The sequence below is a fragment of the Malaclemys terrapin genome, chromosome 15 (assembly GCF_027887155.1).
Source record: "Malaclemys terrapin pileata isolate rMalTer1 chromosome 15, rMalTer1.hap1, whole genome shotgun sequence".
In the NCBI taxonomy this organism is placed as follows: Eukaryota; Metazoa; Chordata; order Testudines; family Emydidae; genus Malaclemys; species Malaclemys terrapin.
The window spans coordinates 16,524,365-17,618,767 of record NC_071519.1 but is presented as its reverse complement, the minus strand read 5'-3'; the positions used below and the strand labels follow the sequence as shown (position 1 = coordinate 17,618,767).

Genomic DNA, 1,094,403 nt, shown 5'->3' with positions numbered 1-1,094,403 from the left:
TGTCTGCTGACTCTCACTGGGGCACTTGCCTTGTTCTCTGGCACTTTAGAGAGGCCACAGGCTTGGTCGGGAGGGAGGAAGCTGGGTGGGAGGCAATTTGAACTGGGCTGTTCTCTGTGGTGTGTAAAAAGAACCAGCAACAGGGTGAGTTTGAATTCCATGTGCTGTGGACACTGTGTCAGAGTTCCTGTCCTGCATGCTGGCGAGGAGTGGTGCGGAGTGGACTTCCCACGAGGAATTCTGTTTGAGGGAGCCAGAATTCCCTCTGAGGAGTGGTCCCTCTGCCACTGGGGAGAAGCCATCACACACCTCCTCCCCCCTTTACTTCTGGGTGGTTAGCAGTTGCCATAGGAGGGAGCAGGGACTGGTCTCCCCAGAAGAATTTGACCAGCTCCTTTGAAGAGGCACAAGGACTGTGTGTCTCTGTGTCCTCCTCTAGCTCCCTCCCATACCTCCACATACCAACACTCTACTGTCTATAATTTCCTGCTTGTTCCATTGGCTAGCTAATCATACTCGCTCATAAGACATGTCAAGTAACTCTCTCTCTCTCTCCTATGATGTAATGAAACCTGCATCAATTTCCAGTTTTGTTTTGAGGCCTCACCGTATTCCCCATTGATGGACTGGCTAATCCCCAATTAGCTCTTCACATGGCTGCCAAGCACTCAGTAGCTTCTCCTGTGTTGCCTGGCAGGAGGGGAGCAGGTGTAGCGAGCAGCTTGTTGTGAGGGGCCTGTCTCTTCCACAGATTGACGTACAGAATCGTAACATGCTTCCAGCTACTTGAAATGTAGGTCAGTATCATTCTCCCTCGTCTACAACTGACTAAACCAAGGCACAGAGAGTCACGGGCAGAGCTGGGAAAAGAATCAAACTCTCCTTCGTCCTGGGCCTGTACATTAGCCACAAGGCTGTCCTTCCCCGTTAGTTCCTGGATTGTTGTGTTCCCTCTCTTGGTCCCAGCCTCTCTCCTATCTTAAGCATGGTCTTTGCTCCCACCTGTCTTTCTCCCTGCCTCTCTCTGCAATAGTCTAGTCTCCTCCCACAGCCTTTCCCTAAATCTCTCTGCTCCTGTCTCCCTACTGTGGCTGCCTCCTGCATGTGGAATGTGTTACTGCTCAGGGCCCAGGAGCAGCCGTAGTGAAATGGAAGCAGAGGTAAAGGGGGGAAGATTGGCTGCCTTTTCAGAAGCCCTAGGAGCTGCTTCTAGTAGCCAAGAGGAGGTGCTGCAGGCAAAACAATGCACACTACCTGTAGCCCTGCTTATGAGTGACAGCAGGGGTGAATGTGATTATTGCTGCCGCTGAGTGACGCTTAGTGGGTTTGTGTTCGGCCGGGCTGCATGAAACTGAAATCCATTTATCAGGAAAATAAATGGCTACACAGCACTGCAAATAAGACTAAGGTACAATCTTCTGATGGAACAGGCTGTTTCATATGGCTGCTCCCTCCTAGAGCGGAAGAAAACTGAGGCCCCTGGAGTTTCTTCCAAATTTTCTATGAGGGGGCAACATATGCATGTCTCTCTCCACCCCCTTAACCTCCCCCAGCTGCTACCATCAGGGGATTTGATCCCTTCACCCCATGGATCTTGAGCAATCTCCTGGATGCCCTGTGTCTCTACTTCAGCTCCTGTTCTTGTCAGAACAGTTCCATTATAGGCAGGGTGTCCTCAGCAAGAAGGTATGCAGGGAACCTGTACAGAGGGAGGTGGGGGACTTCCCAGCTGTGGAAGGGCCTATAGTGACAAATTAATAGCCTCCTACAACAGACTCATCACTGGGTGATGGGAGAAAAACAAGGAATGCTGCAGAGGCAATGATTTCATAGCTCACCAGCTCAGATCAGCTAATCCTGATGGTGTAACAGGATCTAGGAAACTGACAGACCTGTAGAGCATCCAAGCTCCTGAGGCCCTGTTTGGAATACGAGTCCTAAACACCTAAGGCTCTCACATTCTTTAAAACCATAATCCATATTTGCTACATTAGATTCTAGCACATCACTTCAGTTTCTAGGTGCTGTAGACAAAATGAAGGCTCTGCATCCTACTTAAGAAGGCAAAAGCTCTCCACGTGTCCTTCAGCTGCCTGCTCCCCCGAGTTATTTATACCCCCTTCTGCCAGCTACCAGAGGCATCTGTCTCTTCTAGATGTTGACAACATCTGCATAGCTCATCAAGTCAACAGTGGACTCTGATGTCAGGGATTGCATCCTAATGGCTGTGTTACTCAGTTACTGAAGCAGCACCTGCACAAAGACGTGATCCTGAACTGAGTTCTAATAGCGTAAAGATTAGCTCACCCTGATCTCCAGTAGGAGGTCTGAATGGATCTGTGCGTATATAAACGGGTGATAGCCTTGCAGGCATCTCTGTATCTCCTCCCCTGAGGTCCAAGATGACCTCTAGAGCATATTGTAGTAATGCTGCTCTCACTGAGGGCAAGTCTACACTACAAAATTGTCAATCTAAGTTATACGGACGTACAGCCACTGCAGTAATTAAATTGCTTTTGCATGTCCACACTACGCTCCTAGTGTCAGAGGTGCGTGCCCTCACCAGAGAGCTTGCACTGATTTAAACTGTCAGCATGGGGCATTGTGCGATGGCTTCTGAAAGGCAGCACCAGTCAACGTAAGCAACGCAGTGTCCACCCCTGACATTACGTCGACCTAACTACATCAACCTAAGACTACACCTCTCGCGGAGGTGGAGTTAAGTCAGTGCAGTGGGCGAGTTACATTGGTGGGAGCTACATTTTAGCGTAGACACTTACCGAGGTTGATGTAAGTTGCCTTCCATTGATCTTGGTCCTGCTTTGAGCAGGGGGTTGGACTAGATGACCGTCTGAGGTCCCTTTTTATCCTGATATTCTATTTTATGATTCTATGATCTAACATTGTAATCTAGACTAGGCCAGAGAGCGTGCCTGCACTAGGAAAATAAACGTTTTGAAAAAGTGTTCCTGTGTCGTGAATGTTTCATGCTCCCCTTTGCACTTTGTGCAAGCAGGACAACCTCTTCTTTAAAATACTATTTAACGCTTTCAGGCACAAGTGGGCTTGAGAGTCTGAGCTGCTTCCTGAACCAACGTGACCACACTGCTGTTTTTAGCACGCTAGCTTGAACCACAGGTAGAGGGAGTCTGTCTGCCCAGGTTGAACTTGCTCGTCGCTGCAGCATTGACATACCCACCAGGACCTTTGGCCAGAGTCACTTTTAGAGCAGAACTGCACTTGACGTTGTTCTGGTTTATCTTGTGGAAATCAAATAATGAAGTATTGTCATTAAAATTAATTAAAGCAATAATAAACCTGATGACTAAACATTAGGCAGACGTTAAAAGTTAATGGTTATCACAGCTGCTGAGCCGGAGTTTCCAGATGTGTTATCTCCAATGTTCACAAGCATTCTGAATTGTGACCTCTCGCCAAGGCTGATAGATTGGCGCTCTGCTTTCCTCTAGCAAACAGGAGCAGCTAACAGGGAAGTTGTGCAAGGGAGTTCTCCAGGTGAAGGAGGAGCGACTACCTGACACCGGGGGTGAGTTTGTCGCCTGTTTGTGTGCTTGCTGCTTGACCGAAGTTTACAGTGTGGTCTTTTTGTGTCGGGGGCCATGTGCTGAGCCTAGCGGCCTGCTAGGCATGGCTGAGAGCTTCTTAATGAGGCTTTGATCCCTAATCCCTTGAGCACCTGTTAGCCCTGCCCCACCCCATGGTGAAGGGCTTACTCAGGGAGAACCAGGGGTTAAAAAGCCCACTCCTAAGCAACCAGCGGAGCTAGCGAACAGGAGCAACTAACGGGAGTTTTGCGAGGTAGTGTGAGAGCCCAGTGCACCTGATTAACCTGCTCTAAGCTTAGGCCAAGAAATATCTCCTTCCCCCTCCCCCACAAAAAAAAAAGCAATAAAAAACAAAAAAGCTACAGGAGTAAAAAGCATGCAGGCAGAGCCCATCAGCAGAGTGGGGGTTATCCAATTTATTGCACTGAGTGCAGCATGTACCATTATCTACCTTGTGAGCAGGTGCCGTGTGCATTCAGCGCAAGCAGCTCATGGCCCTCAGCGACAGAGCATGGGCTCTTGAGGCCAGAGTGGCTAAATTGGAGGAGATAATGGAGACAGAGATACATAGATATGAGAGGTTTGTTTGTTTTTTGGTCCCACAGCTGGGGTGCTGCTGCGAAGGGTGAAAGTCTCAGGGAAGGAGAACATAAAAGTGGAGTAGAGGGAAACAATCCTATAGTTGGGACCCTCCTTCCAGATGATGTCATGAGAAACCCCAAGAGAACACCTACAGCGGGGTAGGCAATCTGTGGCACGAGAACTGATTTTCAGTGGCACTCTCACTGCCTGGTCACCGGTCCAGGGGGCTCTGCATTCAATTTAATTTTAAATGAAGCTTCTTAAACATTTTAAAACCCTTATTTACTTTAGGTACAACAATAGTTTAGTTATATATTATAGACTTCTAGAAAGAGACCTTCTAAAAAGGTTAAAATGTATTCCTGGCACGCGAAACCTTAAATTAGAGTGAATAAATGAAGACTCGGCACACCACTGCTGAAAGGTTGCTGACCCCTGATCTACATCTTAGTAAAGAGTAGAGGATAGAATCATAGGACTGGAGGGGTCCTCGAGAGATCATCTAATCCTGTCCCCTGCACTCATGACAGGACTAAGTATTATCTAGACCTTCCCTGACAGCTGTTTGTCTAACCTGCTTTTTAAAATCTCCAGTGATGAAGATTCCACAACCTCCCTAGGCAGAAATTGATAAAGTACAGGTAGGAACTGGAGAAACAGTCCAACAAAAGAGTCCATGCACTTACATCACATAACGGATAGCTAAAACGTGTCAAATTTTATAGGTGCTTGTATACAAATGCCAGAAGTCTAAATTGTAAGATGGGTGAACTTGAGTGCCTAGAATTAAATGAAGATATTGATATAATAGGCATCACAGAAACCTGGTGGAGTGATATAATCAATGGGACATGGTAATACCAAGGTACAAAATATATCGGAATGACAGTGTAGGTTGTGCTGGGGGAGCGGGGTGTGCACTATATGTGAAAGAGAGCATAGAATCAAATATTAGTAAAAATCTTAAATCAAACTGTGCTTCCCGGCTCTTTGAGCTCTAGTCAAGTGAAAAATTCTCTGTTATGTCTATGGATAGAAATTCCATCCTTCACTAATAAGAGTTGAACAGTAGGAATATACTACCAACCACCTGACCAGGATGCTGACAGTGATTGTGAAATGCTCTGGGATACTGGAGAGGCTACAAAAATGGAAAACTCAGTAATATTGGGGGATTTCAAATATCCCCATATTGACACGGTACATGTCACCTCAGGAAGGGATGCTGAGATAAAGTTTATAGACACCACCAATGACTGCTTCTTGGAGCAGCTAGGCCTGGAACCCACAAAGGAAGAGGCAATTCTTAATTTAGTCCTAAGTGGAGCACAGGATCTGGTCCAACAGATGAATATATAGCTGCGCACTCTGTAATAACGACTATAATGTAATGCAATTTAACACCCTTTGGGGAGGAAAATCCCAAAGAAGCCCACCACAGTAGCATTTAACTTCAGAAAGGGGAACTACAGAAAAAAGAGGAAGCTAGTTAAACAGAAATTAAAAGGTACAGTCACAAAGGTGAAATGGCTGCACGCTGCTTGGAAACTTTAAGATACCACAACAGAGGCTCAAATTAAATATATACCCCAAATCAAAAAAACAGAGAAGATTATAAAGGTGCCACCGTGGCTAAACAACAAAGTAAAAAGTGGTTAGAGGCAAAAAAAAAGCATCCTTTAAAATTAGAAGTCAAATCCTAGTGAGGAAAATAGAAAGGAGCATAAACTCTGGTAAGTCAAGTGTAAAAGTACAATTAGGCCAAAAAAGAATTTGAAGAGCAACTCGTCAAAGACTCAGAAACTATCAGCAGAAAATTTAAGTATGTTGTTGGCCAGTCTTCCTGCTTCAGATCAGTAGCACCACTGATGACTGAGGTGCTAAAGGAGTACTCAAGGGAAACAAGACCATTGCAGAGAAGTTACATGAATATTTTGCATCGGTCTTCACCGCAGAGGATGTGAAGGAGATTCCCACATGAGCCATGTGAGGATGTAAGCCACTGGTTTTAGGTGACAAATCTGAGGAACTGTCTCTCAGACTGAGGTCTCAATAGAGGAGATTTTAGAACAAAGTGATAAATTACACAGTAATAAGTCACCAGGACCAGCTGGTATTCACCTGAGTTCTGAAGGAACTCTAATATGAAATTGCAGAACTACTAACTGTGGTATGTTACCTATCGCTTAAATCAGCCTCTCTACCAGAGGACTAATGTGACACCAATTTTTAAAAACAGGCTCCAGAGGCGATCGTGGCAATTACAGGCCAGTAAGCCTAACTTCACTACCAGGCAAAGTGGTTGAAACTATAGTAAAGAATAGAATTATCAGATACTAGATGAATATGATTGGTTGGGGAAGAGTCAACATGGCTTTTATAAAGGAAGATCATGCCTCACTAATCTATTAGAATTCTTTGAGGGGGTCAACAAACTTGTGGACAAGGGTGATGCAGGGGATATACGGTACTTGGACTTTCAGAAAGCGTTTTGACAAGGTCCCTCACCAGTGACTCATAAGCAAAGTATCAGGGGGTAGCCGTGTTAGTCTGTATCTACAAAAACAACAAAGAGTCTGGTGGCACCTTAAAGACTAACAGATTTATTTGGGCATAAGCTTTCGTGAGTATAAACCTCACTTCTTCGGATGCATAGAGTGAAAGCTACAGATGCAGGCATTATATACAGACAAATGGAGAGCAGGGAGTTACTTCACAAGTGGTGAACCAGTGTTGACAAGGCCAATTCAATCAGGGTGGATGTAGTCCACTCCCAATAATAGATGAGGAGGTGTCAATTCCAGGAGAGGAAAAGCTGCTTCTGTAGTGAGCCAGAGTAAGTAAGCAAAGTAAGCTGTCATGGGATAAAGGGGAAGGTCCTCTCATGGATCTATAACTGGGTTAAAAGACAGGAAACAAACGGTAGGAATAAATGGTCACTTTTCACAATGGTGAAAGATAAACAGCAGTGTCCCCCAGGGGTCTGTACTAGGACCTGTGCTGTTCAACACGTTCATAAATGATCTAGAAATGGGGTAAAGAGTGAGGTGGCACAATTTGCAGATGATACAAAATTACTTAAGATAATTAAGTCCAAAGCAGACTGGAGAAGAGTTACAAAAGGATCTCACAAAACTGGGTGACTGGGCAATGAAATGGCAGATGAAATTCAATGTTGGTAAATGCAAAGTAATGTACATTGGAAAATATAATCCCAACTACCCATCCACTATGATGGGATCTAAATTTAGCTGTTACCACTCAAAAAAGTGGTCTTGAAGTCATTGTGGATAATGCTCTAAAAACATCTGCTCAGGGTGCAGCAGCAGTCAAAAAGGTTAATGTTAGGAAACATTAGGACAGGGATAGATAAGTCAGAAAATATCATAATGCCACTATGTAAAGCCATGATACACCCACAACTTGAATACTGTGCAGTTCTGGTCAGCCCATCTCAAAAAGGGTATAGTAGAATTGGAAAAAGTACAGAGAAGGGCAATGATTAAGGATATGGAACAGCTTCCATATGAGGAGAGATTAATAAGACTGGGACTTTTCAGCTTGGAAAAGAGATGATGGGGAGGATATGATAGAGGTCTATAAAATCATGACTGGTGTGGAGAAAGTGGATAGGGAAGTGTTATTTACTCCTTCACATGAACCAGGGGTCACCTGATGAAATTAATAGACAGCAGGTTTAAAACAAATATAAGGAAGTATTGGATGAGGGGGATTTCAATTCCAATATAAAACAAGATATATTGGAATTGGAAAAGGTTCAGAAAAGGGCAACAAAAATGATTAGGGGTTATTTACTCCTTCACATAATACAAGAACTAGGGGTCACCAAGTGAAATTAATAGGCAGTGGGTTTAAAACAAATAAAAGGAAGTATTTCTTCACACAACGCACAGTCAACCTGTGGAACTCCTTGCCAGAGGATGTTGTAAAGGCCAAGACCATAACAGGGTTCAAAAAAGAACTAGATAAATTCATGGAGGATAGATCCATCAATGGCTATTAGCTAGGATGGGCAGGAATGGTGTCCCTAGCCTCTGTTTGCCAGAAGCTGGGAATGAGTGACAGGGGATTGATCATTTGATGATTACCTATTTTGTTCATTCCCTTTGGGGCACCTGGCACTGGCCACTGTCGGAAGACAGGATGTGGACCTTTGGTCTGATCCAGTAAGGCCATTCTTAAGTACTTCCTTCAAGAATGCACAGTTAACCTGTGGAACTCATTGCCAGGAGATGTTGTGAAGGCCAAAACTATAATAGAATACAAAAAAGAATAATCTGATTTCATGGAGGGTAGGTCCATCAATGGCTGTTAGCCAAGATTGTCAGGGATGCAAACCGATGCTCTGGGTGTCCCTAGCCTCTGATTTCCAGAAGCTGAGAGTGGCTGACAGGATGTGCCAGGAGCTCATAGAACCATAGAGTTAGAAGGGACCACAAGGGCCATAGATGACTGATTTCTCCCGATACTGAGGGGCATAATTTAAAGGGGGGAACATGTGACCCCTCCACCTGTTGCCGCTGGGAGGAACTTCCAGCCCCACCTCCCTGGGTCAGGGCACCAATCCCACCAGCTCCTGTGGGGCTGGGGCCACAGGAGTGGGGAGCACATGCCTCTGAGGCCATTCCCAGCCCAAGGCAACTCACAACACCAGTGTCTCCCCAGAGCTTGCGGACACCTCAGCAGGGGAGGCACGGGGCACGGGCAATGCCCCTATCTTCAGCTGAGCAGAGACCAGGGATCCTGCTCCCAGAGCCTTCCCCAGCGACTCCCCACCTGGTGCCCAGCCCAGGGACCACTGTGCTCTCCCTATTGCACCAGTTACCTGCAGGGGGGAGGGGCTCTGTCCTCCCCCTGCACCTCCCCTGCCCCCCACAGCACACTCGGCCACTCTCCCAGCAGCTGGGCCCGGGTGGGGAGTGGGATGGAGCTGCTTCTCACACCAACTGATGGTGGTGGCTCCAGGTCGCTGACTCTGTGCAGAGCTGCAGCAGCCTGAGAGATCCCAGCTGGGGCGGCCGAATTTTGCTGCTCCCCTCCTTCCACCGCAGACCAAGCAGAAATCTGGGGGGGGGCACTTGACCGCACATTTCCCCCCTGCCCTCAAAACATGTCGCCTATCAATCATCTAGTCTAATCCCCTGCCAAGATGCAGGATTTGTTGTGTCTAACCCATCCACGACAGATAGCTATCCAGCCTCCTTTTGAAAACCTCCAGTGAAGGAGCTTCCACAACCTCCCTAGGCATCTGTTGCATTGTCCTACTGTGCTTACCGGCAGGAAATTATTCCTGAGATTTAATCTAAATCCGCTAGTTTGAACCCATTGCCTCTTGTCCTGCCCACTGTGGCAAAAGAGACCAACTTTTCTCCATCTTTTTTATGGCAGCCTTTCAAGTATTTGAAGACTATCGTGTCCCCTCCTTAATCTCCCCTTTTCCAAACTGAACATATCCAGTTCCTTCAGCCTTTGCTCATGTGGTTTGTATTCCATCCCTTTGATCATCTTTGTTGCTCATCTCTGGATCCTTTCCAGTTTCTCTACATCCTTTTTATACAGCGGTGACCAAAATTGGACACAGTCCTGCAGCTGAGACCTAACCAGCACCGAGAAGAGCAGTACTATCACTTCCCATGACTTGCATGCTATGACTCTGGTAATGTAACCTAAAATTGCATTTGCTTCTTTTGCACAGCTGAACAAATGAACTGTACAAACAGAGAACAAAAGGAGGATTGCTGCCCCCAGAGAGAGAGTGTGTGTATGCACATGCAGGGTACATCCCACTTGTCCACATTCCAAACAGTCCCTCTCCAGATTTTCTATCTCCAGCCAGCGGAACAGAGCAGCGGCTCCATGCCCCTCTTGTCTTTTCTAAGGCTACATTTACACTACGGGGGCAGGAGGGGGGATCGATTTCAGATACGCAAATTCATCTACGGGAATAGCATAGCTGAATTCGACGTATCTGATCCGACTTACCCCGCTGTGAGGACGGCGGCAAATGGACCGCCGCGGCTCCCCCATCGACCGCGCTTACTCCTACCTGGGCTGGTGGAGTACGCGCACCGATTCGGGGATTGATTATCGCATCCCGACAAGACGTGATAAATTGATCCCCGAGAGATCGATTTTCCTACCGCCGATCTGGGTGGGTAGTGAAGACCAGCCCTCAGTCTAGCTTTTAGAGCTATTTCTGGGGGTAGCAGTGAGCAGTTTCTCCCTGATGATTTCCTGTTCTGTTCATCCCCTCTGAAGCACCTGGCATTGGCCAGTGTTAGAAGACAGGATACTGGGCTAGATGGACCTTTTGTCTGACCCAGTATGGCCGTTCTTATGTTCTCCCCTGTTGTTTCTGTTTGGGCATCACCCCTTTCTCTGCGGCCGAGGGAACTTTTCAGACTGAATATAAAAATGGCAAGGGCCTTTCTCACTGGAGCCAGGGCCGGCTCCAGGCACCAGTGGAGGAAGCACGTGTCTGGGGCGACACATGCTAAGGGGCGGCATTCCCTCCATTATTGGGGCGGCACAGTGGGGGGGGTTGTTTGTTTGTTTTTTGCTTCGGCAGTTTGGGCGGGAGTCCGAGCGGCTTTTTTTTTTTTTTTTTTTGCTTGGGGTGGCAAAAATGGTAGTGCTGGCCCTGACTGGAGCGGCCTTGCAGCTCGGCCCCTTTCCTCTAGGTGTCCCCTCCCCCCAGCATGGTGGAGCCAGCAGAATGGTGCAAGCAGGAGAGGAGATGCTGCTTGGTTATGTGGTGCCCCTCTCAGGAGCCACAGGAAAGGAGCTCAACCAGAATCTGAATGACATGTTGGAGACTTTGCACCCCACTGTGCTCGCTGAGGCTCCACAAGGATAGAGTGGGCCTGGACTTGGTGCCAGGGAGCTAGCAGCCCAGGGCATCTCTCTGAGCATGAATTCATCAGGGGCAAATCAAATATTCCCCACCCAGCTTGAACCCTCCCACAGAACATAGCCAGGGCCCCTACCTTATCTCCTCTGCTACCCTCTGACTGTGGGGAGAGGAATTTGGGCTCCCTTTGGGATGTTCTCCTGCAGTTCCTGTCCATTCTCATGTTAGCCAACGAAGGGCCTAGAGATGTGGTGGTGGATGGCGTGGTTAGCCCGTGGAAGAAGACTGCTTTCCCTAAGCTCCTGCAGCCAGAAAGCTCAAACCCTGGTTTAGTAGCTACAGTATTTCAAAGCCTCAGCAGTGACCTACTGAACTCCCCTAGAACTTGTCTCAGGGCCATTTCACTGTAGTGACCTGAGAAACCTCAACCCCCAGAACATTGCCCAGTTTAAGTCTATGCTAAAGAAAGTACCCCAGGCTGCCACCCCTATTCCAGTGGAATGCCAGACAGACTGTAGGTCTTCAGATGGAGCCCAAGTTCCTTGCATTCCTTTCCACAGCAAAGATAGGACTTCTTACTCTGGGGTGAAGCTTGGAGGTGGCCCCTAGTTCTTGTGTTATGAGGAATAAATAACACTTCCTTATTTACTTTCTCCACACCAGCCATGATTTTATAGACCTCTATCATATCTCCCCTTAGGCATCTCTTTTCCAAGCTGAAAAGTCCCAGTCTTTTAATCTCTCCTCATACGGAGACGAGATAAATATAACTGGTCGTATCTGTTCCTCGATGCCTTCCCACCCCACCCCCTTCCTTTACTAGGAGTGAAGCAACAATCGTGCTTCTCATCCCAAATTGGCCAAGAAGGCTGCGGTACCTCAGCCTAGGGGAACTGTTGCAGAGTTCTCTGCTCCATCTTTCCAGTAGGCAGGATCTCCTATTCCAGCTTTTCTGGTGCTAGTGAGTGGCAAGCCCTACATGGGATGAAATACTCCTCCAAGATAAAGCCTCATGTACATCTTCCATTGTCTCCACCTGTGCCTGAGTCTGTATGAAAATCTCCTATCAAGGGGCCAAAAAAGAAAACCGACCTCAGGAAACCTGGTGTCCCAGCTCCTCTGCCCTTTAGCCTGCAGAAGAGAAGAATGAGGGGGGATTTGATAGCTGCTTTCAACTACCTGAAAGGGGGGTTCCAAAGAGGATGGATCTAGAGTGTTCTCTGGTAGCAGATGACAGAACAAGGAGTAATGTTCTCAAGTTGCAGTGGAGGAGGTTTAGGTTGGATATTAAGGAAAAAATTTTCACTAGGAGGGTGGTGAAGCACTGGAATGGGTTACCTAGGGAGGTGGTGGAATCTTCTTCCTTAAAGGTTTTTAAGGTCAAGCTTGACAGAGCCCTGGCTGGGATGATTTAGTTGGGAATTGGTCCTGCTTTGAGCAGGGGGTTGGACTAGATGATGTCGTGAGGTCCCTACCAACCCTGATATTCTATGATTCTGCAGGGTGGCCCAGACAAGGGCTGAACCTGTCTGCCTTCCCATCCCATCTCATGCTTCAGCATTATAGTGTTATGGTTACAGACATCCACACCGCTGGAAGACTGAGGGTATCAGTGTTCCTTGGGACAGTGTGTGTATCCAAATCAATAGGCAGATCTGTTTGCCCTCCCTTCAAGCTTCCTGGCATGCTGCAGCTGTCACAGTCTGGCCGTTTGGACCAACAGCACTCGTGCCATGTATTTTCTTTCCATCTGAATATACTTGTGGGTAATAATTTTGTCATAAAAAAAGTCTCCAAAGTCCCTGCTCTCGGAAGGCACAATCAATACTGTGTATCTCATGCGGCCAACGGCTTTGTATTCACCCATCATCTGTGGCAAGGTATTGTGACACTTTCTTAGGATGCTCCAAATCATAGGTCACTGTGTAACCCCTCCCTCCCTCCCGCCTCAGCAAAAGAGAGATTTGCCAGTGTATCCCCTTCTGCCCAACAGAGTTGGGAGTGACAAGGGCCGGGTTCAGTATCTAGTGGTTCTGTTTCAATAACACAACGCAAAACCGGCTCAAGCCCCCACTCAGTGACCTGGGAGAATTACATACCACCCCCTTGGGCGCCTCTAAGAGGCAATATTTCCCCTCTCGCAAGCACAGAGTCTGAGTGTAGCAAAAGCCTTTTAATAAAGGAGGGAAACAGTGCAGCATTATGTTGGGGGAACACCACAAACAGAATTCATAACACAAACCATGAGCAAAAGACCCACCCCCAAGTAAGTTTGGCAGCATCCTTTTCCCCTCAGGGTCTTAAGTCCAGCAACGCAACAGTCACCCCATCCACAGTTTCTGTCCTTGGTCAGTGCAGCCCCAGAGTGGTTCTTGAGTCCAGCAACCCAAAAGTCACCCCTCCCACAGTTTCTGTCCTTGGTCAGTGCAGCCCTAGAGTTCAGAAGTCCATCTGCAGAGTTTACTTCCCAGCCTGGGTGGAAGGTGCGGGAGGGAGAGAGAGGTATGGGGGCTACCTTACATGCTCCGCTGCTCGGGTTGACAGCCAATTGCCACACCTCTTCATGGGGCTTTGCTTCAGTCTTCACTGCTAGCCACACCTCTTCACTAGCCATTCACCAATATGTCTTCAGCCTCCCACCCCACCCCACAGCTCTCAGCTGTTAGTAGGGGAGCCTCAGTGCTGGTGCACTCAGAACACCTAGTCCAAAGTAGGTCTAATGCATAGACCTAGTGTCGGAGAAAAACTGAGTTCTTACTATTTTGTTAGGTACCGCAAGTCAGATGTTTTATTAACTCTCACATGTGCAGAGGGAGAGAGCTAAACAGGTCTCTCTTTGGTAACTAATTACAGCAAGCATTTATACCTTTCATTACAGAAATAATGAGGGACAGCTGCATTTTGTTTATACATAGGCCATCTTGATATCTCATTTCCTTACTTGTTTTGACTCTTGCCTACATACAATTAGTTTCTATACCTTATTTACACAAGGTCTTCTACACCTTATCTATACTGAGGTCACAATGACTTCTTACACAGCTCTTTCTTACCCGTCTCACACAATCCTCACACAATCCTCGCTTCTACAAATCTCGCGTTATCAGGGTTATCAGGGTCACAGCTAGCTTGACTCTTGCTAACAAAGACTGTCTCTTGCTAACAAAGCCTGACTCTTGCTAACAACCATCATGCATTGCAGTTTCTTTTTGTCAGTTCTTTTCTTTGCTTCCACAACCCCCCCCCCCTTTTGTACTTTTAGTACAACAAACATTTTTAAATTTTTATTTGCATTAAGTTTTGGACTTTAGATTTTAAATTAGATGCTTTAACTTTAGGGGTTTTGATTGGATGCAATGATAATGCATGATTAGCATGAACATGAAAGGTATTACTATTATTATGTTTTTTACAACAACAATAACATAATTTTAAGCTAACTAATAACAATATAAGCAATAACATTTTTATAGCAATACTATAATGGGGTTGTTGTACAGCCTTTGTTATAAAGCACAATACATTATATTTAGTATATAAGGTAGATACTTTATAAGCAGTGTGAAAGGCATACTTTTTTACTTGATATACATTTTGAAGCATGTGAATTTGCTTTTGTACTTCAGAGATTTTTTGAATTTTAGGTAACAATGAAAGCAAATTTTGAAATTTATTAGATAGTAAACTAGTCTAATTAAAGGGTATTTGGAACCTAAGGGCTACTTGAAAAACTTTATTTGCAGGCCAGTAAATGATATGATTGCTTGCAGTGGTAGTGAGATTAAAATGTATGTTTTGTGATATGGTGTCATTAACATACACACAGCTATCATTAATTTGGAAGAGTAAGTGTCCTGTCAGGGTAGTTTTTTGTTTTTTACTTTTTTAGCAAACGTAGTTATAGACAGTGACAACTTTTTTTGGCTTCAGTTTACGTGTACACTGAAGCTGTGGGGGTTCTAATGGCCAGAATGTCTATAGGTTACTTAACTTCATCTAAATGTCAGGTGTAATTCTAGGAGCACTAACTAAAAATCGATTGGGCATACTAGGTGGTCTAATTTTTTAGATGTTTTGATGAATTACTTAATTCTATATGCATTTTTTTTATGGACTTGGCAGGATACGGTATGTGGGAGCCCACACTTTTTGTACCGGTTTATATGCTTGGAAGGAGCACTGAGAACGTCTACACTTTCACTTAGAAAGTTTCTAAGTATGTCTTTATGGCCACAGGTTAGATGGCACTCCTGACGTGTCTGTAAGGGCAGTGGGCTAAGCCTGGTGCTTTAGATCATTTCGAATGGCTATTAGCTGGTCATTCAAGAAATTCTGAATTTTTGAGCATGCTAGATTTTACTGCAATGCTTTTTTAGCTTTAGTGATATTTAATACTATTTTTGTTAGTAACTTTTGGGTCATAGAACTAAGGGCGGAGATAACATGTAACTTACTAACTTTAGCCTGTACTTGGGTTAGTTGTGCTCCAGAAACAAGGCCTATGGCCTTTTTTAGTTGGCCCAATTTCTTATTATTGGAATGTGTAGTACTGTTTGTATTTGGATAAGTTACAGTGTTGGTGGCAAGGGTCAAGGGACTAGTGGTAGGTGTAGTCTTTGTGGTGGCAAGGCGTTTTTGATATTTATTATTTGAAAGCTAATTAGGGAGGGCAGTGCATTTTGAAGGTACTTGTTCATAAGCACAAAGCCTTGATTCTGGAAAGAATCCACCCCACCACTGGACTTCACATTTTCAGGAACGTTTTTTACAGTTTTTTTTTTTTGTTAATAAACAATACTTTGTTTTTTTTACTAGGGCCAGTTTTTAATATTTTTTGTAGTTAGAAAGTTTTGGACTTTGGTGGTTTTAGCAGAGCGAGTGTTTTTTTTTTTTTTTTTTTAAAAGCAGTTGTGATTTACTATAATACAGGGGAGAGGTTACTAGCACTTTACTTTGTACTGGTGTGGTTCTTGTAAAAGAATTCAAAGGCACAGTAGATCTGTCAGTGGACAAGGGAGAGGTTACTAGCACTTCACTTTGTTTTTTTTTTCTGCTGTCCAGGAGGCACAGCAGAGTTAGCAGGAGAAATAGGCTGATCAGCAGCTGGAGAATCTTCTCTAGGCGGAGGGGTTTTTTTGCAGTGCGAAGCATGGGTCTAGGTGGGCAGTCTTTGGCACTTCACAGCAGTGTTAGTGGTTAACAGGACTTGGAAAGGGCCTTTCCAGCGTGGAGCTAAGGCAGTCTTTTGCTGATGGACTTTTATGTAGACCCAGTCTCCTGGTTCCAGCGAGTGGCAGGGCTGCACAGGATTTTTGGGTAGTGCTTCTTTTATTTGTGTATAGAAAGACTTAACACATTTTATTAGTGCCTGACAATACTTAAGCATTGTGTTATTCTAGGGTTACCATATTTTGTGCCTCCAAAAGGAGGACACTCCACAGGGCCCCGCCCCCGCCCCCTCCCCAAAGTCTCCGCCCCCTCCCCTGCTTCCCGCGAACATTTAATTCGCGGGAAGCCTGGGCAGGTAAGGGGGGGTGTGGGGGGAGGAGGTGCGGCCCAGGCTGGCCCCCCCAGCGGCGCCAGCCTGGGTCGGCTCGGGCCCTGGGGTGCCAGCCCCGGCCGACCACCCCCGGCCCGCCCAGCACTGCCGGCCGGCCCCCGGCGGCCCGGCGCACCCCCCGGCCCCGCGACCCCGGACCGGCTCCCGGCCCGGCGCACCCCTGCGGCTCCGCGGCCCGGCGCACCCCCTCGGCTCCGCGACCCCGGCCCAGCCCCCCGGCCCGGCGCACCCCCTCGGCTCCGCGACCCCGGCCCGGCCCCCCGGCCCGGCGCACCCCCGCGGCTCCGCGGCCCCGGCCCGGCGCACCCCCGCGGCTCCCGGCCCGGCGCACCCCCCGGCCCCCCGGCCCGGCGCACCCCCGCGGCTCCGCGGCCCCGGCCCGGCCCCCCGGCCCGGCGCACCCCCGCGGCTCCGCGGCCCCGGCCCAGCGCACCCCCGCGGCTCCGCGGCCCGGCGCACCCCCGCGGCTCCGCGGCCCGGCGCACCCCCTCGGCTCCGCGGCCCCGGCCCGGCCCCCCGGCCCGGCGCACCCCCGCGGCTCCGCGGCCCCGGCCCGGCCCGGCGCACCCCCGCGGCCCCGGACCGGCTCCCGGCCCGGCGCACCCCCGCGGCTCCGCGGCCCCGGCCCGGCCTGGCGCACCCCCGCGGCCCCGGACCGGCTCCCGGCCCGGCGCACCCCCGCGGCTCCCGGCCCGGCGCACCCCCGCGGCTCCGCGGCCCGGCGCACCCCCCGGCCCTGCGACCCCGGCCCGGCTCCGCGGCCCGGCGCGGCCCCGCGGACCCCCCAGCGGCCCGGCCCAGCGCACCCCCCAGTGGCCCAGCCCCTCGGGCCCGGACCGGCTCCCGGCACCGCGCCCCCTGCTCCCCGCCCGGCCCCGCGCCGCGACCCCGGCCCGGCCCCGCACCGGCCCCGGCCAAAGAGGCCCCGGCCGAGCCCTCCCTCCCTCCCGATTTTCCCGGACATGCCCGGCTTTTGGGGATTTCCCCCCGGACGGGGATTTGAGCCCCCAAAAGCCGGACATGTCCGGGAAAATCCGGACATATGGTAACCCTAGTTATTCATTAAATGAATGTCTATTTGAGCTAGGGTCAGTGGGGGCGCAGTTGGTAGTCTTATTGGGCGCCTTGTCAGAATTATATGAGGGCTGAGTCTAGTTTTTTGATTGGGAGTGGCCTTTATACTTATTAGTGCCAGAGGAAGGGCATCTGGCTACTTCAAGTTTGTTTTAGCACAAATCTTGGCTAGTTTATTTTTTAGAATTTTATTTTGGCGTTTTACTGTTCTAGCAGACTGCGGATGGTGGGGGCAGTGAAGGTTGTGTTGAGTCTGCAAAGCTGCACATAACTCTTTTACAATTTGTTTAGTAAAATGAGTTCCACGGTTACTGTTGATACTCACAGGGATGCCAAATTGTGGTACAAAATCTTTAAGCAGAAGTTTTACAACAGTCTTGGCATCTGCTTTTTTGCAGGGAAAAGCTTTAACTTAATTTGAAAATACATTTACTAAAACTAATACATATTTATAGCCACAACATTTAGACAGTTGAATAAAATTAATTTGAATATTTACAAAAGGTCCCCAAGGGGGAGGGGGAGCTGCCTGCTTAACTTTAACAGCTTTACTAATGTTATGCTGCTGACAAATTACACATTGTTGACAGTAGTGATGTGCAATGACTGGGAACCCGAATGCACACTAATTTTGGTTAACTGCAGCAACTATTTTTTTTTTGCTCACGTGAGCCATTTTGTGGTATACACGAGCAAGATAGGGCATTAGCATTTTCGGTGCAACTAGGCGACCAGCTGGGGCACGCCAAAGATGATCAGGGTGTAGAATACAGCCATTAGCACTCCAAAAACGTTTTTTAGCTGCTGGTGCAGCTTCTTGGATTTTGGCCAGATCCTCAAGGGAGGCTAGTGGAGGCTGTTCAATTAAAGCACAAGTATATTTAGCCTGAGATGCAGAAAGGGCCGCTGCTTTGGCTGCAGAGTCTGCCAAAGCATTTCTACGGGTAACTTTATTATGAGGGGTCTGGTGAGCTGTACATTTTACGACAGCTATAGCTTTGGGCAATAAAAGAGCATTTAAAAGAGCAGAGACATACAGACTGTTCTTAATAGGAGAACCAGTGGATGTAAGAAAACTTTTATACTTTTAGAGCAACCTATAATTATGTACCACTCTAAAAGCATAACGAGAGTCTGTATAGATTGTAACTGCTTGATCTTGAGCGAGAATGCAGGCTCGAGTTAAAGCCACAAGTTCGGCCACTTGAGCAGAAAACACAGAAGGAAGGAAAGCACTTTTAATAACAGCATGTGCAGAACACACAGCATAACTAGCAACCAATTTGCCCTTAGAATCTTGCAAGCACGAACCATTTACAAAGTAAATAAGATCAGGATTTTGCAAAGGCACATCTAGTAAATCATTTTTTGGACGAGAGAGAACCGATGTCACAGACACACAGTCATGTGGGTCTCCGTTTTCGGGCCCAGGCAACAAGGAGGCAGGATTTAGAACAGGGCAACGAGCTAAAGTAATATGAGATGAAGACAACAAGACAAGCTCATATTTTGTAAGACGAGACGTGGATAGATGCTGTGTCTTAGATTTTAACAAGAGAGCAGCCACAGCATGAGGAACAGCAACAATTAAAGGAGATTTTAAGACAATAGATTCAGATACTTGAACAGCAAGAGCTGCTGCAGCTACAGCATGCAGGCAAGGGGGAAACTCAGCTGCCACAGCGTCTAGGGCAGTACTGTAATAAGCAATGGGACGGTGTTTGTCTCCGTGCCTTTGCGTTAATACAGCCAAAGCAAACTCATTACACTCATGACAGAAAAGAGTGAATGGTTTAGCATAATCAGGAAGTCCCAGGGCTGGTGCACTGGACAGACTTTGCTTGATAGCAACAAAAGCTTGTTTAGCCTTTGGAGACCAAGGAAGAGGCTCAGGGGTACCTGACTTAGTTAGATTCTGTAAGGGTTTAATTATTGTTGCATAGCCTAAAATCCATTGTCTACAGTACCCAGTCATGCTAAGAAAAGTACGCATTTGAGAAATAGTTCCAGGCCTAGGCATATTTAGAATAGCTGAAATCCAAGAATTTGATAAATGACGAGTACCAGGAGAAATATTATGACTAAGGTAATGAACCTTGGGCTGACACAGCTGTAGTTTTTCTCGGGATGCCTTATGACTTTTAGCAGCTAAAGCAGTCAAAAGAATCAAAGTATTAGTTTTACAAGATTCAAAAGAGAGGGATGCCAACAAAAGATCATTCACATACTGTATAAGCACTGATTTATTTGGGAAAACCACATCATCCAGATCCTTCTTCAGGATCTGGGAAAACAAGAAAGGGGATTCAGTATACCCTTGGGGTAACCGAGTCCAGGTGTACTGGCGTCCTTTGTAGGTAAAGGCAAACAGATACTGACTCTCAGGGTGAATGGGGATAGAAAAGAAAGCTGAACATAAGTCCACAACAGTAAAGTAGGTAGCTGAAGGTGGAATACAAGAAAGAATTGTAGCTGGGTTTGGAACTACAGGAAAGGAAGGTAAAACAACAGCATTAATCGCGCGGAGATCTTGAACAAACCGATAAGTGTTCTTTTTTCAGAGGGATTAGAATTAGGGGAGCTACTGGGAGGCTCAGAATCACTTCTTTGTGATGAAGAGGATGCTTCTCTCCCAGGGGAAGAGAGAACAATGTATGCAGCTGATACATGCGGTGGTGAAACTGACACTGCCAGGTGAGATTTGTTAGCAGACCTATGCTGTGCAGGGGGAGGAGGCAGCACGGGCTGCTGCTGCTGCTGAATGTTACTGAAGAATTTTAAAATATCTTCAGCAGTTTCTTTTTTACTGTTAGATTTAACTAATTGGGGATAAAGGGGAGCAGAAGGAATTGCTTGAACGGGATTAGGATACACAGGAGCAGAAGGAATCGCTCTAGGGGGTAAACAGCTGGATGCCTTGCATTTAAGCTGTAAATGTTGCACTTGGGCTTTTAACTTTTTCTGGGAGTCCTTTAGACTCCGCACTCGAGACTCGTGGAGTCTCTTTGTTGCTTCCTCCCACCAACAGACAAATTGCTTTTACTGTGTATCAGAGGCTTTTGGTGAAGCCAGAGTTTTTTTAAGGTATTTAAGTTTGTTTAAATTAAAGGTACTTTTTAGTGGACATTGTTTAGATGGATTTGCACGCGTGTAAAGATTTTAACTATTTAAATATTTGCAGGTTTTTGGGCCATAATGTACGTACATGAAATAAGCTGGGGTACTCTTAGGGGGTGAGAGGGAAGACTTAGACTGTCCTTCACTCATTTTCTAATCACACACTTAAAGGGGAAGGATGCCCTGTCCGCGCTAGCGGCTCATAAACTAAGGATTTTTTCCTACAGGGTATTCACACAGGAGTGACTAACGAGGATAGCTATGACCCCCTACACCTTCCTTCAGCAAAGAGCGTCGGCTAATTTCAGAGAGAAAGCGCCGCTTACTCTGTTGCATCCAGTGAGATGGTCAGACTGTCAGTGGCTTACACGGAGAGGAAAAGGGGAGGGAAGATGGGTGCACACACTCTTAGACCCAGGTAGCCTCTTCGCCGGACGATGCCAGGCCGAGTCAACCTACATGGGTCGGATCTCTTAAAAGATCTTCTAGTTACCGGGCTTGTGTTAGAGTAGTTCTGGTTACGAGCCAAAAGACTTCGCAGAGTACTCTGGGCGTCTTCCGGTAACACTCAATTTACACTGTGTACACACACACACACACACACACAGACTACACACACCCCAACATACTAAGGCCTTATACCAGGTACTACTTCTGAGTACCTCCAGGTACTATTCTTAAGTACTTTGATGCATCACTTGAGGCGGTAAAAACCCCTCTTGAGGCAGTAACAACTCCTCAATACAGGTGCAAACCCTATGCACCTAGCATATGCTTACAGGGGGCGGCAAACAATTCCTCTATTACGCCGCTCAGCATCTGACCTTGCTGCACAGTCAATAAGTTCGGATGGCGTGAGCCCAACAGGGGCAGACGGCCCTACGGACAGTTCTCCTCTGACACCCCAATAGAGATTTCAAAAGGTCTTTTACCTTTATTGTGGCGCCATGGGGTTCGAAGGGGAACGATCCGTAGCAGCTGCCGTTGCCTCAGTGGGCGGACGAGTGCCATCCCGGACGAGCCCCCAAATTGTCAGAGAAAAACTGAGTTCTCACTATTTTGTTAGGTACCGCAAGTCAGATGTTTTATTAACTCTCACATGTGCAGAGGGAGAGAGCTAAACAGGTCTCTCTTTGGTAACTAATTACAGCAAGCATTTATACCTTTCATTACAGAAATAATGAGGGACAGCTGCATTTTGTTTATACATAGGCTATCTTGATATCTCATTTCCTTACTTGTTTTGACTCTTGCCTACATACAATTAGTTTCTATACCTTATTTACACAAGGTCTTCTACACCTTATCTATACTAAGGTCACAATGACTTCTTACACAGCTCTTTCTTACCCGTCTCACACAATCCTCACACAATCCTCGCTTCTACAAATCTCGCGTTATCAAGGTTATCAGGGTCACAGCTAGCTTGACTCTTGCTAACAAAAACTGTCTCTTGCTAACGAAGCCTGACTCTTGCTAACAACCATCATGCATTGCAGTTTCTTTTTGTCAGTTCTTTTCTTTGCTTCCACACTAGGTATCAGAGATGTCAGCTCTGCAGCATGTAACAAGACACCTAATAGAATCAAAATTAGCTCTGTTATGACACAGTGGAGAGAGAGAAGGGGGTCAAAGTGGTGTTTAGGGTTCTCAGAAGGTACCCACACACCCATGTACAAATCAAATTAAATTAAATTAAATTAAATTTCCTCCCCTCCCCTCCCCCATTTCACTGGGCTTCGGAACCCATGTCCCTTGCCTAGTAAGTGCTGCTTAGTTGAGGGCGAGTCCCTCCATCATAAAGTGCCAAGTACAATTCTACTGTCCTTGATTCACATAACCAGGATAACAACACTTTATTACTCCTGCCCCAATAACAAAGAGATTGGGGATCCCACAGCAACCAAAGTGACCATTTGGGCAAGCAGTCCCATCATGCTAGGCAGGGTGGGTGTGCCCATGCAAATGAGATCAGCCCCTGAAGTCCTTTTCCACAGCTCACTAGCAGATGTCAGGGTAGAGCTCATTCTGACTCTGCCTACACTGGTGCTAAACTGGGTGACAGCTCCCTGTCACCCCAGGCTGTTAGCCACTCCAGACAAACCCCTGAGACAAACTTCTCAGGATTCTGCCAACCCTTGCTTTGTCTTGCAGATAACCCTTTGTGCACCCCAGTTCCTGAGCCCTTTGGAAGCGCATGCCCCTGGCATATCCAGCCCTTGTCACTGGACATACACAGAAATTACCAAGTTTACTATCACACACCAGCTTGTTTGATTCAACTAAGAATTCACACTTTCCTTAATATTACAGCACTGAGATCTACTGATGATCAATCAAAGAGGTGGTTATTAACAAAGAGAGATTTAAGTGATATAAAGCAAGGATAATGGAAAGAGAGTTGGTTACAAGTGAAACAAAAGTACAACATGCCTCTAAAGCAGTCCTTTAGCTAAAGCAGTTTTCTCACCCTCTCCGTTTTTCTGTAGAGTTTTGCGGATTTTCAGGGAAATCAGAATCCCCCATGCCCTACTGGTGGTCGCCTCAGTAAATGGGCAACAAAATATATTTTTTCCTTCTCTTTATGTCTCCCCAAAACACATCATTTTGGTCCCACTGTGGTTTCAGTCTCCAATGTCTACTCATGCTAATTGCCCATCTCCCCCTGGCCATCGTCAACCTGGCTTTTCCTAGTGACTTATATGCAAATACAGCTACTTTTGTGTTGGTTTCCCAAGACTTAATTTACATTGGAGACAGGAAGATAACTACCTTCCCTCCAGTCTGGAAGAAAATGTGTTTGGTCCCAGACTTTAAAGCATAATATCAGTAAGTATCCATAATTCCAGTCCCATCACCACCTTTCATTTCAGACTGTACAAGACACTTTTTGGATAGTGAGTTGGCCAGGCCTGACAAGAGCTGCTGACACAGAGCTGTGAACTGCCACAGCCCGGTAAACCATTCTGCTTTGGCTTTGCCTGAAGCCTCAACACTCCAGCCACAGCGATGTTAACATGGGCCAATCAGTGCTGGGAATGCTGTTATTTCATGCCTTTCACCCTAAACGCCTGGCCCAGAAGGCTCTTAACCCTTCTGTAGCTGGGGGGAGGCAGGACAAACAGTGCATCATAGACGAATGCACAGCTTCAGATAAATAGCTTGGAGAGGGATCAAATCCCATTCATAGAATCATAGAAGATTAGGATTGGAAGAGACCTCAGGAGGTCATCTAGTCAAATCCCCTGCTCAAAGCAGGACCAATCCCCAACTAAATCATCCCAACCTCTAAGGATGGAGATTCTACCACCTCCCTAGGTAACCCATTCAACACCTTCTCTGGCAGCATCCTGGGCCAAAAGTGAACCTGCCACCAAAGGGAACTCTTTGTGAAGCCCTTTCACCTGTACACTCGTTTATCAGACAGACTCTATGCCATGTGGCGCTCAGAAGTAGTTAAATTTTATTACCCTTTAGAGTGTAGCCCTGCTGGATTCCATCCTCCTGCTTCCTCTCTCTCCCCTACTATTGTTTTTCATATGTTCCAAACATATCGGGCCAGGGCAGAGGTTGCAATCCAGACTGAAGGCTGGTCCACACTAAGCCCCCAGTTCGAACTAAGATACGCAACTTCAGCTACGTAATTAACGTAGCTGAAGTCGAAGTATCTTAGTTCGAACTTAAAGGTACTTACCGCGGGTCCACACGCGGCAGGCAGGCTACCCCATCGACTCCGCCTACTCCTCTCCCGGAGCAGGATTACCGGCGTCGACGACGAGCACTTCCGGGATCGATTTATCGCGTCTAGACAAGACGCGATAAATCGATCCCAGAAGATCGATTGCTTGCCGCCGAACCAGCAGGTAAGTATAGACGTACTCTCAGATATTTACTTGCTAGTTTCCTTTCCAGTACTGAGTTCCCCGAGTTCAAGTCACCTGAGCAAGGTGCCTGGGGAGAGGCTCCAATGGCCTCCTGTATTTGCCTAGGTGGTTAGTGACCTCCTGAGAGATGGTCTGTCAGCAGCCTGTAGAGCATTCCTGGAGCATCACAACATTCACCTGGAGGGGTGTGGTACTTCAGAGCACAACCTAACTCCAGAGTTCTCCTGGCCAACTATGAGTTGCTTTGTGTTTATTAGCAGAGAGGCACAACCCAAATGGCACTGACTAGGGGTGAGGTCTCTGCCACAAAGGAGATTACCAGGTCATAAATGTCTTAGTATTGACCCTCTGAGTTGATAGCAGTCATAAACTGGCTTTTCATGACCTTGCAGCTCTAAAGACCTGCTCCATGGAGACGCCAGCAGAGTTTATAACGACTGGAATCAGCTATTTCTAGGGCGTCTCACAGCTATTACAACCGCTAAAGAGAAGCTGCGGGTATTTACTCAGGACATGTGAATGAACTATGTCTGGGTTCGTGGCTATTATGAGAATGCAGAGTGTCCCATGGGTCGGTAACTCGCTGGTTTTGAACTCCCGCTGTTACAAATGCGGTCTGCAATGGTCATGAATTAACTTCTTTGGCTCAGATCCATTCTAATCTGTACAAACAGAAAAGAGAGTTCATTGTGTCGGAGTGAAATTCACTTGTGCCAGCTGTTTATACGCTCACAGCTGTTACACACTTGCCAACAAAGCCAGTATAATCCCATTATGGTAGCATCTAAGAACCTGTGCTTGAGTCCTTAAAAAAAAGAAAAAAATACCGGAACACCATTTCGGCTCCTAATAGAAAGTGACTGAGTGTCATATACATTTTTGTTGCACACCTGTTCCCCAGCCACAGGGGAAGGAACCAGGATGATGCCCTTGCTGAAGACAAGAGTACATAGCCAATATTCATCACTTCAAATACAAAAATGATACACACATACAGACAGCATAATCATAACCAGCAAATTACAACCTTTCAATAGACACCTTACTTGACCTCCTTTGTGTAAGATTTGGTGCAACTATAGGACCTTGGTTGCAACAATGATCTATACGGTCACAGTTCATATCAATAACATCACACCTGTAGTCCAGGCATGCCCCTGCAGAGTGGGAGACAGGGCTTTGAGCGTCTGCTGCAAATCAGGCAGAGCAGAGATTTGAACGTGGGTTTGTCACATCCTAGCTGAGCACCCACACCACTGGGCTAGTGAATATAAGGTGACGGGGCTACTCCCTACAGCCTCCTCCTTGGGTGATTTTTTTTCCTTTTGGCAAGAAAGGGTTGACCTGGATTAGGCCTAATTCCAGAAGAGGGTTTGTAGATCCACAGTGACACTGGTACAGTATAGAACCACAGAGAGGCAGTCTCCTCTGGATAAATACTAGATCTATAGCCCAGCTGAAATCATACTTAGAAAAGATGGATCGGCTTCTGGGCTTGAAATTCTTGCACTGCATTGGCTGGAATCATGACCATGAACCAGTAATAAATGTCTCCAGGAAGCTTAAACTGGAAGTGCTAGAGTTGTGCACCCACCTTATCATAATTTCCACTAGACCATATTTCCCTGGTTTGCTTATGAGTCTGTCATATGGGACTGAGTCAAAAGCCTGACTAAAGTCAAGATATGACACATCCCCTGCTTCCCCCCCCCCCATCTACTATGCCAGTAACCCTGTCAAAGGAGAAAATTAGGTTGGTTTGGCATGGTTTGTTCTTGACAAATCCATGCTGTGGTGTTACTGTGAATAGATTCTCCTGGGTGTGGGAGCTGACAGTTGGTTTTAGGTTAGACAGACACATTGACAGGAGTTAAGATGCTCTGTCTGTATGTTAATTGTGTATCTAATAAAGACTATTGTTAAGTTACTAGAAATGAATGGTTATTAGGATTGTGGATTACTTGACCATAAAACAACACATGGTACCAGGAATACCTGGTAAAAATAACTGGAAGAAGTTAAAAAAAAATTAAAAAAAATAAAACTTGAGGTAAAAGTTGCTCAGGAGAGAAAAACAAGTTTGAATGAAATTCGATGGATCAATTGAGAGTTCCCACATTTCTAAAAAGGTCAAGAAATGCTGCAGAAAACTGGAAAAGGTTTAAAAAAGAATCTGACTTATTTGAGGGCATCAGAATCTACTCATAAGGAAGGTGAGCAAAATATTGTCATCTTTTTGAATATTGCAGGTACTGAAGCAGTTTCATTCATTTGAGCTTAATGTGAGGGAATGAGCTGACTTTGAATTTACCTTAAAAAATGTGTGGAATACTTTTTACCAAAAAGAAATGAAACATTTGAAAGATTTCAGTCTCACTCCAGAAATCAAATGGAGAAAAAGACTTTTGAACCATTTTTAACAGATCTAAAGATAAGAAGTCAGGCATGTCATTTCCAGAATCTAATTGAGTCAATGATCAGAGATCAAATCGTGATGGGTATAAAAGATATCAGTGTAAGAAAAAGACTGTTAGAAGAGCCAGATCTAAATCTATAAAAAACTGTGAGAATTTGCCAAACTGCTGAACATAACAACTATTGCACATTTTAGAAAGAAAACAAACTGATGTGAATATAGACTTAAGAAGTAAAAGTAAAAAAACAAGTCTATGGAGGAGAAGAGAGTGAAAGTATTAAAGTTAAAAGTATGGACATGGGAAAGAATGTTCTAGATGTGGAAGGAGGCACCACTTTAGACAATGTTCAGCATATGGTCAAACCTGTCATATCTGCAAGAAAGAGAATCATTTCGCAAACAGTTGTAAACAGAGAAGCCTGGAAAAACTTAGAAATTTACATTTAGTTCAAAATTTAAAAGTCTATGAGAAGATACAAAATGAAGAATATAGAGCTGACATTACAAAGGAAGAAAATTTGTTTCTGGGTATTTTGAAATAATCACTGTGAACTACAAGGAGGACTGGACAGTTACATTATCTACTAAAGGAACATTAATTTCATATGTAATAGATACAGGTGCACAAGCTAATGTAATTTCAGAATAAATTATAAAATGTCAAAGTAAAACCTGTAGTAAGGGAGCAAATACATATTAATTTACAATCTTATAGTGGTGAAAAATGCCTGTTATGGGTATTTGTGAATTACAGGTCATAGTTATAGATAATTTAGAAAACATAAGATTTGTAGTAGTTAAGGAATAAGGTATTCCTATTTTAGGTTTAGAAACACATTTAGCACTAAATATAATTGGTAGGATTCACACTATTCATGATTCTGAAACACTGGAAATAGAACATCAGTTTACAGAGTTCTTCACTGGCATTGGTAAATTGGATACAGTGTACAAAATAGAATTAAATAAAATAAAGAAACCAGTTACAAATGCAATCAGAAGAATACCCTTAGCTTTAAAAAGTAGGGTACAAATGGCATTGGAAAGGTTGTTAATTTTGATATAACTGAAAGAGTGGAAGAGCCAATTGTGTGGGTGAATTCATTAATAATAGTAGAAAAGAAAGGTGGATCCCTATGTTTATATTTAGATCCAAAAGTCTTAAATAAGTATGTTAAAAGGTAACATTTTAAAATTCTAAAAAAAGAAGAAATATTTGGACAAATGTCAGGAGCAAAATACTTTTCTTCTTTCTTCAAATGGATTTTCAGAAAGCCTTTGACAAGGTCCCTCACCAAAGGCTCTTAAGCAAAGTAAGCTGTCATGGGGTAAGAGGGAAGGTCCTCTCATGGATTGGTAACTGGTTAAAAGATAGGAAACAAAGGGTAGGAATAAATGGTCAGTTTTCAGAATATAGAGTGGTAAAAAGTGTTGTCCTCCAGGGGTCTGTTCTGGGCCTAGTCCTATTCAACATATTCTGCAAAAAGGGGTAAATAGTGAGGTGGCAAAATTTGCAGATGATACAAAACTACTCAAGATAGTTAAGTCCCAGGCAGACTGCGAAGGGCTACAAAAGGATCTCTCAAAACTGGATGAGTGGGCTACAAAATGGCAGATGAAATTTAATGTTGATAAATGCAAAGTAATGCACATTGGAAAGCATAATCCCAACTATACATATAAAATGATGGGGTCTAAATTAGCTGTTACCATTCAAGAAAGAGATCTTGGAGTCATTGTGGATAGTTCTCTGAAAACATCCACTCAATCTGCAGTAGCAGTCAAAAAAGCGAACAGAATGCTGGCATCATTAAGAAAGGGATAGATAATAAGACAGAAAATATCATATTGCCTCTCTATAAATCCATGGTACGCCCACATCTTGAATACTGCATGCAGATGTGGTCGTCCCATCTCAAAAAAGATATATTGGAATTGGAAAATGGCAACAAAAATGATTAGGGGTATGGAACGGCTTCCATATGAGGAGAGATTAATAAGACTGGGACTTTTCAGCTTGGAAAAGAGATGACTAAGGGAGGATATGATCGAGGTCTATAAATTCATGACTGGGATGGCAAAAATAAATAAGGAGGGGGGATAGCTCAGTGGTTTGAGCATTGGCCTGCTAAACCCAGGGTTGTGAGTTCAATCATTGAGGGGGACATTTAGGGAACTGGGTTAAAAAAAAACAAAAACTGTGTGGGGCTTTGTCCTGCTTTGAGCAGGTAGTTAGATGAGATGATCTCCTGAGGTCCCTTCTAACCCTGGTATTCTATGATTTATTCCTTCTCATAACACAAGTAGGGGTCACCAAAAGAAATTAATAGGCAGCAGGTTTCAAACAAAAAGAAGTATTTTTTTCACACGACACACAGTCAACCTGTGGAACTCCTTGTCAGAGGATTTTGTGAAAGCCAAGACGTTAACAGGGTTCCAAAAAGAACTAGAGAAGTTCATGGAGGATAGGTCTATCAATGGCTATTAGCCAGGATGGGCAGGGATGGTGTCCCTAGCCTCTGTTTGCTGGAAGCTGGGAATCGGTGACAGGGGATGGATCACTTGATGATTGCCTGTTCTGTTCATTCCCCCTGGGGCACCTGGCATTGGCCACTGTTGGAAGACAGGATACTGGGCTAAGTGGACCTTTGGTCTGATCCAATAGGGACATCTTATGTTCTTATGTTCTTAAGTACAGGATGAAGCTCAGTGCGGGACCAGACGTTTGGCTGAAGCTCACCAATATCTCATCTGACAGAAAGCAGCTCTGTTTTGTGAAGCAAGAACATCCTTCCCATTAATGGCACTTTTTGAAAAATTTCAGCGTTAGGCCGAACGTATTGTGTTTTTCTTGATTTAAATTTTGTGAAAGAGAAGCAAAGAGAACTTTGACTTGTATGCAACAGTAACCCAGATAAGAATTATCAGGAACTTCAAACTAAAAGTAGACAAATTAAAAAGTCACGTTACTGACGTAATTCAGCGGCGCACACCAAAATATATTAAGATATAATTTATGGCATTTGTTTCTTGTAATTTGAGTAACACAAAAGACAAATAATAATGAGAGACAAGGTGGGTGAGGTAATACCTTTTATTGGACCGACTTCTGTTGGTGAGAGAGACAAGCTTTCGTGTTTACACGGATCTGTTCTTCAGGTCCTCGAGGAATTGAAGAAGAACTCAGTATAAATTCAGAAGCTTCTCTAGTGAAATCATAGTTTAAGCATATTTTCCATAAAGAAATTTACTTTGTGAAAAAATTGTCTTGTACTGCACCCATCTGGGGTCTGGCTGAGCCCATGTCTGTGAGCAGGCAGATATCCGTCCGATGGATCAACTGCTATCAACTAGTTTCATTGCCTATTTTCATGCATGAGCTGGCATTGGAGTGCGTGCACAAGCAGAATGCTCTGAAGTTCACACAGCTCAAGAGATGGGGCCACTTAATTTCATAGATTCATAGATCTTAAACTCAGGGACTCCTGGGATCCTCTAATCTGATCCTGCATAACACAGGCCATATGACATCCCTGAGTTGAGTTGTCCTTGAAATAGAGCATATCTTTTAGAAAAACATCCAATTTAATAGCTCATAAATACAGATCACACATATCCAGAGCCAACCCCTTTGGATGGTACCCTAGCACTTTGCAATACCCTTCCACACCTTGTGAACTCCTGGGTGAAATATTAAGATAACCATGTCAGAACACAATGCTGAGAATTCACGTTAGCCCCATCATTCCTTTTGGTATTAAGTCTTTCGTGGCTTGCTTAGGGGATTCAGAAGTCTCGTATGAAATGGACGCAAGTAGCTTTTGTAACAAGTCTTTTATTTAGGCTTCTAAGCGTGGCTGTTGTTTGACCTCCTACTACAGGCCTCATGGGCCTTTCAACACATACACTGTGCTGTGATCTCTCATGTTGATATTATGCCAGTCCCTGTCCTCTCTGCTTGTTCCCCCCATCTTCTGACCGTCCTGCAGCCACTGCCATTGGAAAGCATCAAAATCGAGAGTTGCTCTGCAAGTTAGAGTGACTGGTTGGACTCTAATAATGCGTAAAACCCAATGGGCTTCATTATCCATGTTTGGCAGGGGGTTAAGGAGACACACAGCCAGCAGTTATGGTCACAACTGCCATCAGGAGTGAATGGGAGGAAGAGGTATAACAATACATATCAAATGCTGCGGTAAAAGACGAATAGATGTTCCTGCCTCATGCTAAAAGTGCAGCCCACAAATAAAAATTCTCTAGGTTCACATAAGTGTCTTACTGAGAAATGAGAGCATAACTTTACATGACTGTTAAAGGGCTCACTGCTTGACTTCTGTAAGGCATGCACAAAAGCGAGTGCACAGTGACAAAAAGGAAGTGCGTAGTGTTTGAACTTTTTGGACAACCCCCTATTGTGTTCCCTTGTGCACCTGCTCTTGCCTGCTGGGGTTGCTGTGGGGGCCAGGAGGGACGTGGTGGTTTTGGAGCCCTGTTTTCACACAAAGCCCCAAGTCTCTGCTCCGTGGTACAGACGTGCGCTTTGTGCTATATGACTGAAATAATAAAGAATCCCATGTTTTCAAAGAACAGAATCCATATCTTGAAGTGTGTTACGTTTGCCATTAATTTTTAACGACTGCCACCTGCAGTTCTGCGTCTTCTGCCACTTAGAATACAGAGGAAGCCCATGACACACAGTTAGACTCAGAACATGATGGGACAGAATCGATGTCTTGACTTTGTTTGTTGCCTCTGTGCTGTAGAATCTGACGTGGATACCATTCATTATATCTCCCGCTTTACAGATTGTGGGATTGGAGCACGTGCACTGGGACACACTAGCCAGCAGAGTGTCTCACGGGCTGTGCTTTGCAGCTCATGGTTTTGAGTGTTTGGGTACACAACAGCACAGGACGTTGATTATCTGTCATTCCAATAACAGGGCAGACACCGTCATCCCTCAGTAATGGCACGTGAAGGAACCCTCCATGACCCATAACCACAGTCCATAGGTAGCTATGGATTTTTATTAATCCAGAGGCAGATTGCCCATCACACGTGCTTAGGGTTGTCGCCTTTCACCCTGTGCTAATTTCCTCCCACACAGTAGCCAAGGAATCATTTATCACTTTAATATGGTACTTCAGTCTATTAATTAGCTGATGTCTCAGGAGGAATTTGCGTCAGAGCAAAATCAACAAAGCACCAATAAAAGGCACAGAGCCAGCTGAGCTTTCCAAAGGTATTTGGGTTCCTAAAGATACAGCAGGCGCCTAGTGAGATTTTTGAAAGCTCCCAAAGGGACTTAGGTGCCTGGGCCCTTTGGAAGTCTCACTAGGCGCCTGTCTGCACCTTTAGTTGCCTAAATCCCTTTGCAAAGCTGGCCACTAATGCCTCGGCTGGCACAGAGATGGGACCTGCACCACAGACTGAAGCGCCGGGTGAGCTGGAGACAGAGAAACCTGAAGCGGTCCTCAAACCCAAGTGCACAATGAGCATAGAATCATAGAATATCAGGGTTGGAAGGGATCTCAGGAGGTCATCTAGTCCAACCCCCTGCTCAAAGCAGGACCAATCCCCAGACAGATTTTTGCCCCAGATCCCTAAATAGCCCCCTCAAGGATTGAACTCACAACCCTGGGCCTTGTTGCGATGAAGTTGCTATAAATGCACTATCAGTTCTGTTTACATTTGAAAGTTTGTAGAGGCCTTAACTGTATTTTTAGTGCACGTTGAATGTGACATCACTGCCTCTGCACTTAGCGGGATTGCTGTAATGACGAGGGTCAATGAGACACTGGTGTGGCTTGTGCCCAGACTCTAACAGCTATTTCATAAAACACGCCCAAGGTACATTTTGGATATTCACTCTAAAGCCCCTAGGGGACATGCCGCAGTAAAGTCCCATGATAAGGAAAGAGCCTTGCTGATTTGCTCGTATTGAGAAAATGAAATGTAGCCACCCCCATTCCGGCTAGAACAAAAAGAAAAAGCCAGTGGAGGAGATGCCAGTCTGAGGCGAGGCTGCAGAGCACCCCAAGCAGCAGAGACCTTTCCCATGCGATCCTCCAACCTGCCCCCCATGGTGTGGATGCAGCACATAGCAGATGAAAGTAACCTAGTTGCCTTCGATGAGGAGATAACTGGCTCTGTGGATGAGGGCAAAGCAGTGGATGTGTTATTCCTTGACTTTAGCAAAGCTTTTGTTACGGTCTCCCACAGTATTCTTGCTGGCAAGTTAAAGAAGTATGGGCTGGATGAATGGACTATAAGGTGGATAGAAAGCTGGCTAGATCGTCGGGCTCAACGGGTAGTGATCAACGGCTCCATGTCTAGTTGGCAGCCGGTATCAAGCCAAGTGCCCCAAGGGTCAGTCCTGGGGCCGGTTTTGTTCAATATCTTCATTAATGATCTGGAGGATGGCGTGGACTGCATCCTCAGCAAGTTTGCAGATGACACTAAACTGGGAGGAATGGTAGATACGCTAGAGGGTAGGGATAGGATACAGAGGGACCTAGACAAATTAGAGGATTGGGCCAAAAGAAATCTGATGAGGTTCAACAAGGACAAGTGCAGAGTCCTGCACTTAGGACGTAAGAATCCCATGCACTGTTACAGACTAGGGACCGAATGGCTAGGCAGCAGTTCTGCAGAAAAGGACCTATGGGTTACAGTGGACGAGAAGTTGGATATGAGTCGACAGTGTGCCCTTGTTGCCAAGAAGGCTAATGCCATTTTGGGCTGTATAAGTAGGGGCATTGCCAGCAGATCGAGGGACGTGATCATTCCCCTCTATTCGACATTGGTGAGGCCTCCTCTGGAGTACTGTGTCCAGTTTTGGGCCCCACGCTACAAGAAGGATGTGGAAAAATTGGAAAGAGTCCAGCGGAGAGCAACAAAAATGATTAGGGGTCTGGAGCACATGACTTATGAGGAGAGGCTGAGGGAACTGGGATTGTTTAGTCTGCAGAAGAGAAGAGTGAGGGGGGATTTGATAGCCACTTTCAACTACCTGAAAGGGGGTTCCACAGAGGATGGATCTAGACTGTTCTCAGTGGTACCAGAAGACAGAACAAGGAGTAATGGTCTCAAGTTGAAGTGGGGAAGGTTTAGGTTGGATATTAAGAAAAAAAATTTCACTAGGAGGGTGGTGAACCACTGGAATGGGTTACCTAGGGAGGTGGTGGAATCTCCTTCTTTAGAGGTTTTTAAGGTCAGGCTTGACAAAGCCCTGGCTGGGATGATTTAGTTGGGGATTGGTCCTGCTTTGAGCAGGGGGTTGGACTAGATGACCTGAGGTCCCTCCCAACCCTGATATTCTATGATTCTATGAAAGTCCAACCTTGAATCCATCTGTAATGCCAGCTACCCACTGGGAATCACATGAGAGTCTGCTGCGAGGGATGCCCCTCTCTGTCGATAGTCATGATGGGTGTTATGCAATGGTGAGCTGAGCTGGGCAAAGTGCTCTCCTAGGAAATAAGGGCTGGGAGAAGAGATGACTGACTTGATGTTTGAATCTTCGGGGTCCCAGTGGGCCATGGTGACTTCTTTAAGAAACAGATCCCTGTGGCACTGGGTATGCAAACAACGATGGAAAAAGCCCCAAACTGAGTGAGCCCCCTCTCTCCCAACTCTCATGAGAAACCTTCCTCTTGCATTGCTGTGAAAAACAACTTTACGGGGCTTTGCGGGATCCCTTGCGCCTCCCCCTACAGGTATTGTGCAGGAGTTCTGCCCAGAGTCTGGGACTCTAATTAAATCCTGGACAGAGGAAAACAGAACACTTGGATTTTGTCTGACCATTCCTAGTGGTTTGAAAAGGCAAAGCCCCCGTTCTCTCAAGGACGTGGGGATGTTTCCGGTACAGGGGCCTTTGGATCCTAATGGAAACAGTGACTGACTCACCCAGCAACTGGTCAGTGCTGGGTGGTCTGGTCTCTTAATTGATCTTTAAAATGGTGGGTGCTTTGTTAATAGATCTGTAACCTCCAATAGAGCATTGAAATTAACATCTGGGTGCATATTGCTTTAAGAGCAGTGCCCAGCAGCACCCCTTCCTCCTCCAGCTTCCCATTTTAGCCATGCTGGTGAATGCCATTCCCAGGCATCAGGGGGTAGCCGTGTTAGTCTGTATCTACAAAAACAACAAGGAGTCTGGTGGCACCTTAAAGACTAACAGATTTATTTGGGCATGAGCTTTCGTGAGTAAAAACCTCACTTCTTCGGATGCATAGAGTGAAAGTTACAGATGCAGGCATTATATACTGACACATGGAGAGCAGGGAGTTACTTCACAAGTGGAGAACCAGTGTTGACAGGGCCAATTCAATCAGGGTGGATGTAGTCCACTCCCAATAATAGAGGCAAGAGGGAGCAGCTCCTGTACCTCACTGCACATTGTGCCAAACCTTCCCTCCCATGCCAGGCCAGCTCCCCATCAGGTTGCTGGAGGGAAGGGTTTCTCCTGCTTTGGGCACAAGCATGAAATAAGGAGCATCTGCCTGAGATGCCATGAACAGCTGTGAGACATCAAAGGAAGAGCAGAACTGGGGCCAGGAATGGTGGCCAAGCAAGATGGAACCAGCAAAACAGCCACGACAAGGGACGAAGTAAAGGAGTCATGTCTACAGTAGGAAATAAGGAGAGGTGCCAATCATCCCCCCACGTTATAGATAAATGAGAGGCCAGGCAATACAGAAATACAACCCAAGTTTCTACTCTGACAGCTTAACTCTCCTCTACTGTCCTAAACAGCCTTTCAGAAGAAATGCCCAAATTCTGTACTTGTCTTACCCAAACGAACACTGTTTCAGTTTCTGGCCCATTCTAGTAGTTAGCCTCCATAGTCAGGTTTATGAGCCTGCTACAGCCTCCAAGATAGTGTCCCTGAGCTCAAGTAGCAGGACTGTCTGGTTTCCGATGCAAACAGAAGTCATGTTATGTGGCTCTGCTGTCCTGTCTCACTCCCAGAGCCAGGTGCACAGCTATCCTCGCTGACGGAGATGTCGCCAGACAAGAGGGCCTTGGAGGCTGGACTCGGAGGGGTGGGATGCAACCCTGACAGGAGGAATCATGCTGAGGAGAAGGGTGCTCCACCTACACCCTGAGGGTGTGTAGCCGCCACCACAGCAGGTGTTTTACCCGCAGTATCACCACACCGCAGTCAGGGCCTGGGAAGGTGGTCAGAGATGGGTAATGAGCTGTGAATTTTCTTGAGTCCCAAAGACTGTTGTTTACATTGTCCCCATGCCCATCATGTGAGGTTCCTTGAGCCCTTCACCTTTTCAATCATTCCCTTATGGCATTACAGTCGCTTGCTCATAAATTGTATGTGGTTTAAACTCAAGGCAGTGATCACTGAGTCAGGGAGTGGTTGGTGAGGAGAGAATACCGGAGTGGGGACACCCTAACCCCCTGTCTTGAGCAACCCACAACGAGAATAGGGGTTAAGCCCACCAGGGGTCCTGGGCCCAGCCTTTTCAGGTTACAAGGAGTCTGCCACCCAGGAGAATGGAAGGGGAGTCCTCGAGGTCAAGAAGGCCTCTGGGTAAAGGGAGTTGGGGAAGGAACTCAGATCCTTTCACCACCCGATTCCACCAGGGGAGTACAGAAGCCAGGAAAATTCCCCACGATAGCACCACCATTCCCCGCTTACACCCGACCTTGTCTCTAGATAGAAGGGCTTTGTTTTGCTGGTACCAGGTGGCTTATACCCATCACATTGCCCTTCCAGGTTCTCCCCTCCATTCCTTTAGGGGTCATGCCATGGTTGGCCTGCCTTATGGGGTCTCTACCTTCAGGTGTGTGGTCAACAAATAATTTCTGGTCAACATCATGGCCTTAGACAATGTCTCAGTGCAGGGCTGTGTTATTCGTTCCCAACCCCCAGCTGGTAGAACTTGGAGGAATTGTTACAGGACCACCTTGTCAGCCACCTGCGCCCCTGTCTTCGCTGGCTAAAGCCACCACCAGCAGTTGTGTCACTGCTTTCAAGGGCACCAGGTGGGACGTCTCCTGATGGAAGATCTCTTCCATGATCTTGATTGCCTCCAGGATGACAGCTTTGAGTCAGGTGTAGTTATGTGATGTCATGGCATCTAGGCTTTGGTACACTGCTTGTGCTGTTCCCATCAGGTATGGAGCCAATGTAATTGCCCAGCTACCCATGAGCCAGTGAGTCGCCATGGCAACCCACTCAAATGTCATGAGGAAGGCCTCGGCGTCATCATCCAGTTCCATTTTTGTCAGCTTTCGGAAACAGGATGTAACCTGAGCTCAGGGCCCCTCAGTGCTGATGCCCCAGGGGCAGCCAGCGGTTGCTACAAGCTGGCCAGCTGTTGGACTGGCTGCAGCTGCTGGTCTCTGTGCTGCATGGCGACCTCCCTCAGAAGCTGCTATAGGGCTTGATGTTGCTGCTGTGTGGCCAATTGCTGGGACAACTGGGTCTCCTGATGCTGTTGCAGCTAATCCATCACCCATTTCAGTAGCTTATCCAGATCCGTTTTTTTAAAAGTCCCACTCCAGCAGGGGCTGTCCCTGCATTCTCCACAAATCGGTAACGGGGTCGTCCGTTTGGTCAGCACACCTCATGGTCTGGGCCTCTGACTGGACCAGCTTCCTTGCCACTGACTTCTTTCGCTGCCCACCCTGGGGCTCGGAGTAGGGGAATCTGGGGTGGGTAGGGAGACCCAGACCCTCCCGCTCCAATGCCCTGAAAGTATGACAGTGTGGGATGTCCAGGGTCCAGCCCACCTCCTTCTTACATTCCCCTGGCCACTTCCCACTACAACCAATGCCTCACTTTGGGGACTGGCTGCCATTGAGTTACACTCCTTTGCTTCACACCCCGCAGTCTAGGAGTCATTGCCGGCTGGTGCCCCAGCACGCAGATCTCCCTTCCTCTTGGGTAATGTCACAGTGGGGGAAAGACTCCCAGCCAGACCTCCTTAATGGGGGCTTCTTCTCCTCCTGCTGCCAAGCGGTCCTCCTCCAGGAAATGGCTGCCCTCTTCCCCCTTGCCTGGGCTGCTGGGGCTCTCTTAATAGAGGTCCTTTTCCCAGGAGTGTGCTCGGCAGTGCTGAGGGGTGAAGCTTTCCTTTCCTAGTACTCTCCAGCCCTCCCCTGTCTCAGCCTGTGTGTGAGGTCGGTAAACATCATTACACATGGGATGTTTAAAGGATGGTGGGGAGGAGTGGCTTCCGGGCTCCATGATTCCTGGACAGTGGAGTTGACAACTGTGACCAGAGCAGTCACTATTGCAGAGAAGAGAGCATTGTGGGACAGCTGCTAGAGTACTGTGAGGGTCAGCATATGTCACACAGTGGCTACACTCACACTCCATCAACCGCAGTAGGTCGACTATGGCTCAATGCAGTTCGGGGACATGGTTTTATTGCATTGCCATAGTAGGGCACTTATGTTGGTCGGAGACAAAGTTGGGTGTAGACACATGCACAACTAGGTCAGTGCAAGGTGACGTACATCGGCCTCACTTTGTCATGTAGACCTGGCCTTAGTTACACTTTCTTCAAGGAGAAGCTGCTGGATTACGGAGACTGATGCTTCTCCTCAGATGTTGCTCATGGCTTTAAAAACGGGATCTGGCTTTCAAACGATTGTAGGGAAAAGGCTATTACTAAATGACGGTGACAGGTCAGACATGCTGTCTGCTTTCAGCTCTAACCCTGTGTGGTTTCAGAACCAGTACACTTTAACAGCCCTGTGAGATGCTGCTTCAGACAAAGGGGGACATGCACAATAAGAAACTGCAAAGCACTAGCGCCTCCCCCCGAGTCTGGAGCTGCTGGGAAAGTTTCCAGCGGGGCAGTTTGGCAGCAGAAAATGCTGATTCAAGTAAACCAAACCATTCCAAGGTAACCTGTTGATTCTGCCGAACCTTTCAGTGGCAACCAGGCAGGCTGGGCTCCCAGCAGCTTGTGCGATAGGCTGCTGCGGAATCCGGGCTTCCAGGCTCCCTGTCTCCCCGGGCAGCCCAGCTCCCCACTCCACAGCTGGCCAGCTACCCTGGAGGCTGATTCCCCGACCCTCTGGCTAGCCTGGAGGCCGGGTCCCCGACCCTCTGGCTGCCCTGGAGGCCGGGTCCCCGACCCTCTGGCTGCCCTGGAGGCCGGATCCCCGACCCTCTGGCTAGCCTGGAGGCCGGCTCCCCGACCCTCTGGCTGCCCTGGAGGCCGGCTCCCCGACCCTCTGGCTACCCTGGAGACCGGCTCCCCGACCCTCTGGCTGCCCTGGAGGCCGGCTCCCCGACCCTCTGGCTGCCCTGGACGCTGGCTCCCCAACTCTCTGGTCAGCTGACTCCCCAGGCTGCCTGACTCCCAGGGAGCCGCCAGCTGACAGATTCCATTTCCGTTCTCCCCAAACTAGTCTTTGTGCATTTGTGAAACGTTTGAATTTCTGACTCTTCATCCCAATTTGGGACAAAATATTGGCATTGCAATGCCCAAGTTCCTTTGTGAATCTCACCTGGCTTCCTTATCTCTGCCGTGCTGCGTCGGATTCCTGATAGCCCAACCACTGTGTGCATCGAGTTTCCCGTCTCTATTCATTTCCTCTCTAATTACTGACTTCTCTTGGGGTTAGATGTGTGTCACAGGCCTGTCACTTTCACAGCCCGGCCCCAAACAATGTACATTGCTCTACTCTACACCATATTTACCTTGCTCGTCTGATTGACCTGTCATAACTACTGCGTTGCTAGCAACCCGGAGCTGAGCCCTCTCTGTTTGGAGCAATACTGTCAGTCCTTCCCTTCCCCTCGCATTGTGACCTTCAGAAATAAACACATTTTGTATGGATCTAGGCTATTGACCCAGTGTTTACTGCTGGCTCAGGGCAAAGCTGTGACACATTCCATTTACCTAGAGCCAGATTCACAAAGTGCAGGTGCCTAATAGCCTCTTCCGATGCCTAAGTCCAACATATTGGCACCACGGACATTCCCCTGGAACTGTTCCCTTTGTATCGCTACTTCAATAATTACTAGAGAAGGGACTGAACCTGACTTTGTCACCGGAGTACCCTGTGTACATCCCAGGAGTACCTCGACCACCAGGCTATCCCAGTCTCTTGCGCACTCTGGTCCCCTTAATAGAGAGATTGAGAGCCACCCCCTGTACCACTCCCCACCATATCTCAATAGCCGGGTGGGTGGGGCGCCCACCTGGGAGCTCCAAAATAGGGAGAGCAGGGACTGGAGTCTGGCTTTTCCTTACCCAGGTGAGCACCCTGACAACTGAGCTACTGGCTGTGGTGAGCTGGCTCGCTCTCTCCCCGTTATTTGTGAGATAAGGCTGACCTGGCTTAGGTGCCTGGCTCCGGGAGAGGGATCATGGCTGAGAATCCTGAGAGGAGGGAGGTGCCCCAAGGCCCAGGTCCATGGGAGTTAGGCACCTAATAACCTTTGAGGATCTGGCCCTAAGCCCTGTCCCTTTCCTCTGCATTGCACGCCGGACTAGCTCAGGCAGCTCCCTGCTCACATTGCTGGTTCCCGAGGATCCCTTTCTTAGGTGCCTAACTCTCCCCGGATGATGCACAGGGCGCCTGGGCGCCTTGGGCTGAGGGTCCCATGAGGCAGCAGGTGCCTACGAGTTCTGCATGGCAACACCTCTGTGAGCCGAGCCCTAGCTGGATTCATTGTTCTCATTCCCATGTAGGTGGCACGGAAGGTCAATGTAGGCCAGACAATGAAACCCCCGTAGGGTTTTCAACGGCAAACAGGCTTTTCCACTGGGCCCTGGGCTTTGTGATGCAGGGTGGCTCCCATGTACGATGTGAGTCAATGGAGGGGTGTCCCCCCAAGGGATGCCAACAATGTCAAGGATTCGTTAGCATTTATGGAAATTATTTGCTGCTTTGTATCTCACGCTGTTGAGTCCTTTATGTGCTTCTGATAAGCCCCAATAAAGTTTATTACTCTGTTCTTGATGACTTCGATTGGAGTACAAGAAGCTCTTATCTCTGCAGAAGGCTCTTGGCCAACGATGGCATTTGTGCTGCCATGAAGCAGCTAAAGCATTGCAATGGTGGATATCGTCAGTGAGTGTGTATACGTGCGCATGATTTTGGGGGGAAGCATAATGGCATACAGTCCTTCCCCTCAATGTCCCTTGCCACACCGTATAATTATGTGGTTCCTTGTCCGTTTGGTGTGGAGAACAGGTGAGCACCAGGATGACCCCAGATTCCCTAAGCTTTGTCACAGCCCGGATTACATCTTAACAGGGAGAGAGTTGTGGACATAACCCAGAACACCCCCTCGTGCCCCGCAGTGCTATGTGCCCCCGTCCCGCTCCCATGGTGTATACCCTTCCCAATACATTCATAGAATCATAGAATATCAGGGTTGGAAGAGACCTCAGGAGGTCATCTTAAAAACCTCTAAGGATAGAGATTCCACCACCTCCCTAGGGTGGTGAAGCACTGGAATGGGTTACCTTGGGAGCTGGTGGAATCTCCATCCTTAGAGGTTTTTAAGGCCCGGCTTGACAAAGCCCTGGTTGGGATGATTTAGTTGGTGTTGGTCCTGCTTTGAGCAGGGAGTTGGACTAGATGACCTCCTGAGGTCTCTTCCAACGCTAATATTCTATGATTCTACAGCTGGAAAGTGTTTCTGTTTTCATTGTCTTGGTCCAGGAGTGTTTCGTCTTATTTGAAAAATAAGTGGAGACCTGGTCACCTGCCTACTCTTCATTTCACTTTCTGCTCCTTTGGGACTGTGTGTTTCCTCTCCCATGCCCAGGCATGTGCCATCCTGCTGCCTGTTTCTCTTCTGCCTGCTTCCCTTATATGTCTAGCCCCATGGCCCCAGTCACCATTGGGTCTGACTGCCTCTCTGTCCTCCATGTGCCTCTCCAATACTCGGTTCTCTCTTCCCCTCTCCTCTGCTTTCTTCTCCCCGGGATACTCTGCCTAGGCAGCTGGCCCTTTCCCACAGAGAGGAGGTTGGAGGATCTACCACAGTGGTTCTCAACCCATTGACCATTGTGGGCCACATCCAATACTACTTGCATGGCCCTGAGGATGTCACATGGGCTGCAGCTCTGTGCGGATTGAGCTGCCGGTTGAGAACCACTGATCTAGCACTTGGGTTCTGCCTGGCCCCAGGGAACTGCCTCGCGCAGGACAATGCTTCCAATCATGCAGCCACCCCAGGCAGCCCAGCAGACGGCAACAAGGAGAAGCTGAGAACCATCCAGCCCTGGCCTGCACATTAGAGCATTCCAGGCACTCCACATCCCTCCCCTAGTAACAGGGAGGAAGGGAAGCATGGGAACTAGCAGAGGCGGATTCAGGTTTCCTGGGGCCAGGGCCGGCTCCAGGCACCAGCTGACCAAGCACGTGCTTGGGGCGGCACCTTGTAAGGGACGGCCAATCTTGGGGCGGCGGGGCGGCGCGCGGGTTTTTTTGTTTGTTTATTTGTTTTGTTTCGGCGGGGCAGCGCTTGGGGGGTTGTTTCTGGTTTGGTGAGGCAGCGCTCGGGGGTATTTTTTTTGTTGTTGTTCTGTGGGGCGGCGCTCGGGGGGGTTTGTTGTTGTTTTTGGTTCAGCAGGGCGGCGCTCGGGAGGGGGTTGTTTTGGGGCTCGGCGGGGCGTTTTTTGTTTTGTTTTGTTTTTTGCTTGGGGCGGCAAAAAAGTTAGAGCCGGCCTTGCCTGGGGCCCTGGGCCAGAGCAAGTGGGGGGCCGCTCCCCCTCCCTTCCGCCTGTGGCACTGCCCATTCCACCTGTGGCCCCGCCCCATTTTGCCCCTTCCACCTGCTGCTCCGCCCACAGCCCCACCCCTTTCTTCCCCTTCCCCAGGACCCTGTTCTGTTCCACCCAGGGTCCCCCCCCATTCTGACAGCCCCACAGGCCATTTGCTCCTTTCTGCTCCCCACCATTGCGGCCCCAAGTCCGGAGAAGCTCTTTCCTTGCGCCACAACCTCAGGGCCGCAGCAGGGAGTGAGATCTCCTCCAGTCCCTGGGCCGCAGTGGGGTCTGGGTGCAGGGGCTTCCTCTGCAAACCACCCGCGCTTCTGCGGGGGACCAGGGTTGGGGCACTGGGGCGTCTCCTGCCCTTTCTGGTGCTTCTGCCAGAGAGCAGGGTGGAGGTTTCCCCTGCTGGGGTCTGGGACCGGTGGGGAGGTTTCCACTTCAGCTGGGGACAGGGTCAGGGAGGTCTGCTTCATGCGTTTCCCCTGTCCCGCAGCTTTTGCTCGGGACGGGGTATGAGGGGCTTCCTCCACCCCACCTGCTGGGCAGCAAAACCTAGGGGCCCACCAGTTGGCCGGGGTCCCTGGGCATGGGCCCGTGGGTCCAGTGGCTAATCCGCCACTGTGAACCAGCTACACTGCTTTGTGATGACTGCTGACTGCCTCCCACTGGGGGCTCGTCAGAGATGACTGTAGATGTTTTATGCTCCTGAGTGGCACAAAGGGAGCAGAGCAGAACAGGACAGAGAATCTACCCCAAATTATTGATTTTGGCAGTTTGACTTCATAATGGCTGAGAAGGCTGGCAGTGCTGCCAGCTTGGGTGATTTTAGCAACACTCCCATGATATTTGGTATTTTTAAAGCCCCAGCTCCTGGAGTCAGGTGATTACAAAAGATTCTCAGCTTTCATTTAAAAAGTAAATTTGTATCCCTCCTGTTTGTGGAGAAAAGCTTAAAAATGTGACATCCCCAGCCCCCCACAGGCTCAGAAAATAGAAAGTTGTAGAAAGAACCCAACACTTACTGCTTTTCAAAATCTCATGGTTTGGGGGGCCTGACATAAGCTTTTTGAACTTGTGAGATTGGCAATATTGTGTTGGACACGACTGAATCCGCTAAAAGCAGCACTGAGGGCTGCTAAACTAAAACCTTGACTGGTTTAAAAAAACTAAACCAAATCTTTATTTAATGCACTGGTTGGAAAATGTGCAATGGTGCCATTTGTCTGGTACAGGACGTTACAATGTGCAGCTATTGGTTTTCAAACGTTTCCTTGCCTTGTGACACAGGGGAGTTAATTGGGTTTGTTGGTGCTATTCTCTAATGAACGGCAGCCTTGTCCAGTGCTTAGTAAGTGGCTTCTACGGGCCAATGCTTTTAAAAGCACATTTTCACTAATAGAGTAAAAAGCGAATTCACTTCCAGGTTGTCTGAGGGATTGTTTCCTGGGTTAGTGCCCACTCTGGCACCACAGCAGACAAACACTCCCCCCAGCTGCCTGCAGCCCCAGCCTACCTGAGGCCTGAGCCTCCAGGTGGTTAACTCACAACCTACCCCATTTTATTCAGAGTGACATTTATGGCTAGGGCCCTCTAAATGGTGGGCTTAATCTCTTCTAACTGATATTGCTAGAAACACATGGCGCCTCCCATGGCTGGTGCGGTGCGTGGTCGTGTTTCATGTCTATCGGTTTATTGGATGAGCTGCTGTGCGTGGGGGCAGTCAGTGCACCCCTGCACTCGGAGCTAGCCTGTTTTACACTTGCTTTGTCCAGTGGAAGGTGAGGACACCAGGAGGCAAAGCTGGTGCTGATTCTGCAGGAGACACAGTCAGTATAACTGAGTGTCAGCAGCAGGGAAATGCCCAGATGGGCTGAGGGTTTGGTGCCTCCCAGCACATGCAGTCGGAGGTGTCATCATCTCTAAGGACTGAGAAGCTCTTCCCTATGGGCTGTCAAGGTTAGATGATCATCCCCAGAAATGAAATTTAACACAAAAGGAAAACTGCAGGGAGCCAAGCAGAGGTGAGCAGAAGCCCTTACTTCCTGCGAGTATGAGCCACCTCACTCGCCGGAGTTCTCATTAGTAACCACTTGTAATTACGTTAATCCCCATGATGCTAGGTTGGCTGCAGTTTGACAGTTAGGTGTCTTCAAGTCAACAGGTGTCACGGAGTCACCGGGCGATGCTCTGGAACTACTCCCTACGAAGCCAGGCAGGACTCTGAGGGAGCCTCCTCTCTCTGAGCATACTGTCTTCAGGGCAAGAAGCTTACACCGCTTCCACCCTCCTGGGTCTGACCTCGGAGCGTTCAGCATCCCCTTCCACACCGTGCGCTTCCCACAGCGAGTCCGCACATGCGGGGCTCCTGGGGAAGCCATAGGGCCCTGCACCCCAATTCCGCAGACAGCCAGTAAAACAGTAGGTTTATTAGACAATAGGAACACAATCTAAAACAGAGCTTGTAGGTACAGAGAACAGGACCCCCTCAGTCAGGTCCATCATGGCAGGGTTAGGTCCATTTCCCCAGCCAGCTCTAAACTGAAACTCCCTCCAGCCCCTCCTCTGGCCTTTGTCTCTTTCCTGGGTCAGGAGGCCACCTGATCTCTTTGCTCTCCAACACCTTCAGTTGGCACCTTTGCAGGGGAGGGGCCCAAGCCATCAGTTCCCAGGAGACAGGGTGTCGGCCGTTCTCTGTGCAGACAGCATCACACTGGCCCTCTAGGAGTCTGCAACAATCACACACCCTTATCCCACCGCCTAGATACTTAAGAAATGCATAGGGGAAACTGAGGCACCCACACAGTATTCAGAGAAAACATTAAGACTATTCCCACTTTGTCACATCAGGGCCTGGTGAAATGCATCCTAGAATACTCAAGGAGCTGGCTGAGGAGATATCTAAGCCCTTAGTGATTATCTTTGAAAAGTCATAGAAGACAGGAAAGATTCCAGAGGACTGGAAAAGGGCAAATATAGTGCCCATCTATAAAAAGGGGAATAAGGACAACCTGGGGAATTACAGACTAGTCACAGAAAGATAAGGGAGCAAATAATCAAGCAATCAGTTTGCAAACACCTAGAAGATAATAAGGTGATAAGTAACAGTCAACACAGATTTCTCAAGACTGAGGCCTGGTCTACACTACGAGTTTAGGTCAACTTTAGCACCGTTAAATCGAATTAAGCCTGGACACGTTCACACGACAAAGCCCTTTCTTTCGACTTAAAGGGCCCTTTAAACCGGTTTCTTTACACCACCTCCGACGAGGGGATTAGCGATAAAATCGGCCTTTGCGGGTCGGAATTGGGGTAGTGTGGATGGAATTTGACGGTATTGGCCTCCGGGAGGTATCCCACAGTGCTTCATTGTGACCGCTCTGGACAGCACTCTCAACTCAGATGCACTGACCAGGTAGACAGGAAAAGCCCTGCGAACGTTTGAATTTCATTTCCTGTTTGCCCAGCGTGGAGAGCACAGGTGACCATGCAGAGCTCATCAACACTGGTAACCGTGATGGAGTCCCAGGATCGCAAAAGAGCTCCAGCATGGACCGAACGGGAGGTACGGGATCTGCTCGCCATATGGGGAGATGAATCAGTGCTAGCTGAACAACGTAGCAGTAAAAGAAATGGCAAAATATTAGAAAAGGTCTCCAAGGCCATGAAGGATAGAGGCCATAACAGGGACGCACAGCAGTGCCGCGTGAAAATTAAGGAGCTATGGCAAGCCTACCACAAAGCCAGAGAAGCAAACGGAAGGTCCGGGGCAGAGCCGCAAACTTGCCGCTTCTACGCGGAGCTGCATGCCATTCTAGGGGGTGCAGCCACCACTACCCCAACCGTGTGCTATGACTCCCTCACACACAGGGAAGAGGGTTTGGGGAACGAGGAAGATGAGGATGGAGGTAATATAGATAGCTCACAGCAGCAAGGAAGCAGAGAAACCAGTTTCCCCAACAGCCAGGATATGTTTGTGACCCTGGACCTGGAACCAGTAACCCCCGAACTCACCCAAGACCCTGAGGGCACACAGGGGACCTCTGGTGAGTGTAACTTTGTAAATATTACACATGGTTTAAAAGCAAGCGTGTTTAATGATTAATGATTAATTTGCCCTGGCAATCGCGGCCAGTACAGCTACTGGAAAAGTCTGTTAACGTGTATGGGGATGGAGCGGAAATCCTTCAGGGACATCTCCAGAAAGCTCTCCTTCATGTACTCCCAAAGCCTTTACAAAAGGTTTCTGGGGAGGGCTGCCTTATCCCGTCCGCCATGGTAGGACACTTTACCACGCCAGGCCAGTAGCACGTAGTCTGGAATCATTGCATAACAAAGCATTGTAGCGTATGGTCCCGGTGTTTGCTGGCATGCAGACAACATCCATTCCTTATCGCTCTTTGTTATCCTCAGGAGAGTGATATCATTCACAGTCACCTAGTTGAAATGGGGCGATTTTATTAAGGGGACATTCAGAGGTGCCCGTTCCTGCTCTGCTGAACAGAAATGTTCCCCGCTGTTAGCCACGCGGTGGGGGGAGGGGTGAAGTGATCATCCCAGAGAATTGGGTGTGGGGGAAAGGGGGGTTAGTTGAGTTTGTGCTGCATGTTAACCCGGAAACCGCAGCCCCTCCTTTTACATCGCAAACCCATTTTAAATGGCCAACCCAATTCATCCTTGATATGGGAAATGAGGGCGCTGCTGTTTGAAACCATTCCCACATGTTAAGAAGGTTAAAAAAGCCAAAAGACTGTGGCTTACCATGGCTGCCTGCAAGCCGAAATCTGTTGCCTGGCACTGCGTGAGTGATCTCTCACACGAAACTGGCAGGCCCTCACTATAAGAGGAAAAATGCGACCTTGTAACGAAAGCACATGTGCTGTGTAATGTGAACAGCAAAATGTAACGTGAAAGAGTGTACCCATTGTTCTCTAAAATGTGTCTTTTTAAACCACCTCTCCCTTCTCCTCCACCAGCTGCAAATGTTTCTCCTTCACAGAGGCTAGTGAACATTAGAAAGAGAAAACGGAGGATGCGGGACAATATGTTCACGGAGCTGCAGATGTCCTCCCACGCTGATAGAGCACAGCAGAATGCGTGGAGGCAGTCAATGTCAGACTTCAGAAAAGCACAATATGAACAAGAGGAGAGGTGGCGGGCTGAATAGCGGGATGAACAGAGCAAGTTGCAGGCTGAAGATGATAGGTGGCGTCAGCTTGCAGACAGAAGGCAAGAGTCAATGCTCCGGCTGCTGGAGCATCAAACTGATATGCTCCAGCGTATGGTTGAGCTGCAGGAAAGGTAGCAGGAGCAGAGACCACCGCTACAGCCCCTGTGTAACCAACAGCCCTCCTCCCCAAGTTCCATAGCCTCCTCACCCAGACCCCCAAGAACACGATGGGGGGGCCTCAGGCCACCCAGTCACTCCATCCCACATGATTGCCCGAGCATCAGAAGGCTGGCCTTCAATAAGAGTTAAAATTTTAAAATGCAGTGTGTCCTTTTCCTTCCCTCCTCCCCCACGCATCCTGGGCTACCTTGGCAATTATCCCCCTAGTTGTGTGATGAATTAATAAAGAATGCATGAATGTGAAATAACAATGACTTTATTGCCTCTGCAAGCGGTGCTCGAAGTGGGGAGGGGAGGGTGGAGTGGTTGGTTTACAGGGAAGTAGAGTGAACCGGGTGGGGGGGGGCGGAGGGTTCATCAAGGAGAAACTAACAGAAGTTTCACACCGTAGCCTGGCCAGTCACAAAACTCGTTTTCAAAGCTTCTCTGATGCGCACCACGCCCTGCTGTGCTCCTCTAACCGCCCTGGTGTCTGGCTGCGCATAATCAGCGGCCAGGCGATTTGCCTCAACCTCCCACCCCGCCATAAATGTCTCCCCCTTACTCTCACAGATATTGTGGAGCGCATAGCAAGCAGCAATAACAATGGGGATATTCTTTTCGCTGAGGTCTGAGCGAGTCAGTAAGCTGCGCCAGCGCGCTTTTAAACATCCAAATGCACATTCCACCACCATTCGGCACTTGCTCAGCCTGTAGTTGAACAGGTCCTGACTCCTGTCGAGGCTGCCTGTGTATGGCTTCATGAGCCATGGCATTAAGGGGTAGGCTGGGTCCCCAAGGATCACGATAGGCATTTCAACATCCCCAACGGTTACTTTCTGGTCCGGGAAGAAAGTGCCTTCCTCCAGCTTTCGAAACAGAGCAGAGTGCCTGAAGATGTGAGCATCATGTACCTTTCCCGGCCATCCCACGTTGATGTTGGTGAAACGTCCCTTGTGATCCACCAGGGCTTGCAGCAGCATTGAAAAGTACCCCTTGCGGTTTATGTACTCGGTGGCTTGGTGCTCCAGTGCCAAGATAGGGATATGGGTTCCATCTATGGCCCCACCACAGTTTGGGAATCCCATTTCAGCAAAACCATCCACTATGGCCTGCACGTTGCCCAGAGTCACTACCCTTGATATCACCAGGTCTTTCATTACCCTGGCAACTTGGATCACAGCAGCCCCCACAGTAGATTTGCCCACTCCAAATTGATTCCCAACTGACCGGTAGCTGTCTGGCGTTGCAAGCTTCCACAGGGCTATCACCACTCGCTTCTCAACTGTGAGGGCTGCTCTCATCCTGGTATTCTGGCACTTCAGGGCAGGGGAAAGCAAGTTACAAAGTTCCATGAAAGTGCCCTTACGCATGCGAAAGTTTCGCAGCCACTGGGAATCGTCCCACACCTGCAGCACAATGCGGTCCCACCAGTCTGTGCTTGTTTCCCATGCCCAGAATCGGCGTTCCACGACATGAACCTGCCCCAGTAACACCATGATTTCCACATTTCTGGGGCCTGTGCCTTGTGAGAGGTCTATGTCCATGTCAATTTCCTCATCACTCTCGTTGCCGCGCTGCAATCGCCTCCTCGGCTGGTCCAAGTTTCGCTTTGGCATGTCCTGGCTCTGCATATACTCCAGGACAATGCGCATAGTGTTGATAGTGCTCATAATTGCCGCAGTGATCTGAGCGGGCTCCATGATCCCAGTGCTAGCTATGGCACCTGGTCTGAAAAAAGGCACGAAACTAGTATCTGACGGACCAGGGGAAGGAGGGAGGGAGGGAGGGCCAAGTGACAACATGGCGTACAGGTACAGGGAATTAAAATCAAGAAAGGTGGCTGTGCATCAGGGAGAAACACAAACAACTGTCACACAGAATGGTCTCCCCAAGATTAAACTCAAAACCCTGGGTTTATCAGGCCGTTGATTTCATGGAGGGAGGGGAAGCAAAAGGCAAGGGGCTGCTTCTGTGTAGCAATGCAGCCCCACGTCTGCCAGCACCCAGATCGCCCTCAGCCTCTTCTGGGTGCTTAGCAGACAATACTGGGCAATTGGCAGAAAATAGCATACTACGACTGATAGCCATCATCATCGAGACAGTTGCATGTCTGCCCAGGTGCCCATGATTGACAGCCACTGCAGTACAACGACGACGGATACCAGTCGTAATATATCATCTTCTACCAAGAGGCAAGGGGCTGGTGCAATGCAGCCCTACGGCTGCTAGCCCCACAGCTACCAGTAATGCTGCACCATCTACTGCCAAAAGGCAGTTAGCTGCTACTGCTGTGTAGCAATGCAGTACCACGTCTGCCGGCACCCAGATGACATATGGTGACGGTGAGCTGATCTGAGCGGGCTCCATGCTTGCCATGGTATGTTGTCTGCACAGGTAACCCAGGTAAAAAGGCGCGAATCTATTGTCTGCTGGTGCTCTGATGGAGGGGGAGGGGCCTGACGACATGTACCCAGAACCCCCCGCCACACTGTTTTGCATCATTCAGGCATTGGGATCTCAACCCAGAATTCCAATGGGCGGCGGAGACTGTGGGAACTGTGGGATAGCTACCCATAGTGCAATGCTCCGGAAGTCGACGCTAGCCTCGGTACTGTGGACGCGGTCCGCCGACTAGAGCACTTAGAGCATTTTATGTGGGGACACACACAATCGGCTGTATACAACCGATTTCTATAAAACCGGCTTCTATAAATTCGACCTAATTTCGTAGTGTAGCCATACCCTAAATCATGGTCAAACCAACCTAATAGTGTTCTTTGACAGTTTAACAAGCCTAGTGGATGGGGGAAGGCAGTGGATGTGGTATATCTTGACTTTAGTAAGGCTTTTGATACTGTCTCTCATGACCTTCTCATAAACAAACTGGGGAAATATAGCCTAGATGGAGCTACTATAAGGTGGGTGCAAAACTGGTTGGAAAAGCGTTCCCAGAGAGTAATCATCAGTGGTTCACAGTCAAGCTGGAAGAACATATCGAATGAGGTCTTGCAGGAGTCAGTTTTGAGTCCAGTTCTGTGCAATATCTTCATCAATGATTAGATAATGGCATAGATCAGGGGTAGGCAACCTATGGCACGCGTGCCAAAGGCAGCATGCGAGCTGATTTTCAGTGGCACTCACACTACCCGGGTCCTGGCCACCGGTCCGGGGGGCTCTGCATTTTAATTTAATTTTAAATGAAACTTCTTAAACATTTTAAAAACCTTATTTACTTTACATACAACAATAGTTTAGTTATATAGTATAGACTTATAGAAAGAGACCTTCTAAAAACGTTAAAATGTTTTACTGGCACACGAAACCTTAAATTAAAGTGAATAAATGAAGACTCGGCACTCCACTTCTGAAAGGTTGCCGACCCCTGGGATAGACTGTACACTTATAAAGTTTGTGGATGATTCCAAGTTGGGGGTGGGGACGTTGCAAGTGCTTTGGAGGATAGGATTAAAATTCAAAATGATCTGGACTAGGGTTGTCAAGTGATTAAAAAAATTAATCTCGATTAATCATGTGATTAATCGCATTGTTAAACAATAATAGAATACCATTTATTTAATTTTTGGATGTTTTCTACATTTTCAAATATATTGATTTCAGTTACAACATAGAATACAGTGTACCGTGCTAACTTTATATTTATTTTTGATTACAAGTATTTGCACTATAAAACACAAAAGAAATTATATTTTTCGATTCACCTAATACAAGTACTGTAGTTCAATCTCTTTATCATGAAAGTGCAATTTACAAATGTAGAATTACGTACAAAAAAGCTGCATTCAAAGATAAAACAATGTAAAATTGTAGCGCCTGCAAGTCCACTCAGTCCTACCTGTTGTTCAGCCAATCACTCAGACAAACAAACTTGTTTACATTTGAAGGCGATAATGCTGCCTGCTTCTTGTTTACAATGTCACCTGAAAGAGAGAACAGGCATTCTCAATGCACTGTTGTAGCCAGCATCGCAAGATATTTATGTGCCAGGTGCGCGAAAGATTCATATGTCCCTTCATGCTTCAACCACCATTCCAGAAGACATGCGTCCATGCGGATGATGGGTTCTGCTCGATAACAATCCAAAGCAGTGTGTACCAACGCATGTTCATTTTCATCATCTGAGTCAGATGTCACCAGCAGAAGGTTGATTTTCTTTTCTGGTGGTTTGGGTTCTGTAGTTTCTGCATCATCAGTCTTTTAAGACTTCTGAAAGCATGCTCCATACCTTGAACCTCTCAGATTTTGGAAGGCACTTCAGATTCTTAAACCTTGGGTCGAGTGCTGTAGTTATCTTTAGAAATCTCACATTGGTACCTTCTTTGCATTTTGTCAAATCTGCAGTTAAAGTGTTCTTAAAATGAACAACATGTGCTGGGTCATCATCTGAGGCTGCTATAACATGAAATATATGGCAGAATGTGGGCAAAACAGAGCAGGAGACATACAATTTCCCCCCAAGGAGTTCAGTCACAAATTTAATTAACACATTATTTTTTTAATAAGCATGGAAGCATGTCCGCTGGAATGGTGGCTGAAGCATAAAGGGGCATATGAATGTTTAGCATATCTAGCATGTAAATATCTTGCAATGCCGGCTACAAAAGTGGCATGCAAATGCCTGTTCTCACTTTCTGGTGACATGTAAATAAGAAGAGGGCAGCATTATCTCCTGTAAACTATTTTGTCTTAGCAATTGGCTGAACAAGAAGTAGGACTGTGTGGACTTGTAGGTTCTAAAGTTTTACATTGTTTTGTTTTTGAGTGCAGTTATGTAACAAAAAAAATCTACATTTGTAAGTTGCACTTTCACGATAAAGAAATTGCACAACAGTACTTGTATGAGGTGAATTGAAAAATACTATTTCTTTGTTTACAAATATTTGCACTGTAAAAATGATAATAAAAAATGATATACACTTTGTGTTCTGTGTTGTAATTGAAATCAATAGATATGAAAATGTAGAAAAACATCCAAAATATTTAATACATTTCAACTGGAATTCTATTGTTTAACAGTGTGATTAAAACTGTGATTAATCATGATTAATTTTTTAAATCACAATTAATTTTTTTTTGAGTTACTTGCGCGAGTTAACTGCGATTAATTGACAGCCCTAATCTGGACAACCTGGAGACACGGTCTGAAGTAAATAGGATGAAATTCAATAAGGACAAATGCAAAGTACTCCACTTAGGAAGGAACAATCAGTTGCACACGTACAAAAGGAGAAATGACTGCCTAGGAAGGAGTACGGCAGAAAGGGATCTGGGGGTCATAGTGGACCACAAGCTAAATATGAGTCAACAGTGTAACGCTGTTGCAAAAAAAGCAAACATTATTCTAGGATGAATTAGCAGGAATGTTGTAAGCAAGACACGAGAAGTAATTCTTCCGCTCTACTCCACGCTGATTAGGCCTCAACTGGAGTATTGTGTCCAGTTCTGGGTACCACATTTCAGGAAAGATGTGGACAAATTGGACAAAGTCCAGAGAAGAGCAACAAAAATGATTACAAGTCTAGAAAACATGACCTATAAGGAAAGATTGACAAAACTGGGTTTATTTAGTATGGAGAGGAGAAGACTGAGAGGGGACATAATATCAGTTTTCAAGTACATAAAAGAATATTACAAGGAGGAGTGTGAAAAATTGTTCTCATTAACCTTGGAGGACAGGACTAGAAACAGTGGGAGTAAACTGCAGCAAGGGAGGTTTAGCTTGGACATTAGGAAAAACTTCCTAACTATCAGGGTGGTTAAGCACTGGAACAAATTACCTAGAGAGGTTGTGGAATCTCCATCACTGGAGGATTTTAAGAGCAGGTTAGACAAATACCTATCAGGAATGGTCTATTTATTACGTAGTCTTGCCATGAGTGCAGGGGACTGGACTAGATGACCTTTCGAGGTCCCCTCCAGTTCTACATTTCTATGATTCTGTGATTTTTAGGTGATCCAGGGACCACTCCTCTCCAATAGAGATGATATTGTAGCATTCCGAGAGAGGGTGATCCCATCCAAGACCCCGGGGTGGTGGCAGAATTTTAACTCGGGGTTTGTGAGACTCTCCCCTCTTCCCTTCCTGATTCATCACCAGGTTTAGCGGGCCATGGCTGAGCAGTTACATTGTTTAGCAGAAGAGCTAGGCACCGGCAGCTCACTGCTCAGGTCTGCCTGAACAAACCCATGTCCAGAACTCAGGACAGGCCCAGGCCCAGGGGCGGAATGCTGAAAGCAGGTTGCAAATTGAGCAGCTCCTGAGATGACACGGGAGCTCTGGAAATGAACTCGCCTCTGTGTAGCTTTGAGATCCGACATGTACTTCCGCCAGCAATTTACTAGACTATGTCGTCCCAGCCTAAGTTCCCCTTTACATCAGTGCCGCTTGCGTGCACTGGAGTGACGGGTTCCAAACAGTTCTATCCGCACAAAAGCAAACAGGGCAATACACATCACAGTGCTCAGTGTTCAGTCCTACAAGCCTTGGCTGCGGCGGGCAAAGCCCATGGGACTGGGGCTGCACTGAGTCAACATAACAGCCTCTGCCTGCAGGGCTCCCTCACAGACACTGATGGAGACTAACACTGCCCTCCTCTGCCTCAGCCCCAGGAAGAGGCTGGCAGTGCCCCACTGCTGGAGGGAATCCTCCTGGAGCCCAGGGGCAGTTTGCACGTCTCTGTAGCAGCTGGGGGAGTCTCACTTACTGAGCTCATCATTAATGGCAGGGCTGGGCCTGGTCAGGTGTGTCTTCTGGGGGAAGCTTTTTCAAAGCCCTCTCTGTTGCACTTTCTTGCCCGTGATTTGAAGTTTACAACTGAAACGGCAAAGGTCTGTTTCCTAACCAGTAGGGGGTGACAGTGCCATGTTGCTCCTCTGTGAGCGGTATCCGAGAATAGGTGAGGGTCCAGGGTAGGGGTGGTGGGCTGAGCCATTGCTGCCACCAGAGTCAGTCTTCACTGCCCTGTAATGACTTCTGTGGAGAGAAAGGCCTGGTCTACCCACAGATTTCCTGAATCTGAAACCCCGTGCCACCAAAAGTTTCTTAGGGCACAAACAAGGCGCGGCCGTCCCTGAGCGGAATGCCTCCCTGGCTGTGTTTCTAGAACTTCACATTTTCTGCAAGGATCGGTTGCCAGCCTATTGCCCAACCCCCACCCCGGAGAGCCAGTGAGCTGCTTTTTGTCTGGGCACTGCCTTTGACCTCTCCAGCTTGGGTGGCCCTACCAGGAACTACAGCTCCCGCCAGCCTCAGCTCTCTGGGGCATTGGCCAGGGCCCAATCCCCAGGGAAGGACACAGATTTTGTACCAGTATAACCATGTTGGTTAAGGGTTTGGTTTTCTACCCGTGTAGGTACACCAGTACAACCCTTGGTGTGGATGGTGTTATACTGGCGTGACGAGGCTCGCTTGCCCCACACTGGTACTACAAGGGTTAACGCCACCCTTTGGGCTGAGGAGGCCACGCCCCCTCGGCCCTGCTGGGCATGCTCTGGCTGGAGACCAGGTATAAAAGGGAGCAGCCCAGCTCATTCAGTGCTGACTGCTGAGGAGGGAAGATGCATGCTGCCTGTGGGCTCCAGTCCAGGAATTGCTGAGGCCCCAGGCAGCGGAAGCCAGAGACGTTGAGACCCAGGCGAACACCCAAGCTCCTGTGGACGCCCAAGGAGTGATGGTGCTCCTGAGAGCTGCACAGGCCGAGGAGCCCAGAGACCCTGGAGATGCCAGGACCACTACACCAGGGACAGCGTAGGAAGTAGCTCAGGGGGACTAGTTATTGTGCCGGGTGGTGTCAGCATGTTTCAGACGGGTCCCCCGCCGACTCAGTGGCAAGCACACTTCCCACTGCCAGGGCCCTGAGCTGGGACCCTGTGGAGCAGGGAGGGTCTGGGTCTCCCTACCCTGGCCACCACCCACCTGACCAGCCACTAGGCCACACAGCCCTGCTGAAGAGGGCAGCCCTACTGACTCTGGCCACTAGACCATGCAGCCATATTGACTCAGGCCTTTAGGCTGCACAGCCCTCTGAATAGGGCAGCCCTACTGACTCTGGCCATTAAGCCACACTGCCCTGAGGGAGAGGGCAGCTATACTGTCTCTGGCCATTAGGCCAAGCAGCCCTGAGGGAAAGGGCAGCCATATTGACTTTTGCCCCTAGGCCACGCTATCCTGAGACAAAGGGTGATTGCACAGGCTCAGCTGCAGGGAAATAATAACCCTCATCCTGCCCCAAAAGAGGATAGAGCACACTTGCCCCTCAACAACTGGTAACAGGGTTTATACTGGTATAGCTTCTCCCCATAAATTGGACAGTGAGAGTAAATCACACTGGGATAAGCACCTTTATACTGGTCCCACCACTCGTTCTGGCTAGGGTTACCATATTTAAAAAATAAAAAAAGAGGACACTCCACGGGGCCCCGGCCCCGCCCCTTTCCCACCCCCTTCCCTGCCCCAACTCCGCCCCTTCCCCCCCAACTCCGCCCATTCCCCGCCCCTTCCCCAAAGTCCCGGCCCTAACTCCCCCTCCTCCCTCCCAGCCACGCGAAAAGGGTTGCCCAAGCGCTACCCTGATTCTTCGGCTCTGTTTAAGAGCCGAGCTGCCCGAGCGCTACCGGCTTCGGGCAGCCCCATGCCTCCGGACCCTGCGCTGCCGGAGCAGAGCAGCTGGAGCCCGGAAGGGGAAGTGCCCGGCCGGCGGCTGGGGTCCAGAGGCATGGGGGCTGCCCGAAGCCGGTAGCGCTCGGGCAGCTCGGCTCTTAAACAGAGCCGAAGAATCAGGGGAGGAGCACAGCAGCCGGAGCCCGGGAGGGGAAGTGCCCGGCCGGTATTTTCCCGGACATGTTCGGCTTTTTGTTAATTCCCCCCGAACGAGGGTTTGATTACCAAAAAGCCGGACATGTCCGGGAAAAACCGGACGTATGGTAACCCTAGTTCTGGCCTTCCAGCTTGACTGTGAACCACTGATGAGAGTTCTCTGGGAATGATTTTCCAACCAGTTATGCACCCATCTTATAGTAGCTCCATATAGGCTATATTTCCCGTTTGTTTATGAGACGGTCATGAGAGACAATATCAAAAGCCTCACTAAAGTCAAGATTTACCATATCTACCATTTCCCCTCTGTCCACTAGGCTTGTTACCCTATCAAAGAAAGATCTTGTGTTGGTTTGACATGATTTATTCTTGAGAAATCCATGTTGACTGTTACTTATCACCTTATTGTCTCCTAGGTGTTTTCAAACGGATTGCTTGATTATTTGCTCCGTTATCTTTCTGTATCCTGAATGGTCTGTAATTCCCCAGATTCTCCTTAATGCCCTTTTTATAGCTTGGCACTTTATTTGTCCTCTGGAATCTCTCCCGTCTTCCATGACTTTTTGAAGATAATCGCTAAGGGCTCAGATATCTCCTCAGTCAGCTCCTTGTGTATTCTAGGATGTATTTCATCAGGCCCTGGTGACTTGAAGACACCTAACTGTCAAACTGGAGCCAACCTAGCATCATGGGGATTAACGTAATTGCAAGTTGTTTTCAAACGGTAGCATTGGTGACCTGGCGCTGTCCAGCAAGAGCCGGAGGAGATGGAGCTTAAGGCTTCTGCACTATGCTGAGGTGCCAGTGTTTGCCAAGCCTCACAAACTTCAGGCGAACTATAAAACAGGAGAAAACAAAGAGGCAGGTTAATGGCAGGAAGATTAGGCCATAAAAATGCTATTGAAATATGCCAGCACCTTCTATTCCAAAATCAATATTTTATTACAGTGGGTGTGCATATAACCAGCTGGCCCTTTAAATGCTCTGAGTTGAGGAGACTCGCCAAACCCACATCTCTGTTCTTGTGGAAATGGCAGAAGTGCTAAATGACCTTTTTGTTTCAGTTTCCACAAAAAGTTTAGGAGCGATCACACATCCCATAACGAACAGCAGTGAAATTGAGGTAGGATTGCTGCGTCGGAGGGAGAGGAGCACTGCTCCCGGGGGGGGGGGGGGGGGGGTTGGTGCAGCCACGTGGTACATCAGCCAGGTCCATTTCTCGACTTGGCAGTTTCCCCCGTGTTGTGGTCGGGAGCACGCTGACCTCACACCCCAGCGTTACTAATGAGAACACCGGGGAATGAGGGGGCTCAGGCTCGCGGGAAGTAGGGGCTTGTGCTCACCTCTGCTTGGCTCCCTGCAGTTTTCCCTTTGTGTTAAATTTCATCCGTGTGGATGATCATTAACCTTGACAGCCCATAGGGATGAACTTCACAGTGCTTAGAGACAGGGCCGGCTCCACCGAAAGGGACTGAGAGACCCGCTGCCAAATTGCCGCCGAAGACCCGGCCATGCCGCCCCCTTCCATGGGCCGCCCCAAGCACCAGCTTGGTGTGCTGGTGTCTGGAGCCAGCCCCGCTTAGAGACGACAACACCTCCGACTGCGTAGGCTAGGAGGCACCAAACGCTCAGCCCATCTGGGCATTTCCCTGCTGCTGACACTCAGTTGTACTGACTGTGTCTCCTGCAGAATCAGCACCAGCTTTGCCTCCTGGTGTCCTCACCTTCCACTGGACAAAGCAAGTGTAAAACGGGCTAGCTCCGAGTGCAGGGGTGCACTGACTGCCCCCACGCACAGCAGCTCATCCAATAAACCGATAGACATGAAACGCGACCACGCACCGCACCAGCCATGGAAGGCGCCATGTGTTTCTAGCAATATCAGTTAGAAGAGATTAAGCCCACCATTTAGAGGGCCCTAGCCATAAATCTCACTTTGCATAAAATGGGGTAGGTTTTAAGCTTTTCTCCACAAACAGGAGGGATACAAATTTACTTTTTAAATGAAAGCTGAGAATCTTTTGTAATCACCTGACTCCAGGAGCCGGGGCTTTCAAAAACACCAAATATCATGGGAGTGTTTCTAAAATCACCCAAGCTGGCAGCACTGCCAGACTTCTCAGCCATTACGAAGTCAAACAGCCAAAATTAATAATTTAGGGCAGACTCTCTGTCCTGTTCTGCTCCCTTTGTGCCTCTCAGGAGCATAAAACATTTACAGTCATCTCTAGCGAGCTCCCAGTGGGAGGCAGTCAGCAGCCATCACAAAGCAGCGTAGTTGGTTCCCAGTGGTGGATTAGCCACTGGACCCACGGGCCCATGCCCAGGGGCCTGGCCAAATGGGGGGGGGGGCTAGCTTCTGGTGGGTGGGGCAGAGGAAGCCCCTCATGCCCCATCCCCAGCAAAAGCTGCGGCACGGGGGAAAGCCCCAGAGGACCCCCCCGACCCCATCCCCAGCAGAAGCTGGGACAGGGGAAGCCTCCCCAGCAGCCTCCACAACCATCCCTGGCAGCTGCGGCCCTGGGGCTATGGTGCAGGGACAGAGCTTCTCCACTCTTGGGGCTGCAGTGCGGGGGGTGGATATGAGAAAGAGCAAATGGGATGTGGGACTGGCGGAATGTGGGGGGACCCTGGGTGGAACAGGGCAGGGTCATGGGGAAGGGGCAGAAAGGGGTGGGGCTGCGAGCAGAGCAGCAGGTGGAATGGGGCGGGGCCACAGATGGAACATGGGCAGGTCCTCAGGGAGAAGGGATGGAGGGGGCCCCCCACTTCCTCTGGCCCAGGGCCCCAGGAAATCTTAATCTGCTTCTGCTGGTTCCCATGCTTCCCTTCCTCCCTGTTACTAGGAGAGGATTGAGAAGTGACTGGAGCATACTCTAATGTACAGGCCAGGGCTGGATGGTTCTCAGCTTCTCCTTGTTGCTGTCTCCTGGGCTGCCCTGGGTGGCTGCATGATTGGAAACGTTGTCCTGTGCTAGGAAGTCCCCTGGGGCCAGGCAGAACCCCAGTGGTTCTCAGCCTGCAGCCCAATCAGCACAGAGCTGCGGCCTAGGTGACATCCTCAGGACCATACAGGTAGTATTGGATGCGGCCCACAATGGTAAATAGGTTGAGAACCACTGTGGTAGATCCTCCAACCTCCTCTCTGTGGGAAAGGGCCAGCTGCCTAGACAGAGTATTCAGGGAAGAAGAAAGCAGAGGAGAGGGGAAGAGAGAACCAAGTATTGGAGAGGCACATGGAGGAGAGAGAGGCAGTCAGACCCAGTGGTGACTGGGGCCATGGGGCTAGACATATAAGGGAAGCAGGCAGAAGAGAAACAGGCAGTAGAACGGTGCATGCCTGGGCGTGGGAGAGAAGACACATGAAGAGCAGGCAGGTGGCCAGGTCTCCACTGAGGCTCTAACCCCAACTGAGCAACGATTTTTCAAATAAGACGAAACACTCCTGGACCAAGACAGCGAAAACAGAAACACTTTCCGGGTGTAGTTCTGTTCCATCAGCCACTGCTGTGGGTTCCACAGGAATGTATTGGGAAGGGTATACACCATGGGCAGCGGGACGGGGGCACATAGCACTGCAGGGCACAAGGGGGTGTTGTGGGTTACGTCCACAACTCTCTCCCTGTTCCGATGCAATCCAGGCTGTGACAAAGCTTAGGGAATCTGGGGTCACTCTGATGCTCACCTGTTCTCCACACCACAGGGAGAAGGAATCACTTAATTATACGGTGTGGCAAGGGACATTGAGGAGAAGGACTGTATGCCATTATACTTCCCCCAACAATCACAAGTGCGCGCACACACACACATGCACACACACACTCACAGATGATATCCATCACTGCGATGCTTTAGCTACTTCGCGACAGCACAAATGCCATCGTTGGCCAAGAGCCTTCTGCAGAGATAAGAACTTCTTGTACTCCAATCAAAGTCATCAAGAACAGAGCAATAAACTTTATTGGGGCTTATCAGAAGCACATAAAGGTCTCAACAGCGTGAGATACAAAGCAGCAAATAATTTGCATAAATGCTAACGAATCCTTGACATTGTTGGCATCCCTTGGGGGGACACCCCTCCATTGACTCATACTGTACATGGGAGCCACCCATGGTCTATTGGGAAATCTGGGGACAAACACGCACGACTGTCTTTTGTGCCAGGCTCGACCCTGTGCCCGTGCTCTGAGCATGCCTATGGGATGGGGCCCTGCTGGCGAGATAGGCAAGGGAACGCCTTGTTTGCAACTCCCACCAGGGCATGGTTTGTGCTAGGGCTCCGTTAGTCATGGGGTGTCATCAGGACACAGGAAACTTTGAATGTGCGGGAAAGGGGAGCACTTTAGTGCCCCAGAGGGAGGCAGCAGCTGCGCGCTGGTTCGGAAAATGTCCGTGGTGCCAATATGTTGGACTTAGGCATTGGAAGAGGTTATTAGGCACCTGCACTTTGTGAATCTGGCTCTAGGTAAATGGAATGTGTCACAGCTTTGCCCTGAGCCAGCAGTAAACACTGGGTCAATAGCCTAGATCCATACAAAATGTGTTTATTTCTGAAGGTCACAATGCGAGGGGAAGGGAAGGACTGACAGTATTGCTCCAAACAGAGGGCTCAGCTCCGGGTTGCTAGCAACGCAGTAGTTAAGACAGGTCAATCAGACGAGCAAGGTAAATATGGTGTAGAGTAGAGCAATGTACATTGTTTGGGGCCGGGCTGTGAAAGTGACAGGCCTGTGACACACATCTAACCCCAAGAGAAGTCAGTAATTAGAGAGGAAATGAATAGAGATGGGAAACTCGATAATGCACACAGTGGTTGGGCTATCAGGAATCAGACTCACCACGGCAGAGATAAGGAAGCGAAACAGTAAACCATTTGCTGACTCTGGGCGTCCATCATCCCATGCCGAGAGCCAGAGCAAGGCCTAAGCACCAAGAAGGGATCAGCCATTTCTAGGGATAACTAGTCGTGCAGAGTTACGACAATTACTGCTAACAGATTCAGAACGGACGTTTGAATTTCCGGCTTCCAGACTTTAGCCAGTCCCTACCTATTAGAGACCAGAACGAGGCCTAATGTGGGGCTCTTAAACTTACCTCTGAAGCACCTGGGGCCGGCCACTGGCACAGACAGGACACTGGACCTCAGATCTGACCCAGTCTGGCAGGTCCCATGTTCCACCCTGTCCGTTCCCTTCTCAGGCCTTGTGCTGGCCCTGGGCATAGAGAGAATCGTACCCAGAGCCAACATCAGACTCCACTAAGGCATCTACATACGCGACAGGCATTTGCCTCTGTCTTCACAAACAAGGTCAGCTCCCAGACTGCTGCACTGGGCAGAACAGTATGGGGAGGAGGTTACCAGCCCTCTGTGGAGAAAGAAGTGGTCCAGGACTATTTAGAAAAACTGGACGAGCACAAGTTCATGGGGCCGGATGCGCGGCATCTGAGGGTGCTAAAGGAGTTGGCGGATGTGATTGCAGAGCCATTGGCCATTATCTTTGAAAACTCATGGTGATCGGGAGAGGTCCCGGATGACTGGAAAAAGGCTAATGTAGTGCCCATCTTTAAAAAAGGGAAGAAGGAGGATCCGGGAAACTACAGGCCAGTCAGCTACACCTCAGTCCCTGAAAAAATCATGGAGCAGGTCATCGAGGAATCAATTCTGAAGCACTTAGAGGAGAGGAAAGTGATCAGGAATAGTCAGCATGGATTCACCAAGGGCAAGTCATGCCTGACTAACCTAATTGCCTTCTATGAGGAGATAACTGGCTCTGTGGATGAGGGGAAAGCAGTGGACATGTTATTCCTTGACTTTAGCAAAGCTTTTGATACGGTCTCCCACAGTATTCTTGACGGCAAGTTAAAGAAGTATGGGCTGGATGAATGGACTATAAGGTGGATAGAAAGCTGGTTAGATGGTCGGGCTCAATGGGTAGTGATCAATGGCTCCATGTCTAGTTGGCAGCCGGTTTCAAGCGAAGTGCCCCAAGGGTCGGTCCTGGGGCCAGTTTTGTTCAATATCTTCATTAATGATCTGGAGGATGGCGTGGACTGCACTCTCAGCAAGTTTGCAGATGACACTAAACTGGGAGGAGTGGTAGATATGCTGGAGGGTAGGGATAGGATACAGAGGGACCTAGACAAATTAGAGGATTGAGCCAAAAGAAACCTGTTGAGGTTCAACAAGGACAAGTGCAGAGTCCTGCACTTAGGACGGAAGAATCCCATGCACTATTACAGACTTGGGACCGAATGGCTAGGAAGCAGTTCTGCAGGAAAGGACCTAGGGGTTCCAGTGGACGAGAAGCTGGATATGAGTCAACAGTGTGCGCTTGTTGCCAAAAAGGCTAACGGCATTTGGGGCTGTATAAGTAGGGGCATTGCCAGCAGATCGAGGGACGTGATCATTCCCCTCTATTTGACATTGGTGAGGCCTCATCTGGAGTACTGTGTCCAGTTTTGGGCGCCACACACTAAGAAGGATGTGGAAAAATTGGAAAGAGTCCAGCAGAGGGCAACAAAAATGATTAGGGGTCTGGAGCACATGACTTATGAGGAGAGGTGGAGGGAACTGGGATTGTTTAGTCTACAGAAGAGAAGAATGAAGGGGGATTTGATAGCTGCTTTCAACCACCTGAAAGGGGGTTCCAAAGAGGATGGAGCTAGGCTGTTCTCAGTGGTGGCAGATGACGGAACAAGGAGTAATGGTCTCAAGTTGCAGTGGGGGAGGTTTAGGTTGGATATTAGGAAAAACTTTTTCACTAGGAGGGTGGTGAAGCACTGGACTGGGTTACCTAGGGAGGTGGTGGAATCTCCTTCCTTAGAGGTTTTTAAGGTCAGGCTTGACAAAGCCCTGGCTGGGATGATTTAGTTGGGGATTGGTCCTGCTTTGAGCAGGGGGTTGGACTAGATGACCTCCTGAGGTCCCTTCCAACCCTGATATTCTATGAGACACATCTAGAGACAGTGAGTAAAGATGGACTTCATAGCAATTGTGGTTGGCGTGTTAATGAACATCAAATAATAACAGCTGTAAGCTGGGGGCCCTTGGCTCCCCTCTGCTGCCTCTGGAGGAGAGGTCGGGGTAGGGAGGGGGAGAAGAGCCCACAGCACACTCCTCTCGCACTCCGAGCCCCCTGTCCTGGGCAGCTGCAGCGTCAGAGCTCTGCAGGGAGGGTGGGGTCATTCCAGGGGCAGCTTCCCTCTGCAGCACACTCGGCAGGAGACCTAGCAGCTTCCCTAATGGAAACCTCCTCCAGAGTTCACACAGCTTCCAGCAGCAGTACCACACCTTCTCCCTTGGCCACTCAGAAAGCCAATGGCAGCAGGTTCCTAAGGTAGCTATGCTGAAGGGGAGAATGGGACTAGGGAAGCCCAGGAGCCAGAAGAATGGAGTCTGCTGTCACCATGGAACACAGGGCTTTGCTGGACACACAGGCTGTATCCCTGATCCCTCTCCAAGCACAATCTCCTCATGTTGTGGGATGATGCAAGGGAAGCCCAGGGAACCGGGTGCAGTTTCCAGCGGTGTGCTGCCCGCAGGAGGAGACTGTCGGACCCTGGCAAAGCAAGCGAGGCAACAGCACCATTCAGCTGGTCAGATGCATCTTTCGGTACTTTTCTCAGCTCCCAGGCAGCCAGGCCCTTCTCCCTCAAGAGCTAGCGGGAGAGTCCTGTGAGCTCCAAGCGTCACCGGCTTTTATAGGGCCAGCTGCAGTCTGAGAGCTGCTCGCTTGGCCGTATCTGCACAGGCTTTCCGTACACAAAGGAGCTGTTTAGGAAAGATTGATTGTTATGACGTCCACCGAGTGATTGTCATCACCGTATTGGATAGAAATGAAAATCTCTTTCTTGCAGAGCTGATGTTATCAGAATCCTCCCCCCAGGGGATGCCCAAGAGGAAAAAGAACCATTCATGGAGAGGAGCCAGCCGGAAACTCTGTGGGCCGGAGCAGCACAAGTAGCTGAAACAGGTGCAGCTGCACCATGGGGAGCCCGACTGGAGTCACCCTTCCTCCCAGCACCTTCCAAACCCAGAACTGGGCAGTGGAAACCCGCAAAGGTACCAGGGCCCACGCAGCTCCACCGCTGTGCCCCAGCCTGGGAGCTCCGGAACAAACAACACACGCCACAACCTGCTGCTGAAATGAAGCAGGCAGACATTGAGCCAAGGCGGAGCACAGCAGAGCCCTGCAGAAGGACCTGCGGATTCCGTCCCACTGGTGTTAATAGCCTTTGCTCTGGACATGGGCTGTTTGCTCTCGCCCCCTCCCGCACAGTCGGCTCCTTGTGCTCCCACCTCTTCTCCTTCCTCCCTTGCCTCTCTTCAGCTAACCAAACCCCACTGAAGTAAACCAGCTCCAACACTGGCAACTGACTGGCTATTTGCTCACTCAGCTGGTACGCTGTTTCCTTCCCACCAGCCCTGGGTGCCGGCTCAGTTAGACTGTCCGGGTGAGATTCACAAAGGAACTTGGGCATTGCAATGCCAATATTTTGTCCCAAATTGGGATGAAGAGTCAGAAATTCAAACTTGTCACAAATGCACAAAGACTGTAGTTTGGGGAGAACGGAAATGGAATCTGTCAGCTGGCGGCTCCCTGGGAGTCAGGCAGCCTGGGGAGTCAGTTGACCAGACAGTCGGGGAGCCAGCGTCCAGGGCAGCCAGAGGGTCGGGGACCCGGCCTCCAGGGCAGCCAGAGAGTCGGGGAGCCGGCCTCCAGGGCAGCCAGAGAGTCGGGGAGCCGGCCTCCAGGGCATCCAGAGGGTCAGGGAGCCGGCCTCCAGGGCAGCCAGAGGGTCGGGGACCCGGCCTCCAGGGCAGCCAGAGGGTCGGGGAGCCGGCCTCCAGGGCAGCCAGAGGGTCGGGGAGCCGGCCTCCAGGCTAGCCAGAGGGTCGGGGAATCGGCCTCCAGGGCAGCCAGAGGGTCGGGGAGCCGGCCTCCAGGGCAGCCAGAGGGTCGGGGAGCCGGCCTCCAGGGTAGCTGGCCAGCTGTGGAGTGGGGAGCTGGGCTGCCCGGGGAGACAGGGAGCCTGGAAGCCCGGGTTCCACAGCAGCCTATCGCACAAGCTGCTGGGAGCCCAGCCTGCTGGTTGCCACTGAAAGGTTCAGCAGAATCAACAGGTTACCTTGGAATGGTTTGGTTTACTTGAATCAGCATTTTCTGCTGCCAAACTGCCCCGCTGGAAACTTTCCCAGCAGCTCCAGGCTCGGGGGGAGGCGCTAGTGCTTTGCAGAGTTTCTCATTGTGCATGTCCCCCTTTGTCTGAAGCAGCATCTCACGGGGCTGTTAAAGTGTACTGGTTCTGAAACCACACAGGGTTAGAGCTGAAAGCAGACAGCACGTCTGACCTGTCACCATCATTTAGTAATAGCCTTTTCCCCACCATCGTTTGAAAGCCAGATCCCGTTTTTAAAGCCATGAGCAACATCTGAGGAGAAGCATCAGTCTCTGTAATCCAGCAGCTTCTCCTTGAAGAAAGTGTAACTAAGGCCAGGTCTACATGACAAAGTGAGGCCGATGTACGTCACCTTGCACTGACCTAGTTGTGCATATGTCTACACCCAACTTTGTCTCCGACCAACATAAGTGCCCTACTATGGCAATGCAATAAAACCATGTCCCCGAACTGCATTGAGCCATAGTCGACCTACTGCGGTTGATGGAGTGTGAGTGTAGCCACGGTGTGACATATGCCGACCCTCACAGTCCCCTAGCAGCTGTCCCACAATGCTCTCTTCCCTGTAACAGTGACTGCTGTGGTTGTGAACTCCACAGCCAATGCAGGGTCAAGTGCCCCCCAGATTTCTGCTCAGCCTGGGGGGGGCGGGCAAGAGGAGCTCTGTTCTGATCCTGCCCTGCCTGTCCCCTGGCACACTGCTTCCACCAGGAGGTCCCACAAGCATTTATGGGCTTTTCCCTGTTCAGGTTGCTGTATGGGCATCAGATGGTGTTGGCGTGTCCTCTCGCACTGAGGTTACCTCTCCGGGGGAGGGAACTCCAGTCATTAGGAAAGGGCAGGTGTTAGTAATGGGAGATTCGATCATTAGCAACATAGATAGCTGGGTTTGCGATGACCGGGAGAACTGTATGGTGACTTGCCTGCCTGGTGCGAAGGTTGCAGATCAAGATAGGCATCTAGATAGACTTATGTGTAGTGCTGGGGAGGAGCCGGTGGTTGTGGTACATATAGGTACCAGTGACATAGGAGAGACGTCCTGGAGGCCAAATTTAAGCTGCTAGGGAACAGACTGAAATCCAGACCTCTCTGCTGGCATTCTCAGAAATGCTCCCAGTTCCACGCGCAGGGCCAGGTCGGCAGGCAGAGCTTCGGAGTCTCAATGCATGGATGAGACAATGGTGTAGAGAAGAGGGGTTTAGATTTATTAGGAACTGGGGAAACTTTTGGGATGGGGGAGCCTATACAGGAGGGATGGGCTCCACCTAAACCAAAGTGGAACCAGACTGCTGGCGCTTAACATTTAAAAAGGTTGCAGAGTAGTTTTTAAACTAAGAGATGGAGGAAAGCCAATTGCTGCAGAGGAGCACGTGGATTGGACAGAGACTTCTCTTAGAGGAGAGTCTATTGATAGAGATTCTCTAGGTTTTAGTCAGGAGGAAAGGATGGAAGAGGATAAAGTAGGGGCCAGATCAGATGAGAAACATTCACATAAAAAAGAATCCAAAACATCAGAAAAGGGCAACCAAATAAACAGTGACAAGTTTTTAAAGTGCTTATACACAAATGCTAGAAGTCTAAATAATAAGATGGGTGAACTAGAGTGCCTCGTGTTAAAGGAGGATATTGATATAATTAGCACCACAGAAACCTCGTAGAGTGAGGACAATCAATGGGACACAATCATTCCGGGGTACAAAATATATCGGAAGGACAGAACAGGTCGTGCAGGGGGACGGGGGGGGGGAGTGGCACGATATGTGAAAGAAAATGTAGAATCAAATGAAGTAAAAATCTTAAGTGAATCCACATGTTCCATAGAATCTCTATGGATAGTAATTCCATGCTCTAATAAGAATATAACAGTAGGGATCTATTATTGACCACCTGACCAGAACAGTGATAGTGACGATGAAATGCTAAGGGAGATTAGAGAGGCTATCAAAATTAAGAACTCAGTAATAGTGGGGGATTTCAATTATCCCCATATTGACTGGGTACATGTCACCTCAAGACGAAATGCAGAGACAAAATTTCTCGATACTTTAAATGACTGCTTCTTTGAGCAGCTGGTACAGGAACCCACAAGGGGAGAGACAACTCTCGATTTAGTCCTGAGCGGAGTGTAGGAGCTGGTCCAAGAGGTAACTATAACAGGACTGCTTGGAAATAGTGACCATAATATAATAACATTTAACATTCCTGTCGTGAGAAGAACACCTCAACAGCCCAACACTCTGGCATTTAATTTCAAAAGGGGGAACTATGCAAAAATGAGGAGGTTAGTTAAACAGAAATTAAAAGGTACAGTGACTAGAGTGAAATCCCTGCAAGCTGCATGGGCACTTTTCAAAGACACCATAATAGAGGCCCAACTTAAATGTTTACCTGTAGGGAGGTTCGGCCAGGGCTCGTCCCTCTCCGGGGTGGCGGGGAACCAGACCGCCTTGCTACTTCTGTCAGGTGTGTCGGGGAACTAGCCTGGCTGCGGGACAAACAGTCAGTAGCTCAGGCCCTCAGGCAAGGGCTGAGCAAACAGTTCAGTGTTAGCAGGCCCAGGCCCTGGGTCAGGGCGAGGCAACAAACAGTCAGTAGCGCAGGTCCTCAGGCAGGGGCTGAGCAAACAGTTGAACAGCAAACCCCAGGCTCCTGGCTCTGAGCCACCGGGGAGAGCGGCCAGCTGGCACTCTGGACAGGAGCTACAATAGTTCCTTGCTTCCTGATGCACACCGGGCCAGAAGAAGCCTGTCAGTATCCGAGCTAGAGTCTTCTCCTGGCCCAAGTACCCGGCAGCAGGGATGTCGTGGGCGAGTTTCATTACTGCCCGTCGGTGACATCGAGGCAGGAGTAGTTGGCTCTGGGGTTCTCCAGTGCGCGGGTCCTGTTCTACCCGATAGAGCCGATCCTGACAGTTCGAAGTGTGGCCACTGCTTCGCCCGGTGCGGGTCAATGACGGCCCCATCGACCGTGGCTAGTTGCTCGTAAGCGGGATTGAGGGTGGGATCTGCCCTTTGGTCACGACAAAAGTCAGTGTGAAGCAGGGATTCAGCAGCAGCTTCTGGAGGGGAGACCTCGGGTTCTTCTTCCGTTCCGTTGGGGTCTGGTGCCTCCTCCCCCTCTGACTGGGTCTCAGGGAGGCCCCCTTCCAGTACTGGGGTAACTGCGAGACTCTCGTCAGCATTGGAGCGGAAGACTTCCGGGAAGTCTGGCCAGTCCTGCCCCAGGATCACCAGGTAGGCGAGCCGAGGAGCCAGGCCGACCACCGTCGATTGCGTGACCCCATCCACGGTCAGACGGACTTGGGCACTGGGGTAGGGTCGTACGTCACCGTGAATGCACTGTAGACAGATCGTCCTCAGGCGTGGGTCAGCCTGGAGGTTTAGGCTTTGACGAACCAGTGTCTGGCCGCAGCCTGAATCAATTAGGGCCAACGTTGGGCAATCCCCGACAACCACTGGCACTGTAATCTTGGCGGCCTGTGGGCGTTGGGCGCAGGCTTCTCCTGTGCAGATCTGGCTGAAGCTGCAATCCATCTGGGTGCAGTCCCGCCGTAAATGGCCATATTTCCCACAGGAAAAACAGGGTCTCAGATCCAAGCGCCCAGGCCGGGATAGTGTTCCTGCCTGGCCCCTGGGAGGGCTTCGGTTGGTCCCTCGAGTATCTGGTTGGGGTGCCGGGGCTTGTCGAACTGGGACCTCGGCAGGTTGGGGTCGGGGCTCCGGGCCCTGGGATGGATTTCATGGTTCGATCCGGGTGGTCCCCCTTTTCTCTGGGTTAGGGTGCTCTGGTCTTGGTGGGGCAGCTCGAATGATCGGTTCCACCGGTGCTTCGGCGGCGAGGAAATCCTCCATCAGTGTGATGGCAGCAGTTAACGTTGTAGGCCGATGGCGGAGGACCCAGGCCCTCCCTCGCGATGGGAGTATATGGACGAATTGCTCCAGAATAATTTGTTCAACGAGCTCATCCGCGGTTCGCCTTTTGGGCTGTAGCCACTGCTTGCATGCTTCCCTCAACTCTTGGGCTACCATCCGGGGTTGGGCCCCCGTAGTGTAGACCAAGCTCCGGAACCACTGTCAGAAGGTCTCTGGACTAATGTCCAAGGCATCTAAGATTGCTGCCTTTACCTGGGTATAGTCCCATGCCGTGTCCGTGGACAGGCCCCAATATACAGTTTGGGCGGTCCCGGTCAGGTACAGGGCCAAAATGGTAGCCCATTGGTCTTGGAGCCAGCCTGCGACTAACATCACCCTTTCAAAAGTCACAAGAAAGGCTTCTGGGTCGTTGTTGGGGCCCATCTTTGTCAACCGGATGGGAGGGGTTAGGCTGGTTGGTCCAGTGGCACCCGCAGGCTGGAGCTCCGCAGGACGGGGCAGCAAGGACACCAACTGCTGCAGGCATTGCTGCTCGTGGTCCCGGTTCTGGCATCCCAGCTCCAAAATCAGCTCTTGCTGTTGGGTCCCGAGTTGCTGGACCAGCTGCTGCTGCTGCTGGAGCTGGGCGGCCCGCTGTTGTTGTTGGCTTTCGGCTAAGACCTTAATAAGCTTATCCATATTCATGGTCGCTCGGGCACGCTCCTCCGCAGATCCCTTCTCACAAGGATTGGGGGATCGGTGCTCACATTCTCCACCACGTGTAGGGAGGTTCGGCCGTGGCTCGTCTCTCTCCGGGGCGGCGGGGAACCAGACCGCCTCGCTACTTCTGTCAGGTGTGTCGGGGAACTAGCCTGGCTGTAGGGCCTCAGGCAAGGGCTGAGCAAACAGTTCAGTGTTAGCAGGCCCAGGCCCTGGGTCAGGGCGGGGCAACAAACAGTCAGTAGCTCAGGCCCTCAGGCAAGGGATGAGCAAACAGTTGAACAGCAAACCCCAGGCTCCTGGCTCTGAGCAGCCGGGGAGAGGGGGAGACGGCCACCCGCGAGGTGGGTGGCAGGGGGACGCAGGCCTTCCCACTCCACTGCCTCCCAGCCCGGGGCCCTAGCAGCGGCAGAAGACCCGCTGCTCTGTCAGTGGGGTCCTGACCGCAACACACTGACATTGGCTCTGGCGGTGCTGCAGCCAGACTAGGGTCAGCTGCTCCTGGGCTACTTCCTACCTCCCCCTTTAGAGGTATCTGGGTCTGGACAGCATCCTCCAAGGGGTCACACACCATGGGCTCCTCAGGGTAACTGGCGCACAGTTGGCTTGGCAGCTCCTCGGGGTAACTGGTGCACAGTTGGCTTGGCAGCTCCTCGGGGTAACTGGCGAGCAGCAGGCTTGGCAGCGTCTCTGGGCTCGGGCTAGCATCAGGCATTGGCTGGTCTGGCCAGTCCTCGGGTCGGCCACCGATTGCCGTGGTCTCCCAACTGGGAGCTACACCACAGGCGTCTGGCTGAGTTCCAAGTGAGCGCTGGGGTCGGGCTTTTATACTTCCTGTCCTGCGCCTTGACCTCTGAGGGGCGGGCGCAGGATTCCCTGGCTCCGCCCACTTTGGTGTCCAGAGAGGCTCATCCCTCTCTGGGGCGGCGGGGAACTAGACCGCCTCGCTACAATACCCCAAATTAAAAAACAGAGTAAAAGAACTAAAAAAGAGCCACCATAGCTTAACAACCATGTAAAAGAAGCAATGAGAGATAAAAAGGCATCTTTTAAAAAGTGGAAGTCAAATCCTAGTGAGGTAAATAGGAAGGAGCATAAACACTGCCAAATTAAGTGTAAAAATGTAATAAGAAAAGCCAAAAAGGAGTTTGAAGAACAGCTAGCCAAAAACTCAAAAGGTAATAACAACATGTTTTTCAATACATCAGAAGCAGGGAGCTTGCTAAACAACCAGTGGGGCCCCTGGACAATCGAGATACAAAAGGAGATACCACAAAAGTCATTGCGGAAAAACTAAATGAATTCTTTGCTTCAGTCTTCACGGCTGAGGATGTTAGGGAGATTCCCAAACCTGAGCTGGCTTTTGTAGGTGACAGATCTGAAAAATTGTCACAGATTGAGGTGTCACTAGAAGAGGTTTTGGAATTAATTGATAAACTTAAAAGTAACAAGTATCTGGGACCAGATGGCATTCACTCAACAGTTCTGAAAGAACTCAAATGTGAAATTGCGGAACTATTAACTAAGGTTTGTAACCTGTCCTTTAAATCAGCTTCTGTACCCAATGACTGGAAGTTAGCTAATGTAATGCCAGTATTTAAAAAGGGCTCTAGAGGTGATCCCGGCAATTACAGACTGGTAAGTCTAACGTCAGTACCGGGCAAATTAGTTAAAACAATAGTAAAGAATAAAATTGTCAGACATATAGAAGAACATAAATTGTTGGGCAAAAGTCAACATGATTTCTGTAAAGGAAAATCATTTCTTACTAATCTATTAGAGTTCTTTGAAGGGATCAACAAATATGTGGACAAGGGGGATGCAGTGGACATAGTGTACTTAGATTTACAGAAAGCCTTTGACAAGGTCCCTCACCAAAGGCTCTTATGTAAATTAAGTTGCCATGAGATAAGAGGGAAGATTCTTTCATGGGTTGAGAACTGGTTAAAAGACAGGGAACAAAGGGTAGAATAAATGGTAAATTCTCAGAATGGAGAGGGATAACTAGTGGTGTTCCCCAAGGGTCAGTCCTAGGACCAATCCTATTCAACTTATTCATAAATGATCTGGAGAACGGGGTAAAAAGTGAGGTGGCAAAGTTTGCAGATGATACTAAACTACTCAAGATAGTTAAGACCAAAGCAGACTGCGAAGAACTTCAAAAAGATCTCACAAAACTAAGTGATTGGGCAACAAAATGGCAAATGAAATTTAATGTGGATAAATGTAAAGTAATGCACATTGGAAAAAATAACCCCAACTACACATACAATATGATGGGAGCTAATTTAGCTACAACTAATCAGGAAAAAGATCTTGGAGTCATCATGGATAGTTCTCTGAAGACGTCCACGCAGTGTGCAGTGGCAGTCAAAAAAGCAAACAGGATGTTAGGAATCATTAAAAAGGGGATAGAGAATAAGACAGAGAATATCTTATTGCCCTTATATAAATCCATGGTACACCCACATCTTGAATACTGCATACAGATGTGGTCTCCTCATCTCAAAAAAGTTATACTGGCACTAGAAAAGGTTCAGAGAAGGGCAACTAAAATGCTTTGGGGTTTGGAACAGGTCCCATATGAGGAGAGATTAAAGAGGCTAGGACTTTTCAGCTTGGAAAAGAGGAGACTAAGGGGGGATATGATAGAGGTATATAAAATTATGAGTGATGTGGAGAAAGTGAATAAGGAAAAGTTATTTACTTGTTCCTGTAATATAAGAACTAGGAGCCACCAAATGAAATTAATGGGCAGCTGGTTTAAAACAAATAGAAGGAAGTTCTTCTTCACTTCACTTCAGCGCACAGTCAACCTGTGGAACTCTTTGCCTGAGGAGGTTGTGAAGGCTAGGGCTATAACAGGGTTTAAAAGAGAACTGGATAAATTCATGGCAGTTATGAGAATCCGCAGCTACCAGCATGTGCCCACCAATGGCAGACTGTATCCCAGCACCCTGTCATCCCTCAACCCCCTTCCCTACCTCTTCCCTTCACATGGCTTTCAAAATGACAGCTGGGAAATGCAAACAGTAAAGAACATCTTTGAAAAACATTTTCATTGGACAGGCACCAAATTTCCCACCAGCAACTTGGAATAACATCTCCGTTTGCCACTAGGGCACCATAAGAACAATTATATCGTCCAAAACGTGAAAGGCTGAAATGATTGAAGAAGCCTTTTGTTGCAATGCCACCCCCACTTCAACTAGTTATGCAAAATGTATCAAACAGAAACAGCATGCAGAAAAGGACCTAGGGATTACAGCGGACGAGAAGCTGGATATGAGTCGACAGTGTGCCCTTGTTGCCAAGAAGGCTAACACCATTTGGGGCTGTTTAAGTAGGGGCATTGCCAGCAAATCGAGGGACGTGATCATTCCCCCCTATTCGGCATTGGTGAGGCCCCATCTGGAGTACTGTGTCCAGTTTTGGACCCCACACTACAAGAAGGATGTGGAAAAATTGGAAAGAGTCCAGCGGACGGCAACAAAAATGATTAGGGGTCTGGAGCACATGAATTATGAGGCAAGGCTGAGGGAACTGGGATTGTTTAGTCTGCAGAAGAGAAGAATGAGGGGGGATTTGATAGCTGCTTTCAACTACCTGAAAGGGGGTTCCAAAGAGGATGGATCTAGACTGTTCTCAGTGGTAGCAGATGACAGAACAAGGAGTAACGGTCTCAAGTTGCAGTGGGGGAGGTTTAAGTTGGATATTAGGAAAAACTTTTTCACTAGGAGGATGGTGAAGCACTGGAATGGGTTACCTAGGGAGGTGGTGGAATCTCCTTCCTTAGCGGTTTTTAAGGTCAGGCTTGACAAAGCCCTGGCTGGGATGCTTTAGTTGGGGATTGGTCCTGCTTTGAGCAGGGGGTTGGACTAGATGACCTCCTGAGGTCACTTCCAACCCTGATATTCTATGATTCATTGTCTCTGCACTTCTATAAGTGTGATTAACCAGGCTGTGTCCAGGGCCATTCTGTGGACTAAGCGTCCCTTTCACAGTCTACTGGGGTTCAGTTTTGAAATGTAACATTTTATGTCCTTGAAATTCCACAATAATTAATTCTGTGCTCCTTCACTGAGCAATTTGAGACAATAACCCTCTGTGTCTTGTCCAGTTTCAGGCCCCTTGACCTCTACTAGCTGCTGTATGTCCACAACTTGACTCCGGGCTCAACGTACTTTCACGGACAGTGTTGTCCCACAAACTTATACAGGATCGTTTTAGGGGTTAAGACAAAGATGCCACATTTATTATGATAACAATTTGATTTATGACCAATAACTAATATCTTAATTCTAATACACACACATTATACCTAATACCTATAAACACACACACACACACACACATCCATCAGATGTTCTGCAGCTGCTGCATAGTTACCAGTCCTGCTTGAGTCTGTGGCTTGAATTTGCAGCTTGGGTTCGTAGCTTGTGGCGGCTAACTGGCCAGGAAAGCCGGGCACAAGGACAAGCTGGGTCTTTGCTGGGCATGCACCGATGCCCTTCCATGTTGGCAGCAGAATGTTACCCTCCTCCAAAGTTTTCCATCTCACCCATCCTTTTTGTAGGCGTTAGTTTGAATCCAGAGTCTATAGGTCTTGCTGTGTCACGCTGCCTCCAGGTTTGGTGATTGATCACCTGTCAATTGCAGACATGACTTTCAGCCTAGGACCGGGCTTTGCTCTTCCTTCTATTGTACCTTTTCTTTTCAGGGTGGATTCTTTTTACTTTGTTAGGGCTCTTGTCTGCATCTTCAGCCGTTGGTGTTTGAACTCTATTTAATTAGGACAGGCTGGGGCTGGAGGTTGATTTCATCATCCATACATACCTCATTTACACATCTAAACTAAACTAATAAGACTACAGCAGGGTTTGCAAAAATGAAGGTTGCAGCAAGCCCTTACAAAATGGAGTAAGCATTTTAAAATGGGGTTTGAATTATAATATGGCAAACAGTGAACAGAAGTTACAATATAGACAAGTATAATGGATGGAAAACAGTGAACAGAAGTTACACTGTAGGCAAGTGTAATAAATGGTGAACAGAAATTACAATACTGAAACAGTGCAAGTCTTAGTGATTTAAGCAGAAATTGGATTGATAGTGAAACTTACAAAGGCAGCTGACTGAACAGCTATGGCTCTTAACAAGCATCTTAACTGTTAATTAGCCAGTTATTGGGGTAACCGGTTTTATGAATGAATATTGTTTCATTCATAAAACTTTACTTATGAAGTTACATTAATAAAGTGAACAATTAAAAACAATTTCATTCATCCGTTCTACAACAGTTCCAAGAGGAAGCATATCCGTGATGAAGTTATGATCAGAGTTCTTGAAAGGGCCGACAAGCAGATCCAGAGACTTAAGACTGGAGAAACGGCATGCTGAGAGGCAGGTGGAAAGGTTGAAGCTCACCGCACAGCTGGAGGACAGGTGTTTCAGCATGGGAGCAGGCAGCAATGCAGTTCCTGGAACGGGAATAGTGGCTAAGGAAGGACAACAGAGCACAACAAAGAGAACTGTTCAAGCAACTCACCTCCTTCATGGCTGGAAGAGTACCAGCTCCTGCTGCCTCTCCCACAATGGTCTGATCCCTCTGCAACGTACCCTCTGTCCAGAAGTAGCTCAGACAACTTCATGTCTGGGTGGCCCATGCAATCAGGCCCCATGAGTGGCTGGGCAGGGCACCTAAAATCTGTGCAGCCTTCCTTCTGAACCCCTCTCCTGTGGATACATCCATCCCGCTCCCCCGGCACCAAGTGTGCGGAAAACGGGGCAAGAAGGGAAAGAAGAATGTGGGGCAAGAGACATGCAGCGGGGAGGGGAGGGGAGGGGAGTGAGTTGTGTCTGCACTGTGTTCTGCACTTGAATTTTTTGTGTTTTGGAAATGTTCTGTTACTTGGTTTTGGGTGGTGTTTTGTTTTGCTGACCTGTCTGACACTGGTTGAAGATCTACTGTTTTATAATATGTTTACAAATGAAACATTTTATAACATCAAAGATTTTTATTGCTATTACTGCATCCCATCATATAATCATGATTTGCAATAATAAAACTAAAAATAGGATCAGGAGCAATGATACATGACTAAGCAAACACTTCTCCTCCACACAGTTAGGTACAGCAATTCACACTTCAATAACTTCCTTACAAGATCCTATGCCGTGATTCATTGACCGCCCTCCTTCACCCAAGTCATTACTCGTCATTCATAAGTACATTGCATGGCAATCAAGCCCCCGAACACCCAAGCGCTGACCCTCCACAATTAATTAACCCTTTTCTCCCCACGAGCACATTCATAGAGGTGCTATTCACATTCTTCCATTGGGCCATGCAAGTCCATAACGTGGAAGCACAAGGCCTCCCTGACTTCCGTGCCTCGGTGCATCCAGCTCCAGCTGTAGCAGCTGGACTTTCTGGCTGAGGTACCGATCCAGCGGCCTCTCGCTGTCACAGGTCCATTCAGGGGGAAAAGGCCCACCTCTATCTTCACACAGATTGTGAAGAGCACAGCAAGCCACAGTGATGCAGACAGCGTGGAAGACACTGGTATTCAAACGGGGCTGTAGACACCTCCAATGGGATTTCAATCTGCCAAAAGCACATTCAGCAGCCACTCTGCACCTGCTGAAAGTGTAATTAAACTGTCTTCTGCCAGAGCCGCTGACGTCAGGTACAGTTTCATAAGTCAAGGCAAAAGGGGTACACAGGGTCCCCCAGAATGCCGGTGGGGACAGTAACTCCATTTATGACACTGTCATGTGGTGGGAATAGTGTCCCAGCTGGGCCATGAATGTAGACTGCTGATCAGTGAAAATCCCTGGCATGGTGGACTTTCCCTGTGCAGCCCCCATTAAATCTCCCTTTGTGGTCCACAAAGTAGTACCCTTTGTGGTTTATATACTCATGTGCTCCTTGAGGAGGGCAAACTGTGAGCACATGAGTCCCATCAATGGCCCCGGCACAGTTAGGAAACCCCATTCCCTCAAAGCCAGCAATTGCCTCCGGAATAGTTTTAATGCCACCCACCTTGGGGCATTAAAACAGCGGAGAGGCTAACAGAGGGAGTTTGCCTGGGAGTTCGCTTGGGGAGAGTGCACTGAGGCTTTCATCTTGCCGGCTTCTCTGAGTAGTTACTGCAACAGCTGAGGAAGCTCTTAGAAGGAATGAAATATGGATGATGAGCATTCAGCTGTTGTGACCTGCACAGGCTGTGCCATGTTTGTCTGTCTTCCACAGGACAGAAGCGACTTTGTCTGCAAAAAGTGCAAGTTGGTCTCCATATTGGAAGAGAAGGTTCGAGGTCTGGAGAAACAAGTATCGACCCTGCGTTGCATAAGAGAAAATGAAGATTTCCTGGACAGACGTCAGGAGATGCTTCTATGGGCACAACATTCTGAAGAATCAGAGCAGGCTGTGCAGCGGAGACAGAAGGACAGTGAAGAAATTTGGCAGCATGTGACCTCCAGAAGAAGAAAGAGGAGCGTCCATGTACCAGCAATGCAGATACAGGGGAGCGACCATTTTCATGTTCTCTCCACAGGTACTAATGCGGAGAGTGGACTAGATGATACATCTGAGGGAAGGGAGCAGGAGACTCCACCGATTAGAAGGCATGAGATGCACTGTTTTAGGGATGGGAGTTCCACGACCACCACTCCCAAGAGAAGGAGGCAGGTGGTGGTGGTCAGGGACTCCTTCCTCAGGGGGACTGAGTCATCTATCTGCCGCCCCGACCGGGAAAACCGAGAGATCTGCTGCTTGCCAGGAGCTAGGATTCACGATGTGACGGAGAGACTGCCGAGACTCATCAAGCCCTCAGATTGCTACCCCTTCCTGCTTCTCCACGTGGGCACCAATGATACTGCCAAGAATGACCTTGAGCGGATCACTGCAGACTACGTGGCTCTGGGAAGAAGGATAAAGGAGTTTGAGGTACAAGTGGTGTTCTTGTCCATCCTCCTGTGCAGGGAAAAGGCCTGGGTAGAGAATGTTGAATCGTGGAAGTCAACGAATGGCTACGCAGGTGGTGTCAGAGAGAAGGCTTTGGATTCTTTGACCATGGGATGGTGTTCCAAGAAGGAGGAGTGCTAGGTAGATACAGGCTCCACCTAACGAAGAGAGGGAAGAGCATCTTCACAAGCAGGCTGGCTAACCTAGTGAGGAGGGCTTTAAACTAGGTTCACCGGGGAAAGGAGACTAAAGCCCTGAGGTAAGTGGGGAAATGGGATACCAGGAGAAAGCACGAGCAGGAGAACACAAGAGGGGAGGACTCCTGTCTCATACTGAGAAAGCAGGATGATCAGCGAGTTATCTTAAGTGCCTATACACAAATGCAAGAAGCCTGAAAAACAAACAGGGAGAACTGGAAGTCCTGGCACAGTCAAGGAACTATGATGTGATTGGAATAACAGAGACTTGGTGGGATAACTCACATGACTGGAGTACTGTCATGGATGGATATAAACTGTTCAGGAAGGACAGGCAGGGCAGAAAAGCTGGAGGAGTTGCAGTGCATGTAAGAGAGCAGTATGACTGCTCAGAGCTCTGGTATGAAACTGCAGAAGTGTGAGCAACAAGGGTAATGTCGTGGTGGGAGTCTGCTATAAATAACCAGACCAGGGGGATGAGGTGGACGAGGCTTTGTTCCAGCAACTAACAGAAGTTACTAGATCACAGGCCCTGGTTCTCATGGGAGACTTCAATCACCCTGATATCTGCTGGGAGAGGAATACAGCAGTGCACAGACAATCCAGAAAGTTTTTGGAAAGTGTAGGGGACAATTTCCTGGTGCAAGTGCTGGAGGAACCAACTAGGGGCAGAGCTCTTCTTGACCTGCTGCTTACAAACTGGGAAGAATTAGGGGAAGTAAAAGTGGATGGGAACCTGGGAGGCAGTGACCATGAGATGGTTGAGTTCAGGATCCTGACACAAGGAAGAAAGGAGAGCAGCAGAATATGGACCCTGGACTTCAGAAAAGCAGACTTGGACTCCCTCAGGGAACTTATGGGCAGGATCCCCTGGGAGAATAACATGAGGGGGAAAGGAGTCCAGGAGAGTTGGCTGTATTTTAAAGAATCCTTATTGAGGTTGCAAGAACAAACCATCCCGATGTTTAGTAAGAATAGTAAATACGGCAGGTGACCAACTTGGCTTAACAGTGAAATCCTTGCTGATCTTAAACACAAAAAAGAAGTTTACAAGAAGTGGAAGACTGGACAAATGACCAGGGAGGAGTATAAAAATATTGTTCAGGCGTGCAGGAGTGAAATCAGGAAGGCCAAATCACACCTGGAGTTGCAGCTAGCAAGGGATGTTAAGAGTAACAAGAAGGGTTTCTTCAGGTATGTTAGCAACGAGAAGAAAGTCAAGGAAAGTGTGGGCCCCTTACTGAATGAGGAAGGCAACCTAGTGACAGAGGATGTGGAAAAAGCTAATTTACTCAATGCTTCTTTTGCCTCTGTCTTCATCAACAAGGTCAGCTCCCAGACTGCTGCACTGGGCAGCACAGCATGCGGAGGAGGTGACCAGCCCTCTGTGGAGAAAGAAGTGGTTCAGGACTATTTAGAAAAGCTGGACGAGCACAAATCCATGGGGCTGGATGCACTGCATCCGGGGTGCTAAAGGAGTTGGCGGATGTGATTGCAGAACCATTGGCCATTAACTTTGAAAACTCATGGCAATCCGGGGAGGTCCCGGATGACTGGAAAAAGGCTAATATAGTGCCCATCTTTAAAAAAGGGAAGAAGGAGGATCCGGGGAACTAAAGGCCAGTCAGCCTCACCTCAGTCCCTGGAAAAATCATGGAGCAGGTCCTCAAGGAATCAATTCTGAAGCACTTAGAGGAGAGGAAAATGATCAGGAACAGTCAGCATGGATTCACCAAGGTCAAGTCATGCCTGACTAACCTAATTGCCTTCTATGATGAGATAACTGGCTCTGTGGATGAGGGGAAAGCAGTGGACGTGTTATTCCTTGACTTTAGCAAAGCTTTCGATACAGTCTCCCACAATATTCTTGCCAGCAAGTTAAAGAAGTATGGGCTGGATGAATGGACTATAAGGTGGATAGAAAGCTAGCTAGATGGTCGGGCTCAACGGGTAGTGATCAATGGCTCCATGTCTAGTTGGCAGCCGGTATCAAGCGGAGGGCCCCAAGGGTCGGTCCTGGGGCAGGTTTTGTTCAATATCTTCATTAATGATCTGGAGGATGCCGTGGACTGCACCCTCAGCAAGTTTGCAGATGACACTAACCTGGGAGGCTAGGGATAGGATACAGAGGGACCTAGACAAATTAGAGGATTGGGCCAAAAGAAATCTGATGAGGTTCAACAAGGATAAGTGCAGAGTCCTGCATTAAGGATGGAAGAATCCCATGCACTACTACAGACTAGGAACCGAATGTCTAGGCAGCAGTTTTACAGAAAGGGACCTAGGGGTTACAGTGGACGAGAAGCTGGATATGAGTCGACAGTGTGCCCTTGTTGCCAAGAAGCTAACGACATTTTGGGCTGTATAAGTAGGGGCATTGCCAGCAGATCGAGGGACGTGATCATTCCCCTCTTTTTTACATTGGTGAGGCCTCATCTGGAGTCCTGTGTCCAGTTTTGGGCCCCACACTACAAGAAGGATGTGGAAAAATTAGAAAGAATCCAGAGGAGGGCAACAAAAATGATTAGGGGGCTGGAGCACATGACTTATGAGGAGAGGCTGAGGGAACTGGGATTGTTTAGTCTGCAGAAGAGAAGAATGAGGGGGGATTTGATAGCTGCTTTCAACTACCTGAAAGGGGGTTCCAAAGAGGATGGATCTAGACTGTTCTCAGATGACAGAACAAGGAGTAATGGTCTCAGGTTGCAGTGGGGGAGGTTTAGGTTGGATATTAGTGTAAAGGGACTGTTGCCTCCTTACTAACATTCAGTGGGGGTGTTTTGGTTGGCTAGCTCCCAGCACTAAAAGGGGAAGGGTCGATGGCCAATCAGAAGCCTGAGACTGACAGTCCCAAGGGTCAATGGGGAGAGGCCAATGCTCCAGGTCAGCCTGATTGACAGGGCGGGCAGGCTAATCAGGGAGTCAGGAGGCCAGTGGGGTCCCGTCCTCTGTGTGAACTGGAATTGCTTGAGTCAGACAGAGTGGGGCCGAGCTAAGGAGAGAGCAGGGGCCCGAGCTGAGCTGCTGGGAGCAGAGCTGCAGCCCCAAAGCCAGAGCACAGCCCAGAGAGAGCAGAGCTGTGCTGGGGGCAGAGCTGCAGCAGCCAGAGTTAGAGAGGCCAGAGAAGCAGCCCAGGGAGTCGAAGGCAGAGCAGCAGCAGCCGGGCTGAGGCCGAGTGGAGCTGGAGCCGGGGCTGGAGCCGTCCGGAGCTGGGTGCGGTGAGCAGCTGGGCAGAGTGAGGGGGACCCTGGGCAGTGGGCCCAGCACAGGGAGACGCCTCAGCCAAGAGGCCTTGCAGGCCAGACTTGCAGGGGGATCATAACCCCGACCGGGCAGGGGCAACGCTAGGAAGAAGGGTCCTGCCACCTAGAGCCTGAGGGCGTGTGGCCATTGCCAGAGCAAGTGTCCAACCTGCAGCGTCTCTGCAGCACAGACAGGGCCTGAGAAGGAGCCTGGGACCTACAAGGAACAGACGGTGACCTGCCCTGACGTTCCAGAGACACTGTTTGTGATGTTCCCTGCCACAGAGCAGGTGATGTGTTTTCCTTTAACCTTTCCCATTTTTCCTTTTTTAAATTAATTGTTAATTAAACAACTTGTATTTGCTTTAAATTGTATGAAATGATCAGTGGGTCAGGGAGGTGCCCAGTACAGAGAGAGTACCCTGGAGTGGGGACACCCTAGCCCCTGTCCTGGGTGACCACAGCAGGGTTGGGGGTCGAGCCCCCCAGGAATCCTGGGCCCAGACTTGTCGGGGTTTACAAGGACTCTGCCAGACAGGAGAGTGGAAGGGGAGTCCTCAAGGACAGGGAGGCCTCTGGTAAAGGAAGTGGGAGCAAGGACTCAGATCCTTTCGCTAGCCCACTTCACCGGGGTGGTGCAGAAGCTAGGAAAGTTCCCCGCAATAGCGGAGCCATTTGGAGTAGTGCCAAGTTCCCGCACTTACATAAGGAAAAACTTTTTCACTAGGAGGGTGGTGAGGCACTGGAATGGGTTACCTAGAGACAGTGATGAACTGCCAAAATCTTAACAACCGGTTCCTTCACACCCACCACTGTGCAGACCCTCTCCCAGCTGCACAACTCCCCTGCTACACAGCCACTCCGCACACAACTCTGTCCACACACATTATACACACGTCCCCACTACTCAGCACTCCCCGAACTACACAGTGCACAATGCTCTGAGCCGGGGGATGGGGGAATGCAGAAGTGGGGCCGGGAGGAAACATCCTCATGGGGCTGGGGGCCCCTTCAGAGCCTCTGGCCTGGGGCAAATTGCCCCACTTGCCCCCTCCTCTGGGTGGCCCTGGAGCTCGCAGCCCCCCCCCCTTTACCTTGCTGGCGGCTGCTCAAAGCGGCAGGACTCTGGAGCTCAGCTGAGCAGCCCAGGCTGCAGCTCTGCGGGGGGGCGGCTTTAGGAAGTGCGGGGCCCAATTCGAACATTTTCAGCAGGGCCCCGGCAGGGATGACTAGAAAAAAAAAAAAAACATGTAAAAAAAAGCCTTTCATTACTTAGCAACCGGTTCCCTATAAAAAGTTCTGATTTAAGGGATGTGCCACAGTATGTTTTTTTGTCCCAATAGGGTTACCATACGTCCAATTTAAAGGAATTTTAAAAATTCCTCCTGGACGGCGATTTAAAAACCAAAAAGCCTGACATGTCCGGGAAAATACGGATGTACGTTAACCCTACCTAAAGTTCTTTTTTAAAAAGATGGGCCTGAACTAGAAATGAGCTCCGTTTCACATGTGTGGGTCCCACCACTCCCTGGGGGTGTTCTAGGGTGACCAGATGTCCCGATTTTATAGGGACAGTCCCGATTTTGGGGTCTTTTTCTTATATAGGATCCTATTACCCCCCCCCACCCCCATCCCGATTTTTCACACTTGTTGTCTGGTCATCCTAGGGTATGCACATGTGTGGGTCCCAGCTGCTCCCTGCCCCCCTCATTGAAGCAGGTGTGCAGGGTTACTGCCCTGGGAACTGCAGGGCACCACTGGACATGGAGCTGGCTGGAGGCAGGGTAGGGGCTGACTGGAGGTAGGGTCTGGCTGCAGGCAGGGCAAGGGGTGCGGGGCTGGCTGGAGACAGGGGTGTGTGGGGTGGGCTGGCTGGCTTCAGGCAGGGGGGTGCGGCATGGGTTGGCAGGGCTGGAGACAGAGGAGTGCAGGACTGGCTGGCTTCAGGCAGGGGGGTGCGGCAGGGGTTAGCTGGAGACAGGGCAGGGGGTGCGGGGCTGGCTACAGACAGGGCAGGGGGTGCAGGGCTGATGTGGGCAGGGCACGGGGTGCAGGGCTGGAGTGGGCAGGGCGGAGTGTGTGTGGGGCTGGCTGGCTTCGGGCAGGGCTGCAGGGGGGTGCGGCAGGAGTTGGCTGGAGACAGGGCAGGGGGTGTGGCAGCAGGGGCTGGCTGTGGGCAGGGGGTGCGGGGCTGGCTGCGGGCAGGGGCAGGGCAGAGGGTGCGGGGCTGGTGCGGGCAGGACGGGTGCAAGGCTGGTGTGGGCAGGGCAGGGGGTGCGGGGCTGGCTGGAGACAGGCTGGTGCGGGCAGGGAGTGTGGGGCTGGAGACAGGGTCGGGGGTGCGGCAGGGGCTGCGGGGCTGGCTGTAGGCAGGGGGTGCGGGGCTGGCTGCGGGCAGCGGTGGGAGTGCGGGGCTGGTGCGAGCAGGATGGGGGTGCAGGGCTGGTGCGAGCAGGGCAGGAGGTGCAGCAGGGGCTGGCTGCGGGCATGGGGTGCGGGGCTGGCTGGAGACGGGCTGGTGCGAGTAGGCCAGGGGGTGCAGGGCTGGAGACAGGGCAGGGGGTGTGGGGCTGGCTGGAGACGGGCTGGCTGCGGGTAGGGCAGGGGGTGCGGGGCTGGTGTGGGCAGAGGGTACGGGTACAGCCCACCCTGTATGGTAAGTGCCCCTCCTCCTCCTTCCCCCACTGGGGTAGCAGCAGCAGCAGCCTGGGGCTCGGGGGCTATTTAAAGGGCCCGGGGCTCCCCTGCTTCCATCGCCCTGGCCCTTTAAATAGCTGCGGGAGCCCTGGGTTAGCAGCGGGGCTTCAGCGGCTATTTAAAGGGCCGGGGTGGTAAAGTAGCGGGAGCCCCGGACTTTTTAAATAGCCCCCAGAGCCCCGCAGCCCTACCCCAGGGCTCCAGCAGTGGGGCTCTGGTGACCATTTAAAGGGCCTGGGGCTCCAGCCCCTGCTGGGAGCCCCAGGCCCTTTAAATTGCCCCCTGGGGAAGCCGGGCCACCCAGGTACAGCACACCAGCTCTTGCCGGTACACTGTACTGGGGCTTGGGTGCAGGGCCCTCTTAGGGGCAGGGCCCGATTCAGGGGAATTGGTTGAATTGGCCTAAAGCCGGCCCTGGGTAGGGGAAGCGGGGGGGGGGGGCGGGGGAGCTCAGGTCGGGGACAGGATGGTCCCACAGGCCGGATGTGGCCCACAGACCGGAGTCGTTTGCCCACCCACCTGGCCCTTTAACAGCCGGTTCTACACCGGCATCTAATTTTAACAACCGGTTCTTGCGAACCGGTAGGAACAGGCTCCAGTTCACCACTGCCTAGGGAGGTGGTGGAATCTCTTTCCTTAGAGGTTTTTAAGGTCTGGCTTGACAAAGCCCTGGCTGGGATGATTTAGTTGGGGATTGGTCCTGCTTTGAGCAGGGGGTTGGACTAGATGACCTCCTGAGGTCCCTTCCAACCCTGATATTCTATGATTCTATGCAGTTGAGGATGAAAGCTTATCAGGATTCAGAAAAGAATTGGACTTTTAGATGGCCAATGGGAACATCAACAGTCAAAAGGACAGAATGTCTGAACACTGTGGTGAATACGCCAATCAGTGACTGCTTAGGGGTAAGAAAGAAACATCCCAGGTAGGCATGTTATTGCATAATTGTCCATTATGAAGGTTTTACACCTACCTCTGAAGCATCTGGTACTGGCCTCTGTAGGCCAGGACATGGGACCTATGACCTGATCAGGTCTGGCAAATCTTATATTCCTAAAGTTCCCATGTAACCCCCCCCCTTTCCCCTCCCCCCCCGAAAAAAGAACAAAACAAAACACAAGTACAATAGAACGTGCTGGGGGTGTGTGTCAGTGACTATATGTGCACACCCTGGGTGTGCTAAAGCACTCTGCTGTTTCATGCCTCAGCACATTCAAGTGTGTGTGACAATCACAGATACTCTCATAGGTTGTTGCTGACCGATAAGAAGAACATTCAGATAAGTAAAAACTGTCAGGCTCAAAACAGCAGGGGAAATCTCTAACCTGCTACTCTTTGAAAACAATAATTAAGTAGTAGTTGAATGTGACCTCATCCATAATTTACTTGGGTTTCCAAAAAGCTTTTGATAAGGATTGTCATAAAAGCTTATTAAGGAATCTAACTAACCCACAGGACAAGGGGCAAAGTCTCGTTATGGAGTAAGCACTGGTTAGGCAATAAGGAAGCGCTGTCTGTCCTAGAAAGGATAGAGGTTAATAGGAGTCGGATCTAAGGGGTATGTACTGGAACCAATGTGACTCATACACTTAGTGGCTTGAAGAGGAAATTTCCTTGAGTTGGTGACATTTATTTCAGTGATTTACTGCCATTATTTTAACCAAATGTTTCCTTTGGCCTCCGCTAAACCCAGCTGTGTGTGTGCTTACGAGAGCCTATTCAGTTGTCTACCCGTTTTAAAAAAACATTTTCATAGCTAACGAGGGAGAAAACACCCTTCAGCAAATAAACCTGGATTAAATGCAATTTCTGGAAATGCTCCTGCAACATTTTCAGCATGTGTTGATGCTTGAGAAGTTTGAGTTCCCAGGACAAGTAATTTCTGGCAGGGATGAAGTAGCAGCAAACAGAGAAGGCTGGGAGATCACCCCAGCTCTCCCTGACATTGGTGGCAGAATGCCAACAAGCACATCACCAAGGTACTTGGCTGAGTGGTTTGGAGAGCGACAGTCACTGCAAATGCCAGTTTGCTGATGGTGTTAGATTTCAGGAACCACAGAAGACTTTAAGTACCTCTAGCTGGATTTTCCTGAACAGGGAGACTGGGCAGTGTGATGAGGGACGACATTTCATTGTCATCACCCTAAGTCTGAAACCAAATTCATCTATGTTGATGGGCTCTCAGCTTGCAGGGTCCCTTAAGAGGGGCATTGGGCTCCCCATGGGAATGTCATGATGCTGTGTAGGCTGGAATGCTTCCAGGTGGTGTTTTGAAAAAATCCATCCCCAGTGAGCCTTGGGAGTTAAAAATTCCTAGTTTATTAAACATACAGTGCACCTGGGCCCTCCCTCCTCCATCTGCCCCCCTGAAAAGCCCATATAAATCCACTCCAGATAACTTAAGCAGCTTGTGTGAGGACAGACTAAAGAGCCTGGGTTTGGGATTTGCACCTGGGTTGTCAGGGTTCTCTCCCCACTCTGAACTCTGGGGTACAGATGTGGGGACCCTCATGAAAGACCCCCTAAGCTTATTTCTATCAGCTTAGGTTAAAAAACTTACCCAAGGCGCAAATTCTTCCTTGTCTTTGGATGGTATCGCTGCCACCACCACGTGTGTTAGACAAAGATTCAGGAAAAGGACCATTTGGAGTTCCTGTTTCTCCAACATTTGCCACCAAGCCCCTTCACCCCCTTTCCTGGGGAGGCTTGAGAATAATATACCAACCAAATAGGTAAACAAGGTGAGCACAGATCAGACCCTTGCGTTTTTAGGACACTAAAAACCAATCAGGTTCTTAAAAGCAGAACTTTATTATAAAGAAAAAAAAAGTAAAAGAAGCACCTCTGTAAAATCAGGATGGAAGGTCATTTTACAGGGTAATAAAATTTAAAACACAGAGGATTCCCCTGTAGGCAAAACTTCAAAGTTCCAAAAAACAGGAATAAATCTCCCTCTTAGCATAGAGAACATTCACAAGCTAAAAGAAAAGATAAGCTAACACATTTCCTTGCTATTACTTACAATTTTTGTAATCTTGGATGCTTATTTCAGGTAGGGTTTTAGGAGATGGTTTTTCCTGCACGGAGAGAACAACAAAGAGAGCACAAACAAAACCTCTCCAGATTTGAAAATATCTTCTTCCCATATTGGTCCTTTTGGTCAGGTGCCACCCAGGTTATTTGAACTTCTTAACCCCTTACAGGTAAAGGAGGGACTTTATGCTCTCCTCAGCAGTATGTTTATGACATGGGTCTTGGAGTTACTTTCCGTTTTCTACCCACTCAGACTGACTCCTTCCCTCTGAGTCAGGTTTTACAGTCCCTGAACACATCAACTGTATCCTCTCAGCCATTGCTTTTGATGCAAAAGTTTTCCTCTGTTCCATCCTATAAGTAGGCCAACTCCCAGCGGTGGCTCCAGCTGTGGAAGGAGACAGATTTAGTGGTCACTGTCTACACTGTAATGTAAAGGTTAGTGGGACTCAAGTCAGCTGATCCGTGTCAGAGAACCACGGGCTTGAGCATCTACACTGATTCTTAACCCTACGTTCAGACTTTTCTGACACGGGACTCTGGCTTCCATACTGGAAAATGCAGACATGAGTCAAACCAACAATATCTGAGTCCCTAGCACCCTCCTGAAATATGGCCACTCCAGCCCTTTGACCCTGGTGCACTGTGAGGAAACTTGGCTGTCCAACATGCACGTTAGAGGAAGTTTGAACAGCCCACCAACGCTGAGGAGTGATTTTGGTCTGTGTGCTACCAGAACCAGCAACATGGAGGAAGAGGCACCTTTTGTAGAACTTCTCTTGCTTGTGCTTTCACTCCTGCGTCAGGAATTGGGCAGAGCTTCTGTGAGATGCTGGTGGACGTTTCAGCGCTGTTCTGACCCACCAAATGTACTTGTCAGATGTCAAGCGGGAGCGGAGGAGGAGGCAGAGGAGGAAGAGTACCTGGGCATGGCAGACTCACACTGGCAGATGCATAGCACAATCGGCATAGCCACTGATGCCCCCTACATAGACCGGCACTTCTGGGGCTGGGCCAAAAGCACAGACTGGTGGGATCACGTTGTCATGCAGCCCTGGGACGAGCACCAGTGGGTCCAGAACTTTCGCATGAAGAAAGCTACATTCCTGGAGCTTTGTGAGCGGCTTGCCCCAACCATCCAGTGTAAAGAGACAGGAAGGAGGCCACTCTTGCTGGACCAGAAGCAGGGTGCTATAACCATCCGGTAGCTGGCTATCCCAGACTGCTACAGGTCTGTTGCCAGCCAGTTTGGTGTTGGAAAGTCAAGTGGTATAGAGCGGTGGCAGAGGTCTTGGAGGCAATCAGTCATGTGGGTTCATAGAATATTAGGGTTGGAAAAGATCTCAGGAGGTCATCTAGTCCAACCCCCTGCTCAAAGCAGGACCAATCCCCAACTAAATCATCCCAGCCAGGGCTTTGTCAAGCCTGATCTTAAAAACCTCTAAGGAAGGAGATTCCACCACCTCCCTAGGTAACTCATTCCAGTGCTTCACCACCCTCACAGTGAAAAAGTTTTCCCTAATATCCAATCTAAACCTCCTCCACTGCAACTTGAGACCATTACTCCTTGTTCTGTCATCTGCCACCACTGAGAACAGTCTAGCTCCATCCTCTTTGGAACCCCCTTTCAGGTAGTTGAAAGCAGCTATCAAATCCCCGCTCATTCTTCTCTTCTGCAGACTAAACAATCTCAGTTCCCTCAGCCTCTCCTCATAAGTCATGTGCTCCAGACCCCTAATCATTTTTGTTGCTCTCCACTGGACTCTTTCCAATTTTTCCATATCTTTCTTGTAGTGTGGGGCCCAAAACTGGACACAGTACTCCAGATGAGGCCTCACCAATGTCGAATAGAGGGGAATGATCACGTCCCTCGATCTGCTGCCAATGCCCCTACTTATACAGCCTTTAATCAGTAAACTCGAATTGTAAACACAAAATACAACCCTTAGGGAAAAGAAAATAATTCTATACAGTAGTCACCTTTAACTACTCACGGCTGGCCCTAGATAACTAACATTGCCTCACTGTCTGCAGTTTCCCCTAAAGTACAGGGATGTAAAGGGAATGGTTCAAATACTGAGGTAACTGCGTCTGTTTATCTAAGGCCTTGTGTACACCGGCAAGTTTCTGCGCATTAAAGCAGCTTTCTGCGATGTAACTCCCGAGTGGTACACACTGCCTAGCCACTTTGTGTGCAGAAACTCCTCAGTTGCAGCGTTGCAAAAAAATCCCCCTCAATGAGAGTCGGAAGTGGGGCAGAGACTCCAGCGCTGTATTGGCAGTGTAAAGACATTACAGCGCAGAAAGCCATCAATTGGCCTCCAGAAGTGTCCCATAATCGCTCAAGTGGCCGCTCTGCTCATTGTTTTGAACTCGGCGGGCTGCCCTGAAGGCACATGCCCGTCCCCTTTCAAAGCTCAATTTCTGACAGCAACTGTATGCTGTACTGATCTGCTCTGGGACACACAGAGGCTGTGTAGAGAGCCAGGGAGGGAGCTGGGGGCTGATGTCGGGGTTTCCCCCCTCCCTCTGCCTCAGGACTGGTTACTTCCTGCCGCTGTCTGAACTTACAAGACAGCATGCTGACACACTCTCTGTTTCCCAAAACACACAGTCTCTGCCCCCCTCTATACATACACACACTCCCTGTCACACACTCTGCCCTCCCCCGCTTCAGTTGAAAAGCAGCTGGCAATACAGTAGGATGCCCACGGAACAATGGGATTGGGAAACCTGCATCATGTGATGCTGTGCCTGCCCCATGAGGCATTGCAAACCCTTCCAAAAGCACCCTGCGGCCATTTGCACAGTGAGATAGCTACCACAATGCACTGCTCTCTTTGCCATTGCAAGAGCTGCTAATGTGGATGCGCTCCAACGTCACAAGGAGCACAGTGTGGACACGCAACAGCAGTTTAATTCCAGCGCTTTAATAAAAGTGGTATAACTTGTTGCGCAGAAACTTGCCAGTGTAGACATACCCTACGGAAGAAGGTTTAAAGGGTGACCACTGTGCGTGCAATTAATGACACACACTTAGCAGCTAAAGATGCCTGTTCACATTGCATAGATAATGGCCAGCAGTGGACAATGTTGTATACCTTTCCTGTTAAACTACAGTACAACATTATTTTCAACAATCAGGAATGAGAAGTGCCAACAAACCAAAAAAAATCTATCAGTTGATATTCCCTACTGAAAGGGCATCCCTTCAAAGAAAATAGTTTGCTACTGAAACAAACTAACAAAAGACAATTAAAAATATCCCTATGTAATTTAAAGTTGTGATGAACTTGAGTGCTGGCTTGCTAAACCCAGGGTTGAGAGTTCAATCTTGAGGGGGCCATTTAGGGATCTGGGGCAAAAATCTGTCTGGGGATTGGCCCTGCTTTGAGCAGGGGGTTGGACTAGATGACCTCCTGAGGTCCCTTCCAACCCTGATATTCTAATTCACACATAGCAGCAAGCACATCATGCGGCAGTGCAAGACTGAGATGTAAGTGATGTGATAGGTGGCCCTCTTAGTTCTAACAGAGTCTTTCCATGTACTTCAATGGGATTGGATCAGCCCTACAAAGCGCTTTTCATCCATGCATCACAAAGTAGAGTAGCATTATCCCCATTTTACAGATGAAAAACTGGGGCACAGGGAGTTGAAATGACTTGCCTGAAATCACACACTGGGTTAGTGGCAGAGTTGGGCCCACACCCCAGGTGTCCCGAGACCTAGTCCAGTGCCCTCTCCAGGGGACAATATTGTGTCAACAAGGACATTGTTGTGACTGGTTTATTTATTTGTCTCTTTCAGGGGCCCTACTCCCCTCCCCATTCTGTGAGGCTTCCCATGGATATGATCTTGGCCCTTTGCTCTTCCTACCGCATATCCTGTCTCTGGGTGACCTCATCAGCCCATGGGGCTCCAGCTCTCACCTCTGTGCTGATGAATCACAAATCTCTCTTTCCATCGACTCCCATATTTCACTTTACCTCTCCAACATCTCCTCTTGCATGCCTTGTCACCACCTTACACAGACAATGGCTCACTTTTCTTTCCTCCTGAAACTTCTCCTTTTCCTTCCTTCTACAGCTCCCCTCCCCCCCGCATCTTTCCCATCACTCTGGGCTACAATCTTCAGGTTATTTTTGACTCCCCCCTGTCCCTTGCTCCTCACATCCAGCTCATTTCCAATTTCTGCTGCTTCTTCCTCTTCAGCATTTCCAAGATTCGTCCCTTTCTTGCCGGCTCCAGAGCTAAACTCTGGTTTACACTACAAGTTGAGGTCGAATTTAGCAGCGTTAGATCGATTTAACCCTGTACCCGTCCACACGACGAAGCCATTTTTGTTGACTTAAAGGGCTCTTAAAATTGATTTCTGTACTCCTCCCTGACGAGGGGATTAGCGCTGAAATCGACCCTGCTGGGTCGAATTTGGGGTAGTGTGGATGCAATTCGACGGTATTGGCCTCCGGGAGCTATCCCAGAGTGCTCCATTGTGACCGCTCTGGACAACACTCTCAACTCAGATGCACTGGCCAGGTAGACAGGAAAAGCCCCGCGAACTTTTGAATTTAATTTCCTGTTTGGCCAGTGTAGCGAGCTCATCAGCACAGGTGACCATGGAGTCCCAGAATCGCAAAAGAGCTCCAGCATGGACCAAACGGGAGGTATTGCATCTGATCTCTGTATGGGGAGATGAATCCGTGCTAGCCGAACTCCGTTCAAAAAGATGAAATGCCGGAATATTTGAAAAAAAATCTCCAAGGGCACGAAGGACAGAGGTTATAACAGGGACCCACAACAGTGCCGCGTGAAGCCTACCAAAGAACCAGAGAGGCAAACAGCCGCTCCAGGTTAGAGCCCCAGGCATGCCGCTTCTATGATGAGCTGCATGCCATTCTAGGGGGTGCCCCTACAACTACCCCACCCCTGTGCTTCCCTCCTCCCCCACCCCTCCTGGGCTACCTTGGCAGTTATCCCATCATTTGTGTGATGAATTAATAAAGAATGCATGAATTTGAAACAACAATGACTTTATTGCCTCTGCAAGCGGAGATCAAAGTGGGGAGGGGAGGACGGTTGGATTACAGGGAAGTAGAGTGAACCAAGGGGGCAGGTTTACATCAAGGAGAAACAAACAGAACTTTCACACTCTTCTAACTGCCCTGGTGTCTGGCTGCACGTACTCAGCAGCCAGGCAATTTGCCTCAACCTCCCACCCCGCCATAAACGTCTCCCCCTTACTCTCATAGATATTGTGGAGCACACAGCAAGCAGCAATAATGATGGGAATATTGGTTTTGCTGAGGTCTAACCACGTCAGTAAACTGCGCCAGCGCGCTTTTAAACGCCCAAAGGCACATTCCACCACCATTATGCACTTGCTCAGCCTATAGTTGAACTGCTCCTTACTACTGTCCAGCTTCATGAGCCATGGGAGCAAGGGGTAGGCTGGGGTAGGTGTGACTGCGCGGTGCTGCCGACTGGGAGAGCAGGCTGAGGCAGAAGCCTCCAGCTGGCATGATATTCCAGGCAGGATTGAATCTCCACTAGACGAAACTTAAAGAAGAGAATGACCTGGAGTCGTTCCCATTTTTGTCCAGGGGCCCCCAACCGACCTCACTGAGGCTGGCCAGGAGCACCCATGTCTGCCCAGGTGCCCCCGACCAACTTAACCGAGGTCGGCCAGGAGCACCCATGGGACAACAACGATGGCTAGAAGTCGTATTGTACCGTCTGCCGTCCGCAAGGCAAGGCAAGGGGATGCTGCTGTGTAGTACTGCATCTGCCAGGAGACATACGGTGACAGTGAGCTGAGCGGGGTCCATGCTTGCCGTGGTATGGCGTCTGTACGGGTAACCCAGGAAAAAAGGCGAGAAACTATTTTTGCCGTTGCTTTCATGGAGGGAGGGTGGGGGGCCTGACGACATGTACCCAGAACCACCCGCGACAATGTTTTTGCCCCATCAGGCACTGGGAGCTCAACCCGGAATTCCAATGGGTGGCAGAGACTACGGGAACTGTGGGATAGCTACCACAGTGCAACGCTCCGAAAGTCGACGCTAGCCTCGGTACCGTGGACGCACACCGCCAACTTAATGCGCTTAGTGGGGTCACACACAATCGACTGTATCAAATCGATTTCTAAAAAATCAACTTCTATTAAATCGACCTAATTTCCTAGTGTGGACATACCCTAAATCTCTTGTTCAGACCTTCCTTATATCCTGCTTTGTTACTAAATCCTCCTGCTCTCTGGCCTCCCAGCAGCATAGACATTGCTCCCTTTCAGTCCATACCAAATGCTGCTGCTAAACTTGCCAGAAGATTTGATCAGATAATTCACCTTTTTGAATACCTCATTGGCTTCCCATCTGACATAATCTCATATTTAAGTTCTTTTTGTCCTTACCTTCAGAGCTCTGGGTAACTCGGAACCTCCCTACTGAGTGATCTTTGTCAAGTCTCTCTTTTCCCTTCCACCAATGCTCCCAATAAACCTGTTTGAGAAATTGAGTTTCACTTCTGCTAAAAATGTTGAGGTTTTGGAAAAAAATGTGTCCTGAACTGGAACAAAAAGACTAAACCTCAAACATTTTTGTACAAAGGAACTGCAGCAATATTTTTGTTTCCAAAACAACGAAATGGTCTCACAGTAGAAAACATTCCCAGCTGGATGCCAAGGACCCAGGAGCAGGGGAGTACTGGTGCCACAACTGCCTGTCCAGCTTGCTGTGGGGGAGCTTGGGAACCCTGGGAGCCCCACCTCTTCAGCAGCTCACTTGGCAAGCTACAGGGGAGTCTGGGAGCTGGGGAACCCCAGTTCTCTAGCAGCCCACCTAGCAGGGTGGGCAGGAGGGTGAGGTGGCAGGAAACCACACAGGTTTGCACAGGAAGTTTTGCCAAAATCGACACATTCCTGCAGAAAACACTGGTGAATCACCATTTTCCAATGAAAAACTGTTCGGTTGCAAAATGTCCACCCAGCTGCACTCCCCACATCTGCCACAGGGTTGGTGCTCAGCATGTTAAATTGTCTGGAGTTGGACACCCAAAAACAGACACAACCAATTGTGAAAAGTAGGTCTGATATCATGGAGGTAGTTGGACATCCTGGTGATGGGCACTGTATAAATATCCAGCTAGATGGGTTGTTAGGTGCAACTGGCAACACAAGGGAATCAGGTAAGAGGGTGTGACGATTTGGGAGTCTGTCTGTACAATGTATGGATTGTGTGAGATTCTCTGGGTGTATCTGCGTCAAGCTGCAAACTCCATTTGCATGCGAAGGCTAGTGGTCTTCTCTGTGTGCTTCTGCCTCTCTGCTGGTTTGGAATGCTAAAGGCGGGTGGCAAAGGGCTTAAGTGCTCGACCACTGAAGTGGAATTTCTCTAGACAAACAGGAGAATGGGTTTGTCAGGGGAGAGATCCTCTTGCAATGAGGTCACTGTTGGGACTGATCAGAAGGCCAGCTGACAGAGGGAATGGAAGGTTATAAGAGGGCAGGAACTGATCTCTTTGGCTCATTCATGGGCCATCTTAAGATGAGGGAGGCTGATGCAGGACCCTGCTTCCTTGAACACAGATGGTTCCCAAGGACTCCTAAGGAATGGTGAGCTCACTCTGCACAGGCCGTTTGTTGTTTTCTGTATGGTCTGTACCCACTATGGAGTCCTTGAGTGATTAAACAAGGAGCAATAACGAGTCAGACCCTGTGCAAAGTGTCTGTGTGTTATACGCTACACCTGCCACATGGCCCCTTGAAGCAGTAACCCAGCAGGCTCACCCCTTCGGTGGGGCTAGGGGAAAGGTGTGTTTAAGATATGGGGGTATCTCGGGGTTTAGCATTGGTCTTGGAGGGCTGCAGGGCTCCAGTTCCATGAAGCGGTAACAGACGGAGAGTCAATGCCCAGGAAATGGGGAAGGAACCAGTGCTGTAGCCTGCTGACACCCTGGGAAGCTTAGAGTCCATGGGGGGAAATCACTGACTTGATCCCTCATTGCAGTCTGCAGGCTGCCAGCAGGGGGAGCCTGACCAGATCTGTGTGACAGTGGGCGATGCCATGTTCATTTCCCTCTTTCCTCCAAAGCTTTAACACATGGTGTCCATGAGGTTAATGTGTTAGGGAATAACGAGTAAGAGCAAACCAGCTGCTCGAACACTAGTTACTGTCCCACACAACTCAACCTGGCTAGATTCCTCTGGGCCAGCATTGCACAAAGACATAGAGGAGCCAGTGGTGCAGAGCCGAATCACATGACATGAATCGTTACACCTCTGCACTAACTTTCAATAATCTGTGATGGGAAAATTCTCAAAAGTCACACGCAGGCCAAATAACCGGGCTGGGCCCTTAGCCGTGTGCCCTGAGGAACAAAATTCTCAGGTCAGATCTGTACTACAGAGTTAGGTTGACGTAAGGCAGCTTATGTGGACTAACTATGTATGCGAACACATTACCGTGTTCCTCTCACCACTGTAACTCACCCGCTATGTTGACCTAATAAATCCACCTCTGCAAGAGGCATAAGGCTTGGGTCGATGTAGTTTGAGCAACACAGTGTCTGAATAGACACTGCATTACTTGCATCACCTGTTGGCTGTCAGCATTAAAATGTGTTTGGAAACTACAGGAGAAAGTCCCTGGTGATCTGCACAGAAACACTGATCCATAGTTTGAGTAGTTGGGCACCTGACACAACCTATAAAGAGGGAACATTGTGGCTCTGGAATTTATAGCTGCACTATTATCTTTGGGAGCTATGCACCATGTCTGAGAGGCAGAACTGCACGCTGCTGATAGCTGTGTCTCGGACACTGCCATCATTAGTTGTTTCATGTGACCCTAGCTCTTTGTACTGTCTGAAAACAGGGCTTTTCTTTTAAAATGCTTATTGAATTTTAGGCAATACATTCACAACCAGCCAAACCTGAGAGCCATCACTCATAACTGAGTGTGACACTGGGGGGCCAGAAAGAGACGGGACTTGAGCACAGAGATCAGGGAATGACACAAGTTTCACGCTCCATTAACAGAATAACCATAAACCAAAGTAACTGAAACAAATATAAAATAGCAGCAGGTTTTAAATAACGATCTCTGCTTACCCGGGTGGTCTCCTCACTACCCACAGTCCAGAGACTGTTGTTGAAAAATCCTCGCCAGGCAGGTCTCAATTGGCATGGGAATTTGATGAATATTATGTATTAAAAAACCACAGCTGCAAACCTGGAGGCCCCCTGTGATGGACTGGGAATTTCTCATAATATTTTGTAGGTATATTGTGTGTGCCTCAGTTTCCCCTATGTGCTGCATGGTTAATTAGATGGTGGGGAAAGTTTCTTGGGGCTTGTCTACACTGGCAATTTGCAGCGCTGCAACTTTCTCACTCAGGGGGGTGAAAAACACCCCCCTGAGCGCAGCGAGTTTCAGCGCTGTAAAGCTCCAGTGTAAACAGTGCACCGGCGCTGGAAGCCGCGCTCCCAGCGCTGGTAGCTACGCCCCTCGTGGAGGTGGGTTTTCAGAATGCTGGGAGAGCTCTCTCCCAGCACTCTGCGGTGATTACACAAGCCATGTTAAAGCTTTAGGGTTGCCAGTGTAGACTAGCCCTTACTCTTTGCAGAGTGACTGACACCCAGCTGCCTGGGGCCCCATGTCCATGGAGAGTCTGAGAAGACGACGGCCACTCCAATTGCCTGGACATTTGGCACCTAGCAACAAACAACCATGGATGGGCCAACCTCCTTAGGAAGCCAGCTGGGTGTGATCAGCTGGAGAACAAAAGGCTAAGGAGGAGGCCAGGTGACTGTGTTTCCCTGGGAACAAAGACAAAGGACTGAGGAGGGACCAAGTGGGGTTATTGAGTGTGGGCTGCTGGAGGCAGAAGTGCCTGGACTGTGACTAAAGAGGGATCAGAAGGCTCTGTGCTCTGGGGCTGACCCAGATGGACTATGGTATAACTATCTATTCTCTATGTTAACTAAGGACTTTCTATACTGTGTCCCAGACATCTAATAAACCCTCCTGCTTTTACACCGCTGCCTGAGAGCTACTCAGGTTAAGGAAGTTGGGGGCGCGTTGCTCCTTTTGGGTCTGCAAGTCTCCCTCAGGTGTCCAGCTCAGGTGGACTCACTGCAGGGAGCTCACAGCGTGAAGCAGGAGTGCTGAAGGCCCTGAGGTTCAGTCTAAGGAGGCAGTAAAGCCAAGTGACTTACCCTGGTGACAGAGTGTGACCCTACGGGGCCTGACAGACTGAAGGGATTCTCCTAGGAACTATTCCAGAGCTGGACGAGAGCATCGGACTTTTGGATCTGTGACACCCCCACTGCAGGAAACCTTTCAGTGTTGCCTAGTAGTTTAAATGTGAAGCTCTCCCTTCTTTCATAGAGTCATAGACTTTAAGGCCAGAAGGGACCATTGTGACTGACAGATATGAAAATATCGTGGACAAACTTGATTGAATTAAGTACAAGTATCTTTGGAGTTCATTGTATTCGAAATGCAAATGTTTATGTATGATCGTGGGATTGTATGTAACTTCTTTTAAGCGGGGGGGGGCCAAGTGGGGCAATTTGCCCCAGGCCCTGGGTCCCGCAGGGGCCCCCATGAGAATGTCGGAGGCTCCCCTCATCCCCCGGCACCTCAGCGCACCGTGTCCAGGAGCCGCCCTGGACAGCGCTGCAGCCGCATGGCCTGAGCTCCTCCCACTGGGAGCCGCGTGGTAAGGGGGCAGGGCTCCGAGCTCCGAGCCAAGCGACGGGAGCTCAGGTCCCGTGGAGCCACGCCACTGCAGCGCTGTCCAGGGCTGCTCCTGGACGTGGCGCGCTGAGGCTCCGGGAGAGTGGGGAAGTGGGAGTAAGCAGCATGGTAAGCCCCTCTGAGCTGGACACCCCATCCCCCCCACATCCCTGACCCCCAGCTCCAAGCCCAGCCCCTCTGAGCCGGACACCCCCCTGGCCCCTAGCTCTGAGCCCAGCCCCTCTGAGCCGGACACTCCCCTGACCCATCCCCCCACAGCCCTGACCCCCAGCTCTGAGCCCAGCCCCTCTGAGCCGGGCACCCCCTGACTCCATCCCCCCACAGCCCTGACCCCCAGCTCTGAGCCCAGCCCCTCTGAGCTGGGCACCCCCCGACCCAGAGCCCAGCTCCCCACCCAGCCCTGGGCAACAGCAGCGCCACCCCCAGGCAGCGACAGCCCATTGGCACCAACCATCACCATCACCCAACGACAGCCCATTATGTAATTGCAAATGTATACAGACCATTAAAGCATTTAATGTTTTTAAATAATGTGTTTCTTGTATTTTCAAATTATTAAAAATTAATTTTTGAATGTATTTCACTGGTTATTTTTTACATTTCCAAATACATGTTACTAGAGTATTGCAACTTTTTTTTATGGAAGGGGCCCCCGAAATTGCTTTGCCCCAGGCCCCCTGAATCCTCTGGGTGGCCCTGCTTTTAAGGGGTATACTCCAGTTATCCAAGAACTCAGCCTTGTGAAGCTTTGCTCTGAAGGGGGGACCCATGTATGGCTGATAACCTATTCACAGTCCCTTCAAAGACCTCAACTGGATAAAGGAGGGACTCCCTCGTTCGTGAGGGTGCTTGTTCCGAGCTGAAGCGCCAATGAACTTGTGAATAAAGGAAAGCCCCCTGGGTGGAGTTTGAGGGACTATGGTGAACCGACGAAAGCCCTTGTTGGAGACAGAGGCTGATCTCTGGGGAACTTATTAGCATGTGTGTAGGTTTTTTTATTGTTTTAATGTTTTCTTTTACCTTAAGAATAAACATGTTTGTTTAGAAAGCTGTGTGGTAACTTAACTGTGGTAATTACACCATTTACTGTCTCTGAGCTCAAACGCAAAGCAGGCCTGCTTAGGCAGTCAGATTTTGCTGGACATCTCACAGTGTAGGCAGACCTTCAGTCTCGAACTGTGACCATCTATTCTGACCTCTTGCATAATACAGGTAAGAGAATTTCAGTCAGTGATTCCAGCATCAAACCCATAACTCCTGGTAGAGCTACAGCAGATCTCTTACAACTTCAGCCAATCTTGATTTAAAGACCTCAAGTGACGGAGAATCCACTATATCCCTAGGTCTGTTGTTCCAAAGGTTAATTATCCTCACCATTAAAAAATTGCGCCTTCTTTGTAGTTCGAATGGCTTCTAGCTGTTGCACCTTACTCTGCCCGGTAAATTAAAAGTCCTTAATTATCAGAAATCTTCTCCCTGTGTAGTTATCTATAAACTCACCTAAAACAATAATGCAATGCTCAGCTAGTTAGTGGTGGCAGTATTGAGTCTTTCTTGTCCCACACTAAACAGGGTGAGTGAGTGCCAAGAATGTAAGAAAGAAGAAATCTGTTGGAAGCAGCTGTATAATTGTGTTAATTAGCTCAAGGTTCTGCAGCTCCAGATCTGCATGGCCTCACAGCATCTGCTCTGCCCTCTCCGGTGAATGTTAAGGTCCTCAGCAGGGCAGTGACCTAGTATTGACAAACCCAAACATCCAAAAATCACAGAAGATTTTAATTCAAAATCATGAGATCAAAACAAAACACAGATTTGGGCTCTTGTAATTTGCCCGCTGACTTTTCAGTCTTTTAGAGATCGTGGGGTTTTAAGCTTTTTTCCCCGCTCTGAAAGCTACACCGTGGTTCCTTTCCTCTAAATGGAGGCTGAGATTATCACATACCCTTTGACTCTAGGAGTTAACACCGAATAGTGCAAGAGTTGACCCTTACGCTCCAGTTGCAAGGAAAGCAGAAATTCTACTCTAATTAAATGCACATTCCTAATATAATCACAAGTACGAACATTGGTTTTCTCCAGTGTCCCCTCAGTGGTCCCAGTTCTGCTTTGACTGCTGTGAAAGTGGGAGATATTATGTTGCAGTAAAACTGATGTGACTTCAGAAGCAGGCTCGGCATTGCCACCTGTTTTATGTATTGGTGCTAGAGGGAAATTGCTTTGCTACTGATGGGGCAGTGACTACCTAGGGGAAAACAGCAGTCACTGGGAGCTCCCTCCACCCTCTGACACTTAAACCTGTTTTAGTGCCTGACAGACTATGAGCCAGAGTCCTGCGGTTCTCTACTAAGCTCTGCAGGGTCAGGGTGCTCTCCTCAGGTTCCTGTCAGCCAAGCAAGGGATGACTGTGGAGTTTTCATTCCCATCTGCTCTGCTGCCACGGCAGAGCCCAAGGAAGGAAAATGGGGAGGGGGAGTCTGACTGAACTTGGGTGCTACTAGGCGCCCTCAGCCTGGTCCGGCCGTTCCCCAGCACTCCCGCAGTCGGTGCTGTGCAGCTCTCCTGGGAGCCAGCGCCTTTCATACCCATACTAAGTTGCTCTATGACAAGGTTTTGTTTTCCCCAGATATGGAGATCCACACAAGAAAGTGGGTTTCTTTCCTTACCTGCTGCAATGGCTAGACTGACCTCCCCAGACAATTTCTCTGCATCCCTGAAGGGCTCAGGAAGACATTTCAAGGAGATACTTGTATTTAATATTTTGTTCAGCTCGCAGCCTTGGTTCAGACAAAATCAACTGGAAACCTCCTCTGCTGTTACAGAAACGAATGGAGGGGGGTAGTCGTGAGTATGTGCAGGGAGAGGGTGTGCTTGTTTGGGGGTGCAGGAAGGGTTTATCTGTGTGGCCAGACAGCTGCACTTTCCCCTCCCCTCTGCTGGGTCCCACCCAAAGGACAGAGGCTGGGGGAGCAGGGGCTGGAAGGGGGCAGAATGGGTGAGGGGGGGGGAGATGAGATTGCTGCTAGATTTCCTACCCTCCTTGCCCCCCCATTTCAATCCACCAAAGCCTTCTCCCCCCCACTTCTCCTTTAGGTTCTCTCCACCCACACACCCTCTTGCCCATGGCTCTCCCAACCCATCACCAGCCTCTCCTGCCCTACTCCCCCAGAAGAAACCCGGGGGGGGGGGGGAATGAATGGCTGGTTCTCACCTGTAAAAAATGCCACATACAAATGTGGCCATTCTCTGTGGGGAATGGAGGGAAGTGTGTGTGTGTGTGGGGGGGTGCGTGTATAGGAGATGCTGTCCAAGGGGTCTGGCCAGCACCTGGAGGGCCATGAAAGATGTGTCTGGGTGTAGGATACTCCCTGGCAGGCAAAGCCATATGGGGGTGGGGTCTGGCATATAGGGAAGGTAGCTATATATGGGGGCTGAGAAGTGTTTGGGGGTGGGGAGTGTCTGTGGAGATGGAGATGTGGGTATATGGAGAGTGCATAATGAAAGAAGCAGAAGGATGTGTGAGGATGGCAAGGCTGGGGGGAGTATGAGGAGGGAGGGGTGGGGCTGGGGCAGGAGGTCTATGGAGTGGAATAGGGAGTGGGGCTGTATGTGCTTGGGGATATAGGCAGGGCTGTATAAGGTTGGTATGTGTATGGGGAGACATGGGGTGGGATGTGTGTGAGGATGGGGTGGGGGTGCATGGAGAGGGAAGGTTTGTGGGGATAGGGGCAGGGCTTGTATGGGGAGGGAGGATTGTAGAGCTATATGTATGGAGCGGAGAGAAGTGGCGAGATGCATGGCCTATATGAAATTTAAAAGATGGGAAATTTAAAACCAAACGAAGGAAATACTTTTTCACACAACGTGTGATTAAACTGTGGAACTTGCTGCCACATGATGTTATTGTGGCCAATAGTTTAGCAAGATTCAAAAGGGATTTGATATTTATACGGATAACAGGGATAGAGGTGGGAGGGGCACATATGGGGGGAGGACAGGGGGTGCACAGGGAGGGGGATAGAGTCAGGAGGGGTGCACGGCAGATGGGAGGAGGGGGGTGCATGGGGAGGGAACTGGGGGGCACGAGGGAGACAGAGGTAGGAGGGGCAGGGAGGGTGCACGGAGGGGGATCGCGAGGGGGATAGAGGTAGGAGGGGAGGGGCAGGGAGAGAGCAGGGGGCGCACGGGGAGGGGAGGAGAGGGAGGGGGCGCGAGGGGGATAGAGGTGGGAGGGGAGCAGGGAGGGGAGGGGGCGCACGGGGAGGGGGATAGAGGCAGGAGGGGCAGGGAGGGTGCACGGAGGGGGATCGCGAGGGGGATAGAGGCAGGAGGGGCAGGGAGGGTGCACGGAGGGGGATCGCGAGGGGGATAGAGGCAGGAGGGGCAGGGAGGGTGCACGGAGGGGGATCGCGAGGGGGATAGAGGCAGGAGGGGCAGGGAGGGTGCACGGAGGGGGATCGCGAGGGGGATAGAGGTAGGAGGGGAGGGGCAGGGAGAGAGCAGGGGGCGCACGGGGAGGGGAGGAGAGGGAGGGGGCGCGAGGGGGCTAGAGGCGGGAGGGGAGCAGGGAGAGGGAGGGGGACAGAGGCGGGAGGGGAGGGGCGCAGTGCGGGGAGGGGCAGGGGGCGCTCGGCGGGCGGGGGCGGGGAGGAGCGCGGAGCCGCAGCCCCCGCACAGCGCCAGGCGGGCCCAGGCGCGGAGCCGGGACGCGGGAGGCGGGCCCGAGCCGGCCCCGGCGCGGCCGCAGCATGTGACCGGCGGGGTGGGGAACGGGGCTGACCCAGCGGCATGTGCCCGGCTGCCGGGCTCCAGCGGGGCATTTAAATGGCAGCGCCCGCCGGGCCTGCAGCAGAGCTCGGCCCTCTCCGCGCCCGGCACCATGAGATCCTCGCTGGCTCCCGGCATCCGCCTCATCCGGGCTCTGCCCCGGGAGAGCTGGTAAGCTCGGGGACCGGCCCGCTGCAGGGGCACCAGCGGCGCTGCGATGCCCCACAGGCCCGTGGGGGCTCCGGTGGGCGAGCGAGGCTGGTCCTTCCGCCGAGGCCTCGTAGCTAGAAGCCTGCCGCGGAGCCCCGGAGCCACGGGGATGGGCCGGTTCATCCCTGACCCCAAGCCCCAAGTGGTGGCACTGTCTGTTCCAGGAAGACTGGACTGGGGTGGACTAGCGGGGCGCCAGGGAGGGGGCACTGCAGAGCTGGAGGGGAGCTCAGGGCTGGCATAGGCACTGGGTGGCACTGGAGAGCTGGGGGGAGCCCCGGTCTGGACTGGGCGCGGGGTGGCACTGCAGAGCTGGGGGGAGCCTTAGGCTGGACTGGGCGCGGGGTGGCACTGCAGAGCTGGGGGGAGCCCTGGTCTGGACTGGGCGCGGGGTGGCACTGCAGAGCTGGGGGGAGCCCTGGTCTGGACTGGGCGCGGGGTGGCACTGCAGAGCTGGGGGGAGCCCTGGTCTGGACTGGGCGCGGGGTGGCACTGCAGAGCTGGGGGGAGCCCTAGGCTGGACTGGGCGCGGGGTGGCACTGCAGAGCTGGGGGGAGCCCCGGTCTGGACTGGGCGCGGGGTGGCACTGGAGAGCTAGGGGGAACCCAAACTGGACTGGGCGCGGGGTGGCACTGCAGAGCTGGGGGGAGCCCTGGACTGGGCACGGTGTGGCAATGCAGAGCTGGGGGGAACCCAAAGCTGGAATGGGCGCGGGGTGGCACTGCAGAGCTGGAGGGAGCCCCGGTCTGGAGTGGATGCGGGGTGGCATTGCAGAGCTGGGGGGAGCCCAAAGCTGGAATGGGCACCGGGTGACACTGCAGAGCTGGAGGGGAGCCCAGGGCTAGAATGGGCACCGGGTGACACTGCAGAGCTGGAGGGGAGCCCAGGGCTGGAATGGGCACCGGGTGACACTGCAGAGCTGGAGGGGAGCTCAGGGCTAGAATGGGCACCGGGTGGCACTGCAGAGTTGGAGGGGAGCCCAGGGCTGGAATGGGTGCGGGGTGGCCCTGGAAAGCTGAGGTGTGGGGCTGAGCTGCTGGTCATGGTTGATTTTTTTTTTTTTTTTTTTTTTTTGTGGGCAGATGTGCGGGTGAAGGAGCGCTCGCAGCGCTTGAATTTATTGCGTCTGTCACAAACTCCGAGCCCTGCCCCATGCACCAGCTCTCTGGCATCTGATACTTTGTCACTGAAACAAGGAGCTCACCCAGATCAGTCTGTAGCTAGAAAGTTCCCTGGGTGGTTATTTTGTCATTTGTGGACTTTCTCTTCCTACTCGGTTGGCACCTGTTATACTTCATGCTGAGCAATGGATTTCCTCAAGTCTATGCCAGTTCCTGCTGCAAGTTGCTGGTCAACTTGCTGGTGCATCTCTGTGGACCAACATTAAGTGTATTTAGGGCATGTTTACATTCAGGAGAGTTAATCAAAATTAACATAGGCCTGGTGTACACTAAAAAGTTAGGTGAACCCAGGATTGTCGCTCAGGGGTGTGAAAAATGCACACCCCTCAGAGACGTAGCTATACTCAATGGAAGAATTCGTCCATCAACCTAGCTGTTACCTCTCGTGGAGGTGGATTACCTACCGATGGGAGAAGCTCTCCTGTTGACATAGGTGGTGTCTATACGGAAGTGCTACAGAAGTGCAACTGCGCTGCTGTAGTGTTTTAAGTGTAGACCTATCCTAAAACTGCATTTGAAGTGGATTAGTTAAACTGCATTAAACTCCTGAGGCCACTCATTCAGAATTGATTGACGTGGCCCATTTTAATTAATTTGGATTAACTTTTCTGAGGTCGGCTCTACGCTACATACCTATATCGGTATAACTATGTCCCTCAGGGGTGTGAAAAATCCTATCAATTTAGGCTGCGTCTACACTGCCACTTTCAGCATTAAAACTTTCAGGGGTGTGAAAAAACACCCCCCCCCCTCCCCCGAGCAATACAAGTTTTAGCGCTGAAAAGCACCAGGCTCCCGGCGATAAAGCTACCACCGCTCGTTAGGGGTGTGTGGTTTTTTTTTTTTTTTTTTTTTTTAACTCTCTCCTGGCGATAAAGCGTGTCTACACTGCCCACGTCACAGTGCTGCTGTGCTGTAACATGGGTAGTGTAGACATACCCATAGCTACTGCCTCTCAGGGAGGTGGATTAACTATGCCAACAGGAGAGCCCTCTCTTGTCGGCCTAGAGCATCTTCGTTAAAGTGCTACAGGGGCGCAACTGCAGCATTTTAAGTGTAGACTTGCACCTAGTGTCTCTGTGTAGATAGTTCTTATGTGGACTATGGAAACCCCAACATAATGCTGGTGGCCAGCAATGAAACAAATATTTTTAAGATTATTTTTGTGGCTCTTTAAAATCTGCAAATCCAGTGAAAATAAATGTGAAATAACACTTTTCATAAAATGTTTGCTTTGTTCAACTTCATAGATTCTAGGACTGGAAGGGACCTCGAGAGGTCATCGAGTCCAGTCCCCTGCCCGCATGGCAGGACCAAATACTGTCTAGACCATCCCTGATAGATAGACATTTATCTATCTATCTAAACTTCAGAGGTTTATATATCAGCAGAACTTAGAACAGGGTGTAGTATGCATGGGCTCCTTACCTGAGGGGGTTGTGAAGGCTAGAACTATAATAGAGTTTAAAAGAGAACTGGATAAATTCATGGTGGTTAAGTCCATTAATGGCTATTAGCCAGGACGGGTAAGGAATGGTGTCCCTAGCCTGTTTGTCAGAGGGTGGAGATGGATGGCAGGAGAGAGATCACTTGATCATTACCTGTTAGGTTCACTCCCTCTGGGGCACCTGGCATTGGCCACTGTCGGTAGACAGGATACTGGGCTAGATGGACCTTTGGTCTGACCCGGTACGGCCTTTCTTATGTTCTTATGGCTCTTAATACTTCACGCTTCCTATTTAATCCAAGGATCACAATGTATTGCGTAATTAATAAATCTTGCAGCATCCCTGTGAAATAGACTCATCTTACAAATGGGGAAACTGAGGCACAACTAGCCAGGGACTTGACAATGTCACATTTGTGACAGAGCTGATCTTAGAAACTGTCAGCCTCCGTTTTCTCTCATTTGCTTTAGCTGGACCATATGTCCTTTGCATGTAATAATTTTCACTGCTTGCTGTCCATCTTAATGTATCTGTCTTCCAGATGTTACTCTGTTAAGATAAAACAGTAAACTTTGTGGACTTCTGTTGGGGTGGTTTGCTGCAGATATCCTATTCTACTTTAAAAGTATTTCACTTACTCCATACATTTGGCTTGTAAGTGACATTAGTATCCATAGTCCTATTGTGACATTTCCTATAATGCTACATTGTATCACTGCAGTTCATGACTGTGCTTTGTAAAAGCCTGTCATTTGATATACCCTTATAAAGTGACAGGATTATAGGAGTTAAAGTGAACCTGTTTTACCTGTATCAGCTAAACCATGAGAGTGAAGCTTATTTGGCTTTTTCAGTTCACTAAAAGAAAATAAATCTCATCTGTAGCTGTTCCCCTCTTATAGCTGATTCTCCCCTGCCCAGGCCTCTCCTCTTTGGCTACAAGAAAGGTTCTTCCCCTGGGCATTGCAGTGTTGTATGGGAAGATGTAGCCCATGTGTCGGGGACTGCCTTGTTAGTCTGCTGAGTTGCATTCCAATCCCTGAAGAATTCTCAGGGCTTTGTTGGCCTAAGCTTCAGGCTCTGTAGGGGGCTTCAGTCTGCCCTGCTCTGAAAATGAAAAGATTAGTGGGGCTACAGAGATAGAAATGGATGTCTGCAACGTTCATTTCCCTTTATAACTGGGCAGGGCTGGGAGTGGGAAAGCTTTGGAGCCAGATAGGCAAAGATCTCCTGAAGGGAGACTTGGTCCCCACAAACAGAATGTTTACACGGCTTCTGGCTTCTCTTTTTACAGTCCGTTTCTGATATTCTCTCTCTTTTTTTGAAATATAGATGGGGAGGGGGGGAGGGAGGCCTGGAAGCCTGTAATTTTTGATGAACTCTCAAAGCAGCACAAGGAGTGGCAGTGAAATTCCCATTAGGTTTAGTGTAGATAACCCCCTTACGGCCTTCTTTTCAAACCTGACTGTCTTAAGAGTCTGTGTGACTTTTTCTACATAATGAGAGCTTGAAACCTTTCAGTTCCTATTATGGCTATTAGTATAAATACTGAGTCATCACTTCCAGGGGGGATAGTGGCTTGTGCCTCTTTGACATATAATCTGGCATTGTCACATGATAGACACAAGATCGCTGAAGAATCGTGGAAAGTATTGCTTTCTTCTAGCACTGAGCAAGGAGCCCTTCTGCAGTAAAGAGAAGCATTCTTCCTAAAGCAACTTTGTCTTGCTCTGCTTCAGTTTAAAGCTTCTACTGACAATCTTACCAGCTACCCCTCACTTATCTCACCTAGCCTGACTTCTTGCTGCAATTTTAAAGAAACAGTAGACCTTCTCATTGTGCCCATCACCATTGTATCTGGATGGTCATGAAAACTGGTGTATGATAATATACTATAATGTCCCTTAGAAAGCCAGGATAGAGGTACACATCCATTCTAGTGGTTAGAATCTGTCAAATACATATGTATTGTATGTAATTACGTGGTGTGTTAGTGCTTCAGTGTGTAGGTAGGTACGAAGCTATGGAGCCTTTCACGCTTGCATCACCATAACAAACGCGTGGTCTGTGGTGGCTGGCTGGTTGCCTGTGCATAATGAGTTGGTTGTCTTGGTTCAACTCCAGATGAACTGGGACCCAGTAGTGAATACTATCAATCGTCCCCTGAGTGAAATCTTTTGGCAAATAGTAAATTAGCAGAAAAAAAATCACCTTTTCAGGGCAACCCAACTATTTGTGTATTTGGGTTGAATTCGACTAATAGTTTTGGGGGAAAAAAACCCAGAAATGTCGAAATACTTTATTTTGACATTTTTGAAACAGTGTTTCAATATTCCATTTCAAAATGTTGTTTGGTTTTGGTTTTTGATTTTGGCAACCAAACCAGAGTATCAATTATTCATTCAACTCTACTGGGCCCTCTGCTGCTAGTGAGTGACTGGGCCATGGAGACAGCACTCTCCTCTCAGCTATAGAGGTGATTTCCGCCCCCCAGCTCAGGGCCAAGGCACACTGGCAGTGCATTATTGTCACATTAATAAATATGAGGCGCTCCGACACTATGGGGATGAGTACCACAGAAATACCTAGAAATAAATACATCTAATGGATGTAACTGATCTTGGTTAGTCTCTGATTGCTAGTAAGGCCATCTGACTATGGGACATGTGTGTGCCAAGGCTTTCATAGCAAAGCAGCACAAATGTTAATAACTCACTCAAAGCTGTTGCCAAGGAGTATCATTCACAACAGTCATTCAAACACTGTGTTTGAGTGGGCCTTCAAGAACTAACTAACCATAATGCAGTCTGGATGATGCAAGTATTACTTGGGGAGTAGCGACAAGCTTTTGGGCAACTTAATTCTTGCTTTTCTATGGCTTTTTTTAAAATTCCTGTTGGCCTTTAAACTGCAGAGATGTAGGAAGAAAGGACACACCTCTGTATTTGACACTGGTGTGACTATTACTGGAACACTATGTCCAGATCCAGTGTCAACAGTCCAAGAAGGATGTTGATAATAGGAGAGGGTTCAGAAAAGAGCCATGAGAATGATTAAAGGATTAGAAAGCCTGCCTTATAGTGATAACCTAAATAGAGTGAGCTCCTTCAGTCTAACAAAGAGAAGCATAATGGGTAACTTGATCAGTCTGTAAGTGTGGCTATGAGGAATAAATATTTTTGATAATGGGCTAGCAGAGAAAAGCCTAATGCAGGGGTTGGCAACCTTTCAGAAGTGGTGTGCCGAGTCTTCATTTATTCACTCTAATTTAAGGTTTCCTGTGGCAGCAATACATTTTAACGTTTTTAGACGTTTTTTTCTATAAGTCTATAATGTATAACTAAAGTATTGTTGTATGTAAAGTAGATAAGGTTTTTAAAATGTTTAAGAAGCTTCATTTAAAATTAAATGCAGAGCCCCCTGGACCGGTGGCCAGGATCCGGGCAGTGTGAGTGCCACTGAAAATCAGCTCGTGTGCCACCTACCCCTGGTCTAATGCTATTTAGTGGCTGGAAGTTGAAGCTAGACAAATTCAGACTGGAAATAAGGTGCAGATCTTTAACGCTGAGGGTAATTAAGTTGTCCCAGTGGTTACTAAGAGTTGTGGTGGATACTGGCAATTTATAAATCCAGTCTGGATGTGCTTTTAAGCTGCCCTAATTCAAAAGGAATTATTGTGGGGAAGTTCTATGGCCTGTGTTAAACCGCTCACACTGGATGATCACAGTGGTCCCTTCTGGCCTTACAGTCTATGAATCTCCTCACACGTGTTGGGCTTTTGTACTGGGTTTCGATCCAGTGTTCAATTGATTTTATGCATTAAGCATAACAAACTCTTGGCAATGGGTCAGCACTGCAGTTAGATCGAGTGTGATATGTGCCATTCAGTTCAGTCTGTACTGGGGGGGGGGGGGGGATGGCAGAGGATGCTCAAAACACATACCTCATTTAGTGAAACTGGCTTTTGTACATCGTGGGATCAGGCTTCGTTCTTCACCTGGCTGCAGATTTGACATTTCTGCACCACAGAGTAGTGTGTGGGGCAGGTGAACCAGGCTGAAATGAAGAAAAAAATAGTGGTCACTCTGAATGCATCTCTGGTGCTTCCTGTGTACCTAGTGCAGTCCCTTGAAGGGGCAATGGGTGTGGGAGTAACCCAGAAGGGAAAGCCTAGCTGGGTGGGTCCCAACAACAGACGCTTATGATATTGCAATTATTTGTCCAAATGATGCCAGTTTACAAGGATTGTGTGTTTAGATGAGCAAACAGTGGTGTGTGGGGGGAGGTATTAATAGCTTAACTTGGGACCCTCAGAAGTGATCAGGAGTGACCCTTCCCCTTCTGCCCCAGTGCTACTATTGCCACTCCCTGTTTTCCATTGCTCGGCTGGGGAGTGTCCGTGCTTGGTGCTTAGAGCAGCCGATCAGCCTCTCCTATCCCCCTGCCTCGAAAGGAGAGCGAGTGAGGGTTCAGCTGCTGGACAGCTGCCAGGGGACTCCCTTTCTCTGGTTCTAGAGGCCTCCTCTCTACTGGCATTTTTCTTAGCCTCGCCCGCTGTTGCTGTAGCCCGGGTGCAGCCCCACTAGTGATGGCATATGGTAGGTAGCTGCAGTATTTGGGGCTCATCCTGTTGCAGAGTGCACCAGCCAGGAGGCAGCACACAGGAGAACGCTGATGCCCTCCTTCTCTCACATCAACATTAGGGGGCAAAAGAAAGAATGGGGGTGGAGCTAGCCTAGAGGAACACAGAGTCTAGAAAGGTGTGATTCTGTATTCAGAAAGGGGTATGAAGGTTAGAGGGATGGGGATGAAAATCATCTGTCCTGAGGAAAAAGTGAACCTACCTGCTAGGGGCAGGCGAGCAGGACAGTTGCTCTGGGTGGCAGCTTCCAAGGGGAACTGTATTGCTACCCCACTGGAATTTTTGTTCCACTCTGATTGACTAGCTGCTTTTGTACTGTTGATTGACTGACTGGCTTTTTCCCCTTCAGCTGTGTGTGCTGGATGCCCACACACATACCCAGGGGTCAGGCGCGATGGCACTTGGGTGGCTAGCTTGAGTCACCACTCGTGTCACTGCAGCCACATTGCTATTTTTAGCATGCTGGTTCGAGCAGAGTTTAGTGCATCTGTCTACCCAGACTGGGAAGTATCCTCCCAGCTGCAGTGTGGACGTGCCCTTTGGGAATGCTAGCGGCATGGAAAAACTACTCCGAGGAAGGGTGCCTAAATCTGGCCTTAAACGATTGAGTGTTTGTGGTGGACACTCCACAGCTTTGTGAGTCTAGAGCACAGTTTCTCAAATGCGGCCACCAGGTGGTTTCCCTGTGGCCATGGCAGTTTCCTGTGCAGCATGTTCTTTGTTCGGCTCGGACTTGAAGATTTTTCGCTTTCCTCTCTACAGCATGGGATGTGGTTCACCTGCTGGGAGCATTTGGGCATATCTCACCTAATCAATTCCTTGCACTGCAGGGGTCTCTAGCATTATAAGTACCTTGATTTCTCTGTTCTATCCCTGTGGCACACAGTTTAAACTAAAACGTTTCAGTCCTCAGAAGACTAAAGTCTCTGGGCTTAACATAGGAGTATCTAGGTGGAAATTAATGACCTGTGAAATGTAGGACAGACTAGATGATCCAATGGTCCTGTCTGTCCTTAAATTCTAAAACTATGAATTTTAAAAGTGGCTGCCATTCCTAACTCGGGTGCCCAGTTATATTCTAGATGTTTAAAAAAAGTAAATTGAAAAAACAAATTCCATCATGACTCATGTGGTTGGCATATCAGCAGGGTTGGAATCTTTAGCTCCATCAAACAGGCCTCTGCCCCTTAAACTAGTGGAGTAATTGAAAGCAACATTAAACCCTCTATGTGGATTAACATGGGGGGTGGAGGGGGTGAGAGACACACTTTGTGGAAGGGTTTCACAGATATTTGCTGACTGCAGAGGAGTGGTGACTCAAGAATCTTGGATTCCATTCCTGGCTCTGGAGGGGGAGTGTGCTTTGTGGTCACAGACTCTTCTGCCCTGTCCACTCCAACTTGTCCCTATCCCAGTCCTGTCTCTTCCCCACCATTGGCTTCTCATCCCAGTTCCATTCTCCTTGCCTATCCTATCCCACTCCTCAGGCTTCTCATCCAAGTCCCAGTGTCGTTGGCCAACCAGCCCTAGTCTCCCCCTCTGGGATCCCCATCTGAGTCCCAGTCTCCCCCTACTCCCTGGATCCTTCTTCAGTTAGTCCCAGTTGCCCCAGGAAAGGCACTGAGAGTTAAAGTAACTTTGCTTGGAGGTGACAAATGCATGGAACTCTGTGTCCAGGTTCACGAGACGTTTTTGAAAACTGATGCGTGCGTGTGAATAAATGTTCTGGAAATGGGGGAGAAGGGGGCAACGAGGAAGCAAAATTTGCAGATAGCACAAGAGAACTGTGGGGGAATATAGGGGAACCTAACTACCCATGATGTCCATTCCCTTGATAAATGCCAAGTAATGCATATTGGAAGGAAAACAATAAACTATTTATACACCTTATTTTATGTAGCTGTATTGACTCAGAAAAAGGATGTGGGTGTCATTTAGGACAGCTCAATGGAGACTTCTGCTTAGTGAGAAGCTGCGGTCAATAAAGCAAACAAGATGTTGGGATGCATAAGAAATAGGCTGCAGAATAATAGCAAAACTATTGCAATGCCCTTCTGTATATCAGTGGTGCAGCACCATCTGGGTATTGAGTGCCGTACTGGTCACTTCATCTCAAAATGGATACTGCAGAATTAGAGGGGGGTTTGGAGAAGGCAACAAAAATAATTACGGGCCAGGAAAAACTCTAATATGAAGAGAGATTGAAATGACTGACTGTTACCTTTTTACACATGAGACAAGAGGGGACATAAGTCAATAAAATAAGCAATGACCTAGAGAAGGTAGACTGGGAGTTTTTGTTCGCCCTGTCTTGTAACACAAGAACAAGGAGACATTCAATGAAATTAAAAGATAGCAAATTCAAAACTGATCAAAGGAAATACGCTTTCACACAGTGCACAGCTAAACAGTGGCACTCCATTGCCATAGGCTATCAATGAGGCCAGAAACTCAGTGAGATTCGAAAAGATCCCAAAGAGATCGCGTCAAACAAAATACTAAACTCATGAGGTGCTACTTTTTTGATCTAGTTAAAACAGTTGGAAGAGTGTAGGCTGGCCTGCTAAAATAGCAGGTTTAGTCATGCTGAGTGACGTAGGCATCTGAGTTGAACTTGTTAGTATTAGGAGTTATGTAAGAGAGGAAAACCTTGCAAAGCCTCTATGAACTGGGAACCTTAGGCTGCTAATACTTGTCTTTTTGTAGTCTTGCTCCTTTTCCAACTGCACGATTTAATGTTGAGGTTTCTACAGTAGAACCTCAGAGTTATGAACACCACAGTTACGAACTGCCCAATCAACCACACCTCTCATTTGGAACCGGAAGTACACAATCAGGAAGTACACAGCAGAGACCATCTTTTCCCCCCAAACAAACAAACCCAGTACAGCACTGTGTTAAATGTAAACTACTATGCAGAAGAAAAATGATGCATTTTTTTTTTTTTTTTTTTTTAAGTAAAGTTTCAAAGCTGTATTAAGTCATCTGGTTTCTGTGCGGAGGAAAGGAATTAGGGATTTCCAACTGTGGAGATGAGCAGTTGTCTAGCTCTCCTATGTGGAGTCTGCACTGCATGCTTACAATGCACTTGTAATGACTGATAAAATCGGTTGGGCTCACTGCTGTGGAGGCCTGATCCAAAGCCAAATGGAATAAGTGCAAAGTTTTCTATTGGACTTTGGATCCGCTCCTACCCAAACCACAGTGTGGCTTCTTCTGATGATTCCCCGCCACTGGACGTCTTTGCGGCAATCTGCACTTGACTCCCGAGTGACTTGAATGCAGTGTGGTGGGGGAGTAGGGTTTTTTGTGTATGTAGCACATATTAATTCGTTACAGACAGAGCTCCCAGCCTGGTGTTTGTACACAGGCTTTATAGAGCTCCGGCATCTCCTCAATTTGTGGATCTGGCTCCTCGTCCAGACAGAGAAATGCGGGGTTGATGTTCGTCCCAAAGCCTCTTGGCTCCAGTTCCCTCTTTTCCCAGCAAATACAGGACCTGGGTCAGGTTTTTCTTGGTCTCTCTTGTATTGAGAGATCCTTGATTGACAGGCCTGAGAGATCCTAACTCTGTTGCTCACCACATCATGGGCCTGCAGTTTCCTCTCTGAACTCTTCAGCCCTCTCTACTGTCCACTCTTTCCGCTAAAATAGCTGAATTCTAGATTGAGCAGGGGCAGCAAGTTCCCCGAAAGGGCACTGTGCGTCCTCCATTAGAAGCTGCCTTGCGTTCTCCTCGGCCCCCTCCCCCAAAGGTCTTTACTTTCTCTTTGCAGGATTTTCTTGAACTGTGTTTTATGTCTAAGTCAGTTCTCTCTTAAGCGGAAGTGAAACCAGTTTGAGGCAAGAACAGAAGCTGCTCAGTTCAGAAGATTAATTCTCTGGGGGAAGGAAACCAAAAGCTACAATGGCCTACAGTAGTTCCCTGGCTACGCTGAGCTCTGAGGCACTCATGTACAAGTCACTAGTGTTACCTCTGTAGCTGAACTTACACAGTCCTCTGCTGTATGTTCTTAATTGTTCATACAGACTCGTCAATTCTATGTACTGCAGCACTGATCCTCCTCGGTGTCTGATCAGCGCTAAGAAGCACAGCCTGGTGACTGGCTGTTTTGGCAGCTCGAACGCTTATTCCTGATTTCTTGCTCCCTTTCCTCTCCCTGGCTCTTCTTAAACAGAAACGAGAGGAGGACGTGGCTTTTAACTGTCTCATGCTGCCTAAGAAGGTCCCCATGCGATGAAATTTCCTATTCAGTACAGAGCACAAGTTCCTTGCCACGCTCTGGCCCAGCACAGCCCCTGAAAGTTATGAGGACGCGATGCTGTTTGTTCAGAACTCACCTGCCTAGGGAGTCCCTTATCCATTACTAATAGCCCACGGAGTTGACCTACTTAGTGTGCCTTGTGAAATCTGCTAGATGGGTTTACATGTCTCGTCATCTTGACGCTTGGGGACCAAAGGGAGCTGCAGACTAAACAGCTGTCAGCTTGTATCTTGAAGAGTAGATGTCCCTGGATGTGTCCATTTCCCCCGCTCTCGGCACACCTGTGGTGCTGCCCTCAGTTTGGGATAAAGGTACCTGGGACTGGTAAATTGCTGAACAGGCTCCTGCTGTGTTGGGGCTGAAGCTCCCCCCGGCTGAAGTCAGCGTGATTGTTTTCAGGGAGATCTCTATGCTAATGAGGGAATAGATAATCCCTGCCTTAGACACTGACCCTTGAGGAGCCTCTTGGACCCAGCATCTTCTCTCCCTCCTTCCCACAATACAGTCGTCTTCAAGCCAATTTTGTCTCTAGCCATTCTGTGCGGGGCAGCTGTTCCAGAAGCAGCGCTGTGGGACATAAATGCTGAATCAGATGCTAAGAGGATGTTGGGGGTGGGGAGCTAGGGCGAGAGTCCTCGGCTGTTTAACGCTGAAGTTGTGTCTGTGAGTGGCTAGAGCAGGGCCTTAGTTTCCTATCTCTTCCCACCTCCGTTGCCCCCACATAAAGGCCTTATCTTCCTCTATGCTAAGCACCCACAAATCCCACCAAAGCCAATGGGAGCTGCTGGTGCTCAGTACCTCTGAAAACTGAGTCGTCCGTACTTACCTGCCTGCACCACAGAGCAGTATCTGAGATACTCAGACTCTGCATAAGTGGGGTATCCAGGGAAATATACTGAGAACTGTTGGCAAATGTTAGTTTTTTATGGGGATTGTTACCCTTACCAGACTCACAGGTGGGCCAAGGCTCCATTAAGTAAGGATCTTACACCAGCATCACCCCTAAAGCAGCCTAAGACCCGCTTGCCTTCTAGCATGTCTGATCTGTTTCACTCTCCGATGCATTCAGGGTGGTGAAAAAACAGACTTTTCCTAGGAGACAAAATGCCAGCGTGGTGGGTTTTGCTCGTTTTGTTGCATCTTTGTTTTATTTTTTCACTTTTTGAATTTCTTGTGTCACTTTGAATGATTTTCTAGACATATAACATACCTGAAAGTGTCCTTGGATGCTAGAAACATTCTCACTTCAGTGTGTGAATGGAAACTTTATTCGGAAGTTACAAGGGAAGTGATGAGACTTGCCAGGCTCTTGTGCCCATCAGGAATGTGTCAAGCTGGCTAAGTCATTGAAGACAACAACAACAACAAAAATTTGCAGATTGTTTAATGCACTAATGGTGGCATCTTCTTCCTGTAGTAAATGTGAAAGCTCTGGTCAGTACTGGTCACCAGTAATCCCAGATATCTCAGTCTGAATAGCTGACTCTCCAGGCCTGAAGTGGAAGGCACAGTGACCAGCATTTGAATAGACCAAAGTAATCAAACCAAAGAATTCTTTTGAATGAAGATAAAGCTCTTCCCAAGGTTGAGTGGGCGGATGGGAAGGACTCCTGCTAATCTCAGAGCAGAGATGACATGTAATTGAATGAGATCTTGTCGAGTGAAGTGGAAAAGCAGAAAATGGAGTTAGGCGATTCTGCAGATGAGGTATTTTCCATGCCATTGTTTTTGGGATGAAGCTACAATGACAACTGATGTCATTGATCTAGACCTCCCTGCACTCCTCCCTCCCACCCCCATTTTTTCGTTCAGGTTAGGGAAATTCCCTTATTTTGTGTGCAGAATTGTGGTCTGGGCATGGGCTGGCCTGCCTGAGTGTGATCCCTATGGACTAGGGTGCTGATTCTTGATCATCCTTCCTGCATCATGCTTAAGTGCTTGGTCCTGGGAGAGAGAAATATTCTCTGAATCTTTTTCCTTCCCTGTCCTGCCTGTTTCTCTGCGCACAGTGCACGCAGCGGGGCTTGAGTGGGAACTTGGTTACAGGGAGGCAGTAATTCCACTGCTTCTCCCATGTGACACTGGAAACATATTAGTCATTCTGTGGTTCAGTTGCTTGTCTGAGGGAAATATTGAAATGGAAATATTCTCATTTCAATGGAATCTGCTTAAGATAAACAGCTGACACATGAACCACCATCAAAGCCTAGGATTCTCTTGCAGATTTCTGCTGCCTTTACACATGTCTTTCAGTAGCTCCCTAAATTTCTAAACTGTGCTTCCTGATAGATCATAGATTTTAAGACCAGAAGTGATCAGTGTTGAGCATCTAGTCTGACCTTCATAACACAGGCCACCGAACTTCCCTGAATTAATTCCTGTTAGGAGTCCCAATAGTTGTGGCTGAACAAAGCACATCTTTTAGAAAAATAGTCCAACTTGATGACTTTTTTTTTTTTTTTTTTAAACTGCTAGTGGTGGAGAATCCACCACAGCCCTTGGTAGGTGGTTCCAGCCATTAATTACTCTCCCTGTTTTAAAAAAATAAATACAAACTTTAACAATTGCTTCTTATTCCTATGGTCTGCATTTGCCCAGCTTCCACGTCCGGACATTGGATTATGTTAAGTTCTACCATCCTCTGCTAGACTGAAGAGCCCTCTATCTAATTTGTAACATCTTCTAGAAAGATGAATTAGCTGCTAGGCCCTCCCCTCAGAAATCTTGAGCTGCTTTATTTAGGCATTTATTGGAACCATTGAAAGCTTATAGAAAAGGCTGAGAGGACCTCTTAAAAACTACCTTTTTAAGCTAATTTTTCTTCTCATGAACTAAGAACATAGGAGGAATTTTCCCGTTGATCGGTGTTGTGGCCATTCATTGACAGCTTCTTCTAATGTACAATGTAATCTGTTGTCAAAAGGCGGTGGGTACGGTAGGGAGTGATCCTGCACGTGTGGGAGATGGACAGGTTGAGCGAATTGTGCTTTTCCGTCTCTGACTTCTGTGACTGCCCGTCAATGACCAGTCCAGAGTAATGGAATGAGTAGGAACTGCTCTGTTCTCTCAAATTTTAAACAAACGTGTCCCGTGCTGTGAGGTGCTCTGTTCCATCCAATTGTACATAAAGGGGGTAGAAGGCACTTAGTATCTCACGTGATTGGCCCCACTGTTTGCAGCATTTTCTCTTACCGAATATGGCCATATGCTGAGAGCCGCTCCTCCTTGCACATTGGCTCTTATTAAACTGCAACTTATCTGTGCCTTTTTATGTACACTTCTATAGTGAAACATGTGTGGACATTAAGGCTTGTGGGAAAAATTTAAGGCTAGCGAAACAAGTGACTGTTGCCAGAAGGGCAGGGGCACAATGAGGGGAGAACGTTGGCCTATCTAACACTTGAGAAGGGGGTGGGGGTGAAACTCATGACTCCAAAATGACAGGCTGAATTTTTCCCCTGTCTCTATTGTTGAGATCTTCGGATATATAAATAATCTTTTGGTAAAGAAGGAAGATCCTGCCAAAATAACTTGTTTCCTAAACGGCTGCTCTTAAGCTTGGTCATAGAGGCCATACAGGTCATCAGATGACCTGAATTGCATGAGTCTTCGTGTGCAAGGGAACTAACTAATGAACTCGCTGAATCAGTGATAATTATAGTTTGTAAAAAATCACATGGAAAACTAGGGAGGTATTAGAAGTGTGGAGGACAGCAAACTCTGTACCGCCTTTCCAGAAAGGAAAGATCTACCAGGATCACTTAATGTTCTGTATCCCCCTAAGTCCTAACTCCTGTCCACAGTAGCGCATTTTTTTCTTAAAGAGGCTAATGGAGCCATGAACAAGAGGCATTGGGAATTTGGAAAGTACAACTCTTTCTGGACGCACTTGATTGCTTTTTTTGGTTGCTAGAACTTTGGTGAATGAGTGGGAATCCAATAGGTGAACTGCCTCTTCATCATTCACTATGAAGCCTAAAGATGAGTTTTAAAGTCCACTTTTGACTAAGTGATGATTTTTTTTTTAGAAATAACCCCAGAGTAGGTATGGATTTCTGAATGGCATTTGAGTAGAACTTGTCCACTTCCCTGCATTCTGACCCTGGGGGGAGTTCTGTAGTGTGGTAAATGTGGTGTGGTTCCAAGTATCAGGAAAATCTTCCTGACTGCCGGATGTATTGTGCTGTAGAATAGTCTCTTCAGGGAAGTGGTGAACGTCTTCTTGCTTGGGACTTGTAAAACTAGACTGTGGACAGTGCGAGTACACATGCCATAGGGAATATTTCTGCGCTGGGAGAGGGACTAGATGATCCAGCAGGTCTTCATCTCTAACTCTTGAGTGTCTGAATCACCTAATAAACAGCTGCTGGAGGAACCAGAATTCCAGCTGCTGTACTAGAACTGGGACTGTTAAATTTCCAAACTGGGCCAGGTGCAGAGAAGGGCTGCTAGGATGCTCATGGGAATGGCGAGGCTATATTAAGAGCTTGGTTTGTTTAACCTAGCAAACCACGGGCTGAGAAGGGCCATGGTTGTGTTTTGATAAATATATCAGGGGCTACACTAAGGAGGAAGAAGAGCTATTGAAGAATTTGGTACAAGAACAAATGGGAATAAACTGGCCAGAAATAAATTGAAGCTGGAAATGAGAAGGAGGTTTCTAGCCAGTTCTGGAGGAGTGCAGTTTGGGAACAGCCTCCCACTAGGAGCAGTGGGGACAAGAAACCTGACTGATTTTAAGATGGAGCTTGATCAGTTTATGAACAAGATTACATGTCAGGTTTGCCTACCATAACAGGGACTTGACCTGGTGGCCCAGGAAGTCCCTTTAGTCCCACATTGTTTTTAAAAATAATGTTGCACTAAGGCATCAGCCACTGAACCTGATCATGTTGGCTTTAAATGGCACCAGTTGGTCTGTCATTCATGTGTGATAAATACAGCCCGTGTTCCCTCTGGTCTTCTAGTCTCTACCCTAGACCCAAAGAAGAGCTCTGTCTAAGCTCAAAAGCTTGTCTCTCTTGCCAACAGAAGTTGGTCCAATAAAAGATATTGCCCTCACCCACCTTGTCTCTTTAATATCCTGGGAACAATATGGCTACAACACCACTGCAAACAATCTCTACCCAAAACAGGGCAAGAGATGGCATTTTCAAGAAAATAGAAGATTAGGGTTGGAAGAGACCTCAGGAGGTTATCTAGTCCAATCCCCTGCTCGAAGCAGGACCAACACCAACTAAATCATCCCAGCCAGGGCTTTGTCAAGCCAGGCCTTAAAAACCTCCACCACCTCCCTAAATAATCCATTCCAATGCTTCACCACCCTCCTAATGAAAAAGTTTTTCCTAATATCCAACCTAAACCTCCCCCACTGCAACTTGAGACCATTACTCCTTGTTCTGTCATCTGCCACCACTGAGAACAGCCGAGCTCCATCCTCTTTGGAACCCCCCCTTCAGGTAATTGAAGGCTGCTATCAAATTCCCCCTCACTCTTCTCTTCTGCAGACTAAATAACCCCAGTTCCCGCAGCCTCTCCTCATAAGTCATGTGTCCTAGCCCCTTAATCATTTTCGTTGCCCTCCGCTAGACTCTCTCCAATTTGTCCACGTCCCTTCTGTAGTGTGGGGGTCCAAAACTGGACGCAGTACTCCAGGTGTGGCCTCACTAGTGCTGAATAGAGGGGAATAATCACTTCCCTCAATCTGCTGGCAATGCTCCTACTAATACAGCCCAATATGCCATTGGCCTTCTTGGCAACAAGGGCACACTGCTGATTCATATCCAGCTTCTCATCCACTGTAATCCCCAGGACCTTTTCTGCAGAACTGCTGCTTAGCCAGTCGGTCCCCAGCCTGTAGCGGTGCATGGGATTCTTCCGTCCTAAGGGCAGGACTCTGCACTTGTCCTTGTTGAACCTCATCAGATTTCTTTTGGCCCAATCCTCCAATTTGTCTAGGTCACTCTGGACCCTATCCCTACCCTCCAGCGTATCTACCTCTCCCCCCAGCTTAGTGTCATAAGAACGGTTGTACTGGGTCAGACCAAAGGTCCATCAAGCCCAGTATCCTGTCCTCTGACAGTGGCCAATGGCAGGTGCCCCAAAGGAAATGCACAGACAGGTTATCATCAAGTGATCCATGCCCTGTCACCCAATCCCAGCTTCTGGCAAACAGAGGTTAGGGACACCATTCCTGCCCATCCTGGCTAATAGGTCTGTCAAAGGCTATCTTCCATGAATCCATCTAGCTCCCTTTTGAACCCCGTTATATGTATTGGCCTTCACAACACCCTCTGGCAAGGAGTTCCAGAGGTTGACCGTGCATTGCGTGAAAAAATACCTTCTTGTGTTTGTTTTAAACATGCTACCTATTAATTTCATTTGGTGGCCCCTTGTTCTTGTATTATGAGAAGGAGTAAATAACACTTCCTTATTCACTTTCTCCACACCACTCATGATTTTATAGACCTCTATCATATCCCCCCTTAGTCGCCTCTTTTCCAAGCTGAAAAGTCCTCTCCTCATACAGAAGCCGTTCTATACCCCTAATTATTTTTGTTGCCCTTTTCTGAACCTTTTCCAATTCCAATATATATTTTTTTGAGATGGGGCAACCACATCTGCACGCAGTATTCAAGGTGTGGGCATACCATGGATTTATATAGAGGCAATATGATATTTTCTGTCTTATCTATCTCTTTCTTGATGATTTGCAACATTCGGTTCGCTTTTTTGACTGCCGCTGCACATTGAGTGGATGATTTCAGAGAACTATCCAATGCCTCCAAGATCTCTTTCTTGAGTGGTAACCGCTAATTTAGACCCCATCATTGTATATGTATAGTTAGGATTATGTTTTCCAATGTGCATTACTTTGCATTTATCAACATTAAATTTCATCTGCCATTTTGTTGCCCAGTCATCCAGTTTTGTGAGATCCTTTTGTAGCTCTTCGCAGTCTGCTTGGGACTTAACTATCTTGAGTAGTTTTGTATCATCTTCAAATTTTGCCACCTCACTGTTTACCCCTTTTTCCAGATCATTTATGAATATGTTGAATAGGACTCGGCCCAATACAGATCCCTGAGAGACACCACTATTTACCTCTCTCCATTCTGAAAACTGACCATTTGTTCCTACCCTTTGTTTCCTATCTTTTAACCAGTTACCAATCCATGAGAGAACCTCCCCTCTTATCCCATGACTGCTTATTTAGCTTAAGACCCTTTGGTGAGGGACCTTGTCAGAGGCTTTATGAAAATCTAAATACACTATATCCACTGGATCTCCTTTGTCCAAATGCTTGTTGACTCCCTCAAAGAATTCTAGTAGATTGGTGAGACATGATTTCTCTTTACAAAAACCATGTTGACTATTTCCCAACAAATTATGTTAATCTATGAGTCCGACAGTTTTTTGTTCTTTACTATAGTTTCAACCAATTTGCCTGGTACTGAAGTGAGGTTTACTGGCCTGTAATTGCTGGGGTCACCTCTGGAGCCTTTTTAAAAAATAGGCGTCACATTAGCTATCCTCCCGTCATTTGGTACAGAAGCTGATTTAAATGATAGGTTACAGATGACAGTTAGTAGTCCTGCAATTTCACATTTGAGTTCCTTCAGAACTCTTGGATGAATACTATCAGGTCCTGGAGACTTATTACTGTTTAGTTTATCAATTGGTTCCAAAACTTCCTCTAATGACACCTCCATTTGGGACAGTTCCTCAGATCTGTCACCCAAAAAGAATGGCTCAGGTTTGGGAATCTCCCTCACACCCTCAACAGTGAAGACTGATGCAAAGAATTCATTTAGTTTCTCCACAATGGCATTATCATCTTTGAGTGCTCCTTTAGCATCTTGATCGTCCAGTGGCCCCACTGGTTGTTTAGCAGGCTTTCTGCTTTTGATGTATTTAAATTTTTTTTTTTTTTTTTGCTCATCTGTGAACTTGCTGAGGGTGCAATTCATCCCATCATCCAGATCATTAATAAAGATGTTGAACAAAACCGGCCCCAGGACAGACCCGTGGGGCACTCTGCTTGATACCAGCTGCCAACTAGACGTCGAGCTGTTGCTCACTATCTGTTGAGCCCGATAGCTTTCTGTCCACCTTGTAGTCCATTCATCCAATCCATAATCCTTTAACTTGCTGGCAAGAATGCTGTGGGAGACCATATCAAAAGTCGCCCTCTTCCCAAGTGGTTGGGTCTCTATCTGCATACGTAGGGAGTGGGTGCTTCTGTATCATGTCCCCCTGCCCATTAACTTGCCCTGGTGGGACCAATATTCCACCTGTGTCACACCGTGTCTTAGTAAGTGTGTCATCCAGTGATCCCATCTTTGTCCATCAAGCTCCGTGCTAAATGCATTCAATCTACAAATTCAAAGCAGGCTCTTCTAACTGCCAGCCCTGCAAATTCAACCTGGCATCCGGGAGTCAAAGTGGGTACTGATTGCTTTGTGCATTAGCTGCAATAAAGGTTCCATAGGCTGAGTTCTGCACTCAGAGACTCCTGGGCAGCCTTCTGGAGCTTGCGTAGGTGTGACGCTGGAACTCCACAAACAATTGTGTTGATGCACAAGAAGGAATAGATTTTTTTTTTTTTTGCCCCCCCCCCCCCCCCCCCCCCATTGCTCTGTGGAGCAATAGGAAGTAAAAAGCAATAAATAATTTTATTTTGTCACTCAAATCGGATTTGATTCTATTGCACCCAGGGAGCAGATATCTGAGGATAGAGGGTGCCGTTTTACATTAGGCCTTTCTGTGAACTGCATCCACACCTGGGAAAACATGCCGTGAGGTCAGGGCAAAGCTCCGGCTTGAAGTGCCAAAGTTCCATTAGTACGGACAGTCTGATTCCATTCCATTCACTCCCCAGATTCCCCTGTGTTAGGAATACTTTCTTATCTGGCAAGTATTGCGAGAAGCTTGGGTACTCGGACCAGAGCCAGACCCTCACATCCTCAGCCGTGAAGACAGATGTAAATAATTCGTTTAGTTTATCCACAATGGCCTTATTGTCCTTGAGTGCTCTTTTAGCAACTTGATCGTCCATTGGCCCCACTGATTGTTTAGCAGGCTTCTGATGTACTTAATTTTTTTTTTTTTTTTTTTTGCTATTACTTTTTGAGTCTTTGGCAAGCTGTTTTTCAAATTCTTTTTTGGCCTAATTATATTTTTACACTTCGTTGGCCAGAGTTTATGCTCCATTCTATTTTCCTCACTAGGATTTAACTTCTACTTATTAAAGGATGCCTTTTTACCTCTCTGCTCTTCATTGTTTGGCCACGGTGGCACTTTTTTGGTTCTCTTACTATGTGCACTTCCTTATAGGACATCTCTGAAAGCCAGCCTTTCCTCTCTGCCCACATAGCCAGATGCCTATCGAGGCCTCAGTGTGTCCCTCTGTGGCTGCTCCACTCCTGCTCCCCTTATGTCTGTATGTGCTGTTGGTGCTGAAATCACCACCTTGGCTTGTTGCTTGGACCCTGTCAGCCCCCTCTGCATCCCTCCGCTGCCGCCCATTTACCTATACAAGCTTCTTGCCTTCACCTTTCTTAAGGCCCTTCATCACCTAATCCCATCCTGCTTAGCTGGTCCAATAACTTAACACATCATGGATCCCCACCTTCCTTCTGGCACTGCTCCCAGGCTTCACTGCCCATCAGTTAGCTTCTCTCTTACCCACCTCTGGGCTGTTTCCCATTGTCCCGTGTGGTTGGAAGGGTGGGGGGCATCTCCCAGGTAAAATCCAAGCAGCCTCTATCCAAACCTTCTCAGGATGGTGATCAAAGGTAGGCAGGTGACAAGCTGTGACTATGCCTCTCCCCTTTCTTTCTGTACTCCCTTCCTCCCTAGCTGTATCCTCCCCCGAAATACCGCCCATCTGATGGGATGACTTGTTCACCGGGTTCTTTTGCTTGCTCGCATCCTCAATTCTGCCCCCTCCCCTTCCCTTCCCTTCTCTTGTTGTGCCTTTATGTTGTGAGCCTTCAGGGCCGAGATTGTCTTTCTTTGTTTGGGCAGCACAATGGGGCCCCGATCCTGATCGCCTTTGTGTGCTACTGAAATATAGATATTTATTTTACAAGCAAAAACCAAAGACAAACAGACAAAACCTGTTCAAAGCTATTTAGGTTACTACATCAAGCACTCAAAAGTCAGGAAACACCAGAGTTACAGTTGTCCACATAACCTTAATTTCATTCTCTTGTGCATCTGTCCTCACTGACTGAGGCAGGGTCCTGTGGGAAAAAACTAGCATGTAATCATGGAACTAAAGACTTTATCATAGTGCATGTGCACAAGGACACCAAACTAAGGTTGCTTGGGCAGCAATAAATCTTGCATTTCCTAATTTTTGGGCGCTTTTACTCTGTAACCGAAATGTTCTTTAAATGCAGTTTTTTATTTAACGTGTGTGTGTGTGTGTGTGTGTGTGTGTGTGTGGTTTTTTGTTTTAAAGTTGGAGAGGAAAAAATAAAAGCAAATGATATAGCCATGACTAGAACAGTCTCTCAAGATGAATCATGAGTGGGCTTTGAACTTTGGGCCTTCTGCAGTCCAGACTTCTATCACCTGAATTACTGGACTAGCTGGCAGCAGGAGAAGGCTGTTTTCTCTCAGAGGTGTGGACTGCTGGCTCTGGGGAGTGTAGGAGGATGGGGTACTCCTCTCTCCCCACCCCTGGAAGTTGGGGGCGCACCGGCTGAATGTGGTGTCCCCAGGGGAGGGAGAAATGGGTCCCTGGGGCCAGATGCTGAATCCAGGCAGCTCTGCTCTCTTTTCCCTCCCCTCCACACGCATGTTCCCCACCCCCACATCACCAACTGTCAACTTTTACAGCTGCTCTTGCAGCTCCCGGCCCTCTCAGCATGTCTGCTGCCACCGTGGCATTGTGAATCGGGTGTTGGCAGCCTTCCTAGATGATACCTGATGACAACACTTCCCTGAGGAGTGTAGGAAGGGGAATGGAGACTGAACGGTTTATAGCTCATGAAATGCTGAACTGAAATTTATGGGAGAAGGAAAAAGGCATTTGTGTCATGGAAGGAATTTCTACTGCTAAATATCAAAGGCTTTCTGCAAATGGGTGTGAGAACATCTCAAACAGAGTCAGAAGAATCCCTTAGAATGGGACCAGTTAAGGAATATAAATCTAGAGATTGCTGGAACTAACTCGTTCCACCTAGCATCATAGGTGGGTGGATTGACTAGAAGCCCATCTGTGTCTCTTTCACCTATGTAACTTCTATGGCCCAATCCCACCAGTATCCTGGCTCTGCAGCCCCAGGGGTGTGATGAAAGAAGTGGTGCACCAGTCAGCTGAGGGTTTCTGGAATGGGGTGGAAGCTTGTTTCAGACCCACTTAAGGTCGAGCCAGTGCCATGTTCAGGCCACGCTCCCCTGGACCTCTACATATGGGAAGTGGAGTTCTTCCAGCTTGTGGGTCAGGGTTGTGGATGGGATCCTGCCCATGTGTCCGCAGAGTCTCCTTGCTCCATGATGGTGGGGAAAGGGGTCAGGCTTGTCCCCAGCTCTTACCTGGCAGAGCAGTGACTAGCACCGACTGTGACTGCGCTATCCCTGACCCTGGTGCTAATGATACGGCTCCTCTCCATTTTAATGCCTTGTCTCGCTCACTTGTGCTGTTTCCTGTTCTTCCCCCACTCAGGTATCGGGGGCTAACGCTTGTGCTGACCTTCCTGTTTTATGCCAGTTTCCATCTCTCTCGCAAACCCATTAGCATTGTGAAGGTAAGTGCTGTACCTGGAGCGTAACACGTAGTGTGGCCCTATGCTCATGAGATGAGATTTCTGCTTCTGTAACTTAGTCCTGTTCTGGCCAGCTCCCCAACCCACTGTTAATGCATGAGTCTGATGGTATTGCAGGCCTCCGCCCCCTCCCCCACCCCCCACCCCCCCATGCTCCAGTACCTGCACCCTGCCAGTGGCCTGGTCTCACCATTACCTCCACAGCCAGCAGTGAGCACCTTGCAGCCATTGGCCTGGCGCACTAGTGTCTCATCCTAGTGCGCTTTATTAAGAGATGTTTGGGCGAGGGTCAGGAAGAAAAGTTCTCCAGATTCTCTCTTTGGGCGGCTTCTCAGATCCTCAGTCACTCTGGCAAGGCTTTTCCCTTGAGGAGGATCTGTGTCGTGTAGGTTCAAACCTTCACACAGGGTTTCACACCATTCCTGGTGCCTGAAACGTGGACAAGCAGCATCAGGGAGACTTCAGTCAAGGTATCCTAGGTACCAAGGGTGCTTAAAAGGCACTAGCTGGTGGGGGCGGGGTAGCCAGAGGGCATGGAGAAGCAGAGAGCACATGGGGGTGGGGGGATGTCTGGGAGGTGCTGGGTTGGGGACAGGCTGTGGGGTGGGCAGTGTGAGTGTGTGCAGGAGGGAAACAAGAAGCGGGAGCTGCCTCTTGGTCTTGTGTGAAGATGCCTTTTGAAGGAGACCTGGACTCTTCAGCCTTTTCTTTCCTTGTTTGGTCCACAGAGCGAGCTGCACACCAACTGCACTTCTCCAGGAATGATTCCCCCCAATGGCACCAACAGCACCACGTGGTGTGACTGGGCTCCCTTTGGTAAGAGCTTCCTGACTGAGTGCCGTGGGCCTCCCACCCAGCTCCTCTGGACGGCTGCGCTCTGAGCTGCAAAGAGCGCAGGCGAGCACAGCTCCCTTCCCTCGTGTGCTGGGGGCGGTCAGGACAGCTTCACCTCTGAGCTCAGTGCCCAGGTAGCTGCAAGTCACTTGGTCCAAGGTCTCCAGGAAGGTGTTTGGGTGGGAGGCTCTACTGGCTGGGCAGAAATTACAGAGACTGCTCAGACTGCCTGGCTGGGAGCCGTCACTATCTGCCCCTAGCCTGTCCATGTCCCTCTGCCACACTCCCCATGCTGCTGCTGCCACCCTGGCTTTGTCGAAGTGCTGCTTGGGTAGCCCTTGGGGCCAGCAATTTCCAGTGCCTCTGCATTGCCTGTTGGGGCCCCAGCCCCTTCTCCAAGAGCAAACCATGACTGAGCCTGTGTGCCTCCGCCCTAGACTGTGACCCCAGGAAGTCCGATCAAATATTAAGAATTGGCAGTGCTCTGGCAAATAGACTCGTAACGTGATTAATGACCTTCCTCAGGAGCCTTAATGTGTTTACAACGTACTTATGAGTCTCATTAGCACGTTAGCTGAGGGTCGGGTTCCCGGAGCACCTGGGTTTGGCAGTTGCTAATCAGAGCCAATTGGAGGCCATTAACCAGCTGAGCAGTGCCCAGTGTGCTTTTGCCTCATGTCCCCGGTACAAAGGGCAGGTGCCTAGTGGAAAACAGGCATGTAACAGAAGCCGCCAGAGCTGGCACCATAGTGGGGTGTCCTGGCATTCAGAGAAGGTGTCGTTTCTGAAAGCAGTGCGGCTTAGCACGGCCTAGAACCATGCTCCTCGACCTTTTCAGGCTGGCACCCCTTACTCAAAGTAACGTTTTTGAAGCTCTTACATTTACTGTAAAAGAGTGTGAAAAGCATCGCCATGCGTACAGCACCACGCCAATGGAATGGAGTGGTCGGTGCATGCTGAGAGGTTGACCGAGAACACTTCCCCTTGAAGGGTCAGGAGGTGTGGGAGAGAGAGCCTCTGTGCTTTAGACTGCAAGAACATAGTCAATGCCTCATTCATTTCCTCTCACATTGGTTGAGAATCACTGGCCTGGAGGAATGAGCTCAGGAGACAAAGTCCCAAGTTTGAATCCCGGTTCTGCTGCATTGTCCCATCCCCTCTTCGTACCTTCAGTCCCCTTTGGTAGATGGGGATAATTATACTTTGTTTTGGGGAGTGTGGGGTGAAGAGCAGTGAGGTAATGTTTAAATACACAAGGTTCTGCTCTACTCTTAAAAATCTGATCCCTGAAGCAGTGAGTGAGGCACTCGGCAATTCAGCTCTGAGGGTCTCTGAGCCTTGCTGGGAGCACAAAGCGGTAACCTGCATTGGGGCGGGAGTGGGAGAGAGCAATATCCCCTGTGGATGTGAATGAGATGCAGGGCTTCTCTAAAATATATAGGCTTAAACCCTGAAAATATAGCTAGCAGCAAGCCCACCTTCCAGGTCTCGAAGCATCCCCGCGGTGCTGAGGTGGGGAGAGTGGGCAGAGACTGCAGTTGGGAGTCTTGCTATTCCAGCCTGTTGCAGGCAGAAACCAGCATGTTAAAGAGCATTGTCACCTGTTTTCCAGATCAGGCTAACTACAAAGAGCTCTTTGGTGCCCTGGACAATGCCTTCTTGGTTGCCTATGCCATTGGAATGTTTATCAGGTATGGACTTCCGAGCACCACCAGCATGTGGGGAGGAGACGGTTACATCTCAGATCCTCCCCCAGATGCCTCACTGTGATCACCTCCATTCCACAGACCCCATGAGAGCTTTCCAACTGCATAGCTGCCAACAGGTGTACTGGCTCTTGCGTCGGGGTGGTATCTTTCCCTGGCTCAATGATGGTGTCTTGGACAAAAGCTGGGCCAGACAGTCTGATTCTGGCTTCCTACATGTCCCTGGTAGCCTCAAAAGCACAGGACATGTAGCATAGCCAATGTTGCTACCTTGCACCCCAGAAGTGGCTGCATTTCAGTGATGCATGAAGCTGATGTAAACCATTCTGGAATGTGTTGGGTGAATGGTGCTGTATGATGCCAATGACGGATTGTTAAGAAGTGGAACGTCCCTTAGGGAGCTAGACCCTGGCAGAAAGCTGCAGCACCAGTGCTCTTTGGTCACGTCTCTTGTCCAGCAAGATGAAGGGGAGACAAACTTTGAACTGGCCTCCCGGCACTGAGAATAAATTGATCCCCATTTCTCTTGCCTGCTTCAGCCCAGTGATTCCAAGCGCCCTAGCTGACTGGTCTGTACAGACCCTTCCCTTTCCCTTAGACTCTGGCTTTCGCTGCCAGTGGAATCGGTGTAGCCCTAGCTTGGAATTTCAGCCACCTTGTTCTGTTCCTAGAATGCAGACTTTTCCCTCTATTGGAGCTTGCTGTTGGGTTATGATGATGATTTTGGGTGGCGTTTGCCCTTCCCCTACCCCGGAAAATAACCCTGTGGGGATAAGAAATGACTTGCGCTCCAGCTTGGTAAATAACATTCATCACAGGTGCTACAGGCTGTGGACTCTTTAGCAGGTTTCTTATCAGTTTGCTGTTTGTGACGGCAGCTTCAGGGGTTTGTATCTGAAATGTGTCCAGCCTGTTTGAGAGGTCAGGTTGGTATCTGGGCTGAGTGGGATGGCGGGGTGGTCTCCGGTCTGGGTGCAGGTGGGAGGAGACCACATACTAGGTCTGTCCTGGGGACGCTGCATTGGGTTGGTGACGTACGGCACCTGGCCTCAGCCAGCACAGCACATAAATGATAACTTGGCCCAATGCCTGTGAGATATGACATCAGCGCTGGCCAGCACTCCACACCGAGACAACCAGAGCCATTGAGAGGGGAGGGGGACTCGAAGAGTTGAACATTAGGAAGGTGCCATGGCGAAGAGATAGAAGGCCGCATCTAAGGCTCATTCTGCTCGGGGGTGAGAGGATCAGGGTGGCATTTTGGGTTTGGTTCTGGGTTTTGTTCCTGCTTGGGAGGAAAGTAGCTCTGTGTCTCTGGAGTTCAGGCAGCCCCCTCAGCCTCGCTGCATGCAGAGATGGGCCTCGCATTTCACAGAGCTGGGAAGGCTGTAGCCTTCCATAAGCATGTCCCAGCCCTTGTGTAAAGCATTGCTGAGCTGGCAAGGTGCATGTGGGTGGCTGTTAATGCTCCTTCCCCTCCTCTGTGCAGCGGCATCTTTGGTGAGCGCCTCCCACTGCGCTATTACCTGTCGGGAGGGATGGTGCTGAGTGGACTGTTCACTTCCTTGTTTGGCCTGGCCTACTTCTGGGAAATCCACGTTCTCTGGTACTACATCCTCATCCAGGTAAGGAGTCCCTGGCCTTCACCTACCATCTGTTCTGAAATGCTTAACTGACCACAACGTTGGGTGCAATCTATTGGCTGGATTTTCACTCTGTGGAAATCCCTTGTGCAGAGCAGGGAGTTCAATACCTCTGAAGAGTCTGCATGCAATCAGCAAGCCAAGAGTTTCTTTGGAACACCTCTGCAGGTACATGGTGCTTCTCAGCCACTTGGAATCTGTAAACCATATCGGACTTCCTGCTAAAAGCTATGTGCTAACTCAGCCACAAGTGATGGGGCTCAGTGCAGGAGTTACTGGAGGGAAGCTCTGGCCTGCCTTGTGTAAGAGGGCAGAATAGTTTATCGTAATGGCCTGAAATCTGTGCATCAGCAAAGCTGTAATTAAATGTCCTGGTTTGATGGGAGCGGCCTAATGTGTGATCATTAAAAAAGGCTGAGTTTCCCGAGGGGAATCCTCCGCATCCTTTGGAGTAAAGGCTATTGTGTGAGTTTCTCAGTAACTTCGGGAGTTTCTCTTTGTCCTGCCTGATGGGTTCTTTTCAGTACATGCTTCTGCAGCCTTTGGTGTGATCACAGAATCATAGGACTGGTAGGGACCTCGAGAGATCATCTAGTCCAGTCCCCTGCACTTGTGGCAGGGCTAAGTATAATCTAAACCATTCCTGACGGGCGTTTGTCTAACCTGCTCTCAAACCAGCTTGGGGTTCAGTTCCTCTGACCAGCCCAGAGAGCCAGGAATGCCAAGCCAAACCATAAACCTGTTCTGTTTCTCTTCCCTCCCTTCCACCCAATATGAAAGAACAAGCAAGGTAACAGATACTCTTGGCATGGCCAGGCATCCGCCTAAGCGTGCAGAAACTTTCCATGGTGACCTGAGTCGGTGTGACGTCTGCAGTGGATTCTCCAGGAGCTCTCTCTAATGTGATTGTTCCAAAGTGCTAGCAAGAACAGGGCACTTCCTAGGACACGTTAAGAAATGGGAGGCTTGAAATGCTCCCAAACTTACAGCAGCCAGGCTGGAGCAGAATGACCAGTATGGAAAAACTAGCAAGTGACTAGAGCTGGCAGACTGTGTTACCTGAGGGAGACCCAGGCTACAGAGCAGTGCAAGGCTGCGTCTCCTTCAGGATCAGAGAGATGTTCATCTCCTCCACTCTGATTTCATCCAGAGTAGGCCGCACAGATATTCTCTGCAAGCTGATAGGGCCTGGAGGAAAAAAGTGTTGTCCCTATTCTTCAGATTCCCTCCTCACACCCTCTTGCTATGAACCACTGGAAGAAACCAAAAGCTAAAGAACTCTGTTCAGAAGAACGTTGGTATTTCAGGCACTTCATCTGGGGTCCAGATGGTGCACCCCAGACCCCTCTGTGCCAAGTACTCTCATTCCTGCTCAGGTAGGAACAGGAAATGGACGGGCCTATTAACAGAAAACAACCTGTAAAAGTTCCCTAGATGTGCTAGGTTACAGGAGTGTCGGGAAATCTCCCTGACCCATTGGCCCTGTCTATTGCCAATGGAGAGCAAGTAGCAGGAAATATGGCTATTTCTGAACATTGATGTCCCAGATGCAGCCCTGCAAATCTCTGCTTCACCAGACAGCCTGTACCAGAGGCAATTGGCACAAGTGCTGATGAAATGTAACCTACTGGCAACAGCCACGTTTCCTGAACCTGTAATTGCAGGCTCCTGTTCCAGTTTCCTGCTCCAGTTTCTCTGATAAGAAATATGCCGTCAAACCTGCCACTTTGACGTGGGGTGCAGCAAAACTTGACTCCCAAAAATATCCCAGCTGCGGACTGCGGCGCCGTCCCTCACAATGGAAAAACCGTGACTTCCAGGGCTGCGGTGAAGCTGCTCAGATTGCCGCAAAACTGCTGCTGCTGGCAGGGATTCTGTTCTCTCAAGCAAGGCCAGGGAAGCATTTCACAATGAGCTGGCTATTGGCGGGGCCCTGGGTGGGGCCCTGGCTGTTACTGCCTATTAAAGGATGAATTCCCAACCAGCAGTGCAGATCTTTAATTGCAGCTTTGGAATCCAGAGGGCAGCTGCCTGGGCTAAAGGCCTCATTTGTGTACTGCTCACGTTTTGTGTTTTTGACATGCCAGTGCTTCCTAAGTGGATGTTTAGGCTGGGGCAGACGGGCTGGGTCGTGGGTCAGGATTTTGCGCTTCAAACGTAGGCCTCCTTCTAAGTGCAGAGACCCCTCCCCCCTCCCAACCATCTCCTATTCCCAGTGCTTTCAGATACCTATTTTCATGTCTCAGGGTGGTTCTGGCTTTATTTACAGGAGTGACTGGGATGCTGAGCATGACTTGATGCACCTTCTACACTTTAACGAGCTTAGCCTCACAGCCTCCCTGTGAAGCGGGTCAGGTTTATTAACCCCATTTTACCAATGGAAAATGAGGGAGCAGAGAGAAGTGGCTTGTCCAAGGTTACACAGCGAGTTAGTGGCAGACTGAGAACCTTCTCAGTAATCTCGTGCCTTAGATCCAAGGCTCTCCTCACTCCCTAGGTGGGGAGGGCAGTTGGAAAACGCTGTGGTATTGAAATAGGGCAACTTAAATGGAAAGTTCTGCTGCTGGAATGACTTTCAGACAGAAATATCACCGAACGCCTGAGAAAGCATTGCTAGGCACTGCAGGGATTCCCAGCCTTCAGGTGGGGTACATTACGTTCCTGATGCATGTAAAATGGTCCAGCAGGGAAAACTTACCAGCTACTCACTGAAAAGTGTGGGTGCTTTCAGCATCCCAGACATACTGGAGCAGTCAGCCCTGGGCACAAGGGAGGCGATATTGGGCTGATCTTGAAGCCAGGGATTAGGAGTTCTAATCCCAGCTCTCTCTTTGACTCGCTGCATGACCTTGGGCAAGTGACAAGCTCCCTGCTTCTGCACACCTCCAGCCTACTGCATGGGGTGAGGGGTTCTGAGGATTAAGGCCACAATTTTCAAAAGCAGGAACCTAAAGTTAGTCTGCCAAATCTGTATTTGGGTTCTGGAATAAATGTCCTGGCTTGTCAGAAGTGCTGAATTACCAGGAGGCTGTTGGGTGCTCAGCATGTTTGAAAATCAGCCACTTTGTTTAGGAGTCAAAATATGTACTTGGGATCTGAACTTCAGGCTTCTGGTTTTGGCCTGACCATTTTGGAATCCGGGACTGGTGTTTTCCAAAGAGCACTGCAGTGTTTCTCTTCAGTGAAGGAAACAGCCTCTTCCACTACAAGCAGAGCTCCATGGAGACAACAGGAGCTAGTGGATGTCATGTCCCTGTGCAGTGAATGCCTGCAACTCCATCCAGATGGAGGCCTACTTCCTATGGTAGCTCCATGAATGTCCTTGTAGCGCTTCTGAAACCTGCCCTGCATAGTTCCCTTTACTGGATGGGTGAAAGTGTACCTGCACCACTCATTGGCCTTCCCTGCCACTGCATGGAGAGGGTGGAATTGGCATGCCTTTAACTTGGGCACCACAGACAGAGTTTCTCCTTCTTTGGTGGGGAAGCTGGCTGGGGTGAATGGCCTGAGCATGGTCAGGGTGTAAGGCACTACTTTCTTTCTGATTCGGGTGGTGGATATGTGTGGTGGGCTAATGAGAACACCTCTGTCCTAGAGGAGGACTGAACTTTCCAGGGACGGGGGCAGGGGATAGCACAGTCTGACATTGTGACTCTGTTGCATGGCATCTTGACACACCTGCTCTCTCCCCACTAGATCTGCAATGGTTTGGTGCAGACGACTGGCTGGCCATCCGTGGTGACGTGCGTTGGGAACTGGTTCGGAAAGGGGAAGTGAGTCTGTTTCTTCATCTCTTAAGCTTTTTGTTGTGGCTTCTCTCAAGTGTTTGTTGCTTAATCCCATCCCCTGAGGAAGTGCCTGATTCACACCCTGCCAGTGGCAGGAAACGACACCCAGCACAGAAACCTGTGCACTAACTTTGGTTTATGGTCATGGTGGCGCTGTCGAGGCCTGGCCTGAAACTCACACAAGGTCCTACAATACAGCTTTTTTGTGTGGCAGGGGAGACCCTAAAATGCTGAGGCTTCCCAGCGAGGATGGTAGCACCATTAAAGAGGCAGCTACCCTGAGCCATTTGCCAATGTAAGCTCTGTGCACACTGCATATCTCCCTGTGTTCCTTCCACTCTGCATAGCTGCCTGTCAGTGCTTTGGGGCAGTGATTCCTGAGGTGTTCCAGCACTCAGGGCCTGTCTTGGTAAGTCATCGGTGCTGAGAAGAATGTTTGTTTACCCACCTTGTTTTATATGTCAGCAACTAGTGATCATATGTGTTGCACCTGCTGGGCCCTCTGTCATGATCAGATGGGGTGATGAGCACACACTTCGCAAACTGGTCACGCAAGAGCCCATCTCTGCCATTGCTCCCCATGGAGCCAGCCCCCCACTTGTCCTCACTGGCCATAACTTTGGGTTTGGAGAATTTTCTTCCTTCCCTGTTTCTGTGGCTGTAAATCGGCATATTCCCCTCCCTCCCCCCTGCTTGTGTTCACTGCTGCTAGGAGCCCCTCTGCTGCAGTCCTCATCCAGGCCTTCATTTCCTCTCCCTTAACTGCTGCAGCTCCCTTCCTTAGCATGCCCGTTTCCAGCCTCTGCAGAATGCAACATCCCCTTCTGCGCATACGGAGCAGGAGCCCATCCTTAAACGCTTACTCATTCGTGTGGGAGCCAGTTCTGTGGTATCCCTCCTTGTTTTTAAAACTCCATGGACTCAAAGCAGCCCAGCTCTCCTCTGATCATGGGCCTCTTACATTGCTTCACAGTCACACCATTGTTCATGCTTCTCCTTTGCTGATACTGCCTCCTGTAGCAGCCTTCCTGGATCTTTGCCTCTCTCTGATTTTACAGCTGAAAGTCCGTAGCTGTGACCGTCTCTTCTGGCTTGTGCATGTCCCCTAGTTTGGGCTTTTCCTGGATTACTGCTTTAACTGTATCTCTGTTGCTAAGCTCTGATGTGTTTGGGCCCTCGCGGTATATAGGAATGGTGCTACCCAGAGGGAAATTGCTGGTTACGAACCATTGGCCCATTATTGTCCATTTCAAGCAATAGTGGGAGCTGCACACAGTCACACACTGCCCTTACCTTGGAAAAACATGAGCAAGGCTCAGTCCCCAAATTTGTGGGCCCTTCCTCCTAGGGAGGAGGATATACAGCAACGGTGTTCTCATGTTCCCTCTTGGGTTCGGTTGGCCCAGTCTTTGGTGCAGGGTACTTCTTCCTGGACTCTGCCATGTTCATGCCCACTGGCCAAATCCCCTTTGCTTCCCCCCCCCCCAAATTGGCATTGCTGATTGGAACAGGAGAGAATGTGCCCTGGTCCCTGCACGCCCATTTGCCCACATCAGCTGAGCTGGGAATCCTGTTGAGCCTTTCTTAGCTGCTGCGGTATAGGGCCTGGGTGTGGAGGAAATGGCAGGACATTGAGGGCCTGCAGGGAAGCGTCTCATATCCACTAGAGTCTATCCCAATAAATGGTCCTAACTAGCAAGCACTGCAGAAATGCTGTACTAATGGTTTCTCTCTTATCCTTCACCAGGAGAGGGCTGATCATGGGCATCTGGAATTCCCATACCTCGGTAGGAAACATCCTGGGCTCCCTGATCGCTGGAGTGTGGGTTTCGTCAACCTGGGGCCTGTCTTTCATCGTGCCTGGGATCATCATTGCAGTCATGGGAATTGTCTGCTTCTTGTTCCTCGTTGAATGTGAGTGTGAGCTGGGCCTAGATGCTTCATCACAAGCTCCTGCTGGAAGACTAGCGGTGCGGCAGCATTCTGCTGGCCTGGGGGTGGGGAAGTTGGATACAGAACATGGCAGAGAGGGAGGCAGCTTCCCAGTAGCCTCTGCAGGGAGAACAGTACCAGGTGCAGCATTGCTGACCCCATGCCAGCCCTCCATAGTGTCGAGGAGAGAACTGGCTGTATTCAATATTTAGGGCTGGCATCTAAAGCCCTTCAGCTCTAGGACACTGGCGTAGCTGGTGAATGGCGCTGAAACCTCCCTTCAGTATTGGCTTGACCTCTGGCAGGGCGCTGTCCCCTTTGGGCTGGTGTCTGAGAACCCTCCAGCGAGCAGGTTCCCTGGCAGGAGCATTGGTGGAAATGGTAGATGGAACCAGTTGGTGCTGGAGCATATCCATGGGCTATGGATTCAGGCTATCAGAGTACTCTTCCCCAAAGCTGCTAGTCTCATGGGTGTGTTTGAGATCAGTGTTAATCCGAGCTAGCTGGCAGAGCTCGAACTGTGAAGAGCAGACTCTTGATGGACCAAAAACTGATTATTCTACAATATCTCGTTGAGCTGGTGAATTCTGAGTGAGGATAACCTGGGCACAGGCAATCTATGGAAAGAGCCAAGACTTGTTACTGAGCTAAAGACCCTGGTTCCAAAGTCCTTATCTGATGGCTGTACAAAGCCTGTGTGGAAACAGTAGGTGGTGTCAGAGCGGTTCTCATGCACAGAAGTCAGTGTTATCTCTTGACTTTCGAGCTTGAAAGGCTTGTCTACCTTTTGGGGATCCATATGGGACTGTCCTCTGTAGTACAGGGCTGCGTGGCCATGTGTAGACTCTCTGGGGAAACACTAGAAAATGATGGGCCGATAATAAGAATGAAAACCGTGGAAAGGGGTTTGGCTCTCCAGGGAACATGAGGTCCTAGAAGAGCCATGCCCGAGGGGAGTGACTGCAAAATCTCTTATCCCTCGTAGCATGTGCACCTCAGGCCCTGGCAGTCTCTCTCCCGGGTGGCACACGCTGGTGAGCTGCTGAGCGTCTTTCCAACTGGCCCGCAGAGCAGTAAATCGGCAGCATGGGAGCTAGCCATAGGGAAAGCTGCACTCAGTTGGGGCCCACTTCCAAACTTAGCAAGTCGCAGCTGCTGTGTGGGGCTTTTGCAGCTGTGTGAATCCAGGAAGCTGTCTGCTGTAGGGCTGAACTCTTACAATGGAAGGAGTGCAAAGGAGCGTCTTGACATCCAGAGAAGTGAAGCAGGGACAGCAGTGAGGAGAGGGCAGTTCCTGGGAGCTCATATGCCCCGTTGCAGCCACAAAGATCTCTGCTGGAGGCATGGTACCTTACAGTGTGGACCACTTTCAAAGCTCTTTGGGGTACAATGGGGGTCACCTGAGGGAAAAGCCTCCCAGTCAGATTCCATGAGAATCCTCACGCGGTGCACTGCTGTGATTGCTACCCACTGATGTATGGGGACCTCAAAGCTAAAGGGAATGTTGGGCCAGGCCCTGACTTACAAAGGGATTGAGGCACCTAAAGATGCAGAGAGGTGCCTAGTGGGATGTACAAAAGTGTCCAAGTTAGGCACCTGTGGAACTCAGGGGATGTTGTGAAGGTCAAAAGTATCACTGGGTTCAAAGAAGAATTAACTAAATTCATGGAGGATACGTCCATCAACAGCTGTTAGCCAAGAGGGGCAGGGAGGCAACCCCATGCTCTAGATGTCTCTAGCATGTGACTGCCATAAGCGGGGACTGTATGACGGGGATGGGTCACTCGATAAATTGCCCTGTTCTGTTTACTCCCTCTGAAGCACCTGGCGTTGGCCACTGTTGGAAGACAGGACACTGGGCTAGATGGACCTTTCGTCTGACCCAGTCTGGCCATTCTTATGTTCTTAGGTTCCTCTCTGCATCTTTAGGTGCCTAGATACCTTGTCAATCTGACCCTTTGTGTCTCTTGCCCCACGGGGCTCAGACAGCTCAGAGCACCTTTAAACTTCAGACTAGGAGCTCTTTGAATGGAAACAACAAATAGCTATTGCCATCTAGTGGCACGTGATGATACAACTGCTTCCCTATCCCGGCCACGCTATTGCTCTGCATGGCTGACCTGAACTGTGTCCGCTAAGTTTTTACCGCCAGTGCTCTGGTCTCTGCGCTCCCCTAGAGGTGTATTGATCTGCTGCCCACCAGGCATGCTCCCCATAAAAGCCGAGGCCCTCTCCCACCCATCTGTGCAGCTGGAAAATGGAGGGGAAATGAGCCCCTTGGGAACACTTAGGGTCTTCCAGTTCACTTCACTTTAGGAAATAGTCACTGGTCTCTAAAGTCGTCACCTTTACTGTGAGCTGCAGCCGAGCCTTGGCTTTGCCGTCACTGCTGAATCTTGGACCTGCTTTTCAGATTGCCATAACTGGGGCCTTTTATTCTTCAGGTCTTGTAGCATGAAATGTTGGGGCACACCGCACAAGGGTTTGCACTCTCTTTTTCCTAGTTGGGGGACTCCTGAGTTAGTGCACAGGAAAGCTCTTGTCCTGTGGGGTGGCCTGCACACATGCTACAGACTAGGGACTGCTGGATTAGCTTCCCACACTGGCTGTTGTACGTGTGCTGAGGTAACGGGAGGATGCAATGGGGTGTGTGTGTGTGTGTGTGTGTGTGTGTGGCAGTCACGTGGAATCTCTCTCTCTCTTTCAGATCCTGAAGACGTTGATTGTAACCCACCTCTACACCATGTAAGTTAACTTCCTTTCCAAGCTCTCTGAGGAATCCAGGGCTAGGCGGTGTTTCCTCTTCCCCTCTCAGCAAGGACAGTGCCATTTCCAGGGAACACGGTTCCAAACCCCAGCTTCCAGAAGGTTTCCCATTTCCTTGGTGTGGGGCTAGCAATTCACTCTGCTGTGGGACAGCAAAAGCTCTGATGTGCAGCCATGGGAATGGCACAAGTTAACCAGAGATGCAGAATTGCTCAAGGAGGGTGTTCCTGATGCTTTGGCTGTTGAAATCTGGCTCGTGTGCTGTTGTGTAGCTCACTGGTTGGAATCTATAAATAACCTGTAACAACATATTTCCCCAGGACACCTGTATGGAGCTGCATTGTAAAGTTCTTGGCATGTCCCCTGTTTAGATGCCTCGATGGAGGCACATTGATCCCATGACACAAGTGGGGCTCTGAGCTTTCCTACTTTCATTAGCCATGTGGTCTCCCTCGCTAAGAGCACTTTGCAGGGCTAGAGACACATCACTTAGCGAAGGTGCCAAGCTGTTCTGCGTGAGTGGTGCTGACCGGGCAGCTCTTCGGCAGAACCTAAGAAGGGCTGCTGACAGCTGCTTGACATTATTATTATTATTATTATTTTTTATTATTATTATTTTATGAACTTTTTTCTAAAATGAAACTTAATGGAAAAGTTTGTTCGTTTGTTTAAATCCACCTTCTCCCTCCTCCCAGCCTCATGCAGCCTTGATAGAAACTGAATCTTTCCGTTTCCCCCCTTTTCTCTTCCTCCCCCCCCTCCCCCGAACAAATAGAAAAGCTGGGGTGGGGGGAGGGAAGGAGAGGAAAAATGGAGTTTTGTACTGTTGGCAAGTTTTCCTCTTGAAACTCGGACGCAGCCTGATGTGTCCAGCACTCAGGCAGTGGGATTAGCAGCACCGGCCGCAGGCAGGTGTAACTGTCAATGCACAACTCATTCCTGACCTGAATACTCCCACGTTTGCAGTACCAAGGTGTACTGAGTAAACCAGTGCACCTTGGTTCATGTTTTAGCCATGGCCTGCTACACTTCTGCTCTATTAGGGCTAGTCTACCCAGAGAAATGTACTGGTATAATGACACTGCTTTATTCAGTACAACTTCCTGTGTGGACATTCTTATTGCACTGTGGCAATAGAATTATACCAGTATAGTTCTGCTGGTAAACGTCCCCATGTAGACAAGCCCTTAGTCCTGTCAATCTCTTAAACCCAGAGCCAGGTTACATAAGAACGGCCGTACTGGGTCAGACCAAAGGTCCATCTAGCCCAGTATCCTGTCTACCGACAGTGGCCAATGCCAGGTGCCCCAGAGGAAGTGAACCTAACCGGTAATGATCAAGTGATCTCTCTCCTGCCATCCATCTCCACCCTCTGACAGACAGAGACCAGGGACACCATTCCTTACCCGTCCTGGCTAATAGCCATTAATGGACTTAACCTCCATGAATTTAAGTCAGCGTGGAGTCCTTGGCACAGCCTTAGCTTGGCATTGGGACCTTGCCCTGCCTGGGGCAGTGTTGGCAGGGGCAGCCCATGTGAGCTGGTTGGAGTCAGGCAGGGCTACCACCCTCCTTTCTGGGAAAACTGAAAATCACTGTTCCGTCTTCTGGGGACCTTGGGCTGCCTGAGCAGCGAGGACTCTGCCTCCACGACCCTGAGCAGAGAACTTCGGAGGATGGGCTCTGCTGACATCACCCCACGAGAACTGATGAGGGGGTGGCAGCAGTGAGAGCCCCTGTTCTGGTGGTGATGGCAGGGCCCCCCCACCCCCACCCCGCCCAGCAGTGGCTTTCACTGTTAACAAATCCATTGAGACGAATGGCAAAGCTCATTTGTCAGCTATTGTTTCAGGCTGTCTGCAAACTCCGGCAGGTGTCACTGCCTTGGTTCAGCTTGGAAACATGACCCAAGTGTCTGCAGCCATAAGGGCTAGAAGCAGTTTTTGGTGTGTGTTTGTGGTTTTTTGTTTCTTTTTAAATGACAACTGAGGTTTGTGATCCCAGGAGTGAGGGCCCTACACGGGGGCCTATAATGCCTGTCCCTGAAACAGCAGGCTTGTTACACAGTTGTGTGGCTATGCAATACTTCATCCCATTATACTGATGGGCCTGAGCATGAGAATAAGTTGTACCTGCAACCAAGGGGAGGGCTGGGCTCGACAGGTGTGCCAGGCCAGGGTATGGACACACTCTGCTCCAGCTGCCTGAGTGTAAACTGCTGGGCTAATCTGGTTTCAGACGGAATCGGAAGAATCGGAGGAGAAAGACCCTGAAGTGACGCTCTCCACTGATGATGGGAGCTGTAGCCGAGAGAACACTGATTCTTCAGAGTATCCCAAAGAACCAGCCGAGCAGCCAGAAGCCATCAGCTTCTTAGGAGCCCTCCGGATACCTGTGAGTAGAAGAACCAGGCAGCTAGTGGGTCCAGAGTATTCTGAGCAGGGGGCTAATGTCCTGTGGGATTTGGGATGCCACCTACTGTACACCGGCACCGACTTAGGTGAAGTCCAAGGTGTGTAGCTGAACATGAGAATGGCCGTATTGGGGGAGGGATTGGCCTGCTAAACCCAGGGTTGTGAGTTCAATCCTTGAGGGGGCCACTTAGGGATCTGGGGCAAAAATCAGTACTTGGTCCTGCTAGTGAAGGCAGGGGGCTGGACTCGATGACCTTTCAGGGTCCCTTCCAGTTCTGTGAGATAGGATATCTCCATATATTAAATCTAGCCCAGTATCCTGACTTCCCACAGTGGCAAGTGTCAGCGGGGAATGAACAGAACAGGGCAATTTTATCTAGTGATCCATCCCCTGTCCTTCAGTCCCAGCTTTTAGCAGTCAGAGGTTTAGATCACCCAGAGCATGGTTAATGACCATTGATGGACCTGTCCTCCATGAACTTATCTACTTCTTTTTTGAACCCCATTATAGTTTTGACCTTCACAACATCCCCTGGCAACAAGTTTCACAGGGTGACTGTGCGTTGTGTGAAGAAATACTTCCTGTTTTTTGTTTTAAACCTGCTGCCTATTAATTTCATTGGGTGACCCTGGTTCTAGTGTTTATGTGAAGGGGTAAATAACTCTTTTTCTCCACACCAGTCAAGAATTTGTAGATCTGTTTCATATCCCCCCTTAGTTGTCTCTTTTCCAAGCTGAACAGTCCCAGTCTTATTAATCTCTCCCCATATGGAAGCTGTTCCATACCCCCAGTTGTTTTTGTTGCCCTGCTCTGTACCTTTTCCAATTCTAATGTATCCTTTTTGAGATGGGGTGACCAGAACTGCATGCAGTATTCAAGGTATGGACATAGTGTAGATTTATATAGTGGCATTATGATATTTTCTGTTTTATTATCTATCCCTGTCCTAATGGTTCCTAACACTAGCTTTTTTTGACTGCCGCTGCACATTCTGCAGATGTTTTCAGAGAACTATCCACGACTCCAAGATCTCTTTCTTGCGTGGTAATAGCTAATAGACTCCATCATTTTGTATGGATAGTTGGGATTATGTCTTCCATTGTGTGTTACTCTGCATTTATCAACGTAGAATTTCATCTGCCATTTTTTTTGCCTAGTCACCCAGTTTTGTGAGCTCCCTTTGTAGCTCTTCCCAGTCTGATTTTGACTTAACTATCTTGAGTAATTTTGTATCATCTGCAAACTTTGCCACCTCACTCTTTACCCCATTTCTAGATCATTTATGAATATGTTGAACAGCACAGGTCCCAGTACAGATCCTTGTGGGGGCCTGCTATTGCCTTTCTCCACTGTGAAAACTGACCATTTATTCCTACCCTTTCTTTCCTGTCTTTCTAACAGTTACTGATCCATGAGAGGGACCTTCCCTCTTATCCCATGACTGCTTACTTTGCTTATGAGCCTTTGGTGAGGGACCTTGTCGAAGGCTTTCTGGACGTCCAAGTACACTATATCCCCTGGATCACTCTTGTCCATGTGTGCGTTTGACCCCCTCAAAGAATTCTAATAGATTGGTGAGGCATGAATTCACTTTACAAAGGCCATGTTGACTCTTTCCCAACAAAGCGTGTTCATCTGTGTCTCTGATCATTCTGTTCTTTAGTGTCGTTTAAACCAATTTGCCTGGTAGTGAAGTTAGGCTTACTGGCCTGTAATTGCCAGGGTCACCTCTAGAGCCTTTTTTAAAAATTGGTGTCACATTAGCTATCCTCTAGTCATCTGGTACAGAGGCTGATTTAAGCAATAGGTTACATATCACAGTTAGTAGTTCTGCAGTTTCATATACGAGTTCCTTTAGAACTCTGGGATGAATACCATCTGGTCCTGGTGACTTATTACTGTTTAATTTAACAATTTGTTCCAAAACCTCCTCCCCTGACCCTTCGGTCAGAGACAGCTCCTCAGATTTGTCACCTTAAAGGAATGGCTCAGGTCTGGGAATCTCCCTCGTCATCTGCAGTGAAGACCAGTGCAAAGAATTCATGTAGCATCTCTCCAACAAACATGCTGTGTTAAGGCCTTTAGCATCTCGATCGTCCAGTGACCCCCACTGACTTTTGGCAGGCTTCCTGCTTCTAATGTTGTTAGTTGTTTTTTTTTTTTTGTTTTTTTTTTGTTTTTGTGTCTTGCTAGTTGTTCTTCAGGTTCTTTTGTGGCCTGCCTACTTGTACGTTTATACTTGACTTGCCTGAGAGCAAGTCTACACTGCAAAATTAAGTCAACCTAAGGTATGTCATTGTACAGCCACCCAAGTAACTAAATTGCTTTTGCACGTCCATGCTACTCTCCTTGTGTCGGCGGTGTGCGCTCTCACCAGGAGTATTTGCACCGATTTAACTGTTAGTGTGGGGCATTGTGGGATGGTAACTGAAAGGCTGCACCAGTCAATGTAAACAACACAGTGTCTATACTGGCATTGCGTCAACCTAACTACATTGACCTCAGCACTCCGCCTCTCCCCAAGGTGGAGTTCTTAAATCGGTGCAGTGGACGAGTTACACTGGTGGGAGCTACATTTTAGTGTAGACGCTTAGAGTTCGATCAATGTAAGCTGCCTTACATAGAACTCTGTAGTGTAGACCAGGCCTGAGCTTATGCTCCTTTCTATTTTCCCGAGTAGGGTTTGACTTCCAATTTTTAAAGGGTGTCTTTTGGCCTCCAACCACCTCTTACTATTTTGTTTAGTTTGGGGTATGCATTTAATTTGTGCCTCTGTTATGGTGTTTATAAAAGTTTCCATGCAGCTTGCAGATAGTTCACTCTTGTCACTGTTCCTTTTAATTTCTGTTTAATTAGCTTCCTCGTTTTTCTGTAGTTCCCCATTTTTGAAGTTAAGTGCTACTGCAGTGGGATGTCTGTTCAAACCATGTGGTCCTCTGAACCTGTCGGCTTTGGCCCAGCTCTTAGTTTAAAAAAATCCTCTACAAACTTTTTAACGTTCCATGCCAGCAATCTGGTTCCCATTTCGTTTAGATGGAGCTCATTCTTCCTGTATAGGCTCCTCCTTTCCTACAAGCTTCCCCAGTTCCTAATAAATCTAAGTCCCTCCTCCGAACACCATCATCTCATCCATACTCTGAGACCCTGCAGTTCTGCCTGTCTAACTGGCCCTGTGTGAGGAATTATGCTACCATGGAGGTCCTGGACTTTAATCTCTTATCTAGTTTGGTTTCCAGGACGTCTCTCCTACCTTTCCCTATGTTACTGGTACCCACATGTACCACAACCACCGTCTCCTTCCCAGCCCTGTACATACATCTGTCTAGATGTCTCGAGAGGTCTGCAACCTTCACACCCAGCAGGCAATTCACCAAGCGGTTCTCCTGGTCATCACAAACCCAGCTAGCAATATTTCTAATGATCGAATCCCCCAGTACTATTACCTGGCTCTTCCAGGTAATTGGTGTCCCCTCCCCTGGAGGGGTATCCTGTGCGAAAGGATACCATGACATCATCTGGAAGGATTGAGGAGATGCTTACTAGCAAAAGGCAAGGACTAGCTTTTGTCTTTCAGCCAATGACCAGAGCAGACACAGGCAAAACACTGGCCTGTCAGACTCTGACAAGACGGGAGCCCCTGCCTCCTAGCGGGGGAGGAGTTAACCTTGGGGACCCAGTGACTGACCGGATTACAGAGCAGGATGCCCAGCACCCTCTGCACAATGGGCCTGAGTCTCTGGTCCTTAAGAGCAGCCCTGGCTGTCCACGGCCCCAGTGGGAGGGGCTAGCCCCGAGGGTGTGCACCACTCCCTCCCATCCCCTCAAACCAGGGTTCTCCTAGCTGCCTGGTGGGCCCTGCCACCGCTTGCTACCAGGCCTCCCCAGAGGGGCCTTGGTGCCTTCCCTGACCCATCTGTGTTCCATGTGGCCTCCATTACTGCAGTAACTGAGCGCCTCACAATCTCCAGTGTATCTTCTCAACCCCCTGTGAGGCAGGGTAGTGCCACTGTCCCCATTGTACAGAGGGGAAAGGGAGGCATGGAGACACCGCTAGGGTTGCCAGCTTCAGTTGGATGTATTCCTGGAGGTTTCATCACATGACATTAATCATTAATTAATGATTAATCTCTGATCCTTGGAGACTCCAGGACAATCCTGGAGGGTTGGCAACCGGAGACACAGCCCAGCAGCAGAGAAAAATCAATTATCGTTGTGCTTATAAAAAAAAAATGTATTTCAATTCAATACATTTATATTTTTTAAAATAAACCTATTGAAAATTAAATTTTGAAATTGGCATCTTATACTAAGGCCTAAAAATGGTACAATCTGTTAAAATTTCAATTTCAATCAAATTCAAGCAGGCCATGTTCATTGCTGAATTTCTAAAGGAAGTCAAAGCACTGACTTGGGGGAAGTCCCTGGCGAAGCACCTGGAAGCAGAGTTTGTTGACGTGCTAAACCAAATTTTGACGGCAGTAGCCTCTTCTGCACGTGCAGCGAGAATACGTTCCTTTCTTCACTTCAGTGTATTCAACAAGCTCAGTTCCATGACTTTTTCCTTCAAAGTTGAGAAACCAGTTTGGGAGTTGAAAAAGCAGGAAAGCTTGTTTTCCTCCTCCAGTCTATGAATAAAAGTGAGGTGTGAGTGGAGGAGGCCTACTGTTCAAAAATTCAGCAGGACAATGCTCCGCTGCTCTTCTTGATGTTTGTTTTAAGGAAGGTGACTAGTGTGCAGTGGGTGTGCCTGGTGCGTCCGAGAAATCCAAATGGTGGGCCGTTTCCCTGGGAGCTTGTAACTCCTTGTCTGATGGTGCTTCGGATAACATTCCCTCAGTGTCTGCAGTGTTCCCTATCCGCCATATGCTTCCCGAACACCTAGAACTCTGCAGATACTGTGGTGAAGCTGTTTAATTGTCCAAGGTAATGAGTGAGTTTAAGATGATCATTAGCACCACTGATGCACCCGACATATAGGATTGGGATGAAAGCAAACTGGGAGAGAGAAGAGGATGGAAGGGGGAGGATAGGGGTCCCCTCTGTGCCTTGGGGTTTTCTGACACTGACCCTTCTCCCCTCCGTCTCCTCCCCAGGGTGTGGTGGAGTTCTCCTTATGCCTGCTGTTTGCAAAGCTGGTCAGTTACACTTTCCTCTACTGGCTGCCTCTCTACATTGTGAATGTTGGTGAGTCACAGGAAGCTACTAATGCCCATTTAACCACTTCACCGGGTCCGCCCTGGATGGAGGGTTCTCATTCTCCTGCCAGGAGTGCACAGGCGTCCCGCAGAGAATCTTGCTCATTTGCTCCTAGGAGCAAGAAAGTGTTCTCTGCTTCCTCGTAAGTGTTCAGTCTCCTGGGAAAACCTGTCTGTGCTTCAGGAGTGTGTGGGGACCTCAGCTGAGGGACACAGACGTACACCACAATGGCAGCTCAGCTCTTGTGGCCAGCTGTTCTCAGTGACGCCCATCATGGTGCTGGGCAGGTCTGTGGGGTTTAGATGCAAATGTTGCTCCAAATTGAGCAAGTGACAGTGCGTCCTGTGCCTGCGTCTAGGGTGCAAGGTCTGGCCAATGGGCTCCTAGTGAACAAGGTGTCTTCCTGGCCATCCACAAGAGCTACTTCTGGCTCCCAGGAGATCCATACCCAGCACCAGTGGATGCCTGTCTCTCAGCCCCAAGAGCTCCGGCTCCTGATGGCAGGAGAATAACCACACAGCCAGAGCTCAGGCTTGCTCTGAACTTCTGACAAGTGAATGTCTCTGTTGATGTCTCTCATTTCATTGCAGCTCACTTCGGCGCTAAGGAGGCTGGGGACCTGTCCACGCTCTTTGATGTTGGCGGCATCCTAGGTCTGGCATTCTTCATTCTTGCTTGCTGTGTTGCCGTTGTGGACAGGGAGGGATGATGACTTGTGGCTAAAGGAGAGAGGAGTTGTGTTCCTGGCGGGACCTTGGCCAGTTCAGTTATACCTACACTGTCAAATGTGTGTCCTGATTTGGATGCCTATCTTGAGATGAGGCGTGACTGCCAGAGGTGTTCAGCACCCACCACTCCCATTGCTAGCTGGAGTCGAGGGTGCTCAGTGCCTCTGACCACGAGTGTCCCAAGTTGGCCGTATGCGATGCGTAGGGCTCCCTGTCCTCTCCCTGGGCTTTATCTGAAAAATGGGAGTAACGTTTGCCCTTCTCACCGGGGCAGGGGGCTGTAAGGATTGACTCCTGTTTGTAAAGCATGTTAAGAGCCGTGGATGGCGTGTGCTAATAGAAGTACCAATTATTTGCACGTATTTTTATTATTGTGCTCACTGATTGACTTGTCGTGACAGCTCTTTAGAATCCAGGCCCTTGCTGCATATGTCTGTTTTCCAGCTCACTGAGTGAGTCTCCTGGAATTCTCTCCTCTGCCTGGGGTCTAACCGGTGACCAGACAGTAACATCTGTCTGCAGGGCCCCAAGCACCTTCCTGAAATCGTGTGGGAAGGCAGCAGTGGGACAAACTCCTGCTCTGACAGAATACAAAGTATGCGACTTTCTCATGCAGGAGGCATTCTGGCTGGTCTCATATCGGACTACACTGGCGGCAGGGCCACCACGTGCTGTGTGATGCTGATAGTGGCTGCTCCTATGGTGTGTATTGTGATGGAAAATGTTTGCTTGTCCTTGGTCATGAGGGTTTGACGTGAGCCTCTTCCCTCTGCTCCTCCCCACGTGCGCCCCTTTGAGTCGTATGCACTTTCCTGCAACGAGTGGCCAGATGGAACCTTGTGCAGGGAAGTCTGGAACCTGGGGCGGGATCAGCGTGAGTCACAGCTTTCATGTCTAGCTCTTGTTCCTGGAGGAGGATATTCACGCTGGAGCTTTTCCTAGACTGTAAGGGGCTCCAGCATCCTCCACAGCTGGGCACAGGAGGCCATGTGAGAGGCTTTCCTCCACCCCCTGCACTCAGCTCACTGCCCCCTCCTGGACCTCTGCAGTGAGGGTGCCACCTCCACCTCCCTTGGGAGTCTACTCCACTATCCAGCTACTTCTTCCTAAACTTTTACTCCATAGCCTGATACCAAGTGTGCTTGGTCTGCACCCTAGAGACTAAATAGCTTCTTGGTTCTGCCCTGTACTAGCTCTTGTAATGTTCTCCAGTAAGAGACAGGAGCTGTAGAGCAATTCTCTCAGGACTGCTGCTCCTCTGCCTAGTCAATGTGGGTCTGAAACAGAAAAGCTGTACTCCACTATTGTTGTTCAAAACTCCTAATGTGTCATTCCAAGTGAGGCTGGAATCAATCACTGAATAGGGACCCATCTACTCCCTTTAGCTGGGGTAGAAAGGCACCTTCAGGGTCTTGGTTTCTCCAAGAGGAATGGAGGGTGGGAGCAAAAATGAATGAATCCGGGAATAGCCATCCCTTTTGTTCTAAGGCGCTGGAGTTCTCTGCAGCACAGAGGAGCTCTTGGTGCAGCTGTGAATCAGTGAGGTGCGGATGGCAGTCCTGCTGCTATGGAAATCTGGCAGGAGGCTGGCATCTGACTGCTCCCTGCTGGAGCTCCTCCTCTGTTCGAATGCATGGTGGCTCAGGCAGGGAAAATGGGGCACCCTCCTGGCTACTTTGCACAGCACCCAGTAACAGCCAGAAGGCTGGTTTTAAACTCTGGCTGCTCATCCAGGCGTCCAGGACTGTCAGACCCAGCTGCACAGTGCTGGGAAGATGGGCCTGTTGGCAGGTATTGTCTGGGCTGGTGGCAGGTTATGGTACCTCTGGGTCACCAGATCAAAGCAGCCAATGTTGATAGTTGCTGAAAATAATCCAACCCCCCATCACAATGGATAGAGCCCTGCAAATCTATGGATATCCACAGGCTATGTTTGCAGATCAGATGCAGATACTAATTATGTATCTGCGCAGGGCTCTAACAACGGGACTCCTTCTGCCAGCCCAGAAGTGCCCTGTGGGTTCTGGAGTAAAAGAGGAGTTAAAGTTAAAATGTTTGTGGCTTTTCTCCCCATGGGTAATATTACCCCCCACGTCTGTGCTGAACTCCACTTCAGTTTGACTTCACCATTCACCCCTAAAAGAGGCTCATTGGACCAAGTTGCAATGTGAACGCACTCTGACTCTTAGCTGCAATTCTCTTCCCAGCCCAAATGCCTCTGATGCCGCAGTCTATCATTAGTGCAAAGCTGCAACAGTGCGTCCATGTCTAGGAGGTCAGAATGCAGGCTCTGAGGTCCTGGTCCTTATGCCATGCTAGAGCAGTGATAGCACCACAGAGACACATTATTTTGTATTGCTGGATTTCACCTTCTTCCAGACTCAGGATTCACATGGCCCACCAAATGAAACTGAATCTCAAAGACAGCTATGTTTGGCTAGCTGTCCAGTTACCAGCTGCTGGTATTTTATCTGGCAGTCGAACCACAGAGCTGAAGGCCAAATGAGAGATTCTGGCTCTGTTATTCCCCTTCAGTCCGGCCCTCCCATAAATACTTGCCAACATCTGCTCTGGCTGACTTACTCACGTCGCACTTTCTAGAAAGACTAAACATTTTTCAAACCAAGAAATAATTGAGTGCAAGCAGTAAAACTTAACCTCCTGTTAAAAGCACATCACTGAGTGACCAGCAGGTGTCTCTAGAACACTTCCCATAACCCTTGGCTTCAGATGTGATTGGCTGGGATGAACACTGGCAGGATTGACACTGACTCATGCTCTGGGGACATGTGGCAATGTCCCCCGTCCCCGTCCCCCCCCCTCAGCAAGCAAGGATGGAAGTAACACTCTCCTTAACATGCCATAATGGGCCTCTTTTCCCACACTCAACTCCTAAAGAGATCTCCATTCAGGATAATGGCTCTTAACCAATCTAATGCTGCCTTGGAACTAACCGTGCCCTCTGATCATTGAATGACCCACCCGCTCATACCTGGGTATGTCTAATTGGCTCTCCTCACCCTCTCTGCTTCACTCTTGTCTGGGAGAAGGGACGAGAGACAGGTACAGAATCAATACTGCTGCGTCCTCCACCCTGACGCATCTGGTTCCAGGAGTTAAGCATGAGAACTTAACTGCTGGAGTGCAGGTTAGGTTTACCCAAGAGCCTTCTTGAGCCGAGGCCAAATTCTGTGAGCATTTCCTTTTGCGCTGAGAGGGAGCCGTGCACATGTGCATGTACTGCCCCCAAAATCCCCCAGCCACAAACTAGGCCTAAATGAAGGATCTCAGTGTGTATTTAGGCAGCTAAGTGGACTGACATTCAAAGGGAATGAGCACCCCAACTTCTGGCTTCAGCGGGAACTGCAGTACGTACTCGGTCCCTCAGAGAATGGATTTAGCACCTGACATTAGGCCCCCAAGCTAGACAGTGGTGGCCTCTCCTTTGCCTGAAAGGATCCAGATGTGGACTCGGGGTCTTGCACACCACTGCAAGCTAAAATGGGTTAGCTGGGAAAGGGGACAGAACCAGAATCCAGGCAGGACTAGCTCACTGCACCTTGCAACTCGTCTGGGACCCAGGGACGCTCTGCTTGATCTCAAGAGGAAGGCGAGTTCCTTCTTGAATGGGGGGGGGCGGGCAGGACTTGTGACAAATCACTGTCTGTGGTCCGGGATTGTCCATGTAGGGTTTCCATAGAAATAACCCTGATTCTTGTTATAGCTGCAGCTAGGCCGTGGCACTCCACCCAGCTGAGGTCTATGGAGGAGAGCAGAAATTAGCTAAGGGGTTTGGTAATTCTAACCTGCTGGCATAATCAGTTTCTCCTCTTTGCTTCCAGCTATTCCTGTACAATCACGTTGGCCAGAATGGAATAGGCAGTTCAGTAGGTAAGTAGAACTCCAGGCTCTTTGGAACAAACCAGTGAGTTTGTTCACAAGTTTCTGAGTTTCTAGATGTGCCTCTCTGGAGGCAAATAAACCCTCTAGACTCGTTCTCCCATCTCCTCCAGAATTATCTGCCCTAGGGAAATCTTAACTGGTAGACCATGGACTGTAGTTATGTACACTGGGAGATGATGTCTGATGCTAGAGGGCTCTTTAATCTAGCATCCAAAGGCAGAAGTCACTTCCAGCCATTGTACCTTAAGTTGGTGAAGTTCAAACTGGAATAAGATGGCTTTTTTACCAGGGAGATTGGTTGACCATTGGAAGAATTCATCTAGAGATGTGGTGGAATCTCCATCACCTGGACATCTTCTTTTAAATCAGATCATGGCCCCAACAGTTATTGGGCTCAATGCAGGAATTGCTGGGTGAAATTCAGTGGGCTGTAGGAAATTGGACTCAGTGATCACAGCGCGCCCCTCTGGCCTTAGCAGCAAAGAGTCCTGTGGCACCTTATAGACTAACAGACGTATAGGAGCATGAGCTTTCGTGGGTGAATACCCACTTCTTCGGATGCATGGCATGCCTCTGGCCTTACAATCACAACTAGTCACTGGTGCCACACGGTTGCTATTGCTGTTATTTTATAAAGCTCCCCTTTCCACCCCCCGCCAACACCCCATTTCTGCCTTCAAAACCTGTTTGCATCAAGGTCCCTAGCAAACCTTCCTTTGATCCAGGCTGTTCTGGGCTGAACCTCACTCACTGTCACCCTTGTCAAAGCGCCAAACTATGGCTGAGAGCTGCAGAATAAAGTGATGCTGTCACAGCCCAGAATGTTCTCTTCCCATCAGCACTCAGCCTTCCCCAAGCCTCGGCTTATTCTTCTGTCCCCACTGTAGTCCCGTTCCAGGCCTTAGAATAGCAAGGGGGAGCGGAGATGCAGTGGACCCCAACTAGTCTTATTTCATCTCCTTGCCCTCTCCCCAGGACTCAAGCTCCAATCACTTATCAGCTAAGTGGCTGAAATGGAGGTCACATCATCACTGAAGTCATGTTTGTAAGAGTTTGTTCCTGCCTGCAGGCACTAGGGAAGCAGAGGAGGGAAGACGTGACATTCTGAAAGGGAAGAGTAAATGTGTAATGCAGAACCCGTCCTGCAGTGACCTCCAGAATAGTGTGTTGGAGATGGAGAGGGGACTCTTAACCTAACAGGGCCTTCCTGGGCTGCCTGTAACTCCAAATGGCTCTTGCTTCCAATTCCCTTGCTCCCATGGTGACCCCATTGTCCTGCTATGAACTCAGTGGCAGAACTGAGAGTTCATAGACGTTAGAAGCACACGGTAGATCCTGCCAGTACAGCGCTGTTCCCTACAGTAGAGTGTAGCAAATCTCTGACTGGATTGCTGTAGGATCTTGGCATACAGCAGGGCCAGCTGTGCTGTAGTATTGATACTCTTTCTCTTTGCAGCTATGCTAATTATATGTGGTGCCCTGGTGAATGGGCCTTATGCTCTCATTACGACAGCGGTTTCAGCTGACTTGGTAAGAATTACACTGTTGTTTTTTTCTTAGGGCAGGTCTACACTCAAAACACTGCAGCACTTTAGTGAAGACGCTACCTATGCTGATGGGAGCAGCCCTCCCATCAGGTGTGGCTACTCCACCCCTGACAGGCGGTAGCTGTGTCGGCGGGAGCAGCCCTCCCGTCAACGTAGCACTGTCTACACCAGGGGTTAGGTTGGTTTAACTGCATCGCACAGGGGGGTGGATTTCTCACACCCCTATGCAATGTAGTTACGCGGACTTAATTTCCTAGTGTAGACCTGGCCCCTCTCGTCTCACTTGAGCCTTTTTCTTATTTTTTGCCTGGCTCAAAGTTTGAGGCTTTCCATTCCAACTGCAGCTTTTTGTGCACTTCCCTCCACACAAAGGCTGTTCTGTCTCTTCTGAGCTTCGCCGTAGAGGGTTGTTACTGGTGGGTCACGTGCAAATACCTGCATCTTGGGCCTCTCATTAGTGCAAATCCCTCCTCCCCTCCCTGGGCTAGGATTGCACACAGCACAAGTGCAGGAAAATCTTCTCCTCAAGTGTAAAGCTGACACCTGGGTTGAGCCCTCCTGGCGGCAGGGGGACAAGGGCTGGGACGCTGCATTAGAAACGTGGAGGGATTTAAGTGACGTGGTACGGAGAGAGTGCTCAGACATCTCCGAGGCAGTTCAGAAAGATTTGTGGTTTTACGCAATCCGCTGGCTGTAAGAGTCCCTGAGGTAAATTCTCCAGAGCAGCCAAGCATAAGAAGGTGTTTGCTAGTATCTGGTTTCAAAAGATTTAGTCCAGTCCAAGTGTTCCTCAGTTGTGCAAGGATATTTTCTGTTGCTGCTGCTTTTAAGACTAGAACGTCGTCTTCCCTGTTCTGGCACACGCTTGGGCTGACGCTCTTCAGATCAAATGTAAGCTGATAAACAGCTCTATGGTCTGACAGCACAGAGTCCCATTCCTTGCCGGGGCCCCACTGTCAGCAACTGCCCAAAAGTTCCTCTAACAAACTGGAAGGCCTTCTGAGGGACAGGGGAAGCTGTCTACATGCTGCTCGCTTTCTCCTCTAAATGACCTTCTCCTTAGGAGCTTCCCATTAAGATTCTAATAGAGCGGGGAGGTAGCACCACTATACTTGAGGTGTTTTTACAGCCTGCAGTTGGGCTTGCATCAAGCTAACTTCCATGTACTTCAGTGGGAGCAAAGTGGAGCCAGCACAATACGCTTTTGAAAATTCCATCCTTAATTCATAGGGAAGTAACTTCGGGTTGTTTTTTAAAGGTAACACTTTCAGCTTGTTCAAATTGAAGATATTTCTACCTGCTTTCGTAACTGGCTTAAAGATAGGATTTTGGGGGTGGGGGGAAAGGAAAAGAAGGGACTTAAAATCTAACTCCGGTTGAATTTCAGTGATATTTGGGCACCTGGCTCTGAAACCTCTTTGAAATCCCTAGCCTTAAAAACTTTACAACTGCGGAGTTAGTAAAATCAGGTGGGATTAAAATCACTGGATTTTTAGCTCTCGCAGGAAGGGTCTGTTTTATGTTTGTGCAGTGCCTAGTACAATGGAACCTTGCACCCGATTGGGGTCATTGGGCACTACAGCAATGGAAGTCCTCAGTTATGATCCTATTATCCATTCGTCAATCTTACTATCAACTCAGGCAAACTACGGAGGTGCCACCCCCACCCCTCCTCCTCCAAAGATTCAATACAAATGTAGCTGAAACACTGTAAGTAACAGCAGAGAATCTGACCCAGTCTGGCCCTTGTGTTGGGCAGCCAGATGCAGTAAATCTGCAAAGAGGCCAGCAAAAAATCAATTTTCCCTCCCAACCTTCAGCCTTCAAAAATCCCTCCGCTCCAACCAGCACAAGCCAGGACTCCAGAGAGGCCAAAACAGTTTCTCCTTCAGGCAGAGCAAAGTACTTCAGCCATTGTGAGCTCTAGTGCTGCTCGCCTGCCTTTGGAAGGTGGCTGTAGGAGGCAACATGAAATGTGCAGAAAATCAGACGATTGGAATGCTGCCCCCTCTTGGTACATGGAAGGGGAGCAAGTTCCCAAAGATGTCGCTTACTGGTCTAAGAATCTCCCTCCCCAGGGCAAGTATTCAAGAAAGGGGTTTCCCCTCTTCAGGAAACTGTCTCCCTAGAGGGTGTGTTCCTAAATCTGCCTGTCACCGAAGAAACCTCTCTGGCATTTTGATACCAGCATTCCTCGCTGGAAGCTGGAGACAGGTCCTGGACTAACCCAGTAACCAGAATGAGTCAGGGTTCAGGATGCACTGAATGGATCACAAATTGTACCCCTCATCTTTACTCCAGTATTTTTTACTTCCCCTCCCGCACAGGGAACTCACGAGTGTCTCAAAGGAAATGCAAAAGCCCTGTCCACTGTTACAGCCATAATTGATGGGACTGGATCTATAGGTGAGTAGGGTTGGCTGTACTAACCAAGGGGGGCAAATTGTTCCAAGAACTCCATACAATATCTGGAGAACCTAATTCAACCCCCAGCTCTCCTGCCCCCAGTAGGGTCTATGTTCCTCTTGCCCCCAGGGTCCAGCACCCTTTGCCCTAAGAGAACACAGGCTGCCGGTGAGCTGGGAATGGTCCAGAGCCAACCTGCTTTACTCAAGAGAAGGGAAAGGGAGAGAGACTCTTTACTTCCCTCTGCAGGGATGGTGATTGGGTCCCGTAAGCTTCCGCCAGCCATTCTCGGGCAGGCAAAGAGACGGGAAGGGAGGGGATAAGACCCAGGGGAACAGTTGGATTCCCGCGGCCCAGGGGGTGGGAGCTAATGGTGCAGGTGCTGCAAGGAGCTTTTCAAACTGCCAAGTAGAATCAAACTCCACTGCTCAGAGGCCCCGGTGATTAAATGGTCCCCAGCGCCCGATAAATAACCCTGCTGTGGGACTGAGCTAGGCAGTGAGGCACGCCCAGGCTGGGGCAGGAGGAAAGCTACTGCCGGCAGCTCCAGCTCTGCCTGTGGCTAGAGCCAGGGGAGTCCAGGCACACTCGCTTCCGGAGCAGGGCTGGGAGGCTAGTGCTAGCCATGTGTGGAGACTGCTCGGAGGGGAGACCTGGGGCAAGCTCTTCCGCTCTCTTCTGGCCCTTGGGAAGTGGGAGCTGGATCTGCAGGCCCAGCCACAGCATCCAGCGAGTCTGGCCAGTGCCTGATAGCAGGGGCAGTGGGAGAACACAAGGGGGCATTGCTGACCAGCAGCGGCTGCCAAGATGGGGGTGGGAGCAAGGTGAGAAACTGGCAGGGGAGGAGATGGCTGAGAGCCGGCAGAGGAGCTGGAGCCTGCAGGCTTCAAGCACTCCAGCACATGTACCAGAACTGACATGGGGGCTGGGCATGGGTTTGTTGCCCTGCATATGCCAGTGGCCAAACGCTGGCTGCCCGGGATGGTTCATGGCCGCTAGTGATCTGCTTTGTTTGTCCTTTGCAGGTGCTGCTCTGGGCCCCCTGCTGGCAGGGCTGATCTCTCCCACTGGCTGGAACAATGTCTTCTACATGCTAATAACAGCGGACATCTTGGCCTGCCTGGTGGGTTTCTCTTGAGCCTGCGGTGGCTTCTTGATGCAGATTAGGGGATTGGTGTGCAGCTGGGCCAGGGGTTGTGTCTGATTTCACAAGCTAAGTGTCTGGCCTGGCCTGCATTTGGATGGGTAGCCGCTAAGGAAAGGCCAGGAGCTGTAGCACTTAGTGCTGGGGCCTGAGTATTTGGTGCTCTTCTCTCTGAGGCAGCAATGAATTCGTGTCCCAGCATCCTGAGGGGGTAACGTCGTGTTTGACGGACAGCACCCAAAGCCCTTGGCATGCTTGTCAAGAGCAGAGGGAGGAACTCCGGTGCTGTGACCAAATGCCAGTGGGGTTAATTGCATTTGTCTCCCAGTGTTACTCCTGGAGTGTCAGCTGGATACAGGACTCTTCATTTCCTGCCCTTAAACGCTGCCGTGCACATGTCAAACAGCAACCGGTTCCATTTCAGAGCGGGGAGCATTTCCATAGCTTAGAACACGCTCAAGATAACAGGCAAAAGCGCTCTGTAAATAAGACTGTTGCCTGCATGGTGAAAGTGGGGGGGCTCTGTATAAAGCCAGGCACAATGAACAGCCTCTTCCGTCTAGTGCTGCTTTTATGCACAGCCATTGTGAAGTGGTTCCTAGATTTGTTACACAGCCTCGGCTCTGAACCGCTTTGCTCTTCCTAATTCCTTTGCGCTGCACTGGGGCATCGAAAAAAAATCTGCACTCTTTTCTTCCCCCTTCTTCTCTGACAGCCAATGCTGCTGTTAACTGGCCAGGGGTCGCTGAAAGGGGCAAAGTGGGCAGGGCGCTGGACTGAAAGTGGGGATATCTGGGTTCTATTCCTGGCTCTATCACTGACCTGTGCACAGCACCTAGCACCACCATGGGGCCCCAGTCTGGGTTGGAATCTGTGCCCTTGCAGTATTCCTCCTCCCCACCCCCGACGACACCACTGCTCTGCCTTTTCGCTGGCTTCCCACTTCCATAAGGAGGTAACTCTGCTGGAAGTGAGCCTGGCTCACTGTGACTTGCATCTGCACCTTTCCATGTCATTGCTGGACATCCTGCTCTTCATCCGGAGCTTTTCCACTCCTGTTTTGTCAGCTTTGTGATTGCAGGTGTGCGTGTTTTGCTTTGCAGGAACACGCTAGAAAACAAGACTTGGCAGGAATAGTCATGGAGATGGCAAATGATGTCAATGTTTCAGAGCATTTGCAGAAAGCAAAGCCTGTATTTAACCAAGTGTTGTCCTTGGAAACCTGAGGTTAGGAATATGCTCATCCAGTCAGGGGTTAGATATAGACCCTGTGACTCCTTTTTCCCATCAGAATTTTGACTCTTGAATACTCATAATGAAAATGCTCTCAATTGACAAACAAAGAATTATTCCCTGGATCTGTGGTGAATAAATAATACATTTATAGACAATACATGGCCTGACGAACTAAATTCAGACTAAATCATTCATCCAGTTGTTTGCCTACTTCTCATTCACTCCAGGGACAGGGAAGGTGGGGGGACTGTATCTTCAATACTTTCCCAGAGGCTAGAATCATAAGTCCGATATTCATCTTGAGTGTCTTTTTCCCTTCCAGTTCCTTTCCCGGGTGGTGTATAAAGAGATTCGAGGATGGTGTGGCTGCTACACAAGAAAAAGAGGGTATGTGCTTCTAAAATCCCAAGTTTGTCGTGTATTCCTATGACTGTTCTCAGATCTCCTGTAACACTGGCAGAGAAGCCCCCACTTCCAGCGGTGTGTCCTGACCTGGCAAAATATGCAGGTATGGTACATGCTGAGTGCACATAGGAGTTTTAGATATAAAGTAGGTGCCCTTGAAAAGGGAAACATACTGTACTTGGGTAATTTATCTCTACTGCTGCATTCCCTGCATTTAGAATGGGAAGCACCCCAAACGCTGCTATAAATGTTTTGTCTTTGTCCAGTCTTTGATGGAACCCCCTGTACAATGAATGCCTCCCCACCCCCTATCCTATCCCCCAAGCATGCCCAAAGGGACACCTAGAGCCTGGGCCACAGAAGAACCCAGGGAGCGTTATGACTATTCTAATGACCCAAGAGTTCTACCTCCAGCCCTGCAAAACCCTATTAATGTGTTCTAAATGAATTGTCCTTGTGTGTCTTCTTAGCTCTTCTGTGGCACTAACACATGCAGTAGTGTTGGATGGGAAATAGTTTGTATTGTGAGTATCTCTGGTATTTTGCTGCTGCAGCTAATTCCATCTGCGATTTATCCTGATTTTTCTTGCTTGGCATTTGTGGGGTAAACCTGAAGGTGTCTGTTCCGTGGCTAACTAAAGAAGAGCAGAGACCCAAGGCACAGTAGTCATACAACAACAGACTTCTAAGGGAACAGCTTCCAAAGATGGGATCCAATATGTCCATCTCCAATGCCTGACTGGGACCGCGGCACGTGCTGTGCTCTGGGTCATATTGCAGAGTAGTGGGGCTAACTGACCAGAATACTGTCTTGAAATGTCCAAATGCACACTGATCTGGACACCAAATTTTTAGTCCTAGAGTATAAGGCCAGAAAGGACCATCCGATCATCTTGTCTGACCACCAACTAGTGTGTTAAACTAACAAACTACAAGTGGCAAAGTACATAGCCCCACTGCTCCTGTAACTTTGCCAGTGAATCTGATGATAAAAATATAAATGTAATGATGTACCAATCAAAGTAATTTCCAAGCCTGTGTAAAATGAAGGTAATCATGTGTCTGAATCAGTATTGTCATAAAAATACTCTTGTCCTGGAGTCAAAACAAATTGACGAGATTGTAGACTGCATTTCTCAGAGGCCATCTTTGCTTTTGAACTGACAATCCCAGGGTAGCTCGTGGTGGTGTAGGGCTGCGCTTTGCCAAGGTGTGTTCCTGCCGTGCTCTCAGGAGCCTAGTACACTATATCTTGATTATGTTTACAGGTAAACAGCTTTTTTGGTAGCCATGTTCTGGGCCCCTGTGTTACGGTAAGTCTGGCCCAAGTCTCCTCCTCAGCCCTCGTGCAGGGTAATAAGACTCCTGCTTTCATGTCTCGGCTACCTTCTCACAAAGGGCCCAGTTCTAGCTTCTCCAACCTGCACGAGCTCCCTTTGGAGTGATGGGAGTGACGTGTGCCCATCTGCCGGCAGAAATGGGCCCCAGGGAGAATGTGCTGTGAGCGGCTCTGGCTTTGGGAATGTGCCACTCTGCGCTTGCTGGGTCCACCAAAGGGTGGCAAACCTGCTTCCTTTATGTTGGTCAGTCAGGGTGATGCTTCAGGCTCTGTTTAGAGCCCTTTGGTCCAGTCTGATCCCTTGGGAAGGGAATATGGTGGGCTCAGCCAGCTAATGGCAGCTGGACCTCAATTTATATCTGGCTGGTTCTGCCTTCTTGAGAGAGTCTCCTCACTAGCAGCCTGGAAAAGTAGGGCTATAGCCAGGGTGCCTCTTGCTGCATTTTATGAGACAAGGTTCCCTTTCTTTGGGGCTTGTGAGGCTGGGAGAACTGGGCCAGAAAGCTGTGGGTTCAAGTCTCTGCAGTGTCATTCTGGCTCATCCTCAGGGACGTGGGCATTGCAACACCTAACTTTTAGGTACCTAGAAACCCCTGGAACAAAAACCGGATCCACAAAGCCTGAGTTAGGTGCTAGTTTCCCTATGCAATGAATGGGGTGGGGGGAGGCGCCTAAGAATGGGACCAACAAAAGCCAGCCTCTCCTCCTCTGGATCTGGCCCGCCAGTAACCTCCCGTCCGCCAGCCTTTGGTGGCTGGGCTAGGAAGTGGGAACAGTCAGTTCTGTCCCCAAATTCCCTCTCAGCAGAAGGTTCTAATGTCTAAAACTGAGGCCCATGTGGTCACTGAGGGCTGCCTCGCTGTCTGCATAGTCACTGCAGTGCTGATGTCTCCCTATGTTGGGACCCCCAGCCTCTGGAAGGTGCTGCAGCCACCTCAGCCCCTGGGTGGTCCTTGCGTGTCCCTCTTGGGTTGTTTCTTAGACTCTCACCATTGAGAATCAAATTAACAGCTGTGAGCTGCTCTCTGGGACACGCACTATGCTCTTGCGTTAGCAGGAACCAAAATGGGGGTGGTATCTCTGCTGCCTTCTCACCTGCTTGCTCCTGTTTCTCCTTCGGCTCTTTCCCTTGCACCAGGACTCCGTGGCTCTAAAACTCGGCAGGTGAGGTGAGCTGGGTGAGGGCCATGCAAAGGGGCAGGATGTAAGTCCTAGTGACTTGGCTTTGGATTCTGGCACACTGCAGTTCTTGAACAATCTCCACCGGAGCAAAGTTCCATCTATCCCTGACTGGATCTGAGCACCTGGGAAGCGGTGGCTATTAAGGCTTAAAAGTGCTTTGGAAGCGTATTGAATGTAATTAAACCCATGAAAATAAACTGTTCCTTGGCAGGTGCCTGCCTGGCCACCCTCCGTGGGCTGTGCTCTAATCGTGGTTCTTGTTCTCGCAGATTTAAAGAATTTTGACCTGACTCCCTGTGACCAGAGGCAGCGGAGTGCAACAGTGACGGGCTTTGCTGGCAGACCCCACCTTTTGATGCTCTCAGTTTAAAGTGGGAGGCATTATGGAGGCAAAATGAACTGGGAAGATGAGTAGTTCTCTAAAACCCAGCCACCACGGACTCTAATCATTGGCAGCAGCTTTATCCAGGGCGATGGAGCAGAGAAGATGGTGTATTCTGGCCCATGACTGTTTTGTGAGGCATAACTGGGGCCTCTGTCTCTTACCCACTGCCTCTGCTCCTCTTCCATTATTCCTTTTATTATTAAAATGGTGCTAAACCTGTGTTGTAGTGGAGCTCCTCTTTGTCCTGGGAGTGGAGGGAAATGTTCCCAAGGCCGCTGGGCCCCAGGAGCTGCAGAGACTGGCTTCCTTCTGTGCGATGTGCTAGAGCTTCTGGCCCTTGCCTTGTCGAGATCAGCAGTTCTGTCTCAGCACCAGCTGGTTCTCAAACGAACAACAATCCTCCGGTTTGAGCCCTACTTCTGGCTTTTCAGACGCCTCTATCGTCATTCGTTTGCAACTGAGCTGAAAACTTGCCAGTTCCTGTGGCTGGATTCTTTCTCATTCTGGACAGTTTATCCATTTATTAGTACCTACTGTGTTAGCGATTAGCTATCAAACAGGTATTGCGAGCAAGAATTTTGTTTTTGGGAACAAGACAAAGGGTTGTGTCAATGCTCTTGGCTCTCTGAGGTCATAATACAGAGTAGTGCTAGACACTAGAACGCTGCCATTTGCACTGAAAAAAAGACTCGTTTAGTTTAGTCCAGGAATCCCGCTTCTAGATTTTTCTGATAAACACAAACTCAGTTTTATTCTGTGCTTTGCTGTTTCCAGAACCACTCTTTTTACACTAGAAGGAAGCAGCATCTTTCATAATGGTACCGGTTTATAATTTTAAAACCTTGTATGATAATTTGTAGTTCAGAAACTTTGAGTGAGATGATAATCTCATCCGGCCTCTGCAAAGTGAATTAGATTCCTATCATTTGAAATATCTTAATCTACATCTGCAGGCCACTGACAGTTGTTTTAAGAGTAACTTTGATAATGTTTGTAAGGACACTCTGTCTGGGTTGTTACACCATGCTTATCACTGTTCTATTCAAGTGCCAAACATCCCTGTGAGGGGGACGGGGGAAAAAGATTCTCTCTCTCTCTCTCTCTGGACATACAGCAGCTGTAGGAGAGAGAGAGAAACAGCTGACTAATGTATTCCTCCTCTTTCTTAAAGTGTCTTTAGGAGCATAGGTGTAGGTTGACATATATTTGGGGGTGGGGGTCAATTCCAGCCAGGCCAACGGGGCCATGCATGAGGGATAAATTCCGCACCTGCCCCAAGCTTGCAGTTTGGGGTGCAACACTCCCATGTCCCCCCAAACTACGCCCATGTCTAGGGGACATTGTGCTAGAAAGAGAGATGCAAGGGGAAGAGGAGAGTGGTGGTGGGGGAGGGAAGAGCCCCATTTAAATCCAATATGCCAGTCTGTGCTAGCTAAGTACTTAAGTACAGGGCTTCTTTATCTTAACAATGTAACACCCATCTAATTCTCAGCCTTCCAAAAAAGAATGAAAAACTGGTAAGTTGTCTTCATGACCAATAGCCTATCAAATCGTCTTTTATCAATCCACCCACCATCTCCAGTAGTGCTGGGTGCATCACTCACTCTAAAAAGACAGATCCTTGCTGCTAATGTCTTAGTCTAACCAGCTGGGTGTAACATTCGTTCTTAATGAGTAAGGCAGAGCAGGACAAGCTCCTTGTTGGTTCTGATTCTTCCCCCTGCCTCACTTTAGCAGTTTTATAAGAGCAAAGCAATAGGCCCTTGTTCCTTGATTGTGTAAAGAAAAGGGATAAAGTCCTCTCCAAATGCCCTCAGTGCTGCTCCGGGAGAATTAGTCTCTCAAAAAGCCATCCACTTGTAAGCAGATACATCCCTACTTCTGTGCTGGGAAAGCAAGAGAGGCTCCTGTTAGGTACATCTACACTGTAAAGAACAATCCGCGGCATAGTGTGTCAGGGCCTGGGGCAACTGCCTCGGGGTAGTAGGGTTAAAAATAACAGTGCAGACGTTCCCACTCTGGCTCTGAAACGTGGCAAGGGAAGAGGGGCTCGTAGCTCAGGCTCCAACTCAACTGGCACCCACTTACGCTGCTGTTTTTAGCCCCGCCGTCTGAGCACCACGAACCCAAGTCAATTGATCCAGGCTCTGGGACTCTGAGCTGGGGGGCTTTCTTTGCAGTGTAGACATAGTATAGCAAAAGGGTGACACATGGGAGCGCAGGCAGAAATCCAGTCATTCAGGAACCAAACATAAATCCCAGTGCAAACATGGAAGTGCCTTCAGCAGAAGAGCTAGCCGAGCATGCTGGGAAGAGATGGAACGTTATTATCGCCCGTGGGCCAGGGTTAGATCCACAGAGGGACTTTGCTGCTGAATGAGGCCCTGACCTACCCTCGGCTCAGTTGCTGCCAGCCCCTGTAGGGACTTCTGTTTCTGGGGGGAGCTTGCACAAAACTGCTCAAATTTTGGTGCCACTGGGCTACTTAGGTCCTAGTTCAGGCCTAAGCCCTGGTGGGATTCTCAGACTAGGCGTTCCCCTGCCTATCCCAGCTGTAGGGTCCAATCCATGAAGCCTTGTCAGCACACCTAACCTGTACAACAGGCACTTTGGGGCTCTGTGTCTGTCTGTCCAATCATACCCACTAACCCTATGGTCAGGGCACTCAGCTGGACTGTGGCAGACCCAAATCCCTGCTCTACCTGTGAGGGATCAGGGACTGGAAGGCAGGTCTTCCCTATTGCAGAAGTGCTCCAACCACTGGGCTCCAGGATATTCTGCGATGGGGTCTCAACTCTGTAAATGATCTTCACATTCAGCGATCGACCTGGACTCCTCAGCACTGCTCAGGGGCTGACAATCGCTGCTGGCAGGCGTCCTCTTTCTGCAGGAGTCAGGCTACTTCTGGTGCCAGGATCTCCCTGCTCCACAAAGGGGTGCAGGGCTCAGGGGTGCAGATTATAACAACTCTACTAAAAACCCAACTCCTGATCTCCTGCCCCAGCGCTCAGCCACGCTCCCAGCAGGCAGGCAGGCAGACAGCCCTGAGTGAGCACTAAAGCAGCACTGGCCACGTGGAGCCTGGTCTAGCTAGGAACTGTAGGGTTCACGCTGCCTGGCTGGGGAGGGAATTTTCCCACAAAACCCTGTACGCTGGGTGCTCTCCTGAGGAGTGACAGCACCAAGCTGAGGGATGTTGCTGCCAGGCACATGGAGGCCAGTTCTCAGGGGGACCCTGCATGCAGGCCTGGGACTCACCAGCCCCCCAACACCAGTCCTGCCCTTACAGTGGCTGTCTCCAGCTCTTCCAAAATGACTTCTCCCCTCTCCCAGCGCTCCCGGGGGCAGCATCTCACATCCTGCTGGTCACCCTAGCTCTTCTTCCAGGGCTTTGACTTGTCAATCATGTGAGCGTACCGCCCACCACCTCCAGACATGGCCCCTCCTCTGAGCAGGCGGCTGGTGGCCATCCAGGCATGCTGCCATCCTCCCCTGAGCGCCAGGGGCCGTCCCTCGACATTGTGGCTCTCCTCGCTCCCTCGGGGCTGCTCACCGTCTCTGAATCTTCTCCCAGGGCCAGCATGTGTCTCCCTGTGCAAGCAGTGCACAGAGCCCGGGGCCAAGCTGAGCTCCCAGGGGTACGGATTTATAATTGATATCAATTGGACCAGGAAGACTCTGCATCCCAGGCAAGTGCCCTAACCTGGGGCAAGTGCCCTTCTCTGTCTGGCCACATTGGTATTGAATTATACGCGGTGGGATAGTGTCAAGACCCTCAAATCTGCTGGAAACCAGATGGGTTTCCGAGGGAAAGCAGAGTGGGGAGTTGCCTAAACTAGCCAAGAGGAAATGCCAAGGTGAGGGGTGATTTAGGCACCTCAAAGGGAGTTAGGCACCTCCCTCTGCTTGGGATTCACAACTGTGAACACTGCTGCTCCTTCCGATAGGAGCCTAAGCCAGGTCAGACAACTAGAGCATGCTCCCGTCCTGCATTCAGCCTGTAGCCTGGCGGTCAGGACGCTCATCGGGGCTGTGCATTTTCAGCTCCTCACTCGGCCTGATGTGGAGCAGGACCTTGGGTCTCCCCTATCCCCGCAGAGTGCCCTGCTCAGCAGGCAATCGTCCCCTTCCCTAGCACACTGAGTATTTATACAAAGTGGAACCACTTCAACAAGAGCCCTCCCCCCAACAGCCTGGGGAGCAGGGCACTCAACTGGGATATAGGGGACGCAGGGACATGAGCCACATCAAGCAGAGCGGGGATTCAAACCTGGGTTTCCTGTCCCACCCTGACCCTGGGCTTTTAGGTACTGTGGGCCCTAAAGACCTACATTCCTGACTGTCTTTTGTGCAGTGCCAGTGCAGGAAACATGCTCTGAACATACCTACCAGGCCCTGTAAAAGAGCGAGGCTGAGAAATGCCTGGTTTGAGAATCCCACCGGCGGTGAACAAGGGTTCTGAGCAGCTTGGTGGTTCTGCATATGCCCGTGATGAAAATGTGGGCACCTAGTGCCCCTTGTCAGCCTAAATGTGGGCTCCCCCAGGCTAGGCAGCAGCTGTGCAAGGATTTTGAGGTTCTCAACGGTGTCTAAATCCCCAATTTAGGGGCCGAGAGTGGCAGTTAGACATCTAAGGGCATGTGTGGAGCTAGCCCTAAGACTTTCACAAGCAATCCTTCAGAAGGGTCTGGTGCTCAGAGGTGGGTGCTGGACCCTTTCTGGCCATTGGGCCCTTTAAGTTGGGGCCCTCACAGGGATGGTAAAAGGCACCTACTCCAGTCCCCTGCACTCATGGCAGGATTAAGTAGTATCTAGACCATCCCTGGCAGGTATTGGTCTAACCCGCTCTTAAATATCTCCAGGGATGGAGATTCCACCATCTCCTTAGGCCAGCGGTTCTCAAACTGTGGGTCAGGAACCCCACAACCCTGGACACAAGAAACGCGAAGGACCCCAGAGCTGGTGAGTCCTGTTCATACGTGGGCAGTCGCGTGGGGAGTAGCCTGCCCTGCTTCTAACTGATGCCAAGCTCTGAAAGGTCCCACTGCTCGTCTATGTTCAGCGAAAGGACTCCACTGGCCCCTTGGCAGAGGTGCTGCTTGGCAGCACACGCGAGAGTGGTGCACGGTGCTGCCTGCAGCAGGTTTCGGGCAGCAAATGCTACACAGTCTCAGGCTTGGGCATCTGCATTTCACCTAACACCTGCCGCTCTGCTGAGTGTTTGGGAGCTTTGCCCTGCTGCTGCCCGGAGGGCTTCCTGCACAAACTCTCTGCCAACGCTGACATTTCTGGAACTGAGTCATTGGATTATAAATTGGCTGATGTTTGGAGTGCCGGCGACTGTAACTCCTAGCCCTTCCCATCCCCGGATCTCAGTGCACTGAATGTGGGAGTGCCTCTAATTCCCCCAGCCTCATCCCCCCGCACCCTCCCAGCCGCAATGAGCTGGATGTCTGGTCTCCCTCTCTGCCCTTCCGAGCTGCCGGGTAAGAAGGCAGTAATGCTATGCAGAGCTTCTCTGAAGTCCCCAGTGATTCCCCAGCCGCAGCAGGCCGAAAAGGCTTGAGATCCCCACCGTACTGATGGTGAAATCGGAAAGCTCCAGGACTCGCCCAAAGTGACACAGTATGTAAGAGTCAGGTCCCAGCACTGAACTCAGCTCTGTCAGCCACAGACTAAGGCCTAACCCAGCCCCCACAGGCAAAGTTTAGCCTCCTCTCGCCCTTGCTTTCCCCCGCCCCGGTAAGAAAAGAGGCCTAGCAGTATCACTGCACCGTGCTTTGTCAGCCGCAGAGCTCCAAACCCAGGTTAAGGGGCCGAAGAATGACGAGCCCTGTGTATAGACAGTCTTCCCAAGCACATAAGCCCTGTCTGCAGTAAGGAAATTGGCAGCGGTGCAGCTACATGGCTGTAGTTAGTGACCCTGCTGCAAATCTCCAGTGTAGACATGCTGCACGGGTGCAATGTGGGGATTGCGCCTGTGTCTTGCACATCACTATGGTACAGGGCAAACCTGCACCGGGTATGGCTCACTTCGCCCCAGGGCAGTGCGTCCATCTCTGTGCCCCCACAGCTACACTGGACAGGCTCAGAGCACCACTCAAACCCCTCTCCTGCCACTCGGCCCCAGCAAGGGCTCTTGGCCTCCCAAATCCGTGATGCTTCCCACCCGCTCCGTTTCAGAGCCAGGGAAGTGCAGGTACTGGCTCAGGAACGTTTGAGTCTCTTGTGCCCCTTGTTCTCCCACAGGCTGGGCCCATTTGGTCTCAAACTTTAAAAAAACAAACCTAACTTCCTCTTCGGGGCAGAGGTGTGGCTGGGAACCATCAGCCTGAAAGTAGGAGGCTCAGTGCCAGTGCTACAGCCCGTGGAGGCCTACAGGGAAGTGGGCACAGTATGACAAGGATGCCAATTGCAACCCTTTTCATGACTGTGGGAACAGTGTGACCAGCCCGTAAATAGGCTGGTGACCCTTTAGAGTTGGGAGGGAGGGAGGTGAAAACAAAAGGGCAAAAAGCACCTGTTGCTCCAACATGCCTGCACCCACTTGACCCTCAGAGGGACATGGACACTGAGCAGTTCCATTGCCACTGGACACAGAGCGACAACCAGCTTGCTTGTGTTGGCTGGGGGCAGCCAATGGTCAGAACCCAGGCCTCAAGGCCAGCACCAAGTCAGCTCCCAGCTTGGCTCTGGTGCTGATTTGCTCAGCTTTCGCCTGTGTAAACTGGTCTAGTTCCACACCCCTACCTTGCAAAGGGGAAGGAGAGTTCATTGGTTGAAAGGCTCTGGAAATGTAACATGCACCCCCATTGCTAAGAGTTATTCAGCTCCTGGCACTGACGTTCAGCACTTGCTAGCAATGGTGCTGGTGAAGGTAGAACAGTCGGCAGCTCAGGCTGGAGCAGCTGCTGACTGCTGGGGCACTTACCTGGGCTGTGATGTCCAGAGAAACACCAGGAGGGAGACCTGCCCCGCGGGCAGCCTTGGGGAAGGAAGCCCATTCACTAGCTTTAGTGCCCAGAAACGATCCCACACAGGCTGCATTTGGGACACCCGCTGATGAAACGTTATCCTGGGGCTAGTGCTAAGAACAGCCTGGATTAACTGTAAACCAGGTGCCTGCCTCTCAGGGTACTGGGCACCTCCCAAGGAACTTGACTGCTCCATCTCACCGACAACTCCTGTTTGCCACTAGCTCAGAAAACTCAACCAAAGCCTCCAGGAAGCGACAGGCTGGTCCCCTTCCCAATGGAGCCTGAAATTACTCACAGGGTGGACCCCGTCTTCATGGAGAGATGGTCTCCTGGCCCCCCTCCTCCCATTCCGGCTCCCCCGTCTGGCCCCACCTCCCCCAGTGAGGGGCACATAACATCACAGAGACGGGACACCATGGAAAAGGCACACCGGGAGTGTTCCATTTCCCACAGCTCCTTTGAATGTGATTTAGCAGCTGGTTACAAGGAGGAGCCAGGATCACATGACCAGCCAGCTCTGTGCGGGATGTGGGCCAACGGAGGTCGCAGCTCTCACCTCTCCCACCAGGGGCCATTGGTGACTGCATTTCCTGGGACTCTCCAGCCTTCGCTAGCCAGCTGGAAAAGCACCTGTGATGCAGTACGGTTCCTAGCTTGGGAGAGGGGAATAGGGATGCTCACGCCCTGGGAGAACTGGGGACACTCCAAGCTTTCTGGCAGGTCTGTTCCATCCACCAGAGCCAGCTGTGCCTACAAGGAAGTGCTATCACTCTGCGGTGGTGGGTTCTCCCCACCCCCAGATGTGCCGGGGTTGAGGATCTCTCCTCTGTCAGGAACTCAACCGGGTCTGCTGCAGCCAGTTAGACGTTTACAACAACCAGGTAGGGAATCAGCTCAGTGGGATAGCTGTGGACCTGGGGGTGTTTGCAGCTTTTGTGTACGTGCGCCCAGTCCCCTCCAACTCGCACAGCCAGCTTTCACTTCACAGATCCCCTCAGGGGTGACCCTGGCAGAGATACAAGATCACACGGGTGAGCTATTTGTTACCAGGGGAGACTCAGACAAAGGAGCAAAGTTCTAGGCCTGTTTCACGAACACACTGTGGCCCTGAGGAAGGGTCTCAGCACTGCTACTGCAGCTCCAGCCACGGCTCCCAGAGGAAAGGGTTCATGAGGCACAAGGCCACAAGGGACCATTGTGATCCTCTAGTCTCACCTGCTGTATAGCACAGGCCAGAGACCTGCCCCAAATAATTCCTAGAGCAGAGCTTTTAGAAAAACATCCAATCTTCATTTAAACATTGGCAGTGACGGAGAATCCACCACGACCCTTGGTTCCATTGGTTAGTTACTCTCACCATTAAAAACTCATACCTTATTTTCAGTCTGAATGTGTCTAGCTTCAACTGCCAGCCATTGGATCGTGTTAGACCTTTCCCTGCTAGATTGAAGAGCCCGTTATTAAATGTTTGTTCTCCATGTACATACTTAAAAGACTGTGATCAAGTCACCCCTCAACCTTCTGTTTGTTAAGCCAAATAGATTCTGCTTCTTGAGTCTGTCACTATAAGGCAGGTTTTCTAATCCTTTAATCATTCTCATGGCTCTTCTCTGAACCCTCTCCAATGTATCAACATCCTTCTTGACCTGTGGACCCCAGAACTGGACACAGGATTCCAGCAGCGGACACACCAGTGCCAAATACAGAGGTAAAATAACCTCTCTGCTCCTACTTGAGATTCCCCTCTTTATGCATCCCAAGATCGCATTAGCTCTTTTGGCCACAGCGTCACACTGGGAGCTCAGATTCAGCCGATTAGACGCCACGACCCCCAAATCTCTGTCAGAGTCACAGCTTCCCAGGATGGAGTCCCCCATCCTGGAAGTATGGCCAACATTCTTTGTTCCGAGATGTATACATTTACATTTAGCTCTATTAAAATGCATATTATTTGCTTGCACCCAGTTACCAAGCGACGCAGATAGCTCTGAATCAGTGACTGTCCTCTTCATTATTTATCACTCCCCCAATTTTTGTGTTATCAGCAAACTTTATAAGTGATGATTTAATGTTTTCTTCCAGGTCATTGATCAATATGTTAAATAGCGTAGTCTCAAGAACTTATCCTTTCAGATCAGTTTGTTTAAAACAAACAAAAGGAAGTATTTCTTCACACAACGCACAGTCAACTTGTGGAACTCTTTAATAGAGCATGTTGTGAAGGCAAGACTTTTATAACAGGGTTCAAAAAAGAACTAGATAAATTCATGGAGGATAGATCCATCAATGGCTATTTGCCAGGATGGGCAGGGATGATGTCCCTAGCCTCTGTTTGCCAGAAGCTGGGAATGGGTGACAAGGGATGGATCACTTGATGATTACCTGATCTTCTCATTCCCTCTGGGGCACCTGGCATTGACCACTGTCAGAAGATAAGATACTGGGCTAGATGGATCTTTGGTCTGACCCAGTATGGCCGTTCTTATGTTCTTATGACTCCACTAGAAACAGACCTCCTCAATGATGATTCCATGTTTACAATTACATTTTGAAACCTATCAGTTAGCCAGTTTTTAATCCATTTAATGTGTGTCATGTTTATTTTATATTGTTCTAGTTTTTTAATCAAAATAGAATGTGTTACCAAGTCAAATGCCTTACAGAAGGCTAAGTATATTATGTGAACACTATTACCTTTGTTGTATCTCATCAAAAATATATATCAAATTAGTTTGACAGGATGAATTTTCCATAAACCTGTGTTAATTTTCATTAATTACATTACCCCTCATTAATTCTTTATTAATCAAGTACCATATCAGCTGCTCCATTACCTTGCCCAGGATCGGGGTCAGGCTGACAAGACTTTTACCCTTTTTTGCCCTTTTTTAAAAATTGGCACATTAGCTTTTTTCCAGTCTTTCGAAACTTCTCTACTGTTCCCAGATTTATTGAAAATTAACATTAACAGTCCAGCCAGCTTCTCAGCCAGCTCTTTTAAAATTCTTGGGTGCAAGTTATCTGGAGCTGCTGATTTAAAAATGCCTAACTTTAGTAGCGTTTGTTTACTATCCTCCAGAGATAAAAGCAGAATGGAAAGAATGTTATCCTCATCATATGGTGAGAGTATATCATGTTTTTTCCCCAAATATAGAACAGAAATATTTAGTGAACACTTCTGCCTTTTCTGCATTGTTATTGAAAATTCTACCATTTCCATCTAGTAACGGACCAGCACCATTGTCAGGATTCTTTTTGTTCTTAATATATTTTAAAATCTGCTTCTTATTGTCCTTAACTCTGTTGGCCATAGATTTCTCCATGTGTCCCTTGGCTTCCCTTATTCATTTGCTACAATTCATGTCAGCTTCTCCTTTCTTCCATTTTTTACAGCTGCCTTCACTTCCTGACTAAACCAGGTTGTTTTTTTAACCAGCGCGGCCTTCTTTCTCAATGGTGGGATTGTGGCTTTTTGGCCATTTAATAAGGTGTTCTCAAATGATTCACAATTATTGTTCACATTTTTCTGATTAAATTCTACCTCCTAGCTGATCTGGCTCATAACTGTTTTCAGCTTTGTGCAATTGGCCCTATTAAAGCACCAAGTATATATATTACCTTATTCTGCTTGCACATTATAGATGTGATCAAGTCATGATCAGTTGTATCTCAGCTACCATTAATTTTTAGTTCTGTGAGCCCTTCCTTTTCATCCATTAGGAGAAGGTCTAATAAAGAATTGGCTGGAACACTTTTTGTGTTAGGAAATTGTCATCTATCCTGTTTAGAAATTCCAAAGATGTTTGACTACTGGCAGCATAAGCCCTCCAGCTTATGTCACTCAAATTGAAGCCCCCCATGACCATGTAGTTTTCCCCCTACACATTGTAGATATGTGCGTAAGGAGCCAATCATCCTGTTCCCTAGTGTGTTTTGTTGGTCTGTAGCAAACAACAACGAATAGCTCATCTTGTGCTTTTTCTGTTAGGACATTGATCCATAAGCATTTAAGTTCATCTTCTTCTGAGTTATCAGATACTCGAAAACAGGTAATGCCATTTTTGACAGAGTGCTTCTCCCCCGCCCCTTTTGCCCACTCCATCCTTCCTAAATAAGTTATACCCATTGATTTTAACTTTCCAGTCATGCGAATCATCCCACCAGGTTTCAGTAATACCAGCTAGATTGAATTATGTTTATAAATGAGCAATTCCAGTTCCTCTTGTTTACTACCCAGGCATTAATGTGTAGGCAATTAAAGAATTTCTTCTCTTCACATCTTTTAGTTCCTTGATTAATTTTGTTCTCAACATCTCGATTTTGTACTGAATGCTCAGAGTGTCCCTCTTTTTACCGTCCCTTTTGCTATTGGTTTAACCCTCTCCCAACTACTCTAGCCAGCCTGTCTCCGAGGAGATTGGTCTCCCATCTACTGAGGTGGAGACCATCCAAACTAGACATCTCCTGCTCCCCATAGAAGATGGAACAACGTTCCACACAACCCAAACCCTCCACTGCCAAGAGGAACCACTGCCAATGGATCCTTGCCCATCAACTTCAGAAGCCTGTCCAATGTGGTTGGTGCAGGAGACGTCTGCAGTTGGCACAGTGGGTGGGAAAGTTCCATACAGACTCCCACAGGTGCCCAGCTGTTCTCTGGGAGCTCATATGCCATGAGGTGAAATTAACTATTTAGTATTATTATTATGTATTATTTGCATTTCAGTAGCACATAGGAGCCCCAGACATGGATCAGCCCCCTATTATGCTGGGGGCTGCCCAAACACAAAACAAAGAGACAGTTCCTGCCCCAAAGAGCTGACAGGGGAAGTATAAGACACGAGACAGCTGAAGGAATCAGACAGATGGCGGAGTACAAGGAAACAATGAGACAATGTTGATCAGCAGGATGACCAGGGTCTCAGCACACCTGCAGCCAGCCATCACCACGTTTTTTCTAGGCATCATGGCAGAGGAGAGTTCAGAGGAGGGTTTTGAAGGCGGATAATGAGATAACTGTGAGTATTCATGGGGAGTGCCCATAGGCGCCGACTCCGTGGGTGCTCTAGGGCTGGAACACCCATGGAAAAAAATTAGTGGGTGCTTAGCACCCACTGGCAGCTGCCCTCCCCCCCCAGTGCCTCCTGCCTGCCATGATCAGCTGTTCCAAGGTGTGCAGGAGGTATTGGGAGGGATGGGGAGGAGCAGGGACAGGGCACACTTGGGGGAGGGGGCAAAACTGGGTGGGAAGAGGTAGGGCGGAGCGGGGGTGGGAAGAGGCGGGGCAGGGGTGGAGTTTGGGGGAAGGGGTGGGGTGGGGGTGGAACGGGAAGAGGCAGGGCAGGAGTGGGGGCTTGGGTAAGGGAGTTGGTGGAGGTGGGGGAGGAGCGGGAGGTTGAGCACCCTCGGGGCCAGAGGAAGCTTCCCAGACACATGGGGCAGCCGGGGAGAAAGCACAAAGGTGAGCAATGGAGGCTGCGCTGAGGGCCATTTGGAGAGGAGCATTGACAGCTCGATAGTGGATGAAAGATGATAGGTGGGTAGGGACTGAAGTGAAGAGAAGAAGCTCATGTTTGATGTGGGAGAAGGGGGAGCCAGTAGAGGGTTGCAAAGAGAAGAATGACAAAGCAATGGGCTAGGAGAAGGATCTTTGCAGCAGCATTCTGGCTGGAGATGAGTGGGACAAGATTCAGGGCTGGCCTGAGAGCCAGCTGATCAGGGCAGTCGCTCAGGGCCCCAAATCAGCATCCACACCTGGGGCACCACATAACTTGGCTGGTCTGGCCTGCCAGTGTTTTTGTTTGGTTTGCTCTGCTGGCCTGATCAGGGAAAGGCACCAAAAATGTTTTCTGCCCTGGGTTGCAAAATACCTAGGGCTGGCCCTGATTGCATTGGTTACAGCCAGAGAGCAGGATGTTGCAGTAATTGAGATGCAAGCTGATGAGAGCCTTAGGCCTGGTCTACACTGCAAGTTTAGGTCAAATTTAGCAGCGTTAAATCAAATTAAGCCTGAACACGTCCACACGACAAAGCCCTTTTTTTCGACTTAAAGGGCCCTTTAAACCGATTTCTGTACACCACCTCTGACGAAGGGATTAGCGCTGAAATCGGCCTTTCTGAGTTGGATTTGGGGAAGTGTGGACGGAATTTGACGGTATTGGCCTCCGGGAGCTATCCTAGAGTGTTTCATTGTGACCACTCTGGACAGCACTCTCAACTCAGATGCACTGGCCAGGTAGACAGGAAAAGGCCCGCGAAATTTTGAATTTCATTTCCTGTTTGCCCAACGTGAAGAGCCCAGGTGACCACGCAGAGTTCATCAGCACAGGTAACCATGATGGAGTCCCAGGATCTCGAAAGAGCTCCAGCATGGACTGAACGGGAGGTACGGGATCTGCTCGCCATATGGAGAGACGAATCAGTGCTAGCTGAACTCTGTTGCAGTAAACGAAATGCCAAAACATTAGAAAAAGTCTCAAAGGGCATGAAGGACAGAGGCCATAACAGGGACGCACAGCAGTGCTGCGTGAAAATGAAGGAGCTAAGGCAAGCCTACCACAAAACCAGAGAGGCAAACGGAAGGTCCGGGGCAGAGCCGCAGACATGCCGCTTCTACGGTGAGCTGCATGCCATGCTAGGGAGTGCAGCCACCACTACCCCAACCCTGTGCTTTGACTCCATCAATGGAGAATCACGCAACACGGAAGCGGTTTTGGGGGACGAGGAAGATGATGATGAAGACAATGAAGATAGCTCCCAGCAAGGAAGCGGAGAAACTGGTTTCCCCAACAGCCAGGATACGTTTTTCACCCTGGACCTGGAGGCAGTAAACCCCGAACCCACCCAAGGCACGCTCCCAGACCCTGAGGGTGCACAAGGCACCTCTGGTGAGTGTACCTTTGTAAATATTACACGTGGTTTAAAAGCAAGCGTGTTTAATGATTAATGATTAATTTGCCTTGGCATTTGCGGCCAGTGCAGCTACTGGAAAAGTCTGTTAACGTGTATGGGGATGGAGCGGAAACCCTCCAGGGACATCGCCAGAAAGCTCTCCTTGATGTACTCCCAAAGCCTTTGCAAAAGGTTTCTGGGGAGGGCTGCCTTATTCCGTCTGCCATGGTAGGACACTTTACCACGCCAGACCAGTAGCACGTAGTCTGGAATCATTGCATAACAAAATATGGTAGAGTATGGTCCCGGTGTTTGCTGGCATGCAGACAACATCCATTCCTTATCTTTCTTTGTTATCCTCAGGAGAGTGATATCATTCATGGTCACCTGGTTGAAATGGGGTGATTTTATTAAGGGGACATTCAGAGGTGCCCATTCCTGCTCAGCTGAACAGAAATATTCCCCGCTGTTAGCCACGCGGTGGCAGGGAGGGGTGAAGTGATCATCCCAGAGAATTGGGTGTGTGTTGGGGGGTTAGTTGGGTTTGTGCTGCATGTTAACCCGGAAACCGCAGCCCCTCCTTTTACATTGCAAACCCATTTTGTCAACCCAACGGCCGCTTGGTATGGGAAATGAGGGCGCTGCTGTTTGAAACCATTCCCACATGTTATGAAGGTTAAAAAAGCCAAAAGACTGTGGTTTACTATGGCTGCCTGCAAGCCGAATTCTGTTGCCTGGCACTGCGTGAGTGATCTCTCACACCAACCCTGCAGGCCCTCAATATAAGAGGAAAAATGCGACCTTGTAATGAAAGCACATGTGCTGTGTAATGTGAACAGCAAAATTTAACGTGAAAGAGTGTACCCATTGTTCTCTAATATGTGTCTTTTTAACCACCTCTCCCTTTTCCTCCACCAGCTCCAAATGTTTCTCCTTCGCAGAGGCTAGTGAAGATTAGAAGGAGAAAAAGGCGCACTCGGGATGATATGTTCTTGGAGCTCCAGATGTCCTCCCACGCTGAAAGAGCACAGCAGAATGCATGGAGGCAGACAATGTCAGAGTGCAGAAAAGCACAACATGAACAAAAGGAGAGATGGAGGGCTGAATCGCGGTCTGAAGAGAGCAAGTGGCGGGCTGAAGAGGATAGGTGGCGTCAGACTGCTGACAGAAGGCAAGAGTCGATGCTCCAGCTGCTGGAGCATCAAACTGATATGCTCCAGCGTATGGTTGAGCTGCAGGAAAGGCAGCAGGAGCAGAGACCGCCACTACAGCCCCTGTGTAACCAACAGCCCTCTTCTCCAAGTTCCATAGCCTCCTCACCCAGTCGCCCAAGAACGCGGTGGGGGGACCTCCAGCCACCCAACCACTCCACCCCAGAGGATTGCCCAAGCAACAGAAGGCTGGCCTTCAATAAGTTTTAAAGTTTTAAAGTGCAGTGTGTCCTTGTCCTTCCCTCCTTCCCCACCCCACCCGGCACTTTTCTCCTCCCCCACCACTCCCAGGGTACCTTGGCAGTTATCCCCCTATTTGTATGATGAATTAATAAAGAATGCATGAATGTGAAGTAACAATGACTTTATTGCCTCTGCAAGCGGTGATAGAAGGGGGGAGGGGAGGGTGGTTAGCTTACAGGGAAGTAGAGTGAACCGGGGGGGAGGTTCATCAAGGAGAAAGAAACAGAAGTTTCACACCGTAGCCTGGCCAGTTACAAAACTGGTTTTCAAAGCTGCTCTGATGCGCACCGCACCCTGCTGTATTCTTCTAACTGCCCTGGTGTCTGGCTGCGCGTAATCAGCGGCCAGGCGATGTGCCTCAGCCTCCCACCCCACCATAAATGTCTCCCCCTTACTCTCACAGATATTGTGGAGCGCACAGCAAGCAGTAATAACAGTGAGAATATTGGGGTCGGGAAGGAATTTTCCTCCAGGGTAGATTGGCAGAGGCCCTGGAGGTTTTTCGCCTTCCTCCACAGCATGGGGCGGGGATCGCTAGCTGGAGGATTCTCTGCTAATTGAAGTCTCTAAACCACAGGATTTGGGGACTTCAACAGCAGAGTCAAGGGGAAGGGTTGGGACGGCTTTGTGGCCTGCATCATGCGGGAGGTCAGACTAAATGATCATAATGGTCCCTTCTGACCTTAAAGTCTATGAGTCTATGAGGTCTATCTGAGTCAGTAAACTGCGCCAGCGCACTTTTAAACGTCCAAATGCACATTCTACCACCATTCTGCACTTGCTCAGCCTATAGTTGAACAGGTCCTGACTACTGTCCAGGCTGCCTGTGTACGGCTTCATGAGCCCTGGCACTAAGGGGTAGGCTGGGTCCCCAAGGATAACTATAGGCATTTCAACATCCCCAACATCCCCAACAGTTATTTTCTGATCGGGGAAGAAAGTCCCTTCCTGCAGCTTTTGAAACAGACCAGAGTTCCTGAAGACACGAGCATCATGTACCTTTCCCGGCCATCTGACATTGATATTAGTGAAACATCCCTTGTGATCCACCAGTGCTTGCAGCAGCATTGAAAAGTACCCTTTTCGGTTTATGTACTCGCTGGCTTGGTGCTCCGGTGCCAAGATAGGGATATGGGTTCCGTCTATTGCCCCACCACAGTTAGGGAATCCCATTGCAGCAAAGCCATCGACTATGACCTGCACATTTCCCAGAGTCACTACCCTTGATACCAGCAGGTCTTTGATTGTGTTGGCTACTTGGATCACAGCAGCCCCCACAGTAGATTTGCCCACTCCAAATTGATTCCCAACTGACCAGTAGCTGTCTGGTGTTGCAAGCTTCCACAGGGCTATCGCCACTCGCTTCTCAACTGTGAGGGCTGCTCTCATCTTGGTATTCTGGCGCTTCAGGGCAGGGGACAGCAAGTCACAAAGTTCCATGAAAGTGCCCTTACGCATGCGAAAGTTTCGCAGCCACTGGGTATCGTCCCACACCTGTAACACGATGCGGTCCCACAAGTCTGTGCTAGTTTCCCGGGCCCAGAATCGGTGTTCCACGCATGAACCTGCCCCATTAACACCATGATTTGCACATTGCTGGGGCCCGTACTTTGTGAGAGGTCTATGTCCATGTCCATTTCCTCATCACTCTCGTCACCGCGCTGCAATTGCTGCAATCGCCTCCTCGCCTGGTTTTGCCTTGGCAGGTTCTGGCTCTGCATATACTCCAGGACAATGCGCGTGGTGTTCATAGTGCTCATAATTGCCGCGGTGATCTGAGCGGGCTCCATGATCCCAGTGCTATGGCGTCTGGGCTCAAAAAAGCTGTGAAACTATTGTCTGACGGAGGGAGGGAGGGGTGACTGATGACATGGCTTACAGGGAATTAAAATCAACAAAGGTAGCTGTGCATCAGGGAGAAACACAAACAACTGTCACACAGAATGGCCCCCCCCAAAGATTGAACTCAAAACCCTGGGTTTAGCAGGCTGTTGATTTCACGGACGGAGGGGGAAGCAAATGAATACAGAACAAACCTGGTCCATCTATCTTTTACATCTTAGGCTGGCAGCAGACGGTGCAGCATGACTGATAGCCATCGGCATCTTCTGGGTGCTTGGTAGAAGATGCTGCATTACGATTGCTAGCCATCATCGTCAAGACGGTGCAATAGGACTGCCGGCAGGACTAAGTCTCCAGGAGACAAAACATGTCTGCCCAGGCGCCTCTGACTAAACTCACTGAGGAGTATGATGACGATGGATACCAATCGTAATACACCATCTGCTGCCAAAAGGCAAGGAGCTGATGCTGTATAGCAATGCAGTCCCACGTCTGCCAGTACCCAGTATGCCGATGACAGCTACCAGTCATACTGCACCATCTACTGCCAAAAGGCAATTAGCTGCTGCTGTGTAGCAATGCAGTACCACGTCTGCCGGCACCCAGATGACATATGGTGACAGTGAGCTGAGTTGAGCGGGCTCCATGTTTGCCGTGGTATGTCGTCTGCACAGGTAACCCAGGAAAAAAGGCGCGAAACGATTGTCTGCCGTTGCTCTCACGGGGCGGGAGGGGAGCTGATGACATGTACCCAGAATCCCCCGCGACACTGTTTTTGCATCATCAGGCATTGGGAGCTCAACCCAGAATTCCAATGGGCGGCGGAGACTGTGGGAACTGTGGGATAGCTACCCACAGTGCAACGCTCCGGAAGTCGACGCTAGCCTCGGTACTGTGGACGCAGTCCACCAACTTAATGCACTTAGAGCATTTTATGTGGGGACACACACAATCGACTGTATAAAAACAATTTCTAAAAAAACGGCTTCTATAAATTCGATCTAATTTCGTAGTGTAGACATACCCTTAGCTGGTGGGTGGATAGGAATGGCCGTATCTTTGGGTGCTGTTGTCCACAGTGACTGAGACAGGAGGTAACCGGGAGGGCTTGGGGGAAGATTAAGAGCTCTCTTTTAGCCATCTTGAGCTTGGGGTGATGGCTAGAGATTCACAAGGCAACATCAGAGAGACAGGCAGAGATTTTCATTTGGACCGAAGAAGCCAGGTCCGGAGCAGAGACAGATCTGTGAGCTGGCCACATAATGATGGGAGTTGAATTGTTTGCAGATGAGATTACCCAGCAATCAGGTCAGCCTGGCTACAGGCTTTCCTGCACTTGAGCTCAGAGCCTCCACTCAGACAGCTTCAGCGTCAGCCCTAGGCTAAGGAGTTCTAGTCAGAGCTCCCCGGATTTCTCTAGCTCCCCACCTGTAGAACACCCACATTGGTCCGTTCGTCCTGGAGCCTAGAGCAGGTGCTCTCCTATCCATGGCACAGATGCCCGGGGGCAGAAAGGGCACAGGTTTGGATCTCACCACAGCCAAACGAAGACAGTCAATGAGCATGTACATTGTGTCCAGCAACAGATGTGAAATGTCTGAGTCGCAGCTTTAACGTGCGGAAAACAAAACTGCAGCTTGGAGCAAAAAACTCAGATGTGTTCCGTCTGCTGAGCCATGAGGTGTGTGTCCCAGCCTGTTCTCCAGCCAGCCAGCACATCAATGAGGAGGTCAGGCTAATTATCCAGGGGATTGCTCCATTGGTATTAAGGCTGCCCGTGCCATGCATTGTGTTTATGTACAGTATAAATCTGAACTCTAATTGACTTCACCTCCTTGGAACGTAAGGCAAGAAGTAACATCTGTGCCTGATGTTATTTTATGAAGTGCTGATTCCATCAGTAAAGAAACAAAATACATGTAGTAAAAGCAAATCCCTGTAAATCCCAGCAGGGCTGCGGCCAGGCCCCCCTGAATGGAGCGCTGGCAGAGCAGGCAATCAAGGGCTGACTTCAGGAACTAGTCTGGTGACCACATGGCTCCTTGCATGAAGTGGAGATGTCCAAATGAAGAGAATCTCTGTGAGGTCAACATGACTCGAGCCTTAGCCAAAGAAAGCTCCGAAGGAAGCCTCTCTTGCTGTAGAATGTGATTGACTGGAAGAGAGAGCACATATCTAAACACATACTGAAACCCCCCGCCCCCGCCCCTCAGGGCAGTGTGCCTCTCCCATGGCAAAGCCCAAGCGTTCAGAATCCCTCTGCTCAGTTGCCCTGGCTGCAAAGGAATATTTCAAAAGTGACTCCGATGACCCACGCTGCCTGAGTCTGCGCAAAACCTGAGAGGGGGCAGCTGCCCCGGGTATGACCGACACTGCCTGAGTCTGCGCAGAGCCTGGGCCGATTGTCCTGAGAGGGGGCAGCTTCCCTGGGTGTGACCCACACTGCCTGAGTCTGCACAGAGCCTGGACTGATCGCCCGGAGAGGGGGTGGCTGCCCCGGGTGTGACCCACACTGCCTGAGTCTGCACAGAGCCTGGACTGATCGCCCGGAGAGGGGGCAGCTGTCCCGGGTGTGACCCACACTGCCTGAGTCTGCACAGAGCCTGGGCCGATTGTCCTGAGAGGGGGCGGCTGCCCCGGGTGTGACCCACACTGCCTGAGTCTGCACAGAGCCTGGGCCGATTGTCCTGAGAGGGGGCGGCTGCCCCGGGTGTGACCCACACTGCCTGAGTCTACACAGAGCCTGGACTGATCGCCCGGAGAGGGGGCAGCCCTGGGTGTGACCCAGCCCACTGAGCAGAGGCCACTATCAGGCTTCCTGCACTGCATCTGTAACCCAGCACAGGCATCGACCTGCCCCAGTGACAGCTCTGGCCTGCGTCCTGGCGTATGTTGCGCAGTGCGCAGCACCCCCCAGGAACAAGCGTTGGGTTTGGAGGCAGCACTCTCTTGCCTTCAGCCTGCCCCAGGCGCACTCCCCCACCATCCAGCAACTGCTCTGGGGTGACTGAGCCTTCTGCTGCCAGGTGCTCTCTCATCAGGGTTCAACTTCATAAGCCAGGCGAGGGGTGGGTCTGGCCACCCACACAACAGTGGGCACAGATACCCCATCAATAGCCATAGCATGTGGGGGGACCAAAGCCCCTTCTTGTCCAAACAGTTAAATGCCAGATCTCTGGAATGCTCTGGCACCACGCGCCTGGCCAGTGCATCCCATGCTGTGTCCATGAACCGCCTTCTGTGGTTGAGCAAAACAAGGGAGCAGTATTCTTTCCAGCTGCCATATTCCTGTGCCCCTTGTGCTAGGCAGACCATGGGAACAGGAGTGCCAGCAAAGGCCCCTTCAGCATGGGTAGCCAATAGGCAGACCACAGACCAAATCCAGACCGCCAGACGCTTTTGAACAGACCCTGAAATCTTTCCACTTACTTATTATCATTATTATTGTTGTTATTGTTTGAAATTTTCTCTGGAGTGTGGACCTTGACTATACCTTGACCAAGAAATTTGGACCTTGACAAAAAATAATTGACTACCCCTGCCCTACATGGCTCAGGATGGCCATCTGCTCAAAGCCAGCCAGTATTTCGGGGCCCTTAGTAATCACCACCACCCGTGGGCAAACCACAGGAATAATCACCTCCCAAACCTCCATCACCACAACATCGACAGTTGGCTTGTCACCACCAAACTGACCAGCCGTCGACCTGCAGCAGTCTGGGGCGGTCAACTTCCATACGGCAATGGTGACCCATTTCTGGACTGGTCTGGCCTCCCTGCGTCCTGGGGCTCAAGGGTCAGGCAAGCTCCTCACATAGCTCCTGTTTACTGACCTGGTGGGCTAAAAACACTTCCACACATGGGCCGAGGACAGACAAGTTCTCCCCCAATACATTACAAAACAGTTCAGAGAGTGGCTTGGTTTAAAAATTGCCGGTTATGGGGAATCTGCCACAATCGTTGGCTGTAAAAAAAATTGTGCCTTATTTCCAGTCTGAATTTGTCCGGCTCCAAATTCCAAAGATTGGACCTTGTTAGGCCTTTGCCTGCTAGAGTGAAGAGCCCATTATAAAATTTCTCTCAAAGTAGGTATTTAAAAACTATGATCAAGTCACGCCTTCACCTTCTCTTTGCTAAGCTAAATAGACAGAGGTCCTGACGTCTCATGGTAAGGCAGGTTTTCCAGTCCTTTCATCATCCTGGCAGCTCTTCCCTGAATCTCTCCAACGTTTCTACATCCTCTTGAACTGTGGGCACCAGAACTGGACACGGGATTCCCGCAGCAGTCACACCAGTGCCAAACACAGAGGTGAAAAAACCTCTCTGCTCCTAATCAAGGTTCGCCTGTTTATACATCCAAAGATCACACACAGTGTCACATTGACAGCTGACGTTCAGCTGATTGTCCCAGATGATCTCCAAGTCTTTTTCAGAGTGGCTGCTTCCCAGGATAGAGTCCCCCATCCAGTAAGTATGGCCTGGGTTCTTTGTTCCTCGATGTACATTTACATTTGACCCTATTAAAACACACATTCTTTGCTTGCACGCTGTTTACCAAGTGATCCAGACCGCTCTGTATCAGTGACCTGTCCTCTTCGTTATTTACAATTCCCAGATGATTTAGCTGGGAATTGGTCCTGCTTTGAGCAGGGGGTTGGACTAGATGACCTCTTGAGGTCCCTTCCAACTCTGATATTCTATGATTCTATGATTCATTCCTCCATGTTTGTGTCATCTGCAAACTTTATCAGTGATGATTTTTTGCCTTCTTCCAAGTCATGGATAAAAATGTTAAACTGCATAGGGCCAAGCTCCGATCCCTGTGGATTCCCTGTTTAGAGTTACCTTTTGAGACCTGTCAGCCAGTTTCTAATCCATTTACCAGGGGCCACCATGTTCATTTCACACTGTTCTAGTTTCTTCATCAAAATGTTGTGTGTTAACAAGTGACATGTCTCACAAAATTATAAGTATACTGCATCAATTGTATTACCTTTTGTGACGAAGTTGGGGACTTCTGTAGTGTTTTATATGAATAGTGTGTGCGTGCCTCAGTTTCCCTGTGTGCTGCATGTTTAACAAGGTGGTGAGAGAGGGTTTGTTGTTGCAGAGGACCCTGTAGACAGTTGGCTGCGAGTGGAGGGGCTCTGCAGCGAGTGGCTGCCAGCGATAAAACAAGGGAATTGAAGGAATCAGCAAGGAAAGGGCCTAGAACCAGCTCCCTGAAAGGGACCTTGCATGTCGGTGCAGGGAGAGAGAGTTGAGCATTGGGAGGCTCACCCAGGAGCTGCTGATTGCCTGGCTGGTAGAGAATGACCAATCCAAGGAGCAAGTTCCAGATCTCAGCGGGGCTTCTGGGCTGCCCAGAGAGCCTGGGAGTAGCAGGGGGGCAGCTGTTGGGCTAGTAGGAGGGAGTCCATGGGACCTGGCTCCCCAGCCAGGATGGGGGCTTCCCAACCTGGGTTCCCCCCAGTGAATGTGAAGGGCTGGAAACTGGAACTGAGAGTGAAGGAGCTGGAGCCAGAGGAGCGGAGGCTAGCTGACTGCTTGGAGCAGTGAAAACATGAACTGGAATTGGAGGAGAGGCAGGCCAAGAGGACCTGCTGTGGAGTAAGTGGGGAAGGACACCAAGCTGCCAATTCGTCAGGAAGCCTAGATTCCAAAGTGTGCCCCGGTGTAATGGGGGAGATATATCGATGCCAACCTCACTGCCTGTGAGAAGGCTGGTGATTTGAACCAGGTTGACCCTGTGGACAGGGACAGCTGTCTCACCCACTGCTTGGTCCCAAGGCCATAGGGGTGTTCAGCCAAATGGACGGCGCAGAGACTGAGGACTATGAATGTTCTAACAGGCTTTGCTGCTTTAGTTTGAATGGACCCCAAAGGCCGATAGGAAAAGATTTCGGGCATTACGAGAAACCCTGGGCATCATGTACAAGGAGGTCACCACCCTGCTGGGGGAATAGTTCTGCAAGGGCAGGGGGGAAAGGATGTGGGGCCACTCCCGTTGCAGAGGATGTGTATAATCTGGTTGGACTGGGGCAACTGTGGGACATCTGCCCTCAGAAGCCCAAAGCCCTCAGGGTGGAGGTATGCTGGCAGACTTGCGGTTATGGACAGCAGATGGGGTAGGGGAGAGAGACACTTGTCGGGGTCTTGGAAGGGGAGTCGCCCAGAGACATCTCAGAGGTGAGACTCCAGGAAGCCCAATGAGGAGGTGCCCACGAATGCTGGAGCAGGCAGACCCCCTCCCTGGGACCTACAGGACCTGAGATGTCGTTACTTTGGACAAAAGGACACAAGGTGGTATCATGCCCAACGGCATGAAATTTTTGCCCAAGGGAACCCTCGAAGGGTTAACGGGCAAAGGAAAGACAAGTAGACAACCTGTAACACAGGCTGAGAGAGTGAGCTGGGAAGCGGTCATCCAGCCAACTCCTGGGGCAGAGCTGGCCAGGGGATGAAGGAAGGCAGTCGGGCTTCCACTCCGAGCCCAGCAAATATGTCTGCTCGTGACTCCTGGGCTCAGGCCCCTCTGATCCCCAGTGGGAACGGAAGGTGGGGGTCAGTGGGAAGACATTCAGGGGGTGAAGAGATTCTGGGACCGAGACTCTTGTGGGTGCGGTGCAACCGCACCAGCTGCTGAGGGGCCATGTAACATGGGGGAAGGCTCCCAGACGGCAGCCATTCACGCGGGGTTCCTGTGCAGACATGGGAAGGATGGGGTGGGGCTGTTAGCTGGGGTCCTTCTGCACATCAGCTTTGATGTGCACTTGGGAAGTGACAGTGTCTCTTAAATAGGGTTACCATTCGTCCGGATTTACCCGGACATGTCCTCCTTTTTGTGCTAAAAATAGCGTCCGGGGGGGAATTTGTAAAGCACTCACAATGTCCGGGATTTCCCCCCTCCCCCGGAGCGGCTGGGAGGGCTGCAGGGAAGTCCCGGGCTGGACTCCGGAGCAGCTGGAGAGGAGCTCCGCCCTGCATTCTGAGCAAGTGTCTCAGCACAAAGTGCAGCCCTCCCCTTTTGCAACTGGGAGCGGTTACTGCCATGCAGCGTAGCAAAACGGGAGCGAGAGCACTTTGTGCTGATACAAGGGCAGCTCTCTCCTGCAACCCGGTCCGGGCCAGGGACCGGGTTTTGTTGTGCAGGGCCAGGGACCGGGTTTTGTTGTGCTGGGGAGCTCAGCCACGTGTCCGGCTCGCACAGAGCCCAACACCCTGTTCTGAGCAGCAGGGTAAGGGGGGCAGGAGAAGGGACAGGGAGGTTCTGGAGGGGGCAGTCAAGAAACGGGGGGGGGGCTTTTTGGGGGGAGTGGAGAAAGTTTTGGGCAGTCAGGGTACAGGTAGGGGGTAGGGTCCTGGTGGGCAGTTGGGGGGGGGGTCTTAGGAGGGGGCAGTTAGGGGACAAGGAACAGGGAGTCTTAGGTAGGGGGTGGGGTTCTGGAGGGCAGTTAGGAGCAGGGGTCCCAGGAGGGGGCAGTCAGGGGACAAGGAGCGGGGGGGTAGGGGGCTGGGAGTTCTGGGGGGGAGCTGTCAGGGGGCAGGAGTGCGGAGAGGGATCGGAGCAGTCAGGGGACAGGGAGCAGAGGGGTTTAGAAGGGTTGGGAGTTCTGGGGGGGGGGCTGTCAGGGGGTGGGGAGTGGTTGGATGGGGCGTGGGAGTCCCAGGGGTCTGTCTGGGGGTGGGGGTGTGGATAAAGGTTGGGGCAGTCAGGGGACAAGAGGCAGGGAGGCTTAGATAGTCCTGGGGGGCAGTTAGGGGCAGGGGTCCCAGGAGGGGGTAGTCAGGGGACAAGGAACGGGGGGAGGGTTGGGAGGCCAGGGGGGGCGGGAAGTGGGAGGGGCAGGGGCGGGGCTAGGGCGGGGCTTCTCCCGTCCTCTTTTTTGCTCGCTGAAATATGGTAACCCTATCTTAAAGACAGGATCTGAACCCCATGCCAGTAACGGCCAAAGAGCTGAACCCACCAGCAGGGCCGGCTCCAGGCACCAGCTTAACAAGCAGGTGCTTGGGGTGGCCAAGGGAGAGGGGCGGCACCTGCGGCAATTTGGGGGCGGCAGGTCCCTCACTCCCTCTAGGAGCGAAGTACCTGCCGCTGAACTGCCGCCGCCGATCGCGGCTTTTTTTTTTTTTTGCTTGGGATGGCAGAAATGCTGGAGCCGGCCCTGCCCACCAGAGATCGGAAGGTGGAGAGGGCAGGAGCCAGTGAGCATGTGAATGTCCCATAAATGGCCTGGCCAGCAGGGACGGGGGTACTTTCCCCCCCGGCTAGTAGCACAAGGGAAGAGCTGCGAAGCTCTGATTACCTGCCTGTCTGTAGCCAGCCCCTGGAGCTGAGTGGGACAACAGCCCTGCATAGGGGAGAGGTGGCTCACACTGGCTCTAATGCGGCAACCAAAGCAGTGGGCTCGCTCCCTACCCTCATTGGGACATGGGTGCTGGGCGTGGTTGGACCCCCAGTTAAGGTCCTGTAGTGAGAACACAACTGAATGGGGCCCCAAAGAGGTTGGGGTGCATGCTCAGCTACCTGCAGAGGTGCTGATGCGGGATGGACTGAAGAATTGGCCAGACGGTGCTTTGGTCCTTGCCTGTGGCTGAGGTCAGGGAGGACCACTTGGCCTTCCACCGGCAACCCACCCAGCAGGGTGGCGTGGAACATCCAAGGGGGGAAGTGAGTTGCCAGGGACAGGGCTTAACAGGGCTGAGACCAAGGCCTTGTCCTGAGGTGGGAAAACTAAGGCATGGGAATGAGGGCTTGGCCCCGAACCCAGCAGCTGAATTTTAGCCCTAGCCGCAGAAGGATCCCTCCTGGAAGAAGCGGGGGCCTTGTGGGCCATGGTGTTGCAAGATCCTGGGGAAGGATCCTGGTACCAAAAAAGGGCTCCCTGAGGGAAAACTGAACTTGTGGGATCAGAGGGTGTCTGGTGGTCCCCCAGAAGTACCACCGGCGGGATGTCCCTTCTTCTAAACATCAGGGGGATCAGTGCACCCAGCGAGATCTGCTGCAGAACGTTTACTGCGCCGGAAATTCACAGGGGTCCGCCCCTTTGGGTTGGTGTATAGGAGAAGTTGGGGACCCCTGGACTTGATGAGAAACAAATGGGGAATCGGTGGTGGATTCTGAAGTATCGTTCTGGGGAAAGCTCACTTTGCTCATGGGTTTGGCTAGGAAGAACCTAGCCCGGGCCCAGGAACTGCAAAAGGGCTGGTACGACAATGTGCCTGATCGGGGACCAGAAGAGGGGTCTCAGCTCAGTGCAAAGGGCACCTGGGAAGAGCCCTGTGAAATCAGCAACCAGCTGAAGGAGGTGAGTCATGCTGGAGATGCCTAATTGGACAATTGTACCATGTGACATAATGAAGCTGTACTTTGACAGGGAGACTGTTGGTGCAGCCGTGTGTGTGGGCAGGGAAAGGAGAAGGGGAAAGGGAATCTCTCTCCTAAGCCAGGCGCTGACCTCCTGCTGGAATAACTTCCCCTCTCTGACTAGCTAACCCCTGCCTGCCAGCTGAGATCAGAGGGGCTGCGTTCGTATCTAAACTCACTAATCTAGCTGTCTATGGGGGGAGGGGAGGTGATTCCCCATTCACAGTCACCGGGAAAACAGCCTGGGATCCGGAGATGTCAGTGACATGCTGGCGTTAGGGCTGATCCAGCCTCCTCCAGGCCCTGGGACTCACCCGTGGGGCTGGACCCCAAGTAAGACAAGTCGATCAGCCCCGGTGTGCACTATTGGACGCTCAATGCCGTCACCATGTTCGATGCCTGCCCCATGCCCAGGACTAACAAAATCCTGACAAGGGCGGGGGAGGGGGGGCGCGTTACCTCACTACTGTGAATCTCACCAGAGGCTATTGGCAAGTGCCTTTGCACCCAGTTGCCGGGTTGAAATCTGCTCCCGTCACCCCTATAAGGGGTGGAGGACTGTGCCTGGCGTACATTCATCATATCTGTGTCTTCAGCCCGCCCTGGGAGAACCCAATGAAGAGGGGGCTGGGATGCCTCCAGGATGCAGGGTGGATGATAGAGGCCAGAAAGGGTAAGATGAGGATGGCAGAGGTGCGTACCTGGGCCACAAGGTGGGAAGCAGCTGCCTAAAGCCAGAGCCAGCCAAGGTGAAGGTAACCAGAGATTGGCCCATTCCTCAAACCAAGACACAGGCCCAGGCCTCTAATGGGATGGCAGGGTACTACTGAAGGTTTGTACCCCATATTAGCTCCCATTACGAAGACTGGTAAGTTGGACAAGCCAGACAAGGTGGTCTGGCCCGAGTAGTGCCAGGGGGGCACTCTGTGTGCTGAAGGAGGCTCTACCCCAGGGGCTAGGGCTGGTAAATCCAGACTTGGACAAACCCTTTAGGGTGTTCACCGACATGCCTCAGATGCAGGGCTGGGCGCGGCGCTGATGCAGGCCAATCCAAAGGGGAAGAGACACCCCATTGTGTACCTGAGCAAGAAGCTGCTCCTCTGGGAGCAGAACTACATGGCCATAGAGAAGGAATGCCTGGCCCTGGGACGGGCTCTTAAAAAGCTGCAGCCATATCTATTTGGGCAGTGCTTTATGGTGTACACTGACCATTCCCCCTAACATCGCTGCACCAGATGAAAGGGGCCAACGCCAAACTCCTAGGGTGGAGTCTGATCCGTCAGGATTATAATATGGGGGTGTCCATGTTAAGAGGAGCGCGAATGTTATAGCTGATGCTGTGTCCCAGAGAGGGGGGGCTGAACTTCCCCAGGTCACCGGCTGGAGTGACCCCGCTCAGTTCAGACTCGAAGGGGAGAGAGATGTGACGAAGTGGGGGATTTTTGTAGTGTTTTACATGAATAGCGTGTGCGCGCCTCAGTTTCCCTGTGTGCTGCATGTTTAACAAGGTGGTGAGAGAGGGTTTGTTGTTGCAGAGGACCAGGTGTGACCTCACCCAGCAGCCGGGAGCCTCGGACGACAACCTGAAGATGGGGAACCCTAACAACTGGTGACCTGGTGACTAAGAGGCCCACCCCAACTTGGCAGCCAGACGGTTTTGGCCTGTGGGAGGACAAGGGCTGAGGAGAGAGGACTCCGCTGACCTGATCAACCAGTTCCAGCCAGAGGGGAACAAAGGATGGAAGAGAGAGGGCCCCAGCGACCTGTTTACCTGGGACGGAAGACAAAGCCCAGGGGAGGAGCTGTTGGGGGAGATGATATTGGATGATCGGCTGGAAGGAGGGGGATGCTGGACTGGTCAGAGAGAGAGCAGCCGGAGCCTACCTGCATGGGGGACAGACCTAGATGTACTGTGCTGAGGGAGGCTAGGCCTGAGAAAGTTTCCTGTGCTGGGTTCAGATGCTCAATAAACCTTTCTGTTTTACACTGGCTGAGGGTCACTCCCATCTAGAGATCAGGGTTGCTTTATTCCCTCTGGGCATGGAGGCCCAGGGGGTCCAGAGCGAGTTGACTCCCTGAGGAGGCACCCAGTGAGAGAAGGCTTGCTGAAGGCTCAGAGAGGTACATTTCCAGGAGACGGAGGAGTCTATGGCTTAACCCCCGAGAGAGAGTGGACCCCCAAGAAGGGCTGTCGCACTGAAGGGGGTTCCTCCCAGGGACCGTATGGAGCTGGGAGAGAGCACGAGTCCTGTGAGTCCATGACACCTTTATCAACCAAACTTGTAATCACATAAAAAAAAAAAGAAATCAAGATCGTTTGAGCGGATTGATTTTCTATAAACCCATGCTATTGGCATTAATTATATTACCCTCCTTTAATTCTTTATTGATTGAGTTGGATATCTATCATTCCATTATTTTGCCTGGGATCAATGCCAATCTGACAGGCCTACAATTACCCTGAGTGTCCTATTTACCCTTTTAAAATACTGGCACAACATTAGCTTTCTTCCAGTCCTTTGGAACTTCCCCAGTGTACTAAGACGTATTGAAAATCGGCATCAATGGGGGAGCGAGCTTCTCAGCCAGCTCTTTCAAAACTCTTAGATGCAAGTTATCTGATCTGCTGCTTTAAGAGTAGCTGCTGTCAACATCCTCCTTAGTCACTGTTGGAATAGACAGTATTTCTCACCATCATATAACATAACTACATTATCTGGCATTTTCCCAAATGGAAAACAGAAATATTTATTGAACACTTTGGCTTTTTCTACATTATTGTAGAATGGAGAAATACCATTGTTAGGTTTCCTTTTGCTCTGAATATTCTTAAAATGTGTTTTTATTGTCCTTAACTCAGCTGGCCATAGATAATCTCCTAGTGTCCTTTTGCTTCCCTTAGCAATTTTCTACAATGCTTAGCATCTAATTTATATTTCCCCCCATATGTTACATATTGTATTTTTCATAGCTGCTTTCACTTCTCCTCTAAGCCAGATTGTTGTTTTTTTAATCTGTGTAGCCTTCTTGCTTGCTTGAGAAATTTTGGCTTTTGGGCATCTAGTACAATATTCTTATACAATTCCAAAATATTCAAAATGTTCTGATTAAATCCTTTCTCCCAGCTCATTTGACTCGTCACTGTTTTCAGCTTTGTGAAACTGGCTCTTTTAAAGCACAAACGTAGATATAATTATACTGGTTTGGACATTATTCTGTTTGCACATGACAAATGTAATCAAGTCATGATCACTGGCACTTAAGCAATGATCAATAAGCCCAAGATGCTGCTCCTTAATAAAATAAAATAATATGAAAGACCCAGCTCTTATCTAGTGCTTTTCATCACTAGACCTCAACGTGTTTTACAAAGGTCAGTAATATTATCCCCATTTTACTGATAGGGAAACGGAGGCAAAGAGCGGGGCAGTGACCTGCCCAATGTCACCCAGCAGGCCAGTAGTGTACCCAGGAATCCTTCTCCTCTGGTTTCTACTGCAATGCCCCCCGTTACATGATTCCCAAGCAATTAATCACCCTAGGAATGTGCTCCCTTCCCCCGAGCCCGCAACTCATGGCTGACCTCACATGCCTCGAATGGCATGTGATGCAGAACGTGTCTGGTGGGATGCGGCCCCATGGGCCCAGAGGATGTGGCCCTGCTGGTTTCTATCCCGCAGGGTGTCTCTGATGCAACACCAGCTGTGACGCCCCCCACAGTCGTGCACGGAGGGGGTTTCTCTCTGTGCAGCTCCAGAGGGTGCCCACTTCTTCGCTTGCTAGGAAAGGGAACAGTGAAGGGAAGGCGACAGAGTGGGGGGGCTGCAGGGGTCTCTCTCTCTCTCTTTGGATCCCTAAGATTCTTTCTGGCTCAGTCATTAGCCACGGGGCTGGATGCAGGATTCTCCAGAGGAGGTTGTCTGGCCTGGGTGATTGAGGAGGCCAGACTGGATGGGCATAATGTGTCCCTTCAGGCCCCAGGACTCTACGTTTATGTTTTGTTTTATGGCGCCAGAACTCTCTGGTACTCAGGGGGGCGAATCCCCCCAGGCAGAAAGGGGCTGCTCAGAGCCATGGCAAACACTACACATCTCCAGCCAAGACCTGCCTCTGCAGAGCTCACAAGAGGAGGCAGAGCTGAGGGCTCTCACGCCGCTTTCCCAGGGTCCCAACATTTCATTTCCCTCGTCCATGGGTTTGGATGTGCTTTATCCCATCCCTCCCCTGTGTAGATGCCTCTCAGGGTCTCTGGTTCCTCAAGGCCCTGGGCAGCTGTGACAAAGGGCTCCTCCCCTCGCTCCAGGCAGGAGATGATGTCAGGCTTGTGAATGGGAATCCCTACTCTGGGAAAGTCCACAGGTAAGGTCCCAGCCTGCCAAATGTCTGAGCATTCATCGTTCCATTATTTTAACCCCAGCCACCCTTTCCATGCTCACAAGGACATAGGATCCGCACAACTGGGGAAATACCATGGAAGCCTTCTGGGATGGTGAAGTGTCTGCGTGGGGCGTTGATGTGCCCTGTTAAGACACCAGCGCCTCTGATAAATGCCAATGAACCCTCTCTCTTCAACTCAGCGGTGTAAATCCAATCCCTGCACTGCCACTACTGTCCCCCGTCTGGGGGCAAGTTACGACTGGGGGGGGGGGCACAAGCTAAAGGGGAGGACATGTGACCGCCCCACGTGTCTCCCCTACCGAGTGACACCCCCCGCCCAGCTAGGGCCACCGTATTCTTCCCGCCCCACGTTACCTGCAAGGAGGCACTGGGGGGGTTCTGTCCTTCTCTCGCTGTGCCTCCCCCCTCCCTCAAGCAAATTCGACCCACTCTCCCTGGCAGCCGGGCAGGGAGCGGGACAGAGCCGCTTCTGCCTGAGAGAGCCTGGCTGGGAGGCAGCCTGGGCTCGGTGGCCGGGAGGAGGGAGTGGGGCTCCGGCTCGCTAGGCCCCTGTCCCTGCAGCAGAGCCTGGATGGGAGGCGGCCCGCTGCCACCCCAGTTACCAGGGACAGGGGTGAGCGAGCCAGAGTCCCCTCCCTCCCCACAGGCTGCCCCCCATCAGGGCCCTGCTGTGGAGGCAGGGGCCAAGTGAGCTGGAGTCCCCTCCCTCCAGGGCCGTCCTTAGGATTTATGGTGCCCTAGGCGGGATTATTAAACTGGTGCCCCTGTGCCTGACTTGCTCTTAACAACACAAACGTAAGCTTACAGTATTGGAAAACTTACCACATGCATGTTATTAAACCCAGTTTAACTTAATTAAGCACACTGTAATGCTGATGGACTAGCACTAAAGAAGTAGCGCTATAGAAAAAATTCTGATTTGACAGAATGATGCAAATATAATTGTTTTAATTTGTCAACATTTTATTGGAAATTGATATGAAGAGGTATTGAAACAAGGAGTTGTTTTGAATTAAAAGCGATCTTTCTGGCTTTTTTTGGCTGCAAAAGCAGTAATAATGTCATTGTATGACAAAGACAAAGTGATGTCTTGTTCGATTGCAGGAATAGCAAGACCAGTCAAGCGTTCCTGACTCATTGTAGAACGGAGATAGTTTTTAATGAGCTTTAGTTTTGAGAAACTCCGTTCTCCTGATGCTACTGTTACAGGAATTGTCGGTAGAATACGAGTGGCAACGTATACATTAGGATATATGTCAACAAGTTTGCTGGTATGAATAAACTGTACAATGTCCATCACCGATTTTGCATGTGGCAACATTGGTGACAGTGTCCTCAATTCTTCGTACAGTTCAAGTCCATTTAAATCAAAACTATCACCGTGCTTCAGGAGGCTCTCTAGGTTCTTGCGCTGTGACCTTGAGCTAGTGTGAAGACACCTCACAAGGCGCTCCGCCCTGACTGAGACACAATAGAGTTGGAAACCCAGGTCATTTTTACAAAGCCACTTTTTAGTTTTAAATGTATAGTGGGCATCAGTCTTAATGTTAGTTACAACTCTATATCAACCTTCTACTGTAAATAGATCAATGGCATTATCCAGTTTAATAAGCTGGGTTTCCAAGCAGTGGGGAAATATAACCCCTAGTTTTACTCCTAGGTAAAGCACAAAGTGACCAAAATGAAGTCAGCACAGAATCATCTCATCTAGATTAAGGTAGCACAGAAATGTTACAGAAGTCCTATTGTGCCTCATTTTTTGTTTGGAAAGACATTAGCAATAGCAGCACATTTTGGGCACTGCCAGAAATACATGATAAATCACTGCCTCTAAAGTTCCATCAAAAACGGACATTTTCACAGCTCTAGCATGATCTGCTACACAGATTCTTCCCAAGGAAGTGTCCCTGGCCTTTTTAACTCGTATTAACCATGTATTTACTTTATGAAAGTTGGACAAAACATTGTGAAAATGTAAGACATTGGCTACCCAACCTCTGGGCTGGCAAAAGCTATACTGACTCACTGGGAAAAAAGCAAGAGAATCTTAGTACAACATATGGTCACTCTATACCAGGGGTCGGCAACCTTTCAGAAGTGGTGTGCCAAGTTCACTGTCATTTAAGGTTTCCCATGCCAGTAATACATTTTAACATTTGTAGAAGGTCTCTCTCTATGTCTATATTATAAAATAAACTATTGTTGTATTTAAAATAAATAAGGTTTTTAAAATATTTAAGAAGCTTCATTTAAAATCAAATTAAAATGCAGATCTTATCAATTTAGTGTGATCCTTGCCTGGGATCCTTGTCTGGGGTTCCAGACACCAGCCCCGCTCAGCCCACTGCCGGTCTGGGGTCCAGCTACTGGCCCTACTCAACCCACTGCCGGTCTGGGATTCCATTCACTCAGCCGGCAGCAGGCTGAGCGGGCCGCTTGCGGGCTGAGCGGGACCGGCAGGGGGTGGCTCAGTCCGTTGCCAGTCTGGGGTGCCGGCAGCACTCAGCCTGCTGCTGCTCTGGGGTTCCAGCTGCCGGCCCCTTGCCAGTCGGGGTCCCAGCCGCCGGCCCCGCTCAGCCTGCCGCCGGCCCCGCTCAGCCCCCCACCGGCCCCACTCAGTCCGCTGCCGGCTGAGTGAATGGAACCCCAGGCCGGCAGCGGGTTGAGTGGCTCAGACGGGGTCTCAGCCGCCGGCCTGCTCAGCCCGTTACCAGCCTGGGGTTTCTTGGGGGTTCCCAGGCCAGCAGCAGGCGCTGAGTGGGGCCGGCGGCTGGGACCCTGGCTGGCAATGGGGCAGCAGCCGGAACCCCAGAGCGGCGGTGGGCTGAGCCACTCAGCCCGCCGCGACGTGCCATCAAAAATCAGCTTGTGTGCCACCTTTGGCACGTGTGCCGTAGGATGCCGACCCCTGCTCTGTACACTAGTAAGGGGATGAGATATTACAGTTGTCGGAGGCTCTATTTAGCAGTAACAGGCTATAGGAAAGTCAGTCAATGTTTTTTGTTTCTCTGATGAAAACTGGCCCACGCCCTGCCCCAAACCAAACTTGTCACAAATAATTGTCAACAACTTAATTTTCTGTTTTTGGCTAAGATATTGATTTAAAAAAATATATTGAAATTGAATTCAGGATTGTTAGCAAGCATTTTTGGCAAACAAAGTTGTGAAATGACAATCTAAATGGCAACACAGTACTGCTTTCATGCTTGGCTCACCCCCCAGCCTGCTGGTCCAACAGCTGCAGTAGAGGAGGAAATAGGTGGAAAACTGCAGGACCCCAAAATCCACCTCTTGGGGTGCAGAGTGGCAACAGCAGCAGCAAACCCTCAGGTCCGATCACACGCCAATGGGCACCACCGCCAGCCCCACGGACCATGGTGAAGTTAGCCCAGCATCTGATCTCAGGGACGGGGCACCCATGGCGCCACAGCAGCTCATCCTGCCCTGCGCAGCTCCCCCCGGATGAGATGGGTCGCTGCCAGCCCGGGGGAGAGACGCGCTCCCCAGCTAGGGTGACCAGATCCAGATGTCCTGATTTTATAGGGCCAGTCCCGATATTTGGGGTTTTGTCTTATATAGGCACCAATTACCCACACCTAGGGTGACCAGACAGCAAGTGTGAAAAATCAGGACAGGGGGTGGGGGGTGGGGGTAATAGGAGCCTATATAAGAAAAAGACCCAAAAATTGGGACTGTCCCTATAAAAGTGGGACATCTTCTCACCCTATCCCAACCCCCCCGTCCTGATTTTTCACACATGCTATCTGGCTCTCCCCAGCCCAGCCACGCGTGACCATTCCAACCCTGGCTGGCTGCCAAGGAAGTGAGTTACTTTCACTTTCATTCCTCAGCAGGCAGCCAGCTAGCCTCCCCCTCCCCCCCAACACCTCACCCAACCCAGCCCTGCCAGAGGGGAGGAGAGAGAGAGAGAAGGGTGCTCCTTGGGGGGGGGAGAAAAGGGGAGTGCTCCGTGGGGTGTGGGGGAGAGAAGAATGGACGTTATGAGGGACAACCAGGGGCGGCTCCAGGCACCAGCGCAGCAAGCGCCTGCCTGGGGTGCTGTCTGCTGGTCGCCCTGAGGGCCTGCGGGAGGTCCCCCGGTCCCGAGAGGCACCCCTGCTCTTACACACCCCAAATACTCTGTCCAGCACCTCCCAAATACTAGGGTTACCATATTTCAACAATCAAAAAAGAGGACGGGAGGAGCCCTGCCCTAGCCCTGCCCCCGTCCTGCCCTAGCCCCGCCCCTGCCCCTTCCACTCCCTCCCACTTCCCGCCCCCTCAGAACCCCCAACCCTCCCCCCCACTCCTTGTCCCCTGACTGCCCCCTAGGGACTGGGACCCCTGCCCCTAACTGCCCCCCAGGACTCCACCCCCTACCTAAGCCTCCCTGCTCCTTGTCCCCTGACTGCCCCCTCCTGGGACCCCTGCTCCTAACTGCCCTCCAGAACCCCACCCCCTACCTAAGCCTCCCTGTGCCTTGTCCCCTAACTGCCCCCTCCTGAGACCCCCCCCACCTGTACTCTGACTGCCCAAAACCTTACACCCCCAACCCCCAGACAGCCCCCCCAGAACTCTCAAACACCCCCCCGCTCCTTGTCCCCTAACTGCCCCCTCCTGAGACCCCCCCCACCTGTACTCTGCCCAAAACCTTACACCCCCAAGCCTCAGACAGCCCCCCCCGAACTCCTGACCCATCCAACCCTCCCCCCTGCTCCCTGTCTCTTGACTACCCCTCCCCCCCGAACCTCCCTGCCGGTTCTCTGACCCCCGGCCCCCTTACTGTGCTGCAGAGCAGCGCACTCAGCAGCAGGGGGAGGGGAGCAGGGTCGGAGCTCCAGACTGCCGGAGGCCGAGGCGAACGGCCGGCGATCTGTGAATGCAGGGAGGGGGAGGGAGGGAGAGAGAGGAGGGGAGTGGTCTCAAGTTGCAGGAGAGAGGAGGGGGAAGTGGAGGAAGGGCTTTGGCTGCCGGAGCCCCGTGCGAGTGGCACCATCCGGCCGGCTGCCCTGTAAGCCCCGCACGCTCTGCATGGGGGGGAAATCCAGACATTGACAAATTCCTCCCGGACGCTATTTTTAACTCAAAAAAGCCGGACATGTCCGGGGGAATCCGGACGAATGGTAACCCTACAAATACCATCTCCCAGTACACACACACCCCTCCAGCACCCCAAAATATCCCCTCGAGCTCACCCCCTCCCCTCGCAGCAGTGTCCTCTATTACGGAACTTGAAATACAGGTGGGGTCACCCCAGATACAGTTGAATTTTAAAGGCAGGTGTTTCTGTTCTACCTCATGGAGTGACCGCAATGGGGCCAGGCTCTGGAAGTCTCAATGAGCTACAATCCCAGCTGGGTCCCCAGAGGTAGTTCCAGAAGGGCGGGGTGATTCCCTGCACAGCCCGGGCAGAGGCAGCATTGCCCTTTTCTCTCCCCTCATTCCGAAGGCTTGGCCCGGACCCATGACACAAGGTTGGGTGAGCTGGGTACACGCTGGGAAAAGTCCTGAGGCCCCCCACTCAGGCTGGTGGAGAGAGGGAAGTAGAGCCCGGAGGCCTCCAGCCTGGCTCTCTCTCTCCTTCCCCTCTCCACCTAGTACCTTGTGTACCCCGCTGCGGCTGGGCTGAATCTCGCCCCAGGGGGCCCAGCCGAGGGACACCCCGTCTCTCTCTCGCTCTCCCGGGGGTCTCTCCCGGAGTCAGGGTCACCGTCCACTGACGGAAGAGGTGCCTGGCGGTTGCGGGGAGTCTCGCTCGCTCAAGTGGAGATGACTCCGTCCAAGGCAGAGTGGCGCCTGCCGACATTCCCTGCTCCGGCGGGGTCTGTCCACCAGCTACCTCGTCCCTGGAGCGCAGGGTCTCGCCTCTGCCCCACACGGAGGGAGCCCTCATTGCTCAGTGTATAACAGGGGGGTCGCTTAGCCTCCTGTACAACACGAGCAAGAGCCTTGTGTCCGGCAAGTATAAATGGGAGTGGTCCCCCCCCGGCTTTGTCTGTGGGTCCGGAAGCCCTGGAGGGCGCCGCCCCTCACTCCCAGGCTGGGGTGGCCGCATGGCCGGAGTGAGACTGCTGTCTAGCCCTGTCCACACGGGGGACAGAGAGGAGGACATGGGGGCACACATCAGAGCTCCTCACCTATGATATAGGAGCACAAGCCCCATGGACTCTCGCCCTCGGTTTTACAATTGTACTTCTTTTTTCTTTCTTTTTGTGTGTGTGTTTTTTCTTAATAGTTATATTTTTACCTTTTTAATATATTTTATTTGTATTTCCTTTTTTATTTTATTGTTGCCTCTGCGTGGGTCCTAGAGAAACAGCAGCTGAAAAAGCCCAGGGCAGCACATGCCTCCATGAACTGGGAAGAGCCTGATGGAACCAGAAGCAGTGCAGAGGTCTAGGCCCTCTTCGGAGGGGAGGTCCCAGCTAACAGGTGGGGCTTCAAGTGGAACTGTTGACAATGCCATTGGAGGAAGACAAACCACTGTCTCCCTCCTTGCCCCATAGACTGATTCGAGAAGAGCTCCCTGAGGCAATCCTCCCTGGGCCTTCCTCACCCCTGACCACCTCCGGCTGGCACTTCTACAGCAGGGAGCGGTGAAGGGTAAGGAAGAAGTCCCTAACCATTTATGATAGGACATGTCCAACTGCTTGTATGTAGTGGGTTGGTTACCCGCTCCGGCCCTGACAGGGTTAAGGCCAGCCCTGGGAGAGGGCTGGGGCTGTAAGGAAAAGCCCAGGCTGCTAAGGAAAGCAGACACAGCTGGGGGCCACGCCCCAAACAGAGCACAGCAGGTCCTTATAAAAGGGCTGCTAGCTTGGAGCTAGACAGTCTCTCTCTCTCCAGTCTTGGAGGGAGCAGGGCCTGGCTGTTGGTAGCAAAGGTGCTGGGAGTGACGCAGGGCTGGGGAAAGGCCAGAGGAGCAGGGGCGCTCCAGGCTGGCGACTCCGCAGGCTGCAGGGCCTGGTCCTAGGCCCACCCCTGAGGTACTGGGTGGTAGAGGAAGACAGCAGGTCCTACCCCGTTGCCTGTGATGAGTGGCATATACTGCAGTGTGCCCCAGGGAGTGGGGGCTAGTTGGTGACTGGCAGTAGCCTACGATTGAGGCGAGGTGGGGATAGTGGGTGGGGGTTCCCCGGGAGGGGAGACCCTGAGACTGAGGGATGGATGGCCTAAGGGGCAGCACCCCAGATAATGAGGCACCGGGGTCTGGGAAGGAAACGGGGGCCCAGCGGCAGCGAGACGTTGGCCTGCAGAGGGCGCTCCAAGGCTGGAAAAAGAGCTAATTCCCAGGATGCCAGCAGGAGGCGCCGCAGGGCTGAGTCTTGCACCGTTACACTGTTTTATTTACTATATGATTCCAAGGTGTTAAATCAGGCCTGAGTTAGGCGGCACAAGCGGAGACACACTTCTGATAGCTCTCCATTTACCAGTGATTAAAGGACAACACGGGGAGCCCTCACCCCCCGGTGGGCTGCATTAACCGGTTTGGGCTGGTTCAAGAGTCAGGGAGATAAGGAACTTTGAGGTGGACAAAAGGGAACTTGTGAGGAACAGGGGATGAGAGCCACAGGGCTGCAGACTGCCCCCTCAGGCCCAGCAGGTGGGTGCCTGGGATAAGCAGAGACTGTCTACGCTCTGGGTCAGACAGATCTGCAGATAGACTCTTTGTTGTGTTAAAAGCTCTTTGAGCATTATGCTGCGTTCACACTGCTAAGACTGAACAATACTTTGGTTTGAAAAGGCTGCCGGTGGCACTGAATTCATTACTAGTCCCAGCTCCCAGAGGGAAGAGCTGCAGGGGCTGAATCCACTTGGATCTGCTGAGCAACCCTGGCTGGTCCACGGGGGCTGCAGCCCAGCACCCTGTCTGGAGACGTGCAGGTTTCTTCCTGGGGGAAGTAAAGGCTTGAGGCCTAAACCCTGGAGGAGGGGAGCTCTGAGAGAGGACCGACAGAGGGGCAGGAGGCGCAGCAAGCTCTGAAGTGGGATCAGATTCCCGGCTGTAGTGCGTGTAGAGCAGTTCTCAACCTATTTACTATTGTGGGCCGCATTCAGTACTATTAGTATGGCCCTGAGGATGTCACATGGGCCTCAACTCTGTGCTGATTGGTCCACAAGCAGGCCACAGGTTGAGAACCACTGAGTAGCCTTAGCATAGTTTCCTGTTACTGCCAATGTGTAAAATTAAGAAGAGTGTGTGAGAGCGAGAGCTGGTGCCCTATAGACCGTGGTGGTCACGCCAGACTGGTGTACATTTGTTAGCATTACACAGTTCGCTTTCTCCAGGGGGAGGTGTAATGCCAAGCAGAACACAAAGCAGCATCCTCTCAGAGCCATGCCAAAGCTCCCCTGGGGTGGCACTGTTACCTTACATGTGGATTCACATGCTGGCTATGAAAAGAGGACCCAGTCTGGCAGCCTCACCAACACCACCAGGCCCTCCCCTCGGCACTAGGGTCAGTCAGGTGCACTGAGAATTCACTAAACAGGATGCTCCAGTCCAAGTCCCACAGCATCCCCTCTTGTACGAAGTCTCCGCAATGGCATCTGAGACCTGAAGTTGCTTCCAGCATCTCTTTGATGGAGGATACACTGTCGTCCTGTGCAATAAGGGCACCCGCAAGAGAACACACTGCAACAGTCCTGGGAGTTACTAACTGCCCAGAAATCAAGGAGGGTGCGAAAAAAGAATGTTAAATTCTTTGGTCACTAGATGGTGCTGCTGCTGTGTGACATGGAGCTTCAGAAAGGTCCCAGTGTGGCTTCCTGCGAAGGGCACCATTTGTTTATGGCTTTTGCACTGACATTTTAATTGCAGGACTGGGAAGGCTTGTCTGTAAGAAAGCTCAGTGCTTTTCTCTTTTCTGTTTTGATTCATTCCTCTCCAGTGCCAGATCTTCAAAACACCATGTATCTCTCACAGACACACACACTCACACAGCCTCATGGCCATAGTCAGCATTGTAAAACCTCCCTACAAATGTCTAATCATGATGGGGGGGGGGCTGTTAAGGAGCAGTGAGAGTCTTAATGCTCCAGATCTGAAAAGGCTTGAGGTGTGTATTTACTGATAAAGAGGAGAACCGCCTGCCTTTTGAGTCAAATCACTCCCCAGCTCACGTTCACGTTTAACGTTAATTTTATTATTATTTATACCAACTGAATACTCTGCATTGAGGCAGAAGGAAAAGATGCAAACATTAGACATCAATCAGGCATATCTGAAATATTATCCATATGTCCAAGAAAGAATTCCTGAATAGATCGGCCTTGCCAGCAATAACAAACCCGCTCTTGCAGGCTCTGACAGATGTAGTAGGGTTCAGCAGCACGTTTGCAGGCTCAGATAATGCCCCTCACAGAACTATTGGCAAATGATAACAATGACATGGGCCAGATTTCACTGGGGTTACACTGGTGTAAACAAGAACAGAATTGGCCCAATGTCTCCTAATCAGCGCATAGCGTAACTTCATAGCAATGGCTTTTGGGCCATCATGACCCAAGAACTCCTCAATGCCAACTGACAAGAGGGTTAAAGGAATGTCCTGATTCTGGTCTCTACAGTATGGTTCAGCAAAGAATGTCGTGTGAGGGGTTAACTGGAAGCCAGGATCACTCAGGCCATTGTTACTATTGTGCAAGGGATGTACAAATACTGTGCAGGGAGCTGCGTGCACGCTGGAAATGTGTCCTTGGAGTCCGTATCACAGCAGCAGTGAAGAAACAGGTTTCCTGTCACACAAAAGGTGTTTATTCACCTGTCTCTCTGTTGAGATGTAAATTAAATGTCTCATTCACAATGGAGCTCCCATCACCCATCTAAACTGAATGCAGAGGAAGGATTGTAAGAATTTCAGCAAGGTATTAACAGGTATAGAGACACAGTGGGGGAAGGGAACATTATCTTGAGATGCACATCAAAGATTTGCTAGACTATATTTGGGGAACAAAGAAGACACCCTGCACCTAGGAAGTAAACAGGCAGTGTGTTTACATTAATGAAAACAGGATCACAACCGGCCTTGGTTGAAGACACTGCAAAAGGCTTTGCACAAGATACACTTCATTAGACAGGAGGTTAACCTAATAGTTAAGTTTAGGGTATGTCTTCACTACCAACGTGACTGTGTAGTCAGAGCAGCAGCTGTAAAAAAAACATCCCCTCAAGGGGAGTAGCTGGTGAACTGTCTACACTGCCACTTTACAGAGCTGAATCTTGCATCACTCAGGGGTGTGTTTTTTCACACACACCCCCGAGTGAGAAAGTTTCAGCGCTGTAAAATGGCAGTGTAGACAAGGCCTTAGTCTCTAGAAAGCATGTTATGTAACCCTTATGTTTCCATGATCCTTACTCACTATCTCTTGAATTGTGACTCTTTGATAATAAACGTATTGTTGTTTTTACTATAACTATATCTCAGTGCTGTGGCATTAAGCAATGTGCTGTTCCCGAGTTGAATCAGGCAAGCTGGTCAGGGGCACAATTTCAGATTTTGGTGGAGGGGGGCATCTTTAACCGTGAAAACACCTTAGGCACCTGAAAACGCTATTTGGAACACTTCAGCAGTGTCCTTTTGATATGTGAGAACATACACTGGTTTTTGCAAGTTTTCCATATAAAGGAAAACAAGACAGAAAATATGGTTGAAGACTTGATTGAATAGCTGTATGTCTAACTAGTCCTATTTATCCACGTCTTCAGCCAGATTGTTTGTTTTAAAATACATACCAGATAATCAGTAAACAAACCCAGTGATAAAGTATACCGATTTAAGCCCACTCCTCCAAACTGATTGATGCAGGCAAGCCTCTGCACATGTGTGGTGCACCCCATCAGCCTGTATTAGCTTGTATCATTAGGGACTTATAACCATGCTTGAATTAGCATCTGTTGTGCCACTGGCACTGAGAAGAGTACAGTATGGTCGAGTTGTTGGAATACTTGACTGGGAATTCTTGGTTCCATTTCTGGCTCCATAACTCACTCACTAAGTGAACCTGGGAAAATAATTTAGTCTTTCTATGCTTTGATGTCCCCCTCTGCAAAATGGGAATAAACAATAAATCCCTATCTCGCAGATTAATAAAGACTAAATTAGGACAGTGAAACTTAATTAATTATTGTGCTTTGAGATCTTCTTATGATGCTATGGAAGTGCCTCATATCTAGAACTGGCTGGACATTTTTCAACGAAACACTGTTGTCAGAACATGCTGATGGTTGAAGCCAAAACTTTTCACAGGAACTTGCCAGTTTCAACAAACGTTCATCAGCAAGGGTTTCTCAGGTCCAGGATGGAATTTCTGGGCTAGAAGAGTGACCCAGTCCATCAATAGCCAATAGGCTGGTGGCTAGAGTACTGATTCAGCCCAGGGGCTTGAGCCTGAGTCTCCCACAAGTGCTCTAACCATGGGACTATTAGCTATTCTGGGGTGGGTGCCTCCCTCTCCCCACCCCACTTGGGTTTTGCAAGAAATTTCAAAATGCCTGTTTGGTCCCAAGAGGAAACGCTCTGAAATCTTGAAGTTTTGCAGGATGGGAAAACCACTTCCCACCCAGCCCTACCTATAACTTCCAGAGTAATTCCTGTCTGTGGTGCATACATGAAGCTTTACTCGAGCAGAGCGGGTTCACTGACTAATGCACTAGCCCCAAAGCCCCCCTCCCAGGGGGTGGTTGGCAGGGCTTACACCACACTGGGGTAGGATACACCAAGAAAACCAAATCCAGCCAGCATTTGAACACAGCCCCTGTCATTCAAGCATGCAGCAAACCCCAGTGTCCTGTAGATGACAGACGCAGGGAGGGAACACTCCAGAGCTGGTTATTTCTGGAGCGGATAAGGCACAGAGCTCTTCCAAGAAAGTCTTGTCTCTAGGAGCAGCCCACCTGCATTGGTGACTCACAGGAGAGCCCCACCTCCCCTTCATCAGCCTCCTACCTACTGTTCTGGGCACAAGCAACAGTCAAACTGACACCCTTCTGCATGGTGGGAGGAAAGGGGCAGTTATTTGGAACTCCCCTTTCCAGGCATCTACCCCAGGAAGTGGGACTGAGGCCACTAATCTCCCTTAGCTGTCAGCATGGTGGGGGTGGGTAGGGGGCAGGGCAGGGTCAGTGGGTCACTCACCCAGCAAGCAGCAGCAGCTAGTGGCAGCAAAGAGACAGCGGGCAGAGAAACAGCAGTAGATGGGAGCCCGTTGCAGAAGCAGCAGCGGAGGTGTTGCTTGGTACCCCGCCCCCCTTGGTGAGAGGTGAATCCCGTGAACGCCCCTCTGAACGCTGACCAAGGACAGCCAATTGTGAGTGGGTGCAGGAGGGAGAGCAGGAGTGATGTGTTAAAGGGACATTCACTCATCAGACTTTCCAACTGCCAGGTGGGAAACTGAGGCAAAGGACACTGTGGAGTCTTCTTTGCTTATGGTAACATGCTTTTGAATGTGGTTGTGGTGTTTTCCCAAATTAATGCTGGGTTCCCTCTCCCTTCTAATAAAAGTTTTCTATTGCTATACACAAACTTTGTGCTTGTGAGAGGGGAAGTGTTGGCTCTGACGAGCGCTCAGGGGCAGTGTTACATGTGCCCAGGGTACTGGGTGGGGGCTCAAGCCGGTTGTGTGTTGTATTGTTAAGAGGAACCGCTGGATATTGAACCTGACCCTTGTTGCTGCCAACTCTACCTGCCGGAAGGGTTATACTTATAACCAACCAATAGCGTTCCCCTATAGTATTATTACAAAAGCATGACTGGGTCATAGGCCAACTCAGTGCACTGCCTAAGTAGCCATCTTTCTCCAGTAGCTGGGGCATGAAGAGTGATGGTGCCTTGAAACAAGGGGCTTATTCTGGAGGCTAACTGAGGGCTTGTTTGGCCTGTGGAGTCTCCGCTACTGGTGATGATGTGACAGAAGGGAACAGCTCCGCTTGGCTGTCAGACTCAGGCCAACAGTTATAACAGCAAATGGATCCCATTCCAGGGAATGCACAATCCAGGGCTTGGTTTCACCCATTCTCTAGCAACAAAAGCCAGGCCAGTCGGTTCAGGCGGGGTCATAGCTCTGAATATGGCAGGAGAGCGTTCAAGCACCAGGGCAGTAGACAGGAAGTCTGGGAAGGTGGAGAGGCTGGGGGAATTCAGAGGGGTTTGGTGGCAGGTGTGGAGACTGTGTGCAGCACGAACAGGAATCCCAAACTATTCCAAGCTAGTTCTTCCCTGCGTTGCCTGCCTTTCTGCTCAGAGCCCTGGAGCACCTCTCACAGGCCACTGCGGGAAGGCCAAGCCAAGCTGGAACTCAAGGCAGTGATTCTCCAATGCAGTTCCTGATCATGGCTCTCAGCTCTTTGGAGGATGAGGAGTCTGGTGGCATTGACCAATTGCACTTGGTCCCTAATGGGTTTTGCTGTTTCCATCACCAACTACTTTCCCTAGGCCATGGCTGGAACCAGTATTGTTATGTTGCCCACATGGTTTTCAACAACTTTTCATTTAGTTGAGTAAAGACGGCAGCCCTGTAAGCAGCATGGGGCCAGGCCTCGTCTCTATTGCACTGTTTTCAAACAGATGTTTAGAAATAGCCAAACATCTGGCTTTGGTTTCAGTTCCAAATCAGTAGTGTTTGAGCCATACCTGCACCCTTGGCCAAGTGTCCCACTGCCAGGGCGAGCGAAAGCCCCCTCGCCACGCCCGCCACCGGCGATTATTATTCACTGGAGCACATACATTATGAAATCACGTATCAGACATTCTCATCAAATGGGAACAAATCCATGCAATTCCCATGAAACTTCTCTCTATTTGAATATGTAATATTGTGCTGGGAGATTAACCTAAAAGCAGATTAATAGACAACTCACCTCATCTGGGATGAAATGAGTGCAAATAATGCCTCTTCTCTGTGTTTGTGTAACTGGAATTTTTCATATGATCCTGCTTGCGTTTTCAATACCTTACTGCTTGGAATTCTTGTGGCATGACCCTGGGCCAAGGGCAGGAACTGAACATGATCGTTTTCACTCCCAGACACTGACTAAGGATTACAATGTGTAGGGAGAGCAAGAGGTCTTGGGGCCAGGTCAGAAAGTGCAGCACTGTAGTGTCTAAACTGGAGCTGCCAGGAGAGGGAAAGGACGGGCAGGCGTAATGATCTTGTACCTTGGGCTATCACCTTCAGTTATGGGCCCTTCCATACACGAATGGTGCAATCTCAGGGGAACTCAAAGGTGGGAAACAAAAATGATTAATAATCCCAAGAGACTGATTGATGAGGAGAGATTAAACATCCTGACCCCTGCTGCTCCATTCAGCCCTCCCCACCCACTCCTCCCTTTCTCTGACTGGAGCAGGGAGCTGGTCTATGGAACTTTGGGGCAAGGGTCTATTTTGGCTGGAAAGTCTTCTATGGCAGCATTTAAAAATATTATCTGATATAATTAATCTAGGAATGGCAATACCGAGGATGTTACAGGACTGCCCGGGGCCCCAATCCCTAGACCCTCAGAGCCCCGGGCCGGATGGGCAGCTGTTCCATGGACCCTCAGAGCGATGTGGGGTGCTGGTCTCTTGACCCTCAGAGCTCAGGGTTGCGTGGGGTGATTCCAGAGGGCCACAGAGTTTAGGGCTGTATGGAGTGCTTCTCAGACCACCAGAGTCCAGGGCTGCCCCAGGCCCTCAGAATCTGATTTTGTGATATGCTGTGGAGTAGAGACGGGGAGTTGATGGCAGGTGAGAAAACGAGGGGTTGAGCTCCCCCTGAGGTTCCAGGTCATTGCAACCCTGAGGAATAAAATGCGTGATCTGGGGTTTCCATGTGAAAACACAGAGCCCAGCATCTCTCACTCACCCTCCCCACCCATTGACACTCATTACACACACACAACACACACACTCACATGCCCAATGTCACTCATTTTACATACAGACACACACATGCCCACATGCCAGGCCGGGCAGCTGCACACATATCACAATTTTCTTTGGAAGCTACAAACAAGAGGCTGTGATTGTAGCTTAGTCATCGCTATGCAGCATAGAAACCATTCACCCGCCAGCCCCTCCCTCCCCCCTCCCCCCCAGCGCTGCGTGCAGTACTACAGTAGAACCTCAGAGTTACATAGACCTCGGGAATGGAGGGTGCTCGTAATTCTGAAATATTCGTTACTCTGAACAAAACGTTATGGTGGTCCTTTCCAAAGTTTAGAACTGAACATTGACTTAATACAGCTTTGAGACTTTACTATGCAGAAGAAGAAAGCAGCTTTTAAGCATCTTAATTTAAATGAAACAACCACAGAAACCATTTCCTTACCTTGTCAAATCTGTTTTTAAACTTTCCCTTTTTTTGTTAGCAGTTGACGTTTAACACAATACTGTACCGTATTTGCTTTTGTTTGTCTCTGCTGCCTGGTGGGGTACTTCCGGTTCCAAATGAGGGGTGTGGTCGACCAGTCAGTGCGTAACTCTGGGGTTCGTAACTCTGAGGCGCTACTGCACATCTCACTGTGCGTGGTTCCCAGTCATAGGGTCCGTAGCAGGGCCCATGGTTTTTCATGGGCAGTTGACAATCCCTCCTGCACAGCACTCTCTGTAGGTAGCATATTCACTCAGTAAACACTAGGGCTCCGTGAGCACTTTGGAGTCAGGCGCAGTGCATCTACATGGGAATCAAAGACCTGCAGCATGGCCGCGGCTGGTCCGGGTCAGCTGACTCGGGTGCAGGGGGCTCGGCCGGTGGGGCTACAACTTGCTGTGTAGACATTCAGCCTCGGGCCGGAGCCCAGGCCCTGGGACCCTTCCCCCTCCCGGGGTCCCAGAACTCGGGCTCCAGCCTGACCCTGAACATCTACACAGCAGTTTACTGCCCCACAGCCCGAGCCCTGTAAGCCCGAATCAGCTGACGCAGGCCAGCCATGGGTGTTTGATTGCTGTGTAGATGTCCCCTAAGAGACCCTAACTAGGCTGAAGCTTGGGCTCGGAACCCTGGGCTTGGGCTCGGAACCTCTGAAGCCAGAGCTCCGCCTGCGCCACACCGTCATAGCACTGTCTACACAGCTGTTTTGCGAGCACTGGGGGGAGCCCGAGTCAGCTGACCGGCGTTGGGAGGTTTGTGTAGACATGCATCCCTTAGCCATCAGCCCATACTCCCACCAGACATGTGCTGGAGGGTCACTTGGTTTCACTTTTTGGTGTTTGTGCCGCTGCTGTACGAGGAGGATACGAGGAGAATGGCTATTGCTTGAGGCATTTCTGGCTGGACCAAAGCAGGAAATACCAGGAGTCTCCCAAGAGAGCCTGCGGTCACGAGATTTCCAGCCCCTGATCCCCATGCTGGAGAGACAAAAGGTGCAGAGACAGTTCGGGGGGTTTATCCAACCCAAATCTGTGAGATTCACCCCTACTGATAAAGAACCCACAGCTCCCAATTCCCCTCCCCTCTGGTGGGGCTCTGTCAATAGAGGCAAGACCTTCTGTTGTTCTGGGTGCTGATGCAGTCGGTTCATTCAGCTTGCTCACAGCGGGGGCATCTGCCGCTCTGGAGCCAGCCCTTGCTGTGGAAACTGTGAAATTAATTCAGTAGCTGCATGCACATCTGGCAGAGGGGGGCTGGGGCAGCGTGGCTGTGGGGTGCCAGTGGGGCACTATATCAGCCCTTAGGACAGGACGGATCATCTGGTGGCTGTAAATCTGCTTGAAAAAGCCTGTGGAGCTATACGCACTGATATATGTTAGGTTGCACAGCTCTGGCATGTGAGAAAGCTGCGATAGCAGAGGCCCCCTCTCCCACCTCCCCTCTGCTCCCCACTCCTCACCGACCAGCTCCTCATAGCCTTGCTCCTTAATTGAAACCGTACTTTAATTCTGCTCCTATAAATATTAATGGGGTTCTTTAGAGCCCCCAAGCTGGGATCACGTGGTGTGTGGTACCCAGCGCAATCATGTTTTATTGGTCCTTCCATATGGACCAGGAAACGTGCACAAAGGGGGAAACGCCACGGACGGGAGGAAATTTACTCTAGACTCAAGTCTGCAGAAGAATGACTAGGAACTTACAGCCTGAATTGCCAGCCGCAGGGGTGACATTCTTGACCCTCCGGCACTCACACAGCACTGTATTGCGTCTTATTTTTCAAGTGCAAATTGTGGCAGTTGCCGGTGCTGCTTTTCTTATTCTTATGCCAGAAAAGCATCTACCGTTATCTGCAGAGATGTCCACTTTTTACAGAGGCCCTACAACAGCTAAGGCAGTTGGCTTCCTATTTCCTCTTTCTTCCCATCCCTGGGGGATTAGTACACAGGCACTATCTTTGCAGCAGGGACAGTTCAATAAACTCTCTACACGGCTTCACTGAACTGTCACTCACTGAAACAGAAGGTTAGACCAAGACTCATGAGATGGCCAGCACACTTTGGCCAGCACAGCAGCAGAGATCTGTCCTAAATCCCCCCCCCCCCTTTTTCAGTGACTCATAATTTTCCCTAGATAAATTTCTTTGAGGCTGAAATGATTTACACTTGGCTTCAGCCCAAGAGGAACTGTTTCTAGAAAATCTGTGTAGAACCAGTTGAGTAGTTTTGTCCTTTCTTTTTCAACAGGGGAGAAAGGCACTACATTTCCCTCTAGGTTCTGGTCAGACTTATTCTCACAAACCGAGTTCACAAAAATGACTCAAGCAGCACTAGAAACAAATCTGGCTCTCACTGACACTTAAAAGGTAGTGGCAAAGGAGTGGGGGATTAGTTCATGCCCTTTCCCCACTTTTGCTTCTCTAGGACAGAGAGAGGCAGGAAGGTTTGTCTTTAACAAAACCCAGAGAGAAGGAAAGAGGGGCAGGGAAGAGGTTCTGCTCTTTTCTACAATAGAAATTCAGGTCTTGTCCACCTTGAAGCACTCTGTGGATTACAGCATTGCAAGAGCCAAAAGGCTGTAACAAAACTCTCTTTGTCTTTGTTAACACCAATCTAACCAAAGAACGGGTTGGAGAAAGGATGTCTTTGTTAAAGATTCAAACACACGTCCATGCAGTGTGTCCAATACACATGTTCCGCAATCTCCCCTAGGTCCTTCAGAAAATCCAAGGTCCATCAAGGCTCACATTCAGAGGTAAATAGGCAGCAAGTTTAAAACAAACAAAAGGAAGTATTTCTTCACACGAGTCAAACTGTGGAACTCTTTGCCAGAGGATGTTGTGAAGGCCAAGACTATAACAGGGTTAAAAAAAAAACTAGATAAGGTCATGGAGGATGGGTCCATCAGTGGCTATTAGCCAATAGCCAGGATGGGCAGGGATGGTGTCCCTAGCCTCTGTTTGCCTGAAGCTGGGAATGGGCGACAGGGGATGGATGATTACTCCTTCTATTCATTCCCACTGTCGGAAGACAGGATACTGGGCTAGATGGACCTTTGATTTGACACAGTATGGCAGTTCTTATAAAACCAGGGGAACTCACCTGGACAAAGCCCACATTTCAGGCTTTTTTTTATCCTTCATAAACTAACAGAAACAGAAAAAAGGGCACCACTCCAGTTCTAGAAAGCCTCTTCGCAGGTCACCTTTAAATGAGCTAGGTGGGAAGCCAGCTATTTCAGGGGTTGCTGGTTCTGTGAGCTAGGGGCAGTAGTTTGTCACATACACGGTATTACTTTGCCACTTGATTAACTCAGTGATTTGTCTTAATGTCTCTATTCCAAAATGAACATGGAAAATAAAGGCAAAAGTGAAATAAAGGTGAAAATAAAGGCAAAATGCAATATTATGTTTGAAATCTGGAGCAGGCAAAAGGCAGGAAATTTTACAGCAAAATCCAGTTGCTCTGACACAGGCCCTGGGGAGGGGGCAGCGTGGAGGGGATTGTGGGGCCATGATCCTGACTATTGATTTTGCCCCGCAAATTACATGGAGCACAGTAAGTGCTACTGAACGCTGACCCTGTGCAACCAAACAAGGTGGTCTGGCAACCTATGAACTCCCACACCTGAATGGCTGCCACACATAGGCAGTACAAAGTCTACCCTCAGTGCATTCTTGTTTAATCTCCCTCACAGCAGAGTGCAAAGCTTTAATTACAACTTCAGCAAATATTTGTTGCAAGAGAGTTCTACAAAGAGCTATCTGGATCCATGTAGACCATTGAGCTAAAAGCTGGGGCTTCTCCAAGTGGCAGGAAATGTAATGATCTGCAAAGTGTATGCCTCTAATAAAGGAAGAAACAAACAATCAAGATGGAGATGTATTTTTAAAGGCCTCAGATGCCTTCTGGAGAACATCACATGGAAATCAACCCTGAGGTGAAACAACTACAACAAGCCGCACAGAGCAGCTGCTCCTTTGAAGAAGGAGTTTATACAGATTAACAAACTTGTGGAGATGGGAATCTTAAAGAAAGTTACATGACTGACCAACTTTCAGCACTATGGTAGCTATAAAAATCCAGGCAAACTGCTCACACCTCACTGAAGCTCTAAAATGATTCTGTTATCCTTTACTAATAACTGAGGAGATCCAACCCAAATTCCTGAAGGCACAGGTTGCAGTCCATCTTCAAAAACCCATTGTTATCAGCTGGGCCAGCTCCAGGCACCAGCTTGGCAAGCAGGTGCTTGGGGCGGCCGCTCCGTATAGGGGCGGCACGTCCAGCTATTCGGCGGCAATTCGGCGGACGGTCCCTCACTCCCGATGAATTGCCGCTGCAGATCGCGATCGCGGCTTTTTTGTTTGTTTTTGTTTTTGTTTGGCTCCTTGGAGCAGCCAAAATCTTGGAGCCGGCCCTGGTTATCAGCTCATGAACATCTTCAAAGAGTGTTGATGACAGTTCACAGTTATCACTGGGACATTCAATACCGAGAGGGCCTCTGATGTTCATTGCAGAATTTTAGTCCAGTGCAGCCGTGCCACAAAAGACTGTGAATACTGGGACCCTTGAAATCTTCAGCATGCACCAAGATGGAATGAAGCTAGACAAACTCAGACTGGAAATAAGGCATACATTTTTAACTGTGCAAGTCATTAACCATTAGAACAGTTTACCAACTGTCATGGTGGATTCTCCATCATGCCAATGTTTAAATCAAGATGGGATGTTTTTCTAAAAGATCTACTCAAGGAATTATTTTGGAGCAGGTCTCTGCCCTGAGTTATACAGGAGCCAGATGAGAGGATCACAATGGTCCCTTCTGGCCTTGGAATCTATGAACCAGGAACTTGAGCACATCAATCAGACAGAGTTCCTTCACGTGATATAGAGAAATGGCTTCTGCAAATAGACTTGCCCAAACAGACACTGCACCTCAGCTACTCAGAACAGTCGTTATACTGGGAATGCACAGGCAGGAGGTAAGGAGAGCCACTTAGCATCCATACTGCCTAGAGACACACATCCCAAAATGCTAATCCACATACTGGGGCTGAAGTGAGTCTATGTGAGGCCTGATATGTCCTGTATTGGCCAAACATGAGCAGTGAGGTCAGAGACTCCATAAGCCAGTGCAATATCTGCAGTGAAATCCTCTTATGAGATAGGCATGCAGCAGTCTTCCCTCCCTAGCATAACAAATAAGTTAACTGAGAAATTGCATAAGGTTGCCTCTGGCAAACCTAGGAATAGAAATTAGGTCTCTAATATGGCTGAGCCAATATAGCCACTGGGTCTTGGAGCTCAACCATATGTATGGGCTTGTGTCCCCCACACTAGGAGGGAATGGGTCCTTGTCCCCTCTAGTGGCTGGTCCACATATTTGAGTCTGGGTCTGTCTCCAGCTGGAGGATTGATTAATTTAGTTCAGATTGTAGAAATCTGTGCCAGGACTCTGAAGGTCCAGTGCCAAGTCCTGTTAATGACCCATGTGGGTCTTATAGTTGCACATGAGAGAATTTCTGTATTTCCACTTTTCTTTTGGGGAAAAAAACTGGTTTATTTAATTAACAGAGTAAGAAAACATCCTTTCAAAGCGGTTAGGAACCATTAGAATCTGTCAGTTATGCTGTGATGTGCAACAAGCCAGCTGTTCCACACCGTGGTCATTTGTCACAAATATCAGTTGCTTGAGCCACACATTGGGAAGCATGAAGGTTGAGAGGAATGATGGCAAAGACTTTAGTGAAATGGCAGCCATCTTCCCAGGGGATAACTTGTGGCACCCACTCCCCTGAAAACAGCAGCCATCTTTGCTAGGAGCAGCCTCGTTTCACATGGCAAAACTTTAGTGATATGGTGGCCAGCTTCCCTGAGGGCAATCTGTGGCTTTGCAGACGGTGGCCATCTTAACTAGTGGCATCGCTGCCCCCCCACTAGCAAGACCCTGGCCATCTTTCCTGAGGGCATGAGTAGCTTCAATTCCACTACGGAACTTCACTTCCATTGTAAGTTAGGGGAAATAGTGGCTGTTTAGACGAAGGGAACAATGGGAAATATAGGAAAATAAACTTTGCTTGATTCCAACCTAATTTCTTTAAACAAATATACATCCAGCATCTCCTTGCAATGAGAGTGAAGTATGGAAAGTGTGAATGAAAACAAACCGGCCATTTGTGAGCAAAAGGCATCCCAAAAAAGGGATCAACAGATAAAAAAAATCCTTTTTATTACAAATGATTGGAAACTGGGATCTTTAACCCACACTAAAGAAAAGAAAAGCATTTCCTTGAAAGTCCCCAGAAAACTCAATCCTCAGCACAGACTATGTGCTGCTCATTTGGGAATTCCACATTTCACGGGAAAGAATGCAAAATCTCTCTGTCACCTGCATGTAATGTAGCCTAGTCAAATTCATGCCAATAAAGCCTTTATACCACTCCACAACGACATGAATTCCCTCTATATAATCTTAGAGTATAAACCCCTAGTCCAGGAACGTGCCTGCAGGTACAGAACCTGGTACCCCGTTGGCGCTACCTAAACGTTAGACAGTATGAATGATAAGATGACAGACACAGAGATTAGATCGTATATCCAGCACTGCCAAACCCTGGACCCCACTCAGAAGTTTCTTGGGCTGTTGAATCGTTTTAGCTACCTCTGATTTACATGGTTTCCTGGTAAGTCTTCACGCTCCGAACCAATTGGAACGATTTCATCCTCAGCAGGGTTGGATTTTCTGACTAACAGAAATGTGAGCATCTGGTTAAAACATTGAAGTCCCGTCTGTACTTTTCTTTTATGGGCGATTTTATAGCTTCTGTATAATCCATTAGGTTACGAGCTGCCCTTTGATCCTTGTTTGCCCCTCACCTTCTGTTTCTGGTTGATTTTGTCCCTTGCTGGCCACCTCATCTCTGTGCCGCTCACACCATTCACCTCACTTAGAGATGTTTCCTTTGGGCTCCCTGGACTGGATTTTCAGCACTGCTAACAGTTACTTCCATCACTCCAGCTAACGCCGGTGCTGTGCCAGGGGCCTATGATGCCATGTGCCCCATTAAACACACTCCCCCATCCAGGAGCCCGCAGAGCTGGCTAGCCAGGCCAGCCTAGCCTGGAACATCCTCAGAGCCTGGGTGGATGGAAATAAACCACTTGGAACATAGGGTGCAGCCTCCCTCCTGCAGCTGCAGGTGGATCTCTGGAGACACCAGCTGGCAGCTGCCCAGATAAGACGCAGTTGTGATAGGCCTCCTGGTGCCCAGGCACATTGGCAGAGGAAGGGAGTGCTGGAAACTATCCACCTCAGCACCCCTGAGCAAGAGCCAGCCATGTGCTGGTGGTGGGGGGGCGGGAGGGTGATGACACTGAGATGGCTGCACTAACGGGAGCAGCGTCTGTATCTACCGCACACGAATAGCAGGGGAAGGAGTGCTTCCCAGCAGCCAGGAGGCATTACACCTCCATACATACACCTCCACCTGGGCACACCTGCTCATTCTACCCAGCATGGCTCCCGCCTTGCATTGAGCCTTTGGTCTTTGTGGCCCAGAATTCTTGCAATAATATTGTAGGGTAAGCGGCTAAATACAAGTTCTCCGTTATTTCCTTGATTAACCGTTCTCTCCCTACTCTGCACAAGCGTGCCCCCTCCGGGCTTAGCAAATTCAAGGGAGCAAGCCAGCGTGTAGTGAGGGGCTGAAAATTGGCTTGGTTAAAATAAGAGGAACACCCAAAACCCATATCAAGTCTGAGGTCCCATTGTGATGCAGTACCTAAGAGGAATTTTTAACAGTGAAGGGAAATGGAATGATGGTGGATTCTCCATGACTTGAAAATTTTAAATCAAGACTGGACGCCTCTCACAAAAAAGATACATTCTAGCTGAAGCTGTGAGCTTAATGCAGGAATCACTGGGTGGAACTGTCTGGCCTGTGTTATGCAGGAGTTCAGACTAAATTGTTATATCCTTGGGGGCAACAGTTTTAGGAAGAAATCACTGGAGACACCGAGAGCTGTAAATCTTGAAAGCAGCCATTTATTGCCACACACTGAACTAACCAAAAACCAGCCAAAACTGGCTGGGCTATCCCCTAATAATCTTACTCAGTTGCCATAGCAACACACGATTCTATTACCACGACAACCAAATACACAACATATTCCTCCCCCCTTAATAAGAATGTCCCCTAAATAAAACAAACACTAAACTAGAGAAGGAGGGTAGACTTCCTCCGTTCCTGGCTTAACCCCGGGGATTATTTTACCCCATAACCGTTGGTTCACCCTAGCTAAAGATCCAGCCATTGAGGAGGCCTTCTGTCTCTAGGTGGATTACGGCAGATTTCTGATGGTGTTGCACCCGAAAGTGTCTTGGGCGCGGGCCTGACAATAGGCTCAGGGTTCATAGGGTGAATGGGTGAGGATGTGGTATCAGCTCGTGCCGGGCAGAGGGGTATCTCTGCCACCAGCAGTAATGGAGGGGAAAAGTTAGGAACAGATGACTCTTCATTTGATGTCTCACTGGAGGTGGTGAAGTCACGCAACTCAACTGAAGATGTGTCCTGAGGACTGGTATGACCTGGCAGCAGCTGATTTACATGTTGCCACCAGGTGAGATCCTCTGCAGTCCGGACTGTGTAGGAAACAGGTCCCGTTTGAGCGATGACAGTGGCAGGGACCCATTTAGCTCCAGAAGTATAATTCCGAGCCAAAACCGGCTATCCCGGGCTAAAGGTTCGGTCTTTTGCTCTGGGTGCACGCCTGATGACTTGATCTTGCTGCTGACGTTGCACAATTTGTCGGGGTTCAGAAGGTTTCAGCAGATCAAAGCAAGGGCGCAGCTGTCATCCCATCATTAGAAAGGCCCGGGATGCCTTGGTCATAGCATGAGGTGTGTTTCTGTAGGATAGTAAGAAGGTGTCCAGATGCTTTTGAATGGATAATTGTCCCCTTGCCAATTTCAAAGCTTGTTTCATTGTCTGCACAAATCTTTCAGCTAATCTATTGGTGGATGGATAATATGGTGCTGAAGTGATGTGGTGTATCCCATTTGCCTTCATAAAATTTTGAAACTCCTGAGAGACGAACTGTGGTCCATTGTAGTTTGCAAGTTGTTCTGGCAGACTGAAACCACTAAAGAGTCCTCGTAGTTTTTGGATAGTACTCTCTGCAGTAGTGGACTGCATTATAGCGACTTCTGGCCATTTAGAATGGGCATCTACCACCACCAAGAACATGCTTCCTTCAAGGGGGCCAGCGAAGTCAACGTGAATACGTTGCCACGGGTTTTCAGGCCAGTCCCATGGGTTTAGGAGTGCCCACTGGGGTGCATTCCTCACACCCTGACATGACATACAAGCTCTTGCCTTCTCTTCAATAGCACTGTCTAATCCAGGCCACCAAAAATAGCTTTGTGCAATTTCCTTCATGCGCACTATTCCACAGTGACCGGAATGTAGCTGTTCTAACATCTGTGATCTCAGTGGGGGTGGGATAATGACTCATCTCCCCCACAACAAACAACCAGATTGGATCAATAACGCCGTCCTCCTGGACATGTAGGTAACAAGGTCAGGTGAGACCGGAGAGGCCCGTTGAGATGTTCCATGCATCACCAGGTCCATAACTTGGGACAATACTGGGTCAACTCAAGTTGCCTTCTTTACCTGAGTAGCAGTGATGGGTGTATTCTCTACCTGTTCAAAGTAAATGCAACCTCACAGGCATCAGTCCACTTCCAGGCCTTGTTCTGCCCAAGGAGTTCATGAAGTGGTTTTAACAGTGTGGCTGACTGTGAGATGAACTTTCCATAATCGTTCAATAGTCCTAGAAATGAGCGAAGCTAGCTAACATTTCGAGGAGGAGGAGCCTTGACTTTTGCAGGGGCCTTACGAAGACCTGTAGCATCAATGATGTGTCCCAAATATTCAACAGAGGGCTGGAAGAATTCACACTTGTCTTGCGGACTCGTAGGTCATACTCTTCCAATCTTTGTAGGGTAGCCTCTAAATTCTTTAGGTGATCCTCCTCATTCCTTCCAGTGACCCGAATGTCATCCAGATAGCACTGGACTCCTGGCAAGCCACACAAGGTCTGCTCCATAGCCCTCTGGAACAGGTCAGGAGCAGACATTATTCCGAAGGGTAGGCAACAGTATTGATAAAGCCTCTTATGCGTCACAATAGTCAACAGCTTTTGGGACTTTTCATCGACATGCATCTGTAAATATGCTTGACTCAGATCAATCTTACTGAACTTTTGTCCCCCAGCCAGGCCTGCTAAGAGGTCATCGACTTGGGGAAGCGTGTATTGCTCTGCACACAACACTGGGTTGACAGTGACTTTAAAATCACCGCAAATATGGAGGGAGCCATCTTTCTTCACTATTGGAACAATAGGAGTTGCCCATGGGCTATGGGTAACTGATATTAGGACTCCATTTGTGACCAGGCGCTCCAGGTCTGCTTCGGCCTGATGGCATATGGCATAGTTCTGGCTTTCAGATATTTTGGTTGACTGTCAGGTTTAATGTTCAATGTCACAGTGATTCCCTTCATACTTCCCAGATCCTCTCCAAAAACAGCAGCATGTTTCCTTAGTAGAGCGGGCAGACTGGTTCCTTCTTTAGTCATTCGGTGCATTTCTGCCCAGTTCAGCTGGATCTTCCTAAGCCAAGCTCTACCGATTAAGGCTGGGTAATTACCTCTCACCACAAACAGTGGCAATTTAGCAGCCTGTCCATTGAGCTCCACCTTAACATCCGTAGTGCCCAACATGGGCACCGCTTCTCCCGTATATGTCTTCAGCACTGTTTTTGTTGCTTTAAGCAGAAGATGCTGTAGCTTTTCTTTATACACAGTCTCGGAGACCAGTGAAACGGCTGCACCGGTGTCCAGTTCCATGCGTATAGGTTTGCCATCCAACAACAGGGTTACCCAGTATTCATGTGAGCCCACTGCCAAAGACAAAACGTGGAGTGGCTCTTCTTCTTGTGAGGAGGTGTCTCCTTGGTCATCTTGGGTCTGCTCTAGGGTATGCAAATTTCCCTTTTTGGTCAGCCAGACCACAGGCCTCTTTTTCTTTTGTTTACAGGCACACTCAATATGTCTCTTTTTGCCACAATGTCGACACACCAGGTCCTTACACCAGCATTCTGAGCCTGGTGACCCGCCTTACCACAGCGGTAACATTCCTGACTCCCCACAGTTTTGTGGGTAGGTTCTTGTGACGCCTTATGCACCCTAGGGGATGCACTGATGGATTGTGCCTCCATTGTAGCCAGTTCCATGGAGACAGCAATGTCAACAGCCTTCTGTAAGGTAAACTGAGCCTCTGTCAATAGGCACTTCAGTATAGCTTCACTGTGCAGGCCACATACTAACCTGTCACATAGGGCATCATTTAGTATCTCCTTAAATTCACAGTGTTCTGCAATCTTTCTCAAAGTTGCTACAAATTGTACAACTGTTTCGTCTTCTTTCTGGTCTCTTTTGTGGAACCTAGATCCTTCAGCAATTACCAGTGGTTTTGGAGAAAAATGGGACCCCAGGATTTCCACAATGTCACTGTAAGATTTAGTCTCTGGCTTAACAGGGAGTAGGTCTTAGCCCCTACAACACTTAAGAATATTGGCACCTTCTTCTCTCCTGTAATTTCATTTGCAATAACAAAAAGCTCAAAACACTCATTATATACACGCCATTGCACTATAGTCTCCTCAAAAGGTTCCAGACTCCCTGTAAGTGTAGCCATGGTTTTAGTTCCAGTTTGCACAGTCAGTGCAAACAAGCCAGTTCTCACCCCCTTCCAGCAGCAAAAAAGGGTTGTTGGTTTTTTTTTTTTGTACCTTAACTTCTACTTCCTTCTGTTGCTGGGGCAGCACAGATATCCCATCCTCGTCGCCACGTTGTTATATCCTTGGGGGCAACAGTTTTAGGAAGAAATCACTGGAGACACAGAGAGCTGTAAACCTTGAAAGCAGCCATTTATTGCCACTCACTGAACTAACCAAAAACCAGACAAAACTGGCTGGGCTATCCCCTAATAATCTAACTCAGTTGCCATAGCAACACACGATTCTATTACCACGACAACCAAATACACAACATAAATGATCATAATGGCCCATCCTGGCCTTGATCTATAAAACCCCCCACTGTTCTTCCACCTGCCTTCAGACAGAGGGAAGATGGGAACGGTCCCAAGATGTCCCTGGTGAAACCCACTCAACTCCCTTGGCAGGTGTTCTGTGGAGAAGGAGGCCGAGTGGCCTTGGGTTTTCAGGCCACGGTGCGCTATGCTGTTATTTCACGAGGTCTTCAGGGAGCCCACTGGCACTGGGGAGCTTGTCAATTTACCATCGTCTCCCATTGCTCTGGCATTTTACAAGTGAAAAGGCACCTGGAATCTTACACCCCGAGATTACAAATGACCCTCCCTCTTCTCACCCCAAGGGAGCAGCACGAAACCCTGGGACTGTCTCAGCAGAGCTGTGGGTGCGCTGCCTGGGAACTCCAGTCAAGAATTAAATAAAGCAAAGCTCATCCCCGGTGGCCTGTGAGGGGTTTTGGCTGAAGAGCCACCACTAGGCAGCTGACACTCAGGGCCCTGACCCAAGGACGGTACAGCCAACGGAAGGACACCCATTCACTGCAATGGGCTTTGGCTCAGGTCCTAAGTCCTCATCCCTCCTGGCATTCCAGTGCCGGAGCACAGCAGGGACCTGGGTCGAACCACAGTCGGGGTAAGAGGAAGGCTATGCTGGCTGGCAAGGGGAGCTGTGCCCAGCTCTTGGGGTGGAAGTGGTGTGCAGTGTATTCATCTCTGTCCCTGCACCCTCAGAAACTGAATCCATCCCCTGGACATGCAACTCACTCTCTCTGGGACTGAGCATGAAGGCCACCCAGCAATCCCAGCCAATTCAGAACCTCTCAGACAGAGTAGGCAGGTATGCACTCCTCATGCAAGTACACTACCTTTGGCTCTGGTAACCAGGCCAACCTCAGATGCTATTCAAGGTCCTAAGGCCCTGAATGGACCTAGCTATCAGTGACCACCTCGCGCCACACATGCCATTGTAACACTTACGTGTGGCAGATTCACTTCAGCAGATGGTCCATAGGGTCAAAGTCGTGGGGCCCAGGCAGCTCTGTTCAGGTGAAGGCACATGGCTGTGAACTTCATTCCTCCTCCCCTTCGTAGGTTCCCCATCAATATACTCAGGCTGCTCCCTGTCTAAGTGATGAAGATGGAGCTGCAGGAGAAGAGCAGAGAACAAGGCTCTGGCTACAGGGCTTTGGTGTAAGGTGTGCAGGTACCAACAATGCCATAACTATAGTAATAAAAGCAGTCAGAGCCAGCGACTGGGGGTCAGGACTTATGGATTCAATGCCTACCTCTGCACTTAAAGTTCCTCAGCTGAAAGTCACCCATTAGTATCAGATCTATGGAAATATCAGCAGTGACATTTGAAATTCTGTAGAGCTGAGGCTGTTACATTTTCATGAAAGTGGGTCGATTTAGTGACAAGCCTGAAAAAGTTGTGACAAAAAATCACAGCTCACATTTATTATTGTTACATGGGTGTGATGCATAAACCTCATCCAGCCATGCTCAGTCACAAACATGGGCATAGGATTAATAAATTTAATACTCAAGGACAAATATTTATAAAAACCTAAAAACTGCACACACACACAAAGCCTCAATATCAGGTATATCCATCAGGGGCCTGTGGAAATCGGAAATCGGTCATGTGCACAGGGGGCATATATCCATGGAAACATGTCTTTCAGGTCTGCAAGTCATCTGCCAGGTTTTTATTGTTTGGCAAAAAGTTGTTTGTGATCCAAGTGGAGACACTGTGGAGACACATCAGGAGCAGAGCATATATCAGTGGAGACTAGATACCCCAGAAACTTTCCTAGTCCTTTTCCTTAGAGATTGGAGACATCTGCAATGTAAGCCAGAAAACCAGACAGCCCCCTCTAAGGCGGACACTCAGATCAGTTTGGTATTTTTGGAGATACTGATGGGTCACTGAATTGAAGACAAATCAAACTGCCTTGTGACCTACACAGACCACTTCTCCTTGGAACCATTGTTTTATCTGTTAAGAACATAAGAATGACCATACTGGGTCAATATCCTGTCTTCCGACACTGGCCAGTGCCAGATGCTTCAGAAGGAATAAACAGAACAGGGAAATGTATTGAATGACCCATTCCCTTTTGTCTAGTCCCAGTTTCTGGCAGCCAGAGATTTAGGGACATCCAGAGCATGGGTTTGCATCCTGACCATCTTGGCTAATAGCCATTGGTGGACCTATCCTCCATGAACTTAGCTAATTCTTTTTTGAACCCAGTTATACTTTTGGCCTTCACAACATTCTCTGGCAACGAGTTCCACAGGTTGACTGGGTGTTGTGTGAAGAAATACTTTCATATGTTTGTTTTAAACCTGCTGTCTATTATTTTCATCGGGTGACCCCTGGTTCACGTGTTAGGTACAGGGGTAAATAACACTGCATTACTCACTTTTGCCACACCATTTGTGATTTTATAGACCTCTAGCATATCCCCCCTTAGTCATCTCTTTTCCAAGCTGAACAGTCCCAATCGTTTAAATCTCTCATTATATGGAAGCTGTTCCATACCCCAATCATTTTTGTTGCCCTTCTCTGTATCTTTTTCCAGTTCTAAAATATCTTTTTTGAGATGGGGCAACCACATCTGCATACAGTATTCAAGATGTGGGTGTACCATGGATTTATATAGTAGAATTATGATATTTTCTGTCTCCTTATCCATCCCTGTTCTAATGGTTCCTAACACTGTTTGCTTTTTTGACTGCCTGTGACGAACTGGGACTGTTCTTAATGTGTTCTTTGAATGCTGAGTGGGGAGTGTTGGCCTGGGAAGGTTGTAGGGGAATTTGGCTGGGACTGTCTGCATTGGGGGATGGGAGACTGGCCTTGAGGGAGGATACCTGAGCATGTAACGTGAGAGCACAGGAAGGGGGTTGGAGGCCAGGTGACACCTCTGCCCGGGGAAACTCGACAAAGGCTGGGGGAGGAGCCGGGGAGAGGCGGCGTGAGAGACGCTGGAGGGAGTTAGAGTTTCAGGAGCTGGCTGGTGTAATGGAGGGGAGCCCAGACAGGGCTCTGACACCCCAATGGGGCTGTGGTGCTCCTGGGACCCTAACTGGGGAGGGGGTGGTGAATCGCAGGAAGCCAGGGTGCAGGGCCTTGTCTCCCCCCACATTCTGTGACACTGCCGCTGCACATTGAGCAGATGTTTTCAGAGAACTATCCATGATGATATCACAATTTCTTTTCTGAGTGGTAACAGCTAATTCAGACCCCATCATTTTGTATGCATAGTAGGGATTATGTTTTCCAATGTGCAGCACTTTGCAGATTTTTATACTGAAGTGTCAGAAGGGCATCCCGGTGTCTAGGCAGTTCCTGAAACCCAAGGGATCTAGATAGTCCCACCCATCCAGAACTGACCTTAGCACCATCAACAACAGATTTGGTCAACCAGTTTTTGAAGTAAGGAGCCCATATTAGGTGGAAGGGCTGCAGAGTCAAGGACTTGCAGGCTTTACAGCTTGTGACGATGTCTCCACTACAAGCTAATCTTCATAAGGGAGTTTCTTTCTCTTTGAGAGTTGACAGTGGAGTGGTTTCTACTTTGAAATAAAGAGTAAAATCTTCCATAGTCTTTTTTCCAGATGCCCTGCTTTCCTTTCTCCTCCGTTCTCCAGGAGAATTACGGTAGCAAAATCCTTTCCAGTTCCCAGCACGATTTCCATGTCACCTAGATGATGTATGGGATGATGATTCAGCGTTGCAGTCTGCGAGTACCATACTCCAGAGACCTCCCCTTCCTTCGCTCTGATCCTTAATGCTTTGCACATCAAGCCTGGTTTCCTAAGCAGGATTTAGTGCTGCTTTCTGAGGTAACACGGTTCACGTTACTGGGCCTGCTGACAAAGAAAAGTTCTTACCCCAGCACAGCTGGGCTCCTCTGCTGCAAAGCACTCAAACAACCAGGGGTGGTCTGGGCTCTCGCTGCCGCTGAAGCAGGAGCCATACAAGATGGAGCTAAGATTCTCACCCACCTTCTCATGAGATATGTTTTACAAACTAAGGTTGAGATGTGCAAAGCATTCTAGGGAATTTAGGGCCAACTTTTCAGAAGGGTTCAGGGTCAAACTTCCCAGATCTCAACACCACACCCAGGGCCAGATAGTCAAAAGAACTCAGCACCCAACATGCAGAGCTCCTTGAAAATCTAGTCTTAGTGCCTAAATCCCCTAGACTGCTGTGAAAAGCCCAAACTGACCTCTGAGACTTGATAAAGAGACAGTCATTTTGCTACGTTAGAAAGTTGACTCACCTATTTAGGCACATGCGTCCATATGTAATTTTCTCTCCTACCAATAAAACTCTCTGATTTTTCTAGTACAGTTATTCCCCTTTTTTATGTACCTGTGCTGATATAAGCAAACCTCCAGCTGCAATCCCACAATGCAACATTCCTTTCCCAAACCATCCGTCTGGAAGCCCTTTTGAACTTCACTGCCTAGGCGTCACCGTGACCGTAAGTCCACGCTTTTAAATGCCCAGCTCGGTATTCACAACCACGTCCATTCCAAAAACCTGCTACCTTTTTGTTGAAAGTCTGGCTCCTAGCTCCTGGCTTGTGCTGCGGCTTGGTCCCGATGGTAGGTGCTCATTGCCCTGACACTGTAGGAAGAGGGGTGTGTGAAGGCCCAACGACTGCTCTCCTGCAGGACCAAGGCTCTCTGCAGTCACTTGGCAAGAGTAGGGCGTGCAGGGAGGAGTCCCAGTGCCATGCAAGGGGAAGGAGCTGAGGAAGAGACACCAGAAGGTGAAGTGGAACAATATGCATTCTAGAGCTGCCCACGTGTGGCAGGAAAGGATCCTGGCTAACTCAGGGGCCTTGTTAGATGCAGAATCAGGGCTGCTAGGTGCTAAAGCTTGGAGAGAAAGGAGGAGGTTCGTGCCTCTGGGGTGCATGGAGGGAGCAGTCCCTGGGGGAGTTTGCTGCTCAGGTTATGTGTGATACATAAGCCCCTGGGCTCTGGAAAGTCTTTCACCTTTACAAGACTCAAGCTGGCTGGAGCCATAGGCTCTCTCCTGCATTAACAGCCCCTTCGTGTTGCTCTGGTTGCACAAAGGAGCTGGAAGCTAGCTGAGAATTCCTGCAGCATGTACCCAGCCCTTCCATGACTCCCCCATGGCATAGGGGGCAGGGAGGGAGTGGGGAGGAGGTATGGCCGGATGATGGTATTCTTCAGCGAACCTCAGCTGGCCTGCAGTCCTTTGCTGGTAGGGTCGCCAACAGTCCTGTATTACAAGGGACGTCCCTTATTTTTCATCTCTGTACAACAAGATCAGGAGTTGCTGAGTGCTGCAAAAAGCAGCAAGAAATACCCTGGCAAATGTCAGTGAGTACTGCATTGTTATTATTAATAATAATGATGATGATAATAATAATTTTGAGAGGAGGGGTGGGGTGAGGTGCTAAGAAAACAATCCCCTATTTTTGAAAAACAGTGTCGGAAGTCCTACGTGCTGGCAAAGGTTTAAGGAAGCCACATTTGGGGAAAAGACTGGGGACGCTTGCTGTTGCATAAACATTTATGCAAATTAGTTCATTTCTATATTTGCAAATAATTTGGTGAGCTTGTCTGGATTCAAACTCACAACCTATAGGAGACAGGCTCAGTAGCCCATTAGCAATGCCCTGACACCGCTGAGATCCAGTGAGTGATAACCAGGGAACCTAGAAATCCGTTTGCCACGGAAAAATACGGAAAAACATGGAAAAACGTAGAATTGGCATTTTAACAGAGAATTTTTAGTTTTTGCATTTTGTGAAAAAATAAAAACATATATTAACTATTAACTATATTTTACTGAAAATACCAGTGTCACTTATTCAGTGCACACAACCTTCCCATCTTGGGGTTGATTTTTGAATGCACTTTAAATTTACAGTGGCACCCCATTTATCTGATGCTATCCAGATCAGATAATCAAAAATCGGGATAATCAGGAGAATTGGCAAAGAGCTTATTTTAAGATGGGTGGGGGGCCTCCGGCTGCCTCCAGGCAGCTGGTCATTTGGTTAATACAGAGAGCCAGATAATGGAGGTGCGGATAAACGGGGTGCTACTGTATATCAATAAAGCATGTTCGACTGACACCTATATATATTGTGACTAGGGAAACTAAAGTTCAGCATTTCATTTGGAAAGAGTCCAGCGGAGGGCAACAAAAATGATTAGGGGGTTGGAGTACATGACATATGAGGAGAGGCTCAGGGAACTGGGATTGTTTAGTCTGCAGAAGAAAAGAGTGAGGGGGGATTTGATAGCTGCTTTCAACTATCTGAAAGGGGGTTCCAAAGAGGATGGATCTAGACTGTTCTCAGTGGTACCTGATGACAGAACAAGGAGTAATGGTCTCAAGTTACAGTGGGGGAGGTTTAGGTTGGATATTAGGAAAAACTTTTTCACTAGGAGGGTGGTGAAGCACTGGAATGGGTTACCTAGGGAGGTGGTGGAATCTCCTTCCTTAGAGGTTTTTAAGGTCAGGCTTGACAAACCCCTGGCTGGGATGATTTAGTTGGGAATTGGTCCTGCTTTGAGCAGGGGGTTGGACTAAATGACTAAATGACCTCCTGAGGTCCCTTCCAACCCTGATTCTATGATTCTATGATTTTAATCATGGAAAAACACAGATTTTTATGTTTTTCTATAGGATAATTTTGGTTATTTTTAATCACGGAAAACTAGGAGCCCTGGTGATAACTTAAGATGGAGTCTCCAAGACAGACAGATATTACATACGCACCCCCCACAAACTCTGAAAAAAAAGTGTTCAAAAAATATTAAGCTTGCAAAGTCAAGCGCTCAAAAGTTAGGAAATGCCAGAATGAAGGTTGCCCATGTAACCTCCGTTCAGTCCCTCTGTGCATAGGCATTATGATGCACTCTTTTATGACACTATCACATACTATTTTTAGTCCTACAGGGTGTGGACTTAGGAGCTTAACATCCATAGCACCACCTTCAACTCCTACAGCGAAAGGAGAAACTGGGAGATGAGCTAGGCTGTTATCATCGGTGTGAACCAATCCTTAGTGGGGATCCAACATACAATTTGTCAGCTGGTTAGACACCTGCTTGTGGAATATTGGCTATCAGCATTCCGGGGTTCTTGCCCGTTTTTGGCAGTGGGCGGTGGTCAAGTGGTAGGAACAAAGAAATTAAGAGCTAGGCAATAGTCGCTGTGGCATAGCGGTTAGAATTCTATGCTCCTGAAAAATTATTGTAATGAGTCCCACAATGGGGGTCGTTTTTTATCAGCCAGAACAGAATAAACATGAGCCCAGTGCTGATGTGACAAATGTGACATCTGGAGGAGTTTGGAACAAACACAGAAACCTTAAATAAGCTTTTCAATTGAGCGCATTAAGAGGACATTTGTTAAACACGGAGCCTCCCCTTTTTACTATGTCAAAGAGCTCTTAGAATAGTCACACTGCAAACCCATACTTTACAGAGCGAGGGCTTCATTTCACATGCTAATTGCTGGTTCACATTAGCCAATTGTTTCGAAGATAACATTTATGGGACACGCACAGCGTGTTTGGAATATTTATCATGCTTCATAATATTCCTCCCTCCCGAGTTCCTAGGGCTCCCACAGATTTTAGTGGAGTTTAATATATATTTTCTATGGGTAATACAAATCACTGGCCTTGACAACCAGCCTTTTTATAACTTGTGTGTCTTCCCAATAGTCCTATTTGTCTGGTGGAGGCAAGGGAGAATGTGTCACACATTTTTGCAGGCGTCCTAGTGCAAGAAATGTTAGCAATATAATTTCAGCAAATTGTTCCCGGAGTCCTTGGAAGGCTTCACATTCTGCACATCCTACAGCATCGCTATCGCCTAAGGCCCTGCTCCTGCAAAGGGGCATGCCCCCATGGAGTCCTGGGGAGTTCGGTGAGGCTCCTCAGAAGCATGAGGATCAGTGCTGGCAGATCTCCGCAGGCCTGCTGCCCAACACTGGATCTGCTACTTGACTTTCAGTGGCAATCTCCAACTGCCTGCTGCCTCAGCACCCACAAGAGAAAGCAGCTCCACGAACAGAAGAACTTAGGGCCAGTCCCGGCCTGTGTCTGAGTGGTGTTCTGTGAAGCTTTGTGGTGGAGAAGGGCAACAGCGGCCTCAAGAATCTTTTGTGCCCCCCAGTCCTGGTGCAGATGGGCTACAGGGGTGGTCCCTGGCATAAGCTGCTAACAGTCCTGAAGGGATGTTATGGCATCTGGGGTTGTCAGAGCACAAGGATGCCATGACCTCACATCCTTCCCCACTCCCATGCCCCCTGTGCTAGGGGCAGGGAAGAAGCAGGCCTACATCACCGGAGGATGTCTCCTACCCAGGATGGGGAACTCCTGTAGGCCTAGGTTGCCAAAGAAATGGCTTTTGGTTCAGCCCTTTACTTGTCCTCAGGGCTGTGGTGTTTTTTGTCCGAGGAAATGAATGGGGGGGAAAATTCTCATCCAAACCATGGAAAGGCCACAAACCTATACTGTTTGCACATGTGCCCTCAGGACCATTTGTTACTTGAGAGTCACAGCATGGTTGGAACAAGCCAGAGAAGAGGAACATCTCAGAAGCCCATACGCTATTGGAGGCTTGGATCACAGGACTATCCTTGACAGTGTAGCAGGGTGGTCACTCGCTCCTGCCCTGAGGGGTTTAAAACAGCCCAGGAGAGGTCTGTGGCTGGGGCAAGCAGTTCCCAGGCTGACTGGGGAAGCAGGCACAGCTGGGGCCCATACCCCAAACAGACCTCAGCTAGCCCTTATAAAAGGGCTGTGAGCCAGAGGCTAAAAGAGAGTCTCTAGCTGTGGAGGGAGATGGGTCTGGCTGCTGGGGAGTGTACCAGGATACCTGAGGTGGAGCAGGGCTGGGGAAAGGCGGGAGGAGCTGGGGAGCTCCTGCCTGGCAACTCCCCAGGCTGCCAGCCTTGTGCAAGGCCAAATAGGTACTGGGGTTGCAGGGGCAGCCCAAGGATAGGCGGAGGCAGCAGGTCCAAACCCCCCTTGCCTGTGATGAGTGGCTTGTACACTGAAGTCTGCCCCAGTGAACGGGGGCTAGATGGTGATGGCAGGCTGCATTAGAAGAAAATGGCTTATGTATCAGCTGGTAAAAGGTGGAACACGTGCTGCATAGAAAGGGACAATGAGAAGCCAGTAAAACTAGATGTGTAGAGTTAGTCTGCACAATAGTTCAAATAACTCGGTTCAGTGTTGAGCCAGGATGGAAATGTGGATGCAGATGTTGGGAGACACGTGAAGAATACTTGGTGCAAATGGAGGGGAGTTGGTGGGAATTCTCTGTGACAGGAATATGCCAAGTAAACTAAAGACCAAAGGCCCACCATAATGGTCAGAACACTGGCCAATGAGGAAGAGAGAAGAACAATTACTCCACATAGAATAAGACGAGAGCTGATAGGCTACGCAGTGAAACAGTATGAGCCATAATGCAGGTCGCCCCACCACAGAAAAGCTGAGAGAGTATCAATTGAGATTGTCGGGTCATGTGAGATGATGAGACACCGGATATTTTGGTCTGAAAGTGCAAGATCTAGTAGTCACAGGACAAAGACCATGAGGAAGACCCAGAAAAGGTGGTTCGAGATGCTGAAGGAGAACATGAAGAACGCTGATGTCAGCTTAGAAGATGTACTGGAAAGGAGTGCTTGGAGGCAAAGAACTACAGCCGCTGACCCCAGCTAATGGAGCAAGATGAGGAGGAAGATGAAGTACTGGTCATCTGCAGCACGCTTTTAAAAGGGAAACTGAGCCACAGAGAGGGGAACGTGACTTGTACGCAGTGATTCAGTAACAGAGATGAGAAAGGAACCCAGATCGCTTTGCTCCCAGGCCTGTCATAACTGCTGAGCAATGCTACCGTCTCCTGTCAGCATGCTATGGGAACAGAGCACCTGTGGTGTGTGGCCTTCAGGTCAAACATAGCCTCTGGAAATCATGGGTCACAGATTCTAAGGCCAGAAGGGACTGCTGGGATCATCTAGTCGGACCTTCTGTATGGCACAGGCCAGAGAACATCCCTGAATTAATTCCTGCTTGAATTAGAGCAGATCTTTTAGAGAAACATCCAATCTTGATTTAAAAATTACCAGTGATGGAGAATCCACCACAACCCTTGGTGAATTGTTCCAATGGTTAATTACTTTAACGGTTAAAAACGCACGCCTTATTTCCAGTCTGAACTTATCTAGCTTCAACTTCCAGCCACTGGATTGGGTTATACTCGTGTCTGCCACATTGGAGAGCCCATTGTCAAATTTTGGTTCTCCGGGTAGGTACATATCAATTGTGATCAAGTCACCCCTTAATCTTCTCTTTGTAAGATAAACAGATTGTCTCAAAGAGCTTAGTCACTGTACACCAGGTTTTCTAATCCGTTAATCATTCTAGTGGCTCTTCTCTGAATCCTCTTCAATGTATCAACATCCTTCTGGAATTGTAGACTAATTTATGAGATCCATTGTATGACAGGGTTGCTTGTGATGGTGAGGAGCAGGGCTCAACAGCCCTGGGTTTCAGCCGCCCACCTGCAGTGGTCAGAGAGGGTGTATTCTCCCCCCCCCGCCCCCGTGTATTCCAAGAGGGGTTTTTTAATCTCCTTCCTCTGAAGTGTCAGGGATGGCCATGGCTGGAGATGGGACATTGGGCAGGGTGGGTCAGGGCTCCGAGGTGGGACTGAGCATTCTCTGTCTCAGGTGCTTGGCTGGCTGGTTCTTGCTCACATGCTCAGGGTCTAACTAATCACCACATGTGGGGTTGGGAAGGGATCTTCCTACAGGCCAGATTGGCAGTGACCTTGGGGTTTTTCACCCTCCTCTGCAGAATTGGGTGTGGGTCACTTGGCAGGATTATCTGGGTAGATCTCACTTAATCATTTCCCTGTCCTTGGTCCCCCCTGTTGTCTGCCTGTGGCACATAATAGCCTAGGCTCCTATGGGCTCTAATATTTTGGTCTCATTTTGATTGCTGTGTCTAGTGTGAGGGGGCTGGGTGGTGTTGTGGCCTATGATACACAGGGAATCAGACTAGATGATCTGGTGGTCCCTTCTGGCCTTAAGCTCTATGACCCCATGATGCTAAGAACTGGACACAGTATTCCAGCAGCAACTGCATCAGTATCATAGAGATAATATATAAAACCTCTCTCCTGCCACTTGAAATGTCTCTGTTTATACGGCCAAGGATTGCATTAGCCTTTATGGCCACAGCCTCACACTGGCAGATCAAGTGCAGCTGATTATTCACCATGACCCCCAAGCCTTTTTCAGAGACCCTGCTTTCCGGGACAGGATTCCCCATCCTGTAAGCCTGGCCTACGCTCTTTGTTCCCAGATTTATAGCTTCGCATTTGGCCACATTATATTTGCTTGCACATTGTTTGCTTGCACCCAGCTTACCAAGCTCTACAGAGTGATCTGGCCCAGTGACTTGTCCTCTTCATTATTTACCACCCCCCCCCCAATTTTTGTGTCATCTGCAAACGTTGTCAGGGATGATTTTATGGTTTCTTCCAGGTAATTGGTAAAAAAGTTAAATAGCAGAAGGCCAAGAACCTCTGCCTGCAAGTCCCTACTGTAAACACACCCGCTTGCTGATGATTCCCTGTGTACGATCACATTTTGAGACCTATCAGTTAGCCAGTATTTAATATGTGCCATGTTGATTTTATATCATTCTCATTTTTCAATCAAAAGGTTACGTCAAGTCAAAGGCCTTACAGAAGGCTAAATACATCAACACTGTTACCTTTAGGGTGACCAGATAGCAACTGTGAAAAAACGGGTCAGGGTGGGGGGTAATAGGCGCCTATATAAGAAAAAGTCCCAGAAAACAGGACTGTCCCTATAAGAACGGGACGTTGGGTCACCCTAGTTACCTTTATCCTCCAAACTTATCATCTCACCAAAAAAGCTATCAAGTGACCCAGAACAGCCCAAATGAGGCAAACGAACACCAGAGACTCTCCAAGAACTTTATCCCCCTTGTCTAGAGGGTCCGAGCTGTGGGACAGCTCAGGCTCCAGGCCCAAGGAGCCCTGCGGACAAGGCTGTCCTGCCCCTGCCTTTGCATTGCTGCCAAAGGGGATTTAGTACTAGAGTCTGCCAGCCCCACCAGAGACTCCCTTTGAGTGAGATGTGTGCATGCACTTATGGGAACCCACCAGGTCTAAGGACTTGGCAGGTGAGGCCCCAGCTGCCCTTACCTCTGGAGCGGGCGTTACACCAACGTTTCTATGGCTTACATCAGGGGTCGGCAACCTCTGGCACACGGCTCGCCAGGCAGGGCCAGTTTGTTTACCTGCCGCGTCGGCAGGTTTAGCCAATCCCTCGGCCTGCACCGCTTCCTGCAGCCCCCATTGGCCTGGGACGGCGAACCGCGGCCAGTGGGGGCTGCGATTGGCCAAACCTGCCGACGCGGCAGGTAAACAAACTGGCCCGGCGCGCCAGGGTGCTTACCCTGGCTAGCCGCGTTCCAGAGGTTGCCGACCCATGGCTTACATCCTGATTACAGCAGCTTGTCTGAGTCCCTATAGCTTGTTCCTGGCTTTAGCCACTAGATGGTGCCAGAGTCAGGATTTTCACTAAAGGGATAAAGCTCCCATTTGTCCCTCTGGTGCTCCTGTGCCCAGTGCATTGGACTCAGTCAGGCCTCTCCATGGAGGCTGCTGCCCAGACAGCACCAGCGAGCTACGGAGCAGCCCTTGTGCCTTGCTTTAGTTTTCTGCAATGAAAGAACAAGAGAAGGTGAGTGAACCCCAGGGTATCCCAAGATCAGGGCCAGGGGTCAGGCCCAAGGTCAGCAGATGCCCGCTCAAGCCCAAGCAGACAGGGAGACCGTCCTTATTTTAAGGGACATCCCTTGACCATTTTATACATTAAATTGAAGCTGATGCTAATTGCACGGTACACCTGAGGGCAGTGTGGGCAGAAATGTGCGCTTGGGAGACAAACACAGTTTGCTACTGGAACTGGGGTTTCCCTAAAGTGTTCCTTAAAATAAAGCCTGGTCCCTTAATTCCATCCAGCAAAGGTCGTCGCCCGCCGAGGGCAGCAGCAGTGGAATGCAGAGGGTTTGGAGGTGAGGAACAGCTGCAACAGCCAAGTGGCCTGCTAGTCTCCACTGCCCAGTGTCACACTCACCTTCTGGTGCCTCATCGGTCTGGGCAGCCACTTCTCGCCAGATCATGGTAACACTAGTGTGTTGTGGGTCTGCCACATGCTCCACCCCCTCAGCTGTGCACTGGCCAAGCCCCCCAGCCAGAGGGCAGCCCTGGCGGCAGAGTGCATGAAGAAAGCTACATTTCTGGAGCTTTGTGAGCAGCTTTCCGTGACCCTTCAGTGTAAAGATACATACATTAGGTCACCTTTGCTGGACCAGAAGCAGGTTGCTATAACCATCTGGTAGCTGGCTACCCCAGACTGCTACCGGTCTGTTGCCAGCCAGTTTGGTGTCGGAAGGGCGACTGTGAGTAGAGTGTGGCAGAGGTCTCGGAGGCAGTCAGTCATATGGGTTATCCTAAGGTGACTGGAATTAAAGCTATTCCGGAAGCAATTGCTGGCTTTGCGAGAATAGGGTTTCCTAACTGTGCCAGGGCCATTGATGGGACTCATGTGCTCACAGTTTGCCCTCCTCAAGGAGCACATGAGTATATAAACCACAAAGGGTATTACAGGTCCTCGTGGACCACAAGAGATGATTTAATGGGGGCTGCACAGGGAAAGTTCATGCTACCAGGGTTTTTTACTGATCAGCAGTCTACATTCATGGCCCAGCTGGGACACTATTCCCACCACATGACAGTGTGAATGGAGTTACTGTCCCCACTGGCATTCTGGGGGACCCTTTATATCTAGTTTTTGCCTTGGCTTATGAAACTGTACCCTGATGTCAGAGATGGTTTAATTACACTCTCAGCAGGTGCAGAGTGGTTGCTGAATGTGCTTTTGGCAGACTGAAATCCCATTGGATGTGTCCACAGCCTCCTTTGGATGCCAGTGTCTTCAACGCTGTCTGCATCACTGTGACTTGCTGTACTCTTCACAATCTCTGCAAAGCCAGAGATGGGCCTTTTCCCCCTGAATGGACCTCTGACAGCGAGAGGCCGCTGGATCGGTACCTCAGCCAGAAAGTGCACCTGCCACAGCTGGGAGCTGGATGCACCGAGGCACAGAAGTCAGGGAGGCTTTGTGCTTCCACGTTATGGACTTGTGTGGCCCAATGGAAGAACGTGAATAGCACCTCTATGAATGTGCTTGTGGGGGGTGGAGATGGGGCTCATTGATTTAGTGGGGGGGGGGTGTTCAGTGCTTGGGGAGAGATGGGGGCTTGATTTCATGTAATGTATTTATCAATGACATGACCACTCATGAAATGGGGCATGGGGGGGAATGATTCACAGTATCGATTCATATTAGGAAGTAACTGAAGTGCGGATTGCTGTACCTAACTGTACAGAGGACTAGTGTTTGCATACTAATTCCTAATTGTCCCTGATCATGTGTTAGCTTTATTATTTTAAATACACATTGTCTGACGTGGTGTAGTGATAGCAATACACTTTCTTGAAGACATACAAGTCTTTATTTATATATGTGTTATAAAAGTACAACAGGTGCCCATTCCGAGCCGGCGAGCCACCATTACCACACCAAAACACCAGTAACAACAGAACCTTACAGGGAAAAACCACAAAAACCACTGGAAGAACAAGTGTGAACAGTGGAACCAAGTACAAGACAGAACCCCCTGCCGTGGCATGTCCCCTGGGCCCCCATTCTCCTTTCCTTTTGTTCCCCATTTGCTGAGCACTTGATGCCAGGGTAGGGGCTGGAGGCATCCACAGGGAAGGAGGTCAAGACAGAGGGCTGCATGGGGCTAAGTTGCCCTGCCCAGCCGCTCATGGGGCCTGACTGCATGGGCCACCCAGGCATGGAGTTTCTGGACTGTATCCCAGGATACCATGCAGGTATCTCAGGCCGTGGTGTGGATAATGGAGCAACAGCTGGTACTCTTGTAGCTATTACTGAAACAGCTTCTCAGCTCTGTCCTCCCTTATACACCATTCCTGTTCCAGGAACTGCAAAGCAAGTGCCTGCTCCCACACTGAAACCCTGTCCTCAGGCTATGCAGTGAGTTGGAGCCTTTCCTCTGGTCTCCCACCAGGCCTTTCCTCTAGCCACAAGTCCCTTTGGTTGTGGTACTGGACTTGTTGGTGGCTCTCTGCAGAACTTCAACCATCAGTTCATCACAGAAACATTTCCTCTTAGAATGGTCCATGATGGGCCAGCCTGGTACTGCACTGTGGGCGAGCTGTGGAGGTTCTGCAGCCAATAGAGGGTGAGGGACCTGGAACATGACAGGACACGAGGGTTATTGTCTCAAATACCCCCGTGCAGGAGCCCAGAAAAATCCTTGTGGAATTTCAAGGACATAAAATGCTACTTTTCCAAACTGAACTTCAATATATTGTGAGAGGGATGTACAGAAGCCACTTGACACAGCCTGGTTAATCACCGCGAAAGAAGTGCAGAGACAATGATAGACTTTTTTTTTTTTCTTTTCTAAAAAACTGCAGAACTACTTGGCTTGGCTGGGGTGTGGGGGTGGGCAGGGTGCCATCAGTGGCAATGCTACAAAAGCTTTTTCTATCATTTCAGGCCTTCCACATTTTGGAGGGCAGAACAGTTCTTGTGCTGCCCGGCTGGCAGAGGGAGATGTTATTACAAGCTGCTGGTGGGAAACCTGTGTGCAGCTGAAGTATTCGAACGTATAGAGACTGACCAGCACATTGAGTGGAGTGGGCTGGTCAGCTACCAAGTTGACCCTGGGAAATACACCCTTCCCTGCAAAGTGACTACCTAGCTGGGGTTCCTGCTTCAGGAAAAGTTTCTATCAGCACCTGGGATTGGTTCAAAATTCATGAGGGAATCAACAGGATGCTCCATTAGCTTCCACATGGCTTAGCCTGTTATGGCTGCATGCAAACACACACAACTCCACAGTCCTCTCTCTCATACCCCATCCCCCATGGCACATTTCTGGATGCCTTTTCAAACCCCAGTCAAATTTGGGATAACTGCTTTTGTCACCTGTAGACTGCATGGACTATCTTTACCTGAAACGGACTAGATTTGTGCCATCTCTCCCCTCCCCCACAGTTCAGTTTCCAGTAACTCTTGATGCCACTGAGTGGTTACAGAATGGCGTACTTACAGGCATGGCAATGTAAAGTTATTATTTTTAGGAAACAGGAATGGCCGGACCAAAAATCTCCGCCTTTCCAGTAAAAATTCACTTGCAGGAGTTTTTACTATTTGCATTTCCCGGTCACCATTTTGAACTCCATGTGATGGGGAAGCCACGGCACTGGGATTACAATCCGCCATTGGTGGATACATACAGGCACAATGTTGGTGAGTGGCCCAAGGTGGGATTCTGGTCTCTGGTTTTCCAGTACTCACTCTTGAGATGCTTAATCCAGTCCCTGCAGTCAGGTCAGACCCTAGAGGCTGTTTTATCGACACACCTCTCATGTTATTGACAAACCTCCATTCGTAAATGCAACACACAATTCTAAGCTGCATTACCACGACCCAGTGAACCTTTCTGCCCAGGGGAGGAGGTGACAATTCAGGAGGAGTTGGCGGCTGAGGAGTTTAGCACAGAGATTCACATAATCAGCCTTTTGTATTTCAAGGCCAGCTTGCAATGTGTGTGGTAACAATATATTTCAGTCAATTAATTAGCTTGGAACCCATTCAGGAATCCAGCTCTTTGCCTGCAGGCAATAATGTGAGCTAATAGAGATGAGTCCAGCAAACACATCAGTATCATATTCTGAAAAGAGGCTAATGTACACACAGGCTGTTTCTCAGCTCTGTCGGACGTTTTGCTCCCTCCGTTGTCCTCTACCTCCCAAGGGAGCCCAAACTTTGACTCTTGCTGTCAGCCGGAGCACACACAGAAACAGGAGCTGCTCTTGCATCAGGGACTGTTGCTGTGAAACCTCCCCTACAGGGCCAGTGAGCCCCAGCTGGAGACCAAGATCTTAGGTGGGATAGCAGTTGTCTGAGGAAGAGTTTGCAGGAGCAGGGCCTGGCTGGTCATGGCTAAGTGAGCAGGAGCGTCATAGCTCTGCACATAGTGCCCAGAGCACATGATGCTCTTATTACAGGAGCTGGTTTGGGTTTGGCGGGGGGGGGGGAGGGGAGGTACAGCCTATTCAGGGTGCGCTACACCAGGGTTCCTTCCAAAGAGGCTGGAGAAGGCTGGCACAGCCACTTCTCTTTTTGCAGCCCTTCCGTTTCTGTCTCTGCTGATCGTCCTTGGTGCGAAGTTCAGCTTCTCAGCAGAAGCCTAAGAACAAAGTATAGGAGATGGGATATCTCCATTATTTTTGGGGGGGGAGGGATAGCTCAGTGGTTTGAGCATTGGCCTGCTAAACCCAGGGTTGTGAGTTCAATCCTTGAGGGGGCCACTTGGGAATCTGGGGCAAAATCAGTACTTGGTCCTGCTAGTGAAGGCAGGGGGCTGGACTTGATGACCTTTCAAGGTCCCTTCCAGTTCTAGGAGATGGGATGGGATAGGCAGGGGTGCCAGGGGACCGAATCAAGTTGAATTTAATCCTTCCTCCATGGCAGAGTAATACCTCCCCTGGCCTCCCCACCTCCTTCCATCCCACTAAAAGACCTGAAGAATTAATCAACTTCTAACTGGATAAATAACCAGCATTCAAACTACAGGAGGAGGTGCCACTTGCCAGCAACGTCACCTGGGTCAAGAGAGAATTGGTACCAGAGATCCAGGCAAAGTGGGGTAAGGAAAACACCGCAACTGCTGTGTGTACCCAGCCTGCTGGTAGATGATGAGATGGGCATGGAAAAGGGTCCTCTTTCCAGCAGAAGGTTTCTAGCAGAAGATTAGCAATCCAGTGACCCATCAGTGACCCATCCCTGCCTTTGTCTGTAGTATTATAATTCCCTTTCCCAGTGAATTTGGATTTTTCTAGCACTGCACAGGTAAAATCCTCTCTCTTAACCCAGTGCACAGGTCTGCAGGGCCTTGGCTACGCACACCCCTCTTCTTTTAGGGCCTGAACCTCCACCCAGTGGAAAGATGACTTCTCTTACTGAGTGCAGCGTGAGTTAGATCAGGCTCTTGGAGCACAATGTAGATAGCTCTTTAGAGGTGTCCTCCAATCTGAATGGCCAGTGAGTTTTCACCCCCAAAATACCTCCCTGGACCCTCCATCCCTCATAGAAGAGGGAACATGAAAATGATCCATTCACAGACAGCGATTTGTTTTTCATGTTTGTTCCTTTACTAAAGTGACGGGTGCAAATGATAGATGATATGTGTATCTTCTGATGCATCCAGAAGGAAATATAGCAGCTGGGAAAAAAGAGTCTTTTTAATTAGGACAATCAACACAGTGTAAATAATTAAATAAACTGACTAGTTAATACTGACCCACCACTTCACATCTTCAAAATACTTATTATGACACTGCTACATTAGCTAGTATTATCAGAGCGTCAGTGCCAGGACCCTTCCACACTGGCCCTATGGCAGGTGCCCTTGGTTTGGGACACAGCCTCATTCACTGTGCAATAGGTGGTGTGATGAGTGAGGCAGGAGCCCACCAGTCATTGACAGTAGCTCTCCCAAGATCTCTTTAGCAAACACGAAGACGTCACACATCTGCATCTTGGGCGGTAGGAATAACAGGCCATAGTACGTTATACAGGATTACTTGACAAAGTCTGTGACGATGGATCCCAATGGGGCCAGAGAGAAGTCTGTGAGGACGACTTTATTACTGACTCAGCACAGCAGGTTCTGCTTCCCTTGAGCCATCCCCCTGGCCAGTCTGTCTCCTCAGTGCACACAAACTGCTATGCGGGGTGTGACGTTACACCCCATATTCTTTGTGGAAATATGCTTATAATATGGATATGGTATAACTGAGCTATATTTTATGCAAGATGGGTCTTATCATTGGAAAGGTTATAATTTACTGAATGTGATTACCCAATTTGTATCATTTCTGTATCTAAAGTTAGGAATATTGACTATGTAACAATTACAGCTGTGAGTGTATTTGGGAGATGCACCAGACAACAGGCCACCAGCCTTGATGGGCCATTAGGAAGAAACAATAAGACTTTGAAGATACTAATCTCTCTCCTTCCTCAGAGTGGTCCTGGGACATAGCTGTGACACTACTAGGTCAGGTGGTCCTGTCACCTGGTACTAAACCCCATCTTGGACTTCTAGTAATTTTCCACTAACAGGAGAGGGAGGTCAAGACTGGGAAACAAAAGATTCCCACCTTATGTAAATCTTATTTAAGGCTGTGGAGTAAGGCAAACAGGACAATTCTCCTTTGCCTTCCTGCCCAAGAAGAAAGACGGCTGAAAGTATTTGAAGAGACAAAGGAACTGAGCAGTGGGAAAGGCAAGGGCTGAGTCCAGACTAAGACAGGAGTCTAGTCTGTAAAGAGAAATAACTGGAACTCTAAGCTACAGAAACTCTGCAACTTGCCTAAAACAAGATTTAGGGTGAGAAATTACTTCTTGAAACCAGTCTCTTTAAGATCTTAGCTTAGTATGCTGATTTGGTTTTATTTGCTTGCTAGTCTGCTTTGTTCTGTTTCCTGTCCCTTATAATCACTTAAAATCTGCCTTGTATAGTTAATAAACTTGTTTTTGTTTATTATTAAATCAAATTTGTGCAATTTCTAACTGGGGGAGGCAAGAAGTTGTGCCTATCTTCCTCCACATTGAGGGAGGGGGCAAATTTATGAGTTTACGTTGTATAGATTTCTCTACAGCGCAAGACAGTATTATTTTGGGTGTACTCTCCAGAGGGGAGCTGCACTTGAGTGCTGGGCGATTTCTTAGCTGAGTCTTCTCATAGAGAGCTATTTGCAGACTCTGTGTGGTTCTACAGCTGGTGCGTTCCTACCTGTGTGTGTGTGCCTCCAGAGGCCGGAGAGCCTAATTCAGCAAAACAGGGAGAGGGAGCCCAGGCTAGTGGGACAGGCAGGCTCAGTGAATTCCCAGTACATCAGGTAACGTCCCGGATGGGGGGGTCCAACCCATCACACAGGGGTTCCCCACCCTGCTGCCTCCTGGCTTGCTGCTCCTTCTGCTATTTTAAAAGCAACAATTCCCCCTCAGAGCGGTTTATGTAACTGTCTGTACGATCCATGATCTGTACTGGGAAGCTGCTGGTCAAAGTCTGTGGCATCACCATCCAAAAACACTGTGCTGCTTTTGCATCAGACCACTCATTCACTGCGATCAACAGCTCAAAGGATCTTAGTAGTCAGAGTCCAGTCTCATTTGCATGACCAGCACATCTCTTCTCGGGCAAAAGTACTTTTGCCATCTTGAAGCCACTGCTACCAGCTTTATTACTTGCTATAGAAAACCAAGGATGTATTGAATACTGCAGGTAACAACTCCGGCACACACAGGCAGGAATTGACTTCCGACTACACCCCCCAGGTCAGATACCACACAACATACAAGACAGCAGCTTAACCCTAACTACTGGTGGAGGTGCTGTATACACTCATCATTACACATCTCCTGATCTGAGTCCTTAAAGGGACACTAGTGTCACAAGTGATGCCCACAATCCCTACAACTGAAAGAGTTTAGACGAAAAAAATCTCTTTGTTTTTTCAGTGTGTTTTCTTTGTGCATCTTACAGTATTGAGTGTCTGAGCAGGGTCCTGGTTCACTGGTCTGGGCAGTGAGGCAGTGAAACCAATTGAAGCCTTTCCCTTGATTGCAATGGTCTCTGGATCAGACTCTGAGTAACTGGCCACTGCCATAATGGGCAAAGCACTTTCTGCTCCAAAGATGAACAATTCCTGGGCCATGTGGGCTGCAGGGTTTCTTTTCAGGCACAATGAAATGGTTTGTTTTTGAGGAACTTGTTCACAGAATGAAAGATCATTTAAACATTGTCTGATTAATGAGGAAAAAAAATCAACTGGATCATGTGGAAGTGAAAAGTTCCTAAACAAATAGCAAAACCGTGGCTTTAAATTTTTCAGGCATGCTTTACCAGCTGCTGCCCACTTTGACAATCAGCCCTTGACTGAGAGCCCAGAGCCACTCCTCCCATTTGAATGGACATGCTCCAACCCACCTGGGAACTTGGGATGCTCCCAGCCTCAGCCTCATCTTTGTGAGGAGCCGCCCAAGCACCTTGGCAGGTGAGCACAGGACTAATCCAGGCAGTCCTGCTTGGGAACCAGGGTACTAAACTCTGGAGAGTTTCTGTGTAAATGTACATCCCAAACCAGCCCTTCCTTGTTTGCTGAGACATGTCCACGTGCATAAATATTATTAAGAGGATAATTTAAATACGAATTTTGTTTTAGGCATCAATTCAAAGTCACCAAGACATTCAAGGGACTCATGTTGCATAAATGATCAACATGTTCCTTAACATCACTGAGGCCACTGAAATCCCTTTGATCTCAGCTTTAGGGTATGAGCAGGATTAGTATTTATGTAGTTGGAGTAGTTTGGATTCTCCTTTTAGCATCTCCAAGGACTCCATGCAACTGAAGTTTTATCTAGACAGCGTTAAGATTCCTACGTGCTTGAACAGTTTCTGGCCCTGGATTCATAACTGCATTATCAAACCTGAAGGTTTAAGATGATTGCTCTTTAATGCCCAGGTAGCATGAAACAACTTTCCCAACCTGTAAGCCTTTTTGAGATTTCAAAAAAATTTCCAGATTAGATGATCATGATGGACTCTTCTGGGCTTAAAAAGTCTTATGGGCTCTCCTCCCAAACTGGATTCCAAGCTGTTATGCAAACATGCAGGCCCGCGGACAGAAATTCCAGGCCCCAGGGCCAGGGCCGTCCCTAGTGGGGGCGGAGCCCAGGGCAGAAGTGATGAATCCTTTTAAATCACCCCGGCCCCTGAGCAATTGCCCCCTTTGCCCCCCCTCCATCGGCGGGCCTGCAAACATGCTCCTGTTTTCCTCTGCATTCCAGCTGATTTTCTGATTTACAATCGATTCAGGTCTTTCTGGTTAGTCACATGCATGTTCAGCCTTCAGTTCAGCATTTTTGCTTTCTTAGAGAATCTGGACCCTCTCTTTAAAAATAGAGGTATCACGTGGAGTGTGCACCCTAATCATTTTAACATACTCTACATGTTGAAAGCCTGAGATTTTTCTTTAGCTTCATAGTACTGGCGTTTTGTCCAGGTACAAGCACAGGTCCTGTACCTCACTGCACTTATGGGAAGTTTAACAGAGTTGGCCCCTCTCACTGTTTGGAGTCTGTTATGTCACAGTGGGAATCACAGACTCTCTTCTAACACTAAATAAGGAACTTTATCAGAATCAAGGAAACAGTCTTATTGCAAACATTGTTCCAACTCTGACTCTTCTCTACCCTTATGCTGCCACTGCAGAATATGGCACCTTCATGATAGTGGTAACTGTGTGCGGTTACTGCTCCTTTGAGGCCTGGAATATTCTGGGGGGCTGAGTTAAGAAGGCATTTCAGGTGGAGTTGGTGAGATGTGGGTTGGCCTGGTCTGCAGCGGGAATCCCAGAGACAAGGGCTGGATAAGTTCATACCTAGAGACCCACTGGCTGGGCCAGCCTCACTCATTTAGGCAGTTCATTTTCTTATTATTATTCCCATCCAGGCAAAGACACTGCAGTTCATTAAAAATGCGTGATTGGCTTATTGCAGCAGCCAACATGCTGCAACAGACAGTGTGACCAGAAGAGGAGGCCGGAAGAGGAGAGGCTCTGGCCCTGCCTCTTCCCTTCTGGCTCTGGCCCTGCCCTTTCATCTCCCCAGCTGCCGGCTTTGTCCCACCCCCAGCATTTTGGGGAGAGTCATGTGACCCTTCGGGTCCCCTCCCCGGGTCCCATTGGCTACAGCGCTTACTTCTGAGCAAGATACACACTGTACGTGTTTACTATAAGATCTTTTAATGCACTGCCTGGAATGGCTGTTGTGACACAGACCAGTCTCTGGTATGCAGCAAGGTTAGACTTAAAGCAAAGAAAATACACAGATCTAAAGCAAAAGGCCGTCCTCGTATTAACATCAGTACCCACAGCAGTACAAGAACATACAACAACAAGCCCTTGCCTCCAGTGATTGTGCCACAAGCACCCAGCTGAAGTGGGAGAAACTGAAGAACATAATCTATGATGCAGCTCTGACAGTATTTGGGACAAAGGAAAACAAGACTCACAACTAGTTTGATGCATACCAGTTTCATAAAGGTCAACGCACAGCCCAAACCAAGTACAGGAGAGACTCAAATGAAAAAAAAAACGTACAAGCTTTGAGAGCGACAAGAACCACGGTACAACAAACTGCTCAACATTGCACCAATGACTATTGGCTGCACTTATGTGAAAGCATCCAAGTAGCGGCTGATACAAGCAAAATCAGAAACATTCATGATGGGATCAAGAAAGCCTTGGGTCCAACTTCAAAGAACACAGCCCCATTGAAATCAACAAGAGAGGAAACAATGAACGACCACACCAAGCAGACGGATCGCTGGGTAGAACACCACTCTGAGCTTTACTCGTGTGAAAATATTGTTATGGACTCAGCCATCAACACAATCGAAAGCCTGCCTGTTATGAACCAACTTGACAATGAACCGACTGTCGAGGAGCTTACCCTTGCCATAGATGACCTCCCCAATGGAAAAGCCCCCAGAAAAGACTGCATACTGTCAGAGGTCATAAAATGCGGAAAACCTAACCTATTGCAACACCTTCATGAGTTGCTTTGCCTGTTCCGGAAAGAAGGCAAAGTACCACAAGAAATGAGAAATGCCAACATCATCACTCTTTATAAAAACAAGGTTGACAGAAGCAACTGTAACAACTATCATGACATTTCCCTTCTTAGTATCATGGGGAAAAAACTTTGCCTGAGTCAACCTGAACAGACATCAGACAGCTGAGACAACAAGAGAAATGGAGAGAACAAAAAAAGCCCCTTTACACAGCCTTCATCAATCTCGCAAAGACTTTTGACCTTGTCAGTAGAAGTGGACTACTTGCACTTCTAGAAAAGATTGGATGTCCCCCCAAGCTCTTAAGCATGATTCAGTCCTTCCATGAAAACAAGTACAGCACAGTCCAATACGACGGCTGTCTCCGAGGGGCTTTCCAGATTCATAGCGGGATCAAGCAGGGCTGTGTACTTGCATCAACTCTGGGATCTTCTTTTCCTTGCTACTGAAACAAGGTTTTGGTTCCTCAACTGAGGGAATCTACTTGCACATAAGATCTGATGGGAAGCTATTCAATCTTGCAAGACTCAGATCTAAAACCAAGACTCGAGAAGCCCTCGTGCAACACCTTCTCTTTGCTGATGATGCAGCAGTGTCAACCCACACAGAAGCCCATCTCCAAAACCTCATGGACAGTTTTTCCAATGCCTGCCAAGACTTTGGGCTTACTATAAGCCTAAAAAGGACTGACATAATGTGCCAAGGAGTTGAGGAAGCACCCTCCATCAAGATCTGCAATTATGAACTTGAAGTGGTGAATGAGTTCACATACCTGGGGTCCTCTATCACAGTCAACCTCTCACTTGAAACGGAACTCAACATCTGCATTGGAAAAGCCACCACAACAATATCAAGACTGAGCAAGAGGATGTCATAAATATAAAGGGAAGGGTAACAACTTTCCTGTATACAGTACTATAAAATCCCTCCTGGCCAGAGGCACAAAATCCTTTTACCTGTAAAGGGTTAAGAAGCTCAGGTAACCTAGCTGCACCTGACCAGAAGGACCAATAAGGGGACAAGATACTTTCAAATCTAGAGGTGGGGAAGGCTTTGTTTTGTCTGTTCTTTGTCTGTCTGTTCTGTGTGCTTGCCGGAGACAGATAAAAGAAGCAAGCAATCCAACTCCTATAGAGTTAGTAAGTATTTAGCAAGGAAATGTGTTAGATTATCTTTTGTTTTGGCTTGTGAATTTCTCTGTGCTGGGGGGGAATGTGTATCCCTGTTTTTTCTTTTTGTAACTTTAAGGTTTTGCCTAGAGGGAAACCCTCTGTGTTTTGAATCTGATTGCCTGTGAGATTATCTTCCATTCTAATCTTACAGAGGTACTCCTTTCACCTTTTTTCTTTCTAATAAAGTTCTGTTTTTTTAAGAATTTGATTGGGTTTTTTTAGTATCCTAAAAACCCAAGGTTGGTCTGTGCTCATCTTGTTTATTCTCAAGCCTCCTCAGGAAAGGGGGTGTAGGGCTTGGGGAATATTAGGGGAAAGTAGGAACTAAAAGTGGTCCTTTTCCTGAGTTTTGTCTAATCACTTGGTGGTGGCAGTGTTACCTAATCCAAGGTACAAGGGAGAAATTGTGCCTTGGGGAGTTTTTAACCTAAGCTGGTAGAAATAAGCTTAGGGGGTCTTTCATGTGGGTCCCCACATCTGTACCCTAGAATTCAGAGTGGGGAGGGAACCCTGACAGAGGGTATGGCCAAACAACAAACTGACAGAACACAAAAAGATCTGTGTGTATCATGCATATGTTATCAGCACACTTTTGTATGGGAGCGAGACATGGACCTTATACTCTCATCAGGAAGAGAGGCTCAACGGCTTTCATATACGTTACCTCGTCAAATCTTTGGAATCTCCTGGAGGGGAGAGTCACCAACACTGAGGTGCTCAAGTGGGCCAGTATACCCAGTATGCAAACACTCCTCAAACAAAGACAACTCCACTGGCTTGGGCATGTGTGTGCCGAATGAATGATGGGTGCATCCCAAAGGACATCCTCTATGGCAAATTGGCATCTGGAAAAAGCACCAAAGGATGCCCAAATTATAGTTCAAGGATGTGGGCAAGCAAGACCGCAAAGAAATGGATATAGATGTGGACACCTGGGCAGATCACACTCAGGACCACAGCCTTTGGAAACAAGAGCTTAACAAAGGTCTCCGGAGTTACGAGAGGAAGCCGTCCATTTTAGAGGAGAAAGGAGCTAGCAGATGGCAGAGCCAAAGGGTCAAAACATCACCTTTAAATGTGACCTATGCAGCAGATTGTCTCTCTTGAGTAGGTCTCTTCATCCACAGCCACAGCTGCACTAAAACCAACTGAGTAAATTCTTTTCCTCTCAGGAGTGCATACCCATGGTCCCTCAACACTGAAGGATGTCTACTACTATATTTAACGTTCAGCATGGATCAGTCTGTTAAGTGTCTCTGAATCATACTGGTTTTCTAACTACACTACCTAAACATGCAACAACTTGGTCATCTGACTGTCCATTAGTTCCAGTGACTGACTGTGTGGTCAGTTTGGAATCTTTGAGTCTTCTTATTCTGCATCCACTATCTGTAGAGTTTGCTCTATTGATTGTTCTTTCTGAGGAAAGAAACGGAAGTTGTCAACTGTTTCTGCTAAACTCTCCACTCAATCATAAGAACGGTCATACTGGGTCAGACCAAAGGTCCATCTAGCTCAGAATTCTGTCTTCCGACAGTGCCCAATGCCAGGTGCTCCAGAGGGAATGAACAGAACAGGTAATCATCAAGTGATCCAACCGCCGTTGCCTATTGCCAGCTTCTGTCAAACAGAGGCTAGGGATACCATCCCTGCCCATCCTGGCTAATAGCCATTGATGGACCTCTCCTCTAGTTCTTTTTGAGCCTTCAAACATCCTCTGGCATAGAGTTCCACAGGTCGACTGTGTTGTGTGAAGAAATATTTCCTTTTGTTTGTTTTTAACTTGCTGCCTATTAATGTCATTTGGTGACTCCTAGTTTTTGTGTTGAGAAGAAGTAAATAACACTTCCTTATTTACTTTCTCCACACCAGTCATGATTTTATAGACCTCCTTCCCCTTAGTCGTCTCTTTTCCAAGCTGAAATGTCACAGTCTTATTAATCTCTCATATGGAAACTGTTCCATACCCCTAATCATTTTTGTTGCCCTTTTCTGTACCATTTTCAAGGGGCGACCACATCTGCCTGCAGTATTCAAGATGTGGGCGTACCATGGATTTATAAAGAGGCAATATATTTTCTGTGTTATTATCTGTCCCTTCTTAATGATTCCCAACATTCTGTTAGCTTTTTTCACTGGTGCTTCACATTGAGTGGATGTTTTCAGAGAACTATCCACTACGACACCAAGATCTCTTTCTTGCATGGTAACAGCTAATTTAGATCCCATCATTTTATATATATAGTTGGGATGGTTTTCCAATGTGCATTGTGACATTCTATACCTTGGGACAGCACCCTGTAACCTCCCATATTCCTCATCTATATATAATTATATTATATGTAAAACATGCCTTGTAAGGTATCGGGGAAAGGTTATGATCTGCTGAAAGTAATTTCTCTATCCATATATTTATGTATATGATATTCCAATCCTCCTGTGCTGATGATGAATCCCAACTTTGTCATCAGCAAATTTCATTAACACACTCCTGCTTTTTGTGCCTCCATCATGTACTCTCCCTGCACCTCAAGAGTGAAGTTAAACCCAGACTCAGACTGACTTCCCACCACCTCTATCTATTGTTGTTTAACAACAGTCCTTGGGTCAGTTTTCAATCCACATGGTGAAGCTAAGATTGAAGCCCATCTGAGGTGAGATTCCATGAGACAAATGCTTTATTACAGTCCAGCTAAATCAGTGGTCTCCAACCTTTTTATGCACAAGATCACTTTTTGAATTAAGATCAACCCAGGATCTACCCCGCCTCTTCCCCGAGGCCCCATCCTGCTCACTCCATTCCCCTCTCCCTCCGTCACTCACTCTCTCCCACCCTCACTCACTTTCACTGGGCTGGAGCAGGTGGTTGGAGTGCTGGAGGAGGTGCAGGCTCTGGGCTGGGAGCGAGGCGTTTGGAGTGTGGGAGGGGGCTCTGGGCTGAGCCTGGGGCAGGGGTGCAGGAGTGAGGGATGCAAGCTCTGGGAGGGAGTTGGGGTGCAGGCGTCATATGGTCACACTGCACCTAATCTCATAGAATCCACTGGATATTTCATGAATTTTACTTTTTATTAGTGTCATTTGTGCTTTAAGAACATAAGAAAGGCCGTACCGGGTCAGACCAAAGGTCCATCTAGCCCAGTATCCTGTCTACCGACAGTGGCCAATGCCAGGTGCCCCAGAGGGAGTGAACCTAACAGGCAATGATCAAGTGATCTCTCTCCTGCCATCCATCTCCATCCTCTGACAGACAGAGGCTAGGGACACCATTTCTTACCCGTCCTGGCTAATAGCCATTAATGGACTTAACCACCATGAATTTATCCAGTTTTCTTTTAAACTCTGTTATAGTCCTAGCCTTCACAACCTTCTCAGGTAAGGAGTTCCACAAGTTGACTGTGCGCTGTGTGAAGAAGAACTTCCTTTTATTTGTTTTAAACCTGCTGCCTATTAATTTCATTTGATGACCCCTAGTTCTTGTATTATGGGAATAAGTAAATAACTTTTCCTTATCCACTTTCTCCACATCACTCATGATTTTATATACCTCTATCATATCCCCCCTTAGTCTCCTCTTTTCCAAGCTGAAGAGTCCTAGCCTCTTTAATCTCTCCTCATATGGGACCTGTTCCAAACCCCAAACTCCAAACCCTTAATCCTTTTAGTTGCCCTTTTCTGAACCTTTTCTAGTGCCAGTATATCTTTTTTCAGATGAGGAGACCACATCTGTACGCAGTATTCGAGATGAGGGCGTACCATTGATTTATATAAGGGCAATAATATATTCTCAGTCTTATTCTCTGTTCCCTTTTTAATGATTCCTAACATCCTGTTTGCTTTTTTGACCGCCTCTGCACACTGCGTGGACATTTTCAGAGAACTATCCACGATGACTCCAAGATCTTTTTCCTGACTTGTTCTAGCTAAATTAGCCCCCATCATATTGTATGTATAGTTGGGGTTATTTTTTCCAATGTGCATTACTTTACATTTATCCACATTAAATTTCATTTGCCATTTTATTGCCCAATCACTTAGTTTTGTGAGATCTTTTTGAAGTTCTTCACAGTCTGCTTTGGACTTAACTATCTTTAGCAGTTTAGTATCATCTGCAAACTTTGCCACCTCACTGTTTACCCCTTTCTCCAGATCATTTATGAATAAGTTGAATAGGATCGGTCCGAGGACTGACCCTTGGGGAACACCACTAGTTATCCCTCTCCATTCTGAGAATTTACCATTTATTCCTACCCTTTGTTCCCTGTCTTTTAACCAGTTCTCAATCCATGAAAGGACCTTCCCTTTTATCCCATGGCAGCTTAATTTACATAAGAGCCTTTGGTGAGGGACCTTTTCAAAGGCTTTCTGGAAATCTAAGTACACTATGTCCACTGGATCCCCCTTGTCCACATGTTTGTTGACCCATTCAAAGAATTCTAATAGATTAGTAAGACACGATTTCCCTTTACAGAAACCATGTTGACTATTGCTCAACAGTTTATGTTTTTCTATGTGTCGGACAATTTTATTCTTAACTATTGTTTCGACTAATTTGCCCGGTACAGACGTTAGACTTACCGGTCTGTAATTGCCGGGATCACCTCTAGAGCCCTTTTTAAATATTGGCGTTACATTAGCTAACTTCCAGTCATTGGGTACAGAAGCCGATTTAAAGGACAGGTTACAAACCTTAGTTAACAGTTCCGCAACTTCACATTTGAGTTCTTTCAGAACTCTTGGGTGAATGCCATCTGGTCCCGGTGACTTGTTAATGTTAAGTTTATCAATTAATTCCAAAACCTCCTCTTGTGACACTTCAATCCGTGACAGTTCCTCAGATTTGTCACCTACAAAAGCCAGCTCAGGTTTGGGAATCTCCCTAACATCCTCAGGCGTGAAGACTGAAGCAAAGAATCCATTTAGTTTCTCCGCAATGACTTTATCGTCTTTAAGCGCTCCTTTTGTATCTCGATCATCAAGGGGCCCCACTGGTTGTTTAGCAGGCTTCCTGCTTCTGATGTACTTAAAAAACATTTTGTTATTACCTTTGGAGTTTTTGGCTAGCCGTTCTTCAAACTCCTCTTTGGCTTTTCTTATTACATTCTTGCACTTAATTTGGCAGCGTTTATGTTCCTTTCTATTTGTCTCACTAGGATTTGACTTCCATTTTTTAAAGGAAGTCTTTATCTCTCACTGCTTCTTTTACATGGTTGTTAAGCCACGGTGGCTCTCTTTTAGTTCTTTTACCGCGTTTCTTAATTTGGGGTATACATTGAAGTTGGGCCTCTATTATGGTGTCTTTAAAAAGCGCCCATGCAGCTTGCAGGGATTTCACTTTAGTCACTGTACCTTTTAACTTCTGTTTAACTAACCTCCTCATTTTTGCATAGTTCCCCCTTTTGAAATTAAATGCCACAGTGTTGGGCTGTTGAGATGGTCTTCCCACCACAAGGATGTTGAACGCTATTGTATTATGGTCACTATTTCCAAGCGGTCCTGCAATAGTTACCTCTTGGACCAGCTCCTGCACTCCACTCAGGACTAAATCTAGAGTTGCCTCTCCCCTTGTGGGTTCCTGAACCAGCTGCTCCATGAAGCAGTCATTTAAAGTATCGAGAAATTTTATCTCTGCATTTCGTCCTGAAGTGAAATGTTCCCAGTCAATATGGGGATAATTGAAATCCCCCACTATTATTGAGTTCTTAATTTTGATAGCCTCTCTAATTTCCCTTAGCATTTCATCATCACTATCACTGTCCTGGTCAGGTGGTCGATAATAGATCCCTAATGTTATATTCTTATTAGAGCATGAAATTTCTATCCATAGAGATTCTATGGAACATGCGGATTTGCTTAAGATTTTTACTTCATTTGATTGTACATTTTCTTTCACATATAGTGCCACTCCCCACCCCTGCACAACCTGTTCTGTCCTTCCGATATATTTTGTACCCCGGAATGATTGTGTCCCATTGATTGCTCTCAGTCCATCAGGTTTCTGTGATGCCTATTATATCAATGTCCTCCTTTATCACAAGGCACTCTAGTTCACGCATCTTATTATTTAGACTTCTAGCATTTGTGTACAAGCACTTTAAAAACTTGTCACTGTTTATTTGGCTGCCCTTTTCTGATGCATCAGATTCTTTTTTATGTGAATATTTATCATCTGATCTGGCCCCTACTTTATCCTCTTCCATCCTCTGCTCCTGACTATAACCTGGAGATTCTCGATCATTAGACTCTCCCCTAAGAGAAGTCTCTGTCCGAGCCACATGCTCCTCTGCAGCGGTCGGCTTTCCCCCATCTCCTAGTTTAAAAACTGCTCTACAACCTTTTTAATGTTTAGTGCCAGCAGTCTGGTTCCACTTTGGTTTAGGTGGAGCCCATCCTTCCTGTATAGGCTCCCCCCATTCCAGAAGTTTCCCCAGTTCCTAATGAATGTAAACCCCTCCTCTCTACACCATCGTCTCATCCACGCATTGAGACTCTGAAGCTCTGCCTTCCTACCTGGCCCTGCGCGTGGAACTGGGAGCATTTCTGAGAATGCCACCATAGAGGTCCTGGATTTCAGTCTCTTCCCTAGCAGCCTAAATTTGGCCTCCAGGACATCTCTCCTACCCTTCCCTATGTCATTGGTACCTACATGTACCACGACCATCGACTCCTCCCCAGCACTACACATAAGTCTGTCTAGATGCCTCGAGAGATCTGCAACCTTCGCACCAGGCAGGCAAGTCACCATACAGTTCTCCCGGTCATCACAAACCCAGCTATCTACGTTTCTAATGATCGAATCTCCCAATACTAATACCTGCCTTTTCCTAGCAACTGGAGTTCCCTCCCCCGGAGAGGTAACCTCAGTGCGAGAAGCAACCCCAGCACCGTCTGGAAGGAGGGTCCCAACTATGGGAAGGTTTCCCTCTGCTCCCGTTGACTGCTCTGCTTCCCTGGGCCTTTCATCCTCCTCAACAGCGCAGGGGCTGTCTGACTGGACGTGGGACAATTCTACAGTGTCCCAGAAAGCCTCATCAACATACCTCTCTGCCTCCCTTAGCTCCTCCAGTTCCGCCACCCTTGCCTCCCAGAGTCCGTACGTGGTCTCTGAGGGCCAGGAGCTCCTTGCACCGAATGCACACATATGCCACCCGCCCAAGGGGCAGGTAATCATACATGCTACACTCAGCGCAATAAACTGGATAGTCCCCACTCTGCAGCTGGGCTTCTGCCTGCATTGTCTCCTAGTTAATGAAGGGGTTGTTTAAAGCAAGAAGTTTTGAATGTAGTTTGGGCTATAGGTTTTAAGGGGAATAAAGGATTTAAGATAGAACCGGCAAGGGACCCGCGCTCCCTTCCTGCTCCCCTTCCAAAACTCCCTTGCGAAACTCCCTGTTAGCAGCCCCTGTTCGCAAAAGCTCCCTGGTCGCTTGTGCGCTGCTTTATAAAGCCCTGGCCTGGGTGAATGCCCCGCCCACTGATTAAGGCTCACCCAATTACCAGAGGCTTCTAACCTTCAGACCTTCCTTTGAAGCTCACAGCTTCCAACTGCCAGCCACAGCACACGGTCCTTCAACCAACCAGACTGACAAACACAAGCTCAGCACACAGCAAGTAACCCCCAAACACAAACAAACACACACTACAGACAGTCACTTACCCCAAGGGTCCTGTATTTGCTCCTCCTTCACCTGGAGAACTCCCTTGCGAAACTCCCTGTTAGCAGCCCCTGTTCGCAAAAGCTTATAGATCCAAAATCCTTCAAGGATTGTCACAAATCAGTGTCACATTCTCAACTGTGGAATGTGCACTGGCTGAGCCTAGGGCAGGGGGGTGGGGTGCAGGAGTGAGGGGTGCAAGCTCTGGGAGGGAGTTTGGGTGCAGGAGCGGACTCTGGGCTGGTGCAGGGGATTGGGGTGCAGGAGAGGGTGAGAGGTGTGGGCTCTGGAAGGGAGTTTGGGTGCGGGGGGCTCCAGGCTGGTGCAGGGGACTGGAGTGTGGGAGGGAGTGCAAGTTGCAAGCTCTGGCTGGGAGGCGCTTTCCACAGGCGGCTCCCGGCTGGCAGTGCAGGAGAGCTCAGGTAGGCTGCCTGCCTGCCGTGGCCCCATGCCGCTCCCAGAAGCGACTGGCACATCTCTGCGGCCCCTCCGAGGGAGGGAGCAGCAGGTCTCCATGCGCTGCCCACGCCTGCAAGCTCCACCCCCGCTGCTCCCATTGGCTGGGAACTGGCCAATGGGAGCTGCGGTGACAGTGCTGGGGGTGGGCAAAGTGTGTGGAGACCCACTGCCTCCCTCCCCCCAGGGTCTGCAGAGATGTGCCAGCAGCCAGCCGTTTCTGGGAGCGGCATGGGGCCACAGCAGGCAGGCAGTCTGCCTGAGCCCCTGTGTGCCACCGGATTTTTAGCAGCCCGGAAATTGCAATTGACTTGCAGAGGCTCCAGGATCGACCAATCGATCACTATCGACAGGTTGGTGACCACTGAGTTACACTGAAGCTGTAGCATTCCTTTCATTATCATTTAAGCACCAACAATATGCTTGATGATATACAACACAGAGAATACAGACAGCCCTGCTTCCAAGAGCTTGAAGGCTGAGCTATGCAGACAGAGCAATGACTCAGAGCAGCGAATGAGCTTACCACTGACTGACTTTTTGGCTTTGTCTACTACCCCCTTGCTAACACTTTTTCAGCTATGTGTGGTAGGAACATTCAACGACATACTACAGAGGAGCTGCCGGATGCCACTAGTATTTTCAGCATTCTGACATCTCTTCCAACTTCTCCTGCTGACAGCAGGTCCAACCAACATCTGGTTAAAATGCTGACAGCAGACAATAACCCATCTGCACTAGGGTTCTCAATGCTGCTACCCCCAATGAGGCTGCACTGAGATAATAAAGTTTTGCAAAATGTCCTTAGTGTACACAGGGCCCTTGTGGGCATCACAGAAGTGAAGGGAACAGACTGAGGATGGTGGCCTGTTAGACTTCGCAAAGCTATGTTGCCTATTGGGGATTGTTCCACACACAGACTTTGGTCCTATTGACTTACTCTAGGCTTACCAGATGGTAACTGCCAGGAACACTTTTTTCCCTTTTCTGCAAGGTGGTGTCACTTTGTATTTTCCAATCTGCTGCTACATCCCCAGCTTTCTATGGTGTCAGCCAATGAATTTAAAATATTGAAGTACTATCAGGAATTTTTCCAGGCTATTTTAGTACTTTAGGATTGTTCACACCCTTTCCCCCATATTCTTGTTCAAGATGAAGTTTCAGCTTAGCCAGTTTAGCATCACTTCGATTTTTGTCCCCTCCTCATTCAATGCTGGGCCAAGTACTTTTCAATGAAGTTATACAATCTAGTTAGAAGTTCATTCACCAGAGCCCTCTCCATCTGATTTTGTGCTTTCATCAGAAGAAAGGGGTTGCTTCCCCACTTGTTCTCTGACCAAAAAAATGACAAGCTTTCTGCAGCCAATGCCAGCAAAAGGAGACCTTTCCATCCAGAGGAACTAGGAATAGTTCAGGCAGGATAGACTGTGAAAATTGCAAGTGATGGAGGAACCATGGTGTAAATAAAACCAGCAAGGCTATTTCATGGCCTGAAAGAAGTAGTTAGGTACAGTCAATGGAAAGGGGTGGCATTTAGTATTGTATTAGTAAGAACAGGCAGCTATGATGCAAGTACGTAACTAAACAATAAGCAACAGAAGGTGCATTGCTTGGGTGGTGGCACATTATTGCTTAGAGGCATCACAAAGACTAGTCTCACCTACCTGTGCGGTGCACCTATAGCTGAACTTAGGACATATGCAAAACATTTGCATTAGAAGTTTGCCCTTTGTGAGTGTGTTGTGATTCTGGGAACATAAAATGCTCCCTGGGCCATTCTGCTGCAGTTTGACCTGGGCAGCCCAGAAAGCTGAGTGGAACTGGCTGACTTTCCGTACATGGCTGGAGCCAGAGGCGTCAGGTGTTTATATACACGATGTGTTTTTTCTCATGATCTATCCTACCCCATCTCCTCCCCACAAAGGAGAAGATAAAACCAACTCCTACCCTATTGGCTACGCTGCCTGAATTATGAGCAGGACCAACTATCTCACTGGAAAGGGCCGCTTTGTACTTTTGTTTGAAAAACACACAAATTTACATTGCCCCCAAAATGCCCAGAAAATGTCACAAGAGCAATATGCCCTAAATTACATGACAATTCTTACTTTCACTCATTTCTAGTTTTGGAAAGAACGGTTTGTTACTTTCCCTTCTAGAACAATGGGGATGGCAAGGAGTTCCCCAAAGCACCACAGAGGGAGTTTGTCCTACTGGAACTTTTTAGTCACATCCCCTTTCAATACGGAGCAGTCTAGTGTGTCCCACTAGGAGCAGGTGCGTGGCTACATCATCACTGGAAAGGCCCAAGTGGCCAATACCAATATGCCTTTGGAGAGTCCAGGCCTAAAGTTGCACGCCAATCACCAGCGGGTGCACAAAAAGGCAAAATTTCCAGAAGAGCATGAGTGGCATCAGAACTCTAGCCTTCAGCTTGGCTCATAAGTGAAGGCCCCTCCTAAGTTATAGGGACTGGCACGGTCATCAAATTGCTAAAAAACCACAATCTTTATTTTGTCCTTTAGGAAACTAGTCAGCCAGTGGCTTCTCAGAGGGACTCATTAGTTTCCCACTTGCATGAAGAAGGAAGGGAGGGCAACAAATAAGCCCTTGGGGATCCATTAAATACAATTCACTAAATAAAACATAGTGCAAAGCAATACCTGGAGGAAAAGAAAAGAACTGATGACAAAGCCTAGCCCTGAAATGAATGTGTGATTTCTTTATTAAAAGGCTCCAGCTACACAATCGCTGTTTTTGCCAAGTGCCATGGGTGTTAGGGAAGTGTCTAAAGGTGGCACATAAATTATACAGGACTTTGAATGCGTCTGGGGAAAAATACCCTCTGGGCTACAATTTCTCAGGCTCAATCTCAGCCCAAAGATGGTTTTTATTACAGTAGGAAGTTTGGTGCCAGGTAGCCTAGTCATGCATGGAAAGCAGCGTGTCCTACAGTTTCCTCCACTGCCTCCTCCTGCAGCATTTTTCAAATGTTATGGTTTTATACAAGCTGCTTTTCAAAACTTCACTCTTGCACTGGGCTCAGGGCCAGATGGCCTCGGCCCCCAGAAGAGCATGTGGGAGAGGTTCCCCCATTCTGCTCCCACCATTCTGTCCCAAGATGCCATCTCCAGCCTCCCTTCAAATCCCTTCAGTGATTCCACCTTCTGCATCAGGTTTCTCTCCCTGAAATGCTGGTGGGAATATCTAGGGACATGCATATTCAGCTCCCTGCACAGTGGAGCTCACAATCCCCTCCCCCACCCTCTCCAAGGGAACAAGGAGGAGGCAAAGTAAACCCCAGTTCAGAGCGGGCTCAAGAATGGCAACACGGATGCATTTGCTTGTGCCAGAGTGTCTCTGAAAGAGCCCCTGGATTCAGAGCTGGGCATAAGCAACACATTTGAACTGCCACGTCAGTGCTTTCTAAGCCGGAGAAACATTATTTGGTTCTTCCTGTTCCTGCTTCTTTACTGCCATAAAAATAGGATCTCGCTTTCCCATGAGTTTACCCTCCCCACTTGCTTCTGCCTCTGAAATCATTTCTCAGGTGTTTCAAGAATGATTACGATGACAAAAACGCAAAGTAAACCAACCCAAACTTCTGACACCCAGAGTTCAAACTGAACTAGGCTAAAGCCTCCAAGTTCAGTCCCTCTTTTTATTTATGTATTTCCACACTTCCCACTTTTAGCCAAAAGCACCAGCACAGGCCTCCATCATGGCCTTCTGCACCACCTCCTATGTTGGAAAGATGTCCAGCCTGACTTTTAGACGCCAGCGGTTCAGGTAAGGATCAGATCTTTTAGGAAGTTTCAGCCAGAACTATAACTGTAGATGAGGCATAGGAGAAGCAAGAGCAGCTGAATTTCCATTGAACAGATCATGGATATACCCCTGGAAACAAATACTGGAGACACACGATAAAGTCTGTAAGCAGGCCTGTCTCTGCCAGGAAACAGTTCTCAGCTTTGAAAAACACAGCAGCAGCTCTTGGTAATTATCCAGTCCAAAGCATATACATTCTACAACTTCATTCTGGAGACGCCAGGACCTCAGAAAGCAGATGCTGATTCTGGAAATCAGTGTAGGTATCGTAACCGCACTTGAAGAAAGACTTCTGGAGAGATTTGGGGAGCATATTTTCTTTACCCAACTGATGACTTAGTGTCTGCTTTGGAGCATGGGGAATTCCCTTCTTCATAATAGCTAGTTAACTCAGAGTGGTTTAGCATACACTGGCTCCAAGATATGGTGAACCAGAACCAGGAACAGGCTTCCTAGAAACGTCACACTGAGAAGGGAGACCAGGACGTAGCGGCCAATAAAGAAGGTGTCCACGATCTGAGGAGAGTGGAAAGGTCACAAATTACACAGCAGCATTTCCTTCTTTATCACTGTTAACAAAAGCCCTACTGCAGGTACCATGTCAATTTGACCACAGTTTGCTGTAGAAGAGTAAGTGTTCTCTGTGGGCTGGAAGATGGTGTGCCAGGCAGTAGAAAATAGAACAGAATAGAACTTTTGGCCTTCCGAAAAGGAAAAGCCAGCCAAGATAAAGGGGGCAGCTCCATGCAGGCAGGCAAGGGTGGGGCTACACCCCTTCCCAAATGTGCCACGTCTCAGCAGGATTTCTCTGATAAACACAGGCTGCTCTGCCTAACCCACTGGCAGGGGTCACTGCTGAGTAACAAAGGGGGATGTCTTCTCCCTCTGGGGCTGCGTGCGCCAATTCCAAAGCAGCCTCAGCCAGGATGAAATTCTAAGCCTGTTCTGTTGAATACTAACTCACAGTGCTAGCATTTGACCCACAGAGCTGCCATCCTCTTATTTTAAATTTAACAGGTTCACATTAATCACATTCATGGTAGTACTCACAATGAATTTCTCTGTTGGTTCTGATTACCGGGTAGTGGTTCTAATGCGATCACTTGCAAGTGGGTTTATATACTAGGTTCCTTCCTATTCCCTTCCTGTCTCAAGCTTAGTCCTAAAGTGAGAGTTAAGTGAGCCATGAAGCAGCAGGTACCTACTATTTAGATGAACGAGAAAGTGTTTAATCACTGAGTGGAGCCCAATTCTGCATTCCTTGGACACAAACTTCTATAGAATTCAGTGGGAATCTTAGGTGAACGAGGAGTGCAGAATCTGACCCATGAGGTACAAACCATGCTCAGCTCACTAGAATCACATGGCCACAAATCATGACAATGAGACACGAGCTGAAATCTTGTCCAGCAATTATTTCCCTGAAGTCAACCAGTTGTTTCATGAACTCCATGTCACACAGCTGCTTCTCCCAGAATACTAGTCACTGATCTTTATATTTATGGGCATTGATATCAGGCACCACTGTACTTACAGAGGATATGTAGCAGGAAAAGAATATCTCATTATTTAGTGACGATGCTGACACAGACGGTAGACAAAGTGATAGTGAGAAACACCAACCAGAAAGCCCAGGATTATGAAATCATCCTCCGAGCTTCTGGGATTGCTTATAACAAAGGTGAGTATTATGAAACAGTGTTAACACAAGCTTGACCTTGGCTCTGCTACAGAACAAGTCTCTTGAGAGTGACATGTTTGCTCGTTCAACACTTTCACTTTTTAATTAGCCAATTAGCAAGCTTTGAGCATAGAAAGCCCAGGTCATGTATTATTGATATCGTATCGAGCCGGGCTGCTTCAGGAGCCAGTCCTGGAGATCCTGTAAACGAGCATTTTGATTCTGCTGGCTTGTCTGACATGTACACTACGTCCTATTTCGACCACGGCCCTTGATCTCAGCTCCAAGATTTACTTGGAGCAAAACAATTTACATGCAGGACAGAGGTTTTTATGGTCAGGCTTGACAAAGCCCTGGCTAGGATGATTTAGTTGGGGATTAGTCCTGTTTTGAGCAGGGGGTTGGACTAGATGACCTCCAGAGGTCCCTTCCAACCCTGATATTCTATAATTCTCCAGGAGCAGAGGGGCAGTTCACACCTCATCAGGGCATGTATGGGACAAACCCAGCCCAGCCTCACAGGAAAAAAGGACACTGGCCTAGGCAGCAACAAAGGATCTGTTGGACTCTCAAGTGAGTCACCCCCCTTCCCTTGGTCAATTTGGGACAATGATGACATAATCCTCACCTGACTCTGATGGTAGGGGGCAAAGCCAAGAGGGAAGAAAGGACATGATAAAAGGGAGAGACATTTGCCATGCTGGCTCCCTCTTCCAACTCCATCTATAGACATCACCACCAAGCAACTGAAGCGCTGATCAAAGGGGAGAGCCTGGCTGAAGGGCAACCAGCCTGTGATGAGAATCATCTAAGTCTGCCCTTAAATTAGGGCACTGAAAGTGTTAAGATCAGCTTACAATGTATTTTGCTTTTATTTCATTTGACCAAATCTGACTTCTTGTGCTTTGACTTATAATCACTTAAAATCTATCTTTTGTAGTTAATAAATTTGTTTGTTCTACCTGAAGCAGTGCATTTGGTTTGAAGCATGTCAGAGACTCCCCTTGGGATAACAAGCCTGGTACATATCCATTTCTTTGTTAAATTGACTAACTTTTATAAGCTTGCAGCATCCACCAGGCATAACTGGACACTGCAAGATGGAGATTCCTAGGGTTGTGTCTGGGACAGGAGATATTGGCGAGTGTCATTTGGTTGCACAATCCAAGCAGCGGCTGGCCAAAAGTGCTCACTCACGTAGCTGGGAGCCGCTAACATGCTAGAGGCTGTGTGTGAACAGCCCGGGAGTGGGGGTTCTCAGAGCAGAGCAGAGTAAGACTGGCTCCCAAAGTCGAGGATTGGCGTGACCTAACAGATCACCGATCCAGAATACACCAGGGGAACGTCACACACACACCACACAACTCAGTATTTAGAAAGTGAGTAACATTCCTCTGCATGCTAATAAAGGAATATGGGAAAGAGCACTTTGGGTATCCAAAACCCCAAACACCTACAGAAGGGCTGGGAGATGTAGAGGAGGAATAAGACAAAACATAGAAAGTAGCATGGTGTGAGCAGGAGTCAAGAGAACCCAACATTTAAATTATGGCCAACAGAGACTAAGCTCTCAGGAAGGTGAAAGGACAGCAATCTGGCTCAGAGCCAGAAGGCAAGTGGAATTAGGGGTAAATGATTGAGAAGGGCAGTGGAGGGTTAGGCAGGGTGCTGAATGCAGGACTACTTGCCAAGTGATTATTACTCTATAATGCTCAAAAGCATGCTGGGTGCTGCAAGGAAGGCAAAGAAAGGTATGGTCCCTGAACCAAAGCATTTGTAGTCTAATTTAGAAATGTGAGCAAGAAGCGATGGAGGCAGCTTGAGCTCCCAGAAACCAAGCACAATTATTTGAGGCCAGGCAAGCTGCACTGCGCAACAAGCAAGAGACAGAGGGGTTTTGAGGCAAGCCACCTTGGAGTGCAGCACAGCCGGCTCACCACAGAACTGCCTGCCTGCATTTTCCAGTCAAACAGCCAGTGTTCTGCCAGAGGAAAACTAAGGATGAACAGAACATTTCCCTTCGAAGGTACCTATCTTCCAACTGCAGAAGAACAGGGTGAACATTCCTCAAGCTCTGAGAGTTCCTCAAGGACACAGGGAATCCGAGTGCTAAAAAGGGGGCTTTTTATCGCTGGGACAGTCAGGTGTGTGATGACAAAGGAACGATAGGATCATTTTCCTACTAAGAGTCCAGCTCACAAGTCTTTTGGTAAAAACTGGTATGAGAATCTGTCAGTACCTACAAGCTAGGACACTGTAGCACAGAGGCCCTGGAAGCTAAAGGTAGATGATCAGGAAAAATTCAAAAGCAATCTGCTGTAGAGGCCTATCTTCCAGCTCCATTCCCAGGCAAGTCCAGCAAAACAGGAGAACTAAGAGCTGCAGCGTGAGTGAAAAGATGGTGTAAAAAGAGTGAGGAATTTAAATCATTAGTACTGGGAACCCTTTGGCAAGAGGGAGAACAAGCACAGAAAGGGCATTCTCCGATGGACCCAAAAGGGAGCCAGATTACTGGAAATGAAGACTCTGAATGTTCTGATGGGTTAAACTAGATTGACTCTTCTGGAGGCAGTTGACATGCAAGTGAAACTGTATTTTAGCAGTCGTAGGATAACAATCGCCCCAGAAGAAGGGCAGTTAGGGGATACGAAGAAGCACTCTAGTAGGGTAACAGTGACAGGAGAGAGAATGAAAAAAGCTCACAAACTGAAGTGTTATGGGATTATCAAAATTAAAAATCCCATTTATAGTGCTAGAGATTTACACGGCAATTTACAGATGCAGAACAAGCCACATTTCCTGCCCTAAAGATTTTAAGCTGAGGCAAAGACCAGACACAGGCAGTATGGGGAATATTACTGGTGAGGAGGCAAATGAAATTCCAAAGAGAAGAGAGCACTGAAGTTTAGTAGATAAAATGAGGAAGACTGTTCTACATGGGGCCAGAGGGCAGCCTGATGGAACGTGAAAAGAACAGAGTTGAAGAAAGAGACAACGGAGGAGAGAGAAAAGGTTGTGCGTTGCCGAAGGAGCACAGGAGGGAAGATGTGGCAAGAAACTAGGAGGTACAGTACTCAAGGCAGGAGCCAAGCAAGGGCTCCAGGAGGCTTTGAGCAGCGAGGTGATGGTGAGGCATGGATGGGCTCTGATTAAAAGAGTGACAAATGCCTCTACCTCATGGTCAGTTAATCAGAGAGTAAGAACTGTCCTGGCAGAAGGCAAAAAAACTTTCTTGCATGCCAGAAAGATGGCAGGACACTGCAGCTCCTGGCTAGAAACTATACTACGCAGACAGGGTAGGCCACCAAAGCACTGCACATAGAGTTCCAATCCTGACTAGGAACTTCCGCGGAAAGGAACTAGGGGGTAGGATCCATAGGGATGCAAATACCAGTTTGCAAGAATACAAACAGAACTGTCAAATGCAAGAATTCCAGAATACGGTCGTCTGGGTTACTCCAGATCACAACAGGGATTGAGAGTCAGGATGGAAACTATAATAGTGATGTGCTCCCAATATCTTAACAAGGGGCTCCCACAAAGTTTTCCTTCTTGGTGTGTGATAAACCCTGCGTCCCTAGCATGTACATGCTGCAGAGATGAGAGGTAGGGGACTCAGGCTGCTCCTATAACCACAGCTGCAAATAGCACTCACTTCGCACTACAGATGGGCAGCAGACTGGCTACAGGGATCCATGCTTTTGTGCACTTCAAGTTTGATCATTGCAGCTCATTTTACATAGGAACGAAGCCACATACCCTGAGAAAGCTGCAGCTGATATGTAACCCTGTAGCACAGGGGTGTCTCAAAGTCCTGGCCCGCGGGCCATCTGCAGCCCAAGAACCCCCCACTGCAGCCTGCGGAAACTTTTAAAAAAGTTCTTTCATCCGGCCCTCGCAGCTGCCGGCCGAGAGGGTCGGAGGGTGGGGGAGGGGAGCAGGCAGGAGAGATGCAGCTATGTCAGTGGCGGTCTGCTGCAGGCACCGCTTCCCGCAGCTCCCATTGGCCAGGGAAGAGCGATAGAGATACCATCACTAGTCCCCAGGCAGCATCAGCCATGGAGGCAGCATCATTAGTTGCCGGGCAGAGTCAGTCATGGAGGCAAAAAGAACAGGAGTACTTGTGGCATCTTAGCGACTAACAAATTTATTTGAGCATAAGCTTTTGTGGGCTACAGCCAACTTCATTGGATGCATAGACTGGAACATATAGTGAGGAGATCTATACACATACAGAGAACATGAAAAGGTGGGAGTTGTCCTACCAACTCTAAGAGGCTAATTAATTAAGAGAAAAAGCATCACTAGTCGCTGGGCAGAGTCAGCCGGGGCAGCATGAGGCCCAGGGAGCGAGGGAAAAGGGTGGGAAATGGGTTGGGAGGTGGCGTGACTTGTGAGGCTCCAATGACAGTGCGAGGGGCAAGCTGCCTCCAGCTCCCCTCTCCCCGAGTTCTGACCCCGTAGCCAATGGAAGCGCCGGGGGACGGCAGTGTGCCTAGTGCCGGCAGATAAGATAAGGTGAAGATAAGATGAAAGGAAAGAGGTTCTTTCTAGCTGTTGGCACTGCAGGTCTGTGTAATGAAATGGAGCCCTTTATTTACCTTTTTAACCATTGTCTCATGTAATGTTGGTAGGTTGTGTAGGAGAGGCCATCGCAGCAGAGGCACCAGGAGGCACTGAACCTGATGAGGGCATAATCCCAGACACACAGGGAGGGTTAGAACCACCCACTGCCCCATCTCTTTAGGGTAGTAGCTATGCGCCTCACCCCCTGCATCCAGTGGGCAGACCATGACTGTGCCTCCTCTTCCGCTGCTTTTGTGTCCAAGGAGGCCCAGCCCAGCAAGGTCATGCTGTCAGCAAAGCATGGAGTGTGGGAAAGTGGACCGAACACAACTATCTGATGAACACCTTGCTGAAATCCTGAAGGTTTCAACTGCTCAGTCCCTGAGGCCAAACATCAACAAACTGACAGAACTGAAGCATTGCCAGGTGTCTGGCAAACACTAAAAACTCTCTGGCAGGTGAAGAATTGTATAAAGTTGTATGACAGTTTTATTATTTCTAAGAAATGCAAAATAAAAAATACAATATAAATGTTTTCTTTTCTGAACACCATCTTCAGTGACATCATTGGCCTGCTGGAAGGATTTGAGGACTGGCCCTGACCCCAAGGTAAATTGAGTTTGAGACCCCTGTTGTAGCACATCTGCTCAATAACAAAGGCTACTGTGAAGACAAGGAGAGCTACTCCTGAGGGCGTTCTGTGACAAAAAAATAAAAATTCTGCACACAATATTTAAAAATTCTGCAAGTTTTATTTGTCAATAAATAAATGCAGAGGCTCAAGCATGGTAGATAGAAATGATAAAATTATCAATAATAATGCAGAAAAAACAAGTATTGGGGTGGGGGAACCAGATGATACAGTCTCATCATATGGTAATGACAACACTCTTTCCATTCCACTAGTATTTTGGTGGATGTTAAACAGCAGCTACTAAAGAGAGACATTTTAAAATCAGCAGGTCCTGATAATTTGCATCCAAGAGTTTTGAAAGAGCCAGCGGAGCAGCTCACTAGAACATTAACATAGATTTTCAGTAAGTTTTGATGAACTGGGGAAGTTCCAGAAGACTTGAAGAAAGCAAATATTGTGCTAATTTTTAAAAAGGGTAAACAGGATGACCCGAATAGTTATAGGCCTATCAGCCTGACACTAATCCTGGGTAAGATAATGGAGCACCTGATAAGAGACTTGATTAATAAAGACCAAAAGGAATGTAATGTAATTAATGCAAATCAATGTGGGTTTTTTTTTTTATGAGAACACAAGTTTGCTTGATAAAAGGTAATAGTGTTGACCTAACAGACTTAGACTTCCATAAAGTTTTGGACTTGGTACTGCTCAACATTCTGATTTAAAAAATTAGAATGGCACTCATTAAATGGATTAAAAACTGCCTAACTGCAAACTGTTAACTATAACTGCAAACAGGGAATTGTCACGAACAGGTTTGTTTCCAGTGGGGTCCTGCAGGGCTCAGTTCTTGGTCCTATGCTATTTAACATTTTTATCAATGACCAGGAAGAAATCAAAATCATCACTGATAAAGTTTGCAGATGACACAAAAATTGGGAGTGTGCTAAATAATGAGGAGTACAAGTCACGGATTCAGAGCTATCTGGATCGCTTGGTAAAATGGGCATAGGCAAACAATATGCATTCAATACAGCTAAATGTAAATGTATATACGTCTAGGAACAAAGAATGTAGGCCATACTTACAGGATGGGGGACTCAATCCTGGCAACCAGTGACTCTGAAAAAGATTTGGGGGTTGTAGTGGATAGTTAACTGAACATGAGCTCCCAGTGTGGCATTGTGGCCAAAAGAGCTAATGAGACCCTGGGATGCATAAACAGGGGAAACTCGAATAGGAGTACAGAGGTTATTTTACCTCTGTACTTGGCATTGATGTGTCTGATGCTGGAATACTATGTCCAGTCCTGGTGTCCACAATTCAAGAAGGATGTTGATAAATTGGAAAGGGATCAGAGAAGAGCCACAAGAATGATTAAAGGATTAGAAAACATACTGTATGGTGATAAACGCAAGGAGCTTAATCTGTTTAGTTTACCAAAGAGAAGGTGGAGGGGTGACTTGATTACAGTCTACAAGTACCTACATGGGGAACAAATACTTAATAAAGGACTCCTCTTCTATCCAGCTGAGAAAAGTATAACATGATTCAATGGCTAAAGTTAAAGCTAGATAAATTCAAACTGTGCGAGTAATTTCACTGTGCGAGTAATTAACCATTGGAACAGTGTACCAAGGGTCATGGTACACCCTCCATGATGACAATTTTAAAATCAAGATTGGATTTTTTTTTTTTTTTTTTTTTTTTTAAAAAGACCAGCTCTAGGAATTATCTGGGGGAAGTTCTATGGCCTGTGCTATACAGGAGGTTAGATTAGATAATCATAATGATCCCTTCTGGTCTTAGAATCTGTGAACTCCCATTCATCCATGTCAGAAAATGACTCACTGAGGACAGCAGACTGCTCATCTCTGGGCAGTGGCAGGACCCAGCTGACTCCACCCATAGAGAAGCCCTTGGCATCATGGAACAGACCAAGGGGTCCTAACCACCCCACTCTACTTGTGCCTCTTGGTTTGGCTCCAAAGGTCTTAAAATATGTGGGGGTGCAACCAGCCAGGTATCCGGGGCAGGGCAGCAGTGGGGAGACCTGGCAGTGGGGGTGCAACCGGCCAGGTATCCGGGGCAGGGCAGCAGTGGGGAGACCTGGCAGTGGGGGTGCAACCAGCCAGGTATCCGGGGCAGGGCAGCAGCGGGGAGACCTGGCAGTGGGGGTGCAACCAGCCAGGTATCCGGGGCAGGGCAGCAGCGGGGAGAGTTGGCAGTGAGTCACCAGCGGTCAAAGAAGGGAGGAGAGGGAAAGCAGCAAGTTGCCGCTAAGGCTGAGCTGAGCTTCCATCCCCCATATCTGAATGCAAGGGACTTCCTACACACACTCTCCATTGCTATCCTGCCCTGTCCTGGACACCTGGTCAGCCACAGCCCCACGTCCCCTGACAACCTAATTTCACCCCCACCCCATCTGAAAGCCAACGGCCTAGATTGAACAAGGTGCAACAGCCAGGACAGAGAGGCTGAAATGGGGAAAATAAATCATGAGTTTACCTTCATTTCTGTAGCTGGTGCTGGGAACTCACTGGCACGAGGGAAAAGTAACAGAACCAGTATAACGATCACAGCAGAGAAGAAAACCATAATGACAGAGAATCTGGGGAAAGAATCGGACAGGAAGAATCCCACTGTTAGGTCTCCCAGCGACACAGCTCCTTTTATAAATGAGACATTAACACTGCTCATATTTTGTCCATACCACATTAAACAAACCAACATCCCCATATCCCCCTTCTCGGCCTAACCCCAGCCCAGGTATTTAGTGCAGCCACAAGTATCCAAAAAAAGCAGCCGTCACAAATTCAAAGGAATTCTACTCTTCTTTTGTCTTTCCCCTTAAGATATAAAGGAAGTGCCAACATCCTGAAATGAAAGAGTCTCTCCCCATAAATCAGAGACACTGGTAGTGAAGCAGTACACAGAAAATCTGATTTTCAAAACCGCTTAGCGCAACTGGTCCCACAATTTCCACTTTAACCCCTAGGTAGCATTGAAAATCTCAGCCTTGCAGAGTAAGGTTGGACTTGGATGTTTTGCTGGAGCCGGATATTGGCTAGTCTCTGTACTGCCTACCCATAAGAGCACTGGGCAATAGTTACGTTTGCTTGAATCAATCATTTTAATTATTTACTCGACTTTCATGGGGTGAATCTTGGCTCAGTGAGCAAAGACTTAAAAAACAGATGAGTCTCTTAGTCAATCAGCATCCTGGCCCAGAACCACACAAGGGCTTTTAGAGTGACAAGCTCCTGAAGTGATTTCATCTTCACTGCTGCAGCAAAAAGACAAATGGGAAAGGCCAAGTCCTGGAAAAGTGCCTTTAGGAACAAAATTATATATATATATATTTATATTTGACAGTTCACACCCCAAATCTGCCAATAATCCTTCCCACCCTACTTGGTATGTACAGGTACTGTACACACTATAGCACTCTACGGAGAGGACAGACTGCAAATGAGCTGGCTAGTGTTTATGGACTCAATCTAACTCCCACTGAAGTTAATGAGAGTCTGCTATTAACAGGAGATTAAAATGGATCCTATTCAAGCTGTGAGGAATTAAAGAAACAGTGCCCTAAAATCCAGATGTATGAGGACAGTCAGGCATTTCACCTCGAATAACTTTAGCTTTCTTTATCCAGAAGGCTACATCTCCTTACCTTGCGAGACCGGAAGTCCTGGATAACAGCATGCAGAGCAGCAACATCAAGACACAGAGCAGCGATATGATAAATACTCCTGGCCCCACCCCAAGCACAGTGCCAGCCATTCTGGAGAAGAGAGAAAGCATCAGCAAACCTGCTTCAGCTGGCCTCCTCTATCCCAGAGGATAGATTTTCTCTGCGGGTTCCATTTTTCCTTCCTTTAAAACATGTAATTATTCAAAAATAAAAACAAATACTTTAACATTAACAATTTAAGTGCGAAGAACATCCTGGGAAACTAACTACTATCTCCTCAAGCTCGTAATTTAATTTGGCAATTATTCTTCAGGTAATGCTATGTGATGACACTGGAAGTGTAAGAACAAGATTTTTGTTTTAGGACTAGTTGTTAACTATATTCTAATTTACCCAAATTCCAGCTTCATATGGACTTTTTAAAAACTAAATTCCTATTCTAAACTGTTATGTAGTGTTGTGTGTACTATTAAATGCATTCCACCCAAGAGGAGTGTATCTTAATGAAGTGATCCTAGTGTGGAGTTTGTGTATCATTTGCTAAATATGTAGACCATTTTGGGAGCCAGCTAGATGAAAGGTGCTACATAAATAAAGGTTATTATTACAAAAGAATCGATGCTCAGTACATCAGCCAAATAGACTCAGAGTTTAGCATACTGTGTATTTTATGACAGGTTTCAGAATGGTAACCGTGTTAGTCTGTATCAGCAAAAACAACATTTTGGGTTTTAGCCCATGAAAGCTTATGCCCAAATAAATGTGTTAGTCTCTAAGGTGCTATAAGAGCTCCTCGTTTTTATGTATTTTATATATGCTTTCAAATTTATGTGAATTTCCTTTCACTGATGACGTCTGGCATTTGGAATGATTAATGTTTAAATATCTATTAACCTCTTCTATTACAAGCTGGGACAATACATTTTTCACTCACCAATGAAAGCTACTAATGGGCTACGTTCACCCACAGTCCATCTGCATGGTAGGAAACCAGTCTGGTCATTTCCGTCCCGCACAGAAATAATCTGGAGTTTCCAGGAAGTTCATCACCTAGAAGTGGTCCGACTGACACCCCACAGTAGGGTGACCAGATGTCCCAATTTTATAGGGACATTCCCGATTTGGGGGGCTTTTTCTTATATAGGCTCCTATTACCCCCCACCCCCATCCCGATTTTTCACACTTGCTGTCTGGTCACCCTACTCTACACAATGGGATCCTCCAGGTGGGTGTGACTTTGCAGGTACTGCAAGGTCCCACCACGTGGCCGGCCCGACCCCATTTTGTTTCTGTGTTGCCTAAAGCAGCGCCGCACAACTAGGTGCGAGGCCCAGGTCCCTGAGGGATAGGAGCTCCCAACTGTCGGCTCTTGGGCCACTGGAAGCCATCTGAGAGGGGGTGGCCGTGCTGAGAGGACCCATAAGAACCATACTGGCAGATTTCCTGGGTAGGGGGCACAGGAACTGTCTTGACAGTGGGGGCGCTGAGCGCCATGGAACCAAACTGTAACCCGGGATATGACGGGAACCCCTTGGAGCCAGGCGGTGCTGCAGCGCCTACGGGCGGCTCCGCACTGCCACGGACCTCAACTCGCCCCCAGGCTCGGGGGAGGGGCCAGGCGCAGGCGCAGGCGCAGCCCCGGGGGCCGTTAGGCGCTGGCCCCGGGCGGGAGCGCTCACGCCAGCGAGCTCGGGAAGCGACAACGGCCCGTGCCGCGCCCCGCAGCCGCCCTGCCCTGCCGGAGCCAGCGCCTCAGAGCCGGCCGCGCGCGGGGCCCCGGGCCTGGGCGCGAGCTCGCGTCACGGACACGCCGGAGAAGCCCCGGTCTGGCCCTGGGGTCGGTCTCGCGGAGAAGGCGGCACCAGCCGGACCCGGGCCAAAGGCGCCAGCTCCTACCTGCGCCCGGGCGCTTTCCTCCGGCTGCTGGAGCGCAAACGACGGGGCGCCGAAGAGAGCCAATCGCAGATAAGCTTCTATTCCGGGCTGTGGATATGCACCAGTCAGCAGCCCGCTCTCATCAGCGCCTCTTGTCGGCTCTGTGCGGCCGGTTTCCCCGGGCAACCAGCGGGCCCGCACGTGTTGAAATTTGCCATCTGATTGGTTAGTGGGCACCGTTGAACGCCAATCAATAAGGCCCGCTCCGCTACTCCGCACCGCTATTGGTTAAAACTCCCTGCCCCGTCCACTGCCGAGCAACTCTCGGCCCTGGCCCGTGACAGGCGGTCTGCGGCTGAGGGAGGAGACCAGCAGCTTGTCTCGCGGCGATCCGGAAGGGAGACCCCAGCGCGGCCCCGCCCCCAGCCGTGGCTCCGCCCCGCCCCCAGCCCCGCCCGCGCAGGGTCTGGGTGCCCAGTTCCTCACCCCGGAGCGATCTGACCCCTTGCGGGCGAGGCTCGTGCAACATCCCCTCAGCCACGCGCCACGCCGCGCCGCGGGGAAACGTGGCCAGCGCTCCCTGCCGCAGGAATCCCCTCGTGCTGGGGGCCATGTTCCGTGACGCTTCCCTCTGCCTCAGGCTGCAGCGACTCCTGAGGAGCCCTGCAGGCTCTGGGGATGGAGGGGCACATGGGCGATGTGTCGTGCCCTGCCCCCTTCCTGTGCATGGATCCCCTCCCCTCTGAGATCTGCCCTTCCTAGGGTTACCGTCCGTCCGGATTTTCCCAGACATGTCTGGCTTTTTGGGCCTCAAATCCCCGTCCGGGAGGAAATCCCAAAAAGCCGGGCATGTCCGGGAAAATAGGGAGGGAGGGGTCGTGGTGCTTGGCCGGGGGTCGTGGTGCTTGGCCGGGGGCCAGAGCTACTCAGCCGGAACCAGGGCCGGCGCCCCAGGGCTCGAGCCGAGCAGGGCAGGAGACACCAGGCCCAGAGCCTCTTGGCCTGGACCGGCCGGCAGCCAAAGAGAGCGGCTCGGCCGGGGGGGGGGGCTGGACTGGGCCCCTCCCTGTTTCAGGCTTAAGCAGGGGAGGGGGAGGAGCAGGGGACAGAGTTGAAGTAGGGACTTTGGGGAAGGGGCGGAGTTGGGGTGGGGCCGGGGCCCTGTGGAGTGTCCTCCTTTTTTTATATTAAAATATGGTAACCCTACCTTCCCAACCCTTTGCCTGAGTCTCATGCCAACCCCAAGGCTAGTTCAGCTGGGTCCCTTTGCTTTCACAGATACTAAACTCCTTAGGTCCCAGCCATTTCACTCACTGCCCCTGAACTCCTGCACCCCAGGGTTTAGCTAGATCTCCTATCAAACAGGCAGAGGGATCAGCTTGTCCTCTGTGCCTCAGTGAGGCTGAAGAAGTCCCACCAGTCCCTGTGTCTAGCCCTCAGACAGCTCTATAAAATGTGGGAGACCACCCCACTAGAGACAACCCCTCACATGTCTGACTCCCTCCAAGCCTGTCAGCTCCCCTTCATGTGTGTGACCCCCTGACTGAAGGAACACCCCCCAACCAGCCAGCCCCCTCCATGTGTGTGAATCCTGCAAATGAGGGAGCCCCCTTCTCTTGTCTGATACCATATAGACTAAGGAATCTTCTCCCCCTGACCTCCTATACCACCAGCCTGTTTGGAAAACTCTCCTGAGCAACAGTTTTGACATGTTAAAACCCCCTCCCCATCCCACTGCACCTCTCCTCCTCCATTAGGCCCCACCTCTATATGCCCCCAAATTCTTCTTTTCACCTCCTTGAAGACCCCTCCCTCTGCTCTCATCTTGTTCTTAAAAGGATACTCCTGCTAACCAAATTACAAACACTAAAAATATAGTAAAATGGTTACAAACACATCAAAACTTATTTATAAATATTTTACAATAAAGACATTTGAACAATTCCTTTTTAATCTTTATACTTACTGTTCTACAACTATTTTCATAGAGGTTATTATCAGGGGCTGAACTTACAATTGTCAAAGCTATAATAGTGGGCTTCACCACCACAGCCATGGGAACAGCCAGTAAGGAGAAGGTACTGTGTAGCCTGCTATGTGGAGCAGCCCAACAGGGTGATGACAGAGAACATCTTGCTTTTATTTTTTCAGTTCAAGTACTGAGGCTTGGTGGAGGCCTTGGGGTGGTGACTGGAGACATCTGTGGGGTTGAGAATTCGAGGAAGTTGTTGGATCTCCACTGATGGGAGGGGGAGGAAATCTTGGAACATGTCTCTTCCTTGACATCAACTCTGTCACTTTCATGAGGTAAAGAAAAGTTTAATCAGTATAAATATTAACTGGAGGCAAAAAGGTGATCAAAGGATGTTCTGATTAATAGAAACTGGATTCGACAAAAATAGCAAATTGCATTGTTTCTGTGTGTTGGGCAAGCAGCTTTTGAAGCCAAACAGGAAGATGCAAACAATTCTACTGTGTGATATTGGAAGCTCCATTCTTGTTCCTTGTCATTTAATAAACGTCTTTCCGTAGTAAATTATTAAGTCAGGATTTTCTCTAGTCTGGGCCTGACGAAGTGAGATGAGAGGACAGGAAATCAAACAAACAAGCCTTCCATTGGCATCACGGTCTCATTGTGTTTCATGAAAGGTGTCACTCTTCACAATTTTTTTTAAAGTGGGCTCTCTTTGATAGCTGTGCTCAGCAACTCTCAAACAAGGGCTCTCTGCTGTTATTCACAGACATGATTAATTTGCTGTTTCCATCAATCAGAAGATCCCTGCACTGACAGAATACAACTGGGTATTTGAATAGATTCCTGCCTTAGGTTTTCTATGGTCAGATCAAGGATGGCCTGAACCAGCCCAGCCCACTCAACTTTAGGGAAATTTGGGTCACACTCTGAACTCTGTGGCTCAGGGCTCTCCCTGGTTTCATTCAGGGATAAAACTTGGTTCTTTTAGTATCTGTAACATTTTCTGAAAAGGCAATAGGGAAATTTGCTCTGAAAAGTCACTCTGTACAAATGCCTGCATGCAGCCCCATGTTTAGGATCACTCAAATAGGGAAAATATGTTCAGTTTAAGTAACAGTTAGATGTTTTTTGTAACTGCCAGCCTTGCAGATTCCACCTGAGATCTGAGAACCAGGCTGGGCTCTTCACTGTTACGTATTATCCTCATTAATAAAGATCCTGCAGAACCAGATTATGCCCGGAGTGATAACTGTGAAATCCCCGTTGCCTACAATGGATCTGCACCGGTGTAACTGACTGAAACTGGGTAAACAATTCTGTTGCTGATGCACAAGGAATAGACTCCTGCTCCTTCATCTATAGCTGTGTTGGCCCTAATAGGAGGAAAGATCAGAAAAATGTATCCCTGTCACTAAAGTCAGCAAGCAGGTCTGTGTCTGCATATACACAGGGAGTAGGTTTAATAAGTAAGATGTTATTTTAAACTTGATCACTTTTTAGAGCAGAACTACAATTTAAGCTTCCAAATCCTCCAATACCTTCTCTGTGCATGCTCTGCTCAGGTCACACCTGGGTAACGGCCTGTGTAACGGGGCCTACAAAACCCATACTGAGCTTAAACAGAGGAGGGAAGAAAACCTCTCCTGTTTACAAGCAAGCAGCTTCGTTACACCCCCATGCAGCTGTCAGAGCTACCAATCATGGAGATAGGTACCCACAGCTGCAACCAATGGGGAAACAAGGAGGGAGTACAGAGATGGAAGGGGAGGTGGTGTAGGACAACAAAGGGGTGACAGCCATGCACCAGGCTGCCTCCAAGAAAGTAACCAAGCGTCTGAAGCAAACAGAAAGCTATAAAATTAAAGGACTGCTAGCCTTAATTAGAGGTGAAGGTCCAGGTATTGACCTTACTGAAGACAGGCTAAGGATGGTCATCCCGGAGAAGCTTGGGTCCCTCAAAAGACCATACTAAGGCCTTGTCTACACTACGAGAGTAGTTCGATTTTACTTAAATCGAATTTTTGGAATCGATATTGCAAAGTCGAACGTGTGTGTCCACACTAAGGACAGTAATTCGACTTTGTGAGTCCACACTAACGGGGAAAGCGTCGACATTGGAAGTGGTGCACTGTGGTCAGCTATCCCACAGTTCCCGGAGTCCCCGCTGCCCATTGGAATTCTGGGTGGAGCCGCAAATGCCTTCTGGGTAAAAAAAAGGTGTCCAGGGTGCTTTTGGGTAACTGTCGTCATCCGTCCATCACTCCCGCCCTCCCTCCCTGAAAGCGCCGGCGGGAAATCAGTTCGCGCACTTTTCTAGTCAGTGACAGCGTGGACGCCACAGCACTGCGAGCATGGAGCCTGCTGCAACCATCACTGCAGTTGTGGCCGCTCTCAACGCCTCGCAACTTATCATACACCTTTCCCTGAGGCAGATGCAGAAAAGTCAGGCGAGGAGGCTACGTCAACGCGGTGATGGCCTGAAGTCTGAGAGTAGCACAGACCTCTCAGAAAGCAGGGGACCCAGCGCCGAGAACATCACGGTGGCAATGGGTCATGTTGATGCCGTGGAAAGGAGATTCTGGGCACGGGAAACAAGCACTGAGTGGTGGGACCGCATAGTGCTGCAGGTCTGGGATGAATCCCAGTGGCTGCGAAACTTTCGCATGCGGAAGGGAACTTTCCTGGAACTTTGTGAGTTGCTGTCCCCTGCCCTGAAGCGCAATGACACCCGGATGCGAGCAGCCCTGACTGTCCAGAAGCGAGTGGCCATAGCCCTGTGGAAGCTTGCAACGCCAGACAGCTACCGGTCAGTCGCGAACCAGTTTGGGGTGGGCAAATCTACCGTGGGGGTTGTTGTGATGCAAGTAGCCAAGGCAATCGTTGATGTACTGCTGCCAAAGGTAGTGACCCTGGGAAACGTGGAGGCGATCATAGATGGCTTCGCAGTGATGGGATTCCCAAACTGCGGTGGGGCCATAGATGGAACTCACATCCCTATCCTGGCACCGGAACACCAGGCCAGCCAGTACATTAACAGAAAGGGCTACTTTTCCATGGTGCTGCAAGCACTGGTGGACCACAGGGGACGTTTTACCAACATCTACGTGGGATGGCCGGGCAAGGTTCATGACGCTCGTGTTTTCAGGAACTCTGGTCTGTTTAGACGGCTGCAGCAAGGTATTTACTTCCCGGACCACAAAATAACTCTTGGGGATGTGGAGATGCCTATAGTCATCCTCGGGGACCCAGCCTACCCGCTAATGCCCTGGCTCATGAAGCCCTATACTGGCGCCCTGGACACTGAAAAAGAACTCTTCAACTACCGGCTGAGCAAGTGCAGAATGGTGGTGGAGTGTGCTTTTGGCCGTCTCAAGGGGAGATGGAGAAGCTTACTGACTCGCTGTGATCTCAGCGAAACCAATATCCCCATTGTTATTGCAGCTTGCTGTGTGCTCCACAATCTCTGTGAGAGCAAGGGGGAGACCTTTATGGCGGGGTGGGAGGTTGAGGAAAATAGCCTGGCTGCTGATTACTCACAGCCAGACAGCCGGGCGATTAGAAGAGACCAGCGGGAAGCGCTGTGCATCCGGGAGGCTTTGAAAGCAAAGTTCCTGAGTGAGCAGGGTAACCTGTGACTTTAAAGTTTGTGTATTGAGAAGCTAAACCTGCCCCCATTTCTTTGCCCAGTTAATGTTGACTATCCTATCCAGTTACATACCCCCTTCACCCCACTTCCAACACACATTTCAAAATAAAAATAGTTCTACTTTGTTAAAGCACACCGTTTTCTTTAATACTGTATTCGCGGGAATTTTTTAAAACTGGGACGCAGACTGTGGTGCGGAGCGGGTGTACTGTAGTGGCACGAATGCAGCTTCTAAACTCAAGGATTGACAGGCTCCGCTGCGGTGGGATGGTTGTTTCAACGGAGCCTGTCACCCCTCCTGATAGGGACTGTGTGTATGGGGGGGTCTATGTGACTTTGTGGCAGGGGGAGGACGGTTACAGATCCCCTGCTGTGTGGCTCTGTGATCCTGCCTAAGGACCGCCGCTTAAGATCTGTAACTGCCCTCCCCTGCCACAAAGTCACAGAGCAACCCACCCCCCACCACATAACATGAAAACAACCTCCCAGACTAACCAGGGTAACTAGTCACTGCATCACTGCACTATGTATGTGCCCTGCTGCTGTGCCTGCCCCCGACTATATACCCTGCCAAAGGTGACTGTCCTGTCGAATTACCAACCCCCTATCCCCCCCTCCTGCAAAAGAACATGATGGAAACAGTAGTTAACAGAAACGTATTTTTTATTATCAACCAAACATGGAACTGGGAAAGTGAAACTTGGACGGGGGCTTGTGTCAGGCGGGAAGGAAAGAACTTGTCAAATTTTGGGGAATGAGAGCCTTCTGCTGCTCGAGCTCTCTGCAGGGGTGGAGTGAGAGTTAGCAGGGACTCTGCCGCCTCTCCTTCTGTGCACTTTGGGTGAGGGGAGTATGGGACTTGGTGGCGGGGGAGGGCGGTTAGAGATGGACTGCAGCGGGGCTCTGTCCTCCTGCCTCCGTTCCTGCAGAACATCCACAAGGCGCCGGAGCGTGTCCGTTTGCTCCCTCATTAGTCCAAGCAGGGTTTGAGTCGCCTGCTGGTCTTCCTGACGCCACCTCTCCTCCCGATCCATGTTGGCTTGGTGCATTCGGGTCAAGTTCTCCCGCCACTGGGTCTGCTGTGCTGCCTGGGCTCTGGAGCAGGCTATAAGCTCCGAGAACATGTCCTCCCGTGTCCTCTTCTTCTTATGCCTAATCCGCGCTAGCCTCTGGGAGTGTGATGACAGGCTAGGTTGTGAGACAGTCGCAGATGGGGCTGTGGGAATGGGAAAAAGGGAGTGAATTCCTCAGAAAGATAAATGTAGTTGTGAACAAAGAACATAGTCTTTCTCTGTTAACAAGACCATGCACAGCACCTCTCACATGCGCACTCAGCACAAGGTCGAATTCTCGGCCTTCGCATTCAGTGCCTGGGGTCTTGCACAGCACATTTGAGAACCGTGTCAGGACAACGGAATTTCTGTTGCAGGCAGACATGGTAAGCCGTAGACTTGTGGCAGCTTAAAACTTTAATATTAGCAATGGCCTCATTTCACATTGAAATCAATGTCAGTCCCTGCTGCCAGCAATTCGGCAAGCAGGAAGTCTGCTCCTGTCCCACACCCTCGCGGCTGTCCCCGGGAACGATCCCTTTCGGCTGCCCCTCTCCCGCCTCCACCGCGTGGCTGCAAACCAGCGGTTACAGTTCTGTAAAGGAACGGCAAAGCAGTCCCAACACTAACATTCCCCTACCTCATTCAAAGCAGGTCATCATGAGCGACATCACCCTCATGAGGATCTCTGACAGCGAGAAAGAGAGAATGCTCCGGGAAAGCCTGCAAAGACCAGGGCCGTATGCCGCCATGCTGTGCAGAGCAATGATTCCAGAGTACTTGATAGTCTCGTGGCGTGGCAACGTGTCCTACTACGGAGGACCCAATAAGGCCGCTCTCCCCAAGAACCTAATGCAGCGGATTTCCAATTACCTCCAGGAGAGCTTCCTCGAGATGTCACAGGAGGATTTCTGCTCCATCCCCGGACATATAGACCGCATTTTACTGTAGCTGCTGTAGCAGTGACTAACCAGTAGAGCGGCTTGGGCAGGACAATCATGCAAAACCGGACATTGCTAGATTTTTTTTCAATAGTTGCACTGCCCATGACTGAACCGTTAAGCTAATCAAACTAATCATGAGAAACCCATTTTTTAAATTGTTAATATTCCTGTTCTGTTACAAATAAATGTTTAGATTTTTACAACACTTACTGGCTGATCCTTCCCCAGATTCTGTGTCCGGGGTAACGGCTGGGGAGGGTTGGTAGGGGATCTCTGTAAGGGTGATGAAGAGATCCTGGCTGTCGGGGAAATCAGCGTTGTGAGCGCTGTCGACTGCCTCGTCCTCCTCATCTCCTTCCTCATCTTCCCCGTCCGCTAACATGTCCGAGGATCCAGCCGTGGACACTATCCCATCCTCAGAGTCCACGGTCACTGGTGGGGTAGTGGTGGCGGCCGCACCGAGGATGGAATGCAGTGCCTCGTAGAAACGGGATGTCTGGGGATGGGATCCGGAGCGTCCGTTTGCCTCTTTGGTCTTCTGGTAGCCTTGTCTCAGCTCCTTGATTTTCACGCGGCACTGCGTTACATCCCGGCTGTATCCTCTCTCTGCCATGTCTTTAGAGATCTTCTCGTAGATCTTTGCATTCCGTCTTTTGGATCGCAGCTCGGAAAGCACGGACTCATCGCCCCACACAGCGATGAGATCCAAGACTTCCCGATCAGTCCATGCTGGGGCCCTCTTTCTATTCTGAGATTGCACGGCCATCACTGCTGGAGAGCTCTGCATCGTTGCCAGTGCTGCTGAGCTCGCCACGATGTCCAGACAGGAAATGAGATTCAAACTGGCCAGACAGGAAAAGGAATTCAAATTCAAATTTTCCCGGGGCTTTTCCTGTGTGGCAGTTCAGAGCATCCGAGCTCGTACTGCTGTCCAGAGCGTCAACAGAGTGGTGCACTGTGGGATAGCTCCCGGAGCTATTAGCGTCGATTTCCATCCACACCTAGCGTAATTCGACATGGCCATGTCGAATTTAGCGCTACTCCCCTCGTCGGGGAGGAGTACAGAAGTCGAATTAAAGAGACCTCTATGTCGAACTAAATACCTTTGCGGTGTGGACGGGTGCAGGGTTAATTCGATGTAACGGCGCTAACTTCGACATAAACGCCTAGTGTAGACCAGGCCTAAGAGACTGTGAGAGCCTGAAATAGCTCTCACCAAGATAATAAGTGGGAGGCATTGACCTTCCTTTGCTCCTTAGGGAGGAAAATCTCAAGATCTTGGAATGAAAGGCTAAGTCTACACTGCCCAGTTAGCCTGGGTAATTCACACCAGGGTTAGCCTAGCCCAGGTATGAGCAGCCCCCAAATAGGTTACTAATTCTACTGGTGTTACTGTGTTACAACTGTTGCTGTTCTTACCCCTGTGTGTCTGGGGGGTGCATCCCATGGCTCTGTGTGCGGAAGACATTCTATGATTCTTTCCCAGTCAACTGTGTTAATTAAGGGAGAATCTATATGTCCTTTGTGGGAGATCCTATTGGGATCCAGGAAGGCATCACAGGACTATCAGCCTGTGGGTTTCAGCCTGAGGGCTTGTCTACACTTACAATGCTGCAGCTGTGCCATCGTAGTGCTTAGTGAAGATGCTACCTACACCAATGTAAGGTGTAGGTGCTCCACCTCCCTAAGAGGCCATAGCTATGTTGATGGGAGAAGCCTTCTATGATGCGGTAGATCAGGCCCTGCTAGGGTGACCAGACGTCCCGATTTTATCGGGACTATCCCGATATTTCCTTGTTTGTCCCGCGTCCCGACCGACGTGCGGTCGGGACACTGGACAAACAAGGAAATGTGCCGGAGCCTGGAGCCCGGAAGTGCTCGCGCCCCCCCCCCGCCCCGCCCCCGCCCCCTCCTCCCCCGATTGGCTCCCTCCCCGAATCCCCGCCTCTTCCCCGGGCTCACCATTCCTCCTCCCTCCGCAAGCGCTGGAGGGAGGCCCGGGAGACTCAGGAGGAGCGCGGGGCCGGGGTGAGGGAGAGTCCAGCCTGGTCCCGAGCAGGCAGGACTCAGTTGGGTGGTTGGGAGAGGAGGCTGCGACCCGCGGGGCCAGGCGGCGGCTGTTCTCCCCCCTGGGCAGCAGGACTCGGGAGCAGCCGCTGCTGCAGCTCCCACTGCCGCGGGGGGAGGAAGCGGCCATGGCGCTCGGCGGCTGCGGCTCTGGTGCCCCCGAACCTCCCGGGCCTGCTGCAGGGACCCAGCAGCGCGTACGCTGCGCCCAGCCCCTGGCCAGCGTCTGGGCTGCTGCCCAGCTGGTGCTATCGCGCGGCGGCCCCGGGGTGGAGGCATCGGCCGCCTAGCCCCGTTCGTTCCCCTGCGGGGCGGGGGGGCTGGGGCCTGCTGCCTCCACTCCGGGGCCGCCGCGCAATAGCACCAGCTGGGCAGCAGCCCAGACGCGACTGGCCAGGGGCTGGGCTGGGCGCAGCGTGCGCGCTACTGGGTCCCCGCAACAGGCCCCGGCTCGGGGGATTCGGGGGCACCAGAGCCACAGCCGCCAAGCACCATGGCCGCTTCCTCCCCCGCGGCAGTGGGAGCTGCAGCAGCGGCTGCTCCCGAGTCCCGCTGCCCGGGGGTGAGAACAGCCACCGCCTGGCCCCGCGGGCCGCCCCCCTCCTCTCCCTACCACCCAACTGAGTCCTGCCTGCTCGGGACCAGGCCGGACTCTTACTCACCCCGGCCCCGCGCTTCCCCTGAGTCTTGCTTCCCCTGAGTCTCCCGGGCCTCCCTCCAGCGCTTGCAGAGGAAGGTGTTTTTTTTTTTTTTGCCCCCCCCCCCCGCGTCCCGATATTTGACTTGGGTGATCTGGTCACCCTAGGCCCTGCGGCCCCCTGCTGGAGGCCTCGTGGCCCTGCCATACCATGCCTCAGAAAAGGGCAGTGGAGAGTGTCCTCCAAGCTGCCTAGAGTGACTATATGGGACATGGTCAATCAGAAAGGGGCTGCTGGGAGCAGCCAATCAGGGCCCAGTAGGCTAGTATAAGAAGAGCTGCAGGGCCAGAGTGAGATCAGTTGCTGCCTGGAGGTGGAAGTGGGAGGACTGGGTGCATAGCTGACTGGCTGGAAGAGCTGCAGGACTGCGCCTAGGGAAGATTACCAAAGACCAGGTGACTGGCTGGCAGAGCAGCAGGACCATGGACGGGTCAGTGTGGGCAGGCTGACCTGAGGGGACTGAGCCCAGAACCTAGGCAGACTAGCCGAGTGTATTGTGATGTGTCCTCCTGGTCTGGTTGAAGACTGAGCCCAAGGGAGGGCTACCGAAAGGACACCAATGGAGGGTACTGAGCTAGGCCCTTGTTGGGCTGTTAAAGAAGGCACTTTCTCTGGGGAGGAAGCTTTGGTGCTACAGCCCCATACCAGGGCCGTGAGAAAGAACTAGAGACCTTATACCCTGGAAGTGGGGACAGTGTTTGTTTGAGACTTGGCCGGAGGGCTGAGTCACAGAAGACCTGCCGAAAGAACTAGCAGCTGAGGGGAGGGGGGTGCTCGCAAAAGGCAGGTGCCGCCCTGTTGTAAGAACGGAAAGAAATGCAGACTCACACCTGACCAGAAAGGAGGTGCCCACGAGAGATGGGTGCTGATCCCATTACACCCTTCCATCAATATAGTGCTATCTACACTGGGGGTTAGGTTGGCAATAACTTCATCATTCAGGGGTGTGGATTTTCAACATGCCTGAGCCATGCAGTTATATTGACATAAGTTGGTAGTGTAGGCCAAGCTTGGGTTAAAGCTGAGCCCAAGCTGTAACCCACACCTCAAGCCAGCTAAACTAGCCTGGGCTTAAAGCATCTTCAAACCAGGCCAGCGGTTCTTTTCTGTGTGGGCGATGGGGTGGGGTAAGACTAAAATCCAGATAAGCATCTGAGTTAACTCTGCAGTGTAAACTTATCCTAAGTGAAGTGACTCAAGTTACATTATATCTTATTTATTATGCACATAGTGCAGCTAACACTAACTAACTACAGGCAACTGCCCCGGTACTTCCCCTCAAGGGCCCAGCAAGGGCATCCACTCTCAGGCTTCCCACTCCCCAGCTGTTGCCTTTTTGTATGGAGACCCGCATGTCTCTCCTTTCTGACTAGTGTATTTCCCAGCCACACTGTCCCCTGCCTTCACTGTTGTCAGGGTTCCCTCCCCACTCTGAACTCTGGGGTACAGAGGTGGGGACCTGCATGAAAGACCCTCCTAAGCTTATATTCTACCAGCTTAAATTAAAACTTCCCCCAAGGTACAATTCGTTTCCTTGTCCTTGGATGGTATTGCTGCCACCACCAAGTGATTTACACAAACATTCAGGAAAAGTGTCACTTGGAGTCCCTGTTCCCCAAAAATATTCCCCCAAGTCCCTTCACCTCCTTTCCTGGGGAGGCTTGAGAATAATATGAGTACTGACCAGACCCTTTGTCTCTAGGACACTGAAGATCAAACAGGTTCTTAAAGGAAGAACTTTATTTAAAGAAAAAGTAAAAGAATCACACCTGAAAAATCAGGATGGAAGGTAACTTTACAGGGTAATAAAAAGATTTAAACACAGAGGATTCCCCTTTAGGCTCAGCTTCAAAGTTAGAAAAAACAGGAATAAAATTTTCTCTTAGCATAGGGAAAATTCAGAAGCTAAAACAAAAGATAAGCTAATGCGTTTCCTTGCCCTTTCTTACAATTTCTGTAATGTTAGATGTATCTTTTCAGGAGATGTTTTACCTGCCTGGCCTCTCTCTCCGTCCAGAGAGGGATCAAACAAAGAGAGCACAAACAAAACCTCCCCTGCCCCCCACATCCAGATTTGAAAGTCTCTTCTTTCCTTATTGGTCTGTTTGGTCAGGTGCCAACCAGGTTATTTGAGCTTCTTAACCCCCTTAGTACATCTGGCCAGGAGGGATTTTATGCTACTGAATACATAAAGGTTGTTACCCTTCCCTTTATATTTATGACAGCTGTGTTATTCCCAGTATAGGCAGGTTGACAAGCACACCCGCTCGCTTTCTCTTCAGTGACTGACAGAGTGATTGTCAACAGTTATATGGTGCCACACAGCTCTTTCTATGCAAGCCTATTTTATTCTTATGGTAATAACACTGTGGAGAAAACATATTTGCTGACAGAACAAGGAGTAATGGCCTCAAGTTGCAGTGGGGGAGGTTTAGGTTGGATATTAGGAAAAACTTTTTCACTAGGAGGGTGGTGAAGCACTGGAATGGGTTACCTAGGGAGGTGATGGAATCTCCTTTCTTAGAGGTTTTTAAGGTCAGGCTTGACAAAGCCCTGGCTGGGATGATTTAGTTGGGATTAGGTCCTGCTTTGAGCAGATGACTAGATGACCTCCAGAGGTCCCTTCCAACCCTGATATTCTATGATATTAAAAATAATAAAAGAACCCACATGAATGCTCATAATCTTACCCAAATTCATCCCAACCTTAACCACTTCTGATGGGGCAGTCCTTCAAATCCCCACCCAAGGTGATTCCTTGTGGTTACATGTTCATCACAGCTCAGAACAAGCACCCAGTGTGACCCTAAGAGCCCCTCAGTGCTCACTGGCAAAGGGTTCGCTGCCATGTAACAGCAACTCCTATCAAGCCTAACAAATTCACTCCACCTAACACTTTGCTGTCCTGATATTCATCTCTAAAGAATGTCATGTAAGCAATCAAATGAAAGCTTGTGATACACTGGTCGTTAATATTGTTGTGAAAATGTATTCACACCCTATGAGGAGTTATGGATACTTACTGATATTATGCTTTAAAGTCTGTGATCAAACAAATGGGGAACAGGTTCTCTTCCAGACAAGCAGGAGCATCATTATCTCCCTAGGTCTAATGTAAATTGAGCATGGTGATATTAGAGATTTGCATCTGCGGTAAACTCTAATTACTAGGATGATGAAGAAACAGCATGGCACCAGCACACTAGAGGACACACCAGAGTCTGAATGTCAGGGATTCATCCTGACACTGGTGACAAAGACAATAAACTTTGGGGCATATAAGAAGAAGCAAAAAGACTTTTTGATTATCCATCAATTAGGCAACAAAGAGGCCGGCACTCTGTATCTTTGAACAGTGGATCCCCCTACCATGTGGGTGGGTGATGTTGGAAGGTTGCTTTAGGTAAGAAACTTACCTTAGACAAGGATTGTAGTGTGTTAAGTTCTAGTCACTAGAAAGCATGTTTATGCTTTTGTTTTATTTGTGACCATTTTCTATGATGATTGCTTAGTATCACTAAAATCTCTGTTCTTTCTTAATAAATGTATATTTGTTTTATTATAAATTCATCTCAGTGCTGTTATATTAAAAAGTGATGTGTGCATCCTCAGCTGAGTCAACAGGCTGGATCTTGCAGGGAGCCACTTCTGGAGAGTGTGGGAACTGAAGTACACCAAGGGTTAACCTGCAAGGTAAAGTTAGGACTGGTGAACTCTTGAGAACTCTGTGACTGGTTAACAAACTAGAGGGGAAAGTTGTCATCACTCAGTTTAGCATCAGCAGACCCTTTTATGCTGAGGTAGAGAGGTAACAGGGTGACTTACAGTTTTGACACCCTGGAAAGCATCACACCCAGTCATATGGGGCCTCACTAGGCCCAGTCGTTCCAATCCTAACCCAAAGATTGGGGCTCTCCTAATCCTAGTATATGTGAACCTTTCCAGGGGATGGCTTCAAAGGATTGATAACAGAGAAAGTACCTTAGCATCCCCCTTGCTAACAGAGAGGTACATACAATGCCACAGTAACACATACACAATTGCATTTTTAATACAATGTACCCCAAAGGTATTAATTCAATAAAGTTTAACTTAATTCAGTACAGTTTATCTTCATTCCATAAGGTTTGTTCATGATATTGTCAGTCTGTCACAATGTTAATTTCCACCTATTTACATTACAGAAGCAAATGGGTTACTAATGCTCTTGAAACTATTTACATGTAACCAAGAAATAAAATAATCTGGCTATTAAATAGGAATCCTCAACACTATAACACACATCAAAAATGCTGTAAAATCAACTATGGGATGAAGCTGTGACAGATTTCTGTTACCAATCTGCCTGAGGTGTCAGGTGATCAGGCTGAGGCTGCAGGATCATTAGGGGAGGAGATGACGGAGCACACCAAGTGACTGAGTTTTAAAGCTTTATTAATAAAATAACAGCGGAGAGTGCTGGGGGTTCCCCATGTGACTCAGGAAGGAAGAAGGCGTTAGTGCCCCAAGCCCTAACCCACTTTCATACTCACACACGCACTCTACAGGGCTGGCCAAGCCTGGGTGTAACGTACAAAGAAGGGGGGGAAGAGGTGGACGGGAGTTCTGTCCTGTGCACAGGTTGTCCGGGGTCTGCTGTTGATCTCCAAGTTGCTTTAACTCCCAGGAGGGTTTTAAGTCTTGGGGGCATCTCGTTCAGGGACCTCTGTCCCCCATGCTCTTCATACCAGTCCAAACCAGCCTTCTGTGGCTTCTTCAGCTTTTCCAAAACACACTGGCTTCAGGGATGCAAAAACTGTTGTTTGGGATGCCAAAACCATTGTTTTCCCCCTCGCTGGCCTTCACTGTCTTCCTCGTTTTCGCAACCCCTGCAGGTATGTTCAGCTGAAGCCTCCTTTGTCACGGCTGGTTGGGGTTGGAATCCAGGCCCCTGTCTATCTTGGCAGGCAGCCAAGCGTCAGTTGTGTGCTGTGGCCTTGAGCTGGAGTCAGCGTCTTATCTCTGCTGGAGCGTTGAGTTAACCCATTCCTGTCTCTCTCTTCCTCCCCTTTCGGCCTCTCACAACCTGCAAAGGGATATTGCACTCCACACTCACACCTTTAACCCTTCCCAAAATGCCGTGCAATGCCTGAAACAGCGTTAGCAACATACAATGCTGATCTGCCTCCCTAGGAGACCCCTGAGGGAGGGGGCCATTGGGGTGTGACAAAGCTCAAGCATGGATATGAACAGCGGCACTAGATGTACTGGCAGCCAGGCTGCCGGATGGTTTGGATGAGTTGGTGGAGCCCCCAGTATAGCCACTGGGCTGCTGTGTGGATCCTGCTAGAGGAAGATGAAATTGAGCAAGTACTTCTGCAGGGAATTCTCCTGGATTAGCTTCATTCCGTGGAATGTCGCTTCTGGGCTTGGCCACACAGCAGTGCCCAGCTGAGAGGACCATGCTGCAGAACTGGGATGCTGAGCAGTGGAGGCAGAACTTCAGGATGTGGAAAGCTGCTTCCCTGGAAATCTGTGTTAGAAGTTCCAAGCCCTGTCTTGATTTTGCAAGGCATGATATATATATATATTGGGTCTAGGCCCTGTGTTATATTCTTCATTTTAAAGGCATAATGGGGTGTCCATCCACACAAGGCGTGATGGGGTCCAGGTGGCCAAGTGGGCCTATTAACTGCCTGGCTGCACCTGAAGGAGAAGCCAGGGAGTATGGATTAATTAGAGATGAGGCTCGAGGCTTAGCTGGACAGGAACAGGAGGGGCCTAAATAAAGTGCAGGAGCTGCGAGCAGCAAAGGGCTCTGCAGGAAGGAGTCTGCAGTCACTCCCTGGGAGAAAGGAGGCATGTTTGGGGCTATAGAAGCAAGTAACCTACAGTTACTCCCTGGGAGCAGGGAGCTATGGGGCTGGCAAACCTAGGGTTACCATATTTCAGCAAGCAAAAAAGAGGATGGGAGGAGCCCCGCCCCTGTCCTGCCCTAGCCCCGCCCCTGCCCCTCCCACTTCCCGCCCCCCTCAGAACCCGCAACCCTCCCCCCACTCCTTGTCCCCTGACTGACCCCTCCTGGGACCCCTGCCCCTAACTGCCCCCCAGGACTCCACCCCCTACCTAAGCCTCCCTGCCTCTTGTCCCCTGACAGCCCCCTCCTGAGACCCTCCCCCCATCCTAACTGGCCCCCTAGGACCCTACCCCCTCCCTGTCCCTTGACTGCCCCAACCCTTATCCACCCCCCCCAGAAAGCCCCCCCGAACTCCTGACACCCCCCCCCGCTCCCTGTCTCTTGACTGCCCCCTCCAGAACCTCCCTGCCCCTTCTCCGACCCCCTGGCCCCCTTACCCTGCCGCTCAGACCAGCGTGCTGGGGAGGAGGAGCAGGGGGAGGAGCTCCAGACTGCCGGTGCGAAGGGCCGGCTGGTGATCTGCGAATGCAGGGAGGGAGTGCTCTCAGCTGCAGGGGAGAGGAGGGGGAAGTGGAGGAGGGGCTCTCTCTGGCTGTCGGAGCCCCATGTAAGTCGCACCATCCGGGCGGCTGCCCTGTTAGCCACGCGCGCTCTGCATGGGGGGGGGGAGGGGAAGTCCGGACATTTACAAATTCCCCCCAGACGCTATTTTTAACTCTAAAAGCCGGACATGTCCGGGGGAATCCGGACGAATGGTAACCCTAGGCAAACCCAGAGAAGGGAGCACACTGCAAGGTAAGGAAAGGGCTCAGGGAAAGGCAGCAAGGTCCAGGAAGGAACAGACCTTGGTTGCTGACCGGAGGGTCCCTGAGCTGAAACTCTGAGTAGAGGGCAGTCCTGGGTTCCCCTGCCAGTCACTGGGGAAGTTGTGCAGAGCAGGCAGTGGAAAGCAGACTGCCTGGAACAGTTTGCCCCCAAGACTTTGATACCCCGGAAGGGGAGGCCTACAGTGACTTCTCTGGAGAGCCAAGTCAAAGAGGGAGCTGCAGCTCCTGGAGCGAGGGGGATTGCAGTGTGAAAGAGGACGATGGTTGGAGAGCGCAGCATTTGGAAAGAGCGATTCCCCACAGCAACCAGGAGGAGGCACACTAGCAATGCGTAGAGCTCATGACAAAAAGGGAAATAAATATCTAGTTAGAAATGTCAGTCTCGCTGGATTGCATTGCAACCGCTTGGCTGTAACAGGTGGGAATTTTTATTGGAGTGTTATTCATAAAAAGGAATTTGACATTATTAACTGGGTGTGTGCAGAACTGTCTTATGGTAAAGACTGGTCCTGGATTCCTGAGGAGAGAAAGAAAGTGAATCCTATTATTTCCACTTTTAATATTTAGAGGGTTCCTATAGAAAATCCAACTGTAGCCTCTTGCAAGAATCAGGATTCATGGTCTGTGCAAATACTTTGCCAGAGGAATTCTGTAGCACAGAATTGATAAGTGAATTGACTTACTTCCCGTCTACATAGGTTACAAGCAGCTAACCACTTTGGATCAACTGTCAGGGCTGCTGTCATGGAGGTTAGAGCTGCTAGTGAAACAGTGTTGCCCTCACCTCCCATCTAGCCAGCAGACCCACTGGAGCCTCACTCTTCACAATTCCCTGGAGCAAACACATCAATCTTCTCTGCTAGTGTCTGCCCATAGATTTGTAATTGCCAAGAGACCTGTTTGCCAGGAGGTGTCAGGGGCTTGTGCTGTGACAGGAGCCTGTGTCTCTCTTGCCACATGTAAGAGAAGATACTGCATGTGACCTGCTGCTTGCAGCTTCATGCCCAGTGGATGCACTCCTGCCTGATTGTAGGCACACTCCATAATCTCTGCTGTCCAATAGTCTCTGGTGATTTTTGCTCCCATGAAAGCATCTGCCCAGTGGACTGGGAATCTGCATAGATAACCCAGGCAACTCCGAGAAAGAATGTTCTGAAGCTTCCCTAACACACAATGATGTTTGAAAGAAAGAAAAAATAAATCCGATAAAGGCAGGTGGCACCTGAAACTCCTGCACAGCTGTGCGGCAACCATAGGTACTGAAAAGCCTCATGAGGAAGTGCAGCACTTACCACTCAGAGGACATGCTGTGGTTGCTTTCTTATTCACCTTTTTTTGGGGGGGTAGAAAACAGGAGCATTAACGAGGTGCTCAACAAGCTAGGAGCCAGGATCCAAACAATTTATAAAGCACAAGTCAGAAAGCAATGAAAGCATGCATCCACTAATGAAGGCATCCTAAAGACACGCCCATCATCACCCTGCCTCTTCTGAAGCACCAATCCCAGCCTCCACAGGCAGGGCCGGCTCCAGGCATGAGCTGAGCAAGCTGGTGCTTGGGGCGGCAGATTATTCAAGGCAGCATTCTGCCCAATCCTAGGGCGGCACGGCCGCTTTTTTTGTTGTTGTTGTTCCGCTCTGGCCGCCCTGTAAGGGGCGGCGGCGCGGAGAACCAGAGCGCCCTGCAGGGCAGTCCTCTTCCTTCCCTCCCCGCCGACCGGAGTGGAGCCTTCGCGGCAGGCGGCAGGAGGCGGCACAGCGGGAGGGGCCGCGTGGCAGCGCCCCTGCTGTAGCCCTGGCCGCCCCCTTCTCTCTCTCTCCTGCCCGCTCCCTCCCCCACCCCCAAGCCGGTCCCCCTGCACCCGCGCTCCGGCCGCGCCGCAGGTTTTTTGTTTTTTGTTTTGCTTTGCCATTCTGGCCGCCCCGTTTTTTTTTTTTGGCTTGGGGCAGCCAAAAAGCCAGAGCCGGCCCTGTCCACATGTCCTCAGTTTCAGCCTGTTTGCTGGAAAATCTTGTTGGGGAGCACCTAGCAGGCATTACTCGAACTCTCCTGTGTCCAATAGAGCAGATGTACAGTATCTAGGATTCCTTTCACAAACCCTGGCCTGTGTTACAACTTGCCACGTGGAGTGGATGCAATTTAAGTTTCTGTCTCTTTAAACCTCATTCTCACTAGTGCTGTACATGATAAAATATCACCCAAGTTCTCACCTGCTGTTGAATTCGTGGAGTTAGCTGGTGTAAATCAGCATAAGGAGCTGGTCCCATATACCTGTCCCAGATGCATATTAAACAACATCACTGAGTAGTGCCCTGCCCAATTTCCTGTTTTAAATCTAAAGTGACAGGGAAGTAAAAATTCATTAAGAAGCACACTCTATCTCTTCTTCTGACACAACTATGCTTCAGAAACAGCCGCACAAGGCTTTGTAAAAACAAAACTATTTACGCTTGGAGTGAGACGTTGCAAACTGAGCTTCACATTTGACCTGAAAACAGCATTCCCAGTAATTCCAAACAAACCAACCCCTGCAGAGCTCCTTAATTAAAAGGACTGGAAGATAGTGGGCACTGCTATGTGTACACACAGTCAGTGTAGATTAAGGTGATAAATGAATCACAGGCCCTGGTCAGGGTGTTTATTATTCACTTTGTACTGCATCACCTGTATTCTACCCACCAACTCATCTCTTAGGAACTTCCAGAATGGATTAGACCCATGGCCCATCTAGCCCAGGATCCAGTCTCTGACAGTGGCCAGTACCAGATGTTTCAGAGGGAGGAGCAAGAAGCCCTGCAAAAGGCAGTTACGGGACAACCTTCCCCCAGGGAAGTTTCCTCCTAACCCCATCCCACTAAACCTTGGGCCTCGGGCACTGGGAAGGGGCACATGCTCACTCTCATGGAGAGAAGACTTAGGAGCTCTTCTGGGCTCCTTCAGCACAAATGAGGAGCACCTGGAAGGCTTGTGCTGCCTGGGGAGAGGGGAAGCTTAGAAGGGAAAATCCCCCCCCGCCCCCGAAGGGGTGGTGAACAGGAAGAAGAATGCTACACAGAGACTTCTGACTACAAAGACTGATCAGCCAAGAGAGAGACGGTTGCAGGCCTTGCTGTCCCTGAAACTGTGTGGACCAACTGCCAACAGGGTCAGTGCCAGGCTTACAGTGGCTCCATGGAGCCAGCCCGATGCTCAGAAGGAGCCCCGGCCTGCTCCGCTTGCACTGCACCCCGAGACCCCGCTGGCTCCCCTCACCCCCCACTTGCTCCTCTCGGCTGGCCGAGGGCTCCTCTCCACCCCCTCACCCCATGCCCTGCTCCTCTCAGCCCCCTGGCAGGACCCCAGTGCACCTCCTGCTCCAGGCAGTCTCTGCTTCCCACCACCTGTGGGGCCCCACCTGTTTCCCTGGAGCTGAGCCACCTGGGACTGGTGCAGAAGCCTGGCCAGTCTCGGCCAGGTGTGTGTGTGGGGGGGGAGAAACAGTGTGGATGGCTTGGCTGGGCCCCTCCAGGCAAGTGCGTCTTGAGGGACCCCGGCTGGGGCAGGTCCTGGCCTGGCTGATTGTGCCACTTCCAAGGGGCCGGAGTGATTCCCGGCCCTGGGACCAGCCCTGTCTGCACTGCCAGCTCAGCCCGGCAGACAGTCGCCTCCCAGCAAGGCCAGTGAGTGCGGCCAGGAGGCATGGCTTGTGGGAGTGGGTCCGAGGGGAGTCAGGATGGGTGCTGGACTGTGAAGATGTGTGTGTGTGTGTGTGTTGGAGCATTAGGGAGTGGGGATTCTGTGTGGGGGGTGCTGAGCAGTTGTGGTGGGGCTGTGGGCAGGGGTGGTGTTGTGCAAGGCGCTGTGCATTTGTGGATGGGAGCTGGGAATAGTGGGTCTGGGGGGCCTCTAGCCATAGGGAGTCACGGGGTGTTGGGCAGGGGGGCTGTGTGGCATGGCATGGGCCCACCCCCAAGGGGAATGGGCATGCTGACAGCACAGGGTTGGGCAGGCCACTGTGCATCTGGCAACTGTCGATTTGTAAATAGTGCCCTCGCATTGGGCAGAGCGGGGCTTCCCCTGCCATGCCATGCCCCATAGCCTCTGGCTGGCCCGTCGGTCTGGGGACTTACCTTAGGGTGGCCAGATGTCCTGATTTTATAGGGACAGTCCCAATTTTGTGGGCTTTTTCTTATATAGGCACCTATTAGCCTACCCCCACCCTCATCACGATTTTTCACACTTGCCCTCTGGTCACCCTAACTCACCTCCCCGCACCATGCTCCATTGCTTCCATGGGGGCCCACAAATATTGGTGCCGGGCCCACAAAAGGTTAATCTGGCCCTGAACAGGGTGCTCCAAGAGGAGGGGCTGGAGGTGGTAAAGGCAGTAGGGGCCAGCTGATAAGCCAAGCCCCAAAGGGCTGGCCCCAGAAAGGCTGCGTAAGAGACAGACCTCCCCCCCCCCCCCCCCCCCGAGTCTTTCTTCTCTTTTACTCTGATTCCCCTCTCTTGCAAGGGAAAGAGAGAGAAAAGGATGTTTGTTTTGTTTGGAGGACCCCTTGTGTGCTACAGACAGGGGAGGATATTATAAATAACTTGAATTGGGGTCTGGTGGGGACTCAGGGGAACTCCAGCCCCCCACTGATGCCCTATAGCAATGAGTTCCAGTGGGTAGTTTGCCTTATGTGTAAAAAAAAAAAAAAAAAAAAAAAAAAATTATTGGTTTTGAATTTACCACCTTTCAATTTCATTGAGTGCCCTCCTTTTTTGTGTTCTGAGGTACAGTGAACAAAAGTTCTTGATCTAACTTCTCTAGGCCAGTCAATATTTGACAGACTTTTCTCGTGTCCTCTCCTATTCATCAAATTTCAAAGGTAACAATCCCACCTTTTCTCTTCATATGAGAATTTTCCCAAGCTATTTCAGGTATTTTACATTTGTTAGTTTTAATTTTTCTTGCCTTCTGAGTTGGATTCATGATAACTAAGGGTCTGGGATTTTGAGGTAGAATGATAAAAAAAATAGTCCCAATAAACTCTAAAAGAGTGGTTTTCAACCTGTGGTCCAAGGACCCCTGGGGGTCAGCACACTATGTCTAGGATTTCCACAGGGGTCCGCACCTCCATTTGAAATTTTTTAGCGGTCTGCAAATGCAAAAAGATTGAAAGCCCCTGCTCTAAACCATTCCTAACATAGTTTCCCCACTCCAACATATGTGACTGTCATGGGTTTGGGATGTGCAAATGGCAATCCATGAATGAGTAATGCAGACTATCTCAGATGAAAACCACCTTTGAAAACCAGCACCGTCATGTCATCCTCCGCCAGGTTAGCTCCGTTCCATGTTTAAAAATCCTGAGTGGGACCTGCTCCCACTTCCTTGGAAAACTGTGCTCCAGCCACACTCTCAGGAAGCATTTCTTGACATGCAGCCAAAATTTCTTTTTCTTTATTTCATCTTGTTGCTCCCAGTTATAACCCCTTTAAGCAACCTGCACAATTCTTCTCCCCTTGGTGTTTATACTCTTCAAGTATCTAGATGGTTATCATGGACCCCTTTAGTTATTACTCAGGCAAGCTATACATTGAACTTTTTAATCTTTCCTTATTAGTCAGATCCTTAATCAGTTCTGAGCTTTCCAGTGTTGAGACTTCCCATCATCAGAAATGTCTTATCACTGGGAGATGCTCCCACTCTAGTAACCCAGCCCTGCAAGGTGCTGAGTACCCTTCACTCCCATTAACATGCCTTAACAGGTACAGAGAAGGGCTACTAGGATGATCCGAGGAATGGAAAACCTGTCTTATGAAAGGAGATACAAAGAGCGTGGCTTGTTTAGCCTAACCAAAAGAAGGCTGAGGGGAGATAGGATTGCTCTCTATAAATATATCAGAGGAATAAATATCAGGGAGGGAGAGGAATTATTTAAGCTCAGTCCCAATGTGGACACAAGAACAAATGGATATAAACTGGCTATCAGGAAGTTTAGACTTGAAATTAGACGAAGGTTTCTAACCATCAGAGGAGTGAAGTTCCGGAACAGCCTTCCAAGGGGAGCAGTGGGGGCAAAATACATATCTGGCTTCAAGATTAAGCTTGATAAGTTTATGGAGGGGGTGGTATAATTGAATAGCCTAATTTTGGCAATTAATTGGTCTTTGACTATTAGCGGTAAATATGCCCAATGGCTTGTGATGGGATATTAGATGGGGTGGGATCTGAGTTACTACAGAGAATGCTTTCCTGGGTGTCTGGCTGGTGAGTCTTGCACACATGCTCAGGGTTTAGCTGATTGCCATATTTGGGGTCGGGAAGGAATTTTCCTCCATGGCAGATTGGCAGATGCCCTGGGGTTTTTTTGCCTTCCTCCGTAGCGTGGGGCACGGGTCACTTGCTGGAAGATTCTCTGCACCTTGAAGTCTTTAAACCATGATTTGAGGACTTCAATGGCTCAGACACAGGTTTGATTCAGGAGTGGGTGGGTGAGATTCTGTGGCCTGCATTGTGCAGGAGGTCAGACTAGATGATCATAATGGTCCCTTCTGACCTTAAAGTCTATGATTCTATGATATGCTTGTCAAGTGCAAAGTCATTTGAGAGAAACTTCCCAGGGATACCCAGGGCTGTGATGCACCTTGTTATCACCTGCCTGTAGCACAAGGAAGCTGTGGCTGTGTCTTTTGTGGGTCAGTTCCCATACTCATTCTGGGTACAGGCCAGTTAACAATGGATTCCACTTCTAAGGAGCCAGGCACATTGGACCCTTCTTACTCAATGATCTCGATAAAGAACTTTCTCCACCCCGTCTTCCACTTTGGCACTGTTATTGTGAGACCTGCATCTTTAAGTTCCTTCAGAACTGTTCCCAAGTGGTTGTTATGAGCTGACCAGGAACTGCTGAGATGGCAATAGTATGTAGGCCTTGCTGGAGCCCTAGGTATGACTAACAGTGTGAACCAAAGGCTGTAAACCAGAGTAGGCTCGGCCTTGGCAGACCACCACTACACTAGGTAACACCAAGTTAGCACACTTTTAACTGACAAGGATGATACAAACCAGGGTCGGCTTTAGGCTGATTCCCCCAATTCCCCTGAATTGGGCCCCGTGCCTAAGAGGGCCCCGTGCCCTAAGGAAGAGCGCCCAACTTAGGCACCTTTTTAATTTTTTTACTCTCCCAGCAGCGGTCCAGGTCTTTGTCGGCACGTCGGCAGCGGGTCCTTCACTCGCTCCGGGTCTTCGGCGGCATTTCAGCGGCGGGTCCTTCAGTGCCGCGGAAGACCCTGGATACAAAAACACACAGATTTCTTAATGGTGACAGGTTTCAGAGCGGTAGCTATGTTAGTCTGTATCAGCAAAAAGAACGAGGAGTGCTTGTGGCACCATAGAGACTAACACATTTATTTGAGCATAAGCTTTCGTGGGCTAAAACCTACGCTGAAGTGGGTTTTAGCCCACGAAAGCTTATGCTCAAATACATATGTTAGTCTCTAAGGTGCCACAAGTACTCCTCGTTCTTTTTACAGATTTCTTCAGTAACTACTTAAATGCATGCCTAAGAGGTGGTACAAGAACACACCAACCCCTTGTAAGATAAGGAGGCGATGACAGGCTAATGGATAAGGATGTTTTGTTCAAACTAGCAGGTACAAGGAGAAGGGTGGTAACTAACCACATTTGGAGTGTGATACATAACTTGTTTGTGTAAATGTATAAAAGAAAAAAAGCCATAGAAGGGGCAACTCTGTGAAAGCCTAGGGAACAGGATCATGGTGTCCTGACTGAGCTGGTGCTATTGTCATGGGCACCCACGTCTTAGTGCATCTGTAGCTCCGATGGGGCACTAGTACCATGTTTTGTCAACGATAAACCTGGCCGAGCACCTTTGTCACTGAACCGAGACTGTGGTCTTTTTTATAAACAACATCAAAGTCTGCTAACTTGGTAAGCTGCGTTTTCCGCTAGTATAAAAACTCTGAAGCCGTAACAACATTCCTTTGCATTCACACATTCATGTCTTGTAGAGTAATGCTCACCCAAAATCCTTGCAGTGCTTTACACCCAGATCAGCTGTGACCTTTCTTTCATGAGACAAGCCCGCCATCAGCTTGCCGGTTAGGTGCAGGATGCAGTGTGTTTCTTTGACCCCCAAGATTCACCATCCCCATCCTTTGTCATTATGCATAACCAGGACACCCCCTGCTGTTTGTTTCATCTTGTAGATTTTGCAATCTCTCATTTATGGACTATAAAGTGGATAGAAAGCTGGCTAGGTCATCGGGGTCAACGGGTAGTTATCAGTGGTTCCATGTCTAGTTGGCAGCCGGTATCAAGCAGAGTGCCCCAGGGGTCAGTCCTGGGGCCGGTTTTGTTCAATATCTTCATTAATGATCTGGAGGATGGCGTGGATTGCACCCTCAGCAAGTTTGCAGATGACACTAAACTGGGAGGAGTGGTAGATATGCTGGAGGGTAGGAATAGGATACAGAGGGACCTAGACAAATTAGAGGATTGGGCCAAAAGAAATCTGATGAGGTTCAACAAGGACAAGTGCAGAGTCCTGCACTTAGGACGGAAGAATCCCATGCACTGCTACAGACTAGGGACAGAGTGGCTAGGCAGCAGTTCTGCAGAAAAGGACCTAGGAGTTACAGTGGACGAGAAGCTGGATATGAGTCAACAGTGTGCTCTTGTTGCCAAGAAGGCTAACGGTATTTTGGGCTGTATAAGTAGGAGCATTGCCAGCAGATCGAGGGACCTGATCATTCCCCTCTATTCGACATTGGTGAGGCCTCATCTGGAGTACTGTGTCCAGTTTTGGGTCCCACACTACAAGAAGGATGTGGAAAAATTGGAAAGAGTGCAGAGGGCAATAAAAAGGATTAGGGGGCTGGAGCATATGACTTATGAGGAGAGTCTGAGGGAACTGGGATTATTTAGTCTGCAGAAGAGGAGAATAAGGGGGGATTTGATAGCTGCTTTCAACTACCTGAAAGGGGGTTCCAAAGAGGATGGATCTAGACTGTTCTCAGTGGTACCAGATGACAGAACAAGGAGGAATGGTCTCAAGTTTCAGTGGGGGAGGTTTAGGTTGGGTATTAGGAAAAACGTTTTCACTAGGAGGGTGGTGAAGCACTGGAATGGGTTACCTAGGGAGGTGGTGGAATCTCCTTCCTTAGAGGTTTTTAAGGTCAGGCTTGACAAAGCCCTGGCTGGGATGATTTAGTTGGGGACTGGTCCTGCTTTGAGCAGGGGGTTGGACTAGATGACCTCCTGAGGTCCCTTCCAACCCTGATATTCTATGATTCACAACTTGCTTAGGATGCAAATAGGCCTAAAGTATGAACGGCCAGACAGGGAGATAAGTGTCTGTTACCTTGTGCCTGAAAGGAACTTTTCTGAAGTGTGTCACTTTCTGGGGGCCTGTCTGAACTCTGAGATCTTCAGAGCATAACTTTCAGTAGAGATACAGAACTCCTCAAATATGACCCAGACATATGTTTTGCAGTGGTTACAACAACCAGTAGGTTGTTGCCTTTTGGTAGAGTCCTCATATGCCACCCTCTGATGAACTCTTATGCATATATCCTGGGCTGGGGATCTCTGTAAAACCCTATGTATCCCCGTGACCTCTGCCTGAGGGCACCAAAGGGTCCCTAGACCATCCAACAAGACAGCTTCAAGGTTACCTTTCACCTGTCATTTTGAGGCATCTTCTCTCTCATAAACATGGCCGAAGGTAGAGATGAGACTCAGCCTCAGCATTCTCATATAAGAGGGGAATAAAGAAAGAGAGGGAAAATGCTGCCAGAAAAAAGAGCACAGTTGGAGACCCAGTGAGGGAGCTGCCGGGAATGCCATGAGCTCCTCAGATCCTATCGCCTCCTCCCAAAAACAGCAGCCCAATCTTCCACAGGTCTAGGTTCAAGCAGAAATGGGGTTAATAATACAGGGGCTTAAATATAATGCTCCTTAGGCACCTGGGTCTGAGGTGATTTGTTGACCTTTATGAATATTAAATAAATAGGCTACAATATCTGGATCTGAAATGCATCGCCAGGATCTGCTGTGGAGTCAGAAGGACTTGGGGATCGATTCAAAACTCTTTGCACCGTCATAAAAACGTGCTGAGCTAAAGCTGTAATAATTCTAGCTTGATTATCAAGTATTAAAATTGGTAGAAACAAGCATTGATGCGAGTAAAAAATATTCTGCTACTGATTTAAAGACTAGTGAATTGCTAAATATTTTTATTAGCAGCAAATTTGCTGCTTGCTGGAACTAATTTCACGCCCTGTAGATATGGTGCTTAAGCTGGAAATAGCGTTAAATTACTCTCTTGTAAAGGCAGTTAAGCCTTCTGAGAAAAACACCACTAGATGGCATAAAACTGTCTGACATACACAGCAGGTATGAAGAGCTGAAAGCCAAGGGAGGAGCCTGGCAGAGGATGGGGTAAGCACAACTCTCTTTCTACTCTAGCATCTCCGTATGCTGACATGAAACAGTTCCAGAATTCTCAGCCTTACCAGCACGCCTGTTTCTCGCGTCTACCCTGGTCTCTTCCCTCCACAGACCTCACAGCTGGCAACACTGATGAACATTTTGGAATGGAGTTGACAAACAAGCTTATATTAGGAAAGTAGCTGAGGGAGCTCCAGAGAGAGAGAAGCAAAATCTGCATTAGTCCTATGAGAGGGTTGGAAATGTGCTGCTAACCTCTAACCAGAGACCGTCAGCCTCACTGTGTCAGGTGCAATGTGCGAATAACACCCAGCACATCACAGGATCAGGTCCCTTGTTCCCAGAGGCCTTGTTCTGGTTGTTTAGATGGAGACTGGTAGGCAAGGAGAGAGAGAACCCACAGAGTCAGTGACTTTCCCACAAGTTTTGGAGCAGGGGAAGTGAGTCTCACTTCTTACAGGCCTGGTTGTCTGTAGCCTGGAACCGTGACCAGTCCACATGAGTGTAAGATGCTATCAGATCACAATGGCAGTGTGTTCAGCCCTTGGGTGCTTTGACTGAAGTGGAACATCAGGCCCAGGGGCTGTAGCCCACCAGTGACTGGGGTTCGGCGGCTTTGAGGCTGAGTCCAGGTGCTATACCCCACCCCAGTGATTAACAGCAGCTGAAGGTGGAGTGGGAGAGGGGGAGCACGTGAGGGGAGTGGTGGATGTGCCATGCTGCCTGGTGGAGCAGTACTGCCAACCTTACAAGTTCCAAACTCTTGGAAAGGCCTGCAAATGATGGGAACCACCCCACCCATCTCACTGCAGCTTGGGCGTGATCTTTGAGCTTGGAGGGGCAAATCGCCCCTTTGTGTGTGAGAGATTCAGGAAACACCCGAAAACAATACAACACACACACACACACACACACACACACACACACACACACACACACACACACACACACACACACACACACACACCATGGAACCAGATCCTACGGCACACACACAATGCACCTGCAATGGGGAGGCCTCCCCCCTCGCACTGTGGATTAAAGGTGGGACTCCTCCCCAACTCCACCCTCCCCAGGCACCAATATCCCCACACACACACACACCACCCCTCTGCTTCCCTCTGGCCACTCCTGTATCAAGTCCTCTGTCCTGCTCCCTCCCTGCCCAGCCCCACTGCCCAGCACAATGCAGCATGCCTACTCTGGGATCTGCTTTGAAACCTGTTGCTGGGTGGAGCTGCCCTGAGTAGGGTGACCAGATAGTAAGTGTGAAAAATCAGGGGGAGCGGTGGTGGTATAGTTGCTTATATAAGACAAAGCCCCTAATATCGGGATGTCTGCTCACTCTAGCTCTGATGCTGGGCACAGGTGGCACGAGGTGGGAAAACCATGAGTCACTTGTTCTGCAGGATGCAGCGAGCGGAGCAGCAGCCTCCGCTGGTGGCAGCTGGATCTACATATCAACCACAGCTCAGGCCAAAACCCTGGGCTGCCCGGATTCTCTCACCAGCTCAGCACTGCTCCCACACCAGGCCCCTCCCACATGCATCCCCCCACAGCCAATCCCTTTGTCCTTCCCATACCAGGCCCCTCAGCACTGCTCCCAGCCTCCCACACCCAGCACCGATCCCCACCTCTCTCTCATCCCCTAGATTCCCATCCCAGCCCCTGAGCACTGATTCCCACACCCCTCCCACACCAGTCCCCCTAGTGCTGATCTCCATACCCCTCCCACACTGGTCCCCCCAGTGCTGATGCCCACATCCCTCCGATACCAGGACCCTCCAGGCTGCTCCTCGCACCTTGCCTCAGGCTCACAACTCCACATCCACCAGCATGTAGATGTGGCATCAAATATTTGCCTGGAGGTTTGAGATCTAATTTTTAAACATGCAATACTTGGAAATCCATTCATCCACAAAATCTTGTGACACAGCTGAGGTTGCCTTCCCCACATGCCTCTCCCCAACAGACCTGACACAGAAATGAAACGTTAACCCACTTACCACCACGTCACCTCCACATCTTCACCCAGACACACGCTCTGCTAGTGTTAGAACTCCTGTACCATACCCCTAACTTGGCTCTAAAACCCCCGAATTATGCAGTAAGTCTAGCATACAGAGACCCCTGTCTGTCAGCACAGAGTGAAGTGAAGTCTGAAAGTGACCCAGCATCTCAGCACCTGTGTGCAAAAGGGTTCATTTTAATCCACCTAACGCCTAAACTGGTACTAGAATCTGCTGGAAATATACTTAATGCGAGTCACCCACCCAGCCCCCCCGAACAAGGAGCTGATGGAACTGACAGGGAGAATGTGAGTGCTACCAAGAGGGATGACAATGGCAGGGGTGTTCATCAGAATTATTGTTACGGACAAATATTGCCCAGTATACATATGACAGGAGAGCACTGGAGGCTGGCTTTGCGCAAGCAGAGTTAATATTGTGATGTATGGTCGGTGGCGCACTCTAGTTGTCATAGGCTGTGGTTCCAGGGATGAGGGAAGGGGGAGCCACCCAGGCTATGGCCTGACCATTTTTTGGCTATCTGGCTGGGCCAAACCTGAGTGGTGCTGCAACCCCATGTGCCAGGTTATAGACCATAGATTCCAAGGCCAGAAGGAACCATTGTCAGTAGCAGATTAATACACAGGCCCACGGGGCCCATACCCAGGGGCCCCGGCCAATTTGGAGGCCCCGCATGAGCACCAGAAGCTGTGTAGAAGCCCCCTGCCCCTCCTCTTGCCCCCAAGGCCCCACTCCCTGGCCAGGCTGGAAGATTGAGCCGGGCCATGGTAAAGAGCTGCCCAGGGAGCCCCGGCCACTGTGGGGAGCTCCAAACCCTCCACCTGCCCTGGACAGGGGGCTGGAGTGCCTCAGAGTAGCCCCCGGCCTGTGACTCGCCCCCCAGGGTATGCCATCCAGGGCAGATGGAGGGTCTGGGGCTCCCCACTGCAGCCCCGGCTCCCTGGGTTACTTTTACCACTGCCTGGCTCTGGCCTGGCCAAGGGGTGGGTCCTCGGGGGGAGAGAGGAGGAGCTGGGGCAGGGCTCCATGGCAAGGGAGGGGGAACTAAGGCCCACCTCAGCCTCCACGGGAAGAGGGCTGTGCTTTGTGGCAGGGGAGCTGATCTTATCAGCTCCTCCACTGCGAAGCGCAGCCCCTGCCCTGCCTCCAGGTCATTAATAAAAATATTAAATATTGTAGGGCCACAAATGATCCCTGTGGGATCCCACTAGAAACACCCATTCAATGATTCTCTTTTACAATTACATTTTGAGATCTACTAGTTAGCCAGTTTTAATCCATTTAACATGTCATGTTAATTTTATATCTTGCTACTTTTTTAATCAAAATGTCATTCAGTACCAAGTAAAAAGCCTTACAGAAGTCCAGGGATATTATATTAACACAATTACCTTTTATTAACTAAACTTACAATATCATAAAAAAAATCTCAATTTAGTTTGACAGGATATATTTTCCCCATGTTGATTTGCATTAATTACATCAACTCCCTTTAATATTTTATTAATCGAGTCTCATATCAGCCTCTCCATTATCTTACCCAAGACTGACGTCAGACTGACAGACCTATAATCACTCAGGTCACCCTCTTTACCCTGTTTAAATATTGGCATAACATTAGCTTCCTTCCAGGCTTCTGGAACTTAACAGCTGTTCCCAGACTTACTGAATGTCTACATCAACAGTCAAGGGAGTTCCTCACCCAGCTCTTTTAAAGCTCTTTGGTACAAATTATCTGGACCTGCTGATTTAAAGATGTCTAACTTTTAGTAGCTGCTGTTTAACATTCTCCTGAGACAGTGGAATGGAAAGAATGTTATGATATGACTACATCATCTGGTTTTTCTCAAATACAGAACAGTTTTATCTTTTCTGCATTGTTATTAATTCTACAATTTCCATCTAACAATACACCGATACCCTTGTTAGGATTATTTTTATTCCTAATATGCTTAAACACTTCGGCATGTTGTCACAATGCCACTCACTCAAATTCAGAAGGGGTGGATGTCGGGGCTCATGGGCCAGAGAAGTCAGGCAGCTAGTTGGCAGGGGGAGCCTGAGAGAAGAAAAGTAAGGTTATGTCAGGGGGGGCCGGAAATCTATACCCCCCACACACTTTAAATGGCACTCCGAAGCCCCTGGTTGTGGAATTGGTGAGGTGAGTGATTAGGAGTATTTCTACGCAGTCAATTCAAGTATGTTTGTAGTGTGTGTAGGCAGACCTGCATTAGCTTTAATCTAGCTAGTGCTGGTAACAATATTAGAGAAGACACGGCAGCATGGGATTCAGTGCACACTAGCTGCCCCAGTCTAAGCCCCCTGTAAACCTGGGTATGTACTTGGGTTGCTGGCCTACACTGAAGTCTGTGACACCATGTCTTCACTGCTATTGTTACCCACGCTAGCTAAATTGAGGCCAGCCTGGGTATGCCTGTCTGCGCTACAATCACACTTTCAGAGATGTGCCCTATGAGTGGAAGCAAAGAGGGCATGTGTGGTTAGGTGGCTTCACTTTTCATTTGCTCACTTTTATGGTTTGCTGTCAGGAATGGTAGATGTGTGGAACTTGGTTTCACAACAAAGGGTTTGTTTTTTTAACATGGAAGGAGATCCGGATTGACAAAACAGAGGCCCAGAGTTCCCCAAGCCTCTCAAATAAGCCCTGACACAGAGTCAGTTAAATAACTGAGTCAACATGCAGTTACTTTGTGTGAATAGTATGGAACAAATTTACATTTTAACTTAGTGCTCAGCCAATTAATCTTATAGTTGCCAAGTGGTGTGTTGCAAATGTTTTAATAAAAAGCTCATGGAAAAACTATTCCTTTAGCCTGGTGAAAAACCCCTGTCCAGGAGTGATGGAGATGGTAGAAATAGGATGGTAGGAGGCGACCGAGATGCTGGCAGAAAGGAAGGGCAAGGATTGGGGTAGCTGTTTAGCATTACTCCCAAGCCTCTCATCCTAACCATAAGGCAGGAAGTAAATGAAGAAGTTTCACTAGGTGAAAATGTTTATCTTTTGGATTCTTGAAAAGTATGCTGAGTCCATTGGTGATATCACCTGGGTACATTTTGTGAGATGTGCCTGAGGACCTTGCAGGAGGGTTGGGTGGGAAGAGTAAGAGTTGTTGAAAATATGACAGTTGGTGTAATCTGACATGTCCCAAAAACAAACAACTCATCTCCTGCAAGGGTGACTTAGCAGTGTCCAGATAGGGGTGACTCCATAAGAGATTAAGAGGTCATAGGCCTTTCACAGTGGTGGTAGTATTTTAACAAGGGACAGCCAGGAGATCTGGAAGGCTTCTCTGTACCTGGTATTTCCAGAAATAACGTCTCAGGAAAGCCTTGTGTAGCCTAGAATGGAGAAGGTCTACCATGCTCTAATCTTCCTTAGTCTTGCTGATCGGATCCCTCTCCCTGAGGGGTTCAAAGCACCGAAGGGGTATTAGAAATTACACGCATCCAATCAGGGAATTAAAACAGTATCATGTGAACAGCTGGCCAACACATCATCTTATGCAAACAAAAGAGGCGCGAACTCTGAAGGACAAAGGTCGTGCCATATTTCTGCAATGGAAACATAATAGGTAAAATGGACCTCAACAACGTCCTTGGATAACATGTCCCGTAATTGACCAAATGATAAGTTGCTCTTTTCCAAAGAGAATCACTAATAAAAGAAAGTTAAAATAATATAAGAGAGTTTGTAATGGCTCCTCTGGGGATAAGTCTCTCTCTCACAGGAACCCATTTTGTATTATCTTTCTCTTGCTCATGGCGGAAATCAATTTTAATAGTACTGACAGGAAATGAGGATGTAAGACTTCAAATAGCACAAATCCTGCAACGTTCACAAATCATAAAGTGGGATATGAAGTCATTTTAAAAATAAAAGTCTGTTACCACCAAGTGAAAACCTTTATATTGAGGACCCAAACATTCCTGGCTTATGTGACAGTGATTAGGCAAAGTATTTCCGACAATTAAACACAAATTAGATGAACAGTGTACCATTCATATATGGAGATGTGCACTTCAGGCTATTAACATGGATATAGGAGGCACCTTTGTAATCATGGATTATGATTTTATAGGCACCAGAGTTGGAGGAATTTGTTTTTTCCTGTGTCTGTAAATAGAACTATAACTCAGGCAGTAAGCTGCCTTTTCAAACTTACTTTACCACAAAAACCATTTCATGGCATCCCGGTCTCAGAGCCTAATCAAGCTGCCATCAATGTTGTGCAAGTAGAGGAGGGGTACTAGGGGACGAGAGCTGAGGAAGCGTTGTTCTAAGTCAGCCATAAAAAGGTTGGCATACTGTGGGGCCACTATCCTCTGACCCCACTGAGGAATACCAAAAGAAACTACACCATCTGCTCAAGAAACTCCGGGCTACAGCACGGGAACAAATCTACATGGACACACCCCCAGAGCCCCGACCAGGGGTATTCTATCTGCTACCCAAGATCCATAAACCTGGAAATCCTGGACTTCCTGTCATCTCAGGCATCGGCACCCTTGGATTATCTGGCTATTTGAACTCTCTCCTCAGTCCCTACACTCCCAGCTATCTTCAAGACACCACCGACTTCCTGAGGAAACTACAATACATTGGTGAGCCTCCTGAAAACACCATCCTGGCCACCATGGATATAGAAGTGCTTTACACCAATATTCCACATGAGGATTGACTACAAGCTGTCAGGAACAGTATCCCTGATGAGGCCACAGCACGCCTGGTGGCTGAGTTTTGTGACTTTGTCCTCACCCACAACCATTTCAGATTTGGGGACAACTTATACCTTCAAGTCAGTGGCACTGCTATGGGTACCCACATGGCGCCACAGTATGCCAACATTTTTATGGCTGACTTAGAACAATGCTTCCTCAGCTCTTGTCCCCTAGTGCCCCTCCTCTACTTGTGCTACATTGATGACATCTTCATCATATGGACCCACGGAAAGGAGGCCCTTGAAGAATTCCACCTGGATTTCAACAATTTCCACCCCACCATCAACCTCAGCCTGGACCAGTCCACACAAGAGATCCACTTCCTGGACACTACAGTGCAAATAAGTGATGGTCACATAAACACCACCCTATAACAGAAACCTACTGACTGCTATACTTACCTACATGCCTCCAGCTTCCATCTAGGACACATCACACAATCCATTGTCTACAGCCAAGCCCTAAGATACAACCGCATTTGCTCCAATGCCTCAGACAGAGAAAAACACCTACAAGACCTTTATGAAGCATTCTTAAAACTACAATCCCACCTGGGGAAGTGAGGAAACAGATTGACAGAGTGAGATGGGTACCCAGAAATCACCTACTACAGGACGGGCCCAACAAGGAAAATAACAGACCACCACTGGCCATCACGTACAGCCCCCTAGCCAAAACCTCTCCAGCACATTATCAATGATTTACAACCTATCCTGGAAAATGATCCCTCACTCTCACAGACCTTGGGAGGCAGGCCAGTCCTCGCTTACAGACAACCCCCCAACCTGAAGCAAATACTCACCAGCAACTACACACCACACCACAGAAATACCAACCCAGGAACCAATCCCTGTAGCAAACCTCGTGTCTACTCTGTCCCCATATCTACTCTAGCGACACCATCAGAGGACCCAACCACATCAGCCACACCATCAAGGGCTCATTCACCTGCACGTCTACTAATGTTATATATGCCATAATGTGCCAGCAATGCCCCTCTGCCATGTACATTGGCCAAACCAGACAGTCCCTACGTAAAAGAATAAATGGACACAAATCGGACATCAGGAATGGCAACATACAAAAGCCAGTAGGGGAACACTTCAACCTCCCTGGACATTCTATAACAGATTTAAAAGTAGCTATTCTTGAACAAAAATACTTCAGAAACAGACTTCAAAGAGAAACAGCAGAACTAAAATTCATTTGCAAATTTAACACCATTAATTTGGGCTTGAATAGGGACTGGGAGTGGCTGGCTCGTTACAAAAGCAGCTTTGCCTCTCCTGGAATTGACACCTCCTCATCTATTATTGGGAGTGGACCACATCCACCTTGATCGAATTGGCCCTGTCAACACTGGTACTCCCTTCTCTACATGTGCCATTATATAATGCCTGCATCTGTAACTTTCACTCCATGCATCTGAAGAAGTGAGGGTTTTTACCCACAAAAGCTTATGCCCAAATAAATCTGTTAGTCTTTAAGGTGCCACCGGACTCCTTGTTGTTTTTGTCACTACTTAATGTGCAGAATTGGGCCTTTTACATCATAGAATCATAGAATATCAGGGTTGGAAGAGACCTCAGGAGGTCATCTAATCCAACCCTCTGCTCAAAGCAGGACCAACACCAACTAAATACGCTGCTTTTCTTCACCAGAGCCCATTGGCTTCCTCATGTCAGAGTTCTGAGCTGCATGTCTGGGCTCAGAGTAGAGGCAAGGATTGCCCTTACTGTATCATTGAGTGGCATTGGGTCGCTCTAAATGCTTCCTTCCAGGTGCACAATGTGACATGGGCTTTCAACCTGGGGGCTGCAAACAGGTGTCAGGGATCACAGCCATCCTGCCCATCCCATATTGTTAACTGGGACCAGGTTCCTGGATATGGGGGTGGGAGGGAGACGGGAAGAGACAGCCCTAGGGCAATGCCAATCTGGAAAAGGTTGAGAACCAGTGCCCTAAGCAACTTCTCAGCAGGGATAGATGAAGGGAGTCTGGAGCCCTAGAAAACACTTGCATGGGGTGATATGGATAGAGTGGGATGGATTTCTCATCTCAGGTGGTGCTGACGTGTATTTGTGGATATACAAGAGGGAGGTGATGTTGAAAGTGTGAGGTCAGGTGGCTACGTGGCAATGAATTGATTTATATCACAGGGGTGGGGCGAGTTGGGTATGTGGCAATGGAGGAGGGGTTCCTAATGCCAAATGTTGAACGGTGTAGTGGGTACTAAGCCTTTAAATGCACTGAAGTACTGTAAATAATCATTCTTCTGGAGTAAAATGTAACATTGTCAAGAGTTGTTACGTAACCAGGGAGAATTTTTGCCTCTCTCCAAAAGGGCAGGACATCTTTTCTTCTGATTCTCCAAAATGAGATGTGCCATTGAATGAGGCTTTGTCTATTGAGGTGGAAGAGCAGAACACTAATGAGACTTATGATCCTACAATTCAGACATTTCTGAACCCATCATCAGCTATGAGAATTTAAATCCCAGTTCCAGGCCTTCCTGCAGCTCCTCACATTGTCTACACTCAGGAGCAATCTCTGTTTATCTTTGACAGTCAAAAAAATTGCAACGTTCAATCTGCGATTATGTCACATGGAAAGGCAAAGATTTGAATTTGATAAGAAAACTGCAACTTTCTTTTATGCTAGCAACATTGCCTTAAGTGTAGGACAAAACGAGTCATTTAAAGAAATGACTGAAGTGCTCTCCCTGGATATACTCCTCCAGGCAGATTTAAACTTGTCCTCTTCTACTAGATGATCCAAGTGAAAGAAACGGAGGAAAAATTATAGGAAGAACTAAAGGAATCAACATTGACATTAATGCAAGGAAGTTGAACATGAGTAAGGACCTGGTAATAGCTATGAGTGTTCGTATAACAAAAGATGATGATGCTTTGACGTGAAAGGAAACCATAAACTACAGATTTTGTGTCCAAGTTGCTGAAGATGCCATTCAAGAATTCAGGGAGCTGATGATGGAAAAGAAGAGAGATCTTCTCAAGTGTGTTGTCCTTAGCTTCTGAGGTATTGGTGTTCAGCATGCTAATTAAACTTCATTGAGAAAGAAGTAACAGCAAACACAGTCCTGGAAGTTCTTTGTGCATTAGTGTCCAAGAGCAGAAAGAAAAGAGTTTCAAGTCTCACAAATTACTAGACTGTGGTGTTCTTATATTTGCCTTACGGAACTGGAAGCAGTCATTTTGGACAATATGTGGCTATGGTGTTTGAGGATTTAATATGGTTATGAAGCGAATCACATGATTTATGTCTTGTGTTTCATTTCATAAATACTTTTTGTGGTCCCCTCTTCCCCCATTTGTTTTTTTCTCCAGAAAGAAAATAATGGACCTTTTGAGGTTGAGGAAAATTACAACCAGCAATTAAGTGACAATCATAATACAGTGACATTTCCAAAGTAGCTAAAACATTATGAGACATTTTCTGAGCAGTGCTGTTGCTTATTCCTAGTATTATTTTCTCTTTAAAAGGGCAAAATTATATATTCTATTACCTTCCATTTTAGCCTCCTGGTGGAACTGGTCATCTTCAGCAACTTGTTTGCCAACCTCTCTCTCCTTCTTCATGTGCTCTGACAAAGTATTTTCCAGTTATCATCAAACTTCAGCGCAGACAATGATAATGAAACTCTTAACACTTAACTGTAAGTGGCAAATCATAATTAGTTCCTTTGGTATTCCTCATAATGACATTAATCATAAACTATTCATTAGACTTTAATATGCCTGTAATATTTTAATCCATATTAATTCAATTGTAATTTAGCATTAAATAATGTCCACTTATTGGAAAGTGTTAGTGATGTAACTTAAATCCATTTTGTAATAAAGCTGATGAACAGACGTGGGTAGAGAGTGAAGTCAGGGAGCAGGAAAAGTGTTAGTATTTTGCAAACTCGTGTCATTGATGTATTATGTGACTACAATATGCAATAGCAGAAATGAAATGCAGACACATGTACAATCAGCTGTCTGCTGGTCTCCAGGCTTCTCAGCAGCACCCAGGCACCAGCTTAACAAGCAGGTGCTTGGGGCGGCCAAGGGAGAGGGGCGGCACCAGCGGCAATTCGGGGGCGGCAGGTCCCTCACTCCCTCTAGGAGCGAAGGACCTGCCGCTGAACTGCCGCCACCGATCGCGGCTTTTTTTTTTATTTTTTTTCCAATTGCCGCCACCAGTCGCGATCGCGTTTTTTTTTTTTTTTTTTTTTTTTTTTTGCTTGGGGCGGCAGAAATGCTGGAGCCGGCCCTGCATGTGGGATGCAGAAATCATGTCTGGCTCCCCGGGGAGAATGGACCTTGGAAAGCTGCAGTTCTGTGTAGCACTTGGCACCTGTCACAAATGGAAAAGATGTATTTTGCTTTCTGGGCGTGTTTGGAAGTATAAGGAGTCATAAAATCCCTGAATGACACTCCAGGGACCCTGAAATAACTGCTGGCAGTGACTGGAGAGAGTCTGACCTTCCTAAGCATCAGAATAGCATGGTCAGCCTCTATTTTTAGCTGTTTATGGATCATACTCCACTTTGATGGTTTGCTATCGCCACTGAATGCTCCATTCTTCTACCACTTTCAAAGAGACACCGACTACATAGCCTCATTGTGTCACTGCTCTTCTCATCTTGTATTTCTGTACATTTTCACTAGCTCAAAGGCTCATGGGCTAGTGCACTATAGTACACTGCACCATTAGCTGTGAAGAAAAATGTCTTTAATACATGTCTGACAAATTGTCATGACTGATCCACTGAGGTTGCCTGCCATCCCACAGCCAGAGTGTAACCTGCCATGGGAAAGACTAGTGCTGGGTCTACACTACGGGGGTGGGGGGGAGGCGACCTAAGATACGCAACTTCAGCTATGTGAATAGCGTAGCTGAAGTTGCGTATTTTAGGTCGACTTACCTGGCTGTGAGGACGGCGGTGAGTCAACCGCTGCCACTCCCCCGTCGACTCCGCTTCCACCTCTCGCCGCAGTGGATTTCCGGAGTTGACGGCAGAACGATCGGGGATCGATTTTATCGTGTCTACACTAGACGCGATAAATCAATCCCCGATAGATCCATCACTACCCGCCAATCCGGCGGGTAGTGAAGACGTGCCCCAAATTTCTGCAGTAAAGAGTTGGAAAAGACTGGATGGGAATTTGTGAGAACCTTCTTCCCTCCAAACAGCCTTGCCACTGCTCTTCCTCCTTGGTGCTTCTGCATCTCTACACTACACATTAGATGTATTTACTTCTTTAAAAAGAAAGGAATGTAGAAAACAATGTTCAAAGCCCAAGAGACATAAAGAAATGGATACACTCTGGAGAATGTCATTTTGGTGCACAAATAGCTTGGAACACTTCTGCTCGGTGACCATGGTGGGTCAGGAAGCCCATCTTGGGCAAGAGTCATGGTAGAGAAGCACTAAGGACTGTACCACAGATCAAAGGCAGGGGTTCTTCTGTGACTCTCCATATGTGCACAATACACAATGCACACTTTTGAGAAGCAGAAGGAAGAGCAGCTACAGTGCGCATTCATGGCTGGTGGTGTGAATTCACGTATCTTCTGGAAACATGCCACCAGCCAGAAAGGTAAATTAGATACTAATATTGGCCCTGATACAAAGTCCATTGAGGGAAACGGAAAGGCTCAGGGACTTTGGATCAGGCCCATTGTTCCCTTCTCCAGATAGCTGCAGCAGTGCTGATGGCTGTAAAGCAGAGAGTTCTTCATATTTAGGGGATTTCATGTAAATGTCTGGGGCTGGTTTTGATCTTGAACACCCAGTTTGGCTTAGGCCCTGGCTAACTTTACATCTTCCTTACAGCTGAGGTGCTCTCACTGACAGTTCCTAGCTCTGCTGTCCCCATGCAGCCTTGTGTCCCTACGTATGTTATAACCACCACCACCACCCCGTGGTACCATCATATCTGAGCTCCCCTACAAAGTTTTTATGGATTTTTCCTTACAACACCCCTCTGAGGCAGGAAAGTATCATTAACCCTATTTTACAGATGGGGAAACTGAGGGACACAAGTTGTTGGGGTCATATTTTGGAAAGATCTCAGTTCCCATTTAGCACCTAAATGAAGTGACCAGATTTCCAGACATGTCTTGTTCCTGGCATCTTTGGCCAGGCCATTTAGTTACCTAAATAGGTGCTGACTTTTTTTAAAATAAGTGACTCATCCAAGGTCTCACAGAGATTCTGTGGCAGAGCCAGAAACTGAGCCCAGATCCCCTGAGCAGCAGTCAAGTGTGGTAGCGACAAGACCATCGTTCTTCCCTCACAGTTGCTTGCTATGGGCCTGATCCAATCCCCATTGCTGTCAATGGGGGGTCTGTGACGGGGTGCATAGACCCCACATAGACAAGGGAGGTGCTGGAGAGGCCCAGGCAGTAGAGCTAGCCCTGCCCCTCTGACCCTGTCAATTTTGTATGAGAGGGAGGAGGCCTTTAAAAGCGGGGAAGCTGCAGTAAGTGGGTGGGGAAGAGTAGGGTTGCCCTAAGCAGCAGACTGCAGGGGTGACTCCTGAAACTGCAGAGGGAACCCCTAGCCAGAAGACCTTCACCCCGCCCCTGAGAGGAGTACAGTGGACTTCTAGGGTAAGATGGACAGACTGAGCCTGACTCAAAGGCCCAGCCAGAGCGATCTCCCCACCCATCCCTACATTGGTGCTGGATTGTTGGCAGCACTGTAGACTAACCAACCCCTCTGCTGTGGCCACAGGGAGGGAGTATCCATGAATACACTGGGGTTTGCGATGTTCATTTTGATTCCCACAATCAGAGACTTAAGAAGGCCCACAAAGGGGAACCCCCCACCCCACACAAATAGTAAGGAAGTGGGGCCTGTGCTGGGAGCAGCCAATGTAGATAATGGGGCGTGGTCAACCAATGTAGATAATGGGGCGAGGAAAGGCTGAAGACTCTGTTACAAGGTCCTTCAGGCCTTAACATAGTAGAGAAGACTGCTGGCAGGAGCAGCTTCCAGACTACCCAAACACCAGCCTCAACATGTCTCTTTATTCCCCGCACTGCTGTGTGGTTGTGACCCTAAGAACACCCAGTGCCAGCTGGCACACTGTCGTTACAATATTTACCCAAAGGGTGACATGTAATGTATAACTGGAAAACTCACAACTCACTGACCATTAATACTATTGTGTGGTGCTTGTACGGGTAACATATGCAAAGTTACAAATATGCTGAAATTATGTTCTTCAAATGTGTCCCAGGCAAGTTGTAAGGTACCTCACTCTAAGCAAAGGAATGTGGTTCTGCTTGCTTGAATGTTTCTTGAGAGAGATTGTTTATCTTTTATGTAAATGCATTTCCAAAGTCATCAAGCTAGCAAGCGGAGAAGACAACAACTCAACTATCACCAGCTGGGCGGGGGGGAACCAACCAGAAGTCTTCACCAGACTACATGGTGTCTCTTCCCAGCAGGAGAAAAAGAATGTTCTCTGAGAACACATTTCAGAGTTTACTAGTCTCTAGAGCGTTATCCTTTTATCTGACGAGACAAAGAAACTGACCATTTTGGACTCTGTAAAGGATCCGTGTCCAAAAGGTTGGTCAGGCACTGCTGGATAAGAGACTTTAATTTTTTTTTAATTAATGGAGATACCCTATCTCCTAGAACTGGAAGGGATTGAGTCCAGCCCCCTGCCTTCACTAGCAGGACCAAGTACTGATTTTGCCCTAGATCCCTAAGTAGCCCCCCTCAAGGATTGAGCTCACAACCCTGGATTTAGCAGGCCAATGCTCAAACCACTGAGCTATCCCTCCCCCTGCAAGAAACTTAGCAACAAACACCCGTCTTTTGAACAAGAGACTCCAGTTTGTTAAATCAGGCTTTAATCTTAGGAACATATTTTTGCTTTTATTTGCTTGTAACCCTTTCTATCTTTATTCTTTATACTTGGTATCACTTAAATCTATGCCATTTTGATTAATAAACTTGTTTTACTTTTAATATAAATGAACATGGTGCCATGACTGAAATAAGAGTGTTTGTCAAATCCCAGTTCAAAGGAGCAGCGAATGTAATAACGACTAAGAGTGTTCCAGGAGAGGGTTGGACGCTACATGGCAGACAGTTTGGGGGCTGGAGGGGTGTTGGGGTTACCTTGCAAGGAGTAACCAAAGCCAGCTACTGGTGTCAGGGCTTTGAACCAAGGCTGCACAGACAGTCGCCCTGGGTAGCAGTGGCAGTGGCTGTGCAGGAGTTAATACCATCTGGGTCGGCACTGAGTCCCAATGGAGACAGCCCACAGGACCAACGCTGTGAGAGCAGCTGATCCCTGCTGTATTCTCCACACCTCCAGCACCACCTCGAAAGCCCCACCGAGCCCGATTGCCACAGGGCACCCACAGAACAGCAGCCACAGGAAGGCGGAGGGGCTGTCAGGACTTTGTTCACTCAAACCCCACAGACTGTACGTGGCCATAAGAGTGTGATGCAATTTACACATTGATAAATCAAGAACCATATCAATCCCATGGGGCTCGGTACCCTGCAGCATAGGACAGGGTCAAAGGTCACTATTTTCAGGTTGGGAAACAAGCATGTCAGAGTAACCACTGGTGCTAGTGGATGTCAGCCCCTACACTTGACGGGCTGACTCACTGACTGGGATCTTAGCCCTTCGTTGCTCTCACAGTATTTCACTGCTTCTGCTACAACATTTTTCATTACCAAAAACATTTATCTTGCCCATCACCCCACTGCTCTTCTGTACTGTCTTCAAGCAGCTCACTGGGCGGAGCACTTACTTGTGACAAATTAGGGTTGAGCTCGTTTAGACATGTTAATACGCCCATGAATCTCAGCAAGGCTTCCTTGTTTTGAGGGCTTTTGGTTTGTATAACTGTCTTTCCTTTGCTTGGGTTCAGCTATGCTCCTTTGTCACTGAGCCTGTGTCCCACAGAACTTGTCTTATTCAGCTGGACCTGGCATTTGCTCTTGCTCAGTTTAAGGGTTTTTTTTTCCTTTGGTGACAAGTGGGATGTTATGCCATCTCTCAGTGTTGCTCATTTCCACCCCAAAATAGCAGGCCATCAACAGCTATTTCCATTTTACCCACATCTGCAAACATGCAGGACATGATGCTTTGGTTACCTCAGGAGCTGAGGCAATCCTGAAAATGAGTCATTTAAACATATATCTGCCAAACAGGGAGTTGAAGGGGCAGAGTCACATCACACACACACAAGTTAGATAAAAGAAGCTCAAATATTCTTGCTGGATGGTTGCAGCGTAACACTACTTTATTTCTTAGGGTACGTCTATATTTACCCGCTGGTTCAGCGGCAAGCAATCGATCTTCTGGGATCGATTTATCGCATCTTGTCTAGACACGATAAATCGATCCCGGAAGTGCTCGCCGTCGACGCCGGTAATCCTGCTCCGCGAGAGGAGTAGGCGGAGTCGACGGGGGAGCCTACCTGCCGCGTGTGGACCCGCGGTAAGTACCTTTAAGTTCGAACTAAGATACTTCGACTTCAGTTATGTTATTCATGTAGCTGATTAGTTCGAACTGGGGGCTTAGTGTGGACCAGCCCTTAGAATCCAGAACTTTAACACAAGAACCAAAAATAGAGAAAGAAAGCCGAATGCTTGCTCCCACACCCCACCTTGCAGGAGACTGGCTCTTTGCACTCACTGCTGCTAGACACAGATCACAGGCTACTCTCCAGAGCCCCCTGACCTGCAAGCAAGACCAGGAAAAGCTCTGAGGATTTAAAGTGACAACTTATCATTTTAATACAGTTTTCAATACGCCACAGTTTTATACTTTCTCTATTGAGTCAGACCTGCCAAACCCCTTGGCTTGCATAGAGAACTGGAAATATCTTTGCATTTTGAAGTATGGACGTGATCTCCTCATTGTGGCCTTGGATCTTTACTTCTCTAGGGTTACCTACTGGTATAATTATTAATTTGTGGCCATCAGTTCTTAAAAAAAACGACTTCAAGTTTTTGGACTAAAGATAAAGAGAGGAAGTTTCACTTTCCCACAGGGCTCTGACCTGAAATTAATCTGTTTGTTGCTGTTGGGAGAACAGAATTTCTGACAGAAAATTAAAAATTGCTCCAGCTGCACCCCCGAAGACTTTTCTCCCATTCTTTCCCAGAATTCTGGTGCGTGTGCTGTGTTTATAGTGTTAATTACAGTTTTATTCTCCACTGTTTGCAACACCCCGATTTCATCCTTTTTCATTTGGCAAACATTGATTTTTTCCCACCCCCCCCCAGGAGGCAACTTGAAATTGATGCGGCTGTTCTGTTGTTGTTTAATTTAATTTCCTTCCTTGTGTGTGCGTAACATCATCTAAATAAGTGACAGAAAAGACCAGTTAGACTTCTGATAATGTGGACTGGGATCAACCCCCTCAAGCTCCATGGAACTTCCTTTGAGTGCCACAAAGTGCCCATGTGCTGCTACACAATATTGGGATTATTTGCACTTGACAGATAATCTGTGACTTTTCTTTTGAAAAATTAAATATCAAAGAAATACCTTGTACTACTCTGAACAGCCCTTGCCCTTCTTGATATATAAGCCCATTCAGTATCCAGCCTCAGGCGGAGCTCAGTTGGGCTGGAAGTATTTTGTAGTCCTTTTAGCTTTTTCATGCTTTCTGTCACTCTTCAGGAAATGCCCTTCAATTTGTCAACATCTTTCTAGTATCGAGGCGCCCAGACCTATGCACGGCCTTCCACGTGCAGCCTCACCAATGTCATATCAATAGTAACCGTCACCTCCTTTGTCTGTCATGTGATGACTCTACATACACACCGCAGAGCCACATTTCCTTCTTTACTACTGTATCAATCTCACCCAGCAGAGACATTTCCAATCCTTTTGTTATCATGGCATCAAAACTCAGAATACACAAACGAAAGTAACTTTGTCCATTGGAATCACAACAATCTGCCCTTCCGAGATTCACCAGCTTTTGCGTGAGATTCCTCTTTCTTCACTTTTCTGCCTGTGCCTCTTACACCTCTTTTATCAATAACTTGCATCTGACAGTTCACTTATGCAGAATTTGTCCCTCTGTCACCCAAGTGTCAGCAGATGCTATTCCAAGGGACAGCTTAGTTCTACCCTCATGTACACCTGTGTGATCCCACTGATTTCAGTGACGCTGAGCACAGCCATCTGAGGGCAGCTTTTGCTCCTAGTGATTGCAGCAGATTAGGAAGCATACATATCATGGATAGTCTTCTGAGTCCAAGAGACGCTCTAAATCTTCTATTTGTTTCCTGGGCCCATGAGATCCAACACAGATAAGCACCTGTAAGAAAATCAAGCTTGCCCACAAAGAGTTCTCCAACCGTCCAAGAGAGACAGACAATCCTTGTTGGGAATTCAATACTCAAAAAAACATTCTGCCAGGGACAGGTGATCAACAGGATGGTGGGCTGCCTTCCCAGAGCCAAGACATGAGATGTCACTGTAAGATTGGATAGACTTCCAACGTCAATAAGCAAGGATCCATGGTTCATATTGGTATTAATGACCCCGTATTGCCGGATATCTCACAGATAATAGATGACTTCAAGGAACTCGGAAGTGTGTTGAAGAAGAATGTTCAAGCAGAGAGAACAAGTAACTATTGATCGGAGGTGGGGGGAGCACATATTTTGAACCCATGCCCCACACACAGGATGACTGCCTCCTTTCGCATCTATTGATAATGTATAGGCAAAAAAAAGCTTTGTGATCATGGGGGACTTCAACCTGAGTGACCTATGCTGGAGATCTCATGCTGCCAGGACTAAAACATCCTGGGAATTTCTAAATATTATAGATGACTGTGACAGGGTTGGGGCTCACCACTGCGGCGCCTCCTCCTGGTCGTCTCGGGGAATTAGTTCAAACCAGTAGAGCACCCCCTTCGGGTGGCGTCCCGCCTGTCGTCTCTCCTTTGTTAGGTGCGCAGACTTGCGTTGCTCCAATGTACGACGTCCTCTTCTGGAACACTGTCCTCCGACAGTGTCCCTTTGTCCATCCACACCCCCTTCGGGGGGGGGGGGTAAAACAACAGCCCCACACCTTCAAGCCTGATCCTCACAGTCCAGGACCTGGCGTGGTTCTGGCCGGCCACTCCCTGCGGCCTATGGCTGGGTGTATGGCCCAATAGGACAACAAAGGGGGAAAATGGGGGGGGACTCAGGCCCGCCCACTACTCTGAGTTCTGGTCCAGAGGCCCTCTGGCGACAGTCTCGCTGTCCTCCTTCTCTTTCCTCCTCTGACTACTCCTCTGGACCGCTTCCCCAACGGCCCTTTTCTGTGCTAGGCCTCCTCCTTCCAGACCGGCCGCCTGGCAGGCTATGGAGTAGGGCCTTCTCCCGCTCTCTCAAGCTGGCCTGCACTGCGCTGTCTGTGGTGCTGGCCTCCCAGCTCTGGAGACAGACCTTCCCCTCTGAAGGCCTGGGACAGACTGACTGCTCTCACTCTGAGCGGCCTTTTATATGGCTAAGCCGGGCCCTGATTGGCTGGCCCCAATCTGTCCTCTGATTGGCTCCCTGTAAGCCCTTCTCTGATTGGCCGCGTGTCTACGCAGGCGCCTAGGCCTGCCGCAGGCCACCGTCTCCGGGCCTGGGGCCGCCACCCCACCACAATGACCATTTCCTAACCCCAAAAGTTTTGCCTCCAACACTATCTTGGACTTTGTCTTGACAAGTAAAGAAGAACTGATCACAGAACTAAAAGTCAATGGTAACTTAGGCTTTGTCTACAGTGGCACTTTCGTCGCTAAAGCTTTTGTCACGCAGGGGTGTGAAAAAACACCCCCCTGAGCGATAAGTTTTAGCGATGAAAAGCACCAGTGTGGACAGGAGATGCTCTCCCGTCAACAAAGATACAGACCCTGGTTGGGGGTGGTTTTATATTGTTGCTGGGAGAGCTCTCTCTCAGCAATAAAGAGCGGCCGCACACAGCACACCTTACAATGGCGCGGCTGTAGCAGCACAGCCACGCCGTTGTAAGGTGCACTGTGTAGACATAGTCTTAGAGTAGGCACCCTTTACTAGAGGGGCCTCTGAACTTAACTGGGAGTGTTCTACTCGGGAAGATCCTGAGTGCTGCAATCCAGCCTGGAGACTATAACTCCCATGATGCCTTTAGGTAGAGAAAAACTTCCACTTCGAGAGGAGGCAGGGGGAGCATGTGGTGGGCTCCATCTTGGCAGGGAGCTGAGATCCTGGTCAGGGAAGCTGAGGTTGCTTAGTGGAGCTCTGTCCAAGCCAGGAGCTGCTGCTAAGTTCCTGATAGAAAGCCAGAAGCTGCTGGTGAAAAACCGCTGGGGCTTTGAATAAGCAGGATGCCATGGAGTCTATGGAGCCAGGGCAGAGACTTTTGCTGTGCCCAGAGCTGACTGAGGTTGGTCTGCAGTGCAGGCAGTGTGCATCAGCACCCCCTTTGTTGTTTGGAAAAGTGCTACAAGGGACAGGGGACAGCAGAGACTCTAAGGGGTTGCCTGAGTCTGAGATGAGACAATGGTCTTATCATCTAACCAGAATCCAGGGTTACTCACCTCTATTTATAACAACCCCCATCTTCAGATGGGCTGTGCAGCTTGGAATGATCCCAAGTAGAATTGTTCTACCTTAGTTACCGTGGCTGGACTGCTTTACTGGACCAACAGAGTGCTCCCCATAGCTTCAAGTTTGTCACACACGCCCACGCAAGCGTCTAGATCTCTGACATTCAGAGGCGTGCACACGTAGGGGTGGTTAAATGGTGACGGTGGAAATGTAAGTTGATCACATTTAATTTACTACTGTAAACTGCATTTACTAATTGATTTATTGGAGTACCTCCTGCTTTTTAAAATTGGTTGTGACATTTTAATTATCTCAATCTATTATATCATGTTTTTCAAAATTGTTAGATTAGAGTTAAGTCACCTTTACTTAAGATTATATTGTTTATAATTGGTACTTTTGAGTTAGACCCTTTACACAGATTAGCTCAGATTTAGACACAATTTGTCCCGATATTTCGGCTTTTTTTTCTCCACCGGTGACACCCCCCCATGTGTCCCAATATTTTCTTCCTCTCATCTGGTGATCCTAAGAGAGTGGCCAGAGATCTCCAAGAGGGATTCCAAGACAGACCAGTGGCACCAGCAGAGGGTCCAAAATCAGGGTAGGAAGTGGCCCAGGCAGCAGGCACAGAGGTGCCCATTCCGTAGGCCACACATTTTGAATTATTGTTACTTTGGGCCCTGGGTTGGAACCTGGTGGAGCAGGGAGGGCCCGGGTTCCCCTACCTGGGCCACTAACTCTCACCATTGGGCAACACAGCTGCTGAATCCAGCATCTAGGCCACCGCTGGGCAACATGGCCACTGACTCCAGCCACTGGGCGACACGGTTGCTGATGCAAACGGCTGGGTGACACAGCCGCTGACTACCGCTGCTGGGCAATATGGCCACTGCCACCTGCCACTGGGTGACGCAGCTGCTGACGCCTGCCTCTGGGCGACATAGCCGCTAATGCCCACTGCTGGAAGTCACAATGAGCTAGATGAACTATTGGCCTGACCTAGTCTGACCATTCTTATGTTTTTATGTTCTTATGTAATTCTAATGTAAAGGCGTATAGTCACACTGGAGTCTATAAAAAAAGAAAAAAACAAATTCAATCATTGTAAACTTTCATAGATCATTTAAGTAAAGATAAAAAAATTACACTAACCTAGTAACTAAAGCTACTAAAAATTCAAAGTTTATAGTCCATCTGTCTCTTTGCTTCAGGGAGCCCGTATTAAATTTATTGCTAAATAAAACAAATAAGCCTAGCAAAAGTCAGCCGAAATCTGCATACTCATAAGAGAATTAACAGAACTCTCTTGTTATGATGGCTGATTCTCAATTTGCATCTTTAAAGAGTTGTGACCATTTCTTGGTTGGTTCCTTCCTAGTTACATCAGAGGTAGGGCCAGTCTTATGCTTTGTGGAGTGCTGCAGGGTGAGTTTTTAAACAAGTGCTGCGTATGATGGCAATTTTGCACCATGGGCCGAACTGAAAGAAAGTGGGGGACATAAAAAATTACCGGAGGCTGAGTATTATCTCGGGGCTGTTGACTGAAAGTCAAAGGCAGCTCCAAGGGTGATTCATCAGGTCTCTGTTGCCTACATTTTCGTTTTTCTGTGTGTTTGGATTTCTGAATGTCTTACATACAGTTATTCCAGTGGAAGCCATGAAAAATAGATTTCCTATGGGAAACTAATGAGATATATGATTTGACTTTGCAGCGGGGGGGGGGTGATGAATTAATCTCAAGATATTTTGTGGTCTTTGCTGTTATAGGAAGCTCAGGATGTCAATTTATGATTTTTATCAGGGTTTTATTTAGCTTCTCTTTTGATTTGTTAAAATACTAATAGCGACTTGAAAGTATAAATATATTTTTACAGGCCCCATATCTCTTTCCAGTGTGGCCAGTATTGTCTCAGCAAAACAGGTTCTTCTGTCTAAGGATGTGAGCATATCACTGCTATGTGCTTGCCTGCGTAGCGCCAGCACTGCTATTGTTTGATGCCGGATTTAGTCAAGTGGTGGGGACCTTGCATATGAAAGTCCCTGCATAAGTGCAGGGTTTTTCAGTTCTATAAGCTGTGTAGGAAGGATCAGTAAAGACAAGAGCGAGAGCAGCTTTGCATTTAAAGGAAGGTTTGGAAGTGCAGTAACTCAGATTCAGGCCCTGAAGGAGAAGCGAGAGCAAGCAACAGACTTATTATGGCTTGACATTAAACATTAAAAGGAAGTAAACTGACAGTAGGGATTTTCTAATAAAAATGATATAACCTTCAATTTATAGAGCCCTGTCATCTTGAAGGATCCCGCCGTGCTTTGCAGACTCCATGACATACCATTAACCCAAGTGTAGCCCTCTCAGAAATGGAGCATCGCAGCTGTTTAACAACACAGCACTGCACTGCGCTCTGCTCAGGGGGGCAGAATTACAGTGAACATTTGTGCGACCATAGCTCTTTCCTAACGTTGGGGTGCTCAGCTATGTACCATTCATGTTCCTCTAACAAATGTTGGGATGGAAAGTTATCCTGGCAGATGCTGCACAAACCAATGGCCATCGGTGTGAATTTTCCTGCTGGTGGTTGTGATGCTGGGATCCATGTAGGTAGCAAGGGCCATCCTTACCCATACGCAAAGTACGCAGCTGCGTAGGGCACCAGGAAATTTGGGGCACCAAATTTCCTGGTGCCCTGCGCAACTGCGTGCTGCTCCAGCCCCTGCTCTGCCTCTTCCTGCCCCTGCTCCACCCCAGTCCCGCGCCACTCCATCCCTTCCCCAAAGCCCCCGCCCTGCCTCTTCCTGCCCCTGCTCCGCCCCAGCCCCGCCTCTGAGAACTGCAGCAGGGCTGGGCCTGCACTCACTGGTGGCGGGAAGTGCAGGAACCTGGCGCCAGCCGTGCCGCCGGTGAGTGCTGGGGGGTGGTTCCCCCCTGCCCTCAAGCCAGCCCCCCCTACCTCCGTGGAGGGCCCCAGAATAGATAGGGACGGCCCTGTAAGTAGCCAGTATATATTGCTCTTGTGTACATATTTTTAGATAAGGTGGCTATCCGTCAGCCTACAGAACTTTTGTGCCAGCACTAGGCCTGTGCCCTCAGGTTCGTTGTTTACCTGCTTGAGCTTTGAGTCTGTTGTTTTCCCAACAGACAGATCAATGGACTCATCTGGCTAATGCCAGTGTCATCCCCACTGACAACCCTGATGGTAGCACTACAAGCACAGGCACCAACTTTCCAAAGTGCCAGGGGAGGGCGTTGTTTGACCCCCGGCTCCTGCCCCACGCCCTGCCCCAACTCCACCCCTTCCCCCAAAGCCCCACACCCGCCCGACCTCTTCCTGCCTCTGCTCCACCTCACCCCGCCTCTTGCTGCCCAGTTCCGCCCCCTCCCTCAAGCATGCTGCATCCTCACTCCTCCCCCCCAGCCTCCTACACAACACAAAACACTGATTGCGGTGGGTGGGAGGTGCAGGGAGGGAGGGGGACGCACTGATCTGTGAGGCCCGCTGGTGGGCAGGAAGCGCTGGGGGGAGGGGGGGCTTAAAGGGGGAGCTGCTGAGCACCCACCATTTTTTCCCCGTGGGTGCTCCAGCCCTCAGGTTCAACAAGGACAAGTGCAGAGTCCTGCACTTAGGAAGGAAGAATCCCATGCACTGCTACAGACTGGAGACCGACTGGCTAAGCAGCAGTTCTGCAGAAAAGGACCTGGGGATTACAGTGGATGAGAAGCCGGATATGAGTCAGCAGTGTGCCCTTGTTACCAAGAAGGCCAACAGCATATTGGGCTGCATTAGTAGGAGCATTGCCAGCAGATTGAGGGAAGTGATTATTCCCCTCTATTCAGCACTGGTGAGGCCACACCTGGAGTATTGCATCCAGTTTTGGTCCCCCAGTACGGAAGGGATGTGGACAAATTGGAGAGAGTCCAGTGGAGGGCAAAGAAAATTATCAGGGGGCGGGGGCACATGTCTTATGAGGAGAGGCTGAGGGAACTGGGCTTGTTTAGTCTGCAGAAGAGAAGAGTGAGGGGGGATTTGATAGCAGCCTTCAACTACCCGAAGCGGGGTTTCAAAGAGGATGGAGCTAGGCTGTTTAGTGGTGGCAGATGACAGAACAAGGAGCAATGGTCTCAAGTTGTAGTGGGGGAGGTCTAGGTTGCATATTAGGAAACACTATTTCACTAGGAGGGTGGTGAAGCACTGGAATGGATTACCTAGGGAGGTGGTGGAATCTCCTTCCTTAGAGGTTTTTAAGGCCCAGCTTGACAAAGCCCTGACTGGGATGATTTAGTTGGTGTTGGTCTTGCACTGAACAGGGGGTTGGACTAGATGACCTCCTGAGGTCTCTTCCGACCCTAACCTTCTATGATTCTATGACACTGCTTACCATGAATACAGTATGGGGATTGACTTGGCCCACAGTCCCCAGCACACTGACTGGTACAGAGATCTGACTGGTTACAGCCAGGATTTCAGATGCAATAAGAACATTGTTTATTACAGTGACTATGGTGAGTGCTGATGAACCACAGAAACCTGGAGACCAGGAAATTCAGTAAATACCCATGGCATGAAATACTGTGGTATATAAATGGAGGCAAGGTGCTCATTGACAGAAGGGGATAGTGCTCCGCTAGCCCCACGCCAGCTCTGTGGATGACTGAGTAGTGTTCGCCAAGTAATTCTTGACAATAGTTTTCTGGCAGTTGTCAGATAAGTTATCTATAAAGAATTTGGTTCATAATTCAGCCATCTCCGCTCTTACTGAAGTTCTGGACGTCCTCGTCCCATGATTAAATGTGCTCATGCTCGGTGTGTTGGGAACATAAGGCCAGGGGCACTGCTTAGAGTGTAAGTTTTCCCAGGCAGGGCCCATACTTTTGTTATGTGTTTGTACAGCACTTCGTAGAGTGGGGCCCTGATCCCTGCTTAGGGCCCCAAGTCACTGCCACAATTAATACAAAATTATAATAATCACTGATTACATAGGTTAGAAGCTGAGCTCTGTAAAGATGCCCTGAGCCCGAGGAGTTATCACTGTGTCTGATCCTGAAATATTTATAGATTAATAGATTTTAAATTCAGAAGGCAGGATAATGATCATCTACCCTGTCTGACCTTCGATATAACACAAGACATAAATGTCACCTAGCGATTCCTGCATCCTATGGTAGAACTAGAGCAGCTCTTTTGGAATGACATCTGGTCTCGATTTAGAGACACCATGTGCTGGAAACACCAGGCACCCTTTGGTAAACTGTGCCACTCATTAATTGCTCTTATTGTTAAGAATCTTATTTCCAGTTTGAATTTTGCAGACTTCAACTTCTAACCATTAGATTTGGTTACACCCTTTTCTCCTGAATTAAAGAGCCCTCTATTATCAGGTATCTTCTCCCTCTGGAGGTATTTATGGATAGTGACCAAGTCAAATTTTAACCTTCTATTTGATAAGCTAGAATAGAATAGAATCACAGAATATCAGGGTTGGAAGGGACCTCAGGAGGTCATCTAGTCCAACCCCCTGCTCAAAGCAGGACCGGTCCCCAACTAAATCATCCCAGCCAGGGCTTTGTCAAGCCTGACCTTAAAAACCTCTAAGGAAGGAGATTCTACCACCTCCCTAGGGAACCCATTCCAATGCTTCACCACCCTCCTAGTGAAAAAGTTTTTCCTAATATCCAACCTAAATCTCCCCCACTGCAACTTGAGACCATTACTCCTTGTTCTGTCATCTGGTACCACTGAACAGTCTAGATCCATCCTCTTTGCAACCCCCTTTCAGGTAGTTGAAAGCAGCTATCAAATCCCCCCTCATTCTTCTCTTCTGCAGACTAAACAATCCCAGTTCCCTCAGCCTCTCCTCATAAGTAATGTGCTCCAGCCCCCTAATCATTTTTGTTGCCCTCTGCTGGATTCTTTCCAATTTTTCAACATCCTTCTTATAGTCTTCTTGGCAACAAGGGCACACTGTTGACTCATATCCAGCTTCTTGTCCACTGGAATCCCTAGGTCCTTTTCTGCAGAACTGCTGCCTAGCCACTCGGTCCCTAGTCTGTAGCAGTGCATGGGATTCTTTCATCCTAAGTGCAGGACTCTGCACTTGTCCTTGTTGAACCTCATCAGATTATTTTTTGGCCAAATTCTCTAATTTGTCTAGGTCCCTCTGTATCCTATCCCTACCCTCCAGCGTATCTACTCCTCCTCCCAGTTTAGTGTCATCTGCAAACTTGCTGAGGGTGCAGTCCACGCCATTCTCCAGATCATTAATGAAGATATTGAACAAAACCGGCCCCAGAACCGACCCTTGGGGCACTCCGCTTGATACCGGCTGCCAACTAGACATGGAGCCATTGATCACTACCCTGTTGAGCCCAACAATCTAGCCAGCTTTCTATCCACCTTATAGTCCATTAATCCAGCCCATACTTCTTTAACTTGCTGGCAAGAATACTGTGGGAGACAGTATCAAAAGCTTTGCTAACGTCAAGGAATAACATGTCCACAGCTTTCCCCTCATCCACAGAGCCAGTTATCTCATCATAGAAGGCAATTAGGTTAGTCAGGCATGACTTGCCCTTGGTGATAAATAGACGGAGCTCCTTGAGTCTCTCACTGTAAGGCAGGTTTTCCAGACCTCAAATCATTCTTGTAGATCTTCTCTAATCTCTCTCTTATTTTTCAACATCTTTTTTTAATAGTGCAGACACCAGAATTGGACATCAATTCCATATGATGAGGTTGTTACTGCTTTAAGAAGTTTCTCTTTTTAGGAAACACTATTAAAGGCACGTTTCCATGTATTAATTGTTTTTCTCTGACACCATGAAGCTGTTTGGTTTCAGCTGAGGAACAACTGTTTTGACTCTTCCCGAATGACAGATCATTTCAGAAACATTTACCAAGAATTGCCCACTTTGAAAATAGCCACCATCTCCCATTGCTCTCAAGGAGGCTATGGATTACACGTAGCAACTGGCCCCTTCCTCAGTGGTTCTCATTGTTCTCAAGAGGACTGAGCCAAAGCTGCCCTCATGGAAGATGGCGACAGAGAGGAGAACTGAGACACAGGTCAATGGAGGCAGTGGCCATCTCTGCTGAGCACAGTCTACGCCCGCCCTCCCATAGAGAACACTAGAAGATGGAAGCCATTTAAAATAGGGCAATGCTTTGTGAATTTCTCTGAAGAACAGCGTTATTCTTCAGCCTTTGCTGACAGAGAAACTTTCAGTTATAAAGAACAATAGGGAGAGAGACAAGTACACTTATTCCTTGACTTTAGCAAAGCTTATGATACCGTCTCCCACAGTATTCTTGCCGCCAAGTTAAAGAAGTATGGGCTGGATGAATGGACTGTAAGGTGGATAGAAAGCTGGCTAGATCGTCGGGCTCAACGGGTAGTGATCAATGGCTCCATGTCTAATTGGCAGCCGGTTTCAAGCGGAGTGCCCCAAGGGTCTGTCCTGGGGCCGGTTTTGTTTAATATCTTTATTAATGATCTGGAGGATGGTGTGGACTGCACTCTCGGCAAGTTTGCAGATGACACTAAACTAGGAGGCGTGGTAGATACACTAGAGGGTAGGGATCGGATACAGAGGGACCTAGACAAATTAGAGGATTGGGCCAAAAAAAACCTGATGAGGTTCAACAAGGACAAGTGCAGAGTCCTGCACTTAGGACGGAAGAATCCCATGCACTGCTACAGACTAGGGACCGAATGGCTAGGTAGCAGTTCTGCAGAAAAGGACCTAGGGGTCACAGTGGACGAGAAGCTGGATATGAGTCAACAGTGTGCTCTTGTTGCCAAGAAGGCTAACGGCATTTTGGGCTGTATAAATAGGGGCATTGCCAGCAGATCGAGGAACATGATCATTCCCCTTTATTCGACATTGGTGAGGCCTCATCTGGAATACTGTGTCCAGTTTTGGGCCCCACACTACAAGAAGGATGTGGAAAAATTGGAAAGAGTCCAGCGGAGGGCAACAAAAATGATTAGGGGGCTGGAGCACATGACTTATGAGGAGAGGCTGAGGGAACTGGGATTGTTTAATCTCCAGAAGAGAAGAATGAGGGGGGATTTGATAGCAGCCTTCAACTACCTGAAGGGGGGTTCCAAAGAGGATGGAGCTCGGCTGTTCTCTGTGGTGGCAGATGACAGAACAAGGAGCAATGGTCTCAAGTTGCAGTGGGGGAGGTCCAGGTTGGATATCAGGAAAAACTATTTCACTAGGAGGGCGGTGAAACACTGGAATGGGTTCCCTAGGGAGGTGGTGGAGTCTCCTTCCTTGGAGGTTTTTAAGGCCCGGCTTGACAAAGCCCTGGCTGGGATGATTTAGCTGGGTTTGGTCCTGCTTTGAGCAGGGGGTTGGACTAGATGACCTCTTGAGGTCCCTTCCAACTCTGATATTCTATGATTCTATGATTCTATAAAAAAAACTATTTAAAAAAATTGCCCATTGCATCAGATCTACTCAAGGCTCATCTCAGCCAGTGTTTGTGTAAACACAATGTCTGTGCTGAGACCACCTGGGACAAAACTGGCTCTAGCACAGGGGGCTCAGTTTCTAGCACAGGGGGCTCGGATCCATTTTTAAATTAATTTGAACTCATACATTAAATACTAGATTTTCTTGAAAACTCCCAGGAAATTAATTCAGTATGCAGCAAATAAGTGTTGCAATTTTGGGGAGGATACAGTGTGTGTCAGGGACCCACAGCTGAACGAAGACCCAGCTCATTGCCCTCACCTGATTCAACTAATGAACCTGACCTCCTGATTGACTGAAGACTCCAGTGGGCACATTCTTAAACTCTGGAGCAGGCCTGGGTCCCTGGTTGCTCAATAGTTTCCTTGCCTACCGCTGTGTTTCTGGTCCTGCTCCCTGGTTCTGCTCTCAGCTCCATTCTTGCTCCTGACCTTCACTCCTAACCCGTGCTTCTGCCTGCTCTGCTTCACCTGATTCTTCTGGCTCTGACCCTTAGCTCCTGATTCCTGGTTCTCAGCTCTGGCTCGCTCCCTGGACTTGGTAACTTGGCTCCTGATTTGGGCGGTGGCCATTAGGCCTGGTCACTTCTGCTCCAACCACTAGGCCAGCTGCCCTCCCTGACCATTAAGAAACACTTCCCCCTGGCCTGATCTTTAATAGTATTCTTCATATATAGCAAAGAGCTTGAATCCCAGCTTGAAGTGCGAAACTTAACTTAACTTAGCTATGGAGCCATGACTGCTTCTCCGTGATAAATTTGTGTGTTGTTTTTAACATATATTCTTTAATTATTTATTCAGCTTCCTATCTTATGTATACTTAACAAGATTTCTTTTTGCGTGCACATAAAGCTGTAAACATTAATTTCTCATTGTCTCCTGTCAGTTTTCTTCGAGAAAGGCTATACTAGCGATAATGTAATGTTGTAAAGAGAATTGAATTATTCATGGCGATGGAGTGAAATGACTCACAGTAAAACTTTATATTTTATGTAATTTGTTTTTCCCTAAGCCTGTTGTGTAAACCTAACAAATTATGCATGTCACTTCCCTAGCTAAGTGTTTAATATTTTAGCAAACGCTCTGTGTATTTTTGTCACTTAATAAAAAGAACCAGTAGATTTCTTTAATAAGCAGTGATTAGTACACAGTACCTATACGTCCAAGCAAGTCAAACAGTTGGGGTTTGTCTATGTAGGAAAACAGGCCAGAATAGCTATTCCATAATAGCTCCCTGGATGGACACTCTTATTCTATACTGGTCTACTTTTGGATTAAGTTAAACTACACAAAGACACTCTAGTGTGGAATAAGAGTGTACACATGAGGAACTAGTGCAGAATAGCTTATTTTGCAATAGCTTTTCTGTGCAGACAAATCCTTCTACAGCTGCTCACTGAGCCATTACGTTCATGGAGGCTAAATCCAGAAAAGAAAACTCTGATCATCTAATGCGAGCTCCTGCATATCACAGGCCATAGAGTTTACCTGAAATAATTCCGATTTGAACTACAGCAGATCTTTTAGAAAAACATCCCCTCTTGTCTTAAACATTGCCTGTGATGGAGAATCTACCGCAGCCGTGGGCAAATTGTCCCAATGATTCTGTGCTAATAACGGGCTAAGCTATGGCATTAAGGGCAGGAGCGCTGCCAGCTTTTCTGCTGCCCTAGGGGGAGGAAGGTCCCACCCCGAAATGCCGCCCCCCACAGAGGAAGGTCCCGCCACCGCGGTCGCTCCCCCTCAAACTGTAGCGCCCTAGGCGACCGCCTAGGTCGCCTAATGGGTTGCGCCAGCCCTGATTGAGGGTATGTCTACACTGCAATAAAATACCTGCGGGTGGCCTGTGTCAGCTGACTTGGGCTCTGGGGGGCTCGGGTGCGGAGCTATAAAACTGCAGTGTAGACACTCAGAGGCTCAAGGGGGGAGGATGCCAAAACTAGGACCCCAACCAGAGCCCGAACGTCTACACTGTAATTTTATGGCCTCACAAGCACAAGTCAGGGGATGTGGGCCAGCCGCGGGTGTTTTATTGCAGTGTAGACATACCCATCGTCACAGAGTCATTTGAAGATGCATCCCCAAAGAGGAGACAGAGAGGACTGCTGAGGCGCTGTTAGGCTCAGCATTCCTTGTGCTTTTCTGGCCTAGAGTGAGCTGCGCAAAGCAGGGTCTGTGAGGAAGCAGAGGACAGTGGTTAGGAAGCTTTGACTCCAAGGCACTTGTTAGCATTAAGGCATGAGAGGGAGAGAGGAAGGGCATGGACCAGGCGTGGAGTCTGAGGTGGAGCATTGTTAAGACCAGAAGGAGAATGCTCCCTTAGGAGCTCAGGCTGGGAAGGGAGATATTTGCGAGGAGGTTCCATTCCTCTTTCCCACATCAGAGCCCAGGGTCCTGGAGGTGAAAGCAACAGTTAAAGGAACAGTGGTGTCAAGTTGGTGCCAGCTCAGACAAGAAGATGTCCAAGCCTTTGCCCATTCTCACTTATCTAAACATATTCCATCTTCTACAGACTTGATCCTCACCCTCAGCATTGACCTGACCTCACCCCTGCACCTGACTCATAGAACTTATGGCTAGAAAGGACCATCATAACCATCTGGTCTGCACATCACAGGCCACAGAACCTCACCCATCCACTCCTGTAACAGACCCTGAACCTCTGGCTGAGTTACTGAAGTCCTCAAATCATGGTTTAAATACTTCAAATGACAGAGAATCCACCATTTACTCTAGTTCAAGCCATTGGCCATCATCTTTGAAAACTCATGGCAATCGGGGGAGGTCCCGGATGACTGGAAAAAGGCTAATGTAGCGCCCATCTTTAAAAAAGGAAGAAGGAGGATCCAGGGAACTACAGGCCAGTCAGCCTCACCTCAGTCCCTGGAAAAATCATGGAGCAGGTCCTCAAGGAATCAATTCTGAAGCACTTAGAGGAGAGGAAAGTGATCAGGAACAGTCAGCATGGATTCACCAAGGTCAAGTCATGCCTGACTAACCTAATTGCCTTCCATGAGGAGATAACTGGCTCTGTGGATGAGGCTAAAGCAGTGGACATGTTATTCCTTGACTTTAGCAAAGCTTTTGATACAGTCTCCCACAGTCTTCTTGCCGGCAAGTTAAGGAAGTATGGGCTGGATGAATGGACTATAAGGTGGATAGAAAGCTGGCTAGATCGTCGGGCTCAACGGATATTGATAAATGGCTCCATGTCTAGTTGGCAGCCATCAAATGGAGTGCCCCAAGGGTCAGTCCTGGGGCCAGTTTTGTTCAATATACGTGATAATCGCATAGACGCAATAAAATCAATCCCTGAGCGCTGTCCCGTCGATTCCGGTACTCCACTGCCGCAAGAGGCGCAACCGGAGTTGACGGGGGAGCGGCAGCAGTCGACTCAGCCCCATGCACACACCGCGGTAAGTAGACCTAAATACGTTGACTTCAGCTATGCTATTCTCATAGCTGAAGTTGCGTATCTTAGGTCAATCCCCCACCAGGGCATAGTGTGCTGCTCCTCTCCAAAATCTGCTCTGGGATCGGTTCAGCGACCGAGTGACTTCATTTTTATACTCCTCCCTCGGTGCCTGGTGCTAGCTCCCATCAGTCCCCATGCTGGATTCTGGGGCCAGCAGAATATCATCCCTGTGGACCAAGTCATCGTGCACCAGCATTGGCTCCATGCTGGGTACAATGCCCAGCACCCAGTCAAACTCCTTATCAAACGGGCATGATGTCGGCAAATTGCCCAAGGCGCGGGTCTAGAACATAAGAACAGCCATACTGGATCAGACCAAAGGTCGATTAGCCCAGGATCCTGTCTTCCGGCAGTGGCCAATGCCAGGTGCCCCAGAGGGAATGAACAGAACAGGTAATCATGAAGTGATCCATCCCCTGTCGCCCATTCCCAGCTTCTGGTCCCCTTTTTCTGGTACTCAGTCTTGAGCCACTTAATCTGCTCCCTGGACTGGTCGCCGACCTGATATATTTGCAATGCTGGCAGCTTCTTCGCTGTTTGCTGGTGCGCCTGATCATACTCTGACTGAAGTCCACTGTTTTACTGGCCTCACACTACAGATTCACCAAAATCTGGCTGTGCTCCCATGAACATGAAGCAGCGCACTTGCAAAAAGCTTCTTCTGGTCAATCTGCATTGCAATCACAGAAGGCTCTCTGGTGGTGTGTTTGTAGCTTAGTGGTCAGAAGACAACAGAAGGGTTAACGCTGACTCACTGAGTGCTGCAGTACACCAAGGGGGCTGCTTCTGTTTTCAGTGGATTGGAGATTCTTAGGATAGAGGGGACAAAGGAAATTGCCCCATGGGATTGTGGGATACTTTTGGTCAAGGGGGTGCTATGTCTACACTGCAAAGCAACAGGGCTTGAACCCTGGGTCACTGCTTGACTTGGACTTGGACCCCGCAGAGTCCTAGGACCCTAGGTCTGAGCCCAAGTCTGAGAGAACTGTGTTTAGACAAAAAGGAGGTCTGGGCTCAAGCCTGAGTCTTAGCCCAGGCTTACAGGGCAGTGTAGACAAACCCTAAGTTTCCTCTTTTCAGGTAGGTTCTTTATTCCTCAGATCATCCTCGTAGCCCTTCTCTGCACCTGTTCCAATTTGAATTAAAATTTCTTAAACATGGGAGACCAGAACTGTACACGCTATGCCAGATGAGGGCTCACAAGTGCCTTGTATAATGTGTAAGAACATTTTCCTATCTCTGCTGGAAATACCTCACCTGATGACTCCTCGACTTGCATTAGCCTTTTTCACAGCTGCATCACACTGGCAGCTCATAGTCATCCTATGACCGACCAGTACACCCAGAACTCTTTTCTCTTCTGTTGCTTCCAACAGACATGTCCCCAGCTCATAGCAAAAATTCTTGTTGTTAGTCCCTAGGTGTAGGACCTTGCACTTTGCACTATTAAATTTCATCCCATTTCTATTACTCCAGTTTTCAAGGTGCCTTGTATGATACTCCAGTCCTCCTCTGTATTGGCAATACTTCCTGTGGTGGCTAGGGGTCCTCTTGAGTACCCACCAGACCACAATTTGGGCTACTTATAGAGTCCTTCCCCTGGTTGTGGCAAACAAGGGCTTCTCCAAACAACCAAAGGTTCTTTTCCCTCTCCCTCCTCTGGGAGAGGGAGAATCAGAGTAAAAGAAAAAGACAAAGGTGGTCAGCCTCTTAGGCAATCTTTTGGGTCACCCTTTTGGGGTTCATGTTACCTACAGGTTCTAATATCCTTGCTCAGGATTAAGGTCTGCCTCCAGCCCATCTTTGTGGTAACCCCCACTTTGCACCAGGTCCATATGGTCTCAGGGGTAGCAAAGTCTGCAACTGTCTTCCTGTTTGCTGATCTGTCACTTAGCCAGCAGTCTGTGAGGCACAACTGCCTGCTCCTAGTCAGTGCCCCCCCCTGTGGGGGATTTTCCCTTTTTAAGCTTCCTTTCTCCAGGCAGAACAAGCCTTACAGGTGTGTCTGGTTAGTGCTGGCTGAGCCCAGAAGAGCTTGTTAGCTTCCTCTCTACTGGAGTGAGGGTGTGCCCCTCTCACCTCCCAATTTGGTGTCCTCCACCGATTGTGTTAGCACACTCCCACTTTTGATGCCAATGTCATTAATGAAAATGCTAAATAAGATTGGCTCCAACTTCTCCAAACCTTCCTTGGCTGAAACAGCATTATCCAACAGAACCTGTTTGCAACTAGCCCCTCCCTAGTCCCCAGATCCTTGCTCTGTACCATTGTATGCTGAGGAACCTGTATCAGAAGGAGAGAGAATCTTCTATCTTCAGAAATTAGCCTAGGATAGGATAGAAATATAATCAGAAGAGGTGAGAACTTAATCTTCTATGAAGTGGTGGTTCCAGTGAGCACAAGTTGTGTCCCCCAGAATATTTGCCATTTGCCATTTGCCAGTACTACCACATCGGGTGATGAAGACCTTCAGTGTCAATTAGCTCCACTAACGGTAGGTCCAGGATATGTATGTATCCCTGTCTAGCCTATATCTTCAGCAGCATATTGAGACTTTCCCATCCCAAATGGCCTCCTTTGAAAGTGGTTCCACTTTTAAGCCCATAACTCTGAAAGTCCATCCACTTACTGTTTCTGATTGTTGAGTGTCAGGAGTAACTTTCAGGGGACAGGTGATGTTCTGTGAAATGTGCCGTCATTAAAGTCATGCACACAAGCTGTAAGAGAGCACATTGTTTTATCTGACCAGTCTCTGGATGCACAGAGGAGGGGTTTGCCCTATCAGCCTGGCAGTATCCTTGCCTCTTGTGTCAGCCTACAGATATAAAACAGCAAGTAAGAACCTTGGCCAACCTAGTGGCATTCAGCTGAAATGGTGGTTTTATTTAAAGATATTTCTTGCATTTCAGGATTGCATGTTACCATAGTCACCAGCACCCAAAGGCTAGAGTGATGATGAAGCCATGGGACTGGTAAAGTGAAAAAAAAGCAAATGCTGGTGCTAGGGTAACCAGACAGCAAGTGTGAAAAATCGGGACGGGGTGGGGGGTAATAGGAGCCTATATAAGAAAAAGACCCAAAAATCGGGACTGTTCCTATAAAATCGGGACATCTGGTCACCCTAGCTGGTGCTAAACTATAAAATACGTATTTGCTGCACGAACCAATGGATTGGTTCTTTGAGATGAGCAGAGTTGTTCTTTTCTGTGCACTTGGTAAGCTGAATGTGTGAATGACTTTTCTTGCTTCTAGTCCCATCTGTAGTCGGAAGAGAGCCTAAGACATAAGCGCTTTTATCAGAGGCCTGGTATAAGGCAGAGCCTGTTCACAGAGTAACATTTTGAGGGTATTCAATTTTTATGGCACTGTTGTGTTTGGGAGCCAAAGGTGGAAGCCTGCTGAAAAAGTGGAAACCTGTTGAAATTGTTTAGTTAGCTTTGTGTTCCAATTAGCTTCTTTCACAGACTAGACTCCTTCCTAATCTGGCCCCAGTCCTTTTCCCTGGTACAATTCTTGTTAGTTCCAGCTCAGGTGGTAACTTGGGGATTTCTCATGACTGGCAATCCCCTTTGTTCTGTTCCACCCCCTGTGACTTCATAAATATCTACTTCAAATGCCTTTGGTAAATGAAATAACCAAATAACCATTCATTTTCTGATACAGCTGTAAAACTCATCTGAAAAGTTTTCAAAATATATCACTGTTTACAAATGTATAGTGTGTACCTTCTAAAAATGAAATCTGCATTTATCTCTCAGTTGTGAAGAATATGTATTAAGGTTATAACAACCAACAAGAATGCACTTTTATGTAGAAAATCATGATTAAATCGAATCTTACTGACTAGTGATTTAAATCATGATTTAAATCAAATCTACCCTGCCCGCTGTGCTCTTGCCCCTGGCCCCTTCATTCCCTGGGGGGCCCACAAATATGTTTGGCACCGGGCCCACAAAAAGTTAATCCGGCCCTGGCCTAAACATGGGGATAGCTGAAATATTTGGTACTCAAACATTTCCATAAGTGCCTATTAGTGCTGCCATATTGAGATACCATACTAAGGGATGGGGATGGCACAGATGGATCAGAATGGCAGAACCTGGTAAAGCCATGAAGAAGACAGGACTCATTGAACAAGTTGTTAGTAGGCTTCCACTAGGATTGCTTCTTGGCCCTACACTATTTAATATTTTTATTAATGAAAACATAAAATCTTCACTGATAAAGTTTGCAACTGACATAAAAATTGGGGGAGTGTAAATAACGAAGCAAAAATGTCACTGATAGAGAGTGATTTGGATCACTTGGTAAGCTAGACGCAAACAATATGTGTTTTAATATGGCTAAATGTACATGTATACATCTAGGAACAAAGACTGTAGGCCATACTTACAGGATGAGGGACTCTGTCCTGGGAAGCAGTAACTCTGAAAAAGATTTGGGGGTCACGGTGGATAATCAGCTGAACATGACCTCCCAGTGTGACACTGGCTAAGAGTGCTAACGAGATCCTGAAATGCATAAAAAGGGAAATCTTGAGTAGAAATAAAGAGGGGTTTTTTTTACCTCTGTATTTGGCACTGGTTGGACCACTGATGGAATACTGTGTCCAGTTCTGGTGTCCACTGTTTAAGAAGGATATTGATAAATTGGAGAGGGATCAGAGAAGAGCCATGAGAATGATTAAAGGATTAGAAAACCTGCCTTACAGTGATAGACTCAAGGGGCTCAATTCTAGCTTAAGAAAGAGAAGCTTAAGGGGTGACTTGATTACTGTCTATAAGTATCTACATGGGGTAAAAATATTTAATAGGTTCTTCAGTCTAGCAGAGAAAAGTATAATATGATCCAATGGCTGGAAGTTGAAGCTAGAAACATTCAGGCTGGAAATAAGGCATACGTTTTTAACAGTGAGAGTAAGTAACAATTTATGAAGGGTTGTGGTGGATTCTCCATCACTGACAATTTTGAAATCCAGGTTGGATATTTTTCCAAAAGATCTGCTCTGGGAATTATTGTGGGGCAGGTCTCTGCCCTGTGTTACGTAGGAGGTCAGACTAGATGATCACAATGATCCCTTCTGGTTTTGAAATCTACAAATCTATGAATTATGTCTGTTTTATGCTGACAATACGATTCAATCTCATCTCAGTGTTTAAAAGGGGCTCCTTAGTTTCTGTGTTTTGCTCACTTTTCTTTTCATTCCATCCATATTTTAGAGAATGAAAGGCAAACTTGGTGCTCTTGTAATATCTTTGATATTGAGTTCAATGTGTTACGTCTACCCCTACTTATCTATCCTATTTAAATTATACAGTCTCTAAAGACCTAAATATTTTTCACCTGGCACCAAATCTGGCTGAAACAACTTAGTACTGAAGACACTTTTATGGCTCCTTGTCTTACATTGCTCTTGTAGAATAATAATGAGGGTGTAAAGACCATCCTGTTTTCTGATTTATAAGGCACTCTGAGGTCTCCACTGTATTTTAAGTCCTGAACAGCAAGAAATTATCATAAATCATTGCCCAAAAAAATCTCCAAAGACTTATTGACAATGAGGGAGAAAAGGAGCTGCTCCAAGTTACCTCTGGAATGATGTTTGTCATGCTGACATGCTGTTCTAATAGAAATCCAGCTATGTCTCATGAACAAATCTCCATCTGTCTCACTGGTTGCGTAATATCCCACTGGTTTACAATAGACACACATGGCACAATAGCAAGGAGGCTGTGTCACATTTGCAAATCCAGGACTCAGACCCCAGCAACAATTGCAGTTGGTTAGTTTGCAAGCCTCCTTTTTCCCATGGGATCTTTAACATGCTGACTTGGCTCTACAGCATTCAGCAACACTCTTCCAAAATGTGTGTTTATATTTGGGGGGAATGTGGCTGGCTGCACAGTCAAGAGCCGATTTGCCATGTGGAGTCTCCTTTGTCTCACCATGTGAACTACATGTATACATCTTAATGCCCACAGAACATCTGATACGTAGGTACCACTGCCCTCTGCTGGGTGGAATATGCTAGGGCTGCTCACATGCACGAATTCCTCTTCTTGCTGAGCTGGCCTACAGCTTAGAGGTGTGTTATCTTTAGAGTTACCGTCCCTCCGTATTTCCCCGGACATGTCCAGCTTTTGCGTCTCTAAATAGCCGTCTGGGAGGAATTGGTAACAAGGTTAAAATGTCCGGGTTTTTTTCTCCCTCGCCTCCCTCCCTCCCTTCCATGCAGAGTGCGGCTGCTGATTGGGCGGCTGGGCCAATTGACCCGCTCCCATTGGCCTCCAGCAGCCAGAACCCTCCCCTGCTCCCCCCTCCCTCTGCCTGCAGCCCTGTGTAACACACAAACCGACCCACCAGGCAGCGTGTTTTGCAAACACGTGGAGCCAGAATGGTAAGGGGAGTCTGGGGGGGGGCAGTCAGGGAGCGGGGGAGTGTTGGATGGGTCCCCGGCCTCCACCTGCCACCCCCCCTCCGCGCGTCCCTGCCTGCCTGCCTCTCCCTTACCTGCTTGTACTGCCAGAGCCAGCAGCAACTGCTGTCTGCTGCCCCTGGGTCCTAGCGTCTCCCATCCACTAATGTGAAGACAGGCTGCCCTTACCCTGCCCTTCCACCCTAGCCTGAGCCTCTCCAACGCCCCAAACCCCTCAGCCCCAGCCCTCATCCCCCGCACCCTAATCCTCTGCCCCAGCCCTGAGCCCCCTCCTGCATCATGAACCCCCATCCTCAGACCCAAGCCCTAACCCCTGCATCCCCTCCTATCCCCAAACTCCCTCCCAAACCTCCTCCCCCCTTCCCACACACCCCCTCCTGCCCTCAAACTCCCTCCCAAAGCCTGCACCCCTTCCCTTTGCACTGCCTCCCACCCCCAAACTCCATCCCAGAGTCTGCACCCCTCACCCCCTCCTGCACACCCACCCCCTGCCCCAGCCTGGAGCCTGCACCCAGCACCCAAACTCTATCCCCAAACCTGCACCCCTCCTGCACCCTAATCCCCAACCCAGGACCTGCACCCCAGACCTCCTCCCCCCACCCAACCCCCACTCCCAGAGCCTTAGGCAGGTGGCGGGGGGGGGGTTCTGGGCACCACCAACATTTCTACAACCCTGCCACACATGCGAGTGGATAAGGGTTGGGGCAGTCAGGGGACAGGTAGGGTCCTGGGGGGGCAGTTAGGGTGGGGGGTTCTCAGCAGGGGGCAGTCAGGGGACAAGAAGCAGGGGGGGTTGGGGTTCTGAGAGGGGCAGTCAGGGGGTGGGAAGTGGGAGGGAGTGGATGGGGCGGGGTGGGGGCGGGGCTAGGGTGGGGCTCCCCCCCCCAGTGTCCTCTTTTTTGGTTGTGGAAATATGGTAACCCTAGTTATCTTTGAATTGTTACGCTGAAGGCTATGTGTTCTAGTTCTGATATTACATCTATTTAGCTGGCTGGTAATGCTCTAAGTCAGTAGTGCAGAGGAAATGGCTGCCAGTGTTCAGAGCACTGGGCCAGGTTGTTTACTGATGTGTCAGCACTGAAGATACTCAGGAGGGAAAGTTCCGCATTGCTACTTCTGGTATTTGTCTAGAGGCAGGGCCGGTGCAAGGAAGTTTCGCGCCCCCCCTCACCCAGCTAACCCCGCCCCCCCCACAGCAGCCACCCCTCCTCTGCGCCCAGGGAGCCCGCCTCCACAGCAGCTAACCCCACCTGGGAGACTCCCTCCCCTCGGAAGCTAACCCCGCCCAGGGAGCCCCCCCCCTGCGGCAGCTAACCCCGCCTGGGGAGACTCCCCCCCCGCAGAAGCTAACCCTGCCTGGGGAGCCCCCCCTCCCCAGGAATGGCAGCTAACCCCGCCGCCCCAGCTCACCTTGGCTCTGCCTCCTCCCCTGAGCACACCGCCGCCGCTCTAATTCTCCTCCCCTCGCAGGCTTGCGGAGCCGATTGGAGGAGAATTAGAGTGGGGGCTGTGTGCTCAGCGGAGGAGGCAGAGTGGAGGTGATCTGGGGCGGGGAGCGGTTCCCCTGTGCGCCCCCCCCCCGTTACTGCGGACGGCCCTCCCCGCACCCTCCCCCCCTCCCCAGCTCACCTCCACTGCACCTTCTCGCCTGAGCAGGCTTTTAGGTGCCCCCAACCACTAGGCACCCTAGGCGGCCACCTAGTTTGCCTAAATGGTTGCACTGGCCCTGTCTAGAGCACACAAAGAACAGCCTTTGCTGGGCACAAGCCTCGCAGAACATCAGTCTAAGAGGATGTATCTTTACATCTTCAGCCATTTACCTTGCAAAGCCCAAGTGTTCTATAGTGACACATTTTACAAAAAAAGAACAGGAGTACTTGTGGCACCTTAGAGACTAACAAATTTATTTGAGCATAAGCTTTCGTGGGCTACAGCCCACTTCGTACTCCTGTTCTTTTTGCGGATACAGACTAACACGGCTGCTTACTCTGAAACATTTTACAAAGTTGGAGTCACCAATTTCATGTCCATTCTTTCAGGAGACTGGTCAGACCTGCATCAGCTCCTCAGGGCTAGTTCTGGTAATAGACTGGTGTTAAGGAGAAGAGGAAGCGTGACATGGGGATTTCCCAGTGAATCAGAATGAAACCCTTGCTCCAAAATGATATCATTTGCACTGTGCTGTTTGGTGGGTTTCAGACAGAGAAGAGCCGAACTACGTGATGCATATCTAAAGGGGATAATAAAGACAGCACATTTGTTAATCCCTCTCTTTAGTAACTGCGAACAACAGCGACTAACAGGGAAGTTTAGTGAGGGAGTTCTCCAAGTGAAGGAGGAGCGATTACATGACCCTTGGGGTAAGTTTGTCATCTGTAGTGTGTGTGTTTGTGTTTGTGTTTGTGGTGTGCTTGCTGTTTGACTGAAATATACTGTGTGGTCTGTTTGTTTGGGCGACCATGTGCTGAGCCTAGTGGTCTGCTAGGCAAGGCTGAGAGCTTCTTAACGAGGCTTTGATCCCCAAGACCTTTAGCACCCATCAACCCATAACTGGGGGGAAGAGAGGGACTACTCAGGGCTTTAAAAAACCCGCTCCTAAGTGACCAGAGGAGCTAGTGAACAGGAGCAGCTAACGGGGTAGTTTTGTGAGCGAATGTGTGTGTGTGGGGGGGGGGGCTAGATACATTTTAACATTCTTTAAAATCAAGACCGGCTCTAGGCACCAGCAAAGCAACCACGTGCTTGGGGCGGCACAATTCTAGGGGTGGCATTCCGGCCATTCTATTTTTTTTTTTTTTTTTTTGCTTGGGCAGTTGCGCGGGCCGAGGAACGTGCTGGCTGCCCTTCCTGCAGCCCCCATTGGCGTGGAGTGGCGAACTGCGGCCAGTGGGAGCCGCGATCGGCTGAACCTGTGGACCTGGCAGATAAACAAACCGGCCCAGCCCTCCAGGGGCTTTCCCTGAACAAGCGGCGGCCCTAATTTGAGAACCACTGATCTAGAACATCCCTGACAGGTGTTTGTCCAACCTGCTCTTAAAAATCCCCAATGATGGAGATTCCACAACCTCCCCGGGCAATTTATTCCAGTGCTTAACCACTCTGACAGTTAGGAAGTTTTTCCTAATGTCCAACCTAAACCTCCCTTGCTGCAATTGAAGCCCACTGCTTCTTGTCCTATCCTCAGAGGTTAAGAAGAACAATTTTTCTCCCTCCTTCTTGTAACAACCTTTTATGTACTTGAAAACTGTTATCGTGTTCCCTCTCAGTCTTCTCTTCTCCAGACTAAACAAACCCAATTTTTGCAATCTTCCCTCATAGGTCATGGTTTATAGACCTTTAATCATTTTTGTTGCTCTCCTCTGGATTTTCTCCAATTTGTCCTCATCTTTCCTAAAATGTGGCACCCAGAACTGGACACAATATTCCAGTTGAGGCCTAATCAGCGCGGAGTAGAGCGGAAGAATTACTTCTCGTGTCTTGCTTACAATATTCCTGCTAATACATCCCAGAATGATGTTTGCTTTTTTTGCAACAGTGTTGCACTGTTGACTCATATTTAGCTTGTGGTCCACTATGACCCCCAGATCCCTTTTGGCAGTACTCCTTCCTAGGCAGTCATTTCCCAATTTGTATGTGTGCAACTGATTGTTCCTTCCTAATTGCAGTACTTTGCATTTGTCCTTATTGAATTTCATCCTATTTACTTCAGACCATTTCTCCAGTTTGTCCAGATCATTTTGAATTTTAATCCTATCCTCCAAAGCGCTTGCAAACCCTCCCAGCTTGGTATCATCCACAAACTTTATAAGTGTACTCTCCATGCCATTTTCTAAATCATTGATGAAGATATTGAACAGAACTGGACCCAGAACCGAGCCCTGCGGGACCCCGTTTGCATGACTGTGAACCACTGAAACTTTCATGAAATATCATGAAACTTTCAGGATTCCCCAACACATTCATCTGATTGTTCAAATACTCACAAATAACAACTACTGTGATGCTGCAAGCAGCAGCGGAGTGAAGTCAGTTCCTTTGCCCAGGAATATATTCTAGAATCTGTCGTTTCATTATTTGGCCAGCTCGAACTGAAATACAAAGGGCTAGTTCCATAAAGAGCACGTAGGCTCAGAGTTGCAACTCTATAACTTCAGGTGTCCTGCCACCTAGTGGAATCCTCACCCCGAGTTAAGTGGCCAGGCTCTCTATACAACGCATAGGGACAGTTCGGTGCCTAAGAATGGGACTCACACAAACTAGCACACTGCACCGCCTAAGCTAGCCAGATGAGATAGATGGGGGAACACCTAGTTTGAGGATCCCACCAGGTCTTAGGTCCCGTGCAGCTTGGCATTGTCAGGACTTACATGACTGTGTGCATGCCCAATGGCAGAAATTTAGGCACCTAGGGGATTTTACCAGCAGAAACTTAGGTGGCTAGAGAATTTGGGCTTGTACAGGATTAGGTGGCAGATGAGTGTGGGTTTTGAGGATCTCAGTGTTGGTTTTTAGGTGCCTAAAATGCCAATTAGACACCTAACTCTCTTTGTGGATCTAGCCTAAACACTCTGTTATTTTCATGGGCAGTAAGCCCATATGTGCAGAGGCACAGTCCCCCAAGTAATATAGATTGGTAGGTATTTTTATAACAGAGAATGTCCAGATAAATGTCATGACAAATTGGAAAGACACATCAGAATGATCATTTATTGAAAGGTTAAATACGTTGATGTTCGACTCAGTCCTGCAAGTGAAAAACACCATGGCCGCAATCCAAAGAAACACTTAGGCATGTGCTTATTTTTAAGTATGTGACTGCTCATATGCTTAAAGTTAAGCCTGTGCTTACAAGCTCTCCTGAACTGGAACCTGGGTGCATAGGTCTGAGAATGCAGCAGCAGGAAAATATGACAAGTTGGCTTCAATGGCTGTAAGCCAGGGGTGGGTGCACCTCAGTGGCAGAAAGTCTGACACAAATTGCCTCCAACCCCTGCTTCTCTGAGGGGCCTGCAGCAAGGTAAAGTTGCCCTAAAAGTGAGTGGCAGAGACCAGGGAGGGAGTATGGCTAGTATGCTCAGGAGATAAGCTAATTAGTGCATTGCATCCACCAGGCAGCCTCTGCTGGGGAACACTCAGAAAGCAGCAAGGCAAACACTTCCTGCATTCCCCCTCCTACTGATTTGGTGCAAACTGCACTTGAGGGGAATGTCACCCCTAATCTTTACAACTGCAACCTGCAAACCTGTCAGACACCATACAGCTAGTCGGAGAGCATGCAGTGAGTGGCTTCCCGAATGGCTTGCATTTTCTCCGTCTTGATATGCCCTTTCCCTTCTTCTTTCCTATCACTTCTGCAGTGGTTTTGTCACCTTGAACCATATGGTAGGGTTGCCAGGCATCCTGTTTTTGACTGGAATGCCCAGTTGAAAAGGGACCCTGGGGCTCCAGTCAGCACTGCTGACCGGGCCATTAAGGGTCTGGTTGGCATGGGGCTGGCAGGCTCCCTGCCTGGCCCTGCATGCTGCCCCTGCACTGAGCGCCAGCTCCGCAGCTCTCATTGGCCGGGAACCACAACAGGCAGGGGCAGCACGCAGAGCCATCTGGCTACACCTCTGCCTCGAAGCCAGAGGGAGATGTCGCTGCCTCCGGGAGCTACCTGAGATGAGCGTCGCCTGGAGTCCCACCCTGCACCCCAACCCCATGCCCCAGCCCTGAGCCTCCTCCCATACACAAACTCCCTCTCGGAGCCTGCACCCTGCAACCCTTCCCACACCCCAACCCCCTGCCCCAGCCCAAAGCCCCTTCTACACCGTGAACCCTCATTTTGGCCCCACTCCGAAGCCCATATCTGCTCCCGCACTCCAACCTCCTGCACCTGCTCTGAGCCCCCTCCTGCTCCCAAACTCTCTCCCAGAGCCTGCACCCAACACCCTGCCCCAACTCTGAGCCCCCTCCTGCACCTAGGGTTGCCAACTTTCTAATTGCACAAAAATGAACACCCTTACCCCGCCCCTGCCTGGAGGCTCTGTCCTGCCCCGTCCCTTCTCTGAGGCCCCGCCCCCACTCACTCCATCCCCTCTCCCTCCATCGCTCACTATCCCCACCCTCACTCACTCACTTTCACTGGGCCAGGACATGGGGTTGGGGTGCAAGCACAGGGGTGAAGCTGGGGATGAGGGGTTTGGAGTGCAGGAGGGGGCTAAGGGCTGGATCCATGTGGTTTGGTGTGTGGGAATGGGCTCAGGGTGGAGACAGAGGGTTGGGGTGCAGGAGGGGGTGCAGGCTCCAGCTGGGGGTGTGAGCTCTGGGGTGGGGCAGGGGATGAGGGGTTTGGGGTGCAGGAGGGGGCTCAGGTGGGGGCAGAGGGTTGGGATGCAGGAGGGGGTGCAGGCTCCAGCTGGGGGTGTGAGCTCTGGGGTGGGGCAGGAGATGAGGGGTTTGGGGTGCAGGAGGGGGCTCAGGGCTGGGGCAGGCGGGTTGGGGGGCAGGAGGGGTTGCAGGGTCCAGGCTCCAGGAGGGAGTTTGGGTGCAGGAGGGGCTCAGGGCTGGGGTTGGGGTGTGGGAGTGGGTGTGGGGTCCAGGCTTCTGGAGGGAACTTGGGTGTGGGAGGGGGCTCAGGGGCTCCACGTGCTGCCCCTGCCCCAAATGCCGGCTCCACAGCTCCCATTGGCCAGGATCCTCGGAGCCACTTGGCCACCCCTGTGCCTAGGAGCCAGGCCAGACATGCCAGCCACTTCCAGGAGCTGTGCAGAGTAAAGGCAGGCCTTAGCTCCATTGCGCCACTGACCAGGAGCCGCATGAGATAAGCACTGCCTGGCTGGAGCCTGCACCCCAAAATCCCCTTCTGCACCCCAACCCCTTGCCCCAGCCCCCCTCCCACATCCCAGTTCCCTCCTGGAGCCTGGAATCCCTCCTACACCCCAACCCTGAGCCCCTTCCCGAATCCAAACTCCCTTCTGGAGACCGCATCCCCTCCCATACTCCAACCCCCTGCCCCACCCTGGAGCCTCCTCCCACACTCTGAACCCCTTGGCCCCAGCCACCAGCCCGGAGCCCACACCCTGCACCCCAAACCCTTCATCTCTGGCCTCACCCCAGAGCCCACACCCCCAGCCGGAGCCCTCACTGCCTCTCACATCCCAACCCCCCGCCCCAGGCCAGTGAAAATGAGCTACGGAGGGAGGGGGGGATGGAGTGGGGGAGGCCTCAGAGAGGGGGTAGGGCAGGGACAGAGCCTCGGGGAAGGAGCGGGGCAGGGGAGGAGCAAGGGTGTTTGGTTTTCTGCAGATAGAAAGTTGGCAATCCTACCATATGGGTCTGTCACTGTTTAAGCAGATCTCCCTGTTGAACAGATTGGGCAGTTCTGATTTAAACCACTACATTCTATGGCCTCTTATTTATTATCATGAATGGACTTTAAGAAAACCAAGACCGTTCTGTTTGTAACCGCCCCCCAACTCCGGCCTCCTTCCCCTCCCCACACAAATACAGATTTCAGCAGGTGGCTTTAGATTTGGGGATTATTTAACTAGTTTAGGGCCAAAATTGAATGTATGTCAAAAAAATGTTTTTGATCTGAGTTGCATTATCAATAAGGTTAAGATTCTGTCATAGGTATTTTTAGTAAAAGTCCGGGACAGGTCATGGGCAATAAAGAAAAATTCATTGAAGCCTGAAACCTGTCCCTGACTTTTGCTAAAAATACCCTGGGGGTAGGGGGGGACAGCGTGCCGAAAGGGCTGATCGCTGCTGCTCCAGAACCAAGGGGGCCCCAGACAACTCCCTCCGCCCTGCCTCTTACCCTTCCCCCTTGCTCCGCCCCCAGCCCACCCCCATTCCACCTCTTCCCCCAGCGACCCAGCCCTCACCTGCAGCGGCGGGAAGCGGGGCAACCCGGCCCCAGCCCGCTCTACTCTGCGAGATCCCAGCCACGGCGCTCCGCTTCCTGTCGCCGGTGAGTGAGGGGAAAGGATCGCCCCCCCACACTCACCGGCGGCAGGAAGCAGAGAGACGCGGCCCCAGCCCGCTCTGGTTCCCTTGCCCCGGCCCCAGCCATGTCACTGGGGTTGGGGGAAGGACCACCCCCAGCTCTCACCGGGGGAAGCGGAGCACCGCCCTGGGAGCTGGTGGGGAAGAGCAGGTTGGGGCTGGACTGCTCTACTTCCCGCCGCTGCCGGTGAGTAAGGGGGGGAATCCCTTCCCCCAAACCCCCTTCCCCGAGCAACACAGCTCCCCGCTAATCCCCCGTGCCTCTCTGGGCTTGTGGGGCCCCCAAAAGTGACCCCCCACGGCTCCTGCCTCCAAAATGCTGCAGGGGGGAGGCTGCGTAGGGCTCCCAAATGGCTAGGGATGGCCCTGTCCGATGGTCCTGGGGCTGCCCGCCGATCAGCTGTTCCGGTGGCCCCGGGGCTGACAGCTGCTCCAGCCCTGACATACAGCAAGTCATGGAGGTCCCGGAAAGTCCTGGAATCCCTGGCCTCCGTGACCTCCGTAACAGAATTGTATCCTTAATGATCAGCATTCCCCTAGGCCATTATGCTGTGGTGATGGGGCATGAGAACATGAGTTATACTGACTAGAAACAAAAGGGGAAACGTTTTTCATCTTCCATGCTGGGAAAAGTGCAAAATTCTTCCAGTTTGACTAACTTGGGCCCTGATTCAGGGAGGCACTTAAGCCCATGTGTAAAGTGACCTGATATACCAAGGTACTTAAACTCGACGCACCAAATTCAATTGAGTGGGACCACTCACATGCGTATAGCTAGGCATATCCTTTGGTGCTTGCTGAATTCAGGCTTTAGGACTAGGGTAGTTGGTCCCAGCGGCGGACCTAAGCCCAGAGCAGGTGAGTCCAAGCCATCCAATTAATGGGGGCTGGCCTACACCTGGGCCATGAAGGGCTGCTAGTGGGCAGCTGGAGGAGATGGACTGAGACAGCCCTGGGAAGGGAAAGCCACACTGGAGTGGAGTTAGTGTCTGTGGTGGGTCACTGGAGCAAGGGGCCAGGGGCTCAGAGAAGCAGCTCTGGGGCTGACAATCAAGGAAGGCAGCCGTGCTGACTGAAACGGGGTGGCTGCTAGGCGCAGGAATGCCAGAGATCCTGGGGAGGGATGGCTCCAAGGCTAAGGAAGATGTTAAGAGTGTTTTTCTGTTTGTTTGCCAACTTTGGCAAGGTTTAAGAAAAGAAACCTGGACATGGCAGCACATGGTTTGGGGCTGGGGAGAAGCGTGGCCAGAGACACCCTAATTCTGCTGGTCCGCAGAAAGGGGCCCTTACACTGTAAGTCTGGTAAGGGTTTTTGTATTACTGCAGCATCTCTCTCACCGTTCACTGCAGACAAGAGCTAGAAAAATAGGCTCCTTTTGCCAAATGGGGACAGCTGTAAAAGTTAACCCTGAAATCTAGAGTCAGATAAACACCCTAGTGACAAGTAAACTGGGTTTTGTTGTCTGTCTTTTTGTCGTGCTGCTGAAGCAATAATCTCTAATGATGTGAACACTGCCATCTCTCTGCTGCCAACCGCCTCGCAGCAGTGGGATGTTAGCTGACCTGAGGAGAAGCTAAGGGTAGCTAATGGGCCATTAGCAGGCATTATCAAATTAGGATTATAATGCATTTTGACATAAGAAGTAAAATGTTTCAAATTGTCGGCTTACTTAATTGCATCTTCAGAATTTGGCAGGAAATTAACACGAGCGATAATGTCTTGGAATTGACTGATCACATTGCTGTGCATTTCTGTTTAGTGAGCTATTACAGATCCCTCCCTCAATGGCCCACTCCTGGAGAAGTCCAGGCTCTGTCCGTTTGCCAATGTTTGTAAACTGCATTGAAATCCTGGGGCAAAAGGGGCCTGATCTTGAGGTGCCGTGTCACCTTATTTCCTGCTGATCTCACTGGGGCCATGTCTACATGGCAATAAAACGCCCACAGCTGGCCCAAGCCCCAACATCTCCACTGCTATTTTATAGCCCTGCAGTCTGAGACCCAGGAGCCCACATCAGCTGACCTGGGCCAGCCATGGATGTTTTATTGCAGTGTAGACATACCCTGAGAGCTGAGGATGCACAGAACTTTGCAGGATCAGTCCCTGGGAGAGAAAGATGTCACCTCCTTTATGGAGACGTAGGGCTTTTATGACCTCATCACCACAGTGTCTGAGCACCTACCACATATCGAAAAATAGAAACTGCAATTACAGTCTCCCTCTTCTTTCCCGGACTGTCGGAGAAACATGCTGATTCATTTATAGTTTTGTTTTTATGGGGTTGCATGGGAATGGATATGGGGAACAGATGCTTAATCTCTGATGGCAGACTAAGTAAAACATACAAATAATAACATAGATGCTATAGTAGGAAGAGAGCCTGAGACATAAGCCCTTGTATCAGAGGCCTCGCTGGGCTAAAGTTGTGGTCATAACTTTGCTGATATAAAGCAAAATCAGGCTGTGAGTGAGAGGCAAGCCCTGCTCACAGAAGCTGGCAAGAACAGAGCTGATACTGCAAAAACACATTCCTAAGAGGTGCTAGGCACAAAGCATTCACGCAAACACATTCCAGAAGAGTGGTACCAGAACACCTAAATACCAACACATTCCCTAAAGAGAACAGGAACATGCTGACCCACCCTAAAAATAAGGTCAGGATGACAGTGTGATGGATAGAGATGTACAAGGTGATGGGTGGTAACCGGCTACCTCAGAGGGTGTCAACTAACTATGTCAGAGGGGCAGTACGTAACTTGTTTGTATTGATGTATAAAATGGAGTCTCAGAACGAGTGTCTCTGTCTAGCCGAGGGGAGAATGGAAAGTCCCACCATTCACTGAGCCGGTCCATTGTTATGGGCATACATGTATTAGTGGTCCAGTAGAGTCTGCGGGATACTAGTATGGTGCTTCATCAACAATAAACCTGGCTGGGTGCCTTCATCCCTTAACAGATCCTGTGGTCATTGGGCAGTTCGCTCAAGGTCTGGTGTGCCAGCTGTCTGCACAGAGCTGGGACAATACACAGAGAGAACACACACGCAACCAAACATCTTACCACAGATGCTGCTCCTGAATCAATCAGAGGGGTTGCTGTAGCGTCATAAAGCACGCTGCCACCAGAGGGGGCTGGTGTGCAGTATTTCCAGCCATACTCCTCTTTTAGGAGAGTTGTCTCGGTGGCTTTGTGGGAGGGACAATTAAGCAAATCTCTCTTCTCGCTCTCTCAGTGTAAATGAGAGGGCCTATAACCGAAGGAAGCAGTGTTTATTTCTCAACTTTTGAAGTATGACAGCTCAGCTACTTGAAATAAAAATACAGACATTTGTTAGGATTTGAAGGCAAGTTTTTTGTAACATTGTCCTCATTAATCCTGTCAGCCGTGCATTTTCATTCTGCTTTTCAACACTTGCTAAAGATACACTACTTTTTTTGGCTCAATCAAACTGGCTGTGAAACTTCCTTGCCACTGCCAATAGGCACAAAATAAACACTGCAAAGTCATTCCAATACCCTCATTATTCCCTCTGACCAGGGCGAGCTCTTCTAAAGCAAACCACTCTCCAACACCTAAGGAATGTCTACACTTAAAACGATACAACAGCAGAGTTGCTCCACTGAAGCTGCACTGCTGTAGCTCTTCAGTGTAGACACTACCAATGCAGATGGGAGGGATTCTCCCATTGGTGTAGGCCAGCAGTTCTCAAACTGTGGGTCGGGACCCCAAAGTGGCCTCTCCCATTGGTGTAGGCCAGCAGTTCTCAAAATGTGGATCGGGACCCCAAAGTGGCCAGGGCTGGCTTAGACTTGCTGGGGCCCAGGGCTGTAGCCCGAGCCCCACCACCTGGGGCCGAAGCCAAAGCCTGAGGGCTTCAGCCCTGGGCGGTGGGGCTTAGGTTACAGGCCCCCTGCCTGGGACTGAATCCCTTGAGCTTCAGCTTTGGCCCTCCCACCCAGAGTAGTGTGGCTTGGGCTTCAGTCCCCCCTCCTGGGGTCGTGTAGTAATTTTTGTTGTCAGAAGAGGGTTGCGGTGCAATGAAGTTTGAGAACCCCTGTGTAGGTAATCCACCTCCCAGAGAGGCGGTAGCTAGGTCAACTTCCCACTGTCTACACTGGGGGTTAGGTCGGCTTAACTACACCACTCAGGGCTGTGGTTTTTTCACACCGTGAGCAACATAGTTAAGCTGACTTAATTTTCTAGTGCAGGCCAGGCCTTAATGTGGCTTAGATTCAGGCACTGACCAGCAGCAGAACTCCTAGACAAGCAGAGTGAAATTCAAGAGTTTCCTGAGCAACTTTCAGATACTTCCTTATTTCCAATAGTAGGAACAACAAAGCGACATTGAGGGTCACGTTGGACTATATGAACAGGAATCCTGGCTTGGTGTTATGGTGTGACAGAGGAAATAGGCCTTTTTGTGAGGGAGCAGTGTCGTACTATATAATTCCAGTTCCTATTGTGATCCCTCCAGAGGCAGAATTAAGGCTGGGCCTATATGTCCTGCTTGGAGCAGCACCTTAACTATGCATTTGCTGGGTTTGTAAGTCGGGTTTGTTTGTTTTTCCTTCTCACATGAACATTTCTTCTAGGGAGACGTGGAGAGGTTGTAACCGAGCATTTCCTGGATTCCTAATGTTTGAGTTTGGGGGTTTGAAGTCCCATACCAGTCCTGGCCAGGCACAGGGCACTGTTGTAAGGCACCAAGCGTAGCTTCAGCATAATGAAGGCTTTTGTAAATGAATTTCCTTTTTTAAAAACAGGTGACTGAACCAGGCTGCAGGAGGCTCTGACATCTCTGTCAATGGAGTGGTTTAACCTCTGGGATACCCGGGCTTTGCAGACAATACTGGAGGTTTCTTTAAGTCTCGGAAAGTTGAATTCTGTGGTCATCCCTGACAGTGCTCCAGAAACAGCCCCCATTGGAGGGAACGGCATACACAACGGCTCCTTAAGTGTCACCATTTCATCAAAGGACTGACAGGCTAAAATACCCATTACACTGACACAAAACTACCCTCAAACCCGTACCAGGCCAAGTTCATAGAATCATAGAATATCAGGGTTGGAAGGGACCTCAGGAGGTCATCTAGTCCAACCCCCTGCTCAAAGCAGGACCAATCCCCAGTCTCTACACAAACCTTGTAAGGACTGACCCAGCCTTGTGCCCTGGCTCCCCAGCCCAATTTTCCATATCCCCTGGGTCTTTCTGATCCTTGCACGCCCTTCAGCCCCTGCCCAACAGAGATCCAGCCCCCTCCCCTTACACCGCAGGGACAGTGCCAACTTTACTGCCATGCCCATAACCCCTCCCGCAGCTCTAGGTCTCCTGCACTTCTCCTCCACACCCAAGAAAGCTTCAGCCCACTCATTGCTCCCTGGACAGCTCTGGCCTTTTTCATGTCCCAAATCATTCTGGGTTTATTAACACAGCTCCTTGTGAGATGCCGGTATTTGGATATCCCCATTTACTGACAGGAACTGAGGCACAGAGACAAAGGCCACCTCACGACTTGTGCCTCCAAGGACTGTGCTTGATACAATTTGCTCCATATCACTCAGAGTGCGTGGCAGACCAGCCCTAGAACCCACTTCTTGTGGTCCTAGTATGTGTCCCTTAACCACAGGTCTATCTTCTCATTCACTACGCACCCATTTCAACGTGTTCAAGTATTGCTAGGCAAAACTGTCTGTGCTTAACATAGAGCAGCATGGAGGTGGTCACGTAGGAATAGCTCCATTGTCCAGATAACACAGCTAAGCACATAAATTCGGCTTACCCTTTCAGAGAGACAGGGTGGATAAGAATTGGTGCTGCTGTGTGAGGGTGTGACGTTCCCCTCTGGTGTGATGTGGACAGGTTATCTGCTAGGTCACTCCAATCCTTGACTCTGGGAGCCAGCCTTACCCTGCTCTGCTGTGAGAACCCCCGCTCCTGGGCTGTTCACGCACAGCCTCTGGCATGTAAACTGCTCCTTGGATTGTACAATTGAATGACACTAGCCAATATCTCCGGTCCCAGACACAACCCTAGGAACCTCTGTCTTGCAGTGTCGTCATGCCAGCTGGACGCTGCAAGCTTATATGAGTTTGTCAATTTAACAAAGACCTTGATATGTACCAGGCTTGTTATCCCAAGGAGAGTCTCTGACAGGCTTCAAACCAAATGTACTGCTTCAGATAGAATAAACAAACGGATTTATTAACTATAAAGATAGATTTTAAGTGATTCTAAGTCAAAGCATAACAAGTCAGATTTGGTCAAATGAAATAAAAAGAAAATGCATCCTAAGCTGATCTTAACACTTTTAATGTCCGTACAAACGTAGATGCGTCTCACCACAAGCTGGCTGATTGCTCTTCAGCCAGGCTCTCCCCTTTGATCAGCGCTTCAGTTGCTGGGTGGTGGTGTCTGCAGATGGAGGTGGAAGAGAGAGAGAACATGGCAAAATGTCTTTCCCTTTTATCATGTTCTTTCTTCCCTCTTGGCTTTGCCCCCACCCTTCAGAGTCAGGTGAGCATTACCTCATTGCAGTTCCAAACTGACCAAAAGAAGGAGGGTGACTCCCTCGAGAGTCTAAGAGATTCTTTTATTGCTGCCTAGGCCAGTGTCCTTTGTTCCTGTGAGGCTGCACTGGGTTTGTCCCATCCATGCCCTGATGAGGTGTGAACTGCCCCTCTGCTCTTGAAGAGCTTTTGCCTGGCCTTGCTTTAACCCATGAGGATTCATTTTCAGTCTCAACTATATTCATGAAATTATAACCTATAACATTACTATAACATCACTCTAACAATTATTATAACATCAATATAACAACCATGCTCAGTGCATCATGAGCCTTCCGAAGACACCTGACATGACAAATTTTGCATTGGATACCACACAATCATTTTACAAGGATGAACATGGGGGTGCTGGGTGTTCCCCCGAGGTACAGAGCATCACAGAAAGTCCTTGGCTCTCCTAGGAGTGACTTCATGGACTGTATCTCAGGCCCCCAACATAAGTTCAGGCTGATCTGACAATCTGCATCCTCTCAAATCTGACAAAATTTGGTTTTAAAAATAAACTTCATTACAACCTTAATTAGCAGAACAGAAATTCCATCACTTAGAACCACAGCATCCTCATCACGGATCAGCAACTGAGTTTGAACACAAGGCCTTCCCAGCTAAATGCCTTCTCTTAACTATTTGAACTAACACACTTTTCAAGTGGGCTGCATAGCCATTTAATGACCAAGGATGGTGGGAAATCAGAATTCTTGGGTTCTGTTCCTGGATCTGGAAGGGAAACATTTCTGTTGATTTCAGCAGTGGCTAGAAAACATATACAGTGATCAACTTTGTGGCAAAAGACTGTGTTAGCATTCAAATGACTTGGGTCTATACTATTGGAGAGTTGAGTTCTAATCCCAGTTCTACCTGATGTGACCTTGTGCAATCTCAGTTAGTTTAAATGTAGAACTGGAGAAATGAGAGTTGTCTGCTCCTAGCATAATGAACCTTTGGCAAAAATAAGGGTTGTAAAACATGCAGCTATATTGATAGCAGTCAGCAGCAGAAGAGATTTGGGCCATGTGTACACTACAAAATTATGTAGACCTAAATTATGCTGGCACAAAGCTGCTGCAGTTATTACATTGCTTCTGTGTGTCCACATTATGCTCCTTGTGTCGGCAGTGCGCATTCTCACTAGGAGCGCTTGTATCGATGCAGAGAGCAGTGAACTGTGGGTAGCTGTCCCATTGCGCAACTTGCCGCCATGTAGCGCAGGGTGTTTTGGGAAGATTTTGCAATGCTTCGTGGGGCTGAAACGAACCACACAGGGTGTCTGGTAGCATGGGTTCAACTTCCTACAATGCAGTGTTCTCTATCTCATAATTTCATCTGCATCCCATGATATTTTGTGTCCTTTTCAAAATCACCTGCACAAACCTGAATGTCCCTCCTCACTGTCTGCCATCTGTGACAGACGCATAGATCATGCACAGCTCTGCACTAGTGTGATGAGTGTTGCGTGAATATCCACCTGATCCTCCAGTATTTGCAGAGCCACAAGGGGAGCCACAGGGAACGTGATGATTCTCTGGAGGCTAGCTTGCCGTGGGACATAAAAAGAAACAAATCAAAGGTGTTGGTGGCATTCACAGAGCAGCTTCAGACAGTAGAGTGCCAGTTTTGAGCCCAAGAAACAAGCACTGACTGGTGGGATCGCATTGTCATACAGGTTTGTGATGACGAGTAGTGGCTGCAGAACTTTCAGACGAACAAGGCCACATTCCTGGATCTGTGCACCAGACTCGCCCCAGACCTCCAGCACAGGGACACCAGACTGAGAGCTGCACTGACAGTGAAGAAACAAGTGGTGATCACACAGTGGAAACTTGCAACACCAGATTCTTACTGATCTGTTGGGAGTCAATTAGAGTTGGGAAATCCACCACAGGGGCTGTTGTTATGCAAGTGTGCAGGGACATTAATCGCCTCCTGCTATGAAGGACTGAGACCCCGGGCAGTGTGCAGGACATAATGGATGGTTTGCAGCAATGAGGTTCCCAAACTGTGGCGGGGTGATGGATGGCATGCACATCCCAATTTTGACACTAGACCACCTTGCCGCTGAGTACATCAACAGAAAGGGCTACTTTTCTATGGTAATGCAAGTGCTGGTGGATTGCCAGGGATGCTTTACTGACATCAATGTAGGCCAGTCAGGGAAGGTGCATGACACACGCATCTTTAAGAACACAGGACTGTTTAGAAAGCTGCAGGCAGGGACTTTCCTTCCTGACTTTCTTTCCCAGTGTTGAAATGCCAGTAGTTATCGTGGGAGACTCAGCCTACCCCTTGCTCTCATGGCTTATGAAGCCACACACCAGCCATCTCGACAGCACCAAAATGCACTTCAACTACAGGCTGAGCAGGTGCAGAATGATAGTTGAATGTGCCTTTGGTCATTTGACTGGTCGCTGGTGCTTTCTGCTCATGAGACAGGACCTCAGTGGAAAAAAAAATTCCAATGGTTATAGCTACCTGCTGTGTCCTCCATAATATCTGTGAAGCAAAGGGGGAAAACTTCCACAGTGAAGGTAGAATGGCAGTCTGCTAATTTTGAGCAGTCAGATAAGCAGGGCTATAAGAAAAGCTCAATGAAGAGCTATACAACTCAGCGAGGCTTTGAAAGACCATTTTAATTGTGAGTCAGAGTAGTGTGTATTGCTGTAGTGTATACAACCTGTCCTTGCTCTTTTGAAGCCCTGTATGAACCCTTTGGTGTGTGCTGTGTGTGTGGTAATATAACATTACCAATGCACGTATTAAAATTGTCTGTGAATGATGCCAGCACCACCCAGCATATGTTGTGAACTAATAAAGAAGAATTATATTTCTAAAACCAGACTTTTATTGCCTAACAATGCAAATAGAAAACATTTATAACTTAATAAATTAGAGGGAAAAAAACTTATGAAGGGGAAAGAACAATCATTTCCATTTCAGATACCTATACACTGACCTGTGAAAGACATGTGAAGCTGTGAATGTCTTTAATGTCCCAGAAGTGGAGGGATAGGGGTAGTTCAGCAACCCCTGATGCCATGGGGAATGTTGCAGGGGTGTAGGGAGGTCCCGATATGCAGTTCTTTATGGGCTGCAGAGAGAGGTTAGCATGGGATTGTTGAACCTGCAGGTCCACCAGAGTCTGCAGCCTGTCTGTCTGCTGCCTGAGATGTACAAGCATCTCCTGCTGCACATTCTTCTCCTTTTCCTGCGCCTTTCTCCTCTCCGCTCTGTCCCTGTCCATGTTGTCTGCAAGGGTGATCCTCCAAGTCCTGTGGATAATGGTGCCAGTATTCAGTTCAATTGCCCTATACACACTCGTGCCCATGATCTACCCCCATCATTTCCCCCATTCGCCCCCCACCCCAGGGCTGTATTCACCACGGCTGGTGCTGTGAGTGCTCCTGTGCAGTATAGATCCCAAGGAGAAATGAGACTGTAGTGCTTACAACTTGTGTGGATCAAGGGGAGTGAGTTCAGTATCCTAAGTTTAGATTTATCTTGAATACACTGAACTCTGTGTATTGTACCTTCAGCAGCTGTAAATGTGGCCTTGAGGGACTCTCCATCCACACCAGTGGAATGGCTGAGCCAGAAAAGAAGGGAGGAAGGGGACTCGGGATGATATGTCCCAACAGATCCCCAGTTCCCTCAGCCTCTCCTCGTAAGTCACGTGCCTCAGCCCCCTAATCATTTTCGTTGCCCTCCGCTGGACTCTCTCCAATTTGTCCACATCCCTTCTATAGTGTGGGGACCAAAACTGGATGCAGTACTCCAGGTGTGGCCTCACCAGAGCCAAATAGAGGGGAATAATCACTTCCCTCGATCTGCTGGCAATGCTCCTACTAATACAGCCCAATATGCCATTGGCCTTCTTGGCAACAAGGGCACACTGCTCACTCATATCCAGCTTCTCGTCCACTGTAATCCCCAGGTCCTTTTCTGCAGAACTGCTGCTTAGCCAGTTGGTCCCCAGCCTGTAGAGGGGCATGGGATTCTTCCTTCCTAAATGCAGGACTCTGCATTTGTCCTTGTTGAACCTCATCAGATTTCTTTTGGCCAATCCTCCAATTTGTCTAGGTCACTCTGGACCCTATCCCTACCCTCCATTGTATCTACCTCTCCCCCCATCTTAGTGTTATCTGCGAACTTGCTGAGGGTGCAATTAATCCCGTAATCCAGATCATTAATAAAGATGTTGAACAAAACCGGCCCCAGGACCGACCCTTGGGGCACTCTGCTTGATACCGGCTGTCAACTAGACATTGAGCCATTGATCACTATGTTGAGTCCCACAATCTAGCCAGTTTTCTATCCAGCTTATAGTCCATTCATCCAATCCATACTTTTTTAACTTGCTGAACATAGGAACATAAGAACGGCCATATTTTCTGTCTTGTTTTTCTTTAATCTGGAAAACTTGCAGTGTATGTTCTCACGAATCAAAAGGACACTGCTGAAGTGTTCCAAATAGCATTTTCAGGTGCCCAAATAGACCCCGGAATCACATTAAAGTTGCCACCCCCACCAAAATCTGAAATGGCACTCCTGACCTTGTCTTCCTTGTCCGTGCTCACGGCAGGGACCTCCCAGTGTCCACGGGGCTCTTGGTGTGTGGGTGTGGGGTGGAGTTTGAGGATGGCTCTTTGTAAAAGCAGCAGGTCTGTAACTATGCACCAGAGCAACTGTTAGCCTCCCTTGCCTTCTGGTACGCCTGAAGCAGCCCCTTGGCTTTCTCACGGCATTGCTGCATCCCTCCTATAGCCCTTGTACTTCCATGACCCAAGCGATCTGCTTGTAGATGTTGATGTTTCTATGGCTGGATCGGACCTGTGCCTGGCAGACCCAGGAGATCCACCATGTCCTGTGTACTCCAGGCAGGAGTGCGTCTGCAGCGTGTAGCCAACGTGGTTAGCTGGGCAGTTGCCCGGCATGCTCTAGAGTTGCTAGGTGTGCTCTCCAAGCTGGGCAACCAGGACATAGCATTTCAAAAATGCAGGGCTTTAAAGGGGAGGAGCAGTTCCCTGGCCGCTGGGCAATGGAGTTCACAATGGTGACCAGAGCAGTCAGGGTGGAGACACCTCCTGGAGACCACGAACAGTTGATGTAAGTAACACAGGGTCTACACTGACACTGCATTGACTTAACTACGTCGACCTTGACTCTACACCACTCGGGGATGTGGTGTTATTAAGACAGCATCATGGGGCAGTTACAGTGGCCAGAGCTGTAGATGTAGATGAAGTGTAAATGCATACACAGTTAAGTCAATGTAAGCTGTCTTGTGTTGACTTAACTGTTTAGAGTACGCCAGGTCTTGGCTCCTGATCTCAAGGCTCCCAGCCTATTTCATCTTCTTCTAGGCTAAAGGGTACATTTTGTAGGGGAGGATCCCGCTAACCCTCCCCCCCCCCCGCACAACTCTGACCAGGAGTCTGTGCACAATGCTGGTGTTCCATGAAGGGATCACAGTGGTCCAGCACACCAGGAATACAACCAGGGCCGGTGCTACCATTTAGGCAAACTAGGCGGTTGCCTAGGGCGCCAAGATTTGGGGGAGCCAAAAAGCAGTGCCCCCAATTTTTTTTTACATCGTTCCTACACCCCCTCCCCGAGCGCACAGTCGCAACTCCACTTCTCCCGCCTCCCAGGCTTACAGCGCCAATCAGCTGTTTGGCGCCACAAGCCTGGGAGGGGAGGAGAGTTAGAGTGGGGGTGGTGTGCTCGGGGAGGAGGCAGAGCAGAGGTGAGCTGGGGAGCTGCCGTGGGGGTGCCTCGAGGAGGGGAGCTGCCGCAGGGCTCCCCACCCCAGCTCACCTCTGCTACGCCTCCTCCCCGAGCACGCCGTCACTGCTCCACTTCTCCCACCTCCCAGGTTTGCGGCGCCAATCAGCTGTTTGGCGCCGCAAGCCTGGGAGGGGAGGAGAATTAGAGCGGGGGCGGTGTGCTCGGGGAGGAGGCGGAGCAGAGGTGAGCTGGGGTGGGGAGCTGCTGCGGAGGGGGTGCCTCAGGGCAGAGGGGGGGAAAGCTGCTGCGGGGGGCGGGGAGCTGCCGCAGGGCTGGGGGGGTACGCAAGGTGAAAGTTTCGCCTAGGGCACCAAACTTCCTTGCACCGGCCCTGAATACAACTTTTCCAGTTGTCAGTGTTGTTCTCTCTCTCTCTCTGTATAATTAGGGCTGTAAATTAATCACAGTTAACACAAGCAAATAATGAAAAACAAATTAACTAGATTTTAAAAATAGTTGCGATTAATCGCAGTTTTATGTGTTCCTGTGAAAGCAAACAACTGCAGTGTCCGTGCAGCAGCGATCAGGTGTGCTGTGACTCCAGGATAGCTGTGATGGCTCATGGATGTCCAGTGATCACCAGTCAAAGCAACAGCTCGTGCATTTTTCAGAAGCTCCAACTTCGTAGTTTTCTCGTTGTGATACAGGTCCTGATGCAATGCTCCTCCAGAGAGCAAAGTATATGACTGATTGGAAGATGCAATTTGAATAACGTCTCTTAGCCCTCTGTAATTTACAACGTTGAGTGGTCTGCAGTGATAGCTATCCACTTTGCAATAGCATTGGTTAGCCTGTTGTACTTTGTTTGATCCATTGGCTTGAAGCGACCCTGAAACTCTGTAAGCGTACTCTGTCGCGGCTGGTGGGATTCATTTGCTGCTGGTGGGTTACCTGTAGCACAAGAACTGGAGGTGAAAGCATGTTTAGCGCATAGGTGGAACTGCGGACTTGAACTACATGGATGGTACTGAAGCTCAGCCTTGCAATAGTTACCAGATAATCATCTTTTTTATCCAGAGAACCATCCGTAAGTTTTTTAAAAACAGACTTCCCATTCAAAAGACCTGAACTTTTGCTGCTTTGCTCCATTAACTTTTTCTGATATTTAATCACTCCAGATCATGAGAACACAGTAGAACTGTACCAATGTCCGCCAAGCGATGAAGTACAGTAAGTTAAGAGGCTCAAAACAGAAGTGTGCAATTAACACTTGTCGAAAAATAATGCATTAATTTGTTTTGCGTTAATCATTTGCATTAACTGCTATTAATTGACACCCCCCCCCAAAAAAATTCTACATTTGTAAGTTGTACTTTCACAATAAAGATTGCACTACAGTACTCATATCAGGTGAATTGAAAAATATTATCTTTTCTTTAGCTTTTTTACAGTACAAATATTTGTAATAAAAAATAATAATATAAAGTGAGCACTGTGCACTTTCTATTGTGTTTGTAATTGAAATCAATATATTTGAAAATGTAGAAAAACGTCCAAAAATATTTATAATAAATTTAAATTGGTATTGTATTATTGTTGAACAGTGTGGTTAAACCTACAATTAATTGCAACAATTTTTTTAAATCTTGTGATTCATAATTATTTTTTTAAAACCATTTGACAGCCCTGAGATATAATATGGTGTTTGCAAGCTGATAGGGAATGTTTTATTGAGCCCAAATCATTAATATTGTTACTTGATCTGGGGCAGGGAGGGCTCCTACTTTATATATAAGTATGCACAAAAATCTATGTTAAAAGAATGCTGAGTTTCCAAAGTCAAACACTCAAAAGTTAGCAAATACCAGAATTAAGTTTGCCTGTGCAACCTTAATTTGGTTCCCCCCTGTGCATACGCATTATGGTACAGTCTTTAATTATAGAATCACATAATGTTTTTCCCACAGGATGCCTGCCTCATTCAATGCACAGGATGGACAGTGCTCACTGAATGAGTAGTTATTCAGTAATTTTTATCCTCATCATTCAATCTGTGGCCCCAGGCCTTACTTACTGCACACCAATCAAACCCTGCACTGATTGCAAAATTAATATCCTCCTGGGATTTTTACGAGGTTTATCACTGATATGAGTGCTTCATGAACATTAATGAATTATCTTCTCAACCCCCTTGTGAAGAAAGGTGATAGTACCCATTTTACACAAACATTAATGAATTATTTTCTCAACCCCCTTGTGAAGAAAGGTGATAGTACCCATTTTACAGATGGGTAACTGAGTCACGGAGAGATTGAGACCAAAATTGTGAAAAATATCCAGTAATTTTAGGTGCCCAACTTGAGACACCTACGACCTGACTCTTCAGAGTACTTAGCACTTTATATGTTCAAAGCCCAGCTCCCATTGACTTCCCTTGTAGCTGGGGTAGGGTCTTGGAGGAAGGGGTGGAGTGGGGACGGGGCCTGGGGCAGAGCGGGGGTGGAGCAGCCCCCAGCCACTTGGTAAGTCAGCACCTAGGGGCAGAGGTCCTATAAACAACAGCCTCCTTGACTATCCAACCCTGATTTGCTCCCAGAGCACTGCCCATCTTGTACACTGACTGAGGTAGGGGTCCTTTGGAAAAAATACTCTGAGATCATGTAATTAAAGACTATATCATAATGCATGTGCGCAAGGGAGCTGAATTAAAGTTGCACAGGCAACTTTAATTTTGCATTTCCTACATTTCGAGTGTTTGACTTTGCGTCCTTAATGTCCTTTTAATGTAATTTCCTACGTTTATTTTTTAAAGGGAATTCTCTCATGTGGCATCTAAATGACTTTAAGACTTTGTAACATGGCCAAAACACTATATTCTTCCCTCACATCATTCCTGAAAACAGTAGAGCCATTTTAGCTAAAACTTTTTTCTACCTGAGGAACATTGCAGCCTGAATGGTTAAAATTTGGCAAAGTTAAAATCAACTGAAAAAGGTTCTTACAATGGAAGGTGTTAGGCAACCTTAATTTATCGGCAACTTCTAGCTCTGCCTACAATCCTTCTGAACTATTTGAGAATACAGTAACTTCTCGCTTAATGTTGTAGTTATGTTCCTGAAAATCGCGACTTTAAGCAAAATGATGCTAAGCGAATCCAATTTCCCCATAAGAATTAATGTAAATGGGGTGGGGGGGGTTAGGTTCCAGGGACATTTTTTTCACCAGACAAAAAAAGATATTAGATAGATAGATAGATATACACAAAGTATAAGTTTTAAACAAACAATTTAATACTGTACACAGCAATGATGATTGTGAAACTTGGTTGAGGTGGTGAAGTTCGAGGGTGGAAGAGGGTGGGATATTTCCCAGGGAATGCCTTACTGCTAAATGATGAACTAGCATTCGGCTGAGCCCTGAAGGGTTAACACATTGTTGTTAATGTAGCTTCACACTCTACAAGGCAGCACGAATGGAGGGAGGGGAGACAGCATGGCAGACAGAGACAGAGAGACACATTATGTGTATGGGAGAGAGAAAGATGCACATTGCCCCTTTAAGTATGCTGACATCACTCTAAGTACATTGCCTTTAAAAAGATCAGGAAGTTGAGACAGCAGCTGCGGTCAGCAAGCTCTCTCCATCCTGAGCCCTGTCCTGTCCCCACCCTGCTCTATATGGAGAAGGGATAAGCAGGGGGCAGGAGTAGGGGGAAGGGGGACACCCTGACATTAGCTCCCCTCTTCTAGGGTTACCATATTTAAACAATAAAAAAAGAGGACACTCCAGGGGCCCTGGCCTCGCCCCTTCCCCACCCCATGGCCCCGCCCCAACTCTGCCCCTTCCACGCCCCAACTCCGCCCCCTCCCCTGAGCGCCCCGCATTCCCCCTCCTCCCTCCCAGCCATGCGAAACAGCTGCCCGAGCGCTACCGGCTTCACGGTTTGCCGGGCAGCCCACAGACCCTGTGCCCCCAGCCGAGCGCTTCCCCTCCCGGGCTCCAGCTGCGCTGGGGAAGCGCCCAGCCGGGGGCGCAGGGTCTGGAGGTCTGGGGGCTGCCCGGCAAACTGTGAAGCCGGTAGCGCTCGGGCAGCTCGGTGTCTGGGGGGAGCAGCAGCAGCCGCCGCCGCCACCACGGGGGAATCCGCCTGCAGCTCGCAGCCTGCCGGAGCCGCTCTAAGGTAAACAGGGGACTGGGGCAGGGATGCCAGCAAAACAAAGCTGGGAGTATTTTCCCGGACATGTTCGGCTTTTTGTCAATTCCCCCCGGACGGGGATTTGAGGACCAAAAAGCCGGACATGTCTGGGAAAATCCGGACGTATGGTAACCCTACCCTCTTCCCCCCTCCCCTGCACAGCAAGCAGGGGGCTCCTGGGAGCAGCTCCAAGGCAGAGGGCAGGAGCAGCACATGGCAGTGGGGGGAGGAACTGCTGAACTGCCAGCAATTGGTAGCCTGCTGGGTGGCTGCTGCACAGGGATCTTAGCGGAGTGGGGAGCTGATGGGGGGCTGCTGGTCCACCCTGGTTCCGAGCCCCCCCCAGCTAGCTACAACGGGCTGCAAGCAGTGGACAAAGCAGGCGGCTGCCAAACAACGTTATAAGGGAGCATTGCACAACTTTAAACGAGCATGTTCCCTAATTGATCAGCAACGTAACAACGAAACAACGTTAACCGGGACGACTTTAAGTGAGGAGTTACTGTATATAATTCTTGCATTGTTTTGCCATACCACATTTCATGTTGTTTGATACTGTACATACTGAAAACAAATGAGGAAAAAAACAGTTCTGTGAGCACAAGTGATCAAACCTGCTTTTTGACAATTTCCCATAAAAATAAATGCTTCATTTATCTGTCATCTCTGACTCACCTTAATTGTGGCTTGATCTTTCATTTCTTGTACCCAAAACTCACATTGATTTTAATGGGAGTTTTTCATGTACAAAATGCTGGATCCATCACAAAAAGGGATCATATTTCTAATGTTTCAAGCTGGAGAAGAAAAGTGCACTGGAAGCGTGAACATCAAAACAAAGCATTTTGTACATGAAAAACTCCCATTAAAATCAATGTGAATTTTGGGTACAAGAAATGAAAGATCAAGCCACAATTAAGGTGAGCCAGACAAAAATACAGGAGTGTGGATTTGTGTGAGGAGAAGAGGTTGTGAGAGGAAAGGCCTAAGGCTTGCATTCAGGCTGTCTACACTGCAAGTTTATAACCCCACAGCAGAAGCCTGAGTCAGTTGACAGGCCAGCAAGGGGTGTTTAACTGCAGTGTAGACATACCCTGTGTATACTGTACCTTTCTTTGGATGCTGGTTTTATCGTTTTCTTTGCTGCTTTAGAAAAAAATAGCACCCAGAATTAATTTAGAACTATTCCTCAGGTAGACAAAGTAGTTCAGTTTTACAGTAATGAAAAGAGAACCCAATGCTTTACTTTTCAGAGGATCTCAAATCTCTGGTTCTATATTGGCATATCATAGAAAATCCTGAAAGAAACATTTACATCTTGTAAGAAGAGGTGGGGTGGTGGTGGTGGAATCAAAATAATCTTTTGCAGTCTGTCCAAATTCAAGATATACTAACAATCCTTCAGTGCCACATCAAAATATAGAAAAAGCTACATAAGCCCCGACTTCTTGCCTGGAATCTTGTGCAGTCACTTTCACCTGTACAAAACAACAAACCAAATCAGAATCTTCCACAGACCCTTGTTGTTGGCAGCTGGCAGTGTTTTACATCTACTTTCCAGAAGAAGCATAAATGACTACCCCAAGTGTAAGGCATTCATGCCCTCTGTAGATACAGAGGTCAAATTCTACCAACATGCAATCCACACTGAAGTCTAAGAAGTTCATGCATTTGTAACCAAGAGCAGTATTTCTTCTTTGATATTTACCAGGCCTGGGTAAATAGTGGGAAACAAATATTTGTTAAATAATTTAATTAAAAAGCTGCAAAATCGTTCAAATAAATAATGCGATAGATATTATTATTCAGTCGGCACTACTAGTGCGGGGTGAGGGGATTTTGTATTTATTAAAATAGATGCCTAGTGCAACCTCTGCATCACTTTACACTGGATTTGTGTCAGTTTTGTTATTGTTTTAAAAATAACTCTATCACAGATGCCTCTCTCTATTTAATAGACTTCACAATCAATCAGTAACACTTCTGAAATTAACACCTTTGACCTGTGAATTAAACTCTCTAGTTTATCTATTTTTGTTGCTCCTTGGAGGAGCAAATCCTGGAATCATTTTGTTTAAAGGAAGGGCGGAAGAGAGAATTTATCATCTCCCTTCTGTAGTTTTTAATGGACTGATTTCTCTTTTACAATTCCAATATATTATGTTGCACGCAGCAGAGTGTAAAGTAATGCACTTCCTGTCAGTAAAGCGACTGGGGGTGCGTGTGTCAAACCTCAAATCTAGGGTGGGGGAGGGGAAGCATTTACAACATCTACACATGGGTGCTGGAACTAGGGGTGCAGCTGCAAGGCCTTGCTTAAAGTGGTTTCCATCGGGGCCCTGGAACAATGTGTATAGTGGGGGTGTTGAGAGCCATGGAACCAAACTGTAACCCCTGGATATGATGGGAACCCCTTCAAGCCAGGGGGTGCAGGACCCGTAGTTCCAGCGCCTATGGTTTTCCATTATATCCAGGGTTTACAGTTTGGCTCCCTGGCTCTCAGTGCCCCCAATGTACACATTGTTCCAGCTCACCCACATCTAGGGGGTGGGATGAGATTTTTAAAATTCCCTTTGAAAGGAGTAAATCGGAAACCAAACAAAAGGGTTGGGGAGCTTGAGCCCCTCGCACTGCACTGTCCTGCTGCTAATGTGTTTTCCAGTCCCAGCCCTGGGAGTCTCCCAACCCGGCCGCTGTTTGGCGGGTACGGGGAGTGCGTGAGCTGAGCGCCCCGCGACAAGAGGGCCCGGGCTGGCCCGGCTCAGCCCCGTGTCTCCGCGATGGGATGGGGCGGGATGGGGCGGGGGACGGAGCACGCCGGTAGCGGCGGCCCAGGCCGGCCCGCTAGAGGGAGCCAGGCGGGAGCCGGCGCGGGGCGGGGGCCGGGCCGGGCGGGGCCGTGACGCGCGGCGGCGGGCGGTGAGTATAGGCTGCGCGGCCCGGCCGGTGTCAGTGTGATGAAGATTGGCGTGCAGGTAAGCTGTCATTCAGCGCGGCCAGCGCGCACCCAGGGGCGGGCAGAGCCGGGCAGGGACCCGGCTGCGGGCAGGGGATGCTAGCGAGGGAGCCGGCCGCGCGGCGAGGCTGGGCAGAGGCGCTGCAGGGCAGGCACGGGCGGGGGGAAAGGGCAGACGGCGATGGGTAACCCCGCATGTGGGGCTGGCGGGTGCTGTGCAGGGGCAGAAGACGGGTGCGGTCTGGGTGGGGGCAGGGGGTGCGAGATCGGCCCGGGCTCGAGGGGCAGGGGGTGCGGCGGGGTAGGTGAGCTGTGCAGGGCAGGGGGTGCGGGGTCGGAGGGGGCTGGAGAGGCAGGAGAGGCAGGGGATGCGGGGTCGGTGGCGGACAGGGGATGCGGGGTCATAGGGGGTTGGAGGGGCAGGGGGTGCTGGGTCGGTGAGCGGTGGAGTGCAGGGGGTGCGGGATTGGAGGGGGCTGGAGGAGCAGGTGGTGCGGGAAGGGCACGGGGTGCGGGTCGGTGAGCGGTGGAGGGCAGAGGCCCGGGGGTGCGGGGTCGGAGGGGAATGAAGGGGCAGGGGGTGCGGGGTCGGAGAGGACTGGGGGTGCGGGGTCGGTGGAGGGAAGGAGGTGCGGGATCGGAGGGGGCTGGAAGGGCAGGGGGTGCGGGGCGGGTGAGGCGCGGGGCTGGAGCGGTCGCTGGCTGAGGGGCATAGGGCAGGACCGGCTGTTTCTGCACTTGACTCCCTCCCCGTGGCTGCAGGAAGCTCCGGGCCGGGCTTCGCTGCCGGCAGCTGGGCAGGCTATGCCGTGGGGCCCGGCTCCCTTCGCGGGCCAGGCTGGGGGGTAGCGGCGGGGCAGTGCCTGGCGGAGCGGCGGTGATGGGGGCCGGCTGGGCATGCGGAGAGCAGGCTGCGGGAGGCGCAGCTCCGAACCCTGGCCTGGGAACCCGGGCAGCGGAGGATGGGCTGCCCGGAGCCGCAGCTCTGGGCCCGGGGGTGCGGAGTTTGTGCGGGTTTCGGGGCAGCCCCGCCGCGCTGCGCTCCCAGTATTACCCCACTGCGATGGGCTGCGGACCCGGAGCTCCTGCGCCGGCGGCCCCCAAGGGGTCGGTCGGGGAGGGGAGAGCCCGGCCCGGGGACCGGACAGGAACTGGGCCGACCCCGCTGTTCTCCCCGGGCGGCTCAGCCGCGGCTCGCTGCAGACTGGGCAGCCCCAGGCTGGCGCGTCTCGGCTCCGCTCGCCTGCCCTAGTCACACGCGCCCCGGGGCTGGCACCGCTGCCCCCGGGAGCCCCGCTCACCCACCGGAGGGAAGGGGACCGGGTGCTGCCCGGGACCAGCCCCAGCAGCGGGCGAGGCTGCCCAGAGCTGGGCCGGGAGCCGAGGATAATCGCAGCGGCAAGCCCGGCGCTCCTCGAGGACTGACCGGGCTCAGCAGCGCGGCGGGCAGGGAGATGCGGACTCGCCCGCACGGCGGCTGCTCCGGGCTCGCTGCAAGCCAAAGCCCGCGGGAGCCGGGCTGGTGGCCGCCGCAGCGCCGCGTGTAGGGGCTGGCCGGGGAGCTCCGGCGCTCCACTGCGATGGTCTCCCTTGGCGAGCTGCCCCGGGCACCGCGGGGCCGATCCCGGCGGCGGGCGCTGTGCGGAGCCCTGAGCGTGGGGCAGGCGGGGAGCAGCGCCTCTTGCCGGGCTGCTGGGGGCTCGGCGGCCCAGGCGGGGGGCGCGGGCCGTGCCCTGCGGACACGCTGGTCTCTGGGGGCGAGAGGAGGAAGCTCCGCCGGGCGCCGTCTCGCAGTCAGGCCCGTGTCGCTTGGGGCTCTCGGCTCCAGCGGCGCCGAGCTGAGCCCAGGCTGGCGCGACGCGCCGCGGACCGGCGGTAGCAGCCCTGTCTGCCCGCCCCGGACCCCGCTCTGCCCGCCGCGCCGGCTCGGTGGGGAGGGACTCGGAGCCCCTGGCGTGGAGCTGGGAGCTTTGTCCCGGCCGGTGTCTGGCTTGGCCCGGGCTGCGCGCCGCAAAACCGAAGGGTAAGTGAAATCACTATTCCCGGGGCAGCAGCCGCGTCCGAGAGGCCCGATCACATCCTCCCGGGTGAGCGAGGGCAAAGCTCGGCCTAGTGTCCGCTCCCCCAGAAACGCGCCAGTCAGGGGGATATTCGTAGCCTGGCTCTTTGTACCGTAGCTGCCAGAGCGCTCGGCTGCAAGGATCTGTCCGTCCCCCGGCACAGGAGCGGCGGCTGCCCTGCGCGTGCCTCGCCCGCCTGTCACACCCACCCCGGCCGCGGTTACCGGGGAGTGCGAAGCCTGCCCACGCCGTGTTCGGCTGTAACCGAGCCCCTGGCGGGGAAGTTCGGCGGCAATGAATGTCCCCGCACATCAGGTGTACGCCAGTGATGGGATCGGGAGAGCCTCTGTCCTGGGAGTAGCCGATCCGACAGGCATGAAGTTCTGCCTAGCTAACTTCCGCGGCGGCCGGCAGGAGTGGGTGGGACTGGGCCGGCTTTGGCACTGAAAGTGTCCCCTCTGGTGCTGTGCCCGTTCGGGCCAATGCGCGCTGGAGCCGACGTGCTGGGTTTGAAAGTGCTTAGGGCCAAAGGGGAGAGAGGGCAGTTCAGTTGTGGTGTGCGGCTAGGCAACGCCAAGAGTGAACAAACAACGTGAATGGGGGGAAATAAATTAACTTTAACCATGGCTTCGGTTTTACTAAAATCTGTATGGGCTGAGAAGAACAGGGCCACCCAGAGGATTCAGGGGGCCTGGGGCAAAGCAGTTTTGGGGGCCCCTTCCATAAAAGTTGCAATATTATAGAATACTATATTCTCGTGGGGGGCCCTGGGGCAAATTGCCCACTTGCCCCTCCTCTGGGCGGCCCTGGAGAAGAAGAACCTTCCTCAAACGGGGCTAAGGCGAGAATAGATGGGATCTAGTGTCCTACTAAACACACCTTTGCCTTTTCAAAACAGCTTTCTGCTTCTCAGAAGCTTTGTCTCCCCCATAGTTCAGCCTACCCTGGGTTTTTGAATGACACTCTCGGGCTTTCTCTCAAGCGAAAGGGGCCGAGCAGCAGTGCAGTAGTGGTTTCTTTTCCACGCTGTGATGCATGGGGCTGCTGAGATATGTATACCTGAGCGATGCAGTTGCTGGAGGTTCAGAGCCAGAAGGGATGTACCTGGGACAGGAAGGAAAGTGTGTGGATTAAATGAAATGCAGAGCAGGGTCCACCAAGAAGGAAGAGTGACTGGAGGAAGACAGGAAAAGGAATATGGAAAGTCCGCAAAATCAAACCCACTGATAGACTTGCCCTTTGCCTGGCTTGCTCAAGCGCTTTTCCTTATCTTCCTGCAGATTGAACTGTGTGAGGGGCTGCAGTGCTTTGCTGAGAGCAAAGTTGTCAAAATATGTCACCTTGTGTACCGGAGAGAGAGTGCAAGTGTGAGATGGGCAGGGGACAGGCTACAGGACAACTCTTTGTTTGAGTGCTGGTGCCTTGTTCCCATTGTTCCGGCAGTGCTGGGCTAAGGACCTCAGTGCCAGACTCTCTGGATTCTGTTTTGAAATGAACCTTTTAAAATCGATTTGACGATTCTGTGCACACAGGGCCCTTGGCAGGTCATTAGGAATGATGGTTGGTTTAGGTGCTAGTCCTGGATCATGGGGCTTATTCGGTATGTTACATACCAGTTGAACTGACCTAGAATATTATAATGTTGCAGTATTCAAAATCTTGCCCTTTCGCCTGCAAGCCTGTGTTAGCAAGTGTGAATGGAGGGCATTTGTGGAAATCTCTGGAAGAACTGGATTTACTGCTCTGGTGCGGTCTCTGAAGTCTCACTTCAGATCTTATTCAATCCTGAGTTTTCACAAGTGGTGCAGAGGAGCCCTCTGCATTTTGCTTTCTTTATCCCCTTGTGTTCTGTTTCATGCCGAGGACTGAGAGTCCTTTCTTACTGAGTGTGTCATTGCATTAGGTTATCTAGCTGAAGGCCTAGAAAACGCTGGCTTCAGCCAGAGTCTGGTCCCCCCTCCACCAGGGCAAATCCAGAGTAACGAGAGTTTTTTAAAAATATTTTAGATTATACCAGAGATACTCTGGAGTAGCTGAGATCCAGGTTTGGTGCAGAGTTTAAATTAAACAAAACCCCAGTGGCATTAACACCAATGGTTGTAAAAGTTCAGCTTCAGTGCAGTTTGCTTAAAGCTATGTCTCCTGGAGGCTTTTGTTTAGGTTGCAGCAGAGTTGGCCTTCCATGGTTTCTAGTTACATGAAGCTTCTATGAAGGGCCTTTCAGCTAAGATCTATCTCACTAAAAACACATCCCTCCATGTAACAAGAAACCCTAAACCAAGCAGGATATTTTAAAACTGAAGCAATGAAGATTAGATTAAGTCTCCTCCAAACAGCTCTGTTCTGTTATTATTTTTGGCTGGAATGTGGGGGAAGGCAGCTGTCTCTGACAAGTCTTGTGAGAGTCAGAATATATTTTAAATGTGGGGTGGAACAGCTTTGCTGTTGTAAATAATAAAATTGACTTTGAAAGTACTACAATAGCAAGTTCTGAAATGGCTGGTGCCAGTATAAAGCAGATTTCAGTAGGACTTTTTGTGACTTTTTTTTTTAATTAGAGGGGGTTGTGACCCCAGAACTGGCTTTAACATATGAATCAGAGACCTTTAAATTGTTTATCTATTTGCACATAGTCACATATTCAGTTTCACTTTCCGGCCTTATTGAACATGCTTTATTCTCTAGCCATTAGTCTGAACTGCCTCCTTACATTTATCTGACCAGTAGGTTTTACTTTTTACTATTTTTACAGTTGACTTTAAAGGGGATTCCCTGCATTAAATAACACTAATAAGTATGTGAGACTCATAGTGGAGTGACAGCAGGCATTGCACAGTTAAGGTTGCAGTTGGATTTCCATTATGAGTCAGAGTCTCCTTTTTTCCCCATTCTCTTAAAAATCACAACATCAAATTGGCCTCAGAATTAGTAGGCTGATGCACAAAACAATTGCGCACATTGAGGTGAACTGGACAAAGGGTTTCTGGATAATGACACGCTAAAGGGAGATTCACCTGGTTTTAAAAAGTCTTATGGTCACTTTTCCTCTTCATAGCATAAAATCAGGATGGAGGAGCAGGAAATGATCCATTTCACTGAACTCCCCAGGCTGAGATCCAGTGCTTAGGATGAAAATTTAGTTGATTAAAGTCTCATTTTAAAAGATATTCATTGTGGAACTGATAGCATCAGCGTGGGCAGCTTTAGCACATGGTGTCAGGGTGCTCCAGGAGCCCCAGGCCAAGATATTCCAATGATCAGCAATTCTGGGCCCCTGACTTGGGTTGCCTTAAAGGTGCTGGATTTTCAGAAAGGGCAGTTACCTGTCCTCTGAAAACTGAGCTCTTTAAAGCAGAAGGGGTAGGAGTCTTGGCTGTCTGGCGTCCATGAGCTGGAATCCGCTTCATGTGAGTTTTTGGCAGCAGGAGGGTGTCATGGGGCAAGTACATCCTGTCCCCCTTTAGGGTGGGGAAAAGGACATTGAAACCCTGTGGCCGAGTCCACCTGACCACCCTTAGCCTCAGGGCAGTTGGCCTAGTGGCCAGAATCAATACAGTTGCCCTCCCTTACAGGGCTGCCAGAGTCTATATGGCTGCCCTCTCTCATAGGGTGATGCAGCCTGATGGCCAGTGAGGGGATGGGCCACCACCTGATGGGGGGGGGGGGGAGAGTGGCTGGGGTAGGGGGACACAGGCCCTCGATACTCCACCAGGTCCCAGCCCAGGGTCCTGTCAGCAGTGAGTGAACTCACTTCTGGGTCAGCAGGGATCCGACCAAAACACACTGACTTAGTTCCCAGTCCTCCAACTGGATCCATGTATAGTCTCCCGGGCTACTTCCTACCATGTCTTCCAGGGGCGTAGTCTCCTGGGGCTCTGGCCTGTGAAGCTCCCAGCGGTTCCAATGTCCCTTGGGTGTCCACCAGTAGCCGAGTGTGTGTCCAGACCCTGGCAGGCTTGGGCTCCAGCAGCTCTCAGATAGGAATCTGCAACGTGCATCCTCCCACCTCAGTGGTCAGCCCAGACTGAGCTGGGCTACTCCCTTTAACAATGCTGCTCCAGTTGGAGCATGCCCGGCAGGAGCGAGGGGGCGCGGCTTCCTCTGCCCAGAGTGTGGGTTTATCCCCTTTGTCTCCAGTGTGGGACAAGTACACCCCCGTCACAGAGGGGCAAGGGATGTTCTTCCCTGGCTTCTGCTGCACCCAGATCTTCCACCTGTCTTACTCTTTTCTGCAGTTTTGAGCACAGGTGCTGACTTTCCAAAGGGCTGGGGGGGTGCTTGACCCCGGCTCTGCCCTTGCCCCTCCCCCACTCCCTCCAAGGGCCCATCCCTGCCCCACCCCATTTCTTCCCTCCCAGTTCCACACCCTTCCCTGAGAGCACCTCGTCCTCCCTCCCAGCCTCCTGCATGCCACGAAACAGTTGATTGAGGCACTGATCCATGGGTGGGAGGCGCGGGGGGGCGGGGGGAGCTGGCTGCCCGTGGGTGCTCAGCACCCACCATTTTTTCCCTGTGGGTGCTCCAGTCTGCATAGGGATCTACAGAAAGTTTTTTCCTTGCTCTGCAATGTTATGTCCTCTCTCTGCTGGGCAGATTATAGGAAGCTTGTTGGTCAGTGGTCTGCCTGAGCTCACAGGATCCATTTTCCCTCCCCCCAGCTCTGCCAGAGCGAGCTAAGGCATTGGCAGGGGGTGCAGAGTGCTGACCTCACCATTGCTCCTCATTCAGTCGCATTTTGAGACAACTGACCTGTGGGAGGAGTTAGGAAGTCACAGCAGAGGATGGGGGAAGCTCTGGGGAGAAAGACCCACAGGGACTCCTAGCCCACCAGAGGGAGAGAATGAGTGGCTAGGAGCCAACACATCACTGCTGTCCTCCATAGCCAGTGGGGAGGAGAGGAGAGGCTCCTTTCTCATTGACAGCCCCTCCCCTATGGACAACAGCCTTGACCATTCAAGCTGCCAAACTCTCTGGTAGGAAGACAGCTTCCTCCTAGTGGCTACATAAACCCTTCCCTAAGTGCTGCAACCCCGACTTCTGCCACAAACTGAGCTCTCAGTGATGAAATGAAAGAAGTGGCTTAGTATTACCAGCTGGACATGGCACTGAATTAAATATTAACATAGTAAATAGTACAGCAGACCGCCACGCGTGTTAGACATTGAAGTCTAATTCAGTGGTTTAGAAAGCTTGCCCGTTTTGTGCAGCTGCAGAACTTTCAGTTAGCCAGGGTTCAGCACCAGACACTGCAGGCAGCAGAGTGTCAATCAATACTATTGCTGGTTCTGTGTGGCCTTGTGTGATGGAGTGGACTAGGTCTGGAGGCCCCCTGCTGGAGGCCTTGAGGCCCTGCCACACCCTTCCCCAGAAAAGGGCAGTAGAGAGGTCCTCCAAGCAGCCTAGAATGGCTGTGTGGGAAGCAGCCAATCAGAGCCCAGCAGGCTAATATAAGAAGAGCTGCAGGGGCCAGACTGTATTCAGTTCCTTGTTAGATCTGGAGGAGAGTGGATGGTATCCGTGGCTGGCTGGCATGCCACCAGGACAAGGTCCAGAGGGAAGGGTGAAGAATGTGCTGGAGCCATAGGGAAATGCCCCAGGGAATTGTAGTAACAATGCAGTTTATTTAAAGGGACATGGTGGATGGCTGCTATGTATAGAGTTTCTGGGCTGGGACCTGGAGTAGAGGGAAAGCCACTGGGAAAGTGGCCTAGGCTTTGATATACCCCAGAAGGGGAACTGAACTCTTTTAGTGGCCCATCTGAAGAGCTGGCGCCGGAAAGGCCCTGAGTGGTGAAGAATCTGCCAGGAGGGAGCCCTGGGGGATGTGGCCACACACCAGGGCTGGGCCTGCTTGAATAGCAGGGACAATTTGAAAGAGCTCAGAAGTGGATGAAAGACAGTTTGAACCAGGGTACTGTGATAGGCCCTGTTGGACTGACTGAGGAGAAAGCCCATGGATAGGGCTCCAGATCGAGGGACCTTACTAAAGGTGTCGAGATAGGCCACCTGTTGGACGTATGGCCTGAGTCACCGAAGATCCACCAGAAACAGAGAGAGTGTGCAGGCACAAGCACTCGGCCAGGGGGTGCTTATGAGAGGTGAATGCACCCCATTATACCTTGACTCTAGTACTTTCATTTGTGACATGCAGGCAGAATCTTCCTTTGCTATTGCTCATGTAAAGGAAAATCTTATCCAGTTATGTCAGCTCAGCCCTATGAAATTTCCAAAGAAACAAAGCATGAATAGACTGAGAAATATGCAGTCATCTCTCAAGCCTTCACCCCCGTTGGATAAACACACTGATTCCAGTTTTCTTTTAACTCTCTAAAACTGTGGTATGCAAGTGAGCCTCAGGAGGGAAACTGCCTGTCCAAAACTCGGGCTAGGGTTGCAGTACTGTGTGGCATGTGGCATCTGTCTTTTTCATAGAATCATAGAACTGGAAGGGACCTCGAGAAGTCATCTAGTCCAGTCCCCTGCACTCGTGGCAGGACTAAGTGCCTCAGAGGGAATGAACAGAACAGGTAATCATTCAAGTGATCCATCCCCTGTCGCTCCTTCCCAGCTGCTGGCAAACAGAGGCTTGCCCCGCCCATTCTGGCGAATGGTCGTTGGTGGACCTAACTTCCAAGAACTTATCTAGTTCATTTTTGAACCCTGTTGTAGTCTTGGCCTTCACAACATTCTCTGGCAAGGAGTTTCACAGGTTGACTGTGCATTGTATGGGGGGGGGAAATCCTTTTGTTTGTTTTAAACCTGCTGCCTATTAATTTCATTTGGTGATTCCTAGTTTTAGATTGTTATGACACTTACCTTGCGTCATGCCATACACTGGGGTGTGACCTCTTATGTGAGTGAACATACGCAGACAGTAAGTTTGAGATGCTTCTCACTCTGACATCCCTGATATGTGCCACCAACTCCTACCACTCTTACTGAATAATGGTGTGATATAGAAGTCTCTAAAATTCCATATTTGGAAGAAATTAAATTCGTGATTGCTTGGAAGCAATAATGCTAATTATTGAATTTAAAAACATTAATGGGGCAGTACACTGTTTAAGTGTTTCTCTGTGCAAGATCTGCCAACCCTAGGTATACAAACCACTGCCCCATTACATACACCGGTATAGGCCACCATCTCAGTGAGCAGTATTGGCCAATAGTGGACATTTTTGCAAAGAATTTCAGGGATACTCCATTATGGGATGGTCTATAAGGTTATCTAGACACAGCAGTCTCTGAGCACAAACATAAATATGCTTCAGATAATGCATTTCCTTATTAAGTAACAATCACTGTAAGGAAATCTCACAGATAAGAAAATCATTTTTGGAGGCCAGAGTGTGTTCTGAGAGCAGAGAAAAGTACCCTGAATTAACAAAAGCCACTTAAATTTAGTCCCAAATGTAGGGCTGGCTTTTGGCTGAACAATGACCGTGTAATCTTGGAGTGCGGCTCTACTGGGTGAGATTGGCCTTTGTGAAAGGCCATCATCTGGAAGGAGTTTAGCAGCCCTCAGGGCAAGCAGAGGCATGACCTGGCCCTTTATTATCAAGCACATTCCACAGATCTGCAATACTAAGCAGGGTTGAGTCTGATTTGTACTTGGATGGGAAATTGAGGGACAGCTAGTGATTCAGTATATAAGAATGGCCATACTGGGTCAGACAAAGGTCCATCTAGCCCAGTCTCCTGTCTTCCGACAGTGCCCAATGCCAGGTGCCCCAGAGGGAATGAACAGAACAGGTAATCATCAAGTGATCCGTCCTCGGTCACCCATTCCCAGCTTCTGTCAAACAGAGGCTAGGGACACCATCCCTGACCATCCTAGCGAATAGCCATTGATGGACATATCCTCCATGAACTTATCTAGTTCTTTTTTGAACCCTGTTATAGTCTTGGCCTTCACAACATCCTCTGGCAAGGAGTTCCACAGGTTGACTGTGCATTGTGTGGGGAAAAAACTTCCTTTTGTTTGTTTTAAACCTTCTGCCTATTAATTTCATTTGGTGACCTCTACTTCTTGTGTTATGAGAATGAGTAAATAACACTTCCTTATTTACTTTCTCCATACCAGTCATGATTTTATAGACCTCTATCATATCCCCCCTTAGTCATCTCTTTTCCAAGCTGAAAAGTCCCAATCTTATTAATCGCTCCTCATATGGAAGCTATTCCATACCCCTAATCATTTTTTTTGCCCTTTTCTGAACCTTTTCCAATTCCAATATATCTTTTTTGATATGGGGTGACCACATCTGCACACAGTATTCAAGATGTGAGCATACCATGGATTTATAGAGAGGCAATATGATATTTTCTGTCTTATTATTTATCCCTTTCTTAATGATTCCCTACATTGTTTACTGTTTTGACTGCTGCTGCACATTGAGTGGATGTTATCGGAGAACTGTCCACAATGACTCCAAGATCTCTTTCTTAAGTGGTGACAGCCAATTTAGACCCCATCATTTTATATGTATAGTTGGGATTATGTTTTCCAGTGTGCATTACTTTGCATTTATCAACATTTGAATTTCATCTGGTGTCAGTCTTCCCTCTGAGTCCATAATGAGTCACTGCCCTGCACAGTTTGGGTGCCATCTTCCCAAAGGGACTTCAAACCAAGGCTCTGGCCGTTGTGGCCATTGGTGCCCTTCTGGTGCTTTTCACACCGGTAGGGATATTAACTCCACAGTCCAGCTGGAGTTAATCAACTACATTCCTTCTGCAGTTTCAAGGGACTCTCCACTTCCCCTGCTAAAAAAATGGGTATAGTCTTGACCTAGGCGTGCTGCCCCCTTCCACCTTAGACATGGCTGCATTCCAGGGGTGGGTGAGTTTTCCTATCTCCAGCTGAGAGCAGAGTTTGGCCTGGGGAGTGTATATGTAGGTATGGCTCACTTGTCAATTCTGGAGAGGAAGGCAGCACCCTATGCCAGCAGCACTAACCATTTTTCAGGAGGGGAAGTGAAGAATAGCTTCTTCCATTCCAGCTGCTGAGGGAAGTAGGGAGGCAGAAAGTGATGGTGGAATGGAGCCAGAATATGGAATTCACACTCCTGTTTTTAGCAACAGAGGGTCCTGTGGCACCTTTGAGACTAACAGAAGTACTGGGAGCATAAGCTTTCGTGGGTAAGAACCTCACTTCTTCAGATGCAAGATACTCCTGTTTTTGTGGGATGTGCCATGAGAGACTTAATGGTCACAAGGGTTCAGGGCCTTGAGTTTGAATCTTGTCTAGCACGACAGTGACACCAAATGACAGTGAGGTTGCATGGGTAACGGAAGGCAGAAATTGGCTCTCGTCTGTCATGTAACTTGGGATCTCCTAGGATGAAGGGTGTTGTATACAGTTAAAGGCGTACTGGTTATTATGAGATGAGTGTATTACCACCTGACCTTTCAGAGCAGGTTGCACTGAGCAAAATGGCAGTTTGCTTTTTCGAGACTTTTTGCCAATAGGTTGGGTAACTTTGCGCATAACCCTGAGTGCTTTAGATCTTGTTTGGTTTCGAAACACAACCTGGCTTGAGGTGTCTATTTTTTCTGGCAAACTCTGTAGTGAATCCTTTGAACTGTATCATCAAACTGTGAGTGCGTCTCTTCCTGGGACGGTTATCTTTTGGTTTCAAAGACAAATCCTGCTCAATCCCTAAACTCTTCCTAGAAGATACAGATTGGCCTCATGTGCTCACATCTAATGGTTCAGTTTGTGTCAGGAGAAATTCACTCACCATTAATAGCTCTGAGTGAGTTACAAGCCCAAAACACCCAAGTATATTGGCACCTCCCCACTCCTGTGCTTTCCTTGCCTTGCCAGTGAACTTTCTGGTTGCTCAGTGGTTTCTAGGTGCAATGGTGGGGTGACCGGCAGCAAGAGAGCTGTATTTTGCCCTCTCCATCCTGTGCAGATTTGGAGGAACTTGCTTTAAATAGGAGTTCATAAGTCTCTGAAATGGAGCTGTTTCTTTTTGTCTGATGGAACAGAGGAGGAGTTCTCTTTTTCTCTTGGAATGTCAAGAAACATTCCGTGAAATTGTGATGATATCCCACCAGCTACCATTCCATGGGAAATACAAGCTGCTGTGTGTGACTCTCTTAGATTTACCCATGGCTGATAATTGGGGATTGCAATTTGATTGCTTTATTTCAATGGACTCTGCTCCATGGCAAAACTCAAGCTGAAGGCACATGCAGGAAAACAGGCAGTGATGACCGGGTAATTTGATTGAGTTAGTTGTTAGCTTTGTTCTTACTTCTGTCCTAAACCCTTGGTGGCAATTGTGCACTGCAATATAAGTTGTCAGGTGCTAAACCTCTATTCCAAGTTGGAGGCATCTGGTTCTCCTGTTCCCAGTGTTCTATGTGCACTCTCACCAGTTTCTAATGTCGTTACAGTTTTACTGAACAATAGAGTAGGCTGGATACAATTATGAAGGACCTGATTACACCCTCCCTCACCCTTCCTCTGTTATAGGCCCATTGCAATGGAACGGAGTACTTGGGGCTAAAGATACAATGCTGCTCCTTGTGAGTAAGGATGGCAGGAATGGACTCTAAAGAATTTTTGTCCTAAAAAGATAGCAGCAGCATTTTCGATTTTTAGAGGACAGGGGCCTAGCAGCCTTTTATTTGAAGTTTGGGTAGTGGAGCACTAACACCTATCCAGAGGGGACTGTCTTCAGGGCTGGCTCTGCACCTGGGATGTCAGTGGAAATATTGCCATGGACCCTTGTGGGAGAAGGAGCAGTCCCACAAGGTACAGACTGGGTCTCCGGTGATTTTTGACCTGCGTGATCGCATTTACCATTGGTCTCTTCTGGACGTTTGCTGTTAATGTATTATTTTCATGTAGACAGAGTTCAGGGTTTGTGTGGTAAGTTTCAGAATGGTGTGAACTAGTGCCTATGCAGTTGGGACTGGTTTTCAGCTGAACAAAGATTGGGTTTTATTTTTACATTGATGCGCAATACCGATAATAGTCTAATTCTACATTGCTCCAGCTGGTCATAAAACCAGACAGTGACACTTACCCCTGCAGTGCTGTAATAGCTAGAAAAATATACAACAACAACAATACGCTTAGACAGGGAAGGTCGGCAGTGCTGAAAGTCCATGACCACATTGCACGGCTTTATTCCAGGCATCTAAAAGAGCCGTAGGGTTATTGCTGTTCTGGTGCAGTACGGTTAATTGCCCAGTCCATGGGCAGACAATGTCCATTTCTGACCCCAAGTGTGATCCTCAGGGCTCAGTGTGCCAGGCTATATTGCTGAAGTGGGCTATCTGACCAACAGTGCTAGTTGGCAGTGACCAATGATGATGTCACTCCTCTCGAGGCCAATTCTCAATAATCCATCCCTATGACTGATAAAATCAAACGATCGCCTCTGGCAACGCACATGAAATGCCTCCAGCCTCCTGATGTCTTGTTTAAACAACTTCCATGTTTCCGATTTGTAAGAGGATGGGAAATGCACAGGTTAGATAAATCCGTACTTTTGTGTGTAATTTCACCACCTTTTGACTCCAAACTCTGTCCTGAGCCTTTGTGGCAGACGCTGCTAAACCAATTCTCCTTAGGGTGTCTGTGCCCATGTGATGGCAATTTCCTGCCTAGACAGGTGAATTGATAATACAGTGTTTGGAATCGCTTTCTTTTTTCATAGAAGGAGCAAAAGTTTAGATGAGCAGAAATACTGTGAAAGGTTGCTCTTGGGAGTAAGAACATTCAGGAGCACGAAGAAATAAGCTGGGACTCTAATTTTTTTTCCGGAGTCTTTTCTTGTCTTTTATACAATGCCAGACTCCAGTAGCTCCTTCCACTTACAATAAATAAATAAAATATACAACGAGTGCATCGTTACCATGGTGACAGCATTTCCTGGTCAGAGCTGATGGGGAGGCGACAAAAGTTCTATAAGCCGGTTAGGAGCCTGGAACTAGCGGATTGGGATCCTAACTCTATCCACAAAGACTCTGCTGAAATTAAAAATAAATAAAATTCAATGACTAATTGAAAAATAAAATAATTGAAAAATAAATAAATCCCAGCTTTTTCTTTCTGCTGAGTTGCCTTCCTCATTTTTCCTGCCCCCAGTCACTTTCTTGAAAGAGATTTTTTTTTTTCTCTTTTTTCATATGCGCAAGGGTAAAGTGAAAATCAGCAAACCCATTTCCTTGTGCATTTGAGTGAGATATGGGTGTCAAACTGTCTGGAGAGGCTCATGAACGTGGATGCCAACCTCAGGGCAGACTGGCACAAAGTAGGGCACAAACCCCAAAAGGTTGTATGTTCTGTAATTAGATTTCAGCAACCAAGTGACTAATGTGAACTTCCAAAGCATGATACAGCCTTAGCCTGGAGTCAGACAGTCCCATTGGGCACTCCAGTCTATCTTGCCACCCGAGCAAGCCTGCCTTGCTGATAGATGGTCCCTTAAACCAAAAATCACAACAATATCCAAGTTAGTCCCAGTCCCAAAGGATCAGTCACTTACCCGAGGTCAGATCTCAAACCCAAGACAACTCTTGTAGCCAATCCTATACTACTAGCTAAAGATTTATTGACTGAAGCCAGTCTACACTACAGACTTATATTGGGATAACTATGTCACTCGGGTGTGAAAAATTCTCACCTCTGAGCGACGTAATTATACCCACCTAACCCCCAGTGTAGACAGCGCTATGTCGGTTGGAGAGCTTTTCCTGTCAACATAGCTACTGCCTCTCGTGGAGGTGCATTAACTATGCCAACGGGAGAATCTCTCCTGTCGTCTTAGGAGCGCCTTCACTTAACTCTAATTTCTATTGTATCAATACTAACAGACGTGTGAGTCAGATTGGTTTCCAGCTATGCACTTTTCAGTGTTCAGTGATGCCTGCTGGTACCTGGTCTGAGAGCCTCACAGTGAGAAATAAACAAGGAGCAGAAAATGGCTCAACCCCTTCAACAGAACAACCATATTTATTGGAAGTAGTTTTTTATTGCAAGTCTTGGAAACTTCTCAAAGTGCCTAATTCAAGCTGCCCTTGAAGCCCTAACTCATCTGCCCAAAGCCACGGGAGATTAACGTTCATCTCACAAATAAAACTCAAGTGAACTTAATTGTTTATCAAGAGCAGCAGGATGGCAATAAATGGTCTGAGACCATCCTCTGTGGTGTTTTGATGTTGCCAGTAAGTAGAACTTGGCAAATGGTCTGGTTCACCCAACTGCATTTGAAATTAGGTCCAGTCCTAATAGGGCTTTGGGACTGGGATCCTGACGTACAAGTAAAGGGGTTCTCGTAGCATCTGGTCGCAGGATGACTGTTCAGACTGAACTATACTGTCTGCTTATTTTGCTCCAGGACATGAAAGGCTGTGATTGCAATTGGATGTGGATTATACACAGTGTAGGATGCGGACTCCTCGATGATCCTCATTCTTTCTATTTGTGTAGTCACTAAGGAGATGATCCTTGTTGACACTTTTGACAGCCACAGCCTGCTATCAGAGAGCAGCAGGGTTTGTTTAATCTGTGTCTCTCTGATTTGGATGGACATCCCTAGGAAGCTAATAGTGCTGCTGCAGGTTTGCCACCATTTATTTTTTTTAGCCAAAATGAAACCAGGAAGAATTGCTTGTAAATTGAGGTAACAATGGCCCTTATGCGAGCTTTCTAAATAGTGAGACTGAACAGCATTCCCCAGATTAATCCCCGGGGCGGGGGGATCTTTGTGTTGAGGTTCTGGAGACCAAAGATTATTAGATCTGTGATAAATCATATTCCTAAATGGCCACTGAAGATGTTCCAGAGTACGCTGGCCCTTGGCTCTCTGCCCTGCTGGTGGCTTATGCTTTATGGCCCACTGGTGACACTAGCAGGGCAGGAGCTGGAGTGTCAAAGCACATGCTACACTTGTGCATGGACAAAATAGCTGATTGGGCCAGATCATGTCCATCTGCAGAACAAAGTCTAAAAGCACTCTAAGTCCCTCTGGACATGTGTGCAGAGTTCCTTTGGGGGGACTGGGGTACCATGATCTTCCTTGGCTGATGTCTCAAGATCAACAGATCTTGGAGATCTGCAGCGGCCTGGAGTTTTTCATGGGGCTGGCTCCTCTGCACTGTTTCTTGACCCCCCTGCCATTGGCATCCTGCTGCCAGTGGCTTCCCCGCCCAAACCTCAGTGGTCCCATGTGGATTGCAGAAGGGTTTACATTAGCAGAAGTGCATCTGCAGGACTGGGCAAAGGACAGTGGAGCAGGAGGGGGGTGAAGGGGCTACTGCTTAGGCTTGCTTCTTCTCCATCCAACAGTTTTTGAGCTACTGAAATGGGTTTTCTACTTCTCTCATCTGTCAGAGGGAGAAGTCAGAGGGGTGATATGGCCCATTATCTGAAAACATCTTGTATGGTGTTGGGATCTGAGCGATAAGGGACTTCTTTCTAAGCAACCAGCACAGAGGCATTTCTGGCCTTCATACCACCCCCCAGTAGGTTTATGTGAGCATAAGTCAGGAGCATCTTTAATTGTTCAGGGCTAGGTGCTCTAGGTTCAAGCTAATTTCACATGTGTGATTGAATAATTCAATTCTCAAGTCATTTTGCAACCACCCTCCACCAAACTGAGGGTCGTAATGATCATTAGACTGATCCTGGAGAGCTTTTACAGAGCTGTAGAAGAGACTAAATATGTGATTAGTACACACAGAGCAGATTTCCCCCTAATGAGAATTGGAATTGGAATCCCGTTAAGAACAAATGCCCTCTAATTAGAAAAAAATTATTTCATGGCATCATTAGTCAGACTGTTAAGATTCCAACTCAAAATAACAGTAAGAAGGAGAGAAAGTAATTGTGGTCCGTGAGAATAATTGACAGCTTTTTCCCTGGGTAGAGCAAACGCTTGTCTTTCACCAACAGAAGTTGGTCTAATAAAAGATATTGCCTCACCCACCTCCTCTCGCTAATATCCTGGGACCAGCACGGCTACAACAACACTGCAGACAGCTTTTCCCCTAGTCAGAGGAGGAATTAATGTGTCCCTGTCACAGCTCAGATGATGTTTAAAGCCACTTTTTGTCACTAAGGACTGCACTGTAGTTCTTCTTTGTGGTAATTGCAAGGAACTGATGGATTTTCACACCAACATTTGGAGATGGGGCAGCACCAGAAAAGCAGGTAGTTTGATGAGATCTCCATTGAGCTGTTTCTCAAGGCAATCCCCAGCAGAAACTAGCCTTTCTAATGCTGGTAGGAAACAGCTGCCGTTGGTCAGAGCATGCACGTGTCTGCTTCCGAACAGCCCTGTCAGAACCTCACCTTTCCTGCAGCACAACACGCAGCCTGGTAGAAAATGGCACGTGCTGAACTCATTACAGTACTATAAATCTGGAGAAACGCCAGTGACTTCAATGGAGTTACTCTGGTTTCACAGCCATGTAAATGGTATCAGAATGTTGTCTTGGCTCCCTCGCTGATTTCATTGGTTTGTGCTTTGGAACTCTTCACGCTCCCATGTCTCCCAGCCAGAGCTGACACCGTACAAAGTAAAGTTGGTGAATTAAATTAAACAGTTGTCAGCTATCTTGTTAGGATCTAACGTTCGTGAATGTTTGAATTAGCACTTGTTAAATATCTGCAGGCATGTAGATGTACAGCCCTTGGAAAGAACTGTGCAATTATTTTTTTTTAAAAGGCTTGCCAGGGTGATAGTGCCAAAACATTGTCTTTTGGTCAGAGTTGCTCTTCCGTAATGCCCTTTCTGATTGACAAGATACTTAAGCTCTATTCTAAGAATTCTCTCCCTCTGATTGGAGGGAGTCTAATGTTTGGTATGTTTCAAGCTTTTGTTTCTGCACACTCACAAGGGCAAGAAACGTATTCTTTTCTTCAGTTAAAGCCACGCTTCTCATGTGGTCACCTGGCTCTGGGATCTGGGACTTTAAGAAAAACATAATCAAGAGTGCTGGCAACACTGTGAATGTCAAGAAGTACTTTCTGACAGTAACGTGGATCAGGCTGTGGCTTCATCTCCTAGAGGAAATGGCAAAAGTCTCCTTGCTTGGGATCTGTAGAACTACAATGGAGGGTGCATTAGAGACAGGTCCATGACCCCGTGGGATGGGATGGATGCACAAGTGTCTTTCACCTTAAACTCCTGTGACTCTAGTTCCTTGTAGTCTGAGGACCCTGTTGCCCAGTTGCTCTAGTCTAGACAGTGTTGTTCTTACCCCACTCTGATGACTGGCCATCATTCATGCTGCTGCTTCACACGAATCAGGACTTTGAAAGTCTGCAGGTGGCAGAAATTCTGGCAAATGCAGGAAGAGTCACCATCAGAATTCTCTCTCTCTCTCTCTCTCCACCCCATGGCAGTCTCCAAGCAACTGTTGTGACTTCAAAAAAAATTTTTTTTTGCTGTTGTCTGATGCCGAGTGTCTCTCCTCACATAACTATGGGCATCTGCGTTGGTGCCACCTCCACTTCTAAAAGAGGATTCTAGTTAAGTATGTCAAAGATGATGGACCAAATCCAAACTCTGTACAAGTGCAGCTCTAAAGCCAGTGATGTTTCACCCATGTAATTGCATCAGATCTGAATTTGGCTCTGCGACAACAGTATTGATGTTCTTCCCTTTGTCGTGGATTATGGTTCTGGCACAATTTCTACAAGTATTCTTTGACTGGGATGTCCGTGACTAAAAGAAGAGCTGCTCTTGGTATGGCCACCAGGCTTATTAGATCGTTGTGTAAGTGCCAGAGCTGTGCTGCTGAAAGGAAATCTGTCCTTCATTCCTACACGTTAACTAAAAGCCTCTTTGGTGAAAACTGCATTTTGTTGCAATTTACTGTCCAAGGCTGGTTAAAATGTCCAGAATATGTGTGGTCTACAGGTGGATAAATGTTCTTTAAATTACAGGCATTTCACAGCCCAGAGCAGAGGGTGAAAATGCATGCTCCTATGCACTAGTTTGCAGTACCATGTTTGTGAGGAGCTGTAGTGAAATACAACTGCAGTGGATTAGTAAGGTGCTATCAGTAATGTGTTATATGTAGCTTTCAACTGTAATGAGCTGTTGCAAGAACTATGAAAATACTTATAATTAAAACCACATTTTTCTGCAAGCACAGGCTGTGCGCCTGCTTTCCACTGCTACAATTGTACTGTCAATAAAATCATTAAATCTAATTGCTCAGTTACCAATTTTCAAGCTATTGCTTTGGTTTTTTACCTGTGAAATACTGAGATCTGAAAATCCCAGCTTTACTTTAAACATGTCTATTAAAGGGTGTGTTCTTTCATGACAACTCTAAGCTCGTAAAGAGTGCGTCTCAAAACAGGATTTTGGCCATTAAAGTCACATCGCCCAAAGTCAGGAAACTGATCTATAATTGCTTCCTGTAGTAGCAGTGGCAGAATTAACATAAGTGATGCTGCTGCACCATTAGAATTAATGGTTTAAATTTGTTTGAGTTTAAACTTCCCTGAATTTTACCTGGTATCAGAAAAGCTGGGGTTTCCTGAGATGACTAAGGGGTGGGGGGGATATGATAGAGGTCTATAAAATCATGACTGGGTGGAGAAAGTGAATAAAGAAGTGTTATTTACTCCTTCTCATAACACAAGAACCAGGGGTCACCCAATGAAATTAATAGGCAGCAGGTTTAAAACAAACACAAGGAAGTACTTCATCACACAATGCACAGTGAACCTCTGTAACTCATTGCTAGAGCATGTTGTGAAGGCCAAAACTATAACTGGGTTCAAGAAAGAATTCAATATGTTCTTGGAGGATAGGTCCATCAATGGCTCTTAGCCAGGATGGGTAGGGATGCAACCCCATGCTCTGAGCATCCCTAGCCTCTGTTTGCCAGAAACTGGGAATGTATGACAGAGGATGGATCACTCCGTGATTGCCTATTCTGTTCCTTCCCTCTGAAGCACCTGTCCCTGGCTGCTGTCAGAAGACAGGTTACTGGGCTAGATGGACCATTGGTCTGACCCAGTCTGGCCGTTTTATCACTTGCCTTGGATTTCATTCTAGCGCCACAAGTAGGGTTGTCAAGCGATTAAAAAAATTAATTGCGATTAATTGCACTGTTACACAATAATAAAATACCATTTATTTGAATATTTTTGGATGTTTTCTATATTTTCAAACATACTGATTTCAATTACAACACCGAATACAAAGTGTACAGTGCTCACTTTATTTTTGATGACAAGTATTTGTGCTGTAAAAAACAAAAGAAATAGTATTTTTCAATTCACTTCATACAAGTACTGTAGTGTAATCTCTTTATCATGAAAGTTGAACTTACAAATGTAGAATTATGTACAAAAAAGCCTGCATTCAAAAATACAATAATGTAAAACTTTCGAGCCTACAAGTCCACTCAGTCCTACTTCTTGTTCAGCTGTCACTCAGTCTTGGTCTACACTGGGGCGGGGGGTCAATCTAAGATACACAACTTCAGCTATGAGAATAGCGTAGCTGAAGTTGACGTGTCTTAGATTGACTTAGAATCACTTACTTCGCATCTTCACGGCGCGGAATCAACGGCCGCCGCTCCCCCGTCGACTTTGCTTCTGCCTCTCGCCAAGCTGGAGTTCAGCAGTCGAAGGGAGAGCGATTGAGGATCGATTTATCACGTCTACAGTACACGCGATAAATCGATCCCCGATAGATCGATTGCTACCCGCTGATCCGGTGGGTAGTGTAGACATACCCTCAGGCAAACAAGTTTGTTTACATTTGAAAGCGATAATGCTGCCTGCTTCTTGTTTACAATATCACCTGAAAGTGAGAACAGGCATTCACGTGGCACTGTTGTAGCCAGTGTTGAAAGATATTTACGTGCCAGATGCGTGAAAGATTCATATGTCCCTTCATGTTTCAACCACCATTCCAGAGGACATGCGTCCATGCTGATGACGGGTTCTGCTCGATAATGATCCAAAGCAGTGCAGACCGACAAGTGTTCACTTTCATCTGAGTCAGATGCCACCAGCAGAAGGTTGATTTTCTTTTCTGGTGGTTTGGGTTCTGTAGTTTCTGCATCAGAGTGTTGTTCTTTTAAGACTTCTGAAAGCATGCTCCACACCTCATCCCTCTCAGATTTTGGAAGGCACTTCAGATTCTTAAACCTTGGGTCGAGTGCTGTAGCTATCTTTAGAAATCTCACATTGGTACCTTCTTTGAGTTTTGTCACATCTGCAGTGAAAATGTTCTTAAAACGAACAACATGTGCTAGGTCATCATCAGAGACTGCTATAATATGAAATACTTGGCAGAATGCAGGTAAAACAGAGCGGGAGACATATTATTCTCCCCCAAGGAGTTCAGTCACAAATTTAATTAATGCATTTTTTTTAAACGAGCATCATATCTGTCACGTAAATACCTTGCAATGCCGGCTACAGAAGTGCCATGTGAATGCCTGTTCTTAATTTCAGGTGACATTGTAAATAAGAAGCCAGTAGCATTATCTCCCGTAAATGTAAATGAACTTGTTTGTCTTAGCGATTGGCTGAACAAGAAGTAGGACTGAGGCTCTAAAGTTTTACATTGTTTTGTTTTTGAAAGCAGTGCTGTAACAAAAAAAATCTACATTTGTAAGTTGCACTTTCACAATAAAAAGATTGCACTACGGTACTTGTATGAAGTAAATTGAAAATTCTATTTCTTTTATCATTTTTACAGTGCAAATATTTTTAATAAAAATAATAATATAAAGTGAGCATTGTACACTGTGAATTCTGTGTTGTAATTGAAGTCAATCTATTTGAAAATGTAGAAAAACGTCCAAAATATTTAATAATTTCAGTTGGTATTCTATTGTTTAATGGTGCGATTAAAACTGTGATTAATCATGATTAATTTTTTTGAGTTAGCACGTGAGTTAACTGCGATTAATCGACAGCCCTGGCCACAAGCAATTAAAAACAGTGGCAATGGGAAGAATGAGCTAGCACTGCGCCCCCACGCCCCATTAGGGACCAGTACTCTCAACCTGCCGAGGCCCAGACCTGAGGGGAAGGACACAAGAGTGTCATTAGATCCAGTGAGAATGAACGTCTGTGTATATATCTTTAAGATGGATTCCAAAGGCTTTACAGACTTTTTAGTGCCTGAATGATCCAACTCTGGGGTTGAATCTGGAGACCTTACCCCCAGAACACTCCCAAGTGGCTTCAAATTATGGATGGTTGGGAGCTACAGACAAACACTGGCATCGCTTCTTCTATCGCTAACTCTGGTTTTATAGTTTATAAACTATACTTTTATAGTTTAAAAATCTGCCCCCGCAAACGCTTCCTACCTAATGTGGGTCCGAGGGGATTGTCTACACTGGAGATGGAGCTCTGACCCTTGCAATGCAGCCGGGGCTGCTCCAAGTACATTGCTGTCTGAAACCCTACCTGTGCACTTGGGGGCTAGCTCGTCACATCGCCCAACCAGCCACAGCTGTGCTGCAATTTTTAAGTGCACTGGCTTGATCAGAGCTACCAAACTGGGAATTACACCTCCAGCTCCAGTTCGTTAAGCGCTAGTGCTTGGAGGATCCAGCCCTGGAAATGCACAGCCACACAGCGCAACAGTTCAGGATGGTCAGTAGACAACACCGTGCCCAACTTGCAGCGTTAACTGTGGCCAGACAGAGCGTAAACAGGAATTTGGCCAGGTTTTCCGGGTTTCCAATTCTGTAGCATAAAAAACATTTTCTCGTACCCCAAGGACCTTGGGGTCCTTGTAGACCACAGGATGACTATGAGTCGACAATGTGACATGGCGGTGAAAAAAGCCAATGCTGTCTTGGGATGCATTAGGCGAGGTATATCTAGTAGGGATAAGGAGGTCCTGCTCCATTGTATAAGGCGCTGGTGAGACCTCATTTGGAGTACTGTGTGCAGTTCTGGTCTCCCATGTTTAAAAAAGATGAACTCAAACTGGAATGGGTGCAGAGAAGAGCGACTAGGATGATCAGAGGAATGGAAAACCTGTCGTATGAAAGGAGACTAGAGGAGCTTGGGTTGTTTAGTCTGACAAAGCGAAGGCTGAGGGGGGATATGATTGCTATCTTTAAATATATTAGAGGGATTAATTCAAGGGAGGGAGAGGAATTATTCCAGCTTAGTACTAATGTGGACACGAGAACGAATGGATATAAACTGGCCGTGGGGAAGTTCAGGCTTGAAATTAGACGAAGGTTTCTGACCGTCAGAGGGGTGAAATATTGGAACGGCCTTCCGAGGGAAACGGTGGGGGCGACAGACCTGTCTGGTTTTAAGATTAAGTTAGATAAGTTTATGGAGGGAATGGTTTAATGGTAAAACATAGTAGTCAAGGAAAACCAAGCAATGGTAGGTAAATAGTATAATGGCTAACAGGGGTCAGGCTAGAGACTCTTGCCTATATGCTCGGGGTCTTACTGATCGCCATATTTGGGGTCGGGAAGGAATTTTCCTCCAGGGTAGATTGGCTGAGCCTCTGGAGGTTTTTCGCCTTCCTCCGCAGCATGGGGCAGGGATCACTAGCAGGAGGGTCTCTGCCGATTGAAGTCACTAAAACACAGGATTGGGGACTTCAACAGCAGGGTCCAGGGAAGGGGTAGGGACGGTTTTATGGCCTGCAGCATGCAGGGGGTCAGACCAGATGATCATAATGGTCCCTTCTGACCTTAAAGTCTATGAGTCTATGAGTTTCATGATTCTAGATTTCTGATGTAAACAGAGTAACGTACAACAATAAAATAAGCAAAAGCAAGGTCTGTGTGGTCCGGAGGGGAGTTTGGGCGTGAGACTCTGTGGAGAGCATGTTCCTGAAATGAAGTTTGTAGCTCCTTGCAGGCACCTGATTGTGAAAGTCATTCTCATTGTTACAATTGTGCTTCTTGACAAAATAGCACCAGGAATCAAGCAGCAAGTCAAAACTTTTCAAAATAATTCCCTTAATCCCTTCAAAAATATGTTTCATTTCAACAGCATTATCTACAAGAACCTTGCATTATCTGATCAGCAGTGTATTGCTTTACGGCTGCTATCTGTTGGAAGCAAGACTAGTCTTTTTAGATATATCATTTTTAGGTTTGTCGGAAGGCATTTTATAGCTTTAGAAAACCCTTAAAATGTTTTTTAAACTCTCCTCCAAGCTTATACGGCTAATTTTAGAATAGCGATTACAAGCTCCTTATCCCCCAGCAAATTCCCACCAGGATGGGGCATGTAAACGGTTTTAGACATTTTTAAAGCTCTCTGAAAGGGAGTGCAAGCCCCTCAGCCTATACAAATGACAGAAAGTGTCCTAATTCCTGTGACCTATGAGACTGACGTCATTTTGCATCTTTCTGTGGCAACGTTTATATTTGTCCTGTTTCAAGGGGTACATTTTTTCCATCTGAATGTTGCCTTACAGTGGCCACGCAAGGATTGTTCGAGGGGCGTGTGTGTATCTGTCTGCTTTCGGTGTGCTGGCGATGTTTGAGGTGTGCTGAGATGTCAGGGGTTTGCAGTGTTCAGGTTGTTAGTGCCAGTCTATGAGCTTTCCTTTTAAAGCAGACTTTGGTTTTTGGTTCCCAGAGGGTGGCACAATGAGCGTTTTAGCCAAAGGGCAGCCTGGGATGGGTTTTTTGGGGGGGATGAACAGCCCCCTGCTGCTATAGGCTAGTGGAAGTGGCTGTCCTGGAGACGGTCTCATGCCTTGTTCTTTCATTAGAATTTTCTCTCTCCTCCTCTCAGCTCAGTTTTCACCCCGTTTTCTGTCTGTCCCTTCTCTGTTCTTGCCCAAAGTCTCTCCTGGGTGAAATGCAAAGGCAGAACCATTCACATTGGAGTTGAATCTTGGAACCCACCGTGTCTGAGAGGCTTTAAAATCAGGTCCAGCTGCTGAGTTCCTGGGCAGGTCCATACCCTAGTTCTTCCACGTCCCACTCAGCATTAGCCTCTAGGTCAGCCTGTAATAAAAAATGGCCCAGATCATTTCTGGAGATGCCTGCGTGGAAGGCCCTCTGTCTATGGCTCTCTCCCCTTCCCATGTGGAAGAGCATTCAGTTGCCTTTACAGCACTGGGCCTTGTCTCTTCTAGATCGCTCTTCACAGCTCCAGGGTCCCCATGGCCTGGGCATAGAGATCGGGCAGACGGAGGGTGAGGAGAGTGCAGAGGGAGCAGGGCTGGCATTACAGGAGTGCTCATTTGGAGCAGCGTGCACAGTTCTGGTCACTCATGTTCAAGAAGGTGAATCCAAACTGAAACAGGTGCAGAGAAGAGCTACTAGGATGATGTGGGGAATGGAGGGCCTGTCTTATGAGAGGAGACTAGAAGACCTTGGCTTCTCGCAACAAGAAGGCTGAGAAGGTATATGATTGCTCTCTGTAAATACATTGGGGGGTTGATACCAGGGAGGGTGAAGAGCTAGTTAAGTTAAAGAACAATGTTGACACAGGAACAAATGGATATAAACTGGCCATGAACAAATTCAGGCTGGAAACTGGAAGATTTCTAATCATTAGACGGGGTGAGGTTCCGGGACAGCCTCTGTATAAGACTTGTGGGGACAACCAACTTAAAACTAATTAAGAGAAGGCTGGACAAATGTATGAGTGTGATAGTATGACAGGGTTGCTTATGATTGTAGAGGTCAACACTCAGCAGCCATGGGGCTCACTTCCAGGATATGTCTTATGATACTACAAGCTCATGCTTCAGGGTTTCAGCTGGCCATCTGCAGGAGTTAGGAAGGGATTCCCCCTCTCCAAGTTTGTGTGTATGCATATGTGTGTATTTTAATCTTCCTCTGAAGCACCAGGTCATGGCTGGAGATGAGACACTGGGCGGGGTGGGCCAGGGCTCCGAGGTGGGACTGAGGATTCTCTCTTGGGTGGTTGGCTGGCTGGTTCTCGCTCACATGCTCAGAGTCTAACTGATCACCACACGTGGGGTCGGGAAGGAATCTTCCCCTGGGTCAGTGATCTTGGGGGTTTTCACCTTCCTCTGCAGTGTTTGGGTACAGGACACTGGCCAGGGTTGTCTGGGTGTATCTTACTTGATCATTTCCCTGCCATTGTAGGGCCTCGGGCACTGATGCCCCTCGGTCCCTCCAATTCTCTGCCTGTGGCACAGAACAGTCCACTCTCCTGTGGGATGTGATACTTCAGTCTCATGTTGGTTGTTGAGTTTTATATGTGGGGGCTGGGTGGTGCTGGTGGCTGGTGATAGGACAGGAGGTCAGACTGGATGATCTGGTGGTCCCTTCTGGCCATAGGTGGTGGGTATAATGAACGAGGGGAGGCTAAGCCTCCCTGGTGCAGCTGCTACCAACCCATCGCTGGACGCCTGGGCTGTGGTGGCCCTGCCTGCGCTCCACCTCTTCTCATCCCTGCTCTGCCCCTTCCTCAAGGCTCCCACTGCCTACCACTGCCTGGTGAGTCCCTCCTCTTCTCCACTCCACCTCCCCTCTCCGGAAGTCCCCGCTGCTTGCTGCGCCCCTTCTCTCTTCCACCCTCCTCCCCTGCAAGGACCCCCTGCTCGCTGCGTCCCTGCGGGCGGTGGGGGCCTCACGGGAGAAGGGGGTGGAGGAGAGGAGGGATGCAGCAAGCAGTGGGCAGTGGGGGCCTTGTGGGGGTGTGTGGAGGAGAGGAGGGACGAAGCAAGCAGTGGGGAGGGACGCAGCAGGCAGTGGAGGGGTCTCATGGGGATTGGGTGGGGCCTGCTACAGAGCAGGGATGGAATGTGGGCGGGGCCATGGATGGAAGAGGTGGGGCCGTGGGTGGAAGAGATGGACAGGGAGCTAGTCGCCCCTAGGGGGAGCTTCACCTGCCGCCCATGCTTCTGGACTTGAACTCTGTGACTTCGTGTACAAGAGGGATGTCCGTAAGTCGGTAATAGATCAGGAGCCAGTAGATCATGCTCAAGGACCAGTAAATCCTGTGACTGTTTTGCACTGCCAATGGCTCCCATTGGCTGCTCTCTACCTGCATGGAGCCATAGGCATGAGTAGGTGGCTGGCAGTTTACAGCCACCCTGCCCCTGCTCCTCGGTGTCGAGAGGGAGACCCTGGCACACCAACTGGCAGCACGCCAGGTTGCCGCCCCTTTTCTGGCTCCTCCAGATCCTCCTGATGAGGTTCTGGCTGCATTTCTCCCATCCTCCACCTCACGTGCTCCCTGTCCGTGACTCCCCCAAGTCACAGGTTTTGCTCACCGACCTCTTCCTGGTGCTGGCCGTGATGGCTGTCCCTCACTCTGGGAGGAGTAGGAGCTCTGCAGCTATGGGACCCACTTCCATTCCCTCATTGTCTCACGCCTCTGGCAGAGCTCTCTGGGCAGCGTCCAGTTAAGCTCGGACTCCTTTGTGGAGTGGTGGGCAGACGCTGCCCTTGGCATTCCTCTGTATCCCCTCTGCTCGCTCATTTTAAACCTTTACCTGCCCCACATTTGTGGGTCTTTATGTTTTGTCCTATGGGGCTTGTTGTTTTCTGGGCTCTTGGCCCTTCCTTCAGTTGTGGGGTCTGATGTAACGCCTAACTGTCCTGGCTGGAGTAACCATCGTTATTACTTTTATTACCATATTGTGCTTTGTCATTCGTTATTGAAAGTGGTACAATCCAATAACAGCATCCTTCTAGAATGTAAATTTAGCTTGTACTCACCTTAGTGCCAGTTTCAAAAAACAAACATTAGCTAAACACAGAACTTTAGACACTGGGCAGATAAAGGTCGCTTATTTTCAAATTGTGTGTTTAGCTAGATCTGTAAAATAACTTAAAATGTGTGTGAAAATAAATGCGGTTCCAAGTCTGATACTAACAGTAATGATGGAGACAAGTGTTAGTGAGTCATGTACATGATTGTGATCCGTAAACATAAATGCCCAAATAATTAGAAAAATAAATTCCCTTTCTTAATAAAAGAGAAAAAAACCTTAATCACATATGTTAAAATTAAATAAATATGTTTTTAGTGGAGTGAAAACCAATTGACTAAAATAGAGTAGATAATGGCAGTAACATGGAGTGTGTCTGTCGGAGAAAATAAGTAGATTCTAAGCACATTTTATTTATTTTTATTTATCTCTACTAAAAATAGTGTGAAAAGTATCGAACGTGTGTTTCTGATATCCGTGGTAAGGCTCCAGAACTAATACCTCAAGGTTTGGGATTATCTTGCTGTATTATCTCCTGATTGTTCTAAATTTACATATAAACTTAAAATATGGCTTTAATTGGCGTTTGCATGTTTTTTCTTTCTTTATAGAGGAATAAGATAGTGTTCCTGACAGCTACTTTCTAAATTATTATTTGCAAAAAAACCCTATAGTTTTCAGGTGCTTAAATAGCCCCTGGAATCACAGTTAAAGCCCTCACCCCCACCCCCCCAAAAACAATCTGAAATGGCACCCTGAGTGGGTCATGGCAAGCAGGAGGCCGGTAGTTTTTACTGTTTCTGGGTTAGCATGGGTCAGTGTTTGCCTTTCTGGTTTATTATTATTTACTTCCTGATCCCATCTGTGAGAGAGTCAGTTGCAGATCCAGAGCTGTGTAGCCCTTCTGGCCTCATCTAGACTAGAACTGAAGGGTTTAATGGTAGCACATTAGCTGGGGGTAGGCTAGGGTTTAACTTGGCCAGGCAGGATGGCTGGTCCAGAGTAGACTTTTAGCATCTTGGTTAGCTAACACCTGCTAACATCACATCTTAAAACCCAGTCTAGACAAGGGCTCTCTGCTTTTTGGAGAGCGCTGAAGGGAGATTTCTATAGGTGTTTTTCTCTTTGTTCCCATTGAGTCACCTGCTTCAGACAAAGAAACATCAGGTCTGGATTTTAAATACATTCACTTTCTTTTTCTTTAAAATATATTAATCTCAGTCCCAGCGAGCTCCCCTTTGTGCAGAGTGCCCGGAAATGCATTTGTGCAGCAATCGGTTTCCTTATATTTTAGTGACAGATCCAACATAGCTAACTACAGCAATTAATTTAGCAACATAAAAAATTAAGTGGAACATTTTATCAGCTGAGCAGTTTGCGGGCCCTGTTTATGCACGGCACGGAAGCATTCTGTTGGTTTGGGAGTGCATTTAAACATTAAAAATAGCATTCAAAATGCATTTGAAGTTGTGCACTAGATGAAAATGGTACTTCTGGCAAATATTTAGCACAGAATATGAATTCAGAAGCTTATTTGGCCCTAAGAAAATGTGCTGTACATTGGAGTGCTTTGTCAGATTGACAGCAAAGAACAAACTTAATGAACAGTAGTGCTGGGTTATTTTCCTGTAAGAATATGAGCTGTGGTTACATAACAGGAAGGGTAAAATAACCAGGAATAGGAGACAAATTGGCAGGTGTAATCTTAATTGAATTAATCTGTCAAAAATTTACTCTAGAAATTGCGCATTTATTTAGCGTCACTCTGCGTCAAACGTGAATGATGGCATTAGATCTCTGCTCCTTAGAAGGCCCTAATGCCGTAATTTTTCCTAGTATTTGAATAGCTTGGTTGACTTTTAAATATGCTGGATAATAACAGGACTAGGAGCCTGTGGAGGGTGACATGCCATTAAACATCTTTATTTGTGCTGTTACGTAAATAACATTAAGGAAAGGGATAGGACTTCTTTATCCTTTTTCCAAGAGAGGAAAGGATTCCCCCTGCTAGCATTGCCTTCACCCTGCTGCTCCCTTTTGATGGTGACTGGGGGGTGAATAACTTCCCACTTGTGGCTGTTATTATTATTAGTTAGTGTTTGACGGGGGGAGGAAATAGCTAATCTTTCTGTCCTCAGCTGGGCCGGTCAAATCTTTCATTCCACTGTGGTGACAAAGACTGAAGTGCTTCTGATGCTGTAAGAACGCCAGGCATGGTGTACATTGGAGATTTGAATGGTCTTCCTTTCATTCTGCATTTCCCTCTCCGGCTAGGGCGTGAGAATTCCTGCTTGCTTGCTGCCAGCAGTTACTTCTGATTCTTACCTTCTGGGAAGGACTGAGGAGCAGTTCTCAAATCTATCAGTGAATAAAGGTTAACCTCATATCTGTAATTATCTTAATTACCCAGTAAAATGTCTATTAGTGATTATTGCCCAATCCAAGTGTGGGCCTCCCCATACTGCCTACTGGGCCCCACTCATTCCAGGTTGCAGCTGTGTCACTCCAGTGGAGTTGTTCTTGCTTTACAGCGATGTGACTAAGACCAGAATTGAGTCCCCAGTGGAATACTTCTGCTTACATTCCTTTAGTTTTCTGGCAGATTTCAGGAAGAGTGTGGAATATGAACTAAGTCATAGAATCCTCCATATTAGCCATGAAAAGTCCGATTACCATCCCCTGCGAGGACCAGGGCAAGGCTGGGTGCAAGGACCATGCCTAATCTTTCCTTGCCATGTATGTTCTAGTCTGGTTTTCAATTTCTTAAGTAGTGGGGCTTCTCTCACTTCCCTTCAGAGTTAACTCCCCAGTCTAATAGAGCTAACCATTAGGAAATATTTCCTTGTATTTAACATATTTTCTGTTCTTAGTGCCATCCTGTTACCCTGAGCAATCTCCCTTTGTGCCATGGTAAATCATTCCTCTCCGTTCACATATTTCTGGACAGGAAGCATTCAAGGCACAGATTTCCCTTCCTTTGGTTTTAGAAGTCTAATATCCCAGTGCTTGGATGGAGTGCCCTGTGGGAATGCGTATGCTAAAAGCACCAAGGAAAGCTATTTCACTAGGGGGTAGTCAAATGAACACTCTGATTTAGTAGCCTAGCTGTTAGAACACCTGGAAGGTAGCCAAGGTCATCTCAAGGTAGGTCATCTTATTGTTTCCCTGTAACAATTTATGTTTGGATTTTGTTATACAGTGACAGAATTTTCAGACTGATATTACTGGGGAAATCTGCTGTTATCTCTGTGTGAATTACAGAAGCTTTTTCTCTCAGAATTAATTGTACCCTTAGAGGGGTTTAGTGCATAATCTCTGGTCTACAATCTCTTTCACTTGTCAAGTGGAGGTCCCTTTGTGGAATGAGTTTGGAAGGCTCAGCTCAAGGGGGAGTTTCTGTTGCAAAGTCAGTTGCATTGTTACAAAATTTGGCACACACCATATCTCTTTGGAGGGCAAGTCTATTACTGAAATGGATTGGAGATTAATACTCTCCACATGCTGCCTCCTGCAGCTGGGGGGCCTTTCATTTTAAGCTTAAATCCATTGCCAGGATTTGGTGTATCTCTTTGGGGTCAGGAGTGCAGAGATGCTCGCTGGTGTGAGTTTGCGAGAAGAAAGAGACGCCCAGCTTTTCAAAGCTGTCAGCCCTTGATTTTCAGAGGTGAAAATAAAATTCACTCGGAGTGTTGCTGAGAAGTGGCACCTGCCGTGTGGGATGCTCAGTTGTCTTGTTTTCATAAATTTTTCTCCTTTTGCTGCAAAAGCCTTAGCAACACAGGAATTCATTGCACAAGCAGTGGCTGACAAGGTTCTAGGAAAGCATTAGAAGAACTGCTAGGTTGCTGTTTCCCCTCCTAGCCGCATACAACAGCAACTTTGCACATACTGATAATTCTTTGCTTGAGAGTATTTTCCAGTTTATTGTGTTGGAGATTGATGTATCCCTGGCTGCTGCCACAGTGGCTTGATAATGCAGCCTCTCAGTTTTACCCCCTTCTGTGCTGTAGGCTCCAGCCAAGCCCTCATGCAGCTAGCTGGGTTATTCCTCCGTTCTTGTTATTTAGCAGGGAATTTTCAGTCCTCGTTCATGCTAGCAACTGCTTTTAGGAGGGAGGAAAACATTTTGGCATGTAGGATTCCCAAATGCCCTAGGCGTTGATTCCCCATTGATTTTGTTCCTCTCCACCTTCCCTACAGTTTGCATCAATGAACATGTCCCTAAAAGCAGACGAGGAAGTGCGGGAGTAAGGATGAGTTTTTGCAAGTTGTGCCTCAAACTGCTAAAATAAATTTGCGAACTCTGTTTAAATTGTTGTTAATTCTTTAAAAGGACGCTGGTCGAATTTGCCCCCAAATTTAGGCTCCAGTGCTGCAGCTTTTACTCATTTGAGAAGCCCCCTGGAAGTCCATAGGATTACTCATGTGAGTAAATGCTGAGGCAACAGTTAGATTCTGGATGTATATTTGGGAAGAGATTTTCATAAGTGCCAAAGGGATGAGGGAGCATAAATCTCACTGACAATCATTGGGATAGAGCACAAGGTCCATTGAAAATCACTGGGAAAGTCCCATAGGCCCTTTGAAAACTCTCTCCCACTGGCTGTATTTATTGTATTAACGTACATTTCCCCAGCCTTTCTAAGGCAGTCTCACCATAGGAGGTGAGAGCCCACTTCTGACTAAACCAACAGAGCAGCAGAAATGTCCCTTGATTTTTAATTCCAAAGGAAACATTTCTTAAAATGAATCAGCGTCCCCTGTAGGATTTGCACCTTGTTGCAGCTAATTCTTGAGAACCTAGACCTGCACCAGAAGAGAAACTGACATCTGTTTTCACTTTCTAAGCTGAGAGAAATACAGGACCTGATCCGCAGCCCATTGAAATCAGTTGCAGTCTTGTCTCTGGGCATTGGATCAAGGCCCGGGCGTGTAAATAGCGAAAAACAAATGAGATTTGAAAATTCCAGCTGACTAATCTAAGGGTATTTGTAACCTGGAAGGGGATTTGCATGCTTCATTTTGTAAAATGTGGCTCTAAAGGCAAGACTTTGGGTGACCATGTGAGCAGCAGAGCGTTCGGATCTTGCTTTGTGTTCTCTCTCCACGCACCAGTTAATAGGGCCGGCTTTTCATTCTCCCCATCCCCAAGGGTCTGTTTGTTTGTTTGTGTTTGAAAGGCATCTGATATCCTTTCCTTGGCTCTGCCAGTTCCCTGCTGTGCTGGGATCCTGAGCTGCATCACATGCTGTCCGCTCTTGCTGATGGTATGTGTGCATGACCCCCGTGTGGGGGAGAGGGCGTGCCAGCCCAAGGAGCTGGCCACGCTCCAGCGCCTGGCCGTGACATACAGGACCCTTCATGAAACCAGACAGAATTAAACCCTTTGTTTCCTGTTTGCCGGGCTGGCTTAGAAAAAAGTCAGTGAGGCTGAAGCGCCCAACAAGACAGTCTTTGTATTAATTTAATTAATCGGTTTAGCTGAGGGGCAGTGAGGATGGGAGGTCATACTATAAATACCTGCATTTCTTGGAGTTTTGAGATGGTTCTGGTGCAAGGGCCTTATAGCCCACCTGGGCTTCCCTGTTGCCAATGGGCACGGTGTGTCTTGCGATCAGGCTTGAAAGGAATTCCCATGAGGATCTGGCTTACCTGTCCACTGCACTGTTGCCAACCTGCAGCTGTTGATGTCCTTTGGAATTTTTTTTCTACCCGCACTGGTTCTCGTTGGGCGTTTCACTCCCCAGTGATTCAGAACTGAGGAGATAGTTGCTAAACAACTCTGACCAAGACACTTAGCTCAGTGCGCCTGGCCAAGGAAGGCCATGCATGCATGTCTGGGGATGGGGATAGCACTTACATTACAAACCACACTTCCATGTCATTAGAATGGTTCCATCAGTATTTGCTGGGGATGAATCTTGGCACAGAGGCTCAGCCTAGGAGGAGGCGAGTTTTTTAAACGGAAATAATCTGTGAGGCTGTTTTTAAACAGTGACAGTATGTTTGAAATATCACATATTTGGGGTTAATTTTCATCAGTTTAAAATGAAACCAGCTTAGTTAAATAACTCTCTCTGCCTTGGCTTTGGAGTTTGGAGGCATGGCTGCCACACAGGGACGTTAGCAGCATGGCAGGGAAGTTTTGGCAAATCTAAATTAGAGAGCCCCTTATGGCTGATGGTATTCTCTGGTTGCAAACTCCATGGCCTCTTGAGTCGTGGATCTAGTGCAGGAAGGAGGGAGGGAGAGTGACCTGGGTGGTCAGGAGCGGTGTGTTGCGTTGTCACAGTCCTTGTGTCCAAGACGTTTCATCATGGCAGTCTTGTTTCGCAATGGCTGGTTGCAATAGCTATTCTTCCCAGTGGCCCACATAGTGCCTGGAGTTAGAAATCATCCCCGTCTCAGTGTACAGGCTCCTGGGAATAAAGTGAGCAAGCAACCCTAGAACCATTCGAACAATTTACCCAAGGTCATGGTGGATTCTCCGTCACTGACCGTGTTTAAATCAAGATGGATGTTTTTCTAAAAGCTCTGCTCTAGGAATCATTGTGGGGCAACTCTCTGGTCTGTGCTGTACAGGAGGCCAGAGAGATGATCACAATGGTCCCTTCTGGCCTTGGAGTCTATGAATGTTTCTTGGCCCTTCTGTCACTGTTGTATGTCGAGCAGTGATTCTAGCACATAGTTCAGACTTCCTGCTCTCACAGTCCAGTGTCATACCTGGGACAGAAAAACTGTGTGGTGCTGCCTGGAAGCTGAGGGCAGGATACTCTTAGTAGAAGGAATTTTCAGCACAGGTGATTGCTACCCTCCCGGGACTGAGATGAGCATTCATCAGAGAGTCTGTTCTAGAGCAAAGCTTGGTTGCAAACTCTGGGGTCTAGCAAGACAAATACATCTCTGCTCACTACAGATTAATTACATCTTAGAGTTCTTTCTGGATGGCCTGATGGGTTCCAAACTGCCTCCAGTGCATGTGATGGCTTTACCCAGGCCTTACCCACTGTTCTAGGTGTTGGTAAACAAGGACTCGTTTCATATCATCTTCACAGGGAGCAGTTACTGAACTTGCCACAAGTTTCTGAGCTGGAAGCTAGATTTAGGACTGCAGGCTGCGTGATTGGTTGGGAAGTGTGACGGGATGTATCAGCCCCGAACTGGTACAGCAGGGGTTAACCCTTCTCTCTTAGCCGAGGAGGCCACGTTCACCTCTCCCCCAGCTCTGCTTGACATGCTCCAGTTGGAGCTAGGATATAAAAGGCAGCAGAGCAGCTCCATCTGGGCTGATCGCCGGTGGAGAAGGAGGTGTGTTGCTAGCTCCTGAGGGAGGACTGTCTGCTCTCCAAGATGTGGAGGCCAGCCAGTTGGAGATGGGCCCCAATGCACTGGCTCGGGATGTCACAGAGAGTGGAGAACCCCAGAGACTTGGGTAGGAAGTAACCCAGGGTAGCTTTGCGGGGAAACGGTTACAGAACCGGACCACGGTTCAGCATGTTTTGGTAGGAGCCCCACCGAGCTGGTGGCAACCCCACCACCGACAGGGCCCTGGGTTGGGGCCCGGTGGAGAAGGTGGCCCGGTTCCCCCCTTCCTGGCCACTACCCACCCTGGGATGGTGGCCCCACTCACCAGTATTATGGATTTTGGCTGCTAGGCTGCACTGCCCTGAGAACAAGAGTCATATTAAGGACTAAGATCTCAAAGCCACGCAGCCCCAAGACATGGGGCAGCCCTTCAGACTCGATCGTGGGGCTGTGACGTACCTCTCCCCTGTCCTCACAGGGTGACAAGGTGTACCAGCCCCGCGACAACTGGTGGAGAAGGCGGGCATCGGTCGGGACCTGCTAGATGGAGACCAAAAAGCTTATGAAATGGCTGCTAGAGAGCCAGCAGCAACAGGCTCTGCGACCCCCTAAAGACCCTTCCCCTACTCTGGCCGGGTCTGAGGCTTGGGGTGGCCTGATGGGTATCTGGTACGCCGGACAAAGATGGGACCCAGTGATGACCCGGAGGCGTTCCTCATGACATTTGAGCGGGTTGCCACTGCCACCCGGTGGCCACCCAAATAATGGGCCACACTCCTCGCCCCTTACTTAATTGACCCGGCGCAGACGGCATACCGGAACCTCGACCCCCACGAGGCGTGAGAATATTCTAAAGTAAAGGCAGCCATCCTGGACCAAATGGGCATCAACCCCGAAACATACCGACAGCGACTCCACCGTGAGTGGTACCTGCCAGGGCCAGACCCAGAGCTGTGGCACAGCGAATCCAGGATTAGTTTTGGTGGTGGCTGGAACCGGAACATCGGACCAGGGTCCAAGTGGCTGAAGCTGTGGCCCTGGAACAATTCACTCAGATCCTGCCTGCTTGGGGGAAGGAGTGAGTGCAATGGCATCGCCCGGCAACCCTCACCGAAGCGGTCTCCCTGACAGAGGACTACATGGCTGCTGAGGGAGCGGAGCGATCGGGCCATAAATCGGTGACCCCAGGAGATCGAGACTGACGGCCAGGTCAGTGGCCTTGCAAGACCAAAGGGGGGAACCCCCGCCTCTGTGCCAGGCTGCCGGCACCCACAACAGGGTCCAGTGCAAAGGACCCAATCGGGGCAATCTCTACCTGGGACAAAGATGACTCACCCCAGGCCACCCCACTCACAAGGGGAAATTGTGACCGATGTTATGAGTGTGGACAGGAAGGGCACTTCCAGAGAGAATGCCCTTACATGCACTGCAATTACGGGCAGGTTTGGGTGGCCGGTCACCACGCCTGGAAAGATCTTGGTTCCTGTTCGGGTGGATGGGATGCCAACAACGGGCCTGGCGGACTCAGGATGCAGCCAAACAATCATATGTGCCAGCCTGGTTGAGACCACCGGCCTGGCCGGGGCACCCATACGTCTGCAATGCATTCATGGGGACGTGAAACTGTACCCAACCATCTGAGTGCGACTCGGGACTGCCCATCAGGAAGGACTGTGTCTAGTTTGGGTGGCCCAAAGCTAGCCTACCTGGTGATCTTGGGGCGCAACTGGCAGGGTTTTGCTGGTGTCCTTCAGGAGTGGCGCGCACACCCCTCGGGAGCTAGGGAGGCACACCCTGCGAGGAGAGGGTTGCTGGGCCTTCCAAGGCCAGACAACCCCACAGAAGGACCCTCGGGAAATCCTGGGACACCAGAGGCAGGCCGCCCCCTCGTTGAAGCTCTGACAAGAAAAATGCAAGGATGGCTGGACATTGACGGGAACTTCCTAGAAGAGCAAAGGGGAGACCCAACCATCAGCCGGTCCTGGCAGCAGGCGGCGGGTCACACCCGGAAGGAGGATCAACCTCAGCACCTTCCCCAAGGACCTCGGTTTGAGATCTGCAATGATCTTCTCTACCGGTTGGTCCAGGACCTGCAGACAAAGGAAGACCTGCGCTAATCAATCAATCAATTCTGAAGCACTTAGAGGAGAGGAAAGTGATCAGGAACAGACAGCATGGATTTACCAAGGGCAAGTCATGCCTGACTAACCTAATTGCCTTCTATGAGGAGATAACTGACTCTATGGATGAGGGGAAAGCAGTGGATGTGTTATTCCTTGACTTTAGCAAAGCTTTTGATACGGTCTCCCACAGTATTCTTGCCACCAAGTTAAAGAAGTATGGGCTGGATGAATGGACTATAAGGTGGATAGAAAGCTGGCTAGATCATCGGGCTCAATGGGTAGTGATCAACGGCTCCATGTCTAGTTGGCAGCCGGTTTCAAGCGGAGTTCCCCAAAGTTCGGTCCTGAGGCCAGTTTTGTTCAATATCTTCATTAATGATCTGGAGGATGGCGTGGACTGCACTCTCAGCAAGTTTGCAGATGACACTAAACTGGGAGGAGTGGTTAGATACACTGGAGGGTAGGGATAGGATACAGAGGGACCTAGATAAATTAGAGGATTGGGCCAAAAGAAACCTGATGAGGTTCAACAAGGACAAGCGCAGAGTCCTGCACTTAGGATGGAAGAATCCCATGCACTGCTACAGACTAGGGACCGAATGGCTAGGCAGCAGTTCTGCAGAAAAGGACCTAGAGGTTCCAGTGGATAAGAAGCTGGATATGAGTCAACAGTGTGCCCTTGTTGCCAAAAAGGCTAACGGCATTTTGGGCTGTATAAGTAGGGGCATTGCCAGTAGATCGAGGGACATGATCATTCCCCTCTATTCGACATTGGTGAGGCCTCATCTGAAGTACTGTGTCCAGGTTTGGGCCCCACACTACAAGAAGGATGTGGAAAAATTGGAAAGAGTCCAGCGGAGGGCAACAAAAATGATTAGGGGGCTAGAGCACATGACTTATGAGGAGAGTCTGAGGGAACTGGGATTGTTTAGTCTGCAGAAGAGAAGAGTGGGGGGGGGGGGATTTGATAGCTGCTTTCAACTTCCTGAAAGGGGGTTCCAAAGAGGATGGATCTAGACTGTTCTCAGTGGTACCAGATGACAGAAAAAGGAGCAATGGTCTCAAGTTGCAGTGGGTAAGGTTTAGGTTGGATGTTAGGAAAAACTTGTTCAGTAGGAGGGTGGTGAAGCACTGGAATGGGTTACCTAGGGAGGTGGTGGAATCTCCTTCCTTAGAGGTTTTTAAGGTCAGGCTTGACAAAGCCCTGGCTGGGATGATTTAGTTGGGGATTGGTCCTGCTTTGAGCAGGGGGTTGGATTAGATGACCTCCTGAGGTCCCTTCCAACCCTGATATTCTATGATTCTATGATTCTAACTGCTGGCCCCACGGTGGTTCTGGCGAGGCTTGCTCCACCTGGCCCACTCGGTACCCTGGACTGGGCACCTGGGGAGGGAGAAAGCGCTGCAGTGGGTGGCCCAAAGATTCTTTTGGCTTTGTATACACAAAGAAGTGCGAGACTACTGCACCTCTTGCCCCGAGTGTCCAGAGGCCAGCCCGAAGGGGGTACCAAGGGCCCCCCTTGTGCCCTTACCCATGGTTGGGATCCCCTTCGAGCATATTGGTCTGTACTTCGTGGGACCCCTGGAGAACAGCAGCATAGGCCACAAGTATATCCTCATTGTGGTCGACTACGTGACATGGTACCCGGAGGCTGTACCTTTGTGGGCTGCCACTGACCCCGCTATTGCTAACAAACTTCTGCAGATCTTCACTAGGGTTGGACTATCGCTCGAGATACTAACAGACCAGGGAACTAATGTAACATCCAGGCTGATGGCAGAGCTATGCTGCCTGCTAAATATCCATGCCCTCAAATCCTCGATCTACCACCCCCAGACGGATGGGTTAGTGGAGCAATTTAATGGGACGCTGAAGTTGATGCTGAGGAATTTCATGGAGGACAATCCCTGGCACTGGGATAAGTTGCTGCCCACACTACTCTTCGCCATATGAGAGGTTCCACAGGCATCCACTGGGTTCTCCCCATTTGAACTCCTCTATGGGAGGCAGCCCTGGGGAATCCTGGACCTCCTGAGAGAGACTTGGGAAGAACAGGAGACCCGGATCAGGGGTTCTGTCCAGTACGTGCTGCAGGAAGGGCTCCAGGAGCTGTGTACCATGGCGCAGGAGAACCTGTTGCGGGCCCAAAGCACTTAAGAGAACCAGTACAACAGGGGAACAAAGATGAGGACCTTCAAGCCCAGAGACTAAGTCCTGTTGTTATTACCCTCTTCGGAGTCTAAGCTGCTGGCCAAGTGGCAGGGCCCCTTCGAGGTAACCAGATGGGTAGGCCCTGTCGACTACGAAATACGGCTACAGGGGTGTCGGAGAGATGCACGGGTTTACCACGTGACCCTCTTCAAGGCCTGGAAGGAACGAGAGGGCCTGATGATCTCCCCGTACTACCCAGAGCCCGAGTTGGGGCTGCTGGCTGACGAACCCGCAGAGCCAGGGCTGGTGGCAATTGGCCAGGAGCGCGATATCGAACAGCAGGAGCAGGTACGACGGCTAGTATCTTCCTTCCCCACCGTCTTGTCTGCCCAGCCAGGGAAAACGAATGTGATGAGCCATCGCATTGACACCATCCCCAGCCAGAAAGTGAGAGAGAACCACCGCCCGCTCCCCAAGAAGATAGGGCGGGGGATTCAGAAGGAACTAGAGATGATGCTGGCTCTGGGAGTGGTTGAGGAGCCCAGTCAGGTTCTGCATTGACTTCAGGAAGGTGAATGGTATCTCGGTTTGACGCCTACCTCATGCCCCAGGTGAACAAACTGCTTGAGCAGCTGGGCAATGCATAATTTATCTCCAGCTTAGATCTAACTGAGGGATATTGGCAGATCCCTTTGACACCAGCCTCCAGAGAGAAGACGGCCTTTCCTACACCATTTGGCCTCTACCAGTTCACCATGATGCCTTTTGGTTTGCGTGGGGCCACCACCACTTTCCAGTGGCTCATGAACCAAATATTGAATCCCCACAATTCGTACGGCGCCATGTACATCGACGATATTGTCATCTATAGCACCAGCTGGGAGGAACATCTCCAGCACCTTGCCAGCATACTACGAGCCCTGGGAGATGCAGGCCTCACCGTGAACTTGGCCAAGTGTCACTTGGGACAGCAGGAGGTGACGTATGTGGACTACACCGTGGGTAGGGGAAAGCTACTCCCCTTAATAGACAAAGTGCAGGCCTTATGGGAGTACCACACCCCCATGACAAAGAAGCATGTACAGCAATTCTTAGGACTGGCAGGGTATTGCTGCCGGATTGTACCCAACTTCGCCACTCTTGCCACCCCACTGACGGACTTGATGAAGAGCTCCCAGACACGGAAAGTCCAGTGGTCAAAAGACTGTGAGGCTGCCTTCCAGGTGCCGATGCTGTCCCAGCCCGACTTCACAAAGCTTTTCACCCTCCAGATGGACGCTTCAGAGATAAGGCTGGGAGCAGTGCTGTTGCAAGAGCTAGAGGGGGAGGAGCACCCCATCCTGTATCTCAGCTGCAAGCTGTTCCCCCAGGAGACCCACAATAGAGCGGGAGGCCTTCGCTGTTAAGTGGGCGGTTGATGCCTTAAGATATTACTTTTCAGGGAACCCCTTTTCCTTGGTAACTCCTTCCGTGTGCTGCACCGGCCAGGGAAGGCCCATGCGAACGCGGACTTCTTCTCCTGGGCAGGGGGAGGAAAGGGGAAGGGATTCCAGTGTTTGTCATAGTGAGCCAATATTCTCTTGAGCGGCGAAACCATGTCATCCTTCATCTCCAAGCAGCACTCGGAGGAGATGTTTAAAGCACTGGATGGTGAAGATGCTTTGAAAACCTAGAGAGATGGAGTGGCACAAACAGGAATTGCAGGGAGCATTTAAAATGTACTTACAGGACACGATAAAGCTACAGAAAATCAAGGTCCCTTTTTGTACTCGACTGCCAAAGCATTGGAGGGAAGGAAGCTCCTAATCTTCATTGTGCAGGTGAATAAAACATACAGTTCAGAAGCTCAAAAGGCAAGACCCTGGTAACAATAGCAATATCCTGCGTGGAAAGACTGCATGCTCCCTCTCCATCCTGATTATTAGGGTAGTGCCTAAGTACCAGCCAAGAAGGGGGCCCCATTGTGCATAAACGGAGCTGTAGAGGGTCTCTGCCCTCAAGAGCTGACAATCTAATTAGACCAGCCAAACGCAGGGTGGGGGTGGGGGAGAACATCCCAGCCGATCGAACAACGGGATGGCAGCAAGCAGTTTTAGGTGGGTTTAGTTAGGAGGGGATCAGCTAAGTGGGAAGAAGAGTGAAGAGATGGGGGAGGTAAAAAGAGAGCAAAGGGGGAGTGGATGTGGGGTGAAGCTGAAGTTAAGAGACTGTGAAGAGACAGGTCTCTGGAGGTCCCTGCTTTTGCTGCTTCTGCTGACCAGAATGGATCTTCTCTGCGGACTTTCCCTAAGGTCACATGGCAGGGGGAGGGCAGGCTCCACCTTGTTCTAGTGTCCCCAGAGCGCTGCGGGGGCGGGTTGTCTCCCCTGCACATTTCTAGCTTGGTAGGGAGGGGTGGCCTTGGCTCTGGACCCCATTTTATCCCCTCCCCCCAGTGCTGCAGTGTCTGCTTTGGCTACTTCTGCAGCTGCTGGATCCAGATCACCAAGGTGATGGCCTGGTCCTGCCACATTTACTGGCATGACAAGATAGATGCCCTTTTCTCTGCAGATGCAGCAGCTGGGAGATAGGGACAGCAGTCGGGAATCTAATGATCTCTTCACTTACTTTTGTTTCCGAAACACATATAAATGTTGGCCCTACCTGGATAGTGCTGTTACACACACCTCCCAGCAGGACTGTCAGACATAGGAAAGCAGGAGAAAGGAGACGGTTGTCTTACCAATTCGTTTTTATTTTTACTGGTATTTGTGTCTGGCAGTTCATCCAATGGAACTGAGAGTAGATGTACACACTGAAAAATGTCTATTGTGAGTTATGTGTGCATGAGCACAAACACACATGCTTTGGCCCTTTTGTTTTCTGCAAGTGTCCAAGTACTTGAGCTTTGCTAGTGTGCCGGCTCAAGAAAAGCAAATGTTTAGTTTGAAGGCTCAAATATTTGCCAAAAGCAAATTCTGAATTGCATATTCAATTATAAAATGATTTGGTGCAGTGTTCGGATAGTTACATAAATCATGTGATATATTAGTTCTGTGCCCCGATTGGATGAGTTGTGTAATTTACCAACCCAGTGCAAATTTTGAACTACAAATATCACAATTGTGTATGCTCTTAGAAATTTGCACTGTTAAGTTAGTTACAGTGTGAATTTCAAATTATGTGTATGTTCCGATTGCAAATAATGCAATCAATCTGAAGACCAAGAACTATTTGCTGAAAAAATTGCAAATAACTGTGAAATTCTTAAATCACTTATTATTCCAAATCTGTCCCTGGACAATTCCTACCTGGAAAAAAGGTGAAATTTATCGAATAAATTACAAGTTGTAAATGACTTGTTCAGCTGTACTATACAGATAAATAGTTTCAATCAAAACTCCCTTATGACATATTGTAGTGAAACTGATTCAATATTTAACAATCTAATTAGTATTGTTACAGCTTTGGGAGTGTCCATAAGGCAGCGCCAGTGGGGGGGGAAAGTGGCTGACTGCTGCGCCCTGAAGCAATTCGGCTGTCTATCCCTGCTCTGTAGACAACAAAAATCCTCCATAGAATTGTCAGTTATGGAAATTGGGGGAAAATAAAGTGATAAATCAAATTTATTTAAATAAACTTTTCACTGTTAATGGATGGGAGCCTGCGGTATGTACATGGTGCATAATATCTTTGTGCTATGTTAAACAACCCTGGCTGTATTCTAGTTGTTTTGGTTAGGCCTAGCCAGATTGTGCAGGCAAATAGTGAAGGTATCTTAAACACCCAAGCCCTCTGCCACACTCCCCTCCCCCCAAAATCCCACAACACTATAGAATTCTACACAAGAAGCAGTATTTTGAGAACATTAAGGTTGCAAAGTAAATCACTCCGAAGTCACAAAAGCCAAAGTTACAGTAGCCTTCAGCTACGTGGTAACACATACTATTATTTCTGCAGGACCTAGCCTCATTCTCCAAACTGTCTCCTGCTATCCTCCAGATATTACACTGGCCTTAGGCTCAGGATCGGCAATTTCCCACTGCTGGACCAGTAACAAGGTTAAGAGCCTCATGGGGAATGGGGGGGATAAAGGGGCTCTTCAGTGTAGCAGACAAAGATATAACCACCTTGCAGCCATTGGATTTTGAAGAAAGACAAAATCAGACTGGCTGTAATGTGCAAATTTTAAACAGTGAGGGTAATTAATCACTGGAACAGTTTACCAAGGATTGTGGTGGAATCTCCATCGCTGACCATTTTTAGGTCAAAATTGGATGTTTTTCTAAAATGTATGCTTGTCGTAGGTGAGACTGCCCTGTAGCACCACCTGCTTAGTTAGTGTGGCATTGCAGGTACTCCCTGCCTCAGTTTCCCTTTTCAGAAAGCCAGTAACTCCACTTTAGGCCCTCTTGACACATGACTGAATGATACCATTCTGGGGGCTGGTTTATTATAAAACTTCCTACCGAAGAGTCTATAACAAAAAGTCCCAAATGAACAAAAGGCGGTTTGTTCCCAGTGCCCCCAGGGTTATCTCTGTCTCTCTGGGTGTGCCTGCACTGCAATTAGACACCCACGGCTGGCCCGGGCCAGCTGATTTGGGCTAGGGGCTTTCATTGCAGTGCAGATGTTTGGGCTTGGGGCGCAGCCAAAGCTCTGGGACCCTCCCACCTTGCTGGGTCCCAGAGCTCAGGCTGCAGCTGAAGCCAGAACATCTACACTGCAAAATGAAACAGCTCTGAACCCCGAGCCCCGCGAGCCTGAGTCAGCCGGCACGGGTCAGTTGCGGGACTCTAATTGCAGTGTAGGCATACCCTATGTCTCTCCTTTTGGCAGGAGCCCCCGCCCTCCTCCAGGAGCTGGATAGTTCAAACAGTCATTGTCCCTCTCCTTACCAGAAGTCCCCAGCTCTCCTCTTGGAGCTGGGTTGCAATTCAGCCCATTGTAGGACCTTAGCTAGCTTCTCCCTGAGCTGGCCCCACTTAGGCCTCAGGTCAAAGGGTCTGGCGGCAGCAGAGCCACCTACTTCTGGTGTGAGGAGGGAGGCCGCATTTATGCTGGTTCCCTTTTCTTAGCTGAGCCCCAGTTGGCTGGGGACAGGGGAGCTTGCCCCACCCTCCCTGCAAGGCTCTAGCTCCTTAAAGAATCAGTATCAGGATTTGCTCCTGAACACTCCTTACTCCCAGGACCACGTCCCCTCCCTCAGGATCTCTCAGGTCCTTGTATCTATGATAGGACCTTTGAACTCTTAAAGAGCCATGCCAGCTTGTAAGGTGGGCTGACCGCTAGGTAGTACTACCCTTAAGGGGCAGAGTATGCATCACAATTCTATACTTCAAACAGGAATTATTTCAGGGACATTCTCTGGCCTGTGCTATCAGAAGGTCAGACTAGCTGATCACAGTGGTCCCTTCTGACCTTGTGGTCTAGGAATTATCCAGGAAGGCAAGGAATGGGAGCGTCATCGCATTGGAAGGGGGTATTCCCCAGCTCTCCAAAGGGGAAATCACTTGCTTCTAGCTACATTACAGACCCTACAACAGTGACGTTAATATGTACAGAAAAGCTAGAGTACCTCATTTGTAGAGGTTCCTAAAGTCAGTTATTGATAGAAGGGCCCATTGTGATTGGCCTGTGCTATACAGGAGATCCGATTAAACAGAACGTCCCCAAAATAATTCCTAGAGCAGATCTGTTAGAAAAAAACCATGCTTGATTTAAAGATTGCCACTGATGGACAATTCACCACAACTTTTCCTCTCCAAGTCCTGTGAAGTTGCCCAGGCCCCGGCAGGCATTAGCCCCAGTCTGCGGTAGGAACTGCAGACAATCAGCATCACACATTATCTGAGGAAGTCAGTGGCAGCACAGAAAGGGAGAGGGCTGGATACCGTACATGTGATGAAATGTTTTGCATACAGCAATCTACACATAAGTCTCGGTGCTGAAAGCTTTTCACTGTGTGATACAGTTAAGTGTAGACAACTGCATCTGCTCTTTGCCCACCCCTGCTCCAAGTTACATTTAGTGCATAAATACTTGTGAATAGCACTGTGGTGCCATGAGAAGTGCTTAATGACATGCACACCCAAATGTTCATGAGCTTGAAGGATTTCTACTGCTCCCACTAAGCCACCCCAACCAAGAGGCTGGGACCACATGCCTTCTAACCTGCTATACAGGATGCAGTGCCTCCAAGGCAGAGGTGGGAAAACTATGTGGCCCGCGGGACCATCATGCCTGGCCCCTCAGCTCCTGGCCGGGGAGACTAGCCCCTGGCCCCTCCCCCGCTGCCCCCCTCTACTGCTGCCGTGCGGGCAGCACTCTGGGCGCCGGGGTTGCGCGCTTCTGCAGGGCAGTGCGGCAGCATGTCTGGCTCCAGCCGGGCGACACGGCTGCCAGACATGCTGCTCTGAGCGGCATGGTAAGGGGCCTAGGGCCTGGGGGTTGGATAAGGGGCAGGAAGTACTGGGGGCAGTCAGGGGACAGGGAACAGGGGGTGGTTGGATAGGGCACAGGTTCTGGGGCGGGGGCGGTCAGAGGATGGGGAACAGGGGGAGGGAGGGGTTGGATAAGCAGGAGTGTCCCGGGGGCCTGTCAGGGGGCAGGGCAGTCAGGGAGCAGGGGGGGTTGGATGAGGGTGGGGTCCCGGGGGGTGGTTAGGAGCGGGCGGTCCCGGGAGGAGGCAGTCAGGGGACAAGGAGCAGGGGTGTTGGATGGGTCAGCGGTTCCGAGGGGGACAGTCAGGGGGTGGGAAGTGGGAGGGGTGGATAGGGGGCAGGGGCCAGGCTGTTTGGGGAGGCACAGCCTTCCCTACCTGGCCCTCCATACAGTTTTGCAACCCCAATGTGGCCCTCGGGCCAAAAAGTTTGCTCACCCCTGCTCCAAGGTTAGCATGGGCCAACACTGGCCTTAGAACTGCCGCCATATGCAGAGTTCTCTGAACTTCTTCGATTGGAATTATCCTGGAGAGTCTGAGAAGTGCGTTGTGGAGGGAATCGGTGCATAGGGAATAGCTGGGACCCAGTGGGCAGAATGGAGTACCTCTTGTCTCTGTTTACGACAACTACACCTGCATTTCCCCTCTGTGATCCCTCGAGGGCACCCCTCTAGGCACCAGACTCCTGAGTTGTCCCTTCTCTTAGGGGGGGACCCATGTCTCTCACCCCGCTGACCAGGGTTTTTCCAGGGGCACAGTTTCTTGCATACACTGTGATATCCCCAGCAAGCCAGACAGCCTTAACAGGCCAGCGTCTGCACTTGGCTTTCTCTTCAAAGGCTATGAACAATGTGATTGCCTGCAGTTATAAGGGCTGTGCAGCCCTTTCTAAGCAAGCACATTTATTCTTAAGGTGAAGGCATGATAGAGGAAACACATTAAAAACAACAAAAGAACCTACACGCATGCTAATAAGTTACCAGAGATCACCTTCCAACTCCAGCAAGGGCTCTGGTAGGGGTCGGTCCTTCAAAAACCCACCCAGGGGGTTTTCTGTAGTTACAAGTTCATAACTATCTTAGCTCAGAACTCTCACATCCCCATGAGTTATTCCGTCTCTCCTTTCAACAGCTTTTGCATTTGATATCCAGTCTCAAGGAACAGGTAATCAGCAGACAAAGACCCTCTCCTCAGCGTGTGGCTGCAAAAGGCTTGGTTTTTGCATAACTGGAGGTGGGGAATTTGCATTCATCTCCCCCTAGAGATTCCCAGGACAAACCACTCGACACGGTTTGTTCCAAAAGTCCATCCTTGTCTAGCACATTGTTCAGTACAGTCCTTTGAAGTTCCTAACACTTCCCTGGGTTTGCATCACATCTCCCCCTAGCGAGGTTACATGCAATCCCGCCATAATACACAGCCTTTGCATTGAATACAATGGACTCCGAAGACACTTCAACATAATTCAATTTGGTTTTTCAAGATTATTGCAAGAGATTGCCACCTCTGTCACACCTCTCTTGGGTGCCGCCTTCTGGGTGCCAGCATTTGCAGCAGTCAGCTCGGCTAGAATGTTTTCCATGCTTATACCCAATGGGCTGTCCAGAGGGCATGAGCAGGAAGTGTTCCCATCAAAAGGGCTCGGAGGTGAAGCTTTCTATGTTGGGTTTTGATCATGAAAATTTGCTCCGGCGGCATTCCCCACCCCAGCCCCACCCCCACGCCAGCTGTAGTAGCCACTCGTGCACTAGTGAGGAATAGTGCATACTAAAGTTGGGCGATTCATGGATTTTTTTGATTCTTTGGAAGGTTTGAAAAATTGAAAAAATCATTTTGGGTGAAACTAAAAACTTTTTTGAGGCTTTTTGGTGAATTTGAAAAATGTTTTGAATTGAAATTGTCTGGGAATGTCAATGAAGCATTTCCCTTCGACCCACCACATTTCAGTTCAACTTTCAGTCGTTTTGACAAAAGCGAGCAAAGGATCCCCAAAACTGTCTGCAGGAAGAGGAGGGCCAGAAAGCGGTGGTGCCACCCTTTTAAGTTTTAAGTCAGTGTTAGGGCCCTCACCTGCGATGTGGAAGACCCCTGTTCAATTCAATGGCTGCTCATTGTCATTACGAGTGACCTGCCATGGATCAGTCAGGCCTCTGCTCAAGTGGGATTTTCTGCCACTTGAGGGGGAAAGCCTGCTTTCAGGAAACCCAGGGGCTGTTCCATTCATTTAAGGAGAAACTGATAAAAAGATACGGGTGCCTGAGGCATCTCTTGTGGAAAATATAAGGCCTGCAGATCTTCATCCCTTTATCTTAGTAGGTATTGGCCATTTCCTCGCAGTCCATCTAAAGACCATTTCCCACTCTCCGCCACTAACTGCAAGGCTGTGACATGGCTGCCACAGTGCACTCAGCTGATGAGGTGAGGTATTTAGCCACACGTTTCCAGTACAAGAGGTAAATCTGAGTGCAGCTGTTTTTATCAGCTGGTTTTCTGTGCCGCTGACCTTCCTCTGGACCTTAGTGGATGGAATGTGACACCAGTGAATTGGACTGGGGTAGAATTACAGATTGAAGAGTTAGAGATGAGGTGAGGCCCTTCTCCAGAGGCAGTTGGCATCAGTGCGCAGTGTAGCCAGAGTTCCGTTTTTTACATGGCTGACTTTTTTAATGCTTTTCTTAAGATAAAAGAGGCCCTGATTTGGAATGTGTGTGCTAAAAGATTCATGAGTGTTCCACATCTTGAATAATTCTACCTGTAGAAGCCCCTTCATTGTACTTTCTTTTCATGTTATAGAGAACATTTGAAGACTACAAGGTTGACAAAAGGAAAGTCTCTGAAGTGATGTTTGAAATCATTTCACAAGAATTAATTGACAAGCTTCCCAGGCTGGGGTTATGGGGAGTGTTGAGGGATTATAGTGGGGAAATAGGTTGTTTTGTAAGTAGGAAGCATTGCCTGTGTGTGTGTGGGGGGGGGGGAGGTTGGGAGTGGGGGAAGGGCAAGTGGGAAATTAATTTGATTTTTTGACAGTGATTCAGAAGCAGTATTTCAAAAAGCCAGTTTGAAGGCTCTGGTCTCAGGATTCGTTGTGCTGTGCTTGTGGCCACCACTAAATATGTCACAATCCTGAGATCATTGCTGTTTTTCAGTGAAACCAAGTATGAAGCTTTTTCAGATACTTGAGTGTATGGCAGCTTTTAAGCGTCGTTTGGCTAGGAAAAGGAACCTGTCAATTGGAAACATCCATGGGGCTGTTTGAACAGAGGCAGACGGTGGGGTCGGGACAGAAAGTCTGCAAGTTTGGGACTAGCAGTCACACAAATACTATTCTGAAGTCAGGAAATGGTATTTAACAAATAAAAATCTAGGTAAAACCAAATATTTCTTAACTAGAAGTGGCTCTTAGTATTGCCCTGGCTACATGGTAATTTAGGAAAGCAGTGGATAGAGGAGATCTCCCTAATGGAGTTGACATTCAATATCGAATGGATGGGCGGCTCTTTAATCTTCGACGTCTCCGCTTGAAATCTAAAGTCTTCAGGGCGTCCATTACTGATCTTCAGTATGCTGATGATTGTGTCATCCTTGCGCACACAGAATGACCTTCAGTCCATACTGGATTTTTTTGCACAAGCTTACCTAGGTTGACCAGATAGCAAGTGTGAAAAATCAGGACAGGGGGTAGGCACCTATATAAGAAAAAGCCCCAAATATTGGGACTGTCCCTATAAAATCGGGACATCTGGTCACCCTAAGCTTACCAAAGCCTAGGACTCTCACTCAATATTGAAAAGACTAAAGTGCTTTATCAACCTGCTTCAGGCCTTACACATGACCCACCACAAATCACCATTGAGGGTCAGACTTTGGAGACAGTTGAGCAGTTTTGCTACCTTGGTAGACAACTTTCTCAGCATGCAAAAATCGAGAGTGAGATCAAGCACCAGATCCAGTGTGCAAGTGTTTCCTTTGGGAAATTGCTCCGATGCATTTTCATGGGCCGTGACCTATGGCAGGACACCAAGATCCAGGTCTACAAGACAGTTGTTGTTCCTACACTCCTATGGATACGAAACCTGGGTGACCTATCGACAGCACCTCAAGAGTCTGGAGAGCTATCATGAACGATGCCTCTGGAAAATCCTTCACATCAAGTGTCAAGATCGCCGCACTAACGCCAGCATCCTCGCTGAAGCTAATGTCACCAGCATTGAAGCAATGATCCTCATGCACCAACTTCGCTGGGCTGGACACTATGTGCGGATGCCAGACTCTCACCTCCCAAAACAAGCCCTCTACTCTCAGCTCACCCCGATCAGAGATCCCGTGGTGATCAGAGGAAACGCTACAAAGACACACTGAAAGCGTATCTTAAGAAAATTGATGTGGACATCACAAGCTGGGAGGAGCAAGCCACCAACCGACCCCAGTGGCGCCATATCCTCCATCAGGCAGTGGCCCGCTTGGAGGAGAAGCGCTTTGCCCTCAAAGCTGAAAAGAGAGAGAGAAGGAAGGAAAAAGAAAGCACTTTCTCCCAGCAGGCCGCTGGCCTGCCACGAAATGTCAGCACCTACTGCAGGCGGATTTGTGGTTCCAGGATCTGACTCCTGAGTCATCTCAGGACCCATATGTAAATCCGTGATAGAGATCGTCTTCGAATTGAGGGATCGCCAATCAATCAATCGGATAAAGGAGAGTGGTGGTTGTAGTCTAGCCCACCGACTTGTCACAGCCACATCATATGCAAACTCAGGGCTAATTTGCCCTCCACTTGCATTCCTAAGCTTCTATAGGCCATTTTCCTATCAGGCAAAACAGGGTCTCTTGCATCCCGAGTGCAAGTGGGTATTTTCTGGTGGGTCTCTGTGGTCAGTTTAAAAATTCCTAACCAGCTCCAAACCTCACGTCTTACCATCCTCCCACCCAGAGTCCTCAGCCAAGCTCCATTCTTTTCTCATTTCCCCAAGCAGATCTCTACCAGCCAAATTCTAAGCTTATTTTACTAGGAGTCCATGAATACTTAAGGCACGCCTACCAAGGCCTAAAATGTGTACAAACAGGAGACGTGTACATGTGGTCCGTCAGCCATCAGCTTTTTAAGACATGAACCAGTGAAGTTTGGGAGACTCTAGGTTTCAGCATCCCCTTCCATGGAGGAGGAGGAGAAAGCTGGACTCAGGGAATTTGGTCACGTCTCTAGAAAGGAGAGAGTATGTGGGGAAAAGCCAGTGACTCAACTCTGTCTATGTGTGCACTGTCTGCTCTGCCTCTCTTTCTCTCTCACTATTTTAAGATTGTATACTGCTGCCCATCACCATGGTGTCTGTAAAATCAATCGCACTAAGAGAGTCCCTAGTGAACTCCTGCAGTCTTTGGAACATCTCCCTTTACTGGGCCAGAGCTCTGCTCTGGATAGGTTTTTATTAGGGTTGTCAATTAATCACAGTTAATTCATGTGATTAACTCCAAAAAATTAATCACGATTGAAAAAATTAATCGTGGTTAATCGCACTTATAACAATAGAATACCAATTTAAATTTATTAAATATTTTTGGATTTTTTTACATTTTCAATATTGATTTCAATTACAACACAGATTACAAATATATGTACTGTAAAAATGATAAAAGAAATACAATTTTTCCATTCACCTCATACAAATACTGAAGTGAAGTCTCTTTATCATGAAAGTGTAACTTACAAATGCAGATTTTTTTGGGTTACATAACTGAACTCAAAAACAAAACAGTGTAAAACTTTCGAGCCTACAAGTCCACCCAGTCCTACTTCTTACTCTGCCAATCGCTAAGACAAACACGTTTGTTTATATTGAGGGGAGATACTGCTGCCTACTTCTTATTTACAATGTCACATGGAAGTGAGAACAGACATTTGCATGGCACTTTTGTAGCTAGCATTGCAAGGTATTTACATGCCAGACATGCTAAACATTTGTATGCCCCTTAATGTTTTGGCCACCATTCCAGAGGACATACTTCCATGCTGATGATGCTCATTAAAAAAATGTGTCAATTAAATTTGTGACTGTACTCCAGGGGTCGGCAACGTTTGGCACGCGGCGGTAAGCACCCTGGTGGGCAGGGCCAGTTCATTTACCTGCTGACGCGGCAGGTTCGGCCGATCGCGGCCCCCACTGGCCGTGGTTCGCCGTCCCGGGCCATTGGGGGCGGCAGGAAGCCGCGGCCAGCACATCCCTCGCCTGCGCCACTTCCCACCGCCCCCATTGGCCCGGGACAGCGAACCGCAGCCAGTGGGGGCCGCGATCGGCCGAACCTGCCGCGTCAGCAGGTAAATGAACTGGCCCGGCCCACCAGGGTGCTTACCCTGGCGAGCTGCGTGCCAAACGTTGCCGACCCCTGCTGTACTCCTTGGGGGGAGAAATGTATGTCTTCTGCTCTGTTTTACCCACATTCTGCTTATATTTCATGTTATAGCAGTCTTGGATGATGACCCAGCACATGTTCGTTTTAAGAACATTTTCACAGCAGATTTGACAAAACACAAAGAAGATACCTATGTGCGGTTTCTAAAAATAGCTACAGCACTCGACCCAAGGTTTAAGAATCTGAAATGTCGTCCAAAATCTGAGAGGGACGAGGTGTGGAGCATGCTTTTAGAGTCTTAAAAGAGCAACACTCTGATGCGGAAACTACAGAACCCAAACTACCAAAAAAGAAAATCAACCTTCTGCTGGTGACATCTGACTCAGATGATAAAAGTGAACATGCATTGGTCTGCACTGCTTTTGATCATTATCAAGCAGAACCCATCATCAGCATGGAAACATGTCCCCTGGAATGGTGGTTGAAGCATGAAGGGACATATGACTCTTTAGCGCAATTGGCCCATAAATATCTTGCAATGCTGGCTACAACAGTGCCATGTGAACGCCTGTTCTCACTTTCAGGTAACATTGTAAACAAGAAGCAGGCAGCATTATCTCCTGCAAATTGTAACCAACCTTTTTTGTTTGAGTGATTGGCTGACCAAGAAGTAGGACTGAGTGGACTTGTAGGCTCTAAAGTTTTACATTATTTTATTTTTGAATGCAGTTTTTTCGTACATAATTCTACATTTGTAAATTCAACTTTCATGATAAAGCGATTGCTTTACAGCAGTGGTCCCCAATCTTTTCCGAGGGGCGGGCACCGGACGACTAGCCGCCGAGGACCGTGGCCGCCGGATAAGCAGCCGCTGAAATGCCACCGTGAAGCGACAACGTCAAGAGGCGTCACCTCTAAAATGCCACGGTGAAGCAGCGTCATCAAGAGGTGTCGCCGCCGAAATTCGGCGGCATTTTGGCAGTGGCGCTTCTTGTCGTTGCCGCTTCTTGGCGGCATTTCGGTGGCTGCTTTTCCGGCAGCCAGTAGGCACCACGTTGGGGACCCCTGCTTTACGGTACTTGTATGAGGTGAATTGAAAAATACAATTTTTTTGTCTTTTACAGGGCAAATATTTGTAATACAAATAAATATAAAGTGAGAACTGTACACTTTGTATTCTGTGTTGTAACTTAAATTAATAAATTTGAAAATGTAGTAAACATCACAAAATATTTAAAATAAATGGTATTCTCTCATTGTTTAACAGTGCGATTATTTGAGCGATTAATCGTGATTAATTTTTTTAATCGCTTGACAGCCCCAGTTTTTATTGCTTTTTTTTGCTTTGGAGGTAGTGGCTGTAGCAGGTTGGGTCTAGAAGGTTTCTGAATTGTGAATGTCACTGGTAGGAGCCTGTTTTCCCCTCTCCTTTTCCCCTTGCTTTCGTTGTCAGCAAGAGGCACTTCTCATTCCTGTGATTTCTTTCTCCTAGGAGCTGTTAAACGCAGGCCAGGGGTTAAAACTCTCCCTTTTCGTTTTGCCTGTTGAACACACTGGGGGTGGGGGTGAAGTCCCAGCAGGGCACCTGTGGCAGCCATTGCCATATACCACACGGAGTGCTCCTGTAGCTCCCGTAGCCATGCCCTGACAGAGCCAGGAATGCTGGGTACTCCTGTTAGAGAGACGCCAACAGCATGGCTTGGTTTTGGCATCGTGTGCCAGGGAATTCTGCAGGGCTCCCGGAGGGCTGGGCAAACTTGCTAAGACACTTTTTGTCTTCTACTTAGCTGGGTCGTTTTGTGCTGTGCTCCGATCTTCGATTTCACTCTGCCCAGAAGGTGGAAGAACCAAAGCCTTCCTTGGGTTCTGATTTCCTTGTCCCAAGTCTGTTTGCAAAACCCTCCGTCTGCTCAAACATCCACTTTTCTGAAGCTTGGTACAGAAACCCCAAGGCTGCCACAGTGGGTGACGCTAGCTGGAGGAGAAACAATAAAGCAGTGCATTATAGGCACAGGCCCCACAGTAGCTCTCTGGTTCCACTCCAGAAGTGGGGCAGAATCTGTATTGTATCTGTACACCCCAAAGCCCCACATCTTGCTTGGGCTGGGGCGGAGATGCCGGCACATCTCATGGAGCAAGGGGCTGAAATAGCAGCAGGCAATGGCTCAGGAGACAGCAAGAGCCTCCAGTTGCCTGGATGACTGGCAGTGGCCCTGAGGCACCAGCTGCTCAGTGAGAGACACTGACCAAGCTCGCTGCTATGTGACCTGGGGCCATTGTCCTGCAGGCGATCCAAGGGGACAGAAGCAGGCTGTGTGGGCCTTTGCTCTGTAGCGGGCTTCTCCCCTAGCCCATCACTGGCACCAAGGCCTTAAACTGGCATCAGAAGCTTTAGGAAATGCTGCAAAACCTTGCACTTTGAGAAAGCCTTTCGTCCATAGGTGACTAGTCCTGCCACGGCGGATCTCCATCTTCCCCTCTCAGTGGGTTTGCAGCATGCTCCCAAGGCGGAGCTAGAGAGTTTATGCTGGAATCCTGGGGACCTGCAGTGAGGAAAATGAGGTGGAGGTTCAGGGCATTGTGGTTAGTGTTGCTTGGCATTCTGGTGAGGCTGTGCCACCAATCAGCCAACCTGTTTGCTACCAGGACCCCACCATGTTCCTAGACCACTGCCAGCCCTTATCTGCTGTACACTCTATGCCAAATTCGGCCCTGCCATAGTCAGATACAGCTCCCATTGACTTAAATGGCAGCTCTACACAGGTACACGTGAATTTGGTTTATTGGCTACAAGAAGAATAAAATGGAGACAGACGAGTCCTACTCCCCAATTACAGCAGCTGCAGGGTTGCCAACTCTTGCAATACTTGGTGTTTTTCTTAAAGCCCTGGTTTCTGGAGCCATGTGCTTTATACCCTGATCATAGCAATGTAGGGCTGGCAGGGACCTCAAGAAGTGATCCAATCCAGCCCCCTGTGCTGTGACAGGACCAAGCAAACCTAGCCCATCCCTGACAGGTGGTTTGTCCACCTTGTTTTCAAAAGCTTCCAATGATGGGGATTCTACAACCTCCTGTTCCGTAGCTCAGCTACCCTGAGAGTTAGCAAGTTTTTCCTGATATCGAACCTAAATCTGCCTTGCTGTGGATTAAGCCCGTTACTTATTGTCCTGCCTTCAGTGGACATGGAGAACAATTGATCACCGTGCTCTTGGTAACAGCTCTTGTTATCAGGTCGTCCTCAGGTCCCCAAAAACGTAGGGTTTTTTAACCTTTCCTCCTAGGTCAGGTTTTCGAAACCTTTTATTATTTTTGTTGCTCTCCTCTGGACTCGCTCCAATTTGTCCACATCTTTCCTAAAGTGCGGCACCCAGAACTGGACACAGTACTGCAGCCAGAGGCCTCATCAGTGCCAAACAGAACCTCCTGCGTCTCACTTACAACATTCCTGTTAATATAGCCCAGAGTCATATTAGCCTTTTTTGTAGCTGCATCACGTTGGTGACTCATATTCAGTTAGTGATCCATTGTAACCCCCAGATCTTTTTCAGCCGTACTACCACCTAGCCAGTTATTTCCCATTTTGTGGTTGTGCATTTTACTTTTCCTTCATAAGTGAAGTACTTTGTACTTGTCTTTACTGAATTTCATCTTGAATTCAGACCAATTCTCCAATTTGTCAAGGTCATTATGAATTTTAAACCTGTCCTCCAGTCTTGGTTTTCATTTTAAATAATGTTTCTAACCCTCATGGTTAGGGAGAAAAGCTTGAAAATGTGACCCCTAAAGGCTCAGATGCCAGAAGACAAATACCCCCCACCGCAAGTTGTTACTTTTTAAAAATCTCATGAGTTTTGGGGCCCAGGCCCTGGCTTTTGGACACAGAGGCTGGTGGAGTTGCAGCAGGAGACAGAAGCAGATAACACTGCTGCAATCAAGAGATGTTTTTCTGACTGGCTCAGACAGCAGATAAAGTGCAGTCGCTCACTCACATGGCAATGTAGAAATCAGAACCCAATTATCTCATGTGACTTTTCTGACCAATCACAGCCAATCAACCCAGACTGACATTCAGAAAAGTAACACAAAAATCTTCTAACGATTTTCAATCCATCTAAAACAAACTACCTTTGGTTGAAACTTTGTAAACTGCAAATATTTAGTGACCCTAAAAGCAGGAAAATGTGAGCAACAAAAAATTGTGACAAATATTTCTCTCAGTTAGCTGCCTGCTCAATATTTTCAGCTGTTTTCCAAATGAGGCCTCTTGCCGTGCTGGGTACCATCACCATGACTGCTCCGGAGCCATTCACTGCCCCGGAGCTTATCGTTGGATGAGGCAATCCTGCAATAGCTTCAGTAGGAACAGGATTTAAAAATATCAAAATAAAATCCACCCTTCTCAGGGAAATGCTGAGCCTGGCTGATAGCTCATAGATCTTAAGGCCAGAAGAGACCATTCTGATCATCTAGTCTGACCTGCACAAGGCAGGCCAACAGTTTCACCCAGAAGAACAGGCATAGAGGTGAATGATTTGCCTGTGGCTGCGTACCAGAATGCAGAATCCAGGCTCCCAGTCCAGCATACTGTCCACTAAACCACACTGCCTCCCTGATTTGGCCCCTGCTCAGCCTAACAATCATAAGAGAGACCTGACTCTACAAAGCTATCATAAACTTACGACCCAATTCTGTCAGCCTTACCTACAGCAAGTAGAACCTTGGACCTGTCATTTCAGTGGGACTACTCACGGAGTAGGCTCAACATTAATGTGAACTAAACATAGCAGCAGTGTTATCAACCTAAGATTGGCTTAAAATCATGAGATTTCCAAATGATGATAAATGTTGGGTTCTCTTTATTTCCTGTCTGTTGTTTTGAACCTTTAGGTCACACATGTGCCATGTTTTTACTCTGTTATCCACAACCAGGAGGGCCAGAAATTTACTCTTTTAAAAGAAAAGGAAGCTGAGATTCTCACCAAATTACCAGACTCCGAGGTTGGGGCTTTAATATCGCAAGAGCCAGTGACACTGTAGAGAGTCCCTGCTCCAAGTTTTAGCGAGAGTGGCTCTATTGGTAATGGGCCGTTACCAGATCTGAGCCACTCCGGCAACTGCTGAATTCGTTTTCAGTCACTGGCATTTAATTTAATTACCTGTGTTTGTAAAACACTTAGAAGTAAAATGCCATGTATGTACTGGGTGCTGTATTACTATTTCTTTAAATACATAAGTGACACTCAGATAAATAGATAAAATGGTAATAGAAATTCCTCAGTTATCTGAATTATGCATATCATGGGCATTATGTTTCTACTGTGTTAAAACGGGAGAGTTTTTATTTATTTATATGATGGGTAAATTTAAATGGAGATCTGGGTGATGTCATCTGAAACCAGGAGGAATAGTTTGTGAAACAATATCCCATACAAACCTTAGCTGGCTGTCTTAAAATAGCTATTTTATAGCGTGGAAATGTAATATCTCTTTGAAAATGAGCACCTGGTTGGATCCTGTAAAATTAACTTCAACTGCAGCATGTCTTGGCGAATCATTCCATATGAGTTAGGCCTCACCCTCCTCTTGGTTATAGCTTATATTAATTTTGCAGTAACTGCCTGTCTCTAGCCATTTGCAAGTCATTTCTGTGGAGCTGCAGGCCAGAATTAAAATTGACCGAATCATTAACGGCAGCCACGCTGGTTGGTATTGGAGAAGTTATGATACAGCAGATGAAATATGTCTGCACTCTTGGTTCCAGTGTAGCTGGGAAGGATTAGAAGACAATTAATAAATCATTTAGTGCTGTGAGTTTAAGTAACTTCTTATTATAGGTTGCAGAGATTTATTGTGCGCTGGCAAATTTCCTCCATGTTGTATCCAGTTTGTTTCAGTGATTTTTAATAAATATATAAAAAATATGAAGTGTGTGTGTGTGTGTGTGTGTGTATAAATGATTAATTTGTAGTCTGTTTGCCAAATGAATCACAGGATTCTTTCCTAAGATGATAAAGGCGTCTGTACAAAAGACAGTGTAGATTATTAGCGTGTGGCTGACTGAGGGTGTCGGGTCATATTCTGGGGGAGAGAGGAAAGAGAGTCACTGTTAATGTGCCTCTGCACTCACCGCCATAACTGCAAAGGATTGTAATGTTCCACTAACCTTAAAACATGTCTTGTAATTAAGCTCCGATAGAAATATGTGTCTCACGGCTCAAGTGAGGTAGCCTCAGAATACGTTTGGGTGGTTGTTGTCTACATCAGTGGTTTTCAAACTGTGGGACATGACCCAGTACTGGGTCGCGGAATGTAAGGCACTGGGTTGTGGCGGCTCTGGTCAGCACCGCTGACCGGGCTGTTAAAAGTCTGGTCAGCAGTGCTGCCCGGCTAAGGCAGGCTAGTCCCTACCTCTTCTGACACCGCGCTGCGCCACGGAAGCCGCCAGAAGCAGGCCCGGCTCCTAGGCGGGGGGGCCATGGGGCTCCGCACGCTGCTCCCGCCCTGAGCACCAGTTCTTGGCCAATGGGAGCTGGGGGGGAGGGCATTGCCTGCAGGTTGCCTGCATCCCAAACCCCTCATTCCCAGACCCACTCCAGAGCCTGCACCCCCATCCCAGAGCCCTGAACCCCTCATGCACCCAACCCTCTCCCTAAGCCCCCCCAAACCTGGAACCCCCTTTTGCACCCTAAACCCTTCATCCCCAGCCCCACCCCAGAGCCTGCACCTCCAGCCCAGAGCTCTGACCCCCTCCCGCACCCCAAACCTCTTATTTCCAGCCCCACCTTGCAGCTGTCACCCCAACCCTCTGCACCAGCCACGAGCCCCTCCCACACCCCAAACCCCTCATCCCCAGCTCTGTTGGGTCGCGGGCATCAACAATTTTCTTCAACTGGGTCGCCAGAAACAAAGTTTGAAAACCACTGGCCTATGGCATGCCATGTAAATGGGTCGCCATCAGGGCTTTGATTTGGATGCTCCTGATGCTAGTGATTGCCACTAGATGGAGGGTGCAGCCCGTGAGTTACCTCTAGTTATGGAGAAGTGACAGTCTCCATAGCTAAATATCAGAGGGGTAGCCGTGTTAGTCTGAATCTGTAAAAAGCAACAGAGGGTCCTGTGGCACCTTTAAGACTAACAGAAGTACTGGGAGCATAAGCTTTCGTGGGTAAGAACCTCACTTCTTCAGATGCAAGTAATGGAAGTTGCAACTTGTTTTCCATCATGATCCCAGTCTTGCACACCTCCCCCGGCAAATTCCTCTATAAAGGTAAATTCCATTTTACATTTGGCGGGTGTGCTCGGTGGTTAGGGGACAACATTTTGCTCAGATTTGAAGTGATTTACCTTGGGATAAAATAGGAGAAATCACCATGCATTATCTTGCCTAGCTACCCTTGCCAGTTGTGCTCGGAGCTGGCACCCCAAGCTCCAACCGTCAGAATTCCTGACTCCATTACCTGCTCCTGGCATCTTCTCCTTCCTCCACCCTTGCCCTGCCAAATGAGATCTTCCCTGCTCGTTCCCTTTCCTCAACTATCTGCTCATAATTCTTGTGGCTGTGTCTATAGCTCAGCGGGGAGCAAGGGAGGGAAAATACCTGAGCTGCCATAAAAGAGGAGCTCCTGTAAAATAACTCATTCTTCTTTCTAGAGCCAGGGCCTGGATTGGACAGTACTGGCCCCTCTTTCCTGCCATGCTCTCCAGAATCGAAGCTTTTATTTGGTTACAGTCTCTAGCTGCTCTGGTTGCTGAGAGGCCCTGAAAACACCTGTGACTGACACAGTGATGTTTGCCTGTACAATTAGCAGAAGCTGAACCATAGCTCAGAGGAGTTGGTGAGCCAGGCTCACGCCATGCCAGTGACGATACTCTAAATATCCGCATTGTTAACTAGTTCACACATTGTCTAAGTGTGTCAGAAAGGCGGGGGAAAGTCCTGTTACCAAAGCTGCACAATCTACTTTGAGTGGCAGCTCTGGGCGGAGCTTATCTTGTGGGCAGGGCTTGGAAGAGTACCATTGCCTTATTTTTCCACTGACTCCTGCCTGCAGCAGTTTAATAACTTCTGATTGATGCAAAAGAGAGCATGTATGCAGATCCACCCCTGGACTATATAACGGGGCACACTATGTGAAAGAACCTGGAGTTGCCAAATACTGAGAAGAAGATTTTCCCCGGTTAGGGCCAGGAAAAAAAAATGTTGACAAAGGGGGTGGGGCAAGATCATAGCAAGTGCAGGGCCTGGATTTCAGTATTCGTTAATTTTTTCTGTGTCCTGCAGCCTACTTTGATAAATGTCTGGCATAGCGTCATGTCATCTGTATGTGAATGTCTGATTCCAGAATATATGTGCCTTCTCATCACAGGTAACTGAGTTTTGCTGCATGGAAAGTGGGAGGCTTCCGTTCCTTTCTCCACAAAATTCTTTTTCAGATGAGCAAAGTCACTTCTCTTTGCCTCGGTGGCTGGGCTGAGATCTGGGCAAAATGGCAGCTGGACTCCTTTAAATTGTATTTCTTGTACAAATGTGCAGTGAACTATATTCAGTATTGATTCCTCTGATTAGCTGGTATGTGTTTACACCAGAGGATTTAGTACTTGATTACAGCAGCAGCAGGTGATAATGCCGCAGAACCAATGCGGAGCTGCTCATTAGGGAAGGGCTTAGGTATTCCCAGTGCCACGTCATAAACTCACTCAGAGCAAGTAAAGGTGTCTGAGCCCTGTCTGGATTTGTGCTTACACAGTTAGGCCATGCCTACCCTACCCACCAGATCGGCGGGTAGTAATCGATCTATCGGGGATCGATTTATTGCATCTAGACAGACGCGATAAATCGATCCCCAAATCCATGCGCGTACTCCACCTCGGCAGGAGGAGTAAGCGGAGTCAATGGGGGAGCCGCGGCGGTCGACTTGCCGCCGTGAGGACGGCCAGCTAAGTTGAACTAAGATACTTGGACTTCAGCTACATGAATAGCGTAGCTGAAGTTGTGTATCTTAGCTCGATCTCCCCCCCCCACCCCCACCCGTGTAGACCATCAGCTGCACTCTTTCTGGTGGTACTGGCTATAATACAAGACTCCTTTTTCCAGTGTAGACAAGGCAATAGGTTTCAGAACATGGTGCTCCTTCTCTGGGGACTTTGAAGGGCTTTCCTCACAACAAGGGGGGATGCTTTTTCCAAGGATAGGATCTTTCAGAAGCCTTGACACAAGATTTTCTATAAATGCAAGTCAGTGTGGCTGGCTTTCTCTGCAGAGCCACCTAGCTCGTTTTCTGCTTTGACTCCTTGATTTTTTTCTATGCATTCTATTCTGGCTTTGAAATATCCCCTGCCAATCAATCGCGGTTTTCGATTAATTTGGTCTTGCTGTCTATGTCCTGTACTTTTTGTATCCCTTTTCCCCAACCTGGCTTCTAGCTCACTAAATTTAACAGAAATCCTCCCAATGCCATTTTCCAGAGGCGATAGCAGGACAGAGAATATCTTGCTGATCCACTCGGGCATTCAGATGGCACTGAAAAGTCCTGCGGCTGAGAGTCAGTGGGTGCAGCAGCTATCCAGGCCCTATGTTTAAAGGAACCCTGATGACCATTTGTGCTTGTATAGGTAGCTCATGAGTCAGCCTCCTTTGAGGAGTTTTATGATGTGTTTACTTTTGATAACATAATAAAAAAAACTTGAAGGAACGTCTGGCAGTGACCTGGGTAAGCTCAGGCACAAGCAAATTCAGTGCCTAGTGAAAGAAATGTTTGACCTTTCATGACAAGCTTTAGGGAATAGATTATATGGGGACAATATGAGATAAATATCTCTGGAACAAAGGCCTAGCAAAGCCAGCAACATTAAACATGTCACTCTGGGAATGCATGGCCAGAGCGGCGTTTCTTGGAGAAACACTCTGAGACGGGTAAGTCATTATTTTTCAGAGGTGTGTCCAGATCCCCTTCACTAGGTGGTTAAATGTGGAGTTAGGTGTCTAACTTTACGCAGTGTTGTTATAGGTGTGTCAGTCCCAGGATATTAGAGCGACAAGGTGGGTGAGGGAATATCTTTTATTGGAACAACTTCTGTTGGGGAGGGAGATGTGACGGGTTGGATCACAGAAACCCCCTTGGGAGCTGCCACCCAATGTACCAAGACTACCCCTGTTCCTGTTTTCCCTGCCAGCTCAGGACTCCAGCACCCTGTCTTGCTGAGCCAGACATTCCTGTCTGCTCCAACACAGTCCCAGGATCTGAATCATTTACCCCAAAGCTGCAAGTTTACCGGAAAACAGCTCACAGAAGTGTGCTTGTCTTTAGCACTCAGATGCCAAACTCCCAATGGGGTCTAAACCCAGACAAATCCGTTTTACCCTGCATAAGCTTTATGCAGGGCAAACTCATAAATTGTTCGCCCTCTATAGCACTGATAGAGAGATATGCACAGTTGTTTGCTCCCCCAGGTATTAATACATACTCTGAGTTAATGAATAAAAAGTGATTTTATTAAATACAGAAAGTAGGATTTAAGTGGTTCCAAGTAGTAACAGACAGAACAAAGTAAGTCACCAAGCAAAATAAAATAAAATGCGCAAATCTGTGTCTAATCAAATTGAATACAGATAATCTCACCCTCAGAGATGCTTCAGTAAGCTTTTTCTTAGACTGGACACCTTCCAGGCCTGGGCACAATTCTTTCCCCTGGTACAGCTCTTGTTCCAGCTCAGGTGATAGCTAGGGGATTCTTCATGATGGCTCCTCTCTCCCCTTTGTTCTGTTCCACCCCTTTATATATCTTTTGCATAAGGCAGGAACCCTTTGTCCCTCTGGGTTTCCACCCCCCTCACTGGAAAAGCACCAGGTTAAAGATGGATTCCAGTTCAGGTGACATGATCACATGTCACTGCAAGACTTCATTGCCCACTTGCCAGCACACACACATACAGGAAGTCTAACAGGTAAACACAGCCATCTGCGGATAATAGTCCTTGTTAATGGGAGTCATCAAGATTCCAAACCATCATTAATGGCCCACATTTTACATAATTACAATAGGCCCTCAGAGTTATATTTTATATTTCTAGTTTTAGATACAAGAGTGGTACATTTATACAAATCGGATGATCACACTCGGTAGATTATAAGCTTTGTAATGATACCTTACAATAGACCTTTTGCATGAAGCATATCCCAGTTACGTTATATTCACTTATTATCATGTTTTTATAAAATCATATAGACTGCACGACGTCACAGGAGACACCTTTCAAGCCACACAGAGCTCTGCTGGTCCGACCAGCCCTGAAGAAGAGCTCTGTGTAGCTTAAAAGTTGTCTCTCTCACCAACAGAGCTGGTCCAATAAAAGATTTCCCCTCCCCCATTTTGTGCCTAACTTTAGGCACACAAGTGTGAACATCTTGTTCTAGGAGTTTTTAACATAAGCTTTGCTTTCCTTACAGTTATACTGAGCTATTGGAAAAACAAACTATGTAAATAGGCAAGAATGCCATAATAAGGGACATTTTCTGACGGTTTGACTGTGTATCCATATGCTGCATTCACACTTACTTGCATTCAGAAGCCTGGCTGCTGCAGTCACAGGTTCATTTACTGCAATTCCACAGTTTCTTTTGAAGAGAAAAGAGGGAGAAAGTGAACAAGGAGCTTTACTCTCTGGGGTTCGCAGGCTCATCAGCTTTGCAGAACCATGAACTTACGAAGGGAGGCCCAGAGCTTTTGTGAGAGTCCATCCTACACAGCTTGCGAGTGAGCATGGGGGATTGAATCCCCGTGCTACAGAGCTCTTAACTAGCCATCCTGTAGCTGCAGAGGGTCTCTAAATATATAGCTACAGAACATTTAAATGCACCCCCTCTACCTCCTGCCTTTGCTGCCCACAGCAAACCCAAAGAATGGACCCAGCACTCTGTTTCCAAATGCAGCTACCATTCGAATGCCATAAACAACATCCTTCCACTGAAGCGTATGGACTGCTGCTTAGCGAGGGCTGTCTCCAGTCAATTCCAACTTCCAAACCTTAGTCATTCCAGATGGAGTCTTGTGGCGGCTGTCTGTGGAAGAGCAACACTTTTGGGGGGGTATTTTTTCTATGAAGGAATTTTGCTCGAGTCTCTCAACAAAATACACATTTGGCTACAGACTAGGCTTGGAGACTATCGGACCCAAAGGGAAGGACAGGAGTACTTGTGGCACCTTAGAGAACAAATTTATTTGAGCATAAGCTTTCATGGGCTAAAACCCACTTCATCGGATGCATGCAGTGGAAAATACAGTAGGAAGATATATATATATATATACACACAGAGAACATGAAACAATGGGTGTTACCATACACACTACAACAAGAGTGATGAGTTAACGTGAGCTATTACCAGCAGGAGAGAAAAAAAAACGTTTTGTAGTGGTAATCAAAATGGCCCATTTCCAGCCGTTGACAAGAAGGTGTGACGAACCGTAGGGGGAAAAATAAACATGGGGAAATAGTTTTACTTTGTGTAATGACCCATCCACTCCCAGTCTTTATTCAAGCCTAATTTAATGGTGTCCAATTTGCAAATTAATTCCAATTCAACAGTCTCTCCTTGGAGTCTGGTTTTGAAGTTTTTTTGTTGTAACATTGCGACTTTTAGGTCTGTAATCGAGTGACCAGGGAGATTGAAGTGTTCTCCAACTGGGGATAACTTATCAGAAACTGATAAATATCTGAAAATACGGATTCCCAATGGAAAATGTTCAGCAGCCTTCCTGCTAGCAGCAGGTACTGCAGTAATTATCCTTTGGTTTCTTGGGCTGTATGCATCAGTGCCGTTGTGCTTCAGCTAGTGCTGTGTCCAGTGGTTCTGCTGAACAAGATGGTGGGCAATGATTCTGGATCAATATATGAAGAGAAGAGCATTGTGCACTATGCATGGAAAACATAATAGGGGAGAAATGTGTAGGTGCAAACGATGGGGAACATAGATCAGATTTGGCTCAAGTGGACAATCTATGGAGGGAAGAAGCCCTCACTATCTATAGCCACGGCAGTGGAGAGCAAATAAAATGGGCTTGTTTTGTTTGGCTTGTATAACTTCCCCTTCAAACATCAGGATTTAGTCAATGGTGATTTTCCTGGACCTGATTGCTTTGGGAAGGCTCCCTGGTTCAGGACAACTGGAAAGCTCCCCCTAGATCCACTGAGACTAGTGATCCAGCTACTAATACCCCTTCCCCACTCTTAGGTGGTGCATTGTGGGGAGCGACCTTACAGTCCCTTACTGGGCTCCATCTTCATCAGCCCGCATTGTGCGTCTGCGTAATGGGGCAGACAGAAGTCGTCTGTTTTACCCACAGCAAAGGTATCTCCTGAGCAGGAGTGGTGCAGACATCCACCCCCCTTCTCCTATAAATGTTGCTGAAGGACCGGAAAAGAAGGTAACTCAGTCCTTGGCCTTCGGCGGTTCTGCCGAGACCCAGAGTAAACGTGTAGGCTAATATTAAGGACAAGCTCACATGCAGGATATTGCCAAATACGAATGACAGTGACAAATCTGGCTGGATGGTGGCTGGTTGAGTCAAGCTTCTGCTCTCTGCTGCATTCTGCTTATCTCCTTTCTCTGAAACTTGGCATCCTGAGTCCCTGGGTGATTCGGCTACTGAGTTTGATTTTAGTTTCTGTCAGCAGAGGAGAAGTAGGAAAATCCCACAGGCCTGCAGCGAAGAACTGTCTGAATAGTGAGTGCTGGTGAAGCTGCCGCCGTTCAGGAGAGGATTCTGGGCATCACTGTCACCACCACTCAGGTTCAGGTCAAACTGCTGCAGGTATGAAAGAGACGCTCCCAGGAATAGTTGCCTTAGACGGTCTCCTCAGCTCGCCAGCCAAATGCCTGGTGTTCAACAGTTTCTGGGGCAAGAAAATGTCATTTTCTCAATGTGTCAGGTTGTTACGTTTCCTTTCTCTGATTTCTTCTGTCTCCTTCACACATCACCACCAACAGCGCAGAGTCCGTTCCCCGCTGTGGCCGGTTACTGACAGGGTGCTCTGCTGAACACAGCTAGGGTTGCATTAGCCAGTGCAGCGGTGGTAGGAGCTCAGTCTCGAATGGAGGCAGCTCAGGTTTGGAGCTAAGGATGTGCGCCAAGGAGCTGGGGTGCACAGGGGATTTGGGCAGCACCCAGATCTCTGGCACTGGTGGCAATCGGGAGGGCAATGGGGCATGCCGAGGAAATGGTGCAGTCTGGGCAGCTGCCTGCCTGGCTCCCTGGTCCCCACCTCGCATGCTGCTTTTACACAACTGGCAGCGGCTCCTGCCCCGGAGGTGAAACAGTTCTGCCCCCATCTCTGAAATGATGCATCTCTACCCTGTCCCTGCCCTGCCTGGCTCCACCTCTGACTCCAGGTGCCCCCTCTCCCCAGTGCCAAGAGGGCTGCCCCATCTCACACCTTCCCTGGGTACAGAGGAAATATTTGGGGGTGTAAACATAGATCAGCCCCCACAATATTTCCATTGGGGAGCTCTAGTCCCCACTGGTGCCCCTCCCCCGTTCTGCTGCCCTGAGCCAGGTGACCCTGCAAGGCGAAGTGCTAGAGAGAAGGAAAACAGGGGTGACCCTGAAGCAGCAGGAGTGTGTTAGGTGTGTAAGGAGGGGGCAGGGCTGGTTGGTGTGCTAGCTTTGCAGGACACATGCACACACACACACACACACACACACACACACACACAGCTTTGTATTTGGGGAAATGCTTTCAGCTGGAAAGAAGGGAAACTTGGCTCACTTGGCTGACCTGTGAAGTTGCTGTCTGCACCCTTTTATCCCTTCAGATTTTGTCATTCTTTTGTGTAAAGCATATTAACACAGTCTGGCTCTTTGTCCCCCTCTAGTGGCTAGACCATGTCTGAAGTTTATGAGTCTGCTATTGTCACTGAGCTAGGGATTTGGGCCCCTCCTTCCCTTCAGGACCTGTGAAAATCCAGTCTGATGTTCATAGACATGGCGGGTGCTATCAAAGAGGAGCATCTGAGGTGAAAGGAATATTTGCAGCCTTTTTTGTGTTTTTTTTTTTATTGTTTTGCTTGATTTTGTTCCAGGGTATTTTTTTTGGGGGGGGGTCAACTGGGATTTTTTTGTATGGAAAAGGGTGTTGTTGTTGTGAGTCTCGTTCTTATGTTGGAAAGGTCTTTTCAAAAAGGAATGCTTTGCAACCTCTCCTAGAGATAGTCAGACTCTGGAGTCACCCAATCTCCTCTTGCAAATTTGTTCCATAACCGGATACCCTGGACCATGCATGCTTTTATTCCCTGGTTTTATGTGCTTCATCTTGGGCTCTGTGAGCTGCAGTGTCCCAGGGGAGCGAGAGGTTCATAGATTAAAATTCAGTCTTTAATATAGTTTTGTCTTGATTCATTAATTGCTTTGAGGATTAGGATAAAAGTATTAAACTGGCATCAGAAACTGATGGGGAGCCAATGGAGGGACTTGAGAACAGGCCAGGATGTGTTCATGGCAACCTAAAGCTAGGAGGAGGCCAGTGGTGGTGGGAAGTAAAGGAATCTATTCACTCTCTTTGAGTAGAACTTTGTTGTGAGTCTGGCGTGGAACCCAGTTGGTGGAGAGGTGCCCGTAACAGAAGCCTTTCCGCATTACAGTCTTGGGAGTGTTGCCATTAAAAGCGAGGAGCTATTTCCCAACTCTAGTGAAGAGCTTTTTATAGTTGTTACAGCACGCAGCTATGTGATGGCAATTGTAAATAAGCAGATAGGGAGGAGGATCCATCCTTTGTTCATGCGATGTTAGTCGAGATATTAGAGTTCATTGTTACAAAGTATAAAAGGAGAAAATTATTGGAACCATGCTAGTCCCTCCCCAAAGCTAGAGCTAACCTGCTTGCATAAAATTAGCATTTAATAACAGCTTTGCGTATGTTTAAACAGAATGGTTCTCCGTCTTCCAGAGTGTATTCCAATTAAAATTCATTCTATCCCAGGCAGTAGTGGGAGGAAATGCTTTGAACTGATTGAGCCTGCAGCCGATTTGGGATCCTCCGGAGTTCACCTGTTCTAATAGCATTTTGTAGATAAAGTTTGTAATCTGAGGCGAGCTGTCACGTAGTGACAGGAGATGGGGATTGTAGCTTGGGGGGTGCATCTGTGATGGGTGAGAAACGATGTCATCTGAGATGAGATACTCACAAATAATTTGTTTGCTCTGCCACTACCATGACTTCTTAATATATCCCATTTCTTTAAATGCTCCAACTATCAAGGCAGGAGCGTGGTGGGCTGCCATGGTCATGGATGGAGTTTGTACTAGCATTTTATATAACAGATGCTTCATATTTGTGCATTGATCTTGTGGAAATTAACTCCAATAATGGGTTCTGTGGCCTGGATGATTGAAGTCGGAGGGGGGAGGCAGAAATGTCCCTAGTTGATTATAGTGTCTTATCCAAATGGCAGATGGTCATACTAATTCCCTGGTTGGGGAGGTCAGGAATTGGTCTTGGGACCAGTCTTATTTAACATTTCCATTAATGACTTTGGCACAAAAAAGTGGGAGCGTGCAAATAAAATTTGCGGATGACACAAAGTTGGGGGGTATTGCCAATCCAGATGAGGAGCGGAATATTATACAATATTTGTATGATCTTGAAAGCTGGAGTAATAGAAATGGGATTAAATTTAATAGCGCAAAGTGCAAGGTCCTGCACTGAGAGACTAACAACGCACCTTTTTCTGTAAGTTGGGGACATATCAGTTGGAAGTGACAGAGGACGAGAAAGACCTGGGTGTATTGGTCGATCACAGATAATTATGAGCTACTGGTGTGATATGGCCATGAAAAAAAACTAATGCAGTCCTACCATGCATCAGGTGAAGTATTTCCAGTAGAGACAGGAAAGTACCATTATACCAAGCACTGGTGAGACCCCATCTGGCATAATGTGTACAGTTCTGGTTTCCCATGTTTAAGAAAGATGAATTGAGACTGGAACAGGCACAGAGAAGGGCTTCTTGAATGATCAGAGGAAAGGAGAACCTGCCCTATGGGAGGCAACTTAAGGAACTTGTCTTTTTTAGCCTAACAAAACAAAGGCTGAGGGGAGCTGTGATTGCTCGCTATAAATACATTGCAGGGATAAATACCAGGGAGGGAGAGGAGTTATTTAAGTTAAGGGCCAATGCTGGCACAAAACCAAATGGATATAAACTGGCCGTAAACCAGTTTAGGCTTGAAATTAGACGAAGGTTTCTAACCATCAGAGGAGTGAAGTTCTGAAACAGCCTTCCAAGGGGAGCAGTGGGGGCAAAAAATCTAACTGTCTTCAAGACTGATCTTGATAAGTTTATGGAGGGGATGGTATGATGAGACTGACTACAGTGGCATGTAGCCAGTCTGTGACTGCTAGTGGCAAATATCTCCAATGGCTGGTGAATTCTTTTCCAGGTGTGTGGCTGGTGAGTCTTGTCCACATGCTCAGGGTCTAACTGATTACCATATATGGGGTCAAGAAGGAATTTTTCCCCGAGTCAGATTGGGAGAGACCCTGGGAGTTTCTTGCTTTCCTCTGCAGCAGGGGGCATGGCTCACTTTCTGGTTTGAGCTAGAGTAAATGGCGGATTCTCTGTAACTTGAAGTCTTTAGTTTATGATTTGAGGATGTCAGTAACCTAGCCAGAGGTCGGGGTCTATTACAGGAGTGGGTGGGTGAGGTTCTGTGGCCTGTGATGTGCAGGAGATCAGATTAAATGGTCATGATGGTCCCTTCTGCCCTTACAGTCTGAATCTTAGGGGGACCAGGCAGCAAGTGTGAAGAATCAGGATTGGGAGCGGGAGGGGGTAATAGTTATCTATAAGACAAAGCCCCTAACATTGGGATGGTTCCAATAATATCGGGATGTTTGGTCACCCTAATGAGTCTGAGTTACAGAGTAAGTTTAACCCTTTGTTTGTGTCAGACACCAATACCTCCTGGCCGTGTTTTATCTACAGCTGGTGGAGGAAGGGCAGGGTCTGGGGAAGTGTCTGAGCAGATGCAGGCACAAGTGGTAGGGGACTGAGTGTTAAAATGTAGCTGAACAGTTTCATGGGGGCCTCTGGAAACTGACCTCTCTGGATCTGTACTTTGGGAATGTTTGTTACAACCGTAGGGCTGTGATATTACAGGAGAGGACTGGGCTATAGAAATCAAAAGGGCAGGCCCAATAGGTTGTCCTGCATAAAAAGGACACGTAACAGACCTGTAGTGGGAAGAAAAATCATCAGAACTAAATTAAGCCGAGAAGGCCACATTCTCAGCTGGTGTAATCAGGCAAAACTTCCTCAATATCAATGGAGCTGTAAATTTAGCCCATAGGGCCTGACAGTGCAGTGCCTGTGTATGGGAAAGTGCCTTTGAAACAACAGGAGCTCCCAAGTGGGATGGATCCAGTGCTGAGCCCCGTGCAGGGAAATGTCATGTTTTAGCAGCCTGCACCTGTAAATACATGCCTCTCTCTTGTGTGTGTCTCTCTGTACTTTCCTGACCTTCGTTTGGTGCGGAGTTTGTCATTAAAAGGGGAGTTCTGCGCACTTCATAATTTCCATGAACATAAGTGGGTGGAACATAACGGGGGAACTGAAATCTGTAAAGCTGCCCCATAGAGCTCCACTCCAGTCTTGCTTAGGGTGACCAACAGCAAGTGTGAAAAATCGGGACAGGGGGTGGGGGGTAATAAAGGCCTATATAAGAAAAAGCCCAAATATTGCGACTGTCCCTATAAAATCGGGACATCTTGTCACCCTAGTCTTGCTGCACCTCTCAGTATAAGAGTCAAGTCTAAAGCTCCTTTTAGGAGAGAAGCTTCTAGAAAGACATTCCTCAGCCTCCACGCAGGAGAGTTATTACAGCCAATTAAAGCCCAAAAGAGGAGATCTGCAGAGGCAGTTCTTTAAGGAGTCAGGCAGTTTATTCACCGGTAAGTGGAATTCTCTGAGATAGATTGTCTCTTCAGCACCTCACTCACCTACCCTACATCTTCAGGACATCCCTTCTATGCCCTCACACTGAATGTCTGGATCTGGAGTGGGGTGTATGTTGGTCTGCACTAAGTACTGCTTTGTAGGCTCTGAGTCCATGATGCCAAGGCAACAGTCGCTGAGGTGTGAACCTTCAGGGACAGTGTATAGATGAAAAGATCTTTCTCTCCGAGGTCCGAGAGAAGGGTGCAAATTACTGGGGGGAAGGGGTTCATTGCTTGCACTACTTGAGGCATTAATTATGCCATTAATTGAAGCAATTAAAACTCAGAGGCCAGAATTCCAGTCTTGGTTGGTGAGGCGGGACTAATATTCAAATATTTTGTTTTGAAAGTATTATAGGTTCCCGGGCAAATGCTGACTGATAATGGGAACCCTTATATGGTGCATTTGGACATATTTAAGTGTACACATAATAGGTTATTACCAACCTGGACGTTTAGATGTTTTCTGATTTACATAATTTCATGTGAACATCTCACTTCTCCTTTAACTGAATTTCCTGAAATTTAGAAAATTTGAGTTTGTTTTATGGTTATTGGTGTGAATGATCTTTTTATTTTTTAAATTAAACTTTCTTTAAAGAGATAGCTAGAAGTAAAACACTAGGAACCGATGAGTTGTAAAATTCTTGGTTGGTTAGTACCACATGTCCATCCAATCTGCTTCAGAGTTCTTTTGGTTCATTGTCCTTTTCCTGATGAATTATTACCCATGATGTAATGTATATATGACACACTCATTCTTACTGCTTGAGACCTGCCCTCACCATGGGTCATGAGTGGGGCTTGAACCTAGGACTTTCTGCACCAAAAAGCCAGGTTTCTTCCACTTGAGCTAAAGGAGGATTTCAGTTAGATAATCCAACAGCAGTAGTAGTCTCCATTCTTTTCTGTGGATCAGTCGCTTAAGGAGGCTATGACGATAACTTAATATGTTACACTTCTTAAGGCCAAACATGTGCTGTTAACAGTTGTTTACTTTTAATAAAATACATAGTACCTGGTGACCTGCTTATCTGTACCATCTGGTTTTGGGTTAACACATTTAAGTGGGAATTCTGTTTCTCACCCAGAAGCAATAATTTTTTGGGGGGGTGTCATATCTTTATATGATCTCTGCTCAAATACGCAAAGGATGTGAATAGATCTGATTGCATGGGGGAATTTCCCATATTTTGACATTTTGTTTTGGTTCCAAATGAGGACAAAAGCTGAAATAGCATATTTTTTGGAGGGATGACATTTTCCTCAAAACTTGGGATTTGAAAACAGCAGAACATTTTGATTAGATCCTTTTAGCTGAAATGAAACATTTCAGCATTCCTGAATTGAAATGTTTCACTTCAGGTCAGTGGACAATAAGCTGCGTTTGTCTGAGCTGCTGTGGTGCCTCATAGGAGTTGTAGTTTGAGTGCCTCATGCCCCCAATGTCCGATGTGGGACCGGCTCCTTGGCCAGACTACATCTCCTATGATGCATCATGGTGTCTCCCTCTGGCTGAGGAAAACAGGAAACATAAACGAGCAGTTTTTTTCTATGGAAAATGTCGATTTTGCAGAAACCACATTTTCCATAAAAGCCCCACTTGCAATTAAACAGCAGCTCTGCGTGTGTTTGTGCATTCTCAGTAGAATTGCATTTTAATATTGCTTTCCTCACAGATAGGCAAAGGAATTAGCCCTCTCCAGGGTCTAATGTTTCCCCCTTAAACAGTCTTTCTTCCAACTTAAAATAATGATTTACTATTAAAGTGAGGGCTGAGTCCAGTGAGATCGTGGGCACTTTCCACTTCCACTGTGCTCAGTGGCTAGCACTTTGCAGCGCCAGGCTTCCTGTTTGGAAACCTGGTCTGAGCCCTTGCAAGGTGCCTCCAGGCAGTACTGCCAGGAAGGTTGGCAGGTGTCAGGTTTTCGACCGGAATGCCCGGTCGAAAAGGGAACCTGGCGGCTCCAGTCAGTACTGCTGACCGGGCCGTTAAAAGTCCGGCCGGCAGCGCAGGGGAGCTAAGGCAGGCTCCCTGCCTGCCATGGCTCCACGCGGCTCTGTGCAGCTCCCCGAAGCAGCGGCATGGCCTCCGTCTGGCTCCTACACATAGGGGCCCAACCCAAGCGCTGGCTCTGCAGCTCCCATTGGCCAGGAGCCGTGGCCAATGGGAGCTGCAGGGGTGGTGCCTGCGGACAGGGCAGCACGCAGAGCTGCCTGTCCGTGCCTCTGCATAGGAGCCGGAGGGGAGACATGCCGCTGCTTCTGGGAGCTGCTTGAGGTAAGCGCCACCCGGAGCCTGCACCCCTGACCCCCTCCCACATTCCAAACTCCTGCCTCAGCCCGGAGCCCCCTTCCGTACTCCAAACCCCTCAGCTCCACTGTCCAGCTCCCTCTTATACCCCAACCCCCTCATCCCTGGCCCCACCCCAGAGCCCGCACCCCCAGCCGGAGCCCTTGCGTGCGGGGCCTTGGAGAAGGGGTGGGGCTGGGGCAGGGCCATGGGTGAGGGGTGGGGTGGGGGTGGGGCTAGGGTGTTCGGTTTTGTGCGAGTAGAAAGTTGGCAACCTTAACTGCCTCCAGCACATCTACAGCTCAGGTGCTGCTGGAAAGAGCAGCTGAAAATCAGCCTCTACCAACCTGGGGGTTCACTGCATACAGACAGACCGTTCCTGCCCTGCTGTCTGCCACAACAGCTGCTCACTGCCTGCTTGTGGGTCTGAGCCATGGACTGGCTGCTTGCTTGCCCTGCTGTAAAGGGCTGGAGTTGCTTTCCTCAGACATTGCAGCCTGGTCCAGGTGCTCGCTCCTGTGTTCCTCTGGGCTGGAGCTCGTGGGCGCTGCTGCCGTTGGGCATGTTGGTAATGATCCTTTCACTAAATGTTTCTGGTCCCTGGAGGGTCATGTGAGCTGAGGGAGAACGTGGCCTGCTTTGTGAGTGATTAACATGGTGTAAGCAATCTGCATACAGAGAAAAGCCCTGCTGGTATTACATTATTCTGTTACCGTTTCAAAGCTGGTGTTAAGTGGACATGATTTCTTCCTATGGACCATTAATTTTGTTTTATTGCTGGCCTGATGGCCATTACCCTTTTTTGCCAATGCATTCCTCCATTAGGTTTGGACAATTAATAAATATGAGCAGTGGAGGTGATGCTAGCGTCAATGTGATGGCAAGGAATAGCCTGTGTGTGTGCAGGCGGACAGCTGGCTGGCAGTATCCGTGTGTGTGAAGGCTGGGAGTAAGACAGCCAACTCTCTGTGGCTGCTGTTCTCTGCAGGCTCCTGGATGCTGCAAAAATCTCCCTTGTGCTGTGGGGAGCGGTGACCTTTGAGGAACAAAGGTCCTTCCCCTGCCCTAAATACCCCTTCGAGGGGCAGCACTCCACACTGTCCAGGCTGCTGACTCTGTCTCACCCTTGATCCTGGCGTCACATTCCAGTGAATTAATGAGAACCTCCCTTCTGCTCAGTCATCTAATATGCCGAAGGCCATAGCCTGCTCCCCACTAGGGTTGCCAGGCGTCTGGTTTTCAACCGGAACGCCTGGTCGAAAAGGGACTTCAGCCGTTAAAAATCCAGTCAGCGCAGCGGGGCTAAGCCAGGCTCCCTGCCCAGCTCTGCGCAGACCCTAGGCACGGGGGTGGCCATGGGGGCTCCGCACACTGCCCCCACCCCAAGTGCCAGCTCCACATCTCCCATTGGCCAGGAACCACGGCCAGTGGGAGCTGCAGAGGTGGCACCGTGGAAGGGGGCAGCACGCGGAGCTGCCTGGTGGCCCCTGCTCCTAACAGCCGCAGGGACATGCCAGCCACTGCTGGGAGCTGCCTGCAGTGAGCACTGCCTAGAGCCCTCTCCACCTCCCACACCCCAACCCCCTGCTCCAGGCCTGAGCCCCCTCCTGCACCCAAACTACCTCCCAGAGCCGACACCCCCAACATCCTGCCCCAGCCCAGAACCCCCTCCCGCACCCTGAACCCCTCATTTTTGGCCACAACTCAGAGCCTGCATCCCCTCCTGCACCCAAAACTCCTGCCTCAGCCCAGAGCCCCCTCCTGCACCCCAAACTCCTCATCTCCAGCCCCACCCCAGAGCCTACATCCCCAGCCAGAGTCCTCACCCCTGCTCGCACCCCAACCCCCTGCCCCAGCTTGGTGAAAATGAGTGAGTGATCGAAGATGGGGAAGAGCGAATGATGGAGGGAGGGAGGCTGTAGTGAGCAGGGGCGGGGCCTTGGAGAAGGGGTGGGGGCTCTGGGAAGAGGCAGGGTAGGGGGTGGGGCAAACGTGTTTGGTTTTTGACAATTAGAAAGTTGGCAACCCTACTCCCCACAGCCCCTCCTGATGATTTGTGCATCTGTGCTGTGCTTTGGAAAGTCAGTTCGCCCCTGAGCTGCCAGTGGGGTGTGAGAAGTAGCACAGAGGGCCCAGTCCTGTGGTAGGGGTGGACAACACTCTGTGCCTTGCATCCTCGTGACAAGTGAGCCTTGTGTTCATTAGAGCTGAGCAAGACTTTTCAGATGCAAAGTTTATTTGCCAAAAAATTGCAGTTTTGAGTTGAATAAAACTTTGTACATTTGGGTTACAATTCCTTCCACTGAAACTAGCAATGACTGCAGACCTGGCCAGTCCTATGCAAGGCAAGGAGCAGTCCTTGGTCAGCCTTTCCAAATCACAACACAAGGACAGTCACTTTCCCTCCCGAGACAGCAAACAAACAAACATGCATATCTTTTCCAGGGGGGAGGAAACCCCAAGCGACAGACTTTCTTCTTGTTTAATTTCCTAACTCTGAAGATTGCTCAGAGTGATGGGTGCATAGTTGAACCTAAATAGAGTAGAATAGACTAGCAAATTGCTTACTGTGGTTGTAACTAGTCTGGAAGCCAAGGGACTCTAGTTTTCTAATTGAGTGGCTAGTTTTCTCTGCTTCTTTTCTTGCAACAGTCCCGTGATGTGTAATGTTCAGAGATTAGGATGATGCTTTATATTTTCTCATAAATCAGTTGCAAAGGAACTTGCTTGCAGCTATTTTTCATACCTAGAGCGCTGTTCCACCTGTTGGTCAGTTCTGAACTCCGTTCACGTTTGACACGTACTGTCTTGGTTCCAGTTGCGTCAGGCAGCCTAAGATATTTCATATATTAAATGCTGCCTATTGGCAGCTGTTCCAAGCAGCAACTGTAGCTGCAACTGGAACTTTAAGTATAGTGATGACTGGGGGGTGCAGAAGTCTGCTGTGCCCTTCCCAAATGACTGAACATGTTCCCCCTCCACTTGTCAGCCTGGCTCATGAGGGCCTAGGTTAGCCCTGAATGCAGGTTTTCCATATTGCATCTGGTTGCAATGAAAAGGCTTCAGCACTTGTGCATCAAAAAATCAGTGGACTGAATGGTGCTGGGTCTGCCCTTTGAATTAGCTAGGCCTTCTCATCCACCTGAGATCCTGATTCCACCACTCCCACCTGCTCTAGTCCATGCACTGCTTTAAAGCTGGGGTGGGCCCATATTGACCTGAGAAACACTGCAACAGGCTGGGCCCAATGGGCCTCCAAGTTCCATAATGTCTTGGAGGATTTGCAAAGTGTCCTGGGGATCGGTTCCGCGGGGATTTGCTTTTTCCCGGGGAAACGAGTGGCAGCCTGGAGCAAAGGGAGGATGGTGGCTCTGCAGCGTATGCATTGCCCTGCGGTGAAGTAGTTTTGTGGGAGTTAATTCATGTACAAGGTGAATGTGGGGAGGGAAAGGTTAATGCTGTGACCCAGAGAGAGAGACACGAGGACTTTTGAATAGATTCCTTTTTATTTAATTTTAGCATGTGTTTTAAATTTACCTTTGCACAAGTGATTCTCTACAGTCTCTCTCTCTCTCTCTCTCTCACACACACACACACACACACACACACACACACACGCACGCACACACACGTTTAATGATATAAACCTTCCCATCCTGAAGTTTGAGAAAATAGATAATTATTTCAAATAAATTACTATATTTAATGAGTTTTACCTTCCAAAACATTTGATTAGATTACTTAAAATTTTAAGGAAAAAATCTCCTCTTTGCTAAGAGTAATCACAAACTTTGGAGGTGCAAATCTTTTTCCTGTGAGATAGAGTGAGGGTGCAAATTGGCTTATAGTGGGACCCTCTTTGCAACCTTAATTTTGGAATTAAAGTAATGGAAACTAAGCAGGAAAATGGAGTTTCTCCCACCACCCGTGCAGAAATTTATGTACAAAAGAACAGCCGAGTTCAGCGAGGTAAAACTAGCAGTGGGATGTGGTGAGGCGCGCTGCTGTGTTCCACATTCAGCTTCCGAGATCAAAAATTCCACACAGGGTTCCTCTGCATGTCCGGTGCCTACTGAATGTTGGGAGATTGTTGCTAATATCCAACATTGTCATTAAAAATGTCACGTGTGTGCAGAATATGGTGTGTGTTAAACCTTTATAACTCAGCCAAACCAAAACAGATCTTCATTGGGAGCTGTGGGACTAAGGGGGAAAGAATAGCTTAGTGGTTCGAGTATTGGCCTGCTAAAGCCAGTGTTTTGAGTTCAATCCTTGAGGGGGCCACTTAGGGATCTGGGGCAAAATCAGTACTTGGTCCTGCTAGTGAAGGCAGGGGGCTGGACTCAATGACCTTTCAAGGTCCCTTCCAGTTCTAGGAGATAGGATATCTCCATTTATTTATTTCATTGTCCAATTTCAGATTTCTACCCCAAACAGTTGACAACGTAGTAGCTGTGTGCACATTGGTTTTTTTGGTGAATTATTTATTAATAATTTCCCTCTCTTGAGACACAAAAACAGGGGAGCTATTTTTGCTCAAACTTTCAAGAAAAATTCCATTTGGAGAGAAAATTTTAGAAGCTTCAGAAAACTACAGCCTGAAAGCTGAAATTTTGATTAATGTTATAAGCAAGTGCAACAGGATTCTTTATAATAGAAACACGTAGACAACTGTAACAATATTGCATACAAAAGAACTACATTCAAAGAATGGAAAGTCAAGCTCTCAAAAATGAAGAAATGGCAGAATTAAGGTGATCTTTGCAACCTTAACTCTGTCCCCTTGTGCATATGCATTACAAGAAGCACTGGAATGCGTTACCTAGGGAGGTGGTAGAATCTCCTTCCTTGGAGGTTTTTAAGGCCTGGCTTGACAAAGCCCTGGCTGGGATGATTTAGTTGGGGATTGGTCTTCCTTTGAGCAGGGGGTTGGACTAGATAACCTCCTGAGGTCCCTTCCAACCCTGATATTCTATGATTCTGTGATTCAGTTACCAGGTCACATCATATTTTTTCCACAGGCCCCACGCCTCATTCAGTACACAGCAGTGACAGTGCTTGTGGAATGAGGCAGCTGTTCACTGTTTCTTTTCATCCTTTCCATTCTGTGTGCTGCTTCTGCCTTTTCTACTGCCACCTGAACAATGCACCAAATACAGACTTTCCTCCTGGGTTTTCCTGTGGCGCTTATCACTGTAGTAACTTAGCCTCACAAGCATTAATAAACGCTAAAGAAGAACAACTTTAACTTTGTAATCAATGAACATAGATTATCTCTGGATCATCTTTTTGGGGGTTGAATCTCTTTTCCCCATTACCTGTAATTATAGCTGTTGTTTTGCTCATCATCCAATCTTCAGGTAAGAAAGGAGTATGCAATTGAGCATTTTCATGTGTGTTAGTAACCTGCAAGCCCATCATTGGCTCCAGCTATACTGAGAAATGAGCCTCTAACTGAAAACCAGGTGAAAATACGACTCCCAGCTCCTCATCTCTGTCCCACTGGGGCTTGGCTGCCCGTTGTCTGCACCCTGGTTAAGTGCTGGGAAGTGATTTGAGCCCCCTTGGAATCTCAGGGTTTGCAAACATCAGAGGCCACTTTTGGATCCACTAAACAAGTCTAAATTCTCTAACCTTTCACTCCTGTAATTCAACCCCAGTTTTGTTGTTTTTCCAGGGGTGTGGCCAACTTAGAAATGTGGGTTTTCACTCGCCAAAGGGTATGTTCTCTGGTTGGGCGGGACAACAGGCTCAGGAGCTAGGCTGGCACAAGTGTGCAGACAGTACAGTGACTGGATATATGATTTTCTCTCGATCTCCTCTCTGTTCCTTTGTTCAGCCTTTCCTAAGCAGAATGCAAAGCAATTTGCACTTGAGGTCAAAACAAATGTTCGAACCCAGGATGTCTGAGTGGGTTCCACATGAATAAAATGAGTTTGCCCCACTGTACAATTATTATTGCAGTAATGCCCAGCAGCCCCCATCCTGGACCAGGGCCCTATTGTGCTAGGAGCTGTACGAACACATAAGAAAGATGGTCCCTACTCCAAACACTTACAGTCTAAGTGCTGCTGCTCTTGCTGTAATTGTTGTTCTGTAATATGGGGGCCTTTCTCTGTTAGCACCCCCTTGTGGCAAGACTGGAAGCTACACCAACCTGGCTCCATCCCCCTTATGTCCCCATGCACCGTCGGCATATGTCGTCCTTGTTGAGCTGAGCCCTCCTGGCTGGGTGCTCGATAGTCTCTGCCTCCTTCAGGATTGTGTGGAGTCAAAAGTTCCAGGGTCCTAGCGGAGTGCTACTCAGCCCTTGGTCTCCTGGGTTAAAGTCCTTCTCCAAAGGCCCCTAGCTGGAGGAGATGGGGGAACCCAGACCAGCTCACCTGACTGGGTTGCAGCTCAGGACCCTTGTTTGGAACAGGCAGAGCCAGTCCTTCTCAGTCCCTGGCTGCTCCCTGAGCAACTTCCTACCTCCCCTCTTCTGTAGGCTTCTCCACCCTCTTGGGCTGCTTCTCCCTCTTTGGCAGGCTGGTGTCTGACAGCTGCTCCCCAGTCTACTGGAGGGAGGGTTATCATATTTCAGGTTCCCAAAAAGAGAACACTGCCTGGGAGGGGAGGGCTATGGAAGGGGGGGAGGGGGAACTGGGGGGTACCTGAGGCGGGACACTTACTGGAGGTGGGGGCAGTGTCTCTCCCTGTTACAGTGGCAGGGCAGCTGGCACAAGCCCAGGACATAGTGACAGCCCATCAGTCAATGCGTCCTTGTGGGACCCCCCTCTCCAGGGCTGGAAGCCGGGTTCTGAAGGGACCAATCAGCTGTGGCTGCAGGGGAGGGACCAATCAGGAAGTGGACCAATCGGGGCTTTTTCTGAGCTGCAACATCTGCTCTGCAAAAATCCCAGACATTGCCTGTTGTTTGAAAAATCTGCCTGGACAGAGGGCGGAGCCTCAAAAAAGAGGCGATGTCCTGGAAAACCTGGATGTATGGTAACCTCTCTGCATCCCTGGCAGCCACCCCACCCTCCTGCTTTGCAGCCCTTCTGCTCACAGCCCTTCTGCTCACAGTTGGGCTGTCACTCAGCGTTAACTGAGCAGGCAGGCAGGTGATTTGTTAACCCTTTGGCTGCTGAACCAGCATGGGGTGTATACACATCATGACATGTTCATGTTAAAGTGACATTGACATGGGTTAACTGTTGGATCCATGTTCAAGGTGTCACCTTCATGCTCCATCCCTTGTATTTTAAATGAATCTATAAATCTCATAGGTTTTAACACTGCAAACATCAGTGATTTTAACATCAGAAGGGATCCTTAGATAATAATCTGTCTGATGTCCTGTATAACACAGGGCAGAGAATTCCCTCCAGTTTTCCCACTATTGAGCCCAATAGCTTGTGTTAGGCTAAAGCATATCTTACAGAAGGCATCCGGTCTTGAAACCCTCATCTCCTGAAAACCCAGCCCAAGGTAAGTTGATAGAAAGGAATCTGAATTATGGTGGGTAAAATGTAAGAAGAAAGTAAGCAGGATAAAGACAGAATCTAAATAGCAAAGAGACAAATAAAGACAAGTTATTCTGTATGTACATCAGAAGCAGAGCACCCGGGGAGGAAATGTGGGGTTCCTGGACTGTCTGGAGGTAAAAGAAGCAACCAAGCAGATAGTGACATTGCTGAGATGCTAACTGATTTCTTTGCATCAGTCTTCACCTGCCCTGCCCTTTTGTGGTGATGAATATGAGGCACTGTCCGAGACTGAGGTGTCACAAGAATAGGTGCTGGATGAAAATGATAAATTTAAGAGCAGCAAGTCCTCAGGACCAGATGGCACAGTGAAGAGGTCAATGGGAATTCCAGGCTGAAGGTTCTCAGCTGCCAACAAAATAGGCAAGGTTGAATTTTCAAAAGTATCTAATGTGGTAGAAGCACAAATCCCATTGAAAGTCAATGGGATATGTGCTCCTAACTCACTTAGGAGCTTCTGAAAATTCCACGTGCAATCACGTATTAACATCCCCTATTATACTGGAGTATAGGAGAATGGAAAGTGTAGTACAGAAAAGACACTTGGGGAAGTCCTGAGGATTACAAAGTAGCGCAACTTATTTCAGACTCAAGAAAATGGGCTGAAATGATGATTCATAATAGAATTATAAAACATCTAGGTGTACAGGATATGATAATGATAAAGCACCATGGCTTTGTAAAGGAAAATTATGCTTTAATCTAGTTGAATTATTGAGCATGTCAACAAAATAATGGCTAAAGGAGAACCATTTAATGTCATTTATGTCTGCTTTCAATGGCCCCTCCAAGAAGCTACTAAAATTAAGTATCTAATCATGGGATGAGAGCTAAAGTACAACCATGGATTAGAAACTGGATCTGAGAAAGAAAAAGAGCAGGACTAAATGGATAATTTCCAACATAATACAGAGTTAAAGATGGGTGCCCTAAGGTGCTGGTCTCACATCAGTTTGGTTTAATATTTGTATCATGGTCTGAAAACGAAACACAACAAATGAGATGGCAAAATCTGCAGGTGACACAAAATTATTTAGATTAGTCAAGAATAGAGAAGGCTGGGCCTGACCAAGGCCCTACTCTAGCAAAGCACTTATGCATGTGTGTGACTTTATGCACATGAGTAATTCCACTGAGGTCAGTGTAACTCCAGAAGGGCTGAAAGTTATGCGTGTGCCTTGCTGGGTAAAGGCCCAAGTTAGATGCATAGGCAGCCAGAAGACAGAGGAAATGAGTTGTTGGCGAAAGCAAAGTAATGCAAATGGGAAGGAATAATCCAAACCGCTCATACAAGTTGCTGGGTTCTAAACTAAGCATTACTACACAGACCCGAGTGTCACTGTTAGCAGCTCAGTGAAGACTTCTGCTCAGTGTGGTGGTCACACTGTTACTGTGCATACAGAGGACACTCAGTGTCTCATGACAGTGACCTACTTGCCCTAAAAGTACGGAATAGTGTGTTGGAGCTGGAGTTGCGGAATCCTTGCCTTTTACAAGGGTCTTGGGGAGCAGCTAAACTTCTGGTACCTTTGCCGAGCTTTTTGCCCTTTTCAGGTAGTGCTGCTTCCTTGTCGTTTTGCATCCCTCTGTGGGACAAAGTGCCATGAATAAATGTACCAATTAGAAAATAATGGAGTGCTTTCCCGTAACTGGTTATTTCACTAACGGCTTATTAAACTGGGGACAAAGAGTAAAGTTTGGCCACATTCCCTCTATCCATATATCTCTATTTCTGAGACCTCATTCAGCTTCTTTGTCTAGAGCTGATGTGAACAGCCTCACACGGGCCAATTCGCCTATGTTATGGGACTCTGAAATAGCACATTGTGCCTTGCATATTATTTACCTTTGTCTGAAAGCCTCTCTATTTGCAGCTAGAACGTAGAGTTGATTGAAATGTTATAATTTTGCACAACCTGCAAAGAGATGGAAAGATGTGACTATGTGCTCCTTCATGTGTCTTTCTCCTAGCCACAGAGAGGGTAAGTAAGGAATCCGCAGGGCCCTTTGTTACACTACATTCTGTGTCTAAAGAGCTATTCTATTCCTGTTGTGTTCTGGCATTTGAAACTGAACCTGAATCTCCTATCACAGATGCTGGAGCAAATCAGGAGTCCTGCGATTTAGCCAATGAAGCTGCACTAAGGGAAAACTAGCAAAGTTCTCTGTGTTTCCAAAGGGAAACACCGGGAATAAAAGGTGGGCTCTCTCCAAAGGGGGATGTGAGTCAGCTCCCTGTCTCTATTCTGGAACGTTGCTAGGCTCAGTGAGGGCATATTTTTATTTATTATTTTTTGCAAAACTGAGTAAGAAGAAAGGCCCCTTTTGGGTTCCCTTTGCATAAAGCTCTGCTGTCTGACTCTGGAAGCAGCTGCCCTCTGGAGACCTCAGCTGCTGCTACTCAGGTAACAGTAGCAGCTGGCGGAGGTGGTAGTGGGCTCTGTCCTGTCCGTGAAATAGCCAGCGACGTGTTCCTACAAAGGAGAATGTGACGCAGTCTGCTGTGTCAGTCCTGGGGAGTTGCACAGCTCCACAGGCCTGTGCTCCTGTAAAGAGAAAAGGGCAAAGACCTTCATTGACTTGTTCTTCCTGACCCAAGGACATTCTTCCTTCACGTGGTTCTGAAGCTCCCTGAATTTGTGCAATGTGATTTGGCAGCAATGTTAAGGAGCTGTCACCTCTCATGTGCAGCACGAACAGCAAAGAGGAGGCTCCACTTAGCATTTGGGAGGTTGACATAGTTGCAGCTGATTGGCACAGAGGCTGGTCTACACTACCACGCTAAGTCGACCTAAGTTACGCTGCTCCAGTTACGTGAATAACGTCAACGTAGCTTAGGTCAACTTACCACACTGGGTCGACGGGAGACGCTCTCTCGCTGACTTCCCTTACTCTTCTCGGGGAGGTGGAATACTGGAGTCGCCGGGAGAGCACTCTGCGATCGATTTAGCGGCCCCCTAAATTGACACGGCTGCATCAATCACAGCACTGCCGATCTATCGTAAGTGTAGCTTCCAAAGGGAGTTTGGGACAACAGGAAGAAATAAACTACAAAAGGATATTCTTCCCTCATTTCTTCCTGTTTAATCCTTCCAATGCTCAGAGGTTAAAGGGAGAGAAGCCATGTGTCTCTTCTGTTTGGTGTCTCTTGTGCCATGTGTCTGGAGTTGCCAGGTGTCCGGTTTTTGACCAGCTGTTAAAAGTCCGGTTGGCGGTGCAGCAGGACTAAGGCAGGCTCCCTGCCTGCCCTGGCTCCATGCAGCTCCCCAGAAGCGGCCGGCATGTCTGGCCCTTAGGCGCAAGGGCGATCAGGGAAGCTCTGCATGCTGCCCCCAGCGCTGGCTCCGCAGCTCCCATTGTGTGAGAACCCAGCCAATGGGATCTATGGGGGCGGCGCCTGTGAACATGGGCAGCGTGCACTGAGTAGAGCCACCTGGCCGTGTCTCCGCCTAGGGACCAGACATGCCGGCTGCTTCCGAGAGCTGCGTAGCACCAGGGCAGGCAGAGAGGCTGCCTTAGCCCCACTGCACCACCAACCAGGAGCCGCCTGATGTAAGCACCGCCCAGCTGGAGCCCACACCCCAAACCTCCTGCCCCAGATCAGAACCCCCTCCCACACCCTAACTCCCTCCCAGACCCGCCACCCACACCCCAACCTCCTGCCCCAGATCGAAACCCCCTCCCACACCCTAACTCCCTCCCAGACCCGCCACCCACACCCCAACCTCCTGCCCCAGATCGAAACCCCCTCCCACACCCTAACTCCCTCCAAGACCCCCCACCCACACCCCAACCTCCTGCCCCAGGTGGGAGTCCCCTCCCACACCCTAACTCCCTCCCAGACCCCCCACCCACACCCCAACCTCCTGCCCCAGGTGGGAGTCCCCTCCCACACCCTAACTCCCTCCCAGACCCGCCACCCACACCCCAACCTCCTGCCCCAGATCGAAACCCCCTCCCACACCCTAACTCCCTCCAAGACCCCCCACCCACACCCCAACCTCCTGCCCCAGGTGGGAGTCCCCTCCCACACCCTAACTCCCTCCAAGACCCCCCACCCACACCCCAACCTCCTGCCCCAGATCGAAATCCCCTCCCACACCCTAACTCCCTCCCAGACCCCCCACCCACACCCCAACCTCCTGCCCCAGGTGGGAGTCCCCTCCCGCACCTAACTCCCTCCAAGACCCTGCACCCACACCCACACCCCAACCTCCTGCCCCAGGTCGGAACCCCCTCCAGCACCCAAACTCCCTCACAGAGCCTGCTCCTGCACTCCCTTTCGCACCCCAACCCCCTGCCCCAGCCCGGTCAAAGTGAGTGAGGGTGGGGAAGAGTGAGTGCCAGAGGGAGGGGGGCTGGAGTGAGTGGAGGCAGGGCCTCAGAGAAAGGGCGTGACCTCAAGGAAGGGGTGGGGCAGGGGCAGGGCAAGGGTGTTTAGTTTTGTGCAATTAGAAAGTCCCTGGCAACCCTACATGTGTACAGGCTTCCTCGATCAAGAAGATACTTACATTTCTGTGGCTAATTTCTGAGGATGATTAGCTGATGAACTACCTCTGTGCTTCATAGCCTCTCTTCATCTTGAATTGTCCATCAAGGTGCCTACGTGGCAGATAAATTCAGTTGGATAGTGTTTCCTATTTGCAAAGCATTACAAATACCCCAAGGAAACCTTTGTCCCTCCCAGCCCCGGCAGAATTCTTTGCAGAGCACACCTTGCATGACCAACAGCTACTCTGGAAGGGTTTGAAGAGTTTAAAAGAATGTTGTTGGGAATGGTTTCCCTGTGTGTAGCCTCGTACTCCAGGATTCCCACCAGCTGGCCTTGGAGGAAGAGCGAAACATGCTGGTGACACTCAGCACTGTGTCTCTTCTCTCTGACCTAACCAGGTAGTTGAGCATCTGGGGCTTGTAGGAGGGCTACATGGCTGAGGTTTGAGCCAGTGAAGACCAAGAGAATGCGTGATGATTGGGGGAAGAAAGTGTAAGAAATGGTGGAGATTAGGGGAATCTGCTCAACTGAGGTGTTGCCCATCACTTGTTTTAAGGGGGTTGCAATTGCGGGAGCAATATTGGAATCAGTTGTTCCTAGTTGCTCAGGTAGCAGTGGTGACCAGCAGTGTCTTTCATTTGCCCTTGTCAGGAAAGGTGTGAGGGCCTCGCTCCAATGATCCAGGACTTTGGCATCTCCAAATTAGACCCAGCAATGTGCTCTTTATGGAGTTGCACAAACTAAGGAGCAGGGGATGTCTGGGGTTCTCTGCGTGGTGTCTCCTTCTAGAATCCTGATTGTAAACTTATGACCTCATTCCTGTTCCGTTCTTTCATTTGTTGTCCTCTGGAATCTGTTGATCCCTGTGGTTTTTCCTGGTCATTCCTGTCTGAAGAGGGGGAGACCCTTTCTAGTTTACTAGATTGATCCCTTTCAAGGATCCATCATGTACATGGGGACCAAATAGGCCTGTGCACTAAATGAGAAGTCCTGTGGAAGAACTAGAATATGATCACGTAACTAACATAATTAATGCATACACATGAGGGGGGCAAATTAGCGTTGTCTGGGCAACCTTAGTTCTTGCATTTCCTAACTTTTGAGTTTTTGATTTTGCAACTTGAATAATATTCTTTTAACACAGGGTGTTTTTAGCCTCCAAAATGCACAGAAATTGTCAGGACAGCAACATTGCCCTAATTTAATTCAGAAATTCTTACTTTCACCCATTTCTACTTTAAGGGCACAATTATAACGGTACCAGAAGAGCATGTTGGGGGCGCAGCTTGCTCCCTGCAGGAGGGGTGGTTGGGATGTATGTGGCAGTTTGCTCCCTGTAGCCCTTGCGTCCTGGTCAGCTGATTTACAGGACAACACGTGCATACTTTGAGCCTAGGAACTGAGCTCCATGTTGAGTTTATCCCACCTCACAGACCCATCCCAGGGTGTTAATTTTTGCTCTGACGTCTGCTCTCATTCTAGTAATTTCCTCTCTAATAAAAACCATTTTTAAAATATCAGCAGGTACCGTCTGGGGTCGGATCCTGAGGCTCCTCCGTCCTTCACACTGATCCACTGAAAGAGTCCCTGAACTGTAAGTAACTTTGATTGGCATTTTCTCCTGTCTTTCATTGAGGTTATGGGTTAAAGATCAAGCCAGAAATTTGATATTTGGCTGCACCGCACTGTGTAATGAAACATCTAACAATGAACTAGTCAGGATTTAAAATACAGTGAAATTCTAATTAGATTAGTCTGAATGTGACAAAGGAGCCCTGTAATATGACATTCTATTTAATTAGTCTTTATTGATTATGCTTTAAGGTAGACTTCATATACCGTGTGTGTAATTACTCTACTGCAGTACATGGTTGGCACAAGTTTGACTAGTCTGAACCTGACACATGTAGCAGAAAGATTTCCTCTCTGTGTGGAGGTGAAGGGCCAAGCCCTGCCATTTTCACTGAACAGAGGTTCTGGCCTGCCCTGTTCCGACATTTGTGTGTATGTGAAGGGACTAAGCCACCTCCTGTGGATAATTTACTTGGCTGCTTGTTAAATGATTTATATACAACTGCCCCTGTGGTTACAGAAGAAGTTACATCTCCTGGCCACACCTGCTCGCAGGCAAACACCCCTGCCAGCCACAGGTCAGAATCACAAGAAACAGTCTTATAAAAGCCCACCCATCTGTGTGGCACTCCTTGGCATGGGGACCTCACCCAGCGTGGCTTGGTGCAGAGAGATGGGTGACTGATGGAGAGGAGAAGAGGTTGGTAAAACAGCAAAGAGCAGGGCCGGCTCCAGGCACCAGGTTAACAAGCAGGTGCTTGGGGCGGCCAAGGGAGAGGGGCGGCACCTGCGGCAATTCGGGGGCGAGAATCAGTGGGTTTCAGTTCAAGCCCCACCCACTGGTGCCCTCTTGCTTCAGCTACAGCAGGCTACTTGCAACCTATGCTGCACTGTGCGGGCAACGCTGGCAGGGAGGGCATTCAGGTGCCACCAGTGCAGTACAGTCCCCCCCAAACTCCAGCACAATGCTGTGTGGCTGAACAAAACCTTCCTCAGACCCATCTGGAATCCTGGAGGCTCTATCTAGGATATCTTGTGAGGACAGCTGCCAGCAGCATGGGGCCAGCGTTGCCCGCACAGTGGAGTGAAGGACCTGCTGCTGAACTACCGCCGCCGACTGTGATCGCGGCTTTTTTTTTTTTTTTGCTTGGGGCGGCAGAAATGCTGGAGCCGGCCCTGGCAAAGAGGCAGATTTCCCGTAGCCCTTGTCTCTCCTGCCGCGAGAGCTAGCTGAGCGCACGTTCTCTCCCATGATGGGATGAGTGTAGATGGCTGAGTTTGTTCGGTGGGCGTCAGCCAAGATTGACTTCCTTATGTGGAGTTTTAAGCCCTCCCAAGGTATATTCGAAACTCAGTTTTTGGCAATTTGCTGCATCTCTGAAGGCGCCTGGTAGAATTCCCTTTAATAGTACATTGGCATCTAACTAGTCCATGGAATTATAAATGATTAACCGTTATCAGCGAATATCATCACCTCTGTGTAAAAATAGATTGACTGTAATGAGCATTTGAATAAATCATAAGAATGGCCAGCCTGATATCACATAACATCATGCAGATGGCTGAGCAAGAAGCATACTGAGCCCTGCCACCTTATGGCTTGCTGATTTCAGTGATGACGGAGTTAGTGAGTGAAGATTGTAACTTGCAGGGCACCTCATTTTGGCAGTCACATCTGTCTGTCCATTTGTCCGTGTGGTACATATGCATGGTTTCTTGAGTATCCCGCTCAACAGAAAAATAAGAAACGGAAACTTCTGCACATCTACCTAAAATCAGTCATACTACTAATGGTGTGATATGCACAAACGCCCTGGAAAAGGTCAGGATTGTGTGAAGGACTCAGAGATGAGCTGCTGCCATGTTATTCTTTGGTAGTTCTAGAACAGCAGCCAATGGAAGGATTACGTTTCTGAAATGTTCCTCCATCCCCATGTACATTCCTGTATTCTTAGACCTTTGTGTCCTCCTCTGTAGCTGGCCATCTCGATGTGCAACTCTTCTTTGCTGAAGTGTTAAAATATCCTGGTGGTGACTTCTAGAGTATTATGTGGATTGGTACAGGTGATTGCTTGATTCTTCATTTCTGCTCCCATCTCTTGGGCTGTCACAATTCACCTCTAGGTCTTTGATACAATCTCAGTGCTTCATTCAAGGCCTCTCTTTTCTCTGACTCTGGCGGCTGGTAATGACAATGTCTGGCACAGTATTATGATTGACTGGACTTGTAAGCTTAAAACAGAATTCCTTGGGGCCTGAATCTTTGGAATCATTTGTAGGGTTTTCCCCATCCCAGGTCCTTTGTGTATGTGCCTGGCTCATGTCAATTAGCGATGGCAATCCTGGTTGTTGCTTTGCTCACTCACTTGTCAGAGTGGGCGAGAACACCAGGCACTGGGAATGTGTAACTAAGATCAGGAGTCATGGCTTATCCTCTGCGCTATAGAGCTCGCTCCTGGATGTAGTCTTCCAGACCGTGAACTTGTGCTTGTTCTAAATGAACAGCTGTATACAAGACCAAGCAGGTGGCTGTCTTTGTCCTACAGTATCCCATTGCATGATCTAAGCAAAAGACACCCATTGCTGTTTATGGCAGCGTCTCTGCAGTAAAGTACCTCCGTTATTTGGGGACCTCCGAAGGAGCAGACTAGCCATAATAGCCAAGAACTTTTAGGGATACTTCTTGATAGTAGATATTGGTGCAGGAACAAGCTCCCGGAGTCACTGTGAGATGGTTCCCTAGAGCATGTTTGCTGGTGCTTGCTCTAGTTTGGGTTCCCTGGGGGTTAGCTTGAGACCAGGCCCAGCCATTTAGAGACCCCATGCTTCCAGGCTAGCTCTATGTCTAACTCTCCCTTCTCTGCTCTCCATTGATGGGGTTTCCAGAGCCAGATGCTACCTTGGGAATCCAGTTAAGTGTGGAGAGTGGCCTGAGGCTGTTATCTTTCTGGGAGAGTCTCTGCAGGGCTAGTATCAGAGGGGTAGCCGTGTTAGTCTGAATCTGTAAAAAGCAACAGAGGGTCCTGTGGCACCTTTAAGACTAACAGAAGTATTGGGAACATAAGATTTCGTGGGTAAGAACCTCACTTCTTCAGATGCAAGTAATGGAAATCTCCAGAGGCAGGTATAAATCAGTATGGAGAAAACGAGGTTAGTTCAATCAGGGAGGGTGAGGTGCTCTGCTAGCAGTTGAGGTGTGAACACCAAGGGAGGAGAAACTGCTTCTGTAGTTGGAAAGCCAATCACAGTCTTTGTTTAATCCTGATCTGATGGTGTCAAATTTGCAAATGAACTGGAGCTCAGCAGTTTCTCTTTGGAGTCTGGTCCTGAAGTTTTTTTGCTGTAAGATGGCTACCTTAACATCTGCTATTGTGTGGCCAGGGAGGTTGAAGTGTTCTCCTACAGGTTTTTGTATATTGCCATTCCTGATATCTGACTTGTGTCCATTTATCCAATTGCGTAGTGACTGTCCAGTTTGGCCAATGTACATAGCAGAGGGGCATTGCTGGCATATGATGGCATATGTAACATTGGTGGACGTGCAGGTGAATGAGCCGGTGATGTTGTAGCTGATCTGGTTAGGTCCTGTGATGGTGTTGCTGGTGTAGATATGTGGGCAGAGTTGGCATCGAGGTTTGTTGCATGGGTTGGTTCCTGAGTTAGAGTTGTTATGGTGCGGTGCGTGGTTGCTGGTGAGAGGGCTAGTGGAGGAAGGATCTGTGTGGATCTGCAGGGCTAGTGAAGGAAGGATCTGTGTGGATCATTGAAGCTACAGGAGTCTTCTGCAAGGTTTTAGAGAAGGGGAGGAGAGTAAGGGGGGTTGTTCATCTGATTTTGAGAAATAAGGGAATTGTGGAGATTATGTTCAAACTGAGCATTGGCTGCTAATCTCTCTCCCCATTACATGTGGATGGGGGAGGGAGGTCTTGCACAAACAGTGCCTTCAGTTCATGAATGCTGGAGGATGATGCAGCGGAGTAATTATAGTGCACCCCAGTTATGGTGAACTCTCATGTGTTAGTTCTGGTCATGAAGAAAGCCCGGCCTTCCAGGGATCCCGCTCATGCTGTATGTTTGTTCTATAATACAGTTTGTTGATGTGATCATCACTTTGGCTTCAGGAGCTTTCTGCATCTTTCCCATGGGGAGGCTGGGAATTACGATGGATGTTCTCCAAGAGGCTCTATAGATATTGGGGTGACCTGAGACCGTAGCTGGGTGCCAACATCGCATCCTACACATTCATCTTCATTAGCCCATCAGACAGAAGAGGAAGGAGTCGCTTGGTTATAAAATGTTTCTCCGTTATAAAGTGTCTCTCTACATTGCCCAAGAGTTTGTGTCCTCTAGGCTTAGTTTATTGCTGAGCAGTGACCTCTCTCTTTCTTGGAGACTGGGAATATATTGCTTAGCAACAACTGATCTGACGGGGCACTTGTTTTATGTGTCTTTCTTCACCGCTGATTTATTTCTCCTTTCAGGGGGAGGTTGTTTGTCTGATTTTGAAAAACAAGTGACTTGTGGGGATTATGTTCAAACTGGAGTGTTGGCAAATTCTCTGTAATTTACACCACTAGGACTGAATTCTGGCTTTGCCACAAGCCCCAAGGTGGGGCAGCGTGTTGTCACAGCACCCCAGGAGCACAGCTTGGAGAGTCACCGTTGGCTGCCTGGCTCCTGCTGCTCCAGGGAAGGTGGTTTGTGAAGGCCCTGGGTCTGGGGCAGCTGGTTTGCTCGTGACACAGGGAAGCAGGGAGAGACAGGGAATAGTGCCACTGTGGAGGCTGTTCTCCTCCCCCACGATGCGGGTAGCTGGTGCTGCGGAGTAAAGAGTTGTCTTGCCCTCCCTTACTCTCCTGCACAGGAGCAGCAGGTGTGCCACAACCTGGCCATGATTTCTTTCGATTTCAATGTAGAGGAAGCCCAGCACCAAAGCTCTGGGCACCCTGGAGGGACACTTAAAAACCCAGTAATAGGAGCTACAAATATGCATTGTCTAAGCTGTAGCATAACTGCCCGCCCCCCCCCAACATCTCAGCCGTCCCCAGCCATATGCCCACGCCCCCCATTGCAGCTCTCCCCTAAGAAAAATCCCTCCCTCCGCTGCCTTTGCACTCCCCCAATGGCCACTCAGTCTCATGGGTGTAGTGACGCACCCAGGTCATCCAGCTCTGGGTATGGGAGAAGCATTCCACAGGAAAGCAGCCCCCTCTCTTCTGAACTGAGAGGCATCTGACTGCAGCCACGGCCGTGTGGCACAGGGACAGATGGTCTTTCAAGAAGGCAGGTACCAAGCTGATTAGGGCTTTGTAGGTTAAAGACAACACCTGGAGCTCCACCCAGAAAGCCACAGGCAGACTGCTCATGGAGTGCTGGCATTGTGCTGCCATCGTGAGGCACCATATTACAAGCAGCCTGCACATTCGGCATCAGCTTGAGTTTCAGCTAGGCTTAAGGTGTAGCGCCATCAAGAACACATTGCAGGGCCCAGCCTCGAGGTGACAAAGGCAGATCAACTAACAAAGCTCCTGTGGAGGGGGGAGGGATAGCTCAGTGGTTTGAGCATTGGCCTGCTAAACCCAGGGTTGTGAGTTCAATCCTTGAGGGGGCCATTTAGGGATCTGGGGCAAAAATCTGTCTGGGGATTGGCCCTGCTTTGAGCAGGGGGTTGGACTAGATGACCTCCTCAGGGTCCCTTCTATCTCTGGTATTCTATGAGACTATGAAAGACACATTCACAATCTTCTGGTTAGGTGCAGCTGGAAAACAAGCCTGCCAGGTCATGGCTGCCAGGAGCCCTGTGGAGAGGTTGGGGGCAAGGCTCCCCTCTCACCCAGCCAGGCACTATAGGGCATAGGTGCCGACTCCATGGGTGCTCTGGGGCTGGAGCACCCCCTGGAAAAGAATGGTGGGTGCTGAGAACCCACCAACATCCCTGTTGATCAGCACCTCCTCCTCCCACTTCCTCCCGTCTGCTGCGATCAGCTGTTCCCTGGCATCCAGGTGGCACTGGGGGGGGAGAGCAAGGGCACGGTGCGCTAAGGGGATGGGAAGAGGTGGAGCGGGGGTGGAGTGGAGGTGGGAAGGGGTGGAGTGGGGGCAGAGCCAGGGGTTGAGCACCCCCCAGCACATTAGAAAGTTGGCTCATCTGCTGCAGGGAATAAGGAAGCTCGTGCAGGGCCCTGAGTTAATGGACAAAATGTGACCCTTTCCTCTGCACTGTTCAGAAACAAGGTGATTGCACTAGTGAGCCTTCCACCCACTTCTCATTCTGCTCACACGAGTGGCCATGTGTGCCTGAGTCTGGAGCCCCAGCTCACCATGCACCTGGAAGGGAATGGCCAGTCAGGCAGTTCACTTTCTGGTGCCTGGGCAGGTCTGTGTGACAGCCATGCGTGTCTACAATGGCAAGTAGTAAGGCCTTTCTCCAATCTACTTGGCTGTGAAGAATGGGCCCCCATGGGTGAGGTATCCTTGAAGTTTCTGAGATTTTGGAGTCAGTCCTGAGAGCTTCAAAAATCCCCTAAAGCCAAAAATTGAGCTCAAAAGTTGAAATGAGGCGGTATAGTGAGAGCGTGACCACTGGTCATCAGGAGATTATACTCTAGCTTGGCTTCCTCCGTCTCGTTGAACGGGTGTTCAGAGGGGGGAATGAGGGCTGGGGGCCTGCAGAAAACACCAGAGACAGAAGGGGAGCTGTTTGGTGTGGTAACCTCCACGCTCCAGTCACTGCAGGGCTGAGGTGACTGCCCAGTCCGGGGTTCAGGGTTTAGAGCAGTTTCAATGGTATGCTGGGTGGACACATTGTTCTGGGAGGACTTTGAGGACCTGAAGGAGAAGACAGATGGCCTGTGCGGCTGGTATTTGTGCTGAATCTTGCTGCTGAATTTGTCTGGCAGCTTCCCGAAGACGCAGGAGCTCACCTGCCGTGGTGCTGTCCCTACGTGCTTTGATACAAGGATGGGGTTGAATGATGGCGGATCAGCAGACTGTCGTGTTACAGAGTGAAGCAATTTGTCATCATTGCATACATGTAGAATAAATAGACTGTTTCCTTAGCCCCTCTACTGAGATTCAAGTGAGAAAATCAAAGCACACACCTGGAGTAACCACAGGCAGCGGGGTAAGAATGTGGGTAGTGACAACATTCCCCTTATCTGGGACAGGCCACCATCTCCTGTGATTTGAGTGGGGATGCTCCCATGCTGCAGGCAGTGTCCTCCCAGGATACCCTAGATAGAGCCTCCAGGATTCCAGATGGGTCTGAGGAAGGTTTTGTTCAGCCACACAGCATTGTGCTGGAGTTTGGGGGGGACTGTACTGCACTGGTGGCGCCTGAATGCCCTCCCTGCCAGCGTTGCCCGCACAGTGCAGCATAGGTTGCAAGTAGCCTGCTGTAGCTGAAGCAAGAGGGCACCAGTGGGTGGGTCTTGAACTGAAACCCACCGATTGCGGCACAGAGTTTTTGAAGGTGTATGTGCAGAGTCTGGGAGGTACAACCAGAGCGTCCACTAAACGAGGCGCAGCAGATATGTTTAGAGCCAGTGGCAGGGTGGTGAATTCATGCTGCCTCCTAGCGGTTACAGAGCTGAGTTTCCTTGTGAAGAATTTATGTTGCAGAGAAAGTTTTTCAGATCTGGATTCAGGTGGCTGCTTCTGGGCAGATAGAGTCATGACCTAGTTCTTCTCTGCTTGAGCTTTGGCCAGTCTCACTCACTGAGCTTCTGCAAGTGGTAGGGGTGCCTAGGCTGAAGTCTGTGATTTGGATCCATGTCCTGCCTGGCTCCCAGCCCCTGGGCAGGCAGCCCAGTAATTCGGGAAACTTGTGCAGCCTTAGCTAGAGAAACCATTGCTTGATGCTGATGAGCTCACTAGCTATCGATCTGGACAGACACTCCCATTTTTAGAAAACGTCATTGACAGGATGGTAGGGGTCAACTCTAGCAATTTCTGGAATGATCTGATTTCCTGGACCCAGCTCAGTCTGGTTTTAGTCCTAGGCACGGGGTTCAAACTGGATTGGTGGATGACCTTCTGCTAACAAAGGATGAGGAGAGAGTGTCCGAGCTCCTCTTATTAGATCTGTCATTTGCCTTTTACACCATTGGCCATGAGATTTTATTGGGTTGTCTGCTGTCACTAATAGTAGTAGATGGAGTTGGTCTTGAAAGATTCCATTTGTTCCTAGCTGGCAAATCCCAAAGCAATTTCTTCTTATGCCCCAAAGGGCTTCCTCATGAGGTTTACTGCAGGGGTTCAGTTTTGGCCACACTCCTGCTCAACATGGATATGAGACCATTAGGAGAGTCAGTGAGGAAATCTGATCTGTGGTGTACTCTGCATTTGATGACACCTGGCTTTGAATCTCCATCATTTCAGACCTGGTTGTAGGGAATAGATAACCCAATGTGTGCCTGAACCAGGGGTGTGAACGGGTATGAGATGTTTGAAGCCCAGCACCGGCAAGATTGAAGGAAACAAATGGAAGAGTTGGCAAGCGTGCCATCTGCATGCACATGGAGAGTGGAGGGTCTCTCACTACTGACTCGGGCTCACAAGCTAAGATTTTGTTAGGCCCTGGACTGCCCTTTTAAGATTAAATAGCTGCTGTCTCCAAAAAGTGTGTGTGTGGGGGGGTTTCATCTAGCTGGAAGAGTGACCTTTCCTTGCAGGTTTGGGGAACTCCCTGCCTTCCTCTAGGCCACTGTCACATTGAAACTAGCTTACTGCAATGGGCTGCACATGGGGCTGCATGACAGCACTACTCAGAAACTGATGCTTGTGCAGAATGTGACCACCTGCCCATTGCATGGTGGGTCATTGCCAGTATTATAACACAGGTTCTCCGAGTAGGCCACTGGTTGGTGATTTTAAACAATCAACTCCTAAATGGCGTGTGTGGTGGTTGAGACATCTTTGTCTTTTCTTGGGTCATAGTTGAGAGCTGCAGCACCCTCAATAGAAACAAGATTAATACAAATGCTGTATTGAAAAATGTTAGATTTGGTAATGCTGTGTTACATTTTGGAAGGTACCAGAGAAACAACAAACACTATCTCCCACCAAAACTGTCCAAGCTTTATTTAAAACTAATAAAAGGAAATATTTTTCACATAATCCACAATTAGCTCATGGAACTCATTGCCAAAGTCTTTGTCTTCCCAGCGTTCTTGTTGTTTCCAGCATAGGTGGGGGAGGAGAAAGGCCAACGCATGATGCCACTGTCCCTTATTTTATACCCTCAGTCCTTGTGCCTGGAAAACACTAGCCCAGACATGTCCTGGTGGGCTTTGCTGAGTCACAGAGTTGAGCATCCCCCACGGTGTGATGCTTGTGCAGTCCTCTTACAGCACTGCAAATCTTTTGATTAAACACCCCTGCGGATTCATGGTCATTTAACACCCTTCTGGGAGTGGGTTACCTCCTTCGTTGTCACTGGAGAAGTAGCAGTGAAGATTCTCCAAACTGCAACACATTTCAGTAACCTCATAGAGCAAAATCTCATAACTCCATACACACTGCCAATAGACATATCTGGACAGAACAATGGGTTTCAGCAGATCATGACTTTTCATATGATACCTTACATGGCATGCTTTGTATGAAATATATCATCATTATATTATGAGGGGGAATATGGGGGTTCCAGGGTGCTGCTTTGAGGTACCGAGTGCCACAACAAGATTTGCCTTTTATGACTGAGGAATGAGTATACTGATGGGGTGAATATGTGCTGTGAGATGGGTCCTTTCGATCATATCTCAGAGTAGTGGGGCTCTTTGCAATTTAAATATTTTTTTTAAAGAACATTATTTTTTGTGGGAGCCAATCACTGCCCCCGATTTCTTGCTCGCCTTGCAGTTGCACTGAATGTGGCTTTGGAAGACACAGCCACCTGTTGGAACAACATGGGATCTGTGTTCCTACCATAGGTGCCGACTCCGTGGGTGCTGGAGCAGGCAGGGAGCCCACGGGAAAAAATAGTGGCAGCCCTCCCACTGGCAGCCCCCTATCAGAACCTCCCCCACCCCGCAGCACTTCCTGCCCGCTGGTGGGCCCCACCGATCAGTGCCACCCCCTCCCTCCCAGTGCCTACAGCCTGCCGTGGATCAGCTGTTTCACAGTGTCAGGAGGCACTGGTGGGGAGGAGCAAGGGTGCAGCACGCTTGGGGGAGGGGGTGGAACTGGGCAGGGAAGAGGCGATGCGGGGAAGGGAAGAGGAGGAGAAGGGGCAGGGCAGGTGTGGGAAGAAGCAGGGAAGGGATGGTATATTGGGGGAAGGGGTGGAGTGGGGGCCGGGCCTTGGTGGAGCACACACACACCTCCCTACCCGGCAGATTAGAAACTCGGCGCCTATGGTTCCTACCACTTGGCTCCTGATGTAATGTCTCCCCTGTGTTTTCCATCTAGAGCAGCGGTTGTCAACCCGCGGGCTGCATGTGGCCCAATTAGCACACAGCTGCGGCCCAGCTCACCTGTGTGCTAAAGGCCAGCTCGTGAGGTGGGTCTGGGTTCCCGGCTGCCCAGCACGGTGGGGTTCAGGCTGCCCCGCCACCCAGCATGGCGGGGTCCGGGCTGCCAGCCTACACCGTGTGGCGGGGGTCCTGATTGAGGCTGCCGGCCAGCCCTGCAGGATCCGGGGTAGCCATGCGGTCAGGGGCCGGGCTCCCGGCCAGCCGCGAGTGGTCTGGGGTCCGGGGCAGGCAGCCGGCCAGCTCCACGAGCTCCAGGGGTCCAGGGCTGGGGTCAGGTCTGCCGCTGCCCTGCCACCCAGCCCCTGCGGCTCAGGTAACACGTGGGCCGCATATATGGCCCACAATGATAAATAAGTTGAGAACCACTGATCTAGAGCAAACCTTGCTCTTCCCTGTACATAGTGACCCAGAATTGCTGTCATCCCACTGCCTGCACCAGTGTGGCCATCTGAACCATGGTAGGAGCTGTAAAAGACCAGGGCCTGATGAGTAAACCAGCTAGTACATCAAGGTGGATACAGCCATACACCAAAGGTACCAAATTGCAGTTGAATGGAAGGAGCGTTCCCATCTACATCCACAAGAGGAGAGACTGCTGGCTGGGACCATCAGCATGGCAGTAGACAGGAGGCGGGGGAAAGTGGGCCTACCTGGACAGCATGGGGAACCGCTCTTGGCCCCAGGCGTCTCCCAATTTGGGGATGTGTCATTGTCAGCGGCCACCTACCACTGAGTCTCTCAGAGTGGGATAAGCTCCCTGCCTTCTGTCATCCTCATCCACAGGCGAGACTCTGAAACAGCTGAATAACGGGGAATAGTCCATCAGTATCTCATTTTGATTATATTTGAATTACTCAGTAAATGAAGATTAGCTCTATTCTAATTATCCCAGATACAAAGTGCAACTTTATGGATAACAGCAATCCATTCATGACTCTGTGGAGTAAAAGTCTCCTAAGCTGAGTCTACATGACTTCTCCAAAGCTCCCTTTGACTGTGTGTCTGAGGAAAGGTTTGGATGTGGAAAAACTCACAGTCAAGAACTTCCTCACACTGGTGTACGTAGCTCTGTAACGGACAGGTCTCATCATTCTGTGCTCTGTGTACTGCCGCTTTCAAATGTAAAAAACAACAAAGAGTCCTGTGGCACCTTATAGACTAACCAAATGTAGGCGTCTTCCTGTCTATTTCAGAGACAATTCTAAGGCAACAATGATTCTGTGTTTCAGTTCAGCTACAGCATGAGAACCCCTGGCTTCTGGAGACTTTACATGGATTCTTTCTTTGTTGTTTCCTTAGTCTGAAATAAGTCACTGTTTTGCAAACTCTTTGGGTTAGGGACTGTATCTCCTTTTGTCTTCTGGGAAGTACCTTGCCCACTGTAAAATAACACTATCTACTTTCAAGGGTCTTGAAGGGCCTGATCTTGCCTTATTGACTTCAATTGAAGCAGGATCAGTCCCCAGACTCAGCCATCCCTGCCCAGTGTTGGTTAAATGATGCCTCATTTTGTGTCTATTAGGTCAGACATAGAAGAGCTGTGTGGCTTCTGAGTGCAGGATTTGTTAATCCTGCAGCACTCCAGTCCCACATGTGGATTTCTGTGCCTCCTAACCATTCCCTAGTGGAATATGATTAGGCTCCCACTCATTACATGTTAATGATCCCCTCTAAGTTGTGCTGTTGTTTCCATCTGGAGAGGCAGAGAGCTGAACCTGGGAAATGGGGATATTTACATCTCACTTTTATAACTCAGCTGTGCTACTTCCCACCTCTTCTTCATCTGTCCTGCTCTCCAGTGCATGGAGACTGATTCAGGCTCTTTGTTGCCCTAGTCCAGCCAGTTTAGATGCAGCTCATAAAGCAAATAGAACAATCATCCCATGAGGGTTTGGCAGAGGAGTTCCAGAAACTATTTGCTCCAACTGCAAGCCAGCGCTCCAGCAGAGTCCTCTTTATGGGAGTCCATGAAGACTTAATTGGGATTGATTTTTTTAATTACCTGCTGCCTGTGCATTTCTCCCATCTTTTACATCAGGTGGGTCATTCCTCTACTCTAACACTAAATTTGCTTCCAATGAGGGCAGAGACTGGTGGGCACAAGTGGATATTATGTACAGGAGCTTATTTCAAGTTTATAAGTGAGAACTGTGCTGTGATGCTTCCCTACAAAGCTCTCCTTCTCCTTGTACCTGCCTGATCCTGGACCATCGCTATAGTCTTTCAGACAGATGGCAATTAGAGTGTTTAAAAGAAGAGCAGGCCCCTTTGGCTTGTCTGGAGGTGACAGTGTTTATCAGGCTAGCGTGAAGTGAGGACAATGCAGGAGCTGTGGATGATAGCGGCTTGGAGTGGAGCATAGGGGTCGCTCTTGTGGAAGACCAAGCTCATTCCCACAGACAGGAGGGATCAGTTGATGGACACTTTGTCCATTGCTGAATATTGTGGGAAATGTCTCGAGGAGGTGAGAGGGGTGGGGAGATGTTAAATGGCAGAGAACAATGACAGCTCAGACCGACAAGACACATGAAAACCGTCCTGTGGATGGCCAGTTGACCTGCTTCTTGCTCTGCCTTTGAGGTGCATGTAGGGGGTTAACAGTCTGAGTTAGAGGCTACTAGAGTGGCTCCCAAAACCAGCATCCCCCCACCCGCAGACATTTCAAACACACATGTTAAGTTGAACATATCTGGGTCCAAAAAGTTTTTCCACAGGAAGTTTCCTAATGAAGAGTTTTGTTGAGAATTGACATTTTGACATAAATTGCCATCTTGTTGTCTTTTTTTAAACAAGCAGCTGAAATGATATGACTGAGTCTAAATGAAAATGTACATTTTGGTATTTCCTGTAGGGAAAATGGAAATTTTTCATTGGAACGGACGTTCTCCTATAAAAAAATGTCTGTTTTGATGCAAGCGTATTTTTCAGCGGGAAAACTTTTCACATGAAAACTTTCAGCCTGCTTGCTGGCCGCAGAGAAGCCTGGGTGACAGACCAAATTGATACCTCATTTTGTATGGCTAAAGTACAACATCTCGGTGTCTATTAAACTCTCTGCTGCTGGGGGGAGTGTTGGCGTAAAGAGAACATCAGCTCATCCACTGGCTGTTGTAACTAGCCACATATGTACTGAGCCTCCAAGAGGCTCGCAACATTGGGCATGGAGGTCAGGACCTCATGGGGTGTCTGGTGTGTCATGGCACCAGCTCTTGTAGGACACAGCCCCAAGTAACGCAGTAGGGGCATATGACTGAGGCCAGCACTGTGGGCTCTCCAACAAAGCCTATTGGTGGGACCCAATATCCACTCTCCAACTGCCTCTGGTGCTCAAGTTCCCATCAGAGCCTCAGACCAATGATGTCCCCCAATTGCTTGCAAATGTGGCAGGTGATCCATCACCCTCCTCTGTAAGAGGAAAACAGCAGCAGCAGATCTGCCCCCTGCCCTCCCATCACTTCTCAGTGGAGTCGTACATCACACGGGTAACTCAAGTGAATGATACAGTAGGTTGAAAGTGTGGACAACTACTCCCAGCAGTGGCAGTTTTACTGAAGAGAGCTCGAGCATGAAGGTGGTGCTCAGTGACTCTTGGGAGGTGGGTGGAGTGAAAGCGAAATCACCCCCAAACTGGTCAGACAAGGTGGATGGATGAGCCATGCAGGGAAAGTCAGGGTGCTAGAAAAGGAGAGGCTGGGGGTGAAGGGAAGGCAAGAAACATGAACTGGGAGCTCAGAAGCAGGAACTCAGGCTGTGAGCTCCTGCTACTTCAGCACAAAAGAGATTTTCTCTCTTCCCTGCAACCTCTGTGGTTCTCTTATTCAGTGGTATGAAGCTTTGCCTTTGACTGTCATTTTTGTAGATTTTCTCTGTTTTTCCTGTTAAATGAACTTTGCTTTATTTACTCTGAACTGGCATTATGGGCTGTTTCTATTTCTGGGAGTCAAGAGGGTAACAGTCCTTCTCAGCAGAGGTTGAAGTTTGTCTAAGCCAAAACCCCCAAAAGGTTTATCTTGACATGGTCAAAAAGTGGAATTTCCATCCCATGGGAAATGTCCAGTTTATAACATGTGGTTTTGTCCCAAATTGGGACAAAAAGTCAAAATCTTGATTTTTGTATGAAATTAAATATTTCATTTTTTGATAAGGGTTTTTCACATCTTCGTCCATTATAAAACCAGAAGGGATCATTGTGGTCAGCTGATCCTATTTCCTATATATCACAAGCCAGAGAACTTCCCTGAATTAATACCTGTTTGAACTAGAGCGTCCCTTTTAGAAAAACCCCAGTGTTAAAGTGTTTCATTGTGATTCATTTTATTTCAACATGATTGTTTTGACTTTTGTTATAATGTAAAAGTTGAAACAAAACATTTTGACCTCATTGAAAAAAAAAAGGTTTTGATAATTTCTTATTGAAATCTTCAGCAAAATCATTCCCATGAAATGTTTTGATTTTGCCAAATCAGTATTTGCCAATTGAAAACTGTTCTGTTGGAAAATTTTTGACCAGGGCTCCTCCTATCCCAGAAAGTGCTGTCAGCATGCTGCTGTGGTCTGGGGTGAAGGTCACAAGTACAAGTAAAGCTCCTAGTGCAATGCCTTCGAATACTTTAAAGAAAGTTACTGTAACTGAGAGGAAAATGCATTGACATCATGCCTTGGAGGCTATTGCCTCAGGCTGCAAAATGCGTTGATATTTTGTGCTGTAGAATAAATTTGAAACCAACACATATTAAAAATCCAATTTGAGTTCAGTGCTTCAGTGCTAGGCCTCCTTTGAATGTTTTGCTAACACCTGTGAGTGAAGGGTAAGACCACACTTCAGGGTAATGTGGGAGCAGCAGTGGCACGTAAGGGAATCTAAACAACTAGGACAGACAGATTTCCTGGGAGACAGTTAGAGATGGTTCCAAAGTCTGTCTATGGTTTTCTTTTTCTCAGTTAGAAAAATTGGAAAATTTTAGATGGAAAATTTACTTCCTTTTCCTTCAAAAATTCCTTTAAAAGGCAAATGAAATAAATAAAGCATTAAAGCCAGGTTAAACCTGAGAGATGAAGCACTCAGAAGTCAGGAAATTCCAAAGAGATAAGATTACTGGGGCACATTAACTTGATCATGTTGCACGTGTTCTGTTTTCTAGTTCTCAAACTGTACAGCTTTCTGAATTACCCTTGGTTACTAATATCACCAATAAACAATTTTTATTAACATTGCTGGAACAACCTCAACTTTGGGATTTCTTGCTACTGAATGCTTGATCTCACAACCTTACTGTTGCTTTAGTGCTAGTTTCTTACATTTAATAGTATATAATTTTTAGCTAGCCTACTAATATTTGAATCATACTTATTGGCATATTGTCTTTTGACAAATTACTATTGAATGATTATAATAAAATGACAAGAAATAGCCAAGTACAAGGCTATGAAATACTCTAAATCAGTGGTTCTCAAACTAGGGCCGCCGCTTGTTCAGGGAAAGCCCCTGGCGGGCTGGGCCGGTTTGTGCAGGTTCAGCCAATTGCGGCTCCCACTGGCCGCGGTTCGATGCTCCAGGCCAATGGGGGCTGCAGGAAGCGGCGTGGGCCGAGGGATGTGCTGTCCACCCTTCCTGCAGCCCCCATTGGCCTGGAGAGTCGAAACGCAGCCAGTGGGAGCTGCGATCGGCTGAACCTGCACATGTGGCAGGTAAACAAACCGGCCTGGCCCACCAGGGGCTTTCCCTCAACAAGCGGCGGCCCTAGTTTGAGAACCGCTGCTCTAAATACATGTTCAGAGAGGAAATAAGTCTTGTTAGAAAATTATTATTATTATTATTACATACTGGAATACTCCCTGGAAAAGGGAATGCCATTCCCTGGCATGAGCTCATCTATTTTTATAGATCAGCTCATAATATACTAATACGGCAAAACAGTAATGGAACAGTTACATTTCACTCTTCTGTTCTAATCAGCTGTTATAACATCAGATTTTAACTAATGGGAAATTATTGGGTACAGCAGATCCGACTCTCAGCTAGCTTAGGTTCCCCTGTATCACCATGTATCTAAGTGCTGCTAAACGCTTTTTACAGATTCAGACTAACACGGCTACCCCTCTGATACTTGTACTATTCGTATGATTCATAATAAACATTTCTGTTTTTGTAGCACTCAGCAGCCCCATTGAGGACCTGAGTCCCATTGTGCTAGGCACTCTGCAAACACCTACAGCGAGGTGGCCCTGAAGAGCTTGTTAGCAGATTGTGGCAGTATTTTGAATAAGTTCTTTAAGCAAGGGATATAGATATCCAAATATTTTTGTGTTTAAAGAGTCCCACTGGATGGAAGTAGCCATCAAGCTAGCACTGGTAGAAGCCGCAATGTATCTATGACTCCAGCCATGGGTCCTCACCAGCCCACTGATCTGTCTTGAACTTCTGACTCTTGCATGTAACAAAATGAAGCGCTCTCTTGGTCTGGTTTAATCAGCCTGATCTAATGCAGTATGCTGTAGTCACATTTATAAGGCTTTTTCAGCTGCAAATCTGCCTCCTAAATGTAGAATTTTTGTGGAGTGGTAAAAAAATAATGGCTGTTCTGTGGCTCCCATCTCCTGTGCTAGTAGATTGCAATTTACATTATGCAAATAGACATTATGCAATCAAACCACTTTAGCTGAAATCTGGCAGGGAGAGCCTGCTGATGAGATGCAAAGGTCTGAAGCCCTAAATCGTGCGTTTCTGAAAGCTTTGAGGGATCTTTCCATTCAACCAAAAAAAAAAAAAAAAAAAAAAGTCCACTCAACTCAACCCTGAAGAGGTAAAATGGAGCCAGTACAAAGATGAATGAATTCATTGAGCTGCTGAAGCTACTTTCTCAATTAATGGCTTTGTTTAATCATACCCCCTGTCCAGAGGAGTATTGTCTTACGGATAATTTCGTTTGCCTAACGAGATTTTACTAATTAAATCTCCTTTCTGTAGGTGTGACTGTCCCTGCAGGCTAGAGGAATGTTTGTGAATCCTTCTCTGCTGCTGGCTAAATAACCCTTTCCACTCCAGTGCAAAGAAAAGACAGGAATTTCTGAGTGCAAACACTGGGTTTGAAATAAAGTAGCTTCTGAGTATGTGACTGTGTGTGTGGCTTTCTAACAACATCTCCTGCCTTTAAAGCCAGAAAGCTCCTGAATTCATTCCTGCTGCTCCTGCATGTTTGCTTCTCAATCAGGCTGTGTCAGCACAGCTGTTGCTGCAAGTGTTGTCTGGGTAGGAGAGTGGGGGTGCTGTCTGTGGACCCCAGGCTTTGCTGTAATAGCTCACGCCCTGTACAGCTGCAAGCCATATTCTCAGTCCATTGGCAGGTGATTAGTAACCAGTTGGACATCATAAACCCTGAAATGATACTGAAAATTGGTCAGTGCACTGGCTGGCTTTTATGCGGCTGGAACTAGAGCTGGTCAAATTATTTGTTGTTCATTTTGACATTTTTTTCCCATGGAATAATTATTTATTTGCAGATAAATGTTTCCTTTATTCCTAGATGGAATGTAAGTACCTTCTCCCCCCACACACTACACTTATTCAGTGGGGCTTAATGATAATTGGCTCCTCATGTCAGTCCCAGCTGCGGGGCTCAGCCAAGCAGTGGGATGGTGCACATGCATTGCTTTCTAGCTAACCATACAGTCTAATAAACTATGTTGCACTAAGCAATCCAGCTCCAATTTGACTCAGTTTGTGGAACCAAAGGGCCAGCCCAATCTGCCCCAGGTTTAGTTCACCTGTCCCCCAAGAGATAGAGCCACAAAGGGATTTGTATAAATAAATATTAATTGGAGCAAATGCCTTAACCGCTGGGTTATAGAGCTCTTCTCAAGCTCCCTGGTCTAATGAATAATTAATTATACAAAGTGGAACAGCTTCAACTGGAAAGACATTACTCTGCAATGCCATATAGCCCAGGGAGTAGGCTCGGGTACTTGAAGACCTGGGTTCAAATCTCTGCAAATATCAGGCAGAGGGGATTTGAACCTGTAACTCACATACTATGAGTGAGTGCACTAATCACTGGGCTATTAGGTATAAGTGAGTGGTATTAACACAACCACCTTCTTGAGTTTTTCCTTGAAGGTACTTAGGCACCTAACTCCAAGAGAGGGTTCACAATTGCGAATCCCAGCAGAGGGAGGTACCTACGTCCTTTAGGGCAGTGGTCCTCAAAGTCAGTCCGCCGCTTGTTCAGGGAAAGCCCCTAGCGGGCTGGGCCGGTTTGTTTACCTGCCTTGTCCGCAGGTTCAGCCGATCGCGGCTCCCACTGGCTGTGGTTCGCTGCTCCAGGCCAATGGTGGCTGCGGGAAGGGCAGCCAGCACATCCCTCGGCCCACGCCACTTCCCGCAGCCCCCATTGGCCTGGAGCAGTGAACCGTGGCCAGTGGGAGCCGTGATCAGCCGAACTTGCGGACGCGGCAGGTAAACAAACCGACCCAGCTCACCAGGGGCTTTCCCCGAACAAGCGGCGGCCCGGCTTTGAGAACCACTACTTTAGGGTATGTTTCCACAGGAACTAGACACCTGCGAGCTGGCCCCTGTCAGCTGACTTGGGCTTGCGAGGCTCAGGCTCACGGGCTGTTTTATTGCAGTGTAGACCTCCAGGCTTGGACTGGAGTCCAGGCTCTAGGACCCTGCGAGGTGGGAGGGTCCCAGAGCTCAGGCTGCAGCCCAAGCCCAGAAGTCTACACTGCAATGAAACAGCCCGGGAGCCTGAGTGGACTGGCATGGGTGTCTAGTTGCTATGTAGACATACCTAGGGTTACCATATTTCAGCAAGCAAAAAAGAGGACGGGAGGAGCCCCGCCCTAGCCCTGCCCCTGCCCCTCCCACTTCCCACCCCCCCAGAACCCCCAACCCTCCCCCCGTTCCTTGTCCCCTGACTGCCCCCTCCTGGGACCCCTGCCCCTAACTGCCCCCCAGGACTCCACCCCCTATCTAAGCCTCCCTGCCTCTTGTCCCCTGACTGCCACAACCCTTATCCACACCCCCACCCCCAGACAGACCCCTGGGACTCCCACTCCCCATCCCCTGACAGCCCCCCCCCCAGAACTCCCAACCCATCTAAACCCCTCTGCTCCCTGTCCCCTGACTGCTCCGATCCCTCTCCCCACTCCTGCCCCCTGACAGCTCCCCCACAGAACTCCCAAACACCCCCCCCGCTCCTTGTCCCCTGACTGCCCCCTCCTGGGACCCCTGCTCCTAACTGCCCTCCAGAACCCCACCCCCTACCTGTACCCTGACTGCCCAAAACTTTCTCCACTCCCCCCAAAAAGCCCCCCCCTGAACTCCCGACCCCCCCCGTTTCTTGACTGCCCCCTCCAGAACCTCCCTGCCCCTTTTCCTGCCCACTGGCCCCCTTACCCTGCTGCTCAGAACCGGGTGTTGGGCTCTGTGTGAGCCGGACACGTGGCTGCGCTCCCCAGCACAACACACAACCCGGTCCCGGGCTGCAGGGGAGGAGGAGCTGCCGGCTCAGAATGCAGGGAGGGAGGGGGGGGGAGGAGGAGCTCCTTTACAGCTGCTCCGGAGTCCAGCCCGTGACTTTCCTGCAGCCCTCCCAGCCGCTCGCTCTGCTCTGCCGGGGGGGGGGGGGGGGAAATCCCGGACATTTTGAGTGATTTACAAATTCCCCCGGACGCTATTTTTAGCACAAAAAGGAGGACATGTCTGGGTAAATCCGGACGAATGGTAACCCTAGACATACCCTTTGAGGGTGGACCTTAGGTCCCACTGCTCTCCTCAGTAGTTCCTATTTCCTTGCTTAGACAGCTACCTTGGTATAACTTGGTCGAAAATCCACACCCTGGAGCGACGTCGTTACACCGACCTAACGCCAGTGTAGGCAGCGCTGTATCGACAGGAGAGCTTCTCCCATTGACCCCGAGAGGAGTGGAGCATCTACGGCGGTGGGAGAAGTTCTCCTGTCAGCCTAGGTAGCATCCTCACTAAGCGCTACAGCTGCAGTGCTGTAAGCGTAGACAAGCCCTCAGGTGCCTATCTGTCCATATGTGTTGTATGGGGAGCTGGGCGCCTTCCAGCTTACCAAAGAGAAGCTCAGTGCATGACTTGATCACAGACTCTGAATATCGACACGGGGAATACGGATTTAATTATGGGCTCTTCCATCTAGCGGAGAAAGGTTTAACATGATCCAATAGCTGGAAGTTGAAGCTAGACAATTTCAGGCTGGAAATAAGGTATACATTTTTCACGGTGAGAGTAATTAGCCATTTGAACAAGTCACTAGGGGTTGTGGTGGAGTCTCTGCACACAAAGATGCAGTGTACCCCTGTTTTTCCCTGAACCACTGCTCTAGTAAACAACACAGCACTTGTGATAAAACAAAAGTGGGTTTCTTTAAGAAAGAATAAGGATTTAACTAGAAACAAGAGTGTAGTGAAAAGAAGCTGTTGCAATACAATACAAACTCATAAAATGCATCTACACTTATCAATAATCATCTTTCCTATCTAGCAGGAAAAATGTGGGCTCGGTGGAACTACCATTAAGTGGATACATAATTGGTTAAACAACTGCAAACAAAGAGTAACTATTAATGGAATGATGTCAGATTGGAGGGAGGTCTCAAGTAGGGTTTCACAGGGATCTGTTCTGGGCCCGGTGTTGTTTAACATCTTTATTAATGACTTGGATGTAGAAATAGAGAGCACACTGACCAAATTTGCAGATGACACAAATGGGGGTGGAGGGGTGATGTTGCCAACACTTTGGAGGACAGAGTTCAGATTCAGAAGCATCTTGATAAATTGGAGAACTGGGCTATAGACAACAAAATGAAATTCAACAAAGACAAATGTAAGATGCTACACTTAGGGAAGAAAAAACAAATGTACAAATGGGGGATAACTGGCTTAGCAGCAGCACTGCTGAGAAGGATCTGGGAGTTGTGGCAGATCACAACCTCAACATGAGTCAGCAATGCGATGCTGTTGCAAAGCATGAAAATGCAATTTTAGGTTACATTAACAGAAGTATAGAGCATGCAAGTAATGGTAAGTGATAATACCGCTTTACTTAGGTCACTTAGGAATCTGGGGCAAAATCAGTACTTGGTCCTGCTAGTGAAGGCAGGGGGCTGGACTTGATGACCTTTCAAGGTCCCTTCCAGTTCTAGAAGATAGGATATCTCCATTAATTTAATTGAATTTAAACTTGGTGCTGGTTAGGTTTCAGCTGGAGGACTGCGTCCAATGTTGGTCACCGCTGTATAAAAAGGATGTGAAGAAAGTGGAAAGGATGCAGAGGTGAGCAACAAAGATGATCAAAGGGATGGAACGCAAACCACATGAGTTTGGAAAAGAGGAGATTAAGGGGGGATAAGATAGCCGTCTTCAAATACTTGAAAGGCTGCCATAAGAAAGATGGAGAAAAGTTTTTTTCTCTTGCCATAGAGGGCAGGACAAGAGGCAATGGGTTCAAACTACAGCAGAGTAGATTTAGATTAAGATTAAATCTCAGGAAAAACTCCCTAACTGTAAGAACAGTAGGGCAATGGAACAGACACCTAGGGAGGTCATGGAATCTCCTTCACTAGAGGTTGTCAAAAGGAGGCTGGATAGCCGTCTGCCTTGGATGGGTTAGACACAACAAATCCTGCATCTTGGCAGGGGATTAGACTAGATGACCCTTGCGGTGCCTTCTAACCCTATCATTCTAGGATTCTATAAAGTAGATTCTTCCCCTCCCCTGCCAAATTCAGTCTGTTGCAGAACTGTCTGGTTTCTCAGTAACTAGGCTCCAAACCATTCATGAAAGCACTCCCCTCTGCCAGGGGAGTTCCTCAGTGAATGGAGATAGAGCATCTTCCCTACACTCTGTTATACTGAAAACAGTCTTTTGTTCCCAATCTATTCACAGCCAGCGGGAAGTTCTATCTGATGTAATGTTCCTTTCACCTTTAAGTGGTTTTGGTTGGTCAGTGGAGCCTCTGATGGCTTTTCATTGATAGTTTTGGGAGGGAGCAAGCCTGTTCAATTGAGCCTTGCATTACCTCGCTGGTTGATTAGGGAGGACAACAACTCCCTCTTGCTTGGATGGGCATCCCCAAGGCCCATTACCTCTTGGCGATTAATTTCTTCTCCAAGTCCATAAAGCCAACTTTCAATATAAATACATTGTTCCTTCAATACTCCCCGTACACACAGTTCACTATGATTATGAATCTTGACAAGTCACGAGCTGTCTGTAGACACCTCACATGATATGCCTTATGGATAAATATCCTGTAAGATGGGTGCTTGGTATAATGAGTTTGTCAGGTCTTAGGTCAGAGCTGTTTACAAAGAACAGGGGACCCATTGCCAAGGATTCTGTGTCACAGACACATACCCGTGTCTACAAATATATTACCTGGTTTGTGCATACCCACCGATAGAAACATAGGCACCTTGAGGTTCTTGCCAGCAGAAACATTGGCACCTCCAGGGTTAGGCAGCAGCTGAGAAGGGGTTGGAGGATCTCAGTGACCCCTAAATGTTGAACTTGGATGCCTAAAGGCACCTCAGTCCCTTTGTGTGTAGGCCCTTGCACTGTTTCTGCTGAGCAGTCAGCCAGCTCCTCTGTCTGTGTGGGTCTTTAAAACAGCAGGAGGGGAGAGAAAACATGTTTAAAATAGGACAATGTGACTGGTCAGCACACCCGTCAGCAGGGAGCTCACGCTGGGGCAGCACTGGCTACTGCTTTAACTCTTTTTGCCAGCTGACCAGATTTCCAGCTGCTGGTGTCCCTTTAGCAAAGTGGGAGGCATGGCCTTTGCGGTAAGGCACTGGGCTGGGCTTCAGGAGCCTGACTTTGCTGCAGACCTACTGTGACACCCAAGGAAAACATGGCCTTTCTGTGCTCATATGGGCCTTGCCACGTTCAAAGCGCTGTACAAACCTTATCTCAATAGAAAGCATTGCTCACACTCCACTTATGGAAAAGCCCTGCACAATTTAGTAGGGATGAAACTATTATTAAATTGGTTTCTAGTCATTGTTCTGCCATTAACTTATTGGGCAACCTCAGGCAAGTCACTTCACTCCTATGTGCCTCAGTTTCCCCTCTGTGAATGGGGATAATGATCGAGACCCATTTTGTAAAGTGCTGTGAAATCTATCACTGAAGAGCTCTTCAGAAGGGCTAAGTAACATTATTATTAGCAGTTACTCTAAAAACATACAGTACATAAGAAATATCAGTCTCCAGTTTCTATAGAGCTATTAACACCGTGCCGTGGAAGTTAGAGAATGATATCCCCACCAGAGAATGCCATAGACTGTTTCCCTGCTCTGTAATATTCTGTAAGATTTCTCCATAGGGGGCTGGAAGTTGGGAGTGTAAAGTGGATGTATTTAATATTCAATATGCCATATCTCAGCATATTGGACAACTCTACTTTTACGCTGAATTCTTTATGTGAGACTCAGTAACTTTTGTGGGGCGGTAAATCCCAAGTAACAGGTTAATGGGCTGTAGCTAACCTTCTATACGATCTGCTCTGTCTCAGAACTCCCCGCTCCAGAAGAAGGAAAAGGCCTTTGATGTCTCAAAGTTTGTGTGCCCCAAATTATCTCCCTCGATCCAACCACATTACCTGGTCCAGCACTAGCAGCACTGGCAGGGATCCCGGCTGCCCCTAGCAAACCCTGCCGTGGCTGGACTTTCCTGTTTATACTGGCAAGCCTTGCATCTTGTCCCTTGTAGGGCGGGGTTGATAGATAAGGTCACCGGTTCTCCCAAACCCCCAGTCTTCTTGGTGGAAGGAAGCCTGAGCGCTTCCATACATGGCAGTGCAGGAGGGAGCCATTTTTTGTTCCCAGCAGCCCTGTGCTAAGTTTTAGCGCCAAGGCAGAATTGTCACCTATCCCCAGAACCATAGTATGGTCCGAGCACTCTGTAGCCTATGGGAAGACACACTAGGCTGGAGCCCACAAGAGAATATCTCACCTCCTCCACTTACCACTGTTAATATTTCTGTGCAATTCTCCCATTTTACATTAGAATACAGGACTGAGTCCAGTCCCCTGCTGTTACAGGCAACCCTGCCATGGAATCCCCTTTTTACAATTAAATTAACAGAAGTTTCACATGTTCCCTTCAGGCAGGGCTTGACATAGTATTAGGGTTACCATATTTCCACAATCAAAAAAGAGGACACGGGGGGGGGAGCCCCGCTCTAACCATGCCCCCACCCTGCCCCGCCCCCATCCACTTCCTCCCACTTCCCACCCCCTGACTGCCCCCCCCAGAACCCCCAACCCCCTCCTGCTCCTTGTCCCCTGACTGCCTCCTCCTGGGACCCCTGCCACTAACTGTCCCCTAGGACCCCACCCCCTATCTAAGCCTCCCCGCTCCTTGTCCCCAGACTGTCCCCTCCTGGGACCCCTGCTCCTAACTGCCCACCAGAACCCCACCCCCTACCTAAGCCTCCCTGTTCCTTGTCCCCTAACTGCCCCCTCCTGAGACCCCCCACCTTAACTGCCCCCCCAGGACCCTACCTGTACCCTGACTGCCCAAAACCTTATCCACACCCCCAGACAGACCCCCCCCCCCCGAACTCCCGACCCATCCAACCCTGCTCCCTGTCTCTTGACTGCCCCCTCCAGAACCTCCCTGCCCCTTCTCCGACCCCCTGGCCCCCTTACCGTGCCGCTCAGAACAGAGTGTTGTGGAGCGGTGCGCTGGGCAGCAGGGGAGGGGGAGCAGGAGCGGGGGAGGAGCTCCAGACTGCCTGACGCCCGATGCGAACGGCCGGCCGGCGATCTGCGAATGCGGGGGGGGGGGGGGGGGGCGAGACAGAGGAGGGGAGTGATTTCAAGCTGCAGGGGAGAGAAGGGGGAAGCGGAGGAAGGGCTCTGGCTGCCAGAGCCCCGTGCGAGTGGCACGATCCGGCCGGCTGCCCTGTCAGCCGCGCGCGCTCTGCCTGGGGGAGAAATCCGGACATTCACAAATTCCCCCCGGACGCTATTTTTAATTAAAAAAAGCCGGACATGTCCAGCAGAATCCGGACGAATGGTAACCCTACATAGTATCCAGGGCTCTAACATGGCAATCCCAAGTTTTACCCACTCAGCCTTCCAAAATGAATGTGCCACCGCAATGTGCTTGGCTATCCTTTCTATAATAATTGTTCTGATCTCTAACCCATCCTTCCCTCCTAGAACTAGGAAGAGCACCCAGGAATCATGACTCCCAACGTTTCGCTGCTGAGCAGCAAATAGTTGTACAATTGACTGGGAAAGTGTCATATCCCCCGCTAGCTGCTGGCCTACATAAAGGGTGAAAACCTACTACTCCTGCCAGCTACTCCTTTAGCAGTCTGTGCTGAGGGCTTGAAGGTCCTTGATTCAAACCCTGCTGAAGGTTGAGGTTGCAAAGTGAAGCATTCAAAAGTTAGGAAAAGCCTGTATATGTACTACGGTACAGACTTTAATAGCATAGTCCCATACTGTTTTCCCCTGCCTCTTTCAGGGCCTGATGAAGTCATTGGGAGTCTTTCCGTTGACTTCAACTGGCTTTGGATCAAGATCTCAGAGTAGAGGACATACACCAACGAGGAGGCAGTGTCATCTGTATGAGTTTGCACGCAAACACCACATGAAAAAAATGTTAGGTTTGCAAAGTGAAACCCTCAAAGAACAAGCTAAGCAAGCACGCTTACTTTACACTCTCTGAAACAGACCCTGAGTGTTACCCAACACAGTTATAAACTGTTCTGAAAACAATGTATGGATTACTGCAGTGAAATGTTAAGCACATTGGAGTTCTACGGGTTTGTGTATCATCTTAAGTAAAAGAACGGAAAAGTAGGTCAGTGCCCATGGTTGCAGTGAGAGAGATTGTTTAAAGGGGAATGGAAGTAGGACAGACCTGTCTAAGCAGAGCTTGACTAGAATTCATCTCTAAGGCTGCACACAGTAGAGTGAGTGTCATGGCAGGCTGTGTGTGACTTAGTCCCATGTTACCCTGTTTGCTGTCTGTTTAAAGATCCAGGCTCTTGAAGGATGTGTAGCATTTGGGAAAATTTAAGATACATTCTTCTTTTGGAGAGGGAAAGGCAGAGAAAGAGAATATGTAGAATGCACAGAAATGCCCCCAGACCCCTCAATTTTTCAAAGGATGGGTCTTTAAATGAGTGTTGGCCATTTCTCTGACTTCATAACTTCTGCTCTGCTCTCTCTGCTACACCTGGCCCTGCCATTGGCTAGTTCTGCTTCCTGTGCCACATGTGGCTCCCATGGCTTGTCATTGCCCACAGCTCTGTTCCTTTCCGGTCCCTGAAGCTTCCCGCGCTTCCACCATCCCCTCTGCCAGGCTCCTCTCTCTTTGCCCCATGACAGCTTTCCCTTGCTTTCTCTTCCTCTTCTGTCCCATTCCTCTTACTCATCATGACTTCCCCTTTCCCCGCCAGTGGCAGATTAATACACGTCCCACAGGGCCCATGCCTGGGGGCCCCACAGGAGCGCTGGAACCTGGGTAGAAGTGGCGGGTCCACCCGTGACCGAGCTGTGCCCTGACCCCTGCTCTCCTCTTTCCCCCCAGGGACCTACCCCCTGCTTGGGTCAGAAGCCATAGCCTGGCAGTGGTAAGAGCTACCCAGGGAGTCCTGGACTCTCAGCCTGCCTTGGGCAGAGACCAGGGTGCCCAAGAGAAACCGCTGGCCGGTGTCCCCACCCCTGGGCGCGCCGCTATTGGTGGGATCCAGGGGTGGGGGCTCCAGTTTGGTCTCCTGCCCTGTCCCTGGGGCCAGCAGACTCACTCTGCAGGGAGAGGAGACTCTGCCCCGGCTGGGAGGTGGTGGGTGCCCAGGAAGGTCACAGGCAGTGAGGAGCCAGGCAGGGAGGGCTCCTCTGGTGCAGGTCCTGCTGTTACTGGCCTGGCCTCAACGGCTGCCACACTCCACCCAGGCTCGCTGAGTGCCTGCGCTCAACTTCTACTGCCAGGCTGCCCCTGCCGGGTCCCCGCGAGGTCCCGCTGCTGCCAGGGTGCCCCCACCGAGTTCCTCCTACTCCTGGTCAGAGGCTGACCCTACTGCCACCTGGGCTTTTTGCCCAAGGCAGCAACCACCTGCGTACTGCTTCTCCTGTCACTTCTGGCCTGAGGCTGGCAGTTTGGGAGGCAATGCTCCCTCATCCCCCCACAAACTGCACCCATGCCACCACCACGCTACACCCGCCATTTAGAAGGGAACAAAGCTGATTGCCTGAGGCTACTATGGCCATGTTAAAAAGTGGGCAGGCGTGACCCTCCTGACAGCTCTGGGCCCCAGGGTGTGGGGGCCCAAATGTTCTTTGTGCCCAGGGCCCCAATAAATCTTAATCTACCTTTGCCTGTGCATGGCTGCCCTTCTTCCCCTCTTTTCCCCACATATGGGCTCTTCTCCCTTTCTTCTCTTTCCAAAAGCTGCTGTCCTCACCCCATGCCCTGAGACTGACCTGTGGGTCCCATACAGACTTCTCTCCTGGCAGCACAGTAGTCCCTCCCATCCTCCCTGCCGGCTGCTTCTCTCTCTCTCAGCAGCAGCCAGCTCTGGGTCTCCCCAGAGAAATCCCCCAAAATAATTCCTAGAGCAGATCCTTTAGAAAAACATCCCATTTTGATTAAAAATTGTCAGTGATGGATAATCACCACAACCCTTGGCAAGTTCCACTGGTTAATTACTCTCACCCTTAAAAATGTACACCTTATTTCCAGTCTGAATTTGGCTAGCTTCAACTTCCAGCCACTGGACTATGTTATATATCTTGTTCTGCTAGACTGAAGAGGCCATTATCAAATATTTGTTCTTATGTAGTTACTTATAGACCAGGGGTTGGCAACCTTTCAGAAGTGGTGTGCCGAGTCTTCATTTATTCACTCTAATTTAAGGTTTTGCGTGCCGGTAATACATGTTAACATATTTTAGAAGGTCTCTCTCTATAAGTCTGGGGTGTGTGTGGAGGTGCAGGGCAGAAGACTGGGTGTTGGGGGGACTCGAGGTCAGGGCAGAGGGCTGGGAGGGTGTGGGGGTGCAGGGCAGAAGGCTGTGTGTGTGGGGGGGTGCAGGGCAGAGGGCTGGGGTGTGTGTGGAGGTGCAGGGCAGAAGGCTGGGTGTTGGGGGGAGGCGCAGGGCAGAAGGCTGGGTGTTGGGGGGAGGTCAGGGCAGAGGACTGGGGGGTGTGGGGGTGCAGGGCAGAGGGCTGGGGTGTGTGTGGAGGTGCAGGGCAGAAGGCTGGGTGTTGGGGGGAGGTGCAGGACAGAAGGCTGGGTGTTGCGGGGAGGTCAGGGCAGAGGGCTGGGATGTGTGTGGAGGTGCAGGGCAGAAGGCTGGGTGTTGGGGGGAGGTGCAGGGCAGATGGCTGGGTGTGTGTGGAGGTGCAGGGCAGAAGGCTGGGTGTTGGGGGGAGGTGTAGGGCAGAAGGCTGGGTGTTGGGGGGAGGCGCAGGGCAGAAGGCTGGGTGTTGGGGGGAGGTCAGGGCAGAGGACTGGGGGGTGTGGGGGTGCAGGGCAGAGGGCTGGGGTGTGTGTGGAGGTGCAGGGCAGAAGGCTGGGTGTTGGGGGGAGGTGCAGGACAGAAGGCTGGGTGTTGCGGGGAGGTCAGGGCAGAGGGCTGGGGTGTGTGTGGAGGTGCAGGGCAGAAGGCTGGGTGTTGGGGGGAGGTGCAGGGCAGATGGCTGGGTGTGTGTGGAGGTGCAGGGCAGAAGGCTGGGTGTTGGGGGGAGGTGTAGGGCAGAAGGCTGGGTGTTGGGGGGAGGTCAGGGCAGAGGACTGGGGGGTGTGGGGGTGCAGGGCAGAAGGCTGGGGTGCTCAGCTCGTGGGGGTGCTCCCAGCCCCCTGCTCTGAGCGGCTTATGGCAGGGGGCTGGAAGGGATATGCCCTGTTCCACCCCCTTCCCCCAGGCCCATCCCTACCTCTCTCTGCCTGCTCTACGGAGCAGCGAGCACGCTGCGCTCGGCTCTGCTCCGATCCCCCTGCCCCTCGCAAGGGCCATCGCCGGGAGGGAGGGGAAGGGGGAGGAGGAGGGGCCGGAATGCACTACGCTGTGGGAAGAAGCGGGGGAGGAGGGAAGCTTGGCTGCCGCAGGACCAACCTCCTGCGCCCGCAGGGGAGAGCGGTGGGCGGGGGCCGGGACCCCCCCACACACACCGCTCTCCCCTGCAGAGGCAGGAGGCAGAAGCTTGGTCCTGCGGCAGCCAAGCTTCCCCTCTCCCCCACTTCTTCCCCCAGCGTGGCGCTTTCTGGCCCCTCCGCCCCTCCTCCTCTCACCGGGCAGGCAGCATGCCACTCAAAATCGGCTCGCGTGCCGTAGGTTGCCGACCCCTGTTATAGACTGTAGTTAAATCACCCCTTAACCTTCCCTTCGTTAAACTAAATAGCTAGACTCAAGGAGCTCAATCGCTAATAGGCGGCGTTTCTAATCCTTTAATCATTCTCGTGGCTCTTCTCTGAGCTCTCTCCAATTCATCAACATCCTTCTTGAGCTGGGGACAGCAGAACTGGACACAGGATTGCTACTTGAGATTCCCCTGTTTACGCATTAGCTCTTTTGGCCACAGCCTCACGCTGGGAGCTCATGTTCCAGCTGATTATCCACCACGACCCCCAAATCTTTTTCAGAGTGTCTGCTACACTACAGCCCCAGGGCTTTGGCCAGGAGAGCATTTCTCTGGAACAGGGTTCTGAAAAATCCAGACTGCCCTGACTTAATTGGGCCGTTGGCAGCTGAGCTAGTGAATAATTTTATTAAGCAACAACAACAGTCTACTGTAGCACTGCTCAGTAACCCACAATAAATACTGAGTAACTGAACTTAGTCTTGGGTTTACTAGTTATTGATTTCCATAGTTATTTCTAAATAATTCAGTTACTATTAGATTATTGCTAAAAATTACTTTTAAGACCAGGGCCGGCTCCAGCATTTCTGCCGCCCCAAGCAAAAAAAAAAAAAGCCGCGATCGGCGGCAGCAGTTCAGCGGCAGGTCTTTCGCTCCTAGAGGAAGTGAGGGACCTGCCGCCCTCGAATTGCCGCTGGTGCCGCCCCTCTCCCTTGGCCGCCCCAAGCACCTGCTTGTTAAGCTGGTGCCTGGAGCCGGCCCTGTTTAAGACAGATAATTCGTTTGACGGCTCCAAGGAAATCAAATTGCTAATACTGAGCAATTATAAATAATTCAGTTCTCTGGGTAAGGAACAGGTTTCCACCCTATGAAACTAAGACCTTGTCTACACTTGCAGCAGCGTGTGGGATATGTGTTGGCAGCTACTACGCATTGCAGCGAAAGGCTGACTGTGTCCATGTCCACTTCGATGTGTGACAGTGAAAGGCTCTGGCACGTGGGAGGCAGCGGGACACTACAGTTCTAAGAATAGCCGTGTAGCTGTGAGAGGCCCTGCGTGGGTGTGTAGAGAGCTGTGTAGGGGTTCAGGAGTGTAGGGCACGTTGCTCTAGTCTACTCACCTAAGCCGTGCCTCCCTGTCTACACTGCTGTTCATACCCCTGCTAGCTGGGCACGTTGTGTCTGTACTCGTCACACCACTGCAAGAATGGCTCTACTATAAAAAAAACATCTAAAGCTATCTGTACTGCACTGATGCTTTCTGAATCAATAACTAGAACATGTACACCTCCCAATCCTGAATACACAAGAGTCAAAACAAACTTAAATTTAACCTGGGTGCTGGGTGCGCCGTTGTCCCTCAACTTGTTTCTTTTACGGGTTATGGTCACAGAATTAACTTTTTGGTTCTTCCTGTAAATCATTTAGTAACCCAAATGTTTAAGAATGTAACTCTGGTAACATTTTTATAATCAATGCATTGTTTATAGAACAGTCTATAACTGCACAGGATAATTCTCAGCATGCCTGGCTTAGTGTGAAATTTGCATATTTGTTTTTTCTAGGTTCAGTTCCAATAGTGCGAATTGTGGGGGAGTTTATTCAATGACTTTGACTGTAAATTTGTTGTTTCGTATGTGGATGGCTTTGGCAATCCTCAGGGGAGTTATAAGACCTGGCTGTAGTTTCTGAAGAGGGCAACAGCCTTCTAATTGATCAGCCGAATACAGGGCAGGTTTGTGTCCATGGGCATTACACAAGCCAGGCCTTTTCTTGCATTGTGTAACAGGTCTAATTCCAGCCGCATGTAAGCGGGTGCAATTTCATTGACTTCAGTGGGGTTGTGCCCACTTACACCAGGTTTGAATTTGGCCTAGTAAATTGAATCAGATTTAACTAGGGGGTTGCACACTTTGTAGCTTCTATAACCTGAGCTCATTCCTCCATCCCCACGCCTGAAACTCCCTGTGTGCCACCCTCCCGTCCCCATCTATAGCAGGGACTCCCTGCAACTATTGACTCCCTCCTTCATACTAAGAGGTCTGTGTGCCTCCCGCCTGCTCATTCCAGGGGCTCTGTGTGTCCTTCCCATTCCCCCTTCTCCTCCATACCAGGATCTCTGTGTGCCCACCCGCATTCCCTCCTCTCTCCATTCCAGGATCTCTGTGTGGCCTCCCATTCCCTCCTCCCTCTATACTGGGTCCCCCATAACCCCAGTGTCAGGGCCTCTATATGCACCCTCTTCCCCATCGTGCCCCCCATTTCCTGTATCTCCCACACCTAGGGTGACCAGACAGTAAGTGTGAAAAATCGGGACGGGGGTGGGAGGTAATAGGAGTCTATATAAGAAAAAGACCCAAAAATCTGGACTGTCCCTATAAAATCAGGACATCTGGTCACCCTACCCACACCCTAGTATTATTTCTTTTCTTTTTGTCTGGGAGATAAGTCATTCCGGGCATCAACACCATGTCTGACCTAGAGAGAATTACAGAGCTTGCTGAAGTGGCTGAGCCTGCTAACCAGATATCAGGGGCTTCATGGGTCCCCCATTTCTACCCTTCCAGTTTTCTGATTTTTATCCAAATCACTAGGGGTTCCCCCACTGATGCCTAGAACATTCCTTGATATTCTGGAATTGATTATATGTAGAGTTCCAAAGTTATTGCATTACATTCAAGCAGACAGACAGGCAAACAGAGAAATGCCCCAAGGAACCAGGGCCAAATACTTAATGTTATTAAAGAATCAACATAGAGCTAAATGCTGGCACAGGACAACTTAGCCATCACTCGTTGAGAATTTGAAAGTAGAAGGCAGCTTGGGTGAAAGTGATCATGAAATCATAGAGTTTGCAATTCTAAGGAAGGATAGAAGGGAGAACAGCAAAATAAAGACAATGGATTTCAGGAAGGTGGATTTTGGTAAGCTCAGAGAGCTGATAGGTAAGGTCCCATGGGAATCAAGACTGAGGGGAAAAACAACTGAGGAGAGTTGGCAGTTTTTCAAAGGGACACTATTAAGGGCCCAAAAGCAAGCTATTCCGCTGGCTAGGAAAGATAGAAAATGTGGCAAAAGACCACCTTGGCTTAACCATGAGATCTTGCATGATCTAAAAAATAAAAAGGAGTCATATAAAAAATGGAAACTTTCTCCTCTCTCCCACCTTCACTCTTCCCAACTCGTCTCACCTTTTTGGTCCCTTCGTGCCTTTTCTCATGCTGCCTCCTATGCCTTGAACAACCTCCCTCTTCCTACGCAACAAGTTCTCCTCCTTCAGACCTCTCCATGGAGCTCTCCTTCATTGTCCTTCCTTCCCAAGCCATCTGCTTCTCCTCTCCTGCCCTCAGGATCAATTAAAACCAGAACATTTGTAAGCTTCACGTGCAAGATGAGCATGCTCTTGGTTTGTTCTAACCCTTGTTGATCCTATCCTGTTCTAACTCTTGTTGATCCTATCCCTTCCCTGTGCAGGGCCTGCAGCACCCGTGGCAGCCAGTGATTGCACTTTGCTAACTCCAGGACTCTGTGTTTTACAGTGTCCCTGTTTGAAAAGCCAGACTGTTTCTGTCATTGTAACCCCTCCAAGGAGCGGTGTTTGTCAGCGACAGAATCAGACATTTCCCTGCTCCAACCCATGAAAATCTTTTAATATGTGTCCAGGAACTGGTATTTCCCAAGTCAGGGGCCTGGCCCAGCTTATTCCATGTGAGTTGCTGCGCCTCAGTGGTGCTGTGAACAGTCCTATCGTTCAAGTGCTTTCCCAGGAGACAATGAGATGCATCAGCCGTAGACTCAGCCTCTTGCTTCGAGGCAGTTGCCTGGTGTCCTGTTGTCCAGCGTGCATCCTTCATGAAAGCTGCAGATATTCTTCAATTACTACAGCTGACGGGGATTGACTTCAGTTCCGCCCAGAGGCTGGTGAAGTCAGTGGAGCTCTGCCAGATTTACATGAGTTAGAGATCTGGCCCATTGTGTTCCTCTTTGAAGGGTGTTGCCTGGTTCTAAACTGTGGGTGGTTATTTAGGGGTGATTTTCCCTTTCACTCAAACCTGTATTTCCCACCATCTCACATCAATGCTTTGTTGTGAGCCTGGTGACAATGAGCTGCCAAGACAATTCCCTAAAGACACCCCAATTATACAAGCCTTCCAGCCTCGTTTCCTGTAGCGGAGGGTCACAAATGCATTGCTGTAGGCCAGCACAGGAAGTGAGCGCCTCATCTCCCTGATTGGTTGCCTTGTTTGTTTTTCTGTGTCATGAGAGCTGAAGCTGTGCCCTACCCCACCCCCACTGTCCCAGGCGGCATTCTGGGCTCCCAGCCAGATGTTTCTCACTAACAGATTCAGTAAGGCAGGGCTCACTAAGTGTAGGGTTTCTGGCCACCTGTTGGGAGAGCTTAAGTTGTGTTTTTCAAAGGCATTTTGTGCAGCCTGGACACAGCAGAGCTGATTTTCTCAGGCAAGCGGCAGAGTTAGCGATGTGGTGTTTAGGGTAAAAAAGAAGCTCACACCGACATGTGGGGCTAAGGCTCTGCAATCCCGGTGACAAAGCCAGGCATTTATGCCAGCTAGTCACCCAGCCTCATCCCAGGTGAGCTAGGCTGGCTAGAAGCACTTTTACTTTTACCATCCCATTGGTGGTTTTCAGCACTTTCCGCACATCAGACTAATCCAGAGCTTTGGGTTTTCATTCATCACCAGCACGAGCTGTTCAGGGAATAGTTATCAGTGCCAACCCCATGTTCAGATACACCGGGGGTTCTAGCTGAAGGGATGAGTCAGCCGGCGCGGGCCAGCCGTGAGTTTGTAATTGCATGTAGCCATATCCAGAAAGTAAAGAGGGAGCCTGTTATTTTAGTTCTTCACTTTGTGACAAGCGAGTCAAATTCACACATGGACAAGAACTGCCACATACATATCCCCATCCTCTAACCTCCCCTGGCTGAAAGGCCCTGCTTGTTTATTAGATTGGCCATAGCATCTCTCCCCACAGTATGTGAGTAGCTTTACAACAGTCCTGTGAAATAAGAACGATTAGTCTCATTCTACAGCTGAGGAAGAGAGGCCCATGGAGATGACATGACTTGGTCCATGTCACACAGCATGTCTCTGGCAGAAGCAATAACAAAACCTGGATCTCCTGAGTACCAAGCCGCAACCTCAGCTGCCAGAGCACCCTTCTTCAGAGCCCCCACAATGCACAATACAGTGTCTGCTCACGTTCTGGAAGAAAGTGCATCACAGCCATCTTGAGGATTAGGAGGTGGGGTACTGGATGAAACCTTGCAGGAGAGAGCTGAATAAGAAAGCATCACAACAGACTGTCATCACTGTATACTGGGCCAAATACTGCGACGTCTGCATTTGTGCAATGACAAATGTGTATTACTGCTGGCTTCAGAGAGGTGCACATGTATAACTGTATATGGGGTGCATATTTATATTTCAGGGACAGATTCTGATTTGAGTTATAACCCTCCGGGAAAGAGGGCACAGTGGTTAGCCAGGGGCATGGGAGATCTGGGCTCATTTCCCTGCTCCTCCTCCACAGTCTTCTTGTGAGAGCTGGGGTGAGTCATATAGGTTTGGATCCTGTAAGGTATTTAGGCTCCTAACTTCCATTGAAATCATTCAGTGGCATGAATTTCTGTTCCGTTCCCTTGATTTCAATGGAAATTAGGAGCCTACACACCTTTGAGGATCTGGGTCTTAGTCTCTCTGTGCCTCAGTTCCCTAGCTGTACAATGATGATGACAGTGCTCCCTGCTGCACAGGGCATCGTGTGGAGAGACATGTTAAGACCGAGAGATGCTCAGGCACTATGGTACCGTGGGCCATGTAATTGCCATTGGTAGATGACACACATCCTCAGCTGTTGTAAACCAAGGTAGCTCCATTGCCTTTCGTGTAGTCATGCTGCTTGACCCTGGTTGCGAAGCTGTCCCTCTCACGTAAATCTGGGGTAAGGCATCTGACTTCAAACCTGGGCTTTACACCAGTGTAACTGTAATGGGTGGTCTGGAGGGCTGGATGGCCTAGTGGTTAGAGCGCATGGCTCCTGACCCCCTGCTTGGTTGTGGGGCCTCAGTCTCTAAGGTCACGGTTAGGGTTGGAGGGTAGGGCAACCCAGGCCTTCCCTCTCCACCGGGTCCCAGCCCAGGGCCCTGTGTTTGTCAATTTCTGAACAGAGACAGCCCTCCTGGCATGGAGTCTAAATTTGCTGCCCTTGGCTACTTCCTGTCAAGGTCTGTTCGGTTTGGGGCATGGCCCCTCTAGTCCACTTAGTTGGCGGCCTGCTTCCCATAGGATTTTGAGCAGCACCTCATCATGGTCCCAGGCTCCTTTGGGCGGGTGGCTGCAAGTTGGGGAGGTCGAGCTCCACAATGTCCCTGGGCTTTGCTCACGCAGTGCCGCTGGAGCTGGAGGCTCCTAGGTCTCCTCCAGCGTCTCCTGCAACTGGGGGCACAGGGCTTCCTCTCAGGTGGCTCCGTGAATGGGTAGGTTAGTGACCCTTCCCCTCACTTAGAGAGGGGAGGGATAGCTCAGTGGTTTGAGCACTGGCCTGCTAAACCCAGGGTTGTGAGTTCAATCCTTGAGAGGGCCACTTAGGGAGCTGGGGCAAAATCAGTACTTTGTCCTGCCTAGTGCAGGCAGGGGACTGGACTTGATGACCTTTCAAGGTCCCTTCCAGTTCTAGGAGATAGGATATCTCCATTTAAAAAAAGAAAGAGGCAGCTAGCTCCTGTCCCTTTGCCAGTGAGCCCTAAACAGAGCCAGGCTCTTTCCTTTTCTCCCCCCTCCTGGCCTGGCATTGGCTGCAGGCATAGTGTGGTGGGACTAGCTGGGCCCAAAGCCTCTTTGTAACCCCTGCTGTGCTGGCTGGCAGTTCCTCTGCTTCCTCACAGTAACTAAGGCTAGGTCTACACTAGGGAAGGGGGGATCGATTCAAGATACGCAAATTCAGCTACGCTAGTCGCGTAGCTGAATTCTACGTATCCTATGTGACTTACTCCGTGTGAGGATGGTGGCAAATGGACCGCCGCGGCACCCCAGTCGACGGTGCTTACTTCTCCTGACGAGGTGGGAGTACGCACGTCGATTCGGGGATCGATTTAGCCATCTAGATGAGACGCGATAAATCAATCCCCGAGCGGGTAGTGTAGACTAGCCCTAAGCTCAAGATCTGCCTTAATTCTTGAGATACACACACTGTGTCATGTCTCCAAACACTCGTCATTGATATAGGACAGTAAAATGAAAAAGTTACAGGAAACATGCAGTCAATTGGGATATCTCCATGGAGAACAAAATTATTTTCTACTAAATAGAAATACAGAAAATGATTTTTTTTAATGAAACATTAACTCCCAACTCCAGTTGACTTCCAGGAGAGCACAGGGTATGCAGCACTCTTGAAAGTCAGGTCCTAAATAAAACAACTAAAAGCAAAGAGAAATATTTTGTCTCTTTCCGTGACAGTGATCTTAGGTGATTCTTGTAACAATAGTAGGTAAAGTTCAGTGTGATTTTTAAATTAATATTCCTCGTTTTAGAAAAAATTGTGTTTGGGGGAGGAAAGGAATGAAAAGGCCCAAGTGAACACCCTATGCTATTCTGCATAGCTGGGAGGCCTGCAGACAGAATTTTTAAAAGTAGACACAAATTCCGAGTGCGTTGCTTTCTGGTTGCCCTACATGAGGCATCTTGGATCTGATTATCAGAGGAGCAGACATAGCAAAGAAGTTAGCTTGCACAATGCAGACAGTGTCTTTGTAGTCAATATAGACCAAGCGAGCTTGTGTTCGGTATCGTAGGTTTTAACCATGACTAGTGTTGTCAGTTGTGTTCTTTCCATGTGCTTTCCCAGCTCTGTGCAAATGGCTGGTTCAGCAGACCTCGATAGTACTACCCAGTGTGGTTAAGTGTTGGCAGCTGGAAAGTCGTTGCCTTGGTAGTGCTGTTTAGGCTGCTCAGTGGTTCTGTCCTTGAAGCTTCAATGTTGCTAGTAGATAGGGCAGCATGTTAATGCAGCAGACTGCGCTGTTACTCATAAAGAAAGACCACAGGCACGGTTCGGTGACAAAGGCACTCGACCAGGTTTACTGCTCCCTAGACACAGTCTCAGCTCCCAGGTTACAGGTACACTGACACATGAGTGCCTAGTAGCAAGGGATGGCTCAGTCAGCAGTGGGGGTGTCTGACGTCCTCTAGGCCATGCAAAGAATTAGGGCGAAGTATCCTGACATTTATAGACTAAAACAAACTAACATACGCAACTTACACACCACCTTATATATTTCATGACATCTGTTTGTTACCTCCCCTTGTTTCTGATATCTTGGACAAAACAGTCCTATTCATTGTTTTGTCAAACCATCTTATTGTGTACTAGATTGGGGTGTATCTGTACTAGCTGGAATATAGTTACGTAAATATCTAGTGCAGAGGTGGCCAACCTGTGGGTCCGGAGCCACATGCAGCTCTTCAGAAGTAATATGCGGCTCCTTGTATAGGCACCAATTGTATAAGCTGGAGCTACAGGTGCCAACTTTCCATGGGGGTGCTCACTGCTCAACCCCTGGCTCTGCCCCTCCACCCCCTCCCCTGATCCCGCCATGCCCTCACTCCTCCCCCTTCCCCTCCTGCACGCCATGAAACAGCTGATCGGGAGGTGCGGGGAGGGAGAGGGAGGTACTGATCGTTGGGGTTGCCAGTGGGCGGGAGGCACTGGGGGAGGGGGAGGCTGATGGGGGGCTGCTGACATATTACTGTGGCTCTTTGGCAAGGCACATTGGTAAATTCTGGCTCAGGTTGGCCACCCCTGATCTAGTGCCTAGTACACTAGTCACAACTTTGCCAAGTTCATGTACTGGACAGACTTGTAAGAATCTGCTTTAATGCATGGCCTGAGTTTGGTTCACAGCCTCTGACTCACAGATGAGCACCCCAACCATTGGGCTAATAAGGTGGGCTCCTCCACCTTCTGTTGCTGTTTTGTGAATCTAACTGGCTTGTGTTTTTTTTCCCTGGGCAAAACTATTCGGCGAATTTGGGTTAAATTTGCAAATAGGTTCAGGTCGACCGTAACTGCATTGTCTGGCAAATCAACTATGAATCTAAAAATGTTTGCCCAGTTCTACCCATGAACTCTCTTCAGCAGATGGCCAAAGGCAAGGCAAGAAAAACACCGAGTAATGAGCTGGGGAGAGGAAAGGGGTTCTAGGTGGCAGGATGGGGTACAGGTGAGGAGGCAGCAGTCAGACAAAGGGATTAGGGTGCCTTATCCCAAGCCTGATCTTCAGATACCCAAAGGACAGTAGGGAGTTCATACTGAGCTGCAGATGTTAAAAACTTCTTTCAGCAGAGTCCCCCTAAATCTCCTGGGGTGAGTCTGTTCTGTGCCCTCTGGCTGGCAAACATAAGGGTTATGCATGGACTCAATCTCCGAGCCTGTTTTTAAAATATATATTTAGCATTGCAGTGGTCTCTCCTAAGCAACTGCACACACAGCAGATGTCCCAGAAGCTAAACATAACTCCTGCTGCCCTCTCATCAGCAGCCAAGACTCTCCATGTTCAAGGTGTTGGTAATCGGGCAGTTTTCATGCCTCCCACCACCCCATCAGTTAGCCTAAATCTCACTGCCCTAGGGAAGCTCCTAATCCCTGGAAACTGATTTGTGTGCCAGGTGTAATTGAGACCCTAAGATGTCATGCCCCAAATCCCACAAATGGCAGAGGTTGGTGAGGACAGCACATGCTGTGGTTGGTCAGTACTTTGAAGCTGTGGGGATAACATACCTGCAGGTCCTGAAACCAATACTGAGCAAAAATGTCTCTCTATGGTGAGCGAAGGAGTTTCTCTCTCCCTCATAATAGTTGCTAGAGTCCAGAGGCTTTTAAGCAGCTCAAAATAGGCAGGGGACTGCAGGAAGAGAAAGGTGTGTCCTTAGCACAGTTGGACGCTACGCAGGATAAATGTATTCTATCACTGTCTCTGCCACAGAGCCACTCTGTGATGCTGGGCAAGTCACATAACCCAAACCTTTCCTAGGTGGCCATGTTCCTCATCTTCTGGGTGCCCAGTTTGAGAGAGGCTAGGCTCAGGAACTCACAATTGCAAGTGAAGTTGTCGGGAGCTGCTGCTTCTGTACCACTGTTGGGACTGAGGCAGCGTGATGTGCAGGGTTAGGGCTAATGGGAGGGAAGGGCCTAAGTATGAATGACATATTGCAAAAAAAATTATGAAGTCATCAAATATTTCTCTACATACCTATTTACATATTATTTATTTATGTAAAATTAACACGTTTATTCCACTCTCACGACACTCAATTCTCCAAACAGATCCTTCTGAGTATGAGGTAGCACGAGGGATGCTATGCTGTCCTTCTCTTAGGCCTCCTTCCTCCTAGGGAGTGGAGAGCTCATCTGTATGAGGGTGAACACTGCAACATTCCCCATCCTGCTCACCTCTTTCAACCTGGTGCTTCTACCCTCAGCTCTCCACATGGCACAATGCAAAGCCAAGCCCTACAGGTATTTCCCCCAAGCTATGGCTTCTACGCCACATAGCTTATCTCGCTCTGACTGCAGTCTGAGAGGCAGCCAGTTTTTATTATGTAAAAGAAAACCACTCAGGTTTAAAATCCACTGAAGTAGGGGAAGTAGTAGTGGGGAAATTACATTGGGTGGCATTGTATTGGCATTGTACTTTTGTACGGTCTTGCTCTGAAAGCTGCCTCCCAGTGTTGCACTGGCTGAGGACAATGAATTACTGTTTTCACATTGAATCCCAATATTATTTGTGGATGATATCCAGTTTGTGTAGTTAATCTCCAGTGATTCACCACATCAGGTCATTCTGTCACCAAGCGCTTCCACAATTAGAATAATAGAATAGAATCATAGGAGTGGAAGGGACCTCGAGAGGTCATTTCTAGTCCGGTCTCCTGCACTCATGGCAGGACTAAGTATTATCTATTCTAGAATGTGTGATCAGCAGCTCTGACATGAGGTTTTTTAAGCATGAATTCTGTGTGCACCAGCCCGCCACAGTTTGCATTTGTATGTTTTAAGCTTTCTGTAAGAAAAAGGTAACAGCTAGAAGTGACACAGATCTTTAGATGGTTGCCCAGTCATAATATTTAGCACTTCTGTACTACGTGAGCTCTTCAAAATCACTGTACAAACATTAAATAAACTTAATCTAAAGCCTTTCAGCTTCTGAATGACTAGGAGTTGACAAAAGAGAGCTATTCCCTGTTATGTTCTCTGCCCCCCTGAACAAAAAGACTTCACTGAAAATCAGCATCTTAAAAGAACTATTAAGGATCTTTCAAAAGAACAGTCCAAACAAGGCTGCTGTAGTGACACCCTTGTTACATCAGGTCTGGTGTTTGTTTAAGGCTGGTGTCCAAAGAAAGGAACCCTGTTTCGTTTGCATGTGTAAATCAAGCAGACCTTGCTTATTTTTTCCCCTTAAAGTGCTCAGAGTTTAGGGGAGGAAAGTGAATGAGATTCTGCTTATACCAGGTGTGAAAAAGCAGAAGGGACCAAAATCTGTTCTTGTGTAAAAATCTGTTCTCCCTGAAGTCAGTAAGGCTACACAGGTGTAACTGTCATCAGGAATTGGCCTGTGTTCTCATTCCTTTCTCAAATCACATTCCAGGCTTACCCAACATTTTCCACTTGGGAAAGAAGTTAGTTTGAGTTGGGGCAGAAAAATGAGGACTAACTTCAGGTTTATTTAGCTTTAAGTTTTTGGAATGAAATTCAAAAGAAATCAAATGTGAGGTACATTTATGATGGATTGAATGGCTAGAGAACCAGCAAATGGTCAGACCCTGCCTTTAGCCTGTTCAGCCAGTCTTTCCATCATAGCCTGCTAAGAAGTGGATTTAAAATCCTTGAGGGAGAGGGGAGGGAGAAACCTACACCATTGTGTGTTGAGCTTCCTCCAGTGCTTTTGCAACCCCTTAAAAGTACAAAGATGTGTTGGCCTGTGGAACTAGGCTGAGCATAAGGAAAGAACTTGGTGGCCTGTGCATCCCAGTACAGAAAAATACAACAGAGAAAAAAATTGGATGTCTTTGATTTTCAGTACAGTTCAATACAGTATTGAACATAGTGCATCATAAATCTGAAGCCCCTCAAGGGGGATGGCGGGGAGAGATAGCTCAGTGGTTTGAGCATTGGCCTGTTAAACCCCAGATTATGAGTTCAATCCTTGAGGGGGCCACTTAGGGAGCTGGAGCAAAGCCAGTACTTGGTCTTGCTAGTGGAGGCAGGGGGCTGGACTCAATGACCTTTCAAGGTCCCTTCCAGTTCTAGGAGATAAGATATCTCCATTAATTTAAGGTTCTGTAAAAGTTAAAGGACTGGTATCCAGAATGGGATGGTTTGTTTTGTTTTTCTTACAAATGTGTGGGAACCTCATCAGATTTCTTTTGGCCCAATCCTCCAATTTGTCTAGGTCCCTCTATATCCTATCCCTACCCTCCAGCATATCTACCACTCCTCCCAGTTTAGTGTCATCTGCAAACTTGCTGAGGGTGCAGTCCATGCCATCCTCCAGATCATTAATGAAGATATTGAACAAAACCGGCCCCAGGACCGACCCTTGGGGCACTCCACTTCATACTGGCTGCCAACTAGACATGGAGCCGTTGATCACTACCCATTGAGCCCGACAATCTAGCCAGCTTTCTATCCACCTTATAGTCCATTCATCCAGCCCATACTACTTTAACTTGCTGGCAAGGATATTGTGGGAGACCATATCAAAAGCTTTGCTAAAGTCCAGAAATAACACGTCCACTGCTTTCCCCTCATCCACAGAGCCAGTTATCTCATCATAGAAGGCAATTAGGTTAGTCAGGCATGACTTGCCCTTGGTGAATCCATGCTGACTGTTCCTGATCACTTTCCTCTCTTCTAAGTGCTTCAGAATTGATTCCTTGAGGACCTGCTCCATGATTTTTCCAGGGACTGAGGTGAGACTGACTGGCCTGTAGTTCCCCGGATCCCCCTCCTTCCCCTTTTTTAAAGATGGGCACTACATTAGCCTTTTTCCAGTCATCCAGGACCTCCCCCGATCGCCATGAGTATTCAAAGATAATGGCCAATGGCTCTGCAATCACATCAGCCAACTCCTTTAGCACCCTCAGATGCAACGCATCCGGCCCCATGGACTTGTGCTCGTCCAGCTTTTCTAAATAGTCCTGAGCCTCTTCTTTCTCCACAGAGGGCTGGTCACCGCCTCCCCATGCTGTGCTGCCCAGTGCAGCAGTCTGGGAGCTGACCTTGTTGATGAAGAGAGGCAAAAGAAGCATTGAGTACGTTAGCTTTTTCCACATCCTCTGTCACTAGGTTGCCTCCCTCATTCAGTAAGGGGCCCACACGTTCCTTGACTTTCTACTTGTTGCTAATATACTGCTAACGTAAAGCAGTTTCAGGATGGCCCCAGAAGGTGGGCAATTGTGGGCTAACCTGCTCCCAGGGAAAGTTTCTTTTTAACCCCATGAGTTAAAGGCCAGTTTACGCTGTGGACTGGGAGGATTATATACTGCTGGTTTGGAAATAATCTTAACTCTGATGTGATTGTGGATGTTTTCATTAGTCGTAGAAACGTCCAAGCCTTTTCTGCTTCCTGCTAAGCTCTTGTACCAAATGGTTTCCTTTATTAGCTTTGCGTTTGCTACAGGCTCTGGAAGTCATGTGGGGTATAAACGAATAACTCGGCAGCTTGCTTTGCTCTAATCCTGCTCCTGCAGCCCTGGGCCCGTGGGAGTCAGATCCCTGCTGGCAGCTGTTGGTTCAGGCAGCCATGCCAAGCCTGCATTGTCTGCCATTGCTTCATGTTCTGTGCCATTGTGTTGCTTTGACATCAGTCAGTGTGGCTTTTGTCCTGTTACCCTTTGCTGCCTCTGTGCCAAATCCTGGCTCTATTGGCATGTGAGTGGTGGAGGGGAGGGAGGCAGGACATGTTTGGGGGAGGATGTAAGTGGGGGGAGAGGACGGGGGCAGGGAGTGTTTGGGGGAGGGGAGAGAAGGCGGGGGATATATGAGGGTGTGTGAGTGGGGGGAGGGGGGAAGGGTGTATCTGTGGGAGGTATGTGAGAGGAGGAGAGGATGGGACAGGGCATGTTTGGGGGAGGATGTAAGTGGTGGGAGGGGACGGGGCAGGGAGTGTTTGGGGGAGGATGTGAGTGGGGGAGGGGAGAGTAGGCGGGGGATATATGAGGGTATGTGAGTGGCGGGAGGGGGGAAGGGTGTATCCGTGGGGGTATGTTAGTAGAGGAGGGGATGGGAGGAGGGCATGTTTGAGGGAGGATGTAAGTAGGGGAGAGGAAGGCGGGTGTGTTTGGGGGGAGGATGTGAGTGGCGGAGGGGAGAGTAGGCGGGGGATATATGAGGGTATGTGAGTGGCGGGAGGGGGGAAGGGTGTATCCGTGGGGGTATGCTAGTAGAGGAGGGGATGGGAAGAGGGCATGTTTGAGGGAGGATGTAAGTAGGGGAGGGGAAGGTGGGTGTGTTTGTGGGGAGGATGTGTGTGTGTGGGAGGCATGTTTTTCTGGGGGGCATTGGGAGGGGGCAGGGTGGGTGCTGTGAGTGTAGTATGAGTGATGGGAAGGGGAGAGGAGACCGGATGTGTGTGTGTTTGGGGGCGGGTGTGGGGAAGGGCGATCTGATTTGGGGTTGTGTATGTTTGGGAAAGCAGAGAAGGAATAGCTTGTGTATGGGTTTGCTGGGGCCATCAGTGTCTTGAGACCATCAGTCTGGAGCTCTGAAACTTACAGAGAAAATGCTATGATGGAACTTCCCTTTTTGTTTGGGGGTTCTGTAAAGCCGAAGAAATGGCCAGGCTGGGAGACAATGCCCCTTTGAGAATATTTTGCTGGATCTGAAATCTTCATATAAACGCTGCTGATAGTTTGAGAGTTTAACCCATTTATTGTTTCATTTAAATGCTTTTCAGCTTGCTGTGAAGTTAAATGCAAATTTTCCCTGTTTCTCCTGCTGGTCAGCGGTTGGTGGGGATGGCGCGTAGCCCAAATCCGCAGGAAATCTCCTGCTGTAATCTCCAGCAAGAGTGGAAAAGTTTGTTGTTAGTCAGAAGCTTTCAGAGCAATGTTTCGATTGGCCCTGGGTCAGGTCTGAGCCAGAACCCTTTTGTTTCATGGCTCTGGACCTAGCCCATATTACAAATAAGCAATGTTTGGTTTTGCTTTGTGTCTGTTTTTTTTTTTCTTTAACTTTTTGGCTGAGGTTTGGCCGCCATCCCTGCAGACAGAGGCAGATTCCCACTGCTGGCAGGAGATGCAGAGAGGCAGGGCTATTCTCCTTGCCTGCTGGGTGCAAGGCGGGGTCCATTTTGGGGGGCTTTATTTTTAGTAGCGCTTGTTTCGGAAGCACCGTGGCCCCTAAATTTCATTTCCATTTTTATCCTAGTTTCCATTGTTTTATCCATGTCTTACTGTAGATAGTTGAACATCATTGCCCTGTAGCAGCATCTGCTGTGAGAGGTGGGAGTGGAACAACTGCACATTCTGCTCCAGCTGTTCCCTGCTGAAGCTGGCTACCAAAGCAGCATTGTATAAAACAGCCCTGCCGTGCCCCTCTATCATGCCTGTCCTCTCCTTTTCCCTTAGGTGCTAATAGAGCTCTTATTCTATAGGGGAACAGCTCATAGAAACAGCATGATACTAAATATCCCCAGAGAACCTATGCACCATTATCCATTCGGCATGCTTTTTTATAGAGAGATAAAAATAGACATAAATCTAAAGCCATAGAAACATATACCCTCCCAGCCTAAACCCCAGAGATCTTGCTACAGGTAACAATTATTATGCATTTATAGTATGTGTAATTTAAAATATATAGACTTCAAAAAATGCTACCACTGGGAAGCTGTCAAGCCAATGACTGTTACACTACTTCAGTCCTTGGCTGGTGCAGTTAAATAGGGTGGCTGAATATCTAATTCATGGTGACTGTCCTTACAGAGATGGAGGCACTTATGCTACGTAAAACTAAAAGGCGTTTTCAGGTGTATCCCCAAGTGCAGGTGTAAACTGGATTTCAGGGGAGCTTCTTTATCATTAAAAGCCATTGGAAGAGCTGCCAGATCTCAGGGAGTTAGGGTCACCTCCCTCCATTTCTGTATATGAAGCTAAACATTCATGGATCTAATAATTCAAGACAAGATTGTGGTCAAACAGAATTAGCTAAATCTTCATGGCACTTTGTTATGTCTGGGAGTCACTTTCACCAACAAAAGAAACTTTGAATCAACTCTGTAGCATCCTCCCTGCCCTCCAAAATTGAAACATACTCCAGTGACAGAAAGAATATTTCCTTAGGGTAGCCTTCCTGGCAAAGCATTTTCTTCCTCTTTTATTAGGACATAATTAAAAGGACACTGTAAAAGGTAGTTTTTTGTCAAACAAAAACAAAAAAGACATCATTAACTCTTTATCTTGAATTCAGCATGAGGATACATGGTTGAGGAAGAGGAATTATTGCTCCTACTTTGGGCATCCAAGATGGGTTGTATTTTGTACATTATTTGTTGGTACCCAACAGCAATGTGCTTTCTTCATGTTCCTCTCTGAAAAGACACAGCAGAGCTTTTCACCTGAAAATGAATATTCCTTCCTCACCTGAGTATATGAGTATGTATGTGGGGGTACGTCTTCACTGCCCGCCGTATCGGCGGGTAGCAATCGATTTATCCAGGATCGATATATCGCATCTCGTTAATACACGATATATCGATCCCCGAACGCGCTCACCGTCGACTCCGGAACTCCAGCAGAGCGAGCGGCGGTAGCGCAGTCAACGGGGGAGCCACGGCCATCGATCCCGCGTCGTGTGGACCCCAGGTAATTCAATCTTAGATACTTCGACTTCAGCTACGCTATTTGCATAGCTGAAGTTGCGTATCTTAGATCGATCCCCCCCCCCCAGTGTAGACCAGCCCTAAGTGTGTGTGTGAGAGAGAGAGAATGGGGTAGACTGAGAGAGAGAGAGAGATTTGATTCATCTTAAAATCACAACGTAGTTCATATTTTAAACAATGAATACAACAGCGTGTAAGGCTTGTCATAGCAGTACTTTTAAAGAGAGGTTTTTGTAACTCTTTCTGGCACATTGGATCTGTTTCTGTTCATAAAGTGTCTCTCTCCTTTCCATTGGAAACAGTTTCTCTAGAGGTCAGTTCGGTGCTCAGAGCTGAAGATCAAGTAAATAGTCGGGTTCGTTCACTTTTTCCTCTTCCTGTACATGTTGAGCACTTGCCACCCTGCTGTCTGTTTTTCCTTGCCAAGGTTCAGTTCTAATTATGTTGATTTTCTTCAGCCCACCCCCTCCTGGAAGCTTATTAGGGTGAATATTTTTATTTATTATCATTTCGCCCAGCTCCTGCCAGCATTTCCAATTACTCTCGCCGCTTCCTTGTAATTGTCTTTCTGTAATGGCTCTGAAACAATTGCGCTAAATGAGGTGTCTCCGGCAAGATGAGAGTTTCACTTCATTAAAGGCTAATGTATTCTCAGCTCCAGCTCTGTGGGGCTGGCTTGGAAAAGAGACATTTAAACAGCTTCTTTTATTTTATAGAGACCAACTTTCAGTGGTAGAAGATTCTTGTGTGTGTGTGTGTGTGTGCATGTACACCCTGGTTATAATTTAAGGAAAGTTTATGAAAGACCAGCCACTTCTTGGTGGTTATTATGAGGACTTTATCTTCTATTTGGAATGGTTTATATAAAGAAAAAGGCATTTGCCGTAATGAGGAGGGGCTGGTAATTTGACATGCTCCTTCAGTTTCTTTGGTGGCTGCTTGGCTGGCAGGTATAGAATATACCACAGGCCCGATGGGCCTAATTTAGTAAGTATTCGCACAGTAGCCTGACAGTCCTTGAATTTACAGAATGAAATAGGCTCATTCATAAAAAGAGTTTTAAGGTTGTTTTCCATCACACATCTACTTTGTGGAATGGAACTTTTCAGAGTGGTGAATTTGACTGATTGGCTGGAGTTGGTGTGAAGGGAGGGGGTTATAATTCATTCCAGTATTGTTCACCCCAAGCATTCAAAACTCATGAGTTATGGCCCCCAAAATCATGAGATTGGGTTTAAAATCATGAGATATAAAAAATCCCAACATATGTTAAGGTCTTTTCATTTGCCTTCTGCTTTTGGGGGTGCGCTCAGACCACACTTTTGGAAGAGATGCTTTAGCCAAGCACAAGTTGTTGGGCTCAATACTGGGGAAAAGTGGGTGAAATTTAATGGTCTGTGATATACAGGAGATCAGACTAGATGATCTAGTGCTCCCTTCTGGTCTTTAACTGTATGAACTCTTAAACCCTATGAAACCTATGTTTTCCGGCTTTTCTCCACAACCATGAGGATTAGAAGTTGTTTTTAAAAAAAGAAAAGAAATGAAAGCTGAGATTTTCACCTAATCACTTGACTCCAGGAGCCAGGGCTTTGAGTAAAATACCATAAGAACATAAGAAAGGCCGTAGCGGGTCAGACCAAAGGTCCATCTAGCCCAATATCCTGTCTACCGACAGTGGCCAATGCCAGGTGCCCCAGAGGGAGTGAACCTAACAGGCAATGATCAAGTGATCTCTCTCCTGCCATTCATCTCCACCCTCTGACAGACAGAGGCTAGGGACACCATTCCTTACCCGTCCTGACTAATAGCCATTAATGGACTTAACCACCATGAATTTATCCAGTTCTCTTTTAAACTCTGTTATAGTCCTAGCCTTCACAACCTCCTCAGGTAAGGAGTTCCACAGGTTGACTGTGCACTGTGTGAAGAAGAACTTCCTTTTATTTGTTTTAAACCTGCTGCCTATTAATTTCATTTGATGACCCTTAGTTCTTGTATTATGGGAATAAATAAATAATTTTTCCTTATCCACTTTCTCCACATCACTCATGATTTTATATACCTCTATCATATCCCCCCTTAGTCTCCTCTTTTCCAAGCTGAAGAGTTCTAACCTCTTTAATCTCTCCTCATAGGGGACCCGTTCCAAACCCCTAATCATTTTAGTTGCCCTTTTCTGAACCTTTTCTAGTGCCAGTATAGTATATACCAAATATTAGGAAACTCACAATAAAATCATAAAGAGTTGGCAACAAAAATCCACAAATATTTCTGCAACTTGGCTTTCTCTTCTGCACGGAAGCAATGTCTGTTTTGCTCGAATTGAAGTATAACCAACTAAGCGTGTGCACACTACTCCCCCAGCAAAGGTGTCAGGTGTGCCCTTGCATCCACAACAGGGCTGCTTTCCATCAATTCAGGCAGGGTGACTGTCATCTCTGACAGCTGTCAGAGGGATTTTCTACACATCGAGGTTCCACTGGTTTAACTTAACTACGTTTTTTTATGCAGTTTCGTTAAATTGGTGCAAGAGATTGTTATTTCAGTTTAAGACTGGTTTATTTCCGGCTCTTTTAGGACAATAAGGGATTGATTTAATCCAAGTTAGTATGAGCCACTCTTAAACTCAAATAAGAATGTCTACACACAAATTTGCACTGGTTTAACTCAATCTGGTTACAGTACCTTTTGTTAAACCAATACAAGTCTGGATGCAGATAAGAGCTCCCTTAGCTAGCAAACTTCCTTAATTCCCCTGCTGAAAGTCCCCCCTCTGTCACTCCCATCCAGTAAATCCCTCCCCACAAGAAGTGCTCCTACCACTTTCCCCCCGTCTGCTATGGGCCCCAATAAACTCAGCTCCACTGGCGCTCAGCTGCTGAGCCATCTGTGGGTCTTAGGCTAGGATTCATTTCTGCCCCATCATGCTGCTCCCCCAATATCCTCCTTTCCCCTGGCTATGCGCCCCCACATAAGCTGCCTTCACAGTATGTACACTTCATGCGATGCCCCTTGGCTCTCGCTCTGCAGCTGATGATCCATCTGTGAGAGATCAGCTGCAGATTCTGCTCTGATGAACCTGCTGCAGTTCTCCAGAGCACCTGGCTCATCAGGTGGCTGTGGGTGCAGCCAGAGAAGCCAGCTGGGAGCTGCCCCCTTCAGAGTGCCTCCCCCTCTTGCTGGCTCCACCTGCTGCAGGAAGTGGGTCACAGGCTCTTGTGCTGTAGTGCTGGTGCTGGAAGCATCACTCGATATGGAGGGAAGCATATGTGGAGGAGCAGGGCTAGGAAGGGGTGTCATGGCCAGGGGGTGCTTGGCTAGGGGTGTGGGACGTCTGTAGGAGAGGCAGGCTGAACAGATTGCCAGCTGAAGACTTGCGGCACTGTGGGGTGTGTGGGCATTTCCAGGGGAAAGTAATGTGTCAAAGGTGACAGATGTGAGCTGATAGGGCACTAATTGTGCCAGTGTGTTGTACACCACTGGCAGGTGACTGATGGAGCTGGCACTGATCCAGGCTACCTCAGTTCTTCCGCTTATTACATTTTGGGGTAAGTTACATCGATTTTTGCTCTCCCAACAATCAGTGAAGCATTTTTGTGTGTGGCCAAAAGGGACCTTTCACTACACCAATGTACACTGAGAGCCAGCTATAATTAAACTGGCGTAGAAGTGTAAGTGAGAGAAGAATCAGGCCAAAGTGCTCTTCAATCCACTGAGTGTAAAAAGTCAGTGCAATTTATCCAGTGTAGCCACGATCTTAGGAAGTGCACCTCAGTTTGACATGCCCATCACATTGCAATCTCTTCTCACAAAGGGACACAGGAGTGACATTTTGTTTATATGACTGTGCCTGGAAAACAATTTTCAGGCTCAAAGACAATATTAGTTTAGTGATTAAGCTACATTCCTTCCATGTGGCAACAGAAATAGTGCAGCGACCAACTCAGTTGTTTATTTGGGGATTTGTGAAGGAGGAGAGTAGATGTGAGGCAGAGTGGGAGAGAATGGAGAAGGAAAGACAGGGACCTGGAGGGGAAGTGGGCCAACTGTAATTGGAAGGAAGATAGGCCTGGGAGCAGGACTCACTCTGTAGTCTAGGCCCCCAGCATGGAAGCTCTGTGCTCACTTGCGGCTCACCGCAGGCATGAGATGCAGGCCTTGATGGGAAAGCTGGACACCTTGCTAGCAGGGGACAGGGTATCTGGCCCAGAGAACAGTAGCCACCAAGGAGCAATGACAGCTGTGAGAACATCCAATATGGCCCCATTGACAGGATTCTCTGTCTGTGGAATGGGGTCAGCTGCTCTCCTTCCTCACAGACCTTTCAGATTATCCATCCTTTCACAGCCTGGCTGCAAGGGAGGCCATTGGGTCCAAAGGAGCAGAGGGAACTCACCAGAAGGTTTATGGCCTTTATCTGGATGACAGGATGAAAGCAGTCCCCTCCCAAGATGTCAGTATACCTCTCTGCCCCGTGGGGAATGTTACCCATCCTTTCCCTTATCCTCCCCAGGAGTGGGCCCCATCCCTGTTCAGCATCCAAGGAGGCAGGCCCAGGACTGGAGGAGTTTTGGTTGTCAGTTCACTGTTTTGTTTTTTTTGTAATATATTTTTTAAAATCTACATATAGAATATCACATGTGATAAAATTAGAATGCTGTGTGATCAATACACTTACCTATAGCCACAACTCCTTCCCACTAAATCTGACTCTATGAGGCCTTTTAAACATTCCAAAAAAAAAAACCTCTTAACACCCCCCCAGCAAATTCAAATAGCTGCCATTTTTTTAGTCAAGCTGCCAGAAAAATGTTTCCTCTTTCTCCCCACAGATGTAGAGTTTTCCTCCCCAAATTATCCCTGCCAGAGGCCTAGGATGTATAAGATTCAGACCTTGGTGAATAAAAGCTTTTCTGCCTATAACAATACTGTGGTTTTAACGTCTGATGTCTTCCAGCTTTGGAGGGCTAGAAATGCAAGATTAGTGATATAAGGGATGGGATATTGTTATTAATAACACAACACTGCACCATAGAGAAATCCCCAGATCTCTGGCATCACCAACATTTAAAGAGACAGACACACCCTTCATAGCTACAACCATGCAATCCCCCAGCGAGAGCGACATAAACCACATTAGGATCTGGCTGCAACCTTTACTGTTGGAACTGTGCCCATGTAACCCCTACTGGCAGAGTCTGGCTATTTGTCCCGATACAGTGGCTGGACCATATAAGGGGATAAGAATCCACTGAACTGCCAGCTAATGGAATTACTCTAGTTCAAACAGTAGAGGCTCATGCTTTTACATTGTTGGTCTGAGATTCAAATTCCATTGTCGGCCTAAGTGGCATCATTATACACAGATGCACTCTTCACGTACAATTACTTGGTGTGAATGTGATGGGAAAACTAATTCTAAAGCTGGCCTCAGCCTGTGATATTTTACTACCTCATTTCCTAACTGTCATGCTATTGGCCAAAGCCTAACCAAGGGGGCCTGGAAAGAAAAGGGTTAAGATCTTCTAAAACGTCCCTGGTCCTGCCAGCCTGTCTGCACCTAAATCCACATGCTCCTTCTGCCCACTGCATGGGAGAGTCAAAGGCATGTATTTATGATAATGGTAACTAAATAATCTGGGTAGAGGATTGGAGGTCCATTGTGCTAGCAGTTGAACAAACAGACAGAACGACACTCCCAGCCCAAAAGAGTTTACAAACTAATTTTAAGAAAACCGAGCAAGTAGTGAATGAAGCACTTTACCCGTTAGTACTATTTTGCAGTTTCAGTTAAAAGGGGTTGGATTGTCGTTCTGAGGCCAGCTGTCTATGCGTGAACCCTGCCTTTTCTTCTATATGGAATTACTGCATTTCTTTGCCTAAAATAATTATAATGACTATTATAAAAAGCCTTTTGTGTTAATAAATGTTTTATTTGCCTGTCAGCCAAGGATAGCTTTTTTAGCTGAAACGTCAAGGGTCCTTGGATATTATTTTTGTTTCCGAATCAGATGTTATTTCAGCGTAGATCTTGTTTAAAAAAATCATTTTTATCCTGTGATTTTCCCCCCAACCACCCCATGTTTCCCTCCTTTTCACTCTTCACTTGCCCAATTGGGATTTTAATGCAGAATTCTTAAGCTTAAGGAGACTTAAGTACTGGCTTAAAGTTAAGCACATGCTTAAGTATTTTCTGAATAGAGATGGTCTTAAGCACATACTTAAAGTGAAGCGTGTGCTCAATTGCTTTTTTGAGCAGGGGCCCTAGGGCCCAACCGGACAACCTTTATTCATGTTTAGTAGTACTTACACCCTCAAGTAATCCTGTTGAATTCAATGGATCTATTCACATGAGTAACTGCTACTCAGTCTGAGTAAGAGTTGCAGAGCTGGGCCTGATAGTGATATTCAGCACCTCAGTAAGTTTACATGAAAATCATTAAAAAGAAATTAAGTGTAAAAAGAAAAATATCTACTACTATTGGTCCAAATATTGGGGTATTGTGGGCCCAGGGAGCTGGTTGCACATACAAGCTCCTTTTCCCTTTCCTTCCAGAGGAAGCCCCACCAAGTCTCTCTGCTTGTTCTTCCACAGAAGCAGCTTGATCTACACTTACACCGGGAGTCAACATTTATAATGCAAGGAAAATGTGTTCTTTTGTGTGTTCTCGGCCCCCTCCCCTTCCCTCCCACTCGCTACACAGATGCCCCCCAGTACACCCTAGTGTCACATATCTCTGTTGCCATTACAAAGGAAACTTTTAATTCCTTTACAATGGTATTAGCATTACTGTCGTAGTGGGATTTCCCTTCCTCACTAGCTGAGTTGCAGGAAGGTGAGGCTGGAGGAATGGGAAGTGAAAGCTCTGGTGAGTGATGCTGCCTGTCACCACCTCTAGGAGAGGCAAACGCTGCTCGGTGAGGGCTTGGACTGGGCTATATGGAAGTTTATTGGATGTTTTAGACAGTATGGGCTGCCTCATTCATTCCAATATGCCTGATGCTACACTACATTTCTGGATAACTGAGCCCAAAATAAATTATTCCTTTATAATGGCAAATACTGCTTATAAACACAGAAAAATCAAATAACTGGCTCCTACTTTTGCATAATTTAAAAATAATGAAAAGAATTAACTTAATATACTGTCTGTGTTTTGTTCTCACTTCACTCCCTAATTCTCTTTCTTTTCTCGGTTTTTCCCGATCTTTGTCAGCCTTTTCTTTCATATGTTTATAAGTATCTGTTCTCCGTCAGTCTCATTTTTCTATTACAAACAAACAAAATATTTTGGTAAAGTAATGTTGTTAATGTTGCAAAATAAGGCACTGGGAAGATAGGAACAGCCAGCTATAAGATTGCCCGTGCAAGCTTCATTCTGCCCCCACCTGTGTATGCATTATGAAACAGACCTTAAATAGATGATCCACAAGATCTCTGCCTCATTCAGCACAGAGGATGGACAGTGCTTAGTGTATGCGGGAGCTGTTCAACAGATCTTTTCTTCTGAGCAGGAAGGTCCATCTTCCCTCACAATGGATCTTCAGCCTATTTGCAGCTAGAGGACAGAACTAGATGTGTCTGTCCTGGGAAGAGGGGAGTAGTCTCACCCTGGAAGAGCTTAGCACTTTAGTTCTGCCTCCACAGCGACAGGCAGGCAGGGTCAGACCTTCCTGCTAGGGGTTGAAAGGCTATTGTTTAGAATTATCTAATTGTTCAAGGGCAAATTGCTAGTATCCCTGATATCTGAAAATCCGCACAGGAGAGCAGATAGCAAGTACCTACCCAATCTCTGCTGTGGACAGGACGCAATAGAGCGAATTCCTCAACCAGAAAAAGGTCAGGTAATGTATTTGGTGCAGGGGGACTTTTCTCCTCGATAGATTGAAAGGAAGCTTACCTACATATTCCGGTTCATCCAGCACATCACAGACTTCTCCACTTCCGCTGGCTCCAAGGAGCTAGGGTGACCAGACAGCAACTGTGAAAAATTGGGACAGGGGTGGGGGTTAATAGGAGCCTATATAAGAAAAAGACCCCAAAATCGGGACTATCTCTATAAAATCGGGACATCTGGTCACCCTACAAGGAGCATAGGTGTAATTTGACTTCTATATTTGGGGGGCGGCTCCAGTCAGGCCAACAGGGCCGTGTGGGTGGGGGTGAGGGGGACAAATTCTGTGCCTGCCCACAGGGGCGCCATTTCAGATTTGGGGGTGGGGCGCAACTTTAACCATGATTCCAGGGGCTACTTAGGCAACTGATTTTTTGCAGATAATAACTTAAAAATATCTGATAGGAGCATTGTATCTAATTCCTATATCAAGAAAGAAAATGAAATAAATATTAGACCCACTCAGCTCTAATACTAATATGTTGTGACATCTTGTGGCAAGTCACTTATGGGACACTGGTTACGTTTAAAATTGTAATGTATATTTTTACTCAGATACTCTTACTAAAGTCAGAGGGGACCATCGTGATCATCTAGTTTGACCTCCTGCACATTGCAGGCCACTGAACCTGACTCACCTACTCCTGTAATAGACCCATAACCTCTGGCTGAGTTACTGAAGTCCTCAAATCATGGTTTAAAGACTTCAAGTTCCAGAGACTCCACCACTGACACTAGTTTAAACCTGCAAGTGACCTGTGCCCCATGCTACAGAAGAAGGTGAAAACTCCCCAGGGTCTCTGCCAGTCTGACCTGGGGAAAAATTCCTTCCTGAGCCCAAATATGATAATTAGTTAGACCCTGAACATGTGGGCAAGACCCACTAGGCAGATACCTGGGAAATAATTCTCTGTGGTAACTCAGAGCCCTCCCCATCTAGTGCCCCGTCTTCAGTCATTGTGAACTTTCCTGTAATACCATCCCCTCCATAAACTTATCAAGCTCAGTCTTGAAGCCAGATAGGTTTTTGGATCCCAGTGCTCCCCTTGGGAGGCTGTTCCAGAACTTCACTCCTCTGATGGCTAGAAACCTTTGCCTAATTTCAAGCTTAAACTTGTTAATGGCCAGCTTATTCCTCTCCCTCCCTGGTTTGTATCCCTCTGATGTATTTATAGAGAGCGATCATATCTCCCCTCAGCCTTCTATTGGTTGGGCTAAACAAGCCAAGCTCTTTGAGTCTCTTCTCATAAGACAGGTTTTCCATTCCTCAGACCATCCTAGTAGCCCTTCTCTGCACCTGTTCCAGTTTGAATTCACCTTGCTTAAACATGGGAGACCAGAATTGCACACAATACTCCAGATAAGGTCTCACCAGTGGCTTCTGAGGCGGATATACAGTGTGCTATGAGTCCTAAAATCTCATGGGTTAATAGCTGGAATAAGACCCAGCAAGCTCCTGTGTACCCCTCTGGGAACTCAAACACGCTTCAGCATGGAATGCTTCTCTTGAGGGTGATAGTCCAAACTGAGGGAAACAGTCCAATCAGCTGTCAGCACTCAGAAGATGCTGGTATGGGTTTCCTAGATACTCTGCCCTCTTGCAGAGATGCTCTGTGGTGATCCAAATATGAGACCTCAACAGCCTTTCCACATCGGTTCCATCAATTTTTTTCATTGGTAGATAAAACTTTGAAGATCCATAGATTCCCAGGCCAGAAGGGACCGTTTTGATCATCTAGTCTGACGTCCTGTATAGCACAGGCCAGAGACCTGCCCCACAAAAATTCCTAGAGCAGATCTTTAAAAAAAAACACCCAATCTTGGCTTAAAAATTGTCAGTGCTGGAGAATCCACCATGACCCTCGGTTAATTGTTCCAATGGTTAATGACTCTCACTGTTACTATTTTACGTCTTATTTCCAGTCTGAATTTGTCTAGCTTCAGTTTCCAGCTATTGGATTATGCCAGATCTCTACTAGATTGAAGAGGCCATTATTAAATATTTGTTACCTGTGTAGGTACTTATAGACAGTAATCAAGTCACTCCTTAACCGTCTCTTTGTTAAGCTACCTCAGATTGAGCTCTGTTAGTCTATCACTATAAGGCCTGTTCTTGAATGTTCTTGTGGCTCTTCTCTGACCCATCTCCAATTCTGTCAACATCCTTCTTGAACCGTGGACACCGGCACTGGGCACAGGATTCCAGCAGCAGTAGCACCAGTGCTAAATACAGAGGTAAAATAGCCTCTGTACACCTACTAGAGCAGTGATTCTCAAACTTTTGTAGTGATGCTCCCTTTCACACAGCAAGCCTCTGAGTGCGACCCCCCCTTATAAATTAAAAATACTTTTTAAATATTTAACACTCTTATAAATGCTGGAGGTGAAGCGGGATTCCTTCCCTTGGCTGCCACGTGGGAGTGGAACATGACTCTCCTCACTTTCCCCATCTCCCCTAAAATGATGTTTGTGTTAACAGAGACCCACTGCCTGCTGTTCAGATGCTGGCATGGCTAATGACAGTCTGAGGTTTTCTTGAGAGGCAGGTCCTAGAGCAGGGGTCTCAAACTCCCAGCCCACAGGCCATCTGTGGCCCGAGAACCTCCCCAATGTGGCCCACAGGGCTCCAGCAATTTTGGGGCCGGGTCTCTTCCTTGGCCCCGCCTGCCACCCCTGGGCGCTCCCCCCCTCTCCGCCCACCACCGTCAGTGCAGCGGAGCTGAGCGGCGTCTGCCTGCTCGCTCCACGTGTCTGCCGGCCCCTCCCTGTGGCCCCGGGGCGGGGCTGTGCCTCCCCACGCTGCCCCTGCCCCGAGTGGTCCTATGGCCAATGGGAAGCTGTGGGGGCAGTGCCTGGGGGCAGCAGCGCGGAGGCCCCCCAGCCTGCCCTGCCTTGGAGTCCCAGGTAATTGCCCCACCCCCGCGACCCCCTCCCAGAGACTGCCCCTCCACCCCCTTCTCCACACCCCCCTACTGCCCCCAACTCCCTCCCAGAGCCTGCACCCTCTTCCCTTCCCCACACCCCCCCAACCCCCAAACTCCCTCCCAGGGCCTGTACCCCCCCTTTCCCACACACCCCATCCCACCCCCAACTCCCTCCCAGAGCCTGCACCCCAATCCCCTACCCCAGACCTCCTCCCCCACACAAACTCCCTCCCAGAGCCTTAGGCACGTGGGGGGCGGAGTTTGGGGGGGCAAGTTCTGGGCGGCATGAGTGACATTATTGGCCCGCTGTGAGGATTTGAGGGCTGGCATTGGCCCTAAAGTAAATTGAGTTTGAGACCCCTGTCCTAGAGGGAGGGAAGTGGAGGAGGGGGAATAGGGAAGGGGCGCTGCTTATAGTCCAGCCTGGGGAGTTCTAGAAGTGGCTACTCAGTTTAATGGGAACAGACACAACTTGGGTTTCAAATACACAGACATGGGCAAATAACCCCAAAATGGTCCAGGCAAGAAACCTCCTCCATACTGCTGCCTGGCTGTACTCTGCTGCCCTCCTGCGGCTGCCCCATGCACAGAAAAGGGGTTCTGAAGAGCAGCCTCAGCAGGACAGGAGGGTCCATAAAGGGACAGTAGGCAGAGGGGGACATGGATTCTCCACTCCACTCTGTGACATCATTTAAACCAGTGGTGTAAAATGCTACCATTCTGACCTTTTGTTTTGCACTTTTACACTTGCTTTGAAGTGGGGTTGGCTGGGATTGATTGCCAGGTAAATACATTAAGCAAACTAATGTAAATCGCTTGGGTCTTGTCTACACACAGAACTTGCACTGGCTTAACTAAACTGTTAAATAAGGGCTAGCCTACACTACCCGCCCAGATCGGCGGGTAGAAATCAATCTCTTGGGGATCGATTTATCGCGTCTCATCTAGACAGATCAATCGATCCCCGAATCGACACGTTTACTCCCACCTCGTCAGGAGGAGTAAGTGCCGTCGACGGGGGAGCCACGGCGGTCAATTTGCCGCCGTCCTCACAGCGGGGAAAGTCGAATAGGATATGCCGAATTCAGCTACGCTATTCACGTAGCTGAATTTGCGTATCTTAAATCGACCCCCCCCCCCCCCCCGGTAGCGTATACCTAGCCTAACAGCGGTAAACTAAACCGATAGAAGCCAGCTTTAAAGTGATGTAAGTGTCCACAAAGATGCACTGATTTAAATAAATCGCTGCAACATCACATCTCTAGTTAAACTGGAACAACTCTGAGCTTAGACCAGGCCAGACACGACAGTCAACAGAAATGTCTAACATTGTAAAGCAAATTACATTTGATTGGTTCCTATAGTCCAGGGATGTAGATTTTCCCCATTAAAACGGAGGACAAAATTGTCCTCTGCCCTGAAGGTGGAGGCTGAGAAGCATTTCAGACCTTTCATTGTCTCAACAGAAACGTTTTTCTCAGGCCAAAAGCAATGACTGTCCTAGTTTAAAATGGTCTGAAGTCTATTTATCTGACAATACTGTTGCTTCTCAGTCTTAAAGTTAGGGGCTCTGCCATTCATTAAGTCCCCTTCCTAATGATTTGTGATTTCAATTAAACGCTCCGTCTTGTTAACTTACCTCATCTTTCCAGAAAATGGTTACACCAGATTCAAGGAAATAATCTTAGCCTCAAGAATAAAAATGTCGTGTTCGGAAGATGATTATCTTTTTCACTTTAGTTGGGCATGTGTCCATCAGGTAACTTCTTATGCTGCACTCGGCACGTCAGTTTATTTTGTAAAACAGATACCAAACACTTCGTAATCTGATAGTGTAACAAAAGAAGAGAATGAACCAGGACTTGAGAGACGGTCGCTGAAACACATAATTAGAGACCTAGAATAAGCCCATCCACACACAATTATTGCCGCCGTCCTGATGCTAACATACATGCACTAATATCCAGAAATGATGGCAGCCTAAATTCTACAGGATCCAGTTAGTACTAACGGAAGTTATACAGTTTCTGTTTGACACCTTGAGAATCAAGTGAGTAACGATTAAGTGCTTTACAGTAAAAGTCACCCAATCTAAAACTAAATGTAAATGCGCAGTGTAGCACTGTATCCAACCGTGAACAAAATAAAGCCAATCCAGCACAATTCCATGAGATTAACAGAAAAGAAAATAATCACACAAGACAAGACCAGATCCTCCTGTCAACTGATGATTCTCTTCCTCCTTCAACACACGCTCCTTTGTTCTTTGCCTCTAAAGCTGAGAAATAATATTTGAAATATTATCCCTGTGGAAATGTTGATCCTCTGCTCTGGACTAACATACTGCCATCTACTCTTGTACGGAATCATTGATGAGAGAAGTGGAAACTACCTAGTAGATCATCCTGTCCATCTCTGCCAAGGCAGGATTGTTCAATATTGGACATTTTCTACATTTCATCCAAGTCTAGTTTTAAAAGTTGCAAGCAATGGGGTTTCTGCCACTTTTTTGGGCCCATTGCAAAGGGGTGAACTTCATCCAGTCTTCTCATGTTCCTCATGATCCATTCTTGGCCCTACTCAGTGATAAGTTTTTGGCCCTACACTATTTAACATTTTTATCAATGACCTAGATGAAAACAATTATCATTGATAACATCTGTAGAATACAGAAAAATTGGGGAAGTGGTAAATAATGAAGAAGATAAATCACTGATAGAGAGTGAACTGGAACACTTGGTAAGTTGGGTGCAAGCAAACAATAGGCATTTTAATACTGCTAAATGTAAATGTATACAGCTAGGAACAAAGTATGTCAGCCATACTTACAGAATGGGGGACTCTAAGCTGAAAAAAGTTCGGTGGTTGTGGTGGATAATCAGCTGAACATGAGATCCCAGTGTGACACTGTGACCAAAATGCTAATGAGATCTTGGATACATAAACAGGTGTGACCGCTGCTGGAATCCTGTGTACAGTTCTGGTGTCCATAGTTCAAGAAGGATGGTGATAAATTGGAGAGGGGTCAAAGAAGAGCCACTAGAATGATTAAAGGATTAGAAACCTGCCTTATAGTGATAGAACCAACGAGTTCGGTCTATTTAGTTTAGCAAAGGGAAGATTAAGGGGTAACTTTATTACCGTCTATAAGTACCTACATAGGGATCAAATATTTGATAATGGTCTCTTCAATCTGGCAGAGAAAGGTACACGATTAGTGACTGAAAGTTGAAGTTAGACAAATTCAGACTGGAAATAAGGCGTAATTTTTTAACTGTGAGGGTAATAACTGTTGGAACGATGTTCCAAGTGTTGTGGTAGATTCTCCATCACTGGCAATTTTTAAATCAAGATTGGATTTCCCCCCCACATCCCCCCCCCCCCCCCCCAAATCTGCTCTTCCATGGCCAGTGTTATACAGGAGCTCAGACTAGAAGATCACAGTTATCCCTTCTGGCCTTGGAATCTCTGAATCTCTCTGGGTGACTAGGTGAAAAGGCCCCATAGACGTTTGATCACTTCATTTCTTGTTACTCTTTCTAATGGCCACATTCCTCTATCCACTTTGTTTGCTCTTTCGTTCGGTCAACTTGCTTAACAGTGGTTAGATGCAGACACATCACCAGGTCCAAATTATATTATAAAAGTGCAAAAATGAATAAACTAGCACCACATTTTTGATGACTTAAAACTTTATTATCATTTGTTTAAATATATAAAAATAGAACTGAAATTTGCTACATGTAAAAATTGCTATTTAATTATTTTCTACAAAGTAGAATAACTTCAACAGAAGGATTGCAACAGACCCACTCCAGAATTCTCCAGTTGCTGGGGCACCCACCAGAGAGGTGGGGAATGTGGGGTCAAGTCCATGGGCTAAACGAGGCAGAGTGGGAAGTTGAATATGGCTCACTCACATTCCAGGTGATGGCTCTAATCTCTGGGCTATGGGCTACTCCGGGGTAGGCAACCTTTCAGAAATGGTGTGCCAAGTCTTCATTTATTCACTTTAATTTAAGGTTTCGCGTGCCAGTAATACATTTTAACGTTTTTTAGAAGGTCTCTCTCTGTAAGTCTATATTATATAACTAAACTATTGTTGTATGTAAAGTAAACAAGGTTTTCAAAATGTTTAAGAAGCATCATTTAAAATTAAATTAAAATGCTGATCTTACGCCGCCAGCCTGCTCAGCCCGCTTCCAGCCTGGGGTTCTGTTCACCTAGGCCGGCAGCGGGCTGAGCAGGGCCTGCGGATGGGACGCTGGCTGGCAAAGGGCCGGCAGCTGGGACCCCAGACCTGAGGGGGGGGGTTCAGGGGTCAGGGCAGAAGGCTGGGGGTGTGGGAGGGTTCAGGAGTCAAGGCATAGGGCTGGGGGTGTGGGGGGGTGCAGGGCAGAAGGCTGTTTGGGGGGGAGTTCAGGGGTCAGGGCAGAGGGCTGAGGGTGTGTGGGGGTGCAGGTCAGAAGGCTGGGGAGTGGGGGGAGTTCAGGGGTCAGGGCAGAGGGCTGGGAGTGTGTGGGGGTGCAGGGCAGAAGGCTGTGTGTGGGGGGGAGTTCAGGGGTCAGGGCAGAGGGCTGGGGTGTTTGTGGAGGTGCAGGGCAGAAGGCTGGGTGTGTGTGTGGGGGTTCAGGGCAGAGAACTGGGGTGCTCGGCTCATGGGGTGCTCCCAGCCCTCTCCGCAGCTCATGGCAGGGGGCTGGAAGGGATATGCCCTGTTCCACCCTCTTCCCCAAGGCCCCGACCCTACCTCTTCTCTGCCTCCTCTATGGAGCAGGGAGCACGCTGCCACTCAGCTCTGCTCCGCTCCCCCTCCCCCTCGCAAGGGCCATCAGCTGATTGGCACAAGGAGAGGGAGGGGGAGGAGGAGGGTCAGGAAAGAACCACGCTGAGGGAAGAAGCGGGGGAGAGGGGAAGCTTGGCTGCTGCAGGACCAAACTTCTGCCTCCTGCCCCCTCAGGGGAGAGCGGTGGGCGGGGGGGCTGAGTGGGGCGGGGGGCCGGGACCCCTCCCCCCACCGCTCTCCCCTGCGGGGGCAGGAGGCAGAAGCTTGGTCCTGCCGCAGCCAAGCTTCCCCCTTCCCCCGCTTCTTCCCCCAGCGTGGTGCTTTCCTGCCCCTCCTCCTCCTCTCACCGGGCAGGCAGCAGCGTGCCACTCAAAATCGGCTCGCGTGCCATGTTTGGCATGCGTGCCGTAGGTTGCCGACCCCTGGGCTACACAGTTTAAACGTAACCTAAGTGCTTTTGAAAATCCCACCGGGTGCCTGTCTGCAACTTTTGGCACCTAAATACTTTTGAAAATCTGGTCCTAAGTGACTTTTGAAAATGGGACTTAGGCTTCTAAGCCACTTAGGTGCTTCGGAAAATTTTACCCTCTGTCTGTTTCAAAATGTTTCTTTCCTGTAGCTATTGGAGAAATTCAGTGAGTGCTCATCAGGGACCCTAGGATGATATGTTACTCATTCTCTGCTGATCCATTCTGTTCTGTTGGGTTCTACTAGTCGTTTAGAGATTGCTCCTTGGGCTTTGGTCTCATGACTATAGGAACAGGAATCCATGTCAACCTGCTAATGCATCAAAAAGTAAGGGGGTAAGCACAGGCATGCAGCAGATGTGGGGAAGAGCGTAGATGAAGAAAGCCTACTGATACCTAGATGAACAGAAATTGCCTGGCTGCACCATTATCATTGTGATGCCGATTGCCTTCCTCCTGCTTTGACCACCCACCAGTCAGCTTCACCAACAAGCACCTTCATGTTTTCTCCCACACTACCCCTTATGCATGGGGAAGACTCACTGCAAAAACATTTGCAGCCACTACCTGATTCTCCTTCAAATCCTTCCTTAAAATGTACCTCTGCTACGTTGTCTCCCTTCTAGGAACAGCTAAGCTAGTGGTGAGCCTTATTACAGCTACTGATCAGCTTACTACACCTACAAACTGTGCACATGGCTAGTCTGTGTAAAATCCAGCTCTGACCACTAGGATCTCATCCTTGCTTCTCCCACCCTATTCATTTGTTTCCCCCACCTGCTGTTCCGTCTTGTTTTGCGACCGTACGGTCTTTGGGGCTAGGACGATCAATAACAGATGCTGAACATAATGGGGCCCCGATCTAGGCCGAGGTCTCAGTGCACTACTGTAAATAATAATCTATATTTGAAGTGAACGGATTTTCATTAAATGGGGAAGCGTGGGGAAGGAGAGGGGACTATTAGTAGGTGTAAGGAAGCAGGGTGCAGGGTATCGGACGGTGAGCCTACAAGAATACATCCTGAAATAAGCCGTCTGCTTAGTACTCTCCTCTGTGGTGGTGCCATCATTTTGAATGTGCTGAAACATTCAGTTTGCTCTTAACACTATAGGACTTCTTGGTCGGCGCAATGGTATAAATGTAACCCTCTGGTGAGCGTGCGTTACGGGTCCCTCTCTGTGCTGCTCCACAGAAGATACAAGTGATTACAGTTGCTACACGGCCTTGGAGCTTTAGCAGCTCATGCTTTTAGCTCTGGATGTCCTAAGTTCAACCCCAGGATGTCATCAAAGAGGGGGGCTGTCCATACAAATAGGGACACCATATAATACCACTTATATACTGCTTTTCATCTGTGGAGCTTAAAAGGCTTTTCAAAGATGGGTAGATATCCTCCCTGTTATGCAGATCAGTGACCTGAGCTACAGAGTCATAGAGCTAAAGGCCAGAAGAGATCACCAGATCATGTAGTATGACCTCCTGTCCATCACAGGCCACCAACAGCACTCAGCACCCTCACACTGAACCCAACAGCCGGAATGAGACCATTACAGCCCCCAGAGGGTAAGTGAGTTGTGCAATGCCTTACAGGGATTCTGTGGCAGAGTTAAAAACTGAACCCACATCCCCTTGTCTCCTACCCCCACTTAAACCACTGCCTCCCATGTGGGCACTTCAGCTTAATGTACAGCAAATGCAGTGAGCTCTGTAGCAGTGGTCGAGCACAGACAGTACAAAGAAGAGGAGAGACAGCACCAAGGAGTGAAGCCACCAGGTTGTTTCTGTATAAAATGTCCTTGTATTTAATCAGAAAGCCATTATTAATAATTTTACCACCTTAATATTAGCTGCCTCCATGCAAAAATATGGGTGGCATTCGAAGCGGGGAAAGCTTTGTAACTGGTCATATTCATAGTCAGCCATGTGCAGAGGGACAACACCCGGCCCTAGGCATCACTTAAGTCCTGTCCTAAGGGTTTAAGTGGGGCTTAAGTGTCACTAGACCCTTGGAGGAGCTGTCTGTAAATCTCAGCCCATCTGCTCACGGAGCAGCTCCATGGATGTTACTATGGGCGACACAGCAATCGTGGTGGTAATGAACCTGTGTGGAGAACTAATCTGTTTGCTCCCATAGGGGCCCTTTGCACTCACACTGTGCTCCAGTATTTCCCTTGTGTGGGAATGGTGAGGAGGCCACAACCAGGGCACAGAGTAACGGGGTGGCAAGTACTACTAGTCAGCTCACTCGACGTTGCAAAGGGCAATTCATACACTGATAGGCCCCAATGATATGTGAATTGCTGACCTGTGCTGGGGGGGTTAAACCATCTTGGGTGGTTTGAGATGATGTGGGTGAACTGTCCTTTATCCAATGTCTTTCCATGCTTGTAAACACAGTAGAAAGGCCCTCTCCAATTTGAGGAAGCAGTGCAGATTGTTACTGCACTGTGGCGTGTGGCATTGCTATTAACATCTGTTCAGTATCCTTAGCGTTGACTGCACAGCAAAGGGCACAGGCCAGTCATGCGCTGTACAACTCAGTTTACAAGTGGCTGTGCTAAACTTATTCATGCCTCTGCTACAAATTTCCCAGATCAAAGGAACAAGGCTCACTTTTATCCTAGCTTGACTAAAGGGAATGCACCTGTACTCTGGATCATTAGAAACTTGCTTAACCTGGACAAAACATAGCTTTTCTCTATGTTCCACTTCCCCTCCCTAGTTGAGCTTTCAGTCAATCCAGAGATCCTCCGTGACCATTTTCTGATATGTCCTTTTATGCTTTTATTACAGAATGAACACAAAATGGCAAAAATGGTCAAACTGCAGGGATGGATTCAGTTAAAAGGCTGATCTAAGAGGTGCACCTTGCATTCTCTCTTGCCACTTGCCCAAATCAGGGGCTGTGTTGGCCACAGGGGAGAGAGGGCTCCCAGCAAGGAGTGTCCTGCCATTGCTTCCAGACAGTACGCTCTCCGTCCCAGCAGCAGAAGCCAGCTTAGCTGGTGTGATGCCAGGAAATCTTTTGGCTAGCTGAGTCTCAGACCATTCAGGGATTTAAAGATCTTTATTAATATTCTGAACTGCACCTGGGTGCTTGACAGAATTTATACTGCTTATGAGACCTATTTATGTGACACGTCTTAAGTTGCTAAGTTCCACTATATTTGCATTATCACCACGGAAAAATGGCAGTATGATTTCTTTTACAATGGAAACATACATTTGCTTTATCTGCCCAGAACTCCCCAAATGACTGCAAAGACTTTGCTCAAGTGCCAAAACAACAACCACCACCTTTCAGGCAGCCCAAGCAAGAAAAATTACTGCCCCAAAGGGGAACGAGTTAGCATGTGTATGAACCTATAATACGGGCTTTGAATGGAAACTCTTCTAAAACCCTGACTGTAGCAGTTTTGACTGGACTCTCCCCTATGGGCTGAAATTCATCCCAGCCCAAAAGGTCATATACACAGCTTACACTTTTAAGGGCAAAAGGCCTGGGCACCCCTTAAATAGCATTTAACCCTATTTTTAGTGGGGCCTAGGTCTTGTGCCAGTCCCCTCCAAGGTGTTGGGGGGAGGGGAAGGCCTCGTACTGAGGTCTGCCCAGGAGTGAGAGCAGCTAGGCCTTGTGCTGCTCCCCATTGTGGGGTGAATTTCACCCTTAGTGCTTAAGGGGCTCCCGGAGAACAGCCCCAGGGAGGTCATGAAGACCTGTGTGAGTCTCTCTCAGCACTGATAGTCCATTGGATGAAGAAATGTAAAGGAGCCGGTCTCTTCCAAGATCTCCAGAGTCACAAGGAAGGGAGGGTTCTCTGGCAATGAACAGAGTATATCTAGCATGACTAGAGAGAAACACACTTGCATGCCAACAGGAAGATGCAGGAAATGCAAACTGAACTCCCCTCTGCCCTGAGGGCACTGTACTGGGGGAGTCATCCAGGCCTGAGGGAAGGCAGCCGGTGATGGGCTGCAGCTTTCAGTTCTGCCCTGTCTCCATAAGAACCTCACTGGCAGATGCTCGCACTTTGGAGGGAGGCTACCACCCAACCTCTCTTGTGAAGCTGGAAGCCCACAGCTCAGTCACACCAGTGGAACTCGACGGGGTGAATCTGGCCCAGTCACTGCAGCATGTGCAGACTCGTTCTTGTCCTGATGATCTGATCCAGACGTCTGGACAGGATCATTTGTCTCTCCTCGGGGAACTCACCTGCCCTCCTGCTAGGCACTGCCATGGGGTCTGGCATTTAAACATATTACATTTCCTGTGGGTAAGAATGAGAATGCCTGAGAATAACGCCTCATGCATGTGAAGTGTCTTTCCTTTCCCAGCCACTGTGCTCCACATCCCCTGGTTCCCTCACCTGCACACTGGCACTCGTTCTCTGCTGGTCATTCTAAGAGTCACCGTGCATTGAAGCCCCTGGTTTGAGGGAGATGTTGGTGAGTAGACACATGTACTTGTACACATGTGGACGCATACACACACAGTGTGCAGAATTACATGAACAAACCGTCAGGTCAGACAGTACCCTTGTGATTTAGACAGCTTCCCTTGGTTCACAAGCAAAACTCCGAATGAAGCAAAATGGTAGCTCACTACAGTGAGGTGAGTGGGAGAGGGGCAGGGCAGGAAGGAAGAGCTGGAGGAGGACGGGGCTGGGTGGGTTCTCCGGAGGCGGTGGGATCTGAGGAGTGAGTCTGGGCAAGTGCTGGGCTTGCCGTCAGTGCTGTGAAGATGGTATCAAGCTGGGGACATTTAAAGGGATGCAGGCACTTTGCCTCTGCTTTTCAAGCCGCCTGACTGGAACGAGCCCTGTGTGCTGTGGCCAGGCTGATCAGACGAGATGCAAGGCAGGGGCTGGTATTTCGGCTAGTCAGTGGCTTTGTCTTGCACTTCCAAAGCCTCTTTCAGCGTTGGAGTTCAGGGTATGAAAACGGTTCTCTTCTCCTTGCTGTTAGACTAGTCTGTGATTGCCAACTCTGGTGCTGCCGTCACTGACGTCTGCCACGGCAGAGCTTGAGTAACTGTCAGCAATGGGATTGCAACCGCCCTACAGTTAGTTACGTTTGTGCCTTGATGGTTCAGACAATTCCTCTGATTTTTGTGCTGCCCTTTCATGCAGGCTGGGCTTCCAGCCTCTCCACAACTGCCACAGTAACAAAATCGACGCTTCTCCTAGAGCCGTACTGAGTGTGAGCTGAGGCAGCCAGTTCACTAACTTCTCACACGGGGCTCTTGTACCTCATTCTGAAACCAGATCCATATTCCCATTTGCACACCATGCGCAGCATCCCTCTGAATGGCAAGAAGGGATGCACCCATGGGACTCATTACTGTCCTTAGTTCCAGACAGTCACATTGCTGGGAAACAGCTTCATCCATCTTTGGCGAGCCCACAGACTGCACCCATTGTAGAGCAGGCCGTGCTCGCCCACCTCCCTGGTAAATTATGGCAATGCACTTGACCTGGGTCTGACTGTGAAGGCCACACAGAGGATTCAGATAGTTCTGCATGCAGGAGCCCACCTCCCAGACAAGAAGGACTGATAAGAGTGCCTTATGCTGGTGCCCTGTGCTCTTCCCTGGATGCCCATTCAATGACAGACCTATTTCAGGATCATATCCTGATCTAAAAATCCTTTAACGGGTTAGGGCAAAGCAGAGGCACTGCATCGCAAGGTACCTTAGCTCCAAAAGCTCGCTGCGCAGGAGAAAAAGTTCACTTTCCACAGAGGAACCCAGCTTGTATATCACTATGAAGCTTCTTGTTTCTCTTGACCACCAATATCCATCTAAATTAAATGTTTAGCTCGTCTGGGATACTGGCATGTGATCGAAAGCTGTTCTTGGCAGCGTGGAGTTGCCCCTGTGATCATGTTTCAATGTGGAATAAAGCCAAGCTTCCCAGCATGGAGGCTGCCTGGCTGCATGACACAACATAGGCCTCACTCACCGTTCTTACTCCACTACAGGCTAAGCAAGCACCAAGTGCCCTTTGGCTGTGGGGGAAGCACTTCAATCATTTAGTCCACTTTGACCTCAAGCACTTCAGGTAGCTGTTTATTCAAAGACAGAAATATTTGTTAAGCTGGAATTAAGGTTGAGGTTCATTTCAGTAACTTTTTTAGTCTCCAAAGAATAGGGTAGTTGTCAAAAACAAACATCAGAAACCCAGAAAATTTAGGGCCAGATCCTCAGCTGGTGTAAATTGACATAGCTTCATTGAATTTAATGATTTGCACCAACTACGATTCTGAATCTTGGAGTTAGGGTGCAACTTAAAAGAAATCTTAATAACTGAAGGTATGGAAATGCACAGTCAAGGCCCCCAAACAACCTTAACTGTGCCCCCCGCTGCAATGCTTTGGAAAAAACAAACTCAGAAACTCTCTGACAACCTTATCCTTAAAATCTATTCCATTTCATCATCAACCAGAAACATTAAGATGTTCGAATCCTGCTCATACAGTGGTTGTGCCAACTCCAGCTACTTTAGAACCATACACAGTACACAGAAAAGGATGTACTTTGCAAATAGCATTCTGAAGAGGCAATCATTCCCCAGTCTTCATTAGGATTCCATGTGTCACCAATTATACAAATATCATTAAACACAGAGTTAACGTATATACATATACAAACCTCCTAGGCACAGATCATGAAATTATTGCACTTACGTGAAAGAAGTATGGTTACGAAGCATCCCGCTTAGGCCTGGTCCACACTAACCCCCCACTTCGAACTAAGGTATGCAAATTCAGCTACGTTAATAACGTAGCTGAATTCGAAGTACCTTAGTTCGAACTTACCGCGGGCCCAGATGTGGCAGGCGGGCTCCCCCGTCGATGCCGCATACTCCTCTCGCCGAGCTGGAGTACCGGCATCGATGGCGAGCACTTCTGGGATTGATCCCAGAAGAGCGATTGCTTACCGTTGGACCCGGAGGTAAGTGTAGACCTACCCTTAGTATCGGAGACGTGTCTTTATGAAATGAATTATAAAACCAGTGCTCTGTGGTGCATATTTGTTGTGTCACCCACAAGCTATACAAGTATAGTGCTTTTTCCACACTGTGGCTACAAACAGCTCAAAGCCAGGACAAGAAAATGGTCACAACATGGTCACATTCATTTAAAAATTCCACCAAGGAAAGACTATTTTCTGTAGTATGTGCTTAGCGCTCTTAGAAATCAGATATGAACATAGCTGGGAAGAATAGCACATGGGGAACATTTTTCTTGTATTTTTTACGTTCACCCTAGAAATCCTCCCTCTTTATAAGCCAAAGCTGTCTTCATAGGAAGAGAGGCATTGGTTTGAAGCTAAGGATCCGCCATTTAAATGTTTTCCAAAGCCCAGTGAACCATTCTGATTGATGCTCTTATTTCACCAGGGACTAACCACCCAGATATGTCTTTCCTCATCTCTGTGTTAATCCTGGGCACTAGAGTTTTGCCAAGTTTTGTCAAGGGGGTATAATAAATCAGCTTGATCCGAAATTTCTAGGAAAAGGCTTTTTAAAATAAGATGAGGCAGAAAAGCATTTGAAGGCGTTGCAAAACATGGGTATGACTGATTTTTTCCAAGTCCCATAAATCTCAAAAATAGCTGGGCCGAATTACCTCATTTGGGGGGAGAAAAAACAACCAGTGAACAAACAAAAACCCTGATGATTGTAGACTACAGTGCAAAGTATGAAGTGAGAAGTACTTTTCTGAGGATTTGGAGCCAGGAAAAAATTGGGTTTATAGTGGAAAGCAAATTTGAACCTTACTACTATGGCGAGAACACCCCCTTTCCCCAGTCTATCTCCCTGCCTCTGCAGGTACTTCAGTGGTTCCCACCACCCTAGAACCTGGGGTCTCACACACATTAATGAAATAACCCCCATAACATGCTGGAGCGGCAGGAAGGTTTATTGCTCCCAAGTAAGAGATTGGGAACAGAGGCACAGAGTGGGTAAGAGAGGGCACTTAAAGGTGCAGATAGGCATCCAGTGGGATTTTTCAAAAGCACCTAAGTGAGTTGGGTGCCAGACTCCCATTACCTCTCAATGAGAGTTAGGCACCAGACCTGCATCTTGAGGCACCTCAACGCCTTGGGAAATCTGGCCCTGCGTGACTGGCCTGAGGTCACACAGGGAGCTTGTTTGATGTGTCACTGTCTAGTGTTTCACCCACAAGATCCTTCCCCCTCCTGGTATGAGTTTGCCTGCAGTCCAGTGCTCCCATCACACTAGTGTCCAGAGGTGAAATCCTGGCCCAGAGAAGCAAATGGCAAAACTTCCACTGACTTCAGTGGTGCCAGGATTTCACCCTACACTGCACTGTAAACCCAGAGCTAGTAGATCTCAAGTTAGCGACCCTGGGTTTGTTAACCTAGGGCTTGAGTGTCTACACTCAGTTGTAATTCCAGGTTAGGAATGGTTGAACCCTGGGTCCCAGCCTGGGGCTCCAGAGTCTACACTGCAGTATGTGGGCCCAAGTCCCACCACCCTTATCCCAGACTTCCTAGCCCCTCCCAAAATGTGGCTACTCTTAGCCCCTTGTGCATGGTGCAGTGTGGGAAAACATGACTGTCCACCAAACGTGACTATCCAGTGGACAAAAAAAAGTCGGCCCATGGGATTGTGAGATACTTTTGGCAGACTCCCAGATCATGAGTCCAGTGGGGCTGTGTCTACACTGCAAAGCAATAGGGCTTGAGCTCTGGGTCCCATCTTGACTCAGGATTGGACCTTCCACTCCCATGCAGTCCTGGGATGCTGGGTCCGCGACCTAGGTTAGTGAATTTTGTGTGTAGATGGAACAGGGAGTTCGTCTTGAGACTGAGTTTGATCCCTGGCTTCCATTGCAGTGTAGACGTACCCTTGGTGTCTTGTACAAATGAAAAGGGTCAAACTGTGGTGGGTGTGTCATGGTTATGTGATGGAGGGTGCAAGCAGCCACATCCCCTTTCCATCCCTGTGCAGCAGTTGGGCACAATTGCAATCCCCATGCTCCCCACAGTGCAGGACTGCTCCCTTTCAACTGAAGAAACCCCAGGGATGAGGTTTGGTCAGGCTCTGTGCCCCCTGCCCTGGCCACCACAGCATGTCATACGCATAGGGGGCAATATTCTGCACTCCCTGGTAGGGTGGATAGCACTGGACACTTTCATTCTGCACATCGGGAATGCTTGGAGACATTCTCTGTCTGCCTCCTACAGCTCCCACTAGGATAGTGCAGCTCGGGTCTGGTTCAATATCTTCAGTAATGATTTGGGAAAGGCAGTGACCAGGGAGTGGCAAACTTTGGAGCTAACACAAAAGTATTTAGATTAGTCAAGTCCAGAGAAGATTGTGAGGTACTACAGGGGACCTAACCAAGCTAGTTAAATGGGCAACAAGATGGCAGATAAAATTCAGTGTCAATAAATGTAAAGTAATTCATGTTGGAGGGGAACGTATGAACTACTCATGCCCCTTGCTGGGGTCTAAATTAACTGAATCAAGTCAGGAAATGGACCTGGGCATAACTGTAGAGAACTCAATGAAAACATCCACTCAGTGTGCAGCTTCTAATAAACAAAATGTTAAGATGTAAAAGGAACAGGATGGACAATAATGCAGAAAATACTATAACACCATTATACACATCAATGCTGCAGCATCAACGAGAATGTACCATGCAGTACTGGTCGTCCCATCTCCAAAAGGATATTGCTGGATGGGGTTCAGGAAGAGGCAATGAGAATGATTAAGGGCCTGGGAAAACTCTCCTATGAAGAAAGACTGAAAAGCCTGGGATTGTTTATCTTAGAAAGGAAACAAGTAAGAGGTTGTGACAAAGGTGTCCAAAATAATGCATGATATTGAGATGGTGGATAGGAAACTTCTATTCTTCCAGTTATTCAATGAAAGTGAAAGGCAGCAAAATGAAAACTAATTAAAGAAAATATTTTTTCACACACTGGGTAATTAGATGGAGGAACTCATTGCCACAGTATGTTGTTAAAGTCAAAAAGTTTGCAAGATCCAAAGAGGAATTGGACATTTATCTAGATAACAAAAATACCCAGTTATAATACATCTCTACCGCGATATAACGCTGTCATCGGGAGCCAAAAAATCTTACCGCGTTATAGGTGAAACCGCATTATATCGAACTTGCTTTGATCCGACAGAGTGTGCAGCCCCGCACCCCTCCCCCCCCCGGAGCGCTGCTTTACCGCGTTATATCCGAATTCGTGTTATATTGCGTCATGTTATATCGGGGTAGAGGTGTAGTACATATTCTAAAAAAGACAAGAGCTTTGGTATGGATATAAATCATCCTCCTTCAAGCCATAGACCAACCTCTAACTCTTAAGGGTTGTGAGGAAACGTCTCCTGGGGCCAGGGTATCCCATAACCACCCCCCGGATTTTTGCTCTGAAGCAACTGGTGTTGGCCATTGTCAGAGAGAGGACACTGGGTGTGATCCAATATGAGAATTCTTAGATTCCTGTGCAAGACAGCAGGACTCATCTATGAATAAAGATCAAAGGGCCTTTGGAAAGAGAGCAGGGGCAAGTATTTGGCTCATGGTCTCTGCTGGGAGCTTGGTTCTAAGGGCTAGCCTCACAATTGCTGGTCTAGGAAGCCCCATGGCAGCAATTCTTTTTCTCAGCCCCCTTTCCATTTCAGGGAGGGGCGTGTGAGAGGTGCTTACTCCACCAGGAGGACACTAGATTTCTTGGAGGATATGGTGTGTTCTTCTCTATCCCCCCGCCCCCACCCCAGACAGTAGCAATGTGTCTTGCGGGGAGAGGTACTTTTGGGAAAGCCACCACCTTGGCCAACACAAGGGATTGAACCAGGATTTCCAGAGGTACAAAGCAGGAGCTGCTATAGCTTGAGCTGCAGCTGGCTGGCAGAGGGCTGTAACAGACTCACGTCCTCTGTGCATTGGGCACAGAAGCGGACATGGGACACACATGGGTTATACTTTCATACGGTCATAGATTTTAAGTCAAATGAAACCGTTGTGATCATCTAGTCTGACCTGCATATCACAAGTGATAGCCCCTCACCCCGTGATTCCTGCAACAAACCCAGTAGCTTCTTTTCCTGTTATTCTTTATGTATCATACCCAAAGTTTATGACCTAAGGCATTTGAGTGTTTGTGGACTCAGGTTACAATAAACTGCTTTTTAAAAACACATTAGATTTTTTTATCTTTTCCTCTCAGTGTCACTACAGGGCAGAGTTAAGGTTTCTGCTCAAGGAGAAACTTGATTATGAAGAACAAAAGGGAAGAAAAGGACCATTAATCCTAAAAAATATATATTCAAATGTAGCCTCTGCACAAGATTTCAGGAAGTTTTAATGATACGGGGAGTTGTCTATGACAGGAAAGAGTTAAGGTTCTTTAGGTGCATTTCCAGATATTAACATGTTGGATTTCTTTTCAATTTAACCTTATTTGTAAATTTCCTGGGTTCACAAGACTTGGTTTTAGACAATTACCACATCCCTGTAATGTAGTGTACCCTAAACTACTGACATGTACTGTCAACTTTAACTCCATTTTAATGGGCTTTTCGTCATGGAATATTTGCTGATAAAGTTTGCAGATGACACAGACATTGGTGGAGTGATAAATAACAGTGAGAAAAGGTCAGTTATACAGGGCAATCCAGATCGCTTGGTAAATTGGACATGAACAAACAACATGAATTTTAATGCAACTAAATGCAAGGTTATAAATCTAGGAACAAAGAATATAGGTCACACTTACAGGATGAGAGACTGTATCCTGGAAAGCAGGCTACAGACTCTGTAAACGACTTAGGTGTTATAATTACCTACATGGGGAGAAGATACTTGATACCATAGGAGTTTTTAATTTAGCAGATAAATGCATAACAAGATCTAATAGTAGGAGCTGAAGCTGGAAAAATTCAACCTGGAAATAAGATGCAAATTTTTACCAGTGAGAATAATTAATCATTGGAACAGATTCCCAAGGGATGTGGTATATTCTCTATTTACCTGCAGTCTTTAAATCAAGACTGGACTTATTTCTAAAACACATATGATGGTTTAACAACAAGCCACTGTACTTGAGGCAGGAATTGCTAGTGAAATTACTGTGTTTTGCAGGAGATGAGACATGATGATCATAATCTTCTGACCTTAATATCTATGAATCTATGCATCACAGTTGACAATAAGCATTCCTTTTGAGATCTAATTGTCCATACATTCATAGAATATCAGGGTTGGAAGGGACCTCAGGAGGTCATCTAGTCCGACCCCCTGCTCAAAGCAGGACCAGTCCCCAACTAAATCATCCCAGCCAGGGCTTTGTCAAGCCTGACCTTAAAAACCTCTAAGGAAGGAGATTCCACCACCTCCCTAGGTAACCCATTCCAGTGCTTCACCACCCTTCTAGTGAAAACGTTTTTCCTAATATCCAACCTAAACCTCCCCCACTGCAACTTGAAACCATTACTCCTTGTTCTGTCATCTGCTACCACTGAGAACAGTCTAGATCCATCCTCTTTTGAACCCACTTTCAGGTAGTTGAAAGCAGCTATCAAATCCCCCCTCATTCTTCTCTTCTGCAGACTAAATAACTGGGATTATTTATAAAATCTCCTCATAAATCATGTGCTCCAGCCCCCTAAGCATTTTTGTTGCCCTCTGCTGGACTCTTTCCAGTTTTTCCACATCCTTCTTGTAGTGTGGGGCCCAAAACTGGACACAGTACTCCAGATGAGGCCTCACCAATGTCGAATAGAGGGGAATGATCACGTCCCTCGATCTGCTGGCAATGCTCCTACATATACATTCAGTTAATCAGGAGTTGCAAGGTCATTTGCAGTAACACATCTGGTGACTGCAGATATTGTTAGATACTTTAGGTTCAATGTGAGTTGGTCTGATACCATAGACAGCAACTCAGAGCCAGTCAGGTCCCTTGTGGGCTGCCAAAAGCCTAGAACAATAATAACAATAATACTAACAGTTTCACCAAGATTAGCAATTTTTTTGGTCATGAACAAAATGGAGAGTCATTGACCAATGATTCAGCCAGAATTTATAGGGTGATTTTCAAATAGTTTTCAGGCCAGAAACTGAGGTACTTAGTAGAACTAAAATTATGTTTCTATGTATTAAGGGTGCTGTTTTGCAACCTAAAATTACTGGGCCAACATCTGACAATTTGCACAGAAATCAGGAGCAAACATTTGTTTTTCACAACTGTCCTGTAATCAATGCATCTGGCCTTCAGGTATGACGCTTTTGACTATATAGCCTATAAGATATGTACAAAAATCATTATTTCTCATTTGATTCCATACAATGAACTCTTAAACTCATAGGAAAATGGGTTGGCAGCCTTTTTACACGTACTTGGACTGTGAGAGATACATTGAATGTAGAACTCTCTCCATTGCTCTCGTAAATAAGTATATATTAGTGGCTCAGACATAGATATGAGATTTTTATAATGGCTGATTTAGGACTGGTTTTACATTGTTTAGTTTAGTATCGTTTTAATTTTTCAATTAATTTTGTCCCAATCCAGCAAAGAATTTAAGCATCAGCTCAAGAGTAAGCATGTGATTAGCCCTTGGTCCCAAATGAGATCAGGGCCCCCTTGTACCAGGCCCTGCACAAACACATATAGAGACAGTTGCTGCCCCAAGGAGCTCCCAACGTAAAGAGACAACACAGACAGTGGGTGGGAGGGAAACAGATGCATGGAGCAGGGAAGTGACTTGCCTACAGAAGATCAGTGTCAGAGCCAAGATGAGGAGCCAGGTCTCTTGGTCCCCAGCCCAATGCACTAGACCATACTAGATGATGATGATGATGGCCTCAGGGAGGGAGACAATTCCTACCCCTACATGTCTACAGATTAATGCAGTGCTGCCTACTCTAACTGACCTTTTTAACTTTGTTCCACTTTATTACAAAGGAAGCGTAAAAAACAACTATGAAAACATGTTCTGGATAGGTTTCCTGTCAAGTGTCTCCATCCAAAACTTAGAATCATAGAATATCAGGGTTGGAAGGGACCTCAGGAGGTCATCTAGTCCAACCCCCTGCTCAAAGCAGGACCAATCCCCAGACAGATTTTTGCCCCAGATCCCTAAGTGGCTCCCTCAAGGATTGAACTCACAACCCTGGGTTTAGCAGTCCAATGCTCAAACCACTGAGCTATCCCTCCCCCCCTTGATTCCTTGGAGCTGAGAGGAGAGCATTGCAGATGGAGCAGAGCTCGGTTTAGTTCTTTCAACATGAAAACTCATTGACTCAACAGCACAGCTTGTACCTACCTGTAGCTGGAAGATTCCCTTGCCCCCTGAAATTGATGTCCGTGCTATCTACCACACAATTGCTGACTATTGAAAATATAATCCTGGAGGTGTTTGCAAACTGCATCTGCCATTGCTGGATTTTGAGGCGGAGTCTGCACATCCTTTGAGAGGGTGGCACTATCTATTGTCTTTCCCTTTGGAGTGTTTTTGGGCACTTTGTGGGAGTATTTTGCTCTCTAACTCTTTCCAAATGAACGTGCAAATCCCAGCTCCCGTTAGTCATTTCAATTTTCTTAATCCTTTAAATGGGCCTTCCCAGTGCAACAAAGTTATTTTGGTGTCACTGGGAAAGCTCTTGAATCCTCTTATAACCCCATGAGGGATATTTTTCTCCTTGATATTTTCTCAGGTTTAACCATTTATTTATTTCTGAGTGAGTGATAGTAGCTTTTAGAATAAGCCACACACCGATTATATTGTTATTACTATTCTGAAATACGCCAGCCCCTTTTCTAATCTCTCTCTGCCTCCACTTCCTTAGATGGATTGTCTGTGCATCTCATTGCATATTTTGAATCAAAAGATAATTAAGTTACATTTCTGTGCATTGTTTACTGTTGCCCTGAACCAGTCACTGTTCCACTGAGGTTAATCTTGGGTTTTTGCAAGCCTATTTGTAATACCTTCTTCTCAGTTACAATTTTCATTTTACTATTATTAAATATTCCCAGACATTACATTATGATGTGCCTCTGAGCTTAAATTCCTGATTTAGGGACTGCTCACATCTGGGCTTGTTCTGCAAATGATTGTTCTCCTTTACAAAGGAATAGATATTAAAGCTGAATGTTGAAATGATTTCCCATAACTCTTTGGGATGGGTCTGCACAGGTACATGTTGTAACACAATCTGTTTGGAATGGCCTTGGCAGAAAAAGGAATAGCAGAATCTATTTAATCCTATGCCACAAGTAGCAAAAATATCTAACCCTCCGGTCACCCGTTCGAGTTACACAACAAAGAACTAGAGAGGGATTGGAGAGGTGACGGTGGACCTTGGCTTTGCAAAAGAAAATGCTCCCAGACTCGGGTTATGTTTCACACTTTATGCCTGTTCACTGCATAGATCATGGCATTCTAAATGTTTTCTTGTTTTGCTTTGTCTCAAGCTAATTCTGCCCCAGGGGTTCCCAGCCTATGGCCTCAAGTGTCATTATGAAGCCGTTGAAGTGCTGCAGGAAGTATTTTGCATGTTTTTGCAATGATCGTCAAACACTGGAAATCAGTTTACCTGAAAGTCAGAGTCTCGAGTTTTTATCTTGTATCAGGTTCAGGATCAATTGGCAGCTTGTGTTCTGGGTGATGCTGTTATGATGAATTGACATGGATCACAGAAAAAAACATTCAGATGTTTCCTTGGGTCCAAATATTCCAATGCTGAACAGAACTCATATTTGGTACCACCTGACATTTGAAATTGCTTTTCGTTCTTTCCTACTTGTTTTAACTTCTTATGACAGCGTCACTCTGTTTCACATACACACATGCACACATAAATACAGTCAGAGACAGATGTCCCCCCTGCCTCCGTCATACACATACACACACTTATAGACACACTGACATGCACAGATTCAGACACAGATATATACACAGGCAGATGCACAAATGCAGGCACATAGAGACAGAGGCACACACAAATGTCCACACACACATATACGCAGACATAGATTCACTCTCACATGCACTGATTTGCACAAAGATACACACAGAGTGAAACCATAACTTTTTTTTGTTCCCATTATCTCTAACCCATATACTCCAGGAAGTTTAATTTGTTCTCGATGGTAATCACCATTAAATAGAAATTGTCTTTTTCTGTGTAAACACGTCATTAGTGAAGCTGGTTTCTGCAGGGTCCAGATTTCATTTTTATTAAAATGAAACACTTTTAGACTCCTCACTGTGTCCAAGGATGAACAGTATAATTTTAACCCATTGGGTTGGCCACAGATAATTGCGCTAGCATTTGATTGGATGATTAGGGAAATATCCTCTTCTCAAGCAGTATAATTTGCATTTTCCTCTACTTCTATGGAGCTCAGTCATGCTTTTGTACACAGGCAGTTTTAATGAGCATTATAAATCCTAATGAATATATTTCCATGTTCATTTTATTGGCTTGTTTTTATTACTGAATGTCTAAAACACAGGTCCAGTTAAAAACCTGCAGATGAAATGAATGCACAGTGTGGTCTGGTAAGAGGCATTATATTTCTATTTCTCTCTCTCTCTCTTTAATAAGAATCATTGTGAATAAGGAAGTCTCCTGTTTATGGAATAAGAACTGGGAACACAGTGGGGAAGCTGTTTGAATTCTTGAGCCCCACACATTAGAATACAAGGCATTCTCCTCTTACTGGTGGCACCACATCTTTCAGAAGCAGTGAATCCTGGAGGGAAGCGTCTTTTCTCTTGTTGACTTTAGAGGGGAGCGACTTGGAAGCCAGGACACTTGATGACTCAGGACTGGGACTGACCTTCAGGTCAGCTATTGACATCTGTTCTGGTCAGTGTTGACTGAGAGCCATTATCCTCGAGCAGCTGTTCCCTGCTCTCTGTGCAATACATTTAGGGGCTTGGGCCAGATGCTGATGTGTAGGTGTCCCCATCACTAAACTCACCGTCACAATTGGCCCCCATGTTAGCAGACTCAGGGCCAGGCTGGAATAGGCCTGGAGAATGAAGGCTCATCTCCTCGGAGTCTCTCCAGAACATGACTGATGCCCATTGGTGGGGCAGTGCGGGGAAGTTTGCACTCCTGCTTCCCAGGCTGTGCATGCTCTGTGGAGAAATTAAAGATGTCAGTCTGCAGGGCTGTTTATCCAGAACCTCATCAGTACTAGAGTCACTGACATTTACTGTAAATGTTCCTGTTGCTCAATGATTATTCTCTAACACCTACTGTGACTTCATCTGCAGTCTCATTGGAATACCCATTCTCTTCTCTTCTCTTTGCTTCTCTTCCTCAGGTATCATTGAGACACCCTCTTGAAGTGTTTTCAATGCCTCGATAGATTCGAGATGTCCTTGCCGTCAGTCTTTAAGAGAAATCTTCAGTGAAATATTAACTACCAAAATATTGTTTCATTCTGAAGTGAGATATGCAAGAAATGACATCCCCACTGCTGCCCCATCTTGTGATATTAGTTGTGTGCCCAACAGCCCCCGGCAGTGGGGAGCTGTGCAGATACAGTCCCTGATCCATTGCCTTCCGCCATTGCATGTTCTCTAGATCCTACTGTGTTAACTCCCTAGTCACTAGCTCTTTTCTGGGATCTCTGCAATCTGACTTCTCCCAAGGCTGCGTTCTTGTTCTGGCCAAGGCCAGTGGTACAGCTGGGCACCCTTTTTTGCTATTGGAAAATGTCAGAGATTTTCACAGTATTTCACAATTAAAGCTAAGAAAAGTAAAAGTGTTGACAAATGTGACCAGCTGTATGCAAGGGCCTCCTCTGTATTCCATTCTCCTTGATTTCGCTGCCACGCACACCAGCCCTACACACCATCCACCATAATACCCTCAGCTCCCTAGGCTTTCACAGCTCTGTGCTTGAGTGGTTTCTCTCCTAGCTCTCCAAATATTCCATCAGTTTCTCTCTTGAATCATACACTTCCTCCTCCCTCTCAGTTTGAGCCTACCAGGTTCTTGTCTGGTCCCCTCCTTTTCTTAGGCTCCACTTTATTCCATTGGGTCAGAAAGCGATGCAGCGAATAGGACTGTATAGCCTGTATGGAGGGAGACCTGAGTTCCTAGTCTCTGCTCGATAGTGGGGATTCAAACATGGGATTCTGTAGCGACCCCCCCCCATGTGTCCCGATATTTTCTTCCTCTCATCTGGTCTCCCTACACTTGGATTACAGTGTTGTTAATCGGAGTCAAACAGCCTGAATGCCACTCTCTCAGCATCCCCAGATCTGAGTGTTGTTAAACTTTCATATAGTACCATACCCTACATGACTGCACAGATTGATAAGGGTATAGGAACTGTCATGCGGGATCAGATCAGGGTCCATCTAGTCCAGTATCCTCTCTCTGGTAGAGGCTCACACCAGATGCTTCAGAGGAAGAAGCCCTGCAGTTGGCAATTATCAGATAACTGCCTCAGGGGAAGATTTCTTCCAATTCCCATGAGCTAGTGGTCAGTATCCTTTCAAAGTTTTTGTTTATTTTTTTAATATTCATTCATCTATCTCTGGATGCTTTTGTGATCAATGTAGATGTCCAATCCTCTTTGGATTTTGCTAAGTTCTTGACCTTAATGATTTCATGTGGCAATGAGTTCCATATATCAATTGTACATTGTATGAAAAAGCATTTCCATTGATCGGATTTACTATTGCTCATAGTCCTTGCCCCAAAGAGAGTAAATCTAAATTAGAAACAAGCTCAGAACCCAGTGAGAATCATAGTCCTGTGTAGCATTTAAATCTCTGTAGTGATGCTGAAGTAAATGTTTAAGTCCATTTCAGGGAGTGCGCTGAAGACTCAGAAGAGAGTGGGAGCGAGAAAAGAAAAGAAAGTTAAAGGAGGAGCACCAAGGTAGGAAGGGTGAGACACAGAGAGCACAATGCCCAGGATGGCGTGGTCAGCTTTTAAAGGCAGTCTTGGTATTTAAATATGAATATTGGGCCCAAACTTGGAATCTGACAAGGATCCTTTGTGCATGGTGCTGCTCACTATAATGCAGAATCAGTGGAACTGATGCCATTTCCCATTGAAGAAGCTTGATTACATTTCTTTCACCTTAGTCTTGCAATGAGGAAAAGAGGAGGAAGGAGATGTGGCAAGCGCTCAGTCTAGGTTAACAGGCAGGCAGAGAGAGTGGCAGCTTCCAGCCCCCTTCTGGCTGGTGGAGAGTATAACCTATTAAGTGGTCTCTGCTTAATGGGTTTGGTTATCTACTGAATATAACAAGTTTCATGTAGAGAAATTTACCTGTCTGATGATTTGGGCTGACACATCTAGCATCCATTACATTAGAATGGGGAAAAGTGTTCTGAAAACATATCCTGGGTGTTCATCTGCACAACATGCATTTGGGAATCACAGTTTGTCCCGCGGTTTTTCCTTGCATTTGCAATTCGTGGTGCAACTGGCTGGAGAGCGGTTGTTGCGTTCTCTGTTGATCTGTGACCCAAGCCGCCGCAGGTTTGGATTTGGATCACAGTATGAAGCTTCCCGATCCCCCAAACTGTCTCAGTTTCCCTTGACCTGCTAAACAAGGAGACTCTGTGGCTTTATTTTTTTTTTTCATTTTATTGCCCTGTTGCCTTAGAATCAGGGAAAGACCCTTCTTCTGCAGGAAAGTTCAGCAGTCTTTCAGTATAGGACAAAGCATAAGGTACTCCACATTCCTGTAGCCAGTGATGTCAAGAGCAAAGGCAGCTTCCTCTGCCCATTGTAGCTCATATTGGTCTGTGGTGCTTGGCTTTTCCTTTATATATAGCAAAGGAAGACAGAGGCAGAAGATACAAGAAGTGAACTAAGGAAGTGGGGAAGGATAGGTTTTTGTGGAACATTGGTCCACCTTCTGTGGGAAGAAGGAACTGTATGGTTTGGATGGTCTCCACCTCATTATGAGGGGAACCAATCTCCTCAGGAACAGGGTGGCTAGAGAAGTCAGGAACTAATAATAAAAGGGTGACAAGCCAAAGTTTAATCTACGCTGAATATTTATTTATTGTTGGTCAAAATGTCCCTAGTTACTGAAAGCACGCTCAGCCTTTGAAACAATCCCAGCTGGGCAAGTGGACTGCAATCACTGAGTGACAGAGGGCACGCAGGGCTTGCTGCAAAATGAATGATGCGTGAATTGAGAGTGCATATTCAGTGCTGCATGCTTTCCTTCTCTGGACAGAACAGGACTGGTGTCAGGCCCAAGGACAGCAGGAGAACAAACCACATTTGAATTTGCTATTTACAACTGGAATTTGGTCTGGCAGTGACACAGCCACTTTTCCATCCCAAGGGTTGTGTTTTTACCTGTTGATACATGGCTAACCAGAGGGAGAATTCCAGTTGAGAGAAAGTTCAGCCTGCATGGGATTCTGTGGGAGTTTGCTTCCTAAAGGATTTCTTATCCCATCTCAGGCTCACTGAGTGCTGCTGGCGTCGGGCAGTGGTGCAAGTAGAAATCATTTCTTGACAGTACGCTGGACACATGGGAGGGACATAAAGGAGGGCACATGACCTCCCCATGGTACAGCAGCCACGCCGGCGGGCTCTCAGGAACCACAGTGGCCAAAGGAGGAGAAGAATGTGGGGCCGTGGGCAGCCCCACACCAGCAGCTCCTCTGGCGGCTGTACCACCCCTAGCCCTGGCCCCAACCCTGTCCTCCGGCAGGGCTGCTGTACAGATGGAGGAGACACAGCTCCATGGAAGGGCAGGGGGCGGGGCTGAGGGTTCTGCTCCTTCAGGGCTCTCCCAGGAACCAGAGCAGGGAAAGGAGCAGAACGTGAGATCGCCACGGCATGTTGGCAGCTCCTCTGGCACGGCTGCTGTATCACCCCCAGCCATGCCCCCCCCCACCTTTGTCCTCCAGCGGGGCTGCTGTACAGACCCCAGGCAGGAGGACTCAGGAGACGTGGCTGGGGGCGGGGCTGGAGACAGGCTCCTCCTCTGTCTTTCTGGTATGCTGTACCAGCTATAAATATCTTACTGGTATCACGGACCGGACTGGACAGCCCTACTTGCACCACGGGCATCAGGCTTCTCTCAGATAGTTTGATTGTAACAGGAAAGGGATAGTTCAGCCCCGTCCAAAGTAATCACTGATTTTAGGTGCCTCCGTTTTGGGATGCCCAAGTCAAGACACCTAGAGATGTTGAGCCCTCAATAAGTTGTGGGTACTCAGCACCTCTGAAAATCAGGCTCAAGGTCTCTCAGCTTGGGAACCCCCTAAACGGAGAGAGCCCAAATCAGTGACCTCTCTTCAAAATTTTGGGTACACTCTGTCTGATATGGTAAGTTGCTTCCTGTCTTGTTTGGGTATCTTATAGTGGGTGGGGGTGGGGTCCAAAGTTGTTACTAGGTTTACTTTATTTTCTATTCCAAGGCTAAGTGCCAGTAAATAGCCAGCAATTTGTTCACAGGGGATATGGAGGAGCGGGTCACTCGAATCTTGTCCTTGTAGAGCTGCAGGTACAGTATAAATAACTCACTTGAGGCACAGCATTTTTATTAGAAAGGTGATAAGTGCAAAAGCAATCTGCCAAGTCCGTGGCTGAGTCAGGTCTTCAGATCTTGAACGTATCGATTATTGGTGCCTACCGAAGAGACTCTTTTAGTCAGTACCTGTGTTTTATTAGGGTTACCATATTTTGTGCCTCCTAATGGAGGACACTCCCGGGGGCCCCGGCCCCGCCCCCAACCCCGCCCACGCCCCCGCCCCAACTCCGCCCCCTCCCAAAGTCTCCGCCCCCTCCCCTGCTTGAAGCCTGAAGCAGGTAAGGGGGAGTGTGGGGGGGAGGAGGCGCGGCCCAGGCTGGCCCCCGGTGGCTCCAGCCTGGGTCGGCTCGGGCCCTGGCCGACCACCCCCGGCTCCCAGCCTCCCGGGCTGGCTCCTGGCTCCCAGCCCCCCGACCCCGGCCCGGCTCCCAGCGCCGCGGGCCGGCTCCCAGCTCCCCGACCCCGGCCCGGCTCCCAGCCCCGCGGGCCGGTTCCCGGCTCCCGGCTCCCCGGCCCGGCTCCCGGCTCCCCGACCCCGGCCCGGCTCCCAGCGCCGCGGGCCGGCTCCCAGCTCCCCGACCCCGGCCCGGCTCCCAGCCCCGCGGGCCGGCTCCCGGCTCCCCGACCCCGGCCCGGCTCCCGGCTCCCCGACCCCGGCCCGGCTCCCAGCCCCGCGGGCCGGCTCCCCAACCGCGGGCCGGCTCCCGGCTTCCAGCGCCGCGGGCCGGCTCCCGGCTCCCCGCCCCGCGGGCCGGCGGCTCCCGGCTCCCCGCCCCGGCTCCCAGCCCCGCGGGCCGGCTCCCGGCTCCCCGACCCCGGCCCGGCTCCCCGCCCCGCGGGCCGGCGGCTCCCGGCTCCCCGCCCCGCGGGCCCGGCCCGGCTCCCAGCCCCGCGGGCCGGCTCCCGGCTCCCCGACCCCGGCCCGGCTCCCAGCTCCCCGGCCCGGCTCCCCGCCCCGCGGGCCCGGCCTGGCTCCCAGCCCCGCGGGCCGGCTCCCGGCTCCCCGACCCCGGCCCGGCTCCCCGCCCCGCGGGCCGGCGGCTCCCGGCTCCCCGGCCCGCGGGCCCAGCCCGGCTCCCAGCCCCGCGGGCCGGCTCCCGGCTCCCGGCTCCCCGACCCCGGCCCGGCTCCCAGCTCCCCGGCCCGGCTCCCCGACCGCGGGCCGGCTCCCGGCTTCCAGCGCCGCGGGCCGGCTCCCGGCTCCCCGACCCCGGCCCGGCTCCCAGCCCCGCGGGCCGGCTCCCGGCTCCCCGCCCCGCGGGCCGGCGGCTCCCGGCTCCCCGGCCCGCGGGCCCAGCCCGGCTCCCAGCCCCGCGGGCCGGCTCCCGGCTCCCGGCTCCCCGACCCCGGCCCGGCTCCCAGCTCCCCGGCCCGGCTCCCGGCTTCCAGCACCGCGGGCCGGCTCCCGGCTCCCCGACCCCGGCCCGGCTCCCAGCCCCGCGGGCCGGCTCCCGGCTCCCCGACCCCGGCCCGGCTCCCAGCTCCCCGGCCCGGCTCCCCGCCCCGCGGGCCCGGCCCGGCTCCCAGCCCCGCGGGCTGGCTCCCGGCTCCCAGCCCCGCGGGCCCGGCCCGGCACCATGCCCCCGGCCCCGCACAAAGAGGCCCCGGCCGAGCCTCCCGATTTTCCCGGACATGCCCGGCTTTTGGGGATTTCCCCCCGGACGGGGATTTGAGCCCCCAAAAGCCGGACATGTCCGGGAAAATCCGGACGTATGGTAACCCTAGTTTTATTGGGTGGAGGTGTAACGTGAGAGACGTTGTTGCTTTTCAAATGGAAACAGAGACCGTCTCCGTGGAAATTGCAGGACATGCTGTCTGCTGGCAAGAGGCTGGGAAGCTTTACATGAATGCACATGAGCACTGACAGCTGAAGGAACCTGGCAGGGCAGGCTTGCAAACTGCATTTGTGCCTTTTAAAAATTAATGTTTAAAGAAGAACTGTCAGCTCTCTGGGCAGCAGCAGGGGCGGACAGGACATGGGGCAGGCAAAGAAATGTGATGGAATGAATAGTGTTCTGTACTCCAGGAAGTTGCTGATTGATGACACTGATACTAGGCTCCCGTGCAAAAGCTATCTCACCTCTCCTTGCATTTAGTGTATTTATTTAAAATCCCAGCACAGATTAGCCTGACCAGAGCCCTGCTGCTCTCCATTTATAGGCAGCCTGCTTGGCGCTGTTTGCATAAGACCACTTGGGGAGAGCAAGGGATTATGGGCACTACAGAAAATGCCTAGTTGAAACAAATTTTAATCTTTTTTTCTCTAAACTGCTCCAAGTATCCAGCACAGAACAATTTACTCCTTAAACTGAGTGTTTTGTTCTGTCTCTGACATCAAGATTGTTAAAATAAAGATCTGGATGAATTAAGTGTAGTATCTGGATCGCCTGGGTACTGGCTGCCAGCTCAGGGGCATTCGGATTTATCGGTGGAGCTGATGTTTTGCAGAAAGAATGCAAAAAAACTCATGAAAATGGCAGGGTTGGAGAAGCCCCCGCAAAAAGCATTATAACAGCGAGGGGCACCTTCTCTCTGAGTTCTGCAAGGAGCTTCGCATTAAAGACACTTGCTGCTGCCTGTGGGTACGATGCCCTTTTCTGTTTGCCAGCTTTCGTCTGTGCACAAGGCATGGCCTCATTGCAGCTCTTGGTCAAACCGCACTCCTTCTACGAAGGCCAGGAGAAACGAGCATGTTCTTATTAGCGTGGAGTGAAGTGAACAAAGCTTTAAGTCACTCTCTGCCCCACATTCTCCACTGTGTCCCGCTGTCTCGGAGGTTGTGGGGCAGGGACTGTCATCAGGTTTATATGTTGTTCAGCACAGAGCATTTGCTGCCTTGAAACGAATATGAATCAATAGCAATAACAGGGTGGCAATTCTGTTTGGCCATGGTCATTCTGTGCTCAGTCGGGCAAGGATTTCTGCCTTCCACTCAGGCCCCTTTACCTCTGGAACAGCTGCAGTCCAGCTGCTGGCAACCCTGCTGAGGAGAGCGCTAAACCTCTCTGGGGTCAGAGCTGTGGTATGTCGGTTTCTATAGCAACCAGCCAAAGGTCCACTTTCTCAGAACAGTTCCCCTCCTCAAGCGAGTTGTGGAGTTAGCTCAGCTGAAGAGTATGTGGCTGCAGAGCACTGGGTTAGCGCACTCCCATCTCCCCTTAACCTGCAGCCCTCTCCGTAGTTTACAACAAACTTGCAGAATTGGGTGAGACGATTTAGGCTTGAAAAGCTCCATTTTATTAGCCAGAAGGTCCCTGGAAATTGCTTCGCTGTCTCCTTGTGACAGCCTCCTCCCCGGCAGCGTTTCAGATGGAACAGTGACTGGAATAGCAGTAACAGGAGTGACAACAGCTTGCAGTTCAAGAGCAGAAGGGGCGGTGAGCGAGCATCCCAGACAACCCCATACCTCTGAAGGGCCAGGCTGCCCATGTTCCTCGTGCTGTGCTTTTCCTTCTTTCCCTAGTGCTAGAGCTCACCCTCAGCGCAGGAATGAGGGGCCTTGTCTGTCTGTTCAATTCTGCTTGGCTTTCCAGTGCCCTTTTAGTGGCTCTCTTTGCTATTCATCTGCCCCTCAGCGCAGAGGGTTCCTTTTAGTTTCTAATTAACAACATGTTCTTTTAAAACACACACAGAACAATCCATACACAACATACACCCAAGAACAGCGACAAATCATCCATACGGCCCTTACAGTCACACTAACCCATGTAACAGCAACAGACTGGCATGTGGCAACCCCTACACAACATACCCAGCTAAAATAATAAACACATAAACAAAAATAACCACTTGAACACCCCAGCCTCTCTTAATAAAATACATCTGTTATGTCTGAACCTTGTTTATAATAAGTGCCAGAATATCTATTCACTTTAATGATGTTATCAATATCTGTAAGAAAGCTACATACAAAATCAATGCTTTTAAATAATCAGATCATTACAAAGCAACAGAGGGTCCTGTGGCACCTTTGAGACTAACAGAAGTATTGGGAGCATAAGCTTTCGTGGGTAAGAACCTCACTTCTTCAGATGCAAGTAATGGAAATCTCCAGAGGCAGGTATAAATCAGTGTGGAGATAACAAGGTTAGTTCAATCAGGGAGGGTGAGGTGCTCTGCTAGTAGTTGAGGTGTGAACACCAAGGGAGGAGAAACTGCTTCTGTAGTTGGATAGCCATTCACAGTCTTTGTTTAATCCTGATCTGCTGGTCTCAAATTTGCAAATGAACTGGAGCTCAGCAGTTTCTCTTTGGAGTCTGGTCCTGAAGTTTTTTTGCTGTAAGATGGCTACCTTTACATCTGCTATTGTGTGGCCAGGGAGGTTGAAGTGTTCTCCTACAGGTTTTTGTATATTGCCATTCCTGATATCTGACTTTAGTCCATTTATCCTTACAAGATCATTACAAGTTCATCTACACCAGTAGGGCCATATCCGATTTTACTGTCTGTGATTCTGTAACCAAGTTGCAAGAGCTGTGAAGATGAGCATGGGAATAGATCTAGAAATGTTCAGAACTGGTTGCCCTAGAAAGATAATAATGCTCTTAATCCTGGGCTACCTAAGGCCTGAGTCTGTGAATTCAGCAGAATCGTACTGGGGTAAAACCAATGTACATGAGATCAGACTTCAGCTCCTACTGTCCATGAGGCAGTCCTGCCTGCTACTGAGTACTCGCACTTCCAATGATTAACTCAGTACCTCTCAAGCGGCTCCCGGTACATGGCAGGACCAGGCCCCATCTGAGGTTCAGGAGGTAACTCTGTGACTCTACTTCTCTCGATCTACTGACAGATCGCAAAATGTGATCATTGATGGCGAGTCATTGCCGACTGGGGTGTTCCTAGGCATATGTTCTCAGCCCACTGCTATTGAATGTTTTTATCGAAATATGAAAGTAAATATAAAATCATTGTTTATAAAGCTTGTAGCTGACACAATAATTGGTGGAGAAGTAAATCATGAGAACAAGTCAGTTCTGGAAAGTGATATGGATAGTTCAGTAAGTGATCACAAATGACATGTATTTTAATACAATCAAATACAAGGTCATAAATCTAAGAACAAAGATGGTGGGTCACACTTACAGGATGGGGTTCTGTGTTCTGGAGAGCAGTGACTCCAAAAAGGATTTAGCTGATACGATGAATAACCAACTGAACACAAGCTCTCAGTGTGACACTGTGGCCAAAAGGGCAAATAGCAATGCTTATATCTATAAATGGGGGATATTGAGTTGGATATGGTACTGGTGAGACCACTACAGGAATAGTGTGTCTGGTTCTGGCCTGCACACTGTAAAAAGGATGTTGGGAAATTTAAGGAGGTTCATAGAAGAGTCACAAGGGTTAAAAAGCTTACTTTACAGTGAAAAACTTTGGAAGTTCACTCTATTTAGCTTAGTAGAGAAAAGGTTAAGAGATGACTTGATCCTGGTCTATAAATGCTTGCATGGGGAGAAGCCATCTGATAATAGATGACTCTTTACTCTATCCAATAAAATCAGAACAAAATCTAATTGCTGAAGGTTGAAGCTAGACCAATTCAATTTGGAAACAGAAAAACACATTTTTAACAATGAAGCTAATTATTTAGCCATTGAAACAACCTACAGAGGGATGGGGTGGATTCTCCAGCACTTTAAATTTTAATATCAAGATTGGCTGTCTTTCAGAAAGACCCCATCTAGTTCAGCCCAAACTTATGGGTCAAACTAATTGATCAGAAGGGTCCCTTTCTGATACTAAAATCTATGGCTCTATGAACTGCTGCACCACAGCTGCTGTTTCAGGTGTCATGAGTTTGATGGTCTCAGCAGTGTTTGTGATGAGTGAGCAGGCAAGTACGGGGCTGAATAAGGAGCTGGGAAGTTCAGTGACCCACAGCAGATAAAACAGGACTTAGTTTCTTCTCTTTCCCCTTTTCACTAACACCTTTTATTTTACTGGGGGGGGGGTAGCTTAGTGGTTTGAGCATTGGTCTGCTAAACCCAGGGTTGTGAGTTCAATCCTCAAGGGGGCCACTTAGGGACCTTGGGCAAAATCAGTACTTGGTCCCTGCTAGTGAAGGCAGGGGGCTGGACTCACTGGCCTTTCACAGTCCCTTCTAGGAGATAAGATGTCTCCATTAATTTATTTATTTTATTTACTTTCACATTTTTATAGGCAGGTTCATTGGCTCAAGATACAGAAAGTATTTCAAGTCCCAGTGTACTACATTGTGGCAAATATTAGAGTTAGTTTTAGTGATGACTTTCTCTGTTTGTGAGAAGAGGCGGATGAAGAAAGAGAATTCATGTCCTGGTGTTCGAGAGCTCAACTGTTATAAACACAAATATTTACTGCATTCTTCACAGTGTCAAGTGACATCTACCGGTTTCATTCATGTTTTTGATCATTGCACAGATTGCATCATTTGAACCAATAGCCTTAGACTGGAACTAGTGACCTACCATCTAAAATCTGCCTCTTTATTAGAAGAGCTGGGATTTGATTTTTGTTTGAATTTTGTTGTGTTTCCCTGTTTAGGGGGATCTGTCAAGTATTCCTCACTTCAGATAAACGCTGGAGCCAGATAAAGGCTGGAGCCTCACTTCAGATGCACAAAGAGCCGTAGGTGTTGCAATGCTCAACTTTGCAGCTCCTAACTTTTAGGTGCCCAGCCACCCAGTGGAATTCATAGTTCTGAGCTTTCTGTGGCTCGTCAGCATGTCTCTCTCACCAATGGAAGTTGGTCCAGTCAAAGATTTTACCTCGCCCATCTTGTCTCTCTAATGTCCTGGGACCAACATGGCTACCACAACACCGCATAGTCCTGAGTTAAGCATCCACACTCCCTGTACAATGCATGGGGAGAGCTAGGCACCTAGCAAGGGGATGCACCAAAGTCAACAAGCTGAGTGAGGTGTCGCCCAAGATAGACAATAGGAAAATCTGAGGAGAGGGGTGTGATCAAAGCCCCACCCCACAAAGGGAGTTAGGTGTCTAAGGCCTCGCTGGAGGTGTGCAGCCATCTCTGCTTGGGATTCAGAGCCAGGAACCCTCTTCTGGAGTCAGGTGCCTAAACGGTCCTTGTCAAGAAATGGAGGAGGATGAGTTGCCCTGCACTCCCCTTTTAACTTTTAGTCCAGGGTTTGGATGCTTACCGGCAATGTGGGAAACCCAGGTTCATTTCCCCCCCTCCGCCTGGTCAGAGAGGGGATTTGAACTTGTGTCTCCTTCTCTCATGAGTGTGCCCTAACCAGTGGTCTCTGGGTTACTCTCAGGCTCTGCTGTTGAAGTTGTTCCATTGTGTATAAATCATTCAATAGTGATTGGGGCAGGGGGACTGGACCTGGGTCTTCCCCCGCCAAGGAGAGTGCCCTACCCACTAGGATATACAGTCATTTTGATTCTCATTTTGGTCCAATGACTATTTAATTGGAGAAACAGAGATCCCCGCCCCCGAGTACCCTTCTCCCAGGTCCTCTACAGAGAGAGTGGAGACTCAGGTTCAAATCCTTTTTTCCATATCAGGCAAAAAGGGAATTGAACCTGGTTCTCCTACATCCTGGATGAGTGCACTAACCAATATACTAAAAGTTATAAAGGGGTGGGACCCACCACAACCTCCTTGTCTGATTGTTTTGTGGAGGGTTAGACATGCTCTGAGAATGTTCACTGTCTCGAGCCCAGCAGGTTAGGCAGGTGCGGAAATACTTGCTGGGACTTTGGTGTGAGCTAGGCATTCGGATGTTTATCGGGAGGTGGCTGAGCATGTGTGTGATGGGTTGGATCACAGAAACCCCCTTGGAAGCTGCCACCTGACGTACCAAGACTACCCTTGCTTCTGTTTTCCCTGCCAGCTCAGGACTCCAGCACCCTGTCTAGCTGAGCCAGACACTCCCGTCTGCTCCAACACAGACCCAGGGGACAATCACTTGCCCCAAAGCTGCAAGTTTACCTGAAAACAGCTCACAGAAGTGTGCTTGTCTTTAGCACTCAGATGCCAAACTCCCAATGGGGTCTAAACCCAAATAAATCCGTTTTACTTTGCATAAAGCTTATGCAGGGCAAACTCATAAATTGTTCACCCTCTATAACACTGATAGAGAGATATGCACAGTTGTTTGCTCCCCCAGGTATTAATACATACTCTGAGTAAATCACTAAATAAAAAGTGATTTTATTAAATACAGAAAATAGGATTTAAGTGGTTCCAAGTAGTAACAGACAGAACAAAGTAAGTCACCAAGCAAAATAAAATAAAATATGCAAATCTATGTCTAATCAAGCTAAATACAGATAAGTTCCTCACCAGTTCCAGAATGCTCCCTTTTACAGGCTAATCTCCTTTTAGCCTGGGTCCAGCAATCACTCACACCCCCTGTAGTTACTGTCGTTTGTTCCAGTTCCCTTCAAGTATCCTGGGGGGCGTGGAGAGGCTCCTTCCTTAGCCAGCTGAAGACAAAATGGAGGGGTCTCCCACTGGTTTAAATAGACTCTCTCTTGTGGGTGGAGACCTCCCTCCTATGCAAAGTCCAGCTCCAAGATGGAGTTCTGGAGTCACCTGGGCAAATCACATGCCCCTGCATGACTCAGTCTTTACAGGCAGAAGCCATTGTCCACATGGTATCTTGCATGTCTCCAGGAAGACTTCTTATGTGGATTGGAGCATTCCAAGATGCATTGTTCCCCAAGTGTTTCCTGATCAGGTACTTAACCTGGCGAATTCCTTCCTAAAGAAGCTGACCAAATGCCTCCCAAAGCTTACTTAGAAACCAAGCAAGCATACAGCCCATATTCTTAACCTCAAGTAGAAAATGATATATATGTAAAAATAGGATGAATAGATATAGTAGACCATAACCTTTACGGAGATATGTAACATGGCACAGGCAGCACAAAACATATTCCAGTTATATCATACATACATTTAGAAACACCCCCCCCCCCATAAAGCCTTATGGGGTACGCTGTCACAATGTGGTCACTGGCAGAAGCTTGGGGATTTCAGGAACTTTAACAGTGGAAATGTAGGTGCTGAGGGACTTCAGGCACCTACAGAGTTATATAGCAGCTGAGTGGGATTTTTGAGGATCTCATTGATGCCTAAATGTACTTGTACTTTGGCAGCTACAGTGGCAGTTAGTAACCAAAGTCCTTCGTGGATCTAGGCAAATTCCCAGTGTCTCTTTTGTGTTAATTTAAACCACAGACTGACCTGGTTTGCAAATGGCTGTTGTTTTGCATGAAAAGATCATTTTCAAGGATAACAACTTGGTGTCCCAGATGGATCAGTTCAGACAGCCCTATTTTTTATACAGAGTAACATAGGCTATTCTGTACTTTTCCTTCTATTCATTGGTATTAATTCAGCAAAAATCTGTTTTACTGATGCCAAGAAATAGGGGACCTTCCCGAAAAGAATGTGTCATTTAAAGAGTCTCCCTGAATCCTTTCTGAACATCAGCCAGAGATACATACTGCCCGGCACCCTTCCAGCAAATACCTAGTCGTAAAAATATCTCTGAGACAGTCGATGGTTTCAAGTGCATGATGTATATATATTGCTGATTTGCTGGCATTTCTGGATAAGCAGAGTTGTGGGCATGGGGTGGAGGGAATTGTATCTGAATTGGGCCCTGATTAGAGCTAATCAGTTCGACGTTGATGATGAAGATAGTTTGTAACAGAATCTGTAAGAAATGGGAGAACCTAATGTATTTCACAGAAACTTCCACAATTAAAACAACACATGTAGAAGATGATTTGTTTGGTTGCTGTGCACACTGGGGGCCTGCGGTTCACCTCTGATTAGTCATACAGTAAGCCAAAACTTATTCCAATAAAAGCTCTATGTAATGACACACCATCATTATGATATGTGTGTTTCTCTTTTGAGGTCCCTGTTCAGATAACAGTACACTGGAAGTCTACACTCACATTCAGAGGTTTAAATGACCATGAAAGTGAATCTGAGTGCTTTGTGAAATCACCAAAAACTTGAGACATAGGTAGATGTTTATTCCCAATTTTTCTGTGTTTTTTTTTTTTACACACTTAAAGGCTCTCTCAAGAATTTGAACTGGGATTTAAAATCATTCACCAAATGTCCCTCCCTGCATGTTGGGTTTTAGCATTATTACTACTTGGATTGGTTCATAGTATTTCAGTTCCATGTAGGAAAGCCTGACCCATCCATTTTCATGAATCAGTATAGATGGTTCACTAACAAAGCACTTTGGAAAATTCCCTGCATATTGTTCTTAACTATGTAAAAAATTCCAGAGGTGTTTTCGTACTTTACAGTTTTATTTAGAGATAGCTTTGCTTATTATGGGATAACACTATTAGAGAAAACCCAATCAATTCACATACAGTTGCCTTTCCTGCAATTCTGCTAGTTAAAAGGCTTTAAACATTTTTTTTACTTAAAATTAACATTAATTAACATTATAATGAATAATTATTGATGAATATTGACTCATATCAATATCCATATCAATATAATTTCATATTGATGACTATGAATCATACTTATAATTCATAACTATTGATCTCACAGATGTCACAGCTATGAAATATGGATCATTGTTACCTGGCAGTGAGATTACTTAGATATTATTTATTATGATGTGATACTTTTTAAATACTGCCACTCTGTTTGGTGCAAACCCAATGAAGACTGTTCCTGCCCTGACGTGCTTACATAGCAAAAAGATGTGAGCAATCTATTATTTTACTCTTACTTCTCATATATTTGGTTATGGACACTAGTGATATGGGAAAATTCACCTTCCTCTGACAATCCTAACTGACCCACAGAGCACACTTACATAGAGTCATTGAGTCAATGATCACTGTGATCCCCTGCAAAACACAGACTGTAGAACCTCACCCAGTGATTCATGCTGTGAGCCCAAAGCTTGTGGTTGAACTAGAGTCGGTCTTTTAGAAAGACACATAATCTAGAGGACTGTAAGTGATGAAGAACCCAACGGACCCCCTCCCTTGGTAATCTGTGCCAATGGCTGATACTTATGCCAGCTGGCTTTGGGATCATACATCACCTGAGCAATGGGCTCTGCCCTGTCCCCTACTATGCCAGGTGGAGATGGGGGCATTCAGTGTAAGAGTTGGCAATGCTGGTTTTACCACAGCTGAGAGCTCCCCTGGCCAGGATAATTCTCAGCTGGACAGTTAAGGCTAGATTCTGTCCCCTGCATATCAGGCCAGAACTGGGGCCTGAAATGTGGCCTGATATCTCCATTTGTACAATGACTAGTTCAAATAAAGAGTGTGTGGCCCCATACTCTCCACTTTAAAATAAATAAAAAATTAATGGAGATATCCTATCTCCTAGAACTGGAAGGGACCCTGAAAGGTCATCAAGTCCAGCCCCCTGCCTTCACTAGCAGGACCAAGTACTGATTTTGCCCCAGATCCCTAAGTGGTCCCCTCAAGGATTGAGCTCATACCCCTGGGTTTATTAGGCTAATGCTCAAACCACTGAGCTATCCCTCCCTTTACGAAATAGATAATATAGAGCAGTGGTTTTCAACCTTTTCTCAATTGAGGACCTCTTAAAAAAAATTTGAATGGAGGTGCAGACCCCTTTGGAAATCTTACACATAGTCTGCAGATCTCCATGGGTCCACAGGCCACAGGTTGAAAACCACTGATGTAGAGAGTATGTAACATAACACCCTGTACATGGTCTATTCATCGGCCTTATACAACTACCACCATTTGCCAGAGCACCAGTAACTGTTTAACAGCTATCTATTGTAGTAGAAGAGATAACAAAGGGTGAAAGCTGCTATGCAGTAGAGACAGATGGTTCAGTGATTAGGGTCTGCTCTTTCACAGATTCCCAGTGTGACCTGGGCCAAGTTGCTTAGCTCCAGATCCTCAAAGGTATTTAGGATCCTAGGCTCCACTGATTTCCCTTTGAGGATCTGTGCCTTAGTCAGTCTGTGCCTCAGTTTCCGACCTATACAATGGGAACAATAGTATCTCTCTACATCACAGGGGTGTTGTGAGGATAAAGCCTAAGACCTAAGCCTTGGAGATGAGCAGCAGAGAAGGGAAGAGAGTTTTAGACCGACTGCTTAGAACTCTGAGTTTTGCTTGTTTGTATAAGACCTGAGTAAATGCCAATGCCTAGTGAACACCTGGGAGAAAGTCAGTTTTGGTTGACGCCTGCCCCCTTTTTAATGCAGGTGTTGGAGCGCACAATAAGCATCTGTGTGACCCACAAGAGGTTCTCATGCAAACCAAGCAGAGAGGCCTGGACATTCCTGAGATTTCTGCAGTAAAAACAAGCAGAGAAAAAACCCTTTAAAAACAAACCAACAAACCTTCCAAGCCTCCGCTACATCCCAAAGAAGTTACAAAGAGGGGGAAAGCGCGAATGCAATTTTTAAACAACCCTTTGCAGTTCACCTTTAGCTGGAGGTTTAAGTATCGATGGTCTCATGGTTATTGCTCTAGTCTGGCACTCAGGAGAGCTGTGTTCAGTTCTGGTGCCATGGACTCCTTGTGTGACCCGTTATGGTTGCTGCAGAGGCTGGTAAAGTCATTTGGAGTCTTTCTATTTACTTCAATGCCCGTTGCATCATGACCTTACGCTGTCTGGGTCTGAGCTCCATCTGTAACATGAGGATAATAATCCCGCCTTTCCCCTGCCTACTCTGGGTCTTGACTAGTTAGACTGGAAACTCTTTGGACAGAGACTGTCTCTTTCTCTCTGTAGAGCTGTCTCTGGCATGGCTGACTACTAGGCACTACTGTCAATTCAGAGTAAGCAAAGTTGGCTTTGCTGAAATTTTGTTACAAAGAAAGAACTATGGGCAGCCCAGAAAATGAAAAGGCAACTTCTGGTGTAGAAACTGTTCTGAGATGTGTGGGTTAGGAGGGAAAATGGTGCCCAGAGCCCCACAAAGAGCTGCCAGCAGAGGATCATAGAATCATAGAAGATCAGGGTTGGAAGGGACCTCAGGAGGTCATCTAGTCCAACCCCCTGCTCATGTACTGGATAACTTCCTTCAGGGACCTTGTGATGTTTAACTCTGCCCTCCCCATGGCATCTTCCATAGGACAGACATCTCACCCTAATGAGACACAATGCAGGGAGGGAGAGGGGAGTGTAGAACAATTGCTGCCTTGTGCTCGCTGTTTGCTTTACTACATACTCACCTGGGGAGTCTTTTCAAAGTAGGTGTTTTTAGAAATTCATTTCAGTGTTGCCAACCCTATGGATTTAAATTAATCGGGCCTCAAAAATCATGGGGTTGACTTAAAAATCAGGAGCTTTAAAATAAATGTTCGGGCCTTATTAGTCGCCTTCTGGGAAGTGGCACCTGCAGGTCACCTGATGAGCAACGCCAGCAGCAAAGTGAGAATATCCAGGCAAGGCAGGGAGACCAGTTAGGAGGGAGTTAGCTGATGGGGTGGAGGGGCAGCTGTGAGAGATGAGGCAACGGTGACTGAGAAGCTGGAGGCTGGGAAGGCTCCTATGTCCCTAGTGCCTTGCCAGCTGGGGCTGTTAGGGTTGGGAGCTTTCACAGCCTGTCCAGGCAGTGGGCCATGGTGGGGTCCTGCTTTTAAAGGGACTAAACATTGACTAAGGAGGGGGGCAGGGTAAGAGCCTTCAAATAGCCGAAGAGGGGGTAAACACCATGGACCAGCACCTGACCCCAGCCCCATCCCTCCAGCTCAAAGGAGATGGAGAGCTGCTCTAGGAGGGCGGTGTAAGGGAACCTCTGGATGGCATGGGGGAATTCTTGGACAGGCTGCAGGAGGTCATTGGCTATCCAGCAGAGCAGTCCCTAGAGGACCACCAAAGCCAATGTAATTTAGAGCTGCCCTTAGGTTGCCCAGACGTATTCTGGGAGCTGTTTCTAACCCTGGCTGGCTACAGGGTTGGGGAAGTGCAGAGTTCGCTTAGAGTCACATTTCTTGCCCTCAAGTTCTGTGCCCCACACAGCTCAGCCAGACCTGGACACCTGCACCTGCAGCTGCAGAAGAACTGTGTAACTATGAATACAGGACTGACGTGGCAGCTGAGTATCAGGAAAGAGGCCAGTCAGGGAGAAGGCTCGAGCTGCAGAACCATCCCCTGGAGAGGCCCTGGGAGATGGTTACTAATTGGGCCTGAAACCACCTGGCCTGGTCCCCAGGGGGGATACGCTGTATCTTCATCGTCTTTGTGAAAACATGCCAGTCATGGAAACAACAGATCTGGCTCTACAGCAGAGTGATTTGTGCAAGGGCAGCCGAGAAGCTCCCTCTCAAACTCCTCCCTTAATAAAACAGCAAATACATGTAATTTAAGAAACCAAATTAGTGCAAGTTTAATTTTGATATTTTAAAACTCAGGAAATGGAGATTAAGTTCCCATGGCAACAGTATCTTTATCCTCTTATTTTTGTGCAGTCCGGGACTCATCCACCAGAAAATATTGGCTGCCTTTATGATCATAGGAGTCCAGAAAGGCTCTGGGTCTTGGTCTCATTGTAAGCGGATTCATCCAGGGCCCAGTCTGTACTTGGATGGAAGAACTCAAAGAAAAAATACATGCACCTTCTATGCACCTACCTCTGTGTATCGCAGAATCTTGTCTTGACAATTGACCCCTCATCTTTTCCTGTCCCTCCATATTTGAGATAGTTTTGCACTGCCAGAGAATGGGATAGGAAGGGAATTGAGCTTGGTATGTGTCCCTTGGGGAAGTCAGCAAGCCTGTTTATGCAGCTGACAGCTCTGTGTTGGGGTGTGTCAAGGCAGGGTCAGGGAGGGTATGTGTCTGGCATAGTGGCGATTGTTACTTTTCTTAAACAAACAAAGAAATTCCCACTGAAAAACTCCATTAATACAAAGTTAAGGTTGAGAATTTAACACCTAGATTCAGGAAGTTCCCGTGGTGATATCCCCACCATCCTTAACATTCTGCAATGCGGATAGGTCTCACAGTTAGGAATGGGCAAGCAAATCTGGGCAAATTGCAACGGTCTCCAATCTTTGCCCAGCCTACACACCAAACCCAAACTTAATCCTATGGGACAAGTTCAATACATGTTGTTCTCTACCATCCATAGGTGGGATCTGAGCTCTCTGCTACTGCTGCTTATCTCTGGAGCATTGCTTGTAGTGACACCACAGAGCTAAGAACTCCAAATATAGGGTCCTATGTTCCTATAACTTGCATGCCAAAAAGTGTATCAAGTTACAAGACAATCTACCTCCAAATTCTCAGCACAGCTGTACGCCTGTTGGTTGGCATGCTGCCAATCCCAGCAACAGCACAGAAATAGTACTGCTGAGCCAGAGAGAGGTGGGGGCAACCTCGATCCGAGGGGTCAGCACAAAACCTGGGGTCCCTGGGAAAACAAAAGCAGACACTACAGAAACCACAGCGGATTTAGCATATGATAGGCAAGAATCCCCTGAGTGGCCTGCCAACATTCAACTGTTTCTGGGGATGCCAATGCATACATTGTGCATCTGCAACTGATGGCATGGGATGGATCAGGATCTGCATCCACTTACTGCACGTTATCATTGGGGACAGCCTCAGAGGTGGTCATGAAGCCTTACACAGTGTTACAGAGACGGTTTTGGTTTGAAGAATTTTCAGTCTAAAGGCATTATCGAGCGAGTGAAACCAGCCCAGACCATGGCATGAGGGAGGAAGGGTGATGGAAGCTGGTAAGATAACAGGGGGAAGAGGGGGAGGGGGGCTACAGTGAATCCAGCTCAGGTGATTTGGCCTGTGAAGCTGCCAGTGCATCAAATTTATAGGTTTTTTTTGTCACTTCCCTCAAATAAATATTTCATTTATTTTCAGTTCCTTCCCCCTTTTCCCCATGGGGAGATGGGCAGGACTATGGGAGGAGGGGGGAACTGGAGGAGATCAGGGTGATGGGCAGGGCTGTGGCGTTTGAGGAGAAGTAGGGGGACCATATTTCCCAAAGGGAAAATGGGACACCATATGGGGCTCGCCAGAGCCCCCCACCCCATCCCCTGTGCGTGGAGCTGGCCTGAGCTGCTCACTCACGCATGAGGCTGGCTGGAGCCACTTGGCATCACTGCTCGCCCGAGCCCCACTGCAGGGGGCAAGCATTGCCACTCGGTCCTCCCCCAAATGTTTCTGTGTACCCCACTAGAGGACACACCCCACTTTTTGGCAAAACTGGGCATTTGTCCCGTTTGCTCTTGCCAACTAATGATCAGTGGCCAAGAGCAAACGGGACAAATCCAGTTTTGCCACACACAAAAATCGGGACACCCAGGACAGGGCTGAAAAAGGGGACTGTCCGGGCCAAAACGGGACGTATGGTTACCCTAAGGAGAAGGGTCAGGCTACTCGATGTGTGTCAGGAGAGCTGATCCAGTGTAGGGGCAGCATGGAATCAAGTGATGAAGTCTGGAGTGGGAGAATAAGACAGAGCCATGGGAGCTAGGACCTACTATGCTAAAGCACTGGAAAGCATTGGGGCTGATACAGAATCTCATCATACCTCCCTTAAGCCTCATTGAAGTGGCATGTCTGTGGCATAGGCCTTGAACTGGCCCTCTGCACGGGGTGAATCACACGCCACTTGCAAGGGGGTAGATCTAATTTGCTGTGAGCCCCCTTAATACTGACTCCGCTGGCATTTGTGGGTTGAAATTTCAGTCTCAGCAGTACATTAAAGTAGCTGTTTATTAAGTGGTCTCTATCACGACCCAGGTTCACCATATTGCTGTGTTCCAAGGCTGACAGTTTTTCATTAATTTGCAGTATATTCTTCTGTCAATTGATTGATAGAGGAGGAGGTGATAGGACAGTTAACGCCCTGAAAGAATTCTTTATTTTGCAGCTGGCAATTTTCTCCTTGTTTGTTTGCAATGAGAGGAAGACTGAACCTGCCTGTAATTTGAATTGGATTTTTTTTTAACCAAATGAAAAGCAGCCCCCGCCCCTCAAAATTCCGGGGTGTTTGTGCTGCACCCTGCCACAATGCTTTCCTCCTTTCCAAAAGGGGGGAGACAAAGAAATGAGGAGCATTTTAAATGTCTCCGTGACACTACACTTTACTGATGTGGGTAACAACGATAATGGTGCAAAGCTGCCGGGCACCAAAAACAAGATAGAAAACTGTTTTCTGCTGAGTCCACCTGGACTTTGACACATCGATGGAGGAGATCAATGTAACCATGCTAACAGGGAACACAAAGATCATGGGCCTGGGGAAGTACAAGTGTGTAATACATCAGACATGGGGCTGTGGGTTCAGTCCTGCAAACACTTATGTAGGTGAGTCTCTTGTATCGGGTGAGTAAAAGTTATTCACGTGAATAAGTATGCGCAGAAGCAGGTCCTATGGGATTTCAGTGGACTTAGCCCATCTTCTCTGCTTTCGGACTCTTTTTAAAATCTTTTGAATTCATATGTATTACAGGCATGTGTGTGCAGCCCTTTGTGTGTGAACTGTCGTGTGCGTGTGTCTCTGTGTATATTAATTAACATAAAGAATGCTTGTTCTTCTGAGAGAATGGTTTTACCCTATGGGAAGTCTGATTCTCCCTCACTGCAATATAGTTAATTGTAAAACACCATGTTAATGCAGTGCTAAGTTGCGTGGTTAAGAACTCAGTGGTCAGGTGATGGGATGCCCTTGGCCCCACCCTGTTGTGTGTATGCATTTCACTGCAAATTGTCATTACATGATCACATGGTATGTGTTGAATAATTAGGTTGAGGCACATTTTGACAGCTTTATATACACAGGTGTGGAGCACAGCGCTGGGAGAGTGCAGGGAAGCCATGTCTATGAAAAGTGCACAGGAAGATGTGCATATTAGCTTGCTCCCTGCAGAGAGGACATGAGGTGTGGTCTCAGGAGCAGCTGCTGCTGTTCCAGTGATGGCCAGGCATGCTTTATTCCTCTCTTCTCAGTCAAAAACAGCTCAAGGGATTTTGCTCCAATTTTTAATAATAAAATGGAATTAAATAACCCTCCTCCCCAGTGGACACTGAGTGCTGGGCAGCAGGGAAATGTGTCCTTCCCCTTTACATTGTCCTGGCAATGTAAATAGGCTGCAAACGGGGATGAAACAACCCCTTCTCAACACCCCTGCCTTAAAGGGGTTCCCTGGCCTTTGTGTATCCATTGCTCAGCTCCCAGCCTAGAGGGCATCATACGGGCGAGAGGGAGGGATGGGCAGGGGTCTGGGCCGAGCACACTGCCCTGTTCTGTGGTGGAATAATTGTGACAGTCTGTTCACCCCTTTTGTAGGATTATGATAAATCTTGTCAAAGTATACCGTGTGAGGTATCATTTGAAAACTCATAATTTGCTGATCGCTATTGTCTTGGTAAAATATGTGTGGCAACTTTGTATGTAAAGTTATAAAATGCTACTGTATGACATTACTGAGACATGTTCCAAAGTTAGAAAAGCAGCCACAAACCAGTTCCTTACAGACAAAAGGCAAATTTATGCCTCAGCCAGGTGTCAGTGAAATCAAATGGACCATCACCTGGTTAAGTGGCCATTTTTTGGCAGGAAAAGGGGAATAAGCGAGAACTTTATATCTTGGCAAAGAAGCAGCTGGAGTTTCCCAGCCCCACAGACTTTCTGTCTCTTGAACCCCAGCTGGAGAAGTTTCTCAAAGAAGAAGAAAAGTGTAAGAATGGGGAAGAGACGCCCCAAGTTATCTCTGCTCATGGCATCGACAACTCTTGAAGGACAAAGGAACCATCATTGGACTGGGGAGGGATCCTGACTGAAAGGAATTCAGCCAGTAAAACTGCTGTAATATTTGGTGAGAGAGACCTTTTGCTTTGAATTCACCGTAGCTTGTTAAGTTAGGCATTAGTTGTTATTTACTTTATTTTCTTGTAACCAATTCTGACTTTTATGCCTCATTACTTGCAGTCACTTAAAATCTACCTTTTATAGTTAATAAACTTGTTTTATTGCTTTATTTAAATCAGTGCGCTTTGACTGAAGTTTGGGAAACTATTGGGAAAGTTTATTGTTTGGGAAACTTCATCTGAGGGAGCAGGAATTGTGCATACCATTTCCTATTAATAAAATGACGGACTTTCTCTGAGCTTGTGCTGTCCAGGGGAGGGCTGGGCAGTACACACACATTTCTGGGGGAAAGTCTGGGACTGGGAATTTGCTGGTGTTGCTCTGCAGTGTAATTCAAGAGTGGTTGGTCATAGCACTCATATAGTACAGCTGGGTATGAGCAGACCAGGAGTGGTTGCTCTCACAGCCAAGCAGGGTAAAAGACACCCCAGTTGGAGAACTGAGGGGACACAGCTTGTCCAGATTGGTCCAGATTACACCCTAGGTCATGTCATAATAATGACCCATGGAGGAGGCTGCTTTTAACTGCCCTGGGGGCTGGGCAGGCCCCCAGCACGGCCAGAATTAGGGAGACCCAAAGGTCATTAGAGCTTCTTTTGCCTTCTTGCCCTCCCTGTGTCAATGCGGGTTCAGGGGACAATCTGGCCTAGGGGTTAGCGCAGAACCAGCGTTGGGACTTTGGCTCTCATGGTTGCAGACTGTCAGGCCCTCACTTGGACTCCCCTCCGCACTCTCCTATTACAGGGTACTGACACAGAAAATGGGCTATGCCCTGGTGTCTCTACCTGCAGGAGGATGGGATTTCTAACCAGTTATCGAGAAGCTGCTTATAAATGACAGCCCATCTCCAGCTCAGGGCAAAGAAATAATTTATAGGCAATGTATTGGCAAGGCCGCACTAAGATATGAAGGGTTTTCCATTTGGTTGCCAGGGCTTGGCCAAAGCTGCCAAGGCAGGGATGTATGAAGCTGTTATGCTTTCAGTTTAGAGTAGTAAATCTACCGTTTTAATTTCTAACGAGAAAAAGGCTAGTTTAAGTCAAACCTAGAAATAGCCTACCATTCCCAACACAGACAGTGACAATTCCATAGCAGAGTACAAATACAGGAGCATCACTGAACTACTAGCTTCGCCGGTTCAAAAGGAGCATATGTTTAGATTAGCAGCTGGCATACGATTGATCTGTAAGTAACTTTTGTGAGTAGAATGGAAGTTTCTGGTTTTTGGCTTTGGCTCTGAGCCCAGTGGTTTGTGATCTGAGTTTTGTAGCCAGTTCACTAGAAAAGCCCATTCCCTTTTTCCTAATATGTTCATGGTGTAGGGTTATCATAGAAATGTAAGCGATGCCCTCTCAGTGTGATGATCTGTCCCAACTAACTGTGTATGTAACCTATCACTTAAATCAGCCTCTGTACCAGATGATTGGAGGATAGCACAATACCAAATTTATAAAAGGCTCAAGAGGCAATCCTAGCAATTACAGGCTGGTAAGCCTAACTTCAGTACCAGACAAATTGGTTGAAATTACAGAACAAAATTATCAGAGACACAGATGAACACTATTTGTTGGGGAAGAGGCAACTTTTGTAAAGGGAAATCATGCCTCACCAATCTGTTAGAATTCTTTGAGGGGGTCAACAAACATGTGGACATGGGTGAACCAGTGAACTTTCAGAGAGCCTTTGACAAGGTCCCTCACCAAAGGGCTCTTAAGTAAAGTAAGCTGTCATGGGAATCAGAGGAAAGGTCCTCTCATGGATCAGCAACTGGTTAAAAGAGAGGAAACAAAGGATAGGAATAAACAGTCAGTGTTCAGAATGGAGAGAGGTAAATAGTGGTGTCTCCCAGGGATTTGTACTGGGACAAGTGTTGTTCAATGTATTCATAAATGATCTGGGGGAAAAGGGTAATCAGGGAAGTGGCAAAATGTTCAGACAACACAAAATTACTCCAGATAGTAAAGTCCAAAGCAGATTGCTAGGAGTAACAAAAGGGATCTCACAAAACTGGGTGACTGGGTAACAAAATGGGAGATGAAATTCAGTGTTGATAAATGCAAAGTAATGCACATTGGAAAACATAATCGAACTATACATACAAAATGATGGGATATAAATTAGCTACCACCACTCCAGAAAGAGATCTTGGAGTCTGTCTTGTGGATAGGTCTCTGAAAACATCTGCTCAATGTGCAGCGGCAGTCAAAAAGGCTAACAGAATGTTAGGAACCATTAGGAAAGGGATAGATAATAAACAGTAAGTAACACAATGCCACTATATAAATCCATGATATGCCCACACGTTGAATACTGCGTGCAGTTCTGGTTGTCCCATCTCAAAAGAGCTATATTAGAATTGGAAAAGGTGCAGAGAAGGAGAAATTAATAAGGCTGGAACTTTTCAGTTTGTAAAAGAGACGACTAAGGGGGGATATGATAGAGGATTATAAAATCATGAACAGTGCGGAGACAGTGAATAAGGAAGTGTTATTTATGCCGTCACATAACAGAAGATCCAGGGGTCACCCAATGAAATTAATAGGTAACAAATTTAAAACAAACAAAAGGAAGTACTTCTTCATACAACACACAGTCAAGCTATGGAACTCGTGAAGGCCAAAACTATAATTGGGTTCTGTGACAGGCTATGCCCCTTAGAAAACCACCGGATGTGCTGAGATACTACCGAGTCTACCTGTTCTGCCAGCCTGGGCCCCCTTTCACCTGTCTTGCTGAGCCAGGCTATTAAAGCCTCCTCTAACACACACACAGGCAGGGCCACACCCAGCTGCAGATCAGCTCTGCGAAGACTCAGCTTAAGGGACTTGCTCCAACACTCTGGCGCTCACTCCTTTTAAAGGGTACAAACCCAAAGGTTTTCTGAAATTCGTTCCCTCACTCAATGTGGAGAGAGGTGTGCACACTTCTTGCCCCCCAGTTAGAAATGACAGAAACTGGGTTTAATAATAAAACAAATTTTATTAACTATAAAAGGCAGATTTTAAGTGATAAAAGGGGTAACAAACAGAATAAAGCAGATTGCTAAGCAAATGAAATCAAACACTCAAACTAAGCTAGTTTCACTAAAGAAATTGGTTACAAATAGTATTTCTCTCCCTAGATATTTTTGCAGGCAAGTTGCAAAGTTTCTGTGGTTCAGAGTTCCAGTTATATTCCTTTTCAGTCTGGACCCATGGCTCAGTCTGGACTCCCCCCTGCCTTCCCTTCAGGTGGCTTTTGCAGTCTTTCTTCTTGGGCAGACAGCCAAGGAGAGGGGGAGCCCCATTTGCCTTCCTCCCCATCCTTAAATAGGATTTAGATAAGGCAGGAATCTTTTATTTTCCAAACTTGAGCCACCTCCTCAAGAAGTCCCAGGTAATGTTTTAGTATCAGGTGACAAGACCTCCTGACTCTGTAGGATCACAGGGTCCATGAGTCAGTGGCAGTATGGAGTGTCCACAGGAAGGCCAAGCTTTTCACAGTCTATTGTCCTCACTGATGGGCCATGAGCCCTGTCTGGCTTTTCCATTGTTGTACCTGAAGTGTTCGCAGTGAGTGTCACCCAAAGTAGCATAGTTGAAATACAGATACATAGTTAATATTCCTAACTTCAGATACAGAAACGATACAGGCATACAGATTGAATAATCACATTCAGTAAATCAGAACCTTTCTAATGATATCTCACATCAGCCATCTTGCATAAAGTTCATCTCAGTTATGTCATATTCATATCATAAGCATCTTTTCATAAAGAATATGGAATGAAACATCACAGGTTCAAAAAATAATTAGATAATTTCATGGATGATCAGTCCATCAATGACTATTACCCAAAATGGTTAGGGACGCAACCCCATTCTCTGGGTGTCCCTAAGCCTTTGATTGCCAGAAACTGGGAGTGGATGGTAGGGGATGGATGACTGTAGTTGACACTAGTGTCAGGCAGGGAGACTTTAAGCCTCTCTTACTTTGCTTATCATGGTTTAATTGCCCTATTCTGCTCATTCCTTCTGAAGCACCTGGCATTGGCCATTGTCAGAAGACAGGATACTGGGCTAGATGGACCATTGGTCTGACCCAATATGGCTGTTCTTTTATTCTTAGGTCCCCCCTCTGGTGGTGGCTGGGCTACCCAGAGCTTGATGAGTCTGCTACAGCCTTAGTAGTAGAGGCTTACACATTAAAATATAACGGTCCAGGTTTGATCTCTGCTGCTGCTGAACCACTGACAGGTGTCAGCATTACAGAAGTGATCAACAGCATCAGTGAACATTGAGTATCAAGAACCTGTAAACCGGTTCAAAACTCTGCATAGTTCTTGTAGAAGGGAAATCTATTTCTCACACCTTCAGTTTAGCAAAACAAAAACCGTTCCAAACATTCTTCTTGGTCCATACAGTTTCTGAGGGAAATGTCCCATGTTCAGCTTCTTTACTTTGCACAATTGAGGTAAGTCTTCTGTGTTTGCTTTCAAAGCTTTTAGCAGAGAATCTTGCTTGTACATTATTTTTCACAATTTCTCCAATCCTTTCGGAATTTGGAGTCAAGGATTTAATTTAATTTTTGTCCTTCTGGAGAAAGACAAATATAATTTCTTTTCTGAAATAGCTTTTAATGGGGTGCGAGAATATGTAAATCCAAAGGTCTTTACCTATTTCTTTAACATAAATACTTTTAAAGGTGAAACAAGTATTAGAGGCAGATGGATTATTTTTTATTTTTTTTTTAATTTCATACAAAAATGTTCATCAATTAGTTTCACATATTTTTTTAGTTCTTTACTGCAAAATTTTGTGTGCCAATAATTCCCTAAGTATTGTCATAGGTGGGTGTGGAATCCATTTTGAGTGTGAAATTTTGGATTTCCATAACTTTGTGGATTCAAAATTTTGCATGACAATTACCATGGGACTCAACATTTGCAATTTGGTATTGAAGAGCAAAACCAGGGATGGATGTAGATTCATAGAGTTTAAGGCCAGAAGAGACTGTTATGATCATCCAGTCTGATCCCCTACATAACACTGGCCAGAGAACATCCTGCCGAGATTCTTGCAGTAAAGGGATTTATTCTTCCCTTCTACACACTTCCAAACCACCAACCATAGTGACAAAGAACTGTTATGCTGCCCTGCCCTGCAAAGGTGGAGAAAGAGAATACATGTAACCCCAGGGCTGGAAAGATCACAGCCACCACTCCTGGGAGGAAACACAGGGTAGTGGTGGTTGGCAATTCTCTTTTGAGGGGAACAGAGGCACCCATCTGTCTGCTTGACATGGCATCCCGGGCGGTATGCTGCCTGCCAGGGTCCTGTATCTGAGATGTTACGGAGGGATTGTCAAGCCCTTTGACTACCATCCCATGCTACTCATCCATATGGGCATTAATGACACTGTGAGGTCTGACGCCGAGCAGTTCAGAAGTGACTACATGGCACTGGGAGTAAGTGTGAAGGAGCTTGGGGTGCAGCTGTTTGATCCTTCTGGTCAAGGGTACGGGCCTAGGCAGAGACAGATGCAGCCTGGAAGTGAATGCCTGACTGCAAGGATGGTGTCACCAGGAGGGCTTCAGATTCCTTGACCATGGGATGCTGTTCCGGGAAGAAGGACTGCAGAGCGGAGATAGGATCCACCTATCAAGGAAGGGAAAGAATGTGACGGGGTCTCTGTGGTGCAACCTGGATTGTGGGACCACTGAGCCCTCTGTCCCACCAACCTGGGGTATCCCTTTCATACTGTGATGCTGTGTCAAGCCATAAACCTCTGGCAGGTTCTGCACTAACACAGCCAACCAGAGGCAGGGACACACCCTACTGAGTTACATAAATGCTCTTCCAGCCACTCATGAGCCATCAATAGGGAGGCTCCAACCAATTCCCCCCCGCCCCCCGGCTTGAGCTCCCCAGTCTTGCAACCCAGAATGCTATCGTCTTGCCCTAGTCAGAAGCCTGGCCAGTGTAAGTTCATTACCCAGTCCACCCCTCTGTCAGTGTGGAGAGGAGACTCACCAGCCTTTGTAAACTGAGCTGAGATTTTCCAAGCACTTCAACCAAAACACACTGTTTTTAGGTAAAATATAAAACAGATTTATTAACTACCGAAAGATATATTTTAAGTAGTTTTAAGTAGCAAGCATAGAGATCTAAATTGGTTACTTAATAAATACAAATAAATTAGCAGTCTAAGTTCTATAAACTCAGGGTACGTCCATAGCGATCGATTTATCGGGGATCGATATATCGCATCTCGTTAAGACGCAATATATCGATCCCCGAACGCGCTCACCGTCGACTCTGGAACTCCACCAGAGCGAGCGGTGGTTGCGGAGTCGACGGGGGAGCCGCGGCCGTCGATCCCGCACTGTGAGGACCCAAGGTAAATCGATCTAAGATGCTTCGACTTCAGCTACGCTACTCATGTAGCTGAAGTTACATATCTTAGATCGATCCCCCCCCACCCCCCAGTGTAGACCAACCCAAAAACAGGATTTCAATCAAGCAGTGCGTCACTCTGATAGATGGTACAAACAGGTCACAGATCTTCAATATACAGATTGGAACTTTCCTCCAGCTCGGGGCCACCCTCCCTCAGTCAAAGTCTTTGTCCTTCAGACGTGTTTCCAGGTGTTGTGTCATGGGGGAAGTGTGGCCAAGTGATGATGTTACTTCCCCTCTTTTATACTTTCTTCCAGCTTGCTGGAAAGATTTTTGCTGTGAGGTGGGTTAGTCTATTCCCCCCTCCTCTGATAAAGCTCTAGGGTAGTGGATTCTTTCCTTGATGGGTGTTGAAGAGCCATTAACTGCTGTCTGGCTACTCCATTGTTGCGCCAAAGGCCGGTTGTGGGTGTTCCCAACTTCACAACATATTTCAGTAACTCATACATAGCAAAATGTCATAACTTTACATACAATAAGAGCACATACAATCCAACAGGATATTAATATTCAATAGAGTAAGACTTTTAAAATGATACTTCACAAGTCATACTTTATCAAAACATATCTTAATTATATGACAGTGGTGAATATGGGGGTTCCGGGGTGCTACTTTGAGATACTGAATGTTAAAAAAAAGTATATTTGAATACTGACTAGCTAACCTAGTTATAAGGGATTTAAATTATGTTTGATGGGGGCAGGAGACGAAAGCCCACTGGTAAATCAAAAACATGGAGACCTGGGAGAAGGCTCGGAATCTGGGAGGAGCATGGGCCATTACAGCAGGGACAAGGTAGAGACACAAGAGCAGCCAGAGGGGAAATCAAATCAGTATCTTAGCTGTCTGTACATTAATGCGAGAAGTATGGGGAATAAGCAGGAAAAACTACAAATGCCAGTGAATAAACACAACTATGACATAGCTGGCATCACAGAGACTTGGTGGGACAATACACATGACTGGAATACTGGGATAGAAGGGTAAAGCTTACTCAGGAAAGATAGATAGTGAGCGCCAGTGAAAATGAGGTAGGCTCTGAGGCTAAAATAGGGAAAGAACGAGTTAAAAATTACTTAGACAAGTTAGATGTCTTCAAGTCACCAGGGCCTGATGGAATACATCCTAGAATACTCAGGGAGCTGACTGAGGAGATATCTGAGCCCTTAGCGATTATCTTCGAAAACTCGTGGAAGATGGGAGAGATTCCAGAGGCCTGGAAAAGGGCAAATATAGTGCCCATCTATAAAAAGGGGACTAAGGGCAACCCTGAGGAATTACAGCCCAGTCAGCGTAACGTTGGTATCTGGCAAGATAATGGAGTAAATAATCAAGCAATCAATTTGCAAACACCTAAAAGATAATAGAGTGATAAGTAAGAGTCAGCATGGATTTGTCCAGAGAAAATCATGTCAAATCAACCTAACAGCTTTCGTTGACAGGGTAACAAGCCTAGTGGATAGGGGGGAAGCGGTAGATGTGGTATATCTTGACTTTAGTGAAGCTTTTGATACTGTCTCACATAATCTTCTCATAAACATGTTAGGGAAGTACAGCGTAGATGGAGTTACTAAATGGTGGGTGCATAACTGGTTGGAAAACCATTCCCAGAGAGTAGTTATCAGTGGTTCACAGTGAATCTGGAAGGGCATATCAAGTGGGGTACTGAAGGGATCAGTCCGGAGTCCAGTTCTGTTCAATGTCAGTGATTTAGATAATGGCATAGAGAGTACACTTATAAAGTTTGCGGATGATACCAAGCTGAGAGGGGGTTTGGAGAATAAGTTTAAAATTCAAAATGATCTGGACAAACTGGAAAATAGTCTGAAATAAATTGGATGAAAACCAATAAGGACAAATGCAAAGTACTCCACTTAGAAAGGAACAATCAATTGTACATGTACAAAATGGAAAATGACTGCCTAGGAAGGAGTACTGTGGAAAGGGATCTGGGGGGTATAATGCAGTAGTTCTCAACCTTTCCATACTACTGTACCCCTTTCAGGAGTCTGATTTGTCTTGTTTCACCTCTCTTGAAAACTACTTGTTTACAAAATCACAGAGAAAAATACAAAAGTGTCACAGCACACTATTACTGAAAAATGGCTTAGTTTCTCATTTTTACCATATAATTATAAAATAAATAGATTGGAATATAAATATTGTGCTTACATGTCAGTGTATAGTATATAGAGCAGTAAAAACAAATCACTGTCTGTATGAAATTTTAGTTTGTACTTACTGCGCTAGTGCTTTTTATGTAGCCTGTTGCAAAAGAATGCAATATCTAGATGAGTTGATGTACCTCTTGGAAGACCTCTGTGTACCCCCAGGGGAACACGTACCCCGGTTGAGAACTACTTGTATAGTGGATCACAAGCTAAATATGAGTCAACAGTGTAACACTGTTGCAAAAAGACTAAACATCATTCTGGGATGCATTAGCAGGGGTGTTGTAAGCAAGACACAAGAAGTAATTCTTCTGCTGTACTCCACGCTGATAGTATTGTGTCCAGTTCTGGGCACCAAGTTTCAGGAAAGATGTGGATAAATTGGAGAAAGTCCAGAGCAGAGCAACAAAACTGATTAAAGGTCTAGAAAACATGACCTATGAGGGAAGACTGAAAGGACTGAGTTTGTTTAGTCTGGAGAAGAGAAGATTGAGGAGGGACATGATAACAGATTTCAAGTACATAGATGTTTGTTACAAGTAGGAGGGCAAAAAATTGTTCTCGTTAACCTTTGAGGCTGGGACTAAACGCAATGGGCTTAGATTCCAGCTAGGGTGGTTTAGGTTGGACATTAGGAAAAACTTCCTGTCAGAGTCGTTAAGCACTGGAATAAATTGCCTAGGGAAATTGTGGAATCTCCATCATTGGAGATTTTTAAGAGGAAGTTTGCAAACACCTGTCAGGGATGGTCTAGATAATACATAGCTCTGAGTGCAGGGGGACTAGACTGGATGACCTTTAAAGGTTCCTTCCAGTCCTACACTTCTATGATGACACTATTGAGCCCAGTAATTTATAATTGAGCTTGAACAGATGCAGTCTGGATTTAAAGATTCCATAGAACATCAGGGCTGGAAGGAACCTCAGGAGATCATCTAGTCCAACCCCCTGCTCACAGTAGGACCAAGCCCCGGACAGAATTTTGCCCCAGATCCCTAAATGGCCCCCTCAAGAATTGAACTCACAAGCCTGGGTTTAGCAGGCCAATGCTCAAACCACTGAGCTATGCCATCCCCCCATATGATAACAACTTTATCACATCCCTTAGTAAGCTGTTCCAATGGCTATTCACATTCATTGTTAAATATATATGTTAAGCCACGTATACGAAGTAACACACTCGATCGTTACACATGTCACCAGGAGAGAAGTGGCTGGGGATGTCACTGGGTTCCACCTCCTGAAATGCAGAGATCAGTATCAGATCTTGCAGCCTCTAGCTGTGGATGCGTTTGACTTTAACCTGGAATTTAGACAGATAGGAGGAGGGCAGTGAGTTTCAGGCTGAGTCATATTGCTTATCGATAAGGCTACGTTTATGTCACGGAGGTCATGGAAGTCATGACAACTGCTTGGCAACAGCAGTGACAGGCAACAGGGGGCCCCCTGCAAGGTTACAGCAACAGATGACAGTCTCTTGAGGGGTTCCTCCTCAGGGTTCCAGCGATGGGCGAGAGCCTTGCACAGAGGTGAGGGGGAGAAGGGGACGCCTTGGACGAGTGGCTGGGGGCATAGGCGCCGACTCCCGTGGGTGCTGTGGGGCTGCAACACCCACAGGGAAAAATTAGCGGGTGCTCCGCACCCACCAGCAGCCAAGCTCCCCCCGCCCCTACCCCCTCCTCACTTCTTCCTCCCCTGAGCGCGCCACGTCCCCGCTCCTCCTCCTCCCAGCGCTTCCCGCCTGCCGCCTGACAGCTGTTTGGCGGCGCTTAGGACTTTCCAGGAGGGAGGGGGAGGAGTGGGGATGTGGTGCGCTCGGGGGAGGAGGCGGTAAAGAGGTGGGGCAGGGGCAGGGACTGGGGGGTGGAATTGGGGAAGGTGGTGGAGGGGTGGGCACCCACGAGGCAGAAGGGAAGTCGGCGCCTATGGATGGGTGTGTCCCATTTTCTCTTGGGGAAATATGGTCACCCTGCAGCTCCCAGCGACTGTGGGCGGAGGGCCCCACTGCAGCTTCCAGCTGCCATGGGCAGAGGGGGAACCCCCCAGCACCCAGCCACTATGGTGGTGGGGGAACCATGGAGCCGCAGCCGCAAAAGTCACAGACAGGTCATAGCTTCCGTGAATTTTTGTTTATTGCCCGTGACCTGTCCGTGACTTTTACTAAAAATATCCATGACAAAATCTTAGCTTTACAGAAAAACCAGTGCTTCCCCGCAGTCTCCCATGGTGCACACACAGCTTATGGTTAGCATACCTTTCCTGCAGCCTCCTCTTCCTCAAGGCCTATCCCCTGGGACGGCACCCCTGTGATACCAGCTAATGTGATACTATCCCATGCTCAGATTCCTATTGCCGGACCTGGGGAAGAGAGAGTGGGATGCTTTCTGCCACCCCTTCCGTAGGCCAGGCTGGGAATTGGTGATGTGTGGGGAGGGGAGAAATTGGTCTCTGGCGAGTAGAGAAGCATGTGTGGTGTCAGAGGCCCTCTACACCCTGTTTACCGCAGCAGATAGGTTGACACTTTTCCACATTTTTGGAATGTTGGAGCTAGACAAGTTCAGACTGGAAATAAGGCAGAAATGTTTAACAAGGAGAATAATTAACCATTAGAACAACATAGCTAAGGATGCAGTGGTTCTCTGTTGCTTGGAGTCTTTAAATTGAGACTGGATGTCTTTGGAAGAGCAATTCTCTAGTTCAAACACAAGTTTATTGGGTTTGATGCAGGAATCACTGGGCTGGCCTGTGGACAGGGGCGTCTCTATGTGTTTTGCCGCCCCAAGCACGGCAGTCAGGCGGCTTTCGGTGGCACGCCTGTGGGCGGTCCGCTGGTAACGCGGATTCCGCGGCATGCCTGCGGGAGGTCCGCAGGTGCCGCGCCTTCGGCGTACCCGCTGCCAAATTGCCACCGAATCCGCAGGACCGGCGGACCTCCTGCAGGCATGCCGCCGAAGGCAGCCTGACTGCCGCCCTCACAGGGACCAACAGGCCGCCCCCTGTGGCTGGCCGCCCCAGGCACGCGCTTGCTGCGCTGGTGCCTGGAGCCACCCCTGCCTGTGGAGGTCAGACTAAAAGATCAGAATAGTCCCTTTCTGGCCTCAAAATCTATAGTTCTTTGTTATGGTGGAGATTTTCTAGAGTGTTCACTGCTTTCCCATTGGATCTGGCTCTGACTGGTACTGGGGAGCCGGCCTAGCAGCTGAGCCCTGCTACACCATCAGCATGTCAGTGGTAAATATGACATCAAATTAAGCAAAAATAAATACATTTCGTGCAGGATTTTTCTCTTGACTGAATCAAACAATGCCGTTGCCATAGGAACAGCTTTTTGTGAAAAGGTCACATGCTAGAAACTGTGTTTTAAGTGCAACTCAAGGAGATTATGGGGGATTAGCTAATTTATATATATATATATATATATATTCTTTAAAGGAAATGTTATAAAGGAATAATATCCAGCTGAGCTGGAAAGTTCTCTCAGTAAATTAAAAAGTTAAAAAGTCTGTGATAAAGGTTTTCTTTTTTAGCAGCATGCAGTGGGGTGATATCTGAAATAGTGATTCTCCTCTGTGTTTTTACTTGGCTTTAATTAAACCTCAGTCAGGGCTGAGAAATGTGGTGAGACGAGATAATTGCACTATTCCCAATACAGTTTTTAAACTCTGGCTTTGATATGCACCTCCTGACAGAAGGAACCCACACCCAGGTGCTTTGTATGGCTCAGGGCTGAGTTTGTATCATTGTCTCATAACTTGCAGTTGCTCGAAGAGCAGAGCAAGAGAAGGGGATGTCAAGTGAGCGATTGCCAAGGAGAAATTTGGGGAGACATCATCTAGGGAAGAAATGGTCAAGGTTAATGAGTGTGTCAGCAACTCTCTGTACTGAGACTCTTATAACAGAAAATGGATTCACTGCATTGACCAATCTCCTATTTAAAAAAAAATTACTTTGTAAAAACTGAAAGAGACAAAAATATTCTCTTGTCACTTTGCAATAAGTGACACAGCTTCCAAGACTGACAGTTTCATAGCAAGAGACTGTATATATGGGCACACACACCCCTCCAAGTTACAGGGCACCGGGCACTGGTAGCACAGAGACACATCTCCTCTCTGATCATCATAGTTCGTGCTGTACTCCTGGTGCCACTCCTGCCATCCGCTAGCTCAGATAGAGGAGCAGCACTGAGCTATGGCCCAGTCGGGCTAAATGGGTAGTGATCAACGGCTCGATGTCTAGTTGGCAGCCGGTATCAAGCGGAGTGCCCCAGGGATCAGTCCTGGGGCTGGTTTTGTTCAACATCGTCGTTCATGATCTGGATGATGGGATGGATTGTACCCTCAGCAAGTTCACAGATGATGCTAAACTGGGGGGAGAGGTAGATATGCTGGAGGGTAGGGATGGGGCCCAGAGTGACCTAGACAAATTGGAGGATTGGGCCAAAAGAAATCTGATGAAGTTCAACAAGGACAAATGCAGAGTCCTGCACTTAGGATGGAAGAATCCCATGCACCGCTACAGGCTGGGGACCAACTGGCTAAGCAGCAGTTCTGCAGAAAAGGATCTGGGGATTACAGTGGACGAGAAGCTGGATATGAGTCAACAATATGCCCTTGTTGCCAAGAAGGCTAACGGCATATTGGGCTGCATTGGTAGGAGCATTGCCAGCAGATTGAGGGAAGTGATTATTCCCCTCTATTCAGCACTGGTGAGGCCACATCTGGAGTATTGCGTCCAGTTTTGGGTCCCCCCACTACAGAAGGGATGTGGACAAATTAGAGAGAGTCAAGAGGAGGGCAACAAAAATGATTAGGGGATTGGGACACATAACTTATGAGGAGAGGCTGAGGGAACTGGTCTTATTTAGTCTGCAGAAGAGAAGAGTGAGGGGGGATTTGATAGCAGTCTTCAACTACCTGAAGGGGGGTTCCAAAGAGGATGGAGCTAGGCTGTTCTCAGTGGTGGCAGATGACAGAACAAGGAGTAATGGTCTCAAGTTGCAGTGCGGGCGGTCTAGGTTGGATATTAGAAAAACTATTTCACTTGGAGGGTGGTGAAGCACTGGAATGGGTTACCTAGGGAGGTGGTGGAATCTCCATCCTTAGAGGTTTTTAAGGCCCAGCTTGACAAAGCCCTGTCTGGGATGATTTAGTTGGGGGTTGGTCCTGCTGTGAGTCGGGGGTTGGACTAGATGACCCCCTGAGGTCTCTTCCAACCCTAGTATTCTATGATTCTATGGCCCAGTTTGGTGCCCACATCCCCGAAGGGGCCCAGAGCTGTTCCACTGCAGTCAGTGGATATGGTGCTGTTGAGTGCAGGGGTTGCTGGGTGTGGAGGGATCAATTTCCACTTTAGAGACACTTTAAAAAGAACCATTTTTTCAGGGGGACTCTCCTGGCATTAATGGTTTGTCCCCTGCTGGCTCCACTTGTGGAATTGCCCCAGGCCTGCTCCCTCCCTGGAGCTTCGGTCATGGGGGTAGCACAGCTGAGTGAGGAGATGGCCTTTGTATCTGAAGTGAACAGGAGTATTCCTAGCATAGGACTCTGTGAAGCACCTGGAGAGATGCACTGTGGAACTACTTCATTCCACGGTCAAGTGATATTGCAGCTTGTATATGATCTGTGGTATCCAGAGCTCCTGTTGTTCCTTTCATCCTGGTCAGAGGGTTTCAATCTGTGCAGACTGCTACCCTACCAGAATAGTGGGTAAGGAAATGGGGAGGGGGATAAGTCAGCAGTCCTGGCTCCACACCCTCTGGGAATCCCATGTGGAGCTGTGTTCTGTGGGGCAGGAGCAGGGGTCAGAAATACATCCATCTGGCCAGGTCAGAGGAAGATGGATCCTGTGTGTAAGGTGCTGTACTGGGCCATATCGCGATATCTGGGCTCAACTACTGCCTCTGCCACCAGCTCCCTGTTTGCCCTGGGGCATATCACTGCATCTCTGTGGCCCAGATCACCCCTTCTGTGAGGGAAGAGCCGTGGAGGGGGCTCCACAGGAGGAAATCTCTGCAGATGCCTTCAGGGAGATCGCCCATGTCATCCCACAGGGAGCAGGCAGGGTTCGTCCTCTCACAGAAACGGCTGCAGGGCCTACCCGCAAGCCTGGCAGCACCAGGGGGAATCACAGGAGGCCACAGCTGTGCGCCTGGAGGTCTCTCAGGATCTCAGAGGACTCCCAGGATCTTTGGGCAGTTACATGGGACAGACAGCACAGTCTGGGCTGGCGCAGAGATATGAACCATTGCACCAGCTCCACTCACTGCTATCATTGCCCACCTTGTCTCCACCCCATAGCTCTATGAGGACCCAAGTCTGTGGGGAGAGGCCTCTGCCCAGAAGAGCTATTGATACTGTAGAGGCATCGGAGCCCCCTTCCCTGAGGAAGGTGGGAGACACGTCTGTGAAGGTTCTGTGTAGGGCACAAGGTGTTCCCAGGCTGTGAGACAGGATAATGACCTGCCAGCGATGCTGTGGGGGCTGATGGGTGAATGTATGAGAGATGGAGACCACAGCGAAGCATACAGATGACTACAACTGAAATTCCTGAAGAGAACCTGCCTGAACTGCTGTCTTGTGGCACACGGCCAGCCCCCAGGCAGGCAGTTATTTAAACAGTGAGGTCACTGGAACATTTAATTTAACTTCTGTACTTATTTCCGCTTTTTTTAAAACCCCATCAGTCTCTCTGTGCACATGCTCACTAAAGCCCTGAGCAATCCATAGCAAATAACGACATGGTGAATCCTCCCCATACATCCTGCCATTGCGAGCCCATCTTATAGCCCCAAGAGCCTCAGGAAGCGGAGAAGCCTTGCTGTGGGCCTGGGAGATTTGCCGAGTTGGGCTGTCAGAGTGCAGAATTCCAAAACCAAGGGCCCTTCATTGGTGTTAAAAAAACTGTCTTCCGATTAGGGCTGTGGGCCAGGTTATATCTTTGATGGATTTCAGCTCTTGGATTACCCAGAAACTCCCTGTCCCTTTCTCAAAGGTTTCAGTTATTTACTGTTATTCAACGCAACTTGGTATGAATTCCATGTAATCGGACCTTGGTCTAACTTCAAGTGTGAGGCTTAGGTGGAAGTGCCCCCATGTGCCACACTGTTCCTGTTCCCTGACTGGTTGAACATAACTATCAGGCACTTAGTGTGAGCACTTGCAGAAAGCCTGGCCCAGATACTCCCGTCCCATCAGTATATGAGCATGTGTCAGGGACTGGGGCAGGGGCAGTTGTGTTTAGTGGTTGGAGCCAGAGACAATAGCCAGGAATCAGAGCCAAAGATCAGAAAAAGAGTCAGAGGCCAGGTGCCAGAGCCAAAGTTACATGTCAGGAATTGGAGCCAAGGGTCAGACCCAGGTTAGCTGGAGTAAAGCAAGGCTGGGGCCAGGGCAGGAGTAGGGCTGAGTCCGAGGCAGCAGCACAGATGGAACAAGGTGGTGCACGGCAGAGAAAAGCGGGGGCAAGAGCTATCACAGCCATGAGCAAATGCTTTGAACAGCTGCTGAACTGCAGCTCTGCTGGGCTTAAGAGCAAGCTTGCTAGCTCCCTCAGCCAACCAGACAGAGCATTGCATGAGGTGGTCTAGCTCTGTTCGTTAGGCTGCCAGGAGACTGAGCTGGCACAGCTGCAGGGCTTTGTTCCTGACAGTACCCCCTTCAAGGATGCCCCCAGACCCAACATCTCAGGGTAGACTCTGTGAGAAGCGTGCAGCAGATCTGGGGCATGGATGTGCTCTGCCGGTTCCCAGGACCATTCATCCTGGCCATAAGTCTCCCAGGCCACCAAGTATGGCAGTTGTCCCCAGTACATTGGGAGTCGAGGATTTGTTGCACAATGTACTTATCTTGCCCATGGACCACTGCAGGCAGAGGGCTGGAATGGTACGGGAAGGAGTTCTCAGCATGCGGCTTCAGGAGGGAGAAATGAAACATGGAGTTAATCTTCAGAGACCTGGGTAAATTGCAGTTTGAATGTTCCGAAGGGCCCTGATATTGGTGGTCCAGTTTGGCCAAAGAGTGAAAGCAATTTAAGATTGCGTGTAGACAGCAAGATTTTGTCTCCTATGGCAAGGTTGCAGGTGGCCTGGCAGCCCTGGTCAACATGATGCTTATATGTTTCCTTTAGAGGTTTGTAGCTGCTCCTTGAACTCCTCCTGTGCTTGGAAGAAATGGATAGCTCGTTCTGCAGCCACAGGTACCAGGGACTTCATGGGGACATCCAGAGGAACGTGAGGATGACACCCATAGCTGATGAAAAAGGGCTTTGCTGGGTGGAGGCGTGGGTGGCATTATTTTAAGCAAATTGGCATATGGAAGCATAAACAACTAGTTGTCCTGATGATAATTCAGAAGGCAGCAAAGGTATTGTCCAGGAATCTGGTTAACCCGTTCCATCTGTCCATTGGTGTGTGGATGATAGGTAGATGGGAGGAGTGGCTCCATCCTCAGAAGCCTTAGAAATGCCCACTGGAACTGGGAAACAAAATGAGGACAGTGGTCTGACATGGTGCGTGTTGGCAGTTCAGGGAGACGAAAGATGTTCTCCAGGAAAAGGCAAGCCATTTCCTGGGCAGTAGGGTTGGCATAGCAGGGGATCTTGGTTAGGAGCTGTATGCCACTGGGAATGTGGCAGCTCTAATAAAGTCAATGGAGATAAGAGCCCATGGCTGAGCTGGAATGGGCCTGGGCTGGAGAAGTTTGAGCATGGGCATTTGGTCCGGGTGCAAAGGCTGCAGGATCTTATGTAGTTCTTGACTTATGTAGTGCAAGCCCAGCCACCAGAAACGCCTCAAGATTAGGCTCCAGGATTTGAGGTGGCCGAAGTGCCCAGCAAGCGACATTCCATTTCATAACCATGGATGTTCCTCCAAGACATAGATACAGCCATTGTGGTTGTGACACCTTGCCTGGGTCACTCAGGACTGTGAACCACAGTTACTGCTCGGCTTCAGTAACAGTGAGCTTTTCTGCTGCTAAACTATGAATCAGCTCCCTGATGTGCCAGCTTGTCTACTTTGCTGGCAAACTCTTTAGGACTCTGCCCGTCCAAACCTTGCCTTCCAGGTAACAATGAGTTAACACCAATTCCCAAGTTCCCCAGAGACATCTCTCTACAGTGTCCAGTCCCTCTCCCTGGACCCGCACAGAAATTAGCAAGTTCGCTGCCTTCAAAGAGACAGAGCACACACAAACCTGGTAGTTTGGTTGAGAATTTTACCCTTCAGTTTAATACACAGCACTGAGATGGTTTGTAATGAAACAAAAATAAGTTTATTAACAAAGAACAGAGATTGAAGTGATAACTAAAAATAGAAGACACAGATATGGTTACAAGTAAAACAAAACTAGTGACCAAAACGTATACTCTTTATTAATCTCACCTATAGTCAGGTCTCAGAGATTGCAGCCCCCTTGGTTGAAAGATCCAACTTCCTCAGATTACAAGAGCTCTGGCCCCTTATTACCATCCAGTGACCGATAACAAAATGGCATTTTGCCTCTGCTTTTATCTTCCCAAACGTCATCGACCCTGTTTCAAGAGGCAGGAAGGCTTCCAGGGGTGGAGTCGCCATCTCCTGTCCAGACTGTTAAGTGGTCATCTTCCCCCACTAGCTCGCCTGATGGCTTTGTTTATCTTTTATGTAAATATACTTTTCCTTGTCCTGTGAGGTGTTACCTGATCAATTTACACTGGAAACACAGGAAAACAAGGGAAACAACAGTCCTTTGTCTAGTGCACCTGGACTTATGAACTGCTTGCAAAACACCTTTTTAAGAACACATGATTCTTTATACACCGCACAATAATGCATCACACAATAATATTAGTGAGCAGCCTGTTACCAGTTTACATATGATACCTCATATGACAACTTTTAGATACAGATTATAACAACCGTTTGTTGGGCCAATGAGTGTGTCAGGACTGATGATAATTATGGTATGGGGTGCCTCCTGTTAGTTGCCATTGGGGGGACTTCTGGGTCAAACTGGTAGAGACTCAGATCTTGGAACCTGAACCCAGAGGCTGGCAAAGTGCTGGCATTATTCAGGGTCTGGTGCAGGGGTGGGCAAACTTTTTGGCCCAAGGGCCACATCGCGGTTGCGCAACTGTATGGAGGGCTGGGTACGGAAGGGTTGTGCCTCCCCAAACAGCCTGGCCCCCACCCCCTATCCACCCCCTCCCATTTCCTGCCCCCTGACTGCCCCCCTCAGAACCCCCAACCCATCCAACCCCCCCTGCTCTTTGTCCCCTGACCGCCCCCTCCCGGGACCCCCATCCCCATCCAATCCCCCTGCTCCCTGACTGCCCCGACCCCTATCCACCCCCCGCCCCCTGACAGCCCCCCCAGGACTCCCACCCCCTATCCATCCGCCCTCTGCTCCTTGTCCCCTGACCGCCCCCTCCCAGGACCTCCCACCCCTAACTGACCCCCGGAATCCCACCCCCTTATCCAACCCCCCCTGCTCCCTGTCCCCTGACTGCCCTCCCGACCCCTATCCACATCCCAGCCCCCTGACAGGCCCCCCGGGACTCCCACTCTCAACCCTCCCTGTTCCCCATCCCCTGACCACCCCCCCAGAACCTCCACCCCATCCAACCACCCCCTCCTCCCTGACTTCCCCCCAGGATCCCCCAGCAGCAGGAGCTCGCAGCCACGACACCCGGCCAGAGTCAGCTCCACTCCCCACACTGCCCAGCGGGAGCAGCAGGCCAGAGCACAGCCCATGCGGCGGCGTGGCTGTGGGGGAGGGGTGACAGCAGGGGAGGAGACGGGGACTAAGCTCCCCGGCCGGGAGCTTAGGGGCCGGGCAGGATGGTCCCGCAGGCCGGATGTGGCCTGTGGACCGTGGTTTTCCGACGTCTGGTCTGGTGGATCTGAACAGCAAAGGGAATGTTGGACAACAAGGAACAAATTGACACCATCAGGCGATTGTCTACTGTACCATTAATAAAATTGGATGCTTTGGGAATCTTGGAAGGAGTCATCTCACCAGCTTCCAGATTCTTGTCCTTGTGGAACAGGGTATAGGTAACTATAAAGTCAAACCAGGCAAAGAAGAGGGACCAGCGGCTCTGGTGTTGGTTAAGGGGCATGGCCGTTTGAAGATATTCCAGGTTTTTATTATCTTTGAAAATTTGGATGGGGAACCTGGCTTCCTCCAGTAGATGATGCCATTCCTCAAATGCAGTCTTGATGGCAAAGAGTTCCTCGTCCCATCTATCATAATTCTTTTCTGCTGGGGCTAGCTTATGAGAGTGAAAGGCACAGGGGTGAAGTTGACCATGAGGATCTGCTAGCTGGGACATTGCTGCCCCCACGGCAAAATTGGACATGTCAGCTTCCATCATAAACAGTTCTGTGGGGTCTGGGTGGATAAGGATGGGTGCAGTGGTGAAGTTCTCTTTTAGTCGATCAAACACAGCTTGGGCTTCTGAGGACCAGGTGAACCAGATTCTCTTTCATAGCAATGCAGTCAGAGGAACAAGTAGACTGGAAAACCCCTTGATGTACAGCCTGTAGTGAAGCCTAGGATGAACCTCTTGATAAACAGCTAGCAAAGCCTAGGAATTGTTGTATCCCATGGATGCCCTTTTGTGTGGCCCAGGTGGATACGCCTTGCATGGGTCCATGGTTAGCCCCTTGAGAGAGATAATGTAGCCAAGGAATTCTATCGAATCCTGGTCAAACTCTCATTTTTTTGGGTTTTGCATATAGATAGTGTTGGTGAAGTATTTCTGCATACATGATGATTGTGGAGAGCATGAATGTCAGAAAAGATTAGGATGTCATCAAAATAAATGATTAAATAGCAATCTTGTATATCCCTGAAGGTATTGTTTAGGAAGTGCTGAAAAGTCTCTGAGGGATTGCACAGGCTGAACAACTTGACCAAATATTCAGTGTCCCTACCATTCATCTTCCTTTCTAATCTGGACAAGGTTATATGCCCCGCAAAGGTCCATCTTAGTAAAAACCTTGGTGGAATGGAGTCTTTTGAAAAGCTTGTTAAAGAGAGGGAGGAGTTATCGATTTTTAATAGTAGCCCTGATTAATGCCCCATAGTCAATACAAAGCCTTAGAGAGCCATCCTTTTTCTTAACAAAGAAAATTAGAGCCCCATCTGGAGAAGTGGAAGGATGGATAAACCCCTTTTGTAGGTTTTCCTGGAGGTAGTCATGGATAGCCAGCAGTTCATACTCCAAATGGGAATAGATGTGGTCAAAAGGAATTTCAGCTTTGGGCTGGAGGTCAATGGAACAGTCATAGCTGTGATGGGGCAGCAAGGTGTCCAAGTTCTTTTTGTTGAACACCTTGGCAAAGGGCTTTTATTTAAGAGGTATCACAAAGGCAATGGAAGTGGCCACAGGGGGTGCTGAGACTTGTGGATTAACCTGCTCAGACTCAGAATCTCAGGGAAGGCAAACGAAGCAGTTGAGGGCTTCCAGCCAATGATCCCCACAGTCGGAGACAAAAGTGACGGTAATGCAGGGAGCAGAACTGTACTGTGCCCACATGCCAACAAATGCATGGGTCATGGGTGGCAAGCCAGGCCATGCTGAGGACAACTGGGGAATGTGGTGCTTGGATAAGGCCAAACTGGAGGGTCTTTCAGTGACCCTGAATGATAACAGTTTCCAAGGGGACAGTCTGGTGGGTAATGGAGCCTGACAAAAAGAGCAAACCATTGATAGACTTCACCAAGTCTGGAGAGTTCTTGCATTGATCTTATGTACCCACACAAAATCCAAGTCCATAAATTGACCTTGGACATGGTAGGGTGTTGGATCTCAAGGTGAGTTGAAGATGTGTTGTATACCACTTAGTCGTTGCCAAGGTACCACCAGAGAGATACCGATGCTGGGTGCCAAAGAGAGCGGGAGAGCACCACACCAGCCCCGGCACCTCTTTCGGGGCTGGGACCTGGCATTCCCTGATTGGAATGCAGATGGTGTCTTGGCAGGGCAGCTTGACACAAAGTGTCCCAGTTCCCTGCAATATAGGCATAGATCTCATCTCTGGCATCAAGATTTCTCCACATTGGAGACATGGGGATGAGCCTGACTGATTTGTGTGGGCAGCGGAGAAAGTGTTGATGATTGCAGGGCTGGAGCCAACTCACCTTTGATATAATCATTTAGGCCGAGACAAAAGAATAGCGCTGTATGGCCTCATTCCACTTGATGTCTGCTACCAAGAAGTGGAACTCTGTGTTATACTTTGCAACTGGCACCGCGGTGCCCCTGCTGCAACACCTGAAGGTTGGCCTTGGCAGTATGCTTGCGCGTCGGGTCACCAAAGGTTAAATGAAGTTCTCAAGCTGGCACAGGAGTGGGGACAGAGCTTCCCTAGTCAGCAGGCTGATAATCAGCCCTCACCTGACCTGGTCAGTGGGGAAAGATCTACGGGCACTGCAGAAATAGAAGCCGGCGCTGATTAAGAAACTGTCATCCGAAGAAGTGGGCTGTAGTCCACGAAAGCTTATGCTCTAATAGATTTGTTAGTCTCTAAGGTGCCACAAGTACTCCTATTGTTAAACTTGTCAGGCAGGGGAATCCCCGGCTCGTAGGGGTTGGTGTCAGATATGGTGACTGGGACCTGCAGGGTGTGTATGACACCCACTATCTCCAGCAAGAAGCTGTTGGCCTCAGAGGGAGCCATTTCAGCCATCAGGCTGGACCCCTTCTAAATTTGTTTTGGTATTTGGCTGCTCAAACCGTGAGCGGTTGTGCCTACTTAAAGCTGGATCAGGCCTAGTGGTTAGAGATGGAGGCAGTAGCCAGGAACTGGAGCCATGGGTCAGAGCTGGAGTTAGAGGTCAGGAGCCTGAGACACTAAGAGCCAAAGTCAGAAGTCGGAATTGGAGCCAAGGGTCAGAACTGGGTTACCTGGAGAGAGGCAAGGCTGGAGTGGGGCGGGAGCAAGGCTGGGAACAAGCTGGTGTAGGAGCTGATACAGCCATGGGTAAATGCTTTGAGGAACTACAGCTGCTGCTGGGCTTAAGAGCCAGTCTGTTAGCTCCACCAGCTAATCAGATGGGGCGTTCCATCAGGTGATCCAGCTGACTCCGCCCAGCTCTGTTCCTTAGGCTGCCGGGAGACTGAGCACGCACAGCTGCAGGGCTTTGTGGCTGACAGCATGCAAGCATAACACTCACTCTCTAAACACTTACGTTAACAATACTTGCTCAGGTGAATGTTTGCAGGAAGCCAATGCAAGGGAACCGACTCGCCCCTTCAGATTTGTTTTTACAGTCACGTTTCACTGTCCCAAGCACGCAGAATCTGTGGGGCACACCCCAGAGGTGCCCCTGAGTAATGGCTGCAGTAAGGAGGAGAGCTGAGCAAGCAGAAGATGTGCTGGGTGTGGGGACAAGCAGTGGCCAGGTGGAGCCTGCTCATTGTCCGTAGGCGAGTGAGTCCGTGGAAGCGATATGAAGAGTTTCTGAGTGCAGTGCCACCCCAGCACAGAGACAATAAAATATTCCTTCTTGGCACTAGACTGACTGGAAACTCACTAACAGCTGGTGTCGGTCTGAAATATCACCAGGCAGTGTGTCCCAGCTCGGAATATGCACGGAGGGCACAATCCTGTTCATTTACAAGTGGCTGCTGTTCCTTTCCATAGCAAAGATATCAGTGAGCAACTTCGACATGCAGCTTTTGTCATGATGTGTTTGAGGTTTGGGGGAAAATTATTGTGGAAGAGTCATGTGAATAAAAAGCAAATATGCAGACCAACTAATTGGCATCCTCTCTGGGGAGGCAAAAAAGAAGAGAGCCGCCCTGCCGTACCTGCCCCCCGCGAGCACCGCCGAAATCCCCGCCCCCCCAGCACCATGCCGCCCGAAGCCCCGCCCCCCAAGCACCACGCCGCCCGAAGCCCTGCCCCCGCTCTGAGTGCCACGCCGCCCGAAGCCCCCGCCCCCGCTCCGAGTGCCACGCCGCCCGAAGCCCCCGCCCCCACTCCGAGCGCCACGCCGCCCAAAGACCCCGCCCCCCTTCCGAGAGCCGCGCCGCCCGAAGACCCCGCCCCCGTTCTGAGCGCCGCGCCGCCCGAAGACCCCGCCCCACTTTCGAGAGCCGCGCCGCCCGAAGCCCCCGCCCCTGCTCCGAGTGCCGCGCCGCCGAAAATACAAAAAAAATAAAATAAAATAAAAAATCGAGTGCCGCCCTGCCCCACAGTGCCACCCCAAGCACGTGCTCGGTCGGCTGGTGCCTGGAGCCGGCCCTGTCCTCTGCCATGAGTACGGGGGGAGAGCGATGTGGGTTAGGAGAGAGTACATCCTGGTAGTGCTTAGGAGGAGCCAGCTCTGAGCAGGGAGCTACCTAGACATGCCCACCAATCTCTTTGTGTTATCCCGATTGTGCAGAGTGGGACCGTGTTCTTCACTGGTGATCCTGCAGTGTAAGCGTTAATGTAGCTCTTCATGTGTGGCCCCTCCCATCAGATCTACAGTAACTCCTCGCTTAAGGGTGTCGTTCTGTTCCTGAAAAATGCTACTTTAAGTGAAACGATGTTAAGCCAATCCAACTTCCCTATAATGGGGGGGTTAGGTTCCAGGGAAATTTTTTTCATCAGACAAAAGACATTATATACATATACAGTATATGTTTTTAAATAATTTTAAACAAACAATTGAATACTGTATTCCCCAATGATGTGTGTGAAGCTTGGTTGAGGTAGGGGCGTAGCGGGGTCTGGGGCATGGGGGCTTACCCCACTCCGCCCGCCCAGCATTCCAGCCAGGGAGTGGGGAAGCCCCTGACTCCGCTTTCCATCAGGAGCACCGGGCGGGTGGAAGGGGGCGAGCCCCCACCCCTAACCCTGCTCCCTGGCTGGAACGCTGGGCGGGCGGAGCAGGGCGAGCCAAACAACCTTATAACGGAACATTGCACGACTTTAAACAAGTATATTCTCTAATAGATCAGCAACCTAGTAACGAAACAACGTTCATCGGTATGACTTTAAGTCAGGAGTTCTGTAGTAGCTTATCAAGCCACCGACCCTGTCTTTGCTGTGCCCAGAATGGCAGCCTTGATCACCTGCCCGTACACTTCTTTCTCGGACCTCTCCACACTGACCCCACGCTGCCCACTAGACATGGGAAAAACTCATCAGCCATCAACCTGCTGTCCTCTGCCTTTAAAACCCTCCTCAACACACCTCTGCCACATGGCCACCCCCCTCCAGTTTGGCACTGTGCTGGCAAGTGAGAAGCCTTCCAACTAAACTCTGCATCTCATCCTCCCCTCACCCCCTTGTCTCTTTGGCCTATCTGTGGAGTCCTGCCTGTCCCACTGAGCTCTCGGGGCAGACACTGTCTTCTTTGTTATTTGTCCATGCAGCAGGAAGCACAAGGGGCCTGATCTTTGACTGGCACTCCTAGGCACCCCATAAAATCACTAGTACTAATACTAACAAGTGAAACCTGAAGCCATGTATGACCTATATTTGTGGATTTGTTACAACCTGGACACATGGGTCAAGTTCACGGAAAGACTTGTTGAGGCTCTGAAGATTTTTGGTCAAGAATGGGCACTGGTTTGAATCAATATGGGCCGGAAATCCTGTGAAATCTGTAGTTTTGTATGGCTTTGGTACTAAAGTGGGTGAACTAAGCTTTGATGGTATGTTTCAATCCACATCTCAAAGCACATCTTGGGGGCAATTAACCTACATGTATCAACACTGAGGCAGATGTTACCATGAAGCTTCAGATAGCTCAAATATTGAGTTAGACATTGCCCCATATACACAGACACAGGAGCCATCCCCGCACTCATCAATGCTGCAAATACTGTATGGTCAATAGTGGAGTGTGAGTCCTCCAATCAGCCAGCTCAGACCAGGAAATATGCGTGTAGCAGCTGCCATCCAGGAATCCAGAGCCACCAAGAAAACAGAAAATCTACGAAAACGGGCAGTTTCTGTGCAATTTGAAAGGCTGGGCTTGGAGGTGAACAATGAAAAGCAGAAAAACAGATTACAATTCAGCACTGAAAAAATCAAAGAAGCACAAAACCTAATGTATGAACATATGATGTGCAGTATGAGATAGATATAAAAATAGTGACAAAATATTAAGTACAAATCACATATTTAGGGCCCTACCAAATTCACAGCCATGAAAAACACGTCATGGACCGTGAAATCTGGTCCCCCCTCATGAAATCTGGTCTTTTGGGTGCTTTTACCCTATACTATACAGCTTTCACGTAGGGTGACCAGATGACAAAACTGAAATATTGGGATGGGGAGGGGGGCGGCGGAGGAAAAAAAAAAAGCCACCGGAGCGGGCCCCCCCCCGCACCAGCTCGCCTTGTCTTCACCTCCCCCCGTAGGGGAAGGTGCCCAGCTGGTGCAATCCCAGAGGCGGCCCCGGAGTGGGACAGCAGGCCCCAGCCTCCCCGTCATGCTTGGGTCCCTCAGGGGAACAAATGGGGCTGCCTCCACCCCGGGGAGAGGTTTCCCTACAGCCCGTCCTGCGGGGCAGTGCGCACGTGGCGGGAGGTGAAGCCCCGTCGGAGTCCCCGTGGGGGCAGTTGCTGCTCCCCACCACCACCCATGGGCGCATACAGGGAGCCGGTTCCCCAGGCTGGACCCGGGGCTGCCCCTGCAGGTACCGCCCCGCCCTCCTGCTGCTGCGCTCGACTGGGTCCCTCCTGCAGCTCTCAGCCCAGCCGCTCCCGGGCTCCGTCGACCTGGCCCCACAGGAGGGGCTGCTCCGCTCCGCCCCACCTGGGACACTCACCCCCGCAGCCCCTCTCCACCCCACACGTGTCTCTGGCCCACGCCCCCGTGCCGCCCACCCGGGCCCTGCCCGCTCCGCGCTGCCCCGGACCCACCGCGCTGCCCCGCGGGCTGCAGGGCTAGAACAGCCTCCGTGCTACGCTCCCGGCCCCAGCCATGGCCCATGTGCAACTTAGGGCTGCCCCCCCAGGCCTGGGATCCAATGGGGCAGTGAGGGGGTGGGGCTGGGGGCGGGGATTTGGGGAGGGATCCAATGGGGGATGGAGGGAGCGGAGTCGGGGCAGAGGGGGGCGAGAGCTTGTTTGTCCAGTGTCCTGACCGAACATTGGTCAGGATGCGGGATAAACAAGCAAATATCGGGACAGTCCCAATAAAATCGGGACGTCTGGTCACCCTACTTTCACAGGGGAGACCTGTGTTTCTCAAATTGGGGGTCCTGCCCAAAAGGGAGTTGCAGAGGGGTCATAAGGTTATTTTACGGGGGTTGTGGTATTGCCACCCTTACTTCTGTGCTGCCTTCAGAGCTCAGCGGACAGAGAGTGGTGACTGTTGGCCAGGCGCCCAGCTCTGAAGGCAGCGCAGAAGTCTGAGTGGCAATACCATACCATGCCATCCTTACTTCTATGCTGCTGCTGGCGGTGGCTCTGCCTTCAGAGCTGGGTTCCCAGCCATCAGCTGCTGCTCTCCAGGTGCCCAGCTCTGAAGGCAATACTGATGCCAGCAGCAGCACAGAAGTAAGGGTAGCAGTACCACAACCCCCCTACAATAACCTTGCGACCCCCCCCCCCCCGCACAACTCCTCTTTGGGTCAAGACCCCTATAATTACAGCACCATGAAATTTCATATTTAAATAGCTGAAATAATGAAATTTACTATTTTAAAAATCCCATGACCATGAAATTGACCAAAATGGACTGTGAATTTGGTAGGGCCCTACACATATTATGCAAATGTATCACTCATAGCAAGTACATGTATAGTTCACATTTACCAATCAGTGTAATGGTAAATCATGCTCTGATCTCTGGTGAACACTTTTGTTAAATATTTGAGTTTATAGTCTTTGGCCCACAGTCCTAGTTTCATCCATATTTACCTGGCTAGATTGTCCTGAGATATATTGCCCAGCAACTCAGTTTCATCTAGTTGTGGAAGAATAGGAGCAAAAAACAGTTCCCAGCACTGAAAAGAACTAGCAAAGAAAGAAGAACAGGAGTACTTGTGGCACCTTAGAGACTAACAAATTTATTAGAGCATAAGCTTTCATGGACTACAGCCCACTTCTTCAGATGCATAAGTGGGAGGTAGTCCACGAAAGCTTATGCTCTAATAAATTTGTTAGTCTCTAAGGTGCCACAAGTACTCCTGTTCTTCTTTTTGCGGATACAGACTAACACGGCTGCTACTCTGAAACCTAGCAAAGAAAGGATTTGATGGAATTTGATGAGGAGATAGCATTGTCTTTCTTTGCCGTTATGTTTATGTTATGTTGTGTTTATGTAGCATATGATGGTAGCCTGACATTTAAATCAAAAATGTTGATTCAAGCCAAAGGTTTAATTTCAAATTGACATTTTGAAACTAAACATTTTGCTCCATTTCAAAATGTTGTTTTGAAAAATATTTTTTTTTGTCAAATGTGACATTTCCCCATGAAAAACATTTATTTTGATGAAACCACATTATCCGACAGAAGTTTTTTTTGGTTGGAACATTTTTGAGCCGCACTGGCATTGAGTCATTTTGGCTCCAATGTTTGCCGCCCAGTATAAAGAAATGAGCATGAAGTTGACCTTCCTCAATTATAGTTGAGCGGAGTAATACATAGAACGGCTGTATCTTCATATTCATTTGTGTTTGTCAGTGAATTTGCTTTGATTCTTTTCAGTTTACTTTCCATGCCCATGGGAGGGACCACTTCCTACTGACATGACTGGAAAGTGAATTCCAAAGTCTCATGAGGAAAACCAAATTTTAAATCATTGACATTCATCCTTCCAGGTAACAGAAGACAATGTTGTGTTATTTATGTAACCAATCAGACCTCCATGGCATAGCTAGAATTTATAGCAGTTTATGATACAGTTCATGATCAGGCTGCAGACTAAAAATGTTGGCTTTTTCTTCTGTCAAATTCAAATATTGAATACATTTTAGGGAATCACAATATGCTCATATATCAGAGGGGTAGCCGTGTTAGTCTGGATCTGTAAAAGCAGCAAAGAGTCCTGTGGCACCTTGTAGACTAACAGACGTATAGGAGCATGAGCTTTCGTGGGTGAATACCCACTTCTTCGGATGCAACACCCACTCCGAAGAAGTGGGTATTCACCCACGAAAGCTTATGCTCCAATACGTCTGTTAGTCTATAAGGTGCCACAGGACTGAATATGCTCATAGATATCCTGTTAGCAGAAAAAGGAGCACAATAGATACATTATCAATAGCTATATTATTTTTTGTATATTATTTGATCATGATGAGTCAATACAATGAATCCCTCTTGCTGATGTAGCCTACAGGGCTGGCACGGGGATCGATGTTATTGTAGGTTTCGGTACTGGGAAGGGGCATTGCATGCAAGTGGAAATGCAATCGAGTGGAAGATAAGAAAAATAAGCTTAAATAATTTGACCCCTCTGGGATTCTTGCTTTGCTTTAGTTGTCGCTGGTAGAGACTTCTATATTATAGAAATAGCAAAATAGTTTAAATCACCTCCCATTTCATACACACGTTGTTTTCTGAAAAATGTTCCCCTGTGTAGAAATTTTCTGTTCCTGCTTAATGCAAGCTGAGCAATGCCCCTCTGTCCCTCTCCAGTGGTGGACCATGTAAACATTTCTGAGTCAGCTACTGGCTGTAAGCTAAGGCGAGTGATGTCCTAGCCTAGGAAGTGGAGGTTTTTGCTGTTAGATCCAGAAGTCCCAGGTTCAAACTTTGTGGTTGCTGAGCCATTCAGGGGCATCCGTAAAAAGTGACATGGGGATGTGTGTAGCACTGAACTACGGACAAGTATCAGGGAGTAGCCGTGTTAGTCTGTATCCACAAAAACAAGGAGGAGTCTGGTGACATCTTGAAGATTAACAGATTTATTTGGGCATAAGCTTTCGTGGGTAAAAAAGCACTCTTTCAGATGCATGGAGTGAAAATTACAGATACAGGCATAGATATATTGGCATATGAAGAGAAGGGAATTACCTTACAAGTGGAGAACCAGTGTTAACAAGGCCAATTCAGTCAGGGTGGATGTGGTCCACTCCCAATAATTGTTGAGCAGGTATCAATACCAAGAGAGGGAAAATTGCTTTTGTAGTTAGCCAGCCACTCCCCATCCTTATTCCAGCCCAAATTAATGGTGTTAAGTTTGCAAATGAATTGTAGCTCTGCAGAACTAAGGACAAGTGTCACTGTTGACTGAATCAATTGTATTTAGCTGTTTGTTATTTATACAAAAGGGGAGAAAACACAGTTTCCTAATCTGTCCAGCCGTGTGGGTGTTTGTCCATATAGATAACTCTAAACCAGCAAGCTTTGAAAGGTCAAATGTAGGGTGGAATTATTCCTCACTCAGCTGGATTGCGTTTCCTAGGTTTAAAAAGTAAAGTACTGCATTCAGGAGAAAGCCATGTTGGGTCCTTCTTTACTGTACAGCAGGGGTAGGCAACCTATGGCACGCGAGCTGATTTTCAGTGGCACTCATGCTGCCCGGGTCCTGGCCACCAGTCTGGGGGGCTCTGCATTTTAATTTAATTTTAAATGAAGCTTCTTAAACATTTTAAAAACCTTATTTACTTTACATACAACAATAGTTTAATGATATATTATAGACTTATAGAAAGAGACCTTCTAAAAAGGTTAAAATCTATGACTGGCACGCGAAACCTTAAATCAGAGTGAATAAATGAAGACTTGGCACACCACTTCCGAAAGGTTGCCAACCCCTGGTATACAGTATTTGAGTTACACAACGAGCCAAATAACACTGCCACCACTAGAGGGTGCTCTTGTGCCAACATAATACAAAGTTGCTTTCTGCCACTCACTCTTACATGAAGTTTGGACAATTTTGAAAGCATTGACCCCAGGGCCACCAAGGCAAGAATAACCCACTCGGGGGAGTGCAAACTCTGAGCTGATTCTGCCACCCCTGCTCACACAGAGCTGTGCCTCACTCTATGAGCAATCCTGTGGGTTTCTGTGGTACTGCTCAATGTACCGATGGCAGGATCCAGCCCTTTGTATGTTTGAACTCATGTCATTTCTCCTAATTCAACCCCTGGGGGGTGGGCCCCAAGCCCATGGACCCTCAAGATCGACATGGTTCTCAGAGGCTCTGTTGGAGGCAAGGGATATATTGTCAGAAGACTCTTGTCTTCGCACTGGGTTATTGGGTCTGTGGAAGCAGAGAAAAGAACTGACAGAAGGGAACTGTAATGCATGACGTTTGTTAGCAAGAGTCAGGCTAACTGTAACCCTGATAACGCGAGATTTGTAGAAGCGAGGATTGTGTGAGGCGGGTGAGAAAGAGCTGTGTAAGAAGTTATGATGACCTCAGCATAGATAAAGTGTAGAAGACCTTGGGTAGATAAGGTATAGAAAATAATTGTATGTTGGCAAGAGTCAAAACAACTGAGGAAATGAGATATCAAGATGGCCTATGTATAAACAAAAATGCTGCTGTCCCTCATTATTTTTGTAATGAAAGGTATAAATGCTTGCTGTAATTAGTTATCAGGGAGAGACCTGTTTACCTCTCTCCCTCTGCACATGTGAGAGTTAATAAAACATCTGACTTGCTATACCTAAACAAATAGTGAGAACTCAGTTTTTCTCCGACAATTTGGGGGCTCGTCCGGGATGGCAACGCCCGCAGAGGCACCGGCAGCTGCTACGGATCGTTCCCCTTCGAACCCCATGGCGCCACAATAGAGGTAGGAGACCTTTTGAAATCTCTATTGGGGTGTCGGAGGAGGACTGTCCGTGGGGCCGTCTGCCCCTGTTGGGCTCACGCCATCCGAACTTATTGACTGTGCAGCAAGGTCAGATGCTGAGCGGCGTAATAGGGGAATTGTTTGCCGCCCCCTGTATGCATATGCTAGGTGCATAAGGTTTGCACCTGTGTTGAGGGGTTGTTACCGCCTCAAGAGGGGTTTTTACCGCCTCAAGTGATGCATCGAGGTACTTGGGAATAGTACCTGGAGGTACTCAGGAGTAGTACCTGGTATAAGGCCTTGGTGTGTGTGTGGTCTGTGTGTGTGTGTACACCAGTGTGAATTGAGTGTTACCGGAAGACGCCCAGAGTACTCAGTTTTTCTCCGACAGGTCCCTTAAGGCCACCCAAGTATGGTCCAAGCCTTGGCCCTCTCTTGTTAAATCCATTCCATGAAATATAGAGATGTGCTGCAAGGCCCCAAGTTAAAGCTGTAGCAGAAACCATAACTTTTAGAGTTGTCTGCCTTCTCGGGGCTTAACCCTGCAATGGCTCTCTAAACAGCATTTGCTGGGTTTAGCTGCCATGGCAAATGAAACATGAATGTGTTCTCATTTGGCCTGTACAGCCGAGAATTCAATTCCCAATTGTTCCTGTCAGTACTTGCATTGGTTTAAAGTTTGTTTGGGAATTTAGTTTACCTAAAAGAGTAGGAATGCAGCTTTGCCTTGGAGGAGGGGATCTTTCTGATGTGCGTGTGATTATGAGCTGTATCTCCTTGCTTTGCTTCAGGCAGAGAGAATGGTAGGATGAAAAATGAGGAATCAGACATAACTTAGAGATAGTTAACCTGAGCCAGGCACCTTCCCCATGCTGTGACTTCCCCTACAAAGAGGATGGGGACGGCAGCATTAATTGCCCTTTGTATAAACCAATGCAGAATTTCTTTCAACACAAGCCTTTAGTATTGCTCAGTTAGGATGCAGTCTGCTCTAATCTGCTTAACTCCCCCCTTCCCCCCATATATCTGGTTTAGCTCTCAAAGAGTAATTAGATGACAACATTCATTCAGTTAAAATGGGAATGGAACAGACTATGCGGGCAGCATTTGCCAAAGCCCGGCATGTTTTTTGCCCTGTAAATTTGGAGAATTTCCTATTCACTGTGATTGTTTGTATCAATTGCTAAGGAGTCTGACTGTTCCTGAACAGAGAAAAAAACGCATAGTAATATGCAGATAGAAATCACAAGCCTCCTAGTGCAAGCAGAAGAAATGTGATCCTCAAGAAATAAGGAATAACTGCAATTTGTATTAGCAGAGGACCAAGAACAAACTTTAGAGAACATACAAACCCTGACACAACTCAGAGGTGGAAAGGCAAAATCACTTGAGACTCCATCATGATACGAGGACAAAAAGCCAAAACCAACTATTTTAAAAATCAGTTTACTGTAATCTGAGAACCCAAGCTGTAGTATGCATTAATGGCAATTGTATGGTTATTGCATTGTGTCACTCTAGAGTTAAGATTGTTTGATTCTTAGATTCCAAGGCCAGAAGGGATGACTGTGATCATCTAGTCCGGCCTCCTGTATTACACAGGCCAGAGAATTGCCCCAAAATAATTCCTAAAGCAGGTCTTTTAGAAAAACGGCCAATCTAGATTTAAAAATTGTCAGGGATAGAGAATCCACCATGGTCCTTGGTTAATTGTTCCAATGGTTAATTATTCTCACCATTAAATATTTATGCCTTATTTCCAGTCTGAATGTGTCTAGCTTCCACTTTCACCCATTGGATCATGTTCTACCTTTCTCTTTTAGATTGAAGAGAGTACCATGTAGGTACTTATTGTCTTGTACTTGAGGTTTGTGGCTTGTGTACTTCACTGTCATCAAGTCACCTCTTAACCTTTCTTTTGTTAAGCTAAATAGATTGAGCTCCTGGAGCCTCTCACTATAAGACAGGTTTTCAAATCTTTTGATTGCAGCATCACACTGGGATTATCCACCATGACCCCAAATCTTTTTCAGAGTCACTGCTTCCCAGGATAGCGTCCCCCATCCTGTAAGTATGGATTTACATTTAGACGTATTAAAACAAATATTGTTTGTGTGAGCCAATTCACCAAGTGATCCAGATAGCTCTGAATCAGTGATCTGTCATCTTCCTTGCTAAAAAAGTTAAATAGTGTAGGGCCAAGAACTGATTCTTGCAAGATCCCACTGGAACCACAACTGCTCAATGCCAATTCCCCATTTACAGTTCCATTTTTGAGACCTATCACTTAGCCAGTTTTTAATCCATTTAATGTGTGCATGTTAATTTTATATCATTCTAGATTTTAATGAAAATGTCATATGGTACCAAGTCAAATGCCTTTCAGAAGTGTAAGTATATTATGTCAATACTATTATATTTATCAACCAAACTTGTAATCTCATCAATAAACGATATCAAGTTAGTTTGACAGGATCTATTTTCCATAAACCCATGTGGATTTGCATTAATTACATTACCCTAGATTAATTCTTTATCAATTATGTCCCATACCAGCCGCTCCATTATTTTGCCCAGATGTCAGGCAATGTCAGGCAAACGAGACTATAATTACCCAGGTCATCTTCTTTACCCTTTTTAAAAATTGGTACAATATTAGGCTTCTTCCAGTCTTCTGGAACTTTCCCAGTGTTCCACGACTTATTGAAAATCAACATTAATGATCCAGTGAGCCCCTCAGCTGGCTTTTTAAAAACTTGTGGATTCAAGTTATTTGGATCTCCTGATTTTAAAATATCTAACTCTAGTAGCTTTTGTTTAACATCCTCCAGAGATACTAGCGGAATGGAAACAGTCTTGTCATCGTCATATAATGAGACTATATCATCTGTTTTTTCCCCAAATACAGAAGAGAAATATTTATTGAACACTTCTGCCTTTTCTGAATTATTATAGATAATTGTTACCATTTCCATCTAGTAGTAGACCAGTACTATTGTTGGAGTCTTTTTGTTCCTAATATATGTTTAAAAACTCCTTTTTAATGTCCTTAACTCTGCTGTCCATAGATTTCTCTTTCTATCCCTTTGCTTCCCTTATACATTTTCTACAATTTCTAACTTCTGATTTGTATTCATTACTATCAACTTCCTCTTTCTTCCATTTGTTATATTTTTTATAGCTGCTGTCACTTCCCCTCTAAACCAGATTGTTTTTTAAATCATCATGGCCTTCTTCATCAAATATGGGATTGTGGCTTTTGGGGCCTCTAGTAAGGTGTTCTTAAATAATTACCAATTAGGATTCACATTTTTCGTATTAAATTCTTCGTCCCAACTGATTTGGCTCATAATTATTTTCAGCTTTGTGAAAATGGCCCTATTAAAGCACCAATTATTTTATTATTGGTTTACATTACAAACTGGAATGAAAAACCAAAATAAAAAAAATTCCCACAAAATGTAAACTCCACTTTTTAAAAATTTGGGACAATTGAAACATTTTCATTTCAGCAATGTAAAAACATTTCATTTTGACTTTATCTTTTTGATTTATTTCATTTTGACTTTATATATTATATTAATGTATTAATTATATTATATATACTTATAACATTAAATACAATATGTAGCTAAACATAACATCTGATTATTAATATATTAATATACTATAAAAGTAATAACAGCAATCAAAATGACAAAGTCAAACCAAAATGTTTTTACATTGTTGAAACAAGACTTTTGACTTTTTCCCATAAAAAATGTTGTTGAAATCGACATGTTCTCACAAAATGTTTTGATTTTGATGAAACTACATTTTTCAAGGGAAAGCTCTACTTATAACCATCAATAACACCTTGTAGTGATGTGCTTGTATCTATAGTGTACTCATTACATTCTATTAATAATTCATTAACCCTTTATAAACTATGTATGAGTGCAACCTTACAAAATAAGATCGAACAGAAATGACTTAAAAAGAGATTTCAGGTAGAATTAAACAGTGGAGCCGGGACATGCTTGCAACATACTGTGACTGTCTCCCAGGACTCGGTGGATTGACGTGCACTTGGCAGAAGGCAGTCACAGAACCTGGCATTGACTTCAGTGGGGCCCAAATTTCATCCATAGGTTTCAGGCCAGAAGGGACCATTCTGATCATCTAGTATGACCTCCTGCACAGCACAGATCAGAGAAATTCACCCCGTGATCTCTCTTGTAGAGGGAAATATTCTAAAATTTGTTTGGCAGTGTCACCAAACTGCTGCTCTCTCTGCATATTCATTAGAGCTGAGCAAATAGTGGAGCAACATTTCTGCAAATATTCATTTGAAATTGAAAATAAATGGCAATTTGACCCTTTGGAATTCACTTTCCATTAACATTCCAATTTTACTGGCAGGAACAGTCACCAGAAGCAGATCTGACGCTCAGATGCTAGAATGCTTAGCACATGCCAGTTTGAAATTGTACATTGAATTGTTATATTCAAAACTCAGATGCTGGGCTGTGTTGAATTATTACACAACTGAGGGAATCAGGGAACAGAAACAGTTGCCACACGGCTTGTGTGACAGGCCAAAACAGCATGAATTTGAAAGTTCCAATCTTGAATATTTACAGTAAATGGTTTCTGAGCTATTCATATAAGGGGAAGAATTCATGCTGAAATTCACAAATAATTTTGAATCATGACTAAATAATGGAATAATAAATGGAAACCAATCACGAACAGTGTAAAGACAAAATTTGATGACTAGATTATGGACTGTGAATTATTTCCTCAGCTCGAATATTTATCTATATTTCATGGCTCTAGGAGCCTTTTGCCCTGGTTTGTAATTCTAATATCTGGGTTAATTCCTTACACCAGTGGATAGAAATCCAGTTATTCAGTACCTAGTACTTCTGATGCCCTTTGCTCTGCCTTTTCTTTTTCTTTTTTTAAGAAATCTTCTGAATTTGGAAATATTTTTTCCTCTTCTTTTTGCCTTGTCTTTGTCTCTAGGAGACTCAGGGTACGAACAGGAGAGCAGCAGCATTAATATTGATGTGGACCTCGGTTCTTAGGAGCTGTGTTTCTGAGAATGCCAGCAGCATATAAATACTGTTACTGGCTAATTAATGAGTATCAAGCTGAGTTCTGATTTATCGGGGGGTTGCCTCTTATTTTTACCCCTTCTAACTAGTACTGATGGCCACGTTGGAATGGACGCTAACAGTAAGCTTCTTCCAAGGCTTTCTGGACTGTTCAGGCAAAATGCCGGAAATCCTTGCTAGTGGAGTGGTCCATGGTCACCATGTAGGGAGACATAATTCAGCTGAGACATTAGCAATGTTGACCCAGCACAGTCCCAGCCAGCAACCCCCACTCTTTTATTCGAAGGGGAGTCATGGTACAGTAACAGTTTGCTCCAGTGTTTCAGATCACTTGTAAGTATTTGCTGTGTAAGACAGAAGCAGGGTGTGAGTCCTTCTGCCCTGGCCTGCCCCAAATGGGGGTTCAACCCATGTCAGTTCTTCTTCATCATGATTTGTAAAACATGTCACTTTTAGAGCAGATTGAAATGTTCCAACTAGACCATTTTTTTCTGTCAAAAATCAAAATGTTACACAAAACCAATTAGTTTCTGATGAATGTTTTCAATTTTTCAGCAAAAAAGTTTGAAATGAAACAGAATGAACTTTATGGTTTGGTTTGGTTTCACGTTGCATTTTTGTCTCCTTTTAGTTTTGCAATTTGGGGTTTTCAGCATCTTATTTTCCTTATTTTCAGAGTCTTATTTCCCTTTGGAAGGGGAAAAACAGAATAAAATTGTCTTCCTCCATTTTTTCTGCCTTTATTTGTTTGAAAAAATTGCATGTTTGAAATGTAAAATTCGAAGTGGGGTTGTTTTTTTTCTCCATTCTCACTTTTTCTTTCTTTTCCCCTGTTTTCCTCATTACCCCTGAATACAACTGAAGGAATTATGGCCAAAGGTTTTTTCTTTTTTTTATTGTCTTTCCTTTTTTTTCTTTTTCTTTTTTTAAAAACATTTTCCTTTTGCTGCACTAACAGTTCAAAACTTTCTCAGATTTGGAAAACTTAGAGCAGGCAAAGGAAAAATTCATCTCCTTCACTCTCCCCTTAGGTAACTTTAAGGTGGAGAAATTTTGGTAAGTTACAAAGTGGAAAAATGGAAAAAGAGAAAAAAATAAAAACGGAACCCCCTGGACATCATTCAGTTTACTTCGCAGGGCCATAAATAAATGAATAAATTTACAAACAAAAAACAGAGAGAGAGAGATGAAAGGGAAAAAACAAAATTCCAAAATTAAAAAAAAAAAATTTAAACAGTAATTTGCAAAAAAATGTATATATAAAAAAACCAAAACTGGTTCAGCTCCAAACCTGACAGACAGAGACAATTTAGGAGTGATGGAGTTTTTCATACAATTGTTTTTCCATTTTTTGCCCATCTCTATCTGCTTTGGCTGGTGTTGTTAGGAATCCATATGTAAAGCTGCTGAGATACACACTGAACCCTGGACCTTTGCTCCTAGGGTACACTATTTTGAGCACTACATAGCCCACAATGATAAAGACAGCCTCTGCCTCGAAGATCTTACAGTGTAAATGACAGACCCAGAAATGGGCCATTCTAGGTGTGACACAGTGATGGTGTGTTTAAATAATAGCCTTGCTCTCGTTTCCCATTTGTGCTGGAGACAGCGGCTGCAGGGAGGAGGGATGTAAGCTGCAGCTGCTTCCTCTAAATGACTTTCCCAGCATCAGTCGGGTGCCACGTGACAGATTTGTCTGGTTTGTATTGGGGAAGACTGTGTGAGTGAGACATCCTTCAATAAGCCACAGAGATGTGGAAGGGGGAAATGTGGCCATACTGTCCTCTAGTGGTGAGGTTGATGAGGCCATGGAATAAAGATGGCTGACTGCCCAGGAATCTGGGCCATGTTGTAAATACTACAGCTCTCTAATGCTGGACTGAGCTCCTCCATGATTTTACACCCTCTCTCTCTCACACAGACTCACAGACTTTAAGGCCAGAAGGGGCCATCATGACCATCCAGTCTGACCTCCTGCACATTGCAGGCCACAGAACCTCACTCACCCACACCTGTAACAGACCCCTAACCTCTGGCTAGGTTACTGACATCCTCAAATCATGATTTAAAGACTTCAAGTTACAGAGAATCCGCCATTTACACTAGTTCAAACCAGCAAGTGACCTGTGCCCCACGCTGTAGAGGTGGGTGAAAAACTCCCTTGATCTCTGCCAATCTGACCTGGGGAAAATTCCTTCTCAACCCCAAATAGAGCAATCAGTTAGACCCTGAGCATATGCGCAAGACACACCAACCAGACACCTCTGTAGTAACGTAGAGTCCTTCCCACTTAGTGCCCCATCTCCAGCCATTGGAGATGTTTACTGCTATCAGTCGCAGATTGGCTACATGCCATTGTCAGGGCCAGCTCCAGGCACCAGCCTACCAAGCATGTGCTTGGGGCGGCACCTGGAGGGGGGAGGCGCTCACCCAGGGAGAACGGAGCCGCAGCGGGCTCGCCGCCCTTCCCCGGCGCTCCGGCCAGCCGGGGAGAGGGGGGCCGCCCTTCCCTGGCGCTCCGGATGGTCAGGGAGAGCGGGGCCGCCCTCCCCTGGCGCTCCGGCCGGTCGGGGAGAGCGGGGCTATGGCCGGGCTCGGCGCCCTCCCCTGCCGCACTCCCCGCCGAGGGGCGGGGGGCGGCGGGAGGCTTTTTTGCCTGGGGCGGCAAAAAAGCCAGAGCCAGCCCTGGCCATTGTAGTCAGTCTCATCATACCATCACCTTCATAAGCTTATCAGGCTCAGTCTTGAAGAACTTCACTCCTCTGATGGCTAGAAACCTTCATGTAATTTCAAGCCTAAACTTGTTGATGGCCAATTTATATCCATTTGTTCTTGTGTCCACATTGGCGCTTAACTTAAATAACTCCTCTCCCTCCCTGGTATTTATTCCTCTGATGTATTTATAGAGAGCAATCATAGCTTCCCTCAGCCTTCATTTGGTTAAGCTAAATAAGCCAAGCTTCTTCTGTCTCCTCTCATAAAGTAGGTTTTCCATTCCTCGGATCATCTTAGTAGCCCTTCTCTGCACCTGTTCCAGTTTCAATTCATCTTTCTTAAACATGGAAGAACAGAGTTGCACACAATACTCCAAACGAGGTCTCACCAGTGCCTGGTATAATGGTACTAACACTTCCCTGTTTCTGTTGGAAATACCTCATCTGCTTCATCCTAGGACTGCATCAGCCTTTTTCACAGCCGCATGGGTGGCTCATAGTCATTCGGTGATCAACCAATACACCCAGGTCTTTCTCCTTGTCTGTCACTTCCAACTGATATGTTCCCAGTTTATAGCAAAAATTCTTGTTGGTAGGCTCTTTCTCCCTTTTTCTCTGTTGGCCCTTTCAGCATGTTTCCTGTACCAGCAAATACAAAATGATTTTCCATCCAAAAAAGAGGAAAGAAAAAGACAATATAGAGGGCATGTTGGTTCTGTAATATATGTCCATCTCTCTCTCTCTCATATTCTTTTTGTGGTAACAGGCTGTTATATTTAATACCATGTGGAAAAGTTAGAAATATTTTCTCTCTTTTAGACCTCTGAACTCAGACTAGAAGGAGTTTTGGAAAGGTGCAGCCTACAAAAGAGTGTGAATGTGACTCGAAGGCCTGAAGAACTGAAGCTTACCTGAGCCAAAGGGGCTTCACTTTAGGGGCTAGGAGCTTAGAGAGGTATCGCCAGGATGGGTGGGCGGCGACAGGTGAACACTTTTAAATACATAAGAACGGCCATACTGGGTCAAACCAAAGGTCCACCTAGCCCAGTATCCCACAGTCTTCCCACAGTGGCCAATGCCAGGTGCCCCAGAAGGAATGAACAGAGCAGGTAACCATCAAGTGATCCATCCCTGGTTGCCCATTCCCAGCTTCTGGCAAACAGAGGCTAGGGACACCATCCCTGCCCATCCTGGCTAATAGCCATTGATAGACCTATCCTCCATGAACTTCTCTAGTTCTTTTTTGAACCCTGTTATCGTCTTGGCTTTCACAACATCCTCTGGCAAGGAGTTCCACAGGTTGACTGTGTCATGTGAAAAATATACTTCCTTTTGTTTGTTTTAAACCTGCTGCCTGTTAATTTCTTTTGGTGACCCCCTAGATCTTGTGTTATGAGAAGGAATAAATAACACTTACTTATTTACTTTCTCCACACCAGTCATGATTTTATAGACCTCTATCATATCCCCCCTTAGTCGTCTCTTTTCCAAGCTGAAAAGTCCAAGTCTTATTAATCTCTCCTCATATGGAAGCCATTCCCTATCCCTAATATTTTTTGTTGCCCTTTTCTGAACCTTTTTCAATTCCAATATATCTTTTTTGAGATGGGGTGACCATATCTGCATGCAGTATTCAAGATGTGGGTGTACCATGGATTTATATTGAGGCAATATGATATTTTCTGTCTTTCTTAACGATTCCCAACATTCTGTTTTTATACATAGAGCTCTTATAAATATTTTAACTCTTTCTTAACCGGCGAGTGAAAGACTTATAGTGTGAACTCCTTGTAAAGGAGGTCGGTGGGATGTGGGGTTCCCAGACTACATTATAAGACACCACAAATTGTTGCCACAGTTCCAAATTCTCATGAATTTGAGGGTCCTGCAAAGATCACCTGGCCCAGGAAACCTACCCAGCTCACTCTTTCCAGTCTTTCTGCACAGGTCAGAACACACCTGCTCCCAGGACAGAGATGCAGCTGGCATCCGTTCCATTGTTTATCTACAAGCTTCTGTTAGGGGGGACAAACAGGAGAGGCTTTCACTCCCAGGGGAAATTTCAGGGGCTCTAGTGCAGGAGTTCTGAGGTTCCTGGTTGATTTGCAGCTACATCTCAGCACATCCTGGGATTTGAGGACAACAGTTTTCCAGACCTTGAATCATTTTTTTGGCTCGTTTCTGAACTGTCTCCACTTTTTCAACAGTCTTTTTGAAGTGTGGACACCAGAACTGGGCAAAGTATCCAGCCATGATTCTTCCGAAGCTGTGAGCTCCGCAGCATCTGAGCTCACAAAATTTTTACTGCAAATTTTCTTTTAAGATGTTTAAGCATTTGAAATTATTTAGTGGTAGCTCAAGGGGCAGTGTGTGGAGGTGGATCTGGCCCTACATCTGGCTGGTGTTCTGTGTTTGGGCGGGAAGCTGAATCAGGATTTGGGTGTGGATTCTCTTGGAGATGGAGATGTTCATGGAGTTTGCTGCGATTTCAACCCCTACTGGTGGATAGCTCATGGCCTGTTAGAGCAGATTCTCATTAGATTTTTGACAGCATCTGAACAACACTTGGAAAATAGGATCCCCCCTGTTTTGACTCTAACCTGGGGCTAATAAGGAAATTATTGATTTGAACTAGATCCCTCCTCATCAACATGCATAGTTCAGGTTTTGGTCCATCTCTTCTTTTGCTATAACTGAGAATGGAATCCTGCAACTGGACACTGTGGTAGTAAGTCCAGGAGGGGTGTGTGTGTGTGGTGTGTGTTTGTGTGTGTGTGTGGGCATCTGAACGCATGTCCGCGTCTGTGTGCGTGAGTGTCTGTGTGTGTGCCTTGGTTTGTGAACGTGGGTGTGCACCTGTGTGTTTGTGTGTGAGTGCATCTGCTTGTGAGTGCCTGAGTGTGTGTCTGTGTGTGTGTCTGAGTGCCTCTCGTTGTGTCTGTGTCGTGAGTGTACGCGAGGGTCTGTGTCTGTGTTTGCGAATGTATGTGTAAGTGAGTCTGTGTCTGTGAGTGCCAATGTGTGTTTGTGTCTGTGACTGTGGGTGTGTGCAGAGTAATTGGAAATACAATTTCCCCACCCCACCCCTTTGCATTTTTAAACCTGACTCGCTCTGGCTTTCCAGCCTCCCCATGTAAAGTCTGCAGTTGTGCTGAGTGGCAAGGACTTGAAGCACAGGGCCATGCAGGCTGCACCATGTGGGCTTTGGCAGGGCTTCTACTACACGCTGCTGGAAAGATTTTAAATTCCTGACTAATTTCTTTTTCATGAAACAAATGAATCTTCAGAAGGCTCCTTCCTAGCAGCTGCTAAGTCATTTAATTTATCCGAGTCATTTACAATTTGTGATGGGACTGCTAATGGCTTGATGTGGGGCTCAACATCACTTAAAGACTTTCATGTTTTGTTTGTAATTTGTTTTTGGATTCCCCCCAGAGGCAGAAAGCTGTGTTTTGGAATATGTCAGTTCCCTGTCCCCAGCCCCTTTGTCATGTCAATGCAGCTTTGGTTGAAAGAATAAACTGCAGCCCACCCAGAGGGACCTGCAGTCCTGCTACCAGCTACCAGTTCAAAGGACCTGCCTGTGAGCTGAAACATGCCATAAAATGAATGTGTTCCAGATGTAGCCAGGAATTCTCATCAACCCTTCCATCCACCTGACTGGTACTGACTGGGAATGCATCCTTCACGGTGCTGCCGTACTCAGCCAGCACCAGGCACCGGGATGGGTTTTGTCAGCATTACACCTTCTGGCTGTCGCTGGGGGTCGATCGCACTTGCCTTCTGCCCGCAGTGCGAGAAAGAAAGGAACAGTTCCCAGCACGGGCGTGGGGAGGTCGTGGCGGGGATGTGTGTCTGACGAGGGTTGCACGCTGCTGCTGAGGTCACTGTGTTGAGTTTTCGCCCCGGATGTGCCATCGCTACCTGGGAGAAGACTCTTGTCGTGTAGGCCTTTCGTTTCGTGGCGGAGTGAGGCTGAAAACTCCAGCTTTGCTCAGTCAGTGAGTGTTTGTGAGAATAAACCAGGGCCCCGTATTGAACCATGTCCCAGACAGTCACCAAGAGGATTAAGCGCGTGAGCCAAGGAGACTGAAACCAGTGATCGTTCCCCCTCCAAGCACCCTCCAGCTTTGGGTTCGGCCTTCGCCCCAGGACGGGGCTGGGGATAGAACCCCACTCCCTGACAGAATCATTTCAGATGCTTTTCCTCTCTCTCCTCTGTGGCGGGGAGCTGCAAGGGGGGCTCCTGCACATGGCCCAGTGGCTCTTCTCATGCTCTGTGGGAGGGGCTGGGGGTTATGCAATGTTATTGAATCCCAATAGTACAGTCAGGACTGGGGCACCACTCTGCTGGGCAATGTCTAGGCACACGTGTTATCCGCCATAACCAGTATCTCCCGGGCTGCTCCAACAGGGCTGGGTCACTAGCAGAGAGGCAAGCGCTCTTCCCCAACAAACGCCGAGTTCTCTCCTTGGAAGCGGGTGAAGCGCCTTTGTCACCCCTTGCAGGGATCTGCTTTGCTGACTCTGCTTTGCATTTTCAGTGAGTTTAGGATTGATTCAGGGTGCCGTGCTCAGAGCCCAGGGGTCCAAGTCCTCTTGGTACTCGTCAGGCAGGTGCAACCCGTACAGCCAGTTTTTCAAAGGAGCGCAGCATACCGGGCACACGTTGGGTGTGGAGAATCTGACCCAAACAGCCCAGACCCATCAGTGCAAGCTTTCCCCACACCTAGCACTGCCTTCTGAGCAGGAAAGGGGAGTTCCTTGTGCCCGGGCTTTGCCTTCTTTGCTGAGAGTGCCAAAAGGGGTGGCAGTTAGTGCTGATTTTGGATAATGGTTTTCTAATGAGGACAGCTGCCAGCTTGGCCCCTCATTTCATTTCCCATTGAACTGTGCTGCACACTGGCCGTGCAAAGTTTCCACTCCAGTACAAAACCCACCCAAGTGACGGATACCCATGCAAAACAAATGTCTCCATTGGGGGGGGGGGATATAAGACAGAGGGAAATAAAAGTAATCTGCTACCTAGACTGTCTTTATTTCAGGACTTGCATAAGCTATTTTACAACCATGTAAATGCACCTTCTCCCATTACCTTAAAATGAACATCAAGGAAGAGAAACAAAAAGAGGTGTGTCTGTGTGTGTGGGATTATTGCTATTATTTCACATTTTATTATAGCACCCCAGGGCTCCACTCAGGATCAGGGCCCCATTGTGCTACGCAGGGATCGGCAACCTTTGGCACGCGGCTCGCCACGGTAAGCACCCTGGCGGTCCAGGCCGGTTTGTTTACCCGCCGTGTAGGCAGGTTCGGCCAATTGCGGCTCCCATTGGCCGCGGTTCGCCACTCCAGGCCAATGGGGGCGGCGGGAAGGGCGGCCAGCACATCCCTCGGCCCGTGCCACTTCCCGCAGCCCCCATTGACCTGGAGCGGCGAACCACGGCCAGTGGGAGCCGCGATCGGCCGAACCTGCCTACACGGCAGGTAAACAAACCGGCCCGGCCCGCCAGGGTGCTTACCCTGGCGAGCTGCGTGCCAAAGGTTGCCGATCCCTGTGCTAACACTGTACAGACACGGAGGTAGACGTGGCCCTGCCCCTAAGAGTTTATAATCTACAAAACTGGAGGTAATCCCAAATGGGCATGTGCTATCACTGTGATGAGGGAATTCACTGGTATGGGCCAATGCAAATCAGGTGGCTCCATTGACATCAGCAGGAGTACACTGATTTCCTCCAGCTGAGGATCTGGCCCTGTGATTAGAGAATGCACAGCATGTGAGGAGGGGGAGTTGGTACAAGTGATCAAGAAGTCAGGGGCAAGGGCTTCTGTAGAGCGAATGCATCTGGCAGCACCTCACAGGAGCTGGCCTCTCTCCGATAGCAGGATTTTCTTCAGTGAAGGATTTCAACTCCCATTGCAATTCCCTGGCCGCTCCAGTACCTGCATGCAGGCTGCGTTAGTCTGAGACACTCTAAATAACGTCTTCTACTCACCTGCCAGGTCTCAAGTGCTGCATTGCTAGCAGGGAGGAGATGCTTGTAAAGGCAGCCGAGGGCCTGGCAGGAGAGGGGCATCTTTACCTTGTTTACTAAAAAACAAAAGTGCTTCTCTAGTGCAAGAGCAGCGTCTCAGAACCCAGCGTCATCTTCTCCCCCCCACTGGCCTTCCGCCACTGCCCATGACCCAAACACCAGCCTGCCCCAGAAATTCCCTCTCCTCCCAGGCCTGCAAATCTGCCTGTTTCCTCATTCGCACCATCCCCTTGTTCACGGCTTTCTTGATTCCATGTGGGCTGAAAGCCACAGTCAGGCCTTCTTCCCTTCCTCTCTCTTTGACTAGTGCAGCAGGCTTTGTGCTGGTTTCCCCGTTTCTGCTGAAATGCTCTGGGCTTCAGCGTGACAGGGATGAGCTCGCCAGAAACAGCTTCAGGAGTTCCCCAGACATTGCAGAGCCCAGGTCCTGCTCTCCGGAGCTTTAAACATTCCCTCCATGGGCTGCAGCTGCACTCCTGCACCTTGCTTCTTTGCTCTCCACACTTCATCCTCTCCTGTCGCACTGGATCCACGCCCCTCACACTGCCCCCACAGCTGCTGGCTAGAACAGCCTTGCTTTGTCTCCCAAGCACACAAGGCTCCAGCACTTTTCATCCCAAGCAGAATGTTCCTTCCCTCTTGCCTCTGACCCTCCTCCCGTCTCTTGCCTGCTGGCCCTGTTAATGAGAGCTCTGTAACTATCGGTGGGCCAGTCTGTAGCTGGGCTGTGGGTGATGTGCTAGGGGCTGGGAGGGCCCCAGGAGCTCGCTTGCATGGACTCTGCCCTCAGGGGAATGCAGGGACTGCTCCCTCCCACGCAGAACTCTAAAGGGGCTGAGGAAGGGCCATAACTCCATCATCCCCTCCACACCAATGCTGAGCCCTGCTGTCCCAGTGCAGCTCTGCGCTGCCCCCACCTGGGCTAGTGGTGAATTGCCGTGACCTGCTCCTGCACACTTGTGCTGCTGTATCACTGCACTGGAAAAAGCCTGTGTTCTCATTCTCAGACAGTGCTGCCGGAACTAGGAGTGCAGGGGGTGCTCTGGCTTCGAGTAGTCACAACAAACACCACATAAATGGTTTATATGGTTTCCATCATCAGCACCCCGCCTCCCCCCAAAATGTCCCAGCACCTCTGTGCTCATCTCAGACAAGGCACCTGGATTCTTAGGGATTCACTTGTGACAAATACTGTGCAAGATTTTCCAGCTGAACAGTCTTCAACTCCAGTGCCAGTGGCTTCTAGTAAGGGCAACAGAGTCTGTGACCGGGAAGCGTTACAGATGAATTGGTTGATTAGGACTCGATGCCAACATAGCCTAATTTACTAGCTCGAAAATGCGTGGCAAGTGCGTTGCTGTAAAGTTCCTGGGTCTCCTCCCAGCTCCTTGCTTGAGGTTCCAGTGCGGTTTGAAGGCAGCACAGCTAACGTTGCAGTTAAGAGACAAAACGAGGGCAAGTGGGTTTCGGGAGCTGGGCTACTCAAAGTACAGTTCTGGAGTATAGTAATGAGGGAGGGAGGTAAGGATGGCAAGCCCGTCTCCTAGGGAAGCATACATTGCAGCTAGCTTGTCGGGCACAATGGCTAGCTTCTGTGGCAGGGAGTTAGACTAGCAAACATGAATGGTCCTCAGTTGCTCTCAGAGCTAAGCTTTGATTTATTTAGAAACTCTAAGTGGTAACTGAACACTACCAGGCTGGTGAAGAATTTTGAAACTGCAAACACAAGGGGAGCAGTTTTGTATGTAAAGCTTCCCCATTCAGGATGTTCTCAGCCCAGGATGGAGAGCAATCGCCAAGGCTCCAGAGGTGCCCAGGGTTGGGAATTGCTAGGAAGGTGATAGATCAGCTTCAATAGCTGCAGTAGATGAGGGGGTGAAGTAGATGTCAAAATAAAATTGCTATTCATTGCTAATATGTTGTGTGGTGCTAATTAATTTTTAAACAGACTCACTAGGGACCTCATTGCTAAAACATGATCTTTTATCCTCCAGCACAATAACTGTTAAACCAAAACAAAACAGAAAAAAACTCTGTGAAGATTGGGTCTCACGTGGCAGACACAATCTGTTCGATTTTCTTATACAAGTATTAATGGGACTTCAAACAATCTTAACAATTACAGAACAGCAACCACCAAAACACGGGGATGAGCATCAAGTGGGGCACATGATGTGTCTCTGGTGGGAGAAATGAGAGACGTCCCCTGGTCTGGGAAGAGGGGAAGGAAACCACACCAGCCAGTCTGTCTCTTCTGAGTTGTGTGCCCACCATGAGCAGTTTTGGGCCCAAGCAGTCTAGATTGGGTGGCTCGCTTTCAGAGGTCACTCAAGTCAATCTGCTGTCCTAGGCAAAACTTCAGTGTGCTGCCTCCCTCACTCCCACTAGAACAGAAGTTCTCAATCAGCGGGACTTTCTCAGGGGGCCTGGCGAGCATCCTGATGGTGCAGTGGTTATGGTAGAAGTGGGGGGCCAAGTGCCAGATTGCAGCATCATTCACTCAGGTTTGGCCCAGCTACACATCTGTTATGATGGGAAGCACGAGGTCTTGCAGCACTGCTCAGGTTTGGTCTGGCTGCCCCCTGCCACTCGAGGAAGAATCTACTGCTGGCAGCTGCCTCGTTTGCTGGAAGCTAGAGCGACCCCTGCTCGCTTCCTGGTGCAGCTAAGCCGAGGCCTTTCCCTTCTGTCACTCTCCTCTTGTTGACGCTGAGGTTTGCACTCTGGGGAAGCCACCTCTGCTCTCCCAAGACACTCGGTTAATAGATCCAGAGAGACCACCATTTTGGACTCAGGGGCCCCCAAGGAGAAGCTGCACTGTGCACGTCAGCAGAGGGTTGGGCCATCCTAATGTGCTGAGCACATATGAGACATTAAGGTTCCTGTGATTTTTTTCACATAATGAAAGCTGCCGAATTGGAAGTCCCAGGAGTGAGGCCTGGAGGTGATTAATAAAGATCCATCTGTTTGAAGCACCTGGACATTGGATTCCTTTCAGGCAGTTTTATTTCTTGATGATACATTTCCTGTGCTGTTTCTCCCCACCTCGAGATTTTACATAGACCCAGCATTGATCCTTCAATGCACGAAAAGGTGCATCATTCATTCCCTACTCAGCACTCTACCTGGCAGCGCATCAACCTGCAGTAGCAAAATGCTCTTGATGAAATATAAATGTGAGTTTACTCCAAGAAGCAGAGTCCTGCTTTTCTCTGGTTTCCAGCCCTGCATTAGGGCTTGCTGTAAAACAATCACATTTATGTTCCCAGCGTTTAACTGCAGCACGCTCAGACACCAGCATGACATAAAGCAGCAGCCAGCCATTTAGAGAGGGTATTTGCTCACACAAAATCCTGCTGTCCATTGCAACAGCAGAGTTGAATTGACCAATCAATGTATGTAATGGCTGGCTGGATCCCACTCTGTCCCAGGTCCCAGTTGGCTTCTCCCCTGTGCTCGTGTCATCATCACTTTATATTGGCCTGGTGTGATTCATTCTTATTTGTATTTTCTGCATCTGCTCCCACAGAAATCTATTATTGGTCTCTGGGGTTAATGTCACTGAGCTGGATTATTTATGCATGTAAATCAGAGGGCCGGGGACTGAAGTTATAATGACAATCTCCTCCGGCAAGACGCAGGTGATTACTGCTTGGTGGGATTCTTTCTTCCTTCTGTCAGAGCCAGCCTACCAACAGCGATGATTTACCGGTGGTGCAGTGGGGAGTGCCGGGCTGTAAATCTCTATGCTGGATGTAGCCAATGACTTGTTTCCTAGAGAATTTTTCTGGTAGTGCATCAAACCCAGGTTCTGGGAAGTGAGAAAATATAGTCTGAGCTGAAAATGCTCACAAAAGGGAGAGACACTTGCAGCTTTGCCCTCTCGTCTGTCCTTGCTCTTGCCTTCCCCCAGCATTGGGGTTCTCATCTCGCCGAGCACCTTTGGGAGTGAGTTGTGGCGGGTTTCTGTGCCCCTGCAGTAGGGTGCAGAGGTGTGCCACCTTGTATTTAGCTGTGACACTCAGAGTATGTTTCCCAGCCCTGAAAACTAGCACTGTGTGGCTTGAAAGCTTGTCTCTCTCACCAAAAGAAGTTGGTTGAATAAAACCTCTCTCAACCTTTCCAGACTACTGTATCCCTTTCAGGATTTGTCTTGCATCTTCCCAAGTTTCACCTCACTTGACAAGTACTTGCTTACAAAATCAGACATCAAAATACAAAGTGTCACAGGACACTATCGCTGACAAACTGCTGACTTTCTCATTTTTACCATATAAAATTATCAAATAATTATCAAATAAATTATTATTTATTAATTATATAATTATCAAATAAATCAATTGGAATATAAATACCGTACTTACATATCAGTGCATAATATAGAGAGCAGTATAAACAAGGCGTTGTCTGTATGAGATTTTAGTTTGTACTGACTTCGCTAGTGCTTTATATGAAGCCTGTTGTAAAAATAGGCAAATATGTAGATGAGTTGCTGTACCCCTGGGAGACTTCTGCATACCTGCAAGGTACATGGACCCCTGGTTGAAAACCATTGCAATAAGAGATACTACCTCACCCATTGTCTCTAAGAATTGAAACGCATTCATCTTTTCTTCCCTTTGCATCTATCTATTATTTATATCAGGCCAAACTTATTTTTTTTTTTTTTTTGCGATTACCTGAGTAGCCTGTCCCAGTTGCTGTTAATTTTTGCCTTTTAAGCTTCATCGGCATATGTGTATCACTTATTTCCATTTATCACCCTACAAAGGCTTGCTTAACAACAATTTAAACTGTATTCCCAATGAGTCAGAAATGTGGAGAAGGCTTCCCATCTCCCAGGTGCTGCCAGTGGAGGTCCTGCTATGAGGAGTGAGGCATGTTCAGCTGTTTTATGACCAGGTGAACCAGTTGTAACCGTTGCCAGATAGAACAAATGGGGCGCTGTAATCATATTGCTCAGAGGGATGTAGAATGCAGGGCCCCACAAACTGCTCTAGACTCAAAGTGCTCCTGGAGGAAGGGGTAGGAGCCCCATTGCTAGGGACTTTTAAAACTAGATGAAACAAAACAGCAGATGCTGTTCTGTAAGGAGCCGCCCTGCCTTGGCCCTGGGTGATCTCACTGCTGTGACTCCAGCTGTTACAGTGCCCTGCCCTCTCCTTGATCCCCACATCCCCACACAAGGGCTGACAGCAGTCACTGTCCTTTTGCTCACCTGAGCACAAGTGTATGCAAGGTTAATGGCGGGAGGATGCAGGACCACGTCCTCCTCAGGCCCCTACAAGAACCAGCCAGCAGTATGGGCCAGCCGTAGAGGGAGTGACTGCTCCACCCTCAGAAAGGTGACTCCCCTGTGCACCGAGCAGCTGCGGGAAACATTGGGTGACACTCTGCGCCAGCCCCTCAACTAGGTCCTGTGAGTCTAGGTCACCAGCCCAAATACACCCTGGCCAGGAGTGGCCCAAGCCAGTGTCAGCCTCACAAAACTATAACCACTTCAGCACTGGGGCATGGCCTCTTTGCTGGAGCGCTGAGCCACACCCACAGGCGGAATGTGCTGGAGCCTGCCCTAACTGCTTGTCCCTCCAGGGGCCTGATCCTGCCCCATTGCCCGCAATGTAATTACTCCTGGAAGTGAGGGCAGAATCTGTCTCAGTGAGAGTTTTGCCAGTGACTTTAATGGGGCAGGATTGGGCCCCCAGTTAGGACACAGACAGGTTGGCCTGGTAGGCTTCGTACCTAGTTTTTAGCGCTACCTTGGGTGGGTACTAATATGGCCGTGGCAGAGCTGGGGTGGGAATCCAAGAGTGTCTGGCTTCCAGTCCCGTGGTCTAGCACTGCCTCTGGTTTGTTCTTTTCATGTTGTAATAAAATGTCTGGCTGCTTTAGTATTGGTAGTTGTAGAAGAACATAAGAACGGCCATACTGGGTTGAACCAAAGGTCCATCTAGCCCAGTATCCTGTCTTCCAACAAAAGAGGGTTCTGTGGCTCCTTTGAGACTAACAGAAGTATTGGGAGCATAAGCTTTCGTGGGTAAGAACCTCACTTCTTCAGATGCAAGAAGTGAGGTTCTTACCCACGAAAGCTTATGCTCCCAATACTTCTGTTAGTCTCAAAGGTGCCACAGGACCCTCTGTTGCTTTTTACAGATTCAGACTAACACGGCTACCCCTCTGATACTTGTCTTCCAACAGTGGCCAATGCCAGGTGCCCCAGAGGGGATGAACAGAACAGATAATAATCCAGTGAGCCATCCCCATCACCCATTCCCAGCTTCTGTCAAACAGAGGTTAGGGACACCATCCCTGCCCATCCTGGCTAATAGCCATTGATGGACCTATACTCTATGAATTTAACTAGTTCTTTTTTGAACCCTGTTATAGTCTTATAAATCACTCAAATAGACTAAATAATGAATGATTGTTCTTGACCCTACGTGGATGTGCATTATAAATATTCCTGTTAGAAGACAGCCCTGGCTGCTAGAAACCACCTTAGAGCAATCTTCACTTTTATGCTACCTTGATAATCTGGATTTATAGTTTTCACCCTTAAACACTCAGTATTTGCCAGATGCTACTACACACAGCAGTAGCTGAGATCCCACCATTTTCCTTATCCTCTGAAAAGGAAATAACTGTGTAGTAACGGTTGGCAAATGCTGACTGTTTAGTTGTGACCACAGATTCTGTTCTTCGCTCATGATGTCTCTATGTGGCGTGGTCTTGTTTAGCATTTGCTGCCTTCCTTGCTTCCTGTGTACGTAAAGGGGTATTAGAGAAAACCTGACACCTTCCCAGCAATCCTCTTTCTTGCTGACCGGAAATTGATGGAGAGAGGCAGGTGACACTACGGAAATCTGTCAGGCTGCTTGCATTTCAGTATTGCTTTTCTGCAAGGTTTTGGTTTTGAGGATGGAGAGCGTGATTGTCAGTCTTTTGGGTTCAAACATTTTCTCTAGGACTGAAAATCATTCTTAAGAATTGTTGTTGGTACATTAATAGGAGGCAAAAACTTCAAAATTAGCATCCAGAGAATGATGAATGACCATACACTTCAACCCTCCACTTGGCAGCCTGCTGACAACTGCCGACCCAGTTTGAGGGTCCGCCCCAACATCCTATTGGTAGAATCTCAGAGCTGCTGGCTGGCCCACTGGCCCTACTTACGCCAGTAACAGGCACTGAACAACTGGGCTCCACCGTGCTCTGGACTGTGTGTCTTGCGCCTCCACCTCCTGCTCCCCAGCTTGACTTCCTGGCATCCTGACCTGGTTTGGCTCCTGACCACTGATCTGTTGTTCTGGTCTCTGGTTTGCTTCCTGCCTCTGACCTGCAAGTATCCTCACATGGCCTGACTCTGATTGCCTGTGTGTGGTTCTGATCTCCGGTTTGTCTCCTGCTTCTATCTCCTGGTATCCTGACCCAGCTGACGCTCGAGTCCTTACTGTGGACTCCAACTCTGGCCAGTAGGTCTGGCTGCCTGTGACCCAGCCTTGACACATTGCCCTGTGCTCCATCACCCCCACCCCATTGCCCCAGACTCCACTGCGCACCCCTATGCTCTGTGCTCAACCATGCCACCACTACCCTATTGATCTACCATGCAATTCTGTCTGCTTGCTATGTGCTTCATCTCAGGCCCCTCATTGCCACATGCTCCTTCGCGCTGCTGTGGCTTGCATTTTGGCTGTTATCTCTGGGTTCCTCTCCATCATAGACTAATCCTTGGAGACCTTCCAGTCGGAAGAGGACCTTCACCAGAGGTCTCTGGTTTGGTGTAAACAGTACAGGGCATCGCAACAGCTATTCTGTAGCATGGCACAGCACAAAGTGCCTAGGAAGTCATGCTCTTTTGTGACACATTAGCACATAAATGCTCATTTGAACATACACCTTCAAGTCTGCAGTAAAGTTCTTGTGTTGGCCATCATGCTTCCTAAAGTGTCACAATCTAGACATCACCACGTCAGAGAGCAAAATGCTACTCAGTGGAAATAAAAAGAAAGCAAATTTTATACTGTGTAAAGGCACCTGCAGAAAGGAATTCATATCTGACTGGCTCTTAAGGGTCAGGAGCACTGCACGCAGGTTCTGATTCTGAAATTAAAACTCATCCTTTTATGGCTTTCTTATGTGCAGCCTCTGAGTCTGAACAATTTTTCCATACGCAAAAGGAATATGGCATCTGGTTTCACTTCCAGCAGCTGGCAGCTTGAAGTCTATATTTTGTGTGGTGCAGAATAAAGAGAAAATAAAATGTTGAATTGTTTGGCATTATCAAGGATTTCTGCTCCCCAGGAATTCTGCATAAAGAGATGGAAATTTTAACTGCTGGAGCCAAGACACACACAGAAGCATATGAATTTATTACATTTTATCTCATTCTCCTGCAAACAGCACTGAAAATGTCAAAAGATCATCTATTGTTTCATCATTTATAAAGAATTTTTGTTTTTCAGTTGTAATTTCTTTGATGCATGGCTATGGGGAAGGGAAGGAAATTGGAGCAGGAGATAGAAGGGCTTTAGCAGGTTGAACATGCAGTTTGTCTGGCCTCAGAACCACATGCATTTACATTTCTCACATTCCAGTTTTTAATTTAACAAATGTAATTAAGGCTGGGGTAGGTACTCGGATTATTCATTTACTCCAGATGGAAAAATTAAATTGAATGCAAATTCTGTAATCAGACATGAAGTTCAGAATGTCGGACGTGATGGGGAAGTAGCAGCACATTAATAGGGCCACTTTCCCTAAACAGCCCCCAAGTGTAGAGTCAGGGATTATTTGAATAATTGAGGTGGCATTTGATAAGATATCTGATTGCTGAAACCTCCTTAAGACGAAGCCCTAATTGTAATTCTCCATCAAGAAGGATTAATCTGTGTAACAGGGCACGCTGGGAATAGGGACAGGCTGAACTTTCAAGCTGTCTCACTCTTGAATTTGGCCTTTTATTGAGGTCTGTTGTTCCAACAGGGTCCCCCAGGCTGCACAGAAATGACATATGGGTTTCTCTTTTATTTTGTGCTGCCCGGCAGGCCCCTCCATAGGCACTGGCACTGTGGAAAGTTGGAGCCACATACTCACTGTTGGATTCTGAATGACTTGCAAGTCCTAGATACACAGAGACATTGTCCAGGGTCCTTGGACTTTTCCTACCTCTTTTTACAGATGCTACCATGAGTGGGCAGAGTGATGCTGAAAGAAAGAATATTTAGTTCAAAAGTGCATTTTGATGCAGTATCAGTTTTTAAAACAAAACCTTCACCCTTTTCTAATTCTGCAGAAGGTCATTTATATACTCGCTCTTGTAAACTGCATCAGGGCCTATAAATCAGAATGTACACGAGAAAACTTTGTCTTGATAGAACATGAGCTTTAAGCTAAACCGGATTGTACTTCCCTCTCTTCTTAAAAATTGCAGCCAAAAAGGAACCGTTTCCCATATTAAAACGCTGGGAGTCAGGTCCCATCCTTGACTTGGTCTGTTTGAATTGCCCAACCTTTGCCTGACGATTTCCAAATGTTCTCTTCAAGAATTCAGTGCTGGGGAGAAGCACTGGGCTGGAAGCAATGGAGAATGAAGCTCTCTCTTTCCAAAACCAGGGACATATGGCAGTGACTATACAGGGTTCCTCCCACTGGCCTGTCAGTGTGTCACCTGAACTGAAAAGAGTCCCTCCAGAGGGTGAACTCAGGCTCCATGGCCCTGTCAATCCTTGGCCTCTCCATGGCCCTTTCAATCCTTGGCCTTGCTGTAGAGATTATCCATGGGGGAATAATTGTAACTTTCTTATTATTTGCTTAGAAGGAGCTCGGCGTATTTTGAAAGTTCCAGTTACATTTTTTTAAGCCCGGTAGTACAGAGAGGTTCATCCATGGTGTGAAAGCTGGTTAGAAGTACCAGTCCTATTTGTATTCTACAAACCAGAAAGGAGAGATTCCGTGTGAAACTTAACTCACTTAAGATAAGTTGGGTGTTATCTTAAGGTTTACAAATTGCTTGTTTGCTTTTCCAGCTGGAGCTGTTAATTCTGAACAATTACTGTGCCGTTTAAAACTGAAATGAAGCATATGGAATGGTCCCAAAGAAAAAAGTCTGTTACAGCCGCTCTTTAGTATCAGATAGGGAGTCTGGAAAACACGCTGTGTACAGCAGGAGGGAGGAGGAATAGGACAGGACCTGAGTTACTTAGGAGCAGGTGCACCAGCTTTCATTTACTTTAGGGAACTTAACAAATGTCTAGCATACACACTCCAGTAATTCATCTTCATTTTAAGATCTGGGTTGATTCTGGTTCACCGATTCAAGACTCTCTGCAATGGTAAATTCACAGACACACAACCTCTGCATATATTCTAGCTACCATCTGCACTGGCTCCAGCAGGTTTAACTGTCAGTCAGTGCAGTCAGGCTTCTTGGGTTTATCCCTCTTTCTTCTGGATTCTTCCTTTACGATCAGAAATCATCTTCCCATGTAGGTATTTATAGAGTAGGATCAAGTCACTCTTAGCCTGCTCTTTGATAAGCTAAATAGATTGAGCTCCTTAAATCTCTCATTTTACAGCGAGAGACTCAAGAAGCTCAATCTATTTTGTTTATCCAAGAGAAGGCTAAGAGGGGCCTCGATCGCGTATAATAGAACCTACATTGGGAGAAGATTTTTTGATAGTGGAGGGCTCTTTATTTTAGCAGATAAAGGCAAAATGAGATTCAGTGGCTGGAAACTGAAGTGCCATCAATTCAGACTAGAAATAAGGTGCACATTTTTAACAGTGAGGTTAACTCAACATTTATAAACTTACTGTGAGATACGGTGGAGTCTCCATCCCTTGAAGTTTTTTAAGTCAAGATTGGATATCTTTCTAAAGGATATGCTCTAGTTCAGAAGTCATGGGCTTGATGCTGGAATCTCTGAATGAAATGCTGGTGCCTATGTTATGCCGGAGGTCAGACTAGATTATTATTAGCAAATGCACAAGTGGTACAACAAAGATGGGAAAAGGTTCAAAATACAAAATATAAAAGAGAGAGATGAAACAGATATTTGTGTCCAAAAATGTCCAAAGGGCGTAGGGAGACATCGCAGGCATTTACCCACTCAGTAACTGTGGGATCAGCAGTATGGAATCTGGACAATCCTCCTGATGGACCTGCCTGAGATGAGCAGCGATTCAGCAAGTGCGCAGAGTCCTCAACCCACCACAGCTACGCTAAGGGCTGGTCTTGAGTCCTCACCACACACCTCAGAGTTGTGTTAACTGAGCCTACAGCTTTAAATGCAAGATCAGCTGTGAAAAGTGAGTCAAAGTTCATAAAGTGTCACAACAACCTATAATAGTGATGGGAAATGATGCAAAAAAGAGGCAGACAGATCGAATTAGTCCAAACGAAAAAGGCTATTGATATAATTCCAGGACTGGGTTAAGAAAAGTATGTGATTATAAATCAGTGACTCAAAATTGGTGTGTTGCAAATTAGGCCAAACTGCTGGTGGACAGAACAATGAGGAGATGGGCTGTTTTGCCCATCGCTTCCATTTGGTTTCCTAGAAAAGAACCTTTGGAAAGGCAAAGGAAGGTGTGGCACTGGCTGCCTGAAAGACAAGAGAAAGGGAAGGAGCAGGCTTGACCATCAAGGCTGCCACCCCACTATCTTCTGGGATCCCAGACTTTCGTTATCCCAATGCTGAGAGCTGTCCTGAGAAGACTGGCCCAGAGGGAGAGGGAGACAGATGACATTGCCACCTCCACCAGCTCCAGCTGATGTGAGACTGTGTCATTCTCCCCTCCCTTTGTGTCCTTTCCCTTGCCCACTTTATTTCTTCTCTTTTCTCTCTCCTTCCTTTTGCGTTCTGTTTAATAAGAATCTGGCTTAGCTACCCAAGACTGTATGTTTTGCAACAGCGCTATAAGCCTGTGACCAGAAAGAAGCAGCTAAAAGCAATGCCCTGAATAGCCCGATGCTGGTACAAGTTAGCAAGGTTTCAGAGTGGCTGATAAGAGCATGTGCTGGGCCTGTCTTTTGCCAGCAATGAGGTTGCAAGTGAGAGTCAACACCAGACACAGAAGCTGCATTTTCTATTTTTGCTGTTCTTTTCTCTCCCCTCTTGCTTGCGTTTGGCTCGTTCAAACTTTAACAACAACAGCAGCTTCATCCCATCCAACTAACTTCTTCTCTTTTCCCCAAAAGGATGGTTTTTACCATCTTAATACCATCTGAGAGTCTGTCAAATAAGGAGTTTTTTCTTCTAAAAATGCTCTCAAGCTAAAGGGAGAGAGAACAAGAGATGATGTTAAAATGAAAGTCTTATTTAATTCTTTACATTTCAAAGGCTTTAACTGTTTTTCCTTCTTTTCTGTATCTTTAATACAAGGTTAAAAGGACGTTTAATGGTGTGTTTGTGATGGTACTAAATTGGCTGAGGTCTCTGCATATCAAACCCCAAACCTTGTTTACAACTATTCCACATTGGACAGTTTCAGGGTCTTGTTAGCATTTTTGACTCTTTGGACCCCTTTATTCCATCTAAAATAATACAACATTGCCCCTCACATCTGTAATGGTTGTGCTTTCAACAGAGGCAGCTCCAAGTGAGGCAACCTCTCATCAGGCTGTGTGATGATAAAAAAAGTTTCATACAGAGGGAGCAACTCATTCCCTTTCTGCTCACCACAGTGTGACAACATATGCTGGAGAAATTCATAGATTCCAAGGCCAGAAGGGACCATTGTGATCATCTAGTCTGATAGCACAGGCCAGAGACCTGCCCCAAAATAATCCCTAGAGCAGATTCTTAGAAAAACATCCAGTCTAGATTTTAAAATTGTCCCTTGGTAAATTCTTCCAATGGTTAATTACCCTCACTGTCAAAAGTTCATATCTTATTTCCAGTCTGAATGTGTCTAGCTTCAACTGTTAGACCTTTCTCTGATAGATTGAAGAGCCCATTATTAAATATTTGTTCCCTATGTAGGTACTTATAGACTGGGATCAAGTCTCACCTTCACCTTCTTTTTTCAGCTAAATAGATCGAGCCCCTTGAGTCTATCACTATAAGGCAGGTTTTCTAACCCTTTAGTCATTCTCGTGGCTCTTCTCTGAAGAGGGTGACCAGATGTTCTGATATTATCCAGACCATCCCTGTATTAGGGATTTTGTCTTATATAGACAACTCTACCCTCCCCCCCCCAAAAAAGGGGGTCCTGATTTTTCACACTTGCTATCTGGGCTTACTATCCCTGAACCATCCAGTTTATCAACATCCTTCTTGAATTGTGGGCACCAGAACTGGACACACTATTCCAGAAGCAGTGCCAAATACAGAGGTAAAATCACTTTTCTACTCCTACTTGAGAGTCCCCTGGTTACGCATCCCAGGATTGCATTAGCTCTTTTGGCCACAGTACCACACTGGGAGCTCATGATAAGTTGATTATCCACTACAACCCCCAAATCTTTTTCACAGTCACTGCCTCCCCGGATAGAGTCCCCCATCGTGTAAGTAGGGCCTACGTTCTTTGTTCCCAGATGCACACATTTACATTTAGCTGTATTAAAATGCATATTGTTTGCTTGTGCCCAGTTTACCAAGAGATCCAGATCACTCTGAATCCGTGATCTGGCCTCTCCTTTGTTTACCACTTCCTCAATGTTTGTGTCAGTCCTTATCAGTGTGACACAGGATTCTTGCTCACTGCAGGTGGTGCCTCCTCCTGGCCATTCTGGGACTCTCTTCCAGGTCCGACATCTCCCCTTCTGGTCTCTCCACCCATTGTCCTCTCTCTCACACTGTGGCCCTTCTCTTGCTCCAGGAGCTTCAGCTGCCTTTTTGCGACTCTGCCTCCGGCTGGGTCACTATGCGGTTTCCTCTTCCAGGGTATAGAGTCTCACTGGACCTGATGTCCAGGCAATGCCACTCCATCAGTGTCTGCTAGGGGAACTCAGGCCCACCCACCACTCCAGGTTCCAGCCCAGGAACTCTACAACATTCAGTCAAGGTTTACTCAATCCCCAACCTTCCTGTTCTCTCCCTGGCTACTTCCTACTCGCCTCCCACAGGCTTTCTTCTCCGCCCTTCTCTCTTTGGGGTAAGCCTTTCCCTCAAGGCCAACCTCCCAGGGTCCTATTCTTTTCCTGGGTTCCCTCCTTCCTTCTCTAATGCACAGAGGGTGGCTGCAGACTTCCTCATTGCAGCCTTTTCTGTTGCCAGCTGCCTGTCTTTATACTAGCCCAGCCCACACCTGCTTAGGTGAGCTTCATCCTCCAATTAGGGGTTGGTCCTCCAGACTAATGCCCTCATGTGGGGCCTATCACACTACTTGCTCATTTTCTGAGCCTCCTTAACCCAGTCAGGGTTGATGGGGGGTGAACATTCCATCACACGATGATAAATATATTTTTTCTTCCAGGTCACTGATAAAAGCATTAAATAGTGTAGGGCAGGAATTGGCAACCTTTGGCATGCGGCTCGCCAGGGTAAGCACCCTGGCGGGCCAGGCCGGTTTCTTTACCTGCAGCATCCGCAAGTTCAGCCGATCGCGGCTCCCACTGGCCGCGGTTCGCCGCTCCTGGCCAATGGGGGCGGCAGGAAGCGGTGGCCAGCTCATCCCTCATCCTGCGCCTCTTCCCGCAGCCCCCATTGGCCTGGGACGGCAAACCACGGCCAGTGGGAGCCGCGATCGGCCAAACCTGCCGATGTGGCAGGTAAACAAACCGGCCCGGCCTGCCAGGGTGCTTACCCTGGCGAGCCGCGTGCCAAAGGTTGCCAATCCCTGGTGTAGGGCCAAGAACCGATCCCCGTGGGACCCCACTGGAAACATACCCATTTGATGATGATTCCCTGTTTACAGTTACATTTCGAGACCTATAATTTAGCGAGTTTTAATCCATTTAATGTGTGCGTGACGGGTTGGATCACAGAAACCCCCTTGGGAGCTGCCACCCAATGTACCAAGACTACTCCTGTTCCTGTTTTCCCTGCCAGCTCAGGACTCCAGCACCCTGTCTTGCTGAGCCAGATGCTCCAGTCTGCTCCAACACAGACCCAGGGTCTGAATCACTTGCCTCAAAGCTGCAAGTTTACCTGAAAACAGCTCACAGTAGTGTGCTTGTCTTTAGCACTCAGATGTCCAACTCCCAATGGGGTCTAAACCCAAATAAATCCGTTTTACCCTGCATAAAGCTTATGCAGAGTAAACTCATAAATTGTTCGCCCTCTATAACACTGATAGAAAGATATGCACAGTTGTTTGCTCCCCCAGGTATTAATACAAACTCTGCGTGAATTATTAAATAAAAAGTGATTTTATTAAATACAGACAGTAGGATTTAAGTGGTTCCAAGTAGTAACAGACAGAACAAAGTAAGTCACTAAGCAAAATAAAATAAAATGCGCAAATCTATGTCTAATCAAGCTAAATACAGATAATCTCAGTAAGTTTTTCTCAGACTGGACACCTTCCAGGCCTGGGCACAATTCTTTCCCCTGGTACAGCTCTTGTTCCAGCTCAGGTGATAGCTAGGGGATTCTTCATGATGGCTCCTCTCCCCTCTCTGTTCTCTTCCACCCCTTTATATATCTTTTGCATAAGGCGGGAACCCTTTGTCCCTCTGGGGTTCACCCCCCCCCCCCCCCCCCGGAAAAGCACCAGGTTAAAGATGGATTCCAGTTCAGGTGACATGATCACATGTCACTGCAAGACTTCATTGCCCACTTGCCAGCACACACATATACAGGAAGACTAACAGGTAAACACAGCCATCTGCAGACAATGGTCCTTGTTAATGGGAGTCATCAAGATTCCAAACCACCATTAATGGCCCACACTTTGCATAATTACAATAGGCCCTCAGAGTTATATTTCATATTTCTAGTTTCAGATACAAGAGTGGTACATTTATACAAATAGGATGACCACACTCAGTAGATTATAAGCTTTGTAATGATACCTTACAAGAGACCTTTTGCAAGAAGCATATTCCAGTTACATTATATTCACTTATCATATTTTTATAAAACTATTCCAGTTACATTATATTCACTTCTTATTATGTTTTTATAAAACCATATAGACTGCACAACGTCACAGTGTGCCATGTTGGTTTTATATTGTTCTAGTTTTTTAATGAAAAGGTTGTGCAGTAGCATGTCAGACACCTTACAAAAGTCTGAGTATGTTACATACAGTGTTGTTGTAGCTGTGTTGGTCCCAAATAAGTATATTACATCCACACTATTACCTTTATCCACCAAACTTGTAATCTCAGCAAAAAAAGATATTAAGTTAGTTTGACAGGATCTATTTTCCATAAACCCATGTTGATTTGCATTCATTACATTACCCTCCTTTAATCCTTTATTAATCAAGTCCGGTATCAGCTGCTCCCTTACATTGCTCGGGATTGATGTCAGTCTAACAGGCATATAATTACCCAGATCATCCCATATACTTTTTTTAAAAATTGGCACAACATTAGTTTTCTTCCAGTCCTCTGGAACTTTCCTGGTGCTCCAAGACTTATTGAAAATTAACATGAATGGTTCAGTAAGCTCTCCAGACAGCTCTTTTAAAACTCTTAGCTGCAAGTTATCTGGACCTGCTGATTTAAAAATGCTTAACTTTAGTAACTTCTATTTAACATCCTCCAGAGATACGAGTGGAATGGGTGGAATACCATATGATGAGACTGTATCATCTGTTTTTCCACAAATACAGAACAACAGTATTTATTGCACATTTCTGCCTTTTTTGCATTATTATTGATAATTCTACCATTTATATCTAGTAATGGACCAATACCATTGTCAGAATTCTTTTTGTTCCTAATCTATTTTAAAATCTCCTCCTTATTGTCCTTAATTCTACTGGCCATAGATTTCTTCTTGTGTCCCTAGGCTTTCCTTATCAATTTTCTACAATTCCTCATTCTTAATTATATTCATTGCTATCAATGTAGCCTTTTTTCCATTTGTTATATTTTAAATTTTTTTATAACTGCCTTTCCTTCCCCTCTAAACCAGGTCAGTTTTATAACCAGGACAACCTTCTTCCTCAATTGTGGGTGTGTGGCTTTGGGGTCATCTAGTAAGGTGTTCTTAAATGAGCCCCAATCATCATTTACTTTTTTCTGATTAAAACAACAAGGAGTCTGGTGGCACCTTAAAGACTAACAGATTTATTTGGGCATAAGCTTTCGTGAGTAAAAACCTCACTTCTTCAGATGCATCCGAAGAAGTGAGGTTTTTACTCACGAAAGCTTATGCCCAAATAAATCTGTTAGTCTTTAAGGTGCCACAAGACTCCTTGTTGTTTTTGTAGATACAGACTAACACGGCTACCCCCTGATACTTTTTTCTGATTAAACTCTTCCTCTCAGCTGATTTGGTTAATAATTGTTTTCAGCTTTGTGAAATTAGTCTTATTAAACAACAAGCATATATATTACTGGTGTGAACTTTATTCTGCTTTCATATTATAAATTTGATCCACTCATGATCACTTGTACCTAAACTTCTATTATTTTTTAGTTCTGTGATCAGTTCCTCTTTATCTATTAGCCAGCCCTTGTGACGGCTGCAACACTTTTTAAGTTATGAAATTGTCATCTATAATGTTTAGAAATTCTAAGAGTGTTTTAGTACTGGCAGCATGAGACCTCCTGCATCTGTCACTCAAATTGAAGTCCCCCATGATCACACATGATTGGTCACATAGTCCAGATTGGTCTTCTATTGATGACTCAATGGTGAGGTGCCTCCCACATATCTTTGGAAAATGGCAGTTGTGGTATTTCCTGGATTTTGTCAAAGAGGTTCTTTGTGGCAATATAATTCTTAATGTTAGGTGGCGGGGTATAAGAAGGCACTGGTAGCGTCTCAGTGTTTGTTAAAACCACAAGGAGTCCGGTGGCACTTTAAAGACTAACAGATTTATTTGGGCATAAGGTTTCATGGGTAAAAAAACCCACTTCTTCAGATGCAGTGGTTGTTGGTTTCAGAGTTCTTGTTATTATTCTTATTGTTTGATTTATTTGCACATTAGCTAGCTTTGTGTGGGGAGATTGTAACCACAGAGGATAACTGTATTGTCCAACTGAGTCGTGGAGAGCTAGCGCTGAGCTGAAAAGTGTGCGTTCACTCCCCAAACTGAGACTGCAAAACCCCATTTCTGTTCTTAATCTTCTGAGCTACCATGGTGAGGTGGTCCTAAATATACTCCCAGATAATCATAATCATAGAATCATAGGACTGGAAGGGACCTCGAGAGGTCATCTAGTCCAGTCCCCTGCACTAATGGCAGGACTAGGTATTATCTAGACCATTCCTGATAGGTGTTTGTCCAACCTGCTCTTAAAAATCTCCAATGATGGAGATTCCACAACCTCTCTAGGCAATTTATCCCAGTGGTTAACCACCCTGACAGGAAGTTTTTCCTAATGTCCAACTTAAACTTCCCTTGCTGCAATTTAAGCCCATTGCTTCTTGTCTTATCCTCAGAGGTTAAGAAGAACATTTTTTCTCCCTCATCCTTGTAACAACCTTGTATGTACTTGAAAACTGTTATCATGTCTCCTCTCCGTCTCTTTTCCATACTAAACAAACCCAATTTTTTCAATCTTCCTTCATAGGCTAAATGTTTTCTAGACCTTTAATCATTTTTGTTGCTCTTCTCTGGACTTTTTCCAATGTGTCCACATCCTTCCTGAAATGTGGTGTCCAGAACTGGACACAGTACTCCAGTTGAGGCCTAATCAGCGTAGAGTAGAGCAGAAGAATTACTTCTCGTGTCTTACTTACAATACTCCTGCTAATACATCCCAGAATGATGTTCACTTTTTTTGCAACAGTGTTTCACTGTTGACTCCTATTTAGCTTGTGGTCCACTATGATTCCCAGATCCCTTTCTGCAGTACTCCTTCCTAGGCAGTCATTTCCCATTTTGTGCAACTGATTGTTCCTACCTAAGTGGAGTACTTTGCATTTGTCCTTATTGAATTTCATCCTATTTACTTCAGACCATGTCTCCAGTTTGTCCAGATCATTTTGAATTATAATTAGGTTGTTGATTAATCGCAGTTAACTCACGCGATTAACACACAAAAATTAATCGTGATTAAAAAAATTAATCACGATTAATCCCAGTTTTAATTGCACTGTTAAACAAGAGACTACCAATTAAAATTTATTAAATATTTTGGATGTTTTTCTACATTTTCTTATATATCTTGTATTCTGTATTTTAACTGAAATCAAAGCGCATATTTTGATTACAAATATTTGCACTGTAAAAATGATAAACAGAAGAAATAGTATTTTTCAATTCACTTCATACAAGTAGCGCAATGCAATCTCTTTGTCCTGAAAATGCAATTTACAAATGTAAGATTTTTTTTTGTTACATAACTGTACTCAAAAACAAAAGCATGTAAAACTTCAGAGGCTATAAGTCCACTCAGTCCTACTTCTTGTTCAGCCAATGGCTAAGACAAACAAGTTTGTTTACATTTACAGGAGATAATGCTGCCCTCTTCTTATTTACAGTGTCACCAGACCAAGAATTTGCATGGCACTTTTGTAGCCGGCATCGCAAGGTATTTATGTGCCAGATTTGCTAAACATTCGTATGCACCTTCATGCTTCGGCCACCATTCCAGAGGACATGCTTCCATGCCGATGACAATAGTTAACAAAATAATGCATTAATTAAATTTGTGACTGAACTCCTTGGGGGAGAATTTTATGTCCCCTGATCTGTTTTACCCACATTCTGCCATATATTTCATGACAGGTTTCAGAGTAGCAGCCGTGTTAGTCTGTATCCGCAAAAAGAAGAACAGGAGTACTTAAGGTGCCACAAGTACTCCTGTTCTTCTTTTTGCATATATTTCATGTTATAGCAATCTCGGATGATGACCCAGCACATATTGTTCATTTTAAGAACACTTTCACTGCAGATTTGAAAAAACGCAAAGATACCAATGTGAGATTTCTAAAGATAGCTACAGCACTCGACCCAAGATTTAAGAATCTGAAGTGCCTTCCAAAATCTGAGAGGGGGCGAGGTAGGGAGCATATTTTCAGAAGTCGTAAAAGAGCAGCACTCTGATGCGGAAATTACAGAACCCGAACCACCAAAAAAGAAAATCAACCTTCTGCTGGTGGCATCTGACTCAGATAATGAAAATGAACATGTGTCGGTCCACACTGCTCTGGACGGTTTTTGAGCAGAACCAATCATCAACATGGACACATGTCCCCTGGAATGGTGATTGAAGCCTGCGCATCTGGCACGTAAATATCTTGTGACGCTGGCTACAACAGTGCCATGAGAACACCTGTTCTCACTTTCAGGTGACATTGTGAACAAGAAGTGGGCAGCATTATCTCCCGTAAATGTAAACAAACTTGTTTGTCTGAGCGATTGGCTGAACAAGAAGTAAGACTGAGTGGACTTGGAAGCTTTAAAATTGTACATTGTTTTATTTTTGAATGGAGAATTTTTGTACATAATTCTATATTTGTAAGTTCAACTTTCATGATAAAGAGATTTCATTACCCGAATCATGTGAATTGAAAAATACTATTTCTTTTGTGTTTTTACAGTGCAAACACTTGTAATCAGAAATAAATATAAAGTGAGCACTGTACACTTTGTATTCTGTGTTGTAATTGAAATCAATATATTTGAAAATGTAGAAAACATCCAAAATTATTTAAATAAATGGTATTCTGTTATTGTTTAACAGTGCGATTAATGGCGCGATTAATCACGATTAATTTTTTTAATCGCTTTAACAGCCCTAATTATAATCCTATCCTAAAAAGCACTTGCAACCCCTCCCAGCTTGGTATTGTCCGCAAACTTTATAAGTGTACTCTCTATGCCATTATCTAAATCATTGATGAAGATATTGAACAGAACTGGATCCAGAACTGATCCCTGCGGGACCCCACTCGTTATGCCCTTCCAGCATGACTGTTAACCACTGATAACTACTCTCTGGGAACGATTTTCAAACCAGTTATGCACCCACCTTATAGTAGCTCCATCTAGGTTGTATATCCCTAGTTTGTTTATGAGAAGGTCATGTGAGACAGTATCAAAAGCCTTACTAAAGTCAAGAAATACCACATCTACCACTTCCCCCCATTCACATGGCTTGTTACCTTGTCAAAGAAAGCTATCAAGTTGGTTTGGCCCGATTTGTTCTTGACAAATCCATGCTGACTCTTACTTCTCACCTTATTATCTTCTGGGTGTTTGCAAATTGATTGCTTAATTATTTGCTCCATTATCTTTCCGGGTACAGAAGTTAAGCTGACTGGTCAGTAATTCCCCAGTTTGTCCTTATTTCCCTTTTTATAGATGGGCACTATATTTGCCCTTTTCCAGTCTTCTGGAATCTCTCCCATCTTCCATGACATTTCAAAGATAATCACTAATGGCTCAGATATCTCCTCAGTCAGCTCCTTGAGTATTCTAGGATGCATTTCATGAGGCCCTGGTGACTTGAAGACATCTAACTTGTCTAAGTAATTTTTAACTTGTTCTTTCCCTATTTTAGCCTCCGATCCTACCTCATTTTTACTGGCATTCACTATGTTAGACATCCAATTGCCACCAACCTTCTTGGGGAAAACCGAAACAAAGAAGTCATTAAGCACCTCTGCCATTTCCACATTTTCTGCTATTGTTTCCCCCCCATGATTGAGTAACAGGTCTAATGATTCTTTCTGACCCTAACATTTATGAATATACTGCATGAGCACAGTTTACTGAACAATCCAGATCAGATCATGTAAGTGACCTGTCCTAATCAGTGTTTACCATGCCATCCATCTTTTGGTCATCTGCAATGACTTTATATTTTCTGTCAGCTTGCTGAATAAAATAATGAATCACACTGGTCAAGAATTGATCCCTGTGATACCTCACTGGAAAGCATCCCCTTTAATCAATAATTCTCCATTATTAATTACACTTTGAGAACTATCCTTTTTCCAGTTTTTAATCCATTTAATATGTGTTGTATTTGTTCTCCATAGTGCTTATGTTTTAATCAAAATGTTGTGAGGTACTCTTATTTACTTAGCCTTAGAATCATTGTATATTACACAGTTTTCTTTACACAGTTTATTCTTTATACTTGTAAACTCAGCATATAAAAATAGCAAGTTTGTTTGACAAAACCTATTTTCAGTAAAACCATGTTAAATGTCATTATATTTCCATTCTTTAATTCTTTATCGTTAAGGTCAGTATCAGCCAGTCCATTACTGTGCCTGTGATCACTGTCACACTAACAAGCCTATAATTACCCAGGTCATCCTGCTTACTCTATTGGCAATACTGGCATGACATTGACTTTCTTCCAAACCTCTTGAACTTACCCAGTTTTCCATGACTTATTAAAAATTAACATCAACATGACAGACAGCCCCTCATCCAACTCGAAAATCATCAAAATCTTCAGTCTTTCCTACTGCCATCTTACATGGCCCCTTATAGATGCTTTAACACAGGTAGCATCTCTGGTTAAATCCAGTGGTGGCTTTCTTGTGGAAAACTTCACTCTCCTGAGCATCAAGTCTTCAGACTCCGGGAATCAGAAGCCAGAATAGGCTGATTTAGAAGATTGTATTTGTGTGTAAAAAGAACAAGTGTCTGGCATACGGTAGTTTATTCAATACATGCTGTGCCTCTTTGATAACGAAGTTAGCTTTAGAACTGTGACATCAGGGCTGGCTACCCTTGGAAAGCGACATCTCCAGAGTTTGTTGTTTCTATCATTTGTTTTCACACCTGTGCAGGGCTCTTGCAGTCATGTTTGACAGGAACGTTTCCAGTAGAATAGTCTAATGCTGCCGTGAATATTCCTAGGGTGACATTGCTCTTCAGGAGAGAGCCACCAGGTCATCTATGCAGGCTTTCCCCTCCTCCTCCGGGTCTGTTGCTTTGACACTGTCAACCTAACTGCTGTAAACTGCTGTTAGACATCCAGCCATTACTAGCAATGTCAGGGGTTAAACAGCGCTCTGTCTAGAAGAATAATGAAATGATGTAACCCCTGAATGCAGGTGCAACAAAAAGGACCCAGTCTGCCTATAATGGAGTAGTTATGAGACTTAAATTGAAGCTGAGGGCAGGTAAAGCACAAAGCTATAAAGTCAGTCTTTTTAACAATATTCCAGAGGTGGGAGACCTAAACCTATTTAAAATATTTCTGCATTGAGGAGCAAAGAGCCAAGATCATTATTTTTGTGCAAGGATATAAAATGCTAAACACCGGCTTTATTAGCCCTTTATGAAAGTCTGTGTGAAATACTGCCACTTTGAAAGTATTTTTGTGAGACAGAAATGAGAATCACTTTAAATAATTACCCACATTCCGCTGAAGAGAGACCCCAAAGTTCAGCTGAAGACACTGTCAATTTCAGAGAGATTTTAACAGCTGAGGCTGTCACTTCCTGGCAGCCCCCTTTGCTGCTCACAAGATGAGGTTGCTGCGGTAACGCTATGTATGATGTAATAGCTCCTTCGTAAGCACATATTAAGTTTGAGCTCAGCCAACTGCAGACCTGGGAGTTAGCAGAAAAGTTTAATTGGTCTGTGGTAGAGTCCCAATTACAAATGGTAATCCCAAAGAGGTTCCATCGTTTGGGATGGCTCCACCAACGTTACTGGTGCTTCTGCCCCATGGCACCCTGCAAAGTTTATGCTGAGGCTAAGGAAGCCATTGCAAATGCTCTGAGGGCAGTGGGTTTTTCTTTTTTTCTGTAGGAAAAGCTATGAGAGGAAAAGTTCATAAAAATGTTATGTCCATCATAAAAACTCCTGTGGCATTAGCCCTGATCGAGGCAGTAACATCTCCCAGCCAGTTACTGTGAGATAATGCTCCTGGCTTTAATTCAGCTCGAACGTTCCTTCAAGCAAATGTTAGGGAGGAATAAATGATGTCTTGATTACACCAACGGAGCGAGCTTGGGAAAGGAAGTTCTTGGGCTGTGAAGTTCACGTCAAGAATTGGCTGTGGGCCAAAGGAGAGGGAAAGTGGGGGGTGTAAGCAGAGTTTTCTGTGACTCCTTTTCTAAATCTCCAGAAGCTTGTGCTGAGGTGCCTTCTCCAAGAGCTGGAAACATGGCTTCCCTCCATGACCAGTCTCCTGGAACGGAAGCGCCTTTATGCTCAGTGATTTCCCACTTGTTGCTCCTGTTTCACTGGCTGCTTTTAACACAGATCAGACAGAAATAGGTACAGGGCCTAGGTAGGAACCTGGCATGAGTGACTTTTTCTTACAGACTGTTCCAAGTTCAGGCCACTGGTCTCCCCTGTGTAAAGAGCCCTGGATATGGCTATATTTGCAGCAGCGACTGACTTTTTGTTCTGTGTTTGCACAGCACCTAGTGCAACGGGGTCCTGGTTCATACACTAATAGATAACCGTTCTCATTCTCATGTCAGATGCAACTCACCCAGCTCATGAGAGAAATGACCCAATAGACACATAGGTGTGCCTGGGATTCTAGCCCTCTGTAATGGGAAAAGAGGTGCTGCACAGCTCCCCCGCCTTCCGTCCGTGGGTTCAGTCCTCAGCCCACACAGCTGCTCTGCACAAAGTCTGCTGGCCCAGGCTTTGTGCAGGGGTGTGCGTTACCATTTCCCTTATGCACAACAAGGCGGATATATAATTCCAACACAGCAGTTAGTGTGTGTTAGTGTATATGATGGCAACATTTAGCACATGTTGCTGTCTGGAGAGCAGGGTCCACAACAGGCCACCGAGAGGTTAGTTGAAATGGCCACGGTGAGAGGAGGGATGAGGATTTAGCAGAGGAGGTGGGAAAGTGGATGGGGATGTACAACATACGTACATGGGAACTGCAGATTGGATCAGATGCGAGGTCTGTCTCATCCAGTGTCCTGTCTCGGAGGGTGGCAGCACAAGGTGCTTCAGAAGAAAGGATAAGAGCCCCACGCAGCGGATGTGGGATAATCTGCCCCATACGCTAGCTCTCATCCTGGGCTCTAATAGTCAGAGACTGGCTTAAGCCCAGAAGCAGAAGGTTTAACATCCCTTCCAAAATGTTGTGTTTGATAGTCTTGGGGTCCCTATAAACATCATGGGAATGTTGCAGCGATAGTGACCTGTCAGTTTATAGGCATGGGTTATGTGAGAGGAGAAGGGAAGTCCCTGGTCAAGGTAGAGACAATGGAGGCAAATGGGAGGCTTCAGTTAAGATGGAAAATTGAGGTGTTGGAGCAAAAAATGAAGCTGCTCTTCCTGGCTTGTTTGCATTCCCCTCCCCTCCCCTAACCCCAGTGCAGTGGGAGCACTCGGCCCTGAACGGAGTCTCTCTATCACCCAGCACATCCATTGCCGGTCCAGCTATCCCGGCAGCTCTCTGTTTCAAAGGCACCTGTCCTGATGGTATCTACAGGCACTGGAGGGCACAGCCCCCCCCTTTGGATGGGAATGTGCCCCTCATCGCAGTTGGGGACGGTGCCCCTTCCTGGCACTGGCGGGCAGTGCTTGGGTGGCTGATACATGCTTTTGAAACCCACAGCACAGCAATACCAGTTAGAGACCCTGGGAGAAGATTTCAGAGACTGGGGCAGCCTGCTAGCTCCTTTCTTGAATGCAGATGTAGTAGTAATGGAATGAAGCGGGAGGACATGGGCAGGGGTGGAGGGCTACCCAGCCTCTCTCTCCTGCACCTCACCCCAACATGGAAATCTTAGACCTTTTTAACAGCCTTTCTCCCTGGGTGTCTTTCCCATAAGATCTGAGCTGAAGGGAGGCATCGGAGTGGCTTTGGGGTCCCCCTTTTTTCTAGCAGGAGTCTCAGCTTTTTCTGCCTTTATAGCTCACTTCAAAGAGCAGCTTCTCACTGGGTCAGAGACGGAAAGAAACATTCCTCCTGGCAACAACCAAGTTCTGGTCAAAAAGGAAAGCACTTGGTTTGTCAGCATGTCACAAAGCCAGTCCTGCCTGCTCAGACTCCATAGCACTGAGAAGAGCAGAGTCCTGCCCACCCTCCTCACTATCACACCTTCACTCTTCCTGAGCCCACAGCCCACAATTGTATGAACGAGACCTGCTCACAGCAGACTGGGCTGGTGCCTTTGTCGAACTTTCCAGTTGTGGGAGTTCTACTGGAAATAAAGGAAACCAGAGACCGGCAGTCAGGTGTTCAGTCATCAGGGAGGGAATAACCTCACGTCCCTGCTCCAGAGACCCCCTGTGTGGCAGAGAGAGGAAACACACATTCACTCTGAGGTGTGTGCATTAGGTGGAGGCTCTCGGGGTGCTGAGCTGGGTTGCTAAGTGGGTCTGTGACCAAGAAGAAAAGGGCTGGTCAGGACTTCTAGGCCCGGGGAGTCCCATCCGGTCCCCTCTCCCTGTCAGGAACCTTCCCTCCTCCCCACCTGCTGTCTCATTGAACTGACTGAAATTGGGCAAAACCGGCACAGAGCCCAATGAAGCTCTATGTGAGAGGCTTAGTGAAAGCAGGGGATGAGATGGGCAGGAAGGAGAGGGACTGGGGGTTCAGCTAGAGGGAGGGAGAGACGCGGTGCAAGAGCAGCGCTCATTGAGTTCCTGCCCCTTTGCTTAGACCCCCCGAGTGAATGTCTTAGCCTTAAAGGGCCACAATGTGATGCCAGATTAGAATGTCCCTTGGCACAATGGGGGCACTCGCACATCAGTGATCTGTCTGTCTGTCTGTCTATCTACACCCAGCAGTTCGTTTCTACAGACTACACATTATTTAAAAATATGATCCTGAAATTGTTGAGCAGCGTCAAATCGGCAGCCTACTGTTCCCCTGTAAACTGTGCACCACCCTTCGCAATCACCCTCTTCGGGCAGGACCGTGACCCAACAGAGGGGCTTGTACTCTGGGCTCAGCACACTAGCACTGTGCCAGTACAGTGGAGGAAGTGAATTCCAGAGCCAAGAGCCCCAGCTGACCTCAGTTGCTGTGGAGACACACAGGGAAGTGGCAATGTCTCAAAGAGCCAGGATCTGGGCCATATAGGCCCTTATAGATCCATGTGAGTTTATTCAACTGTACAAAGAAGCAAATGGGACCCCAAAGCAGTCTTCAAAGACCTGATCTCATAGCTTCCTGCAGCTCACTCTTGGTGGTTGGCCACATTCTTCACAAGGCTCTATGCAGAAGGCAGCCTGGATGTCACAAAGGCACGGATAGCTGTGGAAAGGTCCATTTCAGAGAGGAAAGGTCACAGCTAGCTCCCTGTGCTATTCTTGGCATTAAAGCACCGAGTGCATGTAGATGAGGTAACTCTAAAACAGCAGAGCCTGCAGCTCACTCGCTCTGTCCCTGAAAGGCAAGCCCCCGCCTTTCAATATGGAGGGCAACCCCTTTGACTCTGCTACCCCAACCTACAGCCTTGCACAACAATAGCTGCTCCACACCTTTCCTAGGTGAGGCAAAAAATTTTTTACCAGCACCACCTGAGAATCCAGGCCACTGTGGGTCCCTAAAACCCCATCCATCCCAACTGCTATCTGCTGTCCACATGGGCGGTGAACCCACCAAAAGAGGAAGCCACTCACATGTCTACATTTTCCTCACTTACCATTATAACTTCCAGCATATCTGGATTGTGTCTCAGCCAGCTTGTTCTCATAGAATTTCATCCTTAGGCCCTGGCAGGAAAGGACACCTAACCATGACAGAATCTCAGATCAGAATGCTCTTAAGGTCAGAAAGGCCCATTGTAGGGTTTCCAATTGTCTTATCTCACAAATCCAAACACCTTTGCCCCTGCCTCCTGCCCCGCCCCTTCTCTGAGGCCCCGCCCCTGCTCACTCCATCCCCCCTCCCTCTGTCACTCACTCTTCCCCACCCTCACTCACTTTCACTGGGCTGGGGCAGGGGGTTGGGGTACAGCAGGCAGTGCGGGCTCTGGACTGGGGGGTGGGGCAGGGGAGTTCGGAGTGTGGGAGGGGACTCTGGGCTGAGGCAGGGGGCTGGAATGCAGAAGAGGGTGCAGGGTGCAGGCTCTGGGAGGGACTTTGGATGCGGGAGAGCACTTAGGACTGGGGCAGGGGGTTGGGATGCAGGAGGGGATGAGGGGTGTGGGTTCCGGCCAGCCTGCGCTTACTTTGGGCGGATCACGGGAAGCAATTGGCATGTCCAGCTCCTAGGCTCAGGGGCAGCCAGGCGGCTCTGCGCACTGCTCCTGCCTGCAGGGGCCACCCCTGCAGCTCCCATTGGCCGCGATTCCCAGCCAATAGGAGCTGCAGAGCTGGCGCTCAGGGTGGGGGCTGCGCGCAGAGACCCCCTGGCCATCCCTGCACCTAGGAGCTAGAGAGACTTGCCAGCTGCTTCCGGGAGCTGCGCAGAACCAGGGCCGGTAGAGAGACTACCTTAGCCCTGCTGCACCACCGGACTTTTAGCGGCCTAGAATCTCCCGTATTGGCTTCAGTAACCTCCGGGAGATCGAGCCCGATTCTGGGAGACTCCAGGCCAATCCGTGAGGGTTGGCAACCCTAGCCTATTGTGATTCTCTAGTCTGACCTCCGGCATAACGCAGGCCAGAGATCCCCACTCAGAGACTGCTGCATGAACCCTAAGAGTATGTTATTGGCACACTGCTGACAGTTGAGCTGCTGCTTCCTCTTATTCTCCCCCAGGGCCTTTCTGCTAGAATGTAGCCGGTGGGACCAGGAACCCCACATCGGTTCCTTCATGGTCTGATGGACAGTTGCCCCAAACCACCCCCTGGCATCTTTCTAGGAGGAAAATGCAGAACTGCCCCACACAGACCCTCTCTAAACCTCCTGGTGAAAAGTGTCAAAGGCTGCTGACAAGTGTAAAATAATCATCAGGGAATCCTGATCTGTGTCCATACTAAGCCATGGGTTATCACCAACAGGGCCTAGTCGGTCAACTGACACCAGTTGCTTGACAAATGGCCTTGTTGCTCTTTTATGTGTGTGATCTGCGGGTGGATGAAGTCCAAATGTCTCCTGTGTGCAATACCTGCCATGCCTATTGCATGGGGAATGGCTTCTATCTCGGTCACAAGAAACTGCCTGACTGTGCCTCGCTGACATGACTGTCATGGTCCAAGTTCCACTAGCTGCCACCTAGAATATACTCTTTTATAAGGATAGCCTCATGCAAACCACAAGACTGGATTCTTCTTTGAGGAGAGGCACTGACTTCAATTTATTCCGGCTCTTCAGGCTGATAACATTTCATGCAGCCTCTATAGTTAGTGTGGTGCTGGTCATGAATTGCTATGCGGAGGCTACACGTAGTTTTCCGTCTAGCTGCTTGTTTTCAGGCACTCCTGCCTTTCCCACACTTTTGCCATTTGTCAGTACATTTTCCATACTTGGCCTTCTACTTCAAGTTGTTTTATTTTTCCAAGTTTGAGGAAAATGAAACAATTTTGCTATCATGAAGACAATCAGATTGCTTTTCTCCCAGCATCCTTTGCAGCTGAATCAGCTTGGGGGGGGGGGAAAGGGGGATTGCACTGGGAGATACAGTTCCAGGGCCACTGCTGCATCCTCCCCCTGCTCCCTGAGGCAACGCAATAGATGCTGATGCCTTGATTTTTTGGTGACACAATTTATTATAACTCACCGTCTCTAGCCGTTGGCTACCTGCTTCTGGCCTCTGACTGCCTGCTGCTGACCACCAGCATATTCACACACATGCACACACAGGCACACACATGTGCATACACACATACACACACGTGCATGCACACAGATAGGTGCATACACACATGCATGCACACAGATAGGTGCATACACACATGCATGCACACATACAGAGGCACACACACATCCATATTTTTGCACAAACCAGACATCCCCGTGAATAATAAGCATTGACTGACAATACTCACATCCTTACATCCTCGCCTTTGCCCCTGGTCTCTCAGTCAGTGGCTCCTGCAGTTGTTGCACTGGGTGAACTGGTCAGTTCCGGAGCCAGGACAGCATCCTCCTGCTACTCCCTGAGGAAACAGAGTTGAAGCTGATGCTTGGATTCTTCGGTGACACAATCTATGTCCTCCTCCTGCTACTGCAAAATGGGAGGTGTGAGTAGAAGCAGAGATTTCAGCTGCTGTCGGTAACTTCATTTCCATCCCTGCAACCCTGTATTCTCCACCCCACCTCCTACGCATTTTCTCATCCTTCATATGGGGGTGATGCTTTGATTCTGATGGGCTCAATGAAAACACAAATCAGTGATTTCCCAGAGCCCCAGGAATGCAAGACATGTTGGGATCAAGAATGTGCATCAGGGCAGGAAGGAGTGGGGCGGCTGCTGGCATCTGGCCTAAGTGTAGTTCAGCAAAAGCAGATCTTGCCTAGATCAATCCACACAAGCGGTCCATTTCCTGGACACTACTGTGCTAATAAGCGATGGTCACATCAATACCACCCTATACCGGAAACCTACTGACCGCTACACTTACCTACATGCCTCCAGCTTCCATCCAGGACACACCACACGATCCATTGTCTACAGCCAAGCTCTAAGATATAACCGCATTTGCTCCAATCCCTCCGATAGAGACAAGCACCTACAAGATCTCTATCAAGCATTCTTAAAACTACAATACCCACCTGCTGAAGTGAAAAAACAGATTGACAGAGCCAGACGAGTACCCAGAAGTCACCTCTTACAAGACAGGCCCAACAAAGAAAATAACAGAACACCACTAGCTGTCACCTTCAGCCCCCAACTAAAGCCTCTCCAGCGCATCATCAGAGATCTACAACCTATCCTGAAAGATGATCCTTTACTCTCACAGATCTTGGGAGACAGACCTGTCCTCGCTTACAGACAACCCCCCAACCTAAAGCAAATACTCACCAGCAACCACACATCACTGAACAAAACCACTAACCCAGGAACCTATCCTTGTAACAAACCCCGATGCCAACTCTGTCCACATATCTATTCAAGTGACATCATCATAGGACCTAATCACATCAGCCATACCATCAGGGGCTCGTTCACCTGCACATCTACCAATGTGATCTATGCCATCATGTGCCAGCAATGCCCCTCTGCCATGTACATTGGCCAAACCGGACAGTCTCTACGCAAAAGAATTAATGGACACAAATCTGACATCAGGAATCAAAATACTCAAAAACCAGTGGGAGAACACTTTAACCTGTCTGGTCATTCAGTGACAGACCTGCGGGTGGCTATATTACAACAGAAAAACTTCAAAAACAGACTCCAAAGAGAGACTGCAGAGCTAGAATTGATATGCAAACTAGACACAATTAACTCCGGTTTGAATAAGGACTGGGAATGGCTGAGCCATTACAAACGTTGACTATCTCCCCTTGTAAGTACTCTCACACTTCTTATCACACTGTCTGTACTCGGCTAGCTTGATTATCACTTCAAAAGTTTTTTTTTTTTTCTCTTAATTAATTGGCCTCTCAGAGTTAGTAAGACAACTCCCACCTGTTTATGCTCTCTGTATGTGTGTATATATATCTCCTCATTATATGTTCCATTCTATATGCATCCGAAGAAGTGGGCTGTAGTCCACGAAAGCTTATGCTCTAATAAATTTGTTAGTCTCTAAGGTGCCACAAGTACTCCTGTTCTTCTTTTTGCGGATACAGACTAACACGGCTGTTACTCTGAAACTTGTTCTCTGCCTATCCCATGCCTGTCACTGCTACGACTAAGCACTAGGTGGCTTCCAGCTTCTGGTAGGGAAGATGCCATGTGAACTAAAAGGGAGGTTCATTGGGACCCAAATCTGCTGAACTAGAACTGAAATTTGTGTAACCTGCCTTTTTTTGGAAGTAGTGAGGGAATGGGTGTGTGGAATGGAGAGAGCTACACAGTGTAAAGGGAACGCTGTTGGTCTCCATGCTTATTACAAAACAATATAAAGAGTGCATATATATATCCAGGCTGCCCATTGCTCATTACCCACTAAATGCTCAACAATATTGGCTCTTAATATTTGATGTATTATTTTGCTGGGAGTAGAAGTTAGATTTACTGGACAGTAATTGCCAGGATCACTAATCTTTCCTTTTTGAGAATCAGTACCGCAGTGGCTTTCTACCTGTCTTATGGTTCCTCACCATAAATTGTCAGTGCTTCAGCTAGTTCATTACCCGAAAGCTTTTAAATGCATTTAATCTAGACTAGCTGATTTGCATATGTTCCTTTTCCCCGGATTCATTTACCAGTTCTCGATCAAAAATTATTTTTACAGGCTCTCCCTTCTGTACTAATATGTTCAATTTTATTTTCTATGCTTATCTTTCTTAAGACGGATTTTAAAAGCAGGTTGTTATGTTAGCATCGTTGTTAATTTCATCCCCTTTCTCCTATACTAATTAATAGGCCCGGTTCCATCTGTATTTCTGTCTTCCCTGATACGTTTGTAAAAGTCCCTTTTTATTTTCCTTAACCCCTTTGGCATCATTAACTTGTTTGGCTTCCATTTCCATTATCTTTATTATCCCTGCTTGGTTGCTTCCCTCTTTTCCATTTGCAGAACAGGTTTCTTTTTTATCCTCAGATTTCTGAGCAGCCCTTGTGAAGCCAACCCATGTAAAGGGGCCTTTGACTTTAGTCTTTTTAGATGAGCTGTTTGAGGGTTAATCTTCATGTGCTGGACAGCGAGCAGATTCTGCATACTCTGGGATGTTCTGCAGAAAGTCCAGTGCACATCAAACCGGAATAGGTTTGGGTTCAAACCAGATTGAACCCCATTTTTATTCTCTCTCTCTAATTGTTCAGCCCGCATGGAGGGGAAAAAGGTGGATGCTGTGTGGAATAAAAGAGGTGGGGTTAATTTACTGGGGTATGGACACATTGTGCTCCCTCGCAAGCTGAACCACTGGGGTGCTCTGAATTTTAGGGGCTCCTGTCAGGTGTAGTTCTCCTACAGATGAAATCAGAGCAATATATCTTTAAGAGCTTCTTTGCAAATCCTTCTTTCCTTTCATCGCCCAGCACTAGGATGGATTGAGGCAGTGTAAGGAAACCTGAATAACTAATCAGAGTCCTCATTAACCCCCTACTGAGATGCTCAAACATTCACTTTGCTGTTTGTGAAGCAGAAAAAAAAATTCTGCATTAAAATTGATGTGTTATTAATCCCACTGTTCTAGACCTCCGGGGCACCAAGTTTCCTCTGTTTTGCCTGAGGCCAAACAGTATGGGGCCTGCTTCGACAGGGTACTTTGACTTTTTATTATTTATTGGCCCAGTGCAGTGAGGCAACTTTGCACAGTGAGTGACTGCTTAGCTCTCATCCCCAGTGTTTCACACTGTCTCTTTGTGTGCACTCATGCACACACGCTCACACATATACAGGCACTCACACTCCATACTCATGTGCTCACATGCAGGTATTCACATTCATGCACATGCATCTACTCAAGCACACATATGCAGACAAAATCACACACACACACACCTTTGCACACACATACACGTGTATTCATGCATGCACACAAATACACATACATGCATGTACATGCCTCCTGCATATATACCCACACACTCACGTGCGTCTCCTGTTTCTCACATGTCACATAGAGGAGATGCACATAGGCATCCCTGTGACTTTCAGAAGTTGTTTTGCTATCATTTATAGGCAGCAGTAGGATTTCTGCGCTCTCTCTCTGCTTAGCCCAGTGAGAGGAAGAGAAATCTAAACAGGGGGGTTGTTGTATCAACAACATTTAGCTATCAGGTCTTCTAAAGCTAGGGGAAGGTGAGCAGGAGCACCCCTTTTTGCTGGGATTCTCTCAAGCTATTGATGCCGCTACCAGTAAGCAAGCTCACTAAAACCCATCGTATAATTCATATACAGAAACATTCCTTTGGGGCTGTTCCTCACACGGCACAAACCCACAAAAGCAAGGAAATGAATGGTGGAGTCACCTAACAACAGATCCCCTCCAGGCCTCCAGTTGTAGCCACCCACCTTACCATTAGCACACCTGAATTCTTTGCTCCTTCTGCACACATCCCTTTACAAGGGGGATGATGATGGCAATTATTATCATTTCAAACTCTGGCAGTTCTGGCTGTTTGGTGTGAAGCTGGTTGTGTGGTTGTGGCAGTTTGGTGAGGCAGCTGGCTGTGCAGGTGTGTAGCTGGTTGTGGAAGTTTGGTGCGTAGCTGGTTACGTGGTTGTAGCCAGATTCCAAGACCAGAAGGGACCATTGCTGCCTGTATAGCACAGACCATAAATCTGCCTCACAATAGAGCAGATCTTCTAGAAAAACGTCCACATTTGATTTGAAAGTGTCAGTGATGGAGAATCTTTTCTTTGTTAAGTTAAAAAAATGGAGCTCCTTGAGTCTGTAACTACAAGGGCTTGTCTTCATGTACAGTGCCTAAGCTGTAGCACGTTAGTGAAGACGCTACTATGCCGACAAGAAAACGTTTCCCATAAGTGTAGGTGCTCCACCTCCCAGAGAGGCGGTAGCTCTGGTGGCGGGAGAAGCTCTGCTTGCCAACATAGCACTGTCTACACGGGGTGTTAGGTCATTAGAACTATGTTGCTCAGGGGTGCAGATTTTTCATACCCCTGAGCAATATAGTTGTACCAATGTAGGTCTGTAGTGTAGACCTGGCCTCAGGCATGTTTTCTAATCCTTTAATCATTCTTGGGGCTCTTCTCTGAACCCTCTCCAATTTATCACCATCCTTCTTGAATTATGGACAGCAGAACTGGATACAGTATTCCAGCAGGAGTCGCACCAGCGCCAAATACAGTGGTAAAATAACTCTCTACGCATACTTGAGATTCACCTGCTAACGCATCCGAGGATTGCATTAGCTCTTTTGGGCACAATCATAGAAAATTAGGGTTGGAAGGGACCTCAGGAGGTCATCTAGTCCAATCCCCTGCTCAAAGCAGGACTAACACCAACTGAATCATCCCAACTAAGGCTCTGTCAAACTGGGCCTTAAAAACCTCTAAGGATGGAGATTCCAACACTTCCCTAGGTAACCCATTCCAGTGCTTCACCACCCTCCAAGTGAAATAGTTTTTCCTAATATCCAACCTAGACCTCCCCCACTGCAACTTGAGACCATTGCTTCTTGTTCTGTCATCTGCCACCACTGAGAACAGCCTAGCTCCATCCTCTATGGAATCCCCCTTCAGGTAGTTGAAAGCAGCTATCAAATCCCCCCTCACTCTTCTCTTCTGCAGACTAAATAACCCCAGCTTTCTCTGCCTCTCCTTGTAAGTCATGTGCCCCAGCCCGCTGATAATTTTCGTTGCCCTCTGCTGGACTCTCTCCAATTTGTCCACTTCCCTTCTGTAGTGGGGGGACCAAAACTGGACACAATACTCCAGGTGTGGCCTCACCAGTGTCGAATAGATGGGAATAATCACTTCCCTCGATCTGCTGGCAATGCTCCTACTAATACAGCCCAATATGCCGTTAGCCTTCTTCTAGGGCACACTGCTGACTCATATCCGGCTTCTCGTCCACTGTAATCCCCAGGGCCTTTTCTGCAGAACTGATGCTGAGCCCGTCGCTCCCCAGCCTGTAGCGGTGCATGGGATTCTTCCATCCTAAATGCAGGACTCTGCACTTGTCCTTGTTGTCCTGCGTGTTTGGATTGAAGTGTTTGAGAAACTCCATTTGGAATAACAAAATCTGTGCACATAATGTTCTGTTAATAAGCCATAGAACCATAGGGTTAGAAGGGATCACACGGGCCACGTAGTCTAACCCCCTGACAAGCTGCAGATAGCTATCCAGCCTCCTTTTGAAAACCTCCAGTGAAGGAGATTCCACTACCTCCCTAGGCATCTGTTCCATTGTCCTCTTCTTACAGTTTGGAAGTTTTTCCTGAGATTTAATCAAACCCTGCTCTGATGTAGTTTGAACCCGTCATCTCTTGTCCTGCGCGCCGTTGCAAAAGAGAACAACTTTTCTCCATCTTTTTCAGCCTTCCTTTGAAGACGGCTATCATGTCCCCTGTTAATCTCCTCTTTTCCAAACTAACCCTACCCAATTCCTTTAGCCTTTGCTCATGTGGCTTGCATTCCAGTCCTTTGTTGTTTGGCTCTGAATTCTTTCCAGTTTCTCTACATCCTTTCTAGTCAGCAGTAACCAAAATTAGACACAGTTCTCCAGCTGAGGCCTAACCAGCACCAAGAGCGGTACTATCACCTCCCATGACTTGCATCCTATGCCTCTGTTAATGAAACCTAAAATTACATTTGCTTTTCTTGCAACAGTGTCGCATTGCTGACTCATGTTGCGATTGTGATCCACCACAACTCCCAGATCCCAGTGCTGCTGCCAAGCCAGTTATTCTCCTCTATTCAGCACTGGTGAGGCCACATCTGGAGTGTTGCATCCACTTTTGGGTCCCCCACTACAGAAGGGATGTGGACAAATTGGAGAGAGTCCAACGGAGGGCACCAAAAATGATTAGAGGGTTGGGGCACATGACTTATGAAGAGAGGCTGAGGGAACTGGGGTTATTTAGTCTGCAGAAGAGAAGAGTGAGGGGGGATTTGATAGCAGCCTTCAATTACCTGAAGGGGGGTTCCAAAGAGGATGGAGCTAGATTGTTCTCAGTGGTGGCAGATGACAGAACAAGGAGCAGTGGGGGAGGTCTATGTTGGATATTAGGAAACACTATTTCACTAGGAGGGTAGTGAAGCACTGGAATGGGTTACCTAGGGAGGTGGTGGAATTTCCAATCCTTAGAGGTTTTTAAGGCCCAACTTGACAAAGCCCTGGCTGGGATGATTTAGTTGGTGTTGGTCCTGCTTTGAGCAGGGGTTGGACTAGATGACCACCTGAGGTCTCTTCCAACCCTAATCTTCTATGATTCAATTTACTAGACATACCAGAATGTTCTGACTTTTGTATAAGATTCTTTCTCTTTGGGGCATATTGTCTGTTGATGTTCATGAGTGAAGCTCTATTGATTTCAACAGAGCTGCACCAATTTTCACCCGTCAAAAATTTGCCCTATATTTGAAACTCTGGCTTCATCACATGTGTAACCTTGTTTACACATCTTAATAAAGGCATCTGAAAACAAAGTGGTGATTAGTAATTCGACCCTGAAGTCTGGAGTGGCAGGAATCCAGCCCAGGGCTGTGGTCACCCAGAAGAAATTTGGGATTTGTCTTTCTGGGAGCTGCCTTTCCTTTTTCACTGGAAGTCATGTCCGGGCACCATCTCCATTGCACCCACCTCTTAGATCCATTCCATTTTGTGCCTATCTGACTTGCTACCTTGTTGTTTTTCACACAGGTGGGAAGTCACTACATTGTTGTGAGTTGTGTGATTCGTAACTGTGCCCGCTCACAAGCATCCGTGTGTAATGCAGAGCAGGCCTGGGATGGTCGGAGCTGAAGCTCATTTATTAGTGGATTCATTTTCCCTCTCTTCCCCCCCTTTGCCCTCCCCCCAGTTTGCAGACTCTTACCTCCCATGGAGCTCTAGTACAGTCAGCCTTGCTGTTAATGAGGTGTTTGGGGAGCGCAGCGTGATATCAGCTCCACTGGCCACTCTGTAGCCTCTGGGTCAGTTGGCTGTAGGTGGAACTGGCTGATCTTAATCTCTGCAGCTGATAAGATTTTACATTTGATTAAAGGTGGTAGATAATGTCCCATCTGAGACACTGCTCTAAAGAAGCAAAGCTCTTCTGGGACCAAATTAAACATTGGGGTAAGAGAGCACAACACCTGCTGAGTCCATGGGAGTGGTGCCTGCTTATTGCAGGGTGGATTTGTCGGAGTTGTTGCTTGCTTTGCTGTATTGCGGCAGCGATGATGGCTAATAGCACTGTGCTGTACGTTGTGGTGGTTTGATATTGGCCACAGTTTCCTCATTTTCTGTCTCCTTTTAGTTTTGCTTCCTCTCTTTCTGTCATATAAATTGTTATGCTTGTGCTCAGAGGAATAGCTATTGGGGATAGAAGATGAGCCCGAGAGGCTGTATTTCAGCCTGGAAGCTTTCTTCAGGCTGTAGGGAAAATAATAAGAACAAGGTCAATTGTTAATTATGGGGGCAAATCTATTTATTTCCACAGCCCGAAGAAAACAATATGACAGCAGTATCATCTGTGAACCTCTTTTCTATTTCTAGTATGTGTTTTATTAATCCCCAATTGTTTAGATTACAGAGAGAATTTAAGTTCCAAATGCTAGTACAATGCACTGCAGAACAATGCAACATCTTTAATGGATGGTATCACAAAATCCTTTACTGCAATAGACAATCACATGCTAACAAAAAAAGGAATGCAATTTCAAGAGAGGAAGTGACTCAGAGAGTGAGGAAGAGGGAACATCCCATGAGGGATGAGGTGTCGCAAACAAAAGGATGGCCTCTGGGAAGCCATTGGGAAGAGTCTAAGGGCATGTCTACACTTACCTCCAGAGCGATCGATCCAGCGGGGGTTGATTCATCGCATCGAGTTTATCTTCACTAGATGCGATAAATTGACCGCTGAGCGCTTTCCTGTTGACTTTGGTACTCCACCGGAGCGAGAAGCATAGGCGGAGTCGATGGGGGAGCGTCAGCAGTCGTCCTACCGCAGTGAAGACACCGCAGTAAGTAGATCTAAGTACGTCAACTTCAGCTACATTATTCACGTAGCTGAAGTTGCGTAACTTAGATCGATTTCCCCCCCCCGATCCTCTGTAGACCAGGCCTAAGATGAAGATTGGAGGGGTAGAGTGCGCAGTAGGACATAGGGCCCAAAGAGTTAAAGGTGTTAACATGATCCTGAAACTGTCCAACATCAACCAGTTTGAAACCAAGTTCATTAAAAATCCTTTTGACCCTTCCTCCCCTCCCCCCTGTATCTTTTGGCTTGGTCTACACTACAGTTAGGTTGACGTCAGGCAGCTTTCGTTGACCTAATTATGTCAGTGTCCACACTACAGCCTTACTCCCCCAATGTAAGTGCCATACTACAGCAAAAGGCGTAGGACTTACGCTGGTGTAGTTAGGGTCACGCAGTGTGTCCGTGTAGACACCGCATTACTTTCATAGGCTTTTGGCTGTCTTTCTTGTCAATTTCACAGCTCCATGCTGAACGCCTGAAATGGACAGGAAAGCCGAGCTGTCATGTGGTGGGTGGGGGCTCTCTCTTCCCACCCTGGCTCCCTGCTCTTGGCTCCCAGCCCAGCTGCTGCCCAGTTCCCTGCTGCCATCCGCATTGCTGCCAATAGGCTTCCCACAGGGAGCCCTGGTGCTGCACAGAGGCTCCCCGTTCCCTGCTCCCTGCCACTGGGAGCCCATCTGCCTCCCCAGGCTCTCGGCTTCCCACTCCCTGCTGCAGCCAGGCTCCCTGCAGGAAGTGGGGAGCCTAAGGTACAGCCTGGCTGGCAGCAGAGAGCCAGGCAGTCACAGCATGACAGCTGCCCGGAGGTTCCTGGGAACTGCCTGGATTCCCAGTGTGGACCTCGCAGCCGGGAGCCCAGGTGTGGCAGGGAGCTGGAAGCCAAGAGCCCAGTAGCGCAGCTGACTGTGCAGGCTCTCAGCCCCCCATGCTGCCCTTCTAAGTTGGTGGCAGGGCTCCGGGTAAGAACGCGCACCGTCAATGGAAGGAGGGTAATGTGGACATGAACCACCGCTGTAATTACTGTGGTGGTTGTAAATCGACTTAACCTAGATTGACTTATGTTTCTAGTGTAGATATGCCCCAAGTAAAAGAGTTAAAACATTTCAAATTTAAAACATTTAGAGATTCGAAGGCCAAAAAGAACCATTATGATCCTCTAGTCTGATTTCCTGTATAACACAGACTAGAGAATTTCCCCAGAATAATTCCCAGAGCAGATCTCTTAGAAAAACGTCAAATCTTGATTAAAAATTGCCAGTAATGGAGAATTCACCATCACTTGGGGTAAGTTGCTCCAGTGGTTAATAAATCGTATCAGGTTTTTATAATTCTGCTCTGAATTAAATCTGTCCCTTCAATGGTTTGGATGGGCCAGACTCAAACAATTAGAGAAGCTATTTTATTACCCTCAGATGTGTCAGGAATTGACCACAACTCAGTGTCACAGCACATGGGTAGCTCTAAGGAAGAAGGAAAACGATCATTTTTATCAACAGATGCTTCCATGTGGTATTCTCCATTTATCACAATGCCGTAGGTTGGAGGGGATGGGTGGGAACAAGGTCCAGGAGATAAAACATAGGACTTGGAGTCAAGTGATGTTGGTCCTGTTTTTTGGGACCTTGGGCAAATCACTTCTCCTCTGTGCATCAGTTTCCATACCTGGAAAGTGGGAACAATAATAGCTACTGCGCTGGCTTGCTGGAGGCTTAATGGAAGGATGGTGGTAATTGCCAAAGAAATGACCATACAAAATGAAGTACAGTAGCTGAACCAGTGGAGACCCCTTGCAGCCCAAATTACGGTGTATTGAAGGTGTCAATAGGAATGGCCTGATGGGGCCCATCATTCTAGCTTTATTGGTTTTCATTCATCATGGAGTGACAGCATACTGTATGCATGGCAGAAAAGAGTACCATTCCAGTGAGCTCTAACACATGGTCACTCTTGATGAATGGAAATGATAAATGCACTAAACAGCTCCCCTCCCGGAATATTTTATACCATTCCTAGTGCTTCATTCGACCAGCACTGAGCAATTTTTATTCTGATTCACCTCTAAAACAGAGCGGTGTTCTTCAGACAGTCAGAGAACAACACATCCCTAAAAGTAATGATGCGCCTGACAGGAATAATCTGGTTCACCTGATCCATAAATAGCAGAGATGATTACACACAAACATACTCAAACACGGGGTTACCATACATCTGGGTTTTTCCAGGCATTGCTTCTTTTTTTGATCCTCTGTCTGGGCAGATTTTTCTAATAAGAGGCAACGTCCAGGATTTTTGCAGAGCAGACGTTACAGCTCAGAAAGATTTGTCTCCATGCTCTGATTGGTCCCTCCCGTGTCCGCAGCTGCTGGGATCCCACCCACCCAAGCCCCGACTCCCAGCCCTAGGGAGAGGGAGAGGCCTGCAGGGAGGTACTGACTGACAGGCTGACCAGTAGCAGCAGAAGCTTCCTAAAAGTGGAGGGGCCACCAGTGCCTGTACCATGGCCCTGCGTCCCCTGTACCGCCCCTGCTCCCTGAGCCCCCACCCTCACACTGCCCCTTCCCCTGAGGCCACACCCCTGCACCACCTCTTCTACCCTCACTCTTGCATAGCCCCTTCTCTCTGAGGCCCCACCCTTGTGCTGCACCTGTTTCCTAGGGTGACCAGATGTCCCAATTTTGGGGTCTTTTTCTTATATAGGCTCCTATTTTTTTTTTAAAGGGAGAAATCCAATCTCCTAGAACTGGAAGGGACCTTGAAAGGTCATCAAGTCCAGCCCCCTGCCTTCGCTAGCAGGACCAAGTACTGATTTTGCCCCAGATCCCTAAGTGGCCCCCTCAAGGATTGAACTCACAACCCTGGGTTTAATAGGCCAATGCTCAAACCACTGAGCTATCCCTCCCCCATCCTGATTTTTCCCACTTGCTGTCTGGTCACCCTACTGCTTCCTGAGCCCCTACCCTCATGCCACTCCTTCCCCAAGGCCCCTCCCCAGCACCACCTCTTCCCCCTCACCCCCCCACGCTCGCTTCCCCCCCATTGCTTGCCCTTACAGATGGTAAAAAGGGGTGTGGTGGCCTCTTGACCCTCCCCCCCATTCCAGTGCCCCCAGGGCTGGCAGTGTCCATGAAGAAGCGGTGGAGTGTGTCGGGGCGAATGCTTGGCATGGCCTGGGGCAGTCTGGGCAAGTGTCACCAGTCACATGGAGAGGGGGTGTTCCACAGTGCGTGCACATTCTGGTTGAATTTCCTGACGGACGAAGCCACACACATATCTGTATGCCTGCACGCACGCGCACACACATGCACACTCAAAGCAGTGATTCGCCCTGTGATTTTTTTTTAAATAGCTCATGATGTTTAAGTCAGACTCATTATTTGTGGGGAGAAGAGAAGGGTCAGTCTCATGGTCCTTGGACAGGCAGGGCTGGGAATATAGGGTATAAGTAAACTGCTCTTCGATGTGAACAGCTCTTTCCTAGTTAACACCATCTCAGTCTGAGTGTCAAAACACATTCACACCTAAGTAAAGATTGTAATTAACTAGCACGGTGACAAAAAGAGGTGCTAAACCGAAGCCCAGAAAGTAGATGTGAGAGGGGAGTTCATGGCTACATCAGCCCTCTCTTTTATTTGTCATGTTCAGAACTGGAATATAACAAATCCCCAACCCCAGCAGTGTGCCGGATTTCAGCCCAACTGATCAAATACAAACATTTGAAAACACACGTAGGGCAATGTTCCGTCTAGCTGGACAGAAAATAAAGGAAAGCGAAGCAAGGAGGCTCTTAATGAATCCCTCCATGCAGCTCCCCAGGTCTGTGCTGGAGCAGAGCTGGAGGAGGCACTTGCAGCATTTTAGCAGAGTTGCTCTTTATAAAGGGTCAGCTGACCGGAGAAGCAGCCTGAGCTTCCATTGGGAGTGAGCGTAATGCTCACTAATGCGAGGAGCTGACAGCACTGGCTAGACAGCTCCTGGGACAGTGCAGACGGGTGCTGGGCAAACTTCTTTCTAGCCCTGCCAAAACACCTCAAGGCTGACTTGGTTGAAACACTCCTAGCTGCCCCAGGACTCATGAAATGATTCCACGGGCATGAGCAAAGTACCACAGTCACTCCCTTTCTCTCTACACTGCAAGCAGCGGTGTGACTGCCGCTTGTGTAGACCCACCCGCACTAGCTTCAGTCCAGCTAGTTCACTAAAACCAGCAGTGAAATGCAGCAGCACAGGCTGCATAATGGGCTTGCACTCAGAGTCAGGTGGCTAGCCTGGGCCACCACCACCACTGCTATTTTTAATGGGCTAACTCGAGCTAGCTCAGGTATGATTACACATGCTGCAGTCACACTTCAGATTGCAGTGTAGACACATCCTTAACCTCCCTATTCAGGTTTTTACACTCTACCCAGCACTGCACTGTCCGAGCGTGTCGAGACCAATCCAGGAGCGGCGCCAGGGTTTTTGGCGCCCTAGGCGGGGGTCCTTCCGCGCTCTTGGTCGGCGGCGGCAATTCTGCGGCAGGGGGATCTTTCCGCGCTCCCAGTCTTCAGGGCACTTTGGCGGTGGGTCCCGGAGCGAGTGAAGGACCCGCTGCAGAATTGCCGCCGAAGATCCGGAGCGCGGAAGGACCCCCCTCTGCCGAATTGCTGCCGATGGCGGCAAAATGCCGCCCTGCCCAAATCCTGGCATCCTAGGCGACCGCATAGGTCGCCTAAATGAAAGCACCGGCCCTGGACCAATCCCACCACTTGTGCCCAGCACAGGCAGAACTCAAAGCGTAGGCCTGGCCCAATCCTCTGGAGCAAAAGAAACACGCCTACATGCAGTAGAAATAGGCCACCCACGCTAGGGAGACAGAGAGCAATGCCCCACATTTCCTCAGGCCTCATACTCCAGCCAGTAGAGGACAATGATTTTACACACACATTCACCAGTGTGGAAGCAGAGAAAGAACTGTCATGCATTGCATCCCCTTCCTGTCAGTTCTTTCTCTGCTTCCACAGCCAGCATGGAGTTAAAACCATAAAGTATTTGGTCCTCCGGTGCCGGCACAGGCCCAAGAAGAACTGAATAATGGGGACTTTAATAAAGGCGGGGAGAAATTCCGAGGCAGGGATGTTCTGCTAAAAGCCTGGTGTCCGTGGGCAGGTCTACGGTGAAAAAGCTGAGGTGGCTCAGCTCAGCACTTAGCGAAGACGGTACTACGCTGGTGGGAGAGCTTCGCCTGTTGGCGTAGAAGTCCACCCCTGCGAGAGGCGATAGCTATGTTGACGGGAGAAGCTCCCCCATCGATCTAGCACTGTCTGTGCCAGGGGTTAGGTTGGTATAACTGCATCGCTCAGGGGTGTGGATTTCTCACACTCCTCAGCCAGGTGCTTACCAGTGTTCGTTTGTAGTGTAGATTTGGCTGTATCAGATTTTTCCCTGCCTTCACAGCAGTCACACCCTGCAGTGCTGACCTGCAGGGCCTTTGCATTTCCTCTCCTGAGCAAACCTTGGGGTGTGTGTGTGTGTGTGAGTGAGTCTAGAGGAGAGCTAAAGTGACTATGAGGCTCGGTCTACACTAAGGGGGGCGTCGATTTAAGATACGCAAATTCAGCTACGCGAATAGCGTAGCTGAATTCGGCGTATCCTATTCGACTTACCGCGCTGTGAGGACGGCGGCAAATCGACCGCCGCAGCTCCCCCGTCGACGGCGCTTACTCCTCCTGACGAGGTGGGAGTACGCACGTCGATTCGGGGATCGATTTATCCGTCTAGATGAGACGCGATAAATTGATCCCGAGAGATTGATTTCTACCTGCCGATCCGGGCGGGTAGCGTAGACTAGCCCTTAGACTTATTTTTCCTGGTGAGCTATCCAGGGATAGAACCCAGATCATCAAATAAAATAAATTAAAATAATAAACGTGAGAACAGAATAAATGTATTGTAAAAGTTATTACAGCACAGGTCGCATACAGACATATTTTTTAAAGGGATAACAAATATTCACAATCAAAGCAAAAAAATTTGAAAATGGGCCCATTTTACCTAAATGCTTGTTAGGTTTTGTGAATTTTTTGTAGAGAATATGAGCCCCGGACTGGGTAAGTGTGACATCCCCTGGGGTGCAATCTGGACCATGGAACCACTGTACCATCTTTAACTCTCCAGCCCAGGCTGTCTGCTACACTGCTATGCTAGTGAACAACAACCCCCTCCCCTCCCCCAGCAAACTCTCATAACGTCATGTACAATGCTGAGATATACATTTCAACAGGACAGTGATGGCCAACAGATTATGACTTTTCCAATGATACTTTACATAAGTTTTATCATCATTTAGTAAAGTGGTGAGCATAACAGTGTAAACTATGGCGGTGAGGGTGAGCACATTTTGAAATTGGAATGAAGAAAACTGGAATCGTACATGTTTTTGATGTGAAAATAGCCATTTTATTGAATGTCACAGACACGTGAAAGTTTAGGAACATGAAAAATATTCTTATGTGAAATTTTATGGAAATATTTTTCATCTGCTTCCCCCGCTGTAATTACTACGCAGTGTGGAAGTCTCTTTCTAAAAGACCTGCTCTTCTTCAGCAAGAAGTGTTGGACTCAACAGTATCTTTTCAGGGCAGTGAGGAATAATTCGCTCCACTGCAGGAATCACTGGATGAGGGTCTCTGACCTGTGTTAAGCAGCAGGTCAGATGTGATAGTCACAATGGCTCCTCCTGCAAATAACTGTTTTTGCCTTTTCGCCAATGGGTGACGCTTCCTGAAGCCGCTGAAAATGTGCAATACAGCAGAGCAGAAATTAGAACAGAAATTGCTTATATCTGCCAAGCATGAAAGTGAGGAGCGAAAAGACTTGTCTGCTACAGATTCAGTACCACTGCATCTCTCCACTTCTCCCCTGGTGACTAGTTCCTCCCCTTCTGGCAGCAATGTCTGTGGAACTCAGGGCTGTAATGAGGGTAGGTTTGTTTAGGACTGAAACATTTCCCCACTTTCCCCCTCTAATTATAGATTCTTTTGTGCAGTTTTTCTTCATCAATGGCCTGGAGCCATTAGCTCTCCATTTGCATAGGTTGCCATAGAAATGTCAGGCATCAAAACAATACAGATGAGCTGAAGATGCTTAGAACCTTGCATGACCAGCCTGCTTTGTTCCCCCTGTGGCCTAGGATTTCACCAGAACCCGTTCTGTAATACCCAGTGGCCTGGAGTAATAATAATGGGGGGTAAAATGGCCAAATAGCGGGAGGATATGGGTGGTATTGGCAGTGTCAGTGGCCACAGCAGTATATTTACTCCAGGGAGCATCCTCACCCATCACTCCTTGGTCCTGCTCCAACCATTTCCAAACCAAGCTTGCAAGAGACTGGCTGCTGTGCTAAAAAGCCAACGTGCCATAGAGATTTACAGAGTATAGAGCATTAGATATGCTAGTCTGACCTTCTGTAAATCACGGGCCATTAACTTTCACCAAGTTACCCCTATACTGAGCCCAATGTTTTGTGGCTGGCTAAAGCATCCCTTCCAGAAAGTGCTCCAGGGCTAGATTCACAGAGGAATTTAGGCACTTGTGACATACCAGGGTGAAATCCAGACCAATGAACTGTGTCACCCCTGCCTTGGGGTGCTATTTACAATGCCTTGCTGCTGTATCCTCCAACCTGGACTGCTCACAAACAACCTCCAGCATGTAAGTCATCCCAGCCATGTCTGTGTGCTGCAGCCAGCCAGCCAGCCATACTTTAGTTCTCGCCAGCCTTAAAGAGTCCACAGGGTGAGCCCAACACACTCCCAGTCCCAAACTTTCCCTCAGAAACGATGGCCTGTACTGCCCAGCCCTCTCCTGGATTATACAAATATACTGAGTCTATTGTTCCTTTAAGGGAATAATATGCACACAACTTGTTACCCCAAATGGAGTTATCCAGCCACTTCAACTTGAACACACTGAATTAGATCAAACAGTAAAACAAGTTTATTAACAACAAAAAGGTTTTAAGCGAGTCCAAGTAACGAGGCATAAAAGTCAGAAACGGTTACAAGAAAAATAAAGATAAATCACTTACTGGTACCTAATTGTAACAAACTACATTAGATTCAAAGCAAAGTTTTCTCATCTCCTCCTTTCAGCCCTGAGACTGAACTCTCCCAGAGTCCAATGGCTGCTTCCTTTGTCTCTTCATGTGCAGAGAATCCAATGGGAAGGGGGAGAGGGATTTCTTGGGGTGCTTGTCTCTCATTTTTATAGTTTTATGAACACCAGAATTACACACTGACTGGTAAACTACACACCTCATTTGGAACCAGAAGTACACAACCAGGCAGCAGCAGAGACAAACAAAAGGAAATACAGCACAGTGCTGTGTTAAACGTAAACTGTTAAAAATAAAGGGAAAGATTAAAAAACAGATTTGACAAGGTAAGGAAACTGTTTCTATGCTTGTTTCATTTAAATTAAGATGGTTAAAAACAGCTTTTTTCTTCTGCATAGTAAAGTCTCAAGGTTGTATTAAGTCAATGTTCAGTTGTAAACTTTTGAAAGTTAAAGTTTGAAAGATAAAGAAGTATGGATTGGATGAATGGACTATAAGGTGGATAGAAAGCTGGCTAGATCATCGGGGTCAACGGGTAGTTATCAGTGGTTCCATGTCTAGTTGGCAGACGGTATCAAGCAGAGTACCCCAAGGGTCGGTCCTGGGGCCAGTTTTGTTCAATATCTTCATTAATGATCTGGAGGATGGCATGGATTGCACCCTCAGCAAGTTTGCAGATAACACTAAACTGGGAGGAGTGGTAGATTCGCTGGAGGGTAGGATACAGAGGGAACTAGACAAATTAGAGGACTTGGGTCAAAAGGAATCTGATGAGGTTCAACAAGGACAAGTTCCATCTGCACTTAGGATGGAAGAATCCCATGCACTGCTACAGACTAGGGACTAGGCTAGGCAGCAGTTCTGCAGAAAAGGACCTAGGGGTTACAGTGGAAGAGAAGCTGGATATGAGTCAACAGTGTGCCCTTGTTGCCAAGAAGGCTAACAGCATTTCGGGCTGTATAAGTAGGAGCATTGCCAATAGATCGAGGGACATGATCATTCCCCTCTATTCGGCATTGGTGAGGCCTCATCTGGAGTACTGTGTCCAGTTTTGGGCCCCACACTACAAGAAGGATGTGGAAAAATTGGAAAGAGTCCAGCGGAGGGCAACAAAAATGATTAGGGGTCTGGAGCACATGACTTATGAGGAGAGGCTGAGGGAACTGAGATTATTTGGTCTGCAGAAGAGAAGAATAAGGGGGGATTTGATAGCAGCCTTCAACTACCTGAAGTGGGGTTCCAAAGAGGATGGAGCTAGGCTGTTCTCAATGGTAACAGATGACAAAACAAGGAGTAACGGTCTCAAGTTGCAGTGGGGGAGGTTTAAGTTGGATATTAGGAAAAAACTTTTTCACTAGGAGGGTGGTGAAGCACTGGACTGGGTTACCTAGGGAGGTGGTGGAATCTCCTTCCTTAGAGGTTTTTAAGGTCAGGCTTGACAAAGCCCTGGCTGGTATGATTTAGTTGGGGATTGGTCCTGCTTTGAGCGGGGGGTTGGACTAGATGACTTCCTGAGGTCTCTTCCAACCCTAATCTTCTATGATTCGATCACCTAGTGGCAGGGCCGCCCGGGGGAGGGCGTGGGCAAGTGGGTGAATTTGCCCCAGGCCCCCACTAGAATATAGTATTGCAACTTTTTTTTATGGAAGGGGCCCCCGACATTGCTTTGCCCCAGGCCCCCTCAATCCTCTGGGCAGTCCTGCCTAGCGGCTATAGTCCAGGGGAATGTCACCCACTGATAAGAGTCAAAGGGGCCACTTCGCCTAGTGGCAATATCTGGGGTAGTGTTGCCTAGTGGCTATGGTCCAGGGGGAAGAGATAGCTCAGTGGTTTGAGCATTGGCCTGCTAAACCCAGGGTTGTGAGTTCAGTCCTTGAGGGGGCCATTTAGGGATTTGGGGCAAAAATCTGTCTTGGGATTGGTCCTGCTTTGAGCAGGGGGTTGGACTAGATGATCTCCTGAGGTCCCTTCCAACCCTGATATTCTATGATTTTAAGGGGCTGCTTTACCTAGCTGTACTATCCAGGGCAGAGTCTAAGAGCTGCTTTGCCTAGTGGCAGTGGCAGGGAAGAGTTACCGGGTGGGGAGGGGAGCCTGGGACTGCCCTACTCTGCCAGATTTGACCCCGGGTCCTTCAAAACAAGGTATCCTGACACAGGGTCCAGGTTTATACTGGCACTAGAAAAGGTTCAGAGAAGGGCAACTAAAAGGATTAGGGGATTGGAACGGGTCCCATATGAGGAGAGATTAAAGAGGCTAGGACTTTTCAGCTTGGAAAAGAGGAGACTAAGGGGGAATATGATAGAGGTATATAAAATCATGAGTGATGTGGAGAAAGTAGATAAGGAAAAGTTATTTACTTATTCCCATAATACAAAAACTAGGGGCCACCAAATGAAATTAATGGGCAGTAGGTTTAAAACAAATAAAAGGAAGTTCTTCTTCACACAGCGCACAGTCAACCTGTGGAACTCCTTGCCGGAGGAGGTTGTGAAGGCTAGGACTATAACAACGTTTAAAAGAGAACTGGATAAATTCATGGAGGCTAAGTCCATTAAGGGCTATTAGCCAGGATGGGTAAGGAACGGTGTCCCTAGCCTCTGTCTGTCAGAGGGTGGAGATGAATGGCAGGAGAGAGATCACTTGATCATTACTTGTTAGGTTCACTCCTTCTGGGGCACCTGGCATTGGCCACTGTCAGTAGACAGGATACTGGGCTAGATGGACCTTTGGTCTGACCCAGTATGGCCGTTCTTATGTTCCAATACTCCCAAGCACCTTTCCCGGGTCACTTCCTGCCCTCATCCCAGTCCCTCCAGCGGCATCTCCAGGGTTGGACATGGGGTCCCTCTCGCGTTCCTTCTGTTTCATCTCTGGCAGCTCCTCTGCTGGCAACAGCAATTCATCCTCTTTGGTTCCTGCAGCCAGCTGGCTTCCCATGGTGCAGCTAGGATGCTTGATCCTGGTGGTTTGGAGTCCTGGCGGTTTCCTGGCAGGAGTCTGCTGCATACAACTACTCTCCTCCTTAGTCAGCCCAGACTGAGCTGAGATGGTCCCTTTTGAATGCTCCCTCCATTGGGCGCATGCCCAGCACAGGCAAGGGGGCATGGCCTCTTTGGCCAAGAACTGCTCTTCAGCAGTGTGGGGTTGATATACTCAGTCACACCTACCATCTATTCTCCAGAGTCATCCTCATGCACTGGCTGACCCAATGACTAATCTATTTATCCATGGTGGAACAGCTTCAACTCAAGAGATTGAGGGACCCCATATCCCACTATCCCATAGCCCAGTGGTTCAGGCACACAGCAGATAAGTGGCAGATCCCTGTTCAAATCCTTTCTTCTCTTCAGGCTTTGGGAATCTCAATGATTTTCTAGGCTCCTAACACCTAAGTCCCTCTAGCCTCCAGTCTAGATAAGAATGTCCCACTTCCTTGGTAGTTTGTTCCAAAGGTTAATCATCCTCATTAAAACTTTATACCTAATTTCTAATTTGAATTTGTCTGGCTTCATCTTGCAACCACTGGTTCTCGTTCTGCTTTTCTCTGCTTCATGGAAGAGCCCTTTAAGTATGGGGTATTTTCGCCATGCACCATAATCAAGTCACCTCTCAATCATCTTTTTGATCAGCTAAACAGACCGAGCGCTTTAAGTTTCTCACTGTCAGGCATTTTCTCCAGCCTGCAAATAATTTTTGTGGCCCTTTTCTGCATCCTCTCCAATTTTTCAACGTCCTTTTTAAAATGTGGACACCAGCACTAGACTCACTATTCCATTATCCATCCCACCAATGCCATGTGCAGAGGTAAAATCCCCCCCCTGCTCCTACTCACTGCTCCTTTCTTTATACAGCCAAGGATCACATTAGCCCTTTTTGCTTGTCTACTGTGAGCCCCCTACATCCTTTTCAGGATGTTCCCCATTCTGTGCGTATGGCTTGGATTCCTTGTCCTTAGATGTATAACTTTGCACCTGAGTGTATTAAATCATATTTTGTTTGAATGAGCCCAAGTTGTACAGAGACTGCCCTGTCCTAAGCGTTATTTACCACATTATCAATCCTTGTGTCAGCCACAAATTTGATTAGGAGTGATTTTATATTTACTTTCAGCTCATTGATGAGGGCCTATAACCGATCCCTGCAGAGCCTCACAAAAAACACTCCCATTCAAAGATGATTCTTCATTGACCATTACTTTCTGAGGTCTGTCAGTTAGCCTGTTCATAATTAAATTAACACATGCTCTATTGATATTGCAAAATGCTATTTTTAAAATCCGAATGTCATGCAGTACCTAGTCAAATGCCTTACAAATGTATATTGCATTTATGCAGTTACTTTTATCAACCAAACATGCCATCTCATCAAAAATGAAATCAGGTTCATTTGCCGAGACCTATTTTCCAATAAACCATGTTGTCTGGCATTCATTATTTTCCTAGCCTTTAATTCAATTAAATCCTGTATCAGCTTTTCCATTATTTTGCCCAGGGTTGATGTTGACTGGCCTCTAGATACCCGGGTCATCCCAGTTGTCCTTTTTGAATAGTGGCACAACATTGGCACTGTTCCAGTCTTCTGGAATTTCCCCAATATTCCAAGATTTTTAAAAATTAACGTCAATGGGCCAGAGCTTTCCTCAGACAGCTCTTTTAGGACTCTTGGGTGCAAGTTATCAACACTTGCTGATTTTAAAATGTTTATCCCTGATCAAGTTTGTCTAACAGACTTTTCAGTTACTAATGGACTGGAAAGTACTTCATGAGTATATCATTTTGTTTCTTTCCAAATGCATAGCAGAAATATTTACTGAACACGTCTGCTTTTCTGCAATATTATTAATAATTTTACCATCTCCATCTAGGAAGGGCCTATACTATTGCTAGGATTTCTTTTGCACATACCGGAGGGCTGACTGATTGTGATTTGTATGCTAGCAGAGTTGCTCACCTAGATGAAGCATAGCATTGGAGTTCTAAATATTTGTGATGAACTATTTTCCTATATCTGAGATAAGCTGAATTAACACAATCAGGGCCACATTTTCCAAAGGGCTCACTCTGTTGGGAAAAGGTTGGGCTCTCTTGAAAATCTGTCCCCACGTATCTATAACCCATGGGAGAGGGAGTGAAAAGAAGGGTGGTCCTGGGAATATTGCTGAGGGCATTCTCCCAGTTAGTCGCCCCGGAAAAATTCACTCACCTGATTTTAGAAAAGTGATGTTGGAGGCTTTTGTTTATCTTTAAGGGTACGTCTATACTTACCTCCGGGTTCGGCGGTAAGCAATCAATCTTCTGGGATCGATTTATCGCGTCTTGTCTAGATGCGATAAATCGGTCCCGGAAGTGCTCGCCGTCGACACCAGTACTCCTGCTCCGCGAGAGGAGTATGCGGAGTCGACGGGGAAGCCTGCCTGCCGTGTGTGGACCCGCGGTAAGTACCTTGTAGTTCAAACTAAGATACTTCGACTTCAGCTACGTTATTCACGTAGCTGAAGTTGCGTATCTTAGTTCGAACTGGGCGGTTAGTGTGGACCAGCCCTAAGTGTGTTTAGCGATTGGGCTAATAACATCACAGAATAATACAACAAAGAATTTTTTAAATCTCATTTAGGAGTTACTCTTTGTGCTGTGTATTATTTTCCATATTTCTCTTGGCTTGGGCCATGAAACATGATGATCAGTTTCATTTTTGTGCCTAGTAATTGGCCGGTTTCACGGAGGGTATTTCATGCTCTAGCACAGCACTCCAACATTTGTGTTACAAACACTGCAGGGAACTATTTATGGTTGTTTTTTTTGGGGGGGGGAACTATTTCCACTAGAATTTTTCAAAAATATTCCTAAATTTGAGGCCAAATTTGGTCTGACATTGTCCCTTTTATTTGCTGCTTTTTTAGAGACTGGAAACATACAATGGCAGAGAGCAATATTTTCCTGGTTTTCCAAATGTTTTCTGTTCCTGCTGTTAGTCTGGATCGTAAAAGATCTCGATGTTTATGAAGAGTAGATCTGTTGGCGGGAGCTGTAGATTTGTTTTTGTCCCTGCTGCTTTCACTTGTATAGAAATGAATTTCTGATGGGGGAAATGCGCTTTCTCCCGTTGATAGTTTATCTTTCTCTTTTCAGGTGCTTTGGCTCTGACTGAAAGAAGGAGGTTTTGTTTTACTGGCAGAGGAAGAGCAAAGGGGAGAGGTTCAAAGGACTGGCAGCTCCCAGAGCACACTCCAAACAGTAAGACTCAACATACTTCTATAGCTTCAAGCAAATGAACAAAACAAATCAGAATCTTTTCAATAAGTGGCACAAATAAATTAACAAAGCAGGTGCTTTACACACAGAATAGACCAGGAGTGACCTTACTGAAGTTTTAATAGGGACACCGGCAATATATTTATCATAATTTTTAATATGATTGTAATAAAATAACCCCGGCAGCCAGATATTGACTTAGCAAAATAGTGTTAATCCATGATATTATAACAGGGTTTCTCTTGAGTGCTTGGTTACTGGTGTTTGTTTAAAACAAGTACACAAAGTGTGCGTTTTGGGAAAAAATCCAAACTTTGAATTGTCTCAGCTTCTAATGGCTGGAGCCTGAAAGGATGCCATAAGCACAACTATTAATGTTACCTGTGGAAAATGTGCCAGTTTTTTAAACATTTTTGTTTATAAGCTTTTAAATCAGACCTTTCACCAAAAGGTCAACTGTATTTTGAAAACTAAAACAGGTTAAAAAGAAAATGACCCAAAGTATACCCATTATTACTGCCAAATTTACAAGAGCAATAGGGTGTGATCTGAGTCAAAAATTGCCAGTTGTTAAAAAACACAAACCCTAAGACTATAGAAAACAATCAAATGAAATGTGTCTGAAATCAGTGCTATCAGAATTCTCTGTGCAGTCTAAGGCCCTGAACTCGTAACCACTCCAAAGGGACTGCCCACATGCAGAAAGTTGCCCATGTGAGTGTTTGCAGGAACAGGGGTTCAAACTGGTGTCCAACTCAGGAAGCTCTGGAGGCACTGAAGAAACCACAAAGTTATCTGAAAGTTACTTGCTTCATCCTGAGTGTGACCTGTGACGGGTTCCCCCTGGGGTGCACCTGGGACCGGGGTACCACTGAGCCCTCTAACCCACCAGTCTGGGCTCCCACTCACACTGTGCTACTGTGACAAGCTGCAGACCCGCTCCCGGTCCTACACTTCCCCCAGCATTCACACAGGTAGAGGCACACTGAGCTGCAGTTACATGCTGTCTGACCAGCCACTGCATAAACCAACAATAGAGAGGCTACAGCCAAAATAACCACCAGCTTCCCAGCCTAGGACCCCACAGCTGTACCGTCCTGCTCTGGTCCAAACCTCAACCAGTATGAATGTATTATCCAGTTCGCCTCCCCCTCAATGTGGAGAGGAAATGCAACAAGCCTGAGTTAAACCAAGCTGAGATTTTCCCCCAGACACTTCACTTAAAGGCACACCGAGTTTAAATTAAAACATAAAATAAGTTTATTAACAACAAAAGATAGATTTCAGTGCTTATAAGGGATAGCAAACAGATCAAAGCAGATTACCTAGCAAATAAAGAAAATCGCAAACTAAGCTTAACATACTAGATTGAATATGCATTAGTAGTTTTTCACCTGAGTGATGGTACAAGCAGGCTGCAGATTCTTAAGGTGGAAACTGCACTTGCTTTGCAGTTTGGAAATCCCCAAGTTTTTCATACACAGGCTAGAAATCCCTTTAGCCTGGGTCCAGTATTTCCCCCGGTTCAGTCTGTTGTTCCTTAGGTGTTTCCAGGAGTTTTCTTGTGTGTGGGGTGAAGAACAACACATGATGTCACTCCTGGCCTTATATAGCTTTAGCATATGATGGGAACCCTTTGTTTCAAAACTTGGTTCCCAGACCAGTTTGTGGAAAAACACGGACATCCCAAGATGGAGTCCAGAGTCATGTGGCCTGGTCACATGCCCTTGCATACCTTGCTGAGTCATAGCAGCCGTTACTTACAGGCTGTCTGGAACGTTCACAGGAAGGTTAAGTTCTTCAAGGGTCCATTGTCTTTGCTGATGGGCCATCAGCACTCTCTGGCTTCTTCATTGTTGTACTTGAAAGGCTAGTTGTGGGTGTCACCCAGAGTAAGCACATTTGAAATACAGACACATAGTCAATATTCCTAACTTTAGATACAAAAATGATACATGCATAGAAATAGGATAATCACATTCAGCAAATCATAACTTTTTCAATGACAGTTACATGACTTGTCTGGTACAAAATGCATCATAATTATGCCATAATCATATCATAATAATAGCGCTGTGAAGAATACGGGGTGCAGCATCATATTACCCAGGGCCGTCCCTACCCATACGCAAAGTACGCAGCTGCAGTGGGCACCAGGAAATTTGGGGCACCAAATTTCCTGGTGCCCTATGCAGCTGCATGCTGCTCCAACCCCTGCTCCGCCTCTTCCCCATGGTCCCTCCCCCTGCTCCACCCCAGCCCCGCCCCCACTCCACCTCTTCCCCAAAGCCCCCACCCCTGCTCTGCCCCAGCCCTGCCTCCACTCCCCTGAGGACTGCAGCAGGGGCCGGGCCTTCACTCACCAGTGGCGGTAAGTGGAGCAATCCGGCCCCAGCTTGCTCCGCTCCCCTGGCTCGCAGCCGCGCCGCTGGTGAGTGCTGGGGGGCGGTTCCCCCTGGCCCCCCAGCCCCAAGGCTGGGAGCAAGCGGAGCAGTGCAGAGCGGGCTGGGGCCGGGTCACTCCACTTCCTGTCACCCCGTGAGTGTGGGGTCGGGCCTGCCCTGGACTCACCGGGCAGCAGGCAGTGGAGGGACCTGGCCCCAACCCGCTCCACCAGCTCATGCTGAGGGGCAGTTCCCCCTGCTCCCCAAGCCAGCCCCCCCAAACACACACCCCGCGGAGGCCTGGGACTCCACATAGCTCCCCTGTGGAGGGGCTACGTAGGGCACCAAAATGGCTAGGGATGACCCTGATACTCCCTATTGTCTTAATATAACCCCACAGTTAGACAGAAGAAACAAAACTGCTGTTGCTCCAAACTCTGCATGTTTTTTTCTTAAAACATGAACGTCTGCCATCTCTCTGGCCTGTCTCTTGTTAACTAGGAAATATTAGGGTCTGAGCATCTTGGGAGAAAAACCTTTTCTGTTCTTTTAATCAGATATAAAACTTACCTTGATCCAGAGCAAAGTCCAAAGGCTTCTGTATCCCTCTCTTTTCACAGAACCGTCTTGCCTCAGTAATGTTTTAAAAATTTCTTCTAATAAACCACATAAAGTAATGAGAGGTTTATATTTTGCAGGCCCCTCTATGAGACCTAATCAGAGGTTAGGCCTTCCAGATGTGCTGTTGGAATTATTTTTGGGGCAGTTCTCTGACCTGTGTTATGCAGGAGGTCAGACTAGAAGATCACAATGGTCCCTTGTGGCCTTGGTATCTATGAATCATAGCCTCCACCAAACGATGTCAGGACTAAGGGGAATGCCATTTTGTGTTACCGTGCTATGCCAGATTTCACAATGGTGTAGATCAATTTCTAATCAAATCTGGCTCTTTAGTAAGGTGTAAGTGATGGTTTCTATTTTTTTCTACAAATTCATGAAACATTTTAACCTGAGGAAAGGTGACATCATGTTTATTACACTTTGTGTTTATAAAATTATGTCAAGTAGTCAATTAGCCCCTTCTTTGTTGGAACTAAGTGACTCAGGAGACAGGGCTAATCCCCAGAGAGGAACCCCCCATACTTGAAGATTCTTTTCCAGTTCCATTCATAGGAGACTGGCTACAGTGTTCCAGTTGACCCTGCTGGCTAGATTTCTCGGGATGATGTCTTTCTTCCTTGGTCCCATCTGGCCCAAGGACTTGATTGTTCCTTTGGACAGTGCCCTGAACAATGCGGGCAGAGATTGTATGCTGCATGCCCTAGAATAGCCCCTGGAAATCCTGTGCCCTAGAGAGGCTCTGAGGCACAATTCCCTCCCTACTTGGTGGTAGCAATGACCTAGATCTGCAGCCAATTATGAGCCCTCCTGCACCAGCTCCATTGTATTGGCCAGCACACCGAAAGGGATGGAGCCAAGACTCCAACCATTCCCCATCACTCCCCACCCGCCCACTCCAGAGCGGGGGCCAGCAGGTGCACAACTTGTGACTCTTGCATGCCCTGTTCCCCTCTGTGGGTGTTCAAGCCAGGTCAAATCTAGCCCTAAGGAATTACCTAAGACTCACCAAGAGAGAAACCAGAGCCCTGAGACAGCAAGGGATCAGGGCATGTGGCTAACTTTAAGCACTTGCCTTAGTTTGGAAAAGAGAAGAGTGAGAGGGGACATGATAGCAGTTTACAGGTATCTAAAAGGATGTCATAAGGAGGTGGGAGAAAACTTGTTCATCTTAGCCTCTAAGGATAGAACAAGAAGCAATGGGCTTAAACTGCAGCAAGGGAGGTTTAGGTTGGACATTAGGAAAAAGTTCCTAACTGACAGGGTGGTTAAACACTAGACTGCCTAGGGAGGTTGTGGAATCTCCATCTCTGGAGATATTTAAGAGTAGGTTAGATAAATGTCTATCAAGGATGGTCTACTCAGTCCTACCATGAGGGCAGGGGACTGGACTCGGTGACCTTTCGAGGTCCCTTCTAGTCCTAGAGTCTATGAATCTATGAATCTATAAGTGATTGGGGCTGCCTTATATGCTTAAAGTTCCGCACATGCCTAAGAACTTTGTTGAATCAGGCCTTATGATGAGAACTCCTAGCAGAAACTGGAGAAAAAATTACAGTGATTTAAAATACAAATATGATTCGCCCAATAGCCACCATCAGATACCTCCCTCCTCAGTGGCAGTGAGTGATGGCTCCAGCACAGCACACTTAGCAACAGCCCGAAATTTTCCTTTTGTTCCAGTGATGGGGCTGCTAGATCAGAAGGTTCTCAGCAACGACAGAATCTTCACAATGTCAGTGAAAACTGCAGATTAGCTAGGAACATTTTAGCTCATTTTAGAAACCCAGAGGCTTGAACATTTGTGTGTTTAATCCAGTGGTGTGTTTAGAGAACATGGGGTGAGGGTGGGGAGAAGATACACTTTTCAAAGCAGAGGTGAACTAGGAAATTATGTTTTCTTGAACCCCAGAAAACTAGTGAAATGAAATTGGGACCCTGCCTGAAACCAAATAGCCAAGCAATTCAGGGTTTAGGCTGAATGTCCGAGTTGATGTTCCACCACTAATTGTGTCGTTGTGCTCGCGGCCGGGAAGAGCTGCATGGCTTGTGCACAATTTCATGCACTTTTCTCAGGACCTGACAATTCACCGATTCTTTGCTTGGAATTCCCTCGCTATTGTGAGTATAGGTCACATCTGTATCCCCTACACACACAATTTATGGCTTATCTTTTTGGAGAAAATGAAAAAGAAAATATAGTAAACATAAAATATAATTACAGGCTTTCAAAATTATTTGTGACTCCCTGATTGGTTGAAGGTTTGTACAGTAGCGATATAATTTGGCTCTTAAAATTGGTAGTTTTTTTTCTGATAGGATGTAAAAAGCTGTAAATATGGCTGCTGATTCAGACTTCTAACTTCCCTGTAAACATGCAACTAGAGAGGGTTTGAAATGGGAGCAATTGACTAAACAGCTTCTGTTACAATTTATTGTTTGAATGTTAATTTAATAACAAATCATTGATGCTGTAATCAGCTAGTTCAGTGCCTAGGTCCTGTGGGCACAGAGGCCTAGATCCTCAAAGGTATTTAGGCACCTAATTCCCATGGGAGTTAGGTACCTAAATGTCTTTGATTATCTGGACCAGGCAGCCCATGTGCTAAAGATGTGCATGACATTTTTGGAAGTCTCACTGCATCTTCCATTTTTTAAAACACTTTTTGTTTGGGATTTTTGCATTTTACAAGGAAAACCAAGCTGTTTTCAATGAGGCAACTAAAACCAAGAAGTAGTGCAGGGCACAGAGCTCTCAGAAGTGCTCGAAGAGGGAGTAAATCCAAAACTTTGCTGACGGAGGTGCCTGTTGTATCCTCTATAGTGGCCGGGGGAAGTACTTGGAAATGGAGAAAGAACCAACTCCAAAGGAGATTTGCTTGCCTCTTACTAGGTTCTGTATTACAAACATACATCTTTAAAGGAGTAACCTTCATCTTCAAACATGTCAGCAGAATATTGCAATGCTCTATTACTGTTCACTTGCTAGTTACCAGTTCTAAGCAGATGAGTAGTCTTTAACATATGAAACAAACTGGTAACATGCAGGTCTTCTAGACCTTATTCCTGCACCCCTTGCCCCACAAACAAACATATGCTGAAGAAGGCATATGCAAAGTACAAAGTATGCTGTTCTCAATTAACCCCATGCAATCCAATTGAAGTCATGAGTTTGCATGTGTGTTACTGAGAGCAGAATATGGCCCATTGGTGTTAACTCACACAGACACTGGGAGAGATGTACAGAAGCAAAAAAGAAGTCAATCAGAAACTAGGGCTGTCAGGTGATTAAAAAAAGCAATCGCGATTAATCGCGCGATTAAAAAAATTATTTGTGATTAATAGCGCGATTATGCATGCTGTTAAACAACAATAGAATGCCATTTATTTTCAATATTTTGGGATGTTTACTACATTGTCAAATATATTAATTTCAGTTGCAACACAGAATACAAAGTGTACAGTGCTCACTTTATATTTATTTTTATTACAAATATTTGTACTGTAAAAAATGAAAAAAATGTATTTTTCAGTGCATCTCATACAAGCACTGTAGTGTAATCTCTTTATCATGAAAGTTGAACTTACAAATGTAGACTCATGTACAAAAAATCCTGCAGTCAAAAATAAAACAAGAACACTTTAGAGCCTACAAGTCCACTCAGTCCTACTTCTTGGTCAGCCAGTCACTCAGAGAAACAAGGTTGGTTACAATTTGCAGAAGATAATGCTGCCTGCTTCTTGTTTACAATGTCACCTGAAAGTGAGAACAGGCGTTCACATGGCACTGTTGGAGCTGACGTTGCAAGGAATTTACGTGCTAGATGCGCTTAAGATTCATATGTCCCTTCATGCTTCAACCACCATTCCAGAGGACATGCTTCCAAGCGGATGATGGGTTCTGCTTGGTAACAATCCAAAGCAGTGCAGACTGACGCATGTTCATTTTCATCATCTGAGGGAACGTCTTCACTGGCAATGTGGCTGCCACGGCAACGCTTTAATGTGGCTTGTATAGTTGCAGCATAGCTCTGGGAGAGAGCTTTCCCAGCACTCTAAAAAACCCACCTCCAGCGTAGCTGGGTGGCTCCCAGCGCCGGTGCACTGTCTTACTGGCACTTCACAGTGCTGAAATTTGCAGCGCACAGGGGGGTATTTTTTCACACTCTTGAGCAAGACAATTTTTTTGAGTTAATCGTGTGAGTTAACTGCAATTAATTGACAGCCCTATCAGAAACTTTAATCCTAGACTCTATCAGGACATGGACTGAAAGGAGAGACAGCCTGGGGAGAGTGGAATAATATTTGATTTGCTGTTAAGCAGTGTTGGCTTCACGTACATCCCAGAATGTATCTACCTCTGTTCTTAGTAGGGTAGAGAGGGGAAAGTTCAACTTCTTGAATGAAAATACACAAAAGTAAAATTTTCAGCCTAAACATGTTGAAAGTGTCCTTTAAGGGCAGGGCTAGCTAGAAGGAGCAGTCTGACTGGGGAAGGTCCTCTGTAATGCTCAACCCTGCCCCACACAGCTGCCAATGCTAAAACAAAAGACTGTGGTCACCTGGATATTGGTTTCTGAATGAGTAAAAATGGGTATCACAAATTGCTTGTTTTATTAAAGCGTCAGGTTCTGAGTTCCAAGAACGCACCCAACTTAACAAGCAAATTTAGTCCTGTCTGTGTATTCAGCTCCTGATGGCTGTGACTCTTTCTCTCTGTACTGGAAGGGATTTCTCAAGGGCTCCCTTTTCTCACTCCTAATCCAACTTTCTATGCCAACAATCAGATGATTTTCAGCCTTTGATTTTTAAGAATTTGTTCATTATTCGAAAATATTGAACACTTCATATGGACTTATTTCAGATCACTGGATGTTTGTAGGCTCTGTTCACAGCTAGAGTTGCCAACTGTCTCATCACACAAACCCAAACACCCATGCCCCGCTCCCACTCCACCCCTTCTCTGAGGCCCCGCCTCTGCCCTGCCCTTTCTCCAAGCCCCTGCCCTGCTCACTCCATCCCCCCTTCCTCTGTCGCTTGCTCTCCCCCACTCTCACTCACTTTCACGAGGCAGGGGCAAGGGGTTGGGGTGCGTGAGGGGGTGTGAGCTCTGGGCTGGGGCAGAGGGGTTCGGAGTGTGTGAGGGGGCTCTGGGCTGAGCCTGGGACAGGGGGTTGGGGTGCAGGAGGGGGTGTGGGGTGCAGGCTCTGGGAGAGATTTTGGGTACAGGAGGAGGCTCCAGGCTGGGGTAGGGATGCAGGAGGGGGTGAGGGGCTCCCAGAAGTGTCTGGCATGTTCCTGCAGCCTCTAGGGGGGTAGGGGATTCTGCACGCTGCCCGTGCCTGCAAGCACCGCCACCGCAGTTCCCAGCCAATGTGAGCCGTGGAGTCGGTGCTGGGGGCAGGGGCAGCGTGTGGAGCCGCCTGTGGTCCCCCCCTCCCCCAGGGGCCACAGGGACGTGCCAGCTGCTTTCGGGAGCAGCGCGGACCCCGGGCAGGCAGGGACCCTGTCTTAGCTCTGCTGCTCCGTCACACTTTCAGCACCTGAATTTCCTGGTTTGGCTTCAGTAGCCTCCTGGAGATAGGGCCTGATTCCGGGAGCCTCCTGGCGAAACCGGGAGGGTTGGCAACCCTATTCACAGCACATATTCACTGTCGATCCCTATTACCGCAGTGTAACTTGTCACTTTAATAACATGGCCTTGTCTCTGTTTCCTGATAGGATTGCTAGAACTGTAATAAAGTCTTTGACTCCCTTAGGGAGCAGGTGGGAACATTTTTTGGAGTTAAGTGGAATAGGGTTGGCAGGATCAGAGAATTTTAGGACATTTTAATCCCCGCCCCCATTTTTTTTGGGGGGGGGAGCTTGGGCACTCTAGTCAGGTGTTTCCTAAGATGTAACTGGTAGACATCATGTAATCCTATAGGCTGGGGTCACATTTAAAATGATTTCTTTGTCACCACATTCACACAGAGTAATTGCATGTAACATGTGCACATATGGTCCTAGCTGGCTAGGATGTGCCCAGCTCTTGTATGGTCCATTTAATTTAATCTGCGCCTGGGCTCTGGCCAGGGGCTTTGCATAGTCCTAGCTGTTAAGGGTTTTCATCAAATTATTCTCTGTCACACTTATGCATGCCCATACACTTGAGTGGTTTGCACAGTTGTAATTGATCAACATTGTATGGAAACTTGGAAGAAATGTTTACATATTGATACGCAATAACAATAGAATCTAGCTCCTTTCCTCTTTGTTGTGTTGGCTAAACTGCAGTGAGAAGCAATGGCGATTAATATTATCCCTTCCGATCAGGAGATCTGATGCTGTATCCGTACCAGGAGCACACCTGTAAAGGGAGAAGCTGCCATTCTCAAAGCGTCACTTTTCAAAGTAGAACGTCTCTCTCATTTCTGGCCCTTTGTTTCTGTGGTCACCCTGCTATGGCTGTTTGAAACAGGTGTCATTTATTGGGCCAGCATTTGTTTTTCTCAGCACTTTTATCTGAATAAAAAGTCACTTGCAGGGTTGTTTGCAAGAGGCCAATTTAAACAGGTTGGAACACGGCCAATTAGATTTACTGAGATGTTTGAATAATTTCCCCCCACTGTCCACTGAGCTCTCAAGGTGAAACTGCCACTCAAGGCCTGTCTGTACCACTCGGAGAACCGGCTGCAACATCCTCCACAGCCCTTCACAAGGAGTTAGATCTTTCTCATTGCTTAGTTATCAGTAGCTGCTGCCTTTCATCAGAGGCCAACTTTGCTGTCTCCACAGCTTGCAGATCCAGAGCTTTGGCCCCCACGGCAAATCCCTGAAGTGTGCAGCAGTGCACTGTGCTGTCGATAAATGACCAGCCCAGCTCATCCATTCCCCATTGTTTAAAAAGGTCTCCCATTCAGTCTAAAACACCGACAAGATCCCGCCCAATACAAATCCTTAGACCATAAGTCATAAACCCCTGAAACTGAGGTGTCGTAGGGCATGGCTGCCTTCTAACACTCCCTGCCTCAGTTTCCCTCCCCTGAGGTGGGTCTCCTTGGCTCAACACACACACCAGTCAGTTCTAGAGATACGTATTAATCCCCTGGCTAAGTCCCAAAACAAGAAGTCCAAATTAAAAAGCCCAACAGCCAAAAAAGGTTCTTCTGCTGTTTGGGGCTTCTCTTCAACCTATTCTCTGGGCCCTATTCCCAGCCCCTTTCTGGGCTCCCTTTGAGAGTATATTTCTCCATTCAGGGGTAGAGTGCTAGCCCTAGACTGGTTTCCCTGAAGTACCAGTTCCCCTGTAGACCCAAACTCGGACCTTCCACAGAATCCTGCCCACGCCCTCAGCCCTCTTATAAGGCCCAGGTGTCCAATCACTTGCCTCCTTAGGCAACTTGCCTCCTTAGGCTGGGAAGCAGCTGATTAATTTTGGCACAGGTGTGGTAGGACCCATTTCCCCTCAAAAGAGCCAGGTACCCTGTGACATTAGGCTTAGTCATAGAATCACTAACATATTATCAGCTACTATACGTTGTTTGAATAGCTGGTGTTACAACTAGCAAAGCTTGTCTGTAAGCATCTTGTTACTCAGAGAGGGAAAGTGAACCCAGCTATCATAGGAGATTAATAAAGTGAGCTGTAATTCATTGTTTTTGTATATTCAGATGTTCAGCCATGTGGCATATATATTGACCCATTATTTTGCATCACTGATTTTACTTGGGTGCTGAAGAAGCTAAATTGTTTTGTTGTGATATTAGCCATTAACCCACTGCAAACAGGGATGAAGCGAGTGGTAATTGTGCATCCCGTGATATTGTGAGAGTGGGGAGCTCAGTTTCTTAACCTGAAGTTTTATAGTCCACAGGACACCCAACTTTTGTTGTAAAAAGAAATCTAGCAAATTACCTGAATTATCTTGTTGATTAAATAAGTGGGCTAGCCCACATTAGTGATGAATTCCCAAAAGTTGTCTGTCGGTGGAGGCAAAAATAGTCTTACAGGAACTTACTTTTTCAAAGTTGTCAACTTTGTTAAGTACAGTTGGTTGGGGCAATGCTGTTAAACGTATTGTGACAGACCCAGACCAGTGGGGTACAGGAGTCTGGTAGAGGGCAAATATACTTGTCACTGGATGAGTAGTTTTCTGTTCCCTGAGTGACCAGAGCAGGGGCTGCACTAGAGTAATCAGGAACCTGCTAGAACCAGTTAAGGCAGACAGGCTAATTAGGACACCTGGAGCCAATTAAGAAGAAGCTGCTAGAATCAATTAAGGCAGGCTAATCAGCTGGGTTTTAAAAAGGAGCTCACTTCAGTTTGTGATGTGAGTGTGAGGAGCTGGGAGCAAGAGTTGTAAGAAGCTGAGAGTGAGAGGGTCTGCTAGTGGAGGACTGAGGAGCACAAGCATTATCAGACACCAGGAGGAAGGTCCTGCGGTGAGAATAAGGAAGGTGTTTGGAGGAGGCCATGGGGAAGTAGCCCAGGGAGTTGTAGCTGTCATGCAGCTGTTACAGGAGGCACTATAGACAGCTGCAGTCCACAGGGCCCTGGGCTGGAACCCGGAGTAGAGGGTGGGCCTGGGTTCCCCCAAAACCTCCCAATTGACCTGGACTGTGGGTTCTTCCAGAGGGGAAGGTCTCTGGGCTGTTCCCCAACCCACATGGTGAATCTCTGAGGAAAGAAAATCCACCGATAAGCGCAGGACCCACCAAGATAGAGGAGGAACTTTGTCACAGTATGTTGATCAGAAAGGCAAAACAGCTATATGAGTTAAATTATCAGATTTCTACAAACATTTCTCTTCATCGTCTTTTCATCCTCACTTTGTGACACACGCAGAGAAGAAAATGGGGGTTACAAAGGTCAGCAATTACACATTCTGTTTTAAGTATTTGTATTTCACAATTAAAATACAGAGATAAACCTTGCTAATTATTTTACTAAGTGGAAGCACCAAAATGTGCCGTCAGTCTGCTCCTTCACTTTCACCCAAGAAAGGAGAAGGCTTTTCACAGAGATCTTTTATTTTAATATATAATTTTTGCCTTTCTTGTGAAGCTTTCACAAGAAGCTAACATTTGCAATTTATAGCAAATATCAATGAATGGAAAATTTATGTGGCGTTGTACAGATTAGGCCCAGCAAAAATAGTAATGACATAAATCATGACATTGTATGGCATTCAAACCATGAATATACAGTATCATAGAAACTAGAGATGAAAAAGATTCATTAGCTTATCTAGCTACGTGGCTGATTCCCTACAGAGTAATTTCTAAGGCTTGTGTAGTCATTTACTACTTTGCAGTTTGCCTTTGATATGGGCGAACTGGGTGAAAGCCCGGGGTGCCGTTAGAAGCGGGGTGCCTCTGGATCAGGAATGCCCCTCCCCCTGCTGCTCTGTTGCCATCTGGAGCCCCGCTGCTCCTGCCCCCTGCCTTGGAGCCCCATTGGTCAGCTGTTCCCAGGAGCCTCCTGTTTGCTGTGCAGGGTAGGGGGAAGAAGTAGGGGGGTTAAGTCAGGATGTCCCCCTCCCCCCGCCCATGTCCCCCATCTCCGCAGAGCGGGGGAGGAGTGGGGACGGGTCAGAAGTGAGCTGCTGGTGGCTGCTGCCTTCAGACTGAGGGCTGCTCTGCGTAAAGGGGCAGCGCTCTGTCCCCCATACACTCCCCCAGCACACACACCCAGTCTCTGCCTCTCTAACACACACAGTCTCTCTCACACAGGCACACACACACTGTCTCTCTCTCTCTCGCACATGCACAGTCTCTCTCTCTCTCGCACATGCACACACATGCACACACTGTCTCTCTCTCTCGCACATGCACACACTCTCTCGCACATGCACAGTCTCTCTCTCTCTCACATGCACACACTGTCTCTCTCTCACACATGCACACACTCACGCACACTGTCTCTCTCACATGCGTACAGGCACACACAGTGTCTCTCTCGCACATGCACACACGTGCACATAGAGTCTCTCTCACGCACACACTGTCTCTCTCACATGCGTACACGCACACACTGTCTCTCTCTCTCACACACTCACACACACACACATTGTTTCTTTCACACACAACCCCCAACAGATACTTGTATTGTTGTTGTTGTTACTTCTTGGTACTTCCTGCAATGCACATATATGCTCTGTAATTTTATTATTTCAAAGTGCTGTTATTTTAGTTTTTGACTGATCTATGCATTTCATCATTTTATTTCTCTCTTATGCTTAAATTGAATTCTTTGAGTAGTGAGTTCTAAAATACCTAATCTGTCCTGGCTGGAGTAATTATCATTATTACTTTTATTATCATATTGTGCTTTGTCATTCATTATTTAAAGTGTTACATTATAGAAGAATTCTATTATTTGATTGTAACCTTAGCTTAGCAGTGCCAGCTGAAAAAACATTAGCTAAAAACATAATTTTAGACACTGGGCAGATGAAGGTGTCTTATTTCCAAATTGTATTTTTAGTTATATCTGTAAAATAACTTAAAATTTGCATAAAAATAGATGCAGTTCCAACTATGATACCAATAGCAATGATGGGGTCAAATATTAGTGAGTCACGTACATGATTTTGATCAGTAAACATAAATGCCAAAATAATTAGAAAAATAAATTCCCTTTCTTAATAAAAGAGAAAAGAACCATAATCACCCATGTTAAAATTAAGTGTGTTTTTTGTGGAGTCAAAAACAATTGACTAAAATAGAGTAGATAATGGCAGTAACACAGAGTGTGTCTGTTGGAAAAAGTAAACAGATTTTAAGCTGTCAAGGCTCCTTCCCCACTCTGAACTTTAGGGTACAGATGTGGGGGCCTGCATGAAAACTTCTAAGCTTAACTACCAGCTTAGATCTGGTCCACTGCCACCACTCCCAATGGGCTAACTCCCTTCCCTGGGTAGCCTTGAGAGACTCTTCCACCAACTCCCTGGTGAACATTAATCCAAACCCCCTTGGATCTTAAAACAAGGAGGAATTAATCATTCCCCCCCTTTCCTTTCCCCCCACCAATTCCTGGTGAGTCCAGATCAATCCCCTTGGATTTTAGAACAAGGAAAAATCAATCAGGTTCTTAAAAAGACGGCTTTTAATTAAAGAAAAAGGTAAAAATCATCTCTGTAAACTCAGGATGGAAAATAACTTTACAGGGTAATCAAACTTAAAGAGCCCAGAGGAACCCCCTCTAGCCTTAGGTTCAAAGTTACAGCAATCAGAGGTAAACACTCTAGCAAAAGGTACATTTACAAGTTGAGAAAACAAAGATAAAACTAACACGCCTTGCCTGGCTGTACTTACATGTTTGAAATATGAGAGACTTGTTCAGAAAGATTTGGAGAGCCTGGATTGATGTCTGGTCCCTCTTAGTCCCAAGAGCGAACTCCCCCCAAAACAAAGAGCACAAACAAAAGCCTTCCCCCCACCAAGATTTGAAAGTATCTTGTCCCCTTATTGGTCCTTTGGGTCAGGTGTTAGCCAAGTTACCTGAGCTTCTTAACCCTTTACAGGGAAAAGGATTTTGGTGTCTCTGGCCAGGAGGGATTTTATAGTATTGTACACAGGAGGGCTGTCACCCTTCCCTTTATAGATATGACAAGCAGATTTTATTTATTTTTATTTGCACACTATCTTCAGTAGAGAGAAAGTATCAAATGTGTGTTTCTGATAGCTGTGTTAAAGCTCCAGAACTGATACCTCACGTCTTGGGATTGGGAATATCTTGCCGTATTATCTCCTGATTGTTCTAAATTTACATATAAACTTTAAACATGGTTTTAACTGGAGTTTGTATATATTTTTCTTTCTTTATATAACGATTAGATACAGTGCTCCTGCAGGCTAATTCCTAAGTTATTATCTGCAAAAAAAAAAAAAAAAAACCCTAGCGTTTTCAGGAGCTTAAGTAGTCCTTGGAATCACAGTTAAAGTTTCTTCCCATCCCCCAAAATCTGAAATGGTGCCCCGGTGAGCCAGAAGTGGCCACGGTGCAGCCCCCGTGTGACAGCGCAAAGCCCACCTTGAGCCACGTGCCAAGCACCAGGCACCACAAGCCACAACAGCAGCGCAGAAGTCAGGGTGGCAATACACCATGTACCATGTCACTCTGACTTCTGTGCTGCTGTTGGCAGTGGCGTTGCCTTCAGAGCTGGGTGCCCAGTCAGCACCCGCCGGTATCAGGCTGCCTTGCCAGGGCTTAATTTGTGCAAGGGCTGAGCTCTGACATCTTTCAATGCAAATTAAACACTGGGGGAGGCAGCGGGGCCCAGAGGTGATGGGGGGGGGGGAAGCCCAGGGAGCCCGTGGGGGCCAGGGGTTATGGGAGGGGGGCAAAATACAAGTTTGCCCAGGGTGTCATTTTCCCTAAGGCCAGCCCTGTTATTTTGTATAGATTAATGTTAATGAGCTAAACAATGGGACTTTTCCTCCAGTGCCCTTGGGTCGCCTTTTCGTGGCTTAATTGTTCTCGCTATTAGGAATGTTTAAATTTCTTGTGGCTCACTTCATCCAATTGATCCTACTTCCACCCTTTGTACCGCTCTCAGCTATCCTCCTGCCTGATCCATTTACACAAAAGAAATGCCCATTACTTGTCAACGCCATCCAGGGAGACAAGTCGCAAGGTCTAAACCAGTTCTGCGCTACTGCCTGTTGAGCCAGTCAGTCATTTTGGGAGCCAAAATCTCATTTGTCTCCTAGACATCTGAGGGTACATCTACATGGCAAAAAATAAAAAAAGGTGTAGTTGTAGCATGGGTAGACCAAGCCCATGCAACAACAGTAATGTAGACAGGGTGACACAGGCTTCCTCGTGGGCTAGCTGCCCCAAGAAGATCTTGGATACATACTCTGGTGACCAGCCTACGCTGAATCCATCCTGCCATGCCTACTCGGTTCTTCTTGAAGTGCTTGCTCATGTCAATTTCAAGTAGTCAATTTTCACAGTGGAGAGAGGTAAATAGCATGGTCTTCAAAGGGTCAGTCCTGGGACCAGTACTGTTCAACATATTCATGAATGATCTGGAAAAGGGGGTAAACAGTGAGGTGGCAAAATTTGCAGACGATACAAAATTACTCAAGATAGTTAAGTCCAAAGCAGACTGATAAGAGCTACAAAAGGATCTCTCAAAACTGGGTGACTGGGCAACAAAATGGCAGATGAAATTCAATGTTGATAAATGCAGAGTAATGCACATTGGAAAACATAATCCCAACTATACATACAAAATGATGGGGTCCAAGCTAAGTGTTACCACTCAAGAAGGAGATCTTGGAGTCATCATAGATAGTTCTCTGAAGATATCTGCTCAATGTAGTAGCAGTCAAAAAAGGTAACAATGTTAGGAATCATTAGGAAAGGGGTAGTTAATAAGATAGAAAATATCATAACGCACTATATAAATCCATGGTATGCCCACACCTGGAATTCTTCATGCAGGTCTCATCGCCTCATCTCAAATAGTTGTTTACTATTGTTGAATCTATAGTAAAGAATAGAATTATCAGACACATAGATGAACATGATATGTTGGGGAAGAGTCAACAGAGATTTTGGAAAGGGAAATCATGTCTCATCAAACTACCGTATTATAATTCTTTGAGGATGTCAAAAAATGTACTATAATTGGAAAAAGTACAGAGAAGGGCAACAAAAATGATTAAGGATATAGAACAGCTTCCATATGAGGAGAGATTAAAAGACTGTGACTGTTCATTTTAGAAAAGAGACAGCTAAAGAGGAATATGTTAGAGGTCTATAAAATCATAAATCATGTGGAGAAAGTGAATAAGGAATTGTTAATTACCTCTTTACATAACGCAAGAACCAGGGGTCACCCAATGAAATTAAGAGGCAGGAGGTTTAAAACCAAAAAAAAGAAGTACTTCTTCACACAATGGATCTGTGGGACTTATTGCCAGGGGATGTTTTGAAGGCTAAAAGTATAAGTCAGTTCAAGAAAGAATTAGATAAGTTCGTGAAGGATAGTTCCATTGGTGGCTATCAGCGACAGAGGTCAGGGATGGAACCCCATGCCTGATGTTCCTAAACCTCTGACTGCCAGAAACTGGGAGTGTACGACAGGGGATGGATCACTTGACAAATTGCCCTGTTTTGTTCATTCCCTCTGAAGTATCTGGCATGGGCCACTGTGGGAAGTCAGGATACTTGGCTAAATGGACCACTGGTCTGACCCAGTATGCTGTTTTTATGTTATGTTCTTAGCATGCTTCCTTTACTGAGCAGTGAGCACCTTCTACCCTGTCCACTGACTGAGGCAAAAATTCATTGACCATGTAATTATTGATTGCATTATAAGGCATATGCACAAGACAGTAAAATAAAATCAGCCTGGGTAATCTGATTGATGGGATTCCTAACATTGAGAAGTTGACTTTGCAATCTTAATGCAGAAGGTTTTTTGTTTCGTTTTTATAATTATTGATTTAGGAAACATAACCAAATTGTTACCATACAAATGCCAAAAATGCAAAATCACAAATACAAAAAGGGATTTATAACTTTTTGTTCAAGGGAGACATTAGGTACTGACATTTGTCTATTGGACAGGACATTAAGCATTGAGGCCTTATAGGCATCAGGCACGTGTTTGGGATTGTTATTTTATTCAAGAAACCATGAGTAAGACCTCTTTAATTTGGAGGTCTTTTCATTCTATAATTGCTTCTTGGGTTCAGTCACACTCCTTTGTGGCCGAGTATGTGTCCTACACTCTCTCTTTCACACACACGTTTCCCCCTCACTCCTGCCCCCATGTTCTCCTGCTCTCATATGCCTCTTGAGTTTCCCTCTCCTGCCCTCTCAATAGATTGGGGCAATGAGTAGTTTTTGAGGGTTTTTTAGGACTTGTCATGTTTTGCTGTTGTTCTTCATAACTGAAAGTTTGCCTGTCAGTGGAGGCTGGTGAATAATGTTCCATTACAGAGAATTCCACAAAGAACTGCCCTCTTTCAAAATGGTTGTCATTTTCTTTTTGTTCTCATAAGAGAGAGACTACAGTGGCTATCAGTTTAGCTGCCTTTTTTCAGAATGGCTATTGCCTCCCGTTGGGAACAACGAGAATGAAGCCAAGTGGCTCGAAGAGAAGATGTTAGTCCCTTAGGGTCCTTCTTAACTTTGTAATTTACTTCTTCCCTTCTTAACTTTAAACACATACTTCGGTGCTTTGCTCAGTCAGGGCCATGGTCAAGGCACTAGATAATGTAATAAATGTGTTGCAAAATCCAGCGTTCACTGCAGAATTGTGCTGTAGAATCAAAGCTTTCAGTTTAAAAAAAAAAAAGATTTCCAGCCCAGTGAAGTAAATGGTCCAAACATGAACCTACTGAAATGAACCAATACAAGTTCTTTCCTCTTGAGTTTAAACATAGCCTGAAAAAATGGGTGATTCTCAAAAGATTAATGAATATTTAAGCAGCTCATTTTCAGACTAGTCAAGCCCCCTTTGTGTTCACCTCCTCAAAGTATGCATGCATAGAAACGTCTCGTTAGGAATGTTCATGGAAATAGTAAGATGCAAGCAAATATACAAAACTATTTGTGCAAATCGGATTTTGAATTCATAACACTAAGGGAGATTTTGAATGAGTTACACTTGAAGAATGAATCAACAAATGATTTCAAATAACAAATACTTTCAAGAAAACCAGAAGTTTCTCATGGACCATTCATGCTCAGAAAGGAAATTTGTCAAAAAATTATTTGTCCAGTTTTACTAAATTGAAGCTATATTTTTACTTCAAGCCCTTTCAATTTGCCTTATAGATGAGAGTCAAGAATATTCTATCAGCATTACAGAAACTTTTGCTGGGCCAAGGGGCACCGAAACTCTTGCGCACACAAAAAACCAACCCCCAAACCATAGTATTTTTACTTTACTTTGAAGGTGTGTCTTTGATGAGGATTTCCTTTGCCAGATTGTTTTGGAAGGTATCTTAATGCTCTCTTTCTATAAATATAACACTTTAAAATGTCTGTAGGTACCTCAGGCCTCCACTTAAAAAAAAGAACAAAGTTGTTTAATGTGGCTTTTCAAGGTTCATTAACTTTATCTACTAAAGTTCTGATTGGCTGTTGCAGTTTTTATTCTAGTGTTTGTTATTGAGATATCCCTGGAGCATTTTAGTGTTGGGTTGAGTATCATCAGAAAAGAGAGAACAACTTAGCTGTAATTGCTGTTCTTGTCAGATATGCATCATAACCGCTCCCCCTTCACACACCTTTCTCCTCACAGAGCTGAGGGGGCTGTAACTTAAAATCTTTTAATGATACTCCTCTTTATACCTATCGGAGGGATTTTACCTCCCCTGGTGAAAGCACCTGGTGTGACTGCATTGTATGGCAAGGTCTGGCAGAAGACACCTCCTGTTGGAACATCTTGGGCTAGATTGTGACAAACAGGCACAGCATGGATTAGGGGGTGGTTGAAAGGAGTTTGGGGAGGGTTCCTCAAGGCTCCTGGTACATAGTGTGGCTGTACAGACTACTCCAAACCAATTCCCAGGATGGTGCAGTCTGCTCCTCTCAGTGCTCATGGCCTGGTCTACTGTAAGGGCTTGTGCAGAAAGGGGCAGGGCCATGGCCCTCAGTCTCCTCCTGTTTCCTTTTTGGCAGTGTGCTTGCCTGGGTCACATGATCAGAGCAGTTCCTCCCAGGCAAAAGCTGTGAATGATTCAGCCCTTGGAATGTGGAAGATATAGAGAGGTGATCTGTTGTGATGTTTATCTTCAGAGAACAGTGACAAATGAGCCATATACTTTTGAAGCATGCTAAGATACATAGATTCCAAGGCCAGAAGGGATCATTATGATCATCTAGTCTGACCTCGGGGATAGCATAGGCCAGAGACCTGCCCCACAATAATTCTCCGAGCAGATCTTGTAGAAAAACAGCCAGTCTGGATTTAAATATTTTCAGTGATGGAGAATCCACCTCAACCACTGGTCAATTTTTCCAGTTGTTTATTACTCTCACTATTAAAAATCTGCACCTTATTTCCAGTCCAGCTTCTACTTCCAGCCACTGGGTCATGTTCTGCCTTTCCCTGCTAGTCTGAAGAGTCCATTATCAAATATTTGTTCGCCTCCTAGGTACTCAGAGACGGTAATCAAGTCATCCCTTAACTTTCCCTTTGTTAAGCTAAATGGATCGAGCTCCTTGAGTCTATCAGTATAAGGCAGATGTTCTAACCCTTTAATCATTCTTGTGGCACTTCTCTGAAGCCTCTCCAACTTATGAACTTTCTTCTTGAACTGAGGACACCAGAACTAGACACACTATTCTGGCAGTGGTTGCTCCAGTGCTAAATATTGAAGTAAATATCCTCTCTACTCCTGCTCAAGATTCCTCTGTTTATGTATCCCAGGATGGCTTTTTCAGAGTCACTGTTTCCCAGGATCGAGTCCCCCATCCTGTAAGCTTGGCCGACATTCTTTGTTCCTAGATGTATACATTTTACATTTACATGTATTAAAACATGTATTATTTGCTTGCACCCTGTTTACCAAGCAATCCAGATCATTCTGTATCAGTGACCTGTCCTCTTCATTATTTGCCATTCCCCCAGTTTGTGTCATCTGCAAACGTTATCAGTGGCGATTTTGTTTTCTTCCAGGTCATAGATAAAAATGTTAAACTGAGTAGGGCCAAGAACTGATCCCCGTGGGACCCCACTAGAAACCCATCTTCTTGATGATTTCCTGTTTACAATTACATTTTGAGACATATCAGCCAGCTTTTAAATTTTAATCCATTTAGAGTGTGCAATTAAACGTGTGTGTGTTTGAGAGAGAGAAGTAGGCTATCTAGATGGGAGAGATGACTGATTTTAACATAGCACTGTAGATTGGCTGCTGAAAACATCTGAAGGAATCTCTCTCTCACACACACACACACACACCCCTACACCTGCCTTTTAATTGGATAGAAATTCTTTAGACTAAGGGCTTTTCAGAGGGATAAGGGAAAAAAGAAGTAAAAGGACTTTTTCTAATCCAGCATCTACTCTGCACACATCCCACAATGGCTGGATGCACTGTATATGCCACACTGCAGACAATGTGTTACATAGGACAGCAGTGCAAAGAACTGTACTTCCTCTTCACAATTCTATAGAAACACCCCAAAAGTTGTGCAATTTAGGAAATTGCCAGCTCTCTGACTAGTATAAACACTTTTTCCCTCATTGCCAAACCACTGAGGCCCCAGTTACTACAGTAAACATGGATTCATTTTCTTTTGTTTGAAAATAGCTCATGAGAATAGGGTGACCAGGTTTGAAGTTTTCGACTGGAACACCCGATTGAAAAGGGACCCTGGTGGCTCCGGTCAGCACCGCAGACCAGGCCGTTAAAAGTCCGGTTGGTGGTTGTGCAGAGCTAAGGGAGGCTAGTCCCTACCTGTCCTTGCTGGCACCGTGCTGCATCCTGGAAGCAGCCAGCAGGTCCGGCTCCTAGACGGGGCGGGGGGGGGGGTGGCACGGGGCTCTGCGTGCTGCCCGAGCACCAGCTCTACACTCCCATGAGCCAATGGGAGCTGGGGGGAGAGGCAGTACCTGCAGGTGAGAGCGGCGCGTGGTGCCTCCTGCCCGCCCCCCCGCCTAGGACCCAGACCTGCTGGCTGCTTCTGGGCATGCACAGCACGGTGCCAGGACAGGCAGGCAGCCTGCGTTAGCTTTCCCACTGTGCCGCTGCCCCAGGTAAGCCCACGCCCCAACCCTGAGCCCCTGTCCCAGCCCTGAGCCCCCCCACCCGGAGCACGCAAACCCGGAGCACGCTCCTCCACCTCCAAACCCCTCATCCCTGGCCCCACCCCAGAGTCCTTATCCCCTCCTGCACCCCAACACCCTGCCTCAACCCGCAGTCCCCTCCTGCACTCCAAATTCCTTGGCCCCACCCCCCAGTCTGGATCCCCCTCCTGCACCTCAAACCTCTCATCCCCAGCCCCATCCCAGAGCCATCACCCCCAGCCCAGAGCCCTCACACACCCCCAACTCCCAGCTGGAACTCTTACCCCCTACCACACCCAACTCCCTGCCCCAGTCCAGATCCCCCTCCCGCACCCTGAACCACTCATTTCTGGCCCCACCCCAGAGCCCAAACCCCAGTTAGAGCCCTCACCCCCTCCCGCACCCCAACCCCCTGCCCAAGCTCAGTGAAAGTGAGTGTGGGTAGGGGAGAGCAAGCCACCGAGGGAGGGAGAATGTAGTGAGCGGGGTTTGGGGCCTCGGGGAAGGGGTGGGGCAGCAGTGGAGCCTTGGAGCAGCAGCGGAGCTAGGGTGTTCGGTTTTGTGTGACTAGAAAGTTGGCAACCCTACATCAGGGGTATATCTGCTGGCACTGTCATTGCTCTGATGTTGATGGTGAAGTGTTACCCCTGCTGCCTAGGTTACTGCTAGCAGTTGTGGGCGATACCTGGTTCCCAATCCACGTTCATAATGACAATTCATAGTCATTCATCATGACAGTGAATAGTTGTTGGGCCAGGGAGAAAGAGAGAATGATTCTGTAACCAAGTGGTTAAGGCCATCTCCCAGGATGTGGGAGACTCACATGCAAGTCCCTGCTCCAATGACTATTCAACAAGCTATCTACAGTAAAATAGCTTCAACAGGAGAGATTGAGAAAGCTCAATATCAGAATATTCCATAGCCCATTGATTATGGCACTTTCTTGCAATATGGCAGAACCAAGTTCCCATCCCTTCTCCATATCAGGGGAGGAATTGAACCTCAGTGTGCTACATTCCAGGGGAGCCCCTAATAACCGGGCTCGAGGTTACAAGGAAGCCACTATCTCTCACCAGCATTTTGTGAATCTAGCTCTCCACTGCTTGGGTCAAAATGTGTGAAATCAAAACAAACAAATTCAGATCAGTTCAAAATAGCAAGGAAGAAAGAATGTAGCCTATAGTTACAGGATGAGGGACTCTGTCCTGGGAAGCAGCGACTCTGAAAAAGGTTTGGAGGTTGTGGTGGATAACACGCTGAACATGAGCTCCCAGTGTGGCGCTGTGGCCAAAAGAGCTGATGTGATCCTGGAATGCATAAACAGGGGAATTGCGAGTAGAAGTAGACAGGATATTTTACCTCTGTATTTGGCCCTGGTGCGACCGTTGCTGGAGTGGGATCAGAAAAGAGCCATGAGAATGATTAAAGGATTGGAAAAGATGCCTTATAGTGATGGACTCAAGCAGCTCAATTTATTTAGTTTAACGAAGAGAAGGTTAAGGGGTGACTTGACCGTTTGTAAGTACCTATGGGGAATAGGTATTTGATGATGGGCTCGTTAATCTAGCAGGAGTTTTCTCTCGTCCTCTACCCGATTGCACAGTTTGGGGTGGCATAAACTGAGTGCTTACAGTGCTGTTATCTACATAAATATACTCACATTTTCTTCTCAAGCACATTGTTAATTTCAGGGCTGAAGGTAGCTGATGTTAGGTGAATTAGTTTCTCATTTACAACACTTTGAAGATATGAGCCTAGGTTCAGCACCTGAGTTCCACTGGGTCGTGCAGCTGGCGCTAAGGCTGCATGTGAAGGAAAGTCCATCAGAAGGTGGAACACAGTGATGCACGCAGCCCAAGACATCTGCTCCAATGAAGAGCTCAGAACTGGCCAGCGAGGCCCTGACTTGGGAAGGGGTAAAGCCAGAAGATATGCTAATTCAGCCTAACCAGTGTGCCACTCTTGCCCATTGTGGCATGTTGTGTCCTGTATAATTGCTGCTAACTATTATTCTTGTCCTTATATGTCCTTATATGTCTTGACTTTAGCAAAGCTTTTCATATGGTCTCCCACAGTATTCTTGCCAGCAAGTTAAAAAAGTACAGATTGGATGAATGGTCTATAAGGTGGATAGATTGTCTGACTCAACGGGTAGTGAGCAATGGCTCAATGTCTAGTTGACCGCAGGTATCAAGCGGAGTACCCCAGGGGTCGGTGCTGAGGCTGGTTTTGTTTAACATCTTTAATAATGATCTGGATGATGGGATGGATTGTACCCTCAGCAAGTTAGCAGATGACACTAAACTGGTGGGAGACATAGATACGCTGGAGAGTAGGGATAGGGTCCAGAGTGACCTAGACAAATTGGAGGATTGGGCCAAAAGACATCTGATGAGGTTCAACAAGGACAAATGCAGAGTCCTGCACTTAGGACGGAAGAATCCCATGCACTGCTACAGGCTGGGGACTGACTGGCTAAGCAGCAGTTCTGCGGAAAAGGATCTGGGGATTACAGTGGATGAGAAGATGGATATGAATTAGCAGTGTGCTCTTGTTGCCAAGAAGGCTAACGGCATATTGGGCTGTATTAGTAGGAGCATTGCCAGCAGATTGAGGGAAGTGATTATTCCCCTCTATTCGGCACGGTGAGGCCACATCTGGAGTATTGCATCCAGTTTGGGCCCCCCACTACAGAAAGGATGTGGACAAATTGGAAAGAGTCCAGCGGAGGGCAACGAAAATGATCAGGTGGCTGGGGCACATGACTTACGAGGAGAGACTGAGCAAACAGGGCATGTTTAGTCTGCAGAAGAGAACAGTGAGGGGGGATTTGATAGCAGCCTTCAACTACCTGAAGGGGGGTTCCAAAGTGGATGGAGCTCGGCTGTTCTCAGTGGTGGCAGATGACAGAACAAGAAGCAATGGTCTCAAGTTGCAGTGGGGGAGGTCTAGGTTGGATATTAGGAAACACTATTTCACTAGGAGGGTGGTGAAGCATTGGAATGGGTTATTTAGGGAGGTGGTGGAATCTCCATCCTTAGAGGTTTTTAAGGCCCGGCTTGACAAAGCCCTGGCTCGATGAGTTAGTTGGTGTTGGTCCTGCTTTGAGTAGGGGGTTGGACTAGATGACCTCCTGAGGTCTCATCCATTCCTAATCTTCTATGATTCTATGATATGTCCATAGCCCTTTTTACCCTAAAGATCTTTACATGAGACATAAAATTGCAGGAAGTGGAAATAATCAAGGATTTTCTAAATCCTCCTGCTGTGGCTGGAGCACCTGTTAGCAGCAGTGGGAGGCCTTGTGTAGGCTGGTGTTTATATCACAGCATTTTCTTGTTGATGTGAACAATTATTGACACTCAAAGAGATGGATGGAGACCTTTTCTCTTGCAGAGGACCCAGAGGGTAATTTGGGGCATCCCTTCATCTGAGCCCAACGTACTTCTCATATGGGGGTTTACACAATTCTATCTGATGTTTCTGAGGCCAAAAGAGTAGAAGTGAGGTGGTTCCTTCCATACGTAGATAATACACAGTTCTGTCTCTGTTTATTCAGTCCCTGATGGCACAGTTGATAGATTTCCAATGTCTACCCAAGCCAAAGGTTGGACATGGGGCGGAGGATCAGTGCGGATAAGACACAGGTAATTTTGGTGGCCTGAGACAAATAACTAGAGCAAATGGTGGAGATGATATCTGAGCAAGTTTTGTCTGCCATTTGTTATTCAGCTGCCTGACTTGGATTTCTTCCATCTCCATCTACTTCATGATCAGATAGCAGCAGTAGCCCAGACTGTCTTTCCAACTGCACATTGCAAGAAGTTGGGGCTTTTGCTTTCAGATGTGGTGTTCAGCACTTCAGTGTCCACGCCATTGTTATCTCCACACTGGAGTAGCAGAATGTGCCCTACTTTGGGCTACAGTTGAAGACTAGTCAGGATTTTCAGTTGATGCAGAATGTGGCTATTCACTTACCTGGGGCTACCTACTGGGAGCAGGTTCAACATGTGTGTGCTCTGTACTGGCTTCTGATTAGTGTCCAGGTGCTATTCTGGCACCACTTCCTGCGAGGTCTCTGTCATCATTTTATCCTCTGGCAGTTGAGATCAGCTGAGAGGCTCAACCCTATGCTCCCTGAATGTGCTCCACTTGGGACAGTTCAGCAAGTTCTTACGGGAGGCTTTTGGCCAATAGATCCTGAGTTTGCTAACCTCAGGGGCATGCTGCTAGGCATGTGGGTGGGGAAGGTATTGAGGAGATAGGACTTGGTCTTTAGTTTTATGGCCTTTGAGTCTTTTAGTGTTTGACATTGTGTTGATTTGAATATTCCTGCATTTATTCTTAAACTATAGATTTTATTTGTACCTTCAGCATGGGATGGGTTCATTATATCAATCTGACTAAGGAAACCGGCTTTCTCTGACACACTGAGGTGAGAGAGAACAGAAGACAGTGCCATTCAGTAGAGGGGCTGACTGATGACTGCCACGAGTCAGACTGAGCCACAAAATGCTGTGCTAGTCTACTCCGCTATTTATAGCCCTTCATGGATTTTGCAGAGCACATCGTGTGTGTTTTTTTCTTCAGATAAATCCACAGAGTCACATGAAATTTGTGACAGGTTTACACCATTATTTCAAGATTCATAGCTGTAGGTTGCCATTGAGAGGGAACTGTCCATATCTTTCCAGCAAACTAAACACTCTTCCTGGAATATTTATGGTGGCTGAACAAGTTTGTTTCCCAAAGATAAATATAACACTATCGGCAACAGCTGTCTCTCATTTTTATTTGTTTTATGTTTGACTATAAGTCCAATGATCTAAACACATCAAAAGCAGACAACTGACTGCATGTTTTAGTAAACAGGTTATATTATATAACACGGTTAAACAATGCTCCACACTGCCACCTTCTGCAAATATGCAGAAAGGAAGCCAGCAGCACATAAAGTAGCAAGTTCTACGGAGATGATCATTTACAATAAAATAAATGGCTGGCGTGTGCTAGGGGTATACTCATTCTTCCAATGTGAACAGTGGACTCCAACCGAGCAACTGTTCTGCCGAGATTCCTCTCCCCCCCCCCCCCCCCCCGCAAAATGAATTCTCTGTGGGGGTTTTTCACCCACATGTCTACAGAGTTAAAGCCCTGGACTGTTCACCTTTCTCAAGCAGGGATGGCAGTTACAAAGCACTGCAGCTGGATTGTTAATGTTCTGGCTCCGGTCGGAAGATTTAATCCAGGAGGGAGTCAGTGGAGTTAGCACATCTCTTGAGAAATCTGACATTATCCACTTAATGGCAGGGTGGGTTTCTTTAAGTATTTTAAAGAGATGCAGCCTTGGTAAGGGTTCCTTTCACCTCTGAAAGCAACCAGTGCAATTTGAAGCTAAGGAATCTCAGTTATTAATTCTCCCAAATCTTTCTTTCTCTCTTTTAGTAATGGAAATATTTCATTTGCCAGCACAAGCTTTCTTTACATGCAACATCACTATTCCGTCTATTTATATTTGCTATCCGCAGAGCTGGCAACAGCATTATTGGTATTCAACATCAATATTAATGCAAATGGCATCAAATATCATTATTAATCCTTGGAGATATGAATATTGGTGTTTATTCAGCTGAAATTTAAGTTTTAATGTAGAATTCTTAAGATTTAGAGCAACAGGTTCTCCTTGAAAGTAACTAAGTTTTTCTCATGCTATTTCATAGTATAGCAAAAGGGAAAATAATTACTATAAACCTCAAGTATCAGAGGGGTAGCCGTGTTAGTCTGAATCTGTAAAAAGCAACAGAGGGTCCTGTGGCACCTTTAAGACTAACAGAAGTATTGGGAGCATAAGCTTTCGTTGGTTGCATCTGAAGAAGTGAGGTTCTTACCCACGAAAGCTTATGCTCCCAATACTTCTGTTAGTCTTAAAGGTGCCACAGGACCCTCTGTTGCTTCTTACTATAAACCTGATGCTTCTGGAGCTCACTAGGTGTTTTCCATAACCCGAAAAGAAGAGCTGTAGTTTTTCTTCCACATGATGCAAGGTATTTCCTTGCATATAATCTTCCTTCCCTTTTTTGTGGTTTGAGAAAGGACCCCTTCCCACATTCCGTGGGTCACTGGGTAATAAGGCAGAATAGTTTAAGAAGTAATTGTGCCTAGAGTTATACCTTCCTTGCCCAAAACAATCAAGGACTGTCTGCCATGCTTCTTTCATGGCCAATAATACTTTAGCACAGGGGTTGGCAACCTTTCAGAAGTGGTGTGCCGAGTCTTCATTTATTCCCTCTCATTTAAGATTTCGCGTGCCAGTCATACATTTTAACGTTTTTAGAAGGTCTCTTTCTATAAGTCTATAATATATAACTAAACTAGGGTTGTATGTAAAGTAAAGAAGGTTTTTAAAATGCTTAAGAAGCTTCATTTAAAATTAAATTAAAAGGCAGAACCCCCAGAGCAGCGGCCAGGACCTGGGCAGTGTGAGTGCCACTGAAAATCAGCTCGGATGCTGCCTTCGGCACGCATGCCATAAGTTGCCTACCCCTGCTTTAGCATTATGTAGAATCACTGTATTTTGTGGGTTTGCAGACTGTGTGTGGAACCAGTTGTATGTAGTAGCAGCTTTATAGCAGAGATTTTAGGCCGGGTCTACACTTAAAACGTAGATTGACAGAGCTATCGCACTTGGGTGTGAAAAAAATCCATGCTCCTGCATGCCATAGCTATGCCAGCTTAATCCCTAGTGTAGATGCAGGTTGGTTAACAGAAAAATGCTTCCATCAACCATACTACCATCTCCTTGGGAGGTGGAGTTCCTTTCTATCTTGGTGGTCTGCATCTCACTCTGGAGTTACAGCAGCATAATGATGACACCATAACTATGCAGCTATATTGCCTGTAGCGTAGACATGGCCTCAAATACAACATGGAATATCAGGGTTGGAAGGGACCTCAGGAGGTCATCGAGTCCAACCCCCTGCTCAAAGCAGGACCAATCCCCAGATAGATTTTTGCCCCAAATCCTTAAATGGCCCCCTCAAGGATTGAGCTCACAACCCTGGGTTTAGCAGGCCAATGCTCAAACCACTGAGCTATCCCTCCCCCTGCTTTCTTCTGGACTGCTGAAGACATTTGAAATCTCTGCCTAGTGATTATGAGCCATTTATCATAACACAATTCTTAATCTGCATTTTCATGACAGTCACTAGACATTGCTCAGAAGCTCATTTCCCCTAGGACAGATTGCTCTGAAACAAATGACACCTTGAGGTCAAGATTCTAACCTAAGATAACTGCAAACAGTTATATTAACATGGCTGTTATTGTTTTAGGTGTTTAATGTCATCAATTTGGGGTCTGTCTTGCTGTTAATTCAAGCGTTCTATACTCAAATTACTACTCTCAAGTTATTCTAGCCTAAGTGAGAGTGGGCATACTGCACAATAACACTGAAGTTGCCGTGTCCACACTGGCATTGCAGTTACTCATGTGGCACTAAGACTTCTGGAGGCACATCCCAGTGTTCTTAGCACTGCAGTAAACTTAGCTGTTCCATTAATTCTTTCCCAGTGAATTGTGGGAGAACTTGTCTGTCCTTTCTGGGCACACAAGGGAAATTGTGGGAAGGTACTGGAGGAGCAGTGGCACTCGATTGCCAGTAGCCTGCAGCCACACTACAGAGTGATCATGTTGGCAGTTAACTTTTGCTCACCCAAGTTTTAGCCTCCTCTTGGTCCAGCCAACTAGAGTGACGGGGTTTTGTAGGTGAATGGGACTTGAGTTAGGGGCAACGTGTGAGTTTTAACTCAAGTTAAAGTTAATCTAAATCTGCTATGCTGTAGTTTGAACCCATTGCCTCTTGTTTTGCCCTCTGTGGCAAGAGAGAACACTTTTCTCCATCTTTTTTATGGCAGCCTTTCAAGTATTTGAAGACAGCTATCGTATCCCCCCCTTAATCTCCTCTTTTCCAAACTAAACACATCCAATTCCTTCAGCCTCTGCTCGTATGGTTTGCATTCCATCCCTTTGATCATCCTTATTGCTCACCTCTGGATACTTTCCAGTTTCTTCACCTCCTTTCTATACAGTGGTGACCAAAATTGGACACAGTCCTCCAGCTGAAGCCTAACCAGCACCGAGTAGAGCAGTACTATCACCCCCCAGGACTTGCATGCTATACCTCTGTTAACAAAACATAAAATTGCATTTGCTTTTTTTGCAACAGCTGTTGACTCATGTTGAGATTGTAATACATCACGACTCCCAGATCCTTCTCAGTAGTGCTGCTGCCAAGAAAGTTATTCACCATTCTGTATTTGTGCATTTGGTTTTTCTTCCCTAAATGTAGCACCTTACATTCATTTTGTTGAATTTCATGTAGTTGTCTATAGCCCAGTTCTCTGTTTTATCAAGATCCCTTTGAATTTTAGCTCTATCCTCCAATGTGTTGGTAACTTTGTGTCCTCTGCAAATTCGGTCAGTGTGATCTCTAGTCCTACATCCAGGTCATTAATAAAGATGTTAAACAGCAGACCCAGAAAAGATCAATGTTAAACCCCACTTGAGAGCTCTCTCCAATCTGACATTCCGTTAATAGTTACTCTTTGTTTGCAGTTGTTTAACCAATTACATATCCACTTAATGGTAGTTCCACCGAGCCCACATTTCTCCAGCTTGTCATGATGTCATGTGGGACTGTGTCAAAAGCCGTGCTGAAGTCCAGGCATTCCTCCTAACCACCAAAGAAGGAAATCAAGCTGATTTGGCATGCTTTGTTCTTGGTAAATCCATGCTGGCTGCTAGTGATTACCCCTTCATCTTCCAGGTACTTGCAACTTGAATGTTTTATACATTGTTCTAGTAGCTTCCCAGGTATCAAGGTGAGGCTGACTGGTCTATAGTTCCCCAGCTCCTCCTTTTTCCCTTTTTTAAAGATGAGCACTATATTAGCTCTTTTCCAGTCTTCCAGGACCTCTCCTGTTATCCATGAGTTTGCAAATGTTGTGGTTCTGAGATTTCTTCAGTACCCTTCAGCTAATTCCTTCAGTACCCTGGGGTGAATAGCATGAGGCCCTGATGATTTGAAGTCATTCAAATTGGTCAGGAAATCTTTGCATCCCTTCCCCTTTATTGTCTATGGTCACTTTGCTAATTGTCTGGTCAAATGTTACTTTTTGTGAGAAGACTGAAGCAAAGTAGGCACTGAGCAGCTCTGCCTTTCTATCATCTTCCATTCCCAGCTCATCCTCTCCATTGAGCAGTGGACCGACACTGTCCTTGACCTTTCTTTTTTGTCTGACATATTTGTACAACCCCTTCTTGTTGTCTCTTACATGTCTTGTCAGCTGTAACACATTCCTTGCCTTGGCTTTCCTGATTTTCTCCCTACACGCTCGTGCTATTCCCATGTATACTTCCTTGGTGACATGCCTCTCCCTCCATTTCCTGTAGGTATGGTGTTTAGATAGCTAAAAAGCTCCTTGTGCAGCCACATTGACCTCCCCCCCCATGTCTCTTCTTATCTTTCTTGTATGTCAGAATAGCTTGACGTTGAGTCCCTAGTATTACATCTTTTAGGAACTGCCCCTTTAACTCATTTTCTTCCTAATTGGTCTTTCCCTGGGGCCTTGCCTGATATTTCTGAGTTGGTTGAAATCCACCTTTCTGAAGTCCAGTGTCCTTGTTTTGCTGTCCACATGTCTTCCTTTCCATAGGATCTTGAATTCGATCAGATCATGATCACTTCCTCCCAAGTTCCGGACCCCCTTCACATTCGCAACTAATTCATCCCTGCTGGTCAAAACCAGATGCAAAATGAATGACCCTGAAGTTGTTTCCTCAACAATCTGAATCAGAAAGTTGACCCCTACACACGCTAAGAATTTACAGGACATATTATGTTTTGCAGTAGTAATCTTCCAACAGATATCAGGGAAGATTTTTTTTGCCTCGGTCTTCACAGACAAGGTCAGCTCCCAGACTGCTGCACTGGGCAGCACAGTATGGGGAGGAGGTGAGCAGCCCTCAGTGATGAAAGAACAGGTTAAGGACTATGTAGAAAAGCTGGACATGCACAAGTCTGGATACAATGCATCCGAGGGCACTGAGGGATTTGGCTGATGTGATTGCAGAGCCATTGGCCATTATCTTTGAAAACTCGTGGCGATTGTGGGAGGTCCTGGACAATTGGAAAAAGGCAAATATAGTGCCCATCTTTAAAAAAGGGAAGAAGGAGAATCTGGGGAATTACAGACCAGTCACCCTCACCTCTGTCTCTGGAAAAATCATTGAGCAGGTCCTCAAGGAATCCATTTTGAAGCACTTGGAGGAGAGGAAGGTGATCAGGAACAGTCAACATGGATTCACCAAGAGCAAGTCATGCCTGACCAACCTGATTACATTTTATGATGAGATAAGTGGCTCGGTGGATATTGGGGAAGCTATGGATGTAATTGATACACCTTGACTTTAGCAAAGCTTTCGATACGGTCTCCCACAGTATTCTTGCCAGCACGTTAAAAAAATATGGCTTGGATGAATGAACTATAAGGTGTCTAGAAAGCTGGCTAGATTGTCAGGCTCAACGGGTAGTGATCAATGGCTCAATGTCTAGTTGGCAGCTGGTATCAAGCGGAGTGCCCCAGGGGTCAGTCCTGGGGCCGGTTTTGTTAAACATCTTCATTAATGATCTCGATGATGGGATGGATTGCATCCTCAGCAAATTCGTGGATGACAGTAAGCTGGGAGGAGAGGTAGATACACTGGAGGGTAGGGATAGGGTCCAGAGTGACCTAGACAAATTGGAGAATTGGGCCAAAAGAAATCTGATGAGGTTCAGCAAGGACAAGGGCAGAGTTCTGCACTCAGGACGGAAGAATCCCAGCCACTGCTACAAGCTGGGGACTGACTGGCTAAGCAGCAGTGCTGCAGAAAAGGGCCTGGGGATTACAGTCGACAAGAAGCTGGATATGAATTAGCAGTGGGCCGTTGTTGCCAAGAAGGCTAACGGCATATTGGGCTGCATTAGTAGGAGCATTGCCAACAGATCGAGGGAAGTGATTATTCCCCTCTATTCGGCACTGATGAGGCCACATCTGGAGTATTGCATCCAGTTTTGGGGGCCCCTCTACAGAAAGGATGTGGACAAATTGGAGAGAGTCCAGTGGAAGGCAACGAAAATTATTAGGAGGCTGGGGAACATGACTTATGAGGAGAGGCTGAGGGAACTGGTCTTATTTAATCTGCAGAAGAGAAGAGTGAGGGGGGTTCCAAAGAGGATGGATCTAGAGTGTTCTCAGTGGTGGCAGATGACAGAACAAGGAGTAATGGTCTCAAGTTGCAGTGGGGGAGGTCTAGGTTGGATATTAGGAAACACTATTTCACTAGGAGGGTGGTGAAGCCCTGTAATGGGGGGTTCCCTAGGGAGGTGGTGGAATCTCCGTCCTTAGAGGTTTAGTAGGACCCATAAACTTGTGATCTTCAAATGGCTTCCCTTGTGCAGCTCTTTACACTGAGTTTCCAGCAGATATTCACAGTTCTCATCATTGCTGGTGATATTTGACGCTTTCACAAAGTCAGAAAACCAGGAAGCCCCCTTGAAGAAAATGTTTAGTTCATGATTAATCTGGGCTTGAAAGAAATTTTGTAATTTAAAAAAATGTGTTTTGCACCAACAACTCCTGGTCTCCTTCTCCTCCACCTTCCCCGAAGGCTGAAGCCAGCAGCAGACAATGGGAGAGTTCTTTCTGCCACTCAGCAGTGACTCCTCTGGAATATAGATAAGGTGTGAAAAAAATCTTCTCTGGTCCTCTTGTGCTTGAGGTGGGTGGGAGGGAGATGTGAAGCACAGTCTCAATTGTGTGCGTGCCCATGTGCGTTTGTGTGTGCACAAGTTTATATGAATGTGAGTGTGCACATGTAGGGACATAAACCTTCTGCCAGCGGTATCAGCAGCAGCCAGGACTGGATCAGTATCTAGGGGCTCCTCTTGACATTAAAAAACAATCGGCTCAAGCCCCACCCAGAAATCTGGGAAAACTAACCACTACCCTGGGGTACCTTTAAGAGGCAATACTTGCCCACTCACAAGCACAGAGTCTGTGTGGAACAAAATACATCTATTATTAAGAGGGAGAGGAAACTCCACAGTGATTCAAAAGTGTGCAAACCATAAGTAAACACCTGCCCCACAATAGCTTGGGCAGTGTCCATGATCTCAGTGTGTGAAAGTCCAACAGAAGAATGTCCCTTTAACATGCCACTCCCTTTCCCTTTGCTGCACCGTTCTCATGATTGTCTGAAGTCAGCCATGTCACAGACTTCAGGGTGTGTTCATGTGGGTTCACCTCCCATTCCTGAAGAGGGCAGGGTTGCTGCCACAGCTCACCATGGCTCACTGTTGTCTCTGCCACTTTTTGCTGCCACTTCTGCTTCTAGATATGCTGCTACCACTGAGCCCAGTTCTCAGTGATTTCAGCAGGCAGTGGGGAACCTCACTGCTGTTGCATCCTCTGCATTGTCTTACACGCAACACTGTCCCCACACAAGGTCTAACGTTCAGCCCCCTAGACCTGCTCAGAAGTGATTACAGCTCTGGTGATCCCTGAATAGAAATAAGGACTTTAAAGTGAGTCTGACCAGCTTTACCTTTAAACACTGAAGGTGGTGGGATAAATAGTATCTAGGATTCTTTAAACACCATCCATAGCAGTAGACAGGAACACTTGTTCCTTGTTCCCCAGTGGCCCCAAACAGCCAAAATTGAACATTTTGGCAAAGCAGATCTGTCTGCTGAGCACCTAGCAGAGTAGGTGTGTCTATGCAAATACAGTCTTTTCCCTCAGTTCATCAACAGATGGCTGGGGAGAGCTCAGTCATACCCTGGCTTACAGAGGGAAGGCTGTATCTTGTTTGGAAAATTCCATATATTGACAGCAGAGGAGGGAGAAGCACTTTTCCAGGGGGCTGCAGGGGATTTTGCTCTACGACATCATTAACATGCTGAAAATGTAGCGCAGAGATTCTGACACACACTGCTGGGCAGCCACTGCAATGCAAAATGCAGAGCCTGTTTGAGCAGCCAGTCTGAGATCATGCCTCTTCCAGCCAGGTCTTGGACTCTTACGAACAAAACGTAGCATTCCGGAAAAGGAGAGAGGTCAGGACACTTATCTGATGAACTAAACAGGATTTTGCTGCAAGAAGAATTGCAGAGTTCTCACAATTGAGTTTGGTTCTATTCCTCAGCTCTATCCCAGGAGCATTTGCAGGGGGTCGGCAGCAGTGGCAACTTAGGTACTCTCCTTGACCAGGCTTCTCCACTTCTTGAAAATTCCTTAGGGATCTCATTGTATTTTATGCTCCTTCAAAGCTGGGATCCCTTGTTGCTGGCCACGTGTTCCCTATAGAGGGAAGGTTCCCAGTTACCTTGAAGGTCCTAGTAATCTGGAACATATTTCTGCACTGCCAGGCCTGTCCCCAAATTCACAGGTAAACACAGACAACCTTCGACATTTTCCTGTCGTCCTACCCCAAAACTTGTTGCCCAGAGTCTGCCTGTCTGTCTACATTCCTATATTGCATCCTCCATCATGGTCTCTGAGCGCCTGATGGATGGTTCTGAAGCCCTGCTAGACAGGAGCTCCAATGAAACAGCTTTTCCAAAGGGTTCAACTTGTGTTCTTCGCCTATAGTTTTACCTTTGCATCTAAAAAGAAACTGCATCAGAACTCAGTTAAACAGGATGTCAAACATTTTTTTCTTGGATCATAGAATCATAGAACATCAGGGTTGGTAGGACCTCAGGTCATCTAGTCCAACCCCCTGCTCAAAGTCAGACCAATCCCCAACTAAATCATCCCAGCCACAGCTTTGTCAAGCCTGACCTTAAAAACCTCTAAGGAAGGAGATGCCGCCACCACCTCCCTAGGTAACCCATTTCAGTGCTTCACCACCCTCCTAGTGAAAAAGTTTTTCCTAATATCCAACCTAAACCTGTCCCACTGCAACTTGAGACTATTACTCCTTGTTCTGTCATCTACTACCACTGAGAACAGTCTAGATCCATCCTCTTTGGAACCCCCTTTCAGGTAGTTGAAAGCAGCTATCTAATCCCGCCCTCATTCTTCTCTTTTGCAGACTAAACAATCCCAGTTCCCTCAGCCTCTCCTCATAAGTCTTGTGCTCCAGCCCCCTAATCATTTTTGTTGCCCTCCACTGGACTCTCTCCAATTTTTCCACAGCCTTCTTGTAGTGTGGGGCCGAAAACTGGACACACTACTCCAGCTGAGGCCTCACCAATGTCAAATAGAGGGGAATGATCACGTCCCTCGATCTGCTGGCAATGCCCCTACTTATACAGCCCAAAATGCCGTTAGCCTACTTGGTAACAATGGCACTCTGTCGACTCATATTCAGCTTCTTGTCCATTGTAACCCCTTGGTCCTTTTCTGCAGAACTGCTGCCTAGCCATTCAGTCCCTAGTCTGTAGCAGTGCATGGGATACTTCCGTCCTAAGTGCAGGACTCTGCACTTATCCTTGTTGAACCTCATCAGATTTCTTTTGGCCAAATCCTCTAATTTGTCTAGGTCCCTCTGTAGCCTATCCCTACCCTCTAGCGTATCTACCACTCCTCCCAGTTTAGTGTCATCTGCAAACTTGCTGAGGGTGCAATCCACGCCATCCTCCAGATCATTAATTAAGTTATTGAACAAAACCAGCCCCAGGACCGATCCTTGGGGCACTCCGCTTGATACCGGCTGCCAACTAGACATGGAGCCATTGATCACTACCCGTTGAGCCCGACAATCTAGCCAGCTTTCTATCCACCTTATAGTCCATTCATCCAGCCCATACTTCTTTAACTTGCCAGCAAGAATACTATGGGAGACCATATCAAAAGCTTTGCTAAAGTTATGTTACACATCATCTCCATCTTAGTACACATAACAAAATTCATTCCGCACGTGGGTGGGAAAAATTAGAGGGAACACCCACCCTGAGTCCATCCTTCCTCTCAGTCTGCCTTTTTGGAATACATTATTTTAGATTCTGTACCTCCATATTTGGCCATCTCAGAGCCATTGCTGATATTGCTTGCTCCCTTATTTATGAATGAGGCTAGCTTTATTTTTGCCTCTTATTTTCCAGTTGCTCTTATCATCCGGTGTTCTCAGTTCATACAATGCTAAATTAATGGTCACTGCTAGCAAGCCTACGGATTATTTCCACAGTCATGAACAATTCATTTCTCTTAACAAGAGGTAGATTCAAGAGGAGCTTTCCTCTGCCCGATTCTCTACCTTCTGGATAAGGAGGCTGCCCATTACCGTCACTCTGTTTGCTACCCTATAGACTTTAGAGCTAGTTAAAATCCACACAAGCCAGAGTGTTTTTGTTCTCACAGCACTCAGCTCCCACTGACTGCCCCTGAGAGGAGAGGCACTGGGGAGTGAGTTCTCTGCCCTGACCCTAGTGCAGGTTAGAACAGCCTGACAATAGTCCCTCAGGCCACTGCCTTTCCCCACCCATCACCTTGACACATTGTGTCTTTGATTTCTTTGTAGAAGTTCTCCAGCATTCTACAGTGAATGATTACAAATTCCCTTCTTCTCCTCTGTCCTGATAGTGAAGGATGAATGAATGTATCTCCTTCTACATTCTGTTTGCTTTTTTGACTGCTGCTGCACATTGAGTGGATGTTTTCAGAAAATTATTCACAATGACTCCAAGATCTTTCTTGAGTGGTATTAGTTAAGTTAGACCCCATCTTTTTGTGTGTATAATTGAGATTGTTTTCCAATGTTCATTACTTTGAATTTATCAAATTGAATTTCATCTGCCACTTTGCCAAATCACCCAGTTCTGTGAGATCTGCAGTCTGATCTGGACTTAACTATCTGGAGTAATTTTGTATCCTCTGCGAATTTTGCCACATCACTATTTACTCCTTTTTCCAGATCATTATGAGTCAAAAGCAGACTATTGCAATGGTGAAATCTTTTGAAGGTTTTTACACTCCAACAAATATTTACTGTCCACAAGCTTGGAGGCTTTCCCTCCATGGCTTTTGTTCAGTATCAAAAAAATAACTAAGTGTTTGGTCTCTGCCAACCCGAAAACCTGTTGCCCAGAATCTGCCTGTCTGTCTACATTCCTATATTGCATCCTCCATCCTGGTCTCTGAGCACCTGATGGATGGTTCTGAAGCCCTGCTAGGCAGGCGCTCCACCCCAGGGCTGCTCTTGTTAACAGGACCACTTCCTCTCAATATTTCCTCACTTGCAGTTAGGCTCATAGTTGTTTGCATCCCACACAGGGCCGGCTCCAGGCACCAGTGAAGGAAGCAGGCACCTGGGGCGGCCAATGAAAAGGGGCGGCACTCTGTCCGTTATTGGGGTGGCATGTCTGGGTCTTGGGCAGCAATTCGGCAGTGGGTCCTTCAGTCCCTCTCTTCATCTTCAGCAGCACTTCAGCGGCAGCTCAATCGTTTTGTTTTGTTTTTTCCTTTGCTGCTTGGGGCGGCAAAAAAGCTGGAGCCGACCCTGTGTGGGATGCAAATAACTATGAGTCTAACTGCAAGTGAGGAAATGTTGAGAGGAAGTGATCCTGTTAACAAGAGCAGCCCTGGGGTGGAGTTGCTCTGGTTAACAGGACCAGAATGGTTACCTGGGGAGCAAAGAATGTCGTCTCTATATGTCTATTACATGATGATATGTAAAAAGGTAGAGAGATTTTTCAGTTTGCCTAAAACAGTAAATCTCCTAGATTAAATCTCCTAGATTTAACGTTGTGTAGGGTTATTTTTTAATACTATAAATGGATATGTTTGGAAAGGTTTTGAATCAGATGACAGCAGATGGGAATGAAACTGACTTAGTCATTCAGTGTTTGACTAATTGGTGACCCTGTACTCTTCTGTCCTCTTGACAGATTTTCAAATATATTGTTGCAAGTTGTACTGTGAGTAATGTTAGTCCCAGGCTGATATGCCACAAGATAAATGGGGCCTACCTGTGGGGAGAATGTGCATGAAGCTATAGAAATATTTTTAAAAGTACAGTTGATGAATGGCTCCGTATTTGTTTACTCTCACAATAAAGCAAGAGTTTGTACCAAGCATTCTGGCACTTGGCAATGAACAATAACCATGCTCGTACGCCTACTTTTGACTAATATTTCAGGCCTGAGCTGATCACAAGCTTGAAATATTTCAGGACAGTCTCCCTCTCACTCAGTTTCCTTTGGCAACATGATCACCTCCTGAATAGTGAGGAGATGGATTTGTGTTTTCATAGTGTGGCTTGGAGTCAGGATTTTGGATTTGTACAATTAGCACAACTATGCCACTTCAAACAACAACAAAACGCAGCCATCTTAGAGTGTCAGTACTGAACTGCTTTGAGTCTGAGTAATTCTAATGGCAGAAGCTCCTTTTTTTTTTTTTTTTTTTTTTTTTTTGTTAATCAAGCTGAACTTTCTCCCATCAACAGGTTCTAGATGTGACTCAATCCCATGATGCAACATGTCTCCCCAGCACCAGCTCTGACAATGATGGCCACACAGAGTGTGCCCCCTCCCCCTTACCAAGACAGCCAGCAGGTGAGTGTGCTGCAGAGCTCACATCCAACACCACCCTTCAAACATGCAGCAGCATGGCTTGGCCAGGGGCTTTCCATGCATTTCCACTTATAGCCTTTGTAGAAGAGTTCGGAGTGTTGCAGAAAAACAGCAGGGGACTTAGCGTCAAAGAAAAAATTCCTTATGAATCGGTATTGCTGCCAAGTGCAAAGCAGAATTGATTCTGTCAAGAAATGGAAGGATCTCACATTGTTATCTAGAACCAAATGCAGATGAAGTTGCAATGCATTACTGGATTTTGTTCTGTGCCCTGCTCTAACCAAATATATCCCCAAATGCCAAGATCATACCCTAGGCCGCATATTATCAAAGGTATTTAGGTGCCCAAAAATATACGTTGGCACCTTCTGGAAGGTTCAGACACGCCTGAATAAGTTTGTAGCTTGATTCCCATTGACTCGAATGGGAGCTATGGGACTAACCTATGCATATGACTTTGTAAACCCCGGTAAACAACTAGCTTCATCTTGAGGCACCTTTGGAAATCTGGCCTGGCCTAACTTTAGACTCCCCAGTTTGAACATGCCACCCTGGGATCTTTTGTGCCAGAGTCCAGAACACAGGTTTGGGAGACAGTCAATGGCATTTAGACTCCTAAGTTCCTAAATCCCTTTTGAAAATGCCATTTAAGCTCCTAAACCAGTTAGCTGTTGGGATGACACTGAGCCTAGGAACACCTAAATCACTTTACAAATCTGAGCCTTACACACTTTCAAAAGTTTTGCCGGTAGCATCATCTGATATTTTTCCCAAGAGGGAAGGGGTGTAAAGAGGGTATACAGAGAATGGCTGGTTTCGCAATGTGCTTGATCTGAAAGAACTCACTCCAAGATAGCATGAAACTTCACCCCTACACTGGGTGAAAGTGCTGTGACTTTGTGACTGTTGGTCCTATCTCTTGATGCCTTTTTAAAATTGTTACTTTTACACCTAATCCGTTTGAGAAAGGAAGGGTGAGTAGTGAATAGTCATCATATGACCTTTTAAATTCAGCCTGGATTCCAAAGAGGAGTTTCTTTACCCGACACTGGGATAAGTAGGAAAAGTGCTCAGCTCTCTGTAGCTGGCATATACAGGACTTGGGAGGAAAGGGCAGGGGAGGGGAGCTGGAGGCCTGCCAGCTGAAAGGAGACACTGCTGCGTTGCTGAGTTAATTCTCTCCTTGGAGAACTATAAAAGATCCAAGCTTAGGCCTGGTCTACACTGGAGGGGTCGGGGGTGGGGATCGATCTAAGTTATGCAACTTCAGCTGCTATAACGTAGCTGAAGTCGACGTACTTAGATCTACTCACCGCTGTCTCTTCACTGCGGTGAGTCAGCTGCTACCGCTCCCGCATCGACTCTGCCTGCGCCTCTCCCGGTGGTGAAGTACAGGAGTTGACGAGAGAGCACTTGGGGTCGATTTATCGCATCTAGACTAGACGTGATAAGTTGACCCCTGCTGGATCGATCGCTGCTCGCTGATCCAGTGGGTAATATAGACATACCCTATGAAGAGACAGCTGTGGTCTCTCAGCAACTCTGACACATATCTGCACCACACCATGTCAATCCCATTGAAGTCCTCAGACAGCTAAAACAAGTGCTTTTCTGTAGATAGGGCTACTGCAAAGCTGGCTAAGGGATCAGCCTGTATTTCAGAAGGCAGCACCAGTACGGCAAATGTACTGGAGTTGGGTGAATACTACAAAACATGTCCTGGCATTTGTGCTCTGATTTCAAGGTGAATTTTCTTTGACGCTGCTCAAGCCCCTTCTATAGTCTCTTTCCAGGGACTTTTGAGCAATGTCATAGTCACTGGCAGAAAGTTAAAGTGAAGCTGAAAGCTCAGCTGCTCACACCAGACTGGAGTATTTTTAATAATACGCAATGGGGCAGCAGAGATGTAGAGTTCCCGAATCCCCTCCCCAGTTAAACTAGCCAAACAAGGACCTGAACAAACCCTTAACCCCTGGGCAGTTACTTTGTGCCAGCATGACAACAGAAAAATGAATGGGCCACTCTGCGCTCATCCAATAAACATGACAATAGCCTGATGTTCCTAGCAACCACATCTCAAGGAGAGTGCCTGGGCGGCACACAAAAGGAAGGGTTTGATTTTTACAAACCCCCTAATCCTCTTTCTCCCTGAGGTACTACTTCAAGCCCTGCTGTTGATTCCATCAGTTACACTCACCCCAAAAAGCAAAGGAGACAAAAGCATGTGGCTTATGCGCCCAATATCAGACAACCAACACAACTCAGATTTTGCATATCAAGCATCAAATGCTGGCAGCAAATTCTTCATTATAAAGCCACAAAGTTCACTTTTAAAAAAACAACAACCCTATAACATGAATTGAATAAATGTGGAGAATGACTAGGTGTGAGGAAACTGTGATCCCCTGAGTGAAAATCATTTGCTGAGTTATTTGCTCAGCTCCACTGTTAATGAACTTAAACTGTCTCGTTCAAGCCAGGAACAGAACACCAAAAATTGCATTCTGATATTTACCAATCAGCAGCTAGATTAAGTAGACCACACAATGCTAAAACATTAGTATTTGAATATCAGACCCATTGGACCAAGAGCTTGCTAGGAGGACATGTATATTTAAGGAAATCTCAGGCCTTCTTTATTTTGCTGGACCCTGGGTGCAGCTGGTGGCAAACAAGTCTAGGGGTACTATGGCAAGATGGAAGTGGGTCCAGAAATTCTTCTTTTGTAACATGGGGTCGTAGTATGGAAAAAGTTGAGAACGGCTAGGTTCAATGCACTGAAGCCACTAGAAGGTGGAGCTGTGTGAAATATTCATAACAAAACTAAAAATGAGTTTGTGGCATTTCTATGAAAATAGAACTTGGCAGTGGGAGATGAACACACTGGGCATGCAGTGAAGTGAGTGTGGCAGTCGGCATGAAGAGAGAAATAAGCACGGTATTGTCGCCACTCTTTGGCGGCCCATACAAATGCTGAGCTGGTTTCACAGTGCGTTTTCTAGTTGCAAACTGGGTTGGTTGGGACAAGTCGTCATATAATTTAAGTCATATTGTATTATTTCTGTTTCCCTGATTTAGCTGCTTTCCAGAGGCCTTGCTGACTGTTTCTCAGAGTGTGGAATTCAGTTGGTCTTAGGAAGATGGCCAGGAAGATGGTTCTTTTACTGTCACACTAATAATTAGACAGCTTGGAGTCAGAGTTAGTGGAGGTGGAAGGGTTCAAATCTAGGGTTACCATATTTCAGCAAGCAAAAAAGAGGACGGGAGGAGCCCCACCTTAGCCCCGCCCCATCCTGCCCTAGCCCGCCCCTGCCCCCCCCCCACTTGCCCCCTCAGAACCCCCAACCCTCCCCCTGCTCCTTGTCCCCTGACTGCCCCCTCCTGAGACCCTCCCCCCATCCTAACTGGCCCCCTAGGACTCTACTTGTACCCTGACAGCCCCAACCCTTATCCACACCCCCACCCCCAGACAGACCCCTGGGACTCCCACGCCCCATCCAACCACTCTCCACCCTGACAGCCCCCCCCCCGAACTCCTGACCCATCTAAACCCCTCTGCTCCCTGTCCCCTGACTGCTCCGATCCCTCTTCCCACCCCTGCCACCTGACAGCCCCCCCTGAACTCCCAAATACCCCCCCCCCGCTCCTTGTCCCCTGACTGCCCCCTCCTGGGACCCCTGCTCCTAACTGCCCTCCAGAACCCCACCCCCTACCTAAGCCTCCCTGTGCCTTGTCCCCTAACTGCCCCCCAAAATGCCCCCTAGAACCCTACCCCCTACCTGTACCCTGACTGCTCGAAACCTTATCCACACCCCCACCCCCAGAAAGCCTCCCCCCGAACTCCCGACCCCCCTCCCCGTCTCTTGACTGCCCCCTCCAGAACCTCCCTGCCCCTTTTCCGGCCCCCTTGTTGTTGGCCTTCGCCTAATGTCTCTGTGAACTTGCTCAGGAACAGCCTGAGCCGTTCGTTCCGGCACGCTGGGCAGCAGTGCGGGAGGAGCTCCAGACTGCCGGAGGCGATCTGCGAATGCAGGGAGAGAGGGAGTGAGCTCTGCTGCAGGGGAGAGGAGGAGGGGCTCTCTCTGGCTGTCCGAGCCCCATGTAAGTGGCACCATCCGGCCGGCTGCTCTGTCAGCTGCGCGCGCTCTGCATGGGGGGGGGGAGGGGAAGTCCGGACATTTACAAATTCCCCCCGGACGCTATTTTTAGCTCAAAAAGCCGGACATGTCTGGGGGAATCCGGACGAATGGTAACCCTATTCAAATCTGGATCCCTGGTAAGGTTCCTCCTGAGGTTCACCTTCAGCGTTAAGGCTGGGCAAAGGTTGGGTTCAAGTTTGATGGCACTGGGTTCATGCCATCCCTGACATCCAGGGACTTAACTGAACTGGCTCTGGAAAACTGGCCTGGATTTTATGCACCAAACCAAAGAACAACTCCTTCTCCTCTCTGCCCCATGACCCCAATATTTTGCCGAAAAGCAACTTTTCAAGGAGGTGAAAATGCACGGAATGAAATGGCAAAGGCTTTTCCACTCAATTCTTCATACTTCTGCCCTCACCCCGCATCATATGCATAGCACAACTTGTAGGTTAACAAGCTAGAAATATGAACCCTTTAACTAAATAGAAGCTAGGGGAAGAAACCGTAAGAAAATGTAAACAATGTTTTGATTTATTTAAAAAAAAATTGGCAAACTATCTCAGGGAAAAAACACTTCCTGTATAATGTGGCTCTAAGGGTTAGAACAAACCTCTGTCCAAATGCAAATAAGGATTTAGTTGTTATAAAGAATGTCTGCCAAAGCACCCAAAAGTCTTGAACATGGAGTTTTGTGACATTATTTAGATTCAATTGCTGCCAAATACCAGGGGTGCTTCACAATCTGTGCTGGGCTCTTTGGGCCAACACACCTAACTTTTCTAAAAGCAGCTGCATTAGTGGCTCTATTCTTACAGTGGCTGAAAAGGCAGCATTTCCATCCATGGTGGGGCTAGGTTGGACACAGAGCTTTGTGTTCAAAGCTGAATCACAGCTGTTCTAGTAGGTTTTAGCCCAGTTTTGACAGGTGCCTCATGACATCAGCTGTCCTGAGAGAATGTCTGCTTGCAACTGGATGAAGAGAACAGGCCCCTTTGTGCACTGGAGCTAACCTAGAACCAGCCTGCTTAGAGAAGGTTCTGATGAAGAACCTTGAATTGGAAGCCAGGGCCTCCTCCCTAAAAATTACAGGGGTTTGGAGGTGAGGGTTGGGTTCTGACCCATCAGTATTTATGTGTTTTACTCTTTAACTTGTCTAAGCCACTCCGTGATGTGGCTGGGAATAAGTCATATCAAAAATACTGTGATCGTCTAAGCAGATGAGAACCATAGAGGCAGTTCAGTTCCTGGAAAACTGGTAGGTTTCTTTTTGTTTATCTACAAAGGTGTCATTCTTGTTGTCTCAGGGTTGAGTGCAAGGCACGACAGTGAGTGCACGCAAGAGGGGTGTGTATTCCAACCACCAATGTGTTGCATACTACTCTTAGTGCTACCTTAACATGCACTAGCGAACTTTTAGTGCATGCCAGCTAGGTCTACATGACCAGCTAACATGCAAGGCAGTGTGGTTTAGAATTCACACTCTCTAGTGCATATCAACACACTTGTAGACAAGCCCTCTATCTCTCTCATCAGTTGCAGCGTGAGTGGAGCTCATCCAAATAATGTATTCAGTGAATTTGGAGCTAGTTTTCAAACAATTCCAGAAGGCTTGTCTCTCTCAGCAAGAGAAGTTGGTCCAATAAAGACAGTACCTCACCCACCTTAACTGAAAATGGAAGGAGAGAGAGAGATTTGCCCATTTTTATTCTCTGAGGTTTGTTCGTAGTCACCTTAGCTTTTTCTCATGTAAGTTAATTCCGTCTCTCACAGGCTCTGGTCACTCTGGGGAAGCTGAATACCTTTACTGCATTTAATGCAATAAGTGTTTTGTCCTTTTTGGAAAAGAAAGTAATCACTTGGCTTGCTGTGCTCTTTATTTCATCTCCCACTTTGATCTGTTCTGTTCCCCTCCCCCATCTTGCTCCCTTGCATGTTCCCTGCTCCCTGCACTTGTACATACTTTCCTGACATCGAGTTCCCCGGTTTCCCGGACTCTCCCTGTGGCAGTTCCCATTATTCTTCCCAAGTGATGGCTCCTCCTCGTGGTAGTTCCGGTCCTTGGCGATGCTTTATGTTTCTCCTCCCACTCTTGTGTCGCGATGGCCTCTAGGCGAGGCAACTTTGGCTTGTTCCTGCTCCTTGTTTCCTAGCTGCTTCTTCAGGCTTCCAGGATTTTACGATTAGTTGGAAACAAGGAGGATCCTGCACTATGTGACCTCCCAGCGCTTTGCAGGTCACCAACCGTGATACACAGGACAGTTTGGGAACTAGCTCTTCTTGGCCAGCACAGCAGAATGTGTGGGGCTGCGGGTATAGGCAAATAGAAAATCATTGTCCTCCTGGAGCAAGAGAGGAGCACAAAGCCACCAGGACTACTCCTGGGGTGGTGCAGTTTATGCCCCAGGCCTTGCTCAGGCCTTTGGGAGAGAATCTGGCCCTTAGTGGTTAGTGTGGGGCTGAGAATAAGGAGTTCTGGGTTCTGTGCCCAGCTCTGCTAGTGACCAACCCTGTGACCTTAGGCACATCCCTGTGATGCTGTTTCCCCTCCTCCTGCAAACTGGGAGGCAGAGATCCCTCATTTGTGGCTAGAGGAAGGGTCACTATCTGCCTGCCCATACTGATCACTACAGAGGGATGGGGCAGTAGATAGTCCCACAGGGGATGAAGACAGCAGAGAACTGCTGCATTTTGCTGGCCAGCCTCTGGCTGCCTCTTCCAAACAAGCCCATCTGTCAGTGACCTTCCATGAACTCTTTTGCACAGACAAATATAACATGTAAAGTAAGCAAAAGCATTAGCTCTCAGGCTCTGCGGTCTGCTTAGGACATAAACCGAATGCTTCCCTTTCCATTAGTTAAGGGTAACAGTTTTAAACTGGAGGAGCCCATTTCCTCAGAGTCTAACAGCTTTAGGATTAAATGTTCACTGGGTCTGAGTTGCTGGAATTCCTCCATAATGACGGTAGTCAGCAGCTGGGAGATGTTTAGGGCTGGAGAGATTAGTCGATAGCTGCATGAGACACCCAAACATTATGAAAGAATGTAGATTGGCGGTGGGGTGGGGGGGTTAGTTAAGTGTGAAGAGCCGTATTTAATTCACATTATACTGTGGATTAACAAATCACAGCTGCTGAAAGGGGCTTTCATGGCTAGTCCGGATGCCCAACGCTCTTGTGTCCCAGGAGAAATCAATTGCTGTTTCAAACATACATTTCTATGTTGGCCCATGTGTGCCAAGCTGTGCTGCACCATTTCAGCCACCGAGCTGGAGGCTCCAGCCACACATTTATGGTAATATCTGCGTTCAGTGGGGAGCACGTCAAGTTGTTCCGAAATGTGATGCCCAGTATGAACTTGATTTGCCTTGGTCTGAAAACGTCTGAGTTTCTACTGTAAATGACCTGCTTATTTGGTGCAAGACTAGGAATGTCCCCTTTTGCCTCTTTGCTAAGAACCGGTTTGTTCATTTCAAACATGCTTTGAGAATTTGGTTCATTCCTCGGATGGCTCCCACTACAGCTAGAGCAGCTGATATAAATGAATAGGTATCCCTGGGACACTTGGAGACAAGTCATGAGTTTTACAGATGAGAAACACCTGCACTGTATACTGTGACCCAGAGAACACTTACGTCTGTGTGGGTGGGTGCACGTGTGTGCATGAACATATCTGTTTGTGCACAAGCATGATACGGATACGAGTGTGTGTGTGTGTGTGTGAGAATTGTCCTAGGTGTCACCAGTGTTGTCAGATGTTTGGCTGCATGTATATTCTCCCGTGTGTTCTACCGTGTGCTGTCCCAGCTCTGCGCAGACAGCTGGCACAGCAGACCTCGAGCAAACCACCCAATAAATTTACAGACTTAGCTCGTAGAAAAGGCACTTGGTCAGGTTTATTGCTGATGAAGCACAGTGCTAATGCCCCGGCTCAATGGTTACAGGTACACTAACACCTGTATGCTTGTGACAATGGACCGGCTCAGATAGTGGTGGGACTTTTCATCAAACGAAGACACTCCCTCTGAGATACACCTTTATACACCAATACGAACAAGTTACATATTACCCTTGACATATCAGGGTGCCACCCTCTGACGTATTAGGGTGCCACCCATTGCCTTGTACCTGTAGGTTTGATCAAAACATCTCTATTCATCATGCTGTTATCCTGACCTTATCCTTAAGAAGGGTCAGAATGTTCCTGTTACCTTTGGGGAATATGTTTATAAGGGTGTTCTGGTACCACCCTTCTGGCATGTGTTTACGTGAGTGTTTTGTGCCTAGCGCCTCTTAGATGTATGTGTTTTTGCAATATCAGCCCTATGCTTGCCAAATTCTGTGAGCAAGGCCTGCCTCTTGCTTACAACTTAACTTTGCTTTATATTATCAAGTTTTGACCATTACTTTAGTTCAGGCCTCAGGCCTCTGATACAAGGGCTTAGACCAGGCCTGCACAACATGCGGCCCAGGGGCCGTATGCGGCCCGCTTGGGCTCACTCTGCGGCCCGCGGGGGGTGAGTAGGTGGGCTCACTGTGCGGCCCACGGGGGGTGAGTAGGCAAGCGGCGGGTAAGGGAGGGGGGCTGAGGCGAATTGCAGTGGTGGGGGGTGAGTAGGCGAGCCGGGAGTGTGGGGGCTGAGGAGGTGAGCGGGCGGGCAGGCGAGCCAGCAGCAGGGGGGATGGGGGGCTGAGAAGGCGAGCGGGCAGGCAGTGGCGGGGGTGCAGGTGAGCTGGCGGTGGGGAAGCGGGGCTGAGGAGGCAAGCGGTGACTTGATGGCTGACCTGGTCTATTGATCTGATCTGGCTCCCATCCCCTCTCCAAGGGTTGCAGCTGTCTGTAGGTGCTGCCTTCCCTGCCTTCCTCATTCACACCTCATTCATTCAACAAGGCAATTGATTACAAAGTGGGGGAAAGATCTTATTCTACTTCTAGCAAAAAGACATTTTTCTTTTACCTTAATTATACTACCTTAGGAGCCCACTATAACATATTACAAAGGTTCAATACTGCTGTTTTTTAAATTAATGGAGATATCCTATCTCCTAGAACTGGAAGGACCTTGAAAGGTCATCGAGTCCAGCCCCCTGCCTTCACTAGCAGGACCAAGGACTGATTTTTGCCCCAGATCCTTAAGTGGCCCTCTCAAGGATTGAACTCACAACCCTAAGTTTAGCAGGCCAATGCTCAAACCACTGAGCTATCCCTCCCCCCGTTCTGGAGAAGGAGGGTTTGTTTCCGTGGGGCGGGCGGCGCTGGGGAGGGGGTGTTGTGTTTCAGGGGGGCTGGGTGGCGCTGGGGGGGGAGGGTCTCGGCGGGGCCAGGAGGGTTCGGCCCTCAGCTGGTTTTTTTGGAGTAATATGGCCCTCGCCGCTTTACGAGTTGTGCAGGCCTGGCTTAGACTTTCTTCCTACTACGCAGTCCTCTCATCTCATTTCAGCATTATTATGTATTGTAATCCAGCAGCCAAAAGCAGACTAGGTGCCCGACAGCCCCTTCCCTGAAGAGTTTACAGTTACAGAACTCACATAGTAACAGATGGAGGAAGGGAATGGACCGTCCTACAGTAAAGGTGAAGAACTAGGCCAAGGCCAACCAACATGGGTAACAGATATTGTGATACATATAGGAAAATTAAATTCACATAAAAAGAATAGTGGGACATTCTTCTGGAGAGGGTGGCTGCAGGTGCATGGGGCTGAGGGGGATGTGCACAGGTGCATGCACTCCTGGAACTTTGTGTATCTGTGGTGGCAAGTCTGTCCTGTGAAGCAAGCTCAGGAGCCAATTGGACCTCTAGAAAAGATTTTTACTGGCTACAAGATGGACAGGAGGGAATCTTAAAGGTGCATTACAGAGCTGAAACAGATCTCAGTTAAAGCTAGAAGTAGGAGCCCCATTATCTAGGCTCTGGTGACATCCAACAGTGAAATCATTTAAACTTACCTCTCCAGTGATTACTCCCTTCTGTGAGTCCCTCTGGGAATTCCTGCTTCCCCAAAGATCTAGAAGAATTTTGTATTCTGGGATGTCGCTGATACCATTAACTGATACCATTAATCCCATGAACTGCAGTGATATCATTCGACCCGCGGCATGGCATTCCAGACATGGGACTAATTGTGTCCATTGTGTCATGAGTGCTGTGCTCTGGGGTATCACTGGAAAACTAGGACATGACAGAGTTTTAAAATATGTAAATTGAAGGGTCCCTCATTGGCTAATGGGGATTTAGAACATTTTGCCAGTTGGACATGCCATCCTTCACTTCCTGTCCTAATTGTTTTGTGGTGGGACTGTGCACTGTTACACCAATGGCATTTCACTAGCAAAGTGACTCTGTTCAGTACCAGATGAAGAGATGCCTGACTAAAGTTCATAGTGTATATCCGGTTAAGTTTAGAAATCACTTTGGAATGGAAGATGCTAGAGAAAAGTCAGATCACTTGCTATCACATTTCTGGGCTTTTAGCTCAATGTTCACATTAGCCTTGCAGCTCATATATGCATTTGGATTGAAGATCTTTGTGTGAATGGGGAATGTCTTTGGCAGGTGCTGTGATTGGAGGGGAAGGGCCCTTTGGACCGCAGAGGAAGTGTAGCTAGCATGTCTTTGGCTAATACATATGAGGAGAATGGTACAGCTAGGGACTATTCTTAAAAGCCATTTGTTTTTGCACATCCAAGGGCTGGTCTACACTGCGGGGGGGGGGATCGATCCAAGATACGCAACTTCAGCTACGCAAATAGAGTAGCTGAAGTCGAAGTATCTTGGATCGAATTACCTGGGGTCCAGACGGCGCGGGATCGACGGCCGCGGCTCCCCCATCGACTGCGCTACCGCCGCTCGCTCTGGTGGAGTTCCGGAGTCGACGGTGAGCGCGTTCAGGGATCGATATATCGCGTATTAACGAGACACGATATATCGATCCCAGATAAATTGATTGCTATACGGCGGGTAGTGAAGACGTACCCCAAGGCACCTGCTGTGTGACAGAGGTAGCCCTCACCTTCATGCTGTTTTCTTGTCATTTCCACAAGCTCTGATGCTGAGCTCCAGAGAGAGAGAGAATGTTTTTATAGAATCTTTTAAAAACAAAACTTTTCCATAGTGAAAAATTTGGACTCAAAAGCCAAGCAGTGGTAAGCAGTGCTGCATTTCGTGACAGTTGCATATTTAAACATTAAGCATCTCTCCTTGGGATAATTAATGGTTAATTGCTTTGGATGATGTATCTGAAGTGCACAGGCATGGAGGGATGACTGTAGCCCAGGGGTGGGCAAACTTTTTGGCCTGAGGGCCACATCGGGTTTCCAAAATTGTATGGAGGGCCAGTTAGGGGAGGCTGTGCCTCCCCAAACAGCCAGGCGTGGCCCAGCCCTGACCCCCCCTGTTTCTCACCCCCGACAGCCCCCTTGGGACTCCTACCCCATCCAACCCCCCTGTTCCCTGTCCCCTGATGGCCCCCCCAGGACTCCTGCCCTGTCAACCACCCCATGCTCCCTGTCCCCTGACCACCCCAGGACCCTCGCCCCTGACTGCCCCCTGCCACCCCATCCAACCCCCTCTCCTTCCTGACAGCCCCCCCTGGGACTCCTGCCCCCATTGAACCCCCTGTTCCTCGCCTTCTGACCGCCTCGACCCCTATCCACACCCCCGCCCCCTGACCACCACCCCGAACTCCCCTGCCCTCTATCCAACCCTCCCTGCTCCGTGCCTCCTTACCGCGCTGCCTGGAGCACCGGTGGCACCGCCCAGAGCACCCCATCAGGCCATGGCTCTGCATCTGCGCTGCCCAGCCGCCCAGAGCATTGCGCCAGCGGTGCAGTGAGCTGAGGCTGCGGGGGAGGGGGAACAGCAGGAGAGGGGCTGGGGGCTAGCTTCCCGGGCCAGGCAGGAGGATCTCGCGGGCCGGATGTGGCCTGTGGGCCGTAGTTTGCCCACCTCTGCTGTAGCCCCCAAATTACTGTTATGTATGGCACTAGTAGTCTCTTTCCGGAGGCTTTGCAGCCCTTTCCATTGTTAGTCTAGCAGAATAATTGTGGCATTCATCTGTCGTCCCCCGCCCCCAGAAGGAATTATTTTATTTAGAACAAGCAGCAAAACTGATTAGTGTGGTTGTTTTGAATTCAGAGCTGGACAGGAAATCTGTGAGTTATAAACAGTAGCCAACGTGGCTGTCTCCTCACATCAGGCATCTCCCTTTTCATCTTCCTGCCTTCGGGGTGCATAATGGTTTCTGTTTGTTGTTTGAGATACTATTGAGAGTCCCCCTTGCAGCCATATTTATTGGGGCCGCCTGGTAATGTAGTCCATACTGCAGTCTCCCTTGTACGGCTGGTCTATCAGCACACTCTCTGGTGTCCAGCATGCTTTCTCTGGAGCTGTATGGTCTCTGGCTGATCTAGATACTAATTGTTTGAGTCACTCGATGAAAACTTTTAACTGATTGGTTCACTGCTTCTGGGTGCTCATTTATGCCTTGAGTGATTCCTTGAAAATCCTTTAGATAAATCTAAGTTAAAGCCAAACTCACACTCGCAGCAACATTCCTTTCCTAGTATCAGAGGGATAGCCGTGTTAATCTGAATCTGTGAAAGGCAACAGAGGGTCCTGTGGCACCTTAAAGACTAACAGAAGTATTGGGAGCATAAGCTTTCGTGGGTAAGAACCTCACTTCTTCAGATGCAAGTCATCTGAAGAAGTGAGGTTCTTACCCACGAAAGCTTATGCTCCCAGTACTTCTGTTAGTCTTAAAGGTGCCACAGGACCCTCTATTCCTTTCCTAATGCACATTATGGCAGGTCAGCCTCTTCCAAATATTGCAATGACCCTCCCTCACCTCACTATAGCCTCTATGGCCGCTGGAAAGAAAGCCTCCGTGTAAGTTTCAGTGACACTTTACTGAAGAGGGTTTCAGTGCCCTTTGAATGGCTCCAAATTAAGTTAAGAGTTTTTTTTTTTTTTTAGATTCTGAAATAGAAACGTTCACGTCAAATGTATTTTTAGGGCTTTAAAAGGAAATGTTCTGCTCACGTTGCACTTCCTGTGCTAGCCACACTTCAGCCAGCCAGCCAGCCTGCAGCATAAATGGCAATACTGAACAGCGTGGGGTTTGGGAACAGCCACAGACGAGGCTGGAGCGACCCGGCAGTGGGATCAGCATCTCTGTGTGGCGACTTCAGCAGTTTCTGCAAAATTTAAGCTTCCCCTTAAAACATGTTTCTAGCCCTTATGGCTGCAAAGGTAATTCTGTGAATGTGAATGCGTCTGTAGACAGCCAAAACTGAGAGCTGTGAACTGCCTCGTTCATCTCCAGACCGTGTAAGCTCTGTGGCCTGTGATGAAAGTTTAAGTGCCAACACTGATCGCTATTTCACTGCTGATCATGGGTCAGATTGTGCGCCAATAGTACTTTACTGCATGAGTGGCCCCATTGAGATCAGAATCCAAGGTAGGAGGGAGGGGACCACAGACAGGGACATGGAGGATAGATATTGTCCTCCCCCACCATGCGCCACAAAGAACTGTTAATGTAGATGATGCTTCATTACCTCCTCTAGAGCTTCGCATTCCCATGCTGTGAAATCCTTCATGGAGAGCTCCTGGGACTGGCTAAAGAAGCCCTGAAGCCTGCTGCTTGAGAGCCAGAAAAGGGGGGATGTGGCCCCAATAATGAAGTGGAAGGCACAGGACCCTACATGTCCTGGTATCACAAGATTTGGGGGCAGAACCCCCTGCCAAAGCCTCTCCTACCCCTACACATTTTGGGGAACTCCTTGGGAAGAAGTGTGCCATTTTCCTCTCCTGTGTCCTGTAGGTTTGCCTGGCCTGAGGTCAGAGTTGGACTGAAATCCCCTCCCTCCCCAGAAAGCGCCTGCAGTCAGTTCCACCTGATGTGTTGGTCTGAGTGTGAGGGGAAAGGGGCAGGCAAGTTAATTTTTCTCAGTGAAGATATGATTGATTGTCATCTCAGGCTTTCTCACCTATGGGACTAAGAGCTGTGCTCTGCAATGCTGAGACCTGCTTGCCACCTTCGGGAGGCTTTTATGATGGAGTGAAATCTGCACGTTATGAGCCTGTGTGAGTCACATGGCCCTTTATGCTCATCTCCTTAACGTGTCCCTATGGTGAGAAAGGTCACTTTGCACAAATGACACCTTGGTGCGGGTTTTATGGCGTGTTGAAAATTGGCGTAATCGTTTGCTTGTTTCACTACTCCTCCTGGTTTTCTTTTGTGAGCCCTCCGAGTTGAACATGGTGTTTTGGCTGATCTCCAGTGCACCTTGTTTTCTGCTGGTGTGGTAGAAGCAGAAGGGAAATGCAGGGATATTTTATTCCTGTTTGCAGTTGAAAGAACTGTTAAAATAGGAGGGCTTCTCCATAGCCAGTTCTTTCTGAAACTTCCAGTGCAACTTCCATTCCCTCTCCCTCACTGATATGCTGAGGCCCTGTAGCCCTGCAGAGTAGCTAGGGTGGAGAGACACCGGAGCCCAGATTTCTGTGATCAAGGAAAGCATGTTCAGAGAGAATAACATGTTACCTGGCCAGGAGGTAGAACTCCTGGCATTGGGAAGATATAAAATTCCTCTACCTTTGGCTGTGGTATGTTTGGAGAGGAAAGGCTTAGGTGGAACCTTAAAAGTTGGAGTGCTGGATGGTATTCCAATAGCAACTCTTGTGGGAAATGATATTTAGTCTGTGGCTAAAGCAGTTAATATAGTAACTCACAGCCAGAAGGAATATCATTGTGTAATCTCAGAATTGTTCAGACACAAAGGCAGCTGTGTGGGGAGGGAGTGGCCCCAGCCCCAACCCCTGTTCAGCGGGAGGAGGAAGCACTGTGTTTTGAAGTGTGGGAGGGGCCAAGGCCAACTCCTCCATTGCTCCTCCATCAAGCCCAGTATCCTGTTTTCCAACAATGGCAAATACCAGATGCTTCTAAGGGAATGAATAGAACAGGGCAGAGCCTGTGGAAGTCAAAGGTTTAGGGACACCCAAACCCTGAGGGTGCATCCCTGACCGGCTTGACTAACAGCGATTGATGGACCTATCCTCCATGAAATTTTCTAATTCTTTTTTTAACCCAGTTATACTTTTGACCTTCAACATCCCCTGGCAATGAGTTCCACAGGTTGACTGTGTATTGTGTGAAGAAATACTTCTTTTGTTTGTTTAAAACTTGCTGCCTATTAATTTCATTGGGTGACCCCTGGTTCTTGTGCTACATGAAGGGGTATATAGCACTTATTCACTGTCTCCACCTCACTCATTATGTTAAAGACCTCTGTTAAAGCTAGCTGCTCCAAGAAGCCATCATTAATGGTGTCTAAAAACTTTATCTCTTTATCTCTCCTATAGCCCGGGGGGGCCAAACTTACTGACCCTCCGAGCCGCATATTACAGTCTTCAGAAGTTTGAGAGTTGGGGCGCACCTGCCAGGACTCGGGACTTCATCCCTGTGGGAGGCACCTGACAGGGTTTAGGGCTTCAGCCCTGCTCCTGCTGAAGCCCCAAGCCGCAGCACGCATGCCCTGTGGGGCTGAAGCCCTGAGACCCCCGCTCCCTGCTGGGCGGAAGTCCCTACCCTACCACCTTGCTGCAAGGCAGAGGTCTCGAGCTCCCCTTCCCAGGCTGGTAGGTGGAGAATGGGGGGTGAAGTGTGTGTGGGGGGTGGGGGAGCGGCTTTGTGAGCTGCACTTTAATGGTAAAAGAGCTCATGAGTCACAGTTTGGCCACCCCTGACATAGCCGTTTAGTCATCTCTTTCCCAAGCTGAACAGTTCCAGGCTTTATATTCTCTGGTCATATAGAAGCTGTTCCATACCCCTAATAATTTTTGTTGTCCTTCTCTGTACCTTTTCCAATTCTAATCTATCTTTTTTTAGATGGGGCGACCAGAACTGCATGCAGTATTCAAGGTGTGGGCATACCATGGATTTATATAGTGGCATTACGACATTTTCTGTCTTATCATCTATCCCTTTCCTAATGGTTCCTAACATTCTATTAGCTTTTTTGACAGCCATTGCATATTAAGTAGACATTTTCAGAGAACTATCCACAACGACTCCAAGATCTTTCTTGAATGGTAACAGCCAATTTAGACCCCATCATTTTATATGTATAGTTGGGATTATGTTTTCCAATGTGCATTACTTTGCATTTATCAACATTGAATTACACCTGCCATTTTGTTGCCCAATCACCCATTTCTGTGAGGTCCCTTTTGCAATCAGCTTTGGACTTAACTATCTTGAGTAATTTTGTAATCATCTTCAAATTTTGCCACCTCACTGTTTACTCCTTTTCCCGGACCAATTATGAATATGTTGAACAACATTGTCCCAGGACAGATTCCTGGGGAATACCACTATTTACCTGTCTCCATTCTGAAAACTGATCATTTATTCCTATCCTTTGTTTCCTGTCTTTTAACCAGTTACTGATAAATGAGAGGACCTTCTTTCTCATCACATGACTCCTTACTTTGCTTAAGAGCCTTTGCTGTGAAGGATCTTGTCAATTGGACAAGTTCCATTGGATCATCTTTGTCCACATGCCCTCAAAGAATTTTAGTAGATTGGTGATACTTGGTTTCCTTTTACAAATGCTGTGTTGATTCTTCCACAAGAAATTGTGTTTGTCTATGCATCGGATAATTCTGTTCTTTACTATAGTTTCAACCAATTTGCCTGGTTCTGAAGTTAGGTTTACTGGACTGTAATTGCCAGGCTTGCCTCTGGAGCATTTTTTAAAAATTGGCATCACATTAGCTATCCACCATTCATCTGGTACAGAAGCTGATTTAAATGATAGGTTACATGACATATCACAGTTAGTAGTTCTGCAATTTCATATTTGAGTTCCTTCAGGACTCTTGGGTGAATACCATCTGGTCCTGGGGACTTATTACTGTTTAATTATAAATTTGTTCCAAAACCTCCTCTATTGACACCTCAATGTGGGATAATTCATCAGATTTGTCACCTAAAAGGAATGGCTCAGGCGTGGGAATCTCCTTCACATCCTCTGCAGTGGAGATAAATGTAAAACTTTCATTTCGCTTCTCCGCAATGGTCTTGTCTTCCTTGAATGCTCCTTTAGCACCTTGATTGTCCAGTGGTCCCACTGTTTGTCAGGCTTCCTGCTTCTGATGTATTAAAAAAAAGTTTTTTAGTTTTTGAGTCTTTTGCTAGTTGCACTTCAAATTCCTTTTTGGCCTGCCTAATTATGCTTTTACACTTGACTGACCTGAGTTTATGCTCCTTTCTGTTGTCCTCAGTAGGATATGACTTCCCATTTTTAAAGGATCCGTTTTTGCCTTGGACCACCTCTTTTACTCTGTTTAGCCATTGTTGACTTTTTTTGAAGTTAAATGCTACTGTTGTGGGCTTCTTTGTTAATCCCCCCCACCCCCCACACACACAAAAGGATGTTAAACTTAATCATATTATGGTCTCTATTACCAAGCGGTCCAGCTGTATTCACTCCTTGGGACAAATCCTGGACTCCCCTCAGGACTAAATCAAGAATCAACCTCTCCCTTTGTGGGTTCCAGGGCTAGCTGCTCCAAGAAGCCGTCCTTAATGGTGTCTAAAAACTTTATCTCAGCATTCCATCCTGAGGTGACATACCCAGTCAATATAGGGATAGTTGAAATCCCCCATTATTATTGAATTTTCTATTTTTTGGCTTCTCTAATCTCTTGGAGCATTTCACAATAACCATCACTATCCTAGTTAGGTGGTCAGTAGTATATTCCTACTGCTATACTTATTATTCAAGCATGGAATTTCTACCTATAGAGATTCTATGATACAATTTGATATATTTAAAATTGTTAAGATATTTGACTCTATGCTTTCTTTCACATATGGTGCCACTCCCCCACCAGGTAGGTGTTTGGCAGGTACTGCTTGTATCTCGAGGGTTAATATTAACTTTTGTTGCCTTCTTGCTTGTTTGTTTAAAAACTAAAACTGTAGTTTACAATCCTCTTTCCAGTCAGGAATTCTGAGTAGGGACTTGAAGTTGGAGCTGAGGCAGATGAGGATGGGAAGGGATTCTTCATAAAAGCTAGATGGGTGGTAGGAGCCTGGCAGAAAGAGAGCAGTCAGACAAGCAGCTAACTAGGTGAATAGGGTGAGGAGAGATGGGAAGTGACATAGGGAGGGTTTTGGAGAAAGGCTAGGCCTGTACACAACATTGGGAAAGGCAGATGATTTTGGTGGGGGAAGGTGAATGTGGAGGAAGCCAGAGAGATTGCAGAAGCTGAGATGTGAGATGATTGAGGGTTTTCTCAGGCCTTGCCTACACTGCAGAGTTTTGTTGATGCAAGTTACGCCAACGAACAGCCACTGCTGTAATTAAACCACCGTTGCATGTCCACACTATGCTCCTTGTGTTGGCAGAGTGCATCCACAATAAGAGCTCTTGCATCGACTCAGAGAGCAATGCACTGTGGGTAGCTATTCCTCTGTGCAACTGGCCGCAGGGTGAATTGGGACGGGTTTGCAATGCCTCATGGGTCAGGTACAGCTTCACACGATGAAGGTTTCTCAATCCCATTGTTCCATGGACATCCTACTAGATTGCCAACCGCTTTTCAACTGTCCTGGCAATCTGCAACCCAGCCATCTCTGTACGAAAGCACAGGACGTGCCCTGCTTTTCAGGATTGTGCTGCGTGTTATGAACAAAAGAGGAGTCCACTGGGGGGCAATTCAGCTGGGGGATGCCTTGAAGGAGCATATTAACACTGAGCCACAGTAATGTGTGTTGCTGTAGTGTGCTGAGCCTGGCATTGTTTGTTTGCACCATGCTAGGAACCTTGTAATGAGTGCTGCGTGCGCCTGAAAAGTAATACATTGTACATCACTCTTTCATGTAGCACTCTAATATTATCAGACCGACATTGCTGAACACTAACACAAGAAGCCCGCAGAAGTGTGGAGGGGGTGTGGGGGCGTGTGTGTGAGAGAGTGAGACAGTGTGTGTGTTGGGGAAGTGTATGTGTTGGGGGAGAGTGAGTGGCGGCACCCGGTCTCTTTAAGTATAGCACTCACCAGCCTGATCACTTGTTCAGACAGCAGCTGGAAGCAACCAATCCGGAGATTAAAAACAACAAGGAGTCCGGTGGCACCTTAAAGACTAACAGATTTATTTGGGCATAAGCTTTCTGTTAGTCTTTAAGGTGCCACCGGACTTCTTGTTGTTTTTGTGGATAGACTAACACGGCTACCCCCCGATACTTCTATCCAGAGATAGACAGCTGGTGTCCCCCTGTCCCCCCACCCCTGCTCAGCGGAGACTGGAACACCAGCGGGAGAGGGGGGGACCCTAACATCAGCCCCACCTCCCTCCCTGGCTTTGCACAGCACAGCATGAGTCTCTTTCCCTCCTTCCCCAGCATCAGCTCACCCTGCCTGCCTGTCGCTGCGGTCCTGGTGCTGGGGAGAGCAGGATTCCACGTTAATGTTTTGATTCCGTGATTACCTCCAAGTTCTCTCACAGCCTCCTCTCCCCACAGACCAAGGAAATCCACCCCCTCCCCTGTAGTCCAGGCAGGAGTGCATTTGCTATCAGGAGCAGCATGCTCAGCTGGGCAGTGGCTATATGAGTTCTCCACGCTGAGCAGTGGCGGATTAATGATTTTGCCGCCCCTAGGCCCTGAAATAATTGCCGCCCCCGGCCCCATATGAACTTGTTTTCGTTTTTTTACAAATTCGTTTCAACTAAAATGAATCTAAATATCATTAAAATAATTGAACATTTACAAGTACAGCAGACCCTCACTTGAATGCACGTCTGTATAGCGCGATTTTGCTTATAGTGCGGGACCGCACATGGATCCAAAACCGCACGTTCAATACGCGCTATGATTGGTAGACTCGCGGCATCACTGATGCTGCGATTACAAAAATGCTATTATAAATTTGCCGCCCCTAGGCGATAATACGCCACTGATGCTGAGCAATTTCAAATCTTCCTGGGGCTTTGAAAGGGGAGGGGCGCATGTCTGTGTAGCTGGATGCAGGGCAGTGGAGTTCAAAACAGTGAGCAGAGCGGTCACGCGGGGCATTGTGGGATACCTCCTGGAGGCCAGTTACGGCGACATAGCGAACGCAGTGTCTTACACTGACACTTTGTTGCTCTAACTTAGCTGCAAAAAGCTCTATGCCTCTCATCGAGGTGGTTTTATTTTGTCAGCAAAGCAGGAGAGTTTTGATGGTGGGAAGAGCATTGTAGTGTGTACACCACCACTGTTTTGTCGACAAAAGCTGCCTTTTGGCTCAGTGGGGATGGAGGGGAACATGCCAACAAGTAACATACAGTTCTTCCTTTTCCTTTTATGCAGTAAACCAATGTACGACCCTACTGTTCAGCACACTCCCTTCCCACTCCTGTGAAATGTATGTGTGACAAACCCTCGTTCCCCAAAGCAGCTTATACAGGGAGGCAAAAGAGCAAGGAGATAAGGAGCACTAAAGAAAGATCAGATCTCTTCTTTGGTCGCTTAGCTTTAATATCTTTTCTGCTAGCTGTGATGCTTCTTGACACATCTTTTCAAAGGCAACATAGTTGACTGTCAAAAAGACTGAATTTCCTAAAATACAGAGGAAGCAAAGGGAAAAAACTTCCTTTGAGAATAGAGCAACTGCTTTAATAAACTTCTGGTTTGGCTACAGGCTAGTAATATTGAGCATAATCTATTCAAATGCACAGGAGAATCTGTCTTTTGAAATTAGGAATCTGCATAAAAAATCCAGGGTCCCATATGTTCTCCTTAAAAAATTTCAAGTGAAGTTATTTCACTGCAACTTTATTTTTAATGTTTGGGGAATAAAGTTATGAAAAATGGAAGCTTCTTTTTTAAAAATGTGCTGCTGTTTATCTTCTGAGGATGAAGCACAATGGGGAAAATTCTGCTCTCCATCACACTGGTGTAAACCCAGATGATGATTTTTTCTCAGTGGAATTACTAAGAGCATGATTTTACCTCATCCTGTATCTCTCCATTTTCTGTTCATTTCCACTGCAGCACAGTCAAGAAAGAAGAAACTCCACTTTGCTGGAAAGTAGTTTTATCTGGAAAGACAAATTTCAGTTTTTGGAAAATTTCATCCTCGGTCAGGATGAAAAGCCAAAACCTCAAATTTTTGCAGAACTGAAATCTTGCAATATTTCGTGGTGTTTCTAAAACAAAAAATAGATTGATGCAGAGCTGCTGACTAAAACGGATATGCTTCTTGTTAGTTTCACTGCTGCCCACCACTGCAGCAGCAATGAAACTGGACAAACACTTTTTGTCAAATTAGCCAGACTCAGGTGAAAATCACTGTAGCTATTTAGTGGTGGACAGCAGTGAAGCTGACAAGAATTACATAAATTTCAGTCTGCAGTTGTCAGGGTCTCTAGGGTCCCTGGCAGGCTGATCGGGAGTGGGGAGCCAGGAGCTTGGAAGCCCTCGGAGCACTGGCTCCCAAGCTCCAAGGCTCCTGGCTCACCCGGGCCTGACAGTTCTTCCTAGGCTCCCAGGTCCGCTGCTGCAGGTAAGCTGAGGGGAATTGGGAGCCTGGAAGCCTTTGGAGCCCGGCTCTACTGGAGCCCACTTGGTGAACTGTTGAAGAGTCAGGAGCCCGGGGGCTTGGGAACTAGGATTCCAAAGGCTTCCCAAATCCCAGGCCAGCTGGCTGCCCAAGCTGGCAGGCTCCTTGGAATCGGGCAGCTTGGGGAGGCAGCTGGCCTGGGAATTTGGAAGCCCTGAGGTCCCCAACTCTGAAGAAGTCTGCATGGTGGGCTGCTCTGCCTGGTGGGCTGCAGAGGAATGGGCTGCGGGAGCTGGCAGGAAAACAGGCAGGCTTCTGTCAGAAGTTTGCTGGAATTGAACCATTTCTGGAAACATTTTGATGAATCGGCAAATTCTGATGAAAGTATATTTTGTTGGGATTTTTCTGCCCAGCTCTACTGGGAGGTCCATAATGCCAGAGCCAGCTGTGCTGTAGCCAGTGATGAGAAGAACTCTGCCAGCATATTAAAGATCTCTTGTCACTTACAACTCTGAATTTGCTTTCTACTCGATCCAAGAGTTTTTTCTGAGCTTGGAACTTTGATTTGCTAGGAAGATATTGCCAATCACAGCCACTGCCGCTTCTCAAGTTTGGGTGGAATAAAACTTAACAAAAAAGTCAGAAATACATCTGCGCTATATGGAGGTATGACCGTGTAATCACGATTGGCCAATCCGTTTTTTTAGAAATGAAGACTTTTCAGGATGTTTATTGTTCATCGAAGAGCACTCCAGCCTGTCTGATCCAGAGAATAATGTGGTCAGGGCTTGCCTTGAGTGCAGTGTCTATCCTCAGTGCAGAAGATAGTATTTGGCACTACAACTACTCACTCCTAGTCCTGGGAAAGTTCTCTTTCTTCCTCCAGCAGGTTGCCACTATAGCTGCTCAGGCATGTGCAGCAAGTAACTTTAATTCCCAGGTGGACCAGAATCATTTGCTCTGGCTGTCATGATGCTGACAAGGATCACAGTAGATAACTGCCACCCAAATAAGCCAAAGCTCTACAGCCGCAGATTATCAATACAGGGTCAGACACTGAGAGTGCCCACAGCAGGTCCCAGTGCTATTGTGATGGAACCTCTTTAGATGTGGTACCCTTGGAAGCTATCTACCCAACCTTTGCCTAAGGCTGACACCTACATGTTAAAAGGACAGTAAGTCTCTTCAGATACACAGGATAGTGCAGATTTTTTTAAAATGGAATTTAATGATTTTGTATTAAACTACAGTGGGTTCAGCTGCTGTTTTTACAGTTTCAAGCTTGACAGAGTGAAAATCACCTTTGGTGCTTTTCTCAAATTTGGAGACTCCAGGAACACACAAAGACCAAGGATAGTGACCATAGACCCAATCACAAGTACAAAGTCTTAACTGTACTACAAGTTTTGTTAAAGCAATGAGTAGTTACAATTACCCATGAATATAGAAATGCTTCAAAAACCTATGGAATGACTAATACTGTATTCCTACTTACATCCCCAAAGATACTCCAGGATCTGATGGAGATCTCAACAGATGATCATTGATAGAGAGGTGGTTCCTGCTGGGATTTCCCATGGGTCTTCCCTTGGGGGTCTTCCCCCTCTTATCCAGCCAGGGAACCTCCTTTATATTGTTGTTCTGACCACACCTAACACATTATGTGTATGCATGAGAGTTTCAATGAATATCGGTGTGTGCCATTTTTCATAGGTTGTTGTCTTAGCTCCCCTTATTCTCAATAGTATCTACGCACATCATGTGTCCATGGTAACCCACCGTCAGAACCAAACTTTTCATGCTGTTGTTTCATGGTCTGTTACAGTTTGTTTTTCTGTAACATCACCTTTTGGCACTTTCTTTCCAGTAATCTTGTAACCTTACAGGGTAACCTAAGCATAGGGGTATGCCTAGGTTACCCACTTATGTCAAGCATTCTTAAGCCAATGGCCTACTATGGCTAAGCTAAAATCTTACAGGCCTCAGACTGTAGGCCGTTCATTACAGCCATGCTTTACTTACATACCTAAATACTTGTCAATCTTACACTTCTATAATCCTACAATTTACATCTATTTACCATACTTTGATTATATATGAAATAGCATATGAGTTGAACAAACACTCAATAACACAATGATGAATGGATGATAAAATGACCTAACTGGCCACACTAGATAACATAGTCTGTATCATCCCTTTTACTGCAGTCAGTGGAAGGGACTTAGCACAGGCCGAGTTCCCCTTGGGATATCGAAGATGAGGTGTACCACCTTTCTGGTTCTGGCCACCTATCCCTGAAACTCTGCAGAAGCATGGCTGTGTGGTAAGAGCTGGGGGCAGGAGGAGGCATGACAGGAGGCATGCTGCCAAAACAGGGAGGCTAGTGTAGTAAGATGCAGAGGCAGCCAAATCTTCAGCGTGGATCTTTTCTGGGGATTTCCTTCCCTGTGGATCCCCTAGATTCATGGTGTGGAGGCCTCATCCTGTGCCCACGCTAAGTTTCTCCCAACTAAGGGGACACATCCCAGGGAAGCTTTTGAAGAATTCTGGCCCCTCCATGGGTTTTCCCACAGGAAGAGGTGTGGCCTAGTGGTATCCTCAAAATAAAGCAAGAAGAAGAGAAATTCCCTGTCTTCAATCAGTGGCAGTGACCCCTGCAGAGATGGGACTGGAGCAGAAAGCACCATGAAGTCTCTTGGCTGTGATGCCACAACTGACGTGCCTTGAGGACAGTGTTTAAGATATTTTCTATTTGTATTTAAAAATCTAAAATACCAGGTATTTACAAACTGCTACATGTCTCAGACCAAAGCAAAGCTCTGAACCCCACTATTGTGGTTGTACATATTCCAAATCCTGTGGCACCTGTCCAACTCTGCAGTGAAGATGGTGGAGAGCCGGACCCAAGTCTGGGGTTGGCTGCAAAGAGGGGAGCTAACAGATCTTGAAGACTTTTTCATAAGCCCTAACTTTGGACTTATGTTCAATAACTTGAAAGAAGCAAGGAGAAATATGGCTGACTAGATAAGCCAAGGAAGGAAGTAGGAGGGTAGTGAACAATGCTAGGCTTATAGTTTAGAGGATAGGAACTAGCTAGAATTGTCACTGGAGTATAAAATCACAGTGTGTCCGGAAGGGAGGTCCCATCTCTGACATTCTCCTGCAAGGCCCATGCTAATTGTAGTCTAGGGACAACCCAGTCATATCCCCCCCCTAGGGCACTTCAGTGACTGCACTGATAGCACTAATGGCTCAAACCACGGAACTTTCTTTTCTTGAACAATCTTTTTTGCACCAAAACTCATTTGTCCCATTAAACATTTGTAAAGTGTGCTTTAAAAGGCACTTGGTTGTTTAGGTCCAGGCATCACGGCTGAAGTGGAATGTTTATGTAGCACTACCTTAGAGATATGTCAGAGCAGGAGCGTAGGTGCTATACAGCTGTCAAAAGCATATGCCAGGTTGGCTTAATTCATTGGGATATTCTTTATTTTCTTCTTTATCGTCATTTTATAACAATGTGGCCTCCAGGTGCATGTAAAATAAAGATCTATAAAATCCTATATGTACGTCCCTTGACAAATTAGCAGTGATGGTAATAAACACCACACCTGGGTGCCAAAACCTCCGAGTCCCCTGCCTTCCCATTTAAGCCACCCTCTGCAAAAAATCCCCATCAATCTATAGACTTTACTGTGGGTCCCCGAAGGCCCATAAACCTGGAGTCTATCAGACTAGGGGAAAGCAAATTCTGTCACCCATTCCTGATCCATCTCATTCCTACTAGCATACGCCATTCCTAGGGGCAATCCAAACCAGTGAGGGGCTGTATTACCCCTGCCCTGAAACTAGGGGTGCCTCATAATGCTTCGTTGTTGTAGCTTTCAACTTGGGTTGCTCACAATCAGTCTGCCAGCATGCAGGTCCCACCCTGAGTGTCTGTGTACAGCTACAGTCTTGGTCCAGAAGCTCTGACCCCAGCAGCCTGTCAGCAAACACCAGCCACGCTCTGGCTTCCAGCAGCCTTGGGTACTACCTGCAGGATGACCCCAACACATTCCTGGTCCTGGATTTTCTGCCAAAGCATGTGTTCTGCACTGTCCAGCCCTCTTCTGGACAGTCCAGATATAAGGGGATCAATATACAACAGTTTGTTACTTTAAAGGGACTTCCCCACTGTCAGGGTTCCCCCTTTCTAAATTCTGTGGTACAGATGTGGGGACCCACATGAAAAAACCCCTAAGCTTATTTCTACCAGCTTAGGTTAAAAACTTCCCCAAGGCACAAATTCCTTTCTTGCCCTTAGTATTGCTGCCACCACCAAGTGATTTAAACAAACATTCAGGGAGGGCCACTTGGACCCTACCTCCCCCAAAATATCCCCCCAAGCCCCTACACCCCCTTTCCTGGGAAGGCTTGAGAATAATATCCTAACCAATTGGTTACAAAGTGAGCACAGATCAACCCCCCTGGATCTTTAGGACACTGAAAAACAATCAGGTTCTTAAAAGAAGTTTATTTTAAAAAAAGATTAAAGAATTACCTCTGTAAAATCAGGATGGAAGATAACTTTGCAGGGTAACAAAAAGATTCCAAACACAGAGGATTTCCCCTCTAGGCAAAACTTTAAAGTTACAAAAACAGGGATAAACCTCCCTCTTAGCACAGGGAAAATTCACAAGCTAAAACAAAAGATAATCTAATGCATTTCCTTGCTATTACTTACTATTTCTGTAATATTAGATGCTTAGTTCAGATATGGCTTAGGGAGACGTATTTTCCCTGCCCTGGCTCCTCGCTGACCAGGAGAGAACAAAGGAACATGAAAACAAAAACCTTCCCCCACAGATTTGAAAGTATCTTCTCCCCTTATTGGTCCTTTTGGTCAGGTGCCAACCAGATTATCTGAGCTCCTTAACCCTTTGCAGGTAAAGGAGGGATTAACCCTTTACAGGGTAAAGAGGGATTTTATGCTACCCTTAGCTGTATGTTTATGACACCCACACATTCCATTTAAAGACAACACTAGATTAATTTTGATTAAAGAATACGACAAGTTTATTTAACTACAAAGAGATTTTTTAAATGAGTACAAGTATAAGGCATTAAAGTCAGAAATGGTTACAAGAGAAATAAGAATAAAACACTTCCTAGTACTAACTTAGGGCTTGGCTACACTTGCAAGTTAGAGCGCATTAAATCAGCCCTGGGAGCCCTAATTCTTGAGGTGTCCACATTGGCAAGATACTTAGAGTGCCTGGACTCTGGAGCTGGAGCGCTCCTGGTAATCCACCTCCACGAGAAGCATAAAGCTTGCTGCCCCTTGGCTGAAACGCCTGGGTGTCAGTGTGGATGATGTGTTGCATTACTGTGCTGTGATTGGCCTCCAGAAATGTCCCATAATCCCCTGAAGTCAAGTGGCCACTCTTCTCATTGTTTTGGAATCGGCTGTAGGAATGCGAATATCCCCTTTCAAAGCTCCGTTTCTGACAGCTGGCATGCTTATCTGCTCTGGGACAAAACAAACCATTACTCTGGAATGCTGCTGCTGCCGAGGCATGTGTGTGTGTGTGTGTGAGAGAGAGAGAGAGAGAGAGGCGGGGGGGTGGGGAATCTGCTGCTGTCTGAACTTACAAGACAGCATGCTGACACACTCTCTGCTCCCCCAAAACACACTGTCTCTCCCCCCACATACACACAACACACTCCCTGGCACTCTCCACACACCCCTATTTGAAAAGCACGCTGCAACCTCTTTCACACTGAGATAGCTACCACAACGCGCTGCTCTCTGTGGCATTGCAAGAGCTGCCAATGTGGCCACGCCACTGCACTTGCAGCTGACAGTATAAACACACGGCAGCATTTTCCCTGCTGCGGTCTCCGAAGGCTGGTTTAACTCCCAGCGCTCTACATCTGCAAGTGTAGCCAAGCCCTTAATAAACAATATTTGATTCAAGGTGAAGTCCCTTACCACATATTTCCAGTAACATTGCTGACCAAATTCTCAGGCCAGGATCTGCTCCAAAGTCCACAGCTGTTTCTTTTGTCTTCTTAGGTGAAAAGGAGAGAGACAGATAGGGAAAGATAACTTGGGGGTGGGGGTTTGCCCCTCACTTTTATAGTTCAATCACCTTTGAAATGCATTTTCCCGAGGGTTACCCCTAGATAAAGGTCATTCCCACTGTGAGGTTGGAATTAAGGAATCCGGTGGAGAAAGAGGTTCATGCTGTTGTTTGCGAAACTGCAGATCTGTTTGTTCCTGCTTCCTTTCCTTACCAAAGAATGACCACTTGATAAGTGAATGCCCATCAGCTTTGATGACACCTGGCTAGATGTGTCAACTTGTTCTTTGTCTTTAAGAAACAGACTTGCCTGGCAAACACACTTCAGTCATGATTTCAGCTTATGTTCATAGCTTTGTATATAATGTTGCTACATACATTTCATCCTGATATTAGTAACCAGTAAATTATTAGCCTTCAAATGATATCTCACAAGGCATATTTTGTACAAAGATTATTACAGTGGTGTGTAGGGTGTGAATCCTCAAGTGGGGAATGTTTTGGTGTCAAGGTGTTCTGGTACCACCCTTCTGGAATGTGTTTGCGTGCATGGCCTGTACATAGCACTTCCTAGGAATGTGTGTTTCTGCAATATCAGCCCTATTCTTGCCAGATTCTGTGAGCAGGGCCTGCCTCTTGCTCACAACTTAACTTTGTTTTATATTAGCAAAGCTTTGGCCACTACGTTAGCCCAGGCCTCTGATACAAGGGCTTATGTTTCAAGTCCTCTTCCTACTACAGTGCTCTAATGCACGGTCTCAGCAACAATAAATTAGAATAAAGTGCTTCTTTAAGGAGCTGGTCCAGGTGAATATAGTTCAGTCTTTCTGAAGGTGTTTTCCCTCTAGAGTGTACGGTATGCAACAGTTGTTTTTTTCAGTTCTCATCTCAGGTAGTTGGAAAGCTTTTCTCCTTGATTGTGGATAGAGGTCCTAAGCCATATGTACCAGTCCTGTCCAGTACCAGGATCCCAAAGATATCCTACAGGGACTCAGGTATTCCCTCCCAGACCCATCTGGCTCAGTGTTCCATGCAAAATGGCCCTCATTAGCTTTCTACCACCCTTTTTCTTTTCTCTGGACAAAAGTACTCCATCACCATGAGAATGGCTGAATCCCTTCATTCTTCAAAATCATCCTTCCTCAGGGGGACTGATATATGCCAGAGAAAATTCCTAGTCTTGTGCATGGCTGGCACAATTGTGAACTTGAAGGCATTTTTTCGCTAGTTGTCCCATCACCACCAACCAGGAACTATTAAGTGTTGAAGAGGGTGGAATGGACACATCTATCAATGCGGTGTCATTTTCCCAGTTGGTCTCTTCCTGGGTGAGAAAATCCTGCAATTTCACCTTGAAAAGAGACAGGAGAAGTTTCAACACTCCCTTCTTTCACTGCTGCCTGCCGAGTTGTTTGCTGCAAGTCCATGGATGGGTCACACCCACAGAAAGCAGTAACTTCTTTAAGGGAGAGCTATAAAATGTAGTTCAGACTTTGACTTATACAAAACATCTGGTTGTTACCAGGGCACCAACAACATAGGTTTACTCATCACCTTTGATGATCTCCTTAAGGAGAAAGACCCTTTCATGGTCTGTCCCCTCTTCTTTCAGTGACTTTGGCCTGTTCCATTTTTCCAAACTGGGATAAAACAATGCTGTGTCTTCCCAACAGACATGGCCCTGATTCATAAGCAATAAATGGGGAGCTGAATGATCCTAGCGGCATCTCCAAATGTAGCCCTCTCAGGCCCCCAAAGGTGGTGGATTCCTCCCTCCTTAGTGACTAAAGCTGGGTACTCTTTTTTTCAGCGAAAGCATTTTTTGCCAAAATGCAGTGGATTCTTGTGCACAACTATTTTTAAGCACAACCACAAGCCTTGGTAACCCAAATCTATCGACCTGGGCTGGGCAGCTCACTTCCAAAAGCAGTGTAGATGTACTTTAATCGCCCTGCATGGAGCCAGCTGGGGCAGACTACAAGTTCCCTACTGCATGTTAACATAGTACTGTTTGAAACAGGATTCCATTAACGCCCACTAAGGAACTTTTACTCTGAGCCAGCAGGGTCCACACAGACCAGTTAGTGCACAACACACTAATGTGGACTAAAATGTACACCCTTCTAGTGCAGACTAAAGCCTCATGTAGATAAACTCTTAGTCACCATATCACAATGGAAGTTCAGTTGTTTCCCACTGTGACCCCCAAGTCACTTTTTTCCAGGCTACAATCCTCCATCCTATAAATGTAACCTGCATTCTGTGTTTCCAAATATGCGGCCTTGCATTTGGTTGTATTAACACACATTATTCAAATGTGCTAGCTTCACACGTGATCCAAATTGCTCTATATGACAGACCAGTCCTTGATGTGGTTTTAACATGGCATGGTCCCAACAACACATGCCTCCAAAAAGATGTTAGAAAATGATTTACAGTACTTAGACTCAATAAGGGCAGGTTTAATGCATATGCAAATTGCAGCCTCATTCATGATGAGAGTGCTGCACAGCACTGCTAGGACCTACTGGATCATTGTCCCTGTTGTTGCTGTTCATAGTGAAGGATTTTTTTGTTTTAGGACTATTTTGTGGTGAACATATTTTGCAGTGTGGGAGGTAGAGAGAGCCGTTTTCTGTAGAACATATTTCCAATCTTAAATGTTTAAAAATCAAGACTTGAGCTCCACAAATCCTGAGACTGGCTTGGCTATTGTGATATGCTAAAACGTAATAACTTTGGGATTTTTTCCCCTTTGTCTTCTGGTGTTGTAATCTGTAGCTAATTTCAAGCTTTTCTCTGCAACCATTAGGGCTAGAAACTTACTATCTTTTTTCCAAGATTGTAGCATAGTCACATAAATCTAGGGGCTGGGGCTTTATGAAAAGCACCAAATGTTGTGAGACTAACAATAAAATAATTAGAGTTGGCAACACTGATATGTGCATTGTATAGGCTTTACTTTTATTAATTAGATAAAAATGATTGCCTTTGTTTTGCACAGACCTTTCAGCAAACTCTTGCCTCCAGCTTCACCATAGCATATACTGAAGAGCAGGTTTTCAACCCATTCCAGTTTCTCCTCTCTCTAGTGATATTACACAGGAATATTTAAACCCATTCAGCCAATCCTCAAAAACCACCAGCAGCGTCTCTGCTTTAAAATTTTCCTCCCAATCATAAGCAGTGGGAGCAAAATTGGAAGTTGTAGGACCAGACAAAATCCCTGTTCCACTCTCTCTCTCCATCTTGTGTTTGGATGTGAAAGCAGCAATTCAAAATTAGAGAAATCATTACATAAAACAGGGGGAAAGGATAGGTGGGAGGCACATTTACAAATGTACACAATTGATAAGGAAATGTAGGACAATGGAACAGACACCTAGGGAGGTCATGGAATCTCCTTCACTAGAGGTTGTCAAAAGGAGGCTGGATAGCCGTCTGCCTTGGATGGGTTAGACACAACAAATCCTGCAGCTTGGCAGGGGGTTAGACAAGATGACCCTTGCGGGCCCTTCTAACTCTGTGGTTCTAGGATTCTATGAAATGTGGAACTTAGGAGTGGAAGGGGCCTCCTGGGTCATAGAGCCCAGGCCCTGCTATTGCAAGCAGTCCCATCACATAATTATCTAGCTTTTCCTTAAAATGAGTTAGCTTGTTTGCCCCCACCGCTTCTGTTGGGAGGCTGTTCCAGGACCTCACTTCGATGGCTGGAATTTACAAAAGGGTTTCTAACCTAAATTTATTTCTGACCAGTTTATACCCATTTGTCCTTCTGCCAACATGATCCTTTAGTTTAAATAACTCTTCTTCCCCCTTGGTGTTCACTCCTTGATGTATTTATAGAGCGCAATCATATCCCCTCTCAGCCTTTGTTCTGTAAGCTCTCAGGGCTTGTCCCCACAGGGCAATAGTATACACTAGAGGGGTGTGATTTCTAAAGTTCACCATCATGTTGCACACTAACTGGTCCATGTAGACCCTGCTGGACCAAGCTAAACATTCCCTAGTGAACATTAAAATAGTGCTGTTCCACCAGCAGGGTCTGCATGGGCCAGTTAGGGCACAACATGTTTGCTGCCTTGTGTAGACAAGCCCTCTGTCTCCTTTTGTAAGTTAGGCTCTCTGTTCCTCAAATGATCCTAGCAGCCCTTAGTTCATAGACTTTAAGGTCAGAAGGGACTATTATGATCGTCTAGTCTGACCTCCTGCACAATGTAGGCCACAGAATCTCTCCCACCCACTCCTGTATCAAACCCCTAACCTATGTGTGAGCTTTTGAAGTCCTCAGATCGTGGTTTAAAGACTTCAAGGTGCAGAGAATCTACCAGCAAGTGACCCAGGCCCCACACTGCAGAGGAAGGCAAAAAAACCCCAGGGCCTCTGCCAATCTGCCCTGGAGGAAAATTCCTTCCCAACCCGAAATATGGCGATCAGCTAAACCCTAAGCATGTGGGCAAGACTCACCAGCCAGAACCCAGGAAAGAATTCTCTGTAGTAATTCAGATCCCACCCCATCTAACATCCCATCACAGGCCATTGGGCATATTTACCGCTAATAATCAAAGACCAACTAATTGCCAAAATTAGGCTATTCCATTATACCATCCCCTCCATAAACTTATCAAGCTTAGTCTTGAAGCCAGATATGTCTTTTGCCCCCACTGCTCCCCTTGGAAGGCTGTTCCAGAACTTCACTCCTCTAATGGTTAGAAACCTTTGTCTAATTTCAAGTCTAAACTTCCTGATGGCCAGTTTATATCCATTTGTTCTTGTGTCCACATTGGTACTGAGCTTAAATAATTCCTCTCCCTCCCTGGTATTTATCCCTCTGATATATTTATAGAGAGCAATCATATCTCCCCTCAGCCTTCTTTTGGTTAGGCTAAACAAGCCAAGCTCTTTGAGTCTCCTTTCATAAGACAGGTTTTCCATTCCTCGGATCATCCCAGTAGCCCTTCTCTGTACCTGTTCCAGTTTGAATTCATCCTTCTTAAACTTGGGAGATCAGAACTGCACACAGTATTCCAGATAAGGTCTCACCAGTGCTTTGTATAACGGTACTAACACCTCCTTATCTCTACTGGAAATACCTCGCCTGATGCATCCCAAGACCGCATTAGCTTTTTTCACGGCCATATCACATTGGCGGCTCATAGTCATCCTGTGATCAACCAATACTCTGAGGTCCTTCTCCTCTTCTGTTACTTCCAACTGATGCGTCCCCAGCTTATAACAAAAATTCTTGTTATTAATCCCTAAATGCATGACCTTGCACTTTTCACTATTAAATTTCATCCTATTACTATTACTCCAGTTTACAAGGTCATCCAGATTTCCTGTATGATATCCCGGACCTTCTCTTTATTGGCAATACCTCCCAGCTTTGTGTCATCTGCAAACTTTATTAGCACATTCCCACTTTTTGTGCCAAGGTCAGTAATAAAAAGATTAAATAAGATTGGTCCCAAAACCGATCCCTGAGGAACTCCACTAGTAACCTCCCTCCAGTCTGACAGTTCACCTTTCAGTACGACCCGTTGTAGTCTCCCCTTTAACCAGTTCCTTATCCACCTTTCAATTTTCATATTGATCCCCATCTTTTCCAATTTAGCTAATAATTCCCCATGTGGAACCGTATCAAATGCCTGATACATCCTAGCAACACATTTGCCTTTTTTACAGTCACATCACATTGGTGGCTCATAGTCATCACGTGATAGAGCTGGGTGCACGAGTTGTTCTCTTCCACTGTCATTTCCAATTGATGAGCCCCCAGTTTATTGCAGAAATTCTTGTTATTGGTCCCTACGTGCACTTGGTACCTACAGTAACTCCTTGCTTAATGTTGTAGTTATGTTCCTGAAAAATGCGACTTTAAGCAAAATGATATTGAGCGAATCCAATTTCCCCATAAGAATTAATGTAAATTAGGGGGTTAGGTTCCAGTGAAATGTTTTTCACCAGACAAAAAACTATATATATATATATATACACACACACACACAGTATAAATTTAAACAAACAATTTAATACAGTACACAGCAATGATGATTGTGAAGCTTGGTTGAGGTGGTGAAGTTTCCCAGGGAATGCCTTACTGCTAAATGATGCACTAGCATTCCGCTGAGCTCTGAAAGGTTAAATCATTGTTGTTAATGTAGCCTCACACTCTACACGGCAGCACAAATGGAGGGAGAGGAGACAGCATGGCAGACAGAGACACACACCCTGTGTGTGGGAGAGAGAGAGAGAGATGTGCATTGCTCCTTTAAGTACACTGACATCACTCTCAGGAAGTTGAGACAGCAGCTGCCGCCAGCAAGCTCTCTCCCTCTGGAAGTGTCCCCACCCTGCGCTATATGGAGAAAGGGTAAGCGGGGGGCAGGAGCAGGGGAAGGAGACACCCTGACATTAGCCCCCTTCTCTTCTTCTCCCCCTCCCCCCACCCCACACAGAAAGCAGGAGGCTCCCTGGAATGGGAATCAAGACTGAGGGGAAAAACAACTGAGGAGAGTTGGCAGTTTTTCAAAGGGACGCTATTAAGGGCCCAAAAGCAAGCTATTCCGCTGGTTAGGAAAGATAGAAAATGTGGCAAAAGACCACCTTGGCTTAACCACGAGATCTTGCACGATCTAAAAAATAAAAAGGAGTCATATAAAAAATGGAAACTAGGACAGATTACAAAGGATGAATATAGGCAAACAACACAGGAATGCAGGGGCAAGATTAGAAAGGCAAAGGCACAAAATGAGCTCAAACTAGCTACGGGAATAAAAGGAAACAAGAAGACTTTTTATCAATACATTAGAAGCAAGAGGAAGACCAAAGACAGGGTAGGCCCACTGCTTAGTGAAGAGGGAGAAACAGTAACAGGAAACTTGGAAATGGCAGAGATGCTTAATGACTTCTTTGTTTCGGTCTTCACCGAGAAGTCTGAAGGAATGCCTAACATAGTGAATGCTAATGGGAAGGGGGTAGGTTTAGCGGATAAAATAAAAAAAGAACAAGTTAAAAATCACTTAGAAAAGTTAGAAGCCTGCAAGTCACCCGGGCCTGATGAAATGCATCCTAGAATACTCAAGGAGCTAATAGAGGAGGTATCTGAGCCTCTAGCTATTATCTTTGGAAAGTCATGGGAGACGGGAGAGATTCCAGAAGACTGGAAAAGGGCAAATATAGTGCCCATCTATAAAAAGGGAAATAAAAACAACCCAGGTAACTACAGACCAGTTAGTTTAACTTCTGTGCCAGGGAAGATAATGGAGCAAGTAATTAAGGAAATCATCTGCAAACACTTGGAAGGTGGTAAGGTGATAGGGAACAGCCAGCATGGATTTGTGAAGAACAAATCATGTCAAACCAATCTGATAGCTTTCTTTGATAGGATAACGAGCCTTGTGGATAAGGGTGAAGCGGTGGATGTGGTATACCTAGACTTTAGTAAGGCATTTGATACGGTCTCGCATGATATTCTTATCGATAAACTAGGCAAATACAAATTAGATGGGGCTACTATAAGGTGGGTGCATAACTGGCTGGATAACCGTACTCAGAGAGTTGTTATTAATGGTTCCCAATCCTGCTGGAAAGGCGTAACGAGTGGGGTTCCGCAGGGGTCTGTTTTGGGACCGGCTCTGTTCAATATCTTCATCAACGACTTAGATATTGGCATAGAAAGTACGCTTATTAAGTTTGCGGATGATACCAAACTGGGAGGGATTGCAACTACTTTGGAGGACAGGGTCATAATTCAAAATGATCTGGACAAATTGGAGAAATGGGCTGAGGTAAACAGGATGAAGTTTAACAAAGACAAATGCAAAGTGCTCCACTTAGGAAGGAAAAATCAATTTCACACATACAGAATGGGAAAAGACTGTCTAGGAAGGAGTACGGCAGAAAGGGATCTAGGGGTTATAGTGGACCACAAGCTAAATATGAGTCAACAGTGTGATGCTGTTGCAAAAAAAGCAAACATGATTCTGGGATGCATTAACAGGTGTGTTGTGAGCAAGACACGAGAAGTCATTCTTCCGCTCTACTCTGCTCTGGTTAGGCCTCAGCTGGAGTATTGTGTCCAGTTCTGGGCGCCGCATTTTAAAAAAGATGTGGAGAAATTGGAAAGGGTCCAAAGAAGAGCAACAAGAATGATTAAAGGTCTTGAGAACATGACCTATGAAGGAAGGCTGAAAGAACTGGGTTTGTTTAGTTTGGATAAGAGAAGACTGAGAGGGGACATGATAGCAGTTTTCAGGTATCTAATAGGGTGTCATAAGGAGGAGGGAGAGAACTTGTTCACCTTAGCCTCTAAGGATAGAACCAGAAACAATGGGTTTAAACTGCAGCAAGGGAGGTCTAGGTTGGACATTAGGAAAAAGTTCCTAACTGTCAGGGTGGTTAAACACTGGAACAAATTGCCTAGGGAGGTTGTGGAATCTCCGTCTCTGGAGATATTTAAGAGTAGGTTAGATAAATGTCTATCAGGGATGGTCTAGACAGTATTTGGTCCTGCCATGCGGGCAGGGGACTGGACTCGATGACCTCTCGAGGTCCCTTCCAGTCCTATAATCTATGAATCTATGAATCTATGGAGCAGCTCCAAGGCAGAGGGCAGGAGCAGCACATGGTAGTGGGGGGAGGGACAGCTGAACTGCCAGCAATTGATAGCCTGCTGGGCGGCTGCTGCACAGGGAACTTAGGGGAAGTGGGAGCTGACGGGGAGGCTGCCGGTGGAGACTTTAAGGGGAGTGGAGACTGAGTGGAGACGTGAAGGGGAGGGGTCTCCCACATCCCAGGTAAATACCCTAACTACTGGGCTAAAAGTTATGAGGGAGGGCCTCCCCCACTGTCTGTTTGGTATAAGCATGCCTACTGGGGCCCAATCTGGTAGACAAGCTCTGAACCCACTTATTGGATCAGTCCCTGCAGGCTTAGCTTCCCCCAGTGTATCAGGTACTCAGATGCATGGCGTGGAGCAGCAGTGACCATGCTCAGAGGCAGAACCATAGGCACCTAGGGAACTTTTACTGTAAAAATGTAGGACTGAGGGCATTTAGGCTCCTACAGGGTTCAGGGACAGCTGAGCAAGGGTTTTGTGAATCCCAGTGAGACCTGATTCTGGGATTTAGGCATCTTGCATGTCAGGTAGGTGCCTATATTCTTTTGGCACTCTAGCCCTGAGCAGTCATGTAGTTTTGGGGCCATACCTAGATTATTTTTAATCTGTACTTCCATCCTCACCTCAGAAGCTAAAGGTACCTTTGGCTAATAGGACTAAGAACAAAATGAAGGATTTTAAAAATATATATATATCAGGAACAAAAGGAATTTTAACAATATTATAGGTCAATTCCTCAAATACTACATGGAGGTGGTAAAATTGTCAATGATGTACAAAACCAGAAGTGTTCAACAACTTCTGTATTTGGAACTAAATTCTTTTTTCAGTGGTAGGAAAAGAGGATGCTAAACAGCCTCTGCTTACATTAATTATTTTTAAATCAGCAGGTCCACATAACTTGCAACTGAGTTACAATACAGTTGGTCAAGGAGGTTTCCGAAATAACGGTGTTATTTCTATAAAAATCTTGGAACACTGGGGACATTCCAGAGGACTGTAATAATGCCAATGTGGTGCCAATATTTAAAGAGGGTAAACAGAGAGGAGCTGAGGAATCATAGGGCTTTATAAAGGAAATACTGGAAAGTCTTCAGAGAAGAACTACAGGAAGGATTCAAAGTTCAGAAACAACATTCTATGTACAAGAAGGGAGCTCAATCCATTTAGTTAATCAAATAATTATTATTTGATCTTGGTCTACAATTATCTACCTAGGAAAAAGATACCGGATGCTAGAGGGCTCTCTAATCTAGCAGGCAGTGGCAGCACAAGATCCAATGGCTGGAAGTTGAAGATGGTAAAATATAAACTGAAAATTTTCAATTGTGTAATTACGCATTGACATCGATTACAAAGGACATGGTGGATGCTCCCTGAGACAGTCTGTACATCACAATCGGATGTCTTTCAGAAAGATAAGCTATTTGGGACAGGGATCATCTTTGTGTTCTGTGTTTGCACGGTGTGTATCACCATCGGACCCTGGTCCATGACTACACTCCTATGTGCTAGAACAACAATTATAATCGTACAGTCTCGCTCAGCCACGAGTTACTGGGTTTGATGCAAGAATCGAACTGGATGATGGCCTCTGGCCTGTGTGCAGAGATGCCCCCTGCCTGCTGATAGTGGGGGGGCATAGTGAGGGCACGTGACTCCACATGCCCCCACACGTTGCCTCTGCCTGTATTCTGCAGGTGGTCAGACTAGATAATCATAGTGAATCGATGTCTCGTGGAGTGTAAACACAATAGTATCTAAGCAAAAGAGCAGAAGGATGTGAGGAACATGCAAATACTCAGCTTGTTAGGTAGTGGGGGGGGGGGAGGGTTGGAACCAACTCCATGAAAAAGGAGGCTGTTAAACAATCTTTACATTTTCTGCTACCAACATGAATTTGCCAAACTTTCTCTGACAGTGAAGCTGTGAGCTGGCGAGCAGGAAGAAGGTGCCCAAGGAGCAGTTTGTTAAGTCAGCGGCCAAGCTTTGATCAGTCATTAGCATCAACATGCTGGTTTAATTAACTCTAAGATGGAAAGGGGGAGGTAGGTGAATAGATTCATGACAGAGCTGTGTAACTGTGACAACAGCGGTGTGTTAAAATGCCTTTAACACCCACTTTCCATTCCTCTCCTCTTTTTAAAAGCTGCATTACAGAGACCTCTGGTCAGCTGGCTGTGAAATACATTCCCTCTGCAGCAACAGAGTTAATACAACTGCTTTAAATCCTGTTTAGAATTTCCCAAAGCCTTTTCTGCTGTCTTGTAACCCACAGTGATTCATTAGCCTGGTCCACCCCAGGAACAATATATTCTATCCAGCATTTCTGTAATTGACTTTCCACTTTTTGAGATGGATTTTCTTTGGTGGTGTTTTTTTTTCAGCATGTGGCCATGATGATTTCTTCTGGGTTTTTTTCTCCTTTGTTATCCCGTTTTCTTCATCCTCCTCTTTTGCCTTAGTGCGTGAAAGCCACTGGCTCAGATACCTTATCCTAAATCCATAGGCTACAGCAACAATCAGGATCAGACCTCAGTGCTTAGCCTCGTCAGCGCAGGCTGATGGTAACCTGGTCTATGTTACATCTTCCCATACACTTAAACCAACTACACACTCTTCAGGCAGATTTAAAATATTGGAGCAAACCTTTTGTTCTAGTTACAGGACTAGCTGAATTTCTGTCCCATTTCTGGTCTGAGTGTATCCCTCAGGTCTTCGGCTTGTGCCCTTACCTGTCTCAAGATAGAACCATGAGATTCTTCCACTCTTAGAAGTGAAGCTGGGGTACAGTGCCCTGTGTGTCAACTGCTTATTACCCCACGGGTCTGCGTTTTTCCCTTCCGGAGTCTGTGACCAGAGGTAGATAGTGACCAAACAGCTTTCTAAAAACAACAGTATTGTTTATTTAACAGTAGGAACAAAGCATTAGAGAGCGAGTGGAAAAACTAAATCAAACAGTCTACACATCTGTCTGTCTTTCCTAGGGTTGCCAACCCTCCTGGATTGGCCAGGAGTCTCCTGGAATCAGAATCGATCTCCCAGTGGCTACTGAAACCAATCCGGGAGATTTTAATAGGCTGCTAAAAGTCCGGTAGGCGGCGCAGTGGGGCTAAGGCAGGCTCCATGCCTGCCCTGGCTCCGTGCAGCTCCCAGAAGTGACCAGCATTTCCGTCTGGCTCCTAGGTGCAGGGGTGGCCAGGGGGTCTCTGCGCGCTGCTCCCGCCCCACGAGCGACAACTCTGCAGCTTCCATTGGCTCAGCCATGAGCCCCCTCCCTCACCCAAACTCCCTCCCAGAGCCCGCACCCCCTCCTACACTCCAACCTCCTGCTCCAGGCTCAGCCCGGAGCCCCCTCCCACTCTCTGAACCCCTCAGCCCCAGCCCAGAGCCCGCACCCCAACCCCTGCCCCAGCCCGGTGAAAGTGAGTGAGGGTGGGAGAGAGTGAGCGACGGAGAGAGGGGGGATGGAGTGAGTGGGATTCAGAGCCTCAGGGAAGGGAAGGGGCAGGGCAAGGGTGTTTGGGTTTGTGCGATTAGACACTTGGCAACCCTAATTTACCTAGAGTCCTGCCATCCTCCAATGATGACCTAAGAAAGCCTATCTTTTTCAGACCCCCCCACCCCGCAGGCTGAGTTTGGTTTGGTTGGTTCACCTGACAGAGTCCTTTCTAAATCCCAGCCCAAGTTCTTTCTCGCCTGTGTTTTAGTTTGCCTTGGTTGTTCCTGGGCAAAATCATTAAAGCTAAGGTTTTAGCACTGTCCCTTAACAACGCTTCAATGTTTGACAGGTGACTATCTGGTGCCACTCTTCTCCTTCCTGCCTCTACTTCAAACAGACCCCGGTTGGGTCAACCCATTTAATCAAACAGGAAACACCATTCCAATAGTCAGACCAACATACAATATTCCCTGGCTGACAGGGCAGCTCCATATCTGTCCCACTTGGATTCAATAGCCTCAGACTTTTTCCATATCTCCTGCCCTGCCAGACCAGGATCTGAACCAAACCACTTTCCTTAATTCAGGGAGTTTCCTGATAGAAACATGGGGAAGATGTATACTTTTACATAAGTGTATTTGAGTCTGTCAGTGTGCATCTCACCTTTCCCTCTTGTTAGTTTCTTTGCTTGTGTGGATGTTTAAATTTCTTACTTACACTTCCTTGGATTTTCTTATGTCCATACACTCAGGCTTTTTTCCCCTCAGAAATATTTGCGCTTGGGACAAATTGAATCAAAAGGAAACCACTATACTTCTAATTTACTTTCTCTCCTTTTCCCCTGATTTAACTCTGCAGGACAAGCATGGTAGATGATTGGCTCAGCCTAGAACCCATCTGACCTCCACCTGCTTGCTGCAGAGACAGGAAGCGCACTTAAACATCGTAACCTACTCCTGAGCCATGGAATTCTTACTCCCTGCCAAGAAACCTTATACACACATATTAGCTGCATTAAATATTTGCAGTGAGAACAGGATCTCTATTATTTAAAGGATCTTGGCACTCCAAAGATTGAGCTTGCAACCCTGGGTTTAGCAGGCCAATGCTCAAACCACTGAGCTATCCCTCCCCCCAACATCCTTCTTAAATAGAAGGCAGCAGAACTGGACACAGGATTCCAGCAGTGGTTGCACCAGTGCCAAAAACAGACATAAAATAACCTCTCTGCTCCCTCTCAAGATTCCCCTGTTTATGCATTCAAGGACTGCATTAGCATCACGTTGGGAGCTCATGTTCAGCCGCCATGACCCCCAATCTTTTTCAGAGTCACTGCTTCCCGGGATAGAGTCCCCCATCCTGGAAGTATGGCCTGCAGTCTTTGTTCCTAGATGCATACATTAACATTTAGTCATGTTGAAATGCATATTGTTTGCTTGTGCTCAGTTTACCAGGCAATCCAGATCATTCTGAATCAGTGACCTGTTCTCTTTATTATTTCCTGCTACTCCAATTTTTATTATCTGCAAACTTTCAGTGGTGGTTTTATTTTCTTCCAGGTCATTGATAAAAATGTTAAATAGCCAAGAACTGATCCCTGAAGGACCCCACTGGAAACACACCCATTTAATGATGATTCCCCATTTACAATTACATTTTGAGACCTATCATTTATCCAGTTTTTAATCCATTAATTTGTGCCATGGGAATTTTTTATTCTAGTTTTCTAATCAAAATTGAACACATTACAGAAGTCTATTACAGCAATACTATCAAGTTAGTTTGACAGAATCTATTTTCCATAAAACCCATGTTGATTTGCATTAATTACATTACCCTCCTTTAATTCTTTATTAATTGAGTCCTGTATCAACTGCTCCATTATCTTGCCTGGGATCAATATTAAGTTGATAGGTCTATAATACCCAGGCAATTTCATTTACCCTTTTTGAAAATTGGCACAACAGTAGCTTTCTTCCAGTCTTCTGGAACTTGTCCCTTGCTCCAAGACTTAATGAAAATCAATATTAATGGTCTAGCAAGCCCCTCACCCAGCTCTTTTAAAACTCTTGGATAGATGGTCTCTGGAGCTGCTAATTTAAAAATGTCTGACTTTAGTAGCTTCTGTTTAACGTCTCCCAAAAGATATAGTGGAATGGAAAGAGTTTTATCATCTTTTCCCCCAAATACAGAACAGAAATATTTATTGAACACTTATGCCTTTACTGCCTTATTATTGCTAATTCTACCATTTCTGTCTAGTAATGGCTCAATACCATTTTCAGGATTCTTTTTGTTCCTAATACATTTTTAAAAACGCCTTATTGTCTTTAACTCTTCTGTCCATAGATTTCTTGAGTCCCTTTGCTTCACTTATCAGTTTTCCTAATTTCTAACTCCTGTCTTATATTCATTACTACCAACTTCCCCTTTCTCCCATTTGTTATAGATATTTTTATAGCTGCCTTCCCTTCCCCTATAAGCCAGGTTAGTTTTTTTTTCACCAGCACCACTTTCTTCCTCCATTGTGGGATATTCCCCTGACAGCTTTTGGAAGTCAATGGGATTGCAGAGTTCGAGTTGAGCACACACACTGCCCCTCTAATATTTAAAACAAAGGTTCATAATTACTCATTTAATGAGCAAAAGGCTCGGGAGTGCAAAGGAGTAGGGCGGTGGTGGTTGTTTTTATTATTGTTTGTACCATCGTAGCACCCAAAGGCCACAATCAGCACAGGGCCCTGGTGCTGGGCACTGTACAAACATGCCAGAGAAGACACACGGCTTACACTCTAAAATGGGGCTGAGCTGTGCCACGTGATGCAGGACAGAACGGAGTGGAAAGGGAAGAGGAGAGTGACAGTAGTGGGGACAGGAGACTGCATATATTAGCTGTGTGTACAGTTTGGAGGTTTCATAGGCTGGTTGGTTTGTTATGCAGTCAAGCACAACAGTCACTAAATGCCAAAGTTAAGGTTGCCTGCACAAGCTTAACCTGGCCTCGTATTGTGTGCGTGTTACAATAGAGTCTGAGATTACGTGAAAACATAGTATTTCATACTGAATACAAGTGTCATACAATTTTCTCGACCACCTTTGATACACCTGTAGCATTTTGTGACAAGTTGTGTAAGAATATTTAACTCTGTGCTTTTCATAAAATACAGTTCAGATTCATGGATTCTGTTTGTCCTGTATATACAGAGTCATATACAGTATTACAGGATATGACACACGTATAGTAAAGGTTATATAAAAATGTATGCTATCATGTATTTGAGACTTAGCATGAAAGTATGAAATTTAAGACAGTATCATGATGCATATGCACATGTAACTGTAAGTTTTGCATTTCCTGATTTCTGAGCACATAATTGTGCAACCTTAACATTTTTTTGTGTTTGTTTTCATGGAATTTCTTGGGAGTCTTTTTAAAAGAAAATGTCTGAGGACACACAAAGGGAGATCCTTATTACAAGGAGATCAATGCTTTAGGATTTTGAAGGTTTGCTCACAAATTGGTGTAGTGTGTGCCAGGGTTCAAATCATGTCAGTTCCGGCATCTTTTTTTGCTGTGTTCTGGTATTTTTAATATTGAGTACCGGCACTATGAGTACACTTATGAGTGACAATACTGGCAGTGCATTCCAGCCTTTTTTTTTTTTTTTGGTTAAGGACTCAGTCCCTGGTGTTTGCAGAGTCTATCTATTTATCTAGACTACACCTGATTAGCCTCTTCAATGCACCTTAAGGGACACACTGGATGGAGCCTTGCTTCTATGCAACACAGGAGATCTGCAAGAGGGAAGATATCTCTTTTGTGAACTGTAGGAGCTGCACATTTCCCATGGTATGCAAGAGCAGGCATCCTGCCTGTGCACTATAAGATGTGTGTAAGAATTCTCTTTCAACAATTTTGCACTTGACTAGAACAAGAGGAGTTAGGCACAGATCTGTGCTTCCTCACAGCTGCACTTTCTAAGCCTTCCAAAAAAGTCCATGAGAAGTGTACTGCAGTAATGTGAGGTTTTCTGATCGTGATAAGAACTTTTCACCAGACGCTTTTCTCAGTTAGGGCTCTTCTCCATATTTTGTATTTGCCATAGGCTCTTCTCTTCAACAAGGGATATTTCCTGGCTGGTTTTCTACTTCATCCCCAGACACTTTTGGCCGCAGAGCTGTTCAGGAAAAGTCACAAGGCCTTTTTTTTTTTTTTTTAAATAGGAACATTATATTTTTTATTCTTCTCATTCATAAATTAGGAGAACTAATTTAGCTCACATTTTTATTTTTATAAAGACCTCACTTTCAGGCAAAGAGCAAGCCTGGACAAGTTGAACCCAAAAGGTTTGGAAAGGTCTGAGCAAATAGAGGATTAGAGTGAAAATTGTCGTTCAGCTTTACCTGCAGAAGGGATCATCGCCACTCCTGCTTTACTTTTACTTCAGTTACTTTAAAGGAAGGGAGTGAAAGTTGTTCAGTTAGGGAACATTGGCCTGAAGCTAAAAAAGAAAGGTTTCTTCTACACTTCAGGAAAGTTTTTTTTAACAGTAAGAGAAAGTGGCGGTGAAACAGACTCCTAAAAGAGGTGGTTGAGGTATCACTTCAGGGATTCAGGAGCAGGTTAAATACAGCTTCAGTGGAGACTGTGGCAAGCCATCTTGAAGAGTGCTGGGGGTCCCACTGACAGTCCCTGTGGTTATTCCTATTATCTATGATTACATGAATTCTTTCCAGACATCTAATGGAATGTTTCTGCAATGACTTTTAGCATTAGATAATACTGCTGAGGAAAGAATTCTGATTGGTAATGAGGTTTCTACCATGAGAGAGCTAATTTTGATTGAATATTATGATTAATGCACTTCACAAGATGTATTTATTTAGAGCACTCACCACTATCCCAAAGGGAAAAGTCTCTACCTTATTCTTATTTTCCAATGCATTAACTGTTAGGAACAGAGTGTTGAGGTTAATTGCCCAAGGTCCATTGGAATTTCGTGGCAGTCTCAGGAAAAGAGCCCTGATCCCTAAGATGATAGACTCATGTCTCAACCACTACATCACAGTGTCTCTCATGCAAATTCATCTCTACTTAGGCCTACTGTAAAATGGTTGAGACTTATCCATCTTTGGAAAGAAACTTGGGAACTACAAATGGAACAGTGTTATATGTACAAAGCACTGGTATTAGACATCTCTTTCTGAAAGGGGAACTGAAGCACAGAAAGGTTGAATGGAACTAAAGACTAAAATGTTGTAATTTAGGCACTAACCAGAGATGAGTCCTCAGCCCTGCCTAGAGTCTGACTTGACGCACTGTGTATGGATCTTTGCAGCACATTTCCCAACACTGGAGTGAAGGTGTCCATGTTGTACATACATGCATAGCTAAATTAGCTGCATAGACAGAGTTGCCAAGTTTTGTGTAACTCCATGTGACATTTTATGCAAATTATTGAATTGACTGATTTGCCTATTTCTGACTGATTTGCATATAGCCATAAACTTTGGGTTAAAAAAACATTCTGTGGCTGTAGTGCTCATGCAGCACTTGTGAATGAATCCCTCTGCTCATCTACAAAGCAGCATCACAGAACGCTTCACCCACGTCCTGGCCTGCCAGCTTGCCAAGCGCTGATCTGGGGGGAATCTCTAGGGATCACAGAGGAAGTTCAGTCCCCATGTCCCAGGTCATTCTTGCTCTCTCTGCTTAGTCTGCCAACTAGCGCGAAGAGTGTTGGTGAGTTTGTGCTGTGGGAATTTTAGCTAAGGGACAATGCATGTTAGCAGGCTCATAAACCTCAATGTGTGTCTAGGCCAGGGGTCGGCAACCTTTCAGAAGTGGTGTGCCGAGTCTTCATTTAATCACTCTAATTTAAGGTTTTGCGTGCCAGTCATACATTTTAACGTTTTTAGAAGGTCTCTTTCTATAAGTCTATAATATATAACTAAACTATTGTTGTATGTAAAGTAAATAAGGTTTTTAAAATGTTTAAGAAGCTTCATTTAAAATTAAATTAAAATGCAGAGCCCCGGACTGGTGGCCAGGACCCAGGCAGTGTGAGTGCCACTGAAAAATTAGCTCGTGTGCCACCTTTGGCACGCATGCCATAGGTTGCCTACCCCTGGTCTAGGCACTAGCCTTGGACAAAGCCACACTGTAAGTGTGGGTTACACAAGCACATAATTTGGGAAATTTCTTCTGAAAGCCAATATGGGGAAGCAGAAGAGACTTGAGTCTATCATATTAGAGAGCTGGATTCTTAACTTGCTCTGTTTGCAATTGCCTTTTCCATTCTTAGTAATCCTAGCTGTAAAATGGGTAAACGGTATTTGCTTTCCAAAAGGCTGGGGATGAGGACTTAGAGCCTGATTTTTTAAAGGTGTTTTGGCACCTGAAGATGCAGATAGGTGCCTAGTGGTATTTTCAAAAGTATCTCGGCTCTTGACTCAGAACTCAGGCTTTTTAAAAGATTTAAGCACCTATTAGGTGCCATCTTGCATCTTTAGGTGCCTAAATATCTTTTAAAAGCCCAGCACTTGTTAATAAGGGTAGGAATGTGCACAGAAAAATTAAGAACAGTCACGAGAAGAGTTGGGTTGAGAACTCATACCTTGTAGCTCAGTGCACCTGTCCCAAGGCTGCAGTACATGAGTAAGACACTTTCTAAGTCTGGCTTGCAATACTTCCCAGGGCAGTGGCCATTTGTAACCACCCCTACTGTTTTCCAACAGGAAAGACTCCTCAGCACTGGTGCCGGAATGGGCAAGAGGCTAACCATACTACTTCTCACAGAACTAGAACTATTAGGCACATGGTCTGAAGTGCTTCCCTGACACACAGAAAGTAGCATGTTGGCTGGAGCCTGTATCATTTCCTGAGGGGAGTGAATACCTGTCTACATCCAGTGACAAAAAAAACACACACTAGTATATTGCACATTTGCATACTCTTTCATATATTTGCAAGAACTCAGGCACAAACCATCAAAACCATGAGATTTCCCATTTTCAAGTTATGCTGCAGTAAACACCTGCAGAGAGTTGTAAAGGCGCACACTTAGGCTGTGCCTACATTTGATAAGTGCCGTATACTATATATAGAATCATAGAAGATTAGGGTTGGACCTCAGGAGGTCATCTAGTCCAACTCCCTGCTCAAAGCAGGACCAATCCCAGCTAAATCACTCCAACCAGGACTTTGTCTGTGAAGACCGAGGCAAAAAAAGCATTGAGTACTTCAGCTTTTTCCACATCATCTGTCACTAGGTTGCCTCCCCCATTCAGTAAGTATCCCACACGTTCCCTGACCTTCTTCTTGTTGCTAACATACCTATAGAAACTCTTCTTGTTACCCTTCACATCCCCTACTAACTGCAACTCCAATTGTGCTTTGGCCTTCCTGATTACATCCCTGCATACTCGAGCAATATTTTTATACTCCTTCCTAGTCATCTGTCCAAGTTTCCACTTCTTGTAAGCTTCCTTTTTATGTTTAAGCTCACCGAAGATTTCTCTGTTATGCCAACCTGGTCGTCTGCCATATTTGCTATTCTTTCCACACATCAGGATAGCCTAGTTCACCTGACAGGGATTCTCGGCCATATAATGGCATGACTGAGATGGGACTCAATCAATAAGGAACTAATAGATGAAAAAATAATTAATGCCAGTCAAAAGGTTTTCTTGGAAGATAAGGCTTGTCAAGCAAACCTGATATTCTTTAATGAGATCACAAGTCTGGTTGATAAAGGCAACTTGTATTGACTTAATACACCTGGACTTCTGTTAAGCACTTGCCTTATTACCACATGACAGTCTTATTAAAAATTAAATTACAAAATCAATATAGCACACAGTAGATGGATTAAACACTAGTTAACTGGTGGATCTCAAAGTAATTGTTAATGAGGAATCATTGTCCAATGAGAGTTTCTAGTGGGATCCCACAAAGATCAGCCCACTGAAATTAAAATGTTAGCAATGATATAAAGAAAAAATAAAAGCATTGCTAATAAAGTTTGTAGATGATACGAAGAGTGATGAATAATGTTTAGGACAAGTCCATTCCTCAGTGATCTTGATCACTTGGTAGAATGGGCTCATTTGAACAACATGCATTTTAATACAGCTAGATTGTATCAGAAACAAAGATGTGAAACACACTTACAGGCTGGGGAAACTATTCTGGAAAGCAGTGACTCTGAAAAGGACACAGAAGTCATGACGGATAACCAAGTGAACATGAGTTCCCAGGGTGAAGTGGTAGACAAAAGAGCCCAGCAATCCTTGTGTGTATATAAGCATTGAGTAGGAATAATAAGGTACATGCCATTGGTGCATATGATACTGGCCCAAGTATGCTGGAATATTGGGTCCTCTGTGGGTGAGGTTCTATGGCCTGCAATGTGCAGGAGGTCAGACTAGATGATCACTATGGTCCCTTCTAACCTTAAAGTCTGTGAGGTCCTATGTCCGCACTTCAAAAAGAATGTTGACAAAATTGAAAAGGATTCAGGAAAGAATTATTAAGGTCTGGAAAACATACATCACAGTGAGAGGTTTAAGAAGCTCAATCTATTTAGTTTTATTCAAGAGAAGATTTAGGACTTGTTTACACAGTGGTTTAGTGGATACTGGAGGGCTGTAGAATTTTATTCCACACTAGTGTGTCGTGCATTAACTGGCCCATTCGGACTCTGCTGACATGCACTAAAAGTTCTTCTTTGAGTGCTTGATCGTGTCAATTCCATTCTAGGTGTGCATGCACTCATATGCGTGGTTGTCATTGTTGGTGACTTTTGCCTCAGCAGAATCTGTGGCGCCCTCTAGAGTGCCGTGCTCATGCTGCAATATATCAGGCGCTGCCGGCCCTGAACCCTCTCAATTCCTGGTTAGTGGGAGTGCCTCTTTCCCTTGCCTCATTAAGAACCATTCAGCCTTAGGGCTTTGTAAATAGTGGTAATTGTTCTTAATAGTTATAGTTGCAGACAGTTAGTAGTTAGAGTCCCAGTGGGACTTTGCCCCCGGCGAGGCATGCCTTGGTCCCCCGGGTTCAAGCCGTGCACGGACTGTATCAGGCCTATGCCTGTTAGCGATCTCCACAGCAGCTGTCTCAAGTGCTTGGGTGAATCTCACATCAAGTTAAAGTTAAAGAAGCATGGGCTGGATGAATGGACTATAAGGTGCATAGAAAGCTGGCTAGATCATCAGGCTCAACGGGTAATGATAAATGGCTCCATCTCTAGTTGGCAGCTGGTATCAAGCAGAGTGCCCCAAGGGTCGGTTCTGAGGCCGGTTTTGTTCAATATCTTCATTAATGATCTGGAAGATGGCGTGGACTGCACCCTGGGCAAGTTTGCAGATGACACTAAACTGGGAGGAGTGGTAGATATGCTGGAGGGTAGGGATAGGATACAGAGGGACCTAGACAAATTGGAGGATTGGGCCAAAAGAAATCTGATGAGGTTCAACAAGGACAAGTGCAGAGTTCTGCACTGAGGATGGAAGAATCCCATGCACTGCTACAGACTAGGGACCGAATGGCTAGGCAGCAGTTCTGCAGAAAAGGACCTAGGGGTTACAGTGAACGAGAAGCTGAATATGAGTCAACAGTGTGCCATTGTTACCAAAAAGGCTAACAGCATTTTGGGCTGTATAAGTAGGAGCATTGCCAGCAGATCGAGGGACGTGATCATTCCCCTCTATTTCAGCATTGGTGAGGCTTCATCTGGAGTACTGTGTCCAGTTTTGTGCCCCACCAGGGCCGGTGCAACCACTAGATGAACTAGGTGGCCGCCTAGTGGTTGAGGGCGCCTAAAAGCCCACTCAGATGAGGAGATGGAGTGGAGGTGAGCTGGGGCGGGGGGGCACGGGGAGGGCTGCCCGCAATAACGGGGAGGGGGTGCACAGGGGAACTGCTCCCCGCCCCAGATCACCTCCACTCTGCCTCCTCCACTGAGCACACAGCCCCCACTCTAAATTTCCTCCAATTGGCGCCGCAAGCCTGGGAGGGGAGGAGAATTAGAGTGGCGCTGGCGTGCTCAGCAGAGGAGGTGGAGCGGAGATGAGCTGGGGTGGGCTCCCCGGGCAGGGTTAGCTTCCACGGGGGGGGCTCCCCGGGAGGGGTTAGCTGCAGGGGGGGGGTAGCTGCTGCTGCGGGGGGGCTCCCCGGGTGGGAGGGGGCGGCGGGTGGGGTTAGCTGCCGCGGGGGGGCTCCTCTGGTGGGGGGGTGTGGTCAGCTGCCGTGGGGAGGGGGCAGGGTAAGCTGGGTGGGGGGTGGCGCAAGGTGGAAGTTTCGCCTAGGGCACGAAACTTCCTTGCACCGGCCCTGGGCCCCACACTACAAGAAGGATGTGGAAAAATTGGAAAGAGTCCAGCGGAGGGCAACAAAAATGATTAGGGGGCTGGAGCACATGATTTATGAGGAGAGACTGAGGGAACTGGGATTATTTAATCTGCAGAAGAGAAGAATGAGGGGGGATCAGTGGTAACAGATGACAGAACAAGGAGTAATGTTCTCAAGTTGCAGTGGGGGAGGTTTAGGTTGGATATTAGGAAAATCTTTTTCACTAGGAGGGTGATGAAGCACTGGAATGGGTTACCTAGGGAGGTGGTGGAATCTCCTTCCTTAGAGGTTTTTAAGGTCAGGCTTGACAAAGCCCTGGCTGGGATGATTTAGTTGGGGATTGGTCCTGCTTTGAGCAGGGGGTTGGACTAGATGACCTCCTGAGGTCCCTTCCAACTCTATGATTCTATGATCCAGGAGAAGTGCTGCATTTGTAAGAACTTTTGGCCACAAACTCAGAAGGAGTGGGATATCTGTTTCAGAAGTCTCCTAATGGAGTCAGCCCTTCGCCTGGCATCTGAGCCCTCCCTCCAAGAATCAGCAAGTACCTCGGCATCGGTGTGTACTGCACCCCCAGCACCAGGCTCCACCCGGCACTGACCAACATCTCTGGTGCCTAAGAAGAAGGTGCGGAAGCACGGCTCCCTGGCACCAGGCAAAAAGGCCCAAGGTTCTTGGGGCAAGGGACCTAGTTCGGCCCGCCCAGCCACTCCGGAGTCACAAATGTGCGCCTCTCCAGTTGGGGCTCTGAGCCCCTCAAAAAGTGCGTCACTGACTCAGGCAGGGGCGGCAAGTTATATGGGACCGTGGTGCCTGGGCTCCAGCAATATTCAGGGCCTGGGGGCTCAGCTCCACCAATGTCTGATGCCAGGTCTCTCCCCTGGCCCCACCTGCTGCCCCTGCGCACCTCCCCCAAGTGTCCCCCGGCCCCCACTTGCTGCCCCTGCGCACCTCCCCCGGGCCCCAGAGCATCCCTACCTCAAGCCAGTGGCTGCCTCCTACAGCTCCGTGCTGCGTTCTGCTCTGCTGGCTCCCGGCATCAACTGCCGCTGCAGGTCCTAGTGCCCCCCAACCACTAGTGCCAGGGCAGTCTGACCCCGACCCTGCCCTTCCGCCTCAGACCCTTCCCTTTTCTGGCGGGACCCTCTGACAGCACAGCCCTCCCCCACACACCCGCAGTCACAGCTCCTGCCCCATGCTGGGCAAGGGGCAGCCCCACCCCCAGTGAGGCTATAGTGAGGGCAGCAGCAGGGGACGAGGTGCACATGTGATGGCAGCCCCCCCAGCATTCACCACAGGGGAGGCGAGGGGGCTTCCTGGACCTGAGAGGGGACCATGGAGCATATGCAGTGATAGTTTGCTGCCGGGAGGGACAGGGGGGCCCTTCTCCCAGAGCTCACTGCGGCCAGTGCGGAGAGGGCTAGTGGGAGTCCTCCTTTCTGGCCCCAATCTCCAGGGCAGCCTTCCTGCATCCCAAACTCCTCATCCCCAGTCCCACCCCACCCCACAGCCCGCACCACCAGTCAGAGCCCTCACCACCCCATACCCCAACCCTCTGCCCTAGCCCTGAGCCCTTCCCACACTCCAAACCCCTCATCACCAGCCCCATCCCAGAGCCCTCACATTTTAAAATTATTTTTAAAAATATATATCTGCTTACAAGGCAAGTGTGGGGGGGTGGAACTTGGACCTGATCTGGGCACCACCAAAAATTATACAAACCTGCCACCTCTGGACCCAGGGGAGTGGTATGTGATCCAAGCCCCTGTTGGCACTGGCACCTATCCAGGCCTCCCTGGCACGGAGAGAGCAAAGGCCTCCACCAGCGCTGTTGATGCAGCAGGATGTGGCAAAGGCTCCCCAAGATGGCATGCCAGCTTCCATGATTCCTCAGGGTTAATGGAGCGTCGACACTCCTCTGAGACAAGACAGCGCTCCCCACCACAACGCTGCAAATCCCTGGAGTCACAGCCCAGATCCTGTGGGGCTCACCCCCAGTCATCGGCACTGCAATCGCGGTCACCGCCACCCAGGCACAGTTTGCCTGAAGATCGACTTCAGTCTCCACATTACCGGCACCACTCGCCCTCCTACCGGTTGGCCTCTTATTGAAGATCCCCATCACCTGCCATGTAGGAACACTCCCCATCCAGGCTGTGGTCTCCCCGGCACTGCTACCAATTGCCCCAGTACCAACGCCGCTCATCCCACCCCGGGCACCAGTCTCCGATGGCAGCCATTAGCAGGCACACTCAGGCATCAACAGCTCCTCCATTGTAACCAGAAGAGGAGTTCTCAAGTACGGCGGGCTGAGTTAGCCCCTCGCCCAGGTCTCACCGGCATGATAGGGGCTCCGAGACCACGTCAACTTTGGCACAGCAGTGGTATCAAGGCCAGGGGCCAAACCAGTGGCCTTATTGGGGTACATGGGGAATGCTGGTCATGGCAATGTCCTCTTCCCAATGCTCTTTGGCCGCCACCGCAGAGCAATAGTAGACAGCACCAGTAGCATCGGCGTCACCTGGCTCAGTGCATGCAGATCACGCAGAGGTCGGAGTAGAGGAAGCGATACCCACCCCTAAACCTCCCTCCCCAGTGGTGGACGAAGCCCTACCTGGAAAGAAGATTTCAGATGCTACAGGGCTCTTTGATTTAGCAGATAAAGGCATGAGAAGATCCAATTCTTGGAAGCTGTATCTAGAAAATATCAAATTGTAAGTAAAGCACAAATCTTTGACAGTGGTGTTGGAGCATTGCTCACTCCTCGCTTACAGACAGCCCCCCAACCTGAAGCAAATACTCACCAGCAACTACACACCACACCACAGAAACACTAATCCAGGAACCAATCCCTGTAACAAACCCCGTTGCCTTCTCTGTCCCCATATCTACTCTAGCAACACCATCATAGGACCCAACCACACCAGCCACACCATCAGGGGCTCATTCACCTGCAAATCTACTAATATGATATATGCCATAATGTGCCAGCAATGCCCGTCTGTCATGTACATTGGCCAAACTGGACAGTTTCTACGTAAAAGGATAAATGGACACAAATCAGACATCAGGAATGGTAACATACAAAAGTCAGTAGGTGAACATGTCAATCTCCCTGGACATTCAATAACAGATTTAAAAGTAGCCATTCTTCAACAAAAAAAACTTCAAAAACAGACTTCAAAGAGAAACTGCAGAGCTACAATTCATTTGCAAACTTAACACCATCGATTTGGGCTTGAATAGGGACTGGGAGTGGCTGGCTCACTACAAAAGCAATTTCCCCTCTCTTGGTATTGACACCTTCTCATCAATTATTGGGAGTGGACAACATCCACCCTGACTAAATTGGCCTTCAACATTGGTTCTCCATTTGTAAGGTAACTCCCTTCTCTTCATGTGCCAATATATATTTATGCCTGTATCTGTAATTTTCACTCCATGCATCTGAAGAAGTGAGTTTTTTACCCACAAAAGCTTATGCCCAAATAAATCTGTTAGTCTTTAAGGTGCCACCGGACTCCTCGTTTTTTTGTGTGGATACAGACTAACACGGCTACCCCTTTGATACTTGCATAATTACAGTTACCATCAACAGCCTATTAGCTGGTTGATCCTAAGTCTGCCGTTGTAAGACAAAATTACAAAATCTTCATGCTCTCAAACGTTTAGGAGCAGAAAGACAGACAGATTTCCACAATGAGCAAACCTTCCAAAAAGTGAGCCACCAGGTCAGAGAGACTCCCATTCCGTGTGTGAAATTTAATAGACTAGGCAAAGCATGTTGAGGAAAGGTGGGGCAGCAGCTCCTAGCTTTAACTTCAGGAAAGGTGAAAGGGGCTTAATTACACAACTTCACACTCTATGAAGTGGCGAAGCAGGGACGCCTGTGAAGTTCCCAGTCAAGCTGTGCTTGCTCTGTCTCGTGCTCAGTATTCTTCTTTGAGAGAGTTGATGTCCTGGTTGGAGCACAACACTGGACAAAGGAGCTGGTTTCTATTCAATTCCTACTACAACAGGCACTCTGTGGCAAGGGGTTTTCAGTGGTGCAATAAAGGTGAATAATCTCTGTACTTTGGATAACAAATTAGTTGGAAGAGTTTCAGGGAATTTTTTTTTAGCCACAAACCTATGTAGCTAGACAATAAAATCTGCTTTATTTTAACATTGCTTTGCAAATCAAGAGCAAATGCTGTGACTCTTGTTTCTCCAGCATTGTTACTCTTTGTGTTACTCCCAACAGAAAAACAAACAGGGTATTCATCCGTTCAGTTCATGAATGATCGGTGTGTTTCCTTTGCCCTAGCTGTACACTCAGAGCGCATTAAAGCAGCTGCCACGCATTCCTTCCCCCTACCCCAAACGTTGGTTTGTGATTACTATTCTATTTTTAATCTGAAGATACTCTTCCACAGCTGCTTGTCTTATGTTTCCCTGATATGACTCGGTGCTCAGCTCTGGGACATTTGTACAAAGTAGCCAAACACAGAGAAGATTTCAGTTTGTAGCCTGATCTCTGCCATTGCTGATTTATCCCTTGTTTTCGTGTCATTGTGTGGGAGGCTGTTTTGGCAGTGTTGAAATGATTGGCTGTGCAGGGAGTCTCTCTGTCCAGAGGTATTGTACACAAATCTGACTCAAGCTGCAGAAGGCATTCTTATTATCTAAGTAACCTTCAGGAGGAAACAGGGGAAGAATGGAATCTAAATCCCCTGCTTTCCAAATTCACTCCAAGTTTGGGTTATTGCAAACACCCTCAGGGCTTGGCTACACTTGCGAGTTAGAGCGCATTAAAGCAACCCCGGGCGCCCTAGCTCACTACCCATCCACACTGGCAAGGCACGTAGAGCGCTCTGACTCCAGGGCCAGAGCGCTCCTGGTAGTCCACCTCAGCGAGAAGATTAACGCTTGGTGCGCATTGGCTGAAATGTCCGGGTGTCAGTGTGAACGAGGTGTTGCATTACTGCGCTCTGATCAGCCTCCAGAAACATCCCATAATCCCCTTAAGTTAAGTGCCACTCTTGTAATTGTTTTGTAATCGCTGCAGGAATGCGGATATGCCCTTTGAAAGCTCCGTTTCTGACAGCCGGCATGCTTATCTGCTCTGAGACAAAGCAACCATTACTGTGGAATGCTGTGTGAGAGAGATAGAGAGAGAGAGAGGCGAGGGGGGGGAAGGGGGATCTGCTGCTGTTTGAACTTACAAGATAGCATGCTGACATGCTCTCAACCCCCCCAAAACCCACTCTCTCTCTCCCCACATATACACAACACACTCTCTGTCACACTCCACCCCACCCCCCCATTTGAAAAGCACGTTGCAGCCACTTGCATGCTGGGATAGCTACCACAATGCACTGCGCTCTGTGGTCGTTACAAGAGCTGCTAATGTGGCCATGCCAGTGCACTTGCAGCCGTCAGTGTGGACAGATTGCAGCACTTTTCCTACTGCGCTCTACGAAGGCTGGTTTAACTCAAAGCGCTCTACATCTGGAAGTGTAGCCATGCCCTCAGTTTTCACATTTCCACCACCCTTGGACTACGTTGTCACGGACTCACAGATCGTGCCCACCCGTGGCCCTGTGCAGTCTACGGGGGGTGCCCCTTTCAGTGAGACAGCCCTTTTCGGGGGTCCACTCTCTCTCTGGGGTTAAGCTCCTCTGCCTCCTGGAGCTGCACCTCTCTGAGCCTTAGCGCATCTGTCTCTGCCGTGGGCCCTCTCAGGGAGTCCACTCACTCTGGACCCCCCGGGCCTCCACCCCCAAAGGGGATGATGCAACCCTGTTCTCTAGACCAGAGTGACTCTCAGCCAGCGTAAAACAGGAGCGTTTATTGAACATTGAACACAGCACAGGAAACTCTCTGACCCTCAGGCTTGGCCTCCCTCCGCACAGCATATCCCAGTCTCTCCCTGCATCCAGGTGGGCTCTGCCTGCTCCCCCTCTCCAGCCCAGAGATCCCCTGCTTCCCAGCTGGGCATCTGAGATCACTGGCCCCAAGCCCTGCCTCTGTCCATTGTCTTCTCTCCAGGTAAACAGGGTCGCCTCGGCCTCCTGTCTTCTGGCCCCCTCTGGCTGGAACCGGCTGGTTAGGTCATGGGGTCCTCTCTTCGCAGCCCATTGTCCTCCCACTGGCCAGAACTGGCTGCTGGGTCTCCGGGTCGCCAGATCACCAGTCACTGGGGTATCCATCCTCCAGTCCATTTGCTGGGGTCCCAAGTTCCCTCTCCAGTACTCTGTAACAACAAACTCCCTCTCCCCTCCCTTGTTAAACCAGTAACACCCAGGGAAACTGAGTCCCACCCCCTCTGCATGCAAACCATTGGAAAACAAGGAAAAAACAAGAAAATCCCCCACTTCGTCATATACACTATTCAGCTTTTCCTTGAAAGCCTGCTGGCATAGAGAGGCTAAGCCCAAGAAAAATGAAGCAAGCATCACTTGCAGCAGACTTTATCAATCCTGAGGTGGTAACAGGCCACTTCATTTTGAATGGTCTCTTAGAATATGTGTTAACTATGTATGCTAAACAATCTGTTCCATCTTTTATTTAGCTGTGACACTCTGAGTACCTTTCATGGACCTCAAGGACAGCTCTGTGTAGCTTGAAAGCTTGTCTCTTTCCCCAACAGATGTTGGCCCAATAAAAGATATTACCTCACCCACATTGTTTCTTTAATCAGTCATTTCATTCTCTTCAGTACCTGGCTCTAAAGAGGGACACAGCAGCAAAGTGGAACTGTCCTAACCAAACCACTGCATTCCATCAGTCCTGCTTGGGTTATCAGAACCCCTCCTAAGTTGCTAGTGTATGGAAATCCCTGTGTTTGTGGGTCAGTTTTTTCCTTGACAGCTAGCTTTTGGGAAACCAGGGTTTATATTTATAAAAAAGGACTTTCTTTAGCGTGTGCTTACACACAGTGCTGCTTACAATTAAATGCAGTGTGCTGAATTTGCTCCCAAGAGCTTTGTAGGTCTGTAACTTCACTGGTCAATCATCTCATCTTTCCCTGGAGTGAAATGCAGAAAATGTCTTTATTAGAGGTATGGAACAGCTTGCATATGAGGAGGGCTTAATAAGACTGGGACTTTTCAGCTTGGAAAAGAGACGACTAAGGGGGATATGATAGAGGTCTATAAAATCATGACTGGTGTGGCGAAAGTAAATAAGGAAGTGTTACTTATAACACAAGAACTAGGGGTCACCAAATGAAATTAGTAGACAGCAGGTTTAAAACAAACAAAAGGAAGTATTTTCATATAGAGGATCGGTCCATCAATGGCTATTAGCCAGGACAGGCAGGGATGGTATCCCTAGCCTGTTTGCCAGAAGCTGGGAATGGGTGACAGCGGATGGATGTCTTGATGATAACCTGTTCTGTTCATTCCCTCTGGGGCACCCGGCATTGGCCACTGTCGGAAGACAGGAGACTGGGCTAGATTGATCTTTGGTCTGACCCAGTATGGTCGTGCTTATGTCCCTCTCAGCTGATGTCTCTTTGGAAACTGTGAAATGACCGTCTTTATGTATTCAAAATTACGTAGCTCTTGCCACCCTCTTCCCCTCCCCCTCCACTTGCACCCTGGATAGGAATGTGGTGAAGCAGAGAGAAGTCTCTCCTCTCATGCGGACCCTTGGCTAATATTAACAGTCAGTATAGGGGAACACAGATTATTTTCAAATTGCACTGAATCTGGAGCAATGCAAAATTTTGTGGTCTGCCATAATTTCTCAGGAATTCACCTCCATTTGTATAAAGAAATGGAAGTGCAGTGGGTAAAAGGAAGAGACATTCAACAGAGTAAGGAAAATCAAATGAAGGCAAAGGTCCCCCTCCCCAAACATGTTCAGGAGGAGAGAGGGATTGGAGCAGTTGGTTGGGAAGGGGTAAGGAATTCACACTGCTCTGGAATATTTGTATGGATGTTAACGTGTATTTCTCTGATTCAGTTGGTGACAGCTGCTGAATTGGACCGTTGTTAATTTTGTGTGACCTTTGGATAAGATTTGAGAGCTGCAGCATTTCCTCTCCTTCAACAGGGCTAAGGGTTACTGGTGGGTAGCTGGGTGATGACAATAGGAATTGGTGGGAATTATATTTGGAAAAATAAAATGCTAGACATTCTAATAAGAAATGGCTTGTTCCGCATTTCAATCCAGATGCTAATTCCTTGGGGTTTGTACTGTTAAATGTACTGACTTTTCAGCTATTTGTTCCCAAAATACGAGTCTGGAATGGAATGGTTTGTCTGAATCCTGGCTTCTGGTGGAGAGAGAGGCAAATGGGTGGTACAGTGGGGAGGCACCAGATCTGTACACTGTTCCTAGTGAAAAGAATGTCTTTGTGTTTGTCAAGGTTCCTTCCCCACTCTGAACTCTAGAGTACAGATGTGGGGACCTGCATGAGAACCTCTAAGCTTATCTATTCGCTTAGATCTGGTTTTGCTGCCACCACCCAAATTATTTGAGTCATTTGGGAAACTCTGTCTACCCCCCCCCTCCCCCAGAATATCTCCCTCCCAAGTACTATAACCCTTCCCTGGGTAGCCTTGAGAGACTTCTCCACCAATTTCCTGGTGAACATCGATCCAAACCCTTGGATCTTAAAACAAGGAGAAATTAACCATTCCCCCTCCTTTCCCCCACCAATTCCTGATGAGTCCAGATCCAACCCCCTTGGATCTTAAAACAAGGACAAATAAATCAGGGTCTTAAAAAGAAGGCTTTTAATTAGAGAAAGAAAGGTAAAAATCATCTCTGTAAAATCAGGATGGAAAATAACTTTACAGGGTAATCAGAATCAAAGAGCCCAGAGGAACCCCCTCTAGCCTTAGGTTCAAAGTTACAGCAAACAGAGGTAAACCCTCTAGCAAAAGGAACATTTACAAGTTGAGAAAACAAAGATAAAACTAACACGCTTTGCTTGGCTGTTACTTACAAGTTTGAAATATGAGAGACTTGTTTAGAAAGATTTGGAGAGCCTGGATTGATGTCTGGTCCCTCTTAGTCCCAAGAGCGAACACACCCAAAAACAAAGAACACAAACAAAAGCCTTCCCCCTCCCCAAGATTTGAAAGTATCTTGTTCCCTTATTGGTCCTTTGGGTCAGGTGTCAGCCAGGTTACCTGAGCTTCTTAACCTTTTACAGGTAAAAGGATTTTGGTGTCTCTGGCCAAGAGGGATTTTATAGTATTGTACACAGGAGGGCTGTTACCCTTCCCTTTATAGTTATGACAGTGTTTTACTACAGGGTAAGGACTATCAGGAAATTCCCTGCCTGGTACCAGAGGCCTTGTTGCCAGCCCTACTGTATTTGAGTCTCTGATTGTCTTTGGAGCTTCAATGACAAAGAGTGAACTGTAGCTTTGCCATGAGCTATGAGCGAGGGGCAGTGTGGTCATGCTGCCCCTGGAGCAAACCAAGGGGCAGATTGTGGCTCAGAGGCACAGTCTCCTCTCTGGATGGGTCCCCACTTACTCTGACGGGGAAATACCCCCATTCCAGATCCATGCCAAGCATTTCAGCATAGCCAGTACATTGGGGTGGAGCCAAGGCTTTGACCATTCCCCACATGGCCCCATCCACTCTTCCCCCCTTGTGCAAGGGAGTGCTGTCCTTCTCATGCTGCTACCTGCAATCCAGCACAAGGGATTAAGGTTATGCACTCTTACTTCCTTGTGCAGCTGCCACATCTACCCGAGATCGACCATCATTCCTGAAATGTGACATTGCTTTGTGGTAATAAGTGTTTCAAGCTGTTTTGTGCTGGTACAGGGTGGGCATGAAGAACCTGATCTTTGCAGGTCAGAGATCTTTGCCAGTAAGGGCAGAGTTTATAAGTCGGTGGCTATAGCTCCAGGGTGGGAAGAAATGTGAGCAGATAGGCTCCTGCAGCTTGCAAGATCGGATGTGGTCTTTTGCAAAACGTGTGGATCTGCAAAGAAAAATAGCCTTTTTATGTTTTCTTTTTATTGTTCCAGTTTTTTGTTTGCTCCCCTTTCTCCATGCTTGTCATTTCCCCTCCCCCGAACACCAGTCCCTGTCTTTTTGATTTCTTTTGGCATGGGATGGGATGCAATGGAAGAAATGATTTTTCACCCCAGTTTTGGCCAGCTCTGGGCTCCAGCAAGGGCAGCAGCACTCACTTACCAGAGCTGGGCTTTCTAAAGAGCTGTGCAGCTCTGACTTACTCAGAAAGCTAGGTAGCTGGGTCACGCACATTGCCTAAATGCTGACTCATGGGGAGGCCTTTGCATTGGCCTCCTCTGTGCTAAGAGACATGCAGCCTGGTGTTTGGTGCAGTTCAGCCAAGGCATTAAAGTCAGCATGTGGTTCCATCCTCACTCCGACTGCTGGGTCAAATTCGCTACTGGCCTGCACCTGGTGTCCTGGTCAGAAATAGCCCAGCTTTGATGACCTGCCAGTCACGTTATAAAATTCACCTGATAGGGGTTTTGGGAGAGGGGGCTGAGGGTGTCCTGCCTAGAACAGGTTTCAGAGTAACAGCCGTGTTAGTCTGTATCCGCAAAAAGAAGAACAGGAGTGGGCTGTAGTCCACGAAAGCTTATGCTCTAATAAATTTGTTAGTCTCTAAGGTGCCACAAGTACTCCTGTTCTTCTTTCTGCCTAGAACAATGCAGGGTGGAATAGAACTTTCCTTGCAGGTAGCTGACTGGCAGAGCTCCTGTCTAAATGATTCATTCCATGCTCTTGGGCTTGCTGTAATGCTAATGCTATGTTAGGGTGTCTAAACTCTTGGAGAAGTGTTGCTTTTTATTATTATGTCAAAATAAATGAGAACCAATAGGTACTCAGAATAGTAGAGATTTACACAGACTTTGCATGGCTGTAAATGATAATACAAGATGCAGGGCAATGGTGGAACAGATCTGTTATTCCTGAATTTTTCATGTCAGACCCTTCCTGTCCTAAAAAGACTTGTTGTGGGGAATAGGTCTAAACAATTGGGCATCTGTCTTTTCTAATGGTTCTGGCATCTTCCAATTAAGCCATGGAATAGCTTCCAAGAAATATATTGACACAGAGACACACACAAAAACACCACAAGGCAATCAAGCACACCGGCACAACCCTCCAAAAAGTCACACAGACACCAATGAGATCAGCAAAACCACAGACAAAAAACATATGGTACATGATAACTAGGGCCCAGAGGTGAAAGTAAGCCGGTATGCCAGTAAGCCGTACCGGGGAGAATCAGCTTCCCCTGGTGGCTATTTAAAGGGCTTGGGGCTTCCAGCAGCGGCTAAAGCCCCGGGCCCTTTAAATTGCCACCAGAACCCTGCTGCCGGAGCCCTGGGGAATCGGCCTCTGCAGCTGGTAGCTCTGGGATGATTTAAAGGGCCTGGGGCTCCCAGCTGCTGATGCCCCGGGCCCTTTAAATCCTGATTTAAAGCGCCTGGGGATTTAAAGGCCCCGTCTCTTCCGGTTGAAGCCCCGCCCCCTCCTAAGGACTCCGGAGTACCGGTAAGTCCTTTAAGTTAGTTTCACCACTGCTAGGGCTCTACCAAATTCATGGCCATGAAGAACGCATCATGGACCGAGAAATCTGTCCTCCCTCCATGAAATCTGGTGTTTTGTGTGCTTTTACCCTATACTATACAGATTTCACTGGGGAGACCAGCATTTCTCAAATTGGGGGTCCTGCCCAAAAGGGAATTGCAGGGGATCACAAGGTTATTTTAGGGGGGTTGTAGTATTGCCACCTTTGCTTTTGCACTGCCTTCAGAGCTGAGCAGCCATAGAGAGCGGCTGTTGGATGGGCACTCGGCTCTGAAGGCAGTGCCCCGCCAGCAGCAGCGCAGAAGTAAGGGTGGCAATACCAGACCATCCCACCCTTACTTCTGCACTGCTGCCTTCGGAGCTGGGCGGCCGGAGAGTTGCAGCTGCTGACTGGGTGCCCAGCTCTGCAGGCTGCAGCGCAGAAGGGTGGCAATACCATACCATGCCATCCTTACTTCTGTGCTGCTGCTGGCGGCGGCTCTGCCTTCAGAGCTGGGCGCCCATCCAACAGCCGCTGCTCTCTGGCTGCCCAGCTCTGAAGACAGTGCTGGCGCCAGCAACAGCGCAGAAGTAAGGCTAGTAGTACCGCAATTCCCCTACAATAACCTTGCAAACCCCCCCCCCTCTTTTTTGGGTCAAGACCCCTACAATTACAACACTATGAAATTTCAGATTTAAATAGCTGAAATAAAGAAATGTATTATTTTAAAAATCCTATGACCATGAAATTGACCAAAATGGATTGCGAATTTGGTAGGGCCCTAATGATAACTCTGTGGAGAAAGGAGACAGACATACTCATAAATTCAGATACACTCACACACATGCAAACATGGACTCACTTGCACAGAGACGCACATATATAGAGGCAGTAACACACACAATTCACACACATGTAAATGCACAGGCACACTCACAGACAAAATGTGAGACAGAGACACACCCAGAGACACGTGAGCAGGACCCAGTGGCACATAAACACAGAGCTACAACCACACACATACAAGCACCCAGAGGGTCACATGCACATGATGCAATATTGATATTGCACACACGCACAGGGCCGGCTTTAGGCCAATTCCACCAATTCCCCGAATCGGGCCCCGCACCCAAGAGGGCCCCGCGCCCAGTGGGAGGGACGCCCAGAGTGGGGGGCAAGTGCCAGAGAATCCTTTCCCTGGCTAGAGGCCCCTTTTTAATTTTTACTCACCCGGCGGCGCTCCAGGTCTTTGGTGGCGGGTCCTTCACTTGCTCTGGGTCTTTGGCGGCACTTTGGCAGCGGGTCCTTCAGTGTTGCCGAAGATCCGGAGCAAGTGAAGGACCCGCCGCCAAGGACTAGGAGCGTGGCCCGTTCACTACAAGCCCCACGTGGTTTTTTTTTTTAGTCATCCCTGCCAGGGCCCCGTCGAAACTGTTCGAATTGGGCCCCGCACTTCCTAAAGCCAGCCCTGCACACGCATAGTCACAGAGAAGTTCCTCCCCTCCTTTCACTTACACATAGATCTGGTTTGTTATAAACCCCAGTGCTTTCTTGTCTTGTTTTAACAGATGACTGCCACAGCGCAACAGCCGGCTAAGGCACAGCCAGTGCACATCACAACACCCTCGGCAGCAGCCAACACCCCAGTCCCCAGCACTCCTATTGACCCTCAGGCGCAGCTGGAGGCTGACAAGCGAGCTGTCTACAGGTACAGAGAAACTACTGCCAGGCTGCTCTTTAATGTTCCTTCCCATCACTGGAGTGGCACGTTGAGCTATTACTGCAATCTGGCCTGGGGCTAACATGTCAGCAGGAGTCTACAGAGAGGCATTTGCTTAGGCGTCCTTCTCAATAGATTTGTCAGGAGGCAGCTTTCAGTTCACCTTAAACTAGGTGAGACCCATATTCCAGAAGAAAGAGTTTTGCTCTCTTTGTTAGAGAAATTAAAGGTACCTACACACCATCCTGCTGAACAATGTGCAGGAGACAGTGACCCCAGTGCACCTGGGATGCTAAAGATCAGGAACAATTACTATGTGATGGAAGATATTAGGATGAACTGCTCAGTGGATACTGGGGAATTCTGAATTCCTTCTGTTACTTTCCCTTCCTAATTTGTTTGGCTTCTCACCTGGTTATTCCTCGTATCTCACTGGTCTAAAATAGGGTGACCAGATGTCCCGATTTTATAGGGACAGTCCCGATGTTGGGGTCTTTTTCTTATATAGGCTCCTATTACCCCCCACCCCCTGTCCCGATTTTTCACACTTGTTGTCTGGTCACCCTAGGTCTAAAATGACCATGGGATTCAGTTATCATGGCTTTTTTAAAGGGGAATGTCTGGATACCGGGATACTATCTGATGCCTGTTTGGCTGCCTCTGTGACATAAGTAGTCAGCCAGACCTGCTCATCCTGCTGTCCAAGCCCCCCCTGGGCAGCAGGCTCACACTAGCAGTAATCCCCACGCCTCAGGGCAGAGAGCTAGCCCACATGATAGACCATGTAATCATCCACAGCGGTGGGCTCATCCTCTCCTTAACCCCTCAGCCATCACAACAGGGTGACTTTTGCATTGACCCTTCTGGGTAATTTCCCATCCCTGGCCTCATGCGCAGACACAAGAGGATGAGGAGAACATTTGCTCTTTAAAACTAAAAGTTGTCTGTATTATTAACTGCTAAACACAGATGAGCAAGCAGCAATGCCGCTGAGCAGGGATCCCAAATGTAGGCTCAAGGGGATTCCTGCTTCTTCATCTGGCAACCTTACACCTGGCTTTATTTCCTCTTTGATCCAAGGAAAAGGTTCTGTCGATTCAGCTTTCAGTGCATCTGGCCCCCTACTCAACTGGCTGGCCTACTGGACAATGGGGTAGGCTCCTTGGTGAAGAGATTGAGAGCTGGATTTTACCCTGCTCTGTCCCTGGGTCAGTCATTTATCCCGGTGCAAAATAGGTGACTATCAGACCAGAATGGCAGCGTTCTGTCCCCGCTTTGCTCGGGTGTATGGAAGGGCAACCGAGGCCTGGAAACTGAGGAACATTTCTGGTAAAGTGTCTGTAGCTGCATAAAAGCTAAAGTGATGTCTTTTTGTGGGCATTGAAGTAGACTAAACAGGTAGGCACTCCCAGTAAATGCACTTAGTAACTGGGTTAGCTGGTGCTACTCCAGCAGGTACGTATGAGAAAAGAAAATATCTGGAATAAAAAAAATGCAACAGAAAAAGCCTCTCTCTGCAAAATGTCCATGACAGCTGATAGGAGTGGCTGCCTCCTCTCCTACATTATTAATATAGTTATACAAATGTTGATCACAAGCTCTAAGCACTCAATAATATAATACAGGTATCTAGGTTCTGCTCACTGAAAGTACCATCCAACCTCAAGAGTAGAGAGTGCCATGGGGTAGGGCAGGATATTTGGTCAGTCTTTAACTGCTCATCCAAGCACTGGAATAAAGGGAGGCTGGTGGTATTAGAGGTGCAGCTGCAGTGGTGTTTAAGATTGCCTACAATTTTCCATTGTAAGACGGTGTTTTCAGTTGTTACAGTTTTTGCAGACCTTAACCATGCGGGTTGAAATTTTTCATGCTTGTTCTTGGCTTCAGAGGTTTTTGTTGTTTTGTTTCTTTTGAAATTTGAGTGAGAACTGTTCAGTTGTTTTTCAGCGAGGTCAGTGACAGGTAGCCGTGCCATTTTTTTAAACAGTTTAATGCTTCTATGGTTTGGAGAAGGAACTTGAAACTTGGAAGCCAGAGAGATCCTTTCCACTGTCCCTGTGAAAAATTCATCCACATTTTGTCAAGTTATAAGATACAGAAAGTCCTCATTTGTGCATGCACTGTAGAACTTGTTCAACATTGATCCCTTAGGGTACATCTACATAGCAAAAAACCCTGTGGCATCACATCTCAGAGCCTGGTTCAACTGTAGAGGTTCCTGCTTGGGCTGGAGCCCAGGCACTGAAACGCAGCGAGGGGGGAGGGTCTCAGAGCCCAGATGCCAGCCCAAACAGGAACCTCTACATGGCTATTTTTAGCCCCACAGTGCAAGCCTGAGTCAGTCTATGCTCTTTTTAGCCTGTGGTGCGAGCCTGAATCAATTGACCCGGGCACTGAGTGTCACTGATGTGAGGGGTGTTTTGCAGTGTAGCTGTGCCCTTAGTTTTATGAATATTTCAGCCAAACTGTTTGTGCTTCTAGGACCTACAGAATTTCCTGCATCACATGAGCTAGTGAGCCACATTAAACACAGCAAAATAGATCTTCCTGTTTCTGTTAATAATCCTTTGTACTTAACAAACCTTATTATTGAGCAAGACCTCATATGTCCCTATCCTAGAAAGCAAGCCTCCTCCTTTTACTGACGAGACTGCACAACATCACAAAGAACCAGGTATCAAATATGGCAGACCCAAGGACTCTTCCACTTAGCCACATCGTCTCTCAGAATGCATATACCAAATCTGTGCAGTTGGTTAGGATATTTGTAAGATATCCTACCTGCCCACTTTTGAGATGCACACATTAATGAGCACCATGTAAATCCAAAACACCATTGACATCCAAGAGTCTAAACTCTCAGGGCTTGTCTACTCTTAAAATGCTACAGCAGCACAGATGTGCTTCTGTAGCGCTTCAATGTAGACACTATCTGTGCCGACAGGAGGGATTCTCCTGTTGGTGTAGGTAATCCACCTCACTGAGAAGCGGGATTTGGGTTGAGGGAAGAATTCTTCTGTCTACATAGGGACTTAGGTCGGCTTAACAACGCTGCTCAGGTGGTGTGAATTTTTCACACCCCTAACCATAGGTGCCAACTTCTGCTCCTGCCGGTGGGTGGTTGACCTCCCTCTGCCCATGGCCCCACCCCCATTCCATCCCTTCCCCCAAGTCCCCACCCCTGCCCTGCCTCTTCACACCCTTGCTCCGCTTCCACCCCACCCCCATTCCACCCCCTTTCCCAAGTCTCCGCCCCCACCCTGCCTCTTCCCTGCCTCCTCCCTTGAGCGCACTGTGTCCCCGCTCCTCCTCGTGGAGTGCCGCCAAACAGCTGTTTGGCGGCGGGCAGAAGTGCTGGGAGGGAGGGGGAGGAGCAGGAACGCGGCGCTCTCAAGGAGGAGGTGGGGAAGAGGCGGGGGGAGCTTGACTGCCGGTGGGTGCAGAGCACCTGCTGATTTTTTTCCCGTGGGTCCTCCAGCCCCGGAGCACCCATGCAGTTGGCGTCTACGCCCCTAACCAATGTAGTTAATCGGACATAAATTTCTAGTGTAGACCAGGCCTAAGTCCTCTGATCTCCAACATTCTTCTGGAGGTTAGTGAACAGTTGTGCAAAACACTGGTGAAGTATGCGTCATCTCACCCTCTAGTGACTGGTGTGCTTTGAGAACAATAGCCTACTACTGCTACCAGCTAATGGCATTAGTTCTTCAATGCAGGTGGTTGAAGTCAGTAGTGTGGCTCAGAACGTTCTGGGTTCAAACCCATGCCGGGAGTCTATGGTTTCACATGATGGAATTCCTTTCTTTTACTAGTTTTTTTTCCCCTTGTGTGTATACATTATGATTCTAACGTCAGTTACACAATGCTCCGCCACTGTATGCTATGTTAACAGATGACAACAATATTGAAGTATTTGGCCCTCGGATGTGGAACTTCCTCCCTGTGAAATCTCCCTTACTCCCTCTGGCCCTGAATTTTAAAAAGCCCCAAGTCAGTTTTCCCCCCAAAGGTGTTAGAGGTTGTCCTGTATTAGTTTCCTTTCATTACTGCATTGCCATCCTTTGTATTAGAACCTTGTCATCGGGCAGTCCCACCTGGAGTGCCCTCCTGCAGCAGGTCACAGCATGCCAGGTGCACCTGCCTCACTTTTGCCTTTCAGAAATCTCGCAGACTCCACCACAGGCTCCCTTGCCTCAAAAGTAGCACTCCTTGGGCCTGGTTTATTACAAAAACATCATGCAAATACTCTAACACCAAGAGTCCCAAACATAGTCCTGAAACCCTGCTCTGTGTAGCAGAAACACCCCACCAGGCTCTCTTCTGGGCACGCCCCGTCACCAGACTCTGGTGTCACCCACCACATCTGTGCTCTCGTGCCCCCTACCAAAGGCAGGTGGAAGGTCTGCCAAGGCTCCCCACAGCAGCCTGGATGGCTGTTACCCTGGCCTGGCCAGGGGGGCAGGCCCTTGGAACGAAGAGGAGGGGCAGGCCCACAGCGAGGGCAGGGCCTCATAGCCCTCCTACTTTCATGAGGATCCAGCACCCCTAGAACACTTCTACTTCTCCACCTGTCCCTCTGGCAGCTCTCCACTGCCCTTCTTGACTGATCCAGGCAGCTCTGACACAGCAGGTCTCCCCTAGTCACAGCCTCCCTGACTATTTATAGGCCCTAGGTGCTCTTAGAATGGGAGCATCTGCTCTGGCCCAGCAGAGCTGGGCCTACTTCATTCAGAGAGGCCAGGCACCTTGGGACATGGGTAGCAAGTTGTATGGGCCCATGGTGGCCGGGCTTCAGGAATATTCAGGGCCGGGGGCCCTGCTCCACCAATGTTTGGAGCTGGGTCTCTCCCCCGGAGCTGCCTGGAGCGGGCCCCGGCTCCCGCCTGCCACCCCCCCCCCCCCCCGCAGGTCTCCCACCTGAGCCCGGGAGTGTCCCTGCCTGAATGAAAGTGGCGCGCGGCTCTCCCTTGCCTGCCTGTGCTGCCAGTGGCTGCTGCTGCCTATGGCTATAGCACAAGAGCAGCGCCAGCAGACTGAGCACCTCAGGAGGGGAGGAGGAGGCACACACGTGCTTGGCAGCCCTCCCCCGGCACCCACCAGGGGGAGACGCCAAGGGGGCTTCCGTCCGGGAGACATCTGGAGCGGACCTCACTCACCTGAGCAGCTGCTGGGGCTTCGGTGAGTGTTTGACCCTGTGATCCGCCCGCCCACAGCCCCACTCCTGCCCCACCCTGGGCAAGAGGCAGTCCCATCCCTCACTCCCAGTGAGGCTATGGCGAGGAGGCCACATGTGATGCAACCCCTCTCCCCCGGTACCCACCATAGGGGAGGAGAGGGGGCTTCCTGGACCTGAGAAGGGCCCTAGGAGCATGTGCAGTGACAGTGGTGCAGAGTGAGTGTGCTGCCGGGGAGGAGGGGGCGAGAGGCAGAGGAGCGGTCCCTCCCCCAGAGCTTACTGTTGCCAGGGGGAGAGGGTTGGGGTGGGAGGTCTTCTCTGGCCCTAGCCATTGGGCAGCTTGTCTGCACCCCAAGCTCCTCATCCCTGGCCATGCCCCACCCAGAGCCTGCGCCCTCAGCACCCCAAGCCCTGAGCCCCCTCCTGCACTGTGAACCCCTCATCCCCAGCCCCACCCCAGAGCCCTCACCTGAGGGGAAAAACACGCAACTTAAATTTGGCGGTCAGTTTGGGGTATGATCGTGTTTAACACAATATTTGATTATTTTACACCCTTTAAAGTATATAATTGGTTGTATACAGGTGTGACGAAGTGGGAATGTTCTTAATGTTTTCTCTGAATACTGTGTGGGTGCCTCAGTTTCCCCTATGCATTTCTTAAGGATCTAGATTGTGGGATAAGGGGGTGTGATTGTTCCAGAGCCCTAGAGGGCCAGTGTGATTCTGTCTGTACAGAGAATGGCCGACACCCTGTCTCCTGGCAACTGATGGCAGGGGCCCCTCCCCTGCAAGGTGCCAACTGAAGGTGTTGGAGAACAAAGAGATCAGGTGGCCTCCTTGCCTGGAAAAGAGACAAAGGCCAGAGGAGGGGCTGGAGGGAGTGTCAGTGCCTGTGCGGATTCGCTGCGGGAAGCGCACAGTGTGGAAGGGGATGCTGGGATGCTCTGGAACTACTTCATACGAAGCCAGTCAGGACTCTGGGGGAGCCTCCTCTCTCTGAGCCTACTGTCTTCAGGGCAGGAAGCTTACACCTTCCTGGGTCTGACCTCGGAGCATTCAGCATCCCCTTCCACACCGTGCGCTTTCCGCAGCGAGTCCGCCCAGGTGGGGCTCCTGGGAAAGCCAGAGGGCCCTGCACCCCAACTCCGCAGTCAGACGTGACTCTTAGCCAGCTGGTAAAACAGAAGGTTTATTAGATGACAGGAACACAGTCTAAAACAGAGCGTGTAGGTGCAGAAAACAGGACCCCCTCAGTCAGGTCCATCTTCGGGGGTGGGGAGCCAGACCCAAGTTCTGGGCCTCTCCTCGTCTCCCCAGCCAGCTCCAAACTGACACTCCTTCCAGCCCCTCCTCTGGCCTTTGTCTCTTTTCCTGGCAAGGAGGCCACCTGATCTTTGTTCTCCAACACCTTCAGTTGGCACCTTGCAGGGGAAACTGAGGCACCCACACAGTATTCAGAGAAAACATTAAGAACATTCCCACTTCATCACAACAGGTACAACAAAATATAATATATTGAAGCAGGTGAGTGCTGCTTCTGACTTTCCACTTTTAATTGACCCTTGTAATCTTGTAGCGCCGGCGCGTTGTGGCTTCATTTTATCCCAGCAACAAATTCTTGATCATCGCAAAAGAACACCGCAAAAGAAGGGGCTATATTTGTTTTAATTTTAGAAAGTATTTGCTTTTGAGGGTTATTGATCAAAGAGTGCTTGGTTGTTTCTGTATTCAAAAGAGTATTAATAACGTTGATATTCTTAGTTAAATATTTTTTTCTTACGATCGGGATATTGTGCAGTAAAGGGAAACTGTTAAACGCTTACAGTTTCCAGTCCATTTTTACATTATTTCATAAAATATATATCGGCTTACAAGGCGGGCCAGAGGGGGGAGGGAGGAGGGAAGAGACTTAGACACATTCTGGACACCACCAAAAATTATACAAACCTGCCGCCCCTGCCCTGGGACAAACCCCTTGGGAGTTTTGCTTTGTGAGTTTCCAGATATTGTTAATTACATTTGTATGGCGTTTTTATTTATGGGTATTATTTGAAGTACCCTCTTCAGTGGCAGTGGAGGGTACTTCAAAATAAAAGTTGTTGTTGTTGTTATTCCCCATCCCTCACTTACGTGATGGATATCTTTGATCTTCACCGGTCATGACCCTGTCTTGTTTAATTTATACTGACCTTTTTATTCTGCTATGTGCAGCTTGAGAAGAGTATAGATGTACTGGACAAAAGAAGAAGAAATGGTCTATGGCAGTTTAAAAACCCCCCAAAAACAACAACTCCTGAGCAATTTTCCCCTCAGTCTTTTCAGAAGCAGCAGGACAAGGGAGATGCCAGTTCTCTCCCCTTGCTGGAAACCCTGGTACAGAGAGGGAGATTCAGCTGGTGTCAGTAAGCACATCCTACTGTGCAGGCACAAGCCTATGTGCATTTGTTTGAAGGCCACAGTCAGCCTGGGGCTTTTAGACTTGGGGGACTTTGTTTTGATGTTTCCAGATTGCTGGCAGCCTGTTGCAGGCACCACTTCTCTCTTTCGCTCTCATCTGAGATCAATCTCTTTATTATTTCACCTTAGGGGTTTGTAACTTACTGCTTAATGTTTTTTAACAACATTGTAAGCAGGATTAATAATTTTAATCAGTGTTAGCAAGCTGCTAACAGCAGCATTTCCCTCAAATACATTGGAGATGTACTTGGGGGGTTACAGATTAGAGATTTACCAACATATTTCCAAGGAACTGTTGAATGCTAAGAAGAGGCACTTTTCTATATATTTTATATCAATTGTCAATTCTTTTTTTTTTTTTTTTTTGCCCCCACATGTTCCAATATTGGCTGGACATGATGGCAGTGCAAAGTGGAGTTCACTGCACGCGTCCTATTAAAACCAGTGGAAGTAGGTACCAAGGACATACGGAAAGGTAGGAGTGAGGTCCTGGAGGCCAAACTTAAGCTGCTAGGTAAGAGATTAAAGTCCAGGACCTCCATGGTAGAATTCTCTGAATGCTTCCAGTTCCATGCACAGGGCCAGTTAGACAGGCAGAATTGCAGGGTCTCAATGCGTGGATGAGACAGCGGCATTGGGAGGGGGGATTAAGAATAATTAGGAACTGAGGAACCTTTTGGGAAAGGGAGAGCCTATACAGGAAGGATGGGCACCACTTAAACCAAAATGGAACCAGATTGCTAGCATGTAAAATTAAAAAGGTAGTAGAGAAACTAAGGGCTGGGGGAAAGCCGACAGACACAGGGGAGAACACAGTTCAGACAGAGACGTCCCTTAGGGGAGGATCTATTAATGGGGATTCTCTATATCCTCGTAAAGAGGAGAGGATAGAAGATGCTAAAGTACAGGTAGGAACTGAAGAGAAACAGTCAAATGAAAAAGAATCCCATTAAAGTACATCATATGAAGGCAGACAACTAAATATTGACACATTTTATAAGTGCTTGTATACAAATGCAAGAAATCTAAATACTAAGGGCTTGTCTATACTTAAAACAGTACAGATTCAATCCCCATCGCTATTGATCCGCCAAGGGTCTTGTAGCAAACCCCAGAACTCTTGGGACCTAGACGGGGCTCATTTTGCCTTCCAGCAACACATCACTGCTGATATTCTTGATCTTCTGTAATCAGATTTGAGACTAGGTTGTGGCACAGTAACAGCACTGCTTGTGCCTATGGACAATCTCTAAACTGTTTTCAGCACTGGCAATCCCAAATAACACCTAACCAGGAATAGACAATGTAGCACTTAGGTGGCTTCCCCCATTCCTTTCACACAGTTCTCAGAGACTCATGAGTTTGTTCAACCTCTTCATTAATGATCTAGATGATTGGATGGATTGGACCCCCAGCAAGTTCACGGATGACACTAAGCTGGGGGGAGAGGTAGATACGCTGGAGGGTAGGGATAGGATCCAGAGTGACCTAGACAAATTGGAGGATTGGGCCAAAAGACATCTGATGAGGTTCAACAAGCACAAGTTCAGAGTCCTGCACTTAGGACAGAAGAATCCCAGGCACTGCTACAGGCTGGGGACCGACTGGCTAAGCGTCAGTTCTGCAGAAAAGGACCTGGGTATTACAGTGGATGAGAAGCTGGATATAAGTCAACAGTGTGCCCTTGTTGCCAAGAAGGCTAACGGCATATTGGGCTGCATTAGTAGGAGCATTGCCCCTCTATTCGGCGCTGGTGAGGCCACAATCTGGAGTATTGCTTCCAGTTTTGAGCCCCCCTCTCCCCCACTACAGAAAGGATGTGGAGAAATTGGAGAGAGGCCAGCAGATGACAACAAAAATGATTAGGGGGCTGGGGCACATAACTTATGAGGAGAGTCTGAGGGAACTGGGCTTATTTAGTCTGCATAAGAGCAGAGTGAGGGGGGATTTGATAGTAGCCTTCAGCTACCTGATGGGGGGGTTCCAAAAAAGATGAAGCTCGGCTGTTCTCAGTGGTGGCAGATGACAGAACAAGGAGCAATGGTCTCAAGTTGCAGTGGGGGAGGTCTAGGTTGGATATTAGGAAAAACTATTTCACTTGGAGGGTGGTGAAGCACTGGAATGGGTTACCTAGGGAGGTGGTGGAATCTACACCTGTGATAAATGAAGGGGGGTTAGCTCCCTTTTTTGGACACCCAGCCAGCCAGTTGGCTGTAAAATCTTTGTTAGTAGCTATTCTCTACTTGCTTTACCTGTAAAGGGTTAAAAAAAAGCCCACAGGTGAAAGGAAGGGAGTGGGCACCTGACCAAAAGAGCCAATGGGAGGGCTAGAACTTTTTAAAATTGGAAAAAAAACTTTCCCTTTGTCTGTCTGTCTGTTGTTCTCTGGAGAGAGGAGATGCAGAGCAGGAAAAGGGCTGAACTATGCTGTAAGAAGCTTTAAGCCAGGTATGAAAAACCATCAGATCATACCTAGAAACTACTTATTTGAAACCCCCAGATATGTAAGTAGATCAGGAAACGTCTAGGAAGACGCAGTTAGGTTTATGTCTTTTATTTCTTTATGGCTTGTGGACTCCGTTGTGCTAACCCCAGGTGCTTTTGTTTTGCTTGTAACCTTTAAGCTGGACCTCAGGAAAACCATTCTTGATGCTTAATTATTATATTTGCTCTTTTTAAATCTAGCAATAGCTTAAGTTCCAGATGTGTTTTCTTTCTTTTGGTTTTTAATCAAATTTACCTTTTTAAAGAACAGGATTTGGGTTTTTTTGTGTCCTAAGAGGTTTGTGCACATGTTGTTTAATTAGCTGGTGGCACCAGCTGATTTCCTTTGTTTTCTTTCTCAGCTCTTCCCCGGAGGGGGGTGAAAGGGCTTGAGGGTACCCCCCAGGGAGGAATTCCCAAGTGCACCTTCCTGGGTCCAAAGGGGTTTTTTACACTTGGGTGGTAGCAGCATCTATCCATCCAAGGTCAGAGAGAAGCTGTGACATTAGGAGTTTAATACCAGCCTGGAGTGGCCAGTATTAATTTTTAGAATCCTTGCGGGCCCCGACCTTCTGCACTCAAAGTGCCAGAGGGGGGAATCAGCCTTGACAACATCCTTAGAGGTTTTTAAGGCCCATCTTGACAAAGCCCTGGCTGGGATGATTTAGTTGGGGTTGGTCCTGCTTTGAGCAGGGGGTTGGACTAGATGACCTCCTGAGGTCTCTTTCAACCCTGATATTCTATGATTCTATGATTCTCAGAAATTAAGCCTTGTGAGGCTCAGCTCTGTCTCCTTTCCTTTTTGGCACACATGTGAACCCTCCATGTCAGCTTGTGGGATGATGCAGGCTCCAGCACAGCCAATGTACAGATATAGTTGTGTCACTGGCTGACCAAGTCATACTGGAGTGTATTCAGGTCAATTCCCTTGTGTAGATCAAAGTAATGGTTGGATGTATAAGTGTGGATTCAGATGTTTAAACTTCATGAAAACTTGTGGAATGTTCCTGGTATTGTTTTCACTTATTTATTCCTGCCATAATGTAATAGCAAATATTTACATTCTTGTAACTAAATTACCTATCATTTGATACACTGTCCACTTTTTTTACCGTGAAAAATATTTTACACATGATAATTATATATCTTTAACAAAATAGTAATAATGATCATGATAACAGTTTTAACCAAATACTTCATTTTGGAATCATTATAAATGTTTACTAGTGTTTTTTTCTCATTCAAACTGCAGTTGAGTGTCCTAAACTGAGTAATACAGGTTGCTACTTGTCATTGCCATTTCTATCTGCAAATACTGAAACTGATTTTGTCAGGTCAGTGCAACACCCCCACGGCCGGCGCTTCCATTTAAGCGACCTAGGTGGTCGCCTAGGGCACCAGGATTTGGGGGGGGCGGCAATTTGGCGGCGGGGGGTCCTTCCGTGCTCCGGGTCTTTGGCGGCAATTCTGCGGTGGGTCCTTCACTCACTCTGGGACCCGCCGCCAAAGTGCCCCGAAGACCGGGAGCGCGGAAGGACCCCTCGCCGCAGAATTGCCGACAACGACCGGGAGCGCAGAAGGACCCCTGCTTAGGGCGCCAAAAACCCTGGCGCCGCTCCTGAACACCCCACACTGCCTTGGTGTGCCCAGAATATGGGGCATGGCAGTTTGGCACTGTTACAGTCACATCTCATAGCTGTACAAGGTGCATCATTCTCACAAGAGCATTGTGTTTAACTGGACCAACAATGTCCTGTGGTGGATAGGCATGGTGCTTGAATTCATTTATGTTTGCAATGTCTTCCACCAGCCACAGCATATGTGGAGGCTGAGTCCTGAGCAACTCTGGTTTCAGGATGATCCCAGTTATGCCACCATGGCTCAGTCCATACCTCATGAAGGTGGCTTCAATGCACGTCACTCCAGAAGCATAAAAGAAAACAAAGGATGAACGAAGAAAACAGTTGGCCATGTTTTTAGTTTAGAATCTGTTAATGTCTATAATTGTCCAATATTTGAAAAGTAATTCTCGTGAATGAATATGTAAGAATTTGTTAAATGAGCTTGTTGTGAGAACTTGCTGTGAGAGTGCTGTCTCTCATTTTGGAGGGAGGATGGGGATGGCAGGATATACTGCTAATACAGACATATGTACCTCCTGCTTAATTATGTTTGTTAACAAAATAATTGTCTGAAGTTTTCATTAATAATAATTGAATTAGATGAACGTGGTGTCACTGTCATCTGGTTTGTGAATCACGAGAGGAGTGGAAAGAAGTGTTCAGATTTCAGAATCTTTACCAGTGACAAGGGTGCTCAGGCAGTTTCTTTGAATTTAAGGTTTTGATATTCAGAATCTACAAAAAATTACAACTGTATGGACACGAAGACAAGGTACTGCCAAAAACTTGCTTTTGGCTACCAGAAGGTCCTGTTTAATGTCCCGTTTGATGGAGGTGGTATTGTTTGTAGATGGGCCTGTGGCCCGTGGTTGGAAAAGTTAATAGACCCTGACTGGATCTCTGCTCTGAAACATACTCACTTGTCTTGGCTTACATCCTGTCTTTTTAAAAATTCATCATATAATTCATATTTTGGTTACATGTCCATATGATATTTAATGAGTTCCTCTGTTCATCCCACCGCATTGAAACAAATTGATTTTTCTATCTCACCTTCCACACTCAGGGGAGCTCCCACATAGACTTACACACTTGCACCCATTTATTGAGACAAGGCATATGGGCCAGACTACCAGGGCCAACCTGTCCTGGCTGGGCATTTCACCATGCTCACACGTTGTAGCTAGGCACTGCAGGGCTGGTAAGGATTGCTCCTATCATGTGCCAAACACAGGCACTGGAAGAAGTGGTTTTGATTACATGCCCTGCCTCGCCACCACAGAACATGTTGGCACCATGCCTAGGCACCTCAGGTCATGTGGGGAATGGGTTCAGCTTAGGCATCGTTGCAGAGTATGTGGGTAGTGAATCTGATCACAATTTATGTCTGGCCTCTGTATTGCCTCTTAGGGAGCAGGTCCAACTGTGTGCCAAAACCAGGTTGAATTGCACCCAGTGGTGAGACTGCCTGAACGCTGGCATCTTCTGCTTTTGTTTATTTCAGTCCCTTAACATTGTTGTAATAGGCGGTATATTTGTATTTTATAAAAGGAAATTGAGGGAAGAGGGGGAATCAATTGCTGTCATTCAGGATAGAAAAGAGAAATGGAGCCAGGATGAAGAGTGGAAGAGTTGAATGGCTCACTGAAAACCTTGTACGTCACACTGAATGCCTGGAGGTTAAGAGGGGAGGGATTAAATTAAAATGTCTTGCCTCTGGAGAGCATGACAGTTCAAAACCACATTGGGGGTTTTTCATTTCATGTCAATAAATTTAACAAGGCCCCATTCAATTCAAATTAACGCCTGAGCTCCTAGCTTTTATGCTCTGCTCTTAAAGAACAGATAAAGGAAAAATATTTGGGGAGCTTAATTTATTCTCTCTCACACACACGTGCGTGCACACACACACTCAGAAACCCCAGCAGAATCATTCCGAGAGAGGTATTTTTGTTCAGCAAAAGATAGAAGAAGGGAAGCTGAATGAGGCACATGATATGCTGTTAACTTGTGCGTGTACACAGCAATGTGTTAATAAAATGTATTGCTTCCCTCTGATCTGAAATATGGGAAAGAAGTCTGATTCTAATTGGATCATATGGGAGCATCTCTTTAGTTAATCAGCAAGGCAGCAGCCCTAAAGAGCCTCTTTGGCTGAGATTAATGATTGCAAAATAATCTGAGAAGATTTGAGGATCAGATGCACATCTGTGCTAATTGTATTTATTTTTGTAGTGCTCAAAATGAGGTGCCCTGAAGTTTTCACTGCCATTAGCTTGGGATGCCAACATTGCTCACATGTGGCAAAACCATTCAGGAAACTTCATAGCACTCCTCATATCATCACATATTTTGTTCACACTACTTACTGTGTTGGGCTTTTCAATCTCCCCCCCACTTTTCCCCTCTGAAATACACTAGTTACTATGGAAACAGTGATATCATCAGAATGGGAGGAACTTAGAATGTCTTCAGATGTAATGTAAAGCCAGTTAAGAACTGATACCTGGGTTTGGGAAATTCTCAGGGTTACTTTATCTGTGACAGTACTAGTAGGGACGAACACTCACAGGTAGAGTTCATACTTCAATTACTCCGCAAATGGGATTTCCATTCAAACCTCTATTGCAGTCGCACGCACTGTAAGGTAGGTGTTGCAAATATATCAATTAGACAAACCTTGCCTCCTGTATCGGGGGGTAGCCGTGTTAGTCTGTATCTACAAAAACTACAAGGAGTCTGGTGGCACCTTAAAGACTAACAGATTTATTTGGGCATAAGCTTTCATGGGTAAAAACCTCACTTCTTCAGATGCCTCCTGTGAGAAGCCTGGGGGATGGGCAGGGCCTTGAGTAGGAGGGGAGCTCTGGAGCTGCAGTAGCATCTCACCCCCCTTAAGAAAGCGTTTTGGCCAATGGACCCACATACCACACAGATAGGAAAAGATTTATTAGTCGTGCACTTTCAGAAACGGGAATTGTAAAAGATGAGGCTCCTGCCCTAAAGTCTAAAGTGAGGGAATTAAAATTCTTGGAGGCTACTCCAGGAACAGTAGTAGCGTCCCAAAGAAACAGACCCCTTATCGTAAAAAGGGATCAGGAAGGCAAGAAATAAACCGGTCTGATTTAATGGGAAAGTTCAAGAGGTTAATTGAACCAAATATGTAGCACTCAAGAAATGGAAATCCAATCCTGAGGAAGTCCATGGAAAGAAACATAAACCATAGAAGGTAAACGGTGAAATAAAAAATAGAGAATTTGAAGGTTAAAGGAATTTGAAGAGCAGTTAACCAAAGATATAAAAACAAATTATAACAAAACTTTCAGTATCTGTGAAGCAGAAAGCCTGTGAGGGAATCTTTGAGTCTGCTGGGCTACCAGTGAGTAAAGGGAACAATTAAGGATGATAAGGATATCCCCAGAGGATACCTGCCCTGGATAGTTATGGTGATAAAGATGAGGTATTGCTAGGGACTAAGATGCCAGCAGAATGGCTGCTGGAAGAATCTGATCAATTAAAAAGCAACAAGTTACCAGGCCCAGCTGGTACCTCCAAGTGCTCTGCAGAAATTAATGTGTCTGGTATACATGTGACTGAGTGGCTTACATTGCTCATTAAAATCAGCTACTAGATTGGAGGATTGGACACTAACAAATACACCTATCTGTGATGGGTCCCGCGCTGAGGTGCTACCTGGAACTGGGGTACCACTGAGCCCCCTGACCCTCCAGCCTGGGCTCCCTCTCACACTGTGCTGCTGTAAAGCCCTCCAGCCTGCACTTTCACCAGCACTCACACAGGCAGGGACATACCCAGCTGCAGTTACATCCAGGCTCTCTAACCACCAGCTTCCCAGCCTAGGACCCCAGAGCAGTACCGTCCTGCCCACGATCCGTCTCTTCCTCAATGTGAAGAGAACAATGCACACTTGTGGTAACCAATAAGCACTCCAGTCAAAGCTTACTGGATTGGTTTAAAACATAAAATAAGTATATTAACTACAAAAGATAGATTTTAAGTAGGGCTGTCAATTAATCACAGTTAACTCATGCGATTAACTCAAAAAAATTATTCGTGTTTAAAAAAATTAGTCACGATTAATCACACTTGTAACAGTAGAATATCAATTGAAATTTATTAAATATTTTTGGCTGTTTTTCTACATTTTCATTATTGATTTCAATTACAACACAGAATACAAAGTGCACAGTGCTCACTTTATATTATTATTTTTAATTACAAATATATGCACTGTAAAAAATTATAAACAAAAGAAATAGTATTTTTCAATTCACCTCATACAAGTACTGAAGTGAAGTCTCTTTATCGCGAAACTGTAACTTACAAATGCAGATTTTTTTTTTTGGTTACATAACTGCACTCAAAAACAAAACAGTGTAAAACTTTAGCGCCTACAAGTCCACCCAGTCCTACTTCTTATTCTGCCAATCGCTAAGACAAACAAGTTTGTTTACATTGATGGGAGATACTGCTGCCTGCTTCCTATTTACAATGTTACCTGAAAGTGAGAACAGGCGTTTGCCTGACACTTGTAGCCGGTGTTGCAAGGTATTTACATGCCAGATATGCTAAACATTCTTATGCCCGTTCATGCTTTGGCCACCATTCTAGAGGACATGCTTTCATGAGGATGATGCTTGTTAAAAAAATGTGTCAATTAAATTTGTCACTGTACTCCTTGGGGGGAGAATTGTATGTCTCCTGATCTGTTTTACCCGCATTCTGCATATATTTCATGTTATAGCAGACTCGGATGATGACCCAGCACATGTTCGTTTTAAGAAGACTCTCACAGCAGATTTGACAAAATGCAAAGAAGGTACCAATGTGAGATTTCTAAAAATAGCTACAGCACTCGACCCAAGGTTTAAGATTCTGAAATGCCGTCCAAAATCGGAGAGGGATGAGGTGTGGAGCATGCTTTCAGAAGTCTTAAAAGAGCAACACTGTGATGCGGAAACTACAGAACCCAAACCACCAAAAAAGAAAATCAAACTTCTGTTAGTGGCATCTGACTCAGACGATGAAAATGAACATGCGTCATTCTGCAGTGCTTTGGATCGTTATCAAGCAGAACCCATCATCGGCATGGAAGCATGTTCTCTGGAATCGTGGTTGAAGCATGAAGGGACATATGAATCTTTAGCGCATCTGGCACGTAAATATCTTGCAATGCCAGCTACAACAGTGTCAAGCAAACACCTGTTCTCACTTTCAGGTGACATTGTAAACAAGAAGCAGGCAGCATTATCTCCTGCAAATTGTAACCAACCTTGTTTGTCTGAGTGATTGGCTGACTAAGAAGTAGGACTGAGTGGACTTGTACTCTAAAGTTTTACATAGTTTTATTTTTTAATGCAGTTTTTCTTGTAAATAATTCTACATTTGTAAGTTCAACTTTCATGATAAAGAGATTGCACTACAGTACTTGTATGAGGTGAATTGAAAAATACATTTTTTTTGTTTTTTACAGTGCAAACATTTGTAATCACTGTACACTTTGTATTCTGTGTTGTAATTGAAATTAATATATTTGAAAATATAGTAAACAGCCAAAAATATTTAAAATAAATGGTATTCTATTGTTGGTTAACAGTGCGATCAATGGCAATTAATTTTTTAATGGCTTGACAGCCGTAATTTTAAGTGACAGCAAACAGATTAAAGCAGATGAACAAGTAAATAAACAAAACACAACTAAGTCTAAGATACCAAAAAGATAGGATATGAACTAGAAAATTCTCATCTTGGCTGATGAGACAGGCACACTGCAGATTCTTATGGGACAAACTGCACTTGCTTTACAGTTTGGAATCCCCAGGTCTTTCATAAACAGGCTAGAAATCCCTTTAGCCTGGGTCCAGCACTTCCCCCAGTTCAGTCTTTGTTCCTCAGGTGTTTCCAGGTGTCTTCTTGTGTGGGGAGTGAAGAACCATGGATGATGTCAGTCCCTGCTTTATATAGCTTTAGCATATGGCAGGAATCCTTTGTTTCAAAACTTGGTTCCCAGACCGGTTTGTGGAAGAATACTGACATCACAAGATGGAGTCCAGAGACATGTGGTCTGGTCACATTGCTGTTATAGCAGCCATTTCTTACAGGCTGGGCAAAATGCCCACAGGAAGGCTAAGCTATTCCACAGTCCATTGTCTTTGCTGATGGGCCATCAGCCCCATCTGGCTTCTTCCTTGTTGTACCTGAAAGGCTGGCTGTGGGTGTTTTCCAGAGTAAGCCCATTTGAAATACAGATCCGTAGTCAATATTCATAACTTCAGATACAAAAATGATATATGCAAACAAATAGGATAATTATATTCAGCAAATCATAACTTTTCCAATGACACCCCACATGCCTTATCTTGCATACAATACATCATAATTATGATATATTCATATCATAATAATATCACTATGAAGAATATGGGGTGCCCTGTCACATTATCATTATAAGAGACATTTGGGGTGATACTGTGAATTGCAGACCAGTGAATTGTACCAGGAAAATTGATTGGAATGATAATTAATAGAATTATTATAAAACATATAGATGAACAGTGTATGAGAAGAATAAAGCATCATGGAAAGGATAATCATATGTCTCTAATCAATTATCTGGCTATGTAAAAAAAAAACTACAGCTACCCAATGAACCTTTATCTTAACTTTAAAAAAGCTTTTGATAAAGTCCTTCACAATCAGCCGAAGGGTAAGAAAAGTACTGTCATGGATCAGAAGCTTACTAAGAGAGAAAACAAAGAGGAGGAATAAATGCTTAATTGTCGGCATAATAAAAGATTAACGGTGGGGGTGGCACCCCAATGCCAGCGTCTTTAACTGGTTTTGTCTAATATATTTATTCGTGATCTAGAAAAGAGGGTGAGCACGGGGGTGGCAAAATTTGCAGAAGATACAAAATTATGTAGGTTCATCAGACTCAGGGAAAAGAGCGTAATGACAGAAGGCCTAAACCAAGCTAGATGAATGGGCAACACAATGGCAGGTGAAATTCAACTTTGTTAAAAAAACAAAGCAATGTACGTTGGAAGAAATCATCAGGAAAATGACCTGGAGATCATTGTGGAGGGTAAGAATCTAGAAGATTAGGTTTAGAAGAGACCTCAGGACGTCATCTAGTCCAACCCCCTGCTCAAAGCAGGACCAACCCAACTAAATCGTTCCAGCCAGGGCTTTGTCAAGCCGGGACTTAAAAACCTCTAAGGATGGAGATTCCACCACCTCCTGAGGTAACCCATTCCAGTGCTTCGCCATCCTCTTAGTGAAAAAGAATTTCCTAATATCCAACCTAGACCTCCACCACTGCAACTTGAGACCATTGCTCCTTGTTCTGTCATCTGCCACCACTGAGAACAGTCTAGATCCATCCTCTTTGGAACTCCGCTTCAGGTAGTTGAAGACTGCTATCAAATCCCCCCCCCCCACTCTTCTCTTCTGCAGACTAAATAACCCCAGTTCCCTCAGCCTCTACTCATAAGTCATGTGCCCCAGTCCCCTAATCATTTTCGTTGCCCTCCGCAATGAATTGGACTCTCCAATTTGTCCACATCGTTTCTATAGTGGGGGGCCCAAAACTGGATGCAGTACTCCAGATGTGGCCTCACCAGTGCTGAATAGAGAGGAATAATCACTTCCCTCGATCTGCTGGCAACGCTTCTACTAATGCAGCCCAATATGCCGTTAGCCTTCCTGGCAACAAGGGCACACTGTTGACTCATATCCAGCTTCTCGTCCACTGTAATCCCCAGGTTCCTTTCTGCAGAACTGCTGCTCAGCCAGTTGGTCCCCAGCCTGTAGCAGTGCCTGGAATTCTCCCGTCCTAAGTTCAGGACTCTGCACTTGTCCTTGTTGAACCTCATCAGATTTCTTTTGGCCCAATCCTCTAATTTGTCTAGGTCACTCTGGACTGTATCCCTATCCTCCACCATATCTACCTCTCCCCCCAGCTTAGTGTCATCCACGAACTTGTTGAGGGTGCAGTCCATCCCGTCATCCAGATCATTAATGAAGATATTGAACAAAACCGGCCCCAGGACCAACTCCTGGAGCACTCCGCTTGATACCAGCTGCCAACTAGACATTGATCACTACCCGTTGAGCCTGATGATCTAGCCAGCTTTCTATCCACCTTATCCAATCCATACTTCTTTAACTTGCTGGCAAGAATACTGTGGGAGACCATTTCAAAAGCTTTGGTAAAGTCAAGGTATATCACGTGCACTGCTTTCCCCATATCCACAGAGCCAGTTATCTCATCATAGATACCAATCAGGTTGGTCAGGTATGACTTGCCCTTGGTGAATCCATGTTGACTGGTCCTCATCACCTTCCTCTCCTCCAAGTGCTTCAAAATGGATTCTCTGAGGACCTGCTCCATGATCTTTCCAGGGACTGAGGTGAGGCTGACCGGTCTGCAGTTCCCTGGATTCTCCTTCTTTCCTTTTTTAAAGATGGGTACAGCATGCAGATATAACTGCGGGGATGTTGTCATCAGCCAGGTCCAGCTTCCCATACAGAGAGAACCAGCAGCCCTTTAAACAGCCGAAAGCACACTCCACAATCATTCTGCACCAGCTCAGCTTGTTGTTGAACCGCTCCTTGCTGCTGTCAAGGCTCCCTATGTAGGGTTTCATGAGCCATGACCTTAAAGGGTAAGCAGGGTCTCCAAGGATCACAATGGGCATTTTAACTTCACCTATGGTGATCTTCTGGTGTGGGAAAAAAGTCCCAGCTTGCAGCTTCCTGAACAGGCCAGTGTTCCGAAAGATGCACCTTTCCGGGCCAGCCTGCGTTAATGTCAATGAAATGCCCATGGTGATCAAGAAGCGCCTGGAGAACCATAGAGAAATACCCGTTCCAATTAATGTACTCAGAGGCTATGTGGGCTGGTGTCAGAATTGGAATATGCATCCCATCTATCGCCCCTCCGCAGTTAGGGAAACCTATTTGTGGAAAGCCAGCCACAATGTCATGCACGTTACCCAGAGTCACGGTTCTTCTGAGCAGGATGTGATTAATGCCCCTGCAAACTTGCATCAACACGATTCCAACGGTAGACCTTCCCACTCCAGACTGCTGAGCGACCAATCGGTAGCTGTCTGGAGTTACCAGTTTCCAGATTGCAATAGCCACCCGCTTCTCCACCGTCAGGACAGCTCTCAATCCCGTGTCCTTGCGCCACAGGGTGGGGGCGAGCTCATCACATAGTCCCATGAAAGTGGCTTTTCTCATCCAAAAGTTCTGCAGCCACTGCTCGTCATCCCAGATTTGCATGATGATGTGATCCCACCACTCAGTGCTTGTTTCCCAAGCCCAAAAGCGGCATTCCACGGTGGTGAGCATGTCCGTGAATGCCACAAGCGGTCTCGTGTCATATGCGTTACTCAAGTTGATATCATCATTGGAGTCCTCAATGTCAGTATGGATCTTAAGGAATAACTCGACTGCCAAACGTGATGTGCTGGCAAGACTTGTTTGCATATTCCTCAGCAGTTCGGGCTCCATTCCCGCAGACCAAAAGGGAAGACAGAGCGTGTAGCACAAAAAAACATTGAAAGATGGCGCCAAATGTGGATTGAAGCACAGGATTGCTGGGATGCAAACCGATGCATCATGGGGCGTTGGGACAGGACCCAGAATCCTGCCCCCCCGGTCCCCTTCCCACAAGCCACAGTGCCAGAATGGGAAGAGGTGCTCTGTGGGATAGCTGCCCATAATGCACCACTCCCAATGCTGCTGCAAGTGCCGCAAATGTGGCCACGCCAGTGCGACTGCAGCTGTCAGTGTGGACAGACTGCAGCGCTTTCCCTACTGCACTCTCCGAAGGCTGGTTTAACTCAAAGCGCTCTACATCTGCAAGTGTAGCTATGCCCTAAATTAATTATTTGCATCGGTCATCACGGTTGAGGATGTGATGGAGATTTCCAAACCTGAGCCATTCTTTTTGGATGCCAGATCTGAGGAACTGTCCCAGATTGGGGTGTAATTAGAGGAGGTTTTGGAACAGATTGATAAACTAAACAATAATAAGTCACCAGGACCAGATGGTATTCACCCAAGAGTTCTGAAAGAACTCAAATGTGAAATTGCAGGACTACTAACTGTAGTCTGTAACCTATCATTTAAATCAGCTTCTGTACCAAATGACTGGAGGATAGATAATGTGACACCAATTTTTAAAAAGGGCTCCAGAGGTGACCCCGGCAATTACAGGCCAGTAAGCCTGACTTCAGTACCGGGCAAACTAGTTGAAACTATAGTCAAGAACAAAAAGAAGAACAGGAGTACTTGTGGCACCTTAGAGACTAACAAATTTATTAGAGCATAAGCTTTCGTGGACTACAGCCCACTTCTTCGGATGCATATAGAATGGAACATATAATGAGGAGATATATATACACACATACAGAGAGCATAAACAGGTGGGAGTTGTCTTACTAACTCTGAGAGGCCAATTAATTAAGAGAAAAAAAAAAAAAAAAAAAAAAAAAAAAAAACTTTTGAAGTGATAATCAAGCTAGCCGAGTACAGACAGTGTGATAAGAAGTGTGAGAGTACTTACAAGGGGAGATAGTCAACGTTTGTAATGGCTCAGCCATTCCCAGTCCTTATTCAAACCGGAGTTGATTGTGTCTAGTTTGCATATCAATTCTAGCTCTGCAGTCTCTCTTTGGAGTCTGTTTTTGAAGTTTTTCTGTTGTAATATAGCCACCCGCAGGTCTGTCACTGAATGACCAGACAGGTTAAAGTGTTCTCCCACTGGTTTTTGAGTATTTTGATTCCTGATGTCAGATTTGTGTCCATTAATTCTTTTGCGTAGAGACTGTCCGGTTTGGCCAATGTACATGGCAGAGGGGCATTGCTGGTCAAGAACAAAATTGTCAGACACATAGATGAACATAATTTGTTGGGGGAGAGTCAACATGTTTTTTGTAAAGGGAAATCATGCCTCACCAATCTACTAGAATTCTTTGAGGGGGTCAACAAGCATGTGGACAAGGGGGATCCAGTGGGTATAGTGTATTTAGATTTTCAGAAAGCCTTTGACAAGGTCCCTCACCAAAGACTCTCAAGCAAATTAAGCAGTCATGGGATAAGAGGGAAGGTCCTCTCATGGATTGGTAACTGGTGAAAAGATAAGAAATCAAGGGTAGGAATAAATTGTCAGTTTTCAGAATGCAGCTAAGTAAATAGTGGTTTCCCCCAGGGATCTGTACTGGGACCAGTCCTATTCAACATATTAATAAATGATCTGGAAAAAGGGGTAAACAGTGAGGTGGCAAAATTTGAAGATGATACACAACTACTCAAGGTAGTTAAGTTCTAGGCAGACTGCGAAGAGCTACAAAAGGATCTTTCAGAACTAGGTGACTGGGCAACAAAATGACAGATGAAATTCAATGTTGATAAATGCAAAGTAATGCACATTGGAAAACATAATCCCAATTATACATATACAATGATGGGGTCTAAATTAGCTACCACCACTCAAGAAACAGATCTTGGAGTCATTGTGGCTAGTCCTCCAAAAACATCCACTCAATGTGCAGCGAGCATCAAAAAGGCGAACAGAATGTTGGGAATCATTAAGAAAGGGATAGATAATAAAACAGAAAATACCATATTGCCTCTATATAAATCCATGGTACGCCCACATCTTGAATAATACATGTAGATGTCATCGCCCCATCTCAAAAAAGATATATTGGAATTGGAAAAGGTTCAGAAAAGGGCAACAAAAATGATTAGGGGTATGGAACAGCTTCTGTATGAGGAGAGATTAATAAGACTGGAACTTTTCAGCTTGGAAAAAAGACGACTAAGTGGGGGGATATGATAGAGGTTTATAAAATCATGACTGGTGTGGAGAAAGTAAATAAGGAAGTGTTATTTTCTTCTTCTCATAACACAAGAACTAGGGGTCACCAAATGAAATTAATAGAATGCACAGTCAACCTGTGAACTCCTTGCCAGAGGATGTTGTGAAGGTCAAGACTTATAGCAGGGTTCAAAAAAGAACTAGATACGTTCATGGAGGATAGGTCCATGAATGGCTATTTGCCAGGATGGGCAGTGATGATGTCCCTAGCCTCTATTTTCCAGAAGCTGGGAATGGGCGACGAGGAATGGATCACTCGATGATTGCCTGTTCTGTTCGTGCCCTGTGGGGCACATTGCATTGGCCACTGTCAGAGGGCAGGATGCTGGGTTGGATGGACCTTGGATCTGACCCAGTATGGCCGTTCTTATGTTCTTATGTTATGTTCTATTCAAATATACAATATCTCCTTCTTCTGATACCAGTGAACCCCATCAGCTGAGCAGTGGCAGTTGTCTGAGACCTTGCAGGTCAGCTTCACAGTGGAGGAGAAATCAGTGATTCAGAATCGTCATATACTCTAAGGGCTTGTCTACACATAGTGTTATTCTGGAATAAATTCCAGGAACAGGCCAGTGGTAAGCTAAACAGGAAGAAGGTACTCTTAATTCTGGTATAAGAGTGCTCAGACATGTTATTTGGGCACAGCTACTTCACTTTCTAAATTCACACTCTACCTTAATCTGAAACAGCTGTCAAGTGTAAACAATCCCTAAGTGTAATTTGTGTTAATTAAACATATACACCAGTCCCGGAACTGAGGCAAACAGAATGCAGGGCAATCCCTTCTTTGAGGATTCTCAGCCCAATATGAATGCCTGGTTCCCAGAGAGCAACTCTGCCTCAAAAATTGACTCTAATCAGAGACTACGACAGAAAGAAAACTATCCTGATGCTGACCCAGCTTTCCATCCAAGGACCACTGCCTCTAAACAGAGCCTTGCATCTCCAAAACTGTCAACAACACAGCATGTCTTCACCAAACTAAATGTTAGCTTAAAAGCTAAGAAAAAGAATGTGGGGAGACTATGTGTAATAAAACACCTGCCATAACAATACAAATAAAAATTACAACCATCAAACATAAAAGAAAAGGCACAAAAATAAAATCTGTCTGTCTGTGTCTTTCCCTGGTAACACCAGCAGATGCGTAGAGAATCAACATATGGTAGGTTTCAGACCAACACCAAGTCTCATGATGTAAGAAGATATGTGTGGAGTCTATCTTACTTTGAAATAAAAGAAAGTGCAGATCAAATTTAACAGCGATATACAAACAGCCTGTGAAAATGTCCTGCATGGTTCATCATATAAGATTGAAATAAAACTCCGAATATAAAATGAAATCTACTCCCTTTTATCTAATCTTTCTCCACTGCCTCAGCCTTCACAATGACCTGCCACAGCTCCCTCTCACCACCTTTGTGCTGCTGGACTTTGTCCCTCCTGTTTCCTCATTCTTTATGTTCTTCATCACACATCAAAAATAGCATTTCTTACTCAGCTGTCTTTGCTCTGTAAATTGTATATTGAACCGAATATAATAACTTGCACCTGCACCATTCTGACTGGATAGGATCTTACAGCCAATTTGCACTCACTTTGCACTGATGTCAATGATGACATCAGACAATCAGTTTGGTTTTGGCCAAGAAGTCTTTGGTTTTGAGGTTTTCAGTTTTTCAAACAGACAAGTTCCACGAAAACTTGTGTTTCAGCAAAGCACAACTTTCTATTGACCTGCAGTTGTAATGGAAAACACTCAATCATCCCTAATATTTAACTTCACTACCTGAAGAGGCGCATTCTGCAGTTAGGCAAGATGGCTAAAAGGTTAATTTGGTCCTTGCCACAGAATGAGTTTGATGCGCCTTTTTTGTAAGTACCTTCATGGGGAGAAGATTTCTGATAGTAGAGGGCTCCTTAAACTAGGGGTACGTCTATACTTACCCGCTGGTTCGGCGGCAAGCAATCGATCTTCTGGGATCGATTTATCGCGTCTTGTCTAGACGTGATAAATCAATCCCGGAAGTGCTCGCCGTTGACGCCGATAATCCTGCTCCATGAGAGGAGTAGGCGGAGTCGACGGGGGAGCCTGCCTGCCGCGTGTGGACCTGCGGTAAGTACCTTTAAGTTCGAACTAAGATACTTAGACTTCAGCTACGTTATTCATGTAGCTGAAGTTGCGTATCTTAGTTCGAACTGGGGGCTTAGTGTGGACCAGCCCTTAGGAGCCAAAGGCAGAACAAGGGCCAATGGACATTGAATCTAGAAAAATATCATAGTAGAAATAAAGCACAGATTTTAACAGTGATGGTAATCAACCATTGAAACAGATCAAAGGTGTGTGGTAAATTAATCCATTATTTGGAGTCTTTAAATCAAGACCGGACGTCTTTCTAATAACTCTCCTCTAGTTCAGTCACACTTTATTGATCTTGATGCTGGAATCACTGTATGAAATTCTAGGCCAATGTTATGGTAAAGGTCAGACTAGCATCATAATTGTCCCTACAGGCCTTGAGTCTATGAATCATTGAGTATACAATGCACCTTTTTATGTATTATAATTATGCACCTGCTTGTGTCTATCATAAGAATTCTTGTTCACTCCTGTTGAGAGGTGTTTCCCCCGGCCTTTTTTTTTTTGGCCTTTTAACACGACCTAGTTAAGAACAGGGTAAATTAAACCCTGAAAAATGTTAAAGCCCTGATAATGGTCTGAGCTAAGCAAGAGACCATCAAATTCAGAGCTAAATGGGAAACCGCCATTCCCAGGCAGAGCTGAACAAATTAAGACCACAGGACGCTGAAGAGCACTTAATTTCCTGTAGTCTACTGTGTGAGCAGCAGTACAGTGCTTGGTCACTCTACATCATCACCAACTGCATGTTCCACAATCCAAAGATAGAGTTTTTTAGTCATTATGCATATGGCAGGAGGAAATTAGACTGAAATTTCATAACCAGGGTTGGACCTGCAGGGAGATTAGCAGCAGCTTACATTGCCCAGGGTTCTGAGCAAAATGAAACCAAAGACATAAAATAAATCTGTACATGCAATATGCAGAAAGGTTGTGCCTGTGTGTAAGGCCAAAGAGACATTTCAGTTTTCCTTTTCCCTGGAGAAAAAGCTTTCCTTTGTTGTATGGAATATTCACTTCTTAATGTTTTAGTGCACCTAATCCTATCTAGGTATGCATATGACCCTGTTACCACATTATCTCAGGTCTTGTCTACACTTACAGCACTGAAGTGAAGACACTACCTATGCTGATGGGAGAGCTTCTCCCATCAATGTAGGTGCTCCACCTCCCTGAGAAGCAGTAGCTATGTTGATGGGAGAAGTTCTCCTGTTGACATAGTGCTGTCTACACCAGGAGTCAGGTCGGTATAACTGCATCACTCAGGGGTGTGGATTTTCCCCAAGCGATGTAGTTATACTGACGTAAGTTTGTAGTGTAAACCAGGGCTAAGATGTGGTCTACAGTTTTGTTGGCTAACAGTGTGAAAAAATCAGCTCCCCAGTCAAAACAGCTATGCCAGCAAAACACCTAGTGTAGACCCAAGAGAGCTTCTGTCACTTTAGTTAATGTCTTTTGAGAACTAGCAGAAGAACTCTTTCTGCTGACTTCCACTGCATCTTCCACTAGTGGGCTTTATCAGCCTAGCTGTCCTGGCCACGGTTCTGTGGTATAGACAAGCCCTGAGTCATTCTCAAGGATTTATGCATTATCCTTGTGAAGCCCCTTTGAGATAGGGAAGTATTATTGCCTCCGTTTTACAGAAAGGAAACTGAGGCACAGAGCGATCACGTGACTTGTTCAAGATCACACGGGGAGTCTGTGCCAGAGCCAGGAACTGAACCTTGAGCTTCTGAGTTCAAGGTTAGTGCCTCGACCAGAAGACCCCCCCTCTTCCTGAAATTTTATGTTACTTTTCAAACTACCCACTTATTTAACTGCTCTTTTGCCCATATTGCTATAGATTGCGTGACAACCATTCTAGCTAAGGCTGCATAATAGTTTCCATTCTAACTCACTGCTTTTGTGACTTTCTGAAGGTTCACCCTAAACTCAGTCTCTGCTTGAGGCGATTTGGTAGTTTCTATTTGAGTGCACAGGCAGCTTTCCCTGGGCATGTGGGGTGGGATGGGGGGCACGGGCAAAACTGCAATGGTGCTTATGGGAGAAGTGGACAAGCAGGTGATCAAGGTTGCTTCTCTGGGGGTGCAAAGGTTGGAATCGAGCTTGCAATGAGATAATCGGATGAACAGATGGGGCAGGGCTACGTTGTAGTGGGCACACAACTGTTTCCCACGGTCTTATCCACACTTCCACCCAGTGCCTCCCCAGCCTGAGTGCCTGGCCCATTCCTGCCAGCTCCCTCTATCGATCCCAAATGAGCAAGATTCCAAATGAAGGCTTCTTCGAATGGGCTTGGCTCCATAGTGGAGGAGGACAGTAGGATCGGAGAGGCTATTTTACACTTGGGAGTGTTTGGTAGGTGAAAGGCAGGTGCTTGGCTTCTGAGCTACAATTCTGAAGTTAATGCCTTGCTAAATGATTATTTCCAAGGGCTACACTGGGAACCTATAGCAGCATAGCTATGTCACTTGGGGGTGACAGGGTGACTGAGAGACGTAGCTAGGCTGACCTAACTGCCAGTGTAGACAGTGGTAGGGCAGTGGAAGAATAATTCCATTGAGCTAGCTGTCATCTGTTGGGGAGGTGGATTACCTACTTCAGTGGGAGAACCCCTCACGCCAGTCTAGGTAGTCTCTACACTGAAGCACTACAGCGGCACAGTAGCATTTTCACTGTAGACATACCTTAAGTGTTAGTGTGGGCTGTAAAAGCTTAACTGCTGAACATCACTGAAGTCCCTGCAGTCAACAGAGGTTTCCAAGGTCACTCCTGGGGGAAGGAAAGCCATGCCCAGCAGCTAGATTGCTGCACAGTTGGTCGGGTTGGTAATTGAAGTTTAACTTCCTTGCCAAGGTCACTCTGAAAAAAATGGTTGAGTGACTGTGAAGTTACTGCTCGGTTTTATAGTGGATCAGGAGTTTTATCACTCATAAAAAGAACTTTACAAAATAGTTTCTCCTTCTTACTCTCACTCTACAAAGTATGTTCTCAGGGCTCTGTTATTCAGTGAGGCGAGGTCTCTCTTGGGCACTCTGTGTAGCCCAGGCACAGCAGGTCTCCCGTAGACAGTCTGCACTTGGCATTTGGGAGCCTGTCTGGGGCGAGAGCAGCAGGGATACATCAAGAGTCCCAGTGAATTAGATTTTATTTTTAACTCCCTATAGCAGACAGAGCCCCTATTCTCTTCCAGTCCAAGTGGTAAGGTGCCTATCCTGCGGTTCTGGGCCTGATTCTCCAGGCCTTCCTCAGTGTTTTGCAATGACTGAATGCTCTTCACAGTTAATGGGACTCTTTGCCTTTCCTGTAAACTTGGCTTAGCTAACGAGGGAGAATGTTGGTGGAACTTTTTATTCCTCTGCCTTTGTACTCCTGGCCCATCTCTAGAATCACTCAGCCATTTGAAGCATAAAGCAGAATCTTGAGGAAACACTTTCCATTCATGGTATATGTCATTGTTACTCCCAGAATTGTGAGTCTTTTTCTTTGACAGCAGTGTAGTCTCCGTTCAGCAAGTTCGCCAGGCTCTGCTGACCTCTAATAGCTAGCACTCCCACTTGCTCTTAGATATGGGAATATGTGGAATCTTTGTAGATGCCAGAACTAAGGCGGGAGTAATTTAACCAAATAAAGGCTTAAGCCCCCGAAGAAATAAACATCCGTTTTAATCACCTACATCAGTGACACAAGACTGTAATTTCCATGTTGCGAAGGGCCTTTTATTTCTTTGTCTCTTTAACAAGGAGAACCGAATATTCCCAGCCCTGTTTTTGTTCTGTGGCTCTTTACTAAAAAAAGGAAATGGAATTTGAAATGCTCTTTCCCTCCTTCCATTTCTTGCTCTTCCCTCCCGTCCCCAGCCTCACTCTCTCTTTGCTGTTCCCCTCCTGGCTTGCAGGCAGAACACTGCTGAATGTGCTAAATTAGGCCATTAGAGGAATTCATTTCTCTTTATTAGCCTGTGTCAAATCCTTTTTATTAGTGGGTGAAAACGACCTCTCTTCTGCAGTAAAATGTCAGGCCAGTTCAGCCCTTTTATTTGTTCTGCGCTGACGAGGATCAAACTCTCCCTGAATTAGTGTAGAGATTTATTTCCTCCAAATCTTGAATAGCTTAAGGGGGAGGGGAGTAGCGAGCGAGTGAAATCCCTGCTCAGTTCCAGTGTAGGTCAGATGTGTCTGCTTTGGACCTTGGAAGGCCTGGCTGCTTTGACTGAATGAACAGGGAGCTCCACTTCTACTAACCCTCTGTCATTGCACAAGCCTGAGCTTTTCATTCCTATGATTGGAGAAAATGGTCTGGTTTGCTTTGATTCTCCAGTGCCATGACAGCCTCCTCTAGAATATAAACACAGGCAGAAATCATTTTGTTGGTAATCAGCTCCTTGGTGTCATGTCAGCAGCCATGCACAGCGAGGTCCTGGATGATTTGTCTGCCTGCGGGCATATAAGCAGCAGTGCCAAGTGCATTGCAGACCCTGGTTGGGGAGCTGGCCACAGCCTTGCACACACTGCAGGGGGAAGAAAAGCTTCCTGACATTCCGTCTAGACTCTCCTTTCGTTCTTTCATCCTGTTGCTCCGTGCTGAGATACAGGGTGGAGTGCCAGTAGGCACATGCCAGGATATACTGTTACTTCATAATTCCTCTCTCTCCTTGGTGTTTGTACACACCTGTACACCCCACACTCCCAGCAGGAGCTCAGTCGTGCTCGGCAAAGTTAGCTCTTTTAATAGTTTTTATATGTCAGTTCTCCCCTCCCCTGGACCATTTTTGTTGCTCTGCTCTGCACTTATTATGCTTTGCTCATCTTTCTGGACACGAGCTGCCCAGAACTAAGTCCAAAATTCCAAATGAACCTGCGTCCTGGGGAAAGGACAGGGCTCCTCTCTCCCGTGGCCTGAGGGGGAAGAAATGAATCTGACCAGCCTTGTCTCCTTCCAATGGTCCTCAGCCTGAGATCCCTCCTATAGCTTGTCTGGGAAGGGCTGGTGAAGATCCCGACACACACCCAGCCCCTGGAACTCCCTCCATTCAGAAGCCTCCAGCACATTACTGTTGATATTTTCTGGGACAGTGAAAATCCCCTTTGTCATCTCACGAGCAGCTGCTTGTTCTTCCTATTTATTATTATTAAACCAAACCTTTTACAGATAGTCACTAGTTGTGTGATCCTCACTGTCTGTGTGCCTGACTTGAGACACTTGGGGCCAGATTTGCAGAAATCTCACAGCTGCACCTGAAGTCACTGGGAGCTGGGCTTTCATAGATTTGTAGATGCCAAGGCCACAAGGGATTACAGTGATCATCTAGTCTGACCTCCTGTATAGGGTTGCCAACTTCCTAATTGCTCAAAACCGAACACCCTAGCCCCGCCCCTTCCCCGAGGCCCTGGCCCCCGCTCACTACATTCTCCCTCCCTCGGTGGCTCGCTCTCCCCCACCCTTGCTCACTTTCACTGGGCTGGGGCAGGAGGTCAGGCACCGCCCCCCGCAGCTCCCATTGGCCAGGAACCGTGGCCAATGGGAGTGTGGAACCGGACCTCGGGGCGGGGACAGTGCGTGGAGCCCTGTGGCCCCCACGCCTAGGAGCCGGACCTGCTGGCCACTTCCAGCGTGCAGCACACAACCAGGACAGGTAAGAACTAACCTGTCTTAGCTCCACAGCACAACACAGACTTTTAATGGCCCAGTGAGCGGTGCTGACCAGAGCCACCCGGGTCTCTTTTCGACCAGGTGTTCCAGTCGTAAACCAGATGCCTGGCAACCCTACTCATATATCACACAGGCTAGAGACCTTCCCCAAATAATTCACTGGGAGTAAACTATACAGTACTATAAAGTGCTAAGTACTCTGAAAAATCAGGCCCTAGGTCAGGGGTCAGCAACCTTTCAGAAGTGGTGTGCCAAGTCTTCGTTTATTCACTCTAATTTCAGGTTTCACGTGCCAGTCATACATTTTAACGTTTTTAGAAGGTCTCTTTCTATAAGTCTATAATATAACTAAACTATTGTTGTATGTAAAGTCAATAAGGTTTTTAAAATGTTTAAGAAGCTTCATTCAAAATTAAATTAAAATGCAGAGCCCCGGACTGGTGGCCAGGACCCGGGCAGTGTGAGTGCCACTGAAAATCAGCTCGCGTGCTGCCTTCGGCATACGTGCCATAGGTTGCCAACCCCTGCCCCAGGTGTTTCAAGTTGAGCACTGAAAATTAGTGAACGCTGTTGACAATTTTGGCCTCTTTATGCTTCAGTACCTGAGGGATAATACCAGCTCATCTCACAAGGGTGTGGTGAAAATAAATTCATTAATGTTTGAGAAGCACTTGGATAATCCGGTGGCAAGCGTCATAGAAATGCCCATGAATAAATTAATGATGTTGTATTCAGTGCAAGGTTTGGCTGGTGTGTGTTGTAGAAGGGCCAGGGCCATACAATGATTGTGGTGAATAAAAAGAAAGATTGAATAACTACCTAATCACTGAGCACTGTCCAGCTTCACTGTATGAGGGAAGAAAAAAACTGTCATGGATCCTGTAAGTAAAGACGGTAACATAATGCATGCCCATGGGTGTGGGGCGGAGGAGAGGAATTAAAGGTGCACTGATAAATTTATTTAACTGGGGATTTTCCTAACTTTTGAGTGCTTGACTTTGCAGTGTGGGGTTTGTTTGTTATTTGGTCTTCAGTAACACTCACTTCAGTAAAGTGAAGTTTGTAGCCTCGTCTCGTGCCACAATCCTGCCTCCCACTTGGAGGTGTGGTTGTGGGGTGCCCTCTCTTCTTCTATACAGACAGGGCAATGGCATGGGGAACCCTTCATTCTCAAGGAGTAGCTTCAGGGAGAGAGAATTAAAGTACACACATAGTGTGGAGAAAGGACCAATTTGTAAACCCCTGGCAAATGCTCAGCAAGCAATCTCTCTGACATGCCTACAGCTCAGGCACTTTCCTTCAAAGAGTCCTAGAAGTTGGAGAGGGAAAGTGACAATTACACTATCTAGCCCTTCTCCCTGGGGCCAAGCAAGGCAAGATTTTTCCATACAGGTTATATTAATTATTATTATGTAGCAGTAGTGCCTAGAAGCAGGAGGTGGGGCAACAGGGGTCAGAGTGGTGCAGCTGGAATCCCCTGTAATTATCCCATTAGTCAGGATGCCTGAGCTTGGGTCAGGAGTTGGCCCTTCTGCACTTGTCTGCTTCTGCCAGGCACTGTCCTCCCCTGGGATAGTGCTAGCGAGGAGCTCCATTGAAATGCATGGGGTTGTGCACATCTGCCAAAGCTTTTGTTTCAGACTCTCTGCAGACTCAGGCAGACATAATGGCATAAGCTATGCTGAAACTACTTTTTCTATGTCTCCTTTGCAATGGTGAAGACTATTAAATACCTTCTTTTTATGTGAAAACTCTGATTTTGATGAAATCACATGGCACTGCCCATTGTTTGGGATTTTTGAAACTAGACTGGACAAAGCACTAGAAGTTGTGCTTCCAGGGTATTCATGACTCCACCCTCTGCTGGTTCTCCTCAAACCTCTGTGATCATTCCTTCAGTTCAGTCCTTTGTCCGTCTCCCACTTGGGTGGGGATCCTATAGGGCTCCATCCTAAGTCCCCTCCTTTTCTCTCTTTGAACCCTTTCGCTATTGATCTTACCTGTTCACATGGCTTTGATGACCATCTTTACTCTGATAACTCACAAAACTGCCTCTGTACTCCAGACCTGTTGCCCTCCATCCAGTTTCCTAGTTTGCCCTGTCTCTCTGACAGATGTCTAGCCTTATACTCAAAGCGAACATGGCCAAAACAGCTCCTGCTCTTTCACCTGAAGCTCTCTTATCTGTCACCATGGACACCATCTTTGCAGTCACTCGGGCTTGTTACCTGGGCATCATTTTCTACTGAGCCCTTTGTCTAGGCCCACACAGCCAGACCATATCTAAACCTTGCCACTTCTTTCTAAATAAAACTTCAAAGAAGTGGCCTTTCTTCCCTGTCTACAACAACAACTGTGACGTTGCACCCCATAATGCTTTATGGAAATATGCTTATGAATGTATATATGACATAACTGGAATATGTTTTATGCTACATATGCCATGTAACATATCTCTGCAAAAGTTATGATCTACTGAATCTATTCCTCCTATTTGTATGCATGTATCATTTTTGTATTCAAAGTTATGAATATTGGCTATGTACTTGTTTGATTTTAAGTAGCCTTAGTAAAGCATTTGGGCAGCTTCTTTAGAAAGGAATTTGCAAGTTAAGAGCCCAGTCAAGAAACACTTAGCAGACAATGGATCTTGGAAGGCTCCAAACCACATAAGAAGTCTACCTGAGGACGTTCAAGGTAGCATGTGAACAATGGCTGCTAACTGTAAGTTCTGAGTCATGCACGGAAATGTGACTGGCCCATGTGACTCCAAAACTCCATCTTGTAGCTGGGATTCTACACAGGGGAGGGCAGGGTGTCCACCCACAAGAGAAAGTCTATTTAAACCCCTGGGAGACCCCTCCATTTTGTCTTCAGCTGGCTTAAGAGATAGCCTCTCCACCCCCAAAGGATACCTGAAAGAAACTGGAACAAAGGACAGTAACCACGGGGGTGTAAGTGATTGCTGGACCCAGACTAGAAGGAGGCTAGTCTGTAAAAGAAGCTTACTGGAAGATCTCTGAGGGTGAGATTTCATCTGTAATCACTTTCTTACTGTACTAGGTTTAGATTTGCGTGTTTTTGTTTTATTTTACTTGGTAATTCACTTTGTTCTGTCTGTCATTACTTGGAACCACTTAAATCCTACTTTTTGTATTTAATAAAATCACTTTTTACTTATTAATTAACCCAGAGTATGCATTAATACCTGGGGGGGCAAACAGCTGTGCATATCTCTCTATCAGTATTATAGAGGGTGAACAATTTATGAGTTTATCCTGTATAAGCTTTATACAGGGTAAAATGGATTTATTTGGGGTTTGGATCCCATTGGGAGCTGAGCATCTGAGTGTTAGAAACAGGAACACTTCTTAAGCTGTTTTTAGTTCAGCCTGCAGCTTTTAGGGGATGTGGTTCAGACCTGGGTCTGGGTTTGCAGCAGGCTAGCGTGTCTGGCTCAAACCAGGCAGGGCACTGAAGTCCCAAGCTGACCGGGGAAACAGGCTCAGGGGTAGTCTCAGCACATCAGATGGTAGTCCCAAAGGGGTTTCTATGATCAAACCCATCACAACAACATTCCCACCCAGGCCCTCAGCATTTTGTGTACAGACGACTGCAGCCACCTCTCTTGCCTTTAACTTCTGCAGCCTGACCTCCCTCAAGTCCATTCATAGGTGCCGACTCTGTGGGTGCTCTGGGGCTGGAGCACCTATGGGGAAAAATTGGTGGGTGCTCTGCACCCACCGGCAGCTCCCCACCCCAGCTCACCTCCGCCTCCTCCCCTGAGCGCACCTTCCCCGCTTCTCCTCCCAGCGCTTGCTGCCGCAAAACAGCTGTTTCACGGCGTAACAAGCTGTGGGAGGGAGGGGGGAGGAGCGGGAACACAGCACGCTCAGGGGAGGAGGTGGGGAAGAGGCGGGGCCGGGGCGGGGATTTGGGGAAGGAGTCCAAGAGGGGCAGGGAGGGGGCAGAGTTGGGGCGGGGACTTTGGGGAAGGGGTTGGAATGGGGGCGTGAGGACCCACTGGCGCCAGGAGAAGTTGGCACCTATGAGTACATTCAATATGTAGCAGCTGAGATCATCTTCATCGTTCACTGCTCTGACCACACCAGCCGTCCCTGAATTCCTCTGCTGGCTAGTTTCCCCCTCACCATCATAAAGTGCAGTGTTCTTGTCCTTATCTTCAAGGACCATCACAATTTAACCCAGCCCCATCTATCTGCTCTATTTACATTATCTCATTGTAAGCTTCCTCCTTTACTCCAGCTACGGTGCCATCCTCCCTCACCAACTTATCTCGTTTCTGCCTCAGGCATCTTCAAGCTCTGCTCCATGCTGGAATACCTTCCATTCTTCCACGCTCCTTCAAAACCCTATGTTTCAAACCCCATTATTACCATGCTGCCAACCAAACACTTACAGCACTAGACCAGGGCTCATGTGACCTCAGTTCCATTCCTGACTCTGCCACTGGCCAGCTGACACTGGACAAGTCACTGCACCGCTGTGTGACTCAGTTTCCCCAGCTGTAAAATGGGAGTAATGATAATGACCTCCTTTGTAAAGCAGCTTGAGCTCTACTGATGAAAAGAGCTAGCTGGTGTTATTGTTATTAAGTGGTGCGCTGAAGGTAGTGCAACTGATCTGCGTCTTTGTCTGCATTTAACAAAACAAAACACAACTACCAACAATCTCTGCCTACAAATTGTGCATGCAGGCTGCTAGTCAGTGCAAACCCAAGTTTACATTACTCTTTGCTCATTTTACCCACCTGCTTGCCTGAATTACAATTGTAAGCTTTTGGGGGCAGCTCCTAGCACAGCAGAGCTCCAGTCTGGTTGTGATTTCTAGGCACTACATCATAATTAATATAACCTGTATGGAAAAAATCTTGCCTTGCTTCGCCCCAGGGAGATGGGCTGGACAATGTAATTGTCACTTTCTATCTCCAACTTCTAGGACTCTTTGAAGGAAAGTGCCTGAGCTGTAGGCATGTCAGAGAGATTGCTTGCTGAGCATTTGCCAGGGGTTTACAAATTGGTCCTTTCTCCACCCAGTGTGTGCACGTCAATTCTCTCCATAAAATTGAAAAAGGAATTTGTGCAGTGTGCAGAGGTTGGGGGGTATGCTGCTCAACTCCTACCACCTGGCATTACTGCTTGGATTATTAGTTCCTGGTAATTTAGTGCCCTTGCACAGGGTCGATTTGTGCCTTTCATTTCTAATTGATCTAGTGGCTGTTTAAATGGCAGCAGGCATCTGTTGAGAGTTGGAAGGTTCATAAGGCGCAATAATTCATAACACCGTCTGGAATTTGCCTTTCATATCGCTCAGCTAAACCTCTGCAGGGCTGCCTAAATTATGACCGCTGAGGCTTTCTTTCGTATTCTATTCAGGTCTTGGAGAATCTTGCATTAAACTGGGATCAGTCTAGATTAGACTATAATATGCTGCAGTATTAGTGGCTGCAAATGAAGACTTATACCAGAGTTTAACCCCTTCACCTGACTTTCTCTTTGTCTTGGTCCTGGAAGGCTCGGCTCATCTGTTGTTTCCTCTGATTTGTTGGTGGGTTTAATAGATCTTTCAGCTTGCTGGACTCCTGGGAGCATGAAGTGTCCAAGACTTTTAAAAAATTAAAGCACACTTGCTTTGATTAAATAAGGTGCCTTAGTGAAACAGTCATATGTTTTTTTTCAATTCCCCACAAATATATAGGGAGGAAGAGACAGGCTACCAGGTGTCATGTTAGGAATGTGTTACAAATTTAAGGAGCTCTACTGCAAACCTGCTGTATGGATTTGGAGAGTAGTTAAGTTATTTGTAATACAGTTCTTGTCCTTCTCATTTCCTCGGGATTTGATAAGCATGAGCAGCCAAATAAAGTTCTACCATCCCATGTTTAAATGCAGCTTCAACTTGCAATCCCTAGCTTTACACAACATTAGTGTTTGGATTTAGCTGGTTTTTTAAAACCTGAAATACCAACTCTTCTTTCAGGAGACAGAGTGTTTATTACTTTTTCACTGACAGAGCTTTGACTGCCCTTATTTGCAGGAGAAACATGGCAACTCACCAATCTGGGATTAACCGGAAAAATGAAAAGCCAGTTGCAAGCAGCTTTGCAGAAAGGGTGCGGGATAGCTCAGTGGTTTGAGCATTGGCCTGCTAAACCCAGGGTTGTGAGTTCAATCCTTGAGGGGGCCATTTAGGGAACTGGGGTAAAAATCTGTCTGGGGATTGGTCCTGCTTTGAGCATGTGGTTGGACTAAATGAGATCCCTTCCAACCCTGATATTCTATGATTCTGGGCAGCGTCATCCCTACTCAGGGATAATGGGGAGGGGAGTGAGGCTCATACTTCTGAAATGCAGCTTCACAATTGAAGTATGTCCACACTGCCTCCCACATTCTGATTGGCACCCCTCCAATCCAGCTTGTTTTAATGACTGCTCTAATTCCCTCTCATTCAGGGAAGAGGCCTGCAGATATCTGGATGTCCGTAAAAGCGTTTCTATCATCAGCCAAGTCTAGACCAGACGAGTTTGTGTAGGGGCGTGGAGTTGTTTTAATTTGCTGAGCGTTCCCTGGAAGACTAGTTGGTGCTTTGGTGATAGTGATACACTGCCACATGAAGGGCTGAACTCACCTCACCTAGGTTTGAACTCAAATGTTATTGATTTTGCATTCTGCTTAGGAGACTTGAGCGGAAAGGCAAAATAGCCAATGAAAAATGGGGTGAACCATGCAGCAGAGATGGGGCAGAGTAAAAAATCCAGTGTGGAAAAGTAGCAGGCAGAGGAGAAAGAGACATTCTAAGACAAAGATGAATGCAGCATGTAGCTCTTTGACTCAGTGAATGAGTTGCACCAGTGTAGCAGAGCCAGATTGCTTCCCACAGAGCTGTGCAGTCCGTGTAAGAGCTTCTGACCACATAGTGGTCACATTGAACCCCTACAGGGGGAAGGGTTATGATAGGGGAGTGCTTTGAAGTGTCTGGCGCTAGTCCCAGTGGCACATGACATGGCAGAGAATGCTGCTGTGCACTGATTGTCCAGTGTGCTCCGTGGGGGAAATTACCCATGTTTTACAGTTCTTTCCTAGGAGTTATTACATTTTTAAAAAAATTATACACATGTAAATAGTTATTTTCAGCTAATATTTCATCTATTTATTGCCATTCTGAGTTTTGTTCATTTGTTTCACTGTACTGGGTATTATATTTATTTCTTTTATATTATATTAATGCATTTTGTATTCTGTATAAAGCAAAATGTTAGACAATGTCCATTTTAACAGGTGATTCATTTATTATAATCTATAGAGATATATGGGGCCAGATTCTTCCTGGTGTTTTAGGAAGTCATTTGCACCTATGCAAAGTGTGTGCAAAATGTTGCCAAAGCAGAATAATAACAAGAAGCAACACAATGAAGAATTAGGCCCAAAATGTATAATACAAACAGAACTAATAATAGACTGTCATTAGTTGGGCTCAGCCATTCCCTCCCTATCCTGTTAAATAGCAGCCCAAGTTAGACTGCTAGGAACTGATCCAATGCCCATTGAAATCAATGGCAGTATTTCCCTTGGCCCAAATGTCCAAGGTCCCTTTCTTCTAGCAGGTGTGAGAACTTCCTATATTCATCAGGCAGCTTGTCACTCTGTTGCCAAGTTGAAGAACTTTAGATCACAGCCCTGGAGACCAGTGGTTTTCAGCCTGTGGCCTGCGGACCCAAAGGGGTCTGTACCGTGACTATGTCAATCTAATTTTTAAGAGTAGACCAGGGCTTAGCCTGCCACACTGTCTCTCTAGAGGAGAAGAGGAGGTTTTAAATAACATTTCAAAGGTCAGTAAAAGAAGCATGTTCTAGAAGTCAATTAGCTGTATGGCTGCTCTTGGGTCTGACTATAATAGATTCCTAGATTCCAAGGCCAGAAGGGATCATTGTGATCATCTCATCTGACCTCCTGTATCACACAGGCCAGAGAACTGTCCCACAATAATTCCCAGAGCAGATCTTGTAGAAAATCATCCAAGCTCGATTTAAAAATGGTCAGAGATGGAGAATCCACCACGACCCTTCTTAAATTGTTCCAGTGGTTAATTACTTTCAGCGTTAAAAACTTATACCTTATTTCCAGTCTGAATTGGTGTAGCTTCAACTTCCAGACACTGGATCATGTTCTACCTTTCTCTGCTAGATTGAAGAGCCCGTTGCTAAATATTTGTTCCCTATGGGTGTGTCTACACAGCAAAGAAAACCCATGGCTGGCCCATGCCATGGGCTCACAGAGCTCAGGCGGTGGGGCTATTTCATTGCTCTGTAGACTTTCAAGCTGAAGCCTGGGCTCTAGGACCCAGCAAGGTGGAGGGGTCCCAGAGCTCACACTCCAGCCTGGCCTGGAGGTCTACACAGCCATGAAACAGCCCTGTGGCCTGAGCCTTGCATGTCTGAGTCGGCTGGCATGGGCCAGCTACGAGTTTTTCTTTGCTGTGTAGACATACCCTATATAGATACTTAAAGAGAAGGTTAATTATTACAATCTGTAAGATAAATAGATTGAGCTCTTTGAGTCTATCACTATTAGGCATGTTTTCTAATCCTTTAATGATTCTCATGACTCTTCTCTGAATCCTCTCCACTTTATCGACCTCCTTCTTGAATTGTGGATATCAGATCTGGACACGGTATTCCAGCAGTGGTTACAACAGTGCCAAATATAGAGGAATAACCTCTCTATTCCTAATTGAGACCCCCTGATTATGCATCCCATGATCATATTCACTCTTTTGGCCACAGCATTGCATTGTAGCTCATGATTATCCATCTTGATCCCCAAATCTTCTTCAGAGTCACTGCTTCCCTGGATAGAGTCCCCTGTCTTGTCAGTATAGCCTACATTCTTTGTTCCTAGAGCTATATATTTGCATTTAGCCATATTAAAGCACATATTATTTGTTTGCACCCGGTTTACCAAGTGATCCAGATCGCTCTGAATCAGTGACCTGTCCTCTTCATTATTTACCACTCCCCTATTTTTGAGTCATCTGCAAACTTTATCTACTGCCCACTTCTTCGGATGCATATAGAGTGGAACATATATTGAGGAGATATATATACACACATACAGAGAGCATGAACAGGTGGGAGTGCCTCTCAGAGTTGGTAAGACAACTCCCACCTGTTCATGCTCTCTGTATGTGTGTATATATATCTCCTCAATATATGTTCCACTCTATATGCATCCGAAGAAGTGGGCAGTAGCCCACGAAAGCTTATGCTCTAATAAATTTGTTAGTCTCTAAGGTGCCACAGCTCCTGTTGTTTTCTTCCAGTCACTGATAAAAATGTGAAATAGTGAAAGGTCAAAAACTGATCCCTACAGGACCTCACTGGAAACACATCTGTTTGATGGTGATTCCACATTTACAGTTATAGTTTGAGACCTACGGTATCTATTAGCCAGTTTTTAATATGTTCAATATCGGCCATGTTAATTTTATATTGTTCTATTTTTTTAATCAAAATGTCATACAATAATAAGTCAAATGCCTTACAGAAGACTAAGTATATTACACCAAGTATATTATCTATATCAACCAAACTTGTAATTTTATTTCATCAAAAGTAAAGATATCAAGTTAGTCTGACAGGATCTAGTTTCCATAACTCCATGTTGATTTGCATTAATACCTTCCTTTAATTCTTTATTAATCAAATCCCATATTAATTGCTCCATGATCTTGCCCGGGATCAATGTCAGGCTGACAGGCCTTTAATTACCTGGGTCATCCTGTGACAATAATTGGCACATTAGCTTTCTGGCACTACCCCAGTGCTCCAACACTTATTGAAATCAACATTAATGGTCCAATAAGTTTCTCAGCCACATCTTTTAAAACTCCTGGGTGCAAGTTATATGGATCTGCTGATTTTAAAATGTCTGACTTTAGTAGCTTCTGTTTAAGATCCTACAGAGATACTAGTGGAATGGAAAGGATGTTGTTTTCACCATATGATGAGACTGTATCATCTGTTTTCCTCCAAACACAGAATAGAAATATCTGTTGAACACTTCTGCCTTCTTGATACTTCTACCACTTCCATCTAGTAATGGACTAATGCCATTGTCAGGATTCTTTTTGTTCCTAAAATATTTTATTGTCTTTGACCCTGCTGGCCATCGATTTCTCCTTGTGTCCCTTTGCTTCCCTTGTAAATAACTGCCTTTGCTTCTCCTCTAAACCAGGTCAATTTTTTAACCAGTATGCTCTTCCTCAATTGTGGGATTGTGGCCTTTTGGGCATCTAGTGCAGTGTTCTTAAATTGTTCCCAATTAGCATTCACATTTTTCTGATTAAATTCTTCCTCCCAGTTGATCTGGCTCATAACCCTTTTCAGCGTTATGAAACTGGCCCCATTAAAGCACCAAGTATTTTACTCGCCTGCAACATGTTCTGGTTGCACGTTATAAATGTGATGAAGTCATGCTCACTAGTACCTAAGTTACTATTAATTTTTAGTTCTGTGATCAGTTCCTCTTTATCTGTTAAGACAGTGGTCCCCAACACAGTGCCCGCGGGCACCATGGCGCCCACCGGGGCATTTCTGTGCGCCCACCTACTGCCCAGCAGGGGAGAGAAGCTGTGGCCCCGTGCCTGCCGGGGACAGAGAACTCCGGGGCTGCAGGCTGCGGGCGCCGGTGTTCTCTATCCCCGGCAGGCGTGGGGCCCGCCTAGTGCCCAGCAGGGGAGAGAAGCCGGGGCCCCGCGCCTGCTGGGGACAGAGTACTCCGGGGCTGCGGGCGCCGGTGTTCTCTGTCCTCGCGGCTTCTCTCCGGCTTCTCTCTTTTCTCTGGATTCATATATTATGTAATATTAAATATGATGTTTTTTGTATTATTTAATGTACAAATACAAAATAAGCCTTGAAAACACAAATGTGCTACTGGCCACAAAAAGGTTGGGGACCACCGTGTTAAGACAAGGTCTAATAAAGGATTTCCCCATGTTGGTTGCAACGCTTTTTGAATTAGGAAATTGTCGCCACAGTGTTTAGAAATTCTAAGGCTGTTTTAGTCCTGGCAGCATGAGACTTCCAGCATAGGACACTCAAATTGAATTCCCCCATGATAACACAGCCTTTTTGCCTACACATTATAGACAGGTGCCTAAGGAGGCGGTCATCCCGTTCCTTAGTGTGATTTAGTGGTCTGTAGCGGACACCAACTAGTACCCCATCCTGTGCTTTATCTCTTAGGATGTTGAACCATAAGCATTTAAGATCATTTCTTCCATGTATCAGTGACTCAGAAATAGATAATGCACTTGCCCTTCCCTTTTGGCCACTCAGCCCTTTCTAAATGTGTTATAACCATTGATGTTAACATTCCAGTTTTGCTAATCATCCCCCAGGTTTCCAAAATACCACCTAGATCAAAGCTATGCTCATAAATGATCAATTCCAATTCCTCGTGTTTATTACCCAGGCTCCTAGCACTGGTGTGTAGGAAATTAAAGACTTTCTTCCTTTCATGTCCTTTGGTTCCTTGGTTAATTTTGTTCTTCTTCAAGTTGTGTCCCTATGGCTTCTCCACTCTAGGTGCGCTTGTGCCTCAGATTGGAGATTTTAGGTAGCAGTGTCCATTTGGCCTGTGCATGTCCCTCCTTGTCTCGTGTGCTGCACCAGACTATAAAGCTCTGCGTGAGCAAACTGCTCTCAGTTCCCCCTCAACTGCCTTGCCCTAAGATAGAGACTCAGCAGCATCCCAGTTGAGATTATTTCAACTGTTTTTTTCCTCTCATTCATAATAGTTAGTGTTAGTTCCTAGAGTTTCTTTTAGTTAGTGGTAGTAATCCTTTTCCTTTTCTTTTTTTAAGTGTACCAAAAAAAAAAAATTAAAAAACATATTGTTATTAGGTTTGCAGCTGTTGCCCATCTGACTATTTTTCTTTATTTCTTCCCCTCAGGGGAATTGAAATCCAGAAAGTTTATGCCCGGTTCTCATGAGTTTAAACATCGCCTTTCATGCTGAGAGGCTATCCCAGTCAGTGATGGAGATTCCCACTGTATGCACTGTCTCGAGGAGTCACACGTTCCTCAAAAATGTAATTTCTGCATCAAGTTAAAGTTGGGGGGCAGAAAAAAACAGGAACTAAAAGTGTGTCTCCGTATGATGAAGAGTTTGCTCTGACCAGCTTCTGACTTCAGCCCTGGGAACCCCCATACAACGGTCCCCAACCAGGCCAACTGCATCAGCTTCTTCCATGCAACATTCCCCTAGAGATTCAAAGAGGAAATCGCTGGAATCCTCTCAAAAAGTCTCTAGGAAGTGGGCTTCAAGTCCACTGGGTAAAGAATCTGCTGCAAAGAGACAGTCCCCGACCATATTGATCACCTCAGCATCCACTGATCTCCGACTCAGTACCCACAAGGCAGCAGGCTCCTTAGGTACCATCACCACCAGCAAGTATAAGGATTTTAAGAGTTCAGGCTCCAGAAGATCAGTACCATCAGATGAACAGAGCAGCAGAGAGATCAGCTCTTCTAAACTGGTACTGACAGAACCCCCTAGGGCCTTGGTACCAAGCACTTTGGTCTTATGCACCACCTCAGTGGCCCTACTGGGATTCTTGGCGGCTTACCCTACTGCTTCTTGCTGGGAAAAAAGAAGGCACTTCCACCAGGTTTTCTCTCTAGGGGTCCTGATCCACAAGATGAGACCTTTGAGGAACAGGAAGTGAGATTGGACAAAGAGATTATTTCGACAACCAACTTCTTCATCCATCCCTGACGAAACTGTTATGCCTCCACCACGGTCCTTGGCAGATGATTTTAAACAATTTCATGACCTTATTAAAAGGATAGCAGACTCTTTGCAAATTCTACTAGAGGAAGTTAAGGAGTCGCAACATAAGTTACTTGGTACCCTGCACACCTCCTCGTCTGCCTGCATCACATTATCCATTAATGAGGCCTTGTTGGATCCAGCAAAAGTAATATGGCATATTACATGCATCCGAAGAAGTGGGCATTCACCCACGAAAGCTTATGCTCCAATACATCTGTTAGTCTTAAAGGTGCCACAGGACTCTCTGTTGCTTTTTACAGATCCAGAATAACACGGCTACCCCTCTGATTCATGGCATACTCTGGCCACAATACCACCCACCTGTAAGAGAGTGGGCAAAAGATACTATGTTTCCTCCAACAACTCAGACTTTTTATTTTCACATCCATCCCAAAACTCCCTCGTGGTTGATGCTGTGAATTAACGTGGCAGACAGCACCATGCTAAATTGATGTCATACTACAAAGATTTTAAGAGTCTTGATTTATTTGGCTGTAAATCATACTTGTCAGCTACCTTACAATTTAAGATCGTCAATTACCAAGCCCTTATGGCAAAACATAGCCATACTAATTACTCAAAACTGAATGCCTTTATTGAGCATCTTCCAGTGATAGATGGACCAGAGGGAGCAATTTAGGTGATCATTGCAGAGGGCCAACTGCTTGCAAGGACATCTCTGCAGGCCTCTTTGAATGCTGCTGAGGCATTCAAAGGAGAGGCTGAGAGAACTGGGTTTATTTAATCTACAGAAGAGAAGAGTGAGGGGGGATTTGATAGCAGCCTTCAACCACCCGAAGGGCGGTTCCAGAGAGGATGGAGCTCGGCTGTTCTCAGTGGTGGCAGATGACAGAACAAGAAGCAATGGTCTCAAGTTGCAGTGGGGGAGGTCTAGGTTGGATATTAGGAAACACTATATCACTAGGAGGGTGGTGAAACACTGGAATGAGTTACCTAGGGAGGTGGTGGAATCCCCATCTTTAGAGTTTTTTAAGGCCTGGCTTGACAAAGCCCTGGCTGGGATGATTTAGTTGGTGCTGGTCCTACTATGAGCAGGGGATTGGACTAGATGACCTCCTGAGGTCTCTTCCAACCCTAATATTCTATGATTCTATGACACAGCTGTTTTTTCCTTCTTCATGGTGGTGGTCATGAGGAGGGCTCCCTGGCTTTAGTTCTCAGGTTTTCTGAGGGAAGTACAAGCTACAGTCAAGGACCTCCCTTTTGAGGGATCAAAGTTGTTTGCCAAGAAAATTGACAAATCCTTGCACACCTTGAAAGACTCTAGAGCCACCTTGCACACTCTTGGAATTTATACCCCTGCACAAAAAAGAAGATTCAGTAAGTCCCAGATTGCACAGAGATCTTGGCCTACCCAGTTTCCTGCCTCTCAGAGGCATTATGAACCCCAGCACAAGAGACAACAATTTCAGAGAAAGAGACCAGCTGCTATGCAAGCATAGACTTCACAACTAACGAGCTTGAAAAATCAATTTTAACAGGTTGGTCAACGTCCTGATACTCGTGAGGGAATTCCGCACAAAAAAAATAAAAATTTTATGCACAATATTGCAAAATAACACGTGCCAATTTCAATTATTTTGGTAAATTTTTTTTTCAAAATACCTGTCAACAAGTATGTCTGTAACAATACAGACAACAAAAAAGATTCAGGAAATGTTTTTTGACAAATGGATTCCTTACAGGGTATATTAATACAGACCTTTGAATAATAATTCATTTAAGCTACAATATAGAAATGCATTTCCCGCACCCCTCTGAAGAAGTGTGAAGGCTTGGTGGAGTCAGGGGTAACGGAAGAGCTGAAGGAAATGGAAGTAATTTGTTGTAAGGAACCAGGGTGTGAACTTGGAGAGTTGTTGGGTGTGGGTGGGAGAAGTATTGAACAAGTTTTTTTTCTGGGCGGGGGGGAAGGGATTGCTGTGGAGACACCCCCATGCAGACCCTGGATGACCCCTAGTCTCTCTCATTCACTCAGGCACATCTGCCCCTGTCCCCATGTGTCCTTGTATCCCCACTCAGCCACCCCACCTCCCCCATCCTGATGTGTCACTGTACCCCCACTCAGCCACCCTCCTTCCCCTGTGGCCCTGCACCCCCAATCAGCCACCCCCTCTCCCTGTCTCCATGTGTCCTTGCACCCCCATCCCTATGAGTCCCTGCACCCCCACTCAGCCACCCTCCTCCCCATGTGTCCCTGCACCCCCTCTCCCATTCAGCCTCTGCCCCAGTCTGTCCCCTCCCACTAGCCCTTCTGCACCCCAGTCTATGACCCCCTAGCAGTTCCACGTGCCCCACGCTGTCTGCCCCCCCCCCCCAAATCCCATGCCTCCTAACCTTGCCTCACAGACAGGGTGCTGTGAGGAAGGAGCCTCTTCTTTTCCCTATCCACAGCTAGAGATGCTCCTGACTGGGAGTGGCTTCTCTGGTACCACTGCAGCTCCATGGGCAAAAGGCATAACTACCACACTTCTCTGGCAGAATGTATTTTCTGCAGAGAAAAATATTCTGTGCGGGACATGAATTCTGCACATGTGCAGTGGTGCAGAATTCCCTCAGGAGTAGCCTGAGTTACCACACGCATTCTTATCTGCTGCAACAATCCATGTGTTCCCCCCGCTTCAATGACCACCTTTTTCATTTTTGTCAGAACAAAGAACATATCACTATGGTCAATTGGGTGTAGGATAGTATTTCAATAGGATAATCTATTTTATCTTCCTCCCCCCACCCTCCCCATTCCTCTTCAGGGACCCCTCTCAACAGCACCCTTTGTGACAGGAAATCTATTCTCTCCTGAATCTGGGTGCTATAGAATCAGTTCCTATCCAACACAGAGGGAGGGATTTTACTCCAGGTAGTTCCTGGTACCAAAAGAGAATGGCTGTTGGAGAGCCATTCTAGTTCTAAGATCACGCAACAGATTTGAAAATGTTTAGTGGTTCAAAATGGTAACCCTTGCAGCAATGATTCCATCACTGGATGAAGGGGACTGGTTCTCAGCCGTCAACCTCCAGGACACTTACTTCCATTTAGCGATCCACCCCTCCCACAGAAGGTTTCTATGGCTTGGTCTACACTACCCCCCCTAATTCGAACTAAGGTACGCAACTTCAGCTACGTGAATAACGTAGCTGAAGTCGAAGTACCTTAGTTCGAACTTACCTTGGTCCACACGCGGCAGGCAGGCTCCCCCGTCGACTCCGCGGTACTCCTCTCGCCGAGCTGGAGTACCGCAGTCGACGGCAAGCACTTCCGGGTTCGACTTATCGCGTCCAGACTAGACGCGATAAGTCGAACCCAGAACTTCGATTTCCAGCCGTCGAACTAGCTGGTAAGTGTAGCCAAGGCCTATGATTCACCCTGGGTCAAGAGCACTTTCAACACACAGTGCTCCTGTTCAGTCTCTCCTCTGCACACAAAGTGTTCTCAAAAGTCCTTTCTGTGGTAGTGACACATCTCCACAAACAAAGAATCCTGATCTTCCCATACTTAGATAATTGCCTGCTCAAAGCGCGGTCCTTCAACAAAGGTTTGATGGCCATTCAGAAGGCCGGGGACCTATTCCTCTGACTGAGACTACAATTAAACATCCAAAAGTCCATCTTCACTCTGGTACAACATCTGGTGTTCATAGGAGTCTACCTCAATGCAGTAACAGCCAAAGCATTCCTTTCCTCGCACAGTTTCAAAAACCAAGCAATTTAGTCTCTGCAGTCCAAGTCAGCCCTCAAACATCATCCAGACACTGTCTCCAGCTATTAGGATACATCGCAGTGGGCACCTTTGTAATAAATCACGTGAGACTTCACATGTGCTGCCTTCAAAGGTGGCTCAGAATTATTTACTCACCGAGCAAACACATCTTAAACAAACTACTCTCTACACCTTTGGTAGTTAAAAAGTCCCTTGAATGGTGGAAGAACCCTCACAATGTTTGTGCTGGGGTCTCCGTCATTCAGCCACTCTCAACATAATTAATAACAATGAATGCATTCCTATTGGGAGGGGGAGCCCACCGGAACACCATAGTATTCAAGACAGGTGGTCTCCTCTTGTGTCCACAGTACACATCAACTTGCTGGAACTCATAGCAGTCAGAAATTCCTGTATTCATTTCCCGCCACTGATTAGGGGCAAACATATAAAGATCATGATGGACAGCATGTCATGTACGTTTTACATAAACTGCCCTCTGCGCCAAAGCAGTGAGACTCTGGATTTGGTGCACATTGCACCAGATCAACATCTCAGCTGCTTACCTTCTGGCATACAAAACACCCCAGCGAATGCTTGCAGCAGATGCTTCTTGTAAGATCACAAATTGGAGAGAGATCCCACTATAGTCCACTGCATATTTTTACATTGGGATGTCCCACAGATAGACCTGTTTGCCAAAGCCAAGAACAAGAAATGCTCCCATTTCTGCTCCAGAGCCGGTCTGGGTCACCACTCCCAGGGAGACGCCTTTCTCCTCCATTGGAACCGAGGACTCTTGTATGTATTTCCACCAATTCCTTTAATATCCAAGGTGATGCTCAAGATAAAGAAAGAAAAATCCAAGATTATTCTCATGGTGCTCACATGACCAAGACAAATATGGTTTCCTTATGTCAGCTCACTGTTTGTCATCCAATCATTCTCCAGCCTGTTCCCCATCTTCTCTCCCAGGATGCTGGTCAAATTCATCTCCCCAATCTCCAGGTTCGAGGCATGGCTGATAGATGGTTCGATGGGTTAGAAACAACCTGTTCTGAAGACATGGACAGTGCTGTTGCATAGCAGGAAACAGGCCACTCGTGACACATATGTCCAAAAGTGGAAGAGATTCAAATACTGGTGTGACTCAAAGCCCATTTCACCTACATCCTCTCCACTATCATTTGTACTCGAGCTAAAAAGGTCTGGCTTATCTCTAAGCTCTATAAAGCTGCACCTCACAGCTGTCATGGCCTTCCATCATATGATAGAGGGGTTTTCTGGTTTTGCTCATCCAACAAGAAGAAGATTCCTCAAGGGACTGGGTAAGCTCTTTCCACAAATCAAATGCCCCACACTGGCATGGGACCTCAACTTTGTACTCAGATGTCTTATGAGACCCGCCCTCCCAGGAAGCCATGACCACCTGTTCTCTTTTACACCTGTCTATGAAAACCACATTTCTAGTGGCCATTACTATTGCTTGAAGAGTAGGGAAGATAGTGACTCTAATGGCATACTCCCCTTTACTTTTCTTTAAAGACAAGGTCACACTATGTCCACATCCCAAGTTCCTGCTGAAAATATCTTTGGACTTCCATATAAACCAACTTATTCACCTTCCAGTTCTCTTTCCTAAACCACACCAGGTCAAAAGAGATGTGTCCTTACACACACATGATGTCAGGAGGGCATTAGCCTTGTATTTAGATAGGACTAAGCCCTTCAGGAAATCTCCCAGACTTTTTCTCAATTGCGGACAGAACTAATCCCCAATTTCCAAGCAAAGACTCTCCAGATGGATATCAGGCTGCACTATTTACTGCTGCCAGTCTCATGATCTTCAATCTCCTTCTAGAATACAAACTCACTCCACGAGATCTCTCTCCACTTCCATAGCCTTCCTCAAGAATGTTCTGGTTGCAGATATATATAGACATATATATGAACATCTATTCATACATTCGCTGAACTTTGCGCAGTCACTCACGCCTCAGCGTCCAATGCCATATTTGGCGCCAGTATTTTATCCTCAATTCTAGACTCGATGCCAAAGCCCTATTGTCATGGGATAGGTACACTCCGTCCCAAGAGCCGGGTCACATATGGTCAGAAGAAGGAAAAAAACTGTATAGCAGCCAGTTAGGTCCCGTGTTCGTGAATCTGTCTATAAAACATGGTAGTGTGGCCTAGTGGAGTCAATAAAGCGGCCCTTCCACTCAGGTTGATGTGGCACAATTGCCAGAGTCAATAAAATAACCCACTTCTGTGGGATTGTGTGGCTGATTGGCCCATTGGGGAAGTGGGAGCCACGTAGGGTTGTGTGGCACCCAGGGTTGGGGGACTTGGGCCCTCCCTGCTCCTTAGAGTCCCAGCCCAGGCCCCTGGCAGTGGTGGGGGTGCTCACCACTGAGTCAGGGGGATCCTCCCAAAACATGCTGACTGGTTCCCCAGTTCACTCACTGGAGAAAAGTTTAAGTCCCCTGGGCTGCTTCCGACCCTTTCTCCCTCTGCGATGCTCCATGGTTCCCCTGGGTCTCTGGGATTCTCAAACGGGCTAGCTCCTGCCAGCGCGGTCTCTTCTCCAGGCTCATCAGGCAGCCTGGAGTCCATCTGGAGCTCTCTGTGCTGTGGCTTTGTAGTCAGTGCCTGTAGCAGCTCCCTGGAGAGAGCCTGCAGTCTGTGTCCTCTCCCTTCAGCAGCCTGCCCAGACTGAGTTGGGCTGCTTCCTTTCATACTCTGCCTCCAGGCTGAGCATGCACAGCAGAGTCAGAAGGGCGGGTCTTCCTCAGCCTGCAAAGCACAGTTAACCCTTTCGGGCTGGTGTGGGGTAGGTACACCTTGTCACACCCATCCATCTGTTAGGGGTACTGCTGTGGAGTCACCTAGAGGGGAGCACCCTTAGGGACAGTATTCAAAGAATTAGCGAAGGTTACTCACCTTGTGCCGTAACTGTGGTTCTTTGAGATGTGCCCTCCTATAGGTGCTCCACTATCTACTCTCCTCCCCTCTGCTTCGGAGTTCTTTTCAATGAGCTTCACGGTAGAGAAGGAACTGAGGGCAGTTCGCCCACACAGCACTATATAGCCCTGGTGCAGGGCATGAGATGGGGATGGCAATGTGTGGGCAGAACGGACTCTGCTACCTAAAATCTCTAATCTGAGGCACATGGGGTGCAAACCCATTTAGAGTGGTGCACCCATAGGGGGACACATCTTGAAGAACCACAGTTACTGCACAAGGTGAGTTATCTTCTCTTCTCAACATCTTGATTTTGTGCTGAGTGCTCATATCTTCCCCTGTTTTACCCTTCCCTTTTGCTATTAGTTTAACACCCTCCTGACTACTCTAGCTGGCCTGTCCCCAAAGAGATTGGGTTTCCTACTGAGACAGAGAGCAGCCTAACTGTACAGCCCCCTCTTTTCACAGAAGATGGGCCATTGTTCCAGAAATCCAAAACCCGCTGCTGCTTACCTAACCAGCGGTTCACTTTCAGAATCTTCCGCCTTCTGTCTTCCTTTGCTCATGGGACAGGAAGGATCTCTGAGGAGATCACTTGAACACTTCGAGTTCCCTGAAGTCTGTTATCTGCGAGATACAGGAAGGATAGAGGTGGTGGGAATCCTTCCAGGGTAGAGGCTGCTAAATACTGAGAGGCAAGAGGCAAGGGAATTAAGTGAAGTGATTAGGCTGGGGAGGTAGAGTGACTCGAATGAATGGGTTCTTGTGGATCATCACCTGCACCAGACAAGTCTATATAATAAATAACTTGATAGCAGAGGTGTTCCAAAGTGTGGCAAGTTGGGCAGGTTTTTTACTTGTCTATTTTGCTCCTTGTTATTGTTTGCTGGTATTATTAATTTATTATTATTATTTTATTTTATTATTTTCAAAGGTTCAAATACTTAAAAGATCAAGAAAAGAGAACATTCCAGAATGTTACAATGAGCCCATGACTGATATCCACTCCCTTGTCGGAAAGATACTGTAAGGTTCAGAGTGTATCGAGGTGACCTCTCACCCTCCCCTGCTTTTGCTAAGGGGTAATCTTGACCACAGCTAAGGGGTTCAGGGTAAGAAGACAGTTGAGTGGTTTGAAAAGGTGTTTTGGTTCTCTGTTGTACTTAAAAAGGGGTGGGCCTATCCAGTTGTGGTGGAGTTTGGGGGGCGATGTGGTACATTTTGGAGCACTATATCTTCTTTCATAGCTAGACACATTCAGAAGAATACAATGTAGGTTTATAGGTATTCAGTTATTAAAACAGGAAGCACATTCCAGTCAGTTGGGCTGAAATTACCTATAAACAGCCCCTGATTTAGGGCATTGCAGTGTTTTGGATGTCTCATACTGGACGCCAACAATGTTAAACACCCAAAGTCCAAGGCCACTTTTGACAATTTTGTCTTTGGTGCTCAGGCACTTTCGGCTCAAAATGGACAAGCTGTAGGTGCCATCTGCAACCTGTTGGGTGACCATATATGAAGACATTGTCAGCCATCCAAAGAGCAGGGGTAACAAACTGCAGAAACCACGAGGCAGGATGTTGACTGCCCGCAGGGCAGCAGGTCATGGAATAGTGTTGGAGTGGTACATTTGGTTAACATTTGTTACTACAAACCATTGATGGAGGGCTGTAAATTACACGGCACTTTCCAAACACAAGAGACACGTTCTGTGCCCAGGAGAACTGAGAATCTAACTAAGACAAAACACATACAAGACAGCAAGAGTCAGGGGTGGGGGAAACATCATTGTGGGAGGTGGCAATGCAGTGCCTAACCATGCTGGGCTGGTACATCATGAGGCAACTCATGGAAAGGAGGTTTGGGCAAGGGAGGCTGAGGCTTAGACCCTTCGGGTAAGCTCTGTTCGCCTCGGAGGATCTTTTGCAGCCTAACTGGCCGAGCTGGGAGAAATGGTCCAAATTCAATGTTTGGATCATTTTATTTTGGTTGAAATTTTGAATTATGACCAAATAAAGTCCAACACATATGGATTCAATTATCATGGGTCCCAGGACTTTTTTTCAGTTTTGGACCAGCCTCAGGCTCACTGAGGCACAGACCTGAAAGAGAAAGGCTCCCTCCATGGCCATCACACAAGCAATGATTTAAAGAGTCCAACCCAGAGGAGCAAGGCTCCCTCTGACCCCATCAAGGTGAGTACAGCCCTTGGGATCCTTCTCACTGGATCCTTTCATAGGTATGCAAGTGATATGACCCTACGTGCTGCCACTTTGTGCCCTGCTGGCTCCCTATATGCTGTGATCCACAGGACTGCTGTGCACTATTACTATTATTAGTGCTACTGTGGGCAGAACCAACATCAAATCATGCAGGAGTTCTAGGCCATGGAGAACTTCTTATGTGAACCAAGCATTGTAGATGGTGTCCACTCCCCTCTAAGGGGCCCAAGGGGAGATAGCACAGCCTATAGGAATAGGAAATATAATTGCCACTGCTGTGAAAGTTTACCCTGTTTCTAGAGCATCCAAATCCATCTGCTCAAAACCTCTTCAAAACAACTATAAGTTATGGCACCATCTGACCAACTTCAATCCAATCAGAATTGGACCATAACCTCTGTAGTAATGTTGGTAACTGACCCTGTGACATTACAGCCAGTGGAATTTGCTTTATAGAACTGATCAGAATAGGGTGCCTATAGATACGTTTGGGAGATTTATCTGTTTGTCTGGCTGCCATTTTGACATTTTAGCAGCATAAGAAATCCCCTACCTCCCAGAGGCAAGTGTAAATTAAAGGTTAGAAAACAAGATGAGAATGAGACTGGAAAAGAGAATGCCCGTGTTTAGCTGGTGAGTGAATGCAATACTCGCCCACACTCTGGCGCAGAAAGCTGAAATCAGTTAAATACATAGGAAGATGGCTTTACAGAAAGAATGTTGTGATTTCCTGTCTCTCCAGGCATCCTCTTTTCCCACTCCTGACGCTGCTGTTTGAGAAGTGTGAGCAGGCAACACAGGGCTCCGAGTGCATCACCTCTGCCAGCTTTGACGTGGACATTGAGAACTTTGTACACCAGCAGGAGCAGGAACACAAACCATTCTTCAGTGATGACCCCGAACTGGACAACCTGGTAAAGCCCTGGTTCAGACCAGTCCCAGCCCCATTGCTTTGTTTAGCATTTGAGACAACAGGGACATCGCAATGCTTTGCTCTTACACTATAGGCATCCGAACCCAAAGCCCAAAGGGCAGCAGCTTAGAGAAGTCTCAGGTTGGATGTGTTTTAAGGAGCATATGTTAGATAGTGGTTTTCGAACGGGTTACATGTAATCCGTGGGGTAAACGAGCTCTCGTCATGGGGGTACGTGAGAAAAATCCTGTAATGGTGGACAACACATTTTATTTAGTAGCAAGATTTTCAAACTGTGGGGCATACCCCCCAGGGGTGTTGGAGGAATGTTCGGTGGGGCGAGCGGCGATGTGAGGCGGGTCAGTTTTTGAGCTGAGCCCCCTTTGAGTTACAATTTTTGGTTGCGTGTCCCGCCCCCCCCATGCAGACAGGCTGGGTGCCCCACTGAGGTGAGTCAGGGGGTTAAGGTGGCACTCCCTCCCTAAACCTTGTGGCATCGCTGCTCACCCCCCTGAACATTCCTCTGGGTCCCCATGGGGAGACATGCCCCACAGTTTGAAAACCTCTCGAAGCTGTTGCTAAATGGAAGGCAGAAATCTGGGGTGGCACATATCACCTCTGCCTATCTCAGAGGCACTATCTCAGATGGGGTATGCAGTATACTACATTATTTGTAAGGAAGTACTCAGTCTAAAAAGTTTGAAAACCACTGTGTTAGAGCAATGAGGAGTCTGGATAAGCTTGGCAACTGAGATTTTTCAAAAGGAATAATTATAAATCTTAGTCTAAAATTTATAGAAATAGTTTAAGAGCATAAGAACTGCCATACTGGGTCAGACCAATGGTTAAGGCTGTGAGTCTGTCACGGAGGTCACGGAAGTCATGGATTCTGTGACTTTCCAGGCCCTCTGTGACTTCTGCAGTGGCCAGTGTGGCTGGCCCGGGGGCGGCCTGAGCAGCTCGGGCTGCCCCTGGGCCAGCTGTACCGACCACAGCAGGGGCAGTCTCAGGCCCCCGCCCCCGGCCCCCCAACAGCAGCAGGAGTTTGGGTGTAGGAGAGGGCTCAGGGGTGGGTTGGGGTGCAGGTGGGGGTGAGGGCTCTGGGCAGTGCTTACCTCGGGGCGGGGGGAAGGCTCCCCGGAAGCAGCAACATACCTCTCGTCTGCTAGGCATAGGCGCAGCCAGACAGCTCTGCGCACTGCCTCCGCCCGCAGGCGCCACCCCCACAGCTCCATTGGCCTCGGTTCCCAGCCAATGGGAGCTGCAGAGCTGGCGCTTGGGGTAGGGGCAGCGTGTGGAGCCCCCTGGTGGCACCTCTGCCTAGGAGATGAGGGACATCATGTCGCCGCTTCTGGGGAGCCATGCAGAGCCTGGTAGGGAGCATGTCAGCCCCACCTACTCCCCCCTAGCAGCACCACAGTTCCCGGGCTACGTGCCTCTGCCTGCCCTTCCGAGCACCCGCAATGTCCCCAGCCCCCTCCCCCAGAGCACCCGTGGCACCCCTGGCTCCCTCCCCCAGAGTACCTGCAGTAACCCTGGGTTGCCCCCTACCCCAAACCACTCCAGTTTTAGTTAGGGGTATATAGTACAAGTCATGGACAGGTCACAGGCCGTGAATTTTTGTGTACTGCCTGTGCCCTGTCCACGACTTTTACTAAAAATACCCATGACTAAAACGTAGCCTTACCAATGGTCCATTTAGCACAGGTTCCTGTCTTCTGACAGTGGTCAATGCCAGACGCTTCAGAACGAATGAACAGGCCAATAATCGTTTGATCCATCCCCTGTCATCCCCTCCCAACTTCTGGTAGTGAGAGGATAGGGATACCAGAGCATAGGGTTGCATCCCTGGCCATCTTGTCTAATAGCCACTGATGGACCTATCCTCCATGAATTTATCTAATTATTTTTTTGAACCTGGTTATAGTTTTGCCCTTCACAACATCCCAATGAATTCCACAGGTTGACTGTGCATTGTATGAAGAAGTACTTCCCTTTGTTTTTTTTAAACCTGCTGCCTATTAACTTCACTGGGTGACCCCTGGTTCTTGTGTTGTGTGAAGGAGTAAATCACACCTCCTTATTCACTTTCTCCACACCAGTCGTGATTTTATAGACCTTTATCAGATCCCCCTTAGTTTTTTAATCTCTGCTCATATGGAAGTTGTTCCATGCCCTTAATCATTTTTGTTGCCCTTCTCTGTACCTTTTATAATTTTAATATATCCTTTTTTGAGATGGGGCAACCAGAAGTGCACACAGTATTCAAGATCTGGGTGTGCCCTGGATTTATAAAGTGGCATTAAGATATTACTGTCTTATTATCTATCCCTTTCCTAATGGCTCCTAAGATTCTGGTAGATTTTTTGATAGCCACTGCATATTGAGTGGATGTTTTCAGAGAACTATCCACAATGACTCAAAGATCTCATTCCTGAGTAGTAACAACTAATTGAGATCATTTTGTATATTTAGTTGAGATTATATTTTCCAATGCACATTAAATTGCATTTATCAACATTGAATTTCATTTGCCATTTTGTTGCCCAGTCACCCAGCTTTGTGATTGTAACTCTTCTCAGTGTGCTTCAGACTTACTTACCTTGGGTAATTTTGTGTTACCTATAAATTTTGCCACTTCAGTATTTACCCCTCTTTCCAGATCATTTCTGAATATGTTTAAATAGCACTGGTATCAGTACAGATCCATGGGGGAACCACTATTTACCTCTCTCCATTCTGAGAACTGACCATTTATTCATCCCTTTGTTTCCTGTCTTTTAACCAGTTACTGATCCATGAGAGAACCTTCCTTCTTATCCCAAGACTGCTTACTTTGCTTAAGAGTCTTGGTGAGGGACCTTGTCAAAGGCTTTCTGAAAGTGCATGTACACTATATCTGCTGGATCACTCTTTTCCCCGTATTTGTTGACCACTTCAAAGAATTCTAATAGATTGGTGAGGCATGATTTGCCTTTACAAAAGCCATGTTGACTCTTCTTCAACAAATCGTCTTCATCTTTGTGTCAGATAATTCAGTTCTTCACTGTAATTTCAACCACTTTGCCTGGTACTGAAGTTAAGTAAGCCGCTGGTCTGTAATTGCCAAGATCACCTTTGGGGCCTTTTTAAAAAAAAATGGTGTCACATTAGCTATCCTCCAGTCATCTGGTACAGAAGCTGATTTAAGTGATAGATTACATACCAGTTAGTAGTTGTGCAGTTTCATATTTGAATTCCTTCAGAACTCTTGGGTGCATACGAAGCGGTCCTGGTGATTTATTGCTGTTTAATTGATCAGTTTGTTACAACATCTCAATCTGGGACAGTTCCTCATATTTGTCACCTAAAAAGAGTGGCTCAGGTGTGAGAAGCTCCCTCACATCATCTGCAGTGAAGACCGATGCAAAGAATTAATTTAACCTTATCTTCCTTGAGTGCTCATTTAGCATCTTGATTGTCCAGTGGATGTACTGATTGTTTGGCAGACCTACTGCTTCTGACATACTAAAAAACAGTTTTTGTTGTTAGTTTCCGAATCTTTTGCTAGGTGCTCAACAGATTCTTTTTTGTCCTGCCTAATAATGTTTCTATGCTTGATTTGCTAGAGTTTATGCTTCTTTCTAATTTCCTCAGTAGGATTTGACTTCTAATTTTTAAAGGATGCCTTTTTGCCTGTAACCACTTCCTTTACTTTGTTGTTTAGTTATGGTTGCACTTTTTTTAGTCTCTTACTATGTTTTTTTAATTTGGGGTAGCCTCTATTATGGTGTTTTTAAAAAGTTTCCATGCATCTTGCAGGCATTTCACTTTTGTAACTGTACCTTTTAATTTCCATTTAACTAGCTAACTCATTTTTGTGTAGTTCCCCTTTCTGAAGTTAAATGCTATAGTGGTATTCCCCACTCCGCACAAGGATGTTAAATTTAATTACATTATGGTCGCTATTACCGCTATTAAAAACAACAAACTGCATTGAGCTGCACACACATGAGGCAAATGACTGACTGTACCCAAGGCAAGAGGACTCCACTTTAGTTAGTTAACTGGCTCTACCAATAGTCCCTGCTTTATCTAGCAAGTGCAAATGTGTGGTTTAAATATAAGTGCCTTTGACAGTCAGTAACTTGCTTCTGATTTATTAAATTAGTTTTTATGTCTGATTGTTAGCAAACTGTAATTTTTGGTTTGTAAAACATTCCAGATAAGAAACCGTAATGACATGATCTCCCTGCCTAGGCAAACTGGATTTACTGCCAGTACCTTATACACTGTTAATCAATGGTTACCTTAAGAAATGTGAGCAATTTCTCAACAAAGTTAAAGTTTCCTTGTATACCAGTCTCTAGATCCCTGCATTTCACAGCTTTCTACCTGCATTTTCCTGGTGGAAATTGCAGTCACAGTTTGGCATATATTACTTGCCAATGATTTGTGTATGTGTGTATATATATATATATATATATATACACACATATATATATATGTAAAAAAAACAAGAACAAGAAATGCTTTCTTACTGAAGAGTTTTGTAACAACTTTGCTATTCTTAATCCTGAGTTTGTTCCTGATGCTATCAGCTGAAAAGAAAGGCAAACTAACTCTCTTCTTCAATTGATTGCCCCTATTGTGTTCCACTGGGATTATGCATGTTCACCATGCGCTCGGAGTCAGAGAGTTTTGAAAGTAGTGTCCATTAGTCCGCGTATGCGCCCTGGCTCACCTCGTGCTCCCGACCAAGGCAATAAAAGGTGGGTTGGACCAACTGCCTCTTCAGTTCCTTCTTATTGCTGCACTGGAACCTTCAGTGTCCTCATCTCTGACGTCGTTCTAAATAAACAGTTGTACATAGTTTTATTAATTCTTAAATAATGTGTAGATTAGTAGTTTTACCAGTTTGAGTAGTTTTAGTAGTTGTAGAGTAGATTACAGGGGTGTCCCCCGCACTTCCGCATTTGGGTATCGGATTATGCCCAGAACTATGGGCTTCAAATTCTGTGCCCCCTGCCCCCTGTCCTTCTTCATCAGCGATCACCATCAACATTGCCTCTACTGCCTGGGAGAAGCTCACATTGTCACTCAGTGCAGTATCCGTCAGTCCTTCCCCAGCCATACCTGAGAAGGGTGGGCACTTTGTCTCCGCAGATATCTCATGGGATGGCCATGAGACCCCAATCAGACCCATGCTTGGGAACCCCCCACCTCCTGCACATTGACCTGAATCAGCAAGGAGTGAATCTTCTGCTATGAAGTCGAACTCTGGTGCCAGGGAATCCACCTCCACAGACCTATGGCAGGGCCTCGTTGGGAAGAAATATTCTCATAAGCATGGGTCTAAAGTCTTCGTCTCAGTCCACTTTGAAAAGACCAGATATTCCGTCCACCAGCTCTGCCCATGAGGATTTAGTATGTCCTAAGTCCCTTAGGCATGAGAAGAAAGACCAGAAACATTGTGCTCCACTGACTCCAGACTGTGGTTTGGAGCCCCCCCCCCCAACACACACACAAAGTACACCTCTCAGACGGCACTGATGGTACTGCCACTGTAGCCTTTTCTTCCTTGGGGGATTCGGAACCATCGGAAGAATTGCCTCTCCCATACCACTCTAATCCATTTCCCAGGAGACCTGCATAACCCTGGGAGCAGCCGTCGCCTCACCTGACCCTGAGCCATTGGTATCCCATTCCATGGAGACCTTAATGACCACCCTTCAGTCCCTCCTATTGGGCATATTTGGGACTAAGGGAACAGTGCCCCCTTCAGAGACCATCCGCTCCATCAGGGAGTTGCCACCTGCTTCCTCTCCTAGAGAACCACCGAACTTGCCCCATAAATAATAGAATCATAGAGTTAGAAGGGACCACAAGGGTCATCTAGTCTAATCTCCTCCCAAGATGCAGGATTTGTTGTGTTTAACCCATTCAAGGCAGACAGCTATCCAGCCTCCTTTTGAAAACTTCCAGTGAAGGAGCTTCCACAACCTCCTTAAGCAGTCTGTTCTATTATCCTTCTGTTCATATTGGGCTTTCTGAAAATCTAAATACACTATATCCACTGGATCTCCTTTGTCTGAATGCTTGTTGACCCCCTCAAAGAATTCTAGTAGATTGGTGAGGCATGATTTCCCTTTACAAAAACCATGTTGACTGCTTCCCAACAAATTATGTTCATCTATGTGTCTGACAATTTTGTTCTTTACGATAGCTTCAACCAATTTGCCCAGTACTGAAGTGAGACTTACTGGCCTGTAGTTGCCAGGGTCACCTCTGAAGCCCTTTTAAAAATTGGTGTCAAATTAGCTATCCTCCAGTCATTTGGTATAGAAGCTGATTTAAATGATAGGTTACAGATGACAGTTAGTAGTCCTGCAATTTCACATTTGAGTTCCTTCAGAACTCTTGGGTGAATACCATCAGGTCCTGGAGACTTATTACTGTTTAGTTTATCAATTTGTTCCAAAACCTCCTCTAATGGCACCTCAATTTGGGACAGTTCCTCAGATCTGTAATCCAAAAAGAATGGCTCAGGTTTGGAAATCTCCCTCACATCCTCAATAGTGAAGACCGATGCAAAGAATTCATTTAGTTTCTCCGCAATGGCCTTATCGTCTTTGAGTGCTCCTTTAGCATCTCAATCGTCCAGCGGCCCAACTGGTTGTTTAGCAGGCTTTCTGCTTCTGATGTATTTAAAAAATTTGTTGCTATTACTTTTGGAATCTTTGGCTAGCTGTTCTTCAAATTCTTTTTTGGTCTTTCTAATTATATTATTACACTTCATTTGCCAGAGTTTATGCTCTCTTCTATTTTCCTCATTAGGATTTATCTTCCACTTTTTAAAGGATGCCTTTTTGCCTCTCACTGCTTCTTTTACTTTGTTGTTTAGCCACGGTGGCTCTTTTTTGGTTCTCTATGTTTTTTAAATTGAGGTATACATTTAAGTTGAGCCTCTATTATGGTGTCTTTAAAAAGTTTCCATGCAGCTTGCAGGGTTTTCACTTTTGGTACTGTACCTTTTAATTTCTGTTTCACTAACCTCCTCATTTTTGTGTAGTTCCCCTTTCTGAAATTAAATGCTACAGTGTTGGGCCACTGTGGTGTTTTCCTCGACACAGGGTTGTTAAATTTAATTATATTATGGTCACTATTACCAAGCGGTCCAACTATATTCACCTCTTGGACCTGATCCTGTGCTCCACTTAGATGCATCCCTAATAGGCTGGGGCACTCATATGGACAACCACACAACACAAGAGATGTGGATATCCTGAGAATCCAGAATGCACATCAATGTCCTGGAATTTCTGGCAGTAAGAAAGGCATGCAAGTTCTTTCTTCCATTCATCTGCTCTCACCATGTCCTGATAATGTCAGACACACTGGAACCGCATTCTGCATCAACAAACAAGGGGGAGCAAAGTCTGCCTTCCTGTGCACAGAAGCAGGCAATCTCTGGAACTGATGCATCAGCAATCAAATCACTCTATGCACAGCCTACTTTCCTGGGAAACAGAATGTGCTCACAGACTCCCTCAGCAGACACTTTGCGATTGACCGCGAGTGGGAACTCCATGGCAGGTGCTACACGACATTTTTGCACAATGGGGAACCCCAACCAGGGATCTGTTTGCTTCTCAGACCAACAGCAAGTGTGCTACATATTGCTGCAGAGGAATCCTAGACTATCGCTCTCAAGGTGGTGCTCTCTTTCTCCCCTAGTCCAGCCAGCTCAACTAAGCTTTCTTTCTGTTGCCACTCCTTCCACATGTGCTGCACAAGATCTGACAAGACAGGGTGAGAGTCATGCTAATTGCCTCCTTCTGGCCCAGACAGTTCTGGTTGCCCAAGCTCCTGTGCATGTCATCTCTCCCACTTATTACTGTCCTGACATTTCTCGAGCTCCTTACCCAATGAAACAGCAAGATCAAACATCTCAGGGCATGGTATTTGGATAGGCACAATCCCTAGAACGTTCATGCTCTGCTGCCATGTGGGACATCCTCTCTAACAGCAGAAAGGACTCAACTAGAAAGTGTTACCTGGCTTCTCTTCTTGGACTCTTCTTGGACTGGCTTCTCTTCTTAGACTCAGCTAAGAGACGTTACACAAGAAGCTACAGACATTCCCCTCCACTTAGACTATATCCTGTCTTTAAAGACATTGAGTCTCTCCCTCAGCTCTCTATGAGTTCACCTAGCAGTGATCAGCACATTCCATCCTCCTACTGAGGGCTACTCCATTTCACACACCCACTAACTAACCAATTCTAGAAAGGCCTTATAAGAACCTTCCCACCTTCTCAAAAGATCACACCCCAGTGGGACCTGAATCTTTCAGTTCTAACAAGTCCTCTTTTTGAGCCTTTAGCTACCTGCTCCATGGCCCTTCTATCCATGAAAGTTGCTTTCCTTGTAGCCATCACTTCAGCAAGAAGCGTCAGTGAACTCGAAGCCATGATGGCAGACCCTCCATTCCCTGTGTTCCACAAGGATAAAGTTTCTTTACACCTACACTCCAAATGTATCCCTAAAGTAGCTTCAGAGTTTCACCTTAATCAATCCATTCACTTTCCTGTATTCTTCCCGAAGCCGCACATGTCTGCAGAAAAATGTAGACTCCATTCTCTCAATGTGCGATGAACTTTAGCCTTTTATCTGCAGACAATAAGACCAATCAGAAAGTCCCCTCGACTCTTCATTGAGATAGCAGAGAGGGTTAAAGGGCACCCAGAGGCTTTCTAAGTGGATATCTGGCTACATTCTACTCTGCTTTCAGCTCTTGTACCTTGCTCCCCCAACAGGGGTATGAGCTCACACCACTAGAGCGCAGGCAACAACCATGGCATCTCTCCAGGATGTCCCCCTTGTAGACATCTGTAAAGCTGCCACGTGGAGTTCTATCCACACGTCTTCAAGGCACTACGCCCTGTTACAGTACTCAATTGCTGATGTCTCCTTTGGATGGCAGTCCTCCGCTCAACCCTACCGTCCTCATCCTTGCACCCAACTCCTTCTTAGGTACTGCTTGTCAAACACTCACAGTGGAATACAATAGGGACCATCACTTGAAGAAGAGGAGTTTACTTACCTGTAACTTCCAGTTACGGGTAAGTAATGATCTCACACCACAAGCCAAAACTAAGGCTGTGAGTCTGTCATGGAGATCACGAAGTCACGGATTCTGTAACTTTCCCCGGCTTCTCTGATTTCCGCAGCTGTAGCGGCCAGTGTGGCTGACCCCAGGGCCACCCCAGCTGCGGGACCAGTCCTGTGGCCAGCCGCATCGGTCACTGCTGGAGTGAGTAGCGGTCCCAGGGAGGGCGCCATGGGGGCCTCCCCAGAGCAGCATCACTCTAGGAGCAGCTAAGATTTAGTCAGGGATATTTATAGTAAAAGTCATGGACAGGTCAGAGGCCATGAATTTTTGTTTATTGTCCGTGACCCGTCCATGACTTTTACTAAAAATACTCATGACTAAATCTTAGTCTTAGCCATAGCATATCCTGTACATCATCATACCCTGTGTGTGCACTGGAGCAGGAGTAGCTATTCGATTCCCTTCCAATGTCACATGCGGAAGAGGCTGTCTTGAAAAAAAAAATCGCTTTCACTGCATCGGCATATCCACTGATGTCTTTGAGTCTTACACTAATAATAACTAAACAACAAAAAAAGATAATAACTTACAATAACTTGCTCTATGAGCTGAAAAACAAGGCAGTCATTGGTGTCCAGGCCCTGTAGGGATCCTAACAGCTCAGGCTTCCTAGTGAAGCTAGCAGTTCTCCACCCAGTCCCTAGTGATAGTCCCTAGAACTCATTGTCTTGGGAGACTTCAACACTTAAGTTGAAGATGCCTCTACAACACATGCCCAAAACCTAATACTTACACTGTCCATAGCTCCCATTGCTCTGATGAAGTCTCTGGACCCACGTACACAGCAAAACACCTCTGGATCTGATCTCCAGTCTAGATGTGGCTATAGGCAGCATCTGACTCACTACGATCTCCTGGAGAGACACCATCTCCTCCAGGCAGTAGTCAGCTCTCCTTCTTTCCTGGCAGGACAAAGGCTTGGTCATCTTGGTTTTCCCTGTCTTACAGACCCAGTGAACTTTTAGAACTAATGGCAAAGACCTCCCAGTTCACAGGTCAAGACATGAAGGAAATAATGAGATATTAGGACCACATGCTATCCACTGCTTTTGGCCATGCTGGCAACAAAACCTTGAGCCTCCCTTCACCCTCACAGATGAGCAACTGCTCAGACAACCTGAAACCAAACAAAGCACAAAGGAAAGAGTCTTGGACTCTAGTGGCATAAAATGCAAGAAAACACTGAGGAGGTAGAGTAATTCCTACAGCCCTACACCACAGCAGGGGAAGCAAGGAACAGATCATTCTTCTGTGCTACCATCAGTGAGATGATCACACCTACCAGAATTGTACCATCTTTTAATCCAATTTGTCAAACAAGTATGCTCCCAATCAGCTTCTGACTCAAACCCCTCTTCTTGTGAAGAACTGCCAGCCAACCTCACTCAGCTCTGGGATGGCTTTTGTAGATTACTGGAATCGGGCTGCTAATATAGCCTGAATGTAGCTCATTGTCACATCAAATGTCTTAGAAGAACTGAAGGAGCTCTGAGTCAGTACATGTGACTGCCCTATCCACCTCCTGGGTGGTGACATGCAGTCAAGATGCTCAGGCACTCTGCTAACAGAGATTGCCAGTGACTGCTTTGAAGAAGACCCATTGCCACTCACATTTAAACATGCAATAGAATCATAGAATATCAGGGTTGGAAGGGACCTCAGGAGGTCATCTAGTCCAACCTGCTGCTCAAAGCAGGACCAATCCCCAAATAAATCATCCCACCCAGGGCTTTGTCAAGCCTGACCTTAAAAACGTCTAAGGAAGGAGATTCCACCACCTTCCTAGGTAACCCATTCCAGTGCTTCACCACCCTCCTCGTGAAAAAGCGTTTCCTAATATCCAACCTAAACCTCCCCCACTGCAACTTGAGACCATTACTCCTTGTTCTGTCATTTGCCACCACTGAGAACAGTCTAGATCCATCCTCTTTGGAACCCCCTTTCAGGTAGTTGAAAGCAGTTATCAAATCCCTCCTCCTCCTTCTCTTCTGCAGACTAAATAGTCCCAGTTCCCTCAGTCTCTCCTCATAAATCATGTGCTCCAGCCCCCTAATCATTTTTGTTGCCCTCCGCTGGACTCTTTCCAATTTTTCCACATCCTTTTCATAGTGTGGGGCCCAAAACTGGACACAGTACTCCAGATGAGGCCTCACCAATGCTAAATAGAGGGGAATGATCACGTCCCTCGATCTGCTGGCAATGCTCCTACTTATACAGCCCAAAGTGCCGTTAGCCTTCTTGGCAACAAGGGCACCCTATTGACTCATATCCAGCTTCTCGTCCACTGTAACTCTTAGCTCCTTTTCTGCAGAACTGCTGCCTAGCCACTCGGTCCCTAGTCTGTAGCAGTGCATGGGATTCTTCTGTCCTAAGTGCAGGACTCTATACTTGTCCTTGCTGTACCTCATCAGATTTCTTTTGGCTCAGTCCTCTAATAATCTGTCTAGTGCTTGCAAAAACATTGATTTTAACTAACTGTGTCAACTTCTACTCAGCTACTCACCTCCTATTCTTGAGCAAGGTGACTGTGAAGATATGGAGGATCCATCTTTAATACCTGACCTTCACAGTAAGAGACAGTGTTTGCCATGTTAGTAGAAAGAAGCAAAGAGCCATGCTGACTGTTGGATCTCTCTGCAGCATTTGAGGTGCTGCTGACTCACCTTAGAGACCTGGTGAGGGTGGGCAGAAGCACAATGAGTTGGTCAGATCCTTCCGCTTCAACTGATCCAAGAAGGAAGTTATTGGCAGCTGCACCTCTGCCTCTGTAACCCACACTGAAAATGTCTAAAAATCCTTCCAGACCCCTGCAGGTGATGAGTTGAAGCCCTGAAGTCTGAGGTTTGATTGTAGTCATTGTATTAATCCAGAGCTGCAAGCGTTAAGAGCATGTTGGGGGCAGTGAAGGCCAGAAAGGACCACCATGACCATCCAACCTGATTCCCTCTAAAAGGCTGCAGAACTTGTCTTGGGAGCAGGATTACAGCATATATTTTAGAAAGATATCTAATCTCATTTTAAAGATTCTATCGCCTCCCCTGGTAAGCTGTTCCAATATTTAACTATCCTCACTGCTGGTAAATTGAACCTTATTGCAAGGTTGAATTTGTACAACTTCAACTTCCAGCCATTGGATCTTGTTCTATCTTTGACAGCAAGGCTGAAAAGTTCCCACTGTCAAATCTCTTTTCCATGTGTAAGTTCCTATACACAATGACCACTTCACCTCTTGACCTCCTCTTAGATCAGCTAAATAGGTTGAGTTCCTTAAGCTTCACATCGCAAGGTTTCTTTTCCAGTCCCTGGATCATTCGTTGGCCACTCCTTAGAACTCTCTCCAGTATTTCCACATCCTTCTTGAAGCATGGACACCAGAACTGGACATGGTATTTTAGTACAGTAGAACCTCAGAGTTACGAGCACCTCTGGAATGGAGGTTGTTCGTAACTCTGCAATGTTCGTAACTCTGAACAAATGGTCATGGTTGTTCTTTCAAAAGTTTGCAACTGAACATTGACTTATTACAGCTTTGAAACTTTACAATGCAGAACAAAAATGCTGCTTTTAGCCATCTTAATTTAAATGAAACAAGAACAGAAACAGTTTCCTTACCTTGTCAAATCTATTTTTAAACTTTCCGTTTATTTATTTAGTAGTTTACATTTAACACAGGACTGAGCTGTATTTGCCTTTTTTTGGTCTCTGCTGTTGTCTGATTGTGTACTTCCGGTTTCCAGACGAGGTGGGTGGTTGACTGGTCAGTTCGTAACTCTGGTGTTCGTAACTCTGAGGTTCTGCTGTAGTGGTCTTACCAATGCAGAAGTAAGATCGCTCCCCTACTTCAACTTGATATTCCCATTTTTATACATCCAAGGATCACATGAGCCTTTTTTACCTTTAATCTTGGAAGACTGGGGAAACTCCAAAAGATTGGAGGACTGCCAATTTAGCTCCAATATTTAACATTGCACTAGGAGCGCATGCTGAGGGATTATCTGCGGTGACTCCTAAAGTCCTTATCTGAGTCACTGTTTTCCAACACAGAGTCTCCATCCTGTACATATAGCCAGCATTCTTGGTTCCCACATGTGTTACTTTGCATTTGGCTATGTTAAAACACATTTTGTTGGATTATGAATATTTAACCAGATGACTCTGTAACAGAACCTGTACTTCTCATTATTTACTAACCCACCAGTCTTTGTGTTATCTACAAATTTACCAGCAAAGATTTTATCTCTGTTTCATTTGCAAAGAGAGATGCTGAGTGCAGGTTAAGTTGAACAACTAGAACTTTATTAAACTCTGTGCACTGCTCTGTTCATGTAGCTGAGTAGCTTCCACCCTAACTCCCTGCGCTCCCTGTTCCACTGGTGACCTGTTAATGACATCCCTTCCAGAGGACATGGTTCCTCTGACTCCAGCTCCATTGATCATGATAAAATATCATCATCTAGATCATTGATCAAAATATTAAATAGCATTGGATTACGAACTGATCCTTGGGGAACCCAGCTACCGAGAGCTCTGCTCATTGGTATATTCCCATTCACAACTACATTCTGAGATCTGCAAGTTAGCCAGTTTTTAATCTATTTTGTGCCCTGTTAGTTCCATATAATGCAATTTTTTAGACCAAAATATCATGTGGTTCTAAGTCAAATGCCTTAGAGAAGTCCAAGTACACTCTATCAGCACTGTTGGCTTTATCAACCAGATCTGTATCCTTGGCAAGACCTACCTTCCAGAAGCCATGTCAAATGGCAGTAATTATAGATTTAGCTATGTTGGTAAAGTCCCAAATTGACCATTCCGTTATTTTACTCGGGATCAATATAAGGCTAAACTGGTATATTGTTCCTTGGGTCATCTCTTTTACCCTTTTATAATATTGGAGCTACATTGACAGTGCTCCAATCTTTTGGAATTTCCCCAGTTTCTCGTTTAAAAAACTCCTTAGCTAGTTCTTTTAAGACTCCTGAGTGTAAGTTAGGGTGACCAGACAGCCAATGTGAAAAATCGGGATGGGGGTGGGGGGTAATAGGAGCCTATATAAGAAAAAGACCTAAAAATCGGGACTGTCCCTATAAAATTGGGACATCTGGTCACCCTAGTGTAAGTTATCTGGGCCTGTTGATTTCAGAATGTTTAATTTTAGCAGATGCTGCCTCACATCCTGCTTCATTACAGGTGATAAATCTGTTGTTCCATCCACATCATATGGGATAGATATATACCCCCCCCTTTTGTTCCAAACACAGAAAAGGAGTATCTATTGAACATTTCTGTCTTTTATGCATCATTATTCACAATTTTACCATCTGTATCTGGCAATGAACCTATACGTGACATAGAGCTCTTCGGTTTGTTGTAATATGTTTTTTAAATGTCTTCTTATTATCTTTAATCCTATTAGCCACTGATAGTACATTGATTCCTGTACATTCCTTTATCAGTCATCTACATTTTTTAATCTACTTATAGTCATTGCCATTTACTTTCCCTTTTTCCCATTCTTTATATATTGATTATTTTTATGCTTTATCACTGCTTCCTCATATTCTTTTAACCAGGATGGCTTCATGTCCAGCATAACTTTTTTTGGTTTTTTAGCCATCTGTAGCGGGGTGGTCACCCTCTCCTGCCTGGGAAGGGTTAAAGCCAGCCCTGCAGAGGGCTGAGGCTGTGGAAGGAAAGACCTGGGCTGATTGGGGGAAGCAGCTGCAGCTGGACCACGTCCCAATCAGAGCCCAGTTGGCCCTATAAAGGCCTGAGCCAGGAGCAAGAAGTCACTCACTCTCTCTGTGCTCAGAGAGAGAAGGGCCTCGCTGCAGGGATCTAGAAACAGGGTACCTGAGTGGAGCAGGGCTGGGGAAAGGCAGAAGAGCTGGGGAGCTCCAGCCTGGAAAGCCCCAGGCTGCGCCCTAGCATAGGCCAACAGGTACTGTGGGTTGCAGAGGGCAGCCCAGGGGTAGGCCAAGGCAGCAGGTCCAAACCCAACCTTGCCTGTGATGAGTGGCTGATACTGCAGTCTGCCCCAGGGAGTGGGGCTAGATGGTGACTGGCAGTAGCCTTACACTGAAGCGAGGTAGGGATATTGGGTGGGGGTTCCCCTGGGAGGGGAGAGGGCTCTCCAGGCTGGAAATCGAGCTAATTCCCCGAGAGGCCATCAGGAGGCGCCACAGGGGTGAGTCTGTGCTGTGCTACACCATCCATTTAGATGTCCTTGCACAATCCCCAGTTTTTGTTAACACTTCTCACCTTAAATTTGTGTCCCAGTAAGTTATGCTGACAACTGCTTTAAGCATAACGAACTGCTATATGCTGTTTGCGCAAAGTTAATGTAATCAGATCATAGTCACTGATACATAGGCAATCCCTAATGTTTAGATCAGTGATTAACTCTTCCTTGTCCAGTAGATTGAGGTCCAGTATTGAGTTACTCCATGTTGAGTGCAGGACTTCGTGTTAAGAAATGATTATCTATTATTTTCAGAAACTCTTCAAGGAAGTTTTGTTACTGGCTGCATGGGATGTCCAGCAAATGTCCCCCAGGTTGAAGCCACCCATGATAATACAGTTTTTATTCTGACACATTATGGACAGATGTCTACAGAGCAGTTCGTCCTGTCCCCTAGTGATAGCTGGTTGTCTGTAACAAATGTCCACTGGTACCTCATCTTTAGTTTTACTAGTTTGAACTTTAATCTATACGTGTTTGAGGTCCTGTGATTCTGAATTGTCTGTACCTCTGTAACAGGTAACAGTGTCTTTGATGTAGAGTGGCACAACCTCCCTTTTCCCCATTCTGTCCTTATGGAACAAGTTCTAGGGGCTCAGATAGCAGGTTGGTGAGAGTGGGGAAACAGAACTGGGGTCATTTGAAGGAATTTCACCTTGGACTCCACTAACTATGGGCTGAGCAGCATTTACTTACCTGATCACCTCAGTGGGGTCCTCACATGAGTAAAGGTTCCGGATCAGGCCTTATCTGAGTAATTCTGTTAAAAAAAAAACACACACAACTGATTAGAACTTCATAAAATGCATGGGGTGTCCCTTGCTTTTCATTCTGCTTTTTTGCATCATAAAAGGGGCACCTCGGGCCTATTGATGAGCAGTCCAAGGTGAACACATCATTTCTTTACTCACATAGCAGCAAGAGCTACTTCGCTTTATCTGAAATAATTTAGACAGCCCGCTGCTTAAGCAAACCCCAGCCCGAGCAGCTGTGCCAGGAATGGAAGGTAGACGTCAAACCTTTACAGTATGACAAGCACGTGAGAGACTAGTCCGCCCAGCCCCAGGAGTGAGTCTGTATCACAGCAGGCAGCAAGCATATACTGGAAGTGTCTCAGCCAATCCGAGAGCAAGTCCACTGTGCAGTTTCTGATTATTACAGTGGAATTTTTCCCCAAGTTATGCTGTCCCCTGCATTGTGCTTCCCAGTTCTAAAAGCCTCAGTTGCATCCGGAGAGCCAAAGCCAAAATCAACTTCCTGTATCTTCCTGGTTGCCAAGTACTCCAACCTCTCCCTATCCAGGTGTTAGAACCTCTAGCTTCATCCCGTCCCCCACTCTCCAGGACATCTAAATGCACCTCTGCAGTTTGGGATTTTTAATACAGAAGTATGTGGTGCACTGAAAACTGAAAATGTGGAGGCATCATACAATATGCAAACGAGGAAACAACAAATGACACAAGGGATACCGTACTGATTGTATTGTACTGGGAGGTGTGGGGACTGGGGCGGGGGGGAAGTATCATATAATATTAGAATCCATGCACAGAATTTAGCCTTAATGTGCCACACAAGACATGGAGTCTTTGCTATTTTTGTGTTTCATTATTGGTTTACATTTGGAGACAATAAGCTTATATTATGATTAGGATCTTGTATATTTCATCCACACCCCAAAATTCACCATGGAACCCACCATTTTATGCAGAATTAATCTTGGTCTAGTCTAATTCCTTTACGTCACCTGTGTATTCATGGATGCTTGCCCCTTACTTCCTCCTGGCCATGGGGAGTGAATTTTTGTGGTTCTCACAGACACACACAAAAGCAGCACATGAAGACGATATTTGAAGGTTGAGTTCCGTTTTTCAATTGAAGTAGGGATTTGATTTGTCTGGAGAATACAATATATCTTTCCAAACTTGCAACACAAAATATGTGAGCAAAGATCAAATTTTATAGGGATTTTCAACTACCTTTTTCTTAGCTAATGAGTTAGATTAGTTTTAAAATGGGATATTTAGGAAATTTCCAGTGTCTGACCTTTATTTTTGGTAACCTGTAACTAACTAATAACCCCCTTCAAATGTACACTTGAAGAAATTATCTTGTAAAGATGAGTTATTAATGATTTCCTCCACCATCTTTCCCACTATAATCTCAATGTTCCCTTTCTCAAAATGGCCACCATTTCCCATAACTGACAACAGGACTACATCAACATGACAGGATGTAAGCTGTGTAGGCCAGAGATCATCTTCTGTTCTGTGTTTGTAAAGTGCCTAGCATAATGTGGTCCTGCACCACAGGTTGGGGCTCTTGAGTGCTACCCTAATACACCTATGAAATAGCAATAGTTATGTACAGCACCTAGCACAATGGGTCATGGTCTATGATTGGGGCTCCTAGGCACTACGACAACAACACCACCAATAACAATGTAAGCCCTCATTAAAGATCATCACTACGTCTAGTAAAGATGTCTGCCTTTCATAATTTTTTCCAGAGATACTGAAGCCACAAGTTGCCATGTGCAACCATAAGAGACCCACGCAGTCAATGTTTGAACCCGGCATCTTGTCATCCTCACTATGGTGCAGCCATTAAAGGGGGAACATGACACACATTTCTTTCCACAGCATGGCTCAACTATTTACTAGACAGAAGCCTACTGGGAATTAGGATTCCTGACTTTCAGGGGAGGGGATTGCTTTGGTATTTAGAGCAGGGTTACAGAGAGCCAGGATAGCTGGGTTCAAATCCTGGCTCAGGATACTGCAAATGTTAGTTGCCAGACCAGTGGCTACAGACCTCATAGTCAAGCATATAGGTGTGACAGTTTCCTTTTGAGTAAATGAGGCTGAGGTCTTCCATGTCAAAGATGTAAGTTCTAGTCCCAGCTCATCTCAAAATGATGTTGTGCACCTCGTGGTTACTTCATTTGTAAAATGCTGCTTACATTTGAGTGCCTCCTAGGGTATGGAGTTATGCTGGAGTTTGGAAGGGCACTTCCCAATCATCTCTCCTTCCCCCAGTGCAAACATCCCTGCTCCCTCTATGTCCCCACATGTCAGAGGGGAAGTTATGGGGAAACGTCATATTAACCCTCAATATTTGCTGGGGTTGCAATTGCACCAGGGGCTGCTGTAGTGCCAGAAGGAAGGTCAGCTGGCTCGCAGCCAGGTGCAGAGAGGGAGGGGGCAGTTTGGCCCTGCCCCCACCCCTTCTACATAGATTCTGGCACCCTTGATTGCAATTTTGCATTACACTGTGGGAGATCAGTGTGTTGGGTGTAGTGCAGTGATTCTCAAACTCTTTTCTTCACAGACTACTTGAAAATTGCCAAGGGTCTCGGCAGACCACTTAATGGTCTTTCCAAATGTTTGTACCATTAGCTACCTATTGTAAAGCGCTTTGGATAAAAGCACTATATTAAAAAAAAGTAATAATACAGTCCATGAACTTATTGTTTGCTAGTGGTGATGTGGCTGTGTCAATCCCAGGATATGAAACAAGATAGCTTATTAAGGTGAATTTATTGGACATTTTGTGTTTTGCCATATTACTTTTCCAACAGATATATGGATAGCTATAGTCCCCCATTACTACCAGGTCTAGTGATATCTATCTATAGACACACACACACACTATAGAAAGAAAGAAAGACCTCGTCCGCCGCCTCCTACTTATTTAGTGGTCTATACTAGACTCCCATCATGACATTGCCTCCTTTTTTTCTTCTATTTTCACCCAGAATCTTTCAACTAGTCTGCCTCTGACCTCCTTCTAGACCGCAGAACAAATGTATATATTCTTGATTCATAATGCAACATCTCCTCCATCCCGACCCCACCGCTGCCTGTCCTTCCTGAACAAGCTATACCCCTCTATACCAATATTCCAGTCATGAGATTTATCCCACCAAGGCTCTGTGATGCCGGTTAAGTCATAATTTAGCTTATGGACTCATACTTCCAGTTCGTCCTGTTTATTCCCCATACTCCTTGCATTTCATAGAATATCAGGGTTGGAAGGGACCTTAGGTGGTCATCTAGTCCAACCCTCTTCTCAAAGCAGGACCAATCCCCAACTAAATCATCCCAGCCAGGGCTTTGTCAAGCCTGACCTTAAAAACCTCTAAGGAAGGAGATTGCACCACCTCCCTAGGTAACCCATTCCAGTGCTTCACCACCCTCCTAGTGAAAAAGTTTTTCCTAATATCCATCCTAAACCTCCCTTGCTTATAGACATCTAAGATGTTGAACAGATTCTCCCATTGTTTTCCTTCTCGTTGCTCCTATTACCCTACTGTAGTTTTCCATTTCACCCCAACATTTAGCCCTTTGTTAGGGTCATCTTTTTTATACCTACTTGTGGGCTTTTGTCACCTGCTTCCTTTGAACCCAATTTACAGCCCTCCTCATTAGCTTAGCAAGTCAGTGAGTGAAGGTGCTGTTCCCCTCCTTGGTCAGATGTGCCCCATCTCTCCTCCTTCCTAGAGCAGCATCCCAGAGCTGAGGAAGCCAAAGCCTTCCTGTCAATACCATCTGTGCAGTCATGTATTCATCTCCGGGATGTGCATGCCCCTGCATGGGCCTTTAACCTCAATTGGAAGGATGGATGAGAACACAACCTGTGCCCCCAACTCCTTCACCTTCTCTCCCAGAGCCCAGTAGTCACTGCTGATCTGCTGAGGGTCATACCTGGCAGTATTATTAGTGCCCACATGAATGAGCAGCATGGAATAGTAGTCAGAGGGCCAGATGAGCCTTGGCAACCTCTCTGTAACATCTCAGATGGGGACTCCAGGGAAGTACCACACCTCCCAGGACATTAGGTCAAGTCAGCAGATGGATGCCTCCATCCCCTTTAGAGAGACTCCCTGACCACTAGCACCCTACGTCCCCTCCTCTGGGGTGCAGTGGTCAAAGGCAACATGTGGGGGAGTTTGCGGGGCCATGTGCCCCCCCAAGATTCATTGCTTGGCTTGTACTGAGCATGCTCACACAGACTGAGCATGCTCAGTAACACTGCTGAAGCTGGCTGCCTTCATTCTGCCCCCTCACTATTGGCAGGCACTGTTTGTCTCTGGAAGTGGCCATGAGCCTTCCAGCCTTGGCAGCAGGCTGTTTCTGCTCCTCAGCTACTGGGGTCACTTCTCTCCTTCTATTGCCCATACAGCTTGACCTCAATGGATGGGAGACCTGGGCGAGGAACACTGTCTACTGCGTGAGGTGGCCAGCAGCCAGTCTGTTCCTCGTAGAGCAGCTGGTTATCCTTCCTCCTCTGATGCTGCTGTAGTTATCTGTCACCTGACATCTCCATGTGCATCCTGCTGCTGATGTCTGTGTGCTCCCAGATGCTATGGAGATGAGCCACTTCCTCCGGCAGCTCTCTTACACCTCTCAATTGGGTAGTTGCCCCTGCCTGGCTTTCCTGAGCAGGGACATGCAGGTTGCATTCCCAGCAAGGCAAGACCAGGATTTGGGTAGAAGTCTCCCGAGTCAGGATACCTATCTGGCCAGGACCCCCACTCATGCAAGCAGAAGAGCTAGCAGTGGTGATGATGATGCACTGTTTTACACTCATTGTGTCTTCCTTGCAGAGTACTTACAAGCTAAGGGTGGGGGGGGAAAAAAACTCTGCCTCCCTGCCTTTCTTTGCTTGTGAACTCTGTTGGCTAACTCTTAGTTTCCCAGCTGCCTTTGTTTCACCAGCCATGTGTTTACTGTTTGCCATGATACAATGACCCACCCTGTGAGTGTGACCTGCATTCTTTGCTGCTTCATGATGACCTTGCATTTGGCCTTCTAAAAATACAAAGATACAAGTACATGCACTGGACATGGTTTTCCATCCTCTTCATAACTGGAACACCTTTCAGTTTCTGCCTTGTCACTGCAGCTTTCACTCATCTCCCCGATTCAGCTGTGAGCACTAGTTGTTTGTGTAAGGTTGGTATGGCTATCTGCAAATCCCAAATTCCCACAGAGAAGGCTTGTTCTGCCTAGTTCTTCAGATGCCATTCTGTGCTTCCTTCCATGTTGAAGAAAGGTGGCATTTGTTACAGCTAGACACTTTCCAAGCATAGAGGAAGCCAAAGTCCCTGGACAATCTAAAATGACAAAGGAAGAGGCAAGGTTTCATAGATTCCTAGATTATAAGGTCAGAAGGGACCATTGTGATCATCTAGTCTGGCCCCCTCTAGAACACAGGCCAGAGAATTTCCTCAAAATATGGCAGATTTGAGAAAAACATCCAATCTAGATTTTAAAATGTACAGTAAGGAAGAATGCACCATGACCCTTGGCAAAGTATTCCAGTGGTTAATTATTCTCACTATCAAAGATTTAGCCTTATTGCCAGTTTGAATTTGTCTAGCCTCTTTGAGTGATGGTCCCTATTGTATTCCACTGAGGTTATATGCATTTGCCATGCGTCCAGAGCCAGAACTTTTTAAAGTAGTAGTGTCCATTGGTTCACGCGTGGCCCTCACCTCATGTTTTCATTCAAGGCAGTAAAGGGTGGGGTGGACTGACAGTGTCCTTGGTTCCTTCTCACCACTGCAGGGTCCAAGTTGGAGCCTCTTTGTTTCTCTCATCTCTTGTGACACATTTCTACAAACTGAGAAAAAAGACTCTTTATTCTTGTACACTGTGTATATGTTTGTTATTTTTAGTAGTATTAGCAGAAGTAGTAGTATTTAGAAATTTAAGGACTTCAGGATGCCATTTTCCATGGTAGCTGGCTAGCCACTCACCTGCAGCACCCGGGTCTGGATATTGGATTATGCCGAAGACACCAGGGTTCAAGATCTGTGCTTCCTGCCCTCATTCATTCTTAGTCAGTGATGAGCACCATTGTTGTCTGTGCTGCTTGTGGAAGACTCACATTGCATCCAGGTGCAGTATCTGTCTCTCCTTCCCTGCCTGTGATTCAGAGAGAGGATATGAACTTGGCACTGTTCTATCAGAGGGGTGTGCCCCTAACTAACCATGGGGACACAGCCAGACTTTTTTTTCTTTTTCTGTCACAATGAATATTTCATATTTAGTTTTACAAAGCTTCAATAGGGAAATTCCAGTAGCCTGGTGGTTAGGGCATTCACCGGATATCTGAAAGACCTTGGTTAAAGTCCGTGCTCCAAATCCAGCACACCTAATTAGATGTTCCATCCTGGCTCCTGAGAAGCCATTCTGCCCACAGCTTTGTTGATTTAAGTATGCACACACAAAGCTTTGGTTTGGACAAATCTGAATTTTCTGACAAAAAAACATTCATTAAAAAAATTCCTGACCAGCTCCAGTTTGGAGTGGGTGAGCCAGGAGTAGAGCTAATCAAAAAATGAAAACCTATTTTCATGAAAAAATTCAAAAAATTTAAGTTTTCATGCTGAAGTGTTCATTGTTTCAATTTTTTTCAAGAAATTTCTGCAATTTTATAATAAATATTATTACAATTTGAAATATTTGGTGAACAAAACGTTCTCTAGCCATTTTGATAATGTTTTCAAAATAATTATGTATTTTTAAAGGCATGAGATTCATTTTAAGAAAAATGAAAATTTTCAACAATATTTGTTTCTAAAAATGTTTGTAGACAAAAGGTAATCACTCAACCAAAGATTCCTCATTTGGTAAATTTCATACAGCTCCAGTCATCAATGAATCAGTGGTAGTTAAAGGTATGTGAGCAGATAAGGTTATCTAGAGGCAGAGTCTGAAGGTATTGCTCTAGGCAGGTCTCCTGCACATTGAAGATGAACTACATTTTGTGGCGAAGCATGATAGATGAGGACATGGATGTTCTGTGTCATCAGCTGAGTGACTTTTTATCTGCCCAGGATTGTGTCATGGAGGTCTGTGAACTAACCTCTGGGACATCTGTTGCTGTCAGTATATTTCTTATTCTCCTTCGACTCGTCTGCTACATAGTAGTGTGCCCAGCTACCTTGAGGACTATTGCATTTGGTACCTGACAACCGGCATCATGACTGAAGGAAGAAAAAGAGCATCTCACTCAATGCTGCCCTACACCTTGCCGACCCTGTCCATAACAGTGCTATAACCCCGTTTCTGCATTTACACATCAGACCATGTGTCCATGCAGGTGCTGTGTGGATCTAATTGCTCTTTCGGGCCCTATTTTCCCAGGTCACTATGGCCTATAGTGCCAGGCCATATCCCTATCTTCGTTCTTTGAGGGACAATCATCTCCATCCTCTGAATCAGTGCATGTATGGTGCTGCTCCACCCTCTCACTGTCAGAGGGACTCTGGCATAGGGACCGAGATGCTTGAGGAGAGAAGGCATTTCTTTGGTTTAGCTCCATCTATTTAAATGACTGGAAGTGGAATCCAGGTGGGGTGTGTGAAAGCAGCCACCTCCCAAGGAGACCCTCTGCTGTTGTCCTTTCCACCCTCTGCCATTTGTGTGGCAAAGAGACCTCAGTAACCACTACACATGTCAACTGGAGGAGATGGAAATATTTGATGCTTGGATCTCCTGGAGGAGGTAGGTGCTAATTCGCCTATGGAATGGGGACAGGCAATTTAACTAGTTAATACACGTGTGATTGTATCATTGCTGTCACTGTTTGTCCTTCAGTTCCTCTGCTTTTTTCCTTCTTGCAGGTTACTGTTCTGGAAACCGCTCCAAGCAGCTGATAGACCTTTTTCTTCTCTCACAGGAATTGCTGTACAAACCCCACCTGCCTGTTGCTGTTTCATTTTTCTCTCCTGGCTTCCATTTTTGTATATTTTATAATAAAGTAGAAGTTTCTCATTGGTGTATCCCGCGTATTTGTCCCAGTGATTCAGAGGTAGAGACAAGGCCACAAATATGAGCACAGGTACCCTTAGGCTGCTTTTGACTTCTCTGGAGCCTTGTTGGGTACTTGTCCTCTCATCTACTCCCCGTGGTATGCTTCTCTCAGTGGGATCCTCCTTTTCAGCACCCACCATTTCTTCCTCCTCACAACTTTCCCTCTTGTTACTTTCTAGTCTGCAGAAATCTGCGACTGTTGTCTGTGGGGACCTTTCCTCCTTGGTTGCTATGAGACATAGCTGTTCTTTGCTTGTGACTAGGACTGGGGGGAAATTTTTGTCAAATAAACTGTTCACAAAGTCAGGCTGAATTAGGTGAATAGTTTCGGGCAAAAAAAAAAAAAACTTGGGACAAAAAATTCTGAAAATGTCTAAATGTTTAGTTGGACCCAAAACAAAAACATTCAGATTTTTTTCATTTTGGCCACCAAACCCAAAAAGCAATTATTCATCCAGCTCGACTCATGATCTAATGGGGCCAGGAGCGGCGAATAATTATCCCCTGCCTTATACTGACTCATGTGGTCTCCCAGCCCCTAGAGCTCAGTGCTGTACAGGTGACAGGGGGAGAGGGATGAGTGCAGAGAAGACAGGAGGAGAAGCTCCCACCCCAGCAGAAATGCATGTTTCCATGCCAGGAACTCCAGTCTCTTTCCACTCAGCCAAAGCCCCTAAACCCAGTAGGGTCAAGATTTTCAAGCAGAATCCGAGTTCTTTCCTACTGTGGCTGATGTGGGAAAGAATCCTACTTGCTATGTCTGAGCAATGTTAGCTCTGAAGGAGTAAACCTCAGTACCTTCTTCTCTGGTTACAGCACTCAGCAGATCAGACTCTGAAAAATGCCATTTCGTTTCAGAGCGGAATCACCCCTCAGGCAAGGAACTCTGCAAATATTCAACTATGCAAAGTTGTTAGTAATTAGTATTTTTTGTTACACAAGACTTATTATTTTATGGTTTGTGGGCTCATCCCCAGGGCAGCATTTTAGGGCCCAATCCTGCAGCCCTTGTTCCTGTAAATAGAGACTGAAAGATCAGGCCCTTAATGTAGGCTACAGGGGTCTAATTAGTTATCATTTATGGGCCAACTGGAGAACACTTAGATTGCACCTGCTTTAAAGTTATGCAAATAGAGGAACTAAAACCCCTGACAATTACACTGAACTGAGTTTTGTGGGACCCCTGGGAAACGAGTTCAGAGGAATGGTAAGTAAAATTGGCATTAAGCAGTGGCCATTTCCGAGGGAATGAGGTTCTTTCACAATTGTAAAGCCTAGTTCTGAGTAATTGCACTTGGGTAACAGGCTACTTGTGGAAGCAAGAGCTATCGGCTGAAGAGCAACATAAACCAAACCCCAAACCTTGGGCAGAGTTTTGGAGCTTGTAGATCTGATGGAGTCTGACCAGGGATGACGTGGAGCATCCGTCCTGTTTGCGCTGTGACACTGGGAAGTGACACTCCAGAACTCTCACTCTCAGAAGAAATGCTGCTGCCACTGCTTTGTTTTATTAGCTACTTTTATTATCCAGGTAGGCCTCTGCCTTATTCTTTGTGTTACTCATTCTTCAATGAGACCCAGGGGTCTGATGTTTGGCCACAGCAAAACACATTTGTGTCTCCCAAGCATTATCAGCAGTGGGGGACCTGTGACGACACCCTTGTTTATACAGGGAAAGTGAAGGAAGTGGCTAATGAATTTGCAACTGAGTGACAGAAATGAAATTTTCTACTCACTCATGTATAATCTGGAGCTGTTCCAGATTCCTTGGCAGATACAGCGCCTTTTGTGTGGGGTGCAGCATTTCTGCCTCTCACTCCTCTGTTTGTGTCTCTCCACTTCACACTACGCTCCTGCGTGGGATTTGCTAGGCAATCACTGTGTCAGGAACAAGTGAGGGCAAACAAATCTTTTGCTGGGGTTTGTTTGTGTTGTCTGGGGGGTTTCTTAACATCACTAATTCCCTACAAATTGTCCACCACCGCTGATGGCAAAAAGGAGATGAAAAGGCCAGCCACATTAGCCATCATTAGAATAAGAATCATGTATTCCTCCCAGCTGAGATGCATATAATTAGAAATTAGAAAAAGGTCAGATCTTGCCATTATCAACTCAATCAGCTGCTGAGTGCCGCACAGTCAATTAATTCAGCATCTGTATTTTTTACAACCCCACGCACGTATTCCATTGGACTGTAACTCTTTTTCTGGACAGATATACTACGCAGTGAAGCAGGAACATAAAATGAGAGACCCTAAGCAAATGAGCTGAGATAATTGAGAGATTTATTTTTTATATATATGAGTGTGTCAGGTCTTCTTGCCTTTGCCCTTGAATATTGACTTTCATAAATGTGATTGTTGGATGGATGCGCTAGTCTGAGGGATCTCTGTCCCTCTTTGGAGCTACACTTTTCTCATGTCCATTTACTGAATAGCTCTGTGACACAATGTAGGGACTTACCACCACGGCGCCTCCTATTGGTTGTCTCGGGGAATCGGTTCGATCCAGTAGAGCGCCCCTTTCTGGTGGCGTCCCGTCTGTCGTCTCGCCTTTGGTTGGCGTGTGGACCCGCGTTGCTCCCAATGCAGTGTGTCCTCTTCTGGAACACTGTCCTCCGACAGTGTCCCTTTGTCCATTCATACCCCTTCCGGGGGCTGCGTGACCCACAGTCCTACACCTCCAAGTCCAATTCCTACAGTCTGGGATCTGGTGTAGTTTCAGCTGGCCGCTCCCTGCGACCTATGGCTGGGTGTACTGCCAAGGGGAACAAAGGGGGGGGAGCCCAGGCCCGCCCACTACTCTGAATCCCGGTCCAGAGGCTCTCTAGCAACAGCCTCGCTGTCCTCTTTCTCCTTCCTCCTCTGTCTGTTCCTCTGGACCGCTTCCCCAATGGCCCTTCTTCCCGCTAGGCCCTTTCCTTCAAGGCCTGCCGCCTGGCAGGCTATGGAGTAGGACCTTCTCCGCTCTCCAAGGCTGGTCTGCACTTCGCTGTCCATGGTGCTGGCCTCCCAGCTCTGGAGACAGACCTTCCCCTCTGAAGGCCTGGGACAGACTGACTGCTCTCTCCCTGAGCAGTCTTTTATATGGCTGAGCTTGGCCCTGATTGGCTGTCCCCAATCTGGCCTCTGATTGGCTCGCAACAAGCCCTTCTCTTATTGGTTGCTGGGATGCCCAGGCACCCGGGCCTGCTGCAGCCCACACTCTCCGGGTGTGGGGCAGCCGCCCCACCACACTCTGAAGAACTTAATTTCCCAGTTTGTGTGCTGGTCAGGTTTCTTTTGTTTGTTTTTGTTTTGTTTGACCTTGTGCATTATTCCCATTTCTGCAAGAGAAAAGAAGTAGGATGTGGAGCATGGGGGTGCAAGGGTTCAGTAGCATATCGATGTGAACCAGTATTAGTGGGGCTGAAGCAGGAGCTGAAAGGCAAAGGGCTTTCAACCTCTTCTTCTCAAAATTCCCTGGAGTAGATGGGGACTAAAAGGAGTTTGTCCCCTGTTTGCCCTGGCTAACCATGCTTCTGATTAATCTCTTCTTGTTCTATTTATAAATTGTGCCTAATCAGCGCCCGTTATTCTGACTCCCCGCTGGCTTTGTGACTCAGCTGAGAAAGCCTTCACAGTGCATTAGGACAGAGAAATGTGGCTATCTCCTGAGGTCCTCTCCTTCCTCCTACCCCTTTTTAATGCCACTTTTATAAATCTCGGAGCTGGTAACGAGCAAGGCCTCATTATAGCAGCAGAGTTCCAAAGGCCCTCCTCCTACTACTGCCATTGCATGCTCATCAGGGCAATTGATGGCAAGGCCATTGAAATGTATGTCGCCATTCAACCCAGGAGCAGTCTGTGACTAACAGTTTGTAAAGATGATCACTACAATTTGCAAGTAAAAAAAAATCCTTTGACATGTAAAGACTTTTTGTTATATAAAACTGGCTTTAATCACCCCACAGCGAATAGCTGGAATTTTATATATTATGCAAGATTTCAAACTGAAGCTGTAAAACTTAAAGTTCCAGTTCCATGAGAGGAATGTTTTATGTGTACATTTTTTAACATTTATGGGGTACATTTTAATGAGGCCCACGCTTTGCTCTAGGGAAAGCTTACAGCCACGTTGCTGCTCTGAAATCTTGTTAGAGAGAGTGGCCAGTGGAGAATAATCAAACACATTTTTACATCCAATGTTTAGTCTCCAAAATTTCTTTGGGCATTTCTTTTAGTTGGGATGGTAATTACAGTGAGTTTCTGCATCTCCAGATAGTGGAGATGATGGGGGGAAAAAATAGAGACGAGTGGTAAAAACTCATGGTGAGTCGCTCTGAGCTGGGTGATTCATTGGTTGATACTGACTAGCAAAATAGTCTTCAACCGGTAGTGCCCACTTATTTGGGAAGCCTAGTGATGAGCAGAGAAACAAAAACATTACTGATTAATTACTAACTTTCAGTTGGTGAAAGTGGATATTAGTTCATTTTCTCAGTTCAATATTTTACTTACTTTTTTTTACCTGTCTTGAAATAAGAACTGCAGGTACTTTGGTAAATATACTGAACAAGTGATTTTTTTGGCCATAGATTCTATAGCTTCCACTTTGTCCTTAGTTAAGTTCCAAGTGTGACCTCTAGCAGCAGTACTTGGGGGTGAATCAGACTGGTGAATTCCATGGCAACAAAAATATTTATTTTCTTTTACCACTAGTGAAAAAGCTGCACTGTTTGAAAGGGCTGCTTTTCTGCACTAGCACCAACAGATCTGAACTGCAGTCCTAAAAAGGATTATGTGGTAAATTGTACACTAGGTTATTTAATCAGCTTGTCGTCATTAGCAGTTCCTAGGTAATCTTGCAGATACTCATCCTTAGCAGTTCCTTAGGTTGCCCAATGATTCTAGTAGTTACTAGAAAGCCAATGGATATGCACTGACCTACTCTCTTTGTTTATCCTTCTCAGATGGTGAAAGCAATTCAGGTCCTGAGAATTCATCTGCTGGAGCTGGAGAAAGTGAATGAATTGTGCAAGGACTTTTGTAACCGTTATATCACCTGCCTCAAAACAAAGATGCACAGCGATAACCTACTCAGGAATGATCTTGGGGGGCCTTACTCCCCAAACCAGCCCTCCATAAACCTACACCCACAGGTAATGGCTGAAAATGTCCACCACACGTGCTTTCCTAGAATCTCCCCTTGGGCCTTATTGTTCTACAAACAGTTTCACTCCATTTTATAGAGTTCCTCCTCATTTTGATCCAGTTACCAGGAGGCGCATTTTCCTAACAGGCTGTGTGAGCATGGTAGAGGGATCCTGGAGATTTAAGACACTTTGGTTCTGATTTTCAGAGGCACTCGGTATCTGCAGCTCCCATTGGCTTCCCATTGTACTTGCTCAACAGCTCTGGAAATCAATCAAAAAGTGTTTCCAGGTGGGCTCTAAAAATGGAAGCACCTGAAAATTAGGGGCACTATTGAAAATGTAAGTCTTAATTTGTGTGCGTATATGTGAATATATGTGTTTGAAAGTAAATGACCCATGTCCTGCTCACGTAATGAATACGCACAAAGCCACAGGAGGAAATGGTGCAGTGACTGAGTGTGTTTCATTGGGTTGCTCTGAATGCCGTCCTGCAGCAGAGCACTCTTTCATAGAAATGTGACTCTAGTGGGTGACTGCCACTGGCTGGTAGAGTTTTAACCATGTTTATGGATGACGAAACTGAGATGTCAGATAAAGTATTGCATATGGCCGTATGTCAGTATGCAGTGATAGTTACAGAGGGGACACAAACTAATTAGAACCATGGGAAATTCTTAGTGCTTGTCTATATGGTGAATTAGTGCACAGCAAGCTGAGGTGTAAATTCTAGCACGCTGCAAACTAACTGTCCGTGCGCTGTGACATACTGGTGTTTGGAACCCTGCACACTAACTCTGCATAGAGACAAAGCCTTATCCTCACTTTGAAAACATTTTAAATAAAAAAAAACAGATTTGGGGGTTACATTTTAAAGTTTATGGAGATATAAACTGTCGCATTTGTCAATTATTACCATAGAAAAAGGGACAAGATTTTATAGCAGCAAAACCCTGGCACAAAAATTCCATGAAGCCTAATCCCTATTAACATCTTTTTAAGCAACCCCTTGTTCTTTTTCCTCTCACTCAGGTCAAAGTTTGTCCATTTGAATGGCTTGGCTGGATTTTTTTCTAGAAAATCTTCTAGAAATCCAGCCGATGTTGTGCCCTTGACTGAACAGTAATGCAGTGAACTTCCTTTCACAGCTCTCACTGGTACTGTCTTTTACCTCTTCCTTCAAAGGCAGCACAGACAGCTGCTAGGACAGGCATCGGAGTGCATTGCTTCTATACTATTCCATCCTGCCTGCTGACCACTCGCTTAGTGTCTCAGTGCATCGTAAGGCTTTTTTTAGGGTTCTTTGCTTGACATTTCGGTGTAGGTGCTGGATGAGTAGCTTCCCCAAGAAGGGAAGCAGGAAGTCAAGTAGTACATGGAAATCCAACCCTAGTGAAGCCCAGGAAATGGAAGATCAACTACCTCAGGCAACATGTAAGAAGAAAATTAAGAGGTTAAAATAGAATTTGAACTGTAAATAATTCAAGGTATTTAAAAATAACAAGAAATTACAACTATCAGAAGCAAGATGCCTGCAAGAGGATCAGTGGGTTCATTACACCACCAGGGAGAAATTCAGGAAATTAAGGAAATTGCTGGAAAGTTAAGCAATTTTTCCCTCAGGTCTGGTCTATACTTAAAACTTATACTGGCATAGCTATGTCAGTCAGGGTGTGAAAAAACTACACGCGGTAGCAACATAGCTATGCTGACAACCCCCCAGCATAGACGCAGCTATACTAACAGAAGAGAGCTTCTGTCAGCATAGCTAACATTGCTTGGGGAGGTGGTGTTACTACACCAACAACCCCCTTCTGTTGACATTTGCTGTGTGTCCACTAGGGGGCTATGCCGGCATAGGCCCTGTAGTGTAGGCAAGGGCTTAGTCTTCACCACAGAGGATGTTGGGGAGATTCTTACCCTGGACCTACTCTTTTCAGGTAACAGCAATGAGGCACTGTCAAAGACTGAGGGATCTGAAGAAGAGGTGCTGGTACAAATTAGTAACCTGGTTCAAATAGTTACACACAAACGTTCTGAAGGAGGTTCAGCATGAAGTGACTGAGCTGATAACAAAAAACTACAAACTCTCATTGTCATCGGCTGCCATACAAGAAAGTTACAGGGTAGCAAATGTTGTACCTCTATTTTTGCAATGTGCTTGGAGTGATCTGGGGAATCACTGACCAGTGACCTGAATGTCTGTACATTGTAAATTGTAACAGTTATGAAATATAGAATTCTATTAGGGGGTCACACACATCATTGATTGTGCAAGCTGAGTTCATTGCACCCACCAGGGGCTCTTTGCACCCGTTCTCCCCCCTCCCGGCTCCCCGGGTGCTATCCTCCCACCCCTTATTGCAGGGACTCCCTGCAACTCCCCCATCTGTCCCCTGCCGGGGGCTCTGTGTACCTGGCATTCCCCGTCCTCCTGTGCCAGGGTCCCCCATTTGTCCCCAGGCCAGCAGCTCTGAGTGCACTCCCATTTCCACTTTCCCCCATGCCTTCTGTTCCTGCCTTCCCCTCTGGAAGGGGGATTGTGGGCCCCCTTCCCCCTAGCAGGTTTCCCTAATCTCCCCCGAACCAGGGGTTCTGTGTGCCTCCCATTCCACCTGTGTGCCCCCATTCCAAGGTCCCCCTCTCATCCCCATAACAGGGACTTTGCATGGGCCCTCCTCCCTCCCTTCCCCTCATGCGTCTGTTCCTCTCTCTGATTTTCTCCAAATCAGTATGGGTCTGGCCATTGATGCCTAGGACACGCCCTGAAATTTTGGAATGGATCACATGCATGATTGAAAAGTCATCATTTTACAGATAGACAGACTGGCAAACAGAGAATGCCATGAGAGGTCCCTTCTGGCCTTAAACATCTGTGAAAATTTCAACTGAAATGGCCCAAACCAAGTTCCATCCAAGTGTGTCTTGGGATATAAGTTCAGTGGATTTGCATTCCATTTTTGTGTCAGGTGAAGGGGAAGAGTGTAATCTCACTAGTGCCACACGCAGGTCCAGTCCTCTCCTCCTGCCACAGACATGGTCTTCTGCTGGGGTGGGGCAGGCAGGGCCCCCAAGATGTAGGTCTTGTGTATGGTTAACACTCTATTGAGATGAGTCGGGCATCTGCCACCTTCTTATAGCTGTTGTTGCAGACTTAGGCAGACCTCTCTGCCTTTAGTGACACTCATTTCAAGCCTTTTTCTGCCATCATGATCACTAGAAACTTTCAATGGATAGCTGCATGAGTGCCTGTGTCTTAATGTGACCCTGCATATACCATACCTTCCCCAAGAACCTCTGCAAAATGACCCAGTCTCCAAGAGTGCTATGCTTCCAATAGGACTTCAAATATTTTTACAGTAGCTCTTGGAATAATGCAAAGTAAAGCACTTTCCTCAAATAATGGCTCCCCAATGTACACTGCTCTAAGCCATGTTTAGTGCATAAACATGACAGTGTGAGCACACCTTAGTTTGAAATGTACAAATGATTTTTTTCTTACATCTGATATTGAAGGCTGTATTATCAGATTATTTGGTTACACAACATGGCATTCTCCTGCTTTCTTTCGAGAAGAGGTTTTCTTTTTTTTTTTTCTGTTTGTGTTTTAATCCCACTGTGTTTATGACCGTTTCATGGCAGCTTTCTGCAAATTTTTGAGTGTTTACTAGCACAAATATTTGTGAAAAGCAAATCTAAAATCCAAAGGTTTGACTATCCACCAAAAGCAAATTTCAGATTGGATAGCCAGACAGCTAAAAGTACCTCGGTGTAGTGCGTAAGTCATCCAATCAAAGAAAAAAAAATACATGATTTGAAGTCAGATAGGTGAGCTACTAAGGACTTGTTTGCATGGCGTGGCAAAGCCCTGTAGAGGGGTGTGATTTCTATAGTGCTCTAACGTGTTGCATTCTAATGGCCCCATATGGACCCTACCGGTGCACATTAAAAGGCACCTACTTCAGGTTAACATAGCCTACATTAGGGTGCAACCTGCTAGAGTGCTTTACAAATCACACCTCTCTAGAGCACTTTGCTGTTCCATGTACACAAGCCCTAAGTAACAGTGACCACAACACACTTGTGTTCAACATTCCCGGGGGAGGAATAGAACCAAAACCTAGCCCTGTGACGTTCAGTTGTAGAAAGAAAGATTTTCAAACAAATGAGAGAGCTTATCAAAAAAGCCATAAAATCAACAGGAAATTGAAATCCTTTGATTCAGCTTGGAGGCTATTTAAACATTCCTTAATAGAGTCACTGAATGCCTCCAAGCAAAAAAAATAAAATAAAAAATAAAAAAAAAGCATAGAAAGGCAAAACTAGTCTGGTTTAATGGTAACACTATTTGAGAAAACAGGTATCCTTCAGAAAATGGAAATCCAAACCTTAGGGAAGCCAACAGAAATCAACAAAGCAGAGCAGGTGACATGCAAGAAGGAATTGAAGAGCAAAGAGAGGATTTGAAGTGCAGTTAGCTGAAGATTTAAAAATCTACCAAGAGATTCTTTCCATAAAACAGAAGCATGAAGCCTCCAAGAGGGCTGCTGGGCCACTGGACTATCAGGGAGTGAAGGACCAGACTGTGGCCCAGGCTTTTGCCAGGAATTATGGCGAATAAGACATCTTCCTGCTCTGGATGCAGATGGAGAGCAAACTCCATGAGGCTGCTGTCTGTCCCAGTTTTGATTGCACCCCCTGGAATGTTAGCCAGTCCAGCCGGCACAGGGGACAGGCTAGTAATCTGCTTCTGGTGAAACTGCTGTAGAGTTCTACCACGCAGGAGAAGGTGAGAGCAGGGAAGGAATTCACACAGGGCTGAGATTAAAGGCACACAACTAGCCCTAAAGGAGCAACTAAGGAAGATGATGACATTGCTGAGAAGCTAAATGATTTCTTTGTCTCATCATTCACCAAAGGATGCAGAGCCATGCCCACCAATGTCAGAAGGGTTTGTACTTGAGCCATGTCTCTGCTGCTGCTACCAGGGCTACACGGCTGTTTATACTCCTACTAGCCCAATGAGATCTAGCAGAAGGAATGCCCACACGTGTGGGAATCGCAGCCCTAGCTCGTAGTATAGACAGAGCCTAAAAGAGCTGAGCTGCTCACAAAAATATGCAATTGCTCAATAAACTCAACAGTTATACTGGAGAACAGGAGGGCAGCAACTGTTGAACCCACCTGTAAAAAAAATGTATAGGATGCATCTAGGTGTATAGGCTGTGATAATGATAAAGCCCGAGGGCTTCTAATCTGGTCAAATGTTTGACCATGTCAACTAAAGGAGAGCCAGAGTAAGAATAAATGATCATTTTCCAAAATAGTACAAGGTTATAGATGGGTGTACTGTGTTAATTTGATGGAATCATTTGAATCATAGACTATCAGGGTTGGAAGGGACCTCAGGAGGTCATCTAGTCCAACCCCCTGCTCAAAGCAGGACCAATCCCCAGGCCCAAAGCATCAAACGTGTTGACATGACCCCATCACTGTCCAGCATTGAACAATGTTAAACCAGATTTGGTTTAACCTCAGCCTGCTTAGTACCAGGGCAAACGCACCTTTAAAAATCCTTGTAACCTTGTATTAAAGATAGAGAAAAGAGTTAAAGCCTTTGAAATGCAAGGTATTAAAGAAGACTTTCATCTTAACAACATCTCTTATTCCTTTCCCTGGGGAGAGTGTTTAGAAAGAGCACCCCTTTCTCCCATCTGACAGTCTCTGATGGTATTAAGGATGGTACTAACGGCCTTTCTAGGGAAAAGAAAAGTTAGTTGAGCTGGGCTGCAGCTGTTATTGTCGCTGTTGTTGTTAAAGTCTGATCCCATTTCCTAAAAAAACAAATCATGACAAATACACACAAGAGGGAGCAGGAAAAGAACAGTAAAGATAGAAAAGGTAGGTTCTGTCTCTGGTGTTGGCCCTCACTTGCAGCCAAACTGCTGGACAAAGACAGGCCATGCCTATGGTCTTATCAGCCACTCCAAGACCTGGAAACAGCATCGGGCTGTTTAGAGCACAGGTTTTGGCTGCTTTTCTTGTCACAGGCTCACAGCAGTGTTGTAAAATACAGTCTTTGCTGTCTAAGCCAGATTCTTATTAGAAGAGTGATAGGAAAAAGAAGAAATAAGGTGGGGAAGGAAAAGAACACGTGGGGAAGGGGACAATGTGTGCGACAAAATCTCACTTTCCAGGTGGTATTCAGGTTTTAACTGGAGCCAGTGGAGATGCTATGTCATCTGGCTCCCTCTCTCTGGCCTGATTTGGTCAGGACATCTCTGAGAATTATGACAAAGATAGTCTGACAGTGTCATGGTAGATTCCAGGAGACAGTGACGGTGGCAGCCATTACCGTGAATCTTGCTCTTTCTTGTTCTTTTGTTTTCCAGTCAGCCATTGTCCACATCGCTTCTAGTTTCCTTCCCAAAGTCTTGTATTTAATATATGGAGATATACCTATCTCATAGAGCTGGAAGGGACCCTGAAAAGTCATGAAGTCCAGCCCCCTGCCTTCACTAGCAGGACCAAGTATTGATTTTTTTGCCCCAGATCCCTAAGTGGCCCCCTCAAGGATTAAACTCACAACCCTGGGTTTGACAGGCCAACGCTCAAACCACTGAGCTATCCCTCCCCCCTTTTTAAGGACCTCAAAAGGGTGTGCTGGATGGAATAGCCCATCCCCTCATTATTTTGTTCACCAATCAGGCCTGATTTCTGACACACCAATTTTGGTCCATTGATTTCCAGTCCCGTGCTTCTCTTGTTTACCAGACATGATTGTAACTCAGTCCTTGAGTTATATTATTAGGCCTTTTTATTTGGAGTAATTTGGTCTCTGTCTCTTTTTTGCACCTTTTCCCATAATTTATGTTTAGGTCATTGTGACATTTTATGAACTTTCACTCAATTTTCATAATTGAATTCACAGTTAGGGTGAGTCTGTAGGTCCAGTTATTTCCACAATGCCCCAAAGTGCTTTTCTAGCACCTGTTTGGTTTTATTTTATTTTTTTATGGTCTGGAAAAGGAAATGAACAAGTGAAGTGTCGCAATTTGCAAATAACTCAAAATTACTTAGATTAGTCAAGAATAGAGAGGACTATGAGGAACTCTCGAAGGATTTACCAAAGCTAGTCAGTTCGGTAAGATCATGGATGGCAGATTAAATTAATTAAAATGTGTATAGTAATGTACAGTTAAAGGAATAACTGTAACTAATCAAGAAAAGGATCAGGGAGTCTTTCTGCACACCTCAATGGAAACCTCTGCTCAATGAGCAGCAACAGTAAAAAAAAAGCTAAGAAACTATTAATAGATATTAAAGTAAAAAAAGACATTATGGTCATCTCGTCGGTCCTCCTGCACTACATAAGTCAGAGAATTCCTTCCAGTGATTCCTGCATCAAGCTTGAACTAGAGCCTATATTTTAGGAAAACATCTAATATGGATTTAAAGACTTTATGTGGTAGCAAATCTATCACATCCCATGATAGGTTGTTTCAATTGTTAACTACCCTCTGTTAAAAATGGACACATTATTTCCAGTCTGAATTTCTCCAGTTTAACTTCTAGCCATTGTATATTGTATCATTGTCCACTAGATCAAAGAGGCCTCTACTATCAGAATTTTTCTCCCTATGCTGTCAAGTATCAGGGGGTAGCCGTGTTAGTCTGTATCTACAAAAACAACAAGGAGTCTGGTGGCACCTTAAAGACTAACAGATTTATTTGGGCATAAGCTTTCGTGAGTAAAAACCTCACTTCTTCGGATGAGTTTTTACTCACGAAAGCTTATGCCCAAATAAATCTGTTAGTCTTTAAGGTGCCACCAGACTCCTTGTTGTCTCCCTATGCTGATTTTTATAGCCCACAATTAAGTCATCTATTAATGTTCTCCTTGACAAACTAGATCGCCCCCACAATGCTGTCTCCCCTTCTCTGCACCACTGTGCCCCTTTCACATCCCCACATGCCATGGGGAACTTGGGGTATCCATGTCCCATGCTGCCTTATATCACTTGTACACATGTATGCAAAACCCATGATGATTGAAATCCATCTTAAGTGGTGATGATAGCAGGAAGGGGAAGGTAGGAGGCTGTTTCCATCACCTAGATTCCAGTGGAATTGTACCAACGTCAGTCGCTTTCTGGCAATATTTGTTATCAGCAATATTTATGATGGTGGTGTCCGTTTGTTTTTCCATATAAACTAAAATGCTTTGTCAAAGGCAACACAACTGGGGAAACAAACATATCAAGTCCATTTGCTTGACATTTTTATACTTTGTTCCTGAAAATCTCCTGAGTGTATTGATGCTGCAGCTGATGGCAACTGAAGTGTATGTGTGTAAAGTCCACAGGTCTCCTACCTGGACATTTTTTTAAAATACCTCTTTGGTGCAATCTGGTGCATTCCAAAAGTAGAAAATGAGCTTTATTGCAGTTTTTTCCTGAGTCCCAGAAATGAAAATCATCCTTGGTGGGGGCAGTTTATCAGAGGGGAGTGACTCTTTCAGAGGAAAGGAAACCGCAAACTTCCCTTCAGTCTGCCATGGGATATTAGCCAGGGCCTCACATGCCCTCTCCTGCTCATCAGTGAAATAAGGGTCAGGCAAATGGGAGACGTGCTCAGAAGGAAGTAAACTGTTTTTCAAACACAGAGGAAAATGCCAAAGGATTCAGGCAGCCCTAGAAAATGTTGCTCAGCTGGATATATTGTCATTAAAAAAATGTTCCAGTGTGAAAGCCCACCTTACAGTTGTCATTTGAAACTCTGGAGCAGGCATTCACATAGCTGAAGTCATAAATGATCCAGGTGTAACCCTTCTGCCAGATGGAGCCAGCAGCAACCAGGGCCAGGTTCAATATCTAGGGGTTCCTTTTCAACAATACAAAACAGAACTGGCTTGAGCTCCCACCCAGTGACCTGGGACAATTACACACCACCCTGGTGCCTCTGAGAGGCAATACTTCCCCACTCGCAAGCACAGAGTCTGAGTGTAGAAAAAAAAACTTTTAATGAAAGGAGGGAAGTCACCCGACACTAATTAGGGAAAATGCCACAAGCAGGAGTCATAATCATAAAACGGTGAGCAGGACACCCACCCCAGAGTGCGTGGGGCAGTGCCTTCTGCCTCATGTTCTTGAATTCTACAACCAAAAGTTCCTTTTCTGTGTCCCCCTCTGCTCCCCCACCATACCCCACTCACAGTGGTTGTCCTTGGTCAGTGAGGACCCAGGGTGCATCTGTATAAGTTCACCTCCCACCCAGGGAGGAAGGCATCTTCCTTGCTCCACCATCTGAGCACTTGCTGTGGTTGGCCGCCCTGCCAGCCGCTTGTTCCACTTCCGCCGGCCGACTGCTCGCCGCTCTCACTGGCTGCTTGTTTGCCACTCCTGCCAGCAGCTCCTGCCGGCTGACTGCTCATTGCTCCCACCAGCTGACTGTCAGTTACCTTCCACTGCCACCTGCCTCTCTGCTGTGACCTCTTCAGGTCAGTCTCTTAGTGATTGTCAGCTCCTGGCGATTTTCAGTTTTAGAAGGCTGGGCAGAAATGCTGTGCCATCACAAGTGATTTCAGCTCTCATTTAAGCACTTAAAATAACAAAGGCTCCTAATGGAGCCTATTTTAGCTCTATCTTTGAACAGTTGGGGGGCAGGTTAAACCAGACTGGGAATCCTTAGGAACAGTTCACACCTCCTGGCTGGGACACCTGTCCCCTCCCCTCTTAATTTCACAGGGTTCTGGCATTGGAGCCCCTGGTCCTTAATGAGATCCTTTAATGAGGTCCTTTCAGCTGAGGGTGACCCCCTCATTTGGACAGTTTAAGCATAGTTCTGCTTCTCTTTATTGATACAATAAAGACAACAATGTTGATAACAGCATTTCACTGCCCCTGCATTCAGTACTAAAGTGATTTGTAACCCAACACCAGCCAAAGTTGATCACTTTGAGCAACACAGCTCAAACACTGCTGGATATATAGGCAGAGTAGGTGTGTTCATGTTAATACCCTTTGCTCCTGAAGTCTCTCCTCATCCCAGATAGCTGTCAGGGGAGAGTTCATTCAGACCGGGCTTACACAAGTCAGTCATTTCAAGTATAGAGTTCTGCTCTATTTGACATGGAGTAGTCATTTAAATTAAGGTGAACACTGGGGGCAAAATATTCCTTCCACCTGCAGGAATTAGTATGTTTGGTTAGCCCATTTGAAAGTTTACAGGACTCAGATGGCATTTTGATTCATTAAATATTTTTTGTTCAACTGGCCTCTACCCTTGTCCGATGTCATAAATCATTTGCTGGGAGCATGTGGAGATCATTGTTAAGCATGTGTAAAGCTTTAGGGTGAAAAAAATCCTATTAGCTTAGGTGCCCTGGCCATCTAATTGTATTATTGTGCATATTAATATAGTATTAGAATGGCTTAAAGTGTTAATCATGGTTTGGATTTTTTTTGACAACTGAGAAAATGTGCCATATCCTTAGAGAGTCTGATAGAATATGTGACGAGCTTCAAATTCATCAAGCACAATTACTGAGCATGTTCCTATCATCCTTATGTTTATGTCTGATACTTGATTGGAGCCATTTCTAAAGAACATCAGAAAATTTCTGTCAAAATGAAATTCGAAAGAAAATGAAGAAAAAGTTTCACCAAAATGGTCTTCCATTTTGAGAGCCGCTGTAGTCATTTCGCTCACTCCACGGGAGCCTTCCAGGCATGAGGAATTCTAGCCTATCAGAAGAGGACAGCTTCCCAATAGGATTGAGTGGGATGAAGCAGCTCTGTGACTGAAGAAAGGAGATGGGTGGAGCCAGTATTTCACCTTATTCCACTGCTGCTGAATCTTGCCTCTGAGATGGGAGGTGGGCAACTCACGGTGTGGCAGCAGCCAGGATTGGCACAGAACCACCATGGAGCTCAGCAATCAAGAGAGGGAAGCCTATGTAGAGAGAGGAGGACAAGTATGATGTACTCGTTGTAGCCCATGTTGCTGAGGAGATGTGCCAAAGCATTCTACACTACTTGGAATGCTAACGGCTGAAGTTTTGAAGGTAGAATGCATTGCTGTAATCCAGACAAGGGGTGGGAAAAGGTGTATAACTAAGACCAGGATAGGATGAAGTCTCCTATCCAACCAGTGATGGTAGAATGCATTACTCATGGTTGCTGCTTTGTCATAGTTTAGCATCAACAAGAAAGCAGGGAGCATCCTAAATTATGGACTGGATTGACCAGTTGTGGGTATGAGCTTGCAACCAAATTAAACTGCACAATGGTTGCTGAATCTTCAAAGAACTTTCCTTGTCCCATCAGCATCACTTCTGTCTTGTTTGTGTTCGGCATCAACCAGCTCTTCTTTATCCATGCGCTGATCTTGTCCAAGCACTGGACCATCTTGGTGGTAGTGGTATGGTAGTATGGAGTATGGGATAGATGGAGCTCTCACCCTGGAGCTTGGAAGAGTTGTGACGCTTTTACATATCTGTTTCAGTCATAGCAATATCAGTCAGTTTCATTAAATTTCACGCTTAGATGTAAATTGAAATGAGCAACAACTTTGGAAAAGAATCATTCGGCGTACAAGAAAGAGGGTGGCACGGTTTCAAGGGAGCTGCACCTATATTCTCCTCTCTGTGGTCCACTCCAGGAGCATCTAGTCAGGACTTAGCTCTCCAGCTGTCACCTGTCTCTAGGCAGGGACTCTTTTGCCATTCACTTCTGACCAAGGGGAGTTTTAAGACTGCACAGCTCACTACCTAGCATGATGATATTCCCAGCAAGTCAGTCTACCTAATAGCCAGTGCCCGTGCATTGTTTTCTCTCTGAGGGCTATGAACAGTGTATTGCCAGCAGCTACAAGTTACCACGCAGCTCTTTCTAAGCAATCTAATTTATTCTTAAGATAAAGACATGACAGAGAAAACATAATAAAAACAATAACCAGATTTACACATACCACGAGTCACCTATCAATCATATGGAACCCTAGTAGGCCAAAGTCTTTTCAACCCTTCCTTTGAACAGGAGGTCCTATCTGTTTGGTGGGTAGTAAAAAGGCCCTGAGTCAGTTTAAACTTAACCTTTTAAAATCAAAAGCCCTTTCTTTGTCTATTGGTCTCTGGAAAATACAGTTTGAGGCAGGATATGCAAGCCTCCCCAGGGGTGGTGCCTTTCTGGAGGTGTTTACAACCTAAGGGATTCACCTTAATCACACCCACTGTTTCTGTTTCCTGGCAGAGCTGCGGCAACCTTCCCCCCTGGAGTTGCATACAGGCTTTGGCCTACCGTGATATATAAACCATTCAGTATGGTTCCCAAAGGTCTTGCATGGGGCTGCAATAACTGTCACAGAGCGTATCTGAGATTCTTCCAAGAGGACCAAGTGAAAAAGGTAGAAAAGCATTAACCATTAATCACCTGGCCATGTACTATTATTATTTATTTGTATTGTCTTTGCACCTAGGAGCCCCAGCCATGGACCAGGACCTTATTGTGGTAGGCACTGTATAAACACAGAACAAAAAGATGGTTCTCACCAGCAAGACCTTACAGAATATAAGACAAGAGATAATGGGTGGATACAGAAAGTCTGAAGGTGGTGCACAAGGAAACAATAAAACCATGCTTGTCAGCATGATAGGCAGTGTTTTGTAGGCATCACAGCAAAGGAGAGTTTTAAGAAGGGATTGAAGGAGGACCATGAGATGGTTCTGATGAAATTTACAGGAAGCACCTCTCAATAAGGAGTGGCAGCATGAGTGCAGGTTTGCAAATTTCACACATGAGTGGAAGTCAGTGTCTCAACAGTGTATGAGAAATGGTAGGTAGGATGGAGATAGGCCAGGAAGAGTCTTGAAGGTGAATACAAGCAGCTTATGTTTGATGTGATAGAGAAAGGGGAGCCAATGGAGGAATGAAGAGAGGGGTGACGTGGTCAAAGCGACAGGCTGGGGAAATGATCTTTGTGGCTGCATTTTGAATAGACACGAGTGGGGTGAGATTGCTTTTGTCAAGGTCAGAGAAGAGGATGTTGCAGTTATCAACACAAGCTTGTGAAATCTGGGATAAGAGATTTAGTTGTGTGGCTGAATAGGAAAGGCCATATCCTAGAGATGTTATGCAGAAAGAATCTGGAGGATTTAGAACCAGTCTGAATGTGATGTTCTAGAGCAGTGGTCGCACCCTCCTAGGGCACATACCCTCTACGGGGGCGCAGAGAAACATTTGGGGGTGTGCAGCGGGGCCCAGCCCGACCCCCATGGGGGTGTGTGAGGGAGTGCTACCCAGCCCGGCTCTGCCCCCAGATCTGCTCCGGCCCTGGTTCCCAGCCACACCTCTGCTCCCAGCCTGCCCCCAGATGTGGCCCCGGCCTTGGTCCATGGCTCCCAGGCCCAGCTGCAGCTCTGCACCCAGCTGTGGCCACAGCTCCACTCCTGGCTGCAGCCCCAATTCTGCCCCCAGCCTCAGGCCGCTAGCTGCGGCCTGGATGTGGCCCCACTCTCAACCCTGGCCATGGCCCCAGCTCTGCCCCAGGCCTCGATCCCTGGCCAGCTCTGCTCCCAGCCCCGGCCCTTCTCCCGGCAAGTGGGGTCATGGGTGGGAGTGAAAGGTTGTTAAAGTTGGCTGGGCTTCTGGGTGTGGGAGTCAATCAAGGTGCAGAAGTAGAGGTGCTTGTCTAAGAAGATGGCAGAATTGAAGGAGCAGAGAACAAATTTGTAGTGCAGGAAGGCAGCATGGTCACGGATACCCACCAGAGATGCTTTTCCATGCAGGAGCAAGAAGCAAATGTTGGAGTGAGTTAGGGCTGGTAGGGTATTCCTTAGGGCAAGTCAGTCAGTAGGCAGAGGCTAGCTGGGAATCCTGGAATGACTATCTACTGTCAAAACTCCTATGTGGAACCTTCCTCTCCATTCTGCCAGTCTCCCCCTATCTCCTGCATTGCCTGGCACTTAACCAGCTCCCCCTCAGCCTGTTGCGTTGTCAGCACAGTGGGACTTCAAAGTGAATCTTACTAGGAGGTAGTTAAGTTTCACTTTGACTATGAACCAACAGCGATCTGCTCCCAGCACAGAGTGGCTCAGGGGCTCACTGACCTTCTAAGATGAATTAGGGGACAAGCAATAAAGCAGTAGGCTGAGAAAAAGAGGTGACCTAAGATGGGGGAAAGCAAAGGAGGAGGAAGAGGAAACAAAGGAGGCTGTAAAGGATAGAGACAAGAAGAAACAGTGGTGGGTGAACAGTGGGGTGAGAAGAAGGTTTAGAGGGGGGAAAGCAAGAGACAAAGTCCTTATTATGATTGTTGTGGTTCCTGAAGGCCCCATTGTGCTGGGCGCTGCACACACACATCACAAGAGAGAATATCTGCCCTTAAAATCTTAGTCTAATTAAACAAAAGAGACAAAGGTTGGGAGGGGAAACGGAGGCACAAAGCAGCATACTGGCTTGCCTGAGGTCACAGCAGGTCAGTAACAGAGCTGGGAATAAAACCCAGGTTGCCTGAGTCCCAGTCCAGTGCACCATTCATCTCTCCAAAAGCTAATCTCTACGGAAAAACTAATCCACCTCTAGGACCAAGAGTGGTTTGAGCATTGGCCTGCTAAATCCAGGGTTGTGAGTTCAATCCTTCAGGGGGCCATTTAGGGAACTGGGGTAAAAATCTGTCTGGGGATTGGTCCTGCTTTGAGCAGGGGGTTGGACTAGATGACCTCCTGAGGTCCTTTCCAACCCTGATATTCTATGATTCTAACTCTTCTTCAGTCTTTTTGAAGCCTGGTAACTCTGCTAACTAGCAATGTCACTCTGTATGCTCTCTTTAAATCTTGGCCTGGTTTAAAAAGGCATGGAATGGGCTGCTAACTGCCCTGCACCAGGCCATTGGGCAGAGCCAGCATCTGGAGTGATACCTGGCCATTACTTCAGCACACCAGAGGGGTGGGTGGGATGAGTGTGTGTGATCAGGGGAGGGAGACTGATCGGGTCAGTACTGGTTGCAACTTGCAGAAGCATGTATTCCTCTGTACCCCATCTGACTGAATCTCCAACAGTGGGGTCTCCAAAGGCCCTTTCTCAATTGTCCCACTTGACTTGCATACTGCCCCCTTGAGTTCATCATGTAGAGGTGTGTGGAGCACTTGTGCTGTGTAGTAGGCAGTTGGTGGCTGTATTCATACAGCCCTTAAACCAATACATTACACTAGGGATGGGCTGCTTGGAAACCTACTATTCTTTCTCTTTGCTCCAGGAAAGGTACATGTGACCGCGTGGGTTGGTGAGCAAGTAGGGCTCTGCTTGTGCTAGATATGGTCTTGCTTCCTCTTTTGTTAGGGGTTTTGAAGCAGTGGAATGAGAAAACACGTCTCCTGTATAGAGAGGGTTTGAAAGCAATCTCAGCAGTGTAATGTGTTCCTGCTCTAGCAGCCATGTTACAGATGTTACCAAGACCCTTTTGCTATGACCATGCCTCCAGGAACAGGGATAGGATTCTGTCCACAAAGGGTCACTTTGCAGAGTCCAGGCAGCTTGTTTGACTTTGAGTCACCTAGCGTTCAAGGCACTTGATGTGACATTGCACCAGCAGGGAGAGGTCCAGAGAAAAATAATGCCATAAAAAGTTCATTTCTTATTTAGAGTTACTGAAATAGCCAAATCACTTAATCATGGATCTAAAAATCTGGCCTTTTTCTGTTTTCTAATATTCTCTAGAAATGGACTTATTATTCCTTTGATGCTTTATTGTAGTTCCCCTTATGATCAAAATTAGCAAGAAACTTGCATAAAAGAGAACAATAATTGCTCAACGAGCATCTCGTTTGTAATTTATTAGTTTCTATTATTGTGAGTCACTATAGCAACGGCTCGCATCCAGGGTGATGAGAGAGATGTTAGATATGAGCCGACGAGGCTCTAAGTCCCAGCAAATGGAGATGCACATTTTTATCAGTAATTTTCATGAAAATAATAAGTGAGGAGTTAATGAGATGGAAAGCTGTCCTGTGGCTATTGTGAATTTTTTTTTAAGTGTTGATCTAATTAGAATGCATCGGTCAGGAAAAGTAATGAGGGCTTTAGCGCCTCACAAAGATGTGAGGATCATATCAGAAAATTAGCACAAGTCTTTGGAAATAATCAGGCCCTTGGAGAGGCACTAAACCTCTTCTCTTGGTGCCCTCTGATTTTGCAGGTTGCTCTGCAATCATGGAGCTGTCCTGGTTTTATTTTCTCAGAGAGAGAGAGGTTCAGCTACAGTGATGGCACTTTCTTGTGTCTGCCAAAAAGGAGTTCACACTTGCAGTTAAAATTACTTAAATAGCATCTTTTGTGAAACTGATGTTCCTCTCAGACACTGACTAATGGGCCTGGGGAATGTGTTCCCCACCCAAGGTCACTCCAAGCCATCAAGGCAAGAATCATGAGTACATTCCCAGAGCTACCCACAGTCACCCAAGATCACTTGCCCAGTTTCTGAGGACCCAGTATCTGGGCATCCAGAGTGTCTAGTTCCAGATCTACCACCAATACACACAGGGCCATGCCTCCAGGCCCTGAGAGCCCAATTTCTAAACACCTGGGACACGGGCCCAGTCCCTGGGCACTCAGAGACTGGGCTTTTGGGCTAGGTCTGTACCCTGGGCATGTGGGGACTGGGCCTGTGTCCCAGGTGTTTAGAAATTGGGCTCTCAGGGCCTGGGGGCATGGCCCTGTGTACACATTATGAAACTGATGTACACATTCTATAAACATATGCATTTACTTTTTATCTAATGTATATTTATATTTAAAAGCATAGTAGGGTCTAACTATAACCTTTAGCTCAGGACAGGGGAAGTGACCGGTTCTTCTGAGCCTGCAGAGTGACTTTCATTTTCTGTCTTTTTACCTTCTGTTGCTCAAACCATTTGCTCCTTCATAGCAGATATGACAGTGCCATCTGTATACTTCTCATTGTAGCCTCATACTTGGACCATGTGAGGCCTGGCAGCTCATTCTTCCTGATGTCAATGATAGCAGTATATATACTGCTATCCTCCCCCATGGGCTGGACCTTTTCAAAGCCAGAGTGGTTTCAAAATATTTGCTGGAGGCTTCCAATTGTGTCAGTCATTGACTTACTTTTGCTTTCCTCTGCCACCAATCCAGTGCTCTTTAATACTTTCAGTTGTGTTAAATTTGCTGCTGAATCCATGAAATTAGAATTAGAATCTTCGGTAAGACGCTCCACACTAGGATGTGTGGCAAAAGGATGCAAAATTTCAGTCTCAGCCGAGAGACCTGGGTCTGTAACCATGAGTAGCTCTGTAACGATGTCCTTTGTTAACATTTCCTCTTTCTCTAGTTCGTTTTCAGTTTCGCATCTAGACTATAACCAGAAAAAGAGCTTTTTAGTTCAAAAACACCTTGGTTAAGGGAGAAGGGGGACGTGAGAACAGCAATTACAAATAAATCATATAGGAAATGGAAAAAAGGACAACAGACAGCAATGAGCATATGTTAAAAGTTAAAAAATGCAGGTAATTGTTAAGTCAAGAAAAAGTATCAACAAAATATCTATGACCAACAAGTTTAAGGATAATATGAAGGATTTTAAAAAATATATCAGGAACAAAAGGAATACCAACAATGCTATAGGTACATTATTAGCGACAAATGGTAACAATATCAATAATTATGCAGAAAAGACAGAAGTGTTCAATAAATATTTCTGTTCTGTGTTTGGAACAAAACTGGATGATGTATCAGTATCATGTAATGAGGATGGGATACTTTTTATTTTAGCTGTAACTAAAGATGGTGTTAAACAGATCTAGTAAAGCTAAATATTTTAAAATCAACAGATCTGGATAATTTACCCACAAGAGTTTTAAAAGAGTTGGCCGAGGAGCTCTCCAGCTGTTTATGTTAATTTTTAATGTATTGGAAAACTGGGGAAGTTCTAGAGGACTGGAAGAAAGCTAATGTAGTACCAATATGGAATAGCTTGGGAAATTATCGGCCACATAGCCTGACATTGAACCTGGGTAAAATAATTAAACAGCCAATACAAGACTCTAGCAATAAAGAATGAAAGGATGCAAATATAATTAATATCAGTCCACCTGGTTTCCTAGAATATAGATCTTGTCACACAAACAGGATCATCATCATCATCATCAATCATTTTTTGACAAGATTACAAGTCTGGTGGATAAAGATAACTGTGCTGATGTAACAGGCTTAGACTTCTGTAAGATGTTTACCTGAATAACACATGATATTCTGATTAAAAAATTAGGAACATACAGAAACAACATGACACATTAAAGAGCTAAAATGCTGTCTGAGAGATGTTAAAATATAATTATTATTGGGGAATTATCAACTAGAAGGGGTGTCTCTGGCAGGGTCTCTCTAATATCACTAGAAGGATTGGTTCTTTTCCCAACCCTATTCAGTATTTTTGTCTGTGATCTGGAGAAGGATATAAAGTAATTGCTGATAAACTTTGCAAATGACAGAAAGATTGGTTAGATGGACAATAACAATAAGGACAGGTCATTGATTTGGAGGGTTCTGGGTCAGCTAGGTGCAATCAAACAACATGCATTTTAATACAAGGTCATCTCAGAACAAATAATGTAGGCCAAGTTGACAGGATGGGGAATCTATCCTGGGAAGCAGTGACTCTGAATAACCATAGTAAATTATCATCGTGAATAATCAACTGAACATGAGCTCCCAGTGTGATATTGGGTAGGGAGGGGGAAGCCACTATCCTTTGATGTATAAAAACAGGCATATCACATAGGAGTAGGGAGATGGTATTTCCTCTGTATAGAGCATCAGTAAGACCACTACTGGAATACTGCATCCTAATTGGGTGTGTGCACTTTAAGAAGGATGTTGAAATATTGGAGAGGGTTCAAAGAAGAACTACAAAAATGATTGTGAGAAATGTGGAGTTGCTCTTTAATCATTATTAATATTTTATATGGATCGATCACTAGCATAGTGTTTCTGTATCATACAATGGAACAGACTTTCACCCTAGGGGTCTGAGCCTACCCAACTAGAGGAAGAGGGAGAAGGCTCTTTCTAACGGTCTCCTAACAGCTTACCCTTAAGAGTCATTAAGAGACAATGACAGAGCAAGTAGCTTTAATGACTTTAGCTTGCTTCCCTCAGGGAGCACCAAAACCAGCTTAAACCAGGTGAGTCAGACTGAGGCCTGGTCTACACTATAGAGTTAGGTCCACGTTAGGTAGCTTACATCAACTGAACTCTGTAAGCGTCTACACCAAAATGTCCCTCCTGCCAGTGTAAGTTGCCCACTACACCGACTTAATAGCTCCACCTCTAGAGAGGAATAATGCATAAGACAATGTATTTAGGTCAATTCAGTGTCTGTGTAGACACTTCATTGCTTACATCGCCTGTTGATGTCAGGGACTGAAATCTGGAGCCATGCTGGGCTGACAGCCCCACTCCCCAGGGATGACAATTAGAGTCCAGCCTCCCGGGGCTGATAGCTAGAGCCCTACCTCCCGGGACTCACAGCTGGAGCCCCACTGCATGGGGCTGACAGTCAGAGCCTTACCTCCAGCTCTTAGCCCGGAAGGGTTCTGGCTGTTAGCCCGGGGTGGTGGGGCTCCAGCTGTCAGCACCAGGACAGCGGGGTTCCAGCTGTCAGTGCCCCACAATGCCACACTACAGTCGGTGCAGGCTCTTGTGAAGATGCACACCACCGGCAGAAGGAACGTGGTATGGATATGAAGAGCTCATTTAATTACTGCTGTGGCTGTAGGTCAACTTAACTTAAGTTGACTTAATTTTGTAGTGCAGACATGCCCTGAGCAATTCAGATTGAGGGACATGTCGGCATTGTTGCTGTAGCAGTGTCGGTCCCAGGCTATTAGAGAGACACGGTGGGTGGAACTTTAACTGGAACAACTTCTGTTGGTGAGAGAGAGAGACAAGCTTTTGTGCCACACAGAGCTCTTCATCTAGTCTGGGACTGAGAAGCATACAGACACAAGGGGTTTTTAAGAGACTGTAACTTGGTTTTCTTCTGTTCCTGTCACTAAAGAGGAAAGCCTGTCTAGCTTAGCTTACAGTGAAGGGTAAGACATCACATATCCATATGGGCTGTTTGTTATTTTAAAACCCTTTTTGCTAGTGCTTTGTTCCAACTGCTAACTAATAGTACTGGTTGTCTGAAGCCAGATGCCACAGCAGCCTCTAGTGCCTGGCATGGGGGAACTACAGCTCCTGCCTGCAGCTCTAGATGTGAGAGATTCCCACTTAGCTGTGGGAACATGTGATAGGCAGGGCCAGATTAACTTTTTGTGGGCCCGGCGCCAAACATATTTGTGGGCCCCCCTGGGGAATAATTGTAAAAGGGGCTGGGGGTAAAAGCACAGTGGGGCAGGAGCTCGGGTTGGTCTCTGGAGCAAGGGAGGGATCAGGGGTAATCTGCAAGCGCAGCAGGGCTGGGGAGGGGGTAAACAGGATCCCCCCCGCCCCTGCCTACATAGAGCGGGTACCTACCTGGTTCTAGCCCATTCTCTTTGTCTCTCTCTGCACTGAGCTGCCCCTCCTCCCTCAGCAGCGGGACAGGTTCTCTTCCAGCCCTCTGGGGTGGGTGTTGGGAGCGGGAGGAGCAGAGGCTAATGTGGTTATTCCTATAACCTGACATTTAGTTTCCAGTCAGCACTGCTAACCGGACACTCAGGTCCCATTTTCTACTGGAGTTTCCAGTCTAAAACTGGATACCTGGCAACAGGGCTGCCAGAAAAGCCTGACAGGGGGAGAGGGGCAAGCAATCATTTTTAAAAGTAAGAGGGCTAAGCCTTAATGGGGGGCAAGTGGTGGGTGGGATATGGAGTGGAGAGGAGCTACTGGGCAGGACCATGTCTGCTGTACTGCCCAGGTAGGTTGGAGACTATGGGGATCAGCTGACACAGTATCCAGGGCCAGTGCAAGGATATTTTGCACCCTCGACAAAACTTCCACCTTGCGCCCCCCCCACACCCCGCCCCAGAGCATCGCTTATTATACATTTTCAAAAATGAATAGAGTGGAGTCACATCTTACGCGGGAGTTAGGTTCTAAGGTCAGCGCGTAAGAGGAAAATTGCGTATAGTGAAAATTACCATAAAGTACAGTATACACTAGAACAGGGGTCCTCAACCTACGGCACGCCTGCCAAAGGTGGCACACAAGCCGTTTTTTTTTTTTTAATGGCAGCCTGCGGGTCTCGGCCACCGCTGACCCTGCTGCCGGCCTGGGTTCCCGTTCACTCAGCTGCCAACTGGGGTCCCAGCCGGCGACTCCGCTCAGCCTCCTGCCGTTCACCCAGGCCAGCAGGAAGCTGAGCAGGGCCGGTGGCCGAGACCCTGGCTGGCAAGGGGCTGGCAGCTGGAACCCCAGACCGGCAGTGGGCTGAGCGGGGCTGGCAGCTGGGACCCCAGCTGGCAGGAGCCGGCCCACTGCTGGCCCTCCTCAGCCCGCTGCCAGCTGAGTGAACGGAACCCCAGGCCGGCAGCAGGCCCAGCGGCAGCCGGGACCCGCAGCCTGCCATTAAAAAAAAAAAAACGGCTTGTGTGCCACCTTTGGCAGGCGTGCCGTAGGTTGAGGACCCCTGTTCTAGTGTATACTGTACTTTATGGTAATTTTCACTATACGCAATTTTCCTCTTACGCGGTGACTTTAGAACCTAACCCCCGTGTAAGATGGGACCCCACTGTAGTGTAAAAAAAAAAATTGGGGGCACCGCTTTTTGGCACCCCCAAATCTTGGCACCCTAAGCGGTCGCTTAGTTCGCCTAGTGGTTACACCGGCCCTGACAGTATCCCCAGCCCAGGTGACGTGACAGCCAGTGGTGGATTTAGAGTTAGTGGGGCCCCCCCAGCCCTGTCCTCAGCTTCATTTTTGGGGCTCCTCCTTGGGACCCAGCCAAGAAAAAGAACATTCTCTCTTATCTCCCCCCGCCCCCATTTTTCATTCTTTTTTTCTTCATCCTCCTCCCATAAGTAATAGCAAGTAAATGAAAATAAAGTGAGGTACCTTGATTGTTCTTGTAGTCTAACTTATTTTTCCACAGGCCACTTGAAAATCACAGAGGGTCTCGACGGACCACTTAACGATCTTTCCAAATATTGTAAAAGAATGTTCGGGTGCGGGGTCTGGCCAGGAGCTAGGGCGAGGGAGGGGGCTCAGGGTTGGGGTGTGGAGCACTTACCTGGGGCAGCTCCTGTTTGGCTCTCAGGATGGGGGTGGGGATGTAGGAGCCTGGGTGTGTGTGGGGGGGTGCAGATTTCAGGGCAGGGGCTGAGGGGCGTGAGGGGGGTATGCAGGGGTCAGGGTTGGGGGCTGGGGAGGTGTAGGGGTGCAGGGGTTAGGGCTGGGGGTGTGTGAGGGTGACAGGGGGTGCAGGGGTCTCGGGGTGTGTGAGGGGGATGCAGGAGTCAGGGCAGGGGACTGGGGAGGTGTGGGGGCTGCAGGGGTCAGGGAAGGGGGCTTGGGAGGTGTGGGGGGGTGCTGAGGAGGTGTGAGGGGAGTGCAGGGTCAAGTCAGAGCAGGGCCAGGGGCTCAGGGGGTGGGGAGTGCAGGGATTAGGGTGGGCAGGGGGCTGAGGGGGTGGGCTGGGGTCGTGGGGGTGCTCACGCAGGGGGCTGGATGGGGTATGCCCCAATTCCAGCCCCTTCCCCAAGGCCTCACCCTGCCTCATCTTCTCCTCCTCCCCGGAGTGGTGTGCTGCGGCTCACTCCTCCTTGCCCCCCTCCTGCCTGCAAGGCTGATCCAACTGACCAGTGGCGGGGGGGGGGGACGTAGCATGTGGGGAAAGAGGCGGGGGAGAAGCCTCATCCCTGCCTCTTCTTCTCCTCCTCCCCCCCGAAGCAGCGTGCTGCGGCTCCCTCCTCCCCCCTCCTGCTGGCTAGCAGCTGATCCAGCTGATTGGGGGTGGGAGGGAACGTACGCAGCACGCTGGGGAAAGGGGCGGGGCAGGAGCCAGGCTGCCGGCAGAGGCTGCCACAGAGCCTCAGCAGCCCTCAGCATCAAGCTCTGACCCCACAGGAGACAGCGGGGAGTGGAGGAGAGCGCGCCGGGGCCCCTTTCGACCTTGGGCCCGGTGCCATGGTGCCATTGGCACCATTATAAATCTGGTATTGGTGATAGGGCCGCCAGATGCCTGACAGCAGCCTTGTGGGAATTGTGGGCATCTAGGGAGTGAGGCTTGGGACATGCTATGGGGTAGGCTGGTGAAAGGGGACCAGAGAGCATTGTAACATGCTGTGGGGCAAGCTGGAGAGCACAGATGTCCATGTCATTACATCGGAGATAATTGTTTTGTTAGAAATATACCAGACAGTGCTGCTTCTGGGTCTTGTAAGATTGATAAGTCACCTTTCCAGCACACCAGTTGCAGTCAGCCTGGACACATTAGGTCCTCAAGGTAAAGCTCATGGGAGCAGGGTTCAGCACGGCCTCACTTCTGGAATTAGCTCCCAGTGGACATATATCAAAGCCTGGCAATTTATATTGCAAGATGCCCCTTGCTTTCTACTAACTGGGGGCTCTGGAATGCCTGGCGTGTAGCTTACTGCCTAGCTCTTCCTCTGTGTCTGCTCTTTAAAGTCTCAGTGCTGGGGTGGGAGTAGAGTGGGGAGATTCACAATGCGTTTGCTCAAGTTAAGGAAGCAGGTGTGGGTGCGTGGCAGAGACCCCGATTTGGTCAACTTACTGTACTCTCTCTACACACATGCACATCGTACACCATTGGAAAGCTTATTATGTCTGCTTTAAGATGAGCTATGATGTGGAGCTGTCAAGTGGTGCTGCTACCATGGAAACAGGGCTAAACAAGGATATCATCAACATGTTAAAATGACCATTTTGAAATATTTGCATTAATTTCTGTTAGTTTCATGACTGTACGGATTATTTCAAAACAGAACATTTTTTTTAACCTCAAAGCATCACAACAACAAACTAAAGGGCAAAACAAAATATAATAATACATGTGTATAGACATAGTTGAAATGTAATAGTGCTGGTGACATTTGTAATCAACATCATCATCATCTTGTGGGTTACCACAATCTTCATTGCTCTCGCATGAGCATAGTTCTGTGCAGGGAAGATTGTTCTCACTGCACACACAGTTGGTTATGCAGAAAGCCTACAAGGAGTGGAAGATGGGAGGGATCAGCAGGTCAGAACATGTAGGGATAAGGTGGGAAAGGCCAAAAGCCAGGTAGAGATGGACCTTGCAAAGGGAATTAAAACCAATAGCAAAACGTTCTATGGCCATATAAATAAGAAGAAAACAAAGACAGAAGAAGTGGGACCGCTAAACACTGAGGTTAAGTGTTTAAGAGTTAAGTGTTTAAGAGTGGAGGTTAAGGATAATCTAGGCATGGCCCAATATCTAAACAAATACTTTGCCTCAGTCTTTAATGAGGCTAATGAGGAGCTTAGGGATAATGGTAGGATGACAAATTGGAATGAGGATATGGAGGTAGATATTACCACATCCGAGGTAGAAGCCAAACTCGAACAGCTTAATGGGACTAAATCGGGAGGCCCAGATAATCTTCATCCAAGAATATTAAAGGAACTGGCACATGAAATTGCAAGCCCATTAGCAAGAATTTTTAATGAATCTGTAAACTCAGGGGTTGTACCGTATGACTGGAGAATTGCGAACATAGTTCCTATCTTTAAAAAAGGGGGGGGGGAAGTGATCCGGTCAACTACAGGCCTGTTAATTTGACATCTGTAGTATGCAAAGTCTTGGAAAAAATTTTGAAGTTAAGGACATTGAGGTCAGCAGTAAATGGGACAAATTACAACATGGTTTTACAAAAGGTAGATCATGCCAAACCAACCTGATCTCCTTCTTTGAGAAGGTAACAGATTTTTTAGACAAAGGAAATGCAGTGGATCTAATTTACCTCAATTTCAGTAAGGCATTTGATATGGTTCCACATGGGGAATTATTAGCTAAATTGGAAAAGATGGGGATCAATATGAAAATTGAAAAGTGGATAAAGAACTAGTTAAAGGGGAGACTACAATGGGTCGTACTGAAAGGTGAACTATCAGGCTGGAAGGAGGTTACCAGTGGAGTTCCTCAGGGATCGGTTTTGGGACCAATCTTATTTAATCTTTTTATTACTGACCTTGGCACAAAAAGTGGGAATGCACTAATAAAGTTTGCGGATGACACAAAGCTGGGAGGTATTGCCAATACAGAGAGGGACCCGGATATCATACAGGAAGATCTGGATGACCTTGTAAACTGGAGTAATAGTAATAGGATGAAATTTAATAGTGAAAAGTGCACGGTCATACATTTAGGGATTAATAACAAGAATTTTTGTTATAAGCTGGGGACGCATCAGTTGGAAGTAACAGAAGAGGAGAAGGACCTCGGAGTATTGGTTGATCGCAGGATGACTATGAGCCGCCAATGTGATATGGCCGTGAAAAAAGCTAATGCGGTCTTGGGATGCATCAGGCGAGGTATTTCCAGTAGAGATAAGGAAGTGTTAGTACTGTTATACAAGGCACTGGTGAGACCTCATCTGGAATACTGTGTGCAGTTCTGGTCTCCCATGTTTAAGAAGGATGAATTCAAACTGGAACAGGTACAGGGAAGGGCTACTGGGATGATCCGAGGAATGGAAAACCTGTCTTATGAAAGGAGACTCAAAGAGCTTGGCTTGTTTAGGCTAACCAAAAGAAGGCTGAAGGGAGATATGATTGCTCTCTACAAATATATCAGAGGAATAAACACCAGGGAAGGAAAGGAATTATTTAAGCTCAGTACCAATGTGGACACAAGAACAAATGGATATAAACTGGCCATCAGGAAGTTTAGACTTGAAATTAGATGAAGGTTTCTAACCATCAGAGGAGTGAAGTTCTGGAACAGCCTTCCAAGGGGAGTAGTGGGGGCAAAAGACATATCTGGCTTCAAGACTAAGCTTGATAAGCTTATGGAGGGGATCGTATAATGAGATTGGTCTTTGACTATTAGCTGTAAATATGCCCAATGGCTTGTGATGGGATGTTAGATGGGGTGGGATCTGAGTTACTACAGAGAATTCTTTCCTGGGTGTCTGGCTGGTGAGTCTTGCCCACATGCTCAGGGTTTAGCTGATCGCCATATTTGGGGTCGGGAAGGAATTTTCCTCCATGGCAGATTGTCAGAGGGTGTTTTTCACCTTCCTCTGCAGCGTGGGGCACGGGTCACTTGCTGGAATATTCTCTGCACCTTGAAGTCTTTAAACAATGAATTGGGGACTTCAATGGCTTAGACACAGGTTTGATACAGGAGTGGGTGGGTGAGATTCTGTAGCCTGCGTTGTGCAGGACGTCAGTCTAGATGATCATATTGGTACCTTCGGACCTTAAAGTCTGTGAGTTGTGACAGACCCAGACCCGTGGGGTACAGGAGTCTGGTAGAGGGCAAATATACTGGTCACTGGATGAGTAGTTTTCTGTTCCCTGAGTGACCAGAGAAGGGGCTGCACTAGAGTAATCAGGAACCTGCTAGAACCAGTTAAGGCAGGCAGGCTAATTAGGATATCTGGAGCCAATTAAGAAGAAGCTGCTAGAATCAATTAAGGCAAGCTAATTAGGGCACCTGGGTTTTAAAAGGAGCTCACTTCAGTTTGTGGTGCGAGTGTGAGGAGCTGGGAGCAAGAGGCGCAAGGAGCTGAGAATGAGAGGGTGTGCTGCTGGAGGACTGGTGAATCTCTGAGGCAAGAAAATCTGCCAAATAAGCACAGGACTCACCAAGATAGAAGAGGAACTTTGTCACAGAGTCTATAACACCTATTGGTATGGGCACAAATAAGATCTTGTAGAAGCGCAGATGCCATTCGGTCCTTGAAGAATACAGGAAGTAGTTCATCATGCACATTTTTCCATCCATGTTGCAATGGTTTACCTATGTGCAAAGACATCCAAATTTTTGTTTGCCAAGATGCTCTTTTGACATACTCAAAATTGTCCTCATCTGGTAGGAATTTGCTGAGTGACTTCTCCTCTTTGCTGGCTAGACTGAGGTTCAAGCAATTCAAGTCTCCATAGGTCTCCTTTTCTTTCTCGCTCTTGTCATACAGCGACTGCTACCAACTTCCTTGCTGCAGAAATTGTGGCTTGTCTGTCACTTTCTCCCAGTTTAGCAAGAGCTTTGAAGTAGTAAGTTCCCTTTGCTTTGACATTAAATGAATATTTTTTCCCAATACCAAATAGGGATGACACAGAGCCACATCCTGGTAATGCATTGTGGCACTTTGTACCTCAGAACAGCTCCCTGGAGCCCCCATATGTCACAGAGTCCCCGGGCAATGCTCTGGAACTGCTCCCCACAAAGCCAGTCAGGACTTTGGGGAGCCTCCTCTCCCATGGATCAGACTGTCTGCAGGGCAAGAAGCTCACACGGCTTCACCTCCTGGGTCTCTCCTGGGAGCATTCAGCATATGCCCCTCCGATCGCTTCCCACAGCGAGTCCGCCCAGGCGGGGTCCTAGGCAAGCCAGAGTGTCCTGCACCCCCACTTCGCAGTCAGACGTGACTCTCAGCCAGCCAGTAAAACAGAGGTTTATTAGATGACAAGAACACGGTCTAAAACAGAGCTTGTAGGTACAGAGAACAGGACCCCTCTGCCGGGTCCATTTTGGGGCTCAGCGAGCCAGACACCCCCGTCTGCTCTCACTCCTAGTCCCCAGCCAGCTCCCAAGTCAAACCCCCTCCAGACCCTCTTTCTCTGGGCTTTGTCTCTTTCCCAGGCCAGGAGGTCACCTGATCTCTTTGTTCACCTTTAGCTATTTCCTTGCAAGGGGGAAGGGCCCTGGCCATTTGTTGCCAGAGAGACAGAGTGTCAGTGATTTATGCACACTGGCCTTTATCCCACCACCTAGAGCCTTAAGAAATGCATAGGGGAAACTGAGACACCCACACAGTATTCAGAGGAAACATTAAGAACAGTCCCACTTCGTCACACCATATATACCGCATCATATAATTCTGATATATTTCATACAAAGCAGGTCATGTAAGATATCATATGAAAGGTCATGATCTCCTGAAACCTGTTGTTCTGTCCAAATATGTATATCATTAGTGTGTATGAAGCTATGACATTTTGCTGTATGGTTGTTACTGAAATACGTTGTACGTTTGAGAGTCTCGACTGCTAGGTGGTGATCCACTCCTAGGAGGGTGTTAAGCATCCATTAATCAGTAGGGGAGTTATAAACAAGAGATTTACAATACTGTAAGAGTGCTGCACAAGCATCACACAGTAGGGGACTGCTCAACTCTGTGACTCAGCAAAGCCCACCAGAACATTTCTGGGCCAGTGTTTTATAGGCACATGGATTGAGAATATAAAATAGGGGATAGCGGCATCATACTTTTGCCTTTCTCCTCCCCCATCTACACTGGAAACAACAAGAATGCTTAGAAGACAAAGAACTGAGGAGACTGGTCCCAGGCTTAAAGGGGAAGCCTGCATATTAAGAACTGTAACATCTAGTGGGGTGAGAAACCTGCTTGATACAAATACTGCCTAGTCTAATAAGATTTAAGATTTAGACTGTGTGTTTACCTTTTATTTTCTTTGGTAACTGTCTCTGACCTTTTGTGCCTACCACTAATAATCACTTAAAATCAATTTTTCTGTAGTTAATAAATCTGTTTTGTATTTTACCTAAAACAGTTTGTTTTGGTTGAAGTGCTTGGAAATTCTCAGCTCAGTTTACAAAGGCTAGTGTGTGTCCTCTCCACATCAAAGAAGGGGTGGACTGGGTAATGAACTTACACTGGTCAGGCTTCTGTATAGCCAGTATATTCCAGGGGTGCAAGGCTGGGGGCTTGGGAGATTTGCTTGTGCCTTTCTCTGTGTGATTCTTGAGTGGCTCAGGGAGCATTCATGCAATTTAGCTGGGTGTGGGGCTCTACATGCTGTTGTGCTAAGTGATAACAGAACCTTGAGGGGTTTGCTGCTTGTCACTAGCAAATCATTGTGAGAGACAGCCCAGGCTGGAGAGTTAAGGGAGCACAGCAGTATCCCAGTTCCAGGTCGTACCCTGGGGTTTCCCAACACATCCATATACAGCAGGAATTATGATGCAGAAATCAGGAGTGAGTGGGTCACAAATTGCATGCACAGCTATAGAGTGACACTTGTTGATTGTGCTGGCAACGGGGCCTGTTTCAATGCATATGTTATCTGTGTGTTCCATTTTTGGAAAGTAGTGAACAGCAAAGATCAAAACATCTTTATCAGATGATCTAATGATTATGGTTCTTTTGACACCAAAAGACCCAAAAGGCATATTGGCACGTACTGGGTGAAGAAGCATCCTTGTGTCTGCTTACTCGTGAGTACTGTCAAGTCTTGGGCTTCTTCAGGACCCATGCTGCTGATGAACTTTGCTACTTCACCATTGGAAAAGCCTCCACGAGAAGTGTTTGTGTTGGGAGTGCTCCTACCCTCTTGGGTGCATTTTGAACCCTATATGCACAGAAAAATGTTACAAGTGACTGCTGGTTGGATACCAGCTTTAGAAACATTTTCCATGGAGGCACGTGGCATCCACCAGTCACCTGGGGTTTCTTACATCCAGCCGTAGATCCTGTCTGGTGTTGTCTTTCTGCCGTTTTCACAGCGTTACTGCTATTATATCTGTCAAAGACTTTAATTACAGAATTAGCTTTGTTAAATCCTTCTTGGATCTGCCTTAGGTACTCAGCAGCCAATTCATCAATATGTGGGATTTGTCTCCAGCCATCATTTGTATGACAGCCATGGCACCTCTGATACACACTGTGGTTTCTATGTTACATTGTCCTAGCTTCCGAATTCTTTCAGCTTGAACCTCTGACCTCTGACTAGGGTCCTATAATGGTAGCCAGCCAGCCAGGCAGCGGCATAGACAGCTGCAGTGGCACAGGAGGCAGGAAACAGAGCTGTAAACAGGGGCGTTTGAGTGGGAGTTTTCACGGGGAGTTTGTGGGGAAGACTAAGAGAGCCAGGCTAGTGAAGGGAGTGTGTGGTGGTCTGGCAGTGTTTTGGTGCTCATTGGGGGTTTGTGTTGCTGTGGGTGGTGGTGTTTTGGTTTGGTTTGTGTTTCCCAGACTAACAGAACTTAGGTGAGAAGGCTATGACAGATACAGAGGCAGCAGTGGTATTGACCCAAGCAGTGGAAGACACAATGAAGATGACTGGATGTGGAAGCTGTAGCATGTACATGATCCCAGAGGGGGTACCTGAAAAGAGTTTTGTCTGCATGAAGTGCCGCTTGATAGAGCTGATGGAAGAAAAGATCCGAGGATTGGAGATGCAGGTGGAAACTCTAGTTGAGTTTAGAAGGGGGTTCGAGCAGATGATGGAGCAAAGACATGAGGAGGCTGAAGGGAAAAGCTCAGACTTGCAGATGGAAGCAGAATCAAAGAACTGTGAGGGGAGACTGCTGAGTGAGGAAAGTGGACAGTGGAATCATGTGACTAGGAGAACCAGGCAGAGGAAAAGACGGGCTAGTGAAGGAGAAATAGAGCTCAGGAACAGGTTTGCGGAGATGGAAAATGAAGAAGGGGCACAGCAGGTGGTCACTGAAGGTGAGAGGGCAAGGAAGAAGAGAAGAGCAGCTAGTCCTACATGAAGAGGGGAAGAGTCAATGGAGATAACACCAAATATGAGCCCCAGGAGGATACGGGATGGGTTGCGGAGGATTGCAAGGGAGAATAGGAATCGAGAGGACTTGCAGCCAGAGGGAACAGGCGATAGACCAGAGAATCACACCACCACCAGGAAAAGGCAGATCTAAGTGATTAGGGACTCCTTACTGAGAAGAATAGACAGGCCTGTAACTAGAGCTGATCCAGAGAACAGAAGGGTGTGCCAGGTGCTAAGATACGGGATGTGGACCTGACGCTGAAGAGGATCCTAATGGGAACGGGAAAGAATCCACTGATTGTCCTTCATGTGGGAACAAATGATATGGCTAGATTCTCACTGGAACATATCAAGGGAGACTATGCCAGACTGGAGAAGACTCTTAAGGAACTCGAGGTTCAGATGATGTTCAGTGGGGTTCTGCCTGTTCCTAGAGAAGGGCAACAAAGGTGTGACAAGATTATGATGATCAACAGATGGCTCAGGCAGTGGTTCTATAAGGAGGGCTTTGGGATGTATGGCCACTGGGAAGCATTCATGGACAGAGGACTGTTCTCTTGGGATGGACTTCACCTGAGTAGGGAGGGAAATAGACTTCTAGGATGGAGGCTGATACAACTGATTAAGAGAGCTTTAAACTAGGAATTTGGGGGAGATGGATGGGAGATGTCCAGGTAATCTCCACGCTGGATTTTAAAATTGAGAGGGAAGAAAATGAAGTAAGAAAGGATACAGCTGTGGGTAAGAGAATGGACATAAGGAGGAAGGTTAGTGTAGATACCAGTCTAATAGGTGATACTGGCAGTAGAATGTCTGTGCCTAATTGGGTAAAGAATGTGAGAGAAGCTAAACAGCAAAAATTAAGATGTTTGTACATTAATGCGAGGAGCCTACGTAACAAAATGGAGGAACTAGAGCTATTGGTGCAGGAAGTGAAACCAGATATTATAGGGATAACAGAAACATGGTGGAATAGTAGTCACGACTGGAGAACAGGTATTCAAGGGTATGTGCTATTTAGGAAAGACAGAAATAAAGGCAAAGTTGATGGAGTAGCAGTGTATTTCAATGATGAGGTAGACTGTAAAGAGATAAGAAGTGATGGAATGGATAAGACATAGTCTGTCTGGGCAAAAATCACATTCAGGAAGAAAGCTACTAGAGTATCCCCTGGGATAGTGCTTGGGGGGGTGCTATAGACCGCCAGGATCCGATTTGGATATGGATAGAGACCTCTTCAATGTTTTTAATGAAGTAAATACTAATGGGAATTGTGTGATCATGGGAGACTTTAACTTCCCAGGTATAGACTGGAGGACAAGTGCTAGTAGTAATAATAGGGCTCAGATTTTCCTGGATGAGATAGCTGATGGATTCCTTCACCAAATAGTTGCTGAACCAACAAGAGGGGATGCCATTTTAGATTTGGTTTTGGTGAGTAGTGAGGCCCTCATGGAAGAAATGGTTGTAGGGGATAACCTTGGTTCGAGCAATCATGAGCTAATTTAGTTCAAACTAAATGGAAGGACAAACAAAAATAGATCTGTGACTAGTGTTTTTGATTTCAAAAGGGCTAACTTAAAAAAATTAAGGAAATTAGTTAGGAAAGTGGATTGGTCTGAAGAACTTGTGGATCTAAAGGCAGAGGAGGCCTGGATTTAGTTCAAGTCAAGGTTGCAGAAACCATGAGAAGCCTGCATCCCAAGAAAGGGGAAAAAACTCACAGGCAGGAGTTGTAGACCAAGCTGGATGAGCAAGCATCTCAGAGAGGTGATTAACAAAAAATCAGAAAGCCTACAAGGAGTGGAAGATGGAAGGATCAGCAAGGAAAGTTACCTTATTGAGGTCAGAACATGTAGGGATAAAGTGAGAAAGGCCAAAAGCCATGTAGAGTTGGACCTTGCAAAGGGAATTAAAACCAACAGTAAAACGTTCTATGGCCATATAAATAAGAAGAAAACAAAGACAGAAGAAGTGGGACCGCTAAACACTGAGGTTAAGTGTTTAAGAGTTAAGTGTTTAAGAGTGGAGGTTAAGGATAATCTAGGCATGGCCCAATATCTAAAAAATACTTTGCCTCAGTCTTTAATGAGGCTAATGAGGAGCTTAGGGATAATGGTAGGATGACAAATGGGAATGAGGATATGGAGGTAGATATTACCACATCTGAGGTAGAAGCCAAACTCGAACAGCTTAATGGGACTAAATTGGGGGGGCCCAGATAATCTTCATCCAAGAATATTAAAGGAACTGGCACATGAAATTGCAAGCCCATTAGCAAGAATTTTTAATGAATCTGTAAACTCAGGGGTTGTACCGTATGACTGGAGATATGCGAACATAGTCCGTGTCTTTAAAAAAGGGGGAAAAAGTGATCCGGGCAACTACAGGCCTGTTAATTTGACATCTGTAGTATGCAAGGTCTTGGAAAAAATTGAAGTTAAGGACATTGAGGTCAGCAGTAAATGGGACAAATTACAACATGGTTTTACAAAAGGTAGATTGTCCCAAACCAAACCTGATCTCCTTCTTTGAGAAGGTAACAGATTTTTTTAGACAAAGGAAATGCAGTGGATCTAATTTACCTCGATTTCAGTAAGGCATTTGATACGGTTCCACATGGGAAATTATTAGCTAAATTGGAAAAGATGGGGATCAATATGAAAATTGAAAGGTGGATAAAGAACTAGTTAAAGGGGAGACTACAATGGGTCGTACTGAAAGGTGAACTGTCAGGCTGGAAGGAGGTTACCAGTGGAGTTCCTCAGGGATCGGTTTTGGGACCAATCTTATTTAATCTTTTTATTACTGACCTTGACACAAAAAGTGGGAATGCACTAATAAAGTTTGCAGATGACACAAAGCTGGGCGGTATTGCCAATACAGAGAGGGACCCGGATATCATACAGGAAGATCTGGATGACCTTGTAAACTGGAGTAATAGTAACAGGATGAAATTTAATAGTGAGAAGTACAAGGTCATGCATTTAAGGATTAATAACAAGAATTTTTGCTATAAACTGGGGGCACATCACTTGGAAGTAACAGAGGAGGGGAAGGATCTCGGAGAATTGGTTGATCACAGGATGACTATAAGCCGCCGATGTGATATGGCCGTGAAAAAAGCTACTGCGGTCTTGGGATGCATCAGGCGAGGTATTTCCAGTAGAGATAAGGAGGTGTTAGTACTGTTATACAAGGCACTGGTGAGACCTCATCTGGAATATAGTGTTCAGTTCTGGTCTCCCATGTTTAGGAAGGATGAATTCAAACTGGAACAGGTATAGAGAAGGACTACTAGGATGATCCAAGGAATGGAAAACCTGTCTTATGAAAGGAGACTCAAAGAGCTTGGTTTGTTTAGCCTAACCAAAAGAAGGCTGAGGGGAGATAGGATTGCTCTCTATAAATATATCAGAGGGATAAATACTAGGGAGGGAGAGGAATTATTTAAGCTCATTACCAGTGTGGAGACAAGAACAAATGGATATAAACTGGCCATCAGGAAGTTTAGACTTGAAATTAGACGAAGGTTTCTAACCATCAGAGGAGTGAAGTTCTGGAACAGCCTTCCAAGGGGAGTAGTGGGGGCAAAAGACATATCTGGCTTCAAGACTAAGCTTGATAAGTTTATGGAGGGGATGGTATGATGGGATAGCCTAATTCTGGCAATTAATTGATCTTTGACTATTAGCAGTAAATATGCCCAATGGCCTGTGCTGGGTGGGATCTGAGTTATTACAGAGAATTCTTTCCTGGGTATCTTGCTGGTGAGTCTTGCCCACATGCTCAGGGTTTAGCTGATCACCATATTTGGGGTCGGGAAGGAATTTTCCTCCAGGGCAGATTGGCAGAGGCCCTGGGGGGTTTTCGCCTTCCTCTGCAGCATGGGGCACGGGTCACTTGCTGGAGGATTCTCTGCACCTTGAAGTCTTTAAACCACAAGTTGAGGACTTCAATAGCTCAGACATAGGTCAGGGGTTTGTTACAGGAGTGGATGGGTGAGATTCTGTGGCCTGCGTTGTGCAGAAGGTCAGACTAGAAGATCATAATGGTCCCTTCTGACCTTGAAGTCTATGAGTCTATGAGTCTATTGTGAACTTCCAGCTGATGCCCTAATTCAGCTTTGTCTGTTCTTCTCATTGTTCCCTCAGTATCAAAGAGGGACATAGACACAGGTCCCATTGGGTGACAAGGAACAGTTGCCATAGAAAAATCATCACTGCACCTTGCTAAGGACAGGGCTGTGCGAAAAACAGTTTCTGGACTGATAGCTGCTGTGATTGTCCCTCGCTTGCCAGACTTAGATATGGTTTTCTTGGCCATGTCAGCAAATGTTTTGATGCCAGATTTCTTGACTGGGCTGAAAAAACAACATGTCCCATCAGAATCAAGTGCACCTCTTACAAATCTCTCCATTTTTTCTTCACCAACACCTGCTATTTTCAGCAGAGACTCTTGTACATCTGATATTACATGCACTGCAGTAGATATGTTGATAAGCACCTCTGGATGTGATTCAGGGTCAGCTGGGTTTGTCATATTGTTGTTGGCATGGTTCGCAGGGGCTGTAACATGCTCTTCATCCCTTTTCAGTGCAGAGGTGAGGACCTATTTTTTTGTCTTCACCACTTCTTGTAAGCCCATTTCTTTCTCTCATAGCTTTTGCATATTCATAATATGAAGCTATGCAGTCCAAACTACGGGCGTGCGATCTACTGATACTGGAGCACAGTATCTTCAGTGTGAGACTGAGCTGGTCTCCAATTTGAATTGAAAATATAGAAAACTATTTTAATCACTTGTGCGATACTTTGACAATTAAGAATATGCAATGTGAAAACATTGCATGTTAGTATATTGCAAAATGCTGACATTCACCATTTTGGCCACATGCTGAACAGCTTAATCATTTCTGATAAAAAGTTGTTTGGTAGCTTTGACCAATTAACACCATATGAATGTGTTAAAATTAACTTAAACAGTAAAAACTGTAGTCACAGTCATGTTGCAGTGTTTCTGGAACTGTCATTTGGGTGTCATTGTTTTACCTTGCCTGTAGGCTTACAATACCACATGACATCTCCACATCATCCCTCATTTAAATGTACATAAAATAAGCTTTCAAATGATATGTGGTATGGGTGTGTGTAGGGGGGGTACATGGCCCTTTTTGGAGAATTGCTGGGTGACTTCCCTAGTCTGAAAATTTTGATGTGGCCCCAGATAACCCCAGTGCCAAGTAAATATTTGAAATAATAGAGACCGCTTTGCTGTCCATGGCTTTGGGGTTGGCACTTTTCACTTGTCCAAAATTCACTTTAAAAGCCTTAAACACATATACAAATCCCCTGGATCCAGGAGACACCAAGCAACGGGGCAGTGAGCTTAAAATAAGTGACAGTAGAAAAAGTGTCCTATGAGCTCTGGTTTATGGATGGGGGTCTGGTATACAGTACTGGGGTTTAAAGTAAGGGAGCGTTGAGAGGTATGAACAAGTTCTTATAGCACTGGCTCTGTATCCTCTGACAAAAGCAGAGACTTTCTCCGAGAGCTGCTTTCATGCGTAGAAGAGTTTGAATTTCATGAGGTTGTTAGCAAATATCACCACAGCAGGAAAATAAAGCCTATCTCAGTTTCTTAATGGACTGTCCTTTATATTAGCTCCTCTTGTGTCTCTACTGTCTGCATCATGGGGAACACAGCTTTCCAAAGGACACGTGCTGAAGATGCATGGGGAGCCTATCTGGTGCCATTGAATGCTTCCCTACGAGCAGAGGTGAAAGCAAGCCGGTACACCCCTGTACGACGTGCCGGCAAGAGCCGGTGCGCTGTACTGGGGCGGCCCAGATTCCCCAGGCAGCAATTTAAAAGGCCTGGGGCTCCCAGCAGCGGCTGAAACCCCAGGCCCTTTAAATTGCCTCCAGAGCCCCACTGCTGGAGCCCTGGGGTAGCGGCAGCGGGGCTCCGGGGGTTATTTAAAGGGCCGGGGCTCCTGCTGCCTCTACTGCCCTAGGCCCTTTAAATAGCCGCCGGAGCCCAGCCGCCGCTACCCCAGGGCTCCGGGGGCTATTTAAAGGGCCGGGGCAGTAGAAGCAGGGGAGTCCTGGGCCCTTTAAATAGCCCACAGAGCTCTGGAGTAGTGGCGGGGTTCTAGGGGTTATTTAAAGGGCCTGGGGCTCCCCTACCTCTATGGCCCTGGCCCTTTAAATAACCGCCGGAGCCCCGCCGCTGCTCTGGCAGGCTTCGGTGGCTATTTAAAGGGCCCGGGACGGTAGAGGCAGGGGAGCCCCGGGCCCTTTAAATAGCCCCTGGAGCCCTGCTGCCAGAGCCCTGGGGCAGCAGCGGCAGCTGAGGGCTCCGGCAGTGATTTAAAGGGCCCAGGAGGGTAGCAGCGGCTGAGCCCTGGGCCCTTTAAACTGCTGCCAGAGCCCCCGGCTGATGCTGCTACCCCAGCGGGGGAGGGGGAGGGCACTTACTGGTACAGGGCGGGCCTGGGCTGACTCTGACCTCCCCATCCCCGCCCCTTCCACCCGAGGCCCCGCCCCTTCCGGGGGCCAGAGCCGGCCCCAACCCAGCCCTGTACCGGTAAATCCCTTTTTCTACTTTCACCTCTGGCTATGAGCCTTCACTTCAGGCTCTCACAGCTCTAATTTTCCATTCTGAGCAAACGGGAAGGTTGGAGTCAGCTGGTTTTGGATACATTGCATGAAATCTGCAAAGTGCGGGTTACTCATAATTTGAGGTTAATGGATTTTGCAGTAAAACCGACGTGGGCAAATTTGTCTTATCTGAGACATAAACACACAACTACGCAAAGGGATCTAAGGTGAGACTGGATCTCAGAGAAGGGTGAAGAGGCTTTGGAAAACTCGGAGATTGGAAGGTTGGCATTAAGTGCACAATTTTTAAAGGAGAGAGAGAGAGAGAGAGAGAATTTGTCATGGTTCAGGTTTAATCCCTGAAGCTTGAAATAGAAGAGTCATCGTCTGTGCTTATGTTAAGGTTACTTCCTACTGGAAAACGATACAGCAGGATAAAACTTCCACTCTGCTACCAGCTTTGTTGAAGGCAGCTTGTTAATGTTTTTCTCAAGTTGTTAATTACTTTGACTTGTTTTAGAGGAAAGAGAAGCAAATCTACTTGGAAAATGCATGTCAAGCCCAAAGCCCCACCTTGGCCCCACACTGATATTAGGCAGGATTTTTGCTGCCCTTTATTCTGTTGCATGTCAAATGTCAAGCCAGGAGAAATCTAGCTGCTTGGGAGTTTGGAAGGAAGCATTCAGGCTATGTTTGTACTGCCAGCTGGTGGGAGGCACTGGGCTCTTGTTGCAGTGACTTGTTACATATAATCCTATCACATTCTGTTAGGTCTCCTTCAGCACCCATATTTAGCCTGAGGTGTTTTACAAGATCCTGTGGTTTGCAGGGAGGCATGTGGCAGCACTGTGGAGGAGAAGAGAGATTTTTAGCTACTGGGGGAAGGTGCCAGATCAGAACTCACAGGCATAGTCCTGGTTGGCTCTGCCTCTGCCTGGTTAGGAATGACCCCCTCCTTCACCGGCTTGCAAGTGTGCATGACCCTGCCTTCACATGCTGCTGATTTCGGGATGTAGGTAGAGGGGAAGGGACTTAGAAGAGGCCTCCCTCCCCATAGAGTTGTAAGGACTCAAATATAATCTTGATAAGGCTGTAAGGGCTCAAATATACCCTTGATAAGGATTCTGATTGCTATTCTAAACACTCCTGTGCCCAGTGGGAGCTGTGATGGCACAGTGCCATGGGCCAAATCGATGGATTGACAATAGGTTGGAGAGAGTTAAAAGCTAATTACCTCATTAACTCAGAAGGTCCAGAGGCAGAGGAGGATAATGTGAAAGTGAGAAAGCTGGTAGAGCCAAGGACATAGGAGGAGTCTCTCCCCTGCTGGGCTCAGGAGCCGTAGCGTCCCAGGATTCTGTTAATGCTGCTGCACCATCTGCAAAGGTAGTGTGATGTGTAGATACAGGGCCGGCTTTAGGCCGATTCCCCCAATTCCCGCAAATCGGGCCCCACGCCTAAGAGGACCCTGCACCCAGCCAGAGTGCAGCAAGTCCCGCGGCCCCGCTGCCCCGGTCTGAGCGCGGCAAGTCCCGCGGCCCCGCTGCCCCGGCCGGAGCGCAGCAATCCGAAGTGCCGCTGAATACTCGGAGCGCCGCCCGAGTACAGCCCCACGAATCGGGCCCTGCACTTGCTAAAGCCGGCCCTGTGTAGATATACCCCTAGTGTGTTACAACTCATAGTGCATCTAGATTGGAGATGGGGCTTTGGAGAAAAGAATAAAATTTCATAAAAATCAGTGTAGCATTTCGGATTCCCTAAAGAAGGGGTAGTCAATAGGCGGACCGCGGGCCAAATTCGGACCGCCAGATACTTTTGAACGGTCTCCAAAATCTTTTTATTTACTTATTATTATTATCATTATTGTTTTTTATTATTATTTTCTCTGGAGTCTGGACCTTGACTATACCTTGACCAAGAAATTTAGACCTTGACAAAAAATAATTGATTACGCCTGCCTTAAAGCACCCTTCAAACAGAAAACCCTGTTATTCCCCCAGCTTTGATGGCCCTTTCATTCCCCTCAAGTCAGTGGGCCAAATGTCAAACCCCGAGTCTCTCTCTGCAGGGAATGTCAGCTGTCAGGAGATGTTAAATGAGAGTAGAGCCTGGTCTTCTCTAGCTGAAAATTTCCAAGGCTGCCTGCTGCTAGTTTCAGTGGCCCATAACTTCCTTTTCCAACATGTTTTAGAAACACATGAGGATTAGCATGGGCAGTGGGTGGAGCCCCCTCTTTGGGGAGGCTAGCCCCCGGCTTCACCTCTTCCACCCGCACATACCCCCACAGCCGGAGCTCCGAGACCCCCTGCCCCCCACCCGTGGCAGTAGCCCCGAGACCCTCTTCCCCCCCCCCCGTGGCTGGAGCCCCAAGACCCCCTTTCCCTCTGGTGGCCTGAGCCCTGAGCCCCCCCACCCCCAGAGGAGCCCCAAGTCTCCAGGGACTCCAGGGAGATTACTGACAAACCCAGGAAGCTGAGTAGCACATATCATCTCCTCAGCGTCCCGGAATCTACCTGGGGCATAAAAATAAGCAAAATTTCCCCCCGCCAAACCCACAACCAGCATCTGGCAACAGCAGCTGCGCCAGGACAGGCTGAGACTCCCCTGGACTATCATACCCACCGTCCATGAGGACTAGGTTCTTTATTTTTTGATCCAACAGCATTTAGTTTTGGTTTTTTTAAATAAAGCTTCCCTGTTTTACTAATGAGAACCAGCTTTCCGAAACCTGCTTTCATTGCTGATGGAGGGCTAGACTGCAAAATGTGTACCGAGCACAAGTCAGTTTTGGTAGCACGGATCAATTCAGTCACATTTAAAGCATCAGTCAAGTAAAACAGCCCAGCATCAGGGCAGACCACATTTTAGGGGTAACCTCCAGAGATGGAAAAACCTCAGTGATCTTGAGATTTTGTGACATTCACAGATTAAACTTTGGAATTTTTAAAACTAGTTTAAGAGTCTTTATTTTCCTGTAAAAAAGGTGATTTATATTAATTAATTATATTATATTATATTATATTTATTCTATTATATTCAGCCAAAGAGGAACCTCTTTTAGGGATAGAGATACTCCCTGAAAGCTGCGCTGGTTTGAGCAGGAGGCCTTTATTATAGGCAGAGCTGGTAGCAATGCCTAGATTTGAGGTTACCCAACATTTTCCATTATAAAACACTGTTTTCAGTTGCTTATAACTTTTCCAGACTTTAGCTGTTCAGACTGAAATTTCCTATGCTGGGTGCGTGCCGCACACTGAATTTTATCACAGGTTTCAGATAAAAATGGTTTAGCCATTTCTCAAAATAAGATTGGGGGGAACTATATTATTTTTCCCACGTTAAAAACAGTTTTTACTACTATTTCACTGAGAAATTCTAGCAGCTCTACACTTTGGTGCAGGCACTTGAAATTTGGTGGGAAGAGGGACACCCTGGTGTCAGGAGATGTCTTTACTTGGAAAAGAGGAGACTAAGGGGGGATATGATAGAGGTATATAAAATCGTGAGTGATGTGGAGAAAGTGAATAAGGAAAAGTTATTTACTTGTTCCCATAATGTAAGAACTAGGGGCCACCAAATGAAATTAATGGGCAGCAGATTTAAAACAAATAAAAGGAAGTTCTTCTTCACACAGCGCACAGTCAACCTGTGGAACTCCTTGCCTGAGGAGGTTGTGATGGCTAGGACTATAACAGGGTTTAAAAGAGAACTAGATAAATTCATGGAGGTTAAATCCATTAATGGCTGTTAGCCAGGATGGGTAAGGAATGGTGTCCCTAGCCTCTGTTTGTCAGAGGGTGGAGATGGATGGCAGGAGAGAGATCACTTGATCATTACCTGTTAGGTTCACTCCCTCTGGTGCACCTGGCATTGGCCACTGTCAGTAGACAGGATACTGGGCTGGATGGACCTTTGGTCTGACCCAGTATGGCCATTCGTATGTGCTTATTTACTGTCCCCATGAAAATTTGCTCAAATTTGGCCAAGTTATAAGCCTCTGAAAAATGTCAATTTGCACATGCTCAGTAGAGACTTGCTTGATTTTGTTATCTAAATTGTCCCAATGTACTGGCCAAAATCATAGATTCATAGAGTTTAAGGCCAGAAGGCACCATTTGATCATCTTCTCTGACTTCCTGTGTATCAGGCCGTGACTTAAGTCCAGTAACTTGTGTTTGGCTAAAGCATCTCTTCTAGAAAGAAAGCCAGTCTTGATGTGAAGAAAGTGATGGAGAATTTCCCCCTTGCTTTGGCAGTTAGTTCCAATGATTAATCACCCACACTGGTAAAAATGTGAACCTTATTTCTAATTTGAATTTGCCTGACTTCAGCTTGGAGCCATTGATTCTTATGTCTTTCTGTGCTAGCTTAAAGAGCCCTTTATTTTCTCTGTGAAGGTACTTAGCACTGCAATCAAGTCACTTCTCAATCTTCTTTTTTGGTAGCGTGAATTAGCTCTTTAAGTCTCTCACAGTACAGCACTTTCTCAAATCATTTTTGTGTCTCTTTCCTGCTCCCTCTCCAATTTTTCAACATCCTTTCTAAGATGTGGACACCAGAACTGGATGCAGTATTCCACTATGGGTCTCACCAATGATGTATACAGAGGTAAAATCATCTCCCAGCTCCTGCTTACTACACCACATGCCTTCAGCACCCTACTCTAGCATCCTGCCCCATCTGCTCCCTTGTGTCCTATCCCTCATCACATCTGTCCCCTTATCTGCTCCCTGTCCCTTGTGTTCCTAGCACTCCATCCATCTGCCCCCATTTCCTCATTCTCTTCACCTGAGTCCCCCACTGCATCCCGAAGCCCACCCCATCTGTCCCCTGTGTCCTAGTCTTCCCCATCTCTACACCATGTCCAGAGTCCAGTCCCCCTGTATTATCACCCTTATTTTTCCACCTATGTATTGCATGCCTTCCTTCAGCCTCATGTCAGGGACCCATTCCCCCAGGCCCCTAGAACAGCTTCCCCAGCACCATAGGGTGCCCTTCAGATTGAAACCCAGAGGGATTTGCTCGAGATTTGGGGGGTAGAGCCCTCCTGGGGGGGGGGGGGCAGATGGAGCACCATGCTGTGAATCTCAGCCCATGGTTATAATTAAAGGATTAGGAAACATGCCTTATAGTGATAGACTCAAGGAGCTCAATCCATTTAGTTTATCAAAGAGAAGGTTAAGGGGTGACTTGATTATAGTCTATAAGAAGGTATATTAGGATCAAATAATTAATAATGGGCTTTTCAATCCAGCAAAGAAGGTGCAACATGATCCAATGGCTGGAAGTTGAAGCTAGAGAAATTCAGACTGAAAATAAGGTGTACATTTTAACTGTAAGAATAATTAACCATAGGAAAAATTTACAAAGGATTGTGGTGGATTCTCCAGCACTGGCAATTTTTAAATCCAGATGGGATGTTTTTCTAACAGATCTGCTATAGGAATTATTTTTGGGACTTTCTATGGCCCGTGTTATACTGGAAGTCAGACTACATGGGCCCTTCTGGTCTTGGACTCTATGAATCTATGATGCTTTTGAGAATAGATCCCTACTACAAGGCTGGGCAAGGCTGCAGTGGGGTCCTTCCAGGGAAGTCTGAGTATGGAGGAGCATAGATTCATAGAATCGTAGTACTGGAAGGAACCTCGAGAGGTCATCTAGTCCAGTCCCCTGTACTCGAGGCAGGACCAAGTATTATCTAGACAACAACCTCCCTAGGCAATTTATTCCAGTGCTAACCACTCTGACAGGAAGTTTTTCCTAATGCCCAACCTAAACTGCCCTGGCTGCAATTGAAGCCCATTGCTTCTTGTCCTATCCTCAGAGGTTAAGAAGAACAAGTTTTCTCCCTCGTTCTTGTAACAACCTTTTATTAACTTAAAAACTGTTATCATGTCCCCACTCAGTCTTCTCTTCTCCAGATTAAACAAACCTAATTTTTTCAATCTTTCCTCATAGGTCATTTTTTCTAAACCTTTAATCATTTTTGTTGCTCTTCTCTGGACTTTCTCCAATTTGTCCACATCTTTCCTGAAATGTGGTGCCCAGAACTGGACACAATACTCCAGTTGAGGCCTAATCAGTGCGGAGTAGAGCAGAAGAATTACTTCTTGTGCCTTGCTAATACTCCTGCTAATACATCCCAAAATGATGTTTGCTTTTTTTTGCAACAGCGTTACACTGTTGGCTCATATTTACCTTGTGATCCACTATGACGCCCAGATGCCTTTCCGCAGTACTCTTTGCTAGGCAGTCATTTCCCATTTTGTATGTGTGCAACTGATTATTCCTTCCTAAGTGGGGTACTTGGCATTTGTCCTTATTGAATTTCATCCTATTTACTTTAGACCATTTCTCCAGTTTGTCCAGATCATTTTGAATTTTAATCCTATCCTCCAAAGCACTTGCAACCTCTCCCAGCTTGGTAGCATCCGCAAACTTTATAAGTGTACTCTCCATGCCATTTTCTAAATCATTGATGAAGATATTGAACAGAACCGGACCCAGAACCAATCCCTGCAGGACCCCACTCGTTATCCCTTCCAGCATGACTGTGAACCACTGATAACTACTCTCTAGGAATGATTTTCCAACCAGTTATGCACCCACCTTATAGTAGCTCCATCTAGGTTGTATTTCCCTAGTTTGTTTATGAGAAGATCGTACGAGACATTATCAAAAACTTTACTAAAGTGAAGATACACCACATCTACTGCTTCCCCCCATCCACAAGGCTTGTTACCCTGTCAAAGAAAGCTATGAGGCTGGTGTGACACTATTTGTTCTTGACAAATCCATGCTGACTGTTATTTATCACCTTATTATCTTCTAGGTGTTTGCAAATTGATTGCTTAATTATTTGCTCCATTATCTTTCCGGGTACAGAAGTTAAGCTGACTGGTCTGTAATTCCCTGGGTTGTCCTTATTTCCCTTTTTATAGATGGGCACTATATTTGCCCTTTTCCAGTCTTCTGGAATCTCTCCCGTCTTCCATGACTTTTCAAAGATAATTGCTAATGCTCAGATATCTCCTCAGTCAGCTCCTTGAGTATTCTAGGATGCATTTCATCAGGCCCTGGTGATTTGAAGACATCTAACATGTCTAAGTAATTTTTGACTTGTTCTTTCCCTATTTTAGACTCTGATTCTACCTCATTTTCACTGGCATTCATTATGTTAGACGTCCAATCACCACCAACCTTCTTGGTGAAAACCAAAACAAAGAAGTCATTAAGCACCTCTGCCATTTCTACATTTTCTGTTATTGTCTTTCCCCCCCTCATTGAGTAACAGGCCTACTCTGTCCTTTTGTCTTCCTCTTGCTTCTAATGTATTTGTAGAATGTTTTCTTGTTTCTTTTTATGTCCCTAGCTATTTTGATCTAGTTTTTTGTCTTGGCTTTTCTAATTTGTCCCTGCATATTTGTATTATTTATTTATATTCATCCTTTGTAATTTGATCCAGTTTCCACTTTTTGTAGGACTCTTTTTTGAGTTTTAGATCATTGAAGAGCTCCTGGTTAAGCCAGGGTGGTCTCTTGCCCTACTTCCTATCTTTCCTATGCAGTGGGATAGTTTGCTCTTCTGCCCTTAATAATGTCTCTTTGAAAAACTGCCAACTGTCTTCAGTTGTTTTTCCCCTTAGACTTGCTTCCCATGGGATTTTACCTACCAACTCCCTGAGTTTACTCAAGTCTGCCTTCTTGAAATCCAGTGTCTCTATTTTGCTGTTCTACCTCGTACTATTCCTTAGAATCGTGAACTCTACCATTTCATGATCACTTTCACCCAAGTTGCTTTCCACTATCAAATTCTCAACCAGTTCCTCCCTCTTTATCAAAATCAAATCTAGAACAGCCTCCCCCCAGTAGCTTTCTTCACCTTCTGAAATAAAAAATTGTCTCCAATACATGCTAATAACTTGTTGGATAATCTGTGCACTGCTGTGTTATTTTACCAGCAGATGTCTGGGTTGTTAAAGTCCCCCATCACCACCAAGTCCTGTGCTTTGGATGATTTTGTTAGTTGTTTAAAAAAAGCCTCATCCACCTCTTCCTCCTGGTTTGGTGGTCTGTAGTAGACCCCTACCATGACAAGACCCTTGTTTTTTACTCATTTTAGCTTTACCCAGAGACTTTCAACAAGTCTGTCTCTTATTTCTATCTCAACCTCAGTCCAAGTGTATAAATTTTTAATATCTAAGGCAACACCTCCTCCATGTTTTCCCTGCCTGTCCTTCCTGAGCAAGCTGTATCCTTCTATATCAATATTACAGGCATGCGTATTATCCCACCAAGTCTCCGTGATGCCAACTATGTCATAGTTGTGTTTATTTACTAGCATTTTGAGTTCTTCCTGCTTATTCCCCATACTTCTTGCATTAGTATACAGTATCTAAAATACTGATTTGATTCCCCCCCCCCCCCAGTTCTGTCTCGTCTCTCCCTTATTTCTGCTATAACAGCCCATGCTCCCTCCAGATTCCGACCCTTCTCCCAGGTCTCCATGTTTTTGACTTACCTGTGGTCACCTGCCCCCATTGAACCTGGTTTAAAGCTCTCCTCACTATGTTAGCCAGTCTGTAGCCAAATATGCTCTTCCCCTTCCTCGATAGGTGGACCCCATCTCTGCTTAGCAGTCCTTCTTCCTGGAACAGCATCCCGTGGTCAAGGGAGACAAAGCCCTCCTGGCAACACCATCCTTGCAGCCAGGCATTCTCCTCCAGGATGCATCTGTCTCTGCCTGGGCCCCTAACTTTGACTGGAAGGACTGAAGAGAACACCTGCACTCCCAACTCCCTCACCCTTACTCCCAGAGCCCTGTAGTCACTTCTGATCTGCTGAGGGCCATACCTCACAGTATCATTAGTGCCAACATGGATGAGTAGCATGGGGTAGTAGTCAGAGGGCCTGATGTTCCTCAACAATCCCTCCGTAACATCTCGGATACGGGCCTCTGGCAGGCAGCATACCACCTGGGATGCCATGTCTGGGCGATGGATGGGTGCCTCCATCCCCCTCAGAAGAGAGTCTCCAACTACCACTACCCTACGTTTCTTCCTGGGTGTGATGGCTGTGATCCTCCCAGCCTCCGGGTACATGGCTTCTCCTCTTCAACCTTTGGGGGTGATTCCTCATCACTCATTGCCAGGGCAGCATAACGGTTCTCCATTACCATGGTTGGTGGGTTGGGAGTAGGGGTGGAGCACTGCCTGCTGCCAGAAGTAACCAGCAGCCAGTGTCCTCCCTCTACCAGAGCCTTATCCTCCTCCCCCGGTGGTGTGACAGCTGTCCTCTCTAGCTGGATAGCATCCTCAGCCTTGGAAGTCTCTATATGAATACTGTCAATGAATTCCTCGTGTGCCCGAATGCTCCTCAGCCTAGTCACCTCCTCCTGCTAACTGCAGCTACATTTGACGTTCTGTCACCCTGAAAGGGGAACTGATCTGGGGAGGAGGGGGTTCATGAAGCTGCAGGGAGTAGAGGGTGTGCACTGGAATAAAAATTGGGCTGCTTTTGGAGGTGCACTTTCTGTGCCCCCTGCAGTGGAGGAGCTGGCCCTCCCCCCCTCCCCAGTCCCCTCCACAGCCAGAAGAGCTGGTTCTCCCCCCCCAGCCCTGGGGCTGGTGGAGCTGGCTCTCCTGACCCACCCCCTGCAGCCAGAGGACCTGGTTCCCCCTCCCCACATGGCCCAGTGGAGCTGGCTTTCCCCCAGCAGTCAGAGGAGCTAGATCTCCCCTCATGGCCCCAGGGCTGGAGGAGCTATCATCTCCCGCCCAGCCCAGGGCCAGAGGAGCTTGCTTTCCCCTCCCTGGTTCCAGAGGCGTTCTGTGCCCCCTCTGATTGGGGGGGAACCATCCGCATGCTTGCCCCCCCTTGTGCACGCCCTTGAGGGGGTCACTCCTGTCTGCATGGGACATTCCCTTTGAAATGTGGGTGCTGTTTTAAAGACACTACCACTGACCCGTCACCCCTCCTGGTTGCAACACCTGGCTCCACCAATGGCCTGTGCACGTACTATCGTCACAGAGTGACTGAATGTGCCAAGCAGGACTTCCGCTGCAATTGCGCCTGCCTGCTGCTGGGGGACGATGTGGTGCTGGACACAGGAACTGAGGGTAGAGAGACTCTCTCTCTTGTGCTCTCAGTGCTCTCCCTGCTGGTGCCCAGGCATCCAGGAGGGGAAGGAGGATTCTGAATGATTTGCATACAGGGGAGTAAAAAACAGAGTGGACGGGGCAGAGATGAAGGGCAGGGCCGGGAGCTTGACAGTGGCAGAGGAGATAGGAGCCTGGGGTAGGAGCCAGGATGAGGGGACCAGGGTAGGAAAAAAGGGGGCAAAAGACAAGAGGTTATTGGAACAAGGGGGTGAAGAGGGAGGATAGAAGCAGAGGGGTTGAGGTTAAAAGCAAAGAGAGGGGGAACATGGGAGCAGAGAGAGGAGCTGGGGCAGTAGCTGCGGGAGATAGAGGTAGCAGCAGAGACAAAGGTGGACCTAGGAAGGAGGTAGCAGCAAAAGGGACAGAGAAAGGCTGGAGGGACAGGGGCATAGGTATGTACAATGGCCTATAGAACCAGGAATGAAACCCAGGAGTACTGAGGGTCTATATTCCGTGGCTGTCTCAAAATAACTACGAAACCCACTGGCCAAGTGTATGTCTCCAGTCCCCTACAGTGGCAGGTTCATATAGAAGATAACTATCTTCTACTTCCACCAGTTAGTCAGTTAGCTCAAGAAGTAGAAGACTGTGCTGTAAATCTAAAGATCAAAACCCCACAGATCACCCCATGATGGGGTTTTACATGGCTCCATATGCTTCCCCCCCCAGTGTTTAAGTTCTTAAAAACAGAAAATTACATTAAAATAAATTATGTTAAAATAACATATTTGGCACGGGTGTGATCACTACTAGAGTTTATGTCCAGTTCTGGTGTCCACAATTCAAGAATAAAATCAGAGAAATGTAAGACTGGAAGGGGCCTCCAAGGTAATCTAGTCCATTCCCCTGAACATTCCACAGGATTAAGTATATGTAGACCATCTCTGACAGCTGTTGGTCTAACCCAGCGGTTCTCAAACTGGGGGGTGAGACCCTGGAGGGGTGCAGAATGTATTCAAGGGGGACGTGAGAAGCTTTAGGGGGGAAAAACGTACTGCACATATTTTATCTACAGCAATGAATAGCTAGCAAAGCTGATTCCTCCAAACATATCAGGTCCTCAGATGGCGCTGTGCATTTGACTCTAGGTCAGGGATGGGCAAAATTTTTGACCTGAAGGCCACATCTGGGTATGGAAATTGTATAGCAGGCCATGAATACTCACAAAATTGGGGGGTGGGGTGCAGGAGGAAGTGAGGGCTCCGGCTGAGGGTGCAGACTCTGTGGTGGGGCCAGAAATCAGGAGTTGAGTGTGCAGGAGGGGGCTCTGGCTTGGGGCAGGTGGTTAGGGAGTGTGGGGGTGGTGAGGGCTCTGGCTGGGGGTGTGGGCTCTGGGGTGGGGCTGGGGATGAAGGTTTGGGGTGCAGGAGGGTGCTCTGGGCTGGGACCAAGGGGTTCGGAGGGCAGGAGGGGGATCAGGGCTGGAGTGGGGGCTTGGGAGGGGGCCTGGGGTGCAGTCTCCGGGCAGCACTTACCTTAAGCAGCTGCCAGAAGCAGCAGCATGTCCCGCTTCTGGCTCCCATGCGGAGGCGCAGCCAAGCAGTTCTACGTGCTGCCCCATCAGCAGGTACCACCCCTGTAGCTCCCACTGGCCATGGTTCCTGGCCAATGGGAGCTGCGGTGGCAGCGCTTGGGGTAGGGGCAGCATGCAGAGCCCCATGGCTGCCCCTAGGCATAGGAGCTGGAGGGGGGACATGCCACTGCTTCCAGGAGCCGCACGGAGCCACAGTACATCCCCACTCACCAACTGGAGCTTAAGGGCCAGATTAAAATGTCAGAAGGGCCGGATGCGGCCCGCTGGTCGTAGTTTGCCGACCCCTGCTCTAGGTGGTGCTTACATTTTGACGGATTTGTTAAGCTTGCATAGCATTATACAGAGTCATTCCCATCTGTACGTTAATCCATTTGCTACGATGCGGTGTGCACATTTTACGGTAAGCGTGGGCCACAATCACAGTTTTGCTTTTGCTCTTATTATAATGAGTTGTTGGCTCTGTTTGAATCAATGCCTTACTCTTTTTAATATTTAGTGAGTTGCATGTTGTTGTTTTTTATCAGTATATGTACAAATGGGAACACAATCAAGTAATTTTGAGAACCACTGTCCTAATCTGTTCTTAAAAACCGCCAGACAGGGATTCCATAACTTCCCTGGTTAAGCTTTTCCAGTACTTAATTATCCTTATAGTTAGAAAGATGTTCCTAATATCTAACGTGAATTTTCCTTGCTGCAGAATAAGCCCATTACTTCTTGTCCTACTGTAATATGCTGCTGGGGATACCCAAAGTTGTGAGCCACCATGTTACCTCTTTACCTCAGCAAAAGTGAGTTTTGCTGGCGACTAGATTGTGTATCAGCTCCCTGCCTCACCAGCCTATCTTCCTCACCAGCAAACTCATCTAGACTCTCCCGGCCCAGATCTTGCCTAGCAGGTAACAATCAGTGAACTCCAGCCCCCGAGCTTGTCAGAGCTGTTTCTCTGCAATGCATAGGCTCTATCACTGTGCATTCACAGAAGATAGGGTGACCAGACACCAAGTGTGAAAAATCGGGACGGGGGTAATTATTAATTAATGGAGATATCCCATCTCCTAGAACTGGAAGGGACCTTGAAAGGTCATCGAGTCCAGCCCCCTGCCTTCACTAGCAGGACCAAGTACTGATTTTGCCCTAGATCCCCAAGTGGCCCCCTCAAGGATTGAACTCACAACCCTGGGTTTAGCAGGCCAATGCTCAAACCACTGAGCTATCCCTCCCCCCTATAGGAGCCTATATAAGAAAAAGAACCAAAAATCTGGACTGTCCCTATAAAATCGGGACATCTGGTCACCCTAACAGAAGAGATTAAGTTCACTGCTCTGTTAAAGAGTCAGTACATCACAGCTTATTAACTTAACTGGAGTACATACATCCTTCCTGCTGGAATGTGTTTACATATTCATTGTGTTTTAACAATGCTAGCAATACCGGTAACAAGTTCGTGTATCGGACACTGAACTTGCAGGCAAGCATCTGTTTTTGACAGGGCCTGAGTTTTGCTCAAAGCATAACTTTTGCTGACTTTGGTTCACGCCTCAGGTCTTGTACCAGAGACATGCTCCAGACTCTCTCTTCCTACTACATCCCCCACCTAACTCTAAGCAACAAAGCTCAAATTTGGGATTTCAAATAGCAAACTGTGCAATTAGGGAAATTCAGGAAAAGTGTCAGCCAATAGTTTTGAATAACAAATAAATGCAAGAAAATCACATTTTGTGTGTGAATATTCCACAAGCAGAAAAAGGCAGAAATTGTTAAATAAGTTATTTGTTCAGCTCTAGACAGATATCCTGTTGTCAAATTTCCTGGCAATGAAGAGTACTTACTGTACATGGAGCGATGCTACATATCATATTGGTTTATGCAGATTAAACAAATATTTAATCAGTTAAAACCTGTTAACTTAGTGTTTGGGAGTAGTGGTCAACATTGAGTAGACTACTTCATTTAATAATTGAACAATTCTATTCTGCATCATTTATTTTGAAGCTGCCCTGACACTAAAAGCTGCATAACAATAATGCACTGGCTCAAGGAATGAAATTTCTCTACATTCACAGTATATTAGTTTGTCTCCAACAGGTGTGTGGTAACGGTAACGTCAGTGAGAAATGAAAGAAGCAACTAAGATGTACATTGTACAGTCTGGTGACTGAGTCACTAAGACTGATTGTGGGGGACTTACTGGAAACCCTAGAAATAGCAAGTTTTTAAATAATTGGAAAACTTACTTGAAATGTACCAAAAATGACAAATTCTAGTTATCGCCTTTTTATTAGTACTAAACACACTGTGTGAATCTAGACGCTATTTATGTCTTACACAAAACTGATCATAATAAAACTGACCCTAATTTTGTCTTTCATAATGGAACTGTATAAACTTGCCATACTCGTGTCATCGAAACAATCTCACAAGCTGTGATATTGCTCAACTTTGCTCCACTTCTGTACTTATACAGCAAGCATATGGTTGCCCACCCTCCAGGATTGTCCTAGGAATTAAAGATTAAAATGATTGCAAAAACCAGAACCACCCTCTTTGCATGCAAGGTTGCCAATTTCGGTTGGACATATTCCTGGAGGTTTCATCACATGACAATTTCTTTGTCACAAAATGTTTCTTCCTGTTTCAGTTCCTCCTCTCCTATAACCCTAAAGCTCCGGGGCCACAGGAGGAATTCTGGAGAAAGGTATCTGTGAAGAGCTTTGTGGTAGCTGGTCATCAGATAGCTGGCCAGTGCTAGCCGTCAGTTCAAGTCTTGATGGCTACCCATCCCTAGGTATTTCTGTTCTTTTGATTTGAAACATCCTGCAAGGATCAGTTTTTGCTCATATAGATGGTTACCATGTGGAAACCAGCAGCTACCAAACATTCTTATAGTTGATCTAAAAGCATTCAGGAGACTGATTCTTGCCCTTGTGATAGTTTTAGCTTCCATGGAAAATCTCTTCTAAACATCGACCTAAAACACCAGTGAAAAACAACGTTTTTGCTAAACATTAAATACAAAGTGAGAGACACTGAAACTGTAAACTGTGTACTAAGAAATTTGAAAGAACAACTATTTCATAGGTTTTAAGGCCAGAACTCCTGTATAACGCAGGCCACAGAATTTGTCCGATGGTTCCTGCATTAGGCCCATAACTTCTGGTTGAGCTAGAACATATTTTTTTTCAAAGACAGCTAATCTTGATTTAAAGACTTCAAACAACAGAGGATTTACCAGTTCCCTTGGTAATCTGCTCCAGTGGTTAATTCCCTCTCTTTAAAAATTGTGTCTTATTTCCTGGTTGAACCTTTGAACTTTCAGCCATTGGATCTTGTTATGCCTTTCTCTGCTAGATTAAAGACCTCTAGAGTCAGATATCTCTGGAATCAGTAATAAGTACCTATAGACAATGAGCGTGTCACCTTCTAAGCTTCTTTTCAATGAGCTCAATAGTCTGCAAGGGTATATGTCTACACTGCCTTTTAAAACCACTCGGCAGCGAATCTCAGGCTGGGTCTACACACTCAGGCTTGTGCTACGGCACTAAAAGCAGCAGTGTGGATGTGGTATCTTGGGCTGAAGCCTACCCCCCCACACACTTGGCTTCAGAGCTCATGTTCCAGCCCAAGCCCCGAAACTACAAAAACTGTTATGAGCACCATAGCCTGAGCCCAAGTCTGTACACCTGGGCTCAGAGATGCATTGCTGTGGGTTTTAAAAGGCAGTGTAGACATACCCTACGAGTGTGACTTCACTGCAGCTGGGAGGAAGCCCCTCCTCCGTGTCCAGATAGACAAGCACGTGCTTGTGGGGCTCATGCTAAAAATAACAGTGTGGACATTAATAATAATTAATGGAGATATCCCATCTCCTAGAACTGGAAGGGACTGTGAAAGGTCATCAAGTCCAGCCCCCTGCCTTCACTAGCAGGACCAAGTACTGATTTTGCCCCAGATCCCCAAGTGGCCCCCTCAAGGATGGAGCTCACAACTCTGGGTTTAGTAGGCCAATGCTTAAACCACTGAGCTATCCCTCCTTGCCCCCAACATTGTTACACTGACGGGGGCTCAGGCTAACCACCTGAGCTCCAGCTCTAAGGGTAGAGTGGGTCTGAGCTCAGGTGGCTAGCCTGAGCCTCTGCTCATGCCACACATCCACACAGCTAATTTTTGTATGCTAGTGCGAGTCCTGCTAAAACAAGTCTGCCTACCCAGGCTGCGAGGCTCGCTTCCTGCTGCATTGTAAGACACACTCTCATCATAGGGGGTGCTTTCAAAACCATGAATATTTCTTATCTGAACCCATTCCAGTTTTTAATATTCTTTTTGAAGTGTGGACCTTAACACTGCATGTACTATTCCAGTAGTGATGTCAGTGCAGTATACTGAGGTACTATCACCTCGACTTCTGCTTGATATTCCTGTTTATATAGCCAAGGAGTAGTTCAGTTCTTTTTGCCCCAATATCATACTGGGAGCTCATATTCAGTTGGTTATCTACCATGATCTCTAAGACCTTTTCATAGAACATCAGAATGGCCATACTTGGTCAAATCAATGCTCCATCTAGCCCAGTATCCTGTCTTTCAACAGTGGCCAGTGCCAGGTGCTTCAGAGGGAATGAACAGAATAGGGCAGTTATTGAGTGATCCATCCCCTGTTCTCCAGTCCCCACTTCTAACAGTCAGAGGTTTATGGACACCCAGAACACAGGGTTCCATCCCTGGTAATCTTGGGTAATGGCCACTGATGGACCTATTCTCCATGAACTTATCTAATTCCCTTTTGAAGTCTGTTATATGTTTGACCTTCACAACATATCTGCTGGGAGAGCAATACAGCAGTGCACAGATAATCCGGGAAGTTTTTGGAAAGTCTAGGGGACAATTTTCTGGTGCAAGTGCTGGAGGAACCAGTTAGGGGCAGAGCTCTTCTTGACCTACTGCTCACAAACCAGGAAGAATTAGTAGGGGAAGCAAAAGTGGATGGGAACCTTGGAGGCAGTGACCATGAGATGGTAGAGTTCAGGATCCTGACAGGAGAGCAGCAGAATACAGACCCTGGACTTCAGAAAAGCAGACTTTGACTCCCTCAGGGAACTGATGGGCAGGATACCCTGGGAGAATAACATGAGGGGGAAAGGAGTCCAGGAAAGCTGGTTGTATTTTAAAGAATCCTTATTGAGGTTGCAGGAACAAACCATCCCGATGGGTAGAAAGAATAGTAAAGCTGAGGCGAGCAGCTTGGCTTAACAGTGAAATCCTTGCTGATCTTAAACACAAAAAAGAAGCTTACAAGAAGTGGAAGCTTGGACAAATGACCAGGGAGGAGTATAAAAATATTGCTCAGGCACGCAGGACTGAAATCAGGAAGGCCAAATCACACTTGGAGTTGCAGCTAGCAAGGGATGTTAAGAGTAACAAGAAGGGTTTCTACAAGTATGTTAGCAACAAGATCAGGGAAAGTGTGGGCACCTTACTGAATGGGGGAGGCAACCTAGTGACAGAGGATGTGGAAAAAGCTAATGTACTCAATGCTTTTTTTGCCTCTGTCTTCACGAACAAGGTCAGCTCCCAGACTACTGCACTGGGCAGCACAGTATGGGGAGGAGGTGACCAGCCCTCATAGAATATCAGGGTTGGAAGGGACCTCAGGAGGTCATCTAGTCCAACCCCCTGCTCAAAGCAGGACCAATCCCCAACTAAATCATCCCAGCCAGGGCTTTGTCAAGCTGGGCCTTAAAAACCTCTAAGGCTGGAGATTCCACCACCTCCCTAGGTAACCCATTGCAGTGCTTCACACCCTCCTAGTGAAATAGGTTTTCCTAATATCCAATCTAGACCTCCCCCACTTCAACTTGAGACCATTGCTCCTTGTTCTGTCAATGTTGTTTAAGTGAGCCTAGTTTACCACACACTCCAGATTGCTCTATAGAACTTACCTGTCCTTATAATTATTCACAATTCTGCCAATCTTTTTGTCATCTGCAAAATTTAACAGCAGCAGTTTTATATTTTCTTCCAGATCATTGATAAAGATATTCAATAGCATTGAGCACAAAATAGATGCCTGTCACAACCGACTAAGAACATATCCTTTTGGATGATGATTCCCCATGTACAATTGCTTTATTAGATCGATGAGTTAGCCAGTTTTTAAAACAGTTAATATATGCTATGATCGTTTTCTATAGAGCTGATGTTTTTAATCAGAATGTCATGTATTACTAAGTCAAACCCCTTTCAAAAGTCTAAGTATAGTATGTCAATGCACTTACCTTTGTCAACCAGTCTTGTAAGCACATCAAAAAAAGGCTATCAAGTATTTCTTTTACAAGACCTGTGTTCCATAAAGCTACGTTGAGTGGCATTAATTGTGCTTATCATCCCTTTGTCTTTTACTTATTGCCTCCCATGTCAACCTATCCCATGATTTTGCCTGGTTAACCAGCCTATAACTACTACCCCTTTTAAATATTGGCACAACATTAGAGTTTGTCTGTCCTCTGGAAATTTCCCAGCATGCTAAGATTTATTTAGTATCAACATCAGTGCTTCAGAAAGTTCCTCTGCCAATTTTGTTAAAGCGTGTAAATAAACCATTCTTGCAGTTTTTCAAATGTTTAACTTTGCTCAGTTTTAGATATTTGCTGTTTAATATCCTGGGTGGTTACTGTTAGAACAGAACATATTTCATTATAATGATTTTATGTGACTACATCATCTGACTTCTTTCCAAATACAGAACAGAAATATTGATTGAATGCTTCTGCATTTTCTGATCATTATTGATAATTTTACCATCCTTAACTAGTAACAGACATAACAAATGGCTAGGATTTCTTTTGTCCTACTTACAGCCTTCTCCACTGTGACAAATCTGTTAATTTACTGTAAAATAGACATCAGATCTCCTAAAGAACTGGTTTAAAGATAACATCTCAAGCCAGAGACACTAAACATTTAGAGGCGGGTTAATTAGTTTCCCAAAAGGGATTGTTTCAAACAGCACCAAGTCACCCTGGGGGCAGAGGATGTGAATGTGGGACTGAGAGACAGCTACTGTGTGGATGCAATGCCCAAAGGATTTTTCAGGAAAGCAGTTGTTCAAGGAGTACAGGCAAAACTGGAGCCCAAAGCTATTTCTGAACAGCACTGAACACCGTGCTAGGTGGAGCTGTGAAATAGAAATGGGCACTGCAGGAGCAACAAGCAGCTAAGATGGGACATCAGTGTTGTTCTATTTATGGGTGAGTCAGAGCCAGGCAGACCAAAGTAACCTGGGATGATGAGAAACACTACAGTCCAACGGAAAGGACAGCTGACAGAGTTGTGTCTTTAGCCTTGTCTTCACTGGAAAATTGTTGCTAAAATTTCTCACTGCTGAATTCCCTAGATTCAGCTCCCGTAGAGATATCGACATCAGGAGCACTAGTATAGAAAAGGTTTGATGGCTACCAACACGTTAAGCACCATGTCATGCCATCCTTCTCTAAGAAGAGTTAGGGATCCTAAAATGGCATCCAGTACCTGGAGCCTTTGTCTACACTAGTGTCTCCACTCTTGCTCCCACCAGTGGTGTTGAATTTGTGGGAGCAAAAGTGAGAAATTTCACAGTAATTTCCTAAGGAGGCACCAAGAAAAGATCAGAGAAGAACAGCGCAAGTTGGTGAAAGATTTGCCCTCTAGGTGTATAAAATGTAGATTCTTCACTCTATCTATATGGATTGTACTGATCTGGACTAGCTTCTGTGTGGTTTAATGTATTTTGATTTGTTACTCAGGCCATTTCTTTGGTTTTCTCTGTTCTTAATTACTGTTTTGTACACGCCAAATGGTTTTAGAACGTTATTTGGATGTTTAACTCAGGTGAGTCTGGGGAGCTGAACAGCCTCAAATAAAGGGTAATAAAGGAAAGGTGCTTGGAACCTCCCTCACCTGGGATTCTTTGCCAGAAAGACAAATATTAACAAGTTCTCTCACATAAATTATGTCTATGTGAGGAAATGTCTAATGACAATAGATGAGAATTAAGTTTAAAAGGTGAAGGCTAAGCCAGTTTTCATGCATGTTATTTTCCCCTTCTAAATAAAAAGTGCAGTATTTGGATTAGCTCAGCACCAGAAATCTGCTAACCTTCCCTAGCAATAGCATCCCGTAAGCAATTAGGGTCCAACTATTTGAATGCTAGGGTGCAACTGGGAACTACAAACCTATTGACCGAATAGTCAGGAAACAAAAAATCCAGTCTTATTCCCAGACAGAAAATTACAATACAATGGAGTTAAGATTGAGAATACATATCAGTAATTTAAGGGTAAAAAACATTACAAGAGTATGTAATTATCCCAATTCACATATTACAAACCCAGGAAATTCAGAGAAATCATAAAAAGTCTTCATAATTTTAAAAATCTATACATAAGAAATGCACCACTAAGATACCCAAACAACTTTAAGAATGAGGAGTACTTGTGGCACCTTAGAGACTAACAAATGTATTTGGGCATAAGATTTCGTGGGCTAAAAGCCACTTCATCAGATGCATGTAGTGGAAAATACAGTAGGAAGAGATTTTATATATATATATATATATACACACACACACACACACACACACACACACATACACACAGAGAGAACATGAAACAATGGGTGTTACCATACCACTCTGAAACCAAACAACTTTATGTTTTCTGCCCTGTAGTGACATGGAACTATCTTCAGTGATTGGATTAAACTGATTTTTCAAGACATATTAGACTTTTCCCATACTTTGCCTGCCCATGGGGTCACTACAGAACACAGTTCTGTCTATTTTAAAAACTCTTAAATGCTGACTTTGTCAAGCAGTTCCCTAATGCAAAGAAGTGACTAGGGCCTCCCTATTAGTTCTCCCCTCAGTGGGGACTTCAGTGTCAAGAATGCATGTCCCTATTTCAGACTCCAGGGAACTGCCATCTGTCTTATCTAGTGATGCACCATAAGTTAAATGTGTGTAACTCATGCAGGCACCGCCTAGAAACAGAGAGAAAGAGATTTATTACAATGCTCTGTAAATAGTTGAAATTTCCAACCTGCTCTTAAAAGAAAGCATGAAATGTAGAGCTCTGTGTAGCTTGAAACCTCGTCTCTGCCTCCTCCACCAACAGAAATTGGTCCAATAAAGTAAGTTCTCACCCACCTTTTCTCTCTAATATCCTGGGACAAACACTGCTACAGCAATACTACAAACATGAAACATAGAACATCCAAATGCACCCCCCCCTTCCTGAGGTTTGCTTTTATGGGTAAATAACGTGTTTAAATACAGCCAGAATGTGGGTCACACATACTGCATACTCTTCCCATGTCCTGGAAAGCAGTGATGTTGAAAAGGACTCATGGATAACAGTGGATAACTAACTGAACATGAGCTATGCTATGTTGTGTATCAGAAAGGATAAGTTGTTTAGTTTCTTGATTACTGTATAAGGATTCCTTCCAAAAAGGAGGAGTATATTTGGGATTTTCTGCTGCCTGCTTTTTCCAGTTGTGTAGCCACAGTCTCTCATTTCTGGATGGGCACATAATTCTTTTTCCTAGAATCCTGTGTCTGGTATGCACACTTCCTGCTCATCTGTTCCTCCAACTTCTGGAATGCAGCCCTCAGGTCACTAATATAAGACACCTGTGTAGATGCCAGTTCTTGCTGCTGGAACATCAAGTCACAGGGACAGAGTCCAAAAATAATCTCATAAGGGGACAGATGAATAGTTGAGCGCTGGCTGTTGTTATATGCAAAGACAACAAAGGATGTCTTTGAGTCAGTGAAGATCGAGAAACAGACTCTAAGCATGGAACCAATGGTGCGGTTTGCTCTCTCCATTCCCCCATTACTTGTAGGATGAGCAACACTGGTTCTCACATTGGTTAACTGGCAGTGTTGGCAAACCGTCTATAATAACCACAAATTCCTTCCCCTGATCACTGCAGATACAGCTTGGTGGGCCAGCTGTAACACTATATGTTTCAGCAATGCATTTATAACAGACTCAGTCCTTTTATCCTTCAGTGTTTGCGCCACCACATATTTTGAGAAGGCATCATATGCTACCAGCAAATATTGATTTCTAGCTGGTGTTCCTGGAAGTGGGCCTTTCAAGTCAATCAGTATGAACTCCCAGGGTTTACTAGATTGGAGTGTTTCCCCTAAAGTAATTCTACCTCTCCTCACTGATGATTTCCTTTCTTGACACATAAGACAGGAAGGAATCCAGTCCTTCATGTCTGCAGCCATGTCTATCCAAAAAAATCTGTCAGATACCAGGTTCAATCTCTTTTCATACCCCAGATGGCCTGCTGCTTCGTTGTCATGAAGACAGTCTAATACTGTTATCTATAAACTTGCTGGCAAGTTGTTACCTTCATATACCAGCAAGTTGGTAGCCGAATCAATGAATAATCATTCCTGAGCTGCATTGAACTTCACCACTCTCTCCCCCTGTTCGGTAGATCTGTTGACACCACACATAATTCAGGGTCCTTAGGCTGTTCTTGCAAGATTTGCTCACGGGCCCAAGCAGACTCTATTCTCACTGCCCTCACTTGTCTGAAATCATCCACAACCACATTTTGCTTTCCAGGTTTATGGTGAACTGTAAATATGTACTCGGGCTATTTGTGAATCCATCTCCACAAGCATCCTTCTGGATTGTGTTTCATAACAAGCCACCTTGAGGCAATGTGGTCCTGCACTATGTGAATTCTGTATCTAGAAAATATGGATGATAGACCTTAAGGGCCTGCACAAAATAGCCAGACCCTCTTGTTCTGTAGTCAAATAGTTGGTTTCCCTCTCATTTAATTTGCGACCTCGAAGAGCCATCAGTCTGTGCCTGCAGAGCTCATCAATTTGTTCAAGTGCAAATCCGGCACTTTGAGGCATTACAAATTACGATTAATGGACGAGAAGAGTCCAGGAATTAAAGGACAGCAAGGTTTAGAAATCCTTCTTTCAGTAACTCAAAAGTTTTTGCTATTCCTCTATCGAGATTTGTAGAGCCCTGCAAATCTGCAGATATCCGCATTTATATGTGCAAATGGGATACGGGTACAAATTTTGTATCCCCGCAGGGCTTTATAGACTTGCTCTTAGTTAGCTAGTATAATGGTGCTAAATTTCCTCCAGGTTCATAGGAACCTTCCAGTCCTTTATAACATTCAGTTTCTGGGATTGGGGTTCCAAACCATCCTTACCGACTATATGTCCCAGGAACGTGATGTGCCCCCTCGAAAACTGACATGTTTTTGGCAAGTTTACACCCTGACTCCTTATAAAGCTTTAGAATCCTTTCTATTTCCACCAGATGGTCCTCATGTGTTTTATGAAAACACATGAGGGCATCTAAGTATATGAGGGTGTCTGAAAGACAAATTGAAAAAACAAAGGAATATGATGAGGTTCAACAAAATAAAGTCCTGCACTTAGGACAGAACAATCCCATGCACTGCTACAGGCTGGGGACCGACTGGCTGAGCAGCAGTTCTGCAGAAAAGGACCTGGGGGTTATAGTGGATGAGAAGCCGGATATGAGTCAGCAGTGTGCCCTTGTTGCCAGGAAGGCCAGCAGCATATTGGGCTGCATTAGTAGGAGCATTGCCAGCAGATCGAGGGAAGTGATTATTCCCCTCTATTCGGCACTGGTGAGGCCACACCTGGAGTATTGTGTCCAGTTTTGGGCCCCCCACTACAGAAAGGATGTGGACAAATTGGAGAGAGTCCAGCAGAGGGCAATGAAAATGATTAGGGGGCTGGAGCACATGACTTACATGGGGAGGCTGAGGGAACTGGGCTGATTTAGTTTGCAGAAAAGAAGAGTGAGGGGGGATTTGATAGCAGCCTTCAACTACCTGAAGGGGGTTTCCAAAGAGGATGGAGCTCGGCTGTTCTCAGTGGTGGCAGATGAAAGAACAAGGAGCAATGGTCTCAAGTTGCAGTGGGGGAGGTCTAGGTTGGATATTAGGAAACAGTATTTCACTAGGAGGGTGGTGAAGCACTGGAATGGGTTACCTAAGGAGGTGGTGGAATCTCCATCCTTAGAGGTTTTTAAGGCCCGGCTTGACAAAGCCCTGGCTGGGATGATTTAGTTGGTGTTGGTCCTGCTTTGAGCAGGGAGTTGGATTAGATGACTTCCTGAAGTCTCTTCCAACCCTAATCTTCTATGATTCTAACCCATATGGTGTCAGAAAAGCAATTCTTTCTTGATTCTCAGGTGACTCTTATCTGATATTTTCCAGATATCCATCTGGCCATCCTACAGCAAATAATTTAGCTTCTCTTTCAATGCAACCAGATACCGCAGGGGACTCTAACATGGGGAATGCCTCACAGGAATTCTCTCTGGCTTAAGCACAATCCAATGTTGCACATGATCATATCTCCCAAGTTCTTCATTATTCTTGGGGACCGTACTAGTATACAATAAGAGCAGCTGTTCTAATTGCTTCCTGTCATTGCCTTGTATGGATGCTTCTGTTAAGTTAACCCCTAGCTCTTTTTCTGATTGGGTTGCATCATAGCTCTTGACCACTGCACATGTGAGAGTCTTTGAGATACCAGCTACATTGGACACTGTCCCCAAGATCTGAATTTTCACTACCTGCATCTCCTGGTCACTCACATTTATTTCTCTTACCCAAAACTCCCCTTTTGGTCCAACTTGAAACAGAGCTCTGCTAAACACAATTCTGACCGGATATCCATAGCTTCAAACATTCCCATAGGTTCAGTGAAGCAGTCCTTTATTCTAGGGTATTATTGTGTGATGACCTGGTTTTGCCACAACTTTATTCCAAAAGCACCACAGGTTCATGACATTCATCGTTCTTGTCCTGGGGTCATGGGGGGGCTCCAAAATTTGTTCCTCCCTGCAGGCTCCATGCTTCTTCCTACCCACATCCAGCAGGGGTATCTGAATATTTCCCATTTTCCAGGAACAGGTTTGTTCTATTAATACCGCAGGAGTTCTTGTGATGCCTTCAGATAAAATCCACTCCCAATATAACAGCACTAGAAATACTGGAATACTAAATAGACTTTTGCTGTAGTGACCAAGTTCAGTGGAAGCTGAATTTCTCCTGTTGTCTGTGTTGTTAAGTGCTGTGTAATGTCGTTGCTGTGGCAATGCTGTTAAGGTTGCTAAGCTGTAACAGCTGCTCAGTGCGTCTGTTCTTGGAGCTCCAGTGTTAGCAGGCTGTGCTCTCTGCTCGTGCAGCTAATTCAGCAGACATTGATGTTACTCAAAGAAAGATCACAAGCTCGGCTTGGTGGTGAAGATGTTCTGCCAGGCTTATTGTCAACGACGCATGGCACTAGCGCCCTGGCTCCATGGTTACAGGGACACTAACACAGGTATGCCTGTGACAATGGAACCAGCTCAGTCAGCACACCAGGACACCCTGCCCTAGGCTGGACAAAGATGCCCCTCCTATGATTTCTCCTTTTATACACTAATACAAACATATTACACTCCAGAAGTTGTTAGTTACCAACCCTACATCTTGTACCTGCTAGTTTGAACAAAACATCTTTATCCAATATCCTGTCATCCCATCCTTATCTTACGAGGGATCAGTGTGTTCTTTTACTTTCTTTAAGAATGTATTTATGTAGTTACTTGAGAATTCTGGGCGCTCTTCTACCAACCTCTCCGGTCAGGAATGTGCTTACTTGGCTAGTAAATACCTAGTGTGTTGTTATTTTGCCAAGGCCAGGCCTACTCTGGTTCACAGCTTTTGGTTCACACTATTCGTTATGCCTGGGGCTCCAGCAAGGCCTACATTCCCCATCTTTTTGTCTTTTTAGGGGGAGGATGTTTACCCATCATACCAGAAAAGCATAATGTATTCACTGAAAATGACCCCATGGGCTAAACACTGTTTCTTGGCCATTTCGCTTTACTCATCCATACATTCATGCCCCATGTGTCAAATGGTCTGCACATTCCCTCATACGACCTGTGGACAGTTTTCTTTTTCCAATTGTTCTTAGTCCCATATAGTGGGCCTGAGAATATTAGGTCCAGGACTTTAGTTGAGAGGTGTGGTCTTCGATTCATTTTGAACAACTGGGATAGGCACTATTACAGTGTGTCCCACAGTGCTTTGTCTATGAGGAGTAAAACAGGAATTTGGAATGGTGACATCACAAATGAGGCCTTCATATAAAAACTTCTTGTAATTAGTTACTACACTGTTGGAGCCTATCAGTGCTTTCCTTGAAGAAAAGGAAAAGTCTTATCCACACTGAAAGATGAGCAATGGATGCACTGATATTATGCATTATCTGCAAACTCTCAATTTGGCACTCCAAGGGAAGGATAAGATTATTTCTGATCTTACTCAGACAGTCTTCAGCTTCCAGAACAAGTTAAAGCTTCTGGAAACAGATATAGTGTCAAAAGACTTCAACCACTTTCCCTGTTTCAAGAGTAGGGTAAACACATTCCTTGAAATCAAAGTAGAAAATCACAAACTCGAGGAAAACAGAGGTAAATTACAAGGACTGATGACTTTCAGGCCAGGTTTGAAGACTTGCAGAAGCTGAAATCCTGCTTTACCTTTCTTGTAAACCCATTCATGGTTGATCAGGCTCTAAAGATGATGCATATATCACAGTCTACAATCAAGTTCTGGAAGCAAGTGCCAGGAACAAAGTAGCCTCAACTCAAGAAGATTAGTGTGCGACTCATTTCAATTTTTGGCACAACATACTGCTGTGAATCTCTGTACTCCATGATGAAGTTCATAAAATTGAAACATCATTCAGTCCTTACAAATCAACATCCACATTGATAACATCTGAACCAGATTTCCAAAGATTTACAACCAGGATGGAGACCCACAAGACCTTTAGCTCTAGCAGTAATTAGCCGTGATACAGTACGTAGGATGTTAATATTTTTAAAAATGCAGGTTGTGTGTATCATGTGGCTCTTGAACACAGGGTCAGTAAATTTGGCCACCCCGGTATATATTATCTTTTTTAAGATTTTTGCTATAACATTCCTATAACTATATGTTAATATTTAGTAAAGGCGCAAACAAGAAATTGACATTTTATTAATATTACTTTTGCACTAATGTTGAGGTGTCCCCTTACATTTTTCCTTTGAATAAAAAAACCTGTGATTGATAAAAGAGAATTGTTTTCATTTGCAAATGCATTATTTGTTGAGGCAAAATATATGTAAATACATTTAAAACTGAGGCCTTTTTGAGCTTTGCAACAAAAATTGGTTATTAATAATATTATGATGGTTATACCCCAACCATAATATTAACATGTTGTGGGAACACTTATATTTTAAAAAATATAAAATTGACTTTTGTTGCAACAGAGTAAAAACAAAAGTAGTATTTACATGACAGACACAACATACAACGACACAGCACAACATATATGACACATAGGACAAATTTACAATTAAAGACGAATGGCACCAGAATTGTATTTATAACTATATAAAATAAGGCTTTAAGAGCTTAAAGTTATTAAAGCAATGCATTTTAGAAAACAGACAGGTGAGCAAAAGAGTTAAATATTTAAATAAGCAAATGATTACCTATTTAAAACTTTTAATAAGAATTGATAAAAATCCACATTTGCCCACTTTGTTGTATTAATTTAGTTAACCTAAAGCAGTTTCCATTACTTTATATTCCTTTTATTTTAAAAATGCTGCTATATGGAAATAAGAAAAACTTGTGTTTCATATAGTAATTAATGGCTAGGATTAGAAGAAGAGCTAACATTTCTGTTGCTTGGCAACCATATCTTCTAGAAAGTTAGGAATAGTTCCAGCTGTTGCATTCCTGAAAGGTTAAAATGATTAATTTACTGGGCTTATTTAAAGTAACGTTTTTACCTTAGGTTTTTTATTTTTTCTTTTTTTCCAGTTCCTTCATCTTTTTCCTGTGATGCAGGTTTCTGTAATAACTACAGCTTTTAACTTTTAAAACAGAGAGCAGAAATGAGGAGAGGTTGGGGGAAGAGTGGGAGAGGGGAGAAGAGCAATCTAGGAAGGGAAGGAGACCTGAGCCAAGAGATTAACTCTGTGATGTAGCAGCAGCGAGTTTTGCAAACGGAGAGGATATAAAGGAAAATTTAACTGATATATAACTATTTGAGAAAGAAGGTTATATTATTAGCTCTGAACGAGGAGTGGGGCTCCATAGGTTAAAGCAGAGGGCTGGGAACCCATACCCCTAGTTTTCATCCTGGCCCTGAGAGGAAAGTGGGGGTTGTTATTTACCTTTTTTTGGAAAACCTGAATTTGTTCCTGTTGCTTTTGTCTGCATGCCAAATGGATTGCAGGATTGTCCTTCACTGCTGCAGTTAACCATTTCTGGGCAACTCCATGCATTAATGCATGAATTCTAGGTGTAACCTGCTCACTCTTCACTTTTCACTTTGAAATTCTTTTTTAATCCACTCCCCAGCCATCAAGTCGTAGCTCCCATTTCCTAATGTGCTCTGTGAACAGGGCCGGATTTCCAATTAGGCACAGTAGGCATGTGCCCAGGGGCGCTGGCATCCTAGGGGCACCTTATCTCTCTAAAACTGTGTGCAACACGGTCAGCTGTAGGCAGGGGAGTGCTGAAGTTGCTGTGCCTCAGGGTACCTAACGTGTAAATCCAGCCCTGTCTGTGAATGGTTCCATTTTCTCCTTCATCTGATTTACCAATCTAGTGAAAGTATTGTTTGCTACTTCTCCCTCCTGTGCACTTACTCTTCCCATTCCAGCAGGCAACAGTCTAGGTCTCAATTTAGGTTTTACCAGAATGTAGCTTTTATCATACGGTGGTGGTGGCAATGTGGTGACCCATGCACAGAGACAGCTTGATGGCTCTTGGTCTGGGTCATTCCCAATGTCCCCATTCCAATCATCTCATGTTCCATCTTTTAATTTTGCTAGGGCCACCTTTTTCTATTTCTGTCCCCATTCTTCAGGTGCTATATAAGTACCCGAAGCCTGTTGTTGCCCAACAAGATTTATAACAGGGGCTGGCACTTTTTTTTGCAAATTCTCTACAGCTATTTCCAATATTCTATTCTGTTCTTGTGCTTGCTGTAATGTATCATGTCTCTGGACTGCTTGTTGCCCTTCCAGGAGAGTTGGAGCCTTCCATGGCTTGATTGCTTCTCTTAACTCTCTTTTTGTTTTTGTTATTTGCCCAGTCAGTTTTGTGGTGTGTTGTCTTAACCGTCTAACAGTCATGGCCATAGTTTGCAATATTCTACATTTATTATTCTTATTATTTTTCAAGGCTACACTCTCTGCCTTAGCCTTACAGATTCTAGTCCCTGTTTCCCCACACTCTTTTTTAAACTCGCATGGACCATTTTTTTCATTACCCAGAGCATCCAAACCTTATCAAAGCTTCTGGAGATCTGTGGAGGAGAGGGGGAGCCCCAGCTCACAGTTTTCTGCCATCTGAGGTCATGACCCATACAGCAGTCAGCTTGCCACTTACCCTATCAGTGGTCGGAATCATCAGTGTTGTTAAGTGCTGTGGAATGTCATTGCTGTGGCAACGCTATTAAGGCTGTTACACTGTTACAGCTGCTCAGTGGACCTGTCCTTGGAGCTCTGGTGTTAGCTGCACGAGAAGAGAGCGCAGCCTGGTGGTTCAACAGACCTCAGTGTTACTCATGAAGAAAGACCACAGACTCAGCTTGGTGGCAAAGGCGCTCAACCAGGTTTATTATTGACAAAGAACAATACTACAGTGCTGCTTCTGTGGTTACAGATACACTAACACCTGTATGTCCATGACAATTGTACCAGCTCAATCAGCACACCAGGAGAGTGCCCCCTAGACTAGGCAAAGATGTCATAGAGTCATAGAATATCAGGGTTGGAAGGGACCTCAGGAGGTCATCTAGTCCAACTCCCTGCTCAAAGCAGGACCAATCCCCAACTAAATCATCCCAGGCAGGGCTTCGTCAAGCCTGACCTTAAAAATCTCTAAGGAAGGAGATTCCACCACGTCCCTAGGTAACCCATTCCAGTGTTTCACTACCCTCCTAGTGAAAAAGTTTCTCCTGATATGCAACTTAAACCTCCCCCACTGCAACTTAAGACCCATTACTCCTTGTTCTGTCATCTCCTACCACTGAGAACAGTCTAGATCCATCCTCTTTGGAACTCCCATTCAGGTAGTTGAAAGCAGCTATCAAATCCCCCCTCAGTTTTCTCTTCTGCAAACTAAACAATCCAAGTTCCCTCAGCCTCTCCTCATAAGTCATGTGCTCCAGCCCCCTAATCATTTTTGTTGCCCTCCACTGGACTCTTTCCAATTTTTCCACAGCCTTCTTGTAGTGTGGGGCCCAAAACTGGACACAGCACTCCAGATGAGGCCTCACCAATGTTGAATAGAGGGGAATGATCACGTCCCTCTATCTGCTGGCAATGCCCCTACTTATACAGCCCAAAATGTCGCTAGCTTTCTTGGCAACAAGGACACACTGTTGACTCATATCCAGTTTCTCATCCACTGTTACCCCTAGGTCCTTTTTTGCAGAACTGCTGCCTAGGCGCTCAATCCCTATTTTGTAACAGTGCATGGGATTCTTCCGTTCTAAGGGCAGGACTCTGCACTTGTCCTTGTTGAACCTCATCAGATTTCTTTTGGCCCAATCCTCTAATTTGTCTAGGTCCCTCTGTATCCTATCCCTACCCTCCTGCATATCTACCACTCCTCCCAGTTTAGTGTCATCTGCAAACTTGCTGAGGGTGCAGTCCATGCCATCCTCCAGATCATTAATGAAGATATTGAACAAAACTGGCCCCAGGAGCAACCCATGGAGCACTCTGCTTGATACTAGCTACCAACTAGACATGGAGCCATTGATCACTACCTGTTGAGCCCGACGATCTAGCCAGCTTTCTATCCATTTTATAGATATAGTCCATTCCTCCAGCCCGTATCCCTCCTATGACTTCTCCTTGTATACATTGATACAAACAAGTTACATATTACATTTCAGACGTTGTTAGTTACCAACCCTACACTCTGTATCTGCTAGTTCAAACAAAACATCCTTATCCATTACCCTGTCATACCATCCTTATCTTATGAGGGGTCAGTGTGTTCTTGTACCATTTCTTAAGAATGTATTTAGCTAATTACTTGAGAACTCTGGGTGTTCTTGTACCAACCTGTCTGACCAAGAATGTGCTTATTTGGTTAGCCAAAACCTAGTGTGCTGTTGTTTTTCCAAGACCGGGCCTCCTCTGGTTCACAGTCTTTGGTTCACACTGTTAGTTATGCCTAGAGCTCCAGCAAGGCCTACAGTGTGACGTTTCGGAAGATTAATCCATTTTTAACTCTTGCATTGCAAATTTTCTTCCCTTTCAGCACTGCTCACACTGGTTTCAAATTCTGAGTCCAACGGCATTTTAGTTTTCCGGCTGTCGATGTGTCCAGATACATAGTAATAGGTACTTAGCAACTCTTCATATGACCCCTTCTAATAGTTGCTGATGGTGCCACTAGTTCATCAGCAACTTCTACATTTTCTTTGTTGTGGATTCCCTCTGCTTAGGTAATTCCAGCTCCAATAGTCTTTGCCTTCACATTGACTGCAAATGTCATCTGGCCTGGGATGCACATTGGAAACAGCCTTTTCTATTTGACCTATGGAACTCCTGCAAATAGAATCATAGAATCATAGGACTGGAAGGGACCTCAAGAGGTCATCTAGTCCAGTCCCCTGCATTCATGGGAGGACTAAGTATTATCTAGATCATCCCTGGTTTGTCTAACTTGCTCTGAAAAATCTCCAACGATGGAGATTCCACAATCTCCCTTGGCAGTTTATTTCAGTGCTTAACCACCCTGAGAGGAAGTTTTTCCTAATGTCCAACCTAAACCTCCCTTGCTGCAGTTTAAGCCCATTGCTTCTTGTCATATCCTTAGAGGTTAAGAAGAACAATTCTTCTCCCTCCTCCTTGTAACAACCTTTTATGTACTTAACTGTTATGTCCCCTCTCAGTCTTCTCTTTTCCAGACTAAACAAACCCAGTTTTTTCAATCTTCCCTCATAGGTCATGTTTTCTAGATCTTTAATCGTTTTTGTTGCTCTTCTCTGAACTTTCTCTAGTTTGACCACATCTTTCCTGAAATGTGGCACCCGGAACTGGACACAATACTTCAGTTGAGGCCTAATCAGCATGGAGTAGAGCAGAAGAATTACTTCAAGTGTCTTGCCTACAACACTCCTGCTAATACATCCCAGAATGATCTTCACTTATTTTGCAACAATGTTACACTGTTGACTCCAATTTAGCTTGTGGTCCACTATGACCCCCAGATCCCTTTCCGCAGTACTCCTTCCTAGGCAGTCATTTCCTATTTTGTATGTATGCAACTGATTGTTCCTTCCGAAGTGGAATACTGTGCTTTTGTCCTTATTGAATTTCATCCTATTTACTTCAGACCATTTCCCCAGTTTGTCCAGATCATTTTGAATTTTAATCCTACCCTCCAAAGTATTTGCAACCCCTCCCAGCTTGGTATCATCCGCAAACTTTATAAGTGTACTCTCTATGCCATTATCTAAATCATTGATGAAGATATTGAACAAAACCAGGACCGACCCCTGGGGCACTCCACTTGATACCGGCTGCCATGTAGACATGGAGCCATTGATCACTACCCGTTGAGCCTGATGATCTAGCCAGCTTTCTATCCACCTTATAGTCCATTCATCCAGCCCATACTTCTTTAACTTGCTGCCAAGAATACTGTGAGAGACCATATCAAAAGCTTTGCTAAAGTCAAGAAATAACACATCCACTGCTTTCCCCTCATCCACAGAGCCAGTTATCTCATCATAGAAGGAAATTAGGTTAGTCAGGCATGACTTGCCATTGTTAAATCCATGCTGACTGTTCCTGATCACTTTCCTCTCCTCTAAGTGCTTCAGAATTGATTCCTTGAGGACCTGCTCCATGATTTTTCCAGGGACTGAGGTGAGGCTGACTGGCCTGTACTTTCCCAGATCCTCCTTCTTCCCTTTTTTAAAGATGGGCACTATATTAGCCTTTTTTCAGTCATCCGGGACCTTCCCCGATCATCATGAGTTTTCAAAGATAATGGCCAATGGCTCTTTAGTATCCTCAGATGCAGCGCATCTGGCCCCATGGACTTGGGCTCATCCAGCTTTTCTAAATAGTCCTGAACCACTTCTTTCTCCACAGAGGGCTGGTCACCTTCTCCCCATGTTGTGCTGCCCAGTGCAGCAGTCTGGGAGCTGACCTTGTTCGTGAAGACAGAGGCAAAAAAAGCATTGAGTACATTAGCTTTTTCCACATCCACTGTCACTAGGTTGGCCTCCCTCATTCAGTAAGGGGCCCACACTTTCCTTGACTTTCTTCTTGTTGCTAACATACCTGAAAAAACTCTTCTTGTTACTCTTAACATCTCTTGCTAGCTGCAACTCCAACTGTGATTTGGCCTTCCTGATTTCAGTCCTGCATGCCTGAGCAATATTTTTATACTCCTCCCTGGTCATTTGTCCAAGCTTCCACTTCTTGTAAGCTTCTTTTTTGTGTTTAAGATCAGCAAGGATTTCACTGTTAAGCCAAGCTGGTCACCTGCCATATTTACTGTTCTTTCTACACATTGGGATGGTTTGTTCTTGCAACCTCAATAAGGATTCTTTAAAATACATCCAGCTCTCCTGGACTCCTTTCCCCCTCATGTTATTCTCCCAGGGGATCCTGCCCATCAGTTCCGTGAGGGAGTCGAAGTTTGCTTTTCTGAAGTCCAGGGTCCGTATTCTGCTGCTCTCCTTTCTTCCTTGTGTCAGGATCCTGAACTCGACCATCTCATGGTCACTGCCTCTCAGGTTCCCATCCACTTTTGCTTCCCCTACTAATTCTTCCCTGTTTGTGAGCAGCAGGTCTAGAAGAGGAAATTGTCCCCTACACTTTCCAAACACTTCCTGGATTGTTTGTGCACCACTGTATTGCTCTCCCAGCAGATATCAGGGTGATTGAAGTCTCCCATGAGAACCAGGGCCTGTGATCAAGTTTCTGGTAGTTGCCGGAAGAAAACATCATTCACCTCATTCCCCTGGTCTGGTGGTCTATAGCAGACTCCAACCATGACATCACCCTTGTTGCTCACACTTCCAAACTTAATCCAGAGACTCTCAGGTTTTTCTGAAGTTTCATACCAGAGCTCTGAGCAGTCATACTGCTCTCTTACATACAATGCAACTTCCCCACCTATTCTGCCCTGTCTGTCCTTCCTGAACAGTTTATATCCATCCATGACAGTACTCCAGTCATGTGAGTTATCCCACCAAGTCTCTGTTATTCCAATCACATCATAATTCCTTGACTGTGCCAGGACTTCCAGTTCTCCCTGCTTGTTTCCCAGACTTCTTGCATTTGTGTATAGGCACTTAAGATAACTCGCTGATCATCCTGCTTTCTCAGTATGAGACAGGAGTCCTCCCCTCTTGTGCTCTCCTGCTTGTTCTTTCTCCCGGTATCCCACTTCCCCACTTACCTCACGGCTTTAGTCTCCTTCCCCCGGTGAACCTAGTTTAAAGCCCTCCTCACTAGGTTAGCCAGCCTGCTTGCGAAGATGCTGTTCCCTCTCTTCGTATCATGGAGCCCATCTCTGCCTAACACTCCTCCTTCTTGGAACACCATCCCATGGTCAAAGAATACAAAGCCTTCTCTCGAACACCACCTCAGTTTCCATTCGTTGACTTCCACGATTCGATGGTCTCTATCCAGGCCTTTTCCTTCCACAGGGATGATGGACTAGAACTCCAATTGTGTCTCAAATTTCTTTATCAGTCTTCTCAGAGCCACATAGTCTGCAGTGATCCGCTCAAGGTCATTCTTGGCAGTATCGTTGGTGCCCACAAGGAGAAGCAGGAAGGGGTAGCGATCCAAGGGCTTGATGAATCTCAGCAGTCTCTCCATCACATTGTGAATCCTGGCCAGGTATCAGACATTACTTATCAGGGCTGTAAGTCTGGGCACCTAGAGATTTTATGTAAATGTTATGGTGTCTTAATTTCTATATTAGATGAATATGCATTACAGTACTTGCATGAATCTCTAGTCATAAACCCATCAATCCCCCACCACAACATCAAACCTCCCTCACTTTTCTCCCTTCCATCACTGCCTCCCCTTTTCCCTTCAAGTTTCCCCATCTCCTCTCTGGCTTTTTTGTTATGCCCTCAAATCCCCACCTCCTCCTTGCTCACTCCTTCTTCCCTGAAATTTCTCTCCTCTCCTTTCTTCCTCTCACTCCTGCTCACTCCCTTGAGCTTTTCTGTCTTCCTGGGGCATCAATATCTTGGCTGCTATAGTGTACTCTAGGCTGCTCCCCCTGCAGACTTGTGCATGCAGAGCTCACTCTCTGTATTGCTGGGCTGGCTGGATAGCTGCTAGACAGCTCTGCAGGGGGAGGAGAAAGAGGAAGTCCCTGCCCTAGAGTAGAATGATATCGTTTTAGGTATGGACCAGGCCTGAGAGTCTTCTGGTGAAACTGAGATGTACATGTTCTGCAGAGGTCAGATTTAATGTTTTTATTGCAGAGATTATATCTGATGGGAATAAATGCTGTTCCCTTTTGTGTTTCTAGGCAGGAACTGGGGTAAAAGAAGATATCATCTCCCTTGCTGCCCTTACAGGGTCCACACAAGATCAATTCTCTGTCCTGCAAGCTAAGGAATTTTATGATTATGGGCAATGGTCTGTCAGCATCAAGAGGACACAGCATGGGGGAATCAATGTGCACATCTAAAATCCCTGATTTTTAGTGTATCTGATTGTCTTCTTGGCATTGTGTAACCCTGGCAGCCTCAGAAAGCAAAAGAGAAAGCAAGGCCCCCTGTGGGATTCATGTTCAGAGTGAAGTGAGAAAACAACTCCTCAGCAGAGAGCTCACATTGAAACTGCTGCTGTCATGGGGGGCGGAGGAGTGAAATTGCAGCAGGCAGGTAATGATAGTGCTGAATACTAGAAGGTCTTTGCTGCCCAATGATGCAATTAATGTAATAGATTCATACCTGATTCCACATGGCTAGCTCTGAACAGAATTTGCTTCCTCATCTGGGCCTAGAATCCTCTCCCTCCTACTTCATTGCCTTAATTTTAAGGTGTTTGTGGCTATTACAGAGAAGTTTTGATTGAAATGTATTGCTCACAGTATTTGGCTGACAGTCCTTTAAAGGTACTGATCTTTTTGGCGATGACACATGGGGTGGATATGATAGAATAAGAGGGATTTAGACTTTTGATATAAAGAGAAGTAGATTCAATCAACCACTCTGCACCAAGGCCCCTGCTATGTGCCTGTGCATTCCCCAGCCACAGTGTGGTTCGCTAGACCTAAGAGCAGCTTTCCAAGGAGTTCCATCCTTAGAACTCTTTACATCAAGAATGAGTGTCCTTCTAAAAAATACATTCTAGCTCAACCAGAAGTTAATGATCTCAAAGCAGGAATCACTGGGTGAAATTCTATGGTCTACTAATGCACGAGATCAGACTCAATGGTCAAAATGGTGGCCTTAATATCAATGACTCTATTAATCTATGCCATTTAAGTAACAAAAACTAAACTTCAGTGAAGCTTTCTTCCCTAGCATGGCTGTCGCTAGGATTTTTGCTGCAGAACCTCTCTGCTCCACATCCTGGTTCACTCCAGACACCCTCTCCACAGCTATACCATGTAGCCCTACTGTAGATACCTCTCCGACTCCAGCAGTCATTTTCAGTCTGGTGTCAGTTATTCCTGCTGAGAGCACCAAGATGGGACCCGAGAGAAGCTCCAGCTCTTATGCTGTAGTTAGAGCTTGCTGAATGCGCCTGACAGTATGACTCAGCAGAAATTACCTTGCACTTTCATGCAGTGTTCAAGACCCTGATAATAGGATGTTTCTACTTAGGAGGCCTGCATCTCTACACATGGGCCTAGCTGTTACCCATTCATTCCATTAATAGACAGTTTCTTCTCTACAATGCTGATCATTGTTATTTGCAGATAGTGCCCTAGGCTGTGCACTGTTTTATCAGCTGTCATGCTTCGCACTAGAGGCAGTGGCATTTCAATACTTGGTGAAGTGAGCTCTGTGGTGGCTCCGAAGTTAAGGTTGACTTGAGTATTGCTCTTGAAGTTCAGCATGTATTTCTGAGTTTTAGAATTGACTAGAAGGACGATGTTACTTATACACTGTGGATTACACTGTAAATCCCTTACTCACAATGGTGGGCAGCTATCGGTGGAGTCAATAGGACTACTTTGGAGAACAACCGCTTACCAGTGTGAATGAGGGGTTTGCAGCCTGGATCTGTATGAGCAAGAAATGGTCAGCCCCACCTTCAAGGTTGCCTACAATGAGAGCACAGGGCACTAGGGATTGGCAAAGAGGCTCTTCAACTGCTTTATATATATACACACACACACACCATTGTCACCGTGCCTCAGTGGGTTACAGCTGAGAATACCAGATTCAGGACAAACTGCTGAGAAATAGGGCAGACTCACCCCAAACTGGTGGTTATTCTACCATTAGATATACCAAGCCAGTAACAAAAGTAAACTTTTGACTCACTACAAGAAGTAAAAAATGCACTCTCCTTAGGAATACCAGCATTTATTTCACCACCCAGACACTAGCTTATGATGAGTGGTTATTGAAAACCAATTTAATCAAACAAAGGGTTCTTCTGATCTCAAGAGACCAGTGACATAGCCAGGTTAATATATAACTCAGATCTTACCCAATAGTCCCGCTGTTGCCAATCCTTTAATAGCTAAAATCTAAAGGTTTATTTTTAAGAGAAAATAGAGAGTTAAAATGGTTAAGGAAATCATATACATACAATCATTGCAAAGTACCTGTATCAGGTTTGAAGCAGTTTGCAAGTCTCTCCAGAAATTACCCAATCAGCTTGGTGGTCATCAGCCATTGTTTAGAGCTTCCTTATTAGCAATCCAACCCAGAGAAATGAAGCAGGAAATGAAGACAAAATGGAGATGTTTCTAGGGTCTTTTATACCCTCTCCCATGTGGATGGAATTTTACTGTCCCAAACAAAGCTTCCAGTCTCGGTTTGTGGAAAATTACAGGCACAAGATGGAGTCCAGGGTCACATGAACAAGTCACATGCCCTCGCATGGCTTGCTGACTCACATGAGCAAGCCGTTGGCCACATGGAAGCTAAGGCATCTGCAGGAAGAGCCAACTGGGTGGAATGAGTTTCTTTTATGGCCCACTGTGAGAGTTAATTGCCCTTGATGGGCCATCAACAGAAAGCTGTCTGGCCTGAATGTAGATTTTATGTGGTGGGTGTTACCCCAGGATCAAATACATTTGAAATACTGGTACATAGCCAATGTTCATAACTTTAGATACAAAGGTGATACAGGCATACAAACAGGATAATCATATTTGACAGATTCTAACTTTTTCATTGATACCTTACATGACATACTTTGTATAAGATTTGTCGCAATAACAGTGGTAGCAACAAGAACAGGAGTACTTGTGGCACCTTAGAGACTAACAGATTTATTTGAGCATAAGCTTTCGTGGGCTACAGCCCACTTCTTCGGATGCATAGAATGGAACATATATTGAGAAGATATATATACACATACAGAGAGCATGAAAAGGTGGGCGTTGTCTTACCAACTCTGAGAGGCCAATTAAGTAAGAGGGAAAAAAACTTTTGAAGTAATAATCAAGATAGCCCAGTACAGAGAGTTTGATAAGAAGTGTGAGAGTACTTACATGGGGAGATAGATTCAATGTTTGTAATGGCTCAGCCATTCCCAGTTTCTATTAAGCCTAAATGGATTGTATCTAATTTGCATATCAATTCAAGCTCAGCATTTTCTCGTTGGAGTCTGTTTTTGAAGCATTTTGTTGCAAAATTGCCACCTGCAGGTCTGTCATTGAATGACCAGACAGGTTAAAGTGTTCTCCCACTGGTTTTTGAATGTTATGATTCCTGATGTCAGATTTGTGTCCATTAATTCTTTTGCGTAGAGACTGTCCGGTTTGGCCAATGTACATGGCAGAAGGGCATTGCTGGCACATGATGGCATATATCACATTGGTAGATGTGCAGGTGAATGAGCCCCTGATGGCATGGCTGATGTGATAAGGTCCTATGATGATGTCACTTGAATAGATATGTGGGCAGAGTTGGCATCGGGCTTTGTTGCAAGGATAGGTTCCTGGGTCCGTGTTTTTGTTCAGTGGTGTGTAGTTGCTGGTGAGTATTTGCTTCAGGTTGGGGGGTTGTCTGTAAGCGAGGACAGGTCTATCTCCCAAGATCTGTGAGAGTGAGGGATCATCTTTCAGGATAGGTTGTAGATCTTTGATGATGCGCTGGAGAGGTTTTAGTTGGGGCTGAAGGTGACAGCTAGTGGTGTTCTGTTATTTTCTTTGTTGGGCCTGTCTTGTAGGAAGTGACTTCTGGGTACTCGTCTGGCTCTGTCAATCTGGTTTTTTTTTCACTTCAGCAGGTGGGTATTGTAGTTTTAAGAATGCTTGATCGAGATCTTGTAGATGCTTGTCTCTGTCTGAGGGATTGAGGCAAATGCGGTTGTATCTTAGAGCTTGGCTGTAGACAATGGATCGTGTGGTGTGTCCTGGATGGAAGCTGGAGGCATGTAGGTAAATATAGCGGTCAGTAGGTTTCCGGTATAGGGTGGTATTTATGTGACCATCGCTTATTAGCACAGTAGTGTCCAGGAAATGGACCGCTTGTGTGGATTGATCTAGGCAGAGGTTGTTGGTGGGATGGAAATTATTGAAATCATGGTGGAATTCCTCAAGGGCTTCTTTTCCATGGGTCCAGATGATGAAGATGTCATCAATGTAGCGTAAGTAGAGTAGGGGCGTTAGGGGACGAGAGCTAAGGAAGCGTTGTTCTAAGTCAGCCATGAAAATGTTTGCATACTGTGGGGCCATGCGGGTACCCACAGCAGTGCCACTGACTTGAAGGTATATATTGTCCCCAAATGTGAAATAGTTGTGGGTGAGGACAAAGTCACAAAGTTCAGCCACTAGGTTAGCTGTGACATTATCGGGGATACTGTTCCTGATAGCTTGTAGTCCATCTTTGTGTGGAATATTGGTGTAGAGGGCTTCTACATCCATAGTGGCCAGGATGGTGTTTTCTGGAAGATCACCGATGGATTGTAGTTTCCTCAGGAAGTCAGTAGTCTCTCAAAGATAGCTGGGAGTGCTGGTAGCATAGGGCCTGAGGAGAGAGTCCACATAGCCAGACAATCCTGATGTTAGGGTGCCAATGCCTGAGATGATGGGGCGTCCAGGATTTCCAGGTTTATAGAACTTGGATAGCAAATAGAATACCCCTGGTTGGGGTTCTAGGCATGTGTCTGTACGGATTTGTTCCTGTGCTTTGTCAGGGAGTTTTTTTAGCAGATGGTGTAGTTTCTTTAGGTAATCCTCAGTGGGATCCAAGGTCATATTTCAATCATACAGAATCACAACCATGATGGGGGAAAGGAGCTGTCTATTGCCCTTACATGCCAGGTGACAGCTTTATTACTATATAACCATAGGTACATATTTAGCTCCCAAAGGCCCCACTAATGACTGGGGCCCCGTTTTGCTGGATGCTTCACAAACACAGATAAAAAGACACAGGAATACAGGAACTGCCAGTATGGATAAAAATCATGAACCATTTAGTCCAGTACCCTGTCTCCAACAGTGGTCTGCACCAGATGCTTTTGAATAAGGTGCAAGGACCCTCCCAACCCCTAGTAATTAGAGATTGTCTTAAATTCTGCATGATAAGGTTTACTTATTTTTCCAAGACAATCCCTGCCATGGAGGGTTTGCAGTTTACGAAACAATAAACAGATGAAGGGTTGGAGATTGGGAACAACATATCAGCAAAAGGACAGGTTGCGATTCATGTGGGGACCCTGGAGTAAATGTCATAGTTGAAGTTATATTGTAACACACTGTATTTGCCAGCCAATTGGGATGTTGTTTGAATATTGGTTTAATTAACATTTTGTTAAAATTGCTATGTTGTATTACGTAAGCATAGTGGGGCAGTTGGTTGCAGTATGTGCTTTCAGGAGGCTTAGAGCAGCCTGTGTGGGAGATTACTGCCTCCACTTCTAGATTAGGGAAGACCGAGCTTGTTTAAACTTCAAGGAAGCAAAACTTTATTCTTGGAAGTGTGGCATTGGCATGGCTTGGTTTGTTACATGTTTCTGGTTGGCTGGTTTTTTAACTGGGAGTACAGGGAAAGTGAAGAGGAGGGGGACAGGCATGGGGACGTGAGTATGAGTAGGGAAGCAGGAAAGAGAAGGAAGAGGAAAGGAACAGTCTCAACTCATCTCATCGGTGTAGCCATAATCAATAGTTTTTTGTAGGCATCATGGCAGAGATGAGTTTGAGGTTCTGTCTCAACTAGTATAAAAGGTAGTTTTTTTAAACATTAGCTACCACATTTTAAAATGCTAGTGTAGACAAGGCAAGTTATATTTTAACATGGGTTAGTTCAAGGTCAAGGTGAGCCCTGGGAAGGGTTTTTAGAGTTAGGTTTGGTCTACACTTAAAAGTTAGCTTGATATAGCTACATCAGTCGGGGGGGGTGTGTGAAAAAAAACATACCCCTGACCAACATAATTATGTCTCCATAACTTTTAGATGAAGATGCAGGCATGTCAATGGAAGAATGATTCTGTCAACATAGATACCATCACTTGGAGAAGTGGTGTTCCTACACTGACAGAAAAAGGCCTTCTGGTGGTGTAGGCTGTGTCTACACTACAGGGTTATGCTGGTATAGATATGCCAACACCTTATGCCAGTATAATCTCTGTAGGGTAGAAACAGCCTCAAGCAGCAGAGAAGGTGAAAGTCAATCAATCCTCATTGTTAGGAGAACCATCATCCATCTCAGACACTTTGAGAGAGCTGGTCAAAAAGTGGCAATTCTTTTCTATGTATTGAACATTTTTATTTTTAATCCAACAGAAATAGATTAGATTTCAAATGAAAAATTTTGATTCCGTGTAATTTGAGTCAAATCAAAAGGTTTAATTTTTGGAGGCTATTTCTCCTTTCTTTTCCTCCCCCTTTCTTTCCCCCGGAAAGGAAGAGAAGGAGTGAGAAACAAAAACAATGACAACCACTAAGAATACATGAGTGTTTTCATTTCAAACCTCATTGAAACTTTTTGTTTTGATGAAAAATTGATAAACCAGTGAACATTTCCTAACAAAAAGAGAATTGTTTGATTTCCTTCTAAAGTTTTCAAATTGAACTGAACCAAAAAAAGTTTTAATGAAAAATCTGAGGATAGTGAAGATTATAAAACAGTTTTGTCAAAAAATCTTTTTTAATGAAAAATGTTTTTAAAAAAGAACTTGAAGTGAGAGGATCTGAGTTCTTCTCCTGGCTTTGCTGTGTGCCATTTGGCAAGTCACTTAGTCTGTCTCTGCATTAGCTTCCCTGTCTATAAAGTGGAGAAAGAGAGCCCTTTGTCAGTGGGCATTGAGGCTTCATTCACTAATAGATCTGGTCAACATTTTTTAGATCAAAAAATTTTCCCACTGAAAATTTGGGTTTCTGTCTCACCCCTCAGGAAAAAGGTAGTTTTTAACTAAATTTGCAGATTTATTTTTAAAGGAAGTTTCTAAACAAGGCAATTTTTAAAATTTCAATTGAAATTTGTTTCATTTTGTTTTCTGAAAACCAAATATTTTTTGAAAATTCAAATTTGTTTTTCCCCTTTTCTCCTCCTTTGCCCCCTTTTTTGGCATTGTGCACAATTTAATAAATAATGTCTAAGCTGTGGTAGGGCTTTTTTTGCTTTATTTTTTCCCTTTTCTACTCAGTAATGTTTCAAAACTTCATCCTGTTGTGGAAATTTTGAAAAGTCACAGAGGGGAGGAGTTAACAAAGTTCATTTTTCTAACGTGGTAACTTTTCCAAAGTTGGAGACATTTTCAAAAGTTAAAGTAGAAAAGGGGAAATGTTAAAAAGAGAGGAAAGAATAAAAAACCCAATAACTAGACATTCTATTCCATTCAGGAGCAAAAAAGGGAGAAAACAAAAATCCAGAATTTCAAAAGGTTGTTTTAATTTCTGAAGGTTGAATTGAAATGTGAATGTCAATTAAAATCAAAATGAAATGAAATTTCAGATAGAACTAAAGCATTTTTAAAAATTTGAATCTAAATGAAAAAATATTGTTTTATTTCATTTTGAAGTTTTCCCATGGAAAAAAATATCAAAATATTTACAACAGAAATTCATTGTTGGAAAAAAGTATGTTTTATTCTGTTTATTAATATTTCTAAAATGCTTTGAGATCCCTAAAAATCTGGGTCTGCAGAAGAGCACAGGGTTAGTATTGAATTAACCCTTTGATCAAAGGCTAATTCCCAATAAGGCTTGTTTCTACTGATTGTGTCTGGAATGTTTGTATAAGCCGAGGTTTGTGTTGGTCTCTCTAGGATTTGCTGCAGAATTCTCCGAACTCGATGACTGCAGTGGCCAACAACCCCCAGGGAATTGTGGTCCCAGCATCAGCGCTGCAGCCGGGGAACATCTCCATGACAACGGTCAATTCACAAGTTGTGTCAGGTGGGAGGCGTGCAATGTACATCAATGACCATGTTAGTCACATCTTTTGCATGCTTAGGTTCTTTTCTTTAGATGAAGAGAAAAAAAAACTCTGAAGTACGAACAGGCAGAGCAAATGTCTGTGAAATGAAAGGTATGGCATGGAACTGGGCAGCACCTGGCACATCCAAGTGTCTTCTGACTCAAATGTTGTGAAATGGGAACACCTGTCTTTCTGTTAAAGCTGAGATCATTAACTGCACGGAAGGAGAGCTCTACCTTCTTGGATCAGGGCTCACAATACGGCATGCTGGCCCCTTGGTAGCCAGTAGGTTCATTTTCATGTTACTGTCTCAGAACCATTCTTTGTGAGCTGGGCATTGTCTGTTATTTCAGCAACTCTAGTTCTGTTTTGGGTACCGATCTGTGGCCCAGGATCAATTCATCCAGTGCAGAATTGATGCGTTTTTAAACAGAGCCGTAGTGTTGATGCATCAACCTTCTGTCATCTCTGCTTTGCAGAATGTCAAATTCTGTAGCTCCAGGGGTCATCTTATCCCCAAAATAGGATGGGAGAGTTCTATCCCCTCGCAGCCACTCCAGGCTGTGGCTGCCCCGGAACCTTTGGAAGGAAATTACATTATTTTGTCATACTTTTACTGTGATCCTTTGCTTGAACTACAGGAATGGATCTAGACCCAGTTTTGTCCAGCTGGTCCAATCCTTGTGCTGGACAGTGTGCAGCTCAGCTACAAGTGTTAATATGCTCCTTTCAAAACTGACTTCTCACTACAACCCTGAGCTGCAGCTGGGACCAGTGAAACCACTGGCCTTGTGCATGTGCCTCCCCTTGGCCAGCCTGGAGTGATAAATACCAGCTGTTTCCCTAAAACTCTGCTTTGAACTATATCTTTGTCAGGTGGAGCCCTTTACCAGCCTGTAACTATGGTAACATCTCAGGGCCAGGTGGTAACCCAAGCAATCCCACAAGGAGCCATACAGATCCAGAACACACAGGTAAGATGAGTGGGACCAAGAGGCCTGGCTTCTTTAAAGTTTTAAAAGGGGAACAACTACAGGGAAAGAGCTTAATCATTTTTCATTCATCCACTACTCTCACATCTCCATCTGCCCCCACAATCTCCTTTCATGCCCTGTCTCAGCTCCTGCTCTCTCTGTCACATGCTTTCTCTCACACTCTTTTTGCACATGAACTCACGTTCCCTCCTCTCACACTCTCCCCTCCTTGCTATCTTGTGCTCTCTCCCCTCTCACACTCACTCCTGCTTTCTCACCTAAATTGTACAGGCAGGCTCACTTACAAACAGCTGCCACTGCTTTTAGCAGATTTTAGGTCCAGCAGTTCCTGACAATATGCTTAGCAATGAGGAGCCAAACATTCTGTCAGAGTGCAGACAGCTCTCATTAAAATGATTGGGGGTTATGTACTCACACATGATCAGACCTGGGACATCCAGCCAGACCGATGGATAATGCAAGTGTGATGGGCTGTCAAAGGGAGATCTGAGTTTGATCCTGCACTAACACTCTGGCTTCTTAGTAAGCAGGGCCGGGTCCAGGCACCAACTTCTCAAGCAGGTGCTTGGGGCGGCCGCTCCAGAGAGGGGCGGCAGGTCCAGGTATTCGGCGGCAATACGGCGGACGGTCCCTCACTCTGCCTGGATCATAGCTTTTTTTAGATCACGATCACAGCTTTTTTTTTTTTTTTTGGTTTTGGCTGCTTGGGGTGGCCAAAACCCTGGAGCCGGCCCTGTTAGTAAGTAACTGACCCCTGACGTGTGAACATCATTGAGGAGATGCAGACTCATGACCAGCCTGTGTGAAATAAGTCAAAGAAAGGCTCTGATTTACTTGGGGTTGGTCCTGCTTTGAGCAGGGGGTTGGACTAGATGACCTCCTGAGGTTTTCTTCCTACTCTAACCTTCTATGATTCTATGATAATCCACTTCTGATGGGCAGGGTGATTCAGTAAAGTTATTCTCTGACCTTATGGCAATAGATTTGACAGAATGATGGAGTCCTGTGCTTGCCCTATATGAATACAAATTTCAGCAAGTCTTTTTAGGATCTGAATCCCAAATATTTATGTGCTTCTGCTGTGGTTAGCTACATTAGCTTAGCAGTGGGCTGCCTCATCCAAGAGTCCTGAACTAGCTAGGGCCTAATGTGTGAGAGTTCAGGGTCTGGTAATAAGAACTGCCCTCTACTGAAATAAAGCTCTCTTCCTCCAGAGCTCTTTGGCAGTTCAGTGTTGCAGAGCTTTGAAGCTTGGGAGAGCAAAGCTCCTTATTTAGTTTTCTCTTTAAAAAATAGAACTATACACACAGAATGCAAACAATACTACATAAAGCTAATGCTAAAATTACAGTTAATCACGCAAAAGTCAAGAGAGGTTAAACTAAAGGTTGCTCACACAACTGTAACTCTGCCTCTTTGGTTGAATGCATTATAAATACGGGGACAGATTCGCCCAAGTGCTCCTGTTGTGTTGCACGACTCTTATGATGCAAAGCAGCCAGGGCCGGCTTTAGCAGGTGCGGGGCCCCACGCCGGGACATGAATTGTCTCATGCCCCCCCGCCCCAACTCCGCCCCTGCCCTGCCCCTCCCTGCCCCATTGGATCCCTTCCCAAATCCCCTCCCTGTCCCCGCCCCCTCCCTGCCCCGTTGGATCCCTCCCCAAATCCCCGCCCTGTCCCCGCCCCCAGCCCCGCCCCCTCACTGTCCCATTGGATCCCTCCCCAAATCCCCATCCTGGCCCCGCATCTTCCCCAAGCACGCCGCATTCCTCCTCCTCACCCCTCCCTCCCAGGCTTGCGCTGATCAGCTGTATGGCGGTGCAAGCGCTGGAGGGAGGGGGGAGAAGCAGGATGCGGCTTTTTTTTCCCCGCTCCACCGGCAGCCCTGGACATTGCGGGGCCCTCTTAAGCATGGGCCCCATTCCGGGGAATCGGCCGAATCGGCTTAAAGCCGGCCCTGAAAGCAGCTATAAATCCATTTAAGCAGCGACTTAAGCTAGGTTTACAGCTGCTTTGCATCAATCACAGTGGTGCAAAGCAGCTGGAGTGTAGCGGTGAATCTGGCTCAGTCTTTAATTACATGACCATACACTATTTCTCCAGATAATACAAAAACATATCATTCAGGTCTTTTCTACAACCTCAGACAGACACGTATAACATCTTGTAGTGCTGTGCAGTCCACAGAAGTCGTTTGTATGAAATGTATGTGGAACACACACTTAGACAACATGCCATGAACAACAAAGAGTCATAACAATGAAGAATCATAATGAAAACGCATTGGCTTTCACAGGGGTTTAAAATTAAATGATAAACTCTTCCATCAGGAATACAGGTATATTTGATGTCCGTTTATAGCAAAAAAATCAGTTTTCTATTTACTTGAACTGGTCTAGCTAGAAATGTATTGATAACTTTCAAGCCGAGTGTAAATTCTGTACTTGGTTTACCATGCACTGAAGAGACAATATTTAAAAGAACAAACATTCAAAAGCAATTATGGCCTAGTTGGCAGATGCGAGGCAATAGAAGCTGTGGATGCCCGGCACTTCTGAAAGTCATGTCCTTAACAAAGAAAGATGAATGCATTGATTCTCAGAGTGTTCAGAAATGCAGAGAGTTACAGTGAAAAAAGACACAATAATTAACCTTTTATTGTAAGGAATTCCACACAGGCATTTCTCTGAGATATCCCTCAGTTTGGTTCATTCCAGAGCTACAGCTAAGGTGATTATCAGATATTTTAATGTGAATTTGAGCAATTTACTGTAGGATTATAGACAGACTTTAAGGTCAGATGGGACCATCAGGATCATCTAGTCTGACCTCCTGCACATCACAGGCCACAGAACCTCTGGCTGAGTTCCTGAAGTCCTCAAATGATGGTTTAAAGACTTCAAGTTACAGAGAATCCACCATTGACACTAGTTTAAACCTGAAAATGACCCATGCCCTGCTTGACGCAACAGCAAATTTTTGAATTATCTGCATTGTATAGAACAAAAAATGATACAACAATATACAGCAGTGCACAGGATAATACATCTGTCCTGTCAACAAAAGATATCACCATAATCACTCATCCACAGCTCCCACGCACATGAATTATGGAGCTCAGTAAAAAGGTTCATTTGTTTTATTGTTCATCACTAGTTTGTTTCCTTTGTATTCCCCCTCCCTTTTCATAAATTATAGGCATTTGCAGAAACTGATTCAGAATACTGAGATTTGTATTCACTGTGCTAAAAAACTTTCCCAGCCTTCCATTGGAAGTCCATAGAGACAGAGTTAAACCTAGCTGACAGATGTTTGTGCTTGTTTCATACAAAAAACTATATCGAAAGGTAAGGGTTGCAGATTTAAGCACTCAAAGTAAGGTTGTCTGTGCAACCTAACTATATGCCTCTTTCGTAACAGAGGCAGGGATCCCTCTGTTTCCATACTCATGTAATTAAAGACTGTCATAATACACACAGAGAAGCAGAATTAAGGTTGCATGGGTGTTTCCTACCCAGTTAGTGTTTGATTTTGCAGTTTTAACTTTCTTTTAATAAAGGTCACGTGTATGAAGTTTTAGGTTTTTTAAAAAACAAGTTATAAAAACTGAAATTCTGTCACACAGAGCCATAATGGAAATTTTTAAGAGCAGGTTAGACAAATACCTGTCCAGGATGGTCTAGATAATACTTAGTCCTGCCATGAGTGCAGGGGACTGGACTACATGTCCTCTCAAGGTCTCTTCCAGTCCTATGATTCTACAATGACTCCTCCCTCTGTGGTTTGAACCCAGTAGGGGAGCAGCAGACACCACTAATTTGGTCGACTTAATTTACCCTCTCTACACTCACACATCATACAAAACTCATCATGTCTACTTCGAGATGAGATATGATGCAGAGTGGTCAAGTTATTCCATTTCTATGGTAATGGCACAAACAATTACACCAACACGTTAAAATGACAACTTTGAAATATTTGCATTTGGCTGTTAAATAATACATAGTCATTAAACGAAGACAAAATTGGATTTCTTTGTGATCTCAAAGCATCACAACAATAACCTAAGGGTTAAACAAAATCTAGTAATAAATATGTATACGTATCATTATCATCATGTTATTCACCATTGCGGTCTCTGTTGAGACTTTGGGCATGACATTTTGCGGTACAATCCAGACCAGTGATGAGCTGTGTCACCACTTGCCCTGAAACCTGGGGTTCCTCCCAATGCTTTGCTGCTGTAACTCCCAACCTGGGCTCCTCACAAACAGCATGCAGGTCGCCTCCTGAGTGTCTGTGTATAGCTTCAGCCCTCGTCCAGCAGCTCTGAACCCAGCAACCTGTCAGCAAACACCAGCCACACACTGGCTTCAAACAGCCTTGGTTACTACCTGCAGAGTGGCCCAAACACACTCCCAAAAACATGTGTTCTGCACAATCCAGCCCTCTCCTGGACAGTCCAAGCGTGCTAGATCCATTGTCCCTCTAAGGGGATCAATATACAACACTCTTGCTACTATTAAATGGAGTTATGGAGTTAAGAACATAAGAACGGCCATACTGGGTCAGACCAAAGGTCCATCCAGCCCAGTATCCTGTCTGCCGACAATGGCCAATGCCAGGTGCCCCAGAGGGAGTGAACCTAACAGGTAATGATCAAGTGATCTCTCTCCTGCCATCCATCTCCACCCTCTGACAAACAGAGGCGAGGGACACCGTTCCTTACCCATCCTGGCTAATAGCCATTAATGGATGTAACCTCCATGAATTTATCTAGTTCTCTTTTAAACCCTGTTATAGTCCTAGTCTTCACAACCTCCTCAGGAAAGGAGTTCCACAGGTTGACTGTGCGCTCTGTGAAGAAGAACTTCCTTTTATTTGTTTTAAACCTGCTGCCCATTAATTTCATTTGGTGGACCCTAGTTCTTATATTATGGGAACAAGGAAATAATGTTTCCTTATTCACTTTCTCCACACCACTCAAGATTTTGTATACCTCTATCATATCCCCCCTTAGTCTCCTCTTTTCCAAGCTGAAAAGTCCTAGCCTCTTTAATGTCTCCTCATATGGGACCCGTTCCAAACCCCTAATCATTTTAGTTGCCCTTCTCTGAACCTTTCCTAATGCCAGTATATCTTTTTTGAGATGAGGAGACCATATCTGTACGCAGTATTCAAGATGTGGGTGTACCATGGATTTATATAAGGGCAGTAAGATATTCTCCATCTTATTCTCTATTCCTTTTTTAATGATTCCTAACATCCTGTTTGCTTTTGTGACTGCTGCTGTACACTGCATGGACGTCTTCAGAGAACTATCCATGATGACTCCAAGATCTCTTTCCTGATTAGTTGTAGCTAAATTAGCCCCCATCATATTGTATGTATAGTTGGGGTTATTTTTTCCCAATGTGCATTACTTTACATTTATCCATATTAAATTTCATTTGCCATTTTGTTGCCCAATCACTTAGTTTTGTGAGATCTTTTTGAAGTTCTGCACAGTCTGCTTTGGTCTTAACTATCTTGAGCAGTTTAGTATCATCTGCAAACTTTGCCACCTCACTGTTTACCCCTTTCTCCAGATCATTTATGAATAAGTTGAATAGGATTGGTCCTAGGACTGACCCTTAGGAAACACCACTAGTTACCCCTCTCTGTTCTGAAAATTTATCATTTATTCCTACCCTTTGTTCCCTGTCTTTTAACCAGTTCTCAATCCATGACAGGATCTTCCCTCTTATCCCATGACAACTTAATTTAATTTGAGTTACCCAAACAAGTCACAGCACTGGATTCATTTTGACTAAAGAATAAAACAATTTTATCTAACTACAAAGAAATAGATTTTAAGTGGGTACAGGTATTAAAGTCAGAAGTGTTTACAAGAGAAATAAAGATAAAACATTTTCTAAACTTAAACTAGTCTTGGCTCAAGGTGAGGTTTTTACCACAGGTTTCCAGTAACATTGCTAATCAAATTCTCAGGCCAGGATCCACTCCAAAGTCCAAAGGTTGTTTCTTTTGTCTTTTTAGGTGAAAGAGAGAGAGAGATGGATAGGGAGAGATAACATGTTTCTACCCCTCACTTTCATAGTTCAGTCACCCATTGATGACAGAGACAAGGAGTCTCACTGTAAAAGAGGTTTACGGTTGTTGTTTGCTAAAATGCAGATGTGCCTTGTCTCCATCTTGCAGTTTTGAGGACTTTGTTTAGTACTTATATGTAAGCTAAGGTAAAACACACACACATTCCTTTAAGACTGCTTGACCAGTCCTGCCTAACTGGGGCTACATGGGTTTGAACTTGTGCTACCAACATCATTCTGGGGAAATTAATAACTTTACAGATAATGTTGCTACATATTTCATCATAATATTATTGACCAGTGAGTTATTAGTTTTCAAATTATTATCTCACAAGGAATGGTTTTTTTTTACAAAATATTACAGTGTTGAGTAGGGGTGCATTTGGTCACAATGGATTACCAAAATTCTTCATTGCCTTGCATGTTCTGTATGGGGAAGATTGTTCTGACTACAGACAGTTGATTGTGTAGAAGCCCCTGCTGGTACAGGCACAAATAAGGTCTTGCAGAAGTTCTGCAGAAAAAGGACCTATGGGTTACAGTGGAGGAGAAGTTGGATATGAGTCGACAGTGTGCTCTTGTTGCCAAGAAGGCTAACAGCATTTTGGGTTGTATAAGTAGGAGCATTGCCAGCAGATCAAGGGAAAGGATCATTCCCCTCTATTCAGCATTGGTGAGGCCTCATCTGGAGTACTGTGTCCAGTTTTGGGCCCCACACTACAAGAAGGATGTGGAAAAATTGGAAAGAGTCCAGCGCAGGGCAACAAAAATGATTAGGGGGCTTGAGCACATGACTTATGAGGAGAAGCTGAGGGAACTAGGATTATTTAGTCTGCAGACGAGTAGAATGAGGGGGGATTTGATAGCTGCTTTCAACTTCCTGAAAGGGGGTTCCAAAGAGGATGGAATTAGACTGTTCTCTGTGGTACCAGTGACAGAACAAGGAGTAATGGTCTCAAGTTGCAGTGGCGGAGGTTTAGGTTGGCTATTAGGGGAAAAAATTTCACTAGGATGGTGGTGAAGCACTGGAATGGGTTACCTAGGGAGGTGGTGGAATCTGCTTCCTTAGAGGTTTTTAAGGTCAGGCTTGACAAATCCCTGGCTGGGATGATTTAGTTGGGGATTGGCCCTGCTTTGAGCAGGGGGTTGGACTAGATGACCTCCTGAAGTCCCTTCCAACCCTGATATTTTATGATTCTAAGTAGTTTGTCATCCACATTTTTATATCCAACTAATGAAGGCAAACCAGATATTGGATCACCAATGCGCAAAGACATCCTAATCTTTCTTTGCTAAGATGCACTTCTGACATGCTCTTCAGTGTTGATAAATCCAAAGTGATGCATATTGAAAAACAATCCCAACAATACATACAAAATGAGGGGTCTAAATTAGCTGTTACCACCCAAGAAAGATCTGAGAGTCATTGTGTATAGTGTGACAAAGTTCCTCCTCTATCTTGGTGGGTCCTGCACTTATTGGCGGATTTTCTTGACTCAGAGATTCACCGTGGGGGTTGGGGAACAGCCTAGAGACCTTCCCCTCTGGAAGAACCCACAGTCCAGGTCAATTGGGAGGTTTGGGGGGAACCCAGGCCCGCCCGCCCTCTACTCCGGGTTCCAGCCCAGGGCCCTGTGGACTGCAGCTGTCTATAGTGCCTCCTGTAACAGCTGCATGACAGCTACAACTCCCTGGGCTACTTCCCCATGGCCTCCTCCAAACACCTTCCTTATTCTCACCACAGGACCTTCCTCCTGGTGTCTGATAATGCTTATGCTCATCAGTCCTCCAGCAGCACACCCTCTCACTCTCAGCTCCTTGCGTCTCTTGCTCCCAGCTCCTCACACTCACACCACAAACTGAAGTGAGCTCCTTTTTAAAACCCAGGTGCTCTGATTGATTCTAGAAGCTTCTTCTTAATTGGCTCCAGGTGTCCTAATTAGCCTGCCTGCCTTAACTGGTTCTAGCAGGTTCCTGATTACTCTAGTGCAGCCCCTGCTCTGGTCACTCAGGGAACAGAAAACTGTTCGGCCAGTGACCAGTGTGTTTGCCTTCGTACAGACTCCTGTACCTCACTGGTCTGGGTCTGTCACAATAGTTATTTGAAAACAACCACTTAATGAGCAGCAGCAGCCAAAAAAGCGAACAGAGTGTTAGGAACCACGAGGAAAGGGATAAATAAGACAGAAAGTATCATAATGCCACTATATAAATCCATGGTATGCCCACACCTTCAATACTGCAGGCAGTTCTGGTCATCCCCCCATCTCAAAAAAGATTAGAAGTGGAAAAGATCCAGAGAAAGGCGACAAAAATTATTAAGGGTATGGAAGAGCTTCTATATGAGGAGAGATTAAAAAGACCGGGACTTTTCAGCTTGGAAAAGAGACGACTGAGGGGGGATATGAAAGAGATCTATAAAATCCTGAATGGCGTGGAGAAAGTGAATAATGACATGTTATTTACCCCATCACATAACACAAGAACCAAAGGTAACCCAAGGAAATTAATAGGCAGCATGTTTAAAACAAACATAGTGAAGTACTTCTTCACATAATACACAGTCAACCTGTAGAACTCATTGCCAGGGCCATCTGAAGGCCAAAAGTATAAATGGGTTCAAAACTGAAATAGATATATTCCTGGAGGATAGTCCATCAATAACTTTTAGCTAAGATGGTCAGGGATGAAACCCCATACTTTGAGTGTCCCTAAGCCTCTGACTGCTAGATGTTGGGACTGGACTATAGGGGATGGATCACTTGATAATTGTCCTGTTCTGTTCATTCCCTTTGACATGTCTGGCATTAGCCACTGTCAGAAGACAAGGTAGTGGGCTAGATGGACCACTGGTCTGACCCAGTATCGCTATTCTTATGTTCTTCAAACATGTTCTCCCATGGTGGAAGTTTGCCCAGTACCTTGTCCTTTTGGCTGGCTAGACTGAGGTGCAAGCAATTCAGGTCTCCAAGGGTCTCCTTTTCTTTCTCCCCCTGGTCATACAGCACTGCTACCAACTTCTTTGCTGCGGAAATTGGGGCTTGTCTGTCACTGTCTCCCAATTTGGCAAGTTCTCTGAAGTGGTAAACTTCCTTTCTTTGAAAATTAAACCCAGATTTTTCCCCAATGCCAAATAGGGATGACAGAGCCACATCCTTTTAATAAATATACAGCGGGAAGTATGATGTAGAAATCAGGAGTGAGTGGGTCACAAATTGCATGCACAGCTATGGAATAATGCTTGTCGGTTGTGCTGGCAATGGTGCTTGTTTCAATGCACATGTTATCTGTGTGTTCCATTTTTGGAAAGTAGCAAATAGCAAGGACCAAAACATCTGTATCGGGTGACCTAATGACTATGATTCCTTGGACATCAAGAGACCCAAAAGCCATATTGGCACATACTGGCTGAAGAAGCATCCTTGTGTCTGCTTACTCGTGAGAACTGTCAAGTCTTGGGCTTCTTCAGGACCCATGCTGCTGATGAACTTTGCTACTTCACCATTGGAAAAGCCTCCACGAGAAGTGTTTGTGTTGGGAGTGCTCCTACCCTCTTGGGTGCATTTTGAACCCTATATGCACAGAAAAATGTTACAAGTGACTGCTGGTTGGATACCAGCTTTAGAAACATTTTCCATGGAGGCACATGGCATCCACCAGTCACCTGGGGTTTCTTACATCCAGCCTTAGATCCCGTCCGGTGCTGTCTTTCTGCCCTTTTCATAGCGTTACTGCTACCATATCTGTCAAAGACTTTAATTACAGAATTAGCTTTGTTAAATCCTTCTATGATCTGTCTTAGGTACTCAGCAGCCAATTCATCAATATGTGGGATTTGTCTCCAGCCATCATTTGTATGACAGCCATGGCACCTCTGATGTATACTATGGTTTCTATGTTACCTTGTCTTAGCTTCCAGATTCTTTCAGCTTGAGCTTCCAGCTGATGCCCTAATTCAGCTTTGTCTGTTCTTCTCATTGTTCCATTAGTATCCAAGAGGGACATAGGCACAGGTCCTTTTGGGTGACGAAGAACAGTTGCCATAGAGAAATCGTCACTGCACCTTGCTAAGGACGGGGCTGTGCGGAAAACAGTTTCAGGACCGATAGCTGCTCTGATTGTCCCTCGCTTGCCAGACTTAGATATGGTTTCCCTGGCCACGTCAGTAAATGTTTTGATGCCAGATTTCTTGACTGGGCTGAAAAAGCTACATGTCCCATCAGAATCAAGTGCACCTCTCACAAATTTCTCCATTTGTTCTTCACCAACACCTGCTATTTTCAGCAGACTCTTGTACATCTGATGTTACATGCACTGCAGTAAATAGGGTTGATAAGCACCTCTGGATGTGATTCAGGGTCAGATGGGTTTGTCATATTGTTGATGACCTGGGTCATAGGAGTTATAACATGCTCTTCATCCCTCTTCAGTGCAGAGGCAAGGACTTATTTGTGGACTTAGTCTTCATTACTTCTTGTTAGGCATTTCTTTCTCTCATAGCTTTTTCGTATTCATAATATGAAGCTACGCAGTCCAAACTACGGGCATGCAATCTACGGCTATTGGAGCACAACCTTCAGTGTGAGACTGAGCTGGTCAGCAAATCTGAACTGAAATTATAGAAAGCTATTATAATCACAATTTGACAATTAAGAAGATGAAAACATTTCATGTTAGTATATTGCAAAATGTTGACATCTGCCAAATACTAAATAGCTTAATGATTTCTAAACAAATGCCCATGCAAAACCAATAAACTTTCAATACATTGTTGATTGGTAGCGTTGACCAACAAATACCACATTAATGTGCTGAAATTAACTTCTACAGTAAAAACTGTAGTTATGTGGCAGTGTTTCTGGAACTTTGCGGGGGGGAAAGACTCATTCGGGTACTATCATTCAACCTTGCCTACAGGTTTATGGCACCACTTGACAGCTCCATATCATATCTCATCTAAATGTACATAAAATAAACTTTCAAATGATATGATGTGTGTGCGTGTATGGGTGGGTACATTAAACTTCAAATGCATGGCCCTTTTTGGAGAATTGCCACAGACCTACAAGAACTTCAGATCCACAGCACAGACATCTACTATCTGAGTTAAAGAATTAAAGTGGTGGCAATAGATGGTTATCCTCAGTGTGGATCAGCCACTACAGTGGAATATAGCACACGCTATGCTAGTGGTTACATAACCAAGAAAACCTACCATTTTCTGCATTATGTTATGCTCTCCTGTTTGTATACTGGCACTGACCCACAGGGTTAGATCTAGCTCTATTGATCCAGGGATGAGGAATCAGGGATCCCTATTTTCTGGGCTGTGTTATGCAGGAGGGCCATGTACATGATCACAATGGCCCCTCTTGGCTCTCAAAACTAAGGGGGTGCTATTTATTATTTGTATTATCACAGTGCCTATGAGCCATCATCATGGACCAGGAACTCACTCAGATTAATATATTAGGATGCCAGAAGGAAACATTGTGGTTATCTAGTCTGACCTCCTGTATAACACAGGCCAGAGAACTTCCCTGTATTAATCATTCCTGTTTGAACTAGAGCAGATCTTTTAGAAAAACATCTGAATATTCCCAGTGATGGAGATTCCACTACAAACCTTGGTAAATCCAGGGCCGGCTCCAGTGTTTCTGATGCCCCAAGCAGCCGGGGTGGTGGGGGAAAGCTGCGATCGGCGGCACTTCGGTGGCAGCTCTACCGCGCCACTTCGTTCTTCTGCCGAATTGCCACCAAAGAGCCGGACGTGCCGCCCCTTTCTGTTGGCCGCCCCAAGCACCTGCTTGCTGCGCTGGTGCCTGGAGCCGGCCCTGGGTAAATCGTTCCAATAGTTAATTACACTCATTGTTAAAACTTTGCACCTTATTTGTAATCTGAATTTGTCTAGCTTCAATGTCCAGACATTGGATTATGTTCTACCTTTTTCTGTTAGACTGAAGAGCCCTCTATGAAATTTCTGTTCTCCATGTAGGTACTTCTAGACTGTGATCCAGGCACCCTTTAACCTCCTCTTTGATAAGCCAAATAAATGGAGCTCCTTGAGTCTTTCACTATAAGGCAGGTTTTCTAATCCTTCAATCATTCTTGTGGCTCTTTTCTGAACTCTCGCCAATTTTTCAACATTCTTCAAGTGTGGACACCAGAACTGGACACAGGATTCCAGTAGTGGTCCCACCAGTGCCAAATGCAGAGGTCAAATAACCTCTTGACTCCTACCCAGAAGTCTCCTGTTCATACATTCAAGTGTCGCATTAGCCCTTTATGCCACAACATCACACTGGGAGCTCATGTTCTGCTGATTATCCACTCTGACCCCCAAGTCTTTTTCAGAGTCACTGCTTCCCAGGGTAGAATCCCCTATCATGTAAGTATGAGCTACATTCTTTGTTGCTAAATGTATGACTTTACATTTGGCTGAACTGAAATACATATTGTCCGCTTGTCTCAGTTTACCAAGCAGTCCAGATTGCTCTGCATTAGGGACCCAGCCTCTTCATTATTTACCGTTCCCCTCAATCTTCATGTCATCGGCTGATATTTTTTCCTTCCAGATCATTGATAAAAAATGTTAAATAGCATAAGGTCAGGAACTGATGCCTGTGGAACCCCACTTAGAAATCCAAGTGCTCAGTGATGATTCTCTGATTACAATTACGTTTTGAGACCTATCAGTTAGTAGTGGTTTTTAATCCATTTAACGTGTGCCAAGTTGATTTTGTGTCATTCTAGTTTCTTAATCAAAATATCATGCCATATCAGTTTTCAATCCACCACAATATTATTATGAGGGACAGAGCCATAGTTTTTCTGTAGTGCTCAGCAAAAAAAAGTTAGATAAATCTGAAAATGTTCAAAGCGCTCATTTTTTGGAGAGGGCCTATATTTTGGGAACCCCTTGAACAAATAACCCTAAATTTATAGCACAATGTATACCCCAGTCCCTCTTGTAGCATAACACATTTTATGACAAACCCCTAGGGAAGTAGATTTTTCAGCACTTTGAAAGTCAGCTCTTAAACAGAAAGTTCTTCTCAACCTTAACTATGGAAGTGGCAGCCTTCCATAATACTGCCTGCACCCAAGGCTAAAACTCCCAAAGCTATGGAGATGCCATCCATTATTTATCATTTTTAATTCTTTTTGGTTAGGGGAGACCTGCTCATTTGAGACATGAACGTTTTGGAGAATTCAGTGTAAAGCTCATCACTCATGCGTAAGGCTATGTTTTAGTCACAGGTATTTTTAGTAAAAGTCATGGACGGGTCACGGGCAAGAAACAACAGTTCATGGCCTGTGACCTGTCCATGACTTTTACTATATACCCTTAACTAAAACTTGAGTTGGGGGGACCACGGGTGCTGTGGGGAGGCGGGCAGCGGCGCACGGCCCGGAACCCCTGCTGGTGCTAGGAGGGGGGGCCAGGTGGCGGCGTGTGGCCCAGGACCCCTGCTGGTCCTGGAGCGGGGAGGAGGGTTGGCGGGGCTGGTGGGCTCCCTATCTGGCTCTGACCAGCATGTCTCTGCAGCTCATAGGGAGAGGGGTGGCCAGGGGGGTTCCGCGCACTGCTTCCACCACAATGCTGGCTCCCAAAGCCAATGGGAGCTGCAGGGGTGGCACCTGTGGGCATGGACAGCACGCGGAGCTCCCAAAGCCAATGGGAGCTGCATGGACATGTCAGTGGGAGCTGGGGAGCGCCCCCCCCCCAGGTAAGCACCGCCACGCACCACAACCCCCTGCCCCAGCCCTGAGGCCCCTCCCACACACCCAAACTGCTGCTGCTGGCCACTGCAGACGTCACGGAGATCATGGAAAGTCACCAAATCCGTGACTTCCATTCCCTCTGTGACAGACACGCAGCCTTACTCATGTGTTCTCCAGAAAAGCTACCTGATGGATGGGAGGCTATGAAAGATCTGGTGAGATCGACTTTCTTTATGTCTCTAACAACATGGGCTGGGGTGGTAAAAATCACTGGGACTTGAAACTATTCAAATACAAAGCGTAAGACCCAGGATCAAATTTCCTGAAGAGTCGCAGGTTCCCAGGAGTAATAATGCAGCCTCTGCATTTACAGGGTAACACAGAGGGCACAAACTACCCTCTTGCTTTGTTTGATATAGAAAAGCACCCAGGGAATGAATAAGAGCTCGAAGGAGCCCTCCCCTTTTCTCTCCCCATCTGATCCCAGTGCAGACTCGGTTACTCTCTTTTGACCCTAGCTTTTTAGAGCAGAGTAGCTAATTTTGTTCACCCTGCCACAGTCCCAGGTAAATTCCGTGTAGGTATTTCTTGCTGTTGCAGATGAATTCCAGTTAGTCTCTTCCCCTGGCATGCTTTGATCTGGGGAAAATCATATACCTTCTAGTGTTACACAGGTGAGACCCTGCATTTCAGTTTCAACATTTCACACTGTGCCAGTTGAAACCAGATAGCACCTGATCAGCCTTTGAGCCCTTTGAACTTGCACTCGCCCTCTTTTCACATTACTGCATTTATTTCTTATTTTACAAAGCTTAATAAAACTCTCGGAAGTGCATTTTTCACTACTGCAGTCTCCCTGGTCCTTACCTTGTCCTCAGCTCTTTGAGCCTGGATGAGGAAGAAAAAATAAAATCCAAATCTAGGTTCTTTTTAATGCATAAAGGGAATTGCTGGCTCAGATCATAGAGCGAAACTGATCAGATGTGTGAAATACAAGTATGCTGGGAATATTGTGGCAGTGACAGAGCCCTGGACAAGCACCTCCTGATGCTATTCCTGTACTGCCTGGGTAATTTATTCTGCCTAGGCCCTGCAATACATCACAATCTTTGCCTGAGGGAATCATTTATACCTGACACTGGGCTGCCATAGTGATGTTTAATTCATACCAGAGACGTGTTTTGATGAAGAACCTAAAGAAAGAAAGAAAGAAAGAAAGAAAGAAAGAAAGAAAGAAAAGGCTTTAAGTTGATGTTGAGATTTGAGCTAGTTTCCTGCAACCTCATTAAAACTCTTCTCTTTCTGCTTCCCAAGAATATATATAGTGCCCCCATCCACCTGGTTACCTCCGTTAGCGCCAAGCTCCTTACGGGTTTGAGGGACAGGCCTGGGTTCTTCTGGATCCTGCCATCCACTCAACAGAATGTAACTTCTTTTTCTTCCCATAGGAATGTATTTGGCAGTGCCTCCACCTGCCTTGCTCCTTCCTGGCAGGGTCACCAGGGCAGCTTGGGAGGAAAATTCTAATCACAGGGTAACCCCCACTGACTTGCAGATAGTTGCAGACTACCAAGTGATAATACAATCACATTACAATGTATGTAACAGTAATTCTATTAAACAGAAGGTAAATATAACATAACAGGGTAAAACATATTCTCAGGGTCACCGGTGTCCATGCTGATAATACCTGTGAATTTCCCCAGTCATGTGACCTGATATAACAAACGTACAGTTAGTGTCCCATTGGTACCCGTACTTCATAGGGGCCCTTGATGACTGTGTCCACGAGATCATTGGTGCAGCAGCTAGCAATGTGGCTGATTGGGTTCAATACAGCCCAAAGGACTCTCATGTGGTAGGGTGGTAAGTCCCTCTGCAGATTGAATAGGCAGCAGGTGATACAATCCCCAAACCTTTCCCCTTGGGCTTGAGGACACAGTTCGGGAGTAGGGGTCTCCCAGACAATTTCCCCGACTAGCTAACTGAAGAATGGTGCACTCACAACTCCACAACGGATCCGCAGGTTCAGAGATGGCTCTGGACCATCTCATCAGAGGGGCTGATGAGCGCTGCTGGCAGGCGTCCTCTCCATGCAGGAGTCAGGCTGCTTCTGGTGCCAGGATTTCCCCTCCCCACTAAGCTAAGGGGTGCAGGGCTCACGGTGCAGGTTACAATAACTCTACTGAACTCCAAACTGTAGTCTCCTGCCCCAGTGCTCAGACACACTCCCAGCAGGCGGCAGCCCTGGACGAGCCCGGGAGCAGAGCTGGCCATGTGGTGACTGATCTCACCTAGGGGGCTGGGGGGCTAACTCAGCCGGGCTGGGGGAAGTTTTCCCAATAAAACTCTACAAGCTGGGTGTTGCCTTGGAACGGGAAAGGCTCAAGTTGAGGGATCTTGCTTTCAGGTCCCCAGAGGCCAGTTCTCACGGGGAACCCTGCATGCAGGCCTGGGACTCAGCAGTCGTCCCCACCCCTGACAGGCCATCCTGCCCTTACCCTGGCTGGCTGCAGACCACTCCCCAAAATGGCTTCTCCCCTCTTCAGGGCTCCCTGGGAAGGGCATCTCACTCCCTATTGGTCAGGCTAGCTCTTCTTCCTTGGCTTTCCCTTGTCAATCATTTGCTCTGAGCAGGCTCCTGCAATCTTTCCTCAAACCAACAGGGCCCTTTTTGTTCTACATAGTGGCTCTCCTCTCTCCCTCTGGGTTGCCAAGCAGACTCCAAGTCTGTCCTTGGCCCCCTTCCTTCCCTACCAGGGACAACGTGCCTCTTGCTGAACTACCATCACACAGAACCCCAGGAATCTCCTTGGGGGTTACATATTTATACACACCCGGCTTTCTGTTTAAAAACATGTTTCTCTGCTGTTCTGGGAATAATTTGATTGAGACTCACATGTTTAAAATTCATTAATAGATTAAGGGTTTTCATCTCAAGCAGCAAATGGTTGTTCAGAGAAACGGTAAAAAGCAACAGAGGGTCCTGTGGCACCTTTAAGACTAACAGAAGTATTGGGAGCATAAGCTTTCGTGGGTAAAGGTAGTTACTGCTACTACTGCCTCAGGCTAACTGTATTCTGGGTCTGATGTGGGCAATGCAGACAGCATTTGGGCCTGTAGGGAACATATTTGAATGACACTTTGCGTTGGCACTTAGGGTCAATTGTGCCAAACTGTAATATTTTTTCAGTAGGAAAGTTTGATCAAGGTTGCCTGCCAGATTCATTGTCGTTGCAGTCCAGCAAGACCGGAGCCGCCTGTAATGAGCTGCCAGAGGAATCCATTTGCAGTACCCAATACCCTAGAACTCTGCTACATATTCTTAAATTGCCATGTACTGCCACCTTACCTGTTACTAATTATTTACATATATACAGACAGAGCACATTCTGTTACCAACACCTCCATATTCTAATTAGACTTCCAACAACCCCAGTTCAGCAGCCAGTGGAGCTGTATCGCTGCTGACCATTCAGGGTAGACAAAGGCAAGCTGGAGTTTGCATTGATTGAGCTAATCAAGATTGAAAACTGGGGCAAACAGGGATTAACAGTGGTATAGCTGCACCTAACACTGGCCCCCCCGTTGCTGAATTGAGATTATCCCCAGGTGCAGACAAGGACTCTGACACAGCTCAATCACTTTGATGTGAACTTAATGACAACAACAGGTGCAAGCAAGAGTGATGAAGTAGTTACTATTTACCTCATCACCTCCAGTAAAGAAACACTAAAATCTCTTTTTTTCCATTTGCCAATCCTACATCTTCATTGAGAAATGGAGTATTTTACGCCAGGTAACAGAAGAAAGACTTTAATAAAATTCATCTTAAGCCATTTTGCTTTTACCTCTGTGAATGGCAGACAGCTCTGTAGCCCAGCAAAGCCACCATGAAATCAAGCAGCCATTGTGTGTTTTGTCACCATGGCAACACAATTTTACCTGCACTGTTATTTAAGCTTTTCTTTCTCCTTTCCTGCCCTGTAGGTTAACCTGGATCTGACCTCCCTCCTTGACAGTGAAGATAAAAAGTCAAAGAACAAACGGGGGGTCCTACCGAAGCACGCTACCAATATAATGCGTTCCTGGCTCTTCCAGCATCTTATGGTGAGAGAAGTCAACAAGCGTGTAAGAGATTTTAAGCAGGGACAGGTCTTAAGGGTACTCATCTTACACTGCCTCTTCATGAGAGAATAGTTAATATATGCTAATGCTTTGATAAAATGTCGTACAAAAATCTTCAGGAGGGTCAGTCAGAAGATACTGATTAAAAACTTTATTGTCTTTAACAAAGAGGAAGAATGGTGTTATGTATGAATTTAAACCTTAAGGATGTAAATGAAGGAATTTTTAAGAAATCTAATTAATGTTACCCCACTTACGCCATTTGTTTATATTTTGCATTTCTCTCAGCCTGGAGCATCATTTGCACAACCTTTCCGTATTTGGGATGGAAATGCTACACAGGCCCATTTATTTCTTTAAAAACAAACCTTGAAACGTTTCTATTGGGCTTACGTTTTGCAAAACTTGCTTCCACAAAACCTAAATTTTGGGTCAGTTTGACCTGTCATGTACGCCTTTAAAAGGTCTTGCATGACAAAGATGAATATTTATTAACAAGGAAAATTAAGTGCAAAAGACAGCACCAATGCACCATTATGGCTACACAGCAAAAATCACGAAATCAGGAAATGCCCAGGCAGTGTGGCAGTGCACACTAGAGGGGTGTGAGTTCTCAAGTGCACCAAAGTGTTATGCAGTAACTGGCCCGTGTTGACCCCGCTGGTGCAAACTAAAAGTTCCAGTTAGTGCTCAACATCTTGATTCGCTTTGGAAATCATAACCCTCTAGTGTGCATTGCTGCACTGTGTAGACAATTCCCCAGTGCTGTGGTACATCCTGTGGATTTTAGGTTGTACATTTTATAACATAAGGAAAACTATATTAAGATATACAATTAACAAATAGAGAAAACTACACAACTGTGCTTAAGACAGGACCCGATTATCCCTACAGGGGAAGATATAGAAGAAGGAGCTAAGAGGGAAGAAAACTCCATGTAGCTACCCTTTTAGCAAACTGGCTGCATAATATTCACTAAATCTTGTGGATCCCTTGGGGGCCACCTGAACCATGGCTGATTAAGTGGAGGACAAGGTCATTAGTGTGGAGGTCTTGTAGCTCCACAAAGGCTGTGGCTCTCCAGTGAAGCCACACTTCCCCCTGCCTTTATACCCTGGAAAGAAGTATTCTCCACCATGGAGAGGACCCACAGAAAGACTCCCAGTGATGATAGTAGGCTTTAGATCAGTTCCTACATGCCTGCCAAGTTTCCAGCTCCAGCATATCTTTGTGGTTGAGTGTTTTGAAAACAAGAAAGGCCATTTTCTTACATATTAGGAGACAGATACGCAGCCAGTGAAGGACCCAGAGGAGGGAGTAATGGGTCGTGCAGCCTGTCCCTACCACTCAGAGCTCAGAGTAAAAAGCTAAGTTGCTCTGAAACTCAAAATAATAAACCGTACCTTATTTTCCTATCAAACCTTTGTGCATTTGCTGTGTCAGCAACCTGGGGTATGGTTTCAGTGTGGAGGTTTGTTTACCTAAATGCTGTAAAAGTACCTTCATTTATGGTTCCTGATGTCCCAAGCAGGTTGCCTGTAACCATGGCAATCAGCTAAGATGTGAAAGTTCTCCATTTTGCAGAGCACAGAAGGAGTGGCAGCTGATTATATCAGTGTAAAACATAGTGGGGAATACAGTCCCAAATCCCAGAAGACATAGTTACCCATAACTATCAAAGTAAATCAGAAGTATATGGGAATAAAAACATAGCTGACAGGGATGAGAATGTTTACAAACAGCTCTATGTATCATAATACAGTATCGCTTTTAGCATACCCCTGCCTGCCTGCCCAGCTCGGATGATGACAGTGGTGCACCTGTTGTTGCAGGCGGAACTAGACTGGGCAAATATCAGGAAAAAATTATTCCTGAATAGTTGGTTGATTCTAGAATGCCAAATTTGCAATGCATTTGCCAAGCATTACAATGACTTACTTGACCATCTGCGTACATCACAATCTGCCCCATGCCTTATTAATGATGAGATCACAGGGTAGCATCTCTTAGGGTAATTTACACAGTTCCTAAGACATCTAGATATTGTTTGCACCCTTTTTGTTAAGAATGCTCTGTGCACCTGCTAGCTAGAGCAAGGAGGGAATCTGGCTGCATCAGATATCGAGATATCAGAAAACTAAGTATCTATATACAGTGGTGATGGGAACATTGGAAACCCAATGCTGGGATGAAAGTATTGGTAGGTAATGGAAACCCAAATAAGGATCTGTCCCACACATACACCATCCCTATATATGTATTATCTTCTATCTGCTCATCACCATGGTAACTTTTCAGAGCTCTTAGTGGCAGATTTTCAAAGGGATTTAGGCACATAAAGATGCAGGTAGGTGCCTACTGGGATTTTCAAACACTTTGGTGCCTATGAAAATCCCACTAGGTGCCCATCTGCATAGTTGGGTGCCTAAATACCTCTGGAAATCTGACCCTGGGTTCATAATTTGAGCAGAATGTGTGGCCACTTCACATTCTTGCCCTGACAGAGAACAGCTATTTTTTCTTGTACACTGTTTTCACTAGATTAAGAATGTTTTATTTCTGTTGCCTCTGCCATGCAGGCATTACAAAGGGCTGCACATCATGGATCATAAAATACCGTATGCAAGGTAACATTAGAGGCAGCAGAAAAGAGTGGGACCTTGAACAAAGTCAGACATTTCTTTGTTAATTAAACTGTTCAAAAGAGATAGAGAGATGCTGAAGTGTGGGGCTGCATTCTGAACTTGCATACCTCCAGTAATTGCTGGTGGGTAGGCAGCACAAGGGCCTGCATAATTGCTTTATGTGACATGGATGTCCCAAGACTTTGTGTCCCCAGGAGAAAATCCCATAGCAGTTCTCCAGATCAAAATCCAGAACCACCAGAAGATTATGCAGTTTGATCTGAGTATTTTGCAGCACTTTGGGGCCTCCCCTGGCTCTCCCTCCACAACTCAAGCATTTCCTGGGCAGAGCAGGAGGTATGGTTAAACTCCAGGTTTTGCTGGCTGTAATGTCTAGGAAGATCTAGGAGGTGGGGAGATGGAACTGGCCCTTGGCAAAACCCTCTTCCTGCGTGGTAGTACATCAGCTTCAGAAATACTGGTTCCTTCATTCCAGTCAAGTATAATGACCTTGTGGATATGGTCGATAAAGAGAACACCGATGTCCCATCCTCAAATCGACTCTGTGACTGCCCTGTAGACCTCCAGCCAGAGCAAAAGATCCCATTTGGGCATATTTACCCTTTATCGGAACCCAAGCTCAAAAGCCTTTGAGATTACCTGGATGAGAATCTGGCTAAAAACTTTGTCCAACGCTCCAAATCCCGTGCAAGAGCCCCTATCCTGTTCATTGAAAAGGAGGACATATCTGTGTTGATTATCAGGCTTTGGAACACTATTACCATCAAGAACCAATATCCTCTCCTACTGATCAGTGGGCTTCTAGAATGGGTTAGTATGGCAAAGTTCTTCACCAAGCTCAACCTGCATCCATGAGGGTGACAATGGGGGTGAGAGGGGGGTAGGAGGAACAATAACAGAAAATGTGGAAATAGCAGAGATGCTTAATGACTTCTTTGTTTCGGTTTTCACCAAGAGGGTTGGTAGTGATTGGATGTCTAACATAGTGAATGCCAGTGCAAATGAGGTAGGATCAGAGGCTAAAATAGGGAAATAACAAGTAAAAATTATTTAGAAAATGTAGATGTCTTCAAGTCACCAGGGCCTGATGAAATGCATCCTAGAATACTCAGGGAGCTGACTGAGGAAATATCTGAGCCATTAACGATTATCTATGAAAAGTCATGGAAGACGGGAGAGATTCCAGAACTCTGGAAAAGGGCAAATAGTGCCAATCTATAAAAAGGAAAATAAGGACAACCCAGTCAGCTTAACTTCTGTACCCAGAAAGATAATGGAGCAAATAATTAAGCAATCAGTTTGCAAACATCTAGAGGATAATAAGGTGATAAGTAACAGTCATCAGGGATTTGTCAAAAACAAATCTTTAAAAAAAGGAAGAAGGAGAATCCGGGGAACTCACCTCAGTCCCTGGAAAAATCATGGAGCAGGTCTTCAAATATTCCATTTTGAAGTACTTGGAGAAGAGGAAGGTGATGAGGAACAGTCAAGTGGATTCACCAAGGGCAAGTCATGTCTGACCAACCTGATTGCCTTCTATGATGAAATAACTGGCTCTGTGGATATGGGGAAAGTGGTGGATGTGATATACCTTGACTTTAGCAAACCTTTTGATATGGTCTCCCACACTATTCTTGCCAGCAAGTTAAAGAAGTATGGATTGGATGAATGCACTATAAGGTGGCTAGAAAGCTGGCTAGATCCTCAGGCTCAATGGGTAGTGATCAATGGCTCGATGTCTAGTTGGCATCGGACTACCTCAATGGTCGGTCCTGGGGCCATTTTTGTTCAACATCTTCATTAATGATCTGGATGATGGGATGGATTGCACCTCAGCAAATTCACGGATGACACTAAGCTGGGGGGAGAGTTAGATATGCTGGAGGATAGGGATAGGGTCCAGAGTGACCTAGACAAATTGGGGGATTGGGCCAAAAGAAATCTGATGATGTTCAACAAGGACAAGTGCAGAGTCCTGCACTTAGGATGGAAGAATCCCATGCACTGCTACAGGCTGGGGACCGACTGGCTAAGCGGCAGTTCTGCAGAAAAGGATCTGGGGATTACAGTGGATGAGAAGCTGGATATGAGTCAACAGTGTGCCCTTGTTGCCAAGAAGGCTAACGGCATATTGGGCTGCATTAGTAGGAGCATTGCCAGCAGATCAAGGGAAGTGAATATTTCATTCAGCACTGGTGAGCCCACATCTGGAGTACTGCATCCAGTTTTGGGCCCCCCACTACAGAAAGGATGTGGACAAATTGGAGAGAGTCCAGCGAAGTGCAACAAAAATGATTAGGGGGCTGGAGCACATGACTTACAAGGAGAGGCTTAGGGAATTGGTCTTATTTAGTCTGCAGAAGAGAAGAGTGAGGGGGAGATTTGATAGCAGCCTTCAACTACCTGAACGGGGATTCCAAAGAGGATGGAGCTTGGCTGTTCTCAGTGGTGGCAGATGACAAGAAGCAATGGTCTCAGGTTGCAGTGGGGGAGGTCTAGGTCGGATATTACGAAAAACGATTTCACTAGGAGAATGGTGAAGCACTGGAATGGGTTATTTAGGGAGGTGGTGGAATCTCCATCCTTAGAGGTTTTTAAAGCCCAGCTTGACAAAGCCCTGGCTGGGATGATTTAGTTGGTGTTGGTCCTGCTTTGAGCAGGGGGTTGGACTAGATGATCTCCTGTGGTCTCTTCCAAATATAATCTTCTATGATTCTATGTATGTCTACACTTGAAGCTAGAGGTGTGACTAATGTGCTAAAAGTAGTAGTGTAGTCAGTGCAGTGGCATTGGCTAGCCATGCTGAGTATATACTCATGGGTTTGTACTCAGGGTGGGTAGGTCATGCTGCCACTGCCCATGCTTCCCCAGTGACGCTACTGTTTTTAGCACACTAGCTTGATGAGTGCAAGCATGAGTGGGTCTACGTGAAAGTCCCATGATTTGGGACTTCTGAAACTACACTGGATTGGAAAATGTTCTACAGGGAGAAATCCTGCATTGGTAGAGCTATGGACTGGATCGTCTAATAGGACTATTCTGACTTGAGTTTATCATTCCACGATCCTGTGCGGGCTCTACTGTACACTGGATATTTTCTTGAAGCTAGGATTTTTGAGTTATCCATTCCCTGCAGTTGGCTTCTGGTGCAAAAAAATTAAAACGCACTTGGCACCATGTTGCACACCAATTAATACAGATTTAGGCAATTAGCACTATTAGAAAGGGACTCTAGGGCATTCCATGCAGCTTGTCCTAATTATCCCTGAAGCTGTGGGTTTCTAAATTATGTATTTTCTAATCTAATAGTTTTTGGTGCTCCAATATTTCCTTTTCCCCCCCTTAGTTTAGAAGTGAATCTGGTAGCCATCATCAGGATACCGTGGTCATCATAATTCATTTCAGTACCTCAGCTCAGTGGACAGATGGTACAAAGTGCCAATTTAGGAAAATGTTTCAAAAGAAATGTGGATGCAGATATAAAAATCTCCTGGAGACAGAGTGTTCTCTGGAAATAATGTACTATATTTCATACCAAATACTAGTATTAATGCAATTTTGGGAATGGGAAACGAAGTACTCCAAAGTAGGAAGTCATTATTTAAATATGACAGTTTCAAAGATTGAAATGCTCCTAGAGATTGAGGCAATGCCAGACATTAGGGATGGCTCTGTATTCTAAACCATAGAAGACTTGAATTGATTTTTAAAATGGAACAATTTCAATTTACCAATTTAAAACATGAATGACATTAAAACTACTGAACTGATTTTCTTCAAACTTGGATTGTTTTTTAAACCTCATTGAGACTTAAAAATGCAGTCAAATCTCAATGTATGGAAATATAATTTACTATATGTAATGGTTTATAACAAAAACCATTTTGTATTATATTATAAATTGTGTTTACTGACAAATTGTGTATAATGAGCTAAAGACAGAATATACTTTAAAGAATTAAATGTGTAGAGCTAAAATTGAGCTTTCAATTTTAACTCTATTGAATACAGAAGAACTCTTAACTTAATTTTTCAGCCTCCACAGCATTTATAGTTAATTTGTATGCAGTTTCTTTGGTGTTTTCATTTAAAAGAAAGAAAAAGAAAAGGAAGAATTATTATTTGGCTTGGTGCCTCATAAATCCATCTGCATTTGACTAAATTTCTCAGTGCCTAGGAAAATATACTTCATTTGTCCATTTGTTTTAAAAGGAGCAGAGCTTAGAAATTTAAACCAATTTGTTACCTGGTTAAACAGGAGTCACATAAGACATGGGCCTGAAAGGGACCTCCTGGGTCATCTGCTTCACTATCATAGGCAACCTCTTTTTATAACCCTGTTCATAGACTTATTCAGATCCATTTTAAAGCCTCTTATTTTTCTCGCCCCAATGGCTCCAATGGGACACTGTTCCAGAACCGCACTCCTCTGATAGTTAGAAACCTGCTTCTAATTTCTAGCCTACCTTCTTGGCACTAACTCAAAGCACACATATGAAGGAGGAATTTATGTTAATACTGTCCCTATTAATCATCAGTCATCATGAAAACAAAAGAACGGCCATACTGGTTCAGACCAGTGGTCCATCTAGCCCAGTATCCTGTCTTCCAACAGTGGCTGGTGCCAGATGCTTCAGAGGGAGTGAACAGAACAGGGCAATATATTCAGTGATCCATCCCCTGTTCTCTAGTTACGGTTTCTAGCAGTCAGAGGCTTAGGGACACCCAGAGCATTGGATTGTGGCCTGACTATCTTGGCTAATAGCCATTGATGGACCTATCCTCCATGAACTTATGTAACTCTTTTTTGAACCCAGTTATACTTTTGGTCTTCACAACATCCTCTGGCAATGAGTTGCACAGGTTGACTGTGCATTGCGTGAAGAAATTCTTCTTTATGTTTGTTTTAAATCTGCCACCTATTAATTTCCTTTGGTGACTCTTGCTTGTGTCACATAACTCCCTTGTGTTATGTGAATGACTAAATTATACTTCCTTATTCACTTTCTCCACACCAGTCATACTTTGATAGACCTCTGTCATATCCCCCCTCACTCGTTGTAATAATATACCATCCTAGAGCACACTCTGGGTGGGATCCATATGTGACCATCCACACCTAAACTTCAGAGTTAAATGCCTAAGTCCCCAGGCATTTACAAGGTGGGGTCTCGAACCACTGGACTACAGAGTAATTCGCTCTCTTTCTTGCATTCTCTTTCTCTCTCTGGCCCAACAATTGTTCTACTGTGGATAAATACCCAAAGAATCACTGGGCCTGAGAGAGAGTGAGAGAAAACAAGAGCAAGAGTGACTCTGTAGTCCATGGTTGGGACACTGCCCTGGGTGCTGGGTAACCCTGGGTGCAGCCCCTTGCTCCAATGGTTCTTTCATTACTTGTACTCCAGCTTCAACAGGAGATATTAAGGAAGCCCATCTCACAGTGTCCCACAGCTCAGTGGTTAGCAAACCCGCCTCTGGTATGGGATACCTCTATTCAAATCTTTTCTCCCCATGTAGCAGAAAAATGGAAATGTTAGGTCAACTTACTGCAGTAATAATTACTGTGGTGGCTGATGTCAACACTACTCTCCTTCTGTCGGTGGTGCATGTCCTCACCAGCGGCTCCTCCACCAACTGAAGAGGGATAGTGTGGGGGCGTTCAGCTCTGTGCAGCTCCCCATTGGGAACCTAGCTGCCTCCCGGGGGACAGCCATCTGGACTTCTCAGCTCCCTGAGTGGAGCGTGGCAGCCAGACTCGGAGCGGGAAGTGGGAAGCCGGAGCAGCGGGCAGCAGCCCGGCTTGGAGCAGGGAGCCTCCAGGCAGCAGCTGGACTGAGAGAGGGGAGCTGGAACTCAGGGGGCAGCCAGATTTCGAGCAGGTAGTAGGGTGGGTGCCCGGGGGCAGCCGGGCTCTAGCTGCCTGGCTTGCTTGTCAATTTCATGGCTCCAGCATGGACGCTGCATTGCCCTAACTACATCGACATAAGCCCCATACCTCTTGTGGAGGTGGAGTTATTATGTCAGTGTAGTAGGGCACTTACATTGGTGGGTCAAGGCTGTAGTGTGGACACTGACATAATGAGGTCGACATAAGCTGCCTTGGTAGGGTTGCCAACTCTCCAGGATTGGCCTGGAATCTCCAGGCATTAAAGATGAATTTTTAATGAAAGATTGTCACGTGATTAAATCTCCAGGAGTACGTCCAACCAAAATTGGCCTTACATCAACCTAACTGTGTAGTGTAGAGCAGACCAGAGTCTCCCACATCCTGGCAAATGCCATAATCGCTGGGCTAAAAGTTAGGTGTGACTTTCTAGGCTCCTAAAAGTTATATGTTGTGGTTGCATCACAACACTTAAGTCCCTTTGCAAATCTAGCCTTAGGTTGAGAATCTTTGACCGCTGTCAAATACTCCAATAGTCAACTAATGCATATGCAGGAGTAGCTCATTGCTATCAGAGGATGGCTCGATCCTTTCTTCCTTTTTTTCACCGCAGTTTTGGGGGATTCCTAAGAGAAAGTTTATAAACACCTCTTACTGTTTTGACTGTTTCCACCAGTAGACTCTGTAGGTGCAGAATAAAGTAACATTTAAAATGTGTTACAGGCTTCATCTACAAAGGCAACCATAGCCTGTAGACTTCCCTATTCCTGTTCCTGCCTCCTCATCCATCCCTCCCCCTTCTTACCTCTCTTCCTTTCTTTCCCGCCAAATCTCTCAAGTTGTAAAAAGCTGAACTGGGAGCCTTAACAACCCCCTGCCCAAACTTTAACTGAAATCATGCCAGGCTGCTGCTAGAGTTCTGCGGCTTGTGATGCTGCCACAGAAATGCATCCTTCCCTCAGCCCAGCTGGAGAAGTGGCTTGGTGCCATTTAAGCTAAAGTTTACGCTAGAGACCTAAAATGGGCATTGATTTAAGGCTCCCAGGTTGGTTTCTTAAGAAATGGAGAGAGCAGAGGGGTTGACCAAAAAGGTTTTAATTGGTTTGTACAAATAACTGGACAAACATTTACAAATAACAAATAGATTTAAAAAAATCCTCCATGTTCACAGAAACAAAGATCTAAATATGTAGGGTCAAAGAGGGGTGTGATCCCTTTGATTCAGTTCATTTTCACATCTTTTTAAATATTCTCAGACCAGGCTCCCCTCGCTAAATATCAAGGAGGTATTTTTGTATTATTATTCGTGTGTGGGTGGCTTATTGTTGTTCCAAAACCCTACATCTGAACACTCTGAACCAGATTTTGAATTTTGCAGCTCTATCTCGTTGTTTAATTCAAGGTTTGTTCCCTTCTACCGCATCAACTTGTCTTACTTGATTCATACGGCTGAAATTGGAACAACACAATCCTTTCAAAGTTGTTAGTTGAAAAATTAAGGCTTCATGGTGATAGTAAATGCTCTTATTGAGGCAGAGAGATCATCTGGAATAAGATCGGGGAAAACCAGAAAGTGTCTAATGATGACTTTGCTGCTGGAATTAGTCGCATCTTCCTTTGAAGTTTGCCTCATTGGGAAAAATCCCCTTTTAAAAGTGACCTACAAGTTTTTAAAAGTGAACTAATTGTAAGGCTATGATGCACTGAATACCCCAGATAGGAGCAGCTTGGTACAGCATTCAGCACATAGACTCAGGCAATCTTTCCCAATGTGGGGAGCGCTAGGCTACTTCTAGAGGCACTAAGCATAGGAGAGGAGCAATGAGAGTAGGGAAAATTGTTTGACATTAGAGCCAACCTGCCTCCCTGCTCACATCTAAAAATACAGACTTGAAAAACCACCTTCTCTGTCACTGGCCCTTGCTACAGCCAGCTTCACAAAAGCACTGCTGACTCAGGCATCAGCTCATTGATTCAAAATTCTCTGCCCTGTGGCATGCGTCCCAGCTGCAAGAGCACCACAGAACCAGCAACCGCACCTCACTGTCACCCCACGCAGGTGAATAGGATTAGAAAGAAAGAACAGAAATGAGTGAGAAAAAATGGACAGAAAAAAGTCCTGGTGGCTGCTGTACTTGGTCACTATGCTTTAGTGTGTTTGTACTACAGAGATTCAGGAGCCGTTCACCATTATCAGTTGCCTTCTGCTGCTGTGCCCGTGACTTCTTCCCAGGCAATAGAATTGTTGCCAATTTGTGCATTGACGTCACCTAGCATCAGCTTGATGTCATGGTTGGGCACATCATCCAATATTTGCTGCACTTGCTCCTAAAATGTATCCTTTTCACTGTCTCCTGCTTCATTTATTGGTGCATATACTTGGATTATTGAACATGTACATGTCCTGTTCGCAGTCTGGCTATTATTATTCTAGCGTTTAGTGGCTCCCAAGCCAGCAAGATCTTCTCTATGTCGGTATCCAATTATGCTGGATAACGTTATCCACACCTGTTTTGTGCTTTCCTCCTCCTGAGTATAAGATTGTCACGACATCAGACACTGACTTGCCACTCCCTGTCCATCTTGGCTCACTGACGCCGAGTATGTTCAGGTGGTATTTGTTCGTTTCTTGTGTAACCTGTGCCCGCTTTCCTGTACATTGCACATGCCCACACCTGTTACAGATTTGGTTGTCAGGATTCAATGCCTCGAGATCTCAGCTTCCACTGAGGTCTGTCATCTTCGGGTTTTTTGAGTTCCATCTGCACCAACTGTCCTCAGGTTTTGGTTTAACTGAACTGTTTCTGTTGCAATAAGGTTTTCCCTGAGTGAGTTGCAAACCCAGTTGCAGAAACCTCCTCTTTTATCCAGGCTAGGGACCAGCACGGTTGCTAACAGTGGCAGAGTTTGTCTCCTTTACATCCCGGTGTGGAAGCAGAGAAAGAACTGACAGGAAGGGGATGCAATGCATGACAGTTCTTTCTCTGCTTCCACACCAGCAAGATGTTACTAAACCATGCTATAGAGATCTGATGAGCAAGGTTTTTCACTGCATGTGCTGCCATGAAAACGTCACATGATTTCACATCTGTCTCCTGTCGGGTATAAAATAATGTGAAGTTTTCACGGCAGTGCTATGTAGTGAAAAACCCTCCTTACCTGACCCCTAATAACATGTGATAGTAACATGAAGCTGGAATGTAGCAGGACCTGCTAGTCTATGATGGCAATGGGAAAACTGGCATGAAGTTCCTGAGCATGTGTGCTAAGTGGCCTTCTTACTTGCTGCTCAACTGGGCAATTAGGATATTACTCTACAAGTAGTTTTTTAAATTTGTACTGGGAAGGTCACTGTTAGACTCAAATTTTATGCTTACAGCCTATTCAGTCCCATTAGCTTCAGGACATTTTTTCCTCATATTCAGCCTAACTTTTCAGTTTCTTAATTTCATTTGGTTATTGCTAAGGCTACGTTTTAGTCATGGGTATTTTTAGTGAAAGTCATGGACAGGTCACGGGGAATGTAGCGAGGCGGTGGGATACCCCACAGCCCCGCGGAGGGACGAGCCTCCCCTACTACCAATGTGGGCGGAGTCAGTGGATCCTGCGCCCACCCCCCAGAGGTCACGGCGCAGGACAGGAAGTATAAAAGCCCAACTGCAGAGCTCACTTGAAAGACAGCCGCCGGAGAGGCCAGATGCCTGTGGCTTAGCTCCAGGTTGGGAGATGCTGGCAGGCTGCGGCCGACCCGAGGACTGGCTGGGCCAGCCAAGCCTACCCCCGGCCAGCTACCCAGAGGAGCAGCCAAGCCTACCCCTTGCCAGCTACCCCAAGGAGCAGCCGAGCCTACCCTTCACCAGTTACCCGGAGGAACCAATAGTGCTGGAAACCTCCGAGGACACCGCCCTAACCCAGGTACCTTACGAGGGGGAGTCCGGAAGTAGCCCGGGGACAGCCGACCCTGGTCTGGCCGCAGCACTGCCAGAACCAATGTCAATGTGTTGTGGTCAGGATCCCCACTGACACAGCTGCGGGGCTTCTGCCGCTGCTAGGGCCCCGGGCTGGGACGCAGTGGAGTGGGTGGGGCTGTGTCCCCCCGCCACCCCACTCACGGGTGTCCGTCTCCCCCTCTCCCCGGCTGCTCAGAACTAGAAGGGCCTGGGCTCATATTGAACTATTGGCTCAGCCCCTGTCTGAGGGCCTGAGCTCCTGACTGTTTGTTTGCTGCCCCGCCCTGAACCAGGGCCTGGGCCCATAGCGAACTATTGCGAGGAGGTGGGATACCCCACAGCCCTGTGGAGGGACGAGCCTCAGCCAAGCCCTCCTACAGGGAGTAAACAACAATTCATGGCCTGTGACCTGCCCGTGACTTTTACTATATACCCCTAACTAAAACTTGGGCTGGGGGATCATGGGTGCTCTGGAAGGGTGGGCTGGGGGTGCAGTGGGTGCTGTGGGGGGTAACCCAGAACCCCCGCTGGTGCTGGGGAGGAGGCAGGCAGCGGTGTATGGCTCAGGACCCCAGTTGGTGCTGGTGGGGAGGCTGGGGGACAGCGTACGGTGCTGGGAGGGAGGGACGGTTAGCCTGATTGGTAGGCTCCCTATCAGGCTCTGACTGGCATGTCCCTGCAGCTCCTAGGGGGAGGAGTGGCCAGAGGGTCTCTGCACGCTGCTTCTGCCACATGCCAGCTCCGCAGCTCCCATTGGCCAGGAACTGCAGCCAATGGGAGCTGCGGTGGCGGTGCCTGCGGCACAGGCAGCAGATGGCGCCCCTCTGGCCACTCTGCCTAGGAGCTTCAGGGACATGCCAGTGGGACCCGGGGAGCCCCCTCCACGTAAGCGCCGCCATGCACCCCAACACCCTGCCACAGCCCTGAGTCCCTCCCACACACACCTTAACTGCTGCTGCTGGCCCAGGGGCTGCCCGGCTCGGGCAACCTGTCTGCCAGCACCAGCCGCTGCAGAAGTCCCGGAGGTCATGGAAAGTCACGGAATCCATGACTTCCATGATCTCTGTGACAGACACGCAGCCTTAGTTCTTGTCAATTATACACCATTGTTTCACCCCTAAATAATTCATTGAGTATGTTTTGCTTACTCCTACTTTCCCATATATTGCCTGCAATCTGCTCATAAGCGCAGAACTCTGGCGCAATTTTATGGCCCTCATTCAGCAAGGCACTTAAGTGAGTTCCGAAATGTAAGTATGTGAACAGTCCGACTTGCAGAATTGGGGCTGATGATAATAAATAGATAAGCAAGATGTTTATATAGCATGTTTTATTCAAAGATCCCAAAATGCTCAACAGTCAGTCCTAACACATTATATAAGCCAATTCTTAAGCGCGTCACTCACGCTACAACATGGTGCATAAATCACCTCACAAAAAGGTAGCTGCCTCTGATGAGAGCAGACTCCTAAACATGTAAAAGAAAAGTCTACAGAAGAGAATGACATTACACGACTCCCTCTGTTACACTCCTTCTCTACGGTATTTTTGTAATAAGTTTAGTCTTGTGTGAGCTCTGCATTTCCATTGTGTCAATGGTGTCTGTCAGTCGGTTCTTGCTCTTCTTCCAGTCTCTCTTTAGCATTTTGAGATTCACATTCTGTAGGACCATATTCCGTTATATCACCTTCAGGCCAATCAAAAGACAATCATTCTCCTTCCCAGTAATTACATGGTCACCGTATTCAATTTCAGGTCCTTTTCCCTTCACAAACTTTTATCTTCCAATGGCAGGTCAATATTCTCCTTCATTACCTCTCTGTTTCTTCTACCCTAGCCATATCAAGTATGTCAATATATCATGCAAATAACAGACGGCATCATTTAATCCATGGAACAGCTGAGCCATTGTTCTCTGAATCACTGCAGATACACTGGTTATGACATACAGGGGCAGATTTTCAAGTGTTCAGCGCACATAATCGGGGCCAGATTTTCAAGATGGTTTAGCTCTCATTTAGGCACCATTTATCAATATTATTTACCACTCCACCAATCTTTGTGTCATCTGCAAACTTTTTCAGCAATTTATTTTTATAATTTCGTCCAGACCCTTGATATTGAATAGCAGTGGTCTCCGAACCAATCCCTGCAGGACCCCACAAGCAGAGCTGGGCAAAATTTTCTGTACAAAACCTTTTTGCTGAAAAATGCAGATTTGGTAACACTGAAACCTTTTGAATTTGTGTCCGTTTCACCAAATTATTTTGATTAAAATAAAAAGAAACTAAAAAAAAATTGAAAAATTCAAAAAATTTTATCTGATGTTTTCAAAATGAAATGTTTCAAGTTTTGGTTCAAAGCAATTTTTTTGTTTCAAAAAGTTCTTTAATTTTATTTAAAAATCAATTAAAACATTCAAAATTGAACCATAATCATAGACTATCAGGATTGGAAGGGCCCTCAGGAGGTCATCTAGTCCGACGCCCTACTCAAAGCAGGACTATTCCCCAGACAGATTTTTGCCCCAGATCCCTAAACGGCCCCCTCAAGGATTGAACTCACAACCCTGGGTTTAGAAGGCCAAAGCTCAAACCACTGAGCTTGAATTAAATGTTTCATTTGACCCCCAACTGTTTTTTCCCAGAAAAAGCCAGAAAAGACCATTGCAACCAACCAGTCCAATCTCCTGAGTTATACAGGCCAGAGAATTTCATCCCCTAATTCCTATGTCAATCCCATAACTACTGCTAGGGATAGAGCATATTTTTTTAGAAAAATGTTAAGTCTTGATTTAAAGACCTCAAGTGGCAGAGATTTTATCACATCCCTTGCTCAGCTGGTCCAGCAGTTAATTACCCTCATCTGGTAGTGCACCTTATTGTTAGAATTGTTTACCTTGCCTTTCCAGCCATTGGAGCTCATAATGCCTTTGTCTGATATATTAGCATCCTCAGCAATTAGAAATCTTGTCCCTATGGAGGTGTGTATATACCATATAGACTGATAAGCTAAATCTTACACTGTAAAACAGGCAAGGTCTCAGATGGATGGCTCCAAACCTTGTATCAAAACCTGCAGCAAATCAGGATAACTCAGTCTCTTTTCAGAGGGTAAGTTTTGAAGGACCATCAGAAATGGGCCTCTTGGGTTAGCAGCTGGGAGCTCCCTACCCTGCAGCCCCCCGTTCCTTTGTTCATCTCCACATGGGATATAATGTTAAACTAAGGTAAATTAACCACCCAGGAAGTTTCTCCCACAAAGATAGAGCTTTTATATTACTCAAACCAGGAGTAGCCGAGCTTCTGTAGGGTGCAGATGTGGGGGGGAGGGGGGCGGAGAGGGGGAAGGAGGAGTATCCAGTCTCACCCCCAACACCTGAGCTTCGGTGGGGTGCAGATGCGGGGGGAGGGAAGTGTCCAGTCTCACCCACATTCTCTGGCTTGCCAGAGTCCTCCTCCAAACAGCTAACTACTACAGGTATTTGCAACCCCTGACATTTCTCCTGTAAGTGATCTTCCAGCTCCTTCAGTCTGTCTGCAGCTCATCTCTGGACTTGTCTACACAGTCCCATGGTGTAGATTACAGGGGTGTGAGTTGCAGCACACACTAAAGAGTTACATTGTTAGTTCTCCCTAGCAGGATATAAAGGGAGTAGTAACAGGTACCTAGTACAATGTAATCTTTCAAACAGGACTATGTTAAAGCAAACTAGGTATCCTTTAGTTCCTGCTAGCAGGGTCTACTTGGGGCAGTTACAGACAGGGGTGAAAGTAACTTAAAGGACTTACTGGTACGCCAGAGTCCCGAGTGGGGGCGTGGCCTCAACCGGAAGAGGCGTGGCCTTTAAATCTTGATTTAAAGGCCCCACTCCAGCTGCGTCTGGGAGCCCCGGGGCCTTTAAATCACCCCCGGAGCTACCAACTGCAGAGGCAGCTGGGAGCCCCGGGGCTAAGTGGCGATTTAAAGGGCCTGGGGCTCTGGCTGCCGCTACCGCAGCGGAGCTCCAGGGCCTTTAAATTGCCGACGGAGCCCTGCCACCGCTACCCAGGGGCTCTGGCAGCCAGGCTCCGGCATCACTTTAAAGGGCTGGAGCTCCCCGCAGCGGCACGAGCCCCAGGCTCTTTAAAGCATCACCCGAGCCTGGCTGCCGGAGCCCCGGGGCTCAGGAGGCAATTTAAAGGGCCCGGCGCTCCAGCCGGTGCAAGGAGCCCCAGGCCCTTTAAAGCGCCAGCCTGGGGAAGCCAGTCTGGTCTGGCACGGCGTACCGGCTCTTGCCGGTATGCCAGATTGGCCCAGACCGGCTTACTTTCACTTCTGGTTACAGCACAATGCTTTGGTGAATTCTGCAATTCATCACCACCACCCCTTTGTTCCACACTGCAGGGCCATGTAGATAAGCCCTCTATTAGCAAGTTTCAAGTTGGCAAAAGCTTTCTGGGTGTTTTCTATTTTCTGGAAATCTTTCCTATGCATGTTACTCAAGTTGCTGCTCTTCTCTTTATCTGCTTTGCTAGTCGGGGCTGGGTAATTTGTAGCTGGGTTTAAAATCAGTCTGGATACATTGTAGCTTCTCATTTACTAAAGTTTTCTTTCCAGCTAATTGCCTTCAGTTCCTTCTGAGAAGCTCCTGCCCCTGTTTTAGTTCCCTCTGCAAAGCCTCCAGGTCTTTCGTTCAGAGAAACTTTTAGTTCCTGTTTTAGGTCTTGTTTTAATACCTTCTGGCAGCTTTTATTGTCTCTTGGACAGTTTTGATTTCTGAAAGCACCTTCACTATAAGATCAATCTTGGTTCAAGAGGAACACCAGCTCACAATTGTTCTCCTTGTAAAATATATTCCAGTCTCACATCAGTGTCACCCCTCTACCAAGAGGTGTCACATTTCAGTGTCTTGCAGGTCGACTTCCCATTGAAGGAGAAATCATTGAGTCCATGTAATTCCTTAGTGTAACTTGTTTATTTATGCTGTATACACCAGTCTTTGAATATAGGTGACTACACAACATCAGGCAACCTCTTCCTAAACACCAGTACCTGGCTCCTAGAAAGCAACTTTGTACCAAAAATTATCCCTAGGTAGAGATTAAAGCTACTTGTAGCAGCTCCCCTAAAGAATACTACATCGCAAAATAAAGAGGAATACAGCATTTCTTGAAAGACTGAACAGTGCTCGTATACTAAGAAAAGGAGAGTTACAACTATGTGTAACAGCGCCATCTGGTGACATCCGCAATATATATCCATAGACTATAAGGCCATAAGGGATCATTATTATGGTCATCTTGTTTGATCTACTGCATAACACAGACATAAGACTATCCTGAATTAATTCCTGCTTGAACTAGAGCAGATCTTTTAGAAAAACGTCCAATCTTGATTTAAGTGTTTCCACTGATGGTGAACCCATTACAATTCATGTTAAATTGTTCCAATGGTTAATTACCTTCACTGTTAAAACTTTGCACCTTATTTGAAGTCTGAATTTATCTAATATCAGCCCTTGGATCTTGTTGTACTTTTTCTGCTAGATTCAAGAGCCCTTTATTATCAAATTTCTATTTTCCACGAAGATACTTATAGACTATGATCAAGTCACACCTTAATCTTCTCTTTATTAAGCTAAATAGATTGAGCTCCTGGAGTCTATCACTATAAGACATGTTTTCCAGTCCTTTAACCATTCTCGCAGCTCTTCTCTGAACCCTCTCAAGTTTATCGTTCTCCTTGAATTCTGGACACCAGAACTGGACACCGTATTCTAGTAGCGATCTCACCAGTACCAAATACAGAGGGAACGTATCCTCCCTTCTCCTATTCAAAATTCCCCTGTTAATACATCCAAGGATTTCATTAGCCCTCTCTGAATCACTGATGCTGATTTTTAGCAAATCTTGGAATTTTGGGAAGATTCCAAAGGAATGGAAAAAACTTAATGTTGTGCCCATATTTTAAAATTGCAGTCTAATTAGCCTGATATAATCCTGGGAAAAACCATGGAAAGGTTGATAGGGCATGCCTGATTACAAAATAAAAGATGGTAGCATAATTAATGCCAACCATCACAGTCTTACGGAAAGTAAGACTTGTCAGCAAACTTGATATTTTCTGATGGCATTATAAGTTTGGTTAGTAAAGGTAACTACCTTGATATAATATACTTTGACTCTACAAGCATTTCAAGTAATACCACGCAACATTCTGATTAAAAATTAGCTCTATAACAAAGGATTACAGCATCACAGTAAAAGAGACAAAAAGAGCTTTCTACTACTCTGCAGTCATGGCAACAGAGCTGTATATCCAACCAACTATTCAGCATAGACTACACAGCATAGGCATTGGACCCAAGCATCAACTGTTATGAAAGTCTTTCAGTTAAATAATAAATAGAGATATCTGGTCTCCTAGAACTGGAAGGGACCTTGAAAGGTCATTGAATCCAGCCCCCTGCCTTCACTAGCAGGACCAAGTACTGATTTTGCCCTGGATCCCTAAGTGGTCCACCTTAAGGATTGAACTCACAACCCTGGGTTGAGCAGGCCAATGCTCAAACCACTGAGCTATCCCTCCCCCCATTTTGCTGTTAAGTTCAACCAAATATGTATGAAAATTGTAGAGTAATAAACTTCCACCCCCAAAAGATTATATTAATCACCCTGCCCCCCTTGACTGAGTTTGGCCCTCCTACATTGGCCGAAGTGTGAGAACCCCTGAAAATTATTAAATTCCCTATCTGTGAAATGGATCTGTGCTCCTCCTGGCTGGTAAAAGCCAGTGAAGAGCAACTATGCCCATTACTATGAAAATAGTCTCCTTCAGCAAAGCATAACTACCAAACTCCTTGAAAAACACAGTTCATGCAGTAGTGTAGTTGAGGATAAATTCAGGTAAATTGTACCCACTTCTCATTTAGGGAATATGGAGTTTTGTTTAGGGTAGTTTATCCACCTCTTTTTTTTTTAACCACTGCACTACTGAGTTCACCCAATTGTCAAGAAGCCAACACTTGACCCTGAAGAAATCTCTAACTACGGTGCCATCTCCACCCTCCCGTTCCTTGGCAAAATAATGACGAAAGTATTAATCATCACCAAGATCACCAAGGCAAGCTCTCCATGTTCATACTGCTGGGCCTTTCTGCAGCCTTTGATACAATGGGTCACCAGGTACTGCTAACTCACCTACACAGCATAACAGGAGTAGGTGATCCAGTACCACACTAGCTCTAACAATTCCTCTTCAGCAGAACTCAGAGCGTGCTCCTGCTCTCTGAAGGCCCTCACCTGCAGGATCCCACAGGGATCATGCCATCCCCACTTCTCTTCAGTGAGACCAATATGAGATCACTGGGACAAAAAGTCAGACACCATGGGCTGGATGGTAGGTTGATGACACTCCAGTATATCTTGCATTCTCAGCTGATGCATCCACCCCACTAGGAAGATGTCAGAATGCCTACAAGAGATGAAAGATGCTGCTTGGATTATGATCAGTTGACTCAAGTGGAACCCAGGCAAGACTGAAGTGGTGATTGGAAGGCGGAAGTGCTTTGAAGAACTAGCCAAGACAAGTTTATTGTTGAAATGAATCTTTAATGCCCCACAGCTGGGCAGATTGTTACCGGTACCAGTGAAAATTCTGATTCAGTTTGTTCAATGCACAAGAGTTTATTTGAGAAAGAGTCACCGAAGCAGTAAAAGATATATATATATATAATAAAATGTCTCCCTAATAAGTCTCAATTCCCCAAGCGTAAACCCTCAGTAACTCTGTTGGCCTTACACAGTATCCTGATTGGAAAACAAAGCAGGTATAGCTACCAGTCTTAGATGGAGACGTCTTTTCTTCTCTTCTTCTCCCCTCTCAAGTACTTGGGCTGTCAACTGTTCCCTGAAACAGGATCTTGGTTACCCCGAGGCCCTCTGGTTCAAAAGTCCTACAAAAGGCCCTCATGCAGGGTCTTGGCTACCCTGAGACCCTCTGTCTTACAGCATCACGGACCTCTTCACATATTAATTGGGGAACTAATTAACTAATTTACTCTACTTAGCATTTATACCTCTTCTTTTCAGAGGAGTCAGATGTCCCAAAAATATGCCTTGTGGTCATTTCATTACTGGTTTTTCTCCAATTAATATTTTAGAAGGGGCTGCAAAACAGACACAGACCAAAGATCAGTTGACGTTTACCCTCTCATCAATCATTCACTTGAGCTCCTAGTGCAGTGTCATCCAAAAGGGGTTATTTTGACCTGGGCCTACCTGTACCAAGCCCACCAATCACGTGTTTTTGCGTTTTCTTTATTTTGTGAGTTGGTCATCGGCTGACTTGTTTCAAAGTCTCATGTTGAAACAAATGCACAGATAGAACCTCAATTAACCATTCAAGTGCAATTTCAGCACTCTCAGTAAATTTCAACAACAACAACTGTCTAATCCTAAAAGAATCCTGCTCCCAGAATCCTTTAGCCAACTAAGACATCCCAAGCCACACCAAACTCGTGCTTACCACATTCATTCATATCAGTCACAGTAATTCATAATAATTTAGCATTATCCCAACATTTATGAGTCTCCCTTTTTTTATGCATAGGAGCACTGGGATTTGGGGAAGTGAATGTATTAGCTTTATGTGTGTGTGTGTGTGTGTGTGTGTGTGTGTGTGTGTTTTCCCTTCTCAGTCTCCTGTTTCTGATTAGAGGGAAATCCCTTTTGAGATGAGATGGAGAAGTAGGACATAGCCCCCGAAGGTGCTGTTTCACTTGCGTGCAAGCTGTGAGGTTGTAAGGATACCCTGAGGTGATACATGGAATTCTGAGATTCTCTATGGGGCCACTGCAATAGAGAAGCATAGGCAGGAGGTATACCCAGGCAGATATATAGCTACCTCAGAGCTCTCGGGACACCCCTGCTTAGCTGGATGTCTGTGGGAGAGGAACATGCCAAAGATGCTATGAGGGCGGGAGGGATAGCTCAGTGGTTTGAGCATTGGCCTGCTAAACCCAGGGTTGTGAGCTCAATCCTTGAGGGGACCATTTAGGGATCTGAGGCAAAAATCTATTTGGGGCTTGGTCCTGCTTTGAGCAGGGGGTTGGACTAAATGACCTCCTGAGGTCCCTTCCAGCCCTGATATTCTATGATTAGAGAGGAGCCTGGAAAGATGCCTGTGGTAGGGCTGGAGCCTTTGCACTTTGACATGTTTCTGGGACCTCCATGATGTCCCATGCCCACACATCAGCTGGGAGCAGAATCAGTCTCTTCCTGGCCCTTCTCCACTGTCCTGCTGGGGGCCTGGCAGAACACAGAGACAGTCCCCTCCTTGTCATGGTGCAGGAATGCTGTACAAGCAGATTATTGACCATGAGCATCTTTTCTTTGCTCATGTCAAGCAGCATGGAAAAGGGTGAGGTGGGGGCTGCCTCAGGCTGAAAATTCTGTCTGAACCCAAAAAAAGTTTCTCCAGCATTATGGAGAATGAGACAGGTTAAGATTCTCCTGCCTGGAAAAATCCCAAATTCAAAAGCAAATTATTTAGTTTATCCCAAAGGCTTATGAGGTGACTTGATTATGGTATTTAAGTATCTACATGAGGAGAAAGTTTCTGAGTGCAGAGGGCAGTTTAATCTAGCAGACAAAGGCATAATGACCTCCAATGACTGGAAGCTGGAGTTAGATAAATTCAGACGAGCAGTAAGGTGGAAAAGTTGAACAATGACAGAATCCACATTTGGAACAGCTTACATGGGGTGGTAGAACCAGATTGTTAAAGGTATTTCAGTGTCTGAAGATGCAGAGAGGAGCCCAGTGGGATTATTATAGGCACCTAGGTGCCTAACTCCTACAGTGAAAGCGAGGCACCCAAGCGCTTTTGAAAATCCCACCAAGCATCTCTTTGTATCTTTAGGTGTCTTTAGAAATCTGGTGTGGGGCACATTCTCCATCACTTGAAGTTTATACATGAAGATTGGGTGACTAAGGTGGCCATGCAAGCATTCCCAGAATACCAGTGTGACTGGGTGCCTGGATGGGCCACATGAAGAATGCTATACTCAGGACACACTACAAAGAATAGGGCAGACAGTCCCCCAAACTGGTGGGTTTTTTTTGTATAATTAGATTAGCCAAACCAGTGACAAAACAGCTTCTGTGGTTACCAAGAAGTCAAATACAGTCCCCAAGTCTAATATAGTGAGAGGTTATTGAAAACCTGATTCACCATCTGTGATGTCCACCAATCCCAAAGGACCAGACACTTATCACCAGCTCAATATGAGTCTCAGATCATAACCAATAATCATGCAGATGCCAGTCCTTTAGTAACTAAAAGACTAAAGGTTTAATAATAAAAGGAAAAAGAAAGAAGAGAGTTGCTGTGGTTAAAAGATCAATATACATACAGATATGTGAACAGTCCTTAGGTCAATTTCATAGCAGAGATGGTGAGGCTGCTGATTTGTAAAAGTATTTCTGGAATCAATTTAAAAGGTCCAATAGGCAGTCTAGGTGTAGCATTTGCCCAAGTTCTTCCATGAGAATTCCAGGCTAATCCAGAGTAAACCTGCAGACCTCAGTCTTATGGTGTAGACCTTCCCTGTTAAAGTTTAAGCAGACCAGAGATGCAGGAGCAGGCCTGGGGCTTTCCTTTATAGTTTTCTAGCAAACTAATAAATTCTTGACACAGCGGGACCTTCCCCGAGGAAGAATAGGCAGTGCAGATTGTTGCTTTGACGCTAATCTTCCGTTTTCTGTGCATACACAGGTAAACTAGTTGCATTCATTCATTTAAGACAATTAGCCATTCAAACTATCAAGACAGTTCACAGGTAGTTTACTATGTGGAATTACAAGTTTCAAGGAGAGATTAGGACAATAATATTACTACACCACAAGTCCCATCTAAATTATAATATCCCCTTTTGATCGCCAAGTCAATAGAACATAGTAATGAAGTATTATAAGACAGGAACAGAATTTAGCATATACAAGCTAATTAGCTCACATTGTTAAACTTCTAACAAAATACAGGTAAAAACAGACAAATACACTTAACATCTATCGTGGATTTCTATTACTACAAGTAAATGGGTTAATGATTGCTGGTCTAGTATATCTCTTTGAAATTCACATACAAGTAGATTGTCTTGATTACATTTCAGTGCCACTTGTTAAGTTGTTATGGGTCATAACGGTTAAATTGACTGGACTGTCAGTGTCACAACCAGACATTCCATACTCCCGGGAATGGAGTGGGCCTGGCCCTGCCAGATGGCCCAACACGTGCTGCTGTGACCTCACACTCACGATGAATATGGGGTCACGCTGCACGGAGAATGCCATTTTGAAGAGCGCCCCACTCCACCCCACCCCCACCACTGTGACCTCACATGTGCAAGGTCACGCATCAAACGCGGTCTTCAAAATAGCATCCCCTGTCTGGTACCAGACAAAACCACATCTGGTTTTGTCTTAATACCATGTGGGGGGACAAAGCACTCAAAGAAAGGACTGTCCAGTTTAAAACAGGACAAATGGCCTCCTTAGGGATGACTTTCCAAGGGCTGGTCTACACTAGGGGAGGGGGATCAATCTAAGATACGCAACTTCAGCTACGTGAATAGCATAGCTGAAGTCGAAGTGTCTTAGATCGATTTACCTGGGGTCCACACGGCGCGGGATCGACGGCCGCGGCTCCCCCGTCGACTCTGCTACCGCCGCTCGCTCTGGTGGAGTTCCAGAGTCGACGAGGAGTGCGTTTGGGGATCGATACATCGCATCTTAACGAGACGCGATATATTGATCCCCGATAAATTGATCGCTACCCGCCGATACGTACCCTTAATAACAGAACTCAACCACACAATATGGGTTCAATGCAAGAATCACTGGGTGAAATTCTCTGGCCTGTGTTACACAGGAGGTCAGACTAGGTGATTCATATTGTCTTCTCTGGCATTAAAATCTAGGCACTATAAAATTGGGTGACACTACTCCTGTCTGATTAAAGACAGGCCCAAGCTACCAATGGCCCACTGCCAGGTGTAGCTCCATACGTAGCCAAAATTCAAGGGAGTTTAGATGCAGGATTTTGGTTGCAACCCAGCTTTGTAAACTAGCACATTGTCACTTTATCAGTGTCCATCATATTCTACCCAGAACACCCTTAGCTTGTCAGCTCTTTGTTGCAGGGTATGGATCTTTAGAGATAGGGCCAATGTAAATAGTATTCTACCTTCATAGACTTCTTGGTGGCACAACTGAGCCTAAAATCCTGGGTTGTTTAGCCCAACTGACGCCTTTATGGAACAATCCTATAGCATTGAATTGAGATCAGACCAACAAGGCCTTCTAGAAATGAACCCATGCTGTTGTATTAGAAACAGAAATTTGTAAAAACCCATAGAATTCATTAGAAAATGCCTACTTTTCTATAGGAGAATCCAAAAAACCTATAGAAAATTTATTTTCTGTTGCACCAACACAAGCAGTGCAGGATTGGGGGGGTGAGTGGTTACATTGGGGGGGGTGGAGTATTTACACATCCACCCCAGCAGGCAGCCTAATGTGTCTCCATTATGCCCTGCCCCTCCAATCAGGGAGCAATAGGGTGTCACATGCTCACTCTGCAGCCAAACAGAGGGCAGCACTGTAGGGGCCCTAATTCAAATTCTTATCTGCTTTCTGTGGAGATGGTGGGGCCAGCTGGGCCATGGAGCTGCAATTCGTGGGCCCAACAAGGCAAGCCAGCTCATAAGTGCCTGATGGGGTCCTGCAGCATCCGTTTGTGCTGGAGCACTGAAAGCAGCATGCCCCCCCCCTCCTGAACCCCTCCCTGGCCTCGTGACCCCACCCCCCACCCCCAGGTGGTCCCCAGAGTCCCACCCCCGGCCTTGTGTCCTCCCCACCCTCTGTCCTTTGGGGCCTGTCTGCAGAGTCCTCTCCAATTCCCCCCACACCTCTCAACTGGCCTCTTTCCCTCCCCAGTCCACCTCCAGTCACCTGCTTCTGCCACATCCTGCCTCCCCCATCTCCCCAGTGCTACTATCTGGAGTTTCCTTGGTCCCTCCCACTACCTGGAGCCTCCGTCCTGACTCTCTGCTATCCCAGTCCCCAAAGGGGTATCGCACTGCTTGCTGGATCCAACAGCTTCACCTCCTGGTTCTAAGCTCAGAAGTATTCACACACACTTGCACTCACACCCTGCTTTGCTGCCCAGATCCCACCCCCAGCTCTGCTACTTGGCTCAACTGGGGGCATGGATGAATGTTTGGGGGAGGGTGAGTGGGAACACCGGGTGGCTTGGGCCAGCCCCGTGCATCCTACTTTCCGGGCGGGGAGCTGGCGGGTGATCAGGGAGCTTGGGGGGACAATTGGGAGAGTTGGGGAGGGGAGCTGGGTGGAGGTCTGGACCTTGACTATACCTTGACCAAGAAATTTGGACCTTGACAAAAAATAATTGACTACCCCTGCCCTAAGCCAATGGTCCCACGCCTGATTTGCACTTTTTCTCTTTTAAGCACCAGATAACCTAGCAAAAAGCCTCTGGTGTGAAAGAAAGTCAATCTAGTACTTGCTGTGTAGTTTAGATTAGAAGCTTTGGCTTCTCTAATATTTAGTTGCTTCCACTGGAGGCTGTAAATCAAGATCAGCTTTTACTAAATGGGATTCGCCTGAGGCTTGCATAGTAACGGTTGGTCAATGAGTGCTGGTGAGTTCTAAACAGAGACATACATCTGTCAACCCTCCTTTAGCCCTTCTCTGCTCTTGTCTCTCCAGCATACAACACTCTCAGGCCTGTGGCGTGATGTCCAAAAATGAACTGGAAAGTAGCATTCCGTGAGGTTCCTTAAGGAGCAGTTCTCTAGCACTGAGACTAGCAGTCTCCCATCAATACACCACATGAATTACTCTGTTTTTAATCCCAACAATACATGTGCTTTACAGGACACACAGAAGAGCTCCTGTGGATTAAATGTGGCACATCTCATATAGATTTCCTATCAATCTTATTTCAAAGTAATGTAGGTTGGACCTGGGCATCAGCCGAAGAACATGGATGAATATCCCAATTCTGAAGTTGGGAGACTGTGGGGAAAACAAGCTGTCTAGAGCTTCTGTTTTGAGAGAAATGTGGATCATGGACCATCTGAGCTGCTAGACCCGCCATGACCATTGGGTATTCTGTCTAGTTGCTAGGAGCTGTTATAATTTTAAACAGATGAATCATCGTATGTGGTTCAGAAGTTTGTATGCTGGCAATCCTTAAATCAATATTTACTTAAACTTGTCATTTAGTGAATAATTTTGCTAAATCAGTCCTCTGACCTTTCACCAGCACAGAGCATGGTAACTACTGCCCTCCACTGGCTCATTTGCGGAATAACAGGTTTCAGGGAAAATAAGTATTACACAAAAATAAGTTCTTTCATCAAGTTTATTTTGTAGTGACGTTTCCAGTTTTGTACCACGTGGTGTTTATTTTATTTTAGCAAGTACGTCCCATGAGTTGAGATTCATTTGAATCGCTCCGGTCAGTGGCAAAATTTCACAAAGTTTGGCTGTTTCTCCTGCTGAACCCATCCCTAACTCATCCAATTCCATTCCTGTCTTGCAACCCAACCCAGCCCCATCCTCCTCCTGGCTCTCCCTTTCTCCCATGTGATCATGTTCTGCCAGGCACTAAGCACATGCACACTGGCACTCACTCTCTAGACACTGATGTAACTTGCTCACCGGAATACCACCGGTTTAGAAATACGGGGCTAGATTCACAAAAGGATGTAGGCTACCAACTGTCCCTTTAAGGGGACATAAATCCCAGAATCAGACACCACTGGGATTCACAGAGCCCCCACCCAGCTTCTTCCAAACCCTTTAAGTACTAAACTCACTTGGCACCTAGATTTTTTGCAGTAAAATTCCCTATGGGCTTATGTTTCTGCTTCTGCGCATGTGCACTGCTGGACACCTAAGCCCAATAATAATGGATGAACTGGGAGAAGACAGGTGTTCCTCCATCTAACTCACCTGCAGGGCCTGATCTAGTAAGTGGGCTCAGAGGCTGCCTACAAGATTGGGACCTGATAAGCATTCTTCCACAAAACAGCTGGGGGGACAAGGACCTCCCTTCTGACTTTTAGTCCAGTGGATTGGGGAGAGTCCTCCCTCTGCCTGATGGAGAGAAGGGATTTTCTACCTCGGAGGTGCATGTCCTAACCACTGGGCTATAGGTCATTTGGGGAAGGGGCAGAAATGGGGCTCAGTCTCAGTCTCTCCTGTTGAAACTGTACCATCGAGGAGAAAGAATTGTTGGGCTGGAGAGGAAGCATGCCCAAGCACAAGAACAATTCTGGAGCCTGGTAGTTAGAGCACTCCCCTGGGAGACGGGGGATCCAGTCCCCCTGTTCCAATGACTTTTTAAATTAGCTTCAATAGGAGGGACTGATGGAGGCCCACATCAGAAAATCCTAATGCCTAGTGGTCAGAACACCCACCCAAGAGGGAGTAAAGCCCTGTTCAAATGCTTTCTTCTCCCTCTGGCAAAGGGAGGATTTGAACCAAGGCTCTCCCACTTCCCACATGAGTGCTCTAACCACTGGACTTGACTCTAACCCTCACCCCTGGCTTGTTGCAAAAGTGGTGTAGGTGTGTAACACCGACTACACTGGGGGGGGGGGTGGGAATCGATCTAAGATAAGCAACTTCAACTACGTGAATAGCGTAGCTGAAGTCGAAGTATCTTAGATCGATTTACCTTGGGTCCACACGGCGCGGGATCGATGGCCATGGCTCCCCCGTCGACTCGGCTACCGCCGCTTGCTCCGGTGGAGTTCCGGAGTAGATAGGGAGCGCGTTCAGGGATCGATCGATCGCTACCCGCCGATACGGCGGGTAGTGAAGACGTACCCCAAGTGAGGGTTTGCAGCTGAGAATCCCAAGGAGCCTGGACTGAGGCATTGAACTCCTTGAGAGGGGTGGAGTTTAAGATACACCCCCTCACCTTGCCATCTCCCATTGGCTAGTTTAGGTGGCACCCACTCAGCATGCTGGCTTTTGTGCATCCCATTCTGAGGTGCCTCCCCATTCATTGTATGGGGAGCCTGGATACCTAGCTCAGGCTTTGTGAATCCCATTGGGTTTCTAGGCCCCTAAAGTTAGGCATGGCAATGTTCAGTATCACCATACCTAATTACCATTGTGAATCTAGCTCATAGGAATTACCAAACTTGACCGAACTGACAGCCGTCTACCCTCCTTGCAGTCTCTAATGGTGGCCAGCAGCAAATTCAACAGCAGAAAATCTTGTAATGGACAATTATGGAATAACCTGCCCTGGGGAAGGTCTCTTCATAGCCCAGGCACTTAAAAGTTGGTTTATGAAGCAGGATGACGGCTTATATCTCTTATACAGTTTTATCCCAGCTAGACTCACTAAACACGTGCTCCTTATCCCTGTACAAGGGACATGTGCAGACTGGACTGTAGCAGGTGCACCTTGCCTTTTTCAGGATGCTGTCCTAAACAAGCTGCACATGTGAGCTAACACATTTTATAAAGCTTCAGCAAGATTTGCCATGGCTCAATAAACAGAGAATCCATTATTAATAAGGAAGTAACTTCATCTCTTGGGCTAACTGGCAGAAAAATGTAATTCAAATAAATGTCCTGAAATGTTTCTTTTCTATTATTTCAGTTTTAAAAGACCCAGCAATCCAACCAACTATTTTTTTAATATTTTGTTTGTAAAGGAATGGATTAGTCTTAATCTAGGAGTTGGTGACTCCCATACTGTGGTCTTGGCTAGTGGTTCTGAGGGTCCAATAAACAAACTACATAGTGGCACATTTTTCTAGAATGCACCCAGGAACTGTAACCATGTCACAAACCTTTGGATTTGGACAAATCCAATGAGTGCGCCTGTGGCTGGAGTCCCAGTGCAGACTGTGTTATATTTTAAGAAGCTCTGAAAAGCTTCAGGGAAGAGAGTGATTCCATTAATGTATTTGCCCAGTAGAGCAGAAACACAGTCTTGTTAGCTGCCCAGCGTAAAGTAGCATTACTCAGAGGTTCACTCAAATTTTGCTATTGCTGAGCTCATTGGGTCATGTATATTTTATTCAAGAGTTAGAAGCTGAGATGTGCTGGACATGAAGTTTGCATAAACAATTGCATTAACGGGAATTTTGAGTAGGATTAGAGAGGTTATTTTACCTCTGCATTTGGTGCTGGTGTGAGCACTGCTGGAATCCCGTGTCCAGTTCTAATGTCCACAGTTTAAGAAGGATGTTGATAAATTGGAGAGGATTCAGAGAATAGCCACAAGAATGATTAAAGGATTAAAAAACATGCCTTATAGTTATAGATTCAAAGTAGTCAATCTATTTAGTTTAACAAGAGAAGGTTAAGGGGTGACTTGATTACACACAATGAGTACCTACATGGGGAACAAATATTTAATAATGGACTCTTCAGTCTAGCAGGGAAAGGTAGAACATGAACCAATGGCTGGAAGTTGAAGCTAGACAAATTCAGACTGGAAATAAGGTGTATAATTTTAACAGTTAGGGTAATTAACCACTGGAACAATTAACCAGGAGTTGTGGTGGATTCTAGATCCCTGACAATTTTTAAATCAAAATTGGCTGTTTTTCTAAAAAGTATGTTCTAGGAATTATTTTAGGGAAGTTCTATGATCTGTATTATGCAGGAGGTCTGACTAGATGCTCACAGTGGTCCCTTCTGGCCTGGGAGTCTATAAATCTACAAAGGTTTGACAGAAAGCGCTAAGAGCTACATTTTCAAACAGGTCTCTCAACAGAAATACACATATTTTGCACTCTAAAGTTGGATTTGTGGGTACAAACAAAGTAACAGGGGCTTGATTTTGCTCCCGTTCAAACCAATGGAAAGACTTCCATTGGCATAAATGTGCTTGGTCCTGCACCAAATGGGGTAACTGAATATTTAATCATCCAGTTTGTGGATGCCTGTCAAGGCTGATTCCCCACTCTGGCACTTTGAGTGCAGAAGGTGTGGGCCTGCAAGGATTCTAAAAATTGATACTGGCCACTCCAGGTTTGTATTAAACTCCCAAGATTACAGTTTCTCTCTGACCTTGGATGGGTAGATGCTGCCACCAGCCAAGAGGAAAAAATTCCTTTGAACCCAGGACCACTTGGAAATTCCTCCCTGTGAGGTATCCTCAAGCCCTTTCACCTCCTCCTCCCCCCCCCCGGGGGGGGGAGCTAAGAAGAAAACAAAGGAAATCAGCTGTTGCCACCAGCTAATTAAACAACATATGTACAAACCTCTTAGAACACACACAAAAAAACCAATCGTATTCTCAAAAAAGGTAAATTTTATTAAAAACAAAAAGAAAGAAAATACATCGGGAACTTAGGCTATTGCTAGATTTAAAAAGAGGAAAATATAATAATTAAGCATCAAGAATGGTTTTCTTGAGGTCCAGCTTAATGGTTACCAGCAAAACAAAAGCATTTGGGGGTTAGCACAGAGGAGTCCACAAACCTTACAGAAATAAAAGTGATAAACCCAATTGCATCTTTCTAGACATTTCCCGATCTACTTACATATCTGGGGTTTCAAATTAAGTAGTTCTAGCTATGATCTGGAGATTTTCATACTTGTTTTACAGCTTTTTACAGCATAGCTTCAGCCCTGTCTTTGCTCTGTCCCCTCTCTCCGGAGAACAACAACAGACAGACAAAGGGAAAGCTTTTTCCCAATTTTAAAAAATTCTAGCCCTCCCATTGGCTCTTTTGGTCAGGTGTCCACTCCCTTCTTTTTACCTATGGACTTTTTTAACCCTTTACAGGTAAAGCAAGTAGAGAACAGTTACTAACAGAGATTTTATAGCTAACTTGCTGGCTGGGTGTCCATAAAAGGGAGTGCCCCACCCCCCTTTCATTTATCACAATGCCACTTTTCATTTTATGCATTGTGCAAAATTGGCATGTACGAGTTTAGAAGCTTAAAGTGATTGAACTCAAGTAGCACACACCGGAAGTTTCCTATCATTCACACAGACAAGGTAAGGCTTCTATAGTTCATTTCAGTCTTATTGCCACAATAAGACCTGAGTTCTTGAAGATCAGTCTTGAGTTTTCCAGTTAATTTGCCTCCTTTCTTCAGGACTAAGCAATACAGCTTCTTCCCCAGAGCTCCTATAAGTTACCATAATAATTCTGTTGGGTTCGTCATTTTATACTGATTGCAAGTGCCGCAGTCCTTATGCAGCATTTAGGTCATATCTGTGAATAAAATGCCCCAGCAATCACACGCACTCATTATCATAAAATGAGTGGAGACCAGATGAGCTAAACCAAGAGCACTTCCTGTTCTTTTAAATAATAATCAAACCAAGATAAAGTTCCCAAAAGTTTCTTCTAAAAGTCCCCAGCACACTAAACTGTGAGTGGTGCTTCTATGGATTGGTCGTAGAGGGTGAATGCAGATGGCTGGTTTTGCAGCTGCGATGCAAATAGTTTTAATGTTAATATAAATGACAGCTTCCAGACTGGCAAGGTTTCAGCTAGGTTCCTTGCTCTGGCTTTTCTCTGCTGCCACTGACTGTGTCTAGTGTCTATCACAAGAGGCCTTGCATATTACTGAGAAATGGGTTCGAATTTGGGGCTTTCAACTCCTGAGGGAGCTGACTGTTCAATTGTATGGAAAGGAGCACTTCAAAACTTGGCAATGCTGAGCCACCCAGAACGGAGGTGGGGCACCCTTTAATAGAGCCCATCCTGGTAAAACTAAGATCACTACAGCTGACCCTGCCCCTCTGCTCCTCAATGCCTTCCTCTAGGTAATGCACTGTAATTATGCTATTTGTCTCTTTTCAGCACCCTTACCCAACAGAGGATGAGAAAAGGCAGATAGCAGCACAGACAAACCTGACACTTTTGCAAGTCAATAACTGGTGAGTGAACCTTAGTGTGGGGGTTGTGGAATTTTCCTGCTTTCATAGTTATCAAACTGATGGAATCACCTCACTACTCTCAGTGGCCCTGTCTACCCTGCGACTTTCATCACACGGATAGCAGGACGCTGATTAAGTTACTCAGGCAACTCCCCTTATTGGCCATTTCTCAGAATAAAATTGGCATCAGAGCCCAAGGAAGAGGTATTTTTCTATGTTTTTGAGGTATCGTATCTGAACAATAGAGTAAGGTGGAAATAGCTCTTAGGGAAAAGAGACAAGATTCAAACCTGATGGTTTGAGGTTGGTTCTTCTTAGTCTGAAGACAAAGGAGTGAATTTGTATCCACGGGTGCTTAAAAAGAAAGTAGACATAAAAATAAACATCTGTATATAAATTGTTCACAAAACATTTAAAACCGTGCTCCAGGTAATGCAATATGATGCTGCGACTCTTCTCTGGAAATCCTCCATCCTGAATGGAGTTCACCCACCCCATATTTGCCATTCTCTGTTCAGGGGTATCATTGCTGGTGAGGTGAGAAGGTATCTTACTGGTAGAACTGTGTGGCAGCAGACTGGAATAACAGAGAACGCTGGAGGTCAGGACTGAGATGCATTGGCAGAGCTGTAGGTGTAATCTGAGAGGCATTGGCAAAGGTCTCATTTTCATTCTTATTTAATATTAATGTTTACCTGATATTCGGGTCACTCTTTTCCATTTGTCTTTGTTAATCAGCTAATAGTATCACTGAGCCCGCGCCTGCGAGGTGGGTGTGATTGCTCTATTCACACACACATGCTCGCGATGCGCTAGCTCGCCTAGGCTATGGTTACATTACGAGCCAGGGCTGTGATTCCCTGCTCACGTACACATACTGTGCTACTCTCATCGAACTAGCATGAATGTCAATATAATTATAAATAGCAGTCAAGCCACGGTGGCATAGGTAGTGGCAGAGGAGGCACCGCTGAGCCGTGCTGAGTGCAGACACCCCCGGAGTCAGGCGGGTAGGTACTCGGCACAGCTTAGCCGTGCCTCCGCTCCCTCTGCTTGTGCCACTGCTATTTATAATCAGGCTAGCTCAGTGCAAGTTAGCGTGCGTAGGCGTACATTAGCAGAGGAATCTTACCCCAGGCCTGTAGCATAGACATAGCCTCAGTCTCATTCCATGTAATGCTGTCAACAAACATGACAACAATGAAATAAAAATAACACACTGGATGTCATAGTGTAGCCAGAAGATATCATAGTTTTAGAAATTCTTCTGGGCCAAAGTCTGGCCCCACTGAAGTCTGTGGCAGAACTTCCATTGACTTCACGAGGGCCAGGATTTGACCCCCGAAGATGCCATTTACTAATAAAACACCAGGAGAGAGCAGAGCCAAACTGAGAAACACGGGAGAACCAGAAAACACTTTTGATCCAGTTCAGGCAAATGCAGTCTGGCCATGGCGATGTCTCTGGGCTGCATTTAATGGTAACAGAAATGGTAGTATAAACACAGCAGACCTCTGCCAGAATCAAGCTTCTCAATTATTTACTGCTCATAAAGTAGCATAACTTTCCCAGCTCCTCCATTCAGTATGTATGCAAAGTGAGCCAGTTACATGCTGGGGGCTGACGGCAGTGTAACAGAGAAAGCAGCGAAAAGGAGGGGGTAGCCAAACACAAACACAATACTTCCAGGGCCAGCTCCCATTGACTTCACTAGAGATTGTACCCATGGGGCTGAACTTAGTTCCAGCAAATTACCACATTGGTGCAAGTTGCACTGCTGTGACACTGACACATTCTGAGATCAGTTTTACCATCCAGTTTGTTCATCCACAGCAATTCCACCAGTTGTGCTGCCGTTAATCCAGCTTTACACTAGTGTAAAAGCAGAACTGGACTCATACTCTTTATAAAACTAACTTAAACAGAAGCTGGTCCAATAAAAGATACTCCCTTACCAACCTTGTCTCTCTTCCGTGTCACTTACCTCATTTCCATTTCTTGGGCCACGTTTGCTGCTGGTGTAAGTTTGTGATGTCCATGAAGTTATATCAGGGATGAATTGAGCCCTGAGTGAAACTTTTAATTCCTGGAAAAGGCTTTTTGAAAGTGCCCATGTGACTTAGGAACCTGAGGGCCAGATTTATAAAGGTACTTAGGGGTCTAATGATGCAGACATACTTAGTGGGATTTTCAAAGGCAACCAATCAATCAAAAGAAATCAATGGGAGCTTTTGATTTTCAAAACATGTACACACCAAACCCCAAACTCCCACTGGGCCCTGCTCTGTAGAAATGTAGAAATGGAACCAGACAGTATCTGTGCCCGAGAAGCCAGAGCCAGAAACTCTGCCTGGAGCTGCCCATACTGAGGGGAGCTTGGAGCTGAGTTCGTAGCATTTTTGAAAATCCCACTAGGATTAGACACCTAAATACCTTTAAAAATCTGGCCCTTTGGCTATTGTGCCTAAATGTCGTAGTGGCAGGCAAACTAGAAAGATATAGACAAATCAATAGCTGTAGAATTATTTAGGACTATGGGATTGTTTATCCAGAGAGTGTTACACTGTTTGAAGAGTTGAGTGTAGTATGTATGGACTGAGGAGCAGGGTAATTGTATGGAGCATTGCCTGGGGAGTACTTTACTGTTTATCATAGAATCATAGAATATCAGAGTTGGAAGGGACCTCAGGAGGTCATCTAGTCCAACCCCCTGCTTAAAGCAGGACCAATCCCCAACTAAATCATCCCAGCCAGGGCTTTGTCAAGCTGGGCCTTAAAAACCTCTAAGGATGGAGATTCCACCACCTCCCTAGGTAACCCATTGCAGTGCTTCACCACCCTCCTAGTGAAATAGGTTTTCCTAATATCCAACCTAGACCTCCCCTACTGCAACTTGAGACCATTGCTTCTTGTTCTGTCATCTGCCACCACTGAGAACAGCTGAGCTCCATCCTCTTTGGAACCCCCTTTCAGGTAGTTGATGGCTACTATCATTACGTGGGGTCATCATCAGCCAGGACTATGTTTTATTGTTACTTCTGTCATTTCATTCTGCTGCTGTTTCATTAGCCAGACACAATAATGCCAGACTAAACTGAGCAGTAGAATGATTAAATATGGAATGATAACATTTACTTATAGTAATGATTAAGTCTATCAAGGGCCTGTACTGACTGATGCCTGGTAACATCATGTAAACTCTAGCCACAGTAGCTGGTATACATTTGCAATCACCCAGTGCCCCCTGCTGGTGAAAATATACATAATGCAACAATTAGTGTTTTATTTTTCTACAGAGGATAATAGTCAGCACATTGCTAGTAGTTATAACGAAGTACTTACTTGTGAAATAGTTTAACATTTTGAAAAACACCTAAGGGCTTGTCTACATAGGCAAATAGTTCAGAATAGCTATAATGGAGTAGCAAATGCCGAACAACTATTCTGCACTAAGTCCCATTGTGGACACTCTTATTCTGCATTGCCTTTGTCTGGTTTAGCTTTCACTACTTTGGAAGTGGACTAAGCAGAAAAAGGTACTCCTGGTATGGGATAAGAGTGTCCACATGGGGAATTAATGCAGCTATTGCGCTTTAAAATCCCATCCTAGCTTACTTCATAGTAACTTCTCTATGTAGACAAGCCCTAAGCAGGTTAGGAGCCAAGTTTCCTTTTCAAAAGTGACTTGGGCACTTAGAGCCAGATTTTTAAAGGGATTTAGGTGCCTGAACAATGTGAGAGGTATTGATTATGACCAGGAGACAGAGGGCTTCTCTGCATTGCTGCAGGATGGACTACAGGGGTGTGAATTGCAGCATGCACCGAAGTGTGTCGGTCTAACAGCTAATGAAAAGGCACCTAGTTCACATTAACATAGTCCTGTTTGAAAGAGGACTACGTTAACACAAAGTAACTTTTAGTTTGCACTAGAGTGTCCACACAGGGCAGTGGGAGCACAACACTTCGGTGTGCTCTGCAATTCACACACCTTTAGTCCACACAATGGAGCAGTGGAGACATAGCCAGAGAGTGCACAGGCTACCTAATCAGGTGACCTGTCTTAGGGGTCTAACTCCCAGAGGGTTTGCAGCTGAGAATCCCAAGCAGTGGGTGATATCTGTCTCTGGACCATCAGCCAGGTGCACCAGGTGAGCCGCTTATGCACCTACAGCTCTCTGCTCTCCCCGCCCTTCTCCTGGGCATTTTACTCTTGGCTAATGTAGGGCACTTCCCACTCAGCTGGCCAGTGTCTGAAAATCTCTCTCTTCGGCACTTAACTATCCCCAGGCACACCATATGGAGTTTGGGTGAAACTTAGCTGCCTAACTTAGGGCTAAACATTCCACTAGGCGGGGGCCACATTAGGCTGATCAATGCCTAAAATTTTTTAAAACTCTGGTCCTTAGGAAGCTAAGTCTCATTGAAAGTCAATGGAACTTAGTCTTCTAAATCACCCAGATGCGTTTGAAAATGTTACCCATAGTCAATAAGCGAAAGAAGCTAATTATTCTAAAACCTTGTAATAATTCTGAACCTTCAACAATGCAAGTAACTTCCTATTTTTCCCCGTGGGAAGGTTTATCAATGCCCGACGGCGCATTCTGCAGCCCATGCTTGACGCGAGCAATCCAGATCCAGCCCCCAAAGCCAAGAAGATCAAATCCCAGCACCGTCCTACTCAAAGATTCTGGCCCAACTCTATTGCAGCTGGAGTGCTGCAGCAACAAGGAGTCAATCCTACTACCAATCCTGACGGTAAGAATGGGGCAGGGACACGGCATGGGATTGGCTAGGGAAGGCTGTAGAGCACATCTGCCTTGGTTATTGTACTTAATGTCAGTAATTAAGAATGTTTGTCTGTGAACAAGCATGTGGTACGTTCACACTCTTTGCTTTCCGTTTCTATGGGGTAATGGCAGTTCTGGAGAGAAGTGCGAGGTTTTCTTTCTTGAATTTTATCCAGTTTCTCTCACTGTACTTCTGCATAGACTGAGGAGACTCCAGGTCACCACATACTAGTTAGTCATGCCCCTCCTGGCTGGAAAACTCTACTGGAGAACTATTGAAAATTAAAAATGTAATTATTCTCAGTTTACTAATTTGCCTATGGTTGTAGGCATTAGCTCTGAGACCACTTCCTTATTACAATTTTTTAGTAAAGTCTGCCTGACACCAGCATTAAGTTGCAACAAATATTAGCTATTATTTCTATTGAAGTAGCACCAAGAGTTCTCAGGTTAGATTGGGCCCCATTGTGCTAGGCGCTAACAAAGATACCGTGAGAGATGCTCTCTGCTCCAAAGAGCTTGCAATCTAAATAGACAAGAGTGGGAGGGGAAAGAGAATGGAAGCAGATTGCCCAGGATTATACAAAGGGAGCCAGGGATAGCAGCCACAACTTCTTACTCCAAGTGTAGTACCCCATCCAATAGATCTAGTTGCCTCAGTACTCTGGCTCCCTTAAGTAGCAAACAGGTTACTAGTTTTTAAAATGCACCAGAGACAAATTTTAAGGTGATGAAATAGTGGTTTACGTTACATATTGGTCAGCATAAGTGAGGGTGAGCATAAGATGGATGAATTCACACAGGGTAGAGCTGGGATGCTGCGGATGTAACAGGAAAACAACCAACAGGATAGTGTATTATAAAGTAAGCCCTGAACTGGAAGTGTCAGCATTGAGGTTGCCGGTGCATATGTAATATGAGAGTCTTTAATTACATGATCACATACTCTTTTTCCACAGGACCCTGCCTCATTCAGTACAGAGAAAGGACCGTGCTCAGGGAATGAGCCACCCATTCAGTATTTCCTTTCATTCTCACCATTCCATGTGTGGCCCCTGCCTTATCTAGTGCCTCCATCCAAACCCTGCACCAAATATTAAATGATTAATTTCCTGTTGGGCTTTTCTATGGTGCTCATCATTGTGATATCTGAAACTCTCAACCAATATTGAATGTATCTTCACAACTCCATTGAAGTTATGAGTGTATTATTTGCCCCATTTTACAGACGGGAAAACTGAGATGAAGTGATTTATCAAAGACAGATTTCAGGACTACCTGACTTCCAGTCCCGTGTTCATTCCTTCAGCCCACAATCTATTACTGCTAGCAGGACTGAGCATCCACAGCTCCCAGTGACTTTAGTTGCAGTTGTGAGCAGTCAGCACTTCTAGTCCCAGTCCCAGGTGTCTTCCTGTTGGACCCAGGTGGGTAAGGAACACACAGTTAGTGGCCATCTAGAGAAATGTGGATTAACATAACTTGCCCCGCATTACACAGGAACTCTGAAGCAGAGCTGGAGAAAGGATTCCAATCTTCTGATAGCTACAGCCTGAATCACAAAATCATCCATTCCTCTTCCTGTGGTCCCCCTTCTCATTCTCTACATGCCTTTCAACTTTAGAGAAAATAAGGTAGGGGTCCTACAGAACTGCCTCATTCCCTACACAGCCCAGATGCAATATCTGAGCACCATCCATCCTATGCGCTGAATAAGGTAGAGTCCCGTGATCATGTAATTAAAGACTGTATCATAATATATAGGCACCAGGGATGGAATGCAATCTTAACTCTGGTATTTCTTAACTTTCAAGTGCTTGACTTTGCAGTTTTAATTATGTTATTTGGACACTTTTTCCAGGGTAATTTCCTATGTTTTTTAAAAAGAGGAAAATAATTCTGTTGTGTGCATCTGTAAGTACCCTCATTATGCATCAGCAACGTCTGAACCCGCATCTCCAGCACAGGCTTTCACAACTTGAGCTACGTTAGCTGGTATCAGGAGCAGGGCCGGCTCCAGGCACCAGCGTAGCAAGCAGGTGTCTGGGGCGGCCAATGAAGAGGGGGACGGCACGTCTGGTTGTTCGGCGGCAATTCGACGGCGGGGCCGTCACTCCCTCTCGGAGCAAAGAACCTGTCGCCGAATTACCACTGTAGAATGAAGCGGTGGTACAGCTGCCGCCAATCGCGATCACAGCTTTTTTTTTTTTTTTTTTTGTCTTTCTGCTTGGGGCAGCAAAAACACTAGAGCCAGCCCTGATCAGGAGAAGGTTGCTGGTCTCTGTGAACCAGCCACCAGAGGCAGACTGAAACTGTGTGACGAATAACCCCATTTTTAGATATCAGTGCCAAGGACAAAGATATGGAAGGTTCTAATAAGGGAGACTCAAATCCCATTCACTTAGTGGGCATTGTGGCTAAGTGAATGGGATTTAAGTCTCCCTTATTAGAACTATTTTTTAAAAAGGGTAAATGGGATGACCCAGGTAATTGCAGGTCCCTAATGTTCCAAGACTTATAGAAAATCAATATTAAAATTAAAATGGCACACAGTAAATGGATTCAAAGCTGGCTAGCTGATAGGTCTGAAATGTAATTAGTAAACAGGCAATCATGATCAAGCAGGAGTATTTCCAATGGGGTTCCACAGGGGATTGTCAATGGCCTGGAAGAAACAATAAAATCATCACTGATAAAGTTTGCAGATGACCAAAAATTTGGGGGGGGGAGTTAAATAAAGAAGAGGACAGTTCACTGATACAGTCATCTGGATCGCTTGCACAAGCAAATATGCATTTTAATACAGCTAAATATAAATATATATACATCTCATAACGAAGAATATAGGCCATACTTACAGACAGGGGAACTCTATCCTGGGAAGCAATGACTCTGAACAAGATTTGGAGGTGAACATGAGCTCCTCATGTGATACTGTGGCCAAAAGGGCTAATGCGATCCTGGGATGCATAAACGGGAATCTCGAGCAGTAGAGAGTTTATTTTACCTCTGTATCTGGCACTGGTGTGACTGCTGCTGGAATATTGTGTCCAGTTTTGGTGTCCACAGTTCAAGGAGGCTGTTGATAAATTGGAGAGGTTTCAGAGAAGAACCGGAAGAATGATTAAAGGATCAAGTCGCTTAATCTATTTACCTTAACAAAGAGAAGGTTAAAGGATGACTTGATCACAATCTGTAAGGACCTACATGAGGGACACATATTTAATAATGGGTGCTTCAGTCTAGCAGAAAAAGGTACAACATGATCCAATGACTGGAATTTGAAGCTAAACAAATTTAGCCTGTAAATAAGGTGTAAATTTTTTAACAGTGAGAGTAATGAACCGTTGGAGCAATTTAAGATGGGTTGTGGCATGACTGACCATTTTAAAATCCACATTCGGCTTTTTCATAAGAAAGGGCCAACTTGGCTTCGGTGCCTCACTGGAGAAGAGGGTTCCCAACTGCGAATGTGGTTGAACTAGACCATTTCTTGTTTAAAACAAGAAGTTTGTATCCGCCAATTCTTAAACTCATGAATTAATGGAACATAAATCTGGTTCTCACTAGGTTCATGACATTCCCTTTGAGTCTTCATGTACTGCTGCAGAGTGCTTTCCTAATGACTGTTACATCAGCCAGGAATATTTAAAAAATAATCTTGCAATATCTTCAGAATTGGCCAAGTCATGAAGTTGACAGTCCTAGATTAGAGTCAGAGAGACACTGAGAATTCATATAGGGACATAAGCTGCATAAAATCGTTGACTTTTCAACTGAATAAAAACAAGAAAATGTACCTTTTAAAATTTCTTGTCACTATTAGACTAAAATCTGTTTCTGAGCTGCTGTAGGCAGCGCTGCCTCTAAACTTCACTTATATGACATATATACAGATTGCATTACCTCTGCTCTCGGAAGCTGCTGCTATAAATAATTCAAGCAGATGTTGTTGTGACAGGATCCCCGAGGTGCAGCCTGGGACCGTGGGACTGCTCTCCAGCCTGGGCTGTCTCTCACAATGCTTTGCTAGTGACAAGCAGCAAACACCTCCACGTGCTGATATCACTCAGTACAATCACATGTGGAGCCCCACACCCAGCTATATTGCATGACTGCTCCCAGAGCCACTCATAAATCACACAGAGAAAGGCACCAGCCAAATCCCCCCAGCTCCTAGCCTTGCACCTCAGGAATATACCATCTTACATTGCTCAAGATGAGCAGTGCAAATTATTAATTGGTTCACCACTTCATCAATGGAAAGTGGATATATGCCAGCCTTTGTAAATCTGAGCAGGTTTACCAAATGCTCCAAGAAAACTCACTGGTAAAGATCAACAGTTAAACAAATTTATTAACTACAAAAGATAGATTTTAAGTGATTTATAAGTGATAGGCAAAAAGTCAGTTAGTTACCAATATAAAACAAAATATAAGCATGCAGTCTAAACTCTGAACCCTATTAGTCTGTGCGACATCTAGATTAAGCACTGGATATTGCAGTTCATAGTACACGGGTTTCACCCTTGAGACCTGGGCCAGTCTCCTCTGTTGGGGTCTTCAGTCTTCTGAGTGTCCTTGTTGCTTGCAGCATAGGTAGGGGAAGGAGAAAGGCCAAGCATGGAGCCCCCGTGTTCTGTCCCATGTGCTTGGAGAACACAAGTCCAGGCATGTCTGGTGGGCATTGCTGAGTCCCCAGATAAGCAAGGTTGAGCAATTCCCCTGGTGTGGCCTCATGCAGGTGTGGTCATTGAATTGTAGCTCCTCTGCTGGACAATGGCTGGTGATGTCTGTTCAGCACCCACCTGGGTGTTGGTTACCTCCCTTGTCATTGTCTCTGGAGAGCTAGTATCTGGGCGCCTCCAAAACCCACAGCATATTTTAGTGATAACAATACAACACCATTCTCATAACTTCATATGCATTAATGATATATATATTTAGATAGAACAGTGACTTTCAGCAGATCATAACCTTTCCCCTGATATCTCACATGGCCTGCTTTATCTGCAATATCGCAATTATATATAAATGAGGAATATGGGGGTTACAGGATGCTCCCCCAACATATAGAATGTCCCAGTTGTGCTAACTGCTTTTCTTGAATAGTTTCTTATCCTGCACTTTCCCAATATTATACGTTTTAAAGTTCTGAAAACAGATTAAACAATGAATAATTCAAACAGCCAGAGATTTTACAACCTGATTTGCAAGACTTTTCTGTGTGTGTGTGTTAATGAGATTTTTTGGGGGGCGGGGTTGTTACATTACTCATTACTTAGCTTAAGTGAAGAGCAGCAAACACTGAGGTCAGCTGCCAATATATTAAAAGTCATAACTCTCCAGATGAGAAGGAGCATTTGGAAAAAGGGGAGGATTAGATGCAGAGACATTTACAAAATAGGGAGAAAAATACACACAAGTGCAATAATGTGAAATGAAAGTGAGAAACAGAGAGAAGATGAAGGAAAAGCAGAGAGGCGTAACAGCTCTTGGAGCTCTCATGATTTTATTGTGAGTCTCACAGTATTAGGTGTTTTTCTTAAAGCCGCAGCTCATGGAGGCATGTGCTTAGAAGAGAATCTCAGCATTCTCCCCCCACCTTTTATTTTTAAGTTAATCGTGGTTGTGGAGAAAAGCTTGAAAACATGAAAGCTTGAAAAACTCCTGATTTTTAAACCACTCTCATGGATTTTTGAGGGGCCTTACAAATGAGTTTTGAAGGCTTAGAGGTGGAAGTACTGGAGAGGTTAGCCTCCCTTTTCCCAAAACCTAGGGATGCTGCCATACTTCCTTTGCCTTCTGGACCCTTTTTTGCAAACCTGCCCTGGTCTAGGCCCCAGTTATCTCAGAGACTACTCCCCTGATGTCCCACCATGACAACTGTGCTCAGAAGGTACATTTTGGCTAGCAGAATGAACGGTGATGCTCACAGGAGCATCTTAAGTCTGAAATCCAGCCCCTCTGGCTGTAGGTCCCCACTTTTAGAGCAGCCTGTAGGTTCATCATTTTCTGTTTAGGCTCCCCACTGACTGCAGGCTGCATTGCAATCATACAGTCATACAAGCTAGAAGTGGAAAGGACATGTTAGGTCATCCAGTGCACATCTCAAGGATGGGATGCAAGACAGAGTTGTTCCTTACAGGGTATTTCCCTGTATTCCATCCAGCCTGATTTTAAATGTCCCAAGCAATGGGGCCTGGTCCATTTGTGTTCAGAGACTGTTCCATACCGAATCCATCTCACTGACAAGGATTGCCTGATGTTGAACCTAAATTTTCCCTGTCTTAATTTCATCCAGTTTATCCTAGTTAAATCTCTTGTATATCACTAAGTAAGTTCTCTGCCTCCTTAGTGTTAATATCTTGTAGATATTTCCAGTCTGTTAGCCTGTCTCTTATAAATTGCAGCTTATTCGTGCTATTCCTGCAAGTCATTCTCTAGACCCTTAATGTCCATCCATCTGTACAGTGGGTTTCCCCTTCTCTCTTAGGAACTTGGAAGCAGATCAGAGTTTTGACCCTGGGCTGGGCTTCAGGGAACCAGTTCCAGAATTGTCTGCATTCAAGTGGAGCAAATGGCAAGATTGGGGGGAGGGATAGCTCAGTGGTTTGAGCATTGGCCTGCTAAACCCAGGGGTGTGAGTTCAATCCTTGAGGGGGCCACTTAGGGATCTGGGGGCACAATCAGTACTTGGTCCCTGCTAGTGAAGGCAGGGGGCTGGACTCAATGACCTTTCAAGGTCCCTTCCAGTTCTAGGAGATAGGATATCTCCATAATTTCTTTCTTCTATTTCTATTCAGGCCTCCATTTTCGGCACAACTATTTTACTATTGCAACTCACTGGCAGTAGCCTGTCTTGTTCTCTGTGTTTCTGGTTCGTTTCCCCTGCTGTATTGGATGCATTTTTCCAAGATGAGTCTGTTTTAATTAGTTTAAGCCCACGTCTCCATCTTTGTTTTTTATCACTTTTTGATTCTTTTATCCTCACAGGTGTTTGCAACTCCTCCCAATATCGTACCGGGTGTAAATGTACTTAGTGCCCTGTTCTGCTCTAGTAACACAGATTGCGATTTGTGCATCCCTAGTCTTAGAGATGTTTGGTCAGTGTTTTCCCAGTGGTTTTGGGGATGATATTGGGCCAGATCCTTAGCTGGTGTCAATTGGTGCAGGTCTGTTGACTTCGGTGGAGCTCTACTGATTTACACCAGTTGAGGCTCTGGCTCGTTTCGGTTGGTGGTAACCCAAGGTAAAGCGTGTTCCAGTTATTGACGTGGTGGGCAGTTATAAATACGTATAATAATAACAACCGTAAAGTGTTGCTTAAAAGAGCAACATTAGCAAAGTGTAAAATAGCAACAGGTTGGTGACGTGAGTGCATAGCTTTTCTGGGAATAGACTCTGAAATGCCTGACATACTCAAGCAACCATATACATGTCCCTGAGTGCTTGTGTTCAGCTAGCACTCCACAGCATCATAGTCAGTGGGAGCTATGGTACCAGCACCCCATAAAACCTTGACTTGTCTTTTTTTTAGAAGTTAATGGAGATATCCCATCTCCTAGAACTGGAAGGGACCTTGAGAGGTCATTGAGTCCAGCCCCCTGCCTTCACTAGCAGGACCAAGTACTGATTTTGCCCCAGATCCCCAAGTGGCCCCCTCGAGGATTGAACTCACAATCCTGGGTTTAGCAGGCTAATGCCCAAACCACTGAGCTATCCCTCCCACCCAATCATCTCTTGGGCTGGAGGTGCCCAATGCCGTATCATCAACCTAAGCATTCAAAAATCACAAATCAGGCCCCCCAGAATCATGAGATTGGCTAAAAATCAGGACATTTGAAACCAACAAACAAACAAATAAAAAGTCAGGGTCTTTTTAGTTGCCTCCTGGTTCCTGAGCCTTTTGAGTGCTCTTGGGTCACATTGTCAGGTTTTTCTCCACAACCCTGAAGGCTAGAATCTTTTTATTTGAATGAAAACTTTGATTCTCACATATTGATATGACTCCAGCAGAAGGGGCTTCAAGCATGACATCAAATCTTGAAAGACTCATGCTAAATTTGTGAGATTTGGCAGCACCGTCAGATGCCAGGTGCACACAAACCTGTTAAGACTCTTGATTTAGCCAGAAGGCTCCTGTTTACAGCTGCCTTCTGAGGTGCTCCTTTGGAGGACCTTAAATCTCCTTGAGAACTGCAGAGATGCTCTCGGCTTCATCTCCATGGAAAGAGTGGCTCTAGGGGGCATCTCCATGGTAAGACTTGGAGGTATGGCTAGAGTGACACTAGAGTCATTTCTCCCTGGCCAGAGGCATCTTTGAGCTGGAACCAGGGATTGGTAGCAAGAGCAGCATGTCCCAGTCAGGCAATGAGCAGTGAGTTAGACATTTGGCAGCCTAGCCAGAGCACCTCCCAGCTGATGGCAGGAAGCAACCTGATCCCCCTCCCAGACCAGGGAAGTAGCAGCCACCATCAAGGGCTAGAAACCCAATCACAGCCCTCCTGTCCAGTCCTTGGACAAGGAGCAGCAAGGGCCAGAGCCTCAAGAAACAGTTAGAGTCACCTGTCCACCAGACGTTCCTATGTTCCCAAAGTTCCTTCCAGGCTTCAGTTTTACCAGGCTCATGTTCTGGTCATTAGGACACTTTATATCATTTATGTAAATAAGGTGATGCATAGTAATAAAATATGCAGATTAATCCACTAAGCATAAAACCTCCAGAACTGTGAAACTTCAGCTTCAACATGTATGCATACAAGTTTGAACACTGTGACCTCTGTGCCTCAGTTTTCCCATCTGTACAGTATGGATAATAGTAATAATAATACTCACCTTTTTAAAGCTCTGTTAGGGTACATCTATACTTCCCTCCGGGTTCGGTGGTAAGCAATTGATCTTCTGGGATCGATTTATTGCGTCTTGTCTAGACGCGATAAATCGATCCCGGAAGTGCTCGCCGTCGACACCAGTACTCCTGCTCCATGAGAGGAGTACGCGGAGTCGACGGGAAAGCCTGCCTGCCACGTGTGGACCCGCGGTAAGTACCTTGTAGTTCGAACTAAGATACTTCAACTTCAGCTACGTTATTCACGTAGCTGAAGCTGCGTATCTTAGTTCGAACTGGGGGGTTAGTGTGGACCAGCCCTTAGATTCTCAGATAAAACTTCCATGCATTGATAGTAGTATTGTCCACGCTTAATATGTCAGATTCAAACTTATTACTGAAAATTCAGATGCTGTGTTGTTTTACCTGAAAAATTGATGTGTAATTCTGTGATTCTGACTGAAAATGCATTAGGTTAAAGAGAAGGTTTGATTGTCGCATCTCATATTGAATGGGAGGTACAGCAAATGCCAACCAATGTGGAGCTCTCCATAGCAAGTCAGCAGTCGGGGGTAAAGCAACGTGATGTCAGATGGCATTGTTGCCTCAGCAAAGTAAACTTGCAAATGTAATTCTTTATATCAGGTGTTGTTTTTATTTTAGGCTCCTTAATTATGGACAATCTGCAGTCCCTGTCTTCCGATAATGCTACCATTGCTATGCAGCAAGCCATGATGGCAGCTCATGACGATTCACTTGATGGAACAGAAGATGAGGAGGAGGATGAAATGGAGGAAGAAGAAGAAGAAGAACTGGAGGAAGATAACGATGAGCTCCAGACAACGAATGTCAATGACCTTGGCTTGGAGCACAGTGACTCACTGGAGTAGCAAAGAATTGAAGGTTCCCTGATTTACGGTAGAGCAGATGCCTCCTGGAAAGATGTTTGCCTACCTAAATCAGCAGCCTGAGGAATTGTAGAGGAACCCTGATCTTTGACATACAAGCCCCCCACATCGCTTTAAAAATTATGTATGACAAAATCAAGTAATGATACCCTTACAAAGTGTCCTGCTTGCCTGCAATACACTGCAGCTGTGGACTGGAGTGCACATTTAAGAGACCAGTAGAATGTGCAGGGTAATTATTTAAGTGAAGGACACATGTTTACAAGGCACATATTGTGGCCAGTTTTTTGTTTTTTTTTGTGTTGTTGTTGTTGTTTTTGATAAGAACAAAAGTGTTTTTAGGGCAAGCTGTTTTCTGTATGACTGAGTCTTTGATGGATGTTATCATGCAATGCCTTTTTTTGACATGCAGGTGAGAGGCCGGTCTGTTTTCATTTTCACTGCTTTTATGAAAGATTTATAGATACAAAAGGATTGATGCTTTTTTTAAGTAAAAGATTGTAATGATTATAAATATCTAAATGTAGGGAAATCAGAGTTTGCCAATTGTCAGAATTTAAAACTGAACATTGAAAGACTTTAGTGCTGGATCCATTTAGATTCCTGATTAGTGCTGATTAAATGAATGTCAACTCTTCAGACTACCATCTCTTCCTATACAGAGTGACAAACCCCAGGAAGTACAGAGGGGACACACACATTGATGTAAATCGGTCTGGTGATTGGGCACCAGACTGTGAGCTGAGCAGCCTTTGTCAAACTTAGAAAACTTTTAATTTAATGGTCTGCTTGTGATACAGTTAGTGAAATTTCTATAGGTGCAATGTCACATGACCAAGAATGTCCTCACGTGATGCCATCTAGGTACCATTCAATGTTTAGAAGATCACAAATATTCAGAAACCGATCAAGAAATAATTGGGCATTCTTATGTTTTAATGAAATATAAACACAAAATGCTAAATTTGCCTTGTTCATCTGAAACGTAGTCAGATTTCAGAATGCTGAAAGCAGTCTCAGATTCTGCTATGCTACAATGCAAGCCATCTCTATTTGATCTCCTGGTTTTAAGACTTCGTGGATTTCTGAACTGGGAAAAGTGTTTTTGAGCTAGCTGAAGATGCTATCCAGATGGCGAAATATAAAAATGCCCCTTGCATTACTTCCACCTCTCATCTGGAATCCCCACCAACTATCCCTCTCATGTAAAGCATTCTGCTGAGAGATTGATGAAAAGCCGTCTTGAAATAAGATGCTCATTTAGGCGATGTCTACACTGAAGCAGTGTTAGCTCTGCTCAAGTTAGTGTGCCATAAATAGCAGTGTAGCTGTGGTAGCAGGGGTAGTGACTCAGTCTAGGCACCTGAGTACGCACCCACCCAAACCCGCTTGGCACACACTCAGGTGGCGAGCCCAAGCTGCCACCTGTGCTGCCCCAGTTACACTGCTATTTGAGCAGAGCTAACAAGTATCTGTCTAGCCGCACTGGGAAGTACACTCCCTGCTGCAGTGTCGACATAGCCTTAGGCATGTTTAGTAGCAGTAGGATGGGATCAGAGCCATAAAAGTTTTCTTCACTGAATGAGGAAGAAGACATTTCATGAAGCACTGGCAAAACTAATCACAGACAAGACTTTCCTGAGATCAGAAACATTTGCTGACCTGACTAACATATATACAAATGTAGTAAACAAATAAGAATCAGATTATGGATATAATCACAGAAATGGCAACAAAGGCCCTCTTGTATTCACACAGTAGGAAGGAAATAAACTCCCCCTTGATAGAAAGAGATTTCACCCCAAAACATCACTTGCATTCAATCTCCTCCTCTCTCCACACACTGAATGGTAGAACTGAATATGGTTGTGTTGTCCATAAAATTTCATTGAATGAATTTTCAGTCCATTTGTAGGAGAACAATTTCAGTGACAAGCCTTGGAATCATAGAATAGCAGGGTTGGAAGGGACCTCAGGAGGACATCTAGTCCAACCCCCTGCTCAAAGCAGGACCAAGCCCCAGATAGATTTTTGCCCTAGATCTCTAAGTAGCCCCCTCAAGGATTTAGCTCACAACCCTGGGTTTAGCAGGCCAATGCTCAAACCACAGAGCTATCCCTCACCCCTTGGCTGGCATTGTTGTGCAGGCTGATAATGACCTTTAGCAAAACAACTGGGGCCCTCCAAATTCCACCTTTGAGGAGCAGTCAGTAACTGAGACTGAGGAAGGGCTTCCTGAAATGAATGTATTCCTCCCTACAATGAGCTGTTAGTGAACGGTTTAATAGAAATTTGAGAAAGAAACAACTTTATTTATAATCAGTGGTATAGAGCAATATGTTTTGCTTCCTTTCCATGCCATAAATAGATCACATTTCCCCTTTGAAAATCCAGTGGAATTAGGGCAGCCAGAAAAGAAGAATTCCATTCCACAATCAATTGACATATAAGAACACAAGCAAACTGAGATTTGCACACCTGAGAGCAATCGCTCAAGAGCCAGTAGCCTGATGGTTAGGATACTCAGCGGTGGGGTAGAAGATGCAGATTCCAGGCCCTGCTCTAATTCAAAGCAGGGATTGGACCTGTGTCTCCACATCCTAGGGAAATGCCCTTTCCATCAGGCAAAAGAGCCAGGCCTTATCTACTAACTTCAAAGTTAGGACAACATTGCTATGGTGTTCATGGGTTTGAAAAGTTCACACCCCAGAGCTATGCTGATCTAACTCCTGGGATAGATACGGCTAGGTCGATGAAAGAGTTCTTTCATTGTCCTAGCTACTGCCACTCAGAGAGGTGGATTGCTTACAGCGATGGAATGCACCTTACATCAGTGTAGAATAGGGGTCTGCAACCTCTGGCACGCGGCTTGCCAGCGTAAGCACCCTGGCGGGCCGGGCCAGTTTGTTTACCTGCCGCGTCAGCAGGTTTGGCCAATCGCAGCCCCCACTGGCCGCGGTTCACCGTCCCAGGCCAATGGGGGCTGCGGGAAGCGGCGCAGGCCGAGATTTGTGCTGGCCGCAGCTTCCCGCCACCCCCATTGGCCTGGGACGGCGAACCGCGGCCAGTGGGGGCTACAATTGGCCGAACCTGCCGATGTAGCAGGTAAACAAACTGGCCCGGCCCGCTAGGGTGCTTACCCTGGCTAGAGGTTGCCGACCCATGGTATAGGAAGTGTCACTGTTGGTGTTATAGCCGTACTGCCGTAGCACCTGTAGTGTAGACATGGCTGCAGTCTCTCTCACCCGTTGGAGCTGTGCCACTTTGTAGAAACAATTAAATGTTAATTGGACCAGAGAGAGACTGTCTCTGTTGCCTGGCTTTCTCTCTCTCTCTTCCCAGAAATCCCATGCTGGACCTGAGAAACCATCCCGTTGAGAATGATGCATTTCGGTGAAAAATTTTGGTTTTGAAAATTCTGCCTTTTCAAATGAAAAAAATGGTTTGGCAGAAAATTTCCAACCAGCTGACAGCTAGGATGGAAGCTTTTCTTTTCTGGTTCATATTCTTACTTAAATATGCACAGACCCAACATCAGCCCAGCACTAAGGATTGTGTACACAACTTATTCTTGATGGAACTACTTAACACACACTGAGTTTTGAGACAGTTTCAGTGAGTTTAATGTTTTATGACAGCGCTTGATCCCATTTTTAATTATTATTTTTCTGTAACAATGATTTTTCCTGGCCCCCGAACTACAGTTTCTCGTTTGTTCCTTCTTTTGCCTCTTGAGCAGTTGAGAGGTTTGATTATCTACAATAAGGGTTGAATCCATGATAATTCCTTGGGAATTTATTGGGCTGGCAATGGGCATAAGGGCCTGTTTTCAGTACTGATATGGCGTGAATGTAATATGTAATTTCATAGAAATTTCATTGTAATCTAGTATTAATTCATGTCCATTTATTATAAAGTGCTATCAGATGAGATTTTGCAGCTGTATCTTATTGTGAGTTTATTTATATGTTCTTGATTAAGGAGTAGGAATAAAGGATAAGAGAAATCTAGGTCAATGAAGGGGACCCAGTGTTCCCCAAGACATGAGTTCTCTGAACATGATTCCCCTTGGCAGGCTTCAACATTGAAAATTGCTGTAATTCTCAAAGTTTAAGATGTCTGAAATTTTAGCCATTCATCATAGCTACCACCATAACTACCTGGTGAGAATGACTTCAAGACAAGAGCTCTCTGTCTCAGAGAAAGCACCAATTCACTGCTCAAGGAAGCTGAAAATATTCTCAAAATCCAGACGTGCGGTGTGTGGCTGGACAACAGGAACAGATATGCAGGTCCGAAGAGTCATTTCAGTCTATCCAAGAGAGAGTTACAGATCACTTTGCTCGTACTGGGCATTCCATACCTCGGACTGTGAGTCCAATATGCTCACAGCTGGTTAACAAAGTAAATGGATTTTTAAATAAAGTAAAGTAAAATAAAATAAAAAATGCTGGGATTGCTTAGTACATCACCTCGGGGTAATTCATTGCTCTTTTTCCTGCTTTTACTGTTTTCTTCTTGTCTTTCTACTTGAGGCTTCCATGAGTACAGAATGCATTAGCAGCTCCATTGCTCTTCCAACACATGTAGGCACTTCCTTTCAGAGAAGAGGTTGTTGGCAGCAGAATATCCCCTTGTAACTCCAGTCCTCCCTGCAATTCAGAAGGATCCATCCTTCTGCAGTAACAGGGCATAGCAGCCCCTCAAGGGACTTGAGAGTAGGAAGGTTTCACTTGAATTATAGAGCAGAGCTTTTCCAGGCAAAGGTTAAGATGTTCTGTCCCTCTTGCCACTGGGTTTCTTCCCTGTGAGTCAGATCTGGGACTCATGCAAGTCTTCCCCTACCTGGGGCAGGGATGAGAATTTCTACCAATGGGGTGTGTGCTGGGGCCTGGGTCACAACAGCTGCACTGAGACCAGCCATTGTGTGATACAGATCTTTCCTACCAAAACTGATGGTTCTGTTGGGTTGAAACCAGGTCTCCTCCCACCAAACTCCACAATATTAGAGGAAACTGCAGGAGAAGCAGACCTGCAGCATCCATGGAATTCCATGCCAAAGCCAGTTTTCCAGTGGCTAGTCTAGTTCCTCTTAGTACCTTTGTCCTCCTGCTGCAGGGGCTTGGGAGAAAACCTCACAGCCTTTAAAGCCCTTTTAGCATTGCAGTCAGGAGTGAATGAAAGAGGTCTTCAGGGTTCCCCTTACCTAGTGAAAGTTCCATGAGGGTGAGAAGCCATAAGGAAAACCTGCTCTTCTTCCTCTCACTACCAGAGGGACCCTCCAGCCAGACCTTCTAGAAAACTTCCTTTCTCTCCCATTCTACCCTTCCCCTGAGTGTGCGGACAGCTGTGACCATATTATGTGCATGTCAAACACACTGAACATTCTGGACAAACAAAGTCTCGCCAGTTTGCCACAGAGGAAGGACTTCCAGTACCTGACTGATGAAGATCTTGACAGGACATCTCATACCAATGTGCTGGGACTCAGAGACTGGAAGACTGCTGACCTTCAAGGATTTAAGTCAGAGGTACCCTGTTTTAATTAGGACAGGCAATGAAGTTATCATAAATTGCATCAGCAAACAGGCAAGGACCCAGAGCAAGAATCTGGTGAAGAAAAGAGTGAATCTGATGTTCTGGGGAGAATCCAATCTGGGAAGTATCAGTTGCAAGCAACAAAGGTGGAGAAAGACCTGGGTTATTGGTCTATCACAGGATGACTATGATCTGCCAATGTGATGCAGTCATGAAAAAGGCTAATGCAATCCTAGGATGCATTCAGCAAGGTATTTTCAGGAGAGATAGGGAAGAGATATTACAGTTATGCAAGGTACTGGTGAGACCTCATCAGGAATACTGTGTACAATTCTGATCTCCTATGTTTAAGAAAGATGAATTCAAGGAAAGAAGGGCTATTAAGATGGTCAAAGGAATGAGGAACCTACCTTACGAGAGGAAAGTTAAAGAACTTGACTTGTTTAGCCTAACAAAATGAAGGATGAGGTGAGATGATTGCTCTCTATAAATACATCAGAGGGATAAACACTAGGGAGGGAGAGGAGTTGTTTAAGTTATGGGCCAATGTTGGCACAAGAACAAATGGCTATAAACTGCCATCAATAAGTTTAGGCTTGAAATTAGATGAAGGTTTCTAACTATCAGAGGAGTGAAGTTCTGGAACAGCCTTCCAAGAGGAGCAGTGGGGGCAAAAAAACCTAACTGACTTCAAGACTGAGCATGGTAAGTTTATGGAGGGGATGGTATGATGAGACTGCCTACAGTGGCATGTCGCCAATCTTTGACTGCTAGCAGCAAATATCTCCAACAGCTGAGAGAAGGAGGAGTGGGAGGGCGCTGAGTTACTACAGAGAATTCTTTCCCCGGTGGCTGACTGGTGGGTCTTGCCCACATGCTCAGGGTCTAACTGATCACCATAGTGGGGTCTGGAAGGAATTTTCCCCCAGGTCAGATTGGCAGAGACTCTTGGGGGTTTCGCCTTCCTCTGCAGTGTGGGGCACAGATCACCTGTTTGTTTAAACTAGAGTAAATGGTGGATTCTCTATAACTTGAAGTCTTTAAATCAAGATTTGAGAACTTCAGTAATTTAGCCAGAGGTTATGGGCCTACTACAGGAGTGGGCAGGTGAAGTTCTGCAGCCTGCGATGTGCAGGAGATCAGACTAGATGATCACGATGGTCCCTTCTGGCCTTAAAGTCTATGCGTCTGTGAGCTCCCCGTGGCATGAACCAATCAGAGGCCTCACCCCAGAATATCTCACCACAGCCAATGGATATTCCAACAGATCTGTCAATATTGGAGATCGTAGAAATGGGTCTACATGCCATGAGAATCTACTTCTCTCCTGGACCAAGTCTGCAGTAGGTTCAAAGGGCTAGGACTATGGCTTGTAGATGTCTTCCCTCCCTTTCCAATAATTTAATTCAGGGTGTACAAAAATAATTTTAAAAATAAAAATTGATTATTTTATTTAAATCAATTTTAATTAAAATCAGACTTTTAATTTACATATTTCTAGTTCTTTCCTTTTTTCCCATTTTTTAGTCTTAAATCGCTAAAATGGATGCGTTGTACTTGTTTCTTTAAAAGTTTCCTAATTGCTAGTAGACTTTCAGATTTTACATAGAATTTTTTGTACCAAGAAGTTTCACACATAAAATGCTCAACTGTGCTGAAAAAGATAAATCTAGGGCCTCATTAACATCCTCCCCATGGAGCCAACACAAACACAATGATAAGCAACTAGTTTGTGCGCTCGTCTACATGGCAAGATGAAATGCTTTGACTGGGCTACACTCCTCCAACAGGCTTTGCAGCTTGATGGCAGCTTGTGCACCTTAATCACTTTAATGCTTTTGAAAATCCCACCTGTCAGGGTTCCTTCCCCACTCTGAACTCTAGGGTACAGATGTGGGGACCCGCATGAAAGCCCCCGTAAGCTTATTTCTACCAGCTTAGGTTAAAACCTAGTACACTGCCACCACTAAGTGATTTAACAAGAAACAGGGAAAGGACCACTTGGAGTTCCTCTTCCCCCAAAATATCCCCCCAAGCCCTTACACCCCCTTTCCTGGGGAGGCTTGAGAATAATATCCTAACCAATTGGTTACAAAGTGATCAAGGACCCAAACCCCTGGGTCTTTGGACAATGGAAAAATCAGTCAGGTTCTTAAAAGAAGGATTTTATTAAAAAGAAAAGGTAAAAATCATCTCTGTAAAATCAGGATGGAAAATAACTCTACAGGGTAATCAGATTCAAAGAGCCCAGAGGAACCCCCTCTAGCCTTAGGTTCAAAGTTACAACAAAACAGGGATAAACCTCCCTCTAGCAAAGGGAAAATTCACAAGTTGAGAAAACAAAGATAAACGAATACGCCTTTGCCTGGCTGTTACTTACAAGTTTGAAATATGAGAGACTTGTTCAGAAAGATTTGGAGAACATGGATTGATGTCCGGTCCCTCTTAGTCCCAAGAGCGAACACATCCCAAAACAAAGAGCACAAACAAAAGCCTTCCCCCTCCCCAAGATTTGAAAGTATCTTGTCCCCTTATTGGTCCTGTGGATCAGGTGCCAGCCAGGTAAAAGGATTTTGGTGCCTCTGGCCAAGAGGGATTTTATAGTATTGTACACAGGAGGGTTGTTACCCTTCCCTTTATAGTTATGACACCACCCTAAATATCTATTTAGGAGCTTAATTTTAGGCTCCTATTTTTGAGGATTTTGGCCTAAGTGTGTAAAAATGATTGCAACAACATTGTTAATGTATCAAAAGTCTAAATCCCCTTTTATTGTTAACACTGAAGCAATTTTTTTAATTGATTTTATGCCATAAAAGTTTTTAGAAAAATAAAATTTCACTCTGTGGTGCTGCAAATGCTTATGCACGTGCTTGGCATTCAGTATGATCAGACCCAAAGAACTGAATTGGACTGTTCATACAATGAAATCAGTGCACCTGCTTATGGGTTTGCAGTGTAGGGAAATTAATTTTCAGTGTGTTGGAATTTTGTCTGTAGCAGTTTTATAAAATCCAAACACAATACTCTGGACTTAGAAGTTGAGGAATTTTTAAAAACTCCCAGCATTTATAATTTAGTTCATTATAGATGTTAATACTAAATTGAAATAAAACCATTTTACAAAACCCCAACGTACTCCTCAACTACTCCCATGCCCCAGTTCATCCAAGCTCCCCTCTCACATTAACAGTTTAGTCCCTGAAACAGTCACATTGTGGCTTTTTAGCCCCTATGGTAAAATTGTTTTGGCCCCTGGCAAGCCACTCACTGATCCTAAAGTTTTTCCAATAGGAGGTAGAGAAATAGCTGCATTTAATCATGGAAAAGACAGATTCATCCCTCTGGTGCAGTTAGAGAGGAGATGGAAGCTTTCATATAGGATCCCATTTCTTAGGTGTTAAACTCCTAGCACGGTTAAGATGACAGTATTATCTGGGGCAAGAAACTGGCTGTATCTTGAAAACTCAGCCTTATGTTATCTCTGTGTATCTCTGAAGGCAGCCCTTTTTTTAGGTAGTGTTAGAGGTAGACATAACTTTTTGCTCACCCAGTGGGAGAATTAACTGTTTTATCCTATACACCTCTACCTCGATATAACACTGTCCTCGGGAGCCCAAAAATCTTACCGCGTTATAAGTGAAACCGCATTATATCGAACTTGCTTTGATCCACCGGAATGTGCAACTGCGCCTCCCCCCCGGAGCGCTGTTTTACCGCGTTATATCCGAATTTGAGTTCTATCGGGTCGCGTTATATCAGGGTAGAGGTGTAGCTACTGCTTCCTAGTTTTCTATCCAGGCAAGGGTAACCTGAGAATGGTTCCTAATATCATCACCTCAGTAGACCTTCAGATTCTCAGTGAATTCAATTTGCCCTGTTTTTACTTTCCGCCTCCTGCATCTCCCTCATCCTCCCGACTTTGTAGCATTCTCGTGATGTAGTTAGGCCACTAAAATATCGTGATCTTAGGACTCAGGTCAGAATCCTTTTTTGTGTGTGTGTGTGTGTGTGTTCTTTAAAGTTTCCTAGAGAGATCTGACTAAGTGGGTATATGACTGCATCAGAGGCACATATGACTGGAAGTCAGTCCCACTTAGGAAACAGGGTTCATTCAGCAAGAGCTAGGGCAGCTTTGCAGACTGAGGGTACGTATTCACTACCCGCCGGATCGGCGGGTAGTAATTGATCTATCGAGGATCGATTTATCGTGTCTCATCTAGACGCGATAAATTGATCCCCGAATGCGCTCTCTGTCGACTCCGGAACTCCATTAAAATGAGAGGCGGTAGCGGAGTCGACGGGGGAGTTGCAGCCATCGATCCTGCGCCATGAGGGCCCGAGGTAAATCGATCTAAGATACTTCGACTTCAGCTACGCTATTCACGTAGCTGAAGTTGCGTATCTTAGATTGATCCCCCCCCCACCCGCAGTGTAGACCAGCCCTGACCCTCCATCATTGCTGGATATTTGCCAAGCAGTCATCTAGCATTCATTCAATACATTGACAGACATTACCACAGGGAGGCCACTGCTTCCTTGGATGTGGCATTTGGGCAAAAGACTCAGGACTGTCAAAACTAAGTGAGCCAACTGAGACTCCCTGATCCTCCCTGAAGATAAAGTTTTCACTGTTACATGTAGTTCCAGACCAGGGAAATCTTGAGCATAAAGAAAACATTGCTCCTTATCTGTTTATTGCATTACTGTGAGTGATTCCCACACAGTGCTGCTGTGAGGAGTTGCATCTGGTCAATTTGTGGTTCTTGTAGACCTGGCTTCTCAACAGTAAAAGATTTTCATGCAGCAAACAGATTCTTTGTGATCTACATACAGCTGCTATTTAATTAAATACTTGAAACCTAAAAACACTGTCAATGACTTCAATGCTGGGTATATTATGGACCATATTGCAGCACCTGCTCACCCTGTCATCAGTCAAAATTCCCACTGATGTCAAAGGGAATTTTGCCCTGAGTGAAGGTTTCAATACTGGGACTTATGTGTATAATTAACACATGGGGGGGAGGGAAGCGATCCCTGGTATTAGTAATCTATTGCATGCTGCTTATTTACTCTTTGATATATTTGTAAATAATACATGTGAAATGTAATTGTTGCTATCAATGGGTCGGAATTACAACACGGGATTCAAACACCTTGCCAGCGTAGGGACTTGAGGTCTGGATCTGACCCTGCTGCCCTTCATAACTTCAGCCAGTCTCTAAGGAGAGTGTAATAGCTCTCTGCGAGGCAATTCATTCCTGGCGCTAATTCCTTCACTTTGTGTCAGGTACGAGAAGCTGTGTTTGGGGCAGGTAAGTTCTGCATCAGGCTGCAGAAGACTAGCAGAGCCACTCTGCAGTCACAACTACAACACTGAGGTTGCAGTAGCTCTGATTGCCCGTGTCCCTTGTTCTGCAGGGAATAATGGCCAATGCATCTAATGACCTTAATCTGCCCAGGCCAGCCCCCCAACTCTCTTGCACAGGAAGCTGCAGGGAGCACCCATGGAGGTGGACTACATAGCATATAGATAGGGTGACCAGACATCCTGTTTTTAATGGGACAGTCCCGTATTTAAGCCGTCTTCCAGGTGCCCCGACTTTTTGTTAAATACGGGCAAATTGTCCCGTATTTTCTGCCTCCCCCTGATTTCAGTACCATCGGGTCCTGCTGCTGTCTGGATCCCTGCTAGCCAGCTGCCCCCCACCAGTGATGAGGTAAGCACTTCCTGAACCCCACTCCCCCTCCCACCCGGCAGGTCCCTCTGGCGTCTTGTGTCAGGGGCAGCCAGGGGGGTCACACCTGCAGGCCCCGACCCCACAGCTACCATTGGCCGCGGTTCCTGGCCAATGGAAGCTGCGGAATTGGCACTTGTGGCGGGTGCAGAATGCAGAGACACCGGCCCAGCCGTCCTTGACCCTAGGAGCCAGAGGGACCTGCCCCACCCCCATGCAGGAGGGGGAGGGGACTCGGGGGTCACCCTACATATAGGGGATGGAGACTGCTGTGCAGGCTCCTCCAAAACCTTCCCCCATTTCCTGCATCCCTCCCTGGAGGAGAAGACAGGTTTGCCCCTTTGAATTGTATGAAGTCGATATTGTATAGATGTTATCCAGATTACAAAATATTAGGAGAGACAAGGTGGGTGACGTAATATTTTGTATTCAATTCAATAAGGACAAATGCAAAGTACTCCACTTAGGAAGGAACAATCAGTTGCACACATACAAAATGGGAAATGACTGCCTAGGAAGGAGTACTGTGGAAAGGGATCTGGGGGTCACAATGGATCACAAACTAAATATGAGTCAACAGTGTAACATTGCTGCAAAAAGCGAACATCATTCTGGGATGTATTAGCAGGAGTGTTGTAAGTAAGACATGAGAAGTAATTCTTCCGTTCTACTCTGCACTGATTAGGCCTCAACTGGAGTATTGTGTCCAGTTCTGGGCGCCACATTTCAGAAAAGATGTGGACAAATTGAAGAAAGTCCAGAGAAGAGCAACAAAAATGATTAAAGGTCTAGAAAACATGACCTATGAGGGAAGATTGAAAAAAATGGATTTGTTTAATCTGGAGAAGAGCAGACTCAGAAGGGACATGATAACAGTTGTTACAAGGAGGAGGGAGAAAAATTGTTCGTCTTAACGTCTGAGGATAGGACAAGAAGCAGTGGGCTTCAATTGCAGCAAGGGAGGTTTAGGTTGGACATTAGGAAAAACTTCCTAACTGTAGGGTGGTTAAGCACTGGGATAAATTGCCTAGAGAGGTTGTGGAGTCTCCATCACTGGGGATTTTTAAGAGCAGGTTGGACAAACACCTGTCAGGGATGGTTTAGATAATACTTAGTCCTGCCACGAGTGCAGGGGACTGGACTAGATGACCTCTCAAGCTCCCTTCCAGTTCTATGATTCTATGATTGGACCAACTTCTGTTGGTGAGAAAGACAAGCTTTCTAGCTTCACAGAGCTCTTCTGCAGGTCAGTATGAAGAAGAGCAGGGAGTGGCAGCAGCGGCAGCCCGCTCCCTGTGCAGGCTCAGCTTCTGGGCACAGGAGCCGACTCAGAACATGCCGGGGAGGGCAGGGGGATGTGGGGGCTCCGGCTCACTCAGCCACTGTCCCCAGAAGCTGAGCCTGGGCGGGGGGCAGCCTGCTGCTGCTTCGGCCAGGTGCTCTCCAAAGGCAGCTGGTGTGCTGCACTGGGCAGCATCCGGGAGTGGCTCCGGGACTTGGCTTCCAGGAGCCAGCACAGCGGGAGGACAGAGCTTCTCCCCCAGGTAACGTGGGATGGGGAGGTGACGGGGCGAGCGCAGGGGCCCTGGGCTGAGGGCAGAGTGGGGAGGACTCACGTGGGAGGGTCATGTGCCCTTCCCTTTAGCTGGTGCACCCTTTGTATCCCTTCCACAAGTCGCTACAGAAGTTGGTCCAAGACAAGCTATTACCTCAGCCACCTTGTCTCTCTCATCCTGGGACCAGCACGGCTATAACCAAACTGCCTACCAAATACTGGGATTCACTTTGGACATAGTAGGCAACTGACCCACTGACTGCAAAGTGATGCAGCCAGACTTTAGCAGAAAGCTGTTGAGTGATATTATGGAGAGTTAATTTTGTTGATAACATCTTCCCAGGGTAGATTTCGTAAGTCATGTTGCATCTCCAATGAGTGTTGGAAGTCAGATGCCAGCATACCTTTCACTTAGTCTGTTCTCTGTCAGGAGAGGTACTGAGACATCTCCTTCAACTCATTCCAGTTCTGTATCTGGATTTTTGGCCAGAATGATTTGAAGATCGGTACCAATGAGTATTCTTTCTTCCCAATGGCTCCTTGATTAGAGCTATAGAGGTACACAGATCAGCTGTCCCACGTGCGGAGGGGTTTATAATAATTTCTCACACATTGTAAAAAAATCATTAGACTCCTTGTTCTAAAACCTGTTTTCTAAGAAGCCAGCTCCTGGTCCAATTGAAATCAATGGAAGTTTTGCCATTCTGCCCATATATAGTAAGGGTAAGAATGACCCCTATGCAGAGAGAAAGCATAAAACCTATATTGAAGGCATAAGTGCAAGATAAGTGACATATAGGGTAGGAATGATGGTTTAGTGGATAGGGCACTGGCTTGGGATTCAAGAGGTCCTGCTTCAACCATGGGCTTCTTGCCTGACCTCAGCAAGTCATTAAATCTCCTCATGGGAGAGGAGAAGGATTCTCTACCTCCCAGAGGTGTTGTGTGAGCAAAATCCATGTTACGAAGCAATAAGATACTATGGTGGTAAGGCTAGATAAAAAATACAGTCCTTGTGTTGTTCATTTGTGTAGGGATGAATTTCACCCTAAAAAAGTATGCATATTTTCCAGGGCATTGAGAATACTGATTGCCCACCAGTTTGAACACAGATTCTGTCAACAAAACAAGAGGCAGTCCTAAATAAGTGAGAGAAAAATCAGGCCTGTGTTTTTTATTTCTGCTGCTAGCATGCTTTATTTTAGATTAGATTCATAATGATTAAGTCTTGTACAAGCAATTTGTTTTACTTATCCCAATGAGAGCTGAGTTGCTTGATTTTACGTTATCTGCCAAAAACTGAAAAAGAGGTTTCAAAGATGCTGCTAAAAGTGATGAATATGCAGAATATGACCAAGTCCTTGGTGCCTTTGCACTATTGAACAGGGGGTTGGACTAGATGATCTCCTGAGGTCTCTTCCAACCCTAATCTTCTATGAGTCTATGATTCTATACATGATGTTGCTGGCAAAAAATCAGGAGAAAAATAACCAAAAATATCTCAATATTCAATGCACTGACGATCTGCTTTGTGCAACAGCAACTGCAAAAGATGGCAATTACTGCAGACTGTTAGCAGCAGTCCATGTGCAGAGCATCAGGCAATGGGTCATGGCTTAATTTTATGGTTATGTAAATTTGCCACCTTTGCATGTAAAAACATTTTGGAATGGTTTGTGTGCATGCCCCTTTTGGGATTTTCAGATGGCAATTATCAAAATGTCAGCTAGTGCTTTTGCTGACAATTTGCATATTCTCTGCTGTGGTCCTTGAGGCCGGTATGAATATGCATGACAGCTTCTGTGGGAGTGCTAAGATCTTCGATATGTGTTGTAGCAACCATGACTTCTTTATATTTAAATAGACTTCAAGAAAAATAACTAATCTTTTATTACTACATATATGGGTTTTTTTCATATTACACAGAAGGAAACAGATTACATTTAGAAACAATCTTTGCCTCAAAAAGAAAATCTAATGAGCACCCTCTCTCCCCCTCGGGGAAGTAAACAATCAGAACCCATCAAAAATGTGAACAGTCTTTCTCCAAGAGCAGCATTTAATTACTATCTTATCTGCTTGCATACTAATCACTAGAAGCTACTGGTTCTGCCCTATGAATGATCAGCCTCTTAAAAGTGGAACAGTTTAAATCTCTGTTTTGATGCAGTTTTTGCTAATTTAAAGCTTCTTCTCTAAATCTTTACTTTGTCACGTAGTAGAAGGCTATTCACTGAGGAAATTGCAAGACCCTTGATACTTGCTGGGTCAAAGTTCTATTTAACCCAGTTGGGAAATGACTGAAGAAGAAACAATACCTCCATCTCAGTTACCGGCTTTCTAAGGCCTTGGCTACCCTCGCGGATTCACAGCGCTACCACCATGAACAGTTTCCAAACATACTAGACAAGGATGGTAATTTTTCAAACCTTATTTCTAAAAAAAAGTTGTATTTTTGTACAAATCCTGATATGTGACTTGTTTCCTATATAGCACAGAGAAAAGGGTTGTGTTTGTGAGCTCAGTACTTTCTTCTTCTGGAGTTTCAAGTTTGTCTCCATTTCGTGTCACTGTAAAAATGAAAAGTTTAAGTCTGAAAAAAAATTACGCTGTTGTCAGTTTATTTAAAGTTCATGCAAATAAAGTCTTGTTGTTGTTGTTTTTAATTAAAGCTACAAATGTGAGACTTTTCTTAAACTCCAGGATGGATGGTAACTGTCAGGAAACATAAATTCTTCACCCTGAATATGTCCAAATAACATAAAAAGTGGAAAAGCTAAAAAGACGCTCTAGGATCCAAGGGATTCACAGAGTTGAGAGACTGTTTTCTATTTCTTAGTAGCCACGAAGGACCTGATCCTCCGAGAACTGATGTGCATGCTTGATATCAACTCACATTAGTAAAGTTAAGCATGTGCACTGCTTAGATGCTTGCCGGCGCAGGTCCTAAACGTCTGATGCATATGCTGTTCTCAATGTGACTAAGGGCCAAAAGGAAAGCAGCTAATCTCACCCACATTCTTCACAAACACATGTACTCAAATCTAATGGGAAGTTGTGCAGCTGGCACCATTATGTTGGGATTTTGTCATAACAATTTTTATGTCCCTGTTTTCAGTTCCGCCTGAGCAACGCGTGGCACAGGAACGGTGGAGCAGCGAGCAAAAGTGGCTTTTTGTCAGATTGTGTCTTCTGATATTCTGGTGAAAATCAGAGCAACCTCAGGGCCTCTGTAACTTACAAATGGCTGCCTGTATCTCCAAGAACTTGATCTGGCATTCAAAAATCGCCAGAGTGCATCACCAATACATTCATGATGCCTTCTTCCTGACTATACTCTTGAGATGTATCCTACACCAACAGGCAAAAAGGTACAATGAAGTGGAGCCAGGACACCAGTTCTAAACCACTTGGGGATTTTCCTTAGCTAGGTGGTATTACCCAAAGCCCATATTTACTAGCTAACTGCACCCTACGTCACTGAAGCAGCAGCATAAAGAACCTGACAATCGGGCCCATAGGATGGTCATGGAAAAATTGTCATTACAGTATATTTCCACCAAATGAGCTGTATTGCTCTATTTCAGTGCAAATAAGCAGAAGAACCCATGTGCTGGGAGAGGAGGGAGGCGCGCTGAGCACAGAAGTGGCCATTTTGAAGCCTCCATACAGCTTTGTGAATTAAAACAAAATAGCCTTTTCTTCTTTTCCTGAGCAGTGGGTGAGGGAACCTGTGACAGGTTGCCGCCCCACACACCGCCGGGGTGCCACCTGATGTACTAGGGGTACCACTGAGCCTGCCAGTTCCACCATCCTGGCACCGTTACACTATACTGCTGAGCCGGGCCCTCAAGTCTCCTCCAGCACACACTCAGGTAGGGACAAACCCAGCTGCAGAAAGACACAGACACTGAAATCAGCTCTGCACAGCTAGGGAATTGCCCAGCATTCAAGTGCACACCCCCTCTGGAGTGTAAACTCAAAATTGTATCACCTTGCACTGCACAGAGAACTATACAGTGTAAGATCATTGAAATTTGCCCCCTCCCTCAATGTGGCGGAAGATATGCATAGCTTCCCCCCCGAGTTATGAATTCCACAAATTGGTTTTAGAGAACACAAAAACAAGTTTATTAGCTACAAAATACAGATTTTAAACTTTTCTAATTTGGCTTCTACCTCGGATGTGGTAATATCTACCTCCATATCCTCATTCCCATTTGTCATCCTACCACTATCCCTAAGATCCTCATTATAGACTGAGGCAAAGTATTTGTTTAGATATTGGGCCATGCCTAGATTATCCTTAACTCCATCCTCAGTGTTTAGCGGCCCCACTTCTTTCTTTGTTTTCTTCTTATTTATATGGCCATAGACTGTTTTACTGTTGGTTTTAATTCCCTTTGCAAGATCCAACTCTACATGGCTTTTGGCCTTTCTCACTTTATCCCTACATGTTCTGACCTCAATAAGGTAGCTTTCCTTGCTGATCACTCCCATCTTCCACTCCTTGTAGGCTTTCTGCTTTTTCTTAATCACCTCTCTGAGATACTTGCTCATCCAGCTTGGTCTACAACTCCTGCCTATGAATTTTTACCCCTTTCTTGGGATGCAGGCTTCTCATAGTTTCTGCAACCTTGACTTGAACTAAATCCAGGCCTCCTCTGCCTTTAGATCCACAAGTTCTTCAGACCAATCCACTTCCCTAACTAATTTCCTTAATTTTTTTAAGTTAGCCCTTTCGAAATCAAAAACCCTAGTCACAGATCTATTTTTGTTTATCCGTCCATTTAGTTTGAACTGAATTAGCTCATGGTCACTCGAACCAGGGTTGTCCCCTACAACCATTTCTTCTATGAGGTCCTCACTACTCACCAAAACCAATCTAAAATGGCATCCCCTCTTGTCGGTTCTTCAACTATCGCATCCAGGAAAATCTGAGCCCTATTATTACTACTAGTCCTCCAGTCTATATCTGGGAAGTTAAAGTCTCCCATGATCACACAATTCTCATTAGTGTTTTCTTCATTAAAAACATTAAGGAGAGCTCTATCCATATGCAAATTGGAGCCCAGTGGTCTGTAGCAAACCCCAAGCACTATCCCAGGGGAGGCTCTCATAGCTTTCTTTCCCAATGTGATTTTTGCCCAGACAGACTGTCTTTCCTAAACAGCACATACTCTTCCATACCTATACTCCAGTCATGACTATTATTCCACCATGTTTCTGTTATCCCTACAATAGCTTGTTTCACTTCCTGCACTAGTAGCTCTAGTTCCCCCATTTTGATACCTACAAACACCTTAATTTTTGCCGTTTGGCTTCACTGACATTCTTTACCCGATTAGGCACAGACATTCTACCGCCAGTATCACTTATTAGACTGGTATCTACACTACCCTTCCTCCTTATGTCCATTCTCCTACTCACGACTGTATCCTTTCTTACTTCATTTTCTTCCCTCTCAATGTTAAATTCCGGCATGGATATTACCTGGACATGTCCCAGCCATCTCCCCCAAATTCCTAGTTTAAAGCTCTCTTAATCAGTCGTGCCAGCCTCCATCCTAAAAGTCTATTTCTCTCCTTACTTGCATAAAATACATTACCATTATGACACAATCATATAATATTATGGTAGGTCTACACTTATCGCCGGACCCGGAGGTAAGCAATTGATCTTCTGGGATCGATCCCAGAAGTGCTCGCCGTTGTTGCCGGTACTCCAACTCGGCAAGAGGAGTACGCGGCATCGACGGGGGAGCCTGCCTGCCGCGTCTGCACCCGTGGTAAGTTTGAACTAAGGTACTTCGAATTCAGCTATGTTATTAACATAGCTGAATTTGCGTACCTTAGTTCGAAGTGGGGGGTTAGTGTGGACCAGGCCTTACTATTAAAAAAATGGGAAGCGGTGTCATACAACCTATGGTCCCCCTGAGGCCAAAGGACAAGTGTCTGTCTATTTGTGTCTTGGCAACAGTTTCTCTAGACCTGCTCACTGTTCACTTCTTTGTAGCTTGGGGTTTCACTCGGCATCTCTTAATGAAGCAATCAGTGCTTGAAGTTGGTGGAAAAAACCCAACCAAGCACAAGTTAAGTTAATTCAAAGCAGGAGAAATTTAGTTAAAAAAATAAGCCTTATTTCTGCATGAGCTAAATTCGTCAAACTGATTATTTAAAATGGAATAATGAAACATCTGGAAGATCATGATATAATCATGATGTTCAGAGAGTAGTTATCAATGTGTGGCTGTCTAACTGGAAGGACATATCTGGTGGGCTCATGCAGCAGTCAGTCCTGACTCGGGTACTAGTCAATATCATCATTAGTAATTTGAATAATGGGGTTTAGAGAATGCTTATAACATTTGTGAATGACCCCAAATTGAGAGAGGTTGCAAGCACTTTGGAGGACAGGATTAGAATTCAAAATGACCTTGACAATTTGAAGAATTGACCTGAAATCAACAAGATGTAATTCAGTAAGGATAAGTGCAAAGAACTACACTTAGAAAAGAAAAATGAAATGCACAAATTCAAAATGTGGAATAACTGACTAGAAGGTAGTACTGCTGAAGAGGATCTGGGGGGTTATACTGGATCACTATTTGAGTATAAGCTAACAATGTGATGCAGTGGCAAAAAAGGCTAATATTCTGGGGGTGTATTAACAGGAGTATCATATGTAAGACATAGGACGTAATTGTCTCCTTCTACTCAGCACCGTTGAGGCCTTTAGCAAGAAATTTCTGACTATGAAGATAGTTAAGCTCTGGAATAGGCTTCCAAAGGAGGTTGTGGAATCCCCATCACAGAAGGTTTTTAAGAACAAGTTGGACAGACGTCTGTCAGGAATGGTATAGGTGTACTTGGTCTTGCCTCAGTACAGAAGCGGGACTATATCAACTTGAGGTCACCTCCAACTCTACATTTATAGGGTTCTATTTCTGCAATTCTAAGACAGCGTCTAATCAGCATTCTGAAAAGTAAAACTGTGACTCATTAATCTATTAAAGTTATTTGAATGTGCCATAAAAGTGATGAAAAGTAATGTGACAGACTTCCTTTAAGGTTTCAAAAGGCCTTTGATAAGTTACTACAAAAGAATCTAAGTATTCATGAGGTAATAGGCAAGGAAGTGTCATGGATCAGAAATGGGTGAATAGACATGGGGGGAAAGGCGTTAAAAATGGAGTTTTCATTGCGAAAAAATGTTTAAAGTGTGTGTGGGGGGTGTGCCACAAAGTTCCATAATAATATTGGAGTTGTGTAATATATTCATTAACAATCTGGAAAGGTGGGGGAAGAAGGAGGTGCAATCTTTGCAGATGACACAATGGTTATTTAAGTTAGTCAAGTCCAGAGAAGACTGTGAGGGTCTTCAAAACAACCTTACCAGGTTGGGTGAGTGAGCAACTCAATGGCAGATAAAATTCACTATTAATAAATGCAAAGTCATGCACATTGGAGGGAAAATCTGAACTACTCAACCACCTTGCTGGGGTCTAAATTAACTGCATCATCTCAGAAAAGGGATCTAAGCATTCCTGTGCAGAGTTCAGTGGAGCTATCTGATCAATGTTCAGCTGTGGTCAAAAAATTAAACAAGAGGTTAGGTTGCATAAGAAAATATTAAAACATCATTATATACATTAGTATAATAAACTCATTTGGCTACTGTGTGCATTATTGGTCATCCTATCTCAAAAATACTTGCAGAAAGTAGCTGATTTCAGGGAGCTCAGAAGCATGCTAAAGAAGATTGTTCAAATGATATTCGCTAAGATCCATCCTGTCCCATGAGCAAAAGAAGACAGATGGCAGAAGATTCTGGATGTGAACCGTTGGCTAGGTCAGTGGTGGAGGGTGGAGGGTTTTGGTTTTATGGCTCATTGGTCCACCTTCTGTGGGGATCAGGGGCTTATAATTTGGATGGCTTCCATATCAGTAGAAGGGGGACAAATTTTCTCAAGGACAGGCTTAATAGAGTAGTCAGGGAGGCATTAAACTAGCCTGAATAGCTAACTTGAATTTGTTCATTGCCAGTTTATATCCATTTGTTCTTGTGTCAACTTTAGCGTAGATAGTTCTTCACCCTCCCTGGTATTTAGACCCACAATGTATTTATAAAAAGCAATTATATCCCCTCTCAGCCTTCCTTTTGAAAGACCAAACAAACCAAAATCTCCCGGTCTTCTTTCATAACACAGACCCCCCCACCCCCCCGCATTCCCCACATCATCCTAGTAGCTCTTCTCTGGTGGGATGATTCACATGATTGGAATGTTAAACTCAATGGTTATAACCTATTTAGGAAGGATGAAGTGGGCAAAAGGGGAGAGGCAATTGCACTCTATATAAAAAATGGCATTACCTGTTTCTTAATCACTCATAACTCAGCAGAAAATTATGTTGACGGCTCAATGTCCTAACAGCTAAAGAACAAGCTGGCATATTAGTTGGTGTCTGTTACAAACCCCAAATTACTCTAGGGAACAGGATGTCCGGCTCCTATAATGTGAAGGAAAAAAGCTGCGTAATCATGGGAGAGTTCAACTTGAGCGATATATGTTGTAGGTCTCATGCTGCCAGAACTAAAACACCCTTAGAATTTCTAAACATTATAAATGAAAATTTCCTAATTCAAAGAGAGTTACAATATGGTGGAATTCTGTATTTCACCTTGTCTTGACAGATAAGAGGAACTGATCACAGAATTACAAATTAATGGTATTTTAGATACAAGTAATTATGACTTGATCACATTTATAATGCGCAACCAAAATAAAGTCCAAATTAGTGGTGTATATATTTGGTGCTTTAAAGGGGTCAATTTTCACAAAGATGAAACAATTTTGTGCTACATCAGCAGAGAGGAAGAATTTAATCTGAAAAATGTGAAAAATATTTGGGGATTGTTTTAGGACACTTTACAGAATGCCCCAAAAAGGCACATTCTAGGAAGAGGGTTGTATTGGTTAAAATAAACTGATCTGGCTTAGAGGGGAAGTGAAGGCAGCTATAAACATTAGGCAGCCGGCCGGATCGTGCCACTCGCACTGGGCTCTGGCAGCCAGAGCCCCTCCTCCGCTTCCCCCTCCTCTCCCCTGCAACTTGAGATCACTCCCTTCCTCTCTCTCACTCCCTCCCCCTCCCTGCAACTTGAGATCACTCCCCTCCTCTCTCTCACTCACTCCCCCTCCCTGCATTTGCAGATCGCCGGCCGGCCGTTCGCAACGGGCCTCCGGCAGTCTGGAGCTCTTCCCCCTGCTCCCCCCCCCCCCCGCTGCCCAGTGTGCTGCTCCACAACACTCTGTTCTGAGTGGCATGGTAAGGGGGCCAGGGGGTCGGAGAAGGGGCAGGGAGGTTCTGGAGGGGTGTGACGTTATTGACATAAACTGGGACCATATAGATCATTGTTGCAACCAAGGTCCTGTAGTGGCACCCAAATCTTGTATAAAGGGGGTCAAATGGGGTGTCTAGGACAAGGTTATGGTTTACTGGTTATGATTATGCTGTCTATATGTGTGTATCAGTTTTGTAGTTGAAGTTATGAATATTGGCTCTATACTGTCTGTATGGCAAACTTATGCTATGCTTCTGGGTGACATCCCAGACAAGCTGAGATTAGCTCTGCCTAGCCTGCTTGATGGCCCATTAAGGACCATCAGCTATACAATGGACCCATTGAGAGAAGGCAGATACGCCTTGTACCTCAGCAAAGTATGCAGGGACTGGCCCATGTGACTCCAGACTCCATGTTGCTGTAATTTTCCACAGTAAGAACAAAGAGGTGATCTTACACCTGGAAAAGACTATATAAGGCTGATGCCTGATCTCCATCTGGTCTTCAATCCTGCTTCTTACCTCTGGAGGAACTTTGCTACAAACTGAAGCTCTGAACAAAGGACTGAGGACCCATCCCAGCGGGGGATGTATTCCAGAGACTTGATTTGAACCTGCAGTTTATTCTATCACTGCTACAAGCCTGAACCAAGAACTTTGCCATTACTGTATGTAATTGATTCCATTTAACCAATTCTAACTCTCATCTCTATCTTTTTCCTTTTATGAATAAACCTTTAGATTTTAGATTCTAAAGGATTGGCAACAGCGTGATTTGTGGGTAAGACCTGATTTGTATATTGACCTGGGTCTGGGGCTTGGTCCTTTGGGATCAGGAGAACCTTTTTCTTTTACTGGGGTATTGGTTTTCATAACCCTTTGTCCCCATAACGAGTGGTACTGGTGGTAATACTGGGAAACTGGAGTATCTAAGGAGATTGCTTGTGAGACTTGCAGTTAGCCAGTGGGGTGAGACTGAAGTCCTCTTAGTCTGGCTGGTTTGGTTTGCCTTAGAGGTGGAAAAAACCCCAGCCTTGGGCTGTAACTGCCCTATTTGAGCAATTTGTCCTGAGTTGGCACTCTCAGTTGGGTTCCGCCAGAACCGCATTGTCACAGTGGCGTAGTCGTGCTTGGATCCACAGAACCAGGTCAATTAAGCTTTGGGTCAGAACCCCACACTATCCAAATTTGAATTTTGGGATTGAGAGTTTTGTTGGTTAAAGAGCTGCTGCAATGGCTGAGCAAAGAGCATATGAGGGACTTGGGAAAAAAGCCCTGGAAAATTTGTGTTCAGAAAAGAGGATAAGCTTTAGAAAGAAAGCTACAAAGGAAGAACTGAGAAATCTGCTAATAGCCAGTGATCAGGGGGCAAGAGCACAGCCCTTACCTGAGGCTGCAGAAGAGGCAGAAAAAATTAGGATGCAAGGGGTGACAAGTAAACTGCAATTTGAGCATGAACAGAAGCTAGCAGATCTTCGATTGCTGGAGAAGCACAAAATAGCAGAGTTAGAAAGAGCGAGAGAGAAAGAGGCTGCTGAGAGAGAGAAAGAGGCTGCTGAGAGAGAGAAAGAGGCTGATCAAAGAAAGAAGGAGGCTGATGAGAGAGAAGAGAGAGCCCGTAAGGGGCGTCTAGAGCTGCTCGCTGCTGAGCAGGAGACTCACAGGATGGAACAGGAGACGGCCAGACTTCAGCTCCAAGTAATGGAAGAGCGGAGAAAGTCATCCCCACCTGGTACTCCACTTCCCCCCCGCCATGAGAAAAACTGGGAAAGGATGTGTCCCATTTACAATGATACTGAGGATATAGAGGAGTTTTTGTCTACCTTTGAACGCCTCTGCAATCTGTACCAGATCCCTGAGGGTCAGCGAATGCCTGTCCTGCTAACCAGACTGACTGGAAAAGCCAGGGAGGTGTTTAATGACTTGGGGGAACAAGAAGCCTTAGATTATGAGCGGTTTAAGGATTCTGTGTTAAGGCGGTTCAAGGTTACTCCTGAATCTTACAGAGTTAAGTTTAGAGAGTTTAAAATGTCTAAGGATTGTACTTTTGTAGAATGTGCTCATAAGCTGATGGGTTTTGTTAAAAAGTGGGTTATGGGAGCCAAGGTTCATGGGAGTTTTGAAAAACTGCTGGATTTAATAACTTTGGAACAGTTCTTAGACATTGTGCCTGACAATGTGAGAGCAGCTGTGTGTGACAGGGACCCTGAGTCAGTCCTACGGGCAGCAGAGATTGCTGATGCCCATACCCAAAACAGGGCTCGAGAAGGGTGTAAAACCCCGGGGAAAACTAATCACCATTCTCCCCAGTTCAAGAGGAGGGAAGGATTTAAAAATAAACCTGACTCTTCTAAAGGAGTTCAAGGGGGCCCGGAGGGTAGGAACTCACATCCCCAGCAGGTTACATGCTATCGCTGTGGTATGCTGGGCCACATGAGACCAGACTGCCCGACACTGAAGGGCAGCCCAAAACCAGCAACCCCAAATGCCACGGCCAATGCTAACCCTGTTGTTGTAAACTCACAGGCAAGCCACACAGAGCCCAGCATTGGTGCCCTGTGTGCAAATGCTGTTTCTGTTGTCTCTGAAGGATTTGACCTTAAAACTCACATTAAAGCTAAATATGGGGGAAATAATGCAGAGTTTATTAGCAATGCAGAAGTGAATGGAGTGAGGTGTATGGCATGGAGGGACACCGCAGCAGATATTACTCTGGTTAAAGCAAGTCTGGTCAGGAAGGAAGATTATTTGCCAGGTGAAGATGTAACTGTTGTAGCCTTATCTAAGTATTTTGTCAGGGTGCCTTTGGCTAAAATCCACCTGAAATGGAAGGGATTGGAGGGCACCATGGTTGTGGGAGTAAAAGACATAATCCCTAAGGATATTATGATTGGAAATGATATTAAAGCTATGGTCAGTCAAGTTAATACAAACCAGGCACAAGAGAGGATTGATCCTAAGGTTGTGCCTATGGAGGGTTTCTCCAAAAGTTTGTCTTTGGAAAGTAGCTGTTTGGCTGTGAATGAAGTTTCTGAATGTCTATCTAATGTCTCAGAAGTAAATCTGGAATTAGATCAAGCGAAGGGAGAGGAGAACAAGGAGATTTTGGATGAGCCTAGGCAGTCTTGTGAGCTAATGGCTTTATCTAGTCAGCAGTTTGGGAAGGCAAGGAGAGTGGAAGATGGGTGCCCCTATACCTTATCTGTTTCCTGTGCGAAGAATAGTGACAGTGAAGGAAATGTGCCTGTGTCTGTCAGGGGTGTTAACTTGCCTATGGAGGAAGCTACCCCAATCTCCAAGCAGTTGTCTGTGAACAGCCCGGTGTGCTGGAACAAGGGAAATGAAATCCCAAACAGTATGTCTGGTAAAGGAAAATGCGTCTCCAACTCTTTTTTGTCTGTGGAGCAGACAGAAGGTGCCTTTCGGCCTGTGATGGTTGAGAGTAATTTAGTTGTCTCAAAGTTGGTTCTGGATTCAACCAAAGCCCAGGAAGGGAATGGTCCTAAGTTTGCATCTGCTGGGGAGAATGGCCCCGTAACTAGGTTGCATCCAGTTAGTGGCTTAGCAAAATCCCAGAGACCAAACAGTTCTGGTGCTTGTATTTTGCCTGTTGCTCATGTGTGGTTGGAGAAGGGTGTAACAACTCTGTCTGATCAGGGTGATACCCTAGCCAGGGCACAAGGAGAGCAGAAAGGTAATTTGGTTGTGTTACCTACGGACAGTTTAACAACTTGTAGCAAAAAGGAAAAAATTCCTAAGCTTGTGTGTGGCAAAGAGAAGGAAAGTATTTCTAACCTTTTATCTAGGAAGTCTATGGGTTCGCCTGAAAGGGGATTGTGTAGAGATCTGCCTGATGGGCCAAAGGTGATCCTGAATATAAGTAAGATCCAGACAGAGTCTGTTGTTGCTCAGGAAAGTGTTCCTTTAGGGCAAGCCCTAGGTGAAGAGGGTAAGGGCAGAATTTCTGTGAGGGGTGAATTGCTGCTTAGAAAAGCTCCTGGAGAAAGGAATCCTCATGGTACTCGGTGCAAGCAGTTCCCTGCAATTGAAGGGTGTGAAAGTGATTTAATCAAGGAAGTTTCAGTTCCTAGCAGCCAAAAATTGTCTGTGAAGGGATCCACTAACTTTCCTTGTAAAAGATCCAGTGTGGGTAGCTTTGAGAAGGTCTCAGAGGAAGTAAAAGTTGTTAAGGGATTGTGGCATCCCTATAACCAAGTGGCTGTGTGGGGCCAACTTGTTGGGGAGACAATGGTGTTGGAACAGGAATGTCTCCTTTCTAATTCTTTAAATGAGCAGTTTGTGCTTCGGGGTTTGAGGACAGATTTGGTTACTAATGTGTCAGAGCAGAGCAGTTTTATGGCTAAATGCTTGAGGATGCGGGGGAGAGGAAGCAAACTCTCACCCGCAGACTCTTTGGATTTGTGTGGTATCTCTTTAAGACAGAGTCCAGCCTTGGAGATGATAGCAGTTGCGAATATGAAAACTGGTGGACTGGCTCTGGTCTGGGGTAGTGCAAATTACTTGCCTGGCTGGGAAAGGAGGGACTTGCTAATAGCTGTTAGCAAAGAGGGCCCACCCCATCAGCCAGTAAATTCTGTTAAGCAAGAGAAATCAGGGTTTGATCCTGCAGGACAAGGAGGAAAGAGAAAACTGAATTTTGCAAAGGGAAGCCACAGGTTGACCCTAAAATGCCCAAACTCCAATGGTATTGAGCCAAAGGGGTGGCATGACAAACATGACTGTAGATGGACTCTTGCAATGAACTTGTTGTTATTGCTAAATTTTGTAATTAATGTGTTGCTATTGCCACAAACGGTAAAAATATACAATGTGCCTAATCTTTTGGAGAATCCCTTGAACATGTTAAAAGGAATACATGAAAACACACGTTATGTTAAAAGGCCTTGTTACACTGGGGTTTCACAGGCAATGCATATAAACAATATGGGAACTTTTCACAGGGGAAAGGACATTCCAGACCTAATGTGCTGTATGAAAAGGAAGACTGAGGCACACTGCCATATTGCTTTCATGGCTAAATGCCAAGATTCCTGGACTATGAAGAACATTAATATCTGCATTTATGCGATGTTAATTGGGTTCCAAACATTGGCCCAAGCTTGTATGGATAAAGTAGCAGTTTTCTTTAGCTCTTGGCAAGATCACATGGCACATACAGGAACCATGCTGCCAGAGCAGATCCAATCCACTATTGTTCTAACTAAGTGTTACCTTGAGTTTGTAAAGAGGTTCAATCATGTTATTGAACATAACTTTGATGAACCATTTCTGTTATACACTGGTATGGCTTCTAACCCCATACTAGCTGTAGTGAGACAGAACCCAGGATGGGAAGCTCTTGGGATGCAGTCAGTGATGTTTGTGTCATCCCTTCCTGCATCAATTTTGCGTTGGGGGTGTGACGTTATTGACATAAACTGGGACCATATAGATCATTGTTGCAACCAAGGTCCTGTAGTGGCACCCAAATCTTGTATAAAGGGGGTCAAATGGGGTGTCTAGGACAAGGTTATGGTTTACTGGTTATGATTATGCTGTCTATATGTGTGTATCAGTTTTGTAGTTGAAGTTATGAATATTGGCTCTATACTGTCTGTATGGCAAACTTATGCTATGCTTCTGGGTGACATCCCAGACAAGCTGAGATTAGCTCTGCCTAGCCTGCTTGATGGCCCATTAAGGACCATCAGCTATACAATGGACCCATTGAGAGAAGGCAGATACGCCTTGTACCTCAGCAAAGTATGCAGGGACTGGCCCATGTGACTCCAGACTCCATGTTGCTGTAATTTTCCACAGTAAGAACAAAGAGGTGATCTTACACCTGGAAAAGACTATATAAGGCTGATGCCTGATCTCCATCTGGTCTTCAATCCTGCTTCTTACCTCTGGAGGAACTTTGCTACAAACTGAAGCTCTGAACAAAGGACTGAGGACCCATCCCAGCGGGGGATGTATTCCAGAGACTTGATTTGAACCTGCAGTTTATTCTATCACTGCTACAAGCCTGAACCAAGAACTTTGCCATTACTGTATGTAATTGATTCCATTTAACCAATTCTAACTCTCATCTCTATCTTTTTCCTTTTATGAATAAACCTTTAGATTTTAGATTCTAAAGGATTGGCGACAGCGTGATTTGTGGGTAAGATCTGATTTGTATATTGACCTGGGTCTGGGGCTTGGTCCTTTGGGATCAGGAGAACCTTTTTCTTTTACTGGGGTATTGGTTTTCATAACCCTTTGTCCCCATAACGAGTGGTACTGGTGGTAATACTGGGAAACTGGAGTATCTAAGGAGATTGCTTGTGAGACTTGCAGTTAGCCAGTGGGGTGAGACTGAAGTCCTCTTAGTCTGGCTGGTTTGGTTTGCCTTAGAGGTGGAAAAAACCCCAGCCTTGGGCTGTAACTGCCCTATTTGAGCAATTTGTCCTGAGTTGGCACTCTCAGTTGGGTTCCGCCAGAACCGCATTGTCACAAGGGGGCAGTCAAGAGACAGGGAGCAGGGTTGGATGGGTCGGGAGTTCGGGGGGGCTCTGTCTGGGGGTTGGGGGTGTGGATATGGTTTTGGGCAGTCAGGGTACAGGTAGGGGGTAGAGTCCTAGGGGGGCAGTACGGTGGGGGGGTCTCAGGAGGGGGCAGTTAGGGGACAAGGAACAGGGAGGGGTTGGGAGTTCTGGGGGTGGGGCTGTCAGGGGGCAGGAGTAGGGAGAGGGATCGGAGCAGTCAGGGGACAGGGAGCAGAGGGGTTTAGATGGGTCGGGAGTTCTGGGGGGGCTGTCTGGGGGTGGGGAGTGGTTGGATGGGGCATGGGAGTCCCTGGTGTCTGTCTGGGGTGGGGGTGTGGATAAGGGTTGGGGCAGTCAGGGGACAGGTAGGGGGTAAGGTCCTAGGGGGCCAGTTAGGATGGGGGGAGGGTCTCAGGAGTCGGCAGTCAGGGGACAAGGAGCAGGGAGGCTTAGGTAGGGGGTGGAGTCCTGGGGGGGCAGTTAGGGGCAGGGGTCCCAGGAGGGGGCAGTCAGGGGACAAGGAGTGGGGGGGAGGGTTGGGGGTTCTGAGGGGGGCAGGAAGTGGGAGGGAGTAGAAGGGGCAGGGGCGGGGCTAGGGCAGGATGGGGGCAGGGCTAGGGCGGGGCTCCTCCCATCCTCTTTTTTGATTGTTGAAATATGGTAACCCTATATAATACAGTGAGACGCCTGTAAACCAATTCAAATATTGGTACTACATGACATTTTGAGTAAAAAACTGGAATAAAAAAAGCAAACATGATTCTGGGATGTATTAACAGGTGTGTTGTGAGCAAGACACGAGAAGTCACAAACATGATTCTGGGATGTATTAATAGGTGTGTTGTGAGCAAGACACGAGAAGTCATTCTTCCGCTCTACTCTGCTTTGGTTAGGCCTCAGCTGGAGTATTGTGTCCAGTTCTGGGCGCCGCATTTCAAGAAAGATGTGGAGAAATTGGAAAGGGTCCAGAGAAGAGCAACAAGAATGATTAAAGGTCTTGAGAACATGACCTATGAAGGAAGGCTGAAGGAATTGGGTTTGTTTAGTTTGGAAAAGAGAAGACTGAGAGGGGACATGATAGCAGTTTTCAGGTATCTAAAAGGGTGTCATAAGGAGGTGGGAGAAAACTTGTTCACCTTAGCCTCCAAGGATAGAACAAGAAGCAATGGGTTTAAACTGCAGCAAGGGAGGTCTAGGTTGAACATTAGGAAAAAGTTACTAACTGTCAGGGTGGTTAAACACTGGAATAAATTGCCTAGGGAGGTTGTGGAATCTCCATCTCTGGAGATATTTAAGAGTAGGTTAGATAAATGTCTATCAGGGATGGTCTAGATAGTATTTGGTCCTGCCATGTGGGCAGGGGACTGGACTCGATGACCTCTCGAGGTCCCTTCCAGTCCTAGAATCTATGAATATAAAATTAACATGGCGCACGGTACATGGATTCAAAGGTGACTACTAAAGGTCTCAAATTGTAATTGTAAATGGGGAATTATAATCAAGTGGGTGTGTTTCCAGTAAAGTTCCACAGGGATTGGTTCTTGGTTTTATGCTATTTAACATTTTTATCAATGACTTGGGAGAAACCATAAAAATCATCCCGGCTAAAGTTTGTACATGACCAAAAAATTGGTTGGGGGTGGTAAATAATGAAGAGGACAAGTCACTGATACAGAGTGAGCTGAATTCCTGAATAAATTGAGCAAGTTAAACAATATGCATCTTAATACAGCTAAATGTAAATATATACATCTCAGAAAAAATAATGTAGGCCATATTTATACAATGGGGGATTCTATCCTGGGAAACAGTGACTCTGAAAAAGATTGGGGGGGGGGGGTCACGGTGGTTAATCAGCAGAACTTGAGCTCTCAGTGCAACGTGCTGGTCAAAATGGCGACTGCAATCCTGCTATGCCTAAACTGGGGAATCTTGAATAGGCGTAGGGTATGTCTACACTACGAAATTAGTTCGAATTTATAGAAGCCGGTTTTATTGAAATCGTTTGTATACAGCCGATTGTGTGTGTCCCCACATAAAAGGCTCTAGGTGCTCTAGTCGGCGGACCGCGTCCACAGTACGAGGCTAGCGTCGACTTCCGGAGCATTGCACTATGGGTAGCTATCCCACAGCTATCCCACAGTTCCCGCAGTCTCCGCCGCCCCTTGGAATTCTGGGTTGAGATCCCAATGCCCGGATGATGCAAAACAGTGTCGCGGGCGGTTCTGGGTACATGTCGTCAGGCCCCTCCCCCCCGTCACAGCAACGGCAGACAATAGATTCGCGCCTTTTTACCTGGGTTACCTGTGCAGACAACATACCACGGCAAGCATGGAGCCCGCTCAGCTCAGCTGAGCTCACCGTCACCATATGTCCTCTGGGTGCCGGCAGACGTGGGACTGCATTGCTACACAGCAGCAGCTGCTAACTGCCTTTTGGCGGTAGACGGTGCAGTAGACTGGTAGCCTTCATCGGCAATCTGGGTGCTGGCAGCCGTGGGGCTTGCCTTTTGGCAGTAGATGGTGTATTACGACTGTTAACCATCCTATTACAAGTTGGGTCATCGTACGTTAGCAGAGTCTTCCCTGAGCAGCCGATCGTGCAATAGGCCTGAAGACCATCGTCATACACTAACTGCCAAGCGCCCAGTATTTGCTGCCAAGCACCCAGAAAGATGCCGAGGGCTATCAGTCACGCTGCACGATCGTCTTAAGATGTAAAAAATAGATTTGCTCTGTATTCATTTGCTTCCCCCTCCCTCCGTCAAATCAACGGCCTGCTAAACCCAGGGTTTTCAGTTTAATCTTTGGGGGGACCATTCTGTGTGACAGTTGTTTGTGTTTCTCCCTGATGCACAGCCACCGTTCTTGATTTTAATTACCTGTACCTGTACCTGTACCTGTACGCCATGTCGTCACTCGGCCTGCCCTCCCTCCTTCCCCTAGTCCGTCAGATACTACTTTCGCGCCTTTTCTTTGAATTCTGGGTTGAGATCCCAATGCCCAGATGATGCAAAACAGTGTCGCGGGCGGTTCTGGGTACATGTCGTCAGGCCCCTCCCCCCTCGTCACAGCAACGGCAGACAATAGATTCGCGCCTTTTTACCTGGGTTACCTGTGCAGACAACATACCACGGCAAGCATGGAGCCCGCTCAGCTCAGCTGAGCTCACCGTCACCATATGTCCTCTGGGTGCCGGCAGACGTGGAACTGCATTGCTACACAGCAGCAGCTGCTAACTGCCTTTTGGCGGTAGACGGTGTAGCATGAGTGATAGCCGTGGGGCTGGCAGCCGTAGGGCTGCATTGCACCAGCCCCTTGCCCTTTGGTAGGCGATGGTATATTATGACTGGAACCCATCGTTGTCATACTGGAGTGGCTGTCAATCATGGCCACCTGGGCAGACATGCTACTGTTTCGATGATGATGGATACCAGTCGTAGTATACTATTTTCTGCCAATTGCCCAGTATTGTCTGCTAAGCACCCAGAAGAGGCCGAGGGCGATGCTGGGTGCTGGCGGACATGGGGCTGGCAGACGTGGGGCTGAATTGCTACACAGCAGCAGCCCCTTGCAGACGATGGTATATTATGATTGGTATCCGTCATCGTCATACTGGAGAGGCTATCACTCATGCTGCACCGTCGGCTGCCAGCTTAAGATGTAAAAAATAGATTTGTTCTGTATTCATTTGCTTCCCCTTCCTCTGTGAAATCAACGGCCTGCTAAGCCCAGGGTTTTCAGTTTAATCTTTGGGGGGACCATTCTGTGTGACAGTTGTTTGTGTTTCTCCCTGATGCACAGCCACCTTTCTTGATTTTAATTCCCTGTTCCTGTACCTGTACGCCATGTCGTCACTCGGCCCTCCCTCCCTCCCGCCCTCCCTCCTTCTCCTGGTCCATCAGATACTAGTTTCGCGCCTTTTTTCTGACCAGGCGCCATAGCTAGCACTGGGATCATGGAGCCCGCTCAGATCACCGCGGCAATTATGAGCACTATGAACACCACGCGCATTGTCCTGGAGTATATGCAGAGCCAGGACATGCCAAGGCGAAACCCGGACCAGCCAAGGAGGCGATTGCAGCGCGGCGAAGAGAGTGATGAGGAAATTGACATGGACATAGACCTCTCACAAGGCACAGGCCCCAGCAATGTGGAAATCATGGTGTCACTGGGGCAGGTTCATGGCGTGGAACACCGATTCTGGGCCCGGGAAACAAGCACAGACTGGTGGGACCGCATCGTGCTGCAGGTATGGGACGATTCCCAGTGGCTGCGAAACTTTTGCATGCGTAAGGGCACTTTCATGGAACTTTGTGACTTGCTTTCCCTTGCCCTGAAATGCCAGGATACCAAGATGAGAGCAGCCCTCACAGTTGAGAAGCGAGTGGCGATAGCCCTGTGGAAGCTTGCAACGCCAGACAGCTACCGGTCAGTCGGGAATCAATTTGGAGTGGGCAAATCTACGGTGGGGGCTGCTGTGATCCAATTTGCCAGGGCAATGAAAGACCTGGTGATATCAAGGGTAGTGACTCTGGGCAACATGCAGTCAATAGTGGATGGTTTTGCTGAAATGGGATTCCCAAACTGTGGTGGGGCCATAGACGGAACCCATATCCCTATCTTGTCACCGGAGCACCAAGCCACCGACTAAATAAACCGCAAGGGGTACTTTTCAATGCTGCTGCAAGCTCTGGTGGATCACAAGGGACGTTTCACCAACATCAACGTGGGATGGCCGGGAAAGGTACATGATGCTCGCGTCTTCAGGAACTCTGGTCTGTTTCGAAAGCTGGAGGAAGGGACTTTCTTCCCGGACCAGAAAGTAACCGTTGGGGATGTTGAAATGCCTATTGTGATCCCTGGGGACCCAGCCTACCCCTTAATGCCATGGCTCATGAAGCCGTACACAGGCAGCCTGGACAGGAGTCAGGACCTGTTCAACTATAGGCTGAGCAAGTGCCGAATGGTGGTGGAATGTGCATTTGGACGTTTAAAAGCACGCTGGCGCAGCTTACTGACTCGCTCAGACCTCAGCGAAAAGAATATCCCCATTGTTATTGCTGCTTGCTGTGCGCTCCACAATATCTGTGAGAGTAAGGGGGAGACCTTTATGGCGGGGTGGGAGGTTGAGGCAACTCGCCTGGCCGCTGATTACGCGCAGCCAGACACCAGGGCGGATAGAGGAGCACAGCAGGGTGCGGTGCACATCAGAGAAGCTTTGAAAACGAGTTTTGTGACTGGCCAGGCTACTGTGTGAAACTTCTGTTTGTTTCTCCTTGATGAACCCTCCAAACCTTCCCCCCCCGACCCGGTTCACTCTACTTCCCTGTAAACCAACCACCCCATCCCACCCTCCCCTCCCGCTTGCAGAGGCAATAAAGTCATTGTTTTTTCACATTCATGCATTCTTTATTAGTTCCTCACAGAAATAGGGGGATAATTGCCAAGGTAGCCTGGGATGGGTGGGGGAGGAGGGATGGAAAAGGACACACTGCATTTTAAAACTTTAACTCTTATTGAAGGCCAGCCTTCTGATGCTTGGGCGATCATCTGGGGTGGAGTGACTGGGTGGCCGGAGGCCCCCCCACCGTGTTCTTGGGCGTCTGGGTGAGGAGGCTATGGAACTTGGGGTGGAGGGCTGTTGGTTAAACAGGGGCTGTAGCGGCGGTCTCTGCTCCTGCTGCCTTTCCTGCAGCTCAACCATATGCTCAAGCATATCAGTTTGATGCTCCAGCAGACGGAGCATTGACTCTTGCTGTCTGTCTGCAAGCTGACGCCACCTATCATCTTCAGCCCGCCACTTGCTCTTTTCATCCCGCCATTCAGCCCACCACCTCTCCTCTCGTTCATATTGTGCTTTTCTCATGTCCGACATTGACTGCCTCCACGCATTCTGCTGTGCTCCATCAGCGTGGGAGGACATCTGCAGCTCCATGAACATATCGTCCCTCGTCCTACGTTTTCTCTTTCTAATGTTCACTAGCCTCTGCGAAGGAGAAACATTTGCAGCTGGTGGAGGAGAAGGGAGAGGTGGTTAAAAAAGACACATTTTAGAGAACGATGGGTACACTCTTTCATTACAAGGTCGCATATTTCGGCTTGCAGGCAGCCATGGTAGGCCACAGTGTTTTGGCTTTTTTAACCTTCTTAACATGCGGGAAAGGTTGCAAACAGCAGCGCATTTCCCATATCAAGGATGAATTGGGTTGTCCATTTAAAATAGGTTTTCAATGTAAAAGGAGGGGCTGCGGTTTCCCGGTTAACATGCGGCACAAACACAAGTAAACCACCACCCCCACCCCCACACACACACACCCGATTCTCTGTGATGATCACTTCACCCCTCCCCTCCACTGCGTGGTTAACAGCCGGGAACATTTCTGTTCAGAAGAGCCGGAACGGGCACCTCTGAATGTCCCCTTAATAAAATCACCCCATTTCAACCAGGTGACCGTGAATGATATCACTCTCCTGAGGATAACAAAGAGAGATAAGGAATGGATATTGTCTGCATGCCAGCAAACACCGGGACCATACGCTGCCATGCTTTGTTATGCAATGATTCCAGACTACGTGCTACTGGCCTGGCGTGGTAAAGTGTCCTACCATGGCGGACGGGATATGGCAGCCCTTCCCAGAAACCTTTTGCAAATGCTTTGGGAGTACATAAAGGAGAGCTTTCTGGAGATGTCCCTGGAGGATTTCCGCTCCATCCCCATAGACGTTAACAGACTTTTCCAGTAGATGTACTGGCCGCGATTGCCAGGGCAAATTAATCATTAAACACACTTGCTTTTAAACCATGTGTAATGTTTACAAATATTTCCAAAGGTACACTCACCAGAGGTCTCCTGTGTGCCCTGAGGGTCTTGGGTGAGTTCGGGGGTTACTGGTTCCAGGTCCAGGGTCACAAACATATCCTGGCTGTTGGGGAAACCAGTTTCTCCGCTTCCTTGCTGCTGTGAGCTACCTACAGTACCTCCATCCTCATCTTCCTCGTTCCCCGAACCATCTTCCCTGTGTGTTTCTCCAGTGAGAGAGTCATAGCACACGGTTGGGGTAGTGGTGGCTGCACCCCCTAGGATCGCATGCAGCTCCGTGTAGTAGCGGCAAGTTTGCGGCTCTGCCCTGGACCTTCCGTTTGCTTCTCTGGCTTTGTGGTAAGCTTGCCGTAGCTCCTTAATTTTCACGCGGCACTGCTGTGTGTCCCTGTTATGGCCTCGGTCCTTCATGGCCTTGGAGATCCTTTCTAATACTTTGCCATTTCTTTTACTGCTACGGAGTTCAGCGATCACTGCTTCATCTCCCCATATGGTGAGCAGATCCCGTACCTCCCGTTCGGTCCATGCTGGAGCTCTTTTGCAATCCTGGGACTCCATCACGGTTACCTGTGCTGATGAGCTCTGCGTGGTCACCTGTGCTCTCCACGCTGGGCAAACAGGAAATGAAATTCAAACATTCGCGGGTCTTTTCCTGTCTACCTGGTCAGTGCATCTGAGTTGAGAGTGCTGTCCAGAGCGGTCACAATGAAGCACTGTGGGATAGCTCCCGGAGGCCAATAACATCGAATTCCATCCACACTACCCCAATTCCGACCCGCAAAGGCCGGTTTTATCGCTAATCCCCTCGTCGGAGGTGGTGTAAAGAAACCGGTTTAAAGGACCCTTTAAGTTGAAAGAAAGGGCTTCGTCGTGTGGACGTGTCCAGGCTTAATTCGATTTAACGCTGCTAAAGTCGACCTAAACCCGTAGTGTAGACCAGGCCTTAGAGAAGTTATTTTACCTTTCTATTTGGCATTGGTGTGAATACTGATGGAATACTGCATTCAGTTCTGGTGTCCACAATTCAAGAAAGATGTTAATAAATTTAACATTTATTTATATATATTAATATAACAGAAGAAGAAATAGGAGCATATACCAGCAATGGAGATACAGATGAGCAACCGTTTTCATGTTCTCTCCACAGGTACTAAGGTGGAGAGTGGAGTAGATGATACATCTGAGGGAAGGGAGCAGAAGGAGACTCCACCAATTGGAAGGCATGAGATGCACTGCCCTAGGGATGGGGGTTCCACGACCACCTCTTCCAAGAGAAGGAGGAGGATGGTGGTGGTCGGGGACTCCCTCCTTAGTGGGACGGAGTCATCTATCTGCCGCCCCGACTGAGAAAACCGAGAGGTCTGCTGGTTTCCAGAAGCTAGGATTCACGATGTGACGGAGAGACTGCCGAGACTCATCAAGCCCTCGGATCGCTACCCCTTCCTGCTTCTCCACGTGGGCACCAATGATACTGTCAAGAATGACCTTGAGCGGATCACTGCAGACTACGTGGCTCTGGGAAGAAGGATAAAGGAATTTGTCCTCACAAACAAGGTCAGCTCCCAGACTGCTTCACTGGGCAGCAGAGTATGGGGAGAAGGTGAGCAGCCCTCTGTGGAGAAAGAAGTGGTTCGGGACTATTTAGAAAAACTGGAAGTGCACAAGTCCATGGGGCCAGATGCGCTGCATCCGAGGGTGCTAAAGGAGTTGGCGGATGTGATTGCAGAGCCATTGGCCATTATCTTTGAAAACTTATGGCAATCGGGGGAGGTCCCGGATGACTGGAAAAAGGCTAATGTAGTATCCATCTTTAAAAAAGGGAAGAAGGAGGATCCGGGGAACTACAGGCCAGTCAGCCTCACCTCAGTCCCTGGAAAAATCATGGAGCAGGTCCTCAAGGAATCAATTCTGAAGCACTTAGAGGAGAGGAAAGTGATCAGGAACAGTCAGCATGGATTCACCAAGGGCAAGTCATGCCTGACTAACCCAATTGCCTTCTATGAGGAGATAACTGATTCTGTGAATGAGGGAAAAGCAGTGGATGTGTTATTCCTTGACTTTAGCAAAGCTTTTGATACTGTCTCCCACAGTATTCTTGCCACCAAGTTAAAGAAGTATGGGCTGGATGAAAGGACTATAAGGTGGATAGAAAGCTGGCTAGACTGTCGGGCTCAACGGGTAGTGATCAACGGCTCAGTGTCTAGTTAGCAGCCGGTTTCAAGTGGAGTGCCCCAGGGGATGGTCCTGGGGCCGGTTTTGTTCAATATCTTCATTAATGATCTGGAGAATGGCATGGACTGCACCCTCAGCAAGTTTGCAGATGACACTAAACTGGGAGGAGTGGTAGATACGCTGGAGGGTAGGGATAGGCTACAGAGGGACCTAGACAAATTAGAGGATTGGGCCAAAAGAAACCTGATGAGGTTCAACAAGGACAAGTGCAGAGTCCTGCACTTAGGATGAAAGAATCCCATGCACTGCTAAAGAGTAGGGACCGAGTGGCTAGGCAGCAGTTCTGCAGAAAAGGACCTAGGGGTTACATTGGACGAGAAGCTGTATATGAGTCTACAGTGTGCCCTTGTTGCCAAGAAGGCTAACGGCATATTGGGCTGTATAAGTAGGAGCATTCGCAGCAGATCGAGGGACGTGATCATTCCCCTCTATTCGACATTGGTGAGGCCTCATCTGGAGTACTGAGTCCAGTTTTGGGCCCCACACTACAAGAAGGATGTGGAAAAACTGGAAAGAGTCCAGCGGAGGGCAACAAATATGATTAGGGGGCTGGAGCACATGACTTATGAGGAGAGACTGCGGGAACTGGGATTGTTTAGTCTGCAGAAGAGAAGAATGAGGGGGGGATTTGATAGCTGCTTTCAACTACCTGAAAGGGGGTTCCAAAGAGGTTGGATCTAGACTGTTCTCAGTGGTACCTGATGACAGAACAAGGAGTAATGGTCTCAAGTTGCAGTGGGGGAGGTTTAGGTTGGATATTAGGAAAAACTTTTTCACTAGGAGGATGGTGAAGCACTGGAATGGGTTACCTAGGGAGGTGGTGGAATCTCCTTCCTTAGAGGTTTTTAAGGTCAGGCTTGGCAAAGCTCTGGCTGGGATGATTTAGTTGGGAATTGGTCCTGCTTTGAGCAGGGGGTTGGACTAGATGACCTCCCGAGGTCCCTTCCAACCCTGATATTCTATGAAATTGAAGAGGGTTCAGAGAAAACCCACAAGAATGATTACAAGATGAGAAAACCTGCTTTATAGAGATAGACTATGTAGTTTTAAAAAGGGAAGGTTAAGGGGTGACTTAATTACAGACTATTTGTATTTGAGATCTTTGCTAACCCTCTCAATTACTTGTGTAATCTCACTGGTGCAGTAATGGATAGTAACTATAATCTTACATGCCTACTGTTTAGCAGCATATAAATAATTCCTCAAGAGGTGATGCTGAAGCAATATCTGGAAAACAATTAAATTCTTTCCAAGGTGTTACATTTGAATACAGATCCCTTTTAATTGGCTATATTTAAAACCAGGCACTTAAAATTTAAAATCATATCCTTTAATAACTACAATATGGCTAAAAAGCAACAGAGGGTCCTGTGGCACCTTTGAGACTAACAGAAGTATTGGGAGCATAAGCTTTCGTGGGTAAGAACCTCACTTCTTCAGATGCAAGAAGTGGGTATTCACCCACGAAAGCTTATGCTCCCAATACTTCTGTTAGTCTCAAAGGTGCCACAGGACCCTCTGTTGCTTTTTACAGATTCAGACTAACACGGCTAACCCTCTGATACTTTACAATATGGCTAAACATCTGTTTTTTTCACGTGAATTATGAGGTAATGATGCACATAATTAATCATGAGCACTGGGCGCCTTCTAAAACATACACAATTATCATTCACATACACAATTACAGGTTCATTTATCAAAGGATTAAGAGCATAATGACATTTTCCCTCTGTTATTGCTAAATCACATACACTGGCTGCAAGACATTTCTGGTGCATTCATAGCCAATCCCAGGTTCTTCTACGCAGGCTCCCAATTCTACTGTTTCCCCCCAGGGACTCTTTTATTACCCATACTCTGTGATCCAGCACTGTCTGATTAACATTAAGGCCTAGGGCTACAATGGGGGAAACCCAATTTATTTCTGCTTCTGACATCAGTGAAACAAATACAGTGATTTCTCCAGATCTTTTATCATAGGTAAAATTTACCTTTTTGTACCAGAATTGCAAATCTCTCTCAACCTGGGTGGATTTTTTCCAATGCTCTGAATTTCCAATGGGAGAATCCTATTGTTCATACCATCACAAATCATGTCCTTTATCGCATCAATAATCCATATCTGTATTTGGAAGCATGCCAGGGTCAAGGAACATTACTCTGGAGGACACCAGCAGCCAGTAACAACTGGAGGTGGTACTTTCTTTGGGATTGCTCCCATTCCTCTAAAACCTGTGCCACCCCATTCTATATGCAGCTTAGCTGATCTAAGGATAACCTCAGGGGTCTTGTTAAATCCATTAGGTGTTGCCCCACTGCATTCATTTTATTTGCAACCACTCCTCATATATGCTATAAAGAAACCGTACCCCCATGCCAAATTCTCCCAATACATCCCTTTTTACTCGATCCTTGCTGGGTCTGGGGACATCATGAATATTAATTCCATTTTTACAACCCTATTATAATGGCTGGACAAACTTTTCATAGTGGGGCTCTATTGCCGAAATGTTAATTACAGGTGGTTCCAGAATCCACACTTCTATACCTTTTACTCCATGTGGTCCCTGAAGGACCATTTTCTAGTCATATTGGGCTCCATATTAATAACCATTTTATCAAGGCACCATGTAAACACTTCATTATCCTTTGTTCCTGTTATAAATTTCCTGAAGACAGAGGGCTTCCAAAGTGTAGGGCAAAATAATGTTCATTCCCCTCCCGGGAATACTTTGTGTCCAGCATTTGGGAATGAAAGGGAGTGTTTTAGACTAAAATGAACTGGCTTTTCCCCTGGGGCTGTCCATTTGAGGATGTCAGTTCACTAATGAATACACTTAGTACAATTAGATAGAAGCCTGTCAGTTCCCACCCAGCGACAACCATACCACCTGGATAGCCTACAATGCCTCCCACTCGTCCTTTGTGTATAAGTGATGGGGCTGTTGCCACTGAAGTGGTAGAGATTCTGTAGTCACCAGCATAGACCATGTGCCACCCAAACCATGATACATTGCCAGTTGTTGCTCTTTCCCACGCTAATATTGACTTTGTCCCAGTCCAAGCCTTTCAGTTTTACTGAAGTGGGACCACTGGGATCTAAAAGTGGGACATAGGTGCCTCAAATGCCAGTTAGGTACCTAAAATCCTTGGTGAATCTAGGCCTGAGGGCCAGATATTAAAGGTATTTAAAGGTTTCACAGAACACACAGAAAAGTTAGATACAAACATTAAATATTCTTGCTGTCAGGTTGCAGTGAAGGTTGCACAACCTTTTTCTTAGAATCCAGAACCAAGAACCAAAAACCGAGAGAGACAAAGCAGGAGACGCAACAGCGAGACTGTGGCTCAGAGAAGCGCATTCTGGCCCAATGATGATGTATGTATTCACATAATTAGACAAAAATAGAGTCTTGCCATCATTCCTGGGAAATTGTCCATAGTCCTTGAACCATAGCTGTTCATAGCATACACACAGAGAAATTAAATAAAAACATACATATTATTGCTGAGAGGTTGCAACATAAGACTATATTTCTTAGAATTCAGAATAACACAAGATCCCCAAAAACAGAGAGAGAAAAGCAACAGCAGGTATCTAATTGCAGTGTAAACATACTCTTAGGCAAGAGGCACAACTCACCCCACCTTGCTTTAAGATAGCTCTTTCCAAGCTGACTCTGATAGCACACTTACAGAGCCCTTATCCTGCAAGCAAGCCCCTGCTCTTAAAACGATCGCTGGCAAATTCAACACTCTCAGCAGATCAGAAGTTCTGGGAGTAGAGGTGAAGCAGTTGGGAGCGCAGGTGGTGTTCTCTTCAGTCCTTCCAGTCAAGGGTAGTGGCCCAGGCAGAGACAGATGCATCCTGGAGGTGAATGCCTGGCTGCAAAGATGATGTCACCAGGAGGGTTTCAGCTTCCTTGACCATGGGATGCTAAGGGGAAGAGCATATTTGGCTCAAGATTGGCTAAACTAGTGAGGAGGGCTTTAAACTAGGTGCAAAGGGGGCAGGTGATCAAAGGACATGGGTAAGTCAAAAACATGAAGACCTGGTAGAAAGCTCAGAATTGGGGTGTGAGGGGGAGCATGGGTTGTTATAGCAGGGATAAAGAAGCGACAAGACAGAACTAGGGCAGGGGAATCAAATCAGTATCTTAGCTGTCTGTATACTAATGGAAAAAGTATGGAGAATACGCAAGAAGAATGTAAAATGCTAGTAAATAAACATAACTATGACATAGTTTGCATCACGAACACTTGGTGGGATAATATGCATGACTGGAATATTGTTATAAAAGGATACAGCTTGCTCAGGAAGGAGAGGCAGGGGAAAAAGTGAGGCGGTGTTGCCATATATATATATATGTATTGAACAAGTATACACTTGGACTGAGGTTGTGATGGAAATAGGAGACAGACCTGTTGAAAGTCTCTGGATAAGGATAAAAGGGGTAAAAAACAAGGGTGATGTCATGTTAAAAGTCTGTTACAGACCACCTAATGAGGAAGAAGAGGTGGATGAGGCTTTTTGTTAAACAACTAACAAAATTATACAAAACACAGGACTTGGTAGTGGGGGGAACTCCAACTACTAAGACATCTGGTGGGAAAATAACACAGCAGGGCACAGATTATAATTATCCAAGTTCTTGGAATGTATTGGAGACAATTTTTTATTTCAAAAGTGGAGAAAGCTACTGGGGGGAGGCTGCTCTAGATTTCATTTTGATAAAGAGGGAGGAACTTGTTGAGAATTTGATAGGGGAAGGCAACCTGGGTGAAAGTGACCATGAAATTGTAGAGTTCATGAGTCTAAGGAATGGTAGGAGGGAGAACAGCAAAATAGAGACACTGGCAAATTCAGGATTAGTAGGTAAGATCCCATGGGAAGCAAGTCTAAAAGGGGAAAAACAATTGAAGACAGTTGGCAGTTTTTCATAGAGCCATTATTAAGGGAACAAGGGCAAACTAGCCCACTGTGTAGGAAAGATAGGAATTATCGGACGAGACTACACTGGCTTAACCAGGTCTTCAATGAGCTGAAAATCAAAAGAGTCCTACAAAAAGTGGAAACAAGATCAAATTACCAAGGATGACTATAAACAAATGACACAAGTATGTAGGGACAAAATTAGAAAGGCCAAGGCATAAAACGCAATCAAACTAGTTAGAGACTCAAAGGGTAACAACAAAACATTCTACAAATACATTGGAAGCAAAAGGAAGCCCAAGAAGACCCATTCCTCAATGGGGGGGGGGGAGGATAATAGCTTAATGATTTCTTTGTTTCAGTTTTCACTAAGAAGGTTGGTGGCGAATGGACATCTAGCACAGTGAATGTCAGTGAGAATGAGGTAGATCACAGGTTAAAATAGGAAAAGAACAAGTTAAAAATTACTTAGACAAATTGGATGTTTTCAGTTAATAATATACACTTCATTTCCAGTCTGATTTTTTTTTCTAGTTTTGTCATCCAGGCATTGGATCACGTTTTATCTTTCTCTGCTAGATTGAAGAGCCCATTATTAAATATTTATTCCCTATGTAGATACTTATAGACTATAATCAAGTCACCCCCTTAACCTTTTCTTTCTTAAGTTAAATAGATTGAGCTCTGAAAGTATATCCTTATAAGGCAGGTTTTCTAATCCTTTAATCATTCGTATGGTTCTTCTTTAAACTTTCTCCACTTTATCATCATCCTTCTTTAATTGTTACACCACAGTATTCCAGCAGAGGTCGCAACAGTGCCAAATACAGAGGGACAATAACCTTTATACTCCTACTCAAGATTCCCCTGTTTAGGCATCCAGAGATCGCATTAGTCCCTTTGATCATAGCATCACACTGGAAGCTTGTGTTCAGGTGATTATCCACCACAAAGCCTAACCCCTTTCAGATTCACTGCTTCCCAGGATAGAGTTCCCCACCATGTATGTATAGCCTATATTCTTTGTTCCTATATGTATACATTTAGTCATATTAAAACGGGTATTGTTTGCTTATCAGATCACTATGAAACAGTGACCTGCCCTCTTCAGTATTTACCATGCTCCCAATTTTTGTTTTATGTGCAAACTTTATCAGTGATGATTTTATGTTTTCTGCCAGGTCACTGATAATAATATTAAATAGCACAGGGTCAAGAACCTTATGGGTCAAGAACCCTATGGGACCCCACACTAGAAACACATCCGCTCAATGATGATTCCCCAGTTACAGTTACCTTTTTGAGACCTATCAGTTAGCCAGCTTTGAATCAATTTATTGTGTTCTATGTTAATGTTACATCATTCTCGTTTTTTAATCAAAATGTCTTGCGGTACCCACTGAAAGGCCTAACAGCAGTCATATTACGTCAGCACTATAACCTTTATCAACCAAATTTGTAATCTCATGAAAAAAATCTCTAGTGGCAGTTCCTTCTGCACAACATTCAACAGCATCTCTCTCGCTCTCTCGCTCTCAATTCTTGGTGTTTTACTCCAAAACGATCTCTGAGACCCTCTTTCGGAAAATGAGCAAGCCAGCAAATATGCAGTGTGGTTGTAGCCGTGTGGGTCCCAGGATATGAAAGAGACCAGGTGAGTGAGGTAATATCTTTTAATGGATCAACATCTGTTGGTGAAAGAGTTGAGCTTTCACAGACCTCTTCTTTAGGTCTCAATAAACAGCAAGTAGCAGACAGCTTTTTCAGGCTTGCCAAAAAAATCAGAGATATTTTCTTCTGTTTGGTCTCCTAGATGAAACTTATATCCTTCTCTTAAGAAATTAGTGGTAGGCATATAATGCTTCAGAATTTCTTTTAGGTTCAGGTCTCCAGCTCAGCAGGTTCTTGTGGAAAATGTAAGTTTTAGAGCATGTTAAATGGTGTTTTTCATGCCAATGTTAGGAAAACAGCCCTTTGTTTATCACTATCTTCTATTTGCATTTTGCATAAAAATACTGCTTGAATCTTTGAACAAATGTTTCAAATTTTTCCTCTTTTTCATTAAATTGGAAGCTATCCATAATGACACAAGCAGCCATTTTATCTTTACTCTCTTCTCCTCTTCTTCGTTTTTTAACCATTCCATCCTCACTTCCAGTTTGGTGTATATTCTCCCTACATCCCAGTGGCTCTAGGGCATTTGCCCTAGTTGCAAGATCTAGGTTTAAATCTCTGTACTCACTGAGGAAGAGCAGTGACTTGAACCTGGGTGCCCCACACAGATGAGGAGTGCTTTGGACTTGGTGTACACCTTCTAAATCAGACCCCCACAGATGAGCTAGGTGGGTGAAGCCTAGTTTAAGACTCATGCCTGGCCAGAGGCAGGATCTAGGCAGTGAGAAGTTCAGCTTAGTGGATTTGCCCATGCCCTCTAGCAGCTTTTCGTGCCTCTTTGCTGGTGGAAACCTAGCTGCTATAGGGATAGGTGGCAGCTGAGTAGTAGTTTTGACGATCTAAATTTTGGACTTCAGCATTTTGTGTCATTTAGGAACCTAAATCACTTTGTGGATCTAGTCCTATGGACCTGTCCTTTTGCAAATTAGCTTAAAGAGCCAGAATTTTAATGGTATCGAGGAACCTGCCCCCTGTTGAAACCAGTGGAAGTTAGGCGCCCGAATAGCATAAAAACTGGCCCTAAATCTCATGAGGATTTACTTCCTAAATGCCTAAGGGCCAGCTTTACAAAGGATTTAGGAGTCTAAATATGCAAATAGAGTATTTTGGTGGGATTTTTAAAAGTGCCTATCCATGTAATTTCAATTGACTTCAAATCTCACTAGGCACCTATCTGCATCTTTAGGTGCCTAAATACCTTTACAATTCTGGCCCCAAGTCACTTTTGAAAATGAGACTTAGACATCTAAGCCAGTTAGATGTTGCACCCTGAGAAGAGCAACACCTGGGCCTAAATCCTTCTCCTTGTGAAGAGATTCAAACAACACCTCATTTATTTTCTTCTAAATTAAACATTTCTAGAGATGCTGTTAAATTCTGAGTGGACTCCATATTCATAGAATCATAGCATATTGGGGTGGGAAGAGACCTCAGTCGGTCATCTAGTTCAACCCCCTGCTCAAATCACGACCAAAACCATCTAAATCATCCCAACCAGGGTTTTGTCAAGCCTGATCATAAAAATCTGTTTCTCACATATGCGCCCCATTTTTAAAATTTTGCTTTCCATAATGGCTATACTGACAATGATATCGCTGTGTGTTTTAGCTGCAACTGCCAGATTTCATTAGCCAACTCTTATCCGATTCAATGCATTGCATCATTGGTCTTGATTGATATTTTCATATCTGGAAGGTAATGTAGTCTACTGAATCATCATGCTGGCAGGGAGGACATTTGGGTTCTTATTCTGGCTCTGCTATTCGAGACGGCCTGGTCTACACTACACAGTTAGGTTGACATAAGACAGTATACGTGAACCTAGTTGTGTATTTGTGTACACTCAAATTTGTGCCCCATTATAATAACTTACTAACACCCTCTCCCAGACTGGCATAAAGTCAATCAATGTACGTAGGGGAACCTAGTTTGAGTGTAAAAAAAAAAAAACTTACTTATCACAGAATATCAGGATTGGAAGGGACCTCATGAGGTCATCTAGTCCAACCCCCTGCTCAAATCAGGACCAATCGCCAACGAACTCATCCAAACCAGGGCTTTGTGCAGGATGACCTTAAAAACCTCTAAGGAAGGAGATTCCACTAGGTAACCCATTCCAGTGTTTACATCGACCCTAAATGTCATCCAGCAGGGGAGTTATTTCAGCTTCTTAAATTTTGCTTTCCATAATGACTATACTGACAATGATACCTCTGTGTGTTTTAGCTGCAACTGCTGCCATTGGGGCCTTCACACCCACAGAACATCTGAGCCAGATAAGGAGAAGAAAGACGAGGACTCGGGATGACATGTTCAATGAGATCCTGCAAACCAGTGCTTCATCAGAGAACGAGCATAGGTCCTGGAGGATGAACATTGCAGATGCCCTGGAGAAGGACAAAGTGGAGCAGTGAAAGGTGCAGGGCAAGGAGAAGGAGATGCATCAGGACATAGTGGGGCTTCTCTGTCAGCAAACAAATATGCTGCAGACTCTGGTGGGCCTGCAGAGTCAACAAGCCAAAGTGTCCTTCCCTCTGCAGCCCACTCAATACTGGGACCAACTTCTACCTCCTCAACATTCATTGTGGCATCAGGGCTTGCTGCAGTACCCCAGCCACTCCATTCTGGGGGCCATGAAAGTCACCCATAGCTTCTGACCTGTCAACGCCACAGCTGATTTTATGTAGCTGAAATGGGCATGCATGTCCTTTCCGCTTCAGATCTTCTGATCTCTTAATTTAGTAAATTTTATTAAGTTTTTAATATATTTGCTTTTAAATTGCCCAGGTTCTGTTTTTTTCGTGGGGTTTTGGTGGGGATTGCGCTGATTTGGTTACAGAATAAAATTCTGTGATTTGAAACATAATTCATCTTTATTAGTTAAAAACATATGCTGGCTGGTGCTCATCAGTTCTGAAAGTGACCTGTTACTGCACAGTGCCACACAACTCATAAGATTAGTCACAAGCACTAATAACAGATGCATTGATAATGTTATATCTCTACATGTACAGCAATCACCACAGGAGTCATATCGGGCCACAGAAGAGCAGGCCAGGTAGAGCACAATACAACCGCACACACTACTCTGGTTCACTATTAAAATGGCCTTTCAAATCCTCTCTGAGCCACATAGCTCTGCGTTGAGCTCTTCTAATAACCTTTGTATCTGGCTGTTCCAATTCAGCTGACAGCCGATCCCCCTCCACCCTGCCAGTAACTCCCCCCCCCCTCCTTTGCTTCACAGCTATTACGCAGGACTCAGTGGGTATCTATAAGCATTGGGCTCTTTTTCTCACAGAGGTCCAATCTTGTGAGTGAACGCCAGCATCCCTTCAAACAGCCAAAGGCACATTCAGCTGTCATGCTGTGCCAGTAACTGCTGAATCCTTCCTTTATGCTGTCGAGGTGGCTGGTTTACAGCTTCATGAGCCAAGAGAAAGTCTGCATAAGGCAGGATCACTTCTGGCATTTCAACATCACCAATGGTAATCCACCAGTCGGGGGAGGGAAAAATCTCCCTGCTTGCACTTTCTGATCAGTCATGCACCTTCCCTGACCAGCCCACACTGATGTTGGTGAAGCGTCCCGGGTGAGCCACAAGCCCTTACACAGCCATGGAAAAGCAGCCTTTTTCTGTTGATGTACTCTGTGGAAAGGTGGTCTGGTGCCAAAATAGGGATTTGTGTGCTGTCTATCATCCACCTGCAGGTCGGGAACCCGATTGCTGCAAATCTATTCACTGTGTTCTGCGCATTGTTGAGAGTCACATTCCTGAGTAGCAGGAGGAGATTAATGGCCCTGCGAACTTGCATGACATGGGCCCCTGAGGTGGTTTTTTCCAACTCCAAATTGATTCCTCACTGCCTTATTTAGACACCTGACTCCAAGAGAGGAACCATCAGCTGAGATAGGCATCTCCCTCCTGGAGTTCTCTCTCGGAAGGGGCAGGGCTTAGAATTGCCTATTAGCTAGTTTAGGCAGCTCCCTCCTCAGAGGGCTGGCTTTTGTGGATTCCATCCTGGGCGCTTGTCTTTCCCCATGCATTGTACCTGGAACCCAGGTTACCTAACTCTGAGCTGTGGGGTCCACTGGTGACAAGATTCCCAAAAGTGAGGCATTGCAATGCCTAAGCCCCTTTGTGTATCTAGCCCCTAGTTTTTAAAGAGGCTTGCTAAACTGTGCTGTGAAATTTGAATCTGGTTTCTGTGTAAATTCCCATCTGTGTGTGTACTCAGTAAGTAACTGGGCATATAAATGTTCACTTCCATGTGCAAAGATGGGATTTTGTCTATGTACCTGCAACACAACTCACTCAGCCTCTTGGCAGTTTAGGGGATTAGCTCCTTCCAGGTCTGATGCCCTTTCTTTGCACAAGGGGGCCCCCCTTTCTCTCTCTGTCTGGGACTCAGCGTACTCCTTCATGAGTCCTGCTGCAAGATCACAGTTGTTCTCCCCTTCTGTGATATCAAAGTCTCATTGGACGACTGTCCCAGGCAGTCTTTGGCTGGCTGGTAGGGGAACCCAGGCTTACCCACTATTCTGGGATCCAGTCCTGGGACCCTATTTCCAGTAACTATGGTCTACTTGCATCTTTCCCCTGGACTCCTTTCTATTTCTCTAGTCCTATCTTCTGGCCTTCCCCTCTTTTCAGTTTTATCAGTCCAAATTCCTTCCTCCCAACAGGTAATTGCAGACTACCTAACTCTGTAGCCCCAAACACACCTCTCTTCTCCCAGGGAGAAACTACAGACTACTTTCCTTAAAGCCCCTTTACTGCCAACTTTCTGGCTTTATAACATCCCCACCTATTCCCTCTCAGCTGGGCTCCATCTTCAATTAGCCTCTCAATCCCTGGCTCTTCCCCAAAAACAAGTTAATTGGCAACATTTAACCTGCTCTGTCTTGTGTGAGGTGGACACCCTATCAGAGTGCCAACTATTAGCCAAGTATTAGGTACAATTATGAGGGACCTTTGAAAATTGACTACACCTGCTACACAATTACTCTGTGTAGCAGATAAAATGGACTCTGATCCAGATGAGTTAATCAAGACACCATCACTTCAGAATCAGTAAGAAGTTAGAATGATGTTACCAGTGATGGATTTGGCTTAGGAGTTTAGAGCATAGATACATGGGGATGTAGAAGTGAATATTCCTGATTCATGCAAAGGCTCGGACTGGCATGTTAGCTCATCTATTTATGACTCTATGGACAGTTTCCACTTCCACTGAGAATTCTACTATAGGATCATAGAAGATTAGGGTTGGATGAGACCTCAGAAGGTCCATCTAGTCTGTCTTCTGCTTAACATTTTGTAAAACAAATCTCTGGCTCCAAAGAACTCTTTTAAGGTAAAGAGCATAAACTATTTTCTTTTCCAAAGTTACATTTGTCTGTTTGAGGGGGGTAAGGAGCCCAGCCATGAGAATCTGAATTCAAAGCTGGTGTAAGGCAGCTGCTTCTCCAAGAAGTGTGACAACTTTTAATTAAATGAAAGTTTATTTCAGTATTTCAAAATTAGTCCCATAGTGTGATATGTTTTGGGAAGCTGGAACAAAAATACTTAGTGTGTGGTGAAGGACTGTCTCTTCATTATGTCAGGTGGCAAAGAGAGAAAATAGCAGCACCTGCCTTCACTTTTGCATTCAATGATTACTAGGACTAGAAGCCAACAGCAAAGGAATATTTTTTGCTTATGTTTAATCCAGGTTAATGCTATACATTTTTAAATACATGTTTTGGAGTTTACTCTATCATGCAGTCCCTGTGATGGAATGACTCTGGCCTTGTTGTCTCGTGTTGCACTGCGGCTCCAAACGCAGATTAGGTAGGGCAGAGCACTGGAAGAGAGAAAATGAGATAGTTCAGGACCTGGTTGCTCTAGTAGGAGGCAGGAAAATATTTCACTTCTTTGATATGTAGTGACTGAGAACACTGGCACACAAGAGCACTGTTTCTAACACAAACATTGCAGATGGTTATCACTAGCATGGACTGTCCCTGCAATGGTTCAATAGCTCCACACTACAACTCTGGACTTTGCTGTAGTTTTTTTTGCACTGGATACCCACACAGCTGAAGAAAGAAACTATGCTTCATCCATCTCTGCTTCTGCTGCCTTGGTGTAGCAAGGAAGGGAAGGGGTATAACCAGACAGCAGCCCACAGCTGGTGGCTGGTCCCATAGGTACTATTACCAGCTGGTGGGGTTTAGAGTAGCCCCTAGAGTAGCCACATGGTGAGGCTCTGACTGGTGTAAAAGTGGTCAAAGAATCAGGGAGCCATAATCAGCTTCCCAACATTTCCCCCATCTCTTCTGTGCCCAGCTGAAACTGGGCACAGAAGAGACTCTAGGCCTCTAGTATTACAGTGTACTAGTGTATTACACACAAAACAACACAGGAAAAGAACATGAAGGTTGCAAAGTCAGTCAGGAGATAGACAATGCCAGAATTCAGGTTGTGGGTAGAAGTAGTCCTGTGGAAAAAATGTATGTGATTATGTAATTAAAGACTGTCATAATGCATATAGGCTGTGCAGGCAACCTTAATTCTGGCATTTCTTACCTTTTGAGTGCTTGACTTTGCAAACTTAATAATGTTCTTTTAATTTTTGGTGTAATTACCGAGTTTTAAAAAAAAAAGCAAACTGAAAAACCAGAAATTGCATCACGTAGCATCATATGGACATTAACATGGGTCATTAGCAGGACTGGAACCTTTAGGTCCACTGCACAGAGCTCTGAGGAGCTAATGGAGTAACTAATAGAATTAGTAGACTGTAATCCTCTACGTGGACCAGCTCTTGAGGGGGATGGGACACTTTGCCAGTGGGTTTCCCTGATATTTGCTGAGAGCAGAGGAACGGAGAGACTCAGGAATCTTGGATTCCATTCCAGGCTCTGAAGGGGAATGTTCTCTAATGGGCACAGACTGTTCTGTCCATTTTCCCCAAGCTTGAAGCCTTCTGCCCCTTCCCCTCCAACTCACCCCTGTCCAAGTCCCAGCTCTTTCCCACTACTGGCTCCTTGTCCCAATCCTATTCCTGTCACCTAGTCAGTACCAGTTTCCACTCCTCAGAATTCTCAACCCAGCCTCACTCTTCTTGCCCGGACAGTCCTAGTCTCCCCCTTTGGACTCCCTGTCCCAGTCTTCTCCCCTCCATCCCAGTGTTCACCCCATTCTTCCAGTTCCAGTCTCTTTGCCCAGCCAGTTCCTGTTCCCCTCCTAGCTCCTCCTCTGAAACATCTCTCTCCCTGCCCCACCTCCAGTCACCCCCACATTCGCATTCCCCATCCCCACTGGCTCCCAGTCTCAGTCTCCCTCCCAGTGTTCTTTTTCCAGTGTTTGTGTCCCTTCCTATCTGACTCTTTTTCCCAGTCTTTGCTGAGCAAATCCCAATTCTCCCCCCACAACCTGGCTCCTTGTCAGATCTGTCTTCTCCCCCATTCCCTCTGTACCACAGGTTCCCAGTCCTAGTCTCCTTTTTACAGTCCTCCCTTCCCCTTCCTGTTTTCTCATCCTATTTCAGTTTCCCAACCACCCACTGGTTCCTAGGCCTTGCCCAATTTCTCTCTCTGGCTCCCAGTCCCAGTCTCTCTGCCCAATCATTCGCAATGTCCTCTGTGTCCCAGATCCTAGTCCAGGTCTTCTTGCCCAGCCAGTCTCAGTTTCCCCATAACTCCCAGTCCCAGCTTCTCTTTGGCTCCCTTCCAATCTCTAATTCCAGTCTCCCTTCACTCTACCTCAGCTCCTTGTTCCAATCTACACCCCTCACATCCACCAGGTCTGGCTCTTGTCCTCTCTGCTTTTGATTCAGGCAGCTTCCACATTGCCTTGGCATCAGCAGGCAGGGCATTGAGAGCATACGAGAGACAGCCTGCGTACATAAGAGCATAAGAATGGTCCATCTACCCCAGTACCCTGTTTTCTGACAATGGCCAGATGCTTCAGAGGGAATGAACAGAGCAGGGCAATTATTGAGTGATCCATCCCCTGTCATTCATTCACAGCATCTGGCAGTCAGAGGCATGGGTTGCATCCCTGACCATCTTGTATAATAACCATTGATGGACTTATCTTCCATGAACTTATCTAATTCTTTTTTGAACCCACTTATACTTTTGAACTTCACAACATCCACTGGCAATGAGTTCCACAGGTTGACCATGTGTTATGTGATAGTGCTTCCTTTGGTTTGTTTTAAACCTATGGCCTATTCATTTCATTTGGTGGCCTGTCATTTGGATGTTACGTGAAGGGGTAAATAACACTTCCTTATTCACTTTCTCCATACCATTCATTATTTGATAGACCTCTATCATATTACCCCTCGGGCATCTCTTTTTCAAGCTGAAAAGTCCCAGTCTTTGTAATCTCTCCTCACATGGAAGCTATTTCATACCCCTAATCATTTCTGTTGCCCTTCTCTGTACCTTTTCCAATTCTAATCTATCTTTTTGGAGATGGGGGGGACCAGAACTGCACAAGGGATGGGTGTACAATGGCTTATTATAGTGGCATTATATTTTCAGTCTTATTATCTATCCCTTTCCTCATGGGGCCTAACGTTCTGTTCACTTTATTGACTGCTGCTGCACATGAAGCAGATGTTTTCAGAGAACTATCGATGCTCTTTTTCTTGATCTGGTAACAGCTCATTTAAACCCCATCATTTTCTATGTATAATTGGGATTGTGTTTTGCAATGTGCATTACTTTGCATTTATCAACATTTTGTTGCCCAGTCATCCAGTTTTGTGAGATCCCTTTGTAACTCTTCACAGTCTGCTATGGATTTAACTATCTTACGTAATTTTGTATCACCTGCAAACGTTGCCACCTCACTGTTTTCCCTTTTTTTTCCAGATCATTTATGAATATGTTGAACAGCACTGGTCCCAGTACAGATCCCTGGGGGACCCCTCTATTTACCTCTCTCCACTGTAGAAACTGGCCATTTATTCCTAACCTTTGTTACCTGTCTTTTAACCAGTTACTGATCCATGAGTAGACCTTCCCTTTTATCCCATTACTGCTTGCTTCGCTTAAGAGCCTTTGGAGAAACTTGCAAACTGCTAAAGGCACAGAAGAGAGACACTGCCTCAGACAGTGAGGAGTTTGAGGATAGAAACAGGGGTACTTAGCTGTCTAAGATTTAGATTTAGAATGACGAAATCAAAGCTCTTTTAACACAGAATATCCTGATGCAGTAGTAAAAATTCCAAGGTAAATAATCACAAAGAATGAGAGAGGTGATTAGTTATTTGAAACAGCAAATAACAGCTCAGAAGGGAATTGTATCAGCTTTTTCAGGAATAGGGGAGGAAAAAGTTCAAAGGCTGAGACTTTTATTGGAAGAAAGACAAAGTGCACTTCTGTGGATTCAAGAAGCACCAGTAATCTAAAACTATGCGTGATTGTGGTGAAGGAAAAACCTAAATGGAAAAAAAAAAACCTGGAAAAACTATCAGCCTCATCTTGAAGGTAAATCTAGACAAAAGACTTAATAGGAAAAGCAGCATGATTTTAACACTTTTTAAAAATTAAATAAATAAAAAAGGAGATATAGTTATCTATTGGCTAAAAGGCAGGTAAAAATCTCTGCTATTTTACTAAATAATCTGAAAACTTAAATTTGTTATAAAATGTTTTTGTACATTGGTGTACTGGCATGATCCCTGCACATCAACCCCACTGTGTGTGTGTGTGTGTGTGTGTGTCCATCTAACCACATGAGCCTAAGTTTAAAAAAAGGTCTCTATTAATTAATCCAAATTTTAAATAAAAACATTTAAAAGAAAGTGCAATAAATGTATGGAATTAAATGCAGTTAAAAGCTTAAACTTTTTTCTAAACCCCTTAGGTAAAGTAAAGTAATAAGTACACATATAAAATGTTTTATTGCTTCTTTATTAAGAACGTGGGTTACTAGTTAAAGGTTACTGGGTTAATATGTTAATAAATATAGAATCATAGAAATGTAGGACTGGAAGGGACCTCGACAGATCATCTAGTCCAGTCCCCTGCACTGAGGCAGGAGTACGTTGGGTTTTTCTTAACCATTTGTTTAATTGTTTTGTTTCAGTCATTCAAGAAAAACATCTTTGGTTTCTGGCTGAATTTCAGTTAAAATGAAGTTATTGACTTCAGGTTTTTTTAGGCATCAACTGTTCACTGCAGTCAGCTTGTATGTCTTTCTCCTCACTGACTAACCCTGATAACCTTTTCTATATTGTTTCTTTTTATACGTTGTGTACATTCTGTGTCCTGTGACCATATTTATTTGGGGTTTTATATTCATTGCAACAAAAACAAACTAATTTTGCACATAAGGCTGAAAATGCAGCTCAGGTCCTGTCAGTGCTGTTAAGGTACAATGGAAGGGTTTTGAGTTGGCAGGCCTGCAGAAATGAGACGCCACCGTACAAAAACTTTTTGGAGGTGCAGAACCCTCACAACATAAGGGGACCCCACTGAGGATAATACAGTTCCCCTGGGGAGAAAACGGATGGATGGCTCAAGCTCAGATGCATGGGTGTGGATTATCCCTAAAGACCTGCAATCTGCATTTATATACATATATCATAAACTGCCAACTGGAGGGCATCAGGGAACTGAAAAAAACAGTGTTTCATATTCAGCAAATAGGTTGGTTGCTACAGATGAAGCAAGTCGTTAAACATTATATTGAGAACTGTTTGGTATGTGTCCAAACTAATCCAGGGTCTACAAAAAAACAAGGCCAAATTAGGATATCAACAAACAGAAGGACCTTGGGTTAGGTTGCAAATTGACTGTCTTGGACTATTACCTAAAACTAGTATGGTTAAGTTAGAACAAGTCTTTACAAGATGGGGGCTCCCCTGGATAATAGACTCAGATCAAAGGACGCCCCTTGCAACCTAGTTAGGAAGGTCCTTATAGTGTTGTGGGGAAAAAAACAGCCTGACGGTGTACGTGGTGTGCATTGATAAAGGAAAGCAGATGTGGGACAAATGGCTACATATTAATCAGGTGAAAATGTTTAAAGGGGAAGCAGGATACTGCTATTATTGATGTTTTACAGAATGGCTTTGTTACTAGAATACTTTTTGTCTATGGGTCTGGATCATGCAAACGGAACCAAGTGAAGCAAACAATCTGGAACTCCCAGCCACCAGACTCTGCAAACTCATCACAGACTACAACTACAAGTGGGCGGTCGGATGAAACCCAAGACAACAGGAATTCCAATGCCTGCTATGTATGAACTTGGTATTAAGGAGACTCGATGTGGTCAAAGGGCTAGACAGATGCATTTGGCTACAATTACACTAGAGACACTGGTAAAATGGACTTGCAAGTACCATACGCCTACTCTGAAGGAGGAGTTACAATAATAAATACGCATAATATTTCTAAGGCACTAAATCGGTGGTTTAGGTGACCCAGTACTGGGTCGTGGAATGTAAGGCATTGGATCACAGCGGCTCTGGTCAGAACTGCCGACCGGGCCATTAAAGGTCCCAGAGGTCATGCTAGTGGCCAGCAGCAGGTCTTCGGCTGGCTAAAGTGTGATTCACATTTAACCTTTGTTGTTGCTCATTGTGTTGCTCTATTTATTACTGAATTATTCAAAATTATATTAACCAGTAAATTATACGATAGTTTCTGATAAAGCAAACTGGTCTACAAATATGATACAGTTCTTGTCCCTAGTGAAGTAATGTATAGTCTGTAAGTAATTTGCTGTAATTTGTACTAAATACTAAATAAGTGCTTTTAACTGATTACTCATTAATTTCTTTTAATTATTAAATTATTATGAATGATGTCTATTACTATTTACAGAACAGAAAAAATACTGTTCGAGAAATTAAACGATGAATGTTAAGCAACTGTAATTAATTTATTTCTTTGTGTGCTGCTTTGCACCACATCATGACCTGCAGTTTGAAGGCTGTATGATTTAATCCAAAACCCATTGAGCATAACAATGCTCCCTGATGGACACAATGCAACGTCTTCAAACACTTTTCCATGAAGCTGTTCAATGATGACTTACGCAAGATTTTTGCACCCACTTGAGTTTCTACCATTACCTGAGCAGTTTTGTTTGAGTCAAGATGAAAGCTTTTTGGGCCAGGACCAGTGTAGTCATAGATCCCAAGGCCAGAAGGGACCATTATGATCCTCTAGTCTGACCTCCTGTATAGCAAAGGACACAGAACCTCCCCCAAAACATCCAATCTTGATTTTAAATGTGCCAGTGATGCAGAATCCACCATGACCCTTGGCTAATTGTTCCAGTAGTTAATTATTCTCATTGTTAAAAACGTATGGCTTATTTCCAGTCTGAAATGGTCTCTGGATATGTTTGTAAAAGGCCAAGCTCACTGTTGGTCTTCAGGAAATAATAATTGTTGAGTTGGTAAAAATTATCCTGGTGTCTAGAGCTGTCTTGGTTGTTTTGGTTGTTTGGGGTCTGTAAATTTTACCTTTTAAAATGTAGTCCGTTAGCAATGTAGGGACCTTCTCGTTATCCTCCTTCATTGCAAAAAGAACTGGAAAAAGAGGAAACAATCATGAGAATGACCCTTGAAAGGCAGAAGAATTTTATGGCTTCAGCCACACACCAATGCCTGGCTTTCAGCCAGGGCCTAGAAATTGTTCAGTGAAACCAGGGACCTTATACTCCCACCACAGGACACAATTAATGAGAGTTTCTCATATCTATCAGGTACGTGGGTGTGGAAGAGGGCTATGTGTAAGCATGCATATGTGCATGTGTATGAACAGGGACCTTATAGTGCTGTGACATTGTATAAACAGTAGATACTGTGAAAATAAACAGAATAAAAATTAAAAAACTCCCAGAAGTTTCCAGAGCTGCTGCCCAGAATCAGTACCACATTATCTCTCTCTCTCTCATTTAATTAATTCAGTTTAAGTTCCTGAGTAATAAGACAGGATGGTAATGCTGATCCTGGGGGCACAATAAGGAATAATTTGCAATGTTCTGCAGCCATAGAATATCAGGGTTGGAAGGGACCTCAGGAGGTCATCTAGTCCAACCCCCTGCTCAAAGCAGGACCAATCCCCAGACAGATTTTTGCCCCAGATCCCTAAATGGCCCCCTCAAGGATTGAACTCACAACGCTGGGTTTAGCAGGCCAATGCTCAAACCACTGAGCTATCCCTCCCCACCATGCTATCATGGGGCTATCTAAGATAGCAGATATGCTATCTTGGGCTGTGATCTCATTAGATTTTTCAATACAAGCCCTGTTGGGCTAGATTTCCAGGACACCCTAGGGTTCTGCTGGAAGTAATGTTGAGGTAGTGAGTGGCAATCGCCTCTCTTGGAGCCAGGTTCTGAACTCAGGTACAGTCGTATAAATCGGAGCAATTCCATGGAGATCAGTGGGATTATTTCCACTGGTGTAATTGAGACTAATCTATCTGAGAACGACTATTAAATCAATATCCCATCATGGTGTTAGGGTCACTGGGCTGGGTAGAAGCTGACTGCTTTAAGGGAACACTTAATAGCAAGTTCTTGACTCATTAAAGTTTAAAAGTCATTCAAGAGCATAGCTGTAAACCTAGTAAATCCCAGGCAATTCTAACACTTGGCCACAATACACTCTTTCGTAAAGTGGACATGAGATTCCTCTTCACTTTCTGAACTGCTGCTAGTCATTGTTAAATAGCTTCCACCATAGGTGCTGGAACTAAGGGTGCGGGGGGTGCTGCAGCACCTCTTGGCTTGAAGCAGTTTCCATCATATCCAGGGTTTACAGTTTGGTTCAACGGCCCTCAGCACCCCCATTATACAAATTGTTCAGCCCTCCTGGCATCCACATTCCACTCCAGTAGGGAATCAGGCTCTAGGTTTTTTGCTGCCCCAAGCAAAAAAATTTTTGGCTGCCCCACCCCATCCCTGCGCTCTCCCCGCCCCCAACTGCTCCCTCCTGCCGCCCCAGCCCTGGGTCACCGGTAACTCGCTCTCAGGGCGGGTCATTCAGCAGGAATTTTGGATGTGCACAGAACACAGACAGGATTGGTTCCCATATGGTTACAGAACTGCAGTAAAGTGGAACAATTTTCAGCTTGTGTGATTGGAGGATATCTGGATGCAGATTATAAGGCTGTCCTACATAAATGAGGAAAAGTTGAGGTGTCTTTATTATTCTTTTGTTCCGCTCTTTCTTTCTATGGGGAATTTGCCAATGCAATATTACTGTCTTCCTTTTAAACAAATAAAACTAAAACTAAAACTAAAAAAAAAAAAAAGCAATGGCTGTTGAAAATAGCAATTCCAGTCCTAATAACCACTGGGAAGCATTTCTTGCTCAATTTTATTCTACTTTTTCTACAGCAAGTTACAGTGGATCAGTACATTTGATTTGGGAGAAATGAAGTAACAGCTGCTTCCTGTTGAGCGTGAGCACTCCTGAATTTTGAGGTGATCAAATCTGGAGGGCAGGTGCTAGATTCCCTTTCTGAATATTAGCTAAATCTGGAAAAGAAAAGTCAGTTTCTGCTTCCATGGCTCAGAAGTGTAAATCCTCCTACGTGCATTGTACTGTATCTAAAGCTGCCCAAGTCCTAGTAGAGCCTCCCCTCCCTTAATTTTCATTTTAAATTCTAGTGGGATCTCCCTTGCTAGGCTTCAGATAGAGAGGTGCACTGTCCATTTAGTCCACCCAATTCTTTCTTTGGGGGAGAGCCCAGAGCTGGGGCGTCAGGAGGTGCAGGTGGGGGCCAGAGCTGGGGCGGCAGGGGGTGTGGGCGGGGGAGAGTCCAGGGCTGGGGCAGCAGGGGGGTGCAGGTGGGGGCCAGAGCTGGGGCAGCAGGGGGTGTGGGCGGGGGAGAGCCCAGAGCTGGGGCGGCAGGAGGTGCAGGTGGGGGCCAGAGCTGGGGCAGCAGGGGGTGTGGGCGGGGGAGAGTCCAGGGATGGGGCAACATGGGGGTGCGGGGGGAGCCCAGGGCTGGGGTGGGGGAGCAGCAAAAAACCTAGAGCTGTCTCTATCCCTACCATTCACAGCAAGCTGCAGCATGAGGTTTCAGTTCCACACGCCTTCCCCCTCCTTTTCCTGTTAATTGCAGCTGAGGGAATGCTGGGAAATGTAGTTCTTTCCCTGCTCCAGGGCTGGCTCTATAGGCAGGGAGCTAACCAACGAACTACAGCTCCCAGGGCCCCCTGTTGGTTCTCAGCTCCCATGCTAGATTCTTGCACCCCTGCAAATTTGCCACCCCAAGCAACTGCTTGCTTTGCTGGTGCCTAGAGCCGGCCCTGTAGGGAATGAGTCCGCTATTGTTGAGGTGGTAATGCTCCTTTCATAGCAAACATTCTTTTTAGGCTGAAGTTTTTCATGCTTGCTCTCAGCACAAGGGTGATTTTGTGTGTGTGTGTATTAAATTTGAACAAAACTGGCTCTGCTACTGACTGTCTTCCTACACCTGTGCATTGTGCACCCAGTAAATCTATGCAAATGCATCCTATTATATTGTTATCTCATCCTCCCTCGTCCTGCCCATTTGTCTGCCTCATCTATCTATTACATCTTGTCTAGAGCTGGGTGAATAACATTTTTTTTTGGCTTACTGGCAGTTCCAAATTTAAAAAAATAAAAAAGGTTTGGGCCAAACCAAATAGTCACTGGTGGGGAGCCCCAGAAATAGGTGGCATTTTGGAGAGTACCTCCATTTATTCAGCCGGGAAGGACCCAAGCCTAAGTTGCCTAACAGCCTAGCAGGGCATCTGATCTCCAAAGAAAGGAATCCAGACATAAGGAGCCAGGTGAGGCTTCCAAGCCTGAAAAGCCCAGAGGAGTCCATTGGCAAATCTGAACACCAATGAGGGGAACTGAGCCCAAGGAATCCATCAGCTCAATTCATAGGGAGTCTGAGGAGGCCAGAGGGGAGACCGGATCATATTTTTAACATCTATACAGCTGCCATAAGTGGCATCTAACTTAAGTTGTGCAAATCTTCATTTGTGGGCTGAGGCTGGATGAGTTCCACAACTTCCTTGTTTAATTCAGCTCTTCAGTGTGATCACCTGATGAATTGGTTAAATGAGCACGTCAGGTTAATGGTGAGCAGTTTGGTGTGTGCACTCAGGAGGGAATAGTTTAGGGGGAGCACTCATGGAAAGGTGTTAGGTGAATGCTCGGAGAAAGCACCTGGTAGGATTGTCACCCATCCTCATATTCATGGGACACGCCTCTAAATGTGAAGCATAGCCCTGGCTCCCTCAGCATTGTTAAAGTATTGATTTTTACAAGTCTCAGGGAAAATGTATGTGAAAGACATCCAAAATCTGGGGGCCATGGAAACAGGAGTTCAATCTCATCAAGAAGCGTCACTTTCCCCTTCAAAGCTGGCTGGCTGCGCGGCTATCCCTGCTCCTCCACAGGCTGGAGGACTCAGGGCTGCATTCCAAAAGGGGCGTTAGAGTAGGGTTACCATACGTCCTCTTTTTCCCGGACATGTCCGGCTTTTCAGCAATCAAACCCCCGTCCGGGGGGAATTGCTGAAAAGCCACACATGTCCGGGAAAATGGCCGGCACTTCCTCTCCCCCTGTGGCTCTGCTCCACTCCTCCTCTCTCAGATTTACAGAGCCAAGCTGCCCGAGCAAGCGCTACTGGCTTCAGGCAGCCTCCGGACCCCGAGCCCCCAGCCAGGCACTTCTCCTACCTGGCTCCAGCTGAGCTGCTCCCACGGTGCAAGGTCCCGAGGCAGGGGGGGTGCTGCCTGAAGCCGGTAACGCTGGCTCCTGCAGCTCTGCTCTGTAAGTCTGAGGGGGCGGAGCCGAGCTCGGCTGGAGCTGGGGAAGGGACGTGTCCAGCCAGCTCTGGGTCCTGAGGTAGGGAAGGGCTGCCAGAAGCCAGCAGCTCGGCTCTTACAGTCTGAGCTGGGAGGAGCAGCTCAGCTGGAGCCCAGGTAGGAGAAGTGCCTGAAGACGGTAGCACTAGGGCAGCTCGGCTCTTAAACAGAGCCGAAGAGTCAGGGAGCAGCAGCAGTCGCCAGAGCCTGCTCTAAGGTAAGCCAGGGATGCCAGCAAAGCTGGGAGTACCATGCGCCGCTGATTGCACAGGTGGGGGGCAGCGCTGGGGGAGCTGCTCCGGGGAGTCGCCAAAAAGCACTGACTGGTGGGGGAGGAAGGGAGGGCAGTGTGAAAAAGGCAGGAGTGTGCAGAGGGATCAGAGCTCTGGCTGCGATGGGCATCGGGCTGCCTTGCCTGCAAGTGGATCAGAGCTCCTGGGGCTGGGGTGTGCTGTATGGCACTCAGCTCCCCATTTGTGATGAGACACAGCAGTGTGGTGGATCACTGCGAAATACCTGCCCAATCAGAGCTGTGGGGGCAGGACTTGCAGGGGCTGGCTCCGACAGCTCCCATTGGAGCTTTTCCCAGCCAATGGGAGCCACTGAGCTTGCCTTGTGGCGGGCCCAGCACGTGGAGACCCTGGCTGCCCCTGGTCCTAGGAGCAAACACAATGCCAAAACGAAAGTGTAAATTCACTGCAGAACTAAAGACAAAGTTCCCATGTTTTCGAAGTGGTAGAGATGAATGGGAAGCTGAGTGCATGGTATGTAGACCTGGTACTTACATCTCTGTGAAAAATAAAGGTGCTAATGATTTACAAACTCATGTGGACTCAGACAAGCACAAAAAAGCAGTTCAAGGAGAGAGCTCATCAACAAAATTGACAGATTATTTTGTAAAACCAGGCAGCGAATCAGAGGATGCTGTTACTGCAGCAGAGGGTGCGTTTGCATTTCACACTGTTAAGCATCATAATAGCTTTAAGTCAATGGATTGCACATCTGTCTTGTTGAAGAAGACATTCCCTGATTCTGAAGTGGCACGGAAATTTTCAAGTGCTAGAACCAAGACAGAAGCAATTGTTATCTCCGTGCTTGCACCACATTCTGTTGATGTTGTTCTGAAAACATTTGAAGAAAATGACATAGCTTACTGTGGAGTTGCTACAGATGGAAGCAATCACGGTTCAGTGAAAATATTTCCAGTAATTATTCAGTATTTCAACTGGAAGAATGGCGGTTTGCAGTCAAGTTTGATTGAGGTCCAGAACACACCTAATGAGACTGCCGACACAATTGCTCATTACGTAAAAGAAACGCTTGAAAAAAATGGTTTGTTTGAGAAGTGTATTGCATTTACAGGTGACAACTGCAATACAATGTTTGGAGGACTCCGGCGTGATGAAGATGGAAAGAACGTGTTTGCAAACTTAAAGAAGTTGTTGCAGAAGAGAACATTAATTGGTGTGGGTTGCCCAGCACACATTTTGAACAACTGTGTTCACCATGCAGCAGAAAGAATGAACATTGACATTGAGAACATTATTTTTAAAATTTACCAGTACTTTCATATCTACACTGTCCGAACTGAGCGACTGAAGGAGTACTGTGAGTTTGTTGATGTTGAATACAGAAAGCTGCTTTCTCATAGCAAGACACGATGGCTGTCATTATTTCCGGGCATTACAAGGCTGATACAGATGTTTCCAGCCTTGAAGTCATTCTTTCTGTCACAGGACAAACCACCCATAGTGCTTAAGACATTTTTTGAGTATGAATTAAGTGAGATTTACCTCTGGCACATGCATTCACTCATGAGTGTATTCCAAACTTACATCCAAGAAATCGAAAGGGAAAGCAATTCTGTTGTGGAAGTGCTGAACAGTTTGAACTCGGTTCAGACTATCCTTCTTGAACGCAAGACTCACAACTTTATGTCCCTGAAAGTTAAGGGACTACTGGCACAAAAGCGCATGGAAGGAATTGATGAAGAGTGTGACAAATTCTGTGCTGAAGTGAATAATATGTACAGCAGATGCTTAGAATATTTGGAGATGTGGCTTAGACCCCTTGAAGACTTCTCTTGTTTCAGGTGGATTACCCTGAGTGAGACACCGAATTGGAGTGATGTGGAACCTTGTATCAAGTACCTGACCGATAAGGGGATGCAAATTGATGACGTGAAGTGTTTTGATCAGTTCAGCAACCTGAAGAAGTTTACAGAAAGTTGCAACAGTGATGAAGAGTTCAGTAATTTGCTAGCACACCAGAAGTGGACCAAATATTTTGAGAAATCCAAAAACATTGAGTGTCATTCAGAACTGTTAAAGATTGCACAGTTTTTCTTTGCTATTCCTTCTCACAATGCAAATGTAGAGCGAATTTTTTCACTGATGCAAAGCCAGTGGACAAAGGAAAGGACCAACTTGAATGTTGAGTCGTTGAAAGGAATTCTACTTGTACAGTACAACTTCAGACAAACTTCTTGTAAAGACTTTCATGCCTTCTTAAAGAGCAATCAACCACTGCTGAGAAAAATGCGATCTGCAGAGAAGTATGCGTGGGCACATGAGGAGAAAGAAAACTGAAGAACTGGTGAAAGGAAAGGACTCACTACATATAAAGAATTACGTTTTAGAATTAAAGAATTAAATAGCTCAAAATGTCCGGGATTTTACCCGGCAGGGAGGAGAACTGGGTGCTCCAAGGCATCTGGGGAGCTGGGAAACAGAACAGTGTGAGCTGCGTGTCCTGACCGCTCCCAAAAACGGAGCGCTGGGGCAGATCCTCCACTGAGCAGCTTCATTAAAGTCATGGGAGTCTATACTAGTGGAGTGCCTGACTTTAGAATTGGTGCAGTTGTTTCGTGTGGCTGGGAGGGAGGAGGGGGAATGTGGGGTGCTCAGGGGAAGGGGCGGAGACTTTGGGGAAGGGGTTGGAATGGGGGCAGGGAAGGGGCGGAGTTGGGCGGGGCCAGGGGCGGGGAAAGGAGTGGGGCGGGGGAGGGGAAGGGGCGGAGTTGGGGCGGGGCCGGGGCCCCGTGGAGTGTCCTCTTTTTTCAATGTTCAAATATGGTAACCCTACGTTAGAGTTGCAAGCCAGGGCCCTGGGGCCCCTAAAGCCCCTATGTTCCAGGTGGCCCTGCCTGCCCAAGGGGCGGCTGCTCCCAGAATCATGGTCATGGGGGCGGTGCTGCGCTGCACACCCCCTGCACCAAACAGGAGCTGCCCCACGTAAGTGCTCTGCACCTCCTGCCTGCCCCAGCCCTGAGCCTCCTCCCACCCCCTGAGCGTCCTCCCGCACCCTAACTCCCTGCCAGAAGGGCCGGCTCCAGGGTTTTTGCTGACCCAAGCGGGGAAAAAAAAAACAACAACAAAACAAAGCCACGATCACGATCTGCGGGGCAATTCGGCGGGAGGTCCTCTGCTCCAAGCTGGACGTGCCGCCCCTCTCCAGAGAGGCCGCCCCAAGCACCTGCTTGGCAAGCTGGTGCCTGGAGCCGGGCCTGCCTCCCATACCCCGCCCCCTGACCCTGAGCTCCCTTCTGCCCCCTAACTCCCTCCCAGACCCTGCACCCTACCCTGAGTGCCCACCCCCACCTTAACCCTAATCCAGACCTTCAAATCGCTGTATCACAAAGTGTTAAACCAAGATTTTCAGAAATAATTAAGCATATTCAATCACATTGCTTTCACTAAAAAAAACTTAATATTTTTGAGAGAGCAAAAAGGTTTTTTGTACTGTTAATAAAATAAATTTTAAAGATATTGTTTCTCATCCTTATCTCATCCTTTTTTATTTTCTATTTTTGCATATGTTTTATAATGTACATAATATATGAGTACAGTAGTATATGAATATAATTTATACATAAATAAATATACATATATTGGGGGGGTGCTCAAAAAATTTTTACTGATAGGGGTGTGCAATCAAAAAAGTTTGGAGACCACTGGTTTAGCAATTAGCATGCAACACCCTACCTCTAGTGGTTGGTTCTCATAGAAAATTAAAAAAGTGACATCTGCTACCACTTATTCCTTTACCTCAAGTAATAGAGATCCCTAATCTGAATATGAAGGTACTGAATAGAGCTGGTTAGAAGAAGGAATTTCCATCTCCGGTGAAATTCCAAAGTATTGAAATCTGTTTATGTTCTGAATCAGAACAAAAAGTCAAAATTTCAAACTCTCATGTAATAGACATTAAAAAATTAATTCAGAAACACTGAAATGTTTAACTTCTTAAATATAAAATATTACATTATAATATTCTAATATAATATATAAAAGGTAAAAATATCTACTATCCAGACTGGGAAATTCAAGACGTGCGCCTGGAGCTAGAATTCAGGATGTGATGGAGTGTCTGCTGAGACTGATCAAGCCCTCACACTGCTACCTCTTTCTACTTCTCCATGTGGGCAATAATGATGCTGCCAAGAATGAGCTTGAGTGGATCACTGCAGACTACATGGCTCTGCAAAGAAGGATAAAGGAGATTGAGGTGCAAGTCGTGTTCTTGTCCATCCTCCCTGTTGAAGGAAGAGGTCCAGGTAGGGACCATTGAATTGTGGAAGTAAATGCATGGTTACGAAGGTGGTGTCAGAGAGAGGGCTTTGGATTCTTCGATCATGGGATGTTGTTCCGGGAAGAAGGATTGCTAGGAAGAGATGGGATCCACCTAACAAATAGAGGGAAGAGTATCTTTGCAGGCAGGCTTGCTAACCTAGTGAGGAGGGCTTTAACCTAGGTTTGCCGGGGGATGGAGACCTAAGCCCTGAGGTAAGTGGGGAAGTGGGATACTGGGAGGAAACACAAGGAGGAGGGTGCAACATGAGAGGCCTCCTTATTCATACTGAGAAAGTAGGGCAATCAGATAGTTATCTTAGGTGCCTGTGCATGAACGCAAGAAGCCTGGGAAACTAGCAGGAAGAATTGGAAGTCCTGGCACAGTCAAGGAACTATGATGTGATTGGAATAACGGAGACTTGGTGGGGTAACTCACATGACTGGAGACTGTCATGGATGGGTATAAACTGTTCAGGCAGGACAGGTGGGGTAGAAAGGGTGGAGGAGTTGCACTGTATGTAAGAGCAGTATGATTGCTCAGAGCTCCAGTATGAAACTGGAGAAAAGCCTGTTGAGAATCTTTGGGTTAAGTTTAGAGGCAAGAGCAACAAGGATGTTGTTGTGGTGGGCGTCTGCTTTAGACCACCAGACCAGGAGGTGGAGGTAGACGAGGCTTTCTTCGGACAACAAACAGAAGTTTCCAGATCACAGGCCCTGGTTCTCTTGGGAGACTTCAATCTCCCTGACATCTGCTGGGAGAGCAATACAGCAGTGCACAGACAATCCAGGAAAGTTTTGGAGAGTGCAAGTGCTAGAGGAACAAACTAGGACCATGCTCCTCTTGACCTGCTGCTCACAAACAGGGAAGAATTGGTAGGGAAAGTAGGAGTGGGTGGCAACCTGAGCAGCAGTGACCATGACATGGTCGAGTTCAGGATCCTGACAAAAGGAAGAAAGGAGAGCAGCAGAATATGAGCCCTGGACTTCAGAAAAGCAGACTTTGACTCCCTCAAGGAACTGATGGACAGGATCGCCTGGGAGAATAACATGAGGGGGAATGGAGTCCAGGAGAGCTGGCTGTATTTTTAAAAGCCTTATTGAGGCTACAGGATGGTCAGATAGATGCTTTTTGCTAACCCGGTGAAAAATCCACACAGATTTGGCCAAATTAAAAACCCAGAATGTCATCATTTGCATATGCTCAGTAGCACTTGTACAGACTTGAAGCTAAAACTTGAAAAATTCGTCTACTCTGAGCATGGTGCCCAGCTTCACAGGGCCTGCCTACCACAAAGACTCCATCTGCACTTCAGATTGGTTCCCAGACATTATGATCCTCCAGTGTCACTCTGAAGCAGACAGGACACACAAAAATGTTCTTCCTCTACTCTCCATTGCCCCAGGTTTCGTTCTGAAGGTTTAGAGTTCAAACCCTGCTGACATGTGCAATGACTGTTACTGTTGCATATGACAGAATTGGTTTAAAAAAGTGTTATTTAGGTTGTGAAGTCAAGCACTTAAATGTTAGAAAATGCTATATCTAAGAGTCTCCATGCAACTTTAATTTGTCTCCCACATGCATATGCTTTATGATACAGTCATTAATTACAAAGTCATATGTTACTTTTTCCACAGGATTCCTACCTCATTAAATTTCAGAAGATGGACTGCAGGGCTGGCTGCAGGCACCAGTGGAGGAAGCCCATGCCTGGGGCAGCACATGCTAAGGGGCAGCATTCCGTACATTCTTGGGGCGGCACAGTCCGAGCGGCCTTTTTGTTTTGTTTTGCTTGGGGCGGCAAAAATGTAGAGCTGGCCCTGATGGACTGTACTCAGAAAATAAACCTGGATTATGTAAGAAGGCTCTTATCTGTAGCAGGAAACCTGCCTTAATCACTCTCTGTATCAGTTCCCACCCATAAAATGGGGATAACAATAGCACCCTATCTTGCAGCGGTGGTGTGAAGATAAATTCATTGTGTTTGTGAAGCTCTGAGATACTGTTATAATGAGAACTACAGAGAAGCCCATGAAGAAATAAATAATGGTTATACAAGAACAATAATTCACACCCCATCCACTGAAAGTCGCAGGGTTCTGAGGAACAAATAGTTTGTGATCATGTAATTACAGGCTTTATCATTACACGTATGCTCAAGGGGCTGAATTAAGGTTGCACAAGCCTTAATTCGGGCATTTCGTAACTTCAGAGTGCTTGACTTTTAAACTTCATTTCTGGGGATCCCTTGCTCTTAAATTAATACTTACCTCTGTGGCTCTGGGCATTGCTACTGGGCTACAGAGCCTCCCACCTGTTAATCACCACTTTGATTTAGACAAGCTCGGCAAGGACTAAATGTTGTTGCTACCTAACGGATATTTGATGGACCTATGGGAGGTAAGTCTGATGGGTCTCAGCTCCAGTTCCTTCATCATAAACTCACTACCACCTTGCACTAATTGACAGACTCAGCAGAGGCTAAGAGTTGCATGAGCCAATGAGAGAGACCTACAGTACTCTTATTTTGAAAAGGAAGCACCTCACTATTGATCAGGAGTGCTTTATCATGGCCAGTCAGGGAGGGATTCCCTAGGTAGCTGCTAAACCAGAGGAGCAGTTTAGATGAGCATCTGGTATGTGGTTTAGGGTGAAAGCAGGGCAGATTATGGTACAACAAGCTGATACCTGGCTTCTGGGCATGGTATGATAACAATCTAAACTGGATGTTTCTAATTTTCATGGTTGTGCAGGAGGGGCCTAGGAGGGCCACACTGAGATGCATCTTGGGTACACACTGGCTACCTGGCCCTGAGGTTGAGTTCCTGTGCATGTTTTCTATAAAGAGGTGTACATTCCTAGTGTTTCAGTTAACTGCTTTTAATTTAAATTAACACAAATAAATATGTAGAGTAATACAACAAATTTAAAAAAAATCCCCAATCCCATTTCCCTATCTGGTTTAATCAGAATATTAAGTTACTTGTTAGCAACTAGATTTCTCTGACTAGATTGCCCTTGCTAACCCACAATGTAAGAGTCATGTACTGTGCTTGCCAGCCACAATGTAAATGGAAAGCTATAAAGCACACTAACATTCTCTAACACTTGGAACTGAGGGTATAAAATCTTTACCTCTGACCTCAGTTCCGCTTTGTCTCAGCATAAGCTAATTTAAATATTCTGAAGAAGAGAGGGGCGAATGAAAAGGGCAGTTGGAAATGCAGCGCCAATATTATGACAGAATATGCCCCCACGTTCACATTCTATACTCTTATAATAATTTTTGTACAAGGTAGATCTTGAGATATTTAAAACTCATAATTTGCTAATCAGTAATATCAGGGCAAAATGCACACAGCAGCATTATCTGTGACGTTATAAACAGAAAATGAGATCATGACTAAAGTAGGTTTTCCAGAGAAGCTGGGGAGTGGCTAAACCAGTTCCTCAGAGATAAAGTGCAAGCTGATGCCTCAGCCAGATGTAAACAAGGCTGAGTGGCCATTCTGTGAAAGGATGGGGGGAGACCAAAAAAAAATAAAATAAAATAAAAAAAAAAAAAAAAAATCTACATTTAGCAGAGAAACACCATGGAGTTTCATTCCACACAGACTGCCTGTTGCCTTGCTTCCAGCTGGAAATGCTTCTCAAACTGCACCCGAAGAGACAAAGGAATCAGATGTTGGCCTCTTGGGGAGGGGTCCTGACCTAAAGAGTTTGGTCCATCAGACTGCCGAAAGCATGTGGTGAGAAAACTTTGCTTTGGATCCAATATAGTTTAAGTTAGGCACTAGTAAGCATTTTATTTTTATTGTTCTTGTAACCACTTCTGCCACTAAACCTCATTACTTGTATTCACTTAAAATCTTTCATTGTTAATAAATTTGTTTTACTGTTTTTTCTAATCCAATGTGTTCAAGTTGAAGTGTCAGGATAACTCCACTTGGGGTAACAAGTTGTGTGCATATTATTCCCTTAAAGGAATAAGAGACTCAATATATTTATACAGTCCAGGAGAGGGCTGGGCAGTGCAGGTTGTCATTTCTGGGGGGAAGTTTGGGACTGGGAGTGTGTGGGGCTCACCCCGTGGTAGTCTTTAAGGCTGGAGAGAACCAAGGTGTGGCTGGCTGGCTGCAGCACACAGACATGGCTGGGATGACTTACATGCTGGAGGCTGTTTCTGAGCAGTCTAGGCTGGGGGCTACAGCAGCAAGGCAGTGTAAAGGGCACCACAGGTTACAGGGCAGGGCTGATACAGCTACTCATTGGTCTGGCTTGCATCCTGGTATGTCACACATGTATACAGAGAAATCCAGTCACTTCCTTTCTCCTCTGTGACATTTACTCTGCACGTCGCAGTGCAGGGACTAGCAAGCAATGGCAAACCTCGCAGGAGGACTGGAAAAATCTAATTGAACAAAGACTAAAACACTATTTCCCCCAAATTGAGCATGTGGTTAGACTTCTGATTTGGAGTAATAAAATGTGAATCTCTCTCTGAAGAGAATGCTGATGTTCTCCAATCAGACCTTCCTAAGCAAAATCAAGAACATAATGACAACCAAGCTGCAAGAACATGTACCATTGACATTAGGTTTCAGAGTAGCATCTGTGTTAGTCTGTATCCGCAAAAAGAACAGGAGTACTCGTGGAACCTTAGAGACTAACAAATTTATTAGCAGAATTAAAAGCGGACTATGGCAAAGAGTATGGATGGTACTGACAAACTACCTCTTATGACCATGGACAGAAACCAAATCTCAGTAGTAACACTGCACAACCTCTCTGCCACCTTTCACAGGATTGGGCACAATATGCTGGCAACTTGCATACAAGAGCTGGCTGGAGTGGACAGTGCAGCACTACGATATTTTATTCATTCCAGGATTCAGGAAGGGTCAGGGGCCAGCTGCTTCTTAGGCCTCAAAGCCCTCCTATAGGCAGAATTTTTCTCTCTCTTCTTCCTTAGTATTTATGGCAGATCTTCAGAAGAGCCTCTCCCCCTTTGTCAGCAATACAGGTTTCATAGCCAGTACGTGCTCTGTTGCCTACAATAGCCTGACAACCCAGATTCACAACTTCTTCTGAACCCAGAAGTGATTAAATTACTTACTTCCCATCAACATTATGTACTGAGAACCTAGCCAAGACATGGATTACACCATCCATCAAAGGCAGCTATTCTCAGTTTGTCAAGATAGTACAAAGTCTTGGAGTTCATTCAATATGCTTAGATAGAAACAGTGGCAAGAAATACATTCTTCCATCTCTAGCATGTCGGGACATTATTCCACTTATCTCGGAGAAGGTACTATTCCCAGTGATCCATGAGTTCCTCACCTCCAGGCTGGACTATTGTAACTCACATTATCTGGGGCAGAAGGTGGAGACAACACACAAACTTCAGATTGAGCAGAGTGCAGCAGCTGCCTCATTAGCAGGAAAACCCACCAAGAACACACCACACTGTGTTTTCTAAGTACCAATTCAAGGAACTGGTTTTAATCTTTAAGATGCTCAAAGCATTGAGGGCTGGCTATAACATCCACTCCATTGAGATAGTTATGCACCTTAGAGATAATGCAGCTAACTGCACCAGGATGAAGCTCATGAGAACTGAAGATCAGGGGTTCGTGACTGTTGAGCAACCAGCTAAAAGAATTAAGAACTGAGTTGCAACATGCTCTGAAATTGTTGGGTTTCAAGACTCACCTCCATGCAATAACCATAGATGAGGACTTAAATCAACAAAGATTCAGAGAAAGAGAGCAAGACAGAGAGAGAGGAGATGACAGATGTAGGAGAGTTGAAGAGCAGAGTCCACTATGGGCAACTATGTTAGGGGTGCGCTAATGAAATGTGCAGATGATACAAAGCTGGGAGCATCGTCAATACTGAGGAGGGCTGGAACGTCATACAGAAAGGTCTGGATGATCTTGAAGATGGGAGTGACAGAAATGGGATGAAAGACAGTTGTTCAAATTGCAAGGCCGGGCACTTAGGGTCTAAGAAGAAGAAGAATTTCTGCTACAAGCTGGATGCTCATCAGTTAGAAATGACAGAGGAGGAAAGATACCTGGGTGTATTGGTCAATCACAAGATGATAATGTGCCCACCAGTTTGATGCACCTACAAAAAAGGCAAATGCGATCCTAGAATGCATCAGGTGAGACATTTCCAGCAGAGATAAAGATGCACTAATGCCATTGTGCAAGGCACTGCTAAAACTTCATTTGGGCATACTGTGTGCAATTCTGGTCACCTATGTTCAAGAAAGATTAATTCAACCAGGAACCAGAACAGAGCAGAACTACTGGGATTATCAGGGAAGACCTATCTTATGAGAGGAGACTGAAAGAGCTAGCAAAAGGAAGGTTGAGAGGGGATATGATTGATGTCTATAAGAGGGGTAAATACCAGGGAGGGTGAAGAGCTATTTAAGCTAAAGGACAATGCTGGCACAAGAATAAATGGGTATAAACTGGACACAAACAAATTCAGGCTGGAAATTAGATAAAGGTTTCTAACCATCTGAGGGGTGAAGTTCTGTAACAACTTCCCAACAGGAGCTGCGGGGGGCAAAAAAAATTAGTTTTAAAAGAAAGCTGGACAAATTTATGAATGTGATTGTATGATGGGGTTGCTTGGGATGGTGGGGGGCATGGCCTCACCTCTGCATTATGTTTTACGTTCCTAAAGATCATGCTTCAGGGTTTCATCTGCTCACCAGCAAGAGTCAGGAAAGGATCTCTCCCCCCCCCCCCCCAATGGATTCTGGGACCGTTTTTTGTCTCCTTCCTCTGAAGCATCAGGAATGGCCAGGGATAGAGATGTCATATTGGGCAGCATAGGGCAGGGTTCTGAGGTGGCCCTGAGCATTATCTCTCTCAAGTGCTTGGCTGGTTGGCTCTTGCTCACATGCTCAGAATCCAACTGACTGCCATGTGTGAGTTGGGAATAAATCTCCCCCCAGGACAGATTGGCAGTGACCATGGGACTTTTTTCACTCTCCTCGGCAGTGTGTGCAAGTGGGTCACTTGCCAGGATTCAAAGAATCATAGAAGATTACCATTGGAAGAGACCGCAGGAGGTCATCTAGTCTAACCCTCTGCTTAAAGCAGGACAAACACCAACTAAATCATCCCAGACAGGGCTTTGTCAAGCCGGGACTTAAAAACCTCTAAGGATGGAGATTCCACCACCTCCCTAGGTAACCCCCCATTCCAGTGCTTCACCACACTCCTAGTGAAATAGTTTTTCCTAATATCCAACCCTAGACCTCCCCCACTGCAATTTGAGACCATTGCTCTTTGTTCTGTCAGCTGCCACCACTGAGAACAGCCGAGCTCCATCCTCTTTGGAACCCCCCTTCAGGTAGTTGAAGGCTGCTATCAAATCCCCCCCTCTCTCCTCTTCTGCAGACTAAATCAGCCCAGTTCCCTCAGCCTTACCTCAGAAGTCATGTGCCCCAGCCCCCTAATCATTTTTGTTGCCCTCCGCTGGACTCTCTCCAATTTGTCCACATCCCTTCTGTAGTGGGGGGCCCAAAACTAGATGCAATACTCCAGATGTGGCCTCACCAGTGCCAAATAGAGGGGAATAATCACAATGCTCCTACTAATGCAGCTCAATATGCCATTAGCCTTCTTGGCAACAAGGGCACACTGACACATATCCAGCTTCTCATCCACTGTAATCCCCAGGTCCTCTTCTGGAAAACTACCGCTTAGCCAGTCGGTCCCCAGCCTGTAGCAATGCATGGGATTCTTCCATCCTAAATGCAGGACTCTGCATTTGTCCTTGTTGAACCTGATCAGATTTCTTTTGGCCCAAACCTCCAATTTGTCTAGGTCACTCTGGACCCTATCCCTACCCTCCAGCATATCTACCTCTCCCCCAAGTTTAGTGTCATCTACAAATTTGCTGAGGGTGCAATCCATCCCATCATCCAGATCATGAATGAAGATGCTGAACAAATCCGACCCCAGGACCGACCCGAGGCACTCCACTTGCTTGATGTCTAGTTGGCAGCCAGTAGCCATTGATCACTACCTGTTGAGCCCAAGTATCTAGCTAGCTTTATTCATCCAATCCATACTCCTTTAAGTTGCTGGCAAGAATACTATGGCAAAGCTTTTGATATGGTCTCCCAAAGTCAAGGTATATCACGTCCACCGCTTTCCCCATAGCCACAGAGCCAGTTATCTTGTCATAGAAGGCAATCAGGTTAGTCAGGCATGACTTGCCCTGGGTGAATCCATGTTGGCTGCTCCTTATCTGGGTGTATCTCATTTAATCATTTTGCCACCATTGCAGGGACCTCAAGCACTGGTGCACCTCAGTCCCTCCTATTCTCTGCTTGTGACACATAATAGTCTAAGCTTTTGTGGGCTGTGACACTGAGCTCATTTTCATTGCAAATCCCATACCTGCCACTAGGTCACAAGTGAAAGCTAATGCCATCACTACTAAACTTTTGTGGACATCAAAACAGTCAGTGGACAAACAGTGGCAACACATCTGTGGCTAGCAGAGGCACAAATGAATATTCTGGGGGTCACATGCTCCTCAGATTTTCAGGACGCCTCTGGCACAGATGCCCGGCATCTCAGGCAGCTCTGCCCCTGGCAGTGGCACTCTCAATGTGTCTGTGCAGTGCTGGGAGGGAGGACGCAGCAAGGTGGCTGACTGCCAGCTGAGTTTCTCTCCCACCACATGGGGCTACTTCACCTTCCCTGTTGCTGGAGTCCCACACATTGCCTCTGCCTTCACCCCCTGACTCACCTCGGTGGAGGGTCTGCAAAGCAGGCAGCAATGCTGGGACTCCAGCTGCAGGGAAGGCGAGGCAGACCCCCTGTGGTGGGGAAGGAACTCAGCTGGCAGCCAGCCACCCTGTTGCTTCCTCCCTCCCCAGGCTGCAGGGACACAAGAAGAGTGCCACTGCCAGAGAGAGTGCTGCCTCCTCGCTGCTGGGTGCCTGTGCCAGAGGTGTCCCAAGAAATCTGTGGGAGCACATGACCCTGCACCCCCCCATGTCTTCTCTGCATACAGTATTACAGACAAGTCCACCATCAACGTCAGCAAGTGATGTCCACATGTGCTCCAGCATCCCAATGTTTTAGACCATTCACAAATAAAAAGATTGATGCAGCCATTGCAGCCACAAAATTGGGGAGGGGGAGAAGTAGCAGGAAAAGATGGTATCTATCCGGAGTTCCTATATAACCTGGGTCCACTGGCATCGAAATGGATGATGCAGCTTTTCACCAATATCCTGGAGAGCAGTGCAATTCCCCATGTGTGGAGAGAAACCAGAGTCACTGCGTTCCTAAAGCCTGGAAAACCTGCAGATCAGCCTTCTAGTTATACCCAATCTCCTGCTTGAGCACTGCCTACAAGGTGATGGCGCGTATGATTCTGAACTGAATTGGGCCCACTGTGAATGCCATCCTACCCAAGGAGCAATCGGGTTTTTAACGCCACAGAAGTTGCTGCAACCAGGTCCTGGCCCTCACTAAAAACACTGACCAATGAAAACTCAAGACACCGGTTCTGCTTTCATCTGTCAGTGGCATATGACAGTCTGGAACAATGGTCTGCTACTGAAACTGGCCAAACTGACTCCCTGTGTGTAAATTCTCAGGCTGCTGAACACCATGCTTAGCAGCTGAAAAATGCGCATATACCTTGGAGGTCAAACCAGCAAGCCGTACACAATGGGCTACCACAAGGCTCTCTACATGGTCTGACATGCTTCAATGTATACATGAGAAGTATGCCTGAAACAATAGGGCAGAAATTGGCATATGATGATGATTTGGCACTCACAATTCAAGCCTGTAGCCTTAAAGAATTTGAAGTGACCCTTACATCTGACCTTAAGATCATGGAGGAATACTTCCAAAAATGGCAGCTGAGACCAAATCTGAGCAAAGGTCATCTCTACTTTCCACCTTGGCAACAGAATCACACAGAACACTAACTGTTCTGTTTTGTGGTGAAACTGCATTATGAACCAAAGCCAACATACTTTAGTGTGATTCTTGACCATGCATGGACCTTTCATAACCACCTCAAGAAAGCAGCCTCTAATGTTGATGTGAGTATTTGCTTTATTCAAAAGCTAGTGGGAACAAACTGAGGATCAACTGTCTCAGTGCTACAAACATCAGCCTTGGCCCCGGTATACTCAATTGCAAAGTACTGTTCACCAGTGTGGACAAGAAGCTGCCATACCCAGCTTGTGGACAGGCATCTGAATCAGACCATGCAAATCATCATGGGAACTTCAAAATAAACATCTCTACTTTGGCTTTTTGTATTAATGAACATCAAATCTCCAGCTATCTGTTGAGAGACAGCCACAGCACGAGAACTTAAATGTGCCGAAGACTATGCAGAACTTTCCATCTGGCAGGTTATGGATAACATACCCCAACAACACCTGAAATCACAAAAACCACTATGGGCGACATGTGACCTCCTCATGTCTCTGGAGCCGGTTGGAGAAGGGTAAAGTGTCTGGACCTCATCTACCATCCCAAACAAATACAGTTACTGACCCAACAAGCTGCCCTCATGGTTTTGACCTTCCATGCAGACTTTGGACCACATCAAACTGCATCCAAACAAACCACAGAAGATGCCTCTACTTGATGCACAAGTGAAAAAAATCAAAGACTCCCTTTTGAGTGACTGTGGTGAGAACATCCAAACCATCTAACACAGCATAAGGCAATGCCCCAAATATGTGAATTGTATGATCTACACAATGTCAGAGAAGGCCTTGAAATGGCTTATGGACCTACCATTGCATCTATAGAATGTTACTCTACAGATGCCATATGCACAAGAGAGATTTTGGTGGTTTGGTTTAGTGTGCAGGTGTTGGGTGCTGTTGGTGGTCTGTGATATACCAGAGGTCAAACTACATGATCTGGTGGTCCTATCAGGCCTTAAACTCTATGACTTTTATTTAGAAATTTTGGTGCTCAGAGATTATGCTGATTATGCCCTAGAAAATGTAACTTAGAAAGATTATAGAAGGGTTGAATTTGCTTTGATGCCTTTGACATGAAAAAGGCCCAGCATTTGCCTTTTTCTCTAAAGGCTACAAGCAACCTTGAGGATCTATGAATTTGCTTGGTGCCATCCAGTAATATATAATTACAGCTTTTTTAACATCCAGACTGTGCCCTTCCCTGGAAGATCATGGGAAGATGGGGAGAAAAACTGGACTATAATGAATTGTTTAAAAGGACACCTTTTGGCAAACATTTTTGGATGTGGCTGTCACAATACCATGTCCTTGTGAGAGACCATATAAAGAGGGTCAGCCGGGAAGGCTTCAATCTCACAGACTGTCCTAGCTGAGGTTTTGGCTTCTAGGAAGAAAATAAACTTCAGGGAAAGGCAATAGAAAGGGAGTCACCCAGTGATTTGGACTGAGCCTCCATTAGCTTAGTTAGGACAAGTTTAAATTGGTATTTTAGTCACCAAATTGACTGTCCTGGATTATTTCCCAATGCCCATGCAAATAATAAGCTCATAGAGGCCATAACAAATACGTAGCTCCTGAGAGCTGGCCACCCTGTGGATCTGGACTTTGTGTTAGAATTGCAGGTGAAGGCTGATCTCTTGCCAGGGACTGACCATAAACTCCATGTTTAAAATTTGATTGCTACACAGTTTCATAGGTGAAACTGAGAAAACACAGGAGTCCTCCCCCCCCCCCCCCCAAGATAGTCAGATACAACAGGAAGACCATATTTAAGCAGGTGGGAAGAAAACAAAAGAGAGAAGATGTGGGGGGGGGGGGAAGGAAAGAACCTAAATAAATAAACTTTGCCAACTTCCCATTAATTTTCTGTTAAGTGAATTTTCTACTTCATGTGCTTTTTTTAAAAATAAAAATATGCAAAACACCATGGGTTAGATTCACAAAGGAATTTAGGCATGGCAACATTCTGTGTTTACATGCCTAACTTTTAGGAGCCTAGAAAATCACTGGGATTCACCAAGCCTGAGTTAGGTGCTCAGGGTTCCTATACAATGAATGGAGGGAGATAGGATCCTCTAAATGGGATTCACAAAAAACAGCACACTACCAGCTCTCTGCCTTAGCTAGCCAATGGTAAATAGCAAGGTGACGGGTGTGTGCTAAGCCCCCCTCCCCTCTCAGGGAGTTTAGAGCTTCCCCCGATTGGGAAATCTCAGCTACAAAACCTCTCTGGGAACTAGGCACCTATGCCAGTTTTTGCAAGAAGCAGGGGTAGGGAAGGATGATGGCAACAACATCCTTCCTCATATTGTTTAGCCCCAGTGGACCCTGAGATGTGGGAGACTCCTGATTTAAGCCACCTTCACCTCCACACTCAAAGTGGAGAAGGGATCTGAACAGGGCTCCACTACTTTGGGACATGCCCTAACCACTGAGCTGTAGGATATTTTCTTTGTGGTCTTCCTCAGTCTCTTCTGTTGAATTACAGAAATGTTGGGCTGAAAGCAACCTTGAGAAGTTGTCCAGTCCAGCCCTCTTTACTAAGGCAGGACCAAGTAAACTACATTATCCCTGAGAGGTGTTTCTCCAACCTGTTCTTAAAAACCTCCAGTGATGGGGATTCCATAACTTCTCTGGGAAGCCTATTCCAAAGCTTAACTATCCTTAGTTAGAAATATCCTTATAGTTTTCCCAATATCTAATCCAAATCTCCCTTGTTGCAGATTAAGCTGATTACTTAATGTTTTACTTTCAGTGAACATGGAGAACAATTGATCACTGTTCTCTTTATAACAGCCCTTAACATGTTTGAAGGCTGTTATCGGGTTCCTCCTCAGTCTTCTTTTCTCAAGACTAAAGATATCCGATGTTTTAAATCTTTCCTCATAGATCAGGCTTTTATCTTTTTTTAGCTCTCCTCTGGACTTTCTCCAATTTGTCCACATCTTTCCTAAAGTGTGGAGGCCAGACAATACTCCAGCTGAGGCCTCACCAATGCTGAATATAGTAGGACAATTACCCCCCAATGTTTTACCTATGACAAGTATGTAAGAGAGGTAAATAGCGGGATCCCACAAGGATCTGAACTGGGATCAGTTCTGTTCAACATATTCATAAATAATCTGGAAAAAGGGGTAAACAGTGAGGTGGCAAAGTTTGTAGATGATAACTACCTTGAGTAATTTTGTATGTCCACAGCAGACTGCAAAGAGTTACAAAGGGATCTCACAAAACTGGGCAACAAAATGGCAGATGAAATTCAATGCTGATAAATACAAAGTAATGTATATTGGGAAACATAATCCCAACTATACATACAAAATTAGCTGTTACTCAAGAAAGAGATCTTGGAGTCATTGTGGATAGTTCTCTGAAAACATCTGCTCAATCTTCAGTGACTGTCAAAAAAAGCTAACAGAATGTTAGGAACCACGAGAAAAGGGATAGATAAGACAGAAAATATAATGCTACTATATAAAGTCATGCTACACCCACCCCTTGAATACGGTATACAGTTCTGGTCCCCCCCAATCTCAAAAAACATGAATTAGAATTGAATAAAGTGCAGAGAAGGACAACAAAAATGATTGGGGTATGGAACAGCTTCCGTATGAGGAGAGAGTAATAAGACTGGGACTTTTCAGCTTGGAAAATAAATGACTGGGGGGGGATATGATAGAGGTCTATGAAGTCATGAATAGTGTGGCAAAAGAGAATAAGGAAGTGTTATTTATCCCTTCACTTAACATATGACAAATGATTAAAGGTCTAGAAAACATGACTATGAGGGAAGAATGAAAAGATTGGGTTTGTTTAGTCTGGAGAAGAGAAGAATGAGAGGGGACATGATAACAGTTTTCAAGTATATAAAAGGTTGCTGCAAGGAAGAGGGAGAAAAAAAAGTGTTCTACTTAACTTCTGAGGATAGGACAAGAAGCAATGGGCTTAAACTGTAGCACGGGCACTTTAGGTTGGACATTAGGAAAAACTTTCTGTCAGGGTGGTTAAGCACTAGAATAAATTGCCTAGGAAGGTTGTGGAAACTCCGTCATTGGAGATTTTTAAAAGCAGGTTAGACAAACACCTGTCTGGGATGGTCTAGATAATACTTAGTCCTGCCATGAGTGCCGGGGACTGAACTAGATGACCTTCAAGGACCCTTCCAGTCTGACAATTCTGTGATTGAACGAACCAGGTGCCACCCAATAAAATAAATACGTGGCAGGTTTAAAACTAATATAAAGAAGACTCCTTCACACAACACACAGACAACCTATGGAACTCATTCCCAGGGGTGCTGTAAAAGCCAAAAGCATAAATGGGTTAAAAAAATTAGGTAAGTCCATGGAGAATAGGTCCATCAGTGGCTATTAGCCAAGATGCTCAGGGACATAACCCCATGGTCTGAGTGTCCATAAACCTCTGTGTAAAGGTGTGAGACTCACCCCTGTGGTACCTCCTGCTGGTCATCTTAGGGAATTAGCTCTTTTCCAGCCTGGGCGCCCTCTGCAGGCCGGTGTCCCTCTTGTAGCTAGCTCTGTGTCCCTCCCAGACCCCGGTGCCCCTTTACCCTGGGACTGCCCCCTGGCAATATCCCACCAGTCCCTATGGGTCTCCCCTCTCTGGGAAACCCCCAACCCTCTAATCCCCACCTTGCCTCAGTCTGGGCTACTGCCAGTCATCATCTAGCCCCCTGGGGCAGACTGCAGTGTAAAAGCCACTCATCATAGGCAAGGGGGTTCAGACCTGCTGCCTTCCAGTACCTCTATGGGCCTTGGACCAAGCCCAGCAACCTGGTGAGTTGCCAGCCTGGAGCTCCCCTGCTCCTCTGGCCCTTCCCCAGCCCTGCTTCACTTCCAATAGCTTTTCTGCAGGCAGCTAGGCTCTGCTCTCTCCCAGCCTGGAGAGAGACTTCTCTTTTTGGGCCTCTGGCTCATAGCCTTTTTATACAGGCCAGCTGCAGCCTGATTGGGGCGTGGCCCAGCTGCAGCCACTTCCCCAATCAGCCCAGCTTAGCTGCTCTCAACCACAACCTTCTCCCAGGGCTGACTTTAACCCCTTTTCCACTGGAGTAGGGGAGCCGCCCCACTACACTCTGACTGCTAGAAGCTGGGACTAGATGACAGGTGATGGATCACTCGATAAATTGCCATTCTGTTCACTCCCTCTGAAACATCTGGCCCTACTCACTGTTGGAAGATGGGATACTGGGCTACATGGACCATTGGTCTGACCTAGTATGTCCATTTTTATGTTCTTACTCCAGAATGATATTATAACCCTCAGATCCTTTTCAGGAACACTACCCACCTAGCCAGTTATTCTCCATTTTGTATATATGCATTTGATTTTTCCTTCCTAGATGTAATACTTTTAACTTATCTTTACTGAATTTCATCTTGTTGATTTCAGGACAATTCTCCAATTTGTCGAGATTATTTTGAATTCTAATCCTGTCTTTTAATGTGCTTGAATCCCCTCCCAGTTTTGTGTCATCCACAAATTTTATAAGCGTTCTCTCCACTCTGTTATCCAATTATCAGAGGGGTAGCCGTGTTAGTCTGAATCTGTAAAAAGCAACAGAAGGTCCTGTGGCACCTTCTGTTAGTCTCAAAGGTGCCACAGGACCCTCTGTTGCTTTCTGTTATCCAAGTCATTAATGAAAATATTGAATAGTACCAGATCCAAGACTGACACACTAGATACCTTTTCCCAGTTTGAAAGTGAACCTTTGGTAACTACTCTTTGAATAATGTCTTTCAACAAGCTAACCACTCACTTTCTAGTAATTCATCTAGATGGCATTTCCCTAGTTTTCTTGTGGGAATGTCATCTCAGACTATATCAAAAGCCTTACTAAAATCAAGATATATCATGTCTATTTCTTCCCCACCCCCATCTACTGGTCAGTAACCCTGTCATAGAAGGAAATTAGGTTGTTTTGGAATTATTTATTTTTTGACAAATCTATGCTGGCTATTCCTTGCACCCCTATTATCCTCTGGGTCAGTGGTTTTCAAACTGAGGCACACGAGCTCTCGTCAGGGGGGTACATGAGAAAAATCCTGTAATGGAGGACAATGTATTTTATTTAATAAGATTTAAAATGTAATCATAGATATATTATGACCGTATCTCAGATTGGGTATTATTATTAAGAAAGAGGTTCACAGCCTAAAAAGTTTGAAACCCCCCGCTCGAGGCGCTTACAAACTAATTGTTTAATACTTTGTTGCAGTATCTTTTCAGGTATCGAAATTAGGCAGACCCATCTATAACTTCCTTAGTCCTCTTTGTTCCCTTTGTTTGTCCTTCTCCAGTCCTCTGGGCCCTCACCCATCCTCCATGAGTTCTCGAAGATAATCACTAATTGTTCCGATATTGCTTCAGCAAGTCTCTTAAGTATTCTAGGATGAATTTCATCAGGCCTTGTCGACTTGAATACATCTAACTTACCTAAACATTCTTTAACCTGTTCTTTCCCTATTCTGGCATGTGTTCCTTCCCTCTTGTTAATATTAATTGTGTCAAGTATCTGGTCACAATTAATCTTTTTGTCCATGTTTCCACTTTTTCCTAGGATTCCTTTTTAATTTTCAAGTTATTATTGAGCCATATTGCTTCTTACTGTTCTTTCCATCTGTCCTTCACCTTGGGATAATTTGCTGTTGTGCCTTTAATATTCCCACATCCCACATCACACACACATATACACTGTCTCTGTGTCTCTCTCTCACACACACAGTCTCTATGTATCTCACTCTCACACACACTCTCTCTGTCTTACACACACTGTGTCTCACACACACATACAGTCTCTCTCATACATACACACACACTGTCTGTCTCACAAATATACGCACAGACTGTCTGTGTCTCACATATACACAAACACTGTCTCTCTCACACACTGTTTCTGTATCTCACACACACGCACACTGTCTGTCTCTCTCATGCACACATACAGTTTCTCTGTGTGTGTGTATGTGTGTGTGAGAGAGAGAGAGAGACACACACACAGTCTCTGTCACACACACAGTCTTTCTAGGGTGACTGGGTGTCCTGATTTTATAGGGACAGTCTCGATTTTGGGGACTTTTTCTTATATAGGCACCTATTACCCCTCATCCCTGTCCTGATTTTTTACACTTCCTATCTGGTCACCCTAAGTCTCACACATACACACACAGTCTCACTCTTTCGCGCACACAAACACACTGTCTCTGTCTCACACACTCTGTCTCTGTCTCACATACGCAATGTCTCCGTCTGCCTCTCATTCACACACAGTCTCTGTGTCTCTCTCATGCACACACATACACACACTCTCTCTGTCACACACACATACATAGTCTGTGTCTCTTCTCACACACACTGTCTCACACACATACACACGATCTGTGTGTGTCTGTCTCTCATACACAAACCAACAAAATTGTCTGTTTCCTGGTAGTTTTGAATGTACTGGCATTGAAAGTCTGCATGCACTGCCGTGTTTGTTGTTAGGTTCTTATTTCTCTCACTTTTGAGTGCTGAGTGTATATATGCATAGTTAAAGAGTGGATTGGGTGTGTTTGATCAAAAGCAGTTTTAGCCGTTGAGGAGATGTGAAGCACTTTACTTGGATCTAATTGTTAGAGGGCGTTTAAAGTCCAACAAGCTCACAAAAACATTTAGACCAACATTTTCAAGAGCAGCCAGTAAACTCTAAGTTCCTCAATTTAAATTAAAGGACTGCCCCATTTATCCTAATAATCCTGGAATTTTTTATGAACTAAAGAACTTTACAAGTTGCCATTGTTTATGTATTTATTTATTATATTCTAGCACATAGAAGCTGCAACCAAGATCAGAGCCTCATTGTATTAGACAGTGTACAAACAGGGGCCCTTATCTTACAAAGACTTAATACATGCACCTATCTTACAGTGTGTAAAGTGAAGCATATAAGTAAAGATTTGCAGGATCAGGGCCATAGAATAAGAGACAGTCCCTCCCCCCAAAGAACTCACAATCTAAATAGACAGGGCATACATGGAGTGGGACAAAGAATATAATATGCAAGCAAAGTGAATGGAGGTATAGTTTACAAATGTCATGTTAGTTCCGCAATTATTTCTTTTTATTAATTTTTGGATTTTTTTTCCTATCTATATTCAATGAAGGCAGGAAGAGGTTTACTAAAAGGAAAAATAAGGGAAGGGAGAGGAGAGGGGGACATGGAGGATAACTTGAGTGAGACGGTAGTGAAGAGACTTGAGGGAGACGGAGAGGGATTCCAGAGGGTAGAGCCAGAGCCAATCGTTAGAAGAAAGAACATGTCTAATGTAGAAAGCATATTCTCATGACAGCATCAATGTCCCATGGTGCCTGCTGCTGAAACTGCTTTTGTAGCTGCTTCAGCTGGCTTGAGTCGCTGTGCCCTGGAGTTTCTCTTTTCCCTGAGCCTACATGAGTAGGGGCTGGATAGGGCCTAGTGTCCCTAGAAGGTGGTTTCCCTTATATAGTTCTCAGTTCGGCCTCATCACCTTGCCACATCCACACACTCTGATGCTGCTGAAAATGCTACTGGTAGCTTAGCAGTTTACGCTTTTGAATCATTGAGAACTGTCTGGCATTGTTGCTGAAGAGAGGATGGTTGCCAGACTGCCACTCCCATCAACACCCATGAGAACTGTTTTCTAAATGGATACTCACAAAAAGGAAGAAAGGGATGAAGTGCAGAGAACCAGAGTTCACTTATTTGATCCTGCTTTCTTTCTATATCCTCTCTCTTTTTCTGATTTTTTCCCATTCTGGAGATCTACCTGGCAGCAGCATCCATACCATCCAAGGATGCTTGAAGAGTGGTTCTGGCCAATAATTGGCCCACTGAGATGATGGACTGCAATTGCTCCCTATGTAATGTATGCATATATAATTTATATTTGGCCAGGCCTGATAGTTCACGATCCTGAATTGCAGGGTTGCTGAAGAGTAGAACTTCCATCCAAAGTGATCCTGTCTCTTTTGGTCTCTGTCATATGGGGTAGACTTGGAAAAGTGTAGTCTACCCTGCTCATTTACTGCATCCACCACCAGGGAGTTAGGAGGAGGGTGTGAGAACAAAGAATCAGAATCCTTAGGGGGAACATAATACTTCTTAGCCACCCGTTTACACATTGGTGGAATGGCAGCAGGTATTTGCTTCGCAGTCTTAGCTTGATCCAGGAGTTTCTCACTAATGGGTAACACTGCCCTAGAGGTTGTTACTGACCGCAGGATATCCAACAGTTTGTGCTGTGAGTGAATCCTGAACCTCCTTGAATGGAATCTGAAGACTGTCAGCTACCCTATAGAGGTGTTGAAATTTCCAAAAATCATTGGTCATGGAAGGTGGTGAAGGCATAACTGCTTCCTCTGGAGATGAGGATGAAATAGGTGTTTGAGAGGTGACCTCTTTATCTGCCCTGGCCTCCTGCTCCTCAAATGTTTTCCTCAATGGGAAGGCTGTTTTTGGAGGAGAGGACCATATGACTCTGCCCTCCCTATGTGATGGTTGTAATGGACTGGGGCATAGGCAGTCTGGCCTACTGGTCATGACTGGGCTGAAGTCTGCTCATAAGGAGGTGGTTGTCACTGTGCAGGAGCTGGAGGGATCGCAAGATCCAGGTTCTGTAAGCAAGAGTGACGGTCAGGCTGGGGTTGAAGAACAGAGTTCAGAGGCAGTACCAGGTTAGAACTAAGAGTCAGGAATCAGGGTCAGAGTCAGGCTGGAGTTGAAGATTGGAGATCAGGAGATCACACAGGGTCTGACATTGCAGCAGGCCGAAGTCTGTGTGATTGCCCAGACGACTTCCTGGGACAACTCCTGGCATTAAATAGAGAGCTTGGAAATCAGAGGGCTGCAGGATACCATCACTCTGGGTCTCTTGGGCAGCATTTCCTGCCACACCTATCACAGTGTTCCCTGTCTGTGCCTCTGCGTGGTCTCCTGGTGTCAGTGTGGGACTACCAGTGATCCCAGGCTCCGCAGATCTTGGTTCTAGTCCTGGGGTTCTTACACTGGTCCCAGTATGTCCATTGCAGGGGACCCACATAGGAGGGGGAGTTGCAGGCAGGGTTGGTTCCATCACCCTTGATGACAAGTGTGATCTTCCCTGTGACTGAACAGATATGTTGGAGAACTCTGAACAGAAATATAAAACACCAACTGGATGTCTCCTTCATCCTCCTCAATATCATCCAATGGAGGAGCACCCACAGAAAAGGATGGAGAGTCCTGTTCTACCTGACGATGGGGACCCATGGTACTGACAGACACATGGTACCCACAAGAACTGAGGATTCCAGTTTTGTCCATTACAGACAGGTCCATAGATTATTAGAACTATTGGACCAGAGTGGAGCACCCATAGGGCAGTACTCAAAGAAGAACACACATTTCCATTTTCAGTCTCTTTTTACAAGTAAAGGAATGAAGGAGAGCAGTTTGAAAAAAATCATATGAAAAAATTTACTTTTCAGAGAAAAATTGAAGCAAAACATTTTTGTCTGAAAACTTGTAGTTTGAAACCGAAAAGTTAAATTTGGAAATGCCATCATAGTGTCTCTTGGAGTCTTAATTTTGGGTCCCTCATTCCCTTCTATGGGCCAGGCTACATGGCTGGTCTACAGCTCCCAAGATTCATCACAATTTCCCTAGAATTAAGTTTCTAAACTCAAAATATGCTGTGTTCTAAGTGTACTAGAAATAAAATATGGACAATCTACAAAATAGTTGCCCTGGGCAATATATATCACATAGAGTTTGATGCCCAATTGTTTACAAATGACGGGTTGATTTTGAGTGTCTGAACTTGGGCAACCAAATTTGGGATACCCCAAATCAGTGGCTGCATTGACAAATTGGGCCTGAATGATTTGTGGGTTCTCAAAATGACTTACTGTGTGATCTTGGACAAGTCATGTCATGTCCCTGTGACCATCTGTAAAACATGGGTGGTAATACTTCCCAATCCGTAGGGTGCTGTTAGAGGTACTGGCTATAAGTGGTTTCCATTATATACAGGGTTTACAGTTTGGTTCAATAGCTCTCAGCACCCTCACTATAAAAATTGTTCCAGCACCTCTGTTGCAAGCCGGAGGTTTCAATCAGTAATGTTTGTAAAGCCCTTAGAATTCCTTTGATGGGAAGACAGAGTACAGTATGCTACATTATAGAGTGGTCAGATTCACTTTTGTTTTCTGTAACTTTCATTTCCTGTTTTCACTTCATGTGTTAAAGTTTCATCTTTCAATGATTCTTGTTAATCTTTCTGTCCACTTGGCATCCTATGGGGGAGGGAGGGCACACATGACAGATATTAATCATGTCGCTAATGCGCTGCTGGAAAGCGCTCTGGGACCATGGTGATGTGGGCAGGACAAGAATCTCTAGTGAACAGAATAGAAAGCCCTTAATTCAGGGGACTGTGAATGTAGGGTTGGTTGTTCTTCAAAGAACACTGAGAGATGTCTTCTATCTCAATAAAAATAATTTCTTAAATATAACATATGTTTTCAGCACAACCTGATGCAATTTTACACACTAATTAATTATGCAAAAAAAAGGTTTTATCCTTGGTAACCTTTCCGGAAAGTTTTTTGGTACTAGAGACAAGCAGTTTTTGACACTGCTCACAAACTGACACTTATACAGAAACTGTATAAAACAGCCATTGATAGCACTCCTTTCAGAAGAACAGGAGCCAGTGTTTGCTTCATTTAATACAATACACAGTTGCCATGGAGACACAGAAGGAACCGAAGGAGTTTCCCAGAATGTACCAGGCTTGTCACAACATATCAGCCTTCTATTTTCTGTTCTAAGTTAGAGTTAGGGGCTAAATTCATTAACTAATAGATGTTGGATGTTTATGAAATACCTTTTAACCTACAAAATGTTCTTGCACATGCTATTTTTCCAGTATAGAAAGCTGGAAGTTAATTGCCAGCCAAAAGAAAAGTCTAATAGTTTGAAATCAGATAAATAAGGAAGAAGAACGTTATTTGTTTGTAGGAATTTGAAAAACACCCTCTCCTTGTGCTATCCTGAAAGAACACAGCCTTTCTTGCCTTTTCTTATTTTGGCTAATGTCTCATTCAGCTCCGCTCTGAACATATAAGCCTGCAAATGAAACCCAGTGCATATGATTGTCGTGAAATGTAGACATTTCTTCAAAGAGAGCCTCAGTCCCACATCTGCTGGGATTTGGGATTTCTAGGTCAGAACCAAGCTCAGTAGAGTCAAAATGATAGAGGGTCTAATATCCTGTTGAATTTCACAAGTCCTTCTACACCCAAATGGCCCTATCACTGACAGACCCTAAAAAGATACCGTAACACGGCATTCTGATATAATATGTATGGCAAACCCAGGAACTTACTGTTTGTCAGCATCTGCAGATCTTCCACAGAGGGAGGCGACCCTTTCTTCTCATACGGAATAACCGTGTTCAAATACTAGAAAGGAATGACAGGTACCATTATTCTCTCGCCATTGCAGGGCAAGCTAATGTGATGGAAGCATGAAACCAAATTGCTTACAGAATCGTGTGAGATATGAAAGAAACGAAATCAAACAAAAAACTCTACTAAGTAAAGAGGCTAGTGCTCTAGAAAATAATCTTCAATTCAATAATATTATATATTGGTATGACAAACAATGCAATTGGTAATGTTTGTAAAGCCCTTGGAATTCCTTTGATGGGAAGACAAAGAACGGTATACTGCATTATAGAGTGGTCAGATTCACTTTTGTTTTCAGTAACTTTCATTTCCTGTTTTCACTTCATGTGTTAAAGTTTCATCTTTCAGTGATTCTTGTTAATCTTTCTGTCCACTTGGCATCCTATGGGGGAGAGAGGGCACACGTGACAGACCACCTATGCCCCAGTCCATTACAACCAGCAGCAATTCATCAGACCACTGGTACAATCAGATTCTGCAGTTTTCCGGCTCAATTTTTAATGGAAAGTCTTTATTTACTTTTGAACAGCTAAAGAAACATTTTTCTTGGGGCTTCTCTACACAGGGACATCCAGGAAAATTAATCCAAATTAACTAAAGGTGTGAATTTGAAGTGGATTAGTTAAACATCCTTAAATCCCATGTAGATACTATTATTCAGAATTATAGTGGCTTCAGTTTGGATTAAGTTTCCTGGATGTAGACAAACTGTTACTCGCATTTATGTTTTGGTGTTGCAGGAGATGGTGTCTCTTAATTGATTGCACATTTCTTCCTGTTTCAGTTTTGTTACTGTAATTTTTTACTGTTATTTTCCACCTCAGGTTTATGGTCACTGATTCGGTAGTTGTTCTGTTTTTATTTTGCACTCATTCTGGTGGCTTAGGTTTGAGAGCATCATTGAATTTGGGGTAGGGTTAGTTTGTTCTACAGGTCAGACAGAGTTGTGGGCACATGGAAGTGATCTTACATACAAATGGATTATTTATTTCTTTGAATTCAGTTTTTAATCCTCTAGTGTGGGGCCTGTCAAATTTTTTCATGGTGTGAGCTATTTCTTGACAGAAATTGAAAACTCCTCTCACATTCACGAATGTAGAGACCCACCCCATTATGTAACATCTCTGTGAAGGCTACAGTAACTATTTATATGGAAAAGTCATATGAAGAAGGTATGTAGTGCATGTTTAGCTCTCTTCTAATGCAATCTTGCAGAGGGAAACAAGCCAAAAAGCCAGCACTATGTGCCTGATCCTGCCCCCAATGAAGAAACACTGGAATGCGTTACCTAGGGAGGTGGTGGAATCTCCTTCCTTGGAGGTTTTTAAGGCCCGGCTTGACAAAGCCCTGGCTGGGATGATTTAGTTGGGAATTGGTCCTGCTTTGAGCAGGGGGTTGGACTAGATGACCTCTTGAAGTCCCTTCCAACCCTGATATTCTATGATTCTATTCTAAGTCAATAGATAATCTTCTCCTGACTGTGGTAGAGCAAAATCAAACCCTATGTGACTATCCACCTCCCTCCAGACCACCGCTGGTCCACAGAGCAAAGCTTATGAACTATAGCTTTTTTGGGTTTGGGTGAATAGAGCATTTGTTGTTGTGGTTGTTTTATCTCTCTATTACTCTGGGTGTGTAGAGGGCTCTTTGTACGGGACTGTTACTGTTAGGGCTTATCCAAAGCTCACTGAAGCCAGTGGGAATCTTTCCTTCAATATAGGCCTGGTCCACACTTAAAAGTTAGGTTGATATAGTTACAGTGCTCAGAGATGTGAAAAAATCACCCCCGCAAGAACTGTAGCTATACCAGTCTAACTCCCAATGTAGACACTGCTATACTGATGAAAGAAAACCCCCTTTTGCCTTTGTAGGAAGCATCTATATTACAGATCCACTGCTAAAGTGCCCACAATGTAGACATAGCTTAGTGTGCTTAGTGCAGTTGCATCTAAGTGCATGCAATGTAGAGCTTTACTGAACCCTGACGGACAATCTTTTCAGCCTCAGTTGGATACTTCCAAAAAAATTAGGATCAGCTTAGTACAGCACTAAACCACACCATGGTATGCAGTAAATAGTAGGCTACTTGTGTACTAATTATAGGCATTTTGGATTTGTGCCTAGAATCGCCAAAAACCTACTAATGCACATTCTCTATAATTACAATAGCTTCTTAAACTACATTTAAAATATTTTTTTAAAATTGAGTCAGAGTCATGGGAAGATTTCTCTTTTCCATCACTAGTTAAAATAGGCCATAGCCTAAAGAAAATGTTTAAAAAGTGGGGAAAAGAGTAGGAACACCATTTCTCTACAATTTTGACCAAATTCCCTACAAAAAAAACCCCACCACCATTAAGAGAATTTCACAGTGGCACAATTAAGGATTTAAGAATCTCACAGCATCAAAATTAAGGTTGCACACATAAGCTTAACTCTGCCCCCTTGTGCATATGTACTACAATACAGCCTGTAATTGCAATTACAGGCTGTATTGTAGTACATATGCACAAGGGGGCAGAGTTAAGCTTGCTACTATTAAGTACATATGCACAAGGGGGCAGAGTTAAGCTTGCTACTATTGCAAGTAGCACAATATAATATATTTTTCTATAACCTTACATATATAGATGTTGATTTAGACTTTTAATATACATTTTTCTTATCTCTAGGGTATTGATTCTAAAAATTTTGATAGTGGACCATGTTTTGTACATTTCCTCAAGTACAGCCTTCCTTAGCTTGAATTCAGGAGATAAGGCAACTAATTATGCAGCTAACTTTGTTGTATATTTACATGAGCTATATATGCTAGCAAATTTTCACTATCACTTTATGTTGTGGATTCTACAAATGCTATCCATGCATACCTAGTTATAGAAAAAATCCAGAAAAGTATCTAGCAAAACGATAGTTAAGATTACAGGTGTTCCCATTCTACCCCTTGTTTTTCAGTTGCTCGTAACTTTCCAAACTTTTTGGGCTGAAGTTTTCCAGTCCTGAAGCATGATTCTTCATTGACCTTGTGTGCACATGGGCAAGGCAACTGCATAATGGGTATAAATATTTTAGTTCTCATCCACTTAGCACTCATTTTGCCTAGCAGAATTGGGCCACTTTTCTTTGCTCAAAGGTGAATATACAGGGAAAGTTTGATGGACGATGGCCAGCCATTTTGGGAAATGAAAGATTAGAAAAAATATTTTCTGATTATATAATTTTTTGCCACATTTTTGACAGCTTTTGCACAAAAAAGATGGGATACCGACGATGTCTAGGTAAATGGCAGGCGACCAGCTTGGCTTAACAGTGAAATCCTTGCTGATCTTAAACACACAAAAAAAGCTTACAAGAAGTGGAAGATTGGACAAATGACCAGGGAGAAATATAAAAATATTGCTCAGGCAAGCAGGAGTGAAATCAGGAAGGCCAAATCACACTTGGAGTTGCAGCTAGCAAGAGATGTTAAGAGTAACAAGAAGGGTTTCTTCAGGTATGTTAGCAACAAGAAGAAGGTCAAGGAAAGTGTGGGCCCCTTACTGAATGAGGGAGGCAACCTAGTGACAGACGATATGGAAAAAGCTAATGTACTCAATGCTTTTTTTGCCTCTGTCTTCACAAACAAGGTCAGCTCCCAGACTGCTGCACTGGGCAGCACAGCATGCGGAGGAGGTGACCAACCCCCTGTGGAGAAAGAAGTGGCTCAGGACTATTTAGAAAAGCTGGACGAGCACAAGTCCATGGGGCCGGATGTGCTGCATCTGAGGGTGCTAAAGGAGTTGGCGGATGTGATTGCAGAGCCATTGGCCATTATCTTTGAAAACTCATGGCAATCGGGGGAGGTCCCGGATGATTGGAAAAAGGCTAATGTAGTATCCATCTTTAAAAAAGGAGGAGGATCCGGGGAACTATAGGCCTGTCAGCCTCACCTCAGTCCCTGGAAAAATCATGAAGCAAGTCCTCAAGGAATCAGTTCTGAAGCACTTAGAGGAGAGGAAAGTGATCAGGAACAGTCAGCATGGATTCACCAAGGGCAGTCATGCCTGACTAACCTAATTGCCTTCTATGACGAGATAACTGGCTCTGTGGATGAGGGGAAAGCAGTAAACATGTTATTCCTTGACTTTAGCAAAGCTTTTGATACGGTCTCCCACAGTATTTTTGCTGGCAAGTTAAAGAAGTATGGGCTGGATGAATGGACTATAAGGTGGATAGAAAGCTGGCTAGATCGTTGGGCTCAACGGGTAGTGATCAATGGCTCCATGTCTAGTTGGCAGCTGGTATCCTGAGGTCCCTTCCAACCCTGATATTCGATGATTCTATGATTCTAAATTGTCTGAACAAAATAGGGTGTAAAATGGGACTTACGTGGCACGTAGATCTTGTGTTGACCCTTTGCACAGGGGTGAATTTCACCCTGAATGAGGGGTTCTGGGAAATAGTAACCTGTCAAGAAAGACTATATCACAATGCAGAGTTAGCAGTCTTGATGTTCTTTAATATGGTTTTGCAGGGAATATAAAATAGTGTATTATTTGAGAAACAGTGTGTGATAATCTAACTAGTTATGGCTGTGAACATATTATGTATCATAAGGCATATGCATAAGACCAGGTTACGGTTGTGTGTATAGTCTTAACTTTTGCATTTCCTGACTTTTGAGTGACTAACCAGCTTAGAAAAATCTTGTAACACAGAATTTTTTCTATCAGATTTAATTTTGTATTCTGCAAAGAAAAAAAAGGATAGAAAAGAAAAACAAAGGAGGGGGAGGGGAAAAGAAAGGCCAAGGTGTCCCACTAAAAAAATGTCAAAACTCCTCTGGGATGCCAAAATTGAAAATAATGTATGTCAAATTCGTAATTTGAACTCCACTGGAACGCCTTTTCTTACACACTCTAGGACCCCACTGGAATGCCCTGTCCCACACACTCTAGGACCCCACTGGAATGCCCTTTCTTACACACTCTACGAACCCACTCATGCTAGGGACCTACTGTAACACCCTATCCCATACATGCTATTGTCCCATTGAAACACCCTTTGTCACACATCCTAGGACAGTAGGACTCAATAGAACACCCCACTACACACACACTTGAGTCCCAATAGAAAGCTCTGTCCCACTAACACTAAGGGGACAGGCTGCAATACCCTGGCCCACGCATGCTAGGACCCCACTGGAATGTCTTATCCCATACACACTAATGTCCCACTGAGATGCCCTGTCACACAGAAGCTAGGTTCCACTGGACTGTTATGTGGCACGTTAGACACCACTGCAAGGCCCAGACCCACACACACTAGGAACCCATTGGAATGCCTGTCCCACACAGGCTTCAGGTTCCACTAAACCCCCCAGGCCCACATGCACTAGGCCCCCACTGGGAATGCCCTGTTGCACATAGAGGCTATAACCCAACAGGAAGGTCTAGGCCCATACATATGAAGAACACCATAGAATCATAGAAGATTAGGGATGGAAGAGACCTCAAGAGGTCATCTAGTCCAACCCCCTGCTCAAAGCAGGACCAACCCCAACTAAATCATCCCAGCCAGGGCTTTGTCAAGACAGGCCTTAAAAACACTAAGGATGGAGAGTCCACCACCTCCCTTGGTAACCCCCCATTCCAGTGCTTCACTACCCTCCTAGTGAAAAAGTTTTTCCTAATATCCAACCTAGACCTCCCCCACTGCAACTTGAGACCATTGCTCTTTGTTCTGTCAGCTGCCACCACTGAGAACAGCCGAGCTCCATCCTCTTTGGAACCCCCCTTCAGGTAGTTGAAGGCTGCTATCAAATCCCCCCTCACTCTTCTCTTCTGCAAACTAAATAAGCCCAGTTTCCTCAACTTCTCCTCATAAGTCATGTGCCCCAGCTCCCTAATCATTTTCGTTGCCCTCCGCTGGACTCTCTCCAATTTGTCCACATCCTTTTTGTAGTGGGGGGCCCAAAATTGGATTCAATACTTCAGGTGTGGCCTCACCAGTGCCGAACAGAGGGAAATAATCACTTCCCTCGGTCTGGTCGCAACGCTCCAATTAATACAGCCAATATACTGTTAGCCTTCTTGGCAACAAGGGCACACTGTTGACATATATCCAACTCTCATCCACTGTAATCCCCAGGTCCTTTTCTGCAGAACTGCCGCTTAGTCAGTCAGTCCCTAGTCTGTAGCAATGCATGGGATTCTTCCGTCCTAAGTGCAGGACTCTGCACTTGTCCTTGTTGAACCTCATCAGATTTCTTATGGCCCAACCCTCCAATTTGTCTAGGTCACTCTGGACCCTATCCCTACTCTCCAGCATATCTATCTCTCCTCCCAGCTTAGTGTCATCCGCGAACGTGCAGAGGGTGCAATCCATCCCATCGTCCAGATCATTAATGAAGATGTTGAACAAAACATTTTGGGTTGTAGAATGGTATTGCATCACCTTCAGCACCAGGTCTGTAAAGTAGTTCAGCAGCCGTAACAACAGCGAGCCAGGCTAATCAACAACTACGGTAAATTCACCATCTAACTCTTATTTTGTTGATTTACATCAAGAGAGGACTGGGATGGTCCAGACGCTCAGGCTTTACCCTGTCCGAGTTAATTTCATCCTACATAGCAGGCCCCTTTTGTTTAACGAATAGTTCCACATTATGGACTTTATTTTTAAGTAATTTGTCTTTTAACCATCTAGGGAATTAATTTAGAAAAACAATGGTAAAAACCCAGTCATTGTTACTGAGTGAAGTACTCACAAGTTAGGAAAGGCCATAATCTTAACCCTGCCCACTAGTGTGCATGCATCTTTATGACACGGTCATTAATCACATGATCATGCACTATGATTTCTGCCTCACTCCTGCCTCTTTCCATATGCAGGGTGAATGGTGCACAGTGAATGAGCAGGACTCATGTGGAATCACACCTCATTTGGGGTCAAACTCTCGGAAAAAATGTCTCCTCCAATGTGAAAAGTGGCAGGAGGGAATGTTTTATGAAGAAACCTCCACAAGGATTCTTATTCAGAAAGTACCCCATAGCATGTCATTGGAGGGAATGGGATCTGGCACTCCAGGGTAGATGCCAATAAGCACACCCTGAAATGTGGTGGATACATTGGGTACCATATGGACCACCAGCTTGGCCAGGGCCATCTGCACGGAGGTCTTGTGTCCTTTCACTGGATCTAACCCTTGTGAAACCCTCCCCAGGCAGCACAGATCCATCTAACATATGCTATCAGAGATCTTCAACCCCTAACACCAGCTTGGAGGCTCCTGGGGCCCCACAAGAGAGTCACAGAAGACTTAAACCAGCTCAAAGGTGTACTAATTTTCTGGATAACTTCTCTGGAGGCTGGAAGGAGACATACTGTAATGCCATAGCATAAGGAGCTCTTGAAGAGATCACAGAGTATTTAGGAAATAAGAACCACTATAGTTTTTGATGGTTTAGATTATTTCCGAACTAAAATGTGCTCATAATGGAGGACATAGTCTGAGTCAGTTCACTAAGCACTGGAGAGAGACAGGAAAGCAATGCAATTCTTCTAATGTTGAAATGAAGGGCTGAGCCAAGGAGCACAGCAAACAGGAGTGAGGCCTCAGATGAGCAGTGTGCAGTGTCTTTATTCCAAATGTCTTTTCCTCACACTCTGATTTCTTTCAGAATTCCAGACAGAGCAGTTTGAATGACCCCATACAGACAATATTGGCCATGATGTAGCTCCATTTTTGGTTACTGAATCCTTCTTTTAAAAGGTCATTATTCATAAGCATTCACCAAATCCTGTGGATGAATTATTTTCAGACTATTGACTAATCACAAACTGTTCGTTTCAACTATTTGCCCTTTGTTTTATGTGGTTGGTCATCTAAATCACACAGTATTGTTTCTGCTTCCTGTTTGGATGAGTGAAACTTTTTAAAAAGAAGAATGACTAGTGCCTAGTGAATAATGAATCACAAATTTTCTGACATGACTTTTCGGACGAGCAGTCCTTCATACTAAATTGTCTGAAAGATTTAGGATTTGCACACAATTTCTAAAATACCCAGCAGTGCCTGAATATTCATGGAAAATGGAAACCATGAGCCCAAAAGTCATCACAAACCAAACTAAGCACTTTTATTTGCAAGAATATTTGTAAATCAATTGGTTTAATATCAGCCGACTCTGTTCAAAACCTAGCTAGCTTCTTCAAATTAAATAGTAGAAATCTTTATGTTTATCAGAAGAAATGTTATGCATCCACTCCTGTGAGTACCTGATCTATGCAGAGGACTTTACACACACCTGTTTATCAGTTGCTGAGTTCCCAAATGTCTGCCGAATACCAGTCTGCAAGATATTAGAGATTCCTTCCATACTGAATCGCTGCATAGAAGAGAAAACATTTGATTTACGCAGTGCTAGAAGAGCAGACAGAGGTACTGCCTAGTGTGGCATGCAGTGTTTACAACATTTTAACATTTTATCATTTCTAATGAATGCCCTCACTAAAAGATCAGTTTTTTTCTTCTCAGTAACAGAATGCTGTTCTTTGCAGCATAGTCTGAGAAGTGGCTAGGTTAGAACATTGTCGCTTTAGCACCATCCATCAACTCCTTGTGTCTCATCATCCAACTAATGTGTCATTTTACCTTCCCTTCTTTTTATGTTTATCGGTTTTTCAATGTCCTTCCTAAGAAGATGTGATCCCCTGGGCCAGAGAGAGAAAGGGATAGAAGGTGAGAACAACTTTGTAGACACACACAGGCAATTGAACCTGCATCTCCCACATCCCAGCTGAGTGCGCCAGCCCCTGGGCTCTAAGTAGGGTGACCAGACGTCCCGATTTTATCGGGACTGTCCCGATATTTGCTTGTTTGTCCCACGTCCTGACCGGACAAACAAACAATTTTGCCCTCCGCTCTCGCCCCTCCCACCCCGACTCCACCCCCTCCTTCCCCCATTGGATCCCTCCCCAAATCCCCGCCCCCAGCCCTGCCCCCTCACTGCCCCATTGGATCCCGAGCCAGGCCTGGGGAGGAGACACCCCTGTGCAGCAGCCTAGGCACACGGGCCATGGCCGGCCGGGGGCCGGGGCCGGGAGTGCTGCAGTGCAGCGCGGAGGCTGCTCCAGCCCTGCAGCCCACGGGGCAGCGCAGTGGGTCCGGGGGCAGCGCGGAGTGGGCAGGGCCCAGGTGGGCGGCGTGGCCCAGGGGCATGGGCCGCCTGCCGGAGACACGTGGCAGAGAGGGGCTGCGGGGGTGAGACTTGTCCCAGGCGGGGCAGCCAGCGGACAGGGGTGAGGAGCCGGCCGGGGTCCCCCAAACTGATAAACTTCCCCGCTGCTGCCGGGGAGCCCCGCGCCTCTCCCGCTCGGCTGCGCTCCAGCAGCTTGCCCCGCCAGGAAGGAGCCGCTGGAGCGCAGCCGAGTGGGAGAGGTGCGGGGCTCCCCGCCGGTGGCGGGACGCGCTGCATGTGCCCGGGGCGGGCCGGGGGGCGGAAGGCTCTGTGGGGAAGGTAGCGCGCACGGCCGGGATGCTGTGTGCGATCCGGTGGCGCGGCTGGGGCCTGCTAATGCCCCCGGCCCTGCGAAACTGCTTTTTTTTGTTGTTGCTCCGCCGCCGTTTTTTGTTGTTGTTGTTGCTCCGTTGTGTCCCCCCCCCACGTCCCGATATTTCATCCCTGTGATCTGGTCACCCTAGCTCTAAGTTATAAAGAGGGCAGCACCACCTGGTCCTCTGCTTGCTAAAATGGCATAGGCACCTAACTCCAGGTGGTTTCATAGCTGAGAATCGCGAGCACAGATAAACACCTAGATTAGCCTCAACTTAGGTGCTTATCTCCATGAGCACACACTCCTCTGATCAGCATCTCCCATCGGCTAGCTTAGGTGGGAAGCCATCTAGGATGCTGACCTTTGTGAATTACTGCATAATCTCTTCCAATTCATTGTATAGTATAGAAACCTAGGCTGCCAACTCAGGCTTTGTGAATCACAGTGATTTTGGAGTCACCTAAAAGTTAGGTGCTGTGATGCTCAGCATTACAATGCCTAACTTCTTCTGTGATTCCAGCCCTGTTTGCTTTAGAGAAGAGATGAGTCAGAGGGGATAAAATAAAGCTTTACAAATCTATGAATGGTCCAAGGAAGGCAGATTGGGCACTTCTATTTCCCATGAGGCAAGAACAATGGGACACAAGAATGAATCTTAAAGGTGACAAATTTAAAACTTGTAAAAGGAAACACAATCCAAAGGTTGGAAGCTGAAGCTAGACAAATTCAAACTGGAAATAATGTGTACATTTTTAACGGTGAGGATTATTAACCACTGGAACAATTTACCAAGAGGCATCCTAGATTTTCCACTATGAACAACTTTTAAATCAAATTTGGATGTTTTTCTAAAAGCTGCGCTAGGAATTATTTTGGGGAAGTTCTATGGCCTGTGTTATACTAGATGATAACTAGTCCGTCTGTGTTAGACTAGATAATCACAATGGTCCCTTCTGGCTTTGGAATCTATGAAATATATTTTTACACAATGCACAATTAACCTGTGGAATACATTGCCACAAGATATCACTGACATCAAAAGACTAGCAGAGTTCAAAAAAGGACGACAAACTTTGGGTGATGCAAGTTATGTCAGTGTACAGCTGCCACAGTTAGCATATTGCTTGTGCTTGTACATACTTGGCTGCCTGCACTGGCACATCGCATGCTCTCTAGGAGTATTTATATCCATGCAAAGGGCAGTGCACCATGAGTAAGTACCCCAGTATGCCAGTGTGACCCTAACAGCATCCCAGTGCAAGAGGGCCAGGGGTCACTTGTATCTGTTAGTGAGTTTCAGATCATCTGGCCTGTTCAGTGTACCCCAATTCACTAATGTCATAATCTGTCAAAAGATAGCATGTAAAATATCAATATAAAGCAATAACACGCTGATTATTAATATTCTTGCATGGTGTATGTATGGTAAATGCCCAAATGGACCATACCAATATGAAGGAATGTGGAACTAAACTGTGTTTACCAGACAAGTCTGGGGAATTGGATAAACAAGTTTCTCTCAGAAAAAGGACAGACCAACGCCTCCAGCCAGGTGTCACAGAATCAACTGGCAATCACATGTCAAGTGGACATTGATTTGCACTTTAGCAAACACCGATGGGGGAAGAAGCCAGCATGGAATCTCTTTCATCAGCAGACTCCATGCCACCTTCTGCAAAACTTGAATGAACTTTATTTTGGGGGTAACCTTCAGAAGAATCCATTTCAAAGGTTCACTGGATTATAAAAGACAGGTATAAAGAACCCCAAGTTATCATTCACCTAAGAAGACAAAGGGCCAGAGAACTTGGGGGAGGGATAGCTCAGTGGTTTGAGCATTGCCCTGCTAAACCCAGGGATCTGGGGCAAAATCAGTACTTGGTCCTGCTAATGAAGGCAGGGGGCTGGACTTGATGACCTTTCATGGTCCCTTCCAGTTCTAGGAGATAAGATATCTCCATTAATTTAATTTTTTTATTTTTTGGACTTTTATAGAAAATCCTGACAAAGGGGGAGGAATATGCTTCCACCTTGCTGGGAAGTGGTTTGGGAAGAATCTTATCTTGAACCAGGACTGTAGCATTCTTAAATCTTAATATCTAGAAAGCGTTTTTCACTTTGATTTGCTTTTACCATTTATAAGTCTAGTCTTTATACTTGATCTCACGTGAAATCCTATTTCCTTTTGTCTTACTTTTAATCTAAATCAATTCAGTGCCGTTTGAACTGAAGTGATTATTAACTCCAATTAAAGTGGTAAGCTATACAGTTTGTCTCTTTAGAGGAGCAAACAAACCATATTATCCCTCTGAATGGTCCAGCAAAGGGCTGGACATTGCAGATCACATGGTTTGGGGGAAAATCCAGAGTGAGTGATGTTGGGGTCATCTTGCCAGGTGAAACCAAGGCTGGTGGAGGCCAGAGTGTTGCTGTGGTGCAAGAAGCAGGCTGCTGGAGTCAGAGTTGTTGGTCCAGAGAGGCTTATCACACACAGACACTCAGTGCATGTTTGTATGCTGCCTGGAAGCTACAGCAGCAGAGCATTTTACAAGGCACTGAGGATTATAAAGCAGATGCTGACAACCAAGCCGGTCTGGATTGCACCCCACAACATGACAGCCACATGCCACCATCCAGCACAATGCCTTCTGGGAAGTTTTTGCACTGTGTTGTGGGGTAAAATGAGTTACACAGGTAACTCTTGGAAATTGGGGTCAAGCTCCCATCATGCAACTTTTTCTATTGCATAATGCTATCTCTTTCCCATGATTTTTACACCTTTGTTAAGATCCCACAAGCCGGCATAGCACTGTTCAGTGTCCACCATCTTTGACAGAAGCATGGACCCGACACAGCTCTGAACTATTCTCATGAGTGTTGCAAATACAGGACACATGATTCTTCAGTATTATCAGGAAACACTACAACAGTGGAGGGCATGATGATTTCTTTGAGGACAGATTGCTAGAGGACACAGCGAAAAACAATTCAAGGTTCTTAGTGACATTCACAGAGCAGCTTCACACAGTGCAGCAATACTTCTGGGCCTGAGAAACAAGCACTAACTGGTGGTATCACCTCATAATGCAGTTTTGGGATGATGAGCAGTCAGAACTTTCAGATGCAAAAAGCCACATTCCAGGATCTGTGCCTGAGCTCGCCGCAGCCTTCCAGCACATAGACACCAGAATGAGAACTGTGTTGACAGTTGAGAAGCAAGTGGTGATCACACTCTTGAACAGGGACGGGCAAACTTTTTGGCCCGAGGGCTACATCGGGGTTGCAAAACTGTATGGAGGGCCAGGTAGGGAAGGCTGTGCCTCCCCAAACAGCCTGGACCCCGCCCCCATCCGCCTCCTCCCACTTCCCACCTCCTGACTGCCCCCCTCAGAACCCCCAACCCATCCAATACCCCCACTCCTTGTCCCCTGACTGCCCCCTCCCGGGACCCCCTGCCCCTAACAGCCGCCCGGGACCCCTCCCCCTTTCTAATCCCCCTTCTCCCTGTCCCCTGACTGCCCCAACTCCTATCCACACCCCCACCCCCTGACAGGTCCTCCCACGCCTATCCAAGTGCCCCCTTTTCCTCATCCCCTGACCACCCCCCCATAACCTCTGCCCCCCTACTCCCTGTCCCCTGACTGCTCCCGGGACCTCCTGCCCTTTATCCAACCCCCCCTGCTCCCCATCCCCTTACCATGCCGCTCAGAGCAGGAGGAGCTCTCAGCCCCACCGCCCGGCTGGAGCCAGCCACACTGCCAGAGCGCTGGCAGCACGGCAAGCTGAGGCTGCGTGGGAGAGGGCACATCAGGGGAGGGGCTGAGGGCTAGCCTCCCCGGTCAGGAACTCAAGACCTGGGCAGGATGGTCCCACGGGCCAGATGTAGTCCACGGGCCATAGTTTGCCCACCTCTGCTCTAGAAGCTTGCAATGCCGGATTGCTAACTGTCAGAGGGAAATCATTCTGGAGTTGGAAAATGCACAGTGGGGGAAGCTGTCAGGCAGTTGGATAGGGCCATTAATCGTGTCCTGCTATGTAGGACTGCAACTCTCAGGCCATGTCTACACTGGCCATTGAATGACAAAACGTTTGTCTTTTAGAGGTGTTAAACCCCCTGCCCCGACAGACAAAAGTTTTGCTGTGGCAAGTGCCAGTGTGAACAGCGCGTTGTCGGCAGGCGCGCTCTCCTGCCGACAATGCGAATGCCACTCACTGGGAGTAGAAGTTTTTTGTCAGCAGGAGAGCCGACAAACAGCAGTTACACTGCATGACTTTTAGCGGCACAGCTTTGGGGACACAGTCATAAGGGCCGGCTCTAACTTTTTTGCTGCCCCAAGCAGCAAAAAAAAGCGCCGCCCCGCTGAGCCCCCCCGCCGAGCACCACGCCACCGGAACCGCCCCCCCCAAGCGCCGCGCCCCACGCCGCCCCCCCCGAGCACCGCGCCACCGGAACCCCCCCTGAACGCCGCGCCCCGCGCCCCCCCCGCCGAGCGCCAAACCGCTGGAACCCTTCCCTGAGCGCCGCACCTGGCGGCGCCCCCCCGCCGCGCAGCCGGAGTGCCCCCTGCCGAGCACCGCACCGCCAGAGCACCCGCCCCCAGAATGCCGCGCCGCGCTGCCCCCCGCCACCCCAAGATTGGCCGCCCCTTACCAGGTGCCGCCCCAAGCATGTGCTTGGTTGCCTGGTGCCTGGAGCCGGCCCTGACAGTCATGTCGCTAAAAGCTGTGTCGTTTAGACATAGCCTCAGAAATATGCAGAACATAGTGGACTGATTTGCAACAGTGCAGTTCCTGAACTGTGGTGGAGCAACAGACAGCACACATATCCCTGTTTTGGCACCAGACCACCTTCCTATAGAATACATCAAAAGAAAGGGCTATTTTTCTATGGTTATGCAAGACTTGGTGGATCTCCAGGGATGCTTCACCAATATTAGTGTGAGCTGGTCAGGGAAGGTGCATGATGCTGTCATCTTTAAGAACACAGGACCGATCAGAAAGCTGCAGAAAGGGACATTCTTTCCCAACCACAAGTACTGGATGCTTTGAGTACTTCTATACATTCTGCAATAGGTGTGATGAACTTGTAAAGATGAATTTGTCTTCAAAAATAGAATTTTATTGACTGGTGAAAGCAGTGAAAAAATGTGCAGCTAAAAAAGGACAACACAATACAAATTTCAAACATAAATTAACTGAACAGAACTTTAAATTTAAAAAGGCAGCAAAGATTTAGAAAGGCAGCTGCCAGGTGTCATTTCAGTGCACAAATGCAGTCCATTTTAGCTACACATACAGCAGCCGTGCCTCTTGTAGGTCAATGCTGTATGTGAAGTTGCAGTTGTCCTTACTGTCTGCTAGCGTGGAGTGGTGGGGTATGTATGTGACCCATGATTCCAAGTGGACTGTTGCAGGGTGTAGGAAGATGCCACTATGGACGTCTCCAGGGACTGCAGAGGGTGGCAAATCCATGATTGTTGGACCTTTAGGTCAACTAGAGTTTGCAGCATATGTGTTTGCTACCTGAGAAGCCCCATTATGTCCTGGTGCATCTCCCTCTCCTTTTCCTGATGAGATTCTTGGGTCTTTCTCCATTTCCCCATGTTCTTTCTATCCCTCTCCATGCCTTCTGCCATTGGCCATCCAGGCCCTTTGTCCGCGTTCCAATTCAGCACTGGCTTGTAGGATCTCCTCTTCTTTCTCCTTCACATCAGAGTCAGGTGTTCCATGAGTATGAAGAGGGTACCCCTCAAGACCTCAACAGCAGCAGCTATAGATAAAACAGACATGTATCATTGTATTTACAGTCACAACAACAATTGCCTTCCCTCATTCCCATAAAAAACGTTAGTAAGACATGCTTCTTGACACTTCAGCTGTGGAGCGCCTCTGCATAGCACAGCTCTCCATCCCAGCCATAGTGAGTATCATCTATGAGTGGTCACATGAGGGGGAAGGGGAGGGCATTAACATTTTCAGTTGCTGAAACAATTTGGTCTCTATTTTTATGGGTATAAGTATAGGGCATTGGCACTGAAAATTGGCACTGTTTTCCACAGGCTGGGGTGATTTTTACTGAAATCACACTCCTGAGGGTAACAAAGGCACAGAGAACACAGCTGCTGTTGGCGTCCTGAAGCCACCTGGGCCAATATGCCACTAGTTTACTGCAATGGTGTCAGCTGAACTTATTGCAGAGTAGTGTGGGACAATGTCCTACCATGAAGGAAGAAAGAAGGCAGCCTCCCTAGAAACCTGTGGGAGAGGACTGCAGAGTCTGTCCATGAAAGTGTCATCAAAATCTCTCAGGAGGACAGAAGGGACATTCCTATGTGCATCAATAAATTGCTTTGCACACCCCGAACTGGGAATGAGCAGATATCAACTCTACCTGTACTGCCACTTCTTCTCATATGTATAAAACAATGAAAAGTTGATACATATGTCTTTGGTAACTTAGGATGGCCCAGGCTTATCTTTATGTTTAACCAGTGTAAGGGAAAATGCATGCACACACTTACCCGAATTTCCTTCCCCTGGATCGGGCTCATCCGTGCTTGGCTGGTGAGATCAGCTAGACTGCAGTGGAGTCTTAAACAGGTCCTGGATTGCAGCGTAGCTGGACCTTCCCACCATGTGTCCTTTCTCCTCCTCGTTGCTGTTCACAGCAGGATTCTGTGTGTTGGGCTCCACCGAGGTATCTGCAGTGGGCTGCTGGGTGCTGGTGGGGTCTCTGGCAAGTATGGCATGCAGCTTGTCATACAAGTGGCAGGTCTGTGGCTCAGCACCAAATTGAGTGTTGTGGTATGGGCCCCTCAATTCCTTAATTTCCACATGGCATGGCTGCTGATCTCTGTTACACCCCTTTTGCCCACATCCCCTGTGCAAATTGTTCATAGATGTCCATGTTTCTACGACTACTCCTTATCTGTGCTTCTTCTCCCCACAGGCCCAGTTGATTCAATACCTCCTGTCTACTGCAGGCAGGAGTACGTCTGGAGCGTGTAGCTGGAATGGTTGGTTGGGCAGCTGCACACAACAAGGGAGAGCTGCTAGGTGTGCTTGCCAAGCTGGGCAATCAGTCTTTCATAAATACACAGGGTGATTTTAAGGGTGGGAGGGGGCTTCCAGTCTCTGTGACCCCTGGGCCGTGGAGTTTACAATTGTGTCCAGAGTGGTCAGTGTTGGGCATTGTGGGACAGCTGCTGGAGGTCTGTTACAGCTGACATAGGTCACACAGTGTCTACACTCACACTGCATTGATCACAGTCCATCAACAATGACTCATTTCTGTTTGGGGAGGTGGTTTTGCTGGGTGCTTATGTCGGCGGGACACAAATTTGAGTGTAGACACATGCACAAACAAATCAACGAAAGGTGACTTATGTCACCTTAACTTTGTAGTGTAGACCAGGCCTGAGAAGCAGTGATATTAATGCAAGTTTTTAGACATTTGGAGAACACTGGGTGTGAATTCTCATGATTTCTTTGAGATCAGCATATTTTTTTAGCCGCAGTTATTCTGACTAAGTAGCGTTGGTTCCCTGTAAATATAAATCAGTAGAGTCTCTGTGAAAGTGTGAAAAGTTCTCATGCATGGAAACCAGCAGTGTGGAAATGATTTTAATAGGCACTATTAAGGCTGAGTTGCTTGCTGTTCCAGACTCCATTCTTCTGGGGGGAAGGCGGCTTTTACTTTAAATTGATACATTTATCTAAATTAAATAATCTGAAGATTACTTCGATTATTAGGAGCGCCCATTTCATACCTATCTCTTTAAAGAGATAGCTTCCCCTGCTCTCCAGAATGGCCATGATCACCCCTATCTACTCTTTGCAATGTCTCACTGCACATGGGGATTTCTCACATACCTTGAGAGGCATTTGGGTGCCCCTTTCTATTCGGCTGCTCTGCAGACTCAGTCCTTTCTCTTTCCTCCTCCTTTTCATGAGCTCTCTGTGCTCTTTTTGCTTGTTCTGGACCTCAATCAGCACGGTGATGAAGGAGTTCTTCACCTCTTTCTCGAACTCCAGCTCATCTCGACGAGCCAGCTGCTGCACCAGCTCTTCTGAGTAGTCACGGATGGCACCCTCCACGTGATCCAGCAGCTCGGCCAACTCAGACACTGACATCTGTTCCAAACCTTCGCAATCAGAAGAGGTACACATTCATTTAAAAATACTGGATGCAAATGGGTAATATGGGGCAGAGATTTTGTGTCTTGTGAGTGGAATGTCAGAAAAGCTCAACCAGCGCCACAGAGACATGGCACTTCTAAGCCTGGCTGCTTAAATTATGATTCATGTTCATTGGTACAAAACTGCTAAATTAAGTATATCACTTTATACGACTATAAAACCTGCCGGTTTCCAGAAGAATGACTTCAGCCAAATTTCATTAGGCTGAGGTAGCACCAAACTAAGCAGGGTTGGTCCTGCTCAGACCTTCAATGAAAAGCCAGGGTACTGCAGGAAATGGAGTGGGTGGTGAAGTAGGAAACATTTTGGGCGAGGTGCTTATTTGCCACATAAGTCCAACATTTAGGTGCCACTGAGATCCTCAACCCCCCACTCAGCTGCCTCCTAACTCTGTAGGCACCTAAAATCCATAGGTCCATAAAACCCTACCAGGAAGCACGCACAGTCTAGGAACCTTCATACTTATCTCATGCCTAAGCCCCAATGTTCCCGCACCTATCTTTCCTGAGGGGCCCAATTTGGTCGGAGTTCTCAGAGCCCTCTTAATCACATAAAATGGCCACCAGAGGAGGAGGTGGCGCTACCCTTATGACCTTTAGATCAGTGATTACTGCATTCACCCAGGATGTGGGAGACTCATATTCAGGTCCCCCTCTCTGCCACATGGGGGGAAGGTATTTGCACTTGGGTGTCCCCCATTCTTGGGAAAGTGGCCTAACTACTGGGCTACGTGGAATTCTACAGGGGGGCACTCTCAGTCTCTCCTGAGGAAGCTGTTCCACTGGGTAAATATAATTATACATTGGACACAGGGCCGTCTCTACCATTTTTGCCGCCCCAAGCAAAAAAAAAAAAAAAAGCTGCCCGGACTATGCCGCCCCCCGCCCCAAGAATGGATGGAATGCTTCCTTCGCTGGTGCCTGGAGCCGCCCCTGATTGGACAAGATCAACAGAGGGAGAATGACTCTACTGCCCAGTGATTAGGGAAATCATCTGGGAGATTCACGGTACAGTCGCCCTGCCTCAGTGCCTATGTAATTGTTTATATACAGGGTAAGAGCTCCATCAGAATACCCCACACCTGTTGGTTAGGGCATTCTTCCAGAAGGGGTAAAACCTACATTCATGTCCTTGTTCCACATCAGGCAGAAGGAGGAACTGAGCCTGGTTGGCAAACTAGGCACTAATTGCATTCTTCTTTGTAAATAAGTGTGGTATTACCTCATCTGGATGCATAGGTAGCTCAGAAGGGGGGTTGTTAAAGAGCCCAGTAAAGGTAAATCAACAACAGAGCTTAGAGAATATGGTGGCTATTACTGGGAGATGATACTTCCAGGTGCCAGAAAAGTCACCAGGTTTTGGTTTGTCCAGGCTGAGACCCTAAAAGATCAAAAGCCCTGGATTGGTTTAAAAGGTGCCGCTGGCAGATAGGGAGGGGGCAAGTGGTCAGCTCAGCTCTGCTGGAGTTTGATAGAGAGACAGCAAGTCAGCCTGCTGAAAGCTGACACAGAGATTGACTGTGAGTCAGGGTCTGCTGCAAGCAAGCTGTAACTTGGTGCCCAATAAGAATAGGGGACAAAGTCATATCTATGTAGGGGCTTGAGGGGCATGCCAAGCATAGGTAAGACAATATGTGTATAGGTCTCTTTCTTATTTTTAAATCAACTTCTCGAAGCTCCATGTACCATTTGGGCAAAATAAGGCATCCTTTGTTCTGGAGAAGCTGCTTCTGTGTCACTGAGCACAGACCCCCCAGAGGAGAAGTCTGGCAGGATCCATGCTCAGTTGGACTTGCTGGATAACACAGTTGGTGTCCTGGGAGGTGTAACCCAGAGACCCAGTCAGAGAGTGGCTGGATTGGAGAATCCTACTCCAGAGAGAAACAGAGGCCAGAGCCTGCCACTTAAAAGGGGAGTCCTTGGGGAAGTGGAAGAGGGTCTCAGAAAGGGCAGCCTATACTTGGGTCTCCCACATCTGGCTCAGTGCTCTGTCACTGGGCTAAAAGTCATAAGAGGGGCACCACTTCCTTGTCCTTGTGAGAAAAGGGTTAGAGACCTAACTCCAGGAGAGGGTTCACAGCTGTGAATCCTGGACGGAGAGAGTGCCTCCCTCTAACCTGGATTTAGGTGCCTAACTCCTTTGGGGTGGTGGGGCTTAGGCCAGACCCCTCTCCTCAGCATTTCTTATTGGCTAGTTTAGGGAGCTCCTGGCTCAGATCCCATTCTTAGGCACCTATCTCTCCATGTGCATTGTACAGGGAGCCTGGGCACCTAACTTGGGGCTGTGGACTCCATTGGGTGGCAAGGCATCTAAAAGTTAGGCACTGCAATGATGAGTGTTGTGACACCAATGTCCTTTTGCCCCAGCAGTCAGTATTGAAGCAATATTCCCCCAAGGCAGTAGGGGGCTTTAGGCACTGGGGGAGCCAGCTTTCAGATAAGATGTAAAACCTGCTGTGCTGACCACTTGCAGTTATTAAAAATCCCATGGCACTTTTGCAAAGAATAGATGTTAAAACTGATGTCTTGGCCAAAACAATGCCTAAATACTACAGTTAATACCTCAGAATGGCTAGACAGAAATGCCAATTTGGGTAATTAATTTGGTTCTTTGACGTCCCCCCTGTAATTTCCACTTGATATAAATTCATTCTAATTCCTGCTGAAAAATGTTGTGCAAAGTTGCTGCATGCTGTTAAAAAGATGTTTTTTTCTGCATTTCAGAGACAACTGCATTTCAGTAGTGATGAAGTAACATATATATATGTAAACGTTTGTAAGGTGCTTTGGTAGCCTTCTGAATCAAAAGAACAGCGGGTACATTTTTCAAAAGCACTTAGGGGCTAGATCTCGAAAAGGAGTTACGTGTTGCAAACACCTAACTCCTATGCAGGCCCCCCAGATAATGCCTGGGAAGAGTTTGGCACCTAAGAATGAGATCCTCACCCACCAGTAAGCTGAGCATACAGCCAGCTAAGCTAGCCAGCAGCAAAATGTGGAGCAAAGGGGTGGGGTGTAGAGCCCAGATTCACAGAGGTATTTAGGCACCTATCTCTGCTGAGGAGTCTCAGCTATAAACACTCTTCTAGAGTTAGGCACCTATGCCAAGGCAGCATTATGTCATTAGAAAGCACAGATACCCAGTAGTCAGAACACGCTCCTGGTGTTTGGGACACCCCCGTTCAAACACCTGCTTTGGAGCAGGGACTTGAGGCTAGACTTCTACCACCCAGCTGAGGGCCCTCACCACAGTGCCATTGTGAAAGGGAGCTGCCGGCCCCTTACTGAAACTTAGTGGGGGGTTTGGTTGACCCTCTCTCAGTTCTTTAAAAAAAAAAGGGAAGGGCCAATGAGAAATGAGACTGATAGTCTCCCAGGGCCAATAGGGAGAGGCCAGTGTTCCAGGTCAGCCCAATTGCCAGGGCAGGCTGGCCAATGAGGGAGTCAGGAGCCTCGGGGGCCCGTCCTCCATGTGAGCAGCAGCTGCCTATGCCAGAGTAGGGCAGAGCTAAGGGGAGAGTAGCAGCCCAAGCTGAGCTGGAAGCAGGGAAGCAGCACAGAGCCAGAGGAGGGGGAGCGGGAGCTGGAGCAATGGAGCAATGCAGACCAGCCACGCCAACAGTGAGCCAGGGCTGAGTTGCAGGACCAGATCCTGGATAGTGATGCTGGCCATGCCTCAAGTAACACTACAGCAGAATGTGGTGAGCAACTAGGGAGAGCAAGGGGGGACCGTGGGCAGAGGACCCAGTGCTGGGAGACGTCACCAGACAAGAGGACCTTGAAAGTTGGACTGGGAGGAGGGACATGACCCAGACAGGAGGCTGATACTGGGGAGAAGGGTCCTGCCCCCTAGACTCTAGGCTGAGGGCATGTGGACACTACCAGGGCAGGTGTCCTACCCCTGGTATCACCACAGCACAGCCAGGGCGTGGAAGGGAAATCTGGGATGTGTGAGGAGCAGCCTGAATTTTTCTTACATCCCAGAGACAGTTGTTTGTGGTGTCCCCAGGCCCATACAGCAGGGTTACTTGTTTCCTTTAACCTTTCCCATTTTTTCCTTCTTTTTTACAGCTGTTGTTTAATAAATTGTATTTGGTCTGAACTATATATAATGATCAGTGGGTCAGGGAACCATCTGGTGCAGAGAGAGTACACGGAGTAGGGACACCCTAGCCCCTGTCCTAAGTAGCCACAACAAGACTGGGGGTTAAGACCCCCAGGAATCCTGGGTCCAGCCTTGTTGGGATTACGAGGACTCTGCCACACACAAGAGTGGAAGAGGAGTCCTTGAGTTCAGGCAGGCCTCTAGGTAAAGGGAGTTGGAGCAAGGACTCCAATCCTTTTGCTCACTGATTCCACCAGGGTAGTGCATAAGCCATGAAAGTTCCCCACAATAGCGCGACCAACCCCCACTAACAATTGTATATGCTGGACTAAGTTTCTCTCAATCTCTCCTGTTGAAG

The 1,094,403-nt window shown here is 46.9% G+C and overlaps 5 protein-coding genes and 1 long non-coding RNA gene across 21 annotated transcripts in view; 2 read left to right on the top strand and 4 right to left on the bottom strand.

Moving 5' to 3' along the window:
- Positions 1-103,254: 103,254 nt before the first annotated feature.
- On the top strand, positions 103,255-161,653 carry SLC37A2 (solute carrier family 37 member 2). Of its 2 annotated transcripts, XM_054005782.1 has the most exons (19): positions 103,255-103,527; positions 126,780-126,861; positions 127,608-127,695; positions 129,326-129,404; positions 130,909-131,044; positions 134,759-134,835; positions 136,598-136,764; positions 139,490-139,527; positions 141,787-141,942; positions 147,057-147,147; positions 147,750-147,812; positions 148,504-148,589; positions 151,730-151,778; positions 153,247-153,320; positions 155,665-155,743; positions 156,769-156,866; positions 158,446-158,510; positions 158,999-159,052; positions 161,319-161,653. In XM_054005782.1, the coding sequence occupies exons 1-18, from the start codon at positions 103,469-103,471 to the stop codon at positions 159,042-159,044; spliced, it is 1,533 nt and encodes a 510-aa protein (XP_053861757.1). In that variant the 5' UTR covers positions 103,255-103,468; the 3' UTR covers positions 159,045-159,052; positions 161,319-161,653. The 2 variants fall into 2 exon arrangements, with proteins under 2 accessions (XP_053861757.1, XP_053861758.1); XM_054005783.1 differs by lacking the exon at positions 158,999-159,052.
- A 94,026-nt stretch (positions 161,654-255,679) lies between these two features.
- TMEM218 (transmembrane protein 218) lies at positions 255,680-269,368 on the bottom strand. 4 transcript variants are annotated; one of them, XM_054005731.1, is made up of 4 exons: positions 269,280-269,368; positions 267,363-267,565; positions 266,195-266,297; positions 255,680-257,321 (listed from the first exon to the last, which is right to left on the bottom strand). In XM_054005731.1, exons 2-4 carry the CDS (start codon positions 267,491-267,493, stop codon positions 257,196-257,198), a joined length of 360 nt encoding a protein of 119 aa, XP_053861706.1. In that variant the 5' UTR covers positions 267,494-267,565; positions 269,280-269,368; the 3' UTR covers positions 255,680-257,195. The 4 variants fall into 4 exon arrangements, with proteins under 4 accessions (XP_053861706.1, XP_053861708.1, XP_053861707.1 ...); XM_054005733.1 differs by having other exon boundaries at positions 267,363-267,473; positions 269,280-269,367; XM_054005732.1 differs by lacking the exon at positions 269,280-269,368 and adding an exon at positions 268,318-269,244.
- An 80,348-nt stretch (positions 269,369-349,716) lies between these two features.
- Positions 349,717-355,903, bottom strand: LOC128823236 (uncharacterized). The gene is made up of 3 exons (XR_008441705.1): positions 354,644-355,903; positions 353,047-353,362; positions 349,717-351,871 (listed from the first exon to the last, which is right to left on the bottom strand). It is a non-coding gene; the product is annotated as an uncharacterized LOC128823236 (long non-coding RNA).
- Positions 355,904-356,317: 414 nt separating this feature from the next.
- On the bottom strand, positions 356,318-368,477 carry LOC128823379 (uncharacterized). Its single transcript, XM_054005625.1, has 3 exons — positions 368,352-368,477; positions 364,395-365,300; positions 356,318-356,782 (listed from the first exon to the last, which is right to left on the bottom strand). Exons 1-3 carry the CDS (start codon positions 368,475-368,477, stop codon positions 356,765-356,767), a joined length of 1,050 nt encoding a protein of 349 aa, XP_053861600.1. The 3' UTR covers positions 356,318-356,764.
- PKNOX2 (PBX/knotted 1 homeobox 2) lies at positions 362,926-987,882 on the top strand. 9 transcript variants are annotated; one of them, XM_054005405.1, is made up of 13 exons: positions 362,926-362,987; positions 449,833-449,905; positions 651,058-651,162; positions 690,415-690,523; positions 753,783-753,922; positions 807,885-808,056; positions 837,223-837,411; positions 917,915-918,044; positions 918,943-919,040; positions 936,870-936,989; positions 969,351-969,427; positions 974,004-974,182; positions 983,708-987,882. In XM_054005405.1, the coding sequence occupies exons 4-13, from the start codon at positions 690,437-690,439 to the stop codon at positions 983,932-983,934; spliced, it is 1,419 nt and encodes a 472-aa protein (XP_053861380.1). In that variant the 5' UTR covers positions 362,926-362,987; positions 449,833-449,905; positions 651,058-651,162; positions 690,415-690,436; the 3' UTR covers positions 983,935-987,882. The 9 variants fall into 9 exon arrangements, with proteins under 9 accessions (XP_053861380.1, XP_053861387.1, XP_053861381.1 ...); XM_054005406.1 differs by lacking the exon at positions 362,926-362,987 and adding an exon at positions 364,910-364,991; XM_054005412.1 differs by lacking the exon at positions 690,415-690,523.
- A 46,132-nt stretch (positions 987,883-1,034,014) lies between these two features.
- The window catches only part of FEZ1 (fasciculation and elongation protein zeta 1), a 157,164-nt gene continuing 96,775 nt past the window's right edge, over positions 1,034,015-1,094,403 (bottom strand). For 3 of the 4 annotated variants that reach the window (XM_054005450.1, XM_054005451.1, XM_054005453.1), the window contains 5 exons: positions 1,089,615-1,089,886; positions 1,080,494-1,080,574; positions 1,072,124-1,072,199; positions 1,040,808-1,040,873; positions 1,034,015-1,034,171 (listed from right to left, as the gene is read on the bottom strand). In XM_054005450.1, the coding sequence (XP_053861425.1) occupies positions 1,034,155-1,034,171; positions 1,040,808-1,040,873; positions 1,072,124-1,072,199; positions 1,080,494-1,080,574; positions 1,089,615-1,089,886 (512 nt within the window). In that variant the 3' untranslated portion in view covers positions 1,034,015-1,034,154. The remainder of the gene's footprint in view (positions 1,034,172-1,040,807; positions 1,040,874-1,072,123; positions 1,072,200-1,080,493; positions 1,080,575-1,089,614; positions 1,089,887-1,094,403) is intronic. The other variant, XM_054005452.1, reaches the window with a different exon arrangement.

What these genes read in the sequence shown, in the direction of transcription:
- SLC37A2 (XM_054005782.1), top strand. Translation starts at nt 103,469, where the DNA reads ATGAGATCCTCGCTGGCTCCCGGCATCCGCCTCATCCGGGCTCTGCCC. An exon ending in TGATGTTGGCGGCATCCTAG is followed by an intron (nt 147,813 to 148,503) that starts GTCTGGCATTCT and finishes TTTCTCATGCAG; the next exon opens with GAGGCATTCTGGCTGGTCTC. An exon ending in TGCTACACAAGAAAAAGAGG is followed by an intron (nt 158,511 to 158,998) that starts GTATGTGCTTCT and finishes GTGTCTTCTTAG; the next exon opens with CTCTTCTGTGGCACTAACAC.
- TMEM218 (XM_054005731.1), bottom strand. Translation starts at nt 267,493, where the DNA reads ATGCTTTCTCTCTTCTCCAGAATGGCTGGCACTGTGCTTGGGGTGGGG. An exon ending in AGGACTTCCGGTCTCGCAAG is followed by an intron (nt 266,298 to 267,362) that starts GTAAGGAGATGT and finishes TTCTTTCCCCAG; the next exon opens with ATTCTCTGTCATTATGGTTT. An exon ending in CACCAGCTACAGAAATGAAG is followed by an intron (nt 257,322 to 266,194) that starts GTAAACTCATGA and finishes CACTCTCCTCAG; the next exon opens with ATCGTGGACACCTTCTTTAT.
- LOC128823379 (XM_054005625.1), bottom strand. Translation starts at nt 368,477, where the DNA reads ATGTACTTGCCCCATGACACCCTCCTGCTGCCAAAAACTCACATGAAG. An exon ending in GCTCAGTTTTCAGAGGACAG is followed by an intron (nt 365,301 to 368,351) that starts GTAACTGCCCTT and finishes CTTCCCCGCCAG; the next exon opens with GGGCTCGGTTACAGCCGAAC.
- PKNOX2 (XM_054005405.1), top strand. Translation starts at nt 690,437, where the DNA reads ATGATGCAACATGTCTCCCCAGCACCAGCTCTGACAATGATGGCCACA. An exon ending in ACCCCGAACTGGACAACCTG is followed by an intron (nt 808,057 to 837,222) that starts GTAAAGCCCTGG and finishes TATCCTTCTCAG; the next exon opens with ATGGTGAAAGCAATTCAGGT. An exon ending in CTTTTGCAAGTCAATAACTG is followed by an intron (nt 969,428 to 974,003) that starts GTGAGTGAACCT and finishes CCCCGTGGGAAG; the next exon opens with GTTTATCAATGCCCGACGGC.